We start from the raw sequence: 1,153,433 nt of genomic DNA, 5'->3' as shown, positions 1-1,153,433 counted from the left end.
TTCTCACTAAGGCCTTTAATTCCATAGATGATACCACCCTCCCTTCCAAAGCACTCCTCTCAGCCAATGTCTCCATCTTACCAAAACCCAATAAGGACCCTTCCCAATGCAGCAGTTACCGCCCAATATCGCTTTTAAATATTGACCTTAAGCTCTTTGCCAAAATCCTCGCTAATCGTCTCTCTCCCTCTCTCCCCGGGATCATACATAGAGACCAGGTGGGCTTCGTCCCGGGTAGAGAGGCATGAGACAACACCACCAAAACTATTGACCTCATCGCCTATGCCCAACGCCACCATCAACAGATCTGCCTTCTCTCCTTTGATGCCGAGAAGGCTTTCGATCGGGTTAACTGGCGCTTCCTAAAACTTTCCCTTGAAAAAATTGGGTTGGGATCCTCCTACAATCTCCAAAATTATGTCACTCTACTCCAATCCCTCTGCTTCGGTCCTGGTTAATGGTACTTCTTCAGCTGCATTTGACATCTCCAATGGGACTCGCCATGGATGCCCCCTCTCACGCGAGGTGGTATAGGGACCCCGCCTCTCTACGGAAAATCTTCCCCTCAACTTCAAATTTGTGTTGGCGTTGTTCTCTTACAACAGGGTCGTATCTACATATCTGGTGGGAATGTGATCGGATCCGGCCCTTCTGGAATCAGGTATCCAAGGTTTATGAAAAAATTTACGATGATCCACTGCACTTGACTCCTGAAATAGCCCTCCTATCTATTCTGCCAGGTTCAATAGCCTCTCAAAAGCGCAATCTTTTACGTTTTTTCCTGTCTGCAGCTCGCCAACTCATACCCCTTTTCTGGAAGACAGCGACTATCCCCCCATTGTCTCTCTGGACTTCCACCATGAATGATATCATGCGAATGGAGGAGATGCTAGCGCTTGACAATGACACCTACGAGAAATTCACAATTTTATGGTCGGTCTGGCAGCGCTTCTCCGCCTCAGATATGCTGTCTTCTTTGCTCCCTGCCCCCCAGATTACAGCTTCCCCTATAAATTTAAATATAAGCTGATCCCCTGACCATGTCTAGGGATCTGGAGTCCTTCCTTCTCAACCCCAGCCAGCGGAACCCCCTCTCCCTACTCTTCCCTCCTTTTCCCACTTTTTTCTTTTCTGTTCTTCTTCCCCCTTATTCATTTCCTAATTATTCTTTTTCTCTTTCTCCCTGACCTTCTATCCTGATACTTGACATGATTTATTTATATTAACATTTATTTAATAATTATCAGCTTAGCTGTGGGCGATAGCCATTTTGCTCGCTGATTGATCTCTCAATATGTTTTACTTTATGTCAAATGTATTAATTCTTTTGTTGTTTTATAACAATAAAAATATTTTCAACTCTAAATTCCACTCAGACCAGTTTCTGGTTGCTTCAGCAACACTTGTTCCTAAGCACCCTTCCTGTAACCTGCTTTACCTGACTTCTCGTGAACTGATCTCTTGTGTACCGACTCGGCTAGTTCTCCTGATTATGTTGTCTGCTGCCCGCCCTGATCTCGGCTCGCTATCCGGCTCATCTTTTGCTTCATCCATCCATCCATCCGTGTCTGACTGTGTCTTCTGGTACTCTCCTAACCTGGGATCAGCATGCAGCTAAGCCCAAACCCTCATGAGGGGGTTCCTGGCAGAATGCCAGCTGGCCCTTAGATTCCACGCCCTGGGGGATCCTGTGTCACCTGCTCAGCTGTGGGCTCTCATCAGTAGCATTGTGACACCTTATTGTGTAAGTTCAAACTTGTGTAAGAATGTACAAGAATGCTTGCACAGCATCCCCCCTTCCCTTCTTTGATCACTGTGGTCAAGCCTGTTCCTCGGAATGTATATCCTGTTTAGCCTTAGGTGATCAGCTAAGATATGTGACTAATGACCCGATGTCCTATCTTTTTTTTAAATTCCTTTATTTTGATACACAGAAGGCATAGAAATACAGTCTAGGTTACAGCAGGTGATGTATTCCATACAAAAATACTTTTGAATCATATGAAGTATAACTGTAGCCCAAAATCCAAGTTATTTACCAAACAAATATGGTAGCATAGAAATGTTCTAGCCAAAAGTATATCTGTTTCATACATAATATATTATATCAAGGTTGCCTACCAACGGGCCTCCTTGCATAAAACTTAAATTGTTTATGGACAGTTTTGATATCTATTAAAATATTTAAACCTTTAAAGACAGGTATGTCTTTTGCTATATAGGTGAGTGTTACCTGCTCACTTCAAAAAATGTCGTTCACATTATATTCGTAATCGCCGTCACCACGGCTGCTTAGTGAGCTGATCGGGACATAAGATACTAAAGAGAAGAAAAGAGTAGAAAGTGGAAAGAAAAGCGGGGTATGAAAAGGGAAGGGGATGCATGAGAGGGTGAAAAGAGGGCAAAAAAGAAGGGGTTGTAAAGGGATGGCTGCGACACCGCCCCCAACACGATCCCACCCGCCACACCCCAAAGGGGTGTACACGTATGTCTGTTTCAATGGGGTTTTTGGGGTTGTATCTCAGGTAGGCGGAGATTGTGTCTCTGCCATGTCCTGCAGATATGCGTCTGTACCCACAAAATATCTCCAGGGTCTCCATTTGTCAATAAATTGTTCCTCTTTGTTTTGTAGAGTTGCCGTCAGTTCCTCCATGCGTAAAATACAGTTAACTTTTGAATACCACAGGACCCTGGACGGAGGGAGAGGATTCCGCCAGAGTGCCGGAATGCATGTCCTAGCTGCGTTTAGGAGTTGCATTGTCAATGTTTTCTTGTATTTTTGAATCGGTCTCGTGGTCAGGTGTAGAAGGCATGCGGCCGGGTTGTCTTTGAGATTGACCGAGGTCAGACTTTGAATAGTCGTGGTCACCTCCTCCCAAAAGGGTCTCAGGAGTGGGCACGACCAAAAGACGTGAAGCATACTTCCCACTTCCCTGTCACATCTCCAACACCTATCCGACAGCGACGGGTTCATTTTATGTAACACATATGGGACTCTGTACCACCTGGTCAGGATTTTATATCCCGCTTCTTGATGATGGCTCGCAATCGAGGACTTATGTGCTAAGACCAAGACCTTCTCTCTTTGTTGAGTGGAGAACTGAGTCTCCAGGTCCCTCTCCCATTTCAGGAGGAACTCTGGAGTTGAGTCCCCCCCCTGACTCGTCAGGAGACTGTATAGAAACGACAGAGTGTGTCTGATTGGTTCCCCAGATTTGCAAAGAGATTCCAGGGGAGTGTGGCTCCGAGGGGCATAGTGTAATTTCTGGAGGGTCTTCAGATAATGTCTAAGTTGAAGAGTGCTGAAGCTGTCTAATGGAGGATCTATGAGTCTGGAGAGTGTGGAGGCAGTTGGAAGTTCTCCCCGGGGCCAAATCTCACCTAGGGACTGTTTTTCACCAGTCGTCAACTGTCTCAATCGGCGACTTGTGAGTCCGGGGGTAAAGTCCGGGTTACCTATAATTGGCGTCATGGGTGAGGGTAGCGGTGATATGTCTGTGGTGCGGAATATTTTCCTCGCTACCCGGAGGGTGGCACCTATTAGCGGGTGAGATTTCATGTCCACCGGCGGGGTGGACATGAGCCACGGGGATGGGAGTAAGGGAATAGAGGAATCTTCAATTTCCATTCCCACCCATTGTTTGGAGTCTCTGTTACAGTGCCAATCGGCAATCCTGGCTAAGTGGACCGCTTGGTAATATCGAGAGATATCCGGAAGACCCACTCCCCCCTTATCTTTGGGTTTGGTCAGTGTTTGTATTTTCGCTCTGGGGGATTTATGAGACCAAATAAACTCTCTAATGATAGACTGAATTTGCTTAAAGAAAGTAGTTGGTAACTGGATCGGTAATGTTTGAAGTACATATAAAATCCGGGGTAGGGCTGTCATTTTCAGGGCGGTACAACGCCCAAACCAGGTCAAGGTAAGTCTGTGCCACGTCTGGAGATCTATCTTAAGTCTCTGGAGTAGGGGTACGAAATTGCTGGTGTATAGGTGTGCCAAGTCCGGGGTGATGTCCACCCCCAGGTAGCGGATAGATTTCTCCGCCCACCTAAAGGAGAAGGATTTGCTCATGTTTACAGCTTCCCTAGCTGGTAGTGTGATATTCAACACCGCGGACTTGGCACAATTGACTTTGTAGTTCGATAATTCCCCATATGCCTTAAGAGCTGAAAGGATGTTGGGTAGCGTAATCTGTGGGTTGGAGACGAAAAAAATCAGATCGTCGGCGAAGGCCGCGATTTTGTGGTGTCCGGAGGGTTTAGTAATTCCCGTTATATTAGGATTCCCACGAATGCTACACATGAACGGCTCGAGGGAGAGAATGAAAATCAGTGGGGACAGGGGGCACCCCTGTCTCGTCCCGTTTGAAATGTCAAAGAATTCCGAACGCCACTCGTTAACCCGTACCGCCGCCGAGGGAGCCGAGTACAAAGATGAGATCCAGCCTCTCATGTTTGGGCCTATTCCAATATGCTCCAGAGTGGCCCGCATAAAATGCCAGGCCACCCTATCAAAAGCCTTCTCTGCGTCCGTGGAGAGGAGCAGAAAAGGCTTCTGGATTGATCTCGCTTCATGTATAAGATTGAGAACTCTAATGGTATTGTCTCTCGACTCCCTCAGTGGCACAAACCCCGCCTGGTCCAGGTGGATCAGTTGTGGGATATGCGGTAAGATTCTATTGGCGAGGATTTTGGAAAATAATTTCAGATCTACGTTAAGTAACGCAATCGGGCGGTAGTTACTGCAGTAATTGGGATCCTTCCCTTCCTTTGGGATCAGGGATATAAATGCCCGTAGGGAGTCTACCATGTTAGTACTACCCCCCTTTAATGTGTTGTACGCTTTGAGAAAGTGTGGCGATAGGTTGGGCTCAAAGGTCTGGTAATAGGTCAGGGTGAAGCCATCCGGCCCCGGCGCCTTCCTGGGTTTCGTTTGTGCCAGCGCAAGCACTAGTTCTTCCTGAGTAATGTCCGCTTCGAAAGCGTCACTTATTTCAGTTGGCAAAGTAGGCATACCCGAGGACCTGATGTATTCACCCGCCAACCTCTCCTTTTCCTCTAAAGAACCCACGGGTTCCCCCTTGTGTAGGTTGTATAATTGTTGATAATACTTAACGAATTCGCTGGCTATATCTCTGGAGGTGTGAGCTTTTGCCCCTTGTGAGATCACTATTGATGGAATGTAAGTGCGCTGTCTCGGACCACGTAGAAGTCTGGCCAACATGGTACTTGGTTTATTGGAAAATTCGAACATAGATCTTCTAGCCCAAGCCAGATTCTGTAGCGTTTTGTGGTACAGAAGGTCTTTCAAGTCACCTCTGGCCTTCAATAGAGCCTTGAGGTGTGTTTCGGCCATAGACTTCTTGTGTAGCAGCTCGAGAGACCGCACCTGGGATATCAAGGAGTCAATCTGTTTGGTTCTTTCCCTTTTTTTTGCAGCCCCGATCCTAATTAGTTCACCTCTTATTACACATTTATGGGCCTCCCATATTGTCATTGAAGACATCTGTGGGTCCGTGTTTTCTGAGAAATAGTTGGTTAGTGTCCTATTTATCTCTGTGCGTACTTCCGGGATCTGTAACAGCGATTCGTTTAGTTTCCAAGTTGGGGGGGATCTAAGTTCTGTATCCCAGCACATGGTTACATGTGTGGGAGCATGATCCGATAGGGAAATGTAATCAATTTGGGATGAGGTGACATAAGGGAGATCCTTATGTTGAATCTGGAAAAAGTCTATCCTGGAGTAGGTTCCATGCACCGCAGAGAAGTAGGTGTAATCCCTCTCCTCAGGGTGCATGGCCCTCCAGGGATCGACTAACTGCAGGCCAGCCAACTCCTGTTTAAGTTTTTTCAAGTAAGCGAAGGATAAATGAGACGCTCCTCTCGAAACGTCGAGTAGTGGCTCCGGGGCAAAGTTAAAATCACCGCCCATCAGGAACAAACCCTCCCGGAACTCCAGGATCAAGGGAGTGAGTGAACGCAAGAAGGACAGGTGGTCAGAGTTGGGAAAATAGACATTGACCAGGGTCACTGTGGTATTTCTGATTTTGCCCTTTAAGAGCAGGTACCGCCCATGTGGGTCTGCTCTCTCCTCTAACAGCGTCCACGGTAAAGATCTGGCTATCAATATGCTAACCCCCTTCGATTTCGACAAAGGGGAGGGAGCGTGGTACGCATTGGGAAAGTCCCTGTTACTAAGTCTGGGAACTGCCGACTGTTTGAAATGTGTTTCCTGAATAAACGCCACCTGTGAGCGTGTCCGATGTCCTATCTAACCCCTGATAGATATGTATCAGGTAACAAACCTGTATAACCCTAGACATGTATGCATTAAACTAACCACTCCCCCTCCTTTGTTCTATACTGAATAAAAGCTACTTTTGCTCTCAATAAAGACAGACATCTTATGAATATACAACCTGCCTCTCGTTCATACAGTGTCTCCAGATATGCGAGGGCCCTGTTGGTGTACCTACAAGAAGGGTGGTGGTCCAGAATACCTACCATTTCCTTTCAATGACATTACCCAGAAAGCATTGCTCCTCCCATGCTGCATTGCAGTTTTCAGTGAGTGACTTGTCCTTGCTGTGTCCTTGCTTTGTCCTTGTCCTTGTGTGTGCTATCTGTGTTGTGCGATGGAGTCCAACAATTTTTGAAACAGCATGACATTGTTTGTCATATTTGCCTATATGTGGAGAAAGGAGAGCAAGAAAAAGCAGATTGTGGCTAGGAGACTTTGTCGATTTTGGACCCATCCCATGGTTCTGAAGCGGCCTGAGGTTCACATATAAACAAAAAAAAACTTAATTTATTCCAAAAGGATCTTAACTGATCGGACGTTGATGGACATTATCCGTTAACTTCAGTTAATATCCGTTTTCACGGATCTCGTCCAAAAAATGAATAAGATCGGAAGCGGAGGTGAACAGATGGTAACAGATGGTCATCCGTTTGTCCATAGGAATGCATTGTAGTCCATTGACGGATATATGAAAAACAGACGGTCCGATCGTGTGAAAGGGGCTAAGAGTCCATTCCTGGGCCCCATAGCAGCCACGTGGGCTGCTATGGCTATAGTTACTGGTGGCAGGGGTATGTTCTTTACCTGCGTACTTTGTGCTAAACAGCGTCCTTTTTTTTTGTCTCAGAAGTTTGGAATGCTTTTTCCCTTGTCTTGTTGTTTACCTGCATCCTTTGGGCTTTTAGTCTGACGGTAGAGAGTGTGGCAGTTATGATTAGCCAAGCCAGGGAGAGCAAAATGTTCTTGAGTTTCCTGATTAAGTGGTGTGGAGGAATTTTAACCAAATGTTTGTTGCTCATGCTTAAAAGCTTTTTTGGCCATACCTCTCTTGTGGGTCACAGGACTACACTTACTTTTGCTCTCCTGTGATCCAGAGTCAGCTGAAAGCGGACTGTTGCTGTAGAAGAGCCACTCTGTGCTCTGGAAAGATCCTGACAATATTGTCAGTATCCTATCGGCTGCCTGATTGACAGCTGGCTCCAACTCTCAGAGTGCGACTGAGAATTGAAACCAGCTTCTCGGCGCTTCAGTGAGTGCTGGAGGAGCAGAGCAGGGAATGGGGACTGACAACCACTGCTCTCTGATCTGAGCAGACCGAGAACTGCTCAGATCAGAGATCAGATCAGCGGTCATGTGATTGCTCAGTTCTCAGTCTTAGAGCTCATGTGGGACAAGACATTTTTCACAAAATTTGTCAACTCCCTCCAAAGCGAACCTGTTCTTTGCCCATGAGACAAAGCAACAAGTCTACCCACCCCCCCTTCACCAGTTGCTTTCCTTTGCTCCATATTCCTGTTGGAGTAAAGTAAGGTACTAAGTATTTCTGGGCATGGGGAGCTTGTGACTTATATATCTTACTTCCCTTAATGCAGCGCTGGGTTCCCCTGGTGGCCAATCACCAGTTCCAAGCACTGTTGCATCGGAGCAGAGGGAAGGTCCTTAGCACCATGTAAGCTCTGACCTGACCAACACTAAGGCCGGTCAAACATAGTGCAAATTTCTTTCCTGCAGCCAAAGACCGTCCGGGATTCTCCCTCCTAATTGGCTGAGACACAGCAGCAGCGCCATTGGCTCCCGCTGCTGTCAATCAAACAGTTAGCCAATCAGGAGAGAGAAGGGATGGGGCCAGGCCGCAGCTCTGTGTCTGAATGGATACACTGAGCTGCAGCTCAGCTATGGTGCCCCCATAGCAAGCTGCCTACTGTGGGGGCACTCAACAGGAAGGAGGGACCAGGAACTCCAGCCAGGGACCAGAGAAGAGGAGGATCTGTGCTGCTCTGTGCAAAACCAACTGTACAGAGCAGGTAAGTATAACATGTTCCTTATTTTAATAGAAAAAAAATGACTTTACAATCACTTTAAGCCAGCCATATATGGGTCGAATAACGAATGAATTTTCTTTCGAAAATCATAACTACGGCTTTTAGTTTGAATTTCGCACCATTAGTGTGCTGCAGCAATGGTCCATTTTCAAGCGGCCATGGAATTTGAGTAATTGGGCTTGTTGGAAATTTTTGGAAAGAACAAACTAATTTTTAATCAATGATGGGAGAATGGTGCGGGAAATATAAAATGAAATGCGCATGAGCTGTGACCTGGAAAGAAAAGAAGATTCTCGCCACGAAAATTATTTTCTGTACCAACATGAGAGGAAATTGAAGGCTTGGTTAATTGAATTTCTAAATCAATGGTGGCACCATTGGATCACAAAACGCACAAAATTTTTGATTTTCGAAAGAAAATTTTTCGGAATTAGACCCATGTATGGCTGGCATTAAAGGTAAATGTAATCATTGTATGTGCTCGCTGAAAAGACACTTCAATTTCCCTTGAAGGTAAGCTACATTGCAACACAGATTCACTGGTATTTGTTTAGGGAAGAGCTAGATACCAAAGTAAATATTGCTATATCATTATGCACTCATTGTGTTTTGGTCAGGGAGCCAGTGACCTTTCAATGGCACTCCTAGTCAGGAGCTGACTGTCCATGGTTATATTTACTGGATGACAATTCCAGAATTAGATCCCAGCCAGACAGGGATATGAGGCGGTCATACCAGATCACACTGTGGGTCCTCTGGATCACCATCACCTATTGTCTGACAGTTGAAGCCTGCTCAGGTCAGTAAATCCTATATTTTCAATGCTAAACTGCCACAGATCTTTGTGCTAGTACAGAATTTCATAACAGTTACACATAGTCACATACAGTATATGTTTTTTAAAGCGGAATTTATCCTCTGCAAAAAAAAAAGTAAAAGAAAAAAATTAAACTGTGCCCCAGTAGCAATTAACCATAATATTCTAGTATGTGCAGCATATTGGTACATTATGACAGATTTACCTGGCTAGTGATCTCCTCTAGCACTGCTGTCATGGATGCTGCCACCTTCTCCTAGTTGCTTGGCTGGGCAATGACATCACTCCCACGCATGCGCAGGGAAGTCACATTGTTACAGCATAGAGGCATGCTGTAAATGTACGCTGAGCTGTGCATGCACAGCTCAGTGTACACAAATGCTTACAAACGCTGACAGGCAAAAATCCCACCTGTCAGTGTTTTTTTTTTCCTTTTTTATGTTTAGGCTTCATGTACACGGGACGATTTTACAACCTCTGAACGATTTAACTTGAGCGATAGTAACCAACGTTTAAACTGTCCGTTTTGCCGCGTTTACATGCCACGTTTAGCGACGTTTTGCCGCGTTTCGTTTAGAAGCGTTTTTTTTTTTAAATATGTATTTTTTCCAAATAGCCAAAAATGAAAAATGTAAAAAAATGTAAACGAAACATGGCTAAACGCGAGTTACCGCGTTTGGCGCTTGAAATGCCTGTAAACTCAGCTTCTGAACGCATTTTTTTGCATTCCTAAAAATGCCTCTAAACTCAACTGCCTAGAAACGACTGTAAACGACACTGTGTACTGAAGTAGGAACAGGGGTCAGTTTATATGGCCATAGTTATGTGTGTAGTAAGACTGATTTAGAATTTCAGCTAAGAATCATATTTCTTGTATTTTATGTTGAAGCTACTTGTGACTTCCCCATCAATTTGCTACATTCCTCTTTCTGTGCAAAAAGCTTGCTTGCTGACATCATTTAAGACAGATGAAGGAACCTGCAAGAGCATACTGCAGAGAAACGAAAGTTTAGTAAAAAAAGCTAAAAATATATATTTTTGCAGAACTTGTCTGATTTTAGGATGCATACGTTGATTTTTAAAAGGTTAGAATGTCTGGTATAAAGAAGTGTACCGCCTGTTCGCTTGTGACGTAATGCTAAAAATTATATCTACACTGTATTCACTGTATCTGGGACTCTTGGCATGTAGACGCTAGTCGGGTCAGGAGCTTCCATTCTTTTCTGGCCAGAAAGATGGAATAAAATCTCTCATGCCAGAGTTCATTGTCCAGCAGTCATTACCGATATACTGCTACTTTAATACATGTACTGATAAGATAACATAGAGGAGAGTTCAGGGACAGTTGAAAAACACGTCCAACTGATCCCAAATGTCCGTTTAGCAGCAGCTGTGTACATGAGGCCTTAATTCCTCTTTCTGTAGGAGCAAAACTATAGCAAGTCATTGTTGTTTTCAACAATGACTTGCTATAGTTTTGCTCCTACAGAAAGAGGTTTTCTTATGTAAGGGTGGGGAAAAGGCTACCCACAGACAGCAGCGCGCTTCAGATTTGTAGGCAATTGCTTAGTCATATAGAGATGTCGGAAGATGATAATATACCAAATCAAACGAGAAATGAGCAACCATGATTTATAAGTTAGAAAATGAGGGAAACACTTTTACGAAATTCTTTTAATATCTAATCTATTTTTTAATGAGCAGTTGACTCAAAATTAAACTCAAAAAAGTGTTGCATTGTATCTAGATATAGATACGAGATATTAGATCATGAATCCAAACTAAAAAAAAAAAAAAAGAGTTTAAAAGGTATTTTTAATAATTGCATTGCTGCAACATATGCATAATTTGTTTAATGTGATGTTTCACAACCAAAATGACTAGAAGGGGGTAGATGAGTTTAAATACACTTTAATGTAAAAAGTAACAAAAGTAATTTCTTATATTTTAAAACTTGCAGCTTTTATTAAAGTACTGGTAATACCTAGTGATACTGCTTTGAAGGTCCTTGTTAAGGCACTTCTGTTTATTGGATGACAACTCCTGTCTCCCAACTGTTCTCCTGTGTTGTCACCCTGTCACATACAGTTCTAATGAAGTCTACACATGGAGTACAAACGTTACACAGGCATGGTCTACGTTTGTCACCATCAGAAAACCAACTCTGAGAAGTGACCAGTGCTGGCCCATCCATTAGGGGCGCACGGGCATCGCCCCCCCATCCATGCGTCCGGCCCCCTGATCTACATACAGGGTGCTGGACTCATGGATTCCAATGGTGGAAGTGTGTTTTTTGAAGCACATGATTAGGGTCTCTGATAGGCTTCAAAAAAGGGTGGGCTCGGCGCGCAGAGCACTACCCCCTGATCCCACCCAGTTGTGTGACAATAGCGAATGAATATTTGCTATCACCACACTGATCCTCCTCCTGGCCAATCAGGAAGTGGGTCTTGAGACCCATCACCTGATTGGCTGAAAGGACAGGCGATCCTATTGGACGCCTAGGAGGAGGAGGGGGGAGCCGCACGGCGGAAGCCGCCGTGATGCAGAAGAAGGGAAGATAAGACAGGAGCCTCTGCCTGCTACCCATAGGAGCCTGCAACCCGCCCGCTGCCCGCCTCCCATAGGAGCCCGCAACCCGGCCACTGCCCGCCGCCTACAACCTAGATGGGGTAAGTTCAGGGTGGGGGTGCAAAAAAAAAAAAATACACCAGCCGCCACTGGAAGTGACATGGAGCAGTTGTATGTATGTAAACAGGAAGGGACTGGAGAGAGGCTACTGGAGATCAGCAGTGCTGGTATGCAAGAAAGGATGTTCATTTTTTTTTTATAAAAAGCAATGGCAGTTGTAATTGATACACAGTGTTTTAGCAAACTAAATGTCACCCATTTGCAGTTTACACATACTTGGAAAAAAAATGTTCATATATCACAAAGCTAAAGATCTGATTTGATACATGATTTCTAAGAAAAATGCATGCATCTATTCAGGATATGAGAACTGTAAAATTGTATTTAGATTGACATCTCACATATTTTGTTGCTAATCATTTCTGGCTAGAAACAAACAGTCTGTAATATTTTTGAATAGAATTGATAAGCCGTAAGCCAGATGCACAAATATATAGTCACAATATATTATCGATCTTTTTGTCCCCTGTAGATGTAAATGTAATTACTGAGAGATGGAAAAACAGTTTGGATCTGCTCCGTGGATGTCCTGGGACTGAAGGACTTAAAGGACCTGATGGAAAGACTGGAGATCAAGGAGAAATAGGTTCTGTTTTTTTTACTATAGAGCTAATGGTAACAACTTCTTCAGGGCCTTGGTCCTGCGGTGGGCCTGCTCTGATAATTTAAAGGTTTTTTTAAAGTCTAATTTAAAGTCTACTCACAGCTGATATCTCAGTTTCTTAGTCTTTGGTTAGTGCTGGAGAGCTGTGGATTTCTTATGTGAATGGTACAACAAAGCTGCATCAAAAATACTATGTTTATTGCTTTACCCAAGTTTTATATTGATAAAAGTAGCCTATTCATCTATCCATAGACTTTTAGGCCAAAACAGAAAATATTTCTCTAAAGGTGTTGGTTGTATGCTTGAGCAGAGGGTGTTTCAGGTGTGTCTGGGTACACCCTAACCACTACGTGTGGTGCCAATTCCCCCTATTGCCCAGACGTCCCCCCTGTTTGCCCTCTGCACTTCAGTGCTCCTGGCTTCCCTCCTCTCCTTTCTCCCCAGCTGGTGTGGGGAATGTTTCAGGATAGAAAGTGGGAGAAGGGGCTAGTAAATATGTACCGTAATTTACCAGCACCTTACTTTTCTAACTGAACACAGTGAACACACTCACTGGGGTTGATTTACTAAAGGCAAATCGACTCTGCACTACAAGTGCACTGCAAGTTTTACATTTATGTTTTTGGTTGTAACATGACAAAATGTGGAAAATTTCAAGGGGTGTTAATACCTTTTCAAGGCACTGTAGATGTGACTACTGCTGCAGTCCAGGGAGCTGCATACAATGACAAGAAAGGGGCTGCTGTCCTTTAACTTGTTTTCATGTGCAGCTCACAGGATAGCAGCCTGCAATCATTTGACAGAGTTAAGGCTAATAGTGGGAGCAAGCACGCAGGAGAGCTAGGTGCTAACAGGAATATTTCCAGAAGCATCAGATCCCTGCTATATTTACCTTGCCTAGAGCATCACAAATAAAGCCAAAAATAATGAAACAATGGCAAATCCTGTAAGTATTTATTATCTTCTACAGATGCAATGGGTTCAATTTACAAAATTGAAAGTTGGTGACAGGGTTTCTTAAAAATAACCAAAGCCCTAAAGCAAACAAATGACATACTTTTTCTATTTAAAGGACATCCTGGGTTGACCGAAAGCATAGGCGAAACAGGTGAACAAGGTAAGTGAAAATACATGCTATCCCACAATAATGAAGCCCCTCACTTAAACCAATTGTTTTGCCCCTGAAGGGGCTCCTGACTCTGGTTCTAGTTGCAGGTGAAACTCATTTTCCTTGTGGCATTCTACTTAGTGTATTTATTAAGAAAATCCAACAGGTACATTGACAAGCCTTCATAATGGTGGCAGTGGTTGAAGATTGTTACCCTGCACTGTACTATTACAGTGACCACTACTAAAAGGAAAGCAATAAAAATGTTGTTTGGTCAGTGATGTCTGCTAAATGCAATAGATGTATTCGGTTGTACAAGGAATGTCTCTAAATGCTTTTTATACCTTTAACAATTCTTCTATTTCTGCAGGAGATGTGGGGGAAAAAGGTTTTGCTGGAGAAGTTGGACCTCCTGGGACTATTGGTACGTTGTAGTACCTAAAAATTGCTATCTAAAATAACAAAATTGTCATCCACATACAGTATATGGAAGAAAATAAATTCTAATGGCCTGTACACACGGTCGGACATTGTTCGGACATTCCGACAACAAAATCCATGGATTTTTTCCGAAGGATGTTGGCTCAAACTTGTTTTGCATACACACGGTCGCACAGAGTTGTCAGAAAATCCGATCGTTCTGAACGCAGTGACGTAAAACACGTACGTCGGGACTATAAACGGGGCAGTAGCCAATAGCTTTTGTCTCTTAATTTATTCTGAGCATGCGTGGCACTTTGTGCATTGGAATTGTCCACACACGGTCGGAATTTGCGCAAACGGATTTTGTTGTCGGAAAATTTTATAGCCTGCTCTCAAACTTTGTGTGTCTGAAATTCCGATGGAGCCCACACACGGTCGGAATTTCCGACAACAAGCTCCGATCGCACATATTCCGTCGGAAAGTCCGACCGTGTATACAGGGCATAAGGGTTTACAATACATTCAGCAGCACTTATGGTTAATAATTAAAAAAGCAGCGCTGTGAATTAATAGACATAAATGAAAGTGATTAAATAAACACATTAAGTGAATAATTAGGATGGGTATAATTAATAAAGTCCACGGTCAGATCATGTAAATCAATACAGTTCTAATCCATGATATAACATCCAGGAGGTAAAGTAGGTGAGAACAAAGGCAGGGGTCCCCCTCTAGAACAAAAATTGGAGGTAAGACTGGGTAAATCCTTCACCGCACCACTGTGATATGAAAAAAGGGCGCGCTTACCAACTGGCAAGCTTAAGAAAGCTTGCGACCTTAACCCGGTCGGGGCCTTTCTTGGGATGGAGACACCACTACGCCACTCCTTGGACTGTAGGAAGCCCGCTATCCACCACGCACAGACAAAGCCTGGATGTTGGGATACTATACTCCTAACCAGGAGTTAATTCTGCTCTGCTCCCCGCTCCAGAGCTCCGCTAGGACTCCAAGATGGCCATCTTGGAGTCCTAGCACTTGGAAGTGCAGTCACTTTAAATCTGAGGAGTAGATCTGAAATGAGGGGAAGTTCTGCTGATTTTATCATCCAATCATGTGCAAGCTAAAGTGCTGTTTTTTATTTTCCTTGCATGTCCCCCTCGGATCTACAGCGACTGCACTTCCAAGTGCACTTTCAGTGCACTTTCGAGTGCACTTGTAGTGCAAAGTGGATTTGCCTTTAGTAAATAACCCCCAATGTGTCATGTTTGGCACCAGCTATGTAATAATGTGTTGTGTTTGATACCAGCTATGTAATAATGTGTCGTGTTTGGTACCAGCTATGAAAGAACGCATCACATTTGGCACCAGCTATGAAATAACATGTCATGTTTTGTACCAGCTATGCAATAATGGAAATGATTTATTAAAACTGGAGAGAGCAAAATATGGTGCAGCTCTGAATAGAAACCAATCAGCTTCCAGTTTTTTTTTTGTCAAAGCTTAATTGAACAAGCTGAAGTTAGAAAATGATTGGCTTCCATGCACAGCTGCACCAGATTTTGTATTCTCCAGTTTTAGTAAATCAACCTCAATGTGTCATGCTTAGCATTTCATGGCACCAGATATGGCCCATCTTGCCATGTTTGTTACCAGATTTTTCTTTGCCCTTTGTTGTTTCATGTTACAATGACACCAGATTCTATTGACAAAGAATTTTGTGCAGAAGAAGCAGAGTACCGCAGCAGCACAGAAATGTGATATAAGGCTCCATGTGCTTTCTGGGTATTACAAGTGCACCAATAAGAATCAAGTATGTGAAGTACAACCAATCTCCGATACTACATAGGCCCTCAAGTGAGCGTATTTCCACTTTTGCTGTCAAACTTGAGAAAACCCACTATATATTTGTTATGTGCTCCCATCCATGCAGCATACCAAAAATTAAATAAATATATATTAGCTTTTAGATGTTTCTAAGAAGAAGGCCTCGTGGCTCAATTTTTGAACATTTTTGTCAGAGGGAGTCTGTCCAAGGATAGTCTGAGTCTCCTCTCATTAGCATACAGGATAGACAGGGTTCAAATCTAGTTTACAACTGATCTGCCTGCACAGTACAGACAGGGTTAAATATGGCAAACAGATGTCCAGCCTTCTCAAAAAAAGGAAAACTAGTAGGATTTTACAGAGCTTGAATTTCCAGAACAGATCACCAAAAACTGTAAGCAATTTTGTATTTTTTTTTAAGATATGCTGTGTAAATGAGAGCATGTAACAAATTTTAACCCCAATTTGGCTGCAAAAATACACTTTAAAATACCCGCAATGCAAAGTACAGTGACTGTTAATTTAATGCAATCATTCAAATGTGTTTGTTTTTGTCATTTGACAATGGCCAACTACAACTTGATTGGTTGTAAGAAGTTGTACTTTGTATTCCATTACTAAATATGCCTTGATTCTGAGTTTTGTTGTGACTAAAATAAATATATTTTATACCCTTCATTTTTTGTTTATTTTCCCCTTCCAACAGGAGAAACAGGCTATGACGGACCACAAGGAGAGAAAGGTGATAAGCCATGTATCACATACAATTTGTTTGGGATCAATATAAGTGGACCCCTATTCTGTTCTTGCCCATGCACATGTCTGAATTTTTGTTCATGTCTGTGGTCATGCAGTTTTGAACCTGAAAAATTATGTTTTTTTTTTTGTTTGGATAAAGCAGGGAAAGGCTAGAACCCCTGAACAAGGCTAGGACAGTTTACTGGTTCAGTTTTTGTTGCTGCCTCTGCAGATTCACCCCTCTTGTTTTGATGACTGTTGTCTCCAGTGCAAAAAGTCATGGGAAATCCAAATTTTTTAAGTTGTCAAGGTAACGGTAGGTAAGGGGAAATCTTCCAATTAGAAATATCTGTTCTTATGCTAACTGTCTAAGGCTGGGTTCACACTAGTGTGATTCCTGTGTGGGTTCCCACATCTCATCTGACTCGCAGGCACTTCACACCACTGCGGGTGTCAATATAAAGTTAATGACATCCCCAAAATGGTTCTCAGAACGTAGCGCGAACTGTGAAATCGGATTGAATTGGATCGCATTGGTCTGAGCACCCATGCGATCTGATTCCGGTGCGGACAAAAAAAAAGGGTCCTGCACCATTTTGGTCCAAATGTGATGCGATTTCAGCCCTACAAACTATTTCTAAATTCATACTGCACAGACATTGCATGTGATGTGCACAGGCATGTGATGCGAATCACATGCAATGTCTGAGATTGTGAGAAGCCAGTCTGTGTTGGGATATCTCCCAACTTTAAAGAAATCTCCTATTGCTTCCTGCTGTTTTCTGGGAAATAAAGTGAGGAGAAAGGGGTTGATTTACTAAAGGCAAATAGAATGACTTTTCAAAATTCAGTCAAACTCTACAAGTGCAATTGCTCCAGAGCTTAGTAAATGAGGTAAAGCTTCACTTTGAAAAGAATACCCAATCACATGTAGGGAAAATTAAAAAAAAACAGTATTTTTTGCTTGCAGATGCTTGAATGATGGAAGTCAGCAGAGCTTCTGCTCATTTACTAAGCTCTGAAGCAACTACCCCTGCAGAATACAACTGCACTTTGCAAAGTGCACAGTCTATTTGCCTTTAGTAAATGAACCTCAGAGTACCTATGGGGACAGAAAAAAAATCTAAAACAAACAAAAAAAACAACAATGATTTAGCTTTACATATGCCTCGTACACACGAGCGGACTTTCCAGCAGACTTGGTCCGACAGTCTTTCCGGGGGACTACCTGAACGGACGGACTTGCCTACACACGACCGGACTTTCTGGCAGGCTAGGTCCGCCCGTCTTTCCGACGGACTTTCGCCAGAGTTACGGCGGACTTTCAGAATGAACGGACTTGCCCACACACGGACAAGTCTGTTCATTTTGAACATGACTCGGGTACGACGGGACTAGAAAAGGAAGTGAATCTCGACACTTTTATCAGCGAGATTGACACCTTGCGAGCCCCGTCGCGGGACATACCAGGCCCTTAAGTCTGGTATGGATTTTAAAGGGAACCCCCTACGCCGAAAAAACGGCGTGGGGTCCCCCACTAGAATCCATACCAGACCCCCGATCCGAGCACGCAGCCCGGCCGGTCAGGAAAGGGGGTGGGGACGAGCGAGCACCCCCCCTCCTGAACCATACCAGGCCGCATGCCCTCAACATGGGGGGGTGCTTTGGGGGAGGGGGCGCCCTGCAGGGTCCTGCCACCACAAAGCACCTTGTCCCCATGTTGATGAGGACAAGGGCCTCTTCCCGACAACCCTGGCCATTGGTTGTCGGGGTCTGCGGGCGGGGGGCTTATCGGAATGCGGGAGCCCGCTTTAATAACCCCTTCCCGCCGACCGAACGCACATATGCGTCCTCGGCTTTTCCGGGGTTATACCGGGATGATGCCCGCAGCTGCAGGCATCATCCCGGTACCGTTGTTTTCAGCGGGCGATCGGCTACCCGAATATAACAACCGATGCGGCTAAAAGCCGCTCGGCTGTTATACCGGAGGAGCGGGAGGGGACGTCCCCCCCCTCCCGCCGCCTCCCGCCGCTGTTACCGGGCCTCCCGTGCGATCGGGAGGCCCGGTGTCCATTCGGGAATCTCCGGCGGCTGGGGGCGGGCTGGAACGAAGCTGTGAGCGGCTTCGTTCCAGCCTTCTAATTGTAAACGCGGAAGCGACGTCATGACGTCACTTCCCGTTTACTCGGCTGCCAATGGCGCCGAATTTAAAAAAGTACACAGTATTCAGAATCGCCGTTTTTCTTTTAGACCCCCCATCCCTCCATAAAGAGTACCTGTCACCACATATTACTGTCACAAGGGATGTTTACATTGCTTGTGACAGCAATAAAAGTAAAAAAAAAAAAAAAATTTTTAAACACAATTTATAAAAGTACAAAAATAAATAAAATAAATAAATAAAAAAAAAAAAAAAATTTTTAAAGCGCCCCCGTCCCCGCGAGCTCGCGCAGCGAAGAAAACGCATACGGAAGTCGCGCCCGCATATGTAAACGGTGTTCAAACCACACATGTGAGGTATCGCCGCGATCGTCAGAGCGAGAGCAATAATTCTAGCCCTAGACCTCCTCTGTAGCTCAAACCTGGTAACCGTAAAAATTTTTTAAAGCGTCGCCTATGGAAATTCATAGGTACCGTAGTTCGTCGCCATTCCACGAGTGCGTGCAATTATAAAGGGTGACATGTTTGGTATCTATTTACTCGGCGTAACATCATCTTTCACATTATACAAAAAAATTGGGGTAACTTTACTGTTTGGATTTTTTTAAATTTATGAAAGTGTCACTTTTCCAAAAATTTGCGTTTAAAACACCGCTGCACAAATACCGTGTGATAAAAAATATTGCAACAATCGTCATTTTATTCTTTAGACTCTCTTCTAAAAAAATATATATAATGTTTGGGGGTTCTAAGTAATTTTCTAGCAAAAAATACGGATTTTAACTTGTTAACACCAAATTTCAAAAATAGGCTTAGTCATGAAAGGGATAAGAGGGCCCCCAGATCCCGACCCCCCACCCTATGTGAATGAGTATGGGGTACATGGTACCCCCTACCCATTTACCTAGGGAAAAAGTGTCAATAATAAAACACACTACACAGGTTTTTAAAGTAATTTATTAGACAGCTCTGGGGGGGTGGTTTCTTCCGGCTTCGGGGGTCTTCTTCCGACTTCGGGGGTCCCTCCGGTTCCTCTTCTCCCAGCGTCCGGTTGGTTCTTCTCCGTTCTGTCTGGGCTCTTCTCCCGGTGTTCCAGTTATTCTGCCGGCTCCTCCGCTATCTTCATGACGCTCTTTTGCCAGCGAACTTCTGGCTTCTTGGCTTCTTTTCTTCTTCCGATGTTGACACGGCGGTCTCTCAGGCTGGAATGCTCTCTGAGCGCTCCGATGTGACTTATATAGGCGGAGACCCCGCCCCCTTATGCCGTCACAGTCCCTGGGCATGCTGGGACTGTGACGTTTTAGGGGGGCGTGGTCAACATCACCCGGCCTTTAAAATCCATACCAGACTTAAGGGCCTGGTATGCCCCGCGCTCGCCGCAATAGGAAAATGTGTTTTTCCTATTGCAGCGAGCGCGAGATGCAATACCCTGCCCTTGCGTCGTATCTGGTCCGTCGGACCAGCATACAGACGAACAAGATGAACAGGCTTTCCATCAGGAACTGAGTCCGGCGGACTAAGATTTGAAACATGCTTCAAATCTAGGTACGGCGGACTTTTGGGGAAAAAAAGTCCGCCGGAGCCTACACACGATCGGATTGTGTGGCGGACTCTGGTCCGCCGGACCAAGTATGCCGGAAAGTCCGCTCGTGTGTACACGGCAATACAGTTTGTATTTAGTGATTTGACAGCACTTTGACCCTACAAAAAAGGCTGTACTCCTGACACAGATTCCGATTCACAGAGCATTATGAGTTTTCTAAAGAGAAGTCATAATAGTCGCTGTTTACTTTTGACTTACGCTTGAAACTAAACCTGCAAATGAAACTTTGAAGAGAGGAAGGATATTTAATCACTCCTCTGAGTATATACATTTCAGATGGCGCTACTGAATACAGTAAACAAGTGTTTTTTTATGTAATGCAGATGAAATCTGTAAAACACCTGAAAAGGAGGTTAAAAATAAAAATGCTAAACAAATGTAGCACCCTGATGTTTAGGCAGGGTTGCTCCTAAATTTACCTGCCAGATGTAGTTACCTTGGCTCATTGTTAGGGATCAATTGAGTTCACCCTAAGTCTGGAATTGTTGTACTTCTCTCTTCTGCCACTGGGTGGCTGGGTACCTGGTGAAATTAGATAAGAGAAGGGCAAAGCAAGGACAGATTAGGAGTATCTGGGGTATCTCAGCCAATGGGCAAGGGTTTTCTTAAATCCCTTGGCCTGCTGGGAGAACCTATATATTTGGGTGGAGTCAGGTGCCACCTGGACGCCTGTCTGGGTGGACATGTGTTGTATCGCCCAGGCTTCTAGGCCGGAGTTTGGGCTGTCTGAGGGCCTATCCAGAAGCAAGAGAGCAGCATAGGGTTGGGATTGTGGCTTGCAGTCCAACCAGAAGTGACGGTTCTGCCGGCCAGAGAACCTGTCGCAGTCGGAGGTAGAGGGGAAGCTGTCAACACTAAGGGACCAACCCCATTATTACCAGGGGCCACAGTGAGTAGCTGAAGCAAGTACCGGAGCAGTATTCTCACCAACCGGGGACCGTGAAGAATTGGGAAGCTTCAGCAGGTGTCAAGCCAGGGACCCAGCCAGCGCAGGTAACGCTTGCAGAGCAGCCTTGAGTGTCAAGCCAGGGACCGAGCAGGCCAGTGGGGTGAAGCTTGAGAAGTATCTGGAGTGCCAAGCTAGGGACCCAACAGAGAAGGGGGGGTGACGCTTGAGGAAGATACTTAAGTGAAGATTGGAAGAGCTCAAAGGATTCTCTGGCAGTGAATCAGCAAGTCTAGTGAGAGAGACTGGGAGCTCAGTGGGTTGAGAACCTACAAGAAGTGATTGTAGAGAGAGTGAAGGAGTTCATTACAACTTGTATTAGGCAAAAAAAAAATGTGCTAGTGTACCAGCATAAATAAATAATATAAACAAAGCAACAGCTTGAAGTGAGATACTCTCATTAATAGATAGAAAATGAGAGAAGCTGCGCCAAATAGTCCCAATTATTGCAAGAAAATCTTCATTTAAATGGCATGTTATTGATCAACATATAGGATGGAATAAATCCTCTTCCCAGTGACCCCACAGTGATTCAATCCAAAAACTGCCCCGCCACCTTAACTGGTTCCCGACCGGCTCACGTCTTTTTATGGGGGCAGAATGGCTCCCCTGCACAAAACCCCATACGGGTTTCCTTTAAGAGCCGCCAGAGTGGCACGCGCGCTGCATGGTGGGGGACCCGATCCACGTGGCCGGTGGTGGCGATAGCTGCCGGCCACGTGCATTTGCGTGCACGAGCGGCAGCACTGGGATTTGTGTGTGTAAACACAGAAATCCCTGTGCAGTCAGAGGAGATGAGACATTTCGTTTGTTCCCAGTAAGTAGGAACAGCGAAATGTCTCCTCTCCTACTCAGTCCTATCCCCATACAGTTAGAACACACTGAGGGAACACACATTAAACCCCTTCATCTCCCCCTAGTGATAACCCCTTCCCTACCAGTGCCATTTACACAGTAATCAGTGCATTTATATAGCACTGATCGCTGTATAAATGTCAATGGTCCCAAAAATGTGTCAAAAGTGTCCACCGCAATATCACAATCCCGCTAAAAATTGCAGATCACCGCCATTACTAGTAAATAAAAATAATAAAAATGCCATAAATCTTTCCCATAGTTTGTGGAAGCTATAACTTTTGTGCAAACCAATCAATATATGCTTATTGCGATTTTTTTTTTTTTTTACCAAAAATATGTAGAAGAATATATATTGGCCTAAACTGATGAAAAAAATAGTTTTTTAAAAACATTTTTGGGGATATTTACTATAGCAAAAAGTAAAAACTGTCGCTTTTTGTGTTTAGCGCAAAAAATAAAAACTGCAGAGGTGATCAAATAGCACCAAAAGAAAGTTCTATTTGTGGGAAAAGAGGACGCAAATTTCGTTTGGGTACAGCATTGCATGACTGCGCAATTACCAGTTAAAGCAACGCAGTGCCAAATTGTAAAAAGTGCTGTGGTCGGGAAGGGGTAAAACTTTCCGGGGCTGAAGTGGTTAAGAAAAACAAGCTTACCAGATGGCAAGCAAAAAAGGGCATGTGGCTATAACCCAGCGAAGGCCTTTAATTTGCACAGGCGATCTCTGGCCAAGTATCACAGGATAAATGGCTGTAGGTCTCCCAAGCCCTGGCACGCTTATGGAGTCTGTGGCCGTTACACTCAGCAAATGACCCAGAAAAAAAGACTGACCATAATGTAATACAGTCTATTCAATTTAATTATATAAAAAACAATTTCACTTACATTTAGTATGTTTAAAAGTTGCATATAAAAACAAAGCCGGCCAGCAATCAACAGAAGCTCATCCACCCAGTACACAGCGTGGTGACGTCAGCACGTACCCTCCTCCGTTTCGTCATACGTGACATTGTCAATGGGAAACGGGCAGCGTAATGACTCTCATCTTTTTATGGCCAAGTGGGAGGAGGATGTCATCTATGCCCAGGACAGACCCCAATTAGTCCTGTGGGCAAGGTCCATTGTTGACATCCTCCTTCTATGGGATGCGGACCACCTGAAATTGCAGGAATTCATTTAATCCCTGAATGTCAACCATAGAGGGATACACAGTTATGAGATGAGCCAATCAGAGATTTACTTCCTAGATCTGAAGATCTCGGTTAAGAGGGAGATACTGGCTACGTCGACTTTCTTTAAATCTACCGACAGGAATATATATATATATCTGTCAACAGTTGCCACTATGGCCCCTGGCTCAAGTCGGTTCACAAGATCCAATATATGAGGCTCAAAAGGAACTGTTCGGATCAAGCTGAATTTCTGTCACAGGCAGAGACCCTGACATGTAGATTTCTGGAGGAAGGGTATATTAGAGAGTCAGATCGTAGTAAAAAAAACGCAATGGGCGGGGTCCTGATGACCAGTATCGTTGGTCAATTCAGGTAACAGGTTACCGGCTCACCTAATAGGGTGGTGTTTCTTGTCAGAACAGGAGAAGTAGTCAAGATAAAAGGGGAGTGGGAATAGGGCCCAAGGTGTCCTTACCTTTAGTGAAGGAAAAGGAACAAACTGCGGTTTAACCTGATATAACTTATTTAGAACAATTAGTAGAAAAACATTTTAATCATTGAAAGGAAAGCATAAACAATAGGAGATTGCATGGTAAAAACTGACAACGTTGTCACTTAAAAACGCATGCCCATGAGCTCAGCCATATCCCAGTCATCCACACGTGTCAATCATCTCAAGTCATTAAGTGTGACTTAATATATAATGCTTACATATGTTTAGGCGAGATGAGTTCCGGGAAAAATTGGTAGCACAAGTCGGTACCCATATTGTGCTTTACCATGGACCTCCAGACTCCCTATATGCAGCAGCTCTATAGGCATATAGGGAGTCTGGAGGTCCATGGTTAAGCACAATACGGGTACCGACTTGTGCGACCAAGGTTTCCGGAACTCACCTCGCCTAAACACGTGTGGATGACTGGGATATGGCTGAGCTCATGGGTGTTTTTAAGTGACAACGTTGTCAGTTTTTACCTTATGCAATCTCCTATTGTTTATGCTTTCCTTTCAATGATTAAAATGTTTTTCTACTAATTGTTCTAAATAAGTTATATCAGGTTAAACCGCAGTTTGTTCCTTATATTAGAGAGTCCCTGATCAATAGACTAGAATCTATAAAGGTTATGAATAGTGACCTACTTGCTGATAGGCCACCATGTACAGATGGGCCTTTTTCTTCAGGGGTTCCTTTTGTGACTACTTATTCATTACAACACAAGATTATTAAACAATTAATTTCCAGACACTGGCACATTGTGAATAATGATAGGGTTTTGAAGGCAATAAACAGTTTTCATGTTACATGACTCTTGTAGTTAAGTGTAAAGATACAAGAAATTATCAATATGCACTACGGAGTCACCAGGAGGGTGTGCATGGTTTAGGTGCACTGCATCTTTAGGAACATTATACAGCAGGTTATTTATCTGGTGAAAGGGTTAAAGGGCTGGCCAGCAATCTGCCCGATATTTTATGAAAGGTTTTGGTTCTTTTTCTAACCTCAAATGTGAATTTATATAGAGATATCGAGTCAGCAATCAGTTTTAACTAAAGGGATTTTAGAGATACCTGTGATCCTTTCCAGGACAGTAGTATGGCTTGCTTTCCATAGAAATGGAGGATATGAAGTCTCTGCATGAGTTACATAGTTACATAGTTAGTCAGGTTGAAAAAAGACACAAGTCCATCCAGTCCAGTTCAACCTTAAAAACAATAAATAAAATAAAAAATATCATACAATAAAATATACCCAATTGTATACCCTCAGTTGATCCAGAGGAAGGCAAAAAACCCCAGCAGAGCATGCTCCAATTTGCTACAGCAAGGGAAAAAATTCCTTCCTGATCCCCCAAGAGACAATCAGATTTTCCCTGGATCAACTTTACCTATAAATGTTAGTACCCAGTTATATTATGTACATTTAGGAAAGTATCCAGACCTTTCTTAAAGCAATCTACTGAGCTGGTCAGAACCACCTCTGTCGGGAGTCTATTCCACATTTTCACAGATTTTACTGTGAAGAAACCTTTGCGTATTTGGAGATGAAATCTCTTTTCCTCTAGACGTAAAGAGTGCCCCCGTTCCTCTGGGTTGACCGTAAAGAGAATAACTCAACACCAAGATCACTATATGGACCTCTTATATATTTGAACATGTTGATCATATTCCCCCTTATTCTCCTCTTCTCAAGAGTGAATAAATTCAGTTCCTCTAAACTTTCCTCATAGCTGAGCTCCTCCGTGCCTCTTATCAGTTTGGTTGCCCTTCTCTGCACTTTCTCCAGTTCCCCGATATCCTTTTTGAGAACTGGTGCCCAAAACTGAACTGCATATTTCAGATGAGGTCTTACTAATGATTTGTAGAGGGGCAAAATTATATCTCTCTCTTTAGAGTCCATACCTCTCTTAATACAAGAAAGGACTTTGCTCACTTTGGAAACCGCAGCTTGGCATTGTATGCTATTATTGAGCTTATGATCTACCAAAACCCCCAGATCCTTCTCCACCACAGATTCCCCCAGTTGTACTCCCCCTAGCATGTATGATGCATGCATATTCTTAGCCCCCAAGTGCATAACTTTACATTTATCAACATTAAACCTCATCTGCCACATAGTCGCCCAATCAGACAGTGCATTGAGGTTGGCTTGTAAATTAGAGACATCCTGTAAGGACATTATTCCACTGCATAGCTTGGTGTCATCTGCAAAGACAGAAATGTTACTTTTGATCCCAGTCCCTATATCATTTATAAAGATATTAAAAAGTAAGGGTCCCAGCACTGAACCTTGGGGTACACCACTGATAACCTTAGACCATTCAGAGTAAGAATCATTAACCACTACTCTCTGAATTCTGTCTTTTAGCCAGTTTTCTATCCATTTACAAACTGATATTTCCAAGCCTGTAGACTTTACCTTACACATGAGCCGTGTGTGGGGAACTGTGTCGAACGCTTTTGCAAAATCCAAGTATACCACATCCACAGCCACCCCTCTGTCCAAGGTTTTACTTACCTCTTCATAAAAAGAAATCAGGTTTGTCTGACAACATCTGTCTTTCATGAATCCATGCTGTCTGTTGCTTAATAATGTTTTTTTCCAGTAAGAACTCGTCTATGTGGTCTTTTATTAAACAATCCAGTATCCTCCCGACTATAGAAGTTAAACTAACAGGTCTATAGTTACTTAGTAATGACTTTGATCCCTTTTTAAATATAGGCACCACGTTTGCCCTGCGCCAATCCATTGGCACTGTTCCTGTCATTAAGGAGTCCCTAAAAATTAGATACAATGGCTTTGAAACTACAGAGCTCAATTCTTTTAAGATCCGTGGGTGGATGCCATCAGGTCCAGGTGCTTTATCCACCTTTATTCTGTCTAAATAATTCTGGACCATATCACTTTTGAGCCAATGTGGATCATTCGGGGCTGTGTCACTACCACCCCCATTATGGACATGAGCTCCCCCATGCTCCTTTGTATACACAGAGCTGAAAAAAGTATTTAATAAATTTGCCTTCTCTTTGTCCCCAGTCACCCACTCTAGATTATTTTGTAAAGGGCCTACATGCTCAGACCTGGCCTTTTTACTATTAATATATTTGAAGAATTTTTGGGGGTTTGTCCTATTATCTTTTGCAATCTGTCGTTCGTTTTGAATTTTTGCATCCTTGATTTCCTTTTTACATGTTCTGTTAAATTCTTTGTAACATTTAAACGGCACTAGTGTTCCTTCATTTTTATATTTTTTAAAAGCTCTTTTCTTATTGTTTATAGTTTCTTTAACTTTGGCCGTGAGCCACATTGGTTTTGTTTTTAGCCTTTTAAACTTATTACCCATGGAAATATACTTTGCAGTGAGGTCCCAAACAGTCTTTTTGAAGAATTCCCATTTATGTTGTGTGTTTATCAATGCAAATATTCCCTCCCAGTCTAAATCCTGGAGAGCAGCCCTCATCCTTGGAAAATTTGCTCTCTTGAAGTTAAGTGTTTTTATCTTTCCCGTATGTATTTCTTGTTTACAGCTAACATCAAATGAAATCATGTTATGATCACTGCTACCCAGGTGTTCCTTAATCTGGACATTAGTAATAAGCTCTGCATGGTTTGAGATTACCAGGTCCAACAGAATTTCATTCCTAGTTGGGGCCTCAATAAACTGGACCATAAAATTGTCCTGTAATAGGTTTATAAATTTTTGCCCTTTAACTGTCCCAGTAGTGCCATTACTCCAGTCAATTTCCGGGTAGTTAAAATCCCCCATTATTATCACTGTCCCAGCCCTTGCAGCCCTTTCTATCTGTGCAAAGAGCTGAGTCTCCACCTCCTCGTTAACATTGGGTGGTCTATAACAAACTCCAATGATTAACTTTGAACTACGCACATCTATATGCAGTTCCACCCATAATGCTTTAGACTCATCACACTCTCCTTCAACCAGGTCCTCTTTCACACTTGCTTTGAGATCACTTCTCACATAGAGACATACCCCGCCACCTTTCCTTTTTACCCTGTCTCTCCGAAAGAGTGGATAGCCAGGAATATTAATAGCCCAGTCATGTGAGGATTGAAGCCAAGTTTCAGCAATACCGATTACATCATAGCTCTCCTCATGCACCAGAGCTTCCAACTCGCCTATTTTGCTTATTTTGCTTGGCGGACTTCTGGCATTGGTGTACAAACACTTTAATGCATTATTATATTTTGCTCTGGTGTTTTTCATATCATTTTTAGTAGTACAAATGGCACTATAGTTTGCAATGGCTGTTTGCAACATGGGAAATTTCTTGTCACCTGCTATAACCCTCCCCCCATCTATCCCCATTCCACCCTCCATTAATGTCTGACCCCTAACTGACCTGTCTGCCCGATGTAAATCTAGTTCACCCTCCCCCCTGTGGAGATCCCCAAAAATGCCTAGGAGGCAGTTTTTGGGGCGGAGAATGTTTGGGAGGCATATTACCGATGAAATGAAAGACCCTATCTTTATCCAAATGTTCTGAACTATTGGACAGGTCCACAAACAATGTAGAAAGTCTGCCGCTTGGCCACATCCTCTAAAACAGTCCGTTGTGGGAGCCAAACCCAATTTATGTAACCTAGCAGGGGTTAGGTGGGATAGATTAAAAATGTTAATGTTAATGTTAATGACACACTCTTTGGATGATATTACTGAGGTCTTGTATGTATCACTGAATTCTGACCAGTCATCCTCTGTAAGTGTAGAGTCCATAGAGGCCCATTTTGCCTGGGCCACTCGAAATCTAGGGTTGCAGTCATAGGGGTAGCATAGTATGTGGAGATAATTTTAGTGGGGTCAGGGTATCACAGTATTTTCTCTAACTGAGGTATAACGATGGGATTTTCTAAAGAGCCAAATTTGGTGCGAATGGCATGTCAGAGTTGGTAGTAGAAGAACATATATGAGCGTAGCAGGTCAAAATCTGCCCGCATCTGTTGGAAGGATTTAAATCCCGGTGTGTCATACAGATGGCACAGGTATTTAACTCTCTTGGGGTACCATCGTTGCTGGTCTGGTATAGAGCAGAGTTCTTTAAAGTTGGAATTGAACCACAGAGGGTGATTAGGGAACGTTGACCATGACTCTTTTGAAATTTTGGAAACTATTATTTTAAACAGGGAGAGCGAGGTAGTTAGCATAGATGAGCCTGTGCGGGCCGTAACTCGACTTCTGTATATAATATTATGGAGGGTCTCTAGAGAGGAGACAATGGCTCCTTCAGTGGATGTGCAGGCATTTGCCGCAACTGGTCGGAGCCAGTCACGGATGTGGATCAGTTGGGAACCCAAAAAATATAAATAAAAGTTAAGGAATGCTAAACCCGCCAGATGCACCAGTAACCGTAATGTCTCTAGCGCCACCCTAGGGGATCTACCATTCCATAAGAATGTTGTACATATTGTATCTATCCGCTTAAAGACGGATTTAGGGACCTTACAGGGTGCGTTGGCTAGTACTTATAGCAGCTTAGGTAGATAGATCATTTTAAGGGTGTTAGCCCTTCCTATTAGGTCTAGGGGTAGGTCCATCCACTGCTTCCATTTCCTTATCTTCTGTTTGATGAAAGAAGCTGGGAGAAACAAGAAACAAGAATTTTTGTTACTGGTTTTAGGTGTTACTGTCATTTGCTGGCTTTTACAGCCAGAGAAGCAGGTGATCAAACAAGATCTGTGTTTGACCATCTGCTTTGAAGGCAGGGGGAGACACCAGAGGTTTAACAGACCCCTGATGTCTCCATAAAGATCACCTGTCACCTGGCCAAACCCATCAAAAGGGGGCTTATTTGCCCCCTTGTGATAGCAATAAGGTTAATTTAAAATATTTTTAAAGAGTGAAAAAAACTTAAATAAAAACAAATTAAAAGTATCCCTGTGCACACATGCAAATGTAAACATGGCATGGGTCCATCATGAATATGTAAACGGTGATTACACCACACATGTGAGGTTCCTGCAAATGTCAGAGTGAGAGCAATATTTCACGGGACCTAACTAATAACAAACTCCAAACTGTTAACCTGTATAGGCTTTATAGGCTGTAGTGTGTCGCCATTTCACAGGTGTGTGCAATTTTAAAGTGGATGTAAAGCTTATTTTTTCCCTAAACTAAATATATAAATAAATAAATGTTATACTTACCTGCTCTGTGCAAGGGTGCTGTATAGAGCAGCCCCTTACCTCCTCTTTTGTATCCCCTGCTGTCTTCTGGGGGAGCTGCTGCAGATGGAACAGTGCTGGATTGAGAGAAGACTCAGGTAAGGGAGGGGGCTGGGGGACCTGCTATTGAAAGGTTTTTTTTTACCTTAAAGCAGAGAAAGCATTAAAGGGTAAGTTCACCTTTACAGAAAAAAACTGTAAGCTGAACTTACACAGATTCCCCTCCTCACCCCCCCCCCCCCCCCCCCGGGTCCCGCTGACCTGGACCACGGTAATCTCTAGTTCTAAGGCCCGGTATATCTGTGCCAGGTGTCTGGGGCTTAGAAATACTCTCAGCTGAATGTCCAAAATGTCCCTTGTCAGGGGGACATTTTGGAGTATTCTAATTGGTTCAGCGCTGTCACATGGGCGGTGCCAACCAATCAACAGGCTGTCCTGTCAGCTATGAAGACGCTGCATGGATGAAGATAGGATTTCTAAGCCCCTGACCGGGGCTTAGAACCAGAGATTGCAGTGGTCCAGGTCAGCAGGACCGGGGGTACTAGTACACACACAGATCCACGTCCTGTCAGTTGTGAGGAGACCGATCTGTGTTCCTAGTACAGCGGAACACTGATCGGTCTCCTCCCCTTGTACGTCCCCGCCTCCTACAGTTAGAAACACTCCCTTAGGAAACATATTTAACCCCTAGTGGTTAACCCCTTCACTGCCTGTCACATTTACACAGTAATCAATGCAATTTTATAGCATTGATCGCTGTATAAATGTGAATGGTCCCAAAAATGTGTCAAAAGTGTCCGATGTGTCCACCATAATGTCGCAGTCATGAAAAAAAAAATCGCGATCACCGCTATTACTAGTAAAAAAAATAAATAAATAATTTTTTTTAAAAAATGCCATAAATCTATCCCGTATTTTGTAGACGCTATAACTTTTGCGCAAACCAACCAATATACGCTTATTGCGATATTTTTTTTACCAAAAATATGTAGAAGAATACGTATCGGCCAAAACTGAGGAAAAATTTTTTTTTTTTTTTTTAAATTGGGATATTTATTATAGCAAAAAAGTAAAAAATATTGTGTTTTTTTTCAAAATTGTCGCTCTTCTTTTGTTTATAGCGCAAAAAATAAAAACCGCAGAGGTGATCAAATACCACCAAAAGAAAGCTCTATTTGTGGGGAAAAAAAGACGTCAATTTATTTGGGGTACAACGTCGCACGACTGCACAATTGTCGTTTAAAGTGCGACAGCGCTGAAAACTAAAAATTGGCCTGGGAAGGAAGGGGGTGAAAATGCCCTGTATTGAACCGGTTAAGAGGACAGCAAATGTACACTGCTATACAAGCTGTACACTCACTACTTTACATTGTAGCAAAGTGTAACTTCTTCAGTGTTGTCACATGAAAAGATATAATGAAATATTTACAAAAATGTGAGATACTGTGAATATATATATATATATATATATATATATATATATATATATACTTGTAAAGAAAAGGTTTAATAAATATCCCCCTATGATGCTGATTTTCGCTGTCTTATCCCCCTATGCTGGCTGAAAAATCTTTTATATCCAACAAATATCTGGGTGTGTCCAATGCTCGGTGCCCCTTTCCACACTGTAGTTCCATCTGTCAGCCCCTATGTCAGGGCACAGTAATAATGTAGAGGCTAGTGATGTAGGGGTCAACAGATGGAACCACAGAGTGCAAAGGGGAACAAGGCATCCAACACATCTGGAAGTGTGTTGGATGCAAAGCATTTTTCATTCAATATAGCATTACAACATAAAAACAGCAGCATGAGAGGTAAATATTAACATTTCTTCACAGGGAGCATTTTTTTTATATAAGGACAGAATCACTTTAGGTGCAGGCTTTTATGTATTGCCTTTGTTTTGCAATGTGACAATTTGACTTGGTGAATGACATCTAAAATTAAGCTTTAGCATTATTTGAAGAACTTCTTGCACACATTTGAAAATATTTTTTCTTAACTCTTATAGGTGAAAGAGGAGATCCCGCTGATGGTAAGAAAAAAATAGAAAAAAATTAAATATTTGTATGCTCAGCCTTGGAGAAGGAGATCACACAACTAACACGCCATGTATAGCAGAAATATGTATTGTTGTCCTTTAGTTATAAAATGGCAACATATTAAACAGCACTGTGCAGTGGTGTTCATTTACTAAAGGAGTGGAGACCAAAGTGTTTGTTCACTCAGCCTTATAAATAAAGTAAAGTGGGCTCACTTTATTTATCCAAACACATGCAATCAAACATCCTGTTTTTTTTAAATTTCCCTGGAACATGATTGGGTATTCAAAGTGAACACCGCTTCAACCTATTTGCTAAGTCATATGAACATTCGCTTTCCTAAGTAAACATTCTCCATTCTTTTAGTAAATTAACCCTGTTATGTAGAAAATGGTGAAAATATATGGTAGCATAAGTAAGTACTACAGCACATTTTTCTGGTAACAACTGTAAATTTTGGAATTTCAATCCTTTTCATTCTTGGTGACCATGGGTAAATTCTATGGATGCACCAACACCGATACTGGTATCGATGTCGATAACAAGAATTTTCACGAATACTCGTGAAAATGCTCCCGGTGCCAAAACCGATACTTTGCAGTATGATGTGTCCATACAAAATGAATGGGCGCAAATCGCACTGCAAAGAATCACATGCAATTTGGAGAACAGGAACAGGAATGCAGTGTGATTTCTGTCTGAATCGCATGTGATTTCCCCCACCGCTCCTGTGTGTGTAAAGAAAGTGAAGCGACATGTAGTGTAGCAATAGGCAGTTTATTAAAATGTTCTAACAACTAACAAAGTAAATATCTATTTAAATCTATATCTGCAGTGTCCCTGTCCCGCAGATGATAGCAAACCATGGCTGCTGGAGGTGATCACAGGGCTGGAGGAGATGTCCGGCAGTCTACCCCCTAGCTGACATCACTTCCGCCTTATACCCACATGAGTCCTGGAACTTCTCCTCCAGCCCAGTAAGCACCTCCAGCGGCCATGGTTTGCTATGAATGAATTTGACTAGATATTTACTGTACATGTACCATTCAGAGCGCCACACACAATGCCTGCACAAAAGGGGCACAGAGCTGCTGTGTTAGAGCCATGTTAGGAATATGTTAAGGGGTATATTTCACAGTTAGGTTAAAGGGTAAGTTCACCTTTACAGAAAAATCTGTAAGGTGAACTTACATCGGACCCCCCCCCCCCCGGTCCCGCTGACCTGGCAATCTCCCTTTTTGAATAGGGTAAACAGAGGTGATTGTGCAGACTTTTATTTGCACTTCTTTTTGGGCACCATAGTCACTAAACCAAAAACCCCTAGATCTGAGCTCTGGAAAAATCAAATTAAATAATATAATAATTAAATAATTATGCCAAAAATATCACAAATATTTTTTTCTTTGTATAAAATCTTTTGTATAATGTAAAAATATTGCTTTTAAAAGGGGCAAAAAAAAAGGTATAAAAAATGCCACTATGAGCGAAGGAAAATTTCAGTGATGACAATGGAAAAATGTATTGGAAAGATAAAATTTGTGTAGAAACTATTTATATACTATTGGTAATAGCACATGTTATTTTTCAAATTGGCTGATCACGCTGAAATGAACAAATAAATGACAAATGAGTATTTAAATTTAGTTTTCTCCTTATATATTATAAATGACCCCTGATTAAAAAGCTTACCAATTCTTAGATGTGGTGGTTTTCGTTTTTAGGCTTTCTTTCTTCTATTTTTTATCTAGTCATCTTGCCTGTAAGTCTGTTATTTAAAAAAAAAAAAACAATTTTCCAGAGCAGGGAAGGGAGGGGACAGGGATGGGACAAACCATTTATCACTGGCAGGGGTGCTGGGTGCTTATGATGATCAGCTTTTCTTTATCTATCGATATAAAACCTTTATGCTAAAAGGAAAAAAAATGTTTGCTGTAACTGCTTACAACGTGTGAGCTGGAGTTTGGCCTCAATTTGTTTAGTGTATCTAAATCTGCTAGTACACTTTACACTTTCCTAATCCTAGACTGACAATGCTGCTGTCTAAAGGTGCTTACTGTTATCCTTCATCCAGAGTGGGGGCACTATAATACAGAAGGTGTGTTACCAGCCAGACCACCAGGTAAAAACAGAGGGGAAAAGCCTAAAAAAGAACATGAATGCAGCCACCACATCTAATGATTGATAAACTGCAATTTTTGGTTTTGGGTTTAATACCGCTTTAAGACAGGACTGATAAAATGTAATAATCATAGGATGTACTTGTAAGATATTAATTCTGTCTGCTCTGCAGGTCCAAGGAACTGTAAGGATCTGTTGGACTTAGGACTGACCCTTACGGGGTGGTATTACATATATCCAGACGGAAGTCCTCTGAGAGTTATGTGTGATATGGAGACAGATGGTGGAGGATGGATTGTAAGTTATAGGACATTATTATGTAACCGGAACAAGATGTGTATTTGTGTACTGACACAATGTAGCAGATGAGCAATGCAATTATTTTTTTAGGTATTCCAGAGGCGGTGGGATGGCTCAGTGGACTTTTACCGTGACTTTGAAAGCTATAAGAATGGGTTTGGAAATCAGTGGAGTGAATTCTGGATGGGAAATGAAAATATTCACGCCTTAACTGCTAATGGTAAATTACGGCAAATAGGTAGATAAAAAGAATGATAATGAGTGAGAGAATGAGAGAGAACGAAGATGGAAGAGAACGATAATAAGAGAGAGAGAGAGAATGAGAGGGAACGATCGTGAGTGAGAGAATGAAAGAGAGAACCGCCATAAAGTCCTACTGACCAATAAGGACCTGCCCACACCGTGCGGCCTGCAACAACTCATCAGCGCCTTGTCTATTCCAAACTCCCAACAATTCAGCCTGACAAAATCTCTAATAAAAAACATATTGAATGACTCCAAAGAAAAATATGTTGAAGAATGGAGAAATGAAATAACAAACTCCAAGAAACTGCTTTACCAGTTTACCGCAGAGAGGCTAAAAGCTGGCCCCATACCTGGAGGGGCTACAGAACCCCAAAGACAGACAGACCCTGAATCTGAGCCTGTACAGACTGAGCGCCCACCGACTGAAAATCTATTTAGAACGGCACAGACAGACCTACAAGGCCAGGGAAAGTAGACTGTGCTATCAATGTGACCAGGGGGTCCTGGAGGATGAGGACCACTTCCTGCTACAGCGCCCCAAGTACTCATCAGTGAGGGACACTTGCTTCCAGAGACTCTCCTCTCTCATCACAGACTTCAATTCTATTGAAGAAAGGAGGAAACTTACAATTCTACTGGGAGAAGAGGAGTCAACTGCTTTGGCCATGCTAAAATGTTTTTGGTCCTGCCAACAAAGCTTACCTGAATTGACTTGAGTAAGAGAGAGTGAGAGAGAATGATAATGACAGAAAGAATGAGAGAGAACGATAATGAGAGAGAGAATGATAATGAGAGAAAGAATGAGAGAGAATGATAATGAGAGAGAACGATATTGAGAAAGAGAGAGAATGATAATGAGAGAGGGAGAAAAAGAAAGAAACAAGATCGTTTTAAAGATATTGGTTCTTACAGGTAATTTCCAGCTCCGTATAGATCTTGGAGATTTTGACAACAATCACACATATGCCACCTATGAAGGATTCTCGCTCGGAGAGGAGTCAGAACAGTACCCCCTCTATCTGAACAAGTACACCGGAGGTACTGCAGGTAACTACTTTTTATGAGACAAAAAACATAATTCTATTTTTCATAAAATGCTCACTATGTACAGTATTTCAGAAACACATTACAGTAAGATTGTGGCCATTAGTAAAATCCCTTCTACCGTCTCTTGTATACGTCAATTGGCCAATTATTCAACATTAGGTCACATAATGCATTATTGCAATACCTATTAGTGATAAACCCAACTATTCCCCACTGGCGCTAAACCACCTCTATTTATGTTGAATGGAGCTGCAAGTAAAACATATTCTTGACCACAAATATATTCTTGACCTCGCAGTCCATACATGCCTCAATGCTTTGTTCTCCGGAGAAAACACCCCCCCAGCATTTCTAGCCACAGCCATCTTGAAAAAGGGTAGATGATTCATAAAGCATTTACTTCCTGGAATCCATCTACCCTTAGCGCAGGGATGTGGGTTAGAGGGTGTGCTTAACTGAGACAGCTCCTCCTCCCCTCCTCCAGATGAAAGAAAAAAAAATGCCCATGAAGACTCATAGAATGTATAACATAATTTCGGTCTAGGCCAGAAACCAGAAAGCAGCTGAAAAAAATGTAAAAAAGTTCATTTTAATACAATATTAAACACAAAAGCAAACATTTGTTATATTGCAGCTTACCAATTTGTAGATGTAATGGCTGTATTAGTTTACTTTTAGGCTTATGCTAAAATATAATATGCCTTCCAAAAATTCAGCAAAATTGCTTCTCAGAGCATTCTTTCCATCAATGAATCAACTAATTTAGTTCAAAATCTCTTACAATTGTGTCCAGACCTGCTATAAGATTTTTTCCTGAACAAAAACCCCGTTCCCAGTTAGAATTAAATTTGTTCAAGAAACATTATTCATCCTGCTCCTTCCAATTTTCTCATCATTATAGTTTAAAATGATCGTCAGTTTGACCCTACTAACCATTAGAAAATTGAACAAATGATCTGAAACTTCTACTGATGTATGGTCAGTATTAGAGTGACATCCTATTTAAAGGAAAATAACCCACAAACAAACACTTGGTGGACTGATAAAAATAAAAAAATTCTGCAGTGCACGCTAGTAGCGGGGGGGTTGGGGTTGTCCATAGATATAACATAGATCAATTTAAAGCTTTGCTTCCAAATAAGTCCATAAATGTATGGACTTATTTGGAAGCAAAGCTTTTATTTGATCTTTGTTATATCTATGGACACCCCCTAGTTACTAGTGTGTAACCTACAGGTTTTGTTGATTCTCTTCAAAGGTAATCTATGGTGAGAGAGCTACATAGGTTGCCTTTATTCTGAAAATGCTATTTTTCTGGCTGCCATACTAATTCCTTTGGTTACAGCACAGTCTGATTTATTGAACTGCATTTGGCTTGTGGTTTCACTTGCTGCATGCCAGGTCATTGGCTCATAAGTCAGATACAGGCAAACAACTAGCATTTTCAGAAGAATGTCAGCAATTACAATCTTTATTTTAACGTCAGCACAGGTTTCTTTATAGTGTACAAATGGCCAACATTTCTGTCAGGTTTTTATTGCTGTCTGAGACTAATGCCGCATACACACGGTCGGACTTTTCAGCTACAAAAGTCTGACAGCCCGTCCGACAGACTTTCGACAGACTTTTGGCGGACTTTCAACGGACTTTCTAACGACCGGACTTGCCTACACACGATCACACCAAAGTCCGACGGATTCGTACGTGATGACTTACACCGGACTAAAATAAGGAAGTTGATAGGCAGTAGCCAATAGCTGCCCTAGCGTTGTTTTTTGTCTGTCGGACTAGCATACAGACGAGCGGATTTCTGGGTCCGGCGGAGTTACGACGTAAAGATTTGAAGCATGTTCCAAATCTAAAGTCCGTCAGATTTGCGACTGGAAAAGCCTGCTGAAGGTCCGGTGAAGCCCACACAGGATCGGATTGTTCGCCGGATTTGGTCCATCGGCGTCCGTCAGACAAGTCCGGTCGAAAAGTCCGACCGTGTGTACGTGGCATAAGAGATAATAAATTCAAATACAGTTGTCATTGAAAAAGGAAGTAAAGTAAAATCTTCCAATGGGGCCATCTGTTTTAGTGACTTTAAAACAATAGAAAAGAAAAAAAGGGGACACCCTTGATCTTGCTCAACTAATCACTTTATTGAATTGAAGATAGCCAAATCAGATTGCACTCACATTTGTCAGTAGAAAGGATGCACATTCTACACAGTCTCATAGGGGGGAGGGGATGAACGCTGACAACATGGCCAGCAGTGGTGCAGGGAAAACTTAAGCTTCATTTGGAATCCCCACATGCAGAACAGGCTAAGAAATGAGGAGGTCTACTCCAACACTCAGGGCTGTGTTTCACGCCAGAGCCCACAGCATACAGACTTGTCCAACGTGTTTCGGGGGTGGGTCTCCCTTTCCCAAGATTGCCAGCGCATCCCACAACACTGCCATAAATAGGGAACCCAGACATAAGAAAGGGGGACCCACTCCTGTAACATGTTGCCTGTGTAACTTTTGTCCCCTGTCAGAGGAATTGTTGTTGGACAAGTCTGTATGCTGTGGGCTCAGGTGTGGAGCACAGCCCTAAGTGCAGGAGTGTGTCTCCTCTTTCCTTAACCTGTCAGCATTGCGAGTGAAGTTTCCAACTGAAGCTGTCTTTTTCCCTGCACCACTTGGTGTGGTGTCAGCATTCATCCTCCCATCCTCCCCTGCTTTGAGGCTGTGGTTCGCACTGATGCGACATAGGATCTGACTTGTGGGACCCCAAGTCAGATGACATGTGAAATTCAATGTTTCCCCCATGAGAGCTGTCTTAACTGATACTACACAAGTCTGTCAAACTTTATAAAAGGTTCCTGCACTACTTTGGTCCGACTTTGATACGACTTCAATGACACAAAGTGTAAAAAGTCACATCAAAGTTGTATTCCAAAGTTGCACTGAAAGTCACATGACTTTGGAGGTGGGCTAGTTCGAACCAAGCCTTCTACTGACATATATGAGATTAATTGTGCAAGATCATGAGCTTCCCTGTTTTTTTATTTTTTATTGTTTTCATGTTTAGTGCATTCCCCTGTGCATGGTGAGCCCAGGGATAGCTGCAGAAGATTTCGATGTGGATTACACAGATGGGCTGTTGATTGGTCTCAGATTTAAAGTCACATAGCATGGGAAAAGTGTTAAAGTATGTTTTTTCTGTTACTGGTTTCCTCTTACTAAAAAGATTTCCTCTCATCTTGATCTCTGGGTCTAGAAGTGAGGCAGATTCTCCCCAAATGGACACTAACAGAAAAAAAAAGACATAGGATTTAACCCTTCCCTACTCTTGTCCAAAAAGAAAAAAAAAACGTTGACTGGACGTACACTTTATGAGACAGTTGTAATGTAAACAGATAATACACTGACGACTTATTTGTTACTTCCCTAGGTGACTCGCTCTCTTACCACAAAAACCAAAAGTTTTCTACCAAGGATAGGGACAGTGACGGCAGCCACAAGGTCAACTGTGCTGTTTTTTATACTGCTCCCTGGTGGCACAAAGCCTGTTTTGACTCCTCTCTGAATGGTCTTTATCTTAAAGGGGAGCATACGGAAAAAGGGGGGATTGCCTGGGCCAAGTTCAGAGACATCCAGTACTCGCTCAAGTTCTCGGAGATGAAGTTTCGCCCAGTGGAGGAAGAAGAGTGATAGTTTTTGTTTTTCTGTATAGTAACCTTTCCCCTTCCCATGGTCTGGTGAGCCAATTATATTATAAAGCTGAACAAGCTGACAACTTACAGCTACCCACTAGACAGAAGCCCAAGTATGCTTTGCAAGGCAATCTGTCATGGTTTTTGCAATTTGTTTCATGATTTATTTGTAATAAAATGATTCTCCACCAATTCCTCTTTTTTTAATATTTTTATTTTAGTTTCCAGACCACTTAAATGCTTTCATTTTCTACAAGAGTAAAAAAATTATATTTCATGAATTTACACCAGTCCAACAGATAGTGAAAGTTATAGGTGGAGCTTGGTGCAATGAGTAAACCACTGTGAGATCTCCATGCCATCCTTCACAACTCCTGTCCTCCTGGTAGCTTTGAGAGTTCCGGACAGGGTGGATAAAAATCAATGATTTTTTTTTTTTTTAAATAAAAAAAATCTGATTTTTTTTTATTTAAATCAGATTTTTTATTTAAATCTGATTTGTTGATTTTTTTATCAAATTTATTTTAATAAAATGCTTCTGGAGTAAAAAAATCTAAAGATAGTTTTATATTTAACCACTTACGGACCGCCCACCATCATTATACGGTGGCTCTTTGAAGTGGAATATAGTTTTTATGGCAGCAGCTAGCTGCCATAACCCCGATATCCACTTCTTCAGTGGGAGGTCCTCTTTCAGATAAAAGTGGTCTCAACAGCGGATTCGCCACGAGATCACTTTTTTGTTTACAAACGTTTTTAGGACAGACAGTTACATGAAAAAAATATAAAGTGTACATTAATCAGCATTGAGAGTGTTATATAGAGCTAGAATCAGTGTACATACAATCAATTCTCTGACTAGAGTGCTGAAATCGATATGAAGTGTAGGTATCACTCACAATGCTCACGTTCTTGGAAGTCTATAGATTAACTTATTACAAACTGAAAAATAAAAATACGAACTGCTACTAGTGCAACAGGCTTTATAAGAAACATACTGCATATCTAACTCATCTTAACAATCTATATGAGTTCACATATATTCATGGGACTATCAGTGCTGATCTTTAAAGAAACAAAGCAAATAACAAACCCCTCTGTTAGAGTCATGTGTGCTTTCTGGCACCTAGGAGGCGAAACCTTCCCCTGTGCCAGCTAAGATGCAGGCCAGGGGCCCCATTTACACTCAAAGATTCTCACAGAATCCATGAGGGTGTGGCGGATGCGTTCCATCAATTTAATTGATTCCATGCGGAGAAGCACCTGGGACCATGGAACTGAGGATTTTCACCAGTTCAGGGCTTTTGCCCATTGTATAGCACTAAACAGCGTGTGGACCAATTTTTGCTCAGGGGGTGTGACCTCTGGGAGGTCTGAAAACAAAATACACATTTGGTATGTCAAGGTGATGCTTGATCCTGTTATTTGGAGTACTTTCGTAGCCGTCTGCTGCCAGAGAGAGTCCAAAACCTTACAGCTCCAGAAAGTATGGAGAAGAGTGCCCCTCTCTCCACAGTCTCTGAAACATCTGTCCGGGATGGCAAGGAACAGTCATGAATTCTAACTGGTGTGTAATACCATCTGGTGTGCAGTTTTACCACAGTTTCCTTAATGACTACTGAGCGGGTACATTTGTGCATATTTGTGACCATATCGAGCCAGTCTTCAGCTGAAAACTCCTGGCCCACCTCAGATTCCCATCCTAGCATTGCTTGGGATTTAGCTTCTGTGTGGTGATCATTAAGGTGCATATATAGGATGGAAATCGTTCCTCTATCTCTAGGCCCTTCATGGCACAAATTTTCAAAGGGCGTTCTAGCATCATCCCTTTTCTGGGTGATGACCTTTTGGAAGAAGTGGCGAATCTGAAGGTATTTGTAGAGATCTGAGTTAGGTATGACGTGATTTTGGTGCAAATGTTCAAAAGAACAAAACGTGGTGCCCTGTAGTAATGAATGCAGCGTCACCAGTCCTTGTAAGAACCAGTGTGCAAAGTCCATTTCTTCATGAAAAGCCACAGGGAAGTTAGGTTCACCCAAAAAAAGATGTCAATAGTGAGGGTTTAGAGAGAAGCTTGAACTTTTCCTTATACAGGATCCAGAGGTAAAGGGACTGTCCAACTATTCCATTAAGCTGGGTAATAATTATATTGTTTACCGTATTAGACCACAAAAGACCTGGGGGAAAACATGGTTTAATTGAAGCCCTCTCAAACTGTAGCCATGGTATGTGAGACTGGGATGTATGCCATTGAGCTAGTTGTATTAACCTAGCTCCTAGGTAATACTTCCATAAGTTTGGGCAGCCAAGCCCTCTGTTTTGGGACCTATACATCAGTGACCTGCCCATGCGTGATTGTTTACTCTGCCAGATACATTTTAGCAGATCTACTTGTATAGCTTGTATGGTGGATCTGGACACATACAGTGGTAAGGCTCTAAAGAAGAACTATAATTTTGAGAGGATCGACATTTTGACCGCCTGTATTCGACCGAAAAAGGAGATGTGATATAGGGAGCACTGGGAAAGTAGCCTTTTAATATTGGAGAAGGCCTGAGGGTAATTGTGGGTGTATATTTGTTTAAGAAAAAACAGAGAGAAGGTATCTCTCAAGAGGACGAAAAACCCTCAGGCACTGTCTGAAAAACCAAGCCAATTTTAAATTAAGAAATTTAAATTGAGTCTATATGCAGACGATGTCTTTCTTTTCCTGACTAATCCCTTAATCTCGTTGCCTAATCTATTCACAGCATTAGACACCTTTAGCCACATATCGGGTCTGGGCATGAACCCCTCTAAATGCATAGCTATGCCTATAAACTTACCACACTCCTTGGTGTCATCCCTCAGGGACAGTTTTGAGTTCTCCTGGAACATGAAATCCTTACAATACTTGGGAATACGTCTAGAACCAACTCTTAAACAAATATAAGCAAAAAATGGGTGAGGTTAGCCTGGATCAACCCTTTTACCAATTTTTATTATTTAAAAAGACAGGCTTATGTCAGGCAATCAACCACATAAAGGATGCGGGATACCGGTCAGGGATGTCCTAAAGCATACAAGAAAAAACAGAGAGAAGGTATCTCTCAAGAGGACAAAAAACCCTCAGGCACTGTCTGAAAAACCAAGACAATTTTATTAGTAATTTAGAAAAAACACACCACACAAAAAATGACAATTCAGAACAAATAGGGCTATAGTGAGTGACTATCACTGGCCCTAAACATAAAATTGACAACGTTGTCATTAAAAACAAGGGGAGCCATGGCCAAACATGCCACGAACACACTCCATTCACCACTCAAACTAATTATTATAGCAGAAGGCAGTAGAGCTAAAGTGACATAATAATGAATCACTTTTCAGGGGCATGGTATAACAGGTGTGCGGGTAGAAGTGGATGGAGACCGAATAAAAGTCCAGAGGCCAATACACCTGGTAGGAATAAACCGGAGCTGGCCAAAATGAATTCCAAGGGGACACAGCAAGAGTGACCGGCAGTGACTGACAGTTTATCTGTTTAGACAGGTAAGCATGTTATAATAGCAGCGTCAAGCACAGCAGATGAGCCCGCAGCACCTAGCAGATCATGTATACAGTAATGGATGATTGCAGCAAGCAGAAGAAAGGGGAGGCTGGCTTAAGAAGGAAGCATGTGGTCATACATAGGGGGGTACTTATCTCACCACCCGGACAGCGACCCAGATCCCAGATGTGTTCGCCAATCCACGGGGAGGAAAAGATTTCAAAATTAAACAATTTATTAATTGTTCAACAACTCGGCTGATCTATATGCTGACATGTCCATGTAATAAAAATTACAATGGCAAAAACGAAACGTGCCTTACGCATAAGGATTGGCGAGCACATAGCTGGTATCAATAAGAAGGATGATGAGCGTCCAATTTCTGTGCATTTTGCGAAATTCCACAACCGTGACCCAAAGGGCCTGACCGTTAAAGGGATTTACAGACTTAATCTGCCCATTAGACGTGGTGACTATGATACCATTCTTCTTCAGAAAGAAAAAATGTAGACTTATTATATGGACTCTATGTCCCCAAAAGGGTTAAATACTGAGTGTAGTCTCCAGCCTTTTCTGGAAAAATAACTGTCTGTTATAATAACCTATTTTACAACTTTTATTCCTTTTCATCTGCTTATAGCACCGTGCAATTTGTGTTTTGTATGGTTATTTATTTAATTATACAGCCAAGGCTCTTTTCTACCTTTTCTAACCATTATCAGATGTGACTGACCCTGTATAGCCATTGGGGGGGAGTTTTTTATTTCCAATCTACATGCTGTATGTTCATTTTGTGTGAGGTGATCCTGGACGACATCTAGTGGCAAAGAAGTGTAACTTCACTCTAGATCCCTGCCTATTTATGCCAGATCCACGGACTCCTCCTTGCTCTGAGGAAACCAGCGACAATTGGCTGGTGAAACGCGTCAGCACGTGACGTCAGCACGCTATCCCGGAAGCCATGTGCAACGCTGTGGATGTCTAAACAGCCGAGACCGAACAGCTGTTGACCGGCGTCTTACCTGACCACCTTACTTCATATTGCAAACGCAGCGCTCGGCGGACTTAGCAGCTAAAGCAGCAAACTGGCACTAGACTCAGGACTCACACTCCAAGCCATTTGCTGGGGAGAAGTATGGCAAGACATGGATCTGGGTCGCTGTCCGGGTGGTGAGATAAGTACCCCCCTATGTATGACCACATGCTTCCTCTATTGCTCTTAAGCCAGCCTCCCCTTTCTTCTGCTTGCTGCAATCATCCATTACTGTATACATGATCTGCTAGGTGCTGCGGGCTCATCTGCTGTGCTTGACGCTGCTATTATAACATGCTTACCTGTCTAAACAGATAAACTGTCAGTCACTGCCGGTCACTCTTGCTGTGTCCCCTTGGAATTCATTTTGGCCAGCTCCAGTTTATTCCTACCAGGTGTATTGGCCTCTGGACTTTTATTCGGTCTCCATCCACTTCTACCCGCACACCTGTTATACCATGCCCCTGAAAAGTGATTCACTAATTATGTCACTTTAGCTCTACTGCCTTCTGCTATAATAATTAGTTTATGAGTGGTGAATGGAGTGTGTTCGTGGTATGTTTGGCCATGGCTCCCCTTGTTTTTAATGACAACGTTGTCAATTTTATGTTTAGGGCCAGTGATAGTCACTCACTATAGCCCTATTTGTTCTGAATTGCCATTTTTTGTGTGGTGTGTTTTTTCTAAATTACTAATAAAATTGTCTTAGTTTTTCAGACAGTGCCTGAGGGTTTTTTGTCCTCTTGAGAGATACCTTCTCTCTGTTTTTTCTTGTATGCTTTAGGACATCCCTGACCAGTATCCCGCATCCTTTATGTGGTTGATTGCCTGACATAAGCCTGTCTTTTTAAATAATAAAAATTGGTAAAAGGGTTGATCCAGGCTAACCTCACCCATTTTTTGCTTATATTTGTTTAAGAGTTGGTTCTAGACGTATTCCCAAGTATTGTAAGGATTTCATGTTCCAGGAGAACTCAAAACTGTCCCTGAGGGATGACACCAAGGAGTGTGGTAAGTTTATAGGCATAGCTATGCATTTAGAGGGGTTCATGCCCAGACCCGATATGTGGCTAAAGGTGTCTAATGCTGTGAATAGATTAGGCAACGAGATTAAGGGGTCAGTCAGGAAAAGAAAGACGTCGTCCGCATATAGACTCAATTTAAATTTCTTATTGTTGCTACAATATCCTCTAATGTTGGGGTTGCTGTTTTTTTTTTTTTTTTTTGCCACGTCAGCGAGATTTTTCTCTGGGAGTCATGTTTCATTTTTAAGTTTCAAACATTGTCCCTTCACTTCTTCACATCATAGTGGCAACTTTTATCCATTATTTTACAAAACTTTTACAACACAAAAAGAACCCTAATGCCCTGTACACACGGTCAGACATTGATCGGACATTCCGACAACAAAATCCTAGGATTTTTTACGACGGATGTTGGCTCAAACTTGTTTTGCGTACACACGGTCGCACAAAGTTGTCGGAATTTCCGATCGCCAAGAACGCGGTGACGTAAACCAGGTACGACGAGACTAGAAAAGGCCAGTTCAGAACCAAGCGCGGCACCTTTTGGGCTCCTTTTGCTAATCTCGTGTTAGTAAAAGTTTGGTGAGAGACGATTCGCGCTTTTTCAGACTCGTGGTTTTCAGATCGTTTTCTGCTGTTCAGTTTGTGCTTGTGGGTTTGTATCTGCTCTTTAGTGCGTGCAAGCAAGCTACGCGTGACTTGTCATTGTGTTCTTGTTCGTTCGTTACTGTTTTTCAGGTCGCTCTTCACAGGCCTTGCTGTTCTTCAGTGCATTCTGTTACTTCGTTCTGAGCAGCCGACTGTTTTCTAGCCATGTTGCGTATACGTACTCCTCGTGGAGTTCGTGCTGTGCGGGGGCTTGGTGTTGGGGTCCTGACCTTGACACAAGTCCAGTCCATGAACAGGGTGGGGAGGAGTTCGTGGACCAAGAATTGGTTGCTTCAGCGTGACCAGTTCTGTCATATGCCTTTGCTCCGTGAGATCCGTGAGAATAATCCTGATGATTTCAGGAACTTTCTCCGGATGACGGACCCCGTATTTCACCGTTTGTTGGCTTTGCTGACCCCCTATATCATCAGGCAGGATACCTGCATGAGGCAAGCCATCACTTCGGAGCAGAGGCTCGTCGCCACCCTGCGGTACTTGGCAACGGGGAGAAGCCTGCAGGACCTCAAGTTCTCAACAGGCATCTCCCCCCAGGCTCTGGGGATCATTATGCCAGAGACCTGTTCTGCCATCATCCAGGTCCTGCAGAAGGAGTATATTAAGGTAAGATTTTTATCCTTTTATATCACATTTTATTGTATTTAATGTTTGATAATATATTGTATTTCTTTCCTCGTTCCCTAATTACCATGATTGTAATATACTGTGAATGTCCTCTTTGTCCTCATGCATGCTGGATTTTTATGTAATTATTTTTTTTCTCCTTCATACATATTTGCCTTCACTTTCCTCCCCAGCATGCTCTCCTGGCCCTATATTCACCTCATGTAGTCAGTTAACAATGTATTTTATCAGCTCCATAGTAGTGCTTTACCCCAAACACCCCTAAAATGTTTTTAAATGTGATTTGTGCTTTAAATTCAGGCAGAGTGCAAGAGGCTTTTTTTTTAGGGGTCCCAAATCATTTGGAACCCTCCCTCCCCCCAACTGCTAAGTCAGTTGATATCAATTCTCTATCTATCCTCAATCATCTATCTGCTGACTTTGCCAAACCCATACACACTATACCCACCTCTTTTGTGCTGAGATTTATGGATGAATTCCCCAAAGCATGTAGTGCAAGGGCCTGCCTGTATACTTTAAAATGGGACTGTTTAAAGTTTTTTTATCCTATTATTATCTTGATAGGTAATAGCAGAATGTCCAAATGTGCTCAAATGTGTACAATGTGTATTTATATCTTTGTATTATGACACTTCTTACCTGTCCAGTGGGCTGTCAATAGTGTAACTAAGGAGGGGCTTGTCACGGAACGTCCCACACTCTGCTTAAGTGCTTCCGTCAGTATACCACTTCCTAAGTTCTGGAACACGAGTCCAATGGATCTGGCTATAGGAACCCCAAGAACTAGACAACACCAGTCTTGGAGTACATCAGGACTAACTCCTTATTTGAGATCTCACACACATTCATACACCAGGCTGACTCAAAGCTAACCTAATTAACATGAGCTAATTTACTAAAACATTTACCCAGACCAGATAACAGACTTGTGGGCACCGAGCTTCACACAGTAGTATAAACACAATAGCTGGAGCTAATTACAATTAACAATACAAACAAAACCTAATTAACCTAATTAACATGAGCTCCAATAGGAGTCGTCCCGTCTCCTACATTGTATAGAGGACAATGTGATCAGCTCATTCAATTAACATACATTATCATAAACATCAACACAGGGTTAATTAGAACAAACAACAATGAGTTGAATACCCTTAGAATCTAGACTAAACTTATTTACATTAAACACATTATAGCTGACATCAGACAGGTGAGTGGAGTTGATGACATTAGCATCTCCTCACAGGATGTGTCCCAACAGTATAATTCAGTCTTATCATTCTAATATGGCATATAACGGGTTCCAGAGTCTGTGTGTTTTGGGGGGACATGGAGCTGAATCCAAAGTAACACCAACCCCAGGGTCCCCAGGCATACAGCTCACAGAGAGCACCATTCCCCCAAATGCCAGGGCCCATAATCGGTGGGCAAGAGGCTTGCGTTCAGTCCCCTCCAATAGCCTCTGTCCCGGGTGAGTCTGTCACAGGGCTGTTCAAAGTAATACCCATTATTTATGCATTCATCTCTCAATGAAGTGGAGAGGGTTACCTGTCCAAGAGTTCCCCTCCCCTTATAATGTTAGAAATGGCCCATGAAAGAGGGGGGGGGATATGATAGGTGTACCTTATACTTTGGTGTTTAAAAATTCCCATAAATAAATGTTATCTTGATGTTGGCCAAGAATGTTTGTGTCTAATCTGCTTTCCATGTTTTTATGTGCAAAAAGACTAATTTTTTTGTTTTCCTCAACAGTTTCCTTCCACGCCACAGGAATGGCAGATTGTGGCCTCCCACTTTGCCCAGCGGTGGGACTTTCCTAACTGCGGAGGGGCAATTGATGGGAAACACGTCCACATCATCCCACCACCCAACTCGGGGTCGTACTATTATAATTACAAGGGGTTCAATAGTATTGTGATGTTGGCGGTGGTGTCGGCTACTTATGAGTTCCTATATGTGGACGTGGGGAAGAATGGCCGGATGTCCGATGGTGGAGTCATCGCCCAGATGGAGTTCTACAGGCGTCTCCAGAATGGCAGCTTGGACTTGCCACCTCCAGAAGACAATGTGGAAGGATTCCCATTCGTCTTCATTGCGGATGAAGCTTTTGCGCTGGGGGACCATCTTATGCGGCTCCGCCTATTTCTTACACCCATACATATGGCGGAGTACAAACTGAATCACATTATCCTGGCGTGCTGTGTTCTACACAATTTTTTACGGCAACATTCTGCCAACTATGCTGGCTCAGTTGGGCCTGAAGCCGGAATTCAAAATGAACCAACCCTGACGGGGCTTGAAAGTGGCCGTCCTGACTTGCCCTCCCTGAGTGCCCGTGATGTCCGGCTAAGATACCTTGAATTCTTCGCGGGTAGGGGGGCTATCAATATGCCAGACAATGTGTGAAACCTTTATCAAATAAAAAAAAATTAAGCAAATCTTTGGTGACATTTACTGCTTGTGTTTGTTTTAGCTGACCCTGACAGAAATGTGGTGAGTCCTGAAAATGGCGTGATTGTGTAACCTTACAAAGCACTGTTGGGTGTTATTTACTAAAGGCAAAGACACTTTGCACTACAAGTGCACTTGAAACTGCACTTGTAGTGCAAAGTGGATTTGCCCTTAGGAAATAACACCTATTGTCACAGAAAGCAGCAATTAGAGCACCACAAAAGTGTTGTAACGTTGAGACAATTATCCACACATTCTTGATGAACAATCTTTTTAATACCTGCACAATCACATGTGCATTTTGACAAGGTTTTTAAAACAAACCAACATGTTTGTTGTATAACAATTTTTGAGGTGGCATTAGAAAAAGTAGAAATGTCCATTTAAGATAAAACAGCCATGTTTCAAACCAACAAGAAAGACACAAATCTTGAACTTACAAAGTTCACATTTGGTAGAACTTGAAGGCAATATCAGACATGAGGATTTAGGAACTGTGTTTGATATTGCGTTCAGATGGGGTGAAGTCACCCCAGGAAAAGCCAAATTTTGAAGATGCACACCAATTTACGAATGTCAACATGTGCTAGCTGCCATCACGGGGGATCAAGGGACGTGTTTTGGGGGAGCAACCCCCTCCTCACAGCTACTTTATTATTGAGGAAGGGGTTGCACCCCCAAAACGCGTCCATTGATCTGCCGTGATGGCAGATAGCACATGTTGACACACTGTGTGCCTCTTCAAAATTTGGCTTTTCTACAATTTGACAAAACATTTAAAAATTGTAGCACACCATAAAAGAAAGGGCTTTGGAGGGGTTTTAAACTCTCCCCAAAACATCAATGATGTTATTATTTTTTTGAAGAACATCATTGATGTTTTTCTTGATATTTTCCAATACAACATTACACCCCATGATCTCCCCAATCAGGATCTGTGCACTTTCCGAGGTGAAATGCCCTGGATCCACAACATCACGATCACCTAAAAAGATAGAAACCAAAAAAAACATGTATTATAAATATGCCGGCATCCATCTCTTACCTGAGCTTGTGGTCGCAGACACTCACCTGTTGTGGTGACTAGTTCCACCACGTCTTCTTCCTCCTGCTCTTCTTGTCTTTGGGGTATTTCCCATTCTTCCAGAGGTGGGGGGTCTCTGGTCTCCTCGGATGAGGGGTGTCCTCCGAGTCTTTTCTCCCCTATGTAAAAAAAAAATGGTATACTTAGCGCACAGATGTTTGATGGCAGAACTATAAAATATGAAACAAAGCTTGGAAGTGGGGGACACTTGTCTGTTTTGGGAGAGTTCCAAGATGTAGAATTTTGAGTGTCCTTTGTCAAGCTTTAATACTTGACCTGTTTTGTACAAGCTTCACAGATGGAGACCCCCCTTTTGTATACACTGGAGCACCAGTGTGGGCCCCCTAATAAAAAGGGTGTTCTTGTGTCCCACACTAGTGCTCCACGTCCAGATGTGTAAACAGCTGCTGAGTGTCCTCTCCTTACACAGAATCGAGTTTGCATTTCATTCTAGTAACAAACCCATCTACACAACCAAATTATTTTCAGACAAGTAGGCCCTCAAAAATGTGGGCAAATGCATATGGCCAAAACAATGGTGTTTTATAGGGCGAAAGAAAAATGTTTGATACGAACGAATAATGTGCCAATGAACATGAAAGTTGCCATTTTAAACTGTACAACAGTTAAGAAAAGCACATGGAGCAGCACGAACGTAATAAACACAAAAAGAATAGGAACACAGGACAACTACTTACTTTTTTGCAGCATTCTCCGGATCTTTCTGTACTGCTCGTGTTCTCTTAATTTGAGGTCCGACCACCGTTTCCTGAGCTGATCTTTCGATCGTCGTACCCCGAAATTCTGGTGCAGACTCTTGACCACTTTCGCCATGATCTTTGCCTTTCTGACATTGGGGTTGGGGTAAGGTCCATACTTTCCATCATAGTCGGCCTTCTTCAGGATGTCGACCATCTCCAACATCTCCCCAAAGGGCATATTTGATGCCTTAAATCTTCTCCTTCTGGATCCAGACGTTTCCGGCTTTGGGCTTTCCTCCTCCTCATTGCTATAATTAGCACACACCTGCTGTGCCTCCGCCATGTGCTCTTCCCCCACTGCGCCGAACGAAAAGGGGCAGGGAATAGACTAGAAAGAACGTCAGGGGCGGGCGGAGTTACACGCATGTGCATTGTGTATAAAGCGTAACACGCGTGCGTAGTACGTACGATCTGTGAGCGGAGGAAGGAGTATCGGAGGCGCCGATCGTGATAACGAAGGTAAGATCTAAACTTGGGCCTATGCTGTTTCTAGATTGAGGCCTATATTGTAACAAGATTAGGAGAGTTTTTCCTGACATTAGGGTTTGTCTTGTGTTGTGTCTTGCAGTGAAAATGGATATCTTGAAAGATAACGACTTTATGGCAATCTTCATTGATATGTTCAGGGAGCTGCCTTGTCTATGGCAGATAAACCACCCTGAATATAAGAACCAAACAAAGAGGAAGGCAGCACTGGATCAATTGTTGGAATTTGTGAAGACGGTGATCCCCACGGCAGACATCACCTATTTGAAGATCCTAATTGGTGGCCTGAGGAGCACTTATCTAAGGGAGCACAAGAAGGTCCAGGATTCCCAGAGATCCGGAGCTGCAGATGACATTTATGTCCCCAGGCTGTGGTACTATGACAGGCTGCATTTTCTGGCAGGTCAGACTGAACCCAGGTCATCACTCTCCAGTCTTCCTTCCAGGCTTCCTTCCCCCCCAGCTGAGGCTTCTGACGCTCAACTTGGGCCTTCCAGGCAGCAACATGTGGAGGAGCCCAGATTGAGCCAGGTATAGCATTCCTCTAAACATTTCTGCTTGTCCAATCAATGATGTTAACTAGATGTTAGTTTGGAGTACTAATTTATGATTGTGATTGATGATGCAAAAACTAAAACCATGTCCCTTTTTCATACACAGGGAAGTCTCAGCCAGGAGGTGGCCAAGCAGGCTGTCTGATATCCAGGTCCCTCCCCTACACCTTCAAAGACAAAGTGGCAGGAAGAGGAGTAACCTGGAGGAGGCTGCCATTGGTCTCTTTTGGAAGGCTACAGAGGCCCTGAGAACCCCCCACACTGTGGAGGAGGACTTTGCTTGCATAACTGCCTGCAAAATGCTGCAGATGGAGGAGGGCCAACGACTCCTGTGTGAGTCCTTAATTTTGGAAGCTCTCAATAAGAGGTTGAGGGCCCAAATAACATGTGCTACCCACATTTGTGACCTCACACATAGTCCTCCTCCTCCTCCAGGTCCTACTCCTCCTCCTCCTCCTCCAGGTCCTACTACTCCTCCTCCTCCTCCTCCAGGTCCTACTCCTCCTCCTGCCACATCTCCAACACCAGAGCCACAGCCGGGAAGGAAGCGTGGAAAGAAGACCAGAAAGTGATGACCCTGGGTCCAGTCTGGTCTGGCAAAAGATGCAGCCTCTTGTAGTACCACAGCCTTGGGACACAGATGTCATCTGCTGCTTTACGGATCTCTGGGACTTCTGGACCAGACTGCACTCCCTTAGATATGGACTCCTCAGGCAACCAATTTTGATGTTAAATAATTGATATCTGCCCTGGGGATCCAAGGCTTCGCCAATTTCTGCTGTTTCTCCAGCGTTGCCTCCCTCTTTGTTTGGTTCTGAGCCCTTAATAAAGGATTTTTTGTTTCAATTATACTCACCTATGTGTGTTTTCCTTAAAAAAGGACAGTTTGTTTGTGAGGAGGCAGGTACATTTAAAAAATACTATGTGAAATTAACAAGGGACACCAACACCAAGCAACCTTCTTGAGATTAAATAATATAAGATATCAATGGTGTGACACACAAAACACACACAAAAATATCAGGGAGTAAAACTAACCAAAAAATAAAACAAAGATCAGCCTTGAAAAAAATACAAACCTAAAAAAAAAAAAACAGCCTTTAAAAAAAAAAAAAATAAAAGGGAAAAGAAAACAACCCAAAAATAATTTTGTCAGATGTGACAAATCAAAATATATTAAGGGAATCACGATAAATAATAAAGAAAGAAGTTTGTGAGAAGTCTGTGTGAATATGAGCAGCAAAACTACTTCATTCTTCTCACATTATAAAGAAGAAGAGAGTGCGCTGTATTAAACCATTTTTTACATTGCACCGTGATGAAAGTGCTGTATCCATTGCGAACGCTAATTTTTTCCAGACCGAGCTGTTCCGTCTCGGAATTTCTTCTGAGCATGCATGGCACTTTGTACGTCGGAACTGGCCACACACGGTGAAATTGACGCGATTGGATTTTGTTGTCGGAAAATTATATAGCCTGCTCTCAAACTTTGTGTGTCCGATGGAGCCCACACACGGTCGGAATGTCCGACACCACGCTCCGATCGGACATTTTCCATCGGAAAATCCGACCGTGTGTACGGGGCATTAGTGCGCTGAGATGCGCTCTAGTTTTAACATCCCTACCAAAAACACACCCCCCCTCCCACCCCCACCCAACCCACTCCCCACCCGAATCACCCCTCCTTTCTTCCATCCCCCTCTACCACTCCTTATCTTTACACCTCCTGTCTTCCCGAGTGGTCCCTCGTCTCCCTCTAAACCGTTTACCACAATCTAGCCGATTCCTCCACCCTAAACTAAGAACCCCATATCTCGGCAGCTCACAGAGAGTCTTTGAACTCCACCCATTCCCTCCACTTCGTCTCAAAGGACTCCATTTTCGTCCCTTCACCGAACCTGAGGTATTCTAGGCTGTAGATTTCATTGATTTTATTAAACCAATCTCTCATCGATGGTCCTCCTTTCTTGTGCCAGTACATAGGAATGAGGCTCTTAGCCGCGTCAGTGAGCTGTGGGACTAACGTTGTTAAATACCGTATTTATCGGCGTATAACACGCACTTTTTTCCCCTTAAAATCGCGGGTGCGTGTTATACGCCGATCCCCTGCGATCCCCCGCTGTCAGATCTAAAAAAATCGCCGACCGCGATTTGAAAATGGCACCGCCGGCGCCGAAATACACAGTGCCGGTCCTCGGCTCTTCTCGGCCACTTTCGGCTTCACTCGAGCGCCGCCCGAACCTAGCCGAGTGTACTCGGCTAGGTTCGGATAGCTCCGCTCACCGTCACGCCCATCCCGAGTGGAGCCGAAAGTGAACGAGAGCCGCCGAGAAGAGCCGAGGACTGGCTCTGTGTATTTCGGCGCCGGCGGCGCCATTTTCAAATCGCGGTCGGCGATTTTGAAGCTCAGCGAGCTGCAAGGCTGCACTGGGGCAAGGCTGCACTGGGGCAAGGCTGGACTGGGGCAAGGCTGCACTGGGGCAAGGCTGCACTGGGGCAAGGCTGCAATGGACACTGGGGAAGGCTGCACTGACAAGGCTGCACTGACAAGGCTGCACTGACATGGCTGCACTGGCAAGGCTGCACTGGGGCAAGGCTGCACTGAGAAGGCTGCAATGATGGGCATTTAAATGTAAGTTTTTTTCCCTTCAACTTCCCTCCTAAAAGTTTTTTTTTCCTTAAAATTCCCTCCTAAATTGGGGTGCGTGTTATACGCCAGTGCGTGTTATACGCCGATAAATACGGTATGTCTTTATAGGCAATTCGCTCTTATGGAATAGGCATTCCCAGGGGTCGCCTGGGATATCCGTGTTGGTAATCTCTTTAATTATTTCCCTTACTTCCCCCCAAAATTTTCTAATTTCCGGGCAGTGCCACCAGATGTGCGCCATTGACCCTATTTCTTTGCATCCCCTCCAGCATAGTTGTGAAATTTCCTTCTGGCATTTATGTATGCGATCGGGTGTCATGTACATTCTCGCCAGGCACTTAAAATTCAACTCCAGTATTTTACAGTTGACCGACGTGGCACTCACTCTCCTAAGTATCTGCCACGCTTCTGGGTCTGTGATCTTATGGTCCAACTCCTTCTCCCACTTCCTAATGTATGGTGGGACCACCGTGTTCCCTAGCTCCACTAATACTTTGTAGGTCTTAGAGAACCCCCCCCCCCCCCTTCCTTTTTTTTTCCATACAAATTTTCTCCAATGGGCGTAGTTTGTCAACCGATCTAGTTGGCTGTGGAAGTGAGTCTATGAAGTGGCGCAGTTGGTTGTACCGCCATGGGTCTATAACTAGCTAATTTTCCCTATCTTTAAGTTCCTGGAATGTACATATTTTATCCTGGTTCATCACATCAGACAACACGCTCCGATCGGACATTGTCCATCGGAAAATCCGACCGTGTGAAAAAAAAATTGCACCAAAAATCCTAAAAAAAAATAAAAAAAAAAAACCATTTGAAAAAAATTTTTTTTTTTAAACTTACCTGAACCCTTGTTGCTAGGCAGTCTTCCTAATCTGCCTCTTCCTATTCCGCGGCGTGTCCTGTTCCTCAGTGAGCGGCCCCATTGCCTTCTGGAAACTGTGTGTGTTCCCAGAAAACCACGGGGCCATTCACAGAGCGCTGCGCCGCTCGCACGTGCGCAGTAGGAAACTGGCAGTGAAGCCACAAGGCTCCACTGCCTGTTTCCCTTACTTAGGATGGCGGTGCCGGGACCCCAGAGCCGAGGGACGGGTCGGCCTCGGGCAGCCGACATCGCGGGCACCCAGGACAGGTAAGTCTACTTGTTTAAAGTCAGCAGCTACAGTGTTTGTAGCTGCTGACTTAAAAAAAATGTTAGCTGGCCGGAATTCCGCTTTAAGCAAAATGCCCAATGACTTATTTTAAATCTAAACTTTTACTCTGTTTATCCATAGCCCGCTCTCAAACTTTGTGTGTCCGATGGAAAATGTCCGATGGAGCCCACACACAGTCGGAATGTCCGACACCACGCTCCGATCGGACATTTTCCATTGGAAAATCCGACCGTGTGTACGGGGCATTAGTACGCTGAGATGCACTCTAGTTTTAACATCCCTACCAAAAACATCACGCTTCTGGGTCTGTGATCTTATGGTCCAACTCCTTCTCCCACTTCCTAATGTATGGTGGGACCACCGTGTTCCCTAGCTCCACTAATACTTTGTAGGTCTTAGAGAACCCCCCCCCCCCTCTTTTTTTTTCCATACAAATTTTCTCCAATGGGCGTAGTTTGTCAACCGATCTAGTTGGCTGTGGAAGTGAGTCTATGAAGTGGCGCAGTTGGTTGTACCGCCATGGGTCTATAACTAGCAAATTTTCCCTATCTTTAAGTTCCTGGAATGTACATATTTTATCCTGGTTCATAACATCCTTTAGTTGGACATCTTCCTCCAGTATCCACTTTCCAAACCGCTCCTCCGTCCCTGGTGCAAAATATTATGAGTCTTTGAGGGGAATTAGGGGTGAGTTGTAACCCCATCCCTCCCTTTTATGCAGTGAGTCCCATATTTTAAGTGCGTGTCTGGTTATATGCTGTGTTTCAGTACTAAATTTTCTTAAGTGAGGTTGGATCCATACTATCTTATTTAACTTATTGTCACTAATTATATTTTCCATTTTTACCCAGTGTTTTTCTTTATTGTTGTTCACCCAGTCTATTACACGTGCTAAGGCAATTGCCTCGTAATACTTCCTAATATCTGGTGCTCCCCACCCTCCCTTGCCCTTTTCTTTCGTTAACTGTGCAAAGTTTAAACAAGGTTTTTTTCCTCTGCAAATAAATTTTAAGAACATTGTGTATAAACTCCTGAGGAATGCCTGTGGTAGTGCTACTGGGAGCATCTGCATTTTGTAAGTGATTTTAGGTAGTATTACCATTTTATATATATGAATTCTACCTGCCCAGGATAACTGTCCGTGTGTTATTCTGTTTAGCTCTTCCTTGACTTCATTTAGAAGGGACATAAAATTCGCCTGGAATAAAGCCTCTTTAGTTGTAGTTATTTTGACCCCCAAATATTTGAGTTCTTTTTTCCCCCAAACAAATGGGAAACATTTTTGGTATGCGTTATCAGTGAGTTTACCCCCATTGATATTTAACGCTTCTGATTTATTTGGATTGACCTTGAAGTTAGAGAGCTTCCCATATTCTGTTAATGTTGAAATAATGTTCGGAAAGGAAATCCTCGGACGCGTAACATAAAGCAGGATATTGTCTGCAAAGGCAGCCAGTTTATATTCATCCTTGCCAATCTTTACCCCGCTAATGTTCGGGTTTCGCCTAATCCTGGAGAGTAGGGGTTCAAGAGCCAATATGAAGAGCAGCGGGGAAAGTGGGCACCCCTGTCTCATGCCATTGAACATTTCAAATGGCTCCGAGAGTAAGCGCTTAACCCTGGGTCTGGAGTAAAGCGCCTTAATCCATCTGAGGGTCCTTTCCCTGATTCCTATCTCCTCGAGGGTGCACGTCATGAAGCCCCAGTCTACTCTGTCAAACGCTTTTTCAGCGTCAATAGACAGCAGTAGACCTGGGGCTTCACTCTCTTTGATTTTCTGTGTAACCAAGAGCGTTTTTATACTGTTGTCACGTCCCTCTCTTCCCGGAATAAACCCAACCTGGTCCGGGTGGATGATCTTTTTGATGATATGTTTCAGTCTATCTGCAAGCACCTTGGTGAATAATTTCGTGTCGACGTTTACAAGCAAGATGGGGCTATAGCTGGAACATAGTGAGCTATCTTTGTCCTCTTTGAGGATAATGGCTATATTAGCCTCCAAAGCTTCTCTCCTCATTTCCCCTTTGTCTCCAATTTCGTTCATATATGAACACATATTGGGGATTAGGTAATCCTGATATTTTTTATAGTAGAGAACTGTCAGCCCGTCAGGGCCAGGACTCTTGCCCACTGGCGTTTCCTTAAGGGCTCTTCTCACTTCTTCATCCGTTATGGGGGCCTCCAGCATGTGTTGGTCAGTTTCTGTGATTTTAGTCAGACCACTGTCTTTTAAAGCGGGGGTCCACTTATCTATCGTTTTTTTTTTTTTGAGTTCATTCACAAAATTTTCTTCTCAGCATTACATACTCACATATTGTGTGTAATATGTCCGCCTGTGTCAGATTTCGTCGGAAAGAATAACTTATATTATTCACTGCAGGCGGTTTCCATCTTCATTGTGGGCATTTGAAGCCCACAAGCATTTATTTCCTGGATGTGGTGAATGCTGTGCTCCCAGCATTCACCGCTCGTTCCCGCACATGCTCAGCGGCATCCTGGGAAGCCTAAGACTAGCTCCCAGGAATCTGGGAGAGGCTAGAAACATGCCTACTCCCACGGGAGGAGAACCAGGAAGTGCAAAGAAGAATAGAAAAATAAAAGGTAATTACGGCGATTTAAATTTTTTTAAATGGCATGTCAGCATCTAGGCAAGGAAGAGAATACATACAGATATTATTCAAAATTTGGGTGGAACTCCGCTTTAAGTAACTTTTGATAGTCTCATGTTTTTGTTCCCTCCCTTCCTGAGAGCCCTTTTTATTGATAGTGTACAACTCCCCGTAGTAATCCCAGAAAGTTTCCGCAATCTCTCTATCTTTAAATCTAATATCCCCTGTCTTTGTTTTTATTTTATCAATATAGTTGGAGGTTTTCTTCTTCCTCAGGGCCTTAGCCAGAAATCTTCCAGGTCTATTACCACCTATGTATCTTTCTTTTTTCACGAGGTTAAAAATTTTCGGGTTTCTTGTACTATTAGAGCCCGCATTGCATCTCTCCTCCTAAGTAGACTCCTTAAGACCTCCTTGTCCCCCGTTTTCTTATGTAATTGTTCGAGATCGTGAATTTCTTGTTTAGGAACTACTTTATCTTTCTCCTTCCTTCTCCTAACCTCGGATTCCACCATCAAAAAAATCCCTCTGATATAGGCTTTATGGGCCTCCCAAACTATGGCTTCTGACGTCTCACCCTGTATGTTCATTTTGAAGTAGGATTCCAGCTCCTCTTGGATTCGTTTGTCTATTGTTCTATCGTGGAGGAGATCCTCATCCAGCCTCCAACTTTTTACCCAATTTTTACGCTTGCCTATTTTCAGCTGCAAACTAATAGGCGCGTGATCGGAGAAGGTCATCGTACCAATATCTGTGCCCTCGACCTCATCCAGTAGACAATGCTCCACGAGGAAGAAGTCCAATCTAGAGTACGTCGCATGTACGGGGGAGTAGAAAGTGTAGTCTCTTAGGTCATAGTGGTGCGTCCTCCAAACATCTACTAATTGACATAGGCGCAGTTTCTTTTTTAATTTGTTCAGCCACATCCCACCAGTCCCCCGTGCACGCGACGTACAATCTTTGCCTGGTTCCAAACACAGATTGAAGTCCCCTGCTATTATTGCCCCCTCTTGCCTGAATTCCTCAAACTTAGCCAGGATTCCCAGTAAGTATCTGCATGAGTTTTTATTTGGGCCATATACATTCGCTATTGAGCAAGCAGACCCGTTTAATTTACCCCTTAGAAACAAAAATCGTCCCTCAGGGTCGACCAATCTCTTCTCCAATTTGAACGATACGTGCTTAGCGAAACCAATCGCCACTCCTTTTGCACCCCTGGTCGGAGAGTCACCATAGAACAAGGTCAGATATTCTCGAGAATAAATGCTCCGACTCTTGCCCAGGAAAAGGTGCGTCTCCTGTAGCAGAGCTACATCAGCTTTAAGGAGTCCCAATTCGCCCAAAATGTTCCCACACTTAGTGGGGGAATTAAGACCCCTTACGTTATATGAAATAATATTTAGTCTAGTCATCTTTTTTTCTTTTTCTTTCTTCTTCCCTTTTCATCTGAGACATAAGGAGGTATACCTTTCAATACTGACCAAAGGAGTGGTAGGCAATGGAATTCAGGCTCCCCATATGGTTCATGTTCTCACGTAGGGTTCCTATCTCTCCTTTTATCGATGTTTCCAGCTTCGCGAACATTTCTGCCATTTCTCCCTTTGTAGGGAGCTGTTTTTTTTGTTGGGGTTCCGTTAGTATTTCTTCCATTGTCTCACTACCAGTAGAGCGGGTATCGGTCTCGGCCAGCTGTCTTCTTGTCCCAATTTTAACTGGGCATTCTGGAGTTTTGCTTTTTGCCCCTGCTGTTTTTCCCGAGCTTTCTTTGCTACTGTCATGTACCATGTATTTTATGATGGTTCCCGGGCTTGCGCTTGTTCTAGGCGGGTTGGCGGTTGCTCCTTTTGAGGATTTTCCTCTCATTTTCTTTCCCCTTTTTTTCTTTCCTTCTTCTCCCTTCCTTTTGCTATCTGGTATGAGTAGGACGGTCCGGGCAGGTGCCCCGGCCCTTCCCGCTTGTCTCCCCCCTCCTCTCTCACTGCAAACCACTCTTCCTCAGTGACCGTCACAAAAAGCCCACACTTATGGCCAAGAGCACTCTCTGGTGGTCTTTTGACCAATGAACGGTCCCGAGGGCGATCCTGTGTGCAAAAGATGTATGTATAAAAGGAAAGAAAAAAGAAAAACAAGCAAGTATTCCACCAGGGGGGGCCTGGTCAGCTCATGTGGAAATTCAGGCTGTGCACCCAACCCTGACAGCAAACAAACAGTCCCTGCTATTAAACATTTCACCATTAACCTCCGGCTCCCGTGTCCACTTCCTTTTCTCTTTATTTGTCTCCCCAATTTTTCTAAACTTTGGATTTTTAGTAGGCATGTGCTTGCAGTGGGTTAGTGGGGAGTATGTGGTTTTTGTTTTGTTTTTTTTGTTTCTCCTTCCCTTTGTTGGATTGGGGAGCTGGCAAGTAATTTGATCCTGGCAGGAGTGCTGAGTGATGAATCAATGGCTAACACCACAAACTCTACGGTAATTACAGTTCCCGGGGGGGCTGAATGGTGTGAGATAATGAGCAACTTGCGTTATGCCCTGGCCCTTGTATGATGTAGATCCATTATATTCCAACACCAACACCTTTAGGTGAAGCTACCCCAAACAAAAAAAAAATGTTATGCTTAGCTAAAGGTCCAGTTAGATCTACTAATCCCCACACTTCATGAGTCCTTTAAGCCGGGTAGATGTAGCAGTGGCATGTAGCCTCTCTTGTAGTTCAAATAGTTCAAACAGGTCTATGAATTCACTTACCCCTCAGATGAATTTGTGCAAGTCAATACCTTACCAAACACACTTCCTCTGGAGCTTTCACTGCACCTGAGCTTTTCACTGCACCTTAATACCGTGCACTGGCCCCCGCAGGTACGAGGTCACTTATGGATGCCTTGAGGGTCGGCCCCCCCCAGCTCCGGGCACCGCAAACTCCTTGTACTGCCCCTTGATACGGCGGGGTTACATCAGCCAGCCAGTCCCACAGTGGAGGGTTCCATGCGCTCACTGCTGCGGCGAGGGTCCACACATTGTTACCGATCCTAGCACAGGCGGATGGAGCATGCCGCTCTCACCGCCCGTACCCGCCACAGCGCACACCTGGGACGGAAGTTTCCGATGGGGGGGGGGACTGGCAGCGGACCGAGGGGGACCGACGGGCTAGGGGGTGATCCGCATGCGAGCCAAAGCCTGCATTACGGGAAGGGAGATGCCAGGCATCCTGGGCTCAGCGTCGTCTCCAACACCACGCCCACATCCGGCTCCTAACCTCCATGTTGGGGTTGCTGTTGATATGCCGGGCCAGGGGTTCAATTGCAAGGGCAAATAAAAGAGGGGATAGAGGGCGGCCCTGTCTAGTACCCCTCCCCAGGAAAAAGTATTCGGATAAACAGCCGGGAAGTTTAATTCGGGTTCGAGGTTGGCAATACAGAGCCTGAAAACCACTCACAAATTCTCCCTGGATCCCAAGCTTGGACAAGATAGTGTCCAAATAAGGCCAGAGGACACTATAAGGCCTTGTTAATGTCTAAGCTCAACATCAAAACCCTGCGCGAGTGCAATTCAGCATCTTGTATAATGTTTTAGGCCAGACATATGTTATCTGTTATTTGTCTAGTGGGAATAAAGCCTGTTTTATTGGGGGATATTAATGTTGTGATTATGGATGCTAGGCGATCTGCTAGTAAGCGACTAAATATTTTCAAGTCATTGTTAATGACCGATATAGGCCGATAGTTTTGAGGAAGGGAATGATCTTTTCCTGGCTTTGGGATCAATGACATGTTAGCCATAAGCATATCAGTAGGGAATGAGTCCCCAGCTAAAACCGATTAAAAAGTTTTGTAAATTTTGGGGTTAATAGACCAGAAAACTTTTTATAATAGAGGGCTGTAAAGCTATCTGGGCCTGGGGCCTTGGAGGGGTTCAATGTGGAAATAATTGTGGGTACCTCCTCTTCTGTGCAGGGTGCATTTAGGGATTGCAGTTGGTCTTCGCTAGTCTTAGGTAGGGAAATGGTATCTAACCAGGATTGGGGGAGCGCTGGGGGCTTGAGGTTCAGTCAGTAGGGTTTGATAATATGTGGAGAACAGTTGTAACACCTCCTTTGGGTGAGAAGTGAGGTTCCGTTCGTGTCCCTCAGCTTATATATGTGTGTGAGTTGTAAGGATTGCTTCAACTTCCTCGCGAACATGGTCAAAGCCAAATTGCTATACAGCAGGAAGCGAGTCCTGGACCACCTAAGGGCTTTTTCAGTTTGCTCCGACAGGAGAGTATCCAGAGCACTCCTTTTCTGATTGATCTGGTTGAGCAATTCCTGTGTAGGGGTTCAACCATGTTGGTGATACGGTATGTCTAGGTCTGCCATGAGGGAGGTGATATCCAGGAGCTTCTGGCAGTTACGCACCGAAGCGAGCTGCATAAGCCGCCCCGAAGCACAGCCTTGTGTCCTGCCCACAAGGACGTAGGGGAGAGCTCCCCAACATCATTGTGGGTAAAGTATTCTGTGATGTATTCTGCTATCTGGGATAGTGCTATTGGGTCTGTGAGCATGGAGTCATTGAGCCTCCAGGCTCCCACATCCCTGGAGAGACCAACATGAGAAAAGACACAAGACACCATCTGGTGGTCGGACCACGGGCATGTGTGAATTCTGGCTGAGGTGGAGTTAGCCGCCAATACCACCATGGAAAATATTTAGTCCAGCTTGGAGTAGCTGTTGTGGGGGTGTGAATAAAAAGTATGTTCTTGGGGCCCCACATTGTGAGCTCTCCAGGTGTCCAACAGCTGGTGAGTTTTCAGTTGGTATTGTAGTGATTTTGGGAAGGCATTGGCGGTCTGTCCCTTGCGACTTCTGTCTAGTTCTGAGTGTGCTACTAGATTAAAGTTCCCACCTATTAGCATATGGGGAGAAAGGTATTTATCTAGTATTTGAAATTTTTTTTTAAAAAAGGAAGCCTGAGAGTCATTAGGTACATACACTGAGGCAATGGTGATGCTTTTTCCCTGAATGTTCTCTTTAACTATCACAAAGCGACTATCCGGGTCCCTATAAGTGTGTTGTACGTCAAACATTACTGTATTCCTTATAAAAATAGCAGCTCCTCGCATCCTGGACTCAAATGTAGTATAATATCCTTGTTGAAAGGTCCTATCAAAAAAGTGTGGGTGGTTGTGGGAGGAGAAATGCATCTCTTGGAGAAGGAGGATATCAGCCCCCAATCTCTTGTATGATCGAAAGGCTTTCCGCCTTTTATTTGGGGAATTAAAACCTTTCAGGTTGTGGGAAATTACTTTAAGACCCATAATTTAGGAGAATTGGGAAGCGTGCGGTAAAAGATGAGTCCAAGACACATGGTTGACCAAAGTTTAATTTTATCACCCCGCTCTGCGGTAACCCTATGCCTTAATAGGCTGATGCAATAGACAACACATGGATTATCACATATCAACTTAATCATATAAGAGAAGGCAGATATAATATCAAGTAGCTTGCTTGTAAAAAAACTAAAAGAATAAGAAAAAGAAAACATGCAGCAACGGCTGCAAACTCTTGTAAAGGTCAGTCTTGTCTGCAAGAAGCAGCTTTTCAGCCATGGGAGTCAGGGGAGAAATAATCACCCTGACCAAAAGGAACCTCCTAACACGGACCAAATGGTCCAATACTCCAATCAAGTGGCAAAGACTGTCTTGGCAATCAAATGACTGCAATGGGACCGGTCCTAAAGAAACCGGAGGGAGACAGATCCAAAAATCAAACAGTGTCCTAGTGCTCGAACCGACTTGATTGGAGTGGGGGAACGATCAAACGTGCGCGAGAGAACTTCCGCCTGGGGTGTAGACTGAATTTAGGTTACTGTACATGCAGGCAATATAGTGGCTTTACCAGCCCTTGTGGGCCCCATGGGGCCTAGTGTTGGTTGCGGCGATCCCTCCTGGGGAATGGTGTAGCCCATATGGTAGATGGACGTGGGGTGGATGGCATTCTTGGGTGATCAGCAGCATCCATAAGGCCAAGCTTCACAAGGTATTTCCCTTCCAGGGTCGTGGTGACCCTGTAGGTGGTGCCATTGTGTGAGACTTGTAGCTTGAAGGGGAAACCCCAGCGGTATCGAATTCTGGCCGCCTGAAGCACAGTTGTTATCTCCTTCATCCTCCTGTGCCTGTCAAGGGTGGTGGGTGATATATCCGGGTATATTTGGATCATGATACCCTCAAGTTGGATATGAGGTGTGTTGAGGCTTTGATTAAGAAGTCCTTCAGGCACAGCACAATATCCCTGGGTGGTCTGTCCGGGGGAGGTTTTGGGCGCAGGGCTCTGTGTATTCTATCACTTGTAAAGGACGCTGCAGGGGTTTCAGGGAGAAGTGACTTTAATCATTTCTGTATGGCTGGGAGCAGGTCTGTCACCGTTTCTGGGACCCCCCGCACTCTCAGATTATTCCTCCCATTTTTATTGTCCAGGTCCTCAAGGTGGGCTTGTAGAAGCTGCACCAATTCAGTGAGAGTCTCATGATCCTTTCTGAGGTCTGAGTGAGAGAGGCTAAGCTCATCGTGCTTGGTTTCTAACAGAACTGTTCTAGTTCCCAGGGCAGCTATCTCCAGGGACAGGGTGTTTGTAGACTTAAGCAGTTCGGATTGGAATTTCCTGGCTAGCTTGTCATACATACATGTGAGGCTGTCCTCCAGATCTGCTTTTGGGAGCTGTGCATTATACTCACTGTCCCCTTTGGAGTGCTCTGGAGATGAGGCTATGGTCTGTGTGTGCGCTGGAGCTATGTCCAGCTGGGCGCCATCTTGAGACATCCTGCTATGCTCCCTCACGCGGAGTAAGTAGTTTGTTAGGGATCTTTGGGCTGGTTTGCCATGGCAGTTCTTTGAGCCCAGCATGCGCCGTGTGTTTTGCCAGGGGTGTGGGGTATTTTGAGGCTCGTATAGCTGCTTAGTAGCCCTGTGGAATCAGCTTTTTTCTCCGGTTCTTGCAGAGCTCTTATCCCCTGCTTCCATCCAGCTTCGTGCATGCACCCTCCAGGAGATCACTTTTATCGGAGGCAGGAGAGGGCTCCCCCCCTCCCGCCATGCTCCGGTGCCCTCCGCCGCTTACCGGAGCCGATGGCAGCGGAGGAGGTGATCGGGTCCTTTCCCCTGCTTGCCATGGAGCTGAGTGAGGGGAAGATGGCCCCCACCTGGCTCGATACCATTGCAGGGCGGAAGTGAAGTTTTGACATCATAGCTCTTAAAAGGGACATTTTTTATTTATTTTTTTCCTAACAACATTTTTTAATTTTTTATTGCATTGTAGTGTAAATATGAGATCTGAGGTCTTTTTGACCCCAGATCTCATATTTAAGAGGTCCGGTCATGCTTTTTTTCAATTACAAGGGATGTTTACATTCCTTATAATAGGAATAAAAGTGACACAATTTTTTTTAAAAAGAACAGTGTAAATATAAAAAATAAAAAGCAAAATAAATAAGAAAGAAAATTCCCGCCAAGCTTGCGTGCAGAAGCGAACACATATGTGAGTATCGCCTGCATATGAAAACTGTGTTCAAACCACACATGTGAGGTATCACCACGATTGTTAGAGCGAGAGCAATAATTCTAGCCCTAGACCTCCTCTGTAACTCAAAACATGCAAACCTGTAGAATTTTTTAAACGTCGCCTATGGAGATTTTTAAGGGTAGAAGTTTGTCGCTAATCCAAGTGCAGGCGCAATTTTGAAGCGTGACATGTTGGATATCAATTTACTCAGCGTAACATCATCTTTCACAATATAAAAAAAAATTGGGCTAACTTTACCGTTGTCTTATTTTTTAATTCAAAAAATTAATTTTTTTCAAAAAAATTGAGCTTGTAAGACCGCTGTGCAAATACGGTGTGACAGAAAGTGTTGCAAATTACTGTCTAGGGTGTTAGAAAAAATATATATATAATGCTTGGGGGTTCTAAGTAATTTTCTAGCAAAAAAAAATTATTTTAACTTGTAAACAACAAGTTTGAAAAATAGGCCCGGTCCCTAAGTGGTTAAGATACATTAATAATTTAGTTTATTCAGCATGAAATTCAGCTTAGTTATGTAGCATGAGGCTGCATATTCTGTAATATTTACATTTTTGGTATACTCATTTAATGAATCCAAGCTCTGCAAGTTGAGATAACATGCACTGCATTGATGCATTCACACAATTTCACAGTAACCATGGGATAAAAGTTCAGGAATATTCATTTATCCCATTGTTTTGCAAATCTATGTACAATACAAACTGTATGATTGAATCGGTTCTAATATCACTGTTTTACTACCCTGACAGCTTTTTATTCTAAACAGGAAACCTTCATTTTGCTTGCAAATATTAAAGATTGTAACTACCAGCAAGAATAAGTCCTTACATTTAAAGAGTACCTGTCATTTCAGATCCCTCATGGCAGCACCTGTTAGCGGGCATCCACTCACCTGCTGACGCCACCTCCCTCACCTTGTTGTGTCACTGCTGCATCACCAGCCGTCCCATTAAAGTGAATAGGACTATCGGTGAGTCAACAGCGGGTCAGAGGAGGAGCCGTTGCGGGACAGAGATGACAGTTGCTCTTTAAAAATTAGGATTTAAATCGAGTTGATTTAAATCAAGCCTTTTTATTAGTGATTTAATTCGACTTGATTTAAATCAAATCCACCCTGGTACCAGACCACCTTTGTGCGTCTTATATCCTCCACTGTATTCCCCATAACATAAGATAAATATTAGGAAACTGGCACTCCTAGCTCCATGCAGAGAGTGTCTTTGTTGAAAACTGAACCCAGGAATTCAGCGCTACCAAAAAAGAAATTGTGACGGAACCGCTTGGCACACGACTAGGTGCTTCCTTCCACCAACCAGTGTCTCCTGCCCTCCGAACCATTACGAACAGACTGATAGCTAATACCAACCCTTTTTACCACAAGCATCATACACAGACAAGATGTGAGGTAAAATCCAAAGGAATGACTGTTTATTGAAACTCAGACATATACTTTATACCCTACAGGAGGACATCCCCTCCTGATCACATTAACCTGATCATATTAACTTACAGTGGTGACCCGTCAATAGGGGGCCCCCCAAATCTGGACATTAAAAAAAGAAAATGGGCCCTTTAAGAGAGTCCGGTCACCGGATGCTGAGCTGTCCACTAGAACCTTGACTGCTGCAATCAGCTGAAAAGCTTCATTGGGAGGTGTTTGGAGTGTAAACAGGGCACTGGCCATGCGTCCTATTTACACTCCCAGTCCCACTCTACATCCATTCATTCTGACCCTGTTCCACCTGATTGGCGGGTCCGAAGGATGGTAGGCGGGGATAATTGCGTCACTTCCGGTTTGCCACCACTAGGAGAGCATGGCCTGAAGGAACGGACGGGTAAGCTAAAGTTACTTAGCTTGCAGCACCGATCCTGTCTGCTCAGTGCCGCCTGTGGGCCTCAGCTGGATGATGGATTGATCATGATATTGTTGAACTGAATGTTTACCCAGCACTGACAGCCGCCGCTCCACATAGTCGTACCCCATAGTTGCCAACAGTCCCGATTTTCCCGGGACAATCCTGATTCTGGAACTCTCATCCAGATTTAAGCTTGTCCCGATTAAATCTTGGGAAAATCGGGAATGTTTTTGGCTAAAAACGGCAGCGGCTACACAAAAATGGCCGCCCCTGCCACGAGTGTTGTTTCCCCTTGTGGTCAGTGCAAAGGGGCGGCTTCTCTCTTCAGTGTACAAATAGAAAATTCTATTGTACACTTAAGCCTATTGGCTGCAGGGATTGGCTACCCCTCCCCGCTCTCCACTGAACACAAGGAAGGGATCAGCCTCCACCCGCCGCCGCCAACCCTCCGCCCCTGAGTGTCCGTCAAATGGGGACACTGATGGAGGAACCAGGGCTCCACTGGCTGGGGACACTGATGGTCCTGGCTCCCCCCTTTCACAAGGCTCAGTTTGGAAGACTCCTCAGACCACCAGCTTGGCCTAGGTCGGCCCCACATTCTCACGCACCACAGGTACCATCTTCTGGACACGGCTCTGCTGGGTATTGTAGTGTAGTGTAGTGGGCTGTGTAGTAGATAGTGTAGTGTAGTAATCAGTGTAGTGTAGTGGTAATCAGTGTAGTGTAGTGGTCAATGTAGTGGACAGTGTGTAGTGGACAGGTAGGTCAATGTACTGGTCAGTATTGGAATCAGGTAGGTCAGTGCAGTGGACAGGTAGGTAAGTGTAATGGTCAGTCTAGGAATCATGTAGGTCAGTGTAGTGGATAAGTAGGTCAGTGCAGTGGACAAGTAGGTAAGAGTAATGGTCAGTCTAAGAATCATGTAGGTCAGTGTAGTGGATAGGTAGGTCAGTGGTCAGTGTAGGAATCAGGCTGGTAAATACTATTGTAGGAAGGGAAGGGATACTTGACAAAAATCAGGCATAAGTAAGTTCTGAAAATATCACTCTGCCAACAATGCCTATATGCTGCTCATGTATTTATCATTATGCTGCTTGAAAATCTTCAGTGATTCACATATTTTCCTAGGATCTGTGTTAAAGGGTAAATTTATTTTTATTTATTTTCAGAAACCAGTACTACAGATAGTGATCCTTCCTGTCCTCTAGTCAAACCGCCGGCAAAGCGCAGCTATTGCGGCGCATTGCGGGCAGTTTTAACCCTTTCTTGGCCGCTAGCTGGGGGTAAAAGCGCCCCACTAGCGGCCGAAATGCGCCGCAAATCCACCGGTAAAACGCTGCTATAAATAGCGGCATTTTACTGCCGACGCTATGGGCTGCCCGTGTGAAAGGGCTCTAAGTATCCCCAACAGGCCATGTTTGCAGGTTTTCCTTTATCTTGCACAGGTGCTTTAAATCAGAGTCAATGGCTTGGTATTTTGAACAGCTATTTTATTTAAGAGAAATTCCCAAAACATGGCCTGTTGTGGGTACTTGAGGACAGGGTTGAGAACCACTGAATTAAACAACTAGCCACCTGAGTGACTCAGTACCCAACAAGACTATTCGGCACCAAGCCCCTTCACTCTGGATACAATGTACAATGCACATTATCATAAGCATAAACATCCCCCAAGTTTGCTAGCAGACAGACAAAAACAATAGGTGAATTAATTAGCACAATAAACACATAACAAACAGTGATCTCAACCCACCTCAGACTAGAGGGCAACAGAAGACTCAGGGATGTCCAGATTTCATTAACCAGCTTTCTTTTCACATACATCTATTTACTGAGTTTCACATTGGCAGAGACCATCATGGCTTCCTTAACTGTTATAACAGGACTTCTAAATGCTTGCTCCCTTGAATGCCAGGGCCCATAGTCATGTATAAGGGTCCTCCAGTTCCCAGAGTCTGTGTGTTTTGGGGAGAGATAGAACTGAATCTAAAGTAACATTACTCCAAGGGTCCCCCAGGCACACATCTCCCAAAGAGCAGTGCTCTCTAAAAAGCCAGGGCCCATAGTCCGTGGGTAAGAGGCTTGCTCCTAGTCCTCTCCAAAAGACCCTGACCTGGTTAGGTCTGTCACATTTCTCCCCTATCAAAAGTAAACTAACATGGTCCCAGACCTCCACCTAGTCTGGACCTGCGTTAGTCGGGCAGAGTGAACGCACATAGGTGGTCAACCTGATTTCCATTCTTGGTCGCAGGGAAGGGTTGCCATCAGTAGGTGTGGTACAGAGTTCATGAACCCACAGTGCGGCTGCCAGCGCTTCAGCTGGGTGGTCTTTACTGTTCTGGGGCTTGATTTGCTGCTGGGGAGGGGAGGGCCAACTGCGGAGTTGTCGTCGGTGCTGGGCAGAGGTTGGTAGGTCTCTGCTGGGGACCCCACATTATCCGCTCCAGCTAACTGTTGGGGAGGGAGACCGGCTGCCCCCACTCTCAGACTGTGGATCTGCTGCTGGGGAGATGAGCCAGTTGTTCAATCTCCCAGACTCCCGGACTCCTGCTGTGGAGTGGGAAGCCTTCCTTTGCTCCTTAGTCCTTGCTCTGCTGTTGGGGAGGGCAGACAAACCCCTCCTCTCCCTTCTCCGCCTGGATCCTGATCTGCTGCTGGGGAGTGACTACCATCTTCTCACCCTGGGCCTCCAGAACTGCCACAGGTGTGGGGCAGAGGTCTTGGACCCTCCGTCTGGTTGCCAGTGCTTCAGCAGCCAAGACCCCCCAACCTGGACACAAAAGTACAATACACATTATCATAAGCATAAACATCCGCACAACGATTTTGGCGATCTACAAAATTTTTGGACCCTCCTTCTCCCCCCCCCCGCTGCCTTCTGGGAGACACACAGGTCCCAGAAGACATTCAGAAACCGCAGAGTGATGAATTAAAAATCCTAGTATAACATTAAGAAGTACTGTTACAAATTGTCAGAAACCATGAAATCAGGCCAAGACAGAAGTACAGTTAAATCACACTTGTAATAATAGAATTAAAAAGAACAAACGTAGTCAAAACGTAGCTAAAGTTCAGTAACCGGAACAGATAGTCAGCCAAGCCAGAAGTCAGGGATCAATGTAGTGGAACAGCAAGCAGGATCTGGAGCCAGAAGGGATGTCAGCAAAGCAAGTCTTGAATAGGATCGCAGGAGATAGTTTCTATGATGTTGACCAGGGCGGAGGCAGAGCTCCTCTGGACTGGACGGGTTAAGTAGGCAGGACTGACGAGCAGGATATCATTAACAGCTGAGTAACTGTGGAGAGATAGGTGCTGGCAATTAGCTGACAGAGAAGAAAGGGCTGAGCCCAGCCCTGACACAAATAGATTAATCACATTCTTGATGTATGTCCCTGGAAAAGGTCTATGCGTTTTGTAGAGTTACCACTTCTTTAGGACAAACAAGGATTTTTGCACACAAAAGGAATATATAATCCATCATAAAAACACTTCCTCAGACAGATCTGGGACAAGAACAACAAAATAATTAAGGTAGGTGTTGTCGCTTAGATGCGCCCATGGGAGAAAATCTCAGGGCATCCAGAACCAGAGAAATATGCCTAGATTAACATCCCTACCTGACGTACAGTAATGTTGTCTAATGCATGCAGTCTATAATGGGGGTTTAATTAGGGTTGCCACTTTTTCTTTAAGCCAAACCCGAACACTTTAGCGCCGCACAGTCATTTTTTTTGTTTTAGTATATACTATAGGATTGTAACAGACCTGGGCACACAGTGCCCCTCACCCTCCTGTCAAGCCCTGTTCCGAGCCACATTCCTGTCTGAATAATGTGTCCAGGTTTCAGGTGGACTGGAACACGGACATATAATTCAAAACCCAGACTGTTCCGGTTTGATCCCGGACAGGTGACAACACAAGGTTTAATGTATCCAGTGGCCGAATCTTAAAAAAAAAACAAATGCTCAAACCACTCCCTGGTGGTGTTTAAAGTTCAAAGCATGCTTATAATTATGGCCTGACCTTAGCTTTGTGTCCACAAGATGTCCTCATGTTAGGAACGTGTTTCAGCGGCAGTGCCGTTTAATTTTTGCTGCTGCATTTGTACAGCCATGTGTGCCTGCATGCCCTTGTTAAGGTGGGTGATTGCCTATGTGAATGAGCCTTAATTGACACATATGCTGGACAGCTTTGTCTGATAAAAAATAATTGACTTACTGGCTGGATCACCAAGTAAAAAAAAATGAAAAAAGCCTAAAAAAGGAAACTAATGCAGCATTGATAAGATGCAATATTGAAATATTTAAAAAAATATATATATTTTTGGGGGTTCAATAATGCCTTATAGGGCGTACACACGGTCGGACTTTGTTCGGACATTCCGACAACAAAATCCTAGGATTTTTTCCGACGGATGTTGGCTCAAACTTGTTTTGCCTACACACGGTCGCACAAAGTTGTTGGAATTTCCGATCGACAACCACGCGGTCACGTACACCACGTATGACGAGAGTAGAAAAGGCCGGTTCAGAACCAAGCGCGGCACCCTTTGGGCTCCTTTTGCTAATCTCGTGTTAGTAAAAGTTTGGTGAGAGACGATTCGCGCTTTTTCAGACTCGTGGCTTTCAGATCGTTTTCTGCCGTTCAGTTTGTGCTTGTGGGTTTGTATCTGCTCTTCAGTGCGTGCAAGCAAGTTCCGCGTGACTTTAGGTAGTCATTGTATTCTTGTTCGTTCGTTACTCGTTTTCAGATCGCTCTTCACAGGCCTTGCTGTTCTTCAGTGCGTTCTGTTACTTCGTTCTGAGCAGCCGACCGTTTTCTAGCCATGTTTCGTATGCGTACTCCTCGTAGAGTTCGTGCTGTGCGGGGGCTTGGTGTTGGGGTCCTGACCTTGACACAAGTCCAGTCCATGAACAGGGTGGGGAGGAGTTCATGGACCAAGAATTGGTTGCTTCAGCGTGACCAGTTCTGTCATATGCCTTTACTCCGTGAGATCCGTGAGAAATAATCCTGATGATTTCAGGAACTTTCTCAGGATGACGGACCCCGTATTTCACCGTTTGTTGGCTTCGCTGACCCCCTATATCAGCAGGCAGGATACCTGCATGAGGCAAGCCATCACTCCGGAGCAGAGGCTCGTCGCTACCCTGCGGTATTTGGCCACAGGGAGAAGCCTGCAGGACCTCAAGTTCTCGACAGGCATCTCCCCCCAGGCTCTTCTTTGTGGACATTTACTGCTTGTGTTTGTTTGAGCTGACCCTGACAGAAATGTGTGGAGTCCAGAAAATATCGTGATTGTGTAACCTTATACAAAGCACTGTTGGCTGTTATTTACTAAATGCAAAGACACTTTTCACTACAAGTGCACTTGCAACTGCACTGAAACTGCACTTGTAGTGCAAAGAGGATTTGCCCTTAGGAAATTACCCCCATTTTCTCATAAAACAACAATTACATCACCCCAAAAGTGTTGTAGCGTTGAGACAATAATCCACACATTCTTGATGAGCAATCTTTTTAATACCTGCACAATCACATGTGCATTTACCAAAGGTTTTTCTGACAAACCAACATGTTTTTTGTATAACAATTTTTGTGGTGTCATTATCCAAAATCAAAATGTGCATTTTATAGAAAACAGGCCTGTGTAAAACCCACAAGAAAGACACAAATCTTGATCTTACAAAGTTCACATATGGTAGAACTTGAAGGCAATATCAGACATGAGTATTTAGGAACTGTGTTTGATATTGCGTTCAGATGGGGGGAAATCACCCCAGGAAAAGCCAAATTTGGAAGATGCACACAAATTTCACAATGTCAACTTGTGCGACCTGCCATCACGGGGGATCAAGGGACGTGTTTTGGGGGAGAAAGCCCTTCCTCACCGCTACTTTATTATTGAGGAAGGGGTTGCACCCCCAAAACGCGTCCATTGATCTCCCGTGATGGCAGATAGCACATGTGGACACACTGTGTGCATCCTCCAAATTTGGCTTTGGGAAAAATCACAAAAACATTTCGCACATTGTAGCACACAAAAGAAGAAAGTGATTTGGAGGGGTTTTAAACTCGCCCCAAAACATCAATGATGTTTTTATATTTTGGAATAACATCATTGATGTTTTGCTTGATGTTTTCCAATTGTAAATTACACCCCATGATCTCCCCGATCAGGATCTGGGCACTTTCTGATGTGAAAGGATCTTCATCCACAACCTCACGATCACCTAAAAAGAGAGGAAACCCAAAATAAATTAGGTCTAAAAAAAATGCCGCCATCCATCTCTTATCTGAGCCTGTGGTCGCAGACACTCACCTGTTGTGGTGACTAGTTCCACCACGTCTTCTTCCTCCTGCTCATCTTGTGTTGGGTGGATTTCCCCTTCTTCCAGAGGGGGGGGGGCTCTGGTCTCCTCGGATGAGGGGTGTCCTCCGAGTCTTTTCTCCCCTATGTAAAACAAAAATGGTATAATTAGCACACAGATATTTGATGGCAGAACTATAAAGATGAAACATTGCTTGGAAGTGGGGTACAATTATCTATTTTAGCCGAGTTCCAAGATGTAGCTTTTTTATTGTCCTTTACCTGTTTAGTACAAGCTTCACAGATGTAGCCCCCCCTATAGTATACACTGGAGCACCTGTGTGGCCCCCCTAATAAAAATGGTGTTCTGGGGTCCCACACTAGTGCTTCAGTGTCCAGATGTGAAAACAGCTGCTGAGTGTCCTCTCCTTACACAGAATCTAGTTTGCATTTCATTCTAGTAACAAAGCCATCTACACAACCCAATTCTTTGAAGACAAGTATAGGGCGTCAAAATGGTGGCCAAATGCATATGGCCTAAACAATGGTATTTTATCGTCCGAAATAAAAATGTGTGATCCGAACAAATAATGTGCCCATGAACATGAAAGTTGCCATTTTAAACTGTACAACAGTTCTAAAAAGCACATGGAGCAGCACGAACGTAATAAACACAAAAAAAATAGGAACACAGCACAACTACTTACTTTTTTGCAGCACTCTCCGGATCTTTCTGTACTGCTCATGTTCTCGTAATTTCAGGTCCGACCACCGCTTCCTGAGCTGATCTTTCGATCGTCGTACCCCGAATTTCCGGTGCAGACTCCTGACCACTTTCGCCATGATCTTGGCCTTTCGGACATTGGGGTTGGGGTAAGGCCCATACTTTCCATCATAGTCGGCCTTCTTCAGGATGTCCACCATCTCCAACATCTCCCCAAAGGACATATTTGAGTCCTTTAATCTCCTTCTGGATCGGGACGTTTCAGGCTCCGGCCTTTCCTCCTCCTCCTCCTCCTCGTTGCTGTAATTAGCACGATCCTGCTGTCTATCCGCCATGTCCTCTTCCTCCACTGCGCCGAACGAAAAGGGGCGGGGAATAGAATAGAAAGAACGTCAGGGGCGGGCGGAGTTATACGCATGCGCAGTGTGTATAAATCGTAACACGCGCGTCTTACGTACGATCTGTGAGCGGAGAAAGGAGCATCGGAGACGCCGATCGTGCTAACGAAGGTAGGATCTAAACTTGGGCCTATACTGCTTCGAAATGGAAGCCTATATTGTAACAAGATTAGGGGAGTTTGGCCTGACATTAGGGTTTGTCTTGTGTTGTGTCTTGCAGAGAAAATGGATGGGTTCAACGACCACAATTTCCTGCCCCTGTTCATTGACAAGTACAGGGAGCTGCCCTGTCTGTGGCAAGTGAGACACCCCCACTATAATCACAAACAGAAGAGGCAGGCAGCGCTGGAGAAACTGCTGGAGTTGGTGAAGCCGGTGGTCCCCACGGCAACCATCCCTTATTTAAAAGCCAAAATTGGTGGCCTGAGGAGCACGTATCTTAGGGAGCGCAAGAAGGTCACAGATTCCCAGAGATCCGGAGCTGCAGCAGATGACATTTATGTCCCCAGGCTGTGGTACTATGAGAGACTGCGATTTCTGTCAGACCACACTGAAGTCAGGGAATCCCTCTCCACTCTTCCTTCCACTCTTCCTTCCACCCCAGCTGAGGCTTCCGATGTCCAACCTGGGCCTTCCAGCCAGGAAGAAGTGGAGGAGCCCAGCTGGAGTCAGGTATAGCATTCTTCTACAGATTTCTGGGCAATAAATAAATGATGTTTACTAGATGTTATTATTGATCATTAATTGCTGATTAAAAAAAGTGTTTTACATATCAATAGACAGTAGTGGGCACCCAAAATTGGGACAAGAATGCAAAATGCTGGGCTCAGAAGGATAGTCTGTTATATTTGTTAACATTCAATTTGCAGCAGTCAGGAGGTGAAAATTGTGTGTGATTGATGAAAACAATACTAAAACTATGTCCCTTTTTCATACACAGGAAGACCTCAGCCAGGAGGAGGCTGTGGAATGTGGCAGTCAGGAGGAGGCGGGGATTAGTGGCAGCCAGGAGGAGGCGGGGATTAGTGGCAGCCAGGAGGAGGCGGGGCTAAGTGGCAGCCAAGAGAAGCCTGGGACAAGTCGCAGACTGACTGAGTCTCAGGTTCCTCCCCTCCGCCTGCCACATAAACGAGCCAGGAAGATGACTCCCAGTCCTGTGCAGGATTCAGCGTACAGGCTGATCCAGGAGGCTTCGGCGTCCCTCAGAGCCTTCCCCAGTCCTGAAGAGGCCTTTGCCTGCATGGCTGCCACCAAATTGCAGGGCATGCAGGAGGGCCAACGCAAGATCTCTGAGGACCTGATTTATAAAGTCCTACGTAAGGGGGAGAGTGGGGAACTGACACACAAGATGGATGTCATTGAGATTGACGATCCTCCTCCTCCTCCTCCTCCTCCTGCTGCCACAACTCCACCACCACAGCCAAAGGCTGGAAGGAAGCGTGGAAGGAAGACCAAAGAGTGATTGCCCTGGGTTCAGTCTGGTCTGACAAAAACTGCAGTCTCTCGTATGACCACAGCCGGGGGACACAGATGTCATCTGCTGCTGTTCATGATCTCTGGGACTTCTGGATCAGACTGCCCTCCCTTAGATAAGGACTCCTCAGGCCACCAATTTTGCTTTTAAATAATTGATGTCTGCCCTGGGGGTCCAAGGCTTCGCCCACTTCTGCAGTTTCTCCAGCGTTGCCTCCCTCTTTGTTTATAGTTGTGACCCCTTAATAAATTTTTTTTAGGTAAATTCTACTCTCCTGTGTGTGTTTTCATCCAAAAAGGACAGTTTGTTGGTGACGATTCAGGTACATTTCTAAAGTACAATGTGAAATTAACAAGGGACAACAACACCAAACAATCTCCTACAGATTAAATAGAACAACATATCAATGGTGTTGTGGGAACTTGTCACAAAAAACACACAAACATTTTCGGGAGTACAAATCAAAATCACCAAAAAACAAAATTAAAAAAGAGAAAAACAAAAAAAGAATCTACATTAAAGTCCAAAAAAAATAAAAAAAATATGTTGTCAGATGTGAGAAATCAAAATATATTGAGGGAATCCCGTTAAATAGTAACGAAATAAGTTTATGAGAAGTGTGTGTGAATATGAGCATCAAAACTACTTAATTCTTGTCACATTATAAAGAAGAAGAGAGTGCGCTGTATTAAACCATTTTTAACATTGCAGCGTGACGAAAGTGCTGTATCCATTGCGAACGCTAAGTTTACCAGACCGAGCTGTCCCGTGTCGGAATTTCTTCTAAACATGCGTGGCACTTTGTGCGTCGGAACAGGCCACACACGGTCGGAATTGACGCGATCGGATTTTGTTGTCGGAAAATTTTATCTCCTGCTGTCCAACTTTGTGTGTCGGAAAATCCGATGGAAAATGTCCGATGGAGCCCACACACGGTCGGAATTTCAGACAACACGCTCCGATTGGACATTGTCCATCGGAAAATCCGACCGTGTGTACGGGGCATTAAAGTGGAGGGCCACCCTGAAAAAAAAATTGCACCAAAAATCCTAAAAAAAATTAAAAAAAAACCATTTGAAAAAAAATTTTTTTTTTAAACTTACCTGAACCCTTGTTGCTAGGCAGTCTTCCTAATCTGCCTCTTCCTATTCCGCGGCGTGTCCTGTTCCTCGGTGAGCGGCCCCATTGCCTTCTGGAAACTGTGTGTGTTCCCAGAAAACCACGGGGCCATTCACAGAGCGCTGCGCCGCTCACACGTGCGCAGTAGGAAACTGGCAGTGAAGCCACAAGGCTCCACTGCCTGTTTCCCTTACTTAGGATGGCGGTGCCGGGACCCCAGAGCCGAGGGACGGGTCGGCCTCGGGCAGCCGACATCGCGGGCACCCAGGACAGGTAAGTCTACTTGTTTAAAGTCAGCAGCTACAGTGTTTGTAGCTGCTGACTTAAAAAAAATGTTAGCTGGCCGGAATTCCGCTTTAAGCAAAATGCCCAATGACTTATTTTAAATCTAAACTTTTACTCTGTTTATCCATTCATGTGATACGGGCACCCCTACCAGTCAATTTCTTTTGTTTTGTTTTTTTAATAACAAACATGTTATATTTACCTGCTCTGTGCAGTGGTTTTGCACTGAGTTGAATGGAAAAAAACCTCATAGTGTGTTCTAGGCTTAAAGTACAGGTTTAGGTACACACTACAGTTTTTTTTTTTCGTGCAATCCAGCAGTTTGAACGAAAAAGAAAACTGACAGCTCTGGTCCTAGCTGCTGTACTAACCATGCAAGGTTAGTTCAGCGATCTCCCCCACTGAGCTGTTGTGTTCTGACAGGGGGACGACCCCCACCAGAACACTCAGATCGGCTCTTTCTGCCATTAGTTGAGAGTGCTGATCGGTAGTTGATCGGCTGCTGGTTTTCCAGCATGCACGTCCAACAGAAGCCGGCTGAACAGCCAGCTTCTGTCGGACAGACTGACATGCACAGGGGCAGAATGTCGGCCATTTTTATTAACTGCAAATGTCTCCCGACATTCTGCCCATGTGTACGGGGGCTTTAGGAGTGTGTATCTGGGTCTCTGATCTGCACACTGATGGTCAGGCTGGCAATAAATAAGGCTAAGCTGAAATGCGCAGTGACCATTCATCTTGGTAGTAAATAAGCTGTTTACTTCAACTTAACCCCTTACTTCTGTGCATTTGTTTGCTTGGCTACTCTTAGGCTGGCCATACATTAAAGCTGGCCATAGATGGATCGAATCTCGGCCAGTTCAGCAGGGACCGGGCCAAGATTCCATCTATCTACAGCAGGCTAGTTGTACCCAAGTCGATTGATGGATCCTGTTGGATTTTTTTAAAGGCGATTACTGTTAGAAGCTAACAGTAATCATTGTGTTCTGCAGCCTGGGAAGGCTCCCCGTGCCCCCCACCTCTGGGAGAACACAATAGCTTCATGGGAGTGATTCCGCCATCAACACTGACTGTGTTTATGTTAAAATCAAGTAAGTTTCTTTCAAAAATCGAATCCTCCATAGCTTGCTTAAGTAAATTTCTTTCCTTCAACCGTATGTTCAAGGAAAGAAAAATCGTCCAATTTCCCCATCAACACATTCCATCTAGGTTCACATCTAGGCGTAACCGCCGTGTGACGTTTCTTAAATAGCTATGGGGCAGGGCCAGCTGGCCATGTCACCTGGTGGCAACGCCCCCTGTGACTTTTTGCGGCCCGATGACGTCACAGGGGGCAGTGCCACCAGGTGAGTTCGCCGGCTGGCCCCGCCCCATTGCTATTTAAGAAATCTCACATGGTGGGGCAGGCAGACTGCGGGAGCGTTCGTGGCGAGAGGAGCATTCTTTTTTAAATTTTTTTGGGTCGACATCGGGGGACATTGTTTTTTTATTTTTTAATAAAGCAATTGTCAAAACCTCTTGTACTGTCTTTATTCACTTTTTCAACTTTTTTGTGAATGGGTAGGAGTACTATGTACCCCATGCTCATTCACATGGGGGAGTGGGATCTGGGGGCCCCCTTGTTAAAGGGGGCTTACAGATTCTGATAAGCCCCGCCTGCAGACCCCCACAATCACAGCCCAGAGTGGGGAGGGGGGGGAAGAGCCCTCCCTGCCCCAAAGCATCCTACCCTGTTGGAGGGCATGTGGCCTGGTATGGTTCAGGACGGGCGGGGGCGCTCGCTTGTCCCCTCCCTTTCTTGACCTGTTGGCCTGGATGCTTGGATAAGGTCTGGCATGGATTTTGGGGGGGGGGGGGCGCGCCATTTTTTACAAACATTTTTGCATGGGGTTCCCCTCCAAATCCATACTAGACCCGAAGGGCCAAATTTTTTTGACTGCAATTTTTTTTTTTACATTCCCCGCTGACAGCTGATGACTCATTGGTTGTTAAGGACATGGCGGCCAGCTTCCTGGCCTCTTCCTTAGCAGCCAGCTATATACAGTGTTTTTAAAGGGACAAAACGCATTAAAAAATGCATTAAAGCACAACACTTGCGTTTCTGGTGCAACTCCATTGAAGTCTATTACATGCCAAATGCAATCTGTTGCAGGAAAAAAAAGTCCTGGACCCTTTTCAAAAATGCACCAGCTGAAAAGCGCATAGACGTGAATGTGTACCATAGGAAACCATGTTAAATAGACTGTAGTGCGTTTCTGAAAAACAGAAAACGCGCAAAAAAAGTGCATGGATATGAATGTAGGGTCACTGTGCTATAATACTCTGACAGCGGAAGATTTCCCAGTCGTCGGAATACAATGATTATTGCTGCGGTCTATAGCCGCTAGCAGTAATTGTTTAAAAAAAAAAGCCTAGTTGTACTGAAGTTGATTGATAGATCGATTCCAGTACAACCAGCCTGCCCACAGATGGATCACAATTCACCCAGTTCAGAAGGAACTGGCCAAATTTCCATCCATCTATAGCTGGCTTTAGAAGCGTGAACCCTTCCTTTTGTCTATCATTCTTTTTGCGTATAATTCAAGAGAAGCTCTTGGGACCCTGATGTAAAGAGAACAGGGAGCCCTAATGTAAAGGGGGGACTCTGGGGATCTTATGTAACTAGAGAAACTCTGGGGACCCTCCTTTAAGGGGGTGACTCTAGGGACCCTAACTCAAAGGGGGGGGGGGACTCTGGGCACCCTGATGTAAGAGAGAGTAATTTTGAAGACCCTGACATGGGAGGGGGTGACTCTAGGGACCCCGATGTTTGTGGGTGACTCTGGTGATACTGATGTAAAGAGGGTGGTTTTGGAAACCCTGATGTAAGGGGAGAGGTAAGGTTGATGAACCCGGGGTCCCTGATGTGATGACGTAAGGGGGGAAGCACTCTGGGGACCCTGCCATGAGGGGAGTGACTCTGGGGACCCTGATAGTAGGGGGATGGGACTCTGGGCACTCTGATGTAGAGGGGAGACTCAGATTGTGGGTGATGGGGATTCTTGATGTCGGGGGGATGTGAACAGGTGGACCAATCCTGATGCTGCACCCCCATATGTTGTTTTGTACATTACTTACTCCTGACCCCTGCATTCTATACATTGCATAGTCAGACAGGCAAAGTGATAATTTTCACGGTGCAGAAAAGCATACAGTATGTGATGGGTCATTCTCCTTTAAGCTCCTCCGGTTAGGCAAAATCTGTCCTCTGCGTCACTTACTACTGACCTCTGAACTCAGTGTCACATACTACTGACTTCTGAACTCTGTCTCATCTACTACTAGCCTTTGAACTCTGCATCACTACTGACTCCTGTCCTCCACCCTGTGGATCCCGTTCACTGCCCTGCTGACCCCTGTACACTGCCCTACAGACTGCTAACCTTATCTTCTGCCCTACGGACCCCCTGTACACAGGCAAAAATTCCTGTTGCCCAGCTGGGTGCGTAAGGGAGGACCCAAAAATCCAGCAGCCCTTATGGGGGTAGCACTACACACTAAAGTCTAAAGCTGGCCATAGATGGATTAAAATTCCTTGCTGAACTAAATTAATTTAGATTCATGTATGGCTGTCTCCTTTCAACATAAGTTGATCGTTTTAGCAACTTCTGTCATATGGGAAGGTTTGAAATCTTTTGTCAATCAGCGACTGGAGTCAATTGGCTCTAGCCACTGATCAATGTATTTTGACAGAGGAGAAGTCCTGCTGTCAGAATACAATGTTCCAGCGGGGTGGGTTCCTTTATCTAGCTCCTTTGTGTAAATGGAGGAATCCATTTAGGTTGTTTTTTCAGCTGACCCGTTGGCTATATGAAAAATCAAGTCATCTATGGCCAGCATAGGTCACTAACACATCTACCCCTTCTTATTTTGAGACTTGCTGTTGAGGGTAGAGCTAGTATAAAGGCAGATTCAGGCATTTTACTAGCTGTACATGCAATGTATAAACAGACTGTTTCAATCAATAAAAAAGCAAATCCACGCATCATTTCTCTGAAAAAGCTCTCTGTGTACTTATCCTCTAATAATCTGTGACACATCATTTATCCTTGACAGTGTATGCCAAATGCAACCTGCAGACAATAGTGGGACTATACTCTATTGTGCAAAGGTCCGCAGTGTTTAATCACCTTGGTGCTCTGAAACTAGGTAAACACATCATGAATTGCTCAAACACATGTACTTTGCCCACTACCACTTTCAATTTCTCAGTGTTGACACTGGAGAAAATTGTGAAAGTTTTATGGAATTCCATTTCTCATGCAACTGTTCAAAGAACCCGAAACAAGGGGGAGAGGAAAAAATGTGTCTTCACAGGACCCTCTGGTTGTTTAAAGGGTATCCACTTTTGTGGGGAAAAAAATATAGCAAATAAAGAAAAAAGAATATAGCGTATACAATTGTGATACAAGTCATATTGTATTTGAATGTTATTAAAAATTACCTTTCCTTTTCAATCTGCAGCTGCTGTAATTTTCTATAAATGCAAAGTAATATGGCTACCTGGATTTGTTTTTCTCAACAAAGTGGAGTTCCATTTTAAAGATTAATTTAAGGCAGTTTGAAATTGCTTGAAGTAAAAAGGAAACTCTAGGCAGGGACATAACTTTAGCAATAGTACACCATGAGACTGCTATGGGGCCCTAAACTGGCCACACAGTATACAGTGCCTTGCAAAAGTATTCACCCCCTTGGCATTCTTCATGTTTTGTTACTTCACAACCTGGAATTAACATGGATTGTTTGAGGATTTGCATCATTTCATTTACAGAACGTGTCCACAACTTTGAAGATGTTTTTTTTTATTGTGAAGCAAACAACAAATAGGACAAAATACAGAAAAAGTCAATGTGCATAACTATTCACCCCCTTAAAGTCAATACTTTGTAGAGCCACCTTTTGCGGCTATCACAACTCCAAGTCGCTTTGGATAAGTCTCTATGAGCTTGCCACAGCTTACTACTGGTATTTTTGCCGATTCCTCCTTGCAAAACTGCTCCAGCTCCTTAAAGTTGGATGGCTTGTGCTTGTGAACAGCAATCTTTAAGTCTGACCACAGATTCTCTATTGGATTGAGGTCTGGGCTTTGACTAGGCCATTCCAACACATTTACATGTTTCCACTTAAACCACTCAAGTGTTGCTTTAGCAGTGTGTTTGGGGTCATTGTCCTGCTGCAAGGTGAACCTCCGTCCTAGCCTCAAATCACACAGAGAGTGGTACAGGTTTTTCTCAAGAATATCCCTGTATTTAGCACCATCCATCTTTCCCTCAACTTTGACCAGTTTCCCAGTTCCGACTGCTGAAAAACATCCCCAAAGCATAATGCTGCCACCACCATGTTTCACTGTGGGGATGGTGTTCTTTGGATGATGTGATGTGTTGGGTTTGCGCTAGACATAGCGTTTTCTTTGATGGTCAAAAAGTTAAATTTTAGTCTCATCAGACCAGGGCACCTTCCTCCATATATTTTGGGAGTCTCCCACATGCCTTTTCGCAAACTCAAAACTTGCCATTTTGTTTTTTGCTGAAAGTAAAGTGGCTTTGCTTTGCAGGAACACAGGATCAATACCTTCCCTTCTGACAAAACAGCAATCTGCTTTGTTTACATAGGCAGATTGCTGTTCAGCCTGTGTACTGTCTAATTTGCGGGTGCCAACGAAAAATGAGTCCTCGGTACCCGCCGCTGAGCTCCCACTGTGTGAGTGATCACAGTGTGAGCAGGTCACCATAGGTGCGTGCGCTCGCTCCCCAGACCTGGAAGTGTCAGATCACATACGTGATCTGGCACATAGCGGCTGCTCTGCCGTAGCCATGTACAGTTGTCGGAACGCAACTGGTAGAGTAGACCTTCATTTAAAAGTGGAAGTTCCGCTGAGTGTACCTCTCAGATCAAGGTAGAAGGGGTGCCCATCCTGGGGTTGATAGAAAAGATACAAGTCTTTAACCCATTACTCCAACCAGGCTCTGCTTTTCTCATCAGCCAACTGACCCAGGCTATACTGAATCCACAGTTTATAAATGACCCTGCCAGGAAAGACGTGAACTCACCTCACTTCCTGAAAGGATTTTAAGCATGACTCCACTTTTGTTGAACCCCCCCCCCGGGTGATCTATGTACCGTGCAAGGATTTTAGCAAACTTTGTTGCAGATTCCTACCTTTTGTTATTATGAAGAAATCCTTGTGTGCTTCTCAGTGTCTATGTGTGAAACTGAATCTAATGGGTGTGGTTTCATAATTATCAATCACCTGTGCACCTTTTCTTCAAGTCAAACCCGAACACTTTAGCAGTGCACAGCAATTTTTTTTTTATAGTATAAACTATAGATATACTTTGTGATCAAATAACATTTCTAATCATATGAAGTTAATCACAAGAGTCCCCCTTTACATCAGAGTCCACAGAGTCCCCCTTTACATCTGAATCCACGTATCTGTGGCTGCTGGGCTTCAAATTTACGGCCCTCACTTTCCTTTTCTGAGGCACAGCGCCAGGGATTGGAGTGTGGGCAGACACAGAGGGGTAGGGGTGGAAGAGGTGCAGATCGATCCCTCTCTCCTCTCCCATCTGTATGTGTGGGGGGGGGGTGTTAGTGCTGGGCAGTGTGAGAGAGAGTGTAACAGACACTTCCGGCTTAGACAACTGCAGCCGGAAACCCTGCTGAGTATATCACCAAAAATTACATTTTTGTTCCAGGGTATGCCTGAAATCTGACCTGTATCTTAGTGCAGACTTCTGGGAAAATCGGTGAGCCAATCACACAAGCAGGAATAAAAAAAAAAAAAGATTGGCTGAGTCAGCCAATCAGAGGAAGCTTTAAAAAGTCAAACATTCCAGATGTTAGCGTCATTGGTTCCCTCTAAATATTGTAGTGCGTGCGTATGTGGAAAGGTCATTTGAGATCTACCAACCCTTGTCACCAACAAAAAAGGATTTCTACAAAAGGTATTTCCAAAAGCAGGGGTCTCAGCGCCATGCATTGCCAGCTGAAGGAAGCCTATGCTTCCTCCAGCTTGTCCTCATTTCATTCACTGTCATAGATGTTTTAGTTTGTCTATTCCTATGAACCGTAAATGTATGCAGCTGGGACCTCTGTTTTTATTAAAATGTCAGAAAAAAGGTTTTAGTTAGGTTCCCTTATTAGCTGATGGTATGTGCACAGGGACACTGGGAGAAATATGAATAATTCGGTCTTCTTTAGGAAACTATACAGGATGTCATTATTAATTTACTATAATAAAAATCAGATAAATAATTATATGAACCACTAGCCACTATTTAAAAGGAGACATTCACTGATGTGGCAGAATAATTCACAATTTCTTTTGTATTAACGGAATATGGTGTTAAGAGAAATCTCTCAATTTAAACAAAGCAGCAAAATGTTTTTTTTTTAGCAGAGTGGGGAAGGGTAAGATTCCTTACCAAGTATTTATTAATGGACATGTCTTCCTATGCCGGTGACACCTGATCTCATTACTTGTTTTGGTGTCACAGAGATAGAGGGCCAGTTCACACCATAGAAATGCAGTCCGGATGCGTTCCAGATGCTTTTCTGCATGCGTGCTTTTGACGCATTTTTTATGCGTTCCAGTGCATTTTTGATGCAGTCCAGTGCATTTCTCCCCCCTATTTTTTTCTTAACCTGAAATAAGGACATGTGTGTTCCAGTGCGTTTAGCAGTCCAGTGCATTTTTCATGCGTTTTACAGCGCTCCAGTACAGTAAAAATGCAGCATGCTCTACTTTTTTTCCTGGAACTGGAACTGCAAGCACTGGTGTGAACTATGCCATTGAAAGCCATATAACTTACTTTCCATGCGTTTTTGATGCAGAAAAGGAACGCACTGGACTGCATGTGGTGTGAACTGGCCCGGAAAGTGAGGAGAAATGTACCTGATGATGTCACAGACAGCGGTAGAAACCTAATAGATGTACTAAGTATTTACTGCAGTACCTAATAATGAACAAAGTTTAGGTTTACCCACTTCAGCCCCGGAAGGTTTTACCCCCTTCAAGACCAGGCAATTTTTTGTTACGGCACTGTGTTACTTTAGCTGACAATTACATGGTTGTGTGATGCTGTACCCAAATATAATTGATGTCATTTTTCCCCACAAATAGAGCTTTCTTTTGGTGGTATTTGATCACCTCTGCGGTTTTTATTTTTTGCACTAGAAACAGAAAAAGAGTGACAATTTTGAAAAAAAAACAATATTTTTTACATTCTCCTATAAAACATATCCAATAAAAAAAATGTAAAAAATCGAATTTCTTCATTAATTTAAGCCAATATGCATTCTGCTACATATTTTTGGTAAAAAAAATCCCAATAAGCGTATATTGATTGGTTTGCGCAAAAGTTATCGCTTCTACAAACTATGGGATATTTTTATGGCATTTTTATTTATTTTATTTTTTTTACTAGTAATGGCAGCGATCAGCGATTTTTAGCGGGACTGCGACATTGCGGTGTACAAATTGGACACTTTTGACACTTTTTTGGGAACCAGTGACATTATAACAGTGATCAGTGCTAAACATATGCACTGTTACTCTACTAATGACACTGGCAGGGCAGGAGTTAACACAAGGGGCGATCAAAGGGTTAAGTGCATCCCCAGGGGGTGCTTTCTAACTGTGCGGGGAATGGACTGACTGGGTGAACACAGAGATCCATTTTCCTGCTTAGCAGGAACACAAGATCATTGTGTTCGCCCATGTAAACAAGGCAGATCGCCGTTCTGCCACTCTGGGGAACGATCGGCGGGTCCCTGCTGTCTATTGCATGAAATGGCATACAGGTATATCGTTTCGTGAAATAGAGCCGCCCTGCCGCAGTAGATCTGTGGTAGGCGGTCTTTAAGTAGTTATGTAACTACTTTTGTTGAGAAAAAAAAACATTCCCATCTGGGTGATCTATGTACATTACAAGGATTTTTAACAAACTTTGTTGCAGATTCCTACCTTTTGTTATTATGAAGAAATCCCTGTGTGTTTGTCTTTGTCCACATGCAATGATTGGGCAGCGCTTCAGAAGCGCTGCAACACGGTGCTTTTAAACCCTCGAAAAGCACCACTTAAACAGCGCTAAAGCGCTCGGGCGGGCCCAGGGCGAAAGGGGGAGTGGTTTCTTAATTATCAACCAGCTGCTGCACCTGTTCTAAGTTCTATTGAGGAAAGTAGCAGGGCCTGCATCTCTTTAGCCGTGATTTCCTATTGGGAGTATTTCACCACAAAGGAAATTTTTGTTGCAGGGTATGATATATATCGGACTTGTATCTTAGTGCAGACTTCTGGGAAAATCAGTGAGCCAATCACACAAGCCGGAAATAATGTTTCAGGGGGGGCAGTCTGTGTACAGAACACCTTCAGGTAGCCATATTGCATTGCATTTTCAGAAAATTACAGTGGCTGCAGATTGAAAAGGAAAGGTAATTTTTGATAACATTCAATTACAATATGACTTGTGTTGCAATTGTATACGCTATATTATTATTATTATTTTTTATTTGCTATTTTTCTTCTTCACGAAAGTGGCGTTACTCTTTAAGCTGTGCTTTAATAATTAAGCTGACCAAATAATAGAAACTCTAAAAAAAATTTAAACATGATGCTTTTTCTTAACAAAATGATAGGGAAACATGCCATTAGAAAAAAATGAATGTTTCCACTGCTGAGCTCTTTTTGAAAATGCTAGTTGCCTGGCTGTTAATCCGATGTACTTGCTTCAGTGCTTTGATGTACAGATCCAGAACAACAAATATGGAGATAAGGGGTTTTCACATTTCTCTGACTTCTTAGATTGATGAGCTTGCTTAGTATTTTTATTTAGTATTTAAGTCCTAGGGACAGCTTAAAAGCAAGGCAGGCCCGTCGTGACAGGACAGGCAAAACAAGCAATTGCTTGGGGCCCCAGCTGTGCCGCCGCTTCCTATAAGCTGCAGTTTGTGGCGTGGCCGAGCTCCTCTTCCTTCCTCCTGCAGTCCGCGCGGTACAGGAGATTCAGTTTCCTGTTCCCGGCCGGACTGACAGGAAGTGCACGCACTGAGTGCTCACTTCCTTTCAGTCTGGCCGGCCAGGAACAGAAAACTGAATCTCCTGCCGCGCGGTACGCGGTAGGGAGGGGGGTTAAAAAGAACACGGGGGGGGGGGGGGGGGGGAGTAGTAAGGGGGGGAGGCAGTCATCAAGACCCATTTAGTAATAAAAATATGGTAGCTTGCTGACCATAATAAAAACAATTACCATAGCTTTCTTTCCATTTTCTTCTTTCTTTACCATCCCATTTCCATCCTATTGCTTCTTTTTTGAATCAATGGTACAGTGGTGTTTTTTTTGCAAATGTTCAATTGTTGAAAATGTTCAAATTTTATGCACATTATATGCAACAGCAGTATTTGCACTGTAAACCTTTTTTATTTATATAAAGTGTTGGTGAACTTAAACTGTATCTCTATGCTGTGATTCCTGTAGGCTTTGCGTGCGTGCGGGTGATGGGGGGGGGGGGGGGTGTTTGGGGGGGCCTCCATGTCCATTTTGCTTGGGGCCCCCAAATTCCTTCAAATGGCCCTGCAGCCAGGCACATTGCATTGTAAGTGGAGGTCAACAATGTAGCCACCGTATATCTCTCATGGCAGGTTTACTTAAATAAAACCTATCTACATTTTCCTAAAGCCATCTGTTTTAAATTGTACGCATGGCATAGAAGAATGTACACTAGTCTGTTTAGTTTAGTTTGTATTTATTCATTAAAAACATTGCTCAATTTATGAAAGTGTGTTGTGTGTAATTGCCAGAAATTGTTCTGTAATGGCACTAAATTGTCATCATCACCTTCAAACCAGTTGAAATTTCAGATCTGACTAACAGTGGGAGCGCCTGCAGAGACTGCTGTAATGGACAGGCGGAGATCAGAAGTGATTGTATATACAAATCCATGTTTTTTTCTCTAAGCATTTTATGCATTCATTATCAGCCACTGCAGGAGTTTCCTGCGCAGGCATGCGTCAGGATGTGAGGCACTGAAGACTAGATAATTAGCTGCAGGCTTAGCAAGACAAAAGCAGCTTTCTTCAGTCTTTATTCATTTCCTGCTGGATTACAAATTTGTATGCCAGGATATTTACAGTGACATATTTCAGGCACTGGGGGTGGTTTAGGGAGATGTGTGGTCTGTAAACAGAAGTGGTGAAGTAAAACTGTCTTAAGTGGCACATACAATAGAAATACAGAAAGGAGCGCCACACCAAAACCAGATGAAAGAGTCCAATATATTTTTAATTGTTGGTAAAAGTCATATAAAAAACAGCTCAATTGCTGCTCAGCCACTGCTGTCAAGTAGTCACTCCATGGGGAGAATTCAATATAGATCTGTGAAGTTAGATCTGTGAAGTCATCAGTGTTATCCTGTAATAAAGAGGAAGTAAACTGTCAGGGTTAATTTTTTTTTCTGACCTGCAAAGTAAAGCCATAATGTGCTAGTATGCATTGCATGCTAGCACATTTTGTGAAACTTACCTGCAAACAAAGCCCTCCACCGATGCGTTGTCACCGCTGGAGCCTGCATCCATCTTCACCCGCCTTCCTTCCGGGTCTGAGGACTCCAGCTGCGTGACTGGCCGGAGCCGCATGATGTCGTGAATGCGCGGGGAGCCGCCGTTCACAACACGGGAATCTGAAGGAACAGCACAGGTGGCCGTTCCTTCAGAGCGCATGCGTTGATGATGTCATCGGCTGCATATACAGTAAATTTCTCCTAAACGGTGCATGTTTAGGAGATATTTACAGTACCTACAGGTAAGCCTAATGCCGCGTACACACGAGCGGAATTTGTCAGAAAAGCCTTGGATGGTTTTTCCAACGGAACTCCGCTCAAGCTTGTCTTGCATACACATGGTCACACCAAACCGTCAAGAACGCGGTGAAGTACAACATGTATGACGGCACTATAAAACGGAAGTTCAATACCAAATGCGCCACTCTTTGGGCTCCTTCTGCTAATCTCGTGTTTATCTCGTGTTAGTAGAAGTTTGGTGAGAGACGATTCGCGCTTTTCAGCCTTGTGCTTTTTATTCCGTTACTGCTCTTCAGTTTGTGCTTGTGGGTTTGTATCTGGTTTTCAGTGCGTTCTTGTCCGCTCGTTTCTGATTTTCAGCTCGCTCTTCACAGGCCTTTCTGTTCTTTACTGCGTTCTGTTCGTTCGTTCTGACCAGCCGACCGTTTTGAAGCCATGTTGCGTGTACGTACTCATCGTAGAGTTTGTGCTATGTGGGGGCTTGGTGTTGGGGTTCTTGCTTTGACCCAAGCCCAGTCCATGAACAGGGTGGGGAGGAGTTCATGGACCAAGAATTGGTTACTCCAGCGTGACGAATTCTCTCATATGCCTTTGCTGCGTGAGATCCAGAATAATCCTGATGATTTCAGGAATTTTCTCCGGATGACGAACCCCTTTTTCACCGTCTGTTGGCTTTGCTGTCCCCTTATATTACGAAGCAGGACACCTGCATGCGGCAAGCCATCACTCCGGAGCAGAGGCTAGTCGCCACGTTTCGGTACTTGGCGACGGGGAGAAGTCTCCAGGACCTCAAGTTCTCTACAGTGATCTCCCCCAGGCTCTGGGGATCATTATTCCAGAGACCTGTTCTGCCATCATACAGGTCCTTCAGAAGGATTATATTATGGTAAGTTTTCTCCTTTAACATCACATTCTGTGTATTTAATGTATGCTAATGTTTTGTATTTCTTTCATCATTCCCTAATTACCATGATTGTAATATGCTGTGAATGTCCTCTTTGTCCTCATGCATGCTGTAAGCTTTAAATACTCCTTTTTTGTCCTTCATGCATATTTGCCTTCACTAACCTCCCCAGCATGCTATCCTGGGCCCATACACACCTAGCCTAGTCACTTAATGTATTTTGTCAGGTCCATTGTAGTGCTTTACCCTAAACACCCCCTAAAATGTGTCCAAATGTTATTGTTGTCCTTAAATTCAGGCAGAGTGCCAAAGGCTTTTTTTGGGGTCCAAAACTCATTTATAACCACCCCCCCTAAAATGTTTCCAATGGGCCATCAGAGGGGATGAGGAATCTGATAAGTGGACTTTATATTTTTGTCTTTAAATACTCCTTAAAATAAATGTTATACTGATGTTGGCCAAGAATGTTTGTGTCTAATCTGCTTGCAATGTTATGTGCAAATGTACTAATATTTTTTTTTATTTTTTGACTCCACAGTTCCCTTCAACGCCACAGGAATGTCAGACTGTGGCTTCCCAATTTGCTCTGCGTTGGGACTTTCCTAACTGCGGAGGGGCAATCGATGGGAAACATGTCCACATCGTCCCACCACCCCACTCGGTGTCATACTATTTTAATTATAAGGGTTTCAATAGTATTGTGTTGATGGCGGTGGTGTCGGCGACATACGAGTTTCTCTATGTGCACGTGGGGAATAATGGCCGGATGTCAGATGGTGGAGTCTTTGCCCAGACCGGGTTCTACCAACCTCTCCAGAGTGGTGGCTTGGGATTGCCACTTGCGGAAGAGAACGTGGAAGGACTCCCATTTGTTTTTATTGCTGATGAAGCATTTGGTCTGGGTGATCACCTGATGAGGCCATTCCCCCAGAGGATGTAAGTGGAGAAGTCCGCGCTTAGGACAGTATGAGGGCTGCTGCCTATTCCTAATTGGTACCCCAAAAGGGTCCAATATAAGAGTAAATAAGATAATAAGGGAAAAAAACGGCGCTGCCCTAAGTGTGATTGGGTATAGTATACTACATAATAGGTGAACCCAAACTATGTAACAAAGGTGCAATTACACTGATTGTGCAAAAAGTGACCCAAAAAGGGTCCAAACAGATCAGTAGCAAAGAGCAGATGCCGTAGTCTCAGCGCATACGACACTCCTGCTACAGTGGAAAATAAAGTTTAAATGAAGTGCTCCCAGTGAGTAAATGTAATAATAAAAATAAAGTGAAGGAATATATCAGTGATATAGCAAAACAAAAATAGATATATATTTCCTCAGAACTCAAAAGTTTTGGGACAAAATGGCGCCAGGGGTGTTGATAAAGTGTTAAAAAATAATAATTAATTACAAGTGTATAAAGTATTAATCTCCGTGTAACATTATCATATGTGTATAAAATAATTCCTACAATCTCCAAAAGTATTGGGACACCATACCATATGTGAACCCCAACAGCTTATTGTGAAACATAAATAGCTTTTAGTGACACCCTGTTGACACCCTCCTCGTTAGTTAGCTGCCAATTATATAAAAGAACGTACAGTAGCCATGAAACTACATATACACTAAACATTAGTTTCTAAAAAGTCCATGCAGGGGGTCATCCATTAACGACCATATAGAGAAGACAAAGTTCAACACTATGTATGCTGTTAATTATATTCTTATGGACACACTGCAGTGACTTCAGTGCTTTACACTTCAGGAGTGACTTTAGGTGCTCACCCCCCAATGATACCCCACTCACCAAAGATGAACACCCCTACAGGGGTAACGAGCGACAGAGTGGGCTTCCCGGGGCAGGTGATATTCACTCCAAGTCTCCTTGCGCTCCTCTGCAGCATTCAATCCTCACCGCTACTCCAGGGGATGGGTGTATTCTCATATGATCAGGGTACTGCAACGTATTACCACCTTCAGCACTCCAGTGTACCAGAGGGAAAAAACACAAGGGGGCCTCTTTGGTGAAGTACGTTGTGTCCAATTTATTGCAAAAAATATATTATAAAAAGAGTCCCATTACACATAACCATAAGTGTACAAGCTGAGAAACGAAATCCAAGTTTTAAAACAAGCGCCGCTGTGTGCAGGGTTGTACCAGCAGCGAACTCAGCGCATGCGTTCCACCGTGCGTTCCAGCCAGCACTTCCGGGTATGACGTGTGAGCGTGGCCCCGCCTTACGCGTTTCGTCATAGGACGTTTTCAAAGACGGTGCCGACGCCTACGCTTCACACTCTAATATAGTTCCACAGTGCGCATGGCCACTCCCCTTGTTATGGTAATGTCGCTCGGTGGGAGGATGTAATCCGGCCAATAGACTTCAATTGTGTATACTTGTCAGGGCAGAATGAGGTAGTAACCTATTGTTTGCCTGTCCATTCACCGCTGTTGACAATCCAGACCTGCATTGCTGCATCAGCCCCCACCACATACTAGTACACTTAGACCAGTGGTATGTGGTCTAAAGGGGAATATATCCCTTAGCATATGTGTGTATATTGAGGCCGCTGGCAGTGACTATTTTATATTAAGAGTAAATATTAAAACATACATAGAAGTATAATTTTGGTCCGCCTTTGTGGAACTATATTTATGTTATTAGAATTGAAATTAAAATCCATGTATATATATAAAAATTGCACATAGGACGTAACCTAATAAGGTCCTTAAAATTAAACAGACATAACATGATATAAAACTTCTAATGGCTAAAACGCAGATTATCTTGCGATCCACCAAATTCATTAGGCATCATTGACATAATATAGAGATTTTTATATATGCCTAATGAATTTGGTGGATCGCAAGATAATCTGCGTTTTAGCCATTAGAAGTTTTATATCATGTTATGTCTGTTTAATTTTAAGGACCTTATTAGGTTACGTCCTATGTGCAATTTTTATATATATACATGGATTTTAATTTCAATTCTAATAACATAAATATAGTTCCACAAAGGCGGACCAAAATTATACTTCTATGTATGTTTTAATATTTACTCTTAATATAAAATAGTCACTGCCAGCGGCCTCAATATACACACATATGCTAAGGGATATATTCCCCTTTAGACCACATACCACTGGTCTAAGTGTACTAGTATGTGGTGGGGGCTGATGCAGCAATGCAGGTCTGGATTGTCAACAGCGGTGAATGGACAGGCAAACAATAGGTTACTACCTCATTCTGCCCTGACAAGTATACACAATTGAAGTCTATTGGCCGGATTACATCCTCCCACCGAGCGACATTACCATAACAAGGGGAGTGGCCATGCGCACTGTGGAACTATATTAGAGTGTGAAGCGTAGGCGTCGGCACCGTCTTTGAAAACGTCCTATGACGAAACGCGTAAGGCGGGGCCACGCTCACACGTCATACCCGGAAGTGCTGGCTGGAACGCACGGTGGAACGCATGCGCTGAGTTCGCTGCTGGTACAACCCTGCACACAGCGGCGCTTGTTATAAAACTTGGATTTCGTTTCTCAGCTTGTACACTTATGGTTATGTGTAATGGGACTCTTTTTATAATATATTTTTTGCAATAAATTGGACACAACGTACTTCACCAAAGAGGCCCCCTTGTGTTTTTTCCCTCTGGTACACTGGAGTGCTGAAGGTGGTAATACGTTGCAGTACCCTGATCATATGAGAATACACCCATCCCCTGGAGTAGCGGTGAGGATTGAATGCTGCAGAGGAGCGCAAGGAGACTTGGAGTGAATATCACCTGCCCCGGGAAGCCCACTCTGTCGCTCGTTACCCCTGTAGGGGTGTTCATCTTTGGTGAGTGGGGTATCATTGGGGGGTGAGCACCTAAAGTCACTCCTGAAGTGTAAAGCACTGAAGTCACTGCAGTGTGTCCATAAGAATATAATTAACAGCATACATAGTGTTGAACTTTGTCTTCTCTATATGGTCGTTAATGGATGACCCCCTGCATGGACTTTTTAGAAACTAATGTTTAGTGTATATGTAGTTTCATGGCTACTGTACGTTCTTTTATATAATTGGCAGCTAACTAACGAGGAGGGTGTCAACAGGGTGTCACTAAAAGCTATTTATGTTTCACAATAAGCTGTTGGGGTTCACATATGGTATGGTGTCCCAATACTTTTGGAGATTGTAGGAATTATTTTATACACATATGATAATGTTACACGGAGATTAATACTTTATACACTTGTAATTAATTATTATTTTTTAACACTTTATCAACACCCCTGGCGCCATTTTGTCCCAAAACTTTTGAGTTCTGAGGAAATATATATCTATTTTTGTTTTGCTATATCACTGATATATTCCTTCACTTTATTTTTATTATTACATTTACTCACTGGGAGCACTTCATTTAAACTTTATTTTCCACTGTAGCAGGAGTGTCGTATGCGCTGAGACTACGGCATCTGCTCTTTGCTACTGATCTGTTTGGACCCTTTTTGGGTCACTTTTTGCACAATCAGTGTAATTGCACCTTTGTTACATAGTTTGGGTTCACCTATTATGTAGTATACTATACCCAATCACACTTAGGGCAGCGCCGTTTTTTTCCCTTATTATCTTATTCCCCCAGAGGACCCTCACCCCGGAGAAGAGGGTTTTTAATTACCAGCTGGCCAGAACCAGAAGAGTCATGGAGAATGCCTTTGGGATAATGGCCAGCCGGTTCCGCCTATTTCTTACAGCAATAAATATGGCGGAGTACAAACTGAACCACATAGTTCTAGCATGCTGCATACTTCACAACTTTTTAAAGAGAAATGCTCCAAATTATGTTGCCTCAGTTGGGCCTGAGGCCGGACTTCCAGAAAATACAATGACGGCCCTGGAAGCTGGCCGTCCTGGCTTGCCCCCCCAAAGCGCCCCTGAAGTGCGTCAAAAATATGTAGATTATTTTACGGGTAGGGGGGCCATTGCTATGCCAGCAAATTTGTAAATATTTTCGATATTAAAAAAAAAAAAATTATCTGATAAAATCTTGATTTTGATTTACTGCTTGTGTTTCTTTTAGCTGTCTCCTAGGTTCTCCTAGTGTACTTGTGCCAAGTGTTTTTTTTCCTTATTAAATAACACCCATTGTCACTGTAAACACCAACCTAATACAAAAACTGGTATTGAGCATTGAAAGAAGAAGCCACATATTGTTGAGTATAAAACCTTTTACTCCGTGTACTTTCACATGTGCGTTGTAAAACTTTTTTTTTTTTTTTTTTTTTTAAATCTTGTTTTTCTAAAGTTTTACCTTGAAAATATTTTTTTAGTACATAAACAGGCATGTTTCAAAACATAACATACACAACTCAGGAACTTACAAAGTTCAACATTGAAAAACTGAAGGCAATATCAGACATTATAGTGTCAAAAATGTGTTGATATTGCCTTCATCAGATGGGGTGATGTCACTCCTGTAAAAGCCAAATTTTGAAGATGCACACAAATTGGGAGTCAAACTGGGGATTTCCCCCCTGATCCCATGCCTAATGTCAAAATGTGCTATCTCCCATCATGGGGGATCAATGGATGGTTTTGGGGGTGCAACCCACAAAAGGCGTACATTGATATCCCCTGATGGCAGATAGCACATGTTGACACACTGTGTGCATCTTCGAAATTTGGCTTTTAAAATACGTCAAAAATTTTAAAAAATTGGTCACAAAAAATATAAAATGGTGCCATTTTGTTATTTAGATTCTTCCTAGTACATCAATCAAGTTCTTCAGTTTTTATTCAACCTCATTTGTTTTTTGCTTGATGATGTCTAAATCCCGACTACAAAACATTATGCCCTGGATTAGCCTTTGTGCGCTGTCACTGGTGAAATGAGGAGATTGTTCTTCTACAACATGTACATCATCTAAAAGAAAAAATACACACCATGTATTACAAATATGCAGGCATACTGTACATCTATTACCTGAATCTGTGGTCTCAGACACTCACCTGTTGTGGTGACAATTTCAACCACCTCTCCTTCCTCCACATCCTCTGGTTGTGGTGTCCTCTGTTCCCCTTCTTCAGGAGGTGGGGGGTTCCTGGTATCCTCAGACGTCCGGAGTCTTTTCTCCCCTATGAGAATGAAACAAAAGGTATACTTAGCACACCGATATTTGAGGCCAGAAATAGGAATATGAAACATTGCTTGGAAGTGGGGTACAATTGTCTGTTTTGGCAGAGTTCCAAGCTGACGACATGATTTTTTCCCTTACCAAAGCTGAAACACTTACCTTTTTGGAGTACCTGTGTGGGACCCCCTAAAAAGTTTGTTCTTGTGTCCCACACTAGTGCTCCTGAGTCCAGATGTGTAAACAGCTGCTGATTGTGCTCTCCTTACATTACACTGAATTGCAATTCTTTCTAGTTTCAAACAGATTTAGACAACAATGTTCTCAACTTCTTTTAACACAAATTAGCATGACCAAATGTAGTTAACCCTGTATCTGCCAAAAACATTGTATTTAGTTGGCAAACGAACAATGTTTACTGCGACCGATTACTGTGCCCACGAACATGAAAGTAGCCATTTTAAGCTGTACAACAGTAAAGAAAAGCACATGGAGCAGCATGCAAGTAATAATAGGAACACACGACAACTACTTACTTTTTAGAAGCACTTTCTTGATCCTTCTGTACTGATCCTTCTCCCTCAATTTCAGGTCTGACCAGCATTTCCTCAATTGCTCCTTGGATCGTCGTACCCCAAAATTCCTGTGCAGACTCTTCACAACTTTAGACATGATCTTGGCCTTTCTCACATTTGGGTTTAGGTAAGGTCCATACTTCCATAGTCGGCCCTCTTCAAGATGTCCACCATCTCCACCATCTCTACAAAGGCCATATTTGATGCCTTAACTCTCCTGTGGGATTGTGACAATTCTGGCTCTGGGCTTTCCTCCTTGTTACTGCTATTACGCACCTGCTGTGTCTCCGCCATATTCCTCTCCCACTGCAACAAAAGAGAAGGGGCAGGTGACGCGGGCGGAGTTTCACGCATGCGCAGTGTATATAACGCTAACACGCGTGTGTCGTACGTACGATCTGTGAGTGGAGGAAGTGCCGATCGTGAGAACTAAGGTAACTTTTTGACTTGGGACATCAGTGGCCTATACTGATTCGAGATTGAGGCCTATATTGGGATAAGATTAGGAGCGTTTAGCCTGATATTAGTGTTTTTGTCTTGTGTTTTGTCTTGCAGCAAATATGAAACAATTCAAAGACCCGGAATTCATGGGCCAGTTCATAGACAGATACAGGGATATGAGAAATTTGTGGGAGGTTAAAAACCCCTTATATCGAAATAAACCAGCTATGAAGGCATCACTGGAGAAACTGCTGCAATTTGTGAAGACGCAGGTCCCCGACGCAGACATCGAGTTTGTTAAGAAGAAAATTGGTAGCTTGAGAAGCACGTATAGGAAGGAGTTTAATAAGGTCCAGGCTTCCATGAAATCAGGAGCAGCAGCAAAGGATGTGTATGTACCCAGTCTGTGGTACTACAACAGGATGAGGTTTCTGGAAGACTAGATTGAAGCCAGGGAATCACTTTCTACACTTCCATTCACCCTTCCCTCAACCCCAGCTGAGGCTTCCGAGGACCAACCTGGGCCTTCCATCCTGGAAGAAGTTGAGGAGCCCAGCTGGAGCCAGGTATAGTATTTTTGAACATATTTATTGTCCGAAAATTAGTGTTGTTAACTAGATGTTATTATTGATAACAAATGAATGATTGAACAAAAAGTGTTTGACATATCAATAGACAGTAGGGGCCAAAAATGATTGGAGGCAAGAGTGAAAAATGCTGGGCTCAGAATCAGTGGCGTATCTGGGGTATGGCAGCCATGGCAAGTGCCATGGGCGCCATGGGGGGGGGGCGGCAAAAAGCCACCCCCGCACGAAAAAAACTTCACCCGTCCTCCCACGGCCGCCTCCCGCACCCATGTAGCTCCCGGCGCCGCGGCTGGCCTGCAGGAGCACGGCGCCGGCACAGCAATTGCTTCTTGGCCTGGGGAGGGGACTGACAGGCGCCTCCATTATGGATTACGGCTGATGACTGGCCAGACCGGATCCACGTAGGGTAGGGTAACAGTGTCGGAGGTGGAGCCTAATGCTCCGCCCACCCTCCTCTGCGCGGCATCATCTTCTCCACGGAGGAGCGGGGAATGTGACATGAGGTGAGGAGGAGAAGGAATGGTTGAGGGCCCGACCGGAAACCCCCAGCAGCAGCACCAAGGCTAGCAGCCAGGTACTACTTCTTGATCGTGATCATATTCATGTGTGTGGGCCAACTGCCAACCAGAAGCAAGCAGCAAAATATAGTGCTCAGTGGATTAAATAGATATGCATAGCCATAGATGTCATAAATAAACTGTAATAAAGGGATTTGTGAACAGTTGTTGCACAAATCACTTTATTAATGATATCTATGTATGTTTATAATTTATTTAATCCATATTGAGCACTATATTTGATTGTTTGCTTGGACCTGGCACACACACACAATCGCACGTGATGATGGCTTAAGTCATCATCATGTGCAATTGTGCGTGTGTGTCAGGCATCAAATATAGTGCGCAATATGGATTAAATAAATTATAAATATGCATAGACATAGATATCATTAATAAAGTGTAATAAAGTGATTTGTGCAACAAGCTCATTGAACAGTCCACATTCAGTGAAAGTTCATGCACTGCAAACTTTGCAGTGCATGAACTTTCACTGAATGCGGACTGTTCAATGAGCAGGGGCGGACAGACCCATCGGGCACTCGGGCACTGGCCTGGGGCCATTAGGGGGGGGCCCATAAGAGGCTCTGCAAGACTGCAACACATAGAGTCTAGCACGGGCAGCGGCTGTAATAGGACCTCTCGCGGCACGCTGCTCCTCGCCGGCCCCTTCTTCCCTCCCAGGTGCTTGTACTGTATATTACATCACCTGGGACAGACGAGAAGAGAGGAGGGGCCGGCGGGCAGCAGCGTGCCGCGAGAGGTCCTATTATTACAGGCATTAGGTAAGGCTGTGCACTTTTTATTTTTTACAGGAGTCTAGAGACACCAGTGCCACCACCATCGGCAGCCAGTACAGATCTAGGGGGCCTGGGCTCCAACAGGACCGCAGGAGGCCCCATGATACTCTCCTGGTCCCCCCAACGGTGTCCCCACCCCCACGCAGTGTCCCCACCCACATGCAGTGTCCCCACACTTGCATCCCTCTGTATCCCCTGTTCGCACTGCATCCCTCTCTGTCCTCATAACACTGCATCCCACTGTCTGTGCCCAGCATCCCTCTCTGTCCTTGTCACACTGTATCCCTCCCTATCCCTGGCTTCCATCTCTGTCACCAGTGTCCCTCTCTGTCCTCATCGCACTGCGTCCCTCTCTGTCCCCAGTGTCCCTCCCTCTCCCTGGTTACCTGAAAGATGGGTTTCAAATGTTTTGACAGGGGCGCAGTTTCAGTGCTTGCCATAGCCGCCATTTTCACTAGATACGCCTCTGCTCAGAGTGATAGTCTTTCCTATTTATTAACATTCAATGAGTTGAAAATCGTGTGTGATTGATGAACCAAAAACTAAAACTATGTCCCTTTTTCATACACAGGAAGACCTCAGCCAGGACGAGGCTCTGGAATGTGGCAGACAGGAGGAGGCGGGGGTAAGTGTCAGCCAAGAGGTGGCCAGGCCCAGTAGCCTCACCCAATCAGGCATGTACTGGCCATTGAAACTACCGGGAAACGGGCCGATGGCTCAGTGGGCCTGTTTCAGTGACAGACAGCCTGTCAAAATAATGGATGAGCAGCCCGTGCAGCCATTATTTTGAGCACTGCTGTACTTCTGGCCCTACCATGGGACCGAGGCGGCAATTCAGGGGTGGACTGGCCCAGGATGGTGGGAGCTTGCTGGAGGCTTTAGTGTTTCACTGCCCACCACCTGTAGCACAGAGCACTTCCTTTGCCGCTGCGATAGTTTACGGAAAGGTCACACTGGTGGGCGGGGAAGTTCTCCAACGGCCGCTGCCGCTCCATCCACCGGATCATCCCTGATGTCAGTGCGTGGGCAGCGGGTGACAACCGGCTCGGTGCAGCTGCCCTAGAGGAGGGGATTCACACACTGCTCCTGAGCCAGCTTGTGACACACACTGCTTCTCCCGCCCCTCTCTCCCTGCCCATGCGTTGCATCTATGAAGAGCAAGAGGGATCGGGAAGATTAAACAAGCAGCCGACAGCCACATTCAAGCCCCCCCCCACCATTCAAGTGAGTGAGCTGGGCCCTGACCAGACCCGGACCCCTCTCTCCCTCCTCTCTCTCTACCTCTTTGCCCCCTTCTCTCTCTGCCCCTCCTCTCTCTGCCTCTCTACCCCCTTCTCTCTCTCTGCCTCGTTCCATCTCTCTGCCCCTCTCTCTCTCTCTGCCCCATCTCTGTTTGCCCCTTCTCTCTCTCTGTGTGGCAGGCGCAGCACTATGAAGTGCCTTATGCGCTGTGGCATTAGAAGAATTTTAATCTCTGACCTTTTAGTCCAAACAAGACTATCTGTTACTTTATTATTCCTCTAGCACTGTTCTATGGAAGCAGTAGGTTTAAAGAGCACACCAAACCTCTATGATAATGCATTTGGGTGGCAAAAATTTGAATGCAATCTATACACTGGGGGGAGAACCTCTGGGAGAATCTAGGATGGAAAAGGACCTGGGGGTCCTAGTAGATGATAGGCTCAGCAATGGCATGCAACGCCAAGCTGCTGCTAACAAAGCAAACAGAATATTGGCATGCATTAAAAAGGGGATCAACTCCAGAGATAAGACGATAATTCTCCCGCTCTACAAGACTCTGGTCCAGCCACACCTAGAGTATGCTGTTCAGTTCTGGGCACCAGTCCTCAGGAAGGATGTACTAGAAATGGAGCGAGTACAAAGAAGGGCAACAAAGCTAATAAAGGGCCTGGAAGATCTTAGTTATGAGGAAAGGTTGCGAGCACTGAACTTATTCTCTCTGGAGAAGAGACACTTGAGAGGGGATATGACTTCAATATACAAATACTGTACTGGTGATCCCACAATAGGGATAAAACTTTTTCGCAGAAGAGAGTTTAACAAGACTTGTGGTAACGCATTAAAATTAGAAGAAAAGAGGTTTAACCTTAAAGTGGAGTTCCACCCAAAAGTGGAACTTCCACTCATCGGATTCCTCCCCCCCTCCGGTGTCACAGTTGGCACCTTTCAGGGGGGAGGGGGGTGCAGATACCTGTATATTACAGGTATCTGTACCCACTTCCGGCGTAGATAGCCGCAGAATCTGCGGTTATTTACGCCACATCCTGTTCCCACCCCCCGCTGTCTGCTGGGAAACACACGGGTCCCAGAGACAGCAGGGACCAGCCGTATTGCGCTGCGTGACTCGCGCATGCGCAGTAGGGAACCGGGAAGTGAAGCCGCACGGCTTCACTTCCTGATTCCCTTCCCGAAGATGGAGGCGGCAGCACCCGAGCACCGAGAGACGGTTCGGCCTCGGGTGCCGACATCGCGGGCGCCCTGGACAGGTAAGTGTCCATGTTTTAAAAGTCAGCAGCTGCAGTATTTGTAGCTGCTGACTTTTAAAAAAAAAAAATTTCGGCGGAGCTCCGCTTTAACCACTTCAAGACCGCCGCACGACTATATATGTCCAAACTTTGAACGGGGATATCGTTGTTATGGCAGCAGCTAGCTGCCATAACCCCGGTATCCCCGTTTTCGTGCGGCGGCCGTTTTTCAGATAAAAGTGGTCCCTGCAGCGGATTCTCCGCAAGATCACTTTTATCGGTGGTGGGAGAGGGCCCCCCCCGCCGCGATCCGGTGCCCTCCGCCGCTTACCGGAGCCGTCGGTGGCGGCGGAGGCGATCGCGTCCTGTCCTGTGGTGTGTCTGGAGACAAGTGAGGCCAAGGTGGCGCTCACTCGTCTCCAATACACTGCTGGGCGGAAGCGACGTCAATACGTTACTTCCGTCCACGCCTCTTAAAGGCACATTTTTTCAAATGTAATTTTTCTAAATGACTTTTTTTTTTTTTATTGCATTTTAGTGTAAATATGAGATCTGAGGTCTTTTTGACCCCAGATCTCATATTTAAGAGGTCCTGCCATGCTTTTTTCTATTACAAGGGATGTTTACACCATTTTTTTTTTAAACAGTGTAAAAATAAAATAAAATAAAAAAAAAAAAAAAAAAAAATTTTTAAAACCCCCCTGTCCCGACGAGCTCGCGCGCAGAAGCGAACGCATACGCGAGTAGCGCCCACATATTAAAACGGTGGTCAAACCACACATGTGAGGTATCGCCATGACCGGTAGAGCGAGAGCAATAATTCTAGCCCTAGACCTCCTCTGTACCGCAAAATATGCAACCTGTAGAATTTTTTAAACGTCGCCTATGGAGATTTTTGAGGGTAAAAGTTTGCCGCCATTCCACGAGCGGGCGCAATTTTCAAGCGTGACATGTTGGGTATCAATCAATTTACTCGGCGTAAAATTATCTTTCATAATATAAAAAAAAATTGGGCTAACTTTACTGTTGTCTTTTTTTTTTATTCAAAAACTGAATTTTTTCCAAAAAAAGTGCGCTTTTAAGACCACTGCGCAAATACGGTGCAAAAAAAAGTATTGCAATGACCGCCATTTTATTCTCTAGGGTGTTAGAAGAAAAACCATATATAATGTTTGGGGGTTCTAAGTAATTTTCTAGCAGAAAAACCTGTTTTAAACATGTAAACACCTAAAATCCAAAACGAGGCTGGTCCTTAAGTGGTTAAACTACGTAGAGGGTTCTTTACTGTAAGAGTGGCAAGGATGTGGAATTCCCTTACACAGGCGGTGGTCTCAGCAGGGAGCATCGATAGCTTCAAGAAACTATTAGATAAGCACCTGAATGACCGCAACATACAGGGATATACAATGTAATACTGACACATAATCACACATAGGTTGGACTTGATAGACTTGTGTCTTTTTTCAACCTCACCTACTATGTAACTATATATCTTCTTTATTAACTTCAGCTTTTCTTCATATATAACACTGACAATTTAGCAGCAGGCAGTGCATGTACACACATGTGTTGAATAAAGTATAACAAAAAGGTCGGTTCAACTGTTCGATCTTGTCATTCTACATAAAATGGTAGATGTATTTCTCTCTTCAGTATCTGTACTTTCACTTTAAAATACCTTAAGACACTTTATGCTCTCTCAGAGGTATACCTGAGGCTTAAGAAATAGTTTTACTAGTTTGATATTGCAATTTGCAGTTTGCACGCTTGTTTGAACGTTTGCTATGATGTTTGAAGGTTTGTTTGCTTGTTTGAACGTTTGTTTGCTGGAACTAGAAGTGAACACATAACTAGTTCAGTATACAGTTCTAATCACATTATTTAACAATAGTAACATATATAACTGTATTAAATACCTATTTTGGCCACTTGCTTCCATAAAACTGAACTCCGGCTGGATCTGCAATCTGTTCAGGTCCACTCTCTCTGATGTAGTGAGATCTAGCAATGTGCTGGGTAATTTCCAGACAAAATAATAGGTGTAAGGCTGGCTGTGATTGGCCAAGACTCTTGCTTAGTGTAAGATTGGCTGTGATTGGCCAAAACTCCTGAGAGTCACAAAAGGGTTAACTCTATGCTTTCTGGTTTTCAATTCTACTGTGTCTTTGAGCTTACCTTTACTGTCATATAATGAATCCTAAAAGGGGACGTACTAAACTGCATATTGGGATGATGGGATGATTGGATTATTGGCTGCAATACTGAGAACTCTCACTAGATGTCAGTGTACCATATACACATATATATGGTAATGACTCTGTTGTTTCTCAAAATATGTTATTCTTTACTGCAGTGCTTGATACAATGTTGCAAGAAGCAGTTGCTAATGTTTAACTCTTCACTTGCTGATATATATACAGCTGTACAACAGTTGCTGATATATATGCAGCTGTACAACAGGATACAGAAGTAATATAAAAATTACATTTGACCTGTTTTTAATGGGAATATGGGTAGAATTATTATTGCTCATGGGGATTATTGGAGGAATATCATGTTAACACCCGACAATGAACATATTGAATTAACAATAATAATATGCATATACTTTTTCTACATAGGGATTATGGGTGGAATATTGTAGTTAGACATACATAGGAATATATTAAACCTATTTCTGATATAAATATGTATATAATTATTTTTCTACATGGGGCTTATTGGTGGAATATTGTTTATAAATATACATAGCAACATATTAAACCCATTTCTGATGAGAAAATGCATATAATTATTTTTCTACATGGGGATTATTGGTGGAATATTGTTTAAAAATATACATAGCAACATATTAAACCCATTTCCAATGAGAATATGCATATAATTATATTTCTACACGGTAATTATTGGTGGAATATTGTTTATAAATATACATAGCAACATATTTAACCCATTTATGATATGAAGATGCATGTAATTATTTTTCTACATGGGGATTATTGGTGGAATATTGTTTATAAATATACATAGCAACATATTAAACCAATTTCCAATGAGAATATGCATATAATTATATTTCTACATGTGGATTATTGGTGGAATATTGCTTATAAATATACATAGCAACAAATTAAACCCATTTCTAAAGAGAATATGCATATAATGATTTTTCTACATGGGGATTATTGGTGGAATATTGTTTATAAATATACATAGCAACATATTAAACCCATTTCTGATGAGAATATGCATATAATTATAATTCTACATGGGGATTATTGGTGGAATATTGTTTATAAATATACATAGCAACATATTAAACCCATTTCTGATGAGAATATGCATATAATTATTTTTCTACATGGGGATTATTGGTGGAATATTGTTTAAAAATATACATAGCAACATATTAAACCCATTTCCAATGAGAATATGCATATAATTATATTTCTACATGTGGATTATTGGTGGAATATTGTTTATAAATATACATAGCAACATATTAAACCCATTTCTAAAGAGAATATGCATATAATTATTTTTCTACATGGGGATTATTGGTGAAATATTGTTTAAAAATGTACATAGCAACATAATAAACCCATTTCTAATGAGAATATGCATATAATTATAATTCTACATGGGGATTATTGGTGGAATATTGCTTATAAATATACATAGCAACATATTTAACCCATTTATGATATGAAGATGCATGTAATTATTTTTCTACATGGGGATTATTGGTGGAATATTGTTTATAAATATACATAGCAGCATATTAAACCCATTTCTGATGAGAATATGCATATAATTATAATTCTACATGGGGATTATTGGTGGAATATTGCTTATAAATATACATAGCAACATATTAAACCCATTTCAGATGAGAAAATGCATATAATTATTTTTCTACATGGGGATTATTGGTGGAATATTGTTTAAAAATATACATAGCAACATATTAAACCCATTTCCAATGAGAATATGCATATAATTATATTTCTACATGTGGATTATTGGTGGAATATTGTTTATAAATATACATAGCAACATATTAAACCCATTTCTAAAGAGAATATGCATATAATTATTTTTCTACATGGGGATTATTGGTGGAATATTGTTTAAAAATATACATAGCAACATATTAAACCCATTTCTAATGAGAATATGGATATAATTATATTTCTACATGTGGATTATTGGTGGAATATTGTTTATAAATATACATAGCAACATATTAAACCCCTTTCTGATGAGAATATGCATATAATTATTTTTCTACATGGGGATTATTGGTGGAATATTGTTTAAAAATATACATAGCAACATATTAAACCCATTTCCAATGAGAATATGCATATAATTATATTTCTACACGGTAATTATTGGTGGAATATTGTTTATAAATATACATAGCAACATATTAAACCCATTTCTAAAGAGAATATGCATATAATGATTTATCTACATGGGGATTATTGGTGGAATATTGTTTATAAATATACATAGCAACATATTAAACCCATTTCTGATGAGAATATGCATATAATTATAATTCTACATGGGGATTATTGGTGGAATATTGCTTATAAATATACATAGCAACATATTAAACCCATTTCTGATGAGAAAATGCATATAATTATTTTTCTACATGGAGATTATTGGTGTAATATTGTTTATAAGTATACATAGCAACATATTAAACCCATTTCTGATGAGAATATGCATGTAATTATTTTTCTACATAGGGATTATTGGTGGAATATTGTTTATAAATATACATAGCAACATATTAAACCCATTTCTGATGAGAATATGCATATAATTATTTTTCTACATGGGGATTATTGGTCGAATATTGTTTAGAAATATACATAGCAACATATTAAACCCATTTCTAATGAGAATATGCATATAATTATAATTCTACATGGGGATTATTGGTGGAATATTGCTTATAAATATAGATAGCAACATATTTAACCCATTTATGATATGAAGATGCATGTAATTATTTTTCTACATGGGGATTATTGGTGGAATATTGTTTATAAATATACATAGCAACATATTAAACCCCTTTCTGATGAGAATATGCATATAATTATTTTTCTACATGGGGATTATTGGTGGAATATTGTTTAAAAATATACATAGCAACATATTAAACCCATTTCCAATGAGAATATGCATATAATTATATTTCTACACGGTAATTATTGGTGGAATATTGTTTATAAATATACATAGCAACATATTAAACCCATTTCTAAAGAGAATATGCATATAATGATTTATCTACATGGGGATTATTGGTGGAATATTGTTTATAAATATACATAGCAACATATTAAACCCATTTCTGATGAGAATATGCATATAATTATAATTCTACATGGGGATTATTGGTGGAATATTGCTTATAAATATACATAGCAACATATTAAACCCATTTCTGATGAGAAAATGCATATAATTATTTTTCTACATGGAGATTATTGGTGTAATATTGTTTATAAGTATACATAGCAACATATTAAACCCATTTCTGATGAGAATATGCATGTAATTATTTTTCTACATAGGGATTATTGGTGGAATATTGTTTATAAATATACATAGCAACATATTAAACCCATTTCTGATGAGAATATGCATATAATTATTTTTCTACATGGGGATTATTGGTCGAATATTGTTTAGAAATATACATAGCAACATATTAAACCCATTTCTAATGAGAATATGCATATAATTATAATTCTACATGGGGATTATTGGTGGAATATTGCTTATAAATATAGATAGCAACATATTTAACCCATTTATGATATGAAGATGCATGTAATTATTTTTCTACATGGGGATTATTGGTGGAATATTGTTTATAAATATACATAGCAACATATTAAACCCATTTCCAATGAGAATATGCATATAATTATATTTCTACATGTGGATTATTGGTGGAATATGGTTTATAAATATACATAGCAACATTTTAAACCCATTTCTAAAGAGAATATGCATATAATTATTTTTCTACATGGGGATTATTGGTGGAATATTGTTTAAAAATGTACATAGCAACATAATAAACCCATTTCTAATGAGAATATGCATATAATTATAATTCTACATGGGGATTATTGGTGGAATATTGCTTATAAATATACATAGCAACATATTTAACCCATTTATGATATGAAGATGCATGTAATTATTTTTCTACATGGGGATTATTGGTGGAATATTGTTTATAAATATACATAGCAGCATATTAAACCCATTTCTGATGAGAATATGCATATAATTATAATTCTACATGGGGATTATTGGTGAAATATTGCTTATAAATATACATAGCAACATATTAAACCCATTTCTGTTGAGAAAATGCATATAATTATTTTTCTACATGGGGATTATTGGTGGAATATTGTTTAAAAATATACATAGCAACATATTAAACCCATTTCCAATGAGAATATGCATATAATTATTTTTCTACATGGGGATTATTGGTGGAATATTGTTTAAAAATGTACATAGCAACATAATAAACCCATTTCTAATGAGAATATGCATATAATTATAGTTCTACATGGGGATTATTGGTGGAATATTGCTTATAAATATACATAGCAACATATTTAACCCATTTATGATATTAAGATGCATGTAATTATTTTTCTACATGGGGATTATTGGTGGAATATTGTTTATAAATATACATAGCAGCATATTAAACCCATTTCTGATGAGAATATGCATATAATTATAATTTTACATGGGGATTATTGGTGGAATATTGCTTATAAATATACATAGCAACATATTAAACCCATTTCAGATGAGAAAATGCATATAATTATTTTTCTACATGGGGATTATTGGTGGAATATTGTTTATAAATATACATAGCAACATATTAAACCCATTTATAAAGAGAATATGCATACAATTATAATTCTACATGGGGATTATTGGTGGAATATTGCTTATAAATATACATAGCAACATATTAAACCCATTTATGATATGAAGATGCATGTAATTATTTTTCTACATGGGGATGATTGGTGGAATATTGTTTATAAATATACATAGCAACATATTAAACCCATTTCTGATGAGAATATGCATATAATTATTTTTCTACATGGGGATTATTGGTGGAATATTGTTTATAAATATACATAGCATGTATACTTATAAACAATATTCCGCCAATAATCTCCATGTAGAAAAATAATTATATGCATTTTCTCATCAGAAATGGGTTTAATATGTTGCTATGTATATTTATAAGCAATATTCCACCAATAATCCCCATGTAGAAAAATAATTATATGCATATTCTCTTTAGAAATGGGTTTAATATGTTGCTATGTATATTTATAAACAATATTCCACCAATAATCCACATGTAGAAATATAATTATATGCATATTCTCTTTGGAAATTGGTTTAATATGTTGCTATGTATATTTTTAAACAATATTCCACCAATAATCCCCATGTAGAAAAATAATTATATGCATATTCTCATCAGAAATGGGTTTAATATGTTGCTATGTATATTTATAAGCAATATTCCACCAATAATCCCCATGTAGAATTATATGCATATTCTCATCAGAAATGGGTTTAATATGTTGCTATGTATATTTATAAACAATATTCCACCAATAATCCCCATGTAGAAAAATAATTATATGCATATTCTCTTTAGAAATGGGTTTAATATGTTGCTATGTATATTTATAAACAATATTCCACCAATAATCCACATGTAGAAATATAATTATATGCATATTCTCATTGGAAATGGGTTTAATATGTTGCTATGTATATTTTTAAACAATATTCCATCAATAATCCCCATGTAGAAAAATAATTATATGCATATTCTCTTTAGAAATGGGTTTAATATGTTGCTATTTATATTTATAAACAATATTCCACCAATAATCCCCATGTAGAATTATAATTATATGCATATTCTCATCAGAAATGGGTTTAATATGTTGCTATGTATATTTATAAACAATATTCCACCAATAATCCCCATGTAGAAAAATCATTATATGCATATTCTCTTTAGAAATGGGTTTAATATGTTGCTATGTATATTTATAAACAATATTCCACCAATAATCCCCATGTAGAAAAATAATTACATGCATCTTCATATCATAAATGGGTTAAATATGTTGCTATCTATATTTATAAGCAATATTCCACCAATAATTCCCATGTAGAATTATAATTATATGCATATTCTCATTAGAAATGGGTTTAATATGTTGCTATGTATATTTCTAAACAATATTCCACCAATAATCCCCATGTAGAAAAATAATTATATGCATATTCTCTTTAGAAATGGGTTTAATATGTTGCTATGTATATTTATAAACAATATTCCACCAATAATCCACATGTAGAAATATAATTATATGCATATTCTCTTTGGAAATTGGTTTAATATGTTGCTATGTATATTTTTAAACAATATTCCACCAATAATCCCCATGTAGAAAAATAATTATATGCATATTCTCATCAGAAATGGGTTTAATATGTTGCTATGTATATTTATAAGCAATATTCCACCAATAATCCCCATGTAGAATTATAATTATATGCATATTCTCATCAGAAATGGGTTTAATATGTTGCTATGTATATTTATAAACAATATTCCACCAATAATCCCCATGTAGAAAAATAATTATATGCATATTCTCTTTAGAAATGGGTTTAATATGTTGCTATGTATATTTATAAACAATATTCCACCAATAATCCCCATGTAGAAAAATAATTATATGCATATTCTCTTTAGAAATGGGTTTAATATGTTGCTATGTATATTTATAAACAATATTCCACCAATAATCCCCATGTAGAATTATAATTATATGCATATTCTCATCAGAAATGGGTTTAATATGTTGCTATGTATATTTATAAACAATATTCCACCAATAATCCCCATGTAGAAAAATCATTATATGCATATTCTCTTTAGAAATGGGTTTAATATGTTGCTATGTATATTTATAAGCAATATTCCACCAATAATCCACATGTAGAAATATAATTATATGCATATTCTTATTGGAAATGGGTTTAATATGTTGCTATGTATATTTTTAAACAATATTCCACCAATAATCCCCATGTAGAAAAATAATTATATTCATATTCTCATTAGAAATGGGTTTAATATGTTGCTATGTATATTTATAAACAATATTCCACCAATAATCCCCATGTAGAAAAATAATTACATGCATCTTCATATCATAAATGGGTTAAATATGTTGCTATCTATATTTATAAGCAATATTCCACCAATAATTCCCATGTAGAATTATAATTATATGCATATTCTCATTAGAAATGGGTTTAATATGTTGCTATGTATATTTTTGAACAATATTCCACCAATAATCCCCATGTAGAAAAATAATTATATGCATATTCTCATCAGAAATGGGTTTAATATGTTGCTATGTATATTTATAAGCAATATTCCACCAATAATCCCCATGTAGAATTATAATTATATGCATATTCTCATCAGAAATGGGTTTAATATGTTGCTATGTATATTTATAAACAATATTCCACCAATAATCCCCATGTAGAAAAATAATTATATGCATATTCTCTTTAGAAATGGGTTTAATATGTTGCTATGTATATTTATAAACAATATTCCACCAATAATACCCATGTAGAATTATAATTATATGCATATTCTCATCAGAAATGGGTTTAATATGCTGCTATGTATATTTATAAACAATATTCCACCAATAATCCCAATGTAGAAAAATAATTATATACATATTTATATCAGAAATAGGTTTAATATATTCCTATGTATGTCTAACTACAATATTCCACCCATAATACCTATGTAGAAAAAGTATATGCATATTATTATTGTTAATTAAATATGTTCATTGTCGGGTGTTAACATGATATTCCTCCAATAATCCCCATGAGCAATAATAATTCTACCCATATTCCCATCAAAAACAGGTCAAATGTAATTTTTATATTACTTCTGTATCCTGTTGTACAGCTGCATATATATCAGCAACTGTTGTACAGCTGCATATATATCAGCAAGTGAAGAGTTAAACATTAGCAACTGCTTCTTGCAACATTGTATCAAGCACTGCAGTAAAGAATAACATATTTTGAGAAACAACAGAGTCATTACCATATATATGTGTATATTGTACACTGACATCTAGTGAGAGTTCTCAGTATTGCAGCCAATAATCCAATCATCCCATCATCCCAATATGCAGTTTAGTACGTCCCTCTTAAAAGGCACATTTTTCTCGTTTGCTTCTGTGAACAAAATATACAACTGTTATATGACATCCGTTTATAAAGTCACAGTAAATAACTCTGCTTTTTATCTCTCACATGTGAGCATATAAACTGTATTAAGGTTATTAGCAGGTCTAGCTGTATATGCATGTAAGTCACATTAGCAACCAAGGACAGGTCTTAGCTGGCCAGCTACACTCTGCCCCCTTCTCTCTCTGCCTTTCTCTCTCTCTCTGCCCCCTTCTCTCTCTGCCCCCTTCTCTCTCTGCCCCCTTCTCTCTTTGCCATCTTCTCTCTCTGCCCTCTTCTCTCTCTGCGCCCCCTCTCTCTCTGCGCCCCCTCTCTCTCTGCCCCCCCCTCTCTCTCTCTCTCTCTCCCTGTCCCCCTCCTCTCTCTCTCTCTCTCTCTCTTCCCTCCCTCTCTCCCTGCCCTTTCTCTGGCAGCAGGTGACGGTGACAAGTGGCACACTGCATTTGGTGGCAGGCGGGGGGGCATGTGACATGCTGCATCTGGTGGCAAGCGATGGTGGCAAGTGACACGCTGCATCTGATGGCAGGTGACGGTGGCATGTGACACACTGCATCTGGTGGCAGACGGTGGTGGCAAATGACATTCTGCATCTGGTCGCAGGCAATGGTGACACGCTGCATCTGGTGGCAGGTGACAAGCTCAGGGTTCCCACTGATTCTGCATTCTGGTGAGTTGAACTATTTCATTATTATATATTACAATGTAGTAATAGAAATAATGCGATTTGATTTGATCTTCCTGACACCATATTAAGCATGGTGTCGAGATGTTTTCAGTGCTAGCACCAGCCATTCACCTGACAAATCACCCCCACCGCTGAATTCCCTGTCAACCTTGAGACTACATCCCCCCCGGTCCTTGGCAAAATTGTCCCTGAATGGCAGTCTAGAAATGTGGTCACCCTACCAGGGGGCAAGGTGGCAATTCCCCCCCCCCCCGACTGCTCTGATGCCCCATACAAAGGCCGTACCGCTTCCCTCAGATCCATCCCAAACTCAATAAGTATCCATATTGCGCAATTGCGTATAGTTTTATATACTGTTTTGGTGCATGTTTGCAAAAATAAAGTGGGCCGGTCTGGGTGAAGTCCAGTGCCAAATTTTTGTCCCAGTCCAGCCCTGCACCCAATCCCAGGTGCCTCCCCTTCGCCTTACAACAAAAAGGGCCAGGAAGGGGAGTAATGGGAGGAGGCAGCACTGGGCCTCATTAAGGACGCTAATGCGGCCCTGTAGCTGCAAAATTGGGGCAAATGGAGGAGGGCCAACGCCTCATGTGTGAGAATATTATTTTTCAGGCCTTTCAGAAGGGGTTGAGGGGCCAAATTAGTGATAACATGCGCACGCCCATCCTCCTCCTCCTCTTCCTCCTCCTGCCACAAGTCCACATCCAGAGCCACAGGCTCCAAGGAAGGCTGCAGGGAAGGCTGCAGGGAAGCGTGGAGGGAAGGCTGCAAGGAAGACATGAAAGAGACATGGAGATTTCTTTATATGAAAATACTTGCCTATGTGTTTTTATTCAAAAAGGACAGTTTGTTTGTGAGTAGGCAGGTACATTTCAAAAACACAACGGCAAATTACCAAAGGGACAACAACCAACCTCCTTGAGCTTTAAAAGTACAAGATAATAATGTTGTTGTGGAAATTTGACACACACAAAAAAAATAAATAATGGAGATCACTAGAAAAAAATATAAAAATAATAAAAAAAACAGGAGATCTTGATAAAAAAAATTAAAAAAAAAAAAAGATGACTATAAAAAATAATTCTAAACATTATTATGGAGATCTGGCTTTAAAAACAAAAAAGATTATTCAAGAGATCACAAGAAATAATAAAGAAATAAGTTTGTCAGAACTCTGTGTGAATATCAGCAGCAAAACAAATTCATTCTTCTAGCATTATAAAGAACAAAAGAATGCGCTGCATTAAAAGATCCAAAAATTTACAGCATGACGAATGTGCTATCTCCATTACGAACGCTAGTTTTACCAGACCGAGTGCTTCTGTCTCGTACTTGATTCTGAGAATGCGCGATTTTTTTGTGCATCCGAATTGCATACAGACGAACGCATTTTCGGATAGGAACAATTTCCGACCAAAAATAGAGAAGTCCGATGGAGTATACACACGGTCGCATTTTCCGACCAAAAACCCTCACGGACTTTTGCTGGCAGGAATTTCCGCTCGTGTGTACGCGGCGTTAGAGTGCTTTCACACTGGGGCGTTGGGGGTGCCGGTGGTAAAGCGCCGTTTTTTTTAGCGGCGTTTTAGCGGTGCTATTTGGCCGCTAGCAGGGCATTTTTAACCCCCGCTAAGGACCAAAAAAGGGTTAAAACCGCTCGCAAAGCGCCGCTGCAGCATCGCTTTGCCGGCGCTGCCCATTGATTTCAATGGGCAGGGGCGCTTTAGGAGCGGTGTATGCACCGCTTCTATAGCGCTGCAAAGATGCTGCTTGCAGGGTTTTTTTTACCGTCCTGCAAGCGTGAGAGGAGAGGCTCTTTACAGGCACTATGCAGGCGCTATTTTTAGAGCTATAGAGCCTGTAAAGCGCCACAGTGTGAAAGCAGCCTTATTATAAACTTACCTATAGGTACAAATAATGGATGGGAGTTTACAACCACTTTAAGCCCAGATGAAGAGACAGTGAGGAATGTGCTGAAAATGCACTTTAATACATGCTACAAGGAGTGTTGTATTGCAGTGTGAATTAAGAATAGCCCCCCAATGGGTTTGCGCGATAACACACCACGGTGCACATACCGTACGTTGTGGTGCAGTTTTTATGTGTTAATGTACACTGTCAACCCATTAAAAAAAGGCTGCCTTAACAGAGTTGTAAACCCCACAACTTTTTTCCACTAACTCTCATCATACAGGAGAACCCTGAACTTTTGGTTAGGGGACTGTACGCTTACTGAGGACACAGGAGGAGGATGGAAAGATCTGTGCAGTAATCCAGTGTGAAACCTTGCCTCTGGGCAAGAGTTTACTGTAATAAAGACCGGTTACTGCTGCTCTCTCTCCTTGTGCAGGGTGACAGGTCTTGTTTCCACCCTTCTGTAGTTTTCTGCAGACAGCCTGTAGTGGGTGGAGCCTGCTGAGTCCCTCCCACAGCTCTGCTTTCTGCATAGGCTATGTACAGCACAGTTATAATGTCATTGCTACTTTTACAAAGTAATATCTGGGTTGCAAAGGCCTTTGGTACAAACAACGTGGATTTATATCCTTTGTGGCAATTGAAGAATATATTTAAATGTAGAACTCTCTGTCTACATTATAGGAAAATGTAGTTGGGCTCCTCTGTAAGCAGAGGAGCTGAGTTAATTTGTTTAGAGTTAGTTTGGCAGAGCTCCAAGGGCTAAGTCTCTGTTACCTCCCCCCGGCTTCTGGAACTGTTGGAAGGTTCTGGAACTTAGAGGGTGAAGGAGCAGAGATGAAGCCTAAATATTTATAGAGTCTACTCCCATCCCTGGTTGAGGATGGTCTAGAAGGTGGAGAGACAGGCCATAAATCATCTGGAACTTCCTGTTTATCGCTGCGGTCCATCCTGCACTCCACACGCCCCCCCCCCCGAGCTTCCCGTGTCCATCCACCACACAGAGACTCAGCAGCGGACTTTCCTTTGTCTCCTGGCAGCTGCTGCATGCATTCCCAGTGGACCTTCACAGCACAATGGAGAACCTTTATGTACCCATGCGCCTTCTTATCTCTTGCATCATGTGAGTGGCTGGTGTTTAGCCTTTTTAATATACAATAAATGGCCCTTTGATACTACACGCTTTTCCCTCTTTGCTTTCTACATTTACAGAGTCTGCTTCCACTCTCAGGATCAGCTGCCATTAGTGGACTATATTATCCTGTTACCACTCCCACATTGGATTTTAACCTTGGACCTTTAGTTACCATTTATCCTTAAGTCAGTTACTGTATCTTATTAGCAGGCGCACACTACACACACACACATATATATAGAGAGAGAGGAGAAGCAGCCAGGTGCATCATCTAGCTAGCCTTCTAACAATGGACAGCGCAGAGCTACCCAAAGCCAGTACAGCTACCGTACACCCTTTGATTGGGGAATCTATGGAGCAGCCAGGTGCCTTTGCATTTTCTACAGCGATAGAGCATTTTTATTCAGTGATTGGAAACCTTTCTTTAACCAACTGAGCTGATCCATTTATCCTATGTATGGACAGCCTTTTTTTGGTAGCCAGAGACAGTTTCAAGTCCTCAAGTTGCATTCAAGTTACAGTTCTGGGCATCCCTTATCTTCTGATCCCTCTCCAAGTTCATACCCTAATAAACCAAAAACAAAATAAAACACCCTGGACTGGTTCTTGACTACCAAGTGAATTCCGGAAAATTCCTGTTGCCTAGCTGTGCATGAGACGGGGACCCAAAAATGCAGTTGTTCCTAAGGGGGTGGCGCTACATAAATGAACGTTTTTATGCCTTGGTTTCAGCTTTAACTACTAGAAGCCTCACGAATATTTTTATTCACTAACCAAATAGGTAAGGAAAACACTGACTACTGTCTGCAGGGGCACCAAGAGCTGCACCATCAGTACCGAAGGGCCACATGTTGGTCACCAAGGCCCTGGGTATCAAAGCTAGATCTCAATGACAGCCCTGCACTTTTAAAACCTGAGCAGCAATAGGAGCCTCACATAAGAGAAGTCACTCAGCTTACAGTTTTGCCCAGATTGTGCACACCATCCTTCCTCTGGAATACCTCTGATAAGAATCCCAGGCCAGTGCTCTACCATAGATCCACTCCAGGTTATGCTGGCACCAGGCAGGTAATCAGCTGCACCTGGGGGAGGTCATGTGACCACCTGTCCAGCACCTGAGGGAGCCCTGAGTGCAGACTACTATACACAACAGTGAGTACAGTGCTAGAAGATAAGTCATATTTGTAATCAGCAGTGCCATGGGGAAGTGTCTGTGCTTTTGTTTTCTCTTGCTAGGAAAAGTAACACAAATGCTTGGCTGTTAGTGTGTGCAAACATGAAGTGCCAGTCTGGCCATTTTGTAATGAAGAGGACTACTATCTGAGCAGACAGAATATTTGCCATGTACTATATACCCACTGAGGAAAGACATGACTCTTACCTCTTTCTCTGCAGCCCTTAACACATAAGAAACCTTTTCAGAGTAAAGGCTCAAGCACATTTTTGCAATGTGAAGTATCATGGCAATGTATGTGTTATGCCCTGTACACACGGTCGGATTTTCCGATGGAAAATGTGTGATAGGACCTTGTTATCGGAAATTCTGACCGTGTGTAGGTTCCATCACACATTTTCCATCGGATTTTCCGACACACAAAGTTTGAGAGCAGGATATAAAATTTTCCCACAACAAAATCCGATCGTGTGTACACAAATCCGATGGACAAAGTGCCACGCATGCTCAGAATAATTAAAGAGATGAAAGCTATTGGCCACTGCCCCGTTTATAGTCCCGACGTACGTGTTTTACATCACCGCGTTTAGAACGATCGGATTTTCCAACAACTTTGTGTGATCGTGTGTATGCAAGACAAGTTTGAGCCAACATCCGTCGGAAAAAATCCTAGGATTTTGTTGTCGGAATGTCCGAACAAAGTCCGACCGTGTGTACGGGGCATTAGAGTGCTGTGGTGCCATTTATTGAATGAGCTGCCTTAATGCAAGGCATATTGATGCATGGCAGAGCATGTGTTGTTGCAATGCACACAAGAACGAGCATGTTTGAAGAGGCCCTTCGGGCTCATTCACAGTGCTGAAAACATAGCCACTGGTGTGTGCTGGGAGAACTGTTTATTTTTTAATTTTTTTAGGCTGTCATTAATTACATTTATTGAGGTTTTGTTGGCAGCAGTGTGGTGCATTGCTTTGCACCATACGGCATTTTAAAAAGTACTGCATTTTGGGGGGGTTTCAGCGCAGTGGTGTATTTATTAACCACTTCCCGACCGCCGCACGACTATGTACGTCCTAAGTTTGAAGGGGTATATCGTTGTTATGGCAGCAGCTAGCTGCCATAACCCCGGTATCCCCGTTTTCGTGCGGCGGCCGGCTTTCAGATAAAAGTGGTCCCTGCGGCGGATTCCCAGCGAGATCACTTTTATCGGTGGCGGGAGAGGGCCCCCCCCCTCCCGCCGCGATCCGGTGCCCTCCGCCGCTTACCGGAGCCGTCGGTAGCGGCGGAGGCGATCGCGTCCTGTGCCGTTGTGTGCCTGGAGACGAGTGAGGCCAAGATGGCGCTCACTCGTCTCCATGACACTGCTGGGCGGAAGCGACGTCAAAACGTCACTTCCGTCCACGCCTCTTAAAGGCATATTTTTTCAAATGTCATTTTTCTAAATGACTTTTTTTTTTTTTTTTTTTTTTTTTTTTATTGCATTTTAGTGTAAATATGAGATCTGAGGTCTTTTTGACCCCAGATCTCATATTTGAGGTCCTGCCATGCTTTTTTCTATTACAAGGGATGTTTACATTCCTTGTAATAGAAATAAAAGTGACACAATTTTTTTTTTTTTTTAAACAGTGTAAAAATAAATAAAATATTGTAAAATAAATAATAAAAATAAAAAAAAAAATTCTTAAAACCCCCCTGTCCCGATGAGCTCGCGCGCAGAAGCGAACGCATACGCGAGTAGCGCCCGCATATGAAAACGGTGGTCAAACCACACATGTGAGGTATCGCCGCGACCGGTAGAGCGAGAGCAATAATTCTAGCCCTAGACCTCCTCTGTAGCGCAAAATATGCAACCTGTAGAATTTTTTAAACGTCGCCTATGGAGATTTTTGAGGGTAAAAGTTTGACGCTATTCCACGAGCGGGCGCAATTTTCAAGCATGACATGTTGGGTATCAATTTACTTGGTGTAACATTATATTTCACAATATAAAAAAAATTGGGATAACTTTTGTTTTATTTTTTTATTCAAAAAAGTGAATTTTTTCCAAAAAAAGTGCGCTTATAAGACCGCTGCGCAAATACGGTGCAAAAAAAAGTATTGCAATGACCGCCATTGTATTCTCTAGGGTGTTCGAAGAAAAACCATATATAATGTTTGGGGGTTCTAAGTAATTTTCTAGCAGAAAAACCTGTTTTAAACATGTAAACACCTAAAATCCAAAACGAGGCTGGTCTTAAAGTGGTTAATATCCAGTATTTATTACTGTATGGCACTGTAACAGACAGTGCACACTACCTTAGCGCAGTGCTGTATTTATCAATTTCTGGTATTACTGTATGGCACTCACAGACAGTGCACACTACCTCAGCGCAGTCGTGTCTTTATTAATGTCTGGTATGTATTACTGTATGACACTATCACAGTGCACACGACTTCAGCGCAGTGCCGGGTTGCCAACCGCCAGTAAATTTACTGACAGTTTGTAAAAATCAGTGATTTTTTTTTTTTTTTTTTTACAACTGCCATTAAATATCAGTGGCTGATAATTCCATGCCGTGTTGACTTTTCGTGTAAATTGAGCAAATTACTTTGTTATAGGTATTGTCAGTGTTTCCATATCATGTTTATACTGTTCAAATATTCACTGTTAGTTTTCAATAGGAGTTCTGTCATTTCTCAGGTTGCCAGTAAATTTCCTATGTTTTTGTCTGTCAGTAAAAAATGCTGCGGGATGTTGGCAACCCTGGCGCAGTGGTGTATTTTATTACTGTATGACACGCTCACAGACAGTGCACACCACCTCAGACCAAGGGTGTATTTATTACTATATGGCACTCTCCCAGACAGCGCACACCACCTCAGCGCAGGGGTGTATTTATTACTATATGGCACTCTCCCAGACAGTGCTCACCACCTCAGCGCAGGGGTGTATTTATTATTATATGGCACTCTCCCAGACAGTGCACACCACCTCAGACCAGGGGTGTATTTATTACTATATGGCACTCTCCCAGACAGCGCACACCACCTCAGAGCAGGAGTGTATTTATTACTGTATGGCACTCTCACAGACAGTGCACACCACCTCAGCGCAGGGGTGTATTTATTACTATATGGCACTCTCCCAGACAGCGCACACCACCTCAGCGCAGGGGTGTATTTATTACTGTATGGCACTCTCACAGACAGTGCACACCACCTCAGCGCAGGGATGTATTTATTACTATATGGCACTCTCCCAGACAGCGCACACCACCTCAGCGCAGGGGTGTATTTATTACTGTATGGCACTCTCGCAGACAGTGCACACCACCTCAGCGCAGTGGTGTATTTATTGCTGTCAGGTTACTGTCTGTCACAGACAAAATCGCATTTCTAGTGCAGTGGGGAAAGGTTAAAATGTCACCATTATGGAAGGGAGTGGTAAGAATTCTTTCCAATTGTGACAGAAGAAAAAAAAAAAATTGAGTGAGGAAGGGTTAGACTTTTTCTGGGATAGGTAGTGAGGGAAAATCTCCCTAATGGGGACAAATAAAAGTTTATTTTCTTCATTCTATCACAACCGCTTAAAATTAGTGTACGGTAGACCTGAAGTGTACCAAGTTAGGCCCCTTTCACACTGGGGCGGTAGGGGGCATCGGCGGTAAAACAGCGCTATTTTTAGCGCTGTTTTACCGCGGTATTTGGCCGCTAGCGGTGCGGTTTTAACCCCCCGGCGGCCGAAAAAGGGTTAAAACCCCTCGTATAGCGTGGTTATAGCCGCGGTATTACCGCGGTATAGCCGCGCTGTCCCATTGATTTCAATGGGCAGGAGCGGTTTAGGAGCGGTGAATACACCGCTCCTTCACCGCTCCAAAGATGCGGCTGACAGGAGATTTTTTCTTCTCCTGCCAGCGCACCGCTTCAGTGTGAAAGCCCTCGGGCTTTCACACTGAACAAACAGCGGAGGCTGTTTAGGGGCGGTTTTAACGCCTGCAAACCGCCCCAGTGTGAAAGGGGCCTAAATGTACCACTTAGTGTCTTGGATAATATTTGTGGTCACCCTACACCAGTGATGGCGAACCTGGGCACTCCAGATGTTTTGGAACTACATTTCCCATGATGCTCACACACACTGCAGGGTGCATGAGCATCATGGGAAATGTAGTTCTAAAACATCTGGGGCGCCAAGGTTCGCCATCACTGCCCTACACGGACAACGCATTTTTTACTGTTTTATATACTGTTTGAGTCTTTTTGGAAGAACGCCTTTTCTATGCTCTTTTATTTAACCCCTTCAGATCTGCGCTATAGCCGAATGATGGCTGCAGCGCAGATCTGCTTTGCCGGGAGGCCATCAATAGACGTCCTCCCCTTTTCACGCTCGCCACGCCCCCCTGAAGGGCACGCGCTAGGATCACCTGAGTCAGTGAGACTCTGGTGTCACAGATCGGAGTAAGGGGTCGATCCCGGCAATGACAGCTGATCACGTGATGTAAACAGAAGATCGGTAATCGTCTTTTTTTTTTTTTTTTTCTTCTCACGCTGACAGTGTGAGGAGAAAAAAAAGCCGATCACCAGCTTCTGTTGAAGGGACATCGGTCCCGAAGAGGAAGAGGCGAAGCTGCCTCATATGTGCCTGCCAGTTCCACAAATCAGTGCCCACAGTGCCATAAATCAGTGCCCACCAGTACATAAGTGCCAGCAATCAGTGCCACCTATCAATGCCCACCAGTGGTGCCAATCAGTGCCACTTTATCGGTGCCCATCAGTGTAGCCTCATCAGCGTACATCAATGAAGGAGAAAAATTACCTGTTTGCAAAATTTATTAACAAAATTTAAAACTGTTTTGTATTTTTTATTTTTTTTTTTTATGTCGGTCTTTTTAAATGTTTTTTTTTTTTTTTAACAAAAAATAAAAAACCCAGAGGTGATCAAATACCACCAAAAGAAAGCTCTATTTGTGGGAAAAAAATGATAAAAATGTAATTTGGGTACAGTGTTGTATGACTGCGCAATTGTCATTCAAAGAGTGACAGCGCTAAAAGCTGAAAATTGGTCTGTACAGGAGGGGGGATTAGGTGCCCACTAAGCAAGTGGTTAAAAATTTTTTTGGATTATTACGCATTTTATACTGTGGAGGATCCGCATCCTTTGTGTCATAACTTATATATTCTCTTTTGTGAAAATACTTAAATAAACAAATTGAAACTGAGAACCGCTTTTAACCACTTAAGGACCGAGCCTCTTTCTGAGATTTGGTGTTTACAAGTTAAAAACTGTTTGTTTTTTTGCTAGAAAATGACTTAGAACCACCAAACATTATATATGGTTTTTTTTTTCTAACACCCTAGAGAATAAAATGGCGATCGTTGCAATACTTTCTGTCACACCGTATTTGCGCAGCAGTCTTACAAGTGCACTTTTTTTCGGAAAAAAATATACAATTTTTTTAAATTAAAAAATAAGACAACAGTAAAGTTAGCCCTATTTTTTTTTTTTATATTATGACCAGGTACCTTCGCCTACCTGCCCCACTGGTGTCAAATTAACTCAGCCTCTTCTCAGCATACCTCACGGACTTCTTAAAGGCCACCCAACTTGCCCATCTACTTCCCACCGTCTCATGCTCCCTATTTGGTGGATCTATCTCCCTTTTCTCTAAATTATATGTTTCCTGCACTCTTAGGAACCAATCACTGATCTTTGGGCCTTCTGCCATTTTTTTAGGGATTTCACTTTTTTGCTGCATTCAATAGCACGGGGATAATGGACACGTTATACTCTCGATTTCCTCCCTCCAAGCTGTGAAACAAGCATACCCAAGGGTCGTAAGGAATTGATTTACCCGTAATCTCCTCTATGATTTGGATTACTTCCAGCCAGTACTTTTTAACAACCGGGCAGCTCCACCAAAGATGGGCCATAGTCCCCAACAACTTGCACCCCCTCCAACAGTTCGGGGACCTATCTGGTTGGAATTTGTTAATTTTCTCCGGAGTTGCGTACCATCTGGATAAACACTTATAGTTTGTTTCTGTCATTTTTATATCTATTGCCGAGCTGTGTGTTGCCTTTAAAATGTTTCCACTACCTTTTCCTCTAGAGTTGCCCCCAAATCCCTCTCCCATTTTTTTAATGAATGGCGGCACTTCCATCTCTCCACTGTTTAACAGCATTTTATATATCGCAGAGACATACCTCCTGGACTTGTTACTGCAGAATATTTTCTCTATTGGTCTGAGGTCTTTTTCCTCTCTTACGAACCCAGGGAGACTTTCTACAAAGTGTGAGAGCTGTACGTACCGCCAGCCATTTAATTTCATTAAATCTCTTTGTGTGTCTAGGTGCTGAAAAGTGCAAATTTTCCCTTTCTTCATAATATCTTTTAATTGTATTTCCTTATTTATGATCCAGTTTCCTCCTACTTCCACCATCCCCGGGGGAAACAGCTCGTTATTTTTTAAATAAATCAGTGGTGAATTATATTCCCAACTATTATTTATGTGCATCAGGTCCCAGATTTTAAAGGTGTGTTGTGTGATAATGTGTGTGTCTGGTCCTAACTTTCTAAACAGTGGGGGATTCCATAATAAATATTTCAAACGTGCACTACTTAAACCCATTTCCAGATTAACCCATCTTTTATTATACACCCCCTTAACCCAATCTACCGCCTGTGCAATTACTACTGCGTTATAATATTTTTTAAAGTCTGGCATAGCCAGCCCCCCTTGTGCTTTTTCTCTACATAACTCCTTGTGTGCTACCCTAGGTTTCTTATTGTTCCACACAAAGCCATTTATTATTTGTGTCAATTTTTAAAAATAGATTTGAGGCAACGGGATTGGAAGCATCTGCATCTTATAAAACACTTTTGGAGCCAACACCATTTTAACTGAATTGATTCGCCCAATCCATGAGATCGGGCGACGAACCATCCTTTTTATTTCTGCTCGAATTTCGTCCAATAGAGGGATAAAATTTAATGCGTATATCTTCTTTACGGAGTTAGATAACTTGACCCCAAAGTATTGGATATTTTCTCTCATTGGAAAGTAGAATGTCTCCCTAATCCACGCCTCTTCCTTACTAGTGATGTTGATGTTTAGAGCTTCAGATTTTCCCAAATTAATTTTGTAATTTGAGAGCTCTCCATACCTCTTCACTATAGACAATAAATTGGGAATCGATATCCTAGGGTTCGTAATGTAGAGAAGGACGTCGTCGGCATAAGCAGCCAATTTATGTTCCTCCTTCCCCACTATACAGCCTCTAATGTCCGGGTTTTTTCGTATAGCAGCTAACAGGGGCTGTAGAGTTAAGACAAATAGGAGGGGGGAGAGTGGGCAACCTAGCCTAGTCCCGTTCTTCATTTCGAACTGAGCTGAGGCAACATTGTTGACTTTTACAAAGGCGGAGGGGTGGTTATATAGAATTTTAATCCATTTTATCATTTTTTTCTCCCACACCCAATGCTTCAAGCGTTTTAATCATGAAACCCCAGTCTACTCTGTCAAAGGCCTTCTCGGCATCTATAGACAGAAATAGACCTGGGGTTCCGCTGCTCTTGATGGCTTCTGCAATGAGCAAGAACCGCACCCCATTGTCTCTGCCCTCTCTCCCTGGGACAAAACCCACCTGGTCCGGATGGACCAGGTGCGCCATTTTCTCCTTAAACCGTGTTGCGAGCACCTTCGCATACAATTTAATGTCTGCGTTTATAAGCGCTATAGGCCCATAGCTAGAACTTAGGGTGCGATCCTTGCCCTCCTTGGGAATTAAGGTCACAGCCACCAGCAGAGCTCCATCGCTCAGTGTGCCCTGCATCCTGAGCTCGTTCCAGAGCCGACACAGCCTTGGGACCAGAGAGTCGCCAAATATTTTGAAAAAACAGGACGTGAAACCATCTGGGCCGGGGCTTCTCCCGGTAGGAGAAGATCTTAGAGCCAAACGGATTTCTTCTTCCGTTATGGGGTTATCGAGTTCTTTTATGTCCTTTTTGGCCAGTTTATTAAGCCCCGCCTCCTTTAACCCCTTCCCGCCGACCGTACGCAGATATGCGTACTCGGCTTTCCGGGGTTATACTGGGATGATGCCCGCAGCTGCAGGCATCATCCCGGTACCGTTGTTTACAGCGGGCGATCGGCTACCCGAGTATAACAACCGATGCAGCTAAAAGCCGCTCGGTTGTTATATCGGAGGAGCGGGAGGGGACATCCCCCCCTCCTGCCGCCTCCCGCCGCTGTTACCGGGCCTCCCGTGCGATCGGGAGGCCCAGTGTCTGATCGTGTGCCTTCGGCGGCTGGGGGCGGGCTGGAACAAAGCTGTGGGCGGCTTCGTTCCAGCTTTCTCATTGTAAATGCGGAAGCGACGTCATGACGTCACTTCCCATTTACTCGGCTGCCAATGGCGCCGAATTTAAAATAGTACACAGTATTCAGAATCGCCGTTTTCGGCGATCTGAATAATTTGAAGTGCAGAAGAGGGATCGAGGGTCTTTTAGACCCCCGATCCCTCCATAAAGAGTACCTGTCACCACCTATTACTGTCACAAGGGATGTTTACATCCCTTGTGACAGCAATAAAAATAAAAAATAATTTTTTTTTTTAAAACACAATTTATAAAGTAAAAAAAGAAATAAAATAAATGTAAAAAAAAAAAAATTTTTAAAGTGCCCCTGTCCCCGCGAGCACGCGCAGCGAAGAAAACGCATACGGAATTCGCCCCCGCATATGTAAATGGTGTTCAAATCACACATGTGAGGTATCGGTGCGATCGTCAGAGCGAGAGCAATAATTCTAGCCCTAGACCTCCTCTGTAACTCAAACCTGGTAACCGTAAAAAAATTTTAAAGTGTCGCCTATGGAAATTCATAGGTACCGTAGTTTGTCGCCATTCCACGAGTGCGTGCAATTATAAAGGGTGACATGTTTGGTATCTATTTACTTGGCGTAACATCATCTTTCACATTATACAAAAAAATTGGGGTAACTTTACTGTTTGGATTTTTTAAAATTCATGAAAGTGTCCCTTTTCCAAAAATTTGCGTTTAAAACACCGCTGCACAAATACCGTGTGATAAAAAATATTGCAACAATCGCCATTTTATTTTCTAGATTCTCTGCTAAAAAAATAAATATAATGCTTGGGAACTCTAAGTAATTTTCTAGCAAAAAATACGGATTTTAACTTGTAAACACCAAATTTCAAAAATAGGCTTAGTCATGAAAGGGTTAAAAAGGCCTCCACCCTTTCCTTTTTCCCTCTACTACATCCTTTTGTATCAACAGAGTACAGAGATGTAAAATACTGTCTAAATTCCTCACCAATTTCTCTCGAAGAAAACCTCAGGTCCCCTTTATTATTTTGGATCCTGTCGATAAAATTTGTATCTCGTTTTCTCTGCAGGATTTTTGCCAAATGTTTACCTACTTTATTTCCCCACCTAAATTTATCTCTGAGATGTCTATTCATGATTTGGTTCGTCTCCTCCTCCATTAAATCTCTTAATTCGTCTCTTTTGATGGTCAGCTGTTGCAATGGGGTCCTATCAGGTCCTCTATGGGCTTTATGTATCTGCTCTAACTTAAATATTTCTGCCGTAAGTGTTTCCTTTTTTTTTTTTTTTTTTTTACTCTTTCTTTTTTCAGTCCCGCCCCGGCAGAAATCAAGACCCCTCTTATATATGCTTTAAAGGCTTCCCATATAGTAGCCCCCGAGATCTCACCCGTATCATTTATTAGAAAAAACGAATCTATTTCCTGTTGAATTTTTTCAGCCATCTTAACATCCTTGATTAAATTCTCATTTAGGCGCCATGTAAACGGGGGTTTTTGTACTCCTTTTAATCTCACTTTCATCATGGCAGGGGCATGGTCTGACAATGTTCTGATTTCAATCCTAGTTTCTTCAACTGCATCCAACAGGCTATGATCCACCATCAGATAGTCCAATCTAGAATAAGTCCCATGCACGGGGGAGAAGAAAGTATAGTCTCTGACCGTTGCATGTTGAACCCTCCACACATCAATCAACTGACAGTCATGTAATTTTTTCCCTATTCTTCTCAAGAGACTTTTACTCATCCCCCGTGCATTTGAAGAACTATCCAAGGATGGGTCCAAGCTGAAGCTGAAATCACCTGCCACAATCATCTCCCCCTCTCTGAATTCCAACAGACTGTTGAGTACCTGGGAAAAATATTTGGTCGGATCCCTATTCGGGCAATAAACGTTGGCGAGAGTGAGGGTCCTCTCTCCAATTCTAATCTTTAAAAAGAGAAAGCGCCCTTCTGGATCTGTCTTCCTGTCTATTAGAACATAATTTAATCCTTTTGCGAAACCTATTGCCACCCCTTTTGCCCATTTTCATAGGGGAGTCGCTGTATATCCATTTTGGAAAGTGCCTAGAATAAAGCTTTATACCTGATTCCCACACTAGATGGGTTTCCTGCAGAAAAACCACATCTGCCCCATAATGATGCAGCTCTCTCAGCACCTTGTGCCTCTTATTGGGGGAATTTAACCCTTTAACATTATATGTCAAACAATTGATATTCATTTAACCTGGTCCATGAGCCTTACTTGAGACCTGGTGTTTACCTAAGGCGCTCTGTGTATTACGAATCTGCTCGGGAGAGTTCCTCCCCATCCCCCCCATCCCTCCCTCCCCCTCACATCCCTCCCTCCCCCTCACCCCCCGCCACTACCTGGCCACTGGGTCGCAGTTCCGAGATTACTATACTCATGCCCTGCGCTCCCTTGTGCTATGGAGTGGAACCCTGGTGATGGACAGCGGCGACATCGCCCAGTGGGGGGGGATCCCCAGAGGTCCTCCACATCGCTTACTAGCCCCCCCCTCCCACCGCCCCTACCCCCCGCCCTCCGCCTACCCTCCCCCCGCCAGCCCCCTTCTCTCTGAAAATTGTTACATTCACAGCCCTTTACTACGGAAAAACCCCCTCAGGGATAATAGGGGCAGCAATATCTAAGTTCCTACAAAAGTCCTGAAGATCTTCGGTATGTCTCATTTTAAAAGTCTTGCCCTCTTTCGTCACACTCAAAGACAGAGGGAAACCCCAACTATATTTTAGATTTGCCCCCCTTAGTAAGTCCAGTAACTGTTTCAATTGACGTCTCCTCGCTAATGTTCCAGCAGAAAGATCTGAGAATATTTGAATTTCTTGATTGTTGAATTTCACCGGTTGGGCCCCTCTTAATTTACTCCAGATTTTTGCTTTGTCCTCAAATTGATGGAACTTCACTATGACATCCCTAGGCGCATCATCTCTCGCATTTGGGGGTTTTCTAATCCTGTGGACTCGGTCGATTTTTAACTCGCACTCCGGATTTCTTCCCAAGAGAGGATTGAAAATTTCTTTAATAGCTATAGTCAGATCTCTGCTCTGGTAGGGATCTAATTCTTAGGTTTTGTCGCCTATTTTGATTTTCTTGTTCTTCCAATTTATGCAACAACTCGCGTTGACCCCTCTGTAGTGTTTTTACTTGATTCTCTAGCGTAGAGATTTCTTCGCCCTGCTGTTCCACCACCTTCTCCACTTCCTCCACTCTCTTAAGGAGGTGGCCCATGTCAGTCCTTACATTAAGAATTTCTGCCTTAATAGCTTTTTCAAGCTTCAAAAACATGTCTTGAATCTCCGCTTTAGTGGGGAGAGCTTCACCTACAGGGTCCGTCTCCATACTCAGATCTGGTTCTCCTTCAGAATGAGTCCCTACGTTGGCCGTCCCCCCCTGGGCCCCTTTATTTTTAGTTAAAGCCTTTTTTTTTGTCCTTTGCCTCTTGTTGTTTGTTTTCCATACCTGGGCTTTTTAAATACTTTTGAATTGTACTGGAATTCAAACTGTCTCTGGGTTTGTTAAGATCTGCTGATTTTTGGGAATGTCCTCTCATATTCATCCCTTCCCTGCACACCGCCAGTTCCCTTTTTGTGCTAGCTTTTATCGCACACTACAGTAGCAGTCCTGCTTCAAGCCCGGCTTAATCCAATAGTTTGGCAAATTGATAACATTTATACTCAATTCTCAATGACCGTCGCTTTTGAAGAATTATAACAATTCACTTAGCCGGTGACATGTCAAGATGAAGGAACAAGCATTAGTCACGGCTCCACTCTAAACATTTATTATCCACTCCTGAAACATTAGCAATGTGGAACCAAAAAGTCCCCTTACGTCCTTCAGGCTTATTGATCTATTAAGTTTCCTTCTGAGCTCAGCTATCACAGGCATAAAACACAGTTCATGTGGATAATATTCAGCCAAGCTGATCCTACCTGGATCCAGAGGACCTCATGGGGGGGGGGGAGTCTCGGGTTTCAGTGTGGGCTTCTTAGCCCCTTGTCAGAGCCAGCACTGCTTTGAGAAAAAAGGGGGGGGTCCCCGCGCCTCCTGATCTTCAGATTGTCTGGACCGGATCGTCCCGGTTTAATGGGGCACTGCTCGTCCACTCTCCACGATCGAGCAAAGCGCGGGTGCAAGGCTGGGGAGGACAGGACGGAGCGCCGTCAGAGAGCCAAAGGCGAGGGGGGGGAGCCAGGGGACGCTGCAGCGGCGAACCTCCGCTCCACCTGACCTCCGTAAACTGTGCTGAGACAAGCACCGATCCGCGGCTCCCGTATGGCCGCCTCTTCCACTCTCTGGAGCCAGCCGTCGAGCGGACCTGCCCGCCGCTTCGGAGGAAAGTTGTCTGGCCAGCCACGGGCTCTCACCCCGTGCCTTCTAAGATGCCATCCCGTTCATGCTTCCTTCGTCCACCGCCCCACCACTGGACCCCGCCCCCAATCCTTAGCACGTCACATCCCCCATCACCTCTGTATGCGTTCGCTTCTGCGCGCGAGCTTGGTGGGACGGGGCGCGTTAAATTTATTTCATTATCGTACATCACGGGACACAGAGCCATAGTAATAACTATATGGGTATATAGGCCACTTTTAGGTATGGACACTGGCATCCCCTAAGACAGGAAGTTCGCTCCCTATATAACCCCTCCTACTACGAGGAGTACCTCAGTTTTTTCGCCAGTGTCTTAGGTTTTGGTCACGAGTAAAGTTGTGCTATGCAGAGGCTCCGCTGGAGTATTCCTTGCTGGAGCAAGCCTTTGCAACCGGATCCATCCAAAGTGCCCTTGAGGCCAAGGTGGTTGGTACCTGGGCCTCGTGCCGGAAGAAATGAGGTTTTGCCTGTAACGCTTCATCTTTTGAGAGCTGGACCCTGGGATTCAGTGCTTTGGTCAGATTGAAGTGCCATGAAGCTTACTGACAGGGTGCTATACGGGTCCAGGGCAGTGGAACCCCAATAAAAAGGGACCCCAGTCCTTGAAGGTTTTTTAACGGAGCCCGCCGTGATGGGCAAAGATTGGGTCAGTTTGGTTTTACCACAGAATCCTGCGGTAAATAAGGTAAGGTAAGTGGAGATTTCTAAGGAATTTATTTTTTTTTCAAATGTTTCCTTTGGATTTCTCCTATGCAGTAAATGTTGTCATGCCTAAAGTCTCCACTGGAGGTTGTAAAGAGCACGTACCTGTTTCCATGCTTTCAGATCTCGCTCTGAGTCAGCTGAAGCTGCATGGCTTCCTCCAGCTATCCGTCCTGGCCACCAGTGAGAGGTTGGAGGGGGGGGATTTGACTGAAGTTTCTCTATCCGGGAATGCTTTTTTCTCCAGGAGCAGGCAGGGGAGACACTGCATGGTCTGGTTTGCAGCTCCGCTCCCCCCTCCACCGCACTCAGGCTTGGCGCGGCCGTCACAGCGCAGGGAGGATTAGCTTATAAAAAAGCTCCATTGTCAGTCTCATTTGGACTAACGGAGGGAAACAGAAGCAGTCCAGGGCATGTGAGTGTGGGACACAGGCATTTCCCAAGACACATTTACTCCGAATCAGGCCGAGCACATAATAGCAGTAACAATTACTGAACTATTGCTCAGCAGTGGGTGCATTTTTTCCTTGTAAAGTACCTCTGCAGTACCTTTCTGCTTAGGAATATGCATTCCAGAAGGGGACGTACAAATTCCTAAGAGAGGGGACCAAAGGTATCACCTTCAGGCTCTGAGGACCCTAGTCTCACCCCAGCAATGCCATCCCCCCTGGAGATCCAGAGGTAGCTGATCAGGGTGAGCCATCGGGTTTAAGTGTTGCAACTGTTTCCAACACTTCAGCCCCTGTCTACATTACTGAGGATGTTTTCTCCTCAGCTTTGGTAGGAAAGACTGACTGCTCTAATCGCATCTTCCCAACATGGGAGAAAGCGCGCTAGGTCCTCTGCTACCGCCCAGGACCCTCAAGCAGAGGATCGGTGGGCAGGGGAGGATGAGGCCCCCTCAGGGGACCGCGAGGAGGCTGACTCCCCTTCCGAGGAGTCAATTGTGGAAGAGCCTTTTTCAGCTTCACAATCTGAAAAATTGCTGGTCCAATCGCTGACAGAAATGGTTTGCACCACATTTAAAGCGGAGGTCCACCCTAAAAAAAAAAAAAAAAAAATACATAAAAAGGCTCCTAAAAATGTGGAAAAAAAAATTGAAAAAAAAAATGTTTTTACTTACCAGAAATGGCTGTTGCTAGGCAGATCATCTGCCACTTCCTATTCCGCGGTAGTCTTCATTCTTCTCCTCCTCGCGTTGTCTTCTGGGGAATGGGGTGCGCTGTCTTCTGGGACCTGTGTGTGTCCAGGAACACAGCCGGCCATTCACAAAGCGTCGCGTGACTCGCGCATGTGCAGTAGGAAACAGCCAGTGAAGCCGCAAGGCTCCCTCCCCTCCCTCCCCTCCCTCCCCTCAGATAGCATTGCTCAGGGACATCCCATATAGTTATTACTATGGCTCTGTGTCCCGTGATGTACGATAAAGTAAATAGGACAGCTTACCTGTAAAATCCTTTTCTTGGAGTACATCATGGGACACAGAAGTCCTTCCCCTCTTTGGTTACACGTGTATTCCTTGGCTACAAAACTGAGGTACTCCCAGTAATGGGAGGGGTTATATAGGAAGTGAACTTTCTGTCTTAGGTCGTGCCAGTGTCCATCACCTAAAGATGGCCTATATACCCATATAGTTATTACTATGGCTCTGTGTCCCGTGATGAACTCCAAGAAAAGGATTTTACAGGTAAGCTGAAATCCTATATTTTTTTTTTATTTTTATACTGTTCTTTAAAAAAAAAAAGTGTCACTTTTATTCCTATTACAAGGAATGTAAACATCCTTTGTAATAGAAAAAAAGTATGACAGGACCTCTTAAATATGAGCTCTGGGGTCAAAAAGACCTCATATTTACACTAAAATGCAATAAAAAAATATTGTCCTTTTGAAAAAAAAAAAAAAAGTCCCTTTTTTTAGAGCTATGGGCGGAAACGACGTTTTGACGTCGCTTCCGCACTGCAGTGGTGTGGAGACAGGTGGGGGCCATGTTCCCTCTCGCTCATCTCCATACCTAACAGGGAGAAGAACCCGATCGCCTCCGCTGCTACTGACGGCTCCAGTAAGCGGTGGCTGAGGGCACCGGAGAGAGGCGGGAAGGGGGGCCCTCTCCTGCCGCCGATAAGTGATCCACAGAGACCACCTTTATCTGAAACCAGACCACTCACTGAAGAAGAGGATAATGGGGTTATGGCAGCTAGCCAAGTGCCAATGTGTATTGTCCTGAGCCGGTCCGAAAGTGGTTAAAAAACATTGGCTATCTCCATCTTTTGCACCATGTTACACCTGTGTAGCACCATACTAGAGTAGTTGTAGGTTGTAAATTTAGTCAGCTACTCTGTAATCAGTGGAGCAGGGGTAGATTGTTTTAGGCCTGCTCAGTGTCTCATAGGCTGCTGCTCTGATTACTTTCCCCTGTATTCTAGAAGATTCTGTAATGATAGGGGAGAAAGAACAAAGTGGGCAGCATGAATATTTGTAGACAGCCTATCCCTGAAAAAGAATGCCCAGTAGGTGGAGGGAGAGCCCATAAATAGTCTGAGGCATGAGGCAGGGTCTTAGTGTTGCTGGGTCCCCTGTGCAGGGACTCTGCCCATGGGCAGATGCCTTTGTGAAGACACCGAAGTCCCAGCTAGGCAAAGCTCTGGGGGGAATGGTCTATGAGCAGATGGTTCATGTGCTGGAGAGTCAGTGACTGCAGCTTTTGGTCTCTGGAAGAATTCATTTTTTTAGTTAAAATCGTTAATGCAGTATTTATTTAAAAAGTAGACAATTCGCTAAAAAGCATGCATTATTAACCGAATGCAATAAATATTTGTTTTGCAATATTTATCACTCATGTTTAGTGTTAGTTTTGGAGTTATTTTTGCAAAAAACATGCTAACACTGCACCAGAGGAAGATAGTTCTGTAAATGAAGGCACACAGAAATATTATTGAAACTGTAAAAACATCCAAGTGTGCTTTCCTTCACAAAACCATCTCCCTCTGATGAAATGTTTCAATTCAATTCCTGAGCTCAGGGCAGAACATTTCCACACTGATACATTGTATACTTTTAACTTGTTGGCGAGTGCAGAGTCCACTGCATTGTTATTGGGTGCATTGCTAAAATACAGACTGCCTACTGGCAGGTGATAAATGACCAATACAGTGGGGACGGAAAGTATTCAGACCCCCTTAAATTTTTCACTCTTTGTTATATTGCAGCCATTTGCTAAAATCATTTAAGTTCATTTTTTTCCTCATTAATGTACACACAGCACCCCATATTGACAGAAAAACACAGAATTGTTGACATTTTTGCAGATTTATTAAAAAAGAAAAACTGAAATATCATATGGTCCTAAGTATTCAGACCCTTTGCAGTGACACTCATATATTTAACTCAGGTGCTGTCCATTTCTTCTGATCATCCTTGAGGCTGGGTTCACACTGGTCCGACAAACGCTCCGACATTGGGAGCTCATGTCGCATGACGTGTGAAATTTAATGTTTCCCTATGGGAGCCGTCCTAACTGGTCCGACACAAGTCGTTCCGACTTTAGAAATGCTCCCTGTACTACTTTGGTCCGACTTTGATCCTACTTCAGCCTATTGACTATCATTGAAGTCGGATCAAAGTCGGATTGCCGTCTCGCATGATCCGACTTCGGCACGCGACTTGTGCTCAGATCATCTTGAGGGGGAACTCCGCGCCAAATCTTAGATAAAAAACCGGCATGGGTTCCCCCTCCAGAGGCATACCAGGCCCTTGGGTCTGGTATGGACCTTGAGGGGAACCCCCTACGCCGAAAAAACGGCGTGGGGGGTCGCCCCCAATCCATACCAGACCCTTATCCGAGCACGCAGCCCGGCCGGACAGGAATGGGGGTGGGGACGAGCGAGCGCCCCCCCCCCCTCCTGAACCGTACCAGGCCGCATGCCCTCAACATGGGGGGTGGTGCCTTGGGGGAGGGGGCGCGCTGCGGCCCCCCCACCCCAAAGCACCTTGTCCCCATGTTGATGAGGACAAGGGCCTCTTCCCGACAACCCTGGCCGTTGGTTGTCGGGGTCTGCGGGCGGGGGGCTTATCGGAATCCGGGAGCCCCCTTTAATAAGGGAGCCCCCAGATCCCGGCCCCCCACCCTATGTGAATGAGTATGGGGTACAGCGTACCCCTACCCATTCACCTAGGAAAAAAGTGTCAATTTAAAAAAAAACACTACACAGATTTTTAAAGCATTTTATTAGACAGCTCCACGCTCTCCGGATCTTCTGCCGGGCTCCTCCGCTCTCTTCTGCTCTTTTGCCGCTCTTTTGCTAAAGCGGAGGAGCCTGGTCTTCAATCTTCTGCCTTCTGCCTTCTTCTCCTGATGTTGACACGACGCTCTCTGGGGCTAGAATGCTCTCTGTGCGCTCTGCTCTGACTTATATAGGCGGTGACCCCGCCCCCTTATGCCGTCACAGTCCCTGGGCATGCTGGGACTGTGACGTTTTAGGGGGCGTGGTCATCACCCGATGACCACGCCCCCTTATGTCGTCATAGTCCCAGCATGCCCAGGGACTGTGACGGCATAAGGGGGCGGGGTCACCGCCTATATAAGTCAGAGCAGAGCGCACAGAGAGCATTCTAGCCCCAGAGAGCGTCGTGTCAACATCAGGAGAAGAGGGCAGAAGGCAGAAGGCAGAAGATTGAAGACCAGGCTCCTCCGCTTTAGCAAAAGAGCGGCAAAAGAGCAGAAGAGAGCGGAGGAGCCCGGCAGAAGATCCGGAGAGCGTGGAGAAGAACCGGAGAGACCCCCGAAGTCGGAAGAAGATCCCCGGAGCTGTCTAATAAAATGCTTTAAAAATCTGTGTAGTGTTTTTTTTTAAATTGACACTTTTTTCCTAGGTGAATGGGTAGGGGTACGCTGTACCCCATACTCATTCACATAGGGTGGGGGGCCGGGATCTGGGGGCTCCCTTATTAAAGGGGGCTCCCGGATTCCGATAAGCCCCCCCGCCCGCAGACCCCGACAACCAACGGCCAGGGTTGTCGGGAAGAGGCCCTTGTCCTCATCAACATGGGGACAAGGTGCTTTGGGGTGGGGGGGCCGCAGCGCGCCCCCTCCCCCAAGGCACCACCCCCCATGTTGAGGGCATGCGGCCTGGTACGGTTCAGGAGGGGGGGGGGGCGCTCGCTCGTCCCCACCCCCATTCCTGTCCGGCCGGGCTGCGTGCTCGGATAAGGGTCTGGTATGGATTGGGGGCGACCCCCCACGCCGTTTTTTCGGCGTAGGGGGTTCCCCTCAAGGTCCATACCAGACCCAAGGGCCTGGTATGCCTCTGGAGGGGGAACCCATGCCGGTTTTTTATTTAAAATTTGGCGCGGAGTTCCCCCCTAAAGATTCATACCAAACACAGTGCCGGCATTGGCGGGGATCCAAGTCGGATCCCCGTTCATTGAAAGTCGGACACATGCCGGCTTCATGTCGCAGGGCAAAGTTGGATCCAAAGTAGGACGGCTGTCGTGTCGCACCAGTGTGAACCCAGCCTGAGATGGGTCTACACCTTCATTTGAGTCCAGCTGTGTTTGATTATACTGATTGGACTTGATTAGGAAAGCCACACACCTGTCTATAGAAGACCTTACAGCTCACAGTGCATGTCAGAACAAATGAGAATCATGAGGTCAAAGGAACTGCCTGAAGAGTTCAGAGACAGAATTGTGGCAAGGCACAGATCTGGCCAAGGTGACAAAAAATTTCTGCTGCACTTAAGGTTCCTAAAAGCACAGTGGCCTCCATAATCCTTAAATGGAAGACGTTTGGGACGACCAGAACCCTTCCTAGAGCTGGCCATCTAGCCAAACTTGGCTATCAGGGGAGAAGAGCCTTGGTGAGAGAGGTAAAGAAGAACCCAAAGATCTCTCTGGCCAACTTCCAGAGATGGAGTTGGGAGAAAGTTGTAGAAAGTCAACCATCACTGCAGCCCACCACCAGTCGGGGCTTTATGGCAGAGTGGCCTGACGGAAGCCTCTCCTCAGTACAAGACACATGAAAGCCTGCATGGAGTTTGCTAAAAAACACCTGAAGGACTCCAAGATGGTGAGAAATAAGATTCTCTGGTCTGATGAGACAAAGATAGAACTTTTTGGGCTTAATTCTAAGCGGTATGTGTGGAGAAAACTAGGCACTGCTCATCACCTGTCCAATACAGTCCCAACAATGATGCATGATGGTGGCAGCATCCTGCTCTGGGGGGTTGTTTTTCAGCTGCAGGGACAGAGCGACAATCGAGGGAAAGATAAATGCGGCCAAGTACAAGGATATCCTGGACGAAAACGTTCTCCAGAGTGCTCAGGACCTCAGACTGGGCCGAAGGTTTACCTTCCAACAAGACAATGACCCTAAGCACACAGCTAAAATAATGGAGTGGCTTCACAACAACTCCGTGACTGTTCTTGAATGGCCCGGCCAGAGCCCTGACTTAAACCCAATTGAGCATCTCTGGAGAGACCTTAAAATGGCTGTCCACCAACGTTTACCATCCAACCTGACAGACCTGGAGAGGATCTGCAAGGAGGAATGGCAGAGGATCCCCAAATCCAGGTGTGAAAAACTTGTTGCATCATTCCCAAAAAGAGTCATGGCTGTATTAGATCAAAAGGGTGCTTCTACTAAATACTGAGCAAAGGGTCTGAATGCTTAGGACCATGTGATATTTAAGTTTTTTTTCATTTTTAATAAATCTGCAAAAATGTCAACAATTCTGTGTTTTTCTGTCAATATGGGGTGCTGTGTGTACATTAATGAGGAAAAAAAATGAACTTAAATGATTTTAGCAAATGGCTGCAATATAACAAAGAGTGAAAAATTTAAGGGGGTCTGAATACTTTCTGTCCCCACTGTATGTGTATTTTTTTAGTGAATTGTTTTAAAAGAGGAAGCCCCGCTTGTTTGCCTCCTCCACCCCCCCGGTGTGAAGACACCGCTGGATTCGTGGACAGGTAAGTGACCTAATATTAAATGTCAGCGGCTACATTATTTGTAGCTGCTGACTTGTAATTTTTTTTTCTGAAGGAGCTTAGAGTTGACTGTTATCTTATGCGATATTTCGGAAATATTTGTCACGTGACCTTTATATCACATGCCAAATCTTTTAGAGAATTGACCCCATAGTCCCCATAAGCATTAGAAATTATGTGGAACATTTTTGTACAGTGCAACAAGATAGTTAAAGCAGAGTTCTATCCAAAAGTGGAACTTCCGCTTTAAGGACTCCTAACCCCCTGACATGCCACATTTGGCATGTCGTTTTTTTTTTTTTGGGGGGGGGGGGGGGGGGGTACCTAGTTTTGACAGGTACCCAGCTCCCACTTCCACCCGGGCCGCCTAGGCGATTTGAGTGGAAGTTTCCCCTCCCCCTCCCTCCCTGCAATGTTCTGGGACACGTCACAGGTCTCAGGAGATTGCCCAGCCATTGAAAAGGCGCAGTGTGACTCACACATATGCAGTGTGCAGCTGGCTGTGAAACTGCAAGCTGTCACAGCCAGGTGCCCACACTTGTGATGCCGGCGCTGGAGAGATGCGAGGTCTCGGGCAGCTGCATTGCTGGATCGTGGGACAGGTGAGTGTGTGTTTATTAAAAGTCAGCAGCTATGGGGGGCAGAGTCAATGGCAGACATGTAAGCAGCGGTGTGAAGGAGCTCTGGCCCTGATGATCGTGAGTGTCAGAGACACCGATCTTGCACCATACCGGATACCTAACATTACACAGCGGTGGCAGAGCTAATTATTATGGTAAAATACAGACCAGCGCCCATGGAATCCACCGGGGAGCATCCGGCCCGCTTTGTTTGGGGATCCCAAGGTGGCGGCGACCAAGAGGAGGAGGCCCAGGTACCTAGCAGCACGCAGCGGAATGGAACTGATCTGTCGCCCACTGACCCCAGCACGGTAAGCCCTCTGCCCCGCAGAGCTCGTGGGTTGAGAAGGGACTTTTCACTGGATAGATTATCTCAAAGAGGTCCAGGCGCCATAGCGCTGTTAGAGGGAGACTATGAGCCCTCCCTGAAGCAAATAATGGAGGCCATGCACACCTGTCAATCTACCCTGACTGAGCACATAGATGGCATGAGGGCTGAAATGTCCTTCTTAAAGCAGGAAGTACACATTAATAAGGAGAGGGCCACGGAAGCAGAGCAGAGAATCAGTGATCTGGAAGATGTAGTCCGCCCACTAGAAGGCACGGTGCAAAATATGCAAAAAGAAGTTGCTGCCCATGCTGAGAAACTGGGTGATATGGAGGACCACCAAGGACGGAATAACGTCCTATTTGTGGGATTCCCTGAGGGGGCAGAAGGTAAACAACCTGAAGATTTTTTGGAACTTTGGCTTAAAGACAATATGGCGGATACTACTTTCTCCCGCCTGTTTGCTATTGAAAGAGCTCATAGGATCCCTTCTAATCCTCCACCTCCCGGGTCACATCCACGCCCGATGATTGCACGCATCTTGCATTTTAGAGATCGGGAGAATATGCTCCGTGCAGTGCGGTCCCTGGGGGACTTGCAGTATAATGGCAACCATATGCCCTGGCTTCTGTGCACCAACACAGTAGCAACGTGCCAGTTTCATACATGTGAAAAAAAGGCTCTGGGATTTACAGATGGCTTACAGTATGCGTTATCCTGCAAAATTGAAAGTGGTGGTTAGAGGCAAGGTATATTTCTTCAACACCCATACTGGTGCCTCACCGTGGCTGCATGCTAGAGGGTGCTCTAGCCCTGCCACACATCGTTTATTGTAGAAAGTAAGAGGCACACAATCAATCGATCATTAAAATCTGAAACCCTGCTGAGTTCTACTGTTAGTATATGATCAAACTTCAAAGTGGCTAAAGTTGGTTTTAAGTCTGATAGTTGAGACTTCTATTGGTTCCACTGACCAATTATGGGACATAGTGTCCCATTGATACAGGAATCATGGAGATGTACCCATGAGGCCCCTGTGCCTCCCTTTCCAGGCCTGTCTTTGGGCACGTAAGATCCTTTCTTGACACCACTTTCTCCTGTGCAATGTCCCACGCTGATCTACAAAGTCTCTAAGGCACACCCCCTTTTCTATTTTTTTATTTTCTTTGTTTCCTGTTTGGAAAATATATATATATATATATATATATATATATATATATATATATATATATATATATATAAATTTTTTTTTTTTTACACCACCTTACTTTTTAAGCTGCAAATTTTTTCTCATATCCCTGTGTATGCAGATGAGGAGTGATTACTATATTACACTTAGTTCTTACTGCTGACATGCAGCTTCTATTTTTCTTCTAAAGACCTTTGACCCCCCCCCCCCCCCCCCCCAAGGTCACTTGCACTCTGTTATGAGTTACAGGCACTCAACATGTTGGGGTTGCGTGCAGGGAGGGAAAGGATGGGTTTTAGTTCACTGTTGTTTTGTGATGTGTGCTATTATATTTTTTTATGTTCAGAGCTCCACAGGGCACGCAAACTGCCAAGTGGTTGTTCAGGTAGTATTTACCCTGTGATCCTATACTTATGATTTATCTGTATACATGGCTAACAAAATAAGCTTACTGTCCTGGAATGTGAGAGGTTTAAACTCAAAAGCGAGGAGATCTTTACGTAAGTGGTACAAACCCCATATTATTCTATTGCAGGAAAGCATTTACAGGGTTCCAAGGTCTACTTTAAAGTTCAAAACCGCTATTGCTCATTACTGGAATGAAAATAGTGCAGATACTCCGGTTCATGTCCAATGGGAGGCATTTAAAGCAACCCTAATGCTCCATACACACGGTCGGATTTTCCGATGGAAAATGTCCGATCGGAGCGTGTTGTCGGAAATTCCGACCGTGTGTGGGCTCCATCGGACATTTTCCATCGGATTTTCCGACACACAAAGTTGTAGAGCAGGAGATAAAATTTTCCGACAACAAAATCCGTTGTCGGAATTTCCGATCGTGTGTACACAAATCCGACGGACAAAGTGCCAGGCATGCTCAGAATAAATAAAGAGATGAAAGCTATTGGCCACTGCCCCGTTTATAGTCCCGACGTACTTGTTTTACGTCACCGCGTTCAGAACGATCGGATTTTCCGACAACTTTGTGTGACCGTGTGTATGCAAGACAAGTTTGAGCCAACATCCGTCGGAAAAAATCCTAGGATTTTGTTGTCGGAATGTCCGAACAAAGTCCGACCGTGTGTACGGGGCATTAGGGAAATCTTCAGTAGGGAGGTGAGGGATTTTTCCAGAGCTTTGGGCTCTGATGTAATGCAAGCAGAACATAAAACTACTTTAGCAGAGCAGGTGTACATACAGGACCCGTCCCCTAATACCTACAAGCTGTGTCAAGAACAGATTAGGCGGTACAGGTTACTACTAACTGAACAAAATACTAAAAAACAACTACACCAAACCCGAAACATTTTTGAATTTGGTGATAAAAGTGGGCGACTGCTAGCTTTTCTGGCGAAACCTGCCTATACCCCGGTTTCAGTGATGCAACTTAGAAATTTAGAGGGCAACATAGTTCACGATTCTCAGGGAATTTTGAACACATTCCTGGAGTTTTATGAGAACCTTTTATTAATCCCAGACTCAAAAAACGGATCAGGAAATATCCTCTGACATTGTCTTCATTAAGTTTTAGAGAGTAGTAATAACACACCATAACACAAGAGAAAATATGTGGTGCCAATTCCTCTTTCAAATCCTGTAAATCGCCAGGACTGGATGGGTTTCCAACTGAATGGTATCGGCTACATAGAGGATCTAGTACCACATTTGCAAAGGGTTTTCTTAGCTGCAGAAAAAGAAGGTATACTTCCGGAATCCATGAGAGAAGCCCTGATTATGGTAATACCCAAATCTGGGAAGGATCCACTGGAATGTGAATTTTACAGGCCGATATTCTTGATAAAATCTTGGCTAATAGGTTGCAATCAGTAATTATGAAATTGATAAATTCTGACCAAACAGAATTTATACCTGGAAGAAGCACCCAAATGAACCTTAGAAGATTATACATCAATTTGGAGACCCAACATACTGTTAGCATTAGGGTGATAGCAGCACTAGACACTTAAAAAGCGTTTGATTCGGTTCAGTGGGGGTTAGCCTTTCTCCCTTATGACTAGATTGAGATTTGGGCCAAAATGTATCTCCTGGGTAAAACTACTATATAATGACCCTAAGACTAAATGGGCTTATCTCAAACACTTTCCAGATACATAGGGGAACTAGACAGGGATGCCCCCTGTCTCCTCTTCTCTTCTATTCGCACTGCTCATCGAACCGCTAGCTGCTAAACTTAGAAATAATGACGATAATAGAGGTCTGTTGGTTGGGGAGCTGGAGGAACGTGTATCGTTATACGCAGACGATATGCTGTTATATTTGGGAGACCCGGATAGGTCTCTATCCACTGCTTTTTCAGTAATACAGGATTTTGGGGATTTCTCAGGCTTTCAAATTAATTTAGTCTTTTTTTTAAATCAAAAGAGTTTTTATTGAACACGTCATCATACAACAGCCTCCAATGTACAAGTCTACATATTCCATTTGTTGTTTATCCATTAATTATAAGCATGTTAAACAAATCGTTACTACTCATCCAATTGCTACCTATGTCTGCATTCCCCCACTCCATTCGCCTCCTGACCAACCCCATATTATGCACGTCTTATACATTTGTTTACCTTATCCCCTAGGGACATTGCAAAAGTTTTGACGTCACTAGTTCTCTAGGACTTAAACCAGGTGTACCCAACCAGTGTGACCATATACGTTCAAACCTGCCCGGACAACCTCTATGCTGGTATATATATTTCTCCATAATCAGAGTATTTCCCATATGTGTTACCCATGACGCACTGGTGGGTGGTAATGAAGACTTCCAACCCATTAGAATGAGTTTCCTGGCTTGAAACAGTGCCCTTGAAAAAGCTACCCTAATTCATCAAGGATTACCTCTTGCAGAACACCCAATATACAGCAAATGGGATCCAATGGTACCTTGGTTTGGAACACCCCATTGAGTGTACCGACCACGTCGTTCCAATACCTATGGAGCTTTGGACATCGCCATATTAAGTGAATGAGATCCCCTGTATGCTGCCGACATCTGCAGCACAAAGGGTCTGCCAGTCTGCCCATAATATGAACTATTATCCCATATTGGACTAAAATCTGTGAAACCCTGTACCCCCTGGAGTTGTCTGCCCTTGTTCCATACTTTTTGGACTAACGCAAGTGTTGGAGTCTGTTTATTGGATTTCATAAACATTTGTGCCTCCAGTCCCATCGGGATGGTCTCGGCTCCAGATGCAAACAGCATCAGCTGCGCTGCCGAACCCACCGGATCAGTGGACATAGAGCCAACCAAATGCTGTAGCAATATAGTATAGCCAAGGGTTGGGAACCGCCAACCCTCCGCCATCCGTGGGCTGCTGTAGCTGTTCTAGTCTAATCCTAGGGGGCTTAGTGTTCCACAGCAGCCTACGAAATAGGGTATTTGCCACCCTGAAAATTTTTAAATGTATAACTACTGGTGAGTTGTGTAGAAAGTATAACAATTGGGGCATTAGTATCATTTTTATTAGGTTGGCCTTGCCTGCCAGAGACATGTTAATGTTATTCCAAGTGTTTATCTTATCCCGAAACCGTGATAATAAGTGATTCAAATTTAGGGAGCAATAATCCCCAAGTTTAGGCGATACTATTATGCCCAAGTATTTAAAGCTGGTAACCACGGGGATGGGACAAGAGTCAGGAAGATCTACCTCCTGGTCTTCATCCAGCATCATCAGGGCTGACTTAGACCAGTTTATGGTCGGGCCAGAATAGTAGCCAAACTGCGTTATTATGGACATTACTCCTGGCAATGAGTAGTTGGGATCATTCAGAAATAGCAACATGTCATCTGCGTACAACATAATTTTTTCATGCAAAGTTCCATGTTTAACCACCTGACATCCGGCCATAGCCGAATGACGGCTACAGCACGGATGCCAATTCCCGGGAGGCCGTCATATGACGGCCTCCCCTTTCCTCGCTCGCGAGCGAGCATCGGGGAAATTCTGTGTTGGCCGTGTCCCTTGGACACAGCCAATCACAGATCGCTGTAAGCGGCCATTAACAGCGCGATCGCCATGGCCAATGAGCGATGATCTCAAATGTAAACATTTGAGATCATCGCTCATTGCCGGCTCTCTCTCCTCACATGGAGACAGCGTGTGAGGAGAGAGAGAAACTGTCAGCGATCTGTGAGTTTTCAAAAATGTTTTTACAGTGCCCCATCAGTACAGTGCCCACCTGTGCCAATCGGTGCCAATCGGTGCTCACCTGTCTGCCCAGCGGTGATCAGTGCCCACCTGTGCCACCTCATCAGTGCCCACCTGTGCCACCTCATCAGTGCCCACCTGTGCCACCTCATCAGTGCCCACCTGTGCTGCCTCAGTGCCCACCTGTGCTGCCTCAGTGCCCATCTGTGCCCATCTGTGCCGCCCCATCTGTGCTGCTCCATCTGTGCTGCTCCATCTGTGCCACCTCATCAGTGCCCACCTGTGCCGGCTCATCAGTGCCCACCTGTGCCGCCTCATCAGTGCCCACCTGTGCCGCCTCATCAGTGCCCACCTGTGCCGCCTCATCAGTGCCCACCTGTGCCGCCTCATCAGTGCCCACCTGTGCCGCCTCATCAGTGCACATCTGTTCCACCTCATCAGTGCACATCTGTTCCACCTCAGTGCCCATCTGTGCTCATCAGTGCCGCCTCCTCAGTGCCGGCTTAGCAACCATGTCCAAAAGAAGCTTTTCCGCCGAGGAGGCGTACCAAATACTGTCCCAGGCCCACCAGAGCAACGGGGAGCTCTCTTTTTCGGATTCCCTTTCCGACTCTGATTCTGAGTCGGACATAAATTATGAGCCAGTCCTCAGTAGTGGAACACTGAGTGACTCAGAGGAGGAAGATATTCGGCCCGCCAAACGAAGGCGTTCTGGTGAGGAGGCAGTCCCATCCACCAGCACGGCAGTCCCATCCACCAGCACCGCAGTGCCTCGGCAAGAAAGGCCAAGGCCCCATGACAGCCTTCCCTATGCCCTGCAGAACCCCTTATGGCTTCCTCCTAATTCAGGAGAAGCCAACATTCCCCCTTTCACTGCCCAGCCAGGAGTCCAGGTGGACATTGAGAATTTTTCCCCAATACATTTTTTTAATTTAATTTTTACCGAGGACATGCTGTCAAATATTGTGGCCCAGTGCAACCTTTATGCACAGCAATTTATTTTGAATAATTCAACGTCCTACTATGCCCGTCCCTATGAGTGGAGAGACCTAACGGTGGAGGAGTTGAAGGTTGGAAAAAAAAACACTTTGATGTCCTATTGGTCAACCCACCCCATCCACCACATGCCAGTATTCTCCAAGGTAATGCCCAGAAACAGATACCTCATGATAATGAGGTTTCTTCATTTCAATGACAATACCCAGTACCCTCCCCGAAATGACCCAAACTACGACAGGCTTTTCAAAATTCGGCCACTTTTAAATTATTTTTCTGCAGTATTCCCCCAGCTGTTTACCCCAGGCCAAAACATATGTGTGGATGAGTCCCTTGTTAAGTTTAGTGGCAGGCTTAAAATAAAACAATATATTCCCAGTAAAAGGGCCCGCTATGGGGTGAAGGTATACAAATTATGTGACCGAGTCACAGGTTACATATATGCCTTCAAAGTGTACGAAGGGAAGGACACCAAGCTGCAACCCCCTAATAGCCCAGACTACTTGGGATCAAGCGGGAAAATTGTTTGGGACCTCATATACCCCCTACTGGAGAAAGGCTACCACCTGTATGTAGACAACTTCTACACATCTCTGCCCCTGTTCCACAACCTTCACCGGAAGAAGACGCCTGCATGTGGTACCGTAAAAAAAGAACCGGAAGGGCTTTCCTCAAAGTCTGGTCAATAAGAAATTGAAAAAAGGAGAAACGGCAAGTCTACAAAACAACGAGATTTTGGCAGTGAAGTGGAGGGACAAAAGAGATGTCTACATGTTGTTTTCAATCCACGATGATACCTTCATAGAAATCCCCAGAAGAAATGGCCCCATACAGAAACCTAAATGCATCTATGATTATAATTTGTTTATGGGGGGAGTCGACTTGAATGACCAGATGCTGGAACCGTACCTTGCCACAAGACGGACATACCATTGGTATAAAAAAGACGCAATTTATTTTTTTTAATTGGCCATATACAATTCATATGTAATTTATCGTAACTCCACCCAAAACCCCAAACGCTTCCTTGGCTACCAGGAGGAAGTTTTCACTGCCCTTATATTCCCGAACAGCCCACCAGAAAATATCCAGTCAGATGTTCTAAGTCGACTCTCCGAACGCCACTTTCCCAATAAAATCCCTCCCAAACCAACAGGCCAACGACGGCAAAAAAAATGTAAGGTGTATACCAGAGCAGGATTCAGAAGAGACACATCTTTTTATTGTGCACAATGTCCTTCTGAACCAGGCCTCTGCGTAGGTGAATGTTTTCGCCGTTACCATACTTCACTAAATTATTAGTGAAGTATGGTAAACGTAAGCCTCCGTTCCTGCAATTTACCCTCACACCCCTTATGCCACTGCCTCCTCTGTAACTGACCCTGGCTTGTTATTTGACCACGCTTCTGCCTAACGATTCTGTACATACCTTTGCCTGATCTGGAACTGACCCTGGACTATTTGACCATGATATTTGCCTGCCTATTGGACTGATCTTGTACCCTGATACTGGACTAGTGGGATTCAACACAGGGGTCTCCACATATGTGAGGGGCTCCAGAATTGTTTTTCTGGATGAATAAAACTATTTTTTTTGTTTTCTCAATCCTAGATTAGGGTCTGGAGACTCAGAGGCTTCAAAGAGATTTGGGTGGGAGAAGCCTCTAGCCCTGTCCCCATTCTGTCCTGAACGAGGCCCTACTTCTGCCTGTAGGACTTACTGCCGTCATGCCTCTGCCTGTCGCACTGACAACACCACATGGACCTGCCTACTACCAGGACCAATATTTTTGGCACTGCGGACAATATCTCTGCCTGCACTGACCCTGGACTTTATATTGACAGTAACTCTGCCTGCTGCCTGGACAATTGTTTGTTTGCCACTGCTGACCAAGTCCCTGCCTGCTGCCTGGACCAGTGCTATCCTCCTGTGTACAACTGCGCTACTACAACCACAGGTAATCTTTTGTTTACGCTTTGCTCAGCATAATGTATTTTGGGGTGTAATTCTTGGTATGTGCATGCTATGTGTCCCTGGAACACCTGACGGTGTTCCTTGCATGTTGGATCTCTGTATGTGGCCAGGCTGTGTAGAAGTCTCACACATGTAGTACTGCCATACTCAGGAGGAGTAGTAGAATGTATTCTGGGGTGTCATTTTTGCTATCTAAATGCTGTGTGTTGGAAATATTTTATAAACGGACAACTTTGTAAAAAAAAATGCGTTTTTTTTCCACATTTTTCAAAAACTTCTGGAAAAAAATGAACCGTTCAAAAGACTCATTATGCCTCATAGATTATACTTTGGGGTGTTAGCTTTCCAAAATGGGGTCATTTTGTGGGTGTTTCCATTGGCCCTGGTGCTCCAGGGGCTTCAAAAGTGTAATAGGTGGATGAGAAATGTGATGTGTAATTTATGCTCCTAGAAAACCTGATGGTGCTCCATGCATGTTGGGCCTCTGTATGTGGCCAGGCAGTGGAAAAAGTCCCACACACGTGGTATCGTAATACTCAGGGGGAGTAGCAGAATGTATTTTGGGGTGTCATTTTTGCTATCTAAATGCTATGTGTTGGAAATATCTTATAAACGGACAACTTTGTGTTAAAAAAAAAAAAAATGCATTTTTCATTTTTTTTTCCACATTTTCCAAAAACTTTTGGAAAATTAAATAAACCATTCAAAAGACTAATTATGCCTCATGTATTTTGGGGTGTCATTGGTGGTATACACATGCCATGTGAGAGAAATAAGCTATTACAATGACAATTTTGTGGGGGAAAAAAAAAAAAAAATCTCAATTTTGCAAAGAATTGTGGGAAAAAATACAACTTCAAATAACTCACCATGCCTCTAACTAAATACATTGAAATGTCTACTTTCCAAAAAGGGGTTATTTGGGGGGCATTTTGTACTTTCCTGGCTTGTTGGGGTCTCAGGAAATAGGCCACCAGTACATCAGATGTGATAATTTTTTTTTATGATTTGCACCATAGCTTGTAGACTCTAAAACTTTCACACAAACCAAATAATTTCCACAAATTTTTGGTTGTTTTTACCAAAGATATGTAGCAGTATAAATTGTGGCCAAAATTTATGAAGAAAAATTACTAATTTGCAAAATTTTATCACAGAAATTACGAAAAATTTGTTTCTCTTCAAAATTTTCCGTCTTTTTTCATTTATAGCGCAAAAAATAAAAAACCCAGAGGTGATCAAATACCACCAAAATAAAGCTCTATTTGTATGAAAAAATGACAAAAAAATCATTTGGGTACAGTGTTGCATGACTGAGTAATTGTCATTCAAAGTGTGAGAGCACTGATAGCTGAAAATTGGTCTGGATAGGAGGGGGGTTTAAATGCCCAGTAAGCAAGTGGTTAAACCCGCATATGAGCGCTGGCCCATATCAAGACCGCAAGAGGTTCAATAGCAATTGCAAAGAGCAGGGGAGACAGTGGGCAGCCTTGCCTCGTTCCCCTGCCCAGAGCAAAAGGGTGTGACATCTTGTCGGCCATTCTGATAGTCGCCTGCGGAGAGGTATAAAGTAATTTTACCCAGGTAATAAACCATTCCCCGAATCCAAACTTTTCCAGTACTGCCCATAGGTACCTCCAACTGATACTGTCAAATGCCTTGTTAGCATCTAGGGACAGAAGAGCCCTGCGACCCACGTTATCCGCTTGAAGCTGCATGTTAAGGAGTAACCTTCTTAAGTTTGTGGCTGTGGTCTTTTGTGGCATAAAGCCAGCTTGATCCTGGCGAATAATTGAGGTTACTATCCCATTGACCCGAAGCGCCAGTATTTTTATATCACTCTGGAGTAATGAAATAGGCCTATACGAACCTGGGTCAACTGGATCCTTCCCCGGCTTAAGTAACAGAATTACATTTGCTTTGGTCATAGAATCAGGGAGTTTACCTTCTTCAAAACAAGCTTTAAATGCCTTTAACAATTCAGGCATTATCTGCACCCCAAATTGAGTGTATACCTCCATTGGGAGGCCGTCCTCTCCAGGCGCCTTACAGGTGGGGAAAGAGCCAGCCGCCGCCCGCAGCTCCTCTATTGTAATGGGAGCATCGATTGCTGTTTGGCCTCAGCAGACAGCATGGGTAGATCAACATTAAACCTCTTTCGTTCTGCAGTGGAGGATCTCAGGCGGTTCAACGAGTCTTGAGCCTCCAACCGCCTCACTAAGTCTCCCGCCTGTTCCAGCAGAACAGCGGAGTTCTGTTTATTTGTATTTCCTGTATGAAAACACCCCTAAGATGTGCCTTAAAGGTTTCCCATTTCTGCTGACTGTCAGCATATTGTCTATATGATCTGAAAAAGACCTGGATCTGGGATAATATCCGCTCCTGTGAAGTAAACAACTTAAGCCAAAAGGCGTTCAGCTTCCAAGGAGCCCTGGGTAACAGACTAGGCGGCTGGGTAATCAACCACAGAGCCAGCGGAGAATGGTCGGACACACCCCGTGGGAAATATTCCACCTTGGAGGTGCACCCGACCCTATTTGAGGTACCCACGCACAGATCAATACGTGACAGTGAGCCACGGGTCTTGGAAAAACAAGAGAATTACTTACTATTTGGATTCCGAATATGCCATATATCAGTCCACCCCACCTCCGCCATTAGGCGACTAAGGGCAGTGCCCCGGCCGCCCCTGGGGGGCAGTATAGGGGGATGTCTATCCATTCTGGGATCCAAATAACAATTGAAGTCCCCCATAATCAGAACCAGAATATCAGGCTTTCTAGACAGATAGGACAACAGCAACTGTAACACCTTCAAATGCCAAAATCATAGCGATGGTTTATAGTTTACAATGTAAAAATACAAATCTCCCCGATATATCAATGAGCGAGTCCAGCTCTTGGTAGGCTATAGCTTTATGTATCAGTACACTTACTCTGCGGGAAAAGGCGGAGTAGGTGGAATAATATGCCTTCCCCACCCATGCATACTGTAGGAACCCAGTTGTATCACCCTGTAGATGAGTCTCCTGCAGGCCTATTATGGCTGGATGAAATTTCCGCAGAACTGCAGAGATCATGGTCCTTTTCAGGGGGTCGTTAACCCCCCTGACATTCCATGTTACTATAGGCGTGGCAGTCATGGTAAGCTTGGATATAGCTGATTAAAATAATAGGGTAGTCTCTTAATCAACAAAAGTGATCCCGCAGACCACCGGCCGAAATCCAGTGAGCAGTCTGGAGCAGGCATCTTACAATATTTCGCACGTGAGGTAGCAATGGAGGTACTTGCACATTGGGAGGACATAATAAAATGGAGGTAGAGCGACTGGCGCAACTGCACAACAAAGCAAATGTAGTGGCAGGTAATGGGGTGGCAATCATCCCCTGGCCCACTCCCTGCCAGCAGAGTAGAACAGGTGTTTTTGACATATTGTGAGGCAAGGTCTTTGTTCGCCCTCCTTGTGCCAACAGGGCACAAAAACATGAGCCATGTCAGTCATAGCAACAATAATCGAACATATGATGTGTACGATCGCTGTCCGCCTGTACACATGGAACTTAGTGTGAAAAAGAAGAAAAGAAAAAACATTGAGTGGTAATTCCCTCGCTGATGGTGGATATCAATCATCGGCCCTCTCATAGCCACATGGATATTACATCGATAAATGATTGCCTTCCTGCCTGACATGAATGATCTCAACAACAGCATCAACCTTCTCCATTGTCGTGGCCCCGGCGGCGAAGATCATTCTGATCCAGCCATTCTGCTGCATCCTGTGCATTTTCAAAAAAGTGGTTCTGATCTCTGGCTGTTATTCGCAACTTGGCTGGAAATAGCATGACGTATTGCAGTTGTAGCCTTTGTAGGCGCTTTTTGACGTCTGCAAATTTGAACTTTTTGCGATATGGACATTATTACGTCTCAGGCGGTTCTCGTTTTAATCAGTTTTATCAAAAGCCTAACACGCATGCTGAGCAGCCACCCTCACTTCCCGGTTCATATGTGGCATCTGATCTTCCATGTCGCTCACTTTACCCTTTACCGTGGTCCTCTCTCTAATCTTCTGAATATCTTGACAGAGGAGAGACACGGTCTCCTTCAGCCCCCAAATTTCTCTTTCAAATCATCCACTGAGGCAGTGCATCTGTGTACAGTGTGTAGTATTTCACTAAGTGTGGGTAGGGGGCTGTCCTCCGATTTGCATATCAAACAGGAGAGGCATGGGGTCAAGGACAGACTCCATAAAATCAGTATCATCCGGCCTGTCTGCCTGTGCTGCAGATTCAGCCTGATGCTGGGCATTAGCCTGTGAGGTTTCTGCAGGGCCTGTCAGCTTCTGTGTATAATATAGCATGTCTCTGGGCTGTTTAGTCTTAGGGGGTTTTGTAGACTTATCCCCCTGCTCCGTTTTCTTGTCCGGGCCTCGTGGTGTCCTCCTGAGGCAGAGACTGCCCGGCGCCATCTTGGAATTCCTGAGAGGCCGCGACTTCTCCCCGGTTCCACGGGTCATCATGCCCGTTATTTCAGCCTCCACGGATTGCTGGGGTATCAGTGGATCGGGAGGAACAGGCTCCAGGGTCCTTTGTGCAGCTACAGCGGCGAGGGAAGGACCGTTACTAGGATCGTCAGCGGGAGCTCCGTAGAACACGTCCGTTGACATGCCTCGTTAGGCCACGCCCCCAAAAATCAATTGGACTAAGTCGACACTGTTTCCCCTAGACCCACAACCTAATCTAATAATACCCACTCAATACCCCCTCACTATTTCATCACAGTTTATCTGGGAATAAACATTCAGATGCCTGTGGATTTGTTTATAGATATACATTTGTGGCCCAAATTTAGGACTTTTAGAGACAAACTGCAAAAATGGAAGGATCTACCACTCACACTATTGGGTAGAGTTAACCTTCTTTTAAGATTTTCTTACCAAAGTTTTTGTATGCTCTCTAGAGCCCCAGTTTATATTCCAAAAAAAAAACATTTCAGTACATTAATTCTTTGAACTCCTTTTTTGTGGGGCTCCAAGGTGGCTAGAGTCTCCTTGGAGATCTTACAATTACCGGTTGGAAGGGGAGGACTGGTGTTACCTGACCTTCTTCTCTACTATCTTGCATCACAACTGGTGTATATTCATTGGCAAATGTTCCCACAAATTAAACAACGCGGCAACGGCAGTGGAGGCAGCGGTTGCAACCTCGTATGAAACCCCGCTAAACTTTTTCTTTAGAAGGGAGGTGCCTACAGAGGGGGGCAGGGTAATGCCTAAATCAGCTAAACGTATCTTAGGGATCTGTCTGAAACCATATAGCAGATGGTCCCCTTCACTTATCCCCCAGAGCTCCACTTTGGTTCAACCCATTTCTGAAAGAATTTTTCCATCTGGAAGATGGTTATAAATGGTCTAAATTTTTGGGCTTGCATATCTCCACCAACTATATGATGCGGGTGAATGCAAAACATTAGCACAACTACGGAGGGAACTGGGTATACCTGATTCTTCTTGGGCATTCCAATATGCCAGACTGAAACATGCAGCACAAAGTCAGTTTGGGAATGCACCAATCTCCTTAGAAAATACAAATTTAGAAAAACTCCTTGCAAACCCTGAACACACTAAATTCTAGCTGCTATAACATATTGATAGGTAAGGCAAATCCAAAAGCTAGGAAAATCAGGGAGAGATGGAGCACTATTATACCTGAGCTAACTAATGCCGCGTACACACGAGCGGACTTTCCGGAACACTTGGTCCTCCGCTGGCAAAAGAGCAGTATGAAGATAGCGGAGGAGTCGGCAGAAGAACTGTAACACCGGGAGAAGAGGCCAGAGAGAGCGGAGAAGAACCAACCGGACGCCGGGAGAAGAGGAACCGGAGGGACCCCTGAAGTCGGAAGAAGACCCCCGAAGCCAGAAGACGACCCCCCCCCCCCGGAGCTGTCTAATAAATTACTTCAAAAACTTGTGTAGCGTGTTTTTATTATTTACCCTTTTTCCCTAGGTAAATGGGTAGGGGTACCATGTGCCCCATACTCATTCACATAGGGTGGGGGGCCCTCTTATTAAAGGGGACTCCCTCGTCCCCACCCCCTTTCCTGACCGGCCGGGCTGCGTGTTCGGATCGGGGTCTGGTATGGATTCTAGGGGGGACCCCACGCCGTTTTTTCGGCGTGGGGGTTACCTTTAAAATCCATACCAGACTTAACGGCCTGGTATGCCCCGCGACGGGGCTCGCAAGGTGTCAATCTCGCCAATAAAAGTGGCGAGATTCACTTCCTTTTCTAGTCCCGTCGTACCCGAGTCACGTTCAAAATGAATGGACTTGTCCGTGTGTGGGCAAGTCCGTTCATTCTGAAAGTCCGTCGGAAAGATGGGCGGACCTAGCCTGCCGGAAAGTCCGGTCGTGTGTAGGCAAGTCCATCTGTTCAGGTAGTCCGCCGAAAAGTCCGGCGGAAAGACCGTCGGACCAAGTCTGCTGGAAAGTCTGATCGTGTGTTTGCGGCATAAGGAGCAGTGGGAGGAAGTGTTAGCCTCATATACACCCACAGTTATCTCAGCCAGAGACAAAATGATACAACTCAGGTATTTGCACCTAATGTACTATACACCCCTTAGACTGTATACAATGTGGAGAAGAGAAACTTCCACATGTCATAAAAGTCTAGCGGCAGAAGGATCCTTTATACATACAGTGTGGTATGGGAATGCAATAGAATATGCCCTTTATGGTCCCAGGTGACCCAATTTATTGCCAATACATTTGATCTCCCGAATATCTGTAGCCCATTGCTAGGACTTTTGGCCATATTTGAGGACGAAGTTATGAGTAACAACATGAGAACCTTACTACGATCACTATTCTTTTATGTACGCAAGTTGATTGCCATCAATTGAATTAAGAAAGACCACCTCACGCTAACCTCTTGGAAGGGCCTGATTAATGCTAATGTTACATTATATAAACTGACTTATTAAGCAAGGGGGTGCTGAAAAAAATGTAATAAAGTCTGGGGTAAATGGATTAACTCTGAAGATACAGTGCCAACAGATACTTAAGAAATCTCTTTAGGAATATGTATGAACTGAGATCTGACTGAAACGCATGTCAATATGGTTTATAGACACTGGACAAATAATAGCACACGCCACAAGAGTTGATGGAGGGATTTCACCTTCAGACAGGTTTTATTTCTTCTTTACAAGAATGTTGCACGTTTATACCTTTTCAATGTAACAAATACAAAACGGAAAAGGCACCATTTGTACAATTGGCTATATCGAGTTGAACAATATGGAAACTTAAGATGTAAGAAGAATAATGATATGGTTTTATGTACACCCATGTATGTAACCTGCTTTAATTTTTCCTTCTGTGTATGTAAACTTGGCAAATAAAAATCTTTAAAAAAAATTAAAAAAGTCAGCAGCTACACCTTTTTTGTAGCTGCTGACTTTTAATAAACACAAAACCGAGTGGAACACCGCTTTTTAAGGAGTCCTTCGCGTGTTCAGTTCCGGGGGTATCCCATATTCCCTTACCTCATCCAAGTTCTATGTTCCAATAAAATCCTAAAAAGACACCCTTAGACTGTACCTTTTGAGCCAGCGAAAGAGTGAAGCAAATGCTATGTGCCTGGCTGTGTGTGCTCTATCTGGGGGAATAAGGCTAAGTTCACCAGCAGATCTCTGTGGGGTAGGCTACAACTGTATTTAGGGTATAACTTGGGGCATCTGGGCCCCCTTTCACCCTTACCCTTTCATAGCCAGCCCTGCAATATGTTTCTAGCAAGTTTTTGGTATCAGAGTGATCTTTTCCTTCTGTCTTTTAGTGTCCCCAAACAAAAGTGAAGAGTGTCCAGTATCATCTGCTCAGCATTCGCCATAATGTTGGTATGTACAGTCAAGTTGTAATTAGTAGCCAGTGGCCTGCTTTCACCAGGTAGGTTCCTAAGCCATTACACCTGATTTGCAATGTTTTCTATGCTTCCTTCTTTTTGTATCTGTTACAATGTATGAAATCAGCCATTCTAATACAACACATGATTGTTGAAGTTCATGTGGGCAATCCACATTTACAAGAATGTTTAAATGACAGGAAGTGCTGCAAGTTCTGTTACAATTGTGCGGCAGTATATACATATGAAAAGGTTGTTTATATAATGCAGGGACACAAAAAAAATCCCAGTTCCACCAAATGATTTCTCTGCCAAAAGCTGCCAATTGCAAAAATGATTTTACATTTGTAAAAAGTAAAAATCCGGGCCTTTCAAGCTGAGCATATGATTGAAAAAATTAAAGGCATGCCTTGATTTCACCTCTTGGCTACCTGTAGCTCTGGATCTCTGTATTGTTTTGATCTGTACCTATCAAAGGAGGTGCTCTCAGCTGATGTAATTGCAACCGACCTTCCCTTTTTTGTTTTTTTAATCCAACCGTTGAATTGTGTCTTGAATAGTTTTCCTCAGAGGTGAAATGGGACCGTGTCTCACTCAGCTTTGTGATCCTCTAACTTTAGTCTTCCATGCTGCCTGTGGTGACTGTCTGCATAGGGATGTAGAATCTGTACTCCAGAGCTCTATCCACAGGACAGCCTTCAGCAGGGTCTCCCATATCTACAACTAAACAATAACCACTTAAAAAAACCTCTAATGTATACAAGCATCTATATAGATGTGTAAAAAAAAAAATATTAAAGTACAATACAATAAAAAAAAAAAAAAAATATTTGTATTGCACATTAATGTTTTTAAATCTTATATAGATTCATGTATAACGTAGACTAATTTTAATGAGGCATTTGTTTAGTTTTAGGTGTTTAGGAGTGCTGTATCAGGTCACAGATATATTTGATAGGAATTCATAATTAATTGAAATACATAAACTGGGATGTAGATTAGCTCTTTATTGCGTTATAATTGGTTTAAGGGTTTGAGAAGAATTAAGAGCATAGAATTATCGTGCTATAAATACATAATTCATAGGGGCAGAACTTGTCATCTGCTATGTTAAACGACACTCACTGTTGACATCATAACTGTTCCCTTTTATTTGATATGAATTATTTCTACATATACCAGAGGGTACACAAATGTATGACTCAGAGGGTTGGCTGTGTCATTGCCATCATCCCTTATGACTTTAAAGACCAAATATATACCTCGAATTGGGATTTTTAAGGCAATGTAATGATTGAAAAATGTTAAATTAAAAAGAATTTTATTGGTACAAAAACGAATAGGATATACATAAACGTACACATCAATCTATGTTTTGAAAATATTGAATAATTGTAAAAACATCAGATATATGAAAACATATGATGCATCCTACTGCTAATTACAAGTACCACCCCAGATTGGTGCGATGGCGTCCTGATAGCAGATTTCCAATGCGTTTCAACTTTTATTGTAAAGGTAAAGTCTTCCTCAGGGAGGGACTGCATCACATTCTAAAATTTCAAACAACAACATGGTCACTAATATATATATATATATATATATATATATATATATACTTATATGTCGCCTATATCTAAATCACATTTCAACAAAAGAGTGGTATGTGCGACTTACATTAAGGCATGTAGCTGTGAAAATCGCTTTCCCAGTGCTGGCAGGGGTCCTAACACCCGATTGTCAGTACTGCTCAAATATACTCTACGGGGCGGCCTGGTGTATTTGAAAGAACCAATATTTGGCAGCCATACTGATTGAAAAACTGAAAAACATAAATAATGTTTTGAATCAGAAAAATGTTAAGAAAAAGATAATTCAAAAATAAAAAAAAAAACCCGTCAAAGAGGATGATACAACAAGGATCATCGTAAGATTCTCCAATGAGCATCTCAAAATCAACAAAATTATCTCAAAACATTGGTCCATCCTTACAGATGATCCAACTTTGAAAGGACTAATTGGTCCCAAACCTCAAATTACCTACAGAAAACCTGGCTCAATAGGAAATGCACTTATTCAAAGCGAATACAAGGGCACGGCAAGAAAGGACCCTTGCAAAACCTGGGGCACCTACCCATGTGGTTCCTGTGCCCAATGCGAAGTTATCGGTAGGAGGACCACGCTGGCGCTGCCCAATAGGGAAAGCTTTTCCCTGCGTCACTTTGCCAACTGCAAAACGCAGGGTGTGGTATAACTCATGCAGTGCCAGTGTGGTGCCTCCTACGTAGGTAAAACCAGACAGGAATTCAGAAAACGTGTCGATACGCATACTTTGCATATGCTTATCGGCAACCTATATTTACCCTTAGGAAGGCATGTTGCCAGATACCATGACTATCGACTACCTTCGGTGAACTTCACAGTCCTTGACAGGATTCATTTGCCACTGAGGGGGGGTGACTGGAACAAGGTCCTTCTCCAGCGGGAAATGCGCTGGATAAGGTACCTCAATCTGGGGTGGTACTTGTAATTAGCAGTAGGATGCATCATATGTTTTCATGTATCTGATGTTTTTACAATTATTCAATATTTTCAAAACATAGATTGATGTGTATGTTTATGTATATCCTATTCGTTTTTGTACCAAAATAAAATTATTTTTAATTTAATATAACATTTTTCAATCATTACATTGCCTTAAAAATCCCAATTCGAGGTATATATTTGGTCATATACCAGAGGGTATGGCCATCAATGGTCAAACAAGGTGATGGCTACCATTCCATGATGTATGGAATTGACAATCAAAGGATCCACATGGGCTCCTACTAGTTTCTATACACAAATCAAAATGATCGTACTCTCTGTACCATGTGGATGAGCTTGAATTGCTTAAAATGTTTTGTTCATGGTTTTTGAAATTCTCTGAATAGAAGTGAATTCTCTGAATAGAAAGAGTAATTTTGTTAGAAATTAAAGTGTTAGTCATGTAATGCATATGAGGGATGTACACCAAGGTGGATAAGGGTCGCTCATTGGTTCATAAGCTCTAAGCTTTCTAGCTTAGTAATGACTTAGTGTGTGTGTGTGTGTGTGTCTGTCTGTCTGTCTATCTATCTATCTATCTATCTATCTATCTATCTATCTATCTATCTATCTATCTATCTATCTATCCCGTTTGTGCTCATAAGTTGACATACCCTGACAGAATTTATGATTTCTTGGCCATTTTTCAGAGAATATGAAGGATAACAGAAAAACATTTCTTTCACTCATGGTTAGTAGAGATGGGCCGAGCGAACCCCTGTTCGGTTTGGACCAGAACTTCCAAAACAACAAACCCCATTAAAGTCAATGGGACACGAACGTCAAATATCAAAAGTGCCCATTTTGAATGCCTAAATGCAAGTAATTAGGCATACAATGGCTATAGGGGTCTGGGTCCTCCCCTGGGGGACATGGATCAATAAAAAAAAAAAAGTGTGTGTAAAAACGTCATTTTTAAATGAGCAGTGATATATATATATATATTTTTTTTTTAAAGTGAAAGCCTAAAAATGAAAAATTCCTTCCAATATAGTACTAGGGTGGTCCCCTTAGTCTAACTGTAAAGTGGCAGATCTGTACCATGTCTAGAATCTGCTGCAGCAATAATTGAATTTATAAAGCCAAAAAAAATGACATTTTTCCTGCAAGCTGCCTTTATTTTGCTCAGCAACAGCTGGGGAGCCAGTGTGTATGATGAAGCCACAATGTAGTGCACTGGGAACAAGATTAGAGATTTTTTGGATACATTCTGGTGTCACTTTGACTTTGGATAGAAGTAATGGGTGCAGAAAAATTGGTCTTTGGGTGTCGGTGCCTTCCCACCGTAACCCTATAGAGGTACTCTTGATGAAAGCAAGAATTTGCCTTGCTGTAAAAAAATTGCAATGATATGCACCTGTCAAACAGGTGCAGAAAAATTGGTCTTTGGATGTTAATTGTGAACATCAAATCTATACCAAAAACATTCTTCCAGATGAAATGATTGAACACCCTCAAAGCTAGGCAGCCTCGAAGTCCTGCAGAGATTTCACATCCCAAAAAGACTTAATCAGTGACATCGGCATCAGGGGCTTCATAGCTGGTAATTCAGGACTGATTCATTTTTATAAAAGTCAAACAGTTCACAGAGTCTGTGGACAGACGCGTTCTATGATTAGTAACGAAACCTCCTGCTGCACTGAATGCCCATTCTGAGAGCACACTGGATGCAGGGCAGCCCAACAACTCAATAGCATACTGGGCAAGTTCTGGCCAGTGATCTATTCTCATGACCCAGTAAGCCAGTGGATCGTCAGCTGGAAAGCTCTCCGTCTCTGTTTTGGCCCTGGGGTAATCATCCACCATGTGATGCAGAAGATGCCGATGGGATGTGGAAGCTGACAGCCATGGGCGGCGAGGACTAAAAAAATTCCGAAATGCCTCACTTAGGCAGATGCCTTCTCCAACGCTCCTTTCTTGACCAACGGAAGACTCAAAATTACGTTTTCCACCACACTGTAACCTACTAGAGTCAGGAAAAATGTTCAATAAAATCCTCTTTAATGTGTCCTCAAGAGATTTTATCCTCTGCAAACTCTGTGGGGAAGGGATGGGTTCAGAGACCTTCCCCTTATAACAGTGCTCAAGGAGGGTTGCCAAGCAGTTCAGAGACCTTCCCCTTATAACGGTGGTCAAGGAGGGTTGCCAAGCAGTAATCATCCTACTCCTTTATGCCACATATTCTTGGGTCCTTTCGCAGGCTTTGAAGCATGAGGTTGCCAATGCGCCTCAAATTTGCAGAGGCTTGAGAAGCAGACTCCTCGGGGTCACTCAGGATGACAGCATCTGGAACTAAATCCTCCCAGCCACGTACTACTCCCAAGGATCCTGGGGTTGGAAAGCCATCGCTTACAGATTGACGCATGTCTTCCTCTTCTTCAAAGCCTATGAAAGTGCCAGAATCCACCTCCTCATCCTCCTCCCCTCTCTCCTCCTGTGTGTTCTATGACATAGGAATGATGGTGGTGCTGCATAAAGTGGGCCTTGAGAGGAAAGGAAGTCCTCCTCTTCCTCCTGCTGCTCTGCCTCCAGTGCCCTGTCCATAATGCCACGCAGAGTCTACTCCAGCAGGAACACAACAGGGATTGTGTCACTGATGCATGCACTGTCACTGCTCACCATCCTGTGGCCTCCTCAAATGGTGACAATACAGTGCATGCATCCTTAATGATCAGCCTTTGGCATGGGGAAAAAAAGCCGAGACGGCCTGAGCCTGTCGTTGTGCCATACTGACACAAGTACTTGTTGGCGGCCCTCTGCTGCATGTATAGCCGCTGCAGCATTCCCAAAGTTGAGTTCCACCTGATGGGCATGTCACAAATTAGGCGGTTTACGGGCAGGTGGAATTCCCGCTGAATTTCAGCCAACCGAGCACTGGCTGTGTATGACCGCCTGGTGTGGCTTCAGACTCTTCTGGCCTGCTTTAGTACATCTTGCAACCCTGGGTACATACTTAGGCAACACTGTTCCACCAAATTGAGGATATGTGCCAGGAGGAGGACACCACCAGCTGTATGGAGAAGTGGGGTCACAACAAGGTGCAGCACTGAGCCCTGTCCTGCATCCTTTCGAGTTGCAAGCAGTGTTACCCAGTGTGCTGTGAATGAAATATATCGTCCCTGCCCATGCTTGTTGGACCACGTGTCAGCAGTAAGGTGGATTTTACGGCTGACTGCCTTGCCCAACGATGCCAGAACATTCCCTTCCACGTGATGGTAGAGAGATGGAATGGCCTTAGGTGAAAAGTAGTATCGACTGGGAACCTGCTATGTGCAGAATCCACCAGGCTGAAAGGCAGAAGCTGGAGAGCCAGCAGCTTTGACAAGCTTGCATTCAGTTGTTGGGCATGTGGGTGGCAGGGACTGTATTTTTTTCCCTGCAGAACATGGGGCAGAGAAATTTGCCGGCTACAGTCTACAGCTGGTGGTGTGCTGCTGGTAGATGAGCTGCTAGGACATTGGACACCCTGTGCTATACCATCATCCCTGTCAGTGGAGGCTGCTGAAAATGACTCGGTATCGCAGGGGCAGACTGAAGTGGGTAAGGAGGAGGAGGGACAGATTTGTGCCCCTTTTTGTGTGGCTTTTAGGTGCTCTTGCCAACGGGCTGAGTGGTTGGACGTTAAATGCCTTGTTAGGCATGTGGTACCCAAATGGTTGGTGTTTTTGCCACATTTGATGTGCCTGTGACACAGTTTGCAGATAGCAACAGTGTGATCTGCTGCAGATGTGCTGAAAAAGGCCCAGACAGCTGAGCTGTGGGGAGTGGGCCGGGATATAACAGCTGCAGAATGTGATGGAATAGGGTGGCTGCTCTCTACTCTTTCTTGATGCCGACCTCCTTGGGGTTGTTACACCTCACCTTCAGTTTTCTCCTCTGCTCTATCTGGCACCCAAGTCGCATCAGTGACATCATCATCCATCATCAAAATACGCTGCAGCTTGGGGAACATGAATGCCAATTTGTCTACCAGTGTTCCTCCCTCTCTAGGCTCATGTTCCTGTCATCCTCAGCCTCAGAACCAGCATCTGAATCCAGTAATGGCTTGGCATCCTCAAGGAGCAAGTAGCTGACGCTGTGGTCAAATAACTCAGCTGATTTTTTAATGGCTCATGTTAGGGCTATGGCAGGAATAGATGTGGACAAGGAGGCAGGTTTATCCACTGCACATTTGTCTGTCTGCTTGTGTGACAGAGGATGAGGAAGGTTTAGTAAGCCAGTCCACCACCTCTTCTGCATGCTGTGGCTGGATAGCATGGGCAAACTCGCTAAACAGAGGAAATGATGCCCTGCCAGAGGACTGACCACCATGTCCACCTTTGCCTGTGGACACGTTTGTTGCTGGGCCTCTTACAGTGCCAAGGGAACGTCTGCCTCTCCTTGTTGTTCTCCCAGACATTATTGGGAGGAAGGGGGCGGTGCTTATAAGCAAATGTAAAGGAGAAGTTGAAATCTGTACGTAAATGCACTTGAACCACTTGCTTACAGGGCACTTAAACCCCCCTCCTATCCAGACCAATTTTCAGCTTTCAGCGCTGATGCACTTTGAATGACAATTGCGCGGTCATACAACACTGTACCCAAATGAAATTTTTATCATTTTTTCACCACAAATAGAGCTTTCTTTTGGTGGTATTTGATCACCTCTGCAGTTTTTACTTTTTGTTAAAAAAAATGTAAAAATCTGAATTTTTTTAAAACATTTTTTTTTATTTTTTTATATTTTGTTATAAAAAATTTAAAACGGGTCATTTTTCTCCTTCATTGATGTACGCTGATGAGGCGGCAGTGATGGGCTCTGATGGGTGGCAGTGATGGGCAGCACTGTCAGGTGGCACTGATTGGCACTACAGGTGGGCATTGATAGGTGGCACTTGTTGGCATTGATAGGTGGCACTGTGGGCACTGTTAGGTGGCACTGTGGGCTCTTTTAATTGGCACTAGTAGGTGGCACTGATGAGGCAGATGTGCCTCTTCCATCCCAGCCGGTGATTGGCTTTTTTTTCTACTCGCGCTGTCGGCGTGAGTAAAAAAAAAAACGATTACCGATCTTTTTGTTTCATTGGCTGACAGCTGATCACATGGCAAGGGGCTGGGACCGGCCCCTTACTCGGATCGGTGATCAGCCGAGTCTCAGTGACTCGGTGATCACAGCGTGCCCTGCAGGGCGCGCGCAGGGAGCGTGCACAGGGGAGGCCGTCATATGACGGCCTCCCGGAAATTCAGGTCCGCTCTGTGGCCGTCATTCGGCCATAGCGCGGACGTCAGGTGGTTAATCAATGTAAAGAGGTGTTTGGTGCCCTTTAATTTGAGCACACAGACACACTCCACGGATACAATATAATATACTGCAATATAATGCGCCAAACGTACAGTGATGCACAGAACTATATGGTGTTAAACTGGCAGTAACGCACAAAACTATACAGCGTTAAACTTGTAGTAACACACACAGAACTATATGGCGTTAAACTGGCAGTAACGCACGCAAAATGATATGGCATTAAACTGGCAGTGACACACAAGCAATACGATATGGCGTTAAACTGGCAGTAACGCAATCAAATAGACGGTGTTCAACCGTCGCTACACTGAAGCTATCTGAACTGTCCCTACTCTAGCTATATACTAATGTCAAGATTACTGACACGGTCTCACTACACTACACTGAAACTATCTGAGCTGTCCCTACTCTAGCTGCACACTATGAAAAGCTGAATAATGGTCCTCCTCACTGCACTCACACTATCCCTAGACTGACACTAAACTAATATTCTACACTGACAATTGAAGCAAAATGGCACAGTATAGCACACTAACTAATAGCACTGAACAGAGCCCTGTTCTATCTCTCTCCACACCAAAATCACACTGAAAATGGCTGCCATTGAAAGAATACTTTTATACCGTAGGGCGGGAATGAGGCATGATTAGATACAGTCATGATGACAGTGTCCAATCATGACTCTGACAGTGCTCTGTGCCCTGATTGTCTGAAGCCTTTACTGCTTCAGGCAATCAGGGCTTGCAATGCACTGTTCAACGCCACAATGCATTGTGGTCGGTTTGGGGGGGGCGAACAAACGGTCGAACGACCGGTTTGTTCGGCGAACAGCCGAAAGTCCGAACAACGAAAGTTCGCCCCGAACTTATGCTCAGGCCGAACCGTTCGCCTGTCCCTAATGGTTATTGTTTGACTGAAGCCATTTATTATCAATAAACTGTGTTTACTATTTTTAAATCCTAATGGCAACAGAAACTACACAAATGACCCTGATCAAAAGTTTACATACCCCAGTTCTTAATACCGTGTATTGCAGGGGCGGCCGTGCATTGTGGTTGCACGGGCGCCACCTCCCGATCCATGCGCCCGACCCCTTTCAGGACGCATGGACTCCTATGGCAGTGTGGGCAGGGTTGTTGTGTTTTTTTTGTTTTTTTTAGCATCTGATTAGAGCCTGAGGCTCTAATAGGCTTCAAAAAAGGCTGGGCTTGGGGCGCAGAGAGTGCGCCCTGATCCCACCCTGCTGTGTGATCATAGCGAATTAATTTTCGCTATTTTTACACCACTGTGCCTCCCCGCCAATCAGGAGGCAGGTCAGTGAGACCTGTTTCCCGATTGGCAGAGGAGACACACTCACAGGGGAGGTAGCTGGAGGATCGGACTCCTCCGCCGCTGCCGCTGACACAGGAGGAGAGGACCCAACAGCCCGGAATGGAGGAGGAGACGCATGGGATGCAGGAACCATCACCTGCCCATCCCCCAGCTCGCTGCCGTCACCTGGATGGGGTAAGTGCCAGTCTGAGGGCGAGCAGGGGGGGGGGGGGCAGGGAATTCACAGTGGCTGCATAAGATGGGCACAGGCTGCATAAGATGGGCACAGGCTGCATAAGATGGGCAGAGGCTGCATAAGATGGGCAAAGAAGCTACATAAGATGGGCAGAAGCTGCATAAGATGGGCACGGGCGCTGCATAAGATGGGCACAGAAGCTGCATAGGATGGGCACAGGCTGCATGAGATGGGCACAGAGGCTGCATATGACGGGCACAGAGGCTGCTTCTGATGGCACAGGGCTGCATTTTATGGGGCACAGTGACTGCATATGATGGGCACAGTGAGGCTGCAATTGATGTTTGTTTGTTTTTTTTTTCAGAATTTTTCAGTTTGCTTGTGCCCCCCCAAAAATTTTGAGCACCAGCCGCCACTGGTGTATTGCCCCCTTTAACATCAATGACCGCTTGAAGTCTTTTGAAGTCTTTTGTGGTATTTGTGGATGAGGTTCTTTATCTTCCCAGATGGCAAAGCTCCCATTGCTCTTGGCAAAAAGCCTCCAGTTCCTGTAAATTCTTGGGCTGTCTTGCATGAACTGCACGCTTGAGATCTCCCCAGAGTGGCTCAATGCTATTGAGGTCAGGAGACGGATATGGCCACTCCAGAACCTTCACTTTATTCTGTTGTAGCCAATGACAGGTCGACTTGGCTTTGTGTTTTGGATCATTGTCATGTTGGAATTGTCCATGTACGTCCCATGCACAGCTTCCAGGCTGATGAATGCAAATGTTCCTCCAGTATTTTTTTTTTTATTTATTTTTTTTAGTCAGAAAAAGATTTTTATTTTGTTGTTCATTGTGCTGAATACATGTCATACAGGATAAGATATAAAACAATTGTTATCACAAGTTGCTTTGTCAAACATTGTATTGTGTGCAGTCCATATGTGATTCAAACATCCTAAATAATCTGCAATGATACATGAGAAAGGCATAGTAGATAGAACTAATTAAGAAGGAACCAATTAAAAAAAATGAAAAACATAATAAAGAAAAATAAGACAATTGAATATTCTTAATGGGCTCTACATGCCCCCAGGGCCCCGGGGACATGCCACTCCCAAGCATTCTACATGACCCACCAAAGTAATCAATACTACTTGAATCAAGTGCTATGTATGTTCTCTTTTCGGCTACTTAAGTTAGCGTCTTTTAACTCCTATCCCTGTAAAAGTCTGTCTTTGACCAATTGATATGGTGCCAACCCCGGAACATCCAACCAAGCCTGCCACATTGCATAGAATTTGCGTGGTGCATTTCTGTGCTGATATGTTAGTTTTTCTCTTATTAGCAGTCTATTAACCTGTTCAACCCATTGTTGCCTAGTGGGAACCCTGGGAGTTATCCAAAATTGTGCAATTCATTTACAGGCAACATATAGCAGACGAAGAATCGCCGTGTGAGTTGATGGGGTTAATATCTCCTCATCCAGGGCACCCATTAGGCATACCATAGGGTTTTGTGGTATAGTGATAGTATAAACCTGGGATATTCTGTCAAGGACTTCCTTCCAATAGTGGAAGAGTTTGGGACATTTCCAGAGCATGTGCATGAGGTCACCATTGTCCCTCTCACATTTTGGGCAGAGGGGTGTGTCACGTACTCCCCATTTATGAAGTCGTACCGGAGTCCTATATGCCCGATGTAGCAGATAAAGATAATTTTTGAGAGGAGGATACTGAGACCAGGGGGGGGCGGAGGCGAGGCAAAGGTTCCACCACGTTTCCCCATCCATGGCTCCACATCCTCCTCCCATTTACGCCTCCAAGTTAGGCTGGCGGGATTGCATTGAGAAGCATGTTATAACATCTAGAGATCATACCTTTCTTTTTACCTTCCATTAGGATCTCCTGTATTAATGAGTGGTCTGTCAATCTAATCAATGTTTGCCTTGACAGCGTTTGTAGTGCGTGTCGCAGCTGTAAATACTCTTAGAAGTTAGTACGTGGTATGTCGAATTCTGTTTGTAATTCCATAAATGACTTGAGGTTAGGCCCATTATATATATTTGTGTGATGTATCTTATTCCTGCTCTTTCCCAATTCCCAAACCCTCTGAGTTTGAATAGCTCTAAGTTTCGCCAAAGGGGGGTATGAGTCAGGAAACCTCGTATCCCCAGCAGCCGCTTAATGTAGGACCATAGTGTCTTTAATCCTCCATTATTTTTTGATAACATACTGCATTCATCTTGCCAACAATTTTGATCACATTTCCTGTGCTTTTGTAGCTCACACATCCCCAAAACATCAGCGATCCACCTCTGTATGTTTCATCATAGGCCTTGTTGACTCCTCTCCAAATGTAGCGTTTATGGTTGTGGCCAAAAAGCTCAATTTTGGTCTCCTCACTCCAAATGACTTTGTGCCAGAAGGTTTGAGGCTTGTCTCTGTGCTGTTTGGCGTATTGTAAGCTGGAAACTTTGGCATTTGCGTAGTAATGGCTTTCTTCTTCTTTAATTGTCCATCCTGAAACAGTCACACCACATGTTTTCAGAGAGTCCTGTATTTCACCTGAAGTTATTTGTGGGTTTATCTTTGCACCCCAAACTATTTTCCTGGCAGTTGTGGCTGAAATTTTAGTTGGTCCACCTGACCTTGTTTTGGTTTCAACAGAACCCCTCATTTTTCACTTCTTGATTAGAGTTTGAACACTGCTGATTGTCATTCTCAAATCCTTGGATATCTTTTTATATCCCTTTCCTGTTTTATACAGTTCAACTACCTTTTCCCACAGATCCTTTGACAATTCTTTTGCTTTCCCCATGACTCAAAATCCAGATACGTCAGTGCAGCACTGGATGAAAGCTGCCAGGGTCTGTCAGGAGTCCAAAAACTCATTGACCTTTTATACACAAACACACACACACGCAAACTGATCACAGGTGTGGAAGGTTACATTTTAACCACTTGCCGACCGCCTAACGCAGATGTACTGCGGCAGAATGGCACGGGCAGGCAAAGTCGCATATCTGATACGTGATTTGCCTCCCGCGGGCGAGGGCGCATTGCGCCCCCCCCGGTGCCCGAGGTGGTCAGCATCTTAAGGGGAGCGATATGTGCTGAGGGGGAGGCCACTCATTCGTGGCCACCCCCTCGCGATCGCTCCCAACGAATGAAAATCTTCCTCTGCTGCTGTAATGTAAACAGCGGCAGAAGAAGTGATGTCATCTCTCCTCGTGTCGGTCTTTTCGTTTCGGCGCCGAGGTGAGAAGACATCAAGTAAGTCTGCACAACACCACACGAACAGTAGAACACTCTAGGCACACTTTTCACCCCCCAATCACCCCTTGATCACCCCCCTGTACCCCCTGTCACAGTGACACCACTAGCAGTTTTTTTTTTTTTGTTTTTGTTTTTTACTGATTACTGCATTGGTGTCATTTGTGACCATTATAAGTGGTAGGGCAGTTAGTGGTAGGCCCCTTTTTAGGTCTAGGGTAGCCCCCTAACCCCCCCTAATAAAGGTTTAACCCAGTGATCACCCCCCATGGCCAGTGTCGCTAATCAATCGTTTTTCTGATCGCAGGTGACGCTAGTTAGGGAGGTAAGTATTTAGTTTTGCCGTCAGCGTTTTATAGCGTCAGGGACCCCCATATACTACCTAGTAAAGGTTTTAACCCCCTGATTGCCCCCTAGTTAACCCTTTCACTAGTCACTAACAGTCAGGAGCTTTTTTACCTGTGAGTCTTACTAGTGTACCACTAAATTTAGAGCCCAAAATGGCAAATCGAAGGTACACTAGTGAAGAGGCCTACACATTTCTGAGCATGACCGATAGTGAAGAGGAAGTCACTCATCTGTCAGATTCAGGCTCAGAATACGATCCTGTAGAGGACAGCGGCTCCATGACAGATAGCTCTGACAACGGAGTTGTGGTCCCTGACAAGGTCAGGCGTACCAGACCCCGAACTACTTCTTCTGTCGATGTGCAAGAACCGCAGGTCCCTCGTATGGAGCAGAGCAGTACTAGTGCCCCTATTCCTTCTGGTGAACTGGCAAGCACCAGCGGCCTAGTACACCCTGGTTGTAGTCAATCCAGCAGTATCACGTGGCAAGTCCCATAAGTGCAGTTCAAGCTGGTGAGGTGGCAAGCACAAGTAGTGTCCTGCTGCCACCAAGAAGATGAACACAGGCCCGTCGTGCCCATAGTGCCCTTCCTGCTGCATTTGCCAATCCTAATTGGGAACCCACCACTTCTGCAGCACCCGTACTTCCCCCATTCACTGGCCAACCCGGCATTCAGGTGGAAACAGTTGATTTTACGTCACTTGATTTTTATTCGTTGTTTTTCACCGAAGATCTCTATAGATCCATTGTGGACCAAAGCAATTTGTACGCTGGTCAACACATCGCCACTATTCCCCAGTCCTCCCTTGCCAGAGATTGGAGACCAATTACGGTTTCCAAATTTAAGCTCTTTCTGGGCCTTTCCCTCAACATGGGCATAACTAAAAAGAGTGCGTTGCAGTCATATTGGTCCACTGACACAATTCACCATACGCCCTTGTTCTCTGTCTCCATGACCAGGGCACGATACAAGCAGATCTTGCGGTTCATGCACTTCAATGACAATGAACTCTGTCGTCCTCGTGGAGACCCTGGATACGATCGGCTCTACAAAATTCGTCCCCTCGTAAACCACTTTAACCAATGTTTTGCAGTCCCTGATTAAGTTTCCTGGCCGCTTGTCATTCAAACAGTACCTTCCCAGCAAGCGTGCCAGATACGGGGTCAAGATGTATAAGCTCTGTGACAGGGCCACAGGCTATACATGTAGTTTTATGGTTTACGAGGGAAAAGATAGCCACGTAGAGCCGACAAACTGCCCTGACTACATAGGAAGTGCTGGCAAGATTGTGTAGGACTTGGTGTCACCCTTATTCGGAAAGGGGTACCACTTATATGTGGACAATTATTACACGAGCGTGCCACTTTTTAGTCACTTGTTTGATCAGCAGATTGGAGCATGTGGCACCGTGCGACCTAATCACCGGGGCTTTCCCCAGCGACTTGTAGATTCCCGTCTTAGGCTGGGGTAGAGAGCCTGCTTGCAGTGTAATAATTTGCTCGCTATGAAGTGGAGGGATAAAAAGAATGTTTTCGTTCTCACCTCCCTTCATGCAGACACGACGGTCCAAATTACTACGGCGACTGGTGTTGTGGAGAAACCCCTCTGTGTCCACGAATATAACCAAAATATGGGAGGGCTGGACCTCAATGACCAGTTGTTGGCGCCGTACCTAATTGCCCATAAGGCCAGACGCTGGTACAAGAAAGTATCTGTTTATTTATTTCAATTGGCTTTGCTGAACGCTCATGTGCTATACAGAGCTTCAGGACAGACTGGATCCTTCCTTAAATTCCAGGAAGAGATCGTCAGAGCCCTTCTGTTTCCAGACTGTGCTCCACCTCACCTTCCCCAACCAAATGCAGTAAGCCAGCTGCATGAGAGGCATTTTCTTTATGTCCTCCCGAGTACCCCTACCCAACGAACACCCCAAAAAAGATGTGGTAGTGTCTGCAGCAAGCGCGGATATAGGCGTGACACCCGCTATTATTGTCCCTCCTGTCCTGACAATCCTGGTCTTTGCATTGGTGAATGTTTTGAACGCTACCGTACACTAGTTGAGTATTAGCATAGGGTACAGCACTGCACAGACTAGGCACACTTTCACAGGGTCTCCCAAGATGCCATCGCATTTTGAGAGACCCGAACCTGGAACCGGTTACAGTTACAAAAGTTACAGTTACAAAAAAAGTGTAAAAAAACCCCCAAAAAATATATAAAATAAACCAAAAATAGTTGTCGTTTTATTGTTCTCTCTCTATTCTCTCTATTGTTCTTCCCTGTTTTACTGTATTCTATTCTGCAATGTTTTATTATGTTTTATCATGTTTGCTTATTAGGTACGCAATTTTTTTATACTTTACTGTTTTTACTGTGTTTTATTAACCATTTTTTTGTTTTCAGGTACGCCATTCAGCTGCAGAGCGGATTTATTTATCTTGACAGCAACAGCGTTTGCTCCCACGATACATAAAGCCGTGACTCCAGCATTGTCGGAGGTGTTTTCACCACCACAGTTAAAAAAAAGAGCATATATGCCGAAGCATGGGGGCAGCAGGGGCGGAGGAGCAATTTGCTCCTACCTTTTGCGGGTGGATGCCCCCATGCTTCGGCATACATATATTTTAGGTACAGGTTGCATTAAAAAATGTTTTATTTTTTACTATTTTTTTTTTTTTTGTATTTGCTTTGCAGGTATGGTAAGTCTTACTGTTATACTGTAATGTTACTTTGTTTTATTGTTAACCATCATTTGCATAGCAGGTACGCCATTCAGTTGCAGCGCGGATTTATTTATCTGGACAGCAACAGCGTTTGCTCCCACGATGCATAAAGCCGTGACTCCAGCGCTGTAGGAGGTGATTTCACCACCACAGTTAAAATAAAGAGCATATATGCCGAAGCATGGGGGCAGCAGGGGCGGAGGAGCGATTTGCTCCTACCTTTTGGGGCGGATGCCCCCGTGCTTTGGCATATATAAATGGTGCATGTATGCCCATCATTAGAAGTGGGTGGATGAAGGGAGGTCTTCTAATGGTGGGCATACCCACCGATCAATCTCTTTTTTTCGTTCAGCCCACAGGCTGCATGAAAAAAAATATGCCCAACAAGGACCTGCAACGTACTGGTATGTTGCTGGACTTTGAGTGGTTATACCAGAATGATGCCTGCAGGTTTAGGTATCATCTTGGTATCATTCTTTTTAGCCAGCAGTCAGCTTTCATGTAAAAGCAATCCTAGTGGCTAATTAGCCTCTAGACTGCTTTTACAAGCAGTGGGAGGAAATGCCCCCCCCCCCCCACAGTCTTCCATGTTTTTCTCTGGCTCTCCTGTCCCAACAGGGAACCTGAGAATGCAGCCAGTGATTTGGCCAGCTGACCATAGAGCTGATCAGAGAACAGAATGGCTTCAATCATCTCTATGGCCTAAGAAACCGGAAGCTATGAGCATTTTATGGTGACAAGTGCTATGGTGCGTGATACAATCCTATATAAATAAAAATAATTTATAAATGAAAAAATTAAATAATAATAAAGGAAGTGACCAGAAACTACTATATATTATAAAGTGATAAATACTTATTTAAATGTGGATAATTATATTCCTAATACATTAATATGTATATTGAACAACCTCAATCCTTATTATAAAAACATGTGTTAATGAAACTACAAATTGACAAGTGTAAAAACTCCAAAAATTGGTTGTCAGACCCCAGTGCAACACACACACTACAATTGTGTGAAAAAACGTTAAAAATTAAAAAAATAATTAAAACCAGTCCATAAACCAAGTGTATCGAAAAATGTGTATCAAAGATATATCAAAAATATATATAAAAATTTTTCTCATAAAAAAGGTGTATCAAAAAATATATATGCGTAGTCCCAAATAGTTCATATAGTGGTACCATACATGGTACCACAGCGTGGCGAATGTATTTATGGACATGTGGGAAGCAGAACATATATACAAGAGATTACGCCCAGAGATAAAATTCTACCGTCGCTATATAGATGACGTGATCATCATATGGAAAGGCACGATAGATTCTTTCCAGGGATGATGAATCAGAACAAGTATGGAATTTCCTTCAGCGGGAAAAGCGATCCCCAAGAAATAGAGTACTTGGATGTACAAATTTTCAAAGAGAATAATGAACTACACACTAGAACTTTTTTTAAAACAACAGATCGCAACGGTTACATTCCAATTTCTAGCTGCCACCACCCCAAATGGAAGGAGAAAATCCCGAAGGGCCAATTGATGAGGCTGCGTAGGAATTGCCATAAAATGGAGGATTACTACACACAAGCTGATAATCTGATTGGGAAATTTACTGAGAAAGGGTACCAGAGGGAATCCCTAATGAGACAGAAAAGGGAAATAGGGGATCTAGACCGAGATTCCCTTTTGAAGAAAAAGGAGAAGGAAAGCAGCTCCTCTGGGATGGAAATGGCCTTTATTACGGGATTTAATAATCAATACCGCTCAGTTGAACATATCATTAGAAAATACTGTCCGATTCTAAAATCAGATAGGGTCCTGGCGGCATTACTTACGAAAAAACCAAGATTCATTTACAGAAAGGCTCCCAATTTGAGGAATCAACTGGTACACAATGTGATCGACCCACCAAAGACAATAAAATTGTTCCCTGAAATGAAAGGCTTTTTTAGATGCCAAAAATGTCTCCCCTGCAGGGTGAGCAAAAGACAACCGAGGAAAAAATTATCTTTTAAATCTAGGTCTGGGAAGGAGTACCAGATTAGGGAGCTGATCACTTGTGATAGTACTCACGTAACATATGTGATCGAATGTCCTTGCCGATTACAGTATGTGGGAAGAACCACTAGGCCTCTGTGTGTTAGGGTTAGAGAACATATCAATAATATTAAAAAAGGATTCCCAAAACACAATCTTTCGAGGCATTTTGATGAATTCCACAATAGGGACCCCACGGGACTGATTTTTTACGGTATTGATTTGATTAAGGATTACTGGAGGGGTGGCAATAAAAGAATAAAAGTATCCCAGAACGAAACCAGGTGGATATACCGCCTAGATAGCTTGGTTCCGAAAGGGCTGAATGTGGATATAGATCTCAACTGTTTTCTGTATAATTTCTAAAAAAAAGAAACTTTTTCAAAATGGGTGGCAGGTAGCACCACTAATAAATTAGCTACAGCTCCCAGCCGGTCTTAACCCCATCTAGTTGGTTTACATACCTAAGAATCTCACCATATGTTTTCCAGACATATTGTTATGCTCTTACGCACTAACTCTATCCTATAGAATAAAAAGAATCTGTATGTCCCTCAGTATTGTCCATATATATATATATATATATATATATATATACACCCCCCTTTTTTGCTCATTTCAATTTGAATTTTTAACTTTTATTTCTCATACTGACTTCTATATACAGAATGTCAGCATTCCTCATCTCCTCAACATACCATATAAGATATTTAAAATTATGAGCTTATGGCCTTAAAACAAAAATATATTTTATTACCCCTCGGTAATGTCCTTTACTATGTGGTTTTATTAGTATTGTGTCCCATATAAGAAAGGGCATTTTTATATAATTTATTTTAGTAAGTGGTCAATTTATTCACACATCCCCTTTAATTCAAGGTCACTTTATTCACATCCATTTTTTCTGATTTCAGCTTAATGGCTCACTTATACCCACGTTATTTTATATTTTCATACTTATTTTTATTTTTTATTTTTTTCATTTTTTCTTTCATCTTTTCTTTCATTTTTTCATTTTTTCTTTTTTTCTTTTTTAGCATATGTCTTTAATAAAAAGTATTTTCCTAATTTATTTTATTCCAATTTATTTTATATATTTTTCTTTATTAATTTTCTCTTTCTAATTTTTTATTTAATTCTCAAATTTATTTATTCTATTTCTCTTGGGATTACTAAAGAACACATTGTTTAGATGAAGATTTTTATAGAATTTTTATAATAATTTTTTAGAATTTTTTATAGTTATTTATATTACAAATAAATTGTATGATATTAACTGGTGTCACCAATAAGTTGGAATGTAAGGAGTTGTCATCGCTGCCGCTGTATAATAGGCTGCTCACCACTAGAGGGCCCTTTATGGGGGTTTCTCTATCTGAATTAGATTCAAATCTACCTAGAAACAAATGTGATTATTCCCACCTCCGGATTGTGAATGGAGCATCTGGGAGGTGATTGGCCGCAGCGATGATTACACCTTGAATAAATAGACGTTGGGAGTGCCAAGATTGCAGCGCCTCCGATAACGTCCGCATGACGAAACGCGTAAGGCGGGACTATCTTGGCACGCACAACGTCATTTCCGTGTATCGTGGTTCCGGGAACTAGGCCGGTGGAACGCAAACGGTAGTTTTCCAACAGCGCTGCGTCCCCGGACTGTATGGAGAGGTAGTGAGCCTGCGAGCTCCCCCTCCTCTTTATTAAAACGTTCTCTTGAAAATTTTTATTTGGTTTAAGTGGATCCAGTCGTGTTGTTGGACTGTATTATACAAAATTAAATTTATAGTTACCAACAAAGTTACGCTATGAAGCTATTCTTATTTTTCATTTAATACATGCAAGTGGAAGCCTGGTTGGGATATGTGCTGTAGCAAGGGGCAGTGAATCCCCCTCCCCCTCAACGAGTGGTTCACCTGGATTGAGCTAAGTGGAAGGACATTGGCACCGGTGGGATCGGAGCGATTAGAAGCAGAGGACCAACATCACACGCTCATACCCCTGCAGGGGCAGGGAGCTCCGGTGAGTGCAATCAAATTGAGGGGAATTGCTAAAAGTACTGCACGGATCTCCATTGATTAGAAGATTCCTCTGGGAAAGCACTATACAATCTATTGCACTGTGTATGGTACCACTATATGAACTATTTGGGACTACACATATATATTTTTTGATACACCTTTTTTATGAAAAAAAAATTTATATATATTTTTGATATATCTTTGATACACATTTTTTGATACACTTGGTTTATAGACTGGTTTTAATTAATTTTTTAATTTTTAACGTTTTTTCGCACAATTGTAGTGTGTGTGTTGCACTGGGGTCTGACAACCAATTTTTTGCAGTTTTTACACTTGTCAATTTGTAGTTTCATTAACACATGTTTTTATAATAAGGATTGAAGTTGTTCAATATACATATTAATGTATTAGGAATATAATTATCCACATTTAAATAAGTATTTATCAGTTTATAATATATAGTAGTTTCTGGTCACTTCCTTTATTATTATTTAATTTTTTCATTTATAAATTATTTTTATTTATATAGGATTGTATCACGCACCATAGCACTTGTCACTTTAAAAATACTCACTCTCACATCCTTTGTTCTACACAGCGCCATCCCCTATACCTTGATTTCAACTCCTTTGGGGTAACACTGAGGTGTTCCCTACCTACTTAGGGGGGCAGCAGTGCTTAAAAGTCTGAAGCGCGGACCCATTGATAGATTTATTATGAGCATTTTATGACTTAGATTTCGCCGGATGTAAACAGTGCCATTGGGAAAGCATTTTATCACACCTATCTTGGTGTGGTCAGATGCTTTGAGGGCAGAGGAGAGATCTAGGGTGTAATAGACCCCAATTTTTTCAAAAAAGAGTACCTGTCACTACCTATTGCTATCATAGGGGATATTTACATTCCCTGAGATAACAATAAAAATGGTTTTAAAAAAAAAGGAACAGTTTAAAAATAAGATAAAAAGGCAAAAAAATAATAAAGGGAAAAAAAACAAAAAAACACCCCTGCCCCCCCCTGCTCTCGCGCAAAGGCGAACACAAGCGTCGGTCTGGCGTCAAATGTAAACAGCAATTGCACCATGCATGTTAGGTATCACTGTGAAGGTCAGATCGAGGGCAGTAATTTTAGCAGTAGACCTCCTCTGTAAATCTAAAGTGGTAACCTGTAAAGGCTTTTAAAAATGTATTCAGTTTGTCGCCACTGCACGTTTGTGTGCAGTTTTAAAGCATGTCGTATTTGGTATCCATGTACTCGGCCTAAGATCATCTTTTTATTACATCAAACATTTGGGCAATATAGTGTGTTTTAGTGCATTAAAATTTTAAAAAGTGTGTTTTTTCCCCAAAAAATGCGTTTGAAAAATCGCTGCGCAAATACTGTGTGGAAAAAAAAATGAAACACCCACCATTTTAATCTGTAGGGCCATTGCTTTAAAAAAATATATAATGTTTGGGGGTTTAAAGTAATTTTCTTGCAAAAAAAAATATTTTCTCCAAGTGTCTTCCAGGACAGCCCATGAGACCTTGGGCTCCTCCTACCAGGACAGGAAACACGTTACCCGCACCAGATAAAAGGGCGGTCCTCCAGGCCCATGTCAGTTATTTGTGTTTCCTCCGGACGGGGGGTAACCTGTTCCTGGAACCTGCTCCCATAGGTCTCATGAGCAGGGGCTCTGTATGGCTATTTTTTGGGGCAAATAACTTACCTCTTCCTCTGCCAGAAGCAGCATCACCGCTGGGGAGGTTGGCTGTGCTGCTGTTCCCTGTCCTCCAGTGCCTGGAGAGGGCCAGGACCGGTGTGAGGTCGGGCCCCAGCGCAGTGCATTGCACTAATAGCTCAGCTGAGCATCGGTTGTTCTTCCCTGCCGACAGCGTGGCTGATCTGTGCAGGGAGTGGAGGAAGCCGCGGCGCTCGAGGGGGCGGAGCTATTGTGCTCCAAGCTGGCCCATAGGAAGTGCCTGGAGAGGGTTACTTCCGGGGCATATGACGTCATCATCGGGTGCCGGAGACGCGGTTCCAGTCTCCATAAACGGCGTGAGCAGGGAACGCTGGCTGCTGGTGTTCTCTTGGTGTAAAGCAGCCAGGCTGTGGACGACCAAGAGGGGCAGAATGGATCCTTCAGCAGTACCTGCACAGGCAGCAGATGTGGTTCCCAACACCAGCACCTCACAGGTAAGCCTGGGGTGTTTTGTCACCACCTTGCTATCCCTGTGAGTGTTCCCTCCCCCTCCCCCCTCTGTAGTAGTGAGTGTAAGGGGACACATTTCCTCCCTCCTGCATGTGGTGTTACGGAGTGATTGGGTGGCCTTTAATTACATCGTGGGTCATTTATTTTGTCTTGCAGACCAAGACTCAGGACAAGGCCCAAGCGCAGCCACTAAAAAGGAAATGTGTGGTTTGCGCAAACAAATTGAGCTCCTCATGGAGCAAAGTAGTTTGTCGCACCTGTATAGAAGGCCTAGTAAAAGATGACCCGGTTGCCTCTTGCCAGAAGATGCTTACTTCTGTTAGGGATGAGCTTGCGTCCACCTTCAGTTCTTTTAGAACACTTATTGACAAGCTCCAGACTCCAGCAGAGTCTGTCTTCACAGAAAACGTCTGAGGTCAGATCTACCCGAACTTCTCCGGAAGAATCAGGATCAGATACAGAGCCCAGGGATAGAGAATCCACTCGGGGCTCAAGATTTAAGTTATCTGTTGAGGATGTGGATGACTTATTAAAGGCTATCTATACTACCCTTGAATTGAAAGAGGAAGAGGTTCAGTTATCCAAACATGATCTTATGTATAAAGGATTGAATAAGAAAAAATCGAGAGTTTTTCCAGTTCATAGTTCTTTGGTTGATACTATTAAACTGGAATGGGATAATCCTGAGAGAACCATTCTTCTCTAGTAACCTAAAAAGAAGGTTTCCTTTTGACAAGAACACTGCGCAGCCGTGGAATAAGAATCCCAAGTTGGACGCACCTCTTTCAAAGGTTTCAAAAAACTCGGACCTAGCATTTTGATGATATGGGCACGCTTAACGATCCGATGGACGAGAGGGGATATCCTTCTCCACAGAGCCTGGGACTCAGCGGTTGGGAACCTGAAACCAGCTCTGGCCTCCACTTGTGTGGCCAGAAATCTGGAGGTTTGGTTGACTCAGATTCAGTCACATCTGTCAGCAGGTACCTCCCAGATAGCAAATTTTGAAGTCTTTTCCTCTCTTATTTCAGGCAGTGGGTTTTTTGGCAGGTTCTTCCGCTGAGTTGGTAAGAATGTCGGCCAGGACTTCGGCTCTAGTGAACTCGGCCAGGAGAAGCCTTTGGCTTAAGACCTGGTCAGGGGACTCAGCCTCCAAGTTGCGCCTTCATGGCCTTCCCTTAACAGGCGATTGTTTATTTGGCCCAGGTCTGCAGGAGGCACTGGAATGCACGGCTGATAAGAAAAAGGTGTTTCCAGAGAAAAAGAGAATCACGACAGCCAGAAAATTTTTTCGTGGCCAAGGCAGGCAACAGAGTCCTAGAGAAAAGGACAGCAGGCCAAAAAAAACACTGAACTGGGCACAAAGGCAGAGGCAAGGGGGGAGTGCTGTTTAACCCTCCTCAACAGCCCGCCAAGCCACAGTGACTTGTGTTCCCCAGTGGGAGGAAGATTGAGGGCCTTCATCCCACAGTGGGCAGCAGTCACTTCAAGCCCCTACATCTTGGATCTAGTGACCAACGGGTAGAGGCTGGAGTTTGTTCACCAACCATCAGAATGATTGTTGGTCACCTTTCCTCCACAAGATCGAGAGAAAGTGAGGGCTCTGGGTCTCCAGATCGGAGACTTATTGGATCAAAAAGTCCTGATTCCTGTTCCACAGTCAGAGCAGGGCAAGGGATTCTACTCCCATGTATTTGTGGTCAAAAAGCCATCGGGAAAGTTTCGATTTATCCTGAATCTCCGGACTTTAAAAAAGTCCATCAGATACAAACATTTCCGGATGGAGACGGTTTTTACTATCAAAAACCTACTATACCCAAACTGCTTTATGGCCACGTTGGACTTAAGGGATGCATATCTTCACATCCCTATCCATCCAGCCTTCCAAAAGTCTTTGAGATTGGCAGTGAAGACGAGTATGGGGAACCGACGTTTTCAATTTCAAGCCCTCCCTTTCGGTCTTTCCTCAGCCCCGCGCATCTTTACGAAAGTGTTGGGGGAAGCGATGGCTCCACTGAGGTTAAAGGCAATAACTGTTATCCCTTACTTGGACGACCTCCTGATAGTGGCAAGATCATACCAGAGGCTGTTGGAGGATCTCCAGGCTGTACAGGACTTCTTACAGTCCCTAGGCTGGTTGATAAACAAAGAAAAATCGTCCTTGATCCCGGCCCAGAAAGTAACGTATCTAGGTTACGATTTTTGCTCAGTGAACCAAAGAGTTTTTCTTCCTCAGCAGAAGATTACCAAAGTGTTCCAGACTATGTCAGCATTGCAGACCAACCAGTCGGTCTCTCTGAGACAGGTGTCGAGGGCAGTGGGTCTTATGACCTCATGTTTTCCTGATGTTTTCCAGGTTCCTGGAGTCAAGGATCCGGCTTCCCGCCAGGATAAAAAAAAGCCTGTGGTGGTGGAGAACTGGCCAGCACCTAACAGGAGGTCTCCCATGGTCCCTTCCCATATCCCGAAGAATTACCATGGATGCGAGTTCCTGGGGATGGGGGGCCCACCTCAGCAATGCAGTCGAACAGGGAGAGTGGTCCTCAAAGGAGGCAAGGGCCTCATCCAATCAAAGAGAGCTGCTTGCAGTCCAGGGAGCCCTGCAGTCTTTTCAGATAGAGATCAAGGGTCACAACCTCCAAATTCTGTCAGACAATATCGTGACAGTCGCGTACATCAACAAGCAGGGAGGCACGAGAAGCCGGATGCTTCAGTCCATTGCCCAGGAGATCCTTTCAGGGGCAGAGGGGAATCTAGCTTCAATTTCAGCTGTACACCTGAAGGGAACAAACAATTGCCTGGCAGATTATCTCAGCCGTCACAGGATAGACCGAGACAACTGGTCCCTTCATCCCGAAGTCTTTGCAGACCTCACCAGGGGATGGGGTTATCCTGTAGCGGATTTGTTTGCAAACCGAAACAACCGCAAGACGGAGATATTCTTTTCCATGAACCCGGCAGACCAAGCCTTGGGGATCGATGCTCTGGCAAACCTGTGGCCTCCAGGCCTATGTTATGCCTTCCCGCCAATCGGACTGATCCCAGCAGTCCTCCATAAGTTTCTGCTAGAGGAGATGGATCTCATTCTAATCGCCCCATTTTGGGCCATGGTTTTCCCTGCTACAGTCTCTGGTTTCGGAGCCTCCGCGGAGTCTTCCGAAAAGAGAAGACTTATTATTCAGGGTCCAGTATCACACCCTGAGGTGGTTTCCTTAAACTTGACGGCCTGGTATCTGAAGAAAAGATACTGAGTGCCCAGGGGTTCTCTGACAAGGTAGTCAAGACTCTCGTTAATTGTAGGAAGCCGATTACTAGAGCCATATATTCCAAAGTTTGGAAAAGGTTTAACTCATGGTTATCTGAAAATGAAAGATTAACTCATGATATTCCGTCTATTTTGGAATTTTTCCAAAAGGGCGTCGACAAAGGTCTTTCAGTTAGTACCTTAAAGGTACAGGCGGCAGCTATTGGTGTGTTCCTCCAGTTTTCTCTCCTGGAAAATCCCACTATAGCCAGATTTTTCAAATCTATCTCTAGGGCCAGACCAGTAGTGGTGAGAAGTTGTCCAACTTGGAATCTGTCCCTAGTACTTCAAACTCTGGTAGAATTTCCGTTTGAGCCTCTGGGAAGTATTTCGGTTAAGTTACTGTGTTCCTTATAGCTGTTACCTTAGCTCGTAGGGTAAGTGAGTTGCAGGCCCTATAAGTAAGGGAGCCCTTCCTCACGATTTTTGAGAATCGAGTTGTTTTACGAACCGATCCAGGTTTTTTGCCCAAGAAGGAAGTACATTCCACCGATCTCAGGACATTGTACTGCCAACCTTTTGTAGTTCCCCACAGGGCGACCTTGAAAGAAAATTTAGTTTTTTGGACGCAAGAAGGATTCTCTTAGTCTATCTTAAGGTCACCAAGACCTTTAGGAAAACTGATGCCTTATTTATCCTCTTTTCTGGAGTTCACAAGGGGAATAGTGCATCTAAAGCCACATTGGCTAGATGGATAAAGCAAGCCATCTCTGAAGCTTACAAAATTAGGGAGGCTCCTACACCTTTTGTTACTGCACGCTCAACTAGAGCCTTGTCTACGTCTTGGGCTGAGAGGGCTGGTGCCTCACCGGAACAAATTTGTAGGGCTGCCACATGGTCCAGTTACTCGACCTTCTTTAAACATTATCACCTGGATCTCCTATCCGCTCAGGAACAGGCGTTTGGTCGTAAGGTCCTTCAGGCAGTTGTCCCTCCTTAGACTGGTAAGTTCTGGCCCATCGTCTCATGGGCTGTCCTGGAAGACGCTTGGAGAAAAGCTGAGTTAGACTTACCGGTAACTCCTTTTCTGAGAGTCTTCCAGGACAGCCGGTTTTGTCTGAAGTTATGTGTATTATGCATATGTTTTGCAGGGTCCTACGGTTCTTGAGAAGACTGACATGGGCCTGGTGGACCGCCCTTTTATCTGGTGGGGGTAACGTGTTTCCTGTCCTGGTAGGAGGAGCCCAAGGTCTCATGGGCTGTCCTGGAAGACTCTCAGAAAAGGAGTTACCGGTAAGTCTAACTCAGCTTTTTTTCATGTAAACAAAAAGTGTCAGAAAGGGCTTTGTCTTCAAGTGGTTAGAAGAGTGGGTGATGTGTGACATAAGCTTCTAAATGTTGTGCATAAAATGCCAGGACAATTCCACCCCCCCCCCCAAATTACCCCATTTTGGAAAGTAGACACGCCAACTATTTGCTGAGAGGCGTGTCGAGTCCATGGAATTTTTTATATTGTGACACTTTTTTTTACTTTTTTGCTATAACAAATACCCCCAAAAAATATATATAAAAAAAAAAATTTTTCCTCAGTTTAGGCTGATCAGGGCGGCACAGTGGTGTCGTGGGTAGCACTCTCACCTAGCAGTAAGAAGGGTCACTGGTTCGAATCCCAACCACAAGACTATCTGCCTGGAGTTTGCATGTTCTCCCTGTGCCTGCGTGGGTTTCCTCCGGGTACTCTGGTTTCCTCCCACACTCCAAAGACATGCTGGTAGGTTAATTGGATCCTGTCTAAATTGTCCCTAGTATGTATGAATGTGAGTTAGGGACCTTAGATTGTAAGCTCCCTGAGGGTAGGGCTGATGTGAATGTACAATGTATATGTAAAGTGCTGCGTAAATTGACGGCGCTATATAAGTACTTTAAATAAATAAATAAATAAATATATATATATAAATAAATAGATATGTATTCTACATATTTTTGGTAAAAAAATTGCAATAAGCGTATATTGATTGGTTTGCGCAAAAGTTTCTTTTATTAGTAATAGCGGCGATCTGTTTTTTTTTTCTTTTTTTTTGTTTGTTTTTTTGTTTTTTTTTAATTGGGACTGCGACGTTATGGTGGTCACATCAGACATTTTGTACGCTATTTTGGGACCATTGTCATTTATACAGCGATCAGTGCTATAAAAATGCATTAATTGCTGTGTAAATGACACTGGCAGTGAAGGGGTTAACCACTAGGGGGTGAAGAAGTGTGTCCTAGGGAGTGATTCGAACTGTGGGGGGGGGGGGGGGGGGGACTACAACACATGTGGCAGCGATCACTGCTCTCAAAGACAGAGAGCAGTGATCCCTGTCCTGTCACTAGGCAGAACGGGGAAATGCTTTGTTTACAAAAGCATCTCCCCGTTCTACCTCTTCATGACACAATCGCGGACATCGAGTCTGTGGGACCCGCGGTCACGGAGAACGTGGCGGGCATACCTGTATGCCCTTTTGCTCACCAGCGCCATTCTACCGAAGTAGTATATCGGCGTGCACTGGTCGGGCAGTGGTTAAAATACATTTTCCTAAATAAAATGCTGTTTTGTGACCTTCATTATAGTACTCTGTGATGGAAGAACTGATTAATAGCCACAAACACCAGTACAAGTGTCCTTACGTACACTTGTATTACATTGGCAGGTAGGGGATGAACGGCGTATCTGACCACATCTGTTAGTTTTTAGTTTAGTGGTCAGCTTAGTAACGTTTTGGGCCTACAGAAAACAAAACCATTAAAGGCAGCCTATCTTCTTACTGCATGTTTCCTGAAAAATATAGAACCATAGTCATTTCTTAGGGGGGGGGAAAAAAAAAAGTTCTAAAGCTTGAACATCAAGGGATGAACCACACCACATAGCTCCCCACAAATTTCATGCATCTCTGTAAGTTCACACACTATAGCCCAAGTCTAATATTTACAATTCATATCTTTAAAGTGTATTTTACCCCCAAAGAAAAGAAGTGTGTGTGTTATACATACAGTGAGGGGAAAAAAGTATTTGATCCCTGCTAACTTTGTACATTTGCCCACTGACAAAGAAATGATCAGTCTATAATTTTAATGGTAGGTTTATTTTAACAGTGAAAGACAGAATAACAACAAAAATATCCAGAAAAGCACATTTCAAAAAAGTTATAAATTGTTTTGCATTTTAATGAGTGAAATAAGTATTTGACCCCTTCGCAAAACATGACTTGGTGGAAAAACCTTTGTTGATAACCAGGTTTGCACACATCTCAGGAGGGATTTTGTCTCAGTCCTTTTTGCAGATCTTCTCCAAGACATTAAGCTTTTGAGGCTGACGTTTGGTCTGGAGACTGGTTAGGCCGCTCCAGAACCTTAATGTGCTTCTTCTTGAGCCACTCCTTTGTTCCCTTGGCTGTGTGTTTTGTGTCATTGCCATGCTGGAATACCCATCCGCGACCCATTTTTAATGCCCTGGCTGAGGGAAGGATGTTCTCGCCCAAGATTTGACGGGACATGGCCTCGTTCATTGTCCCTTTTGATACGATGAAGTTATCCTGTCCCCTTGGCAGGAAAAAAACCCAAAAGCATAATGTTTCCACCTCCATGTTTGATGGTGGGGTTGGTGTTCTTGGGGTCATAGGCAGCATTCCTCCTCCTCCTCTAAACACAGCGAGTTAAGTTGATGCCAAAGCGCTCGATTTTGGTCTCATCTGACCATAACACTTTCACCCATTTCTCCTCTGAATCATTCAGCTGTCCATTAGCAAACTTCAGACGGGCCTGTACATGTGCTTTCTTGAGCAGAGGGACCTTGTGGGCACTGCGGGTTTTCAGTCCTTCATGACGTAGTGTGTTACCAATTGTTTTCTTGGTGACTATGGTCCCAGCCAGGGCCGGCCCAAGACATTGTGCTGCCTGGGCCCAAGTATAAAATGCCCGCCAAAAAAAAAATCACGCCCACCAAAAGGCCCCCATGTTTCTTATTTTATAACGTGATAACTAAAATTTAATTTATCAGAAAATCTCATTAAAAATGCCATAAATCTACTCCCTATTTTGTAGACACTATAACTTTTATGCAAACCAATCAGTATACACTTATTGCGATATTTTTGCTTTAAAAAAAAAAAAAAAGTAGAAGAATACATATTGGCCTAAAATTGGCACAGGAAATGCGGTCAAAATTGAAGTTGAATGCAGTATGTTATCAAAAAATACTGGAGGATTAAAGACACTATGATCCTACATTAAGCGGCCACTGGGGATACTGAAGAAGAATTTGTTTTATAGCCAATATCTATAGGAGGGGCTTCCACCATCCCTGCTAATATTAATTTTATACAGTATGTCTTATTTTCAGTCTGATGTGTATTATTATATGTGAAGTTGCGTATCAGAGACCGGTATTGTCGTAATATTGAAGCCTATTGAGATTTCCATACATTAGCGGGTTCCACCATTATTGTTAAGTTATTGATCAGTAAGTTAGCGCTGCACTCCTTCTTCTTTTTTTTTTTTTTCGTGGTGTGGGAACACATAACAGTGCTTGGCAGCAGGCCTTTTACTGACACTTTTTTATTTTACCTCCAGTAGTTTAGGGTAAATAGTAGTGTGTTGATTACCTATTACACTAAAGATCGGCATGTGGATGGCGGGCTCCCAGTTGAGGCGTTTAAGCAGTACGGGGAGGTAATACTACCCCACCTTCTCAAGGTGTTTAATGCAGCCAGGGAGAGCCAGACTCTCCCTGTCTCCATGACTAAAGCTAACATTGTTATACTATTAAAACCCGAGAAGGACCCTCTAGACCCGAGCTTCCAGGTGGATATTAAGATTCTGGCCAAAGTGCTGGCCATGAGACTTAATAAAGCCATATCTTCAATTGTACATCCAGACCAATCGGGATTTATACCTGAGAGGTCCACCTTGATTAATTTACGCAGGCTTTTCCTCAACATACAGTCCCAAGCAGATAATATGGGGAATAGGGCCCTCCTGTCACTGGACGCCCATAAGGCCTTCGATTGCATAGAATGGCAATACTTGTGGGCCACCATGCATAAGTTTGGGTTTGGTCCCACCTTCCTATCATGGGTGAAATTATTATACAGCTCACCACAGGCGACCATTAGAGAGGCAGGAAGTGTATCCATGCCTTCCTTTACATAGACACTCACGACAGGGTTGCCCTTTATCCCCTCTTTTGTTTGCCATTGAGCCACTTGCTGCCATGATCCAATCCAACCCCTTAATCTGTGGCTTCAAATATGGCAAGATGCAGGAAAAACTCATGCTCTATGCTGACGACGCCATGTTACTTTTGGGGGACGCATCGAATTCCCTGAGAGAGGCTATGGCAGTCATTACCAAGTTTGGCATATTTTCGGGCTTGGTGATCAACTGGACCAAATCCTCAATCCTATTGCTAGACTCTTCGACTGGCGGACAGGGTGGCTCACTTCAAAATATTTCTGTGACCTCCTCTTTTTTAAATTTTTGGGGGTGCATGTTACCTCGCAGCCCCGTGATTACGTTACCCCAGAGGCGTATCTAGGGTATGGCAGCCATGGCAAGTGCCATGGGCGCCATACGGGGGGGGCGGCAAAAAAGCCGCCCCCCTGCACAAAAAATAAAGTCCCACCCATCCTCTAGCAGCCGCCTCCCGCTCTAATCTTGTCCCCGGCGGCACGATCTGCCTGCTGGAGCGCGGCGCTGGCACAGCAAATGAGGAAATCAGGACAGTGAAGCCAGTGACAGGTGAGGCGCCCCCCATGACGCAGATGAGTTGGTCTGGCCACAGAGCGAGCGCCCGGGACTCTGCGCTGAGATACAGTAACTGGGGGAGGCGGAGCTTAATGCTCCGCCTACCCTCTTCTGCGCAGCTGCTTCAGCTTCTCTTCTGGTGGATCTCTCGGGCCGGGTCTGTGTGACGTGCTGACACCCGAACATGGAGGCTGGAGACCAGGAGAAGAAAGAGACATCAGAGAGTATAAAAACAATTGGAACCCCCCCCCCCCCCCCCCCCAGGCAGCAGCAGGTACTAGTACTGTACAGCACTTGTCACCACGGTATTGATCATCATGCTGATGTTACTGTATTTTTGGGTGCTGATGTTACTGTATTTTTGGGTGCTGATGTTACTGTATTTATGGGTGCTGATGTTACTGTATTTTTGGGTGCTGGTTAGGCAGCATTTATGGGTGCTGATGTTACTGTATTTTTGGGTGCTGATGTTACTGTATTTTTGGGTGCTGATGTTACTGTATTTATGGGTGCTGATGTTACTGTATTTTTGGGTGCTGGTTATGCCGCATTTATGGGTGCTGATGTTACTGTATTTTTGGGTGCTGATGTTACTGTATTTATGGGTGCTGATGTTACTGTATTTTTGGGTGCTGGTTAGGCCGCATTTATGGGTGCTGATGATACTGTATTTATGGGTGCTGTTGTTACAGCATTTATGGGTGCTGATGTTACGGCATTTATGGGTGCTGGTGAGGCCGCATTTATGGGTGCATTTTTGGTTGCTGGTGAGGCCGCATTTATGGGTGCTGATGTTACTGTATTTTTGGGTGCTGGTTAGGCCGCATTTATGGGTGCTGATGTTACTGTATTTTTGGGTGCTGGTTAGGCTGCATTTATGTGTACTGGTGTTACTGTATTTATGGGTGCTGATGTTACAGCATTTATGGGTGCTGATGTTACTGCATTTATGGGTGCTGGTGAGGCCGCATTTATGGGTGCATTTTTGGGTGCTGGTGAGGCCGCATTTATGGGTGCTGATGTTACTGCATTTATGGGTACTGATGTTACTGTATTTATGGGTGCTAATGTTACTGTATTTATGGGTGCTGATGTTACTGCATTTATGGGTGCTAATGTTACTGTGTTAAGGTTATCTGAAAGATAGGTTTCAAATGTTGTGACGGGGGCGCAGTTTCAGTTCTTGCCATAGGCGCCATTTTCACTAGATACGCCTCTGCGTTACCCTCAATCTATCAACACTACTGGGTCGAATAAGGGATAAAACCAAAATATGGTCCAAGCTTAAAATGTCATTGGTAGGAAGAGTGAACCTCATAAAAATGTTTTTTTATACCACAGCTCCTCTACATCCTGCATAATACTCCCATGGTTATCCCGCTTAAAACTTTTCGCATCATAAACTCGCTGTTCTGCTCCTTTATTTGGCTTAATAAACCTCCGAGGTTCAAGCTCGAGCAACTGCAAAAACCAAAAGAGAATGGGGGTCTGGCTTTACCCAACCCTTCGCTTTATTACCTGGCAGCTCAGCTGTAACACATCGCTCGAGCTTTGCCTGTGGAGCCAGCCAGTGAAGGGGGGACAGGGGACCCAACCACAGCTCTGATGCACCATGTCACAGGGATGTACAGTGTGGCCGCGGGCTTGGAAGCTCTGGCCTATGCTAAATCCAACAAGCTTTTTCCCACCTACATGATGATGCAGAAGGTGTGGAACAAGGCCAGACAGCTACAAGATGTTACGGATTCACGGGTCATAGTCCTATTTGGGATAACGTGCATTATAAGGAGCTGAAATCTTTGCAGTGTGGTAAGAGATGGAAGCGGTATGGGGTCACACGCCTGGTACACATCCTCTCCAGTGGCAAACTGCGCTCCTTCTCATCTTTGCAGACTAAATTTAACCTCCCCCAATCAATGTATTTCCCATATCTACAATTACATCACGCTGTCCAGGCGCAATCAGAGGGATCCCTATGGGTCCTGTTCCCAGTCCCCATCTTTCATTATGACAGAGGTCTCTCACTTTAAGGGATTTATATCCCGGTGTTATATCCACACACTTGAAGGGCTTCCCGACCAAAGTGACACCCCTGTGGAAGAGTGATGTGGGAGCGTTTGAGGACGAACAGTGGGAGGAGGCCCTGCAGGCGGTTTCAGCTGTGTTCTCTCAACGTGGCACTGTGACTGTCCCAGTTATACATGGTGTTGTAGGTACATCTTACCCCCGGAAGACTGTGGAGGATGGGTTTGAGAGAAAACTCGGAGTGTGCTAGATGCTCCAGAGACCATGGTGACCTCATACATCTATTGTGGCGATGGCCCAAGCTCCATCTATACTGGTCAGAGGTGGTAGCTACCATTAATAAGGTGTTTCAGGTCCAGGTCCCGATAGATCCTAAGCCCTGTATATTAGGCATTCTAGACAATCTCTCTATTGAGGAAATCCCTAAACAAGCCATAGCCAGAGCACTCTTTCAGGCATGCAAACTTATCCTTAGACATTGTAAAGGAACGGAGCCTCCCACTCTGGGACAGTGGACGTCTCAAATGGGGGACACTGCGCCTGGAGAAGTACATTTTCCAGTACAGGGGTCGCCCAGAAAAGTTCAACACTCTATGGTCTGCGTGGTTAGATACCCCTGGTCTTTGGCCGGTAGATATGGTCTTGGACAGACTGTTTCTCTAGCACGATCGTTGACTCCTTGTCAATATATGGAGAAGCGGCCCTCTGGGCTAGCGCACTGCAGATAACTATAGTAGGAGACTAGGTAAAGGGGGGGAGGGAGGGGCGGGGTAAACGGCAGAAATGTTTTCCTGCATACTCATTTTTATTCATACTTGTTTCAATGTGATAATATGTCAGATTATGCCTGCCAACACTTTTTATGGAACCTGTACTGTTGTATTGTATACTGATATTTGCTTTAATAAAACTTTTCAGACAAAAAAAACGATCGGCATGTGGAATTAATATACATCAAAAGATTTCAGTTGTGCCCCACCAGGCTGGCCCCCCATGGACAATGTACCTGGCTGCTGAGTTCATCGCCCCATCCCTGCACTCAGTGCACTGACAGGCGGCAATGACAGGCTACACTGATTGGCACTAATAGGCTGCACTGGTTGGCACTGATAGGCGGCACTGGTTGGCACTGATAGGCGGCACTGATTGGCACTGATAGGCGGCACTGATTGTCACTGGTAGGTGGCACTGATTGGAAACACTGATTAGCACTGACTGGCACTGGCAGGTGGCACTGATTGGAAACACTGGCACTGACAGGTTGCACTGATTGGCACTGCTTGACACTGGCAGGTGGCATTGATTGGCACTGACAAGTGACACTGACAGGTGTGACTGATTGGCACTGGCAGGTGGCACAGAGAGGGGAGGGAGTTTCACACTGAGTGGATATTGACGCATAGTAAAACTGTGTGATACTGTCATGTAATGTAACTGCATCCCATTGGCTGGTGTTTGATAGCTGCTGGGTCCCGCCCACCCCGACATCAACGCACTGCTTTACCGTCGTTTTACCGGCGATATTCAGCCGCTATCGGGGGGATTTTGACTCCCGCCAGCGGCCGAGAAAGGGTTAAAACCACCTGCTTTGCCGGCAGTTTGGTGGCGCGCTGTTTTCAATGGGCAGGGGCGCTTTAGGAGCGGTGTATACACCGCTCCTACAGCGCTGCAAAGATGTGGCTTACAGGACTTTTTTGACCGTCCTGCAAGCGCACCGCTCCAGTGTGAAAGCCCTCTGGCTTTCACACTGGAAACACAGGAGAGCCTCTTTACATTCTTTACACGTACACAGTGGGGAAGTTCCCCATCTGTGGATTACATCACATATAGGGGTACCATTATTTCACACAGCCAGCTGGCTGATGCACAGTTTGACATTTAACAGTGAGCAGGCTGGATTATGTGGCACAAACTAAAAAAAGGGAAGAAACCGGTTTAAAAGAGACAAGTCCACAATACTGTTAGTATACACTCATAGATCACTCACCAATTCGGGTGTTGTCACTGTAACCAAAACAAAAAAACCCTGGTAAAGAAACCAGGGAAGCAAAGGGGTTACTATAAGTGACACAGGGATCTTAATAGAGTGTTGTATAAAAAATATTATAATTTTATTGATTTCAAGCAGATCTTAAAAAAGGGTTACAATACTACTAACCGATTGGATAACAGCTTCACTGAAAAACTGGTTTACACAATTTCCCCTCAATGGGGTGCATAGCAATGTGGACATCAGACAGAGACAAACATGAAACAACATAAAACTGGGTGTCCGGACACCATGTGGCAATATGCAGATGTGATGTCATGTGACTAATTCGCTTTAGAAATCACTTCCTATGCAATCTTCCTAGACGGAAGTAATGACATCCAGTCTGCGTATGGCCCCAGGGTGGGGGGCTGGCAAGTAATCCTGTCTATCACAGTTTGGGGTATGGGTAGCTGGTAATCTGACCAATGACAACCAGGGGTCTAAAATTGCATTTAGATGGTCATATGCAGTAATGAATGCAATTCCTCCAGTTCAGATAACCTGTAACTTCAATATTGAAAAAAAAACAGATCTGTATGGAAAACCAAAGATGTTGTTAGATCTGAAAACAGGGGGTCTTACAATAGTAGAACTCCAAGTCCGCTGGAAAGTTACTTCCTATGGGCTAAATAGTTCTGGTGAAGAGTACAATTCCAGGGGCGTTTTAGGAAATCAGTGGGCATGTGTACATGATCATATGTTGGGCCTCATTGTTTCATGAAAAAAAAAAAAAATGTGTTTAGAATGTCGCATTGAAGAGTGGGCATGGTTTTCATTGTGCCAGGGATGTTGCTATGATTGTGAAAGACTTGGTGCACCTCTGGACACACCAAGTAGAAGAATAATGCGGCACAAGTAGTGGGTGTGGCCAAACTGTGCTAATGGTGGGAGGGGCTTAAGGGGTGTGGTTAAATAAAACAATCCCCCCCCCATCACTCTTTCCTTCAGTATAATCCCACCCAGGTCAATCTGTCCTTCAGTATAATCCCACCCAGGTCAATCTGTCCTTCAGTATAATCCCACCCAGGTCAATATGTTCCCCCGGTACAACCTTTGTGAACCGGCCTTACGTTTTCTTCAAAACTGGCTTACTTTTTAATAACCTTGCTAGGTTTGCTCCCTAAAAATAGTGCCCTGTGATCTTTGATTTTCTCCCATGTTGTTCAGGTAGATCTCCACCACTCTGAGGTTGCCTACCCCTGGTATAGGGGCTATTATACATTCGCAAACTGAGCACTGTATACTATGCTTCAGTGATGAATGAACAAAGAAGTTATCGGTAGCTATCTCACTGTGCTCATTCAGGAAGATCCTGGTCAACATATTTACCAGCCTTCCCTGCTCTCCATCCCAACACCGATCTCTGTCCTCAGCAGCAGCTAGTGCCAGCAGGAAGGGATCTGTGCTGCGGTAGGGGGGTGCATGCATACCCCAAGGCTCCCCTGCAGTAGCTAAAGCCAGCGGGAGGGGGGGGAGGGATGCCGGCCAGCAGTGCTGCAGGAAGGAGAGCTTTTTGCTAAGTTAAATACCCTGTGGTTCCCCTGCAGCACTGAAAGTCATTAGGAGGAAAGAGGTGGCGAAGCTGGCAGCTGCTGGGGCCACAGGGGATCTACAGCAGTGATTCAAGAGGTTAAAGTGGATGTAAACCCGTATTTTTTTTTTTTTCTTTTTTTATCATACTGTAGAGTATAAGATTTCCTATCATTTGAGCCCAGTCTTGCCACACAGAGTTAATCCATCTCTGAGCAATCCTCTTTTATTGTTCAGTGAGATAAATCTTGACAAACAGAGAAAAACTTTGTCAAATACTTCCCCTTGCTGTGAGTGACAGGTGATTTACATATCTCGTGCACTAGCCTACGAAACATTCAGTATTTTTTAATTCCCTCCCAGCTCTGCAAGGATTGGCTGTTCCACACCTCAGCATGATTTGGCATGCTGAAGTCATGTGGTTACTTTCCTGTCTTTTCACTGGATGTTAGAGATCATAGCAGAAGTTCAGTGTTAGAAATACACAGGGGAAAATGCATATTGACAAGGAGTGTAGAGGTGGGCGGGGAGTCTACTGACATCACGACTCCACCCACCGAGCTCCAGACATCAGACCCACCCACAGAATCTGCAGTTTTTCGGGTCTAATAACAGACAGAGGGGAGACATTTGACAGGTAAAGATACATGCAGGAGGCATGTATATGCTTATAGATAACCCCTATGGCAGTAGTTTAGAAAGCATGACATTGGGTTTACATCCACTTTAAAGTTTTCTTTAGCAGTTAACAAAACATTTCCTCATACATGAGATCTTAAACTGTAAAGGTAGCTGTGGTTGGAAGACTACCTTTTGCCAAGTTTTGTGACTGAAGGTCTGAAGAATCAGCAGGTTGGTATATAATGATCAGCCAGTGTCACTGACTGCGTGTCCTACTCTAATTTTAGTGCTGAATGGTGAAGTTTCTCCTCTCAAGGTCACCAGCTCAACATATTTGCACTTGCTTGGGGGAGAGTGGCCAAATACCCTTTCCCATAACCCTGTCCTCTCCTGTGCTCGTTAAATAAAGCTACATTTAGATGAGGCAAAGAACTAGCCCCACCTCTGACTGAAGTCATCACAGTGGCATTGCACACCAAACGGCAACAGTTAGAAAAATAATAATAATGCATCTTGGCCTCTCTTTGCCACTGTCAATTTTTTCCCATAAGACATGAAGATTTCATTCCATTCATGGCAGTACCTAGAAATAGGACCTGGGGTTTGCCAACATGGGCTACAAACTACATTTGATATAATTGGTGACTGGTTCACTTTAAAATCAGTCAACAATAGTTTCCTGCCATATCTTAAAGCACAGGTCAGCAACCTTTTTCCACGGGAGAGGTGCAGAAGGCAACGGGACAGGGGGACGCCCCTCCCGCTGCTTGGGATAACACCCGAGCACCTTCTTAGCCACATCGGTTGTTATCCCAAGAAAGCCAACCAGGTTAAAATGTCCATGACCTGGATGCATGTGAATTCAACATGTGCACCAAGGGGCCGACATCTAGCGGGGGGCGGTCCGGGTTCGGCCCACTGGGTGTAGGTTGCCAGCCCCTGTCCTAAAGGATCTCTTTTTAGGATCTTGTTGAAAGAGATGCAGACCTAGTAACTTGTAGCAACCAAACAGCATTTTTGTAGAACCCATGGTGGAACCTAATGGGAAGCCTCAAGCAAACTTGCAATATATGATTTTGCAAAGTGTTCCAAAAGTTGCTACAAGATGCTTGCAAAATGCCAGTATGCAGACTGAGAGAGTTTCCAATGTCTGTTTGGACTAGCTGGTACTGAAATCTGTTAAACCCAGGGCTTTTTTTCAGCAGGAACTAGGGGGAACTCAGTTCCACCACTTCTGGTTCAGGTCTTCTGCTCACCACTATCACTTGGTAACACTGAAGTCCATCTTCTGCGTTTACATGTGATAGCTTATCTCCCAGTAGCTCCCAAAGGTCAGATCTTCTGTGCAGATCCCTCTGAGTGCCGGACAGGCACAAGGGAGATACAGAACAGGTGCCCAGGGTTTAGTGCAGTCATGGGAAGGAGAGGGTGCTTGGTAGGCTGCACCCTCTGTGGTCTCCATTTTTTCCCTGGTGACTGGTTGTTGATGCTCCTACTGCATGATCTCCCTTGCCGGATAGGTGCTTCAGCCTAATATTGCAACAAAGGTAAGAAATATGACAGCTGGTGGAGCTTTTAAGGGAGGGGGGGGAGATGAGGGCAGTGGGGGGAGGGGTTGTATGCACTATTTGATGTCATTTGGCAGGTATGTGTGTGTGGCGGGCATGGATGAGTTCTTGCACCTATTCTCTGAGAAAAAAAGCCCTGGTTAAACCTCTGTTACTTTGCTAACAAACATTTACCGGATGGCTCTTGGTAAACATGCCCCCTCAAGGCAGGGATTTAGGCTGCAAATTGGGAGTTCTCTGCAACTTTTTCTTTTGCATTCCCCTTGGGTTTATCATTTTTGTGCTACTATGTTGACATTGAAAAAAAATCCCTTCCCTCCATCCTATAGCCAGCATAGAAAATCTAACAAAAGGGTCTCAGATGTATACATTTGCAAATATTTGTAAAGCCACAATGACTCACCAAGGTGTCTCTTATACTGGCCATAGATGGTGTGATTTTTTTTTTTATTTTATTTTCATTTTTTTTTTTCCCCCTGCAACCACAGTCAATGTTGATGGGTGAATCCCTCCTGTGGAGCTACTGTGTTCTCCCAGGGGAAATATAATCACTTGAAAAATACGGCATGCTGGTAGTACCCAAGTCTCCCTGCTAAACCGGTCGAGATTTCAACCGTCTATGTCCAGTTTTAGGGTATGTGAACATTTGAGGTATTCTGCTTTCCTTAACCACTTCAGCCCCGGAAAGATTTTACCCCCTTCCTGACCAGAGCACTTTTTACGATTCAGCACTGTGTCGCTTTAACTGACAATTGCGCAGTCGTGCTACGTTGCACCCAAACAAAATTGATGTTCTTTTTTTTCCCCACAAATGGAGCTTTCTTTTGTTGGTACTTGATCACCTCTGCGATTTTTTTTTTTTTTTTTTTTTTTTTTTTTTGCGCTATAAACAAAAAAAGCGACATTTTTGAAAAAAAATTCAATATTTTTTACTTTTTGCTATAATAAATATCCCCCAAAAATATATAAAAAAAACACCTTTTTTTTTTTTTGCTCAGTTTAGGCCGATATGTATTCTTCTACTTTTTTTGGTAAAAAAAATCACAAGCGTATAGTGATCGGTTTGCGCAAAAGTTATAGCGTCTACAAAATAGGGGATAGTTTTATGGCATTTTTATTATTAATTTTTTTTAAATTAATAATGGTGGAGATCTGCGTTTTTTTTCTAAAATTTTTTTTTATCGTGACTGCGACATTATGGCGGACACATCGGACTCTTTTGACACATTTTTGGGACCATTGTCATTTATACAGCGATCAGTGCTATAAAAATGCACTGATTACTGTGTAAAAGACACTAGCAGGGAAGGGGTTAACCACTAGGGGACGATGAAGGGGTTAAGTGTGTCTTAGGGAGTGATTCTAACTGTTGGGGGGATGGGCTACAACTCACACAGTGATCACTGCTCCCAATGACGGGGAGCGGCAATCTCTGTCATGTCACAAGGCAGAACGGGGAAAAGCCTTGTTTACATAGGCACTTCCCCGTTCTGTGGCTCTGTGGCTCCGTGACACGGTCGCTGGGAGACCGCGGTCACGCTGTACGCGGAGCTTGTGCCTGCTAACCCCGCCAATTTAAAGGGGATGTACAGGTACGCCCTTTTGCCCACCGCTGCTATTGTGCCGCCGTATATTGGCGTGCCGAGGTCGGCAAATGGTTAAAGTGACCCTGTTGGAGTGTCAACAAAATGAATCACTTCAGCACCGGAAGATTTTGCCCCATAATGACCTTGCCATTTTTTTGCAATTTGGCACTGCGCTACTGTTAATGGCATGGTCACGCAACGCTGTACCCAAATGAAATTTTATATAATTTTTTTCACACAAATATAGCTTTCTTTTGGTGGTTTTTGATCACCACTAGGTTTTTTTTTTTTTTTTTGTGCTATAAATGAAAAAAGATAAAATTAAAATATTTTTATAAAACCTATCCAATCAAAAAATTTAAGAAATCAAATTTCTTTATAAATTTAGGGTAAAATGTATTCTGCTACATGCCTTTGGTTTAAAAAAACAAACAAAATACCAACAAGTGTATATTAATTGGTTTGTGTGAAAGTTATATTGTGTGTGTATGTATGTATGTATATATGTATATATGTGTGTGTGTGTGTGTATATATATATATATATATATATATATATATATATATATATATATATATATATATATATATATATATATATATATATATATATATATATATATATATATATATATATATATATAATATATATATAATCTCCCCCGGTTCCTAAAATTGGGTCTATAGTGTAAATGTAGTTTTTGGCTGACAGCTCAGATTTGATTGTATAGTTTTAGTTCTGCTCTAAACTTAGCTGAGTTATGCATTTCTCACTATTGTCAGTAGGTGTCACTGGTACCATAGGCCAGTATGAGAATTACTATTCACCCTCTTGGCATTTTTTGTGTTTTGTTGACTTACAACCTGGAATTAAAATAGATTGTTTGAGGATTTGCATAATTTAATTTACAGAACATGACCACAGCTTTAAAGATTTTTTTTTTTTTTTTTTTGTATTGTGACGCAAACAACAAATAGGACAAAATATCAGAAATAGTCAATGTGCATAACTATTCACCCCCCTAAAGTCAATACTTTGTAGAGCCACCTTTTGCGGCTGTCACAGCTCCAAGTCGCTTTGGATAAGTCTCTATGAGCTTGCCACATCTTACTGGGATTTTTGCCCATTCCTCCTTGCAAAACCACTCCAGCTCCTTCAAGTTGGATGGTTTGCGCTTGTGAACAGCAATCTTTAAGTCTGACCACAGATTTTCTATTGGATTGAGGTCTGGGCTTTGACTAGGCCATTCCAACACATTTACATGTTTCCCCTTAAAGCACTCAAGTGTTGCTTTAGCAGTGTGTTTGGGGTTATTGTCCTGCTGGAAGGTGAACCTCCGTCCTAGCCTCAAATCACACACAGAGTAGTACAGGTTTTTCTCAAGAATATCCCTGTATTTAGCACCATCCATCTTTCTCTCAACTCTGACCAGTTTCAGAGTCCCGACTGCTGAAAAACATCCCCACAGCATGATGCTGCCACCACCATGTTTCACTGTGGGGATGTTCTTTGGGTGATGTGATGTGTTAGGTTTGCGCCAGACATAGCGTTTTTCTTTGACGGCCAAAAAGTTCAATTTTAGCCTCATCAGACCAGAGCACCTTCCTCCATACATTTTGGGAGTCTCCCACATGCCTTTTTGCAAAATCAAAACGTGCCATTTTGTTTTTTGCTGAAAGTAATGGCTTTCTTTTGGCCACTCTGCCATAAAGCCCAACTCTATGGAGCGTACGGCTTATTGTCGTCTTATGTATAGATACTCCAGTCTCTGCTGTGGAACTCTGCAGCTCCTCCAGAGTTACCTTAGGTCTCTGTGCTGCCTCTCTGATTAATGTCCTCCTTGCCTGGTCCGTGAGTTTTGGTGTGTGGCCGTCTCTTGGCAGGTTTGCTGTTGTGCCATTTTCTTTCCATTTGGTTATGATAGATTTGATGGTGCTCCTAGGGATCATCAAAGATTTTGATATTTTTTTTTATAACCTAATCCTGACTTGTCAACAACATTGTCCCTTACTTGTTTGGAGAGTTCCTTGGCATTCATGGCAGTGTTTGGTTAGTGGTGCCTCTTGCTTAGGTGTTGCAGCCTCTGGGGCTTTTCAAAAAGGTGTGTATATGTAATGACAGATTATGTGACACTTAGATTGCACATAAGGTGGACATAATTTCACTAATTATGTGATTTCTGAAGGGTTGCACCAGAGCTTTTTATGGGCTTCATAACAAAGTGGGTGAATACATGCGCACATGCCAATTATCAGTTTTTTTATTTCTGAAAAATAGTTTTATGTATATATTTTTCTAATTTTACTTCACCAACTTAGACTATGACTATTGTGTTCTGATCCATCACATATAATTCAGATTAAAAAAACATTGAACTGAAGGCTGTAATGTAACAAATAGGTAAAATGTCAAGGGGGATTAATACTTTTGCAAGGCACTGTATGTAATGACTATTCCACAACAGCCCAGTAGGAGGTTCCTGGCCCCTTTGCATTCTGATAAGGGGGTATTTCATAGTTGCCAACATTGTAAAAAAAAATTTCGGGACACTTTTTTGGCTGTAGGTGGAGTCACACTATAATAAGGGGGCGGGGCATGAGTTTGTAGGCGTGCCATAGGGAAAAGAAAAATGCAGCGCGCGAAGCGCCAAAAATTGGGCGTGGCTTACACAAAATAGTGGGTGTGGCTTAAATGGGTGTGGCTCAAAAAAGGGTGTGGTTAGAGTCTGAGATGAATGAGGGATGGAGAGGGAAAGGGGGGTAGAGGGATGGAGGGACAGCAGACCCATATCCTACACCACAATAGCAATGTGTATTCCAGAGTTTAACAATCAGCAGATAAAGATATTCCAAACACCTGGTGTTAGCGCTTCAATCATCCCGGCACCATGGTTGTTATGGTGTCAGGATGATTGAAGCACATTATTTCTATTATTACATTGTAATATAGAATTAAATCCTTCAACTCACCATAATACAGAATCAGTGGGACCCCTAAGCGTGTCACCTGTCACCAGATGCCATCAGGTGCCCCCCGCAGAGTCCGTCCTTACATCAGGTGCCCCCAGCAGAGTGCCTCCTTCCATCAGGCATTCCCAGCGGAGTGCCTCCTTACATCAGGTGTCCCCAGGACAGTACCTCTTACATCAGGTTTCCCCAGTACAGTACCTCTTACATCAGGTGCCCCCAGCAGAGTGCCTCCTTACATCAGGTGCCCCCAGCACAGTGCCTCTTGCGTCAGGCGTCCCCAGCACAGTGCCTCTTGCGTCAGGCGTCCCCAGCGCAGTGCCTCTTGCGTCAGGCGTCCCCAGCGGAGTGCCTCTTGCGTCAGGCGTCCCCAGCGGAGTGCCTCTTGCGTCAGGCGTCCCCAGCGGAGTGCCTCTTGCGTCAGGCGTCCCCAGCGGAGTGCCTCTTGCGTCAGGCGTCCCCAGCGGAGTGCCTCTTGCGTCAGGCGTCCCCAGCGGAGTGCCTCTTGCGTCAGGCGTCCCCAGCGGAGTGCCTCTTGCGTCAGGCGTCCCCAGCGGAGTGCCTCTTGCGTCAGGCGTCCCCAGCGGAGTGCCTCTTGCGTCAGGCGTCCCCAGCGGAGTGCCTCTTGCGTCAGGCGTCCCCAGCGGAGTGCCTCTTGCGTCAGGCGTCCCCAGCGGAGTGCCTCTTGCGTCAGGCGTCCCCAGCGGAGTGCCTCTTGCGTCAGGCGTCCCCAGCGGAGTGCCTCTTGCCTCAGGCGTCCCCAGCGGAGTGCCTCTTGCCTCAGGCGTCCCCAGCGGAGTGCCTCTTGCCTCAGGCGTCCCCAGGTATGGTGGTGATATGGAGGGAAGGGGTGCAGGTATGGTGGTGCTATGGTAGGAGGGGGCTGCAGGTTATGGTGGTGACACGGGGAGGAGGGGGGAAGCAGGTATGGTGGTGGCACGGGCGGAGGGGGGTGGAGGTATGGTGGTGACATGGGGGGACAGGGTGCAAGGAGGAGCCACGACCATCAGTGCACTGTCCCCAGCCGGCGGAGCCCCGGTCCTTCCATCAGTGTGACTGTGTCCCCCCTGCTCATCGCAAGGGGGGAGCCAGGACCATCAGTGCACTGTCCCCACCAGCGAGCCCCGGTCCTTCCATTAGTGGAGCTCTTCAGACACGCGGAGCGGAGGGTTGGCAGCGGCGTGTGGAGACTGAACATTTCCTTGTGTTCAGTGGAGAGAGGGGAGGGGTTGCCAATCCCTGCAGCCTGTACAATAGCATTTTCTATTTGTATACTGAAGAGAGAAGCCGATTGGTTGCCCCTCTCCTCTGCACTGAACATAAGAGGGAAATACACTCGTGGAGGCGACGGCGGCCATTTTTGTGTAGCCGTTGCCGTTTTTTGCCAAAAACATTCCCGATTTTCTTGGGACAAAACCAAAATCCCGGGAAAACAATCGGGACAAGCTTTAATCGGGACGAGGGTCCCAAAATTGGGACTGTTGGCAACTATGGTATTTATTGGGCAGAGCCACGTGCCCTTGTGTCTTCTATTACCTCGGGGCCCTACTGGCCTGAGGATATGTTGCTGCAAGTAGGCCCAGAAGCCTTTCTGGGGCCTACTAATCCTGCGGTGGTCCTTAGGCTGTCTTGCCTGTGTGGAAGAAGCCGAGCAAAGCTGAGGAGATCCAGGGGAGGATCCTTGCTGGGGAGAGCCAGGAAGAAGGCTGGTCTCTCAGGAGGGAATGGTAACTCATTTGGAGGACGCACCCAGTGCCGATCCTGACCTCCCTGGGGCCCTAAGCAAAATTCTGCTAAGGGGCCCTCTACCTGACCCGTGATGCTGTGAGCTATGTAAACGTGTGTGTGTGTGTGTGTGTGTGTGTGTGTGTATATATATATATATATATATATATATATATATATATATATATATATATATATATATATATATATATATATATATATATATATACACACACACACACACGTTTACATAGCTCACAGCATCACGGGTCAGGTAGAGGGCCCCTTAGCAGAATTTTGCTTGGGGCCCCAGGGAGGTCAGGATCGGCACTGGGTGCGTCCTCCAAATGAGTTACCAGTGTGTGTGTATGTATGTATATATATATATATATATATATATATATATATATATATATATATATATTCTCTATCTCGTTGCATATGAGTGCGGATCCCCCACTTACATCGGGGTCCCCAGAGAGCCTCCCCTTACATCAGGGTCCTGATCATTGCAGCCTTACTGTGCCCCTCATTGCCGCCTTACCGTGCCAATCATTTCTGCTTTACTGTGCCAATCAATGTAGCCTTACAGTGCCCATCATTGCTGTCTTACAGTGCCAATCATTGCTGCCTCACCAGTTAGTGCCAGTGGATTACGTACAGGCACAGCGCGCATCTCACGCTGTGTCACGGAGCTCAGTGTGAAAGGTTCAGTTGCTCTGTGACAAAAGTCCTGCCCTCCTCCTAGACCAGCTTGTGTGATAGACAGAACACTGCACCTACACACGAGCTGGTCTAGGGCCCAAAGTGTCAAAATTTAGTGTGGCCACCATTATTTTCCAGCACTGCCTTAACCCCCTTGGGCATGGAGTTCACCAGAGCTTCACAGGTTGCCACTGGAGTCCTCACTCCTTCATGACGACATCACAGTCTGATTGGGCATCTATGTGGCAGATGAGGTTTAATGTCGAGAAGTGTAAAGTTATGCACTTGGGGGCTAAGAATATGCATGCATCATACATACTAGGGGGAGTACAACTGGGGGAATCCGTAGTGGAGAAGGATCTGGGGGTTTTGGTAGATCATAAGCTCAATAATAGCATGCAATGCTAAGCTGCGGTTTCCAAAGTGAGCAAAGTCCTTTCTTGTATTAAGAGAGGTATGGTCTCTAGAGAGAGAGACATCATTTTGCCCCTGTTCAAATCATTAGTAAGACCTCATCTGGAATATGCAGTTCAGTTTTGGGCACCAGTTTTCAAAAAGGATATCGGGAAACTGGAGAAAGTTGCAGAGAAAGGCAACCAAACTGATAAGAGGCATGGGGGAGCTCAGTTATGAGGAAAGATTAGAGAAACTGAATTTATTCACTCTTGAGAAGAGGAGAATAAGGGGGGATATGATCAACATTTTCAAATATATAAGGGGTCCATATAGTGAACTTGGTGTTGCGTTATTCTCTTTACGGTCAACACAGAGGACAAGGGGGCACTCTTTACGACTGGAGGAAAAGAGATTTCAATTTCAAATATGAAAAGGTTTCTTCACAGTAAGAGCTGTGAAAATGTGGAATAGACTCCCGCCAGAGGTGGTTCTGACCAGCTCAGTAGATTGCTTTAAGAAAGGCCTGGATACTTTCCTAAATGTACATAATATAACTGGGTACTAGCATTTATAGGTAAAGTTGATCCAGGGAAAATCCGATTGCCTCTTGGGGGATCAGGAAGGAATTTTTTCCCCTGCTGTAGCAAATTGGAGCATGCTCTGCCTGGGTTTTTTGCCTTCCTCTGGATCAATTGTGGGTATAGAATTAGGTCTATTGGATTGTACAATATTTTTTATTTTTTTTTTTTTATGGTTGAACTGGATGGACTTGTGTCTTTTTTCAACCTGACTAATTATGTAACTATGTATGTAACAAAGCTGGTAGATATTAGAGACCTTGCGCTCCTCCACCTTCCATTTGAAGATGCCCCACAGATGCTCAATAGGGTTTAGGTTGGGAGACATGCTTGGACAGTCCATCACCTTTACCCTCAGCTTCTTTAGCAAGGCAGTGGTCATCTTGGAGGTGTGTTTGGGGTCGTTATCATGTTGGAATACTGCCCTGCGGCCCAGTCTCTGAAGGGAGGGGATCATGTTCTGCTTCAGTATGTCACAGTACATGTTGGCATTTATGGTTCCTCAATGAACTGTAGCTCCCCAGTCCCAGGAGCACTCATACAGCCCCAGACCATGACACTCTCACCATCATGCTTGACTGTAAATGTGTAAAATTACACATTTTATGCTAGTAATGATGGTGTTAAGCAACTTTTAGTGGGACCATGATAGTGCAGCGAGCAATCTGACACTAACTGAAGTTGGGGAGGGAACTGACTGCCACTGAGATCACCAGCGACAATGATCAGTGTTAAGAAAAACTATACATGGTCACTGTACTAATGACACTGACTGGGAAGGGGTTAACATCTAGGGCGATCAAGGTGTTAAATGTGTGCTTAACAATGTTTAGTGTGTGTGCTGTTTTTACTAAGCAATGTGTTGATTTAATTGGCACATCACTGCTGTCTGTAGAGAGCCCTGTGTTGTTTACCAACACAGGGCTCTCTTCTGTCATTCACTCAGCCGATCAGTGGGTTCTGGCCATAAATCATTGGCCAGGACCTGCTGTTTGACTTGTGCTGAAGCAAATGACAGCACAGCTTGGGCAGGGGGCGCGTGCTGCCTACCCAGAACTACAAAATCATGTTCACGTGCATGTATGTGATCCAATGCTGTAGGGCCGCCCTGCCTCAGTATAAGTGTGGTGGGTGGTCCTGAGGCGGTTATAAAAAGAACTAAACCTGTGAAGAAAATACCTTGCTGTAGTCTTGTTTGCTAAAACTTTACCCTGTAGCAGAGCTCCTGCACCTGACCTGCATCTGATTCCACCTTTCTGGGTGTGCTGGCCACTGTTATTACTTCCACCCACTTCTACATCACTATTGTGTCTTGCAGTGACCAGAAGTGAACAGGAGGAATGTCAGCGATCAATGGGGAATTCGCTATTGGACAAGCCTAGGAGTTAAGACTTGGTGCTGGGACCTCTGCTACTGAGTGACGTTTTGCCAAACAGGCTGACAGGTAATTTATAAATCTGTATCTTAATTTGACAGAGGACTTGTACACATAGACCATGGGTTATATGCTGCAAAAACTGTGCTGGGGCCACCCCTGGGGGCTTGTTCACTCCACAATCGACTGTGTTTTGCTGCTGGCATTAGGTGATTGACCTCTTCTTTTGGAGGTCTTTTCATTATTTATTTATTCATTTTTTTTCTTCAGACACTTCTGTCAATACCTAACTGCTTATTGCCTATAGTACCCAGCAGTTTCCAGATCAGTAACTCTCGGTGTCTACTTTGGGGACTGTACCTGGACTGAATTGTTTGCTTTGGACTTGGATCTGCATTAGGTTCTCACCTTGGCATTTTTTGCAACAAGTGCAGTTATCCACAGGGTGCTATACAGGTCCAGGGCTGTGGACCATCCCTATGGTGCCAAGATTCTGAAGACCCCATCGGGGGTAAGCCCAACTTGACAGGCAAAGCCTGAACTCCTAGCAGGTAAAGCGACATGGATAAGGTAGGACAGGGTTCCCCTGTATTGTATGCAAGTTCTTAACCCTACCCAAACTGCAGTGCTTGTAACAGCACATGCAGCATCATGACATTGTTTCTGGATGGTTACATACAGTAGTTGCAAATGCCTTCTTTTTGATGTACGTGGCTTGCCATACCTTCAGAAAACAAGCGCAACACATTTAATACACTTTCGGCTGCCTTCTACTACAGAGACACAGGAAAGAGCACAGTCATCGCCTGGGTTATAGTGGCTCTTCTATTATTTTGGATACAAAAAAACCCAATTCCTCCTCTTACATTTCGAGAGCACCTCACTGGGGATCCAATCACTTCAGCAATGGTGGAACACAGGCACGAGGGGGTTGGGACTGAATAACATGCACTTTGAAGATTGACCTAAAGGAAACACAACACCACACAGGTTGATTGCTCCAGAACAAGAAGACAGCTATGTCCTAGTTTGACACTTCTCCCTTCCTCTGATTCTAGTTCCCTCTCAGGCTTGCAACATGTGGCCTGTATGATAGAAGCAAATTTCTATGCCACATTGGGGCTTATTTACTAAAGGCAAATCCACTTTGCACTACAAGTGCACTTGAAAGTGCAGTCGCTTTAGATCTGAGGGGTAGCTCTGCTGGTTTTATCTTCCAATCACGCACAAATAAAAATGCTGTTTTTTATTCTCCTTTCATGTCCCCCTCAGATCTACAGTGACTGCACTTCCAAGTGCACTTACAGTGTACTTGTAGTGCAAAGTGGATTTGCCTTTCGTAAATAAACCCCTATGTCTTAACTCTTCTAAAAATTTTCATCCCTCCTAGAACCTTCCAATTTCAGTTTCCAAAAACCCTACATTTCTCCTTTACTTACTGACTTTGTTTCTGAATAAGAGCTGGAGCCTCTAAACCTCTGAGTTTGGGGAAAGCGGTGGGGACATTAACTGTAGCGTATGCTGCAGAGATTTTTGCAATCCCTGTATTCTGCGACTTGTAAGTTATTGCTTCCCACTGTTGACACATTGCACAGCAGCACCTGATTCTTCACAGCCAAAACAAGCCTCTATGAGTGCTAAGTCTAAAAACGTAATGTGCATTATGTGAGGATTGTCCTAAGCCTGAAAAGATATTCACACCTCTTATCCATTTTGCAGAAATCTATCTTATGGAAAAGGAATTCAAGAATAAAATGGACTAGTCGGTAGTAAACCCTGCCATTTCAGTCCTCAACTGAGTTTGTCTGCTCTCTCAAGGATTCTCTTTATAGGTGTTTGGAAACCCTTTTGAAAGCCTGGAACCTGTAATTTCTGCAATATTTACGTTGGAGATTCTGGTTTGTCGGATTAGACAGGACACTAGAGCAGGGTCAGCAACCCTGGGACACGTGCCTGACGTGGCACGTAAAGGCTGGGACACCCAACACATCCAGCCTCCCAAATGCTTGCCGCTGGCTACATAGGAAGGAGTCTCGCTGCCTCTGGTCCCACCCACCTCATTCCGCTTGCCCTCCTTTTTGCCAACATTGATCCTGTGTTTGGACAGATATAGAGCCCAACCTGCTGAACTGCTCCTCCCATCCCTGCATGATATATAGCTGCCCGCTATGTTGCTACTCTAACCTGTAAAAATCTCCAGATCGTAACAGCAGCAGTAGCCAGCTACCTACTGCACAGATGGAGGCTGTGTCTGTAAATTAATCTGATCTCAGCTATGTGCTGTGGGGTGGGTGGGGGGGAGCTCTGTTGTGTGCCCTGCCAGCACTGACCCCTGTTCTCTGCCCTACTGACCCCTGTTCTCTGCCCTACTGACCCCTGTACACTCCTATCCCCCATAGACCTCTGCCTGGCTGATCCCTGTACAGTGACCCCCCCGTCCTCTGCCCGGCTGACCCTTGTACACTGCCCTGCTGATCCCATCCTCTGCCCCGCTGACCTCAGACCTTTACTCAGCTGACGTCTGTACACTGGCCCAGTGACCACGTCCTCTGCCCTGCTCACCCCAGGCCTCTTCTCCACTGACCCCAGTTTTCTGCCTCGCTGACACCTGTACACTACCCCAGTTATCTCAGTTTTCCGCCATGCTGAACAATAGCCTATGCCCTGCTGACCCCTGCACTGCTGAACCAGGTTAGCTGTCGGGAACTACTAATTTACAGGTGCAGGAATTAGTGGGTCAATACGAGTTGTGAAGGTGCAGCAGCTACCAGCCTGGAGTTTGCTAGGTCTCCCTGTGAATGTGTGGGTTTCATCTGGTTTCCTTACACACTCCAGGGAGACATGCTGGTAGGTTAATTGGCTGCTGTCCAAATTGTCCCTAGTATGTATATGTATTAATGTGAGGGACCTTAGACTGGAAGCTTCTTGAGGGCAGGGACTGCTGTGAATTTATAATAAACACGTAAAGTGCTGCACAAATTGACAGCGCTATATATGTACCTGTAATAAAATAATAATTGGGGTGATCTCGAGTCTGAAGGTGCAGGAACTAGAGTTGATCTGTGGTATGAAGGTGCAGGAATTGGGGCTAATTTGAGGTGTGAAAAATGCATCCATTGAGGCTTATTTGATATCTAAAGATACATTCATTGGGGTGCTCCGAGGTGTGCAGGTGCATTTATTGGGGCTTACTTGAGATCTTAAGGTGCAGAAATTGGGGTGATCTGAGGTGCGATGGTAGAGGAATCTTGGTGATCTGAGGTATGAAAGTGCAGGAACTAGGGTGATTTTAGGTGGGAATTTTCAGGAATTGGAGGTGATGTGAAGGTACAGGAATTGGGGGTGATGCTCAGTGTGGTGGTACGGGAATTGGGGGGTGATGTGAGGTGTGGTGGTGCAGGAATTGGGGTGATGTGGTAGTGGCGCAGGAATTGGGGGTGATCATAGTGACAGTTTAGGAACTGTGGCTGATCTGCGTTGTGAAAATGCAGGAACTGGGGTGATCTGAGGTGTGATGGTTAAAGAATTGGGGTTAATTTTAGGTGTGAAAATGAATGCATTGAGGCTTGAGATTTGAAGGTGCAGAAATTGGGGTGATTGAGGTGCGAGGGTAGAGGAATCTTGCTGGTCTAAAGAATGAAGGTTCAGGAATTGGGGGTGATATGAAGTCTGATGGTGCAGGAACTGGGACTCATCTGAGGGGTGAAGGTGCAGGAACTAGTGTGATCTGAGGTATGAATGTGCAAGAATTGGGGTGATCTGAGGTGTGAAGGTACAGAAGCTACCTGCCTGGCGTTTTCATGGTCTCCCTGTGCTTGTGTGGGTTTCCTCCGGGTACTCTGGTTTCTTCACACACTCCAAAGACATGCTGGTAGGTTGATAGGCTCCTGTCCAAATTGGCCCTAGTATGTATATGTATGAATGCAAGTTAGGGACCTTTTAAATTTAAAGCTCCTGGAGGGCAGGGTCTGATGTGAATGTGTAATAAACATATAAAGCACTGTGCAAATTGACGGCACTATATAAGTACCTATAATAAATTAATAATTGGGGTGATCTGGTGTCTGAAGGTGCAGGAACTGGAGCTGACCTGAGGTGTGAAGGTGCAGTAATTGGGGTGATCTGAGGTATGAAGGTGAAAGAATCGGGGCTAATTTGAGGTAAGAAAATGCATCAATTGAGGCTTTTTTGAGATCTGAAGGTGCATTCATTGCTCTGATCTGAGGCGTAAAGTTATAGGAAATGGGGTGCACTGAGGTGTGATTGTGCAGGACTTGGGGCTGATCTGAAGTGTGAAGGTGAAGGAATTTGGGCTAATTTGAAGTGTGAAAATGCATCAGTTGAGGCTTATTTGAGATCTGAAGGTGCATTCATTAGGGCGATTAGAGGTGTGAAGGTGCATTCACTGCGGCTTAATTAGGATCTTAAGGTGCAGTAATTGGGGTGATCTGAGGTGCAAGGATAGAGGAATCTGGGTGATCCAAGGTATGAAGGTGCATGAATTGGGGGTAATCTGAAGTATGAAGGTGCAGGATTTGGAGTGAAGTGAGGTGTTAATGTGCAATAATCAGGGGAAATCTGAAGTGTGGAGGTGCAGGATTTGGAGTGATCTGAGATGTGCAGGTGTGGGAATTGGGGTGGGGTGATGTAAAGGTGCAGGATTTGGGGTGATCAGAGATGTGAAGGTTCAGGAACCATAGCTGATCTAAGGCGCGAAGGTTCAAAAATTGGGCAGATTTGAGATGTGAAGGTGCAGGAATTAGGTTGATTTGTGGGGGTGTAGGTGCAGTCATTGGGGGCTTATTTTAGATCTGAAGATTCAGAAACTGGGTTGATCTGAGTTTTGAAGGTGCAAGAATTGGGGTGGTGTGAAGGTGCAGGAATTGGGGTGGTGTGAAGGTGCAGGAATTGGGGTGGTGTGAAGGTGCAGGAATTGGGATGATGTGAAGGTGCAGGAATTGGGGTGATTTGAGGCATGATGGTGCAGGAATTGGGGCTGATCTGAGGTGTGAAGGTGCAGGATTTGGGGTGATCTGAGATGTGAAGGTACAAGAATTGGGGTGATGTGAGGAGTGAATGTGTAGGAATTTGGATTGATCTGAGGTGTGATGGTTCAGGCATTTAGGGCTGATCTGAGGTGTGAAGATGTAGAAATTGGGGTGTTCTGAGGTGTGATGGTACAGGATCTTGAGCTGATCTGAGTTGTGAAGGTGCAGGAATTGGGGTGATCTGAGGTGTGACTATTCTGGAATTGGGGCTGATCCGATGTGTGAAGGTTGAGGAATTGGGGTATTCTGAGATCTATATAACAGGAGTCAGACTGATTTCAGGTGTGAAGGTTCAGGATTTGGGGTAATCTGTGGTCTTTATCAGAGGAATTAGGGTGATGCGAGGTGTGAAGGTACAATAATTGGGGTGATCTGAAGCGCGAAGGTTCAGAAATTGGGCAGATTAGAGATGTGAAGGTGCAGGAATTAGGTTGATTTGTGGTGTGTAGGTGCAGTCATTGGGGGCTTATTTGAGATCTGAAGATTCAGAAACTGGGTTGATCTGAGGTGGGAAAGTGCAGGAATTGGGGCTGATCTGAGGTGTGAAGGTGCAGGATTTAGGGTGATCTGAGATGTGATGGTACAAGAACTGGGGTGATCTGATATGTGAAGGTACAAGAATTGGGGTGATGTGAGGTGTGAATGTATAGGAATTTGGATTGATCTGAGGTGTGACGGTTCAGGCATTTAGGGCTGATCTGAGGTGTGAAGGTTCAGGATTTGGGGTAATCTGTGGTCTTTATCAGAGGAATTGGGATGATGTGAGGTGTGAAGGTACAATAATTGGGGTGATCTGAAGTGTGAAGGTTCAGAAATTGGGCAGATTTGAGATGTGAAGGTGCAGGAATTAGGGTGATCTGTGGTGTGAAGGTGCAGTCATTGAGGCTTATTTGAGATTCAGAAACTGGGTTCATCTGAGGTTTGAAGGTGGAAGAATTTGGGTTGATCTGAAATCTGATGGTGCAGGAATTGGGGCTTTATTGAAATCTGAAGATTCAGAAACTGGGTTGATCTGCCGTGTGAAGGTATAGGAATTGGGGTGATCTGAGGTGTGAAGGTGCAGGAATTGGGGCTTATTTGAAGTCTGAAGGTTCAGAAACTGGGTTAATATGAGGTTTGAAGGTGGAAGAATGTGGGTTAATCTGAAATCTGATGGTGCAGGAATTGAGGTGATCTGAGGTGTGAAGGTGCAGCAATTGGGGGTGGTCTGAGATGTGAAGGTATAGGAATAGGGGTTGATCTGAGGTGTGAAGGTGCAGCAGTTGGGGTGATCTGAGCATGAGGGTGCAGGAGTTGTGGCTGGTCTGAGATGTGAAGGATCAGGAAGTGGGCAGATTTGAGATGTAAAGGTGCAGGAATTGGGGTGATGTGAGGTGTGAAGGTGCAGGAATTGGTGCTTGTCTGAGGTGTGCAGGAACTGGGCATATTTGAGATGTGAAGGTGCAGGAATTGTGGTGATCTGATGTGTGCAGGAACTGGCCAGATTTGAGATGTGAAGGTGCAGGAATTGTGGTGATCTGATGTGTAAATGTGCAGTCATTGGGGCTTATTTGAAATCTTTATAGATTCAGAAACTGGGGTGATCTGAGGTTTGAAGGTGCAGGAATTGGGGCTGATCTGAGAGGTGAAGGTGTAAAAATTGAGGTGTTCTGAGGTGTGCTGGTTCAGGAACTGGGGCCGATCTGAGTTGTGAAGGTTCAGAAATTGGTGGCTGATCTGAGGTGTGAAGGTTCAGGAATTGGACTGATGGTGGAGGAATTTGGACTGATCTGAGGCATGATGGTGCAGGAATTGGGGTGATCTGAGATGTAAAAGTTCAGAATTTGGGGCTGATCTGAGGTATGAAGGTGCAAGATGTGGGGTTGGCGATTTGAGGTGAGAATGTGCAGGAGTTGGGGCTGATCTGAGTTCTGATGGCGAAGGGATTTGGACTTGTCTGAGGCGGAAAGGTTCAGGATTTGGGCTTATTTGAGATCTAAAGCTGAAGTAATTGAGTTTGATCTGAAGTGTGATGGTGCAGGAATTGGGGTGATCTGAGGTAGGGCTGAAACTAGGAGGGCACATGTGCCTCGGGCGCTAACTTCAGAGGGGGCACCGCCTGCTCTGGGAGCCAAATTGTTGGACTGGATGACCATTTGCAGCTGCCAGCTGACACTAGATGGATAATGGCTATGGGAGGTTGGATTGGGTTGGACTGATTTTGTCACTGTCTGTGTGTCATAGACTCACTGACCTGAGCTGCATGTGCATTCAGAGTGCTGCCAAACTCGCACCATAAGGTGGCTGCTCGATGTGACAGCGAGCCTGCACTGCACTGCCGCTGATCACAGGGGCAGGCAGGGGGAGTCAGGATCTGGACCTCAGGCCGCTGGCCGGGAATTTAGGCTGCTATGCTGTCTTGTTGAAGAGATTTGATTGGGACTCCGGGGGAAGTGAGAATTGGCCATGCTGAAGGGATCCAGGCAGGAGGCAGCAGTACCTTAGGGTTAACACCGTGACAGAGACTGTGTCAAACTTGAAGGGAGTCCAGACCCCAAGGTGGGATTAACTGCCCAGCTGGTGGTTGGCTGACTCGGCTCTGGATTCCATTGAGTTGGGATCTTAGTGTTGTGTGTTCTGGGAGGAAGAGGCGGGTTGTTATGAGAATTTGTAATGGGGGGGGGGGGATTAGGGGTGGTGATTTTATCATAATGGGGGGTTATCGAAATAGGGGAGGTTTAACAGATTGGGGGCTTTGTCAGAATTGGGAATGAGGGGATTAGGAGTGTTGATTTTATCAGAATGGGAAATTGAGGCCTTATCAGAAAGGGGGATAGAGGTTTTATCAAAGTAGGGAATTGGGGGTTTATCAGAATGGGGACTGGAGGCTTTATCAGAATAGGGAATTTCAGGTTATCAGAATTAGAAATGGAGAGGGAGCGCTGAACTGAGTCTTTGCTCCGGGTGAAAGAATGTCTAGCTTCGCCATTGATCTAAGGTATGATGGTGCAGGAATTGAGGTAGTCTGGGGTCCATAGCACAGGTAAGGTGTGAAGGTGCAAGAACTGGTGTTGATCTGAGGTGTGAAGATGCAGGAATTGGGGTGATCTGAGGTCTATAGCACAGGAATTGTGCTGATTTTAGGGGTGAAGGTGCAGGAGTTGGGGCTCAACTGAGGTCTGATGGCGAAGGGATCATCTGAGGTGGGGATGTTCAGGAATAGGGGTTATTTGAGTTTGATCTAAAGTGCAGGAATTGGGGGTGATCTGAGGTCCTGGGGAACCAGACTGCAGCCCCAGGGGGACACACCAGCAAGTGTGGTTGAGGGAGAGCAAAGGCCACCCCATGCTCCCCACAAGACTGGCGGGTTACCCCTGAGACTTCTCTGTCCAAAGTGGCCACATTTAGATGTCTCACCCTGAATTTAGGCTCCCAGACATGGGGGGCATAAAAAGGAGAGTCAATGAGAGATTATGCTTGGAGGATATTCCCTTTACAACCCACAAAACCTGAAAGGAAAAAGGGGAAATATTCTGGACAGAGAAAGAAGAGATCAATGACCCACAAGTAGACTTTTTTTTTTTTTTTTTTTAATGAGGAAATGAGCTAAACTCTTGCTCATTGGTGACCTACTGTAATCAGTGCTAGACACGTGAAGCCTGATCCAGTCAAAGCTTGCAGGTGTGATGCCCTTTAAAATGGTTTGAACTTCAAGCAGTCAGAAGGCTGACCCTCTTCATGGAAGGGTTGTCTGAGTGTTGCAGGGGGGTGGTGCCAGAAGAGGGCAATTTCCTGAAAAGAGTCCATGTGGGGGTATAGTTCCCTGAAGTATATTTACTAGCATAGTAACTGATGTATGCAGTAATTCCAAAAAAAGGTGAGGGGCAGCTAAGAGACGCCATAGCCTGTGAGTTACAGGAGTTAACAAAGACAGAGAAGGCAAAGTACCAAACAACCCATTTTGATATATAGTGGCAGTGGCTATGCTGATTTTGCAGACAGGTTAACAAACCTCTAGCTTTGAGTCCTATGGCCGAAGTGAGAGGCAGGCTCTAAATTTGTACTTTTTCTGTGTCCCTCGCTGTAGGAAAGGGTTACTGGCAGGATAATAAAGTGGAAAGTTAAAGAAGAAATAAAAGCTGGTTAGCAGAATTCACTGGTGTAAAATATTTGCGTTATGAATTGCTCAAACCATGCGCATGTCTTCTCTGTTATAAATTCATAAAGTGGCTGCTAGTTTCTGCTTTGTATTATTAGAAAGGTCAAGACTGACCACATGTGTATTGCTACATGGGTAAGATTGGCACAGTTTGCTTTCCCATCATCGCTGTTCTGTATTACTTGAACGTGTGTAAGCCTGGAACACAACCTAAATTCTGCAGTAGCAGGGTGGAGTAATTATGTTTTTGAGTAGAGTAAACTCTAATGTCCCGTACACACGGTCGGATTTTCTGACGGAAAATGTGCGATCGGAGTGTGTTGTCGGAAATTCCGATCGTGTGTGGGCTCCATCAGACTTTTTCCATCGGATTTTCGGACACACAAAGTTTGATAGCAGGCTATAAAATTTTCCGACAACAAAATCTGTTGTCGGAATTTCCGATCGTGTGTACGCACAAAGTGCCACGCATGCTCAGAATAAATAAAGAGATGAAAGCTATTAGCTACTGCCCCGTTTATAGTCCCGACGTACGTGTTTTACGTCACCGCGTTCAGAATGATCAGATTTTCTGACAACTTTGTGTGACCGTGTGTATGCAAGACAAGTTTGAGCCAACATCCGTCGGAAAAAATCCTAGGATTTTGTTGTCGGAATGTCCGATCAATGTTCGACCATGTGTACTGGGCATAAGTGTTCCAAATCACCAAATAGGTAGTAGATTAGGAGCATACAGTGTATGCATTAGCATATGATATGAATGCTGCATAGAAGAGTATTGGCCTAAAACGGTCAGTAAACAAGGTAGATTGGGATGTTTATCTAATCCACTCAATTTTCTTCAAGACTGGTATGGGGCAGTATATCTTCAGCTTTAGCTCTGAAAGCCAGACAAAACTTTTATCCATCCACTCACAGTCTTCTAAAAAATGAAGGCCTTCTATTACCATCTGCTACTTGTCCTAGTGACCAAACCTAAAGTGAAAGTAACCTGACAGGTCTTCTTACCCTTCCCTTTTCTATCCAAACTGAAAACCAAGAAAACACTTTTACTTCCTGTGCCCAAATAAACTCTTAAAGTATGTCTTTAAAACGTTTTTACAGGCCTCTTTTTTTTTAGCTGTTGCTGCAAGTAGATGCGTAATCCCTCTCAAGAACGATCACCAAGGTGCTTTTTACTGCATGGAGAGCCTATCGCGAAATGGCTACATTGAGTGGGGTGGTTATTACCATGGAACTTGCATTTGCTTTCAGAGAAGACTAGAAGCCAAGTCTGGGTGGACAAAATGTTTAATAACAAGCACAATACACCATTCCTTTCATTGGGCACTTCCTGTCCCTACATGTTATACTAATATAGTAAATAAAAAAGGAAAAACAATGTACATTTTAGGCTACTGGACAATTACTTTAAAAAGAAAATTCCTCATTTCAGACCATAAAATATTAAGATTGTGCCAAAATGCATGTCCACAAACACACAATAATTAACAATTTATACAAAGTCCTTGTTTTATCCCTTTTTTTTTTTTTTTTTTTAAATATAGAAAAGTTGGAGATGGCCACAACGCTAAGTGACTCAGTGCACTTAAGTTACAAAACTGTTGTTTGCCACGTCTTTGTCACGTTATTGTAAGTAACACTGTAAATGTTTGTTTTTTTTTGTCCAATCACAAAAGAGTTTAAACCCAACATGGGTCAATATAGAATTGTCTGGCACTCAAAGCAGCTCAAGTTTAAAAATTCACTGTTTATAAAACCAGTAGGCAAAAAGTAGGAAGTCTTCTGATAACCAGTGTTCATCCCCTACTGGTGTATTCAACACAGCTAGGTGAGACTTGGGTCTTTTGTTCGCATATGTGCAAAGTCTGTTCTAATACACAGAAGTATGACCTTTTCCTTCAAAACTCTGCTCAGAACTCCAGAAACTTTCAGTGGAAAAGTGTCTGTTTTTTTTTTTAAAACGATGTTCTAGTGTTTCTTTTTCTGCTAGTGTCCGATGTCCTCCCTGGTTTTTGGCACTTTAAGCTGTGAAACCGGCTGTCATGGTCACTCAAAAGACATGAGATTAGTGGGTGCCTGGAAAACAGTAAAGGACAAAACTTAATTATTTCTCTTACAGATCAGGTCACAATTAAATAGAATCTTATGCTGGCCATACACTATGCGAAAAATCAGCCGAACCCATTTTTGAAATACGAACATTCGGCCGTGGGTGCAAATGATAGTGCCATCATGTAATGACCGATAAATCGCTCAGTAGAAATTTGTTTTTATACATATACTTAGTGCAGACAGTTCGGACGGGAAGCACATTAACCTTTCAATTTATCGTTCGTTCGGCAGAAAATTTCCAAACTTGTCCTTTTTTTTTTTTTGTCGGCTCAAAAAACGTCTCAACGATTATCAATTTTGTGCCCATTACCTGGCCGAAAAATGATCGAACTGTCTAAATGACCGATTTTTCATATAGTGTATGGCCAGCATTAGTTTTGAAACCAAACTTTAGCCAAAATTTTTTTGAAATTATGGATAGAGCTTTACTGCTATGTTCCTCTTCTGGAGATCCTAAATTCGTTTTTCAGTCTAGCTGCCACAGGAAACAAGGTTAAAAAAAGGCAAATGGAGACATTACCTACAAAAAACTTTAGAGTGAAAACGGGTTAGAACCTCTACCGCATGTGTCATGGAGTCACGAGGATATTAGGGAAGGGACGTTTATTGGTACAAACTTGTAATCCTATATTTCAGGGCAGCAAAGGACCCCTGCAGTGGTAAGAACTAATGATCATTGATTAAAGGGTTCTTCAGGGCCCTGCTTTTGTTAATTTTGGTGCATGCGTTTTATAAAGTTTTTATGTATCCCCTATTAGCTAGCAGTTAAAAGCTCCAGTGTTACAGCGCTGCTAAAGTGCATTGCAGGCGCTTCAGCAGCGCTGCCCATTCATTGCAATGGGCAGGGCGTTTTGGGAGCGGTGCAAACCGCCCCAAAGATGGTGCTTGCAGGACTTTTCTTTCCCGTCCTGCAAGCACACCGCCCCAGTGTGAAAGCACTGCGGCTTTCACACTGGGGAGGCATGAGAGGCGCTTTTCAGGATTAGCGCTAAAATGCCTGAAAAGCGCCTCAGTGTGAAAGGGGTCTAAAGGCAAATAGACTGCGCACTTTGCAAGTACAGTTGCTCCAGAGCTTAGTAAATCAGGTAAAGCCTTGCTTTACATAAAATACCCAATCTCATGCAAGGAAAATTAAAAAAAAAAAAAAAAAAAAAGCATTTTTGCTTGCACATTATTAGATGATGGTAGTCAACAGAGTTTCCCCTCATTTACTAAGCTCTGAAGCAAACTGCATTTGCAAAGTGCACAGCCTATTTGTCTTTAGCAAATCACCCCTCTTGTGACAGAGTAAAGCTGGCCATACACTTCATGGATTTCAGCCAGTATGGCTGACTATCCAAATACAATAGGCACAGCAGAAGATTTGTTGTTTATTCTCTATCATGTATTGGCAGCTTGAATCAGAGTCCCTCTGGGGTCAGAAAACAGACACAGGATCGGTTCTAACCCTTCTTAAAAAAAAAAAATTAATGGCACCTAAAGGTGGGTGGGATTTCCTCTCACTTCCTGTTTTGGCTATGGGACAGCAAGTGATGGAAAATCTTCCTAATAGGGGACCTATGGCAAAAAAAAAAGGAAAAAGCTTAAAGAAAATGAATGCATCCACACCACATCTAATGATTGGTAAGCTGCAACATATTACGTGTGCAAGATAAAGGAAAACCTGCAAAAATGGCCTGTTGGGGGTACTTAAGGACTGAGGTTGAGAACCACTGCTTTAAGCAATACAGATCATGAGTTATATGGCCAATATAACCCTTTCCACTCCCATCATGCTTTAGTTTCTTGCTAGTGTCCTAGGAGAATAGATGCCTTTTCTCATTAAATGAAAGGAACAACATTTTTTCCTTTTTGCAAGCCATTTTTGTTATTAACCACTTCAGCCCCGGAATTTTACCCCATTAATTTTTTGTGATACAGCACTGCGTCACTTTAACCGACTTTTTTCCAGATAAATAGAGCTTTCTTTTGGTGGTATTTGATCACCTCTGAGGTTTTTATTTTTTGTGCTATAAGCAAAAAAGGACAATTTTGGAAAAAAGCAATATTTTTCACTTTTTGCTAAAATAAATATCCCCCAAAAATATATATAAAAACAAATTTCTTCCTCACTCTAGGCCGCTATATATTCTACTACATATTTGTGGTAAAAAAAAACCAAAAAAAACGCAATAAGCGTATATTGATTGGTTTGCGCAAGAGTTAGAGCATCTACAAAATAGATGGATGGATTTATGGTGGTGATCTGTGATTTTTATCAGGACTGTGACGTTGCCGCGGACAGATCGGACACTTTTGACACCATTGACATTTATACAGCGATCAGAGCTAAAAATAGCCACTGATTTATTGTATAAATGTCACTGGCAGGGAAGGGGTTAACTGTAGGGGGGATGGGCTACCTAGGGCATGACAGAGATCACTGCTCCTGATGACAGTGAGCAGTAGAGCCCTGTCATGTCACTAGGCAGAACAGGGAAATGCCTTGTTTCCTGTTCTGCCTCTCCTCGCCACGATCGCGGGCCACCAGCGGACATGCTCCTGTGGCATGCGCGCCCACTATGCGGCAATGACGGAGGGACGTACGGGTACGCCGTTTTGCCTACCCGTGCCATTATGCTGACGTACATCATCGTGCGCTGGGCGGGAAGCGGTTAAATAAAGTTCTTAATTCACTGTAGTGCCAAGAGAGCGCTCTATGCAGTCTTCTGGATCAGGTGAATGATGTTGCTGCAATGGAGGCTGTACCTGGATCCTGTCATGAGCAGTATGTGGGGCTGGCCTGTAATGTGACCCTAAGGCACTCAGTGACCTATTTTAGGTTTTGGAGTGTTTTACAGGTCTGGCGTCTGGCTACACCTGCCAATTTAAGCCTGTCTCTCTGAAGCCTCTTTTGTGGTGTGCCCACTGGAGGGGCAAAGAATGTTTGAAATATGCCATATTGTATGCAAAGAGTACTTCACTTGCTGCATTCTTCAAGTAATGAAGTGTTTGCACTACTACTTGAAGCAGCGCTGAACTGGTGCCAAGACCAGGACAACTGAAACTTTTTTAAAGACATTTTAGCAAAGTTACCAGCCATATTTATATTCCAAGAGCCCCCCCCTTGAAGTTATTTAACCTAAGTAAGGCAGATACAGATAGCAAAGAGGATGGAGATGGTATAAAGTTGTCCCTCTTACCATCTGCTGCGTCTCACTCACCGGCGGCCTTCCACTCTTACACGCGTCATCCAAGTGTTTGTGCCACAAAATCGCATGGAATCGAGAGCTTGTCTGGAACTTGTAAACATTCCCTAAACAACAAAATGAAAGAAAATCCGTTTGATTACACCCAGGAGCGGAGACAGGCAACACTCCATCATAAGAGACAAAAATGTGTCACTCTATCTGCTCGATTTAGTAAATGGTTATGACTCCTGTTAAGTTTTTTTGTTTTTTACTGTGGGTCATGCAGTGGTGTCACTGGGGGGGGCATGGCCCCCCAACATTATACTGTGCCCCCTACTAAAAAAAAAAAAAAATGGACACTGGGAATGCAGGAGACAGGTATGGACTGAGCCGCTGTGTTGCTGGTTCCGGCTCTGCCTCCTGAGTCTACTCTCGGCCACTGGTTGCTAGAACTGCTTTGCAACCAGTGACGTCAGAGCCGGCATTGATGTCTCTCTCTCCCCTCCTTCCTCTCTCGCACTGAATGATACACAGATGGTCTACTCCTTCTCCCTCTCCCGTGTGTATACCGCAGGGAGTGTGAGCTCCTTAGCTTCACACTTGACTTCCCCTGGAGCACACACAGGAGAGGGGAGGGGGAGAAGGAGCAGATCAGCTGTGTATCATTCAGTGCAAGAGAGAAAGGAGGGGAGGAGAAAGAGACATAAATGCCGGCTCTCAGGATCTTAGCTGTTCCATGCAGGGACAAAGCCCCCCCCCCAGAGCATCAGTCAATTTCACAGCAGCCAGGCTAGTGTAGCCTATCAGCTGCAGGAGCGAACTGCAGACGCTGGATACCGGCTGAAAATACATTTGTCACCGATCTGCCTGCATTGTAAAGCAGGTCAGTTCTTGAGAGGTCCCGTATGATGTCAGAAGGAAGGCACTTATCGTGAGCTTCAGCTACTTATTGGCTGGGAAGGCAGCAGGGGGCGGTGCTTCTGCCTCCTCAGCCAATGGGTACACACAGTGCATTGGAAAAATGGGGAATTTATGGATCTCATCACAGGATGGACTGTGGAGACCCCAAATCTAGGGCAGTGCCAACATCCTAAATTATGAAAATTGAAAAGAGGGATCCACCCAAAAGAGAGACATGGACTTTGTAGGCACCAGTCATAAAATTAGATACAAATTTTATTTATACAAAAAAAACAAAGGTAAAAATTTTTTTAAAATCGCAAGATACATTGCACAAAAAGGGAAGTAAACAGTACTACCATAACAGTATATGGAAATAGATCAGGGGGTAACCCCTACACATGGGGAGGGGATCTCACCCCTCTATTCCCATTATAAAAAACCTCAAACATGATCTAGCTCTACATGTTTCGCAAAATTATAATGCTTCTTCAGGAGCTTGTTTGGGTTTCCTGTAATGAGGAGAAAAAGATAGGAAAGAGGACATACACCAAAACAGTAAATAACATGTTAATGTCATTATATTTAACCCACAAACAGAATCAACACAGTAATGCGTCTCAAAAACAGCTCTGAGTGTCGTGAGGAGGCAAGCCCAGGGACCCAAACATCAACATGCATAAGGTGACAATTAAATCACATGCGGGGACGTGTCCGGTAGAGATTTGATAACTCCAGTAAAGTCCTGAAGGGTAATATACAAGGACAATGACACAGTGCATTGTCCTTCCCTGCAAATTCATCCCGCGGGCTTCCAGAAGCTGCATAAGTTTCTGCAATGATCGAGGGGAGAGGAGAAAAGTTACTTTCACTTTCTCCTGATACATCGGCATCTTTCACCCCCAGCTTTACTTTCCTTCCCTCTGTGTACTACATGGCTCCACATTCTCCTGATAAGACTATGCAGTATGCAGCGATCAGACACTCACACACTGATCCTCACCCCGCTCCCCTTTCCAGTTCAGTATCTGCTGTTACTTTCTGCTCTCCACTCCCATAAATCTGCACTGAACACATCCTGCAGTCCACACACTAACTGTGTGCATGATACCCTTTCCATCCCAGCTTACTGCCAACTGTTCTGCAGCCGCATACATTCTTTACAGTCCTTAAATATAGTTTTTTTTCTTTCAGCCAGCAGGCTAGTAAAGTACTAGAGTCAGACTCAGACTGCAGATGTTGCTACAATATACTACCGTTACTACTTTTGACAAGAGTAGTAAAAGTATACAGTGCAAACACTGTCTGCAGCCATGAAAGATACAGCCACAGCACCTGTGATCATCATTATGCTGATGATCACATTATACAGCCTATATACAGTACAGTCACATGAAGTACAGTGTAATCATCAGCATGATAATAATCACAGGTGCTGTGGCTGTATATTTCATGGCTGCAGACAGTGTTTGCACTGTATACTTTTACGCCGGGCTTTTGTTCAGCTGAAATGTGGCACTCCTGAAATCTGGACTCTGTACATAGCACACTCAGGACTCTGTATGCAGCACATCCTGGACCCTGTGCTCTGCACGTAGCACACCCTGGACCCTGTGCTCTGCACGTAGCACACCCTGGACCCTGTGCTCTGCACGTAGCACACCATGGACCCTGTGCTCTGCACGTAGCACACCATGGACCCTGTGCTCTGCACGTAGCACACCATGGACCCTGTGCTCTGCACGTAGCACACCATGGACCCTGTGCTCTGCACGTAGCACACCATGGACCCTGTGCTCTGCACGTAGCACACCATGGACTCTGCACGCTGCACACCCCAAATTCTGCACGCTGCACACCCCAAATTCTGTACTCTGCATGTAGCACACCCCGAATTCTGTACTCTGCATGTAGCACACCCCGAATTCTGTACTCTCAACGTAGCACACCCTGAATTCTGTACTCTCCACGTAGCACACCCTGAATTCTGTACTCTCCACGTAGCACACCCTGAACTCCGTACTCCAGCTTTCATACTAATATGAAAGCTGGAAACGCCACTGGGGTCATCTTGAGAAGATTTACCTTCTCCTGTTTCAGACACAGAGTAGAAAGAAAAAGATCACTCCCGTCTTACATCACCAGAGCTGTTCGCCCAGTGGGAGATTTCTCTTCACCACCCGTTTCTGTGACAATGTAAAAAGCTTGAATTTCCCATCATCTTTTATACCTGAGACCATGGTTAAAAAAACAATGAGAACCTCTCCAACAGGGACACAGACAGCAATAAAACAGAGGGGGTTCTAAAACTTCCACATTCTATCAAACAGTTTTTAAAAAATTGTGGATTTACATATATATTACTGTACTGTAATTTTAGAAATTGCTTTTTTAATCTTTTTAAATCTGCAGACTTTGACTTTCCTGTTATGGCATGACAGCAGTCTGTCAGTAGCTCTCCTGCACATTCACCCTGTCACATGCTCCGCCAGTTACAAATATATAGACTAAGATGGACAAAAAAAAAGACAAAAATAGTATTTTCTGGGTAAAAAAAAGCATGACAACTGTTTGATACAGTGGTTTATGTCTATCTTAATGGTTTTGTAATGTACATTAGAATATGTTGGTGCCATGTGTGTTTTTTAAGTTCCCTGGTGGTTTTAATATAAGTGACCTCAAGTCAGTAAATGAGAATATATACCGGTAATTGTTTTCTTAGTGTCTGTTAGGGGTGCTGTTACTACTGCAGCTCCTTTACTTTTATGCTGAAAGCAGCACTAGGTCTGTGATACAGCACAGTCCTTAAAAACACCACTAAATGCACATCCATGCATGGGTAAAGAAATTTGGGGAATGGTGCCAATTTTTTAAAATTACATTATAACTTTTTCGGCAGTAGACTATGATCTTCATTACAAAAATCAAAATAGCTTGCTACATGTGCATATATTTTACATTTTGGCTTGTCTCGTATTTTTGCTGGACTAATTTAAATTTGGATTATAATTGTCAAAATGTTCTATTTTGATCTTTTGTATTTCTAAGCTGTAAAATTCATTCTTTTCTATTTGACATTAAGAAAACCAACTGAAAGTTTGTCCAACAGAGATACTAGCACTTTACACCATGTACACTTCCATATTCTGTCATTGCATATAATTATTATAGCAATGCAGAACTAATTTTTTAAAGATGTAATTGACTGAACTTCACAAAATGTCACCAATTATAGGGTGGCTTAGTTAGCAACCACCAATAGGGAGGATATCACAGAAGGAATGGCGGGGACACAATGCGGCTGATTAACTAAAGGACTATGCTCTTATCCTTTTAGTAAATCAACACCATTGAGTTTACTTTTGAACTCTACAGAGGGATAACACAACTCAAATTCCAAAAAAGTTGCAGCGTTGTGTAAAATCTTCATAAAAACAGAATGAAATGATTTGAAAATTTCATAAACCCATATTTTATTCACAATAGAAAAAATTTCAAATGTTTAAACTGAAAAAATGCACAATTTTAAGAAAACATTAAGGTAAGTTTTTAAATTGATGGCAGCAACAAGTCTCACAAAGTGTAGCATTCCCCCCCCCCCTCTTCTTTCGCTCTCTAAACGTCTGAGAAACAAGGAGACCAGTTGCTGGAGTTTTTGGAGAGGAAGGCTGTTCAGTTCTTGCCTGAGAATGGCATTCTAACTGCTCAACAGACTTGGGTCATCTTTGTTGTATTTTTCATTTTAAGTTGTGCCAAATATTTTCAATTGGTGAAAGGTATATATCCTTTCAGTATTGATGGTGCCTTTCCAGATGTTTAAGCTACCCATTCCATACACACCAATGCATCCCCACACCATCAGAGATGCAGACTTATGAACTGAGTGCTGATAAGCCGGAAAGGTCCCTTTCCTCTTTAGTCTGGAGGATGTGGCACCCATGGTTGCCAAAAATGTCACATTTCGAATCGCCTGACCACAAAACAATTTTCCACTTTGCAACAGACCATTTTAACCAATTGTGAACCGCCCACCGTTGTTATATATCGGTACTTTGAAGAGGAATATCGTTGTTATGGCAGCAGCTAGCTGCAATAACCCCAGTATCCTCTTCAGCAAACGGCCCGATTCCAGATAAAAGTGGTCTCTGCAGCAGATTCGCCCCTTTTAACAAATTAATACACCAGGTTCCTCATTCACTCCTTCATTATCTCTTGCCTTGACTATTGCAACACCCTTCTCATTGGCCTACCTCTCCATAGGCTATCCCCTCTTCAGTCTATAATAAATGCTGCTGCCAGACTTATCCACCTTACCAACCAGTGACCAGTGTCTGCCAGCCCTCTCCTCCAATCCTTACACTGGCTCCCAATCACCCAGCGAATTAAATTCAAAATACTAACCACAACATACAAAGCCATTCACAACTCTGCCCCAAGCTACATCACCAATCAAGTCTCCAAATCGTCCTCTCCTCTCTTCTCAAGACCTCCTACTCTCAAGCTCTCTTATCTCATCCCATGCTCGTCTCCAGGATTTCTCCAAAGCCTCTTCCATCCTCTGGAACTCGCTACCTCAACCTGTCTGGCTATCCCCTACTCTTGCTACCTTCTGGTGATCCCTAAAAACTCAGGCTTCCCTGAAGAGATATCACATCTCCAACTAATCTTTTACCACTTCCATCAGCTCATTCCCCCCAGTTACATCCTTTTGTACCACCTGCCCCACCCTATTAGATTGTAAGCTCTTCTGAGCAGGGCCCGGTTAATCCTATTGTATTTTTATTGTATTATAACTGTATTGTCTCCCTTTTATATTGTAAAGCGCTGCGTAAACTGTTGGCGCTATATAAATCCTGTATAATAATGGGACAGAGTACACGCAGTACCATCTTCCTAGGTGCCCTGTAACCCTAGCTGATGTTTGGCAGCCATGAGCTATCCTATCAGACATTGCAGCTAGCAAGGAAATGGCTGCTTTGCTAGTGGACACCTGTCTCTAGCTTCCATCACTTGCCCAAGGCAAGCATTGGCAAGAGGAATCCAGATGGAAGAGAGATGTGTTGGCTTGCTTCAAGTAAATGCAGGGAGCCAGAAAGAGGTACTTGCAAACAAAGCAGTTGTCTGCATTACAAGGCACCTTGGAAGATGGGACAAAGTTACAAGTACTTTTCCCCTTTGGGAACTGAATACTGTGTGGCTTTTCAAAGGCCTATCAAGGAGGCAATATTAACATTTTACAAAAGGACAAATAAAAATTGATTGCATTTTCTGACTTTGGTTACAGGATTTATTGGAATTGATAGCTTGCTAAATTTACACTTTTCCACACGCTGTGTAACAGTCTGGCATATACTGTTGTTTTAAGTATCATTTAACATATATACATTTCACATAATCTTCCTGATTGAATCATTGCAATTGCACAATATTCACATTTTGTAAAGTTGTTGAATACATCAGATTCTGGTATGTGGAGATCAGACACAGGAGAAAGCCAGCTTACCTTTATCCGGGTTGTTAAGCTGAAAAATATTTGGATGTTCTGGGTCATCTGGTAATACTACCATCCAGCCCAGGATTGACATCTTCTTATTGGGAGTAGACTTGTACTGAAAATAAGACAGTCATTGTTGAAAAATTTGAGATTTGCAGAGTAAATGTTTCCCTTCAGGTCATTTATAGGTACTTCAAGGATTCTAGCTAAATATACACTGCTCAAAAAAATTAAAGGACCACTTTGAATACACAGTAGATCTCAATGGGGAAAAATATCATGCTGATATGGACTGGGTAATGTGTTGGGGACGAAAGGATGCCACATCTTTTGCTTTTCAGGGTGTCTTTGAATTCAGCCCTCTGTAGTTTGATCATTTTAATTTCAATCAAAGTGAATAATAAATACAGCAGGCTAGTCCATTTTGCTGAAATTTTATTGCAGCAACTCAAAATGGTACTCTATGGCCCCCACATGCTTGTATGCATGCCTGACACCATTGGGCATGCTTCTAATGAGATGACGGATAGTGTCCTGGCGTATTTCCTTCCAGATCTGGACCAGGGCAAAACTGAGCTCCTGAACAGACTGAGGTGCAACCTGGCGGCGTTGGATGGACCGAAACATAATGTCCTAGAGGTGTTCTATTGGATTTAGGTTAGGCAAGCGTGGGGGCCATTCAGTGGTATAAATTCCTTCATCCTCCAGGAACTGGCTGCATACTCTTGCCACATGAGGCCGGGCATTGTCGTGTACCAGGAGGAACCCAGGACCCACTGCACCAGGGTAGGGTCTGACAATGGGTCCAAGGATTTCATCCCAATACCTAATGGCAGTCAGTGTGCTATTGTCTAGCCTGTAGAGGTCTGTGTCCCTCCATGTATATGCCTCCCCAGACCATCACTGACCCACCACCAAACCGGTCATGCAGAACGATGTTACAGGCAGCATAATGTTCTCCACGGCTTCTCCAGACCCTTTCACATCTGTCACATGCTCTCAGGGTGAACCTGCTCTTATTTGTGAAAAGCACAGGGTGCCAGTGGGGAGACCTGCCAATTCTGGTGTTCAATGGCAAATGCCAATTGAGCTTCACGGTGAGCTCAGTGAGCACAGGGCCCACTAGAGGACGTCAGGCTCTAAGGCCACCCTCATGATGTCTGTTTCTGATTGTTTGGTAAGAGACATTCACACCAGTGGCCTGCTGGAGGTCATTTTGTAGTGCTCATCCTGTTCCTCCTTGCACAAAGGAGCAGATACCGGACTTGCTGATGGGTTAAGGACCTTCTACGGCACCGTCCAGCTCTCCTAGTGTAACTGCCTGTCTCCCGGAATCTCCTCCATGTTCTTGAGACTGTGCTGGGAGACAAAGCAAACCTTTTGGCAATAGCACGTATTGATGTGCCATCGTGGAGGAGTTGGACTGCCTGTGCAACCTTTATAGGGTCCAGGTATCGCCTCATACTACCAGTAGTAGCACTGACCCTAACCAAAGGCAAAACTAGTGAAAAACAGTCAGAAAAGAGGAGTAGGGAAAAAAATGTCAGTGGCCTCCACCTGTAAAACCATTCCTGTTTTGGAGATTGTCTCATTGTTGCCCATCTAGTGCACCTGTTGTTAATTTCATTAACACCAAAGCAGCTGAAACTGATTAACAACCTACTCTGCTACTTAACTAACCAGATAAATATCCCAGGAGTTTACGTGACTCGATGCTATACTCTGAAAAGTGTTCCTTTAATTTATTTGAGCAGTGTATTTTGTGCTTATGACTTGACTGTATTACACACATTTGCTGAAATCTTTCAAAATGTGCACTACCTGAGAACATCTGCTCTTACTATAATCACATAACTATCTGCAATAGTGTAGTAAGGAGCACTGCGCCCCAGCTTGCTTTTTAGGCATAGAAAACCTCTAGTAAAAGTTTCAACAGAGAAAACTTCCACTTCAGTAAACACTAGGACAGTGCCAAGGATACTGTATACCATATAACATGCTTCTGTCATTTGATTTCAAGCTCTGTGCAGGTGTCTGGGAAAGGCTGTGAGCCAAGTATAGTGGTAGGTGAGGTGGGAAATGTTTTTAAACTGTTGCTTTGCAAAAAAATAAATAAAATAATGGGCATGGGCAGCCATTTAAAGACAGGATACTGTTAACAACAAATACTCACATTTTTCCTTTCATTCCCCCGTAAAGACTTGGCCCCGAAATACAGAAGTGTAGACCCTGTAAGGGTCACCCAGTAACGTGTCCAGGAGGTTAGCTGAATACAAAGAGGGGCATTATTAGCTGTAGTAATTGCAGATAAGCATTGAGAAACTGTGAGGGCTGTTCACACAAGAAACTGTTTGTTTTTTGTTTTTTTTATGCATTCTCACATGTACACTAACATGTCTTTGCAGTGCATTTTTGACATAGGGAAGGATAGGTCATTAAAGCAGCTAAGCTTGTGTTTTGTTCTTGGTCACATATACATGCGACCAAGAACAATTTACATACTTTGCGGAAATTGCATCAGGCTGTACTTTTTTCACTGCAGTGCAATGGTTTGAACTATGCTCCTTAGCTAACCCGGGTGTTGTACTGTCTATGCGGTGGGAATGTTTTGTATCTGATGTGATTAGGCCCTAATAGAGGAATTACAGACTTCTATTGTGAGAAGGAGCAGTGAAGAACTACTGTATGCTATATTTACACAGGGCTGACCTTTTTGATCCTGTTAACTCACTGCTCATTAAAACGGACCTTCAGTCATTTATTTCAACTTTCCATCGATTAAATCCTCTGCCCTTGTTGTTTTATCTTTGGATAGTAAAACTTTTTTTTTTTCTGCCAGTAAATACCTTATACAGCCCACTGCCTGTTTCTTGCCTGGTCATTAGCCTAGACTTATGATATCATGCACAGCTCTCTTTCTCACTCTTGTGAGAGTTTGCCAGGAAGGGAGGGGGGATGAGTCATAAGAGGGCTAATGAAAGCTGCAGAGCTGGAGGTGTGCCTCTGTAAATCCAGGAAGTGAACAGGCTGCAGCTTCAGCTGCACACAATTAAAATGGCTGCAGGCAGACTCAGTGGAGGGAGATTTCTGCAGCATATTTGGCAAGTGCAGAATCACAGTATATATAAAATAATATATAAAGTGGTTGGAGGGAAGCTTCAGAATGGAAAAGATGAATTTATTACAAATTATGTGAGCAGACTGCAGTTCCTCTTTAAAGAGTCCCGCAAAATTTTTTTTTTTTAAAAGTCAGCAGCTACAAATACTGCAGCTGCTGACTTTTAAAATAAGGACACTCACCTGTCCCCAAATCCAGTGGTGTCAGCACCCGAGGCTGAACCGTCCCTTGGTTCTTGGCAGCTACCGCTGCCATTCTCTGTGAGGGAATCAGGAAGTGAAGCGTTGCGGCTTCACTTCCCGATTCCCTGCTGCGCATGCGCGAGTCGCTGGTCCCTGCTATCTCCTGGGACCCGTGTGTCCCCCAGCAGACAGCAGGGGACAGGAAGAGGCATAGACTCCTGTGGGAGTCTTTGCCGGAAGTGGGTGCAAATACCTGTCTTAGACAGGTATCTGCACCCCCCTCCCCCCTGAAAGGTGCCAAATGTGACACCGGAGGGGGGGAGGGTTCCGAAAAGTGGAGGTTCAATTTTTGTGTGAACCTCCGCTTTAAGAACAACAGACTCTTTGCCCTAATGATTGTTCAGAGATCATGTGATCAAGACTTTTTTTTTGGCAAGCTGTCATTCTCAGAAGATTATAATTTGGTAACATAGGTGAAGTGTGAATTTTAATGGTAATTCTGCTTTGAAGTAAACCATGCCACCCCATCTAAGGGTACCCTATTGCTCTCTAACAGTCCTCAGCAGGCGTGAATCCGCGGTCAACAAATCCACATTACACTTTCTTTCATCTCTCCCATTGGCTGGAAATATTTGATTTTTTATTGGTTGACATCAGCCAATAGAAAACAAGTTCTAGGCAATTAGGAAAGAAGTAATCAAATCTAGAAAGAGTGTGTAAAAAAAAAAAGAAAAAAAGAAAAAAACGAACCTTAAAATTCTGATGATTAGTCTTTTGTTTTCAAAGCTAGTGATTGTTAGAGAGCAGTGTCATGAAAGAAGCTGCTTCAAAGAACTTTATTTATAATTTTTTTTCTATGTTCTGCCCTGGACTTCATAACTAGATTTAGGAAGCACCTAGCTAAATGTAGTGCAGTTTGTCCTCCATTCAGTAGGTTGCGCTGCACCACTGTACAGCTGGAGCTGAGGCTCAGAGGAACATTGTTAGGTGTAGGTGTCTCAGGGGAACCGCGGTGATTGTATGCTGCAACTCCTGCTAACCTACGGCAGTCATCTTAGGTGGGAAAGTCCTAAAAATACAAAATGCACACCAAACCCAGCAGGACATTTCTGAGTTACTAGTTAGGGAGAGCGTGAGCACAGAAAAAGGTTCCTGTTTGAGGAAGCACTGTATTGGGACACCAATGAGAACTCTTCTGTCTGGTCACTGGTGCCGCTATCGCCGTCCTATGTTCAACCTAGAAGAGCCACTAGTGTCCCCCCCCAGTCAGTTACCCCTCTAGCTGAAGCTGTCCTCCGTAAAGTAGGCCTTGCCGGAATTATGCATTACTACTGATTTAGTTCTACATGTACTTTATCCCATGGTGGGCAGAACAATGTAAACAAATTGTAATGATAGCTTTTCTTTAGAGCTTACAACAGCCTCTATGTTTAGGTACTGTTAGAGAGGTAAGCAAGAGGAAAGGAACAGGTCACCTAAATTTGTGGATCACACACGCTCTTGCGTTTTTTTTTTTGTTCAGCATAGGTTTGAAATCAGGCTTCTGTACCATAATCGCAGTCATTTTGTAAGGCTGTTCAAAAATTGCTGGAGTTTCTTATGAAACTTGGGTGCCCTCTTGTGGTAGTTTGCCAGTAATACCACTTATATTGTAAAAGGTTTTAGGCTCTGTCATCTTACTGTTGGCTTCTTCCCTTCTTTGAGTAATGTTTTTCTTCTAAGTGGTCCTTCCATTGCGATAACTCCAGATGAACTTCCCAAAATGCAACTGCATGCGCCTGTAGGGCTAAAAAGCAGAAGAAAAAAAAAAGTTAACCTCTGCAGATGATTTGTTAGCCCTGCCCAGTGTTTAAAATGTTGGGGCTGCAAGCTTTCTAAGGAAGGTAAATGCTATTGTATTCTCTCATCAGATTCTTCAATTGAAGCATCATAAATTCTGCATACCTATGTGCAAACCTGTGAGGCACTGAGGGATTACTTAAATTGACATTTTTTTTTTTTTAAACTTATTTTTTAGGAAACCCACGGTCACCCTGCCCACTGTACAAAATGCATATTCTATAGTTCTACTCACCGACCCCCAGCCACTCCAGTCTGTATCCAAGCACTGGATCGTTCAGAACGCGAGGAGCTGGAAGATAAAAAGAAAAAAAAAAAAATACACAACACAAGTATGTGCTATACAGGCTGCATCTCATCTCCCAGCACAATTCAGACACAACAGCACACTTAATATAATACTAAGGAAATTATTTCTCAGTGTGCTTTAATCACTTCCTAATTTATATGCAGTAATAGGAAATCCCCTCTTACACAGTTGTTACCAGAACAAGTGTCCCCAATAAAGATTTATCTTCAACTATTGTTGACTACTATAAAAGTTTTGATGTCTCATCAATTTCTGTCACCAGGACAAACAGAGAGGGCAAATCTCCATATCAGGGACACAGACAGCAATAAAAACCGGACAGAGGATTCAATATTTTCCCATTCTATCCAAAACTAAAAAAGTATTTGCTTTAAGTGTATTTCCACTGCAGACAAATTTGAATAACACCTACCTTATTTGTTAAATGTTCTCATTCACATACCATAACCTAACCCCTTTCTGCTGCTGCCCCTGGCCCTTTAGGAGGATCTAAATGCCTGGAGGTGGGCTATCACATGATTGGAAGCTCCTAACTGCAATTATGCATTGGGAGCTCCCCATGACCGCTTAATTACTGTGCTGGGAGCGCATGTATGCATACGGCTGCGGAAACAGGCTAAAAAAAGATGATTACTATTTTAAAAAGTCTTTTCTGATAACTTTAGTACTAAAAAACGATACCCAATTCTCTTTATTTATAAAGGGAGCTGGGGAATTATGCAATATTAACCCTAACAGTTTTAAACTACAGTACATATAAAAAGTCTACACACACCTGTTAAAATGTCAGGTTTCTGCAATGTAAAAAAATGAGACAAAGATAAATAAATTCAGAACTTTTTACACCTTTTAACTGTACAACTCAATTTTTAAAAACAAACTGAAATCTTTTAGGGGTGGGGGTTGGGAGTAAAAATAAAAAGCTAAAATAATATGGTTGCATAAGTGTGCACACCCTCTTATGACTGGGGATGTAGCTGTGTTCAGAATTAAGCGATCACATTCAAACTCATGTTAAATGGGAGTCATTACACACCTGCCATCATTTAAAGTGCCTCTGATTAACCCCAAATAAAGTTCAGCTGTTCTAGTAGGTCTTTCCTGACATTTTCTTAGTTGCATCCTACAACAAAAGCCATGGTCCGCAGAGAGCTTCCAAAGCATCAGAGGGATCTCATTGGTAGAAGGTATCAGTCAGGAGAAGGGTATAAAAGAATTTCCAAGGCATTAGATGTGCCATATTTTCTGCACTTGATAATGACTGTCTTCACTGTGTTCCATGGTATAACAGTGACATTAACAAGAACTGGATGTCCCTCCAAAATTGATGAAAAGATCTTCTGAAAACTGGTCAGATTGGCTGCCAAGAGGCCTACAGCAACATTAAGCTGCAGGAATATCTGGCAAGTACTGGCTGTGATATATGTGTCAACAGTCTCCCGTATTCTTCATATGTCTGGGCTATGGGGTAGAGTGCCAAGACAGAAGCCTTTTCTTACAAAGAAAAACATCCAAGCCCGGCTAAATTTTGCAAAAACACATCCGAAATCTCCCAAAAGCATGTGGGAAAATGTGTTATGTTCTGATAAAACCAAGGTTGAACTTTTTTGCCATAATTCCAAAACATATGTTTGGTGCAAAAACAACACTGCACATCACCAAAAGAACACCGTACCCACAGTGAAGCATGGTGGTGGCAGCATAATGCTGTGAGGCTGTTTTTCTTCAGCTGGAACAGGGGCCTTAGTCCAGGTAGAGGGAATTATGAGCAGTTCTAAATACAGTCAATTTTGGCACAAAACCTTCAGGCTTCGGCTAGAAAGCTGAACATAAAGAGGAACATCTTTCAGCATGACAACGAACCAAAGCATACATCCAAACCAACAAAGGAATGGCTTCACCAGAAGAAGATTAAAGTTTTGGAATGGCCCAGCCAGAGCCCAGACCTGAATCCGATTGAAAATCTGTGGGGTGATCTGAGGAGGGCTGTGCACAGGAGATGCCCTTGCAATCTCACAGATTTGGAGTGTTTTTGCAAAGAAGAGTGGGCAAATATTGCCAAGTCAAGATGTGCCATGCTGATAGACCCATACTCAAAAAGACTGAGTGCTGTAATAAAATCAAAAGGTGCTTCAACAAAATATTAGTTTAAGGGTGTGCACACTTATGCAACCATATTATTTTAGCTTTTATTTTTACTTCACTCCACCTAAAAGATTTTAGTTTGTTGTTCAACTGAGCTGTACAGTTTATAGGTCACCATAGAGGTGGAAAACGTTCTGAAATAATTTATCTTTTGTCTAATTCTTTTACATCACAGAAACCTGACATTTTAACAGGGGTGTGTAGAGTCGATCACTGTCTTACCAAAGGGTTAAACAGGAAGTGTTAATGAGGGGAAATTAAGACCGCTATAGATGGATAAAAATTCAGCTGGTGCAGCAGGGCCTGGCTGAATTTAAATCTATCTATCTATGGGTAGGCGGGTTGTACAGAAGTTGATTTCTTGATTAACTTCTGTACAACCAGCCTGTCCAGGTTTGTTTTTTGGCTAGATCAGTGCTGGTGGCTATAGCCGGAAACACTGATCATTGTGTTCTAACAGCAGGAAACTCTCCCCACTATCAGAACAGAATGGCTCCACAGGAGGTATTCCCCAATCAACTCAGAGTGTGTTGATGGGGGGGGGGAATAAAATCCTTTTTTTTTTTTTTTTTGTTCAACTGTCTGGTTTGGAAAAGAAAATGCATGACCTATAGCCTGCCATAGGCAGGGACAGAGTTAGTTTATTTTCTTTTAACCTACTGGTTGAATAAAATTACATATGCTCACATCCACACAAGCAATGTGGATGTGGGGCTCTCCCTGCTTGTGCTATTGCATTCTGGCAGGGGGAGCTCCCCTCCCCCTGCCAGAATACACAGATTGGTGCTGCAGCCGTTGGCTGGTTTTCCAGCAGGCTCATGCAACAGAAGCCAGTCATCAGATCGGCTTCTGTTGAACAAAGATGAGTACACACGTACCAAAAGCAGGAACCAGACGACTTTTGGTATGCGTGTAACACCCGGCTTTAGTCATCCCCCCCCAAGTCCTTGGGGAAAACTTGACTCCAAAAGTGTTCAGAAAAGCTTGCAGTTTGATATGTAGCCTTCAGCTGAGAAACATCTAAAAAGGTAGGAAATATTAACTTTTTTTTGGTATTCTGTGTGAATGAAAACACATAACATAGTGGGGTTTTCTCAAACTTGACTGCAAAAGTGGAAACATACTTTAAGATATACTTTAAAGTGGTTGTTAACCCACAGGGTTAAATTTACATTATCCTCTCGGTTGATTCATATAAATGTCCCCTTGTGACTTAGCTGCATTTTTTATAAAGCAATATACCTATTTACAGAGCGCAGATCGGCGCTCACGTGACCCACAGGCTCTCTCCTCTCTTGGCCTGGCAGCTGCAGTGGGCGGGGCCAAGGATCCCCCGCTGACATCAGTCAAGAGGGACACATGAGCACCGATCTGCGCTCTGTAAACTGGTATATAGCTGCATTTTTGTTTTAAAAGCACAGTCACAGGGTGACATTACATGAATCAACCGAGAGGATAATGTAAATGTAACCCTAATTTGAGCAGCAGGAGGAGAGGCAGCTGACAGGAAGGGAAGCGAGGAGGGAGAAGAGCACAGAGGAGAGATGGGAGACACAGTGGATGACGGAGGCACGTAAACTAACCATGGTGTCTGGGTTCAGCAGCCATGATATACCGTGGTCAGTTTACAGAGGGGAGGGTATAGCCAGGCAGGTTCAGCCAGGTATTTCAGGCGTTACAGGGGGGCAAATGACACAGCACAAGCACTATGCTGTATAACATGCTTTAACCACTTCCGGACCGCCAATATACGTCCTTACTTTGACGGGGGATATCGTTGTTATGGCAGCAGCTAGCTGCCATAACCCCAGTATCCCCTTGTTCGGCCGGCGGTCCGCTTCAAGATAAAAGTGGTCTCTGCAGAGGATTCACCGCAAGATCACTTATCGGCGGCGGGAGAGGGGCACCGCTTTCCGCCGCGCTCCGATGCCCTCCACCGCTTACTGGAGCCGTCGGCAGCGGCAGAGGCGATTGGATGTTCCTCCTTCCTTGGCATGGAGACGAAGATGGGGAAGATGGCCACCCATCTCCATGACAATGCAGGGCGGAAGCAACGTCAAAACGTCACTTTCACCCATAGCTCTTAAAGGGCCAATTTTTTTAAATTATTTTTTTAAATGACAATTTTTTTTTTAATTGCATTTTAGTGTAAATATGAGATCTGAGGTCTTTTTGACCCCAGATCTCATATTTTAAGAGGTCCTGTCATGCTTTTTTTCTATTACAGGGGATGTTTACATTCCTTGTAACAGGAATAAAAGTGACACTTTTTTTTTTTTTTTTAAAACATATAAAAATAAAAGGTATTTTTTTTTTTTTTAAACGTGCCCCATCCCGCCGCATGCAGAAGCGAACGCATACGTGAGTAGCGCCTGCATATGAAAACGGTGTTCAAACCACACATGTGAGGTATTGCCAAGATTGGTAGAGGGAGAGCAATAATTCTAGCCCTAGACCTCCTCTGTAACTCAAAACATGCAGCCTGTAGAATTTTTTAACCACTTCCCACCCAGCCACTGCATATGTACGGCCGAGTGGGCATGCTCTCCTTCTGAGTGGACGTTCAGGAACGTCACTCAGAAGGAGGGTTATCGCGCGTGATCCTGATGCGCTCGTGTCACCCGGACACGGCGCATCCTAGATCGGCAGGAGGGCTCTGTGAATGGCCCTCCTGATCACATGACGGCCGTGTCCAATCACAGCCGTCATGTGATGTAAACAGAGAGCCGGTTGCTAGGCGATCGGCTCCCCTCTCCTCACACGTTAGTTGACAGTTGAGGACAGGAGAGCAGATCGCTGCAGCCGGCTGGTGATCAGTGTGTATGAGCTGTTTTTTACAGCTTTTAACACACTAATCACCAGCATAGTAACACAGTGTAAAACACATGTCCCCAAAAACACCTGTCCCCCACATATGTCCCAGTAAAATCATGTGTCCCGATGATTATATGCAAACATATGACCGTGATCACCTGCACACATCTGTACATGATCATATGCGTACATCTGTCCGTGATCACACGAACCAATTATTATACACTTAACGGAATTTTTTTTACCAAAGACATGTAGCAGAATACATTTTGGCCTCAATTTATGACAAAATTCGATTTTATTGGATTTCCTTTAAAATCGAATAAAGAAAATATTGTTTTTTTTCCAAATTTCCACTCTTTTTTCACTTATATCGCAAAAAGTAAAAAACTGAGTCGTGAAGAAATACCACCAAAAGAAAGCTCTATTTGTGCGAACAAAATGATAAAAAATTTCATTTGGGTACAGCGTAGCATGACCGCGCAATTGTCACTGAAAATGCGAGAGGGCTGAAAGCTGAAAATTGGCCTGGGAAGGAAGGGGGCGAAAGTGCTCAGTATTGATGTGGTTAACCACTTAACCGGTTCAATACAGGGCATTTTCACCCCCTTCCTTCCCTGGCCAATTTTTGGTTTTCAGCGCTGTCGCACTTTAAATGACAATTGCGTGGTCGTGCAACGTTGTACCCAAAAAAAATTGACATCCTTTTTTCCCCACAAATAGAGCTTTCTTTTGGTGGTATTTGATCGCCTCTGCGGTTTTTATTTTTTGCGCTATAAACAAAAGAAGAGCGACAATTTTGAAAAAAAAACACAATATTTTTTACTTTTTGCTATAATAAATATCCCAATTTTTTTTTTTAAAAACAAATTTTTTCCTCAGTTTCGGCTGATACGTATTCTTCTACATATTTTTGGTAAAAAAAACTCGCAATAAGCGTATATTAATTGGTTTGCGCAAAAGTTATAGTGTCTACAAAATACGGGATAGATTTATGGCATTTAAAAAAAAATATATTTATTTTTTTAGCGGCGATCGCGATTTTTTTCGTGACTGCGACATTATGGCGGTCACATCGGACACTTTTGACACATTTTTGGGACCATTCACATTTATACAGCGATCAATGCTATAAAATTGCATTGATTACTGTGTAAATGTGACAGGCAGTGAAGGGGTTAACCACTAGGGGGCGGGGAGGGGTTAATATGTTTCCTAGGGAATGCTTCTAACTGTAGGGGGAGGGGACGTACAAGGGGAGGAGACCGATCAGTGTTCCTCCGTTCTGGGAACACAGATCGGTCTCCTCTCACCTGACAGGCTGTGGATCTGTGTGTTTACACACACAGATCCACGGTCCGGCCCGGTTAACGAGCAATCGCGTGTGCCCGACGGACATCACGGCCGCCGGGCACACGCATCGGGTCCTGAGCAACGCGGCGGGCGCGCGCGCCCCCTAGATGGCCAGGAATCCCAGGACGTCATATGACGTCCACCCAGGATGGGAGATCCCATCCCAGGACGTCATATGACTATAAGTGGGTAGGGAAGTGGTTAAAGGAACAGGATCTTTTTTTTTTTTAGGTTAACAAACACGAAGTATTGCATGTTGGAATGAAGGGATATACAAGATACTGTATGTAATTTTTACTTTACATAATTTTTGATATGGATCAAAATTCAGCCGGTTCAGCAGGGACCTGCCGAACTTCAATCCACATGTGGCCACTGCGGTTAAACAGACGTTGATCTACTGATTGAGCGGCTTTTATCTGACAGGCCGGTTGAACAGAAGTCAATCAGCAGCTGCAGCACTGATCTGTGTATTCTGACGGCGGGGGGAAGCCTCCTCTGTCAGATCACAATAGTTCATGGGAGGATTCCCTCATTCATCTTGATTGTGTGGATGGGGAAATCGGTTCATTTTTTTCATTCAGCCAAATGACTAAACTAAACGAAGCCGTTTATGGCCAGCTTTAGTGGCACATTCTTTTGTTTTGCCCTTGTAAAAGTTTCACACACACCTTCCCTGCACTTGGCTTCTAAGTTTTGCCAAAGGCAGATACCTAAAAAATCCAACTCCCCTGTGATTGGTTGTAGGATGTCTGCTGCCTAGAGAATGATGCCACACAGACTCAACAGAAAATAATTACAACAGATGTTAAACTCTCATAGGTGCTTGACCTGGTGAATGGTTAAAAATACTCTGGAACAATTTTTTTTAGCCTGAGGGAATCAAATTGTTCTCTCCAGATGAATGATCATCACTAATTCATGAACACTATTAATCTGCTTTTGACTTTTTCTAAAAAATTTGATACTGTAAACCAAGATATTGAATTTATCAATCACGCAGACACTATTTGTTACCTATTCGCTTCCATGTTGTTTCTACAGGCTCTTCAACTATTCATTGTGCACTCTAATTCCACCAGCAGCATAGAAACAATCTTAGTCATAAACCCCCAGCCTCTCCGGGTTATATCTTCTAAGTTCTGATTATGACTGCTTGCCATGAAGCAACAGTAGAAGCATGCAGTGCTGTGCCAGGCTCCATTGGCAAAGCTCAACATCTGTGCATTTCTCATTGGCTACAATGGATAGTTAAAAAGCCAGAGAGGGCTACCGAAAAACATAGTTCTGTGGCTGTAAAGCTATCTGCTGAAATCAAAAACTGACGCTATATTTCTAATTGCTCTCAGTGGACACTTCAAAGGCCTATACTAGTATACTGAAAAGGGTACAATCTATTTTTCAATGTTTTTAATTATTTTGATTTGCAGTAACACATTTCTATGACCCGATACAGCTTACACTCTACTGCATATCAAATACTCATTTAAAATTACATTACATTAAAAATGACAAAATACTATTATACTGATGGTTATGCAGTAAAAAAACATTTACTTTCTTTTTTCTCATTACCCAGCACAATTATCTGTACACTAAAAACACTTGTTGGAATTCAGAATTTGATTTTAGGATTTTTAATACGTAGCCTGTGCAGGTTTCTTGACAGTAATCACATACTCAAAAACATACACCGGGAACAAATAGCATACAACATATTTCATTTAGACATGCAAGATAACGGGGAAGGGGTTAGTTGTGAAATAATTATGTATTTTTATATGTATTATACTAGATTTTGCACATTTTTGACAATGCTATGCTTCCTATAATGTTCACTACACCATGGGAATGAGTGAAACATGTTCTATCCATCCATCCCAACATAGAACAGTTTCACGTGGTTGAGGCACACTCTGGCTCCTGATCTCTGACGGTTAATAGGTGTGAAAGATTTCCTGTATGCTGCCGAAATAACAAACCATGTAATGTCTCTCTCCAAATGATTTTATATATTTTTTTATGGCTGCTTTTCTGCCAGCTTGAGAATTGCATTCTACAGTGGTGCTTGATAAAGAGATTTTATCCCTGAAATTGAATGTTTTATCCCACAAAAATAAGTAATTTGTACTTGAACTGGAATGGTTGAGTTTTAATATAACAATTGGGAGCTGTTAAAGCATGACTAAATTCTAACAAACTGCGAGTAGGCAGGCTCTTTATTGCAATATTTCTTCTGCAATAGAATAATATTATCTGCCTGCTCACAGCCTTCTTGAAAATGTACATTGAGCTGTGCATGCGCAGCTCAGTTTACATTCCAGCACAGTGCCTGTGTGCCGGGATGACTGAACTCTTGCGTAGTAGTAAGTCAAGTCAGCCAAAGACTGGCACTCAGAAGAAGCTGGGGAGAAGATGGCAGCCAGGAAGCTCACAGGCGTTAGACAGCTGAAGCAGAGGGGAGTACTGCAAACACAATATTTGGACATATATCATTCAATTCAGCTATAATAATTCCGGGCTGCACCTTCTATCTAAATGAATCATCTCATATAAAGTTCTCACATGTGAAACAATACCATACTACCAAAAAAAAATATATATATATATATATATATATATATATATATATATATATATATATATTATATATTAAGAATTGTGTAACGTGTGCATATAACAAAGATATAACAAATTAGATAAAAATAATAAGATAAAATCCCGCGCATGTGTTCTTTTATAAAATTTTCAAAACTTTTTGACAAAAGTTTCTTCAGTGCTGTGCACCACCACCATTGGCCGCTCACCTTATATCTTGACCTATAAAGAATAGGTCATACATTCTTGTCCCTTTTTAAAGGGAAATTTTTTGCTGGAGTCATCTAATACAAGAACTTTAGATCGGCCAAAGAATGCACATCTCCAGATCTTTCACAGGTAAAGCTCAGAAAACAAAAAAACCCCATCATAGCGCTTTCCATCTGATAAATATTAACCACTTGCTGACCGCCGCACGCCGATGCACGTCCAAACTTTGTTGGCGGATATCGTTGTTATGGCAGCAGCTAGCTGCCATAACCCCGGTATCCCCATTTTCGTGTGGCGGACGGCTTTCTGTTAAAAGTGGTCCCTGCGGCGGATTCGCCGCAAAATCACTTTTATCGGTGGCGGGTGAGGGCCCCCCCGCCGCGCTCCGGGGCCCTCCGCTGCTTACCGTAGCCGGCGGTAGCGATTGCGTCTGTCCTATAGCTATGCCTGGAGATGAGTGAGGATAAGATGGCGCCCACTCGTCTCCATGACACTGCTGGGCGGAAGCGACGTCAAAACGTCACTTCCGCCCACGCCTCTTAAAGGCATATTCTTTTCAATGTCATTTTTTTAAATGACTTTTTTAAATTTTTTTTTTTTTAATTGCATTTTAATGTAAATATGAGATCTGAGGTCTTTTTGACCCCAGATCTCATATTTAAGAGGTCCTGTCATGCTTTTTTCTATTACAAGGGATGTTTACATTTCTTGTAATAGGAATAAAAGTGACACGATTTTTTTTTTTTTTTAAAACAGTGTAAAATAAAGAAAATAATGTAAAATAAATAATAAAAAAACATTTTTTTAAAAACCCCCCGTCCCGATGAGCTTGCGCGCAGAAGCGAACGCATACGCGAGTAGCGCCCGCATATGAAAACGGTGGTCAAACCACACATGTGAGGTATCGCCGCGACCGGTAGAGCGAGAGCAATAATTCTAGCCCTAGATCTCCTCTGTAACCGAAAATACGCAACCTATAGAATTTTTTAAACGTCCCCTATGGAGATTTTTGAGGGTAAAAGTTTGACGCCATTCCACGAGCGGGCGCAATTTTGAAGCGTGACATGTTGGGTATCAATTTACTTGGCGTAACATTATATTTCACAATATAAAAAAAAAAAAATTGGGCTAACTTTATTGTTGTCTTATTTTTTTTTTATTCAAAAAAGTGAATTTTTTCCAAAAAGAGTGCGCTTATAAGACAGCTGCGCAAATACGGTGAAAAAAAAGAATTGCAACGACCGCCATTTTATTCTCTAGGGTGTTAGAAAAAAACCCATATATAATGTTTGGGGGTTCTAAGTAATTTTCTAGCAAAAAAACCTGTTTTAAACATGTAAACACCTAAAATCCAAAACGAGGCTAGTCTTAAAGTGGTTAAATAAAAAAGCCCCAAAAGACATACGCTCACAATGAAGGTGCACCACAGATGTATCACATATAAAATAGACCACCTCAGAGGGCATTCTGTAGGGGCTGCAGCTTGTGGATGGGATCCCTGTATTAGCAACACTATTCTCCTTTAAAGCAGTTCTATATATTAAAATATAGGTTCATGATCTACAGAGTTACAAATGCATCCAAATATCTCACACCCCACGTGAAGCACTGAAGAATCATTTGTCAAGAAGCTTTGGAAATTTTATATAAGGACACACTGCATGGGATTTTATCTTATTTATTTTATTATATCTTTGTGGTATGCACACTTTACACAGTACTTCATATATATATATATTTTTATTTTGGGTATGGTTTTTGTTTCACATGTGAGAACTTTATAATGAGATGATTTATTTAGGTGGAAGGTGCAGCGCAGAATTATTACGGTTATGATGGATGTGTGATACATTTGGCAATTCCAGTAGCACAGGTTTGACAATTAATGGTATATAAGTTTATGTTTAGAATATTTGTGTGGTTTGCGCAGGGTTTTTTTTTTTTTAGATTAATTTTGGACATGCCAAATGCAGCCCATGTATCTCCCTAAAAAATTCTACATTTGTGAAGGTTTGGTAATCACCAATGTCATTCAGGTTCTAGCAGCTATTTTGCATATCTTGATCGTGGCCTTGTGAGGACACCAACCACTGCAGAAGGGCCAGAAGCACAAACTACTGTAAGTAGTGCTGGGACAAAATCATTCACTGCCCAGGGTGAAGATGCCAAACTGATTAGGCAGTGCTTTAAAGGAGGCAAAGGGAACTGGAGGTTGGGGTTCATTTAACTAAGGAGCCCTGTGAGGGCTGCTTTACACCAGTGTTATCCCTTTGAAGAGTGATCCACAAAGGTTCCTTCTTCAGAGGGCATTTGAAAGGCAAATGAGGAGGCATTATGTAGCCTACTCGCTGTTTGTTTTAACCCCTCAAAGTTGCCGCGGTGGCCTCATTCAGTTAGAAGGGTTGAGTTTGGTATTGCCTACCAAATGCGGCAGGGGAGATTAAAGGGGTTATAAAGGCAGAAGTGCTGTGGAGGCACTGAACAGGAGGGAGGGGCCAGGATCACAGAAGAGGGACCTGAGAAGAGGAGGATCTGGGCTGCTCTGTGCAAATCCACTGCAACAGAGCAGGTAAGTGTTTTTGTTATTTTTATAGGGGAAAAAAAAACTAGACTTTACAATCACTTTAAGTCTTTCTGCTGCATATGCAAACCCCTGTCCACTGCCTTTGCAGATTAAGCCTGGTACACATGGGCTGAATATCAGCCGGTTCAACAGAAACTGTCCGTTATTCAGCCCTTGTGTATGGCAGCCTGTCTGGCTTCTGTAGAATGGGCATGCCAAAAAAAATAAAAAAATCTGCCGATCAGCAATCACTGACCGGTGTGTTCTAGTGGGGGGGGGGGGCGCAGTCCCCCCCCCTGTCAGAACATAATAGCTCAGTGGGATTATCGCTGTACTAATATTGCATAGTTAGTACAGGGACTTCCTAGCAGGCCCCTTCGTTTGGGTCCGTTTCACGCGGGGTGGAATTCGTCCATCTCTCCGCTGAGCAGACGAATGACCGGTCAATGTCTACTCCGCTATGCAGAGTGGATAAGGACACAGCCTGCTGTTCTCTATGGGGTGGTTGGATGTAAATGGACTGGCTGTCCGTTTCTATCTAATCTGATGCGTTGGGCGGATGGCGAATGTATTCCTGTCTGTCTGTTTTTAGTGGACCGGATTGGAGGCCGGCGGGTTACAGCGGACACATGTCCATTGACATTCGCTGCCCCATAGAGAACGATGGGTGGTCCAATCAGGTCTGCCTGAAAGATGGACTCAATCGGTCCACCGGTGTAAAAAGGGGGCATATTGTGTACCAGGCTTTAAGGTGGAGCAGTTGGGGGCCGTAACCCCCTCCTCGCTTCCCCAACTGCGAGTTTAAATGAGCCATGCGGGAGGTAGGGTGACTGAGAGGCAGGGGAGATTGCTCTCCCCCACCCTCTGTGTAATTACAGTTCAGTATAGCACCTGCCTAGGAATAAGGGCAGCTGCCTCCTCCCCTGTCATGCCTTACGGAAAAAAGAGCGACCTGGCCACAGTCTCCAAAAAGTGTCTGTTCTCAGCATGGCCACTGCCTTGCCTTCTCTCCTGTAAGGTGTACAGCATATACTGGTCACAGATAAGGATGGTTGATGCAAAGGTGGAACAATCTCCTATAAATTGCTTGAGCAGTCTCAATGGTGGATGTTAACGATCATATGGAGAAACACAGAGAAAAAAGGATATAGCGTGATTCCGTGACAAACACAATGGGACAGGGGCGGATCAAAAAGTGATGCACTCACTTATTTGAAAGGAGCATAGGCGTCAATCCACGAACGCCGAGTTTGTATGCCCTTAATATAAGATCTTCGGTCGGCTCCTGATCCCCAGTGTTTGTCAGATGGACTTAGATGCTATCGGTGTAAACATGAAGACATAATACACATAGCGTAATCCCGTATATAGAAGCCAATTTATTTGATAAAACACTTAAAAAACAAACTCACATGTATGAAGCTGTATAAGATAAACATTCACAAGCGCCGAGCTCGTCTCCTGCCGTCAGGTTGTGTGTGTACCCAGTGCTCCAATCCCGACGCGTATCGTCACATCCCGTAACTTCATCAGGAAATAACAAAGGGTCACGTGATGTGACGATACGAGTCGGGATTGGAGCACTGGGTACACACACAGCCTGACGGCAGGAGACAAGCTTGGCGCTCTTGGATGTTTATCTTATACAGCTTCATACATGTGAGTTTGTTTTTTTAAGTGTTTTATCAAATAAATTGGCTTCTATATACGGGATTACACATAGCAATACTGTGCCTAGGGCAAGTGACACTTCTGCCTTTCCTTCTTGTCCCGGCCCTCACTACTGCAAGGCAATATCCCCACTGTGGGAGGGGCAGAAACACAAACCACTGCAGGGAAATCTTAACAGTTTGGGGCTCTGTGCCACTCCCATAATATTTTGATGAACTCTTACTAGTGTGGGAGGGGGCAGAAGAACAATCTACTGCAGGGAATAATCTACATTATGGAAGAGGCACAGAGCCACAAAAATTTAGTATCTCTGCCCCTCCCCACAATAAGGCGAAGAGGAAATCTCGCCAGCAGAGTCTGAGAGGTATAAAAAGCCAACTATTTATTTAACCCTCTGGTGTTTATCCAAAAATGAAATTCAAATTTTCTGTGAAGTTGCACTTTTGAAGAAGATAAAGCCCATTTTAAACATTTCAGAATGGCGGACCTAGTGCACACTGTTCATTAAACCCACAAACATGAAAAGGTGAATGCACCTCCTTTAAGGGTAATGGCTCTATCAGAATCTTATGCAAGCTGGACTAAATTTGTTCACACACATTTGTGCAGTCAGCTGTAACTAGAGTATTTTGTAATACACAAACAACCCTTGTAAGTAAGACGCCACACATATAGACAGTACACAGACGCTAAACTCCAACAAAGTAAAGTATAGGTTATTGGTAACTGTATCCTATGATTTCCTGGAGGGGGGTGAGCTTGCTGTATTATTGCGATTGATATCTGTGTAGAAAACTACAGCATTTTAGTCTCTGATATCCTGTCATCCTGCAGTTTCCCTAGACTGCAGTGAAGAATTATGCTGGGTACACACATATCGAAGTTCGGCCAGTTTAGCAGGAGCCAGAGGAATTGCCATCTGTGTGTACTCCTTTCAGTTCAACAGAAGCCAATCATTAGACTGGCCTATCTTGAATTATCCTGCTGGAAAAACAGTATTCGATCAGCACTGCGGCCATTGGTTGCACAGCAGGGGAGATTCCTGCATCTACATCACTTGTGTGGATGCAGGAATCAAATTTTTTTTTTTTTTTAAGTTCAGCTCGTTGGTTGAATGGAAAAGAGAAACTCAGCATTTCCCCAACTTTACTCTAGCAGGTGTGGGAAGAAGTAGTAGTCAACTCAGCTAAGTGCCACTGAGTTAATGTCCACTCTTGGCTGTTCTGAAGGACTGTTAGGGCTCATTTACACTTGCTTCGGCTTCAACACACATTAGCAGCTAGTTTACACCTGCTTCAAATAAAGGCTTTGGTAAAGCTCTCTGAACGCCAGTCAAAGCTCCTGTCACTAAATAAAATGGTTAGCTTACAGTCCTGTTTACAGCTTGCTTTTGCTTCAAAAATTATACCCCATGTAGTTTTAGTGGTGCTTCAAAGCCTCATCGAAGCTCCACCAAAGCCCCACCGAAGCCTCATTGAAGCAGCAAGCAAAAGCAAGGTGTAAACAGGACTGTAAGATAACCATTTTATTTACGGACAGGATCTTACTCTGGGATTCTTAGCAAGATATTGACACAGAACCAGAATGAAGGCCATCTTTGAATGCAGGAAATTTTTTCGCATTTGGGTCTAAGGTGCCAGGCACAAATGGACCCACCAGAACAGCATTTCCCAAACCTATCCTTCAGTCCCACTGCAAGACATAATTGATAGGAAAGCTCATACAAGCAGAGCTGTAAAAATGTGTACCTCAGGTGTGCAATTTAGCTGCTCATGTGGATATGAACTACTAGTGGGACTTGAGGACTGGTACATTTGCTTCCAATGGCAAGAACTGAGTGATGGTCATTTTCATTGAAGGGCTTTCATTACCAAAAAAGTTCCCCCTATGCCATGACCAATAACTTTAGCCTAAACTTTAATCTCTCCTCCCACCAAAAGTGATCTAGCCCCACAAATAATTGTTTACGCTTCCCCAAGACTTACAGATATAAGCCCAATCACTAAAATCTCATGTGAGCTTTTAACATGTTAAAGTCATATCAAAATGTTTTCAGGGCCCAGCCCCAGCATTACCATGCATTGGGCTGTTAAAGTGCGGTAAGCAGCTCATTCATTTGAATGTACCATTTTTGACACTGCACTGCAACACACATTGGGGTGCCATTCAGAATAAATAGGACCGCCTCACGCCAATGCATGCAACACCTGTTATTACAACACAATTATGTGAATGGGCTCCTCAGTCAGTTTTTAGTCTGCAGCTTTCAAGTAAAATAATGCCTGGTTAGCCTGCCACAAAACTTCTTCTTCAGAAACTTCCTGTTATGAGGTGCCAACTGTCTCCCAGCTGTGCTCCTCTCGTAACCCTATCGCAGGCTCCCCCAGTGAGGACTACAGGCAGTCATGCTAAAACACATTGCGCATGCATGGCCCCTCTTTGTCAGAATCAGGAAGCCAGTCCCGAGCAATAATTTTCAGCTAATGCTGGAGTGCATGCATGACAGGAAGTGGCTGAAAAAGGTTAGAGGAAATACCAGTACTGAGATGAATAAAATTAACTAAGATGAATTAAATTTAAACACTATTTTATTAAAAATGTCAAATCACTGTATTAAGCAAAATACAGTCATGATTTGTCAAGGATAGGCAAATGCTTGTCATATTCATCCATTGAAGTCTATCAATAGATCCCATAATTTTTAATGTGTAACTAAAGGCAAAACTTTTTTTTTTAGATTTGGCTAGAGTGGAGAGGGATTAGAACACCTGTCAGTTTTTATTGCTATCTGGGTGTCTGTTTGGGAGATTCTATGTGCCCTGTTTACTGTTCTCATTGAAAGTGAAAGTAAAAAAGACAACACAAAATTTTGGGTTGACACCAGATAAGTATTAGAGGGAAAAATCCTGCAATGAGGACACTAGTTCCGGTGACACCCTGGGATTCTCTCACTTTAGAGGGATTTCTGATCATTTCTTGTTTTGGCTATGGGACAGGAATGATGAGAAATTCACCCTATGGGACACATCTGCCAAAAAAATGGACAGGAGTTGTAACCCCCCCCCCCCTCTTTTTTTGCGTCCCTTTCCTGAAAGGAAGTTATGGGAAATCCACCCAACAGGGACTCAGGCTGCAGTCAAAACCAAAACAGTGGCTCTAACCCTTCCCTACTCTATCTGAAATTTTAAGTTTTGGCTGGAGTTGGGCTCCAACTTAACTCTTAAAAAATTTGAGCCACATTATACCATCCACCGGCACAATCCCAATCTGCCCCTCTGTAAGCTGCCTGAAATAGCAAGTCCTGTTGCCTAAATATTGCTGTTTGTGTGTGTGTGTGTATATAATTAATTTTTTTACACAGTTGATATATACCAGGGCTATGTATATATATATATATATATATATATATATATATATATATATATATATATATATATATATTTCCTATTTGTACATTGAGGGACATAGAATTCCATTTTCAGGTTTATTGCTTTATGCGGCTGCCTTCAGGTCCTAGAAGAACGTCTTCCCTCCTCTGTGAAAAACAAACCATTTCTTACCTTTCCCCCTTTTTATCAAGATGCTTTTATTTCTATGAAGAGTCTTCAGTTGTTGCAGATTTTGCAGAAATTGGGCTGTCCTGTAATGTGTCCTCCGACCACTGTACTCTGCTGGATGTGATTTCCTAGACATCCTTGGTGTAACATGTGAGTTAGCCACAGAGTGTTTTACAGGTCCAGGGCCACAGTGCACCCATCTGATAGAAACCTGTCCTTAAAGACTCATAAGGAAGTAGGATCACAGGGAGGGCGAAGACTGTTTGAATGGGGCATGTGCCCTGAATTCTGTCTAATTTCTCCAATCTAATTGGTGTGGATCGCCAGATGTCTCAGGATCACTTCTGCTGTAGATCAGGGCATTGTCTTTATAGAAGTCTGGATGTGCTTAATTTGCTCAGACTGCAACACTTTTGTGCATGCATGTGACATGCTTCTGGATCGTGTACACACGTGCTCAGTCTCTCTTGCTACCACCTCAGCTACACTATGATCTTCCATGGCATTTAGACTCCATACTATCTCCAGTGACAAGTCACAGAAAGCATTAACTCTTCATACTCTCTGTGAGTACCCCTTGTGGAAATTCCTCACTCGCATCAATATTGTGGTTGATCAAAAGCAAAAATGCACTGGTCCTGCCTGCTTATGATCCGCTAACAGTGCAGAGGGGGAGGGGCTTGCAGTGTACCATCTAAGGCAGTGTTTCCCAACTCCAGTCCTCAAGGTGCCCCAACAGGTCATGTTTTCAGGATTTCACCTCAGATGAAATGGCTGTGGTAATTACTAAGACAGTGAAACTGATCAAATCACCAGTGCAAAATAATAGAAAGCCTGAAAAGATGACCTGTTGGGGCGCCTTGAGGACTGGAGTTGAGAAACACTGATCTAAGGGACCTAACCCTGATAGTTTAGGCCACCATCTGTTGCTTAGGATGCAACACTCCTCAGAGTCCCCTTTAACTTCTTCAAGGTTGGCTCCCTCCACTTCCTTATCCGGGAAGGAATTTTCTGCTACTACGTCTGTGGGGACTAATAAGTTTGTGGGGAAAATTTCAGCCATCGTTGCTGACTGAGAATTCAGGGGTTGCAGGCATGCATCCATGCCTTCTGCTCCAGGGTCCACATCTAATTTTCCTCTAGCTGAGGATGAAAAGGATTGTACTTTGTCTGTGTTTGATGACTTGATACACTAGGAGTCTGTCTTGCATAATTCCAAAGCTGAAGGATACCATTTTGGTCTTTACTGACACAGTGCATAAGTGCCTTGACCCTACCTGCGTCGGTCATGTCTGATGTCCCCAGTCTGTTCAATCCTATCTTGTACACTCACTTTTGTAAAGAGATAGGGAGGGCTTTGCGGCTATCTTGTCCCAGGACATTTTAGAAGTTTTGGGTCCAGAAAGTGGTATCCAGAGGCTACAAGCTTGGATTTTGCCCTCTGCCTCCACCCCTGCTTTATGCTGTGAAACATGTCAATGTCCTTGCAAAGGTGGACCTCCATTCTGCTCTGGAACATCTCCTCTGGCAAGGGGTTATAGCCATTGTCCCGGAAAGAGAGGTTTTAGGGTTTCTATTCAAATCTTTTCACTGTCCATTGCCAAAGAGTGCATCCACCACATGCTGGATCCAAATGTTCTCTACACCTTTCTCCAGGTATAAAAATTCAGCTTGGAATCTGCCAGGACAGTCATTGCTTCCCTCCATTCATGGAATATCCTGGCCTCTGTGAACATCAAAGATGCCTACTTGTATGTCTCCATCTTCCCAGAATATCTACGTAACTGGGTTTTGCAGTGGACATGCAAAGGTACCAATTTGTTGCCCGCCCTTTTGATCTGTCTGCTGTACCTCAGGTCTTCACCAAGGTGCTAGCCCCTGTTCTTGCTCTGTTTCACTCTGAGCATTCCCACAGTGAGATATTTGAAAGACTTGAAGACTTTGTTCTATCAGCTAATGTCCAATGTACTGTCCAGAAAATATGGAGGTTTGAGTGGACTCAATCTGTAGAATTCAGCACTGGATCCATCCCATTGCATGGAGTATCTAAGCCTGATCCTGGATGTGGCCCTGTCCAAGGCTTTCTATGCTCAAGATAAAATCCAGACTCTCTGTTCACATATTTGGACTCTACAGTCCAGAAGTCAGCCAACCAATCCTCCACTTTTGAAAGAAGGTTTTGGGTTTAATAGTGGCCTCTTTCAAGGCAGTTCCATCTTCCCAATTTTACTCCAGACCATTTCAGCTCAACATTCTGGCAGTGTGGGACAAGAGGGCTCAGTCTCTGAATCATCAAACATGCCTGCCCTGCAACAACATGCTTGCCCTGACTTGGTGTGTCATGAGCACAGTGCTGGAGTCAGGGAAAATTATTTCTATCATTGGTTTGGAGGGTTCTCATGACTTAAGCCCAGACTGGGAAGAAATCCTGGATACCCTGTCAGTACAGAGTTACTGAAGGAAGCTGGTCTCCTACTCGATATTTTAGAGCTCAGAGTGATTTTGGTTATCCTTTCAATGCTGGATATTTCAACTGCAAGGTCATCCAACTAGGTTATCCAACTAGGTTTTAGTCAGACATTGCTCTGTCAGTGGCTTACATCAACAATTAGGGAGGAACCAAAAGTCTAGTAGTTCAAAATCCAGCTCTGATTCTGGCTTGGGCAGAATTCCATGTTCTGGCCCTGTCTGATGTAAACATGCCAACCATGACAAATTTGAAGGTGACTTTCTCAGAAAACATATAAACTTAGGAGAATGGTCTCTTCACCCCAAGGTTTTTCAAGATAGCTGTAGTAGGTGGGGGGAGGTGGAAATGGACCTTCTGGCTTCCAGGTTCATCCACAAACTGAGGTTTATTTCCAGGTCCGTGTATGCTCTGGTGATTCTGTGGGATCAGTTTAGCCTAATCTATACCTTTCTACCTCTGAAACTCCTATCCAACTTACTCTGTAGGATAGAGATGAAGGGCATTCCCAAATTTCTCATTGTAATAATCATGTTCAGTCAGACATGGTGTTCAGACCTCATGAGACTCTTGCCAGGCTTCCCTAATACCTTAGATCGGGGTAGGCAACCTCGGCCCTCCAGCTGTGGTGAAACTACAAGTCCTATGAAACATTGTAAGACCCAGACAAGCACAGGCATGACTCCTAGAGGCAAAGGCATGATGGGATTTGTAGTTTCACCATGGCTGGAGGGCTGAGGTTGCCTACCCCTGCCTAGATCTTCTAAATCTTCTGTCCAGGGCCGCTGATAAGGGGGGACCTCCGTTCCTCCTGTACAGGGCCCGCGCTCCTTCAGTTCAACAAGGGGCCCGGCAGCTGAGGAGCGTCTCTCTCACCCCCGCTCTGCCTTTCTGCTACATTAGCAGCCGATCCACAGCCTGCTGTCAATCTCTCCCTGCATGGCTCAGTGCTTTGATGTCAGCTCTCCTTCCCTGCATTATCTTCTATTAAGCTCGGTAAGTTTGTTACCCCCCCCCCCTCCCTCCAGATACTTATCCTACTCACATTCTCCCTTCTTAGTCTCAATGATTGTGCCCAGGTTAGTTTCCATGCAGTGACAGTTACTCCTGTACTCCTCCACCCATCCAATCTAATCTGTCTCACAGTGGATCTCGTTCCCCCAACTGCCTGTGTATTCTTTTCTGCTCTCCCCCTCCAGCTCTGCCACCCTGACATAGTTACAGCCGATCACCTACATTCAGGTCTTGTGTCTTCTATCTTTTCTAACACGGCTCACTATGTATGTAGCTGTGCTTCTCACTCCTCTCTTCTAGTCTGGTTCCTCCTCAGTTCTGCTACAAATCTCTCATTTCCCTATCCAATGCAACTTATTCTCCCCCTCTACACTATCTTCAACCTTTACACACTCAGTTCCCTTCTAAAAAATCTATGTATCACACTGCTCAACCACTTCTATTTAACCCTTTACTAACGGACCTGGTTAATATGTCCCATTTTCTATCACCTATAGCTTAGATCTGTCATTATAGGATTCTTAATTGAGTCTGAGCGCTAGTCCAATTGCATCCATAACTCTAGGTCAGTCCCATTCCCTTATCTATAATAACCTTCAGTCTTGGTTCACACTGGTGCGATCACAAACATTGCATGCAATTTGCACCCCATTGCTGTGCAGATCACATGTGATGTCTGTGCGATGCAAATGCAGCCATACAAACTGTATGGCTAAAATCGCTTTCGCACCAAGATGGTGCAGGACCCTTTTTTGGTCCGCACTGGAATCAGATTGCATGGGTGTGAACACCCATGTGATCCGATTCCTGTACCATTTCACAGTTTGCACTTCAATCTGCGAACCGATCTGTTAGGTCTCATTCATTTTCTATTGACACCCGCAGTGGTTTGCAGATGTCAGTGTGAACCATCTGATTTCCGGTAAGGTCTACCATCGCACCTAATCACATCAAAGGTCCAGCCTTGGCCTTAGTGATTTTTCTAGAGGCCACTTGCCTTTTACGCCTCAGTGAAGGCCTTTGTGCAGGATGTCATTCACATCTTTCACTCTGGATATTCCCTAGTGACTCCTAGGGAAATCTTTTTTTTAATTATTGAATCTTGCCAGCCAATCATGTTTTGCAAAGGAAAATAAGACATTTTTCAGAAGCTAAATTTACTACAGTTAATAAACTCCCAAGAAAGTAATGACCTTCTGCTTTTCAATACATCTTTTTGCCAATCATTTTTAGGATAACTGTTAAAACCCAACTCTAGCCATCTGGTAATTTTGCCTCCCCTATATTTTTTTATCCCTTAAAGGGGAAATTAAAATTCATTATAGATCTTGCTCCCTTGGAATACATTAGTCTGGGGAATGTATGTTGTGTGTATTTACTGTGTTCAGGAAAAAGTTTAAAATAATATTTTACATAACAAAAAGTTATAAAAAAGCAGTATAAAATCTTACAAGCTAAAAAAACGAATTTCCCTTTAATTGTATATTATTGTATATTATTTAATTGTATATTAAAAAAAACAAAATGAATAAAAAAAAAAAAAAAAAAAAAACATATTAGGAAGTCGGTGTTACCACAGAAAATTCAAATTTGTGACTTCAGGCATGCAGATGAAAATGATTACATTTCAAGTGTGTCCATCACCTGCACGCAGCTATTTTGTGTATCTGACCAATATCTGGACAAATTTCTCCCTAGGTGGTAGGGGTTGAGGCCCCCTACTACTTTGTATAGCTGATTTTGCCCGGCATTAGCAATAGACACACTTGCCAGAACACCTGTATTTATTTTGAGAAAAGGCTATGTTTTAAAGGAGGAGGATAGGAGACTCATTTTTATTTAGGTTTTACGGTATTTTGGAAAGGGGATATTAATATTAAGTCATCACCAATTCTGCCATGTGTACTCTACCCATTAGGGCAAATCCTCGTTAAAGTGAAGTGTTTCTGAAGCCATAACTTTTTTTGTGTTGGTTTTAGATGGCAATGGTTAGAACAGTGTTTCTCAACTTTTTTCAGTCAACTCTTAAAAATTATGCACAATCCTGGGGCACACCAGTCTGAGTTTTTTTTTTTTGCACACGTTGTGTTTTTAATGGGCTGCTCTATGCATGTGTACTGTAGTACCATGTGTTTCAGCAGGCTCAACATATGTGCATTTGCTAGATGTGAGGGGGTGCCATTAACTAATGGCACCCATGCACATCTGCAAAAGGCAGTCTTGTGGGTTGTAAACCTTTCCCCTCTCATCAGCAGGGAGGTGGTGTGGGCTGTGCTCTCTCTCCCTCCTACCCACCAGCTTCTCTCCCTCCTGTCTATAATAAAGGAGATAACACAGGATCGCTCAAATCAGACTGTACAGGATTTGATTAGCACCCCCACCCACAATTTCTGCTGCCGAGACAGGAGCAGTGTGGGTGGGGGATAAGGGGCGGCAATCAACCCCTGTACATTCTGATATAGAGCATAAGGGGATAAGGGGCGGCAATCAACCCCTGTACATTCTGATATAGAGCAATCCTCTATACAGAGAGGAGGGAGAGAACACAGCCTGCACTGCACCTCCTCCTCACTGCTGCTATCTGTACTACAGTTGGCAACAGAAAGCTGTTTGGGGTGCCCAACATTTCCTTAGCAACCGATTAGGTCATCAGGTGGCCCACCCAGCTTTCTAGGTTGCTGACTTTAGTACAGATAGCAGCAGAGAGGAGGTACAGGCTGTCCTCTCTCTTTCCTCTTTGTATACTGGAGTTAACATAGGATCGCTCTCAGATCCAAATGTACAGAGTTTTTTGTTCTTTTGCTGTGGCAGCCCGGTTGAGAAACACTGGGTTAGAACATTTGTCAGTTTTTTTTGTTTTTTGAGAATCGGTGTTGAGAATTTCCTTTACTTCTCGTCTTGATTACAAGTGGGACCAAATCTCTCTAAAGCCAGTCTCTTACAAAGTTGTCATGGAAATGGTTGTAACCGCTGGAAGAGTTCCCGTCACATCCTATTCCAGTGGTGACTGTATAATATTTATTGCCCAATGCTTTCTGTCTGTTTTACAACAATGAAAACTCAACAGGGGTTCTAATGCTACTCTATACAAATCAAAAAATATTATGAGCTTAGGATACACTTTAATGCAGGGTAAAATAATGGTGTCTTTGTAAAGGAGCCCCTATACTCACTTTACCAATGCCCTCTTGCAGCTTCTACCTCTGCTTCAGCCAACATTAAAATGCCCAGTGCCACTCCCTCTGTCATGCAACAGTGATTTGGCCTAATATTTGCCTGCTTAACCCAAGCATTGTCACATAGGAGGTCACCTGCTATCACAAACCCGGAAGCACTGGGTATTGTTGGTGGCTGCAATGGAGAAAAGAGCAGTGAGGGTCTGCTAGCAGTTGAGTATCAGGAGTTGGGCTGGTGAGCATTTACAAAGACACTGTCCATACCCTGCATGGACAAGCTCATGGTGTCTTGTTAAGCTTGTCCCCTGGCAGCACTTAGGAGGTTAGAATAGGATATACAGTGATAGTCTGGGCCCCGAACTGTGTCTCTGACCCTACTCTCACTCAGTGCTGTATTAATAGCACACGGACCTTGAATATTACCTTTCCAAAATACACTAAAACCTTCATTAAAGGTGGAACAGTGCCTATCTTCAACACATTATGTTTATTACTAGAGTACAGGTGAGCTTTAAGAATTAACTTATTAAAAAGGAGAGAACCCACCACCTCTATGTACCTGTACACACAGCTGCGACTTCTGGGTGAGTTTCGTACTGGGACCCTCCAGTTGGGACCCAGCGTGGCATACATACGACTCCTGTTTGCAAATTTAAATGTAAGTTTGACAAACCGTGCACGATGCATTAAAAGAAAAAACACATGCAAAAAATCCAAACAACTGTTATTAAATGGACCCCCCTCCATTAAAGTTTGAGCACTTCACAGTCTTAAGCAAAACACTGAGTGACTTGCAGGGTTATGCTGTACTGTCAGTGACAGGAGTTGTACCAGATAAGTATTCAAACTCCACACAAACCGCAGAATCTATGAACTAAAAATAAAGTGAGCAGCTCCTTTCTGTATGTGGTATATAGTTACCCATTTCCTTGACAACCTCTCATGCAGCATAATTAATTTATACTGCAGACCACCTATGGCCATGTCACAGTTCTAGCACAAATATTACCAAAATGTAGTTCTCTCTAGCGTCTCTAGAAACTTTAAACCTTGCTTATACTATATCTTGAATTGGAATACTAGAATAATTTTAATATATATTGCTAATACCTGTAATTAGAAAGGAGTTAGATATTCAATTCTGTATAATCAACTATGGCTCCAGCATAAGATTACTTTTTGTTAACTCTTTGTGAAAACCTACATTGAACACTACACCATCACTGGAAATTTGAAGCTACTTTGTAATGGAACACATTTCTATAATAATTAAAGAGTAGAAGCCATATTAATTTTAAGGGAAACTATAGCCTTTTTTGTTTTTTGTTTTTTTCAATATACATGCAAATAAAAAGTTAATATAAACATTGTTATCATTATGTGTTAAAGTATAACTAAAGCAAAACTTTTTTTTTTTAGACTAGGATAGAGTGGTGAGGGGTTAGAACCACTGTTTGGGTTTTTATTGCTTTCTGTGTCCCAGTTGGGAAGATTAAGTCTCTCTAATTATCCTGATCACCAATATCACCAGGAATGAAAATGGGATTAAATCCTAGATTGAGTTGCCACCAAACAGGATTAGAGAAGAAATCCTCTGAATGGGTACATTTGTTCCTGTGCCAACTGTCTAGGAGGGGATTTTCCTGACCGCTTAATCTATGGCACAGGAAGAGAAAGCAAATATCCCTAACGAGGTGCAGATGGCAAAAAAGTGATAGTGGTTTTAACCCTACAAAACCGAAAAAAAAAAGAGTTTTGACTTTAGATATACTTTAATGTATTATTTATTAAAGGCATTCTTTTATATTTTAAGTATACATATGGGTAGGCATTGTTCTTATGTCAATGCTGACTGAAAAACCATAGACACTCATAATGAATGCTACCAGAATAACATGATATGTGAATTCTGATGACCCTTCATTGTTCATTCACTGAACACAGAAACTTAGAGTCTAGTTGCTGTGGCCACTGATCCACTGTTCCTCCTGGATTGCACCACCAACCTTCCACCTAAAATGTGGCTGTGGATTATTTAGCGTGTTTTTACAAAGAACATAAGACGTGCTACAAGATCTACCACATGGAACACCAGGGGGAACACAGTACGAGCTACACTGAGACAAACACAGTAACATGCGAAAACTTGTTCAACCTGCTTCAGTATTAATCCAACCATCTGACAAAAAAGGTTGTTTTCTAGCAAAAGACATCTAATGTTTGTACCTTCCACTAAAACTTTAATTTCGCTTTCATCAACCATTTTTATCCACATCTTTATATTCTCCTCTAGAGGTGTTAATTGTGCAGATGCCAAAATAGTAATTCTTCTGAATATGGAAAACCCCTTAGTTAAAAATTAAAATACATCCATAAGATTGTTGGGTGAAGCACCGCACATTCTTGATAGACAGATTGGGCAATTGGCATAGTTCTATGGCTTTTTTTTTAAAATAATGACATCAAATCCTAAGCTAACCATTCTTTGCCATTTTTATCTTGCATATTTTCTGTATTAACATGCATGTATAATAGTTATTATCTAATATGAATATACATCGGTTACTATCTGGCTTAAAAATCAGCGTAAATGGAACGCTTTTTTTGTTTGTTTATTTTGCTTGAGAACAGAAATTAGTTGACTGGAGCTTACCTGTCAAGAACAGAAGACACATCCTCACTGAATTCTGAACTTTCACTACTGCCTATGATACAAAATACAAGAAATAATCAGATGTAAAATACAGATGCAGTATTAAGCTCTACTTGTGTTTGGTGACCAAAGCCAACCAGAAAGAAAGCCACTAAACAGGCAGGCCCTAAAACAGCCGCTATGGATTGCTCTGTTTGCATTTCAAAACAAAATGAAAAGTGATTAATTATATACAGTATATAATGAGAGAGACTCCCATCCACTACATCCAATGGTCACAGTGTTCCTTCTACTTCACTGACCACAGGGCCCACTCCCCTCTCCTCCTGTTTTAGTGCTCCCTTCTAACCTAAATCCCCCCCCCAACACAGGACATTTTTCCCTGATTGACTCACCCCTAGCCTACAGCTCATTACTTCTTAAGCCTAGTACACACAATAAGATTATCAGACAAATGATCGTCTGTTTTTATTGTTTTTTTTTTGCATGCTAGTCTCCATATTGAATGCGAATAGGTTACTAAAGTACAAAAATTCTTATACTTCAAAAAAATAAGAAATTCAGAAGTGATGTTTTGTATTTTCGGAGGAAAACTGTACAAATTAAAGGTAAACCGTACAATCTTGTATCGTACGAAAAAAATTCTCGTATTTGTCCCTTCAGAAAATTTAAGACGAAAGCTGTGTACTAACAATCAGATTACCGTACAATCGTGTTGAAAGCAGAATTTACGTGTGAGAGAGTGTATGAGGCTTAAGCTACTTCACACCTCCATCATAACAAACCTCACTTCCCTCGCTGGCCACTTCATCAACCTCACTCCTCCCAGCGCAGTCACAGCAAACCTCTCCTCACCCACCTCTGCTCCCCATCCCCACGGATATCGTCCCCCTATGCATTCACCATTTACTGCCTTCTCATACTATGCGCCGCCATTCCACCATCATGACAACCTCATTCACCCCTGTCATCTGCACAGTGCAGTCCACTATATCACTCCGCTCAACCCCACAAAAGTATGCTTCTAGAACAGGCACATGTTTTCTAGTATATATAAATTCTAAGCTCCCTCTCCACTCCAAAATAGCCCAGAATTTTAAAATGCAGCATGTTTTTGTTTTAGAGCAGGGGTCTTCAAACTTCCTAAACAAAGGGCCAATGTATTGTCTCTCAGACTTTAAGGGTGGACAGTGGGCGCAGGTAATGCCTCAGGTTTGGTGGCCAGTGGAGTATAAGAAAATACATGGCACCCCTGTGGTTAGTACGAGGAGGAATAGTGCCCCATCATTTGGTATTAGTGGGAGGCATAAGACCCCCATTGTTGGGAAGAATAGTGCCCCAGTTGATCGCAGCTGAAGGAATAGTTCCCCATCATTGGTGTCAGAGGAAAGAATAGTGCCCCATTGTGGGTGTCAGTGGAATGAACAATCCCCCCATCAGTGGAAGGAATAGTTCCTCATCGTTGCTGTCAGTGGGAGGAATAATACTCCATTGTTGGTGTCAGAGGATGGAATACTGCCTTGAATCAGTGAGAGGAATACTGTTCCAAGGGCTGGATAAAGACAAGCAAATGGCCACAGACAGAGACCACTGGTTTGGAGCAAAGGGTTATATATTGCTCTACAAAATCATCCGGCAAGAGGCTGCAGGGCAATCTCAGAAGCAGTGTGCAAAGGCTTCTGAATTTTCCTTTGTAATCAAACTGAGTACACTTCCTGGATTTGGCACATGTCTGATGTTCCTCAGTATTTCACAGACTAATTCAGCATGCACCTTTGAACAGTTGCAGTAAAGATGTCCTTTACACACTGCTGTTACCTCTGTGGTAATGGCTGTAATTTTTCCTATCGCCACCTGCACCCAAAGCATTAAATCTTGGCAGCGTGAGAGCTTGGGGTACACGTCTGAACATTCATACTCTGCATGTTTGTACAAGCCTCTGTTTAGAGAGGTGGAGATGTTATAAATTTTGCGCTGGCTGCTGGCAGGTGTGAAGGTATCACTAATCCACCACTTATGTTGGCGTGAAAGTGAGAAGTATAACACATGGAGAGATATAACGCACAGGTACAGGGAAGACTGACAGTCAACACTGGCATATAGAATGCCTAAAATGTTTACAGCTTGTTGTTCTAAAGTATTTGCAGGACCCGATTGGCTGTGGCACACATTGCCTATGCTTTACTGTTCTCTCTGTCAGTGGAATTTACTTGTCAGATCACACGGACTTAAAGCATCACAATCTAGCTTATTCTATGAATTCTCAGTAAACAAAAATGTAATTAGTATAGAAAAAAGTAAAAGAAAATATGGAACGGTTAGCTCCTAAAAGTTTCAAGTAGCATTCATATAAACGTTACAATAGTACTGTACAATTAGTGAAAATACACTAGCTATGACATTTTACAGCATGTAACTGGAGAAACACCAATATAAAACTACTTTCCTTTTATATCTTGAGTATTAATCCCACCAGACTATTCATGAATATAAGATTTTTATTTTTTGAGATTTTATGAAATATCGTTGATCTTGCAAACATTTAAGTGGTATCTTATAAGTCCTATAATATATATATATATATATATATATATATATATATATATATATATATATATATATATATATATATATATATATATATATATATATATATATTTATCATAAACGAAGGGACACGTTCTCCAATGCAAATATATTTACTGAATCTTCAAAGTCGTCATGTACATCAATTATAGCTACTGTATACAGTTGCGAGCATCCCTGCTCTTCCTCAGGCTGTATGGCTTTGTGTGGAGGAAGAGCAGGGATGCTCGCAACTGTATACAGTAGCTATAATTGATGTACATGACGACTGTGATTAGATGAAGATTCAGTAAATATATTTGCACTGGAGAACGTGTCCCTTCGTTTATGTTAATGGATGTCGGTGGAGAACAGGGAGTCCACCTTGACACCATTCCAGTCTAACAGCAAGGACAAAGAAAAGGCAGTAACCCACCCAAAGTTTGAAAAAGAAAAAAAAAAAAAAAATATATATATATATATATATAGAAATACAATGATGTTGGAATTAAAATACAAAAGGATTCACAGAGAACAGAGTGATAACAAGGAAAAACTCCCAGTAGGACTTTTTAAAACATTTTTGGATAGAGCGGGGAAGGGTTAGAACTTCTGTCAGGCTCCTATTGCTGTCCAGGTCCCCACTAGGGAGATTTCCTTTAACCTCCTGTCCTAGGGACAGGTCCCATTAGTAGCTAACAGAGGTTTTAGCCCTTCCCCACTCACGGAGGTTAAAAAAAGGACAAAAAAAAAAAAGTTGGAGTTCTGCTTTACAAAAGTTCCTATATATTCACACACTTCCTTCCTTTCACACCCCCCACTATATTAAACTGCTGGAAACTTTTAAAAAATCCCTGTGTAAGCTACTAGCCAACAGAGAACACAGGACTACAAACTTCCCATGTGACGATGTTGAGTGTCCCAGCACAGTCACATGCTTCTCCATACCTGGAGGTACTAGATATTTTTTTTTTTTTGGCTCCTAATGCTGAGTGGAGCAAAGTTAAGTATATACTATGGTAAGAGGTAAATTAAAGCAAACCTGAATAGACAAAGCACAGGTTTGCTTTAAAGAGATACAAAAGTAATCCTGTCTTTGCAAAGAGACTGGCCTTGCCTGCGCTCCCCTCCCTGTGGTTCAGTGCTAGCAATTGGCCGCTAGGCTCGAGCACTACCACAGGGGAGAGGGTCACATGCTCCACCATACCTGGAAGTGCCGAGTAGCGCTGCCAGCTGCAATGAAGGAAGGAGTAGTGAGAGAACCCTGGCAAAGTGGTTTTAAGTAGGTTGGGGGGAGCTGAGCCATGTGCAGATGCACTAGAACTTTGCCCAGCAAGGGTAAGGTGACTGGTTCTTAAGCCTAATCTATTTGTGCCTTTTCCCGTAGGTCACAGGCTACGCAAATTCAGGTGTGACACTAAAGTTCCATGCATACTGTTTCATTGTCAAAATCAAGCTGTACGGGGACTGGAGAGGTGTGGTTTGGACCTACCAATCGATATCCCATTGGTGAACGCTGCCAAAGGTATGCTGTTCCGGACAGGACTCTGGGACTCAAGGACACTGTCGTCCAGAAGGCTGCGTTGTTTCTCAGATGGAAAAGTGGCACTCTTGCTTTCGACAACACTGAACTGACACATGACGCTGGAGACATGGAGAAAAAGCAGTGCGCTTAGTGTGGCGCATATGAAATCCCATTATTTTCTACATTAGGTCCTGTACTCACCCAGTTGCAGGGCCTCTAGTTCCTCTAGTCTTCTCCTTAAATGCCTCCAGTAATACAGAATGTCACATAGCAATCGTACAGAAGTTACCAAACTAATATATATATATATCTATATATATATATATATATATATAGATATATATATATACACACACACATGCCATATGTCAATGTATTTTCCAAATGCTACTACATGTATAAATCACACCGTGCCCATAAAAGGTGTCCTGTCTCATATGCCAGGCTTTGTGGTTGGACTTTAAAAACAGGAAGACAGGCTTGCAGAGGTTGTGGGAAGTCAATGTAACAAAGGTTCAGCATTGCCAGTGGCAGGGTAGTATGATTTTATAGGATTGACTTTGTTTTGAGGCCAGGGGACTAAACATTTATGAGAGGGGGCCCCTTCTTTAAAATGTCCCTTAGCAAAAATAGTTTTTTCATTGTTTTGGATAGTGGGTAACAATTAGAACCTCTGCCAGCTTTTACTGCCAAAAGTCCAAAAAATGTTTATTTCCTATAATGTACAAGCTTTTTTTGTCTATCTTCAAATGCTCTGTACTTCTCTAGCCGTGATAAAGGGGGCATTGGAATATATAGTGGAAATAAACATTTTTGGACTCTTGGCAGAGTGTGGAGCCCCATCCTTCTTTGTGTATCCTGTCTGAGCCACCCTCTTGTGGCAGCTTTGTGTACTTGGAGCTGCCTCGCAAAGTATATTACACAGTACAGCCTGTACAAAATGTGGAAGCTTACAGAGACTCCAATTTACTAAAGGAGGTAGCGTATTATTACATTGTAAAGTTAATTTTCACATATGTTAGTGAATGAGGTATAACAAAGTAAGAAATTCACTTTGCAAAGAATACTCAAATCATCAATAATTGAAGTCCACACAACTTTACGTCATTTGCTAAGCCAAATAAAAAATTCACTTAGCAAAGAAAATGTTCACCTACATAGCTTAGTGAGTGAGGTAAGGTTGTTCTGACTTCAGTTATCTAGTCACAAAAATCCTCCTCTTTTTTTTTTTTTTTAATCCTTGAACATGACAAGTGGTCCTTCTGTATGGGGGCTGGCCCCCATTAGGTCAGTAGGGGGAGCCTGAGCACAGCAGGGGCTGCCTGTGGCTCTCTCTGCTCTCCCTGTGGTGCAGGGTGTCCCTTCAGGCCCCTGTATATATGATTCCAATCTGATGCCTCCCTGCTGGTGGGAGTCAGCAAGTGCTCACCAAGAGCACAGGAGGCCAGGGTGGAACCACCTTCTACCGTCCTCATTGGTGGCTGCTGCACACTGGCTAAAGATAGGGGTAACAATGTGGAGGAGAAAAGATAGAAAATTCATTTGGGTTAAGAGTTTGACAATTACTGTCATGCAACAGTCACAGCACTGAAAATGGGCTGGTAATGAATGGGTATTACAGGTTAGTATGCAAGTAGTTAAAGGGATAAATTCACCTTTAGTAACATCTTACACCCGTATTTAGGGTATACAGTGGATATATGAAGTCTACACACCCCTGTTAAAATGTCAGGTTTCTGTGATGTAAAAATATGAGACAAAGATAAATCATTTCAGAACTTTTTGCACCTTTAATGTGACCCATAAAATGTACAACTCAACTAAAAAACAAACTAAAATCTTTTAGGGGAGGGAAAGTAAAAATACACTAACATAATGTGGTTGCATAAGTGTGCACACGCTCTTATAACTGGGGATGTAGCTGTGTTCAGAATTAACTACTTCAATACTGGGCACTTACACCTCCTTCCTGCCCAAGCCAATTTTCAGCTTTCATCGCTGTTTAAAAGACAATTGCGCAGTCATGCTACACTGTACCCAAACAGAATTTTTATCATTTTGTACACAGAAATAGAGCTTTATTTTGGTGGTATTTGATCACCTCTGCATTTTTTATTTTTTGCTAAACAAATTTTGAAAAAAAAAAGGTTTTTCTTTTGTTTCTGTTATAAAATTTTGTAAATAAGTAAGTGTTCTCCTTCACTGATGAGCACTGATAAGGCGGCACTGATTGAGATTGATAGGCGGCACTGATGGGCACTCATGGGTGGTACTGGTGGGCACTGATAGGCGACACTGATGGGCACTGAAAGGCTGCACTGATGGGTACTTATGGGTGGCACTGATAGGCAGCACTGCTGGGCACTGATATGCGGCACTGATAGATGGCATTGCTAGGCATCACTGATGGCACTGGCAGGCATTGGGCATGAGCACTGATTGGCATTTCCCTGGTGGCCTAGGGTGGCATACCTGGTGGTCCAGTGTGGTGGCAATCCCTGGCGGTCCTGGGTGGGCATCCGAGGGGGGGCTGCGCTGATAAACAATCAGCACAGATCCCCCCTGTCAGGAGAGCAGCCGATCGGCTCTCCTCTACTCGTGTCTGTCAGACGCGAGTGAGGATGAGGAAAAGCCAATCAACGACTCTTCCTGTTTACAGCGTGATCAGCCGTGATTGGACACGGCTGATCACGTGACAAAGAGCCTCCATCAGAGGCTCTTTACTGAGATCGGTGTAGCGGTGTGTCAGACTGACACACCACACCACCTATAGCCGCGATGTCCGCCCCTTCTGGAGGGCCGTCATATGACGTCCACCCAGAATGAGAGCTGCGCCGCCCAGCCGTCATTTGACAGCCAGGAGGCGGGAAGAGGTTAAGCAATCATATTCAAACTCATGTTAAATAGGAGTCAGTACACACCTGCCATCATTTAAAGTGCCTCTGATTAACCCCAAATAAAGTTCAGCTGTTCTAAGTAGGTATTTCCTGACATTTTCTTAGTTGCATCCTACAGCAAAAGCCATGGTCCACAGAGAGTTTCCAAAGCATTAGTGGGATCTGATTGTTAAAAGGTATCAGTCAGGAGAAGGGTACAAAAGAATTTCCAAGGCATTAGATATACCATGGAACACAGTGAAGACAGTCATTATCAAGTGGAGAAAATATGGCACAACAGTGACATTACCAAGAACCGGACGTCCTTCCAAAACTGCTGAAAAGACGAGAAGAAAACTGGCCAGGGAGGCTGCCAAGAGGCCTACAGCAACATTAAAAGAGCTGCAGGAATATCTGGCAAGTACTGGCTGTGTGGTACATGTGACAACAATCTCCCGTATTCTTCATATGTCTGGACTATGGGGTAGAGTGGCAAGACGGAAGCCTTTTCTTACCAAGAAAAACATCTAAGCCTGGATAAATTTTGCAAAAACACATCTGAAGTCTCTGGGAAAATGTGTTATGGTCTGATGAAACCAAGGTTGAACTTTTTGGCCATAATTCCAAAAGATATGTTTGGCGCAAAAACAACACTGCACATCACCAAAAGAACATCATACCCACAGTGAAGCATGGTGGTGGCAGCATCATGCTTTGGGGCTGTTTTTCTTCAGCTGGAACAGGGGCCTTAGTCAAGGTAGAGGGAATAATGAACAGTTCCAAATACCAGTCAATATTGGCACAAAACTTTCAAGCTTCTGCTAGAAAGCTTAATATAAAGAGGAACTTCATCTTTCAGCATGACAACGACCCAAAGCATACATCCAAATCAACAAAGGAATGGCTTCACCAGAAGATTAAAGTTTTGGAATGGCCCAGCCAGAGCCCAGACCTGAATCCGATTGAAAATCTGTGGGGTGATCTAAAGAAGGCTGTGCACAGAAGATGCCCTCGCAATATGACAGATTTGGAGTGTATTTGCAAAGAAAGAGTGGGCAGATATTGCCAAATCAAGATGTACCATGCTGATAGACTCATACCCAAAAAGATTGAGTGCTGTAATAAAATCAAAAGGGGCTTCAACAAAGTATTGATTTATCTTTGTTTCACTTGACATCACAAAAACCTGATAATTAAAGAGGTGTGTAGACTTTTTATATCCACTGTAGCATGTAACAGCGGGCATGGGATTCTCTCCCCATACCAGGTGTCACATTTTAAAATACGCAATCCGTTAATAAATTAACTACTAGTCCTGTCTGCCTTCGCGGCAGACAGCTCATAGTTCTTAACTGCTTCCTGCCTGGCTTATTGTAATATGACAGCCAAGCGGGAGCGCTCTCATTCTGGGTGGACATCATATGACGTTCTCCCCAAAATGGGCCATGCTGCAGTGCGATCATCATGTACTATGTCCACCGGACACAGAGGATGACAGATCAGAGTACCAGGCCGCTGCCAGTATCGTGATCCTGTGACCAATCACAGCAAATCACATGGCAATTGTACATAATGGATGGCTTCCATTCATAGCTTTTCATTGTGTACTATTGTGCTGCTCGCTGTGACTGGTCACAGTGATCACATGGTACAGACTAATACATATATTTTTTATTATTTTTACATACTGTCACCAGCCAGTGAACCTGATCACGCGACAACAGTTATATGATGACACTGTAATGCACTGGTTGTGAAAAAACGCAAAATTTTCTTTATCTTCCAAAAAAGGGTAATTTGGGGGTATTTGTACTGTCCTGGCATTTTGGGGCCTCAAGTAATGAGATAGGCCACCAGTACATCAGGATTGATTTTCAAATATTTATATACCATAGTTTTTGGACTATATAAGTTTCCTATAGACTAAAAAATAAACAACGATTTATTTTTACCAAAGAAATATAGCACAATGCATTTTGGCCTAAATTTATGAAGAAAGATTATTTATTTGAAAAATTTTATAACAGAAACAAAGAAAAATGTGTTTTTTTTTCAAAATGTTCAGTGTTTTTTAATTTATTTAGCAAGGAATAAAAATTCCAGTGGTGATCAAATATCACCAAAAGAAAGCTCTATTTGTGTGAACAAAGTGATACAAATTTTATTTGGGTACAGTGTTGCATGACCAAACAATTGTCATTCAAATCGTGACAGAGCTGAAAGCTGGCCTGGGCAGTAAGGGGGTAAAAGTGTCTGCTATTGAAGAGGTTAAGTTCACTGACACTTCCTGTAGATGAGTAGGTGTCTACCAATATGGAAGTACGGGCAGACAGCTGTCAGTAGTGTGTGCAGGTGTGTGACATTGCACCCGCGGCCCTTGACGTCTCAGCTCCCTCCTCCTTCCCCGGCTGCCGGGCCAACAGAAGACAGAAGCGGAGCCTCGCGCATGCGCAGTAGGGTTCCCGGCGTGAAGCAGTAAGGCTACACCGCAATGGCGGCAGCAGCATCCGACAGCTGATGGAAAGATCAGCTGTGGGTGCCGACATCGCTGGACTCCAGGACAGGTAAGCGTCCTATTATTAAAAGTCAGCAGCTTCAGTATGTATAGCTGCTGGCTTTTAATTTTTGAAGTGGTGGGCAGACCTCCGCTTTAAATACTTAGAGGGGTACAGCGCTGGCTGTATTACTTATCTGTCTCCCTGCTCCAGCCCTCTCCTCCTCTGCTTGAATGCTCTGAGTCATCACATACAATACAGGGACATAAACTCTTTATTGTATGTAGAGGAGATGGAATACCATCTCCCGTTTCGGGCTTACAGAGGCAACTATAGGAAACTGGTTGCAGCGCTGGATGGACCTTACTGGAGTGAGGATGAAGATAAGTATTTCTCCTCTACCACTATTCACAACAAGCATTTAACCCTTATTATGTCTATGGGTAGAAGAGAAATACTGCAAGGGTCATTTTTTTTTTTTTTTACACTCCCGGAGTTGGGCTTTATGGAAAAACTACAGCCAAACAGACATCTGGTATGCATATGGAATGTTTTTATCTGCTAAAATATGTTTCTATTTTTAGTCAGACAATCTTTCAATTGCCAGAATGCCTAACCAGAGGGTGACAACACTATAGTAGTGTCACCTGCTTGCTCACCAAAGTATTACAAAGCATCATCACAATGTGTATGCCTTATCAGTAGAATAAGAGCCTTGCTGTCAATGTGCTACTACCTGCCTGGCTTACACTGAAGATAACTCCCACATTCAGTCTGATTTTTGGTATGCTGGGATAACAAAGATAGAATTCAGGTAGTTATATTAGCAGTATTTTAAAGCCCAAATCAAGCCATGTTTTAGTTTTGGATAATGTATGGAAAAGGTAAACTTTCTGCTAGGTCTTTACTTTGGTCTTAGACCCATTAGAGAGACAATCCCCTCACTTCTGGTTTGTGTGACAACTGTAATTGAAAAGAGCGATGAGGTTGTCACTGAGACAAGAAGACACACAGATGGCAATGAAAACATTGTCAGAAGTTCCAACCTTTCTTCATTCATACAATTATATGAACTCATTCCCACACTAAGCAAATGACCCACTTGTTTCCTAAGCTGCGGCTCTTCCTGTGGCGGGAGACCGGTGGGGTTGGCATGTTGGTGGCCATCGAAGCATCTGGACATGTTGGCCGCCTGTTGTATCTCATTGTCGCTGTCATTTCGGAGGGACCTGATGACAAAGATGAAGAGGTGATGAATGGAATGTAAAATGTTTCCCTTTAATCTAAGATGATCGAATGTGACACTTCAAGCTGATCTTTCACACATATAGTTCTGCGGAAAGGTTTTGGCAAAATCCATTTCACCAAAGCAGGACAGGAATTTTGCAAATTGAGCTGCTTACAGAAGGTAACATTTGCTTTAAAAATATTTTTTTTTTAAACCATAAGAATATGGTAGAGAGAATATGGCAGAGGGGCTGTTTCTTGGCACAAAAACAAGTCCAGGATAGGTGAAAGAATCATCCATAAACTTTCGGGAGCAGTTTAAAGCCCACTGCATCCTCACAACCCAGCAACAGACACCTTAATCTCCCATTCCCTGTTGATTCCAATGCATTTTGGCAATATGGTGAAATTTGGCCAAATTTTCAAGAGAATTCTGGGGAAATAAAAATTCTCAATCTTGCTAATGTCTACTCTTGAGTGAGGAAATGCCACAGTGATGTTAAGCAGACAGAGACTGCAGAGGCCTATTTTGATTTCCTGATAACAAAGGGAGGTGGATAAAAAAATAAAATGTAATTTATAGGTGGAATAGGATGGGCCCAATTTATCCACTTCTTATCTCTTGGTTAATTATACTCCTCCACATGTCTTTCGCTCAACATAAGCACAACCCTTGGATGAGTAGAGACTTCTTATAATAGTTATCTCAGGAAGTCGAAGCTGGGGGCATAAAACTTTGAGAGATTATATGAAGCTGGTGGAAGGGTTCAGCCAAATGGCATCCACCCAAAACCGAAATAAAAGTCCTTATAAAAGGAACGTTCACCAACATAGCAATAAACCAGGGCCAAAGAGGAAGGGATTTCATCCAACAGTTTATATTAAATTATCGTACAGGCCCCGGGGGGGGGCACATACTACGTCACTTTTATCTCACTGATTTCCCTGCTTCTCAAACTTATCTGGATCTGGCTGCTTTTTAATCAATTGTAACTGTATATTGTGCACACATTAAACAGGACAGATGGGTTGTACTGCATTAGCAGGAAAAAGAATAAAACTGTAATAGCAAAAAATATACCAAAAATAACGCAATATACATTTTTTGTTCAATTAACAGAACTTTTTTTTTTTTTTTTTTAGCAAAAACTTAAAAAAAACAAAGCAGAACTCCAGTCACAGTTTGAACAAAGTAGGGAGGGTTAAGAACATCTGCAAAAGTTTTACTGCTGTTTGTGTGCCCATTGGTGTGTTTTCCCTCACCTCCTGTTGTGTCACCAGACAGGAAGTGAGAGGAAATCTCCTCAATTGGGACATAATAAAGAAAAAAGAAACAAAACAGTCAGAGGTTCTGACCTTTCCCCACTCTCTGCAAAACTAAAAGAAAAACTTGGCGTTGAAATTGTAGTTTAGAATTTTAATGGGATCCAAGAAATGAAATCACTTGCTGGATGAGTTGTTATTGCTACAAAATGTTTCCACTTATAAACGTTCAGAAGGCCATTCTCTGACATTTGTTTCAGGCCAGAAGATCTAGCACCCCTTCCGTCCCTCTACAATACACACTATTTTACCACACCCTGTAAAAACAATGGTCAGCCCCACGGTCATCTGGAGCAATGCTGTACAAGTAGTTGCATAACATAGGCAGTGTTTCTGCTACCATAAAGTTTGCAGGCTGGATGTGACTCAGAAAGGTGATGTCACCAATACAGCCTTTCAGGAAACCTGGAAGAACAAATTAATAAAAAAAAAAAAAAAAAGAAAAAAAAAAAAGAAGACAGTGCAACATCTGGCCCCGGCTCCTTTAGCTGGACAACCCTGTGACACCAGGACAGTATGGATTGGGCTTGTGGGTTCTCATACAAGTCACTTTGGCTCTGTGAACAGGAAACTTGATTAAATAATCAAGATGGCATCCAAAAACAATACTTTTTATTTTTCCCTGAAAGAGGTTCATGTCAGCCCCCTGTAGACTCATGCAAGGAACACGTGCTGTACCAGAATAAAACCCATTACAAGTTGTTTGGCTAGTGGTGGAATCCTGGCTATGCAGTGGATTGTAGATAGTAATACTGTATTAAATTTCATATAAAAATACATTTTTAATTACAGAAAAGCTGCCGAACTTTGTCATATCTCCACAATATTTGGCCTGCCTATGACCCAATGGGCTGGCATAACTTTCTGAGAGTTACTCAGCATCTAGGCTTCCCTTTGTCCATACTGCTTTATGATTATAACTGGTCAACAAACATACAATCTAGTTTCTTAAAAAAAAAAAGTTTAAACTAGTTATGACCAGTTTTTTAAGATACAATCAGCCCTAAATTGAACCTATGCTTTGCCTATGCAATGGTGCTACCTTATTCCACCTTCTCCCCCATCCCCTGTAACACATAATCACATTCTCTTTGAGCTCATGCTGCTCCATTAAGCCTCTGGAAACAAAAATTCTAATTTGTGCTTACACATGGCAGTTTTCTATGTCTGCGCTTATACAGGGCTGTCTCCCCGACCACATGTGACAGCAATTAACCACTCACTAAACACCAAAACTATCACATGCTCCTCCATACCAGGATAACTTTCTTCACTTTCAGCAGCTGAATCGAGTGTTGAATAATAAAGGAAAGCTGACTATGTACTGCTGGGGGTCTGAGCTTTAAATCAACCTGCTGCTTTGCTCTACATACACAAAGCATGTACTCATGTTAAATTGTTTTAAGTGTACAGGATTACTTATGAATTACACATCAGCCTGGTTCTTTAGGTAGAGAGTCAGACTGTCTTTCAGCTTCTGGATTCACAACAGCATCAAATAACACAACCCTGTAGATAAGAGGAATTGAAACAGCTACACGCCTCTGTTATTTGATGTTATGTACACTCAGGAGCTAGGAAATCATGAAAGGTCAGACCTACAGCTGGACTGTCAGCGGTCAAAGGTCATGTTGAGAGTCAAGCTCCAAGCAAGTAAAGTACTGACTCTTTTATATGTAGGCCAGCAAAAATATATTAGGACTAAATATTCAGATTTTTGCATAGGCCCAGTAATGACTGATTATGTTTGATAGAAATTTAGGATGAATGTGTTAAAGTTTCAGGACGGTATCAGCACAGTAGATGGTAAAAAGCTGGAACTTATTTTCAAACACACAACTGACTATAGTGTTGTAGGTGTTCTATGGAAAATTGTACTAGTTGACACTTCATTTATAAACATTTTAGGATAGCCATGCATGGATAGAGAAAACAAATATTTAAGTGGCCACAGCACCCACAGCTGCTTGAATACCAAACAGTGATTGCACCTGATTGGACTTTTCAATGGAGTTTTGTTGAGCCAGGTGATGTGAACAGGGCCACCAACACTTTGAGTTTTGGATGATTCGGCAGGATTTGACAGCAAGTTGAGTTATGACTAGCTTTATTGTACAAGGCAGGTGAAAAGGAGAATGTACAGTAAAGTTAAAGAAATATGAAATGCATTATTTTGCGATCAGTTAAGGTATATTTTACATGCATAGCTTTTTTCTAATTTGCTAGTCCTTTAAACAGATTTTTTCACCAGGTCTGGAGTATTATGGAAAATAGGTACTAAGCAAAAAACATCCAGTGTAATAAAGCACTCTGTCGGAACAATAAGAAACTGACGCTTGGGGACCTATGCATGAGGCCCCTTGTTGTGGGCACTGCGGCTTACATATATATTTGCAAATGTGTGCAAAAAACCTTGTGTTTTTAATGTGAACTGTTAGATGGGGGTTAATTTTGGTTATTTTGCAGGCTGGCTGGTAAGCGTGCTGGGAAATCTTTTGTTTGCTTGGGGAACCTATGACAATTGCACAGCAATACTTGTGATCAACACAAACATTTGGGTTTCACAAAGTTGCAGCACATTGTAATCTGGGGGTCCCAAAACACTGGCACTTAGAAATCTCAGAACAATGACTGACATTTGGGGATGCCAGAACAATGACACACTGACATTTGGGGGTCCTAAAAAGGATGACACACTGACACTTAAAGCTGGCTATAAAGTACATTCAACAGCTTTACATACGTTGCTCAAAATTTCATTTTTTGTAAAAGATTAGATTTTGGAATGAGTACTGAACGAAAATCACATTTACTGTTCGTGATTCAATTGTTCAAGAAAAAATTCCATCCTGCTCCATACATTTTCATGTTACTGCAGTCGAAAACAAATGTCAATTTTGACCCCACCCACCAATGATTAAAAGATCGACCCTACCTAAAATGAAAGCTTTTAAAAATACAGTTCTACTAGTGTATAGCAAGCTTAGGGATTCCAGAATATAAACACACAGGCAATTGATCTGGAACAATATCATTCTGATACCTTGGTTCTCCCGAATAATAACGTTCTGACACTTGGGGTTCCAGAAGGATGATGCCCTCATACTTCAGAGAACCATAATAAAGACAAACTGATTCTAGGGGGTCAAGGACAATGACAGACTGACATTTGGAGCCCCAGAACACTGGCACAATGACACCTGGATATTGCAGAACAACGACAAACAATTGGGGATTTCAGTTTAATGATGCAATGACACTTGGGGATCCCAAAACAATGATACACTGACACTTGCAGATCACAGATAAATGACACGCTAACACTTGAGAATTCTGGAATAATGAAATACTGAAACTTAGGGGTCCCAGTATAATGACACTGACATTTGGGGTCCCAGAAGGATGATGCAGTGAAATATTAGAAAAACAGAATAAAGACAAACTGACTCTAGGGGTTCAAGGACAATGAAGGGCTAACACTTGGGAGTCCTTGAACAATAACACCTTGACACTTGGGAGTCCATAAAAATGACATGGTGACACATGGGGATCATAGAACATTTACACACCGGCAATCAGAGGTCTCACAACAATGGCTATAATATTCCATAATACTTTGATTAAAAGGATAAATCATTTGATTTACTTGGTTTTCTACACTTGAAATGCAAGTCATCAATCATTTCCAGACTGTCAGGAAGTCACATGGAGTTCCACGAGCCTGCTGGATGCTGGGATTATTCACCTTCAGGAAATGACTCAGCGGGACTCAAGAATATAGATCATACACTGCACACCGGACTTAATAACAATCAACATTTACAAGACAGCAAGGTAAAAAGATGAAGGAAATGCTTTCCAGCTTGTCCCAGAGGTAGAGGAGATAATATCTAACGTATTAATCTAATATGCCTGTGTGAAGGCCAAAGGCTGCTATAGCATATTCCCAGAATACACACATTTTGATTATTAATTACTATTGTGATAAACTCAGTTAGCCTTCTTAGAGGGAAAGTTGAGTTACACATTCAGTCAGCTTTTTATTTCTGTGACTCTACTAGGACAAATGTTCTCACATCCTCTCTCTCTCTATGACACCTGGACAAAAAAATTTAGCTGGTTTTCACTGGGACACGAAGACTGCTGTAATAAAAAAAATATCAGTTCTTCTGACCATTTCCCACCCTACTAAAACAGTTTCAGATGATCAAGCATCCAAAACACTGTATCTATTTATTGATTCTACCTTGGCAAGAAAACAAAGAACCTGAGCAGGTGTCGCTGATAATGTTGCCCATTACGGCAATGTTCCATCAAAAAACAATATAAAATTGTGAGGGTTTTGTTTACAGACAAGCCACAGTTTTGTAGCTTCCTCATGCTTGCTTTGTTTACAGACAAGCAGCATCATGTTCTGCCATGCAGGCTTTCTGCTGAGGCCAAACAAAGGTAAATGCAGCCCAAGTCTCTCCAGCGGCCAGGGTATACTGGTACTTCTAGTTCCACAGTGGCTGTCAGTAACCAGCATGAGCCTCCTCTGTGGGGTTTTTTTTTGCCTTTACATTGTTTACTGGATAACGACCATCACTGCTGATTCCAAGACTAAAAAGTAGAGAGTTAATTAAATGTACATGCGGTGAGCATCTGCCTCCTTCATCCATCACTGGCAAGCGCAAAGTATTTTAACGACTAAATTGACTGTGAAATGAGAGCGACACGCTGGCTGCCTTGGATAATAGCTGCCTAAACAGAGACACGACCCAAAATGTCAGGCAGAACAATAACTAGCTGGTCCTTTTGTTGCAAAACAGAACCTTTGGCTTAGCCAATAAAGGCTAAATAAATGCATCTTTAAATGGCAACTCCAGCTAAAGAGATACATACACAGAAAACAATTAACTGGCCAATAGATTTGGAAAGTTATATACATATTCTTGTGATTTCCCCCCCACGATACATCCCTAATGTGCCAGATGGCTAAAAAAGCATAATGTGACAAAGCCTTTCACAGTCTGTAATTCTGCAGTCATGCTGTAAGGATTAGGGTGTGGACATGCTGGTGTAGTTCCCCATTCTCACCACAAGATGGTGCTAGAAATAATAAAGAGGGATAGCTCCATGACTACTTGGATTGATAGGCAGTGTAGGTGCCTCAGGAGCCACTGGAGGGCCCCATAGGTAGGACACCTGGTAATGCCAGTTTAGGCCAGGTGTCTCTGAATGGGTGAGCTCACACGAAGGGGCAAACAAGGAACACTGTCATTCTCCCCAGGTACTCCGGGCCCACAGTATCCCAATACAAGAAAACCAGAAATGGAAGGCGTGCACATCTAGTGCATTACCAGAGATAATTTAATAATAGGAAATTTTTGTATAAAAGTGGGTACTTACAAAATGCAACTGACAAAAGGTCATAAACACAGTGCATGAACATGCACAGAACACGGGGTACAGCTAACGCGTTTCAGGGGTGCACCCCCTTTCTAGCGCTGAGGAATTCCTTTCGGATTACCCCATCTGAGGAAGGCAGCATCCACCTAGTTTTGGGATACCATATACACCTTTTACACCACCATTTTATCTGACATCTGTTACTCCTCACCTTGGAAGACCTAATAACGCTGGAAGCGACTGTGTTTTTTGTATCTCCAAAGTATCCCAATGTGCTAAGGGGAACCACTTCCTCTACAGGCATGCATGGGTGAAAAGTAAATGTGCTGATCATGAATCCCAATGTTACACAACAATTCCAACGCTTTGGATTAGTAATGACATCTCTGAGCTCTCCCCTTCCCATAAGTCCAACCATCACCAGCCAAAATGCTTTGTTTAATTTTGGATAGAGTGGATTCTATCTAACTTTAATGTGCAGATTTTCCCTCACTTCCTTTTCTATAAAAACAGGTGGTTGAGCCACCCTGAACGCCCCTTGACCTGCAAAAGCAGTCGCGCGGGTTTTACACATTCTGCAGCAAAAACGGTTCCCCCATGGCCACCAGACATGGTCAATTCATGTGCAATGCACACAGTTGTGGTGTGGTCCAGTGGCATTTACAATGTTAAAACAGGCAGTGAGAAGGTGACATATTTCCTCTTAGATGCCTGTCAAACACCTCTGAAAACTGATCAACAACAGACTGCTTTTCAGAGGAACAGCAAGGGCTTCCACTAGTGTAAACTTAACCTTAGAGAGACTTGCCTCCACTTCCTGTCCTGGCAGGAGATGTGGTAAATGCTCCCCTGTAGGGACACAAGTGACAATAAAAATTAGACAGAGGTGTTAACCCTTCCCTTTTTTTTACAGTATCTATAACTAGGTTAAAGGTTTTGGTTTTGAGCTTTCATTGTGAACCTGATTTAAGTTTCAGCCTCCATCTGGTAGCTTTGTAAGCATAAACCTGTAGTAAAACAAGAAGTGGGTCCATAATGTATGTAATTTACCAAATAGTTTCCCTAGCTTTTGTATATCGGATTGAGTTTACCACTCTGCCCTCTCCTGTCTACACACAACAACTGTTCTCAGTTGGGAATATGTTTTTTGGTTTCCGAAAGCAGACTTAATCTTAAATGGTAGAAGTTATGTTAACATTCTTACTGGGCTGGATAAATGATGAATAATAAAGAGGGCTGAGAGAAGACACTGCCCAAGGCTTCCTCCAATGCTGACTACATCTCAGGTCATGTGGTCTCTGCTGGAGCAGTCTGCGCCTGCGTAAATCCCTGACAAATTCTGTGATGTAACAGACAGACAGGCAGTGGGAACCTGGAAAAGACACCCTCTCAGGTAAGTATTGTACATCTATGGAAAACTTTGTCTAGGGGCACCAATGGGATACCCATTTTACAGCTTATTATTTTTAAATCTGGATCGTAAGTAATTAAATTCAGCCAGAATCTGCAGACTTTTTCATAGTGCTTCTGAGAAGGGTTGCACCGATACTAGTATCGGTGCCGATACCAAGTATTTGCACAAATATCGGTACTCATGCAAATGCACCGACACCTGAAACCGATACTTTCAGGCTCAGTTCTGTGGGTCTATCCTGTTGACAGCTGAAGTGTTAGTCCGGACATGTCACCGCTGACATCCGATGCTCCATAGAGCTGTATGGAGCCACCGTTCAGATCCGCCTGAAAAAACTGACAGGTGGATCTGAACGGTCTGCAGAAGTCCGGTGCTTGGAGCTGTGAAAAAAAAAATGAGCTGGCAATGTATTAACAACATTGCTCAGCCGCTGAAACACTGAAATAAAAAGAAACATTTTCTTTTTGTATCTTTCTGTTTTTTCATCTGCAGATCAAAGGGATGAACAAATGTTCCTCTGTTTAACCCATTAATTTACTCTAATCAGCCTTAATTAACTCCCTACTCTCCTCCATTTAATTATTATTTTCCTGCTTTTTTTTTTGTTCACGTCTATTTTAGAAACGATAAACAATTAAAACGTTTTTTTTTTGTTTGCTTTGTTAGTGAATATTTTTGCACGTATATATTAACATATATTTACACATTTCACATTGAAAAAGCATAACATTAAAAACAAAAATCAATTTATTTCAATTGTATTGGTGCATCCCTAGTTGCATCCTCATTACGACCCAGTGTATGAAACATTTTGTTGTGTGCAGCGCAGGCTGCATTGGGCTCAGACAGGGGACACACTCAGGTGGTTTTCAGCATAATTGTTTACAAGCTCAGCCATACAACCATTGAGGAAATATACACACTGACAGCCCAAGGGTTTCAGTTGCATAGATCAATGCCAACATGAAGTATAGACACTGTGGAGATGCAACCCCATGTCACAGGTGCATATGAGCAGTGTATGCCTGATTTTGGTAGGCTTGCTACCAGGAATAGAGGTCAGTGCTCAGACTTGGAGACAGCGCTGCCCGGCAGACAGGAAGTCTGGCCTGGGAGGTCGGGAGGGTCCCAGTAGGAGACGGCTCCAGAAGAAAGAGACAGGAGGTCTTGGAGTCTAAGGCTGCAGGTGGCAGCCTGTGTGTGCACGTCTGTAGCAGGCAGATGTGGCCCGTGACCAAAACAGCACAAAGCTGACCGTGAGTAAGCCAGGAGGCTATCGTTTGTGTGTTTATACAGTGATGGTGGAACCCTGCGAGCGTAGATTACTGTTTGTTTGAACTTTTTCGTTACCTTTAAATAAAAGTGGGCTGCTATGCCCTAAAAACGAGGCTGGAGTGGCACGTTTCTGGAAAACTGCATGCACCACTTGAACCTAATCACGCCGGATCGTCACAACACATTCAGGCATTTAGTCTGCAGAATTGTACTGCTTGACTGACATGCACCTTTAAAGTGAACCTGTCAGTTACATCTGTGTCACTTCATGAAAAAGGAGAGGAAATTACCCCAAATGAACTGGCACAGTGACACTGTGTTTGAGGTCCTGTTTGGTCAACTAAAACCCACGTCATGATCTCATTGTATTATTGCATGCCAAACAACGGAGCCAGCGACACCTCGTCCAAGCCAGCAAACTTAGAAAACACAATTTTTTCTTTATTTTCGGGAACATTAAAATGGGGCTTCAGGATTGATCTGTAGATCAAAGCCACAGGCTAAAAAGCTGTACAGAGCACTTAGAGAACCAGTCACCATTGGGATTAGAGCACGAGTCTGGAGACCTCCAACTTTTCGCTTAGTATAACTGTGCTGGTCATACCTAAAGTGATGCTAAATGTACAATGTTTAACTCGACGGGCGCTTTACATTTTTTTTTTCTTACACTGACTCTTTAAAAAAAAAAAATTCTGATAATTTTTATTGCTGTCACAAGGAATGTAAACATCCCTTGTGACAGTAATAATCAGTGACAGGTACTCTATATGGGAGGGATCTGGGGTCTATAAGAATACTTGGAATACTAGGGATGTTTTTTAAATCAGCGCCATTGGCAGCCGAGTAAACCGGAAGTGATGTGATGATATTACTTCTGGGTTACTAGATCCAAGACCAGATCGAAGCTGATTCTGGCTTCATTCGGGTCTTCGGCCAGCTGGCAGACCTATTGGCTGGTCCGGTGGGACGGGAGAGCCGCGGGGGGGGGGGGTGGTGGGGAAAACTTAGGATAACAGTCGAGTGGCTTTTAGTCAGCTTTTTAGTTTAGTTGTTATCCCAAGAAAGCCAACAGCTGGCCCCAAAAAAACATTACCAATGGGTGATGCCATCACCCTGGGACAACCACTTCAAGCCAAGAACACATATTTGCGTACAGTCGGCGTGAAGGGGTTAATTTACATTGTACCTTCTATTTCTGTATATGAATGAGTTGGGCACCTGCTGGCATGTGATCTGATCCTGTCAGACAAAAACAGCGGATCGGGCGACAGAAATGGACAGGTGGTCTGCTTCCATCTTATAACCCCATAGAGAACAGCGGGACTGTGTCTGTGTCCGCTCTGCATAGCGGCGCGGACACGGACCTGTCATCCGCCTGCTCAGCGGGGAGATCCCCTTCTGAGCAGGCAGATGCAAACTATGGAAAATGCCCGTGTGAAACCAGCCTTAGAATAAGAGGGAAGTGAAGCATCATGGGGACATAGCCTGAAGGTGGAGATAGAGAACAGCAGGATTAGCCAGATTTTTTGCAGAATACAGAAAACAAATCTCATAGTGAGTGAGTAAATATGAACAACATGTAATACAGCATTTATTGATAGTTTTTTAAGATGTGGGTTTAGTGACTCTTTAAACATGAAATTTAGACAAAAATATGTTTTTGGGCAGACTGCCCCATTGTAATAATGTACCTCTATCCAAAACAGTAAAAGTAAATAATCACTAAACATCCATTTTCCCTCAGCGCTCATGAATCTGTTAACTCCTTCAGATCCGCTCTATAGCCGAATGACAGCTACAACGTGGACCTACTTTGCCGGGAGGCCATCAATAGATGTCCTCCTCTTTGCACGCTTCCCGTGCGCCCGATCACTGAGTCAATGAGACTCGGGTGATCACAGATCGGAGTAAGGGGTCGATCCCGGCCCCTTACCACGTGATCAGCTGTCAGCCAATGACAGCTGATCACGTGATGTAAACAGAAGATCTGTAATTGTAATGGATCACCGGCTTCAGTGCAAGGGACATCGGTCCTGAAGAGGAAGAGGCGAAGACACCTCATCTGTGCCCACCAATACTGCCTTCCAGTGCCCACACAGTGCCACGAATCTGCATAGGTGCCACCTATCAATGCCCACAAGTGCCACCTATCAATGCCCACCAGTGGTGAAAATCAGTGCCTCATCAGTGCTACCTAGCAGTGCTGCCTATCAGCGTCACCTACCACTGCCAATCAGTGCCCATCACTGCCACCCATAAGTGCCCACCAATGCCAGCTATCAGTGCCCACCAGTGCCACCTCATCAGTGCCCACCAGTGCTGCCTATTAGTGGCCATCAGTACCGCCTTATCGGTGCCCATCAGTGCAGCCTTTTAGGGGGGCCATCAGTGCAGCTTCATCAACGTACATCAATAAAGGAGAAAAATTACCTGTTTGCAAAATTTATTAACAAAATATAAAAACCCAGAGGTGATCAAATACCACCAAAAGCAAGCTATATTTGTGGGAAAAAAATTATAAAAATTTCATTTGAGTACAGTGTTGTATGACCGCACAATTGTAGTTCAAAGAGTGACAGCACTAAAAGCTGAAAAATGGTCTGGACAGGAGGGGGTTTAGGTGCCCAGTAAGCAAGCGGTTAAAAAAAACAGGTCACAGACCCTTCAGCTGCTGCTATTAAGCGAATCAGGAAGTAATAAATATGTCTACACCCCCTAAGGAGATACAGTGGGGACGGAAAGTATTCAGACCCCCTTAAATTTTTCACTCTTTGTTATATTGCAGCCATTTGCTAAAATCATTTAAGTTCATTTTTTTCCTCATTAATGTACACACAGCACCCCATATTGACAGAAAAACACAGAATTGTTGACATTTTTGCAGATTTATTAAAAAAGAAAAACTGAAATAGTATTCAGACCCTTTGCTGTGACACTCATATATTTAACTCAGGTGCTGTCCATTTCTTCTGATCATCCTTGAGATGGTTCTACACCTTCATTTGAGTCCAGCTGTGTTTGATTATACTGATTGGACTTGATTAGGAAAGCCACACACCTGTCTATATAAGACCTAACAGCTCACAGTGCATGTCAGAACAAATGAGAATCATGAGGTTAAAGGAACTGCCTGAAGAGCTCAGAGACAGAATTGTGGCAAGGCACAGATCTGGCCAAGGTTACAAAAAAAATTCTGCTGCACTTTAGGGGTCCTAAGAGCACAGTGGCCTCCATAATCCTTAAATGGAAGACGTTTGGGACGACCAGAACCCTTCCTAGAGCTGGCCGTCCGGCCAAACTGAGCTATCGGGGGTGAGAAGAGCCTTGGTGAGAGAGGTAAAGAATAACCCAAAGATCACTGTGGCTGAGCTCCAGAGATGCAGTCAGGAGATGGGAGAAAGTTGTAGAAAGTCAACCATCACTGCAGCCCTCCACCAGTCGGGGCTTTATGGCAGAGTGGCATGATGGAAGCCTCTCCTCAGTGCAAGACACATGAAAGCCTGCGTGGAGTTTGCTAAAAAACACCTGAAGGACTCCAAGATGGTGAGAAATAAGATTCTCTGGTCTGATGAGACCAAGATAGAAGTTTTTGGCCTTAATTCTAAGCGGTATGTGTGGACAAAACCAGGCACTGCTCATCACCTGTCCAATACAGTCCCAACAGTGAAGCATGGTGGTGGCAGCATCATGCTGTGGGGGTGTTTTTCAGCTGCAGGGACAGGACGACTGGTTGCAATCGAGAGAAAGATGAATGTGTCCAAGTACAGGGATATCCTGGACGAAAACCTTCTCCAGAGTGCTCAGGACCTCAGACTGGGCCGAAGGTTTACCTTCCAACAAGACAATGACCCTAAGCACACAGCTAAAATAACGAAGGAGTGGCTTCACAACAACTCCGTGACTGTTCTTAAATGGCCCAGCCACAGCCCTGACTTAAACCCAATTGAGCATCTCTGGAGAGACTTTAAAATGGCTGTCCACCAACGTTTACCATCCAACCTGACAGAACTGGAGAGGATCTGCAAGGAGGAATGGCAGATTATCCCCAAATCCAGGTGTGAAAAACTTGTTGCATCTTTCCTAAAAAGACGCATGGCTGTATTAGATCAAAAGGGTGCTTCTACTAAATACTGAGAAAAGGGTCTGAATACTTAAAGACCATGTGATATTTCAGTTTTTCTTTTTTAATAAATCTGCAAAAATGTCAACAATTCTGTGTTTTTCTGTCAATATTGGGTGCTGTGTGTACATTAATGAGGAAAAAAAATTAACTTAAATGATTTTAGAAAAAGGCTGCAATATAACAAAGAGTGAAAAATGTAAGGGGGTCTGAATACTTTCCATCCCCACTGTATAGGCATTAGCAGCGCTAAACTCTTGTATCAATCACAGAAAGATATTAATTTTAAACACATAATAATATATAAAACCAGCACACGTCCTCATTATAAACAAGAATAGAAAAGTCTCTGTAGAGCAGGCATGTCCAAAGTCCGGACCGCGGGCCAAATGCGGCCCACATTCCGGTTTCAAGCGGCCCCACTGGTAATTTGGATATATAAATATCTTTTGTGGCCCCCAACGAATCCCCGAGCACCGCAGGGCCACAAAAGATATATACCCGTATTTATTGGTGCCTTGGAGGGGACAGGGAGGGGGCGGGACAAGTGCTGACAGATTATATATATATACAGTCAGGTCCATAAATATTGGGACATTGACACAATTCTAACCTTTTTTGCTCTATACACCACCACAATGGATTTGAAATGAAACAAACAAGATGTGCTTTAACTGCAGACTTTCAGCTTTAATTTGAGGGTATTTACATCTAAATCAGGTGAACGGTGTAGGAATTACAACAGTTTGTATATGTGCCTCCCTCTTTTTAAGGGACCAAAAGTAATGGGACAGATTAACAATCATCCATCAAACTTTCACTTTTTAATACTTGGTTGCAAATCCTTTGCAGTCAATTACAGCCTGAAATCTGGAACGCATAGACATCATGAGATGCTGGGTTTCTTCCCTGGTGATGCTCTGCCAGGCCTCTACTGCAACTGTCTTCAGTTCCTGCTTGTTCTTTGTGCATTTTCCCTTCAGTTTTGTCTGCAGCAAGTGAAATGCATGCTCAATTGGATTCAGGTCAGGTGATTGACTTGGCCATTGCATAACATTCCACTTCTTTCCCTTAAAAAACTCTTTGGTTGCTTTCGCAGTATGCTTCGGGTCACTGTCCATCTGCATTGTGAAGCGCCGTCCAATGAGTTCTGAAGCATTTTGCTGAATATGAGCAGATAATTGCCCGAAACACTTCAGAATTCATCCTGCTGCTTTTGTCAGCAGTCACATCATCAATAAATACAAGAGAACCAGTTCCATTGGCAGCCATACATGCCCACGCCATGACACTACCCCCACCATGCTTCACTGATGAGGTGGTATGCTTTGGATTATGAGCAGTTCCTTTCCTTTTCCATACTCTTCTCTTCCCATCACTCTGGTACAAGTTGATCTTGGTCTTATCTGTTCATAGGATGTTGTTCCAGAACTGTGAAGGCTTTTTTAGATGTTTGGCAAACTCTAATCTTGCCTTCCTGTTTTTGAAGCTCACCAATGGTTTACATCTTATGGTGAACCCTCTGTATTCACTCTGGTAAAGTCTTCTCTTGATTGCTGACTTTGACACACATACACCTACCTCCTGGAGAATGTTCTTGATCTGGCCAACTGTTGTGAAGGGTGTTTTCTTCACCAGGGAAAGAATTCTTCGTTCATCCACCACAGTTGTTTTTCGTGGTCTTCCGGGTCTTTTGGTGTTGCCGAGCTCACCGATGCATTCTTTCTTTTTAAGGATGTTCCAAACAGTTGATTTGGCCACAACTAATGTTTTTGCTATCTCTTTGATGGGTTTGTTTTGTTTTTTCAGCCTAATGATGGCTTGCTTCACTGATAGTGACAGCGCTTTGGATCTCATATTGAGAGTTGACAGCAACAGATTTCAAATGCAAATAGCACACTTGAAATGAACTCTGGACCTTTTATCTGCTCCTTGTAAATGGGATAATGAGGGAATAACACACACCTGGCCATGGAACAGCTGAGCAGCCAATTGTCTCATTACTTTTGGTCCCTTAAAAAGTGGGAGGCACATATACAAACTGTTGTAATTCCTACACCGTTCACCTGATTTAGATGTAAATACCCTCAAATAAAGCTGAAAGTCTGCAGTTAAAGCACATCTTGTTTGTTTCATTTCAAATCCATTGTGGTGGTGTATAGAGCCAAAAAGATTAGAATTGTGTTGATGTCCCAATATTTATGGACCTGACTGTACATACAGGAGAATCTCCTGTTTACTCAGGGGCATCTAATAGGAAGTCCCGTCTCCTGGGCTGCCATTGGACGACTGTTCTGTCTATCATAGGAGGCAGGATTTGTATTAAAGAGGCCGCCCAGTAAACAGGAGATTCTCCTGTATGTAATCTGTTGGCGTTAGTCCCATCCACCTCCCTGTCCCCTCCGAGGCTGCAGATGGGCATCGATCAGGCTGCACTGATGGCAACAGTGAGGCTGCATTCATGGCAATGGTGAGGCTACATTCATGGCAATGGTAAGGCTGCATTCATGGCACTGGTGAGGCACCATTCATGGCAATGGTGAGGCTGCAGATAGGCACTGATTAGGCTGCATTGATGGGCATTGACCCTTATTTTGCTTCACAGTTCTTTATTTAAAATTACATTTTTTCCTGAAACTTCCCTCTTAAAGTGAAGGTGCGTGTTATATGCCGATAAATCCAAATACCATGCCTGAGCTCCTCCTTAGTCCTGAGTGGCGCTCTGGGATTCGTGATCTGTTGGGGGCCACAAAAGAGATTTATATATATATATATATATATATATATATATATATATATATATATAAAAATAAATATAACACACCCAAGCTCATCTCTTCACCACACACAGCCACAAAGGCAAGAGAACTCTTGTTGGGCAGTGTATTAGCGCTCGGACGAACATACTTAGATCAAATTTTAATGGTTCAAAGAATGTCAGGCAAAATGGTCGGCCCTCACGCATGTTCACTTCATCAAATCTGGCCCTCTTTGAAAAAAGTTTGCACACTCCTGCTGTAGGGTAATCAGCTGTAAACTTGCCACTCTGCAGTTTCCCAAAGATCATGGTGGACTGGCCGTTCCACATCCACAAATGTACTATTTTGCAGCCCAATTACAACACTTTACAGGCTGGGATCTAACCGCAGCTGTAGACTCTTCCAGGGATTTGCTACTTGGCTCAGACACAAGCTATTCAGCCTTGTCCCATATGGAAATGGACTTCCCTATGCTACCATCTCAGTGCCCCACAGTTCAGTTGCTGATGAAAATCTGGAAAGGTGTCAAACGCCCATATGGCAGAACCGCTTCTATAAAGATCTAGCTAAGGTTGTCAAACACCCAGTGTGGGAAAGGGTGGATATTAGCTACATCACCCAAATACTAAGTAACTCTGTCATGAAACCATATGTCCAGCCAATGCCATCTTTATAACATCATGGGCCCCTGAGCAAAGTCATGCACTAGGGCCCTTACCAGGGAGATGGTGACCTGTGGTGTGCTATGTGCGTGGCGGCAAGGAGAGGGTGTGGCTAAATGATGCTACATATTGGGCGTGGCTTTTGAGTCTAATTAGAAACAAAAAATACACACAACCAGGGAATTATCCCAAATTAAATGGTCAGAAGGGTACCGTATAGGGTGTAGTAATGTATAGTGTCAGGTTTGGGTAGTATAGGGTGGTATAGTGGCAGATTTAGGTAGTATAGGTGGTATAGTTGCAGGTTTGGGTTGTATAGGTGGTATAGTGGAAGGTTTGGGTAGTATAGTGGCAAGTTTGGATAGTATAGGGCGGTATAATGGCAGGTTTGGGTAGTATAGGGCAGTAGAGTGGCAGGTTTGCGTAGTATAGTGGCAGGTTTGGGTAGTATAGGTGGTATAGTGGAAGGTTTGGGTAGTACAAGGCAGTATAGTGGCAGGTTTGGGTAGTATAGTGGCAAGTTTGGTTAGTATAGGTGGTATACCACCAAGCTCCTCATTCACTTCCTTGTTATCTTTTGCCTTGACTATTGCAACTCCTTTTTCATTGTCCTGCCTCTCCATAGGCTATCTCCTCTTCAGTCAATCATGAATGCTGCTGCCAGACTTATCCACCTTACCAACCGCTCAGTGTCTGCCAACCCTCTCCTCTAATCCCTACACTGGCTCCCAATCGCCCAGCGAATTAAATTCAAAATACTAACCACAACATACAAAGCCATTCACAACTCTGCCCCGAGCTACGGGGTTAATATGGCGCACAATGGAGGTAGCCGAGTACATATAACTAAAAAATGGTGGGGGGGAAGGGGGTGGGTTGGGGGTTCCTGAGAGGGGGAACTTGGTGGTGGTAGTTAATGTTTCACAACAAGTTCAGGTATTAGTCCATGTAAGGATAAAATGATGCTGAATAAATGGAAGGCAGCCAGTCTATAAAAGCTAGAAGAAGCTCTGGAACAATAAAAAAGAAAGAAGGATGGCGCCCTCTAAGTGCAGCATGTATGTTAAAAATATTTATTACAATAGATAAAAACACTCACATTTGAGTTGCTAAAAACCAGCATGTAAAGTAGTTTCATCCGCTCCTTGCGTAGCTAGCTATGGATAGCCTGATGGAGGAGCACGCATGCTCCGAACGCGAAGCACCGCCCGCCTCACCCCGCTCCCGGAAGTGAAGACGCAGGTCAGCACGGCGCTCCACGGAGGATCCATGACCGACATCCTGGCCACCCGAAGGCTCTGAGGACCCTCGGCACCACCGGAACAGCTACCAGGACCCAGGTCACAGGACTCACATCCCAGGAACCCCCCCACTGGCCCATGACACCCACATCCCCCGAGAGCACGCGGATGAAACTACTTTACATGCTGGTTTTTAGCAACTCAAATGTGAGTGTTTTTATCTATTGTAATAAATATTTTTAACATACATGCTGCACTTAGAGGGCACCATCCTTCTTTCTTTTTTACCGAGCTACATCACCAATCTTGTCTCCAAATATCACCTAAATCGTCCTCTCCGCTCTTCTCAAGACCTCCTACTCTCAAGCTCTCTCGTCTCCTACTCCCATGCTCGTCTCCAGGATTTCTCCAGAGCCTCTCCCATCCTCTGGAACTCGCTACCTCCACTGGCCCAGCTATCTCCTACTCTTGCTACCTTCAGGCGATCCCTGAAAACTCATCTCTTCAGGAAAGCCTATCACATCTCCAACTAATCTTTTACCACTTCTATCAGCTCATTCCCCACAGTTACAACCTTTTGTAACACCTGCCCCACCCTATTAGATTGTAAGCTCCTCTGAACAGGGCCCTATTAATCCTCTTGTATTTTATTGTATTGTAACTGTATTGTCTCCTTTTTATATTGTAAAGCGCTGGGTAAACTGTTGGCGCTATATACATCCTGTATAATAATAATAATAGTGGAAGGTTTGGGTAGAATAGGGTGGTATAGTTGCAGATTTGGGTAGTATAGGTGGTATTGTGGCAGGTTTGTGTAGTATAGGGCAGTATAGCGGCAGGTTTGGGTAGTATAGTGCAAGATGTGAGTAGTATAGGGTGGTATAGTGGCAGATGTGAGTAGTATAGGGTGGTATAGTGGCAGATGTGAGTAGTATAGGGTGGTATAGTGGCAGATGTGAGTAGAATAGGATGGTATAGTGGCAGATGTGGGTAGTATAGGGCAGTATAGTGGCAGGTTTGGATAGTATAGGGCAGTATAGTGGCAGATTTAGGTAGCATGGGGCGTTATAGTGGCAGGTTTGGGTAGTATAGGGCGGTATAGTGGCAGATTTGGGAAGTATAGTGGCAGGTTTGAGTTGTATAGGTGGTATAGTGGAAGTTTTGGGTAGTATAGGGCGGTATAGTGGCAGGTTTGGATAGTATAGGGCAGTATAGTGGCAGGTTTGGGCAGTATAGTGGAAGGTTTGGGTAGTATGGGGTGGTATAGTGGAAGGTTTGGGTAGTATAGGATGGTATATTGGAAGGTTTGGGTAGTATAGGTGGTATAGTTGCAGTTTTGGGTAGTATAGGGCAGTAGAGTGGCAGGTTCGCGTAGTATAGTGGCAGGTTTGGGGAGTATAGGTGGTATAGTGGGAGGTTTGGGTAGTATAGGGCAGTATAGTGGCAGGTTTGGTTAGTATAGTGGCAGGTTTGGTTAGTATAGGTGGTATAGTATAGTGGGTAGTATATAGTGGCAGATGTGGTTGGTATAGTGGCAGATGTGGGTAGTATAGGGTGGTATAGTGGCAGATGTCGGTAGTATAGGGTGGTATAGTGGCAGATGTGAGTAGTATAGGGTGGTATAGTGGCAGATGTGAGTAGTATAGGGTGGTATAGTGGCAGATGTGAGTAGTATAGGGTGGTATTTGGCAGATGTGAGTAGTATAGGGTGGTAGAGTGGCAGATGTGAGTAGTATAGTGACAGATGTGAGTAGTATAAGGTGGTATAGTGGCAGATGTGGGTAGTATAGTGGCAAATGTGAGTAGTATAGGGTGGTATATAGTGGCAGATGTGGGTAGTATAGGGTGGTATAGTGGCAGATCTGAGTAGTATAGGGTTTTGGAAGAAACAAAGGACAAGGACGAAGAACCACCTTGTCTTTATGAATCACCAGGTAGGGCGTGCGACAGGATAACGTCGCCAATTCTGACACAAAGGAGACCGCACCAGTGGAACCACATGTCGCACCCCCTGAATGAAGGTACGCACCAGGGAATACGAAGCCAGGGGGCAGTGAAAGAAAACCACCAAAGCCGACACCTGGTCCTTGATGGTTCTTTAAAAGGCCAAATTCTTTTCAATGCCCCTTTGAAGAAACGTCAAAATCTGAGCCACCTAAAAGGAACGTGGGTGAAACCCCACTGACTCACACCATGAAATATATACGCTTTCCACGTCCTATAGTATACCTTCCTGGAAGAAGACTTTCTAGCTCTGAGCAGCGTCGGAATCACCGACGCAGATAAGCCCCTATCCTTCAAAACCTGGCTTTCAATAGCCAGGCCGTTAAAGCCAGCGACAGTAAGGCAGGGTGGAAGATCGGCCCTTGGGATAGCAGATCCTCCCTGAGAGGCAGCCGCCAGGGGGCATCTGCGACCAGACGTACCAGGTCGGCGTACCAGGACCAACAAGGCCAGTCCAGAGCCACTAGAATGACTGGAATTCCTTCGGCCTTGATCCTGCGCAACAGCCGTGGCAGAAGCTTGAGAGGAGGAAAGGTGTAGATCAGACGATACTGGCCCCACAGAGCGACCAGAGCGTCTGAGGCATCCGCCAGAGGGTTCCGAGACCTGGCCACAAACCTCTGCACCTTCCTGTTGATTCGGGTTGCCATCAGATCTACCTCTGGAGATCCCCAGCGTAGGCAGATCTGTTGAAATACCTCCTGATGGAGAGACCACTCCCCTTGGTCCAATACTTGACGACTGAGGTAATCCGCCTGCCAGTTTTCCACCCTCGGAATGTGAACGGCGGAGATGGCCGGGACAAAACGTTCTGCCCACCGTGGAATGCCAGCTACTTCCAGGCCGGCTAACACACTCCTTATTCCTCCCTAGTGGTTGACATAGGACATCGCCGTGGCATTGTCTGACTGGATCCATATGGGGAGCCCCTGAAGCTGATCCGTCCAATGATCCAGACAGAGTCTGATCGCCCGGAGTTCCAAGATGTTGATAGGTAGCCTGGATTCCTCCAGCGTCCCTGAGCCGAGCTCAGGCCCAGGACTCCTCCCCAACCGGACAGACTAGCATCGGTGGTGACCACCGTCCAGTACAGCGGGAGAAAAGATTTACCCTGCCAAAGGGAACTAAGCCAGCAGATCAGGGACCCTTTGGCTCCCTGACTGATGCTTTGGCATCTGACTGTCTAGAGACTCGGCACATTTGTCCCATTTTAACAAGATTTCCCTTTGCAGGGGTCTCTTATGAAACTGAGCGAATGGGACCGCCTCGAACGTAGACATCATCAGGCCCAGTACCCGCATGCAAGTCCGCAGGGAGACCCACCTGATGGACAGCAGCGAGTGGGCTGCCGCCTATAATTTCTGGAGTTTGTCCTGCAGAAGGACCACTCTGGCCCGAGCGGAATCCAGAGTCAGACCCAGATAAACCAATTTCCGAACTGGAACGCAGACTTTTGGTAATTTATCAGCCACCCAAAATCTGCCAGAGTCTGAACAGTGATCTCCAAGTCGTCCTTCAGGGCCACTGAGGACTCTGCTCGCAGCAGAAGGTTGTCCAGATAGCCCAGAACAGAAATTCCCCCCTGGCGCAGCAGCGCCAGAACCGGGGCAAACACTTTGGTGAGGACCCAAGGAGCGGAGGCGAGATCAAAGGGTAACGTCACAAACTGATAATGCAGCTTTCCCACAGGAAAGCGGAGGAACCGCTGATGCTGTGCACAAATTGGAATGTGCAGGTAGGCATCCTTGAAGTCGATGGAGGCAAGAAAGTCCCCCTGATGAAGAGATGCCATCACGGAGCGAATGGACTCCATTCTGAACTTCCGCACCCGCACATAGCGGTTCAGGGCCTTGAGGTCCAGAATCGGACGTACCATACCCTTGTTTTTGGGGATCATAAATAGGTTTGAATAAAAGCCCTGGAAACGCTCCGACACTTGAGCCCGGACAATCACCCCCTGAAGCGATAGGCCTTGTACCGCACCCCAGAGGGCTAACAAGCGATCTGGAGACAGATGCAGATTGGACGTCAAAAATCTGCTTGGGGGACAAGTCTGGAACTCGATCTTGTAACCAGACAGAATCACTTCGTGGACCCACTTGTCTTTTATCAGAGAGGTCCATGGGCCCGGAAACCAGTGAAGATGTCCCTCCACCCGGACTGTGGTGGAGTCTGCATGCCGAAGGAGCCTTATCTGGGGGTCTGGAGGAACCCGCTCTCGGTTTGCCCGACCAGGGCTGCTTAGAACTTTCTGAGGGGGGCTTGAAAGACTTTGAGCCTTTGTCAGTGGACCCTGAGGGACGAAAAAACTTTCTGTGTGCCGAGAAGGAAGGGCCACACTTGCGACTTGGCTCCTTCCCTTTCTTTGACTGTGGAAGAAAAGTACTCTTCCCCCCGTGACATTCTTAATATCATCCAGAGTGGCCCGAATAAAAGATCGCCTTGAAAAGGCAGATCAGCTAGGGCCTTCTTTGAGGCCTGGTCCGCAGTCCAACACTTCAGCCACAATACCTGTCGAAGCACTACCGCTGAAAGAGACAGCTTAGAAAGCAAGGGAGCTGCGTCCAAAGAGGCAGCGCCGTCCCTAGACCCGCTGGTCCGCCAATTCAGTGAAGGCAGGAGGAAACTGATCACCCTCCAAGTCACGGCGCAACAGCTTCGCCCACTCTGTCAGCGTTTGAGACACCAGGGCAATGGCCAGGACCGGCCGAAGTGCCGAACCGCTGCAAATGCGAACTGAATCGCCTCAAGGCGCTAGATTCGTTCTGTGTTGTCAGCTTCTTAGAAGAGGTAGGTCTTGAGTTTTTTCCTGAAGGCACGATGTTTTCCTTCCATGCGGATATAAGTCGGAAGAGCGTTCCATAGCCGAGGTCCTTGGACTGCGAATCTTCGTTCTCCCTTTCTCCCGAATGGACTCCATTTGGAACTTCTGCACCCGCACATAGCGGTTCAGGGCCTTGAGGTCCAGAATCGGACCTACCATACCCTCGTTTTTGGGGATCATAAATAGGTTTGAATAAAAGCCCTGGAAACGCACCGACACCTGCGCCGGGACAATCACCCCCTGGAGCGACAGGCCTTGTACCGCACCCCAGAGGGCTAACAAGCGATCTCGAGACAGATGCAGATTGGACGGCGCAACAGCTTCGCCCACTCTGTCAGCGTTTGAGACACCAGGGCAATGGCCAGGACCGGCCGAAGTGCCGAACCCACAATAGTGAACATGAATGAATGAATGATTTGTAAAGCGCTGCAAATGCGAACTGAATCGCCTCAAGGCGCTAGATGCGTTCTGTGTTGTCAGCTTCTTAGAAGAGGTAGGTCTGCAGACTCTGACAGGGGGTCAGGCAGGGAAACATGCTCCTGAGACTCCATAAGAGAGAAAAAGGAGAGCCCCACACCAAGAGTGACCACTACAATGGGACATCCCCCACACCGGTAGTGATACCGGACCACCAAAACACCCCGCAGCCTGCAGCAGAGAGAGGAGGGATCCCCCAGACTCACCACCCCACTAGTGTAGCGCTTGCTGCCTCAGATGTCGACCTGAACACACGTGGCATCCAAGGGAGAAGAAAGCACAGGAGTCAGTGTCGGGTTAAAAAGAGGGGCTTTCGTCTGCAAAAAAAATGGCGTCCTAGGCTACACAGTAATGGCCGCCGTTGCCTGAGCCAAAAATCCACCATATCATGGCCGCCGAGCTACACAAACATGGCCGCTGGCCATAGGAAGTCGTCAGGCACTAGGGAAAAGGACGCCGGCTACAGCAAAAAAATGGCCCACCGCCCATAGGAAGTCCTCAGGCACTAGGGAAGAGGACACCGACTAAGGCAAAATGGCCACCAGCCGTGCTACACGAGTCTACCACAGATGCAGAAGAACCCTGTAGCCTCCTAGGATGAGAATGAGAGAAATTGCCAGGACAAGAGATCCCAACAGGGAACTAGGTCCTTACTCCTGACTAGGCAGAAAAAACTGAAGGCCTGTAGCAGAAAGGGGGGAGTATGTCACCCAGGACTGCCCATGAGCGTAGCCAAGTGTCCTACTCCTGTAGGGGGCGATATAACCCTATGGTTCTGAATAAAGAAGGCTGTGTCTGTCAATGAACGAAAGAGAAATATGCTTCTATAATAATACAATGCTTGTTCCATATTATAATTACTGTATTCTACAATGCTGCCTCTAGTGGTCACTTTTATATCAGGGAATAAAATTAGCATCCTGGCTTAAAGTAAATCTTTCACATATCTGGACAACTCAGCATATGATGAACATATACACAAGGGGAGGTCAACTTCAGTAAAAGTTGTCAAAATGATCAGTAGTTCCAGAGATGTAAGCAACTGATATTATAAGCCAATTTCCACTCTTCCAATAAAACATGATCTTGGCTCCACCTCCTGAGCCTTTTAATTGGCCCTCTAATGGATTGAATGACCTTGCTAACCAAAAAGTGTTTCTCACACACAAGCAATAAATCAATACTGCTGGACCGATTAGAGTATTTTAAGAACAAGACAGGCCATTTGAAATTAAAAGATAACAAAAGCAAACAATTCATATTGTGGATATGTACTATATAACGCTCTGGAGTTGTGCTGACAGGCTTAAAGGTGTGTGATTTGAAGAGTGCATGCGGGGGGAGGGGGGCATGTCACAGTTCTGGATTTTGCCTGTAAATCAGAACTTACATATGGCATGATCTCTTGAACAGGACTTCTATTTTTGCAGTGACAGGTTTACTTTCATTCATACACTCAATGATTTCAATGACTGCCTAAATAGCTCTTTAAAACTTTCCAGTGTCAGCCCCAAAAATGGTCTTCCTGTCTGTGGCATACCCTTCCCAATCAGTCTGCTCCCTCCTGCATTTACAATCTGAGGTCAAGCAGAACGATGGAGACAGACAATTCTGTCATAACGCTGACAGCTAGCCAGCCTAAAGGCCTCAGGCAACTGTGTGCACCTGGAAAAATTTCCAGCTTGGCTAATAGAAAAATAAAAACAATTTCTGGAGAGGCTGTGTTGCCAGGCTGGACCTATAATGGAAACCGTGTGATTTATGATGGGCTCGGAGCACCTATCACCACGTCTTGTACCAAATGAAGTGTCAGTCCTTGTTTTTTCAAAGAGTTTATTGTCTGCCGGGCTTTGTGGGGGTCAGCCGAGATTTGATGTGTGATGAATGGTCTTTTTGTAGGAAAATTACCAAGTCATGTCAAACATTTACATAAAACTTAACCCTCAGAGAGCAGGCCTCCACTCTTATAAGAGTAATCCTATTTGTTGAGTGCCAGGCTTATGTAAGCGTTGGTAGATGTCATAGAAAATCTTGGTCATCATTCAACGGAGGATCCAAACCTTAAAATGCCTGCATGTGCGCCAATTTGATTATATGCAATAAACACTGAATTACATTCTGAACACTGAAAACATTTATTTTAGTAATTAACCAAAATGGGAACAATCGGACAGGTTGACCAATAACTGATCATCTTTAAAGCTGAACTAGCCGATCTACATTGCATATTTTTATTTATCATGCTGCTAGCATTAGTAAATAGATAGGAAGGTACATCATAAAATATTTACTTGTTTTAACCTTTTTTTTTTTAATCAGTTACTTCCTGGTTTCCTGCCTAGGCAAATTATGTCATATATCCCATGAGTCTTTAGGAGGGGAGGAGAGGAGCTAAGGGCAGATGGATTCCAGGAAGTAAATGCTACATGAATCATTTACCCTACTCAAGATGGCCACCGCCAGAAATGCTAGGGGGTTGATTTCAAACTGATTTCTCAACAAAATACAGCATAGAGACACAGATGAATGGGGGAGCTTGCATTAAATATTAGAAATGAGTTAAACAATGTTTTTAGTTTGTGGTACTCAGATGCAGTGAAGATCTGCTTTAATGAGGATGCAACGTGTGTGCTACATTGAACAACTGTTTTGATTCAGAATTCAGAAGACATCCGCCACAAACCATGCAACCCATGCTTTGGCATCTGATAAGTGATCAGCGTTATCAGGGACGTAGGGTGAGGTCAGTGGCTGGTGAGGCACTGGCTAGTATCAGAGCCAGATACAGACAAGTTACATATGCCACAAACAGAGCGAGAGCAATAATTCTAGCACTAGACCTCCTCTGTAACTCTAAACATAACCTGTAAAGAAAATTTAAAGGGTTTCCTATGGAGATTTTTAATTACTGAAGTTTGGCACCATTCCACAAGTCCACAAGCGCAATTTTAAAGCGTGACATGTTAGGTATCTATTTACTCGGTGTAACATCAGCTTTCATATTAAACAAAACAACAAAAAATTGGGCTAACTTTTGTTTTTTTGTTTATTTTTTTAAATTCATGAAACAGTTTCTTTCAAAATAAAACGCGTTTGTAAAATTGCGCAAATACCATGTAACATAAAAAGTTGCAACGACCACCATTTTATTCCCTAGGGTGTCTGCTAAAACAATATATATGTTATAATGTTTGGGGGTTCTGAGTAATTTTCTAGCAAAAAAATGATGATTTTTACATGTAGGAGAGAAGTGTCAGAATTGGCCTGGGTGGCAAGGGGTTAATTACCATAAGTAAGTAATTATTATTATTGTTTTTAAGGTCATTTACCATATTTTCAAAATCCTGTACTCAAGCAGGTGGCTTAATGGAAAATTACTGAAGTTTGAAGTTATAACTTCAAACCAGTAATTTCACAGTAAATAGATAAATAATAAATTATTATGTTATAACATATACGGTAGCAGCAGGGGTAGGCAACGCAAAGAGGCACAAGAAGCCTCTTTTGCCGGCACTCGACTCCCTCCCCATCAGCAGAGCAGCACAGGGAAGTGTCAGTGAGACACTAATGCATTAAATTTCAGAGTTCCCCCCGCCGAACCTGCACTGAGATGAAGGCACTGTGCCCCCACACATTGCTGTGCCCCCATAACTTTGCTGTAGCTATGATCGTCAACTTTTGTGATGTGAAAGAGATTGGGTGCAGTTCTGCTAGGAGGGGGCGGTCCCTGTTTCCAGGAGGAGGACTGTCATTGGCCACTGCTAAAGCCAATCAAAGTCCTACTAGCCCCGCCCACCATCTGGAGGAAGATGACTCACTTGGTTGTCACTACCAATCTCAGAAAGAAGGGATTTCACTGTGATTGAGAAAACCACAATCAGGTGACAGTTTGTGAAATTACTGTTGAACTTCTGGGAACTTTGTTGACATTATTCCCGAACCTTTGCGTCACTTACTACTGAACCCCTGAACTCTGTGTCCCTTTAAGCCACAGACAGTATTCAGCACAATGAAAATCACAATCAACTTTTCCTGTGGCGCAGAGCGCCGCCACACTTTTTCTCAGCTGCGAGGGCCCAACTTATGATCCTGAACACAGGCCCCCTTGATTCAGAAAATGCCCCTGACCTGAGTTCATCATTGCGCATCCATTCCAGATGCTTGTTTTATGTGACGTCACATACAAGCACGAGGGCTGGATGCGAGAGGTGGATCAGCAGGATGAGTGTGTCAGGACAGGTAGATTTGTCTCATCTCTGCTTCCTTTCACCACTCTGCATATCACACATATCATAGATGAGAAGAGGGTACAACGGTGGGGCCGATGTGCAGGGAGATACAGTAGTGGAAGAGATGAGACGGGGGTTCAGCAGTGGGACAGAAGAGCATAGGGGTACAGTGTTGGGTCAGATGAGTAGGGGGGTTCAAGTGTTGGGCCAGATGAGCAGGGGGGTTCAAGTGTTGGGTCAGATGAGCAGGGGGATTCAAGTGTTGGGCCAGATGAGCAGGGGGGTTCAAGTGTTGGGCCAGATGAGCAGGGGGGTTCAAGTGTTGGGCCAGATGAGCATGGGGGTTTAGTGGTGGGACAGAAAAGCAGTGGGGCAGATGTGAAAGGAGGTGTATTGGTGGGACAGATGTGCATGGGGTTACAGTGGTGGGGCAGAAGAGCAGAGGGTACAGAGGTGAGACAGATGTGCAGGAGGTGGTGGGGCAGATGAGAAAGCGGGTTACAGTGGTGAGGTGTTCCGTCAGATTCGGTCAGAATGTGTAACGGAAGTGAGGTTTCGTGGCCGCCATCTTGCTACACCCCACACTCCACCACAGTAAGGATACACTGAGAAGGGGGCAAGCGGACATCTTGTTACACCCGCCGGAGTTTTGCATTTTAGACTTATTTTTAACAGTAAACTGAGTTTATATAGTGAAATACGGTACTTAGAACTCCGCTTGACTGTTTAGATGAATGAATTCTAAGTACTGTATTTCACTATATAAACACAGTTTACTGTTAAAAATAAGTGTAAAATGCAAAACTCCAGTGGGTGTAAGTGCAGGGTGTAGCAAGATGGCGGAGATGAAACATGACTTTCATTACACATTCTGGCGGGTCGCCTAATCTAACGGAACAGGGGCAGATGGGTTCAATGTTAAGACAGATGAGAAGGTGATTCAGTAGTGAGACAAAAGAGCATGGGGATATGGCAGTGGAGCAGATGTGCAGGGAGGTACAGTGGTGGGGCAGATGAGCAAGGGGGGTACAGTGGTGAAACAGATTTGCAGGGGGGACAGTGCTCTAAGAGATACAGATACAAGAGATGGTCAGAGACTGCAGACATGATACAGGAGATGGTCAGAGACTGCAGAGCTGATACAGAAGATGGTCAGAGACTGTGCAGACATGATACAGGAGATGGTCAGAGACTGTGCAGACATGATACAGGAGATGGTCAGAGACTGTGCGGACATGATACAGGAGATGGTCAGAGACTGTGCGGACATGATACAAGAGATCGTCAGAGACTGTGCAGACCTACTACAAGAGATGGGATCAGAGATTGTGGACATGTTAGAGATTATCAGAGACTAAGGACACAGCTGACAGTCAAAGCTTGTTACACAGGCCATGAATGTGTACGATGTTCTGCATATGGGGGAGGGATGTCAGTAAGGCAAGTACACTACACAGGTCAGTGCGGTTTGCCCAATACACACAGAGATGAGGACTTGTGCACAGAAGATAGGTGTAATAATCACCTTCACCTTCAAGTTTTCACTTCATTTATAAAAGGGCAGCACAGTGATGTCATTATGCATGTGCCCCCCCCCAAGCCCGAATGGCCAAGCATGGCTGAGCTTGCCCGAGTTTGAGCAGTGCATGTGCAGTTCCAAAGTTGGCCAGTGGCCATGTTTTTACGGGCAGAAGCTGCAACCTTTTTTTTTACAGAGAATCAGAGCAGCCCAGGGGACTTTCCGGGACAAAGCATATGGGACATGGGTTTGAATTCTGTGAATATCCTGGGCAAATCGGGACTGTTGGCAACTATGTGATATACACTACAGGGCAGACATCCTGTGTTGTGTGAGAGAGAAGGGTTTTACATTGGAATGAGCAGAGTCCTCCAGCAGTGCAAAGTATTGTAGGAGAGGAGAAATTGGTAATGGAGGGAGCTAAACGCAACAGAGCAGTAATTTGATGTCATGCAAAAATAAAGGTGTGGTGACAGACCCTTGTGAAGCAGAGCTCACACCGATACCTTGTTTGTCCTAAAGGAATCTGTAGACCTTTTTTCAATGAAGTCATGTCAGGATATAAGAATCAGCTACAGTATCTCACAAAAGTGAGTACACCCCTCACATTTCTGTAAATATTTTATTATATCCTTTCATGTGACAACACTGAAGAAATGACACTTTGCTACAATGTAAAGTAATGAGTGTACAGCTTGTATAACGGTGTAAATTTGCTGTCCCCTCAAAATAACTGTCTAAACCGCTGGCAACAAAAGTGAGTACGCCCCTAAGTGAAAATGTCCAAATTAGGCCCAAAGTGTCAATATTTTGTGCCCACCATTATTTCCCAGGACTGCCTTAACTCTCTTGGGCATGGAGTTCACCAGAGCTTCACAGGTTGCCACTGGAGTCCTCTTGCTCTCCTCCATGACGAAGTTACAGATCTTGCGCTCCTATACCTTCCGTTTGAGGATGCCCCACAGATGCTCAATAAGGTTTAGGTATGGAGACATGCTTGGCCAGTCCATCACCTTTACCCTCAGCTTCTTTAGCGAGGCAGTGGTCGTCTTGGAGGTGTGTTTGGGGTCGTTATGTTGGAATACTGCCCTGCGGCGCAGTCTCCAAAGGGAGGGGGATCATGCTCTGCTTCAGTATGTCACAGTACATGTTGCCATTCATAATTCCCTCAATGAACTGTAGCTCCCCAGTGCCGGCAGCACTCATGCAGCCCCAGACTAAGACACTCCCACCACCATGCTTGACTGTAGGCAAGACACACTTGTCTTTGTAAATGTAATCAGAATATTCCTGCACTACCCAATTGGAAAAAGAAAAGAAAACAAGAACTCAGAAAAATAGTAAAAACGCACGTATGCGACTGGACAGCTGCATGCACCGAAGCAAGGGTCAGACATAAGCCCAAAATCAAACTGAGGTATAGAGGGGGAGGTGCTGCGCTAACCAGAAGAAAGCTGTAAATCTCTATCTGTGGTCAATAAATGAAATAACATAAAATCGTATAATAAATCGCATAAATAAGTGTTGGCACTAAAGAACATTCAAGTCTTAATAATCAGCATCATGCGTATGTGAAAAAAGTGCAAAAAGAATCTTACTCGATTGGTATATACTAAATGGCAAAAAATCGCATATCAAATCGCATAAATATGTGTTAACACTAAAAACATATAAATCTTAATAATCATGTGTTGGTGCACAAAGGACATAAACACTACTTCATGTGAATAATTCCCAATAAAAATGCATAAAATAAATCAAAAATAACCATCAAAAACATATCCTTATAAGTGGTGCAAAACGTACAAAGTGCCAGTCAACATGATATGGATAATAAATAATATAAATAAATGTCCCAATATAGTGATACAAAATATATTGTGCTGGCCTGCAAATCAGATGACCAATGACATGCCAGTAAGTGCAGCAAACTTAAAGTGCCAGTGTAACAGTCATTGAAGGTGCAAAAACAAGTTCAGGTGTATTCAATAAAACAACAGTGGGGTGTCTGGGATGCAATTCACTCAGTGTCCTCTTCGTGCATAAAACACTACTGTAAGCAGTGGCCCCTTACCTAGCGGTGCTAGGTCAACCGCATGAATTGTAGCTAAAAACGCCAGGTCCTGAGCCTTAATCGCGTCCCTATATCCACGCTTGCCGGTGTTGGATTATCCTAATGGCAGCTGATTACCAGTGGCTATGGTCCTATCAGGGGTCCTGGACCAGCGCGAATCCTAGCTCAGCCTCCACATCTCAGGTGTGTGTGTACAGGAATATGCAGGACAAAGGTACTTGATAGTGAAGTATGTATTAACCAGGTAATGCTTTATTAAAATCTTTAAGTAGATGTGCTCACATAAAAAACAATGCAGAGCAAGCCTCTCTCCTACGAGCAGCGAACTCGTTCTGTGTCTAGCAATGTGAAACAGCCTATTCCGTCCCTACGCGGGACGTCACCGATCACGTGACTTCTTCAGGGGCTGAGCAAAATAGGCTTATTGTGGTCTTAAATAGTCTCTCCCATAGTGATTAATGGGCGGCCATTTTCTCGTAGCCGCGCCGGCCATTACTAGGTCTCACATGGGCGCGGCCATTTTGTAGGTTAGAAACGACTACCAAATCATAGCAAAGCTAATAACTAGGTGTCTGATGGGCGCGGCCATTTTATAGGTTAGAGAAGACTTTTTACTCATACCAAGGCAAATAGATACCGAATTGGCTATATGTTTATGTAACGATATATTGCGTTGCTCATAAATATGGCTTAATGATATACAGAGGGGCTAGTTGGCCAGAGACGAACGCATAGGTGGGCATATATTAAAAAAGAGAGAGATCCCGCTGTATTGGAAGCTACAAGTTGTCAAATAGTCGGAGGCTAACACTAAAAATGCATACATGGAAATTTTAATTGGTGAAATATAATAAAAGAATGTTTTAAAAGGCTAAAATTAAATGATTTAATAAAATATAATTAAAAAATAGATGCGGGGTTAAGGTGCAAATCGCTGGAATATCCAGTAAAATTAAAATTAGAATTAAAATAGCCGCGGAGGGATGATGGAATGGGCTATTTCATAACATGTATACTCGTATAAATATCACATGGAATACCTACAATCACAGTGCAATCATATAAAACGGGAGGGGAGGTGAAATGGGGGGGGGGAGAGGTGATAGGGGGGGGGGGGGGGGGAAAGGGAGAGGGGGGACGGGGAAGGGAAGGGGAAGGGGGGGGGAAGGGGGCGGTGAGAGGTAATGGAAGGAGGGGGAGGGCCGGGGGGGGGATACGAATAAATCTGTATTGATAAATCACAACATGTACTAATAGTAGCAAAATCCAAGGGCATAAGAAGAGAGAGGGGGGGGGGCAAAACATATTCTTAAAATACTGGTGAGAGGAAAAGAGAGCTGGTAATATACACTCCTATTAAAAATCGCTTAAAAAACAGTTTAAGTCGAATTCGATGTTCAAACCTCTGGGTGCAAAAGTATCTAGGGTGAAAATCCACTTAGATTCGAGCTGGCTGAGGGTCCTAACCTTGTGTCCCCCCCGCCAGTGTCTGACATATGGTTCAATTCCCCAAAATTTTAATTGTGTGGGGTCTTTGTTGTGACACAGCAGGAAGTGTTTAGAAACACTATGTTTGTCATACCCATTCAGAATATTCTTCACGTGTTCTTTGATCCTAACTCGAAGGGGTCTTTTTGTGCGGCCTATATACTGTAGGCCGCAACTGCATTCTAGGGCATATACCGCTCCTTCCGTGTTACAACAAATAAATTCTTTTATTTCATATGTCTCCCCTGTACTTGTCGACGTAAAATGGGACTTCTTCTCGCTGGGGCGTCTAGTTCTCAAACATGCAAAACACCTTTTGCAAGGGAAGAAACCATTCCGGGTAAAAAAGGAGATTACTTTCTTTAGTGGATCAATTATGTTTTTCACAATTTTGTCTCTAATGGTGGGTGCTTTCTTGTAAATGAACCTGGGATTGGGGGGTAGCTTATCCTGTAATTCCTAATCTGCCAGAAGTATATGCCAGTGTCTCTTGATGATCTTCTCAATTCTCTTGTGTTGGGCGTTGAAGTCCAAGATTATCGGTGCTACCGTTAATGTCGTTTCATTTCTGGTTTTATCTCTGATTAATTCTTTTCGGTCCATTTCCTTGACTTCCAGTATTTTGTCTCTTGTGAATTGTTGGTCGTAGCCTTTCTTGGCGAATCTCTGCGCAATCAGTTCTGCTTGCTCTAGATAAATATTAAGGTGGGTACAGTTCCGTCTTACCCTCATAAGTTGACCTTTAGGGACATTGAACAGCCAATTCCTGTGGTGGCAGCTTTCAATAGGGAGATAACTGTTCCTATCCACCGTTTTAAAGTGCGTACGTGACCATAATATACCGTTTTCTTGTATGATGTCTAAATCTAAAAATGTCACTTTTTCATCACTGGCCTCCCAAGATAATTTAATATTTCTTTCATTGATGTTAAGGTTTTCCAAAAAACTGGTGAGCTGATCCAGTTCGCCTTTCCAGAGTATAAAGACATCATCAATATATCTCTTGTAAATGGCTAGTTTGGTGGGCCTGTCTCTAAAAACATTCTGTTCCTCCCACTGGGCCATGAAAAGGCCTGCCACGCTTGGGGCAAATTTAGCTCCCATCGCTACTCCTGTTTGTTGATAGTAGTAATTCTTGTCATACCAGAAATAGTTGTTCTTAAGGCAGAAGTCTAAGCATTTCACTATAAATTTCCTTTGGATGCATGGTAGCTTGGTGTATGACCTAAGGCCCCATTTTGCGGCTTCGCATGCTTGATGGTGAGGTATCACTGTATATAAGGATGAAACATCCGCGGTAGCCATAATCCACGGACCTGTTTCTTTTGGGACATCTTCTAGTATTTGCAACATCTGCTTAGTGTCTCTGAGGTATGCCTCTGTGTTCTGGACCGCTGGCTGTAGGAAATAATCTATATATTGCCCGATTCTCGATGTCAGTGAGTCTATCCCATTTACAATCGGTCTTGGTGGTGGGTTAATTTTATCTTTATGAATTTTTGGCAATGAATATATGATCGGGGTCCTACAGGAATCAGGTATCAGATATCTGGCTTCTTTTTTATTCAGTATGTTTCTCTTTACTCCTAAACACACCACCTTTTCTAGTGCTTTTCTGCACTTGAACATCGGGTTACTTAATAATCTGCTGTAAGTCGTCTCATCTCCCAGCATCTTGGTCATACTGCTGTGGTATTGCTCTTTCGATAAAATCACAATTCCCCCTCCTTTATCTGCTGGTCGTATAACCAAGTCTTTCCTTCTTGTTAGTTTCTTAATACCACTCTTTATGTGGCTTGGTTCTTCTCTTTTCTTGATTTTTAAAACTTTAAAGCGGATCTTCACCCGTTTTTGAATCAGCATCTCGGTGGCTTCTAAAAGCAACACCGAGTGCCATATGGAGCTTTTTTTTTTTTTTTTTTTTACTTACCTTACGTTATCTGTGTTTCTTTTCTTCTGTCCCTGCGGCTGTGGGCGTGGACTTTGCGGGTATTGTCGTCATATCCTTCGTTACCCGCAATGTCTCCTGGGATCTCATTGTCTTTCATCCCAGGAGACATTGCGGATAACCTCCGCCAAATCTCGTGAGACTTGCCATCACAACGGGGCGGGACTTCCTACGATGACGCCGGTTGTGATGGCAACCTGAGCTCTTGACGGTGCTATGTTTTGTCTTCACTGCGCATGCGCGAGATCGGGGCTAGAACGGGCGGTGCATGCTGGTCGAGCTGCATCACCGTATCCCGGAAGAGGATGCCTGTGGGATTCACATGCCCACAGGCAAGATGAAAACCAACTACAGGAAGTTTTAAAAGTTATCTTTACTAAAGGAAAATGAGAGCAGAAAGCTGCAGAAACGGAAAAAGTAAGTTAAAGATTTAAATGGATTAAACAGTGTCAGTGGTAGAAAAAAAAAAATTATGTGTAGACAGTGAAACACCGCTTTAATATCATCTAAAACTACTTTTTTAAAAACCTCAGTATACTTGTTGTTCTTTATTGAAGGATTAAAAACAGATTTGTTTCGTAATGTACTATGCACAATCTCCTCATCACAAGACTCTATATGTCTAGGCCTTGGTGGATTTCCTGCAATGTACTTGGCAATATTAAGTTTCCTTACGAATTTCTGGATCCCTAGATAGGTTTGGAATCTATCCAAGTTCTTGGAGGGTGCATATTTTAATCCTTTGTCTAGAACCCCTATTTCCTCATGTGTCAACGTTTGGCCGCTCAGATTAAAGATACCCTCTCCTTTCACTCCCTTTTTCTTTTGCTCTCTCTTTCCAGATCGCTTTCCTCTCTTCTTTCTTGACTTCTTCTGTGGCTTCTGTTTTCGTCTATATGTCTCGGGGGAGGGTTCTCCCGGCCCCTGTCTAAAAAAGACCTAGTGTTGTCAGAGGTTTCGTGCTGTGCAGGATGTTGCCTATATTGGCCATTTCTCTCCTCCCCACGATCGGTCAGTGGAGCATAATAGTTGTATGTAGGTATCGGGCTAAGTTCATGGTGTCGATGATTTCTCTGTTGTGGTCCTCTTCTTTCTTCGTATCCGTAATCTTGACCAGGGCTTCTTCCTCTTGGGCCTTGATAGTCATATGTTGGTCTTCTGTTGTCTCTGTAATCATATGGCCTCCTCTGTTACCTATGGTCTTGTGTGTATCCTCTATAATCCCTCTGGTCATACGGGGGTTTGTACCAATTATTCCCATTATATGGTTTCCTATTGTTTCTCCCGTAGAACGGTCTTCTTCCACCACTCTGCGGGGTTCTATCATTTTGCTGGGGTCTTCTATTCCCTCTTTGGGGGTATATGGATATTCATTCTTGTATCTATCATCTTGGTATAATTGTCTAGGTGTTGTTCCTCCATTTCCTTGATCGTAATAGCCCCTCCTCTATGGGCTTTGTGTGGGTGGTTCATTTGTCTGCTGGGTGTACATCCTCACTATTTTCTCTGGTGTTGAATAGGTGGAACTCACTTCTGTTTTCCCTAATTAACTTTGCCATTTGAAGGCTTGGTCATTCTTAAAATCGTTAATGTCCCTAATATATTTTTTACTTTTCCTTTGCTGTACCTCCTTGTCCTTCTTAGTTAAGTCCCTTTTGAGCTGCGTGGTCAGTGTTTTAAACTCCGTTGTTTCTTTAAAAACTTCCAGTTCTTCCCTAATTTCAGCGATATTCTGATTTATTATTTCGGCCTTCCTCCGTTTTCTATCCAGTAAAAACCTCAATAATTCTAGGCCTTTATCATTAAAAAATTTGAACCATTCATCGTTTGATTCCTGGTCAACTAGGCCATCATTTGGGGGGACGTCCCATCTTAGCCTCCTTGGGACAATACTTTCTTTTAAATAAGTCTCAAAGGTGTTGATGTCCCACCATAGGCTTACTTTTTTCTCCATGTTATGTCCCAGTTTTCTTATAAGGCTTTCCAGATCACCTGTTTTATTCTTACTTACATTAATAGTGCTAAACACTTCTTCCAAATTTATTTTTCTTTTTTACAAAAAGGAAAAAACTTCCATGGTTGCTGCAGGAATGTGTGAATGAATGGAGTGAAAATGTAATCAGAATATTCCTGCGCTACCCAATTGGAAAAAGAAAACAAGAACCCTTCCCTTCCCCGTTCCCCCTCTCCCTTTCCCCCACCCCCCCTATCACCTCTCCCCCCCCCCCTCTATTTCACCTCCCCTCCCGTTTTATATGATTGCACTGTGATTGTAGGTATTCCATGTGATATTTATACGAGTATACATGTTATGAAATAGCCCATTCCATCATCCCTCCGCGGCTATTTTAATTTTAATTCTAATTTTAATTTTACTGGATATTCCAGCGATTTGCACCTTAACCCCGCATCTATTTTTTAATTATATTTTATTAAATCATTTAATTTTAGCCTTTTAAAACATTCTTTTATTATATTTCACCAATTAAAATTTCAATGTATGCATTTTTAGTGTTAGCCTCTGACTATTTGACAATTTGTAGCTTCCAATACAGCGGGATCTCTCTCTTTTTTAATATATGCCCACCTATGTGTTCGTCTCTGGCCAACTAGCCCCTCTGTATATCATTAAGCCATATTTATGAGCAACGCAATATATCGTTACATAAACATATAGCCAATTCGGTATCTATTTGCCTTGGTATGAGTAAAAAGTCTTCTCTAACCTATAAAATGGCCGCGCCCATCAGACACCTAGTTATTAGCTTTGCTATGATTTGGTAGTCGTTTATAACCTACAAAATGGCCGCACCCATGTGAGACCTAGTAATGGCCGGCGCGGCTACGAGAAAATGGCCGCGCAATAATCAATATGGGAGAGACTATTTAAGACCACAATAAGCCTATTTTGCTCATCCCCTGAAGAAGTCACGTGATCGGTGACGTCACGCGTAGGGATGGAATAGGCTGTTTCACATTGCTAGACACAGAACGAGTTCGCTGCTCGTAGGAGAGAGGCTTGCTCTGCATTGTTTTTTATGTGAGTACATCTACTTAAAGATTTTAATAAAGCATTACCTGGTTAATACATACTTCACTATCAATTACCTTTGTCCTGCATATTCCTGTACACACACACCTGAGATGTGGAGGCTGAGCTAGGATTCGCGCTGGTCCAGACCCCTGATAGGACCATAGCCACTGGTAATCAGCTGCCATTAGGATAATCCAACACCGGCAAGCGTGGATATAGGGACGCGATTAAGGCTCAGGACCTGGCGTTTTTAGCTACAATTCATGCGGTTGACCTAGCACCGCTAGGTAAGGGGCCACTGCTTACAGTAGTGTTTTATGCACGAAGAGGACACTGAGTGAATTGCATCCCAGACACCCCACTGTTGTTTTATTGAATACACCTGAACTTGTTTTTGCACCTTCAATGACTGTTACACTGGCACTTTAAGTTTGCTGCACTTACTGGCATGTCATTGGTCATCTGATTTGCAGGCCAGCACAATATATTTTGTATCACTATATTGGGACATTTATTTATATTATTTATTATCCATATCATGTTGGATTGATGTGTTTTATTTGCGATATCTAGATCACCTTCAAGCACTGGCACTTTGTACGTTTTGCACCATTTATAAGGATATGTTTTTGATGGTTATTTTTGATTTATTTTATGCATTTTTATTGGGAATTATTCACATGAAGTAGTGTTTATGTCCTTTGTGCACCAACACATGATTATTAAGATTTATATGTTTTTAGTGTTAACACATATTTATGCGATTTGATATGCGATTTTTTCCCATTTAGTATATACCAATCGAGTAAGATTCTTTATGCACTTTTTTCACATACACATGATGCTGATTATTAAGACTTGAATGTTCTTTAGTGCCAACACTTATTTATGCAATTTATTATACGATTTTATGTTATTTCATTTATTGACCACAGATAGAGATTTACAGCTTTCTTCTGGTTAGCGCAGCACCTCCCCCTCTATACCACACTTGTCTTTGTACTCCTCACCTGTTTGCCGCCAAACACGCTTGACACCATCTGAACCAAATAAGTTTATCTTGGTCTCATCAGACCCCAGAACATGGTTGCAGTAATCTATGTCCTTAGTCTGCTTGTCTTCAGCAAACTGTTTGCAGGCTTTCTTGTGCATCATCTTTAGAAGAAGCTTCCTTCTGGGATGACAGCCATGCAGACCAATTTGATTCAGTGTATGGTCTGAGCACTGACAGGCTGACCCCCCACCCCTTCAACCTCTGCAACAATGCTCGCAAGAACTCACGTCTATTTCCCAAAGACAACCTCTGGATATGACGCTGAGCACATGCACTCAACTTTTTGGTCGACCATGGCAAGGCCTGTTCTGAGTGGAACCTGTCCTGTTAAACCGCTGTATGGTCTTGGCCACCATGCTGCAGCTCAGTTTATGGGTCTTGGCAATCTTCTTATAGCCTAGGCCATCTTTATGTAGGGCAGCAATTCTTTTTTTCAGATCTTCGGAGAGTTCTTTGCCATGAGGTGGCATGTTAAACTTCCAGTGATCAGTATGAGAGAGTAAGAGCGATAGCACCAAATTTAACACACCTGCGACCTTGTAACACTAACGAGTCACATGACACCGGGGAGGGAAAATGGCTAATTGGCCCCAATTTGGACATTTTCACTTAGACGTGTACTCACGCTTGTTGCCAGTGGTTTAGACATTAATGGCTGTGTGTTGAGTTATTTTCAGAGGACAGCAAATTTATGCTCTATGCACACTGAAGCTCATAAACGGCCGTTTTTGGGAGTTTGGGCATTTTTTTTAACAGCCCATAAACTCCCCTCTATGTTATCCTATGTATCCACACACACATGGACGTTTTTGGATGTTTATCAGCAGTGGAGTTTATGGGCTGTTTTCTAAACGCCATAAAATCGCTTTCAGGAGTTGTTTTTCTGACCACAAAAACCGGCAAATGCTCATAAACACTGATAAACGCTCAAAAACGTGGCTCACCAGCGTTAAAGTTTTTGATCCATTGAAAAAAATAAATAAAAAACCACTAACACGTAAAAACGCTAATAAACGCTATAGAAAAAAACGTTGAAAGACTCACTGCAAAGCTACTGGCGTTTTTATAACCTTATTTTAACGTCCAGTGTGCAAGGAGCCACTGTTATACAAGCTGTACACTCACTACTTTTTACATTGTTGCAAAGTGTCATTTCTTCAGTGTAGTCACATGAAAAAATATAATATATTTTATAATAAAATAAAATATTTACAAAAATGTGAAGGGTGTATTCACTTTTGTGAAATACTGTATAATTGACCTTTACCAATGTTGAGATACAGAGATTCTTGCTCTGAATTGGAGCCAGCCCTGAGTGTTCTCTGACACACAGCCGCTGCTCTGATGGCTGGAAGTTTTTCATTTAAAAGACTGCTTACAAACCTACGGGATGTGCTGCTGTTTTAGATGTTAACTTGTTCAATAAAAGCGCCATCTGTCATGACATCATTAGGAAATTCATCCCTTTCTCAAGGGTCAACAATCTGTTATGGAAACTGGACTGAGCACAGTTTATAAAACATTTATCTCGCCTTTTAATGTGAGCCAAAATGCAGAAAATATGTTCAAACTGCAACAGTTGTACAACGCCACTGGGCACATTTGAGTATTTGACTTTTCTTTTAACTGCCCTTTAAAATCAACATTTAAACCCCCAAGCTCTAAAGCTGAACTTCAGCCCTAGTAAAAACTCACTTGCAAGGGCTATATGCTTGTTTAGTCTAGGGGTGATGAAATAGCTGAAATATTTAACTTATTTTATGCTCCTACAGGCTCCTCCCTGCTGTAAGACCCATCCCATGAAGCTGCTCTCCTTCACTGTTCGACCAATCACAGATCCCTGATGTCATCACACACAACCCTTCTATCCTGAAATACTCTGCACTGCTGGATGAGTCTGCTCCTCCCACTATGTAATTCTCCTCTTCTAAAATACTCAGCACTACTGGATGACTCTGCTCCTCCTACTATCTAAAGCCTAGTACACTAGTACTGATGGAAAAGGTGTGATAGGACCTTGTTGTCGGAAATTCCGACCGTGTGTAGGCTCCATCACACATTTTCCATAGGAATTTCCGACACACAAAGTTTGAGAGCAGGATATAAAATTTTCTGACAACAAAATCCGTTGTCGGAAATTCCGATCGTGTGTAAACAAATCCGACACACAAAGTGCCACGCATGCTCAGAATAAATTAAGAAACGAAAGCTATTGGCTACTGCCCCGTTTATAGTCCCGATGTACGTGTTTTACGTCACCACGTTCAGAACGATCGGATTTTCCGACAACTTTGTGTGACCGTGTGTATGCAAGACAAGTTCGAGCCAACATCCGTCGGAAAAAATCCATGGATTTTCTTGTCGTAATGTCCGATCAATGTCCGACCGTGTGTACAGGGCATAACTCTCCTCTCCTAAAATACTCTGCCCTGCTGGAGGACTCTGCTCCCCCACTAACTCTCCTCTCCTAAAATACTCTGCCCCGCTGGAGGACTCTGCTCCCCCCACTATATAACTCTCTTCTACTAACATACTCCGCGCTGCTGGAGGACTCTGCTCTCCTAATATTTAACTCTTTTCTCCTAAAATACTCTGCCCTGCTGGAGGACTCTGCTCCCCCCACTATCTAACTCTCTTCTACTAACATACTCCGCGCTGCTGGAGGACTCTGCTCTCCTAATATTTAACTCTTTTCTCCTAAAATACTCTGCCCTGCTGGAGGACTCTGCTCCCCCCCATCAAACTCTCTTCTAAAATACTCTGCACTGGTGGAGGACTCTGCTCCCCTAATATCTAATGCCGCGTACACACGAGCGGACTTTCTATCCTACTTGGTCCGGCACACTTTCCGACGGACTTTGTCCGCCAGGTGCGCCAGACTTTAAAACGGACGGACTTGCCCACACACGCCGGGACTTTCCGGCGGGCTAAGTCCGCCCGTCTTTCCGACGGACTTTCACCGGAGTTCCGGCGGACTTTCAGAATGAACGGACTTGCCCACACACGGACAAGTCCGTTCATTTTGAACGTGACTCAGGTGCGACGGGACTAGAAAAGGATGTCAATCTTGCCGCTTTTATCGGCGAGATTGACACCTTACTAGCCCCGTCGCGGGGCATACCAGGCCCTTAGGTCTGGTATGGATTATAAAGGGGAACCCCGCTACGCCGAAAAAACGGCGTGGGGTCCCCCCTAAAATCCATACCAGACCCCGATCCGAGCACGCAGCCTGGCCGGTCAGGAAAGGGGGTGGGGACGAGCGAGCGCCCCCCCCCCCTCCTGAACCGTACCAGGCCGCATGCCCTCAACATGGGGGTGGGTGCTTTGGGGGAGGGGGGCGCCCTGCGCCCCCCCCCCCAAAGCACCTTGTCCCCATGTTGATGAGGACAAGGGCCTCTTCCCGACAACCCTGGCCGTTGGTTGTCGGGGTCTGCGGGCGGGGGCTTATCGGAATCTGGGAGCCCCCTTTAATAAGGGGGCCCCCAGATCCCGGCCCCCCACCCTATGTAAATGAGTATGGGGTACATGGTACCCCTACCCATTTACCTAGGAAAAAAGTGTAAGTAATAAAACACACTACACAGGTTTTTAAAATATTTTATTAAACAGCTCCGGGGGGGGGGATCTTCCTCCGGCTTCGGGGGTCTTCTTCCGGCTTCGGGGGTCCCTCCGCTTCATCTTCTCCCGGCGTCCGGTTGGTTCTTCTCCGCTCTCTTCTCCCGGTGTTCCTGTTCTTCGGCCGGCTCCTCTGCTGTCTTCAAGTAGCTCTCTTGCCAGCAGAGGTCCGGACTTCTGGGCTTCTGGGCTTCTGGGCTTCTGGGCTTCTCTTCCCCAGATGTTGACACGACGCTCTCTCCTGCTGGACTGCTCTCCGAGGGCTGCGTTGTGACTTATATAGGTGGAGACCCCGCCCCCTTTTGATGTCACAGTCCCTGGGCATGCTGGGACTGTGACGTTTTAGGGGGCGTGGTCAACATCACCCAGTGACCACGCCCCCTAAAACGTCACAGTCCCAGCATGCCCAGGGACTGTGACATCAAAAGGGGGCGGGGTCTCCACCTATATAAGTCACAACGCAGCCCTCGGAGAGCAGTCCAGCAGGAGAGAGCGTCGTGTCAACATCTGGGGAAGAGAAGCCCAGAAGCCCAGAAGCCCAGAAGTCCGGACCTCTGCTGGCAAGAGAGCTACTTGAAGACAGCAGAGGAGCCGGCCGAAGAACAGGAACACCGGGAGAAGAGAGCGGAGAAGAACCAACCGGACGCCGGGAGAAGATGAAGCGGAGGGACCCCCGAAGCCGGAAGAAGACCCCCGAAGCCGGAGGAAGATCCCCCCCCCCCGGAGCTGTTTAATAAAATATTTTAAAAACCTGTGTAGTGTGTTTTATTACTTACACTTTTTTCCTAGGTAAATGGGTAGGGGTACCATGTACCCCATACTCATTTACATAGGGTGGGGGGCCGGGATCTGGGGGCCCCCTTATTAAAGGGGGCTCCCAGATTCCGATAAGCCCCCGCCCGCAGACCCCGACAACCAACGGCCAGGGTTGTCGGGAAGAGGCCCTTGTCCTCATCAACATGGGGACAAGGTGCTTTGGGGGGGGGGGCGCAGGGCGCCCCCCTCCCCCAAAGCACCCACCCCCATGTTGAGGGCATGCGGCCTGGTACGGTTCAGGAGGGGGGGGGGGCGCTCGCTCGTCCCCACCCCCTTTCCTGACCGGCCAGGCTGCGTGCTCGGATCGGGGTCTGGTATGGATTTTAGGGGGGACCCCACGCCGTTTTTTCGGCGTAGCGGGGTTCCCCTTTATAATCCATACCAGACCTAAGGGCCTGGTATGCCCCGCGCTCGCCGCAATAGGAAAATGTGTTTTTCCTATTGCAGCGAGCGTGAGATGCAATACCCTGCCCTCGTGTTGTATCTGGTCCGTCGGACCAGCCTACACACGAGCGGGCTTTCCGTCGGACCAGCACACACACGAGCGGACTTTCCGCCCGAAACTGAGTCCGGCGGAAAGATTTAGAACTTTCTTCAAATCTAGGTCCGGCGGGCTTTTGGGAAAAAGTCCGCCGGAAAAGTCCGCCGGTGCCTACACACGGGCGGATTGTCCGGCACACTCTGGTCCGCCGGACCAAGTATGCCGGAAAGTCCGACCGTGTGTACGCGGCATAACTCTCCTCTCCTGAAACACTTTGTGCTGCTGGAGGACTCTGCTCCTTCCAATATCCATTGCTCTTGAACGGTTTCATGTAGATGTTGATAAACTTGCTCAGAACTATTTTTACATCATGACCACATCAACCTGCAATCCCACATTTAGAAAACATAAATAAATCGAGATTATGCAATATGTTTCCAATCAGACAATCGCAGCCTGGTAATAACATGTCTGTTCACAGATCCTTACAGAACACAGACTATAAAATTAATAAAGAGGAATGTACTTTTAAGATCTACAAGCGACACTACACTCCAGTGTGAACAGGCACAACTGAAAACCATGGGATTTTGGCTGTTGAATGTTTTGGAGCATTGAACTACAAAACATTCAGGTGTGAACGGGGTACAAGTCATAGTGAGCTGTAAAAAAATATTCCTGTAGTTGCAAGCTTTGTAAAAATCATTGACTGGATTAAAAGGGAACAAAGCTTTCATAATAAAGGATTGTTTATACTTGTGGCAAGGACTGCTAGTCCTCTGAAAGCGATCCTCATTCAGGGGTTTTGCAGGAAGTGAGAAGGAAATATGTCACCACTTCACCGCCTAAAAGCCGCATTACTACGCTGTAACCATGGCCCATGAATTGGTCATGTTTAGCGGGCAGTAGTGCCCACCAAATGCGACATAGGGTATAGTTCCTGCTGCAGCCACAACGAGATACATTACAGCCACGGATGTGTACACCCCTGTCCACTGCATTAGTAGCTTAAGGGGGAGTGTTTGGTTAGTGGTAAAAATGCAGTTCAGCCACAAGTTTTCACTACCCCCCCCCAACCGCGATTAAACTTTTCGCAAGATAAAAGTGGACACTGCTACTGTCAACTTTTATTTAAAAAATGCTCTTTGCCTTTAAATTACAGCCGTTACCTGACCAAATAATAGAAGGTTATTTTTTTGTTATTTGCCGACACTTATCTGCAACCATTATTATATGTCATGATTGACCAAGAGATGGATGTTGTACTTTATTATACCTTTTTATTATTTCTGATAATACTAATAAAAATTATTGGAAAATAAAATGCTCTTTGCCTGGCTGCTATGATGACACTCTGGCTTCAAGATATACCATGCATTGTAATCCTCAACATCTGCAACAAAAATGTACAATTGATTGCTAGTTTGAGAAAGGCTCGGTTCACACTGGGGCGACTTGTCAGGCGACCTAGTCGCCTGACAAGTCGCCTCCCGTTCTGTGCTATGGAACCGTTCTAATCGGAGCGACGCAAGTCGCTCCGACTTAGAAAAAGGTTCCTGTATTACTTTGGGGGCGACTTGGGGCGACTTGCATAGACTTCTATGTAGAAGTCGTCTCGCAAGTCGCCCCGGCAGTCGTTTGCAGGTCGCCTCGCTGAGGCGACCTGCAAGTCGTGCCGCCCATGTGTGAACCGAGCCAAAGGCATTAGTTTTTTTCTTGCAAAAAAAAAAAAAAAAACAACAAATTTCCGTACTGCAAACTTCACCATCTGCAGCAGAAAGGAGAAACTGCCTTGCAAACAGGTAAAAAGGAAGACACCAGCAGATGACATGGCTCCCCAAATCATCACGGACTGTGGAAAATTTTTAATTTCATTTGGAATTCAAGGTCCCAGCGTCTGAAGAGGCACAGAATCCAAGTTGGGACCGCATTAACCAACTATTCTCTTTGGCTCCCTCTGTATCCCCCGTTGGCACCTATAGGATGTTACTTATGGTTAACCTCTGGGGAATGCATGGCCTTTTTTGGGCCATGGGCTGCTGATGGCAACCCCAGCTGTGGGAAAAATTTTAGAGGATGATCAGCTGATCCCCCTGGAAACCCTTAGATAGAGATTTGGAGGTTTCCCCATGGATAGGTGGAGCCATAAGCAATTGCACAGTTTTTTTGCTGCCCATGGCCGTTCTATCAGGGCACTGTCTACCCTTACCCCGTTCGAGCGGCTGTTCATAGCAAAGGGCCCTTTACCCCATCTGGTTTTGGAACCGTATAAACTTCTTTGTTCCGTCCTCACTTTATGGAGATATTGATTTCATTTTCTAGCAGGACTTGGCACCTGCCTACACTGCCAAAAGTACCTGGTTTAATGATCATGGTATCACTCTGCTTGATTGGCCAGCAATTTCCCTTGACCTAAACCCCATAGAGAATCAGTGGGGTATTGTCAAGAGGAAGATGAGACACCAGACCCAACAATGCAGACGAGCTGAAGGCCGCTATCAAAGCAACCTGGGCTTCCATACCACCTCAGTAGTGCCACAGGCTGATCTCCTTCATGCCACGACGCATTGATGCAGTAGTTTATGCAAAAGGAGCCCATCAGTGCCAAGTATTGTGTGCATACTATACTGTACATGGACATACTTTTCAATAAGCCAGCATTTCTATATTAAAAATCTTTTTTTTATTGGTCTTATGTAATATTCTAATTTTCTGAGCTACTGAATTTGGGGTTTTCACTAGCTGTAAGCCATAATCATCAAAATTAAAAGAAAAAAAATGCTTGAAATATATAACTATGTGTGTAACGCATCTATATAAAATATAGTTTCACTTTTTAAATTGAACTACTGAAATAAAATTAACATTTTGTGTATAGTATTTATTTATTTTTTGACCAAGGGAAAAAAAGGAACACAGAGCATCACATCAATTTCACCTAAGACTGTGGAGCAACAGTTGAAAATATAAATACTGAGTAAAAGTAGAACTAAAAGCGTTACCTTTCTCAGAGTAGATGCTCTTCCTGGATCCCTCTAGAGCTGGTTACATCTGAAGGTCTATGCATTTAGTCATATGTGTACTGCTGAAGGGGAACATCAGCTAAAGTAAGATCTGATCCTTCTTTTTAGCAGAGATCACGAGTGATCTCTGCTAAAAAGAAGGATCAGATTTATCTATCAGACATGTGAGCAGAACTGAAGGGAGACACATTTTCCCAAAAAGAGGTAAGTATACAGTTTTATGGTACAGTGTAACATTTGAGCACAGGTCCACTTCAATGCAAAACCTCGCCAAACGACTTCATTACACTACAGCTGGGCACCAAGAGATGCAGCCGTAGCTCACACTCCCCTGGAATTCCAAGATCTGCCAGCTACATCTAACATCAATGGCATCCAATTGCCTCCCACATGTGTTACACATTTGCATTTGGTGATCTTCATCCACTTACACTGTTTATAAATTTTCAAGTGAGTAATGAATTTGTAAATATGCATAATGTCAGTCATTTAAATCTACTTAGCATCAGCTGTGCCGATACAACATGAATGGGATGTTTTATAGGATCCAGACAGAAAATGAGAAAACCCAAAGTGATCCCGCGTTGTCTACCGGGCAGAGAAACCCTATGTTACATACTCAAAAACTGAGTGTTAAACAGCAATTTGACTGTTTATCGGTAACCATGGCAACTAGCTCAACAGATTGTGCAATTTCATAGCCAGATAAGTGTTTACGTGGAAAAATGGTTTTGTTTTAAATAGTGAACGTGTTATGAGGGTGACATCATGCAATCTCTCACCCTCTATTTGTAACTGCCAAACAGTTCAATGTTTCATGGAAAAGTCACCAAAAACCCTTTTACAACTTAAAACATTTCCATGAAGTTAAAGGGAAATTTCACCTTTAATCTCAATAACTCTCAGGTTTGCACAGGCTCAGTGACAGTTAACAGCCAGTTAGCATATCTGCCTCTTAAAGGGAACCTTTCACTTTAACCACTTGCTTACTGGGCATGTAAACCCCCTTCCTGCCCAGACCAATTTTCAGCTTTCAGTGCTCTCATATTTTGAATGACAGATGGGCGGTCATGCAACACTGTACCCAAATGACATTTTTATCATTTTTTTCACACAAATAGAGCTTTCTTTTGGTGGTATTAAAACACTGTTGGGTTTTTTATTTTTTTGCTAAAAAAAACGAAAAAAAGACTGAAAACTTTGAAAAAAAAAACATTCATATTTGTTATAAAATTTTTAATTTATGTGCGCTGGTGAGGTTGCACTGATGGTTGGCACTAATGGTGAGGCACTGATGGGTGGCACTGATGATCACTGATGGGTGGGACTGATGGGCACTGGTAGGTGACACTGATAGGCAGCATTGATCATGAGGCACTGATGGGTAGCACTGGTGTTCATTGATAGATAGCACTGATGGGCAAAGGTAGGTGGCACTGTGGGCACTGGTAGGTGGCACTTGTGAGCACAGATGAGGCAGCCATGGCTCTCTGTGTGAGGGACCGATATCCCTCTGACAGAAGCCGGTGATCGTTTTTTTTTTTTCCCCCTCACGCTGGTAGTGTGAGGGAAAAAATAAAACAATTACAGATCTTCTGTTTACATCACATGATTAGCTGTCATTGGCTGACAGCTGATTACGTGGTAAGGGGCCGGGATTGGCCCCTTACTCCGATCTGTGATCACCTGAGTCTCATAGACTCGGTGATCACAGAGCGGAGCGCAGAGGCAGCTCATGCATAGGAGGACGCCATATGACAGCCTCCTGGCAATTAAGGCCTGCGCTGTAGCCATCATTTGGGTTTCCTTACCATTTTGCCACTATCCCCTATCTAAGTGGGTCTACTCCACACCAATCACTATACTCACCAAGATCTCGCTCCAAGGCTGCCAATATTGTTTACATCCCTCCATTAGCTTCTTGATCCAACATCTGGGCATGCGCAGCTCTTCCTCATAGGCATCTATGGGGCTGGGAGACGTATCGGCTCCCATCTATTTAGTTCCACAGCAGCCTATGTGGCTGAACTGCACAGGTGCACATAACGAAATAGGAAGCTGGCAGAGAGATGGGTCTTGGGCCATGGGCCTTGGAGTGAAATCTAGGGAATTTTAGTGATCTGAGGAGGGAGGAGGAGGGATGGTATCGGAGGTTGGTTAAACCTACTTAGATTGGTGGGGGCAAAATGGTACGGAAACCTTGTGGCAATGCTTCCATATCCCTTGTGCCAAACATATTTGGGTATACCTCTTTCTGGAACTTTTACACGGCAACCAATATAATCAAAAAACATATTTGTATAAAAATATAAACTTTTTTTCCAAATGGTTCAATAACAGTTTAAAGGGAAATCTAACACCGTTTTGAATATCTGTAAGCTATCTTCATCAGGGATATCTATCACCACCATACATTCTCAGCTCTACATGGAGACTGGCAGATGTTTAATGTATGGTGGTGATAGATATCCCTGATAAAGATAACTTACAGATATTTGAAACGGCATTGGATTTACCTTTAAATATAAAACGTATATTCCAAACCATTTGGAATATACAGTTATTTATGGTATTGGGTACCACCACCGAGTATATTTATACAAAATCTGTCCTTGATGTTTTTTTATGGAATGATATAAGCCTCATGGAGGTTTATTTAACATTTTAAACAATCAAATTTATATTTTTATATAAATATGTTTTCTGAATATATTGGTTGCTGTGTAAAAGTTCCACAAAGAGTTATACCGAAATAGGTTTGTACTAATTAACCGCTTGCCGACCAGCCGCTATAATTTTACTGCAGCAGGTTGGCACGATCCCGCGAACCGTCGTAGCTATACGTCGGCCCGCAGGATCGGGGTTATTCCTTTATATTGCATGCCCCCACCTTACCTGCCAATCCTGAAGCCAGAGACCCGCCAGTACTGTGACAATCGGAGGAGATCGGTCGATTGTTGGATCACATCTGCTTCCAGACTGCAGGCTTGTCTTGACCCGTAGGGGTCTTTAATAGAGGTGAGAGGCTGGGAGAAACATGTGGTGCACCGGCGCACCACGGATTGTCGATGTTTGGAGCAATTTGAAACTGATTTTCTGCACATGCACTTTTGTTTTTCTTGCAAGAACTGTTATATGAAGATTTGTTTTTTTCCCCGACTACGTTGGAACTCTATTGCACTTGTTGGATTATGCACTTTAATTTATTTATTTAAATAGTTTTTTTTCACTTTTTTGCACTTTATGCGATTTTTTAATTTATGTGACTTTTCACCTTATGCGATTTTTTTCATTTTATGTGATTTTCTTCACTTTTATGTACTTTATGAGTTTTATTGGATCCACTGACTGTATATTTACACTTTTGGATTTATTCGTGCAATTTTTTTCATCTTATGCGACTTTTTTCTACTTATGCGATTTTTTTCTATTTATGTGATTTTTTTCACTTTTATGTACTTTATGAGTTTTATTGGATCTACTGACTGTAATGTTACATTATTTGGTTTACCTATTATCCTGGTAGCCTTTTTGTTGTTACACTGAAGAATTGTCATTAGTTACATGTTCCAGTCACATTTTTTTGTGATATTTAGTTTATTATTTATACACTTTATTAGCGCCACATATTTCTTTTAATATACTGTCTTTTTTGTGTGGGAACATTTTTATATGTTTAGCGGCTTCTCTCATCCTTAAATCTTATTATTTTTTTCACTTTACTTTTGCGCACTTGTTTCCCCCCTCCTTTTCAGTATATTTTTATACAAATATGTTTTTTGAGGATATTGGTTGCTGTGTAAAAGTTCCACAAAGAGTTTTACCAAAATAGGTTTGTACTAATTAACCGCTTGCTGACCAGCCGCCATAATTTTACTGCGGCAGGTCAGCACGATCCCACGGACCGTCGTAGCTATATGTCGACCCGTGGGATCGGGATAGGAGGCGCGCGCACAGCGGGAGTGCCGATGCTTGTGGCCGACAGTCGCGATGACTGCCGGCCACGAGCGACCATGAGCAGGAGGGACAGAACAGGGAAGAGTGTGTGTAAACACACACTCTTCCCTGTTCTGTTCTGAGAGGAGTGACAGATCGTGTGTTCCTATTAGCTAAGAACCACGATCCGTCATGTCCTCTAGTCAATCCCCTCCCCCTTCAGTTAGAATCACCTCCCAAGGGAACACAGTTAACCCCTTGATTGCCCCCTAGTGTTAACCCCTTCACTGCCAGTGACATTTTTACAGTAATCAATGCATTTTTATAGCACTGATCACTGTATAAATGCCAATGGTCCCAAAAATGTGTCCGCCATAATGTCGCAGTCACGACAAAAATCACAGATCGCTGCCATTACTAGTAAAAAAAAAAATAAATAAATAAATAATAAAAATGCTATAAATATATCGGCCTAAACTGAGAAAAAATTACGGTAGCTTTTTTAAAAAAAAAAAATGGGGATATTTATTATAGCAAAAAGTACAAAATATTGTGTTTTTTTCAAAATTGTCGCTCTTTTTTTGTTTATAGGGCAAAAAATAAAAACCGGAGAGGTGAACAAATACCACCAAAAGAAAGCTCTATTTGTGGGAAAAAAGGATGTCAATTTTGTCTGGGTGCAGCGTCACACAACCACGAAATTGTCAGGTAAAGCGACGTAGTGCCGAATCGCAAAAAATGTCCCGGTCATTTAGCATCAGGGCGACCGACGGAGAGCCAGAGACATCCATCACCTGCTGAGACAGCAAAGTGTCAGCTCTTTGGAAAAAAAGTGCCCTCATCATAAATGTTTCTTGATTGCTGGATAACCAATCAATGTCAGTTCATCCTCAAACTAACTTACAGCCAGGAAAGCCCTCAGATATGTTGATTTTCATAGCCAAGTCCAGGATTTACATAGATGTTTATCTGAATACTTTGACCAGTGAGCTCAATCAAATCATTAGGATCTGTCTTCCTCAATTTATGATTTCACGGACATCGATGTCACCGCACTCCTCCCCCCTTCCCTTCGTTAGCAGACGGAGGCACTTGGGGAAGGGGGGAGGAGTCCAGTGACGTTGATGTCCGTGACGTCACCGGATCTCCGACGGAACTCCCTGAAGACCCGGAAGCCGGCGGAGAGGTGAGTACCAATCAAAAGAATTTTGATCGATCAAAAAAATTTACAATTAATTAAGGAATTAATCTTTAATTTTCCCAGCCCTAATTTTATTTATACACAGTACAATAATGCAGAAAAACCATAACACAATAAGAATTAAAATCGTGCACAGTGAGTTCAAATTGAAATCTACACGATGCAAAATAAAGGAATGCACCATGTAATTTTGTAAAGAAAGGGTAATGGGACTTTAAAGGTGCCAAGAACAAATCAAAAAACAATATATACAAATATATCAAATTTATTTATGCAAAAAATAAATAATAAAAAGTAATCTAAAAATAATATATATATATATATAATTTTTTTTTTTTTAATTTGTTCTTGGCACCTTTAAAGACTTTCCAGCATCCAGCAATCTTTAAATCCTGAATGCACCATGTAGCCGTAGTGAGCACACTACTCACTACAGCTACATGGTGCATTTCTTTATTTTGCATCATGTAGATTTCAATTTGAACTCACTGTGCACAATTTTAATTCTTATTGTGTTATGGTTTTTCTGCATTATTGTATTGTGTATAAATAAAATATGTCCTTTAATTGCACTATCGTCCAGTGTTGCCTTTAAAGTCCGACCTAGGGCCTTTGTGCCCATTTTTTCTTCTTTATATTCATTATTTACGGATGTGGCCATAGCAGTGTTTTTGCTCTAATTAATAACTATGGATGACTATGTAATATCAGTGGGGATAGTAAACCATAAGCTCCAAGGGACAGGGACGGTTGTGAATGGATCAACAATTGTCATAAATTGCTGCAGTAGGCACTACATAAAATAAATGAATAAATATGGACAAGACTGATACTGTATTGATGCCGCCTTTATTACTAAAGACCAACTTAAAGGGGAACTAAAGTCCTCATCATCATGGGTGGGCTTTTACTTTTATCTGAGGGATTTACATGTACTTGTTGGTGACAACATTTTTCTATACAGGAAGTGAGGACAAAAAACAACAACAGTGACACAGACCGCAATAAATACTGACAAAAGTGATTGGCTCCCCTACGCAATAAAAATTTTCTGTGTTGCAGTTGGGAGATTTTCCCTCACTTTCTGTCTGCAGAAACTGTTGTCTTGGTGACAGCAAGTGATAGGAAATCTCTCTAACAGATCCCCAGATAGCAGTAAAAATCATACCCATGTTCTTTTTTTTTTTTTCAATAATCTGTTTATTAATATCTTTTTCTTCATCACAGACTCATCAGAAAACATACATGGAAAAAATAATCCAAAAAGAAAAAAAAAATAGGGGGGAGGGGGGCCCAAAGCAACCTCTCCCTAAAAACACAAAAAATCCACTCCGTCCCGCCAAAAGCCCCCTACACCATTCCTTCCTTCTTGAGTCTTCATGCCTTAATTATTCTACAACTGGTAAATAATCTGTTAACCCTTATGCTTCCATCCGGTCCCAAGATGAATGGTGTCAACCCTGGTAACATCAACCATGGTTTCCACATTTAACTAAATTTATTTGCTAAACCCCTATTCTTATATACCTGCCATTCCTTTAGTAGTGCGTCATTCACCTGTATCCGCCATTCTTCATATGTTGGGCTACTAGAGGATATCCATTTCATTGCTATAAATTTTCTTGCTATAAATAATATTCTAATAATGGGAAGTCTAATTGCCGGAGTATACATTTCTTTTTCAAATTGTCCTGACATATTTTTTGGTCTGTCTGTATCTGGGTTGGATACACCCGATTAATGGTTTCTACCACATTCTACCAATTTCTAAACAGGACAATTCCAAAGCATTATGTCAGCAGATACTCTTGGGCAGTCTGATGTATTCCCTTCCCCACTGATATAATTTAACTGGTGTCCTATAGGCTCTGTATATTATATATAATTGCGTTAGGTATTGCTGTGGAGATACCGATACAGACTGTACAGATTCCAATATGCCCTGCCAAGTTTCATCTGTCATTTTTCCAAGATCTTTTTCCCCATCCTTTCTAGCTAAACAACTATTTGTTTCTCGTGGTTGCTTAGTCAGGCGACCATATAGAGTAGAGATCAGACCCCTTTTAGGCTGTAACTTTGCTACAACATGCATAAGTGGCACATTTTGTATCTTAACTTTTTTGTCTTTAAACTGACTCTGTAGCGCATGGAGTAGTTGTAAATATTGATAGAATGTGTAAGGTGGCAATACATATGTTTTCTGTAAATCTTTTTAATATATTATCTGTATAAAGCTGTGCAATATATTTTATCCCTTTTTCTCTCCATACTCCAAACCCTTTTAATTGATCTAGTTCCTCATAATTTTTATTTCCCCATAAAGGGGAGTATACTGAAATATGATTATACGCCTCATTTCCTGTCAAACCTTATGTATGAGCCCAAGAGTTAAACCTTGTGCCATATCAGCAAAGTTACCTGATTCTGTTTGCGCTATCAAATGGTATTGTGAAGACCTACTCAAAATTATCGATTGGATAGGATCTGTCCAGTCTATCTCTCCCCATCCTGCAACCTCTGTTGGAGTTGTGCTGCTAAGAAATACATTTTAGCATTTGGAACAGCAAGAACCCTCTTATCTTTGGGGAGTTGTAATGTGTTAAGTTTTATTCTAGCATTTTGCCCTTTCCATAACAGTGTTAGAAATAGGGAATCTATTTTTTTAAACCATTTAAATGGTATCCAAATCGGTGAATTATGTAAAACATAAAGCAGCTGTGGGGCCCAGACCATTTGTATTAGGTTTGCACGCCCTACCATGATAAAGTTAATTTGGACCATACTTTACTTTTTATCTTAAAATAATCCAATATGGGGACTAAATTATAATTAATATATTCCTTTAAATTAGGAGAAACCTGTATACATAGACATTTGAAGGTTGTAGCAACCTGTATTTTGTGATCTGTTTCTGCTAAAGCCACTGTTAAATCATCAACCGGGAGTAGTACTGATTTTTCCCAATTTATAACGAACCCAAAGAATCTACCAAAGGTCTCAATCAGATTTATCGCAGATGTTAAGGATGGATCTGTATCTCCCAAGAATAATAAAGCATCGTTTGCGTATAGTGATATTTTATCCTCTTTTCCTCCTCTCTCAAAACCCCTAATAATAGTTGTCTGATTGCTATTGCCAGTGGTTCTATAGCCAATGCAAATAATAACGGTGACAGCAGGCACCCCTGCCTATCTAATCAGGGAAAAATACTCTGATATTGCTCCATTTATCTGTATACATGCTCGTGGGGTTGTGTATAATAATTGAATCCACTTTACAAATCCTCTACCCAACCCAAATTTCTCCAGAACCTTCCAGAAATATATCCACTCGACGCAGTCAAATGCTTTGGCTGCGTCTAGCGATAGTATAGCTCTCTTCCCTACATTATCTGAGGGCATCTGTAAGTTTAGAAATAATCTTCTCAAATTCGTTGCTGGGGACCTTCCAGGTATGAAACCTGATTGGTCCACATGCACCAACTTATGTATAACCTTATTCAGTCTACATGCCAAGACTCTTGCCAGAATCTTAGCGTCAGAATTTAACAATCAAATCGGATGATAAGACTCTGGCAATAGATGATCCTTATCTGATTAATACTATTATACAAGCATCATTCATAGTTTCCAGTAGCCTAAATGATGCATGTGCATGATTCAGTACTTTCAACAGTTCTGGCAACAAAATATCTCCATAGCTTTTATACACTTCCAATGGTAACCCATCTAGACCAGGAGCTTTCCCATTGGGGGAGTCTGAAGCTGCCCTAATTAGTTCATCTGATGTTAGTGGTGCATCCAGATATTTTGCTTTCCTCTCTGGAAATAGATGGTATTGTAAAAGAGTACAAAAAGTCTCCGAGTTCATTCAGTTGGTAAGCAGCCTTACTCCGATATAGATCCTTGTAAAAGGTAGTAAATGAGGATAATATATCCTCTTGACTATGGGAAAAATTCCCATTTGGTATACGTATACGGGAGATAAAATTAGACTTAACCTGGGATTTTACAATAACTGCTAACATTTTCCTCTCCTTCCTCAAAATACTTACTCCTTACTAAAGATTGTTCCCTTTAAGCTTTTTCCATAACTGTTCTTTTAAATAAAAGTTGTACATCCTTCCATAATAGCCTGGTTCACAGATGTGGGGTTCTGAACATATTGAAATTCTTTTTGTAATACTTCTGCTGCCAATAAAGTTTCCCATTCCTTACTTGTCTTTTTTAAATCTACTTATAGCTTGTATCATTAACCCTCTTAGAAAGGCCTTTATAGTGTCCCACACCAATTGTGGAGTCGTTGAATTTGCATTATCCAAAAAGAAATCAGTTAGTGAATGTCGCATGGACCCCCTGTAGCCATGAGGCATCAATACGCCAATAGCTTTTATTATATGGTTTAACATTCCCTATGGTCATCAGAACTGGAGAATGGTCCAAGATTCCCCTCGCAAGACACCGTATGTCTGAAAACATTGGAAGAGCCAGTTCCATGCCCAGAGCCAAGTCAATCCTGGATAAGGTACCATAAGTAGAGGAACAGCAACTATATAAGCATATACTCCAGGATTGAGAAGGCTCCACATGTCGCACAGACCTGCAAGTGTCTAGCAAAGGGGGTCTCTGACTCTGACCGGTCAGATAACGATCCATACTCGCATCACAAACATTATTAAAGTCCCCTATTATCATTACTGGGATGCCAGGATGTTCAGCCAGAAATATACTAATCCTCCGCAATATCTCTGAATTATAAGGTGGTGGTACATACACTGATCCTATTATACATTTAGTGGAAAATAATGAGCAGACCAGTAGGACATATCTACCCTGGGGGTCTATCAATGTCTGTCTGCAGGAAAATTGTATCTTTGTTGATATTAACACACTAACTCCCCTTAAAAAAGGCAGAGAACACCGAGTGATAGAGTAGAGAACGTTGCGTTTGTAATAGAGAGACAGTATCCTTTGTAAGATGGGTTTCCTGCAGACAGACTATTGATGAATTATATTGTTCCATAATGGAGAAAATAGCCCTTTTTTTAACCGGATCCTTCAATCCTCTCACATTCCAGGATATTAATACTATCTCATTAGCCATTATCCCAATCTGTTATACCTAAAGTCATCAGAAAAAGGGTATATAATATTTTCTATTTTACTTTCTCTAAATAAATAGGAAAGATATAACCAGGATCTTTAAATATAAGTAAGAGCACATTTTGACTGCATAGTTAACCCATATTGCGTTGGTATATGAGAGCACCACGACGGAGGGCAGAAAGAGAGAGAAGAAAAAAAACAAAAAAAACACACACAACAACCCAACCCCTGCAACAACCAACACCTCCCCAAAACGCACCCACCCTCATCCAAAAACATTTTCCCCCAAAGGAAAAAAACAGGAGTTAGAAAAAAAAAAAATAGTTATCCCAGGCCTCAATGTGAACATCCATCCAGCTACATCACACTCCCCCTGCCTTTTAAGCTTTTAGTATTTTGAACAGAAAATATAAAATAAATAGCTGCTTATCAGCTGGATATGTCTCTGCGATTGGAGGACAGATGTTGCTCATTTTTATCCAGCCATATTGTGGCGTTTTTAGAATTATCAAAAAAAAATAGTCTCATCCTTGACCATAATCCTCAGTTTAGCCGGGTATAGCATTCCATAGGTTATTTGAAGCTTACAAAGACGCTTTTTAACTTCTGTATATTCTGCCCTCAATTTTTGTATTTCAATAGAGTAATCTGGGTAAAAGGAGATTTTTGACCCTTTAACCTCTACATTACCCTTTATTCGTTATATTCGTTTATACCCATGTTCTAATGCTTTCCCACTCTATCCAAATAAAAAAAAAAGTTTTAGCTGGACATACCTATTATAGTTAGAATTTAATGCTCCAGCACATTCATGCTGCTTCTTTTTAAAACTGAAGACAGAATCCCAACTGACAATTGACCTACAAATGGAAGAAGGCAGCTATCTAGAACAGTACAGCTTAGGAAAATAGCACTAGGGAAAGCAATAATTTCAAAAAAGGCATTTATTCTTTTAATAAATAGAGATCCAAGACTCGGCAGCAAATAGGCTAGCCTCAAGGTCACTACTGGAAAATACTGGCCGGCATGTATTACCAACAATTGCACTACTTGCTAAGTAGGTGATATGAATGTCCTGAACAAAACATACTGCAAACACATAACAGGCTGGTCCCATAGGAAGACACCTTTAGGATAAAAGGCCATCAGGCTGACCTTGATGGGTGTAAAAATTACAAAGCTCTCACAAACCCAGAAGACCTGAGAAGAACTTGACAGGCTAGGAGTGGGGTGGATAACAGATTGCCGATCGTAAGATTTTTCGCAGATATGTGAATTCTCACACAAAATAGGTTACTATGGCACTCAGCAACATATACATTCAGGTCTGTTACATACAAACGGCATTTTACAGAATGAGAACAAAGCAAAAATTATGTGTAAAAGCACACTCTAGAGGACTACCGACGTTTAATTTGGAGATACATTGCCCTTTTCCTTATATTAAATGTCTGATTTTTTCTGTTTGTATGTTTTCTGCTTGAATTCTGTTTTTAGATTATAAACTATAAATATGTTTTTCTACTATTTATTTTTTATATCTTGTCCCTGGTGGTCTGTAAAAACTTGGACTGCTTTTCTCCAATTCCTATTCTTCTAGTGTTGTATGTTTCTCTTTGTGTCGCTGAGTGTGCACACATCTGAAAGTTTACTGAAGCAACGTAATATGGGCAAATGTCAGGTTTGAATGTCGCAAAATTGCAGTGCTCTTCTATTCAAATGGTCAATAAGTTCAGTCATTCACAGTCTGACTGTCGATATACGCAGGCATTCCATAGTCAATTTTTGTTTTACAATTTAAAATCAATTAGATCAATTTTGTAAACAATAGCCTCGCATCTGTTGAAATAATGTAATCAAGTGGTTTAGTATTAGGCAGGCCATAGACCATGTGAATTTCTTTCCTGCAACAGTGCGAATTTCTTTCTGTCCCCGCTGGGAGAAGACAGTGATTATTGCTAACGATAATCGCAAGTAAATCCAGCAGGCTGGTTGTACCCAAGTTGATCGTTCTGACAACTTGATACATTTAGCTTGCCCACACATGGTTCAGCAGGAATCGGTCGAGATTCAAACCATTGGTGACCAGCCTTACTTTCTGGTCATTAAGACAAATCAAGACCAAACTTACATGTCAATCTAATGCCTACACGATCAGAAAATTGGACAAAAAATACCGCTTTCCAAGTGATCATACGATAATCTGATCTTACACATCTTTTGACAGCAGATTACGACAGTTCATGCAAAATTATCCGAAGGCACAAACACGAACATTTTTCGCATATGATACCAGAATGAACAATTTTCGTTTAACCAGTACAGTATTCATCCGAAAAAAATTAGAAGAGCAAGACTACGCATACTTGGAAATAAAAGAATACACTACAATGCAACACATTACATCACTTCTGAAATTGTAGTCTGTCGTATGAGAATTTTCATAACTTTAGCAACCTCTTTAGTTTTTATATGAGATTAGCATGCAAAAAACTAAGACGATCATTCGTTCGATATTCTCATCATGTGTACGAGGCTTAAAGTTTGATTGATAATTGATTGAGCATGATCAGGTGCTGTCTTCAGCCCAGACCTTTTTTCTCCGATTTGGTAATTTACTGAATGATCAGATCCAAACATGTATGGGACACCATAATGATACCAAGATTACCAGAACACGTTAAAAAAGTCTGTGTTGCTCACAGCTAAAGTGTTACTAAACCCAGGACCTTGCGTTCACTATATCAGCTCTCCCACAGTACACAGACCATGAAAATGCAATTATTTTAGTAAATATAAACTAAATACCTTTTCTTATTAGCAGTATATAGCAGTCTTGTGACTTCTATAAGTGTCAAGTTAAAGCTTGTAGAAGGCGTTTTCATTCTACCCTGACTGTCCTATGAGGCTGCAGGACCCCTGACCCCCTGTCTGGACAGTGCTGATTGGCCTTGTGCTGATCACATGCACTCTCCCAAGAAAGAAAAAAACCCTCTAGCAATATACACCAAACTGAGCATGGGCAGCTTGTCCCATAGCCTCTGTCTTATCAGCAGATAGAGTGGGGACTGTGGAAAAAGGGGAGGATCAGAAAAGACAGGATCAAACAGCCTTTTTACACAATGTGCAATATTAACCCTTAGGTTCCACATTTAGTATAACAAGCATGCTTTATTGCTTATACAAACTGATTTTACAGTTGTGGGTTTAGTAACACTTTAAATAGATTTATTTAAACAAATGTATACATTAGACTATGCAGGAAAGAGAGACAGAGGGATTTGGGTACTAAAGAGGAACAGCTGGTCAGCTGCCTTCTTCCCCCAGTATAATTACAGCATACAAAGAAAAGCCGGTCTCTCCAGGGTCTTGGCCATGTCTCCTGCAGGATATTAAACAATTACATCAAGAATTTAGAAGGGATCAAATCACGGCAGGTGACACCCCAATTCCTGCCTTGTACTTGGGTAACAGAAAACCTCTGTTAATAATTCTGTGGCTAATCATAATCTTGTTTTTAATGGATTTAGTACATGTGTTTAAGGTTTTTAATAACTCATGGATTAGCACTCTTTTTTTTACATCACTGGGGTGTGGGGTTGTCTTTAAAAAGTAAAGAAGAAAAACCAAATAAACAAATCATTTCAGAAACTTTGTTCTGATCACTATGCAGGACTTCTCTTATCCCGATACCTTTCTCTAAACTCCATTCTAAACGCTCCCAGGAGCTCAACAACCCTCTAAGGTTTTTAACACGCTCTCCAAACCTATCATCTCAGAGAATATAGCCTTAATTCACACGTTTCACACCGTTGTCTATAAGGCTACTTTTACACTGAGGCGTTTTTCAGGCGCTAAAAATAGCGTCTGTAACGCGCCTGAAAAACACCTCTACTTACCACCCCAGTGTGAAAGTCCGAGTGCTTTCACACTGGAGTGGTGCGCTTGCAGGATGGGGAAAAAAGTGCTGCAAGCAGCATGTTTGGGGCATGCCACTGAAATCAATCCTTTTTTGGCCGCTAGCGGGGGTTAAAAGCTCCCCGCTAGCGGGCAAAAAGCGCTGCTAAAAATAGTGGCGTTTTACCGCCGACGCCCCCCCGCCCCAGTGCGAAAGTGCCCTAACACAATGTCAGCTGCCAAATCTTTCTGTATATGCATGTGCTGCAGAGGCTTCCATCTGCACTCAGTATTCCTTCCAGGCTCGCAGGCCTCTTGAATGGCCGAGCCACGATGACGTCACTCCTGCGCATGCGCTCGGGGGTCTCGGCCACGACACACAGCTCTGAAGGAATGGCACGGGTATGCCGTTCCTTCAGAGGGAATGCGCCAGTGACATCACTGGCTGCTGCTCGATAGAATATCTCCTAAACGGTGCACGATATTCATTTTGCTTATAATAAAGCTTACCTGTAGGTAAAAATCAAAATGTGGGGTTTGATACTGCTTTAAGTTATTTTTTTAGGCTTTCTTTCTTTCTTTTACTTTGACCAGGTGATCTGGCCAGTAAGTCTGTTCTTCCACAGAACAAACTGTCATGTAAATGTAGAAGTAAGAAGGTTGAGACGAACTATTTACCACAAAGAAAAAAACTGTTACTGTAACTGCTTGTGTAATTGCAGCGTGAGCTGGAGTTTGGCTTCAGTTTGTTAGTGTATCTAAATCTGCTAGTACATCTAACACTCTGCTACCCCCTGATTAACAAAATTGCTGTCCAAAGGTGCCCCCGTGTTCCTTCATCCAGAATGAAGGCACTCTAATACAGGAAGTGTGTTACTGGCCAAATCACCAGCTGAAAACAGGAAAAAAAAAGCCTAAGAAAAAACAAAACGAATGCAGCCACCACATCTAAGGCGGGCGGGGTTCAGCTCCCAGTGGCTCAGACAGGGGAGTTGGTATGTTCCCCCCTGGGTTTTCTGAGGGTGATCCTATTTACTTGTGTGCAATATATAAATACAACACATAAACATGTTGAATGACATCAGTAGATTTTTTTAATAAAGCACACAGTATGGATTTTGTATGTTCTGTGAGATGCGGTTAGCCTATCATGGCAGCTAATGTAGAAAGAACTTATGCAGCAAAAATTACAGAAGACTTTTACACATACCGCTGTAAACACTAACGGTAACCCATTCTCCAAAAGAAAGTCTTTCATTGGGTTCTTTTTACCGCAACTTTGTCTGCATGGGAATCATACGACTTTTTCATGTGTCCAGTTTGGCACCAAGTTTGCTGGCATGTAGCCCCCAAGAATAACAAGAGTTTTATAATCCATGCAATGGAATCCACAACCGCAATATAAATGAACAAGTCAGCCTAGGGCATTTAGACCATCCTGTGCTGTACTATGTTTTTCAATGACCGCTAAATTACAGCTTCAGAGCCAAACAACCACTTGTTCACAGGATGGGCCAAACCACTGATGTCGCTGGGTGGGTCCCCCCACCAATTTTGCTGGCAGAAAGTCGAGGTCTAGAAACAGCATGACTTAAGCAATGTTTTATCCATTAGGCAATAATACTGTAAAATAATACTTATTCAATGGTACTGGAGTGTACTTACTTTGAGAAAACTTCCTCAGTCATTGAAATAGTCATGTGACCAAATGTAGGCATTTGGTGAGCTGATCTCAATTGAAAGGTTTCAGGTTAGCAATCAGTGTAGAGCTAGCCATTAGTACTCCCTAAGCCTCATTGTCTAAGTACACATATTTATACACACACACTATTATGCAAAAGACTTAGGCAGGTGTGGGAAAATGCTGTTAATTAGGAATGCTTTCAGAATCAGAAGTGTTAAGTCTTTTTTTTTTTTCAATTAACAAAATGGAAAGTAAATGAACAGAAGAGAAATCCAAATAAAATCAGTATTTGTTGTGACCCCCCTTTTGCCTTCAAAACTGCATCAATTCTTCTAGGTACACTTGCACAAAGTTTTTGAAGGAACTCGGCAGGTAGGTTGTTCCAACCATCTTGGAGAACGAACCTTGGATCCTCTGTGAATGTGGACTGCATCAAATCCTCCTGTTTCTTCATTTAATCCCTGTTGTGATCAGGGCTCTGTGGGGGCCAAACCATCACTTCCAGGATTCCTTGTTCTTCTTTACACTGAAGATAGTTTTAAATGACATTGGCTGCATGTTTGGGGTTGTCCTGCTGCAGAATAAATTTTGAGCCAATCACGTGCCTCCCTGATGGTATGGCATGATGGATAAGTATCTGTCTGTATTTCTCAGCATTGAGGATACCACTGATCCTGACTAAATCTCCAACTCCATTTGCTGAAATGCAGCCTCAAACTTGCAAGGAACTTCCACCATGCTTCACTGCCTGTAGACACTCATTATTGTACCAATCTCCAGCCCTTTGGTGAACACACTGTCTCCTGCTACAGCCAAATATTTCAAATTTTGACTCATTTGTCCAGAGCACCAGCTGCCATTTCTGCACCCCAGTTCTTATGTTTGCGTGCATAGTTCAGTCGCTTTGCCTTGTTTCCACATCAGAGGTACGGCTTTTTGGCTGCATTTCTTCCATGGAAACCACTTGTGGCCAGACTTCTCCGAACAGTAGATGGGTGTACCTGGGTCCCACTGGATTCTACCAGTTCTGTGCTGATGGCATTGCTGGACATCTTCCAGTGTTAAAGAGATGTAAACATGATCTGTTTTTCATCTGCTGCATTATGTTTCCTTGGCCGACCACTGCGTCTATGTTTCTCAACATTGCCATTTTCTTTGTGCTTCTTCAAAGGAGCTTGAACAGCACATTTTGAAACCCCAGTCTGCTTTGAAATCTTTGCTTGGGAAAGACCTTGCTGTTGCAGTATAACTACCTTGTATCTTGTTTCTGAGTGCTTAGTCTTGCAATGGTGTATGACCGGTGACTAAACGGTCTTCTACAACCTGTCTTTTGTAGATGAGTCGAATGTGATTTAATTAACTTCACAGAGCTAAAATAAAGATACTTAACCTTGTGTAAAAACTGCGTGCTTCCATTTAACCTATGCTTGTAACCCTTTCCATATAGCCAGGCAGCTCCACAAAGACATGGGTTGATGAGTTTGGTTAGGAGAAACTCAAGTGGCCTGCATAGAGCTTTAGCCTTTAGCTATTCTGAGTGTCTTCCTGTGGTGGGATATGCGCAGTGTACAAGGTCATGTAGGACACCGTAGATACTGATGAGCTTGAGATTGTATGCTTTTTGTGAGTATACATCTATTTTAATATTTCAGTAAAAGGATCAATAAAAATAATGCACAAGTCTGGTGCGCCCTCTGTCTTTGTTTTTTCCAGTGTTAATCTTGGGCTTATTAATGGGCTTGTTAATCTTGGGCTTGGGCATACTTCTACTCTTGAGCAAGCCCAGAAAAATGTGAAGGCTGCACTCTGGGATATGTGATCACCCGTGTGGAGAGGACATTTCCATGAAACCTTTTGGGACCCCTATATCTCCAGGTTGCCAAGATCCCCCTTATTGCCGGTGGGCAATACAAGCTGGTTTGACCCTTACAGTATACGCTGTTTTGGGTTCAAACCCTCCGGTAAGCCTCCAACTATACTGGTTGTGGGTATTTCACATGCTTTCATATAGGACACTGTGGTGGATTGTGTTCAGCTTTTCCGGATATCTGAAAATCTTTGTCTGCATTTGACTGATGAACGACTAGCAATCAGCACTATATAATTTAGTTTATGTTAGTTTGGGCGTAGGATAGCCCAAATTGCTTTTGTTTTATTCTGGTGACGGTATTTTTACCATTCTAATGCCCCGTACACACGGTCGGACTTTGTTCGGACATTCCGACAACAAAATCCTAGGATTTTTTCCGACGGATGTTGGTTCAAACTTGTCTTGCATACACACGGTCACACAAAGTTGTCGGAAAATCCGATCGTTTTAAACGCGGTGACGTAAAACACGTACGTCGGGACTATAAACGGGGCAGTGGCCAATAGCTTTCATCTCTTTATTTATTCTGAGCATGCGTGGCACTTTGTCCGTCAGATTTGTGTACACACAATCGGAATTTCCGACAACGGATTTTGTTGTCGGAAAATTTTATCTCCTGCTCTCCAACTTTGTGTGTCGGAAAATCCGATGGAAAATGTCTGATGAAGCCCACACACGGTCGGAATTTCCGACAACACGCTCCGATCGGACATTTTCCATCGGAAAATCCGACCGTGTGTACGGGGCATTACAGTTAATGACCACAATGGTCCCACTCACATATGGACTATAATGATGGACGTTTCATGTTAATATAAGACACGTTAAATTTGTGTGTTCATTTCACTTATGTAAATTTATTGTATATTTACTATTTTTTCACTTTTTAGCGCTACACTTTGTTTCACTGGTTAATCTTGGGCTTCCCTGGTCCTCAGGGGGCTGCAAAGTCTTGTCAAAACATGAGTGATCCAAGGTCCTGCATTGCAGGAACATTTACCTTGAGTACAAGAGGTTGTTCTTTGGTTTTCAACTCAACCTAATCTGACAAATGGCCAAAAATTTCCAGACACGCTAAAATCTTGTGGAAAGGCTTCCTGGAAAAATGGAGGCTATCATAATGCCCGTGGTTATGGCATAAGATGCCCATTCAATTTTTAAAGGTGTGATGGTCAGGTGTCCACAAACTAATGTTGTGGTAGTTTAGAGAGGTTAACTAGCAAAAAAATATTTTCAACATAGAAAAAGAAGCCATTTTGTAGCCACGCCAACTATTTTAAAGAATGTACCTTATCAATGTTCCTTTCAAATGGTGGGCAAAGAAGTTTAACCCTAAAAGTTGGTCACTTTTCCTGGAAATGCTTGAATCGAGCAGTAAGCAGGTATCTTTGTGTGACAGCTCAGAAGGTGTCAGGGGTAAACTATGATTTGTGCCACCAGTGTGTAGGCTAGCCACTCCTCCACCTGTCATAGTATAGTTGATGATAAAGAATGACAGAATTCTATTATACTCCAGGAGACGGGGTGTGATGGACAGCTGAAAACCTCTGTCATTCTTTTTGTCTGTATGCTACAAGATTAGCGATCTCCTATCCTTAAACACTCTGTGCTGCTGAAGGTCTCTGTTCTTCCACTAACTCTCCTCTCCTGAAATACTTTGCACTGCTGCAGGACTCTGCTCCTTCCACTAGCTACCTTTCTTCTCCTGAAATATTCTCCTTCCTTCCACTGCCTAAGTCTTCTCTTGAATGCTGTATAAAATCTTGTTCAATATCCATTGGTGGACTGCAGTAGGAGTTTCCTTTTTGGAGAATTCCTTTCTTTTCTGGTAGGATTATGGGAAATGTAATTCCTTTTTTGCTAGGTAAACATGTGATTACAGTAAGATAGAACAGCCCATTTAGCACTTATCTTGAAAGATTTCAGCTAGTGCACTGGAGTGGCCTGACTCAAGGTCTATATTTTAATTAGGGCATTTTTCAAGTCACATGTCCATATCTCCAGCAATAACAGACACAACCTAATATATGAAGTTGGAAAAAATAAAATAGAAAAGGAAGAACACATGTCCAAGGGTGCACAAAATGCATGTAAAACACATAACACAATGTAACACAATGCATTTAAAAAAATCCTCCAAAAAAACATTATGCCATTGAGGAAAACACATATGCTTTTGCTAATTCAATAGTGTGAACTGGCTGTAAGACAAGAATTTTTTTATAGCAGAAAACAAATACTCTTAAGCACAAGTGAGTTAACCAGGTGGAACAAAGTTCGTAGTGGACAATGCCTCGGGCCTTGCTACCCTAGGGGTATCCTAGCAGTCAAAAAAGAAAAGGAAAAAAGAGGGCGCACCAATCCTGTGCATTATCCTTAGATATATTTTATTAAAGGAGTAAATTAAAAACTACTCACAATATAAATAGCCTTCAGATGGTGGAAATCGTTCTGATGACAGTAGTCTCCAGATGGTAATAGAGAAGATTTTGAGGGCCACTTCTGGCTGACACGTTTCGAAAGGATACGTTTTTCCTCAAAGCCCAGCAGTGTTTTGAAGGCCACTGTTGGGCTCTGAGGAAGAAGCTATCCCTTTGAAGCGCATCAGCCGGCAGTGGCCCTCAAAATCTTCTCTATTACCATCTGGAGCCTGTTGTCGTCAGACCGATTGCCATCATCTGAAGGCTATTTATATTGCGGTTTTCTTTCACATGTTTGTGAGCAGTTTTTAATTTACTCCTTTAATAAAATATATCTAAGTGTAAGACAAGAATGAATGTGAAAAGGGAGGCCAAGTTGTCCGACTTCCCAGAGGTGCCATTTATAAATGATCTGGGAGGTAAAAGCAGCTTCTCACACCCCATTAACTGGCTTGTGGTGGGCCAACAGTTTGTCGTCTAGGCTGTGGTCAGTTGCGTCCTGGCTGTGATGGATTAATGATAGGTTTCCAGCTGTCTCGGTGAATCACATGTATCAAAGCGGTACCATCCACACATCGTTATTTTAAATAAAGACCGGTTACTGTGCACACAACCAATTCTAAGATGTCAGATGGCTCTTAAACGGGCACTAGGATTGAAAAATGTATTTGCTTAGTTACCTTATATATATGAATTAAATATATATTCTTCATTCAGTTTGATATTATTGTTCCTGCCTTTTTTGCTCCTTGATCTCTTCCATAATGACTACCTGTTTTCAACATATCCAAAACCAAAACGTCACTGGGCCCATCTCTAATGATGTCACAGAAAATCACAAGATACTATACCATACTCCCAACCTCAATGTATCAACAGATAATTATCACAACTCCAATCCAATTACACGAGGCAAATAAGGAGGTAAAAAACATTTCCTAAAGCTGAACTCCAGGAAGACTAAAAGCCCTTCCTTGCAGTGGATCTGTGTTTGCACTGTGAGGGTGAACTGCTCATTTATGTCTAGGGGGGCTGGGAACAACAGTTTTACTTACTTGATCCCCCACTCCAATAGGCTCTTCCAAGCTGCTAGACCGTCTGTGCGGCCTCTCTTTTACTGTGCTCTAGCAGGCTAAGGTACTCTAACATGATTAAGACCAAGGGTCTCCAAACTTTCAAAACAAAGGCCCAGTTTACTGCCTTCCAAACTTTAGGAGGGCCGAGCTGTGGCCAGTGGGAGTCAACAATGCCATATGCTTGGTGGTCAGTGGGGGGTAAAGAAATGACATCATTGGTGTCAGTGTGAGGAATAGCGCCCCCTCACTCGTGTCGGTGGAAAAACTAGTTCCCCATTTCTGGTGTCAGTGGGAGGAATAGTACCCTATTGATGGTGTCAGTTGGAGTAATAGTGCCCTGAGGGCCAAAAAAAAGGCAAGCAAAGGGCCACATTTGGCCCACAGGCTGCAGTTTAGAGGCCTCTGATCAAGACAAATGCAAGGCCCATAGACCTGTACTGGACGTGACAATATCAAGGAACAGTCCACTGCTGAAGGGCCATCTGTTGGGAAAGCGGAGGATCGGGTAAGTAAAAGTGCTTTCCTGTGCCCTAGACAGAAACTAGCAGTTAGGTCTTGCAGTGTGGGAGCAGCGCCACTGCAAGGGAGGGCATTTAGCTGTCCTGAAGTTAGGTTATAAACAACAAAGAGCTACCTTACCTATTAACATTTCACAGGAATTAAATATAACAAGAATATGTTCAAACAGTCAACCCCCCAATTTAAAACAAAATATGATGTATGAGAATGATGGGGCATTGTGAAGGAGTATTATGGAAAAAAAAACTCCCACTGAAAATGGCGGCGATTTAATTGTTTTCATAGTTTTGGATAGAGTGAGAAGGGTTAAAACCGGTGCTCTGTTAGAGAGATTTATGTTCTGCTGACAATATTTTGCCAGGCAGTAAGTGAGGGGAACAGTAACATGGACAAATGCCAGGAGAAGACAGTGATTATTGAGCTATGAGCTACCATTATAGAGCTATATTGAGTTATACAATGAGCTATACCAGCCACTAGCGATGATCACGTGTTAGATCCAGCAGACTGATTGTACCCAAATTGATCGATCAACTTGGTACATTCAGCCTGCCCATACATGGTTTGAATCTCGGCCGTTTCAGCAGGAATTCAAACAGTCTATGGCCGGCCTTAGTTTAAATAGTTTTCTGTTAACTTTAGGAAAATGCATTCAAATAATGTTCTGTCCTTTATATGATCTGGATTGGCTCTTTGCAATATACTGTCACCTATACGCTCCCTATTTACACCAAACAGTACAGGAACACCTATTATAAAGATAAAATCACAAGATAGCATTCCTCATTATTAACTTTATCACTTTAACACAATCTAAAGATTTTAGTGCCATTTGATTTGGTTAAAGGATCAATACAATGTCAGAATGTCAGTGTTAGGATATGGATCCTGAATTAATAATACACTACTGGGTGTTAAAGTAGAACTGCACTTTAGAAAGTTTTCCCAGAAGAAGACAGGTTGAAGGCAAAGGGCTAGCCATCAATATTGCCCGTGGTCTCCCTTCAGCTGATCTTTTCTCCATTACTAATTTGCCATGCCTCTGTGTAAGCATTGTCATCTTGGCAGAGGTAGGGCTTTACTTTCCCACATTCAAGACTCTAGCAAGGAGAACAGGGAGCAACACAGTAGTAACCTCATCAATTCTCGCATTGAATCTCTGTAGACTAGCTGTCCGAGGCAGCAGTGGCAAAATGCCTAGGTACGCTCACATACCAGAAAGTGCACTGCTAATTTTCAAAATGAATTCCCCCTCCAAATTCAATACACACAACTGAATTATCTATGATTCTGCTGAAAAAACTTCAAGGGCAGTCATGTGAGTTGCTGTGATATTACCTACACCTCCACAATGTTTGAAACCTGCAGTACAAACATCTGTGGGTGAGCCCACACTTTCCATACACAGCACCTTTTGGGGTAAAGATATGAAAATTCTATAAAATCTGAGTCACCCTTTAAGGCCTGTATTGTAAGTTTCTGCAGTTTTGTACTTTTGACCCACCAAGAAAATCCTGAACTTGAGGACAGAAAGTGTTGATTTAGTGGAAATAAATCTTAGAAAAAATCTAAGCTGATACAGAAATGTGAGCATTGCTCAACTCGCCAGTGACAAAAACATTTTAAATACTTTGCTAGTCGGACAACAGCCCCCAGTGACCAAGATTTAGGAATGTGGCTTTGCTACAAGTATCTGCCCTCTGGAATGAAAATACGTGAAAACAGCTATGTATTCCTTATCCAAGGACACGCTCTTAAAGGCCAGGGTTATAAAATAATCGCTTCATTCAGATTCATTTCAATAATATGCATTATTTAACTCTCTCTCAAATACATATTTTCAAACAATTTTGCAAGGGCTATATGAAGAGGATACTCCACACAATTATATTTCAGCTACAGACAGATTGAATCATCTACTGGCTTTATTTTTTACTGCTGTAGCCATCTCACCTGAATTTTACCTACCAACTGTGCATGACAGCAACCTCAAGAGAGATACAGTGCACACAGGGGAGTCTGAAGATAGCATGTGGTATGATAGAATGGAATTCCAACCAACATAGCAGAATTTTCCCTTTTATACGGGTCCTTAGCAGGAAGTTGAGGGAAATGTCCCCAAATGGCATTATAGACTGCAATAAAAGCCTGACAGGGGTTTTAAGCATTTTGCTGGATTTCCACTTTAACCCATGCTCACTTAACAATACACATAATTCAGGATGTAGGAATGTAAGCAATTAAAATGAGCCTTTAAAGATTTGACATTTAACAGCTCCAATATTCTATGTCAGCCACAAGAAAAAAAAAAAAACATTAAAATCAGAGAGCTGGCACCACTAACATCATTACAGAGGATATAAAGTTGGCCGTGTAAGCAGCTTTACATCATGTTATAGAAAGCTTCCAACCAAAGTGAGAGGAAAACATTTTTGCACATATACGGTGTCTATTGAGAAAGAGAAGCAAAGCCTTGATCAGCGTTGGGACTCCCGAGTCTATGACCACATTATGGTCTTTATGGGTTTCTTAATTCTCTATAATCTTACAATTTCTACTAAAAAGAGAATCAGCAAGGGGAAAGAATAATAGGCAAGGAACAGCATAGATGCAAAGTAAGAAGAAAAGAACAAAGTACTGGATAATTCCCCGTGTAACATATCTGTGTCACCCTTTAAACAAATTGATGCCATTTGTTCTGTATAGCTTTGGCAATGGTGGACTCCTAGAATTGCCATGGATGTCATGAAATAGCCCACTTGCCTAACAGGTTTAGCCTTTCCCAACTTTTATATCTATTATTTAGCATCTCAGCTTGTTCATATTCATGACTGGCTTCATCCATCCCCAGCTAATGCATGTGCTCCTAACTGAAGCTGCTATAGTATCTTCTTTTGACTCCTTGCATACTATTCTCTACAGACATCAGGTACCCCCCTTTCAAAGACACTATTGTACTAAAAACCTCCCTTTCCACATTGCTTAGAATACTAGCACATATCTCCACAGCTCCACGGTCAACCAAATACCCCACGAGGTCTAACACTTCCCTTCCTGAATTGCTTTCTATTCCTGATCCACAGAGATGGTCATCCAAGGTGGTTAAGTTCCTAGGTCATCTCTATACATCACAGGAATGTCCTTTCCACAACCAATAGAAAAAACCAATAGAAAAAATGGGGGGAAAGGGGGGGAAAGGGCAACAAAGTAATTTAGAGAAGTAGTGGAATAGAAAATAAAAACCAATAAAAAGCAAAATACAATACTAAGTTACAAAGATGAAAAAAAAGGGGGGGGGAGAAAGGTAAAGCAAAAATGATGGAAAGTAAGGTAATAAAAGAGGAAAAGAAAGAAAGATATAGTAGTTAGAAAGTGGAGGAAAGAAAATAAACGGAAAAAGACAGAAGTGAAGGAATTAAAAAACTGGTCAGAGAAGAAATTAATTGAGGGCAGTAGTAGGGAAAGGGAAGAGAGAAAAAGATATGGTGGAAAAGAAAAAAGATAGAAAAAAAAGTAGTAAATGAAAAAGGAAATGAAAAGGTAAAATAAGCAAATGAAAAGGATATAAGATGTAAGAAAAAGAAAGGGAAAGCATAGAGTACAATGGTTAATAAAAGAAATGAAATGAACATAAGGAAAAAAAAAAGAAAATGGAGAAAAGGAAGAAACAGAAAAATGTATAAAGAAAAATGAAACATTAAACAATTGTAATGTTTACCGTCAATTAGTTAATTCTGAGCATTGCTATAACTTAAAGTGATAGTTCACCTTTTTAAAAAAAATTATAAGGTGAACGAATACTGTACTGTACACCCTTCCCCACCCCCCTGTCTTCGCTGTACTTACACGTTGTACCTCTGGGGATGCTGAGCTGTCAGTGCCCATGAAGCCGGTCCATCAACCTGGGGATTTGAAATCCCGCTCTTCTCCCTTTTTTCTGTGTCACGCTGCCGGGATGGATCAGAGCAATAGATCTGTGGCGGTGCTGACCTGTCAGAATTGCTCTGATTAATCCTGGAAGAGCTGCACAGATAAGAGGGAGAAGAGTGTGGATTTTCAAGTCCCTAGACCACTGAACAGGCTGCTGACAGCTCAACACCCCCGTAGGTGTGTACAGCAAGGACCAGGGGGTAGGGAGAATGTATAGTGTTAGTTCTCCTTATAATTTTTTCTGAAAAGGTGAATTAACACTTTAAATATTATTTTTTTTTTCTCATAAAACAAAACAAAAAAATGCCAGTGTGACACACATACTTGTATTTCCACCAATGTCACATTCACAGTAAACAAGCTCCTCACACCCCCACTCCCACTCCGGGAAGGCTTTATTTGGGATACACACAGCACACAAAGTTTCCACCAAACACCAACTCTATTTTCCAAAACCATCTAAAGCTCCTTTGTTTTGCCGAAAAAAAAGTGACTACACATGTGCAGTAAATCTGTTAAAAAGATCGGCTTCTCTTTGCCCGTACCATAAAAATGCTTTTATTTGGTTTCAAAGGCTGGAACACAAAAAACAACCCGTACATATGGAAAGTTTAATATTTGTGAACAAAGTCTGCATTCTTCTGTTGTGTCATTCATGTCAAACCAGCAGAATACGTACATATGTCGGATTCTATAACATGAAGGCCCCAGGCTGTTAATTCATTTAGAATGTTTTTGTTTCAGAACTATACATTGCCTTTGTTGTCAGAGCTGTTGATTTCTTGTTTCAAACACAATTTTTTCCCAATCCAGATGGTTATCTGGTCACAAACCCTCCAAGGGGTTGGATTTTATATTTTGTTCACATAACATTCACACAACTTTCACTCAAGATTCATATATTTTTCTAACTGGATTTAACTGGAAATCTGTGTGAATCCTCAGTCACAGTTGTTTGAACCTTGCCGGAACATTTATAAATAGACCCCAAAATGTTGTATATGCTAAAATTTACCAGTTACTTAAAAAAGAGATTGTCAATTCACTGCATACCTGCAATATCTTCCTTTGAGGAGACTAAACGAGGTGAGCTGTTTCCTGGCTCAATTCTTAAAGATAATCTGAAAGAAAAAGAAAAGATTTGAAATGCAGTGAATAATTACTGTGTCAATAAACAAGTCATTGAATATTTCAGTGAGTATTGAAATGCAATTCAAACCAAAGAGTGAAAACTAATCTGTGAGATACTATTGCTATCCAGTGCTTAAACAAAAAAAGAAAAAACACTCAAGCCACCTTGATCGGAGTTCTCTGTAGTCCACTCTAATTTATATACACCCTTTAAGTTTGGAAAGTAATAAATAATATAGTTTGGAAAATAATAATGTAAAATAATGTAATATAATAATAATGTAATAATGTAAAATAATAATGAAAATAATAATAATGTTTGGAAAATGTTAAAATAGGTTCTTTGTTGTTTTATATATGCAATGGTAATAGCAAGAACATTAATTCTTTAGAATCCTCCAACTTACTTAACTCCTTAAAAAGTATTTAGGAACAGGGGAGAGGATTGGATTATAGCATCATAAACTGCTTGTAACCCATGAACATCGCTTGGAATTTGTGCCATTCTCAGCTGTGCCCGGAGAGATTGCAGTACATTATACAGAGTAGAAGAAGACAAAGATACACCCTAAGTATGACTATTTCTAGAGAAGAAAATTCCAAAAAGTTCAGGAGGATAGAAGACAAAATCTACAACACAGGCAAGTTATCAGTTCTCTTGCACAGAAAGGAGTAATCAAATTGTACTTGACAGATTTTCTATAGGTTCTTGAAAAAGGATTTGGGGTTGGGACTTTATATGAGGCAATAACTGCGATTTACCTCCATCCCTAGTAATTTGGAAAAAGCAAAAAGAGGTTGGGACTTTGTGTGAGGCACTCTGCTACATAACATAATATGAACCAATGAGTGTAAATATTATTTATGAAATACAAAAAGGCATACATGACATAGTAACATAGTAAAATTAATAAAATTGCATAATAAATAGTGGGTAACATATAAATCGTATATTGCAATCAATATATAGTACATATTAAGCATACAATAAAAACTTAATAGACCTAGAAATGTAAGCCTGATTGTAATGGTAACATATAACTCAATAATATTAGATTGGTGCATAATAATAATTTGATGGTAGTCAGGTAAGATGGTAGAACATGGGGGAATGTGACGTCGCATCATAGGAAAGCGATACGCGTTTTGTGGTTAGTATACCACTCGTCAGGAGCAGATGCAGGGTTTGGGATATATCTAGGATAAATTGCCAAAATTAGTAGAGTAAAAAATAATATATAAAAAATATGAAATTAAAAGGAAAGAGGGGGACCAGACAAGGATCCCAACCACTCTTACCTAGTCGTATAGAAAGATAAATTTGTATATGGTAACCATAGTGGAATAATGCTAGATATAGCGTTACCCCCAGAAACTGAGGCAGTGTAACCCTGAGGCAAGGCATTGGCACCAGCAGCCAGAGAAAAGACATGTAGATAGGGATCTCCAGTGCTTAAGCTGTAATGTGTGGTAGAATATAGTAGTATACTGTAGTTGATTCCAAAAAATTCCTGTACAGATAAACATTGGAACAGTGGGCTAATGGTAGCCACTAAGTGCTGGAGAAAGAAGACACACCCAAGTGGGTAGAATACTCGGTGAGATGAAAAGAAAAAAGGAGGAAAAATAGGGACCGTAAGTGAACCAAAAAGGGTGAAAAATCAATTGCCAAAGAGCTAGTGATAGCTGAGCATAGTAGCCCATAGAGTAAAAAATGAATGTGAGGAAAAGGTAAAGAGGTATAATATGACCAATTAAGGTTGGTATATAAAGGTGACGGAGTGAGACAGGGATGGTGAGGTAAGTAGTAGAGTGACAAACAACCAGGTGAAGTGAAGGGGAGAGGAATGACTGGAACAGTGATAGAAAGGTAGACATGAGAAACCAATAGTAAGGAAGGGTGCACATACCAAGAATAGAGGCGCGGTACATAGGATGGAAATAATGGCCAATGGGCTAAGGGCAACCACCAACGACACGCTGCGTGAGGAGGGAGGGTGGCACCATCGCCTGAGCTCAACCCAACGCTCGGCATTATGGCGCCAAAACCTCCCTCATATACACGCAGAATGGACAAACACGCCGGCGTCATGACATCGTGATTGGCGTCATGACGCAAGGCGTGTAGGCGTGGCGTTGACCCACAGCGGGATACCTCCCCTGCTCCTCGGGCAGGAGAGAGGAAGGGAAGCACCCGGTGCGGGTCGCAGTTCCCGGGGAAAACGGAAGTGGCCAAACCCTGACCACAGTGTGTAGCACTGTGTAAATAAGAATGGCTACGCTAGGTCACAAATCATAAAGAGGGTAAAATGGTGTAGCAGTGTGCTTCCATCCCTAGTAACTTATATTATGTTATGTAGCAGAGTGCCTCACACAAAGTCCCAACCTCTTTTTGCTTTTTCCAGATTTTCTATAGGATTTTCTCCACTGCTCTAGCGTCCTGGCAGTATAAAACTTCACTGCAACGCATGACTTGTAACAGGTGCTTCTGTTTTACACAAAATAACTGTTGCATAAATGTCAAACTATTGCAAATCTTTTAACCAACAAGAGACAACAAAAATTGGGCTAGATATGTTAGATTCTGTTGGGGCCTTGCTTGATAAATTCCCCCATAATGTCTTCTGCAACTGGCCTAACATTTCAATAACGTTTTTAAAAATCTGGATGGTAATAAAACAGTAGCTGATGCAATTGTATCCCGTGGGGCCGGGAACTTTAGCTCAACGAAATTTATTCTCAGCAATGTGGCCTTGTAACAGGGATTAACTACATAACGCTGGGTTGACAAAGGATAACTAATAAATTCCTATTATTTTATAGAGTATGAGTTTCTCTACAATCAGTAAAATGGCCATCATTTGCTGGATCCAATGATCTCCACACATTCATGAAGTCCAAGAACAGAAGAAACAACATAGTATAGAAGCAAAGGATTTTTGTCTACACAGGCAAAGGTGCATTTTGTTACAACCCCCACCCTCATGCCGCCTGCCTGTGATGTGATGCGGTGTAGCGTGAAGAATGTCACACAGCACTGAAATTTTAGGTTGTGCTGAACTGCCACTAAACGCCAGTGTGCAATGAGGGGGCATGGTTATACATTCACCAGAGAACCCAGGTAAACAATCTCATCTCTTAATTTTAATTTATTTTTTACGAGGTTTAATGTTTTTTTTTTTTTTCAGGGAATTAGGACAGGTTCCTCCATCCCTTTCTTTGCAGCCACAGCTGCACTGGACAGTGAATAAACAGAAAGCTCTGTATAGAAGATCCTGTTTATTCACAAATGGAAGCATAGCAAACACAATTTACTACGCTTTAGTTATTAATGAATACAGTGATTGGTACTGATTACTCACTCTGTTCAGAAAAGGAAGGGGCTGGTAAATGACATATTTACTGGCCCCTTCAATGTTTTCCATCCTGAAAGCTCCAGCAGCTGTCGGAAGAGGAGACGAGGGAAGCTGACAGCACTGTGGGGCAGGGGGCATACAGGGAGGCCTGGGCAGCTGGGGTTTAGAGGATGGTGCACAGAGAGGGTGATCGGTGTGGCGGAGGGGAATTACAGGAACTGATCCTTTGTGTGTCTCTCCATGCAGCAGCTGAAAGCCGGGAGGAAGAGGAGGAGAAACCAGTTTTTAGCTGTTGCAGAGAGAGAGAGAGAGACACACACACATTGGATCGGTTCCTGTATTTGCCCTTCCACTGCACAGATCACTCTGTGCACCATCCTCTAACCCCCAGTAAATCTTGTACCTAGATGTTATTCAAAACCTTCCAATTCCAAGTAATACGGCTCTCATTGATGAATTTAATGGTGCTTTTAGTTCTTTGCAAACAGTTTAGCTTTAAAACAATCCACGTACATAGTTTAGCAGAGGTGTCCAAGCTGTTGAACCATGAATTAAACATTCCCAAGCATCTGTTTAATGCTTTTGCCAACGCAAATTCAATCAGGAGGCATAAAGTGCAATTTGTCCTTTCTGCCGTTTTCCCCACATCCTTCCTAAATTGCAGACCAATCTTGCTCAATGACGAAATTGGATTTTCCATTGATGTCAAATGAAATATAGGTTGCCAGTTTTTAATTTTCCAGGGGCATGGAACAAGAGCAAGCGATGCTGCTGCACAAGACATCTCGTAATTTGCAGGGGATTAAGTACCTTTAGACATAACATACATAGCTTACATTCGAGAAGGAATACCCATCTGAAGCATGGCCTTTTGGCTGCACTGTTTAAGACCGTTTAACCCAAAACACATGTGTGTCTGATACTGTCAACAACATGCTAGCTGTATTACGCGGAGCATATGCAAAGTCAGTTGGAATTAGAATTGTGGGAGATATAGACAGACTTGTAATTACATGAACAGGTCTTGCTTAATACTCCGTCAAACAAAACCAGTAATTAATCGGTTACTAGGAGTACAGTATACAAACAGAGAGCCTGTTTTTACGGCAGATATTTTAGAAAGCTTGTTTGGAGGACTTAATAAGTTAATAAAGGAATAATGTCTCCAAGGAGAAACTGGAGCACTGGCATGATGACCTTTCCTGAAAAAAACATGAAGGCTGCCACTTTATAATGAATATACTATTAGATTAGTTGCTATGCTGAACCTGAATCAATCAATGAACTATATAGTGGTTGCATTTGTTTTTGTTTTTAGTGTTATTTCCTTTATTTTCACCTGCCAGTAAGTTTGTTATTCTCCAACTTATTTTAACAGACCAAGCTGTCAAGCAAAAGTGGTAGTTAGATGGTTGAGACAAACCATTAACAGGGTTGCTTTCTGTTTCAGTGTGTTTTCTTGATTTAAGAATACAGAAATTCATACAGGCTTACCAGCTTATAAAACTTCTGTACAAAGAACAAAACATAAAATGCATCGAGAAAACATAGTAGTAAGATGACACAGCCTTAGTACATCAAACCCAAAAGGAGACCCACTATTAATAGTCCTGGGGGAGTTAGAATAGATCTCATGCACCCAAACTCACGTCCCTCTTCGCTGGGCTGGTTGGTGGGGGTGCTCTGCCGGAGTCTATGGAGGAGGCGGTCATTGTGTTGATCCATAAACAGGATAAGGATCCTCAAGAATGCGCGTCATACAGGCCTATTTTAACTACTTAATGTGGATACGAAAGTCCTGGCCAAGATCCTTGCCACTCGCCTGTCATCAGTTATATCGACACTAGTCTATGCTGATCAGACCGGCTTTATGCCGGGTAAAGGGACAGATATTAATATTAGACGCCTTTTCCTAAACCTGTCCATTGCCCATAAAAACTGTGGGGATAGAGTGATCGCCTCCTTGGATGCTGAAAAGGCGTTTGACTCTGTGGAGTGGGAATATCTTTGGGAAGTGCTAGGGCGTTTTGGTTTTGGCCCTGGCTTTCTCCGATGGATCCAGTTGCTATACCGAGCGCCGAGAGCTAGGGTACGTACTAATAATAGGGTCTCTGATCCCTTCCCACTCCACAGAGGCACTCGCCAGGGGTGCCCGTTGTCACCTAGTTTATTCGCTCTCGCCTTGGAGCCATTAGCGATCTTAGTTAGAGAATCTTCGGAGGTCAGAGGGTTGCAGATTGGTAGACTTGAAGAGAAAATATCCCTATATGCGGACGACGCATTACTCTATTTGAATGATGCGGGACCATCTCTGTTGGCTGCCCTGGCCATTTTTGACAGATTTGGTGCTGCATCAGGGATTCGAATAAACTGGTCTAAATCAGTCCTGTTCCCTTTGGATAGCGGGATCCCTGGTGCGGCGGGCGGTACGCCTCTACAGTGGGTCTCAGAGTTTAAGTACCTTGGGGTTCGGGTATCCAGGGATGCTGCCCAATACTATAACTTAAAGTGGGGTTCCACCCAAAAAACAAAAATACCTGTAAAAATTCTAAAAAAAAAAAAAAACAAAAAAACATTTGGATATTTTTTTTTTTTTTTCACTTACCTCTAAATGCCTGTTGCTAGGTGGTCCCTCGTAGTCTGCCTGTTCCTTTGCCTGGGCTGGTGACATCACTTCCCCCCAGGCACAGGAAGGGCTCCGCTCTGCTCCCTCCCTCCTGTCAATCATCTGGGACCCATTACAGGTCCCAGGTGATTGAGCGGCCAATCACAGCGCGTGGCGCTGCTCGCGCATGCACAGTGGGTGCCAGGCTGTGAAGCCACAGCCCGGCGCCCACAGTTGAAATGCCGGCGCCGACGAGCGGAGGGGGGGGGGAGGGGGGCTTCGATCCCCCGCATCGCTGGACCCTGGGACAGGTGAGTGTCCAATTAAAAGTCAGCAGCTGCAGTATTTGTAGCTGCTGACTTTTAATTTTTTTTTTTTTTTGACGGCCCCCCTGGGTGGAACTCCTCTTTAAATATGCTTCCTCTGCTCCGTCTCCTTAAAGAAAGGTGTCACGCATGGGCTGAGCTGCCACTTAATTTGCTAGGACGTATAAACATCCTAAAAATGATGCTTCTACCCAAGTTCACCTATCTTTTTAGAAATTGCCCGATTTGGCCTCCAGCGTCCTTTTTTCGGGAAATAGACAAACAAATTATCTCCTTTATATGGAATGGAGCCACTCCACGATTGGCCAAATCTACCTTACAACTACGGAATCAGCTGGGGGGGGCTTGCCCTCCCTAATTTCAAACTGTATTATTGGGCGGCGATGCTAGTGACGGTGTACTGGTGGTTTGAGGGGAAACGTTCTAACGCTGCAGTCTGTGTGGAGGCGGCACAGTTAGGGTCTATACAGGATCTGCAAAATCTGGTTTACAGGGGGGTAAAGGCATACGCGGGGCTTCCTGCTCCATCCAGGGCAACACTTCAAGTGTGGAGGATGGCTAGAAGAAGGTTTTCCCTTGTGGGGCGTTGGGCGCCTGTCCAGCCTCTCTGGGGAAATCCTCAGTTGCCCCATTTCCGAACAATTCCTGATCCTCAGCTCTGGGCGGAATTTGGAATCAAAACCCTAAGAGACATTATGCCCAATGGGGAATTGATGTCCTTTGCGCTTATGTCAAGAACGTATAGATTCCCGGGATGGATGTTCTTCCGATACGCACAATTGCGCCACGCGACTAGGGCACAATTTCCTGTCCCTCCTCTCCTACAATTAGACCCGTTGGAAGACCTGCTTTCTAGTAGCGACTTAACAAAGCCCCTGTCGACCATATATACCACGCTGCTGCCTAGGGAGGTACCCAAGATGGACAGGCTGTGGAATACCTGGAAATCTGATATCCCCTCTCTAGAAAGGGAGGACTGGGAAGCCTGCCTGGAGCAAGGTCCCAAACTGGTAATATCAGCCGGAGACAAATTGACGCAAACAAAATTTCTACATAGGGTCTACTTCACGCCGGCGAGACTATCTAAAATATACCCTGATAGGGATCCACATTGCCCTAGATGCCAAACTCAGATAGGCACGTATATACACACGTTTTGGGACTGTCCTGCATTGTCAAAGTTTTGGCTAGGAGTGTATGATCATTTAAATGTTAGAATGGATTTGTCTGTTCCAAAAACACCTGAGATAGCCCTATTGGGAATACACGAGGATGAACACAGGTCACATCATAGTAAAATTCTAATTTCACTCCTCTTCTATTATGCTAAAAAGGAGATCCTTGCTGGATGGACCTCGGCCAACCCTCCGACCCTTTCCTCCTGGGAGAAGAGAGTAAACACTGCTTTGCCCCTCTATAGGCTGACGTATATTAGTCGGGGGTGCCCCTGGAAGTTCGACAAGGTCTGGCTACCATGGATTGGTGGATAGTGGTGTCCTTGGTCTCCTCAGCTGGGTGTTGGGTCACTGGGTTGTGGGCGGGAGGGGATGGATTACTCCGTGGTTATGTTGCTATAAGGGTGTAACTGAAATTGTTACGTGCTTCCCCCTCTGGTGTAGTGGACGCCTCTCCTGACTCCTTATCTCTCGATGTATTGACAAGCCTGATAGGAATACCGAGCATGATTAATATTCCAATAATAAAGCGAGTTTATTTAGCTGCATTAGATACAGCAGGATAAATCTTATGTGAGTAAGAGTTTACCTCTAGTCAAATGTATGATCCGTTTTTCTATGTACTTACCTACACATGTCTGGTTTTATTTCCTTTTTTTGTACTGCATTTTATACTTTTCAATAAAGCACTCCTGATTGTTAAAAAAAAAAAAGAATAGATCTCAACTTACATAGGCCTAAATTCTCCTTCTATGTGATATACTGACGGTAAGGCCCCCAAAAAACAAACAAATTCACCCTAAATAGGTGCAAGGGTCTAGCTGTGCTAATCTCCTTCACTTGTTCAGGAGGGATTTTGTGCAACTCCTCTTTGCAGATCCTCTCCAAGTCATTAAAGCGGAGTTCCACCCAATTTTGAGAGGTGGTCTTAAATGAAAGACCACCTCTCGTTTTTGGCTAGTTAAAAAATGTTTTTTTCTTCTAATTTAGGTTTTTATGAAGTACAGCCTATACTTCCAATCCATCCGGTCCGCGGCGCAGGATGTCATATCCTCTTCTCTGGCGAGTCCCCCCCATGGCTTCTGGGATATGTGTGTCCCCCAGAAGACAGCCGGCCATTCACAAAGCATTGCGCAACTCACGCATGCGCAGTAGTAAACGGGTAGTGAAGCCGCAAGGCTCCACTGCCGGTTTCCCTTAATTAGAATGATGGCGCCTGCACCCGATCCAATGGATGGATGGGCCTCAGGGGGCTTACATCGCGGGCTCCCTGGACAGGTAAGTGTCCTTATTAAAAGTCAGCAGCTACAGTGTTTGTAGCTGCTGACTTTTAAAAAAAAAAATTTGCGGGTGAAGCACTGCTTTAAGCTTTCGAGGCTGACGTTTGTTAACTCGAACCTTCAGCTCCCTCCACATATTTTCTAGGGGATTAAGGTCTGGCTAGGCCACTCCAGGACCTTCATGTGCTTCTTCTTGAGCTCTCCTTTGTTCCCTTGGCCATGGGTTTTGGGTCACTGTCATGCCGGAATACCCATCCACAACCCATTTTCCATGCCCTGGCTGAGGGAAGGAGGTTCTAACCCAAGATTTGACGGTACATGGTCCCGTCCATTATCCCTTTGATGCAGTGAAGTTGTCCTGTCTTCTTAGCAGAAAACCCCCCCAAAGCATAATGTTTCCACCTCCATGTTTGACAGTGGGGATGGTGTTCTTGGGGTCATAGGCAGCATTCGTCCTCCAAACACAGCGAATTGAGTTGATGCCAAACAGCTTGATTATCTGACCACAACACTTTTACCCAGTTCTCCTCTGAATCATTCAGATGTTCATTAGCAAACTTCAGACAGGCCTGTACATTTACTTTCTTGAGAAGGGGAACCTTGCCCTTGCGGGCGCTGCAGCATTTCAGTCCTTCACGGCGTAGTGTGTTACCAAATGTTTTCTTGGTGACTATGGTCCCAGCTGCCTTGAGATCATTGACAAGATTCTCCTGTGTAGTTCTGGGCTGATTCCTCACTGTTCTCATGATCAAAGAAACTCCACGAGGTGAGATCATACATGGAGCCCCAGACCGAGGGAGATTGACAGTTTTATGTTTCTTCCATTTGCAAATAATCACACAAGTTGTTGTCACCCTCTCACCAAGCTGCTTTGCGATGGTCTTGTAGCCCATTCCAGCCTCGTGTAGGTCTACAATCTTGTTCCTGACATGCTTGGACAGCTCTTTGGTCTTGGCCATGGTCGAGAGAATGGAATCTGATTGATTGTTCCTGTGGAGAGGTGTCTTTTATACAGGTAATGAGGTGAGATTAGGAGCACTCTCTTTAAGAAAGTGCTCCTAATCTCACCTCATTACCTGTATAGAAGACATCTGGGAGCAAGAAATCTTGCAGATTGATAGGGGATCGAATACTTATTTCACTCATTAAAATGCAAATCCATTCATAACTTTTTTCAATGCGTTTTTCTGGATATTTTTGTTGTTATTCTGTCTCTCACTGTTAAAATAAACCTACTATTAAAATTATAGACTGATCATGTCTTTGTCAGTGGGCAAGTGTACAAAATCAGCAGGGGATCAAATACTTTTTTCCCTCACTGTACCTGTAGGTACAAGTTCAAAAGCGGAGATTAATTCCACTTTAAAACGTGTCTCACCAGCGTTTTGTAACGTTTTTGATCAATTGAAAAAATAAATAAGTAAAATTTTAAAAAACATTAATGCGGAAAAGCACTAAAAAATTCTATTGCAAAAAAACATTGAAAGACTCACTGCAAAGCTTTAGGAGTAACGGGTGCTGCAGCAACAACCAGCTGGGACTGTAAACCTCGCTGATCAAATATTCGCCAGCACACCATGGATTGTCAAACATGTCCGAATCTTTATTGAACAATGATCACATCACAGAAGTCCGTGCAATGTTTTGGAGCTGCGCAGAACCCCTTCGTCAGGCAAATGATGATCAGTGGAAGACATGTCACGTCTATTGTTGGCACGATCGGTTGATAAGACCCTCTCTGTCTGGGTAGCCGTCAGGGGTGCTGAGTGGGGAAGCCAGACACAAGGTAGTATCGATATTCCTATAGCACACTTTCCTGGATAAGGCTTTAGGAGTAACGGGTGCTGCAGCAACAACCAGCTGGGACTGGAAACTTCACAAATCAAATATACATATTCGCCAGCACACCATAGATCGTCAAATACGTCCAAATCTTTGTGTCTAGTGATTGTCACATCACAGAAGACATAGTGCAACTTTTCGGAGCCATGTAGGACCCCTTCGTTGCTCTCCAAAACGTTGCATTATTTCTTCTGTGATGTGATAATTCTTCAATAAAGATTCAGAAGTATTTGATGATATAAGGTGTGCTGGCGAATATGTACATTTGATGCGTGTGCTTGGGGGCGCCCTTAAAAAGGCTCATTCAAAAGTGCGGTTTTAGCAGTTTTGGGGACCATCACATTCATAATTGTATGAAGTAAAGTGAAGACCCTGATCCAAAACCTTCAAACTTCGGGGGAAGTCCACCACACATAGTCAGCATTTGGACATCTATAAATCCGACCTATGTGCCAAAGGCAAAAACAGGACCATTTTTTAACAACTTTCATTAGCAGCCCTGATGAAGGGGGAGTCCTTAGTCCCCCGAAACCCGTTGGCCTTATTTTATTGCTGAAACTTCAAATAAAACATCTTTAATACTTGCATTCACTGGATACCGGGTGCTCCTTTACTTTCACTTCTCTCCAAGCAAGGGGTGAACCCCATGGTAGCAGCCCAGGCCCTAACAGGGCTCACCATCACCTTTTCCTCCGACTGGGCACGAACCTCTGGAAACCAACTATTCCCATCTGCCCACACCCTATATACCTTACAGCAGTGACTGATCGAGTCAGTCCAGCGTGATCTACACCTCCTCTCCAAAGACATATAGAACATGGTACTATCCTCCCTGCAGCCCAAGAAGCATACAGAAGATGCATCCAGGTAAATCTTGGCTATCCTGGTGGGGAACCATGTACTAGCGGGATATCACCCTTTTATTTGCCTCAACCAAAGTCGTGTTCAGTATACCAGAGTGTATTCCAGCCACCCAGGTGGACCAATTCTCAGGTGAAATCAACTCCCCTAGATCCATCTCTGGCACCCGTTGGTAGGATAATTTGTCTGGAGAAGTAGAGAAAAACAAATATAACACAGAGATGTCTGCACACGTGTCAGAGTCCCAGATACATCTGGTTTCGTATGTCGTCCTAGTTGTAATGTCATTCATAAACTAATTGAGAGAATTTAAAAATGCATGATCTGGTTTAAGAAGAAAGATTCTGAGGGGGCATCCTAAGTGTCTGGCTAAAATACTCTGGGGAATGGATTCCTTTGTGATCTAAAAATTGGCCTATGCAGGAGAGATCCCTATTCATCCACCAGGAAAAGTGGTTAGGGTCCAAGCCACAAAGGGATGCTTTCAATGATCAGGTTTTATTCATTTATGTAAAACTTTTATCCAAAAATGGGAAAAAAAACTGTTGATGTAACTGCTTAAAAGGAGTTAGCTTGAGTTTGGCTTATATTTGGTATTCAATGGTGGTTCCATTGCTCCTCTACTCAGAGTGGAGCCACCCTAAGACTGGAAGCATGTTACTGGTCACTGGGTGAAAATAAAGGAAAAAAGGCCTGGGAAAAAAGAAAACAAATGCAGCCACCACATTTAAAGTGGCTGTAGAGGTTTAAGATTTTTTTTACCTTAAAGTGGTTGAAAAGACACTTTGTTTATTCCTAGAATACCCTGTGTTTAATTAAGTTATTTCCTCCACTGTATGTGTTTTATAAAAAATATGCAACTCTATATCTTATTTCAGAGCGCCACTTGGCACTCACGTGACCCCCCGCTGCTCTCCTCCCCTGATCTGAAAACTACAGCGGAAGGGGCTGAGAATCCCCCGCTGACGTCAGCCAGGGGGAGAGGAGGAGGGGAGCGGCGGGCGGTCATGTAAGCTCCAAGCGGTGCTCTCAAAAAAGGTAGGAAGCTGCATATTTTTTATAAAGAACATACACTGGGCCACATAAATTAATCTAACACAGAGGATTCTAGGAATAAAACAAATGTATTTTAGCAGTATTTAGTATTATAGCAGCAGGAGGGGAGGAGAGGGACGGGGTGCAGACCAGCACTGAGACTAGCTGACAGGGAGGGGGAGAGAGAAATTACACAGCATAAGCACTGGACTGTTATTCATGCTTTAAAAGGAACAGGATAAAATATATACAGTGGGGACGGAAAGTATTCAGACCCCCTTAAATTTTTCACTCTTTGTTATATTGCAGCCATTTGCTAAAATCATTTAATTTCATTTTTTTCCTCATTAATGTACACACAGCACCCCATATTGACAGAAAAACACAGAATTGTTGACATTTTTGCAGATTTAAAAAAAAAGAAAAACTGAAATATCACATGGTCCTAAGTATTCAGACCCTTTGCTGTGACGCTCATATATTTAAATCAGGTGCTGTCCATTTCTTCTGATCATCCTTGAGATGGTTCTACACCTTCATTTGAGTACAGCTGTGTTTGATTATACTGATTGGACTTGATTAGGAAAGCCACACACCTGTCTATATAAGACCTTACAGCTCACAGTGCATGTCAGAGCAAATGAGAATCATGAGGTCAAAGGAACTGCCTGAAGAACTCAGAGACAGAATTGTGGCAAGGCACAGATTTGGCCAAGGTTACAAAAAAATTTCTGCTGCACTTAAGGTTCCTAAGAGCCCTTGCACACTGGGGCGGGGGGCGGCGTTGGCGGTAAAACGCCGCTATTATTAGCGGCGTTTTACCGTCGGTATGCGGCCGCTAGCGGGGCGGTTTTACCCCCCACTAGCGGCCGAGAAAGGGTTAAATACCACCGCAAAGCGCCTCTGCAGAGGCGCTTTGCCGGCGGTATAGCCACACCGTCCCACTGATTTCAATGGGCAGAAACGGTGAAGGAGCGGTATACACACCGCTCCTTCACCGCTCCGAAGATGCTGCTAGCAGGACTTTTTTTACCGTCCTGCCAGCGCATCGCTCCAGTGTGCAAGCCCTTGGGGCTTGCACACTGGAATGAAAGTAGCGGCACTTTCGGGGCGGTTTGCAGGCGCTAATATTAGCGCAATAGGGCCTGCAAACCGCCCCAGTGTGCAAGGGCTCTAAGAGCACAGTGGCCTTCATAATCCTTAAATGGAAGACGTTTGGGACAACCAGAACCCTTCCTAGAGCTGGCCGTCTGGCCAAACTGAGCTATCGGGGGGAGAAGAGCCTTGGTGAGAGAAGTAAAGAAGAACCCAAAGATCACTGCAGAGATGCAGTCGGGAGATGGGAAAAAGTTGTAGAAAGTCAACCATCACTGCAGCCCTGTACCAGTCCTGGCTTTATGGCAGAGTGGCCCGACGGAAGCCTCTCCTCAGTGCAAGACACATGAAAGCCCACATAGAGTTTGCTAAAAAACACCTGAAGGACTCCAAGATGGTGAAAAAAAAGATTCTCTGGTCTGATGAGACCAAGATAGAACTTTTTGGCCTTAATTCTAAGCGGTATGTGTGGAGAAAATCAGGCACTGCTCATCACCTGTCCAATACAGTCCCAACAGTGATGCATGGTGGTGGCAGCATCATGCTGTGGGGGAGTTTTTCAGCTGCAGGGACAGGACGACTGGTTGCAATCGAGGGAAAGATGAATGCGGCCAAGTACAGGGATATCCTGGATGAAAACCTTCTCCAGAGTGCTCAGGACCCCAGCCTGGGCCAAACGTTTTCCTTCCAACAAGACAATGACCCTAAGCACACAGCTTAAATAACGAAGGAGTGGCTTCACAACAACTCCGTGACTGTTCTTGAATGGCCCAGCCAGAGCCCTGACTTAAACCCAATTGAGCATCTCTGGGGAGACCTAAAAATGGCTGTTCCCCAACGTTTAACATCCAACCTGACAGAACTGGAGAGGATCTGCAAGGAGGAATGGCAGAGGATCCCCAAATCCAGGTGTGAAAAACTTGTTGCATCTTTCCCAAAAAGACTCATGGCTGTATTAGATCAAAAGGGTGCTTATATTAAATACTGAGCAAAGGGTCTGAATACTTTGGACCATGTGATATTTCAGTTTTTCTTTTTTAATAAATCTGCAAAAATGTCAACAATTCTGTGTTTTTCTGTCAATATGGGGTGCTGTGTGTACATTAATGAGGAAAAAAAATGAACTTAAATGATTTTAGCAAATGGCTGCAATATAACAAAGAGTGAAAAATTTAAGGGGGTCTGAATACTTTCCGTCCCCACTGTATATATATATATATATATATATATATATATATATATATATATATATATTTTTTTTTTTTTTTTTTTTTGGGTTACAACTGCTTTATTGCATAATTTAAAAAAAATCTTTTTAACCACTTGCTTACCATTTGTCTTCATTATACTGCAGCAGGTCGGCACATTCCCGTGAGCCATCGTAGCTGTACGTCAGCTCCTTTTAGCAGGATAGCAGGCGCGGGCACACGCCTGCTGCATTGCGGAGGTGCCGATGCTCGTGGCTGGCGATTGCGAGAAGCAGAACAGGGGCGTGTGTGTGTGTGTATACACACACGTCCCTGTTCTGTTCTGTGAGGAGAGACATATCGTGAGTTCCTAATAGCTAGGAACCACGATCTGTCATCCCCTCTCTCTACAGTTAGAACACACAGTCATGGAACACAGTTAACGCCTTGATCACCCCCTAGTGTTAAACCCTTCCCTGACAGTGACATTTATACAGTAATCGGTGCATTTTCTTTATCGTACATCAGGAGACACAGAGCCATAGTAATTACTATGTGGGTTATAGGCCACCTTTAGGTGATGGACACTGGCACACCTTAAGACAGGAAGTCCACTCCCTATATAACCCCTCCCACCACTGGAAGTACTTCAGTTTTTTCGCCAGTGTCTTTAGCGTTGATCACAAGTAAAGATGTGCTGTGCTGAGCTCTGCTGGAATATTCCTTGCTGGGGCAGGCTATTCAACCAGATCCATTCAAAGTGTCTTTTTAGGCCGAATTGAATGGTACCCGGGCCTCGTGGCGGAAGAAACAAGGTTTAGCCCGTAATGCTTCTCTTTTTAGAGAGCTGGACCCCAGGATCCAGTGCTTTGTTTTTTTCAACCATAAAGTTTTCCTGGCAGGGTGCTTTACAGGTCCAGGGGTGTGGATCCCCCGATAAAAAGGGGCCCCGGTCCCTGAAGGTTTTTTTAACGGAGCCCACTGTGAGGGGTGAAGATTGGGTCTGTCAGTTTTACTTCAGAATCCCTGCAGTGGGATAAGGAAAGTGGAGATTCCTAAGGAATTTTTAATTTTCTTATGCATTGTCTCCTTTAAAAAGTAAATGTTGTCATGCCTAAAGTCACCACTGGGGGCTGTATAGAGCACGTACCTTGTCATGCTTTCCTTAGATCGCTCTGTGTCAGCTGAAGCTGCAGACTTTCCTCCGGCTAGCAGTTCTACGCCTCCGGTAAGATGTTGTGGGGGGATTTCTTTCAAAAAAACACAGCCCACCTGGGCAGAAGGGCTCCCTCTCTCCCTGGATAGGTAGGGGGAAATCAGAACGATTGGCAGATGCCGTTCCATTCTCCACCACCCCTGCATGGCGGTTTGTCACAGCCCTCCTCGCCGCCCCCTCCCCCAAACACACGCCGTTCCCGTCGGATCGGAAGCCCGCGTTCGCGTGGGAAGACGCTCTTTTTGAAAAGAGGAAGGGGGCGTGGTGGGAGGATGAAGGGGGCGTGGCTTGGTGTGGCGTTAGCGTGCGGCAATGCCCAGCGCAGGAGTACATTTAAAAAGCTCCATTTTGCTGACAGCAGCTGACGGAGGGACACAAGAGCAGAAGGGGGCATGTAAGTGGTGGCACAGCCATTCCCTTGGCACATTTACTGAAGCATGAGGCTGAGCACTGATAGCAGCGGCAGTTGCTGGACTATTTGCTCAAGCAGTGGGTGCAATTTCTTCTGGTAGTACTTCTGCATTTGTGCATCGGGCTATGGTCAGAAGGGGAGGTAGAAACACCCCAAAAATAGGCTCAAAAGTGTCTCCCTCAAGCTCTAAGAAGCTTAGTCTCATCTCTACAATGGCATCCTCCCCTGAGAGATCTGAGGTGGGTGGTCAGAGTGAGCCATCGGGGCCGTCAAATGTCAAATGTTTCCAACACTGCAGCCACTGTCTAAATTACTGAAGAGGTTTTTTCCTCAGCTGTGATAGGATTGGAGGAAAGGTTAGCAGCTTTAATCGCATCTTCCCAGAGTGGGACAAACGCGACAGGTCCCCTTCCACTACCCAGGACTCTCAAACAGAGGAACTGGGGGCGGGAGAAGACGAATTTCCCACGGGGACCATGAAGAGGCTAATGACTCCACTTCTGAGGGGTCAAATGCGGAAGGACCTCCGTTAGCTTCACAATCTGACAGATTGATGGTGCAATCTCTTACTGAGTTGGTCCAATCCACTTTTATGCTACCCTTAACTGAGTCGGTTGATAAGCCCACTTCTTGTTTGGGTTTGCTAAAGCCTCCACAAGCTGTGCATGCCTTTCCTGTTCATTCAGTGCTGGAACAGCTTATGTATTCTGATTAGGATCACCCAGATAAGCATTTTTTTCCTCCTAAAAAGTTTTCAACACTTTATCTCATGGAGGAAAAATTCACTAAAAAATACCAGCAAATGACGCTGCTATATCCTCTGTGAATAAAAGTTTGACTTGTCCGGTAGACAATGCTCAAATGCTTAGGGATCCAACTGATAAGAAATTGGAATTCCTATTAAAAATGCATTTTCTCTGGCAGGTTCAGTGACTCAACCTGAGGTGGCAGCGATTGGTGTATGTCAATCCTTGAAAGACCAGTTGAAACAGGTGCTCAAGGTTATCCCTGATTAGCAGACCCAGGATTTAGCCGAGCTACCAGGTGCCTTATTTTTTTCAATAGACCCTATGAGAGATTCTATCCTTCAGGCCTCGCGCCTTACGCTTGGGCTGGTACATATGCGTAGAATACTATGGTTGAAAAATTGGTCAGCCGAAGCACCTTGCAAAAAGCTACTGGCTAGTTTCCCTTTCCGCGGTGAACGGGTGTTTGGGGATGATTTGGATAAATACATCCAAAAAATTTCTAGTGGGAAAAAGTACCCTTTTGCCAGTTAGGAAAAGGAGTAAATGTATTTCATTTAAACAAGCTACTTCTCCAGTGCCAGGGGCATCAGCCTCCAGGCAGTCAAGACGGCCTCCGCCATCAGGTTCAAGTGTTAAACCTCATTGTCAATCCCAGGGACAAAAGAAGTCCTGGGGGAGGAAACCTACAAAACACTAACAAATACTAAATCCTCCTCATGAAGGGGCGCCCCCGCTCGCTCGAGTGGGGGCGAAGACTTCTGCAGTTCAAGGGTTTGGCAAAGGAGTGTTAGGACCAATGGGTGACTTCCTCAATAGCTCTAGGGTACAAGCTAGAGTTTCGAGAGGCTTCGTCTCCTCGTTTTCTCAGATCAAACATTCCCAAGGATCCAGAGAAAAAGAAGTCTCTCTTTCAAGCATTGGACTGTCTCTTGTCTCAAAAAGTGATCTCGGTAGTCCCCATGCAAGAGCAGGCATTGGGGTTTTATTCAAACCTTTTCACGGTGCCAAAACCAAATGGAGATGTCAGACCCATTCTAGATCTCAAAGATCTAAATTGGTTCCTGAATATCCGCTCTTTTCGCATGGAGTCAATCCGATCAGTAGTCTCCATCCTACAAGGAGAACTTCTAGCATCAGTCGACATCAAGGATGCATACCTCCATGTGCTGATTTTCCCCGCTCACCAGAAATATCTACGTTTCGCGGTAGAAAATCTTCATTTCCAGTTTGTAGCTCTGCCTTTCAGTCTAGCTACTGCACCTTTTACAACGGTCCTGGCCCCTCCTCTAGCCAGATTAAGAGCCCAAGGTATAACGTTTATAGCTTATCTAGATGATCTGCTCTTGATAGACCAGTCGGTAGCCCGCTTAGACCAAAGTATGGTCACCACAGTCGACTACCTGGAATACATAGGCTGGATTCTCAACCTAGAGAAATCCTCCTTAAAACCATCAAGGAGATTAGAATACTTGGGTCTGATCATAGATAAAGCCCAGAAAAAGGTATTCTTGCCCCAGGCAAAGATCAGCGCCATAAAGGAACGGATTCAGGTGGTCAAAGCAAAAAAGAATCCTTCTATTTGGCTTTGCATGAGGTTGTTAGGAAAGATGGTGGCTTCATTCGAGGCCGTTCCTTATGCTCAGTTTCATTCTAGGCTGCTGCAAAACAGTATCCTATTAGCTTGGAATAAGAAAGTCCAAGCTCTAGATTTCCCAATGTATCTGTCTCCAAAAGGTGCGCCAGAGTCTCAGTTGGTGGTTGATAACCAAGAATCTGCAAAAGGGAAAGTCCTTCCTTCCAGTTACCTGGAAGGTGGTAACAACAGATGCCAGCCTTTCAGGTTGGGGAGCAGTCCTGGAGGAGACAACCGTCCAAGGGAAATGGTCCACATGAGAAATGGCCTTGCCATCAACATTCCAGAGATTCGGGCAGCTTGCTTGGCCCTAAGGGCCTGGATGATCAGGTTACGGAATTGTCCTGTCAGGATCCAATCTGACAATGCCACAGCCGTGGCTTATATTAATCACCAAGGGGGCACAAGAAGTCGAGCAGCCCAGAGAGAGGTGAATCGTATCCTAACTTGGGCAGAAAACAATGCACTTTGTCTATCGGCAGTCTTCATTCAAGGGATAGAAAATGTATGTCATCGGTAGAATCCTTGACTTTCTGCAAATGGGGTTAGAGATGAAACTGGCCTTGAGTACTATCAAAGGCCAGGTCTCGACCTTATTGGTATTATTTCAACGGCCACTTGCTTCACATTCTTTGGTCTGTAACTTTATACAGCGGGTAACGCTGCTTAATCCACCGGTTAGGTCCCCCCTGAACCCTTGGGAACTGAATTTAGTTCTGTTGGCATTACAGAAACAACATTTTGAACCAATATGACATATTCCTTTGGTCATTTTGACAAGGAAACTAATTTTTCTGGTAGCCATATCTTCTGCAAGAAGGGTAGCAGAGTTGGCTGCTCTTTCTTGTAAAGAGCCATATTTAATTATTCACAAGGATAGGGTAGTATTGCGCCCTCATCCTAACTTTCTACCGAAGGTAGTGTCAGGTTTTCATCTAAACCAGGATATTGTTCTACCTTCATTTTTTCCAGAACCCTGTTCTACGGAAGAAAAGTCACTACATTCTCTTGATGTAGTGAGAGCAGTCAACGTCTACTTGAAGGCGACTGCCAAGATTCGAAAAATGGATGTTTTGTTTGTGTTGTCGGAAGGTCCTAAAAAAGGACAGGCAGCATCAAAATCTACTATTTCTAAATGGATTTGGCAAGTAATTGTTCAAACTTATGTAGCGGTACCCCCATAGGGGCTGCTGATTGACTCTATACCCCACTGGCCATCCCGACTCTGCAGACCATCTCTTACCTCTGACACCTCGGGTTCCATATTGCAAGGTGATGTTATCAATGAGAACCACACACACACGCAGTTACTGAATCACTTAATTTACTGTAATAAATGTGGAACATGAAAAACATTACGATTAAGCGTAAACAATAGGTGACAATTTATAACACTCAATTTAAACTTAAAACTTGTAGATCCAATAGTTACCGCAAGGGATGTATGCAGACAGGTACACAGTGGGATAAGCTTTCAATATTACCAAAAACTTATATTAAACACCTTCCCCCTGAAACCTCAATGCACACACCAAACCGCAGTACATTATATTACCATAACACAGAACAATGCAATGTATGTCTATATCCTTATGCTCAAGAGCTCCCCCTAGGCTGCAATTTAAAGTCCAGAATGTAAAGTGAAATCCTGATGCTTTGCGAAGGGTGACAAACGTACCTTATCTTCAGTTCTTTTCTTCAGCTAGCCTGTTAATTTGAACTGAAGTTATTTGTAATCCAAGTGGGGAACATAAAGGAAACAAACTGTAGAATGATGGTTATGCTGATGACTATTTCTTTAGTTGTAATGAGGAAACAGCCCTTCTGTAACTCTTCCTTCTTAACTATAAGGGTAATGCAATAATAACTCCGTGGAACTACAAGCCCCACCAGCAATCTGCAACCAGCTCGCTCAGCAAACAGTACACTATTGATCTGGGCAAGTGCCCGCTCATCACCATAGATCCAAGTATTGTAGATCTCTCTCTAAGCTCCTTTCCTGATATCTCAGTCTGATCCAAAGCTGGCGCCGTCACACCACACCGCTCCTTCGGATGGCTGATGGCTGAAATGCAGGAAACCTCAAGGAATCTTGGGTCCTCCGGTCCATCTGAATGCTGACCCAGCTGGCTGTGCTCTGGAACACCTCAGAGGCCGATCGGTTCCGCTCAGCGCCTGGCAGGCCGCAGTCTCCCGGTCACACACACAGACCTCACTGCAGGCTGGTATTGAATGGCGTCCCAAGAGGCCGGAAAAATGGCCGCTCTGTTCCTTTTATTTCTGCTCCCAGCATGCAGCGCAGTAACTTGGCCTTGTGGGTCTGTGACTCGTCATTGTGGGTTTAGTAGTTCCCAAAACAAAGTTAACACATGAGTAATTTCCTCATTAAATTACATCTCCCACAATGCTTTGTAACTCTGCTTCACAGAAACCAAACAAAAGTCTTAATAGCATAGGAGGACACTAGAGGGAGCCAAACTCATTTGTAATCATCGCAACTGTCATGCTTATATTAGCAAAGTATGGCTACACTTATGGTTTGAAGAGGAAGATTCCACCCTCTCAAATCAAAGCGCACTCCACCAGGGCTGTTAGTGCTTCGTGGGCAGTGCATCACCAAGCCTCCATGGCTCAAATCTGGAAGGCCGCAACTTGGTCTTCAGTACATACATTTACCAGATTCTATCAGGTTGATGTAAAAAGGCATGAGGATATCGCCTTTGTGCGCAGTGTGCTGCATGCAGCAGTATTGCCCTGTACACACGATCGAACATTGATCGGACATTCCGACAACAAAATCCATCGGATTTTTTCCAACGGATTTTGGGCCAAACTTGTCTTGTATACACAAGGCCGTACAAAGTTGTCGGAAAATCCGATCGTTCTGAACGCAGTGACGTAACACACGTACGTCGGGACTATAAACGGGGCTGTAGCCAATAGCTTTCATCTCTTAATTTATTCTGAGCATGCGTGGCACTTTGTGCATCAGATTTGTGTACACACGATCGGAATTTAACCGATCGGATTTTGTTGTCGGAAAATTTTATATCCTGCTCTCAAACTTTGTGTCTCGGAAATTCCGACGGAAAAAGTCCGATGGAGCCCACACGCAATCGGAATTTCCAACAACACAATCCGATCGCACTTTTTCAGTCGGAAAATCCGACCATGTGTACTGGTCTCATGGTGCCCTACTTTTGTTGTGTCTCCCTCCCCTCAGTTGGCATTGCTCTGGGACATCCCACATAGTAATTACTATGGCTCTGTGTCCCGTGATGTACGATAAAGAAAATAGGATTTTTATAACAGCTTACCTGTAAAATCCATTCTTGGAGTACATCACGGGACACAGAGGTCCCTCCCCTCTTTTAATACACGTATATTGCTTTGCTACAAAAACTGAGGTACTCCCAGTAGTGGGAGGGGTTATATAGGGAGTGGACTTCCTGTCTTAGGGTGTGCCAGTGTCCATCACCTGAAGGTGGGCTATAACCCACATAGTAATTACTAGGACCCTGGTCTGTGAAGTACTCCAAGAAAAGAATTTTACAAGTAAGCTGTTATAAAAATCCTATTTTTATAGCACTGATCGCTGTATAAAAGTGTCAGTCGTCCCAAAAAATGTGTCAAAACTGTCCGATGTGTCTGCCATAATGTCGCAGTCACGATAAAAATCGCAGATCGCCTAGTAAAAAAAAAAATCTATCCCCTATTTTGTAGATGCTATAACTTTTGCGCAAACCAATCAATATACGCTTATTGCGATTTTTATTACCAAAAATATGTAGAAGAATACATATCGGCCTTTTTTTTTTAAAAAAAAATATTGTTTTTTTTCAAAATTGTTGCTTTTTTTTTTGTTTAAAGCTCTATTTTTGGGGAAAAAAGGACGTTAATTTTGTTTGGGTACAGCATTGCACGACCGCGCAATTGTCAGTTAAAGCGACGCAGTGCCGTATTGAAAAAAATGCCCTGGTCATTGAGCAGCCAAATCTTCCGTGGCTGAAGTGGTTTTAAGACCATATTTTATTTACTATAGAGTTTTAATAAATACCCTGCTCATATTATTTTTATAAGCTGACAAATGGACAAAAAATGTGAACAAATGCTTTTTGTTTTGTTTATTTAATGATGGTTTTTAAACAAAGTTTTGAACTTTTTTAAAATATTTTTTTAACCTGTGATTATCTTTATTGTTGTACTCCATTCTCTGTGTAAATGCACAGTGCCTTCTGTAGGCTGGAGAGGTTAGTTTGTAAACAAAGCCCCAGCCTACTTGCGGCCACCATGGTTGGATGTCACAGTTATCACATGATTGGGAACCACACTGGTTGGTTGTTAGATCTGCTGCTGTGAATTATGCAGTGTACATAGAAAATAATCGTACACTTGTAGACTTTACAGTAACATCGGGAACTATGCCTGGGAACATTTAACAGACGGCAGTCATCAAGTGGTTATAAATGAATATACTTATTACATCCTATTTAGATACAACTCCAATTCCAAAAAAGTTGGGATGCTGTGTAAAATCTACATTCAAACAGAATGCAATGATTTGCAAATCTCATAAACCCATATTTTATTCACAATAGACTGAGAAAATGTACAATTTTAAGGAAAAAATAGGGTAGCTTTGAAATTGCACCCCCATACCATCAGAGATGGAGACTTTTGAGCTGAGCACTGATAACAAGCCAAAAAGGTCCCTCTCCTCTGGAGGACACGGTTGTAAAAAAAGAAAGTCAAATCTAAATTAGTTTGATCACAGTACAGTTTTCAACTTTGCAACAAACCAATTTTAATGAGCTTTGGCTCAGAGAAGATGGCGACATTTCTAAATCATGGGCAGAACAGTGGTGTAGTGGTTAGCACTTCCGCCTAGCAGAAAAAGCGTTGCTGGTTTGAATCCCAACCACGACACTACCTGCCTGGAGTTTGCATGTTCTCCCTGTGCCTGTGTGGGTTTCCTTCGGGAACTTGGGTTTCCTCCCACACTCCAAAGACATGCTGGTAGGTTAATTGATTCCTGTCTACATTGGCCCTAGTATGTTTGAATGTGAGTTAGGGACCTTAGATTGTAAGCTCCTTGAGGGCAGGGACTGATGTGCATGTACAATGTATATGTAAAGCGCTGTGTAAATTGACGGCGCTATATAAGTACCTGAAATAAATAAAATGTTCAGACATGGATTCTTCTTTGCACGATAGTGCTTTACCTTGAATTTTTGAATGGCAGTGCGAACTGTGTTCACAAACAGTGATTTTGAAAGTTTTTCTGAGCCCATGCAGTGATGTCCATCACAGAATCATGCCCGTTTTTAATGGAGTCGTCTAAAGGCCAGAGAATCATGGGCATCCACTACTGCATTTTGGCCATGTCCCTTACGCATAGAGATTCCTCCAGATTCTCTGATTCTTTTGATATTATGTACTGTAGATGATGATATATTTAAACTCTTTGCAACTTTACATTGAGAAATATATTTTGAAATTATTCAAAAAGAAATCCTAAGCACCACTCCTATTACATGATAATGGGAAGCCTAAAAAGCTGCTGACACTAATCACTTTCCTATATGTGCATCAATACATTTAAAGAGGAAGTAAACCCTGATGGGTTTTACTTCCTCTTTGTTCCCCTGCAAAGTAAATACTAGCCCATTATGTGGCACTTCACCTGCAAACAAAGCCCGCAATGTCCCCGCTGGTGGCCGCATCCATCTTCACCCCTCTTCCTACCGGGGCCACGGACTCCGGCTCTGTGACTGGCCAGAGCCGCGTGATGTCACTCCCGTGCATGTGCGCACTTGCGAGTGATGAAGCGGCACGGAGGGCGCAGTGTACAGCAAATATCTCCTAAATGGTGCATGTTTAGGAGATATTTCCACTTCCTATAGGTAAGCCTTATTTTAGGCTTACCTATAGGTAAAAGTCACAATCAGAGGTTTACAACCACTTTAACCACTTGCTACCCAGGCCAATTCTGACATTTCTCTCCTACATGTAAAAATCATAATTTTTTTGCTAGAAAATTACACAGAACCCCCAAACATTATATATATATATTTTTTTTAGCAGAGCCCTAGAGAATAAGATAGCGGTTGTTTTTATGTCACACGATATTTGCGCAATTTTTCAAACGCTTTTTTTTGGGGAAAAAAAGTTTCATGCATGAAAATAAAAAAAAACAGTAAAGTTAGCCCAGTTTTTTTCTATAATGTGAAAGAGGATGTTACACCAAGTAAATAGATACCCAACATGTCACATTTCAAAATTGCACACGCTTGTGGAATGGCGCCAAACTTCGGTACTTAAAAATCCCCATAGGCAACGCTTTAAAAATGTTTACAGGTTATATGTTTTGGGTTAAAGAGGAGGTCTAATGTTTGCGGCGATACCTCACGTGTGGTTTGAACGCCGTTAAAATATATGGGTGCGACTTACGTATGCGTTCGCTTCTGCAAGCGAGCACGCGGGGACAGGGGCGCTTTAAAAAATATTTTTATGGTTAATTTTACTTTTATTTTTCTATTTTGACACTTTGTTTTTGATCACTTTTATTCCTATTACAAGGAATGTAAACATCCCTTGTAATAGGAATAGTGCTTGACAGGTCCTCTTTACAGTGAGATCTGGGGTCAAAAAGTCCAACAAAACAAAACAACCCCCCCCCCCCCCCGAAAAAAAAAAAGATCCTGGCTTCCCAGCCGAGGCGGTGGCATTTTTTCAAATGAAGAGGCCGGGCGTAACGTCATAACATCATGTCCGGCCTCCGAACGATCATAGACACTTCGGGATCCATCTGGCCCACCAGAAATCTCTATGGTCAGCATCCGGGGCCGGTCAGTTCATTCTCTGGTTCGCTGATGGCAGGGGTGAGCCGGGAGAAGTGGGAGGGTGGGAAGGTCAACTCCCGCTGCTTGTAAGAACGATCAAGTGGCTGAACAGCCACTATGATCATTCTTATGGTGAAGGGAATCGCCGGCTCTAAAAGACGATATCAGAATTCTAAAAGAGGATATCAGAATGATGCCTGTAGCTGCAGGCATCATTCAGATATCACCGTTCAAAGTCCGCGACGTCATATGATGTTCTTTCTCTACTATTTGTAGCAGCTGCTATGCATCAGCACTACGTTATCAAGCTGGCCGGGACTCTCACTGAACAGAGACACAGCTGGTCAGTTCAGCAGGAGTGGATTTCCCCCCTCTTTTATTTTCTTCTCACAGGTATGTTCACAGGCAAGACAGCCCACTCTGCCCTTTCCCCTAATTCTTCATTGGCAGAGTGAAGTCAGCCAATTAAAGGAGGACTGGAGGAGTGGCAAGGAACTCTGGAGTTCCAAGCTCAGGCTGTTTGACTGAAGTCAACACACAGAACTATATATCCCAAGAAGCACTGCTGCACAGGGAGAGATCTAACCAGAGGCTTTCTGGGAGAGGGGAGAGCTACCACGAGGCAGAGAAGAATCTGGACATGGGGACAGAGTGCTGCGGCCTTAGATCTGGGGAATCGCGCCTGCTACAGCCAGAAAGTCAGGCATTCGGAGCTAAAGGAGGACCCCGATCAGCGTGCGATGTTCCCATGAGGAGGTGTCAATCGGGCACTCGTAAGGACCGGTACTAAAGCATCTTCCCCTGTGGCCTTTGGACACAGGAGTTGGTAAAAGGGCTTTAGCCCAATACTCCCTAAGCCAGAACTCTGTATCATCTTGCTGTCTTTCTTAGTTACACGGGACTGTGATGCTGTTGCACTCTGCCTGGCAGTGAAGATCCTTTTTTACTATAGGATTACAATACTGGTTGTATGCCAAGCCTTTTGGATGTACCGTGTTCACCTCATTACAGGAAATCAACAAGTGCACCACCCTAAAGTCACCCAAAGTCTTAAGGGCCCCATGTGTGTTCAGGACACTAGTCACTTACAAGTGGATCCACACTGGGGGTTGATTCAGGGCACAGGTATTGTAGTTAAGCAGGCCTGCTGGGACTGTGATGCTGGGGTGAAGAAGGGAGAGGACTGACAGACAAAAACAAGGTCATTCCTCTACCCTCCTCCTGCCTGGACTCATATAACCCAATTTAATTGAGGTTGTCAGATGCTCTCTTAAAATTAACATAGCTTTTTTTTATACTTGTTTATTCTCATATGTTTACCTCTGCTCTTGGGGCCATTTCACCCAAAGGAGTCACCTGAAAGCAGACAGATCGATCTTGTTGACTTCTCCTGTGACTTTTGTCCTTTATCATATTTCACCATGCTTGTTCACTGCATTATATTAATTACTGTGACTGTTTGTTCTATTCTCTTTTAAGCAATCTCACAGAAAAAGTTGCTTTCTGAGTTCACCATAACCTGTGTCTTTCACTGTGGTATTTACACTACACTACTGCTGGGTGTGCCAGTGGGGTTGAGTCTGTCTTTGTTGAAGAAGCAGAGTAGGGAATCAACAATATTCAAGTGGTTCCTGCGGGGGTAGCGCTACATATTTATCATTGGTAATCACTGGCCACCTGGGAGCAAGGAGTGAAGAGGAGCTCTGGAGTTGTCTTGTTATAGCCCATGGTGAGGCTAGAAAGCTGTTTTTGACCCTACTTAGCTGTAGTGGTCACACTGATCCAGAGGTGTGGATTAATTTTGAGCACTTTTTAAAGGAGGCTGCTTGGACCTTGAAGAAGGGGACATACCCCGAAAGCTTATCCTGAAAAATTGTATGTTAGTGCAAATAAAAAAAAGTATCACAGACAGTACTCAATTTTCTCTGTCACAATTGCACTAACATGGCTACAATCACATTGAGCACTTTTTATGAAGCAATTACATTGTGGGGACTTTATGGACTAATTTCTACTATTTTTTTTATTCAATTTTTTATTATATGTTTATATTAATCCTGTTTTTTATTGTTTTACAAACTGTAAGTGTTTATGCACTGCATGATTAGTATTGGTTTCACAAATGAAGTGATATTTGTGGTATCATCAGAATACTTATATATTTTCACTATATATGCACTTTAGTGTGTTTAGTTTTACGCTACACAGTTGATTGTTTAATTATTTTGAAATTGTTTGACAATTTTTAAACCCAGCTTTTCACAGAATGATGAAACTTTTCCTATTTTTACTTCTGAGACACACTGACTCTATAAGATGCTCTTTTTATACCCAATTATGTTACGGACCTATTGCCAATTAACCTAATTACTTGCAAAATGTTCCACCATGTTAGTATCACTTTTACCAGCTTTTTGTTGCCCTGTCCCAACTCTTGAGAATTTTTGCTGCCAATTTCAAAATTACCCTTTTTTTCTTAAAATTATACATTTTCTTATTTTAAAAATTTGATGTGTTTTCTATTGTGAATAAAATATGGGTTTATGAAATTTGCAAATCATTGCATTCTGTTTTTATGTAGATTTTACACAGCGTCCCAACTTTTTTGAAATTGGGGTTTTATATTTCTGGTTAAATATATTTAAATCCAACTATCACGTTTACCAGACTATGACCTTATATTAAATTTCTGCCCTTGACCATTCAAATAGAAGGGTCAGCACCAGTCAAGCCAATTTGAACATGCTTGCCGGAAGGGAGAGCAAAAGAATGACTTCCACAGTGTGCTGCTACTCTTTCATTATCCAATCAGTCGCAAGCAGGGGATGATCCAGAATAAGGCTTCTTTGCATAGCTAAGTTGTCAAAGCGCTGGTTACATAAAATAGCAAACATTTTTGGCATGAAAATTTATTTTAACTGCGTATTTAGTGGTTTTCCTGGAGTTTAGCTTTAAATGTTTTCTGCATATTGGCAAGAGGGTAACCCATTTAGTATCCGTTCCGTCTTCACTAATTACTGTGGTTTTAGCAGAAGTAGCAAACACTGATCATATTACCTGTCACATACAAACACAAAATTAGAACGGTAGTCGAATGACTTAACTTTATAACACCAAATGCTGCAGGGGAGGGTGGATTTAAAGCTACAGTTAACAATACAAATATTTGACTGGAATGTAATTCATATTCTATCACCTTAGAAATGTATTGTATTTGCTTAATTTGTTTAATTTTGACAACTCCTTAAAAAATGGCCCTACCTACAGTAATTGTTTGACACCGACATGATATGAGCTGGATTCTATATATAATATAATAAAAAGCACAAACTAACTTTGAATGTCCAAGAATGAAAGATTTTGCAGGAAAAAAATATATTTGGTACAGACCATGTTGATCAGGGTAACAAAACCAGACTTGTTTTATTTTCTCTCACTGAAGAGAAAACCAACATCTCTCATGCGGCTCCAGGGTATTTAGATAGCAGACAGATCCCAGCAAAGTAAGAAGAATCATTTACACCATCCTCCAGACAGAAAATGTGTGCTACAGAAGCACAAAAATACTTGTGGAAGGGTAAACATGTAAATATGGTAAATATGGTTATTTACTTGTTGCATGTTTTAGCCCAAGAGGTGGAGTTAATTCTAATGAGTTCAGCAGCCCTGCTTGTTGGTAAGTTTTAGACTGTACAGTGTGTAAAATGGGATCATCTGGTAAATACATATTACACCTTGTCTTTTTTTTCTCTGCCAACTGTATTTGCAGATACACACACAGTTCTTGTGCGTGGGATTCAGTGCAAAATCATGAAAATACATTGTTTTTATCTTTCAGCAACTCTAGCACAAAACATCACATGTTAAAGGTAAAAACAATGTATTTTCTGAAAGTCATCACCTTACAGTTGTACCTGTGACATTCTAATGTGACTATAACTTGTTTACATATTTGCTGTGCCATATTTCCATGATTATATATATATATATAATGTAATATCCAGTAAAGGGGCGAGGTCAGCAACCCTTCGATTGCGATCTACCAGACGACCATGGATAGGTACAGTGCCTTGAAAAAGTATTCATACCCCTTGAAATTTTCCACATTTTGTCATGTTACAAGAAAAAAATGTAAATGTATTTTATATGCTAGACCAACACAAAGTGGTACATAATTGTAAAGTGGAAAGAAAATGATAAATGATTTTCAACATTTTTTTTTACAAATAAATATGTGAAAAGTGTGGCATGCATTTGTCTTCAGCCCCCCCTGAGACTTTGTAGAACCACCTTTCGCTGCAATTACAGCTGCAAGTCCTTTTGGGGATGTCTCTACCAGCTTTGCACATCTAGGGAGTGAAATGTTTGCCCATTCTTCTTTGCAAAATAGCTGAAGCTCGGTCAGATTGAATGGAGAGCATCTGTGAACAGCAGTTTTCATGTCTTGTCACAGATTCTCAATTGGATTTAGGTCTAGGCTTTGACTGGGCCATTCAAACACATAAATATGCTTTGATCTAAACTATTCCATTGAAGTTCTGGCTATGTGTTTAGGGTTATTCTGCTGGAAGGTGAACCTCGCCCCAGTCTATTGCAGACTCTAAGGCCCCTTTCACACTTGTGCAACTTCAAAGCTGCGATTTTGACAAAACAGTCGTACGACTGTGGATCCAGCTTTGCCCTGCGACTTGAAGTCCGACTTCAATGAACAGGGATCCGACTTTGATCCCTGACAATACCAAGCACTGTCTGGTATGAATCTTTAGGGGGAACTCCACGCACAATGTAAAAAAAAAAAAAAGGCATAGGTTCCCCCTCCAAGAGCATACCAGGCCTTTCGGTCTGGCATGGATTTTAGGGGACCCTTATCCGAGCACACAGCCCAGCAGGTCAGGAAAGGTGGTGGGGACGAGCGAGCGCCCCCCCTCCTGAACCGTACCAGACCGCATGCCCTCAACATGAAGGGATGGGTGCTTTGCTTTGACTCCCCACCCCCAAAGCACCTTGTCCCCATGTTGATGAGGATAAGTGCCTCTTCCCGACAACCCTAGCCGTTGGTTGTCGGCGTCTGTGGGTGGGGGGCTTATCAGAATCTGGAAGCCCCCTTTAACAAGGGGGCCCCCAGATCCCGGCCCCTCATCCTATGTGAATGAGTATCGAGTACATTGTACCCCTACCCATTCACCTAAAAAAAAAAAAAAAAGTGTCAAAAATAAAACACAGAACATGTTTTTTAAATAATTTATTAGGCAGCTCCGGGGTCTCTTCCGACTTCTTCTCCTGCTCCTCTGGCGACGTCTTTTGCCTCCTCCACTGATGTCTTCTGCCTTTGCTGGTTCTTCTCCCCTGTCCAGGTCTTCTCCGCTCTCCACTGATATCTTCTAGCCCTCTCTGGTTCTTCTCCCTCTGTCTTCTGCCTCTGCTGGGTCTTCTCGCTCTTTTGCTGGGTCTTCTCCACTGTCTGCTCCCTTTGTTCTTCCCATGTTGACTCGATGCTCTCTCCCGCTCTAATGCCGAGTGCCACTACTTATATTGGCATAGGGTGGGGTCACCGGAGGCCCGCCCCTTATGACGTCACCGCCCATCATGCCCAGGCGGTGATGTTATGATGGAGCGGGGCCTCCAGATGAAGTCACACGGTGACCCCACCCCATGCCAATATAAGAAGTGGTACACCACACACCCGGCATTAGAGCGGGAGAGAGTGTCACGTCAACATCGGAAGAAGGACAGAGGGAGAAGACAGCGGAGAAGACCCAGCAAAAGAGCGAGAAGATAGCGGAGAAGACCCAGCAGAGGCAAAAGACAGCAGACAGAGGGAGAAGAACCGGAGAGGGCTAGAAGACATCAGCGGAGAAGACCCGGAGAAGGGGGAAGAACCGGCAGAGGCAGAAGACATCAGCGGAGGAGGCAGAAGAGCTGGAGGGGGGAGAAGAAGTCGGAAGAGACTCCGGAGCTGCCTAATAAATTACTTTAAAAACATGTGTACTGTGTTTTATTTTTGACACTTTCTTTTAGGTGAATGGATAGGGGTACAATGTACCCGATACTCATTCACATAGGGTAGGGGGCCGGGATCTAGGAGCCCCCTTGTTAAAGGGGGCTTCCGGATTTCTATAAGCTCTCCGCCAGCAGGCCTCATCAACATGGGGACAAGCTGCTTTGGGGTGGGGGGACACCCACACTCAAAGCACCCGCCACCCCCCATGTTGAGGGCATGCGGCCTGGTACGGTTCAGGAAGGGGGCGCTCGCTCCTCCCTACCCCCTTTCCTGACCTAAAATAGTGCTAAAATCTTGTGAGCCACAAATGGGTTAATGCCTTTAGTGTGAATAAATGAACCTAATTCAGCTGCACACACTAACCACGTTCCATACCGTGTATATGCCAAAAATAAATAAATATATGTGTATGCGCTAAAGGCTATAAATACGTGAACAAAGAATATAATAAATCTATACAATATTAAAAATTATTATAAATTATAAACAGTGTCACACACCTGTGAAGAAAGTGACTATAATCCACAATTGAATCTATGAAAAATGGTAACATGCACCATGCAAAAAAATGTGAGAAAAAAAAAAAAAAAAAAAATCCTTTAACCTCCCTGGCGGTATGATTATTTCGGATTTTAGGTGCTGAAAGCGGTACAATTATTTTGCATGGAAATTTGGCGTTTTATATTGTAGGTCTGTAAATCTTAACAATAACACACTTAAATCTGTCCAAACCAGAGTCTAGTAGATATCCCGGGTATGATAAAGTTTGAAACACAAAAACATAAATTATAATATAATAAATAAAAATAAATAATTAAAAAAAATTAAAAAAAATAGTAATAAAATAAATTTCCCCACAATTCACTATCGCTCAATTCTGCAAGTGTTCTAATTTACTATCGCTGTTTTCTAGCTGGTCTAAAGCCACTTTTGACGTAAAGGGACACTTTTTGGTTGCTATGGACAATCTCCAGTTTCCAGGCAGAAAGAACAGTGTATATCATGTAAAACTGCATGCAGGGCATGGGCCAGAGCACTGGGGACAAAAGGGATGTGAAATCATTTCATACAGTACTGTAATCTGTAAGATTACAGTACTGTATGTGTTATGATTTTGACATTTTTTTGAATTTGCCGCCAGGCTCCGCCCCCGTGCGTCGCGCCGCTCGCAGGGAACGGAGCCTGGCACGGAGAGGCTTCGGAGGAGGACGGAGCCCTCGGACACTGCGGGGGACATCGCAGGATCCCGGGGACACGGTAAGTAACGCCGCCCCAGGATCCTGCAATGCGATCCCGAGTGTGGCTCGGGGTTACCGCTAATGGTACTGAATTTTAACCCCGAGCCACATTCGGGAAAACCGCCAGGGAGGCTACATGATTAAAAAAATATATAAGTGCTACTTGATAAATAAAGTGTCCGAAACCAATTCATACAAATGAATATATCTCAGTCCAAGCCATTCATAAGAGTATATAAATCAAAGAGCACAATAGTGTCCAAACAAATAACAGGCAATCCTCATGCTGTTTTTTTTGAAAAAGTGCTAAATATTCCTCATGCTCTTCTTATGAGATGTGCACATTAAGGCATGCTGCAGTGCTCTCCAGTGACCCCCAATGGATAATGCGCTCACCTTAGAGCGTGTGACACAGTAGCTAAACAGTGTCAAAACACGTATTAGAGCCACTCCAGGGCTCACACAGGGTATGCTGGTGATGATCTGTATCTCGCTCAAATGGTGACATATATGAAAGAAAGGAGACTCATAGCATAATACCGCCAGGAATTTATTTGAAAAGCCCTAAAAACAATCCCTCCAGGAGGGTACTCACAATGCTTGGGTGCGTTAGTGCACCATCCTATCCAAAACATGCAATACAGATGAATCCTGTGGCGTGCGGTGCGGTGTTCAATCCTCTGCCTGTCTGTGTGTAGAAAGCTCCGTCCTGCCCCTCCCCTACGCGTCTTCGGCACAGGGTATACGTGCCTTCATCTGGGGGATCTCCCAGATGAAGGCACGTATACCCTGTGCCGAAGACGCGTAGGGGAGGGGCAGGACGGAGCTTTCTACACACAGACAGGCAGAGGATGAACACCGCACCGCACGCCACAGGATTCATCTGTATTGCATGTTTTGGATAGGATGGTGCACTGACGCACCCAAGCATTGTGAGTACCCTCCTGGAGAGATTGTTTTTAGGGCTTTTCAAATAAATTCCTGGCGGTATTATGCTATGAGTCTCCTTTCTTTCATATATGTCACTATTTGAGCGAGATACAGATCATCACCAGCATACCCTGTGTGAGCCCTGGAGTGGCTCTAATGCGTGTTTTGACACTGTTTAGCTACTGTGTCACACGCTCTAAGGTGAGCGCATTATCCATTGGGGGTCACTGGAGAGCACTGCAGCATGCCTTAATGTGCACATCTCATAAGAAGAGCATGAGGAATATTTAGCACTTTTTCAAAAAAAAACAGCATGAGGATTGCCTGCTATTTGTTTGGACACGATTGTGCACTTTGATTTATATACTCTTATGAATGGCTTGGACTGAGATATATTCATTTGTATGAATTGGTTTCGGACACTTTATTTATCAAGTAGCACTTATATATTTTTTTAATCATTTAAAGGATTTTTTTTTTTTTTTTTCTCTCACATTTTTTTGCATGGTGCATGTTACCATTTTTCATATATTCAATTGTGGATTATACCCTTTCCTGACCTGCCAGGCTTTGTGCTCAGATAAGGGTCTGGGATGGATTTTGGGGGGACCCCCATGACGTTTTTTCGGCGTGGGGGTTCCTATTAAATCCATACCAGACTGAGGGGCCTGGTATGCTCTTGGAGGGGGAACTCATATCTTTTTTTACAATTTGGCGTGGAGTCGCATGCCAAAGTCGGATCAGTTAAGACTGCGATCCGACTTCAGTGATATTCAATGGGGATGAAGTAGGATCAAAGTCGTAGTGCAGGGACTATTTTGAAGTGGTCATGACTTGAAGTCATACTTATATGAATGGTAGTCATTCGAAATCATGGGGAACAACTTGTCATACAACTTTACAGTCCCAAATCGTAGGACAAGTGTGAAAGGGGCCTAACAGGTTTTCTTCTAAGATTGCCCTGTATTTTGCTCCATCCATCTTTCCATCAACTCTGACCAGCTTTCCTGTCCCTGCTGAAGAAAAGCATCCCCACAACATGATGCTGCCACCACCATGTTTCACCACTACCACCATGGGGATGGTGTGTTCAGGGTGATATGCAGTGTTCGTTTTCTGCCACACAAGTTTTGCTTTTAGGCCAAAAAGTTCAATTTTGGTCTCATCTGACCAGAGCACCTTCTTCCACATGTTTGCTGTGTCCCCCACATGGCTTCTCTTAAACTGCAAATGGGATCTCTTATGACTTTCCTTCAACAAAGGCTTTCTTCTTGCCACTCTTCAATAAATGCCAGATTTGTGGAGTGCACGATTAATAGTTGTCCTGTGGACAGATTCTCCCACCTAAGCTGTGGATCTTTGCAGCTTCTCCAGAGTTACCATGGACCTTTTGGCTGCTTCTCTGATTAATGCGCTTCTTGCCCAGCCTGTCAGTTTAGGTGGGCAGCCATGTTTTAGTAGGTTTGGAGTTGTGCCATACTTTTTCCATTTTCAGATGATGGACTGAACAGTGCTCCGTGAGATGTTCAAAGCTTGGAATATTTTTTTTATAACCTAACCCTGCTTTAAACTTTTCCACAACCTTATCCCTGACCTGCCTGGTGTGTTTCTTGGCCTTCGTGATGCTGTTTGTTCACTAAGGTTCTCTAACAAACCTCTGAGGAGTTCACAGAACAGCTGTATTTATACTGAAATTAAATTACACACAGGTGGACTCTATTTACTAATTAGGTCTTCTGAAGGCAATTGGTTCCACTAGATTTTAATCAGGGGTACCAGAGTAAAGGGGGATGAATACAAATGCACGCCACACTTTTCAGATACTTGAGAAAATTTTTGAAAACCACTTATTTTCCTTGCATCACATAAAATCCCAATAAAATACATTTAACTTTTTGGTTGTAACATGCCAAAATGTGGAATATTTCAAAGGGTATGAATACTTTTTCAAGGCACTGTAACCGGTAGATTGTGCTTGTGTCCCTGCCTTGCCAACCTGCAAGTGCTGAAAGTGGCAGAGTGGTGCGGGGAAGCGATGAGTTCAAGCATGTTAGTCACCTGACCTCTCAGGCCAGGGAGCTATCAAATCCAATCTTAGGTAGCAGAGGCACTCCCTGTCCTGCAGAACGCCCCTTGCTTACGGGTGCATGCAGGACGTGGAATGTCTCCGCCGCCTATGACTTTTATTTGTTGGCTTTGACAGCTTTCAGGTGGGATAGTGCAGGCGACTTCAAGCGCCTGTCTGAATGTGCCTGAGCTCATCCCTTGAGTGTAATGCGCTGATCCCCACTGACCTTCCACTCCAGTTCAACCAAGGTGCTTGTGAGTGACATCATGTGGAATGGACAATAGAGGAGGGCTGGCAGGGATCAGCCCACCAGAACAAGTAGATCTGTCACAGCAGCAGCTGCTCTGCACCAAGAAACCACATCTGTGCCCTCCTCTCCCCCCCATGGTGTGCCTACCCGAGCCCCCAGTGGTGTGTACTCCTGATCCCCCTAGTACCATGCTCTCCTAGCTCCCCAAAAACAAGGCCCTCCTGACCCCCCCCCGTATTGTGCTCTCCTGACCCCCTTGTACACTGCCATGCTGACCCCCCGTCCTCTGCCCTGCTTTTCCCTGTACACTGCCCTACCTACTATTCACCCTTGGACACTGCCCTGCCTACATACTATTGACCTCTGTACTCTGCCCCAGGGCCGGTGCCAGTATTTTAGTGTACATGAAGGTGCATTTTGGTGACATTAGTTTTTTTAGATGTTTCCAAGCTTTCTTCATGCTGCCCTGACTTTTTATTGAGGGCTTGCTGGTTAACGTCTTAAAAAAAAAAAAAAGAAAAAAAAAAGCTGCACACCTGTGATCTTTGATCTCTTCCATGTTGTCCAGGTAGATTTCCACCTCTCAAAGGTTACCTACCCTGTACCAAGGGGTACACTTATCGTCATTTTGAACAATAATGCAAGAATTCATTATAGTTAGTGCTGGAAACATACACAGAAAGAGCTGTCTCAACGAATCCGATTCACCTTTGCAATGGAAAAAGTTGCAAAGTGAAATTTTCGATGTGACTGACCGCTGTCAGAGACAGCTATTAATATCAGTCCCACAAGTATCATTGGTGTATATTCACTAAGCTGCATCACTTAATGTTAAACTCCAGCCAAACTTTTTTTTTTTTTTTAGCTTTGGATAGACAGAGGAAATAATAAATCCTTCTTTTATTTGCCGTCTGTGTCTCTGCTGGAGACTTATGAATACTTCTTGTCCCAGTGACAACACTGCCATTGGAACAAGACCTTAGAAGAAATCTACATTAGACCGGCCACATTCATATGTATATCTTAAAAAATAAGTCCCTATCAATAAACTTACAGTTCTCTTCTGCTAATAAATGAATACAAGACTACCTTCACTGACATACTCAGGCTTACTAGGATCAAGAATCATCTATACCCATAGACACCGACAGTGGTTAAAATATATTACTGCCACATGACTGTCCTGTAGAGCGATTGTGGCTATATAACCCCTATGCCACCAGTAAAGTGGGGCATTTTGATGGCCTATGCAGTTGTGTCCCGTGCTGACCTTATCCCTGAAGGACAATAATAACTGGCTGGACTAATTAATCAATTCTTCCCCAAGACTGATTGTATGTCTGTAGGTTGACGCTTCTGAGCCAATCATTTTCTGAATAAATCATTGACTACATCTGTAGGTAATTTTTTCTCCTGCATATGAATATAATTTGAGTTCTTTAAGTAAAACTTTTTCGACACAGATGTCAAAGGGAAGGGGTTTGGGTTGGAATGTCAATGTTAATACAAACCAGGTTTGTCTATTTTCAGAACTCATTGAAAAACCCAAATCTCATCTAAAAATTATGTAGCCATGTGTGTCCTACCAAGCTCACTGGTCCCCAGTGTAATCAGAGAACGCCCTCAATCTCCACTCCATCTGTCCCTGGCATTGTCTTGTGTAATTGTATGGTAACACGGTATCCGTCATATTTGCATACCTCGTGTTCACCAAAACACAACATACTTCCTCCTCTGAAGCTGGCCAGATGTCTGAAAGAGACACAGCGGCAGGAAAAAACCTCAAGACACAACATGGCCCTGAGCTGGAGACTGAACATTTTGAGGGCAATTCTTAAAATGCAGAGGTTCACCTGTTAAAAGTGGGGGGCTTTCAGATTTTTAGTGGGATGAAAGAATACCTACAATAGTCTGTCACTGAGAACAACAATGAGGCTCACTGTAACTGTAGGCACCTTTAGGTAAATATGAATAGGTGTTTGGCATACTTGCTAGCAGTATTTAAATTAATTCTGTACTCCATTCCAAGCTTTTAAAAATAAAATTTCTTCCTAAGAGCAGACAAAACAAGATGCATGTATTTATTTATAATAGCCAGGAAAACCTCTGTGTCCCTCTGTGATGTAGTTTCACTTTGTTTTTGGGCCTGAATTTCGCTGACTTGATGGCTAAAAATGAAATACTCACTTTAGAATTTCATTTTTGAACACATGCATATTGAAAATAATCGGGTAGTTTTTCATACCTGTCCAGAGTTCAGTTTGAAGTTGGTGAACCTGAAAGATCCAGTGCCAACTAAAAAAATGAACGCAGCCAATGTAAGTCTGGACTCCTGGCTTGCATGTTTGTTCCAAGAATGCAATGCAGTCCTGGACCTCGCACCTTTAAAAGCAAGTTGGCAATCATAAATCCCATAGTCTGATCCTTTACAAAGCAACTGCTAACTATTGTCATCGTTTTCAATATTATGACTTAGCTTTGCACTCTGTGGTGTTCGGTCAAACTTCATGTTTCATCCTCCACAACTTTGACTAAACTCATATTTCACACAAATAAACCACACTCACAAGATCCTCAAGGATTATGTTCTGGCAGCTGGCCAATCATAAATAAATATTTGACAAGAACAAGATGCAATGTTACGGTATGACCAAGACTATCTGAGGACATGGAGACCAAAGCAAGCAATGTAGTTGTTGATAACTTTCTTGGCCTGCTATAGATAGCACATTCTATAGAGAAGCTGGGATAAGTATGTTTAATATGAAAGAAATACCTCTTTTCAATCAAGCATGTATGAAATACTGTATTTAAATTTAACCACTTCCGGACTGCTCACCGTCGTTATACGTCGGTACTTTGAAGAGGAATATTGTTGTTATGGCAGCATAACAACAACCATAACCCCAGTATCCTCTTCTTCAGCGGGCAGTCCGCTTCAAGATAAAAGTGGTCTCTGCGGCGGATTCCGCGCAAGATCACTTTTATCGGCGGCGCGAGAGGGCCGCTGCCGACGGCTCCGGTAAATGGCGGAGGGCATCAGAGCACGGCGGGAGAGGGCCCCCCTTCCCGCCATGCTCTGATGCCCTCCGCCATTTACTGGAGCCGTCAGCAGCGGCGGAGGTGATTGGATGTTTCACCTTGTGTGAAATGGAGACAAGTAAGGGGAAGATGGCCCCCACCCGTCTCCATATCATTGCAGGGCAGAAGTGACGTCAAAACGTCACTTACGCCCATAGCTCTTAAAGGGTCATTTTTTTTTTTTTTTAATGCATTTTAGTATAAATATGAGATCTGAGGTCTTTTTGACCCCAGATTTCATATTTAAGAGGTCCTGTCATGCTTTTTTTCTATTACAAGGGATGTTTACATTCCTTGTAATAGGAATAAAACTGACACATTTTTTTTTTAAAGAACAGTGTAAAAATAAAAAATAAAAGGTAAAATAAATAAGAAAAAAAAAGTATTTTTTAAACGCGCCCCATCCCAATGAGCTTGCGTGCAGAAGCGAACGCATACGTGAGTAGCGCCCGCATATGAAAATGGTGTTCAAACCACACATGTGAGGTATCGCTGCGATTGGTAGAGTGAGAGTGATAATTCTAGCCCTAGAACTCATCTGTAACTCAAAACATGCAACCTGTAGAATTTTTTAAACGTCGCCTATGGAGATTTTTAAGGGTAAAAGTTTGTCGCCATTCCACAAGCAGGCGCAATTTTGAAGCATGACATGTTGGGTATCAATTTACTTGGCGTAACATTATCTTTCACAATATAAAAAAAATTGGGCTAACTTTACTGTTGTCTTATTTTTAAATTCTAAAAAGCGTATTTTTTCAAAAAAAAAAGTGTGTTTGTAAGACCGCTGCGCAAATACGGTGTGACAGAAAGTATTGCAACGACCGCCATTTTATTCTCTAGGTTGTTACAAAAAAATGCATAATGTTTGGGGGTTCTAAGTAATTTTCTAGCAAAAAAATAAACTGTTTTTAACTTGTAAACAACAAATCTCAGAAAGAGACTTGGTCCTTAAGTGGTTAAAGGAAATCCATGGTCACAGCATATACTTTCATTTTAGAACATGAGCATTGTAATAACAATACAAAACAATAGTTATACCTGACAATCCAATATAGGCTTACTTGAAAAATCTCCTTTCATGTGAGTGCTGCCTGTCTGCTGGCCATCTCTTTCTACAGCTTTCTGAATTCCCTGCATGCTTTGGAGCTTCTCCTCTGCTATTTACTTTCAATTTCTAAGGACTACATATCCCATGGTACCTTGCTGCCTGGAAACAGCGATTCCTTTACTGACTCTGCCCCCTCCTCTCAGCATCTCTGTAGCTCAGAAGGCAGGCTCTGTGAAATGTGTGACACAGCAGGGCCTAATCACAGGACATAGTGACTATGTGTCACAGAATTCACAGAAGTAAATGTGTGCAGATCTTCACAAAGTAAGTTTACAAACTTCAAGATCGTTCAGAGTAATAGGAATAAGCTAGAAATAATTTAAATACAATGTAGAAATCATATGATTTTACAATTTTACCAGAGACACACTTTAATATTCACTACTTAATGTCAGCAGAGGTCAAGTTCTTTGTGAAGCTGCTGTTATAAAACAGCTCTATACGTCATTAAAAGGACACACACATTTACCAGGGATGGGACGGTTTAAAAGTGGGCATAAACTTTGTGACAGACTCACCCGGGGCAGAGGCTTTTGGAGGGGACTGAATGCTGGCCTCTTGTCTACCGATTATGGGCCCTGGCATTTGAGGGAACTGTGCTCTTTGTTAACCGTATGCTTGGGGACCCTTGAGGTGGTGTTACTTGTATATACCATATTAGAAATAGTGACTGAGAAAATATATCTTGGATTACTTAAAATGCGACAGTAATATTTATCCACAATATCTCCCAGGATATATGTAAAGACTATTCTTGGTTTGTTTGATTCTGAACTCAACATGTTAGTTGAGAGAGCTGATCACATTGGCCTCTAGAACTGGGTAGGAGCCGGACAGTCCACTCCTACTAGGCTGAGGGGGGGGGGGTCACTGTTTGTAATTAGCTCCTGCTATTGTGAGAAGGTGTCCTGTGTTTATACTAATGTGTGAAGCTTGGTGACAACAAGTCGGACTTGTAGTGAAATCCTGATTAATCATAACAATGCTCAGGAGGGACACGGAGTCACATTGGCTGCTTTAAGGGATTAGTTAATTAGCTCATGTTAATTAGGTTTCTGGTTACAGTTCTTATTGTAAGCCTGCTGATTAAATTTGTGTGTCATCTCAAATACATCAGTCCATGTTCAGCAATCAAACAAGTATCATCTTGTTTTGCGCTTGTGAGTGTTTGAAATATCTGATATCTATATTCAGACTGGGAGGAAGCGGTATACAACAAAAGCACGCAAGTGGAGTGTGGGGACGTTCCGTCACAAACTTAAAACAACATTTGCCTTTATAAAATTAGGGCACATATAGAAAAGTTAATTGTGCCTAAGCAGTACCCTGAAAAATACAAATGTTGTCTTAAATTGCTCCTGAAAAACAGCAATGTGGTTTCTGTGCCTTGAGCCTCAGAGCTCTAAATTTGTAGTGTGAGACAGAGACGTAACTTCAGGGACCCAGTGCAAGACACCATGAAGGGCCCCCACCAGGGGCGTTTCTAGGTCTACAAAAGATCTCAGGTCAATAGCAGCGAAGTAAAGAAAGCCATACGCTTGGGCGGGCATACACATGTATATATAATATATATGTATATATATAAATAACTATATATAAAATATCGTTGTATATCTGAGTGCGGATCCCCCCTTACATCAGGGTCCCCAGAGAGCATCCCCTTATATCAGGGTCACCAGAGAGCCCCTTCCTTACATCAGGGTCCCCAGAGAGCCCCCCCTTACATCAGGGTCCCCAGAGAGCCCCCCATTTACATGGGGGTCCCCAAAGAGCCCCCCTTACATCAAGGTCCCCAGAAAGCCCCTCCTTACATCAGGGTCCCCAGAGAGCCCCTTCCTTACATTAGGGTCCCCAGAGAGCCCCTTCCTTACATCAGGGTCCCCAGAGAGCCCCTTCCTTACATCAGGGTCCCCAGAGAGCCCCTTCCTTACATCAGGGTCCCCAGAGAGCCCCTTCCTTACATCAGGGTCCCCAGAGAGCCCCTTCCTTACAGCAGGGTCCCCAGAGAGCCCCTTCCTTACAGCAGGGTCCCCAGAGAGCCCCTCCTTACATCAGGGTCCCCAGAGAGCTTCCCTACATACATCAGGGTCCCCAAAGAGCCTGCCCCTTACATCAGGGTCCCCAGAGCCCCCTCATCAAGGTCACCAGAGAGCCCCTTCCTTACATCGGGGGGCCCAGAGAGCCCCCCATTTACATTGGGGTCCCCAAAGAGCCCCCTTACATCAAGGTCCCTAGATAGCCCCTCCTTACATCAGGGTCCCCAGAGAGCCCCTCCTTACACCAGGGTCCCCAAAGAGCCTCCTCCTTACATCAGGGTCCCCAGAGCCCCCTTATCACATCAAGGTCACCAGAGAGCCCCTTCCTTACATCAGGGTCCCCAGAGAGCCCCCCATTTACATAGGGGTCCCCAAAGAGCCCCCTTACATCAAGGTCCCCAGATAGCCCCTCCTTACATCAGGGTCCCCAGAGAGCCCCTCCTTACATCAGGGTCCCCAGAGAACCTCCCTACATACATCAGGGTCCCCAGAGAGCCTCCCTACATACATCAGGGTCCCCAAAGAGCCTCCCTACATACATCAGGGTCCCCAGAGCCCCCTTATAACATCAAGGTCACCAGAGAGCCCCTTCCTTACATCAGGGTCCCCAGAGAGCCCCTTCTGTACATCAGGGTCCCCAGAGAGCCTCCCCTTTACATTGGGGTCCCCAGAGAGCCCCTCTTACAATAGGGTCCCCAGAGAGCCCCTCCTTACATCAGGGTCCCCAGAGAGCCCCTTACATCAGGGTCCCCAGAGAGCCCCTCCTTACATCAGGGTCCCCAGAGAGCCCCTCCTTACATCAGGGTCCCCAGAGAGCCCCTCCTTACATCAGGGTCCCCAGAGAGCCCCTCCTTACACCCTGTACCTGGTTGGTCTCCGCTCTGCACCTCCAGCCCCTAGCACATCTCTGGACCCCCCACCTGGGGGGTGGGGGGTGGGAGGCGGTTATCGGCAGCTCTATGGTTAGTAAATAAATAAATGTAGCGCTATGTGTAAAATTATAAATCTAAAGTGCAAATCTCTAAAATAAATAACTCCTACATATAAATAAATAGTCCATAAAATGAAAAAATGAAGAAATAAAACATGAAAAACTCTTTTTGTGATCAGTGTATCCCCACAATTCCAACACAGTGATTGTTCGTCCTCAAATTAGTGCACACCACCACCAGTAAAAATGCGCGATCACCTCCCAGATGAGTCAAAACTCATATGCAGATCTCCCCACGAGCTCTTTGCTCTCACTTCCTCTTCCCCATCAATGGTGGGTAATCCAGGTGGCTCTTTTCTTAATGGTAACTCAGCTCATTAATATCCAGAGAAGCGGATCATCTCCCAGCTTGGCTCAAGATTCCATGAGTTCAGGACATGTAAATAATAAGTATAGAGACCATAGTGTTCTCCGTATACAAATTTATTCAAAGTCCCCAAACTATTACAAGATAAAAACTTTTAAAATCACATAAAAACCTCCAGAGTAGCACCACCGTGTCCACATACACAGTGCCTGGCTGGACGTGACTATCAGCTCCTCCCTTCTAGAAGCGTATTGGCCAATCACAGGACTATTCATTTATATGTAGGATTTATTTATTTTAGAGATTTGCACTTTATATTTATAATTTTACACATAGCGCTACATTTATTTACTATCCATTTTGAAATTAGTGTGGTGTACCACTTGGAATGTTTAGCAGCTGTGCACGTTTATTATTAGGTTATCTTATTTAAACATCACAATGTTTTTTACTTGTGGCACTGATTGTTTCATCTTATAATTGGCAGCTCTATGGTGCCCGCAAACCGCGGGTTCTCCCTGGGGCTAGTAGTTCTCTTCCCGACTGTATATAGTGGAGAGAGGAGGGGCCCTGAAGGTCCCAGAAGACTGCAAGACCATTCACAAAGCGCAGCACGGCTCGCGCATGCGCAGTAGGAAACCAGCTGTGAAGTTGGAAGGCTTCACTGCCAGTTTCTCTTACAAAGATGCCAGCGCCTGCACCTGAAGTTGACTGAAGAATCGGCTCGGGTGAGGACATCGATGGATCCCTGGACAGGTAAGTATCCATATATTAAAAGTCAGCTGGTACAGTATTTGTACCTGCTGACTTTTGATTTGTTTGGAGGGAGACTGGAGCTCCTCTTTAAGCTGGTCACACAGGGTTCAGTTTTTTTTCAGTCAGTCAGTGGGCTGAATAAAAAAAAAAAATGATTCCCCAGATCCACACATTCAAGGTGGATGGGAGAATCCTCCCTTCTGCGCTATTGTATTCTGACAGCAGGCAGACTCCCCACACTATCAGAGTACACAGATCAGCACTGCAGCCACTGATCGAGCGCTTTTTATCTGACAGGCAGGTTGAACAGAAGTCAATTGGTATATCAACTTCTGTACAACTGCAGTGGCCACACGTGGATCAAAATTCAGCTAAACCATTTGAATTTTGATCCACCTTGACTGAACATACGCTATACTAGACTTTTAATTAGTTTACACAGACTTCCAACATTTAGACAGCTAGTGCTGGGCCTTCTTATTAGAGGGTTAAAACATGCTTTGCAAAATGAGTATCTTTCACCCATAATAAATATTTATTTGTAAAATAAAGCTGTGATGCAAATTAAAAAATTATATAAAGTTTATAAAAAGGTAAAATAAAATTGCCCCAGAACCACTAGAGCTTCTCTGCCAATAAAGCCCATGGGTATTGTAGCTTTAGAAACTGTAAAAAGCACTGCTCTGCAGAGATCATCATATCTCATAGGCAGTAAGTAACAAACCAGACAGCAGGATCTGTCTAGGAAAAAAGTCAATCTATATAAATATATACTTCTGTAGCTTGCCACGTATAAACATCATGAATCCCCTCTACTGTGAAACACATATTTCTTCCACAAGACATTATTCAGCCATTATTTATTTGAAAGATTCAGAAGGTTCAATATTTAAATGTTTGTGTTGATCCTCTGATGTACAATAAATAGACAGCTAATGTATGGAATCATTTTTGTTTTAGTAAAGACTGTGTTTCTATTTCTCTACAGAAAACTTTGTGGCTGCATTGGGTATCCAAAAATCGTAAAAGTGTCAGACATACCGATTACAGGTGAATTATGGGAAGATTACTGAAGTTTCAGGGGCCAACCGCAAGTTGGATCACAGAGCAGTTAGGAAAAAGAGAAAAGTTTTACTAACTATAGGAACCCAAATCCTTTAACCCTTTCACTACAAGGTCCGTACGCCGTACGGACCTACAGAAGTGCCTGCAGGTGGCCAGGTCCGTACACCGTACATTCCTGCTCTGTTAAAAGCTCATGGTCACTTCAGTGGCCATAAGTTTATATCAGAAATGTTCAATAGACTCTGCTGAACAAAACAATAGCTTTTGTTAACGGCTAAAAGCCGCTAATCAGAGTTATACAGCTAAAATGACCCCCCCACATTGTCCTCTGCCCACTGCATCTGTCCCCCCAGCACTAATTTCTACCCCCCAGCACGGATCTCCGTGGATCTGTTGCAATTGCTGGCTCCCTCCGCTGCCACTCAATTGCAGAGTTAAACCTTTTTATTTATGTAGCACTGGTAGATTTGCAATCTACCGCATGTTAGGTAAATTTAGTAAATTGTGCATTAGGAAGGTTAAAGTTTGCCTCTGTTCCAGCTTGGCTGACGTTGTGTGTGTTTCCGTGCTGACCGGTGGGTGTCGCTGTTGCCACTGGTCAGGGTTGGAAAGGCAACGTGTTGAAGCGAATGGATGCTCCTCTGTCCCGGAGGCACGCTCGGTGGAGGTGGTCCTCCGAGTTGCATTCTGGGCGAGGGTATTTATGGGACAGACGCAATATTTTGGGGTTCGTTTTTACAGCCACCTGCTGGCCCTCCTGGCCGACAGGTATGCGTTAAGGAGCTACCTCGTGGTCCTCCGTTCGGGAGGCCCACAATACAGCGGCGCAGGGGTGGTTCCAGAGGCTTGTCTGGAGCCTACCACCGCGGCCGAGGACAGCAGAGGAGATCCCAGGGGAGGACCCGTCTTGGAGAGATCACGCGGTGTGCTGGTCTATAGAGGGGCCTGGTGACTCGGTTGGAGGACGTATCCAAAAGTAACTATACAGCATAGTGTTGCCGGCTCGGCTTAAAGGTTCAAGCACTGTGACTGACATTCACTATAGAAAAACCTATACATCCTGTGGCAGAGGATTGTACGGATTTTGTTCCCAAACAAGTCTGTGGCAGAGACTTTGATTCGTGCTACGTGCTGGCTGCTGGACCGGTGAGAGAGGCCTATCCAGATGAGCAAGGAGTGTGTCCCACGAGGGGAGCGCATTTCAAATAGTATTTGAATTCTACCAGGACATTTTGTCAAGAGAACCCTACCAGAGAATATTTGAGTTTCTTCTGCAAGTTTCCTTTCTACCTCTTTCCTGCTACTTTCTACGGCGTTTGTTTAATAAAACATTGAAAACGTACTCCAGTGTTGGTGCGTGTGTTGTCCAGGAGTAAACTCAACGGAACCCTAGACCCGGTGCCGGTGAAACAGAGGGAAGCAGAGTGAAGGTAACAGACCCGCTTAAACCAGCAGCTCCACCGTGAGTTAGTGCTACATTTATTTTTTTCTAAATGATGCCCCCCCCCCCCCGCTGGCATCCCCTTCAGTTTCCCCCGCTCACCGATCCCCGGCAGCCCCTCCATGCAGCTCTGCATGCCGACATTCTCGCAGCTGCTGCCCTCAGTGCAGTGTGTCAGGATGGAGAGTGGTGGGGCTGGTAAACATTCCTTTCCTAGCTGAACACAGTGAGCACTCGGTACCGATCGCTCATATGTTCAGCTGTCACTGTGGCATAGTAAACAATGTTTACTATGCCACCATTTATGAATGAATGAGAGTCGCTATTCAGAGGCTTCCATCCATAAGTATTGCAGCTGAGCCTGCAGAGAAAGGGAGTGAACTCTTCAGTCCCTTTCTCTGTCTAAAAAAAAAAGGGACATTAGAGGTTTGTTTGGACCCCTGATGTCGCTCCAAAGACCCCTGATAAAATAAAAAATGTAAAAAAAAAAATAATCATAGCAAGGCCCCTTTCACACAGGCACCTCCATGGGACGGAATCCGCTTGTTCAGCGGGGTTCGGTCTGCTAATCCCCCATGGATGACAGGTCTGTCTCTGCTCTGCTGTGCAAAGTGGAGACACGGTCCCACCACCCTCTATGGGAGATCGGGTGAAAATGGACCATCTGTCATTTTCATCCGATCATATCCGATCCGTCAGATGGAAAAATAGGACCTTCATTAATCCGTTTTTTCAAATCAAGATCGGATAGTGGCAGATGTCAACACTGACATCCGCCGCTCCAAAGAGGAGACAGGAGAGTCTGATCAAGTCCGCCTGAAAAACTGACAGGTGGACCCGATTGGACAGCCGGTTTGAAAGGGCCTTAAGGGTAAATTTACAAGGCTACCCTCCAGAGGCTATTGACAGGCGATGTCTCATCACCACCTGTTTTAATCCGATTTTTGCCAACAAATGCGCTGCAACTGCATGCTGCCCCCCTGCCCAACCGTAAGTCTCAACAAAGCCTAAGGCCTTGTTCACGCAGGGCATACCACTACAGGGCCGTGTTTAGCTGAAGAGGGATGCACAGGTATTCCGTGCATCCCAATGCAGGCAGTCCCATTGATGTCAATGTCACAGATGTTCCGTGCATTCCTGTGCAGGCCGTCCCATTCATGTTAATTGGGATGCAGCAGCTGCAAGGATACAGCCACTGCTCCCAACTTGACATCCCAGTGGGTGCATGTCCCTGAACTCACCCTGTCCGCATTTGGGTCCATGCACCTACACCCACATGGATGTCAGATCTGTCCTTGCAGCTGCTGTGTCCCATTTGACATGAAGAGGACTACCTGCACAGGGATGCACAGAATACCTGTGTATCCCCATGCAGGTAAACATGGCCCTCCATGGGCGTACACTTTAGTACACCCCACTGAACGAGGCCTTAGTAGGGATTTAGCAGGAATTACGCAAGTTATATTATGTTTATGTGTACAAATAAGGATTTTTGTGTTTTTTTTTAGTGGAAATAGTGATTTGATACACATTTGCGCAAAAATTGCGGGGCCTTAAAAATCAGTAGCACCTTTTTTTATTTTACTGGTCCTATGCTTTCAAAAAATATATGGTTTGGGGGTGTTTCACAAATTCTGAATGCTGTAAGGGAAAAATGAAAACCTTCCGAATTTTTGAAAAATTTGGATATTTACATTTTTGTGTACGTTTAATTTAAACCATTTTGCAAAAAGGTGCAATGTAACAATTACAAATATGTGTTATTTATTAACTCCATACAGGTTAAGCTTTTATGTTTAGTTGGAATTTAGCAGGAATTTTGTAAAATTAGCTGTATTTTTATCCACTAATAATGGTTTTAGTGTATTTTTAGCGAAAATCTTGTTTTGATTTTTAGAAAAATTTTGCGGTAAGTTCGAGTTTCACCATTTTGCAAAAAGGCGCAATTTAAAATTTACAAATATTTGTTATTTGTTAACTCAACACAGGATAAGCTTTTATATTTAGCATGAATTTTGTTAAATTGTGTGTTTTTAGCTGCTAATAATGGTTTTAGTGTATTTTTAGCGACAATATTGTTTTGATAAACATTTGCGCAAATACCGCTGGGCCTTAAAAATCAGTAACTCCTTCTTGTTATTCTAGAGGTCATATGCTTTCAGAAAATATATTGTTTTGGGGGTCTTTCACAAATTCTGAAAGCTGTAATGGAAAAATGAAAACCTTTAGATTTTGAGAGAAATGTGGCTATTTAAATTTTTGTATACGTTCGATTTTCACCATTTTGCAAAAAGGCGCAATGTAAAAATTAAATTTTTTTGTTATTTATTAGCTCCATACAGGTTAAGCTTTTAGATTTAGTAGGTATTTAGCAGGAATTCTGTCAAATTAGCTGTTTTTATCTGCTAATAATGGTTTTAGTGTATTTTTTGCAAATATATTGTTTTGATAAACATTTGTGCAAATACCGCGGGGTCTAAAAAATTAATAGCACCTTCTTTTTATTCTAATAATCATATGCTTTCAGAAAATATATGGTTTTGGGGGTCTTTCACAAATTCTGAAAGCTGTAATGGAAAAATGAAAACCTTTAGATTTTGAGAGAAATGTGGCTATTTAAATTTTTGTATACGTTCGATTTTCACCATTTTGCAAAAAGGCGCAATGTAAAAATTAAATTTTTTTGTTATTTATTAGCTCCATACAGGTTAAGCTTTTAGATTTAGTAGGTATTTAGCAGGAATTCTGTCAAATTAGCTGTTTTTATCTGCTAATAATGGTTTTAGTGTATTTTTTGCAAATATATTGTTTTGATAAACATTTGTGCAAATACTGCGGGGTCTAAAAAATTAATAGCACCTTCTTTTTATTCTAGAAATCATATGCTTTCAGAAAATATATGGTTTTGGGGGTCTTTCACAAATTCTGAAAGCTGTAAGGGAAAAATTAAAACGTTCAGATTTTTCGAGAAATTTGGATATTTACATTTTTGCGTATGTTCGATTTCCACCATTTTGCAAAAAGGCGCAATGTAAACATTTTATTTTGTTGTTTATTATTAACTTCATTCAAGTAAGCATATATTTAGTAGGGATTTAGCAGGATTTTTTAAAACTTGCTGTGTTTTTATCTACTGATAATGGTTTTAATGTATTTTTTGCAAATATATGGTTTGATAAACATTTGCGCAAATGCCGCGGGGTCTAAAAAAAATCAGTAGCATTTTCTTTTTATCCTACAGGTCATGTGCTTTCAGAAAATATATGGCTTTGGGAGTCTTTTACAAATTCTTATAGCTGTAAGGGAAAAATTAAAACCTTCAGATTTTTAAAGAAATTTGGATATTCACACTTTTGCGTCTGTTCGATTTTCACCATTTCGCAAAAAGGCGCAATTTAAAAGTTACAAATATTTGTTATTTATTTACTCAATACAGGTTAAGCTTTTATATTTAGTAGGAATTTTGTAAAAATCTGCTGCGTTTTTATCTGCAAATAGTGATTTTATTGGATTTTTACCCAAAAAATTATTTTGATAAACATTTGCGCAAATATCGTGGGACCCTAAAAATCGGTAGCACCTTCTTTTTATTCTACTGATCATGTGCTTTCAGAAAATATATGGTTTGGGGGGGGGGGGGTCTTTTATAAAATTCTGAAAGCTATAAGTGAAAAATAAAAAAGCAAAGGAAAAATTGCAAAAATGGTCTGGCCACCAGTATACAAAATGGAGCACAGGCCTGGCAGCAAAAGGGTTAATGTTAAAAATATTTAAATGTGAATTCAACCAGCTTTCCTCTCCTGCAAATTATGGCTCCACATAAGAAAGCAGGATGTTAAAACTAAACTTTGGGCAAAAAATTAAATGTACAGTTGAAATACATTTTAGAACGCTATTTTATCTACCAGAGCATTGGCATTTCATCCATCCAGTCCTGTGATTTATGCAGCCCAGTCAGACACCACAGCTAAATTGGCAACCTTACTTTTCTCTTCTGCAGTCAACCAATGCATCTAGGTCACCTCCCCACCCCCTGGTTTGATTGGACAGTGTAGAAGGAGCAGCACACTGATGCGTCATCCCTCTGCTCAATCTGCTTCAACTTCAAATTAGCATGTTTCCTGTAAGTGGTTTTATTTAACCACTTGCCGCCCGCCACATAGCAAAATGACGGCAGCAAAGTGGCTTCGATACCCTGACCCGATGTCATATGACGTTGCCAGGATATCAAACCGCTGCATGCCCCCGGGGGCGCGCATCGCGGCGATCGTTGTTGCAATGTGTCAGTCTGTCAGACACAAGTAGAGGAGAGCTGCTGTCCTGACAGGGGGGTCTGTGCTGATTGATTATCAGCGCAGCCCCCCCGAGGATGTCCACACTGGACCACCAGGGACACCACCAGGACCACCAGGGATGTCACCACCAGGTATGCCACCCTAGACCACCAGGGATGCAAATCATTGCCCACAATGGGCATCACTGATTGGCAGGCATTGTTTAGCACTGATTGGCATCCATCAGTACCATCAATTAGTGTACATCAGTGCCACCTATCAGTGCCCACCCATGCCACCTATCAGTGCCCATCTGTGCCGCCTTTCAGTGCCCAGTGCCACCTATGTGTACACATCAGTGCTGCATATCAGTGCCACCTATCAGTGCCCATCAGTGCTGCCTATCAGTGCCGCATATTAGTGCCCATCAGTGCCACCTCATCGGTGCCCATCAGTGCCGCCTTATCAGTGCCCGTCAGTGCAGCCCCATCAGTGCCCATCAGTGGAGGAGAAAACTTATTTACAAAGTTTTGTAAAAGAAACAAAAAAAACTATTTTTTTTCAAAATTTTCGGTCTTTTTTTTATTTGTTTAGCAGAAGATAAAAATCCCCGAGGTGATCAAATACCACCAAAATAAAGCCCTATTTGTGGGAACAAAATGATAAAATTTTAGTTTGGGTACAGTGTTGTATGACCGCGCAATTGTCATTTAAAGTGCGACAGCGCTGAAGTGGTTAAAGTGACTTGATAAAGGAGGCCACACTTCCGAAAACGTGTAGTTTTGGAAAGAGATCAGAAAACTCTACAGATATATGTTCCCAGCTCAAATTTCATGAATTGGGTTTACATCCACTTTAAGGCCAAGCCTATGAGGGTAGGGACTAATGTGAATGTACAATGTATATGTAAAGAGCTGCGTAAATTGACGGCGCTATTTAAGTACCTGAAATAAATAAAATAAAACTTTTTTTGTTACACTTGGTGTTTACAAGTTAAAATCATTTTTGTTTGCTAGAAAAGTACTTAGAACCCCGAAACATTATATATATATTATTTTTTCAGACACCCTAGAGAATAAAATAGCAGTCGTTGTAATACTTTGTCACACCGCATTTGCGCAGCTGTCTTACAAGCGCATTTTTGGGGGAAAAAATACACTTTTTTGAATTAAAAAATAAGAAAACAAAACGAAGTTAGTAAAATTCATGTACTTACATGGTGCATTTTGGGCTGTGCACCACACGGTTGTCATATTGGGGTAGATTTACCAAAGCTGGTAAACGCAGAATCTGATTTAGCTGTGCATGGTAGCCAATCAGCTTCTAACCTCAGCGTGTTCAACTGGGTTTTGGCAATAAGGCTGGGTTCACGCTGGTACGACAAATGGTCCGACATTGGGAGCACAAGTCACATGACGTGTATAAATGAATGGTTCCCTATGAGAGCCATCTTAACTGGTCGACACAAGTCGGTCCGACTTTGAAAAGGGTTTCTGCACTACTTTGATCCTACTTCAGCCCATTGAATCTCACTGAAGTCGGATCAAAGTTGGATCACCGTCTTAAATGATCCGACTTTGGCATGCGACTAGTGCTCTGATGATCTCGAAGGGGAACCCCCACAAAAATAAAAAAATGAAACGGCATAGACTGCCCCTCCAAGACCAAACCAGACCCTTTGGTCTGGTACGGTTTTAAGGGGAACCCCCACGCCAAAAAAAAAAAAAAACGACGTGGGATCCCCCCCAAAATCCATACCAGACCCTTATCCGAGCATGCAGCCTGTCAGGTCAGGAAAGCGGGTGGGGATGAGAAAGCGCCCCCCCCCCTGAACCATACCAGGCCACATGCCCTCAACATGGGGGGTGGGTGCTTTGGGGCTGGTAGTTGTCGGGGTCTGCGGGGGGGGCTTATCAGAAAATCCCGGCCCCCACCCTATGTGAATGAGGTACATTGTACCCCTACCCATTTACCTAAAAAAAAAAGTGTCAAAAATAAAAACAAATTAATTTATTAAAGCAGATCTGGTGTCTCTTCTTCCGATTTATTCTCCCTCCGGCGATGTCTTCATCCTCCGGTTCTTCTCCCTCCGCTGATGACATCTTCCTCTGGTTTGGTTCTTCTCCCTCCGCTGATGTCTTCTTCCGCTGCTGGTTCTCCTCTCAGCTGTCTTCTCCCTCTGCCGGTTCTCCTCTCCCAGCTGTCTTCTCCCTCTGCCGGTTCTCCTCTCTCCGCTGTCTTCTCCTGACGCTTGCTCCCGCTGTAATGCTGGGGCCGCCGTGTGCCATTATTTATATAGCCATAGGGGCGTGGCCACGCAGTGATGTCATCCTGAGGCCCTGCCCCTGCTGATGTAACCACCCCATCATGCCACAGGCGGTGACCTCACAAGAGGGCTGTGAACTGTGCTGCCTCTGTAGCTGCCTGTGCCGATCCTGCAGTGTCACTCAATATCTCACTCCTGCAAGTCAGATTTTGGATACAGCAGGATTTAGAGTTAACAGCACAGGCCCCCAGGATGCTGAAGACCCCTTGTATAGTGACCAATCCCTGTCGTGCCCACGCTAGCAGCCCCACCCCCTGATGTGCACACACACAGCATGGTGCTATATAGGTGTGTGTGAAGCTGCAGCAAGCGAAAACTTCAATTGGAGGACACTAGAGACTGCAAAATTGGTGAATCCACTGTCCAAACCCCCCCCCCAAAACTTGACAAATGCATATGTCCCTCTCTACTGCTCTGAGTCTCTTATTACTCTTACTATAAAAGACTGCCACTCGCACATGGATTGCTTTTCAGAGGTATTTGACAGGAGGTGAAGAGGCTATATCTCGCCTCTACACCACCAGAGTTTTAACCCCCTAAATGCTGCATTACCTCCACCACTACCACGTGCATTTCCCATGGTTGTGGGAAAGTTGCAGCACAACCTTTTTATTTGAATGGGTTGCGTTTGGCGGCCAGTAGTGCCCGCGAAATGCAACTGGTGATAATTCTTGCCACAGTCACGAAGCAAAGCATTTGGGGTTCCAGCATGTGTACACCCTGAGATGCTGCCTTTTCAGCAAAGCCCTGGTTCACACTGGTATGTTTTTTAAATCGTGCTTGTAACGAAACGCCCCACACGCTGCTTGAGTGCTTTCGTCATATACCACTTCCTCCCAGTCTGAATATAGATATCAGATATTCCAACTGCTGACAACTACAAACAAGGCAACACTCGTTTGGTTGCTCAACATGAACTGTTTATTTAAAACACAAGTAATACTTGGGACAATCCCCACCACTTTGCATTCCGGGCGGGGTAGACTGTCCAATCAGCAGGGAGAGCTGTTGGAGGAATCCCTCTCCCTCCTCACAGCAAACACACTTAGACATCCCATAATATCCAAGGCAGATAAACACAATAGAACAGTGGAATACAGCCACACCCCAAATGACCCAGCAAAGAGTACACAACAAAATTAGACAATATTATATATATATATATATATATATATATATATATATATATATATACATACATACATATACACATACATATATACACACACACACACACACACACACACACACACACACACCATTCCACTGTGGTTGTACAGCGAGTCCGATTAGTACAGATCAAACTGGGGTTCTCGGTCACCCTGTGCCCCTATTACAGACACAGGGTGACTTAGACATAGGAGGTGCATGGGGAGCTGAAACAATGGTTTCCCAACCTCCCCAAGGGATTTTGCGTTCCACTGGCCCTCCCATCACAGTGCTACTTCAGCGTGATTTCAATGTCGCAGGTCAGTTGCACCACCGATTTCAACTTGCAACTTAATTTAACAGAATTCTATGCAAGTTGCAATGAAATCTGGAAAATAGTAGGGCAGGGACCTTTTTCATAATCGCTGTGATATCGTCATCGAGTCGTGGTGATATGAATAGTTCCAGTGCCAGCAATGGGGTGCGACTTGCCATGTGATCGGGACCTGTCAAATCGCACCCATGTGAACAAGGACTAAGGGTTTATTGACCCCAGCTGCTGTATTACAACATGCTTTTTTCTTTTTAAACAAACTTTACTGCAATGTCAAACTGACATTTCATAAAGTTCTATTGGCCGCAGTGTCATGAATGCAGTGGTGTAAACTGGAGACGGGGCATTTTGCCTTGTCATGTGGTGGGACTGTGCTGGAATAACCACCCACCACAGTCCCACTGTATCTGACATAAATATACCTTAACCACTTGCCACCCACCCTGCATAGTTTTATTGAGGGTAGGCGGCATAGTAATTCTTTTGTGCCATCTTTATTTGTATAGTATAGCACAGAGGTGTAAATAGAACCTTCAGGGCCCCAGTTCAAGAAACCATGAAGGGCCCCCCTGACCCCCAGGCTTCCAGTTCTGGGAGGGCATCCTTGGACATCCTCCCAGAACCCGCTTTCCCGCATGCCCCCTGGGGCGCACATCTAGCACTCTCTGTGACTGCTGTGTCCTTTGGACACAGCTGATCACAGTAAAGGACCAATCATAATGGCCCTTTTCCATGCGATCAGCTGATTCAGATGTAAATAGAATTGATGGTTATATCAGCAGTCCTTTCTTCACACGCTTTGTCTGTGTGAGGAAAGGAGAGCCATTAACATGAAAGACTGTCTGTGCATTGTTTACACTGCCCTGATTATGAGTGCAGCCCCATCAGTGCCACCTGTCAGTGCAGCCTATCAGTGTTTATCAATGCCGCCTATCAGTGCTTATCAATGCCCATCAGTGCTCATCAATGCAGCATAATAGTGCCCATCAATGCCTCCTATCAGTGCCGCCAATCAGTGACTCCTCAGCAGGATCCTGAGCTAAGGGCATCGCTCTCATACAGTGCAGAGCCTGCACTGCGGGAAGTGTGAAGCTAAGCAGCTGAATTTAATCATTCACACTCACGTTGGTGCACACAGGAGGAGAGGGGCGGGAGGAGAAGGAGCAGATCGGCTTTCTCCTTTTCCATCTATGCAAGGGTAGAGGGGGAACTGTCAGTGCAGGCTCTGGGCTGTATGACAGAGAAACCCGACAGACAAGTGAGACCTTTGAGACCCTGGTATTCTGCCACTGGTATAACGACATTGTGTATAGGGTGAAATTTTTGTTCTTCAAAACTTTTTAGATCGTTTGGATAGTTGTATTGATCAGTGTTTGATTTATGGCACGTTTTCTTATTGTTTTAAAATCAATTTATTGAAAGTACTAGGAAATATAAGCTCAAATCTATCAACTATTTATACTGTCATTCTTGAAAGTAGGTACGTAAATTGATGAAGGCTTGTAGGGGCCCCAGTGCATTACTTTGCCCAGGGGCCCATGATGCTATTAAGTTGGCTCTGCATAGAGGAGTGTTGCCTTTCCCCCATTTATATAATTAAACAGGTGTTCTATGGACTCTATGAAGTAAATATAAATGATTTTATATGGTATAGTTTTTGAGAGGCTGACACTGAAACTAATAGGGCAGATGATAAACATAATTCCCATGTCTCCCCATCTATGGCGCCTATATCTGTGTCCCAGCACCGCCTGCAGGGTAATTTAGAAGAATCCTGTAAGGCATTAAGAATTAAGAAGAATGGCATAACTTCTGGATATCATACCCTTCTTGTCTCTTTCCAAAATAACCTCCTGAATCAAAGGATGGTCGGTTGGACCGAGCCGAGTGTGTTGCGATTGTGCCTGAAGGGCATGCCTCAATTGCAGATACCTAAAGAATTGGTTATGGGGAAGGGCAAACTTGTAAATCCATAAAGGATTTAAGGGTCGAGCCCTGGTATAACTGAAACATATAACATAGTCCCGCCCTCTCCCAGACGTCATACATTGGGCTAAAACTGATTACAATAAAATTCAGATTAAAGGAAAGTTTTCACAAAAGAAACAAAGGCTGGCATTGCAGATTTCTTATAAATCAATTGCCATGGTGATCCTCTGACCTCACTATTTTGAATCACTGACCCAGAATAAATATGCAGCATATTGAAGCCAGAGGATTAAAATGGCAGTCAGGAAACTAACATTTTCAGAGTGAAGTTAGCAATGGCAGTCTTCATATTTCCATTATTGAAGGTTTACTCGAAGGCAGGTTGAGCAGAATCCCTTTGGGCTCAAGCAGCTGCCATGAATCATGAAATAGACTGGCAGTTCATGGGTTGGTATTACTGGCTGGCTGCATTTGCTTTGTAATAAGCCTGTAAACAGAGGAGGGGACCTTGGAGAGTTAGCAGTCTGGGAGCCTTTCCATGAGAAACAGATGTCAATGTCAGGGGCTTTGCTTGCATCGGAAATGTAACAAAAATATCAATTTCTACAAAGAACCATAAATAAAATGTCTCAGGAAAGCAATCTGTAAATATTTAAAAGTGCCGTATCTGAGTCACCAAGAAAACACCAAAAAAACTGTAAACAGACTTTGAACCAATATACTGAATATTACAAACATACACAATATATATAGATATATATATCTATATATATATATAGATATATATAGATATATATATCTATATATATATAGATATATATATATAGATATATTTATCTATATATATATTTTATGCACTGAATACATGTTAAACCTTTATGGGGTCAGTCGATCCAAAACTAATATATAATTGTGGTGAACGCTGAAGACTTAAACCTCCTGCAAGTTTTTTCTGTCTCTTGGGGACTCAACTGGTGAGATCTCCGAGCTGCATTCCCCGGTCTGCACACCTGCTGTTGCCATTATTAGGGGCTCCCACCAACCCTGTAATTTGAATTCATTCTATATTTTGGATTATGTAACAGGAGGAGCTGGAACATATGAAGGTCGACGGGAGCACCCAAATCTCCCAGGGGGACAGGAATAAAGCTGGAAATTATGGCAGGGAGATCTCTTTGTTGGGGTATCTAGGACAAGTAGGAGGCCACCGGCTAACTTATTACTCTGGGCTCTACCTATATTTAAACTATTGCTTTTAGGTGGAGTTCAATATTCCTGTGCACCTCCCCAGCACCAGGGCCTGAAATTCAAGACTGCAAATGCAGCATTTAAAAGAGACTTGCTAAAGGGACATGTTGGCTGCCATGGCTGGAATTGCTAGCCATTTGGTAATCATATTGATCCTCTGGCTAAGCATCAAACTATTAAACAACTTCACAAAAGCCAGCTTTCCTTCACAGCTTCACTGAGTTGCTCTCAGCCAATCTGGCACATGGACGGGGAGGCATAGGCACTAAATCTGTCGGTGCGTCAGGAATCGCAGAGTTGATAAATGATGTATCTCAGCTCTCCTAGAGCCAGAAAACAATTATTTACAGACTAACAGTTTCTAGCAAATATTTTTTCTAAAGAAAATGTATCCTAGTTTCTAGTAGATTTTGTCCTTATAGTTTCTAAATTAGATTTGAGTTTGTATTTAAGAGATTATTATCCACATAAGTGGTGCCCTTAAAGGCTCTCATCCTGTCTATCACGGCATTGTAGTAAAATAGCAGTGCGGCTCTACTAATTAAAGGGAGAGGTAAGCTTGGCAGGATATATAGAAGGATTAACGTAAGGGGCTCTGCTGAATAGGAAACACAAGTCAAATCTCAATTTGAAACTTTTTTTTTTTTAAGTTTAGAAAGTTTTCAGTTTCAAGTGTACTTAAATGGGGGTCGCATGAGGTTCTCCAAATAACTCTTGGTAATGAATAGGAGGGAGGCAGGGGGTCTGCCGCCATAAAAGCCTCTTGTTTTTTTAGGGGACATGCAGAGGCTGATAGCTTTTTAAAGATTAATACTAGAAGGTTTGATGTTCTCAAGGGTTCCTTTGTGGTGTTTTCTCAGTTTACCACAACATATAATTGCCATAAAAGCCACAACACTCCTTTTAATTGCAGCCCGGTATGGCTTTTTATATTTGTCTAATAAAATTCAACAGTCTAAATTTCCCAGAACCCAACTCTCCCTACTCCTGTAGTTGGCTTTCTTTGTTTTAACATAAAAGTGATTACATTTGTTTTTTAAAAAATAGTTCCTTTTTAGTCTGCTATGACATTTTTAGCTGCTCCAGCACTAGAATAGTTCATCCATACTCCACATTTGACAGCGTACTGAGGTGCTTGTACCTGCAATCTTGTATATATGAGGGTTGTTCCAAGTCAAACCGGGATTTTTAATTTTACAGGTATAAAAAGGGATGCTAGGGTGGCGGTACTTTTTGCAGTAGTAAGTTGCAAGTGTGTCCTATTACTGATAGGTGAGGCACATGTCGCGGGCCAATCCAGGGACCATTAATCAAGATGACAGACAACAGTGTTAGGCTCGATTCACATCTATGCATGTTGCTTTTGAGTGTTTCTGCAGTGTTTTTTGCGGTGCTTGCCGCGTTTTTGAACAGCGGTTTTACAGCGCTTTTTTACTGTATACAGTGTAAAAAAAAAAAAAACGCAAAATCGCCGCAAAAACGCTGTACTTGCGTTTTTGATGCTGGACCATTGAATTCTATTACATGCAAAACGCTGCATTTTGCATGAAAAAAAGTCCCTGACCCTTTCCAAAAACGCAGAGGCACAAAATGCATTGATGTGAACATGTTCCATAGGAACCCATGTTAAAAAATTCCCATGCATTTCTGCAAAATGCATCAAAAAACGCATTAGTGTGAATGGAGCCTCAGTGTGTGCATGGAACAGCTCCACCACAGACTTACCATCACCAACATTTTTTCGAACGATTGCATCTGCAGGTAAAGTGATGGTAAGTGTGCATTATTCATGTTGATTTTCTACCCTGCGGTGCCACTATCAACGGTGAAAACTTACTGTAGGAGGAATTTTGACTCAAACTACTGGGGAAACATTTCACCATTGTGGGAAGGTCAACGACACAAACTACTGCGGTGTAATCAGTGTGGGAGTAGAAACACAAACTACAGCCAGGATATCTCATTATTAAAGGAAGTGCACAGACTAAAAACTACTGCTGGAAATCTCACCATTGTGGGAGAATTAAAAAAAAAAAAAAGGCATATGAATCAACTCACCCACACACAAACAAAAATAAATTATTCGGTTTGGCCAGATATGACTTAAAAAAAACTGTCTGGATTAAAAAAAAAAAAAAAAAAAAAAAAAAAAAGGACACTGCCTTTACAATCCAATTTTCCTGGTCTGTCATCCTCATCCTTGTTCAGCCCATCAATTCAGTCCTGAATGCATATATTTCTTTTGAGTGATGGACTTTAAGGTCACCTTCAGACCTTAAGTACTGTACAAAAATTTTAGGCAGGTGTGAAAAAATGCTTTAACCACCTTACTACAGGGCACTTATACCCCCTTCCTGCCCAGGCCATTTTTCAGCTTTCAGCGCTCTCACACTTTGAATGACAATTGCGCGGTCATGCTTCCTTGTAACCATGTGGAATTTTTATAATTTTCCTCACACAAATAGAGCTTTCTTTTGGGGGTATTTAATCACTTCTGGGTTTATTATTTTTCTCCTTCACTGATGGGCGCTGATGAGGCGGCACTGATGAGGTGGCACTTATGGGCACTGATGAGGCACTAATATGCTGCACTTATGGGCACTGATATGTGGCACTGATGGGTGGCACTAGTGGGCACTTATAGGTGGCACTGGTGGGAACAGATAAGCAGCACTGGTGGCCACTGATGGGCATTGATGGGTGGCATTGATGGGCAGCAGTGATGGGCATTGATGGGCAGCACTGATAGCCAGCACTGACTGGCATCACTAATGGCCACTGATTGCTGGCACTTGTGGGCACTGATTTCTGGCAATTGTGGGCAAAGGTGGGCACTGATTGCTGGCAGTGGTGGGCACACATTGCTGGCACTGGTGGGCACTTAATTGTAATAAGGGCACTTAATTGTAATCAGGGCACTGATTATCAGTGCCCTGATTACATCCCTATATTTCCTCTATGAGGAGATGCCACTGATCAGCTCTCCTCTCCTCACACTCTGTCAGTGTGAGGCGCGGAGCGCCGATTACCAGGATCTCTGTGTTTACATGTGACCGGCTGTGATTGGACACAGCCGATCACATCGTTAAAGATCCACGGCTCTTTACAGAGATCGGGGTCTCGCTGTGTCCTAGCAACACGGCGCAGCCACGATCGCCGCACTGCATGCCCCCACGGGCGCGCGAGAACGGTTGTTCCGGAAAGCCGTCATATGACCTCTACCCAGAACGAGAGCCGCACCGCCCAGCCATCATTTGACGGTGGGCAGGCGGCAAGTGGTTAAATTAGAGGAAAGTAAATGAACAGAAGAGGAATCCAAATCAAATCAATATTTGGTGTGACCACACTTTGCCTTCAAAACAGCATCAATTCTTCTAGGTACACTTGCACACAGTTTTTGAAGGAACTCGGCAGGTAGGTTGTTTCTAACATCTTGGAGAACTAACCACGGATCTTCTGTGGCTGTAGGCTGCCTCAGATCCTTCTGTCTCTTCAAGTAAACCCAGAAAGACTTAAGGATGTTGCGATTAGGGCTCTGTGGGGGCCAAACCATCATTTCCAGGATTCCTTGTTCTTTACACTGAAGATAGTTCTTAATGACATTGGCTGTATGTTTGGAGTTGTTGTCCTGCTGCATAATAACTTCACACGCCTCCCTGATAGAATGACATGATGAATGCATTGTTGAGTTATTTAGCCTTGTTTCCACGTCCTATGCATGAAAACAGGATTTGGGGGGCAGAAAAATTGCAGCAGCTGCTCTGGACTGATGAGTCAAAATTTAAAATATTTGGCTGTAGAAAGAGGCAGTTTGCCAAAGGCCTGGACAGAGGTACAACAATGAGTGTCTGCAGGCAACAGTGAAGGATGGTAGAGGTTCCTCGCAAGTTTGGGGCAGCATTTCTGCAAATGGAGTTGGAGATTTGGTCAGGATCAATGGTGTCCTCAATGCTGAGAAAATCAGACAGATACTTATCCATCATGGGAGACCATCAGGAAGGCCCCAAACTTATTCTGCAACAGGACAACGACCCCAAACATGCAGCCAATGTCATTGGGAACTATCTTCAGAACAGTCCTGGAAGTGATGGTTTGGCTCCCACAGAGCCCTGACGCCAACATCATTAAGTCTGTCTGGGATTAAATGAAGAAATAAAGAATACGAGGCAGCCTACATCCACAGAAGATCTGTGGTTAGTTCTCCAAGATGTTTGGAACAACCTACCTGCCGAGTTCTTTCAAAAACTGTGTGCAAGTCAGGGGCGGATCCAGGGGGGGGGGGCAACGGGGCAATTGCCCCCTCCGAGAATGTGGGTCAGTAAATGTGCTGGCAGGCGTCGCTGTGGGTGGGAGAGCCGGCGGGCGGCTCCGCTGCTGAAGGACAGTGGTGGGGAGAGACAGCGGGTCTCGGGCGGCTCCGGTGGGGACTGGGGAGAGACAACAGGCGGCTCTAGTGGGGACTGGGGAGAGACAGCGGGCAGCTCCGGTGGGGAGAGACAATGGGTGCTTCCGGTGGGGACTGGAGAGAGACAGCGGGCTGCACTGTTGGTGAGCAGCTGTGCGGTTCGGTGACAGCGTGAGCGGCTGCTGGCCAATCAGGGAGCCGGCAGGCGAAGGAGCAGAGAGATAACACCATCTCTCCAGCACCCGCCCTGCATCCCTGCAGTTCCGCCCTCACTGTGTGTGCAGTGTGCAGGCAGCCGCGGCAGCAGAGAGATTACATCATCTCTCTGCTGCTTGACTGGGACACAGCAAGCGATGATTATAGCAGGCAAGTAACAATCCACAACGTGTGGCATGGGACGTGGCAAGTAACAATCCGTAATGTGTGGCATGGGACGTGGCAAGTAATCTGCAACGTGTGGCAAGTGACAATCTGCAACGTGTGGCATGGGACGTGGCAAGTAACAATCCGCAACGTGTGGCATGGGACGTGGCAAGTAACAATCCGCAACGTGTGGCATGGGACGTGGCTAATGACAATCCGCAACGTGTGGCATGAGACGTGGCAAGTGACAATCCGCAACGTGTGGCATGGGACGTGGCAAGTAACAATCTGCAACGTGTGGCATGGGACGTGGCAAGTGACAATCCGCAACGTGTGGCATGGGACGTGGCAAGTAACAATCCGCAACGTGTGGCATGGGACGTGGCAAGTAATCTGCAACGTGTGGCAAGTAACAATCCGCAACGTGTGGCATGGGACGTGGCAAGTAACAATCCGCAATGTGTGGCATGGGACGTGGCTAATGACAATCCGCAACGTGTGGCATGAGACGTGGCAAGTGACAATCCGCAACGTGTGGCATGGGACGTGGCAAGTAACAATCTGCAACGTGTGGCATGGGACGTGGCAAGTGACAATCTGCAATGTGTGGCATTGGACGTGGCAAGTGAAAATCCACCACGTGTGGCATGGGACGTGGCAAGTGACAATCCGCAACGTGTGGCATGGGACGTGGCAAGTGACAATCTGCAACGTGTGGCATGGGACGTGGCAAGTGACAATCCGCAACGTGTGGCATGGGACGTGGCAAGTGACAATCCGCAATGTGTGGCATGGGACGTGGCAAGTGACAATCCGCAACGTGTGGCATGGGACGTGGCAAGTGGCAATCCGCAACGTGTGGCATGGGACGTGGCAAGTGACAATCTGCAACGTGTGGCATGGGACGTGGCAAGTGACAATCTGCAACGCGTGGCATGGGACGTGGCAAGTGACAATCTGCAACGTGTGGTATGGGACGTGGCAAGTGACAATCTGCAACATGTGGCATGGGACGTGGCAAGTGACAATCTGCAACGTGTGGCATGGGACGTGGCAAGTGACAATCTGCATCTAGTGACAGGCGACATGGCAAGTGGCAATCTGCAACGTGTGGCAGGTGACAGTGGCAAATGACAAGTTCAGGGCTCCCACTGATTCTGCATTATGGTGAATTGAACTATTTCTTTTTTTATAACAATGTAATAATAGTAATAATGCGCTTCAATCATCCTGACACAACCATGGTGCCGTGATGATTAAAGCGCTAACACCAACTATTTCCCCATTAAATTTACCCCCAAAAAAGTATTTTCTGGCAGTGCCCCTCCCGAGACTAGGCTCTGGATCCGCCCCTGGTGCAAGTGTACCTTGAAGAATTAAAGAACTGATTGATTCGATTTGGATTTATCTGTTTATTTACTTTCCATTTTGTTAATTGCTAAAAATTAATTATTAACACTTTCTATTTCTATTTCTGAAAGCATTCTTAACCACGTGTGGCATGAGACGTGGCAAGTGACAATCCGCAACGTGTGGCATGGGACGTGGCAAGTAACAATCTGCAACGTGTGGCATGGGACGTGGCAAGTGACAATCCGCAACGTGTGGCATGGGACGTGGCAAGTAACAATCCGCAACGTGTGGCATGGGACGTGGCAAGTAATCTGCAACGTGTGGCAAGTAACAATCCGCAACGTGTGGCATGGGACGTGGCAAGTAACAATCCGCAATGTGTGGCATGGGACGTGGCTAATGACAATCCGCAACGTGTGGCATGAGACGTGGCAAGTGACAATCCGCAACGTGTGGCATGGGACGTGGCAAGTAACAATCTGCAACGTGTGGCATGGGACGTGGCAAGTGACAATCTGCAATGTGTGGCATTGGACGTGGCAAGTGAAAATCCACCACGTGTGGCATGGGACGTGGCAAGTGACAATCCGCAACGTGTGGCATGGGACGTGGCAAGTGACAATCTGCAACGTGTGGCATGGGACGTGGCAAGTGACAATCTGCAACGTGTGGCATGGGACGTGGCAAGTGACAATCCGCAATGTGTGGCATGGGATGTGGCAAGTGACAATCCGCAACGTGTGGCATGGGACGTGGCAAGTGGCAATCCGCAACGTGTGGCATGGGACGTGGCAAGTGACAATCTGCAACGTGTGGCATGGGACGTGGCAAGTGACAATCTGCAACACGTGGCATGGGACGTGGCAAGTGACAATCTGCAACGTTTGGTATGGGACGTGGCAAGTGACAATCTGCAACATGTGGCATGGGACGTGGCAAGTGACAATCTGCAACATGTGGCATGGGACGTGGCAAGTGACAATCTGCATCTAGTGACAGGCGACATGGCAAGTGGCAATCTGCAACGTGTGGCAGGTGACAGTGGCAAATGACAAGTTCAGGGCTCCCACTGATTCTGCATTATGGTGAATTGAACTATTTCTTTTTTTATAACAATGTAATAATAGTAATAATGCGCTTCAATCATCCTGACACAACCATGGTGCCGTGATGATTAAAGCGCTAACACCAACTATTTCCCCATTAAATTTACCCCCAAAAAAGTATTTTCTGGCAGTGCCCCTCCCGAGACTAGGCTCTGGATCCGCCCCTGGTGCAAGTGTACCTTGAAGAATTAAAGAACTGATTGATTCGATTTGGATTTATCTGTTTATTTACTTTCCATTTTGTTAATTGCTAAAAATTAATTATTAACACTTTCTATTTCTATTTCTGAAAGCATTCTTAACCACTTCACCTCCGGAAGGTTTACCCCCATCCTGACCAGGCCATTTTTTGCAATAAGGCGCTTTAACTCACAATTGCGTGGTCGTGCGACACTGTACCCAAATAAAATTTATGTCCATTTTTTCTCACAAATAGAGCTTTCTTTTGGTGGTATTTTGTATTTTTTGTGCTATAAACAAAGAACGACCGACAATTTTGAGAAAACACTTTTTTTTTTTACTTCCTGCTCTAATAAAACTACATCCAATAAAAAAATGTAAAAAATCTAATTTCTTCATCAATTTAGGCCAATATGTATTCTGCTACATATTTTTGGTAAAAAAAAAAAATCCCAATATGGGTATATTGATTAATCTGCGCAAAAGTTATAGCATCTACAAAGTATGGAATTATTTTATTTTTTTACTAGTAATGGCAGCGATCAGCAATTTATTGCAGCGGACAAATCAGACACCTAACTGACAAGTTTTTGGAGACCAGTGACATTTTTACAATGCTAAAAATATGCACTGTACTAATGACACTGGTAGGGAGGGGTTAACATCAGGGGCAATCAAAGGGTTAACTGTGTGCCTAGCTAATGTTTCAGTGTAGTGGGGGAGGTGCTTTTACTAGTGGAAGACATGGATCAGTGTTTCCGCTTTACAGAAACACAGGATCCATGCCTTCTGTACTGACAGAACGGCAATCTGCCTTGTTTACATTGGTACTCTGACAGAATGGCATTCTGCCTAAGGATCAGCGGGCCGTCGGCAGCATGTACTCAGGCCCAAAACCCAAAAGTGCAGAATTACGTGTATATACGTGATTCTGCACAGCGCGGCCACCTTGTAGCAGTAAATGTGCTATGGGGTGAGCGGCAGCTGGTTAATTTACAGCATTTGTTCATACCTGCCTAAAACTTTTGCACAGTACTGTATGTTTTACAGTGGTATTGATTTAGCATGGCACCCCAACAATAAATACAGTAGGTGCCAACATACCAATGTTGCAATACATCACTATCCACATGTCATGCACTGTGGTACACTGCATTACACAACACACTACAATGGACTGCAAAGGCACTTGCTCTCCCTGTCAGCAAATCAGTAGCAGGTCCGTGGAGGAGAGATTGTGCCTCCCTTTTTCACCACCCCTCCTGGATCAAGCAACCGCTGTCAGTAGCGGAAAGAGCGGCTCTCTGTGTTCCTGCCCCCCCCCTTTCCTATCAGCAGCGGGGAACCGAACACTGGGAGAGAGGCAGCAGCTGCGGCGGGCTCTTCTTCTCCCCTTTTTCTCCTCAACAAGACGCTATACTGGGGAGCGGAGCTTGTTAGGAGCACCATTCTGTTCCTTGTTCCTTCCCCTGCTTCCTCATTGGCTGGGGGGGAGACCAATCAGCAGCCAAGAGGGGAGGATCATGGGACATGTAGCCCTGAGGACTAGCATCGAAAGGAGCAAACTGCAGCCCCCAGGATGTTCTGCTGAAAGACAGGGGAGGAGAGCTGAGGAGCGCACGAATAGTAGATGGAGGAGAGAGAGTGTGTATTTGAGAGGGGGAGGAGGCTGAAGTCTGGAGAGGGAGAACCATGCTGCAGTGTGTGACCTGGGCACTACAAGGAGATAGGGAGCTACGTTGCCCTGAGGCACCAGAGGGAGTAGAGGGCTAGGAGAGAGAGAGGAGGCTGAAGTATGGCTGAGGAAAAGCCATCAGGGAGAGGGACCAAGCCACTAAAGCCCCTTTGCTGTGCCAGAGTTTGCACCTGAACGTGGAAAGACAGACCCACTGCTGAGACACCATCTTTGCCGTGCTGTCCGCCAGAGTCGCCTTAGGTAACCCAAGTGAGTGGATGCCGACCGGAGGGATAACTACTGCTGTGTCTGGTGAAAGAGCCTTATGCTCATTATTTGTTATCACTGCTATAAACTGAGCCATTAGGAACTGCCTATCCTATAGCCTTAATCCTATATCCTATAGCCTTAATACTGCCTGCAGGCTTTACTGATAGCCGCAACACGCTTCAATGGTTTAGCTGGCGAAGATTCAGGACTAACGACTGCCTCTGACCTTAGCTATCCTGAAACCTTGGCCGTTTGCTAGTTAAAGTGGTACCATACCTCTGCCCATTCATTTTGAGTGCACTCAAAATCCAGTGTAGGATTATAAGTACCTTTGTTGCATTCACAGTTCCTATACATTGTTTATTGCTGTTACTTATGCTAATCCACATCATTAGATTGAGCATATTTACTACTAAACAGGCGTTTATTGGCGATACCCCACAGCCAGGCGAAAGGTATTTCTCACTTGTGTTAGTTGTGCTTGCAGTGCTTTTACTCAACCAGGTGTACCAGAGGGGCTGAGGTTATTCTTAGAGTCGAGGAGCAGAACAGAGAACCCTTCAGGGGTGGAGCTACATAAGGTTTGGTAAAAGTATCTTTATCAGAGCAGCTCATGAAAAGAAATGACTAGCAAAACCAGAGAGAGTACAGTATATTAGTTCTCTGCAGCCACTCTCTTCAAACTTGAAATGGAGCAAATCCTTGAGATAAAAGCGTCAATCCACGATCCACATTCTCCACTTTTCACTAGCTTATTTAGGAGTGAAAACGATAGGACTCTTTACCTAGAATACAGCACGGCCTTTCCCGTGCACATAAAGGAGACATTATTCGTCAGAGCTTATGCTGGGGGCTTACTGCAGATAAATATAGTATCTGGTCTATACATCTGGGATGAGCGCGGCAGGGGCATTTCCTGTTTAATACCTCATGAATTAAAACCTCGGATAATATAAATTATGGCTGCAGTTGAGGCAATGAATCGGCAGTAGCTACAACAAAATACACTTTGTCTCTGCTGAGAGGCTGACAGCTGACCGGAGGCCTGTGATAAAAGGGACACAATGCCTTCCTTTTAGTGCCAAGATATTTGAAAGGTTTTTTTTTTTTAAACTTTGTCGGCAGGACTGTATCGTACCATGAGACATACCTTGGACTGGTAAAGGAGAACTATCTGTATCAAAACTTTTTAAAGAAAAATAACAGCCCATTCTATAAAGCAGAAAAACACTCAAACCATTTATAGAGTTTCTGTACATGTAAAAGTAAAAACTCAGGACCTGTATGGCTGAACAGCCCAGTTCTAGAGCATGTCAATGCTTCTCAGGTCAGAACCAGGAAAAAAAAAACACTCCCATGATGGAGTAAGAGCACGGACTGCTCTGCTTACAGCTGCTTTAAGGCATAAAGGGGTGAAAGCAGAGGGGAAAAAAACCCATACTTTTTGTATGTTTTGGGTACAGGGGATCTGCCCCATAGCACGATACCTGCTCTGTCCCTCCAAGTAGTGGAAGTGAAAGAAGGCACATTTAGAGATCAGCTCCTTGTTTTGAAACAGTATCCGGCCTTGTCATTAGATCACTTTTCTAGGCTGGCTTCACACACCCTCGTTGTGATTATGCATGTTTATTTAAAATGGCAACCCAACGCACATGTACAGCAGCTGGCAGCCCATCTGTTGTACAGCACACCACAACACACATAGTGTGAATTGTGGTGCGATGCATTTCTGAATTTGGTGCAGGTCTGGTTTTGTTTGCATTGAGGTGTGCTACCATAATAATTGGGCTGCATTAAAATGCGTTCCATACAGCATTAGAGAATGCACTTGTGCTAAAGGACCCAAACGCTGGACCTGAAGCTACAGTCATAGTTGGAGTTTTGTTAGGCAACCCCCCCAGCATCCCCTTTACATGTAGCATTCATCAATTATATGACCAATATTGTATCGCTTTGCTAATGTTTCCTGTGATTTGACCTTAAAGTGGTATTAATCGCAAAAGCAAACATACATTTGTTTCTTAGATGTGATGGCTGCACTAATTTTTTTTAGGCTTTCTTTCTTCTATTATCATTTGGTAATCCAGTCAGTAAATCTGTTGATTTTCAAAAGTACAAGCTCTCCAGGAAAATTTATCAGTTAAACGGATGTGGACAAAACACTTAAAGGAGAAGTACAGCCAAAGCTCGACAGCAGGCGAGAGTCACTGAGCCGGTCCAGGCTGGGGAAAGTTTGCAACCATATGGTGGTGATCAACCTAGATTCCTGGACTGACACCTGGCTCAGCCTCTCTGTGATCCGCTGAGAACACAAGCCAGCTGCTTCCGCCCCCTCCACAGCTCAGCCCTCAAGTGAGCGCTAGAGGGACAGATCAGAGATTGGGAGATTGACCGTGATCAGCGGTGTTTGATTTCTCACTGCAGAGCCAGCAGGGGAAAGATGCTGCATCCACCTAGGTAAGCATGATACAAGGAAAAAAAAAACCTCAGCTTCTCTTAACACTAGCAGGGTGCTTACAATAATCAACATTTATTTATGCAAAACCTTTATCCCAAAAGGAAAAAAACTGTTCGCTGTAACTGCTTATAACAGCGTGAGCTGGAGTTTGGCTTCAATTTGTTAGTGTATTTAAATCAGACAGTACATCTAACACACCCCTTTGACCAGACTGCTGTCCAAAGGTGCTCCTGTGCTCATTCATTCAGAGTGGGGACACGCTAATACAGGAAGTGTGTACTGGCCAGATTACCCGGTGAAAACAGAGGGAAAAACGCCTAAGAAAAGAAAATGAATGCAGCCACCACATCGAATGATTGGTAAACTGAAATATATTCAATTTTTGGTTCTGGGATTAATATCACTTTAAAGGAAATCTATGGTCACAGCATACACTTTAATTTCATAACAGCAGCATTGTAATGGCAAATAATATGTAATTTTTGACAATCCAGTATAAAAGTACCTAAAAAAAATCTCCGTTTATGTTGTGAGTTCTGCCTGTCTGCTAGCCCTCTCTCTTTTTACAACTTCCTGGATTCCCTGCATTCTTTGCAGCTTCTCCTGTTTACTTTCAATTCCTAAGGACTACATATCCCATGGATACAGTGATTACTGTACTGACTCCACCTTCTAAAACTCCTCCTCCCAACACCCCTGTTGTCAGAAAGCAGGCTCTGAATTAGGTGAGTAGTGCCTATTAGCAAGGTATAGTGAATACATGTAACAGAATTCAAGGAAGTAAATTTGTGGGGATCTTCACGAACTACATTTGCAAACTCCCTCCTAATAAGAATATTCAATATAAGAATATTCAATGGTAAAATAAATATAGGATTTTAAACTTTGACCATAGATATGCTTTTAGCTCTGTGCAGCCTTCTGACAAAATCCACCAAAATATTACAGGAGCAGAGGAAAAAAAAAAATCGGGGAAATCCCCCAAACTTTGCTAAAAAACATCATAACAAAGCGGGAACCGTCATGATGTTGTTGAAAAAAATATAATAGCACAGAATTTTATCAAGCTGATTTTGCAATTTAAAATGTTTTGAATGCTAGAAAGCTTTTGTATATAAAATGGGCTGTGTGTTTATATAAGTTCTGCAATACCTCTACAACAAATTCTCTCCCCTGTATTGGCCAATTCAGTCTACTAAAGCTCACCTTATTCTCACTGAACACACTTGCTCCCCTCACGATGCATATAATTAGGCCCGACAACCCTGACAGATGATACCAGAAGTCTCAAACTATTCATGAGAGAGTGGAGCATAAAACTAAGTCACTGCAAGGCTTCACCCTGTATATAAATCTGCTGAAATATAATTACTTCCTCCATGCTAATAATCAGACCTATTTCATCACTCCCATTAACACACTTTAATCCTTTTAAAAGTCATTTTAGGCCTGACGATTTGTTAAACAGATAATTAAGCACAAATTTACAAATGAACAATAAATTAAAGTTAATTTTAGGGCACACAAATGCAATGTATTACCCAATTTTTTTTGGATAAAATATAAAAGTTAAGATTGCGCCGAGTAAATAGATACCCAAAATGGTAAGCCCTAAAACTGCACGCAAACTGACGATGAACATGTGTACCCTATATTTTCCATGGACAATGCTTTAAAAGCTTCCACAGGTCATCATTTAGAGTTAACTACGAAAAGCCTAATGCCCCGTACACACGGTCGGACTTTGTTCGGACATTCTGACAACAAAATCCTAGGATTTTTTCCGACGGATGTTGGCTCAAACTTGTCTTGCATACACACGGTCACACAAAGTTGTCGGAAAATCCGATCGTTCTAAACGCGGTGACGTAAAACACGTACGTCGGGACTATAAACGGGGCAGTGGCCAATAGCTTTCATCTCTTTATTTATTCTGAGCATGCGTGGCACTTTGTCCGTCGGATTTGTGTACACACGATCGGAATTTCCGACAACGGATTTTGTTGTCGGAAAATTTTATCTCCTGCTCTCCAACTTTGTGTGTCGGAAAATCCGATGGAAAATGTCCGATGGAGCCCACACACGGTCGGAATTTCCGACAACACGCTCCGATCTGACATTTTCCACCGGAAAATCCGACCGTGTGTACGGGGCATTAGAATTATTGCTCTAACTCCCACATGCGCAACGATATGTAACATGTAGCAAAAGCAGCTTTTTTTAAGTAGGCACCCCCATCACATTTGTGTGTGCACATAAATAGGGGCAAGACAGGCTCAACATTTTTTTTGGTGGGGGGGTGGGTTCTTAGTTCTTGGGAGCACATTTATTTTTTGGCACTTTACTTGACACTTACATAGTTCCATAGTAGGTGAGGTTGAAAAAAGACACAAGTCCATCAAGTCCAACCTGTGTGTAATTATATGTCAGTATTACATTGTATATCCCTGTATGTTGCAGTCGTTCAGGTGCCTATCTAATAGTTTCTTCAAACTATCGATGCGCCCCGCTGAGACCACCGCCTGTGGAAGGGAATTCAACATCCTTGACGCTCTTACAGTAAAGAACCCTCTACGTGGTTTAAGGTTAAACCTCTTTTCTTCTAACTTTAATGAATGGCCACGAGTATTGTTAAAATACCTTCTACAAAAAAGTTTTATCCCTATTGTGGGGTCACCAGTATGGTATTTGTATATTGAAATCATATCCCCTCTGAAGCGTCTCTTCTCCAGAGAGAATAAGTTCAGTGCTCGCAACCTTTCCTTATAACTAAGATCCTCCAGACCCTTTATTAGCTTTGCTGCCCTTCTTTGTACTCGCTCCATTTCCAGTACATCCTTCCTGAGGACTGGTGCCCAGAACTGGACAGCATACTCTAGGTGCGGCTGGACCAGGGTCTTGTAGAGCGGGAGAATTAACATTTTATCTCTGGAATTAATCCCCTTTTTAATGCATGCCAATATTCTGTTTGCTTTGTTAGCAGCAGCTTGGCATTGCATGCCATTGCTGAGCCTATCATCTACTAGGACCCCCAGGTCCTTTTCCATCCTAGATTCCCCCAGAGGTTCTACCCCCCAGTGTATAGATTGCATTCATATTCTTGCCACCCAAATGCATTATTTTACATTTTTCTACATTGAACCTCATTTGCCATGTAGTTGCCCACCCCATTAATTTGTTCAGATCTTTTTGCAAAGTTTCCACATCCTGCAGAGAAGTTATTGCCCTGCTTAGCTTAGTATCGTCCGCACAGAGATTGACTGTTTACCCCATCCTCCAGGTCGTTTATGAACAAATTAAACAGAATTGATCCCAGCACAGAACCCTGGGGGACCCCACTACTCACTCCTGACCATTCCGAGTACTCCTTATTTATCACCACCCTCTGAACTCGCCCTTGTAGCCAGTTTTCAATCCATGTACTCACCCTTTGGTCCACGCCAACAGATCTTATTTTGTACAGTAAACGTTTATGGGGAACTGTGTCAAATACTTCCAGATACATCATGTCTATGGGCCTTCCTTTATCTGGATGGCAACTCCCCTCCTCATAGAAGGTTAAGAGATTGGCTTGGCAAGAACGATTCTTCATGAATCCATGCGGATTACTGCTAATGATACTGTTCCCATTACTAAAATCTTGTATATAGTCCCTTATCATCCCCTCCAAGAATTTACATACTATTGATGTTAGGCTAACTGGTCTGTAATTCCCAGGGATGTATTTTGGGCCCTTTTTAAATATTGGTGCTACATTGGCTTTTCTCCATTCCAGTGAGTAGACTGTCAGTAAAAATTAGGAACAATGGTCTGGCAATTACCTGACCGAGTTCCCTAAGTACCCTCGAGTGCAAGCCATCTGGTCCTGGTGATTTATTAATGTTAAGTTTCCCTATGTGATAAAAACTCTTTGTGGCAAGTCTTCTTTAATGAAACAGCAGGGATTTTTTAGAACCCTGATGACTCACCTTCTGTCCATTGAAGCTATTAGAGCGTAGACTGCTTCATTCTTGGCCATAGCAGCCAGGGAAACAGGGAAAGTGACACCAGAAACTGGAAGTGATATTATACGCTTCCAGGTTCTTCACAACTAGGGAAGATCAGCAAACTGATCTTTGCTGGTCCCTCTCCCCTCCACCCAATGACACCAACCAAGCGAGTCTTGGGCCCACAGACCGGGGAAGCAAAGCCCACGCAGCATTGTTAGAGGAGGGAAAAAAAAAATCACAATTCCAGGGGTCACAGAAAGCCAACAGTCAGCATTTGAAGTGTACACACACTCCCGAATGCTGATGCAGCCGAGAGTGTGCGTAAAAAACTCCCAATGCCATCAACGTATGGCATATGTTAGTGGCAGTAAAACGGTGAACCGTATACCACTTCCACAACCACCTCCACAAACTAATTGTCATGGTTATGCAATAAGGTTTTCTCTGTCAACTTACCTGTCTCCATGTGTTCATCTCTAAAGACCAGCTGCCTCTCACCTGACTGGTTTTATAACCTCTCCTCTAAGCATGGCCCCACCCCAGGTCCTATCAGGGAACCCTATATTAACCTGTGCACTGCAAGCCAGTAGTACTGATCAACCATTGTGTGTTAGCCTCCGTGTGTACTTGCTGTGTTTCCTACATCTGATTCCTGTTACCGACTTTGGCCTGTTTTTGGCTCTCCCTGTCTGCTTGTTACCCTGACCTTTGGCGTGTTATGTTTATCCTTGTCTGATAGTCGCCCTGACCTTTGGCTTACCCCTTACTTCCCTGTCGTTCCAGCCTGCTGCCTCCTTCCTCTTCTCCTGTAGTCTACGGTGAGCGTGAGCTGTGAGACCCTGGGGGCCGCGACCTGGAGCCAGACTGCAGCGCAGTCCATCCTAACCACTAGAGGCTCTGGTGAACACCCGCTGGCTCTTAGACTCCATGCCCTGGGGAATCTATGCTCTAGCTCCCACTGGGATACATGTTAGTTATCCTGTAGACCTGCTTCCTGAACCTTCCAGGGTTCAATCCGCAGCAGTCAGTCCTAGGGTCCACTACCTTAGCGGTACACTTCTGACTCCTACAGAGTGCATCTGTCACCTGGTCCCAGGTGACCTGACAGTTTGATCAGCCATGGACACGGCTGATGTGCCGCTACCCGCAGATGATCCGTTGCAGGGCTTAGTTCGCAGACTTGAGACCCAGGAATCGCATCAGACCCAAGTGATGTGATTCCTTCAGGATTTGGCATCCCGTTTTGAACAGGTTCAGGCCTCATTAGGACCCCCGGTTCAACAACCTCAACCGCTATCTGCTGCTGCACCTATCGCACCAGTCGCAGCCACACATTCATTACAACTGCCAGCTCTGGCCCGTTTCTCTGGGGACTCCAAGGCTTGCAGGGGGTTCCTTAGCCAGTGCACGATTCATTTTGAACTTCAGCCCCAAAACTTCCTGTCTGATGGGGCGAAAGTAGCCTATATTATATCCCTCCTGTCCGGCGAGGCGCTAGCTTGGGCTGCCCCTCTGTGGGAACTGAATGATCCAGTGGTTTCTAGCCTGTCTGATTTCTTGAAACTTTTTTGGAATATCTTTGAGGAACCGGGTCGTGTCTCCTCAGCGGCTAGCGCTCTTTTACGTCTCCGTCAAGAGTCCGCTTCTGTGGGACAGTATGCTCTTCAGTTCCGTATCCTCACAGCTGAATTGAGCTGGAATAATGAAGCCCTAGTTGCAACCTTTTTACATGGCCTCTCTGATAGAGTGAAGGATGAATTAGCAGGAAGATCCCTTCCTGCTGATCTGGACGGTGTCATCACCTTGTGTAACCAGATCGATATTCGCTTTTAGGAGAGGGCCCTGGAAAAAAAGACGCCAGCACTCCCCATTCCTTAGGCAGCTTGAGCTCCCAGTCCCACCTCTTTGATCCGAGGAGAACCCCCTGCCCGCTGAGGAACCTATGCAACTGGGCTGGACCAAGTTGTCTTCTGAAGAACGCGCTAGGCGCAGAACTCTGAGCCTGTGCCTCTATTGTGGGGCCAAAGGTCATTTTCGTGACACTTGTTCTCTTCATCCGCAAAAACGATCAGGGCTAAAACATCTAGAAGGTGGAGTATTAGACCCTGGAGTATCACCTTCACCTTCTCATCTTCTTCTTTCTGTGTTCCTTTATGTCGGCGCTTCCTCTCATTCGGTCTCGGCACATCTGGATTCCGGAGCCGCTGGCAATTTCATGGATTGGGAAACTGCATCTTCCATGAGACTTACCCTTTTGCCGCTTTCAACGCCATTGGTGGTCTTGGCGATTGATGGCACTGTTCTCCCAGGGGGTCCTATCTGCTTCCAGACCCTTCCTGTTAAGATGTCGGTAGGGACACTCCACCAGGAGTGGATATCCTTCCTTGTCTTGCCTAAAGCTTCATCTCCTATCATATTAGGTCTTCCTTGGTTATGGTTCAATTCTCCACACATTGACTGGACTGCTGGGCAGATCCTGGCTTGGGGTTCCTTCTGTTCCTCTTCCTGCCTACTCAAGGTTACCCCAAAAGAGAAACTTCCTGTTGCCACCATCCCAGTATCTTCTGCTCTTCCCGCTGCATATAGCGATTTCTGGAATGTCTCCTGCAATAGTCGTGCTGAGGCACTCTCTGGGTCATGTGGCACTCTGGATGAGGAGCCCACCTGTGAACTTGAGCCGATCATTCACTCCAGTTTGCATGGTCATTTACCTTTGCCTGTTCCTGGACCCCCTTGGACGCACACCCAGGCTGACTCGTCTACCAGTTCCACAGTCGCTACGCCCTGTGATGCGATTCTGGTGGTTGCTGCACCTGGCAATGCTGTTCAGTCGGCCTCTGCACCAGTTCAGCCTATGCCCAGTGAAGCTATCCAGCTTGACTTCTGTGACACATCACTTTCTAACCAACGTGGTCTCAGGGATCCACTGACTTCTGCCCAGTCTGATGATCCTGTGTTGGATGTCCAGCTCATCTTTAAGGGTCTGGGGGACCCTGATCAGACTCCTGATGGTCTTCTTATGCCTTTACCCATTTCTAAGAAGCCTTTAGCCCTCTATAAGTACTCTCGTCCTCTCCCTACCTCGGTTTCGGTCTCGGAGGATAATCTTAAGTACGAGGTTAGTCAAGTTCTCGATTCCCGGCACCGTAGAGGCATTCTTCAGTACCTGGTACATTGGGAAGGGTTTGGTGCTGAGGAGAGGTCTTGGATCACTGCATCTGAGATCTTTGCGCCTCGTCTGTTGAGGAGGTTTCATCTGGAGTTTCCCTTTAACCCAGGGCCCAGGCGGGGGAGGGGGAGGCCTCATAAGAGGGGTGGTACTGTCATGGTTATGCAATACAGTTTTCTCTGTCAGCTTACCTGTTTCCGTGTGTTCATCTCTAAAGACCAGCTGCCTCTCACCTGACTGGTTTTATAACCTCTCCTCTAAGCATGGCCCCACCCCAGGCCCTATCAGGGAACCCTATATATTAACCTGTGCACTGCAAACCAGCAGTGCTGATCAACCATTGTGTGTTAGCCTCCGCGTGTACTTGCTGTGTTTCCTATGTCTGATTTCTGTTACCGACTTTGGCCTGTTCTCGACTCTCCCTGTCTGCTTGTTACCCTGACCTTTGGCGTGTTATGTTTATCCTTGTCTGCTAGTCGCCCTGACCTTTGGCTTACCTCTTACTTCCCTGTCGTTCTAGCCTGCTGCCTCCTTCCTCTTCTCCTGTAGTCTACAGTGAGCGTGAGCTGTGAGACCCTGGTGGCCGCGACCTGGAGCCAGACTGCAGCGCAGTCCATCCTCACCACTAGAGGCTCTGGTGAACACCCGCTGGCTCTTAGACTCCGCACCCTGGGGAATTCTATGCTCTAGCTCCCACTGGGATCCATGTTAGTTATCCTGTAGACCTGCTTCCTGAACCTTCCAGGGTCCAATCCGCAGCAGTCAGTCCTAGGGTCCACTACCTTAACGGTGCACTTCTGACTCCAACAGAGTGCATCTGTCACCTGGTCCCAGGTGACCTGACACTAATTCATTTACTGCCCAGAACATTACCAATCATTTTAAAAACAAGATAAATGCAATTCACGTTGAGATCTCCAATGTGCAGTAATTTCTCCCACTTTACATATCATGTCTACCACCACATTCAAAACTTTCCTTTTTTTGACCATCTTACTACAGAGGAGGTTGCTAAACTTTATTCTGATGCCAACCTAACTACCTGTCCCCTGGACACCATCCCCCTCAGAACTACTCTCGTCACCCTCTTGCTCTGTTCTATGCTCTGTATCTTCAATCTCTCGCTCTCTACTGGCATGTCCCCTTCCCTTCTAAAATGTCAATACTGTAAAAGCCCTCAATGTACACCAACAGTATTAACAACTTAAACCCATCTTCTGGTTCCTATTAATCTAAACACGTTTAGAACAGGTAGTCTACAACAGTCTAAACTGCTAACTCAGTAATACCAGCCTTCTTCACCCCTTATGCCCTGTACACACGATAGGATTTTCCGATGGAAAATGTGTGATAGGACCTTGTTGTCGGCAATTCCGACCGTGTGTAGGCTCCATCACACATTTTCCATAGGAATTTCCGACACACAAGGTTTGAGAGCTTGCTCTAAAATTTTCCGACAACAAAATCCGTTGTCGGAAATTCCGATCGTGTGTACACAAATCCGACACACAAAGTGCCATGCATGCTCAGAATAAATTAAGAGACGAAAGCTATTGGCTACTGCCCCGTTTATAGTCCCGATGTACGTATTTTACATCACCACGTTCAGGACGATCGGATTTTCTGACAACTTTGTGTGACCGTGTGTATGTAAGATAAGTTGAGCCAACATCCGTCGGAAAAAATCCATGGATTTTGTTGTCGGACTGTCCGATCAATGTCCGACCGTGTGTACGGGGCATTACAGTCTGGCTTTGCCCACAACACTTCACAGGAACTGCCCTTCTAAAACTCACTAACTTTGTGTAATCAATGACCACTACTCCATTCTCATACCATTAGACTTTTCTGCTGCCCTTGATACACCACCTGTTCCTTCTAAAAAAAACTTTACTCCCTTGGCCTCAAAGACTTTGTTGTTTCCTGATAATCCAAATGGTCTTTCAGCATCATCCATCCTTCCATCTCCTCCTCTCCATTTTTTGTAGTGGTTCCCCAGGGCTCTGTCCTCAGACACTTTCTATTATTTATCTACACCTTTATCTTTGGTCAGTTGATTTCCTTAATGGCTTCCAAAAGCACATTTCTATTCAGCACACCCTTTCAGTCTCCTCACACGTTCCTTATTAACTGACATGTCAGTATGGATGTCACACCACTCTCTAAAATTCACTGTTTCCAAAACTAAGCGCATATTATTAACCCCTCCCATTCCTGACTTTTCCCTATGAAGAACAATAGCACAGTTATCAATCCCTCTCCCTTATGTCAGGGTGCTAGGTGTAATCCTGAACTGACCTCTCTTTTCAGTCCCACATCCAATCACTGTCCAAATTGTGTCACCTTTACCTCCGTAACATGTTCATATTACTCCCCTTGTTAACCAATGACGCCACCAATATCATGAATGCTGCTGACAGAGTCATCCACCTTATTAACTATTCAGTATTTACTGCCTCTATCTGGCAATCCCTCAACTGGCTTCCGTTCACCAAACATCACCAACCTCATCTCAAAATATTTACCTAAACTGTCCTCTCCGCTCTCCAAAGACTTTGTAGCTCCTTATCGCCTCCTCTGATTCTCGTCTCCAGAACTTCTCCAAAACCTCCTCCATCCTCTAGAATTCCCTACCCGAAGATCTCTAGCTATCTCCTACTTGGCCCACCTTTAGGCGATGCCCAAAAGCTTATCTCCTTCACCCAGTTATTACCGTTTGTATCACTTGCCCCTTCCTTTTCGATTTTTTGTAAGCCCTCATGAGCAGGGCCCTCCTAACCCTCTTGTCTAGCATAGTATTTTAACTGTGTGGTCTACCTTTATATTGAAAAACAATGCGCAAACTGTTAATAGTGTATAAATTATGTATTATAACAATAAAAATAATTATAATACTTCAGTATTTGTAAAGGAAACCAGGGTTTTTCCAGTAAGCAATTGTTAAACAAAGATGCAACATCCAAGCACAAAAGAATCACATTCTGCTGTGTCCATGTTCAAAAGTTTACTTTTCTGTACTGGTCCAGACATTACCCTTGCAAATCCTCAGAAGAGAGTTAAACATCAGGATAGTGTACATCTCCCCCTGTATAAGGACGAAAAATGAATCATTCGCTGGCCTTTAGTTAAAAGCAAGCAGCTGTGATCTGCTTCAGTCTGGGATGAGTCATGTAGGTTTTTAGCCACCTATAGCTTCATAGATTGAGCACATTTTACAGTAGCTCCTGGGCCTACCAACGATGTGGGAGGCTGCTTCATAAATGGAGTCTATATAAGCATATAGTTTACTTAAGACATTCCAGACAAATGGCTATATACACAGGTGACACTCATACGTTGGTGCCATTTTAAGGGTCCATGCACACTGGGTTTAAAAAACACTGCTTCTACAGGAGTTTTGCGTTTTGCCTGTAGAAGCAGATCAAGGTTATCCATTGTGTCCATGCACATTAGGATGTTTAGAGGCATATTTTAAGCTCAGAGCTCCTAAACGCCCGTACAAAAACACTCTATATAAGCATTTTTTCTGCTAAAAGAATTGGTGTTTTTTTTAAGCCTAGTGTGCCCCTAAAAGATAAATACGCTTACTATTCATATCACTTGGTGCGCTATATACAATGCTGTGAAAAAGTATTTGCCCCTTTCTGATTTTTTTTTTTTTACTTATTTGTCACACTTAAATGACTCAGATCATCAAACAAATTTGATTATTACACAAAGATAACCTGAGTAAATACAAAATGCAGTTTTTAAATGATGGTTTAATTTATTAAGGCAAAAAAGCTGAACAAACCTGCCTGGCTTTAATGGAAAAAGTAATTGCCCCCTAAACCTAATAACCCTTAGCGGCAAAAACTGCAATCAAGCAACTGCGATAACTGGCAATGAGTCTTTCACATTGCTGTGGAGCAATTTTGGCCCACTCTTCCTTACAGAATTGTTTTAATTCAGCCACATTGGAGGGTTTTCCAGCATGAACGGCCTGTGAAAGGTCATGATACAGCATCTCAATTGGATTTACGTCCGGGCTTTGATTAGGCTACTCGAAAACCTACATTTTTGCTTTGTTTGAACCATTTGGAGGTGGACTTGCTGTTGTGTTTCGGATCATTGCCCTGCTGCATAACCCAAGTGCACTTGAGCTTGAGGTCACGAACTGATGGCCGGACATTCTCCTTTAGAATTTTCTGGTAGAGCTCAGAATTCATGGTTCCATCAATTATGGTAAATCCTCCAGGTTCTGATGCTGCAAAGCAGCCCCAGACCATCACGCTACCACCACCATGTCTGACTGTTGGCATGATGTTCTTGTTTTGAAATGTTGTATTTGTTTTATGCCAGATGTAACGGGACGCACACCTTCCAAAAAGTAACATTTTTGTCTCATCAGTCCACAGAATATTTGCCTAAGAGCCCATTCACACAGGGGCAACACGACTTCCAGCACGACTTTGGTAGGCAACTTGGACACAACTTGAGTATGAATCACAGCACGACTTGGGGCAACTTACAACACAACTTGAAGTCGCCTCCAGGACAGGGAACTTTACAAGTGGCCAATCAGAGCTTATCAGCTGTGTGTGAGAAGGAGGAGGCTGGCTGTTTAGTGGAGGAAATTACTTTCTGTTTCTTTTCTGCTTCCTGTAAAGTTGCCTTAGTATGAACAGTGATCAGACTTGGAGGCAACTTCCATTGAAATCAATGGGTACAAGTTGCCTTCAAGTCGGATTGAAGTAGTACAGGAACCTTTTCTGAAGTCGGAGCGACTGCAGTAGTGTGCATTAAGACAGATCCATTCACTTACATTGATTTTTTCGTGTAGCGCGACTTGAGGCGACTAGGGGCGACTTGAAGTCGGATCCAAAGTTGCCCCTGTGTGAATGGGCTCTAAAACTCTTGGGGATAATCAAGATGTTTTTTGGTAAATGTGAGATGAGCCTTTGTGTTCTTTTTGGTCAGCAGTGGCTTTGGCCTTGGAACTCTCCCATGGATGCCATTTTTGCCCAGTCTCTTTCTTATTGTTGAATCATGAACACTGATCTTACCTGAGGCAAGTGAGGCCTGCAGCTCTTTAGATGTTGCTCTGGGTTCTTTTATGACCTCCTGGATGAGTCATTGTCATGCTCTTGGAGTCATTTTTGTAGGCTGGCCACTCCTGGGAAGGTACACCACTGTTCCAAGTTATCTCTATTTGTGGATAATGGCTTTGAAACCCTTCCTAGACCGATACATGTACATTACTTTGTTTCTAAACTGTTCTTCTTGTGATCTGTTAACGTGCTTCACTTTGTCAGACAGCTTCTATTTATGTCATTTCTTGATTCAACCGGTCTGGCAGTATTCAGGTCTGGGTGTGGCAAGTGAAATTAACCACAAATTTTTGGAAAGCTGAGTTAAATCACAGTTCATTCATGATTCAGCATGGGAGGGGGCAATTACTTTTTCACATAGGGCCACGCAGGTTTGAACAGCTTTTTCCCTTAATAAATGAAATAATAATTAAAAACTGCATCTTAAATTTCCCACGGGTTATCACTTTTTTTTATACTGTATACACACTTTACATGCATTCTGTATACGCTGCAAAGTACTTATAATTAGTTTTAATGCAAATTATGTTTGTAATTTTCTGCCACTTTTACACTGTTCTTTATTCATTTCAACGTAACAAGTGTTATAGTGCACACTACAAACACTGTTGACACCAAACAGCACCACACTAAACCATGAAGATGAGAATGATACGTAATTCATTGTGCATTCTATATTTAACTTGTGCATTAAAAGATGCATAGGTGTGAATGTACCCTTAAAATATCAGAAAGAGACAGGTATAAAAAATGAAAGTAAGAAGATAATAATGACCAACAAACTTACTTGTAATTGTCATCTTCCACAAATTTTTGCAGCTCGTCTATGTACCGGACGGACTTCAGATACTTCTGCACATGGGGTAATGTCACAAGATGGTCTGTCAAGATAAAAGAACCAATAGATAGAATTATAATAATTGTATTACATGGTAGTTTGTATACAGCACAGCATATATGGATACACAGGCTGCATCCATATGCATATACACAAACACATATACAGTACATGCCACATAAAACCTTACAAAATGTAAAAAGTGGGAAAAAAAGTGCACCCCAGTATGCAGCTGTGTATGCTGCTATTACCCATTTATTAGTACAGAGCGTGGGATCAAGGAACACAGATTTATAGGCATATTATAAGCATATATTTCACTGTCTAACCAGGTCTACACGACATACTCCACTTATTCTGACTGTTCTTCATTGACAGGAATTGGAAGGGGAAAATCATCAATTTTATGGTTGCTTTGGATAGCCTCCCTATTATTCTTGGACAGCATTATGCCTACTAGGAATTGGCACCCTTTCCAGTCTTCGTTTCCAAATGTAACATTTAACTAAGAGGCAGGGGACCGCTTGATACAAGAAAAAGAGTTTTTTAGCCAGCTAGAGTGACAAAATTTAGCTTCCATTCATAAGACGTGATACTTAAATTTAAAAAAAAATGTGTTAATTGGAAAAAACAAAGCTTAAAAACTGGATCAGGCTAAAAAGTGAAAACATAATACCATGAAGTAAAGTAGAATTTTCTCTTGTGGAAAATGTTTCTGCTTGTTGGAAAGAAACCTTGAATGCAATGTTGGACAAGCATCTAGGCAACCTGGGGCCAGATGGGTATGTGGGGGTCATTTCATGGACATTTTTTTCTGATATGCTTAACCACTTAAGCCCCGGACCATTTGGCTGGCCAAAGACCAGAGCACTTTTTGTGATTTGGCACTGCGTCGCTTTAACTGACAATTGCGCTTCTGTGCGACGTGGCTCCCAAACAAAATTGACGTCCTTTTTTCCCCACAAATAGAGCTTTCTTTTGGTGGTATTTGATCACCTCTGCGTTTTTTATTTTTTGCGCTATAAACAAAAAAAGAAAAACCATTTTGAAAAAAACGCATTATTTTTTACTCTTTGCTATAATAAATATCCCCAAAAAATATATAAAAAACATTTTTTTTCTTCAGTTTAGGCCGATTCGTATTCTACATATTTTTGGTAGAAAAAAAAACGCAATAAGCCTTTATTAATTGGTTTGCGAAAAGTTATAGCGTTTACAAAATAGGGGATAGTTTTATGGCACTTTTAATAATAATTTGTTTTTTATTAGTAATGGCGGCGATCAGCGATTTTTATTGTGACTGCGACATTATGGTGGACAGATCGAACACTTTTGGCGCTATTTTGGGACCATTCACATTTATGCAGCAATCAGTGCTATTAAAAATGCATTGATTACTGTATAACTGTGACTCAGTGGATATAAAAAGGCTACACACCCCTGTTAAAATGTCAGGTTTCTGTGATGTAAAAACATGAGACCACCTTTAATGTGACCTATAAACTGTACAACTCAGTTAAACAACAAACCAAAATCTTTTAGGTGGAGGAAAGTCAAAATTAAAAACTAAAAAAATATGGTTGCATAAGTGTGCACACCCTTAAACTAATGCCTTGTTGGTTTTATTACAGCGCTCAGTCTTTTTGGGTATGAGTCTATCAGCATGGCACATCTTGACTTGGCAATATTTGCCCACTCTTCTTTGCAAAAACATTCCGAATCTGTCAGATTGCAAGGGCAGCTCCTGTGCACAGCCCTCTCCAGATCACCCCACAGATTTTCAATGAAATTCAGGTCTGGGCTCTGACTGGGCTATTTCAAAAATGTAATCTTCTTCTGGTGAAGCCATTCCTTTGTTGGTTTGGATGTATGCTTTGGGTCGTTGTCATGCTGAAAGATGAAGTTCCTCTTCATGTTCAGCTTTCTTGCAGAAGCCTGAAGGTTTTGTGCCAATATTGACTGGTTTTTGGAACTGTTCATAGTGCCCTCTACCTTGACTAAGGCCCCTGTTCCAGTTGAAGATTAAGGGGGGATATGATCACCATGTATAAATATATAAGGGGTCCATATAGTGAACTTGGTGTTGAGTTATTCACTTTAAGGTCAACACTGAGGACAAGGGGGCACTCTTTACGTCTAGAGGAAAAGAGATTTAATCTCCAAATACGGAAAGATTTCTTCACAGTAAGAGGTGTGAAAATGTGGAATAGACTCTCTCCAGATGTGGTTCTGGCCAGCTCAGTAGATTGCTTTAAGAAAGGCCTGGATTCTTTCCTAAATGTACATAATATAACTGGGTACAAACATTTATAGGTAAAGTTGATCCAGGGATAATCTGATTGCCTCTCTGGGATCAGGAAGGAATTTTTTCCCCTGCTGTAGCAAATTGGATCCTGCTTTTCTGGGGTTATTTTTCGCCTTCATCTGGATCAAATGTGGGTATAGGATTGGGTATATGGGATTGTATGATATTTTTTGTTTTATTTATTTTAATTTTTTTATGGTTGAACTAGATGGACTTGTGTCTTTTTTCAACCTAACTATGTAACTATATACCAAGTGCAAACGTAATTTAAAATGTATTGTTTGTTTGGCAGAAAATTTCCAAACTTGCCCTTCCTTTTTTCGACTCAAAAACATCCCAACGATTGTGCCCATTAACTGGCTAAAAAACGAGCGAACTGTCTAAATGACCAAATTTTTGTATAGTGTATGGCCAGCATTAGACTCTATAGTGTGTGCAAAAGCTGAGAATTTGTTCTTGAGAGATATTGGCAAATGATGTGCGATTCAGTCCACCTCTACCAGGGATGTGCAGTCAGGGTAGGCAGGTGAGCATTGGACCAATGGTAAAGCACGATTGGCCCAAGCTGTCCGATAAAAATGCTGCAGTGGAAGCTGGCCTCTCACTGCAGTGTCATAGAAGGGGGCATGTATCTAAAAGACAAATGCTCCCTTCCAGCCCAGTCCTCTTAAGTACAAGGAAAAACATGGGTTTATGTGTATAAGGTTTACCCACAATCCCATGTTTTTATCACACAGTTAAGAGGGAGAATGAAAATCTGCTGCTACTGAAAAGGTACAAGCTATATCATATATTATTATGCTATATGTTATAAGATATTGATGTATTTTCTATTTACTGTGAAATTACTGGTTTGAAGTTATAACTTCAAACCAATTTGTCCGTTAAGCCACTTGTTTGAGTACAGATTTTGAAAATATAGTAAATTACCTTAAAAATAATTATTTGTATATTACTTATGGTAATTAACCCCTTGCCACCCAGGCCAATTCTGACACTTCTCCTACATGTAAAAATCATATTTTTTTTGCTAGAAAATTACTCAGAACCCCCAAACCTTATATATATTGTTTTAGCAGACACCCTAGGGAATAAAATGGCGGTCGTTGCAACTTTTATGTTCCACAGAATTTGCGCAGCAATTTTTCAAACGCGTTTTTCTTGGAAAGAAACTGTCTCATGAATAAAAAACAAAACAAAAAAACCCCACTAAAGTTAGCGCAATTTTTTTGTATGATGTGAAGGATGTTACACCGAGTAAATAGATACCCAACATGTCTTTCTTTAAAATTGCACACACTTGTGAAATGGCGCTAAACTTCAGTACTTAAGAATCTCCATAGACAACGCTTAAAATTTTTTTAGAAGTTACCTGTTTAGAGTTAAAGAGGAGGTCTAGTGCTAGAATTATTGCTCTCGCTCTAACATTCGTGGCGTATGTAACCTGTGTTTACTGGCTCTGATACTAGCCGGTGCCTCACCAGCCACAGACCTCGCCGCACGTCCCTGACCTCTACCCAAATGTAAAGGAAATATCTGCATTAGCAAACAAATTGTTAATTGAAAGTGGACAGACAATGCCTTTAATGAGCACAGTAAACGTCCATTAATACACAAAATGTAAGCAATGAGGAGAACATACAGTTTAGCGCATTTCTGCCACAGGAATTTGAATAATGTTTTAACCCAATCGCCTGACACCAGTATGCATGCAGGACAGGTCAGAACTCAAACACACCACCCTCTGTCATTCCATCTCTGCTAAGCTAATGTTCATTTGTCAAACCTCCTTCCCTACTATTCCACCTGACCAAACAGCACAACATGGCGGAAGCGACAGGAAGAATTCTGTCTCCTGAGTTTACAACTCAGGCTTGCCAGACGAATATGTAAACACAGGCTGTGACCCCATCTTCGCACATTCCGGATCATTCATTTTTCTTTAAGGCCGTGCCTTTTACACCTGTGTTCCGCACTTTCTATTTACATTAGCGGATGATAAATAAGGGTGAGATATTTCAGCTGCGGTCTGCCTTCTTTTCTACACAGAAGAGAAAAAAGCAAACCCTCTCCACACAATACATAGCTGCATCAAAAAGAACACTGTAAAATAATTTGCTATTAAAAAATTATGGAATTAAATCTCCTTTACATAAGATGGCAATCAGAAAATATTTTTCTTCTTTTTAGGCTGATCATGCATGTTACACTCTGGTTGCGCAATCACTGTACAATCTCCTTTAGATTTACAAGAATATGGAAGGGCCAACAGTCCTTTCTGTTTCCAAACAGTAAGACATGGCCATATATAAGGCAGGCCATACAGTATACTTTTTTTGTTCGTTCAACCAGTGGGTTGACAGAATAAAAAAAGTACCAATTCCCCCATCTACACATTTGAAGTGGATGAGGAAATCACTACCCCTGTGCTATTGTGAGCTCATGGCAGGGAGACTTCCCCACTGTAAGAACACTATGATCAGCATTGTCGGCGGCATTGATCATTTGGGGAAAACCCAACATGGTGGTTGCACAGAAGTTGATCGATAGATTTACTTCTGTACAATAAGAGTGCCCATATATGGATTAAAATTCAGGCAGTCCCTGCTGAACCCGCCAAATTTCTATCCATGTATAGCTGCCTAAATAACATTGTTGTTGGCAAAGCTGAAGGTGATTCGAATATGATTGTACAATCAGATTTGTAACGTGCATCGTCATCTTCAGCCAGAACACTGGAAAGTGGCTGGCAATTAGTTTTACTTTGCACATTGCCATTGCACTAAACAAATTAATAAGCAATACAAAGAAATGAGCAGTACCAACCATAACCACAGGAGACCTGCAAGTCAGCGATTATTCTAAGTATATTGTTCATCTGATTGGAACGCTGCTCATTCTCCATGATGCTTCCAGATGCCGGGTATGCAGAGTCGATGTAGATGAGATCCAACAGGTAGATTCCTGTGAGCAAACACAAAACAGCAATGAATGTTAGTAGCATGTAATATGCTATCAAATAATTATAATCCACAAGGTAAAACATTCCAGCAAAAAACAAAATACAAAGTATAGTGATTTCATACAAATGATGTATTACAGTTATAATGGCCACGACAAACCTATTAAATCCTAAAGATAAAACTCAGCCAGTACGTATCTCTGGTTACATTAGCTTCCTGTATTTTCTTTCTCTGTGCTCCACTGCTCATGGATCTCAGAGCAGAGAGCAAAATTAAAATTATAACAAAGGATCAATGCAAAAAAAGTTACAGTATCAACCATATAATGTAATCGTATACAGACAATTGAATTATCCAAAAAATACTTTGTTACACAGTTACAATTTTTTGATTAAATTAGATCCTCAAGTTCATCAATGGTAAAGTGGAAGTTTTCTTTAAAAATACCTTGGCACTCATGGTTTTAATGACATTACTTACCAGTAAAAAGTATGCCCCACATCGTGCAGGCAGCTGGATCCTGTAGAAATCTTTATTGCAGAGATGTCAGTTTTCTTCCTGTGGCTGAACTTTCGGCACACAGGGGGTTAATAGATCTGGGATGAGCTGCTGTGAAAAAAGTTTCTGATGAGGACCCACCCTTTCTTGCTTCTCCTCCACTGAGTAAAGTTCTTTCATTGCTTTCAGTGTATGTAACTGGATCTGTCAATGATGAGTCACATGTTTTTCTCCCCCATTCATAGATCGTGTTACATGCAATAAAAACATGAAACAACTTTACTCAATGGAGGAAAGCTGGGGGGGGGGATAGCTGGACTTTGTCAGGAGCTTTTTCTTTGAAATTTAGCCTGAAGCCATTAACCCCCTGCATGCCAAAATTTCAGAGACAGAAAGAGGATGCCCTGCAGTAAAGATTTCTCCAGGATCCAGCTGACTGCACAGTGGTGAACATATTTCATTATTCGTAACTAATCTATCAAAAGCTGTAGGGCTTAAAGTACCATTCTGAAATACCAGCAAACGGGGACGGACCTTTATTGCCATCACAGACTGGATAAGAGGCAATCTATACACCAGTGTTCAGTTTGTATTCTGTTGCTCTTTACCAGGACATTAGGATTTTGAAGTGCAACCATGATATTTCTTAGGACCAGTTCACGCTACACGCAGTGCGTTTTTTTTTTTTTCAGCATCAAAAACACATGATAGTAGGTTATATGGTTTCCAATGGCATAGTTCCCACCAGTGCAGTGAGTTCCAGAGAAAAAAGTAGAACATGCTGCATTTTTTCTGCACTGAACTGTCTTGGAACAGGGTAAAACACATCATAAAACGCACCAGAATGCACATGTCCTTATGTAAGGTGAAGAAGAGGAGAAAATCAAAAATGCATAAAAAACCTGTATACAGAAACGCATCCGGTCTGCACTTTTATGGTGTGAACTGGCCGGTAAGGTTGGTCATTTTATGTAAAATCATTTTTAATATGAGAATCAGAGCAGTTTCTGTTGGAGAATGTATTTATTGATTTTAAAGGGATTGTAAAGTCAGGTGTTTTTTTTTTTATCTTAATGCATTAAATGGGTTGTAAACCCTCATGTTTTTTCACCTTAATGCATCCTATGCATTAAGGTGAAAAAACTTCTGACACTGACCGGCCCCCCAGCCCCCCGTTTTACTCACCTGAGCCCGTTCATTCTCTCGGCGGAGATGCGTACACCCTCTCTGTCTGGGGTTCTCGGCTCTTGATTGGATAGATTGATAGCAGCGCAGCCATTGGCTCCCACTGCTGTCAATCAAATCCAATGACGCGGGTGCTGGAGCCGAATCCGGTATTCTGTGTCTATGCACTCCCAGGGGGTTTACCGATGTGAGGAGGAGCCGCAAGTGCTGCTGGGGGACCCCCGAAGATGATGATCAGGACCACACTGTACAAAACAAACTGCACAGTGGAGGTAAGTGTGATATGTTTGTTATTTAACCGCTTGCCGCCCGCCAGCTGTCATATGATGGCGAGGCGGCGTGGCTCTCATTCTGGGAGGGCGTTATATGACGCCCTCGCCTTCCCTACCCACCTGGGGGCGCACACGCGCTGCCAACGGCAATCGCGCGCCCCCGCCGTGTCACTGGGCACCCGATGCGCATGCCCGGCGGCCGCGATGTCCGCCAGGCACACGCGATTGCCTGGTAACACGGCAGGACGTGGATCTGTGTGTGTAAACACACAGATCCACGTCCTGTCAGAGAGGAGAGGAGACCGATCTGTGTTCTCAGTACAGAGCAACACAGATCGGTCTCCTCCCCTTGTGAGTCCCCTCCCCCTTCAGTTAGAAACACTCCCTAGGAACACAGTTAGCCCCTCGATCACCCCCTAGTGTTAACCCCTTCCCTGCCAGTCACATTTATACAGTAATCAATGCATTTTTTAGCACTGATTGCTGTATAAATATGAATGGTCACAAAAATGTGTCAAAAGTGTCCGATGTGTCTGCCACAATATCGCAGTCACAATAAAAATCTCAGATCGCCGCCATGACTAGTAAAAAAAAAATAATAAAAATGCTATAAATCTATCCCCTATTTTGTAGACGCTATAACTTTTGCGCAAACCAATCAATATACGCTTATTGCGATTTTTTTTTACTATAAATATGTAGAAGAATAAGTATCGGCCTAAACTGAGGAAAAAATTTGTTTAAAAAAAAAAAAAATATGGATATTTATTATAACAAAAAGTAAAAAATATTGTTTTTTTCAAACTTGTCCCTCTTCTTTTGTTTATAGCGCAAAAAATAAAAACCGCATGTGATCAAATACCACCAAAATAATGCTCTATTTGTGGGGAAAAAATAATAAAAATTTCATTTGGGTACAGTGTTGTATGGCCGCGCAATTGTCATTCAAAGTGTGACAGTGCTGAAAACTGAAAAATGGCTTGGGCAGGAAGGGGGTTAAAATGCACTGTATTGAGATGGTTAAGAAAAAAAAAAGGTTTACAATCACTTTAAGATAAAAAGCCTTCTGTGTGCAGCAGCCCCCCTAATACCTACCTGAGCCCCATCTCTATCCAGCAATGTCCACGAGTGAATCGGCCATCCAGGACTCTCCTTCCTGATTGGCTGAGACACAGCAACGGCGCCACTGGCTCCCACTGCTGTCACACTCAGCCAATCAGGAGAGAGAGGGGGCAGGGCCGAATCGCAGCTTTGTGTCTGAAAGTATACATGGAACTGCAGCTCGGCTCGGGTGCCCCCACAGCAAGCTGCTTGCTGTGGGGGAACTGGACAGGAGGGAGCGGCCAGGAGCTCCAGCCAGGGATCCGAGAAGAAGAGGATCTGTGCTGCTCTGTGCAAAACCACTATACAGAGTGGCTAAGTATATGATGTTTGTTATTTTACTAGAAAAAAAAAACAAGACTTTACAATCACTTTAAATGCATTTAGGCATTGATGCACTTGAGAACCCAAAAAAAAATAACTGTGTAATAAAACAACAGCGCATAGGAAGGAGATGAGAATCCGTGTACATGAGGCCTTCTAAAGATTCTGAGGTCAGATTTTGGTGGGATTCTTAAAGGTGGGTACACACTATAAAGAAAATTTGGTGAACGATCAACCAATTTTCCTTGATGTTTCACAGCAAGTCTAAACCGGAGGATGAAAATAATGTACGAAAATTCTCATACTCCATAGGGTTTTTTTAGTTGTTTATTGTTTCTGATTATGTGCAGTCTTTCATAGTAACATAGTTAGGTTGAAAAAAGACACAAGTCTATTTAGTTCAACCATAAAAATAATTAAATAAAAAATAATATCATACAATCCCATATACCCAATCCTTAACCCACAGTTGATCCAGAGGAAGGCGAAAAACCCCAGCAAAGCAGGATCCAATTTGCTACAGCAGGGGAAAAAATTCCTTCCTGACCCCTGAGAGGCAATCAGATTTTCTCTGGATCAACTTTACCTATCAATATCAGTACCCAGTTAAATTATGTACATTTAGGTAAGAATCCAGGCCTCTCTTAAAGCAATTTACTGAGCTGGCCAGAACCACCTCTGAAGGGAGTCTATTCCACATTTTCACAGCTCTTACTGTGAAGAAACCTTTCCGTATTTGGAGATGAAATCTCTTTTCCTCTAGGCATAGAGAGTGCCCCCTTGTCCTCTGTGTTGACCGTAAAGTGAATAACTCAACACATAGTTCACTATATGGACCTCTTATATATTTGTACATGTTGTTCATATCCTCCCTTAATCTCCTCTTCTCAAGAGAGAATAAATTCAGTTCCTCTAATCTTTCCTCATAGCGGAGTTCCTCCATGCCTCTTATCAGTTTGGTTGCCCTTCTCTGCACTTTCTCCAGTTCCCCGATATCCTTTTTTGAGAACTGGTGCCCAAAACTGAACTGCATATTCCAGATGAGGTCTTACTAATGATTTCTACAGGGGTAAAAAGATATCTCTCTCTCTGGAGTCCATACCCCTCAATACAAGAAAGGACTTTGCTTGCTTTGGAAACTGCAGCTTGGCATTGCATGTTATTATTGAGCTTATGATCTACCAAAACCCCCAGATCCTTCTCCACTATGGATCCCCCCAGTTGTACTCCCCCTAGTATGTATAATGCATTCATATTCTTAGCCCCTAAGTGCATAACTTTACATTTATTAACATTAAACCTCATCTGCCACTAATTCGCTATTTCTACACAGTAAAACACATTAAAGGAAAATTGTTAGTTCTGTTCATGTACGAGAAAAATTTTGGAGTTTGTCCCTTTTGAAATTTTCATTTGGAAAGTCTGAACTAGATGTCAAAAGTTTTGTACACACTATACAAAGGATCGTGTCTCGTAAGGAATTTTTCTTCCAATTTTCTCATAGTGTGTATCCTACTTTACAGAATAGAATCACCTGCTGTTTGTTTAAATTAGAGGGCTGGCAGGCTGCCAAAATTCAGGTGTAATAGAAAGTAATAGGAAAAGAGCTAGACTTCATTCAGTCCGGATTTTGCCCTCAACACTACATGGAAACTGCTCTCTTTAAACTCAAAATTACCTACTAAAGGCTAAAACCAACGGACACTATTCTGTACTGCTTCTCCTGGACCTCTCTGCTGCCTTTGACACAGTGGACCACCCCCTCCTTCTCAAAAAACTCCATGGTCTCTGTGACCATACTCTTCGCTAGTTCCCAACCTATCCCAGCGCTCCTTCAGTGTCACAACTCTACTTCCTCCTCTCCTCTCCCTTTCACTGTCGGGGTCCCCCAAGGTTCTGTTCTTGGACCTCTCCTCTTCTCAAATCTACACCACCTCCCTGGGTCAGTTGATTGCCTCCCATGGCTTTCAATATCATCTCTACGCTGATGATACCCAAATCTATCTCTCCACCCCCCAGCTCTCTACATCTGTCTCCTCACGCATCACCAACTTACTAGCAGACATATCAGCCTGGATGTCACATCACTTCCTCAAACTCAACCTATCCAAAACTGAGCTCATGATATTTCCTCCCCCAGGTGCCACTTTCCCCGATTTCTCTGTCAATATCAACAGTTCAACTATAAACTTGTCCCCCCACGCCAATGTCCTAGGTGTAATCCTGGACTCCGAACTAACCTTTCAGCCCCACATTCTATCGCTATGCAAAATTTGCCGCCTCAACCTCCGCAACATCTCCAAGATACGCACCTTCCTAACCAATGTCACCACAAAGCTTCTAATCCACTCCCTGATCATCTCTCGCCTCGACTACTGCAACTCTCTCCTCATTGGCTTACCTCTAAATAGGCTATCCCCACTTCAGTCCATCATGAACGCTGCTGCCAGACTCATTCACCCCACAAACCGCTCAGCATCTGCTATACCGCTCTGCCAATCCCTGCATTGGCTGCCACTCAATCAACAAATTAAATTCAAGATACCAACAATAACTTACAAAGCCATACTGGTCCCCAGCTACATCACTAACCTAGTCTCAAAATACCAACCTAATCATTCTCTTCGCTCCTCTTAAGGCCTTCTGCTCTCTAACTCCCTTGTCACCTCATCCCATGCTTGCTTTCAGGAATTCTCCAGAGCCTCTCTCATCCTCTGGAATGCTCTACCCCAATCTGTCCAACTTTCTCCTACTCTGTCCACAGACGATCCCTGAAAACTCTTTTTTCAGAGAAGCCTATCTGGCCCCCACCTAACAACTGTCCATTCTCTCAATCAGCACATCCCCCACAGTTATTACCTCTTGACCTTTCCTCTTATATTGTAAGCTCTAAGGAGCAGGGCCCTCTGATTCCTACTGTATTAAAGTGTATTGTATTTGTACTGTCTACCCTCAAGTTGTGAAATGCTGCGTAAACTGTTGGCGCTATATAAAGCCTGTATAATAATAATAATAATAATTCACATGCGTGGAAAAGGGGCAGTAAAAACAGGCACTTGATCAGTTTACTTGCTTGCACTTAGCATTCTGGGGAAGGATAGTACTATGCTATAAAGTTCTATGAGTAGAAGAAGTTGTTAAATGTGTCAACTCTTTGACACTTGCAGGGGCTGATGTTAATTCCTGCAAGGTACATCAACCTGAGCCAATCTTTAGTCAACACTGCAAACATGCTTGTAGGAAATGAAGAACACAAGAACTACGTCATCACTGCATTTTTATTACCTTAATTGTCAAGTCAACATGCTGGGGAAAGGGAGGTGACATGGCTGTATACCCTAATTTAATAAGAAAGGTGGGCTCACAATTACCCTACAACAGAATCACAATTACTTTGGCTTATAATACATTCAACATACATGTAATTAGCCTTTAAGTTGAAGCTTTGCATCAATGCGTAAGCAATGAACTGCCCTAAAGGCATCATATCCATAATCCATGGTGATCATATTAATTACGGAGCTGGAAATATATGCCCATCTGGATTCGAATGACCTCAACCACTACTGACAACTGTCTACAGTGTATTAATATTCCTGACCTTTTAGAAAGCTAAACTGGTTATACCTACAAGACAGTTAAGAATTTTTATACTGAAGTTCATAAAAATTTAATGTGTGTGCTAGGAAAGTATAATTAAGTTGTTATATCCAATTGGAGAGGAGATGTATTTTGCTCATCCCAAACACTTTATATGTCAATGTTAGGCTTCGTGCACACTAGCATTTTTATAAGCTCAAAAAAACACCACAAAAAAAATGCTGGATGAAAAACGATGATAATAGCTTTTTTTGGTGCTGGCTTGTATAGCGTTTTAGTAGCTTTTAGGAGCGTTAGCATTTTATTAGCATTTTACGGTACATGAAGAAAAAAAAAGCAAGTTCAAAAAACGCGGTTAGGAGCGTTGAATTTTTTCCTGATGGAAAAAAACTCCACAAAAAGCCAATTTATCTTTTTGCTCCTAGACACTGAAACTCAAAAACACTAATAGCCTAAAGTATTGTGCATGGACACATAGGATAACACAAGTTAGCTTCTAGGAACAGAAAAAATGCTAATAACAGCTTCTAGGTGTTTAAAAAAACGCTAGTGTGCTTGAAGCCTTAATGAGAGGTTTTGAGGATCTGCTTGTTTTTAAGCAAACAAGATACACATGACCTGACTTAAAGAGGTTGTAAACCTCTCTGTGGAAGTTGTACCTATAGGTAAGCCTAGAATAAGACTTACCTATAGGTACTGTAAATATTTCCTAAACGCGCCCACAGATTTTTCCTGTGGTTTGTCATCGGCGCATGCGCTGTGAAGAGACAGCCCCTGTGTCATTTCTTCATGAGCGAATGCCCTGACTGGCGGCTCCCGCGTGCATGCACGGGAGTGATGTCACGTGGTTCTGGACAGTCAGAGAGCCGGAGTCCACGGCCCCGGAAGGAAGATGGGCGAACATGGATGCGGTCTGCATACAAGCAAAAGTTCTGGTCATGGGACTTTAAATCATATCACAAACCATATCACAAAGCAAAGCATAAGCATATCACAAAATAAAATTACAAAAATAAAAAATGTATTATAAAGTTTATTAAAAAATTCATTGTAGAAGCACATTTCATGTTTAGAGAAATGCATGGTACAGAATAAAAATTGATTGATGAACATAATTAGAAGCTGACATATGGCAGATGATTATTGTAATAAATTCATAAAAAAATACATGGTATAAATAGACAAATGCATGATGGATATAAAATGTAAGGATCAGACTTGTCTTGAAGTATAGTAACTCTACACGTTTCGTGGCTCATGTCCACTCATCAGGAGTATGCTCCCAAAATTCTCTGTGAATATAAGTAATAAATAAAAGATGTATAGGGGTAAAAAACCCTATATGGGTAAAAAAAATAATATAACAGAGGCCAGAAGTCTGATACTCTCATGTCAGCTCCGAGTGAAAATCCAGCCTACAAGATGGATGTGAGGGTTGCCAATGACAAAGTCTGACCCAGGGCTGAGGCAGGGACATCCCACCGGGACCAGGTGAACAGCACAGGAACCGGCCAGGGGGAAGGAGTGATCCATGTATGGAAAGAAGAAAAGCACATCTGACCAACACTGGTCTGAAAAAACATGGCAAAAAATATGTGAATGAGTATAGGTAGGTATAACGAACGATGTATAAATGTCTGACAAATGTGCTACAACTGACCAAGGACAGTCGCGAAGGTGTAAATAGGGGTGAAAAAGAAAAAATGTGAAAAAAAAAGAAAAAAGAAATGGATGAAGAGTGCCATAACATGGATGTGGCCTGCAGCGGGGACGGCGCGGGCTTCGTTTGCAGGTAAGTGTTACATAATACACGATAGTGTATAGTGTACATAATAGTACACGATGCATACTAGCACATTATGCTTTTACTTTGCTTATTTTGCTTTTACTTTGCAGGGGCAAAGGAAGGAATTAAAACCCATCAGTGTTTACTTCCTCTTTAAGGATCAGATCTTTTAAACACATTTGGTTAGGCTTGTTGCACCTATGCAGGATTCTGACAGTCTGGATTGGGTGTAATGCAATTTGCAATGTATGTAATCAGCCAAAACTGGATATTTTTAGAGAATCTACTTTCCATAAAACCAAATATCCTGACTCTGCGCTACATCATACTCTATTATTAAAGAATATAACAATGGTCAAAATTATCCAAAATGTAAAAAAAAAAAAAAAAATAAGTTTGGTCTTGGGACACATTTCAAAGCAGCCAGCTACCAGACAACTCGGTTCTTATGGTAAAAACCATGAAGGCCAAGCCAGGTCCAATAGTAGACAAAACAGCATAATACGGACAGGTGTTCATGAACTAAACTATATCAAAACTTGATCTCCTTGCAGACTTAGAATTGTACATAAAAATAAACATACATTATTTCTTTCACCAACCCTTTCATCAATCACATCTTTCATTCTGTCCCCACTTCACATCCATGATGGACTCAGACTTTCCACACAGGAACCTCAAGGTGAACTTTGTGGTCAAGGTATGTTAGCTCAGAGACTTTTAGGAGCTGCTAGGGAATATTTTTGTTAAAATCCAGACAAATTTGTCCTTCTGGGCTAAAACACAAGATTTTTGTGGTTACCTATGTAGGCACAAGGAGCGATTACCATCTCCCAAGGAAACTGTCAGCCTTCATCTTATGTTAGTTGGTTCAAAATAGCCTTGAGGATTTGTAATGCCCCCTTGTAGATACATCTAACTGGAAGTCTATTTATAGATGGAAAAAAAAGGGCTTCTAAAATGGGCAGCAAATTCCTGATTCCAAAGCAAACTAAATTACTTCAGTACATTTATATATTGGAAACATATTATGCAGCAATGTACAGAGGACAGAGAGCGGTTCATATCAATCCCTGCCACAGAAGAGTTTACATTTGTAATGTCCTTTCGGCGTTATCCAAGTACGCATACACATAATGGCCAATTTAGAAACACATTTTTGGATAAGAACAATGGGAGAAAAAACGTTTTTCAAGTAAATTTTGAAAGGAATAGGCATTAAACTTCTGGGCAGTGGCAGCCCGTCCATTAGGGGCGCATGGCCCCACACACCCCTCCCCAAAAAAAATGGAGCACCAGCTGCCACTGCTTCTGGGTTTTAAGCAACTGAATTTGAGAAACTCTGAAATCCAAAACATCATGGCAAGGATTTGAAACCTGTTATCGGACGGTGTCTTGTACAACCAATCACAATATATTTTAGTGTACTCATAACAGAAAATAACCATGTTGGCAAATACTGCTGTTAGTGCACTGCTTAAAGTACACCTGTTAGGACAAAAATATGTGAGCTGTCATTGCAGACCATCTTCTGAAAATGTTAGTTGCCTGGCTGTGTCTCTCTTTAATACTTCTGTGTCAGAAATTTAGAACAAGCATGACGATAAAAGGTCAGCAATATATCTATACTCATTCCAAATCAGTGACTTACAAAGCATTGAAGCCATCTCATTAGAATGACAGCCCAGCACATGTTTTTTTTCAGAAAGAGAGGCAATTCACGTCAGCTTACATATTTCTCACATAAGCAACTTTCAGTTGAATGTAACACCCCCATGCACCTCAATGCCAGTGACAACAGCTGCCATTTTGTTGGTTGGAAATCAATCCAACAGAGTATGCACATGTGTAGTCCTGATCTGGCTCAGTAATGTCAGGGAAAGGGCAGACCATGTTGCAACTACTCATAGACAGAAAATGAAGATTGAAAAAAAAGCGTAGCTCTGCAACTTATACGTCTGCAATTTTCTCCTGATACGAGTACTCTACAAATCTATGAAATTTGAAGAAGCATTTCAGTTGCAACATTTTTTTGGGAGCTTGCTCTGCATGTAACAGACAACAGTGATCCTATCTCTACTAGGTGTCAGAAGGAAAACACAAGGCTGCATGTAAAAAAAGCACGATTCAAAAATTTTGTAGGTTCCATATATAACCATCACTAGGTAAATACAGAACAAAGAGCTGAAAATAAGCAGCCAAGGGCAGCAGGTCTGGCCAGACAAAGAACTGCAAATTTCTGTTTTCAATTTGTCTAGATGGTGAACATCTGTGGTGCATTTACCCTGATGGCAAGAGGTGATGTATGGAATCAGACAGGAAGCGCGCTCCCCTTTCCTCAGGTGACCTGTATATACACTGATATTTATAGCAGAATATACAGTATTAGATGTGATATGCTGTCAGCTTTATGTTTGTTAAGACTGCATATAGTTCTTTGTCTGACGTGAAGAGAAATTGGTCTATAACTAAATTAATGAAAGGAAATTGCCTTATTTCCATAGAAGACACACAAAAAACACATATATTTTTCCCTCTAAGGACAGAGTAGGTCACAAATGAGGCTTATCCTGAGATTACGATATAAGATTTTCACAAGCGATGCAAGAGATTTGGGCTTCATATGCCTAGCAAATGTTCCTTACAAGGACAGTCCAAGGTTTTGAAGATGTTCCAGGATATTTTAGCTTCTGGGTTTCCATTTCAGCAATAGGAATTGCAATAAATCTTTGTGATAGATTTGTTCCTTATAGTAAACTTTTCTGTTCATTTTGGCTTAGAATAGCCCACAGTTCACAGGATTCAATTTACAAAACTGAATAAATCATTAGAGGAGTACCCTGTTCTTGCTGTGATTTAAAAAAAAAAAAAACAGTGCTTGAACTTCCCCAGTTGAGCTAAAGACTAGACAAAGTCACATGGTTTCTGGCAGCCAGTAGCATTGTGCATGTTCACATCATTAGAACCTGCAAGGGGTCTGTTGCTTTCAGACATGAACGGACCCTACCTGGAAGACTTGCAGAGTGTCAACAAGGCACAATCGCTCCGCAGCATTGCTAGGCAGGAAGCACACCCAGCAATAACTGCTGGTTAACTGACCCCATACCAAAAATATTTTTTTTAGGTTTTACTAACAAACTCTGGCGCTAAAGGTCAGTCATGAAACCTCCTAAAGTTTTACAATTGCTGCCTGCCTGCCTTATCTCATGCTGATAACAGACTCCAAGCTTCGGAGTGTACATAACAGTGACAAATAACAGGTTATCACCATGAGGACAGGCAGATAATGGGCAGCGACTGTTTGGGTCCATTCATACTTGTGGGCATGCATTATACTCTCTTTAATGTGAGCCCGCTGGTGCGCTCTGTGTATGGGCGGTGTGATGTATTGTTGCATGGTTTACTTCTTTTTAACTTGAAATGGCATAAGATAACATTTCATTCAACTCTATGCACAGCAGCGTGCTGCGATGTAGTGTGTAAACAAAAAAACCCTGACAACTGAAACAATAGGGAATACGGAAAAATGCATTGTCTATGAATTTACCCAACTTATTGTGTTTGATTTACTAGGGCAGGCCATAGACAATGCAAATTTCTTTCCTACAACCACCTCAACACACAGAGTGCTGACAGAGGAATCCCTCCTGCCGAGACATTGTCTGCTCCTGGTGGTGGTGGTGGGGGGGGGAGCCTTCCCCACCGTGAGAAGACAGTGATTATTGCCAGCAGCTATAACAGCTGGTAGAGATAATCGCAAGCGAATCTGGCAGGCTGGCTGACCCAAGTTGATTGATTGAACTTTGAAAAGCTGAAGAAATCAACTAAATTAATGACAACAAATAGCAATACAGAAGGCAGGACACACATAAGATGGGCATAGCAATAAGCAAAGGAAATAAAAAAAAAAATCCTGCTGAACCGGCTGAGATTTGAACCGTCTATGGCCGGCCTAAAGCTGGTGAGTGCCAAATCTGGTGCAGCTGTGCATGGTAGCCAATCAGCTTCTAATTTCATCTTGTTCAATTAAGCGCTGACAACAAAAAACTGGAAGCTGATTGGTTTCTCTGCAGAGCTGCATCAGATTTTGCACTCTCTATTTTTAGTGTGAAGAAATGTAATGTTAATAATAATAATAATCAGAAAATGCCTATTTTCTCATTTGTATACATGTTTCTATGCAACGTCTTACTTATTATATAAGTATACAGATTGGCTCTGTTTGGAACTGAAGATGGCGTCTAACTCCCACTCCCCCTCATTGGAAGAACGGGGAAGGGAAAACAGAGCCAGCAACAACCAAGCCTCAACATCAAGTCTCTCTATTTCTCTTGTATTTCAACCAATGAGATGTACCTATTAGACTGACATAGCAATGATGTATAATTCATTATTCTCTCTGTATAAAACATTAGCACCGCCCTGCATATAAACAGTGATAAGGAAGTGACCGTACTGAACACATGTGTCAGTGTTTGCTTCTAGAGTGCATGCACATTCACAATTCTAATTAGAAACAGCAGCAGATAACCTTGAGCTCGATTGAAGTTCTTAACCTTATCATTAGTAAATAACCCCATTGTGTGGATGGAGCCTAAACCTACAGGAGACAATATATTTTTGACTCTCAGCTCCAGAGTTGCCCTCATAATAAGAAAAATTAAAGAAAGGGGGGTATTATTATAAATAAATTGCAAGTAATAATACTAATATTGTATATCCAAAGCACAAACTTTGCTTTTAGTTGTGGATAGGATATTAAAGGCTTAAAACCCTTTTTTTTTTTACAGTGTGTCCCATTGAGGAGATTTTTCCTTGTTTCGTGTCCAAAAGTCACATAAGGAGTTAAGAGAAAACGTTCCTAAAGTGAAGGGAAATTACCCCTTTAAACAGTTGTCACCAGAACAGGTGTTCCCATTAGTAGATTTCCCTCACCTCCAGTTCAAGTGACAACTGAAAAACTTTGCATTTCTCCTTACTTTCTGTGCCAGTGACAATGGTGACTAGGTCAAACAGGCATTGTGATCCTCTACAGCTGAGATATCCAAAATAAAAAGTTTTATCTTTGTCTCTAAGACCCCAGCTCTGATGGAACTACAAGTCTCAGGACAGTGTGTTATGCTGAAGTCTTATGTTTCACAACAGTGAGCAGACATTGGAATCTCTGTAGATCATCACATCATTCTGCTATTACATTCATAGACAGCTGACAGGTTGAGTTTCCCAGGATCCTGAAAGATGAAATCCTCTTTGAAGATAATCAATGCCATTCGATCCATACATTAATGGTTTCCAGAAACAGTGCTCCGCTAAAGCTTTCCTGCTCATGTTGGAAAGGCTTTCCTGCTGTTTAATTTTCTTCTCTTTGGTTAATAAAAGCAACTGCGTTATGTGATATTTCCATGAAAATAAACATTTAGCTTTTTTTTGCCGTTGTGGAAGGAATGATTTCATGACATTTACATTTCTGAAGAGACAGATATTTTAAACTTTGGTAAAGTTTTCTAAGAAGCGGTCTAAAAGGTTTTCTACTTCTGTTGTAAGAATTTATGCTTTCCGTTTCAAGGATTCATGAAAAAAAAAACAAAAAGCAGTGTTCTTCCTTTTGTGTCAGAACCATTACAGCCTTTGCTTAAAGAAAAGCTAAATAAATTAATAAAAATTAAAAAAAGAAAGTGCTGGGCAAAAAATCCACTTTGTTGGTAAACTGCAGAAAATAAGTAAGTTGCACACAGTGCTATTTTGGAGGATACAGTAAATGGAGTTGTAGATGTTGTTAATGAAAGTGGTATATAAAGCCTAAACATTTTTACCTTAATGCATTCCTTGCATTAAGGTAAAAAAATATTATGCATCAATATTCCCCCCCCCCCCCTTTTACTTACCTGAGCCCTTCATTCAATCCAGCGCTGTGCACGTTTGAAGCTTTTCTCTTCCCTCACTTCCAGGTCTCACTAGCTTTGCTGGGGCACCAGGAGCCATTGACTCCCACTGCTGTCAATCAAAACAAGTGACGAGGGATTGGGAGGCTGGGCAGATCTGTGTTAATGGACACAGCAATGGGGCTTGGAAGTGAGCATGCACAAGTGCCCCCATGGAAGCGGCTTCTTATTGGGGTACTGGAGACTGGCGGGGGACCCGAGAAGAGGAGGTTTGGGGCCGCTCTGTGCAATTCCATTGCACAGAGCAGGTAAATATGACATGTTTGTTTGTTTTTTTTTTAATTACCTTTACAACCACTTTAATATCAGAACTCTGCACAGCTTACATCTAACTTGGGCCCATATTCTAAATACATCTTGGATTCACAGACCAAACTCCTACAAATATGTGGTTCTAATATCCCCAACAGTCATATACAAGTGGGGTGGGAGAATAAAACATAAGCACAAAGGATTTAAAGTGGAACATTACCCCTAGCCAAGGAAGCTGCCATCTTAGCCTCTGTTTGATCTGAAGTTGCCATGGTGCTGTACATGTGATTAGCTATGACACCAGCCATTTGAAAGCTTGACAGTTCAGTTGAGAGCTAATATAAGTTAGTAGTTGAAACAGTTATCATTAAAAGGCATGCATTGAATGCAAATGATGGTAAGTGAAAACAGTAAGTGCAAACTTTGGCATCTTTAGTATCTCTGTTACAAACTACTGCTGAATACATATACTTACTGGCATTTTTTGTAAAAATACGGGCAGGCACCTTAGCATCCCTCTCAGGCTATGTACATATACAATCACAAAACTATAGTTACAATCAAACGTTCAAAATCCATAACAAGCCACAAAAAACAAAAAAACAAAAAACAGTTCACTATACGCAAATCGCATTATGCTATATCTTAACCGGTTCAATACAGGGCAATTTCACCCCATTCCTTCCCAGGCCAATTTTTAGTTTTCAGCGCTGTCGCACTTTGAACGTCAATTGCGCGGTCGTGCGACGTTGTACCCAAAAAAAATTGACGTCCTTTTTTCCCCACAAATAGAGCTTTCTTTTGGTGGTATTTGATCACCTCTGCAGTTTTTGTTTTTTGCGCTATAAACAAAAGAAGAGCGACAATTTTGAAAAAAACACAATATTTTTTACTTTTTGCTATAATAAATATCCCAATTTTTTTTTTAAAAAACAAATTTTTTCCTCAGTTTCGGCCGATACGTTTTCTTCTACATATTTTTGTTAAAAAAAAAAAAAAAAAATCGCAATAAGCTTATATTGATTGGTTTGCGCAAAAGTTATAGTGTCTACAAAATACGGGATAGATTTAGGGCATTTAAAAAAAAAAATATTTATTTATTTTTTTAGCGGCGATCGCGATTTTTTTTCATGACTGCGACATTATGGTGGACACATCGGACACTTTTGACACATTTTTGGGACCATTCACATTTATACAGCGATCAATGCTATAAAATTGCATTGATTACTGTGTAAATGTGACAGGCAGTGAAGGGGTTAAACACTAGGGGGCGGGGAGGGGTTAATATGTTTCCTAGGGAATGATTCTAACTGAAGGGGGAGGGGACGCTCAAGGGGAGGAGACCGATCAGTGTTCCTCCGTTCTGGGAACACATATCGCTCTCCTCAGAGCTGACAGGCTGTGGATCTGTGTGTTTACACACACAGATCCACGGTCCAGCCCGGTTAACGGGCAATTGCGGGTGCCCGGCGGACATCGCGCGCGCGCCCCCTAGACGGCCGGGAATCCCAGGACGTCATATGACGTCCACCCAGGATGGGAGATCCCATCTGTGGACGTCATATGACTATGGCTGGGTAGGGAAGTGGTTAAAAAGGACACCACACCTTTAAAGCAATACTATACCCACACTGTTTATATTTCATTACCCCTTCTCTTTCTGTATGTGGATGATGGCACTGTAATTATTTTAATAATAAAAAAAATCTAACTACATTATTTTCTAAAGCAACATACATCTGTCAAATGACCCAGCTCTTTCCCAGCCTGTCTGTAAGAAAACAGTGAAGGAGAAGCTTCCACTGTTCCACAGCCTTTAGAATATAGCTGAAAAATAATTAATATCAATAAACGGTTTTAAATAGTCATACAAATATACACTGCATATTTGCAATCAAATCTTTATGAATTTTTTGGCAACATGGTGTGGGCAAATTTTTACCTTCACAGGTTGTTTCACGCCCCTCCAGCCTGTGTCTTAGAATAACAGGGAGGTGAAGCCTCCATCATTTAAAATGTAATATCCCATCTCCATTGTGTTTAGCTTTTTTTAGTGGGCAGGGAGGAAGAGGGAGGGAGTGGGCTGTCATATACCACTGTGTATACGCCCACATGTGTGCCTCTATAGTCACATGAACTGCTCTGATGTGATAAGGAGGAAATGCTCAGCAAAGAAAATACACTGAAAACTGAGCACGTGCACTAGCTGGCAACAATGCTCTGCAAAATCCCTAGCTGAAATGGGGACATGGACAGAAGGTGAAGATAGAGAACAGCAGAGCAGGATCAACCAGTTTTTTGCAGAATACAGAAAATGAATCCCATAGTGACAGAGTATGAACAGCATGTAATACAGCATTTACTGTTAGTTTGTAATGATGTGGGTTTAAAGAGGTGTTCCAGCCACCTGTGCAAAAAATAAAAGTCAGCAGCTACAAAAACTGTAGCTGCTGACAAAACAGCCACTCACCTGTCCCACAATCCAGCGGTGTGCTCACCCCAGTTCAATATGGGCACCCGGCTGTGATAGCTTGCGGCTTTACACTCGAGTGCTCACTGCGCATGTGCGAGTCGAGCTGTGCATCATGATTGGTGGATGCAGTCTTCTGGGACCTGGCAGTGTCCCAGAAGACTGCAGGGGGGAGAACTTCCGTTCCGAGTGCCGCGGTGATCGAAACAGAAGTGGGAAGCGGGTACCTGTCAAGTACCTGACCCCCGCTCCTCAAAAGTGCCAATTGTGCAAGAGGAGTCCTTAAAGCAGAACTTCCCCTTATGGGTGGAGCTCTGCTTTAATGACACTTTAACCACTTGCCGCCCGCGCACCATCAAATGAGGAATGGTGCGGTTCTCGTTCCGGGTGGACATCACATGATGGCGCACCCGAACGGCCACACTGTGGCTGACGTGGCTCTTTAACCATGTGATCGGCTGTGTCCAATCAATGTAAACACGGAAGTGTTGGTGATCGGCTTTCATCGCCTCACACTGACAGTGTGTGTGTGGCGAGGAGAGCCGATCAACGGCATCGCCTCGCAGGGGACAGCAAGACAGGTAATTATGGCACTGATCATCAGTGCCCTGATTACAATAAACAGTGCCCACCAGTGCCAGCAATCAGTGCCCATTTGTGATACCAGTCAGTGCTGGCTTTCAATGCCCATCAGTGCCACCCATCAATGCCCATCAGTGCCGCCTATCAGTGCTCAGTGCCACCTATCAGTGCCCATAAGTGCGGCATATTAGTGCCTCCTCAGTGCAGCCTCATTAGTGCACATCAGTGAAGGAGAAAAATTACTTATTTACAAAATTTACTAAGAGAAACTAAGAAAAACTTATTCTTTTCAAAATGTTCTGTCTTTTTTTTTTTGTAAAAAATAAAAAACCCAGCAGTGATAAAATATCACCAAAAGAAAGCTCTATTGGTATGTAGAGAAATGAAAAGAATTTCACATGGGTACAGTGTAGCATGACCGCGCAATTGTCTTTCAAGGTGTGACAGTGATGAAAGCTGCAAAATGGCCTGGGCAGGAGGGGGATGAAAGTGCACTGTATTGAGGTGGTAAAGAGAGTAGGTTGCCTTTAAAGTTCTGCCTTAATAAACACCCAAATTACATAGTGCCTGATGCCTGACGAGGGGGTCTATAATCTATTTGTGCTTATCGAATGAAGATGTGGGAGTGTTTACTAGATCAGCACACACTATATTTAAACAAAGCGTTCTGACCTGCCACATTTTCCTGCCGATAAAAGCTGGAATATCACGTCCATGTCAGGCACACCCTGGTTGTGTTCCATTTATGTATATTCCCCCCATACACTTGAAAAAGAAGTATAAAACAGTGATAGAAATGCTGATACTGTATAAAACGGGCAATGTGAAACAGCTGGAGGGTCTAGCCCCACCAAGTCAAAATCTATCTGGACACCCCAATCCATTTAAAAACAGCCAAGGTTTTCCAATATCATTTATTCCATGTACACAAATTATCTCCCAAGCCTGTTTAGTCCCATCATTTATTCTTTGCTGCAAACCCAGCAGCTGCCAACCTCCTGGCTTCCTATATGACTTGAACCTATAAACCTGCCAAAATTCAAACCAGGTGTTCTGTGGTTCCAGCACCGACTGCATAGCTCCAAGAGAGGGAAGCTACATGGTATAGATTTATGTGACAGTTGGCTAAAGAGGCCTTGTGAAAAGCCTGCTGAATATGGCTGAAAGGGATTATATAAATTACATACAAGTCTTCTCAGTTTACAGAGTTGCAGACCTGGAACAAGTAGGCAGACAGTTAAGTGGGATGCCTGACCTGTGATTTATAACAGCAGCATGCAGTGAAAATTTGAGTTTAGCAGAGATCTCTTATTTTCACCCTATGCCATTTTCTCCTGCTGCAGTTTTACAAGTTATATGAATTCAGGGGAGCATATGCCGGCAAATATCCAGAGCGTGTTCCGGCAAACAGCACATGGATTAAGCTACTGCACTTTAGTTACACCTTTGAGATAGAGTTGATAATTAAACTCTTTTGAAAAGAATTAGGCAGATGCCATTGCTAACCTCCTGAAAATGCTAACTGCCTGACCATTTTGCTCACTCTCTGCATTCAATAACTTCATTGGTCACAGTTTATGGCTTGTGCATTGCCAGCATGAGCAACTGGGAGTAGTACATATTTTGTACAATGTGTTGGCAATGAGTATAATGTAACGGGGAGAGGGTGCAAAAACTCAGCATTTTGGGGGATTCCAGGCCCTAAACTGCATATTAGTTACTCCCCTACTGCAAAGAATCAGATGAAGTTTTCAAATCAGTTCCAACAATCCAACAATATTATCTACTGCACTTACAACACAAATATGTAAGGAGTTTGCAGGGTGTGGAGTTCAGTTTGTAGATACGGAGTGGTCAAATTATCAGTAATTGTGGAAGATCTGTCCGATCCTGGCATTATCCCTAGTAAGATGTCAGCTGCCAGTGGACATTGATAAATTGCTGCATGCTGACTTCCTGCCTTTGTGTCATTTCATCAATTACACAGAATTTGTTCCAGTGATAGGAACAAGACGTCTCTTAAACCCACACGATCTCCCTTGAGCGTAGGGTATAATGCACGCAAGCCGTTGGGACCTCACAGGCCTCCGCCAGCTCTGAAAATTTTGACGTTATTTCAACAACGCCAAACTCACACCAGACATACGTGGCTTTTGTGTTGAAAAGAGAAGTCACTGGGAATTAGATGTCAATCGGATCACTGACACCGTCAAACAAAAAAAGACGTGGAAATGCGGTCAGGGCCCGGCCACTGGGATTGCTGTGCAATTTGTAAAAATGACAACATGTTAAGCATTGTGTTGAAAATCCATCATGGAAAGAACTGCCAATGAAGAACTTGAACCTGTTACCAGAGATAACCTGGAACTAAAATCTATTTTTTAGGCAAAAAAAAAAAAAGACGTGGAAATGCGGTCAGGGCCCGGCCACTGGGATCGCTGTGCAATTTGTAAAAATTACAACATGTTAAGCATTGTGTTGAAAATCCATCATGGAAAGAACTGTCAATTCAGAACTTGAACCTGTTTCCAGAGATAACCTGGAAGTAAAATCTATTTTTTAGGCAGTTGAAGAAAACTTTAAGGGAAGTAAAGATCGTAAACATTGGAATAGTTCAGTGTTCTCTGTACAGCATTGCACAATATGTCAGAGCTATATAAATGCATAATTAAAACAGTCAGTGTATGACTGTGGAAAGGACAGTAGAGTGTACATTTTTATTAAAAAAATCGTACAAACATACAGCTTATTAATAAAAACATATTTAAATAAAAAACAAACAACAACTAAAAAAAAACAAGTGTGCTTACATCAGCAAGTAAAGAAAACCATTTCCTGACAACATAGAAAGAAACATTTTTTAATGACAACAAAAAAGAGACTACAATCCCCGAACCTCAACTTAAACACAATCCAGGCTAAGAAACATTTTGAGATTTAATCGCCATCAGGATGCGATTCCAAAACCCCCCATTAACCCATCCCCCCACATCATTCACCCCGACTTCCACATCATTCACCTTGCATTCTGCACCAGCCACTCTCATTCCCTTTTCTTTCCTGCCTCTCCCTCCAGCATCATCCAAGCCATCCCTCACTCCACCCCTCTGTGTCTGCTGACCTCCAGCCGCACTTCTGCCACGCCAAGGAGGAGGGGTTGGCACCACCATACATGCTGGTCCAGCACCCTCCACTGCCTTCACTACACTAGGAGAAACAATAGGTGCAGACACAGACTTGACAACAACACTTTCTGACACTGACTGGGGAACCACAGACTGGGGGGACACTGACACCACAGCCGGCCTCACAGACACAGATTCTGACGGGACAGAAACACTAAGATTCTCTGGTACAACCTCTGCCAACCCAGACTCTTCTCTATCCAGTCAGAAAAATTCCTCCACCAACTCTGGCTTATTGTGCAAAGCCTCAGGGCACCGGCTATAAGGGTGACCAACCTTATCACATAGGTTAAATCCCATGGCTAGGATCTTATCCACAACCACCCTCCTGATAGGTGGAATACCTCCTACCTCCTCCTTCCCACCTGAGCTGTACCACATTCCTGCGTTTAATGGAAGAAGGTGCGTTAGGTGAAAGTCGCACAACTGACTCCCTTCCACCACCACGACACAGCCTTAGCATAATTCCTAACTGGGACAGATGACACATTAACTGGTTGCATAGGAATATTAACTGGCTGCATAGGAACCTCTGAAATCTGATTTGGTAAATTACCCACCACTTGATCCTCCCTCCTCCCCTCTAGCACAACAGTCCCGCCCACCATAGTCCCAGAAGTACCACAGATAGCAGCAGTCCCGTCATCTTCTGTTTAGAAAAAACACCAGCTGTTTCAGCGTTCATACGGCCCTCCTGCTCTGCAGTTTCAATGTTCATGCGACATTCCTGCTCTGCACTGTTAGTGTTCATGTGGGACTCCTCGCAGCCAGCTAATCCTGCATTCCCTGCTGATTGCAAGTATCTGTTGGCAGGTGCAATCTCAGGAAAGTCCTACACACACAGAGAGATTTTCCGCAAACACGCCTTTACCAAGATCCTCATCTGATGAGTCGTGCCGCTCAAGGGAGATTCAATTTCTGAAATGACCCAGGCTGCTGGGGAGGGAAGGGGGCAGATACTGACTCAGACATGACAGATCCTGAGACAGGGGTAGTACTGGGACCACCATGTGAAGCCACTTCCTTACCCCATCCTTACTGTTGCCGTTGCTCTGGCATCCACCCTCTGGCTGGTACTGGCACAGGCACTTTCCTTCATCTCTTGGAATCTCTCCTCATTCTCACACTTTTCTCTGAACACACCACTGCTCTCCTTCAGAGAGGCAACCAACTTCTCCTGCTTTTTCAATGCCTCTTCCAGAGGCTTCAGCTTGAAGACTTCCCTCTTACTGTTTCCAGACTTACTGTGCAGGGATTTTTTTCCTGAGATCTTCTTTCAGGACAGCAAGTTTCTGTTCCTCCTTATCAATGGGGCAAAGTCTGTTCACCACTTTATCCTGGAAGACTGGTAAGGACTCCTCTTGCATAGGAACAGGCCCAGGATCCATTGCAGCTTGAGCACATGGAGTAGGCCTTAGTGCCTCTGGTGAGCCTCCACCTTCGTCTCCCCCCACCCACTTGATGGTGGTTGGGGAAGAAGCCTGCAGGACAGGTCCAGGCTTGATGTTTCCTCCAACTGAGAGCAAAGCAGAGCACCGTGCAAAACAGCACCACCTGGTGGAGAAGCTGCTCTGGTGCAGAAACTGATGTGAATGGTTCAGTGTTCTCTGAATAACACTGTGGAATATGTAAGAGCTATATAAATGTATGATAATAATAGTGTGGGACTGTGAAGGTAACAAAGTGTAAGCTCATGTGATACAGAGACTGAAGTAAATTTTTCAGTGTGAACATGGAATATAACAGAGATATACTGTATACAGCAAATGCTTGATAATAATACTACGTGTGACCGAGTTGGGGACATTAGAGTGTAAGTTCTTCTGATGCAGACTGATGTGAATGGTTTAGTGTCCTCTAAAAAGAGTTGTGCAATATGTCAGAGCTACATAAGTGCATCATAATACTAGTGTATGACTTTAGAGGGGACATTGGAGTGTAAACATCTCTGATACAAACACTCCTGTAAAGAAGTCAGCGTTCTCTATTGCAGAACTGTGGAATGTGTCAGCAGCTAAATGTTATACATAATAATAGTGTGTGACAGTGCTGGGGACATTGGAGTGTAAGCTTGTCGGGGCACAAAGTGATCAGTGTTTTCTGTGCAGTGTTACAGTAATAAGTTTAAGTTTTAGTTTCATAAATTCTAAATAAACTTTGATAACTGAGGCCCAGTTCATCTCCCTGGTGGCTGTAGAAACCCTTGAACAGAAGGTTGGTGATTCATGTTTGTGGCATTAGCTAGGGTCACGTGAACTACGTTCAGAGCTGAGAAACACTCTCAGACGATGTCGGACCCCTGAGCATTCCGTGTGGGTACATGTCAGCAACATCTGCTTCACTACACACAACTATAGAACAGCTGCAGCCCATTGGAGCTTTATTGGCTAATCATGACTCATTTTGGTTTTATCATCAGACACAACTGGAGGGATCGCTGTCTAATGGAGGCCAATGTGGAAAAAAGTTTCCATCACTTCCCTGGCATGACACACAATGCAAAAATTCTGCAAACATTTTCGTTTTTTAACACTATAATGAAACATTACCTTTTTATGCCACAAAAATAACAATTGTTAGAGCCCTTTCACACTGGGGCGGTTTGCAGGCGCTATTGCGCTAATAATAGCGCCTGCAAACCGACCCAAAAGTGCCGCTACTTTCATTCCAGTGTGAAAGCCCCGAGGGCTTTCACACTGGAGCGATGCGCTGGCAGGACGGTAAAAAAAGTCCTGCCAGCAGCATCTTCGGAGCGGTGAAGGAGCGGTGTGTATACCTCTCCTTTACCACTCCTGCCCATTGAAATCGATGGGACAGCGCGGCTATACCGCCGGCAAAGCGCCTCTGCAGAAGCGCTTTGCGGTGGTATTTAACCCTTTCTCGGCCGCTAGCGGGAGGTAAAACCGCCCCGCTAGCGGCCGCATACCGACGGTAAAACGCAGCTAATAATAGCGGCGTTTTACCGCCGACGCTGCCCCGCCCCAGTGTGAAAGGGCTCTTACAGTAGCAAATACTTGTTTAAAAAATGATGGTTTCCCAGCATGCATTGCCACTCTACCAGAGCTGCTGTAAACTACAGGGTGCATGACTTTGTTACAAATGGTTAGAATGATTACAGAGACTAATGCCGCGTACACACGGTCGGACTTTTCATCTACAAAAGTCCAACGGACGCCGACGGACTAAAGCTGGCTGGTAATCCGATCGTGTGTGGGCTTCTCCGGACTTTCAGCAGACTTTTTCAGCCTCAAATCCGACGGACTTTAGATTTGAAACATGCTTCAAATCTTTACGTCGTAACTACGACGGACCCCGAAATCCGCTCGTCTGTGTGCTAGTCCGACGGACAAAAACCCATGCTAGGGCAGCTATTGGCTACTGGCTATGAACTTCCTTATTTTAGTCCGGTGTACGTCATCACGTACGAATCCGTCGGACTTTTGTGTGGTCGTGTGTAGGCAAGTCCGTTCGTTAGAAAGTCTGCTGCAAGTCCACCGAAAGTCCGCCGGAAGTCCGCCGGAAGTCTGTCGGACAGGCTGTCGGACTTTTGTAGACGAAAAGTCCGACCGTGTGTACGCGGCATTATTGTTCTGCAAGCATAGGGGAAATTTTCTTTCATGTTACTATAGGCAATCAGAAGTATTTTAAAGGTTAAGTGCACCTTTTTTTCTAAATTCCAGCTCCCCTATATACCAATACACCATTAACATATCTCTGTTGCAGAAAAATAAAAGTTTCTTTGATTTTTAGAACAAGTCCTTACCTTAGCCCTGGTGTGTTCCATAGAAAAGTTCATGACTTCCTGGTATGTAGATTTAGGACATAAAAACCAGTAAGACACTGGAAGCAGATCACCAGCGGACTTCATCAGCACACACACTCTGCACCCATCAACTATGTTTGTTCGACATGCCTCCAGGTGTGCGTTTGCCTGGCTTGTCAATGTAAGCTGCAACAGCTGCTATAATTGCACGGCTTCTCTAGTGTCCTCCAGATGGGCTCGGACACAACTGATGTAGTGCAAGAGCCCGCCTGATTGGATACAGAGTGAATAGATAGGTAGGTCCTCCTAATCCATAGTTTTTGGTAAATATAAAAGGAAATTGTACAGATTGTACAGTGTATGGCCACCTTTATACATTATTATTATTATACATGATTTCTATATCAGACAGTTTGCGCAGCGCTTTTACAACAACATGAGGGCAGACAGTACAGTTACAATACAATTCAATACAGGAGGAGCTTACAATCTATGTACATAGGAGGGAGTGGACAAAGACACTTAGCTGTCAGGCCCCATTCACATCTCTGTACATTTTTTTCACATCTCTGTACATTTTTTTTGGTTGCATTTTTGGAGCTTTTCTACTCATCAGACATAGGGCAGCCAACTGGCATGAACTGCCTTACGCATGGCAAACACCTCAAAGAAGCTCCAGAACTAATTTTGAGTGGCGTGTTTCTTTATCTCACTTTTTGGTGCCTTTGCACCACGTCTTGTTGTTCATGCACCTGAAACCCATGCTTGGGGTTCCATTAACATTTAATGGTAACGCAAGCGCCACATGCTTTTGTAACACATGGCAAAGGGCACTTTTTTATTCAGAAACACATAGATGTGAATGGAGCCTCCTTGTTCTTGTGTAAAAACTCCATATTCCACTTTCAGGCCCCATTCACACCCAACGTAGTGGGATCGTTTGTTTTTTCCTGAGACATGCACAGCAAAGCGCAGCCCATTGATTTTAATGGGCTACCCTATATGCAGCAAAGTAGCTCATGGGACATTTTGGCGTGGTTTTTAGGTTTGTGTGTTGTGCTGCGTTTAACGTTCATTTTTTTACATGGCAAAATGTGCGTTTGCTTCTGCATTTGAGATGCCATTAACAATTATTGGCACTGAAAGTGCAATTAGTTAATTTAAGGTGTATTAAAGGTGGCCATACACTATACAATCTGATTGCACAATCTCTGTTCAATTTCCTCCTTTAGATTTACTAAAACTATGGAATAGGATGATCCACCTATCTAACCATTCACTCTGTATCCAATCAGGCAGGCCCTTGCACTACATCAGGGGTGTCCAACTCGCAGCCCCAGAGAGGACACTGGGGATGCCGAGCAAACATAGGTCAGATGGTAAACTGTGTATGACTGATTTTTATGTCCTAAATCTACATACCAGGAAGTCATGAACTTTTCTATGGAACACACCAGGGGCTAAGGTAAAAGGAAAAAAAAGTGCAAGTAAGAATATATTTTAGGAGTTGCTGACCTGCAAAAAGTATGTAATTGCTTTAATAGCTGTATGACAGGTAGCCATTGTGACCAATACTTCAAAGCACTCCAGCTCCCGGTGAACTGGCAGGCAGAATATTGGCTCAGATGAAAAATGAAATTATGTTCCTACCGTTTCATGGCTGCATCAGGAGTTCCGGGGGAAGGGCGATAGGACTATTGTCTTTAAACAAAAAATCGACTTGGTGGAGGGAGACTCATCAGTGCAGAATAAGTGGATGAGGTCACAACAGGATGTAAAATCAGAATGGTGCCTGGGATGTGGAACCTGATCTTTCCAGAGATAAGCTGATTGCAATTATAGCCTCAGCTGGTGCCTTAACTGAAACTGTTATGTCAGAAAAGGAGCAGCCATTGACAGTCATTCATGAGCTCTTTTAAAAAAAATATCAGTGGCCCTGGGATTTTTTATGCTATGTACTGAAGCCGTAAAAAGAAGAAGCTGCGCTAAATGTTGAATTAAAGCAAATAACCTGTGGAAAAACACATTATATGCATGTATAGCAAACACAGTGGCAAAAAAATTTTTGTTTTTCCTCCTATGTTCAGACGTTGGAAAAAGTGATACCAAAATATATATAAATTAATTAATTGAGACAAAAATTGGACGGATGAATATGGAAGCAGCTTGTCACCCAACCTGGTTATTATTCTGATCTCCCACGGTCCACATGTGTCGGTGTTACCACTTACGGGACTTGCTGATAGACCCGGGGTAAGAACACGGCTTCAATGAAGGTATGCGGCCCAGAAAGTAAAAACAAAAAAAACTCGCCATCGGTAAAACCAGATGATTTCAATAAAAAGATTGGTCAGCACATAAGACTCAATCTCATAGCAAAGAAAGCCGGCCAGCAATTAAAACCAGAATAAAAAGCACACACGCCCGTGCAAAAGTGGGACATGACAGCGGGAGATCGGAATACCCAGGTTGGGTGACAAGCTAATCTAGCTTGTATAGCTGGTAAGCCTTTACTCTGTGTGGTGGTGGATTCACAGTCTGTGTCCTTTGAAGACTCATCACTGGGTGTTGCCATGTTCCATCGTTTTTCAAGATGCATGATATAGACGGCTTCCATATTCATCCGTTCAATTTTTGTCTCAATCACAATCACTTATCATATGGTTCATTTTCATAATTTATATATATTTTGGTATCACTTTTTCCAACGTCTGATCATAGGCGAAAAAAAAAAAATTTTGCACTTGCCACTGTGTTTGCTATACATGCATATAATGTGCTTTTTTAACAGGTTATGTGCATTAATTCAACATTTAGTGCAGCTTCTTCTTTTTACATGTTCTGTTGTATATCACTTTAAGTTGCAGATTGGTATTTAGTTAATTTTTAATAGCGCAGTTTTTTCTTTTTCCATTCTATGTACTGAAGCGCTGGGGTTTTCGTGATGGAATCCTCTGCTGGATTGTGGCTCTTTACTCCTCCCCTTCTGCTACCGTTAGATACGCTGGTCACCTCTCCACATCCTTCCCTATTCCTTGTGGAACCAGGCAGGGGTGCCCTCTCTCCCCAATACTATTTATACTAGCGCTGGAACCCTTGGAGATAAACCTTAGGTGCGACTAATATCTCAGCCATTGAGTACGTGGGCCTACACTACAAGGGAAGCTTGCAGATGACATTCTCTTGACATTGACAAACCACCTGACCACACTGCCCAATCTCCATAGTCTCTTTTCTCGCTTCTCAAGTATCTCAGGCCTCTGAATTAACCCCCAGAAAACCACCATCCTTAACATCATTCTGCCATCCCTGATGGTGACTCATCTCCAGGCAAACTTCCTTCACCGCTGGAGCACCTCTTCTTTGGACTACTTAGGCATTAAACTGACCCCTTCTTGTTCAACCCTTTTTGTGACTAATTATTATCCCCTGCTGAGACCTATTACTGCCCTCATGCAATCTTGGCAGTTTCCTTCCTTATCGTGGATCTGCCGTATGCATGCTATAAAAGATGGCAGTCCTCCCAAAAATGTTATATTATTTCAGGACCCTACCAGTCCCTCCATACTTCCTGCGCTTGTTCCAGCGAAGGATTCTTTCTTTTATCTTGGCCTTTAAATGTCCCAGGGTCCCTCGTTCCACCCTCATCGGTCATAGACGGTGGGGAGGGGTCTTGGGGTCCCCAATATAATAAGTTATTATCAGGCGGCCCAGATCTCTCAACTGACCCTGCTCCATGCCACCACGGATGTGCCTCTGTGGCTTCTCCTTGAATTCCCCAATTCCCCTGTCAGCCCTTCTTGGGCTCCCACATATGCTCCGCCCGTCTACTCTGAGCTCTCTTATGCTCCACAGCCTAGAACTCTGGGACTAAGCCAGTTATTCTGGCAATCTTATGTTTCCCTTCCCTCCCGTTCCTCCCTCCCTGTTCAACAACCCTCTTTTCCCTCCGGGTCTTTAATTCTCCAGGTGGGCGTCCCATGTATTCACAGAGGTCCGTCATTTCCTCTCTGCACCCTCCTTTACCTTGTGGCCTTCACTCCAGGAAACCTGCAAAGCTTCAACCTCTGAATTTTTTCAATATGCTCAATTTCGACACTGGGTGTCCTCTCTGTGACGTAATTCTGATTACACCTTTCAAAAAACAGCATTCAAACTTGCTCTTCAGGCACCATCTTACAGGTCTATTCCTCCCTCAACACACTTGATTGCTCTGCTGCCGTCTCCTATAAGTCTCTGTCAGGAAACATGATTTGGCAGCATCCATTGACCCTGAGAAGTGGAATAAGGCCTGGTCTCATGTCGCAAAGTGCTCCTTTAACATTACTACATTGGAGGCTGCCTACAAGGTTTTCTTGAGATGGTATTGGGTTCCGGCCCGTATAGCCAGTGCAAACCCATATAGCGACAGATGCTTCAGGGGCTGTGGACATCGGGAAGACTTTATCCATACCTGATGGTCCTGTTATCGGTTGACGGGGTTCTGGTGCAGGGTCTTCTGACGCCTTCAAACCTTATTCCATATATCCATGTATAAAGACGCCAAGTTGGCTTTGCTGCATTGTCCGATTCAGGGTCTAGTCTCTTACCAACAAAAACTGGCGACCTGCCTGTTTATCGCTGCAAAGAGAGCCATTGCCAGAGCCTGGAAGAAACCCTCTGTTTCGATCGCTGTGGTGAGGAGTATAATGAGCAACCTTATGATTAATGAGAAAATGTTGAGTATTCTCCATGACTCCCACACCATATTTTTGAAAATTTGGTCCCCTTGGTGGTCTTATGCCCTCCCCACAATACCCCTGATCAGTCTGGACGCTTCCTAACTAATGGTGGGGCCTAGATCTAGCCTGTGGGTATTTTATACTCCCACTCCCCTTCCCTCCCCTTTGTGCCCTTCTTCCCCCTTTGTGCCTTTTCCCTTTTCTTTCCCCCCTTCCCTTTGGGGCTTCTGCCCATTCTTTCACCCTTTTCTAATATGTGCCAGTGCCTTTAGACCTCAGTCATTGTCGCAGATCTACGGCCTGTGCCATGGGGTCGTACCTTGAGCTCTTGCTCTATATACTGGACCTGTTTTGGGTTCATTTATTGATGTTCTATGTAATTTTATGTCTCTCACTTGATCCCCCTGCGTGGATAAACTGTTGATATGCACCTGTGCATTTAAAAAAAAAAAAAAAAAAAGATTGCACCAGAAAATATTAGTGGCCTGGCTGTCATGCTGATCTTAATACGTGAGACAAGAGCACATAGTGTATGGACTTTGCCATTCATTTTCAATGGTACCTCGCACACATATAATACAGTACATATGTGTGTACAATACAGTATGTGCTGCACTAGAAAAAAATTAAGGTAGGTACCTTTTTGGCCTCACTAATCACAACATAAAAATGCAAGCTCATGTGCGAATAGGCCCTTCTCTGACCAAGAACAAATAAGGTCTGTGGCACATCTGGCCTGAACGAAGGACCAATAAGCAAGAAATGTACACTGTATAGCACTCACAAGTGTAAACTATGGGAAAGCACAAGCGTGACTGTGGACCATTTCACTCTCATCTTTCTGATGGAAATAAAATGTAATTCTACATAACAGCTACAAGAAGGTAATCCATAATATTCAGGGTAATAAGCAGAAAGAATTTCAGCTTCAAAAAAAAAAAATCCTCCCACTCTCACTACCAAAGTAATTCACAGCTCCATCTGCAAACAATTGCCCGACGACACGACAAGGCAATTCCCCAGCACATGTGTGGCAGAAAATTATAGCTGGAGAACGGCCATCACGCTAATGGAACACATCTTGATGCACGCAGGCTGGGTGAAATATACCTGTCACATGAAAGGACAAGGATGTATTTAACTAGGGTGTGCGGTTTTCTGGCACACTGGAGTTATTAGCACGATACATGCGAAGACAAAGCTTCGCTTGCTGGGAAGCGGAAAGATGGAAACCAAAATTCGCCAACGGTTAAGCACGATTTGTTTATGGTAAAAGTAGATTTAGACGTGCATCTTAATCTCCCTTGACCTGAAGCCCTATGCACTTCCGGATTGCGCTCCAGAGACTACTGACAGGCGGGAAGGAAGCGCGCGACATCTCTTCACTATCTGTTTTGGCCTCAATTTTGCTGACAATTGCACCTCAACCAAGTGTACTGCATGCGGTTGCGGGGCGTTTGGAGCGCCTCCCCATTGATTTGAATGTGTAGCATTCAGTGGGCTTGCTGTCCGCTACATGTTGGGTCAACTTAGCTTTGCTTCATTGTAAACATCTTCCTTCCTTGCCTATTGCAGTTTAAGGGGGGCAGTTGGCGGCAAGAACATTGCTCAACTGCACTTTTTGCTGCCCCTCCCAACTGCAAGTCTAAACTAGGCCAAATAGTAACACTTTTACAATGATTCATTTTAGGCTTAGGGCTGCCATAAATGGTAGAATCTGACACAAGTCTAACAATTGGAATTTAAGGCTATCTTAGGCGTTAATCGCACACCAATATTTCTGCAGGTCACTAGTGCCACAGATTACAGGTAGATGTCTCCCCAACCATCATTCTTGAGGAAACATCTGTCTGCCTATTGGAAGCCTTGTATAATCTCCTTAGATTTTACCAAGTACTTAAAGTGGTGTTCCGGCCAAAATTATACTTTTTAAATAAAAGTACCCCTATAATACACAAGCTTAATGTATTCTAATAAAGTTAGTCTGTAAACTAAGGTCTGTTTTGTTTTTTTATAGCAGTAGTTTGTTATTTTATAAACTTACAGCAGGCCGTGGCCATCTTAAGTGTGGGCATCTGAAGCCAGACTGTATTTCTTTCTGGATCTCATCCTTGCAGATCTCGCACATGCTCAGTGCAGCACAATCAGTGTAATAGGTTTCAGGTCAGGTTTGCATAGCAACGAGTGTGTCAGAGGAAGTTGCCACCCCCTTCCCAGAAGGCATTGCAAACAGGAAATGATGTGATGGGCCATGGCCAGAGAGGAGGAAGTGAAAAGTGAATACAGCAGATGCTGAGAAAAAAAAAAAAAAATATCCAATTCGTTTACAGTGCACAGTTTAGTGAGGGATGCTGAAGAGTTGTAAAAGTGGGTGGAACTCCACTTTAATGTGAGGGTCTAACCAAACAATTCATTTTTTTTTAATACTCCATTAGGCAGACCTTTGCACTAAAAAGATACAGCTGTCCAAAGTATATGAGGACCAGAAAGTCAGGAAGAAAATTAAATGATCTGTTGTTTAGTTCAACAGACAACTATATTTACTTGTGTGTGACCAGGTTCAAACATATACAGCTGTGAGAATAAATATGTGCAGAAATGGGGGGCCCACACAGCCAAGCTCTTCGGTAAGCAAAACAGCAAGAAATAAATCAGAACATGACCAATATATGAAATCAATAAAAGAAAACCAGTCTGTGGGCAGCTGCTGAAGGAATCCTCAAGATAAGATCCAAACAAAGATAAATGTAACAAAGAAGCAAGCAGCGCTCTTAAATCAACCACTTGTTGATATAAACTGTAACCAAATACAGTGCTGGTTATAAAGAACCCCCTATATGCAGTGGATAGGATTAGGGAACTACATTAAGTTTATGCAAAGAGTCAATATTTGCAGTGTTGTCCCTTCTTTTTCAAGACCTCTGCAATTCGCCCTGGGATGCTATCAACTTCTGGGCCACATCCTGACTGTTGGTAGCCCATTCTTGCATAATCAATGGTTGGAGTTTGTAGGGGTTTTTTTGTTGACCCACCTCTTGAGGATTGAGCAAAAATTCTTAATGGGATTAAGGTCCGGGGCGATTTCCTGACCATGGACCCAAATTTGTGATGTTTTGTTCCACAAGCCACTTAGTTATCACTTTTGCCTTATGGCAAAGTGCTCCATCATGCTGGAAAAGGCATTGTTAGTCACCAAACTGTTCTTCGATGGTTAGGAGAAGTTTCTCTTGAAGGATGTTTTTGTACAATTATTTATTCATGGCTGTGTTCTTACGCAACATTGTGAGTGAGCCCACTTTCTTGGCTGAGAAGCAACCCCACACATGAATGGTCTCAAGATGCTTTACTATTGGCATGACACAGGACTGGTGGTAGTGCTAACCTTTTCTTCTCCGGATAAGGTTTTTTCAGGATTCCTCAATTAACCGGAAATGGAATTCATCAGATAAATTACTTTACCCCAGTCCTCAGCAGTCCAATCCCTGTACCTTTTGCAGAATATCAGTCTGTCCCTGATGTTTTTCCTGGAGAGAAGTGGCTTCTTTGCTGCCCTTCTTGACACTGGGCCATCCTCCAAAAGTCTTAGCATTACTGTGTGTGCAGATGCACTCACATCTGCCTGCTGCCATTCCTGAGCAAGCTCTGCACTGGTGGTGCCCCAATCCCGCAGCTGAATCAACTGTAGGAGATGGTCCTGACATTTCCTGGACTTTCTTGGGTGCCCTGAAGCCTTCTTCACAACAACTGAACCTCTTTCCTTGAAGTTCTTGATGATCCGATAAATGGTTGTCAGGGCTGGGCCCAGCCCTTCCTTCTCTGAGCTGGCCGCTCAGCTGTCGGCTAATTGCCAGCTCCTATCGCTCCACAGAGTTTTATAGAATTTTTAAAAGAATGGACTTTAAGGGCACATATATAAATTGTTTTACAAAAACAAATTTATTAATATACACATATATAGCGATAAAAATGGTACATGTATAGCGTCAACAAAAGTTAGACTACTAGTGGTTCCCCTAGTATACAAACTGGAATCATTTGCTATGTGACAATACCGTGAGTACATACACACAAAGGTATCCGCTTGGTTGGGGTTCCACTTCTCTGTTTAAAAACAATTCTGCTCTACATGTTTCGTGACTAATTCCGTCGCTTCTTCAGGAGCTTGAATATTTCTATATGTAGAAAGGTATTTTTAGTCATAATGTTGTACAAAACATGCATAAAACCACAGATAAAAACGAATTGCTATAATTGGCTGGATTGAGGAATGCTGTCCCTAAAGGGAAGCCCTGACTGGTCATATATGTATCCAGGGTTGTTTGCCTATTGATTTCAGAGGTACTTGGGGGGTTAACTAGTCTAGTATCATTCCCTCCAGTGGCTTGACTAGGAATAACATTGAAGTACTTGTGACAAATTTTGGGTGTGCATTAATTGTAGTGCTTGAGCTGCTATAGGGCCCATATAAGTGTGTTGTGAGAGGTCTGTGCTCTGTGCCCGTCCATCACCTTGTCGATATACACCTTGTAAGTGTCCATGCATGGGTGAAAATTGTGTTGCAGTATCTGGTTTCTTTTTTGCTCCTATCTCTCCACAGTGACTCACTGTTTGATGATCCTGCTCGTCGGTCCTGCCTACTTAAGTCGTCCAGTCCAGATGATCTCTGCCTTCGTCTTGATCATATCTATAGAAACGCTCTCCTGTGTTCCTGTCAAAGACTTGTTAAAGACTTACTTGGCTGACATTTCTTCTGGCTCCCTGACGTTTTGGCTTGTCTGACTATCCGTTCCGGTTTCTGAACTCTGGCTATTTTTTGACTACGCTTAGTCTGTGTAATTTAACTGTACTTCTGTCTCAGTCTGATTCATGGTTTCTGACAATGGTTGATTTAGGTGCAACCTTATTAGCAGCAATATCCTTGCCTGTGAATGCCTTTTTGTGCAAAGCAATGATGACTGCATGTACTTCCTTGCAGGTAACCATGGTTAACAGAGGAAGAACAATGATTTCAAGCACCACCCGCCTTTTAAAGCTTCCAGTCTGTTATTCTAACTCAATCAGCATTACAGAGTAATTTCCAGTCTTGTCCTCTTCAACACTGAAACCTGTGTTAATGAGAGAATCACTGATGTCGGCTGGTCTTTTTGTGGCAGCGCTGAAACATGCAAACTCCAGTCAGGTAGTGTCGTGGTTGGGATTCGAACCAGCGACCCTTCTTACTGCTAGGCGAGAGTGCTACCCACTACACCACTGATCACTCTTCATAACATTCTGGAGTATATGCAAATTGCCATCATAAAAACTAAGGCAGCAAACTTTGTGAAAATTAAAATGTGTCATTCTCAAAACTTTTGGCCAGGGCTGTAGAGAGGATAGCACTTCTGAGGGTCGCTTTTAGCAATCTGGTATTGTAAACAATAGCTATTGAGGACCTCCTCACCTTATCGGGTGGCTGTTAAAACACTTACGTGTTAAACAACAGACAGGTTTGTTACAAATCAGGAACAGAGTTAGCTCCATGCTGTTGACTGCTAGTCCAAATCCAGGTAGGGCGTTTTAAACATGGCACTTAAATTTAATTAAATAACTGAGTTTAGTATCACCTATCCCCTCTTCCTGTCCCTGGGTGACAACAGGCCAGCGTAATCCAGGGGGGAATTGATGTTGCAGATTTCTACAATGCCTCATGTTAATGCCAGCAGGCACATGCGGCATTAATGTGCACAGTGAGACATGGTAAAACACAGTCTCACAGTCTACACCCACCTACTAAAGAATTTGATTGACAGCCCTCCTGTCTGTGTTGCTTCTTCCCGAGATGGGCACAAGCCATTGTAAGGACTCGTGGCACTATGCATGCAGGGAAATGTGGTTCTATTACCACTGTCACATGATGATAATACGTAATCAAAGACCTGTGTCTGGAATGCAGGTGCGCATAAACAGAAGTTTCAGGAGCAGCTTGCACGTTTTCAATAAAACTTTTTTTAGAAAATATATATTTTTTTAAAATATACCAGTGATGAGGGCATGGGATGCAAAAATAGTCATTTTAATTTGAAAGTTTAGTTCTAATTTAATCTTCACACTCTTTTCTTCTTAAATATTTTTTAAAGGAAAGCTTGCAGAAAAAAAGGTGTCAGCTCATTACAACCACTCCAGCCTTGTAAACTGCTCTCATTTTCACGCGAGTGCTTGAGCTCAGAGGGCCTCTGTCAGTGCTACACAATGATTACCAACATTACTGTTGGTACCAACCCAAGTCTACCATTCAGAATCTAATTGAAAACAACAAACTCTGCAGTTTCTACTGAATAGTTCCCTAAAATGCCAGTCTATTTTTGATACTTTAGTAATTTTAAAACCTTATTTTGTCTGTTTGCAGTAGACGCATGCCAAAGAAAAAGTTTGGGTCTTGGAATGCCGTGGTGTAAATAAGGCGTATCATTCAATCTATTCTGCATATTCTAGAGGTGTATCTAATCTGGTATACGGTGTTGGCGGCTTCTCCTGTGAACGGGTAGAGATAAATATGGAAAATACGTATGCTTGCTCTGTAGACTGATAGGTGTTTAGTAATCATCCTACTTTAACAAAAACCTGGGAGACAGTGTTGCTGTGCCTCTCAGCTTGCCCGCTGACAAAAACATCCATATTGTGTGCCAAACACAAAATCTATTTAGTGGTATTCTCAGGAATACATGATAGTTGTTTCAATAATCTATAAAAAAAGCAAAGTTTTCACTTGGCATGGCTCCCTAAATAACATAGCAAGGCATTTTCACCACCAAAAACCTGTAGTCCTCCTCACTCTTTGTTTTACTGTAACAAATTGAAAACACGTTTACATTTCTGCTGAGGAGGAGTCTTTTTTTCAGTGTTCCAAGGTGTTTTGTTTACTCTCCCCAAACTGCCTCACCCATTCCAATCTCTTCCCATGAAAATATTGGAGAATATTCAGTTTCCCACCAATAACTCTACCTTGCCCCCTCTTTACGTGATTGCTTTTGTCTGTAAAGTAGATTAATGAGGAAGGGGGAGGCTTAAACATTGCCAGAACAATGCCTAATTTTCCCTTCCTTTGACCTCTCCAAAGCCAAAAACACACTCTACTGTTTTTTTTTTAGATTTTGGCAGATCAGAGAACTTAGGTGTTAGGTCAGCATAAAGAACAACACTGCTAAGCATCGTTTGCATTTAAACCCTCCCGCAAGGTGCAGCCGCAATACAATTTTCGAAGATCACACACCCAAACTCCATCTTTTTATCAAAGAAATCCCTTTAGAACTAAAGTGGCCCAACATTTTCATATAGTGTTAATGCCATTTCTAATGTCTCTTCTTTTAAACCTAGTTTTTCTCTGCATAAATTAAATGCCAAGCTTTCCTTTGCTCTTTGATTTCTCTTGGGATCCAACGAAAATGGAAAGGTGTGTTTTCCTTCTTGGTGCTAGACTCCAGCTCCACTCAATCGCTCTTGTTTATGAAGGAAGCACATGTCATACTAGGTATATCTGGGCATTTAAAAAGTGAGCTTGGGCATTCCCCAAACTCATCTCTGATCCAAACTCCTACTTTTTTGTACTTCGATGAGCTGTGGGCTTGGTCATTCCTGAGAGTACTCATTGGAGTACAACAATGTAGAGTTTGGGTTAGAGATGAGTTTGGGGAATGCCCAAGCTCACCTTTAATGCCCAGATATACCCAGTATGACATGCTTCCTTCATAAAGAGGATGCCTGAACTCATCTCTACTGGGCATCTTAAGTGGAAATCAGTCATGAGAGAATTATGTAACCTGTAATTGCTTATCCTCTTCTGTCTACCTGTCTTGCTAATTTTCTGGCTTCAATATTGTTATTATTATTATACAGGATTTATATAGTGCCAATAGTTTACGCAGCGCTTTACAATATAAAAGGGAGACAATACAGTTACAATACAATACAATACAAGAGGATTAAGAGGGCCCTGCTCAGAAGAGCTTACAATCTAATAGAGTGGGGCAGGTGGTACAAAAGGTTGTAACTATGGGTAATGAGCTGGTGGAAGTGGTAAAAGATTAGTTGGAGGCGTGATAGGCTTCCCTGAAGAGATGCATTTTCAGGGATTAATCTCAGGGATTCATTTACTAAAACTGGTAAGTGCAAAATCTGGCGCAGCTTTGCATAGAAACCAATCAGCTTCCAGGTTTTATTGTCAAGGCTTAATTGAAGAAGCTGAAGTTAGAAGCTGATTGGCTACTATGCACGGCCGCACCAGATTTTGCACCTTACAGTTATAGTAAATCAACCCCTCAGTGTCTCAAAGGCCTAATTGCACCACTCAGCACTCAGGAAAAATGAAGTTCCCAAAAAAAAATATATATATATAACACACACACATTTATATTTATATATATATTTATATATATATATATATATATATATATATATATATACACACATACATACACACACACGGTTTTGTGAAAAAATATTTTCTCCCTTCCTAATTTTATTTTTTTGCATATTTTGTCACACTTAAATGGTTCAGATCGTCTAACAAATTTTAATATTACACATAGCTAACCCAAGTAAATACAAAATACAGTTTTTAAATGATAATTTCATTTATTGAGGGAAAGAAGCTGTCCAAACCTGCCTGGCCCTATGTGAAAAGAAAAAGTAATTAACCCCCCCCCCCCCCCCCCCTTGCTAAATCATGAATGAACTGTAATCACATTTTTTGGAAAGCTGAGTTAAATTTAACTTGCAACACCCAGGCCTGATTACTGCCAGACCTTTAGAATCAATAAATCACTTATAGAAGCTGTCTGACAAAGTGAGGCATGCTAACAGATCTAAAAAAAAGCAACACATCATGGCGCAATCTAAAGAAATTCAATAACAGATGAGAAACAAAGTAGTTGACATGTATCAGTCTGGAAAGGGTTACAAAGCCATTTCTAAGGCTTTGGGACTCCAGCCAACCACGGTGAGAGCCATTATCCACAAATGGAGAAAACTTGGAACAGTGGTGAACCTTCCCAGGAGTGGTTGGCCAACCAAAATGACTCCAAGAGCATAACAATGACTCATCCAGGAGGTCATAAAAAGAACCCAGAACAACATCTAAAGAACTGCAGGTCCCACTTCCCTCAGCTAAGGTCAGTGTTCATAATTTAACAATAAGAAAGAGACTGGGCAAAAATGACGTCCATGGGAGAGTTCTACTGCTGACCAAAAAGAACACGCAGGCTCCTCTCACATTTGCCAAAAAAAAAATCTTGATTATCCCCAAGACTTTTGGGCAAATATTCTGTGGACTGATGAGACAAAAGTTTTTTGGAAGGTGTGCATCCCATTACATCTGGCATAAAACTAATACAAAATAAACAAGAAAAAATCACGCTGAATAAAGTCCACAGTGAAATAAATGAATTAATTATATGAAAATAGTCCCAATATTGCATGGACAACGCACATATTAATTCACTGATCGTTTGAATCAGCATACATTGAACACCATGTGAAATGAAGGCTTACCGGATAGCAAGCCAAAAACGTGCAGATGGCCGTAACCCTAGCCTGGGTTGTAGATCTTGGAGATTGAACCCGGAAATATGAATTCCTCTCACAGCAAATAATAAAGAATCTGTGGATAGCGGTATAGATCAAAAAATAAAATAACATAGCGTGATACTGTAAAACTATATGTGATGTACAATAGGTACAGATGCTCTAGATCCTTGAGCAAGAAAAGACAAACTGTCACCAATGTGAAAAGACCAAACTTGAGTGTCCCATCACCACATAGAGGGCCTCCATACCAAACACTAGAGAAACCAATCAGATATCTTTTCCAGGAAGGCAAGAAGTCATCTGTGCTCAAACAAACACTTGGATGTCAGACGCTGGTAACGCTCACAGCATGGACCAAGGGAACCGTCCGAGCATGGATGCCAGTAGTATGTAACCCAAGGGAAGATATAGCACACTATAGTGTAATACCATCAATACTGTTTTATTAAAAAAGGAAATGCACTTACAAAAACGATAAACATCAGGCATAAAAACGTAAGCCTGCCGGCCAGATTCAATAGCTCCCGTCCACCTCGACGAGACAAGCGTGGTGACGTCAGCACGTACCTCCTCAGACGCGTTTTGTCATAACTAACCTTCTCAATGGGGAACGATTCCCCATTGAGAATGTTAGTTATGATCTACAACCCAGGCTAGGGTTACGGCCATCTACACGTTTTTGGCTTGCTATCCGGTAAGCCTTCATTTTACATGGTGTTCAATGTATGCTGATTCAAACGATCAGCGAATTAATATGTGCGTTGTCCATGCAATATTGGGACTATTTTCATATAATTAATTAATTTATTTCACTGTGGACTTTATTCAGCGCGATTTTTACTTGTTTATTTTGTTTGTGTTTTTTCACATTAATTGCAGCTTTTTTTTGGGCTTTGTCCACCCCTGTTGTTCACTGGACTAGCGCAGTCTTTTTTCCCTCCATAAAACTAATACAGCATTTTATAAACAGAACATCATAACAACAGTCACATATGATGGTGGTAGTGCGATGGCCTGGGGCTGCTTTTGCAGCTTCAGGACCTGGACGACTTGCCATAATTGATGGAACCATAAATTCTGCACTCTACCAAAAATCCTGAAGGAGAATGTCCGACCGTCAGTTCCAGACCTCAAGCTCAAGCACACTTGGGTTATGAAGCAGGACAGTGATCCGAAAACACACCAGCAAGTCCACCTCTGAATCGCTAAAAAAAAACAAAATGAAGGTTTTGGAGTGGCTTAGTCAAAGTCTGTACTTAAATCCGATTGAGATGCTGTGGCTTGACCTTAATCACTTACCGACCGGCCACTGTATATATACGTCATTACTTTGAAGATGGTATTCTCGGTAACGGCAGCAGCTGCTGCCACAACCAAGGTATCCATCTTTAGGGCCGGCGGTTCTGTACACGATAATGGTAGTCTCTGTGGCGGATTCGCCGCGAGATCACCGTTATCAGCGGTGGGAGAGGTGCCCACCCCCCTCCCGCCGATCTCCCGCGCCCTCCGCCGCTTACCGGAGCCGTCGGTAGCGGCGGAGGCGATTGGGTCCTCTCACTTCCTAGGTATGGAGACGAGTAAGGCTAAGATGGCCCCCACCCGTCTCCATACCATAGGAGGGCGGAAGCAACGTCATGACGTCAGCTCCGCCCATTTGTCTTAAAGGCACATTTTTTTTTGTCATTTTTTTAAATGACTTTTTTTTTTTTAGCGTCCAAATATGAGATCTGAGGACTTTTTGACCCCAGATCTCATATTTAAGAGGACCTGTCATGCTTTTTTCTATTACAAGGGATGTTTACATTCCTTGTAATAGGAATAAAAGTGATCCAATTTTTTTTTAAAAACAGTGAAAAAAGAAATAAAATAAAGTAAAATAAATAAATAAATTAAAACATTTTTTAAAGCGCCCTGTCCCGACGAGCTTGCGCGCAGAAGCGAACGCAATACGTGAGTAGCGCCCGCATATGAAAACGGTGGTCAAACCACACATGTGAGGTGTCGCTGCGATCGGTAGAGCGAGAGCAATAATTCTAGCCCTAGACTTCCTCTGTAACGCAAAACATGCAACCTGAAATTGTTGCCGCCAAGGGTGGCACAACCAGTTGTTAGGTTTAGGGGGGCAATTATTTTTTCACATAGGGCCAGGCAGGTTTGGACAGCCTTTTTCCCTTCGTCATTTAAAAACTGCATTTTGTATTTACTCGGATTATCTTTGTCTAATATTAACATTTGTTTGATGATCTGAATCATGTGTAACACATATGCAAAAAAATAAAAAATGAAGAAGGGGGCAAATACTTTTTTGCAGCACTATTATATATAATGTAGAGGACAGAGGTCTATGTACATAAAAGCAGCAACTAAATAAAACAGAAAAACACTTAGTCCATATAGACAAAGTTCCAATACTCAAAGGAGCGCTCCAATCAAATAAACAAAGTATGACCAGCATTCACATGTAAAAACATATGAGAAATCGGTTGTATGTTGATAGGTGATGAGACAGTTCAATTGATTGGTGGATGGTATATGCCTATCAATCATTAAGTAGAATCCTTCACCTGAGTCCACACCATGTGAAACGCACTCCCCTATGGGTTTACACTCACCGAAGGGATGTAATTGAAAGCCACTGAACATACCAGGTGTCTCACGTTTGGTCTGGTTATCTCAAAGCTCATTGCCCAGGATGGTTTAGTCATGTAAAAAAAGGCTCCCCATAGCGTGATACCATTTAAAAAAGTTTATTCAAGACGACCACCCCCTTAAAACCACACTTATACAACATAAAATGTAACAGGCATTTGGTTCAATAATCAAACTGTGTGTTATCACCAATCAGTATGGAATGCCGCTTGCCATCCACTGCGTTGCAAGTATCTGGCTGTTCCTTCCTAGTAGTGACACGCACATGTCATGTTCGGTCGCGGTAAGGTCATGCTCTAACCTTACGACGTCCAGAAGTGGATGAATTTTCAGGGATTGCCTGAAGGCAGCTAGAGTAGGAGATAGCCGGACAGGTTGAGGTAGAGAGTTCCAGAGAATGGGAGAGGCTATGGAATAATCCTGCAGAGGAGCATGGGAGGAGACGAGGGAGCTTGAGAGTAGGTCTTGAGAGGAGCGGAGAGGATGGTTTGGGTGATATTTGGAGACAAGATTGGAGATGTAGCTCAGGGCAGAGGTGTGATTGGCTTTGTATGTTGTGGTTAGTATCTTGATTTTTTAATTCGCTAGGTGATCGGGAGCCAGTGTAAGGATTGGCGGAGAGAAGTGGCAAACACTGAGTGGTTGGTAAGGTTGATAAGTCTGGCAGCAGCATTCATGATAGACTGAAAAGGGGATAGCCTATGGAGAGGTAGGCCAATGAGAAGGGAGTTGCAATAGTCAAGGCGAGAGATAACAAGGAAGTGAATGAGTATTTTGGTGGTTTCAATTGTTAAAAATACTTTGTGATTCACTGACAAATACGGTCTTCATTGGCTCTATGCTTGTACCAGGCATAGGATCTTAGTAAACCACCATGATATAGCAGGCGACTATATTCCAGGTCAGTTATATTCTTGAGAACCTCGGGAGCCCTAAAACTCAAGGAACACTGTTTAGAAAACTAACATTCTAGCAAATCTTGAGCCCTGCATAGTCAAGTTCCAGATCCTTTCACTCCAAAGGATAATATTGGTACCTCAGTGTGATGGGCAGCCTTACTGACCCAACAGGGTGTGGTAGACTGGAACGCGACTTCCTCATCTGAATGCATGGGCAGTGGCCTGTAGGTGCCTGTGATAAGCTTATGTAAGTACTTCCAAAACATTTTTTCTTTTAACAGATTGGGTTAAAGAAGATCTCCATTAAAAATTATTTGCATCTGAATGTACCCTTTACCCCAAATTTACACCACAACATACACTTAATGGAATTTCTCAATCAACGCAAGACTTTTTACAGTATATAGAACACAAAGCAGTATTAAACTCAAAAGCAAACTATTATATTGCATCTTACCAATTCTTACATGTGATGGCTGCATTAATTTTCTTTTTTAGGCTTTACTTCCTTTTTTTTCACCTGATGATCCAGCCAATAAGTTTGTTGTCTTTCAAAAGAAAGGCAATAATGGGTGTTGGTTTATAGTTCATTAATACGGTATGTATATACTGGCACTATTCACACATATTGGTCCAATATCATTTACTCTACAGACATATCTAAATTTTTTCACCTTTGCCTATTACATTTGGAGGGTGCTCCTAGGGTGTATTGGTGTGCTCGCTTCCTCCCTGGGTTCATTCCCTCAGTTCCCGGGATAGACTTGCCTCGCAGATCCTGACGTGCAACACTGCTTACTTTGAACTATTTATACGTAAGTATTCCAGGGAGATACACATCTTGTTTCCCCTTGCCCCTACCTTCTTACTCACTATCTGGGCAAAACATTAGATCCTATTTGGTATACCTTTTTTCAGATACGCTATGCGTTTGCTCCTGATGAGTGGCAACTGGCCACGAAACGCGTCGAGTCTATCAATGTGATCATGTTCCCAAAACATAGCTTGACCTCAACTGTGATTTATTTGCATCCTATAACCCATTTGTATCCATTACTCAATATGCATTAGCTTTTTATACTAGTTACTTCCATGGGATACTATGCGATTTCAGATGTGTGCATTTACATACATGAATTCTTCTTTTCTGTATGCCATTGCCTTGTGTACATAGATACAAATACTGTTCAATGCTTTGTTTATATGCCAATTAAACGATTTTACAATTTCTCCTACCATGTGTATTGTGCCTCACTCAAAGTCCAAAAAAAAACCCCTCTTATTTCTGATTTAGGGATGGAGGGGCATGTTATCATGCACCTCATTTAAAGTCCCACAACCCTCTTGATTTCTTGAAAAGAATAAGCTGTCCTGCAGATGTAGCAATTACAGGGTTGAGACAACACATTTACCACTGACAGGGGTGCATACAACGACCAGCCTTTATTTAAAACCTTTATCCTAAAAGGGACAAAACTGTTGCTGTAACTGCTTTTAAAGGTTAGGTGGAGTTTGGCTTCAATTTGTTTAGTGTATCTAAATCTGCTAGTACTCCTAATGCACTTCTTCCCCAAATGGACAATGTGCTCTTTCATCCAGAGTGGGGGCACTGTAATACAGGAAGCGTATTACCAGCCAGATCACCTGGTGAAAACAGAGAGAAAATGCATAAAAAAAAAGAAAACCAATGCAAACACCACATCTAAGGATTGGTAATCTGCAATGTGGGTTTAATACCACTGATTTTATGGTGTCCTTGGACTCTCCTAGTAAAAAAGTTAGCTAGAATAAGACCAGAACATGGTACTACTACTTGTGTGAAAGCTGAACAGGCCTGAATCAGAAACAATGAAAATGGTTCTACTCCCATTAACCAATGGGTGATTTTTCACTCTGTTCCTCCAGAGTCATTCACAATAATACAAATGCAGGTGCTGGCACAAACACAGCACCCATCCCTGCAACTGATACTCTTAAAGCAGAACTATAGTCCCTCAACAAAAAATCTCTAGAAGTTTGTTGGTGGTTGGATTTTCACCTCTATTAGTAAATAAGGTGAACCAAAGTGAACATTCCCTTTGCAAATAATAGCCAATCATATGCAAAGAAAATGTAAAAACATATATATTTTTGCTTGCACACGACTGGATGATTGAAGTCACCAACACTTTACCGCATTCACTACGCTAAATTAATTTTCTCTTTTCAAAGTCAATTTTCTCCAAGCAAAATACTTTTTCACTTAGCTTAGGGAATGAGAGAAGCTGCTGACTTCAATCATCCAATCATGTGAGAGTAAACTGCTATTATATAAATTTTCCTTGCACGTAATTTGACGTATTCTTTGCAAAGTGAATTTTTACCCCATTCACTAAGCAAAGTTAAAATTCCCTAGCAAAAATAAACATTAACTTTGAAAATGAACATGCTCTACTTCTTTGGTAATTAAGCCACAAAGTATATCTTTTGTTACAAAAGTCTTCCCTGGCTCTGAGTCATTTTTTTCTCTTTTGTACACACTGCATAAGGAATGTACCATGCAGCGTACCTCTCAGCTCTATTCTTGGCATGCCAAGAATAGGGCCAGGTGCCAAAGGCAAAGTGTCATTTTCCTATTATATTTTAAAGTCAGTTCACCCAAATGTAATGCTTTTGTTTTAGGTGGAGCCTGGTAGACATCCCCAAGCTTCTTAAATGTCTTTAATATTCCATCAGCAGGATCTCACTGCCATTATTTCTCCATTCAAGAGTTAATAGGCCTATACTTGTGTGGCCACCATGGCCTTTCTTTATGTGTCACTCTTTCCAGAATTGTAAGTATTCTCTGCTGCCACCAAAGGAGGTTTTTGTTGCTAGTGTAGATGAATATTCATGAGAGAACTGAGGAAGATTCAGGACACAACGAACCCACTTGATGAGCACAAATAGATATGTGAAGCAGTGACGGGGTGAGAAAAAGAAACATGCTGCTGGTCCGCCCAGCCTCCCCTAATAAATGTATGCAGACCCGTTCTGTTGAATCCTCAATGATGTCATGGAAGAAGGGAGACGGGAACTGACTTGTGTAAATGCCATTTAGAGTGAAACTCTTTAAAGTTTGTAACTTTTCAAGAATTAAATTATGCATCATACAGATGTTTTTAAAAAAATGAATTTAATCCCCTTACATCAGGGAAAGGGAGGTTACTCTTCTATGCCAAGCTTAAAATGGAACTCCACCCAAAACCTTATTTTTCTTTGTGGATAAAGTAGGGAATGGTTAAAACACTGTCACATTTCAACTCCTATAAGGGAAATTACCCCACTTACATTGTAGCTACCAGGCCAGGAAGGGTGAAATCCCACCAACAGCACCATTTTACCCCGAAAATAAGATCTATTGTGATTTTCTAGGATGGCTGCAAAATAAGCCCTACCCCGAAAATAAGTCCTTGAAAAAACATGTAATCCACGCTGTAAAAGGTTAATAAAATGTCCAGTGTGTGTCTTTATGTAACATTATTGTGGAAAATACCTTATTTACAGCGCCCCACATGTGACCCTTCGGAGCTCTATCCTTCTCCTCACGGGTGACGTCAGCAGCCCCTCCCTCTGCAGTGTTAGGGGCAGGTCTGATGTCAGCGATGATCCCGGCCCCTCCCTCTGCAATTCCTGGAGCGGGGAAGGAGACCCCGGCGGGTCACGTGAGCGCCCTGCGGGGCAGTAAATGAGGAATTTTCCACAATAAGACAGACACTGGACATTATATAATCCTTTTACAGCGCGGATTACATGATTTTACAAGGACTTTAACTAGGGTTTATTTTTGAGATTACAGGATTTTTATAATGATGACTCCTGAGCTGACAGGGAGGGAGGGGGAGATGGGAAAGAAGAAAGGGGACACAGGAACTTTTTTACATACCGAAAAAAATAAGACATCCCCTGAAAATAAGCCCTAATGTGTTTTTTGTAGCCAAAATTAATATAAGACCTGGTCTTATTTTCAGGGAAACACGGTAATAAATACCCGACAGGTTTCTAATTCTTCAACAATATATCCAAAACTAAAAACAAAATAGGATTTTCCATGTTAAAATTGCCAGTGTAATTTAGCCATTGTCCTTTGGCAGGATACTTATGTGACTACATAGCAAAAGACATTATGGGAAAAAGTGCAAAGGTTGCAGCAATACATCCTCCTGCAGAATAGCATTAGCCATGACTGTTTCTCTCCTGGAAAACTGGGGAAAAAAATATTTGAGACAATGACATCTACGAAAACAGCTCTATGATCACCCTACACCACTAAGATGATCATGTGCAGAATTAAAGGGGGCCAACTCAAGTACTGTCAAATGTTCTCTTTCTTGTTTTCTACCAGTTTAACTGCTTGCTGACCAGCCACCGCAGTTATACTGCGGCAGAATGGCACGCGCAGGCAAATCGCCGTCATGTTACATCACTCCTTAAGGCGGCAACTAGGGCGCGCGTGCCCGCAGCTCGCCCCTGGGGCCGCTGCGAGTGCCCAGAGGTCTCGATGACCACCGGGCTCCCGTGACCGCTCGTAACACGGCGAGAACCGAGATCTCTGTGTGTAAACACAGAGATTCAGGTTCTCTGAGGGGAGAAGTGACAGATTGTCTGTTCATGCAAAGTATGAACAGCGATCTGTCATCTCCCCTTGTCAGTCCCCTCCCCCCTTCAGTTAGAACACACACCAGGGAACACAATTAACTCCTTGATCGCCCCCTAGGGTTAACCCCTTCACTGCCAGTGACATTTTTACAGTAATCAATGCATTTTTATAGCATTGATTGCTGTATTAATGCCAAAGGTCCCAAAAACGTGTCAAAATTGTCCGATGTGTCCACCATAATATCGCAGTCCTGATAAAAATCGCAGATTGCCACCATTAGTAGTTAAAAAAATAATAATAATAAAAATGCCATAAATCTATCTCCTATTTTGTAGACGCTATAACTTTTGCGCAAACCACTCAATATACGCTTATTGCAATTTTTATTACCAAAAATATGTAGAAGAATACATATTGGCCTAAACTGAGAAAAAATTTGCTTTTAAAAAAAAAAAAAAAAGGGGATATTTATTATAGAAAAAAGTACAAAATATTGTGTTTTTTTCAAATTTGTCGCTCTTTTTTTGTTTATAGCGCAAAAAATAAAAACCACAGAGATGATCAAATACCACCAAAAGAAAACTCTATTTGTAGGAAATAAAGGATGTCAGTTTTGTTTGGGTACAATGTCGCACGACCGTGCAATTGTCAGTTAAAGCGACGCAGTGCCGAATCGCAAAAAGTGCTCTGGTCAGGAAGGGGGTAGAATCTTCCGGGGCTGAATCGGTTAAAGGTGCCTTTCGTTTCCTCCCCCGTCTTGCAACCTTCAGCCTCTGAAAAGTCAGCTAGCTGTAACAGTATGAGCGCAGTGAGCGGACATGGGCAGGCCAGGACCTGCACAGCTAAAATGCGGGCACGGCACACACTCTGTTTAGAATGTTGTCCTGGGCACAACGGCTGAATTTTCCATGTGTCTTCCCACCCTGCATTGGAAACTACACAGTAACAGCCTTTAAAGCGGAGCGGCACCGAAAAAAAAAATTTTTAAAAGTCAGCAGCTACAAATACTGCAGCTGCTGACTTTTAAAACATGGACACTTACCTGTCCAGGGTGCCCGCGATGTCGGCACCCGAGGCCGAAGCGTCTCTCCGTCCTCGGGTGCTGCTGCCTCCATCTTCGGTAAGGGAATCAGGAAGTGAAGCCGTGCGGCTTCACTTCCCGGTTCCCTACTGCGCATGCGCGAGTCGCGCAGCGCAATACGAATGGTCCCTGCTGCCTCTGGGACCCGTGTGTTTCCCAGCAGGCAGCGGGGGGGGGAACAGGATGTGGCATAAATACCCGCAGATTCTGCGGCTATCTACGCCGGAAGTGGGTACAGATACCTGTAATATACAGGTATCTGTACCCCCCTCCCCCCTGAAAGGTGCCAACTGTGTCACCGGAGGGGGGGAGGAATCTAATGAGTGGAAGTTCCACTTTTGGGTGGAACTCCACTTTAAATTTGGTTGCTTTCATTCTCTTGCCGATGAACTCACATCCCAGCAATATATCCTGATCACTTCTTATTCCCAAAATAAAAGAAACACGTTGTTTTTTTGGCAGAGTAATATAGATGTATTACAGTATTTATAGGAGGGTAAAATTGTATTGTGGCTCTTTCCTTTGCATATACAGCAGTTACACTGTATGAGTATGTATCTCTTAAAATCGAGAGCAGAAAGCAAGATTTCCTTTCAGTCCCCACTCCGGGAGAAAAAAAAAAACCTTTGCAGTGTCGCCCAGCACTGCAAGGTTAACTTCTTGTTAGAAAAGGCTTTTTAAATGTATGCTCTCTGTTTCAAATGCCTCTTTAAGCATTGACATACCTTCTTAAAACCCGTCTGTCCGTACAGCATGGTCACCTGCTGACTTGGCACCATCCACAGGAAGCTTAACTCCAATGCTTTTTGCAGTCCTTTGAAGTATAAGAAGACTCTGGAGTTGATTTCCTAAAACTGGGGAGTGCAAAATCTGGTGCAACTCTGCAAGAAACCAATCAGCTTGCAGGTTTTTTTTTTTTTTTGGTCAAAGCTTATTTGAACAAGCTGAAGTAAGAAGCTCATTGGCTACCATGCACAGCTGCACCAGATTTTGCACTCTCCAGTTTTAGTAAATCAACCTCAATGATCGCACAGGAGCGCTGTGCGTCCCTGTTCCCCGTTTCAGGGAGGAATCAGGGCCGATTCTATGCCTGAATTTGGCCCTAAAAACCGAGCCAAAGACGCACAGCGCTTTTGTGCAGTGCACTCCGCAGCTGCCCCGGAGATATGTGAACCGGCTCCATAGGGAGCCAGTCACATTCTCCTACTATGCAAATTAGATGTGGGGAAACGCACATCTAATTCGCATAGGTGTGAACCCAGGCTAAACCTTAACAGGAGGTGAGGGAAAATATTACAATGGGGACATCTGTTCCAGTGACAGCTAAGAGGAAATTTCCTGTCATTTAGAAGAGAATTCCATGTACATCTTGTTCTGAGACAGGAAGTGAAAAAAAGCAGTAAACACCTGACAGAGGTTCTAACCTTTCCCTACACTATGCAAAACTGGAAAAAAAAAAAGTTTGGGCTTTTGATTTACTTCAAATGAATACTCTGCTTTTGTTAAAAACAAACATTTGTGTGATATGTAATTGCTACATACTGCAGTCAATGCGACCCGTAAAAGCTTATGGTGCTATTTCAAGCTGCTGAACTTGAAGTTCCCACTGAAACTCAGAAGTAGGGGAGCTGGCGTTGAGTTTCACTCATCCAGAGGTGCCAATAATAGAAGTTTGAGGCACTTCTCACCCAGCCCGATCAATGTAAGTATATGTGACGGCCTCAGCTAACACTGCTTTGCTGATTACGCTTCTTGACGTGTTTTGCCCCACCAACTGGGGCTTAGTCATAGAGGTCTGCTACATAATGAATTTTGTAATTTAATGTTAATAAAAATAAAGAAATTTTAGCACAGATACATAATTCAATAAGAACAAATAAAGGAAACATTGTGAAGAGGTCAAAGTTGAAGAGATCAAAGCCCCTGCCTCTGACAGCGGGCCACAGAACCAGTGTCTCTGCATTGGTTATGTAGCCTCTTCTGATGGGGAAAATCACTGTTCAGGGAGACATGCTGATTGAGCGACTTTGCCTAATGGCCTGCTACAGCAAAGGACATAAAAGCCACCTCCGTGTACTGAAAGGTGTAACAACTTGTTCAGGATAGGTACATTCCTAACACCCCTCCTATCTTGTTGGAGTAACCGTCTTGATTATAATGTGGCCAAGTCAGATTTTAAAGCCAAACTACACGATCTGAGCACTGCAAACCAAAAACACTTTTTAAATCATTTTTAATATTCAAAGCAAACTCCCCCATCCATCCATGTCTCCAAGCTTTTTTTTTTGCTGAGAAATCACTTTGGAAAACACCCCCAAGCATTTCTGGCAGTGGCCAATTTGAGTAAGGGCAGATAGTTCATGTAGCTATCTGCCCTTAGCTCAGGCATGCAGACAGGAGGGTGTGCTTAGCTAAAAAACCCTCCCCTCCTGAAGACTGCTGGCATGTATGACATTTTCCTAGGCATGGAAACCAGGAAGTAACTGAAGAAATTAAAAAAAAAGTTTAAAACAAGTAAGCATGATCTACTTTCTTATCTATTTACTAATTATAGCAGCATAAGGATTAAAAATAGTCAGTGTTGATTGGGAGAATGAAGTTCCACTTTAAATGTAGGTGGTGTTACCACATTTATTTTAACTGTCACTATCATTCAGATCCCAGTGACAGTGGAAGTGTGTCTGTTAGGACTTGCAGACCCTATGGCTTCTCGTTGGGCAGTCAGAACCCTTTTGTTGTTATTACTCTATTATGCACACAAGGTTCTCTGCTGGAAATCCTCTTCTGCACCACCAATTAACTTTTGACTGGAAACTGTCAATTTAGCCCTGCCATTATACAAGGCGTCACTTACCTGTCTCGCGGCTGTGCCAAGAAATTTCACAAAGTGTGGAACATATGGGTAGAATCCCCATCTACAAATGCAGATTCTCTGGATGACTAGTTAGTAAGCTGATACGTAATAAACCACACCTAATGTAGTAGAATTTTACATTTATGCTCCACTAGGTGGATATTTCATTGGGTGCCTGAGATTTGGGAGAGTGAGTATCTCATCATTCAATTAATTAAGCTCTGAAGGTTGTTTTAAAAAAAAAAATCAACCTACTTAGGTGGTCTGAGCATTCTAACTTTTGGTTGTTTTTTGTGTTCTAGTCACAGTGTTTTTGCTTTTCTCTTAGTTTTGTTTCTTATTGTGTGTGTGTGAGGTATGTCCGATGGGCTCTGTTATGTACTATACTTTAAAAAACTGCAATAAAATAAAAAAAAAATTAGGTGGTGTGGACTGCAGAGAACACCTTCACAGATTAAAGCAGAACTCAATATTTATTTTCTCAAACATGTATTGCCCAGCAATGGGTAAAGTAAAAAAAGGCTTTCACTACAATCCCCACCTCCTCTCTTCTGCCTCCTGAATACTCACAGCTCCCAAATATTACTCCTCCTCCAGGTTGGGAACTTCACTGCTTTAATTTTTCAGTGGCAATGGTTTAGTTATTAGGAGATGACAGAATCACATTATTGACCTTCCAGCAGGAGGACCAACCCACTGAGCTCCCCTGGTGGCCCATTCTCCTTCCCATGGTTTCTTTTTATTGGAAATATAGCTCTGGTGATGTGTGTACACAAGACTATCCTATATAGGAGATAGTCTGCAAACTTTGCCAAAAACACGTGTTGCTTTCTGGAGGTGGTACTGCACATATTTATGCTGGACAACCAGAGAGAAAACAATTATTATTCCCAAAAGGAGGATAAACACCACTACTTTCCTTCAAATCCACACAGAAGGGTGCAAACACCTTGTGCATTACCATAGACAACTTCATTACATCCACAAAGGCAAATGGATACTCACAACCGGATAAAAAACAGTAAGCATATAATTGATGTGCTTCAGCCCAACGTGATGTAACCCATCCCAGGACCAAATGTATTTCAGGGGACAAACCCCCTTTCTCAGAGCTCTGAGTGTTTGTCCCCCTCCCGTGTGTTTTTGCAGTTTATTGAAGATGGGCTGCACCCCAAAGAGACATTGAAGCATTGTGAAAGAAAAAATCCCTGGATCTAGCACTGGAGTATTTTTGGAGATTACAGTCCACCACCTTCCCTATGAAAAAATCAGGTGCTAAAAATACAGAGCAAACGCTCCTTCTTCCACGATCTTGTCCCTAGGTTAATATTGCTGGCCATGCATGTGGCAGTTTTTAGTCAATTTCAACCAAATACAATCAAAATTACCCGAAACTAAGCAATATACCATCTACAAGTTTGATCAACCATCAGAATTTGTGCTTTGTGAAGTCGAAACTGGACTTGTATCACAAAATTTTAACTCAATCAGTTTTTATTTAGATCGAAAGTGGGTAAGTGAATTTTTCATGCTTTGCTATTTCCTGCAGTTGCAACTGACTTAAAGTGGTATTGAAACAGGAGAAACCTATGGCAACCTCAAATAACGAAATCACATTTTTAAATGACATTTTTATTCTATTTTTTTGCAAGCAAAGTCACTATTTTATAGCTTTAATAGCTTTGCGATTTCAACAAAAAATACAGTAGAATGAAAATTCTGACTTGGAAAAATTTTGCTCATATAAAATGATTTGCCTGCAGAGCCAGCCTCTCAGGACCCAGAACAAGTCTCGTATTGCCAAGGTCCAAAAGGCATCAAATAAGAGAAGGCAGCGGTAGGAACAAAACAATAAAGGCTTTGCAGATGCTATTTGCAATCTGGGTTTCAAGTGAATGCCAATCCCAGATGGATCAGAAAGTCACATATACCTTTCCAGGTTTTGGCATAAAACAATCAAAGCACTAACCAAGAAAAAAGGGCAAAGTGCTAAAGTACTGCATATTTGGCTTGTGTGTTGTTTCGAGTCTTGCCTTAAAGTTCACTTTTTCCAAAGGCTCAACATCAATTAAAAAAAAGAAAAAAATATATAAAAAGCAACACTCAGATCACACAAATACAAGACAGTTATACCTTTTACTGCCTTTCCTGTAGAGGAAAAACTAGTACGTAACACTGTAACAGACTGTGTGCTTGCTCTCTCAGCGAGCAAAGCTGGGAAAGTCCCTACTCCAACATGGCATCATACTTCTATTTGGTGGTTTCTCTGACTTTGGGCCTCACTCACAAGGATGTACTACAGTGTGCACCAATGCAAGTACCATGCATGCCCATATGTGGATGCGCAGGTGTTCTGTGTAGGAAGTCCCATTCCTGTCAATTGGGACACAGCAGCTGCCAAGACACAGCCAATGCTTCCAATTTGACAGTCATGTGGGTGCACAGCCCTAGACACACAACGTCTGCTCCCGCACTCATGGGCAAACAGGACCTTCGCACGGGTGTACACTGTAGCAAGCCTATGTGAACAAGACCTAAAAGCGAAGATCTGCTATGTTATAGGGAACATTTAGAAATAACTGTTACTTGTACCCAAGCAGTACTCTAAAAATAACTTTTGATTTGAATTCCTCCTAAATAATAGCAGTGCACTTCCTGGTATGTGAGAGTGCATATAGAGCCTGTCCACATTACAGCACTGCAATACTGTACAATTCAAAGAATGTTTTGCATGTCAGGCAGATCAGTTGAAACACAAGCATATTTATGCGTTTTTTGGCATAACTGCATGAATAACTAAAAAAAGTGTATATATTGAAAGCATGCATAAATGCACTTTATAAACATGCGTAACTCTATGAATGCTGGTGTAAAGGGTTCCTATATATGCTCCCGAATGCGTGGCATACGTCCATGCACACATATGACTGTATGCGAGTGCTGTTCATATGTGCATGCAGCTGTGTGCAGTTGAAGTGTATTTCAGCCTGTCATTAAGTTTGACAGGCTGCTGTGCCTCCCCAGCACTGAAATATGCCAGACGTTTACACTGTATGGGTAAATACACCTGTGTGCATGAAGCTTACCGCTCAGAAGTGACCACAGCTCTGTTTGAACGGTTGGTCCACTCAAATGCAGCAGAAACACTGGAGCGGGTTCAGTTACAGCTGACTTACTTCACGATAACCCAAATCCTGTAAAGTTTGACACCTTTGCCTCACAGATATCAAGTGGTTCATTCAGGCCCATATCGACAGCTGCAGTGCGTGTTTTTCTTCTGTCAACAAATGAGCAGTGAGTAATGTAACCAACCATGTGAACCAAGGGTTGAATTGTGCCTTGGCAAGAGAACAGGTGCAGAAGCCCAAAGTGGTTTCATAACTTGCTGAACTTCCTAAATACATCTATATTTTCCCAATGACCTAAAATATTACTCATTGCCTGTTTTACAAACTGTCTGAATAACTTTAACTTATGAACATTCTATGGTTAATTTAGCGCCTCTGGATTGGAGGCAACATTAATGTTTTCTTTTGGTTCTGGAGCCGTTTAGCAACCGTTCTGGTTGTGTTCTGCACAAACTCAGGGACTGCGTGTCTTGTTTGAATAAATGTTGGGCTTCCTACGTCGATGGCTGCAGTTGTGATTGAGTCATACTGAGACATTTGCCTTACAGCCAAGGGAACTCTCAGAAACTGGTCAAGGGAATAAATTACGTGCTGTTTTTATTTCTGTATCTCAAGGAAAATAAAAGACATTTCCTTTTGGTCTAAACACAAGGCAGTATTATAAGCCTGGTGCAAGCACTTCGGGATTTTAAAGAATACCTGTCGTTCTAAATTGGGAAACAAAAAGAATATTACCTGCCTTTAAATTCTGTGCAAAGTACCTTTTGAGTTTTGAAGAGTATAAACTAAAACGGTACCCATCCGGTGTCCACCTGGCTATGTCTGTGAACTAAGGTGGAGTGAGAGAGGGTCAGGAAGGAGCACAACAGGTCAACTGCAATCTGCAAGACCTGTGAGCACACAGCCTCTTCAGTTCTCAGTAGCTGGAGCTTTGGGTGCCAGGGTACACAAATGTGGAGCAGGGTGATTAGTCCCTGCCCACTTTTGAAACTTAGAATCATTTCACCATTTAAAAGAAGGCTGCCATGGTTGAAGGGCTTTTTTTTTTTTTTTTTTTTTTTTTTTGCTGAATGACTGCAATTTGGCATGGAGACCTGGATGCATGAATTTTGCTAAAGAGGGAACTTTTAAAATCAAGAATTTTGCACCTAATATGCCGTTTTTACTAGGCTAGGGTTAGTGTTAGATTAAAAAGGAACTTCACGCTATCCCACAAAAAATAAAGTTAATGTGCCATTTACCTCTTGTCTTCTTTCTATGTTGCATAAATATACCTACAAGCCCAGCAGATCTAGTATGGCCCTCTTCTCCAGCACCATTCTCTTCCTACAGGTCCTGTCCCTTGCCACCAACCTCTTGTATGTCATCAGCAGACTGGCTGTCTCCCCTGGGTTATTGCACCCTGCCCCCAGATGATGCACCCCGTGTATACTCATCTGTCCTAAACTGGCCCAAAGCCTCCTTGGATGTGTGATGTTGGCATCCCAAGAGGCTCCGAGCAGCTTGAACTACATAATTCTCACCTTGGTGAGAAGGCAGAAATGCTGATTTCTTCATTAACTACTTGACCTCCGGAAGATTTTAACTCCTTCATAACCGGGGCATTTTTTGCTATTCAGCACTGTGCTACTTTAACTGGCAATTGCAGTTATATAGCACTGTATGCAAATTAAATTTATTTTTTTTTCACAAAAATAAAGCTTTCTTTTAGTGGTATTTGATCATTGCTAGGTTTTTTATTTTTTATATAAACAAAAAAAGTGAACATTTTGGAAAAAAAACAACATTTTCTACTTTGTTATAAAACATATCCAATTAAAAAAAAAAAAAAAAAATAGAATTTCTTCATAAACTTAGGCCAAAATGTATTCTGCTACATGTCTGATGAAAAAATAAATAAATAAATAAAAAAAGGAAAAAATCCCAATAAGTGTATATTACCTGGTTTGTGCAAAAGTTTTAGCGTCTACAAACTATGGTATATATACTTGAACTTACGCAGCTATGACACTATACTATAATGGCGGTTATCAGCGACTTATAGTGGGACTGTGATAGGATGACAAGCAATCTGAAGCAGACACTGTCTGGGAGGGTCACTAACGTACACTGTTGTCACTAGTGACACTAATACAGTGATCAATGATAATACTGTTCACTGACACTGTACTAATAACACTGGCTGGGAAGGGGTTAACATCTAAGGGTAATGAAGGGGTTAACTGTGTGCTGATTTTACTTTCTTACTTGGCTGTTTTTTCTCCCTGCTTTTACGGGAGACAGAACATCCAGATCACTGTTCCTATGTATCTGTTTGTAAATACAGAATTCTGTGTGTGATTGGACTAGCCAATCAGCAGGCTTCAGCCAAAACCATTGGCTGAAATCATGTGTGCCCCATACCCAGAAGGTGGCAGGTACAAGCCGGCCATGGGGCGTAATCATGGAGGTATGTATATTTCTTGCTATTACCAAAACAACCAAAATCAAATCCCCTGCTCCTAACAATTGCAGCAATACCTCATATGTGTATATTATTTGTTGTTTGTACCTGTAGTAGGGCTACAAACAACGGTGTGCATTTTGCATTTTATTATCCTCCATACAACACAATGACACTAATTGCTTTGTAAAATGCTTTTTTTCTTTTTTTTTTTTAAATCTTACCTAAAATATACTGACCCTGACCTTGACCCCAACTCTAACCCTGACACTGACTCAAATAAATCCTGATCTTGCTATTTTATATTTATTGTAAATATTTTTAGGCCTCATGCACACTAAACACTTTGGCCGTCTCTCCTAGATGCCTTTCCTCCTGGCAGTGGTGTTTTGGCAGAAAAAACGCTTGACGCTTGTAAACTTGTAATGCTTTAGGCCTTCAAGTGCTTAGGTATAAATTAATTTCATTGGACAGAATAATAATTTATTCTGGCCATTGAAATTAATTAAGGATTTAGAGCTAAATGCGGCTAGTGTTAATGCATGTTGAGCCCTGGTTCACATTGATGCGGGATTGAAATAGTGTGAGTTCAGCTGAACTCACATGATTTCATTCCCGCATGTCAGTCTGACGATTTCAGAGACATCTGTGTGGTTTCCTGCACAGATTTTTATTGAAATCGCACCTGAAATCGGCAATAGTAGTACAGAAACTACCTTTGGGAATCGGTGCGGTGCCGCAAAGTCGGTGTCGCACCGATTCGGACGGTTCAATTGCGGGCAATAGCCACCGATTTATCATGCAATTTGACATGTCAAATCACATGCCAAATCGCATCAATGTGAACCAGGGCTTAGACATGTTTACACTAGGCCATAAGGTGAACTAGGAAATAATGAATGTTCATTCCCACACTTGGGCACTACTTTTTAAGTGCATTTTTGCATAGACAACACCCCTATGGACTTAATGTTAAAAGTTCTCCACAAAAAATCCATAAATGTAATTGTGAACCAAAAAATAAAACAAAAATCTTATGGTGCTGGTTTTGCTTGTAACTTTATTTCTATACATTTTAGCAACAAAAAATATCTCTCAAACTGACAATTTTGAAAAAAAAAAAAAAAACACAATATTTTTTACTTTTTGCTATAATAAATATCCCAAAATTGAAAAAAAAAATTCTTCCTCAGTTTAGGTAAATATGTATTCTTCTAAATATTTTTGGTAAAAAAAATTTGCAATAAGTGTATATTGATTGGCCTGCGCAAAAATTATCACGTCTACAAAATAGGGGATAGATTTATGGCATTTTTATTATTATTTTTTTTACTAGTAATGGTGATGATCAGCTATTTTTATTGGGACTGCGACATTGCGGCGGACAGATTGGACACTTTTGATACTTTTTTGGGACCAGTGACATTTATACAGCGATCAGAGCTAAAAATAGCCTCTAATTACTGTATAAATGTCACTGGCAGGGAAGGGGTTAACACTAGGGGGCCATCAAGGGGTTAAATGTATTTCCTCAGTGTGTGTTCTAACTGTGGGGGATGGGACTGCCTGGGGGAGGAGACCGATCATTGTTCCTAAGCATCAGGAACAACAGATGTCTCCTCAGCCCTGACAGAACGGTGATTTGTGTGTTTACACACACAAATCCCCATTCTGGCTCTGCCAGGAGCGATCACGGGTGCCCGGTGGACATATCGGCCGCCGGCACGTGCATCGGCTGCTAAGTGACGTGGCCCCTATACCCCTTAAAGTGCCCGCAGTACAGCTACTGCGATTTGCGCAGGGGAGACACACTGCCGCCGTCAAACGGCGGGTGGTCGGGGAAGCGTTTAAACAAACATACACATTTTAATTCTATCAAAACTGAGATGTTGCATTCATCAAAAATTTCAGTAGGCATTGTGTAATCAAAGACAGTTAAAGAAAACAGCACACTTTGCCACAAGTTGGCTAAAATGACTCTAAATGCAACCCCACCCTCTGTTAATAATGCCAGAAATTGACAATTCTACAATAGATTCATTACAGCTCAAAAATCACCCTAAAATATAAAACAGTGTCTTCACTCATCAGTCTCATTCCTATCACTGTCAGAGTTATCGTCCAATGTAGCCCTTCCCTCTTTTTCTTGGGAAACATTTGCACAATTTTTGCACCAACATAAATTGGTACAAGACAGTCTTGCAGACATACAGAAACATCTGCAGTGAACTACCTGCAACACACTTTCAGGGGCAGGATTTCTAGTCATCACTGTTAACTTCCCATCCTTAAGGTGCCATCCATTGCCAATGGGTGATGGGGCACACATTATACCTTTCATAGAATGTCTCATTATAGCTGCTTGGTAGTTTGGTCTTTTACAGTGTTGGTAAAGTGTGTCACTTGTCAGAGGCATGGATAGTTCTGGCAAAGCTGACGATGCGATGCAGAATGCTTTGTATCTTGCATCGTTCACATTTTTTGCAGATGACTGGCCATACAGGTGGCAAACATATTTGCAAAGTAGTTCAAAGGTAGACTAGCCCAGGTTAAAACTGCTACCCAGATTTGTAAATGCAGTCAGGTATTCCTCTTTCTCGCAAGCAACAGAAAATGTCTTTTTTTTGCCTTTGCCATAAAAGGCATTAGTAGAGTCACAACCTGAGAAGGTATGGATCCCAATAAGTGCCAAACACACACTGGTGCAAAGAGCTGATGACACATTAGCTAAGTCAATGATCCTTGTTTTGTTGCCAACCCCTATAAAAAAAACACAACCTACATGGCTGAAGATTTAAAGCAGTCACTGCCACATCAGTATCAGGGCTCTGGATGACTACAGATTGATGCTTCTGTGCAGCATGTTTTGCATGAAAAAAACACCCCAGTGTCACATTCCTCATGATCACATGTCAGATCTTCAACTTCACTAAGAGTTTGTAAACCTTCCATTACAGTCATACAGTGACACAGATCTCCGTGTGCTATGTACAGGCAGTCCCCGAGTTACGAACACCCGAGTTACGAACGACTCCTACTTACGAACAGCCTCAAATGCTGGCCACTTGTGCTCCACGAGGGTCCTGGATAACTTTCAAGCACTTCCAAACACATCCCACACTGCCATACTATGCCCCAGATAACATAACAAATCTCTCAAGGTTTCTTCAATTGCGACTGTCCCAGAGCTAATACACACAATCCCATCTTGAATTGTGTCAAAAGGATTCAGCATGGAATCTAGGGTTGAAAATATTCTGGTCACAGCCTTTTCATCAGCATGAATTTGTGCGCTGTCAAGGTCTTTTTGCTTCCTTGTATGAGGACATTTACCTGCCATTGCCTCACATTGTCTTGCTATGGCAGCTCTTTCATGTTGCGACAATATCCAGCGATATACTGCAACTTGATTCTGTGTGAACCGTGTCCAAACACCCTTTGTCTTGGAATCTCTGTTGCATGTTTGCTCAATGGCCTGGTCATAAGCAATCAAGGCAAATCCATGGACAGAGTCTAAGAAGGTGAGAAGTCTGATGCGTTGCAGAAGTTTGTGTGCCCTCATGGTGCGGTTGTAGTGATGACCATTGATCACTCTACTGATGGATCCTGGGGCAACAACTTCAAACTCAATGAGTATGTCTTTCAGTCCTGCATCTCCAAACCTTTTTCCTAGAATGCCCAGATAGGACATGCATGTGTGAAATCCACCTAGTCTAATTACTACACGCTGAGTAAGGTCATTGTCTTTCCAGAGGATTCGCTGAGCCTTGGCATATATAGCTTGGTCAAAAACTAACACTATATGGCCCAGTTCTAGCTGATCAGCAATTGCAAACTTTGCTTCAGGATTGCGTTTACTGTTGACATCTCTGTCGGTGAAGCCTCAATGACTGGGAGATAATACAGCAATGACTTTTGCAGAATGCCATCACCTTGAAGCAATGTATGGAAACCTGTCCCGCTTGGGATTATACAGCATCAATGGCCTTTACAAAGTTCAGTTTGTATACAGATATGCAGCGCTAGAAATACAAGCATGAACTATGTAAATAAAAGTCCACTGTCATTGAGCGTAAAGTGTCCATTATCCAAGAAATGGCATCACCCACAGTGTAAATATTACAAGCTGAGGTGAACTATGAAATCCTCCAACGCACACCAACAAATCAGGCCACTTACCGCAGAAAGTTGACCATTAGGTCATAGGTGGTCAGATAAGCATGACATGACTCCACTCTGGTACCAGACAGCTGAATCTCATAGGGTCATAACATGGAGTGAATCCACAGGTTCATATGTAGGATAAAAGAGAAGCAGCTCCTCATAGTGTAGTATGTTAAATCAAAATGATTTTATTACATAAAAAGCGTACAGGGTACTCGCATTTAGAGAATTAAAACGAGCATGTCCGGAACACAAAAAGTCCTTGGTTAACATTTGTTTCCAATCAGCAAGATGGTCACGGTCAGCACATATAGCGTTGTGACGTCAGATCTCTGGGCTCCACCCTATGTGGCGTTTCGTCCAATGAGGAACGTTGTCCTCATTGCAGCACACAAGTACTGTAGTAACCTTCTTTGAGAATCCATTTGGTATTTTGTCTCGGCCCTCTATTAGTTGAAGTTGGGGAAGGCTAATGTCTAGACTGACAACCATGTCCCACGATACACAATGTCCTTATCTATTTAGAAGTGACACAATTTGCGATGAACCTGCTAAATGGCGAACAGTTAGGCCAAGACACAATGATTTAGGTGTCTGCCTTCAGGCCTTGGATGCAAGATACATAATGTCTTGACAAATAGATAGAACCTTTAGGTTCAATTCATCAGGCAGGAATATCAAAATAATGGGCCAGTGTTGCTTTCTCAGTCGCACCAGTGATCCAGCAAATCAGATTATACAGTTGAAGTAGCCCAACAGATTTTGCATCACTCACATTTAAATCATCTGACGTAGGTGTCATGAGACATTCTCTGAAAGGGTATAATGTGTGCCCTGTCACCCATTGGCAATGGATGGCACCTCGAGGATGGGAAGTTAACAGTGACCTGGATGACTAGAAATCCTGCCCCTGAAAGTGTGTTGTAGGTAGGCCACTGCAGTTGCAAGTAAGGCAAATGTGAGACTGGAAGATGTTCCTGTATGTCTTCAAGACTGTGTTGTACTGATTTATGTTGGTGCAAAAATTGTGCAAATGTTTCCCAATAAAAATTGGACAATAGCTCTGATGACAGTAATAGGAATGAGACTGATGAGTGAATACACTATTTCATATTATATGGTGATTTTTGAGCTGAAATGAATCTATTGTATAAATGTCATTTTTGGACATTATTTAGCTTGGGGTGTGTGTGTGTGTGGGGGGGGGGGTTGCATTTTGAGTCATTTCAGCCAACTTGTGACAAAGAGTGCTGCTTTTTTAACTTTCTTTGATTACACAGTGCCTACTGAAAATGTTGATGAATACAACATCTCAGTTTTGATACATTTATAATGTGTATGTTTAATTTTGCTTGGTGACAATCTGTGAAGTTGAAGCGTATTTGAAGTTGAACTTAATACACCAATATCTGTCTCAAATGTTACGCACATGTGTAAATATCAGCTTGAGAGATATTTTGTGTTGTTATAATGAACAGAAATAAAGTTACAAGCAAAACCAGCACCATAAGATTTCCGTTTTTTTTGGTTTACAATTACATACATTTATGGATCGTGACAAAAAAAACTGCAGGATATTTTGTGGAGAATTTTTAACATTAAGTCCATAAGGGTGTTGACTATGCAAAAATGCATTTAAAAAATAGTGCCCAAGTTTGGGAACGAAAATCATTTTCTAGCCACTAGCCACCCTAGTTCACCTTATAGCCTATATGCGTCAAGCATTTTTTCTGCCCAAAGCCCCGCTGCTCCTGGATGCGTGGGTTACAGTTCAGCTTCTAAACGCCTATGTATGCATGGACACATAGGCTAACATGCAGGGGTGTTTAGATGTAGGAAAAAAACATCAGACGTACCTACGAACAGCGCTAAAAACATCTAGTGTGCATTAAGCCTTACACACATTTGTTTTTGTTTACATTTCTCTCCTCTAACAACGAGAGAAAGATACAGATACAATGTATCTTTCTCTACATTCAGAGGAGAAAACACACATGGGGTGGGCTGTACAGTGACTGATCACTGTGATAGCCAATCAGAGGATCGTTAGTACAAGACCCAGGGCTCTTGGGAGAGCTTGGTCTTTGTGCTTACCCTGTGCAGCACACTCCCAGCACAAACACACGTAAGCATATATGCGGTCTCACGTCAGTGAAGCTGCATATTTGTGTACAAGCGTCAGCAAGGTGTGTCAAGTGTCAAAAACTGTAATAAATCATGTATTTTTAAAAATCATTGTTGGCCATTTGTCAACTTATAATAGAAACATCAAATAAAATCCTTTTTATCCTTAAAAACAATGTAAAAAACATTTTGGCAGGCAAATCTTTGTAGAGCCATTGTAAAAATAATGGACAATGCTAAAGTTGGTCTGGGCATCCAAACTTCAATCCCTCTGCTCATGAGTGGGTTAATATTCAAGTTCACAAAGGAAAGAAAACCCAGTGCCTCCAAGTGCGGTATTAGGGACTCTTTAATGATGGTAAGGATAAAAATGGGCTACTCACAAAAGGAGTACGGGTAAGTGCATTGTGATCAAGGTAATCCTGCAATGTCACCCGGGGGAAGTCTCTCTGTGTCCGTGTCCCTGGGGTCCAGCTGGCGGCTTGCATAGGTGGTTTCCGGCACTCACAGCCTGATCTGGGCGACGGAGAACGCTGAAGGCTCAGGAGCGACGTCACTTCCGGATACCAAGCAAGGGAGGTGGCTTCATGTTTGGAGCATGCGTGCTCCTTCCTCAGGGCACCTCCCTTGTTTGGTATCCGGAAGTGACGTCACTCCGGAGTCTTCAGCATCCTCCATTGCCCAGATCAGGCTGTGAGTGCCAGAAACCACCTGTGCAAGCGGCCATCTAGATCCCAGGGACACAGACACAGAGAGACTCCTCCCCGTGACATTGCGGGATTACCTTGGTCACAATGTGCTTTACCCTTACTCCTTTTGTGAGTAGCCCATTTTTATTCTTACCATCATTAAATAGTACTTAATACTGCACTTAGAGGCTCTGTGTTTTCTTTCCTTTGTGTGCATCACAGAGACTGCTTCTAGCTTCTATACACTGGCTGCCTATAGTGCTGGGTCATGGACCTCTCAGCCTTTTAAGACTTTCAGGACTGTCATATCCATGAACACTGTCCCCTCCACTTTGAAACACTATCGGTTTTACCTCATATTGGAGACAGCAGTTCTCCTTGTTTTGATTTTAACTTTTTTAAAACCACAGTGCCTTTTATATTCAGTTGGGTCTAGTACACTATACACCTCCAGGCTTTCTTCCGCAATACGAACGCTGAGTCTTTTTCCCTGTTTTAATGTTTAAGTTAAAGCAGAGCTTTACTCAAAAGGAAAAGTTCCCCTTTTGGGACTAATCTCCCACTCCTCTAGAAGATTAGCACTTTTGAGGAGCCAGTACCCGATTTTGACAGGTACCCACTTCCGCTCCGACCACCTAGGCCAGGGATCTTCAAACTGCGGCCCTCCAGCTGTTGCAGAACTACACATCCCATGAGGCATTGTAAAACTCTGACATTCACAGACATGACTAGGCATGATGGGAATTGTAGTTCCTGAACAACTGGAGGGCCGTAGTTTGAAGACCCCTGACCTAGGCGATCAGAAGTGAAAGTCCCCCCCGCCGCAGTCTTTGCGCATGCACAGTGGGCACGGGCTGTGAAGCGCAAACTGTCACAGCTGGGTGCCCACAGTTAAGATCCCGGCGCTGAGAAAAGAAAATAGCAAGAAAAAACGGCTGGGGCGAGCACACATTTAATAATGGGACAGGTGAGTGGCTATTTTCAAAAAGTCAGCAGCTACAGTTTTTGTAGCTGATGACTTTTAATTTGTTTACAGGAGACTGGGCAACCACTTTAAAATGTTGTCTTCAGTTCCTTCCAAAAAAACAGTATAGTTTTAAGCACCTACCGCCTCATGGTTGTATATCTACAGTGTAAAATTATCTAAGGTGCTGTTGCTTCTGACTGCTGATTGTTCAAAAGATTTGGAGTGAGATTTAGTGATGTCACCACTGTGCTGCTCTCTGCTCTGCTTGCTAGAAAGAAAGCTGCAGAGTGGAGCTTTCCCTGCTTCTACATTATAATGCACACGCTGGTTTTAAAAAGCACCATAGGGCTTGCCTTTTTCCTTTCTCTAACTTTATACTCTATCCAACTCTATGTGCAGTAGCACTTTGCAATACATTATTGCATGTTGGAATGCGCTGCACAAAAATGCAACATGTCTTATTTTCTTTTCAGTGCTGCGTTGCCGTGAACTAAAGCAATAGGACATAAGGCAATCTGCCATGTCTTTGCATTGTCACCAAAATGGTCACCATTTCCAGTGAGGCTGGTGTGGTTTGCGTTTTTATGGGCATTTTGGAATACACAAAAATGCATTTGTCAAAAAATACATTGAATCCAATGATGTTGCACTGCGGTGGTAAAAAGGAGGCATGTCCAATTTTCTGTGCATTTTTAAGCATTGTTATTTCCAATAATACAATAAAAATGCACTACAATGCATGTTAGAAAACAAATGAAAAAACAGACAACAGCAGACACAGATAGATGTGAACCTAGCCCAATGTGTGTTTGTGACGTCTGATTGTGTACCTTTAGGCTGTTCTCATTTACCTATATTTTCCCTTTAAAGCACTATGGAGGCACAGTAAGCCAGGAAAATGCTTGCAGGCCGCTGCTGCCTCTTCTCAGAGGTGCTCTCTGCGTGGGACTGGCTGGAATGTGCTTCAAAACAAGACCTCAGCAAATTAACACAAAGGAGCTCATTTTCGGCATTCCCTTTTGCTAACAGTTTGAGTGCATTTTCAGAGTACATGACAGGAAACTGCTGACAGGCCTCGAAAGGAGACCCCAAGTGCTCCGAGATTTACAGCCAGGATCCGCAGTAAGCGACTTTACACAAGACGGCAGACAGATTATGAGAAGGATTCACTTAAGACTTTGCTTTTACAGTCATTTAAAAAAAAAGGGAAAACCCAGATTGATGTGCTGCTGCAAGGCCATCCCCTGCCAAGGTAACCAAGTTCTACTTTTTCCAGTAGGAAGCCGTGGCGATTTCTGGGGGGGTACCAACTGTCAGATGCACCATCACAAGCAAAGGATGATGGGCTCTAAGGAGCCAAAGAAAACACGGCAAGGGTTTGACTTTCCTTATTTGCCCAGTAAAATGTGCTACTGTGCACAAAACCTTCTCCCAAGATTTGAAGCCATCAGGACGTCGTCCAAGTGATGATCTCATGGACAGCTGTTTTTACATTCAAATCATTTTCCATCTGTCCATTCGCTTCAAGCCGCCGACTTTCACCATCCCTACTAAGGCTGTATACAAATCACTTGCAAAAATGTTTATTTCATAAAACATCCATGTTAATTGTTTACAGAGAAACCATTAAGTTAAAGAAAATCTGTCCTAAGAGAAATATGGTGGTTGCCACTGCTTACTCCTAATTGTGCTAATGCTTGATGCCTGGCAGTCATGCTAACCCTCTGTAATATTTTGATTTGCTGTCCAAGAACAAGTTTGCAAATTAGAAGTTCTGACTTTTCTGTGATTTTCCTGATCTGCATACTCAAAGTGCTGTAACCAATGAATAAGCAGAGTAGCTATGTAACTAGCATATTCAGAAGCAATGGCAATCTCCATTTTTCAGCCAGAATGGTTTATTTTAAACTGTCTCAGATATAAAATTAAATGTGTTTTGTTATATCTCTTTGATAAATGCAAAACATACCTGCTAATTTTGCCAGAAATCTCATGAGGTAATAACTCCCTGTGCTCTCTGCCTAAGCACCATAAGGAGTTATGGAGATCAGGAATAGGGGGAGAGGAGAAGAGGTCTGTGGTCTTTGTAATCCATCAGCATTAAACATACATATAGGTGAGAACTGTGCTGGGGTTCACTGTATTCAAAAAATCACGTGACGAAGATATATAGGATAAATACAAATTACGTGGTTCAATAAAACAATGTGTGAGAAAAAGAATAATCAATAAAGAACTTAGGATCCTGCAGATGACATGGGTCAATATATGCTTATATGGAAAATTCCACTCCACCTGGCTCCACACTGGGCTCCTGAATCACCACCACATTTAGCTCCTTATTCTGTGCATGCTCAAGATCATAAAGCAATGGGAGAAACTTTCATCGCACACTACATTCAAATTTTATCAACCACATAAATAAAGGTAACGCACTCACATTCACTTGTGCCAGATTCAGCACCTCTACATATAGGGTGTAATTGCAGACCCTGCTTGGCTGACCCGCATTCCTAGGAGCAAGCTAACACAGACGGGGAATAAAATGGAAACTGGAAGTGACGATTTACCTGGCCCAGAAGTGACGTATGCCCAAACTCCATCCCAACGCGTTTCACCCAATCAGCAGTCGTCCTCAGGAAGTGCTGGTGTTTATATATATTTTCTCACTTAGTAATACTTTAGAATTGAAGTGGGCAGGGCTGACAACCCTGATTAGGAATTCAAAGCTAAGTTGTCATGTCAAAAATGAACGTAGGCACATTATTTACATCTGACACATCAACAATTGTTTCTATGTTTTCACAGTGTGCTTAAATAGATAAAACATAGGGCAAGGTGCATGAATTGCAGAAATGTAGTAAATATAATTTTTTAAGTTTAATTTTGGCTTGACATACGATTTATTCTGACAAAAGAAGACTGATAGACAGGGAAGCGCTGACTCACAGCTCTGATTGTGGTTAATGTCTACTCATATTTGCAAATCTGTCCAACTGAGACTTATTACCATCATTTGTCCCACAGCAACTCCCTTGAGAGTTACAAACTAATAAGCTAAAGGTTCCCCTATGTAGCTGTAAAAACTGCTTAAAGGGGTTGCAAACTCAGAAGGCTTCTGTGTGCAGCAGCCCCCCCAATACTTACCTGAGCCCCATCTCTATCCAGCGATGTCCACAAGTCCCTCGGCCGTCTGGGACTCTCCCTCCTGATTGGCTGAGACACAACAGCAGCACCATTGTCTCCCGCTGCTGTCAGTTAGCCAAGCAGGAGAGAGAGGGGGCGGGGCTGAACCGCAGTTCTGTGTGAATGGACTGGCTGGAATGTGCTTCAAAACAAGATCTCAGCAAATTAAAACAAAGGAGCTCATTTTCGGCATTCCCTTTTGCTAACAGTTTGAGTGCATTTTCAGAGTACATGACAGGAAACTGCTGACAGTTTTTTAAATTTTTTTTTATTGGAAATGTTTTATAGCAGAAAGTAAAAAATATTGTTTTTTTTTTTTTTTCAAAATTGTCGGTCTTTTCTTGTTTATAGCGCAAAATAATTTTTTTTTTTTTAAAACGTAGAACTGATTAAACACCACCAAAAGAAAGCTCTATATGTGGGGAAAAAAAGGACATCAATTTTATTTGGGTACAGTGTTGCACGACCGCGCAATTGTCAGTTAAAACAATGCAGTGCCGTATCGCAAAAAATAGGGTAAAACTTTCCCAGGGGCTGAAGTGGCTAGAAAAAACTTTTGGCATAAGATATTCTTTAATGCTGAAGTGTGGACGAGTGGCAAATGAAAGTCCAATCACAGAACATCTTTTGTATTCTTCGAAAAGCATACATTTGCTGTATGGAAGAGCTGCAAGGTTAGTGACCTGCTCTGATTGATATTGATTGATATTGATATTTAGCTCAGCCTGGTAGTTTCACAGGGGAAAACTCAGCAAATATATCACTATCAGAAGCTGCATATACAGTATGTACCAAGCTTCAAAAAGAAACAGCAGCAATCAGTGAGGCATACATCATTAGTACTACCTTAGTGGTACCTAGCTAATGCCCCAGTACAATATTTGCTCACACTTCAGGTTTAAGTTTGCACCTTGTTACTCCTCTGGGGAAGGGGGTTTCATTATTAAAATGTATGAAATAAGCTCCTTCACTTAGGCTTCATGTACACGGGATGTTTCTCAACCTCTCCTGAATGCTGGAACATCACAGCTAATAATCCATGCTTAAAAACGTTTGTTTAGCAGCGTTTACAAGCCTCAGGAGACCCTCCCAAATTATTAGAAAGCACTAAAAACAAGTATTAATTAACTATTTCAGCCATTCTATGATAGAACAGTGTGAGTAGCAGCTGAGAAAGTAGTGTGCTTGTAGCTAGCTCTTATTTTTTGGCTGGTTTGTTAATATGGATCATGTGTGAGGAAATGCTCCTGATGTTGCTTTTGCTGAGGCTCCAAAGATGTAGAAAATTGCGTGAGAGGACCAGTGTTTGTCGCTACTGGACACATCCATTGATGGCTCAACGTTTGTCCACAGGATACTTTCTAAAATGTATGTTCAGCTGCGTAATTACCCAGAGAATTTTTTTAATTTTACACGCATGTCAATTGCCACCTTTGACGTTCCCTTGGAAAAAGTTAGGCCCCGTCTAATTCGCATGGACACCAACATGATGAAAAGTGCGCCACCAGAGGAACGTCTGTTGGTGACTCTCGGGTATGTATATATTTATCAATCTCTGTACATCTCTCTCCATATATTTCGCTCCTTCTCTCTCTATAATCCTTTTTCCCTCTCTCTCTCTTATATATATATCCATCTCTCTATACATCCATCTCTCTCTCTCATATATACATATATGGCCATCAAGTGATGCAAGTCGTGTATTGTACAGCATAATTGGCTGATGAGGGGGTGTCACATGGTATATCAAGCTTGTATACAGTGATAATTGAATTTTGTTGTGTTTTTTAGCATCTTTCAGGCTCAAAAGTAATAAGTAAAATGTTTCCCTTTAAAAACGTTACTAGATGAAAACGTGCCTAGACATGGGTAGCCGCGTTTGAAATGCCTCTAAATGCATTTTTTTGGGTTCCAAAAAAAGCCTCTAAATGCAACTGCCTAGAACCGACTAGAAATGAACTTGTGTACATGTACTGATAAGATAACATAGAGGAGCGTTCAGGAGCAGTTGAAAAAAATGCCCAACTGCTCCTAAACGTCCGTTTACCAGTAGCAGTGTACATGAGGCCTAAGGCTTCATGCACACGAGACGCCGGTGCAAACTCTGCTGAACACATGTTTTTAAAAGCTGAAACCAGTGTTTATAAACGCCCGTTTTGCCGCGTTTGCATGCCACGTTTAGCGGCGTTTTACCAGATTTGCGTCTAGAAGTGTTTAGTTAACCACTTTAGCCCCAGACCATTATGCTGCCTAAGGACCAGAGGACTTTTTCCAATTTGGCACTGCGTCCCTTTAACTGCTAATTGCGCGGTCATGCAATGCTGTACCCAAACGAAATTTGCGTCCTTTTCTTCCCACAAATAGAGCTTTCTTTTGATGGTATTTGATCACCTCTGCGGTTTTTATTTTTTGCGCTATAAACGGAAAAAGACCGAAAATTTTGAAAAAAAATGATATTTTCTACTTTTTGTTATAAAAAAATCCAATAAACTCAATTTTAGTCATACATTTAGGCCAAAATGTATTCGGCCACATGTCTTTGGTAAAAAAAATGTCAATAAGCGTATATTTATTGGTTTGCGCAAAAGTTATAGCGTCTACAAACTAGGGTACATTTTCTGGAATTTACACAGCTTTTAGTTTATGACTGCCTATGTCATTTCTTGAGGTGCTAAAATGGCAGGGCAGTACAAAACCCCCCCAAATTACCCCATTTTGGAAAGTAGACACCCCAAGGAAATAGCTGAGAGGCATGTTGAACCCATTGAATATTTTTTTTTTTTTTGTCCCAAGTGATTGAATAATGACAAAAAAAAATAAAAAATTACAAAAAGTTGTCACTAAATGATATATTGCTCACACAGGCCATGGGCCTATGTGGAATTGCACCCCAAAATACATTCAGCTGCTTCTCCTGAGTACGGGGATACCACATGTGTGGGACTTTTTGGGAGCCTAGCCGTGTACGGGGCCCCGAAAACCAATACCGCCTTCAGGATTTCTAAGGGCGTAAATTTTTTATTTCACTCATCACTACCTATCACAGTTTTGAAGGCCATAAAATGCCCAGATGGCACAAACCCCCCCCCCAAATGACCCCATTTTGGAAAGTAGACACCCCAAGCTATTTGCTGAGAGGCAGGTTGAGTCCATGGAATATTTTATATTTTGACACAAGTTGCGGGAAAGTGACACTTTTTTTTTTTTTTTTTGCACAAAGTTGTCACTAAATGATATATTGCTCACACAGGCCATGGGCATATGTGGAATTGCACCCCAAAATACATTTAGCTGCTTCTCCTGAGTATGGGGATACCACATGTGTGGGACTTTTTGGGAGCCTAGCCGCGTACGGGGCCCCGAAAACCAATCACCGCCTTCAGGATTTCTAAGGGTGTAAATTTTTGATTTCACTCTTCACTGCCTATCATAGTTTCGGAGGCCATGGAATGCCCAGGTGGCACAAAACCCCCCAAATGACCCCATTTTGGAAAGTAGACACCCCAAGCTATTTGCTGAGAGGCATGGTGAGTATTTTGCAGCTCTCATTTGTTTTTGAAAATGAAAAAAGACAAGAAAAAACATTTTTTTTTTCTTTTTTCAATTTTCAAAACTTTGTGACAAAAAGTGAGGTCTGCAAAATACTCACTATACCTCTCAGCAAATAGCTTGGGGTGTCTACTTTCCAAAATGGGGTCATTTGGGGGGAGTTTTGTGCCACCTGGGCATTCCATGTCCTCCGAAACTGTGATAGGCAGTGAAGAGTGAAATCAAAAATTTACGCCCTTAGAAAGCCTGAAGGCAGTGCTTGGTTTTCGGGGTCCCGTACGCGGCTAGGCTCCCAAAAAGTCTCACACATGTGGTATCCCCGTACTCAGGAGAAGCAGCAGAATGTATTTTGGGGTGTAATTTCACATATTCCCATGGCATGTTTGAGCAATATATCATTTAGTGACAACTTTGTGCAAAAAAAAAAAAAATTTGTCTCTTTCCCGCAACTTGTGTCACAATATAAAATATTCCATGGACTCGACATGACTCTCAGCAAATAGCTTGGGGTGTCTACTTTCCAAAATGGCATCATTTGGGGGGGTTTTGAACTGTCCTGGCATTTTATGCACAACATTTAGAAGCTTATGTCACACATCACCCACTCTTCTAACCACTTGAAAACAAAGCCCTTTCTGATACTTTTTGTTTACATGAAAAAATTATTTTTTTTGCAAGAAAATTACTTTGAACCCCCAAACATTATATATTTTTTAAAGCAAATGCCCTACAGATTAAAGTGGTTGGTGTTTCATTTTTTTTTTCACACAGTATTTGCGCAGCGATTTTTCAAACGCATTTTTTGGGGAAAAAACACACTTTAAAATTTTAATGCACTAAAATACACTATATTGCCCAAATGTTTAATGAAATAAAAAAGATGATCTTAGGTCGAGTACACGGATACCAAACATGACATGCTTTACAATTGCGCACAAACGTGCAGTGGCAACAAAATAAATACATTTTTAAAAGCCTTTACAGTTTACCACTTTAGATTTACAGAGGAGGTCTACTGCTAAAATTACTGCCCTCGATCTGACCTTCGCAGTGATACCTCACATGCATGGTGCAATTGCTGTTTACGTTTGACGACAGACTGCCGCTTGTGTTCGCCTTAGCGCAAGAGCAGGGGGCGACAGGGGTGCTTTTTTATTTTTTCATTATTATTTTTTTGCTTTTTTATCTTATTTTTAAACTGTTCCTTTCATTTTTTTTTTTTTTAATCATTTTTATTGTTATCTCAGGAAATGTAAATATCCCCTGTAATAGCAATAGGTAGTGACAGGTACTCTTTTTTGAAAAAATTGGGGTCTATTAGACCCTACATCTCTCCTCTGCCTTCAAAGCATCTGACCACACCAAGATCGGTGTGATAAAATGCTTTCCCAATTTCCCAATGGCGCTGTTTACATCCGGCGAAATCTAAGTCATGAAATGCTCGTAGCTTCCGGTTTCTTAGGCCATAGAGATGTTTGGAGCCACTCTGGTCTCTGATCAGCTCTATGGTCAGCTGGCTGAATCACCGGCTGCATTCTCAGGTTCCCTGTTGAGACAGGAGAGCCAGAGAAAAACACGGAAGACCGTGGGGGGGGGCATTCCCTCCCACGGCTTGTAAAAGCAGTCTAGAGGCTAATTAGTCGATAGGATTGCTTTTACATGAAAGCCGACCGCTGGCTGAAAAGAATGATACCAAGATGATACCTAAACCTGCAGGCATCATTCTGGAATAATCACTCAAAGTCGTGAATGGCGTACCTGAAGACAAAAAAATGGTTAACAATAAAACACAGTAAACGGTAAAGTATAAAAAATTGCATACCTGAAAAGCAAACATGATAAAACATAATAACAATAAAATATTGCAGAATAGAATACAGTAAAAAAGAGCAGAACAATAGAGAGAGAGAATAGAGAGAGAGAGAACAATAAAACGACAACTATTTTTTTTTTATTTTATATATTTTTTTTTTTTTACACTTTTTTTGTAACTAACTTTTATAACTGTAACCGGTTCCAGGTTGGGGTCTCTCAAAATGCGATGGCATCTTGGGAGACCCTGTGAAAGTGTGCCTAGTCTGTGCAATCCTGTACCCTACGCTAATACTCAACTAGTGAATGGTAGCGTTCAAAACATTCACCAATGCAAAAACCAGGATTGTCAGGACAGAAGGGACAATAATAGCGGGTGTCACGCCTATATCCGCGCTTGCTGCAGACACAACATTTTTTTTGGGGGGGTTCGTTGGGTAGGGGTACTCGGGAGGACATAAAGAAAATGCCTCTCATGCAGCCGACTGCATTTGGTTGGGGATGTGAATGGGGGGAAGTACGGGCGCTGCAGAAGTGGTGGGTTCCCAATTAGGATTGGCGAATGCAGCAGGAAGGGCATTATGGGCACGACGGGCCTGTTTGTCTTCTTCTTGGTGGCAGCGGGACACTACTTGTGCTTGCCACCTCACCAGCTTGAACTGCACTTATGGGACTCGCCACGTCACCAAGTGTTACTGCAGTGCTGGTTTGACTACGACCGGAGTGTACTAGGCCGCTGGCGCTTGCCAGTTCACCAAAACGCTACCAAAAAAAAAATTGTTAGCGATCGCGGGGATCAGGCCTGACTCTGTGAATGCTGCAGTTATGCGTTTAGTGTTTTGTAAGTGACAGTGATCGATCGATACTGCACTTGGGTGGGCTGGGCTGGGCCGGGCGGAGGGGCAAAACGTAGGTGCTAGCAGGTATCTGGGCTGATCCCGCTAACACTGCGTTTTTGGGAACCCTAAACTGCTGGGGACGCTAGTATAGATCTGATCGGATCAGATATTGATCTGTTCAGATACTATACCACTAAGGGAGGTGTACGGTGCGTGCGTGGGTGTTAGCAGTACTGGCGCTAACCTGACGCTGCCTGGGGCTGGTGCTTGCCAGTTCACCAAAACGCTACCAAAAAAACTGTTAGCGATCGCAGGGATCAGACCTGACTCTGCGAACGCTGCAGTTATGTGTTTAGTGTTTTGTAAGTGACAGTGATCGATCGATACTGCACTTGGGTGGGCTGGGCCGGGCGGAGGGGCAAAACGCAGGTGCTAGCAGGTATCTGGGCTGATCCCACTAACACTGCATTTTTGGGAACCCTAAACTGCTGGGGACGCTAGTATAGATCTGATCGGATCAGATATTGAGATACTATACCACTAAGGGAGGCATATGCTGCGTGCGTGGGTGTTAGCGGTACTGGCGCTAATCTGATGCTGCCTGGGGCGATGCATATCACCGCCGGGCGATCGGGGGGTTAAACCTTTATTCGGTAATAAACGGCGGGTGCCCTGACACTATAAAAAATAAACGAACTAACCAGCGTCACCCGTAACGGTTATACGGTGATCAGTGGTGAAAGGGTTGACTAGGGGGCAATCAAGGGGTTAAAACATTTATTAGATAGTATATGGGGGTCCCTGTCGCTATAAAACGCTGACGGCGAACCTAAATATTTACGTCCCTAACTAGCGTCACCAGCGACACTAATACAGCGATCAGAAAAATGATCGCTTAGTGACACTGGCGACAGGGGGTGATCAAGGGGTTAAAACTTTAATAGGGGGGGTTAGGGGGGTACCCTAGACCTAAAGGGGGCTAACAGTAACTGTCCCAACACACTAACTGTCACAAACTGACACCATGCAGTAATCAGGAAAAAAAAAAAAAACTGCTTGGTGTCAGTGTGACGGGGGGGGGGGGGTCGGGGTGATCGGGGGGGGGGGTCGGGGGGTGAAGGGGGGTGTAATGTGTGCCTGGCATGTTCTACTGTGTGTGTGTGTTTGGTGAACTCACAGTACAGTCTTCTCTCCTCGGCGCCAGAAAGGAAACTGCCGAGCCGAGGAGAGATGACATCACATCCTCCGCTTCTGTTTACATTACAGAAGCCGAGGATGTCTGTCATTGGCCAGGAGCGATCGCGAGGGGGGAGCCACGAATGAGTGGCCTCCCCCTCACCTTTGATCGCCCCTGACCTGAATACGACTGCCGCTGGCACCCGGGGGGGGGGGGCTCCGATCGGACCCCCCACCCACGGGCAGGCAAGGACGTACATGTAAGCCCTTTTGCCTGCCCGTGCCGCTCTGCCGACGTACATCGTCGTGCGGCGGTTGTCAAGTGGTTAAGATAACAAAGACCCTCCCCAAGCTCATAAATTTTAACTGCTGCAGAGCAGAGAATGACATTTTGCAACCCGATTTTGGAGCCCCGTATCTCGGGGCCACTTGGTGCTAGGAACCCCAACTTTGGAAATGTTGTAGTGCTAGTTCCACTGTGTTTGCATACCATATTTAGGGTTCCTTGGACCAAGTGGCCCCGAGATATGGGGCCCCAAATCGGGTCATAAAATGTTCCTTTAAAAACACTTATAAACGCAAACGCGGCTAAACGCAGTACCGGCGTTTGGCGTCTGAAAAGTGGAAAACTTTTGTGTCTGAACCCATTTTTTTGCTTCTGGAAAAACGAGGTTAAACGCAACTACCTAAAAACACCAAAAAACGAGACTGTGTACATGGACACATAGGATAACTTTGAATGGGTTCAGGGGCAGTTGAAAAAAGTGTCCAACTGCCTCTGAACGCGCGTTTACCAGCGTCTCGTGTGCATGAGGCCTAAGATGTTAGCTGAACTTCCCATTCCTTGACACTCTTGCAACTATCTTTCATCCAAACTCTTTAGAATGCAGTCTTAAGGCTCCCAAGCACCAACCATTCCTTATGGGTGATTAACTTCACTTTCATGACAGCCAAACTCTTGTCAAAACAGGTTCAGCGGCTTGTGAGTCAACAGTAATGTCTCTATTTCTGACATTTATGAGGCTCTGCACAAAGAGTGGAACCTAATTAATGTGATTATGTTAAGTGCAGCTCTGGTAAAACTTATACGACTCGTCTTCCTTAAGGTAACAAATTCATTTATGGGGTGTACCATGTCAACCCTATTCAAAATTAAAGCGTATTTTCCCTTTTTGCAGCCAAATTTGGATGATACCTACTTTTTATTTGTTACATGTTTCCATCACCATAACATAACTTAAAAAAAAATACAAAATTTTCTAGTTAACTTTTTAAGTGCTTTTTACTTGCATGTTCTTCTCTCTCTGCTTTATGCGGTTTAAGAGGGGGATATTTAACATAATTAACCCTGTATGTACTGTGTTTGCAGTCCTTCATTATGAGCTGTAAACTAGAACTGAACATGGTCTGTTCTAACAAAGACTTAAAACTTTAGAAACCACCTCCCACATTGTATGCGATTACAGTCTGTGTGGGAACAAAGCTACTGTGAGACTCTCCAGAAATTTTTCGAATCAGCTATGATACCTTCTCTCTCTCTCTCTCTCTCTCTCTCTCTCTCTCTCTCTATATATATATATATATATATATATATATATATACTGTATATTTTTTTAAGGCATGCTGTGTGAATAGGAAAACAAACATACAGCGGGGTTTTCTCAAATTTTACTGCAAAAGTTGAAATACACTTTAGGATTACCACACAAAAATACTGGAATTGTCATAGTCACCAGTTACTAGAAGAGCATCAAGCTAATGAATGCTGATGGCTTTTTCTCTGTATTTTTCCCTTTAATCTTCTGTTATTCTACACATAGAGCTGGTGCTATATAGACGGATACAGTGGTGCTTTACATTTTGTGAAACTTTTTGAATTATCAATCTTTTTGCATAATTATGACCGTAAATGTGATCTGTTTATATGAACCTTTAGGTTTCTCAGTTCACTGAAAGAAGAAATTAAAGCTAGGAATTTTTATCCATTTGGTAACTGGGTGTGATTTTGAGAGACCCTAATTTATTACCGGTAAATTATTATTAAAAGTAAATTCACTTCTGTTGAAAAAAAAAGAGTGATCAATGTACATTGCATGCATATGAACAAACTTTATTGCATGGTCCTACCTGTTTCTGCTCTGAAGAAATAGCGCTTTGTTGTGTGGAGAGTGAATCTGAATGGGAATTACTTTTTCATTATTATTCAGCTGAGGCATTTACAGTGTTCTAATGAGGAAAGTTACACAGTATGCATCCCTGTGGAGGATATAAACCTTTTGGGAGTATCTCACAAAAAAATTTTGTTGCAGAGGATGCCTAAATTCCAAAATTAGTGAGCCAATCATGCAAGCAGAAAATAACATTTTTGGTGAAGTTATGTACAGCAACTGTGTACAGAAGTTCCCCAGGTTTCCATATTGCATAAATATTAAAGAAAATTACAAGGCAACAGACTGAAAAGGAAAGATACTTTATAATAACATTAAATTACAATAAGACTTGGGTAGCAATTGTATATGATATATTATTTTTTCTATTTACTAATTTTATGTCTGTGAAAGTGGAGTTACCCTTTATGTACTAGAAATCTGGGTCTTCACAATACAAATCTGATCTTAATACAGGTTTGTGGATGTGTGACATGGCTTGAATAATGTAAATTTCTGAGGTCCTTCAAAAAAAAAATTGACGCTTATTAGGCTGGAAAAGATTACAAAACCATCCCTAAAAATGGATGCAATTCAACTCCATAGTTATTCTCCCTGGGGGGGGGGGGGGGTGGGGGGTTGTCAATAAAACAATGATCACACCAAGAGCAAGGTATGCAATACTCTAGGGGACCAAAAAAAGACCCAAACTAACGCCTAAGGAACTATGGGCCTCTCTTGCATTGGCAAATGTCAGAGTTCATCACCAGGAGAACAGTAAACAACAATGGTGTTCATGGCTGGGCTGCAAAAGAAAGCCACTACTATCCAAAAAATAATATTGCTGTCCATTTAGTTACCCAAAGATAGAAAGTCAGAAGGCCACTGTGCTGTGAATAGATGAGATCAAAACAGAACTTTCTGGCTTAATTGAAAAGTGTTAACGTTTGATAAAAGGCAAAACGGCATTCTAGCATATGAACCTTATCCTAGCCGTGTAGAATGGTGGTAGTAGTATCATGGTTTGAGTTTTCTTTGCTGCTTCTAGACCAGGGCAGCATGCTAACATTGACTTAAAGAGGAACTGCAGTCTGCTCACATAATTTGTAATAAAAACATCTTTGCCATTCTGAAGCTTCCCTTCAACCACTTTGTAAATTCTTTTATATACAGTGGGGATGGAAAGTATTCAGACCCCCTTAAATTTTTCACTCTTTGTTATTTTGCAGCCATTTGCTAAAATCATTTAAGTTCATTTTTTTTCCTCATTAATGTACACACAGCACCCCATATTGACAGAAAAACACAGAATTGTTGACTTTTTTGCAGATTAAAAAAGAAAAACTGAAATATCACATGGTACTAAGTGTTCAGACCCTTTGCTGTGACACTCATATATTTAACTCAGGTGCTGTCCATTTCTTCTGATCATCCTTGAGATGGTTCTACACCTTCATTTGAGTCCAGCTGTGTTTGATTATACTGACTGGACTTGATTAGGAAAGCCACACACCTGTCTTTATAAGACCTTACAGCTCACAGTGCATGTCAGAGCAAATGAGAATCATGAGGTCAATGGAACTGCCTAAAGAGCTCAGAGACAGAATTGTGGCAAGGCACAGATCTGGCCAAGGTTACAAAAAAATTTCTGCTCCACTTAAGGTTCTTATGAGCACAGTGGCCTCCACAATCCTTAAATGGAAGACGTTTGGGACGACCAGAACCCTTCCTAGAGCTGGCCGTCCGGCCAAACTGAGCTATCGGGGGGAGAAGAGCCTTGATGAGAGAGGTAAAGAAGAACCCAAAGATCACTGTGGCTGAGCTCCAGAGATGCAGTCGGGAGATGGGAGAAAGTTGTAGAAAGTCAACCATCACTGCAACCCTCCACCAGTCGGGGCTTTATGGCAGAGTTGCCCGACGGAAGCCTCTCCTCAGTGCAAGACACATGAAAGCCTGCATGGAGTTTGCTAAAAAACACCTGAAGGACTCCAAGATGGTGAGAAATAAGATTCTCTGGTCTGATGGGACCAATATAGAACTTTTTGGCCTTAAATCTAAGCGTTCTGTGTGGAAAAAAACAGGCACTGCTCATCACCTGTCCAATACAGTCCCAACAGTGAAGCATGGTGGTGGCAGCATCATGCTGTGGGGGTGTTTTTCAGCTGCAGGGACAGGACGACTGGTTCCAATCGAGGGAAAAATGAATGCGGTCAAGTACAGGGATATCCTGGACGAAAACCTTTTCCAGAGTGCTCAGGACCTCAGACTGGGCCGAAGGTTTACCTTCCAACAAGACAATGACCCTAAGCACACAGCTAAAATAACGAAGTAGTGGCTTCACAACAACTCCGTGACTGTTCTTGAATGGCCCAGCCAGAGCCCTGACTTAAACAATTGAGTATTTCTGGAGAGACCTAAAAATGGCTGTCCACCAACATTTACCATCCAACCTGACAGAACTAGAGAGGATCTGCAAGGAAGAATGGCAGAGGATCCCCAAATCCAGGTGTGAAAAACTTGTTGCATCTTTCCCAAAAAGACTCATGGCTCTATTAGATCAAAAGGGTGCTTCTACTAAATACTGAGCAAAGGGTCTGAATACTTAGGACCATGTGATATTTCAGTTTTTTTTTAAATAAATCTGCAAAAATGTCAACAATTCTGTGTTTTTCTGTCAATATGGGGTGCTGTGTGTACATTAATGAGGAAAAAAAATGAATTTAAATGATTTTAGCAAATGGCTGCAAAATAACAAAGAGTGAAAAATTTAAGGGGGTCTGAATACTTTCCGTCCCCACTGTATACTGTGATTCTTGCCAAATACGCTGCAGAAATTTCCCTCCACTGAGTCTGGCTGCATCCATTTTAACTGTGGGATAATGAAGCTGCTGCCTGTTCACTTCCTGGATTTACACAGAGGCACACCTCCAGCTTTGCAGCTATCATTGGCCACCCTATGACTCATCCCCCCTCCCTTCCTGGCAAACTCTCACGAGAGTGAGAGAGAGAGAGCTGTGCATGATGTCATAAGCCTAGGCTTTTTACCAGACAAGAAACAGGAAGTGGGCTGTAAAAGGTATTTACTGTCAGAAAAAAAGATGTTTTACTATCCAAAGTTAAAACAAGAAGGGCAGAAGATTTAATAGATGGAAAGATGGAAAAATGACTGAAGTTCCGCTTTAACTGTAAATTCTGCAGTAGAATGTTAGGGTATCCAACTGTTGAATGAATGGTAAGTGGATCATGTGGCAGGACAAAAACCCTAAACACACAAGTAAATCTATTAAAAAATGGTTAAAGCACAAGAAAGTTAAACGCAAAAATAGAAAAAATATTTAGCAGCTTACCAATTCTTAGATGTAGTAGCTGCATTCGTTTTTTGTCTTTTGGCTTTTATTTTTACCTGGTGAAATGGCCAGTAGGTTTGTTATCTTTCAACTTATTTTAATAGACAAAGCTATCAATCAAAATTTAGCAGTTAGAGTGTTGAGACAAACCATTTAACACTGACAGGGGTGCTTACAATAGTCGTCTTTTATTCATTTATGTAGAACCTTTATCCCTAAAGGAAAGAAACTGTTGCTGTAAATGCTTAAAATGTAATAGCTGGAGTTGGACAACAATGCAGCTGCCTGTTGATCCTCCAAAGAGTAGAGACAAAACCATAATTTACCTGCGCTATATTAAAAAAAATGTGTAAATATAAACCACAGTAAATTTGTGCTAACCAACTACCATGAATAATTCCTTAGACAGCTACTGTTCACAAGTTGCTATAGCTACTTGGGCAATCATACCGACAATCACAACGCTATCTGTTGTGTGCAAAAATTTAAATTCAAAAGATAAAAGACACATTTATGACATTCAACAATAAACTGCGATCATTTACTATAATGTCTCTATTTCTCTTAAAGTGGATGTAAACCCACTCTCACCCTTTCTAAACTACTGCCATAGTGGTTATCTATAAGGATATGAATGCCACCTGCATGTATCTTACCTGTCAAATGTCTCCCCTCTGTCTGTTATGAGACCCAAAAAACTGCAGATTCTGTGGGTGGGTCTGTTGTCCTGAGCTCGGTGGGTGGAGTCGTGATGTCAATAGACTCCCCACCCATCTGTACACTCCCCTTGTCAACATGCATTTTCTCCTGTGTATTTCTTACACTGAACTTCTGCTATGATCACTAACATCCAGTCAAAACCCAGAAAAGTCACCACATGACTTCAGCATGCCCAATCATGCTGAGGTTTGGAGCAGCCAATCCTGGGAGAGCTGGAGAAGAAAGGAGGAGGGGATCTAAAGTACACAGAATGTCTCTCTCAGGCTCTGCATGAGATATGTAAATCACCTGTCACGCACAGCAAGGGGGAAGAACTGACTCCTATTTCTCTGTGTGTCTTTTCTATGAGTGTTTTTATCTCACTGAAAGAAAGAGGACTGCTCAGAGCTGGATTAACTCTTCGTGGCAAGACTGGGCACAGACGACATGATATTCCTATACTGTACAAGGTGCAAGCCTTAATAAAAAAATTTTTTTCCGGGTTTACATCCACTTTAAGTCCCTGCTTTAAGGTGTTCAGTGCTTTAAAAAAAGTCCATTAAATAAGGTGCAAAAATCAATATATCCGTGCTTGCATGGGTGAACACTCCGTGCACCCCTCTCAGTACTCCCACACTAACTTGAGATATATGATTTTCTGAGCTAGTAAAAGAGTCAAATATGCATTTTTTTGTCTCCACTCATGGATCTTGCCCAAAAATCTGCAGTTCCTCTATTGGTACAACATGGATTTACTTCAAATCCAAGATAACCCTCATCTGGTACAAATAAAATTTATGAATTTAAAATGCTTTAAAATCTATGCACTTACATATACAAGTAAGGGAATACCATAAAAAAGCCAGAAGCGCCAAATTGGTGTGCGCTCCATGGGCCTGAAGTCACGTCTCCGGAAGCCCCGTCCAAAGTATTTTGCCATAACCAATGGACGTCTTCCCATTCCTGAATTTTTTATCTTAATCTGATAGAAATGTTGTGGATGGACCCGAAGCAAACAGTTTATGCAAAGAAGGCTGCCAACATGCATGCCTGAGTTGTGGAGAAAAACGTGTTTATGGACTGCGCCAACTAGTTAAATAAATTTTATGTACCACCACTATTTATTTATTACCATAGACCTTAACAGTGTATATATGAAATTGTCCTAACTGTGCGCTATGTGAGTAACTATTTATTCAGTGTCAAACACTATGAATTGTACCCTTAAAAAGATAAATTATAAGTGCTCATGTGTCCAAATGAAAAAACATATAAAAGAACGTGTCCTAAACCATAGGGTTCAAACCCATACATACAATAACAACATGAACATGTGTAGAAAACACAAAAATATATATATAAATTAGGAAACTGCTGTTGTAACATAAATAACCATTCAATATAAATTTTTAATAAAAAGTTTAATGCACTCAGTGTAGTGAGTGATTCCAGGTAGCTGATAAGTCCCAGATAAGTCGCCTCAGTGAGTGATTAGCCAGTTCCTATGGGTTCATCTCTTAATTGTGCAACTAAGTATCACCCTTTTGTGATGCCGCCACCACCACTTATAGATAGGCCACTGACCAGAAATAGGTGAATGTGCACCTTTGGTTCATTAGTTGGATAACCACTCCACACAATGGATCAATCTTCACCCTCTTCAAACTACCAGTTCTCGTGGAAAATATTTTTACACTATAGTATATTGGTTATACAGTCAGTGTTGTGCAAAAATACAAAACTATCAGATAATTTACAGCATTGATGTTTTTTCTGTAGATGGATATAAATAGATTAGTGGATCAGAATAACAGCCTAGAATCAAGGAACTTACAATATAATGTCACCACACACATTAGAGCCAGTTTGGATGGAGACCGACTAATCTTTTGGATGATGTGAAGAAACTCACACAAACATAGGCAGAACATAAAAACTATGAAGCCAGTGCACTTGCTGGCAACTGAACCCAGAAATGCAGTGCTGCAAAGGGAAAATTATTGCCATGCATTACTGAGCCGGAACACAGTAATCTTACATATAAAAAACATATGCTGTGCCCACTCATATGGCTGAAATTCAAAACACCAATTCAGCCAACTGATTTTCTGTACCAACTTTTTGTGTTACCAGTGAATCCATTTAAATAACAATCAGAAAAAAAAAGTTTTGTACTAGGTGAAAACCGCACAAACGCACATGGATGCACAAAGTATGGCGTTCTAAAAACAGACACGTGGCATGAGCCTCACCTCTTCAAACACTGGCAATTTCACCAAATGCATTTGACAGAGGGCAGTCCATTTTCAATCATAAACTGGGTTTAAAAGTTCACTTTCCAGAGCTGTAGGAACAATTCCGCTGATCTGTTTAAAATGCAGATTTTCCTATAATTTTGGCGAAAAGGTTCTTAAAAAAAGAAGGGAACAAAAGTTACAAGCAAAGCAAGCAAGTTCTCAATTAGTCGTTACGCTGTGGAAAGACAAGCGCCTGAAAGCAGACAAGGCCATTCTTTGGAGGTTAGCTAAGAGTCAGAATATACCCCAACAGCCTTGTGGTTTGGCCACGACTGTGAGATGTTGGACTAGATCCTTCAACAAGCAAAAGACTGAAAAGCTCTCACCGCCCCCCCCCCCCTTCGGGGGAAACACAACCTTAAAACAATGGCTGATCTCACCCGTCAAAGGTTAAGTTTTTCCAAACACGAAAACCCACAAACATGATTCATGAAAGAGATATGCCTTAAAGGAGACAGCAGGAATGAATGATAATATAAACACATGGCTTCCAGTAAATCTTTTGGATATAAATAAAGAGCTGTTGTTGAACTACAAGACCCCCAAAGCATTACAAATTTGTGAACTTGATCGCTATCAAGAAACACCAAAGGCTGGGCAGATTCAAAGTCCTGGTAAATTTACAAGAACCAGCTTCTTTCTGATACCAGGACATGGCAAAGAACCTGTTTCGATGTGTCAGATGGAGGACACTTTTATTTTTGTTGCCCATTTTCTGCTGGCAATTCAAAAAAGGTATTCGTATTTTTATTTTAGACCACTCATTTTTTTTTTTTTTGGATACCAAGCTGCCATATATTGTGCTGCACACAGGGTTGCACTTTAGCTTAGGTTTTTCCAGTGCCACATTTTTTCTGATTTATGTAGCGCTTTGTCATTAATGTGCTCATGAGGTAAACAGCATTAATCTACCTACACATTATTTTTTGCATTTGATTGAAATTTTATTTCATAATTGCAAATATTTTCTTGCAATGGGGTCAAAACTGTGTTGCTATTTTGTTAAAATTTCTCCACATTCTGACCAGAATTGGCTTAATTTTTATTATTTGTATGCAAGTACGTTTTTCTCCTGGTACCTGCCTCTGCTCACCTTTGGCCCACAAAAATCCGATCAGAGAATAATTACCCAATGCACATTGATTTAACTAGTTAGAAACTAAAAAAGGAATGAAGTAGTAAACAGATAACAGTAATCAAACAATAAAATGTACAAAGGACTGAGGGAAGACATTCTAAATTAAAGGGGGGCTCCAGCTATGACTTTGTTTTGTATAAAATTGGGAAGAGTCAGAAGGATGTTCCCATTGGGGAGATATCTCCTTAAGTCCTGTGTGGTCCCCAGGCAGGAATCAAGCAAAATTAAGGTCACGGACAGCAGTTGAGTGGGGAGGGGTAAGATCTTCTGACAGGTTTTATTGTGCCCTTGGTTGGGATACAGAGAGAGGTTGCAAACTATCTCCAATGTATCTAAAACTAAAGATAAAAGTTTGGCTGGAGTTCTACTTTCACCTCCAGATGTTTACATATGTGGTTGATAATAATACCATCCGATCAGCCCAAATTCCCCCTAGGCAAGGGTACAAATCTTTATGTGCATTTTAAATCCCATTCTATGATCAGCTGACATTTTGTCAAGCCTCATCTGTCACTGACCGGACGCTATTTACAAGTCAGCCTCAACCAAACAACAAACATGATGTTTCACTAAAGCAGCCCCATATGTTGCATTTCCATCTCTTAATCCCTCTGAGTCTACCAGAGTCCAAACTAATGAAGCCGTTTCATGGACATGTTAGAGGGAGTGGTTTTCCTTTTAACTAAACAGTTTAAGGAATAATTATGTTTGTTTATTTTTCTTGCCCGATCCAGACCAGCTGTTTTTGTCTAAAGAAAACTGTAATGTGATTTAAGGAAAAAAAAAAGTGTTTCCATCAGTGCGGGGAGAAAAAAAAATCATGCGGTTTGCCAAAAGGACAAATATCGCCATCTAATCTCAGAAGACAACCAGTAAATAGGAGCGGAGCCCAGAAAGACATAACATAAGTGTCACATCACTTGTAAAACAAGGATTGGAAACATTTGGAGCTTAAAAGGGGAGCTCCAGCCTAATTTTTAAATATTAAAAGTCAGCAGCTACAGTTTTTGTGTTTTAAATAAACATATACTCACCTGTCCCAGGATCCAGCGATGTGAGCACCCAAGCCCTTTGTTCTACCAGTCTTCAATCCCCAGTAGCAGTATCTTAACTGTGGGCACCTGATTGTGCCAGTTTATGGCTTCACAGCCGAGAGCCTACTGCGAATGCGTGAGCTGAGCTGCGCTGCGCATTGTGAATGGTCCTGTAGTCTTCTGGGACCTCCGATGTGTCCCGGAAAACTGCAGGAAGGGAGGAGAACTTCCTCTTGGATTGCCTAGGCGATTCTAGTCAAACTAGGTACCCCCCCTCAAAAAAAAGTGCCATAAGTGAAATAAGAGCAGGGGAGGAGGACTTACAGCGAAACTTCCCCTTTTGGGTGAAGCTCCGGTTTAATCATATATAGGATACCGCTTCGCCCTTTCTGTTGGTACCTCATTGATCCTTAGATGCTTTTGGCTAGAAGACATAAGGTGTCAGAGAGCTCACCTTGCTGGTCATGGTATTGGCCGCCTTGTGAGCGTCGGCGTGCACGTGGGCGCCGTTTATTTAGGTTTGTCAGGCACTCTGTTCAGTGCTGCCTGATCATCATCTTCCTGTTTACCTGATCTCCTGACGACCCGGATTGCCCTTGGATTCTCCTGTTTGCTGCCTGTACCTGACCTTGGCCTGTTTGACTCCGCTTCTGCCTACTCCTATTGTACCTTGCTGCCAGTCTGTTGCCGAACCCTGCTTGTGTCCCGATCTGCCTGTCTTGCTCCTGCTCAGCACCTGTTACCAGTGTTACGGACTACTGACCTGTTGTCTGAAGATCATCATCTCATCCTGTACCTGGATCTCTTCAGCAGGCTCTCATACCATTCTGCACTCTCGTGCCTCCTGTCTGCTCTACCAGGGGCCGTGAGTCGGATAAGTAAAGGAGTCTACCCTCTGCCCAAGCGGACTCATCAGTCTGGTAAGTGAAAGTCTGACATAAGGTTCAATACACTAAGCCAGGACATGTGCCAATTGTTATAAGGACTGTTATTTCAGCTATAGAACAGTTTTTTTTTAGTTTTCATTTGCCCCAATTGCAGAAAAATATAATTTTTACCTTACTATAAAATTATTTTCTTGGAACACATTGAAGTGGTTCTAAAGCTAAATTTTTTTTTTACCTTAATGCATTCCCTGCATTAGGATACAAAAAACATTTTGCCACTTTCCATAAATCAAATAAATGTAAAAAGGCCCTTTGGGTTTATTATTGATTTTAAAGTGGAATCCCATGCAAAAAACATCCATGCATCCCCTCACTCCTGAACATGCCACATGCCCTTAACATGGGGAGGATTCACCCTGATGAAGCACTTTATTCCTATGTTGATGAGGATAAGGGCCTTTACCCCACAACCTTGGCCCAGGGGTTGTGGCAGTCTGCAAGTGGGGAGTTTACTGAACTCTAGAAGCCCCATTTGAAAATATGGGAGCACCCAGATATTAGCGTATTATATCTATTAGCCTAGCAATGCAGGCTTGATAAAAGACATGTCCTGGGACTAGCAGCTGAGACTGGCAGTCATGACAGGCTGCAGGGCTCACTGGGGAGAAGTAATCTATAACACTGGGATGTCCTACACAGGAATAGCCATATAAATGTCCGAAACCACTACGGGAGAGGCCCCTTTGTAAAGCGTATCTAAACTACCCTTAAAAAAATGCAGCTTACTAATCCTTAAATGTGGCGGTCGCATTCATTTTCTTTTGTTTTCCTTTTTTTCACCAGGTGATCCAGTTAGTAATGCACTTCCTGTCTTAAGGAGGCTCCACTTTTTGGAGGAGCAATGAAACCACCAAAGGGAGAGCAACATTGTCAGCCTATGGAGAGGGTAGTGTTAGATGCACTAGCAAATTTAGATGGACTTGACTAACAAGCTGAACTCCAGCTAACACTTTTTAACCACTTCCTGCAAATTGATGTACCCATACGTCCTAAGGTTTCAGTGGTTTTACCAGGATCACATGGGCAGTAAACACTGCACATTGGTGTAAATGGACCCCTGTTCTATTTTGTTTATCTGTAGCAGTGTCGTGTTGCAGGGGTGTGTGGATCAGAAGACTGGCTGAGTATTTAGCAGTACGGGTAGAGTTCTCCTTTAAAAAAGCCTTATAATATACAATGTGCTGTAGATTTAATGATCATTTAAAGCGGAACTTCGGTCATTTTTTCATCTTTCCATCTATTAACCACTTCAGCCCCGGAAGGATTTACCCCCTTCCTGACCAGAGCACTTTTTGCGATTCGGCACTGCGTCGCTTTAACTGACAATTGCGCGGTCGTGCGACGTGGCTCCAAAACAAAATTGACGTCCTTTTTTTCCCACAAATAGATATAAATAGCTTTCTTTTGGTGGTATTTGATCATCTCTGCGATTTTTATTTCTTGCGCCATAAACAAAATAAGAGCGACAATTTTGAAAAAAATGCATTATTTTTTACATTTTGCTATACTAATTATCCCCAAAAAATATATAAAAAGATTTTTTTTCCCTCAGTTTAGCCCGATACATATTCTTCTACATATTTTTGGTATAAAAAAATCGCAATAAGCGTTTATTGATTTGTTTGCGCAAAAGTTACAGTGTTTACAAAATAGGGGATAGTTTTATGGCATTTTTATTAATAATTTTTATTTTTACTGGTAATGGCGGCAATCAGCAATTTTTATTGTGACTGCGACGTTATGGCGGACATTTTTGACACATTTTTGGGACCATTGTCATTTATACAGCAATCAGTGCTATAAAAATGAATTGATTCCTGTATAAATGACACTGGCAGTGAAGGGGTTAACCACTAGGGGGCGGGGAGGGGTTAAGTGTGTCCTAGGGGAGTAAATTTCTAACTGTCAGGGGGATGGGCTGGTGTGTGACGTCACTGATCTCTGCTCCAATGACAGGGAGCAGAGATCGAGTGACACTTGTCACTAGGCCGTTCGTCCTCTCCATGAGGCGATCGTGGGTATGCCCGTGGCAATCAAGTCCGCGGGACCCGCGACCCGACTCACGGAGATCGCGGCAGGCGTGCGCGCACAAGGCGGCAAATTCAAAGTAACGTACGGGTATGTTACTTTGCGCAGCCGTGCCATTCTGCCGACGTAAATGTACAGGAGCAGGTCGGGAACCGGTTAAATCTTCTGCCCTTGTGATTTTAACTTTGGATAGTAAAACATTTTTTTTCTGCCAGTAAATACCTTATACAGCCCACTTCCTGGTTCTTGTCTGGTAAAAAGCCTAGGCTTATGACATCATGCACAAATCCCTCCCCCACTTTCGTGAACGTTTGCTAGGAAGGGAGGGAAGGTGTGCCTCTGTGTCTGTGTAAATCCAGGAAGTGAACAGGCAGCAGCTTCAGCTGCCCACAGTTAAAATGGTTGCAGCCAGACTTAGTGGAGGGAGATTTCTGCAGCATATTTGGCAAGTACATAGTCACAGTATATATGAAATAATATGCAAAGTGGTTGGAGGGAAGCTTCAGAATGGCAAAGATGTTTTTATTACAAATTATGTGAGCAGACTGCAGTTCCTCTTTAAGATTTAATTTAGATTTTGCGGTTTTTAAAACTTATGTAGACAAGGCAAACTTTAGACACACCATCCAGTCACAAATATATTTATGGAATTACTGCCCTGAAACTCTATCTTACCCTGTATGCTTCCCAGAAAAATAATATATAGTATATATAATCTTTTACTTCTATATTAGCAGACACAATCCACAGGCGAAAAGAAAACAGAAATCGATAATGCATTTTGGGAGTTCCAGGTTACGCCAACATACGCGGCGCCCTCATGAACCCTGCGCAAAGACAGATTGTCTCAGCGAAAGATGGCAATGAAGCAAAGCTGCTGGCTGAAGTGATCCTGACACTACATGCCTCATTCTCTGCTCTTTGATTTGTTTTTTTCAAGCAGCATGTAGGAAATTTTAATTTTAGTTCAGAAAGAAAATAAAGGGGAAGGATTGAGAAGGGGAGGGTGGATGATGGCTAAAACATTCAGGTTTTCTGAGAAAGTGTCAGGGACAGCAGTAAGCTCCATTACGCCAGTAAAAGTATAAAAAACAAAAGGCACAATTGATTTGCCATTGTCAGCAATTTTGTTGGCAGATGCAGCAGCAGACTGTGGTATCAACTGAACCGCATGTAGACAACACAGAAAAGTTATCATTTTTTTATGATTGTAATAATAGATTACAGAAAACATGTTAAACCATTTACCGCTTGGGAAAATGGAGGGGGGGGGGGCGACAACTGTCCTGCACTGAACCGTAATCTGGAGACTCACTCCTAATATATAAACCCTATTAGTTCAGGTAAGCCTTCAAGAGGATACTTTTAACTTTATGATTTTCTGAAATCTCAATTACAGTGCCTTGAAGAAGTTTTCATACCCTTTGAAATTTCCCACATTTTGTCATGTTACAACCAAAAAATAAATGTATTTTTTAAGGATTTTATGTGATAGACCAACAAAGTGGCACATAATTGTAAAGTGCAAGGAAAATGATAAATGCTTTTCAAATTAGTTTTGCAAATAAATATCTGAAAAATGCGGTGTGCATTTGAATTCAGCCCCCTGAGTCAATACTTTGTAGAACCACCTTTCGCTGCAATTATAGCTGCAAGTCTTTTTGGGGATGTCTCTACCAGCTTTGCACATCTAGTAGAGAGCGACATTTTTGCCCATTCTTCTTTGCAAAATAGCTCAAGCTCTGTCAGATTGGATGGAGAGCGTCTGTGAACAGCAATTTTCAAGTCTTGCCACAGATTCTCAGTTGGATATAGGTCTGGACTTTGACTGGGCTATTCTAAAAGATGAATATGCTTTGATCTAAACCAGCGGTTCTCAACCTGGGGGTCGCGACCCCCTGGGGGGTCGATTGCCCATTCTCCAGGGGGTCGCGAATGCTGGCCGAGACAGACCCGAAGTTACTGCCTGAGTCCGTCCGTCTCGGCCAGCGAGATGTCACTTCCTGGAGAGGAGGGACTACACGGAAGTGACGTTCCGTCGCCGCCATCTTGGTACTCTCGTCCGCAGTAAGGCTTAGACTTAGAAGTCGGCAAGCGGACATCTTTGTACACCCACCGAAATCCGCTTGCTGCGGACGAGTGTACCAAGAGGGAGGCAACGAAACTTGCTGAAGAAGAAGAACACCTGTGACTTCTGGTAAGTCAGACACACAGGAAAAGCTGACAAGACAACATTTTTTTTATTATGGAGATATATATATATATATATATATATTGATGGGCACAGTGGCTGCATTTGATGGCACAGTTGCAGCGTTTTAATGGGGGTTTTTTTCTGATTGTTTCAGTTTGTTTGCGCCCCCACCACTGATTTATATATAAACGTTGCGGTTGATTCCTCAAAAGTGGTTATTCCGTGCCAGTGCTAGATACACAAAGTGTATAGCTTCCAAACATTTATCTAGCACTGGCACGGAATAACTACTTTTGAGGAACCAACTGGGACGTATATATATATATATACGACGTATATATATAAGAACACCTGTGACTTCTGGTAAGTCAGACACACAGGAAAAGCTGACAAGACAACATTTTTTTTATTATGGAGATATATATATATATATATATATATATATATATCTCCATAATAAAAAAAATGTTGTCTTGTCAGCTTTTCCTGTGTGTCTGACTTACCAGAAGTCACAGGTGTTCTTATATATATACGTCGTATATATATATATACGTCCCAGTTGGTTCCTCAAAAGTAGTTATTCCGTGCCAGTGCTAGATACATGTTTGGAAGCTATACACTTTGTGTATCTAGCACTGGCACGGAATAACCACTTTTGAGGAATCAACCGCAACGTTTATATATAAATCAGTGGTGGGGGCGCAAACAAACTGAAACAATCAGAAAAAAACCCCCATTAAAACGCTGCAACTGTGCCATCAAATGCAGCCACTGTGCCCATCAATTGTCGCCACTGTGCCAGCAAACGCCGCCACTGTGCCATCAAATGCAGCCATTGTGCCCATCAATTGTCGCCACTGTGCCAGCAAACGCCGCCACTGTGCCATCAAATGCAGCCACTGTGCCCATCAATTGTCGCCACTGTGCCAGCAAACGCTTCCACTGTGCCATCAAACGCAGGAACTGTGCCCTTTAATTGTTGCCACTGTGCCAAACGCAGCCACTGTGCCCATTAATTGTCGCCACTGTGCCAGCAAACGTCGCCACTGTGCCCATCAATTGTCGCCACTGTGCCATCAAACACAGCCACTGTGCCCAACAATTGTCGCCACTGTGCCAGCAAATGCCGCCACTGTGCCATCAAACGCAGCCACTGTGCCCTTTAATTGTTGCCACTGTGCCAAGGGCAGCCACTGTGCCCATCAATTGTGGCCACTGTGCCAGCAAACGTTGCCACTGTGCCAGCAAACGTTGCCACTGTGCCATCAAACGCAGCTACTGTGCCATCAAATGCAGCCACTGACCCCTTTAATTGTTGCCACTGTGCCAAACGCAGCCACTGTGCCCATAAATTGTCGCCATGGTGCCAGCAAACGTTGCCACCTGTGCCATCAAACGCAGCCACTGTGCCCTTTAATTGTTACCACTGTGCCAAACGCAGCCACTGTGCCAGCAAACGTCCCACTGTGCAGCCACTGTGCCCATCAATTGTTGCCACTGTGCCAGCAAACGCCGCCACTGTGCCAGCAAACGCGACCAGCAAAAATAATTTTACTGTTAGGGGTCCCCACAACTTGGGAAATTTTATCAAGGGGTCACGGCACTAGGAAGGTTGAGAACCACTGATCTAAACTATTCTATTTTAGCTCTGGCTGTATGTTTGGGATCATTTTGCTGCTGGAAGGTGAACCTCTGCTTTAGGCTTAAGTCTTTAACTGAATTTCTTCTAAGATTGCTCTGTATTTGGCTCCATCCACCTTCCCATCAACTCTGACCAGCTTACCTGTCCCTGCTGAAGAAAAGTATCCCCACAACATGATGCTGCCACCACCATGTTTCACGGTGGGGATGGTGTGCTCAGGGTGATGTGCAGTGTTAGTTTTCCACCACACAAAGCATTTTGCTTTTAGGCCAAAAAGTTCAATTTCGGTCTCATCTGACCAGAGCACCTTCTTCCACATATTTGCTGTGTCCCCCACATGGCTTCTCGCAAAGTGTAAATAGGACTTCTTATGGCTTTCTTTCAACAATGGCTTACTTCTTGCCACTCTATCATAAAGGCCAGATTTGTGGAGTGCATGACTAATAGTTGTCCTGTGGACAGATTCTCCCATCTGAGCTGTGGATCTCTGCAGTGCCTCCAGAGTTACCATGGGCCTCTTGGCTGCTGATTAATGCGCTCCTTGTCTGGCCTGTCAGTTTAGGTGGATGGCCATGTCTTGGTAGGTTTGCAGTTGTGCCATACTCTTTCCAATTTCAGATGATAGATTGAACAGTGCGTCGTGAGATGTTCAAAGCTTGGGATATTTTTTTTATAACTTTACCCTGCTTTTAATTTCTCCACAACTTTATCCCTGACCTATCTGGTGTGTTCCTTGGCCTTCCTGATTCTGTTTGTTCACTAAGGTTCTCTAACAAACCTCTGAGGGCTTCACAGAACAGCTGCATTTATAATGAGAAAATTAAATTAAATTACACACAGGTGGACTCAATTTACTAATTGACTTCTGAAGGCAATTGGTTCCACTAGATTTTAGTTAGGGGTATCAGAGTAAAGGGGGCTGAATACAAATGCATGCCACACTTTTCAGATACTTATTTGTAACGTTTAAAAAAAAATGACTTATCATTTTCCTTCCACTTCACAATTATGTGCCACTTTGTGTTGGTCTATCACATAAATTCACAATAAAATACATTTATGTTTTTGGATGTAACAAAATGCCAAAATGTGGAAAATTTCAAGGGGTATGAAATACTTTTTCAAGGCACTGTATTTATATTGAGTTGCCACAACAGTTGAACGTCAATATCAGGCTTGCTGTTTGAGATGCTCTGACGGAAAGGCAGGAAGAGGTACTCAGGGTAGGTGTTACAAATTTGGTAACATTTACTAGCAGTGCAAAAAACAGGCAGGAGGACTGACAGTGTTGCAGAGGTTGAAGAACAGAAGGGTCTTGTCACCCTACACTATGTAGCCATAAGGCACCAGGGTGAGGAATCACAAGAATATGAAAGGTTCTTGTATATAGTATAGTATATTTTGATAACAGAGAACCTCACTGTGCATAATTCAATTGTTGATAATCTTGAGTTCTAGAAACACACCAACATTGGAGCTGTGATACCAGAATATTTCTGTAATTTTACAACATACACTAATAATTCAGTCTAATTAGGTACATACACCTTTGTAAATAAATATTTGCTTCCTGCACAATCCACAGCAATCCAGAGAAAATCACATGTGGAGAGGGATGTCAACCTTGCTATGGGAGGTTCCAGGGCAACAATGACTGACAAGAGTCTGTAGTCCTGCACAAAGGCAATCTGAATTTTCTGCCAAAACACATGATTTCAAAAACATCCAGTTTTAGCCCAGGGGTAGCATTTTCCTGAATTGTATCAGGCGTTCACTGAATAATTTCACAGGTTGCATGAAGCTGCTCTATAATGAAGGTCACCAGACCTGAACAGTGACAAGGGAAACAACCAAAGCTTGTGATCTTAGCTACTGCGCATAAAGCACGCACGTTGAAAAGGAACTGATGGGGCATGAAAGAAAGAGCCTTCCCCACTACAATACACACAACAGCAACAAAACCCCTTCACAATGCCAGCTGCACTTGGTTAGGCTTAATCCTGATCGAAGAACAGGCCTCATTATCGTTACATAGCCTGACAAGCAAGTTGCAATACCCCCAAAACTGCAAGGGCTCCACATGAATGGCTGCACGTGGTGGTGCCTTTCAGTGGATGCTAATGCTTAAAAGATAGCTACAGGTTAATGTGTATCCAAACCCAAAAGCACAGATGTAATACATTACAGCTTACCAATCCTTAAAGTGATACTAAACACACACTGTTGAATTTACATGGTTCCTTCTATTTCTGTACATGGATGATGGCACTGTAATTATCTTAATTAAAAAACACATCAAAGTACCTTTTCCTAATCGATATACAGCTGTCACATGACCCAGATATTTCCCAGCCTGTCTGCCTGGAAACATAAGCAGAAGGAGCTTCTAGTCCTCTGCTGCTGGTCAAATGTTCAAAATTTAAAAAAAAAAAAAAAAAAAAAAAACAGCTTTTGGGATACAGAGTAAAAATAAATAAAATCAATAAATGGTTTTAAATCATCATACAAATATATATTTGGAATCAAATATTTATTCTTTTTGGTAATAAAATGATGTGGGCACATTTCTGCCAGTCACAGGCTGTGTCTTAGAATAACAGGAAGGCAAAGCCTCCATCAATCTACATGTGATATCCTACCCCTATTGTGTTTAGCTGGTTAGTGGGGATGGAGGAGGAGGAATGAGTGGGCTGACATTCATCACTGTGTATACGACCTCACCTGTGATTCTATAGTCACATGGGCTGCTTAGATGTGATAGGGAGGAAATGCTGAGCATAGAAACTCACTGAAAACTGAGCATGTGCAGAGCTGCCAACACTGCTGTGCAAAATCCCTAGCTGCATTGGGGACTTGGACAGAAGGTGGAGATGGAGCACAGCAGGATCATCTAGTTTTTTTGCAGATGAAAAATCGTATAGTGTCTGAGTGAGTATGAACTGCATGTAATGTATCATGTATTGATAGTTTTTCCATTTTGTGGGTTTAGTGACAATTTAAATGTTGTAGCTGCATTTGTTTTCTTTTTTAGGCTTCTTTCCTTTATTTTCACTTGGTGATCTAGTCAGTTAGTCTGTTATTTTCTACTTCTTTTAACTGATCAAGCTGTTCAACAAAAAATAGCAATTAGAGGGTTGAGACAAATTGTGTAAATCTGACAGGTGCTTACAATGGTCAGCTTTTATTCATTCATTTAAAACCTTCCAAAAATTAAAAGAAAATGTTTCTGTAAGTGTTTAAAAAGTGTCAGCTAGATGTAGGCTTCAATTTGTTAGTTACTTAAGTAAAGTCAATCTAAATCCACCATTTCATCTAACATTGCCCTCTCCCCACAATGCTGACACCCTAAACCTGGTCATACATTGACTGGATGCAGTCGATTTTTGTCCGAAAATCTTTCAGCAGGATTCTAAGCAGAACTGACAGGGCCACCCAATGAGTTTATTTTGTCTGGTTCCTTAGGAATGGGGGAAACTTGATGAAAATTTGAACAGTATATGGTCAGCTTATGGATTGTGCGTTACTGGTCAGGTCATCTTTTGAAAATAAAGAAAAAACAAATGGAAAAATGCATGCAGATATGTAACATGCAATATGATGCATCCAGTTTTGGGGTATAGGTACGTTTAGAAAAAACACAACAAAGACACATTTATATGTTTATGGGATATAAGGTGCATCTATAGCCAAAACCTTTTGTATAGAATGTGCAATGGAATTTTCTTTCACTTCTTCTGCCAGAGAAACAACAAGAAGTGAGAGCAAATCTCTCCAAACTGAGGGGAAATCCTTAAGCTTAGGTCCACACTGTTGCGGGTTCGGGAATAGCACCTGTTCCCGCACCCACAGCCAAAACACGCTGCTCTTTAAAAACAGGCAGGGCTGCCATTCATTCTTAATTTGCAGGTGCAAAAGCACCATGTGATTTCCCTGCCGCTGCATTTTAAAAATGGCAAAGGAACCTTTTTCCTACATGAAATCAAGGCACAGCAGCCCTTTCAAATGAATGGGCTGCCATGTCTGTGCAAACGCAGCTTGCAGAGCAGCAACAGTGTGAACCAGGCCTAAAATTTCCCCTCACCTCCCGTTCTGGTTACATGTGGTGCAAGTTTAGATATCATATAATTTTATGTTCAAGTGACAAAGGTGACCAGGACAAAGAAGAGTTAAGCACCCCAGCACTAATGGGTCTAAACTGTAACACCTTCTTAGCCCTTGTGGAATAACATGCAAACTAGAATACACACATATATGGAAGTTATAAATACTAGTAAACTCCTGTTTATACTGCAAACCCTAATTCACCATGCACTTAGTTTCAGGCATCAAAGCCCTGTACCAAAAATATAAGGAGCTGTAGATTGACAGAAGCATTCAGTTCAGTTAGTGCTGTACTGTGTCTAAATAAACATGTTGTCCAATGTCCATTGGCATTATAACACCAGTTCTTTTCTACGCCTGTGCCAATTGGACCATCAAACTTGAAACGCGCATTGTGATATTTTCTAATATAAGCCCTAAAATGCTCAACAATCAAAATAAAGATCTGCCATTATCCAAGCTTTAAGAGACTAGTCCACTCAAAGTGATATTTCAGTTTTAGGTGAAGTCTTTTCAGATGAGTTGCATTCTGGTTGATCTCTTCTGGGAACTCCAGTTGTGAAATCTCTCTCCCATAGTTCATGCTTCATTAGTAGAATTTTAGTAGTTGCTGCTAATCGTAGGTAGTTCAGTTCCTACTGGTATACTCTTAAATAAATTAGGAACAGGTAGAGCAGGAACCCCTTATAAAAGGCCAAGATGGCAATTAGATTTTTCTATCCAGCAACTTTTCTATCCAGCATCTACCAAACATTGAAATAAGAGTAAAGGAGGGACTGACCATTTAAAGTGCATCTGCAACTCTTAAAGCTCAACGCTGACAAAAAAGTCCTTGCTTGCCATAGGGTTGTATTCACATTGCAAGGGTTAATTGTTAATTAATTTTTAGGGGCAGGAAAAGCACTTTTACTTACCTGTTCCTCCACTCGTCTGGGAGACGGTGCTCCCCTACACTCCGGAATAAGGGGAACACTGAAAAAACACAGTTCTGTTTTACTTACAGTGTCCTACAAAACTAAGCATTTTTGTGAGTGTTTAGTTCTACTTTAAGTTTGACAGACTAGTTCCTGGAATATTTTATGGTAAACTGTAGTAAAGTTTTGCAAATACTTTTATCTCCACTGACAGACCCCTTCAGGGGGTTTCTGTGTCCCAGTTGGTCCTTAACGGTCCAGGTTTCCTTTGTATCTCCTCACAAATTGTCTATCCTTCAGGAGAACTTGTCTGACAGCCTTGGCATTTACCAACATGTGAGAAAAGGATTTGTACAGCAGGTGAGGGCTTTAGGAAGAAAGTGTTTTACCAGAGAACAGCTATTCATAAAGTGATTGGTCTCACTGAAAACATGGCTTAGCGGAATGTGAGTAGGTTTAATAAGTTAAAGATCTGTCAACCCCACGTAAGGTTTATTAGATACATAATGCAAAACTGACAAGAGCGGACACAGCTGGACAAGCTACAGACAGCACAGGGTAGAAGAATATTATCCCAGGTGCAGACCTGGAATAATAGGAAGAAGGAAAGGCCACAGAAGATCAAGATATTACAAATTGGGGAGTGTGCTCAATACAGACAGAGCAGACTATGTCATTTCTGCCAAGCCAATTGGTCCCACACGTGGCAAAGCACTCTGCCAGCTGCCATTCCTGATGGTATTCTAATGGTCAAATGCTAACTGCCTGGCTTGTCTATGGCTTTGTTCCTTTCACTCCTTAACCCCTAACTATTGGCATCAAGGGGTAGTGAAGACTTTCTTCTGACAATGCTAGTTGCTTGGTTGGCAAGCCTTTATCTGCATATTGATTTACAGAATGGAAACCAGAGGCAAACTGATAATTAGTATTTTGAGAAGCACTAAAAAAACAACAGAGAGGGATTCTTACACCATTTATGGTTCATAAAAGCACAAACAAATTTAATATACAAGCTTTTCAGTAAAATGTACTAAATCTAAATCTATTAAATTCATAAAATCAGCAGCACTGGACCAACTTAATGGAAAGTAGTCATCCAGGTCCAATATGGCTAATGCGTTTCAAGGGGTATCGCCTCTTCATCAGAGCCAAAGGCCATGATACCTTAAGCTTGACTTATACAGCATACTATCACACCAAGTACAATTAGTAGGCTCCTCCCACTTACTGTGTGAGTCGGGTTACAGCGCACTTGATCTCTTTATTTTATAACAATCAATGTATGCACATATCACATAGCCGATACCACCATCCAGATAGAAAAGGCCAACCATATGATGCATTCATAAATGTGCACTCTATTGCATACCAAGTCAATATACAGTGGAATCTTGGTTATGACAATGTTATCTATATTCTAACTTTTTTTTTTACAGATCATTAAACTCAATTCATCATCCCGACTATGGTTTCCCAGAGTCTTGGCTTAGAGAAGCTAGGGAAAATGACGCATGATGCATTAGATAGACCAGAAGTGACGGCTGGAATGCAGAGAGGAGATGCACTTCCAGTTTTGAGATGTGGCCTGCGTTCCACGGCTTGTTGCTGTGCCATCTTGGACACCAATGTGTCCAAAAGCTAACCAAAACTTTGGTATACATGAACGCCCATGGAAGTGAGGGTATGGGCATGCACAAGCAGACGTTCTACATGGATATAACCAATATTCCACTGTATATTGACTTGGTATGTAGTAGAGTGCACATTTGTGAATGTACAGTGGGGACGGAAAGTATTCAGACCCCCTTACATTTTTCACTCCGTTATATTGCAGCAATTTGCTAAAATCATTTAAGTTCATTTTTTTTCCTCATTAATGTACACACAGCACCCCATATTGACAGAAAAACACAGAATTGTTGACATTTTTGCAGATTTGTTAAAAAAGAAAAACTGAAATATCACATAGTCCTAAGTATTCAGACCCTTTGCTCAGTATTTAGTAGAAGCACCCTTTTGATCTAATACAGCCATGAGTCTTTTTGGGAAAGATGCAACAAGTTTTTCACACCTGAGATTTGGTGATCCTCTGCCATTCCTCCTTGCAGATCCTCTCCAGTTCTGTCAGGTTGGATGGTAAACGTTGATGGACAGCCATTTTAGGTCTCTCCAGAGATCCTCAATTGGGTTTAAGTCAGGGCTCTGGTTGGGCCATTTAAGAACAGTCACGGAGTTGTTGTGAAGCCACTCCTTCGTTATTTTAGCTGTGTGCTTAGAGTCATTGTCTTGTTGGAAGGTAAACCTTCGGCCCAGTCTGAGGTCCTGAGCACTGTGGAGGTTTTCATCCAGGATATCTCTGTACTTGGCCGCATTCATCTTTCCCTCGATTGCAACCAGTCGTCCTGTCCCTGCAGCTGAAAAACACCCCCACAGCATGATGCTGCCACCACCATGCTTCACTGTTGGAACTATAATGGACAGGTGATGAGCAGTGCCTGGTTTTCTACACACATACCGCTTAGAATTAAGGCCAAAAAAGTTCTATCTTGGTCTCATCAGACCAGAGAATCTTATTTCTCACCATCTTGGAGTCCTTCAGGTTATTTTTTAGCAAACTCCATGCGGGCTTTCATGTGTCTTGCACTGAGGAGAGGCTTCCGTCGGGCCACTGCCATAAAGCCCTGACTGGTGGAGGGCTGCAGTGATGGTTGACTTTCTACAACTTTCTCCCATCTCCCGACTGCACCTCTGGAGCTCAGCCACAGTGATCTTTGGGTTCTTCTTTACCTCTCTCACCAAGGCTCTTCTCCCCTGATAGCTCAGTTTGGCCAGACGGCCAGCTCTAGGAAGGGTTCTGGTAGTCCCAAACTTTTTCCATTTAAGGATTATGGAGGCCACTGTGCTCTTAGGAACCTTAAGTGCAGCAGAATTTTTTGTAACCTTGGCCAGATCTGTGCCTTGCCACTATTCTGTCTCTGAGCTCTTCAGGCAGTTCCTCTGACCTCATGATTCTCATTTGCTCTGACATGCACTGTGAGCTGTAAGGTCATATATAGACAGGTGTGTGGCTTTCCTAATCAAGTCCAATCAGTATAATCAAACACAGCTGGACTCAAATGGAGGTGTAGAACCATCTCAAGGATGATCAGAAGAAATGGACAGCACCTGAGTTAAATATATGAGTGTCACAGCAAAGGGTCTGAATACTTAGGACCATGCGATATTTCAGTTTTTCTTTTTTAAATAGATCTGCAAAAATGTCAACAATTCTGTGTTTTTCTGTCAATATGGGGTGCTGTGTGTACATTAATGAGGACAAAAAATGAACTTAAATGATTTTAGCAAATGGCTGCAATATAACAAAGAGTGAAAGATTTAAGGGGGTCTGTGTGTGTGTGTGTGTGTGTGTGTGTGTGTGTGTGTGTATATATATATATATATATATATATATATATATATATATATATATATATATATATGGCCTTTTCTATGTGGATAATGGGATCAGCTGATATGTGATATGTGCGTAAATTGATTGTTGTTATAAAATGATGAGATCAAGCGCTATGTATCCCGGCCCACATAGTAAGCGGGAGGAGCCTACCAAATTGTACATGGTGTGATAGTTTGCTATATAAGTCCAGCTTCAGTTACATGGCCTTTGGCTCTGATGAAGAGGGGATGCCCCTCAAAACTCGTTACCCATATTGGAGCTAGATGGCGCCAAGTTGGTCAAGTGCTGCAGATTTGGCGATCATGGATTTTGATTCTACTGAAAAGCTTGTATATCTAATTTGTTTGTGAGTATACAATTTGCTTTTCTAAACAATAAATGGTAAGAAGCCCCCTCTTTACTGTTTTTTAGTGCTGTGCATGATGGGATACCCCAAGTGCTAATAAGGCAGCAGAGCGTGGTGGTGCCATTCCGTCACGAATGGAAGAGTGGAGACCTATTAATCTTTTAACACCTCATTTAAGCGCAAGAGGTTGTTTATATTTTTGACTTGTTACATAGACAGCTTGTGGGTAATCCCACTAGCTGAAATTAAACGTTGACGACATACAGTATAGGTGAGGTAAAGGGTGTTTTGTACATTTGCTGGAACTTGTCCTTTAAGTGTAAAGTATGAGGGGAAAAAAATGGATAACAGGAAGTTTCAGGTCAAGTGATAATGACCATCATCTAGAACACTCATTGATGTTATGCTCATCTGTCACATTTTCTGCCTCATCTGTTAAAATGTTCTACAAAATCAAACAAAGCCAGATGAAGATTTTAAAATCATCCATCAGTTTGCTGCCTCCTCTAAAAGTTCACATATATCCGTCTTTTTCTTGTAACAGTGGTTGAAGTTATGCCGCGTACACACGACCGGACTTTACGGCATACTTTGCCCGGAAGACTTTGAAGGACTTTACGATGGACTTTCCGAATGAACGGACTTGCCTACACACGATCAAGCAAAGTCCGACGGATTCGTACGTGATGACGTACGACCGGACTAAAACAAGGAAGTTCATAGCCAGTAGCCAATAGCTGCCCTAGCGTTGGTTTTTGTCCTTTGGACTAGCATACAGACGAGCAGACTTTTCGACTGGACTCGAGTCCGTCGGATAGATTTGAAACATGTTTCAAATCTAAGTCCGTCAAACTTTTGATAAAAAAAAGTCAGCTGGAGCCCACACACGATCGAATTGTCCGCTGGACTCAGGTTCGCCGGACCATGTATGCCGTAAAGCCCTGTCGTGTGTACGCGACATTAGAGGAAGAGACACTAACCTCTACCAGGATAACAAGCCAGAATCTTCACCAACAAACAAAAGGGAGTCCACATAGTTCCACTTTAACAGTTTGTTACTTTAACACCGCTAAGCACTGGAGCAAGTCAGTGCTAATTAGATATGTACGTAAGATATGTAAGGTCATAATGAACTCCATTTAGTTCATAGTGTCCTATTATGGAAAATATTAACCTGTAACCAATTATATGTTGATAGGAAAGAAAACTGTACATTTAAAGTCTTTTTTTGTTTTTATATACAGTTTGTCAGGTATTTACTTCTGTTTCTGACCCCACTGGAGAGATCCCTGTCTCTGTGACACGTGTACAAGAAATTGGGGAGCTGCTGTTACTGGGAGAGGTCAGGAAAGCACGGACAGCAAAAAAAAAGTTCTAACTCACTACTCATGTAACTCTACTTACTGTATGTCCACGTGTTTCCCCACTGAAAAAATGTGCATGGTTTTTGTTCTTGCCTGTGGCCATGCTGGAAAGATGTTTTATCACTTTCCTGTACTAATAGAAAGGAGAGGGGAAATACACCTGTAGCGAGATCCCAGGGCCCCTGGGGCCTAATGGTGACCTCCAGAGTTAGGGACAGATGACATCCTTCTATGTAGAGTGGGTTATGAGGCATGGTGGGTGTAATGCAAGGTAGATTCATGGGCGCCAGTCACTTCTTGAATGCAAAGAGATTTATTTTCACTTGAACAGAACAGGGGGAGAAAGGGTTAAGGCATGGACACCCTTTAGTAGTTCATTGTTAATTTGGCAGACTCTGAGACTTCAATAGGCAGACAGCCATGCAGGGAAAGGCATCCAGCAAGACACCACATCTGCAGGATCGCTGTCTCCTATGGCAACGGTCTTATAACAGTTTCTAACACAAGTTGTAACAAACTCCTTTACTTCTTCTACAATCTCCTCTTGTAAACCTTCACTCCACTGAGCTCCCAGTCTCTCTATCACTAGACTTGCTGATCTACTGCCACTGGATCCCCTGAGCTCTTCCGACCTTTGCATATAGTATCTTCCCTGCTGGGTCCCTAGCTTGGCACTCACAGATACTTCTCAAGCGTCACCCCACTGGCCTGCTCAGTCCCTGGCTTGGCACACAAGACTGCTCTGGAAGCATCACCTCCGCTGGCTGGTTCCCTGGCTTGACACCTGCTGAAGTTTTGCAATTCTTCACCATCCCCGGTTGGTGAGAATACTGCTCTGGTACTTGTTTCAGCTTCTCACGGTGGTCCCTGGTAACAAGGTGGATGGTCCCTTAGTGGTGACAGCTTCCCCTCTACCTCCGACCACATCAGGTTCTCCGGCCGACAGATCCGCCACTTTTGGTTGTACTGCAAGCCGCAGTCCTAACGCTGTGCTGCTCTCTTGCTTCTGGATAGGCCCTCAAACAGCCTAGCAGCCAGATGTCCCCAGGATAGGCCTCAGGCTCTGGCCTAGCAGCCCCGGGCAATACAATACTTGTCTTATCTAATGTCACCAGATACCTGGCCATCTAGTGACAGAAGAGAGAAGTGCAGCAATTCCAGAATTAGGGTGAAGTCATTGACCTCTTATCAATTAGCCAAGGCACCTATAACTTGGCAAATACATTTACTAGCAACCCTGCCTAAACATCAGGCTTCTACACACCCAATAGGGGTACAGGAGGCAATAAAATGGAATAGAAGCACTAATCCAACTTGTTTTATTCAATACAAAATAAACATTTTTGGTTGGAGTTGAAATGTAAACAGTCTAATAATGTTTTTGAAGCCTGCAGTTCCTCATAACCAGTGAGGGCACCAATGAGAAGCAGGTTGCCTACAGCAACTTTCAAGGACACCATGGAGCAATAATTTGACTCGGAAGGTTCACTTGTGACAAACTCCTAACAAATTTCACTGCATTTGTAAAAAATTGTTAACTGCTCTTTTACATAAATAACTGTCACATCTGAAGATGGGTTTCCAGTGACAGCAATGAATGGAGTATCTCCTTTGCAAATCCTCAGCTGGTGCATTCTTCTTTAGAACTAGTCATAGCACCCCCCTGGCTCTGTGCCAGGTTTATCGCAGTGTGATCTTGCTCCTAGCATGAGCTACCAGTAGCCTGATAATGGAAAGCACATTGTTATGACCTGATGCAAATCAAAAAACAAAAACAAGGACAATCAATGAACTTGGAAGTTGATTAGCTGATGTGCAAAAAAACAAAAGCAAAAAAAAAAACACTTATCAATAAACCATGGCAATTCTTGTTGAAACCTGTTTTTTTTTTAATCAAAGGGTTTTTATTGCTCAAAAAACAAACAATATATTCAAACATGAATCACAGTACACTTTGTTCAGTCACTGGATTGTCCAACATACAATCCTTGGTTACAGCTTTCAGTATATAAATTTAGCTTCTACTCAGAGTATCCTTGTGTATATTCCTGGTGTATCAAGCCATGCGTCCCACAGTCTATCAAATTTCCCAGGGTTTCCCTTATGCTGGTATATGTACTTTTCCATTATGAGTGTGTTTCCCATATGTTGAATCCATGTTGTAACCTTTGGTGGTACAGCCCATTTCCAGCTCATAAGAATTGTTTTCCTGGCCTGGAAAAGTGCTCTGGCAAAAGCTGTTCTTGTCACCTCCTCTGTGATTGTCCCCTCCAGAACCCCCAATAGGCAGCTTAGTGGGTCAAGAGGGACGTTGGTCTGGAACACCTGATTAAGTGTAGCCAGGACCTCTGTCCAATATCTATGGAGTTTGGGGCATCACCAGAGGAGGTGAATCAGTTCCCCAGGCACTGTTCTGCACTTGCCACACAGCGGGTCGGGTGCTTTGGCCATTTTGTAAAGCTTTACAGGGGTATAGTGCACTCTTAGTAGTATTTATGGTTGGGATACCTTTTGCGATACATTTAATGAACATGTATTAACTGCCTGTAGGGCCTCCTACCATTGTTCCCCTGCAATGGGACCCAAATCTGCTTCCCATTGTGTCACTGCTTTCATGGGGTTCCCCTCTAGGAACGATGGCAACAGCATATTGTAACATTGCGAAATTATACTTTTTGTGTCTGATGCATCCTGCAGTATATGAAAGACAGGAGTAGGGGACTGTACCCATTCCATTGTGTTACCCTGTGCTCTAACAGCATGTTTTAGTTGTAAGTAGTAAAATAACATGTTGGGTGGTAGTGTGTATTTGGACTGTAGGTCATTGAAAGAAAGCAGGGTCCCACTGTGAAAAACATGTTTCAAATGGGTTAATCCCATGGGGTGCCACCTGGGTCTCTGTTGGATCGTGGCCAATTCTGTATACGGTTTGTATCCCCAGAGTGGGCTGTAAGCTGTGTACCCCGTTTCGTTTTGTAGCTGTTTAGTCGTGTTCCACACCTTCTGAAGGTGTGTGTACGTGGGCATTTGTCTGTTAGGCCATTGAAATTGCTGAGCCCCTAGTCGCTCGAGTATTGAATCCGCCCCCGAGCCAATCAGCATGAGTTTAGCTGAGGAACCCACAGGGGCGGGGGCCATAGCACCTATCAAGTGCTGTAGCTGTGCAGCTAAGTAGTATATCCAAGGGTTAGGGAGAGCAAGCCCCCCCCCCCTCCTTTGGGTATTGCAACTGCTCTAATTTAATCCTGGGGAGTTTGTGGTGTGCCATAGTAATAGCCTGGTTGCAACCTGGTTAGTTGCTGTACTTTTGCTCCGGTCTTCTTAATCCATTTATTTATTCAATTTACTGGCTTTCCAATGTGTTGTCCATTTCAGTTTGTGTTTCCTATGAATCTAACATCTTCCTGAACTCTGCTAGTATGAGCATCTAACTACTGAACGATAAAATTAGTCCAGATAGCACTAAGTGACAATTAATTTGAGATTGAATTTGAACATTTGGCAGCAAATCAGATTTTAAATGACACTTGCCATGTATTCCAGATATAAGAGATTGTAGGTTGTCTTCCAAGGGACAATAGGGAGATAACTATGTCTCAGGAAGTCTATAGTTAACACCATCCTTTCCAAGTGACAGCTGATGATTTATCACAAAATCTGTTGCAAAGGGTAATTGATGAAAAAGCTGCTCCCAGGGTGGTTGAAAGATCATATAACAAAAAGCAAGTGTTAGACTGTAGTGAGGGCAATGCAAATAAACTGCAGCAATTTTGCCACTTCTAGCACCTTCACAGCTCATAGTGAGAGCCCACCAGTGACATCAGCAACACTCCGCTTCTTCCTACACCCACAAAAGACTGATTGACTGCACAGTTCCTCCTTGTGTCATGTCTTTTAAAGGGTTTTGCAAAACAAATCTTCAGAGCAAAATCTGTCATGTGACATCACGTTACTAACTTGAGTGATCCTTCCGCCCAAGCTGCATCTTTTAAAATAAAAAGCAGATCAGTAAGGCCAAGTGACCTCAAGCACATCCCTCTAGTAAATTCTGTTTTTGATTTGGTGCCTTCACAGAGACTGACCAGTGTGTTTAACATGGAATTCTAGGCTTAATGATATTAGTACCCTTTTGTCAAGGACATGCACCATGTTATAATCTAACACTTGATGTTCTTGAGGCTAGACGATGGTAGGAAATGTTAAAGCCCTGACTTTTCAGTGAGGCAGTCGGCAATGCAATTATGTTGCTCCAAGATGTGCAGCAGAACAACATTCAAAACGTTTTATTTCAAGAATCACGACAAGGTGACAAGTCATCACAGACACAACCCACTCATTTTTATTTTCTTTTGCTTCTCCACATCATCCTATTACTAAAGATTGCAAGTTGACAATGAGAGCACAGATAAACTGACATTAATTGAGTAAGATGGCGGCTTAATGCTAGCTACTGGGGCGAGGCCATGGGTTAATTTCACCCAGGTTTCTCACAAGTGGGTTGCCTATGTTCCCCCCCAATGTTTGTCTGGGGATTTATTCAAGTGCTCTGCTTTCAAATCATGTGATGTTCCACCCAGACACTAAATGAGGAAAAGTCTCCAAGGAGGAACACAGATTGAAATAATAATAATAAAAAAAAACAATTTAGGAGAGGACATTGCTGTCTTTGTACCTGTTGATAACTTTCCCTAATTTCCCAACAGGCTGACAATGCGGTAACCTGGACAGGAAGTGAGGGTAAATCTTGTCATCAAGACAGCAATAAAAACCTGAGACCTTGTAACATGTTTTCACTCTATCCAGAGAAAAAGGAAAAAGGTTTAGGCTGGAATTACAAATTAGGTAACGTAGCATCTGTAATGCCCCGTACACACGGTCGGACATTCCGACAACAAAATCCTAGGATTTTTTCCGACGGATGTTGGCTCAAACTTGTCTTGCATACACACGGTCACACAAAGTTGTCGGAAAATCCGATCGTTCTAAATGCGGTGACGTAAAACACGTACGTCGGGACTATAAACGGGGCAGTGGCCAATAGCTTTCATCTCTTTATTTATTCTGAGCATGCGTGGCACTTTGTCCGTCGGATTTGTGTACACACGATCGGAATTTCCGACAACGGATTTTGTTGTTGGAAAATTTTATATCCTGGTCTCAAACTTTGTGTGTCGGAAAATCCGATGGAAAATGTCCGATGGAGCCCACACACGGTCGGAATTTCCGACAACAAGGTCCTATCACACATTTTCCGTCGGAAAATCCGACCGTGTGTACGGGGCATTAGAGTTATAGAAATGTATAAAATAAATCAGTAATACTGTGTGTTAAATTTCATTCAATAAAACACAGGCTAAAAATAATAATGTAGACTGAAGGTTTTTAAAAACTGAAACCACTCTCAATGAGAAAAATAATAGTAGTGAGGAGGCGTGGGGGGTCCTTATATTAAGGTGTGTGCACAAGCTCAGCCTCAAGACTCTCAGCAGAAATATTTGGCAAGGGTCAAATTATTGGGCAAGTATTTATATATGTAAAGTGAGAAGAGGAATGTGTTTTAAAACACCGGCTTATATGTGATGAAATATTGTTTGAAAGAATATGTCCTTGCCCTAAGATAGTTAGCGGTTTGGAGAGGGATGCAATGAAGAAATAGATCCAACCTCTAGAAGCTGTGTGTATGTCAAGGAGCTCTGATAGAATGTTAGGAGGCCAGAGCTGGCATTAACATGTTCTTTTAAGCTCCTCCAGGAAGTTTATGGTTTTCTTTTGTGCGGGTTCAACTCCATTCAAGTAAAAGTAATCAGAGAAGTGATAATCTTAGCCAGGAAACTGCAGTTGCTGTAAAAAAAATTCCAACCTCTAACTTGAATTTCCTATGAACTATTGCAGGCTTCAGCAGGCTTTTCACAGTTCTTATGATGGGACTGAATTCTAATCGTGACCGTATGCACTGCATTTTTCTTCCCATGCTTTGAACTGGAGAACACCCAGCCTGCATTTCTACATTCGGATAACAGCTTTTTGAGGAAAAAGGAGTCCAAAAACTATTGGCAGAATCAGGAGCATAAGTTGAATGCAATGGTAAAAATTAGATTGCACGCAGGTGTAAACGGTGTAGGAGGTCAATAATGATTTGTTTAGCTATCAATATTTTACCAAGAGCTCATATGGTGCCCATACACTTGGTGAAAAATCGTTAGAAAAGCTGTCACTTTGACCGTTCGTTTGTTTTTCATCCAGTTAATGCGCACAAATAGAAAATAGTTTTTGACTTTTCACTGCCAAAAAAATCAAAGAACAGGTTGGAAAAGTTTTGCCGAACGAATGCTAAATTGAAAGGTAATGTGTTTCTTGGCCGTTAAAAACAGAACTGTTCGCACTGCTCATATGTGATAAAACAGACCAAAAACTGAATTTATGTCCATTGAACAATTTATCAATCCTTCATTACATGACATTATCGTCTGCTCTCACAACCAAGTGTTCATTATTCGAAAACGTTTGAATAATTTTTTGTATAGTGTATGGCTAGCATTAACCCGTGGTATTGGCTTGCCATCATAGACATGACAGTGCCACCAAGGTCTAACCCCCAAGCAGATATGCCATGTCCCCCAAATTAGTGCTACATTTATATTTTGCTTGGGTGGAATATGGTTTCAAAATGTTATATTATTAAATTAGATTAAGACAATGACTTAATAGGGTATGAGGAACGCATGGCAATAAGTGAAGAAATAAGACGTGCTAATCAACAATAGATAAGATAAATAGAAAAATTGTTACAAGGTGACTCAGAGCAACCCTGTAACCACACATTTTGGGGTACACATAGTCACAAAAGCACTAAGCCTAGGCTCACACCTTAGCTGGTTTGGGGCCCGCTTTTGCATGCGCAAAGCAGCCCATTCATTTGCGTGAGCTGCTGTGCCTGCGTTTCCTGCAGAAAAAAGGTGCATGCGCCTTTCTCAAAATATGGCTGCAGGAAAAATGCATGGGGCATTTTCACCATGCGATTTCCCTCCAGTTCCCGTACCCGCAAGCCTGCTGCAGGTTGAGATGCATGGGGGTGCCATTTAGAATGAATGGAAGTCATGCGCATCTCTACAGAGAAGCACGATTCGGTTGCGTGTGTGGGAACAGCTCTGATGTACCGCACCCACAACCACCGCTCAACTGTGGTCAGGTGTGAACCTAGCCTAATTGTTAAACTGACCAAACAGTGAAATAGAGGACTGTCCTCTTACTACTACAAGAGCATTCCTCCTTTGTCTGGAATCCATACCCTTGAAAGGCTGCATTGCTTTTCTGAATGAATAAACCGCTTTTTCCTCTCAGTTAGGCCCCTCTGCTCTATTTTTCCATTAATTCTTTTTTTTTCAATTTTCTTCTTTATTTTGGAAGAAAGCAAGGTTTCCATTTTTACAAAAATCATTCTTAACAGGGTATTAGTATCTATCTACTAGGTCATTATACATTAGGTTCGGTTTTCCCCAAAGCATAGAGACCCATCATCCCAGTGCATCAAACACAACTATCTCCCCTTAGTCATACAGTCAGAAACTCAACCCCATGTCCGGGGCCTTTAAAGTGTCCCGGGCTCTGGGGGGGGGGGTGTCTCTTTATAATGTCTAACCATCTTTTCCCTCTCATTTTACTTAAAAAAAAACAAACAGAAGAAAAACAAACAAACATAACCACCACAAAATCCAAAAAAAATAAAAAATTATATTTCTACCTATAAAAAACTCAACTTGTCTCCCTGCCCTCCTCCCTCATGTGCCTTTCTCTCAAATATCTTGACCCGTTCAAGAAACCTGAAAACAGCTTCTCTATTTTTCAAGTATTAGGATTCACATCTATAAGGGTTCTTCCATCCTCTGTGTTAATAAAAAGGTTCCATAAGGACCATGTTTTCAGATATATTCCCCCGTTTCTGCAGGGATGTCCAGACAAGGTCTTCCATATGGTTCACTTCCTCTACCCTTTTAAGCCACATTCCTACCATCGGAGGTTGTGTCTGCTTCCAGGTAAGTGGAATACATGATTTAGCTGCATTCAAAAGATGACATAAAATGGATTTCTTATATGATTTGACCAGGATTTTGGAATCATGTAACAAAAAGAAAGTTGGATCTTTAGGGATCTCTTGGTCACTAAGTTTTTGAACAAGTTTCCGAAACTCTCTTCAGAAGCCCCCCAATCTGGGACAAGACCAAAAGATATGCAATAACGTCCCACCCTCCTCCCCACAACACCAACATCTGAGTAACATCTATGTAGGAAAGCCGGGGTGTGGTACCACTGAGACAATCTTAAAATTAGTTTCCTGCATTTTTGTACAGATTGAGGATTAAAATATATTACATACTATATTAGCACGCTGCTCCTCCGAGAAAACTCGGTCTAAATCTGTCTCCCACTTCCTAAAAAAATGGCAGTTGAAAGTCCAGGGAGTAGGCTATTTCCGTTACAATATTCCTCGAACAGTGTTAGATTACATTCATAACTACTTAAGGGAGTTAGAGTATTAAGAAAATGTCTTAGCTGCACCGCTCGCCAGAAATCTAATTGATATGGTGTTGTTCCTGATATCATCGTCTGCATCGTCGGCCATCATCTCAATGTCACAAAATGAGATGCCTGGAAGAACCCCTGATCTATCAATACGCCAAAAGTTCCCTTCCTCAGACCAGGTTCAAACTGTGGGTTCCCCAAAATGGGGAACAACGGGGAGTCTATTGATGATAATTTGCCTTTAGCAATAAGCCCAGAGCAAACCCGTAAGGTAGGTCCTATCAGTGGGTGTATCTTAATGATAGACGGGAGATCATTGAAGCACCAAGGGGCTCATTGTAGTAGGGCACTACTCTGCGCCTTCTCTAGACCTGGCTATAATTTTCAAGTCCCCATGTCGGCTTCAGTCAATCAGGTGGCTCAAAAGAGCAGCCTGACAGTATTTGTACAGGTCGGGTACCGCCAATCCACCATGTTGTTTAGGTAGGGACAACAAAGATCTTCTGATCCTTGGATGTTTGTGTGTCCATATAAATCAGGTATGGAGAGAGTGTATCTGTTTAAAAAAATATTTGGGTATAGCTATAGGTAAGAATGAAACCCTCTCTGCCATCTCTCCAAAAAAATCCATACTTTATTTAGTAATGATGTGAAATTAAGCTTATATGTGTGTGAGAAATCTGCCCAAATAAGAGTTCCCAAATACTTCAGAGCTTGGTCTGACCATTTAAATTTATAGCTAGACTTCAGTGATCTCAATATGTCACTAGAAATCGAAACTCCCAAAGCTTCTGATTTTGATAAATTAATCTTGAAATAAGATAGAGAGCCTTGTGTCTCTATTTCTTGGAACAGATTAGGAAGAGATATTATCGGGTTAGTTAGTGAGAAAAGCATATCATCGGCATAAGCCGAGATCTTATACTGCATTCCTCCAACTGACAATCCCGCAACATCTTGGTTTGATCAAATTCTACAGAGTAAAGGTACCAGAGACAAGGCAAATAGAATTGGCGACAATGGGCAGCCCTGACTAGACCCATTAGTAATCTTAACCACTTGACAACTGGGCACTTAAACCCCCCTTGTGACCAGACCAATTTTCAGCTTTCAGTGCTCTCACACGCTGAATGACTATTACTCAGTCATGTTATACTGTACCCAAATGAATTTTTTGTCCTTTTTTCATACAAATAGAGCTTTCTTTTGGTGGTACTTGATCACCTCTGGGTTTTTTATTTTTCGCGCTATAAATGAAAAAAGACCGAAAATTTGGAAAAAACGCATTTTTCTTAGTTTCTGCAATAAAATTTTGCAAATTATTAATTTTTCTTCATAAATTTTGGCCGCAATTTATACTGCTACATATCTTTGGTAAAAATAACCCAAATTAGTGGATATTATTTGGTCTTTGTGAAAGTTAGAGTCTAGCATCTGTGATGCAAATCATAAAAAATTGATCACACCTGATGTACTGGTGGCCTATCTCATTTCTTGCGACCTGAACAAGCCAGGAAAGTACAAATATCCCGCAAATGACCCCTTTTTTTGAAAGTAGACATTCCAAGGTATTTAGTAAGATGCATGGTGAGGTTTTTGATGTTGTCATTTTTTTTCCACAATTCTTTGCAAATGAAGATTTTTTTTCCCCCCACAAAATTGTCATTGTAATAGGTTATTTCTCATACATGGTATGTGTATACCACAAATGACACCCCAAAATACATTCTGCTATTCCTCCTGAGTATTACGATACCATGTGTGGGACTTTTTCACAGCCTGGCCACACAGAGAGGTCAAACATGCAGGGTGCACCATCAAGTGTTCTAGGAGCATAAATTACACATCTAACTTGTTGACTACCTATTACACTTTTGAAGGCCCTGGAGCAATGACACGTGGCACTGACATGGCACTGATGACAGATGGCACTGATACGTGGCACTGATGACAGGTGACACTGATGTGGCACTGATGACAGATGGCACTAATATGTGGCACTGACACATGACACTGATAACAGATGGCACGTGACACTAACAGGTGGCACTGATACATGGCACTGATGACACATGACACTGATGACAGTTGGCACTAATATGTGGCACTGATGACACGTGACACTGATGTGGCACTGATGACAGGTGGCACTAATATGTGGCACTGATGACAGATGGCACTAATGACAGGTGGCACTGACAGGTATTTGTGGGCACTTTATTTCCCCTTTTTTTTTCTTACACTGACGCTGCAGCCGTTTGCTCTCCCTCCTCACACGATGTCTCTGTGTGAGGAGGGAGAGCCAGCAATGAGAGATGGTCTCATATGTTTACATATGAGACCATCTCTCATTGGACACTCAGATCAAGTGCTAAATGGCCGCTGTGATTGGCCATTTAGCACGATCTGTGATTGGCTGTGTCCAAGGGACACGGGCAACACAGAATTTCCCCGATGCGCTCCCGCGGGTGCGCGCATCGCAGAAGTAAACAGGACGTCCAGGGACGCCCTCCCGGGCAATTGGAGTCCGCACTGTAGCCGTCTTTCGGCTATAGCGCGGACACCTAGTGGTTAAAAAGAGGGGACAAAACTCCATTCACCTTAACCTGAGCGTTTAGTTGTGTATAAATACTTGAGATCCATCGAAGCATGTTATTTCCCACCCCCACATGTAGTAAAACTGAAAACATAAATTGCCAATTAACCTGGTCGAAAGCTTTCTCTGCATCTGTCCCCAAGATTACACATGGGGTTTTAGATTAACTAGCAACATAAATTAGGTTCAAGGTCTTTATCATATTATCCTGTGCTTCCCGCATCTGAACAAACCCCACCTGATCCCGATGGATAGTAGTTGTTGGAGGCGCGTCGCAAGGATCCTAGAAAAAAAAGTTTCAGGTCTGTATTTAAAAGAGATATTGGTCTAGAACTGCCACATTGTGATGGGTCTTTACCATCCTTAAGTAATACCGTAATCTCGGCTTCAATGATTCTGTGTGAAAAGAGCTTGAGTCCCCGAGTCCATTATACATCTGTACAAAATAAGGTCCCAGAATAGAGAAAAGGAGTTTATAATATTGAGTGGTAAGGCCGTCTGGGCCAGGTGCCTTACCCATTTTTGCCAAATTTACTGCTTCCTGAACTTCATCTAGTGTAATCGGTATTTCCAATTCTTGCAGTGCAGTAAGGGAAAGGCCAGGCATTCCAGAGGATGCCAAATAATCATCCACCGCAGTCTGGGGATTTAAATGTAAATTATACAGAGATGAGTAAAAGACACCAAATCTCTGGGCTATTTCTCTAGGTAACATAAATTGTTCGCCTTCGGTTCCCATAATCATTGGGACATATGTCGCTAGTTGCTGTTCCCTCAGAGAGCTACCTAGTTGTTTGCCACATTTATTTCCATATTCAGAGCCGTTTTCTTCCTACCTGTATTGTCCTTTTAGCTTTATACAAAAGTAAGTCTGTGACCTGTCTAAGGGCAGTCAAAAGATCCCATTTCATATCTGGGGTGGAAGCCTGTTTATGCAAGGTCTCTAATCTCTGAATGTCTGTTAATAAAGATATTAACTTTGCTTCTCTCTCTCCTTTAATCCTAGCCATTCTTTAACTTAAGATGAACCTGGGCAAAGTACACTTAGCATATGATGAAATATACATAGACAGAGGTTACCTTCAGGGAAAACCATGTCAAAATAAACAGAAGATTCAGAGTTAAAGCCAGTAGAAGTTACATGTGAATCTCTTGTGCCTTAAAGAATAGTTTGACCCCACCTCTTCCACCTATTGTCCGTCCCTCCAGGTACATGAGTCCACTTATCCCATTAAATGACCAATAGGAGGTTAAGACCAAGCTTAGTTTTCACAAGAACAGTCAAAATGTGTGTATAAGTTCAACTCTCTGTATTTCTGGATCTACTGATTGTTTTGACACGTTTTTTTAAGGAAGGTAAACTACTCATATGCAAGTTGACTTGTGGCAAAAACATTTAAAGTCTGTGCTAACCCGACTTTTTGTCTTTACATCTGAAAAGACAAAAAACTGAATTCCAGACAAGGAACTAAATATACAGTTGAACTACATACATGCCATTATAGAATTTGTATTTATTTGCAGACAATTTTATGATTCAGGCAATACTGGCAAACAAAACAGGCAGGTCGACGACCTGCACTGAGACAGCAGCACACCTTGGTTAACACACACCTCCAGCTTGCTAACTGGATAATAAGGGTGAGGTTCAGATTTGCTGCAGGATGGGTTTGTGGGTCTGATAATTGTATTGCAAAATTAGTAGGACTGAATTTTAAAGGACCTATAATACCATGCTTGACCTTTCAACTATGGTCAGCAGGGTTGGAATGACCGAAAAATAGGATTTTTCCTACAGCTTACCTGTAAAATCCTTTTCTTGGAGTACATCATGAGACACAGAGCAGCTATAGTAATTACTATCTGGTTATACGCCAACTATAGCTGAATGGACACTGGCACACCCAAAAGACAGGAAGTCCCCCCTCTATATAACCCCTCCTATACAGGAAGTACCTCAGTTTTGTAGCAAGCAATTCCCAAAAGAGGGGAGGGGCATCTGTGTCTCGTGATGTACTCCAAGAAAAGGATTTTACAGGTAAGCTGTAGGAAAAATCCTATTTTCTTTATCATACATCACGGGACACAGAGCAGCTATAGTAATTACTATCTGAGATGTCCCAAAGCAATGCCCCTGAGGGGAGGGAGACACCATCATAGAAACTGCCACTAAAGAAGAACCTGCTCTGCTATTTGTAATACGCTGAGGCCAAAGGCAGTATCTTCTATGTGATTGACATCGACCTGGTAAAAACCCTGTAGATGTATAAACAAATGACCCAATAGTGGTCTTGTACACCTGGGCCACTGACATCCCATGATGGATGGCCCAAGATACTCCCACACCTGGTAGAGAATCTCTCCCCAGAAAAAAATGAGTTTTTTGCCATTTAAACCATAGGCACCATTGATAAACTGGCAGATCCACTGCTAAATATTCAACCTAGATGCCGCCTGCCCTTCCTGGGCTCTTCTGGCAGAACAAACCAGGATTCATGACTTGCCGACAACTTGCCGACAACTCAAGTAGACCCTGAGCGTCTGAACTACCTCTAGAGTAGGTAACGATCTTTGTCCTGCCGACTGTGGATTAGGAGACAAGACACTGTCCTGATTCAAGTGAAAACTAGAAACCACTTTAGGCAATAAAAATGGATGAGGAAGCAACATCACCTTATGATGCGAGACCAAGAATGGCTCCTTGCATGAAAGAGTCGCCAACTCTTACACTCCACTTCGTGACGTGATAGCAACCAAAGAAGCCACCTTTTGAGATAAAAGGACCAACAGAATCCCCTGACTGGTTCAAAAGGTGGCCTCTGCAAGGACAGTCAAGATCAATTCAAGTTCCAAGGACACAAGAATGACCTGACAGGCAGGACCATCCAAGTTGCATGCTGTATGAGGTATGAAACAGGGAGTGAGAAACAACAGCCCTTTGAAAAAAATAGATAGGGATGAACTCTGCCCCTTAACGGTACTTAAGGCCAAACTCCTTTCCTCTACCGACTGGAGAAAGAAAAAGATAAATCTCCCACCCACATATTTCTGCGGGTGCCACTTCCTGGCTTCACCCCAGGCAAAAAAATATTTTCAAGTCCTGTAATTGAAGTTTCCCGAAGCTGGTTTCCAGGGGCTCAACAGTGCTGAGATACAGTACTCAAGACCATCAGGTCCCGCTGGACTGGGAGTGTCCAAAGGAGCAACCCCCACAAGACTTGCTATGCCTGTGTACAAACTACCTCAGAGACTGACCTAAGATTTTCTGGCCTGAAATACTCTCAAAACCCAGCAGCCTCAGATGTCTCCCTCACCCAGGTGGGGAAAGTCTACAGCATCTGGTATCCCCGGGCAGTCTCCCATCTATATACTAACCAGGCTTGGTCCTGCTTAGGCTTTAATCAACCGAGGTCAGGCATGATCAAGGTAATGCGGCCACAGTCTGACAAAAAATGAATGCGCCAGGAAACACTGCAATGCCAAACACCACAGATGCACCCAAAACCACTGTCTATTGGGAGATGTGGACACCGCTAGATCCCTGAACCTGAGAGCGCTGCCCCTGCTTCCTACGACTGCCTATTTTCTGGAACCATTTAACTGGTATAACAGGTAAATAACTATATTATCCAACCTAATATACAGTCATCCAAGGATGAAGGCCTAAAACAATGATGGTTTACCTCTATACAACCCCTTAGGTATGCATGTACCTAGGTATGCAAACATGCAGGTATACAAGTATTCTTGCCATTCATGCATTTATGTATGCAGTACAAGGTCAATAAGCACACACGCATGTACCCCCAGGCAAACACGCACCCAGACAAATAAGCTCTTATGCATGTAGTCCTATGCAAATAAGCACATATGTATGTATGTGTTTAAACAATATGCATCTATGGAAGCATGCATTTATAGAAGCATGTGCTAATGCAACTATGCATTTATCCCAAATATGAAAGCGTGCGCTTCATGCAACATGTGCCCATGGAAACAAGCATTTTCACGATAAGAATGCGTTTATGAAGCATGTGTATGCAACATTACGCAACACGTATCTATGCAGACATGTATAAACATGCATCTTTATGCAACCATGTATCTTTATGCGACCATGTATAACCATGTATATCCAAGCAAACATTTATAAACGTGCATCTTTATGCCATCATGTATCTTTATGCGATCACGAATAACCATGTCTATTTATACAAACATGTCCAAACATGCATCTTTATGCAACCAAGAATATTTATGCAACCATAAATAACCATGCATCTTTGTGCAAACCATGCATCCTTGTGCAACCATGATCATGTATCTTTATGCAAACATTTATAATCATGTGCATTTATGCGAATATGTAAAAACATACATCTTCAGCAGCCGTGCGTTCTAGCTAGTTTGCAAGCAAGCATCTGCTTAACTGCAGTTGGCCCCATACTAGACCTGCAGGATTTAGCCAAGCACATTTGCACTATACGGGAGATTCAACTCCTTAAAATGCACCTATGCTCCTGTTTTTCCAAACGTGTATATTTAAACATGCATTTACGCAACAAGTTTGCAAGCATGTATACTACACTGCACCTGCCTACAAAGCAGTCAACAACACTTTAAAGTGAACTACTAACCATCCAGAGGTGTATCAACTTACAGTTGTAAAGTCCCCCTGGGTAAGCAGTAAATATGCAGCATATAATCATGACTTGTCTGTCACACAGTTCTCCCATCGTAAGTACTCACACTTTGTTAGTATCCTTAGGCTGTTGCTATGTTTCCAGAAGCCTACTGAACCGTTGCCATATGGCATGGCCGCCCTTCCTGCCTTTATAAAAATAGGCCATACTGAGCCAGCCTGCACCCTCTAGTGGCTGCAGGAGAAACAGCAGCCCACATGAGTAAGAGTACATAGAAACTGCAAACAAATGCAGACTTACCATACCTGCTGCAGGACTCTGAACATAACAGGAGTCTAATCTTCACCCATCACGGCGAGCTTTGTCATAAAAGACCTTCAGAGACTGGGTCCCCCCTTAATCTGGGGTCCACTCCCCTGGACCTGTATAGCACCCTGCAGGAAAGCACCTTGGTAAGAACAAACACTGCACAGGGTTCCATTATGCAGGGTCCAGCACCGTAAAGCTGCATTACAGGCAAACCTCTCCTTCCAATGAGAATCAGGTACCATCCTTTTTGGCTGACAGCTTTTTCGAATGGATCCGATGAAGTCCATGATTCTTAATAGAATCGTCCAGACCTCCAAGTATGCTCCAAGAGCACATGTATTACATCAGTGACCACCACCTTACAGACACTGGCGAAAAAACGGAGGCACTTCCTGTATAGGAGGGGTTATATAGAGGGGGGACTTCCTGTCTTTTGGGTGTGCCAGTGTCCATTCACCTATAAGTGGCATATAACCAGATAGTAATTACTATAGCTGCTCTGTGTTCCGTACGTTTCTGTGTTGATGTACAAAAAAGAAATTGGGGCTTTGTTATGTGCCAGCACTCTCACTATAAAAGAGTGGGTCATTTGCCAGTGTGTGTTGAAACAGTTTAGGGACAGCTGACAGTCTGTGTAGGGAAAGCTACTACCGTATTCTATATTGCACTAAATAACTGTGGATTGCAGTGTGATGGGATACATATTTTTGTGTTCACAGTTCAGAGATCCAACAGTCCTTTTCAGGACTACCAGTTTGTGTGTGTCAGCTGTAGTTGCTGCGGCACTACCCCCCCCCCCCTCCCATTAGCTGCCTGCCAACCACCTCGTCTGTGACAGCCACATGAGGTGGAACTTAACATTAGCCAAGCTTCAGCAGCATGCCATCAAATAATACCAGTGCGATTATAGTAGGAGAAGCTCTGGGGAGCTGAGGTTCTTTTTACAGTGTCAATCGCTCATGATTCAGAATTTGTGCATAATTTCGGTAACTTTTGAAGAGGTTTCCGAAATAGAGAACTGTAACAAGGCAGGAAATAGTGACACAATCCCTCTCCTGCTCCTTCTGGAGCACACAATGTATGGCCTGATTTATGAGGCACAGTAGTAGGAGGCAGATAAGGACTTGCTGCTGGAGGAGAAGGAAATGTTGCAAGCTTCAAGAGAGATGTTTCAAACTCCCAAATCATGGTGTTCTACTTGAGGACAGGGTTGTCCTCAGCTAAACTGAGGCCTCTGCTGCAAGCAGCTTATGATGAATGGGGTCTATTATGCTCAAACTTCTGTGCAAGGACCCCAGGTCATCAAAGTGGGAGATTGCTATTGGGCAGCGACTCTTTTAGGCGCTCAATAAAGGGGTGAATTGAACAATCTCCTGCCACAATCCTAGAGGGAATCCAAAATGAGGAACCTTTAGGAGAACCTGCGTTAGACTTCTTTGCTGCATTTTTTGATGGGGCAGGATCTCCTTTGATGATCAACATGCCTCCTGTCCCCTGATCTCCAAAAGGAGAAGCAACAAGTTTTTCAAACCACAATGGCCTTTCTCAGTTGTGCAAAGCACTCACAGGCAACACCTGAACCACATTATTGCTAACTACATCGGGTCCAGGGCTAAAAAGGACATTCTTAGAAGTTGGGATCCCCAAGACTATTGGGTACCTGGACTGGACCTAAATTGTACCGGATGCACGCTGTCTGTGTTCGGGCCATACACCTGTCCCCACACCTCTGTAAAATTAGGACTTGCAGGTGTGTTCGTACAGCTTCTGTGTCTCCATAGCAATAACATAAGCTGCCTGCACACAGCTCCAGGCACATAAACAAACTGCTGATTCAGACTGTGTGGGCCACAGTGCCAATGTGAATGAGCCTCATTCACACACAGAGCTTTATTTATTAACTCAGTTTTAGCTTTTAGATTTAACAGGAATTGCGTTAGTTATACTGTGTTTGTGTCCATTAATTATGATTTTACTGTTTTTGTAGTGAAAATGTTCTGACATTTTCTGGAGTTAGGTGGGGGCCTTGTCAAGTAGGCTGTACAGGGGCCCCTTGTGATTTCTAACAGCAGCCCTGCTCGCTCCTTTAGTAGACTTGTCCACTGTCAATACATGCAGCAGAATCTGATTGCTCTATCAGTATCAGAATGTGATGCTGTGCAGAGGAATACAGAAGGCTGATATTGAATGAAATTGAGGTACAAACATAATTTGCTTTTTAAATTCATCTGCTTACAGTTCAGCTTTAATAACATGAAAATTTAAAATCTTGAGATTTCACAGTAGGTAGCCAATACAAGCCTGGCAGAGATGGGTCAAAATCAAGTACAGATATCATATTGGCTCCAGTTAAACGGCCGCAGGTCCTCAGAGCAGCAGATGATAAAGTAGGTGATCGCTTACATGAACAAAAATAGCAAAAAAGCAACAACCACCTTTACAAAAAAGAATCTATGTAATGTTTTATAGAACTGTACCATGAACTTCATATTTGAATGTGAAAACACTGAAACTAAACCAGACTATAAAAGCCAATGAATCACTTACAGATCTTAATAAAATTGGACCTTCAGCCCTCCATACCCTCTGAACTTGGTGTAACCTTCAGAATTTCTCAGTATGGAATCTCAGGGGCACACTATGCAGTTAAGAAATAGTCAAGTGGTCTCAAGACCAGTTATATTGTACATGGTTTGCTAAAGAGAAATCTTTGTCATTTCTGTCTACTTACTGATAACACCAGAAAAAAACCTCAAATGTCATAGTAAGTCTGGTTTAACTGCTCCAAATACCAGAGAAGGAAATTTGTATTCTAACAACCTATAGACATAAATCAAAAAATTACCGCCGGCATTGATCAGTGAATTCTGATGGTGGGGAAGTCTCCACGCTGTCAGAACACAATAGCTCAACAGTAGCGATTCCCCCCATCTAACTCGAGTGGGGGAAATGGGTCCGTTTTAAAAATGGAATCATCTTTAGGCTGCTTTAGGCAACTATCTTCAGAACAGGTGTCCCTTTTAGACAATTTCCCCTCACCTCCTGTTTGAGTGACAACTGTAAAATTTAGTAACCAGAACAAAAAATTGGATTTTTAAATACAGCTTACCTGTAAAATCCTTTTCTTGAGAGTACATCGCGGGACACAGAGTATTCATTACATAGTGGGTTAGATAGGCACCATCGGTGATTGGACACTGGTTAACCCCAATTAAGGAGAATTCCTCCCCTATATAACTCCTCCCATACGGGAGGACCTCAGTTTTGTATCAAAGCAATAGGTAACCACGTAAAACCCATAGAAGGGCGGGAGCTCTGTATTCCGTGATGTACTCTCAAGAAAAGGATTTTACAGGTAAGCTGTATTTAAAAATCCTATTTTCTTGATCATACATCACGGACCAGAGGAACTAAACTGCAGCCTGCAGTACACTGCGCCCGAAGGCGGTATCCTCTTGCCCACTTACATCCACCTGATAAAATCTGGTGAATGTATGGACTGAAGACCAAGTCGCAGCCTTACAGATCTGAGCCATGGAGGCCTGGTGATGCACTGCCCAAGAAGCACTAACAGCCTTAGTTGAGTGCGCTTTCACATGAAGAGGAGGAGTCTTCCTCTTTATATCATAAGCCTCAAAAATAACCTGTCTAATCCATCTAGAAAGAGTGGATTACCGCTTGGCCTTTCTTATGGCCATCTGGCAGAATAAACAAACAATCAGTTTTCCGTATCTGAGCGGTTGCCTGCAGATAGACACTGACTGCTCTAACCACATCAAGAGTGTGCAAAGATTCTTCCTCCGCGGATTGCGGATCTGGAAAAAAGGATGGTAGGATTACATCTTTTTTAAATGGAATCCTGAAACCACCTTAGGTAAGAAGGAACGATTAGGACGCATAACAATCCTGTCCTTGTAAATAATTAAATATGGCTCTTTACAAAAAAAAGCTGCCAATTCTGATACTCTCCTAGCAGAGGATATGGCTATCAAGAAGACTAATTTTTTAGTCAAAAGCGCTAAAGGAGCCAGGTGCAGTGGCTCAAAGGATTGTCCCTGTAAAGCCGACAACACCAAATTCAAATCCCATGGGCATACTGGAGGTTTGACTGGCGGATTCAACCGCAGTGCCCCCCTAAAGGCCCGGACCAGGGAATGTGAAGCAATTGGCTTCTGAAAAAATACAGACAAAGCCGAAATTTGGACTTTGATAGTGCTCAAAGCCAATCTCATGTCTAGGCCTGACGGAAGAAAGGTCAAGATTCTGCTAATCATATAACTTCTAGGATGCCATCCCCTGGGTTCACACCAGGAAACATATGCCTTCCAGATTTTGTAGTAAATAAGCCTGGAGGCCGGCTTTCTGGCATTGACCAGAGTGGAAAGGACTGACTCCGAGAGCCCACAGTCTTTTAAAATGTGGGTTTCAGCAGCCAAGCCGTCAAATTTAGACTTCGTAAAGCAGGGTGGCAAATCGGACCCTGTGTGAGCAGATCTGGCCGGAATGGGAGGACCCAAGGCCTGCCCACTGCCATCTTTACGATCTCTGCATACCAAGGTCATCTGGGCCAAGCCGGGGCTACTAAAAGGACCGACTTTGTTTCCCTTTTGACCCTTCCCAGGAACCGCGGAAGAAGTGGGTTCGGAGGGAAGGCATACATTAGACTGTACTGATCCCATGGGATTGTCAGAGCATCTGACCCCTGAGCAAGTACATTGTTCTGGACACAAATTTGTCCAGCTTCCTGTTGAATCTGGACGCGAATAGATCCACATCTGGTGTTCCCCACCTTTGACATATGGTTTGGAATATGTCGGGGTGTAGGGACCATTCTCCTGGGCATAATTGCCGGCGGCTTAAGAAATACGCTTGCCACTTTCCCACTCCTGGGATGAATACCGCAGACAGGCAGGGAACATGGCTTTCTGCCCATGCAAGAATGCGATTCACCTCCCTTTGGGCATCCAGACTTCTGGTGCCTCCTTGGTGATTGATGTAAGCCACAGCCGTGGCATTGTTGGATTGTATCCGAATAGGATGACCCTGTAGCCTGTAAGACCAGTCCATGAGGGCCAAGTAAATTGCCCGAAATTCTAGAATATTGATGGGCAAGCGTCTCTCGGTTGCAGACCATCTTCCCTGCATGCATGTTTCTTCCAGAACTGCTCCCCCACCTGTCAGACTGGCATCTGTGGTTATGATCTTCCATTGTAGTGGAAGAAAGGCTTTGCCTTTCAAAAGATTTTTGTTTCGTAACCACCAATTGAGGCTTTTGCGTATCCTTGGGATAGGCACATCGGAAGATCCAAGGCATGAGTCTTTTTGTTCCAAGCTGCGAGAATGCTTCTCTGCTGGGACCTTGAGTGAAACTGGGTAAATGGAACAGCCTCGAAAGTGGCAACCATCTTTCCTAACAGTCTCATACATAGCCGAATGGATGGACTCTTTTTGCTTAATACTAAGCGGACTAGCGCTCTTACGGCCTTGACCTTTGGCTCTGGTAGAAACACCCTGCCTTGAGCGGTGTCTATGATCATGCCTAGATATTCCATCCTTGTTGAAGGTTGCAAAGAAAACTTTTCTAGGTTGATTATCCAGCCTAGTCTTTCCAAATGTCTTACCGTCTTGAAGATAGTGCGGTTCAGGTGTGCCACTGATTGCTCTATGAGTAGCAAATCATCTAGATAAGCTACCACAGTTATGCCCTGTGCTCTTAGATTTGCTAAGAGAGGGTCTAGAATTTTTGTAAAAATTCGAGGAGCTGTAGCGAGACCGAAAGGAAGGGCCACAAACTGGAAATGGCGCTGGTCTACCGTGAACCTTAGATATCTTTGGTGAGCGGGAAAAATCAGCACAATCGGATATGCATCCTTGATATCTATTGATGCCATAAATTCTCCCCCCTGCAGGGTGGAGACCACCGAACTAATTGACTGCATTCGGAAGGATCGAATGTGTAGAAACTGATTCAGATCCTTTAGATCTAGGAATGGTCTGACATCTCCATTTGGCTTTGGAACGGTGAAGAGATTTGAGTAGAACCCTGAACCCTGATCTTTTGGGTTCATTTCTACTATCACTCCCTGGGATAGTAAGCGATCTAAGGCCAGTAGTAGCGGCTCTTGCTTTACTGGATCTTTGGGAACTCTTGACCTTAGGAAACGAGCTGGTGGAAGCTCTGGGAACTCTATTTTGTAACCTAGAGATACTGAAGAGACCACCCACTTGTCTTGAACCTCTTCCCGCCAGGCTCCTGAAAACTGTAGGAGCCTTCCCCCCATTCGGCCGAGTGGGGGCGCCCCTTCACAGGGATGTTTTGGGGCTCTGCTTGGCAGGCTTTCGTCCCCAAGCCTTTTTCTGCCCTTGGGTGTGACCTAGAGCTCTGAACGCTCTAGGCTTTTAAATTAGCCACCTGGTGTCTGCACCCCTGCAGTGGAGGAAGTGAGCGGATTGGACACCAGCTTCACTGAGTGTGTATCTCAGGGATATGCAATTAGCAGACCTCCAGCTGTTGCAAACCTACAAGTCACATCATGCCTCTGCCTCTGGGTGTCATGCTTGTGGCTGTCAGAGTCTTGCTATGCCTCATGGGATATGTAGTTCTGCAACAGCTGGAGGTCCACTAATTGCATATCCCTGGTGTATCTGAAAGGCATGTAAGTTTGCTCCTTACTCCCTCTAGTGGTGGAAATCAGGTGAGACATGCAACTACTCATTGAAGATAATCCATTTGTAATATAAATATATATATAGGATTAACTTCTCTTACCTGTCCCCACCGCAGGAACTGCTGAGAACAGACAGTTTCCAGCCTTCACCCATCACAGTGGGTAGCGTTGTGCATACCTTCAGGGTTTTATATGTTCCTACTCAGAGAAACCTCTTACCTGGACCTGTAAAAGACTCTGCCAGAAACTTTTGTGCCACTGTTTTAATAGTACACCAAGCCTGGTTTTCTCAGAGCCCAGTTCTCCAAAAGAGAGACTTACAGGCAAAACCTCGCTTTTTCGGATGACGAGCCCTGGGTACCATACCATCTTGGGAGTCAAAATATCGGCCCGAGATATGGATCCAGTCAGCATAGCCCTTTAAGCCCCCGCAGGGACCAAACTGGAGCTTTCTTTACAGCACATGTTTTACGTGACCAACCACCTTAGACACTGGTGAAAAAACTGAGGTCCTCCCGTATGGGAGGGATTATATAGGGGAGGAATTCTCCTTAATTGGGGTTAACCAGTGTCCAATCACCGATGGTGCCTATCTAACCCATTATGTAATGAATACTCTGTGTCCCGTGATGTATGATCAAGAAAGAAAGTTAATTTCTGCAGCGGAGTCATAGGCATCAATAGAAGCTTGACAGAGGTTCTGAGCTAGTAACATTCTATCCAAAATTAAACTAAAGTTTTCAATAGAGATACAATGTTTTAAACAACAAGATATTTCACATCTCTGCAACTTTGTTGCTTTGCAGCTGTTTTAGCCTAAAAGGCTTAGAATATAATATCTCCGGCCTAGTTAAAAAGTGTGTCAATGTTCTAAGAGAGCTCTTGAGCACCCAGAACATCAGTAGGTGCAAAGGTGGCCTGATATTTGGAGCCCCATTTGATAACCATGTGTGGCCATCGTAAGCCCCAGAGTCTGCAAACCGTAATGTTATATGCGCTCCCTTCTATCTATCAGAAAACACATTCGATCATAAGAACTGCCCCCAGTCCTGGACTAATGACTACTAAATCTGAAACTAAAGCTGCTTGAACCCAGACTGACCTTCAGATGCACATTATACCAGACATAGATTCATATATAATCTAGAAAGAACAGGAAACTATTACTGAGAGATACAGGGTGCCTACAGTGCTCATGCCCGGGATATCTCCATTTTATGGAAGTCACTAAGCCAAACAAAATGTAAGTGTGCCATTGAAATGTATTTCTTTAAGGATACCCAATGCAAACTTCAGTACAGCAATTGGGTGCAAAAGCAAATCACATTATAGTATTTTTTTATGCTCTGACTAGAATCGCTGCTCCTGAGCTCCCTCCTGTGACCTAAGCCTAGGAAAGATCAGTTGTTCTGTGGCTTTAGTGAGACACACTCCGGTACATCCACAGTAAATTGTTCTTCATACAGTACTGCAGAATACGGCAAAGCCATATAAATAGTATGCTGGAAATAGAGTGTAAGCTCTGCTGAGACAAGGACTGATGAGAATGCTTCAGTATTCTCAGTACAACAGTGCGGAATATGATAGTGCTATATAAATGCATAATAATAGTGTGTGACTGCGGTGGGGCCAGTGGTTGCAGACTGTAAGCCCCTCTGGTGCACATGCTGATGTGAACTGCTCTCTGTAAAGCACTGATGAATTTGTCATTATTAGTATAGCCTATATAAACATAGGAAATACTAATAAGTGCTCCTAAATGTTTAGAAAAACAGCAAGAGTGGTTAATTTTTTTTTTTCATAATTTTTGGGTTTTTTCAAGACTTTCCACTGTGTACTTCGAAGAAAGATGAATACACATCCCCAGAGGACATAGCTGGGATGTGAGATCATTTGGATACAATGTTTCCATGACTTCTAACCAGGTTGGCAAAAAACTACAGTTCAAGAAAAGGTTTGTTTCTTCTTGTTTTTAAATCATCCCTAGAATACATAAAGCGACAAAAAGACTACTCTTTGCGGTGTGTTTGTTTACAAACAAAAAAGTAAATGCGTTTGTAAAACATTAACACACCTTTAGGTTCTGTTCACACCTGAGTGATTTGCAGCACTTTTCTAGAAGTGCCTCAATGCTCGATATGAGGATCCCTACTATGTTCTATGGAGCCTGCTCACACTTGTGCATTGTGTTGCTTGATGCTTGAAAAAGTACACAAGCTTCTTTTGGGGCAGAGCCATGCTCTTTTGGTCCCTATAGACTTCAATAGGAGCGCCTGAAGAATGCGCACAATGTCCCTTTTTGCACAATTTGTCTCTTTCCTTCCTAGTAATTAACGTGCCACTGAATAAAGCACAAACAATAAAACATGAAAAATGCAAAAAAGTGTGAAGATTATAAAGATGGTCCCTGGGCAGAAGTACTGTTGGGGGTTTGTTTTTATCCATGTTTGTGCCCTCTCTCCAAAGTGCTACCCACGCAGAGTCTTCCTTCATTAAAGGAGAAGTCCAGCCTGAGCTCGTTTGGCTGGGCTTCTCCTAAGGGTCACAGGAGTGCAATTTGTTTTGCACTCCTGTGACCCGTTTTCAGCAGAGAGCGGGCTGAAGTCCACTCTCTGCCGACTTCACAGAAATCAGTCCAGGCACCGCATCATCCTGACAATGAAGTCTGGATCCACCAGGTGCCTGGACTGACACCCAGCAGTGAGCTGCTGAGAGACTGAGGCAGCCGCTCAGCGCTCCAGTGAGTGTGGAGGAGCAGAGAGGAGAGATGCTGATGGACAGTCAGCAGCTCTTCTTTCGGGGATCTGAGAGAACCGAGCCATTGGCAATGTTTGATTGCTCGGTTCTCAGTGTAGAGACGCTGGGGGACAGATGCCGCATCGGTCCTATGCTGCATCCACCTAGGTAAGTATAAAAGGGGGGGGGACTTGTACTTCTCTTTTAAAGTGGTTATAAAGGTAAAAGGGTTCTTACCTTAATGCATTCTCCGCAATAAGGTAAAAAACCTTTTAATAGTAGCACACCCCCAGCCCTGCTAAATACTTATGTGAGCCTGATCTCTATCCAGCGCTGTGCTCATCTGCAGAAGCTCTTCTCCTCTCTCCCCACTCTCAGAGGCTTGGCTGAGAGCAGTGGGAACCATTGGCATCTGCTGCTGTCAGTAAAATTTGGGGGCATAGATCGGGCGGCAAGGCCGAGCTGGCTGTGTGTATCTGAATAGATGCAAACTGCCCGGCTCAGGATCGAGCATGCACAAGTGCCCCATAGGAAGCAAATTCCTTTGGGGGCACACAAAAGGGGCGAGGGGCCAGAAGTGCCAGCAGGGGATCTCAGTAGAGGAGAATTGGGGCTGCTCTGTGTAAAACCTTTGCACAGAGCAGGTAAGTAAAATAGGCTTTTTTTTTTTTTTTTTTTTTAGAAAGCTTTACAATCACTTTAGGCAGGTCATCTAAACAATATATTTCCTGTAGGCACTTCCATTATAATCACAGTGATTTCTCAGTGTTGGTGGAGATCTACTTCCTCCAATTGTCATTTACTGGCATATGTAGGTGCATTCACCTTGGTCTCACTTCCCACACAACACCTCCACAGCATAGCAAAACATCAACAGGCCCATTAAGCAAACAAGTCAGATTCACTACACACAATGTTGGTGATAATAGCTGAAGTGGGAATAATTGTCCTATGTTAAGATTTGATGATCGAGGTAATATTTGCTCACTGCATTGTTGCTTTTATATCAGGAAGGCAAAGGATGTCTGGAGGAATTGAATAGCTGCAGAATAGTGTTTAATGTTAAAGCATAACTGTAGACAAGTACAGTGAAACCTTGGTTTACAAGCATAATTTGTTCCAGACGCATGCTTGTAATCCAAAGCACTCTTATATCCCCATAGGAAATAATGGAAACTCCGATGATTCGTTCCACAAATATTTATTCATATAAAAATGATTACGGCAAAAAAAAATACAGTATAAAGTGTACTGTAAACATAAAAAAAATAAAACTGCACTTCAAAATACAGTACTGTACAGTAGTAGGAATACTGTACCTCTGTGTTGCAAAAAGTTTAAGGTAAAAAAAAAGAATGTGCACAGTGACAATGTTAAGGAGTCTGGTGCTCACCTATTTAAAGTTGCTGTGTATACTGGATATAGAGTAAAGCCGCTGGTGTACACAGCTCTGTATGTGGCCAAAGGTTGGTGCTCATCTATTTAAAGCCGCTCTTTATACAGTACTGTATGTTCAGTAAAGCTGCTGGTTTACAGTACAACTCTGTATGTGGCCACAGGTTCAACTCTCAGCGTTTCCTAGAGAATTCGGGAACTGTTGACATCACTTCCAGGTATGCCCGATCCTGCTGGGAGTGTCTGAGTGTCACCAGGAAGCGCTGGGAGCCACCATCGCCCGCAAATCTCTGGCCACATACAAAGCTGTACTGTATGCTGTACACCAGCAGCTTCACTGTACATATACACAGCGGCTTTACATGGATGAGCAGCAGACTCCTCTTTCCGAGATGGAAGAGGCATTTAGCACCAAGATTTTAGGCAAAAGACACACCTTTACCACATATGTTAGCTGTCAGCACTGGCAGATTGGCACGGTTAGTTTTTGGTGGTCACCTTCACGCCAACCCACCTTCTAACCATTACGTGTTAACCCTTGCAGTAACCCTCTCTGTAAAATTAACACGAATATTCCCTGCAACCCTCACAACTAACCCTTCCTGAAAGTCCTAAACAGCCCATAGATGACTCAATTATATAGATCACTCGATTCCCCATCAACACAGTCATACTCCTCCTGCATTGGTATTGTGTTTGGCACTTTTTGCAGTGTCCCTGTAACACTAAACCTCCTTATAACCCTAACTTTAAGGACCCTTTCAGACAGGCGTTACGATCAGGTCTGCCCGTTGGTTCTTCGGGCGGACCCAATTGGAAGGTACATTGATTCCTATAGACAGGCGGGTATAAACAGAATTGTGTCTGTTTACACCCGCCTACCATCAGGTCCAATCAGACCCTCTAAAAGAAACAGGAGAGGACTCTGTCCTTATCTGTTTAAGTGGAGTGGATTGGAGGTAGCAGAGTGTTACTGGACAACATAGTCTGTTTACTTCTGGACGTCTATGTTTCAGAGTGGGCTCTACCCAGATCACCAGGGGATCAGCTCACAGATCACAACGGAATCTGCCCCATGTGAAAGGGGCCTAATAGTTACCTTAACACAAACCCTCTGTGAAACCGAACACTATCCCTACCTTAACAATACTCCCTCTCTGTAATCCCAAAACGAAAACATAGCCTTTCTTTGTCACCCTCACACAAACTCTCCCTGAAACCTTACCAATAACGATCCCTTTAGCCCTAACATGAACTCTCTGTAACCCAAACTCTTTCTGTAAGCAATAATCCTCTTTGCAACCCTCACACTAACCATCCCTGTAACCCTACCACCAAAACCACTTAAAGTAGAACTATAAATGAAAATATGTGCGGTAACACTTAATTGTAACTATCTGAATTTACCATTTTCCTTTAGTCCTCCTGCAAAGTCTCTATCTCATGCAGCTTTCCATGATGGGGGGTCCACACTGCTGCTCTGCTATAATATTCAAAGCAGCATTTACAATAATAGCAACCTGAATGTACTTTCAAATTGTTCCAAAGACTATGTGTGTGTGCAGGGTGCACCATAAACCTGAATTCACCCTTCTTTAACCACTTGACCTCAATTGTTTTCACATAAATAGAGCTTTCTTTTAGTGGTATTTGGTCACCACTGGGTTTTTTAAGTTATTATATAAATACAAAAATAAATAAAAAAAGAGAGAAAAAAACAACATTTTGTACTTTCTTTTATATTGAAAGATAAATTTAGGCCAAATTGCAATCTGCTACATGTCTTTGGTAAAAACCAATTTGCATTTATGGGGACACTAGTATAGTTCTGAGCGAACTTCAAGTTCAAGATACTGATCTGTACAGACACTATACTAATAATGGTGGTGATCAGTGACTTATAGTGTGGCGGCCAATCTGGTGCTAACTGACATCACTAGTGATACTAATACAGTGTGCAGTGATAATACTGTACTAATAACACTGGCTGGGTGACCAGAGAGATCAGGATGGCAATCAAGGGGTTACCGGTGAGCATACAAGTGTATGCAAGTGTGTGTGTGCTGCTTTCACTTACAGATTTGGCTGGAGTCTCTCCTTGCGTTCAGTTCTGAACAGTAACTGAAAGCAGGGAGAAATCCAGGCAGTATCTGTGTGCTGTGACTAGCCAGATGATCAGCAGGTATACAGCCAAAATTATTGGCTGTAACCTGCTGACAAACTTGTGCTCAGATCTCAGATCAGCAGGGGATGCACGTGCATGCGCATCTCCAAACCAGGGAGCTCTCTGCGATGTACGGGTAAGTTGCAGTGCCTGGGAGAGCTGCCCACAAGCAATAAATGTACTGCTGGCGGTCTGCAAGCGGTTAAAGTGGTTCTAATGGGAAAACATTTTATACCTTAATGCAGGAAAAACTGTTCCAGTATTTGTATCGCCCCCCTCACCCCCTAAATATTTACCCAAGTCTTCACTTGATCTTTTGCTGTGCCCATCTGCAGCAGCTGTCTATTCTCTCCCCTCTCTCACAAGACAGGAAGCAACGGGAGCCATTGGCTCCTGCATCTGTCAATGAAATCCTGTGAGCAGAGAGCGGGGGGCAGGGTCAAGCTGTGCTGTGTGTGTCTATTGACGCACACAGTAGGGCTCAAGTGCATGCCTACACGTGTGCCACCATAGGAAGCAGATTGCTATGGTGGCACAGAGATCAGAGGAGGTTTGTATAAACCTATTTAAAACAAAAAACAACCTTTAAAACTCCTTTGAGCTGAACTCTAGCCATACCTTCCGTCTTGCACAACTGTATAAGAACCTCTCCTTTACTGAAAATACTCTGATTTCACTGCACACCTTATTTCACATCCAGGATCATCTAGCTCTTTCCTCCCAAATCTAACTGTTTTGGGCATGCACCTTTTATTTACTGAATTTAAAGTGATATTAAAAGGAAGTTTTTTGTTTTTTTAAATAACAAACATGTCATACTTACCTGCTCTGTGCATTGGTTTTGCACAGAGCAGCCCTGGTTCCCCATCAGCGCTCCTGGCCCATCCCTTCTGCCGAGTGCCCCCATAGCAAGTAGCTTGCTATGGGGGCACCCGAGCAGGCTCACTCCCGAACCACTGCCTGTGATTGCTATTGGCTCCCGCTGCTGTCTCAGTCAATGAGGAAAGAGACCCAGGAAAGCCGCTGCTCTCGTGCATATTGCTAGATCGAGATGGTGCTCAGGGAAGAATTAGGGGGGCTTCTGTACACAGATTGTTGTTTACCTTCAGGCATAGAATTCATTAAGGTAAAAAAAACCTTCAAGCCTTTACAACCACTTTAAAGCGGAGTTCCCACTAAAAAAATATATTAAAGGTTAGCAGCTACAAATACTGCAGCTGCTGACTTTTAATAATTGGACAATTACCTGTCCCAGGGTCCAGCGATGTGGGGGAGCGAAGCCCCACTCGTCTCCCCCTCTGCTCGGCGGCGCCGGCATTTTAACTGTGAGCACCCGGTTGTGGCTTCACAGCCGGGCACCCACTGCGCATGTCAGGAGCCCAGGCGCCGAAGGAGGCAGATTACGAGGGACCCCCTAGCAACAGGCATTAAAGAGGTGAGTAAAAAAAAAAGTCTCCAAATTTTTTTTTTTTCATGCACATTAATGATTTTTTTTTTTTTGGGGTGGAACCTCACTTTAAGTTCTCTCAGTAATGTAGGATCAGCATCACATGTGGGCATCACCTAGGTAATGCTGTTTTTAGTTTGCTACATAGGACCCCTGCCACCAGCCATGATCTGCCTGAATTGTGTAGAGAAGCACAGGGACTTCATAATGACATCACTGGGACTAAAATAAGGTATGTAATAAAAACTGAAAGGTTTTACATAAATTTCATTAACATGTTGATGACGGGGGGAGGGTTGAACCAGGGAAGGCAAAATATAGACAGATTAAACTTTAGCTTTAAATGCTCAACATTACTAGCACATCAGTCTCTGTTTAACAAAGAAACCTCTCTGTATTAAACCCACATTTAAGCTGAAATTATTTACTTTGGAACATGACGGAGACATTCCCAAATTGCTAATTTCTAACTTTTTATTCTCTCTGATTTATCTGCTTTTGAACAAGCCCTGACAAAATAAGCAGAGTGATCAAACAGAGAGGACCCTTGATGGAACATATGCAAGCTACGGTGAGCCAGGTTATGGATGTGAGTCACAAAGGGACTACTGACAGCAAGACAGCAGAGCCTGGCCTCTAATTCGTCACATTGTACACAATTCTAGGCTAATGCCAGATGCTGAACATGACTAATCGGTGTTCATTTTCATAGATTTAGTTTATGTAGGGGTCTAAAATGTTACATGTCATCGGATTTTATACAAGCCATCCTGGCCAGAATCATCAAACTTTACAGAATAAATACAACTTAAGCTGTCCAAAGTCATTACATTCTGACAGTATAATCTCCTTTAGATCTACTAACAGATCTGTAAATTGAGGGCATGTCTGATTGGATAAAACTTTAATGGATGGTGTAGGCAAGCCCTTGCCCTCTAAAGCCAATAGTACAGAGAAGGTACTTTCAGACTGTAACAATATATGGCCAGCTTCAGAGAAAAAACAACACCATGTTACAGTTTACAGTGGTAAAAACTTGTATTTAGTAATTTCTCTTTAGCAGGTCTCAGTGGGTCATCTGTGCTTGGTAAAGTGATGTTCAGAGGAGAGAAGAAAATTTACAGTGTGTCAGCAGTATTGTGTACCTGAATACTGAATAAATGGCTGGTTACATAGTAGGCGAGGTTGAAAAAAGACACAAGTCCATCCTATGTGTGTGATTATATGTCTGTATTACATTGTATATCCCTGTATGTTGCGGTCGTTCAGGTGCTTATCTAATAGTTTTTTAAACTATCAATGCTCTCCACTGAGCGCACCGCCTGTGGAAGGGAATTCCACATCCTTGCCGCTCCCTCAGTAAAGAACCTTCTACGTAGTTTAAGGTTAAACTTCTTTTCTTCTAATTTTAATGAGTGGCCACGTGTCTTGCTAAACTCCCTTCCACAAAAAGTTTCATCCCTATTGTGGGGTCACCAGTATGGTACTTATAAATTGAAATCATATCCCCTCTCAAGTGTCTCTTCTCCAGAGAGAATAAGTTCAGTGCTCACAACCTTTCCTCATAACTAAGATCTTCCAGACCCTTTATTAGCTTTGTTGCCCTTCTTTGTACTCGCTCCATTTCCAGTACATCCTTCCTGAGGACTGGTGCCCAGAACTGAACAGCATACTCTAGGTGCGGTCGGACCAGAGTCTTGTAGAGCGGGAGAATTATCGTTTTATCTCTGGAGTTGATCCCCTTTTTAATGCATGCCAATATTCTGTTTGCTTTGTTAGCAGCAGCTTGGCATCGCATGCCATTGCTGAGCCTATCTACTAGAACCCCCAGGTCCTTTTCCATCCTAGATTCCCCCAGAGGTTCTACAGCCCAGTGTATAGATTGCATTCATATTCTTTCCACCCAAATGCATTATTTTACATTTTTCTACATTAAACCTTATTTACCATGTAGCTGCCCACCCCATTAATTTGTTAGATCTTTTTGCAAGGTTTCCACATCCTGCGGAGAAGTTATTGCCCTGCTTAGCTTAGTATTATCCGCAAATACAGAGATTGAACTGTTTACCCCATCCTCCAGGTCGTTTATATACAAAATAAATAGGATTGGTCCCAACACAGAACCCCCCGGGGGACCCACTACCCACCCCTGACCATTCGAGTACTCCCCATTTATCACCAGCCTCTGAACTCGCCCTTGTAGCCAGTTTTCAATCCATGTACTCACCCTATGATCCATGCCAACGGACCTTATTTTGTACCGTAAAGGTTTATGGAGAACTGTGTCATCAAATGCTTTTGCAAAATCCAGATATACCACGTCTACGGGCCTTCCTTTATCTAGATGGCAACTCACCTCCTCATAGAAGGTTAATAGATTGGTTTGGCAAGAATGTTTTTTCATGACTCCATGCTGATTACTGCTAATGATGCTGTTCTCATTACTAAAATCTTGTATATACTCCCTTATCATCCCCTCCAAGAGCATGCATACTATTGATGTTAGGCTAACTGGTCTGTAATTCCCAGGGATGTATTTTGGGCCCTTTTTAAATATTGGTGCTACATTGGCTTTTCTTCAATCAGCTGGTGCCATTCCAGTCAGTAGACTGTCGGTAAAAATTAGGAACAATGGTCTGGCAATTACTTGACTGAGTTCCCTGGTTGAGTAGGCACTGTAGAAGGAAAGGGGAGAAGGACAGAGGCACTATATGTATTCCCAGATTTTTTTTCCCTGCAATTGCTTTTCATCCAAACCTGTTTACAGACACAAGATCCATCACTTGATCCAGCCAGAACTGGCTATATAGGCTTGTGTCTATGGCTATTTACAAAAAAAAATCATAGTGCATTGCAGCAAGTGAAGAATATGCTCTGAGAGAAAAGGACTTGAAACCACTTTCTCTGTTAAGGTTTTTTCAAATCTATGCGCAGCCCCCTGGAATTTGCGTTTACATTAGTGGGATGCAGTGCCATTCATTTTGAGTGGCACCCCAATGCACTAATACAGTAGTGAGCAATGCGCACACCCTTCATTGGGAAAAATAGTGCATGTCCGTTTTTACTACCCTGGGGTGCACAGGATGCCCATTCAAAATGAATGTGGTACATTAAAGCAACGGCTATTCACAAACCACAACACAATGCTGTAGAATGAGCCCCTTAAAGCTAAGGAACAGAGCAGTGTCATGGTCTCTGGCCGTAACCTGCAAACTGTAGACGAAAGAAACAGAAAACCCATTGACAAGCCATCAGCTCTGCTTAACTCTGCTCTCTCCTCCTGTCAGATGATGTGTATGCATAAGAGAATGACTGGCTCTTGGTGTTAGCTTAGGAAAGAATCTCAGTCAAGACAAATATTTAAAGTACATTTATACAAAAAATCACTACACATTTTAAATACTGGATTTACAATTTATTTTTCATTGAATTTTATATACAGCACAAATAATGCCAACTCATACAGCTACTGGTCTTCCACATCCCCAAAATAAACCATCTATTTAAGAATGAAAGAAAAAAAAAGTTGGCTCTTTATCCGAGTTTCCTTCAGGCTGAAATTTTCACACCAATTTGCTGTTGAAGTTAAAATAACTCTGCTGAATTGACAGCTCCTCCATCTCCATGTTTGCTCAGTAATCTATCAGCGTACCCATGCTACTAGTTTTGGCAGTGGCTGAAAGCTAAAATCACAGTGAATATAATCCCCTTTTAGATAGATGATGGTGGTCGAAGTAGTGGAGGCGTTGAATCCGCTGAGCTGAGTTAGTGGTGGGATAGATGTAATATTTTATGTATATTTTCACTGAAGCTTCACAACCTTTGCTTTTTGTTTTCTGAAGACACGAATAAGCCATATGGCTTCCTATGGTTGACATTTTTTTTTCTTTAAAGCTGAACTCCAGGCAGATAAAGACACAAACTAATACGGCTATGTAGTCATTAAATTGCCTCATTCACACCGGAGCAATTTGTAGCTCGAAGCTCCAACGTGCTCAATGAAAAAAAACATTAATTTCAATGGCCCCTGTTCACATTTGAGTGTTTTGTTGCCTGTAGCATACCGCCTCAAAAAAGTGCATGAGCTTCTTTTAGGCAGGTTGGAGGCTGACTTGGGGGCGAGTTTAAGACTAAAATAATAAATGCGCATATTTAGCATCTATTGTTTTTTCTTTTGCTTTTCTTTTAGAAAGCAGAAGGATGAGTGAATGGACTACAAAGGTGCTGCACAGTGCCCTCCTAGTCCACTGAGAACTGCAAGCCGTCTACCACAGTGGATGATGGGACTTGTAGTTTCTTTCACAGAACTTTGTGAATGAATGACGTGGTTGTGCAGGCAGAGCCCCACACCGCTGCTCCAATTTTAACAGTGACAGTGGCTGTGGGGTTGAGGAACCCCTGCCCACTATCACAGAAGGAGGGGTTCAGGTGCTGAGGGGGATTGGTGCTGGAACATATTACACCCTAAATATGTGTGTAACATGCAGGGCAGCCGTGAGAAATTTTTGGGCCCCCATACACAGCTTTAGGCTTAGGCCCAGGCCCCCCGCCCCCCTGAGCCTGACCACCAACATTCCCCAGGGTTTGCCTATGGGCCATCCTACCGAATCCACACACCTGCATATATGTCAGCCCCCCCACACACACACCTGTATATATGTCAGCCCCCCCACACACACACCTGTATATATGTCAGCCCCCCCACACACACACCTGTATATATGTCAGCGCCCCCCCACCTGTATATATGTCAGCCCCCTCACACCTGTATATTTACCAGCCCCCCTCACACCTGTATATATGTCAACCCCCCCTTTATCCTGTATATATGTCAGCCCCCCATACACCTGTATATTTGTCAGTCCCCCTTACACCTGTATATATGTCAGCCCTCCACACACACCTGAATATATGTCAGCCCCCCTCACACCTGAATATATGTCAGCCCCCCTCACACCTGTATATATGTCAGCTCCCCCCCACACCTGAATATATGTCAGCCCCCCCACACACCTGTATATATGGCAGCCCCCCTCACACACACACACCTGTATTTATGTCAGCCCCCCCCCCACACACCTGTATATATGTCAGCCCCCCCACACACACCTGTATATATGTCAGCACCTCCCCCCCCACATACACCTATATATATGTCAGCATCCAGCACACCTGTATATATGTCAGCCCCCCCCACACACCTCAATATATGTCAGCCTCCCCTCACACACACCTGTATATATGGAAGCCCCCCCCCCCCCACACAAACGTATATATGGCAGCCCCCCTCACACACACACACCTGTATATATGTCAGCCTCCCCCACACACACCTGTATTTATGTCAGCCTCCCCCCCCACACACACACCTGTATACATGTCAGCACCTCCCCTCCCACACAACTCTATATATGTCAGCATCCCCCACACCTGTATATATGTCAGTGCCCCCCACCTGTATATATGTCAGAGCCCCCCACACACACACCTGTATATATGTAACCCCCCCACATCTGTATATATGTCAACCCCCCCTTTATCCTGTATATATGTCAGCCCCCCCACACACCTGTATATTTGTCAGCCCTCCACCCCCAAGCCTGTATATTTGTCAGCCCCCCCCCACACACACACCTGTATATATGTCAGCCACCCTCACACACACCTGTATATATGGCAGCCCCCTCACACACACCTGTATATATGTCAGTGTCCCCCACACCTATATATATATATATATATGTCAGTGCCCCCCCCACACACACACCTGTATATATGTGAGCGCCCCCCACACCTGTATATATGTCAGCCCCCCACACACCTGTATATATGGCAGCCCCACATACACAAATTTGTACACACACAAGCCTCTGGCCCCTCCCTGTACACAAGCAGCCCCCCCTTACCTTCACAGCCCCTACTTGTAGCTTCCTACCTGGTCCCAGCTCGTTTTCACAAAGCTGGCATGTTGCTGAGAAGCATAGTACAGGCAGATCACTGTCATACGAGGGGTGCACATGCACATAGTAGCCAGAGGTGGCAGTAAAAAGCTCAATGCCTGAGTCAATGACACAAGAACAGCAGAAACTGTGAGATCGTTTCTGTACTGCACAGTAGGGCTGAAACGACTAATCGATTAATCGACAACTAATCGATTATGAAATTAATCGATTACTATTTTCATAATCGATTAATCGGCCAGTAACATAATGGGGTTAAGAAAAACTAAAATGAGCCCTTTATAGTACAAAAAGATCAAATAATCACTACTGTAAATATTACATTCACAGTTCTACAGTAAAAAAATGAACCCCTTACAGTAGTGATTATTTGCTTTTTTTTGCACTATAAAGGGCTAATTTTTGTTTTTTTGTTTTTTAACCCCATTATATTACTAAACGTCTTAGACCTGGTTGCACTACAGTTCATTTACATGGTTTCCTATGGGACACGTTCACATCTATGCTTGTTTTTAGCCGCTGCGTGTTTGGAAAGGGTCAGGGACTTTTTTTAGCGCAAAACGGTGCTTTTTTGGTTCAATATACTTCAATGGAGAAGCTGCAGAAAAGCATGTAAAGCGTTTTTGCAGAAATTTGTGTTTTTTTAATCTGCCCAACAACAAGTTGGCCCAAAAAAATACAAAGAACGCAAATCGCAGCAAAATCACGTGCGCAAAAATCAAAATGCACAGCAAAAAGCACTGCAGAAATAGATCAAAAGCAAACTGCATAGGTGTGTACCGAGCCTTATGCTGGCCACACGGATCAATTTTCAGACAAGAATATTCAGACGGAAAATCTTTGTTCATTCTTTGAATGAAAGAATGTTGTTTGAAATTTTCACTTGTTTTTAACATTCTGTTTTTAAAATGAAGGAAAACTACATACACGGTCTGAAAATTCCTTTGACCAAGAAGTTTTCTGTTATTTCCAAATTGTCACCATGGTTGAAAATGAACGTCGATTTGACCCCACTAACGATTAGAAAATCGAACTAACGTTCTTAAAATGCCATTTTTTTTTTTTGAAGGAAGACATTGTTTTTTAAATAAAAAAAATTTGATCTCTGAGTCTGATGATATTTACAAGATTCACCCTTTAATAGTATATATCCTCCAATAGCATATACAGTATATCTCTCCTCTAATAGTATATACAGTACATCTCCTCTAATAGTATATACAGTATATTTCCTCTAATAGTATATCTTTTCTGTTTGTTATTCTCAGAGTGGATTAGATATTTTGCTCCCTAACCATATAGTTATTTATATTTACCGCAGCATAGGGATATTTAAGAATAAATTGCCTTTTTTTTAAAACTTTACATATTAACTAAATTATACACCACACTTTTTTTTTTTTAAGCTTATTAACCGATTAATCGATTAATCGAAACAATAATCGGGCAACTAATCGATTATGAAAATAATCGTTAGTTGCAGCCCTACTGCACAGCACGGATCCCCTTCACCGGTCCTGCCATCTTCTGGCCCGGGCTAGCCCCTCGGTCCCCTTACAGTTGTAAAGATTAAAAAAACATGTAAACCCTGGTTCTTGTGCAGTTTTTGGCCATATTTACACATGTCTGTCACAAAGCAGCACCTACTGCAAGCTCTCACCTTGTCACTTGCTACACAGTTACAGTGTACAGTCTCGGTGATCATTGTAGAAGGGGAGACTCATGACTGTAGCAGACTAATGACATCTCAGCCCAAGCAAAGTCACTTGACCAGGGCTTGTGGACTTGACAGTTGTCTTCGACTTTGGTTATAATGCAGGCAGTGCTTGAAAAAATCTCTCAGTGCACTGGTTCCCTCCTGAGACTGCTGTAAGCTGCAGTATGTGACTGCAATCAGGCTAAGGTGATTAGTGCATTCAGTTTTTTTCTGAGCTCACAGGGATTTCACAAATGTAGAGGACACCAATCACAAACGTAGAGGGCACTTGTGACAATCGGAAATATTAGGCAACATGGGTGAGGTGAGAAGGCCACAGAGATGTAGAGGACACCAATCACAAACGTAGAGGGCACTTGTGACAATCGGGAAATATTAGGCAACATGGGTGAGGTGAGAAGGCCACAGAGATGTGAAACGTCATGAAAAAGAAGAACAAAAAGGAACAACAAAATTTAATTAAGAAAATGATGATGCCTCAGCAAGTAGGTTACAAAGAAAAGGGGGCTTTAAACAGTTTCTTTCCTTCAATATTCAGGCCCTCTCTGATCCATTGAACTCTGATTAATTGCTGTAGGACCTGCTGGTTCTTTTCTACTCCTCACTTTACAATGCAGAAACATGGTCATCCAGTTTCTATTGCTCTTTTCCTCCATCTCTTTCACATGTCATACAAGGGAATGAAAAGCTCTCGCTCACCGAAAGGGTTCGCAACATAATTAGCATCGCTGGGGGGCATTTTTAACCGATCCCTTTGATCTATTCAAAGCTGTGAGCCCAAAATGGAGATATAATTTATTGAATGACAATCTGTGAGGGCATTAGAATTATTCAAAAGAGAGAAAAATAAAATGCTGTGTATGTAACAAAACACAAGGGACACAAACAGTACCCTTGTCTACTTTTACTGAACATACTGGGAATGGGCGAGGCTCCAATGAACGTGAGATTTTTCAGATTTCTAATGAAGTCCCCTCGCACTGCTTTAGGGAAAGGGAGCCTTGACTGATGAAAGCATTGCATTATAGTGGGAGTTAATCTAAATCAAGGAGGCTCCGTGGCTCCGTTAGGATTGGCTACCAGGACACAAGGGTATGGGACGGAGCGTGAACTCTAGAAAATGTACAATGAGGCACATCCCTCTGACATGAGGAGATTCAGTTGACAGAAGAATTGGCCGTCCACCCACACACTCTGATGTTTTGTAAAAGCTTGGCTATGGGCTATTGGCTGTTTTGACCTTGCCAGCAATTGACGTGGTTGTAATGGGCTACGCCCTCAAGTTAAATCCTAGGGTAAGTCTAATGCCTATCTGGCACTAATGGCAAAGACAGGCCTCTTAGACTATGTGAGTTGTTATTATTATACAGGATTTATTTAGCGCCAACAGTTTGCGCAGCACTTTAAAATATAAAGTGTGACAATACACCAACAGTACAGTTCAGAAAAAGAGGGTTAGAAGGGCCCTGCTCCTGCAAGCTTTATGTTTTATGGGTGCTCACAGTATAACTGTGACTGACATTGTTGTTTGGTAAATTCTGGGGCCAGTCTAAACACCACAGCGATACTCATCAGTTTTTACACTATATCTATTAATGAATGAATTTATTTATCAATTTATTCATCAATTAATTAATCAATTATGGTCTATCCACTTGTACAGGTGAGGAGTGTAGGAGGGAGGATTTCCCAGGGAGGGAGGAGCCCTATGTGCCCTTCCCTATCCATTGATTGTGCCTTTTTGGCATTCACTATATATACAGGGCCTACTGAAGGAGGGTTCACTGCTGAGCTCTGATGAAGAAGGGACGAGCCCTTCGAAACGCGTTAGCGAGCAGTGCTATATATTCCTCTAAAGACCTTTGGAAGGCTTCGTTCATCATTTTAACCACTTGCTGTTAGTTGATGTCCAAGGTTTACGGCACATGATTTACTACTGCTTGTGAGTAATTTCCTTTATCATTTTACTCAATAAATGTTTTACAAAAGATAATGCACATGGCTGGTGTGCCCTTTTCTCTTTTTATTTCTTTGTTTGCTAGGATTCCCCATCCTTGAGGGCAGCAAGGCTTGTGTCTCCCTTTCATCTATTTGGTCGACCACTTGTGCGCAGGAGCCATTTTCTGTTTTTGTACCAGTCTAATGCCTGTCTGGCACTGATGGTAAGGACAGGCCTCTTAGACTATGTCAGTTTAACATCAGTAATTTGTTACGTTTGGAAAAGTTCAATAAAGCTTTGGCCTTGCCCTTTCCATCTTAATCAGTCTCCGTGTCATTTAAGGGCAAGGTTTTGGTCTGTTAATTGGTTGTATGGGCATATGCTTCTCAGCAGTCATGGTAGAGGGGATTCTTTTTTTTTTTTGTTTTTTTTTTTTTATACATAAGGAGCCGCTGAAAAAATGAAAGCAAATAATGCTTTAATTGAATTATTCAGTCAAAATAATTACATTTCTTTTTTAATTGCAGCTAGTATAAATATACCTGTGGTGACAGAAGGAAATAGCAGAGCAGTGACATCATCTGCTGCTCTTTGATGGTCTAATCAGCAGGCCGGGGGGGGGGGTTCTTGATCAAGTCATGTTGCAGTGGTCAGATTTGGCATGGATGCATAGATATGTGTTTAGATGATGGCCCAGAGAAGAGCTGTAAATGGTGATGATCTGGAGGGTATAATTGTGCAGTTATTTTGTTTTCATGTTAAAGGGTTAGTTCCCCTTTACAAAAAACAACAAAAAAAAAAATCGTTCAGCAGCAGATAAGGGATATCTGTAGATGAAAACAAGCTGTGCAGCTTTGACCAAAATTGTATAATGCCCTTGCTATAGGCCATTTATGCACCTCATTAAGCCTGACTTGAACCTCCAGGACATTTCTACAATTTTGCTAAGCGAGGCCCAGCTATTACTGTTCACCTTTACCATCGGGGGATTGACCCCTTCGCTGATTCAAACCCCACATACATGCCTTTTCTCTCCCCTGATGCAGTAGCTCTGATCTTGAGAGCTCACTCCTGTGATGATGAAGGTAAACTGTAATATCTGGGCCTCCCTTAGCAACATCCTAGCAACTTTCTGGAAGTTTTCAGGTAAGGCTTCATGCGCATGAAGTACATAAATGACCTATACCTATAGCAAGAGCATTATTCAACTTCAATCAAAGTTGCACAGTTTGTTTTTACCTACAGATGCCCCTGATCTGCATAGGCAGTTTTTCTTTATAAAGATTAACTAATCCTTTAATTAATTTAAATGACTTTGAATAGTTTGGCTTTCACTTTTATATAAAAGAGTTCTGTTTGGTTTTAAAATAAGCAGAATTAAAGCCACTGTAATTCAATGTTCTCTAACATGAAAAACCTTTAAGGGATGAAAGCTTTTTAGACTCAGTATTGCTGAATAAAATAAATGTATATATATATATTTACACGCGCACACACACACATATACACTGTATATCCAGTATAAGTAAGCAAAATTGTAGGTGATTCCTTTGTGGGATTTGCATTTGCCTTGCGGGAGATGGCAGTTCACTTACTGCATTGAATGGGAATTTGCCGCTCCCCTCCGCTAAAAGCTGCCATATTACACAGCTGTATAGATGAAATAATCACATCCTTGCTTCACCAAAGCGTCTTCCCCACGGTAACCTCTCCCCTCATGTTTAAAATATTAGTATTGCTTTCACATAGACTGAACTGTTTTGCTGTTAGTAAATCTCTGTTTAACGGGGATGTATTTTTCCATGTCTTTCAGAGCCTGCGTAAGCTCGATGAAGACATAATTACCTCAGATAATCGCTAAACAAACTCGGCAATTAACTGTCAGGAACGGCCTGATTCCTCAGCTCATGAATTGCTCCTGTGTAGCCTCACTGTGAATAATGGTTGCTTATAATCCGTGAGCTTGTAAAGTAGCTGGGGTAAGGGATTCGTTACTACTGTGGGCCTCGGCTTACTGACATCAGATGTTTGGCTTCCATTAACACCTGTCTTATAGTTTTTTTTTTTAATGACATGTGTGGCTTTATTTGCTGTTAAATTTAGCAGAAAAAAACCTTAACTCGGTGGAGCCGACATAATGGCTTCAGTGGCACGTGCAGAAAATTTGGCGTGGGACAGCCATGTTTAAAATTAATCTGTACAGGCTATCAGGTAACAGTAGTTCATGCCAAAACTAACATATTGATTTGGCTTTGATGGGGAGTTGCCTTGTAGGCCTGATAAACTGAGTTCTCTTTTAAGGGCTGTAGGATGAGATTTTTTAGAAGAGTGCACTCATCGGAAGATCAGCCATTTAAGTGTAACTCCTTTTTAAATATGTGTAAAAAGGATATCAATGTCAGAAGAGGGTCTGGTGACACATCCATACATCTAGATTTACTATAAATCTGCCATTTCTAGTATGGGTGTTACAAAAATGAGGAACCAGGGAAAATCTCCCAAATTAAATCACTGACAGAAATAACAACCTGATAAGAATTTTGAAGCGGAAATTAACTAAAAAAAAAATAAAGATTTTACTGTTACAGAGAACATTTAAAAAGTATGCCTAAGCCGTGCCCAAAACTATGTAAATTTTTGTCTTTAAAGCGGAAATTTGTTCCTTAGCAAGGATCATACATTCCACATTAATAATTATGCTACAAAAAATAGTGTGTGCTGTAAATTGCCCGTAGCATTGTTCCTGTTTCTTCTTGCTGGTGGCCTCCATTTTGCTGAAGCCCAGAGCCCCTGAACAGCAGTAAATTGTAAGCGGAATTAAACCCATCGATTTAACGTTTTTAAAAAACAGTGTCTTCGACCAAACTGTCACACTATCAAATGACTGGTGCATGTGCAGCACCATAGCAGTTGCAGATCAAACAGAAGCAGCTTCCTTAGCTGTAAAAGGATAGGAGGCTTTAATTCTGCTGTAAAGGAGAAGTTCAGCCTGAGCTTTTTAGGCTGGGCTTCTCCTATGGGTCACAGGAGTGCAATTCGTTTTGCACTCCTGTGACCCATTTTCAGTGGAGGTCGGTCTGAAGTCCGCTCTCCCCTGATGTCACTGCAATCAGTCAAGGCAGCGCGTCATCGCGACTTAGGAAGTCTGGATCTGCCAGCTGCCTGGACTGATGGCAGTCTCAGCCTCTCCCGCTGAGACAACCGCTCCCCGCCCCTCCACAGCTCAGCGCTCCAATGAGCGTGGAGGAGCAGAGCAGTAGAGATGCTGACTGACTGACAGTCAGCAGCTCTCCGCTCGGGAAGGCGAGAGAACCGAGCCATCGGCAGTGTTCGGTGGCTCGGTTCTCAGTGCAGAGGCAGTAGGGGACAGATGCAGCATCGGTGCATGCAACAAACAAACATACTTCAAATAAGGCTGTCAGCAAATTGGCCTCTACAAACTCGCCAGTACCTAAAAACGCCTAAAAATGGAGACTAACTGAGCATGTACAGAGCAGGGTGAGACGGTGTATTACTGCATTTTAAACAGTATAGACTCTTATTTATAACCTTTTACATAGCTATACCTGCAAAAGAGGCCAACCTGAAGTGATCTAGCAGAACATCATTTTCTGACTAAAGTTCCATTTAATTCTTCCTGAAAAATAGCAGTGTACAGGGATTTGAAAAAGTATTCATACTCCTTGAAGTTTTCCACATTTTGTCAAGTTACAACCAAAGAGGTAAATGTATTTTATTGGGATTTAATGTGATAGACCAACACAAAGTGGCACATAAAAGTGGAAGGAAAATTATAAATGGGTAACAAATTTTTTTTACATATAAACGTGAAAAGTGTGGCATGCATTTGTATTCCGCCCCCCCTGAATTGCAAAACTTTGTAGAACCACCTTTTACTGCAATTATAGCTGCAAGTCTTTTTGGGGCTTTCTCTACCAGCTTTGCACATCTAGAGAGTGAATTTTTTGCCTATTCTTCTTTGCAAAATAGCTCAAGCTCTGTTAGATTGGATGGGGAGTATATGTAAACAGCAATTTTCAAGTATTGCCACATATTTGCAAATGGATTTAGGTCTGCAGTTTGACTGGACCATTCTAACACATGAATATGCTTTGATCTAAACCATTCCATTGTAGCTCTGGCTGTATGTTTAGGGTCGTTGTCCTGCTGGAAGGTGAACCTCCGCCCCAGTCTCAAGTCTTTTGCAGACTCTAACAGGTTTTTTTCTAAGATTGCCCTGTATTTGGCTCCATCCATCTTCCTATCAACTCTGACCAGCTTCCCTGTCCCTGCTAAAGAAAAGCATCCCCACAGCATTTTGCTGCCACCACCATGTTTCACGGTGGGGATGGCGTGTTCAGGGTAAAGTGTTAGTTATCCGCCACACATAGCGTTTTGCTTTTAGGACAAAAAGTTAAATTTTGGTGTCATCTGACCAGAGCACCCTTTTCCACGTGTTTACTGTGTCCCCCACATGGCTTCTCGCAAACTGCAAACAGGACTTCTTATGGCTTTCTTTCAACAATGGATTTCTTCTTGCCTCTTTTCCATAAAGGCCAGATTTGTGGAGTGCAAGAAGAGGCAGAACGGGGAGCTGCCAAACGAGTCATTTCCCTGTTCTGCCTAGTGACATGACAGATCTACTGTTCCCGGTGATCGGGAACAGTTATCTCTGTCATGTTTCAGTAAGCCCATCCCCCCTACAGTTAGAACACGCTGAGGGAACACACTTAACCCCTTCCCTGCCAGCAGAGGCGTAACTAGAACCTTCAGGGCCCCGATGCAAGAAACCATGATGGGCCCCCCTTCCATCCGAGCCCCGGGCTTCCAATTTTGGGAGGGTGTCCATGGACATCCTCCCAAAACCGTGCTTCCTGCATGACCCCTGAGACATGCACCCAGCGCAATCACATCGGCCCTTTATCATGTGATCAGCTGATCACATGTAAACAGACTTACTGGTTATCCACAGCCCTTTCCTCCACACGCTGTGTCTGTGTTAGGAAAGGACTCCCGTTAACTGTCAAGAATGTCAGTAAATTGTTTACACTGATAATCAGTGCCCCAATCATCAGTGCCATCTATCAGTGCCCATCAGTGCTGCCTATCAGTGCTCATTAATGCCGCCTATCAGTGCCCATCACTTCCACCTACAAGTGTTACCTATCAGTGCTCATTAATGCTGCCTAACAGCGTCCATCGGTGCCACCTATCAGTACTCTTCAATTCTGCCCATCAATACTGCCTGAGTTCGGCCTATCAGTGTTCCTCATTGCCCATCAGTACCACCTATCAGTGCCCATCAATGCCACCTATCAGTGCAGCCTATCAGTGCACATTAGTGCCTCCTATCAGTGCTGCCTATCAGTGCTCATCAATGTGGCCTATCAGTGCTCATCAGTGCTGCCTATCAGTGCTCATCAATGTGGCCTATCAGTGCTCATCAGTGCCTCCTATCAGTGCCCATCAGTGCCTATCAGTGCCCATAAATGCCTCCTATCAGTGTCCATCAGTGCCTTTTATCAGTGCCGTCTATCAGTGCCCATCAGTGCCGTCTATCACTGCTCATCAGTGCCGTCTATCAGTGCTCATCAGTGCCGTCTATCAGTGCTCATCAGTGCCGCCTATCAGTGCTCATCAGTGCCGCCTATCAGTGCTCATCAGTGCCGTCTATCAGTGCTCATCAGTGCCGTCTATCAGTGCTCATCAGTGCCTTCTATCACTGCTCACCAGTGCCTTCTATCAGTGCACATCAGTGCCTTCTATCAGTGCCTTCTATCAGTGCTCATCAGTGCCGTCTATCAGTGCTCATCAGTGCCTTCTATCACTGCTCACCAGTGCCTTCTATCAGTGCACATCAGTGCCTTCTATCAGTGCTCAGTGCCGTCTATCAGTGCTCATCAGTGCCTTCTATCACTGCTCACCAGTGCCTTCTATCAGTGCACATCAGTGCCTTCTATCAGTGCACATCAGTGCCTTCTATCAGTGCTCATCAGTGCCTTCTATCAGTGATCATCAGTGCCTTCTATTAGTGCTCATCAGTGCCTTCTATCAGTGCTCATCAGTGCCTTCTATCAGTGCTCATCAGTGCCTTCTATTAGTGCTCATCAGTGCCTTCTATTAGTGCTCATCAGTGCCTTCTATCAGTACTCATCAGTGCCTTCTATTAGTGCTCATCAGTGCCTTCTATTAGTGCTCATCAGTGCCTTCTATTAGTGCTCATCAGTGCCTGCTATTAATTTCCATCAATGCCGTCTGCCTTCTCAGGACATCACGGCTCTGAGCAGAGAGGGGAGGGGGAGAAGGGGGAGCCGTGAGATCAGCTGTGTGTCCTCTCTCATCCCCTGCCAGAGAGGACGGATGGGCAAATAGAACGTTAATGCCGCCGGTGTCTCTGTGCTACTGTTCTATGACACACGATCTCCGCTCAGAGCCGGGTGTGAAGAGCAACCCCGATGCCCCCCCCCCCCACACTGGCGGAATGCCGGGCCCCGGACTGTTGCGACCCTGGTAATTCCGCCACTGCCTGCCAGTGTCATTTTTACATTGATCAATGCGTTTTTTTTAACACTGATCAATGTAAAAATGTCACTGGTCCCCAAAAAGTGTAATTCGGGGTCAGATTTGTACACCGCAATGTCGCAGTCCCACTAAAAACCGCAGATCGCCGCCATTACCAGTAAAAAAAATAAAAGTTCCTAAATCTATTCTGTAGTTTGTAGACGCAATAACTTTTGCGCAAACCAATCGATATACGCCTATTGCGATTTTTTTTACCAAAAATATGTTGAAGAAATTAGATCGGCCTAAACTAATGAATACATTTTTTTTTATATATATATATTTTTTTTATATGCATTATAGCAGAAAGTAAAAAAAATTGTTTCTGTACTACTTCTGACGATTTTGTGTGCGATTTCAATAGACATCTGTGCATGAAATCGCCCCCGAAGTGTGAACCTAGGCTTAATCAAAGTTGTTTGGACCTCTCCAGGCAATATAACATAAATGGAAAACATGGCAACAATACCAACATGTCCAAAAACAAAGGGAATCCGTTCACAAACTCAAAAAGCAGCTTGAAACACCTAACAAAAACTGAGGATTGGGGAGAGTGGTTGACCAGCTGCTGACAAAGCCTAGGTTTGCAATTACACTGAAAAAAATAACATTAAAAAGGTCCAGTTCACTTTCAGTCTATTCACATTGCTGTCAATCAAGCCCTGATGAAGGTGGCGCTCTTGAAACACCAAAGCGCGTTTGTTACTTTTTTGGTTGTCCTCCTGACTTTTATTGGAACAAACAGCATTGTCATCCTGTGACAATGTGAACGAGGAAAAAAAATAATGTCTACTGGTAGCTAACAATACTATGTTATGGGGAAAAACAATAACTACTGTGTTACTGCTAGCGAAGCATACAGTATCTCACATTTTTGTAATTATTTTATTATAGCTTTTCATGTGACAACACTGAAGAAATGACACTTTGCTACAATGTAAAGTAGTGAGTGTAATGCTCAAAATAACTCAATACACAGCCATTAATGTCTAAACCACTGGCAACAAAGGTGAGTACACCAAACTGGGCCCAATAAGCCATTTTACCTCCCCAGTGTCACGTGACTCGTTAGTGTTACAAGGTCTCAGGTGTGAATGGGGAGCAGGTGTGTTAAATTTGGTGTTATCGCTCTCACTCTCTCATACTGGTCACTGGAAGTTCAACATGGCACCTCATGGCAAAGAACTCTCTGAGGATCTAAAAGAAATAAATGTTGCTCTACATAAAGATGGCCTAGGCTATAAGACGATTGCCAAGACCCTGAAACTGAGCTGCAGCACGGTGGCCAAGACCATACAGTGGTTTAACAGGACAGGTTCCAATCAGAACAGGCCCCGCCGTGGTCGACCAAAGAAGTTGAGTGCGCGTGCTCAGCATCATATCCAGAGGTTGTGTTTGGGAAATAGACGTATGAGTGCCAGCATTGCTGCAGAGGTTGAAGGGGTGGGGGGTCAGCTTGTCAGTGCTCAGACCAAATGTCGCATACTGCATCAAATTGGTCTGCATGGCTGTCGTTCCAGAAGGAAGCCTCTTCTTAAAATGATGCAAAAGAAAGCCTGCAAACAGTTTGGTGAGGACAAGCAGACTAAGGACATGGATTACTGGAACCATGTCCCGTGGTCTGATGAAACCAAGATAAACTTATTTGGTTCACATAGTGTCAAGCGTGTGTGGCGGCAACCAGGTGAGTACAAAGACAAGTGTGTCTTGCTTACAGTCAAGCATGGTGGTGGGAGTGTCATAGTCTGGGGCTGCATGAGTGTTGCTGGCACTGGGGAGATACAATTCATTGAGAGAACCATGAATGGCAACATGTACTGTGACATACTGAAGCAGAGCATGATCCCCTCCCTTCAGAGACTGGGCAGTATTCCAACATGATAATGACCCCAAACACACCTCCAAGAAGACCACTGCCTTGCTAAAGAAGCTGAGGGTAAAGGTGATGGACTGGCTAAGCATGTCTCCAGACCTAAACCCTATTGAGCATCTGTGGGGCGTCCTCAAATGGAAGGTGGAGGAGCGTAAGGTCTCTAACATCCACCAGCTCCTTGATGTCATGGAGGGGTGGAAGAGGACTCCAGTGGCAACCTGTGAAGCTCTGGTGAACTCCATGCCCAAGAGGGTTAAGGCAGTGCTGGAAAATAATGGTGGCCACACAAAATATTGACACTTTGAGCTCAATTTGGACATTTTCACTTAGGCGTGTACTCACTTTTGTTGCCAGCAGTTTAGACATTAATGGCTGTGTGTTGAGTTATTTTGAGGGGACAGCAAATTTACAATGTTATACAAGCTGTACACTTTACTTTGTAGCAAAGTGTCATTTCTTCAGTGTTGTCACATGAAAAGATATAATAAAATGTTTACAAAAATGTGAGGGGTGTACTCACTTCTCACTTTTGTGAGATACTGTATGCATATATAATATATGCTATTATTATAATATTATGCAGCATATGTAATTATATTACATTTTATACCATATGCTATTATTTTTTTCACTTTAAATTCCACTGTAACTGCTTGTGGACTGTTAGGTCCTTAACATGACATCTAGAGTATTTCAGTTTGCTATAAAGGAGAGGACTGCTAAGTACTGGTTACATTGCTCAATAGCATTGCGATTTATTGGCCCTAGGCCTAGCCTTAAAAGTTCATTACACTGATGTTTTAGTTATATGTTTGGAGAATTGTGGACTGAATTAAACCCTGTTTACATCTCTGGGATAGAGGTTTTCTTGCCTTCATTCCTATATTGGACCCTACCCCCATGGGAGATTTGGGTGTCCCCATTCACCCAACTGGCAATTATCTATTAAGAAAAAAGTTCCTAATTTTCATAAAAATCAGTTACTTCCATTTCCCTAAGTGTGCAGCTTCTAATGGCAGACATCAGCAGAATGCTACAGAAGCCATCTGATATTTTATATTATTATTATTCAGGATTTATATAGCGCCGACAGGTTATGCAGCGCTTTACAATATAAAAGGGAGACAATACAGTTATAATACAATAAAATACAAGAGGATTAGGAGGGCCCTGCTCAGAAGAGCTTACAATCTAATCCAATTAAATTGGCTCTTTACCACGTGACCGGCTGTGCACAATCACAGGCGGTCACAACAGTCAACAAAACCGCAGAGAAACGGCTGTTGCTGGGTTCTCCTCCTCACACACTGATCCAGTGTGAGGAGGAGATCAGCTAACAGTGAGTTACACATTAGTTTATACTACAGTGTCCAGATTGCCCCCCCCTGAATAAAGAGTACCTGTCACCACAGTACCTGTCACCAGGAGTACCTGTCACAAAATTACCGCCATCAGAATATCTGTCACCAGATTACCCACCACCAGAGTACCTGTCATCCATCCAACCTGTCTGAGTACCTGTCCCGTGATCCCATCAGGAGTACCTGTCTGCAGCCAATTACTACCAAGGTGTAGTCCATTAGTCCCTGATGTTCAGCACATCAGTGTCACCCGTCATACAACCACTATGTCCAGAAAGGTACACTCCAGAAGAGGCATATCAAATTCTGAGCCTGACCGATGAGAGCAATGGGGAGCTCTCACCGTCCAGTTCTGATTCCGATTCTGGTTCGGAATATGAGCCCGTCGAAGCCAGCACATCAGGATCCGAATCAGAGGAGGAAGTAGTCTGTTCAAATAGAAGATGGTCTGAACACCAGGCAGCTACCAGCAGTGCCAATGGTGCTAGACCCCAGGAGGAGAGACCCAGTAAAAGCGCTGCTAGACCCCAGGAGGAAAGGCCCAGTACAAGTGCGGGGGTTGCACACCAAAAAATTAGGGCCCAAACCCAGCTTCCAGATGCCTTGGCAAACCCATTGTGGCTGCCTTCTAGCACAGGGTCAGCCACGATTCCCCTTTCACAGCACAGCCAGGTGTGCAAGTCAACACAGAAGGTTTTTCTGAAATTGATTTTTTAAATGTATTTTTCCCTGACAAATTAGTTCAAGGCATCGTGTATTGGTTTATTTAAATGATCAAATGTTGCAGCCCTATTTATCAACGCAGTTTACTTTTTTCATTTGGCCATGTATAATTCTTTCATCATCTATCAAAAATCGACGGAAACACCCAACACCTTCCTAAAGTTTATTGAAGACATTGTCACTGCCCTGATATATCAACAAGTATCCACCCCAGAAAGCATTCGCTCCGATTGTGTCAGCAGACTATATGAGCGCCATTTTTCTGACCATATTTCACCATCAGGATCCGGAAGACGACGCCAAAAAAATGCACCAAAAGAGGAGTTAGGAAAGACACCAGTTTCCATTGTCCCAATGTCCCTCCCAACCTGGCCTTTGCATCGGAGAATGATTCAGACACTATCACACACTTGTAAACTATTAGTCCATATTTTCCCATTTTCAATTTCTGTCCTGAATATTTCCCTGATGCCTCAACCGACCTATCATTGCCTTCCATGTGAACCGACCCTGGCCTGTTTATCGACTACGCCTCTGCCTGTCTGGAGGCTTCAAATAGATTTGGGTGGGAGAACCCTCACCCCTGTCCCCATTCTTTCCTGACCGATGCCCTAAGCTTGATGGTCCTGCCTGCTCCCTGGACAAATACTTTGGCTGTGCTGACCATACCTCTGCCTGTACTAACTATGAATAGTATTCCTGCCTGCTGCATGGACAATCCTTTTTTCTGCTGCGGACCACATCCCTGCCTGCTAGATGGACCAATTCTTTGGCTGTGCTGACAACATCTCTACCTGTACTGATTATGGACAGTATTCCTGACTGCTGCCTGTTTTGCTGTCGCTGTCCACGTTCCTGCCTGCTGCCTGGACTGATGCTTTCCTCTGTAGACCACTGCACTACTAAAACTGCAGGTAATCTTTTCTTTACCCTTTGGTCAGCAGAATGTATTTTGGTTTGTAATTGGTATGTGCAGTACATGCTATGTGTTAGAAATATGAATGGCCTTCAACAATGTGATAGGTTGTCAGGAATTTATGTGTGTAATTTATGCTCCTAGAACGCCTGACGGTAATACTTGGATGTTGGGCCTCATGTGTTATCGCCATACTCAGGAGGAGCAGCAGAATGTATTTTGGGGTGTCATTTTTGCTATGTACATGCTGTGTGTTGGAAATATCTTATAAATGGACAACTTTGTGTAAAAAAAAATGCATTTTCATTTTTTTCCCCCACATTTCCAAAAACTTCTGGAAAAAAATGAACCATTCAAAAGACTCATTATGCCTCATAGATTATACATTGGGGTGTTAGCTTTCCAAAATGGGGTCAATTGTGGGCATTTCCATTGTCCTGGTGCTCCAGGGCCTTCAAAAGTGTGATAGGTTGTCAGGAAATTATATGTGTAATTTATGCTCCTAGAACGCCTGATGGTGCTACTTGGATGTTGGGCCTCTGCATGTGGCCAGGCTATGTAGAAATCTCATACATGTGGTATTGCTATACTCAGGAGGAGTAGCAGAATGTATTTTGGGGTGTCATTGCAAGTATGCATGTGCTGTGTGAGAGAAATAACTTATGACAATTTTGTGCAAAAAAATAAAAATTTCTTCATTTTCCCAAGAATTGTGGGTAAAAATTACAACTTCAAAAAACTCACCATGCCTCTTACTAAATACATTGGAATGTCTGCTTTCCAAAAAGGGGTAATTTGGGGGGTATTTGTACTTTTCTCGCTTGTTAGGGTCTCAAGAAATGAGACAGGCCTTCAATACATCAGATGTGATCAATTTTCAATGATTTGCACCATAGCTTGTAGACTCTAACTTTCACAGAGACCAAATAATATACACTAATTTGGGCTATTTTTACTAAAGATATGTAGCAGTATACATTTTAGCCCAAATTTCTGAAGAAAAATTACTTATTTGCAAAATTTTACAGTAGAAACTAAAAAAAAAGTGTTTTATTTTTCAAAATTTTCTCTTTTTTCGCTTATATTGCAAAAAATAAAAAACCCATTGGTGATTATTTGGTGAATACCACCAAAAGAAAGCTCTGTTTGTAAGAAAAAAATATATAAAAATTTTGTTTGGGTAAAGTGTAGCATGACTGAGTAATTGTCATTCAAAGTGTGAGAGCGCTGAAAGCTAAAAATTGGTCTGGGCAGGAAGGGTGTATAAATGTCTTGTATTGAAGTGGTTAAAGGTTGAGAAGAGCCGATGGGGACTGGATGACAAGGTATTAATAAGAGAGACAAAGTAGACTTGTTTGGCAACATGGAGGCAGGAATTGTATTTTAGAAGGGCAGATTAATATAGGGTGAAGTCTTGCAGCCATTTGGTTTTACGCCACAGTCGTTCAAGAGCACAGCGATGTCTCTTGAGATTTCTAGTGTTGTCAGTTTGCCAGGGTTGTAGCGGTCGGGGCCTGAGTCTGTGTGTGGTTAGAGGAGCAAGTGCATCCAGTGATGATGAGAGTGAACTATTGTAGACAGAGGTGGTCAGGTCAGGACAGGACAGGGGAGAGAGGTCATATAGGTGGTCAGTAGCAGAATAGAGAAGAGAAGGGTTAAAGTGGCAAAGGTTCCTACAAGTAATCGTTCGCTGCTTGGAGGGATGAGTAGTTGGAGGAAAGGATACAGTGAAACTGATGAGGTTGTGATCAGAGAGAGGAAAGGGGGTGTTGGTGAGGTTGCCAGGATTGAAGAGATGGGAGAATACAAGGTTGAGGGTATTACCATTGGAGTGAGTGGAAGTATGTGTTCATTGGGTTAGGTCAAAAGATGAGGTGAAGTTGAGAAGTTAAGCTGTAGCTGGGTTGTTAACATTGATAAGAATGTTGAAGTCACCAAGAATGATAGTGGGTATTTCAGAGGAGAGAAAGTAGGGTATCCAGGCAGCGAAGTCATCAAAAAAGCACAATACTGGTCCAGGAGGCCGATAAATTGCTCCAATCCTCAGAGAAATGGGAGAAAACAGACGAACGCAGTGCATCTCGAAAGAAGAGAGCGATAGAGAGGGAGGGATAGGAAGGACTTTGAAGGTGCTTTGTAGGGATAGAAGGAATCTAACTCCACCTCCTTACTGTCCATTGGGTCTGGGGGAGTGAATCCAATGGAGGCCACCATGGGAGAGGGCAGCAGGAGAAGCGGAGTCAACATTTTTAAGCCAGGTTTCAGTTATGGCGAGTATGTTAAAGCCATGAGAGATGAAAAGGTCATGCACAGATGTTAGCTTGTTACAGATGGAGTGGGCATTCCAAAGGGCGCATGAGATTGGGGGGCTGGTTTGAGGAAGCAGGGGGACAGAAGTTATAAGCTGTGGCCAAGAAGACAAGAAGTGGAGGGCAATTTCCCCAACAGGGGAAAAATGTTGCAACTAACAAAAATATTCTGACTGCAATTCCACTTTTACATAAACTATAATAATAATTATTATTATTATTATTCCTTGGGGTTACAGTCTGTAAACTTATGTTATGGACGTCATGCTGATACAACCCTGTACATAATTATAATCCATTTACTGAGTTTCCACAGAAATTAGAATTTTGGCAATTGCCTGCTGGAGGAAGTTCTACTTTCCAAGCAAACAGTTTTAGGTGAAGACAAACAAACCCCTTCTCGCTTAGTGTCTAATTTGGTTTTTCAATCCCCGGTGGGCAATTACAATTTTCCTTGTGTATTGTTTACAAGTGTTGTGGAGAGAGGGCAGTCATATGTTTTAAAAATGGGTCCACAAGCGGACTTCAAAAACAGATTACAAGCAAGCATTACTGGAAGATTAAATGTACATAATGGCTTCTATCTCACTGTGGTTTTACAAGGGAAGCTGAAAATGAGATCCTGAAAGGCCTAAAGTGGACTACTTAAAACTTTTGGAAAATATTTTTAAAGTATAAGTGCAGACTCAGGAATGCAAAAGACAAAAGACAGCTGATCAATGTTTAAAAAATAAAAAATACAGTATAGCTATAGTTACTCTGAGCATCTCTCATACTAGGCGGTCACCTACAGCTCCGCCATCTGGACAGGCACAAGTGGAGAGAGATAGCAATCGAGTGATATTGTGCTAACTCAACATACACACTGCGTATTAATGTGGATCTTCAAGTTAATTCTTCCTCTCTAAAACTCAGATGGGGAGGGGATGCAGATAGAAAGCATTAGAAGAGAGATAACTTAATTTAACTGCTGCACCTCCACTGTTCAATTCTCAGCTGGGGACTGGGGGATGGCCTAGTGAGGGATATGGCCATTTTCATCTTCAGGTGTCAGATTTTCGGCCTCCTGATTGCCCTGCAGAGGTCACGTCATCTCAAGCATGCACATAGGAGTCAGTCAATCTGGCACAGCTGGAGTGTGCTTGGAATGTACATTGAGCTGCGCATGCGCAGCTCAGTTTGCATTCAATAGAAAACTGCAAGCAGACAGGAAAGTGTGTGTTACCTGTCCTACGGTCCAGCGATGCAGCCGTACGAAGCCCTGCTCCTCTCCACGGCACCGGCATTCTTACTGTGGGCGCCCGGCTGTGGCTGTGCATGCGCGAGCCATGCTGCGAATGTCCGGGCAATCTTCTGGGACCTGTAACGTGTCCCAGAAGATTGCAGGGAGGGAGGGGGGGAGAGGTGATCTTCCTTCCAGTGCCACGGAGCCACGGGAGGAAGAGGGAGCTGGTTACCTCTAAAAAGAGGGTATCCACTCCCCCCCCAAAAAAATGACATGCCAAATGTGGCATGTCAGGGGATCACCTGCACTTAAAGCGGAAGTTCAAATTTGGATGGAACTTCACTTTAAGCATTAGGTTTAGTTCCACTTTAAGAAATCAAATGGCTGGTATCATAACTGATCATACGTGCAGCGCCACAGCAACTGCCAATCAAACAGAGGCTAAGATGGAAGCGTCCTTGGCTGTAAAGTGCTTGATCCTATGATAAAGTCACATGTGCGGTGACGAAACACGCCAGTGCGGGGCTTGTGACATCATTGTGTTGTCCTAGAAAGCATACGATCACCCAGGAGGGCAGCAGGGCCGAGGACTTGCGCATGATTCTGTGTCTCTAGGGACTGATCTGTATATGCCTAAGTTCATCACCTGTATGCACCAGGGCTAGTGCATTCTTAAATGCAAGTGGAACAGTTGTATGTTTTTTTAATAAATTACATTTACAGTACTACACTAGGTTAGTTCCTTCTTTACCCTTATGTTGCCATCACCTATGGGAGACCACGCTTGCAGGAGCCCATGGATGGGAGTTTAAGAAATCATCTCGGATTGTGACCCCAAGAGAGGAAGGTGCTACTAGGCCTAATTGGGGGCCATTCTGGGAGGTGAGCGCATAGTGTAACTGGTGGAGGGTCCACCTGGTGTTTGTCGGTTACTTGCCACCTATTCACTTAAGATTGCACTTATCATATGGACTTTGTTTTGTTTATTTAAAGTTATGTGTCATATTTAGTACTTCCACTAGGGGCCACTGTTGTGCACTTTGTTTTGTTTATTTAAAAGGGGCCACTGTTGTGCACTTATTGTTTATATTGCTAGGTAAACATTATATGTGTGGTATGAGAGCCCATTCACACAGGGGCAACACGACTTCGGGAGGCAACTTGGACACAACTTGAGTATGAATCACAGCGCAACTTGGGGCAACTTACAACACAACTTGAAGTCGCCTCCAGGACAGGGAACTTTACAAGTGGCCAATCAGAGCTTATCAGCAGTGTGTGAGAAGGAGGGGGCTGGCTGTTTAGTGGAGTAGCAGCCGCTGCCACCCCCTATCCAGGCGTCCGACCCCTTTTTAGACGCCGGGAGCCTGAATTACAGCGGTGGGGGTGTTTTTTTTAAGCACCTGATTAGAGCCATAGGCTCCAATAGGCTTCAAAAAGGGTGGACTCGGAGCGCAGAGCTTCGCACTCGGAGCCCACCCAGCTGTGTTAGAAAAGCAAATGAATATTTGCTTTTCTAACACGGAACCACCATCTCTCCGCCAATCAGGAAGCGCGGGTCTAATACCATTCACCTGATTGGCAGAATGCAGAGGCGATCCTATTGGATGCCTAGCGGAACGGAAAAAAAGACACAGGAAAGCATGGAGGACAGCATGGAGAACCCACACAGCTCGCTACCTGACCCGCCACCAAGATGGGGTAAGTGCCGGTCAGACGGCGGTCATGTCACTGTGGCTGTATATGATGGGGCACAGTGGCTGCATATCATGGGTCACAGTTGCTAAATATCATGGGGCACAGTGGATGCATATCATGGGGCACAGTGGCTGCATATCAAGGGCACTGCACAGTGAGGCTGCAATTGATGGGCACAGTGGTTGCAATTGAAGGGCACAGTGGCTGCAATTGAAGGGCATAGTGGCGCTGCATTTGATCGGCACAGTGGCTGCATATGATGGGCACAGTGAGGCTGCATTTGATAGGCACAATGTCTGCATATGATGGGCACAGTGAGGCTGCATTTGATGGGCACAGTGAGGCTGCATTTGATGGGCACAGTGAGGCTACATTTGATGGGGCACAGTGGCTGCAATTGATGTTTTTTTTTCAGAATTTTTCACTTTGTGTGTCCCCCCCCAAAACAAATCTAAATTTCATGAACTTATTTTTTACTGTATTGTTCTGCTTCCTTGTAAAATCCTCTATAAGCTCTTGAATCTCGTTTTCTTCTTCACTTCCATTTGTTTGGAATGAGTAGTGCACATTAGTTGTGGTCGTGTGCACAGCTCTATGCGTACTACAAATCCTATAGCCCATCTTGGGAGCGAGCAAGAGAGGGTGGCTATGTTCCTACATACAGCAGGACCATGGAAAATGTTAATAGCCACCGTCTAACAGGATGTCAAATCAGAGCAGGAATCTGGAGATCTATGGGAGCCTAATGCCCCGTACACACGATCGGACATTGATCGGACATTCCAACAACAAAATCCAAGGATTTTTTCAGACGGATGTTGGCTCAAACTTGTTTTGCATACACACGGTCACACAAAGTTGTCGGAAAATCCAATCGTTCTGAACGTGGTGACGTAAAACACGTACGTCGGGACTATAAACAGGGCACTAGCCAATAGCTTTCGTCTCTTACTTTATTCTGAGCATGCGTGGCACTTTGTGCGTCGGATTTGTGTACACACGATCGGAATTTCCGACAACGGATTTTGTTGTCGGAAAATTTTATAGCCTGCTCTCAAACTTTGTGTGTCGGAAATTTCGATGGAAAATGTGTGATGGAGCCCACACACGGTCGGATTTTCCGACAACACGCTCCGATCGCACATTTTCCGTCGAAAAATCCGACCGTGTGTACGGGGCATAAGAGTAACAGAAGGTACCATACTTTTTTTTATCTTAACCAGAGTTTAGAGTCACTTTAAAGAGATTGTAAAGTCTCGTTTTTTTTTTTCTATTAAAGTAACAAACATGTTACACCTAACTGCCCTGGGTAGTGGCTTTGCACAGAGCAGCCCAGGTCCTCCTCTTGTCGGGTCCCTGGCTAGAGTTCCTGGCCCCTCCCTCCTGTTGAGTGCCCCCACAGCAAGCAGCTTGCTATGGGGGCACCTGAGCCGAGCTGCAGCTCTGTCTATCCATTCAGACACAGAGCTGCAATTTGGCCCTGCCCACTTTCTTTTCTGATTGGCTGAGTTTGATTGACAGCAGCGGGAGCCAATGGCGCTGCTGCTGTGTCTTAGCCAATCAGGAGGGAGTCCTGGATGGCCGATTCACTTGTAGAAATCGCTGGGTAGAGATGGGGCTCAGATAAGTATTGGGGGGGGGGGGGGGCTGCTGCACACAGAAGGCTTTTTATCTTAATGCATTAAGATAAAAAAAACCTTCTGATTTTACAATCACTTTAACTTACAGATAAAAATCAGGTCACCATGCTGGCTGTACTGTTAGGCAGGGCTATGTATTTCTCAGAATTAGGTGGAGAGAAATACAAATCCTTTAACAGGAAAAAGCCACAAATATATTTCAATAGTGTATCTGGTTGCCAGGAGTTCAAATAAGACCTTTCCTTTACCATGTGCATTGCTGTTTTGCTCTGTCCATACATAAAATGAAATGCATGCGTCCACACATACTGATTAACTCTCTGGACAGATGTTTACAGTACAAAGCAGCACTATATAGACACATATAGGAACAGTGAGCTTATGCGTGGAGAATGAAAGGCGCACATTTTTAATTTGGCTAAATTCTTACGGACGTGTTGCATTTAGTACACAAGGAATATGGTGCAAAACTGGCTTTCAGCGAAATATAAGCATTGCTGTTTCTCCCATGTAAAATGATTCTATGCAGTTCATTGTTGGTGAACACAAGTAGCATGGTTTTGACATGTGATGCTTGCATGTGTTAGGGATGTAAAAAAGGACAGACAATTTATGGGAAGGTACAGGTGGACACATGATCTAGATCAGTGTTTCTCAACCTTTTTTCAGTTGTGACACCCTTTAATTCTGCACAATGTCAAGGCAACCCATTCTAAAATGTAAAAATCTAAATTTATAGTTTCCATATCACAGCAGCATCCACACATGTAAGACACCCAACATTAGAGGTAATTTATTCTTACAAAGCAAATACACCTTTGCACACTGGTACTGACTAGTATTCCAGCGTATCTCTTCTCCCTCAGTTTCTACCCCTCGTTCAGTTAATCTGAACCCATTGCTGATGGAGAAGGGCGGGGGAGGGCTGAATAAGGACATTTTTAGGGGCCCAATGTCCTCCTTATCAACCTAGTATGTCATTGGTGATTAGGAAGCTGGCAGATGGCCCCCACAGTGCCCAAGGTTGTAATGGTGCACAATAAAAACCTGTAGCTTTGTGGAACAAAAAAGATAGGCTTGTTGACAATTTTTGGCCAGTTTAGAGCAATTTTTAGGCATTTTGTCAAAGCACCCCGAAGAACCCAGAAGGCACCCCTAAACTAGATGACATGAGGTTTGGACGCTCTGTGAGTGCTACTGCACTAAAAGGTATTAATAGAAAATATGGTGTGATTAGGTTTGGTAGTAACATTGGGAAAGGAGAGGACACTAGGTGTCTAAATAAAGGCACTCCTAAATGGATAATTCTTCTTTCTTTCTTTTGTTTGTACTTGATCAAGCTGCATCTCTGTGCACTGCCCTGTTTGGCAAGCTTTGTTTTACCACTACTAAGCTTTAGTTGTTGCTGTGATGTTTACTTAAGTATAATAAACATACCCTTTAAAAGAAAAAAACAAAAGGCACGCCATATAGGTGTGTACTCTGAGAATAAAGCCAAACTCTAAGCAGGTATAAAAGACACAAATTAATGCGGTTCTGTATATATTTAATCCTTATATTTATTTTAAATGCAAGCAGTCTAAGCACCTACATTTGACCTGACGTCAGCTTCTTGCAGTCCCTATAAAGCAGAGCTCAGACTGGAGGAGAAGCAGCACAAGGAGCCAATCAGTTGTGCTGCAGTGCAAGCAGCAATGCTGATAGGTATGGAGATCAGAGTGACCCCGAGATGGGCTCATGAATCCACTCTTTCACCTTTCACTGTCCAGTTATATACAGTAGTAGGGAAGGGGATGAGACCTGTTAGTGTTGCTGAACTGCAGCAGAGAAAACTCAGTTCTCCTCCACTGCCACAAAGGCTGTGTAGGTTGGCAGAGCTATTAAAATCTCAGAAATAGATGGGCAGAAATACAAATCCTTGGCAGGTAAAAGGGAACAAATATGCTGCAATAAAGCTTCACATTGGAAATGGGGGACCCTCTGCATGCTTGAAATAACAATGGGGTTGTGCTACATGGCCACAGACACATAAACATTGCTATAGAGAGTTCTTCAGAAAGGTGGCCAGTCTACTTAAAAATGCCATTCAGTTATAAACAGAGTCCATTGGGCTGAGTCACCCTGTTGCTCTTATGTGCAACCATAACAGTATAATATATAATAATAATAATAATCCTGTATAATAATAATATTAATAATAATAATAACAGTTTCCTGCCATAATTCCTGACTTTGCTCCCATCTACCTTGGGGTGTTCTCACCCCTCTACTCCATCCACTATCATATAAAATAAATACAACATCCAGCATCATCCAGGTGGGAATCCCTCATAATGGTCACAGCAAGTGTGAAGATCTGAGAACACTGCAGAAAGGTCTCACCAGAAACTCAGAGTAATTTTACATTTTGGGAGTTTAACCCTTCAGACATAAGTAGCACATTGGGCTTTGATACATTAGGTGTCTTGCAGGTTCTTTTGCTACTCCTGTACACTTTTCAACCTCACAGATCTACAGATAAGTGCCTAGAAGGAGCTGCCAGGGAAGAGGAGGAGAGGTGGAGTTTGGGCATGCCAAATTAGTTTTCACTGAGAGGCATGACATCACCGCTTTCAGGACTCTCCAATGTTTGTGGTCAGGAGGGAAGAGAAGGGGGGGTCCGAGGGCTCGTGTGTCCTGTCCTCCTGGCTGCTCTCTCACATGTGTGGGAGTGGAAGTAAACTACTGTCCAACCAGAAACTCTGTAGCTCTTTACATGCTGGGTACAACTACTTTTTTTTTGTCTTAGTCTTTCCAGCATGTCATTCCACCACAAAAGAACTGGAGGAGCTGAAGTTCAAATAAGGCTGTAGACAGTGATGGGCTCAGGGCTTGGAGCTGGGATGGGACAAAGCTCTCCTCTAGGCAGCAGGTAACCTCCTGCTATCAGCCACAGGGAGGTACAATCAGCAGACAATTAAATAGACGATCTCAGCAAGGCGCTGCTACAAAGTAACTCCTAAGACGTCAAAGAAGCTGCGCCTGTTCCATTTAACTTTTAACGGAGGAAAGCTGGCAAGAAAAGTTTACGGGAAGTGTTCTGAAGATTTTTAGCTAGGCAGCTCCGAGGAGGGAATGCCAGCTTTGGAGAATAGCTGATCAAACAGGACCTGTGCTTCAGAAACAAGATAGGAAAGGGTAAGCCTGACCCTACATACCCTACTGCTATTATTAGTATTATTAGAAACTTATTTATATAGTGCCATCATCTGCTGTGCTACTGTGCAAAGTTACTATTATTATCAGTGGTATTTATATAGCCTTATCTCCTGAATGCTGTACAAAGTTACTATTATTATCAGTAGTGCTTATATAGCATCTTCTGAATGTTTGGCAAAGTTACTATAAAATAACATAATAATTATAATACATTAATAATAGTAATTTGATATTTTTTCATGAAAAAGTTTGGCATTCCGGAAAATTCTGAAAAAACAATAAAAATTAATAATTGCTGGTAGAAAATGGAACATGCAGTGGCAGACCACAGACACTGTGAGGAGCATTGCTGGAGTTAGAAGAAACACTGGAGTAATCAAACACATTTTGGGCACAAAACACAAAGAACATGGGAAAAAAACATATCTATTAATTACAGGAAGCCCCCTTTTATCAGATAAAACTCTGAGAACATTAGTTACCAACTGTTTTAAATTTGCTGACATCATCTGTATTTCTTTCATTGTGGACGTTATCATATTAGAACTATTCAGACATTTTTATTACGAATTAAAAGAGAGATAGTGGTTGGTATGTCCTTAATAGATAAGGCACCTCATCCCAATAATTGCATACAATAGGGAGCAGAGAAGAGGGGATTATTACGGTGCCAGAAACAAATCAATGCAATATGATCAGAATAAAAAGTAGTACATTTTATTTAATTATTATTACGAATTACAAAAAATCAAATTTGAAAATTATTTCCCAATCTAAGGCACATCATAATAGGGCATACAGGTAGATAAATAGGCAAACATCCTTGCAAATTGTTTTAAAATGTTAGTGCCTACCCAAAAACTAAGACTTGAGAACAGGTCGCTGCTTTAGAATGTGGAGAATCAGATTTACGACTAGTGAGGACAGCTTTCACAATGATCCAGCATCCAGACCCTTAATGGTACATGGCTATCCATACTATACTCTGTAGGATGCCAGTGTTGTCATGGGAACCAGGAACAACTGTCAACTTTCTCTGTGACCATACACTTGTTGCACACTTCAGTCTCTGCATTTTACAATGCACAACATACAGGAAAAGGAGGTATACATGCTACAACATTTTAACCAATACAATATTCTTATTTTTATTTTATTTCTATGGAACACCTGCACACGCTGGAATAGTACAATGTTATAGTGACTGTAGGAAAGAGACTTCAAGCTCTGCACCATTTCACACACATACAAACATTCTCACTAAAGCATGTGTGTCTGGCATATTGAAACAATTATCCAACTTATTTAATCCCCGTTTCATACAATTTTATCCAATTTGTACTGGTGAAATGGATGTTATATGACCTCCCCAGCACACTGGAATGTCTACACAATTCAACCCACATCAGATAAACTAAATTTAACCGGGTCATGTGGCCAGACTAAAGCTGGCCATACATGTTAAGATTTAGCCTCAGGGCTAATTGAGAGCAATTAGCATGGATGGATGAATCTGCATTCTGACAGCCTGCACCCACGGCTGTCAGAATATCAGAACAGTGCCTGCATCTGATTGGATGCAGGCGCTGTTCAGGCTAAGAACTTTTTGTCTGGCAGATCCATCAAAAGGACAGAGCCACCCACGTAACAAATTTTGACCAGTTCAGCAGAAATTGGATGAAGTTCATTTCATGTATGGTAAACTTAACTCTTAACTAATCAAAAACGATCTGTCTTTCACCCATCTGATAATAGTGATAAAAAAACAAGTTGCTAAGGCTTAATGCAGAAAATAGCACTCGAGTGGCAGCATTTTGTATTGCCATGCCTATCTTGCACTAATGAGAGCTAGCAAGCCTGAAACAGCTGGCAGATGAGTTTATGCTGCAATCTAATGGTTCTGGATGCACAGTTTTACATGGGGGGGTGTGCCAAAAAAATTATTAGCATGGCTCTACCCACGATCCGATGATTTTTGGGTTTGCTGTGACAGTTGATAACAGGTAAATAAACATTCTTCTGCTTTAAGAAGTCCTTGCCAACCTTTACAATCTCCTAGTAAGGGCTTTATATTTTGGTCCACTCGCCATCACCTGATTCATCATGAAACATCACATATTGATTCAATTCAACAACCCCATAAAAAAAAGGGTGCATGGCTGGGTCTGCATGTAAAGTAGGAGCAGGTGAAAGATCCTGATGTTATACCACTCCTGGGTGATTTGTAATAAACAAAAGATAGAACTGTGTTCTACAATTAAAGTTTCAATGTTAATTTGGGTGTGCTTACTGTGAAACCTGTTAGTAAACTGAGATTACTAAACTAGAAACCTAACCTAGCTAACGGATTCCACCAATTCCAGATTCATTTGATACAATTGGGTCATTTAGTTCCAAATTACAGAGAGGGCTAAACAGCATCACTAACACTCATTTTACCAAGAAATGTACCAACTTGTAGAAGAATCTATACAGCCATTTGGCATTTGTTCTTCCTCCACAGACAAAGGGAAATGCCTCTGTACTATGCACTGAATGTCTTCGAAGAGAAGGGCCTATGTGTCTTGGTATGACCTTCCCAAGAATAATGTAAAAGAGGATTGGTAGGTATTTAGCTAAAATAACTAAAAGTCCTCAGAGCACTGGCTGACAGGGAGGCAGGGCATGCTGGTACTTTTAGTTCCTCAGCAACTTGCACGCTAGGTTTGTTTTTAAGGAAATAGGTGTGTGTGGGGGGGGGGGTCGGGGGGGGAGGGGGTTAGTAATACTTCTGTTCTGGCATTTAACATCTGATAGATAATTGCTGGTCTGAAAGAGCGGAACATAAGTACTTAGCTATGTACTATACACACAGTCACATCTTGCTGCCCTGAGCAAATGAATGCTGCAGATTCGGACCAATTTTTTCACTAATAATGTGTTAATTTGTATAGTACAGGATTACTCACATTAGTCCCTGCCCCCAAGGAGCATATGATCTAATATACGCACATCCCAGTCAGTTCATCTACCAATGTGATTTTATATTGGTGGGGAACCTACAAATGCCATGCTGATAGCTTTATAAGAACTAAGCCTAGGACCCATCTGTCACAAAGCTGCTGTCCACTGAGCTGCCATGTTGCCAATCAATCTGGCCTTATTTCTCACCGGTTGGGACACTAAAAACTTGATGGCTGTTTGGTTTCTAGAGTTAACATTCACTTGAACACAGAGGTTTAATATAGAACTCTTTCCACTTCCCAATATCACATACATTCACATTTTTTTTTGAGTATTACTCATTTGGAACTAAAATGTTGTAAGATAAAATAGGTAATAAGTCATTAAGTCAACACCCCAATAATAACATAAGTCAACCCCACTGTGCGCAGAGGTTTCTGTGAAAAAGTATTTGGGTCTTCCAACAGTGCAGCACATGTGGAAGAATACAAAAAACTAGGACCTGTGCTCACAACTGAATAAAAATATGGGGAAAAAAATCATCTCACACAATGCATCAGGAGCTTCTCTTACTCTGCTACATCTTAACTGAGCTGCATGTCGCCTGATATAGAGGGACAGACAAAGACACAAAATCTTTTGGGTTGTAAGATACTAAGGTGCATTTTAACTGTAATTCTAATGCAAACAAAGGAGGTAGAGGTTTCAAAGGAAACATGTTCTAAGTAAAATATGCAGACTGCCACTGCTGAAGTCTTCTTTTGAAAATCTCACTTGTGATCAACTTACACTTTTTTTCACATCAAGAATAAAAAGAACAAGATACATCTAGGACTTTTTTGGGACATGCACTTTAATGGATAAATTAGATTGACATTTTTTTTTTCGAGAGAAAGTTGTTTATGAAGAGCGCTGGTTCTACATTTTATTGTTTTTCTGTGGGGGGTGGCAGATTATATCCAGCAGCTGGAGAGTTCATGAGCTATATTGGGTATTACTAGTGCACTGATTCTTTGAACTATAACTACTTTTTTTAAAAATGCAATTTACCTGGCTGTCGTGCTGATCTGAGAGCTTGAATCATTTCTGAATTACTGGCTTACAACAGGGTCACAGACTGGGAACTCCAACCTTCCTGAAGTGTTCAGTTGCAAAATTATGTAAGAAAATGTAATTTGTATTCCCAGGAAAACAGCTGGTGCCTTGTTAAAACTCAATTAAAAAAAAAACACTGAGTGTTGCAAAGAAGCAGTGAGAAGGATGCATGTGGCCTGCAAAAACATCACTCCAAAGTTCTTTGTTAAGCATCCCTTTAATGCACTAAATATGTAGGATGCTAAAATGGAAAAAGTACATTGTCTAGTTACACATTTATAAAATCAGGGCTGACAGAGAACACTGGTATGCACAGGGCTGGGGTAATCCTCGATAATATGAGGTTTATACTAGGTATATTCTCTATGACTTATGAGCTTCAAGGGCATTCATGCTTTCACTACACACAAAAATATAACATGGTGTACAATTCTCTCAGTATCCTGGGCCTCTCTTATCTAGACCTGACCTCTGCTAGCCAGCTCTGCAGGGGTCCCGGAAGAGGGATTTAAAGCATGGCTCGGGTTTCCAGGCATCAGTCACCAGTCTGGCACTCAGTCCCACTTTCTCCCATCCTGGGGATGAGTGAATGAGCAGGAAAAAGTTTGACTTTGTTGAGATAAAGGATTAAGCAGTGTTCACTGAGGCTCATTGAGATGGGGGCAGATAAGAGCTAGCAGGGCTGCATTCAGGACATCTGATCCTGTGTGTATTGTGCTAAGTGCGCCTGTTGCATAGGGGCATGGCTCAGCACACAGCACTCACCCATATGACAACTTCTACTTTGCTAGATAACAAAAGTTGCTCCACCAAAAATGTTCATGTCTCCATTTTCCTGGAATGCATCACGTTTCTATCTGCAATAAAACTTGGTTGTTTTACAGCCAATAGGCAAGGTATTTTGCGCGTGGGTTGTTTTTATTAGCAAGAGTGTAGCTGACATCATCTGCTGGGACTTTGCCACTTGTACAACAGCCATTGTTCTTTGTTCAGCACTAAAGCAAATGCCACACTGCAAGCTGGCATCACTGGCATTCAAATGTGTGTTCATTAAAGGGGGCTTCTACTTCCAGATAGACTGTTAAGCAAATAGCAGTCCATCCAAAGATGGCATTGCTGTTATCACTATCACTTGTGTTGGGTCACCTGATGGCTTCATATATCTCTTAATGACTTCACCATTGAGATTTCCCTTACAGCTCTCTTTACAACAAGCTTGGACAGTTAGGGGTGTACACCCACTTTGGGGTGATTACATTATTCCTGCTGCATTCTCCATAATGAACCAAGATTTAAATGTCTAGCAGGTAGAGTGGGACTCCTTTATGATGACCACACCATGCATGAAAATCCAGCAACTCAAATGCAAACGGCTCATCACTTTAAATAGCCAACTGGTTGCTCCTGTTTAGACAGGCAGCTGAACTAACCAAAAAAAGAGCCCAGCTGCTTAGGGAGACTCTATTAGAACGTTCAAAAGAGCAATTCAAGGAGACGACAATGAATAGAGTGATGTGTGATACACTGACTGTACAGAATGAAGATCCAACATTATTCTATGCACAGTATATTCCTTACAGAGAAACATTTTCACTTTATTTTACTGTAAATGACTATAAATACACAGTCAGACGTCTACCGCTGTGCCTTACAGGAGACCTTTATGCCTATGCTTATTTGCACTGGTTACATGAACTACTGACCTGCCGCACCAATAAAGCAAATATCTAAATTGAATTAACTTAAAGTTAAACTCCAGGCAAACAGCTAAATGCACAGATTAAATACATATAAGGCAGCAGTTTTACTTGTCAAAGGATTTGTAGTTTGTCTATCCAGCCTTGCAATTTACACAGCCTTGCCCCACAGCACAGCTCTGTCTAGCAGGTTAGGGGGGCATGATTTCCCTCTTCAGCAATTTACCTTTTTACTTACAGGTACGCTTCCCACCCTTCACCCTGTGACAGGACAGGGAAAGAAGAAGCAGCACACTGATGAGCTCATCTCTCGGTTCACGCTTTTCTCTCAACCTATCAGCATACTTCTTGCATTGCAAAACACCTGATTTGCTCTTTGTGCTAATTCTTCCTACCCTTCTCTAAGCTAGGCTCTACAGTAAGTGCAAGGGGCTGATACAAATTCAAAGTCAGGTACTTATCTTGCTTACATTTAAAAATATCTATTTGATGATGTATTAAAGTAGAACTATGGCCTCCCATTAGAAATATGCACCGCAGCACCTAATTACAAGTATATTTACGCTTGCAGTTTTTTGGTATTCCTCCTGTAAAGTACCACAAATACCTGTGGATCCTCCCAGAGAAGTACACTTAAAGCAGAGTTCCACCCAAAAGTGGAACTTCCACTCATTTGTCTCCTCTCCCCCTCCGGTGCCACAATTGGAACCTTTCGGGGGGGAGGGGGGACAGGATGCCTGTCTTTGACAGGTATCCTGTTCCCACTTCCGGGAGTCCGGGCCGCGGGGCTCCCTCCTCCTCTCCCTGTCGCCGGCCACTAGGAGAGAGGAGCGGGGCCTCGCGCATGCGCAGTAGGGTTCCCAGCGTGAAGCCATAAGGCTACACTGCCGGGTACCCTTACCCGCAATGGCAGCGGCAGCACTCGACAGCCGATGAAAACATCAGCTGCGGTGCTGACATTACTGGACTCCAGGACAGGTAAGTGTCCTTTTGTTAAAAGCCAGCAGCTGCAGTATGTGTAGCTGCTGGCTTTTAATTTTTTGGGGGGCGGAACAGTGCTTTAAAGTGGATGTAAACCCTATTCATGAAATCTGGCCTGGGCACATATATCTGTAGTGTTTACTTATCTCTCTGCAAAGCCCTAAGTCCCGTGTCTTTCTGCTACTCCGTTCTTCTGATATCAGCATGATAACTTATGACAAGCTCTGACACACAAGATAAAAGCAGCTGGAAATTTATGTCAGGGAGGGAACTTGGGGAACTTAGAGACAGATAAGCAGAGAGCTAGTCTTTCACAGCACAGCTCTGCAAGTTTCTTCTTTCCTCTGCCTATAAGGGGGGGGTGCTTTTTCTCCAATCAGCTCACACACAGTGTATGCCCACACTCCACTCCCACTGCTGGAACAGTAAGAAAAATTCCTAACACTATGTGCACTTTCTAAAGAGTCTAGAAAGCTGGAGACAGCAGATGTACATGTAAAACCTATGTAGGGAGATTTGTTTCATCCCTGTGTATTGAGGTTGTTCATTTCACTGGGTATAGGAGAGGGTTTACATCCACTTTAATGCAGCTTTCTGTGATGATGTGGCAATGATGTTTTGCTGCTCCTGCATTCAAGGCAGATTTGGCACTCTCATGTAGGCTGTGCCTGCTTTCACTACAACAGGTTGAGGGGTGTGGCCATCAGCATTGTCACTGCTAGTTTACAAGCCTGTAGCTGGTTAAAGTGGAACTAAACCCTCTTATTGGTTTAAGCCAAGGAAGCTGCCATCTTTGCCTCTGTTTAATCTTCAACTGCCATGATGCTACACATGTGATCAGTTATGACACCAGCCATTCGGTGGTTTGACAGTTTGGTTGACAGCACAAGCAAATGTGACTGTTAGCAATCCCGGCATGCCAGGAATTTAACTGTTTTCTGAAACCGTTAAATCAATGTGTTTACTTCCACTTTAATCAGCACCTGGCTGCACTTTGTCCTGCCCACTTTCTGGATTAACAGCAGTGTCTTAACTGAAACCCTCCCATGGTGAGCTGCAGTGTCTGGGTATAGGAACGAGACAGACACAAATGAAGGAATTGGCTCAGTCAGGTTTGATAACTTTATGAGGCTTGTGCATCAATAGTAACTGGATTTAGTACTTATTTAAACTGTCATGAAGAAGCCTTTCATTGTACATTAATAAAAACCTACCCCTGAAATGCATACAGGGTATGTCAAGACCCACCCAAGGTTTCTGCTGGAGCATAACAGCATCTTTAGACAAGCTCAGAGTATGAACCTGTGTAATCACAGGCTAGTGTGTTCCATTGTTTTAGAACCCCAACGTCTCTGAGCCTACTGCAGCCTCACTAAACCTACTGGAACAAACAAGGGATGCTGCAACAATGATCTTACACTGGAACAGTTTGTGACTCCACAAGTTTGGACTTGCCTCAGTTCTACCCTGTTAGACTACAGAACACCTCTCCTTTTTGGTGTGACGTAAAAAGATATGAGGGAGATGTGAGGAAGAGGTGGTCTGCAGTCCAACTTAGGAAAACTGACTGCTTGAGCTTTCAGTGTCGCAAAGGCTATGTGCTATCAGCTCAACATGAAATTAGGATAAAAACTAGATCTTTGGCAGATAAATAGGCATTTATCCATACTCGGTTTAATGTAAGGGTGCTCTTATGAGGACCATGGGTCCAATAATATGTGCAAGTTGTTTAGGTGAATGTTGAATGAATGAGTATAATAATGAAAATAATCTCTGCCAATAATAAAGTTCAATGTGCCATAACGAAAAAAGATATCTTCAATAATTGTTAGACATCTTATAAAAGCCTCAAAGGAAGTATAAACAAGTGGATCAAATAAAGTCTTTATGTATAAATTTCTTCAGTGCTGATTATCTTTAACATAACATCAATAGTGGGTAATCCGTGACCAACTGTGAATAATACACCCAAGTGCTCCATCAGTTGATTCCGCTTACCAGATGGATGTGACCTTTTTACTTAAAAAGGTTAAACAGCGCTTTTAACAAGGTAAAAACTTGCTTAATACTGGAGACTGCTCTTGATATGAATCGCTCCTCCGCAAGACCATGAGTAAGGTATATAAAAGATGAAAAAGGAAACCAATAGTGTTGATGGCATAGCAATACGAAACATACATCAAGGCGCTTCTTGGTCACGTGACATCTGGGTCCTTGGTTGATCGTGCTGGATGGTGGAATGCACGCCGAACAGTCAGCGTGAGCCGGGAGGCAATATTGAGCCAGACACACGTGAGTAGCCTCAGTGTCGGGCTAAGGCACCTGTTCATGTAAGCAGGCAATTTGCTTTGTTTTTACTTATGTTTTAAATAAAACGGGATTACACTATTGGTTTCCTTTTTCATCTTTTATATACCTTACTCATGGTCTTGCGGAGGAGGGATTCATATCAAGAGCAGTCTCCAGTATCAAGCAAGTTTTCACCTTGCTAAAAACGCTGTTTGACCTTCTTTTTAAGTAAAGAGGTCACATCCATCTAGTAAACGGAATCACCTTTTGGAGCACTTGGGGTGTATTATTCACAGTTGGTGACGGATTACCCACTATCAATGTTATATTGAAGATAATCAGCACTGAAGAAATTTATACAATTGATCCACTATTGTTTATACTTCCTTTGTGGCTTTTAGAAGGTGTCTAACAATTATTGAAGATATCTTTTTTTATTGTGGCACATTAAACTTTATTATTGGTATAGAGATTATTTTCATTATTATACTCATTCATTCAACGTTCACATAAACAACTTGCACATATTATTGGACCCACGGTCCTCATAAGAGCGCCCCCTTACATTAAACCTATTATCACTAAAAGTAGATACACCTATCTTAGTTAGGGGAGTAGCAGTTAATTTATTTCACTTATTGGCACGAGGTATTATTTTTAATTTATCCATACTTGTAGCATTTTTAAAGAAATAAAAAAAAGAAACTGTGACCTGACATAGAAAACATTAGAATGTTAAAATGTAAGAACTATTTTCTGTAACATACAAGGACTTTCATAGTTTTCCCAAGCTTATGTGCCCTTTTCACTATATCACAACCCATAAGTGTATCTTATGCATATTGTATAATATAAAACAAAGCAAAAAAAAAAAAAAAGAAGAGACAAAATGTGTTTATGTCACTCATGTACTGCCTACATTGGTTTTGATTTTGCACAGACTTGCACTTTAACAAAACTACACAGATAAATTACACTGGTGTAACTGCTACTACTGGTGTATAATGATCTGTAACTACTGGTGTATAATTATCTGGTGCAACTGCTACCTCCAAACTGATGTAAAAGTGACTGGGAGTTCCCCTTTAATAACTTCATCATCTCATCCACCTTGAAGGTTGCCAGCCTGTAATCCCAAAACCCAGCATAAACACCACATTACTGATAGAGTGGCTGGTGTATGGCTATCCAAATAGTTCTTTATTATTGAATGTAATATCAAAAGTAAAAAATGGCATAACACATTTATCCCTTCACCAATAAAATGACAATATTACCACCAACAACCTCCTCTGTCTGAACCACAATACTTCACATCTCACTAGCTAAAACAGAATATATGCTGCTATTCCCTAAATAATGCAAGGTGTCTGTTGCTAATGCTGCTTGTAAAACTATATTTGTGGTAGAAATAAAGAACATCACAACAGGCTGGAAAACCTGAGAGTCCAACAATATTGATAGTGAGAATATTATTTCCTCTTTTACTTATAGGGAGTGCATTTCATTAGAAACTTCTGCTGTACATTCATCATCAGATATAGAAGTGACAATACAAGTGTTCCATATGGCTTCATTCACAAAAACACTCCCACGTTAACTTCTCTTAACACAGAAGTAAATTAGGAAGTATAAACATTTTTGCTTCCCAGGTCACTCTAAAGCAGATTTAGCCATGCTTAGGGGCGTTTAGATGCATTTGCGGACATTTAGATGCATTTAGAGTGTCTAATTGGATTCTGAGTGCACATAATCACATTTTCTCTAACCACAGCTTAAATGACCGCACCCAAAACACAGGTAAACACACAGTGTGAATGGCTCCATTGAAAAAACATTGCATGCATTCATAAATGCCCTCTACATGCATAAATGCTGGTATGACCCTGTCAGTGTTAATGAGGCCTAATAGTGTCTATCTAATCAATAACTGCTAGCAGCCATTAATAGTATCAAGCCTTCTATTTATGCATCCCCAACATGGGTATAGTGCAGCACCACACATTAACTGTGTGGTGCCACACAGGGTACATATATTTAATTCTCATTAGCTTCTTTTTACAACTCCTTGCAGTTTCTGCTTAGCACATTATCAGTCAGGTCCCTTGTGAGTCAGGTGACTAAAGAATCCAATAAGCTCCTTAAAGTGGTTTTCCATGGTGTACATATGTGGTGGCTACTTGCGATGAGGTTTCACGTGTCTGGCGCCTAGTGGAAGGATAAGTGGACCAAAGTTCTGCCACAAGCAGCCTCTGCTGATGTATACTGCAAACAGCATACAATGGCCATGTTTTTATTTAATAAAATATGGTTATCCCCTTTTTTAAAATCTTTTTTTGGTATCTCTGTGCTGCTAATCTCGATCAGCCTCCTTCAGCACTTCCTCTACAAACATTTGCTCCAAAGTCAGCCACAGAGCAGCTTCCTCATAGTCACAATAGTGGACCATACCTGTACAGTGTGTGTTGGCACAGCTTCCTGTACTGTCTACTAAGGGTACATGTGACAGAATGACAATGCATGAGCATTGGATTCTAAAAAGATGAAAACCACTTAAATAAATTATATGTTAAAACATATAGAACATTTTACAGGTTGATTAGATTTTAATGATAAAAAATGAAGTTTTATGTTGCAGTATATTGTGAAATTTCACACTATAATGACGTGCACCGTGGAAACACATGATGCTATGCAACGCCATTAAATAGGGGACCCCATGAAATCTGGGATTTCACAATAAGGGTGCTCTTATCTGCTAATTTGTTGGGGGTGCTTTAGGGATGTTAGAATTTTTAGGGTGCTATAGCACCCCCATATGCCCCACCCCTTCAAGCGGCGATCAAGATGTTCTGTACCCTGGATATGCCACTGAACCAAGTGAATATTTCACTTTAGAACACCAAAATGTTACAAAATTCCTGTCACAATTTATAAAAACCCAAGTATGAAAACGTTGGCTTAAAAACTGAGAAAGAATGGAAAGCACGAGGTCTGTTTTACATCACATCACAGAACAAAAGAATATTAAATTGCTAAAGTCAATAATATCATAGGTCATGTGCGCCTGAGAATCTGCCAAAGAAGATTTTTTTTTTTTTTTTTTTTTTTTTAGGAATTATATGAAAATTGATATAGAAAATTGAGTACTGTCCATGATACTTTTTTTATTTGCACTAACATAAAATTTTTCAGGACAAGCTTTCGGGGTATGTCCCCTTCTTCAAGGTCCGAGCAGTACTGATTCACAAATTTTTAAGCAGAATGTTAAAGAAAAAAAAAGAGAAAAACAAACACATACAAATCAATGGAAAGACAGCAGCAGAGTTATAGGGCGTACACACGGTCGGACTTTGTTCGGACATTCCGACAACAAAATCCATGGATTTTTTCCGACGGATGTTGGCTCAAACTTGTCTTGCATACACACGGTCACACAAAGTTGTCGGAAAATCCGATCGTTCTGAACGCGGTGACGTAAAACACGTACGTCGGGACTATAAACGGGGCAGTGGCCAATAGCTTTCATCTCTTTATTTATTCTGAGCATGCGTGGCACTTTGTCCGTCGGATTTGTGTACACACGATCGGAATTTCCGACAACGGATTTTGTTGTCGGAAAATGTTATCTCCTGCTCTCCAACTTTGTGTGTCGGAAAATCCGATGGAAAATGTCCGATGGAGCCCACACACGGTCGGAATTTCCGACAACACGCTCCGATCGGACATTTTCCATCAGAAAATCCGACCGTGTGTACGGGGCATAAGTGAGATAAGACAGAGGGAGAGCTATAGACTGGAGGAGGGGGGGATACTGGTCACAGAGGGGGTCGTAAAACTTTAGCATAGTGTGTAAGGAAACCAATATCTAAATTCAGGCCATTATTTTTCGTGTCAAAAAGAAGTACCATTCTTAGTTCAAACGTTTTCCTTTCCTGGATAGTTCTGAAATTCCCTTTAACCACTTGCCGACCGCCTCACGGCGATATACGTCGGCAGAATGGCACGGGCAGGCAGAATCACATACCTGTACGTGATCTGCCTTCCACGGGCGGGGGGTCCGATCGGACACCCCCCCCCCCCCCGTGCCCGCGGTGGTCTGGGATCGATAAGAGGTGAGGGGGAGACCATCCGTTCATGGCCCCCCCTCGCGATCGCTCCCAGCCAATGAGAATCTTCCTTTGCTGCTGTATGCTAAACAGCAGCAAAGGAAATTGTGTCATCTCTCTTCGGCTCGGAATTTTCCGTTCCGGCGCCGAGGATAGAAGACATCACTGTGAGTGTAAAACACACACACTCAGTAGAACGTGCCAGGCACACATTACACCCCCGATCACCCCCCCGTCACACTGACACCAAGCAGTTACTTGATTACTGCATGGTGTCAGTTTGTGACAGTTAGTGTGGTAGGGCAGTTAGTATTAGCCCCCTTTAGGTCTAGGATACCCCCCTAACCCCCCTAATAAAGGTTTTAACCCCTTAGTTGCCCCCTAGTTAACCCTTTCACCACTGATCACCGTATAACTGTTACGGGTGACGCTGGTTAATTCGTTTATTTTTTATAGTGTCAGGGCACCCGCTGTTTATTACCGAATAAAGGTTTAGCCCCCTGATCGCCCGGCGGTGATATGCGTCGCCCCAGGCAGCGTAAGATTAGCGCCAGTACCGCTAACATCCACGCACGCAGCATAGTGGTATAGTATCTGAACGGATCAATATCTGATCCGATCAGATCTATACTAGCGTCCCCAGCAGTTTAGGGTTCCCAAAAACGCAGTGTTAGCGGGATCAGCCCAGATACCTGCTAGCACCTGCGTTTTGCTCCTCCGCCCGGCCCAGCCCAGCCCACTCAAGTGCAGTATCGATCGATCACTGTCACTTACAAAACACTAAACTCATAACTGCAGCGTTCGCAGAGTCAGGCCTGATCCCTGCGATCGCTAACAGTTTTTTTGGTAGCATTTTGGTGAACTGCCAAGCACCAGTGGCCTAGTACACCCCGGTCGTAGTCAAACCAGCACTGCAGTAACACTTGGTGACGTGGCAAGTCCCATAAGTGCAGTTCAAGCTGGTGAGGTGGCAAGCACAAGTAGTGTCCCGCTGCCACCAAGAAGACAAGCACAGGCCCGTCGTGCCCATAATGCCCTTCCTGCTGCATTCGCCAATCCTAATTGGGAACCCACCGCTTCTGCAGCACCCATACTTCTCCCATTCACATCCCCAACCAAATGCAGTCGGCTGCATGAGAGGCATTTTCTTTATGTCCTCCCGAGTACCCCTACACAACGAACCCCCCCAAAAAAGATGTCGTGTCTGCAGCAAGCACAGATATAGGCGTGACACCCGCTATTATTGTCCCTCCTGTCCTGACAATCCTGGTCTTTGCATTGGTGAATGTTTTGAAAGCTACCATACACTAGTTGAGTATTAGCGCAGGGTACAGCATTGCACAGACTAGGCACACTTTCACAGGGTCTCCCAAGATGCCATCGCATTTTGAGAGACCCGAACCTGGAACCGGTTACAGTTATAAAAGTTAGTTACAAAAAAAAGTGTAAAAAAAAAAAATATATATATATATAAAATAAAAAATAATAGTTGTCGTTTCATTGTTCTCTCTCTCTCTCTCTATTCTCTCTCTATTGTTCTGCTCTTTTTTACTGTATTCTATTCTGCAATGTTTTATTGTTATTAGGTTTTATCACGTTTGCTTTTCAGGTATGCAATTTTTTATACTTTACCGTTTACTGTGTTTTATTGCTAACCATTTTTTTGTCTTCAGGTACGCCATTCACGACTTTGAGTGGTTATACCAGCCTGCAGGTTTAGGTATCATCTTGGTATCATTCTTTTCAGCCAGCGGTCGGCTTTCATGTAAAAGCAATCCTAGCAGCTAATTAGCCTCTAGACTGCTTTTACAAGTAGTGGGAGGGAATGCCCCCCCCCCCCCCACCGTCTTCCGTGTTTTTCTCTGGCTCTCCTGTCTCAACAGGGAACCTGAGAATGCAGCCGGTGATTCAGCCAGCTGACCATAGAGCTGATCAGAGACCAGAGTGGCTCCAAACATCTCTATGGCCTAAGAAACCGGAAGCTACGAGCATTTCATGACTTAGATTTCGCCGGATGTAAACAGCGCCATTGGGAAATTGGGAGAGCATTTTATCACACCGATCTTGGTGTGGTCAGATGCTTTGAGGGCAGAGGAGAGATCTAGGGTCTAACAGACCCCAATTTTTTCAAAAAAGAGTACCTGTCACTACCTATTGCGATCATAGGGGATATTTACATTCCCTGAGATAACAATAAAAATGATTTAAAAAAAAAAAAAAAAAAAAATGAAAGGAACAGTTTAAAAATAAGATAAAAAAGCAAAAAAATAATAAAGAAAAAAAAAGCACCCCTGTCCCCCCCTGCTCTCACGCTAAGGCGAACGCAAGCGTCGGTCTGGCGTCAAATGTAAACAGCAATTGCACCATGCATGTGAGGTATCACCGCAAAGGTCAGATCGAGGGCAGTAATTTTAGCAGTAGACCTCCTCTGTAAATCTAAAGTGGTAACCTGTAAAGCCTTTTAAAAATGTATTTATTTTGTTGCCACTGCAGGTTTGTGCGCAATTTTAAAGCAAGTTATGTTTGGTATCCATGTACTCGGCCTAAGATCATCTTTTTTATTTCATCAAACATTTGGGCAATATAGTGTGTGTTTATTGCATTAAAATTTTAAAAAGTGTGTTTTTTCCACAAAAAATGCGTTTGAAAAATCGCTGCGCAAATACTGTGTGAAAAAAAAAAATGAAACACTCAACATTTTAATCTGTAGGGCATTTGCTTTTAAAAAATATATAATGTTTGGGGGTTCAAAGTAATTTTCTTGCAAAAAAAAAAATTTTTTTTCATGTAAACAAAAAGTGTCAGAAAGGGCTTTGTCTTCAAGTGGTTAGAAGAGTGGGTGATGTGTGACATAAGCTTCTAAATGTTGTGCATAAAATGCCAGGACAGTTCAAAACCCCCCAAAATTACCCAATTTTGGAAAGTAGACACCCCAAGCTATTTGCTGAGAGGCATGTCGAGTCCATGGAATATTTTATATTGTGACACAAGTTGCGGGAAAAAGACAAATTTTTTTTTTTTTTTGCACAAAGTTGTCACTAAATGATATATTGCTCAAACATGCCATGGGAATATGTGAAATTACACCCCAAAATAAATTCTGTTGCTTCTCCTGAGTATGAGGATACCACATGTGTGAGACTATTTGGGAGCCTAGCCGCGTACGGGACCCCGAAAACCAAGCACCGCCTTCAGGCTTTCTAAGGGCGTAAATTTTTGATTTCACTTTTCACTGCCTATCACAGTTTCAGAGGCCATGGAATGCCCAGGTGGCACAAAATCCCCCAAAATGACCCAATTTTGGAAAGTAGACACCCCAAGCTATTTGCTGAGAGGTATAGTGAGTATTTTGCAGACCTCACTTTTTGTCACAAAGTTTTGAAAATTGAAAAAAGAAAAAAAAAATCTTTTTTCTTGTCTTTCTTCATTTTCAAAAACAAATGAGAGCTGCAAATAGGCAGTGAAGAGTGAAATCAAAAATTTACACCCTTTAGAAATCCTGAAGGCGGTGATTGGTTTTCGGGGTCCCGTACGCGGCTAGGCTCCCAAAAAGTCCCACACATGTGGTATCCCCATACTCAGGAGAAGCAGCTAAATGTATTTTGGGGTGCAATTCCACATATGCCCATGGCCTGTGTGAGCAATATATCATTTAGTGACAACTTTGTGCAAAAGAAAAAAAAAATAAATTGTCACTTTCCCGCAACTTGTGTCAAAATATAAAATATTCCATGGACTCAACATGCCTCTCAGCAAATAGCTTGGGGTGTCTACTTTCCAAAATGGGGTCATTTGGGGGGGGGGGGGTTGTGCCATCTGGGCATTTTATGGCCTTCAAAACTGTGATAGGTAGTGAGGAGTGAAATCAAAAATTTACACCCTTAGAAATCCTGAAGGCGGTGATTGGTTTTCGGGGCCCCGTACGCGGCTAGGCTCCCAAAAAGTCCCACACATGTGGTATCCCCGTAGTCAGGAGAAGCAGCTGAATGTATTTTGGGATGCAATTCCACATATGCCCATGGCCTGTGTGAGCAATATATCATTTAGTGACCACTTTTTGTAATTTTTCTTTTTTTTTGTCATTCAATCACTTGGGACAAAAAAAAATTAATATTCAATGGGCTCAACATGCCTCTCAGCAATTTCCTTGGGGTGTCTACTTTCCAAAATGGGGTCATTTGGGGGGGGGGGTTTGTACTGCCCTGCCATTTTAGCACCTGAAGAAATGACATAGGCAGTCATAAACTAAAAGCTGTGTAAATTCCAGAAAATGTACCCTAGCTTGTAGACGCTATAACTTTTGCACAAACCAATAAATATACGCTTATTGACATTTTTTTTTACCAAAGACATGTGGCCGAATACATTTTGGCCTAAATGTATGACTAAAATTGAGTTTATTGGATTTTTTTTATAACAAAAAGTAGAAAATATCATTTTTTTCAAAATTTTCCGTCTTTTTCCGTTTATAGCGCAAAAAATAAAAACGACAGAAGTGATCAAATACCATCAAAAGAAAGCTCTATTTGTGGGAATTAAAGGATGCAAATTTCGTTTGGGTATAGCATTGCATGACCGCGCAATTAGCAGTTAAAGCGACGCAGTGCCAAATTGTAAAAAGTGCTCTGGTCAGGAAGGGGGTAAATCCTTCCGGGGCTGAAGTGGTTAAGAACTAAAACATTGAGGTCTTCTATAATGTGGTCACTATAGCCACATAGGAAAATTGATAGTAGCAGAACCCCAATAAGCATTTCATATTTGGCCACCATTCTATGTGGGGTTATGCAGGAACATGACGAAGGATGTTACACAGCTGAACATATATGAGATTTCCATTAAGCCACCATTGGCATGCATGACATTTAATTGGTGAAAATCTCACTTCAAAAATTTGTAAGTGTTGGCCGCCTGGGTGCGCTAATCTATGCGTGACAACATCACTGGGCAGTTGCTGTTTCTTCTTCCAAACGTTCACAGCTACATGAAGAAGGATCTATGTCACCTCATTAATGTGGACTTGGCACCGTCCTGCCTTTGCATTAATAATCCCTTACGTACGTGTGATTTCACTTTCACAGTTCCCACTCAGCACACTGCACTTTACTAGGTTTCAGGGGGGATAAACTATCAGAAGACAAAAAAAAAAGTCAGCTGATTAAATGAACAAAAAAAGAAGAGGTTTACAGGAAATGTGAAGTCTTCTAAGTTCTTCAAGAACCTTAAAATTCTTTCCATATGTCTATTTACTGATTTCATGTTGCTTGTTAACATTGAATTTTTCCAAACCCACAAAATATAACAAATCTGAAATAGTACAAACTGTGACTTGCTTTCTTTACCCCGGGCAGGGATATAACTTTCCTTTTTGTTTTGTTTTTTCTTGCTACTTTAATGTAGGGAAGGGAGTCTGCAAAAATTTCCAACACCCTCCAAACTGTTATTTTATTAGTGAGCTACAAATTTGCAAATAAGAACTCCACACCTTTACAGAAGCGAAGATATCTGAGTTCAATAACTTTGCCTTCTGTAAACTATTCTGTTCTGTGGCAGCAGCCATTTTAGGCTAAAAGAGGCTCATCAGATGCCTGTGACATGGGATAACTCATGAGGTGCATTGAAGCAGCCTAGTTATTTTGAATGGTCTGCAAAAGGAAAATTTCAAAACAAGTACCATTTTTTTTAATACACTGTGCAGATGGCTCCAACTGTGCTTTATGTGCTGCAATGGGAAAAAGAAGAAAAATAATTGCGCTACAAAAAATCTAAATGTGGTGAAAAAGCAGCGATATCTAAATTGTGACACAAACACAAAACATAAGCAAGAGAAAAAATGGAATGATTCGCGCTATGTGAAAGAGTGAATGTGTGGCTAAATAGTCACATCAAAGCCACTAAATGCAACCTGTGTAAGAAAATGTATAAACCATATGTGCAATGATAATCGACAATCAGTGCAAAATATAAATAAATAAATAAAAATGAAGTCCAAACAGAATAAATCTGTTAGAAAATCGTTTTCACATAAAATCTCTTGTGAATGATTAAAAGTAATCCATAAAAAGAACCCAAAGAATGGTGAAATGGCAATCACAGGTTTTTCAACTGCATGGAGCCTCAAATGTATGGAACCAATCAGTGCAAACAAATCACAATCAATGCAAACAAATGTAAAAATAAAGTCCAAACAAAATGAATCTATTAGAAAATCATTGTGAATAATTAAAAATAGTCCATAAAAAGAACCCGAAAATAGTGAGATAGCAATCGCGGGTTTTTCAACCGCATGTGGCCTCAGTTGTATAGAACCATCACCGACAGTAAGAGCCTGGCCGCTTACCAGAACTCCATGACCCCCCGTTACAGAGGGTCTAGGAGGGCTTTTATGATCCTAGTGGTCCAAACTTTCCAGGAGCGAAGATGGAAATGGGAACTGGACGGGGCATCAGGTGTTGGAATGGAGATGGATGGGTCCACAAGAAGGGGGCTCAACCCTCAGCAAAGCAATGTCATCATAGAAGAATAGAAGAGGAGGGCTCCCATAGTGTAAAATCTGATAGCAATTTATTTTAAAAATATAAACACTTACATGTAAAATAGGACAATCAGCATCTTCAGATGAAAGAACAAACTGTGGCACCGGCCGGATGACCACAGATAGCTCGTCCTGTTAGATGTACAGCGACAGTGGGAGGTGGCGCGATAATACCGCTCAGCCCTACGCTGCGTTTCGCAAAAAAATGCGTCTTCCAGGGCTCCTCGTGCCCCTGGAAGACGCATTTTTTTGCGAAACGCAGCGTAGGGCTGAGCGGTATTATCGCGCCACCTCCCACTGTCGCTGTACATCTAACAGGACGAGCTATCTGTGGTCATCCGGCCGGTGCCACAGTTTGTTCTTTCATCTGAAGATGCTGATTGTCCTATTTTACATGTAAGTGTTTATATTTTTAAAATAAATTGCTATCAGATTTTACACTATGGGAGCCCTCCTCTTCTTTTCTTCTATGATGACATTGCTTTGCTGAGGGTTGAGCCCCCTTCTTGTGGACCCATCCATCTCCATTCCAACACCTGATGCCCCGTCCAGTTTCCATTTCCATCTTCGCTCCTGGAAAGTTTGGACCACTAGGATCATAAAAGCCCTCCTAGACCCTCTGTAACGGGGGGTCATGGAGTTCTGGTAAGCGGCCAGGCTCTTACTGTCGGTGATGGTTCTATACAACTGAGGCCACATGCGGTTGAAAAACCCGCGATTGCTATCTCACTATTTTCGGGTTCTTTTTATGGACTATTTTTAATTATTCACAATGATTTTCTAATAGATTCATTTTGTTTGGACTTTATTTTTACATTTGTTTGCATTGATTGTGATTTGTTTGCACTGATTGGTTCCATACATTTGAGGCTCCATGCAGTTGAAAAACCTGTGATTGCCATTTCACCATTCTTTGGGTTCTTTTTATGGATTACTTTTAATCATTCACAAGAGATTTTATGTGAAAACGATTTTCTAACAGATTTATTCTGTTTGGACTTCATTTTTATTAATTTATTTATATTTTGCACTGATTGTCGATTATCATTGCACATATGGTTTATACATTTTCTTACACAGGTTGCATTTAGTGGCTTTTATGTGCTGCAATGCATGTTAGGGTGCTATTAAAAATGACACTGCAACATACCACAAATCATGCATTATGGCATGAGTTATTTTCTTTAAAGGGTTAAAAAATCCCCTCTGGGTAATTAATGCACATTGCAGGGATTTTCACAAACTGCTTTTTTGCTGTTCTGAAAAAAAAAGCGGTTTGTTTTACCAGACTAATTTTGAATGAGCGGTTCTGGTTCATTACAATCAACTGGTGCACGCTGTGTTCCAAGGAGAAAAGCTGCAGTGTCTGAATCCCTTTAGATGTATTTAAAGCTGAAATAAAAAAAAATACAAGCTTTATTAGTCTTATTACTTACCTGCAATTAAATATTTCCCACGTTGTGCAGGGGGGGCAGGATCCTGGCGAAATATTCGCTGCAGGGATACTTGTCCTTTTCCTGGCTCTGAACTTCCACAGCTGTAATGGCAAAACAGCAGAACAGATGGTCTAATGTGGACCCACCAGTGCCGGACGCCCCCTCATCCACGCATCCGGCCCCCTAATCTACATACGGGGCGCCAGGCGCATGGATTTCAATAGGGATTTTTTTTAAGCACGTGATTAGATTCTCCTCCCGGCCAATCAAATTTTTTTTGGGAGGGGGGATTGTATGATCGCCGCCATCCGTCTGCTGCGCGAAGGGGTGGGTAGTGTTGGTATTCCCCCCCAAAAAATTTAGAGCACCAGCTGCCCTGGGACCCACCCTCTCCTTGTTCCTCCTCCATTGAGAAAAGTCTTTCAATGATTACACTGCTTGCAACATAATCGGTGAATAGGGGAGAGTCTCATCAGTCAGGGCATTCCCTTCCCTATTCATAGATCCTGTTACAAGCAGTGTAATCAATGAAAGACTTTTCTCAGTGGAGGAAGAGCAAGGAGGGGGCGTAAGTTCAGAGCCAGGAAGAGGACAAGCAACCATGCAGGGAAGATTTCTCTAGGTTCTAGCTGCCTGAACAGCTTGGACATCCTTCATCACAGGTAAGTGATGTGACTAAAGCTGTAGGGATTTTATTTTATTTTTTTACTAAACTTTAGCTTTAAACTTTTGAGACTCACCAAAAATGAAATTCTTATGTCAGGGGGTGCCTAAAAATTTGAATTAGTGCAGACTTCTGGAAAAATAAGTGAGCCAATCACACAAGCAGGAAATTACATTGGTGTACAGAAGGCCTCCAGGTTGCCATATTGTATTAAGTTTTTCAGAAAATTACAGCGCTGCAGATTGTAAAGGAAGGGTAATTTTAGTAACAATCATTTACAACATGGCTAGTGTGGCAATTGTATATGCTATATTTTGGAATTAGCTTTCAAGTAGACATTTTGAAAGTCAGGTTTGATGTGACTTTTGGGTTTTATATGTTTTACCATAATGTTATAGCTGCACTTCATACAGAGATTAGTACCTGTGACCTCTAGTGTTTATCTCTATGTCTTACAGCACAGACTGTAAGAGTGCTGAGATATAATCAACTAAAGGACAAGACCATCTTGAATTATGTTCTGTGAATCAATATGATATTTGGATAAGGGAAACTGTATACAGCAGAAGGCATGTAAACCAAAAACAGAAACATATTTTAAAACAATAACTCATTACCTTAGAGCAAGTTTAATGCCAATATATTCAATTCCTGTTAATTTTATTTTTTCTAACAACAGTTATTCATAGTTTTGAATAGGGTGAGCAAAGTATAGATACTCTGCCATGTTTTTATTGTTTTCTAGGTCATCATTAGGACGTTCTATCATTTTCTGTCCCAGTGGCACCCTTTCACGCCCTGACAAACAGGGTGTTACAGGTTGTTAAAGGATGTCAGGAAGACACAGAGACAGGAAAGTAAGGAAAAGTCTCCTTAATCCTCCCCTGCTCATTTCCAAACTTAAACAACAATTGTAATTGGTGTTCTATTCCATGTCTTCAATAGATTTCCTCTAAATTCGATATTCTAAAGCTTGAGGATTGTAGTAAACAAAATAAAAAACTCTTCAGCTGTTGTGGATCTACAATGTGAACATGCTTAGTTCCTTCATTTGAATAGAAAATAAAAAAACTACACAGCATGAATTTGGCTGGGTAATTCCTGACACCGATCAATTGTTACAGGAGTACAACTTGGGTTTTATGACACCCCCTCTGCAATTCCCATCAACATAACTAAGAATCTTTAACACGCACTTTTACTGACTCTCTTGCTCAGACATTATCTGTGGTGTTTTGGGACAAGGGCGCTTCTTATGAGTCAACAACACTTAGTCATCTTGGTTGGCATAAAATGCTCATAAAAAGCAGCAAAGGATTCTGGGAGCTTCCAAATAAAAGCAGCTACAGTTTGTGGTGTCTTGGCTGTTCCCTTAATTTTAACCACACGGGGAAAGTACACACTTCACCTTAACTAGCTGTTTAACAAAACCGATGAAAAAAATTAAAGCACAAAAGCCTTTTTTATATGCAATGGCATTACCTCTCTTTTCGACCATTACACCGTAGCTTGGTGAATCTGAAATAACTTTTCATAATTAAATTACAAAAGGGACTGTAGTACAAAGATACATTTGTCTTTACCACAAACCACAATCTACCTAAAAACGTATGTTTCTTAGATTTTGTTTTCCTTTGCGAGATGTTTGCTCAATTTACCGTAAGTGGCGGCTGTGGATGGTGGAGTCCAGTATTTTTACTGCCAATTGTAACCCAAAGACAACCGTGGCTCCGCCAGGGCGTACAAAAGCATATACATCACACAGGTCTTCAAATTTGTTCAGTGTTTCTGCCTGTGGCTAGGTCTGTCACTTGCGTCTGCTGGGTTATCGCGTTTAACCACTTAAGGACCACCCATTGCATATATACTGCCCTACTGCACGAAACAATGTACCTGTATGTCGTTTCGTGCACGAGACACTCTGGGCATTGGGGAGCCAATGCGCGGGTCCGGCAGCCGTGATGTCAGTCAGGCACAGGGTTGCCAACCTCCCGCAACATTTTTTACTGACAAAACATGGAAAATTTACTGGCGGAGCACATTTTTTTTTTAATGGCAACCTGAGAAATTACGGAACTCCTATTGAAAACTAACACAGTGAATATTTGTACAGTATAAACATGATATGGAAACACGGACAATACCTATAACAAATTCATTTGCTTAATTTACACTTAAAAAATCAACACAGCATGAAATTATCAGCCCCTGATATTTACTGGCAGTTGTTAAAAAATCAGATTTTTACAAACTGTCATTAAATTTACTGGCAGTTGGTAACCCTGGTCAGCCACCTGCGATCGCTCCTCAGAGGTAGAACGGGGATCTGTGAATGTAAACAAAGCAGATCCCCGTTCTGACAGAAGAATAGAGTGAGATTGTCTGTTCCTAGTGATCAGGAACAGCGATCTCTCTGTACTCCCAGTCAGTCCACTCCGCCCACAGTTAGAAACACCTCCCTAGGACACACTTAACCCCTTGATCGCCCCCTAGTGTTAACCCCTTCCCTGCCAGTGTCATTTATACAGTGATCAGTGGATATTTTTAGCTCTAATCACTGTAATAATGTCACTGGACCCAAAAAAAACTGTCCGATCTGTCCGCTGCAATGTTGCAGTCCCACTAAAAATCGCTGATCACCGCAATTACTTTTAAAATAAATAAATAAATACACACATATATATATATATATATATATATATATATATATATATATATATATATATATATATACACATACACACAGTGGGGCAAAAAAGTATTTAGTCAGCCACCAATTGTGCAAGTTCTCCCACTTAAAAAGATGAGAGAGGCCTGTAATTGTCATCATAGATATACCTCAACTATGAGAGACAAAATGTGGAAACAAATCCAGCCAATCACATTGTCTGATTTTTTAAAGAATTTATTTGCAAATTATGGTGGAATATAAGTATTTGGTCACCTACAAACAAGCAAGATTTCTGGCTCTCACAGACCCGTATCTTCTTTAAGAGACTCCTCTGTCCTCCACTCATTACCTGTATTAATGGCACCTGTTTGAACTTGTTATCAGTATAAAAGACATCTGTCCACAACCTCAAACAGTCACACTCCAAACTCCACTATGGTGAAGACCATAGAGCTGTCGAAGGACACCAGAAACAAAATTGTAGACCTGCACCAGGCTGGCAGCTTGGTGTGAAGAAATCAACTGTGGGAGCAATAATTAGAAAATGGAAGAGATACAAAACCACTGATAATCTTCCTCGATCTGGGGCTCCACACTAGATCTCACCCCGTGGGGTCAAAATGATCACAAGAACAGTGAGCAAAAATCCCAGAACCACACGGGGGGACCTAGTGAATGACCTGCAGAGAGCTTGGACCAACGTAACAAAGGCTACCATCAGTAACACACTACGCCGCCAGGGACTCAGATCCTGCAGTGCCAAACGTGTCCCCCTGCTTAAGCCAGTACATGTCTGGGCCTGTCTGAGGTTTGCTAGAGAGCATTTGGATGATCCAGAAGAGGATTGGGAGAATGTCATATGGTCAGATGAAACCAAAGTATAACTGGTAGAAACACAACTCGTCGTGTTTGGAGGAGAGAGATTGCTGAGTTGCAACCAAAGAACACCATACCTACTGTGAAGCATGGGGGTGGCAACATCATGATTTGGGGCTGTTTCTCTGCAAAGGGAACAGGACGACTGATCCGTGTACATGAAATAATGAATGAGGCCATGTATCGTGAGATTTTGAGTGCAAACCTCCTCCCATCAGCAAGGGCATTGAAGATGAAACGTGGCTGGGTCTTTCAGCATGACAATGATCCCAAACACACCGCCCGGGCAACGAAGGAGTGGCTTCGTAAGAAGCATTTCAAGGTCCTGGAGTGGCCTAGCCAGTCTACAGATCTCAACCCTGTAGAAAACCTTTGGAGGGAGTTGAAAGTCCGTGTTGCTCAGCAACAGCCCCAAAACATCACTGCTCTAGAGGAGATCTGCATGGAGGAATGGGCCAACATACCAGCAATAGTGTGTGACAATCTTGTGAAGAATTACAGAAAACATTTGACCTCTGTCATTGCCAACAAAGGATATATAACAAAGTATATATATATATATGCCATAAATCTATCCCCTATTTTGTAGATGCTATAGCTTTTGCGCAAACCAATTAATATACGCTTATTGCCGTTTTACCAAAAATTTGTAGCAGAATACATATTGCCCTAAACTGATGAATAAATTTGTTTTTTTAAATTTTTTTGGATATGTATTATAGCAGAAAGTAAAAAATATAGTTTTTTTCAAAATGGTCAGTCTTTTTTTGTTTATAGCGCAAAAAATAAAATGCGCAGAGGAGATCAAATACCACCAAAAGATAGCTCTATTTGTAGGAAAAAAAGGACATTCTTTTTATTTGGGTACAGCGTAGCACGCCCACGCAATTGACGTTTAAAATAACGCAGTGCCGTACCGCAAAAAAATGGCCTGATCATTAAGTGGGTAAAACCTACGGTCCTTTAAAAGGCTCGTAGGTTTAAACTGCAAATCTCCCTATGATGTAGTCAAAAAGCCTTGAGATTTTATTTTTTAGTCTAAGCTCCAAGTAAATTGCTTAATGATCAGAGAAAATGCCTTTATTTGGATAGTATTATGTACCAAAAGATTTCCAATTCTGTTCAGCCAGTCTTGTGATTCGAGTGGCTCTGCCAGATAGTATAGCCTCTATAACCTCACTTTTCTCTATTGCAGTTAAGCAATACAGCTTGGTCACCAACCCACTCCCAATGTGCTGATAGGACAAGAAAGAACACTGGAATCCTCACTCTGCTCCATAAGCTACCAATGTTAGCCTGGCAGCCGTCTGTAATATTGAGGAGCCTAGCTATTACTGCCAGCCCTCCCTCCTTTAGTCTAAGGTTGACCACAGACAGATCAAAATTTGGCTGGTTCAGCAGGGACTGCATAGGCATTACTGTTTGATAGAAGTTGATTGGTTGGATTGATCTGTATTTGGAACAAGTTGTAAAACTTTTGTTGATCAGCAGCTGCTAAACAGTGTATTCTGACAGCGAAGCTCATCAGAATGCATCAAAAATACAATATCCTGGCGGGGGCGGGGATTCCTCTATCCACCTCGTTTGTGTGGATGGAGGAATCTGTTGGTTTATGGCTATGGCCAGCTTAAGTCATGCTGTTAAGATCGTTACCAGAAGCTAAGAAATATTGATTAAGGTACTTTTGCTAACTATATTTAAAACCACATTTATTTCTTTATAGAACACCAAGCTGGATCACACGGTGCAGTTTAGCTTTAAGCTTTTTCAAAATACACCAAGTTACCTTTGAATACTTACTAGAATAAGGACATTTTGCATTCTTTTTCCATCATCCGACAATTCCTTCACAGATTTTTATATGTGGAATCCAGACGCACAGCATTAAAGAAGAGACTTTTACTGTTTACTTTACCGACATGTTCAAAGTGTGGGAAATTTCCAGCCAATACCCCAATAAAGCACCCTGGCGAGTTTATTTAATGGTGTCAGTGTGGTGCTGCTTTACTGAGCTCTGTGTCAAATAACTCACGTACAAAGAGTCCATTCATCCCAAGACTGAAAAATGTCCTCCAATTCATTTTGGGATCTATTTGGTACTATAAAATCTTTACAACAGAGCCTACTGAGTGAAAAATTGCTGTTCTCATCATATTAAAGTGATCTGCTGATGATAAAAAATTCCGGTCATCTAAACAGTGGGAAGCAGAGGCATTGAAAGCACTCTACATATACCATTAACACACTTCCTTTTCTTGCACTAGCAGACTAAATAATAGGGGAACTCAATACCTGACACCTTCATAAACTAAGAGGTCTGTTTATAAGGGGTCAAATGTTAGATTCACCAACAAATCCTTTCCCTGATTTAAAAAGCATGTGCACACTAGATTCACCGTTTTAAAGTAGTTCCGTGGGTGTTTTATTGTGGTCAACATCAGGATTGAAAACTAAAACTGCTACAAATTTTAATTATTTTGTCTTGCCCAATGAACAAGTGGATTTTTAGGCTCAAAACCACAAGTTTTCAGAATTTCATGAGCTCATTTGTTGTAAAACATTTACAGGGTTTATAGAGCTCAATACCCGAAGCTGAAGTTTATAAACACATCTGAATGAGTTGAAGGGCTGACTCCTCCCCCTCTCTTTACACGGCTCTGTCTGAGGTTATATTGAGATAACCCACTTGAAAAGAGAAAACTACAGCTATGGTCTTTCTTTAGAAATTCCATTGTGCTTCATGAATCCTGTTATGAATTAAAGCAGAACTCCAGCAAAAAATAAGAAAAATGTATATCCTGTTAAAAGATAAAATATAAAATGCTGCTATGTTTAGTCCAGAGATTTCCCCGATAGTAATTTTTTCTGCCACTAAATGTCCTCAGTGTTATGGCCAGTATTAAAACCACCAAGCCCAGGTTGTCCTGGACCCACCCCAGCCTGTAACTGGATAATGAAAGGATAAGCAATACAATGATAAGCTCATGTCATGCTCCTTTCTCTTCCTATCACCATGCTTCTTGTCAGCACATTAACTGGCTGGCTCCTTGTATTGCTTCTTCCACTCACACTCCAGCTCTGCTGTACAAGGCACTGCAAAAGGATGATGCCAGGTAAATTCAGGTACTTACACTGCTTGCACTTAAAAAATATGAATTTTGACTTCCTTGTAAATCCAATATCTTGAAGTAGAGTACAGGACACAGAAACTTTATTATTAGACAATGGGTTATATACTGCTACCTTCAGGTGATTGGACATTTGCAAAGCTTTGGGAACACACTAGAGCAGGGGTGTCAAACTCAAATTCTAATTCATCAGGGGCCGCATCAGCAGTATGGTTGCCCTCAAAAGGGCCGGTTGTATCTGTAGGACTATGTATCTACTCTAGGGGCACGCTGCGTACAGAATGCCGGGTTCAGGAGTGCGCTGTGTAGAGTGCAGGGTTCAGGAGAGCCCTATGCACAGTGTGCAATATCTCATTTCCACCCCTCCTCCTGGGTTCTGACCTCTGCAAACATCACATTCCTCCCATCCCACCACCTCTACACACATCTTCCTCCACAGCCCTCAAAAAACAAGCCCTCAGGATTCAGCCCGCTGAATGAAAAAAAAAAAAAAAACATAGCCAGCCAGCCCGGCATAGCTGTCAGTGGTGGAGTTTCCTGACAGCTATGCCAGTCTCAGCTCACATAAAGCCGACGGGCCATGTATGCGCTCAACTCACAAAAAGCCTGCGCCGCTAAAGGCACTGAGGAGGAGTGCGAGCGGGAGAGGTTTATTCTTGTCTCCTTGGACCGACGGGCCGTGCATGTGCTGACACAAGCCGGCGCTGCTCGCGGGACTGAGGGGGAGGATGTTTACTCTTGGGACACTTAGCAGTGGGAAAAACTAACAGGTGTCAGCTGGAGACCACTGTGCAGGCCACTTAGCAAGGCCTGGTGAGCTTGATGCGGCCCACAGGCCTTGTGTTTGACACTTGTGCACTAGAGCATTCATATAACCCTGTCTACTCTGAGGCTCCAGTTTTGTCAGCAAGCAGTAAGGAGATGAAAGAGGGTAGAGACCTGTATTCTATACTCTACTCCAAGATATGGTATTTACAGGTAAGTAAGAATTCCTATTTTTTTTAATCTTAATCGTACAGTACAGGACACAAAAGCTTTATTTTTAGACCATGGGGTGCCCCCACGTAATAAAAATCAAAATGGCCGCAACAAGCCCACAGGAAACAAGACGAGTAAAAGATCCCAAACAATAGTTGACAGTAGAAGTAACAGTAGAAGCACCTTGCGGCAGTCAGGCATTAACAGGTTCAAAGAATTCACTAGCATAGTCTGGGAGAATTTCTTAGATAAAGACAACCAGGGGGTGCCAACAAGAGCATGTTGAACATGAACTTGAACATTCATAGAATAAAATATTGCAAAAAGAAACCTGAATAAGAATGATGTCTAGATTAGATCTAGACACCTTTGGCAGTACACAGACTTGTGCAGGAATCTAGGAAGGATACTTTTACTTGGTTCTTTTCAGGGCTCCAAAAAGGAGTAGTTGAAACTTACTGACTTACTGTTGTAGCTCTAACTAAAAGATTTATTCAGTCTGGAGGGAACTAGAGAATATGGGGCAAAGCAATAAAGCTAGGTACACACACGCCAAAAATCATCAGTAAACTGTCAATTCAACAGAAGCCAGTCTCACAAGCATGCTGGAAAACCAGCAGCTAATCGGCTTCCGATCAGCACTTGCAGCAAATGGTTGCGAGCACTGACCGTTGTGTTGGCTCCCTGCCAAAACACAATAGCGCAGTGGGGGAGATCGCTGTACTACATTGTTAGTTGGTACAGAGACGTCCGTTTTTTTTTTTTTTTTTTTATTCATCTCAAGACTTTAGAATGTCCAGGTTATGAACAACTATATAACATTATAACACCATGTGTGGTGATACATTGATGTGTAAGAGATTGTGGTATAACCCATCAAGTTGGATCTGCTATAAAGTTTAAAAATTTCTCATATGAGAGATATATTGGCAGGCCTGCAGGAGACCAGACAGTGGGCTAGCTACTGTGGTAAACATAGTGGCAAGTCAATAGGCAATAAATAATGTGAATTTATTGCAGTAATAGCTTTTGGGACATGATGAGACATGCATCCCTAGATTGGACAAGTCATGGTCAGGAAAAATGGTTGTAGAAAACAGGACAGCAATGGAGGCTCTTTTGTACCTCTTTGAAATGAAAAAAACTTTGAAGTTAGTGTACTAAGCCAATGCCATTTCATGTCAATAGCATCTTTAGAAATATATTTACCTAGAAAACTGGTGACATATTCAACACTTATTTTACTCGCTGTGTGTGTGTAATATATGTGCATTTTTTAGATTTTTATACATTTTTTGATGTATATATTATTATTATTATTATACAGGATTTATATAGCGCAGACAGTTTACACAGCGCTTTACAACATTAGGGCAGACAGTACAAGTACAATACAATTCAATACAGGAGGAATCAGAGGGCCCTGCTCGTTAGAGCTTACAATCTAGGAGGGAGGGTCAAGTTATACAAAAGGGTAATAGCTGTGGGGGATGAGCTAATGGAGAAAATAGTGCAGTTGTTAGATGGAGGCAGGATAAGCTTCTCTGAAGAGGAAAGTTTTCAGGGATCGCCTAAAAGTGGATACATTTGGAGACAGTCTTACAGATTGGGGTAGGGAGTTCCAGAGGATAGGCGAGGCTTGGGAGAAGTCCTGGAGGCGGATATGGGAAGAGGTGATGAGGGAGCTAGAGAGCAGGAGGTCTTGGGAGGAACGGAGATGGCGATTAGGTTGGTATTTTGAGACTAGGTTAGTGATGTAGCTGGGGGCACAGTTGTGGATGGCTTTGTAACTTATTGTTAGTATTTTGAATTTAATTCGTTGGGTGAGTGGTAGCCAATGGAGGGATTGGCAGAGAGGGGTAGCAGACACTGAGCGGTTTGTAAGGTGGATGAGTCTGGCAGCAGCATTCATGATGGACTGAAGGGGGGATAGTCTATTTAAAGGTAAGCCAATGAGGAGTGAGTTGCAGTAGTCAAGGCGAGAGATAACCAGGGAGTGAATCAGGAGCTTTGTGGTTTCACTGGTTAGAAAGGGACGTAGTTTAGAGATGTTGCGGAGGTTGAAGCGGCCCTTTAACTGCCACCACCCCCGTTTAAATATACATTTATGATTGACAAGGGTGATTCCTATATAAGTTTTCCACACGATTAAGGTTGATATCTATTTTTATACATGAAATTTGTTTTGCACTTAGTAAAGTTCAACTTAATATTTTGTTTTGACATCACATCTTTTAGCACCACCAATAATGCAGGGAATGGTGGCTTTCTTTTACAGCTGTTTTACCATTTCATTCCTTTCAATCTCAACTTATTTACGTCAGAACAGGAATGGGAAAATGTGTTTGGAGAAGGGTGTAATGACCTGCCAACATCCTAATTTACATAGAGAAATATGCATGAAATGCACTGGATTAACCCCCTTGGACTTTAAAGGCAGAAAAACGTAATTAGAGGTAAGCTTAGTTTAAAAGGCAGTGACGCCACTTTTATTGGTACAAAACATGGTCAAATGGGCAAACAGCCCTACAGATATTAAAACAATTTATACAAAATAATTGGAGAGTAAATGTATACAGTTTGATATTACCTAGTATAATTAAACACAATGGTATCAAGTATATCCATATACTGCCAGAGTCATACTGTGATCAGTCCATATAGGTTTCTTGTATATCTCAACATGTTTCGGAATTACTAATATATATTCCTTCTTCAGGGGAGTTTATATTCTGGGCGATTGTTTATATAAACTCCCCTGAAGAAGAAATTCCTATTAGTAATTCCGAAACATGTTGGGATATTCAAGAAACCTATATGGACTGACCACAGTATGACTCTGGCAGTATATGGATATACTTGATACCATTGGGTTTAATTATACTATGTAATTTCAAACTGTGTACATTTACTCTCCAATTATTTTGTATACATTGTTTTAATATTTGTAGAGCTATGTTTGCCCATTTGACCATGTTTTGTATCAATAAAAGATGCGTCACTGCCTTTTAAACTAAGCTTACCTCTAATTACACTTTTCTGCCTTTAAAGTCCAAGGGGGTTATCCAGTGTATTTCATGCACATTTCTCTAAGAACAGGAATTAAGGTGACAAATTTGTTTCACAAGCTGCAAATAAAGATGATTAATCAATTAGATTTTATTGATGGATATTATTAAACAGGAGGAATGAGAAACATCTGCTTTTGAAAGTGCTTGTACACCAAAGATATTTTTACTGAAGTGGAAAGTGACCTAGGCCTGCACTTTAACCTTGCAGATATAGTGTTCATCTTCGCTAACCAGCAGTTGGTAAATATGAGAAGGGTGGAGGCACGTGGTCAACAACTTTACAGAAAGTCAAAAAAGACCTAAAACTAACTATTGTGGATTTTGAATATCACAAATTTCTTTGATTTATATAAATATTAAAAAAGGGACTGCTTAGTTTCACAAAAAGGGAACCAAAGAGCCAGTGCAATAGTGCAGAAGACGGTGATGTGCACGAAACTAGCTAAAGGTTTGGTGGAGTGGAGCTGTGATAGTTAAAGCCTGAATCCAGATCGTTAGAAAAGTTAGAACTTGTTAGAAGAAATACCTCTAATTTTCCTGTTTATTTGTCAGGTGTTACACCCCTTATTTGTCAGTAAGGGGTGTATTAAAAAAATAAATTGCAGTGCTATTAATCCTGTAAAACTACATGTACATTCGTCCTGTGCAAATGAAAGTAAAATAAAATCTAATTAGGTTATTTTTCTCCAGGTCAAATGTCATTCATTTATACAAAATATATCTAAATATATAACTCTCGCTAGAAGTACATATAAAATGTAATAAAAAAGAATTTAATGTGTGACATGTGAAGTTGCAGCTGCTGTACACAAAATGCTAATAGTTGACAAATGGATAACTAAAAAGAATTACAGCGCTCGCAAATAAGTAATTAAAATGAAAACGATTCATAGACAATTAGTGAAAGTCCAAATAAATAGTGAATGATGTGCTCCAATATTAAAGTGCAGTTGTGCTCCAAATCTCAAGGTGCGGCCACAATCCCTCCTGTGTCACCACTCACCAGATGGAATGGACCCCTAGCTTTTCAGTCTGGGGGTCGTTCAGGCTTTGAGATGTTGGCCAGGGATGGCTGAGTCACATCAATGTTCCAAGAAGATCTCCAGTATTTATAACCATCACATGTGGATCATGATGCCCAAAATAATGAAAAGAAAAGGGACCATACTGAAGTACTGTTTACCAAAGAATTTATTGCACAAGTGGGCAGGTACTTACAAACTGAATGTTAAAAATAGGCATGGATCAATGCTCAAATATCTGCCATTTTGCTACAAATAATTGTCATTGTGATGGGGTCCACACACCTCAATTTTTGGTGCTGCAGCTGGCAAATTGTTTTTATGGCTTATGTCTAATAAGAGGTTGATTAGCCTAGCCATCCCAATTGTGTGTCCACTTCGTTACCTGTGTAGTAAGGAATGATGGCTGACCTGAGTATTTACAATGCCACTTTTTTATTCCAGGTTAGTTCCAAGAATTTTGAAGTTTGTGTTGGCAGCACCACTCTGCTGGTATCCAGTATTCTGTTGCTGCTGTTTAAATAACGTTTTTGAATTGATAGGTTTGTTAATTGATAAAGAAAACTAAGGCCTCATGCAAACAGAGCGTTTTTCCTGCTGCTTTTAGGAGCATCAAGCATTTTTTTTTTCTTTACAGCTTAAAAAACGCCTCTCAGTGTTATTCTATGTGTCCATGCACACACAAGCTTTTAGAAGTTGCATATAGGCGTTTTCAAGCTGGCAAAAAAAAAAAAAACAGGGTCAGCACGTTTTAGAGCAGCAGCGTTACAGCTGTAAAAATGCCTGACACGGCTAAACGTGCATCAACGCTGTATACAGCGTTAAGCTGCGTCAAACGCTTATAAGCTGTAGTAATTGGATTTGGGAGTGGAAAACAGAAGAGGGCAGAGAACCGCAGCTTAACGCTAATGCAGCTAAACGCGCATTAACACTGATGCAAAATCACTTTTAAAAACATGTTTTAACAGCTGATTTTTCCTGGCATCAGTATTGGCAGATTTTTTTTTTTTTTTTAACGCCCTGTGTGCATGAAGCCTAAAAGGACTACAGGACCATAACAGACCAAATGCATCCTCTAGATAGAGCTACATTCAAAGGTTGAAGTTTCTAAGATGTTATGGTGTTAAGTATCTTGCTCACTTCTTGCCATAATAGTGTAGTACTATACTATCTAATTGAATTATTTATTTATTTATTTATTCTAGACGTCCAAAGAAGAGGGCAAAAAGTCATTTATAAGTCCTGTCTATACGTATTACGTGGACCATGCAACTCCTGGGTGGTATCATTTTGTTAATAATTGTGCTCACAGAAAGTACATATGGCGGCAGTGCACAAGAGTTTCAGAACAGTGATGGGACAGAACAAGAATTTATTTATGCCAACAGGGAGCGGCGAGCGGCAGAATCATCTGACAAATGCAGCTACACGTTTATTGTGCCGCAACAGAAAGTCACAGGGGCCATTTGTGTGAATTCCAAAGAGCAAGAGAGTGTGTACGAAAGTCGGATCCACAAGCAGGAGATCGAACTCCTCAATACAGAACTTTTGAAACAAAAAAGGCAAATTGAAACGTTGCAGCAGCTTGTGGAGGTAGACGGTGGTATTGTTAATGAGGTCAAGCTCTTGCGTAAAGAGAGCCGGAACATGAACTCCAGGGTCACCCAGCTGTACATGCAACTACTGCATGAAATTATCAGGAAACGGGACAATGCGCTGGAGCTCTCACAGCTAGAGAACAAAGTTCTAAACCAAACGACAGAGATGTTACAGTTGACAAACAAGTACAAAGATTTAGAACACAAATATCAACACTTGGCCTCACTGGCAAGCAACCAGTCTATTGTGATCGCACAGCTGGAAGAACAGTGCCAGAAGGTACCTCAGTCAAAGCCGATACCACAACCTCCACAACAGCCCAACCGGGTGTATCAAACACCCAATTACAACCGCATCAATCAAATTTCCACTAATGAGATTCAAGGAGACCAAAACTTGAAGGTCCTCCCACCTCCTCTGCCAACTATGCCCTCTGTCACCAGCATCCCAACATCTACAGACAAGCCATCCGGTAAGTAAACCATATTGGAATTATGACAAAAGCAGCCTATTACAAATCAACTTTGCATTTGCAATTTAAAATATTAACAATTCTTTAAAATAAAAGCTTACCAATCTTCTTTACAAATTGTCAAATATTCTAGTTGTACCACATAGTATGTAATTCTTATATAGCTAAAGCCCAATTGAACCCATCTTTTTTTATTACTGTAATGCAGCCAGTATGGCCAGGACATATTTGCTGCAGCAAGGGTTAAAATATACCCTGTGCTGCTAGCACATGTCAAAGTCCCTCTCACACAAAGCAGTAGCCATCGATATGGCATCCCCTGCAGATGGTTCCATGATGACCTAATTTAGACAGGTATGCAAGTTACAAAATCTGCAATACCAAATCCAGAACCTTCAAAATGGTTAAGCATTTGTAACATTGTCTGGCAGAATTAAATTCTACTAACAAGTTTATGTAAAGGGTTATTCAAGCAGGACTCCTCTGCATATTTATAATTTTCCATTATCACTGCAAGAAAGGCAGGGGCATGGCGCATGTCTGAGGTTACCGACAAGACAGACGTGGCTTGCAAAGAGCTGGATGGAAATTGCAATTAATTGGGACACATAATTAATGTCTGAGGGAGCTGCCAGCTTCTGAACACCATCCAAATGTGTTGGCAGAAATATTCACTCTTGGACAGGGGATTAAAGGAGAACTGCAGTTAGTATGGAATATTACAGACAGTAGGAAGTTGACCACTGCATGGAAAGTAAAGCTTCCCGAAGTCTTTTATTTTTACAATGCTTTCCAATAAACACTCAACATAACTGGCACAGGATGTGAACATCTATCAGGGAAAAATGAAAATTGCCTTTCTTTCTCCATAATGGAAGCAGCAGAATCCTTTAGTAGCACAAAGTATTCCGGAGAGAAGAGTTCGAAAGCAGAAGGAAAATAGTTCTCCAAAATAAGAGGCAAAATACGAATATTTCAGCACAGGAGATTCAAATGGCAGAACAAGCAGAGTCCTCCAGCAACAAAGTATTTTAGGACAAAACCAGTAGATAGCAGAAAGGAAAAGAGTACTCCAGAAATGCAGAGAATCTTCCATAAAAGATCAACTTTTGTTGAGCCAAGTAGATAGACAGAGCCACCCTGAAATTTTGACCAACTCAGCAGCTAGTGGGTAGAAATATGTTCCGCTGTAGATAAAGGAACAAGTCCTTGAGCAACACCGAGTATTTTAAGAGGAGATTTGGATAGTGGAAAGAATAAAATGTTTGAGCAGTACAGAGTATTTCAGGAGATGGGAGTTAGATAAAGTTAGAGAAGAGCCCCCCTAACAGTGTAGAGTATTGTAGGGGAGGAATGGTAGCAGAAGGTGCATAATCCTCCAGCAGCACTGAGTATTTCAAGGGAGGCAAGTTTATAAGCAGATGCCTCTGGTAGTACAGAGTATTTTGGGCAAAGATAATTAGATAGCGGCCGTAATGCCCTGAGAGAAGAGCAGAGCAGGGCAGCGTACGATGGAGGAACGCACTTTGACCACAGTGATCAGGGTGGAGCAGCCCTGGTTATTGTGGTCTGTTTAGAGAGGGCATACAGGAAGTGGCAGATTCAGGTTACAGGAAAAAAAATTGCATGATCCCCCCAATCAACACAGACAGGGGAATCTTGATAGACTGCTGACAGGGGAATCCCTTCTGATGAGACATTGTCTTCTCCTGGTGGGGGAAGCCGTTTCTGCCGGGTGAAGACAGTGATTATTGCTAGTGGCTATAGCAGCCGCTAGAGATAATCGCAAGTAAAACCCGCAGCCTGGTTGTACCCAAGTTGATCGACCGATCAACTTGGTACATTCAGCCTGCTCATTCACAGTTTGAATCGCGGCCAGTTCCTGCTGAACCAGCTGAAATTCAAACTGTCTATGGCAGGCCTTAGTGCATGGAGAAGAGTCCTCCGTTAGCACAACGTATTTTTAAAATTTTTTTTATTACTTGTATTTATATAGCGTCGACTGTTTACACAGAGCTTTGCACACTCTGTACATTCACAACAGTCTCTGCCTTCAAGGAGCTTATAATCTAAGGTCCCTATCTCCAATGCATAAATACAAATATTAGGGCCAATTTACACCAGAGCCTTTGAGCCTACCAGTATGGCTTTTGAATGTGGGAGGTAACTAAAGTACCTGAAGGAAATTCAAGCAAGCACAGGGAGAACATACAAACTCCATGCAGTTATTTTCATGGTTTGGATTCAAACCAGTGACCTTAGTACAGCATGGCAGAAATGCTAACCACTAAGTTTTGGTACTATAAATATTAAGTTAGTTTCCCAGCATTTCCAGCTAAACCATAAACCATTTTTTTTATAATCTCAGGGTAAGGCAACTGGTGTATGGCCTCAAATTGAAAACTAGTACACATCAAGTACCATCATCCAAATTGAAATTGAAAGATTGGGGGAGTGGAGGTGCGAGGGCAGTTGCTGACGCTGACCCGAGCACGTCCACGCCTAGAGAGTTTAATTATGGACTGTCTCGGCACTTGATAATGGATAACAATCGATTGATCATAAAAATAAAGTTTAATGCATACAATACATATATATATATATATATATATATATATATATATATATATACATACACATATATATACACACACAGTGTATTTTGTTAAAAAGCAAGTTGTATACACCACAGTTAACAAGCTACTGACGGGGGGGAATTGTTTGGGTCCGGTTTGCTGGTCCCGTTCGAGTGGTAAGCTGGTCTTGTTTAGTAAATTTATGTACAATGTATGTATGTAAAATTTAGTCAATGTATGTACTGACGACCACGTCGCGGCCTTGCAAATCTGAGCCATAGAGGCCACCACTTTGTCTTTATGAATAATTAAGTATGGCTCTTTCCAGGAAAAAGCTGCCGATTCTGACACTCTCCTTGCCGAGGATACTGCAACCAAACTAGATTCAAATCCCATGGGCACAATCCCTGACTGGCCGCCATTAAACGAGTTGTATAAGGCCTGGATCAAAGAATGCGAACCAAGCGGTCTTTGAAAAAATATTGACAAGGCCGAGATCTGACCCTTGATGGTACTCAAGGCTAGCTTAATTTATACCCCCAATTGTAGGAAGGCAAGAATTCTTCCTATGACATACTTCCGAGGATGCCATCTTTTGGCTTTACACCAGGAAATATAGGACCTCCAGATCCTATAATAAATGGCCCTAGAAGCTGGCTTCCTTGCATTAATCAGGGTAGTCACCACTGAGCCCAAAAGCCCCCGATCCTTTAAAATTTGGGCTTCAATAGCTAAAATGGTAAATGGAAGAGTCCACGGTTTCCCTACTGCCAAACTTATGATCTCTGCATACCAGGATCTTCTGGGCCAAGCTGGGGCTACCAGTATCACCGGCTTCCCTTCCTCCTTGATCCTGCATAGAAGCCGTGGTAGCAGCTGAACTGGGGGGAACGCATAAATTAGTGAAAACTGATCCCAAGGGGTCACTAGCACATCTGGCCCGAATGCGAGTGGATTTCTTGTCTTTGACACAAAGTTGTCCAACTTCTTGTTGAACCTGGACGCCAACAGAGCTATGTCTGGTGTACCCCACTTTTGGCATATGGCTGAAAAAACCTTGGGATGCAGGGACCATTCCCCTGGGGACAATTGTTGGCAGCTCAAGAAGTCCGCCTTCCAATTCTCCACTCCCAGAAAGAAGACTGCTGACAGAAAAGGCACATGCTTCTCTGCCCATGTCAGAATATGGTCCACCTCCCTCTGGGCCGAGTGACTCCTGGTACCCCCTTGGTGATTGATGTAAGCCACAGCTGTGGCATTATCAGATTGCATCCTGACAGAACAACCCTGCAACCTGCAATTCCAGGATATTAGAGCCAGACACACTGCCCGGATCTCTAGAATGTTGATGGGCAAGGCTTTTTCGGTCTCTACCCACTTCCCTTGGAAAATGGCCTCCTCCAGAACCGCTCCCCAGCCCAAGAGGCTGGCATCCGTCTTTACTACCTTCCAGGATACCAGCATGGAGGATTTGCCCTTCTGCAAATTTGTGGCTATCAACCACCAATTGAGACTCTGGCGCACCTTTGGGGACAGTTACATTAGGTAGTCCAAGGCTTGGATCCTCTTGTTCCAAACAGACAGTATACTGTTTTGCAACAGTCTCAAATGAAATTGGGCATAGGGAACAGCTTCGAACAAAGCCATCATTTTCCATAGCAACCTCATGCAAAGGCGAATGGAGGGATCCTTCTTTCCCTTGACCACACAGATCAGATCTCTTATAGCCCTGACCTTCGCCTGAGGCAAAAAAAACTTTTCTTGGACTGTGTCTATGACCAGACCCAAGTATTCTAGCCTTCTTACTGGCCGTAAGGCTGACTTCTCTAGGTTGAGAATCCAACCCAGGTGTTTAAAATACTAGGTATGATCTTGCTGGACACACTCCGGTCTAGCAGTGCAACCGACTGATCTACAAGCAGCAGGTCTTCTAGGTATGCCATTACTGATATAACCTGGACCCTTAATATTGCTAATACCGGGGCCAATATTTTTGTGAACACCCGGGGGGCTGTGGCTAACCCGAAGGGCAAGGCCACAAACTGAAAATGGCACTGTTCCACCTCGAATTGCAGAAATTTCTGGTGAGCGGGGCAAATTGGCACATGCAGATATGCATCTTTGATGTCTTGATGCTAGAAATTCTCCTCCCCTATACTTATCCAAGTCGTCTCCGAACAACCGTTCAATGAAAAGGAAAACTTGCCAATAGTTTTTTGCACAGCAATTCAGCTGCCCAGTGCTTCAACCAGAGAATTCTGCGCATATGCACAGATAATAGGGCAAAGCGTCACACCTGTTGAATAGAATCTTTAGGGCATCTACCGCAAAACATAAGGCCCTTGACAGCTCTGCTAACTCGCAGGCCGCTTCCCCTTGAGCAGGGACACCTTTAGGCCCCTTTCACACGGACGGATAGAATTGTGCTTTTAGCTGCGGACAGATGAAGTTATCTTTCGCAGCTAAACGCACACAATGCCTTCCTATGGCCACATTCACACACTGCATTTAGCAACAGTTTTGTTACATGTGGTTTTGTGCACATAGAAAAAATAAATTTGACTGCGTCCAGGAACGATTTAGCGCAGCTATCTGCACATAAGTGCAGGTAATCGCAGTGTACTATTTCTCCTGCTGATAGCAGCGGCAACATGGAAAGAAAAACAAACAGGAAGCACATCAGAAATTGCAAGAACGTTCCTATGCAGCTAAACGCAGCTGCATGTAAACGTAGGTAAACGCAGCTAATCGCAATGTACAACTGCAAGTGAAAGCTGTACCAGGATTCTCTGAATTTCAAAATAACAAAACATGCTTTTAACAGCGGCAGAACAGCCGCCCGTGTGAAAGGGGCCTTGATGACTTGTTTGAGCTGGTCTTTTAAGGATTGATAAACCCCTATCGCTGCTACTGCAGGCTGTGCTGCTGAACCAGCTATAGAAAAGGAGGCTTTAAGTAAAGATTCCAGCTTCTTGTTGGCTGGATCTTTGAAAACCTGGACATTGTCTACTGGACAAGTTAGACTCCTATTCACAGAAGAAATAGCAGCATCCACTGCTGGCAAACTCCACTTCTTGGTGAACATTTCCTCCATGGGATAAATAAGAGAAAATCTCCCAGGAGGAACAAAATACCTATCCGGCTGATCCCAGTCTGCATATATTAGTTGCTCCAGCAGTGGGTGTAAAGGGAAAGCATGTGGGCCCTGTGAAGGCCTCAAAGAACCCAAAGAAGAAAAGGGGGCCTCAGCCACCTCCGCTGGGGGCAACTTGTATACAGAACGGACCAATTAAGTAAAGGATTGGACTAGCAGTTTTTGGGATTGCGAGGCTAAGAAGGGCTCCTCTGAGATTGAGTCCTCAGAAGAGGAGTAATCTGCCTGCCCTTCTTCCCGGTCACCCAATGGCACCTCAATATCATCTGCCCATTCCTGTTCCAATACTGGAAAATTAGGAGGGGGAGAAGGGGACCTTTCGCGTATTTCCCGGACTGGGAGACAGACGCGATCATGTTGGCTATTTTTTCCTCCAAACCAGCTAATGCTGAAGCCAAATCGTCCTTGTTGATGTATGCAGAGGCTGAAATGTTGGATGTAGCCACTATGCCTGACAGCCTCAATGGCTCAGACTGGCCAGTTGCCTCTGGCCTTTCAGGGGAGAAAAGTACTGTGAAAGCGTGACTAGGATCCTCAGAACACGACAGAGGCGTCCTTGCCCTCCGCCCTGCTGTATTCCCCCCACCTTTCCTTCGGGAAGACATAGTCCTAAGCACAAAATGCAGAGGTACTCACAATATACATCCACTGCTGAGCTGTAGTCCAGCAAAAAAATGCCGCTATCACTGCTCAGCCTAATGCCCAGTAGGCATGCCTTTAAATGCCTGTATCCACACCTATACAATGCTTACATGCCCCAGTATGCTCTGTGTCCTTCCATCAGCCAGAGCCACAAACTTCATAGCCACTGAGCCTGTGCCTGCGCCGTATGCTACGTGCACGTTTGCCCTCCACGTGCACGCCGGCCGTGCATAGGCCACGGCCCCTGCATCCTATGGTGGCCTTTTAACCAGAGCTGACTCCCGCACGCATGTGGATGAGGCGGTCCCATTATTGGGAAAGCTGGGGGGGGGGCTGCGTTATCGTGGGGGGATGCGGGCGGGCGGTCCCTGGGCCTTTTGGCAGACAATTGGCAGACCAGGATGAAGGGCAATACCAGACACAGAAAAAGAAGGGGAACAGGAAAGCATGACAAGTAAACACCAGGTATGTTACAATACACCCACTAGTGGTGTAAAAAAAGGCAAGGCATTCGCTACTCAGAAGAAATCCCTTAAAGTGAACCATATGCGTTCCTTTCCCAGGTTCTTTCTTCTTTTTTTTTTAAAACTTATCATTCTCGCCGCAGGATACTGCTGGAATACACAGCCAGACCCAATCTTCACCCATCACGGTGGGCCAGGTCTCAAACAGACCTTCAAGGACCGGGTCCCCCTTGCATACTGGGGTCCACACCCTTGGACCTGTACAGCAACCTGCCAGGACAACGTTTGGTTTAGTCATGTATCCAAGGTCCAGCCCTCCAAAGAGGAGCATTACAGGCAAAAACCTCACTTCTTCTGCCTCAAGGCTCGGGTACCATCCATCTTAACCTTTCTTTTGCCACCTTGAATGGATCCGACTGCATAGCCCCTTGATCCTGCCAAGGATTTCTCCAAGGGGGCTATCCTTATTATAGTACTTCAATCCACCGTGACCATCACCTTGAGACACTGGCGAAAAACTGAGCTATTTCCTGTATGGGAGGGGTTATATAGAGAGGGACTTCCTGTCTTTTGGGTGTGCTAGTGTCCATTCACATACCGGTGGCGTATAACCCACATAGTAATTACTATGGCTGCTCTGTGTCCCGTGATGTACGATAAAGAAATAAATATTAACAACTTTAACAATATTAACATAAGACATATCAGTACCCATCAGTGCGGCCTCATCAGTGAGGCCTCATCAATGCTGCCTCATCAATGCTGCTTCATCAGTGCCCATTAGTGCAGCTCATCGGTGCCACCTCATTAGTGGCCATCAGTACCCATCAGTGCAGGCTATCAGTGGCCATCAGTGCAGCCTTCTCAGTGGCCATCAGTGCAGCCTCATCAGTGCCCATAAATGCAGCCTCCTCAGTGCCCATAAATGCAGCCTCATCGGTGCAGCCTATCATTGCCCATCAGTGCAGCCTATCATTGCCCATCAGTGCAACCTATCACTGCAGCATATAATTACGCATCAGTGCAGCCTATCATTGCCCATCAGTGCAGCCTACCATTGCCCATCAGTGCAGCCTACCATTGCCCATCAGTGCAGCCTACCATTGCCCATCAGTGCAGCGTATCATTGCCCATCTGTGCAGCATATTATTGCCCATCCGTGCAGCGTATCATTGCCCATCCGTGCAGCATATCATTGCCCAACAGTGCAGCCTATCATTACCCATAATTGCAGCATATCATTTCTCATCAATGCAGTATATTATTGCCCATCAATGTAGCCTACCATTGCCCATCAGTGCAGCCTATTATTGCCCATCAGTGCAGCCTATTATTGCCCATCAGTGCAGCCTACATTTGCCCATCAGTACAGCAAATCATTGCCCAAAAGTGCAGCAGGGAGGAATCTGGCTGCAGGATAGCGCAGAGTGGGGATCTCCCAACGAGACATATCTTGTATATGAATAGCCACGCTGTCAAATGAAGTCCCACCCCCTAGACCAGCCACTCGAATGGACAGCACACTGGTCCAATGCCGGTCCAGAAGGCGGGACTTTGTTTGACAGCAAGGCTATTCATATACAAGATGTGTCTCAGCGAGAGATTCCCACTCTGTGCAATCCAGCCGCCAGATCCTCCTGACATCCTGGCTGATCGCCCTTTTTTACAGGACATCATAGCGGTCTGGGGGGCAGGGAGTCCCCCCTCCGGGCCGCTCTGATGGCCGCACTGCTTCTGCTAGAAGCGATCAGCCTGGAAACTGTCAGCCCAGTCTGCCCCTACTCCTCACTTGCCCTGCACTAAATTGCACTCGCCAAATGTGAGCAGGCGAGTGGAAATTTTAAGGGATGCTCTACACATTGAATGCCATTTTACGTTTGCCTGTGGTTTCTAAACCAATGGATTTTAAAACAGTCACTTTGCCCTGAATAATAAAGGAATTTTGCAAAGACAACCTGCAAAAAAACAAAAGTATGAAGCTAATCGTGGTCAGAACTAATCTATTACTTATAATAATCAGCTAGCACGGAATATTTTAATACCATGTAAGCTGAGCATTTCATATGGCCAAACCTCAAACATTTGTATCTTCTAAACTCTAAGACAGCCAGAAGCCCCTTGATGTTACCCTCTACAGCCCACTGTGCTTCCGAGACTCAGATCGCCATTACACTGCCTTGTTTTCTTGATCTGTTGCAACAGGCATTATCATAATCAATGCGGACTGTGCAAAACCCTAGGGAGGAAACAGGGAATCGACCCTGCAGGGTTTCAGTGTTTTAGCGCACTGCAGGGGACATAGTGTTTGTTGCGGGGGTCAGTGAAGAAACTTCCTGCCATCAATGAAATCCTCAAGGCAAAACATGGTTGTCAGTCAACGTTCTGCCCATTCAGCAAACTGTACAGGAACTGACCCCCAGGTATTAATGGGCTAAGCATCAGCCAGGTTACAAAATGAACTCCACTGTTGTTTCTAACAAGGTCAGATCACATAAAAGTGTTATCAACTCAAACTACTTCAACCATTACTGTGAAGGAACTTTACTGTATTGGGTTTCCGTGCCTCCAACATCTAAGTACATGTGCACAGATGTTGTTTGAGTGTAGTCACTCTTCCAAATATCCTCAGCATGTTCAGCATATCTCTTAAAATCTCTGAAACTTTTCTATAAATATTGGTGAAACTAAAGCTAGTTATACAAGTAAACATTTCCCTTGCTCAGCACAGTGGATGGAATGCGTGAAATCCAAAGAATTTACCCCATCTAAACTTAACAGCAAGGATGGACAAATCTCCCATTGCCAGCTATTGTATTCTCATACATTCAATCCAAAGAGCACCAAACAAACATCCAACAGTTTCAGGAGGGCAGGTTGAGCCAGTGTTAATGAATGGAGCAAACGCTAACACTGGCTTAACCTGCCTTCCTGAAGCTGTTCTAAGCAGTAAATTACAGTGCAGATCCATTTGCGAATATAGCACAGTCAAAAATGCATAAGCCCTGATAAAGGGGAAACATCTTTGGCCCCCAAAATGAGCTGGATTTTATGGCTTCATTTTTTCATTGAAGACCTTGGATTTTTGGACATTTGTTTGGCATTCCCTTTGGAGTATATGTATATGGATTCTCAGCTCTGGGTCCTTTCTCTATTCCCGAGTGGAGTCCCGCCGAACTGGAGCCACTGTGCCCAGTGACAATTTCAGTGACCCTTAGAAAAACTGAATCCAGCACCCTCTGTTTGTTCTTGGGTTTGAGCTATTGCATTCTGACAGCCACCACCCACGGTTGTCAGAATACCTGAACAATCAGCTGCAGTTACTGTTTAGCCACCTTTTTTTCCCAACTAGTTCCTTCGACTTCCAGAGTAGTGGCAGGGCCAGTCACAGCTCAACTTTCAAATGATTCACAGGAATCAGCTGAAATTCAAGTCATGCATGGCCAGCTTGAAAGTAGCATATTGTCGGATATCAGAACAGCTGTAATGAAAAAATGTTGTATCCACCACCCTCCTTTTCCAATGCACTAGGATGACTGGCAAAATAAAGTTGAGCAGGGAAAGCCCCCACCGCTACATGAAATGTATTGCTGGTTCAGACCTACTGGCATGCCAAGTAGGAGGAATGGCCGCATACAGCTGCAAACACTCACATTTCTGCTTCAGTACCTGTCAGCGCACAGGGGCACTAATGTTTTTTTCACAAAATGGGTTTTTCTTCTAAGCAAAGTTATTAAAGTTCTTATATATTCATTTTAGAATGAAACAGTGACCAAAGAGCAGTCTCTGGACACATGAACAGTCAGTCAGTGAGCTGCTAAAACAATCCAGAAAACAGAACACGACCCGAACAGTTTAACTTTATGCTTAAAAACAAAACAAAAAAAATGAATACATTTAGATGTTTATACTGATTAAGGAGTATGTCTTCATTGTCGTGTCATAGGATTGTATACTGTACAACCTTTATGCAAATTAAAGAGGGAGATGCTTAAAACCAGGGAACTCACCAGTGCCCACTATGCTTGCTTGGGCAAAAAGAAAAAGACATAACAATAAATTTTGAAACTTGTAGATATATATAGGGATGTGCCCTGGAAATAAGCTTATATACATAATGTTGATGTCTGAGTAGACTCTTCCTTTAAAGTCAGACAGATGGAAAGCTTGGTGAAGTATTTTCAGCTAAGATGAGGAATGGAACCATTTGCGTAACCTCCTGGGAACCTCTGTGTTATTATACTGACCTGGCTGTACAATGTTCTGTCTTTGCTTCATTGTTTTTCTGCCCTGGTAGCGCTATTTATTTGTTGTCCTATGTCTATAGAAACACAACTCCGGTCGCTGGCACACCCGGCTCTCTGACCTCTTGCCGGGGACCACACGCAAACATGTGTTTTCACAAACCTGACAGCCAAAACATATATAAGGTCGCAGCCAGTAGTGAATAAAAACCCAGTTAATAGATGAAATAGAAATCAGAATAAAGACTTTGCTGCATGTTGTAACTGCAGGAGAAGCCAAAGCTTTACTCAACACCTACCAAAAAAGCTGCGTGATGTCGAACGGAACAGCCACCTCTAGGCTAAACAGCAGTGTTTAAAATTTTGTGTCTAAAAAAGGGCTTGTCTACTTTGTCCAATTACTAGCATCCATTAAAACGTCCTTGATAAACCAAGATGCCACGTTCTCTAGGTTTAAAGCCAAATTCCAGGTAAACAGATAAATACATGAATGAATTACATATAGAGCCGATTTTAACTGCAAAAGTATTTTTATATCTGTCCATTCGTTTATGCGATTTACACATCCAACCTGGAGACCTGACTTTTCTGTACTTTAATAAGGCAACACAAATAGGTCTTGTCACTGCCACAGCCTGTGACTGAACAGTGTAGGAGATGCAGCCAACTGATAAACACATCTCTCTGTCACTCTGCCCTTTCCTCATATCAGCATGTCTCTAGTTAGCAATTCAACAAAATCGAATTGTTCTTTATGTAGATTTACACTCTTTCAGTCTAAGCTCTTCTATACACTGAATTTCAAGAGGCTGATACCAATGCAAATGCAGGTACTCAAGAAAGGTATACATGGTTCGAAATGTATCCGGTTCAGCAGGAATTGGACAAATTGGCTGTATGTGTGCCACTGTCGGTTCAACATAAGCTGGTCTAACGTCTGGCCTTAGTCGAATGGTCCTGCCAGAAAACCAGCATTCAACCAGCGCTTGCAGCCGATAGCTGCAGCGCTAATCTACATATTCTGGCGGGGAAGGCGTCCCCTTTGTAAGAATACAATAGTGCTGCAGGTGAGATTCCTGCATAATGCAAAACAGAAAAGGGTAGCCTGACTGTCGCACACCTCACCCAGCCCGAGTGGTAAGTAAAACCAGCCTCAGCTCTGTCTTTCTTTTGTTATGGACATTTGAACAGATTCTTATCTAAATGAAGCAATGGTAATTTAAGTATAGATGCCTCTTATGAATGGGTGGTAAGATTTCAAAACATTGGAAAGAATAGTCTTTTTTAAGCTTTAGTATTGTTTTGATATATGCGATTTTAATGTCCCAGATTATGTATTTTTGTATGTAATTCTGCAAACTACTAATAAAAATATTAACATAAAAAAAAAAAAAAACAGCCTCAGCTCTATTCATGCAGAGCACAATTCCAATATGTTTTACCCCCGCCCCTGGGGCTTAATCAGGGAGAGATCCCTGCATCCACATCACTTGTGTGGTTGTGGGGATCTGAGCTCAACAACTGGTTGAATTAAAAAAAACTCAAGGTGAATACCCAGCTTTACACTAGATGCTTGAAAAAATACATTTAACAGTCTTCAATGAATGATTGTATTTGTTAAAGTTTTTTTTCTGCCAAGATTTTAGCTTTAAAGTTTTAAAGCAATCTGTCACTGTAGTGGGGACTTCTTTTCAGCATTAACATTTTTTCTGTCATGTCTAAAGTGGATGTAAACCCTCACATATACCCAGTGAAGTGAACAGCCTCAGATAATGATCTGCCTACATAAGTTTTATTTGTATATCTGCAGTCTTCAGCTTTCTACACTGTACACTAGAAAGTGAACATCATGTTCGAGATTATTCTTCCTTTTCCACCACTGGGTGTGGAGTCTTGGCATACACTGTGTGACAGCTGATTGGAGGAAAGGTACACCCCTTCCACAGAGGAATGAAGCAACATGCAGAGCAGTGCTGTGAATAGACCAGCTCTATAATCTATCTTTAGGCACCCACCCTGACACAAATTTCCAGCTGCTTTTATCTGCTGTGTAGGAGAACTTGTCAGAAGTTATCATGCTGATACTAGAGGAACGGAGCAGCAAAAAGACATGGGACTTAGTGCTTTAGAGAGAGATAAGTAAACACTACAGATATATGTGCCTAGGTCAGATTTCATGAATGGGGTTCACATCCACTTTAATGCCCTGTACACACGGTCGGATTTTCCGATGGAAAATGTGTGATAGGACCTTGTTGTCGGAAATTCCGACCGTGTGTAGGCTCCATCACACATTTTCCATCGGATTTTCCGACACACAAAGTTTGAGAGCAGGCTATAAAATTTTCCGACAACAAAATTCGTTGTCGGAATTTCCGATCGTGTGTACACAAATCCGACACACAAAGTTCCATGCATGCTCAGAATAAAAAAAAGAGATGAAAGCTATTGGCTACTGCCCCGTTTATAGTCCCGATGTACGTGTTTTACGTCACCGCCTTTAGAACGATCGGATTTTCCGACAACTTTGTGTGACCATGTGTATGCAAGACAAGTTTGAGCCAACATCCATCGGAAAAAATCCTAGGATATTGTTGTCGGAATGTCCGATCGATGTCCGACCGTGTGTACAGGGCATTAGAGTGGGCTGCTCAATCAGAACTTTGGGTTTTCTTTTCCACCCTAGATTTTCTGCAGCAAAAAGCAATCATGTTGTCTCTAACACCCTAGAATTAGTTGTATAGCTTATTCCTAAGAGACTTTTCTACTAAGGAATGAAGATCAATGTGTTTAGGGCTATAATTTTAAAACCCTGGTCCCTGGTGTGTAATTCATTTTAAATCTCCATAAAGATTTGACTGCTTCACAACATATGCTTTTCCAAGCCATGTAGTTTTGGTACTTTTGAAAGCTTTGTGCTGCTTTCCATCACATGGCTTATTTGGTAAGTGTTCTGAGTCAAGCATTGGCGGTTTTTCCTGCAGTTACAACATGGCATTAGCATGAATTCCTCTTTAAAACCAAACTCTGTCTATTCATCTGAGCAAAAAAAAAAAAAAAAAATCACACACATATATATATATATATATATATATATATATATATATATATACACACAAAAAAAATGCCTATCTCTTAAGTAAAAATGAAGGAAAAGCCACACTCCCATGAAGTTCAACCAAATCAAAGTGGAATTCCATCAAAGGGGTTGATTTACTAAATCTGGAGAGCCAAACCTGGTGCAGCTCTACATAGAAACCAATCAGCTTCCAGAATTTGTGTCAAAGCTTATCTGAACAAGCTGAAGTTAGAAGCTGATTGGCTACCATGCACAACTACACCAGATTTTGCACTCTCCAGTTTTAGTAAATCAGCCTCAACCTATGCTCTGTGCCCCTCTGACAAGTGGCTTAGGTTGGGGAATATGTTAAAAGCCAACTGCTTTAAACATCATGAGACTTCATGGAAGTGTGGCTTTGTCCGCCTAATTTTTAACTATTTGTGCTGAGCTGGATGTGCTCTTAATGCCAGCACCAATGTGGAGGGGGATCGAAGGAATATGTTTAGGACTTGGAGCAGTTGCAGTCTTTTTCTTATGCCTTTAATTTGATTCTAGATTTATGATTTTCTTTCTTTTGGGCTATGTGGTTCAGACCTAAAAGGGAACTTGTCAAGAAAGCAATTGCTTAATAAAAGCTAATGCTATATGGTTGGTAGCTGTATGCTGGCATTGTGACCTAGAGTGCCACTGACACAAATTAAGTCAGGTGACAAATCAATCCCTTGGCTAAATGAGTGTTGGAGTTTGTGACTCACTAAGGTTGACAAAGACCCCACTGACCCCAGTGTGTTGCAATAATATGTAGCTTACAGTAATGCACATTACAGTCAGTGTGCTCCATTCTGAAAGGGACCCCAGTGCACTTTCCCAGCACACTTGTACTGCAGCACAGTGAGTCACTACTGTACTGCACTACACTGCGGAAAAAGGTTGTACACAGTCTTTGGGCTGCCCTAAAGGAAAGCACACTTACGTGCAATGCCTCAAGCATGAGTTTTGTGCATCACAGCGGATGGTGCTGGTGTGAATGGGCCCTTAAAGCGGGGGTCCACCTATGTTTTTTTTTTTTTGAGTTCATTCACAAACTTTTCTTCTCATTCTTCTCAGCATTACATACTCACATATTGTGTGTAATATGTCCCGCCTGTGTCAGATTTCGTCGGAAAGAATAACTTATATTATTCACTGCAGGCGGTTTCCATCTTCATTGTGGGCATTTGAAGCCCACAAGCATTTATTTCCTGGATGTGGTGAATGCTGTGCTCCCAGCATTCACCGCTCGTTCCCGCACATGCTCAGTGGCATCCTGGGAAGCCTGAGACTAGCTCCCAGGAGTCTGGGAGAGGCTAGAAACACGCCTACTCCCATGGGAGGAGAACCAGTGCAAAGAAGAATAGAAAAATAAAAGGTAATTACGGCGATTTAAATTTTTTTTAAACGGCATGTCAGCATCTAGGCAAGGAAGAGAATACATACAGATATTGTTCAAAATTTGGGTGGAACTCCGCTTTAAGGGAGTCATTGGCCATTATCTGGCCATGGCTTCCATCCTGGACAAAAGGCCTCAACTGCCTATCTTGCAGAAGTGATGCTAGTGTCAGGGAAAATTACCCCTCTGCCCCTTCACACATTTATGGCCTTTCTAGTAACTTGAACTATCACTGAAATTAAGCAGTGGAAGTTTACACTACTGGACAGGAGCTGCAAGCTGTTTCAAGCATCCGCCCACCCGAGAAAGATAAACTATATGACTGGAACTAACTCCATCAGTGATCCACCTAATTCATCCTTGCGATCCATTTTGCAGGATCAAATATTTGCTGTCCTCTGGCCAGTGTAAGGAACCTGATGTGGCTTCCTGATTTATTTGACAGGTGTTGAACACATTTTAAGCAGAAATGGGGATATTTGTGAACCTACCCAATTTGCATCAATATATTGAATTCCAATGGACCAATTTACTTATCTGTACTGACAAGTTTAGTTTAACAGGGCATGACTGTGAATACTTTCCTTGGTACAAATCTACTAGTCGAGTATAAATCTCTGGAAAACTCACTCCAGATAGAAGCATTATGTCATCATTTTGGACTCCGTCTGCAACATCAGCCATGGTGGAGTGAGCAAAACGAGGCAGATTATATAACTGAATCTGCCAAAGCAGCAGCTACAGGGCTGGAGGCCAAGATTGTACAAATAGATTTCCTGCACTAATTATTGAACAGATGGGTTGACCGGTGAGAACAGGACAGAGGAGCCAAATTTCAATTAAGCAGACAACGCACAACACTGATCCGCTATATTAAACCTTTAAAAGCTGGACCGAAACCAGTGAAGACAACTGAAAATATCCCACCACTTGAATGCAAAGAGCAAGAGTATTTTACAGCAACAGCCCAAGAATCAAATAAAGGTTGACAAGAAGAAACAAAACACACATTTTATGGCAAATAAAACTACATAATAAAGATAAACATCCCCAGCTCTTTAGTACATCACAATAACAGCACGGCTTACAAAATAACAAGAGTAGTTCCACTGAGTCATGGTAGTTTTTATTTTTTTTTCCTTTGACGGATTCAGTAAGTTGGCATAAACAGGTCTTACACTTGTAATTCTTCTTGATTCTTAGCAGCCAGGGGGCATCATAAATAATATGTTTCTTATTCACATTGCAGTTTTTCTGAATTAGCACTGGTGTTAAGTTTTGTGGCAAACAAACAAAAACAGTACTTGGCAGCATTCTTTATTTAAAGCAGCACTCCAGGTTTGTAAACAAAACAGATTATTTTCAAAGCAATGAGGACGGCACATGTTCTGGTCTGTGCATTTTAAAAGTTCTTATGGTTGCTTCATCAGATGGAACTGAGTTTTTTGAATATACACTATATCACTCTTTGTGATCTTGGCATAGGCCCCAGTGTTTCTGGGGAGGTGAGATGCAACTGGTGTACTATGAAAAATGTGGTAAAGATTTATTCTTGTGGTTTGCCAACATTGATCAGCAGGGTAAGCATATGTTTTGACAAGTAAGTTTGCAGTAGAAATTGGAACATAACTAGTAAAAAAAACTGTTAGAAACAGGTGAATCTTGTAGGGTAAGTGTTCTGTGGGTAATGCAAAAGCCACCATGAATTGGCATGGATGGTTCCATCTCTAGATAGAAGTAGTTTTGAATAGATATCCCCAACTAGAGGAACTATTGCACAGAATTTTGGTAATCCATAGCAGACTTTTTCATGCTATAATGGTAACTTAACAGAGATCAGCGAATAAACAAATTCCCAACTGGGGGTCCAGTAGTGGGGTAACAGATTGAGCAGTTTTCATGAGCTGCTTCTTTACGTGGTAAATACAAGTTATAACATTCCCGGGAAGTCATTCAGGAAGGTGCAAGGGTTTGGGCAAATTAATAAAAAATAAATACCAGGAAAAAAATCATTAGGTATTCTCAAACAACCATATTTTTTTCACTCTTTAACAACTTAGAATTGGACCTGAATGATAGATGTATGGTCTTGACTTGTGATATTAATAATGCCACTTATACAATTGTGAACATACAGTATATGCTGTGAATGTAAAACAAAATTCCTCCCTTAGCAAAATGTTGAAGCATGTTAGAAGGTTTCATTAATGTTGTTCCTGACTCACCCAAAGATTTATCTACCCCATGCCTTACAGAGAGGAAAACACTCAAAGATTTTCTTCACAGGGATGTTTACATCTCAAGGAAAAAGGTTTTTCTAATCAGAAAAAATGTTTATTGTGCCAAAAAACCAACAGACATACAGACACTGCAGAAGATATGATATGAGTAAGGTACAAAAGAAACATTGCATAAGAGTCAGTAGGCTCAGTTCAAGAATATCAGGCAGTTTAACCTGGTTACAATAATTTATGCAAAGGGACCCAAGGAGATTGTGCTGAGCAAGCATGCAAAATGGCATAGTGGCACATTAATACAATAAAAAGAAAAACCATCAACAAAACACACAGGAAAAACAAATGAAAAAGCTAAGCCCAAAAGGCCGTATTCAGTATAGGGGTTTGCTATCCAACGAAGGGATACACAAACAACCTCTATATGAAATAATATAGAGTACTAGTCTGAATCATCTATTCTCATCTTTGCCTATTAATGTGGGAACCCCAAAGTGTAGGTAATGACCATTCAAATACAGTATGCCTAGGGTCACGGGAGTCCCACACCTGTAGCAGCCTATGTATGACCAGTTGAGGGGGGAGCGGGTCAAGTCCCGGGGTGTCTTACCATGCCTGCCAAATAAAAGCGGTAAAAGAGAATTTACGAGTGGCATTTCTGTGCGCCTATGTCAATTTTTCCCTCAATAAAATTACCTGTAGGGGAAGTATGTTTAAATCCTGGTATTGAGCAGGATCAGGGGTGATCTGAACTCCCAAATATTTAAATTAAGTAACTGTAAGGAGAACCAACTTGCTCTAATTTATAGAGAAACCTGAGAAGGAACCAAAATGTTCTATAAGAGACATTGCATTTTGGAGAGGGACAGTAGTGTCCCCCAGATAAAGAAGTGTGTCGTCTGCGTATGATACTTTATCCTCTCCGAATCCTCTAGGTGAGTGGTTTTCAACTCCTTTCCTCAGGACCCACAAACAGGCCAGGTTTATAAGATAACTGAAATACATCACAGCTGTAATCATTTGCTTCTCAGTGATTGCAGTATTCTAGTCTGCATCTCCCCAAGGTAATACTTGATATCTAGCCTGTTTATGGATCCTGAGGTCAGTAGTTGAGAATCACTGCTCTAGGTAATCCTGCGATATGTGGAGAAGCTCTAATTAGCCTCCAAAAGTCTCCAGAGCCAACGTAAACAACAGGGGTGACAATGGGCACCCCTGTCACGTACCCCTGTAGAATGAAAAAGATTTTACTTTTTATCACTTGCTGACCAGGCCTTTTCTGGGACTTTTTTTTTACAAGTTTAAATAAATATTTTTTTCTAGAAAATCACTTAGAACCCCCCAAACATTATATATATATATATATATATATATATATATATATATATATATATATATATATATATATATATATATATATATATATATATATATATATATTTTTAGCAGAGACCCTAGAGAATAAAATGGCAATTTTTGCAATATTTTATGTCACACAGTATTTGCACAGCGGTCTTTCAAAAAAAAAAAAAAACAACCACCACACAAGTTATCCCAATTTTTTTGTATAATGTGAAAGATGATGTTACGCCAAATAAATAGATACCTAACATGTCATGTTTTAAAATTGAGCATGCTCATGGAATGGCGACAAACTAGGGTACTTAAAACCTCTATAGGCGGTGTTTAGGAGGTTACCTATTTAGAGTTACAGAGGAGGACTTGAGCTACAATGATTGCTCTCGCTCGAACGATCACGGCGATACCTTACATGTGTGGTTGAAACACAGTTTACATATGTGTGAGCGACTCACGTATGCGTTCACTTCTGCACGTAAGCACGGAGGGATCGGGCGCTCAAAAAAAAAAAAAAATGTTCTTATTTATTTTACTTTTTATTTTTACACTGTCCCTTTATTTATTTGTTTGATTTCTTGATCTTTAAAAGCAAAAGAAAACACTTTTTTTTTGCATTTTGACTTGAACCGGAAGTGACGTCAGAGGTCGCTCCAGTCCTCCGCGGGTATAGATTACAGTGGTGGCCATCTTGCCCTCACTCGACTTCCTGTCCAGCAAACGGCCACATGGTGCAACAACACTTTTTATTAGCTAATCATGCCTACCAGAAAGTGATTGCTAATCACCGCTGAATATGTTTAGCTTAAGCTCCTCCCTGACATGAGAGCCTCAGATATGGTGTACATTTAATGCATTGAGTAGGATTACCACTCTGTCATCTTCCTTTTCGTGTTCTTAAGAAATGGATGTTGGAATACGCCGAAGTGTCTTCCACTCTCCTTTTTCTATTTCTACAATAGCGTTTGGAGCTCACAAAGTTGATGTATATCCTTTGTGGCTATTGAGGAATATATTTTAAAGTACATTTTGTGCCCAAAGTTCAGCTTTAACATGTTATCCTTCAACCCCTCAACCCGCTATTCCCTTTATTGCAAAGTTTCTCAAATCCATCTGGTTATTTAAAGAGAAACTTCTCACTGGTCTGAAAAAAAATACAAGTACTGCAGCTGATGATATTTACAGAACATGCACTTATCAGTCCAAGAAGTACAATGCTGTCTTCCTACAGTCTTCAGCGATATCTTTGGTTCCACACCATCTTAGATTCGGGGCCAGCTGTGCCTTCCTGATCAATCACAGCCAACCCCCACTACGCGTGAACGGAATGCGCTGACTAGAGGAGAATGTCCTGAAGCCACCTGGTATTTGGGAAGTGATGCAGAGGTTGCAGGCGATGAAGATGGAGGAGTGGAAGCAAGTACTAAAGAAAAAAGGTACTTGCTACCCAAAAAAACCTTATCAAATATAATCTTTATCTTTACAGAATCCTCTCCTCAACTAGCACTTCTGAGTGTAGGTATAGACTTGCTCCCACATAACTGTAGAACCACGGTAGGTCATTTTCTTTTCACTGATGTATGTACGACTAGTCTTTGGAGGAGTACTACCTCCCCATACATCTCTGAGGTGTTTCAAAGAGTCACTATGCAATGACAGTATTAGAAACTGCTGGTTTATTTCTTTTGCTACAATTGTAAAACTTATTTCCTTTTTAATTTCATAAAAATATTGAAAAATATTTCCCTCAGTGTATTATTAAAAATGAACTTTTTTTGATCTAAAATTGTTAATAGAAAAACTTTACACAAACCAATTTACAGTTGTTTAAAGTCCTTAAATATCTATGCTCAGCTGTCATGCCGCAAAATATACCAAGGGCTGGTTCGTATACTTCTGATACAGCCAAACATCTTGAATATATTATTTTGTTTAAAAATGCATAACATTAAAGAAGAAGGGAGCTTTGTGTACTAGATGTCCCCTAAGACTAGGAAGGGGGGGTCAAAAGAAAATATATAGGCTTTGCCAGATGACCTCTAACCTCTGATAGGCCCTTCCTGAAGTCTAACTGGAAAAGTGCCTAGCATGATGTGACACCATATATCTATTATTGTATTATAATCACTCAGCCTCCCTGATCAATGACTACAAATATCCCAATGCAACACACCCCAAAACCATAATTTATAACAGTGTTGAAATATTTTTTTTTAGTTTGTTCCATAAAAGTTTCATTAAAGAAGCTTAAACAATGTATACAAGACAGGTGTAACAGCCACAAAATGGAGCAGGGTTACATGCAAAGTCTCAAGAAAAATTGCAACGGAAGTACAGCTTACAATTAATTACATGGTCATTGAAAAGGTAAACACCAGCATAGTTGTTTTTGACCACAGTATGTCCCAATAATGTGTTGGAGATCAAGCAAAGAACAAGAAAAAACAAAGGCTTCTTGGCCATTTAGGGGCATTCTAGACCCTATAAATACGTGTTCAGGTGTATACCTTGCAAAGAAAAAAAAGAATGAGACAAGCAAGGTGAAGAATAGCAAGTAATAAAAAAAGGAAGAGAGTGGAAGAGAGAGAGGGAAAAGGAAAGGTAAGAAAGAGAAGGGAGGAAGAAAAAAAAAAGGGGGGTGTAAGGCAGGAGAGACAGTCTCCCAGAGACCTAAAAGAACCAAGCGCCATTGTTCACATGGACTCCCTAGCCACTGCCCTGAAGTACAGCGATATATTCAGCCATAGTTGTGAAATTGACCAGAAGGTTCAGATTTTGTGATATTGTGAAAGTCTTTCCTGCTAAATGTCAATCAGTTAAATTTCTGGTAACGGGTTATCGGATATCGGAAATCCATTCTGCCAGTGTGGGCAGTTATACCGTTCTCCAGTGGACAGGGGCACATAGTCTGGCTGCGTTTATCATATGCATAGCCAGGGGTAAAATTTAAGGGAAAGGTTGATACTGACAAAGTAATATGGTGAATTTTACTCCAGTAGGTTTTAAAGATAAAACATTGTCACCAGACATGAAGCAAGGTACCAACTGCCCTGCTGCAAAAAAATATTTAAGTATCACTGATGGTACTGATGTACGATGCCAATGAGCTTGCAGTTTAAAACCATTTTCCTGCTTATTCACATTCAGGGAAACTTTTTGAGTCATTGTGCAGATTGCCTCCCAATCATCCTCAGATAATGGGTCACCCAAGTCTCATACTCATTTTTGTAAGGCAACAGAGCCATAGGATGACAGATTAAGAAATTAGTTTAGGTAGTTGAAGGAGATCATATGCATTTGAGGGGAATCTGACATGCAGGTGGATTCAAAGGTGGTGCAAGTCCTAGAAAAGGAGAATCTTGCTGGAAGGAGCATTCAAAAAAATGTCTAGTTTGTAAATAGACCCACAGCAGAACCGGAGTTGTGGGGAATGGAGAAGGCAATGCCATATGATCTAGGAAACATTGGAAGTTTTACCTGTCTGTGTTGCCTCTCGGCATGCAACTACTAAGTCTTATCAGCATCAGAAACTCTGGTCAGAATGTGAATCTCCAAAAGTGGCTTCAGTGGAATAAGCATAGCCTGAGGTTCCTGTACTTGTGCTTCCTACTTGTCAACAGCAGAAAAGAACATGTCATCAAGGGCTGGGTGATTGGTGGTTTCTAGGGCCTTATCTCCATCAAGGTATAAAGACTAAGGTGTGCTTAGTCAATCACTGCTAGGAAGTTGGGTTTCATGCTACAAGGTTTTGCTTTACTGATAGTCGCCAGCAAAATAAAGTAATGAATCAATAACAAGAAAGGGCTATGGTAGGAGGTCTTCAGACAGTAATAGTAAGACAGCCAAAAAGTTTAGGCATTCAGGCATAATGTTAATGCAAACATCAGACAAGCAACAAGATTATGAAACTGGCTGGGGAGGTAACCAAAGTCTCAATCTTCACTAAAGGACATATAATGCAATTCGCACATACACCAGCATTCCCTAATAAGCATGCCCTAATAAGAAGTGGAAGTCTCCTTATATACCCTCAGGGACTAATCAAATCAGATATGGGTGGAGAGAAGATGGGGAGACCAAGTCAGTGGCAGACACATGCAAATAGGTCATAAGAAAAAGACAAGGGGAGCCATAGAATGAAGCCAAGTCACAAGACTGGAAGGAGTCATATTCCTAGCAGAACTTCAGCAAGTTCCTCAGAAAGATGAAGTTATCCAGAAACCATCCAAATAGGTCAATTCAATTACTTGTTCATGAAAATCTTTAGAGTACAGGTGCACTATAGAAGCAATTGTACACAGAGAGAAATAGAAACCACTATGCGTAATTCTTTTGCATTAAAAAAGGGGTAAGTAATCACTAAAAGCAGCACGCTTTAGCATTCCGGGTCTGCCCATCCTGTCATTGAGTTTTGTGGTTTGTAATTAAATTTGGTTGTTTAGGACAAGGATTTTATTGAAAGGCCATAACAGCATATTCTTAATGTTGACATTTATGTTTTTTGACGAGCTTAGTAATGTGGTTTTACTTATATGCATTCATTTAATTTGGGCGTAGAGCTGTACGGATCATATGGAAAAAATATTTCCAGTTAACCATGAATGGGGTATAAGGGGACATTGCCTAAAGGTCTTCAGACAAAAGGTTAAAGTTGAAAGAGTTCTGTCCTGACAAACCAACAGGATTGTTAATTCAGTGGCTACAGTGCTCCTTTTCAATATTTGGAAGCAGTCCAGAAGGTTACAACACAAGATTTCAAACAACGACGTTACTTTGGAAACTGCAAATCCTGGTCAAAGAGCAATGAAGCTTCCACTTTCTGCTATGTCTTCTATGTCTTCTGCTACTTCTTCTGTATGTACTTAAGGCAGCTGAAGAATAACCATGGTCTGCATTACAGAGTATTGGGAAGAGATGTTCACAGACTTCCTAAACTCTCGAAATACTATATCACGGCACAGATAGCACCCTTATGCCTCGTACACACGATCGCACATTCCGACAACAAAATCCATGGATTTTTTCCGACAGATGTTGGCTCAAACTTGTCATGCATACACACGGTCACACAAAGTTGGACGGAAATTGCGAACGTCAAGAACGCGGTGACGTACAACACGTACGACGAGCCAAGAAAAATGAAGTTCAATAGCCAGTGCGGCTCTTCTGCTTGATTCCGAGCATGCGTGGAACTTTGTGCTTCGGAATTGTGTACACATGTTCGGAATTTCCGATAATGGACTTTGTTGTTGGAAAATTTGAGATCCAGATGGAAAATGTACGATGGAGTCTACACATGGTCGGAATTTCCGACAAAAGGCTCCCATCGAACATTTTCCGTCGGAAAATCCGACCGTGTGTACGAGGCATTAGTGTCTCTTCACGCTTTGCTTAAACTGCCCATTTGGTCTTATTTAAAGTAGTTGTAAAGGCAAAAGGATCTTTTTCCCAATGTATTCTATGCATTAAGCTTAACCACTTCAGCCCGGAAGGATTTACCCCCCTTCCTGACCAGAGTATTTTTTGCGATTGGGCACTGCATTGCTTTAGCTGACAATTGCACGGTCGTGCGACGTTGTACCCAAACAAAACTGATGTCCTTTTTTTCCACAAATAGAGCTTTCTTTTGGTGGTATTTGATCACCTCTTCGGTTTTTATTTTTTGCGCTATAAACAAAAAAAAAGAGTGACAATTTTGAAAAAAAAAGCAAAATTTTTAACTTTTTGCTATAATAAATATCCCCAAAAAATATATAAAAAAAAATTTTTTTCCTCAGTTTAGGACGATATGTATTCTACATATTTTTGGTAAAAAAAAAAAAAAATCACAATAAGCGTATATTGATTAGTCTGCGCAAAAGTTATAGTGTCTACAAAATAGGGGATAGATTTACTGCATTTTTATTATTCATTTATTTTTTACTAGTAATGGCGGCGATCTGCGATTTTTATCGGGACTGCGACATTGTGGCGGACACATCGGACAATTTGACACCATCTTGGAACCATTGTCATTTATACAGCGATCAGTGCTATAAATAGCCACTGATTACTGTATAAATGACACTGGCAAGGAAGGGGTTAAACACTAGGAGGCGATCAAGGGGTTAAGTGTGTCCTAGGGAGTGATTCTAACTGTGGGGGGATGGGCTACCACTGACATGACAGCGATCACAGGGAGCAGTAGATCCCTGTCATGTCACTAGCCAAAACAGGGAAATGCCTTGTTTACATAGGCATCTCCCCGTTCTGCCTTTCTGTCTCACGATCACGAACATCGAGTTCACGGGGCACGCTCCCACACTGTGTGGCAGCGTGCGCGCGTCCACAAGGCAGAAAATTCAAAGGGAAGTACAGGTACGCCCATTTGCCTGTACGAGCCATTCTGCCGACGTATATGTGTGTGCGGCGGTCGGCAAGTGGATAAAAACCTTCTGTGTGCAGCAGCCCTCCTAATACTTACCTGAGCACCAAATCTATCCAACGATGTTGCACGAGCGCCTCGGCCATCCGGGAATCTCCCTCCTGATTGGCTGAGACACAGCAGCAGCACCATTGGCTCCCGGTGCTATCAAAGTCAGTTAACTAATCAGGAGAGAGAGGGGGTGGGGCTGAGCGAACACACACAGCTGCGGCTCGGGTGCCCCCATAACAAGCTGCTTGCTGTGGGGGCACTAAACAGGACGGAGGGGCCAGGAGCACCAGCAAGGGACCCAAGAAGAGGAGGATCTGGGCTGCTCTGTGCAAAACCACTGCACTGAGCATGTAAGTATAACATGTTTGTTATTTTTAAAGAATAAAAATGAGACTTTAGTTCATTTTAAAGTGGATCTTCGGAAAAAAAATATTTGGCAAATAGACAGGATTTTACCTGCCTGTCTGTCCAGTATACTGAACTGTGTAGCTCAGTGTACATTTCTGGCAATGCTCAGATGAAAGAACTCCCGTCCATGTGCGGGACTGATATTATCTCAGCATGACCAATGAAAACGATTGAAGATCAATACCTAGCTGAAGACGTAAGTGGCCAGTAGGCAGCTCCAGGACATCGCAATGTTGGAGTGAAGGAGAGTTTAGTTCTGTTTTAAATATTGTCCCCAGCTTCCCTTTTCCGATTTGCAATCTGATTTGGGCCCCAAAATCTCAGACTGCCCGTAATAGATCCTACCTAGAACAATCATACCCTTCTGTTATTTAGAAACAAGAGAGAAAGGAAACAGAGGCGCCACTCTAAATGCAATAATTGGTAAAAGGTTTAATAAAATTTTTAAAATTAGTACTCACAAAAGTACAGTGTAAACAGGCATGTAGGCAAGACTGTGACTCTGCCGGATATCCCGGGAGATGTATGCGATCCGGGAGCTGGATGGTGGTGGTCTCCGTAGGACAAGCTGCGCCGATGAATGCCGACAATTCCTGCTGTTGGAGCGCACAGTGTAAACCAGGGGGATGAGATCACTTCCGGAGCTGGGAACGAATAAGTAATTTCTTGCATGTATCTGCATGAGTCTACATGTTGGTGGTCCAAAAAGGGCATCAAATACACCGAGGATCTTCTGTCGTTGGATGGCATCAACTTGTGAAATGTGATTTATAAATGGAGGACAAGCAGATGATTCTACTTGCATTATTACATTCTACTGACTGTAAGTTATTTCCCTTGTGCTGATTTTTGTGTTTATTTTGGCTGCACTTAAGGTTTAAACACCACTGCTCTCCATAAACATTGTGGGTGCAAATTATCAATAGTAAAGTAGCTTTTATAGAGTACTTTTACAGCATGCATCTCTAATTTGATTAAATCTGCAAAACGTCCACATCACAAGAAACATTTTTTTTATCGATTACCATGTCCATATTTATCCTTCCATCTTTCTGGAGGGTCTGTACTGCAGTAAATCCTTCTCCTGACTACATCAATTTTCCTTGCTCTTTGTAAAATACATTATTTGCGGCTAGAAGCATCCACACCTTTGTTGATTCTGTCTCGTTTCTCCTGGCACGGTATTTCCACGAGACTGCCGCATCAGACCTAACAAGTCTCATTCCGCATTTTAACATGAATCGCACAGTGATCTTGCTTTTAATAGCTTTTCTAGTCAAATTTACTAGATAAATACTGTATTTGAGGCAGGGCAAGCTTCTACATAAATTTTACAAAGAAACCAGTCAGGATCTATGCAAAATTAGGAAAATGTATGCTTAAACTCTTATAATTGTGCAAGCCTGTAATGAAAGATTACATTTCGCAAATTTTTACACAAGGATAAAAAAACTTTGTTTTTGGCTGTAAACTATCATTTTAAATTGCGTTGAAAATAACTGTTACTTTATTGAAGAAAAGGTGATCCCAATTCTGGTGTTTGATTTGTGAATTGAAACTATTGTCTGAAGACATATCTGTAGGTGAGAGTTCCCCCTGAGGTCAGACACTTGCAGGCCTGTCAACTGCCTGACTTTATGACGACAGCTGTCTGCCACCTTCTGAGTGTGCATCAAGGTGCCAAATAACAGAGCTCTGTAGTTTTTAAAGAATTGTATTTTTTTAATTATTTTTTTAAATACTGCTTGCATCTGTAAAAAAAACAAAAAAAAAAACACACACTTCTGATGAGCCAAGGCTGTCATGTAGCCTTCTCCCACACTATTCCTGGACTGAGTAGCACTTACTGGCTATTACATGAGCACTGCTCAGTCCAGAAAGAAGACTCGCCCACTGCTGCCACCAAGGAAAAACCCATAATTTCACCAGACTTCTCTAAAGACTGCAGAATAGAAGGTATGTGTAGGGTATTTTACAAAAAAATTTAACATGAGGTCCCATCTAACTCTAAATATATTTTAATATGGCTTTCCACAATCACCAACAATTTAATGGTAGGAAACATATGCAACAAAACCACTGCAATCTGGGAACTGACACCATCTTGTCCTTGTGACAGGTCCATGGAAAGATTGTCTACAGGCACTGGAGGATGGGCATGACACAAGCGGCATATACCTGGTAAAGCCAGAGAACACCAACAGACTGATGCAAGTGTGGTGCGATCAGCGTCATGATCCTGGTGGCTGGACAGTGATCCAAAGAAGAAACGATGGCTCTGTCAACTTTTTCCGGAACTGGGAAACATACAAAGTGAGTAAAACTGGGGCAAAGCAAGAAAATTTAATTTATAGGTTCAGTTTCCGCCACCAGAGTATCTGGCTTTGTTTCTGTCTACCTTGGAGCTTTGGATGTTTCTGCTCAGGTAGCGAGTGGGCACTTTTTTGGGGGGAGATTATCCACATTCCTCCTCTCATACTTTCCAAAGTTGTGCTACTATAATATTAGAGGTATTTATAAAAGTATGCAAACTTTCTCATCTACTGTGCTGAATATTATCTTTCTGCAATTTTCCAAGTCTGACAAGTCAATTTGCATAATTTACCAGTGTGCAAATGGTCAGTGACAAAAAAAAGATGGGGGAGCCAAGTAATCCAAAAAAAATAATTTTGGATTCCTTTTTTAAGTTATTAACCGCTTGCCAACTGCCCGCCATCGTTTGACGGCTGTAGAATGGCTCCCCTGTGTGAATCCCCATAGCTGTACGGCGGCCACGCTGTCCGCCGGGCACCCGCGATCGCTCCTGACAGATCCAGAACGAGGATCTGTGTGTGTAAACACACAAATCCACGTTCTGGCAGGAGACAGGTCGTGTGTTCCTAGTATAAAGGAACACCGATCGATCTCCTCCCCTGGGCAGTCCCATCCCCCTACAGTTAAAACACACCCAGGGAACACATTTAACCCTTTGATTGCCCCTTAGTGTTAACTCCTTCCCTGCCAGTAACATTTATACAGTAAACAGTGGCTATTTTTAGCTTTGATTGCTGTATAAATGTCAGTGGTCCCAAAAAAGTGTCAAAAGTGTCCGATCTGTCCGCCGCAATGTTGCAGTCCCGATAAAAATCACAGATCGCCGCTATTACTAGATAAAAAAACAAAAAATGATCAAAATGCCATAAATCTATCCGTTATTTTGTAGACGCTATAACTTTTTTTTGCGCAAACCAATCAATATACGCTTGTTTTGATTTTTTTTATACCAAAAGTACGTAGAAGAATATATACCAGCCTAAACTAAGGAAATAAATTTGTTTCTGCTTGTTTAATTTGGGGATATTATAGCAAAAAGTAAAAAAAATTGTGTTTTTTTCAAAATTGTCGCTCTTTTTTGTTTAGAGAGCAAAAAATAAAAACCGCAGAGGTGATCAAATACCACCAAAAGAAAGCTCTATTTGTGGGGAAAAAAATTTTTTGTTTGAGTACAGCTCTGTGATTGGCCAGAGTCATGGGAACCAGCAGTCACAGCACTTGCTAGTGAAAAAACAGCATGGAGGGTCGATTCTTAACAGTGCATGCGCTGATTACATAATCGGCGCAGTACAGAGTAAATATCTCCTTTAGGAGATATTTACTATACCTATAGGCTTACCTATAGGTACAAATTGAAAATGTAGGTTTACAACCTCTAAGTTGAAACAGCTATTGTAAATAGGCAGGATAGACATTGAAAGTAATCAGATATTTGCAGTGTCATTGGGGTAATTTACCTGAAAATAAAAAATCCAGACAAACATTCATCTCAGTGTAAATTGTTTTATAAAACTGAAAATGCAATAGGTGGAAAAGTTATCAGCAGAGAAAAAGAGCAAAAATAAAAAAATATATATATATTTGATGCATGACGTGTACTTATTGTGCCCATCCTACATAAAGTAATAAAACGCAGAGTATTAACACCATCTTTGTTTTTTCCTCCAAACAGCAAGGATTTGGTAACATTGATGGAGAGTATTGGCTTGGACTAGAAAACATCTACTGGCTAACTAATCAAGGCAACTACAAATTACTAGTTACAATGGAAGACTGGCAGGGACGCAAGGTGTTTGCTGAATATGCAAGTTTTCGCCTGGAACCTGAAAGCGAATTTTACAAATTGAGACTTGGCCGTTATAACGGCAATGCTGGGGATTCGTTCACCTGGCATAATGGCAAGCAGTTCACCACTCTGGATAGGGATCATGATGTGTACACAGGTAACCTTTCTATAACATGCTGCTTATATGCATTCTACATGATGATATATAATATCAAGAGCAGTGGAAATAATAAATAACCAATTAACCTTCTATTACATTGTGACAACAGCTAAGATACAACCCAATAACCGAACAAAAGAATCTTGTTAATTTGGTATGTACATGCATATCATTAGGGGATGTTGTGTTATTCAGGGCTGGTTCAGCAGCTCTGGTTCAGTATCTGGCTGAGATCAGCACAGTGATGAAGAGCTAAACTTGGTGGATCCCACTGTTTACTTTTTTTTAACAAACTATATTGAGATGGCACAAAGACATCTCATTAAGTTCAATTGCTGGCCACAGTGTGCGAAGCAGTGGATTTTGTTCAGTACATCATGCCCACACACCACTGTAATGCAGTGGTGTGAACTGGGCACATAGTAGAGAAGACATTTTGCCTTGTCCATGCGGTGAGACTGCTGGAATAGTCGCCCAACACATCTGGTGTGAATATACCATACGGTTTGACCCCAAAGCTGCTTTACTTGACAGCATTTTTGCAATAATCACCTGCAAAATATAAAATAGCTTAGCTCAGTCAGTAACCTTAATCATTTTCCTAGGCAGTTAAACACTATAGCTTGGTCCATGAAAAGCCTCCTGTCTACTAATGTGACAGAAAAAGCATCACCAACCTCATTAAGGACTTTGTCAAGTTTTACCTTAGTGTGTGTCCATTGGGTAAGATTTCCAACATTTGTGCGTGTTCATTGGAATGGGAAAAAACAGGAAATCTCTCCATGGTGGGCAAAGACAGCAACAAAACCTCATGATGTTCAACCTTTCTAACATAGTTACATAGTAGGTGAGGTTGAAAAAAGACACAAGTCCATCAAGTCCAACCTATGTGTGTGATTATATGTTAGTATTACATTGTATATCCCTGTATGTTGCGGTCGTTCAGGTGCTTATAGTTACACAGTAGGTGAGGTTGAAAAAAGACACAAGTCCATCAAGAAATTGATTTAAAATTAAATTTAAAAAAGTTTTAGTTAGGTTATTTCCAAACAATATAATTAAATGTTTCTTTCCAGTAGTTAAGTGGTGCTACATACAATGAAATAATGTACCAATTCAAATGTGAAAGTCACAGCTCAAATATACAAGAATTAAAAAAAAAACACTTAAAAGTAGAGTAGTGCACATTTTGTTTCAATAAACAAATTTTCACTAAGAAACAAAACACAAAAGCAAATAAACCCAAGAAAACTATTATAATATAGCACAGCAACAGGGTGTATATTAAAAGTCCCAAATAAATGTATACTTATTTCTAGAAATCCTTTATTCAATAAAATTTTACTAAAAAACACGCCAACCTTGGAGCTCAGAATGGTACCAATAAACTGATGGTCCACAAGTAGTTTGTATGTAGGTGGTGGTGGTAGTGGTGGTGGTGGGGGGGTGATTTCATCACTTGCAAACAATTTGTGTTCTATTTTAGGCAATTGTGCCCACTACCAGAAAGGAGGATGGTGGTACAACGCCTGCGCTCACTCCAACCTCAATGGTGTATGGTACAGAGGAGGGCACTATCGCAGCCGCTACCAAGATGGTGTTTACTGGGCTGAGTTCCGAGGTGGATCCTACTCGCTGAAGAAAGTTGTTATGATGATCAGACCTAATCCCAACACGTTCCACTGAATTCAGGACCAATTAACATGAAAAGCAAAAAAGACTCTCCTACTTTGGTAGCACTCCTATTCAGCAGTTTTTGGTTCAGGATGTGCTAGAGAATCTCATGACATGCATAGACTGAAACTGTCCCCACCAGTACTGTAAGATGTTGAATGTTTACTTCACCAAGTCCTTTGACATCTCTCAACAAAACAACCATTTCCTTAACCTCTGTATTCATAAGTCAAAACTATCTCAGAATACAAAAAGAAGCCAAGAAATCTCAATTTCCATTGAGTTTACATTAATATCGCCCCTTCTAAATCAAGATCACTCTATAGAAAACGAAAACAGGAAAAACACATCTATATATGTCACATATGTAGGCCATAGTGTAGAAAATGTTAAAGTACTATGTACTGCGAAAACCTTTGTATTATCACTTTGTTTTGTTGTTGTTTTGACACAGGACATGACCTCCAATGAATTGATGTAGAACAAAACTAGGATGCTATAGAAAGTTACTTTCAATACTTTGTTTTATATTCATTTACTGACAATAGCAAAGATGTACAGTTACAAAAAAAGAAAAAAAAAAAAAAACATAAGCATGCAAGGCTACCCAAAACCAAAGGGAGCCATTTTTTACTCTTCGGGGACTATTTTGAGGATTCACTTTACTATGGACTCTCAATAATGTACTGTAAATGTACTGTATCCATCTCCTCACTCCCATTCTGTAATGTCCTACACAAAAGTGCACAATCAGGGAACTATGGGCTGGTTTATAAAAGAAAAAATGTAGAAGGGAAAAATGTTGTTTCCTGGAACAACCAATTAGTTACTTTTGTTTTCTATCCTCTGCTGCAAACCAGCACCTGGAATCTGATTGGTAGCTACAGGTACCACGTATGTTTTCTTTTCCCTCTTTCTTTATAAAACCTCTCTTGTGTTTTGCTATAACCAAAAACTTTACCTGTACAGTATTTAGATGAATATGTAAATATATATTTTTTACAAATACATGACATATGCTACATTCGACGTCATCTGCATAAAAAGAAAAACATGTAAATTGTGTTCTTAACTTTTTTACTTGTCTGTCATTCTCCCAACACTCTCTTTTCGGATGACTGTTAGAACCAAATAAAAAAAGAAAGGTATCCACCTTTGCAGGCAAACGTTGGGTGCCAAGCAGTAAAAATATTTAATATTTCAGTAGTATCTGAAAAGGAAAGTGCAACAACTTCCAAGCAGCAAGCCTTTGACAAAAAAAACTGCAACTAAAAAACATTGTATGGAAAAAAAAAAAAAAAAAAATCAGATTCCTCTATTCACCTCGTTTGTGTGTAAGAAGGATTCTGTTAGTTTTTTGGGGGTTTTTTTTATGTTCAGCTAGCTGGCTGAATGAAAAAACAGTGTGTGACCTTTAGGCTGGATTCACACCTCTGCAGTTTTAGTGCTTTTTGCAGATTTGCATTAGAGTCCATTTAACATTGTTTCCTATGGAACACGATCTGTAGTGCAAATCTGCAAAATGCACAAAAAATGCATAGGTGTGAATCCAGCCTTAGGCTATAATTAGGTTTTACCTCCTGATTTATGAATCTAAACAGCTCTACTAAAAAGCCAGCAGCAATCAAACTAAAAATTACCTTAGTAGCTGCATCCCCTACAGCTCTGATTTTTGCAGGCACTTTCTGGAAACAGCATAGAAATAGCTTTTATTAAAAAATATTTTGTAATTGATAGCATTTTGGCCATTAGTATTAACCATGAAAACAGAATGCCTATTGCCATAGAGGTACTATTGGATTAGGGGTTGAGGCAAAGAATCACTAAATGACCGTTTCCAGGGAGTTAAATACATTTTTCAGATATGATAAGCATATAGGACATGCAATGGAAGTTATTTTATTTCCCAGAGATTAAATTAAAACAGCTGGGATGCAAGGCTGCAGAAAATGAACAGATTTCCCCAGAGAGAAATAGTTGTAGGATACCCACTAGTGATGCGGAGAAGTAGGATGATAGCTAGGGAAGCTGATCACTGTGTGGACAAGGCGGGAAGCTGATCACTGTGTGTATAAGTGCTTATTGTTGCTATAGTGCAATAACTTATTTAAAACTTTTTTTTAAATGGGGATTGTATGTAGTCTTTTATGACATAATAGGTGCACTTTAAGTTGTTAAATTCTAGAAATAGTGGATTAACATATATTGTGATAGAAAGACAGGTTTCATTTCACATGCCCACTCTCCAGAGATCCATATTAGGCAATGTGGATCTGCCATACATCGCTACGGTTCACATTTTGCCACACGGCACTTTTAGACTTTGTCACAAACTGGCACTTCATTATGAATCCAAGTTTGTCATCCCATATTGTTTCATATGACAGTTTTTTTTAATTTTTTTTGTGTACTACCAACTGCTTGTTGTAAAGGGTTGTCAATAAAAATGGAAAAGAAAATCCTATTTTTACCGGGCTGTGTTATTTGTTCTATATGATCGATACAGTCATCAGGTAAATGAGGGGGGTATATGAAGAACCTTATAAATTAATTGCACTGAAACGTCACCCCAAATGTATTAGTCCTAATTGTACTCCAGCAAGGTCTTACCTCTTCAGTATCTAAACCATTGCCCCTGAATTCAGGCAGGGAAATCTCACTCATTCCCATTTTATAATATTCAGAGCTTGGCTTTGATGTGAAACTTTGGTATTATGGGAGCACTGGTCCCAGTAGAGATGCTTTAGAGAAATATATGGAGAATGTGCTCCAGAGATGGAAATTGGGAAATTCATCATGGAATATTGGGGGAGCAGTAAAAACCTGATAGAGGGCCCTCTTCTCTCTAAAATGTAAAAAAAAAGAAAAAAATAGTAAACTTATACTTTTTTAGACCTTGAATGTGGGGCCACTGTAGATTTTTTATGGCATCTAAAATTTAAATCAGGTCAGCAGTAGTGCTTATTGCCACTAGTATGTACAGCTGTACCTCCCCTTACACCTCTGGATCTGGTGTAGGAGAACAAAGTGGATATGCACTTACAGGAACAGCTATGTCTTTACTGGGCCAGCCCATGAATCTACCAGTCCACATTTCTTCAGGGCAGGTCTGCAGTCCTGATATTCACTTGCTGCTGGAAAAGATCCTACCTCCAAAACAGCTGAGCGATACAGAAGGGAAGTAGAGAATGGTGGTGAATTTTTTTTAGCTCTACATGCCTTGGTTATTTTAAGCACAAAGACATGGATTTGGAAAAAAAATAAAATGCAAAATAACTGGATTTCTTCAAGACACCTATGAGCAAAATGTGCTTTTTAATTTAAAGTGTTTTTCAGCGCTAGAAAACGTTACTGCTTTTTCATTAAAAGGATGATAAACCGCATTTAAAGAGGCAGTCCACTCAAAAATGGTAATGTAAGCTCAGTCAGCAGCTTTATTTTAAAAGGTGGGGTCTACCTACTAAACTTCCAGCAAAATACTGCAATGGTGGACATTGTAACTGGAAGGTAAAGATCTTCAGTATTTTATGGCCATCGTTTCCTTGTCTTCTGTTGACTTTGTCTATTGACCACTAATGAAAATTTAACAATAAAGTTAAACTAGGCTGCTTTCACACTGTGGAGCTTTACAGGCGATATAGCGCTAAAAACAGCACCTGCAAAGCGCCTCTCCTCTCACTCCAGTGTGAAAGCCCGAGTGCTTTCACACTGGAGAGGTGCGCTAGCAGGATGCTAAAAAAAAGTCCTGCAAGCAGCATCTTAGAGGTGCTTTAGGAGCAGTGTATACACCGCTCCTAAAGCATCCCTGCTCATTGAAATCAACAGAAGTAATTGGTATCCCTCATTATTTGTTCCATATTTAATAAGGATCAAACCTTACTTTTGATTTTTAATTCAGCAGAATATCCTAAACAGTAAAACAATTGAAAATGTCATGGCCAAAAATGATGGGACCCTAAGTCTCAGTTTTTTTCTTTAAAAATAACAATTGTGTTATACCTGCTTGCTCTGTGCAGTGGTTTTGCACAGAGCAGCCCTGATCCCCCTATTCTCAGATACCTCCCTGGCGCTTCTGGCCCCTCCCTCAAGCAAGCAGCTTGCTATAGGGCAACCGAGCCGCTGCTCTGTGTCCTGTGTGTCCATTCACACACGGAGTCCCAGTTCAGCCCCGTCCCCTCTCTCTCCCCATTGGCTCACTGACTTTGATAGCAGCAGGAGCCAATGGCGCCTACTACCGTCTAAGCCAATGAGAAGGGAGAGTGCTGGGCAGCCCGAGGCACACTCCTGCAACATCGCTGGATTGAGATGGGCTCTGGTAAGTATTAGGGGGGTTGCTGCACAGGTTTTTTATCCTAATGCATAGCATGCAATAAGATAAAAAAACTTCTGACTAATGTGGTTCTAAAAAGTGGTGTTAAACACAAAACTTTCATATAGTGCAGCTTACCAAGCTGTGGTGACTGCATTATTAGGAGGGGGGGGGGGCACTTCTCCCTCTGTTTTCACCTGGTGATCTAGCCAGTAATACATCTCCTGTATTACAGTGGCCCACTCTGGATGAAGGCGCACAGGAGCACCTTGGGACAAGAGCATGATCAGTCTGGAGGGAGCAGTGTGTTAGATGTACTAGAATATTTAGATACACTAACAAATTGAAGACAAACGCCAGCTCACACTGCAGTTACGTAATGTTAAAGCAACAGTTTTTATTCTTTTGAGATTTTGTCTCAACACTCTAACTGCTAAATTTGCAGGAGAGCTTATTCTGCTCACAAACAGAATTACTGGCTGGGTCACCAGGTTAAAATAAAAGGAAAAAAATGAAAATAGAAAACTAATGCAACTATTACATCTAACAATTTTAAGCTGCAATATAATAAATGTTTGCTTTTGCGTTTAGTATCACTTTAACCTTATATTAAATCTTTAGAGGCAATTACTGCAAACAAGAAATTTGTGTAGCTGTCAGAGACTGCACCCGCCAACAGGTAGGTCGACCCACTTTTAACTGCTTTAGCTGTCTCAGGTGTGAAGGGTGCATTCTCCAAATTGCATGTCTCACCTCTCTCCATAGATGTTCATTAGGATTCAGATCAGAGATCATAAAAGGCCACTTCAGAATAGTTCAATGTTTTGTTCCTAGCCATTTTTTGGGTGCTTGTAGCTGTGTGTTTTGGGTCATTATCCTGTTTGAGGACTCATTACCTGCAAATGAGCCTTCTGACACTAGGCAATATGAATTGTTCCCTGGCACAAAGTATCCCTAAAATATAAAACCCAGCAGCCTCAACATTTCACAATAGTTACAGCGATATTTTCTTTCAAAGATTCATGTTTTTTCCTTGGTGAACATAAAGCTGATGTGGCTTGCCAAAAGCTCAAGTTTTGTCTCATCTGCACAAAGGACATTCTTCCAGTAGCACTGTGGCTTGTCAATATGCATTTTAGAAAATTCCAGTCTGGCATTTTGTGTTTTTCTTTCAGCAGTGGAGTCCTCCTTGTCCTTATTCCTTTGAGCCCATTGCTACTTAAAAAAGCGACTGATGGTGCAATCAGACACTTATGTACCTTTACTCAGCTTGTATGGCTTTGGAAGTTTATATTTGTTCTAGGTTTACCAATCACCATATCCTTCTGTTCAAACTGGAGTCATTTTCCTCTTCAAGCCACATACAGGGAGGTTGGCTACACCCCCATGGACCTTAAAGTATAATTCCAGGCATAGATAGTTACAATAGTCATGCTTGGTCCAACGTACTTCTGTATATGACATACCAGGCCGATGCTGCAGGAAGCTGTAAATCACTGAAGCAGAAACCGCTACTTCAGTGATCTCCATTTGCTTCCTGGTACCGCGCCAAGCAGCTGCTCTCCTGTATTGTGAATACAGGAGGTTGGCTACTCAACACTGTTTTTTTTTTTTTTTTCAGAGAATGCTTTGCGTTCTCTGATTGGATAAGGTGGAATACGAGGTGGACTAATGGTGTTGTGCTTTCCACCTCGTCAAATCAGAGAACACCTTGCATTCATTCAGAAAAAGCAAAGCAATCTCTATGTGGCGCCCATGCTGAGCGGCCAACCTCCTGTATTTACAATGAATCAGGCCTGACGCTCAGCACGGGACCCAGAAGCAAGTGGAGATCACTGAAATAGAGAAATATCTTCTTTGGTGATTTCCAGCTTCCAGGGGCATTGGCCAGTTTATGGTATATACAGTATCTCATAAAAGTGAGTACAACTCTCACATTTTTGTAAATATTTTATTATAGCTTTTCATGTGACAACATATAGCAGTCTTGTGAGCTCTATCAGTGTCCAACCGAGCACTGGTTAAAACTTATAGGAAGAGTTTTCATTCTCCTCTGACTGTCCTATGAAGCTGCATGAGACCTGGCCTCTGTCTGGACAGTGCTGATTGGCCCTGTGCTGATCACATGCACCCTCTCCAAAAAAAAAAAAAAAAAAAAAAAACTCTCTAGCACACCAAATTGAGCATGTGCAGAGTGCCTCCTAGGGCTTTGTGCTATTAGCAGATAGATTTGGGACAGCAAAAAAAGGGGAGGATCAGAGAAGACAGGATCAATCAGGCTTTTTCACACAATGCCCCTTAGGTTTTACAGCTAGTATAAAAAGCATGCTTTACTGCATATACAGACTTATTTTACTATTGTGGGTTTAGTAACACTTTAAGCATCTTGTCGCCTCTAGAGATTCAAGAAAGGGCATCTACAAAGACTCAAATATTACATTTTCAAGAAAGATTCAGTTTAACAGCAAATTCACACACCCAAGAAAATCCAGTCAGTGTTGCAACTGCAGACTAAATGATCCAACTTCCCAGACAAAACATAGAAAACCTCCTTTTTGTCGTATAAGTGTAAATTTGCACGTCTTTAGAGGGCTAACTCTTGTGGAAAATTTCTTAATTTACTGGCAAACTGTCTATATTTTTTTTCAGGAAACACGGGGCTTGTAGGTTTGAGTTTGGCAGGTCAGCTAGGGATAAAATATCAACATTGAAGGATTCTTAACAGAAGTCTTAAGCTAAACAGTGTATCAAAAACTGCAGCACGCAGATAATGTTTCTCTGGAGAACGCAGTACAGGTCTCTGGACAATCTCAGTCCACGGAGTTGAAACGGGGTAAAAAAAAAAGTAAAGAGCAATTCAAGAGGACAAGTATAATTAACCAATGATCCACCCAGGGCAAAACATTTTACCTGAATGTACCTGAACTAAAGCTAAAATACGCAACTTGACAGCAGTCAAAATTGAAGCATCTAGAGTTGGTTTCTTCTAGAACACCTTAAAACCCCAAGGTTGGAAGGTTAAAACTTTGGTTTGCCCCCTTTGCAACACGCTTCTCAATATAAGCCATTCTGGATTGCCCTTCTGCATACAATGAAGAAAACAGAGGTCCTAAATGAGTGTTGAACTCATCAGGAAGCTCATACTAAGCCATAAATATTCAAAAAGAATAATTTAACAAGACAATTTAGCCCATTAAAAAAAATAAAAACTGTTGTTGTTCATCATACTGTATATATTAGACATTATAGCATAGACAAGTCTACCAAAATTCCAAAACTGCAGCAAAAACAATATGAATGTATATGCACCCCTAAAAAGTGTCATAATAAGGAAATTCAAAATCATACAATACTATACACTTGACAAGTCTTTAAAAGGGGCAAAAACGTTCACATACCATGCTTTTGTGTAATAAATCTCATCTCCGCATGCCCCTTTCCCTTCACTTCCTGTCTGTGGGTGTGAGCAGTGCACACATACTGCAGTTATGGCACCACTCAGCTGAAAGTGGAAATCACAGATGTCTTTGCAAATGCTGAAATCAAATGCGCATGCTTCCCTTTTTTACTTCAGGGTGGTTCATGGGTGTTTTCTCTCTGCTTTTACACACCAGCCTGGGTGCATCAGAACCTACTGCTTTAGTCTATCTCAGCAGCTACGTTCTAACATACAGTCGGGTTATGTAGAATGAATGTAGCCACACTCATTAAAGTGCATGTAAACCCTCACATATACCCAGTGAAGTGAATAGCCTCAGATGTTATATGTGTATATCTGCTGTCTTCAGCTTTATATACTGTTTAAATAGTGAACATCGTGTACGTTTTTTTACTTCCTCTTTCAGCTGTGGGAGTGGAGTCTTGGCATACACTGTGTGACAGCTGATTAGAGGAAAGGCACACCCCCCTCCCCTCCACAAAGGCAGAGGAACCAAGATACTTGCAGAGCTGTGCTGTGAATAGACCCGTTCTCTGCTAATCTATTTATAGCACCCACCCATACACAAATTTCCAGCTGCTTTTATCTCCCGTCTTGGAGAAGAAAGACACAGGGACTAAGAGCTTTGGAGAGAGATACATAAACACTACAGATATATGTGCCCAGGTCAAATTTTATGAATCAGGTTTACATCCACTTTAGGGAGATGTAGCTGTGGAGATTTTAATTTTATTTTTATGAATGTCTTTGTGATGCTGCAATTAGAAGGGATTTCCAATAAATGTATTGTAATGTAAATGTATTGAATAGAATTTACTTTTTTTTTTACTTGACTTTAGTGTCAACCTAAACACTTACACTCGAACTTAAAGTGCAATAAACTGGGCTCATGGCTAAAAGCAGATACTATGTGGACATACATTTGCACAGCATCCCAAGTTAAAAACAGATACTATGTGGACATACATTTGCACAGCATCCCAAGTGGCCTGGGACTCCGAAATAGAAAGTCTAATCTTTAGTGGGTCCACCTCTTACAACAACCTCAAAACTATCCTGTAATGTGTAGGGAGGCCTTGAGGACCTATGGAGAATTGTCACAAGCAGAAGGGGTAAGTCAGCTTTCATGGCATAAGCTCAGATCTACATATTACAGCATCCCAGGGTTCGTAGTTACCAGGGTCCTAGAGACACCGCGGTTGACTTACTAAAGGCAAATAGGCCACTCACTTTGAAAGGGAATTTTCCTTTACATAAGTGAATGAGATAAAACTCTGCAGACTTCTAATGTCCAATCATGTGCAACCCTAATTCCTAGCCCCATTTTTTTTCTTCCTTAATTGTGATTGGGTATTCTTTGCAAAGTGAATTTCCACCACATTCACCAAGCTGAGGGAATGTGAACAACCTATTTGCCTTTAGTCAATCAACCTATGTGTGCTTTTTAGTCATTTTGGCACACTTGCAACACTAGCCATTGGGGGGATTTCCCCTTACTTTGTGCCCTGAATAAAAGGAGCAAGAAGTGATGTAAAATATCTCCAAAGGGGACAGAGACAGCAACCAAAACCTTTGTTTTTGGTGAGGAAGAGATTTAGTCTATATGGCTTTTATTGGCATATGTGCTTCCTGAACCAGTAACCCCCACTCTCTTAACTCTATTTCCTGGTGTCACCGATCTTCAAAGGGCAGGGATTTCTTTCCAGCAGACAGCAAAAAAAAAAAAACAAAAACAAAAAAAAAGAACCAGAAGTTGTAACCCTATTCTATTCTATTGAAAATGAAAATACATTTTGGCAGGAGTTGTCTTTAACCAGAAGACTCATCCTCACACTAAATCTTAATCCCAAAACACAACCTTACAACAGCCATAATCCTAATACCAATATTACTTTAGAACCAACACTTGTCTGGTGGCAAAAGAAATCTGTCCCATAACATATTCATAACAAAGAATAGGCACCACCTAAAATTATGTTCCAAGAAGCTGGCACAAAATGTCAAAATAACAAATGTGCTGAATACAATATATCCGACTACTGAGATGCTCAGGAATTAAGAATATTGCCAACCAGGTTTATTTATGAAGAGGGACACACAAGAGGAATGGTAATATAAAATTATTCAGCCAATCGAGTTTAAATGGAAACGTTACATATTTGACAGGAGTTCTCTGACTAGAAAGGGTCTAAAATAAGACACCCATAAAACAGGGGTTTTGGCTCCCTGCCCAGAAGTCCTGGACTTATTTTTTCACATGAAATAGATTCCCATTTAAAAGCTTGTATATACGAACAGAAAATGCAGACAGGCCCAAGCTTTAAAGTCAAATAATTTCCTGCAACCCAGCCAAAAGGTCGGAATCATTCCTCTGCTGAGCACACACCAAACTGTGAACGTGTCTTTAGTAATAAGTGTTTTTCAAGTCACTGCAACCAAGAAATAAGGTCAGGTGGTGACATCTTGGCAGTTCTACGGTGCCCATCATTTCTGGCATAAGAACTAGGGGTGCAACAGATCAAAAAACGCACGGTTCGGATTGTTCCTCGGATCAGGAGTCACGGTTCGGATCATTTTCGGATCAACAAAAAAAAAATCTCCCCCACTGTAATATCCACAATCTCCCTATTGGCAGGGCATTGCAGAGTATTGGCAGGGCATTGCAGAGTATTGGCACTGCTGCCATCCGATCTCTCCCCTCCACTGTACAGATCAGTACACAGAGGGGAGAGAGGAACCGGCGTCATGACATGACGCCGGTTTGTTACAAGTGATCGCTCCGTCATTTGACTGAGCGATCACATGCTAAACGGCCGCCGGGTGTACCAAGATGGCCGCCGCTCCGGAGCTAGGCCGAAGCCATGGCCTTTCCTATGGCCGAGGCCACAGAGCGCTCCGCGGATCGCGGGTGTCCCATACGGATCAACCTCCACGGATCGGATCACGGATCGATGGCGATCCATTGCACCCCTAATAAGAACCATCTACATTTATCAACACCATAAATAAAAGATTGTATGATGTAATATGGAGAGGGTAAAATAAGAACATAAAAAAGGTAAGGCATACAAAGTGTAAATTTTTATATTAAATTATGCCAATGGTATGTTAAAAACAGGAAACACTTGCAAGCAAATTCAATCTTACAGGATAAATAAATTGTATTTTTAGAGAGTACTCTACTGAGTCATTATTGTCCAGTTTATCAGGAAGACATTTTCAATCTTCACTTGCTTATTGTGCTATATTTTTATGTATGTATCTCCGAAAGTCTCTTTAGTGGCTATATGTCAGACAGAGCAGTTCACAGAGATGTTAAACAGCCGCTGAAATTAAAGCACAAACAGGCTCAGAGGAGGATATTTTAGTCAGAGTTCTATTGAAAAGAAGCAACAAAGCACAATTTGGACTACTACCCTGAATACATATATAATTACACAATATATACAGAAAAGTGTTTTTTTCTAAGCCACAAGCACATACGAGTATTCTGTTTCATGAGCAGGATATGGCCACTGATAAGGCAGTACAGCTGGCCCTTCTGAGGGCACCTGTACTGCCTTATCACTAAAATCGATCCCCCCGTGGTTCCCTTTGCAGCACAGCCGGCTTCTCCTCCTTTTCTTCCTGCAGGCTTTCAGCTGCTGCAGAAGGAGCCAAAACCTGTCCCCCCCCCACCACTGTAGCTCTGATGACACTGTGTTCCCTGTGCCCCACCCCAGCACTGTCAGCTTCTCCTCCACTACCTCCCGCCAACTGTAGCTGCTACGGGGCACAGGAGGATTAAGTCCTCCTGTGTGAGCAGGGGAGGGCCGCTATATAAAAATACACCAACAGACAGCGCTCAATGGGGCCAGAAGGATGAGAGAACTAGAGATATCCAAGTCCAAATTCATTTAATAAAAAAATGCACGCCAAAAATGAATTAAAAATCACAACAGTCAAATGAAAAAGATCAAATAGTAGAAAAAACTTGAATGAGAAAACATCAATTTCATTGTTGAAATATACTGAAAATCAACTCAATTCAACAATGAAATTGATGTTTTCTCATTCAAGTTTTTTCTTATATTTGATCTTTTTCATTTGACTGTTGTGATTTTAATAAATTTTTGGTGTGCATTTTTTTATTAAATTAACTTGGATAGCTCTAGTTCTCTCATCCTTCTGGCCCCATTGAACGCTGTCTGTTGGTGTATTTTTGATGTTCACTTTTCCTAGAAGTTGACAGCTGCACTGGATTCCAGACAATTTTTACATATCAGATATGACACAATGATGATTTTTTAATGACTGCAAATTTTAGCACTTAAGGACTGTTTTGTTATCTGAGGGCCGATATATGTCATATTTACCAGCTCTTTCCTTTCCTAAAAGAACACAGTGAGCGGTACCTATCGCTTCTGTGTTCATTCATAACTGAAGTATAGTAGGCATTGTTTGCTATGCTTCAGTTTGTGCATGAACAGAAAGCCTCTGTACAGAGTGCTTCCTGTTCATTTTCCCTGCAGTGCAAAGAAAAGGATTGGAGATCTGTGTCCTCAGTTGTTTCCTCTTTCTTGGAAGTGAGACATAAGGGGTCTATAATAAAGGGCTTGTTTACACGTGCTTTGCTCTATTAGGAGTAATTCACATTTGGATCGCTATTCAGAGAGCATTTAATAGGAAGCGTTGTATCGCCTCATCGCTGTCTACTTTAAGACCTTCAACCCCACACTACTGCACCACAACTGCATGTATTGCAGTGACATTCACTAGAATGGATCACGTTCGTCAGGGGGTAGGATTCCTTCCGCAGCCCTGAAGTAAAGCATCGTAGCATGTGTACACCCCCAGCCACTGCCTCTGCAGCTAAAAGGGGTAGCAGCCCCGGCGAGCTAAACTCGGGGGGGGGGCGTACGCTGGCTGTATGAATGAGTGGTTTGTTCATACGGCTGGAGCCACCTGTTACATTATGGGGATGCAGCAGCTGTAGGAACACAGCTTTGACAGGTGTGCAGGTGTGGGTGTCACCGAATGCGCACTGGGTGTTCAGGGCTGTATACCTTCATCCACATACCAGGCTTTCTGCACACAGCTCCAGCCACATAAATCACTGATTCACACCGTACAGGCCACGGTGCCGTGTGAATCAACCCCAGACACACAGAGCTTTATTACCTCAATACAGTTTTATCTTTCAGATTTAGCAGGAATCTCATTAATTACGGTATCCATTTCAAGTTATGCTGTGTTTGTGGTCCACGAATGATTTTGTGTACATAGAAAGCAAACCTCGCTAAGGACCTATTAAACTACATGTAAGAACAGCAGCGGCTCAACTGTAAGATACATACAGAAAGGCGTTAAAAGGGTTGAAAGAGCTGTGCTAATAATCACATGAGAGATTCCAAATGAAAAGAAACAGTCAAAATACAAAAGTAAATGAATAGTAGAACTGTGAATCGCTCTTCCAAGTGTGTGAATCGCTTTTCAGAGTCCTCAAAAATCACCAAAAACCTTTAAATTGTATTGCAAAAAGCAAAGAAAATGAAGCATGTAAATGAACCACTTAATCAAAAAGATAAAATAAAAATGAAAATAAAAGTAAAGGATGAAAAAGAAAAATATAGAAATAGAAAAAATTATTGAATAAATCGCTCTTAAAAATGTGTAGATAACCTTTCAGGGTCCTCCCAAAATTCAAAACCACAATAAATTATATTGAAAATAAATTTTTTGTAAGTGAGTGAATCACTTTTATGAGTCTTAACAAATGTCAACACACATTTGAAGGTGCAAAGTAAAGTTGTGTGAATCGCTCTTTACAGTAAATAAAATCGCTTTTCAGGATCTTCTCCGTGTGACAGTGACTCACAGACACGACAATCCCTCCACCACAAAGATTTTAGGCTTACCAGAAACTAAGCTGGATAGCGCGTGCGGCTAATAATGAAGCCCGGGCCTTTAATCACCGGTTGAATTCAGACAGCAACTCTTATCCAGAGATCACCTGCGATAGAGCCGGACAGATGATGTTGAGCTTGAAGGCGGATCCCAGGGAAATCAATCTCAGTTAGAGATGGAACTCGAAACGAACCAAGGAGAAAACAGACTCGCCATAGCATAAAACCAAAAGGACCAATTTATTAAATAAAAGTAATGCACCTATATTTAAGGAGCTTAATAAAATATAAAAGCCAGCCGGCTATAGCAAAACGCCCATCCCTGCGTTCACACACTTACAAAAAAAAAATATTTTCAATATAATTTATTGTAGTATTGAATTTTGAAAGGACTCTGGTTCATTTACATGCTTATTTTTCTTCGCTTTTTGCAATACAATTTAAATGTTTTTGTTGATTTTTGAGGACTCTAAAAAATGATTCACACACTTGGAAGACTGATTCATAGTTCTAGTATTTATCTACTTTTGTATTTTGGCTGTTTCTTTTCATTTGGAATGATTTTAGTGTAGTTGTAGGAAAGTTATGCTTTTGACATTTTCAGGGGAGGGTGAGAGACCCATGATTTCTAACAGCAGCCCTGGAGCAATACATAACACTTTGGATTCCCTGCATGCACAGATCCTCTCCTACAGATGCTGCGAGAGGCACTGCAATGTCACAGGGCAATTCTAGAAGCCATTTCAGTCTGACCACTGACTGGTCATTTAAAGAAACCAGTAAATATTAAGGTAAAGTTGGATGGTCACCAATCAGTTTTACTTTTTTCCCAAACAGTTAAACAAATCATCTGTTACGAAAAAAAACCCCACAAAAAGCAGAGCCAAAATTGCATTCTGTCCTCTTGTAAAAACACTCCCAGGCAGCAATCCTTGGAAAACTTGAGTAAGAAATACAAATGATTACAAATAATAAAAAAAAAAAAAAAAAGGATAATGAAAGCAGCCCTGGAGCTTACTCCTACAGAAAAATGTCGGCAAATGCAGCTCTATGCCCTGAACATTTTTTTTTTTAAGAAATGCCGTGCTAATGAAATCCGATTCTTCTTCTAACAAAGAACAAAAAAATGAAATGCATGGCACAATTTATCAGTTACAGTTCAGAAACAACTGATACATTCTCAAACAGAATTCATCACTGGCTGCGCACTGCTGAAAAGTAAAGAAGCACTGGTCTCATAGGCAAGGATTATTCTTTGTATAACTAGCATAGCAGTAAAAGCCAATATGGAAGAATACAATAACAACCCCTATTTAATGTGTTGCCGAGCTGTGTAGTAGGTGTATGTTGAAAATTACCACAATCAAGGAAGCAAATGAAGAAAACTGCCCTGATGACCTGAAAAGAAAAAAAAAATTGCTGGAATTTAAAATCTGACTACAGAGCATAGAGAAACTATGGTACTCTTGCTGTCAAATTTACTAAGTTCACAGAAGACCGATACCATTTGCGATTTAGTCTGTAATTAGGTAGGACAAAAGAATGTAATGGAGAAAAGCTATGCAGAATTTCTAAGCTAATAAAAAAGACCTTTCATTAAAATATCAAAAGTATTCATGAGGCTAAAACACGCGACGCTAATGCACATTAGAATGACAGAGTCCAGTCTTTCAGAAGACTGCATATAACTGATTTATAAAAAAAAGGTCAGATGTGTAAACCAAACCTCTGCTGTCTTCTTTCACTTCTATGCTAAAGCATGATTTGACAACTTTACAAGTCTTTGGGAGGAAAATATGAAAGGCAGATGGCACAAAGCAGAAGACGTGAAATTAATTTGCCCGCAAAATGTAACATGCAATGCACTACTTCAGGGGAGGGCATAAACAAAACACAAAGAAATGACACTCAATAAATACAAATCTGCCTTAAAGCCAGATGCCAAACTTAATGATTCACGTTCATTTTTTTTTTGTTTTTTAGATCTGGAAATGTTTGAGGAACATACTTTTATCAGTACATCACCCTTCAAAACCGCAAAGCTTGGTTATCATTTAAGTAAGACTGGATGTAAATTAATTAGTACAAACAATAGAACGCTGGACAGCTAGAGGGCTGGAGGAGATTCTGCAAACTGAAAGTTTTCACCTTTTCTAAAGTAGTGTCAAAAAGTGAACTGCCAATACTTTTTGGCCACTTTTACATCGATGCTCTGGCCGCGTTGTCGGTAAAGCGGTGCTTGTTTTAGCGGCGCTTTACCGTCGTTTTAGCTGCGCTTTTAACACCCCCCCCTCCCTGCTAGCAGCAGAAAGATGGTTAAAAGCGCCCGCAAAGCGCCGCTGCCAAAGCACTTTGCAGGCACTTTGGCAGCACTGGACATTGATTTCAATGGCAGGGGCAGTGCAGGAGCGGTGTTGTACACCACTCCTGCACCGCCCCAAAGGTGCTGCTTGCAGGACTTTTTTTCCCATCCTGCAACCGAACCGCTCCAGTGTGAAAGCACTCCGCCTTTCACACTGGGGCTGCAGAAGAGATAGTTTACAGGCGCTTCTCAAGTGCTATTTTTAGTGCTAAAACGCCCGTAAAACGCCTCAGTGTGAAAATGGCCTTATTCTAATATTCTTCCCTCTCCTTCTTCCCCTTCTAGGCTATTTACGTACCAGCTGAAGCCTGACCTTAAGGGCACTTTTAAATGGAGGCGCTAGGGGCATCGGCGGTAAAGCGCAGCTATTTTTAGCGGCACTTTATCGTCGTCTTAGCGGTGCTTTTTGGCTGCTAGCGGGGCGCTTTTAACCCCTGCTAGCGGCCGATGAGGGGGTTAATAGCGCCCATGTAGCGCCGCTGCCGAAGTGCTTTGCAGGCGCTTCGGTGGCGTTGCCCATTGATTTCAATAGGCAGGGGTGCTATAGGAGCTGCGCTCCTAAAGCGCCCCAAAGATGCTGCTTGCAGGACTTTTTTTAACGTCCTGCAAGCGCACCGCCCCAGTGTGAAAGCACTCGGGCCTTCACACTACACTGACAGGAGAGACACTTTACAGGCGCTATTTTTAGCGCTAAAATGCCTGTAAAGCGCCTCAGTGTGAAAGTAGCCTTAAACTCCCAGGACACTGCTAAGCGGGGCCCAGCTTTTACTTTCCACCTTCACCATGCCAGGAGTGAACTCTCAAGATTTAAGGCCACATAAAATATAAACTATATACTGTACCACTAGGCATCTGCACTGCCTGCCACTGGGAGAGTTGGACAAGGGTAGGACAGATCCATTAATGCATCTGTAACAACTGTGGTTAATATAAAAAAAAAAAGATTTTGGGAACAGTGAGTTGGTGGACCTTAATAAGGTAGGATATGTCTGAAAAATCAGAGAATTTTGGTGGACAATCCATAGGAGGATACTGGGAGGTATGGAAACATAAATGTTTATTTAAAATTCCAGCAAGATTACAACTCCACTTTGCTGTTCTCAAGCATTCAGCAGAATACAGCAACCGCCAATTCTGAAATATAAAAACCTCGAAAGTGGAAGCTAAGAAAGAGAAGTTATAATTATTACATGAATTGTGAGGTCCTAAAACCAGCAGACATTCCAAAGCTGTATAATTTACAGCTCCAGATCATGTTAGGGAAAACACCACAGTCTTGCTGACATTGCACTTTTCCAATCAGTTGTGGAAACCCTCAAAAACAATTCCAAAATTTAACCATTTAGAATTTTTAGATCCTTAGCATAAACCCTTAAAATTAAAAAAAATAAATAAAAGATGGCCAGGTGATACAAAAAAAAAATCAGTTTGGATATATATTTTTATTTATAAATAAATAAATAAATAAATAAATAAATAATAAAATAATAATATAAATAAAATGTATTTTATTTATTAATAAAATCCATAACATCTTTGTAAAAATGTCACAATTTATTTTACAATGTTAACTGAATTTTCTGAATTCAGATCAAACACTTACATGTATAGTAAAAATGGATGCATTGGAACTCTTAACAGTCAAGATGCTTTCCGTCCTCTTCAGCTAGTTGGTGGTTTTCACTCCCCTTCCAAACAGCACAGCCAGGTTGGCTACTTCATATTATTACAGATTAGCAATACAGCCGTTTCACCTACTGCCTACTAATTTGACATCAAAGGATTTTTATTAAATTGATTTGGTCACCTCTTCCAGTCTTAAGCTGCCCCTATAGCTGTAATGTTTAGGTAGAAAACTGTTTTTAGCATGATCCTTCAATTATCTAAGAGCTATAGGAGATGATTCAACAATCGGTTTCAACCAGAGCGAGCACACTAAAAAATCAAAGGACAAGGAGGTTGATAAATTTTGTTGAATCTAGTGAAACAAATTTCTAATTGCTGAAGAAAAAATCATAACTTGTCTTGTGTGCGGGCACTTGTCAAAATTGATCTAGAAGTAGAACTGGTGAAGTAGAAATGGTGGAACAAGAGATTTTTATACTTTCTCATCTGAACGTATTTCTACGCTTGTAAGGCCAGCATTACAGTTACAAGAAACAAAGAAGCAATAATAAGTCAGTAAGGTCATCTCTTCCAGTCTTAGGCAGGCCATAGACCAAGCAAATTGCTTTCCTAAAGAAATCAACACAGACAGTGCTGACAGGTGAATCCCTCTTGCCGAGACAATGTCTTCTCCCCTATGGGGCGCCCTCCCCAGGAGAAGACAATGATTATTGCTAGCGGCTATAGCACCCGCTAGCGATAATCACAAGTGAATCCGGCAGGCTGGTTGTATCCAAGTTGATCAATCAACTGGGTACATTCTGCCTGCCCGGTACATGGTTCGAATCTCAGCTGGACGAGATTCGAATTGTCTATGGCTGGCCACACATTGTTGCTTATGTTTAACCAGCGGGCTGAATGAAAAAAGAAAACTAGAGGATTCCTCCAACCGCACTGTTCGCTCTCAGAGTAACCTGATCAGTGGCGGCAGCTGCTGACCGACAGAAGATTTTACAACATAGAACAACAAATAATTGTCTTCTGCAGAGTGGGGAAACCCATACACTGATCAAAATTAAGCTGGTCCAGCAGGGAATTTTGATCAGTGTATGGCCAGCTTAAGCCCTGCAGGGAACCACATCGAAAGGCCATCAAAATCTTTTAACTAGAAAATTTTGACATCTGTTTTATAAGGCCTCATGTACATGGGCTTATGGAAATAAACAGCACTTTTTCTGCCAGAATTTGGCAGAAAAACTGCCTCCAAGGTTTACAATATGTATGCGCGTATAGCAGTGGTTCTCAACCTTCTAGTGCCGTGGCCTCTTGATAAAATTTCCCAAGTTGTGGGGACCCCTAACAGTAAAATTATTTTCGTAGCGTGGGTTGTCACGCACTCAAGGCCAGACAAGTAATTTGCGCCCCTAACCCACGGACATTTAGCGCTCCCCGAGTCCCTTCCACTCGTACAGTATTAAAACCCCTTCTGGTACATTTGGGATGTACCACTCTCTTTGTTCTCCTTTCTTTCCCTTTTACCTCTCTCTTTCCTAATTTCTTGTTTTTTTTCCCCATCCCTCTCTCTAGCCGTCTTTCTTGTTCTTTCTCTTATTCTCTCTCCCCCTTTTTCTTTGTTCGTCCCCCTCTTTTCCTCTCCCTTCCATGTATTCTCTATTTTTATTCCTTCTCTTACTCCTTGGTGGTGGTGGTGGTGGTGGGGGGGGGTTGATTGATGGGCCCAGTGGCAGTGCTGGGGGGAGTTCTGATCAGCCAAATTAGGTGCGCTTTATCAAGGTCATCTGCTGATCTGAGAACTGTAGCGGGGATTTTTAATGGCAACTATAATCACAGGCAGTGTTACTCACTGGGTCTTCGACTTTGTGGTGTCTCGTAGCAGTGACACCTATTGCAAAATCAGGAGATAGGGTCTCCTCCAGCCCCTCCCACTTCACATTCCTCATCAGTCAGCTGACCTCTAGTCTCTGCCCCCCACCCATGACGTTAAATGAATGGGTGGCTGCGAGCTCCAGGAACAGCCCTGCTGGGTGGCCGCAAAAAAGCTGGAAGAGAGGTGCGGGCTTCAGGAACAGCCCAGGATTCAGTGACCCCTGGCAAATAGTCATTCGACCCCCAGGTTGAGAGCCACTGGCGTATGGTTTGAGTATAAATGCATTCTACTGGCCAGAATATAAATTTTTTATGACCACTGGAATACATTCACGCTTTTACGGGTTGAAAAAAAGAAACTTTGAATGCCTGTATAAGCGGCAATTTTTAAGCTCTGTGTCCATGAGGCCTTAATAGCCCTCATAATCTGACAAACATCCAGTTCCAATTAACTCATCCACATCTGTTTGTGAACTTCACAAAAATCTGTTTTGTAAACGAAGTTGAGATTTATGCTTATTAGCATGCTAACATTGCTTCTGTGCACATAAAGATAGCCAGTACATCAAATTCGCCAGCAAAGAATGCTTACACATATGGCAGAGTTTGCATTGGAAAATCAGGGACACAAAACTGCACTCTTAAAAGCCCAACTGTGAAACACAGGCATTCATTCCAGACCGGAAGAACACCAAGTACTAAAATACCATGTCATGAAACCACATTCACTTTAAAGCTGGGAAATTCCACGATATTGACCTGCACTATGTTTTAGTAATGTATAACCAGATCAGTTACTGGAAGGAAGGATGCAGGAAGCGGTAATATTGCCACACATGCACAGGACAAGCTAATTTTATTACTATAAAATGTAACCACTTTTCAATTTTTATTGGCTGATCCATATGTCCTTACAAGTGGTACTCAATGTTTGTATTGTTGCAGTAAGCATTCATTCTGAACTGTTATGACTCTTTTACAACTAAGTGGTAAAGAGCCACTTGTGGCCTAGCAATATGTACAATATAGCCGCGTAAACCATTTTGTTCAATGGTTCTCTATGGCTGCAGGCAGTACGGTGTAAGTATGCTCTACCAAGCAACTGCATGCAGCACAACAAGGGTCTATTAACACCAGTGCACCTAAAACCATGCAATTTGCAATTTTAGGTGCATTTTTCATGTGTTGTGGTGAATTTTTAAATGTTTTAGATGTGTTTTTTTTCCGTATGTGGCTTCATGCATTTTGCATGGAAAAAGTGTTTGCTGGAAACCAAAACTGCAGCTAGTGCAGTACATTTTCAAATGTAAAATTCAGAGTTGGAAAGCACATCTCTTCATGCATTTGAAGATTTTTGGATAAAGTGAAGAAAAGTTTCCCTTTCATGTTTTTTTTTCTTTCTGTGTCCTATTAAGAAGGTTTCACCTAATTCTCTCAAGGAATTCCACAACAGAAAGTGAGGGGAAATTTCCAAATCCCTTATGCAGGCCATACATGGGTCGAATTCCAAACAAACTTTCTTTCCCAAATCAATAATTTTGTGCATTTTGTGATCCAATAGTGCCACCATTGATTTCGAAACTCGACCAACCAAGCCTTCAATTTCATCTCATGTTGCTGCAGAAAAGAATTTTCGTAACCGGGAATCTTCTTTTCTTTCTGGGAATTTTCTTTTCTTGTGCTAATGCACATTTCTTTTTCAATTATATTTCTCACACGATTCTCCCATCATTGGTTTGTTTTTCAAAAAATTTCCAACATGCCTGATCACTCAAATTCGATGGCCGCACAGGTGGAAGGAAAATTACTCGATTCTCCCATCAACGCAATCAGTGTTGATGGGGGAATCCTTTCTGCAGGGCCTTCCCTGCAAGCAGAGCATAATGTTCACTGCTGGCGACTAGAGGCAGCAAAGGAGGGACCCGAGAAGAGGAGGATCCGGGCTGCTCTGTGCAAACCCACTACACAGAGGAGGTAAGTATAACATGTTTGTTATTTTTAAAGAAAACAAAATTAGATTTTACAATCACTTTAAGTCAATCAATACTACAATCAGCCTGTTTAACAGGGACCGGCTGAGATTTGATCCATCTATGGCCAGCTTTAGTCCTTGCTCCCCAAGCTCCGCTGTCTGACATACTGGGCTGTGGGAAGGCCCTTGGCATTCACTGTTACAACTGTAAGACTGCTGGTCCTGCATTGCAACAAATTAAATAAGGTCTATCAGGCAGGTGAGTGAGCATTCTTATTGGTGGTGGAGCACTATGTTAATAGTGGAGCACTGACACACTTTTTGAAACTAATTTTGATTAGGACTCTTATTACGGTATATATATTTATTTTTGTGTATGGTACAGTAATTCTTTGATTTGCACAATATATGTACCACTGTTGAGGTTAATTTTAATATTGATGTTTATATACTGTTTATTGTATGTTCCTGCACATTTGAAGTAGCCCAACTCTGTTTATAGTTTATAATTTTGGTTGATGTGGGAACATATTGTTAGTGTGTACAGCAACTCTATTTTTTGTTTTAATTTTATTATTTGAAGTTAGTTGTTGGTGGGTGGTAGTGCACACAGTTACTTATCAAAATTAAAAAGGACAGCTGTGAATAGTTGGGCAGCGAATGGAAGAAGTTTTTTGGGGAAGTAATCACACAATGAAGAGGAAGCCTGCAGGAACAAAGAATAAGGTAAGTATATCACCTTATTCATCATCTTCTAGGCAAAATGAATAATTAACCCTTGCAGCGGGGAGTAGGACCCACTGCATGGGTAAAAATGTTTTTCTCCCACAGTTCAGTTTTCAGTTTTCCAACGCAGGAAGAAGGAAGGAAGTAACATATTTCATTTTCTATAGAATAAGTTTGAAAAGTAAGCTTTAGGTGCAGCACTGAGCATGAGTCAGCACACACAGACACTTACCCAAATATGGAATCATTGGAACCATCTTTAAATTTCGGATGTACTCTCGTGTGCGCTTGTAATTGTCCTCTTTAGAAAGAAGGTAGTCCAGCTTCTCAAAAGTGGTTTTGTCCTTTCGATTTAAAAGCTGTATAAAAAGACATTGTATTGTGAAAATAAAGTCTTAAAGTATAAACTTTTAAACTTGTGAGGGTTTTTTATTTTTTGGCTGTCCCACTCAGTGACTTCCCCTTACTTCCTGCCCCAGAGTCACAAGTAGTAAAATTAATTATCTCCAATATGAGGAAAAACTTTTTAGAAGCCCCCATTGGAAGATTTCCCATGTATTTACTGTTCGGGTACAACAAAGTCTCATTAAACCCAGACTATGAAAAACTCCCATTACATATTATATAACAGAGTGTACATACTCTCAAAGCCACTAAAGCATTTGTTTTGTGTAAATAGATATATACCTGGTTGATCCTGCCTTTGGGTGTCCCTCATATCTTTTGTGTGTTTTCACTTCAGCTTGAGATTGTGTTGACCAGCTTGTGTCCTCTATAAATCATGCTCAATTTCAGTTCCCTTCTAAGCTCTTCATTTCTTCCTTTTTCTTATCTGTGCAGTCCACATGATTATAGAGTCACACATGTGGGTGTAAACACAGTGGTAAACTATTGCTAAACACTATTAGACCCCTTTCACACGGAGGTGCTTTAGCGCTAAATATAGCACCTGCAAAGCACCTGAAAAACGCCTCCCATGCCACCCCAGTGTGAAAGCCTGAGAGCTTTCACACTGGGGCGATGTGCTTGCGAGACGTTCTGAACAGTCCTGCAAGCAGCATCTTTGGGGCGGTTTGGGAACGCCGCAGCAGAGGCACTTTTAACCCTTTCTTCGGCCACTAGAGGGGGGGGTTAAAAGCGCCCCGCTAGCGGGCAAAAACGCAGCTAAAATGACGGTAAAGTGACGCTAAAACTAGCGGCACTTTACCACTAACGCTGGGAGCTTTCGGTGTGAAAGTAGCCTTAGGGCAGGATATAGTATGTTGATTAATTATATTCACTTCAAAACTAACAGCTTAGTTTTAATATATTGTGGGGCCTCTTGGCTGCTTCTCTGATGAATGCTCTCCTTGCCCAGCCTGTCAGTTTAAGTGGACAGCCATGTCTTGGTAGGTTTGCTGTCCTTCTTGCCATTTTGATGGATTGAACAGTGCTTCGTGAGATGTTCAAAGCTTGGGATATTTTTTAATAACCTAACCCTGCTTTAAACTTATCCACAACTTTATTCTTGACCTGTCTGGTGTGTTCCTTGGCCTTCATGATGCTGTTTGTTCACTAAGTTTCTCTAAAAAACCTCTGAAGGTTAAATTACACACAGGGGGACTCAATTTACAAATTAGGCGACTTCTGAAGGCAATTGGTTCTACTAGTTTTTAGTTAGGGGTACCAGGGTAAAGGGGGCTGACTACTAATGCACGCCACATTTTTCACATATTTGTAAAAAAGTTTGAAAACTATTTAGCATTTTTGTTCAACTTCACAATTATGTGCCACTTTGTGTTGGTCTACATCTACGTTTTTGGTTGTAACATAGCAAAAAGTGGAAAATTTCAACATTTCAAGGGGTATGAATACTTTTTCAAGGCACTGTAAAGCTGAGCAGCAATCATTTGATAAAGACAAGAAATTATCACAATAAAAGGGTCAGGGAAGACAGTGGCATGCAGAAGGGAATTCCAGAAAAAGGGGAGTAGCATAACAGAAGCCCAGGTGACATGGCATTTTACATGCCCTTGTAACCTGGATAATAGCTGACTGCTGCTGAACTTTTTCCTTTGTTGCTGCTATATTATCCTCCTGCAGTGGAACTTCTCCCTCTATTGCGGCTGTATTATTTTCCTGCAATGTGGACAGGGTTAAACTGAATATTCATTAATGCAGAAGTGCAGCAGGAACCTTTAGGGAGACCACTTTGCAAGCTCGTCTATGGAGTGTCTCCCGTGCAGGGGGAACGTCAACTTGGCTAGTTCTGGATAGATCCTGGAGGACTGTGACTAGCTGAGGCAGGAGAGGAAGTGGGGGGGGGGGGCTAGGAAAGTGATGCAAGCAGAGGTGTGCGATGGGCTACTGAGAGCAAAAGAGGGGACAGTCACAAAGTTAGCAATTGTGTCGTAGAACACAATTGGGTGAGAGCGGTGGTCAGTGCCTGAATCTGTGTGGGCGCTGCGACGAGCTGCTTACCAAACTGACGCCGAGCGAGTAGGAGCAACTCATCTACAGCATAGATCTGTGGTCAGGTCTCTGAATGGAACAGCCGAGGAGGTGCCAGAAGGCCAGAGCAGGCCTAGAAGTTACTACTAAAGGCAGGGTTGAGTTTGGGGATGGTGACTCCCCTGCGAAGAAAAGACATCAGGGAAGAAAGCTGGAAATCTGCCTTGTCCTGCAGCCCGGTCAGGGAACTGGTACCTGTGACTGCTGCCCAGCAGGAACTAGAAGCTGTGCCCAGAAGGCCGGCCACACCGTCCACCCTGTCAGCCCCACCAGGAAGGAGACAGTGCAGGATGACAGCTCGTCTTCAGGTGAGCCAGAGGGGAGCGGTAGTGGTAGGGCAATAGATTGGGGGTCACCCAGACTGCAAGCAGAATTTGAGCCCATAGATGATGACTGGGAAGAGTGGACATCTCACAGCAGTTCTGAGGAGGAATGGGAGTGGGGGAACTCCCAGGAAGAGGTGGAAGTACTGCCAGAAATGCTAGAGGTGCCAGAGTCAGCTGAGAGGGCCGAAGGATCCCTGCACACGACCCCTATCTGTGTCAGTTGGCGGTTTCAGAATCAACCCTCCACGACCCAGATCAGACGTGCTGAGTACAGTCAGTGGGTTGTGAGGTCACCCAAGTCCTGTGTCCTCTCTGGGAAAGGCAAGACAAGGGAACTGCCAAGAATCTCCAGGTTCCAGCAAGAGGTGCAGCAGAGGACAGCACTCGAGTGGGGGTTGGATTACCCATATGTCCCCCAAGAAATCACAGACATAACAGAGGATTCTTGTGTTCAGTGGGAGGATGACATGGTGTGGGACTTTATACACATCCCCAAGCCATTGCGGGAACTCATAATGAGGAGGCTTGGACCCAGTTTCAGGACATTCGGCAAGAATGGTGGCTGGGAAGAGTCATCTACAAGAACAGGGTGGTGGTTGTCAAGGCTGGACAGCCAACCAGGAGCCACTCTGCCACTGTTAAAAGAGCTGATGGCAGTGTCATAAGACTGCCAAAACCTCAGTTTTATTTGTGAAGGGACTGAAGTGAGTTGTTCAGCCCAAAGGTTACAGAAATTGACAGCAAGGAGAGGACTGCTGCCTCTGTTTGTTCCTTTCTTCACTTACTAGGCCAGCCTAACACCCTGATCCAATTCCATGTAGGATATCCTGTTCCAGATGAAGAACTTTGGGTGATGCCTAGTATCCCCTACTGCTTTGCTAAATATGGGGGGGGCTCCTCCTACCAGAGACTCTTTGAAAAAAAAAAAAAGAAAAAAAGTTTGTTGCGTTTTGTTTGTTTCTGTTAGCAGGCCCACAACCCCCTGCTGACAGAATGTATAGATTGATAGCAAGGGCCCATTAACATGGGCTTGTCCGTGTACGCACTCTGCTTTGCTCAGCAGGGATCGATCCACTGATCCCCGCTGAGCAGGCGGATGACAGGTCCGTCTCCGCTCACTGTGCGGAAATGGACCTGTCAAAGCCCCGCTGTCCTCTATGGAGATCGGATGAAAACGGACCGCCTGTCCGTTTTCATCCGATCCAATTCTCCAGATGGATAGAAAATAGGGTTTCACAGAGAGGATCAGATCGGATATCGGTGGAGGTCAGCGGACATATCACCGCTGACATCCGCCGCTCCATAAGGCTGAATGGAGCATCCGATCAGGTCCACCTGACCTGATCGGACAGCCCGTGTGAAAGGGCCCTAAGTTAGTGGTAGGATTGTATCTCTTTGTTCTGTTTCCGCAGGTATCTTTATGGACATCTGTCCTCCTTCCTAGGAGATGGAATCTGAATTTTCTACAGTTTGCTGGGAGGGCTTCCCTCTAGGGGGAGGTGCTCCAGCTAAATTATATGCCTTATTATGTGCTTATATGCTCATGCTGTTAGCTACAGGGACCTGTAGTCAGGATGTACATATGTGATGTATATGGTTCTTTGAAGATTGTGTATATTTTTGATACCACTAATTTGTTTGTACAAAGCCCCTTCCAAGTTGTTTCCCTTTTCCCCTTCCTCTTTTTCTTTATGGGATACCCTGTTTTTCTCCTGTTTTTTCTCCCAGACAATGGGGACACGGCTGCTGTTTAAGGTGGTGGGGGGTGTGAGTGTAGCACCCTCAAGTGTGTGCTAGACGTTAGTGCAGGTTGGGTTATAGTTTAGAGTAGGTAAATGCTAGTTTGACTCAGAGCGAAGTGTAAGCCATGGAATCTGGGTCAGGGTTTAGTGAAATTCAGGGTTAGGTGACTCATCCTGACAGCTCTCTGGTGCCTCCCCACGGTCAAGAAGGTTGGAGAAACTTCTAGAATTAGTGGGTGGAAGCTAGCCTTGAAAATGTATGAGGCCTCGGCCAGTGGGCTGGCAGGGGGCAGAGCTTACCTCATAAAAAGACATGGGCCATGGCAGCAAAGGCAGTTGGGTGGAAGATGGAGATAGTGCTAAAAAGGCTGTCAGTGGCCCTCAGGGGTGCCCCCTAGTCTGTGGAAGTCCTGCCTTGGGCTAGATCCTGCCATAACACACGGAAAGGAAGGCCTTCCTGGATGTATGGGAGCAAGAGATGAAAGAGTGAGCAGATCAGCACTGTTGGAGATTAACAAGGGGAGACTGCCAAATGTAGCCCATCTCCCTGAAGACAGCGGTGTACTTAAGTCTTCACACTTTCCTGAGAAATCTCCTGAGAGTCAGCCAAGTGGGCTGGTGAAGAGTCAGTAGGTAGTACTGGTGTGAGAGAGTTAGCATGGAGGGCTAGTGAAAGAGGCAGCTGCAGCTAGGTGGGTTGGCAGTGCCTGAAGAGGTGGTGCTGGTATCAGTGGCCACAGAAGAGGATGTAACAAGGTGTTTCACTATATTTTTGCTACACAAGGGGGTACAAATTTCCTACCTGTAAAGGGCTATTGCTAAAATCTGACTGGGAGCCTGTCAGATTACTCTACAGCAGGCATCAGTAAATGACGGACCATAATACCCGGACTGCAGCCTCACCAAATAGTTACCCGTGTCCTCTCCCCACTGCTGGCTCGCCTGCCTGCCGCTGCTATGTTCACAGCACGGCAGGCGAGCCGCGCATGGCTCTGTCCCTTTGGTAATATCGCTGCACTGACCCGCCCCCTGCCTGTATAAAATTCACACAAGATGAGAAGCGCGACTGCTTTGGACAAAGGGCGGGACTTTTTAAGTTAAGAAGCAAGTGATTGGTTGCTACACAGCGGGGCGGTGCCAGCAATCAATCACTCACCTTTAACGTGAAAAGTCCCGCTCGTTGTCCAGGGCTGCCGTGCTTTACGTCTTGTGTGATTAAGGTAGGGCTTAGTGGGGAGAGGGGAGTGCTGTGATGTTATGAGGACAGAAGTCAACTATCGAGGGGGGGGGGTCAGTCTGATGGCAGGGGGGTCAGTCTGTGATGGGGGGTCAGTCTGTGATGGGGGGCCAGTCTGTGATGGGGAGCAGGGGCCAGTCTGGGATGGGAGGTCAGTCTGTGATGGCGGGGGGGTTAGTCTGTGATGGGGGGCAGGGGCCAGTCTGTGATTGGGGGCAGGGCCAGTCTGTGATGGGGGGGCAGGGGCCAGTCTGTGATGGGGGGCAGGGGCCAGTCTGTGATGGGGGGCAGGGGCCAGTCTGTGATGGGGGCATTATCTGATGGCAGGGGGGCAGTCTGTGATGGGGGCCAGTCTGTGATGGGGGGCAGGGGCCAGTCTGTGATGGGGGCAGGGGCCAGACTGATGGGGGGCAGGGGCCAGTCTGTGATGGGGGGCCAGTCTGTGATGGGGGGCAGGAGCCAGTCTGTGATGGGGGGCAGGGGCCAGTCTGTGATGGGGGCAGTATGTGATGGCAAGGGGGCAGTTTGTGAAGGGGGGCAGTCTGAAGGGGGGGGCAGTCTGTGAAGGGGGGCAGTCTATGGTGGCGGGGCAGTCTGTGATGGCGGGGGGTCAGTCTGTGATTGCGCGGGGGTCAGTCTGTGATGGGAGACCTGTAATGAGGAGCCTATGACGTGCACAGGAGGTTTGCGATGTGGAGGATATCATGTGGAGTCATAGCACCAATATGACAATCGGACCTCCGCTAGAAGAAATTTTTTCTGACCGGACCCCCATGAATTTTAGTTCACTACCCATGCTCTACACAAAATCAGATGGAGCAAGGAAGTGTGTGCAGGAGACAATTTTTTTTTTCCCCCCATGAATTACTGGCTAATGGGATAAAACGGGGGATGTTATAGCAAGTTAAGACTGTCTATATATACTGCTGCAAAGTAAATGCAATTCAGTTATTTTATTTTATTTATTTCAGTTACTTATATAGCGCCGTCAATTTACGCAGAGATTTACATATACATTGTACATTCACATCAGTCCCTACCCTCAAGGAGCTTACAATCTAAGGTCCCTAACTCATATTCATACATACTAGGGACAATTTAGACAGGATCCAATTCACCTACCAGCATGTCTTTTGGAGTGTGGGAGGAAACCGGAGTACCCGGAGGAAACCCACGCAGGCACAGGGAGAACATGCAAACTCCAGGCAGGTAGTGTCGTGGCTGGGATTCGAACCAGTGACCCTTCTTACTGCTATTTTCATAATCGATCAGTTGGCCGATGGTTGTTTCAATCAGATAATTAACCTTAACCACTTCCCGCCCATCATATGACGTCATCGACTTTGAGCGGTGATATCTGAATGATGCCTGCAGTTGATATCTTCTTTTTTCAGCCGGCGATTCCCTTCACCATAAGAATGATCATAGCGGCTGTTCCCAACTGGGAAATGCCTTGTAAACAAGGCATTTCCCCGTTCTGCCTAGTGACATGACAGGGATTTACTGTTCCCAGTGATTGGAAGCAGTGATCTCTGTCATGTTTCAGTAAGCCCACCCCCCCTACAGTTAGAACACACCTAGGGAACACACTTAACCCTGTAGTGTTAACCCCTTCCCTGCGAGTGTCATTTTTACATTGATCAATGCATTTTATAGCACTGATCAATGTAACAATGTCACTGGTCCCCAAAAAGAGTAATTTGGGGTCAGATTTGTCTGCTAAAAATCGCAGATCGCTGTCATTACCAGTAAAACAATAAAGGAAAAACAAAAGCCCCTAAATCTGTCCCATAGTTTGTAGATGCGATAACTTTAGCGCAAACCAATCAATATAAGCCTATTGCATTTTTTTTTTTTTTTTACCAAAAATATGTAGAAGAATATACTGTATATCGGCCTAAACTGATGAATAAATTTGTTTTTGTATATTTTTTTTTGGATATGTATTATAGCAGAAAGTAAAAAAAATGTTTTGTTTTTTTAAATTGTCTGTCTTTTTTTGTTTATAGATCAAAAAATAAAAAACGTAGAGGTGATCAAATACCACCAAAAGAAAGCTCTATTTGTGGGGAAAAAAGGACATCAATTTTGTTTGAGTACAACGTCGTAGGACCACGAAATTGTCAGTTAAAACGACGCAATACCGTATCGCAAATCCAGGGCTGAAGTGGTTGAATGTAATTGTAATGCGTTCTATTACCTCCAGTCTATCAGCCTCCACCTTCTCTGAGTTCAGATGCTGAACTTCCCTGCATTTTCCCTTAGTCTTTAAAGTGTTTTTTTTTTTTAAACAAACATGTCATACTTACCTGCGCTCTGTAATGGTTTTGCACAGAGCAGCCCAGATCCTCCTCTTCTCGGGTCCCTCACTGGTGCTTCTTGCTCCTCCTGCCTTCAGAATGCCCCAATAGTAAGCTGCAAAGTATAGTATAGTTTGCCCCTATAGTGGGCTGCAAAGTATAGTACTGAGTGCCCCTATAGCAGGGTAAAAAAACTTCTGCCTTTAGAACCACTCACTTCCTGCCCAGGATTACATGTCCCATTAGGCATTGCTCCTCATGCATTCACAAGTTCTCAGGCACTTACTGACATGTATGGATGATGTACTGAGCTGTATGTGTGCTGCACTGTCTCTTCTGACATATATGGATGGTGTACTGAGCTGTAAGTGTGCTTCACTGTATTTCCGGATATGTAAATAAATAATTCTGTATGCAGTCCAACTAATCTACTAATTGATTATGAAAATAGTTGACAACTATTTTCATAATCGATTAGTTGTTTCAGCCCTAGTTATGTTAATTACCGGTACTCTGAATACTGCTGGTGTTTAACCATTTCAGCTCCGCACCAGGTCTTTTTATTGCAATACGGCACTGCATTACTTTAACTGACAATTGCGCAGTGGTGCGACGCTGTACCCAAATACATTTTTGTCCTTTTTTTCCCACAAATAGGGCTTTCTATTGGTGGTATTTGATCACCTCTGTGGTTTTTATTTTTAGAGCTAGAAACAAAAAAAGACTGACAATTTTAAAGAAAAAAAAAACAAAACAATATTTTTTACTTTCTGCTATAAAACATACCCAATAATGTAATGTAAAAAAAAAAAATCGAATTTCTTCATCGATTCAGACCAAAATGTATTCTACATGTTTTTTGGTAAAAAAATCCCAATAAACGTATATTGATTGTAGACGCTATAACTTTTGCGCAAACCAAACTATGGGATTTTTTTTTTACTAGTAATGGTGGCGATCAGCGACTTATAGCGGGACTGCGATATAGCGGTGGACAAATCGGACACCTGACACTTTTTTGGGACCAATAACACTAATACAGTGATCAGTGCTAAAAAAAAATATGCACCATCACTGTACTATAGACACTGGCAGGGAAGGGGTTAACATCAGGGGCGATTAAAAGGTTAAATGTATGCTTAAACTGTGCTTATTAACTGTGGGGAAGGTGCTTTGACTAGGGGAAAGGCAGAGAACCCAGTTCCTGCTTAGCAGAAATACAAGATCAGTACCTTCCCCTCTGAACGAAGGACAATCGGCCTTCTTTACACAGGCAGACTGCCGTCCTGCTTGTGTTCTGTATGATCGGGGAGTCCCAACGGACATAGAGTCCGCCGGATCCACCGATTAGCTCCCGGTGTGTCCAATCACAGCAGTAGTGGGTCACCGCCAGCGCACGCATGCCCCAGACCCGGAAGTGCAGGATCACGTACCAGTACGCAATTCTGCGCAAAGCGGCCACCCCACCACAGTAAATGTACGTGGGACGGTCGGAAACCAGTTCGCCATATTTTCATTCTTGTTTTATTGATTGTTTGCATAAGTACATGTAGCAAACTCCCGGGAGTCCCTGAGGCCCAATGGTAACCTCCAGAGTTAGGAACGGCTGACATCCTGTGTAGTGGGTTACAAGGCATGGTGGGTGTACTGCAAGATGAAATGGTGGGTGCCAGACACTTTTAGAATGAAGAGATTTTCTCTTGAACAGAACTGGGGGAGAGAGGGTTAGGGCCAGGACACCCTTAAAGTGGAGTTCCATCCACTTTTACAACTCTTCAGCATCCCTCACTAAACTGTGCACTGTAAACAAATTGGATATTTAAAAAAAAAATTTCTCAGCACCTACTGTATATCTGCTGTATTCATTTTTCACTTCCTCCTCCCTGGCCGTGGCCCATCGCATCATTTCCTGTTTGCAATGCCTGCTGGGAAGGGGCGGCAACTTCCTCTGACACTGCCGTTGCTATGGAAACCTGACCTGAAACCTATTACACTGCTTGTGCTGCACTGAGCATGTGCGAGATCTGCAAGGATGAGATCCAGGAAGAAATACAGTCTGGCTTCAGATGCCCACACTTAAGATGGCCACGGCCTGCTGTAAGTTTATAAAATAACAAACTACTGCTATAAACTAACAAAACAGACCTTAGTTTACAGACTAACTTTACTAGAATACATTAAGCTTGTGTATTATAGGGGTATTTTTATTTAAAAAGTATAATTTCGCCCGGAACACCACTTTAAGCAGAAGCAATAATAATTAGCAGATTCCGAGACGTCTATAGAAAGACAGATATACAGGTGAAGACCTCCAGCCGGACACCACTTCTGTATAGGTAGGACCCCTGTCTCCTATGGCAACAATCTTGCAGTAGTTACTGACGGCAATTGTATTCAACTATTTGCAACACGCACAGTTCTCAGCTTACTCCACAATCACTCACTGTGGGTCTTCACTCAATGAACTCCCAGTCTTTCACTAGACTTCGGGTCCAATAGCCACTGGATCCCCTGAGCTCTTTCACTGTTAGCACTCAGTATCTTCCTCAAGCGTCACCCCCACTTCCCTGCTGGGTCCCTGACTTGGCACTCACTGATGCTCCACAAGCGTCACCTCTACTGTCCCACTGGGTTCCTGACTTGGCACTTGCTGAGGTTTTCCCACTTCTTCACCGTCCCCGGCTGATGAGAAGTCTGCTCTGGTGCTGTCCTCAGCTTATTCACAGTGGTCTCCGTTAACAAGGTGGATGGTCCCTTAGTGGCGACAGCTTCCCTTTCTACTTCCAACCACAACTGGTACCCCGTCCGGCTGAACCGCTACTTCTGGTTGGACTACAAGCCCCCGGTACCAACCCTGCTCTACTCTCCTGCTCCTGGATAGGCCTCAGACAGCCTAGCAGCCAGATGCCCCTGGGAGAGGCCTTAGGCTTCCGGCCTAGCAGCCCGGGGCAGCATAACACATGTCCACCCAGACAGCCGTCCAGGTGGCACAGAATCCTGATCACCTGACTCCACCCAAATGAATAGGCTCTCCAAGCAGGCCAAGGGACTGAAAGAAACCCCTGCCAATTGGCCGAGACACCCCATTCATTCATAATCTGTCCTTGCTATGCCCTTGTCTTATCCAATGTAACCAGCTACCATGCCACCTAGTGACAGAAGAGAGAAGTGCAGCAATTCCAGAATTAGGGGAAATCAATTGATCTCCTAACAATTGGCCAAGGCAACTATCGCCTGGCAACTAAATTTGATAGTAACCCTGCCTAAACTTCAAGGTGCTACATACACTTTCTAATTCTCTGTTCTTGTAGGCTATGCTTGGCATTATAAATTCTTTGAAATACCTAAAGACGTGTCAGTAAGTGCTGCATCAGTGAGGTACAGTATGTCATCTTCAGGTGTGCAGAGAATTTACAAAACAATTCAGCGACTTACCCCGGGGGTAACGTTACACCCTTATTTAGGCTATAGTACCCTTATTGGAGGCAATTCCAGACAAATAACATCAGATGGTCAACTGAGTATACCACCCAGAAACCAATGCAGCTGGTATATGTGTTCAGTTAACAGAACACATATACCTATAACAACAACTGTTACCTGCCAAAATATATGTAACTGTGTTCATTTACTTCTGCACACTATACAGCCAGTGGGTAACACTACTATTCAGAGCTTGCAGCTCTGTATCCTCTAGCATTAATTCCCATCATAAAGCCTGGTGTCTGGATCATAGAAACGATAGTCAACACTCCACTAAGCTCCTCCAGTTGCTTCCCTCTTTCCTAATGGCTTGTTTACGCTTGTGGTTGGGGGTAGAAAAATAGGTGGCTGAGAGGCGTTTTTAAAGCCACCTGACAGCCCCCGTTAAGTTCCAAAGGCAGCTAGAAGGGATTAACACACACGCTGCAGCAAAAATTTTCCATCTCCTCCAACCCCCCGTCATGTGCCTGTGAAAAGGGAACCACCACAGATCACTTTTTAAAGGTGCAGCAAGGGCTTCCGAATGTGTAAACTCAGCCTCAAACTGTTTACTTTTTCTCCAGCCCCCAGAACCTGAAACATTATAAAAGCACTACATATTGCAGTAACACATTAATGGCACGCTGACTCAAATTTTTCATTAAGAGAATTTAAAAGAGTTCTATGGTCACAGCATACACTTTCAAATTACAGCATCAGCATTCTAATAACAATACCAACAATAGTCATAATTGACACTCCAATGCAAGCTTACACGAACATTCTTTGGTGTGAGTACTTCCTATCTGCTGGCCATCTCTTTCCAGAACTTCCTGGATTCCTTGCATGCTTTGCAGCTTCTCCACTATTTACTTTCAATTCCTAAGAACTACATATCCCATGTTACCTTGCTGCCTGCAAGCAGTGCTTCCTGTACTGATTTCACCTCCTAAAAATTCTCCTCTCAGCACCTCTGTAGTTCAGGTGGGTTCTGTGAAATGTGTGACACAGCAGTGCCTAATCACAGAGCATAGTGAATATGTGTTACAGAATTCAAAGAAATAAATGTGATGGACTTGTTGGAAGGCAACATGGTTTTTGTGTTATAATATCAGATGTTTCTGGACAGGTTGAAACCTGATTACACCTGGCCTGGAAGGCCAGCAGAGCAAGTTCACCCAGCAGGGTGTTGATAACGAAGAGTCATGACTCCTGGCAGGGGAATATGGGAGTAGAGCCTGGCTCCAAATCACCTGGTGTAATAAAGATTCAAGTGCTTGATCATCATGTCTGCAAACAAAAGCTTCAAAAGCCACTGCTGCCAAGATGACTGATGGACTGAGTTACAGGAGATCAAAGACCAGCTGTCACTGAAGATTTGACCTGGGTCAAATAGCAGCGATTCATGGACAAATGCTGCCCCTAGTGCACACTACAGCAGGCTTCCTGGAGGATGGACATATATTCAGAAGGACTGTCTCTTATCAATTTTTGATTTGTCAGAATGCTGAAATAGGCTGGCAATGTGGTGGTGTGGGTGGTGTCTGAATGCAGTTTAACCACTTCAGCCCCGGAAGATTTGGCTGCTCAATGACCAGGCCATTTTTTGCGATACGGCACTGCGTCGTTTTAACTCACAATTGTGCGGTCGTTCGACGCTGTACCCAAACAAAATTGATGTCCTTTTTTTCCCCACAAATAGAGCTTTCTTTTGGTGGTATTTGATCATCTCTGCGTTTTTTTTTTTTTTTTTTTTTGCACTATAAACAAAAAAAAGCGACAGTTTTGAAAAAAAAAAACAATATTTTGTACTTTTTGCTATAATAAATATCCCCAATTTTTTTTTTTTTTAAAATAGCTAATTTTTTCCTCAGTTTAGGCTGATACGTATTCTACATATTTTTGGTAATAAAAAATCACAATAAGCATATATTGATTGGCTTGTGCAAAAGTTATAGCGTCTACAAAATAGGGGAAAGATTTATGGCATTTTTATTATTATTATTTTTTTTACTAGTAATGGCGGTGATCAGCAATTTTTATCGAGTCTGCGACATTATGCAGACAGATCAGTCACCTTTAACACATTTTTGGGACCATTGACAATTATACAGCGAACAATGCTATAAAAGTGCACTGATTACTGTGTAAATGTCACTGGCAGGGAAGGGGTTCCCTAGGGGTTCCCTAGTGTGTGTTCTAACTGTTGAGGGATGGGAGTGACTGGAGGAAATGACAGATCGTTGTTCCTAGCTAGTAGGAACTCAAAATCTGTCTCTCCTCACAGAACAGGGATTTGTGTGTTTACACACACACGTCCCTGTTTTGGCTTTCGTGCGCCTGCTATCCCACTTAAAGGGACCGACGTAAAGCTACCACAGTGCGCGGGATCGTGCCGACCTGCCGCTGTATGACGGCTGGACGGCAATCGGTAAAAAGTGCTCACTGGCTGGAGGAGCACGCTCTTTTTGCCTCATGGCTCTTATGCCATTGAGTCCAGCTGAAGATACTGACCAAAGAGGACGACCTTACGTAACATATCATTGATGTTCTTTTGCTTCATATGCTCTGCAATATTTTTCTTTTAGTGTTTCATAATAGCATTCCTATTTTCTTGGGAAATAAAGAAGACCCTTGTTTATTTAAGCAGTGTGTATATTTTTAATAGCTAATCTTATTATTGTACCATGACCATTAACAATATCAGAGCTGTGCTAGATTAGCGAATTCTAATTGACAAGTTAATACATATTTACAAATATAGGGGGGAAATCCTTAACCACCTAATATTTATTTCAGGACTCTTCACAAAAAGTTTACAAACTTTAAGATCATTCAGATTAATAGGAGTAGACTAGAAATAATTAAAATACAATGTGAAAATGAATATATGATTTTTTACTTTTTGAACATAGACACACTAACATTTATCCATATTTTCCAGATCTTCCTGCAAGTACTTAACGTCATACTAAGGGCAGTTCTTTTTTTAAATAGAAAAGATGTTATACTTGCCTGCTCTGTGCAACGATATTGTACAGAGCGGTTACTTTCCTCCTTTTCTGGCAGTCCCCCGCTGGCGTGGTCTCCTTTTCCCTCCTGAATCAGGCTGTGGGTGTCCTTTCTATGCAAAGCCATCAGTTTAGCACTGGAAGATTGTTGACCACAGTAAAGACCAGGGTGGTGATGCTCCTTAGCTGACTAATTATCAGGCTGGTGGTGGGTTAGTAACCAAGTTGTATTGGCTAACTCCAGTGAAGAAAAGCAAGAATACCAATCTGGCTGTGCTGTCCGGCAGAAGTGTGTGAATCACAAGACTGAACGAATGGGCAATTACAAATCTTTTGGCCCATAAGATATAGTTCACAGGTTGCCCTTTAGGCCAGAGGAACAGCTACAGGCATAAAACAACAACTAGATTTAAAATTAGACTAAAGCTAGCCATACAGTGTGGTCCAGTCCCTAGGGAACCAGCTCAGCGGATGGACCTGCTGGCACCACTTTTATTCATTAAAATGCGAACATTCAATCAACTTTTGTCAAAGCAACATGCTAGAAAATTTTCATTTGAACAGCAGCTTTCCTTCAATCAGATACAGCTGCTGATTGTTTGGCTGGCCATCAAAATACATACAATAACTGCAGCAGGATATTCATTCATCTGCACTGTAGAGCATGGATAGAGGAATCTGTTTTTTTTTTTTTGGCCTGTGGGCTGAATGAAAAAAATAAACACAGTGTATGTATGGCTTGGTTTATTCAGCAGGTTGCTTGAGTTTAAAGTTAAAATGTTCATGTCTGTATTTTTAACTAATTTACAGCTAAAATTTTACCTTTTTTTTCTAAGTCATTTTTACACAACACTTTTGGGAAACATGAAAAGTTAAATATTCAGTCTCAAAGCTATTTTTTTTTTGAATTCTCTTCTACACCCATATAATGATAATTCCAAAGAACACTCAAAGATATGCTGTCATTACTGTCAGGATTAGATTTTCCTTATTGTACAGCTGTCATAAGCTTTGAAAGATGGCTCAGTTAGGTTTAACGAGACCCATCACGCAGCTAAAATCTATGGAAGCCTCTCTGGATGATGCATATTTGCCATGTTCTCCAATTCTCCCTTTTAGTCAACAATATTTGTCCAAACAAGTCAAAGACTTATGTACATGGAATGCAGATCTGACAAATTTAAACTACTTATGAGTCAGACACATTTGTCTATGAAAGTTTAGTAGCGACATGAGACTCTTAGGAGCTCTATTCAGAAGCTGGCTAACGGATTTTCAACTGAGCATTTCACTGCAGTATTTAATGCTGGCCTCGTTTTGCCCTCCTTACCTGTGAAACAAAGGGATTTATCTGTTTAGTGAATCGGTGCAATAAATGAGAAGGGTGGGCAACAACTAGGCAAATAGAACTGTGCCAAAAGGTCCAACAGCAAGGGTCAACAGACCCAACTTTAGAGTACCACTGCAAGAACCTTGCGGCCAAACCCTGCAGCAGCAGAAGATCGGACGTCTACCTGGTAAAAAAACTTACAAAAGGTATTAACAGAGAACCAGGTGACAGCCATAAAAAGCTGGGCTACATTGACCAGGAAACTCCCACCAACCTGGCAAAGTTGGTGCATTAAAGCGCAGGAGGAGCTTTGCCCTTCAGAGTGTAGGTTATAGCAAACCACTGAGCAAAGGTAGACTTGGAAGCAGGATGTCCCCTTTGTGGTCCTGAAGATAGGACAAACAGGGAATATATCCTTCTGATCGAAGTTGTTTTGAGGTAGACGCTCTTGGTTCTGACTACGTCCAGGCAATGAAGAGCAATTTAGTTTAGGTGCTTTGGAGCAGGGCATATGGATGGCAGGACTAGGTCTTCATTGAAGTGAAAGACTGATGGTCTTGGGCGTAGGACTACTTTGACATTGTGAAGAATGAGAAACAGCTCCTTACAAGAGAGAGACGTCAACACAGAGACGTGTCTGACAGATGTGACAACAGCCAAAAAGGCCACAGAAGAGGTTTTCAAGGGAATATCTCTGGTGTGTTCACAGGGTGGTTTCTGTCCCATAGTCAGACCAGGAAGTGAGAAGAAATCCCTCCAATGTGAGGGAATCCTGGCATGTCACTGGTACTAGTGTCCCCATTGGAAGATTTTCCCCTCTATTACTGTTCTGATGTCAAGCCAAAAATTGCATGGGGGGGTATAGATTAGTCTGAACAGAGACCACGGGATGATCAAGGCATCTGATGTCAGTTCTAGAGGGTCCTTGGTTCTACCCACAGAGGTAGTCCATTGTTGAATATGGAGGCCAAGATATTCACATCCAGGTGCCCCAATCTCACGCTTTAGGCTGAAAATGTCTGTGTAAAGGGCCCACTGTTGATCCAGACGATAGCAGCTGAGGTAATCTGCTTTTTAGTTGACCACTCCTGGGATGTGGACCACAGAGGTTGATGAAAGGGGAGTTTTCGCCCATGAGATAATCTGGCTTGGATCCTTCATGGCTGCATGACTCCTGGTGCCCCCTTAGTGGCTGATACAGGCCACAGCCATGGATTGTCTGACTGCACCCTGATTGGGTGTCCTTGCAGAAGGGGGGGGGGCTAGTGTTGTAGAGCCATCCTTATTGCTCTGAGCTCCAGGATGTTGATAGAGACTTAGCTTCCACCAGTGATCATGTTCCCTGGACTTTTAGCGACGGGAGCATTCCTACCCAGCTTAAGAATGGCATCTGTTATCACTTTCCATAAGTGATAAGGAAGGGAAGACACCTACGTTTTGTTAATGCTGGGCTGGTGATCCATCAAGTTAGGTAATTTCTTGCTTGGCTGAACAGGAGCAGGGGTGGATTAAGAGGCATTCTTGTTCCAGGGCAACAAGATGTTGAGTTAGAGAGATGTTGAATGAAATTGGGTGAACAACACAGCCTCAAAGGAGGATATTATGAGGCCTAGAACGCTCATAGAGAATCTCACTGTATGATGTTTCTTTGACCTCAGTTCTTGAGTATGAAGTTCTGGGAGAGAGATTTTTCTTCTCTGAAAGGAAAATATTTGCTTTGGATGCGTCCGGGACCACACCCTAGCATTCCAGACAAAGAGATGGCTGGAGAGCAGATTTTTGTAAATTGAAAAGCTAAATGGCAGCCCGGAACATCTGTATTATCATGTGGCTTTTACTTTTCCATTCCTCCTGGTGAGAAACCTTCTAGAAATGGTTTGATGTAAATTGCATCGTTTAGACCTGGTGGTTGTGTAGCTTTTAAATTGTATATCCAACACAGCTCCATCTGGAGGAGGACTTTGTTCTAGTCCCCTCCCCTGGAGCTGGGATGCATACGATCCAATATCAAAAATTTGATGTTAGGGAATTTTCTGCCATGTACTGCCCTTACATGTCGACCTAGTGGCAAGTCTGGGTTGCATACTTTTGATATGCCTGTATGCTCTCCTCCAAAATTCAAGCTTAGTATTTCCAATGTAGAAGCAACCACAATCACATCGTAGCATATAAATGACTCCGATGATCTTGCCGTTTGCAAAGTGTCTTGGATGGAAAATTTGCCGTTGGGAAGAACAGGATTTTTTTTGGGTATACATATATATTTTTTTTAATTGGAAAAAAACAACTTTATTGAGATGCAAACATATTAAACATAGGTACAATCAACATACTTTACTATATAATATAATACTTGCAATAGATAAGACAATATTCCAATATCTATATTCTTAGATTTCTCTCACACATAAGTGTGGGTTGATTAGGTACATGTTTCGCCGTCCTCCAGCCATCTATCCCATACTCTGGAAACTTTTTGTGTACATCCTCTGTGAGTATATATCATTTTTCTATATAGAAGGGTGTCATTTATGTCTTTCTTCCATTTTTGGACAGTAGGGGGTAATACCTGCATCCATATCTTGGCAACAACTTTACGTGCAATGAATAAAGTCTCATATATAAATATAGCTTGGTATTTGTCTATTTCTGTGTCAGGCAGTAGGCCCAATATGCATAGCTTTGGGTCAAGTACCACAGGGGAGCCCATATTATCATGGAGAAAACGGACAACCTGCATCCAGTAGGCCTGTATGTTCGGGCAACTCCACAGCAAATGGTAAAATGAACCGGGGGTCGTTATGCATAAGGGGCACAGTGAGCTTCTCTTGGGCTGGAATTTGACTAACCTTAATGGTTTTAAATATGCACAATGTATAATATACAGTTGTGTCAATCTGTCGGAAATTTTTGGGGATGCTGTTTTGACTCCTTCTAATATTTCCTCCCAGTCCGAGTCACCCATTGGTCCCACATCCTGCTCCCATGCAATCTTAGCTGTTTGGATAACTGCGTTTGCCCTTTGAAGTCTAAGTAAGTAATATAGATTGGATATGAGCTTAGTTGGGTCCGACCCAAAAATGATATTAAGGACTGGGGGGGGGGTATCAAGTGTGATGGCAACACTAAGAAACTGCGTTCGGATTGCGTGTCTGAGTTGCAGGTATCTGAACAATAAGTGATTCGGAAGTGAGAATTCCTCTTTCAGTGTTTGGAAGTTTTTTGGCCCGGTCTCTGTCAGAACTTGGGATAAGTATAGTATACTATATGATGCCCATAACGTCGGATCCGGAACAGTATTCATCTCAGGTAAGTGGCTGTTAAACCATAGCGGGGTGTGGGAGTGGATCTGGGGTATACATATATTTGCAAGAATTACATGCCCCACATATGTAATTTCCTTTGTATTTGCAGTGATTATTATGAGCATCTCCTTTAAATTCACTGTTAATGAGTCTGTCCTTGACAGAGGTGGCCCTTTTAAAGGTAAAGAGTGGTGTCTCTGGGACAAACTGTCGCAGTGAAGGATCAAGTAGTAGCATATGCCAATACTTCCCTACGATTGTTTTAATTTTTTCTTGTTGCTTAGTATATTTCATAATGATTCGTTAAGGGTTAGCATCGTTTTTGTTTTTTTTTAATAAAGTAATTTTTGTCTAGATTGTGAGAGTGCTCGTTCGTTGATACGATCTTTTTTAGAGAAGCATTGGACTAGCCTCTCTCTACATCCTGTTCCAAATTATTATGCCAGTGATATTTTTCTCATTTACCTAAATAATTGATGTAAACAACAGTCAGCATAATTCTCATGTGATCAACTATTAAGTGTACAATTCAAATTTTATTGAACAAACCTCCTAATAACACTTTTTTTTTCAAAATAAAAAACTTACAATGCACTGTTCAAAATTATTACGCACAGTAAGTTTCAAAACACTTTATAGGTTGTAAAGAACTGAAAATTGTCATTTGTTGTGTTTGCAGCATATTTACTGAAATCAAAAGCTATTTCAATCAAACTTTGAACAACATTTTAACTTTTTAAAAATGTTAACAGGTCACGTTACATTTTAACCTCGGACCCCTTATTTGATAGCAGCTTCACAAGTCTTGCATCCATTGAACTTGTAAGTTTTTGGACAGTTTCTGCTTGAATTTGTTTGCAAGATGTCAGAATAGCCTCCCAGAGCTGCTGTTTGGATGTAAACTGCCTCCCACCCTCATAGATCTTTTGCTTGAGGATGCTCCAAAGGTTTTCAATAGGATTGAGGTCAGGGGAGGATGGAGGCCACACCATGACTTTCTCTCCTTTTATCCCCATAGCAGGCATTGATGCAGAGGTATTCTTTGCGGCATGAGATGGTGCATTGTCATGCATGAAGATGATTTTTTTACGGAAAGCAAAGTTCTTCCTTCTGTACCAGGGAAGGAAGTGGTCAGTCAGGAACTCCACATACTTTGCAGAGGTCATCTTTACACCGTCTGGGACCCTAAAGGGGCTGACCAGCTCTGTTCCCACGATTCCAGCCCAAAACATGACTCCATCACTGCCTTGCTGAAGCCTTGTTGGAACAGGGTGGGCGTCCACCAACCATCCACTACTCCATCCATCTGGACCATCCAGGGTTGCACGGCACTCATCAGTGATCAGGACTGTTTGAAAATGAGTCTTCATGTATTTTTCTGCCAAATGCAGCCGTTTCTGCTTGTGAGCATTGGTTAGTGGTAACCGAATGGACGGTTTATGCACAGTTGCAAGATTCTGGAGGACTCTACACCTTGATGTCTGTGGGACTCCAGAGGCACCAGCAGCTTCAAATATCTGTTTGCTGCTATGTAATGGTGTTTTAGCAGCTGCTCTCTTGATCTGATGCATGGATCTGGCAGAAATCTTCCTCAATGTGCCTTTATCTGCACGAAACCCGTCTGTGCTCTGAATGAGCCACAAACATTTTAATAGTGTGATGATCACGCTTAAGTTTTCATGAAATATCTAATGTTTTCATACCTCGTCCAAGATGTTGAACTATTTCACTCTTTTCGGCAGCATAGAGATCCTTTTTCTTCCTCATATTGCTTGAAAATGGTGCTCTGCTTAATAATGTGGAACACCCTCCTTTAGTAGTTTTTCCTTTAATTGGGCTCACCTGGTGATCTAATTATCACAGGTGTCCAAGATTGTTTTCAGTGATCAAAAGAGCCCTGAGACACAATGATTATTTTCAGAAAGTTTTTTAAAAGCCTGTGCCTCTTTATTATTTAGATTTGTGGGTGTTTTTATACGTATGTTTAGTTTCTCTAAATCTTTATTTACCAAATTGAGAAAGGCGGCTGTGTTCGGGTTAGTGCTAGGAGCTGGACATATTTTTTCTTTAATGTTGATTTTTTTGGATTGTTTGTGGTGGATCGCGATTGTTCCTCCACTAGTTCCAGTATGAAAGGTCAGTACGATCAATAAGGTCCGCAGGATCATTTTCCTCTAAGAGAGAAATGAGCTGATCCAACGATTGACTTTCTTGTGGGGTATGATTACTGCTTGCATCTTGCTTTTTTTGTGGGGCCCCTGTATGCCTCGATAGGAGGAGTGGCAAGGGTGGCTGAGACCAAGCTTCCAGATCCTCAGCCGTACTGTAAATCAGCACTGTGGGGAGCTCATCACACTGATTACACCTAAAGTGAATGCAGTGTGTGCTGTGCTCTTTGTCTCCCCCTACAGTGCAGTATCCGGCAGGATGAGCTAAGGTAAAGGACTGCCAATTTTTAAAAGGCTGTATGTATGTGTGTTTTTATGTGTGTGCATAAATGTGTGTGCGCGCATGTGCATGTATGCTTATGTTTATAGGTGTGTGCATATTTGTGCATTTATATATGTGTGTGTTTATATATTTGTGTGTGTATATATACAGTATATGTGTGTGTTATATATGTGTATGTATGTGTGTGTGTGTGTGCGTTTACATGTATGTATGCACATTTTATGTATGTGCTTTTAATCCTAACCACCTATATGTGTACAATCAGAACTGATTTTTTTTTTTTCCCCACTTGTTCATAGTACCAGCAGAAAAATGCTGTTCCTCATGATAAGCGATCCATATTCAAATAGAATCAGATGCAGAGACCAGTGTTAAAATAGGGGTCATGCTCCCATGTAAGAGTTTTAGCCACCAGTCCCTTTTGCCTGGTCTGCGCATTAGCTACAGGTGAGGATATTCCCGTGTCGGGTACTTCCAAAATAGGGTGCAAAATTATAATTGTGTCCAGATAGAGTACACAGCAACCTAGGTATAGAACGCTATGTAGCAAAATCTTTGTGGCAAAAGTGAGGGAGGAATCACCTTAGTACCTTATAAGAACTCTGAGCGGAAGTGGCATTAAAGTGTGCCCTGTGGTGTGTTGTAACACCTTGTCAACCACCTGATACGAAGCACTGATTAGTTTGCACCGTAAAGTGAATACATTGCAAACATGGCTCCATTTTTTACGATTACATTCAGATATACAGGGTGACCCTGTTTTACCTGTCCAGGAAACTGGGCCCTATATAGGGTACAGGCTTAGTCCTTCATGGTAGGCATACCTCTGAAAGGGGTATTCAGGGTCTAAATTCCATAGGGATGGACCACAGTCCTGGATCTGTATAGCACCTCGCAGCTGACTACACACATAGCACAAAGTGCAGAGGTTAATGCCTGTGCAGTATCCACTGCCCCAAGCAAAATTACAGACTATCTGCATGGCGTGGAGTCCGGGTATGGCTCCCACGGGTTTACCGAGGTAGTGAAGGAGTTGATTGAAGAATTAGAAGAATCAGATGATAAATTAATAAACTAGTTAAGCTAAGAGTGGTTCCTCGGTAGGGGAGAAGATGTCCATTACATTAGGACACTAGCAAAAAACTGCAAACTCACAGAGTGGGTTAGGGTTATAGTGGAGGCACCCATGGTGGTTGTCCTCAAAAGCTTTGCCAGTTTCCAATCACTTCAAGGTACAAGCCTATAACCCATGGTCTGTATATACTCAGTCTATGTCCTGTGCTGTATGATTAAGACTGATGTTGTATGCCCACCTGGAAATTAATGTGTCCGGCCTACATTAAATGCAAACAAGCTCAGATACTTGGCCCCCTACCCCCCCCCCCCCCTATTCACACAGCCACCCACAGCTCAAATGTTGTCACTTTTAGCAGGAATCAGCTGAAATTTAACCAGTTTAACTAAGCACTATGAGATTTACTGTCAGATCCTTTTTAATAACTTACTTACCCACTTTTAAAGCGCTCCAAAACTCCACAATGTCATCCCATGGTTGAGATGTGGCCTTAAAGTGGGTGTAAACCCACTTTAAAAAAAAAACTAACACCTGCAAGACAAAGGCATAATGAGCTAGTATGCATAGTATACTAGCTTAATATGCAATACTCACCTGAGATCGAAGCCCTCGCTGCGGTGCCCATACACAGCAACGGCTGGCGACATCACTCCCGGGGGTTACTTCCAGGTATCGCAGCTCCGGCACTCTGATTGGCCGGACACACAATCATGTCAGGAGCCGCAGGTAACAGTACACTTACTGAAGCAACGGCACATACGTGCCATTGCTTAAGTGCCAATGACATCGGCACATGCAGGGGACAGGGGATATCTCCTAAACCGTGCAGGTTTAGGAGATATCCTGGGTAGCTACAGGTAAGCCTTATTATAGGCTTACCTGTAGCAAAAAGTGGTCTGTAAGGGTTTAGAACCCCTTTAAGGGCCCTTTCACTTGGGCAGACTGAGCAGGTCTGTCTGGTGGATTGGATTTGATAGCAGTCTGGTATAAATGGACAGGCAGTCCATTTACATCCGACCACCCATAGAAGAGAGCGGGCTGTGTCTGTGTACACTCTGCATAAGCAGAGCAGACATAGACCAGCCACCTTCCTGCTCACTGGGGATCAGAGCACAGATTCCACGGTGAGCAGGTGGATGCCGAGTGTAAGGGAAAATTAAAGTGCAACATCTTTCTATACATCCCTATATTTAGCTTTTTCAGCTGTCTCTTAGCATTGAGTGGTGCTGCTAAGCATACTGTTAACATGTTATTCTTCTTCAGCTCTGCTTTGCTCAACTCTACTCCATGTAATGTATAGACGGCAATGCAATTCCTCCAGCCATAACATTTTTCAAATCAAGATTACAGAATCAATGTAACTGCTCAGGAAGTGAAAATGTTTTGTAGAATTTTTACACACACACAAAAAGGTACCAAATCTAAAAAGGCTATTAGATGATGCAAAAAATATTTCTAAAATATTTCTTGCTGTCTTCACAAGTCACCCCCCCCCTAAGTTTCCCTTTCTTACAGTGCACACTGAAAGAGAACTGGTTGTACCGTCTGAGCCTTTATTACACGTTAAAATACACGTGCCTTCACAAAAACAAAGCCTTCAGTGGAAAATATCCTGCTGAAGTTTTTATCACTCTATAATAGTTTGGCTGAGCCACACAGTCAGAGCTTTAAGATGTGTCCATATGCCTAGAGGAGTTTGCACATGCATTTAGCACTGGAAAAAATTAATAAACCAGATATATCAACCACTCTGTAGTGGAATTCAGAAAATCTGATGGTTGCATTGATTACATGACCAATGAGAGAATTTGAGGTGAAGAATGAGGAGTAGTTTTAGCAAACAGACAGTTTGGCTACAAGACTAGAGAAAGCTCCCAGCCTAGGAAAGACATGGCTATCATTAGGAGCAGATGACCAATGACACTATGCCAAGCTGGTGTTAGTTTAAAATGACAATTATTATAATAAAAATAATAGCACAATACAAAAATGCATTAAAAGCACACAACTGCAAAGTTTCACAAAAGCAAATACACTTTGTTCCCCAAAGTGCTTTAGAAATACAACCAGACACGTTGATGGCATTGATGAGGTGGTCTGTGACATTTTACAAGGCAGAGCCAGAGGCAGACCGTGAGCACATGCACACAGGACAGCAACACAACCATTCCCACAGCTCAGCGGTCAACGCACCCATCCGCATAGCTCAGACAAAGACCTGAAAGTGTGTTACTAACCCTTTGAAACCACAAGAGCTAGAATGCTATGCAAATGAAAATATTTTTCTGAGTGAGCAATAAACTGGAGAATTTATGTCACCAATAAAACCTTCTGGATCAGCATTGTCGGAAAACATTGTTTATTTTATTGGGCTTCAGAATTCCCAGTGTTTATAATCTGTTCATAAAGAATACAGCATGGCAATAAAACTGTGTGACATCAAGTCACAAGCAGGAAGGAATCGCTCAGAAAGAACCAAAGTTAGTTAATTCACTCTATGTTGTGCCAATTGGTTGCCTGTATCCCCTGCATAGGAGGATCATATCAGCCAGTTGGTCAACAGAGGCCATGACCAATCAGCAACTTAATTTTCCTAAAGAGTTACACTGACTTTACAAGAACAGTGGATTGTAGGAAAGTCATGTTTTTCTGGCATTCGAAAACCCCAACAACCCTGCTAAAAATGAGACTGTTAGAAGCTTTGCTGAGTATTTGACAATCTTTATTGGAACTTTTTTAAAGGTTCGATTTAATTAGCTCAAATGGGTATTTAAAATCAGAAACAGAAGACCTTAAGTATATTTAAAAAATGATTTAAAAAAGACTGCTCAGATTTAATGCCCCTAAAATGTCTGTGTCAGGTCACCTTGAGGCGAGGTGACAGATGCACACCGTTGGAATCAGGAGTGCACCGCAAGGTAGTGGACCCTACGGCTGACTGCTGCGGATGGGAATCAGGGTGGTAAGGAAGGCAGGGCCGCTGGAACACCAACACGGATCCCACCGGGGTTAGAGCGTAGGACTCCCTAGGGCACAGAGTCTAAGAGCCAGCAGGTGTTCACCAGAGCCTCTAGTGGTGAGGATGGACTGGGTTGCAACTGGCTCCAGGTCGCGACCCCCAGGGTCCCCAGCTCACGCCCACAGTAGGCAACAGATAGGGATAGTAAGGGACAAGCCAAGGTCGGGGCCACAAGCAGACAAGGACAACAGAGTTCACACCAAAGTTCAGGGTCACAGGCAAACAGGGATAGTCAGGGACACGCCAAAAGGTCAGGGTCACGAGCAGACAGGAATAGTCGTGAACACGCCAAGGTCGGTAACAAAGACAAACGAAGAGCACATGGCAAACAGGATTTAGGAAGCCAAACACACAATGGTTGATCAGCACCGCTGGCTTGCAGTGCACAGGTTAATATAGGGTTCCCTGATAGGGCCTGGGGTGGGGCCATGCTTAGAGGAGAGGTTATAAAACCAGCCAGGTGTGAGTGGCTAGCCTCTCCACATGAGGAGAAGGTAAGCTGACAGAGAAGATTACTGCATAACCATGACTGTCTGCTTTGTGGTGAAAGATGAAAACATTGACATGTAACGAGCTGTACTTATAATTGCTCCAATATTTGATACTTTGTTAATCCTGTCATTGCTGAGCCAGTTAATCCAGTTCTTCCTTACAGAGCCAGTCTTGGCCAGCCCTAATAAAACCCTTTACATTACTACTAGTGAGTTGATGACTGTTGGGTCCAGTCATAGGGTAGGCCACCACTGAGATGGGCAGACCATTCCAACAGCTCATTACATAGAACATCCTTACCTTTGGAGAAAATGAGAAGTTGAAAAAAAAGGGCACTGAATAAGGTTTTAGTGTATTTCTGAAAAGGGATGGTAATCCTGCTTCTTGTCCCAATTCCTGCCCCAACACAATTACGCCTTTGTCAGTTGTTTATATGGCAACTCTAAGGAGATAAGTGCATGGAAGAATTTGATATCATAAATAAGTTCTGAGGTGCTTGAATGACACAACTCCCCTACCACCCCAAATCTTAGCATTGCCATGACAATGGAGAAACAGCATGCAAGCACAAAGGACTTAAGCAGGCCTTAACTGCTTCAGCCCCGGAAGCATTTGCCCCCTTCCTGACAGGCCATTTTTTTCGATACGGCACTGCGTCGCTTTACTTGACAAGTGCGCATTTGTGCAACGCTGTACCCAAACAAAATGTATGTCCTTTTTTCCCCACAAATAGAGCTTTCTTTTGGTGGTATTTGATCACCTCTGTGGTTTTTATTTTTTGCGCTATAAACAAAAAAAAAGAGCAACAATTTTGAAAAAAAAAAAAAAACAAACAATATTTTGTACTTTTTGCTATAATAAATATCCCAAAAAAAATAAAAAAAACTAATTTCTTCATCAGTTTAGGCCAATATGTATTATTCTACATATTTTTGGTATTAAAAAAAAAAAAAATCACAATAACCTTATATTGACTGGTTTGCACAAAAGTTATAGCGTCTACAAAATAGGGGATAGATTTATGTCATTTTTATTATTATTTTATTTTTTTACTAGTAATGGCAGTGATCTGCAATTTTTATCGGGACTGCAACATTGCGATGGACACATCGGACACTTTTTTGGGACCAGTGACATTTATACAGCGATCAGAGCTAAAGCTAATCAGAGCTAATCATAGCCACTGATTACTGTATAAATTTCAATGGCAGGGAAGGGGTTAACACTAGGGGGCACTCAAGGGCAAGGGGTTAACTGTGTTCCCTATGTGTGTTTCTAACAGTAGGGGATATGTGGCTGACTAGAGGAGGAGACAGATCATTGTTCCTACTTAGTAGGAACACAAGATTTGTCTTTTCTCCCCTGACAAAACCAGGATTTGTGTGTTTACACAGACAGATCCTGGTTCTTGCTCTGTCATGAGCGATCGGGTGCCTGGCGGTCATCGCGCCCACCGGACACGCGCATCGGCTCCAGGGACACGCTGTGTGTGCGCGCCTGCCTGCTACAGTGTCTTAAAGAGCCAACGTACAGCTACAACGGCTCGCGCAGCTGTGCCAACCTCGCGCAGTATAACTGTGGCGGCTGGTCAGGAAGTGGTTAAACACCTTAAAGCTGGATACACACTATACAACTTTTGCTGTTAGATTTCCTTTAGATTTACATTCAACTATGTAGTGCAAGGGCCTGACTGATTGCATACAAATTGAAAGTGTTTAGGTTTGACCTCATATTATATGGTCTTGGTAAATCTAAAGGAAAAAATCTAAATAAGGTTGTATAGTGTGTGTCCAGCTTTAGTATACTAAAACATTCCTCGTGGTAAGAATGAAGTACAAATTCTAACTCCCTTCTGCTCCTTCTCAACATATAACTAGAGTGCTGTGCTTGAAAGACAATCTTCCACATCTGAAGCAGTTGATTGACCCATTCAAGATAAATATAAGTTAAGGAATACTAACAACTAGAAATAGCTTATGCAGCTACATGCTTATTATGCAATTGACCTCCCTTTAGTGTGTTAATTTTGTGTTTGTTCTTATGAATGGGCAGGCAGCTAAACCAGTTCTGCATCTTCTCTATCTTCATCCCATGGGCCTTATACCTCTCCATACTTCAATGACAGGTAGGGTATACCTCACACAACATCAGCAAATTTTGACTGTTCTGTTGAATGGTTGTAATTAATTTCTAAGGTGGGTTATTCCAATTGATGGAGTTGGACAGATCAGATAATACATTTAAAGAAGGTTATTTCTCTTGAGGGAGCAGGACAGATCAGATAATAAATACCAGAGCCTAACATTGAAGCTGGGTTCACATATGTGAGAAATGGATGTGGTTTTCACCACATCCAATTTGCATGACTTGTAAGTGTGACCAGCTCTTAATGGAGCCGGTTCACACATGTCTGGGGTGGCTGTGGTGCAAATTCCAAAAGGGTGCTGTGCGTATATGGGCCTGATTCAGGTGCAAATTCAGGCAAAAAGTCAGACCTGAATCGTACCCGAACCAGTGAACAGGAACACACTGGACCCCAGGCTAGAAACAGCGGCCACACATATGTGAACCTGGCCTTAGTGTTGTAAAAAGGGTATGGAAACATGCCAAGTATTCTAATCTCAACTACCATCTATTTTAATAAAGGATATATATTACTGTACAAATGAATATGTTTGGCAGTTCTGCATGTCTCCATTCTTTAGTTTGCTGAGAAATCACTTTGAAAAAAACCTCCCTAGCATGTCTGCCGGTGGCCATCTTAAATAAGGCAGATGATTCAATTAATATTTACTTCCTGAAATCCATCTGCCCTTGCAGGAATGCACGCAGGAGGCGTGCTTAGCTGAGAAACTCCCTCCTCCCTTCCTGAAGACTCCTGGGATGTATAACATAATTTGCCTAGACCTAGAAACCAGAAAGCAACTGAAGAAAAAAAAGTTTATATAAGGAAATATGATATATAAGAGATTAAAAGAAAAAGTTAATGTTGATTGAGAGAGTGAAGTTTTGCTTTAAGCTGGTTATAAAGAAAAACACTTTAAAATACAGTAATTTCCCTAATTTACAAATGCTGTAAGTACAAAACAACAACACTTCAACTGGATTAAGAAACATACATGGCACTAGTTCAGTTCCACAGTGAATATGCAGCTCCAGGTACTTTGTAAAAACTAGCCAATATATTTTATGCTAAAGTTTTTTTTTTCTTTGACAGATTCTTCAATACATACATATGTACCCCCCAAACTCCACTCTCTGCATTTAAATAATTAGACCACTTTGCCTACTAACCATTTCCAAATCAGGGCAGACATGCAATGTAATAATGTTGCAAATGTCAAAAGGAACAATACCCCTGGCTCCACAAAGGAACATGTAATGTGAGATGGGTGACCAGTATGCCAATGACTGTCATCTTTCAACGCTATCAAGCCTGATATATTTCCGTGTGGGTCCATCAGAAACAGCTTGAGTTTGAGCAATGTATTTAAAAATAAATAAATAAAATAAAATATATATTTTATATATATATATATATAATAAGAAGTTTAAGAGCACGTGGACAGTGATTCCTTAACTAAAACCATTCCAAACAGGGGTGTGGGTTTGCCAGTACCATGCATAGCAAAGCCTTCTTTCAACAGGATGGGGTTGATTTATTAAACTGGAGAGTGGAAAATCTGTGCAGCTGTACATAGTAGCCAATCGGCTTCTAATTTCAGCTTGTTCAATTAACCACTTCAGCCCTGGAAGGATTTACTCCCTTAATGACCAGGCCATTTTTTGCTATACGGCACTGCGTTACTTTGACAATTGCGCGGTCGTGCGACGTTGTACCCAAACAAAATTGATGTCCTTTTTTTCCCACAAATAGAGCTTTCTTTTGGTGGTATTTGATCACCTCTGCTGTTTTTATTTTTTGCGCTATAAACAAAAAAATTCTTTTAAAAAAAAAAACCCAATATTTTTTACTTTCTGCTATAAAACATATCCAATAAAAATATGTATAAAAGCTAATTTCTTCATCAGTTTAGGCCAATTTATATTCTGCTACATATTTTTGGTAAAATAAAATACCAATTAGTGTATATTAATTGGTTTGCGAAAAAGTTATTGCTACAAACTATGGGATAGATTTAGTGTCTTTTAATTTTTTTACTAGTAATGGCAGCGATCAGCGTTTATTAGCGGGACTGCGACACTGCGGCGGAGAAACTGGACACAACGTGACTGACACCAATACAGTGATCAGTGCTTAAAAAAAAATGCACTGACACTGTATAATTGACACTAGCAGGGAAGGGGTTAACATCAGGGGCAATCAAAGGGTTAAATGTGTTCCCTGGGACTGCTTTCTAACTGTGTGGGGGATGGATGCACTAGACAAATAAAGAGATCTGTGTTCCTGATTAGTAGGAACACAAAATCTCTCTCTTTGTCTGTGACAGGACCATGGTCTGCCTTGTTTACATAGGCAGACCACCATTCTGTCATTTCCCTGACCGATCGCAGGTGGCGGGCAGCCATCACGGCCGTTGGACCCACTGACTGGCTCCCGCTGTGTCCAATTACAGGGGGAGCGGGTCGTCGGCGGTGCGCTCGTGCCGCAGACCAGGGAGCGCAGCCAACGTACAGGTACATTGTACATGGTACATACGCGCAGCCGGGCCGCCCTGATGCAGTGTGTCTCTGGTGAGCAGTCCGGAACTGGCTTTGGCAATAAAACCTGGAAGAGCAGAGCTGCACCAGATTTTGCACTCTCCTGTTTTAATAAATCAACCCCAATATGTCTGCATGTCTCACTTCCTTCGCAAATTAAAAAGGGGTTTATTCCTCAATTAAAGATATTGGGTGGGGCCATGCAAATCATCACCTTGTTGGTGTGAAGGAATGTGATGTAGATAATAATAATAAACTGAAAATGTCTATTTTCTTATGTGTATACATATTTTTCTCCTTACTCATTATATAAGTATACAGGTTTGCTCTGTTCCTATATTTTCTCAAAATGGCGGGTACCCCCTACATCCCACACATCAGAAGAACGCGGAACTGAAGATAAAACCAAGGACAGCCAAACCTCGTTATGAAGATTCTCCATCTTCTTTTCTATCTTAACCAATTTAGATGTACCTATTAGACTAACATAGCAATGACGTATTTTTGTGTATAAAACATTAGCACCGCCTTGAATAAATTAGAAGTGTAAAAAGTAACGGTGCTGAGCGTGTCTCAGAGTGTTTACTTTTATATGCATGCATAGCCACACTTTCCAATTAGAGACAGCAGCAGATAACCTTGGGCTCGATTGGAGCTCTTAATCATTTCCTTAACAGCTGGTGAAACCCGGGAGCTTCAGGCTACAGTCGAAGGCATACCGCGATAAGGATTCGAGCGTTAATTGAAAGATAAGAGGGGGGTTTGCGCAGCCCTAACAGTACGGTAAGTTGATTTATATTCTTACCACTGTACGACTTTCTTATCTTTTGGTTAACGGCTGGATTCTGTCGGTATGCTGAGACTGTCTTAGAGGCAGGTATTTCCTCGTCTGAGGCTGTTTTAACAAACCTGCCAATGGGTTTCTGCTGTCTGTATTTGTTCACTGTCTGCCATTCTTTGGGCTACGAAACTCAGCAGTCTAAAAGTGCTACATGAGTGTATGTGTGTTCTCATCCCCAGATGAGCTGTCGGCCTCTGGGATGAGGTTTTTCCTTGTAGCAGACGGTTATAGGACGGGTTACTCAAGGTTTGTCGGACCTTTGAGGGTTATCTCAGCTGCTGGAGCCCCCCGCAGTCTGAAAGTGTTACAGATGTCTCACCCCCAGACGAGCTGTCAGCCTCTGGGAGTAACTGTAATGACGACTATAAACTGGGTTTAAGGGGAGTTGTCTGCCCCTGAGGTTATCTTAGCCTGCTGAAATTTTGCAGTTCGAAGAGTGGCAGGTGTGATGTCCTGTCGTGAGTGTATTTGTGGTTTACTGTTTGCTATACACGAGAGGGGTTGGGGTGGGGACTGGTTAAGGTCGGAGGGGGGGCTGCCCGGGGGATCTGTTGGGTCGCGGGCCATTGCTCCCCACTACCCCTATCGTGTTTGTTCTTGTTCTGAGATTAACCGTACATTACAGGGTTATAGCAGACAGTAGCAGCTAGGAGCGCAGCCTTATGTGCCCCCACCCAAGGAATTTGTTGATAAGGAGCAGTGAGAAGAATATTAACCTCTTAGTTGTACGTATTCTCCACTCAAGCCGTTAGCGGAGAAACAGAGAGAGAAAAGAATGTGATATTGTGAAGAATGTGATATTGTGAAGAATGTGATATTGTGAAGAGGAGAGAAGAAGATGTTGAAATAGTTAACAAAGTTGAACGAAGTGGCGTAAGTTATGTTGCTAAAGAAACAGGGAGAAAAATCCTGTGTGATAAAGAAAATTGGATAAAGGAAGTTAAGAAAGCTGCCAACTGTATTCTGTATGTGTATAACAGAGCTGATGATATGTTGGAACTTGAAACAAAAGGAGGGGAGGGACAGCACTGCCCTCCGTCTAACAACCACTCCTTCCTCACCACCCAAGCACAACCCACTGTGACAACTCAGCCCGGTGGCCATCTTAGTGTACCCATGCCTTCACTTTCTACCCAGCCCAGTGCACTTCCTGCCGGCGGCCATCTTGGTACACCCAGTAAGCTTAAACACAGCCTGTACCCAGCCCTCCCTGTTTTAAACCAGGATGGTTCATACCACACATCTGTCTTCCCCAATACGGAAGCATCACATTCCCAGGCCGGATATGTTAATGATGAAGAAGCATCTGAGTGGGAAGCCCAACAGCAGGCAGCAAGGCCACCTGCTGATTTAACCACCAATCCGGCTCCGGACTCACAGTTCCGAGAGGATCTCAAACACATGCTGGCAACCTTAAGGAACAGTGCCTCTTGCCAGCCCCCGCCCCAACAACAGTCTCGGTTACCAAAAGGGGCACCAGTGATGTATGTCGCTTTTACTCCATCACAAGCAGCGGCCTTAGTGACAAGTCTGCCTGACTCAGAGAAGCAGCCAATTCCCTTCTACCACAGGATAGTGCAGATACAAGAAACTTACTCAGCTGCCTGGAGAGACTTGATCAGCCTATGCCAAATCAAAGCAGGACATGTCTTTTGGCTGGTCATGCAGACAGCCTTCAATGATGCCAGCCTGACAAGTGCCACTTCCTACATCTCAGGCGTGGAGTTCTGTGCACAACTCCACAACTGGGCAAAGGAGAAGTTGACGGATCAGACCACCACAAGCCAAGATATTACTCAAGATAAAGGGGAGTCTGTGAAGAAGTATCATGCTAGACTCATAAAGGCATACACACACATGTTATCAACTGCTTTTGTTTCAGGGCTCAGAGAGGATATCAGAAAAGGCCTGATGGTGGCCCGCCCTGAATACCATTCAATGAAAATGTCTGATTTATTGTTGGTGACCAGAGGTATAGAAAATCAAAAAGGTAAAAACCAACGCCTCTCATGGTAACCCATGACGAAGATCCCGCCTACACTAGTCCACCACTGCCCAATACCAGGGAAAGGATCACCTGTTACAACTGTGGGAAACGGGGTCACTTTAGAAAAGAATGCAGAGCCCCAAGATGTCCCAGACGAAAAACCTACCACTTTCCTCATTGACAGGGGTGGAGCCAAAAGTGTGTTGAGGGCGGTGAACCTGCCTGATAATTCTTTCCTTTCCACTATTGATGTTTCCTGCGTGGGAATGGATGGGGTGCCCCGTTCCAGTCCACTTCCTGATTTGCTTGCCAGATTTGTGGTGTCCCCTACATGTCCCTTGAATCTACTAGGAGCTGATGTGTTGTCCAGACTACAGGCCTCAATCAGGACACGCCTGAAGGGGGGATGAAGTTACATACTCCTCTATCTTTAGAAGACTCATCTGCTTTGTGTTTTTTGCCTCTCCTGATGACACTTCATGAAGCAAAAACTTCAAGTTCAATACTGCAGGAAGTACTTGACAGAATCCCTGCGTGCCTATGGTCCACAGGACCGGAAGACAACGGTCACTTAAAGGTGCCACCAGTTTCAGTCAAGCTAAAAGAGGGCGCATCATTGCCCCGGAAACCACAATAACCCCAAGAAGAGAACCCCTAAAGGAGAACCTAAAGGAGAACCAGGTACCTGCGGTGGATGCCTTTGACTGCAAAGTACCTCACAAAGGTGGACCTTACAAACGCTTTCTTCATTATCCACCCTCACCCCTCCTGCTGGTACCTTTTTTTGCATTCATCCAGGGAAAGAAACGGCAACATACCTAAACAGTTGTGCCGCAAGAGGCACAGAACTTTCCAAGACAGTTTGCAAAAGCTATGGCTATCATCCTTGACACATGACAAGAGGAACACCCGGAAGTGATTCTCTTCCAACATGTTGATGACCTTCTCCTTTGTGCAGCTGACTTACCCCCTGTTGAAGTCACCTCAGAAAGCCTGTTGTGCTATCTTGCCAACCAGGGGTGCAAAGCCTCAAAGCCCAAATATGCAGTGGTGCTCAACACCTGTCATTTTCCTTGGACACGGTTTGTCCCATGGGACAAGACACTCCACTGAAGACAGGGTGCAAGTAATCTCTGACATCCCACTGCCACAAGGCCAGAAATCCCTTCATGCCTTCCTTGTACTAATTTCCTAGTGTGGAGCATGGATTCCAGAAGCCTTCATACTGATGCTCTGCAATCAGACCCTTCCAGATGTCTCCTGAAGAAATATCTAAGTTTGAGGCCCTGAAGTGTGCCATCTTGGGCGCTAGGGCTCCCAGACTACAACAAAACGCTCAAGCTCTTTGTATCCGAACGTCTGGGACATGCTGCAGGTGTACTCACCCAATCACACGGCATCAGCCTACGCCCCGAAGGATATTATTCCTGTTGGCTGGATGTGGTAGCAAGAGGAGGCCTATTGTGTCTGCGAGCTGGCTTTGCTACACAAGCCTTGCTTGACAAAAATTTGAACTTGGTCCTCGGACACTGCCTCGTTCTGCTTGCTCCCCATGACGTTGTTGCCATATTCAACCAAGATCCAGCCGAAACATTTGTCCACTACCAGACACTTGAGACTCCTGTGTTCCCTCCTACTGGACAGCATTACTCTATTAAGTTGTCAAACACTGAACCCTACCACCCTTCTTCCACTTCTCGAGGGGGGAAAGGAGGAGGAGGAGTAGAGTCTTCACTTGTCACCCCATGACCACACAGGACACGCGGTCACCACTGAAAACACTGTTCTACAAGCTGAAGCCTTACCACCGGTGATGTCTGCACAGGAGGCAGAGCTGTAAGCACTTACTACAGCATGTAAATGGGCAGAGGGAAAAAGAGCCAACATTCATATGGACTCAAGATATGCTTTCAGCATTGCCCATCATTATGGTGTTCTCTAGGACAGAGGATTCCTGACGGCTGCAGGAACACCTGTGAAAACTTGATTGATGCCTTGCTTCTCACAACCCAAGTGACTATTATGAGTAAAAGCACACGACAAAGTGAACTCAAAGGAAGCTCGAGGCAATCATCTAGCCAATTCAGCTGCCAAACAGACAGCTGGTGGTCCACGGGAAGTGGACAGCAGGGTGGTAGAAGAAGACCACCCTGTGCTTACCTTACAGACTCTCCCAGTGGACAGAGTTTATCTAAAAGAACTACAGGAAACAGCAAGTCCGGATAAGAAGGAAAGCTGGAAACAGAGAGGAGCAACTCTCAGAAATGGACTATTCGAGTGCAACAAGAAGCCTTGTCTACCCAGGAGTATGTACCCAGCCGTGGTGCAATGGGCACATGGAGCTGCCCACTTGACAAAGACTTTTATGAACTCTCTTATCAACAAGTGTTGCACCAAGAGTTACTCCACTGACGGATAACTTCTGCAGATAATGCATTATCTGCACCAAATGTAACCCAGGACGCACAGAAAAAACACAGAAGCAGCACCTGGCAAAAGCCCTAGAGGATGCAAATTGATCATTCTCAAGTGCCAAGAAGTGGCAGATTCGAAAACGCCCTAGTGGAAGTGGTCACGACTGCCAGGACCACAGCTAAGAAACTACTAAGTGAGATAGTATGTAGATTTGGGGTCCCAGAGGTGATATTGAGAGATCAGGGCCCAGCCTTAAAACAGGATGTTAAAGATGGCCCAAGAGACTAACATGAGTTGGCCAGACAGTTAGCCCATTGCCCTGTTCAGTGTCAGACACACCCCCGGGGGAAACATGCCCTATCCCCTAATGAAATTTTGTTTGGTTCAGCTCCCAGACTTGGTTGTTACTTTCCACAACAGTTACAGTTGCAGTCTCATGTGTTGACTAATTATGTAACCACTTTATCACGAGAATTAACCTGAATGCATGTCCAGATGTTTTCTTCCATTCCAGATCCTGAATTAGATACAGGAACACACCAACTACTGTCTGGAGATCCTTGAGCCAAGTTATGATGGTCCATTCCAAGTTTTGCTGACCACAGCCACCTCAGTCAAGTTGGCCAGGAAGAACACCTGAATGCACGCTTATCACTGCAGGAGAGCGTGTTTTCGGGTGCTGCATATCCTTTTTCTGTTTGATCTAGGGGAGAGTGGCCCAGGAGGTGGCCATCACAAAAATGATAACATAATTACGTTTTGGTATAACTCTTCAGGTACACATGTGACCACCTTTACTTTAGATTACTGTGACATAGTACCTTGTCTGTTTGACCCTTCATGGTGATGCTATTGGTACAGTGATATCCCTGACGGTAAGGATATATATGTATGCCACACAGACAGTTACTGGGGACAGAGTTGTGGTTCCTGTGGGGGCCAGTGGGTTGGAACACAGGGCCAGACTGGGCGACCACAGAGTGTATTAGACAAGAAAGATGAAAATAGAAAGCCCCATATCCTAACCGAAGATACCCCTGATACATACACTGACCCAGCACACAGTCAGAGTAGGAAGCGAGCAGTTCTCTCCGGAAGCTTTGACCCTCATGTATACATAGATGACATAGGGGTTACAAGGGGGGTCCCTGATGAATTTAAAGCCAGGGACCAGGTAAAAGCTGGTTTTGAGTCTTTGATCCCCATAACAACTGTCAACAAGAATGTAGATTGGATTAACTACATGTCATGGTTATGCAGTATAGTTTGTCGATCAGCATACCTGTCTCCATGTGTTCATCTCTAGAGTCCAGCTGACCCTCACCTGACTGCTTTTGTAACCTCTCCTCTAAGCATGGCCCCACCCCAGGCCCTATCAGGGAACCCTATATTAACCTGTGCACTGCAAGCCAGCAGTGCTGATCAACCATTGTGTGTTAGCCTCTATGTGTACTTGCTGTGTTTCCTACATCTGATTCCTGTTACCAACTTTGGCGTGTTCCCGACCATCCTTGTTTGCCTGTGACCCTGAACCTTGGCGTGTACTCTGTTGTCCTTGTCTGCTTGTGGCCGCGACCTTGGCTTGTCCCTTACTTTCCTTGTTGTTCCAGCCTGCTGCCTCCTTCCTCTTCTCCTGTAGTCTACCGAGAGCGTGAGCTGTGAGACCCTGGGGGCCGCGACCTGGAGCCAGACTGCAGCGCAGTCCATCCTTACCATTAAAGGCTCTGGGGAACACCCGCTGGCTCTTAGACTCCGCGCCCTGGGGAATCTATGCTCTAGCTCCCAGTGGGATCTGTGTCAGTGATTCAGTAGACCTGCTTCCTGTACCTCCCAGGGTTCAATCCACAGCAGTCAGCCGTAGGGTCCACTACCTTGCGGTGCACTCCTGATCCCAACGGTGTGCATCTGTCACCCAGCCTCTAGGTGACCTGACACTACACATATTATAACCAACAGAGATTTGTAAATTACACTAAAGATGCCCTCCAGGGAATTGCTGACCAGTTATCCCCCACTTCCTACATGACATTCCAGCACTGGATGGCCTTAAACATGGTGCTAGCTGGGAAAGGAGGTGTTTTGTAAAATCATAGGAAAAAACGGGAACCTGTTGCACATACATTCCTGATAATACTGGCCCAAATGGTAAGGTTACTCTAGCTATAAAGAAATTAGAAGATCTGTCATTGGAGTTGAAGAACTCAGGTATCACAGACCTATGGGATCAATACTTTAGCTGGATGAGTGGGTGGCAGAAGGTGCTCGCCCAGATACGGGTAACAGTATTAATAATCCTGGTTCTTTTAGCCCTGATTGTATGCTGTATTCTACCTTTCGTAAAAAGTTAATGAGCAAGGCTGTAGACAATAGCACACCTACATTTCTCCACCAAGAAGAAGAGGACTCCCTTATGATGGAAGATGACAAACCCTTCACTCCTCTACAGTCACTCCCTGTCCATAATCTCACAATACTTTAGGGTTATAGGGATAGATAGCACCTGACTGCACCTCTCCAGCTGTATCGAGGAGAGAAGTGAACAGTTGCTGCCCAATTCTATATACAGCCTAAAAGAGTTGCTGAGGAGAAGGGCCAGGCCAAAGTAGGACCTTTAGTATTAGGGACAGAAAAGAGAAAATAGTCATTTTAGGGGGGACTGTGAAGGAATGTGATGTAGATAATAATAATAATCTGAAAATGTCTATTTTCTTATGTGTATACATATTTTTCTCCTTACTCATTATATAAGTATACAGGTTTGCTCTGTTCCTATATTTTCTCAAAATGGCGGGTACCCCCTACATCCCACACATCAAAAGAACGCGGAACTGAAGATAAAACCAAGGACAGCCAAACCTCGTTATGAAGATTCTCCATCTTCTTTTCTATCTTAAAGTGGAGTTCCACCCACTTGTACAACTCTTCAGCATCCCTCACTAAACTGTGCACTGTAAACAAATTGGATATTTTTAAATTTTTTTTCTCAGCACCTACTGTATATCTGCTGTATTCATTTTTCACTTCCTCCTCCCTGGCCGCGGCCCATCGCATCATTTCCTGTTTGCAATGCCTTCTGGGAAGGGGCGGCAACTGCCTCTGAAACTGCCGTTGCTATGGAAACCTGACCTGAAACCTATTACACTGCTTGTGCTGCACTGAGCATGTGCGAGATCTGCAAGGATGAGATCCAGGAAGAAATACAGTCTGGCTTCAGATGCCCACACTTAAGATGGCCACGGCCTGCTATAAGTTTATAAAATAACAAACTACTGCTATAAACTAACAAAACAGACCTTAGTTTACAGACTAACTTTACTAGAATACATTAAGCTTGTGTATTATAGGGGTATTTTTATTTGAAAAGTATAATTTCGGCCGGAACACCACTTTAACCAATGAGATGTACCTATTAGACTAACATAGCAATGACGTATTTTTGTGTATAAAACATTAGCACCGCCTTGAATAAATTAGAAGTGTAAAAAGTAACGGTGCTGAGCGTGTCTCAGAGTGTTTACTTTTATATGCATGCATAGCCACACTTTCCAATTAGAGACAGCAGCAGATAACCTTGGGCTCGATTGGAGCTCTTAATCATTTCCTTAACATTGGTCCTAAAGCCCTTTTGCAAAAAAGCCATGTTTTTCATACACTGCACTAATGAGTGAGGAAGCACAGTGGAGGCTGCCCTGCTCTCTGGGAATAGGAAATGCTAATGCAGTCTGAGTGCTTTGGTAACCATCCACAGCAAACTTTACAAATGGATTTTATCTTCAAAGCCTTAGACAGAGTTCAAAGTAAGACTCAACAGCCTCTCGGTCAGCCCACATGCATTCTGAGGAGCAGCATAGTTGGGATGGTTGAGACTTGAAAAATTATTCATAGTGCTCAACAAGCTAACATTTGCGGCTGCAGTTTACTAGCCACTTAGCAACAAACATGGTATATTTCCTGAAGTCATTTAAAACACGAAATTTACTAAAATGATGGGTTCTAGAGATTGGCAGAAAATAATGCACCTAGGAGTCAGTGTTCAAGCCTTTAGCCACATGTGAAAAGAGGATTATGGGAAAGGATGCAAAGAAAAGGGCTGTTCTGTGAAATGGACTTACAGTGAAGGAGATATTAGATTACACAGACAGCTGAATGCGGATCGACGCCCCCTACCTCTCTTCAGGACTGTTTCGTTTTATCAGTTATACACAATCAAGCATGTAGGAAATGCTAGCACATGCTGAAAGTACCCTGCATTAAATACTGGTGAAATACAGACTAAAGCCAGCCATACATGGATCGAAATTCAGCCGGTTCAGCAGGGACCATTTCAAACCATGTATGGATAGGCCGGTTGCACAAAAGTCAATCAACTTCTTTACAACCAGCCTGTCTGGATTTTCCAAATCGATCAGTGGCACCAGCTCCTACAAAAAATCCCCAGTTGAATCAGACTTTACTGGTACCAGAGAGGAATGACCAAAAAGATAATAATAAAATATGTTTATTACAAATTGTTAAAATGGTACATAAAAACATAGAACAGTCTATTGTGCGGTTATCCATCATATTACTGTAACCAATAAACTTTGCTGTATGGTGGCAGAGGCCGACACGTTTTGCATATACCAGCTTCCTCAGGGCCTCATTCTCTTGACAGCAAAGCGTTGGCACATTGTTTAAAAAGTGTGGCTTAGATATGGTGGTGGGATGCATGTTGTGGGCACAACACTTGTGTAGCATAGCAGATTAAACCATTGGTATGAGGAAGATCACATCACCACTCAAGTGCAAGTGCAAAGCTCTATCCAATATGGGGGTGTAATATACCAGTAATGTTCCTCTAGCCATAGCCCAAATTAGCCATATACAGCTAAAAACCACGTTAGAAGACAACCTGCACGTTTGGCATATATCCAGTGTTTTCTACAGCGAGTAAAACTTTTCTCCAGGGTGGTTCTGCACTTACGGCTTTCTCCTAGGCCCCTACAGATTTCTACAAAGACCTGTTGATTCTGCCAGTGAAGTCGACCTAATGCAGTTTCCTGTGATGCTCCTGAATTCAGAGCAGAGTAACAACTAAATAAAATAAGGCCCCTTTCACACGAGTGGACCGATCTGGTCCGCCTTTCAATTTTTAAGGCGGATCTGATCAGACCCACCATTCTCCCTATGGAGCTGCGGGTGTACGTGGACATGTGTCTGTTGACACCTGCCTACATCCAATTCAATCTGATCCGCTGAAAACAAACGGATTGTCTAGTGGATCGAATGGCAGTCTGGTGTAAACAAGCAGGAGATCAGTTTACATTCGACATCCCATAGAGGAGAGTGGGCTGAGTCTGTGTCCGCTCTGCATAAGCGGAGGGGACACGGACCAGCCATCCGCCTGCTCAGCGGAGATCAGCGGCCAGATACCCTGCTAAGCTGGCAGAGTCTGCCCCATGTGAAAGGGCCTAAAGGTAGATTTGATTGGAAGGGTAAAGAAAGTTTTTGTTTACTTTATGAGACTTGTACATCACACACAGTAACTGTATGTGATGCTTGTTTAGATGGAAATAAAGAAGTCTTTAGTTCAGGGGTCTCAAACTCAAATTACCTGAGGGCCACAGGACAAGTTTTCACATCCAATGGGGGACGCATGCAAACTTTCCTTTCCCTCAGCATTGGAGTCAGCAGACGCACTATTAACCCCCAGCATTGGTGTCAGCGGACGCACTATTAACCCCCAGCATTGGTGTCCGCGGACGCACTATTAACCCCCAGCATTGGTGTCCGCGGACGCACTATCAACCCCCAGCACTGGTGTCAGTGGATGCACTATTAACCCCCAGCATTGGTGTCAACTGATGCACTACTAACACCCAGCATTACCCCCTACACTCCACAAATACCCCCCCCCGCCACTTCACAAATATCCTCCCTTACACTCCACAAATACCACCCCCCCACCCCACACACACACTCCAAAAATACCCCCTCTTCCCAAATTTCAACCCCAGTCACGCAACTAAGGACTTTGCTCAGCCTCTGTGTGATGGCTCACTTACCTCTCCTCCTGGCAGTCAGCTGGTGGCCTGATCTTCTGCCTTCTGAGTCCTCTCCTCCTGTCAGGTCCTGGCTTCATCACAGGCCTAGTGGCAGGGCACCCTGATAACGGCACAATCTTCCGCCCTGAGGTGCAGCAGGACCCTGGATCCGGGGCCTGTATTCTGTCGAGAAGTGCCCGCTATCAAATAGTGCCAGGAATGAACTGCGCATGCGCCATGCGTAATAGCACAACAGCTGATTTTACGATCAGCTGTTGTGTCGGCGAGACAGCGCCTGCGCACAATAGCCGACTGAAGACATTTCAGTCAGATTGTGCCTCATGCTGCCAAGAAGTGTTCATATAGGTGAGAGGCGGAATTTAACACGAAGGGAGAGGATGTTTTCAATGATGGGCAGTGGGGGCGGAATTTTTAATGATGCCCAAAAAAAATCTGTTAAACAAATCTTTATCTGCTATTCTTCCTGGAGGGCCTATTTAGCTAGCTAAATGTTTAAAATTCTGCCCCCATCTTTGCAGCTGTGGCCATCAATGAAAACATCCACCCCTTCATGTTAAATTCCGCCCCTCACCTACATGAACGAGCCTCAACACAATCTGACTGAAAAATGTCTTCAGTCGGCTATTGTGCGCAGGCACCATCTCGCCGACACAACAGCTGATCGTAAAATCAGCTGTTGTAGTATTACGTATGGTGCATGTGCAGTTCGTCCCAGGCATTATTCGATAGCGGGCTAACTAGGTGGGCGGGACGATGGGCGGATCCTCCCTCTGCTCTGCTCTCCTGTATTGTGCATGCTGGGCTGCAGCAGCATGCGGGGGAGAGGAGACGGAGAGAAAAAGCTCCCAGCCGCTGCCACCCACCTAGGATCGGCCCTGCCTGCGGGGCATTTGTAACTCGGTCCGTGGGCCGTAATTGGCCTGCGGGCCGGTACTTTGAGACCCCTGCTTTAGTTGTACTCTAAAGAAATGCACTTTTCCTTTTTTGTACCTTTACCCAGACCTGAACTAACCCACTCCCTCCACAGATGCATATATACCTTGATCTGCCAGATGAGGACTCCAGAGATTGTTTACAACCAGTGCCGCAAGTCTTATTCTCCTCGCTGCACCTACGCATTACAGCCCCATTGACTTCTATAGAGCTGTGTCCCAGAGTCGGAGGCGAACAGAGGAAGCAGAAGACAGCCTCAAAGAAGTCTATAGGGCCATAATGTGCAGAAACAGCCAATATGTAAACAATCACAAGAGGCCACCACCGCCGGATTAGAAGTTAAAGCGGAGTTCCACCAATTTAAAAGTCAGCAGCTACAAAAAGTGTAGCTGCTGACTTTTAATAATCAGACACTCACCTGTCCCACGGTTCAGTGTTGCGGGCGGCCGAAGCCTTGCTCCTCTCCTCCTCTCCACGGCACCGGCATTCTAACTGTGGGCGCCGGGCAAGCCGCGCTGCGCTCGTAACAACTCGGTACCCCCCCCCCCCCCCAAAAAAAAAACATGCCAAATGTGGCTCGTCAGGGGGTCACCATCACTTAAAGTGGAAAGTTCCATTTTTGGGTGGAACTGAACTTTAAGAACGCCTTTAGGCGCCTGAGGAGTAAAGCACAGAGAAATGGAAGAATGAAAAGAAAAGGTGGAAGGGGAGGGGGGATAGGATTGGAAGGGGCCAGGGGGACGGTGTGTATCTATACAAGAGGGGCAGACGGACCTCAGTCTCCAACAGAGGTAGCAAAAAGTGCCTTGCTCTCATCTGAGTATACAAACATGTTCCAATACGCCCATGTTTTGGTATATTGCTCTCTTTTGTTTTGGGCTGTGAGAACCAGATCCTCTAGGGCACTGATGTCTCTGACTCTATGAAGCCACAAATTAGGATTAGGGAGGACTAGGTTCTCTCCAGCACAGGGTGACACAGGCCTTGGCGGCATTAATCATGTGGCAAAGAACAGATTTCTTGTAGGTTCTGAGAGGGATCTGTGAGCAGTGGAGAAAGAAGAAGCCAGGATCCTCTGGGATCTGGAAGTCGGTAAGCTGTTGAGTAATCTTGTGTACCTCTAGCCAATATGGCCTAATTGTTGGGCCATTCCAAAAAACACGGAGCAAGGGCCCTCACTCCCCCTGACATCTCCAGCAATGGTCAGAGATTTCCAGAGGATATTTACTAAGAACTGATTGAGTACAGTACCAGCACAATAAAAGCTTATAATTATTTTCTTGAACACAGGTGCAAATGAAAGATTTCAAAGCCAGGTATATAATGGCCTGGCGTTGAGCAGAAGTAAAGGTTCTATCTAGATCTCTTTCCCAGGTGATAAGGGTAGGCATAACAAAATCTTCAGGGGGGAGATCAATAGTGCATACATACAGAGGGATCACGGGAAAGGATCACTATCCTCACAATACGATTCAAATGCTGTCAGACTACGTCAGAGATTTGCTGGGGACCCAAGGTTTAAAGATATTGTAGCAACTTTAGTGCTTACCCAGATGTTTAACCCAAATCGTCCGTCCGACTGCATTAGCGTGGAAACCGAGGGCCAACCATCGGAGCCCAAAAAATGAGAGGCTTGAAAACAGCCTCTCTCGATAAGTCCTCTGAACAGACCCTGTTCTGTTCCCGGGAGGAGGCCAGGATTCCCCAGTATGGGGTACAGCTGGGAGTGGCTGGAGGAAAGCTCCAGGTTCCGACAGGCCAAAGAGAAGATGCGGAGTGTGGGGCCAATACTAGGGTGAGATTTAAGAAATGTCGGTAGAGCAGCATAACACCACTGTGCTCTACGTAGGGGGGACAGGATTGTACAGCTGTTCAATGTTCACCCATAGCTTAAGTTTTTCGTGTCTACACCAATCAATCACCCTTCCAAGGTGGGCGGCATCCGGCACCGCTACGCCACCGTAGCATTTGGGTAATGTCATAAGATGTCTACTTAGCCTGGGTCCCAAATAAACTTGGTGAAAAGAGCATGAATTTGACTGAAGAAGGCTAAGGGAATATAGATGGGTAAAGTCTGAAAGAGGTACAGAAAATTAGGTAAGATACACATCTTGATGAAATTGTAGCAAACGAACCATCAGTGGAGTCCTTGGTGCCACTTCTCTAGAAGGATATGGACTTTGCTGAATAAAGTTGGGAAATTCAGGGTGAAGACATCCTCTAATTTTGGGGGAATATAGGTGCCTAAATACTTTAGTGCAGTGGATGCCCATTTAAAATGAAAGTTATGTTGTAGAGTCCGGAGCAAAGGGGAGGGTATAGCAACCTCCATGGCTTCAGATTTGGTAAAGTTTATCTGTAAGTTTGATAAGGCGCTATAAATCAAATTCCGCCATAAGATTAGGTAAAGAGATATGTGGATTGGACAAGGAGAAGAGCAAGTCATCTGCGTAAGCAGAAACCTTAAAGTTATGATTTCCTCATCTGAAGTCTGGAGATGTCATCATTTATCCTAACTTTATTCAGAAAGAGTCCCAGTGATAGGGCAAATAAAAGGGGACATCCCTGCTGGGTGCCGTTTGATATGGTGAATGGGGCTGAAAACACCCCATTTGCCTTGAGGCTTGTGGGCTGGAGTACACACTGGAGATCCACTAAAGTAGCCGATCTCCAAACCCCATATGTCGCAAAGTTGCAAACATAAAGGACAAATTCACCCTATCAAAGGCCTTTTTGGTGTCAGTACTTAGGAAGATACAGGGGGAATTATTGTGGTTAGCTAAGTGGACCAAGTTGAGTACCCTAATAGTATTATCTTGTGCCTCCCTAGACGGTATAAAGCCTACCTGGTCTAGATGGACCAACTGGGGCAACTGGGATTGCAGATGGGAGGCCAAAAGTTTGGTGAATAATTTCAAGTCTACGTTGAGCAGTGAAATCAGTCGGTAACTGCCACAAACCTAAGGGTCCTTTCCCTCTTTCGGAATGACTGAAATATGTGCCAAGAGGGTGGCTGGAGGAAAAAGAGGTGGACTGGCCCAGAGCATTGAATATCTTGAGCATGTGTGAGCCTAATAAAGGCAGAAGTGTCATATACCAGATAAGACCAGAACTGTGTGGACTGCAATAGAGGAAACCTAGACGTGTATAAGTGAAAAGATAAATGATTTATTAAGGATAAGTGAATAAATATAACACAACTACCTCCAATATCACTCAGTGCACAACAACCAACACCAAACAGAACCCCACAAATAATAATAGAACAAATATATACAAGTAAGGGAAATACCAAGATCATAAACAGAGCCAGGCCAGGGTCGTCAACGGGAGGTCAGCAGCTGGGGAAGGGAAACAAACAGGACAATGAGAGGATGGATGGATCACAGGAGGGATGGGTCAGATACAAGGCTCAGGGTCCAGGGTTCAGGAAACAGACAGGGAACAGGATAAACAGGTTCCGGGAATCAGGTTTCAGGTACAGGAATCAGGTTTTCAGGATCAGGGTAACAGGATCAGGGTAACAGGATGCAGGCTGCAGGTCAGGGCTCAAGGACAATACCAAGACAAGATGTGTGTGCACTTGCCAGGTATTTATACTACAGCTGCTAATTAAAGTCAGGTGACACCTGTCTGCAGAGGGTAACACCTGCTCCATACTGCCAGGATCCCTCTGCTGGTGAACGCCAGTACTGCGGCCCAAGGATGACAAAATACCAGCAGGAAAAAGCTTTCCTGACAGCTCCAAACTGCCAGGAGACACCTGCTGATGGACCTCAGTACTGCATTCCAAATGATCGATATTACCAGCGGAGGGGACCTTTCCTGACAAGAAGAGTCTTGTAATACTGTATTGTGAAACCATCTGGGCCAAATGCTTTCCCAGGTTTCGCAGCACCCATCGCCGCCTGAAGCTCACCGATAATGATAGGAGCTTCCAAGTCTTGATGAACCAGGGAGGGAAGCCGAGAAAGATGCGAGATATTAGAGATAATAAGAGGAGAGATATTCCTCAATAGCAGTTGGGGGCAAGGAAGAGGAGGAGAGGTTATACAGAGAGGAGTAAAAGTTCCCAAACTCATGTACAATTTCCTTAGACAGAAGATTTTTGCCCATCAGTTTTCCGTATATGGGGTTTGTAAGAAGCTGCACGCTGGTCTCTAAGGGCCCTGGCGAGCAACTTACCACATTTATCCCCCGCTTCGTATGACAGTTTCCTGCTGGATTACAAAGCCGCTTTGGCTTTATAAGGCGGTCCAAAACCTGTCTACGAAGATGCGCAAGGTCATCCCCTAATGAGGGAGTGGGCGTTCTCTTATGTTGCAGTTCGAGGGTTTGAATTTCTGAAAGCAAACTTCATCATTTGCTTTTCCCATGCTTTTTTAATACGAGAGCTATGCTTCATCAAGATTCCCCTGATGACAGCCTCGTGGTCTTCCCATACTATACCTGATCACTCTAATCACTCTCTGGGGTGTCATTTGTCAGAAAGTACGTTACGAGTTCTTTGGATACATCGGAGAGGACCTCTGGAGTCTGCAGAAGGCTTTTGTTTAGGCACCAGCACCATTATGGTGAGGAGACCAAGTTGTTTAAGGCAAGACGCAACATGATCGGGGCATGGTCTGACCAAGTTATATGACCTATGGAAATGTCCAGGACAGAAGAGAGGAGTTGATGTGGTACGAAGAAGAGGTCTACATGGGAATAAAGTTGGTGAGGAGTAGAAAAGAAGGTGTAGTCCCGCTCCCCAGGGTTTAGAGTATGCCACGCATCCACCAACTGCAATTTATACAGAATACGCCTCCGGGAGCCAGGAGAGACAGAAGAAGTGCCAGAGGAAGTGTCCACATAGGGCTCAAGGGGTACATTAAAATCCCCACCGAGGACCAGTATACTTTCCGCAAACTCCACTAGCTTTGAGAGGACACTACAGAGAAAAGAGTCTTGGTGAAGATTTGGGGCGTATATAGTAGTTAGCGTCACCTTAATGCCGCCAATGTGTCCTTTGAGAAAGAGATAGCGACCACCTGTGTCAGAACGCCTATCCGAATGAGACCATCGAATTCGACTGGATATCAGAATGGAAACGTCTTTCAAATTTTTCGCCTGGTTGGAGGCATGGTAGGCACAAGGAAAGAACCAATTCTGAAGGAAGGGAAACTCCGCCCACCTGAAAATGAGTCTCTTGCACAAACACCACGTCAGTGCGAGAGCGTTTCAGATCATTAAGAAGCATTCTCCGCTTCTCAGGGATATTGAGCCCCTTGGCATTTAGTGAGGTGATACACACTGCATCCATCACACATGGGGAAGAGAGAAACAACAACAAAAAAAGGGGGGGTGGAGAAGAGGAAAAAGGAAGAAAGAGAGCCTGGGAGATAATAGTTAAGAAACTAAAAGGACAGGGAAACAAGTAAAGGCACTCACTTCAGAACACAATGGTTCACATGAGTGCAGGCCTAAGTGGGGAGGTGGTTAGAACCTGTGCCAGAGCTCTTCAGCTACAATAAATTCAATAGAATGTAGAGCAGTAACAGGAAATGCTGTTCAGAAGGTAAACAAGGAAAGGACATCAATATGCTGTCAACACAAGGAGTGGTATTACCTTAAACAATGCAGCAAGAGGAGATAACTTCACAGAGATCTACATCAGACCCTTCAGGGCTGAAGTGGGCGGACCAGGGTGTCCATGTGTACGGGACAGCCCCCATGATATCCCTCTTACCTGGGGTGGGAGAGAGAAATCAACCAATTACTTTCAGATGATTAAAGTACTCCATGCCACTGCCATCTGGGACCCAGCAGCCAGAGACTGTATGGGTGGACAGCTAGAGGCTCAGGCAGATATCATGCCCCAGGACCCGCAGCAAGCCCCATACTGTGCCCTTCGGGCGGCGCCACCCCCCGGAGCCCCACCACCGCCACCATCCCCCCCACCGGCCACCGCCACACAGAAAAGCTCATGGAGTGCACAAATGCAGTGGGGGGAGGGGGTTGGGAGCGCAATGCACAGGAGGTCCCCGGAAGGAGGCCCACCTCCAAGACCACCAAGGCACGCCATCCAGGATCCACTCCTGCCGTCAGAATTAAAATTACATACATGCTACCTAACAGTGGTATACAGCAGAAGGCTAGATAATGGGCAGAACGTAAGCAACATAAAAATAAGTGGGAAAACAGACAACGTAAACCAGGAACATAAAACATAACAGGTAATCAGACATGTAGTAGATCAGGTCCTGAAAACACTAGATATAACCCAAATGTAAGGAGGTGAAAGAAAAAGACATTAGTATTGCCAGAGCAATAAACATTGAGGAGCAAAGCCCTCCTATACGTGGTTGTGAGCCAGTAGTGTGTTCTTCGTGAGTCCACAGGACAGTGGGAATAGGACCAGTCAAACAGGTAGAACTGTGAAACCATAAAAAAAAATTAAGGAGCAAAGCCCTTCATAAGGTCAAGCAAAGGAGCGTAAAATACACGTGGCCTAGTTATAACTGTCAGATGTGTTATAAATCCGCGATATCAGCCATGGATGTTCAGCAGAGCAGGTTAAGATCTCACAGTCACCAGGTTGAGAAGAGTAGCAGGGGCCACGAGGACTGTGACTTTCCCTTGTAGTTCGAGGATGGATTCCAGAAGCAGCAGCCAAAGGAGTGGATTGTCTGGTAGGGCGCAGCAGGGGCTGGAGCCAGTTAGGGACCGGGAACGCTTCGATGCCAAGGAAGGCAAACAGGTCCGGCAGGCCATCTGGGTGATGGAGTGTAAAAGACCCGGAGTCTCTCCGCACAGATGAGATGGGAAAGCCCCATCTATACGTGCATTCCAGCTGTCTGATCTTATCTAGCAGAGGACAGAGAAGTGCTCAGCGCTGCAGGGTAGCTCTAGACAGGTCCGGGAGTATTTTCACAGATGTGCTGTCAAAGTCCACCTCGCCCACCTCCCAGGCTTTACAGAGAAAGAGGTCCTTATGGGTGTAGCGGTGCAGGTGGCAGACAACATCCCTCGGCCTGTTGGGATTCAGTGAGCGGAGGACCAGGGCCCTATGGACTTGATCAAATTCTAATCCTTGGGGAGGTATCAAGGTGGCCAGTTGCTGGCAAACAAAACAAAACCGTAGGCTGCAACGACTCCTGACCCAAGGCCTCCAGGAGAAATTATTATGTCGGCTTCTGGCCTCAAGCTCCTCCAGATTCAGTTGTAGGGAAGTAACATGGAAAGATTGAGAGGATTGGGCCTGCTCCAGCTGCAGGACGCGGCTTTCCGGGGTGGCAACTGTAGATTCCCCTGCTGAGACTCTGTACGATAATTGTTGGACGTCATTTCAGACTAGCTGCATGTCCCGCTGGAGTGTCTCCTCTAAGCTGAGGACCAATGTCTCCATATCCGACTTCATGGTTAGCGCCTGAATTAGGGCTCTGTGGTCGGGATCTCCCATTACCAAGGACGTAGATGGTCCAGGGTATTCCGCGAGTGTGAGGACAAGGCGTCCGGGAAGCTAGAAAGCGACTCTGAGGTAGAGGATGAAGCTAGGGAAGCAGGAGGTGCCACCATCGGCGATGTCCCACGTGGCTCTCCTGCTGTGCGGGCCCAGGACGTTGAGGATCGTGTACCGTGGAAGAAGCGCTGGATCTCTGCCGAGGGGACACTTTAAGGTAATTCCTCGCTCTTCTCCTTTTGGCTGAGCTCATACCAGGGCACAAAACTGCATACGAACGCTAAAAAGCTGAAGAGATGGCCGGAGCGCAGGCAGCACACGTCTCTACTCCGCCATGTCCAGATCACGCCCCCCCACTACCGTAGTTCTTAACATTTAAATATCAAGTAATGCAATGTGCATACTGTTGTTTCTGACAAGGCATGAGTTCTTAAAGTGGACCTTCACTTGTTGGATGCACTGGGCATCACTGCTCTTTTACCCACCTGTTGCAATGTAAAACAACAATTGTTATTCTTTATTTGTTAATTTTTTACATTATTTTGGTCCACTCCACCCCTCAACCACCTAATTGAGAATGACATTTCCTCTGCTTTAAAGCCTCCTGGTACATGCACATCAAAAATCCCAGGATGCTTCACATTTCATGCACTGCAGCTGGAGGAGGACAGATCCAGCAGCACATCATAACCCTGAACCAGGAAAAGGCAGCCAGTTCCCACATGACATTAGGAATGAAAATGATGGTGTGGGACAAGGCAGCTGTATGGCAAATCACAAGACAGCGCTGGATTCACTGGCCAGGTAAGTATGTCAATTATGCATAACCGTAATAAAAAAAAAAAAGGATGAAGATAAAACATGGGTGAGGGTAGGGTTCCTCTAAGTTCCTAGGCTTACAATAGGCTAGATTGTCATATTTTATGCCAAAGACTGCATATGAAAAAAGTAAAATGCAGACATAGCTATCAATTGGGTTTTCTTGTGGCTGAACTGCATGTCTTGCCTGGAATGTCTTAAAAAACTTAAAATGAAGTCACATGTATGCTTTTCTCCAAATGGAACCAATCGACACCAAGCACAGCTGAGCATTATCAGCTTATTATGAGAAATTACAATTCAGGCAGCAGGAAGTGTAGAATCAGCACATTCCCTATCCATCAGGAGGCATTTCCCCAACCCCGTGTGTGTTATCTCAAAAACATCCTAGCTAAAAAAGCTTTGCGAGACAGATTTACATTACCCGGGACTAGGGTGTAGCTTGAAATATTTCTATTTATAGACCAGCAGAATATTGTCCTTAACTATCCGCTGAATGCTCATGAAGGAAGAGACACTTCCACAGTGAATAAGAGCTGGTTTTACCAAACAATACAATAATGAGAAGCTAGTAAAATCACTTCAAATTAAAATGCAATTCCAAGCCCCACAGGTTAAGCCAATCACAGAATAGATCATTTTAAACCATATTCAATTCTGAAATGGAGTTAAAACCAGAACGTTTGTTCAAATTACTTTGTTCTAAGTTTTGGATAAACCATAGCTTCCAGATTAAGCAGGGTTTTAACAGTGCCTCTGAATGATGGTTCCTGCAACACTAGAGTACCTGGCTTTTTCAAGTATAGATTTGTGCCATTCTGAATAAGAGGCAGCCAACAGGCAGGGTGCCTGCTTGATGTCCATTAAAACCTAGTTAACTTGAGCATACTTATAACACTATTACTCAGTTCTACCTTTTTTTCTTGTTTTACAAAAGACCAGCTAATAAATCATCCCTGTATCCAGATTCTTTAAAAACTGTCTCTGTGCCAGTACTCTACATTGTACTGAATGAGAGTACAAAGGTAGAGTAACGGAGAACTTTTTTACAACTAAAAATGTACATTTCTGTACATGTACCCAGCATGGTACACGCACTCAGAAATGTTTTATTTGTGTAATGGGTTTGCATGGAAAGAAGTTCAAAGTTTGTCAAATTATTTTTTACATACAAGCAAGCTAGCAGAGTTCTTTAGATTTATATGGCCATACCAGAGCTTACAGAGCGAAGTAATGATTCAAGAAATTTTACTTCACAGAAATACATGTATCCCAGACACAAATTAAAATGGTCATAAACAGGAGAAGATGTTCAGAGTCCGCTACATTTCGTCAAAGCAAGTCTGCCATTATAAGCTTTATGTAACTGCCAGCATGGAGAGGAGCAAGCCCAAATCTTATGTTGGGTCCTATTCTAACTTTGCTTCTCATACGTAGCCATAGAAATATTCAAGATTCTCAGAAATCGCTTAACAAGCCCAGTTTCCGCACATATGTTTTTGGTATATCTTTCCATAGAAAGCTAATCAAATTTTCAGACTAAACAAATTGAATTTAAAGTTTTTTTTTTGCAAACGTCTTAAGCTTTCTGTTTTAAATATGACTTGCTATGGCATAAATGGCCAATGTATAACAGGGATACATTGGGATATTTGCAAACATAGTGAGATCAGAGCACTGCTTGAAATAAGTACGGTATTTGACAAGGAAAAATAGAAGCAAGAAGGCTGAAGAACTATTGCTTAGGTAGCCAAAAATGTACCATCATTGTGGTATACTTTGGCTCGCATTGTGCAGAATATGTAAAGGGAAAGAGCTGGTGGCATCAAAAAAACGTCAATGGTAGCTCTTGAATCATTTTGTTTTGCCAAAGATCTGTATACACATGGCCAGCCTGACACTCCTTTCAATGTGTACAGTAAATAATTTAGGCTTTTCAATCTATTTCATACAAAAAAACCTATTGAGATGTTTACCTTACTTAAGGCTAATAGCATAAAATAACAATGTTAGAAATTTTAGGGTCTGTGTATTAAAAAAAAAGATGCTATGCTTTGCTCGAGACATCCTAAACTGTCTGCATTTTTAGGTTCACCTTGTCTTCAGAACCCTGCAGAATTTTTCAGAGGTTTTGATTGGTTGTACCGAACACCACACAAACGTCAGAAAATGCATTGGTGACTTGACAGAAGAAGAGGCTAAGATCTGCAGAACCTATTGGAAATGTGCTATCTGCCCAGTATAAAATGAATTAAGGGTTATTCTACAAACAATACCCCATAATGACAACATGAAAGAAGTTTGTTTGAAATCTTTGCGAATTTATTAAAAATAAAAAACGAAAAAAATCACATGTACATAAGTATTAACAGCCTTTGCTCAATACTTTGTTGAAGCACCTTTGGTACCAATTACAGCCTCAAGTCTTTTTGAGTATGATGCTGCAAGCTTGGCACACTTTTTTTGGGGCAGTTTCTCCCATTCTTCTTTGCAGGACCTCTCAAGCTCCATCAGGTTGGATGGGGAGCGTCGGTGCACAGATATTTTCAGATCTCTCCACAGATGTTCAATTGGGTTCAAGTCAGGGCTCTGGCTGGGCCACTCAGACATTCACAGGGTTGTCCCGTAGCCACTCTTTTGTTATCTTGGCTGTGTGCTTGGGTCCTTGTCCTGTTGAAAAATGAACCTTCGCTCCAGTCTGAGGTCCAGAGCACTCTGGAGCAGGTTTTCATCAAGGATGTCTCTGTACAATGCTGCATTCATCTTTCCCTCGATCCTGACTAGTCTCCCAGTTCCTGCCACTGGAAAACATCCCCACAGCATGATGCTGCCATCACCATGCTTCACTGTAGGGATGGTATTGGCCAGGTGATGAGCGGTGCCTAGTTTCCCCCAGACATGTTGCTTGCCATTCAGGTCAAAGAGTTCAATCTTTGTTTCATCAAACCAGAGAATTTTGTTTCTCATGGTTTGAGAGCCCTTCAGGCGCCTTTTGCCAAACTCCAGGTGGGCTGTCATGTTCCTTTTATTGACAAGTGGCTTCTGTCTGGCCACTCTACTATACAGGCCTGATCGGTGGAGTGCTGTAGATATGGTTTTTCTTCTGGAAGGTTCTCCTCTCTCCACAGAGAAACTCTAGGGCTCTGTCAGAGTGACCATCGGGTTCTTGATCACCTCCATGACTAAGGCCCTTCTCCCCCAATTGCTCAGTTTGGCCGAGAAAGGAGCACGCATTCCCCCTGTTCTACTTAATGTGCATGCTGCTAAACATGTTGCAGCTTAATGACCTCATCTGGGTAGATGCTGCGTTCCAGCATGAGTTCCAGCCCTCCCTTTGAGCTCTTCCTCCTAACCATCATCCAGAGGGCCAGAAGAGCCTCTGCAAGTGGGGGATTACTACAGCGCGGGCTTGTGAAGCCCCTACACCCGCTGACATCCCTTGGATTCCCCTTTTCCTGTGACATGCCTGTTTTTACTTACCTCATGTTAGTTTTATATTTTAAGTATTATTAAATCATCATACATTTTACACTCAGAGGCGCCTGTGTTTCTCTTTTCTCTTTGCATGTATTGGAGGCAGCTTCCACTCCCCCCCTTCAAGGCTAGCCCTGAATTTGTGAGGAGGTATGGTATGCTGGTAGAAAAAGTTGATAGTGATAGTAGTGTAGTGGGTAGCACTCTTGCCTAACAGCAAAAAGTGTCGCTGGTTCAAATCCCAACCATGACACTACCTGCCTGGAGTTTGCATGTTCTCCCTGTGCCTGGGTGGGTTTCCTTTGAGTACTCCGGTTTACTCCCACACTCCAAAGACATGCTGGTAGGTTAATTGGCTTCTGTCCAAAAATTGGCCCTAGTATATGAATGTGAGTTGGGGACCTTGGATTGTGGGCTACTTGAGGGTAGGGACCGATGTGAGTGTGCGATGTATGTGTGGAGCGCTGCATAAATTGACAGCGCTATATGGGTACCTTAAATAAATAATAATATAATAGATGACCATCTTAATGTGACACAATGTACAGGGATAGGGACAATTTTAGACATGCACCCACACTCACTCAGGTTGAACTGGATGGACTGGTGTCTTTTTTCAACCTTACTAACTATGTAACTATGTTTCTAGGAAGATGGGGCTGTACAGTTGTAAAAAAGAGTGTGAGATGTGACAGAACATTACAGCTAATGTAAGTGAGCACTGTAGGAAACTGAGCAACTAACTGAATTATTATTAACAGGTCTAGCCAGTCACCTTCCTACCTACCCCACTCACACCTCCACCCGGCAATATCATCTTTTTATCCCTCAACGGCCAACTTACCTCCCAGTCACATTACCTTCCTCCCACCCTCCTCCACCTCCTGGTTGCTGTGCATTGGTAACATGTAACTTAACCACCTCAAAGCGGATCTCTTACCCCCTGCTCACAGTACATCCTTCTCAGGCCACAACATCTCTACCCACAGACCATCCCTCCCCATTAGAGATGGGCTCGGCATGTTCAGGATTCTAGTGCCAACTCACCTGCTCGATCCCACCAGGAAGCCGACAATGCACACCGTTAATAACAGGCAGTGAGACATTTCCCGGTCCACAGCTGCACAGACTGGGAAATGTCTCACTGCCTGTGATTAGCGGTGTTCAGTATCGGCTTCCTGGCAGCATCGGGTAGGTCAGTTGGGACTAGGATCCTGAACACGCACAAGCCCATCTCTACTCCCTATTAATGTAATGCTGCCTCTATTTTATTCCACCTGCACAATGCATTCCGCTCTGACAATTTGGAATGGCCACATATCTGCTATTAGAATTATTATTAGAAGTTTAATGTTAAAGTGCGTTCAAAGCCAAAATAATTTTTTCTTTAGATTTGAATAGAGGGGGGAAATGTTAGCACTAAAACCTGACAGAGGGTCTGTCTTTTCCTACTAGAGAAATTTAACCATTGTCACTGGCACAGAAAGTGAGGGGAAATCCAAAATTCTACATTTGACACAGGAACAGGAGGTGTCTCTGGGTCAGAAAATGACCCCAAAATACTGACAGGGGTTTTAACTCTTCCCTACTTTGTCTAAAAACCCTGAAAAATTTTATTGCTAGGGATACACAGTTTGTTTCCTGAGTTGTGCAACTTCTAGAAAAATCAAATCTTACTATGCTGTGCCCAATCTTTTGCATAAAACCAAAATCTAGCTTTGAGAGAAAAGCAACATAACACTCACGGCCCAGGTTTTGGACAGCCGGAAGATGGGAGCACTCTGCAATGCGGACACCACCGCCATCAAAGAATGGAGGTTGTTTAGGTCTAGAAGTTTCTGTAAAGAGAGAAAATATACTAGAAGTTTCCCATTATCATTAGAAACACTGCCTTCTCTGTTTACCTTATCAACATTGTCACAAAATTGAGGATCAATATAACAAGAAAATCTTCTATGTAAAAAAGGTGAACTGAGCAGAGATATTTTTCCTTGGGCATCAAAGGCTGTAGGTCTACAGCCTCTAGTGGTAGAAATGCACCACTGTTTATATTACCATGCATAAAGGCACTTACAGTGGGGACGGAAAGTATTCAGACCCCCTTCAATTTTTCACTCTGTTATATTGTAGTCATTTGCTAAAATCATTTAAGTTCATTTTTTCCTCATTAATGTACATACAGCACCCCATATTGACAGAAAAACACAGAATTGTTGACATTTTTGCAGATTTATTTAAAAAGAAAAACTGAAATATCACATGGTCCTAAGTATTCAGACCCTTTGCTGTGACACTCATATATTTAACTCAGGTGCTGTCCATTTCTTCTGATCATCCTTGAGATGGGTCTACACCTTCATTTGAGTCCAGCTGTGTTTGATTATACTGATTGGACTTGATTAGGAAAGCCACACACCTGTCTATAGAAGACCTTACAGCTCACAGTGCATGTCAAAGCAAATGAGAATCATGAGGTCAAAGGAACTTCCTGAAGAGCTCAGAGACAGAATTGTGGCAAGGTACAGATTGGGCCACGGTTACTAAAAAAAATTCTGCTGCAATTAAGGTTCCTAAGAGCACAGTGGCCTCCATAATACTTAAATGGAAGACGTTTTAGACGACCAGAACCCTTCCTAGAGCTGGCTGTCCGGCCAAACTCAGCTATCGGGGGAGAAGAGCCTTGGTGAGAGAGGTAAAGAAGAACCCAAAGATCACTGTGGTTGAGCTCCAGAGATGCAGTCGGGAGATGGGAGAAAGTTGTAGAAAGTCAACCATCACTGCAGCCCTCCACCAGTCGGGGCTTTATGGCAGAGTGGCACATGAAAGCCCGCATGGAGTTTGCTAAAAAAACACCTGAAGGACTCCAAGATGGTGAGAAATAAGATTCTCTGGTCTGATGAGACCAAGATAGAACTTTTTGGCCTTAATTCTAAGCGGTATGTGTGGAGAAAACCAGGCACTGCTCATCACCTGTCCAATACAGTCCCAACAGTGAAGCATGGTGGTGGCAACATCATGCTGTGGGGGTGTTTTTCAGCTGCAGGGACAGGACGACTCGTTGCAATTGAGGGAAAGATGACTGCGGCCAAGTACTGGAATATCCTGGACGAAAACCTTCTCCAGAGTGCTCAGGACCTCAGACTGGGCCGAAGGTTTACCTTCCAACAAGACAATGACCCTAAGCACACAGCTAAAATAAAGAAGGAGTGGCTTCACAACAACTCCGTGACTGTTCTTGAATGGCCCAGCCAGAGTCCTGACTTAAACCCAATTGAGCATCTCTGGAGAGACCTAAAAATGGCTGTCCACCAACGTTTACCACCCAACCTGGCAGAACTGGAGAGGATCTGCAAGGAGGAATGGCAGAGGATCCCCAAATCCAGGTGTGAAAAACTTGTTGCATCTTTCCCAAAAAGACTCATGGCTGTATTAGATCAAAAGGGTGCTTCTACTAAATACTGAGCAAAGGGTCTGAATACTTACGACCATGAGATATTTCAGTTTTTTTTAATAAATCTGCAAAAATGTCAATTCTGTGTTTTTCTGTCAATATGGGGTGCTGTGTGTACATTAATGAGGAAAAAAATTAACTTAAATGATTTTATCAAATGGCTGCAATATAATAAAGAGTGAAAAATTTAAGGGGGTCTGAATACTTTCCATCCCCACTGTAAGTATAAATAAGAGGTGAAATTGTTTTGTGTCATTAGAAAGTAGATGATGTGTGACCTAAGCAAATTTTGACTCAAACCATTCTTCGTGGCTGAAGTGGTAGTTGCATCATTAATTTAGTAACTCCATGTCTTCCTCTCCCTTTCTTAGTTCTGTAGGGGACCCCTTAGGGTTTTGTTCACTGTCCCCTTCTATTCTCCATCTACACCTTCGCCCTTGGTCAATTGATAGCCTCCAATCCCATCTTCATGCTGACAACATCAAAATCTCTCTACTCCTCTAGTTTCCTTGCACAACACTAGTTTACTAACTGAAATATCAGTATGGAGGTTACACAATTTTTTCAAACTCAATCCTTCCAAAATGGAGCTCATAATTGTTCCTTAAGCCTATTGTCCCTTTACTTTTTCATCAATATCAACAGCCCAACTATCAGTGCCACCCCCCACAATCCTGGTTTCTGACCTCTCATTTTAGCCCCACATAAAATCACTGTACAAATCTTGCAGCCTTCACCTCTGAATCATTTCCAAAATACACCAATACAACCAATGACACCACAAGATACCAATTCTCCACCTTGTTTTCTCTCCCCTTGACTACTGCAACTACCTTCTTATTGGCCTATCCAGGGCACACAGGCTATACCCCTTCACTCTATCATGAATGCTACTGCCAGACTCATTCACTTTACCAAACAGCCAGTGTCCACTGACCCTCTCTTCCAATCCCTCTACTGGCTTTTGCTTGTCCAACGAATAAAAATCAGAATACCATCATAAAAAGCCATCCAAAACTGTATCCCAAGCTGCATCACCAACCTTGTGTGAAAAGAGCACCCAAACAATCCTCTACATTCCTCTCAAGACTTCTAGAAGCTCTCTAGATTCCTCATCACTTCCACCCATACTCGCCTCTAGGACATCTCCAGAGCCTCTCCTATCCTCTGGAATTTCCAACCCCAATCTCTCTGGCCATTTCCTATTCTGTCTGCTTTCGGGCAATCCCTAAAAACGTATCTTCAGGGAAGCCTATCCTGCCTCTTCCTGAAATCTAAACATTTTACTTTATCCACCAACTCATTCTCTCACAACCTTTTGTAATGCTTGCCCCTCTCTTTTAGATGTAATTAACAGGACACTCCTTACCTTCTTGAACTTGATTGTAACTGTACTGTCTCTCTATTTGGTGAAGTGCTGCATAAGCTCAATATAAAAACTGAATAATAATAATAATAATAATATTCGGCCATTTCCACAGTCTTCTTTCTCACTGACTGGATGAATAAGGTGTTGCTATCATACCTGCAAGTGACATTCTGCAGCAACCCTGTGTGTTATACGGACCTTGGAGAAAGAGCAGACCAGAAGTCCACAGCTGCCCCAAAAAATGGCTTTTTGTAGAATTGCTGGGCAAAGGGTCATCTCTGAAAGCTCATATAGGGAGCTCTGAATGGGTCAGATGAAAGCAGCAGAATGCCATTGCAGGCTTCTCTCCTGTCTATAAGGAATATGATGCTATAGTAGGCACCAGTCAGTAAAACTGGACTCCTGAAGATTGTAAAAAGGATGTCTGGTCTGACAAATCTCAGTTTCAGCTGTGACATGTCAATGTGGGGTCAGAAGCTGGTGTAAGAAGTATGGTTATACCTGAGTTGTATCAATGATTCAAATTGGTGCTGATGTAATGATAAATAGAAGGTTTAAGTTAAGTTTGCTTCTAAACCTCTAAGCCTCTGAAAAGCGATCATATTGCTTTTCAGAAGCGTTTGACAGGTAGTGCGGAGGCATTGACACACCTCCTCACTACCCGTTTTACCCCATAATTGCCGCATTTGCATTGCACGTGGTTGCAGCACATCCCAATTCACTAAAATGAGTCAAGAACAATAATTTGCACTGCAGGCCTAAAGCAAGGCATCAGCACTTTGCAGCTTAAGGAGGGGGGGGGACGTTTGGGTGGGGGGTGTTAAAAAAGTTGCAAAATCACGCAGTTTTAACTACCCCAAACCACAAGTTTAAATGAGCCCTTAATTGCTGCACATTTGAAATTTTAAAGCCTAACTCCAGGCAATTTATTGTTTTTTAGTTTTGGATAGAGCTGGGAAGAAGTGTTACAAACTCTGCTTTTATTTTCTATGTCTGACTCTCTTACTTCCTGTCCCTGTGACTCCAGTGTAAGAAATAGAGGGAAAGGATGTCACAGAACAGGAGGCACTGACACAAACTTTGTTATGACATCCCTTCTGGCTCCTTATCCTGCTTGCTGTTCCTCTACTTTGATCCCTGATTTCTGGCCTGGCTGATTACCCGATCTGGTTACTGAACTCTGGCTTGGCTGACTACCCGATCCGGTTACTGGACTCTGGCTATGCTTTGACTACGCTTACTCTATTTACCTTTTTATTAATAAACAAATGTGATTTTACTGTACTTCTGTCGCGGTCTAGTTCATGGTTTCTGACACCAATAAACATATTTGTTTAAAAGTATCTATTTAATTTTCCAAAGAGTACCGTATATACTTGAGTATAAGCTGACCTGAATATAAGCCGAGGCACCTAATTTTACCACGAAAAACTGGGAAAACTTATTGACTCGAGTATAAGCCTAGGGTGAGAAATGCGCAGCTACTGTAAGTGGAAAAGAGGGTCAACAATGCCCATTTGCAGCCTCACTGTGCCTATTTGCATGCCTCACTGTGCCCATTTGCAGCCATAGGCCCCCCGAAATTCAAACTCGGTAGTTAAGGGTTCCTAGATGCCCCCTAGCTGCAGCCAAAATTTGGGGTCTTTGGACCCAGAGGATCCCGAAATGACATTGCTGCAGATGGACACAGTTGACCGACTTTGGGGCCTCGTATCTCGGGGCCACTAGGTGCTAGGAACCCCAAATTTGGTGTGCAAACTCAGTGGAACCAGCACTACAACATATCCAGAGCTTGATTCCTAGCACCAAGTAGCCCCGAGATACGGGACCCCAAAGTCGGTTCAGAAAATGTCAAGCACTTTTCTGCAGCAGAGAATGACATTTTCAGAACCGAGATACGGGGCTCCAAATTCGGTTCGGAAAATGTCATTCTCTGCTGCAGAAAAGTGTTCAACTCTATTATAAGCCGAGGGGGGGCATTTTAAGCACAGAAAACGTGCTGAAAAACTCAGCTTATACTCGAGTATATACGGTAATATAAAACTGCTAGCGCAGGACAGAAACGCCTAGATGCTTATACTTTCTGCTTCCATTTGTAAACAGTTTTAGCTTTTGCAAAAAAGTAAATGAAAAATGGAAAATAAAACAGCATTTTCTTCATGTTTATCTTCTCACAAGCCAAACTTATAACATCGAACTCTGAGTTACAGCAGCCAGTAATTCCACGTTGGAACAATCGACTCCTTATGGCTTCCGTGTATTAATCTGTGTCAGTGGTCTTGTGAAACAGTTAGCGATCAGGGTAAAATTCTATAATCAGCGTTGGCTCTTCATGTAAAATAGAAGCACAGGATTAACGAGTACTCTGATTAAACTGTACAAGATTATTTATGAGCAGCCATGTTTATTTTTGGCAAGTATCCACTGTGGAGTAACTCCAACATTATGTTTCCAGTAACAGAGGATTATGAGAAGGAAGGCAAAGGAAGTAGCCATCTTGATTCAGCAAGTTTGTTACCGCAGGGCAGTCCGGATTGCAACTATCTGCTCTTCTGAAAGTCAGATTTTTTTCTGACTCTGTGCTGGCCCTAGTTTGGAAAACAACTTGAAAGAACTATATAATGTAAGCCTGACTGCAAAATATACATCTATTTGGAAAAATGTGCAATAGTCAGAAAAAGTAACTTACAAACAGAGAAGCTTACAGCTTCTCACCTGAAAGTACTGGTGCACACTGCTCGCAATCTCACCTTGGCTATCTTGATGAAATGGCTCAGTATCTCGGCTCTTATCTTCAGAGTCTGTGTTGTTAGTATTTCCCGCACAACCCAAAAACTGACCTGAAAGGAAGGACATAAAGACATGGAAAGTCTTTTTTTTGCAATAATTTTTATTAGTTCAAAGATCAACACAAGGGATACAAAAAAAACTGCTACAGAAATGTTGATACAAAGCATGTCCCATACAAAAGAATAATAGCAAAAAGAAAGAAATATATGTAAATAACTTCTCCAAAGTTCAATAAAGAAATCTATCCGACCAAGGATTCCAGGTGAGCTGTATGTTGGCCTTGACGCGGTATTCCTACCAAATTCGAGAATTGAAATCTCTGTAAGAGTCACATACAGTGGGGCATGTACTTCCCACAATCTCAGGCCATCGTCTCGCGTGTGCTCATTTGCGCATTGTACTAACGTAGTGTGGAGTTAAGCAAGTTCTTTTCATTAATCCCTTCTTCACAAACGTTTCAACTTGTATAAAAGCAGTTGTAACAGCAAGCTTTTCCAAAGAATTTGAAAAGCTTTCAGCAGGTTTATTGAATTCTTTACAGGATAAACTCACCTTTTGTAACATGTAACTTACTTTGGAGAAGGTGCTCGGCCCACACAGTCACGTCATTAATTTACAGTGTTCTTAGAAAAAATTAATTACTAGTCCCATCTGCCACCACAGCAGACAGTTTGTAGTTCTCAATAAACTGCAAGGCTGCTGGAGAGTTTCCTCGTAGCTCATTGATTCCTCCTGCTCTTTAATAATTGTCTAGCCATATAGAGGTACTAAGTGTTTGCAGGAGCCTGGCATTGCACCAGCGATCCACTGATCATGGCTGCAATGCAAAAAATTAACAAATGCACGTTTTTTTTTAACCTGCAAAACCATGTGCATTATCTTATATTACCATTATTTGTATTTTTTTTTTACAAAAAATGAGCTTAGCCTTTAAACAAAATTTCAATTCTAGTGTGGAGATGTTTATCATAGATCTTAAAGGGTGTGCTGACTGTCACTTTACAGCTAGCAGGTTTCCAATAACCTTAAAGTGGACTTACACCTAAAAAGTGAACATATAGAAATGTAAACCATGCTTAACTGCACCTTGAAAAAATGACCTTTTACATGCAATTCCTCCTGAAAAATAGCAGCGGGGGGGGGGGGGGGGGGTCCAGAATTCATGGTACCTGTCCCCTTTAAAGTAGTGTGGGAGCCTGCTATCAGCTCATTTAGACTAATAGTCAGAACTCCCATGAAAATCTGTATTTGCTTGCACTAAAGAGCTTTAAAGTGGTTCTAAAGCCTCAAGGTTTTTACCTTAATGCGTACTATGCATTAAGGTAAAAAAACCTTCTGTGCTGCAGGATGCCCCCAGCCCTCCATTATGCCGACCCGATCCAGCGATGGACATGAGAGCAGCGGCTTACGCCGCTGTCTCCCTCGTCGCTGGGCAGACTGATAGCAGCCAGAGTCATTGGCTCCCGCTGCGGTCAATTAAATGTTGTGACAAGGGGAGCAGGTCGGAAGCCAGCCGGTCTGCATTAATAGATGCAAACAGGGCGGCTTGCGAGCAAGCCGGCACAGGTGCACCTATGGAAAGCAGCTTTTTGTGGCTTTCTGTGGGGGCACTCATCAAAGAGGAGGAGCTTGGAGTGCCGGTGGGGGACCCCCGAAAGAGGAGGATTGTGGTTGCCCTGTGCAAAACCATTAAAAAGAGCAGGGAAGTATGCCATGTTTGTTAAAAAAAAACAAAAACAAAAAAAAAACAACAAAACAAACACAAAAACAAAACAAAAAAAAACAAAACAAAGCTTTAATGTCACTTTAATCAAGCTTGCCATAAGCTTTGCAAAAGCATGCTGTACACACTTATGACACCAACTCTTCTGTGCTATGATGATACAAAAGAAAAAACGTATCCAAATTATAAAAATGTGCAAAACATACGTTTCCAACAGTGAAACCAAAAGCCAAAAATGCAAAATGATGTAAAGATCCTCAATATAGTCGGGAAGATACTGGAGCGTTTAATAAAAGACCACATAGACGAGTTCTTGCTGGAAAAAAACATTTTAAGCAACAGACAGCATGGGTTCATGAAAGACAGAAGTTGTCAGACAAACCTGATTTCTTTTTATGAAGAGGTAAGTAAAACCTTGGACAGAGGGGTGGCTGTGGACGTGGTTTATTTGGATTTTGCAAAAGCGTTTGATACAGTTCCGCACACACGGCTCATGTGTAAGTTAAAGTCTACAGGCTTGGAAATATCAGTTTGTAAATGGATAGAAAACTGGCTAAAAGACAGAATTCAGAGAGTAGTGGTTAATGATTCTTACTCTGAATGGTCTAAGGTTATCAGTGGTGTACCCCAAGGTTCAGTGCTGGGACCCTTACTCTTTAATATCTTTATAAATGATATTGGGTCTGGGATCAAAAGTAACATTTCTGTCTTTGCAGATGACACCAAGCTATGCAGTGGAATAACGTCCTTACAGGATGTCTCCAATTTACAAGCCGACCTCAATGCACTGTCTAATTGGGCGACTATGTGGCAGATGAGGTTTAATGTTGAGAAATGTAAAGTTATGCACTTGGGGGCTAAGAATATGCATGCATCATACATGCTAGGGGGAGTACAACTGGGGGAATCTGTAGTGGAGAAGGATCTGGGGGTTTTGGTAGATCATAAGCTCAATAATAGCATGCAATGCCAAGCTGCGGTTTCCAAACCGAGCAAAGTTCTTTCTTGTATTAAGAGAGGTATGGACTCCAGAGAGAGAGATATCATTTTGCCCCTGTTCAAATCATTAGTAAGACCTCATCTGGAATATGCAGTTCAGTTTTGGACACCAGTTCTCAAAAAGGATATCGTGGAACTGGAGAAAGTGCAGAGAAGGGCAACCAAACTGATAAGAGGCATGGGGGAGCTCAGCTATGAGGAAAGATTAGAGGAACTGAATTTGTTCACTCTTGAGAAGAGGAGAATAAGGGGGGATATGATCAACATGTTTAAATATATAAGGGGTCCATATAGTGAACTTGGTGTTGAGTTATTCACTTTACGGTCAACACAGAGGACAAGGGGGCACTCTTTACGACTGGAGGAAAAGAGATTTCATCTCCAAATACGGAAAGGTTTCTTCACAGTAAGAGCTGTGAAAATGTGGAATAGACTCCCTCCAGAGGTGGTTCTGGCCAGCTCAGTAGATTGCTTTAAGAAAGGCCTGGATACTTTCCTAAATGTACATAATATAACTGGGTACTGACATTTATAGGTAAAGTTGATCCAGGGAAAATCCGATTGCCTCTCTGGGATCAGGAAGGAATTTTTTCCCCTGCTGTAGCAAATTGGAGCATGCTCTGCTGGGGTTTTTTGCCTTCCTCTGGATCAACTGTGGGTATAGTATTGGGTATATTGGATTGTACGTTTTTTTTTTTTTTTTTTTTGTGGTTGGACTGGATGGACTTGTGTCTTTTTTCAACCTGACTAACTATGTAACTATGTAATAGGAGACTATATATTGAGGATCTTCACATCATTTTGCATGCTGTACACACTACTCATATACAAGCTGAAACCCACTTGAACAAAGCCCCTAACAAAGTGTAGGACCTGTTCTCACAAATATGGAGAGGCAACATTGAAACACTAGACAAGCAACATTGACTTCATGGGTCTCTAGTGATTGAATGACTTATGAATATGAAGTATTTCAGGCATATCACCAGTTGCTAGTGTATGTATAGGCTGCATTCTCACAAAAATTTGGTTTCAGTGATGTCACTGGTTTTAGCAAATGCATACACCAAGTCGAAAACATAAATCCCGCTCAGTAAGTAAAATATGTTTATAAAATGAAAAAAAAATGTATCTGCTTAGGAACAGAATATAACAAAACTAATAGCTTTGATTAGCACAGAAAACAAAATATTGCAATTACTGGTAAATGGGACATGCGGTCTACTTAATCCTCTTAACCCTGGAAAAGGAATTAACTACCAAACCAAACACTCATCTTTCAACACGGCTTCGAGTTTAGGATAATTAATGAAAAACAAGACGAAGTGTAACCAAGGCAATCTGGCATATTGTGGGAAAGAAAAGTAGTATTTTTGGGTACAAAACAAAATACAGTAAAATTTATTAATATTTGCCTTGTTTTTTCTGTCTGTGCTTTACAAACACCAGCCGCCTTGTTTCCCATTAACATCGAAGTTCATTTTTTCCAGACTGTGAAAAAATGAGCTCAGATAGGCGATAGTCAGCCAAGCATGGACTGAAGTGTACAGTCTCTGCTGCTTACGCAGATCTCTGTGGCTGGAGGGGCCTACTCTGGGGCTCTGTTATATTATATAATCGTGATCTTTTTATGACCCTTGTAACAAACAGGCAGACACTTTCCATGTTGTCATTTCCAGGATTTCTTTGGCACCATGGTGAAATATTTTAATTTGCCCAAAGGAGAGGGAAGAAAACGTGCAGTCCCCCAACCCCCCAAAATGCTGGACCTGAGGGAAAACAATAGCAACTGCCTGAGAACGTCCAACCCAACCAATTGGCTCTTCTTCATAAAATATGTTGGAGATCTCTGCTGCCACAGACACAACAAAATTGGAGGTCTTTGATGCCACAGACGTAACAAAATATCAGACACAACACTTAAAAGTTTACCTCCAGCGAAAGTTTTTTCTACTTCTGGATCGAGTGAAGAAGGGTTAGAACCTCTGCTGGGTTTTTAATTTCTGTCTGTGAACAGGAAGTGAGGGAAAATCTCTGTACTTGCTATTTTTTTTATAATTGGCAGACAGAAAATAAAGTGGCAACGGGTTAAACCTGCTAAGTGTAATTTTGTTTGGTACAGAAAATTGGGTCTTTTTTGGTATTTTATTAAAGTGGTTGTAAACCTTAGAAAGAAAATATGAACAAAGCTTATCTCTCTATAGTGTGTATATGTCCTTTGTCCTAAAGGAGGACAAAGCAGCAGTAGCTGGAACCATCATTAACTCCCGACTCGACTACGCAAACTCCCTCTACGCCGCACTACCTAAATACCAGATTGCACGCCTACAACTCATCCAAAACACCGCAGCAAGACTGATAACAGCAAAAAAACCTTGGGAACCCATTTCCCCATCCCTGAGGAGCCTAACCATAAAGGATCGGATCACATTCAAGACCCTCTGCCTCACCCACAAATGCCTACATGGAAACGCGCCTCAATACCTACGCGAGAAAATAAAATGCTACGTACCTAATCGCAGTCTTCGATCAACCCACCAAAACCTACTCCACGTTCCCAAATCCCGCTACAAATCAAAGGGAGAACGAAGATTCGCAGTCCAAGGACCACGGCTATGGAACACTCTACCGATCAACATCCATATGGAAGAAAACCATCAGGCCTTCAGGAAGAAACTTACCTCTTCTAGCAAGCTGGACCCACAGGATGGACCAAGCGCCTTGAGGCGATTCAGTTCGCATTGGCAGCACTATACAAGTCATACATTCATGTCTCAATTTAAAGGACTAAGGGGTTAATTTACTAAAGGCAAATAGACAGTGCAGTTGCTCTAGAGTCTAGAGCGTATTAAATGAGGTAAAGCTTCAATTTGCAAACACCACCCAATCATGTGCAAAAAGGGGAAGAAAAAAACATTTTTGCTTACACATGATTGGATGATGGAATTCAGCAGAGCTTCTCCGTTCTCCGTTTCAGGGGCAAATCAAGGCCGAATCTTTGTCTGAATTTGGCCCTGAAAACAGAGCCAAAGACGCACAGCACTCCTGTGCAAGCCTCTCCGCAGCCGCCCCGGAGATATGTGAACCGGCTCCATAGAAAGCCGAAAATACTGAAATTAGGAATAATGGATTTTATAGGCACGTATAAAAAAATAACAAATTTTAATAGTTCACATAAAATTCATACATATACAGGACAGTAATTTATGAAAGAATATAGGACACAGTGTTTTTTTCCTGGAGGATATACTAAATCATATACTTCCTGTGGGGCAATGCTAAGAATATCAAGAAAATGTCGGCACTGAGATGTATGTATTCCTCTTGGTTGTTCCCACAATCCTCATAGATTTAAAAAATTGCTCGCTCTACATGTTTCGTGACCTGAACTGTCACTTCTTCAGGAGATTCAATGTTTCTAGTCAGAAGAACATACCGTATTTATCAGCGTATAACACGCACATTCATTTTAAGAGGGAAGTTTCAGGAAAAAAACTTAAATTTTAAATAAGGCACTTTGAAGCAAAATAAGGGTCAGTGCAAGTCTGCAGCCTCAACCATTGCCCTCAGTGCAGCCTGATCAATGCCCATCTGCAGCCTCAAAAGTGCCATCAATGCAGCCTCATCAGTCCACATCAATGCAGCAGCCTCACCATTGCCATCAATGCAGCAGCCTCACCATTGCCATCAATGCAGCAGCCATCAATGCAGCAGCCTCACCATTGCCATCAATGCAGCAGCCTCACCATTGCCATCAATGCCCATCTGCAGCCTCACAAGTGCCATCAATGCAGCCTCATCAGTTCACATCAATGCAGCAGCCTCACCATTGCCATCAATGCAGCAGCCTCACCATTGCCATCAATGCAGCAGCCTCACCATTGCCATCAATGCAGCAGCCTCACCACTGCCATCAATGCAGCAGCCTCACCATTGCCATCAATGCCCATCTGCAGCCTCACAAGTGTCATCAATGTAGCCTCATCAGTCCACATCAATGCAGCAGCCTCACCATTGCCATCAATGCAGCAGCCTCACCAATGCCATCAATGCAGCAGCCTCACCAATGCCATCAATGCAGCAGCCATCAATGCAGCAGCCTCGCCATTGCCATCAATGCAGCAGCCTCACCACTGCCATCAATGCCCATCTGCAGCCTCACAAGTGCCATCAGTGCAGCCTCATCAGTCCACATCAATGCAGCAGCCTCACCATTGCCATCAATGCAGCAGCCTCACCATTGCCATCAATGCAGCAGCCTCACCATTGCCATCAATGCACTAGCCTCACCACTGCCTTTAATGCAGCAGCCTGATCGAAGCCCATCTGCAGCCTAAAAGGGACAGGGAGGGGGGCAGGACGAACGCCGACAGATTACATACAGTGGGAATCTCCTATGATAGACAGAACAGTGGTCTGGGGGCCCATGAGATGGGACTTCCTCTTACAGAGGCCGCCAAGTAAACAGGAGATTCTCACTGTATGTAATCTGACGACCGCCCCCCTCCCTCTCCCCTCTGAGGTAGCTAAAATTGAAGTATTGGTGTATAACACACACACGCTATTTGCAATCGATTTTCAGGGTGAAAAAGTGTGTGTTATACTCCAATAAATACAGTACTTTAATTAGAATGCAAGTTATAAATATTAAGGTACAGATGTGCATATGTATACACATTATACATGAACTCACCAATAATACAGTGCTTTGACAAAAAGTTTCAAACGTTCACCCACGCCAGGGAAATCGTGACCGCAAAGAGGCCTCCTCCGAAAGGAGGTAATGATCAAGGACCCTAATGCTGAACGGTAGCCAAGAATCAGCACATATGTCGGGATGCACAGAGTAGCTATGGATGTAAAACATACATAAATAAGTACTAGTAACTACCTTAGTTGGTGTTTGGGTAAACTACAATACTGGGTCCCATACTCACATATCAGTTGATATGTAGCCACTACTGCCAACGCCACCTTAAGCCAGGTTCTTGCCTGTCTATAGAAAAAACCATAGAGTTTGTCCTCCCAGTGTCTTTAACCGTTTAATGATTGACACTAAATCATAACTTTAAAAAAAAAAAACAAAAGTACCTTGGTTATTCACTGGTCCGGGATTGAAGCATTCAGTCACAGTGGTGTGTGCACACTCAACTGAAGTGTGCATACAGAGCTCTTAAATCCACTTTCCTAAAACATGGAGGAAAAAAGGACAAAAAGAAAGCACTGCGCATGCGCATTAGAATACCGAACACGGGGCGTGGCCTGGACGGGACCCGAGATGGCTGCTTGAAAAGACAGCTCCCGCACAGTGAGGACGAAAGAAACTGAATCGGGGGTATCTACGACTTGTCCCACGATGGGAAAGTCAAACAGGAGCACCTCCACACCCCGCACACAGAAAGAGCCCACACCGCAACTCAGCGGCAGTATCCCAGACATCTTCCGGACCCGCCAGTCCGCACTGCTAGAGGCGTCACAGGCCTCATCGCAGGCCGCGCACGCCGTACAGGCCGCATCCCCGGAATCGATTAGGAGCGCCACAGACCCGCTGATGGACAGCGGCGACCACACCGATCCGCACCCAAGCCTGCTGGACCTCCAAAGAGACCTCCAGAAGGTCGCTCTGGACATCAAACACACCATGATGTCCGCAATCTCTGATCTCAAAGAAGATATTCATGCTATAACCCACCGGATCAATGATGTGGAGGAAAACGCTAGATTGCAAGCCTCAGCTATCAGGCAAGTACAAAAAACGTACGATCTCCACCTGCCCCACATGTTTGAGCTACACAGACAGGTGGAAGATTTAGACAACAGGGGACGCAGGCATAACATTCGGGTGAGGGGGGTCCCGGAGGGAATTGACCAGGCCGCACTTCCCCACACAGTCAGTACCATCTTTAATGACTTACTTGAACGCCCGGCAGACTCCCCCATAGAAATGGAGCGTCTACACCGAGCCCTGCGTCCTCCCCCCCGGGACAACGAACCACCCAGAGACATTATCTGCTGTATTGTCAATTTCCCCCTCAAAGAGGAAATTCTTAGGAAGGCGAGAGAAAAGGGACGTATAACCTTTAATGGAACTGAGGTGAAACTATTTCAGGACTTATCACAAATCACACTGCAGAATAGACGCACCTTACGCCCCCTACTGGATGTGCTTCGCTCCCGCAACATCCAATATAGATGGAAATTCCCTTTCTGTCTCTCTGCATCAACCAGAGGCCGCACAGCTTTATTAAGAACCCCGGAAGACCTTCCCAATTTCTGCGAGCAGCTGGACATTCCACTGGTGGATATCCCTGATTGGCACTCATTCTATTTCCCCACGGAACCGTGGAAGCCAGTATCTACCAATTCCTCCCCCAAAGCCCAAAGGCACCACTCGAGACGCCGCAGGCTGGATCCTACCTCTCCTGGAGACCGCCTATCACGCCGAGACATGCCTGTACCCAGCCCCGGGCGACATGACACCCCGCGACGAAACCTCCCGCTGGCATGATAGCCGCCTGAACTTTCTATCCACGCTTGCACGGGCAACACTAACTTTTTCCTTTTTTTCCAGCACCAACCTAGCCCTACTCTATGGAAGTTGTCTTTCAGATACCGTACCCCACAAGCTCCAATGAAGAACGTCGGAGATCAATGGGACTTTACACCTCTTACCTTCTACAGGAAGAAGAAGAAACTCTTCACGGACTTCTGTTTATATAACCTACTTTCCCTATTCCCAGGTATTGTTTACCAGCAAACACACACATGCTGACAGAGATAACCTCTCTACCTCACTTTGGTCACCCTCTTGGAACGTGGGTATCCACTCCCGTGGGGGGCCCACAGGGTCCTGGAGGGTCACCAAATCAGTCCCATCCACCTTATATTTTACCAAACCAGACTAGGTGCATTCTAAGACACTTGTTCACAGATAACCTTAGCCTACTGGGACACTGTACTTACGAGCCCGAAAGGCCTGCTTCCACAACACATTGTCTATTACTCTAGGATTCAATTAATACCCTGTTGCGACAACATAACCTATAACGTGATGTTGTAAAGCTAATGCCCTAGCCAAACCGGAATGCTCTCCTTCACTAAAAATAACAATGATTGATTCCTGGGTTACACTTACAAAATGTCTCATAGAATGTTTCAGTGCGGTATCGACATACGCGATCCCCACTTACACAAAGTAATTTAGCCTTGCTGGAGAAAGAGTCTACACCAGGCTGTCCGGAATGTTACTGTTACTGTTACAACTGCTGTTACTAATAGGCTAAAGTCTATGTTTTTGTCTATGTTTATGTTTTCCGAACCAATGCCATACCTAAACTGACGAACCATGTATACAAACAGGCCTTACACTCCTCAAATCCATCTTCTAAGACAAAAGGAGTTTCTATACTTATCTCTAAACATGCAGACTTTCACTTATCAGACACATTGATCGACCAGGAAGGCAGATACATTTTCGTCAAAGGCACGTATGCGTCCAAACCCATCACTATAGCGAATATATACTGCCCAAACGACCATCAAGTCCCTTTCCTCCGGAAAATCTGTGACTTACTCTCATCCTTCCAAACAGGCATTTTGATACTGGGAGGAGACTTTAATGTTCCACTGAACCCTTGCCTAGATTCCTCTACTGGCACTTCCACACTCCCATTCCGGGCCTTAAAACAAATCAAACTCCAACTACAAAACCTCACCCTACACGACGCATGGCGCACTTTATATCCAACAGACAGAGATTACACGTACTTCTCTCCCCCACACCAGAAATATTCTAGAATTGATTATCTATTTTTATCCCAACCAGACCTCTCATACCTCACGCAAGCCACAATAGAAAACATGTTTTTATCCGACCACCACCCCATTACGATTACCCTCTCATTCCCGGAATCGCGTAAGACTACCAAAACTTGGAGATTGAACCCATCTCTCCTAAAAGATCCTGAAACAATCCGGCAACTGAACACCCAAATCCAACTGTACTTCCAGGAAAATTCAACCCCTGATATCACTCCGGTGACGCTGTGGGAAGCACATAAGTGCGTTTTAAGAGGTAAACTCATAGCCTTAGCCACGGCGGAAAAAAAGAGACACCAAGAGCAGATCAAAGCCCTTACCGAAACGATCCACAGACTTGAAACATCTCACAAAAAGTCCATCTCCCAATCCACACTACAAGCTCTCTCACAAGCAAGAGCATCTCTGTTGGACGAACTAGGGAAACGCACTAGGCGAAGATATATCCTAGGCCAAAAAGTGTTTTATGAACATGGCAACAAGAGCGGGAGACTTCTCGCTCGCACAATCCAGGCAGCTAAAACATCTACCACTACACACCACCTCCGCACTGCAAAAGGCAAACTTCTCTCCAAAAATGAGGAAATAGCCAAACACTTTGAGGAGTTTTATTCCAAGCTGTACAACCTACCTCAAAACCCACCAGACTCCTCTTCCGCACATGACAGGTCTTTACAAATTCAGGAGTTTCTGTCCCAATATTGCCCCAAGCCAATACCAACACAAAAAGCTAAGGAATTAGAACTCCCCATGAGCATAGAAGAACTCAATCTTGCCATTAAACAAACGAAGGCGGGTAAAAGCCCAGGCCCTGATGGCCTACCTCTCATATACTACAAAACTTTCCTAGAAGCACTAACACCCAAAATGTTGTCGGCCTTTAACTTCCTTTCAAATCCACTCGCCACATCTGGACACATGTTAGAAGCCCAGATAGCAGTGATCCCCAAAACAGACAAAGACCCAATGATAGTTTCTAATTACAGACCCATATCGCTGCTCAATGTAGACATTAAATTGTATGCCAAAATTATAGCAAATAGGTTACTACCCCTGATTTCAGACCTAGTTTTGCCCGATCAAGTAGGGTTTATCCCAGGCAGAGAGGCAAAAGACAATACCATCCGCACCCTGAACCTACACCACTGGCTTAACACATCCAACACCAAGGGATTTCTCTTATCCCTGGATGCTGAGAAGGCGTTCGACAGGGTGGCCTGGGATTACATGCAGGAAGTACTCAAAGGAATTAGCCTTCTTCCACGCATGTTTGCTCACATCTGTGCCCTATATACTACTCCAACAGCAAGAGTTAAAGCAAATGGCCTCCTGTCGAACGCCTTCCACATCAGCAATGGTACCCGTCAAGGATGCCCTCTGTCCCCCCTAATTTTCGTCCTGTCTCTTGAACCCCTTCTTAACAGAATAAGAGCCAACCCAGATATCCAGGGTATACCCATGAACCGCAGGGAATTTAAGGTTGCCGCCTTTGCAGACGACATCCTATTATCATTGCAAACACCGCACACATCTCTCCCTAACCTACTGAAAGATATTACCCACTTTGGAATATTGTCCAACTTTAAAATTAACTATTCTAAATCCCAGGCCCTCAATGTCTCTCTACCACCATTAGAAGTTACTCGCTGCCAAGCTTCGTTCCCTTTTCAGTGGAAAAATGACTATATCACCTACCTAGGCATTAGAATCCCCCGGCATCTATCAGAGCTTTATGATCGCAACTTTCTCAATGCCTTGACGAAGATCCAAACAGACCTTCAAAGCTGGAATACCCTGAATGTCTCCTGGTTTGGTCGCTCGGCATTGATAAAGATGATAATCCTTCCCCGTCTTTTATATTTTATGCAAACAATCCCAATCCACTTACCCCCATCTTTCTTCTTGGCCTATAAAAAAGCCTGCTCAAAATTTATCTGGAAAGGCGGTCCCCCCCGCATCAAATATACGAAACTGACATGCTCCAAAACGAAAGGGGGGATTGCCTTGCCAGATCTACATAAATACTACCTGGCTTGCCACCTCACTAGAGTGGTAAACTGGAAAACTCATAAACTAAGCAAACTTTGGACCATTTTGGAAAATGCCTTTAGTACTATACCCTTGCACACCTTAACATGGGTCCCAACGAAACACTACCCTCAGGCTGTAAAATCACATCCGTTTATATACCCGTCACTGCGAGCTTTCTCTACAGCAAAGAACTTATACCACATAGCCTCAACGCCAGGACCGTTGACCCCTCTTCGGGCCAACCCTGAGTTTACTCCTGGAGAATCAAACTCTTTCCTAACACAAGAGTGGCCACATGACGATATCTATGCTCGTCATTTTTTTGTTGACGGGAGGATACGCACATATAACGAATTAAAATCCGTCTCACGCACAAAAGAGTTCCCCTTTTGGTCATACAGACAGCTAAGACACTTCCTTGCATCGACCAACACAAACGACATTTGGACAAGACCACTTACTCCATTCGAAACAATGTATTCTCAGTCCACCCCACAAAGTCACCTAATATCCATGATTTATTCCTTCCTCCAAGATGACACGCTTCGCCCACAGACGGAAACCTCAAGATTATCTTGGGGGAAAGACCTACAAATCAATTTTTCAGACGATGACTGGGAATCTATCCTTACATACGCTCACAAGGGGTCTATGAATGTTGCAATCCAAGAAAATGGGTACAAAATTGCCACGAAATGGTATAGAACTCCCGCTCGATTACACCAATTCTCGCCCTCTATACCCAATATTTGCTGGAGATGCAATAAGGCAATAGGCAACATGCTACATATCTGGTGGGAATGCCCACTACTTCAGCCATTCTGGAAAGAGGTACACTCCATTATTACACATGTAACAACTTATTCCTTAAATTTTAATCCGGCCCAATATCTCCTCCATCATTCGACCCTGCCCAAAAAAGTTTACCATAAATCACTTGCAATGCACATGGTAAATGCCGCCAGAGTGTGCATCCCCGCACACTGGCGCTCAATTACTCCCCCGACCATTACAGAATGGTTAATCAGGGTTGCAAAGTTCGAGGAGATGGAAGAACTGATTCATATTTCCCAAGACCGTATCCAAAAATTTACTGCCATATGGGCCTGCTGGTCCCATTTTAAAACCACTGATTACTATAAATCCTTTTTCCCGTCCTAAACACACTCCCTTCTAAAGTTTCACATTGTATGTCTTGTAACAAGTGATGGAACATGTGGTTCTATTATGTTTCCAGACAGAGAAACTGGCAAATAAACCTAACTTTATACTGTATGTTACAATTCAGGACTCGCGGGGGCGCTCGGGGGGCTTGGGTCGAGGGGCGGTCCCTCCCTCTCTTTCTCTTTTTCTGCTTTTTTCTTCCTCTCTGCCATCTCTTTCTTCCCCCCTCCTTCCCCTATATCTTCCCCCTAACCCCTATCCCTTTGTTTTAACAATCCCTCCCCACCTATCCCCCTATTCTTATTTATTTTGTTTTCTAATATTTGGGGTTATGCTCTACGTAAGACCGTCATAATGTGTCTAATCCCCCACTAACAGACACTCGAACCTATCTCCTTATATGTAATTTACTCAAGGGACAGGACGGGCATTGGACCTCCCTGTACCAGTGACACTGGAATACCTTCACTACTGTATTAATATCACTGATGCATTTCTTGCTATCAAAATTGCCCCCTTTTGGGTGTATATTTTAAATGTTACATATACATTCTGTAAATACAAACGTGTCACAACAATAATCTTTATGACGTACCATTGTCATATGAGTGTACTGTATGATTCTTTTTGATACTCTTTCGATGTATTGTACTTGCTATCTTGTTATTTTTTCAATAAAATCTTTTCTTGTGGAAAAAAAAAAAAAAAGAATACCGAACACGCCGGTCCTAGTGCTCGCAGTCTGCGGCGGACCTAGGAGACAGGAGTTGAGGAGTGTCTCCATGGTTGTCGCGCGTGGATGCATGCCCTCATTGTCGCTGGTCCATAGGACTGAGGAGAGTAGGCCGCAACCCCAACAGCTTGGGCGGCCACACATCCCGGCTATGCTAAACATGGCATGGCACAGCACGTGCCCCCGGTGGCTAAGGGAAGAACTGTGGTCAAAACCCTGGTCATAGGTGAGAGGAAACAAAAAGATTATAAATATACCACATAATGTAGTGTAACGTTGCCAGAAACCGAAGTTCTTGGCAAAAAAATGTGTTAAATTGTAGCAGTCCAATACAAATTGGATCAATGCCGTACTGATACATACTTTATATTAAACATAGACTGAAATGCATTTCTTGTTTGGGTCTGTTTGGCAATTAACAGACAGGAGAAACCCCACGTGCACTTGAGCACTATCAAAACAGCGGTATATACACACATCTATGGTCTCCGTTGCTTAGTGCAGTGCCCAGTCAAACAGCATACATAGTGTTATTGCCTAACCGAGGATCAATGCAGCCATCACACAGGTCCCTCAAAGGAAGGGCCAGTATGATACCACCTCATTGATACCTGGTGCCTTGGATGCTTCAAGACGCTCAATCCAGAATGTCTCCTTCTGGAGAATGCCTTTATCCCAGTTGCCGCCACGTGGGTCTTGAGGTATCACTTCCAAAACAATAGAATGGACAAAGGTGGCATCAAATTTGTTGTACAAGCCCAAGTGGCGGCTAACCGGGGTAAGCATTTTGGCATATTAGGAATAATGGATATGATCATATATGCATTGTTTAAGCTGGCAAATCGTCTTGCCTACATAGAATGCTCCACATTTACAAACCATCAGATAGATCACTCCCTGCGTATTGCAAGTTGCATGGAAATGTGGGTAAAATGTTTCCCCATTGGACAGACGAAATCGTGTACCCGTTTGTACCCATGGGCAATAAGTACGCTGTCCACAAGTGGAGATTCCTCGATTTGTCAGTGTGGTGTTATTATTTGGTATGTGTTGGACTTTTGCTTGACTATTCCTGGGGTGTCTCTAACGTATTTATGCAGAATGGCGTATTTACTTAGGAGATGCCAATGTTTTTGCATACATGTTCGAAGTTGTTGGTGCTGGGCAGAATATGTGGTGATGAACTTAATAGTCTGGTGTTTTGAATTGGGCTTCACATTGGAATACAGCAGTGAGTTCCTATCTCTATTTAACCACTTCAGCCACGGAAGATTTGGCTGCTGAATGACAGGGCCGTTTTTTGCAATTCGGCACTGCGTCACTTTAACTGACAATCGCACGGTCGTGCGACACTGTTCCCAAAGACAATTGATGTCCTTTTTTCCCACAAATAGAGCTTTCTTTTGGTGGTATTTGATCGCCTCTGCGTTTTTAATTTTTTGCGCTACAAACAAAAAAAGAGCAACAATTTTGAAAAAAAAAAAGCAATATTTTTTACTTTTTGCTATAATAAATATCCCCCAAAAATATATAAAAAAAACATTTTTTTTCCTCAGTTTAGGCCGATATATATTCTTCTACATATTTTTGGTAAAAAAAAAAAAAAAAAAAACACAATATGCGTATATTGATTGGTTTGTGCAAAAGTTATAGGGTCTACAAAATAGGGGATAGTTTTATGGCATTTTTATTATTAATTTTTTTTTTTTACTAGTAATGGCGGTGATCAGCGATTTTTATCGGGACTGAGACATTATCGCAGACACATCGGACAATTTTGACACATTTTTGGGACCACTGGCATTTATAAAGCGATCACTGCTATAAAAATGCATTGATTACTGTTAAAACACTAGGGGGGTGATCACCTGGGAGGTGATTCTAACTGAAGGGGGAGGGGACTGACTAGAGGAAGTGATGAATCATGGTTCCTAGCTAGGAACACACAATCTGTCACTGCTCTCTGAACATAACACGGATTTGTGTGTTTACACACACACTTCCGTGTTCTGTCCCTCGTGCTTGCAATTGCTCGTGGCCGGCGGTCATTGCGACCGTCGGCCACGAGCATTGACACCCCCGATGTGCAGCGAGTGCGTGCGCGCGCCTGCTATCCCGATCTCGCGGGCCGACGTATAGCTACAACGGTTCGCAGGATCGCGCCGACCTGCCGCAGTATAATGACGGAGGCTGGTTGCCAAGTGGTTAAAGCTTTGTTGTAAGCTTTCCTAAGCAGGCTTTTACCGTATCCCCGCTGCCGCAGGCGTGAACGAAGCTCTGCTGCTTGAGTCCTAAAATCTAATACATGTGTACAATTCCGCCGAAGGCAGATGTACTGAGCATATGGTGTGCTGTGAACGAGAGAGATAGGGTGCCCGCTCTGTGCATGCAGCAGCGTAATCCCCATGGTGCTTTTCCGATACAGTTTTGTGGCTAGATTGTTGGATACATCTTTGTTTATAAATAAATCCAAAAAAGATATAGTCTCCCTATGCCAATTCACCGTGAATTTCAGATTAAACTGATCAGTGTTAAGTTGATGCATAAATTCCTGTAGTGATTCGACAGTACCTGTCCAAATCAAGAGGATATCATCGATATACCTGAACCAGCATAATGCTTGGTCCAGGTATCGACTAAATGCATAATTTTATAAGAGCTCACGTTCCCACCCCCCCCAGTACAGGTTGGCGTATGCCGGGGCAGAACAAGTAGCCATGGTAACGTCCTGTACCTGGAGGTAGTGGGAATCAAGGAATGAGAACCAGTTGTGTTTAAGGATGTAGGATAACAGCCTTGGCACAAATGAGTAGAACTCACACTGCCGATGATCCTGTTCTATTAGGAACGTTTTGATGGTTTGTAGGCCTAAATCGTGGGGAATACTGGAATATAATGCCTCTACGTCGATTGTAACCAGTAATGCATCCGGAGGGATTATTAATCCATCCTATCATTTAAGGAGGTCTGACATATATCTAACATAAGAGGGGAGTCCAGTGACATGAGGCATGAGAAAGAAATCCACAAATCTGCTCGACCCAGACAAAAAGCGGATAAGGGAAGAAAAAATAGGACATCATACTTACCTGTAAAATCCTTTTCTTTGAGTACATCATGGGACACAGAGTGAGGCTAATATTCATTACCTGCTGGGTTATACTCCATCATTAGGTGAATGGACACTGGTAGACCAAAGGTCTTTAGACAGGAAGTGATCCCCTATATAACCCCTCCCATAGAGGAAGTACTTTAGTTTTGTAGCAAGCACTAAATCCTCAAAAAAAGGGGAGGGATCTCTGTGTCCCATGATGTACTCAAAGAAAAGGATTTTACAGCCAAGTATGACGTAAAAATCATATTTTCTTTTTCATACATCATGGAACACAGAGTCTGGCTAATATACATTACCTGCTGGGATGTTCCAGAGCAATAGCCTTGAGGGGAGGGAGACACCCTGCCAAACAATAGCCATCAGAACTTATATGGCACCCTGCAGTACACTGCGGCCGAAAGTCGAATCCTCGGCTGCTCGAACACCCACTTGATAAAATTTTGTGAACATATGCACTGAAGACCAGGTAGCAGCCTAACAAATCTGAGCCACAGATACCTGATGGCGAAAAGCCCAGGAGGTTCCTACACCCCTGGTAGAATGAGCTCTCACCCTAAAGGGAGGAGCTTTATGTTTCAGACCGTAGGCCTGAATGACCAATTGACAGACCCAATTGGCAATGGAAGCTTTGGAAGTTGCCTGCCTCTTCTTGGGTCCTTTTGGTAAAACAAAAAAGAGTCTGATCCTTGGATCTCCGCAGATCTAGACAAATAAACTTTGACTGCCCAGACAATGTCCAAAGAATGCAGTAGTCTCTCTTCTGCCAAATGAGGCTGAGAGAAAAAAGAAGGCAAAATAATGTCCTGATTTAAATGAAAGGCCGACACCACTTTTGGCAAAAAGGATGGAACAGGTTGTAACACGACTATGTCATGGTGAAGGATCAAGTATGGTTCCCTGCATGAAAGGGCCACCAACTCTGACACCCTTCTAGCCGAGGTAATAGCCATCAGGAAGGCTAGCTTGCGTGACAGCAAGTCTAATGGAATTTCCTTAATAGGTTCAAATGGTTGTTTCTGTAACACAGACAGCACCGAGTTCAAGTCCCAAGGACACAAAGGTGATCTAATGGGGGGAAGAAAGCGAGTTACCCCCTGCATAACCGTTTGGGTCAGTGAATGGGAGGCTAAAGGCCTTTGGAAGAATACTGATAGGGCCGAAACTTGACCTCTGATTGTACTAAAAGCCAATTTGATTTCCACAGCTGAGTGTAGAAAAGAGAGAATTCTCCCAATCACATATTTCCTAGGAAGCCATTTTCTGGCTTCACACCAAGCAATATAAGTCTTCCAGACCTTATGATAAATCTTCCTAGTGACAGCTTTTCTAGCATTCAATAGAGTAGACACCACTGGTCCAGAGATGCCACGGTCCTTTAACACCCTGGCTTCAATAGCCATGCCGTCAAATTTAGAGACTGTAAATTGGTGTGGAATATAGGACCTTGAGACAGTAGATCGGGGCGACGTGGAAGCGTCCATGGCCCGTCTATTGTCAGTCTCACAATCTCCGGGAACCAGGACCGTAGGGACAGACGTACTGCCCGTAATTCTAGGACGTTGATGGACAGGGTCTGCTCTGTCCCTGACCATTTCCCCTGAGCTGTGAGCCTAGGGGGAGTACAACTGGGGGAATCAATGGTGGAGAAGGATCTGGGGGTTTTGGTAGATCATAAGCTCAATAATAGCATGCAATGCCAAGTGGCGGTTTCCAAAGCGAGCAAAGTCTTTCTTGTATTAAGAGAGGTATGGACTCCAGAGAGAGAGATATCATTTTGCCCCTGTACAAATCATTAGTAAGACCTCATCTGGAATATGCAGTTGTTTTGGGCACCAGTTCTCAAAAAAGGATATCGGGGAACTGGAGAAAGTGCAGAGAAGGCCAACCAAACTGATAAGAGGCATGGAGGAGCTCAGCTATGAGGAAAGATTACAGGAACTGAATTTATTCACTCTTGAGAAGAGGAGATTAAGGGGGGATATGATCACCAGGTATAAATATATAAGGGGTCCATATAGTGAACTTGGTGTTGAGTTATTCACTTTACGGTCAACACCGAGGACAAGGGGGCACGCTTTACGTCTAGAAGAAGAGAGATTTCATCTCCAAATACAGAAAGGTTTCTTCAAAGAGCTGTGAAAATGTGGAATAGACTCCCTCCAGAGGTGGTTCTGGCCAGCTCAGTAGATTGCTTTAAGAAAGGCCTGGATTCTTTCCTAAATGTACATAATATAACTAGGTACTAACATTTATAGGTAAAGATGACCCAGGGAAAATCCGATTGCCTCTCTGGGATCAGGAAGGAATTTTTTTCCCCTGCTGTAGCAAATTGGATCCTGATTTTCTGGGGGGCCTTCCTCTGGATCAACTGTGGGTATAGGATTGGGTATATGGGATTGTATTATTTTTTATTTTTTTTATGGTTGAACTAGATAGACTTGTGTCTTTTTTCAACCTAACTATGTACAGTAACTATGTCTAGGGTCGCTCCCCAGCCTGAGAGACTGGCATCTATAGTCAGTACTCTCCAAGTTACCGAGAGAAAGGAGTTTCCCTTTCGCAGATTCTGATCCTGCAACCACCAGTTTAGGCTTAAGCATGCCTGAGGAGATAAGCACATTGGATAATCCAGGGCTTTTCTTATTCTGTTCCAAGCCAACAAGATGTCTTGTTGTAAAGGCCCGGAATGGAACTGGGCATAGGGCACTGTCTCGAAGGAGGATACCATCCTCCCTAGAAGACTCATACAGAGCCGAAAGGAGGGTTGTCTGGTGCCCCTTATCTGACACACCTGATCCTTCACGGCACAGATCCTTACGGGTGGCAAGAATAATCTTGCTTAAACCGTGTTCATAATCAGACCTAAATATCTTATATTTTGAGCTGGTCTCAAGGCTGACTTTTCTGTATTTAAGATCCAGCCTAAGCTTTTCAAATACCTCACTGTTTATTATGCTCTGTTCTAGAGCCTGTACTGAGTGATCTCTGAGCAGGAGGTCATCCAGATACGCAAGCACCAGGATCCCTCGGGCTCTTAAAAGACCCAGTACTGGTGCTAGGACCCTTGTGAACACCCGGGGAGCTGTAGCAAGCCTGAAGGGTAGAGCCACAAACTGAAAATTACGTTCCTCTATTGCAAAACGTAGCAAACTCTGAGGAGGCTGAAAGATAGGTACGTGTAATAACGCATCCTTTATATCGATGGAGGGTAAAAAGTCTCCTCTGGAGTGAGGTTACTACTGAGCGGACAGACTCCATCCGAAAGGACTGTATCAATAGATACTTGTCCAGGGATCTTAAATCCAAAATGGGCCTTGTGCCCCCGTTTGGTTTCTGAACCGTAAACAGGTTTGAGTAAAACCCTGTGCCCCTTTCGGACACTGGAACCTCTACAATCACTCCTTGATGCACTAGATCAGGGGTCCTCAAACTTTTTAGACAGGGGGCCAGTTCACGGTCCCTCAGACTGTTGGGGGGCCGCACTATAGTTTAAAAAAATATGAACTAATTCCTATGCACACATCTTATTTGTAGTGCAAAAAAAAAAAAAAACAGGAAAAAAACAGTACAATATTTAAAATAAAGAACAATTGTAATCAATATGAACATATCAGTATTTCACAGACTCCCCTCATTACAGAACCACTCCCAATCACAGACCCCCCCTCCCCATCACAGACTCACCCCATAACAGAGCCCCCCCATGACAGATCCCCCCCATCACAAAGCCCCCCAACACAAACTCCTCTCCATCACAAAGCCCCACATAACAGATTCCCCCCATAACAGACTCCCCCATCACAGATCCCCCCATAACAGACTCCCCCATCACAGATCCCCCCCATATCAGTCCCCCCCCCCATAGCACAGACTCCCCCATCACAGATCCCCACCCCATATCACAGATCCCCCATAACAGACTCCGCCATCACAGATCCCCCCATAACAGACTCCCCATCACAGATCCCCCCATATCACAGATCTCCCCATCACAGACTCCCCCTATCACAGATCCCCCATATCACAGATCCCCCATATCACAGATCTCCCCATCACAGATCCCCCCTATCACAGACTCCCCCTATCACAGACTCCCCCTATCACAGACTCCCCATATCACAGACTCCCCCATCACAGATCACCCCATAACAGACTCCGCCATCACAGATCACCCCATAACAGACTCCCCATCACACATCCCCCGATATCACAGATCCCCCATAACAGACTCCCCATATCACAGATCTCCCCATCACAGACTCCCCCTATCACAGACTCCCCCTATCACAGACTCCCCCTATCACAGACTCCCCCTATCACAGACTCCCCCTATCACAGATTTCCCAATAACAGACTCCCCAATAATAGACTCCCCCATAACAGACTCCCCATATCACAGACTCCCCATATCACAGACTCCCCATATCACAGACTCCCCATATCACAGACTCCCCATATCACAGATCCCCCATAACAGACTCCGCCATCACAGATCACCCCATCACAGATCTCCCCATAACAGACTCCCCCTATCACAGACTCCCCCATAACAGACACCCCATATCACAGATCCCCCCATATCACGGATCTCCCCATATCACAGATCCCCCCATAACAGACTCCCCATCACAGATCCCCCCCATATCACAGATCCCCCCATATCACAGATCCCCCCATATCACAGATCCCCCCATATCACATACTCCCCATATCACAGATCCCCCCATATCACAGATCCCCCCATATCACAGATCCTCCCTATATCACAGATCCCCCCTATATCACAGATCCCCCCCATATCACAGATCCCCCATCACAGATCCCCCCATCACAGACTCCCCCATATCACAGATCCCCATATCACAGATCCCCCCCATATCACAGATCCCCCATCACATATCCCCCCCATATCACAGATCCCCCATCACAGATCCCCCATATCACAGATCCCCCATATCACAGATCTCCCCATCACAGATCCCCCCTATCACAGACTCCCCCTATCACAGACTCCCCCATCACAGACTCCCCATATCACAGACTCCCCATATCACAGACTCCCCCATCACAGATCACCCCATAACAGACTCCGCCATCACAGATCACCCCATAACAGACCCGCCATCACAGATCACCCCATAACAGACTCCCCATCACACATCCCCCGATATCACAGATCTCCCCATCACAGATCCCCCATAACAGACTCCCCCTATCACAGACTCCCCCATAACAGACTCCCCATATCACAGATCTCCCCATCACAGATCCCCCATATCACAGACTCCCCCTATCACAGATTCCCCAATAACAGACTCCCCAATAACAGACTCCCCCATAACAGACTCCCCCATAACAGACTCCCCATATCACAGACTCCCCATATCACAGATCCCCCATAACAGACTCCGCCATCACAGATCACCCCATCACAGATCTCCCCATAACAGACTCCCCCTATCACAGACTCCCCCATAACAGACACCCCATATCACAGATCCCCCCATATCACGGATCTCCCCATATCACAGATCCCCCCATAACAGACTCCCCATCACAGATCCCCCCCCTATCACAGATCCCCCCCATATCACAGACTCCCCCATATCACAGACTCCCCCATATCACAGATCCCCCATCACATATCCCCCCATATCACAGATCCCCCCATATCACAGATCCCCCCATATCACAGATCCCCCCATATCACAGACTCCCCATATCACAGATCCCCCCATATCACAGATCCCCCCATATCACAGATCCTCCCTATATCACAGATCCCCCCTATATCACAGATCCCCCCATATCACAGATCCCCCATCACAGATCCCCCCATCACAGATCCCCCCATCACAGACTCCCCCATATCACAGATCCCCATATCACAGATCCCCCCCATATCACAGATCCCCCATCACATATCCCCCCATATCACAGATCCCCCATCACAGATCCCCCCATATCACAGATCCCCCCTATATCACAGATCCCCCCCATATCACAGATCCCCCCATATCACAGATCCCCCCATATCACAGACTCCCCTCATCAATATTACACTGCCGCCCCTTGTATAATGTCACAGCACTCCCACTCAGCACTTACCTGTATCACGCAGGACGCAAGGCATGGTAGGTCCGGACGGAGGGCGGGACTTTGGAAGTGAGGGGCAGGTGATTGGTTCCTGGGACCGCCCCGATGCCTAGTAACCAATCACCTGCTTCTTAGCACAGAAAGTCCTTTGTCCGGGCCTGTCATGTGATGGAGGTAGCAGAGGGCAGGGGGAGTGCTGCAATGTTAAAGGGGCAGTCCGCGGGCCGGATAAAAAATGCTGGAGGGCCGGATTCGGCCCGCGGGCCGTAGTTTGAGGACCCCTGCACTAGATGATGTAGTGCCTGAAGCAATAAGTTTCTTTTTGGAGGATCTGAGGGAATGCTGGATCTTATAAACCTCTGAGGGGGAACCCCCCGTAACTCCAGCTTGTAACCGCGGGATATAATTGAGGTGACCCACTCGTTCTGAATTGTTGTTTTCCAAATGTCCGCAAAGTGCAGCAGCCTTCCCCCCACCTGATGGAGTGGGGGTGTCCCCTCAAAAGGAGGGCTTGGTGCTGGGTTTAGAAGAATTTTGGACCCAGGGCCTTTTCTGGTCCTGGCCTTGCGGCTTGCCCCTGGCCCTAGCGCCCTGTTGGCGGCAGAATCGCCCTGCCACTGAGACATTCGAGGAAGCAGTCCCTGGGTTTTTAAATGAGGGACATTTGGTGCTTTTCTTCACAGGAAGTAGAAAACTCTTCCCTCCAGAAAACTTTTGGATATATTTGTCCAAGTGATCACCAAACTTTTTACAAGGACGCTTGGCTGACCAGTTCTTAAGCCATAAAAGCATGCGCATATGTACAGACAAGAAATCCAGGCGAGAAACCTGCTTTACTGAATCCTTTAAAGCATCAACAGCAAAACACAGCGCTCGAGAAATATCGGTCTTACTTTCAGACAGATCATCCTACTGGTTAGGCCTATCCAGCCATTTGACCTGACCCTTTTATGGACTGGCAAATAACAACTGCTGCAACAGCTGGCTGAATAGCTGAACTGGCCAAAGAAAAGGAAGCCTTTAATAATAACGCCAATTTCTTGTCAGCAGGGTCTTTCAAGCCCTGTACGTTATCTACCGGACAAGTTAAGTTCTTGTTTAAGGAAGAGACTACTGCATCTACGGCTGGCATGCTCCATTTTTTAACAAACTTTTCATCCATGGGTTATAAAAGGGAAAACCTTTTATGAGGCAAAAAAGTCCTGTCAGCGTGTTCCCAATCAGCATACACCGCCTGTTCCAACAGGGGGTGTAGCGGGAAAGTCTGTGCGATCCGAAAAGGTCTCAGAGATCCCAAAGAGGACCGGGGGGGCTCAGTCACCTCTGCAAGAGGCAAACTTCGATCCCTCTGTGGCTGTCCTGCAGCTGTCAGATTTGTTCCTCTGCCCTCCCGCCCCTGTCTGTGTTGCAGGGCAGCCACAGAGGGATCGAACTGCAAAACAAATACCTCCCAGTGCTACTCTGACCCCCCCTCCTACTTGTCTAATGCACAGGTGCCGCCTGCTGGCTCTCCCACCTCCCCCTCCTGCCGGCTTTCCATGCTGCAGGACAGGCACAGAGAGATAGCTTTTTTTTTTAACCCCCCCTGTTTTTTGTGGTTTTTCTTATTAAATCTCACACCTTGATAGAAGTGTCAGTTGAGGGAGGTAAAATAACCCATGTTCTATAAATCAGTTCCGGTGTCCTGTACGATCGGTGCCCCCTGCACCTTGCAATGCATTTTACAATGTGTATGCAGATTTTATTTTCTGTCAGCCATGCACTTTCCCCACTTTAGCTGTCAGGACATGCACGGTATGCCAAAATGCTGTGCCACAATCAGATTTTAGTCTTTTGCATTCAGATCAATTATAATTTCCCATTGGTTGCTTTGAGTTACTTTAACTTGAAAATTCCTTTTCTACTTATAAAATAAAGGGAAAATTGTCTGTGTATTAATATGGACCCTGATGCCTGACACACAATTTCCAGTAATTCCTCATAGCGTGTCTGTCTTAAAAAGGCCTTCTCATAGCGACATGAAATACAACGGCAGCTACTTAAGTAATATGGAAAGAAGTGACCTCAGCTTTCACTCTATATGAACAGAGATGAAAGATTATACAAACATATATCATCAGTAATTGAGTTCCATCTGTATATTAGGGGATGATGATTTCATAGATGATAAACAGATGCCTATCTGTGACATGTTGCAAACACAGCATTAAGCTTAAGGTATATTCATCATTCTAATCAAGGGTTTGCGAATCCCATAGTAGAAAAGCTCTAAATAGCTCTGTTACAATGTTGCAAGTATTTGTAGAAGGTCCCCTGCTAAGTTTCTGGACAATTCTAACCAAATTCTAATGACCAAAACACATACAATAAAAATAGGATTTTTCCTACAGCTTATCTGTAAAATCCTTTTCTTGGAGTACATCACAGGACACAGAGCAGCCATAATAACTAACTGGGTTTACGCCACCTATAGGTGAATGGACACTGGCACAGGTACCTCAGTTTTGTAGCAAGCAATAATCTCCCCAGGCAAGAAGGGAGGGACCTCTGTATCCTGTGATGTTTTTTTTTTCTCACAAAATTTTTTATTGGTTGAACATAGAAACATAATACAACATAATATTGGTATAATCACATAGTGATCTTAGTTACATTCGGGTTGTAGTGAAGTTTACATTAGATATTGATGTCAAAAAAATTTTGGACATTACTAATAGCTAGATTTTAAGCATAAACATATCGTACATCTAAACATTCTTACGTAATGAATATTGAGGTGGAATAAATCCCTATAGGAATGGGGTGGGATGGGGGGGGGAAAAAAAAAAAATTATATGTATAAATTGAAATAAGAAGGGGGGAGGGTGGAATGGTGTGCATAGACGATTCAATTATTGCAGTAATCTAGTAGTCTCTTTGGCATTTCTGTATGATTTATTTTCATGGAAGGGTTCTATTATTAATTGATAATTGCTTTGTAAGCCTATGTGTTTTTGAATTCAATCCAATTGTACCACGTTGATGCAAATTTAGATATCTTCTCCTGTGATGTACTTATAAGTTCTTCTATCTTTTCTATGTTGTTTATTCTCCGGAACCATTCTTTTTTTGATGGAATGATGTTTGAGCGCCAGTGACAAGGGATACAGTGTCTTGCTGCATTTACCATGAACATGGATAAAGATTTTAAATATTGTTTTTTGGGGATTGAATTGTAGTGTAGGAGGTATTGTGCTGGGTTGAAGCTTAAGTTCTCTGAAGTGAGCGAAGTAATGGTTTTGTGAACCATTTTCCAGAATTCCTGACCACCAAATATAAAGCATCGAGCCCTCCTCCTGTTTACATCTCCAACATCTATCAGAGATGCAAGGGGAGAATTTGTGCAATAGGGTGGGTGTTCTATACCACCTGGTAACGAGTTTGAAGCCACACTCCTGGGTGGCTACATTAAGAGAACCTTTATGTGCGTACATGTAAATTGTTTCCCAGTCTGCTTCTGTAAGAGATATATCGAGGTCTTGTTCCCAAGCTTGGCAAGACGCACTGGAAAACTCTGTTTTGTCCCCGAAAAGCGAATTGTAAAGGGTAGATATAATGTGTCTTTGTGGAGTTTTTTTGTACATAGTTCCTCTAACGTCGTGAGGTGTCTTGTCCATAGTCGGGCTCTGTGATGTACTCCAAGAAAAGGATTTTTACAGGTAAGCTGTAGGAAAAATCCTATTTTCTTTATTGTACATCACAGGTCACAGAGCAGCCATAATAACTAATTGGGACATCCCAAAGCAATACTTCTGAGGGGAGGGAGACACCATCAGAGAAACTGCCACCCGAGAAGGACCTACTCTGCTATTTGTAATACGCTGAGGCCAAAGGCAGTACCTGGTAAAAATCCTGTAGATATATAAATCAAAGACCAAATAGTGGTCTAGCACACCTGGGCCACTGACACCTGATGACAGATGGCCCAATATGCTCCCACACACCTGGTAGAGAATCTCTTCCCAAAAAAAAAAAAAAAAAAAAAAATCGGATTTTGCCAATTAAACCATAGGCATCAATGATAGACTGGCAGAACCACTGCTAAACATATGACCTGGAAGCCACCTGCCCTTCCTGGGCTCTTCTGGCAGCACAAACCAGGATTCCTGACCTGTGCCAACAACTCAAGTACATCCTGAGCACCTGAACTACCCCTAGAGTATGTAGCGTTCTCTCCTGCAACTGTGGATTAGGAGAAAAATATAAGGCAAAACACTGTCCTGATTCAAGTGAAAACTAGAAACCACTTTACGCAATAAAAATGGATGAGGATGCAACATCACCTTATGATGCAAGACCAAGAACGGCTCCTTGCATGAAAGAGCTGCCAACTCTGACAATCCACTTAGTGAAGTGATAGCAACCAAAGAATCCACCTTCCAAGATAAAAGGACTAACAGAATCTCCCAACTGGTTAAAAAAATGGCCTCTGCAAGGACAGTCCAGAGAAAATTCAAGTCCCAAGGACACAAGAGTGGCCTGACAGGCGGAACTGTCCAATTTACACGCTGTATGAATCAAGGAGTGAGAAACAATGGCCTCTGGAAAAAAATGGATAGGGACGAACTATGACCCTTAACGGTAATTAAGGTCAATCTCCTTTCCCTTATCAATTGAAGAAAGAAAAAGAAAATCTCCCACTCACATATTTCTGTGGGTGCCACTTCCTGGCTTCACCCCAGGAAAAAAAATATTTTCAAATCCTGTAATTGAAGTTGCCCGAAGCTGGCTTACAGGATTCAAGACCATTAGGTCCCACTGGACTGGGAGTGTCCAAAGCCCCCTCCTGGGCTAATTCGGCCAACACTAATATCAGTGTTACCACCTCTGGGATTCTTCGCAAACAATGTGGCAGAAGCCGAAACAGAGGAAAATTGTCAAATAAGGGAGAACCGTTCCCTAAGGTGTTACCAGTACAACTACCCCTATTGGCAGTGGGACTCTCGTCCCGCACACACCTGTCCCAACTTATTGTAGAACTTGGAATCTAGTAGATTCACCTGCAGAGTTCCCCCTGCTACTATTCTATACCTGGAATATGAATTGGCGATAGAGACAGCACTTTACTGTCCCAGACAGAATGTGGTTCAACTCCCTGAGTCGCATGACCCCTGGTGCCGCCCTGGTGGTGGATATATATGCCTGCAGAGGCATTTCGAGATTGAACCTACAATCGGTTTGTCCCATAACCCAGAGCAAGGCGTACTGGCCAAAAGTTCCAATATATTGATGGACAGTATTCTCTCCTGTTGAAACCAAGCCCACTGAACTGTAGCCACCCTCAAATCAACTGGCATCAGTGGTTATCTTCCAAATTCCTGAAAAGGAAGAATATCAATCACCAATTTTTGCTGTGCAAAACCCCGGGAACAGAGCCCTCCGGCAATCCAATGCCTGGATCTTCAATTTCCAGACAGAGAGAATGATCCTCTACCAAGACCTGGAGTAGGACTGTGCTTAGGGAATGTGCTTCGACCTAAACACAGCTTCCTCCTGCAGAAATATATCGAAGGAACCCCTGGAATTGACTGCTTCCTGAGCAAAGATTATTGAGGTAATGAGTATTGAGGTGTCTTCAGTAAGCCCAGCACTGGGGCTAGACGCTTTGTGAACCCTTCGGAGCTGTGGTCACCCCAAAGGGAAGATTCACATAAAAAATTGACCTTCCACTGCAATTACAGAAATCTTTGATGAGCCTGGAAACAAACCGGCACATGAAGACGTGCATTTACAAATGATTATGGACCCCGAAATTTACCTTATGCAGAGAGGTCATCACTGAACATATCTAGTCTATCTGAAAGAGCTGAATGCTTAGCGGCTTGAGATCTTAAGATAGACCTCATGTCCCCATTTGGTTTTGGAACTGCTACCGCTTAATTGTCTCACAATAAAGAGCCCATAAGTTCTGCTCCAAGAGCCAATGCAAGGCAAATGACTGATGCCTCTGTGGCAAAAACAGACAGTCCCAAGAGGTGCACTTACCCTACCAGGTTTCTGCTGGCTAAAGAAGGAGCAAACTACCTCAGAGACCCTGAGTTTTAGAAAACATAAGCTTTTAGGAAGCATGAGTTTTAGCAAACCTAGGCTTTTAGTAAACATAAGCTTTTAGCAACATAACCCTTTAGCAACATAAGCTTTTTAGTAGAGGTGAACCGAAATTTCAGCCGCCGAAAACAACTGATTGCAATTTCCTCCACTTGTTTCCAAACCTCCAAATAATATGTCAGCCCACTCACCAATAGCTTTGAAGCAAAGAAAAGCAGTGGTAGTAGTAAAAGGAGGACAGCCACAGAACTTTGTAGGTTATGTATAAAATGCCTTTCCTCTAGGGATTACAGTCTATTTACTTTTACAAGTCCATACAAAATATAATTATTCTTCCTAAGGAGTTCCCTGCATGGCCTGCTTTTTGTATAATTGGTAGATTTCCTGAGTAAGAGAGAATATGTCAGGATGCATGGAGGTGGTGTAGCGCAATTCAGTGGAGACCCAAATGTGGGGGCGGTTTCAATTTTTTGGAGGGGTTTCATTCTGCTTTAAGAGACCAAGCTGTCCAGTGAAAGTGGCAGTTAAGAGGGTTGAAACTATTTAACACTGGCAAACTTGAAAATTATCAGCTTTTAATGATTAAAAACCTTTATACAGAAAGGGAAAAAAACCTTTTGCTGTGTAGATTGAAGCTTGTGGGCCCCTATGCAAAAGCTGACCTGGGGACCCCCACTACCACCCGTTGCTTTCACCACATGCCAAGATACTGTGGCTAAAGAGTTATTTCAGATCTTTATTTACATATTGAGAGGGTAATTCAAAAGATTTTGAAGAAACTATCCACATTTTGACATAAAATTCTTTTGATTATCCTGAAACAGGGGTAGGCAATATTTGAGATGTGCAGATCTACCTGAACAACATTAAAGAGATCAAAGATCACCAGGGTTCAGTGACCCATTTAAAAAAAAAGAAATTAACTAGCAAGATCTAAATAAATAATAAGGAAAATGTAGAAAAATATAACAAAACAAATGTCACTGTAAAAATATAAACTTAGCAATGGACAGTGTCAGTAGGGCAGTGGATGTTGCCAGTAGGGCAGGGGGCAGAGTCAGTAGGGCAGGGGACAGAGTCAGTACGTTTTTATTTATTTTATTTATTGTAATTTTATCTTTTTATTATTTTTACAATTTCTTTTTAGTTTACTATGCTTCAATTATGAATGAACACAGTGAGTGATTGGTACCGATCACTCACTGTATTTATTAAGAAAACTAAGGGACCAGTAAATTACATATTTACAGGTCACTTCCCCACTTTCGATCCTGAAACATCCCCCAGAGCAGGCAAGAGAGGAGAGGGAAGAAGTCGGAAGCACTGCGGAGGAGGGGAGAGGAGCACACAGGGAGCCCGAGCAGCATTAATAAGAGTAACCTGGACAGGAGGGGCACAGAAGCAACATTAACAGAAACCGATCCCCTCCATTTTGGAGGGGATCATTTCCTGTATATGCTTCCCCCACTGCCCCTCCTGTCCAGGTGTAAAATCATGTGACAGGGATGCTGCACATGCACTGGGTAGCCACTGTGACCCCTGTGACTCCTAATGCTACGCCAGTGCTGTAACTACTTAACCACTTGACCACTGGGCACTTAAACCCCCCTTAATAACCAGACCAATTTTCAGCTTTCGGTGCTCTCACACTTTGAATGACAATTAGTCATGCAACACTGTACCCAAATGACATTTTTGTCCTTTTTTTCATACAAATAGAGCTTTCTTTTGGTGGTATTTAATCACCGCTGGGTTCTTTATTTTTTGCGCTATAAAAGAAAAAAGGCCGAAAATTCTGTAAAAAAATGCATTTTTCTTTGTTTCTGTTATAAAATTTTGCAAATTAGTAATTTTTTCTTCATATGTTTTGGCCAAAATTTATACCGCTACATATCTTTGGTAAAAATAACCCAAATTGGTGTATATTATTTGGTCTTTGTGAAAGTTAAAGAGTCCACAAGCTATGGTGCCAATCTCAGAAAATTGATCATACCTGAAGTACTGACGGCCTATCTAATTTCTTGAGACCCTAACATGCCAGAAAAGTACAAATACCCACAAAATGACCCCCTTTTGAAAAGAAGACATTCCAAGGTATTTAGAAAGATGCATGATGAGTTTTTTGAAGTTGTCATTTTTTCCCACAATTCTTTGCAAAATCAAGATTTTTTTTTCTTTTTTTTTTTTTCACAAAATTGTCATATTAGCAGGTTATTTCTTACACACAGCATATGAATACCACAAATTACACCGCAAAACACATTCTGCTATTACTCCCGAGTACGGTGATACCACATGTGTGAGACTTTTACACAGCGTGGCCACATACAGAGGCCCAACATGCACGGAGCACCTTCAGGCGTTCTGGGGCACCCAGGCCAATTCTGACATTTCTCTCCTACATGTAAAAATCATAATTTATTTGCTAGAAAATGACATAGAACCCCAAAACATTATATATTTTTTTTTAGCAAAGACCCTAGAGAATACAATGGCGGTCGTTGCAACTTTTTATCTCGCACGGTATTTGCGCAGCAATTTTTCAAATGCGCTTTTTTTAAAAAAAAAAAGTTTTGTGCTTTTAAAAAAAGACAAAACAGTAAAGTTAGCCCAATGTTTTTGCATAATGTGAAAGATGAAGTTATGCCGAGTAAATAAATACCTAACATGTCACCCTTCAAAATTGCACACGCTCGTGGAATGGCGCCAAACTTCGCTACTTAAAAATCCCTCTAGGAAACGCTTTAAAATTTTTTACTGGTTACATGTTGTGAGTTACAGAGGAGGTCTAGGGCCAAAATTATTGCTCTTGCTCTACCGATCGCAGCGATACCTCACATGTGTGGTTTGAACAACATTTTCATATGTGGGCGGGACTTACGTATGCGTTCGCTTCTGCATGCGAGCACACGGGGAAATTTTTTTTCTTTTATTGTTCATTTTACTTTATTTATTTTAGTTTGACGCTTTTTTCCAAAAAATAAATTTTTTGATCACTTTGATTCCTATTACAAGGAATGTAAACATCCCTTGTAATAGGAATATGGCATGACAGGTCCTCTTTACAGTGAGATATGGGGTCAATAAGACCCCACATCTCACCTCTAGGCTGGGAAGCCTGAAATAAAAAAAACGATCCTGGCTTCGATCGTAGTGGTGAGTAAGTAGAAGCACCTGAGGGTGGCGGGAGGGGTGGGACGTCCCATCTCGCCTCCTGTAAGAATGATCAAGCAGTGGAACAGCTGCTATGATCATTCTCATAGTGTAGGGAATCGCCGGCTGAAAAAGTTGATATCTGAATGATGCCTGTAGCTGCACCCATCATTCAGATATCCCCGCACAAAGTCAAGGACGTCGTAAGACGGCCGGCGGGCGGGAAGTGGTTAAAACACTTTTTTTTTTAACACAAAGTTGTCCATTTATACAATATTTCTAACACATAGCATGTACACACCAAAAATGACACCCCAAAATAGATTCTCCTACTCCTCCTGAGTGGCAATACCACGTGTGAGACTTCCACAGCCTGGCCACATACAGAGGCCGAGTACAGCCGAGTATGGCTGAGCATGGCAGAGCATGGCTGAGTATAGCCGAGCATGGCTGAGTATAGCCGAGCATGGCTGAGTATAGCCGAGCATGGCTGAGTATAGCCGAGCACGGCTGGGTATGGCTGAGCACGGCTGGGTATGGCTGAGCATGGCAAAGTATGGCTGGGTATCACCGAGTATTGCAGAGTATGGCTGAGTATGGCTGGGTATGGCAGAGTATGGCAGAGTATGGCTGGGTATGGCAGAGTATGGCTGGGTATGGCAGAGTATGGCTGGGTATGGCAGAGTATGGCTGGGTATGGCAGAGTATGGCTGGGTATGGCAGAGTATGGCTGGGTATGGCAGAGTATGGCAGAGTATGGCTGGGTATGGCAGAGTATGGCTGGGTATGGCAGAGTATGGCTGGGTATGGCAGAGTATGGCTGGGTATGGCAGAGTATGGCTGGGTATGGCAGAGTATGGCTGGGTATGGCAGAGTATGGCTGGGTATGGCAGAGTATGGCTGGGTATGGCAGGGTATTGCAGGGTATTGCGGGGCATTGCAGAGTATTGCAGGGCATTGCAGAGTATTGCAGGGCATTGCGGGGCATTGCAGAGTATTGCGAGGCATTGCAGAGTATTGCGGGGCATTGCAGAGTATTGCGGGGCATTGCAGAGTATTGCGGGGCATTGCAGAGTATTGCGGGGCATTGCAGAGTATTGCGGGGCATTGCAGAGCATTGCAGGGTATTGCAGGGTATTGCGGGGCATTGCAGAGTATTGCACAGGGAATTGCAGAGTATTGCACAGGGAATTGCAGAGTATTGCCCAGGGTATTGCTGAGTACTGCACAGAGAATTGCAGAGTATTGCAGAGTAGTGCTGGGTATTGCTGAGCATGGGGGGGATGGCTGAGCATGGAGGGATGGATGGATGGACGTGACTGCACATGTCACTGAGCAGCGCTGTGGGCACTACACATCCAGCCCACAGCGCTGCTCCCATCCGATCCCTCCCCCTCTGTACCGATCGATACAGAGAGGGGAGAGAGGAACCGGCGTCATGTCATGTTTGTTTACATGCGATCGCTCCGTCATTTGACGGAGCGATCACATGGTAAATGGCCACAATCAGTGGCCGTTTACCGTGATCCGTGATGCGCCGGGATGCTCCCGTGTGCGCGCCCCAGGGTGGCGCGGGAGCGGTTTTCTGGGATCACGTCATATGACGTGCTCCCAGAGTTATCCAACCGCCCTGCAGCCGTCATTTGGCTATGGGCCGGTTGGCAACTGGTTAAAAACTGGTAGCTGGAGTTTGGCATTAGTCAAGTCTAAAATCTAAATCTAAATTTGCTGTTGCATCTAATACTACACTTTCCCCAGACTGATAATGCTGCTGTCAAAAGGCGTTTCCCCATTGGTCCCCCAGTGGTATGGAGACACCCTAAGGCAGGAAGTGTGTAACTGGACAGATCATCAGGTTAAAATAAAGGTAAAAATACCTAAAAAGAGAAAACTAATGCAGCCACCACATCTAAGCACTATTAATCTGCAATATATAAAAATAGGATTTTTTCGTCACACTTATCTGTAAAATCCCTTTCTTTGAATACATCACGGGACACAGAGTGAGGCTATTATTCCTTACTTACTGGGTTATACTTCATCTCCAGGTTAATGGACAGTGGTAGATCAAAGGTCTGTAGGTCTGGAGAACTGGTTCCATGGAACTACTAGAGCCTCTGCTCAGATTGCCAGGGGGTTCCTTGTTCGGGACACAAACTGCTGTAGCTTGTTGTTGAACCCGGATGCCAATAGATCAACCTCTGGCCATCACAAATGCTGGCATATTTCCCAAAACACATCTGCCCGGGGACCATATTCCCCCCGGGCAGATCTGCTGGCGGCTGAGATAATCTGCCTTACAGTTCTTTACTCCTGGGATATGGACCGCCAATAGAACCGGCACATGTCCCTCTGCCCAGGTCAATATGTGGTTCACCTGCTCCTGAGTTGAATGTTTCCTGGTACCACCCTGGTGGCTGATATAGGCCACTGAAGTGGCATCTTTGGCCCTGATGGGGCAGTCCTGAAGCTCCACCGTCTAGGACCAGACGTACCGCCCATAACTCCAGGATGTTGATGGGCTGGCTCTGCTCTTGACCATGTTCCCTGAGCTGTGAGCCCCTCTAGGGTCGCTCCCCAGCCCAAAAGACTGGCGTCTATGGTCAGTACTCTCCAAGACATCGGGAGGAAGGATCTTCCCTTTTGCAGGTTCCGATCCTGCAACCACCAGTTTAGGCTTAAGCGTGCCCGGGAAGATAAGGACATGGGGTAATCCAGGGTTAGTGCTCTCCTGTTCCAAGCCGACAAGAGGTCTTGTCGTATAGGCCTAGAATTGAATTGAGCTTAGGGAACTGCCTCAAAGGAGGACACCATCCTTCCCAGAAGACTCATACAGAGCCAAATAGAGGGTTGCCTCGTGCCCCTTACCTGATGCACCTGATCCTTCAGGGCACAGATCTTTACGGGTGGCAGAAATACCTTTAACTGGACTGTATCCAGGATCAGACCTAGATACTTGAGACTCTGAGCTGGTCTCAAGGCTGACTTTTCGGTCTTTATGTCCCAGCCCAGGTTTTCTAAATATCGCACTGTGCAGGCTACACTGTGTTCCAGGGCCTGTAGTGAGTGATCTCTAAGGAGGTCGTCCAAGTATCCAAGCACCAAGATCCCCTGGGCCCTTAAAAAACCCAGTACAGGTGCTAGGATCTTTGGAAACACCCCAGGTACTATGGTAAACCTGGAGGGCAGTGTCACAAACTGGAAATGACGTTCCTCTACTGCAAATCGCAGGAACCTCTGATGAGGCTGAAAGATAGGTATGTGTAATTACGTGTCCTTGATATCGATGGAGGCTAAGAAGTCTCCCATCTGGAGCGAGGCTACTACCAAGCAGACTGACTTCATCCTGAAAGATTGGTTTAACAGATGTTGGTTCAGGGATCTTGGGTCCACCTGTCCACTAGATAAGTTAAGTTCTTGTTTAAGGAAAAGACTGCCGCATCAATGGCTGGCATGCTCCATTTCTTAACAAACTTTTCCTCCATGGGATATAAAAGGGAAAACCTCTTAGGGGGAACTAAAATCCTGTCAGGATGTTTCCAATCAGCATACACCGCCTGTTCCAACAGCAGGTGCAAGGGGAAAGCCTGTGCAGCCTGAGGAGGCTTCAGGGACCCCAAAGGAGGACAAGGGAGGCTTATAAACCTCTGCAGGAGGTAACTTAAAGGCAAACGAACCATCTCGGTAAGAGTCTGGATCAAAAGCCTCTGTGACTGAGAGGCTGATACCAACTGGACATCTTCTGGCCCAGATTCCTCAGAAGCAGACTCATCTGCCAGGCCCTCCACAGAATCTTTGGCATTTAGCTCTTCCCCATCCTCAACCTATTCCTGCTCCAAAATTAGGAGGCTCAGGGGAGGGTGATCTGCCAAGCTTTGCCACCCTGCGGGATGGAGGCAATCATGCCAGCAATTCTGTGCTCTAACCCGGCTAGGGCTGAGGACAGTTCATCCTTGGTGATAAAGGCTGAAGCAGCAGCGTTGACTGTAGACTCAATACCAGACAGGCCCAGCGGCTCAGATTGCCCGGAAGCCTCTGGTTTCTAAGGGGATACAATACTAGGGTTTCAACTAGGCTCCTCAGGAGCTACTGACGATATAGGTGTGCCCTTTCCTGTAGTGTTAGACCTGCTCCTCTTTTTTGAAGACATTGCAAGCAACAAAAGGTAGTACCTGGGTTTAGTATTTTAGCCCAGAAGGGAGACCCTTTAATAGGAATCACCAAGCCCCTATGCAACAATCCTGCTATGCTCTTTGGCTTGCCAACCAAAACCTGGTGACTCACGTGACCCGGGTAAGGAGGAATGAACTCCTGAAAGCAAAAGGTTTTCAGGGCTGTGTCCCGGGACACTCTGCACCTGCACGCGTGCACTCCCGTGTGCGCTAATAAATTTTAGTGCGCCAAAGAATATTCGTGCGCGGATCATGCAAAAAAGACAACAAAACAGCAAAAGACAACAAGAAAGCTACTCTTTCCAACAGTCAGCCCAAAACTTGCCCCTGCAGTCAGTGCTACACAGGTGTCCAGCTTTAGCTAGATTAACAGATTGTTACACACATGGGGCACCCCACAATAAGTAAATAGGAGGGGATTTCACTTACCCCTCCAGGGAACCTCAAACTAAGAGCCCAATATTCACCCATCACAGCGGGTTCCTGTCACTTGAGTACCTTCAAGGACTGGGCACCCTTTTCATATTTTAGGGTCCACTCCCTTGGACCTGTGCAGCACCCTGCAGGAATGCCTTAGCTCTGTGGTGTCCAGGATTCCACTACGCAGGGTCCAGGTCACATTACAGGCAAAACCTCGCAGGATCCTTGCGTCTTCTTTGCGAGGCTTGGGTACCATTTATCTTAGCATATAAGCTTGTTTCAAATGGATTTGATCGGTCAATCCCTTGATTCATTTTAGAAAAATGCTCAGACTTCAAGACCTGGAGCAAGCTTAAACAAACGTGCCCACCCACCTTGCAGACACTGGTAAAAAAAAACTGAAGCACTTCCTGTATGGGAGGGGTTATATAGGGTATCACTTCCTGTCTAAAGACCTTTGGTCTACCAGTGTACATTCACCTGGAGATGAAGTATAACCCAGTAAGGAATAATAGCCTCACTCTGTGTCCTGTGATGTATGATAAAGAAATTGTTGTTTTTGGATTTAATACGATTTTAATTTCAGTGAGCCTACTGGTACTCAGATGCCTCCAAGACTTAAATATTATACTTTGGCTTTAAGTGCTGCTAAAAGGCCTGCAGGAAAACATATCATAGGCAGAATTTAGTAGAGATGAATGTAGCAGAGGAAGCAGACAAGACAGTAATCAGTAAACTTAGCCAAGGGTCAGGATGGGCAGCAGATGGGAGAGTAGTCCAGTAAACACAGTCAAGGGTCATGATGGGCAGAGGAAAGCGAGATAATGTAAAACGTAGCCAAAGGTCATTATAGAGTCAGATCCTACTGGAGCTCTCTTGATCAACCAGTCAACTATCACAAGCACAGATTGATGATGCTAAATAGGTTGCCTATTGGTCTACAGACAAATCCCAGTTGGAGGTCAGATTCATTATCGCACATTTGAAAAAGACAGAGCAGTCAAAGTCAGCAGTTCAGGCTACTAAACAGTGTGGCCAGATTCCTTACCCCACAGATGATTAGGGCAGGGCTGCAGACAGCAGCACAGTCTTATACCATTTACACAGGCTGCCTAACAGTGGGCAATTATAAATGGAAGAAGTTAACAATGGCTAAACAGAGACTGTGGGTACAGAGCTGATCAAGGTCTGGGAACCAGGCGAGGAGAATTTAGGTAATAAGCCGACCAGATCGAGAGTTGTTGGTTTCTATTAGGCCCAGAAAGAGATGTGCAATTGTTTTTTTTTGTTTTTTTTTTTAAGAAAACAAATTTATTTGTAAGCAATTAAAACATGTCGGCACGGTACAAGTTATACAATACAGTGTACGAATACAAAAGAAACACAAACAGGTACATTATCCTAAATATCCAGATTACTATATAGATTGACTTTGTATATAGTGTCCAACTATATTTTCCAGATTGTATTCCAACCCCCCAGACCATTGACTCTTTTAAGTAACTGAGATTTTACAGTTTGTTACGATTCCTGTATACGACTTGAGGAGATGCATGATTCCCGGAGTTCGTACAGGTGTAATTACCTATTCAGAGCAGGTATCTGGGACGTCTAACCACCTGTCCCAGACCTTGTTATATTTGGCAGGACAGCCCCTGTGTCGGTATATAATTTTCTTATACGGTAAATTTATATTTATTTCCCCAATCCAAGCCTGGATAGTGGGGGGGGGGCATTACGCATCCAGTGTTTGGCTATTAGCTTCCTTGCGCTGAAAAGGGTTTCATACAGGAAGGTGGCTAAGAATTTATCAATTGTAACGTCTGGGAGCAGGCCCAATAAACATGGTTTGGGGTCTAGATGTAGGGGCGAACCCATGTGGTCGTGCAGGAATTGTATAATTTGAGTCCAATACTGCTGGATAGCTGGGCATGTCCATATTAGATGGTAAAATGTGCATGGGAGGCCCCCACACCTTGGACATTGTGGGTTCGGATTGGAGTGGTATTTGGCAAGTCTTACCGGTGTAAGGTATGAGTTATGTATAACATATAATTGCGTCAAACGCTTAGAGAGTCTAGGAGAGGCCTTTTTAGTATTTTCTAGAATCTCGTCCCAGTCTGATTCTTCTATTTGGCCTACGTCCTCCTCCCATCTAGTTCTGGCCACGTCTGTGATCCTTGATACTGAGCGAATTCTCAAAATATTATATAGAGTGGATATCAGTTTGGAGGGGTCCTCGCCAATGATTACATCCACCATAGATAGAGTTAGCGGATTTGGGAAACCATCTGCGAATTGGGTCTGAAGGGCGTGTTTCATTTGCATATATCGGAATAACATATGTGGGGGTAGTTCAAACTCATCCCTTAGTGATCGAAAGCTTCTTACTCCAAGTGGGGTAATCACCTGATGCAGATATATTATACCCTTAGAAGCCCAGACTCCAATGCCTGGGATTAGTGACAGCTCCCTTAATTGAGGATTGTGCCACAGAGGTGTGTGTGCATGAAATAAATCAACGCCAATCATTTTGAGAGCAATCTCCCAGATACATTTGTGGTGGGACAGTAGCAGATTTTGACTGTCTGTCCATCCCCTGCTTTCCTTGTCTCTAAAAAGCACTTGTAAGGGAGAGTGTGTGCTGCTATTAGGTTTCTTACATGTTAGGGTTTGATATCTGGGTCCGTCTACTTTGTGTAGATGATAAAAGTAGGATAGCTGGGCGGCTATGTAGTATGAGTGAAGATCTGGAAGAGCTGCTCCTCCTGAAGAGGTTGGGTTTTTAAGTGTGTTCCATGCTGCCAACTTATGTCTACTGGATCCCCAGACAAAAGTATTGAGACTACTGTCAAGCATCCTAAAGGTTTTTAAGGGGATTAGCACCGGAGATAGCTAATAGTGCTAACAGTCTCCAGAGGACAAAGGGAAGGACATCAGGAACACTACAGGCTGACCGTTTTGAAGGAGTACCTCAAGGCTCTGAGGAAGAAGGTTTCAGGACTGACTGCCACAAATAGGTGGCTTTTACAAGCAATATTTCTCGATATATTTGCGAGTAGTTTTTACCTTGTTTTTATCAATAAATATATGTAATTGGGATAACGCACTAGGCTGGTGCACCCTCTCTTTTTTCTATATTTTTTTTCTATATCTTTTTTATGACTATTAGGATATCCCCTATCATGGAGGACAGCAAGGCCAGAGAAATGATCCCTTGAGTAGTAGACCACCCAGACATCACACTAATGCGCAAGAGTGTTTGTTTGCTGTTACGTACTCACCCTGCATGACTAAAGTAGCAATGCAGCTGCACCAACTACAACATACATGGCTTATTTTGAAGTGGTTGGCTTTTCCATGATAAAGGACTATGATACATTTGTATCTGGGATTCTGGCATCGTCACTACAGGAATGACACAAACATAAACCCGGTGACAGCCTAGAAAGCAGCTTGAAATAGAGAAATTCTGGGTTGGAAGACCTATCACTTTCATACATGTGGCTGTTCATCTTAGTTAAATGGAAAAGTTGGTATGAATTTATATTTATGATTGACTGGGATTAACCTATATACACATTCGTAGCCAGCTGCCAGCAAAACTATTCGTAGTTTGAAAAAGCAGAAGGCTGTAAAATATTAACACTAATATTAGGGCTACATTAGGGCTACACTGCTGTAAAAATCTTGAATGAAGCTCTGAAATGAACAATGGGAGCAGAGCTTACCTTCTCAGGGTTTCAAGTTTTTCATCCAGGTAATGATACTGTGTTCCAGCTCACCCTACTCTATCTTACCAGTAATTAAGAGACCTGAGAAGCCTTTCTGCTGACTTGCAATGCAGTAAAGGGATTCCCAAACATGTCCATTGCAGGATCCTTGCTGTTTCTCACATACAAAAAGACTGAAGTAAAATAATGCCAATACTATTAATTTGTTTACAGCCACCAGATTCAAACCTGCCTTTGAATTTTGAATCCAATTGTTTTTATTTTAAGCAAAAAAAGGAATTCTGCCAGATGTTGCTGAGCCTCAAAATAAAAAGAAGCCTTAAGACAACTACTTAGCTTCTCTTTATTATTTTCACAGCTTTTCAACACTCAAGCTGCCAGAAAACGATCTGAACTGGGTCAGTTTGTGGCAGCCACCAAATGCTTCATACCTGGTTGAATCGTCTTGTGAAGGCCACGACGTTTGGGGCAAGGCTGTGTTTCTCCTTTTTGTTCCATCCGCAGCTGCCAAGCTCCTAGAAACAGAACACAAGTGATGTCAGTTTACCTGTCCTGGGTTTTGTGAGAAAAAAAACCTCCTTAACACAGAGTTTAATTCTACCATTAAAGATTCATTTCAGGAGTCAGCATAGCTTGAACAACTCAAAAAAGCAAAACTAGACCACTAAAAGGCAAACAATGTTTGTCTGTTTTTTCAAATAATGTGAGATCACTATCGTTTTACCGAAGAAAAAACTGGACTACAATTTGTCCACATATTCTTGTGTTCAGGGCTGCTCAGAGCTTGGCTTCCATATACATTTGTGGTGATCCTGGCTAGTAGCTAAGGCCTTTTGATGGCTGTAGATGTGCAGGGGTGCTATTAAGAATTAATGGCACCCCTGCGCATCTGCTAAAGTGCAGCGCGTTTCTCTGCGGATCGGGAACACATGCAATTTTGCACATTACCCAGCCACGCATATGTGAACCTAGCCTAAGAAGAGAGGGGGGCGGTGATGTGAAGGATTTGAGTCATTGCACAAGCATACGATTCAGACCTCTGCTTGAATATTTTACTGACTGAACCTCTGAAATTTAATTCAATACCCTTGCAGTATTCTATACTGAAAATCTCATGATCATGCTGTTTATTCAGACTTGATGTTTTGATCTGCTTATTGTTTCATGACCTGCAACTAATTTACCTGGCTCATTGATACCTACTCTACCTTGCAGGCTACAAGTTTTGTTTATTAACCAGTTCAATACAGGGCACTTTCCTCCCTTCCTGCCCAGGACAATTTTAAGCTTTCAGCGCCGTCACTTTGAATGAAAATTGCGATGCCATGCAACATGGTACCCAAACTAAACAGTTTTATTATTTTCTTCCCACAAATAGAGCTTTCTTTTGGTGGTATTCGATCATCACTGGGTTTTTTGTGTTTTTTATTTTTAAACAAACAAAAAAAATAAATTTTTGAAAAAAAAAAAAAGTTTTTTTTTGTTCCTGTTATAAAATGTTGTTTTCTCCTTCGCTGACAGGCACTGATGAGGCTGCACTAACGAACACTGATGAGGCAGCACCGATAAGGTGGCACTGATGAGGAGGCACTAGTATGTAGAATTGATGGGCACTTATAAGTGGCACTGATAGTCACCGACAGGCGGCACTGATAGGTGGAACTGATGTGCACTAATAGGCGGCACTGATGGGTGGCACTGATGGGCACTAATAGATGGCACTAATAGGCAGCACTGATGAGGAGGTACCGACAGTCATTACTGATGGACACTGATTGGCATCTGTGAAGGGCACTGACAGGCATTATGGATGGGTACTGATTGTCATTTTTGTAGGCAATGATTGGGATTTTGGTGGGCACTGATTGGCATTGTGGCGGGCACTTCTGATGGGGGCTGCGCTCATAATCAATGCGCTGATTATCAGTGCACACCCCCCCAACAGGAGAGCTGCCAAACGGCTCTCCCTGTCAGCGTGAATTGACGAAAGCTGATTACCGGCACTTCCTGCTTAGCGCTATGATCAGCTGTGATTGGTCACAGCTGATCACATGGTAAAGAGCCTATGTCATAGGCTCTTTACCACGATCAGAGATGCGATGTGTCAGAGTGACATAACGCACCACCGATTGCCGCAGCTTATCCTGCTAGACGTCATATGATAATTAGTTACCAGGACATACAAAGGGGGTAAATCTCCACAGGATGAACACAAAAAGCATTCAAAACAAGAGGGGGGGGGGTGAAACCCTTCCAAATTCTATTCAAAACTAAAAGAAAGGCTTTAATAAAGCTAAGGTAGACAAGACCTTCCCATCATCTATGCAACATCTGCAAATTTCCTTACTGGTCTTCTTTCAGATTTGGTAATCAGCCATCTTGATTGGCCAGACTGGGATGAAGTAACTCCCGCATGGGCACAGGAGTCAATTTAACCTGGCACCAAGGCATGCCGAGATAGTATACGCATGCACAGCTCACATTACATTCTACAGTTTGTAAGCAGGCAGGTAGGAAGGCTTTACTACCTGCAAGTTTTTGTTTGTTTTTTGTTTTTTTTTCATTAAGTTAGGTTTCCACTTTAAGAACCTATTAGGGCTCATTTAAAACTTTGCACTACATGTGTTGCTGCATTAAAGTGCCCTTAATTTTCAATGGCACCCCCAACACACTGATGTTTTTAAGTGTTTACAATTGGTCTGCCTTAATGCAACACATTAATGTGGATTAATGCACTGCAAAATCTAAATGGGCCCTCAGTCTTGCATCATGTGTTAGTGATGCTTCAAGGCTATTGAGCATTGCTGGCCTTTGTATAATCATGCAACAATTAAATATACATCACAGGAAATTTTGGAAGACTCGCAAAACTGACCTTTTTTTTTTTACTAAGAAGATTTAGTGAGTTAAAACTAGTTACTTCATTCTTTTTGTGAATATTGTTGATTTGGCTTTTTGTCAGGAATGGACCAATGGTACGCAACTATAACTCAAAAACTTGTCATGTTTTAATTTGATATTTTTAAGCTTTAGGGGTTGAAGGATCTGTAAACATCTCTTATGTCCCCTAGCAAGGCTTTAGCAAACACAGAATGAACTATTAGGAAAGTAAATGATCCTGGTCCTTTATTATGGATTATTGCCAGAAGAAGCATTATGAATTCACAGTGCGGTTTTTCAAGTTACTACCCCCAATCCACCCTGTTATAAAAATAAGCCATTCAACTCAATAGGTTTTCTTTTTAATGGAGTGTGGAAGACTCAATGCCAACTAAGCATTGAAACAAACAGGCAACCCCCAAAGGGCTGCAGTAAAAATATTTTAGCAATTTAAAAACACAAGCTAAAGAAAAAAAAAAGAAAAGTGTAAATGCTATGTGAGATTTTTCTGTTTCATGGGATTTTAACTTTTCAAGTGGAGCTAAACCACAACAGTAGTTGACATGGAACAGTACAGGAAACATCTACTGGGAGCACTATGATGCCATGGATTTAATTGTTCTTTTGTTAGAACTTTCAGGAATTCAGGTAGCAAGATCTTCCTGCCACAGGCCCCAGCTCTATACAGCTGCAATCACAATGATATAATAAATAAAAATGCAAAAGTATTAGGTCCAATAAATGTAAGGTAACTTTTACTGCCAATCATCATCAATCACCAATGGAGGGGGGGTGGAGATGTGGGGAGGGTAACTTAATGCACGGTCCACAAATGCTGGCAACGGGGTGGCAGTTGAATTTCCTTGCCAGCAATCACAAATGTGGGGGAGGGGAATATTACGGACACCAGTGCTGGGAGCTAATATTGCGTTAACCAACACCAATGTTTGGAGTTATTTCTGCGTCCCCTGACACCAATGTTTGGGGTTATTACTGCATCCATGGACACCAAGGCTGGGGGGTTATTATTGCAGCCACTGACACGAACGCAGCCCATATATAACTCTATTTAGATAACTCTATTTTCTTGCATTCCACTATGAAAGGGGGGGGGCATGGGGAGCCTTTCCAGCTGGCAAAATACAGTGGATTATTGCTAGCAGTTATAGCTGTCGGCAGTAATCGAATGTAAAAACTCAGACAGACTGGTTGTACCCAAGTCAATTGATAGATCGAGCTGGGTACAATCAGCATGCCCATACATGGCTCGAACCTTGTCCCTGTCGAATTTTGATCCCTGTATGGCCGACTTAATGCTGGGGGTTAATATTAAGTCCACTGATACCAATGCTGTGGGTCATTATTGCACCACTGACTCCAATGCAAGGGGTTATTAATGCAGTCACTGACACCAATACTGGGGGGGTTATTGCACTCCAACTTTTTCAGTGTGCATTGAGCTACACTAAAAGAAATGCAGCAAAACAAAAATGTTTGCAGACAAAAATTGACAAGGTGTGGCAAGCTTGGTTAGCCTCATCTTCCACCACAGGGTGAGACTGTCAGGAAGGCTCCATGGTAGCACCTACTTGGTAGTCCTACTCATTTAACTAATACTCGATCATGGGCTTTTTGGATGGGATAGTTCAAAACTTGAAGGGCCCTTCCCTGGGTGGGACCATACCAGGTTAGTTTCCTGAGACCTGGTAGCCCTAATTTGGGTGCAGGTTGGCACTCTGTTATAGGTGCAAGTAATCCTTCTGATCTTAGGTGATTTCAGGTGTGAAGGGAGACGAGTTGGGGGAGGGGGGTAGACAATGGGCTTGTTTTGCTTTTAGGTAGAGTCAGTAGATCTCTGCTATTCTTAAGCTGGATACACACTATACAACTTTTGTTGTTTGATTTCCTTTAGAATTACCTTCTACTATGTAGTGCAAGTGCCTGACCGATTGCTTTCAGGAACCATGAACCAGACAGACAGAAGTGCAGTAAAAAAAATCACACTGTTTAATAATAATAATGATAAAAGGTAAACAGAGCAAACAAAGTCAAAACATAGCCACAGTTTGGTAACCGGAACAGATAGACAAGCCAGGGAGCCAGGGATCAGCGTACTTCAGAACAGGCCAGGAAATCAGGAAACCAGAGAATCAGCGTAGTGGAACAGCAAGCAGGATCAGGAACCAGAAGGGACGTCAGCCAAGCAAGTCTTAAAAGGAACACAGGAGAGAGTCTCTTGATATGTAGACCAAGGCGAAGGCAGAGAGGATCTGGACTAAACAGCTTAAGTAACAAGCCGGACTGAGGAGCAGTATATCATCACCAGGGGAGTCACTGTGGAAGGTTTAGAGCTAGCAATTAACCGACAGCTGAGTGGCCTGCTCTGAGAAGGAAGGGCTGAGCACAGGGGAAAATGTCTATGGAAAGCACGGAGGAGGACAGGGGCATGTACGCCCGAGGAGGAGACAAAAGAGCATTCCTCCGGACCGTACACTTTCCAATGAACCAGGTACTGCATGCACCCATGAAACCTACGAGAGTCAACAATGGACTGTACCTCATACTCCTCATAGTTCTAAACCTGTACTGGGTGAGGACATGGCACAGAGGTGGAGCTTTTAATAAGGAGGTATGAAATACATTTAAGATATGCATATTCGAAGGAAGGTCTAAAGCGTAAGCCATTGGGTTAATTCTGTGGGGAATACGAAAAGACACAATAAACTGAGGTGCCAACTTCAGAAAGGGGACACGGAGTTGGAGGTTGTGAGATCACAGCCAGACCCTGTCCCCAACCTGTAAGGAAGGCACAGGCAGGTGTCTGCGGTCAGCATGGAGTCTGTACCTATCATTGGAATGTTGCAAGGACTCCTGGACTTGTACCCAAGTGGAACGAAGACCACTGAGATGCTAACGCAGGAATGCTCTGAGGAGCAAATGAGTCAGGCAACATGGATGGTTGGAAACCATAGTTCACCATAAACAGGGACAATCGGGAAACTGAATTTATGGCGCTATTGTGAGCAGACTCCACCCAAGGTAAGAGGTCTGACCAGTTGTGATGTTTAGAAATATGGCAACATAGAAACTGCTCCAAGGACTGGTTGGCTCATTCTGTGGCCCCATTAGACTGCGGGTGATGCGCAGCGGTGAAAGAAAGCTGAATTCCCAACTGTGCACAAAAGGCTCACCAGAACCAGGACACAAACTGACTACCCCTGTCTGAGACGATCACCTTGGGTAGCCCATGTAAGCGAAAGATCTCCTGAGCAAAAATGGAAGCCAGTTCCTTAGATGTGGGCAACTTCTTAAGTGGAATACAATGAGACATTTTCCAGAACCGGTCAACCACCATAAGGATAACTGTTGCCCTGAGAGTTCCAGAGAACCTGGCTGAGAGCCTGAGAACTCCACAATGAAATCCATAGACAGGTGGGTCCAAAGCCTCTCTCCATTGGGTATGGGTTGTAGGAGGCCCACTGAAAGGTGTCGTGGTGTCTTACTCTGAGCACACACTGAACAAGCAGCTACAAAGGCGGCTACATCAGCACGTAGACTAGGCCACCAGAATTGTTGGGAAATGGCCCAAAAGAGTTGATTCTTCCCTGGGTGTCCAGCAGCCTTGGGAGAATGGCAAGTCTGGAGCACGGCAGTATGGATACTCTCAGGGACAAAGCAGCGATCACAAGGTTTCTCAGGAGGAGCGTGGATCTGAGCGGCAAAAATTTTGTCACTCAAAGGAGAAGTAGGACCGGTGTGAACCGTAGCCAGAATACGAGCAGAAGGAATCACAGGAACCGATTCCATCTTGGAAGTGGAGGAAAACTGTCGTGACAAAGCATCAGCTCTTACATTCTTATTACCGGGTAAGAATGAGACTACTTAATTGAAACTTGACAAGAAAAGAGCCCATAGCGCCCTTCTGGGATAGAGGCATTTAGCCTCAGACAAGAATGTGAGATTCTTATGGTCAGTCAGAATGAGATCCGGCACAGTGGTACCTTCGAGGAGATGCCTCCATTCTTTAAGGGCTAAAATGATTGCTAACAACTCTCTGTCCCCAATCTCCTAATTGCATTCCACAGGTGACAATTACTTGGAAAAGTAGCCACAAGGATGCATAGCGCTCTCAGAGGTAGGACATTGAGACAGAAGGGCGCCAACTCCAGTCTCAGAAGCATCTGAGGACACCGCACCAACCAACTGGAACAACGTATGGACTTAGCAACAACAATATTGGAGGGACATGAGGATGAGATTGACAAATTAGGTGCTGAACTTGAAAGTTTGCAGAATAAGCTAGAGGATGCAGAGAACAGGGCCCGCAGAGAGAACCTCCACATCCACGGACTCCCTGAAGCCATTACTGATTTGCAAGGGACTGGTACTGCCTTTTTTCAGGAATTAGCACCTGAAATCCCCCCAGAGTGTCTGGAATTCGACCGCATACACAGGTCCCTGGCCCCTAAACCAACTGAGGCCCCCCCAGAGATGTCATTATTATCGTACCAAGTAGAGACTCCTACAAGTACAAACTACAAGGGACCTCCAAGGCCTTTCCTTCCAGGGTAACCCTCTCCAACTATTTGCAGACCTCTTACCAGTCACAATAGCCAAAAGGAGGAATCTGAAGCCTTATCTGCAAATTCTGCAAACCCAGAGTATCTGGTACAGGTGGCAGTTTCCCTTTAAGCTCTCTTTCTCCCATCTAGGCCGCCAGTTTCATGCTTCTTCTCTGCCTGACCTCTGGCGACAATTCCAAGAACTGCAGCTTGACCTCCCCCCTCCCAAAAACAGTCTTCATCTGCTCACTCAAGATCTTCTTAGCTACCCCGCAGGCCTTCCCAGATGTCTCAACAAGGCTCTCAAGCTCTTTGATCTCTGCAAGCACAGCGCTTCCAGGATGTCCCCAAGGGATAACAGCATTGATATGTCCTGCCTGGGATAATTTGGATGCCCTAGAAGACCCTCGAGCTAGTTACTCTAACCAGACCGTTGGCTCTCACCATTCACTGTGGACTTGGCCCCACATTGCACCTTTGACCTCATTATGCTGGGGTCCAGCCGGATCACATAGGCACTTGTTTTGTGCCTTTTAACTAACTGTCACTACTTAGATCTGGCTGCCCCCTATCCCTCTCTCCCCATTTTTTGATACTTTACCCCTCGACGGATCCTTTACCCTGGGCTGCCCCAATTGTGAGATGGCAGCAATAGGTCATGCAGAACTGATACTCCACTGCAAATATTTGGTCTCCTAGGGATTATACCCTATGCCCCCCACTTTTTATTTTTTTCTGCCTGTTATTCTTGGTGAGAGTACCCGCTCTGTAGCTCGAGAGGGTCCTTTACATAATGTGCTGGATGTCCCCACTCGAGTTATGGGGACATCTTGCCCATTGCGGGCTGCAGGCTGTGACCTCCATGTTTCCAGTTGAGGTCCGGCAGCCATGGGCCTCACGGTCCGGGGCTACTATTGATTCATGGCGTTCTCTTTTGTATCACGATTGCTTTTATATGATTAGGTTGCCAATGAGGTTTATCTGCCGTAGGTCGCTTTTTCGCCCTGGACCCACCCGTATGTATGCGGGTGCTCCTGGGTGTAACGCCGACTTTGGTTAAAAGTTACATTACTATGGTTAAGAGGTTGTTCCATTCCTTTTTTCGGTTGTGCCAGTCAATGTTTCCTTAATATGCTTTGTGCCTACATTTTTATTTCTTAATGACAAGTTTACTTTAGAAATATGCAGAGTGATTCCAGATGGGCCACTGCTCCCCCCTACATGTGCCTGAACTTGGCCCCGGTGACAGTCCTGGCAAATCTCCGACCCCTTAGTGTGCCTTTTGCCCCACTACCAATCACAGCTTTGTTGTTTGGATTATTTTTGCTCCGAGTAACATTCGGCCTCTTCATACCTTTAAACATGATCTTTTCCTCTTGCTTTGCTTCATACTTGACTCACTTTTCCTTTCATTCTTTCTCCCCCGAGTCCGCGGGGTTTGTGCTCGGAGGAGCTGATTCTAGACGTTTCTCATATTCACTATGATGCTAAACTGGTTGTCCCTGAACGTTCAGGGCATGAACTCTCCTCACAAAAGGGTGAAAGTTTTTAAGTATCTCAAGAAGCAGCAGATAGATATAGCCTGTTTAAAGGAAACCCATTTTTCAACTTCCTCTTGCCCTAAATATTTGGATGCCCAGTATTCCCAGGTTTTTTTGACCAATGCTCCGCCCAAAAAAAAAAATCGGTACATCTAGCCTTCCGCAAATCGGTTCCTTTTAGTTGCACTAAACAGATAGCGGATCCCGATGGTAGGTACCTATTGTTACAAGGTACTATCCAAGAATCGGAGAGTACCAAAATGACCTATTATGCTCCTAACTTTAACCTGGGCCCCTTTTTGACCCACGTCTGTAGCTTGTTGACATCTCACGCAAATGGTACTCTCCTCCTTGCAGGATTCGAACCTGGCCCTGAACCCCTCTTTGGATAAATATCCTTCGGAGTGAACTGCTCCCTCCCCCGACTCTAAAAAATTTGCTCATACTCTACAATTTTATGATCTGGTCGATCTCTGGAGGGAGTTTCACCCCCAGGGTAAAGATTACACGTATTTTTCCCACCCTCATCATTCTCACTCCAGAATAGATCACGTTTATGTTGAGGAGGAATCTTCCCTTAGTGGTATCGGCCTCTATCCTAGCTGCCCCATGGTACGATCATGATCCCATTCTGGTAGTCTGCCACTCTATTCCGGATAAACCTCAGCACTCTTCCAGGGTGATGAACGATTCACTATTATCTTTTAAGGAGGTCCAGGATGATATTTTGAAAGTCTCTGAGGACGATTTCCGCAATAATGTAGGATCGGTTACGTCACCTGTTACACTTTGGGAATCATATAAGGCAGTACTCAGAGGCCATATCATGCGGCTATCATCAAAATGTAAACGGGAGCGGGGTCTGAAACAGCCGGCCCTAGAGGCTCGTCTGGAGGTACTCTTGGATCAGGCACGCTAAGAGTTGGATCTTTGTCTCACTGAGGGGGCTGAAGGCATCTTGCGCCGGTCCCGCCAGAAGTGGTATGCTAAAGCGAACAAACCAAAATCGGATGTTAGCCAACAGGCTTCGTACTTCTACTCCTAAATTTACTCCCCTCACCTTGCTCAATCGACATAACGTACTCACGGTAACCCGATGCATGTATTGGAGGAGTTCCGTTACCACCGTACTAAGCTGTACACGGCCCCGGATCAGTTGGACGGCCAGGACACTGATAGTTTTCTTGGTCGTCTCTCACTCCCTGTACGGACTGAGGCTCACATGAGCCTTATGGACCGGGACATTCAAGTTTCGGAAGTCCTCCAAGGTATTAAAGACCTAAAAGTGGGCAAACGACCAGGGCCGGATGGCTATACGGCACTTTATTACAGAAAACTGGCCGATGTGGCAGCTCAACACCTGACAGCCATGTACAACTCTATTAACCACTTATGGATCGCCGCGCGCCGATATACGTCCTAACTTTGAAGAGGAATATCGTTGTTATGGCAGCAGCTAGCTGCCATAACCCCGGTAATCCTCTTCTTCGGCCAGTGGTCCACTTTCCGAAAAGAGTGGTCTCTGCGGTGGACTCGCTGCAAGATCATTTTTATCGGCAGCAGGAAAGGGCCACACCCCCTCCCGCAGTGCTCCGCTCCCCAGCCGCTTACCAGAGCAGTCGGCAGCGGCGGAGCAGCTCGGATGTTGCACCTTGCTGGGTATGGAGACGAGTGAGGGGAAGATGGCCCCCACCCGTTTCCATAACATTGCAGGGCAGAAGCGACGTTAAAACGTCACATCCGCCCATAGCTCTTAAGGACATTTTTTTTTTAATGACAAAATGTATTTTTTATTTTTTTTAAATTGCATTTTAGTGTAAATATGAGATCTGAGGTATTTTTGACCGCAGATCTCATATTTAAGAGGTCCTGTCATATTTTTTTTCTATTACAAGGGATGTTTACATCCCTTGTAATAGGAATAAAAGTGACACAATTTTTTTTGTAAAAGAAAGTGTAAAAGTAAAAAATAAAAGGTAAAATAAATAATAATTTTAAAAAAATGTTTAAACGTGCCGCATCCCGCCGAGCTTGCGTGCATAAGCGAAAGCATGAGTAGCGCCCGCATATGAAAACGGCGTGCAAACCACACATGTGATCGGTAGAGCGAGAGCAATAATTCTAGCCCTAGACCTCCTCTGTAACTCAAAACATTCAACCTGTAGAATTATTTTTTAAACGTCGCCTATGGAGATTTTTAAGGGTAAAAGTTTGTTGCCATTCCACGAGCAAGTGCAATTTTGAAGCGCGACATGTTGGGTATCAATTTACTCGGCGTAACATTATCTTTCACAATATAAAAAAAAATTGGGCTAACTTTACTGTTGTCTTATGTTTTTAATTAAAAAAAAAAAAGTGAATTTTTTCCAAAAAAAAAAAAGTGCGCTTGTAAGACCTCTGCACAAATACGTTGTGACAGAAAGTATTGCAACGACCGTCATTTTATTCTCTAGGGTGTTAGAAAAAAAAATGTATAATGTTTGGGGGTTCTAAGTCATTTTCTAGCAAAAAAAACTGTTTTTAACTTGTAAACAACAAATCTCAAAAGAGGCTCGGTCCTTAAGTGGTTAAAGATGGCCAGACCTTTACTTCTGACCTGCTAATATTGTGATGCTCCCGAAACCGGACCGCGACCCTCCTGGGCTAATTTTAGACCCATCTCCCTAAATGAAGGGAGATATAAAAATCCTGACCAAAATCCTGGCTAACCTGTTAAAATTATTTTCTCCCCCATTTAATTAAAAACGATCAAGTAGGCTTTGTACCACAGAGACAGGCAGGGGACGCTACTATGCCCCGTACACACGAGTGGAATTTCCGTCGGAAAAACCATCCAAGAATTCCGCTCAAGCTTAGCTTGCATACACATTCGACCGTCAAGAACGTGGTGACGTACAACTCTACGACGAGCCAAGAAAATGAAGTTCAATGCTTCCGAGCAGGCGTCGAATTGTTTCCGAGCATGCGCGTTTTTTTGCATGTCGGAACTGCACACAGACGAACGGAATTTCCGATAGGAACTTTTTCCAACGGAAAAATAGAGAACCTGCTCTCAATCTCTTGCTTGCGGAAATTCCGCCAGCAAAAGTGCGATAGAGCACACACACGGTTGGAATTTCCGACCAAAAACTCACATCGGACTTTTGCTGACGGAATTTCTGCTCGTGTGTACGGGGCATAAGGCGAATATTACAACTACAACATATAACCCACAACTGCTCACTAGAATCTATGCTTTTGTCCCTTGATGTGAACAAGGCCTTTGACACTTTGTCGTGGCCTTATCTTATGTCAGTACTTCGCCATTATGGATTTGGGGCCTCATTTATGCAATGGATGACAGCCCTATACGACTTCCCTCGGGCTGTAATGAAATTTTATGGATTTGAATCACCTCTCTTCAACGTTAAGAGGGGTACCCACCAGGGATGTCCACTCTCGCCACTTTTTTGTTCTGGCTCTGGAGCCATTGGCTGAGGCGGTTTGCTACCATCAGGATATAAGGGGTATTGAAGTTGCATGCTCAGCCCGTAAAATATCTTTATTCATGACGATAGCTTATTAACTCTAACCTCCCCCAGGATTTCTTTAACAATAAGCCTTCCCCTGTCAGTGGTACTCCTCTCTGCCCTATCTAGGAATTCACTTTACCTTGACTTATACTGGATTGTACCAGGCCAATTATCCACCTTTACTCAAGAGACTGTCTGACATGTTGTCATCCTGGTCCCACTTACCGTTATCCTGGTTCGGCAGAATAACTACAATTCGTATATCTCCCAAAACTACTATTTCTTTCGGATCTTGCCCGTTTCAGTTCCTTCTCATATTCTATGCATACATCAACGTAAGCTTTTGTAGTTTATCTGGGGACCAACAGGTCCTTGGATCAACAAGCAGATTTTGTATGCCAAACAAATAAATGGTAGCCTTAAGGTCTGTAACTTGCAGGCTTATTACATAGCAGCAAATATAGCTCCACTTTCACATCTCCATGAAACAAATCAGCTCCTGCTGTGGGTCACAATTGATTTAGTTGATTCCGATTCTATTCCTGTTTCTATTTCTGTTCCATGGCACATATTTGGTGGTCGTGCCCGCGTGCGTGCAGGCTGTGGTTCAGGGTATATACCCTTCTTCGCAACCTGTTCTATATTAATCTCAAAAGGGACCACTATGAAGCCCTTCTAGGCAAACCAATTGAAACATCTCTTTACTGTAACTAAATTGACTATTGCGAGGGCATGGAAAACTCCCGCGCTCAGCTTTGAGGCGGTCAAAAACTATCTGAATGATGTCATGGTTAATGAGAAGTTGATGCCTGTCCTCTCAGACACACATGACAAATTTCTCAGAGTTTGGCAACCATGGATTACATACTCTCAGCTTTCCCGGTTTGACAGTGCACTACTCTCAATGTAAAGCTCCCCTGGCGCACACCCCATGGACACTTTTCCTCTTCTCAGCTTTTTCCACCTTTTCTCTCTAGGTTGCTTATTTTCTTTTGGTTTATCAGGACACCAGGCATTACCCTGGTTGGAATGGTTATACTTATACTTAAAAGATTATGCTTTCTATATTGTCTTATTTAGTTCAACTTTATATATATCACCCCAATAAGGAGATTTTTGATCAGAAAATTTCATTAGGAAATGTTAGGTGTGTTATGAAGACATTGAAGACACCCTATGACCTCTAGAACACCTCTTTCATTTAGCTACCTGGTTCAATGGATCATCGCGTTCAAACTCTGCACAATTTTACTGCTCATGTCTCTTTTACATTGTTATAGGTTTTTGATTTTGCTTTGGTATGTCTACCATATACTATAACCATCTAAATGTTAACCTGAAATCTTGGATTGCATGCTAATAAACGTTTGTAAAAGAAAAAATTGCCCTTCTATTTCAATCTGCAGCTAACTGTAATATTCTAAAACTGGTAAAAAATACTTTTCTTTCTTGCAACCATGGCAATTTGCCTTAATTTTGTTTCCCCTGTGTTAATGTGACCAATTCTTCTCCCAGTAGTCCACACAGGACTTCAATCTCTTTCCCTAATGGGGAGATATTCCACCACTTCCTGTCAGGACAGGGAGGAAAGGGCATAGTTCTTCAATGAAGACAGATAAAAACACATTTTTAGTAGCATGGGGAAGCGACAGCCTTCCTGTCCAAGTGAGGACCACATGCCTAATGTCTTTGAGTTAGACTTTAAAATAAAAATATAGAAATTAATTTTATTAAGCTTTTTATTTTATGTAAGGATAAATAAAAGGATGCCATGGTTGCAGATTTAGCCTAGGTTCAGACTACTGCGATCTCAGACATTGCATGCGATTTGCACCCGCACCACAGGTGCCGATCACATGCGATGTCTGAGCAATGCGAGTTCAGCCATAAAGTTGGCTGAACTTACATTGGATTCACACAGAAAAAGGTGCAGGGACTTATTTTTCCCCGCACTGGAATCTGATCGCATGGGTGTTCTCATTCCTGTACGAATCCACAGTTCGCACTGCGATCTGTGAACCATTCTGGGGGGTGTCATTAACAATGCAATGACACCTGAAGCGGTTCGAAGTGGGCAGTGTGAACTGCCTGCGTGAGAGAAGCGATGCATGAAACGGCACTGTAATCGCACTGGTTCCCGCATCGCACTACTCTGAACCTAGACTAAAAACAAAGATCTCTCATACATTAACAGCTTGCCAACCCCGTTATAGCTGAATGACGGTTACAGCGTGGCTTGATAACTCTGGGAGGGCGTACATTGCGTCCTCCCAGAATCGCGCTCCCGCGCGCCCCCTGGGGTGCGCACCCGGGAATATCCGTGACCCACATCACAGATCACGGTAAATGGCCACTGATCGCAGCCATTTACCATGTGATCGCGCCATCAAATGACGGACCAATCACTTATAAACAAACCAGCCTCACGTCCGGTTCCTCTCCCCTCTCTGTACCGATCGGTACAGAGAGGGGAGAGATTAGATGCAGCAACGCTGTGGGCTGGCTGTGTAGTGCCCACAGCGCTGATATGTGACAACTCCAGCACTCATCCATCCATGCTCAGCCATCCATCCTCATCAATACTCAGCCATCCATCCTCATCAATATTCAGCCATCCATCCTCATCAATACACAGCCATCCATCCTCATCAATACACAGCCATCCATCCTCATCAATACACAGCCATCCATCCTCATCAATACACAGCCATCCATCCTCATCAATACACAGCCATCCATCCTCATCAATACACAGCCATCCATCCTCATCAATACGCAGCCATCCATCCTCATCAATACTCAGCCATCCATCCTCATCAATACTCAGCCACCCATGCTCAGCCATCCATCCTCAGCAACACTCATCCATCCATCCATCCATAGCAATACTCATCCATCCATCCACACTCAGTGATACTCATCCATCCATGCTCAGCCATCCCAGCCCTACCCATCCATACCCAGGCATATCCGGCCGTACTCAGGCATACTCATTCATGCTCAGCCATCCCCATCCATGACTCATCCATCCCCATTCATGCTCATCCATGCCACTACAGTGCCTCACAAAAGTGTAATAGGTAGTCAAATTAGATTTGACATTTATGACCTTAGAACACCTGATGGTGCTCCCTGCATGTTGGGCCTCTGTATGTGGCCATGCTGTGTAAAAGTCTCCCACATGTGGTATCGCCGTACTCAGGAGTAGGAGAATCTATTTTGGGGTGTAATTTAATTTTTGCCATGTACGTGCTATGTGTTATGTGTTATAAATATTGTATAAATGGACAACTCCGTGTAAAAAAAATGCGTTTTCATTTTCTTTACACATTTTCCAAAAACTTGTAGAAAAAAATGACATGTTCAAAAGACTCATTATGCCTCATAGATTATACATTGGGTTGTTTTCTTTCCAAAACGGGGTCATTTTTGGGGCATTTCCATTGTTCTGGGGCTCCAGGGTCTTCAAAAGTGTAAGAGGTAGTCAAGAAATTATATGTGCGATTTATGCTCCAAGAATGCCTGACGGTGCTCCCTGCATGTTGGGCCTCTGTATGTGGCCATGCTGTGTAAAAGTCTCACACATGTGGTGTTGCCGTACTCAGGAGTAGCAGCAGAATGTGTTTTGGGGTGTAATTTGTGCTATGCATATGCTGTGTGTGAGAAATAACCTGCTAATATAACAATTTTGTGAAAAAAAAAAAAAGAAAAAAAAATCTTGATTTTGCAAAGAATTGTGGGAAAAAATTACAACTTCAAAAAACTCACCATGCCTCTTACTAAATACCTTGGAATGTCTACTTTCCAAAAAGGGGTTATTTGGTGGGTAATTGTACTTCCCTGGCTTGTTAGGGTCTCAAGAAATGAGGCTGTCAGTAGATCAGGTGTGATCAATTTTCAGAGATTGGCACCATAGCTTGTGGACTCTTTCACAAAGACCAAATAATATACACTGATTTGGGTTATTGTTACCAAAGATATGTAGCAGTAAAAATTTTGGACAAAATTTCTGAAGAAAAATTACTAATTTGCAAAATTTTATAACAGAAACAGAAAAATTATTTTATTTTTTTCACAGAATTTTCAGTCTTTTTTCTTTTATAGTGCAAAAAATTAAAAACCCAGTAGTGATCAAATACCACCAAAAGAAAGCTCTATTTGTGTGAAAAAAATGACAAAAATTTCATATAGGTACAGTGTTGCATGACTGAGTAATTGTCATTCAAAGTATGAGAGCACCGAAAACTGAAAATTGGTCTGGTTAGGAAGAGGGTTTAAAGGGGTTGTAAAGGTAAAAATTTTTTCACCTTAATGCATTCTATGCATTAAGGTGAAAAAACTTCTGACAGAACCGCCGCCCCCAGGCCCCCCGTTTTACTTACCTGACGCCTCGAAAGTCAGCTTCGCGTTCCCGACATCTGTTCCTCCGCTCACCCTGGCCGCTGATTGGCTGCAGTGGATGGATTGAAAGCAGCGCAGCCATTGGCTCGCGCTGCTGTCAATCACATCCGATGACGCGACGCGCCGGGGGGCGGGGCCGAGTGATACAGCGAGCGGCTATAGCCGCCGGCTGTATCACGGGAGCGCGCCCGCAAGCACTCACCACCGTGCGAGGGAGCTCGCATGAAGGTGGTGAATGCTTGCGGGGAGGAGCTGAAACAGCCGCCGAGGGACCCCAGAAGACCAGGTTCGGGGCCACTCTGTGCAGAACGAGCTGCACAGTGAAGGTAAGTATAACATGTTTGTTATTTTAAAAAAAAAAAAAAAACACCTTTACAACCGCTTTAAGTGCCCAGTGGGCAAAAGGTTAATATGTGAAGGAAAATCTTTCCACTTGGCCATCAGATCCTGAAGGTGCTAGCTAGGTGTGCATCGATATTTGCAGAACAGAAGAAGATATGCAATGAAGCCTTGCAGCTTATCATATTATGTGAAAGGTATTTCATTTACATCACTAAGATCGTATTACCATGAAGGTTATAGTGAGAAAGCACTAAAGCAATCAAAAATCCCTCACTCTAATCAATGTGCAGCACAGTAAAGCCTTCTAGTCCGTTCTCACCATATACTATATTGTTACAGTGTCTCATTGGTTTCCAAGTCCTACTCCATAAAAGCCATAGTTTCCATTAACTGCACCGATGATGGCCAAAGTGCCTGAAAAAGTTTTGAGAAGTATGAAAAAATTGGCCCAATAATATTAGGCTTTATTTGCACTATACACTGGAGGTTCTGGGTGTGCATCTGGGCAATGGAGTAAAGCAATGACATACTGTCCTAAAATGAGGAATAATCCACTTATTTTTGGGATATGTAATGGAATGAGATATGAATACCTTCTGGTGTAAGAAGACTTTACTGTTTTTTACATCACTAGAGTATCACTTTTACTTTCCTCTGGAGAACAAGGAGCGATTCTATCACTGCAGAGCAAATATAGACTGATTACATTTGGTGTGTAACCAGTTCCTAATAAAGCTGATGACTTAAACCTTTTCATTGCTTATTTTTAGGAGGAAATTCAATTGGAATTCTCAGTCGGTAAACACTAGAGAAGATTCCTCATAGCTTTACACAGAGATGCTACAGAAAATCTTGTGTTTGTCTGTCAGTCTCCTACTTATTGAACTTACCGTCTGGAAGGAAAGCAACGAAGACCATGACAAATATCCAATCTCCTGTCAACTGTGAAAAACACTCAGAGAGGGCTTGTCATCAGCACATTAACAATTACCCGACAAAACTGTATCTTAGATGAGAATGGGGGTCAAATAAAGGCTTGGTATCAGCTTTTGAACACTATCTTTAACCCCTTATTGGCCTCCAGCACAGATACATGTGCTAATCTGGTGTAGGTTTCTGCTAAATCTACGCCTGCATATGTTTGCTAGCATGCATACGCAGGTACATATTACTTAAACCTCTGCAGAAATGGTAACAAGTACATGCCCATCTGCCTACCAATGGGAGTAATCATGTACCCTGAACAATTACTGAGACCGCCCTGTTTATTTTCAAAGCCATAAAATGCTTATGTTGTAGCTTTAATGGGCTACTGCAATGCACTTCGCCACCCTAAGAACAACTGGGAATAAAATATAAAAACTTCTAGCACTGGCCTTCACTGTAACAATGCTTTCATCATAATTATTGGCTGTTCATACTTACTATGAAATTTGTTTTTTGTATTATGAAAAAGACCTGGTTGACCCTGCTGTTCTCTGTCTCCCCCTTCTGTTCATGTCCCCTCTGCAGTTGTTGATTTTACACAGCAGTGTTGGTAACTAGTACACATGCTTAGTTTTCAGTGTATTTTCTACCCTAAGCATTTCCTCCCCATCACATCTGAGCAGCCCATGTGACTATACAGTCACACATGTAGGCGAATACACAGTGGTAAATGAGAGCCCACTCCCTCCTCCTCCATGCGCACTAACCAGCTAAACACAATCCAGGTGGGATATTACGTCTTGACTGATGGAGGTTTCACCTCTACCTCCCTGTTATTCTAAGACACAGGCTGGAGGGGTGCAACACAACCCGTGACTGCTAGAAATCCGCCCACGCTTTATTGCCAAAAATAAATTCTAAAGATTTAATTTCAAATAATATACTGTATAGTTATAGAATTTTTTAACACCATTCATTGATATTTTTACTCTGTATTCCAAAGGCTTGTTTTTCCCATTTTGAACATGTGACCAGAAGCAGAGGTCTAGAAGCTCCTCCTGCCACTGTTTCCCCACAGACTGGGAAAGACCTGGGTCATGTGACAGCTGTACATTTTTATAAGAAAAAAAAGGTACATAGGTTTTTTTATTAAAACAATTACAGTACCATCATCCATATATAGAGAAGGGATAATGTAAATAAACAGTGTGTGTTTAGTATCACTTTAAATGTTAGAGCTGCATGTAGGTTTAAGTTAAGAAGAAAAGGTTAAATTCTGGAGTGTGTTCAAGCCATGGGATAGACATAGTACCTTTTTTCCTAATTAATATACAGCTGTCACATGACTCAGGTTTTTCCCAGACTGTCTGCAGGAAAACATAAGCATCAGGAGCTTCTAGTCCCATGTTCAAAAAGAAAAAAAAAAAAAAAAAAAAAAAAAAAAAAACCTTTGGAATACAGAATAAAAATAAATAATATCAATAAACTGTTTTAAATTGTCATACAAATATATATTTGAAATCAAATCTTTATTATATTTTTGCAATAACATGGTGGGGTGGATTTCTGCCAGTCACAGGCTGTGTAACGCCTTTCCAGCCTGTGTTTTAGAATAAGAGGAATGTGAAGCCTCCATCCATTTACATGTAATATCCCGCCCCCACGGTGTTTAGCTGGTTAGTGAGCGTGGAGGAGGTATAAGGGAGTGGGCTGTCATTTACTACTGTGTATACGCCCACATGTGTGACTCTATAGTCACATGGGCTGCTCAGATGTGACAGGGAGGAAATGCTCAGCTAAGAAACTCACTGAACACTGAGCATGTGCAGAGCTGCCAACAATGCTCTGCAAAATCCCTAGCTAAATTGGGGACATGAACAGAAGATGGAGAAAGAACAGCAGGATCAACCAGGTTTTTTGCAGAATACAGAAAATTAATCTTATAGTGACTGATAGTGTTTTATGACGTGGGTTTAGTGACACTTTAAATGAATTTTAGTGCACACAAACACAACAGAATATCCAATTCATTGGTAAAGGATAAAACATGATGTTGCGCTGAGTAAATAGATGCTAAACATGTCATCTAAAATTGCACACGCCTGGAAAATGGCACCAAACTGCAGTACCTAAAATTATCCATAGGCAATGCTTTAAAAGACTTTGCAAGTTACCAGTTTACAGTGAGCTCTGGCACCAGAATTGTTGCTCTCACGCGGATGTTCTCAGCAATACCTCACTTGTGTAGAGCAACAACTATTTACATATGCTTGCAGGACCTATTTGCACGTTAGCATTTGGGGGAACAGGAGAGCCCGCAAATGGCAGTGGTGGGGGGGAGGGGCTCATACCAAGAGCTGTAAAATTGATTAAAAGACTCATGTTACTCCCAGATAGCAAGCAATTGAGCTGCAAGTTTGAAAATGACTTGTTAAGCTATTGCTAGACTTGCCAGGCTTCGCAAGTTTGTTGCACAATTGCAGCAAGTCAGCACTGCATGACTCCAGATTAACTTTCTTTGCAAACATTCTGCAACTCTGCGGCAAGTTCCGGGTCAGCTATATTGTGCAATAGTCATCCCACCACAAGGGTTACGGTGGCTGAATTTTCATGCTGTAGACTCACCACTGCAACTTTGCTCTTGCTAGAGACCTGCCATGCAAATTTGCTACAAATTGGGAAAAGTGTCAACTAGAACTTCTGCTTCAAGTGCTCTGCAAGTGTACAACATGTCAGTGAAAATGTGCAGCAAGTTAACAGACTTAAGGCTCTTTCACACGGGGAGTCCGTATGTTCGTTTTTCATCCTTCCGTTTTCGGATGAAAAACGGACATACATGTATCCCTATGGAGCGTCGGATGTCAGCGGTGACATGTCCGCTGACATCCGACCCGCTCCGATCCGAAAAGTGTAACGGAGGAAAACCCTACTTTTCCATCCGTTTTCGGATCGGATCGGGTGACCACGGACACTACGGTCCGTCATCATCCGATCCCTTATAGGGGAGAGCGGCGCTCTGACAGGTCCCTTGCTGCACAGTGTGCAGCGATGGACCTGTCATCTTCCTGCTCAGCGGGGATCGGCGGAGCGATCCCCGCTGATCCGCCCCGTGTGGAAGAGCCCTTACAATTCAACCCTACCACAAATTTGTGGCAAGTTATTGTGGGCTTTTACTGGAAAGCCGGTCGCGAATAAAGAGGATACCAGGATCATGGCTGCAGCCATAACCCTGGTATAACCACTTCCTCCCAAAATGATTAATCAGAAATGATACAGTCATGTTACTCCTGGTGTCTGTGCAGTTTTAGACTGTGTTCATAAATGTCTGACACAGATCAGCCACCCCTACTGCAGCTTCTCACCTAGTGACCTGCTACAAAGTTACAATGTACAGCCTGAATGATAACAGAGAAGAGTAGACTGAAGAAACGCTTCATTCTGCCAACAACAGACATCTTCTCAGTCAAAGTAAAGCCACTGGAATAGAGCTCAGGGACTGTTTTTAAAGTGTTAAAAAGGAACTTTCTGAAAAATTATGCTTTTGCTGTATATCATGACATGTCAGTTATATAGACAGACTAAAATTCACTGATGGGGGCCACTTTAAGGGTAATATGTTTGATTAGTATTAGACTTTCAGGGTTGAAATTTTGTCTCCAAAACTCTCTGCATCCAAAAGTAACCATTGATGAAAAGATTTGTGCCACAATTAATATTATTCATCTATTCAAAATGAAACTAAAAAAAAAAAAACAGCATCGGTCAGCTTACAGTAATGTTCCTCGCAATGATGTCATGGCGCATCAGTAGACTGTATGGAGAAAAGAACCAGGAATTTAGGCCACAGTAAGGCCCTGTTGGTGGGGGATCTTCCAGTCATTGTCTCAGGTCCTGGCAAAGGCCCAAACCCAAGCAAAAACCAGAGATGGATCTCCACTTTAAAACCAGAAATGACAAACAGATTCCACCAAAAGCTGCAAAAAGAGGGGAGGTTGTGAATATCTATTAAAAATACTCAGCTGGGTTGAACATAACGCTGTCTTATTCAACCACATTGGTGACTGCTTGAATGAACTGTGATTTGAAGGAGTTAAATCATATTTATCACAAGAAGCGAATGACACACCACACTATCCACGTGCTCTGTTTATCGTCACAGAGCAGTCAGTGGAAAATAGATCACATATTTCCACCAAATAAATAACACGTCGTCTGCTGCCATTCTGGATCCACAAAAAGGACCGTTTCTTTCCCAGAATGTCCTGTAATCTACACAGAGCTGGATCTCACAGTCTCTTAAAAATGTAGATGTGAATTAAGGGGACCAGTCATCTACAGAGCATCCGGAAAGTATTCACAGCACTTAAATTTTTCCACATTTTGTTATGTTACAGCTTTATTCCAAAATGGATTAAATTCATTATTATTTTCTTCAAAATTCTACAAACAATACCCCATAATGACACTGTGAAAGAAGTCTGTTTGAATGTATTAAAAATAAAAAACAAAAAAAATCAAATATACATAAGTATTCACAGCCTTTGCCATGACACTCAAAACTGAGCTCAGGTGCATCCTGTTTCCACTATTCATCCTTGAGATGTTTCTACACCTTGATTGGAGTCCACCTGTGGTAAATTCAGTTGATTGGACATGACTTGGAAGGGCACACACTTGTCTATATAAGGTCCCACAGTTAACAGTGCATGTCAGAGCACAAACCAAAGCATGAAGTCCAAGGAATTGTCTGTAGACCTCCGAGACAGGACTGTATCGAGGCACAGATCTGGGGAAGGGTACAGAAAAATGTCTGTGGCATCGAAAGTCCCAATGAGTACAGTGGCTTCCATCATCCGTAAATGGAAGAAGTTTGGAATCATCAGGACTCTTCCTAGAGTGGGCCGTCCAGCCAAACTGAGCGATCAGGGGAGAAGGGCCTTAGGGAGGTGACCAAAAACCCCATGGTCACGCTGACCTAGTGTTTTTCTGTGGAGAGAAGAACCTTCCAGAAGAACAACCGTCTCTGTAGCACTCCACCAATCAGGCCTGTATAGTAGAGTGGCCAGACGGAAGCCACTCCTCAGTAAAAGGCACAAGACAGTCTGCCTGGATTTTGTCAAAAGGCACCTGAAGTACTCTCAGACCATGAGAAACAAAATTTTCTGGTCTGATGAAACAAGATTGAACTCTTTGGCCTGAATGGCAAGCGTCATGTCTGGGGGAAACCAGACACCGCTCATCACCTGGCCAATACTATCCCCTAGAGTGAAGCATGGTGGTGGCATCATGCTGTGGGAATGTTTTTCAGCGGCAGGAACTGGGAAACTAGTCGGAATTGAGGGAAAGTTGACTGCAGCAAAGTACAGAAACATCCTCAATGAAAACCTGCTCCTGAGCGCTCTGGACCTCAGACTGGGGTGAAGGTTCATCTACCAACAGGAGAACAACCCTAAGCACACAGCCAAGATAACAAGGGGGTGGCTATGGGACAACTCTGTGAATGTCCTTGAGTGGCCCAGCAAAGCCCAGACTTGAACTCGATTGAACATCTCTGGAGAGATCTGAAAACGGCTGTGCACTGATGCTCCCCATCCAACCTGATGGAGCTTGAGAGGTCCTGCAAAGAAGAATGGGAGAAACTGCTCAAAAATAGGTGCCAAGCTTGGAGCACCATACTCCAAAAGACTTGAGGCTGCAATAGGTGGCAAAGGTGCTTCAACAAAGTATTAAGCAAAGGCTCTGAATACTTATGTACATGTGATTTTTTACTTTTAATACATTTGCAAAGCTTTTTAAAGCTTTTTCAAAGCTCTATTGCTTGTAGAATTTTGAGGAAAACAGTGAATTTAATCAATTTTGGAAAAAGGCTGTAACATAACAAAATGTGGAAATAGTGAAGCGCTGTGAATACTTTCCGGATACACTGTAGATCTTATGTTTATGTATCTACATGTTTAGAGAAAGAATTCCAGGCTTTCATTGACTTTAATAAGCTTGTTTGTGGGGCGTGTCCAAGATGGCGCTGGGAGCGGACGTCTAGTACCAGAGCTCCCGCTCCGGATTATCATCCTACTACTATCCTGGTGTGGAATTTGTAAGTTAGTTCCAGCTGTACCCGCCGACTATCTCCCTGAGACTCAGGGAATGCGCAGAAATAAAAAAGGGACACAAAAGACCCGGAACTCAGCGCCTGTCCCCACGCCGCCAAAGCCCGGGCCTTCTGCTCCTAAGCCCTGCCACATGGAGACGCAGACTCCTGCCCCGCCGGATGGCGTAATTCAGGCCGGCTCGCCGGCGTTCGATGCCCTGATGCAGGCGATTTCTACCTGCCAGTCTACCCTGACCATGAAGATTGATCATGTCCAGGAGGAGACTGCCCTCATTCGCCGTGACATGGACAGCTTCAGAGAGCGGGTGAGTGACGCGGAGCGGCGGATCTCCAGCACTGAAGACACACAGAGGGAACAGCATGAGGACATACAGATCCTCAAATCTAAGGTGAAGGCTCTGGAATTTAGGGCTGAGGACACCGAGAACAGGAATAGACGGAACAACCTCCGTGTTCTCGGCTTCCCAGAAGGTGCGGAAGGCACTGATCCGGTATCTTTCATGGAACAGTTGCTGCCAACTCTCCTACCGAGAGCGCGGTTCTCCCCCCATTTCTCCATTGAGCGCGCCCACCGTATGCCTGCTAATAGAGACCCGCAGGGAGCTCCGCCGCGCACTTTTATTTTTAAGCTCCTTCATTACCGGGATAGAGACACAGTCCTCCGTTCCGCCCGACTGCAAGGGGAACTAAAATATGATAATGCAAAGCTGCTCATCTTCCCGGACTACTCTGTGGAGACACAGAGACAACGCAAGTCCTTCGATCATGTCCGTGCCATGCTGAGAGAAAAAGGAGTTAAATATAGCATGCTGTTCCCTGCTCGGCTGCGGGTGCAGGACGGAGAGAAAGTACACTTCTTCATGTCTCCCAAAGATGCAGCTGCATGGGCTGACACAATCCGCAAGTAATTATCGCCTGAGACTCTGTGAGTATGCCTATGGAAGCTATGTGAGGGATTTAAGTGCGGAGGGGAAGTTTGGCCCCAGGACTAATTTGATGCCCCTCTCTTGTATTAACGCTAAGTGGAACTGCTTTACCAACCCACTATTTTCATTTTTATTTTATAGCCAGTGTCAATCCCACCAACCCCACTATCTACACTTGCAATCCTAACGCTTCTACAATGCTCAGAGAGCCTAGGGGTCTTAATTGGTTCAGCTCCCTGCCACACATTGCTACTAAAACTCCCTATCCAATAAAGTTTACTACTGAGGATGAGATGCTGACTGTTGCAGAGGCCTTTATACTGTGGAATTTGGGACTTGCACTAACTGTTACCTGATGGGGATCAACTTGGCTTCCATTTGCCCCCCCCCTTCTCATTCCCCCCCCCTCCTCCCACGTCCCTTCCCCGCCCTCCCCCCCCCCCTCCTGTCCTCTTCCCTCCTGCCCCCCCCCCTCCATTTTGTGCCTTTTATGCCTCATTTTTTTACTTTTTAGATTTTTTCTCCATCAGCTAGCATTCCCTCCGTTTTGTAGACTGCACCTGGTTAAGGGATTCGCTGTACAGCAACTCCAAGTATTGCGCCCCCGGGACTCCGGGAGATCCACACCTTTAATTCTGTACCGGAACTTACAGATACTTTTTGCTTATCTGCTCTGTTGAGGTTGGTTGCCTCTTGTTCATCGCCCTCATGATCAGTCTCAGGGCTGACGGAAGTTTTGGGAGACAAGCCTGCCCTCGCGTTGGGGGGTCGGGTGGGGTGGGGGGGGTTTGGGGGTTGTGAGCCGTGTTTTTGGCTCCCGGGTTTATTTTGATATATGTTTTCTGACAGTACTCTCTTTGTTACATGTATTTGCACTGAAGTCAGACTCTGGTTCACTCCTGACATATCGGCTGACTGTCTCTAGTGAAACAAGATTCTCATATAAAGTTTATCCTAATTTGATATCACTAAGCTGTGTATATGGCTAGCCTTAAAATCCTCTCCTGGAATACACGAGGTTTGAACTCACCACTTAAACGTTCTCTAGTTTTTCAATTTATAAAACGGCACAACCCGCAGGTTTGTGTGTTACAGGAGACGCATTTGATTGGTAGTAAAACCCTTAGTCTTAAGAAACCATGGGTGGGGCACCACTACCACTCTACCTACTCTAACTTTGCCAGAGGGGTCAGTATTTTAGTCCTGAAGACCCTCCCCTTTAAACTCCTTAACCTGATATCGAGTAAACTGGCTCAGTTTCCCCCAGAGAATGTTATACTGATGGGAGATTTCAACCTAGTCCCGGACTCTGACCTGGACAGGAGTACGGTGGGAGGCACTACTCGTCAAGGACTGGCGGGATGGGCAGACACATACGGCCTGGTGGATGTGTGGAGATGGAGGAATCCCCAAGCCAAAGCTTTCACTTGTCACTCGGCCACATATAAAACCTTTTCGCGTATAGATTTGGCCTATGTGGTGGCCCCTGTCCTCCCCAGAGTCCGGGACATTAATATTCTATCTAGGGGGATATCAGACCACGCCCCACTGCTGTTGTCCCTGGAGCTGACGACACTTCCATCAGATAAGCTCTGGAGGTTATCCAGATTTTGGATATCTGACGTGGATGTTGAATCGCAGTTCCACGAGACTCTGCAACAATTTTGGAAGGTTAACCCGGGAACTGCCACTGATAATAACGTGTGGGAAGCTTTTAAAGCATCGTCAAGGGGTCAGCACCAAGCAATTATTGCTAGAGTGAGGAAGCAACGTAGAGCAGAACTTACTGGGTTGGAGGCTGAGGCGGTTAGGCAGGAGGCCTTATATGTTAGAACCCGTGATCCACAAGATTACATGGCTCTCCAGGCCCTTACCCGACAAGTTCTTTTACTGCGCACAACCCTGACACAAAAGAAACTGTTACACCAATCCCAACGCATATTCGAGCAGGGGGAGAGGACAGGTCGTCTTCTGGCCTGGCTCTCTAGGGAGCAATCGGGAGTAACGTCAATAGCACAGATTCGAGACCAAGACGGTACCCTCCACTCTTCCCCTCAGGATATCAATCGGTGTTTTGCCACCTACTACCAACACCTTTACAGTACTCGAGTCACATACGACCAACAAGACCTTACTGAATATCTTGATGAGATTGACATCCCTGTCCTCACGTCAACCTCCGCCAATCAGTTAGATGCCCCAATTCAGCTAGAAGAGATACAAAAGGCCCTTAAGATGATGCAGACAGGTAAAACTCCGGGACCGGACGGATTCCCAGTTGAGTTCTACAAAGCCTATGTTGATGAGCTTGCTCCTAGACTCCTGACGGTATTGAGTTCAGCTTCAAAGGCTGGGGTCCTTCCGGCCTCGATGAGCGAGGCGGTTATAGTACTTGTTCCTAAGCCGGGGAAGGACCAGACCTTATGCTCGTCCTACCGCCCCATTTCCCTCCTCAATGTAGACGCCAAAGTCCTTGCAAAAATCCTCGCCAACCGCCTTAATAAAGTCATTACCGCCCTGGTCCACCCGGACCAAACGGGATTTATGCCTGGACGCGGTACAGACATCAATATCCGCAGGCTGCACACACACATAGCGCTGGCTGCTTCCGGGGGCCCGGGAGTGGTGGCCTCACTCGACACAGAGAAGGCTTTCGACTCGGTCGAGTGGGGCTACCTGTGGAGGGTCCTCTCCAGATTTGGGTTTGGCCCTATCTTCCTTTCATGGTTACAGATGTTGTACGCGCACCCTAGAGCCCGTATACGTGTATACGTACTGGGGGGTCTTTGTCGGAACCCTTCTCCCTGGAGAGGGGGACCCGACAGGGTTGTCCTCTCTCCCCAGCACTGTTTGCGCTGGCCCTAGAACCCCTGGCTGCTCACATCAGGAAAGACAACACCATTAAGGGTATAAAATTAGGCCCCCTGGAAGAGAAATTGTCCCTTTACGCCGATGACTCCCTGCTTTATTTGGGGGATGCCTCCGGCTCCCTTAAGGCTGCCTTGACCCAGTTTGACGCGTTCAGCCGTTATTCAAGGGTTCGTATCAACTGGGACAAATCGGTTTTGTTCACACTTCATCCCTCGTCACCTCGCATCGATACCTCTACTCCTCTCCGTTGGGTTGAAGGGTTCACATATTTGGGTATAAAAGTGGGCCCCACTATAGCTGCATACCTAGACCGGAACGTCCTTCCGGTGTTGGATAAACTGACGAAGCAGTGTACCACCTGGCGCAGGCTCCCCCTTACGCCAGTGGGCAGAGGCAACTTGATAAAAATGGTGTACCTGCCTAAGCTGTTATACTTTTTTCGTCATACTTCCACTCATATTCCTCGAGCCTTCTTCCAGAAACTGGATAGTATTGTGACAGCGTTCGTTTGGGCGGGTCGACCCCCTCGGGTGGCTAGACGTATCCTTTATCTCCCCCTTTCCGGGGGTGGTCTGGCCCTACCAAATTTTCTTATATATTACTGGGCGGCGGTTTTGGTCACCGTGCGCTGGTGGTTTTCCCAGCCCAGGCAGAACCCCGCGGTCACCCTTGAGGCAGCAATCCTCGGTTCATACGCGGCCCTGTCTAATTTAGTTTTCAGGGGGGCCAGAGCACATCCGCATGTCACAGGTCCCATGAAAACTACTATAAGAGTGTGGCAGAATGCTCGGGCAGTGTATAATGTCCCCTCAGAGGTATCCCCTCAAACGCCCCTTTGGGGTAATCCTCTTCTCCCCCACTTGAACACTGTTCCTGACCCTGCGGTATGGGCAAAAAAGGGAATTATTACCCTCAGACATGTAATGCCAAAAGGTAAAATCCTGACGTTTTCAGAAATGAGACAGACATATAACCTCCCCAACTCCTTTCACTTCCGCTATTGGCAGCTCCGACATGCCCTTATCTCTCAATTTCCTAGCCCAATGACCCTAAACTCAGACTCCATCGAGAGACTTCTCATGTCAGAGATACTGATAAAACCGCTCTCTACTCTCTATATGTACCTCACAGTGGCTCATGACACAAAGACCGCACACACGATGACCAGGTGGAGGGAAGACATCCCCACCCTAGACGAAGAAACATGGGAAGAATGTGTTACTACATTTATCCCTTCTATGATAGCCTCTAGAGACCGCTTTATACAATTAAAATTTTTACATAGAGCATACTACACCCCGCAGAGGTTGGCCAATATATACCCCTCTTCTAGCCCATCATGCACAAGATGTGCTACTGAACGGGGCTCTTTCCTCCACATGGTTTGGTCCTGTGACAAAATCAAGACATACTGGCGAGGGGTGGCGGAAGTATTATCCAAAGTGTGCGGGACCACACTGACACTAGACCCCCTTATCTTTTTGCTTAGTCATCTTGGTGAGGTGGAGGGTGACAGATACACTAAAGCATGCCTCACCTTTGCCCTCTTCTATGCCAGGAGAGAAATCCTTCTGAGGTGGAGGAGTACGGAACTCCCCACGGTGGCCTCATGGCAAAGTACAGTTAATAGAGTCCTGCCATTGTATAAGATGACATATGAAAGTAGAAACTGCCCGGCAAAATATGGGAAAATATGGTCACAGTGGTCTGACGTTTGAAATGAGATGTTTTATGCTATGCAACAGTAAATACAATATGTGTGGTGCTCGCTGGAGACCCGGGGGTATGGGACAGGCATCTCCCTGGCTTCCCTCCTTTCTCCCCCCCCCCTCCTTCCCTCCCTTCCCCCCCTTGACCTCCCCCTTCTCCCGTTTTCCTCCCCCCCCCTCCCCTTGGGGTTTCTCTTTCTTCCATAAGCCAGGATTCAAAGAGAGAGATGAGAGATAGAGTTAGGTTAAACTCTTGGCGGTGATGCCTGCACCCCCCCCCCGTCTCCTTCCACCTTTAATACCTAATTCTAAATTCACAAAAAGTGATGGGTTCAATACAGTAGCTTTATCGGTATAAACCTTATTCCATTTGATTCATGATGTTAGTCTTATAAACTTGTCATACCCTCTAATGTGCAAGTAATGTACTGATTGTTCTGTCATTGATATATTGTATATCCGAATTTTCTAAATAAATAAAACTTCTACTGTAATAAGCTTGTTTGGGCCAAGCTGGCATAAACAAACTATTCCCATTGCTAACAATTGCAGCTGCTGTGTGCACTGTACTATACTGTAGTAGCATCAACTATATATAGTACATTATGGCCTGCTGCCAGAACTAAATTGAATCACCTGAAAAAAATTTCCGCTATTCAGGAGAATCAATGAATACAAGGCTTCCTCTGATTGCTCGGGGTGGAGAAGCAGGTGGATGACATGAAGATTTCCTTCTTGGCCAATCAGAGGAAGACTTGTAATTACAGTACTGGTAAAAATACAAGGCTTCTCCTAAATGGCAGAGGAGTATTTAGGCCGACTCAATTTAGTTCCGGCAGACAGACAAGAAAGTCGCCCCTACACCTGGGGAACACAGAGCCACTTACTATATTCTAGCTGATGCTACCACAATATAGTATAGAGCACATAATGGCCCCAACAGTTAGTACTGAAAATTAGGAAAATATTAACCGTAAATACATAATCAAGGATAGGAGGCTACACCCTGGTCTATGGCCTTATGTACTGTACATATATGGTCACTACAGTCAGTAAGGTTGATTTAAAAAAGGTAGTAGCACATGTTCACTTTGTATAGTGAATGAGGGAAATACTATGCTGACTTCAACAGTCCAGTCATGGACTATTCATTAGCACAAATCATATTTTTTTAAATCTTCTTGCACATGATTGGGTGATCTTTGCAAAATTTAATTTCATCAGTTGACTTCACCCTTTTCATTTAGCTACGTGATAATATACTTTGAGAAGTGAACATGCTCTACTACTTTAGTAACTCACCCCCCAGCGAGTGGGGTCACAGAAGTGCAGAACGAACTGCACTCCTGTGATCCACAGGAGAAGTACAGCAAAAAGAGCTTAGGCTGTACTTCTCTTTTAAATAATATGTCCAGAGGATGCCCTTAGCTAGCCTGTGAAGAAACACAATGAATTTAAGCTAACCCTTTTTTTTAGGCTTATTTCACCTTTGTGACCATGTTTCATGTTAGACTCTTTATATTTACCAACAATCAACCCCCAAACTCAAATTGCCCCCCACCCCACCCCCTTATCTAAATCAGTCTCTCTTTCACCGGGCTGATGGAAGGAGCCACACCACTCCACCATCTCTGCAAGGCCACATGAGGATCTGAGTCATAAAATAGACCCTTATGCACCTGATCATTGGTCTGTGGACACGCATCTGTAAATACTAAGACTGTCTCTATTTTTGACATAATACGCTCTTGGATGATGAACACTTTCTTTTCTGAAGTGCCTACAAACTGGAGTGAGATTTTTTGGCCCAACACACTCTCTAAGTATCTACTGGGCCCTTTGTGTACCATTCTGGCCCATAACATGGTGCCAATATCCGTGCGTGGCTTTGGCGGACCACTTATTCTTCACCTTTTGAGTCATTTCTGCTGTTCGGTGCAATGCTTACATTTGGTATTTAAACCACAGCTTTGGAAGTTTCAAGCCCTTTTTAGTCCCTGAAGATCTACACTGTGTTTTTGAAACGCGTTGGTTACTGTCGGTTGATAGCTTTTGGGTTGCACTTTCAGCTGGCTGTATACTTACCACCAACTTTATGTGTTTGTTTTTATTGCCTTGAAATTGTGTTATTTACATACCAATAAATTTGTAATTTTTCATGATTACTGTTTGTGGTCTGTTTAAAGTCCCAATTTGAGGAAATCAATTTTTTACTTATCTAAATCACAGGGTGCGTCTCCTGTAATGTCCTGTTTTTCTAAGTGAAAGGTTTTATTCCCACATTTAGCCCTGCCCACTTTCAAACCAGTGACAGGCCCGCCCACATTTCTCAATAGTGACAGGCCCCACCTACATTTCCAATAATAACTTGTCAAGCACACATTTCCAATAGTGACAGTTCCCACCCACATTTCCAAAAGTGACAGGTCCCGCACCCACATTTCCAAAAGTGACAGGTCCCGCACCCACATTTCCAAAAGTGACAGGCCCCACACCCACGTTTCCAAAAGTGACAGGTCCGGCACCCACATTTCCAAAAGTGACAGGTCCCTCACCCGCATTTCCAATAGTGACAAGCCCCGTCCGCATTAACCCCTTTTTCATGTTCCTTGTGTGTAGAGTAAGCAATCAACCCTATAAAATATGTCATGCATGGAAAAAAAAGAAAAAAAAAATCAACCTCCTCTCACTTTCTGAAAGCGAAGGGAAAACTTCCGATTGGGACACTGGCAGCAATACAAAAACTGACAGAAGTTTAAACCTTTCCCGCTGTAACCAAAAAAGTTTTGATTTTAGATATACTTTAAAAGTCACAGTTTTGGGCACCGCTGTAGAAAAGGCCGTGCATAGGACAATGTACCAATCAAAATATAATAAAATAATGAGTTTCAGAGCTTTTTCGCTGGGCTCCTGGGGAATTCTGGAAGAGACTGGGGGTGCCTGTTATTTAAGGTATGACTTTAAGGGTACAAGGCCCCTGCTCACAAGAGTCTGAAAAGAAAAACTGGAGAGAGAGAGAGACTGGAACGGTGTTACAAGAAGGCCTCTAGCAGTCCCTGCAGTCATCACTCTCCTCTGAGTTTGAGCATACGCTATTAAGCCGCAAGCCATCAAAGGAAAAATGATTTCCACTCTGTCCCAAAATACCTCGGAACTGGCAACAAAAGTTTATGACTTTTCCATTCTACAGAAAAGTAGCGGCTCCTCTCGGCCGGGAATTATGGAAGCGTTAACGCCAGAAGGCATTATCGGAATGACCTGTCGATTAGAAGTTGGACAGAAGGTGGTTTGGAGGCTGCAGTAAACTGCCGGAGATACGCGAGACGTGAGGCATTTAAGGACACAGTGTGGAGAAAACTGCACTGAAGGTACAGGATGCGTATAATTCAGCAAAGTGTCCAATCAATTTTCCAACACCTAATTTCTCAGCTCTGAATGTATCCTTTCTTTGGCAGATAAAGATATAGGGGGAAAAAAAAAAAAAAAAACTTCTCCACATAAAAAAGGGGGAAAAATAAGTACTCCGGTCCAGCGCATATTCAGGAGATAATTACATTTTATATTTAGGTATTCTGTATCACTGCTGAAGTTTTCTCCATTCTGTATGTAAACGCAGTACCAAACATACTATGCAGTAACAAGATCAGAAGCTATGTGTGAAATGACAATGATAAAGCTTGTAATAATGAAGATTATGATGATAAAGTAGGACTCAAGCCAAAACGCTTTTCCTCAGTCTTGTATTTCAAGTGAGGAAAGGTTAGATGAGTGTGTCCCCATGGGAGAGAATTTTTCTCTCTTCCTCTGTAGTCCTGGGGACAGGAAGGAACCCATAAGCTCTGCAACTGGGAAACGACAGAAATAACTCCCGGCAGAGAACGTAACATACACATGAAGTAAACTAACCTGCACAAGGAATTACCTTAAAGTAGTTTTAAAGGCTGAAGGTTTTTTACCCTCATACATTCTATGCATCAAGGCAAATATCCTTCTGTGCGCAGCAGCCTCTCCATCCCGCCTAATACTTACCTGAGCCCCATCTCGATCCAGCTATGTGCAGGAGAGCTCCAGGTGGCTCCCTCTTCATTGGTTGACACAGCAGCGGTAGCCGCTGCTGCCAATCACAGCCAGTGAGCCAATGAGGAGAGGGGGCGGGGCCGAGCCACGGCTCCATGTCTGAATGGACACAGAGCAGTGGCTCAGGAGCGCTCCTGCTTGGGTGCCCCCATTGTAAGCTGCTTGCTCTGAGGGCACTGGACAGGAGGGAGGGCCCAGGAGCACCGGCGGAGGACCCAAAAAGAGGAGGATTGGGGCCGCTCTGTGCAAAACCACTGCAGAGAGCAAGTAAGTATGACATGTTTGTTTTTTTAATTTTTGCCTTTAACCACTTCAGCCCCGGACCATTATGCTGCCTAAGGACCAGAGGACTTTTTCCAATTTGGCACTGCGTCGCTTTAACTGCTAATTGCGCGGTTATGCAATGCTGTACCCAAACGAAATTTGCGTCCTTTTCTTCCCACAAATAGAGCTTTCTTTTGATGGTATTTGATCACCTCTGCCGTTTTTATTTTTTGCGCTATAAACGGAAAAAGACCAAAAATTTTGAAAAAAAATGATATTTTCTACTGTTTGTGTTATAAAAAAAATCCAATAAACTCAATTTTAGTCATACATTTAGGCCAAATTGTATTCGGCCACATGTCTTTGGTAAAAAAAAAGTCAATAAGTGTATATTTATTGGTTTGCGCAAGAGTTATAGCGTCTACAAACTAGGGTACATTTTCTGGAATTTACACAGCTTTTAGTTTATGACTGCCTATGTCATTTCTTGAGGTGCTAAAATGGCAGGGCAGTACAACCCCCCCCCCCAAATGACCCCATTTTGGAAAGTAGACACCCCAAGGAAATTGCTGAGAGGCATGTTGAACCCATTGAATATTTATTTTTTTTGTCCTAAGTGATTGAATGATGACAAAAAAAAAAAAAAAATTTACAAAAAGTTGTCACTAAATGATATATTGCTCACACAGGCCATGGGCATATGTGGAATTGCACCCCAAAATACATTCAGCTGCGTCTCCTGAGTACGGGGATACCACATGTGTGGGACTTTTTGGGAGCCTAGCCGCGTACGGGGCCCCCAAAACCGTCTTCAGGATTTCTAAGTGCGTAAATTTTTGATTTCACTCCTCACTACCTATCACAGTTTTGAAGGCCATCAAATGCCCAGATGGCACAAAACCCCCCCAAATGACCCCATTTTGGAAAGTAGACACCCCAAGCTATTTGCTGAGAGGCACGGTGAGTATTTTGCAGCTCTCATTTGTTTTTGAAAATGAAGAAAGACAAGAAAAAACATTTTTTTTTTCTTACAAAAAAGGATAAATGGCGCTAGAACATACAAACATGCATATCAAGAGTCCAAAGTAAATGTGAAAAAACATCCAGGGTGTGATAGTCAATAAAATTATATATATAGAAAAATTGTATGTATATATATATATATATATATATATATATATATATATATATATATATATATATAAGACCCACTAGCCAAATTCATTGAGGAATCTAAGACTCTAGTCACACTAGCACTTGGACAGGGAATCTTGACCAAACTAGAAGCATCATTTTTTCTTAAACCATTCTTCCAGGTCCCCTACCTGTATCATCTACCGAAGATACACAAAGATCCTAATAAGCCACCAGGTCGTCCCATAGTAGCATCCATGAACAGCATTACCACCAGCTACTCACTTTATATTGACCAGTTTTTACAGCCATTGGCCCAGTCCCTTCCTTCTTACATTAAAGATGGTACCCATCTGATCGATCTTTTACATCCTTACAGATGGGAGTCTTCGTACCTTTGGGTTTCTTTGGACGTTTGTTCATTATACACCTCTATACCTCACGAAATAGGCCTTCAAGCCATTTCTTACTACCTTCACTCCAACCCCCTGCTTAATCCATCCCAGATTGAGTTTATTATTTCTGCCACCAAGTTCTGTTTAGAACATAATTATTTTACTTTCGATGGTCAATTTTATCTACAAAAACAGGGGACACCTATGGGCGCAAATTTTGCGTCCAGCTATGCTAACCTGACCATGGGACTGTGGGAGACCAGGTGTGTTTGGGAAAATAATCCCTTCTCTGCACACCTGGTCTTCTACGGTCGTTACATAGATGACATTATTATCATCTGGGACGGCCCCCCTAGTTCTGTGCAAGAATTCATTGCCCATTGCAACAATAACTCTTTTGGCTTATCATTTACATCGACCATGGATCCCGAATCAATATGCTTTCTAGATTTGGAACTGTTCCACATAAATGACCAGATTGTAACAAAAAATTTTACCAAACCCACTGCTGGAAATTCTTTTTTACATTTTTCCAGTTGCCATCACCCCAGGTGGGTCAATAACATACCCAAGAGCCAGTTCCATCGGCTCAGGAGAAATTGTACCAGACTAGAAGATTACAGTTCTCAATGTACCATTCTTTCTAAAAAGTTCACAGATAAGGGTTATCCCCTTAGTACCATCAACTAAGCAGCCTCCTTCTATCTGACTGACACTTTACCCAACCCCAAGGCCCAGAAAACAGAACCTACCACTAGATTTATCACCCAGTTCCATTCTAGTCATAAAAGAATGGAACGGATCATTAAAAAACATTGGTCGATTCTAGCTCAAGATCCTCACCTAGCACCTTCCTTACCCGCTGTTCCTCAGTTTGCTTATCGGAGGGCCCCCAATGTCAAGACTAAGATTGCTCCCAGCAAAATCCCAGTTCAGAAAATATCATCTACATCTAAACAACTTACTCTTATTCCATTGTTAGGCATGTACCGATGCAAGAAAGCATTATGTCTTACTTGCCCCCATGTCACACATGGTCAGAAATCTTTCTACACCAATGGGAACCAATATATCCTAAAATCATTTTTCAATTGTTCCACCACCTATGTCATATATTGCATTTCCTGTCCCTGCGGGCTGTTGTATGTAGGCAGAACCATCAGGACCCTACGGGCCAGGTTTGGGGAACACAGAAGAGCAGTACAGGCCAATAATCCCCTATATAGTACCGCTCGTCATTTTACCACCCATCATCAACAAAATATTGCAGACCTAAATGTGTGGGTTATCAAATCTATACCAGATCAATTCACTCCTGCAGAAAGATTCCAGCGCCTCTGCAGGCAAGAAACTTTCTGGATCTTTACTTTAAACAGTTTGGCACCTAATGGTCTCAACGAAGATATAGAGATCAATACAGTCATTTAGTTCAGTATGACCTAGTTTTAGGACTTATGCAAGTTCCTATTTCCCCTCTTATCATCATTTTCTCATTTATCATTACTTCATTTCATGTCATTCCCTTCCTTACTGCTACCTACTATTATTACTTTCCTCTCACTTTGGCCATACCCTTCCAGTCTATAGCCATATTCAGTTTCTGCTACCTTTGGGTATTTTTCTCCTACTCTGTTCTGAATTCATTAGCAATAATATTTCCATCATGTGTGTTGTGTGTGTACATGGGGGTGTATACATACAAACACACAAGTTCATCGACAGGTTTTTAGGTTTTCATAATTTCTTATTTTTTAAGGTTACTATATTCCTCCATTTGTATGTAGATGTCCCCTTTTTTTAGGTGTAGTCAATATGTATGTTTCCTACATTTACACATGTGTGACTATTATAGCCCATATACAGTTTTTAATCAACTGCTCCCCTTTTAGGTTTTACTTTTTTTATATATATATTTTTATATATATATTTTTTTATATATATTTCTCGCTCAGATCTTATCATATCACCGCCGGGCGATCAGGGGGCTAAACCTTTATTCGGTAATAAATGGCGGGTGCCCTGACACTATAAAAAATAAACGAACTAACCAGCGTCACCCGTAACAGTTATACGGTGATCAGTGGTGAAAGGGTTAACTAGGGGGCAATCAAGGGGTTAAAACATTTATTAGTATATGGGGGTCCCTGTCGCTATAAAACGCTGACGGCGAACCTAGATATTTACGTCCTTAACTAGCGTCACCAGCGACACTAATACAGCCATCAGAAAAATGATCGCTTAATGACACTGGTGACGGGGGGTGATCAAGGCGTTAAGACTTTATTAGGGGGGGTTAGGGGGGTATCCTAGACCTAAAGGGGGCTAACAGTAACTGCCCCAACACAGTAACTGTCACAAACTGACACCATGCAGTAATCAGAAAAAAATAAAAATAAAATAAAAAAACTGCTTGGTGTCAGTGTGACGGGGGGGGGAGGGGTAATTGGGGGGTGATCGGGGGGTGTTTTGTATGCCTGGCATGTTCTACTGAGTGTGTAGTGTGTTTTCACTCACTCGGATGTCTTCTCTCCTCGGCGCCGGAACGGAAAATACCGAGCCGAGATGACATCATTTCCTTTGCTGCTGTTTAGCATACATGTCAGGAGCCAGGGAGCGTCTCCGCTCGCCGGGCTCCGGTGCGCATGCGCACGGGACGAGCACTTCGCCGCACACCCGTCCGCGGCCTGATGGTGCGGCGCGCGCGGGTGCACGGCGGTCCCCGTGTGCGCGCCGTAGCCCGTGCGGGTGCCCGGTAGCGCGTCACACTGACGCGCTCGCCGGGCAGGGGGACTATATCTGACGGCTCCAGCGCCCAGTCGGGTTGCTGGTTTGTTGTCAGCTCTCCCTGTTCCCTGAGCCTGTGTTTACCCTGTACTTGCCTGATCTGTGTACCGAACCTCTGCTGCTTGTTTAAACTACCACTCTCCCGGATTAACCCTTTGTGCTGCTGCCTGATCTGTGTACCGAACCCCAGCTGCTTGTTTAACTACTACTCTCTCGGATTAACCCTTTGTGCTACTTGCCTGATCTGTGTACCAAACCTCTGCTGCTTGTTTAACTACTACTCTCCCGGATTAACCCTTTGTGCCGCTGCCTGACCTGTGTACCAAACCCCTGGCCTGTTTAACCATTACTCCGCTGGACAATCCTACCTATAACCTGCTTGACCTGTGTACCAAACCCCTGGCCTGTTTAATTACTACTCTGCTGGACTATACTGATTCTAGTTGCCTGATCTGTGCACCAAACCCTGGCCAACTTAACCACGGCACTGCTGGACCTTGTGATACCCTGATTATCACCTGCTTGTACCCTAACCTCTGCTTGTACTTTCAGCCCTGCTCCCTACGGATCCCAAGACACCCGCTTCCCGCTCCGGAGCCTATTATCCTCCCGGAAGCCCGTGCCTCCACGTGCCCTCAGCCTCCTGTACCCATCTCGGGGGTCTGGGTGCGCGTGGTCGTAAGGGCGAGCCGCTCTCGGCATCTCGGCCTCGGTGAGTATTTGTCCGTGACAGTACAAACCAGCCAGATGTCTGAGGCCGACAGAGCGCGCTCTCCTCTGGAGATCCTGTGTCAACAAGTATCTACCCTTGCGGACTCCGTACAGAAGTTACAAGAAGGTTATACACAAATTGATAACCGTCTGCAGCAGATCACCGGGTTACTACCTTCCGCAGCCGCAGCTCCTGCACCCAGCGGTGGGGGTCCACTTCCCCAAGCTCCGGCCAACCCCACTGTGGTCATGGCTCTTCCTGAGCCCAGGGTCCCTATACCTGAACGGTTCTCGGGGGACCGTAAGAAGTTTAGGGCTTTCAAAAACGCATGTTCCCTCTACTTCGCTCTACAGCCGAGAACCTTCTCCTCAGAAATCGTCAAAGTGGGGTTTGTGATTTCCCTGCTATCCGAAGAACCCCAGGCGTGGGCCCACAGCCTGATGGAACAAAGCAATCCTGCCCTGAACACCATCGAGGCCTTCTTTGAGAGCATGACCCAGCTCTACGATGATCCGCAACGCATGGCCACAGCCGAAGCTATCCTGCACCACCTGTCCCAAGGGAGAAGACCTGTTGAGGACTATACAGTGGAGTTCCGTAAGTGGGCGGCTGACACAAACTGGAATGAGCCGGCCTTACGTTATCAATACCGTCAAGGCTTATCTGAATTACTCAAAGACGAGTTAGCCAGGATGGAGACCCCTGCTTCCCTAGAGGAACTCATTCAAGCAGCTACCAAGCTCGACCGGCGTCTTCGGGAGCGGCGCTCAGAACGGTTTCAGCTGCCTCGCCCTGTCTGGGCGTCACCTAGACCTCACTCCACAGTACCTCCAAATGCATCTTCAGTTTCCTCTGCATCGGTCCCTGAGGCCGAACCAATGCAGCTCGGTCTGGTCCGAGGTCCGTTAACCTCCGAAGAGAAGCAACGTAGACGGCAGTCTAACCTTTGCCTCTATTGTGGAGGAACTGGACACTTCCTACGCAGCTGCCCGATCAGGCCCAGTAAGTTCCCTCAATCAAACGTATTGAACTTTCCAAACAATAACATTCCCAAGGCTTATGTGATGTTGTTTATTTCTCTACAGCTTCCGGAAAGGGAGATTCGCCTGCAGGCCATCGTTGATTCCGGGGCCTGCAGCTGTTTCATAGATTCCACCTTGGCACACAGATTGAAGATTCCTCTACAAACCAAAGAGCAGAATTTACAAATCCATTTGGCCGACGGATCCCTTCCGTGCTCTGGTCCCATCACCCAGGAGACCCAACCTATTCCAGTAGTCACAGACTCCGGCCACCGGGAGTTCTTACGGCTTGACCTAATCCGTTCACCCATCTTCCCCATCATACTTGGCCTACCATGGCTACAAGCTCACGATCCACTAATCAAATGGAGCACCAAGTCGGTATCCTTCTCTTCGCAGTATTGCTCTCAGCACTGCCTGCTCCCGGATTCCAAGGTCTGTGCCACAATGGCGGTACCACCAGGCAATCTGCAACACGTCCCCTCCGAGTATCTCGAGTTTCAAGAAGTTTTTAGCAAACAAATGGCTGACCGCCTACCACCTCATAGGGCCTACGACTGTCCAATTGACCTTCTTCCTGGATCTGAGATTCCGTTTGGCCGGATATTTCCCCTGTCTGAAACCGAGTTGGAGGTCCTGAAGCAGTACATAGACGAAAATCTTGAGAAGGGGTTCATCCGCCCTTCATCCTCACCCGCCGGAGCGGGTATCTTTTTCGTAGGGAAAAAAAGATGGTACCCTGAGACCCTGCGTAGACTACCGACAACTAAACAACATTACAATTAAGAACCGGTACCCGTTACCGCTCATCCCTGAATTGTTCCAGAGGTTCCGATCAGCCAAGGTGTTCTCTAAACTCGACCTCCGAGGGGCTTACAATCTCGTCAGGATCAGGGCGGGAGACGAATGGAAGACGGCCTTCAGATCTAGATTCGGTCACTTCGAGTATTTAGTGATGCCTTTCGGTCTTTGCAACGCCCCAGCCACCTTCCAACATCTAGTGAACGATATATTTCGACAATATCTAGATGACTTTCTCGTGGTATATCTGGACGATATCCTTATTTTCTCTCCTACGCTAGAGATGCACAGAAGGCACGTTAAAACGGTTCTTGCTATCCTGCTACAACACAAGCTATACCTGAAAGCCGAAAAATGTGAATTTGAGAGATCCACCATACAATTCTTGGGGTTCATACTCTCTACCAATGGGGTTGCCATGGACCCTCAGAAGATTCAGGCAATTCAGGAATGGCCGGCTCCATCTAATAAAAAAGGAGTACAGAGATTCATAGGATTTGCCAATTTCTATCGAAAATTTATCGTAGGATTCTCGGCCATTGTGGCACCTATTACCCAACTAACTCGGCAGCATCAATCTTTCCAGTGGTCCACAGCGGCTCAAGAGGCTTTCCTTAAGTTAAAAGAACTATTCAGTTCCGCTCCAATCCTCTGCCATCCTGACCCGACTCAGCCCTTCATACTGGAGGTAGACGCATCGGAAATCGCAACCGGAGCAATTCTTTCCCAGAGACAGGGACCAAAGGCCATTCTACACCCAGTAGCTTTCGCTTCTCGGAAACTCAGCCCACCAGAACTCAATTACGACGTGGGTGACAGAGAGCTGCTGGCTATAAAGTTTGCTTTGGAGGAATGGAGGTACCTGCTGGAGGGGGCAGTTCATCCGGTGATGATCTTTACGGATCACAAGAATCTCGAGTACCTCAGAACAGCAAGACGCTTAAAACCCCGCCAAGCCCGTTGGGCACTTTTCTTCTCACGCTTTAATTTCCATATAGCGTACAGACCGGGGGCGAAGAACGGGAAGGCTGATGCCCTCTCACGGATGTTTTCCGCAGACTCCCAAATACCAACACCCAGCACGATCCTCTCTCCTCAAAATTTTCTCGGACTAACTCAAGCAGACTTGATATCCTCCATCAAATCTTCATCAGGCACTTGTACAGAACCAACTGTGCATTCCCTGAGAAGATACGAAGATCTTTTCTGGATTAAGGGAAAAATATTCGTACCACAAGTGACTCGGCCCTTAACCCTTCAGATGTGTCATGATCATAAGTTGGCAGGACATTTTGGGAACAAGAAGACGGCTGAACTCCTTTCTCGTTCTTTTTGGTGGCCGGGATGGAGAAGGGATTGTAAAGAATATGTGGCTTCCTGTTCCCTGTGTCAGAGAAACAAGGGCCAAAACACCAAATCCTGGGGCCTGCTCAGACCTTTGCCCATTCCGGAACGACCATGGGCTGATGTCTCCATGGACTTCATCGTAGATCTACCCAGCTCAGAGAGTTTCTCCACCATCCTCGTTGTTGTCGACCGCCTTTCCAAAATGGCTCACTTTCTGCCCATGAGGGGTACTCCCTCTGCCGTAGACACGGCCAACATCTTTCTTAAGGAGGTTGTTAGGCTCCATGGGATACCAAGGAGCATCGTGTCGGACAGAGGCGTCCAGTTCACGTCCAAATTCTGGAGGGAACTATGCAAGGCCTTGGGTATCAACATTTGTCTTTCGTCGGCTTATCATCCCCAGAGCAATGGCCAGACAGAGAGAACCAATCAGACGCTAGAGCAATACCTCCGCTGCTTCTGCTCGGGATCCCAGGATGATTGGGCAAGCCTCCTCTCCTACGCTGAATTTGCGTACAATAATTCTATCCATGCCTCCACCAACCAGACCCCTTTCTGGATCAATTGTGGGTTCCATCCCACATCCTTCGCTAACATCCCCGAAACGGCAGTTCCTGCAGTCCAGGATAGGATAAATTCACTACAAGCTAACGTTCAAAAAATACAAGACACACTACGCAAAACCCAAGAGGACTACAAGAGACAGTACGACCGGGGCAGAAAGGCAAACCCAAAATTCGATGTAGGAGACGAGGTCTGGCTGTCCACCGTTAACCTGAGATTACCGCTGCCTTCTCGAAAGCTCGGGCCTAAATTCATAGGGCCTTTTCAAGTCAGGAGGATTATCAACCCTGTGGCCGTGGAATTGACACTTCCCAAGACATACCGGATTCACCCCGTTTTTCATGTGTCACTATTGAAGCCTGTGGTGCCCAGTCCTTTCCCGGGAAGAGGAGAACCCCCTCCTCCGCCAGTCAGAATCGATGGCGAGACTGAATTCGAAGTGGAATCCATTCTTGGTTGCAGAAAGAGGGGCAGACAGCTACAGTACCTGATTCAATGGAAGGGGTACCCTCCCGAAGATAATTCCTGGGAGCCCGCCAGGAATCTGCATGCTCCACAGTTAATTCGAAAGTTTCATCAAGATCATCCGGAACTGATGACCAGCCTTGGCGTCCAGTGTCCGCCCTTAGGAGGGGGGCACTGTCAGGAGCCAGGGAGCGTCTCCGCTCGCCGGGCTCCGGTGCGCATGCGCACGGGACGAGCACTTCGCTGCACACCCGTCCGCGGCCTGATGGTGCGGCGCGCGCGGGTGCACGGCGGTCCCCGTGTGCGCGCCGTAGCCCGTGCGGGTGCCCGGTAGCGCGTCACACTGACGCGCTCGCCGGGCAGGGGGACTATATCTGACGGCTCCAGCGCCCAGTCGGGTTGCTGGTTTGTCGTCAGCTCTCCCTGTTCCCTGAGCCTGTGTTTACCCTGTACTTGCCTGATCTGTGTACCGAACCTCTGCTGCTTGTTTAAACTACCACTCTCCCGGATTAACCCTTTGTGCTGCTGCCTGATCTGTGTACCGAACCCCAGCTGCTTGTTTAACTACTACTCTCTCGGATTAACCCTTTGTGCTACTTGCCTGATCTGTGTACCAAACCTCTGCTGCTTGTTTAACTACTACTCTCCCGGATTAACCCTTTGTGCCGCTGCCTGACCTGTGTACCAAACCCCTGGCCTGTTTAACCATTACTCCGCTGGACAATCCTACCTATAACCTGCTTGACCTGTGTACCAAACCCCTGGCCTGTTTAATTACTACTCTGCTGGACTATACTGATTCTAGTTGCCTGATCTGTGCACCAAACCCTGGCCAACTTAACCACGGCACTGCTGGACCTTGTGATACCCTGATTATCACCTGCTTGTACCCTAACCTCTGCTTGTACTTTCAGCCCTGCTCCCTACGGATCCCAAGACACCCGCTTCCCGCTCCGGAGCCTATTATCCTCCCGGAAGCCCGTGCCTCCACGTGCCCTCAGCCTCCTGTACCCATCTCGGGGGTCTGGGTGCGCGTGGTCGTAAGGGCGAGCCGCTCTCGGCATCTCGGCCTCGGTGAGTATTTGTCCGTGACAATACAGCAGCAAAGGAATGATTTGATTGGCCGGCGGCGATCGCGAGGGGGGGGCCACGAACGGATGATCTCCCCCTCATCTCTGAACGCCGCTGGTCAGAAGCGGACCGCCTCAGGCACCGGGGGGGGTCCAATCATACATATACGTGATTCTGCCTGCCCGTGCCACCTTGCCGACGTAAATCGGCGTGAGGCGGTCCTTAAGTGGTTAATATCACTTTAAAGTAGTTCTAAAGGCTTAAGGTTTTTTACCTTCATGCATTCTATGCATGGAGGTAAAAAACCTTCAATGTGCAGCAGCCCACCCAATACTTATCTGAGCCCCATCTCCATCCAGCCTGTGTGCACAAGAGCCTCGGCTCTCCAGGGACTCTAACTCCTCATTGGCTAAGGCAGCAGCAGAACCCACTGGCTCTCGCTGCTGTCAATCACAGCCAGCGAGCCAATGAGGAGAGGAAGGGGACGGGGCCAAGCCACCACTCCCAGTGTGAATGGACACAGAGAGCTGTGGCTTAGCAGCGAGCCTGCTTGGGTGCCCCTAGAGCAAGCTGCTTGCCAGCTGGGGACCTGAGAAGAGGAGGATTGGGGCTGCTCTGTGCAAAACCATTACACAGAGCAGGTAAGTATATAAAAAACAAAACAAAAAACGACAACTCTTTAATACCACTTTAAGAGAACCTGTGGTACTGTGTTCTATATTTGTATCTAGCGAGAAACGTTCAGGTTTTTCCTGTTGCCCCAGAAGGCTTTTGGAAGGCATGTACTTGTTAAATTTCATGAAGTCACATTTATGAAAAACCATAGAGAATGATATGTTGAGAAAAAAATAGCCATAGCCTTAAAACAGAACTAAAGTCTAATATAAAAAAAAAATTACATACAATGTCTCTTTTTACATTAAAAATCCACCTGTTTGCTGCAGTTTTCTGTACAATTTACACTAAGCTGGACATGCACAGTGCCTGTTGGCCAGGATGACTGCACTCCTGCACATGCACATGCACAGATCTGTTAACATTCCATCACAATGCCTGTTGGCAGGGATGACCGCACTCCTACGCATGCACAGGAGTGTCTTCACCCTTCACTGGCCAGTCAAGATGGCCAAAGGCCATCACCCATAAGAAGCCCAGGAAAAGATGCTGGCACTAGCAAGGGAGCTCATGGGTGTCAAAACGTATTACAGAGTAAAGTTCTGCTTTAATTCACCAATCATGTTGCATATTTCAAGTAAGAAAGTGAAAATGGGAAGCTGCTGTGGCAAAACTAAGTTCAACAAATTTCAATAAATCAACTACTCTGTGTGCAACCATAGCAGGCAGCCAAAAAGATTTGAACATTCTCCACTGAGAATAGACACTGTATGACACTATCCATTTCTCCAGACAGTAAGAGGTGCTCTTTAATATCTGTGAGATGGCTCAGACATATTGGTGAAGGATGAAACCATTAACACGCTTTGTGTACGTACAAGCTATTATTCATTCCCTCTAATGACCTCCTGCACAGCTGGTGACCATACAGCTCAAAGATTGCCAGGTTATTCTGGCAGTGTGAAGGTCCTGACACCATTACGCACCTTCTAAGATTTCTGCAAAAGTAACCTCGAAAAGAGCAAAATTGTTAGCAGATGAACAAGGGGCCCGCAGAGCAAACCCTCCGGGAGTTCAAGCGGCTCATCATCTCAATCAAAGCAGACATACTCACGCTGTTTCTATTAAAGGGGCCTTCTGCTTCAACTACAAATTTATCCAGCCTCCTCAAAAAAAAATACCTCTAGTTGCATGGATGCACTTTTGTAAAGGACACTAGGTTGCCCGCTATAGCTTGCCCTGAAAGAGACCCCCACCTTTGCTTATCTGAAGTAGACAAGTAACTTGAGCCATTGACAGCATAAACAGCAAGCTATTAGTTGTTTTTGCAAGTTACAGGTCTGTGATCTATTGCAGATCTGTAATAAATCACTGGAGAGTAGGTTAACAGCTAAGGAGAATCTATTAAAACAAAATATATTTGCATGTCTTACTTTCATCTCAAATACCAAATATAAGGAAAGGATTTTATTAGGGGGAGGAGATATGTGACTATTGCTCTTTTCCCCAGACCAACTGCAGATCCAGAAAAACATATTTACAGCACAGATATTGCTTATAATTAGAGCATATACTACATATACTGAAGCTGCAATTCTGGGTGAATAAGTTAGGTGAAGCACAGTCGGCTGGTGCAGGACATTTAATGCATCTTCTTCTAATTATAGAGTGTAATTTGGGTGATATCTGATCCCTTATTGGAAATCGGCTGTGCTGTAAAGTACTAGTTGTCAAGAAAGGTGTTGATCCCACATCTCTACCCAACACAATCTATATGAGCACAGCTTATCCCAGACAACAGCTCAGAAACTATATACAGTAGAACCTTGAATTATGAGCACAATCCACCCCAGGAGAATGCTTGTAATCCAAAGCACTCACATATCAAAGCGAGCTTCCCCCATAGAAGTCAATGGAAACGAAGATAATTCCTTCGGCATTGACTTCTATTGCATGCAATACCGCATGTGGCTAGAGGTGGGGGGGCACTGGAGAGACTCGGAAATACTCGGAGATCGCCCGGCTGCACTCAGAAAGGTTTAGAAACACTTGGGAATGGAGTATTTCCGAGTATTTCCAAATGGCAACAAACCTTTCCGAGTATCACTGGCGCCCCCGCACCTCTGGCCAAATGCGGTAATGCACACAGCAGAGGCTTGAATCCTGCTTGTTTTTCGAGACAACACTTGCAAACCGAGTCAGGATTTAAAAAATATAATTGCTTGTATTGCGAAATGCTCATTACTGCGTTACTCACAATCCCAGGATCCGCTGTAGTCCTTTGCTCCCCAGGACTAGTTAATGAGCTGATGACTGTTAACTAAAGCCAGCCATAGACAGTTTGAATCTCAGCTGCTTCAGCAGGGACCAGCCGAGATTCGAACCATGTATGAGCAGATTGAATGTACCCAAGTTGATCGATCAACTTGGGTACAAGTTTGTCAGATTTTACATGCAATTATTGCCAATGGCTGTTATAGCCACTAGCAGTAATCACTGTGTTCTCCCGGCGAGGACAGCTTCCCTTGCCCCCCCCCCCCCCCCCACCAGGAGAACACAATGGAGGAATTCAGTCAGTGTTGATGTGGAATCAAGCAATTTTCTTTCTTTCAACCCATGGTTGCACAAAAGAAAATTGCCCTGTCTATGGCTGGTTTAAAGTGATAAAGCTTTTTTTTTTTTTTAAATAAACATGTCATACTTACCTGCTCTGTGCAGTGGTTTTGCACGGAGCAGCTCCTACCTTCTTCTTTTCGGGTCCCCCGCCGGCACCCCTGCCTCTCCCCCTCGAGCAATGCCCCCAGAGAATGCCGCTTGCCCTGGGGGCACCACTGCGTGCTCACTCCCGAGTCGCTGCTCTATGTGTCCATAAGACACAGACCCGTGGCTTGGCTCCGCCCCTGCTCTCTCCTCATTGGCTTCATGGCTGTGATTGACAGCAGTGGGAGCCAATGGGCTTCTTCTGCTGTCTCAGCCAATGAGGAGGGAGAGTCCCCATACAGCCGAGGTTATCGTGAACACTGCTGCACACACAGAAGGTTTTTTACCTTCATGCATAAAATGCATGAAGGTAAAAAACCTTAAGTCTTTAAAACCACTATAATTACAACTAAAGGCCAACTTTTTTAAGTTTTGTATAAAGTGTAGAGAGTTAGTAACAACTGTCAGGTTTTCATTGCTCTCTGTGTCCCGTTTTTAGGCTTAATGTACATTGGATGTTTTTACAACCTCTCCTGAATGATTTAACTTGACAGATAGTAACCCACGTTTAAAACGTCCATTTTGCCACGTTTGCGTTTAGAAGCATTTGGAAAAAAAAAACCTTTTTTTTTTCCTAAATACCCAAAAATTAAAAACGCCTGTAATCGAAACGCGGCTAAACACGAGTTACTGCCTTTTGCGCTTGAAATGCCTCTAAACTCCGCGTCTGAACTCATTTTTTTTGCTTTCCAAAAAAGGCCTCTAAACTCAACTGCCTAGAAACGACTGTAAATTAACCTGTGTACATGTACTGATAAGATAACACTATGGGCGGCACAGTGGTGTAGTGGGTAGCACTCTCGCCTAGCAGTAAGAAGGGTCACTGGTTCGAATCCCAACCACGACACTACCTGCTTGGAGTTTGCATGTTCTCCCTGTGCCTGCGTGGGTTTCCTCCGGGTACTCCGGTTTCCTCCCACACTCCAAAGACATGCTGGTAGGTTAATTAGATCCTGTCTAAATTGTCCCTAGTATGTATGAATGTGAGTTAGGGACCTTAGATTGTAAGCTCCTTGAGGGTAGGGACTGATGTGAATGTACAATGTATATGTAAAGCGCTGCGTAAATTGACGGCGCTATATAAGTACCTGAAATAAATAAATAAATAATAAATAACACAGAGGAGAGTTCAGGAGCAGTTGAAAAAAATGCCCAACTGCTCCGAAATGTCCATTTAGCAGCAGCAATGTACATGAGGCCTTAGGGAGATTCATCCTCTCTCTCCTATTTACCATTATTCACTGAGAGTAAAACTGAAAGAAACAAACTTTGGGTTGCTGCCAGAAAACAAATAGAATGGAAATCTTCCAATGGAGACACTAGTTGTAGATTCCCTCACTTTGAAGGGATTTTCTCTCACTTCCTGATTTGGATATGGAACAAGTAGTGAAGGGAAATCTCCCTCATGGGACACAGATTACACAACCAAAACTGACAGGGGTTATAATCCTCACTTACCCTATCCAAAAGGAAAATAAAAGTTAAGTTCTACTTTAATGTGCAGTCCCTCTTCAAGTCAAAAGAGTTCAAAATTGGCTCAGCCTAACAAAGATTTGACAAACTCCTAAATGATATTCCAAGGCGACAAGTAATCATGCTGGGCAGACTGTTGATCACAAGAGGAGTTATCAATTTGAACAATTCCAGCAATGCTATAATTCGTACAGCCACAGGTGTACAGTTGAACCACACCAAAAGTTATCCAGTGGATTGCCAGCCTAATACTTTAACGCAGAATAAAAACATTGTTGTTTCAGATTTGCATATATGCTGGCAGATTGAAACGCGATAGTTATAACTCTTAGGAATTTCGATGCTAAAAAATCTCCACCGGAATTCTTTGGTTGGTGCAACCATTAGAGAGCCAAATGACAGTGTCATACCTCTGAATTGATTCCCTATAAGAAGATACACAAATAACTAGTTCACCCCAGCTCTGAAACGGTAACACGCTTAGAGGCAAATATGTGTTTATTCATTTTGAAATTAAAAAAAGAATAATATAAACGTTCAGTACTTGGGTACCACAGGTAGTAGAAGGATAGGTTCAAAGTATATGAGACATTTCATGACATGTCAAGGTAGCAGTACTACAAATAGAAGAAAAATACAACATAAAAACAATACACCATAACAGGTACTCAGTAAGCAAATTGGGTGCGCAATGAGCCAAAAGAAACAAAGGAAGAAATACGTTGCCATATCTAAAAGGATGCTTGCATGACACCATATCCAACTGAAGCGATCACATTCTATGAATGTAAAGAAACAAGAAATTCTAAAAAAAAAAAAAAATAGATAAAAAAAAATAATAATAATATACCAGGCCCTGAGTCCTAGATGGACCAGAAAAGAAAGATAAGAAGATAAGCAGCAGGGTATGAGAGGGAAGAAGGCTTAGAAAGAATGAAAAAGAGTAGTAAGAATGAGCGTAGTAACCACCAGACCTGTGTATATTTGCTTGTTGACACTTCACAGGAGCATATGGTAAGTATGAGGTGAAACGAAAAAACAAACAAAAGAGAGTTGCAGGCTGCCAAAGCCAGTGTAAAAATAAAATCTAGGACCTCCACATGTCAGGGTAACGCATTTCTTAGGGTCTACTGGGGGAAGTCAGAGACTACTAGAGATAAATCCCACTACTGGAGCCTGTAAAAAAAGACACAAAAAACAGTGTGCAACTGGACCCATCAATGCTGCTCTTTGCAGTAGGTCACTTCTGTCTGTTCAGCAAATAAGCTGTTTGAAATGAACAGAAAACTGATTTTAAGGCAGACCTCGTGTGATGACCCAGTCACTTTGCTCAGTTTATATAAACTTTTCCCTAGAGTATCTCAACATACCAGCGATGCCAATATACTTGCACAATATTTTACAGTCTAGAACAAAATTAAAAGCTAATGACTTCTCAATAGAACACCCATTTGCGTGGATTATAATTGATTCAATTGCAAAATGATGTCATTGTGGTTTTGCGGTTGACGCTACTACATAATTCTGTAAATGTCTGACTATGCGCAGGAATTCACGGTTGAGACAGGTCACGCACAGAAACGCAGAAACTGGCATAGATCATATTAAGTTACTTCAGTTCAGTGAACTTTTGACTTTGACCAGCCCACTGGGTTTTCACAAAAAAAAAAAAATAATAAAAAAAAAAAAAAAACACAATACTGTGTACCAGGCTTTACTCTCCTTTTGAAATACTCTGTGCTGATGGAGGACTCCACTCCTTCCTCAATCTAACTTTTCGCTCCTGAAATACTCCATGCCGCTAGAGAAAACTGCTCCTTCCAATATCTCTTCGTCTGTATTTTCTTAGTTTTCTATTGGTGATCTCTCAGTCTCCTCTTCCTAAAAAGTATATATTCTGATTTGGGCTGAGAAATAAATATGGCAAAAACTGCATATTTTCTTATGTGAGATATTTGGAGGTAAAAAAAAAAAGAAAACAGATTTATCTTTAATCATGAAAATGTCCTTTTAAGTTCTCTCACGTGTCTGTAACAGATTGTAATAGGTCAGTAGGGTAAAACAAGAGCTTACATGGCACTTTGACAAAACAGGCGTTCATGAAAAGGCATCCAGCTCTTATCTCTGCTGTAAGGAACGCTGGTTTATGTCTCCCAAAATTTGTGCAACTCAAGTTCAAAAATGAGATAATCTCATTACACGTTGCTGTTTGAAATTTGCTTTTGGGACAGAGAGTCATGGAAATGTTTTCTCCTTCAACTCCTTCCAAAAAAGAAACAAAAAACATTTCTCTTCTTGATACTTCGCAATCACAAAATTGTTGGAGATGGACATTTTTTCATAAATTGTTAAGATATATGGGCCTCACGAGCTTATGATTTCATAGGGGCTGGAGGAGTTTCAGCATCCACCTCATGGAAGAGATTTGAAAAAATGTCAGAAAGGTAGTAAATTTCAAAATCGTCTTTCCAATAAATTTCATGCTGATGCTCAACTAAAGAATTTTTGCTACTATTGGCTGGAAAAAGGCATATGATAAATGTATATTTCTACTAAACTGTCCCCTTTTCCGTACCTCTTAGATCCCCCAATCACTGTACAGGAAAACTCCACTAAACTGATATAATGTGTACAAATACTACACAAGCCATTTAAATATAGATAATGGCTTTAATGTTTTAATATGAAGCTAGTTACAATTTTCTACAACTGCCAAACTAAAAACAAAATTGGCTTCCTTGCATTCATGTCAGCGGTATTTTATGGTTTCAGAAATTGTTTTCTAATCATACGACTGGTTCACTGCTTTGCCTAATGCCACGTACACGCGGGCGGACTTTTCGACCGAACTGATCAGACAAACTTTCCAGCGGACTTTCAACGGACTTTCTAACGAACCGACTTGCCTACACACGATCACACCAAAGTCCGACGAATTCGTACGGGATGACGTACACCGGACTAAAATAAGGAAGTTGATAGCCAGTAGCCAATAGCTGCCCTAGCGTGGGTTTTTGTCCATCGGACTAGCATACAAACGAGTGGATTTCTGGGTCCGGTGGAGTTACGACGTAAAGATTTGAAGCATGTTCCAAATCTAAAGTCCATCAGATTTGCGACTGGAAAAGCCCGCTGAAGGTCGGTGAAGCCCACACACGATCGGATTGTCCGCCGGATTTGGTCCGTCGGACCAGTCTGGTCGAAAAGTCTGATCGTGTGTACGCGGCATAAAAATCTGCACAGAGTTTTGAGGTCAAATTTCAGGCATCTTAACCCTGGCCTAATATTTACTGCAATCAACCTTTACTGGATACATTGTGAGGGTGTATAGCATGCAATCTCTCTTATAATGCTGGGACTGGTCATGTGTGTGTGTATAGAAAACATACACTCCCACTTTACACAGTTGTGTAATGCAGCGTACACACACGGTCTGAATTTTCGACCGGACTTGTCCGACGGACGCCGACGGACCAAATCCGGCAGACAATCCGCACATCTGACGGACTTTAGACTTGGAACATGCTTCAAATCTTTACGTCGTAACTCCGCCGGACCCAGAAATCCGCTCGTCTGTATGATAGTCCGACGGACAAAAACCCACGCTAGGGCAGCTATTGGCTACTGGCTATCAACTTCCTTATTTTAGTCCGGTGTACGTCATCACGTACGAATCCGTCGGACTTTGGTGTGATCGTGTGTAGGCAAGTCCGTTCGTTAAAAAGTCCGTCAGAAGTCAGTCAAATGTCCGTCGAGAGTCCGCTAGAAAGTACGTCAGACCAGTCCGGTCGAAAAGTCCTCCCGTGTGTACGCGGCATTAGCCTGTTATCAGTGTCTACAAAAACAGGGAACATCTGCAATGAGGTTTACATGGTTACATGTTTCTAGAGGGGCATTTTCTATTAATTTGCTTTTCATTGGCTTTATTTCTGTATTGCTATCAGGGGTGCATAAACAGAACTTCATAAGGATTGCTAAAATTTCCAGCTGTATGAATCAATTATTCTGGTTATTTTGAAAGATCACAAATCTACGATCTTTCTTCAGTAGGTATTCATAATCGACTCGATCTTCCAAAGAATTGATTATTTTGTTTACATCTGTCATATGCGCATATTTTTTTACTCCTCATCAGCCTCGAGAAACAATTGGATGTTGGAAATTTCTTATAAATTATTTGATCGATCAAAAGATCGTCTGCTTTTACAGTATTTTGTTTTAATCAAATCTGACTCAAGTGAAGCTGAACTCATGTTTTCCTGTTTTAACAAACTAATAGATCAAAACACTTACCGTAAAATCCATTTCTATGAGTTCATTGGCAGACACAGCGTTTCCCTATTCCATAGAGATTATAGGGCTATAACCATAGGGTTATACTGCCCCCTACAGGAGTAGGTCACTAGGCAGGAAAAAAAACTTGGCTACGCCTATGGGCAGTCCTAGGTGGTATACATCCCCCTCCCTGCTATAGGCCTTCAGTTTAGTAACAAGCAGTGTCAGAAGTATCAAAATTCCATAGAGGGGTAGGTCCTGTGTCTGTTAATGAACTCAGAGAAATGGATTTTACGGTAAGTCAAAAATCCCATTTTCTCTTTCGTTCATTGACAGACACAACACTTCCTTATTCAGAACTATAGGGACGTCCCAAAGCAGTGCCATAACATGAGGGGTGGGACAACCAAAGAAAAATCCCAAGGCTAACACTAGAGCCAACCAGGTAACAGGAGCTCAGCAAGAACAACAGGAACCCAAACCGAACAAAACACCCTCAAGAGGATTAGACCCACTAAAAAGCAGCCTGCAAAACCTTGCGGCCAAAAGAAGCATCAGTAGATGCCAGCACATCCACTTTGTATAACCTAGTGAAAGTGTGCACCGACGACCAGTTGGCTACCTTGCAAACTTGCGCCACTGACACCTGATGACGGAAGACCCAAGAAGCACTAAGCGCCCTGAGTAGAGTGCGCTGTAACATGGAAAGGAGGAACCTGACCCCTGACAGAACAGGCCTGAGTCACCGTCTGTCTGATCCATCTAGAAATGGTCACAGAAGAAGCGGACAGCCCCTTTCTTGGCCCGTCCTTGATCACAAACAGTAATGCCGCGTACACACGAGCGGACTTTCTATCCTACTTGGTCCGGCACACTTTCCGACGGACTTTGTCCGCCAGGTGCGCCGGACTTTAAAACGAACGGACTTGCCCACACACGCCGGGATTTTCCGGCGGGCTAAGTCCGCCCGTCTTTCCGACGGACTTTCGCCGGAGTTCCGGCGGACTTTCAGAATGAACGGACTTGCCCACACACGGACAAGTCCGTTCATTTTGAACGTGACTCAGGTGCGACGGGACTAGAGAAGGATGTCAATCTTGCCGCTTTTATCGGCGAGATTGACACCTTGCTAGCCCCGTCGCGGGGCATACCAGGCCCTTAGGTCTGGTATGGATTATAAAGGGGAATCCCGCTACGCCGAAAAAACGGCGTGGGGTCCCCCTAAAATCCATACCAGACCCCGATCCGAGCACGCAGCCTGGCCGGTCAGGAAAGGGGGTGGGGACGAGCGAGCGCCCCCCCCCCTCCTGAACCGTACCAGGCCGCATGCCCTCAACATGGGGGGTGGGTGCTTTGGGGGAGGGGGGCGCCCTGCGCCCCCCCCCCCCAAAGCACCTTGTCCCCATGTTGATGAGGACAAGGGCCTCTTCCCGACAACCCTGGCCGTTGGTTGTCGGGGTCTGCGGGCGGGGGCTTATCGGAATCTGGGAGCCCCCTTTAATAAGGGGGCCCCCAGATCCCGGCCCCCCACCCTATGTAAATGAGTATGGGGTACATGGTACCCCTACCCATTTACCTAGGAAAAAAGTGTAAGTAATAAAACACACTACACAGGTTTTTAAAATATTTTATTAAACAGCTCCGGGGGGGGATCTTCCTCCGGCTTCGGGGGTCTTCTTCCGGCTTCGGGGGTCCCTCCGCTTCATCTTCTCCCGGCGTCCGGTTGGTTCTTCTCCGCTCTCCGGCCTCTTCTCCCGGTGTCGCAGGTCTTCGGCCGGCCCCTCCGCTCTCTTCATGTAGCTCTATTGCGAGCGGAGGTCCGGACTTCTGGGCTTCTTGGCTTCTTGGCTTCTTGGCTTCTCTTCTCTTCTCTTCCCCCAGATGTTGACACGACGCTCTCTCCGGCTGGACTGGTCTCTGAGGGCTGCGTTGTGACTTATATAGGCGGAGACCCCGCCCCCATATGATGTCACAGTCCCTGGGCATGCTGGGACTGTGACGTTTTAGGGGGCGTGGTCGACCACGCCCCCTAAAACGTCACAGTCCCAGCATGCCCAAGGACTGTGACATCATATGGGGGCGGGGTCTCCGCCTATATAAGTCACAACGCAGCCCTCAGAGACCAGTCCAGCCGGAGAGAGCGTCGTGTCAACATCTGGGGGAAGAGAAGAGAAGAGAAGCCAAGAAGCCAAGAAGCCAAGAAGCCCAGAAGTCCGGACCTCCGCTCGCAATAGAGCTACATGAAGAGAGCGGAGGGGCCGGCCGAAGACCTGCGACACCGGGAGAAGAGGCCGGAGAGCGGAGAAGAACCAACCGGACGCCGGGAGAAGATGAAGCGGAGGGACCCCCGAAGCCGGAAGAAGACCCCCGAAGCCGGAGGAAGATCCCCCCCCGGAGCTGTTTAATAAAATATTTTAAAAACCTGTGTAGTGTGTTTTATTACTTACACTTTTTTCCTAGGTAAATGGGTAGGGGTACCATGTACCCCATACTCATTTACATAGGGTGGGGGGCCGGGATCTGGGGGCCCCCTTATTAAAGGGGGCTCCCAGATTCCGATAAGCCCCCGCCCGCAGACCCCGACAACCAACGGCCAGGGTTGTCGGGAAGAGGCCCTTGTCCTCATCAACATGGGGACAAGGTGCTTTGGGGGGGGGGGGCGCAGGGCGCCCCCCTCCCCCAAAGCACCCACCCCCCATGTTGAGGGCATGCGGCCTGGTACGGTTCAGGAGGGGGGGGGCGCTCGCTCGTCCCCACCCCCTTTCCTGACCGGCCAGGCTGCGTGCTCGGATCGGGGTCTGGTATGGATTTTAGGGGGACCCCACGCCGTTTTTTCGGCGTAGCGGGGTTCCCCTTTATAATCCATACCAGACCTAAGGGCCTGGTATGCCCCGCGCTCGCCGCAATAGGAAGATTTGTTTTTCCTATTGCAGCGAGCGCGAGATGCAATACCATCCCCTCGTGTCGTATTTGGTCCGTCGGACCAGCCTACACACGAGCGGGCTTTCCGTCGGACCAGCACACACACGAGCGGACTTTCCGCCCGAAACTGAGTCCGACGGAAAGATTTCAAACATGTTTAAAATCTAGGTCCGGCGGGCTTTTGGGAAGAAGTCCGCCGGAAAAGTCCGCCGCCGCCCACACACGGGCGGATTGTCCGGCACACTCTGGTCCGCCGGACCAAGTATGCCGGAAAGTCCGACCGTGTGTACGCGGCATTAGTCTGACCTTGGAAAAGACTCAGTGGCTGCCAAATACACCCGAATCACCTGAACCACATCCAGGGCATGCAAGGCAAATTCCCTAGGATGTTTTGGCCTGGGGCACAGGGAAGGCAAGACAAAGTCTTCATTCAAATGGAAATCAGAGACTACCTTATGAAGGAACGAAGGACAAGGGCGAAGAACCACCCTATCAAAGTGGACCACCAGGTAAGGCGTACGTCAAGATAACGCCGCCAGTTCCGACACCCTGCGAGCAGTGGTGATAGCCACCAAAAAGTCCACCTTCTGAGACAGAGTAAGCAGGGGAATCTCCCGAATATTTTTTAAAGGAAGGCTTTTGGAGAACTGAAAGCACCAAGTTCAAATCCCACGGTGGTAGAGAACGCACTGGTGGAGCCAGATGTTGAACCCCTTGAACAAAAGCACCAGGGAGTGTGAAGCCAGGGGACGTTGAAAGAAGACTACCAAAGCCAACACCTGGCCCTTGATGGTACTCAAAGCCAATTTCTGCTCGACACCTCGTTGAAGAAAGTTCAAAACCTGAGTCACCGAAAAGGAACGAGGGTGAACTCCAATCGACTCACACCATGAAATGTACACTTTCCACATCCGGTGGTAGATCTTCCTAGAGGTAGACTCCCTAGCTTTTAGCATTGTCGGGACCACTGACGCAGGCAAACGTCTAGCCTTCAGCTTTCAACAGCCAGACTGTCAAAGCCAGTGACTGTAAAGCAGGATGGAATATCAGCCCTTGGGACAGTAGATCATCTCTGAGAGACAGCCGCCAAGGGGCGTTGGCGACCAGGCGCACCAGGTCGGCGTACCAAGACCAACAAGGCCAGTTCTGGGCCACTAGGATGACCGGAACTTCTTCAGCCTCGATCCTGCGCAAAAAGCCGCGGCAGAAGCTTGAGAGGAGGAAAGGCGTAGATCAGATGATACTGGCCCCACGGGGCTACCAGAGCGTCTGTGGCATCCGCCAGAGGATCCTGTGACCTGGCCACAAACCTGGGTACCTTCTTGTTAAGCCGGGACGCCTACAGATCTACCTTGGGAGTGCTCCATGGGAGACATATCTGATGAAACACGTCCTGGTGAAGGGACCATTTGTTGTGGTTCAACACCTGCCGACTGAGGTAATCCGCCTGCCAGTTTTCCACTCCTGGAATGTGGACGGCGGAGATGGCCACAATGGAGCGTTCTGCCCATCAGAGGATGCCAGGTACTTCTAGGGCCGCCAACACATGCTTTGTTCCTCCCTGGTGATTGACATTCAGTCCGACTGAATCCGTACTGGGAGCCCCTGAAGTCAATCTGTCCAATGATCCAAACATAGTTCGAAATTCCAAGATGTTGATTGGTAGTCTGGATTCTTCCAGCGTCCCTTAGCGGAGCTCAGGCCCAGGACACCTCCCCACCCGGACAGGCTGGCATCGGTGGTGACAACTGTCCAATACAAGAGGAGAAAGGATTTGCCCTGCTGAAGAGCCAGAGAGCGAAGTCACCAGACCAAGAACTCCCTGGTGTCCTGGCTCAGCCGAATCGGATTGTCCAGAGACCCTAGACATTTGTCCCATTTCACCAGGTTCTCCTTTTGCAGGGGTCTCGTATGGAACTGTGCAAACTGAACTGCCTCGAAGGTAGAGACCATCTGGCCCAGTACCAGCATGCAAGTCTGCAGGGAGGCCCACCTGCTGGACAGCAGTAGATGAATCGCAGTGTGCAACTTCTGGAGTTTGTCCAGGGGAAGGAACACTCTGGCCAAAGCGGAATCCAGAGTCAGGCCCACATAATCCAATTTTCTGGCTGAAATTGGAGCAGATTTCTGGTATTTTAGAAGCCAACTGAACTCTGTCAGAGTCCGAACAGCGATCTCCACGTCGCCCATTAGGGTAGCAGAGGACTCCGCTCACAGAAGGAGGTCGTCCAGGTAGCCCAGAACCACAAATCCCCTGCTTTTTTTTTCCACTTTTGTCCCCTCTCTTAGCTAGTTTCCTGCGTCTATCAGCACCTATTTCTCTCCTATATATTTTTTTTCTTTTCTCTTAGCTAGTTTCCTGCAGTCTATTAGCACCTATTTCTCTCCTATTTTTTTTGCACATACTCTGGGAATATGCCAGAATCATTCCTCGTGATGTTCTAACACTTTGCTTTTAAAATCATTTGTTCTTAACATCAATTTCATTGTGTGTATACATATATACATGTTTTCTATTATTTTGTGTATGTTGGTGTACAACTATACACTATACAATGATTTTGACTGATGTTTCGAGTTTGCTCAAAGTTCAATTGGTGCATCAGATTTTCTCTGGCAGTGGATTTGGACCCAACTCTTTACATCAGATTTGAGTGCAAGCATCGTGTATTCTAGCCGGGTTTTCTTTGTAACACCAGCTAAGTACTAATTTTAATTGGTTAGTGTTGTAATATGTTCACCGATTTATGTGGGACATTATATTATTATATGTATGTACACATACAGTCAATATTAACCAGGCCAGAATTCAGTTGACAATGGTCGATTTGTCCAAGCCAACTCAATTTTAATATAACAGCTGAAGACCCTTTGATGTGTTAATCTTATGAAAGTCTACCTAGGGGTGTGAGGTATGGGCTGTTAACCTAATTGAACATTTCAAAGGGTACATTGTTTAAAGGACCATAGAAGAAGTATTTATTCATGGTAATTAGACTTGAGGGGGTAATCAAGGAGTGTTTTGGGTTGGCCTAGCGGAGGCTCCCTCCTGGGGGGCTAATATATCAGGGGGACTTGTTGATATTAATATGCAAGAATACAGATAAGGAATGTAGGTATTCCAAGGGCTCAAAAGGGTGTTCAGGTGGCATCTGTTAATCTAATTTAATTACACATATCTAAGGGGACATGTTGATGTTGATATGCGGGAGTGCAAATTGGGGCGGTTTATGACTGCAGCTGTTCATGGCTGGGGGTTGTTGTCTGTCTGAAAGACTAAAGTATATCAAAGGCCTGAATGGAGACGGCCAATCAAATTGCTCAGCCATTCAATGTCTAGTGACTATAACATGGTGTTCAGTCTATAGTCAGTATCGTCTGTCTGTGTATGACTAAGAAGGCGCAAATCTAGGAACATGGGACTCTGAATTATGTACTCTGTCGGATTTTTTTGTCATCTGTGGACTTTGTTCTGTGTTGGAAGTCAATAAAGTGCATCTCTCTGGAAGAATTGGGTTGCTGCGGAAGAGTGCTTACTAATTAATTATCATACCCACGATACTACTATACTACTATATCATATCACTACAGTTAGTTCACCTGTAACCTAATGATGACACATTATAGTAGTATATAGGTGATTGTGGTAACTAGTTCCAATAAGTAATGACTAAGCGCTAACATTTGCGCGAAACGCATCTACCTTTTTGTCCCTTGCTCCATCTGTCAACCACTTGTCATATGAAGCTTCTGGAACCATTTTCTTACGCAATCCCCCGCTGACGTAGAAACGCCAGAACCGGGGCCAACACTTTTGTGAAGACCTGAGGAGCGGAGGCAAAGCCAAAGGGTAACACCACAAACTGAAAGTGCTCCTCTCCCACAGCAAAACTGAGGAATTGCTGATGTTGGGCACATATTGGAATGTGCAGGTAAGCAAGAAAGTCCCCCTGATAAAGGGATGCCACCACAGTGCGAATGGACTAAATTTTGAACTTCCGAACCCGCACAAAGCGGTTCAGGGCCTTCTTTCCTTGGAACCGTGAACAGATTTGAATAAAACCCCTCAAAACTTTCCGATACTGGAACTGGGACTATCACCCCCTGAAGCAACAGGTCTTGCACAGCGCCACGGAGGGCTTGCAAGCAGTCCAGGAAGGGATGCACATTGGAAGGTAAAAATCTTTGCGGGGGACAAGACCGAAACTCTATGTTGTTACTGGACAGAATCACTTTGTGGACCCACTTGTCGTTTATCAAAGAGGTCCACAGGCCCGGAAACCAGCAAAGATGTCCCCCCACCCCAGACACGGGTGAGAGCGCACCTTCATACCGAAGGGGCCTTGTCAGCGGGTCTAGAGAAACCTGCTCTCGGCTTGCAAGACCAGGGTCACTTGAGCTTGAAGAACTTTGAACCCTTGTCATTGGACCCCGAGGGACAAAAAAACTGTGTGTGCCGAGAAGGAAGGGCCACGTCTGCGACGAGGCTCCTTCCCCTTTTAGACTGGGGAAGAAAGGTACTCTTCCCACCTTTGACACTCTTAATGATGTCATCCAGGGTAGCCCCAAATAGACAATCGCCTTGAAAGGGTAAATCAGCAAGAGTTTGCTTAGAAGTCTGGTCCGCAGACCAACACTTAAGCCACAATACACGCATAAGCACCACTGTTGAAACAGACAGCTTAGAAATCAAGAGAGCTGTGTCCAAGGAGGCATCGCAGACAAACTGTAGCCCCTGAACCAACTGATCCGCCAATTCAGCAAAGGCAGGAGGAATCTGTTCACCCTCCAGATCACGGCCCAACAGCTTTGCCCACTCCGTTAGCGTTTGCGACAGCAGGGCAATGGCTAAGACTAACCCAAGCACCGAACCTGCAATAGTGAACATGTGGGCCAGAGACTCTGCTTTCCTGTCAGCCGGATTTTTAAAAGCTGGAGATTCCTCTACCGGAATCATGGTTGCTTTGTTCAACCTAGAGACAGGGGGATCCACCACTGGTGGAGTCGTCCACTTCTTAAGGGGGCCTCAAAGGGGTACCTCACAGCAAAGTGTTTTGGGACCACAAAGGGATGTTTTGGACGTTCACAATCTTTATAGACAAATTTGTCAAAATAGGAGGGACAAGGAAACAATTTCACCGTGCGAGGCAGCTTGTGCCAAAGGGGACCGACACCTCTGCCATAGCTCCATCCTCCATTTTTAATCACTTAAGGACTGTACCTATTTTCCAGAGTTGGTGTTTAAGTTAAAATTATTTTTTTTTGCTAGAAAATTACTTAGAACACCCAAACATTATATATATATATATTGTTAGACACCCTATAAAATAAAATGTCCGTCGTTGCAATACTTTATGTCACACCGTATTTGTGCAGCGGTCTTAAAAGCGCAATTTTTTTGGAAAAAGTACACTTTTTTAAATCTAAAAATAAGACAGTAAAGCTAGCTCAACATGTCACACTTCAAAATTGCTCCCGCTTGTGGAATGGCGACAAACTTTGACCCTTAAAAATCTCCATAGGCGACGTTTAAAAATGTATACAGGTTACCAGTTTTGAGTTATAGAGGAGGTCTAGTGCTAGAATTATTGCCCTCGATCACAGCGATACCTCAACGTGTGGTTTGAACACTGTTTTCACATGCAGGCACGACTTGCTTATGCATTCGCTTCTGCACGTGAGCTTGGCGGGACGGGCCGCTTTACAGTTTTTAGTATTTTTTTCTCGTTTATTTTACTTTTTATTTTGACACTGTCCTTTTTAAAAAAAAAAAATAGGCCACTTTCATTCTTATTACAAGGAATGTAAACATCCCTTGTAATAGAAAAAAAGCATGACAGGACCTCTTAAATCTGATATATGGGGTTAAAAAGACCTCCGATCCAATATTTACACTAAAATGCATTAAAAATAAATAAAAAAAGCTTACATGCCATTTTTTCTTGCAAAAAAAAAAAAAAAAAAAAAAAAGCTCCCCTTTACGACTACTGGGTGGAAGTTTGACGTCGCCTCCACCATACAATGGTGTGGAGCCGAGCAGGGGCCATCTTTCCCTCACTCAGCATCCAGCCTGTGAGGGGAGAGGATCCGATCCTCTCCACCGATACCGACGACTCCAGTAAGCGGCGGAGACCACCGGAGCGCGGCGAGAGGGGGGCCCTCTCTGGCCCCCGATAAAAGTGATCCCACAGCGAATCCGCTGCTGAGACCACTTTTATCTAAAAGAGGACCATTGGAGAGGATACCGGGGTTATGGCAGCTAGCTGCTGCCATAACAACGATATTCCACTTCAAACAGCCGACGTACAACTATGGCGGGCGGTCCTTAAGCAGTTAAAGTTTCCCACACAGATGCAATTAATGCGTCTACCAGCGCATTCTCATGCGCAGCCACAGGTGTGGAGTAATCATCCTCACTATCTGAGAAGTCAGGGAGCGTTGCTGCAAACCCCGCAGGGTGGGCAACGTCAGCGGCAGCCGAGTCAAGTCAGTATCTGACAAGATAGGTAAAACAGGGGCGCTTTTTGCTAGTCCGCCTCCCAAAAGCCACTTCCACCCGGGAAACAAAGGACACAAGGACCGCCGTCAGTGCGTCAAAGGATGGCTGGCACCCCGAGGAACCTGCAGCCTTTGAGAGGGGGTCAGGCGGGGAAACCTGCTCCTGAGACTCCATAGGGGATGAAGGGGGACCCACCATACCAAGTGCGATCACTGCTATCGGACACCCCCCGTGCCGGTAGCACCACCGGAACACCCCACAGCAGAGAGAGGAAGGGACCCCACCGGAGTAGCACCTGCTGCCTCAGGTACAGCATTGCTCACATGTGACGTGCGAGGAAGAACAACAACCCAGGAGTCAGCAGTGGGGTAAAAGGAGGAGCTCTCACAGCTAAAACTCTGTCCAGGGCTTCACAGTAATGGCCGCCGCTCCATAAACACACCAGACCACCATATCATGGCTGCTGGCTATAGGAGAGCATGCAGAAACCAAGAAAATGTTGCCAGCTATGGCAAAATGGCCCCCGGTCACGCTCACGAGGCTCCCAAGGACCCAGAAGAGATCCCTGGAGCCCAACCAAAGGCTACATGGGGAGAGTGGATCCGGGCAACCGACCCAATGAGGCATCCAACGCCCCCGCCATCCGGTAAGCATAGCCTTCGGCTGTACGCCTGCCCCCCACACCAGTACCATGCATGACACCAGCCCCTAACACCAACCACCGCACTGCACTCCCAGACATGGAGGGGGGGGGGGACAGAGGGGGCCGCAGGGTGGGAGGGAAGGTCACCCAGGGGACCACCAAACTCAGGGAGAGGGGGTCTGAGGGAAAGAGGGGAAATGAAATTGAAGAGTGGGAGGAATCCAATCACCAAATATATTGTGCAGATGTAGAAAGAGTCACTCGTCACCACGTGGTAATGTAGTCTGCTTACCAGTAGGTGTTAAGGATTAGGCATAGATGATAAAATAGCATCCAGCAGATCAAACCACAACATCCATGGAATTTCATTCACATATAAACATCTCCCAATGGTCACTTGAGAATTAGGCATTCAGGCATGTAGTCATCATATATCCGAGAAAAGAAGATGAAGGACCCATAGTGAAGCCCGTAATGATAGATAAAAAACTTTTATTGTAGTAACTTACAGTTGAAGTTTAAAACAGCATGCATCAAGGATAAGAACAAACAGCTACAGCAATCAGCGTATGGATGTCAGCCTGCCTGACATGTTTCATCATAACAGATGTCTTCAGAGGCAGATGCATATTTTTATGCATGTGACTTTTTGTTTGTTAACTACGAACTTTGCTGGCCGCTTGCTTTTTTCAGTTCAGCGCAAATTTTTACTTGTTTTTTGCCATTATTGAGGGAAAGAGGGGAACCCGCAGATCCGACTGACCCAGGGATGGCCCTGCGTCCACCCCAAACTCATCCAAGGGGAGAGGGGGAACATGTACTCACCATACCAGGAACGGGCAGGCGCCGCTCCAGACAGAACCTGCTCACCATCGAAATGGGGGCTGTCAGCCAGGAGGAACGCTGTGACTCAGGCCGCGACCTTGTAAGGTGTTTAATTCACCGGCCAGCCCCCGTCCAGTGGGGCTATTTTGCGGCCAACCTAGTGTGGAGCTGTGGTCTGGCCGAAACCTGGGGGACCACTGGATCTAGAAATCCAGCCCGTCGCCCAGTCCAGCAGTTGATTGTAGACCTCCCCCCAGGAAAAAAGATTTGTTTGAAAAGAAAAAATTGCCAGGACCAGAGATCTCAGCAGGGAACTAGGTCCTTACTCCTGACTAGGCAGAAAAAAAACTGAAGGCCTATAGCATAGAAGGGGTGTATACCACACCTAGGACTGCCCATAGGCATATCCAAGTCTTTTTTCTGCCTAGTGTCCATTTACTGTAGGGGGCAGTATAACCCTATGGTTCTAAATAAGGAAGCACTGTGTCTGTCAGTGAACGAAAGAGAAAGATAACTTTTGTGTTTACAGAAAACACTTCTGGTCAATGTAGTATGTCATTAAAAGAGATCCAAATGACACAGAAAAAAACGTTGGCATTACAGCACATAATGTTATTCATATTATAATAAATAATCACATTGAATGGAAAATCAACTTAAAATAGCATGACTCTTCATTTTCAATATATATTTTTTTTAAGATAAAGTTTATTTATTAAAAAAAAAAAAAAAAGGAAAAATAGTAGGCAGTGGTTACAGTCACAACATCCATAGAGATTGATGTAGCTGGTACGTAAATAAACAGTAATCCATTTTTTTTTAAATAAAGGAGTTAAGACAATGGTACATATTCAGTGTTGCATTTTCTTATTAAAACTGAGAATGTCATTTACTCTATTCAAGGAAGGATACAGATATTTAAATCACCATGTGCAGCGACTGGTAAATGAGGAGAGTGTAAAGATTCCCATCTCAGGGGTCATCCTTTACCTAGAATTATCCCTATCTGCCTATCAAGCAAGAGGGCTGGGGGGAGGTCACTACCAGGGAACAAGGAGAGATTCAGCAAGAGCTTCGATTGTAGGTGGCCTATGGTGTACAATCATGTAAGTGATTAGTACTCAACATAGTGTATGTGTGGTGGTCCTTTGGTTCCAATCCCTACTCCAGGGGCAGCTGCTCCTCTCGAAGCCAGGTCGCCCAGACCTTATCAAATTTTGGGGGGCAATTGCGTCCCAGATAGGTCAGCTTGTACAATGGAAAGGCCGCATTTGTTTTCTCCTCACTTCTGGCACTGACCATGTCCTTTGGCCCTCAGATTCACCGTGTATCATCTACAGTGCTGTACAGGAAGCCAGGTCTCAGCTCGCCTGATCAGCCAGCCTGACTGTGGAAATTCCCTGACGTGATTTACAAGACAACCCTTGGTCACAGTGACGGTATTCCACGTCTAGCCATCTGTTGCACTTTAGAGAGCGGTGTCTCTCCCATTCCATTTTGTGCACACTGCATTTACAGAGCCCGCTTTTGAGGACTGACACAAAAAGCACACTTGCTGACATTAACCCTTTATAATCTGGAGTTACGGCGGTATCGTTTACACTACCATTCGGAGTACTTCAATTCTGACAATGATCTGTTTTCAATCAGATTGATTTTATCTTTTTATTGCCAGCTGTTGTTTTTTAATTTTATATGTGCATCCAATAAATGATCCTGACTGTTCACTCTACTTATAACAAACCCTTTATTGCTGGTCCCATCGAGCGCTGCATTTTTGTCCATTTTTTTGCCTACTTCCCTCCAGGAGCTAGCAGTTGCACTGGGTTCTAGCTGTTTTCTGATATATCATCATCACATGACAATGGCTTTTAATGTGTCTCAGTTTTAGCACTTAAGGACCTACTGTGTTTTTTTTTTTTGGCTCCCAATGTATCGACTATGCCAAGTAATAATGGTATTGGGTCACAGGGCACTTTTAGTTTACTTACAGAATTAATGACATTGACAACTCCCTTCCAGAAAGTTTGTATATGCTGACAGGACAAAACCTCCTCCGAAGTGCATTTATAACAGAGCAAGCTTCTATTGGGATATATTGTAGCTAGTCGCTGTGGAGAAAAAATATGCCCTATGCAAAAACTTAATTTGAGTGAATCTGTCTCTGGCGGAGATCACCAGAGAGAGGTATTGCTGAAAGCCCTCTTCCCAGTTATCATCAGCCAGTGTGGGCACATCTGCCTGCCACACTGAGAACAGCTGCGAAACTGTAGAGGTGTCCAGTTCCGCCAGGACAGAGTATAGTGGACAGGGGTTTAGCTTCATCCATCGCTCTCAGTAACCGTTCGACACCAGTGATCTCCAGCACAAGGGTTAGAGGGAACTGTGACCGAAAAGCATAGTGGAGCTGCAAATATCTAAAGAACATGTGGTTAGGTAGCCATCGTTGCTGTTTTAAGTCAAATGTGAGTAAGCCATCGGGGACACTATGTCCTCCAGTGTCTTCATTTCAAAGAGGGCCCACAGCGCAGGATCCGGAATAGACTGGAAATGCAGCAACCATGGATTCCCCCACAGCGGAGTGTGGGGGGACCAGCCACTGGGCTTCTGGACCTTGACCTGAACAATTTTGCAAATCATTAGGGTGGTCTGCATCGAGGGAGTGATATTTGGGTTGGACCTAGGCCCACGGTGTATTCGATTTCGCAATTCAGAGTAGGACCTACGCAACGCCACCTCCAATGTGGATGCGGGGTTGGCCGGCTCCTTCGACAACCAACATCTGGACAGCAGCCCAATAGTATTTGAGAAAGCAGGATAGGGTAGGGGTAGGGCAAGGCCTCCCAAGGTGATAGGCAGTTGCAGAGTGGACTTGGCTATTTTAGGGATGCTACGATTCCAAATAAATGAAGTAATCAAGCTGTCAAGTTTTTTAAAGAACGCGTTCAGAATATGTACTGTATATATGGTATATACAGTGGGGACTGAAAGTATTCAGAACCCCTTAAATTTTTCACTCTTTGTTATATTGCAGCCATTTGCTAAAATCATTTAAAGCGGAGTTCCACACAAAAATGGAACTTCCGCTTTTCGGAACCCTCCCCCCCTCCGGTGTCACATTTGGCACCTTTCAGGGGGGAGGGGGGTGCAGATACCTGTCTAAGACAGGTATTTGCACCCACTTCCGGCATAGACTCCCATGGGAGTCTATGCCTCTTCCTGTCCCTTCGCGCTGTCTCCTGGGAAACACACAGCTCCCAGGAGAGAGCGGGGACCACTTACGATGCACAGCGCGACTCGCGCATGCGCAGTAGGGAACCGGGAAGTGAAGCCGCAACGCTTCACTTCCTGATTCCCTCACCTAGGATGGCGGCGGCAGCTGCCGAGAACCGAGCGGGTTCTCGGCATCGCCTGCCGACATTGCTGGACCCTGGGACAGGTAAGTGGCCATGTATTAAAAGTCAGCAGCTGCAGTATTTGTAGCTGCTGGCTTTTAATATTTTTTTTTTGGCGGTGTGGGTGGACCACTGCTTTAAGTTCATTTTTTTTCCTCATTAATGTACACACAGCACCCCATATTGACAGAAAAACACAGAATTGTTGGCATTTTTGCAGATTTATTAAAAAAGAAAAACTGAAATATCACATGGTCCAAAGTATTCAGACCCTTTTCTGTGACACTCATATATTTAACTCAGGTGCTGTCCATTTCTACTGATCATCCTTGAGATGGTTCTACACCTTCATTTGAGTCCAGCTGTGTTTGATTATACTGATTGGACTTGATTAGGAAAGCCACACACCTGTCTATATAAGACCTTACAGCTCACAGTGCATGTCAGAGCAAATGAGAATCATGAGGTCAAAGGAACTGCCTGAAGAGCTCAAAGACAGAATTGTGGCAGGGCACAGATCTGGCCAAGGTTACAAAAAAATTTCTGCTGCACGTAAGGGTCCTAAGAGCACAGTGGCCTCCATAATCCTTAAATGGAAGACGTTTGGGACGACCAGAACCCTTCCTAGAGCTGGCCGTCCGGCCAAACTGAGCTATCGGGGGAGAAGAGCCTTGGTGAGAGAGGTAAAGAACAACCTAAAGATCACTGTGGCTGAGCTCCAGAGATGCAGTCGGGAGATGGGAGAAAGTTGTAGAAAGTCAACCATCACTGCAGCCCTCCACCAGTTGGGGCTTTATGGCAGAGTGGCCCAACGGAAGCCTCTCCTCAGTGCAAGACACATGAAAGCCGGCATGGAGTTTGCTAAAAACACCTGAAGGACTCCAAGATGGTGAGAAATAAGATTCTCTGGTCTGATGAGACCAAGATAGAACTTTCTGGCCTTAATTCTAAGCGGTATGTGTTGAGAAAACCAGGCACTGCTCATCACCTGTCCAATACAGTCCCAAGAGTGAAGCATGGTGGTGGCAGCATCATGCTGTGGGGGTGTTTTTGAGCTGCAGGGATAGGACGACTGGTTGCAATCGAGGGAAAGATGAATGTGGCCAAGTACAGGGATATCCTGGATGAAAACCTTCTCCAGAGTGCTCAGGACCTCAGACGGGGCCGAAAGTTTACCTTTCAACAAGACAATGACCCTAAGCACACAGGTAAAATAACGAAGGAGTGGCTTCACAACAACTCCGTGACTGTTCTTGAATGGCCCAGCCAGAGCCCTGACTTAAACTCAATTGAGCATCTCTGGAGAGACCTAAAAATGGCTGTCCACCAATGTTTACCATCCAACCTGACAGAACTGGAGAGGATCTGCAAGGAGGAATGGCAGAGGATCCCCAAATCCAGGTGTGAAAAACTTGTTGCATCTTTCCGATAAAGACTCATGGCTGTATTAGATCAAAAGGGTGCTTCTACTAAATACTGAGCAAGGGGTCTGAATACTTAGGACCATGTAATATTTCAGTTTTTCTTTTTTAATAAATCTGCAAAAATGTCAACAATTCTTTGTTTTTCTGTCAATATGGGGTGCTGTGTGTACATTAATGAGGAAAAAAAATGAACTTGAATGATTTTAGCAATTGGCTGCAATATAACAAAGAGTGAAAAATTTAAGGGGGTCTGAATACTTTCCGTCCCCACTGTATAATATTGTCTGTCTAAAGATATACAAAAATGTAGGCAGCATAGACATTTTAACGAGGTTGACCCGTCCGACTGGGGTAAGGGGCGGTGTTTTCCAAGCAGCGCATCTCTGAGTTAGGAGGGACATCACCGGGGTCAGGTTGAGAGGGATGAACTGTGCTAGGTCCCTATGAATCACTACTCCTAAATACCTAAATTGTGAAACCTGTTATAGAGGGGTATCAGCTGGCATTGAAGCCTCAGAGGAGTGCAACGCGAAGATAACAGATTTTCCCCAGTTAATGCATATGCCGGAGTATCTACCAAAGGTGTTGATAAGTGATAGGGCAGCCCCTAGTGAATTTCAGGTCATCCTAAGGTACAGCAGGGTATCATCCGTGTAGAGGGTTATTTTCTCTTGGACAGAACCGGTATACCACTGACTAAGGGGGAGGAGCGTATGAGAATCGCCGTCGGCTCTATGGCCAACGCGAAGCGTGCAGGGGACAGCGGGAAGCCCTGTCTGGTACCTCCGTGTAGGCGGAAGGGTAGGGATAGAATCGACCCAGTGCGAACCCTAGCCTTGGGGGACTTGTAGAGAGCCTGCACCCAGGATAAAAAATTAGGGCCAAAGCCAAAACGATGCAGGACCTCCCATAGGTAATTTCATTCCACCGAATCTCGAATGTTTTCTCCACGTCCAGGGAGGCAACTGCATCGAATTGGGTGAGGGACTCCTTGAATGCAGTCTGCGGAGGTTTATATCTGTCCCCCTACTGGGCATGAATCCGGTTTGGTCTTCATGTATCAGGGTAAGAATAACCTCATTAAGTCTTCTAGCTAGAACTTTAGTAAGAATCTTAGCATCTGCATTAAGCAGAGAGATGGGGCTATAGGAGGTGCAGAGTTCAGGGTCTTTACCCAGTTTGGGGATGACGACAACAATTGCTTCCCCCATAGATGCTGGGAGAGTGTCTTTCAGAGTTTTGACTATCATCTCGTGCAGTCTGGGTGACAACTGTTCGCCCCCCTCCTGTCATATTTCCCCCCCACCCCCTCCAGTCGCATTGCCCCCTGTCATGCTGTCCCCCTCCTCATCACACTGCCCCCCCCCCCCCCCCGGTCACACTACCCAGGTACCCTTCTTAGAAGAAGTGATGGCTTAATTCATTTTCTTTTTAAGACTGACTTTCTTTTATTTTCATCTGGTGATCTGGCCAGTAAGTCTGTTATTTTTCAACAGAACAAGCTCACCTGCAGATGTAGGCATATGACATACCATCTCCCACTGACAGGGGTGCTTACAATGATCAGCTTTTATTTAAGTAAAACCTTTATCTCAAAAGGAACAAAACTGTTTGCTGTAACTGCCTATAAAGCGTGAGCTGGAGTTTGGCTTCAGTTTGTTAGTGTATTTAAATCTGCTAGCCCATCTAACACTGCCCCCCCCCCCCCCCGACTGAAGATACCCCCTGCGTGCCTTCGCCCAGAGCGGTGGCACAATACAGGAGGTGTGTTACTGTGTGTGGCGGGTGGATACTACTGGTGGGGGGGGGGCAGCAAAATGCACCTTCGCCTGTGTAGACAAAAATCCTTTCACTGGCCCTGTATCCAGGTTACTAATTTCCTGCTGCCCCTCCCCTGGCGCTGCCAGCTTCCCCCGTCCTCTTCCCCTCCTGGCGCTGCTGGCTTCCCCCGTCCTCTCTTCCTCCAGCTGCTGCGGGCAATGCTTTCAGGGTGGAGAGCGGGGGAAGGTGCTGGTAAATAGGTAATTTACCGGCCTCTTCCTTTTCTGAATGGACACAGTGAGTGATTGTTACCATGAATGATTGGGAAGCTCTGTACAGAGCTATTTCTGTCCATCCATTCTGTGCAGCTGAGGCTGCAAAGATAGAGATTAAGGGCTGTGTCCTCAATCTCTATTTCTCTGTCTCAAAGGTAAGCATCAGAGGTCTATGTAGACCCCTGATATTTCACCAAAGTCCCCAAACGGAGATCCTGAAAAACTGTAAAAAAATAGAATATAAAACTTTACAAAGATAAATATAATAACAAAAAATTAAAAACTACTTACATCGTCCGTGGCTCTACTGACCCCCTCTACTGCATTACTGACAAAGTCCACTGCTATATTGACAGTGCACTGCTCTACTGACTGACACTATTCACAGTCCTACTGACACCACTGGCAGAACTACCAGGGTTGCAAAGGTCGCACTTGTGACTGGCCCTGGCATTCTGCCACTGTGGGAGGGCGCCACGACAGCAGGAAAGGGGTCCGCTGCAGAACATGTGAAAGGGGTTCGCTGCGGGACCATAATAAAGGGCCCCATGACGGGAGTAAGGGGTCCTGAGATCAGTGGGAAGTGCTCCAGGCTCATGGGGAAAGGCTCAGGCTGGGGGGCCCTTCATGATTTCTTGCACCAGGGCCCTGAAGGTTCTAGTTATGCTTCTCGCCATTAATAAAAATAATCGTAACAAAAGCTGATTAAAGGAAATGTGCCCCGTCAAAGACACCTGGAAGGCGTCACTGCTCATTCTGCAAATGCTAGATGACTGGCTGTCATGCTTTGCCTTTAATACTTGAATTACTGATCCAGAACAAGTATAAAACTCCTGACTATATTCAGACTTTCCTGATTTGCTTACTTATTCCATGTCAATAACTCAAAAAACACTGAAGCCAGGTGGTCAGCATGTTAGCTGGGCAACTAGCATGTGCAGAAAAGGCCACCATGTTAAAAATGAAACTGTATCTGTAAAAATGCCAGAACTGGAAAAAGTAAAAAAAAAAAAAATTACATTGCAATAACATTAATATAACATTAATATTTTCATGTAACAAGGTGATAATATTCAGGAAGGAAATGTCCTATATCAGTTTTTTTTTATAAAGGAACAATTTATAATATGTGGCAGTTCCATATTACTGTTAATAAGAGCTACAGCTCACCAAAGAAGATTTTCAATAAGTCTCACTAAGTCACAGTAATAATGTCATCTTTGTGCCCTGCTTCAGACAGGGAAAGGAGACAGGGTCCTGTCTGCCTGTATACCGGCACTAACATACGCTCCAGCAAGCTCTTATTAAAACCATTTGGCAACAAGATTTAATAAAGTGATCCTCATAAAGCTGTCAGGAGGAGAGGGATCACATATACCTACAAATCCTCCACTGGGCCAATTGTGCACTGCTTGTCTGCTAGCATCTGTTCTGCTCCTGCAGGGGCGAACAGTTTCAGTTGAAGTGTAGCTGTTGCCCAAACTGAGGACATTCAAATAGTTACACACATTCTTAACAAGCAGTAAATGAGCTTTAAAAACAAGCAAACACTGACCTCAGTAGCTAAAAGCAATGTGAAACTATTGATTCTCAAATTCACAATAGAAGAACTAAAGCCTTGTATAAGCAGCACCAACTTGGCAGCCTTCTAATTTCTAATGTAAACAAAGAGCAGGTCCTCATGGAGCGAGGAGCAGGGTTAGCTGAGCTGATGAGTGCTTCTGCTGTGTATTTTGAGTATTGCCCTACAGCACCTGCAGCTACAGAGGTCAGTAAAGGCTTGTTTTAAAGATCATTTATAGCTTGTTAAAGCAGAGCTCCACCCATTAAAACTCATTTCCACCCTCTCACACCATTTCATTTTTTTTTTAAGGGCTTTTGACCTTTTTGTGTCTATAAAAAATATAAAATGCAGCGCTTAGAGAACACAAGCCCACCAGGATAAATCTTAGGAGTAAGTATTCAACTGGTGAATCATAAATGGTGAAAGGAGTAGTATGCAAATAAACTCTGAAAGTGGTGAGTGCATAAATGATGCCAAAAGGACTCACATATATATATATATATATATATATATATATATATATATATATATAAAAAACATAAACAAGTATTGAAAATACATGTGAAAATAAAATACAGGCTGAAAATAATGATGAGTCTGTGATGAGCAAGGAGCACATCTATCAGCTCCTCTATATGGTGCTGTATAGTCTATTAAAGAAAATATTGAAAGATATTTCTTCTGATGATGGTGAATGTGAGAAAGCAGACTTCTCCATGCAGCAATCAAAAGGTCTGCATATAGGACAACAGAGGGAATGGATACTCTTACCCCTACGGCGGTGGGTCAAACAAGCATCAGACAGTCCTTCGATTGATGCTCTGTATGTTTTTTACCTCTGATTTTTTTATCGAATAAATATTTTTTTTTTATCTTGGATTCACCTGCACTTTTTTTTCCTCAGGATTTGTGCTGCCGATTGGATGTCGGTTTGAGGGCTACAGACGCTTATCAGCTGGATGTCGGTTTGGAGATTAGGTACACCTGCCAGCTGGAGTCCCTGGAGTGAAACATCCACCATCCATCCTTTTTTGATGCGGGTACATACCATCGTACCACAAAGGTCCCGGTTAGAGAGCCTGTTGGGAACGACTCTCTGATGCTTGTTTGACCCACCGCCGTACGGCGCGTGTGTCCACGTTTTGGGGTAAGAGTATCCATTCCCTCTATTGTTCTATATGCACACCTTTTGATTGCTGCATGGAGAAGTCCTTTTGGCATCATTTATGCACTCACCACTTTCAGTGTTTATTTGCATACTACTCCTTTCACCATTTATGATTCACCAGTTGAATACTTACTCCTGAGATTTATCCTGGTGGGTTTGTGTTCACTAACTGCTGCATTTTATATTTTTTATGTTCATACACAATTTATCACGTTGTTGATGCTAGCTGCTGATTTGTATGTTTTTTCTTTTTTTGTGATTCACTAGTAGCACAACTTTCTTCTATATTTTTTGTGTCTAGGCTAGAATGATGATGCTCCCTCTGCTGCCTCCTGTATATATCTACGGCACGCCCCCAAGAGGAAGCTGCATGATTAATCGTTAAAAAAATCACGATCTCGATTCAATCCCCCCTCGCGATCCTAATCAGCCATTTCCGCAGTTCTATGTAAACAGTGCAGAGCCGAGCTGTCAAAAAAAAAAAAAAAAAAGCAGGCAAGTGTTTATCAACATTCCTCAGTGCTGAGAGATTGAGAAGGGATACAAAGTAACATTTAGTTCTTTTAGATCAAAGGGATGAACTTTGGTCCATAAATGAAATCAGTTTAACCACTTAAAGACTAAACCTTTTTCTGACACTTGTTGCTTACAAGGTAAAATCAGTATTTTTTGCTAGAAAATTACTTAGAACCCCCAAACATTATATATATATATATATATATATATATATATATATATATATATATATATATATATATATTTATTTTATTTTTTTAGCAGAGACCATAGAGAATAAAATGACAGTCGTTGCAATATTTTATGTCACACTATTTGCGCAGCGGTCTTTCAAATGCAATTTTTCGGGAAAAAATACACTTCAGTGAATTATAAAAAAAACCGAAATAGTAAAGTTAGCCCGATTTTTTTTTTATAATGTGAAAGATGATCTTTATCCTAAGCAAAAAAAAAATTGTGATTCTCATTTTATCCAGAATCGTGCAGCTCTAGTACACATGCACACTGCGTGAAACCAGGCATGCTCACATATGCCACAGGTATCAAGGTCCCAGATGTCAGCTTGCACATGCATGGGAAACCCCCACACATGCATAAATGTGTCACAGGTATCTGTCTGAGCCTGGCAGAGGCCTGCAGCACATTTGCACACAAGCGAGACAATCATAGATGGCCATGTGTGCGGGCAGAGATAGCAAAGGCTTTCATTCTATTTTCTTCTTTTTGAGTATTTTGACAATATTAGCAGAGAAATGCCAAATTTGGCATCACTAATTTTTAAGGGGGAGATGTAGGGCGTGAAAATGCAGGAGAAGAGATTTGTAAAGGGGCTGTAATGGCAGTGATCTCTAACAGTCTACTGTAACATTTCTTCAGTCCTTGACTGTCTCCTGTAACATGTATGCAATTTCCAACAACACATTCAGCATGTCTCCAGTCACCTATAGCATCTCTGTAGTTCCTGACCATTTTCTGTAGAATGACTGCAGTCTTTGACCATCTCCCATAACATGTTTGCAGTCTCTTTCAATCTCTTGTAGCGAGTCCCAAATATCTGTTTCAGTTTTCTGTAGCATTATATAGACTGTAGTGTATATTATGTGCAGCCCTTTGGCAAGGTCAGGGACCTTACTTGAGACCCCTTATATCAAATAATTTGACCACCATTGGTCTAGAGTGGAAGAGGTTCAGAGAGAAACAGAACAAACACCCTTACTTCCACACCATTACTGAATAGTAGGGGATTTATCAACATGAGGTCAGGAAGCTTACAGGATGGCGTCATACTTTTGGGGTCCTCCTGGCTCCAGAGATGCCCCAAACCTAACAATGAAAGGTCAAATTCCTACCCAATTGTCACCAGTTATCTTTACAGTTCAGCATCCCCTTGTACAAAGATGAGCTGACAAAGCACATAACCGAGTGCTCCAATATCCCTCTGTACCCCACAGAGTCCTCATTATAGCATTAAGATAATTTCAGAGGAGAGATACATTACAGAGATTAATCTTTGCCGTTAAAGAAAAACACTGACCGCTAATCCTGGATTCATCTTACATCTCATGTAATGCCTAATACGTTTTTCATCAGCGTTGGGTTTGTTGCGGTCAATTTCACTGTCAATGATGCAGCATTAATGGGGTGTTTAAATGCTGCTCTTAAGTTGCATGTTTAATGAAATTCAGGAAAACAGATACGCAGCAGTCATCTGTGTAATCCCAGATTCTGATGTAACAAAGGTTTGGCACGGTTTAAGACGTTGGGGTAATTTTCTGTGAATTTATAGCTAACTCGCATAATAACAGAAACAGTGCAGCAGTAAGATGGCTGACACCAGTAAAATGTGATTACACAAAAGAATAAATTTAAAAAATCATAAAAAGGGAGTAAAGAAAACACAATGTACGGTCTTTAAAGGGTTGCGTTATTCAGCAATGGTATTCAGTGTTTGGTAGATGTTAGAAAGTTAAATCAAATACCCTTCTAAAATTGGCCCATAGACGGTTCGAATCTCAGCCGGTTCAGCAGGACCCAGCCGAGATTTAAAACACGTATGGGCAGGCTGAGTTGATCGATCACCTTGGGTACAACCAGCCTGTCGAATTTTACATGTGATTATTGCCAGTGGCTGTTATAGCCGCCAGCACTAATTATGGTGTTCTCCCGGCGGGGTAAGTTGTCCTCACCGGGAGAAAACAATGGCACCATGGTTGCAGGAAAGAAAATCACTCTGTCTATGGCCGGCTTTAGGCAGCTGAACACAGTCAGGAACAATGGTGGGGAAATATTGTTGGGAGAGCACAGTCAATAAAATGTCAAGTTACCCTCTAGTGAAAAATACTAAACTAGAGAAAAGGTTTGTGGTCACACATCTATATGACTGTGGTGGAGATGTGTGGTGGAGAGTGTAAATTTTTGTTTATTAAAAATCTTACAAACATACAACACAATAAAAACATATTTACATATATACAAAAAAAATGAATATATATCTAAATAAAAACAACCAAGCTTACATCAGCAAAAAACAGAAAAGAAAATGCATTTTTTCCAAAAATAATAAATAGAACTATATACAAAAGAAACATAGTTTTATTATCCGTAAACTACTAAATTATGCAAAACACAACCCTACTTTAACCTACACACACCCTCGGACTAAGAAACGATTAAACATTTATCCCATGCATGCAGTCTTTTTTCAAAAACCTGATCTTATAAACATCTAGGGGACGTGAAAGGACAGAAAGAAAAGTCGCACACCCAGAGACTGACAGACAGCAGCTATGGGCACCTGACATTCCTCCACACCTTTGTTCAGACCCTCAGCCACCACATGTCCTTCTCAAGACCCTGAATCTTCCCAACCTCACCCAGAATGCTGTGAAACCTGACACCATGCATTCCATGTGAAGTAACGGACAACTAAGCTAACTAGAAAAAGGTTTCTCAAAATCAAAATTCCAGTGAGTTTGAAAGGCTCCGTATGACCACTCCGCATAACTCAAGCGGGAAAGGAATGGGATCACTGTGTTTTCCCAGCAGGAGAACACAATGGTTCCGTGGTTGCAGGAAAGAAAATCGCTCCTTCTATGGCCGGCTTTAGGCAGCTGAACACAGTCAGGAACAATGACGAGGAAATATCGTTGCGAGAGCACATTCATTCATAGTTATATGTCAAGTAACCCTCTAGTGAAAAATACAGAACCAGAGAAAAGGTTTGTGGTCAAGATGTGTGGTGGAGAGAGTAAGCTCCTGTGGTGCAAAGACTGATGTGAATGCTGTACAGCACTGCAGAATATGTAAGAGCTACCGTGCCTTGCAAAAGTATTCATCCCATTAGCTTTTTACCTAATTTGTTACATTAAGCCTTTAGTTTAATGTTTCTTTAATCTGAATTATATGTGATAGATCAGAACACGATAGTCTAAGTTGGTGAAGTAAAATTAGAAAAATATATACATGAAACTTTTGCAGAAATAAAAAAAAGATAATTGGCATGTTTGTATGTATCCCCCCCCCCCCCTTTGTTATGAAGCCCATAAAAAGCTTTGGTGCAACCAATTACCTTCAGAAGTCACATAATTAGTGAAATGATGTCCACCTGTGTGCAATCTAAGTGTCACATGATCTGTCATTACATATACACGCCTTTTTGAAAGGCCCCAGAGGCCACAACACCTAAGCAAGAGGCACCACTAACCAAACACTGCCATGAAGACCAAGGAACTCTCCAAACAAGGGACAATGTTGTTGAGAGGTCAGGGTTAGGTTATAAAAAAAAATCCAAATCTTTGATGATCCCCAGGAGCACCATCAAATCTATCATAACCAAATGGAAAGAACATGGCACAACAGCAAACCTGCCAAGAGACGGCCACACACCAAAACCGGGACCAGGCAAGGAGGGCATCAGAGAGGCAGCACAGAGACCTAAAGTAACACTGGAGGAGCTGCAGAGTTCCACAGCAGAGACTGAAGTATCTGCACATAGGACAACAATAAGCCGTACGCTCCATAGAGTTGGGCTTTATGGCAGAGTATAAGAAAATATTAACTTGCAATAAGACTAAAGAAAATTAATATAAGCGGCGCTACAGTGACACTTAGATTGTGATAAAGTGAATGTCCGTTTGCACAGCCCTATAACATAAATACTTTTAATAGTATCACAAAGATCACTCTGTGCCAATGGTGAAAGTGCTAAATGTATGCATAAAGTCCATAAACTGATGAGCAACGTAGATGATGTGCAGAATTCTTTAAATTATCCAACAAACCACACGTGCCAGTGATTCCTCTCCCATCAGATTCAAAACTCATCAGACAAATATGTCTCACACTCTCGTGTTTTGGCAAATAGGCATGATGAACCTTACAGGTAGGTTTAAACGAGTAATCCAAAATCCATACGTGTATATACAGGTTCAATCCACATGTAAGTAAAACTGCACTGATAGTGTAGTAACGTAAAAACAAATTTAATAACCACTGTGTACACTTCAATCATTACACTCACATAAATCTCTTTAAAACGGGCAATAGATCACAGCATCGTCACATCAAACTCTCCAGTGTGAATGCCCAATACCAATGCATTAAGGTCACGGCAGACCCGAGGTGTGCGGATGAACTCTCACCACCACTCGCTACACTTCGCTCCTCGGGTTTGGATCTCCGCTTCCTGCCTCGGCTCAGCACGTCCTACGTCACACGCTGACTCAGATGGTTGCCATACAGCCACGCCCCGACATGTTTCGTCACATCGACTTAATCATGGCAGAGTAGCCAGAAGAAAGCCATTACTTTCAGCAAAAAACAAAATGGCACATTTTGAGTTTGCGAAAAGGCATGTGGGAGGCTCCCAAAATGTATGGAGGAAGGTTCTCTGGTCTGATGAGACTAAAATTGAACTTTTTGGCCAAAGAAAACACTATGTCTGGCGCAAATCCAACACATCACATCACCCAAAGAACACCATCCCCACAGTGAAACATGGTGGTAGCAGCATCATGTTGTGGGGATGTTTTTCAGCAGTCAGGACTGGGAAACTGGTCAGAGTTGAAGGAAAGATGGATGGTGCTAAATAAAGGGATATTCTTGAGCAAAACCTGTACCATGATTGGAGGCTAGGACAGGACAATGACCCCAAACACACTGCTAAAACACCACTTCAGTGGTTTAAGGGGAAACATATAAACGTGTTGGAATGGCCTAGTCAAAGCCCAGACCTCAATCCAATAGAAAATCTGTGGTCAGACTTAAAAATTGCTGTTCAAGTTGGATGATTTGCGCTTGTGAAGGAGCGGGAGCAGTTTTGCAAGGAGGAATGGGCAAAAATCCCAGTGGTAAGATGTGGCAAGCTCATAGAGACTTATCCAAAGCGACTTGGAGCTGTGATAGCCGCAAAAGGTGGCTCTACAAAGTATTGACTTTAGGGGGGTGAATAGTTATGCACATTGGACGTTTTCTGTTATTTTGTCCTATTTGTTGTTTGCTTCACAATAAAAGAAAAAAAAAAAAAAAACATCTTCAAAGTTGTGGTCATGTTCTGGTAATTAAATTATGCAAATCCTCAAACAATTCATGTTAATTCCAGGTTGTGAGGCAACAAAACACGAAAAATGCAAAGGGGGTGAATACTTTTGCAAGGCACTGTATATAAATGTATAACAATGGTGTGTGACAGTGCTGGGGACATTAGTGTGGAAGCTCCTTTGTGGGTAGGGAATAACTGTAATGGTCTACAGTATGTATACGATAAAATGCTGTTGCATTTGTGTGTGATACCTACATTTATTAAATAAGTAGGCAGATTTTCTTCTTAAAGCTGATGTCCATGTTGCATGTCACTTTAAATAGTTCATTTGGACCAATCTGGTCAAAACAAACTATTTGCTTCACTAAGTGCTGCATTGTCTCTAAGCGCTGTATGTACTGCATGTAGCTTCAACTACACACAGTACACAGTGCTGGGTTCCGGCTGTGAAACAGAGACTTCCCGTCTCACACCCAGAAGACAACAGAGTCTGGCTGAGCGCTGCTCAGCCAGACACTGTTTTGTTCCGGGTGTGAGACAGGAAGTCTCCATCTCAAAGCCGGCACCCAGCACTGTGTACTGTATGTAGCTGAAGTTAGAGCACTATGTGAAGCAAATGCAGTAGTTTGTTTAGACCAGCTTGGTCCAAACAAACTATTTAAAATGACATGGAACATGGACATCAGCTTTAAGTAGCCCATACAGCTATTAAAGTGTATGTATCTCTATGTAAAACCCTTTTTTGTTTGTTTTGGATAGAGCGGGGAAGGGTTAGACACTGTGTCAAAAATGTTAACGCTGCCCGTGTCCTCACTGGGGAGAGCCACACGTCTATTTGTACTGGTTTAACAGTGTCTCCAAGAAAGAAAATGTAGGAAAATCCAAAACTAGTTCCTAGAACAAAAGGTAAGAAGAAATCATCCAATGGGGACACCTGTTCTGAGACTCCCTGTCTAAGTTTTCCCTATAGCTTCACTAAGTTTTGTCTAGCCTAGTGCTCAGTTTTTTTTGGGGGGGGTGGGTTTAGTTTCTCAAGCCTGTTCCTTCCTGTTTTTTTGAGAGGTATGCTAGCTATGCCTGAACAGCTCCTGAATGCCACAGAGCAACTAACAGGTACAGAGTAGCTGTAACAAAGATGCTGGAAAGCAATCAATCACTTTACAGCAGCAGTAGCAACCTACCTCGGGCAGAATAGCTTTAAATACTGGTGCGTCCATCAGGGTGATCTGGCTCTGGAACAAAAACACAAGGGATAGAAGAACAGTTTTAAAATCAGAATTATCAGCTGACAGTGAAGGCAGAGAAACAAAAAGAAAAAAAGCCAGCCATTTATATATCAGATTTTCACGAGAAACAGGACAGCTAAAATCTAATAGGCATCTTTTCTGTCTTCTTTTTATTTTCATTTATTTTTCAATCATTATATATAGTTGTTCTTTGTGAAGTATCATCAAGGAACTTGTCAGTTAAAATCTCCTTCAGATTATTTTGCTTTAGTTTTTCCCAGTCATGCGGGATGCAAAGGCATCTCCTGATTCATAACATCAACCCTCTAGCTCATGGGGTAAGGTCTTATGTTCATGCAGGGAATGCCTTCTTTCTACAAATTCTATAAATCGTTTGCACATGCTCAATATCAGTTTGCACTGCACCATAAATGCCATATGGTATGTAAAAAGCAAAGCTTTATGGCTACTGCCTACTGATAGACATTTTTGTACCATATACATAGAGTAGCAAACAAAATCACAGAGATACAGTTATCCTTTAAAAAACAAAATGAACATTTGGGAATTATATCTTGAAATGGTAAGTTACTTACAGCAAACTCCTCAGGAGTCACTTTTAAAACATCAAACACCACGGCGTCATAGCTTTTGTTGGCGTAGTCCGAGCTGTGCCCGTCTAGAGAATCTGAACTGCTACTCCCCTGGCAAACAGAAAAGGTTTACAATAAGCAGGTGCAAAATGCCATGCTTTCTGTTGCAGTAGATACATCTTCCTTATGCTCATGCTTTGCACCTTAAAGTGGATATTTCAATAACACTATAAATCTTCATAAATAAGTTCCTGACATGTCACCTATACATACTATATACAGTGGATATAGAAAAGAATCTGCCTCTTGAAAATTATTACATTTTGTTGCTTTACAGCCTGAAATGAAGACAGACACCGTTTTTGTTTTATCCAGCCGTATTTACTTAATGCAACTTATAATATCCAAGTAATATCAGAGGAAAAAAAACAGAATTACTGAGTTGAAAAAAGAATCACTGAGTTGGAAAAAGGATCACCTCCCCCCTTTCTAAAAATGACTTGCAACCTCAATCAGGTGTAGCTAAATGGCACACAAAGCTATTTGACTTTCAACTGTGATCAGCTGCGGTCATTTTGATGAGTTCAGCATAAAACAAGCTTTCCTGGAGCATTTCAGTCCCTGGCAGTGCAACTGAAGCAAAACAATCAACCATGGGTGGCAAGGCCCTGTCAAAATATCCCCAGTGGTGGACAAGCACAAATCAGGAGATTGGATACAAAAAATTTCAAAGGCTTTACCAATGCCACAGTGGAGTCTATTATTAAGACGTGGAAGGTATTTGGTACAACACAGACCCACCCTGGATCAGGACGTCACTTCAATCTGGATGAAAGAGCCAGGAGGCTATTTTCCAAAAAATAGCAGTGTCTGCATTTTCTTTACAAACTCAAATATTTACTGTATAGACTGAAAAATGCTTGAAGATTTAGCTTTCCTAAGAATCACCTAACTAATATTTAGTTGTATAACCACAATTTCTGAGAACTTATTCACATCTAGGTTGTATGGACTCGACCAACTTCTGGCACTTGTGAAGAGGTATTCTCCAGCCCAGGATGATTGTATTACATTCCACAATTCTTATGCATTTCTTGGTTTTACCTCAGAAACAGCATTTTTGATGTCACCCAACAGGTTTTCTATTGGACTAAGGTCCAGGGATTGGGCTGGCCATTCCATAACGTTAATCTTGTTGGTCTGAAACCAAGATGCTGCTTGCTTACTGGTGTATTTGGGGTCCTTGCCTTGTTGAAACACCTATTTCAAGGGTATTTCCTCTTCAGCATAAGGCAACATGACCTTTTCAAGTATTTTGATGTATTCAAATTGGCCCATGATCCCTGGTATGCGATAAATAGGCCCAACACCATAGTAATAGAAGCATTCCCATATCATGATGTTTGCACCACCATGCTTCAGTGTCTTCACAGTGTACTGTGGCTTGAATTCAGTGTTTTGGGGTCATCTAACAAACTGTCCTTCCCCAGTGATCACTTATGCCGCGTACACACGACCGGACTTTTCGGCATCAAAGGTCCGACGGAACGAATCCGTCAGGCAATTCGATCGTGTGTGGGCTTTATCGGACCTTTTCTGTCTAAAAATCTGACGGACCTTAAAACTAGAACAAGTTTCAAATCTTTCCAACTGACTATCGAAAAAATCCGATCGTCTGTATGCTAGTCTGACGGACCAAAAACGACGCAAGGGCAGCTATTGGCTACTGGCTATGAACTTCCTTATTCTAGTCTGGTCGTACGTCATCACGTGCGAAAGATCGGACTTTGGCGTGATCGTGTGTAGGCAAGTCCATTTCGTTGGAACTCCGTCGGAACTCCATCGAAAAGTCCATCGGAGTTCAGTCCAATGAGAAATCTGCTCGTGTGTACGTGGCATTAGCCTTTGCATGATAACTTTGTACCTAGTGTAATATGTGTAAGCCTGGGATCACCTGTCAGCTGTAATAGTAAAAGCAAACTTAAGTTTTATTTTCAAGGGCAGGCAAATAGAAAAACAGCTTTGCCCTCAACAAGGAAAAAAGAACTAAAATAGACCATCAATTTTTGGTACAAAAATAAAGGTCCGGCTCACTGCCAGTTGTTACTAGCCCTTAACAGGGTTTTTTGAAAGTTCCGACATGCATCAGGGGACCCAAAGAGAAGGGGTCTCCACAATTTAGCAACCTTGTCTCAGTCACAAGCCAGCCCCCATTGATCATTCATCTGTGTTCTGCTCTTCTCCACTTCACAGACAAGTGCTGGCTGTTTCCTGTTCCTCTTCTGGACTCCCATGCAGACAGGTTTACCCTTTCAGGACCACAGTACCTATAATCAGGGTTTGGGTTTTTTTTTTCCCACCCAAAGACTCTCTGAACCTCCAAATTCCCGGTCCCAAATGAGGACTTGCCAATGATGAGAGAACTGCAAATCAGTTCTCTTGCCTCCAACTGGATTACCCCTGAACCCTGCATGGATGAGAAACCCTGATTTATCAAAATGCATAAAAGTTGTTAATGGGAAAACATATCTCCTATTCAGGACCCATTCCTACCATCATGTACACTAGCCACAAGGTTGGAGACTACAAAGGCTTACCTGTGTCAAAAATGTGTTTACAGAGCCAAGAACTGCTCACACAGTAGGATTTACATATGTCTATAGATAAATAGATGGATAACAGAGAAACTTTTTTTACACAGATAAGCTTTCATAAGCTGTCAGCAGGAAGCATCATGCTGCTAAAATTAAATAAATAAATAACCTGCCCAAGATAAACTTTCATGAGCTGTGATCAGGAAGCATCATGCTGCTAAACCAAGGGTCCTGTGCCGTGTTTCATAAGCGTCACCTAATCATGGTGCCTAGGACCCCAGCGATGTAAAATGCACCTTTACTGCTATTAATTAAAATTTTAGAAACCATCCAATTTACTGGAATTTAGACCAAGTAGCTCAGTAAACCTCACTGGTCGAAAAAAAAAAAAAAAAAAAAGTTTCAGGTTGAATGTGGCTGGGAATGTGTAAACCCAAACCTTTCTACTGTCATGCTACATTAATCTGTAGACAGGCAGCATGAAAAGTGAAGGCTCTGTACACAAAACCCAAAGACACCGAGGGTATTAAATCCTTGCTTTACAAGAAATGACCTCAGTGATACAGACATAGGAGGGATCACTGACACACCATAATGGATACATATATTTATCTGTTCTATATATACAATTGCTTTATACACGCTGATGGATATATCAGTGACTGTTAAACCGTATACAATATAAAACTATCGCTCTTGTGGCTGCTGTCAAATGACAGAACTGTGCGGAGTCATATAAATGTAAATGTGTCAGCAGTACATATTTCACCAACACGATTCACCTGGAAAAAGGAAAAAAGCCTTTCCAAAGCAATCCAAGTATTGTATACAGCACACAAGTGTTTTTTGATCAGTAAAACCTCTGAAAACGAGACCATACTCATCTCAAAGACCAATGTTTATCCAGTACATTTTTTCACATTTTGATATAGGTTACCTTTTCACATTTTAAACCTGTTAGGCTAGGTTCACAATTGTCAAAAAATGTTTTCTATGTGCCCTAGAAGGGACATATGTTTTTCCAGTGTGTAAAAAAAACATGTCACCACACATGGCCTTACTCATTTAGCTGTGCGTTTTTAATTTCATGCCTTTTTTATCATACATTCTGTCCTTTTTGTACATACTCTACTGACTGCCATTGGCAATCTGTACACACACTGAACCAGTTGAACAGAAAAAAATAACCACTAAAATCAATCGGTGGTAGTTACCAGTCATGAACAGAGTGGAGCATATCAAAGTAGTCTCAGACGAGAAGTTTGGCTTGCGGAAAACATCTGAATATTTTTATGTTAAAACTAAACATATGTATGCAATCTTTATTTAATATAAATGAGATACAGTATATGAGAAAGGATACCCAGAGCACTGTGGGATTTCTAAAGATATAGCATATCATTTTTTTTCCTTTCAGATCCTCTGGGATTGATAAACCAAAGGATAAATTGTGAATTATCTAATCATCTGCAGATGAAATGAGTAAACAGGAATTTTCTTTTACATGATTGGGTGATTGTCATAATGTAGAGTATAAGATTTCCTATCATTTGAGCCCAGTATTGCCACAAAGAGTTAATCCAGCTCTTAGCAATCCTCTTATTGTTCAGTGAGATAAATCTTGACAAACAGAGAAAACTTTGTCAAATCCTCCCCCTTGCTGTGAGTGACAGGTGATTTACATATCTCGTGCACTAGCCTAAGACACAGACATTATTTTTTAATTCCCACCACCACTCCTTTCTTCAGCAGCTCTGCAAGGATTGGCTGTTCCACACCTCAGCATGATTTGGCATGCTGAAGTCATGTGGTTACTTTCCTGCCTTTTCACTGGATGTTAGAGATCATAGCAGAAATTCAGTTTAAGAAATACACAGGAGAAAATGCATATTGACAAGGGGAGTGTAGAGGTGGCCGGGGAGTCTACTGAGATCACGACTCCACCCACCGAGCTCCAGACAACAGACCCACCCACAGAATCTGCAGTTTTTCAGCTCTCATAACAGACAGAGGGGAGACATTTGACAGGTAAAGATACATGCAGGAGGCATGTATATCCTTATAGATAACCCCTATGGCAGTAGTTTAGAAAGGATGACATTGGGTTTACATGCAATTTAAGTAATTTAGCCTCACCATCCCTGATTGAAAGCTTGAATCATGGAGCTTTAAAGATGGAGGGTGTGAAGTTAATGAAGAGCACCATAGTAATGACTATCTGGGATGTCCTAAAGCAATTCGCCTGAGGGGAGGGAACACAGTATTTCTAAGCCCATATCTGGACAAAGGACTTATAATACTGCTTGCAGCACGCTGTGGCCAAATACAGCCTCCCTTCGAGATCTAACATCCACCTGGTAGAACCTAGTGAATGTATGAACTGAAGACCAAGAGGCCTCTTTGCAAACTTGAGCTAGAGACACCTGATGGCGTGCTGCCTAAGACGCACTAACCCCTCTGGTGGAATGTCCCTTTAGATCACAAGGCAGAACCTTGCGTTTTAACTCATAAGCCTGGATAATAACCTGGCGAATCCATTTAGAATTTACTTGTTGCTGCCTGTCCTTTCTTAGGACAATCTGACAGGACAAAAAAGAAGTCAGTTATCCGGAACGGGCTGACATCCTTAAATGGATTTTGATTGCTCGCACAACGTCAAGTGAGTGCAGAGACTTTTCCTCTGCAGACCTAGGATTTGGAAAAAAGGAGTGCAAAACGATATCCTGATTCAAATGAAAATTGGAGACCACTTTAGGCAAAAAATCTGGACGGGGGCGCATGACCACCCTGTCCTGATGTAAAACAAAAAATGGTTCTTTGCAAGAAAGGGCGGCCAACTCTGACACCCTTCTTGCTGAAGTCATAGCAATCAGAAAAAAACAATTTCCTTGTCAACAGGATAAAAGGAATATGCCTAATAGGTTCAAAAGGCTGCTTCTTCAGAACTGATAGAACCAGATTCAGGTCCCAGGGACATAAGGGCGGCTTAACCGGCGGCCTCAAGTGCGTCATCCCTTTAACAAAGGTTTGCACTAAAGAATGAGATGCAATCGGTCTCTGGAGAAAAACGATAAGGCCAAGATCTGCCCTTTAATTGCTCCTAAGGCTAACTTCAGATCCACCCCAGCATGTAGAAAGGCAAGAACGCTCCCAATCATATATTTGCGAGGGTGACATTTTCTGTCTTCGCACCAGGAAATGTATGACCTCCAGACTCTATAGTAAATACCTCTAGAGACTGGTTTTCTAGCATTTATCAGGGTAGACAAGACTGAACCTAAAATACCATGGTCTTTCATGATTCTGGTTTCAATAGCCAAGCCGTCATATTTAGCGATCGTAAAGTAGGATGGAATATGGGCCCTTAAGACAGCAGGTCCGGACGGCATGGAAGGAACCATGGGTCTTCCACTGCCAATTTCAGAATCTCTGTGTATTAAGGCTTCCTGGGCCAAGCCAGGGCCACTAATGCCTTGTTTTCACTGAGCGGATCGGTTTGGTTCGGTACGGTACGCTATTTTGAGTGTTTCCATTGTGAAAGCAGCCCATACAACTGAACCGAACCATTCTGGGTTCTGCTTCAGATGTGGGGCCATAGAAAATGGTACGGTTCGGTTAGGGCAGAGCTACGATACATTCCACTGATTGGTGGACGTGTGACGCCATGCTAGGCATTTTTTCTAAACCCACATATGTCCCCTGGCGGTCCGACTTGCAGTGGAAACGCTCACCAGAATAGGCCTTCCAAACTGTACCGACCCGAACCGATCCGCTCAGTGGAAAGGAGGCACAAGATTACCGGCTTTTGCTCCTCCTGTATTCTGCGCAGCAGTATTTGAACTGGAGGAAGGGCATACATCAGAGAATACTGATTCCAAGGAACTACTAATGCGTCAGTTCCGACAGCGGATGGATCCTTGGTCCTGGATACAAACTTATCCAGCTTGGCATTGAACCTGGACGGCAATAGATCTGGGGTACCCCAACGTTGGCAGATCTGAACAAACACTTTGGGATGAAGGGACCACTCCCCCTGCCAACAATTGTTGGCGACGCAGAAAGTCTGCCTACCAATTGTCCACACCCAGAATAAACACTGCCGAAAAGAAGGGAACATGTTTCTCTGCCCAAGCTAAAATATGGTTTACCTCCCTTTGGGCCGCCTGGCTCCTGGTGCCTACTTGGTGGTTGATATATGCCACCACCGTTAAGTTGTCGGACTGGACCCAGACAGGAAAACCCTGTAACCTGGTTGTCCAGAAAAGCAGAGCTAAACGGGCTGCCTGAATCTCCAAGAGATTGATGGGCAAGGTTTCTGCTCAGGACCATGTTATCTCCCCTGGACTGATGCTTCCTCCAGGACTGCTCCCCAGCCAAGAAGACTAGCGTTCGTGGTCACCACCTTCCAGGTTATAGGCGGAAAGGATTTTCCCTTTGTCAAGGTACTGGTTCTCAACCACCAAAAGAGATCCTGTCTCACTCGTGGGGACAGGGACATAGGACAATCCAAGACCCGAGCGGCTTTGTTCCAGGCCTCCAGAATGTTGTTCTGGAACAACTTTGAATGCGTAAATGACTGCATCGAAAGATGACACCATCTTGCCCAGTAACCTCATGCATAGCCGAATAGAAGGCTTCCTCTTTTGTCCTATAATCCAGACAATCTCCACTATGGAGCTGGCCTTTAAGGGAGGCAAAAACACTTTTGCGTGAATCGTGTCCAAGATCAAGCCCAGGTATACCAGAACCTGAGCTGGGCGAAGGGCTGATTTGTCCACATTTAGGACCCAGCTTAGGAGTTACAAAAACTGAACCGTACTGGTTACGTTTTGTACTAGGACAAGGTGAGATTGATCCTTTAGCAGAAGATCGTCCAAACAACCCTATCACAGAGATTCCCTGAGACCTTAGGGATGCCAACACAGGGGCCAGAATCTTTGTGAACACCCGGGGGGCCGTGGCTAGACCAAATGGCAAAGCCACGAATTGGAAGTGACGCCCTTCCACTGTGAAGCGCAGAAACATTTGATGTAGACCGAAGATTGGTACATGCAGGTACACGTCCTTGATATTTATGGATGCCAAATATTCCTCTTTCCTCAGGGATGCTATCACAGAACGAACAGACTCCATATGGAAGGATCGAACATTTCGAAACTGATTGAGAGCCTTGAGGTCCAGAATGGGCCTTACCTCTCCATTTGGTTTTGGCACTGTGAAAAGATTTGAGTAAAACAGCCTGAATCTTTCATCGTGCGGAACCTTGACAATTACTTCCTGCTTCTCCAGACGCTCCAAGGCCTGGAACAGACATTTTCTCTCTTGTCTGGATAAGTAGAAACCCTGGACCTCAGAAAAGGAGACGGAGGGAATTCCCGAAACCCTATTCTGTAACCTTGCGTTACCGTGGAAATGACCCACCTGTCCTACACGAGTCTTTCCCAAGCTTCTGAAAATAGGCGTAGCCTCCCCCCCACCCGTAAGAGTGGGGGCGCCCCTTCACAAGGTAGTCTTGGAGTTAGGTTTGGCTGATTTTTAGGTCTAGGGTTTTCTCTGACCTTGAAGCCTTTTAATCCCAGACGGCTGTAGCTGTAGAAACCGCTTGGGAGATGAAGCACTCGGCCCTGGGGTGTTGGGAATCTTAAAGGTAGGCTGCATACTTTTCTTTTCAACAGGTAGCAAGGCACTTTTACCCCACCCCCCAAGATCTTTTGGATATATTAGGCGTTGTCCATGAAAGGGAAAAGCCGAGAGCAAACTTTTGCACGGAAATTCGGCTGACCGGTTCTTTAACCATAAGACCCTGCGCATATGTATTGACAGTAGCGCGAAATGAGACATCCGCTGCATCGAGTCCTTCAGTGCGTCTACTGCAAAGCACAAAGCACGAGGAAGCTCCGACAACTCTTCGGTAGACTCCTCCTGAGAAGGTAGGTTCCTAACCAACCTCTTAAAACGGTCCTTCAAGGACTAGCAAATACCGACAGTCGCGATTGCTAGCTGCACTGCTAAACCAGCCACTGCAAAAGAAGCCTTCAGCAAGGATTCTAGCTTTTTATCAGCCGGAACCTTAAATACCTGGGTATTATCAACTGGACAGGTTAGACTTTTATTCACTGAAGAAATGGCAGCATCAACCAAGGGCGTGTCCTACTTCTTCCTGAATTTTTCCTCCATAGGATACAATAAAGAGAACCTTTTTGGAGGCAGAAATATCCTGTCAGGGTGATCCCAGTCAGCGTAAATCACCTGCTCCAATAATGGATGTAAAGGGAATGCCTGGGAACCTTGCTGGGGTCGCAAGAATCCTAAAGGGGAACAGGAGAGCTCAGGCTCCTGAATCGGGGGGTAACTTAAATCCAGCTCTCACCATCTCAGCAAGAGACTGGATAAACAGCCTTTGGGAATGGGAGGCTGAAAAACGTTCCTCCGAACTAGATTCCTCAGCCTCTCCTTCCTCTCAGTCCTTCACGGCCACTTCCTCCACATCCTTTGCCCAATCTGGTCCCAAATCAGATGGACCTATCTGGCTATGAGAGTCCTGGCACTCTAGAGGGTCCCCACTGGGGCCAGACTCAGTTGAGGGAGGTCTATTACGCTTTTTCCCTCCCTGCGCTACTTTGGCAATCATACCTGCTATTTTGCCCTCAAGGCTAGCTAAGGCTGATGTCAAGTCATCTTTAGTAACGTAAGCCGAGGCAGGGACATTGATAGTGGCCACAATGCCTGACAAGCGTAATGGCTCAAACAGGCCAGATGCAGGTCTTTCAGGGGAGTCTAAGGCAGCAGCAACATGAGGTTGGTCCCCTGATTTCAAAGGTGGAACACTACCCCCCTTACCTGCTGTGCTTCCTGCGCCTCGTTTTCTGGAAGACATTGCTTACAAGTGACGAGGAAAAAAGTACTCACTCCGAGTACAAGCTGTAATCCAGCAAAAGGCAGCTATCACAGATTTTTTCTAAACCCCCCGCCAAACTTGCTGCAGCTGTGTCCAAAAACCTCCAGACTCACATGCCCAGTACCTCTCTGTCTCTCCTCAGTGCTCTGTCAGAAGCCCAGGCTTCTTACATGCTGTACCGGCGTCCTGAACTGCCACTGACGTCCCGCGCCGAATACGCATGCGCGCCCACAGCCCCGTGTGCGCCCGAATCACACGTGACTTGCGGCACACTGCACGTCGCACATGCGCATACACGCGGCATATGAGCACGCCCGCGGCTGTCTCGCTATTCCGGCGGGCAAACACCAAGACACAGAGAGCACCTGACCCTAGAGGCCCCACACAGTACCGCAATTCAAAGGAGGAAGACAGGGAGTACTCACCAATCCACGTTGCAGGACCTGTTTTCAACAGGTCCAATCTTCCCCCATCACGGCGGGTTGTGTCTCTGCTGGACCTTCAAGGACCAGGTCCCCCATTCATTTGGGGTGCATACCCTTGGACCTGTAAAGCACCCTTTTGGTTACCTTGGGCAAATAATAGACCAGAAATACCACTACAAGGGTCCAGCGCCATATAGGACACATTGCAGGCAAAACCTCGCTCTTGCACAAAGGCTCAGGTACCATCCATTCTAACCTTTATGCCATCCAAATGCATTAGATTATAACACCCTCACTGGGACATCATTGAAGTATTGAAGAGCTTTTACAGGCATGATCATCACCTTCAAGACACTGGCGAAAAAACAGAGGTACTTCCCGTATGGGAGGGGTTATATGGGAGGAACTTTCTTACTATTGGTTGCCAGTGTCCAATCACCTAAAGGTAGATTATAACCCAGATAATCATTACTATGGTGCTCTGTGTCCCGTGATGTACGATAAAGAAAAGAAAGCTAATGCATCACATCTAAGGACTGGTATATATCACATTACGTCTTGGGTTCACATATCTTTTATGTCTGTGTAATCTGCCTTGATTGTAAACCAAGTCACTAATACATTTTTTTTCATGTAGAGCCACATGTAGAGCCAACTCACTTTTGAGCCTGTTTATACTTACAGTCAGCCTAACCTGTAGATTACATCTGCCATATTAAGAGAACTGCCACATTCCATGGAGAAGCAGCCATATTTCAACAGATTGCCGATTGGCACAAGGTAGTTGTCATGTTAGAAAAGCATGTAACAAGATACCGGCTTCTTAACCACTTGTCTACTGGGGCAATTTTTTGGTATTTCACACATGTTAAATCCTGCATTTTTTCTAGAAATTACTTTAAATCCCCCCTCCCAGAAACTCTATAGGGACCCTGGAGAATAAAAAAATGGTAGTAGCAATTTTTTATGGTGCGCGGCTATTTATCAAATACATACTTTGAGATTGGTGAAGGGCTTTACACCTTTAGAGCCCCATAAAAGGGACTGGGCAGTTTTTACGAGAAATCCCTTTGCTGGCTAAAAAGTTGATACCAACCTCACAGCTGCTACGTACTTTAACCTTTTGTATGCTGCGCCTCTGATAAACATACCTTTGTAGACAAGGAGTTAGGCTGGCCATACACTTAAAATTTCAGCTGATATCTGTGAATCAACTACATTTCCAAGGGTGAGTGGCACTGTCAGCACTGCCCAGCAATCACTGTTTGGGTATTCTGACAGTGGTGGGTGCCAGCTATCAGAATACAATAGCCAGCAAAAGAGATTCTTCCATCCATGTTGTTTAGCTGCATGGGGAACTAATCAATTTCTCTCATTTAGTATGCTGGGCTAAACTAAGCGTGTATGGCCAGCTTTAGAAACTGTTTTAAAGTTACCAGCTACAGTTTGATTCAAACTAAGTACGAGCCAAGTTTTAGAGCACTCTGCATGTTAAAAGAAACTTGAAAAAATGTTTAGGCTGCAATTGCTCGCCTTCTGAAATTATGAACATCCTGGCTGTTTTGTTTAAAGTAGTGGTTTCAAAATATCAAACCAATCAGCAGAAACAAACATGCAGCTAGTTCACTTGCTGGAACTGAAGACCGATTCCACCTACTGATGTAGAAATCTCAACAGGATCCTTGTGTATGTGTCCCTCCAGGGTAACTCAGCTAGTTATTATCAGTCGCTGGGATTCACATTGGACACCGGCCTCCATGATTGTGTAACGACTGAGCTTAACTAGCTGAATTACCCTGGTGGGCACAAACACACAAGGATCCTGTTGGGATTTCTACATCAGCAGGTGGAGTCGGTCTTCAGCCTGAGTTCCAGCGAGTGATCATTCCAGCTGATTTCCCATTGTGGAGACACGCGCATATAGATCTTTTTAAGATCTTTGAATCTGGTAAGCAGCCATCTATTTATTCCTTAGCATGGTGGTGAAGCATCTTTGGGTATGTTTGCACTGAATCTTTACCCGTGTATTGTTTTGGGTGGACACTGTCAGATACATAGTTGGTGAAGCTGAAAAAAGACACAAGTCCAACCTGTTTGTGTGCGCTTTTATAATAATATGACATTGTATACCCCTGCATGTTACGGTCATTTATGTGCCCATCTAATGTTTTTTTTAAATTATCAATGCTCCCCACTGAAACCACTGCTTGTGGAAGAGAATTCCACATCCTTACTGCTCTTACAGTAAAGAACCCTCTACGCAGTTTAAAGGTTAAACCGCTTCTCTTCTAATTTTAGTGAATGGTCACGTGTATTTTTAAATTCCCTTGCACAGAAAAGTTTTATCCCTATTGTGGGGTCACCAGTATGGTATTCGTACATTAAAATCATATCCCCTCTCAAGCGTCTCTTCTCCAGAGAGAATAAGTTCAATGCTTGCAGGATTTCCCCATAGCGGAGATGCTCCAGTCCCTTTATTAGCTTTGTTACCCTTCTCTGGATCCTCTCCAGTTCCAGCACATCCCTCCTGAGGACTGGTGCCCAGAACTGGACGGCATAGTCCAGGTGCGGCCGGACCAGAGTCTTGTAGAGTGGGAGAATTATTGTTTTGTTTCTGGAGTTAATCCCCTTTTTAATGCATGCCAATATTCTGTTGGGTTTGATTGCATGCCATTGCTGAGCCTATCATCTACTAGGACTCCCAGGTCCTTTTCCATTCTAGATCCCCCCAGAGGTTTTCCCCCTAGCGAGTAGCTTGCATTCATATTTTTGGCACCCAAATGCATTATATTAAATTTGGAGCGGTTTATTCCATCTTCCAGATCGTTAATGAAAAAATAAAATAGGATTGATGCCAGGACAGAACCCTGGGGGACCCCACTATCCACACCAGACCATTCAGAGTGCTCCCCATTTATTACCACCCTCTGGACTCGCCCCCGTAGCCAGTTTTCAATGCAAGTACTCACCCTTTGGTCCATGCTGACAGACCTTTGTTTGTACAGTAAACGTTTATGAGGAACTGTATCAAATGCCTTTGCAAAATCCAGATACACCACATCTACAGGCCTTCCTTTATCTAGATGGCAGCTCACCTCCTCATAGAAGGTTAACAGATTGGTCTGGCAAGAATGATTCTTCGTGAATCCATGCCGATTACTGCTAATAATTCAATTTGTATTACTAAAATCTTGTATATAGTCCCTTATCATCCCTGCCAAGAGCTTGCAAATTATTGATGTTAGGCTAACTGGCCTGTAGTTCCCAGGGATATATTTTGGTCCTTTTTTAAATATTGGCGCTACATCGGCTTTTCTCCAATCAGCTGGTACCATTCCAGTCAGTAGACTGTCCATAAAAATTAGGAACAATGGTCTGGCAATCACTTGACCGAGTTCCACCTTAAGGACCCTCGGGTGCAAGCCATCCGGTCCCGGTGACTTATTAATATTACATTTTTCAAGTCTATTTCTAAATTCTATCCTGCTAGCCATGAGGGTGCTTCCTGTGACGTGTTATGAGGATAAACTTTGCAGTCTTGGTTACTGAATCCCCCCGTTTCCCTCGTGAAGTCTGAGGAGAAGAATAAATTCAAAACCTTCGTCATCTCTCCATATTTTGTAACCAGATTCCCTTCATCATCCTTTATGGGGCCAATATGTTCTGACCTCCCTTTCTAACTATTTATATACTTAAAGAATTTCTTTTTTTTTTTTACTCTCCTCCGCCATGTGCCTTTCGTGTTCCATCTTAGCTGCCCTGATTGCACCCTTACATTTCTTATTGCATTTTTTGTACAGTTGGAATGCTGACGATGACCACTCAGCCTAGTATTTTCTTGAAGGCCTTCTCCTTTGCTTTTATATGCATTTTTACGTTGAGGTTAGTGGATGTAAACCCACTCTCATCCTTTCTAAATTACTGCCCTAGTGGTTATCTATAAGGATATACATGCCTCCTGCATGTATCCTTATCATTCAAATGTCTCCCCTCTGTCCGTTATGAGACCCGAAAAACTGCATATGCTGTGGGTGGGTCTGTTGTCCAGAGCTCGGAGGGTGGAGTCGTGATGTCAGTTGACTCCCAGCCCACCTCTACACTCCTCTTGTCAACATGCATTTTCGCCTGTGTATTTCTTACACTGAACTTTTGCCATGATCACTAACATCCAGTCAAAACCCAGAAAAGTCACCACATGACTTCAGCATGCCCAATCATGCTGAGGTGTGGAGCAGCCAATCCTGGGAGATCTGGAGAAGAAAGGAGGAGGGGAACTGAAGTACACAGAATGTCTCTCTCAGGCTCCTGTATGAGATATGTAAATCGCCTATCACTCACAGCAAGGGGTAAGAACTGACTCCCATTTCTCTGTGTTTCAGTTTTTATCTCACTGAAAAAAGATAAGAGGACTGCTCAGAGCTGGATTAACTCTTCGTGGCAAGACTGAGCACAGATGACATGAAATCCTATACTGCACAAGGTGCAAGCCTTAATCAAAATTTGGGTTTACATCCACTTTAAGCCACCCAGGACTTGTGTTAGCTCTTTTAAATTTGAACTAAATGAACTAATAGAGGATTTACAGATGGACTAATTATTTTTACACATGTGTTTTTGGTATTAGGCCCCTTTCACATGGCAAGCCCGCTCGGATCCACCTGTCCGTTTTTTAGGCGGATCCAAGCGGGCCATTCATTGACTCCTAAGGGGAGATGGATGTCAGGGGAGATGTGTCCACTGACACCTGTCTGCCATACGATCCGCTAAAATCAGACGTATGGCGTTACGTTCGCCATCTGTCTGGGCGGATCGGATGAAATCTGATGAAAACGGACATGCTGTCCGTTTTCGTCTGATCCCTCCATAGGAATCAGCAGCGTTCTGACAGGTCCCTCCCCTGCTCAGTGAGCAGAGATGGACCTGTCATCCGCCAGCTCAGTGGAGATCAACGGAGAGATCTCCTGCTGAGCTGGTGGACTCCGCTGAGTGGATCCACTTCGCGCACATGAGGCCTGAAGGTTGTTTTTAATATAACCACAATTTTGAACCCTCCAATTAGAGGTTCTTTGCACTAGTGCATATTTTTTATTTATTCCAGGACTCTTGTTTTTCAGATTTTGTTTCACTAGTTTGTTTACATTTTTGGTCATTTTGTATTAATTGTTTATACACACCTGGAACTTGTATATAAGTTTATGCACTTATTTTTGACAGAGCACTATACATTCATTCCCACATTAATTGCATCCCACCAATCCAGGGATTTTTCAGTGCAGCAGTCTTTCACTATCCTGGCCAAGTGCACCCTTTTTTAATTTTACAAATTTTCATTTTCTAAGCTGTGTGGAAAAAGTTAAATATAGAAACCAATTTGTTGCTATGGGCTAAGGCATAGTAACCAGATAGCACCTGTGTCAGGACCTTCCCTTCTTTACTTTCCCCAATGTGGGCATGTTGTCTCACACAGATAGCTTCCCATTACTGCTTTTTAATTGGTGACTTGTTACAAAGTTATAATGTAAAGCCTGAGTGATCACTGGGCAAAAGGATAGTGAGGAAAGCAGACCAAATGAATTCTCCCAGACTCTCATAGGCCTAGGCACAATCATTTGATTAGACCCCTTAAAGGAGAAGTACAGCCAAAGCTTGTTTGCCTGTATTTCTGTGGATTACAGGAGTGCAGTTCGTTCAGCATTCCTGTGACCTGTTTTCAGCAGCGAGTGGGCTAAAGCCCGATGTCAGCTAATGTCACAGAGACAATGCGGGCTGGAGCAAGATCGTGACAATAGGGTCGGGATACACCCACAACCCTGGACCAGCACACCTAGCTCAGCCTCTCAGCAAGCTGCTGAGAGCCTGAGCCAGCTTCTCCTGCCCTCTCCACAGCCCAGCAACCCAGAGAGCACGGGGGGGCAGAGCAAAGAGCCGGTGATTGACCATCACCAGCTTACTGCCTATGAAGCTCTGAGAACTGAGCGATCAGCGGTCTCCGATAGCTCGGTTCTCAGTCTTAGAGCCGGCGGGGGACCGAAGCTGCATCCACCTAGGTAGATATAATTCTTGGGCCAGCCAGTCCTGGACAATTTAGCAGTCACTTGAAATCTATGTCATGTGTATATTATTTTCCAAACAGTGGAATGATTGATTTAAAATCATTTGACACTATTTTTAAAATCCCTTGCCAGAATCATAGGCACCGCCAGCCTTCTTTCTGAGGGCTCTTATGATCTTGGCATGATAGCTAGGGATGACCTCAGGTGGGTGCCATCCGAATCATAGGTGGCAGACACAAACTGCATGCATGGAAGGACGTGTATATGTGCAGCTACAGAGCCGGGAATGCCTCTATGATTGGTGGCACATGTACTTTTTCAGGCTACAAATCTGAATTTTTGTTAACTTAGATTAGGAGAACAAATACACCATGCCAATGTTTTCTGTCATTTGTTTAAAGGATAAGTTCACGTTTATAAAAATAAATGCCCATTTTATTGCAGGTTTTTGCGGTCATGCCATTCAGGACTCCAGCAGACTGCGAGTGTAAGCTGTCTGCCCATACATCGTACAGGAAGGCAGTTTTACACTGACAGGGAGACTCAATGAACTACCATAGAACTCAACAGCGCCATGGTAGTTCATTGAGAACTACAAGCCGACATTTGCAAAGGATGTCGATATTTGTAGTTCATTCATTCATAGAACTCTGTGAATGAATGATGCAGCTGTGTGGGTGGAGCCCTGTGCGGCCGCACTCTTTTCAAAGTGACAGCTAGTACAGGGAACTTCTTCCCATACTGCTGTCACAGTGAGAGAGGGCAGTGGGGAGCGGCTGCAGCAAAGGGAACATGTTACACATTACTACCCTAAAAACAGGTGGAACATGTAACATGTTCCCAAAGGTGAACTTATCCTTTAAAGTGGTTGTAAAGGCAAAAGGTTTTTATCTTAATGCCTGAGCCCCATCTCGATCCAGCGATGTTGCACAAGAGACTCGGCTGTCCGAGACAATCCGATCTCATTGGCAATCAAAGTCAGTGAGCCAATGAGGGGGTGGACTGGGCTGCGGCTCCATGTCTGAATGGATACAGGGAGCTGGGGCTCGGCTCGGGTGCCCCCATAGCAAGCTGATTGCGGTGGTGGGGGGGACTCAACAGGAGGGAGGGGACAAAAGTGCCAAAGAGGGACCCGAGAAGAAGAGGATCTGGGCTGTTCTGTGCAAAACCACTACACAGGCAAGTTATTTATTTTTTGTTAAAAATAACAAACAAGACTTTATTATGACTTAAAGTATGTCACCCTTATCTGTAGGTACAGTTTGAATAAAGATCTACTTTTGTCTGTTCAATTATGCTGAAAAAGTTGAACAATTTCCATGGGGTGTACTTATTCGTCCATATGAATGTGGATAAAACACACATTATTTTAAAAACGTATATACTTAAAAAATGTATTTGGCACCTAATCCTTTTAGTTTCCCTTTAACCACTTAGCGCAAATCGCCATCATTGTTCGTCAGTAATTTGATGCTAAATACCATTGTTATGGCAACAGATAGCTGCCATAACCTAAGTATTTTCAAAAATGGCGAACAGCTGGCTTTCAGATAAAAGTGGTCTCCACGGCGGATTCGGGGGCTGCGAGAGGGCCCCCCGCCACGTTGCGGTTTACTGGAGACGTCGCTAGCAGCGGAGACGATCACTTCCTTCCCCCTGACAGGCATGGAGCCGATTGAGGGAAAGATGGCCACCACTTGGCTCCATAACATTGAATGGTGGAAGTGACGTCAAACGTCACTTCCGCTCACTGGTCTTAAAGGGGAAATTTTATTTATTTTTTTATTGCATTTTATTGTAAATGTTAGATCTGAGGTCATCCCTTGTAATAGGAATAAAAGTGACCCAACTTTTTTTTTTTTTTAAAAAGACAGCGTAAAAATAAAAAGTAAAATAAATAAGAAAAAAAATAACAAATGTAAAGCACCCCGTCCAAACAAGCTCACGTGCAAACCACACGTGAGGTATCGCAGCGATCGTTAGAGCAAGAGCAATAATTCTAGCACTAGAACTCCTCTGAAACTCTATACATGTAACCTGTAGACATTTTTAAACATTGCCTATGGAGATTTTTAAGAGTAAACGTTTGTTGCCATTCTATGAGCGGGCGCAATTTTGAAGCGTGACATGTTGGGTATCAATTTACTCAGCGTAACATTATCTTTCACAATATAAAAAAACTTTAACTTTAAAAAACTTTACTGTTGTCTTATTTTTTAAGTCACAAAAGTGTATTTTTTTCTTAAAAAATTGCGCTTGTAAGACCGCTGCGCAAATACGGTGTGACGAAGTATTGCAACGACCGCCATTTTATTCACTAGGGTGTCTGAAAAATATATATAATATTTGGGGGTTCTAAGTAATTTTCTAGCAAAAAAAAATGATTTTAACTTGTAAATAACAAGTGTCAAAAAGAGGCTCGGTCCTTAAGTGGTTAATGAAGGTCCTATGAGAAAGGAACCCAAAATCTCTAGCTGGCTACTAGACCTCTGACATGCAGAAGAGCTTCCAACAAAGAAAAAAAAAAAGAAAAGAAAAACTGGCCTACTTTCTGACAAATGACACAATAATTGTTTTTTCTCACTGTGTTCACATGTCGGGTTCATAGGGCCCCTCTCCATCTTGGAAGGAATAAAAAGGCATTTTCTGTCCGCACACACACAGGAGGACGCAGCTTTTAATAAAATACCCCTACTCTAACTATAATTAATGTTCGGTGGAAACAATTACAGATGAGGTCTGTTGTGCTTGGCTCAGTCAAGTCATCAGTTTCGTTGCTCCAGTCTTTAATAAGCCTTGGGTTTTGGGAAAGCTAACCATCGCGCCTAAAAGGCTAGGAGACCGAGGTCTCTGCGGAATGGACAATCAGCTGCAGAATCCATTGCAGTCAGTTTAGTGGGATTTTCTGGTTTTGGAGAGGGTTTAAAGCAGTCACGTAATCCTTACAATAAACACAAAATAGAAGATAAATACTTTACAAAAGGACTCTATCCTGCCAAATGATGCTAAAGGGAAACAAAAAATTTGAAGTCAGTTTTGATGTTTTGTTTTAAAGTTTTTATCTTTTTTAAAACAAATATTTTACTAGTTTCAGAACATTTGTATGCAATCATTGTATTACAAATATAAATTTGACATAAAACAATGATTCCCTCAACACTATGGATTATCAAAAGAAATATCACAGCAGTAGAGATCTCCTTTCATAAACTGTCTCTGATTGAAAGCTTGGAGGGAGCTATTAAAATCATATTTTTTAATTACGGTCATAATAAAAAGAAAATATGCACAAAACCACTATGAATTTTGTTTAACCACGTACACACCGCCAGCTGTCATATGACGTTCTTGACTTGGTGGGGGTATGCCTGCAGCTACAGACATCATTCAGATATTGTCTTTTTCAGCCGGCGATTCCCTACACCATAAGAACGATCATAGCAGCTGGTCAGCCGCTTGATCATTCTTACAGGAGGCCACCCTCCGGTGCTTCTGCCAACTCACCAATGCGATCGTTGTGTCGGAGAAAGGATCCGCCGACCCCAGATGTTTACCATAGACATTTCTGGTGGACCAGATGGTCGCCGGAGTCTCTATGATCGTTCGGAGGCCGGGTGCGATGTTATGACGTCACGCCTGGCCTCTGCATTCAAACAAATGGCGCCGCCTCGACTGGAAAGCTGAGATTTCAGTTGACCCAGCCTAGAGGTGAGATGTGGGGTCTTATTGACCATATATCTCACTGTAAAGAGGACCGATCATGCCATATTTCTATTACAAGGGATGGTTACATTTCTTGTAACAGGAATAAAAGCGATCAAAAATTTTTTTATTTTTTTTTTAAAGTTTCAAACTAAAGATTTTTACGTAAAATTAACAATAAAAATAAAAAAATTAAAAATTTTAAAGTGCCCCTGTTCCCGTGTGCTCGCACGCAGAAGCGAACGCATATGTAAGTCCCGCCCACATATGAAAACGGTGTTCAAACCACACATGTGAGGTGTTGCCGCGAATGTTAGAGCGAGAGCAACAATTCTAGCCCTAGACCTGCTCTGTAACTCAAAACATGTAACCAGAAAAAAAATTTAAAAAGTCGCCTATGGGGATTTTTAAGTACTGAAGTTTCCTTCCACGAGAGTGTGCAATTTTGAAGCGTGACATATTAGGTATCTATTTACTCAGCGTAAATAAAAAATTGGGCTAACTTTACTGTTTTTTTTTTTTTTTTAAAGCATGATACTGTGAGAGATAAAAAGTTGCAATGACCGCCATTGTATTCTCTAGGGTATCTGCTAAAAAAACATATATAATGTTTGGGGGTTCTATGTAATTTTCTAGAAAAAAAATGATAATTTTTACATGTAGGAGAGAAATGTCAGAATTGGCCTGGTTGGCAACTGGTTTAAGAGTAACAGACAAGCCAGAGTTTATGTCTCCTCAAAAATAAAGGCCTGTTGCCTGTCACAATTGTCTTCTCAGCTCACCAAAGTGAGGGTTCAAGAAGGAACAATCACTTGGTATAATAAAGAGACAATCATTATAGCCATCCAGTCAACCTCAACATGATCTGGCAGTTTCTGCATTATGAACAGTAAACCTGATCACTTTCAACTATAAAAAAAGAATTTCAGGTATGTCAAAAAGAAAAAGAAGATATCCCCCGTGGGGTTTTAAAGCAGCAAAAAATTATGAAAATAATAGGTTGTTACTTGAAAGAGTTTTTTTATTAATGGAACTTAACCATAATGGTTAAAATAGGAGCTGTGCTACAGGAGATAACACAAATGAAGCTGGCACAAGTATTATACAATGATCAAGCGCTAAAATAGGGTGATAATCCTGACGCGTTTCGACCCCGTTGGGTCATCTTCAGAGGATTGAGGCGCTGTGACAAAATTTGCGTATTAGAGTTCATGGATGTGACCATAAAAATACAATATAATATATATATGTTTAACAGTATAATTACCAATCACATTGTGTTTGAGCAGTTTCTCCTGAGCTTATAGTTCTCCGACGTCTCCCCCACCGGGTCCCGACAAGAGTCCCCGGCCGTCCACCACGTCAACAGGGGAAAAGGGGGGGTTAATCGTCCATGCGTGTCTTACAAGGAGTCACACCAAGTGGATATTTCCCAAAACTGGGGAGGAGCGTGGGGGCAAGCGAGCGAGACCTGCAGCCAAAGCATCAAATAACAGACAACTGTACCATCAGTGCGTTCGGTTTAGCACGGATAGAGATATATGTATCATGTGTCATTTTTTGAAAAAAAGAGATAACTCTGTAATTTATTTAATTAAATATTTGTTGGATGTTGTCTGTGCTTGGGGTCAGCAATGTATGAATATTCCTATAGTGATGATGGTAACAAAAGGGGGGGAGGGGAAGGGGTTAACAAGGGTAAGTAGGACTGCATATAGATATCAGTATATCAGAGTATGTAATGTAATAGGTAAATAGTGGTATCTATGTGTTGGCCGTGAAACAAGTGACGAAGTAGGGTGAAAATATAGGAATGTAAAGAAAAAGGCGAGTGTGGGGAGAACATGTGAGGAAAGAGGGGGACGGGCAGACTAGTAGGGAAAAAAAAAAAAAAAAACCAGGGGAAAGGAAGGGGATGGGAAAGAAAGAACGGGAAGGAGGGGGGGATGGTTAAGGGGAGAATGGGGAAAAAAAAAAAGATCAGGGAGTGAAGGAAAAAAGGCTTAAGAGGAAAAGATCCAGGGGAAAAAGGGAACAGATAGGTGAAGTGTGAGGATAGTGCAGGTGGGGTGATGCATGTGAGTGGAAGGGAAGCATGGGGGTGGGGAAATGGGAAGGTGCAGTGCAAGGGGCCAAATAAAACAATCAAAAAGCAGTGAAAGCAAAAACATAGGCAAAAAACATAATCCAACCGTGTATAGGTGAGAGATGGGTGTGTGTGATAGTGTACTGAAAAATGCATGGGTGCTGGAAAAGGGGTCATGAGGTGTCAAGATGGGAAGAAAATGGGACAGAGGTGAGACAAAGAAACACACAAGGTGAAGTGCCATAAAGGTGGACATGTATTAAGGGTGGGTAGAATCGGATGTAAATTGTACAAGATAGTATAACTAATCACAGTGGGAAGGAATGACGTGACAGAGACCCACAATACAGGGTATGTCAGGTCCAACTCATCAATGTGTTCAGATACTGGTGATTACCTGTCTCCAGAGTATAAGTCAGTTAATCAATCTGATGAAACAGTAGGAACTAAAAGCAGATCCCCCAATCTGCTTGGTCATTATAAATAAAGTGCTGGCCGCTGATTGGATGCCTAATTAGGCTGCAGGTGCATGCAGGCTGTCCCCACCCCTCCTCCTCCAGCAGGGATTAACCCTCCACATGTGGCTCCCCCGGCGTTCAGGAAGATAAATATCCCGGCACAGCCGTCACATCCGCCGTAATAGCGCGATGTCGCGACGTCGCACGCACGCAGCATCGCGTGCCCACAACGCCACGGCATCCGGATGTGATCCGGAACGCCGCTGGCAGGAAGTGATACACCCGAGGGTGCAGAAAGGAGGCACGGACCCTTTAATTGTGCCCCCCCCTCTTTTCCTGCCAGGAAGAGACGCAACGACGAAGCCCCCATCCCCAGGACGGGTCCACGGCCCATGGGACCCACATCGGGCTCCGGAAGGGAGAGAAGCAGGGGAACAACACAATGCAGACAATATGTAACAGGATTATAGAAACCTATAGATTGCATTCTAGTGTACAAAGATCTAGAAAGCTGTGGGTGGTTGGAATGCATTCGAGGCAGCCATAGGCTACCTCCATTGGATTTGACAAAAAAACGTACATGTGATGCTCCAGATGGTAGGGGTTGTCATTACAGCAGAATGAAAATACTAGCCAATGTATTGTAAACATATTGAGTGCGCCTGAGGGGGCACACTAAAGTGTCCAGTATTATGATAGATTAGTGAAAACAGGGGAGAATAACAGATAATTTTATCCGATCTCACCTGTTATAAAATATTAACGTGTAATTACATGGGGATAGTCCAATCATCACCTATACATATACATTGGCTCATCCTGTAAACAATGTAACACAATACTTATTCAGTAGAAACAGTCACAATAAAAGTATTACAAGAATGCACAATTCAACCAGAATCATCCCACAGCTCATATCTTAACTCGAGTGTCAAAAAGTAGGGGGAGGGGTGTTTAACCACCCAATATTCGAGAAAAGGGGAGAGACACATACTGAGAAGATATAAAGTGCTGCACACCCCGATTAATGTCAAAAAGAAAAAGAAGATATCCCCCGTGGGGTTTTAAAGCAGCAAAAAATTATGAAAATAATCGGTTGTTACTTGAAAGAGTTTTTTATTAATGGAACTTAACCATAATGGTTAAAATAGGAGCTGTGCTACAGGAGATAACACAAATGAAGCTGGCACAAGTATTATACAATGATCAAGCGCTAAAATAGGGTGATAATCATGACGCGTTTCGACCTTCCCGTTCTTTCTTTCCCATCCCCTTCCTTTCCCCTGGTTTTTTTTTTTTTCCCTACTAGTCTGCCCGTCCCCCTCTTTCCTCACATGTTCTCCCCACACTCGCCTTTTTCTTTACATTCCTATATTTTCACCCTACTTCGTCACTTGTTTCACGGCCAACACATAGATACCACTATTTACCTATTACATTACATACTCTGATATACTGATATCTATATGCAGTCCTACTTACCCTTGTTAACCCCTTCCCCTCCCCCCCTTTTGTTACCATCATCACTATAGGAATATTCATACATTGCTGACCCCAAGCACAGACAACATCCAACAAATATTTAATTAAATAAATTACAGAGTTATCTCTTTTTTTCAAAAAATGACACATGATACATATATCTCTATCCGTGCTAAACCGAACGCACTGATGGTACAGTTGTCTGTTATTTGATGCTTTGGCTGCAGGTCTTGCTCGCTTGCCCCCACGCTCCTCCCCAGTTTTGGGAAATATCCACTTGGTGTGACTCCTTGTAAGACACGCATGGACGATTAACCCCCCCTTTTCCCCTGTTGACGTGGTGGACGGCCGGGGACTCTTGTCGGGACCCGGTGGGGGAGACGTCGGAGAACTATAAGCTCAGGAGAAACTGCTCAAACACAATGTGATTGGTAATTATACTGTTAAACACATATATATTATATTGTATTTTTATGGTCACATCCATGAACTCTAATACGCAAATTTTGTCACAGCGCCTCAATCCTCTGAAGATGACCCAACGGGGTCGAAACGCGTCAGGATTATCACCCTATTTTAGCGCTTGATCACTGTATAATACTTGTGCCAGCTTCATTTGTGTTATCTCCTGTAGCACAGCTCCTATTTTAACCATTATGGTTAAGTTCCATTAATAAAAAAACTCTTTCAAGTAACAACCTATTATTTTCATAATTTTTTGCTGCTTTAAAACCCCACGGGGGATATCTTCTTTTTCTTTTTGACATTAATCGGGGTGTGCAGCACTTTATATCTTCTCAGTATGTGTCTCTCCCCTTTTCTCGAATATTGGGTGGTTAAACACCCCTCCCCCTACTTTTTGACACTCGAGTTAAGATATGAGCTGTGGGATGATTCTGGTTGAATTGTGCATTCTTGTAATACTTTTATTGTGACTGTTTCTACTGAATAAGTATTGTGTTACATTGTTTACAGGATGAGCCAATGTATATGTATAGGTGATGATTGGACTATCCCCATGTAATTACACGTTAATATTTTATAACAGGTGAGATCGGATAAAATTATCTGTTATTCTCCCCTGTTTTCACTAATCTATCATAATACTGGACACTTTAGTGTGCCCCCTCAGGCGCACTCAATATGTTTACAATACATTGGCTAGTATTTTCATTCTGCTGTAATGACAACCCCTACCATCTGGAGCATCACATGTACGTTTTTTTGTCAAATCCAATGGAGGTAGCCTATGGCTGCCTCGAATGCATTCCAACCACCCACAGCTTTCTAGATCTTTGTACACTAGAATGCAATCTATAGGTTTCTATAATCCTGTTACATATTGTCTGCATTGTGTTGTTCCCCTGCTTCTCTCCCTTCCGGAGCCCGATGTGGGTCCCATGGGCCGTGGACCCGTCCTGGGGATGGGGGCTTCGTCGTTGCGTCTCTTCCTGGCAGGAAAAGAGGGGGGGCACAATTAAAGGGTCCGTGCCTCCTTTCTGCACCCTCGGGTGTATCACTTCCTGCCAGCGGCGTCCCGGATCACATCCGGATGCCGTGGCGTTGTGGGCACGCGATGCTGCGTGCGTGCGACGTCGCGACATCGCGCTATTACGGCGGATGTGACGGCTGTGCCGGGATATTTATCTTCCTGAACGCCGGGGGAGCCACATGTGGAGGGTTAATCCCTGCTGGAGGAGGAGGGGTGGGGACAGCCTGCATGCACCTGCAGCCTAATTAGGCATCCAATCAGCGGCCAGCACTTTATTTATAATGACCAAGCAGATTGGGGGATCTGCTTTTAGTTCCTACTGTTTCATCAGATTGATTAACTGACTTATACTCTGGAGACAGGTAATCACCAGTATCTGAACACATTGATGAGTTGGACCTGACATACCCTGTATTGTGGGTCTCTGTCACGTCATTCCTTCCCACTGTGATTAGTTATACTATCTTGTACAATTTACATCCGATTCTACCCACCCTTAATACATGTCCACCTTTATGGCACTTCACCTTGTGTGTTTCTTTGTCTCACCTCTGTCCCATTTTCTTCCCATCTTGACACCTCATGACCCCTTTTCCAGCACCCATGCATTTTTCAGTACACTATCACACACACCCATCTCTCACCTATACACGGTTGGATTATGTTTTTTGCCTATGTTTTTGCTTTCACTGCTTTTTGATTGTTTTATTTGGCCCCTTGCACTGCACCTTCCCATTTCCCCACCCCCATGCTTCCCTTCCACTCACATGCATCACCCCACCTGCACTATCCTCACACTTCACCTATCTGTTCCCTTTTTTCCCCTGGATCTTTTCCTCTTAAGCCTTTTTTCCTTCACTCCCTGATCTTTTTTTTTTTCCCATTCTCCCCTTAACCATCCCCCCCTCCTTCCCGTTCTTTCTTTCCCATCCCCTTCCTTTCCCCTGGTTTTTTTTTTTTTTTTTTTTTCCCTACTAGTCTGCCCGTCCCCCTCTTTCCTCACATGTTCTCCCCACACTCGCCTTTTTCTTTACATTCCTATATTTTCACCCTACTTCGTCACTTGTTTCACGGCCAACACATAGATACCACTATTTACCTATTATATTACATACTCTGATATACTGATATCTATATGCAGTCCTACTTACCCTTGTTAACCCCTTCCCCTCCCCCCCTTTTGTTACCATCATCACTATAGGAATATTCATACATTGCTGACCCCAAGCACAGACAACATCCAACAAATATTTAATTAAATAAATTACAGAGTTATCTCTTTTTTTCAAAAAATGACACATGATACATATATCTCTATCCGTGCTAAACCGAACGCACTGATGGTACAGTTGTCTGTTATTTGATGCTTTGGCTGCAGGTCTCGCTCGCTTGCCCCCACGCTCCTCCCCAGTTTTGGGAAATATCCACTTGGTGTGACTCCTTGTAAGACACGCATGGACGATTAACCCCCCCTTTTCCCCTGTTGACGTGGTGGACGGCCGGGGACTCTTGTCGGGACCCGGTGGGGGAGACGTCGGAGAACTATAAGCTCAGGAGAAACTGCTCAAACACAATGTGATTGGTAATTATACTGTTAAACATATATATATTATATTGTATTTTTATGGTCACATCCATGAACTCTAATACGCAAATTTTGTCACAGCGCCTCAATCCTCTGAAGATGACCCAACGGGGTCGAAACGCGTCAGGATTATCACCCTATTTTAGCGCTTGATCATTGTATAATACTTGTGCCAGCTTCATTTGTGTTATCTCCTGTAGCACAGCTCCTATTTTAACCATTATGGTTAAGTTCCATTAATAAAAAAACTCTTTCAAGTAACAACCTATTATTTTCATAATTTTTTGCTGCTTTAAAACCCCACGGGGGATATCTTCTTTTTCTTTTTGACATTAATCGGGGTGTGCAGCACTTTATATCTTCTCAGTATGTGTCTCTCCCCTTTTCAAGAATTTCAGGTATGGATCCAGCTTGGGCCAATATAACTATCTATATACCATACCTGCAAAGCATTCTCTCATTGGAGGAGGAGGTAGAGGAGGAGAGTGTTGACATCGTGTTCTCTTGAACAATCAGAGGGATCCCACAGATGTGGTATTTGCATAGTTACAGTTGTGCTCATAAGTTTACATACCCTGGCAGAATCTGTGTTTTTTTTTGGCCATTTATCAGAGAATATGAATGATGACACAAAAACAATTTCTTTCACTCATGGTTAGTGTTTGGCTGAAGCCATTTATTATCAATCAACTGTGTTTACTATTTTTAAATCATAATGACAACAGAAACTACCCAAATGACCCTGATCAAAAGTTTACATACCCTGGTGATTTTGGCCTGATAACTTGCACACAAGTTGACACAAAGGGGTTTGAATGGCTATTAGAGGTAACCATCCTCACCTGTGATCTGTTTGCTAGTAATGTGTGTATGTCTGTGTATAAAAGGTCAGTGAGTTTCTGGACTCCTGACAGATCCCTGCACCTTTCAACCAGTGCTGCACTGATATTTCTGGATTACGAGTCATGGAGAAAACAAAAAGAATTGTCAAAGCATCTGCAGGAAAAGGTATAAAACAGGAAAGGGATATCAAAAGATATCCAAGGAATTAAGAATGCCAATCAGCAGTGTTCAAACTCCAATCAAGAAGTGAAAGAAGAGGGGTTCTGCTGAAACGAAACCACGGTCAGGTAGACCAACTAAAATTTCAGCCACAACTACCAGGAAAATTGTTTGGGATGCAAAGAAAAACCCACAAATAACTTCAGATGAAATACAGGACTCTCTGAAAACGTGGTGTGGCTGTTTCAAGATGCACAATAAGGAGGCACTTAAAGAAAGATGGGCTGCATGGCGGAGTCGCCAGAAGAAAAACCATTACTATGCCTCAAAGTATCCCGCTTACAATACGCCAAACAGCACAGAGACAAGCCTCAAACCTTCTGGCACAAAGTCATTTGGAGTGATGAGACCAAAATTGAGCTTTTTGGCCACAACCATAAACACTACTCTACTCTATTTGGAGAGGAGTCAACAAGACCTATGATGAAAGGTACACCATTCCTACTGTGAAACACAGAGGTGGCTAGCTGATGTTTTGGGGATGTGTGAGCTACAAAAGGCACAGGGAAATTTGGTCAAAATCGATGGCAAATTGAATGCAGTATGTTATCAAAAAATACTGGAGGAACATTTGCATTCATCAGCCAGGAAGCTGCGCATGGGACGTACTTGGACATTCCAAAATGACAATTATTTAAAACACAAGGCCAAGTCGACCTGTCATTGGCTACAGCAGAAGAAAGTGAAGGTTCTGGAGTGGCCATCTCAGTCTCCTGACCTCAATATCATTGAGCCACTCTGGGGAGATCTCAAACGTGCAGTTCATGCAAGACAGCCCAAGAATTTACAGAAACTAGAGGCTTTTTGCCAAGAGGAATGGGCAGCTTTACCATCTGAGAAGATAAAGAGCCTCATCCACAAATACCACAAAAGACTTCAAGCTGTCATTGATGTTAAAGGGGGCAATACACGGTATTAAGAACTGGGGTATATAAACTTTTGATCAGGGTCATTTGGGTAGTTTCTTTTGTCATTGTGATTTAAAAAGAGTAAACACAGTTGATTGATAATTAATGGCTTCAGCCAAACACGAACCATGAGTGAAAGAAAAGCTTTTGTGTTATTCATTTTCTCGGAAAAATGGCCAAGAAATCATAAATTCTGCCAGGGTATGTAAACTAATGAGCACAACTCTATATTGGTCCAAGCTGGGCCAATGTAACTGCTGCATCAGCAGATAACTGGACATGCACCTGGAAAAACTTTGAAAAAGAATGAACAGAAAACCAGGTGGCGGACTTAAACAGTTGGGCAACAAAGGCTTGGTGACTATAGGTCCAAAATGCTCCAACATACAGGGGGGACGGAAAGTATTCAGAACCCCTTAAATTTTTCACTCTTTGTTATATTGCAGCCATTTGCTAAAATCATTTAAGTTCATTTTTTGCTCATTAATGTACACACAGCACCCCATATTGACAGAAAAACACAGAATTGTTGAAATTTTTGCAGATTTATTAAAAAAGGAAAACTGAAATATGACATGGTCCTAAGTATTCAGACCCTTTGCTGTGACACTCATATATTTAACTCAGGTGTTGTCCATTTCTTCTGATCATCATTGAGATAGTTCTACACCTTCATTTGAGTCCAGCTGTGTTTGATTAAACTGATTGGACTTGATTAGGAAAGCCACACACCTGTCTATATAAGACCTTACAGCTCACAGTGTATGTCAGAGCAAATGAGAATCATGAGGTCAAAGGAACTGCCTGAAGAGATCAGAGACAGAGTTATGGCAAGGCACAGATCTGGCCAAGGTTACAAAAAATTTCTGCTGCACTTAAGTTTCCTAAGAGCACATAGGCCTCCATAATCCTTAAATGGAAGACGTTTGGGACGACCAGAACCCTTCCTAGAGCTGGCCGCCCGGCCAAACTGAGCTATCGGGGGAGAAGAGCCTTGGTGAGAGAGGTAAAGGAGAACCCAAAGATCACTGTGGTTGAGCTCCAGAGATGCAGTCGGGAGATGGGAGAAAGTTGTAGAAAGTCAACCATCACTGCAGCCCTCCACCAGTCGGGGCTGGATGGCAGAGTGGCCCGACGGAAGCCTCTCCTCAGTGCAAGACACATGAAAGCTCGCATGGAGTTTGCTAAAAAACACCTGAAGAACTCCAAGATGGTGAAAAATAAGATTCTTGGATCTGATGAGACCAAGATAGAACTTTTTGGCCTTAATTCTTAGCGTTATGTGTGGAGAGAACCAGGCACTGCTCATCACCTGTCCAATACAGTCCCAACAGTGAAGCATGGTGGTGGCAGCATTATGCTGTGGGGGTGTTTTCCAGCTGCAGGGACAGGACGACTTGTTGCAATCGAGGGAAAGATGAATGCGGCCAAGTACAGGGATATCCTGGACGAAAACCTTCTCCAGAGTGCTCAGGACCTCAGACTGGTTTACCTTCCAACAAGACAATGACCCTACGCACACAGCTAAAATAACGAAGGAGTAGCTTCACAACAGCTCCGTGACTGTTCTTGAATGGCTCAGACAGAGCCCTTACTTAAACCCAATTGAGTATCTCTGGAGCTGGATAGACATAAAAATGGCTGTTCACCAACGTTTACCATCCAACCTGACAGAACTGCGGGGATCTGCAAGGAGGAATGGCAGAGGATCCCCAAATCCGGGTGTGAAAAACTTGTTGCATCTTTCCCAAAAGGACTCATGGCTGTATTAGATCACTGAGCAAAGGGTCTGAATACTTAGGACCATGTGATATTTCAGTTTTTCTTTTTTAATAAATTTGCAAAAATGTCAACAATTCTGTGTTTTTCTGTCAATATGGGGTGCTGTGTGTACATTAATGAGGAAAAAATGAACTTAAATGATTTTAGCAAATGGCTGCAATATAACAAAGAGTGAAAAATTTAACGGGGCCTGAATACTTTCTGTCCCCACTGTATAAAATATGGCAAGAGGTGTCTTTGCAGGCAGGTTCAGCTGTCCAAGCATTTAGTCGAAGAATCTTTTGCATATGAAACCAAGATAAGAGCCATTCTGGATATTTGCCAGGGCATCTACACAAAAAGAGAAGAGCAGTTTGAAGATGTTGTAATTGTTCTACAACTGCAGGATCCTGAAAAACAGGGTCACGGTTGTTTGTAGTGCAGGTCCATTTAGTTGTAGTTTGCAAGGCTATGCCTCCCAGGGTGAAGAGAGCTTTTAAGAGCATCTCCAATTTTCCATTCACAGAATCTTTAACCACTTAATGACCAGCTGCCACAGTTATACTGCAGTAGGTTGGCTCCCCTGGGCGAATCGATGTAACTGTACATCGGCTGCTTAAAGAGCTGTAGGGGGTGACGCCAGAGCCAATGCATGTGGCCGGCGGGCACGATGCCCGCTTGCCACCTGCGATCGCTCCTGACAGAGACAGAACGAAGGTCTGTCACTGTAAATAAACAGATATCCGTTCTGTCAGGGGAGGAAAGACATGGACGTGGATGAGGCTCTTTAGACGTCAATGCCTTTATCGATATGGCTTGATGCTCATCTCCATTATTATTTTTCCTCATTCCACTTCGTTTATATGCTCTCACTTATCTTTATTTAGCAATTTCATGGGAATTTAACCACAACTTCCTATTTTATATTTCCACCATTTTTGGCCTATATACATTAAAAGTTTTCAATTTATGTTCATTTGTATGATATGCTTTCTTACATGCTTTTAATTTATTTCCATGTTTGTTTATACAAACATGTATTTTCACATTGTGAGGGGAGTTCAATGCACATTTGTACACTCATTGCTCCAATTCATGGCCTTTCCCTTACTGGCATTTGTTTGCACATCCATTGGATACCTGTATATAGTGATTATATTTACACACATCCAATATTTACGTTGTCCTCCTACTGGTTGAGACAATATTAACATTTCTCCATGCAACATACCTATACTCTTTTAATGCAGGTGTATATATATTAATACTCTTTATTCTCTTTTGTTTTCACTTTTAGCACAAAGTGTCCACGCTGACCCCATTATCTTTGTAGGTTTGGGGCCACCGCACCAATATATGGGATTATGCCTTGTACGGCGATAGGTCGGTCCCCGTTTGTGGAGTGCGCTCTCCAAGGCGGAGTCTCCACTAGGCGGAGGGCGGACCGCTGTCTGCAAGGCATGTCATTCCTGTCACGTCCCTTCAACTGGTGCGCATGGTGCGCGCGCACATCGGTGTTTACTTCACGTTCTATACAGGCCAGGATGTATTATGGTGCGCGCGTGCACCTCTGACGGCCAACACACAGTTCCCTTCTCCCCATGGCTAACATTCGTATAGCCACACACTTAATACCTACATATGATGTCAATCAGTTGTAGTTTTTAATGTAATATACATTTTTTGATTGTTTCATTGAGGTACCATTAACCCCATTGGTTTTACTTCCGGGATCGGCTCTTGGCCTCACAGAGAGGCGTGGAACGCACGCCGAGCGGCCATTTTGCCGCAAAACCGGAAGTGGCAATCAAGTACAGTTTGGAGTGGCCTCCCCTCTTTAGAATCACACTACCTATATATATCTTGCTGGCTGCAGTGGGGGGACCCCCCAGACGATGTCTAAGAGGACGAAACGCGTCGGTAGGATCCCACTGCCGCCATACTTTCTACAGCGCTGATTTTATGAACTTCATGTGAGTGTATCTCTTTTTAATAAATTTGGTACTTGTTTTACGGAATCACACTATGTGGCTTTTCTCCTTATCATACCATACGGCCATTTGCTTTCCAACATTATCCTGAGGTACCCACCAGCATCCGGTTTGCTTTCGGACTTCCACGTTCATCGGTTCCCTGGAACATCCATCATTACCCACCACCCAAGCCTGATTTGACCCAGTCGGGCGTATGCCCTCTTGGGTCCACGTTATCTGGTAAGCCTCCTTACAGTTGGTGGTGGTGCGTTTCCTCCTTGTTCACCCCAGATGTCACACATTTGATATAATCCCCACACGAAGTCACTGATATTACATCAAATATTTTTTGAGTCTTATATATATGGAGGACTTTTTTTATATGTTTTTCCCTTGACACCTTTGTCAGTTGTTGGACATTATGTTGAATTTTTAGCGCTACACAGAATTTTTGTTTTATTGTTATATGCCTATATTCTATTGGTTGTGTTAGCTGCTTATTTTTACCCTTCTTTTGGCCGCGCAGAATTTCTTGTTACCCCATTCTTCGAGGAAAGACAGATCTCCTGTTCTTATTGTTTAGGAACAGCGATCAGTCTCCTCCCCCAGGCAGTCCCATCCCCCACAGTTATAAACACTCCCTAGGTAACACAGTTAACCCCTTGATGGCCCCCCTAGTGCTAACCCCTTCTCTGCCAGTGACATTTATACAGTAATCAGTGGCTATTTTTACCTCTGATCACTGTATAAATGTCAATGGTCCCAAAAAAACTGTCAAAAGTGTCTGATCTGTCTGCCGCAATGTCGCAGTACCACTAAAAATTGCCACCATTACTAGTAAAAAATAATAATAATAATAACAAAAATGCCATAAATATATCCCCCCCATTTTATAGAAGCGATAACTTTTGTGCAAACCAATCAATATAAGCTTATTGCGATTTTTTTTTTTTACCAAAAATATGTAGAAGAATAAACCGGCCTAAACCGAGAAAGAAATTATTTTTTTTTATTTTTTGGGAGGGATGTTTATTATAGCAAAATGTAAAAAATATTGCTTTTTTTTTCAAAACAGTCGCTTTTTTTTGTTTATAGAGCAAAAAATAAAAACCGCAGAGGTGATCAAATACCACCAAAAGAAAGCACCATTTGTGGGGAAAAAAGGACATAATGTTTGTTTGGGTACAGCATCGCACGACCGAGCAATTGTCATGCAATTGTGATGCAGTGCCGTATCACAAAAAAATGGCCTGGTCATTAAGGAGGCAAATCCTTCCGGTACTTCAGTGGTTAAAGGACAAAACATCTCCACAGGTACAGTGTACAGTGACATGTTTGTTTAGGACAGAGACTGCAAGGTCAACTTTAGAACTGCCCCACAGGGAAATATTTTGAAAGGCTTACAGTATCTCACAAAAGTGAGTACACCCCTCACATTTTTGTAAATATATTATATCTTTCATGTGACAACACTGAAGAAATGACACTTTGCTGCAATGTAAAGTATTTAGTGTACAGCTTGTATAACAGTGTAAATTTGCTGTCCCTTCAAAATAACTCAACACACAGCCATTAACGTCTAAAGTGCTGGCAACAAAAGTGAGTACACCCCTAAATGAAAATGTCCAAATTGGGCCCAAAGTGTCAATATTTTGTGTGGCCACCATTATTTTCTATCACTGCCTCAATCCTCTTGGGCATGGAGTTCACCAGAGCTTCACAGGTTGCCACTGGAGTCCTCTTCCACTCCTCCATGATGACATCACGGAGCTGGTGGATGTTAGAGACCTTGCGCTCCTCAGTGTGAAAGTGCCCTTAGGATCAGCCAATCAGTGTCCAACTGAGAAACAAGAGTAGGAAAAGAGGAGGGATATTTTTGGGTTCTGGACATTGATGGCTGAATTTAGACTGTACTCCAAGACATTGTGACACAGATGCAGAAAGTTCCAAATAGGCCACTTGCTGTGTGTCTGAAATAGAGCTAGGCTATGTGTTGGGCCAGCCTTCGGCAGAGCAATTGTTTGTTTGCCGTTTAGAGTTGGCTCCCTTTCGCCTGGTCTCCGGAATGGCTACAAATGAAGGTATTCCTCTGTGGGGCACTCACAGTAGAGAGTGGAAGAAAGGATAAGCATATCTGGTATGAGTGCGTAGTAACCCAAGTGTAGACCATCCTGAAATTAATACTTTTGGCAAATGGGCACAGGGAAGCACCCGAGTACCTTACATGGGCTCTAGGCAGAAGTGCCGTTAAAATGTACGACTTAAATAGGTTAAGTTATCCCTATATCAAGTGAACACTATTGGCATCAAGGCTGCTCTGCTTTCGAACATTTTTTATTATATACAATGAATTGGTTACAGCACATTTCAGTCATAAGCAGCAAGAAGTTGTGAGCTCCCAGAGTGCACTAGGACTTTAGCAACCTTTGACATTGCACTGTACTGTTCTGTGTCTTCATACAAATACACTTATTCATTAAGAACCGGACGCCGCTTGCAACGCAGACAGAAGGTTGCAGTGGCGCCAAAGCTGTCAGGACAATCTACTTTTACCAGACAGGTTTATATGATTACAAATGACAAACTAATGTTCATCAACAGATCTTTAGTCATTAATAAGAATGTGCTCTATTTAAAGGAGCTTTCTGTTTCACCTTTAGGGTCCATGCACAATGGCTTAAAAAAAAAAAATCACTGCTTCCCTACAGGAGTTTTGTGTTTAGCCTGTGAAAGCAGCTAAATATTATCTTATATGTCCATGTACATTAGGACATATAGAGGTATATTTTAAGCTCAGCGTTTAGAGGCAGGAAAAAATGTGAAACACTCCTAACCGTGCCTAAACGTGTACAAAAACACACTTTTTTTCTGCCAAGGGAACTGGCATTTTTTTAAGCCCGGTGTGCATGGAGCCTTACAGATTTGGCAAAGTACTAATGCGCTACCAACAGTGTATCAATACAAATAAGGTGCTAATTAATAAAGTGCATACATATAAAGTGCTAAATGAAAAAAGCAGCTAAACTTCTATAGTGTAACCAACTCCTCTAAAAATGTATATCGTGTAGTGAAGTAGCGCTAATATAGCACGTCAACCAAAAAAAAAAAAAAAAAAAGGGAATTTCTCAGATGCTCATGGCAAATATAAACTCATATAAAACTGTTCAAAGTCCTAAAAGGTGCATCCCATAATATATATCTGAGCAATAATGCAATGAAATCCAGTAAAGTGCATCACATAAAACTAAACTAAAAGTAAATTGTTTCCCAGGAGTAATCAGCATCCAAAAAAATCAGGTGACTCAGAGAGAGAGATGAGGGGGATAAGGACAGGTGAAAGAGTCCAAATTAAAGATGTAAGATGATAAACATGTCTTTCTGCAATCCTCCCCCAGTAGTGCTAGCCTCTCACCTTATAGATAGACCCCAACGGGTCTAATGGGGCAACAGTGAACGACCAGCCTGTTGTTGAAGCTTTCCTCACAAGGTCCAAGGGATTGCTGTAACTTTTTTTTACAGCGATCCCTTGGACCTTGTGAGAGAAAAGCTTCAACAACAGGCTGGTCGTTTACTTTTGCCCCACCTATAGGATTGGAAGAAAACTTCCTTCTAGGAAAAGACCGTGGAGACCGGACAAAAGCTGCAGTGATCCCTTGAAAGCTGTGAGGAAAGCTTCAACAACAGACTGGTCGTTCACTGTTGCCCCATTAGACCCGTTGGGGTCTATCTATAAGGTGAAAGGCTAGCACTACTGGGGGAGGATTGCAGAAAGACATGTTTACCATCTTACATCTTTAATTTGGATTTTTCACCTGTCCTTATCCCCCTTATCTACTCTCATTTATATTTTTTAACTTTGGAACTGATCATCTCTCTGAGTCACCTGATTTTTTTGGATGCTGATTACTCCTGGGCAACAATTTACTTTTAGTTTATTTTTATGTGATACACTTTACTGGATTTCACTGCATTATTGCTCAGATATATATTATGGGATGCACCTTTTAGGACTTTGAACACTTTTATATGAGTTTATATTTGCCATGAGCATCTGAGAAATTCCGGTTTTGTTTTTTGTTTTTTTTGACGTGCTATATTAGCGCTACTTCACTACAAGATATACATGGAGCCTTACAGCTATCCAATCTCAACAATAAAAATGTAAGCACATCTCTAGCCAAATTTTGATTTTATTTTTTGGATAAAGTGCTGTGTGTGTCACTGCTGGTAAGGTTCAGAAGTAAAAAATGTTGCAGTAGGGTCGTCGGTTCGAATCCCAACCATGGCACCACCTGCATACTTTGCATGTTCTTCCTGTGCTTGCGCCAGTTTCCTCCAGGTACTCTGGTTTCTTCCCACACTCCAAAGACATACTGGTAGGTTAATTGCCACCTGTCTAAATTGGCCCTGATGTGAATATATTTTATATATATATATATATATATATATATACATATATACACACACACACACACACACGTAAAGCTCTGTGTAAAATGATGGCATTATAAGTACCTATAATAAAGAAAAAAATGAATACATTTCTCTTCACTTCTTGTTCTATGGACACAAAAGAAATTGACAACAGATCTCTGCAAAAGAGAAAGGAAATCCTCTCTTAAGACATTTGCCATCAGAAAAGGTGTCCTACTGAAAGATTTTTCCTGACCACCTGTTCTGGTGACAACTGTAAAGCTATGTACACACAATAGGATTTTCCGACAACAAAACCGTGGATTTTTTTCCGAAGGATGTTGGCTCAAACTTGTATTGCATACACACGGTCACACAAATGTTGTCGTAAATTCCGAACGTCAAGAAGGCGGTGACGTACAACATGTACGACGAGCCGAGAAAAAAGAAGTTCAATAGCCAGTGCGGCTTTTCTGTTTGATTCCGAGCATGCGTGGACTTTTGTGCATCGGAATTGTGTACACACACTCGGAATTTCCGACAACGAGTCTTGTGGTCGGAAAACTTGAAAACCTGCTCTCAAACATTTGTTTTGAGAAATTCTGACAATAAATGGTTTTATGGAGCATACACACAGTCGGACTTTCCGACAGCAAGCTCACATCCAACATTTGTTGTCGGAAAATCCTATCGTGTGTACGGCCCATAACTCTTTGGATTTCCCATCAATATCAGTCCCAGTGGCAGTTGTCATCTTTTGTTCAGTTTAGTCCATACACCTGGGTTGGTCTGGGTGCAAATTCTTAGGATGCCAAAGCACAAAAACATTGTGTCTGTCTGAGTAAAATGGGGGTAAATAGCCCCTGTCTAAGAGGGAGCTTGTTTTTAGGAGCGCCAAGAGATTATTGTCATTTCTGTCTAGAAGACTGGTGGGAAGATCTACTACCCATACCTATGAAAATGCAAAATGCTTGGCAATGCCATTGAAAAGGAAGTCAACATTTTTTTCTACAAGGACAGACTGTAATATTGAAAAAACTGGTTAAGCTCCTCTTGATGCAGAAATAAATACACAGGGCTGTAACAGGAAAAATAAATATAAGCTGAAATTTCATGTATGTAAACATCTATAAATCTTATAGCACATATTAAAAGGAAACCAGAAAAAAATGTTATGTGCTATACTCAAAAAAGAAAACACAGCTCATAAATCTTTGGCAGGGTGGTGGAGGCTGCCAGATTGGACGCCAAAGTAAGCTTGTACGGATATTTTCATACAGCAGAGCTGCCTATCCAAATCAACAAGAACCCATACCTCAGGAGTGGCCGAGGTGACCGTCACATTGGCCATGAGGCCATTTCGCTTATACATACTCCTCCACGGGATGCTGCAAGGTGAGGTCAGCCTCAGCTGGTGACAGGCTGCGACAATCCCAGGTGACCTGAGAAGACAAACAAACGTCAGCCATAATATCAGAGGTAATCCAATATGTATAAATATAGCAAACGCCAATATAAGATTTGCCAGATCAATTTCAGCTGCATATGAAGGAAAGACAATTCTACATCACTAATGGAAGCTGACCATGTGAGATGATTAACCCTCCAATACAGTCAGCTTGGCCGAAAATCTCATTTGCAATTGCAGCAGTGACACCTCTGGATAATTTTGCTGAGAAGCAGTGAAGACAGGTTTATAAACATTTTCCACTTACTATTTCTTCCCCCAGGATAAGCAAATATTGGAGGTGTCTGGCTGTGCTCTTATCAACCTATCCATTGCTCATGTACATTTGGGTGTCCTCAGCAGTCCTAAGTTTACACTGTCATATAAAATTTTGGAAAGAAATATCATAGGATGGTCTATTATTTGTTCTATAATGTCTACGGCCATCTTAACAACAATTGCATAGTTTTTTGTCTATGGTCACAATGGATCCATCTTAATGCACAGATGTCTTTGCAAGTCACACCTGAAATCTCAAAAAGTAGTGCAGGAACTACTTTCAAAATCGGTCGAAGTCACACCGATTTGAACGGTTCCATTGCGGACACAAACTGTCAAATCTCATGACAAGTCATACCGTTGTGACCAGGGGCTTAGTTTTGAATGGGAGGTAGACCATTTGTCAGGTTCTTATTGCTGTCTGATAACCCCTCACATACTGTCCCAGTGAGACCAAAGGAATTGTGAGTGGAATGTCATGTTCCCTTTGCTGAATGCCTTTCTGCAAGCCTATGGAGCATCAGAAAACCTAGAGACCTGTTATTTGCATTTATTTGCATACATGGCCAACTCTTTTTTGGAGAAGGTTCAATGGCAGGTCTTACTTAGGCTTGTTTAGTTTTTATAAAAAATAAAAGCTGTAACTATATTCAAAGTCAACAAAGATCTAGCACATTTATCTAAAGTCTACTTCTGTTTTAGATTGTTGAATGTTCAGTAGACGTGCACTGACAAAAAAATGAGTTTGTTTTTGTTTCATTAGTTTTTTGTTTTGTTTTTCGTTTTTTGGGTCATTCGTTATGAACGAAATTCGTTATTTCGAAAAAATCCGTAGATTCGAAAATCCATAAATTTGGAAATTCCAAAATCACGAAAATGAGAGAATAATTTGAAAGAACGAAAATTTGAAAATAACAAAAATCCGACAATTCGAAAATCCAAACTAACTAAGTAAACAATAACTATTAAATTACAGGTACTGAAATTTCCTTTCAAATTGGGCTGTTAGTTAACGTAACGAATACGAATTTATCCGACGTTGCAAATTTTCCAAAATAACGAATGACGCATCTAAACTAATGGAACGTAACAAATAATAATAAAACTTTTTTATTATTATTTATTATTATTATTAATTTGTTACGTTCTTTTAGTTTTTTATGCGACATTCGTTATTTCAGATAATTCGTAACTTCGGATAAATTCATCTTCGTTACGTTCACTAACAGCCAAATTTGAAAGGAAATTCCAGTACCTATAATTTAATAGTTAGTAATAATTATTTTTAGGGGTGTGGAAATTAACGATTAATTCCTCGATCAATCGTTAAATTTTTTGATCGGTAGGCTGCCTACTCTGGGGCCGCTTTGGGCCAAGCTGTGGCTGCAGCGCTCCGCTCCCTCCTCCTCCTCCACTATATGTCATACACAGTCTGCGGGCATCTCCCGCTGTGTGTCTCCGAACTGAGTGTGAAAACTTTGGCCGCCCTCCTCCTAGATCAGCTCGTGTGATAGACGCAGTGTTCTGTCTATCACACGAGCTGATCTAGAAGGAGAGCAGGACTTTTCTCACAGCGCGGCCAAAGTTGTCACACTCAGCTCCGAGACACACAGCGGGAGATGCCCGCACACTGTGTAATCCAGGCACAGGCACTGACTACATTGAGGCTGCGATTATGGGCATGGTGAGACTGCATTATGGGCATGGTGAGGCTGCATTATGGGCACAGTGAGGCTGCATTATGGGCACAGTGAGGCTGCATTATGGGCACAGTGAGGCTGCCGTTATAGGCATGGCGAGGCTGCGATTATGGGCACGGTGAGACAGCATTATGGGCACGGTGAGACAGCATTATGGGCACGGTGAGGCTGCGATTATGGGCACGGTGAGGCTGCGATTATGGGCACGGTGAGGCTGCGATTATGGGCACGGTGAGGCTGCGATTATGGGCACGGTGAGGCTGCGATTATGGGCACGGTGAGGCTGCGATTATGGGAACGGTGAGGCTGAGATTATGGGCACGGTAAGTCTGAGATTGTGGGCATGGTGAGACTGCATTATGGGCACAGTGAGGCTGCGATTATAGGCACGGTAAGGCTGAGGTTATGAGCACGGGGAGGCTGAGTTTATGACGTGTGATCTAGCCATGCACCGCTATGTCCGGCTTCGGCCGTTGCCATAACAACGGTGTTAAATCAGCTAAAAGTAGTTGGATCTGTATGTGCGTTATAATTAATCGAAATTAGTCGATTAATCGATTAAAAAAAAAAACGATTAATCGAACACGAAAATTTTAATCAGTAACAGCCCTAATTATTTTTAGTTCGTTATTTCAGATTTTCGAATGTTCGGGTTTTCTAATTTTCGGATTTTCATTCTTATTTTCGGTCTTTTGAATTTTCAGATCTTCGTTCTTATTGTCCGATTTTTGAAGTTTCGAAATTTCCAAATCTTTAAATTTCCGATTTTCGGATTTCCGAATCATCGAATTTCCAAATTTTTGAATTTCGGAAATATTCGTTGAACAGGTTTTCGTTAATTCTAATATTTCCAAATTAATGTATTTTGTCGAAAGACAAATTCGGAACAAAACTATTTGCACATGTATAATGGTCAGAACCTTGTTGGGTATTTTTTTTTCTGCCTGTGATTCACAGGAAATGTCCCTTCCCAGGAACATGGCAGGAAAACTCCCCAATAGTAATAGGAAATTTTCTCTTAGAGAACGTCAGCAGAACAGGCATCCGATTTGAAGAACTTCCCTTGAACCCACAACAAATGTAAAATTTGGAAATTCCCATGACTTTCTGACCTGGTGACAATGGTCACGAAGACAAATAGAGAGGGAGAACCACCCTGACGGGGAAGCAAAAAAGCAATAGAAACATGTACAATGGGGGTCCCCCAGCACACTTTCAAGCTAGCCAGCAAAAAAAAAAAAACAAAAAAACTAATTTGTTTAAAATACTCAGGCCAAGAACAACAGTTTTATTCACATACAGATGCAAACACATCTGGAGGACACACACACACACGTCAAGGCACCTCTAATACATGAAGGCAGCCTTTTCCACCTTAAAGGGGTTGTAAAGGTTTGTGTTTTTTCACCTTAATGCATCCTATGCATTAAGGTGTAAAAACACCTGGCAGTGACCGACCCCACTGCCCCCCCATTTTACTTACCTGAGCCCTAGAACTTGACCCATGGGGATGCGCTGTCTCTCTAGCCGGGGTTCTCGGCTCTTGATTGGATAGATTGATAGCAGCGCAGCTATTGGCTCCCGCTGCTGTAGATCAAATCCAATGATGCGGGCACCAGGGGGCGGGGCCGAGTCCTGCATTCGGCCTCTATAGACGTCGAATGCTGAACTCGGGAGCGCGCCTGCAAGGTAACCCCCCCCGTTAGAGCACTTCTCCCAGGGGGTTATCTGATGTGGGGAGGAGCAGTGGGAGCAGCAGAGGGAACCCAGAAGAACAGGTTGGGGGCCACTGTGCAAAACGAGCTGCACAGTGGAGGTAAGTATGATATGTTTGTTACTTTTTTTTTTTTTAAATGAACCCTTACAATCACTTTAGGGCTCTGTTCACACCTAGGCATTTTTGGGTGTTTTTCTACTGTTAGCCTCAGCTCTAAAAATGCCCAACAAGACAAATCCCATTCATTTCAATGGCCCCTGTTCACATCTGAAGCAAAATGCCTGAAGCTCAAAAAAGTACAGGAGCTTCTTTTTTTGGCAAAATACAGGCGCTTTCTGCTTTTTACATGGGTGGCGTTTTGACCTTTACAAAAACGCAGCAAAAAACGTGCAAAAACGAAATGCTTAGGTGTGAACAGAGCCGAAGGCTGCATTCACACCTGAGGGTTTTCAGCTCATAAGACGCTTGTAAAACGCCTGAAAATGCCCAACAAGCAAAATCCCATTCATTTCAATGGCACCTGTTCACATCTGAGCGTTTTGCCACTTAAAGCAAAAACACCTTAAGCTCAAAAAACAACATGAGCTTCTCTGGGGCAGATTACAGGCGTTTTTCTGCTTTCTACATTGGTGACCTGTACAAAATCACGGTAAAAACGCGCTTTGAAACGCTCAGGTGTAAATGCAGCCTAAAGGTACAGCAACACACCAAGCCCAGATATCACCATTACAAGCCATCTGAACACATCCTGTGTGTCTGCACCAAATTCAAAAAGAAACAATGGCAGCCATTTGCATCAGCTTGAAACTAACAAAAGGTGGAAGGTGCACATGGCACATAGCAATACAAATTGACATTGGTTCTTCCTTCTGCACTCTATCCAAAAAAGAAAAAAAAAAAAAGAAGTTTTTGCTTTCAACCTAGTTTAACTTTTTTATTCCAAGTGTAGTGATACCCCCGAAGAGGCTACTTAAGTTTGTTCAGTCCTTTACGCTGCCTCTCAACCCCAGGAATGGCCTCAGCCCCCTCTGGCACACCTGCCAATGTGATTAATAGAATACCACAGTAATGACACACTGACACAGTTCAAGTATTAATGTTTTCTTAAATTTACTTAGCAAGAAACTCAAAAATTATATTGGTCAGACAGATCCTGGACACACAGCCAGGATTTGGTTCAAGTGATATTTATAGTGCTCAAACTAATTTATAGGATATACAAATAGACAGCATTGATGCAGTCAGTGACAGATGACCAGTAAATATCTTCTTCAAAACTATTGAGTACTTGTAGATATTACCAATACTAAAGGGGAGCCCCAGCCCAAACTATATACCATTAACTCTAACGAGAGGTCTGACTTAAAAGGTAATGGTATAAGGGCCAATAGCAGCACTGACAGTAATGTTCCCATTGCGGATCTGATGGTCTTCACCGGCATGTAGGAGCTCATTAACTTTTATCCAATAAGGTGTAGTAGCAAGCAATAGGTTTCTTGAAATTAGGAAAGCTATTGTGTCTATGCACAGTGTTCAAAGTAGGTTCAGTAAAGTATTCCTAAGGTAGAGATATATGTGCAAAGCGTCCCAATGAAACCCTGAGAAAGGATTTGTAAAGGTGGGCAACTGCCCTCTTACCAATGACCAGGCCGATTCGATGCCCCCTGGACAGTAGCTCATGTAGCAACACTCATGCAGCGGATCTGCCGTATCGATCTCCCGATGTGAAGCTCAATACACAGGTTGGCAGGCGACCGGAGTGGTGCTGGATAGATGTCAGATGAACAGCAAGCAGAGCTAGTCCCCTCTCATCCGGGTTGGAATGTGGCATACTGCGTGGTAGGCCACAATCCCCCTCTCACAGCGACGAGATGACATCCACATGAGGGGATCCAGGATGCAAAGAGGCTTGGGCCTAGTCCACCCTGTACTTTTATAGTCTCTACCACAATTCTCTTTTTGTCTATGGCGTGCAGCCTGGGATTTGCAGTCCTGCCACCTTAAAAGTCAGTCAGGCTGCTTTGTGCTGGGACTTCATACCCCACAATTCTCTGCTACTGCTCCTTGGTGATTGACTCTCAGTCTCTGCCAATAGGTTGGCAGGGGAAAGAGAAGAGTGAGCGGATACCTGTGTGTGAGCGCCACTCTGCACATAGAGGAAACAAAGGGGAGAAGGGAGAAAGCCCGGCCAGGGGGTGACAGGCGCATCAATGCCTGTGTCAGTCTCTGCCCGCCAGCCACCAGCAGGGATAACAGGAGGTGCGGGAACCGCAGGTAGCAGAGCAGACCCCCCCCCCCACTACACAAGGATTATACAATGTAAAACAGGGGTGTCAAACTGGAGTGGAACTACAAGTTCCATAATGCCTCTGCCTGAGGGAGTCAAGTTTGTAAATGTCAGCCTTGCAATGCCTCGTGGGACTTGTAGTTTCGCAAACAGCTGGAGGGCTGCCAGTTTGACACCTGTGATGTAAAAGGAGACATTAGCTTCATATTAGGAAAGTGAAATTCACCATCCGTTTGGTACAGGGTTCTTCACAGTATGAGTTCAAACACAAAGAACTGATGAACTCTTTACACTATGACAACTGATGAAATGCAATAAGATGCTTGAGTACACATACCCCAAACAAAAGAAAAAAAGGACAAGAAACAGAATCAAAACATTCAATATTTGTGAGCAACCTCACATGGTGTTGAGAAATCCCCCTTCGAACAATGAATCACAACCTGATGAGTTAACAGCGAGATTAGCGAGCCAAGATGTCTGTCTTGTATCAAAATAGCTTAATTGAAACAAACAAATCACGTGCAACAGATTACTCAATTCTGCAATACAGACTAACAACATGTTATGTTGTGCTCCAGACTACTCAAAAGGGAAAACATAAACATTCCAGCATCTTTCCAAAGCCAAGGAAAGGATCAGAAAAACAGTCTGTGTCCCAATATCCATTGCAACACCAGCCTCTGACAACTATTAGGGCTTGTATCTTGGAGTAAGGTGTCGGTAACACACACAGACAACAACTTCATAGTTTGGGTTTAGAGTCATTATTGCGCCATGGAGATGCACGGGAATTAAATTGGGAAAAGGCAAATAATTTCCACCTCAAGCTAGAAATGTATTAAATATAACCGATCCAAAAATTCAAGCTACGGTTTCCTTTTACAATGTCCGCGTTAATAATTTGTGGCATGCCACAATATACAGCAATAGTATACTTGAACAAACTTGCATAAAGAAAGACAAGCCATGAGTTCCAGGCAGGTGAAATTGTCTAAGTTGAGATGAAGTCAGATGAAGTCATCGGTCTGCTGTAGGCAGGAGGAAGAATTTCTTCAGTCTCCTTCACCCCGTCCCATTTTCACTCAGACTGTACACTATAATTTCAAGTAACACAAGAGGAAAGGCAGAAACACTGGCTGATCTGTGTCAGGCTTTTGTGAACAAAAACCGCAGAGACACCAGGATTTACAGGGTTGTATAATCTCTGAGAAATTCTCTCAGTGCAGGAAGTAGGTGTGGAACAAAGATGGCTTCGTTCTGCAGAGATGAAGGCATTGTTAGGGGGGAGTATTGTGCTCTCTGTCAGAGATAGCAAATAATATTCTCTCCTCTTATAAACACTTGTAGCTTCATATATATATATTTTTTTTAACAGAGGTGCTTTATTGAAGGAACACAGCTTACAGTATATATGAAAAAAAAAAGTATTTTGTTGAACATGGCAACGAAGCTAATACATCTAGAACAAAGACATATAGAACTAAACAAGATCCATCATAAGAACCTCGCACAATAGAGTCGGTGCAGGTCTGAATTAAAAAAACATTGCATAGTACATTATCTCAAAGAAACACCTGCAGTAATAAAGACAAAATGACTCCCAGCGTCCAGATACAACACACTACTGTGTAGGAGCTCAAGTCAAAGTCCAAGGAGACCATACCTTCTCAAATTTCCGATGACAACCCCTATTCGAATAGGTCATTTTATATAAGGGGAGAGCTGCATTTACCATCGCCTCCCAGGTGGACACATCAGGTTGGTTCGGGGACAACCATTTCATTAGAATTTCCGTTTAGAGTGGTGGGAACGCTGCTCATCATCAGGGATTCCCAGTAGGGCTAGGGAAGGAGTAGGTGTTAAGGTGAGTTGTAGCCTGAGGTTAATTTAAGCAAACACATTTTCCCAGTATGACATAATTGAGGGGCATTCCCAGAACATATTTATATAGGAACCCTGATGTAGTCTACAGTGGGGACAGATGGGATCACACTCAGGAAAAAGTGCAGCCTCTCAGGAGTATAATATAACCGGTGAAGAAATTTAACCTGAATTTGTTTATCCCGCAAGGAAATTACAAGCTTTGGGCCTTGTTCTAAGCAATCCTCCCAATCTTCTCTATCTAGAGAGGGAATATCCCCCTTCCAGTACTCCCACAGGTTTCCTATCCTAGGTATATCAGTACAGAGGAGAGCACCATAGAGGGTTGATAATGGCTTGTCTAGGTCCCCAGGGGTCAAAAGTTCCTCTATGGGGCTAGCTTTAAAAGTGGGAGAGGAAACTGGGCCCCAACAGCACCAAACAAACTGAAATATAGAAAAAAAAAACAAAACCAAACATAACAATTTTCTCAAACCCCCACAATCCCAAAGGAGCAAACAAACCCATCCCCCTCCCCGCAACCCCATCCCAAACATGGAGAGCATGAAACCCTGAACAACCAGTCAGTTAGGACAAACCTAGAGGGCCGTGAGCCAGGTGGATCGGCTCACTGAAAGAAGCACCTTCAGTACAATAGAGATGCTGGCAAACAATCAGCACAAGATTATGCTTGCAAAAGTAGTAGTATTTCTCCTGGGCAGGACCATGTGTAAGTCTGAGCCAGGTAGTAGGTTCAATGCTGGATCATAGGGCCATTCTAAACCGAGAAGTCCTCCCAAGGGGGGATAATGTACATCTTCATGCATAAACAAACACCTGCAAGCAGGGGCACAAACCTTAAACAGTTGGAAACCAAGTATTTTACTAGCACAACGGCGCTGAGCAATGTGGGATACCCCCAACAGACGGTAATCAACCGCAAAGAAGAGAGGGAGGAGCCCCGCCATGCAAGGTGATCATAGAGCCAGAAAAATAAAGTAGGAGGCATGGCACCTCTCCTCTTTGCCGATCAGCGATGAGATGGCAGGGTGTCAATCCAGGCCAAGGCATCGCGTGGAGAAATGAAGAAGCGAACCGATTCTCCATCTTGGACCCGTAGGCAAGCGGAAAACAGGACACTGTAACTAATGTTGCGGGCTTGCAACGCAGCTTTCACCCGATCAAAGGATTTGAGGAGTAGTCAGGAAATATGAGCAGCTTGCCATTTTGCTAACAGACTTCTCCCTGAACTCGAACGTCACAAAGCACCTCATCTCTGTCCCGAAAGTTTAGAAGCCACAGGATAAGGGTTCACAGGGGGGCCCGGGCGGAACACGATGTGCTCTCTCTACGGTAAAATAGGGATACAATTAAGCATTTGGCAGTAGATCTTCCACAAACACCGTGGGATTATTGCCCTCCACTCCCCCAGCCAACCCCACAATACTGAGATCATTTCTCCTATTTCGGTTTTCTACATTGTCCGCTTTGTATTCCAGGGCTTTAATTTTGGTCTGCAGGCTGCTGAGGGCAGAAGAGTGCTCAGTGACAGTGTCCTCCGTGAGTCTTACCTGCTGCTCCGTCTCTGTCACACAGGACCGGAGTTTGTCCACATCCTGCCTCATTATGTCCATATCAAGCTGCACTGCCACTATCTTTGCAGTGAGTGTGGCTCGACACAGGGCACTTGCCGACATTATGTCGGCAACAAAACTTGGATGGGGAAAAGCATCCGGATAAAAGTAAGTTTTGCCAACAGAGCTCTGGGATATGTAGCCGCCCAGGTAGCCATCTTGGACACGCCCCCCCAGCTTCATATATATTTACCTTAGCATGCATTTAACATCAAATATTATTTATATTTATATATATATATATATATATATATATATATATATATATATATATATATATGATAGACCAACTTTAAGTTTTAAAGGATAATTTCACCTTTACAAAAAAAAATTATAATAAATGCACATTTTTTTGCATGTATTGTTTTTTTTGTAATGGATCTGTAAAACATTGCACTGTGATCAGCAGATTGTGGGTATAATGCCACGGTCCTGCATATTGTCGGTGTATCAGTCTGCCCAAACCTCCTATACCAGGAAGTTACACTGTGACAGCAAGCATGAATGAACTACCACAGGGCTCAACAGCGCTGTGGTAGTCCATTTAGAACTACAAGCTGACAGCCACAAAGGATATTGGAGCTTGGAAATTTGTGTGCTCCTGTGAAATGGCGATAAACTTCAGTACCCTATATTTTCTAGAGGGGATGCTTCAAAGTACCCTATAGGTCAGCAGTTTAGTGTTATGAAGGAGGTCTTGTGCTAGAATTATTGCTCTCATTCCGGTGTGCACGGCGATGTGTATTGCAATTAACATTTTGAAGCCTAGGTGCCCCCGGTGTGTGCCTTTTACGTTCCTAAATGCGTATATGTTGGGGTAGGGGGGCTCAACTTTTTTTTGGGTGTACCTTCATTTTTTTTCCAAAAAAAAAAAAAGTTTTTGATTTTTTGCTCAACCCCTAGGAGCCAACGACATGAAAATATGAGGCCCCTATGTGGGTGGGCCTTGGCACAGAGATGCCACATATTTGCGTACCAACAGACACAGTTATGTCAAGACTGTACACCCCTAACACAGCTACTGGTGGCTAAAGGTAAGCTAACTTTGCTTTCCAGCCCACAGCAAGAAGGGGAGGAGAGCAGACATGTCCCCACTCTTCTCCCTGCCCACCACCTGTCGGCACCTGCCATGTCGGTCCTGGTCCCGCAGATGGGCAAGCGAGGCCTGGAATAATGGCGGGGGGCACCTGTACCTGTACCGAGGGTGTGTGGAAGAAATCGGGCACCAGCGCAGCCACCCAAATGCTTCCACATGACAATCAGGAGTCTGCCTGTCAGTTTTACCCACAATCCTGGTGGCTTCAGCCTTGCGACGTATGGACCTGGCAGCAAAAGGGTTAAGGGAGCACCCCAGCAGGCATCTTACTGCAGCATTTGGAGAGAAAAGCGTAATTTTTAATTAGCATAGGATGCCCCAATGACAAGTGCAAGATACACTGCAGCATTTTTCTCCACTTTCCAGTCATGTGACACTGGTTGAACAGCAGGTAAAGCAACTCTGTTGCCTTGGCTGTGTACCTAAGATTGTTGTCATGTTGGAAGGTGAATATTTGGCACAGTCCGAAGTCCAGGTTTTCATTGGGGATAGCTCTGTACTTTGCTCCATTCAGCAATGGGATGGTATTGGGCAGATAAGCGGTGTGTGGTTTCCTCCAGACATGACATTTAGAATTAAGGCCAAACAGTTCAATCTTGGTTTCATCAGAACAGAGAATCTTGTTCCTTACAGTCTGAGGGCCCTTCAGGTGCTTTTTTTTGCAAAGGACATGGGAGCTTTCAGTAGAGGAGGGATGCTTCCGTCTAGCCACTCTGCATAAGGCCCAGATCAGTGGAGGGCTGCAGTGATGGCTGTCCTGGAACTTTGTCCCATCTCCACACAGGATCTCTTGAGCTCAGTCAGAGTGACCATCGGGTGCTTGGTCACCTCTCTTACTAAGGCCCTTCTCTCCAAATTGCTCAGTTGGCCGGGTGACCAGCTCTTGGAGGAGTCCAAGTTGTACCACACTCCTTCCATTTGAGAATTATGAAGGCCACTGTGAACCTTCAGTGCAGCAGAATTTCTTGGTAGCTCTCCCCAGATTTGTGCCTTGCAATAATCATGTCTCTGAACTCTGCAGGCTGTTCATTTGACCTCATGGTTTTTGCTCTGATACAGTATGCCTTGTCAGCTGTGAGGTCCTTTATAGAGATGTGTGTGCCTTTCTAAATCATGTCCAATCAATTTAATTTACAGGTGGACGCCAATCAAGGTGTAGAAACATCTCAGCAACTATCAAGAGAAATGGGAGGCACCTGAGTTAAATTTCAAGTGTTCTTGCAATGCTTATGCTAATGTGATATTTCAGTTTTTCCTTTTTCTTACATTTGCAAACATTTCTCAAATTGTGTTTTCACTTTGTCAATATGGGGTACTGAGTGTAGATTAATGAGGGGAAAAAAAAGGAATTTAAACAATTGTATCAGGCTGCAACATAACAAAATTGAAAAAAGTGAAGGGGGTCCGAATACTTTATGAATGCACTGCATTCATAGAAGGATGAGGGAAGTATAATTTGCAGAATACATTTACCTCCCCAAATGCTACAATAAGACACTTCCTGAAAGTCTCCTCTAAATATGATGCTAATGTGGCAAAAATCAGGTATTAAAAGGCAAACTCCAGGCTAATATTAAAGTGATTCTAAAGGTTTACATTTTAAAAAAAAAATCTGATCCTCTTATTTTTGGTTCCCCTCCCGGCGGTCCTGGCTTCTCCCCCCTGCCAAATGCCCACATGCTGTGGGGGCACTCAAGCAGGCTCAATTCCAAACTGCGCTCCCGTAAATGGACATTGTTCATTCACACAAGGATCTTAGCCATGCCTCCCACTCTCTCTTCATTGGCTCACTGGCCGTGATTAGCAGCAGCAAGATTCAATGGCAAAGAGGAGACAGAGACCTGGGAGAGTTGCTGCTCTAATGCACAACACAGGATCGAGATGGGGCTCAGGTAGGTATTAGGGGGGAGGCTGGGGAGGGGGAGCTGCACACAGAAGGTTTTTTACCTTAATGCATTAAGATAGAAAGCCTTCTGTGTGCAGCAGCCCCCCTAATACTTACCTGAGCCCTCTCTCTATCCAGCAATGTCCACGAGTCCCTGGGCCGTCAGGGACTCTCCCTCTTGATTGGCTGAGACACAGCAGTGGCATCATTGGCTCCTGCTGCTGTCAAAGTCCCTTAGCCAATCAGGAGAGAGAGGGGCGGGGGCCGAACCACAGCTCCATGTCGGAATGGCTGCCCCCATAGCAAGCAGCTTGACAGTAGGGAGGGGCCAGGAGCAGCAAAGAGGGACACGAGAAGAGGAGGATCCAGGCTGCACTGTGCAAAACCATTACACAGAGCTGGTAAGTATAATATGTTTGTTATTATTTTTATTTATTTTTTTAAATCGAGACTTTACAATCACTTTAAGGTAAAAAACCTTCTGCCTTTAAAACCACTTAAAAAACAAAATGTATTTAACCATTTGCCGACCGCCGCATGACGATATACGTCGACAGAATGGCATGGGCAGGCATATGGGCGTACCTGTACGTCCCTGCCTCCCAGTGGGCGGGGGGCCGGATCGGGCCCCCTCCCGATGCCTGCGGCAGTCGGCTTCGTTCCAGGAGTGATCTCTGCTGAGGGGGAGGCCACCGATTCATGGCCACCCCCTCGCGATCGCTCCTGATGAATGAGAAGCTTCCTCTGCTTCTGAAACTGTAAACAGAAAAAGAGCAAGTGATGTCATCTCTCCTTGTGCAGCCTTTTCATTCCAGAGCCCGAGGAGAGAAGACATCAGAGTTAGTTGCACCAACAGCACATTAACACCAGTACACATAGGAACATAAATAATCCCCCAATCACCCCCCCTGCACCCCCTATCACAGTGACACCAATAGCATTTTTTTACTGATCACTGCATTGGTGTCATTTTGTGACTGTTGTAAGTGTTAGGGCAATTAGTGGTAGGTCCCTTTAGGTATAGGGTACCCCCTAACCTCCCCCAATAAAGGTTTAACCCCTTAATCGCCCCCCATTAACCCTTTCACCCCCTGTCGCCAGGGTCATTAATCGATCATTTTTCTGATCGCCGTATAAGTGTCACGGGTGACGCTAGTTAGCCTGTTAGTTATTTAGGTTCACCGTCAGCTTTTTATAGCATCAGGTACCCCCATATTTTACCTAATAGAGGTTTTAACCGCCTGATTGCCCCCTAGTTAACCCTTTCACCAGTGATCACTGTATAAGCGTTACGGGTGACGCTGGTTAGTTTGTTTTTTATACCCGCTGTTTATTACCCAATAAAGGTTTAACCCCCTGATCGCCCGGCAGGTGATATCAGTTAAGTTTTAGGGTCAGTTAGGCCGCCCCAGGCAGCGTCAGATTAGTGCCAGTAGAGCTAACACCTTCGCACGCAGCATACACCTCCCTTAGTAGTATAGTGTCTGAACGGATCAATATCTGATCAGAACTATATTAGTGTCCCCAGCAGTTTAGGGTTTCCGAAAAACGCAGTGTTAATGGGATGAGCCCAGATACCTGCTAGCACCTGCATTTTGCCCCTCCGCCCAGCCCACCCAAGTGCAGTATCGATCGATCACTGTCACTTACAAAACAACACACACATAACTGCAGCGTTTGCAGAGTCAGGCCTGATCCCTGCGATTGCTAACTGTTTTTTTGGTAGCATTTGATACAGTTGCTGACAGCCTAGGAGCTTTTTTACCTGTGAGTCTCACTACTGTACCAGTAAATTTAGAGCCCAAAATGGCTGTATCAAAGGTACACTGGTGAAGAGGCCTACACATTTCTGAGCATGACAGTTAGTGAAGAGGAAGTTACTCATCTGTCAAATTCAGGCTCAGAATACGATCCTGTAAATGACAGCGGCTCCATGATAGCCCTGACGACAGAGTTGTGGTCTCTGCCAAGGTCAGGCGTACCAGACCCCGATCTTCTTCTGCGGTCGTTGAGGTGAAAGAACCGCAGGGCTCTTGTATGGAGCAGAGAAGTACTAGTGCCACTCATCCTTCTGGTGAACTGGCAAGCACCAGCGGCCTAGTACACCCTGGTCGTACATCCAGCACTGCAGTATCACGTGGTGACGTGGAGAGTCCCATAAGTGCAGTTCAAGCTGGCGAGGTGGTAAGCACAAGTAGTGTCCCGCTGCCACCAAGAAGACAAAGACAGGCCCGTCGTGCCCACAGTGTCTTTCCTGCAGAATTCGCCAATCCTGATTGGGAGCCCACCACTTCTGCAGCACCCGTACTTCCCCTATTCACTGGCCAACCCGGCATTCAGGTGGAAACAGTTGATTTTACGTCACTTCACCGAAGATCTCTATAGATCAATTGTGGGCCAAAGTAATTTGTATGCTGGTCAATTCATCGCCGCTAATCCCTAGTCCTCCCTTGCCAGAGATTGGAAACCAATTATTCTTTCTGAATTTAAGACATTTCTGGGCCTATCTGTAATGTCCTTATCCCTCCACTGGAGGCTCTGACATCTCTCCTGTAATGTCTTTATCCCTCCACTGGAGGCTCCGACATTTCTCCTGCAATATTCTTATCCTTCCACTGGGAGCTCTGATATCTCCACAAACTCCGTTGCAGATTGATGATGTCACAACGACATCACCCGGCTCCTCCTCTTGTCCCTACTTAAACAGCCAACGCCATTTGCTTGACGTTCGTGCCAAGAACCTGATGCCAGGTAAAGATCTCCAACAGAAGACTGCCGTCATCTCTCTCTATTGGGCCGGTCAGAGCCCCGACTATCATCTCTCTTTTGGACCAGACAGAGCCCCGACTACCATCTCTCTTTTGGGCTGGTCAGAGCCCCGGCTATCATCTCACTTTTGGGCCGGATAGAGCCCCTTCTCCCACCTCACTTTTGGGCCAGACAGAGCCCCTCCAACTTTCACTTGTTGGGCCGGACAGAGCCCCTTCCTCTCTAGTAGTCAGAGACTCTCATCTGCCCTACCCACAGTCTACTTACTTTGCCCAAAGAAAACCTTACCTGTTCCTTTCCACACAGGAGACCAGTACATCTCCCAAGAAGCCACTGGGTGACCCCATCTCCAGGAATCCACTCACTGCAAGTATCTTAACGTTTCCTATAAACTTTATTCCTGTATAGTGCTACTAAGCTTGAGTTGCCTCTGAAGCTCCCCGTCGTGCCTGTGTATTACCACTCTAAATAAAACCAATAGTATTTCCAAACTTATCTGAGTCTTCCTACCTGACAGCTGTTAAGGTTAAAGTTAACTGTTAAGAATATAGTATTTATTGACTTCCGAAGCTGTGATCCACACAATCCAACCTAGTTCACTGCCTGAAGCATTACACTATCCCTCGACATGGGCATAGTTAAAATTAGTATGTTGTGGTCATATTGGTCCACTGACCCAATTTACCATATGCCCCTGTTCTCTGCCTCCATGGCCAGGGCACGATACAAGCAGATCTTGCGGTTCATGCACTTCAACAACAATGAACTCTGTTGTCCTCATGGAGACCCTGGATATGATCAGCTCTACAAAATTCGGCTCCTCGTAAACCACTTCAACGAACGTTTTGCAGCCTTGTTTACTCCCCATCAAGTTGTCTGCGTTGATGAGTCCCTGATTAAATTTTCTGGCTGCTTGTCTTTCAAACAGTATCTTCCCAGCAAGCGTGCCAGATACGGGGTCAAGATGTATAAACTCTCTGACAGGGCCACAAGCTATACATATAGTTTTATGGTTTACGAGGGAAGAGATAGTCACGTAGAGCCGGGGAACTGCCCAGATTACATAGGGAGCATTGGCAAAATTGTGTGGGACTTGGTGTCACCCTTATTCGGAAAGGGGTACCACTTGTAAGTGGACAATTATTACAAGAGCATGCCACTTTTTAGTCACTTGTTTGATCAGATTGGAGCATGTGGCACCGTGCGACCTAATCGCCGGGGCTTACCCCAGCGGGTTGTAGATTCCCATGTTAGGCTAGGGGTGAGAGCCTGCTTCAAGTGTAATAATTTGCTCGCTGTGAAGTGGAGGAATAAAAAGAATGTTTTCGTTCTGTCCTCCATTCACGCAGACACGACGGTCCAAATTCCAACGGTGACTGGTGTTGTGGAGAAACCCCTCTGTGTCCATGAATATAACCTTAATATGGACCTCAACGACCAGTTGTTGGCGCCATACCTAGTTGCCCATAAGGCCAGACGCTGGTACAAAAAAGTGTCTGTATACTTATTTTAATTGGCTTTGCTGAACGCTCATGTGCTATACAGAGCTTCAGGACGGACTGGATCCTTCCTTAAATTCCAGGAAGAGCCCTTCTGTTTCCAGACGTTGCTCCACTTCACCTTCACCTTCCCAATCCAAATGCAGTAAGCTGGCTGCATGAGAGGCATTTTCTGTATGTCTTCCCTAGTACCACTACCCAACGAGCCCCCCAAAGAAAATGTCGTGTCTGTAGAAAGTGCGGATATAGGCTTGACACCCGCTATTTTTGTCCCTCCTGTCCTGACAATCCTGGTCTTTGCATTGGTGAATGTTTTGAACGCTACCATACACTAGTGGAGTTTTAGCGTAGGGTACAGCACTACACAGACTAGGACACACTTTCACAGGGTCTCCCAAGATGCCATTGCATTTTGAGAGACCCGAACCTGGAACCGAACCGTTACAGTTACAAATAAAAAAGTGTAAAAAAAAAAAAAAAAAAGTAAAAAATAAAAAAACCACAAAAATATATAAAATAAAAAAATAAAAAAATTAGTTGTTGTTTTATTGTTCTCTCTCTCTATATTGTTCTGCAAGTTTTATTGTGTTTTATTGTTAACCATTTTTTTGTTTTCAGGTACGCCATCCAGCTGCAGCACAGATTTATTTATCTTGACAGCAACAGCATTTGCTCCCACAATACATAAAGCCGTGACTTCAGTGCTGTAGGAGGTGAATTCTCCACCACAGTTAAAATATATGCCGAAGCATGGGGGAAGAAGGGGTGGAGGAGCAATTTGGTCCTAACTTTTGGGGCGGATGCCCCCATGCTTCGGCATATATATATATATATATATATATATTTTAGGCACAGGTTGCGTTAAAAATGTTTTATTTTTTACTATATTTTTTTTTGTATTTGCTTTGCAGGTATGGTATGTCTTACTGTTATACTGTAATGTTACTTTGTTTTAATGTTAACCATTATTTGCTTAGCAGGTACGCCATTCAGCTGCAGCGCTGATTTATTTATCTTGACAGCAACAGCGTTTGCTCCCACGATACATAAAGCTGTTACTCCAGAGCTGAAGGAGGTGATTTCACCACCACAGTTAAAAACAAAATGGTGCATGTATGCCCATCATTAAAAGTGGGTGGATGAAGGGAGGTTATTCTAATGGTGGGCATACCCACGATCAATCTCTTTTTTTCATGCAGCCCACAGGCTGCATGAAAAAAAATAAAAAGATTACAATATATGCCCAACAAGGACCAGCAACGTACTGGTATGTTGCTGGACTTAGAGTGGTTATACCAGAATGATGCCTGCGGGTTTAGGTATCGTCTTGGTATAATTCTTTTCCACCAGCGGTCGGCTTTCATGTAAAAGCAATCCTAGCAGCTAATTAGCCTTTAGACTGCTTTTACAAGCAGTGAGAAGGAATGTCCCCTCCCTCCCACCGTCTTCCATCGTTTTCTCTGGCTCTCCTGTCCCAACAGGGAACCTGAGAATGCAGCCAGTGGTTCCGTCAGCTGACCATAGAGCTGAACATAGACCAGAACAGCTCCAATCATCTCTATGGCCTAAGAAACCGGAAGCTACGAGCATTTCATGACTTTCAAGATTCAAGATTTCGCTGGATATAAACAGCGCCATTGGGAAATTGGGAAAGTATTTTATCACACCGATCTTGGTGTGGTCAGATGCTTTGAGGACAGAGGAGAAATCTAGGGTCTAATAGACCCCAATTTTTTCAAAAAAAAAAAAAGAGTACCTGTCACTACCTACTGCTATCATAGGGGATATTTACATTCCCTGAGATAACAATTAAAAAAAAAAAATGAAAGGAACAATTTAAAAATAAAATAAAAAAAGCAAAGTAAATAATTAAAAAAAAAAAAGCACCCTTGTCTCCCCCTGCTCTTGCGCAAAGGCGAACGCAAGTGTCGGTCTGGTGTCATATGTAAACAGCAATTGCATCATGCATGTGAGGTATCACCCTGAAGGTCAGATCGAGGGCAGTAATTTTAGCAGTAGACCTCCTCTGTAAATCTAAAGTGGTAACCTGTAAAGGCTTTTAACCACTAAGCCACCGCCCACCGTCATATGACGGCGGGACGAGGCTTCTGTTGTTCTGGGAGGACGTCATATGACGTCCTCGCCCTCCCGAGCCACTAGGGGGCGCGCGCGCGCCCACTGCGTCGCTCGGGACCCGGTGCGCGTGCCCGGCGGCCGCGATGTCCGCCGGGCACCTGCGATTGCCGGGTAACAGAGCAGGAGCGTGGATCTGTGCATGTAAACAGATCCACGTCCTGTCAGAGAGGAGAGGAGACCGATGGCGTGTCCCTTGTACATAGGGACACCGATCGGTCACCTCCCCCAGTCAGTCCCCTCCCCCCACAGTTAGAATCACCTCCTTAGGTCATACATTAACCCCTCGAGCGCCCCCTAGTGTTAACCCCTTCCCTGCCAGTCACATTTACACAGTAATCAATGCAATTTTATAGCATTGATCGCTGTATAAATGTGAATGGTCCCAAAAATGTGTCAAAAGTGTCCGATGTGTCCGCCGCAATATCGCAGTCACAATAAAAATCGCAGATCGCTGCCATTACTAGTAAAAAATAAATAAATAATAAAAATGCTATAAATCTATCCCCTATTTTGTAGACGCTATAACTTTTGCGCAAACCAATCAATATACGCTTATCGCAATTTTTTTTTACCAAAAATATGTAGAAGAATACATAATGGCCTAAACTGAGGAAAAAATGTGTTAAAAAAAAAAAAAAAAATTGGATATTTATTATAGCAAAAAGTAAAAAATATTGTGTTTTTTCAAAATTGTCCCTCTTCTTTTGTTTATAGCGCAAAAAGTAAAAAACGCAGAGGTGATCAAATACCACCAAAAGAAAGCTCTATTTGTGGGAAAAAATGATAAAAATTTCATTAGAGTGCAGTGTAACATGACCGCGCAATTGTCATTCAAAATGCGACAGCGCTGAAAACTGAAAAATGGCTTGGGCAGGAAGGGGGTGAAAGTGCCCTGTATTGAGGTGGTTAAAGGCTTTTAAAAATGTATGTAGTTTGTCGCCGCTGCACATTTGTACGCAATTTTAAAGCATGTCGTGTTTGGTATCCATGTACTCGGCCTAAGATCATCTTTTTATTACATCAAACATTTGGGCAATATAGTGTGTTTTAGTGCATTAAAATTAAAAAAAGTGTGTTTTTTCAAAAAAAAATGCGTTTAAAAAATTGCTGCGCAAAAACTGTGTTAAAAAAAATATATGAAACACTCACAATTTTAATCTGTAGGGCCTTTGCTTTAAAAAAATATATAATGTTTGGGGGTTCAAAGTAATTTTCTTGCAAAAAAAAAATATTTTTCCATGTAAACAAAAAGTGTCAGAAAGAGCTTTGTCTTCAAGTGGTTAGAAGAGCTTCTAAATGTTGTGCATAAAATGCCAGGACAGTTCAACCACCCCCCCCCCCCCCAATGACCCCATTTTGGAAAGTAGACACCCCAAGCTATTTGCTGAGAGGCATGTTGAGTCCATGGGATATTATATATTTTGACACAAGTTGCGGGAAAAAGACACATTTTTTTTTTTTTGCACAAAGTTGTCACTAAATGATATATTGCTCAAACATGTTGTGGGCATATGTGAAATTACACCCCGAATTACATTCTGTTGCTTCTCCTAAGTATGGGGATATCACACGTGTGAGACTTTTTGGGAGCCTAGCCGCGTATGGGACCCCGAAAACCAAGCACCGCCTTCAGGCTTTCTAAGGGTGTAAATTTTTTATTTTACTCCTCACTGCCTATCAGATTCCGAAGGCCATGGAATGCCCAAATGGCACAAACCCCCCCCAAATGACCCCATTTTGGAAAGTAGACACCCCAAGCTATTTGCTGAGAGGTATAGTGAGTATTTTACAGAACTCGCTTTTTGTCACAAAGTTTTGAAATTTGAAAAAAGAAAAACAAATACATTTTTTCTTTTCTTTCTTCATTTTCAAAAACAAATGAGAGCTGCAAAATACTCACCATGCCTCTCAGAAAATAGCTTGGGGTGTCTACTTTCCAAAATGGGGTCATTTGAGGGGGGGGGGTTGTGCCATCTTGGCATTTTATAGCCTTCGAAACTGTGATAGGTAGTGAGGAGTGAAATAAAAAATTTACGCCCTTAGAAATCCTGAAGGCGGTGATTGGTTTTCGGGGCCCCGTACGCGGCTAGTTTTCCAAAAAGTCTCACAGATGTGGTATCCCCGTACTCAGGAAAAGCAGCAGAATGTATTTTGGGGTGTAATTCCACATATGCCCATGGCATGTGTGAGCAATATATCATTTAGTAACAACTTTGTGGGGAAAAAAAAAAGTTTGTTATATTCCCGCAATTTGTGGCAAAATATAAAATATTCCATGGACTCAACATGCCTCTCAGAAAATAGCTTGGGGTGTCTACTTTCCAAAATGGGGTCATTTGGGGGGGTTTGTGCCATCTTGGCATTTTATGGCCTTCAAAACTGTGATAGGTAGTGAGGAGTGAAAACAAAAATTTACACCCTTAGAAATCTTGAAGGCGGTGCTTGGTTTTCGGGGCCTATTTCCATCCAGACTGCAGAGATTGTTTGTGATTACACTGGCCCCCTCTGCACTTGACAATAGTTTTTTTACATGTGAGTGTTTTAATGCAATTTGACATTTTAGGACTGTGCAGGATCCCTTTCTGATGCTCAAGTCATCACTTTGAAATTCTGTGCAGTCCTGAGATGTTGGCCTGTGATACCTTTCTTCCAATGAAAAGAAAGGAATTTATTCTAGCATGATAAATATATGCTGGCGAAGATTTCTGCTTTCAGTTATTGATTAGTGACACCTTCCACTAAATCAATACAGCATACAACATAAGTGATGTGGACAGGCATGTATGTGACAAAAGAACTTCCTAACCTGTAGATTATATTTACAGACTGCACTGAAAAGTCAGACAATGTTCAGAAATGTCATGAAGCAAAGCAAAGTTTGCATAAAAAATACAGCCTTAGAGAACAGGAGTCTCAGTAGCATGGTCATATGGCATGAGAGACATGTCTGGGATAACCAGCCCAATGTGGCCAATCAACCTGCTGAACTGATTTAGTTATTTTTTCCGACTTCAGTGCATTATGTGAATATTGGTACCTTTCGCGTCATCAGTGATAAGTGGTATTTCTTGATAAAATGACATAATTTTCACACACAGAGTCTTCCAGCTAAGCAAATCATCACAGGCTGCATGTTCAGAAATGAGAAGTGTACCTAAATGTTAAATGGTGAACACTGCCACCCCTGGACACAAACAGAAATGCAGCTTCCAAATAAAATGTTCCTTCACCAGAAAACGTAAAAAGATCTCCATCTAGTGGTGAAACTTGATTACACAATTATGTAAACTTATGCATGTAAGCAATTTCAGAGCCCCTGTCACACCAGAATCTAACATTTGACATGCATATGCATGCATTTGCAGTGCATTTTTCATGAAAACTTTTTTGGCACTGGAAACAGGTGATCAAAGGAGGTATTTTTTGTTCACAGTTGCAATAATGTAGATTGTGTTGTCTTGTATTTACTTTCGTCTATGTGTTTACATTGCAAAAAAATGCAGCATGCTGTACTTTATTCACTTCAGTGCAATCCAATGCAATAGTGTGAATTATGATCATTAGCAAACATTGATTCTGGACTGTCTATGCAGTAAGAATGCATTCAAAAACGCATCACAGTGCATCTGGCTCTAAGGAAACCTGGCAACACTTCACCTTCATACTTAAAACAAACCTATGAAGAGAATATGGAGGCTGCCATTGCTTAAAGCTGAAGTTTTGTATATATTTTTGGGGGGATACAGCACTAAACAGATTCGTTTTGTGAAATGGGATACGTTCTCTCCTTCGGGAGACTGCTTCTACTAAAAATCAGCCGTGCAGTATCTCCTGCACAGCCCCCGGATACTTTCCTGACTGGCTATCTTCCAGCGCAGTAAAGGTTAACAGCAGCCACTGCTACACAGAAAAGTCACACTGCTCACCCTTTTCTGCCCTCTCTGTCATTCACAGAACTGGTATTCCTATACTCCCACAATGCATCACGTTCTATAAATGGAGACGCAGCATTGGAATGATAGGATTTACCCTGCCCTCTCACAGAATTTGATGGGCTCAAAAAGGGCACAGAATATGACTAGTGGGGAGGGCAGAAGGGGTGGGTGAGTGGTGCAACTTCTCTCTTTAGCAGCGGCTGCTGCATTTACAGAACTAGAAGACAATCAGGACAGTATCTGGCGGCTGTGAAGTGAACACTGCAGGGATGATTTTTAGCAGAAGCAGCTGACAGCAGGTAATGGGATACACACCTTTAGACATAACTATTGATCCCCCCCCCCCAAAAAAAAAAAAAAAAACAATATAATAAACTTCAGCTTCAGCTTTAATTTTTAAAATGTTAGTTGCCTGGCTGTCATGTTGATCCAATGGCTTCAATGCTTTCTGAGTCTCTGACTATGGAACATATACACACATATAAGGTGCTCTGTTCTAATAAAGCTCTACAGTACATTTTGCATCATCATATGAACCAAAGGCTGAATCTTTCTGATCTGGCTAACATGACCTACAAACCTTTAGCAGCAGATCCATGAGGCTGGTGCAGAAAGAAAACCAAAGAAGGAAAATCAGATCCGAAAGGAAAAGCTTTCCAGCAGTAATAGTGCCAGCCAGCCCTACTCACTTCTCTCATTGTTCCACATGATAGAAAATGCTGCTTTACCCTGAAGAGAGAGAGACTGCATTTTCCAAGCCTTTAGTTATTTATGGTGGTAAAAAGTACACAAGCTGACATGCCTGAACTCTGAGCAGTGGCCAAAGCAACTCCTACAAATGCTTGAAACAGAAGACTGTTAGAACCTGTACTACTGAAATAAATTAACATTTGTGTCACTCATTTGTGCTTTATAAATCCAAACAGAGTGAGGGGGGAAAGTAAAAGTGGGGAAAGGTGTAAAGGGTAAAGGGACATGGACCAGACCGAGACAGAGGAGAGAAAGAGATGATGGGGGGAATGGACCAGGGACAGTGGAGAGCTACATAGAAGTAAAAACAGGGGCGGGGATGGGGGTAAAGACTTATGCAGACATATTTTCACACAAAGAAGCGTTGCCTCTTACTACAATCACAGCACTATGTTTCTGGTACAACATGAAAATGGAGGATATTTCAGATTGATTTCCTGCTCACCATATACAACCCGCTGACAGGACAAGGGAGCAGACCCAGACTTACCCATGTTGATGTTGTATTTAATTCAAGAACAGATTGCTCACACACTGTGGGACATTTAAAGTCTGATGTCAATAAAGGCAAAGCAGTTTCTGCAGGAAAAAAAATAGACATTCATGATTTACTTTAGGGGTAAAATCCTTTATAAGAAAGATAAATACTTCATAGCAATATAAACAAGAAAACTAATTTAACAAATGGCTGTGAATTTTCTTTTTTTATCTCCATATATTTTCCAGTCTGCATTTCAATGGGTCTTAAGGGGGAACTCTGAGAAATCACTGTAGGAGCACATGCACTGAAAGTCATAGTTTAGTTCCTCAAAAATGAGAGCAAACAAGGGATATTGCGCATAGTAAAAGCAGTCACTGCTGGAAGAAGCTGAATTGTTTATATTACGTGGGGGACATGACTTTTCCTATAAAACAGAATAAGTAAATCACTTTTCATTTCAAAAGTTTCTTACAGAAATGTGAATTGCAACGCAGTGTAGATGTGCATTTGGGTGCAAATAACTGAATATTATGCTAAAATGCATCACGGTACCATGCGCTCTAACATGTCATGATGTGCATTATGGTGTGAATTAGCCCTTATACCTAGACTGTGAACATGTGAACAGGAGCCTAGGGCTCAAACTGCAGCCTAAAGATATGTAAACTAAAATATTCAAATTTACAAAATATATTAGAAAAATAAGGACTTTAAAGCCCGCCCTGACCCAATCAAACTCACCTTCACCGTGCTACCCCACACTTCCCACCACTGGTAGACGGTGTTGGAGCTTACACAGGGTTGATGAAATCATCTTCCTCCACAAAAGACAGTGTTCAGTCTTGGCCATTGGCTGCAAGGTCTGAGCACTGCATCAAGGGAAGAGCGCAGAGTATTTTGCGGCGCTTCACAGGTGGGCATTGTGCTCTTTGACTGTACAGCATAAGGAGGGTCGAAAAACCATACCTCAACTTTAAAACATGCGAAAAAGGGACACATCAGAGAGATGAGGACCAACAAAAAGTGGGCATGGTTAAACTACGCTGGAATATTGGGCATTGCCTAGTCAAGTCTGAGCCTACTCACAGTATACACCATACATGAATGCCACAATTCTCCTACTCACAAAACTCTGCTCAATTACAGCGATACAAATGAGAGCCTTAGGCTAGAATCACAGAATGGCAGCTTCTGAAAAGTGATCTGCAATAGATCTTGAGAAGAGATATCTCCATGATTGGGTGAAACGCCTTAGAGGAGCGGTCCTAGGGCAGGGATTGTCATTGCCACGTTTGTGGATGTTTCACAGTAAACATGGACATCAATGATTTATCTAGTGTGTGGTGGCTCTTCATTTTGCTTTTAGCAAGATACAGAGTGCATAGGTCAGGAGTATGTAACACGGGCCATGCCCTCTGGTCAGCAAAAAATATCTTGTTAGTCAGTGTAAGGTAAAAGTGACAGTGGTCATTGAGTAAAAGAATTCCTCATTGCCAACATCAATGAGAAGAAGCCCTTCCTACAGCATCTGCATTGTTGAAAGGAAAAATCCCCCCTCCCAGGGGACTGGTAGGTTGGAGCAAAAACATGTGCGATAATTCATGAGAATTGACTTTTATATTCTGCAAAAGATGATAATATAACAATATAAAAATTGCTTGTGTTCAGTAAACTCTTTTGCGTATGATCAACAAACTTCCTTGTGCAACATGATGGAAGACAGACATATCAGGGATTCCTATGAAATAATTTCTTTGGCATACACATACAATTATCAGGGTGAGCTAGAGATGGGAAGGCCTGTAAAAAAAAAAACAGAAAATTGAGAAAAAAAAACACTTTTTTTTTCAAAGCGTTTTTTTTTCTATAAGAATTGGAAAAAAAGTGTGGAACATGTTCTTTTACAATAAGTTAAATATCTATGACATGGTATTCAAACTATATAACATGAAAACCTTAACTAAATATTTCTGAAACGTTATGTAGTCTTACATTATTGTAAGTTCGCTCAACTGAAGACAAGCAAATCTTGGAATACAATCCAAGTAGCACTTTACTTCTCAATGCAGTTCGAAAAAAAAGAGAAATATGCATTTCTGCCACTAGGGGGCACTGCAGGGGAAAACCTCCAGTTTAGTCTTTGTGGCCACAAAGTGTTAAATTTCCTTTTTAACCCAATCAACCTCTTTTACACATCCTCTGTGATTACCAACAAGTTTTTTTTTTTTTTTTTTCTTTTTTGACATATGGTATTTATAATTTACACACAGCTCCATCCTTCTGTTCCCTGTGGTTGCAAATTCTGGCCTCATTGCTGCCCCGGTTTGGGTCTGTACGCGCTGGGTTTGACGAGGTTTTGTTGGGTCAATCTAGGGGTAAGCACTACAACTAATGCTGTTTCAGAGCGACAATGCGCAGTTTCTTTGTTATTCATATTTTTTGTTTTATGTTATTTTTTGCTACAATATAAATTCAATGTCATTCATGTAATTTTTTATTTTTTAGAATCATTAAGAGTGTCGGATGATATCACCACCAGTTTGCATATCCCTTGAAAAAGCGACAATGCGAAACATGTCGGGCTAGTATGCAATAAATATCATCTGTTAAACCATAATACACACTCCAATTCCATCTGACCACCATGTTTTTAGAATTGTAAAAAAAAAAAAAAAATTTTCTGATACTATGTACAATTTATATGTTCTTTTTTAATGGCTGAAATAATAAATTGTCTTTTTTAGAAAAAAAATTTCTTTCTCTATGTATAGTTTGCTTGCACCGTCAAAATCCCTTTAGTCTTCTTCGTATTTATATATATACCTACTTTATGTCCTCATTTTCGGCCATGTTTATGAAGCCCATTAAATCTATTAAGCCCTTGACCGGAAGTGGTCACAAAGCGGGGACTGCCATTTTATTAAACCGGAAGCGCGTCCATAAATGGCGCGCTGTGTTTACATTGTGTCCTACTGACACAAGGAAGCGCTATTGCGCATGTGCGGGCGTCTTTGAACACCCAAAGCTGGCCATGTGTTTGAAGCCCATTACATTGTTTTTAACGGGGCATCATGTTTATTTTTTGTCCCACCGACACAAGGAAGCGCTATTGCGCATGCGCATGCGTCTTTGAACACCCAAGTTGGCCATGTTTTTGCAGCCCATTATTTTTATGGAATCCGTGACCGGAAGTGGTCAAAAAGCGGCGCCCTCTGTCCTTTGAACAGGAAGTGCATCATAAACGCTGCACCGTATGTTTTTGCGCATGTGTGGGTGTCTATGAATGCCACAGCTGTATCCAACCTAGGTAATTACTTCCCATTCATACTGTACACTATAAAATGGTCCTGCCACAGCCGCCTGGCATCTCCTCCAGAGGAAGCCACGTGAGCGTGGCGAAACTAGTAGAGGTGGAGCCTGGAGGTGGACTGATCGACTCAGAGTGAGATTGTTCTCAATTGTATATTCCATGCTTTTTATCGTTTTAATAAATGTGAGTTTATTGCTAGCTGGGATGGAGGCTATATTATTTAACCCCTCGGATACTGCACTATAGGAGGCACTTTTTCTTGTTGTTTTTTCATATGCAATGCTGGTCTTAAAAACGTGAAAGGAGTACAGTGGATGAGACCTATGTCAGCCATTGACGGCGTTGTTTGACTAAAGACCTGTCATGGTTATGCAATAAAATTTTCTCTGTCAGCTTACCGGTCTCCATGTGTTCATCTCTAAAGACCAGCTGCCTCTCACCTGACTGGTTTTATAACCTCCCCTCTAAGCATGGCCCCACCCCAGGCCCTATCAGGGAACCCTATATTAACCTGTGCACTGCAAGCCAGCAGTGCTGATCAACCATTGTGTGTTAGCCTCTGTGTGTACTTGCTGTGTTTCCTACGTCTGATTCCTGTTACCGACTTTGGCCTGTTCTCGACTCTCCCTGTCTGCTTGTTACCGTGACCTTTGGCGTGTTATGTTTATCCTTGTCTGCTAGTCGCCCTGACCTTTGGCTTACCCCTTACTTCCCTCTCGTTCTAGCCTGCTGCCTCCTTCCTCTTCTCCTGTAGTCTACGGTGATCGTGAGCTGTAAGACCCTGGGGGCCGCGACCTGGAGCCAGACTGCAGCGCAGTCCATCCTCACCACTAGAGGCTCTGGTGAACACCCGCTGGCTCTTAGACTCCGCGCCCTGGGGAATCTATGCTCTAGCTCCCTCTGGGATCCATGTTAGTTATCCTGTAGACCTGCTTCCTGAACCTTCCAGGGTTCAATCCGCAGCAGTCAGTCCTAGGGTCCACTACCTTAGCGGTGCACTTCCGACTCCTACAGAGTGCATTTGTCACCTGGTCCCAGGTGACCTGACAAGACCATAGAAGATTCCTTTAAAGGCATATTGGCACTAAGTGCAAAGGCGTGTTTGACCCCTAGGGGTCGCATATAGGAGGTGAGCGGCCATTGCATGTGGTGGTGGGAGCACTCAGGATAAAGTTTTTGTTAGAAGAACCATCACTGTGGAGGATTTCTCAATATTCGTTATTGGAATTTTTTTGCATTCATTTATTTTTATATTTTTTCACATATTGCATGATCACTGGAAAGTTTGTATTTTGGTATAATATTTAGTCCTCATGCACACGGACGTTTTTACAGCTGCTTTTTTGAGCTTTTTTTGCAGCTTAAAAAGGCCTGTCTATGTTAGTCTATGGCTTCATGCCCACCTAGGCATTTTTGAGCTGCAAGTGGCATAGGCGTTTTTAAGCTGTAAAAAAAACCCAGGACCAGTGGGTTCTGAGAGACGTTTTTCAGCTGTAAAAACGCTCTAACGCTGAAAAACGCTCAAAAACGCTCAAAAACATCATTCACCAACGTTTTTTTAGCGTTTTTGATCCATTGAAAAAAAAAAAAAAACGCTCAAAAACGCTAACGCGGAAAAACGCTCAAAAACGCTAAAAACCGCTATTACAAAAACGCTGAAAAAAGCTGAAAAAAGCTGAAAAAAGTCACTGCTAAAATACTGGCGTTTTCATAACATTTTTTTTAACAGCCTGTGTGCATGAGGGCTTATTATTGCAGTATCAATCTTTTTAGCGCTATCCCACTTTTAGTTTCCATACTGTTTTTTTGGGGACTTTTTTGCATTATTATTTTTTCATATTCTTTATTGGTATGCTCACTGGAAGGTTGTATCCTGTTATATTAGTATTGCAGCGCTGTCACACACACATTTTTATATGTTTATTGTTTCTTCACCAGCAACATCTTCAAGTAAGGAAGTGTTACAAACCACGACTTCCCAAAAATACACAATCCCTTAATTATATATAAAATGACACCTTAAAAATAGGAACATCATTGATCACGCTTTTGTAAGAGAAATATATGCTTCTGGATCAGCATGGTCTATAACTGAAAAAGCTATTGGCAGGAAGCTCTTACATTATTATGAGAGAAAGGGGGGTGATGACCTGTTCTTATGTATGGCTGAAATTAGAGGTCAACCAATATATAGGCCGAATTTGGCGTTTTTTAATTAATCGGCATTGGCCGATTGTGCTGATAAAAAAGGCCGATTATAACTTCAGCACGACTTGCAAATGACTTCTGTAATAGAAGTCAATGCAAGTTGCCTGAAGTCTTCTGTGGAGTGACTTCTCTGGGCAGCCTGCCAAGTCTGATAAAGAAACTAAAAAGATACAATGTTTCCACTTGTCAATGAACTGAACTCTGTGTGGAGGGAGTTCTCAGTTTAACCATTTAAAGGACTAAATCTTTTCTGACATTTGTTGCTTACAAGTAAAAATCCTGTATTTTCTGCTAGAAAATCACTTAGAACCCCCAAAAATTATATATATTTTTTTTAGCAGAGACCCTAGGGAATAAAATAGCGGTTGCTGCAATATTTTATGTCACACGGTATTGTGCAGTGGTATTTGCGCAGGTTTTTTGGGAAAAAATACAATAATGAATTTTTAAAAAAAACTAAGCAGTAAAGTTAGCCCATTTTTTTTTTCGTAAAAGTTTTGATTACCTGTTTTAAATGTAAGAATTTCTCTGTATCACTTAATACTTAAGGCTGCTTCCACACTGGAGCGGGCAGGCGTTGACGGTAAATGCTAGTTTTAGCGTCGATTTACCCGTCATGTTAGCGGTGCTATTCGGCTGCTAGCGGGGCGCTTATAACCCAACTAGCGCCCGAGGAAGGGGTTGAATGCGCCTGTGAAGCGCCGCTGCCGAATCGCTTTGCAGGCGCTTTGGCAGCGGTGCGCATTCATTTCAATGGGCAGAATGGTGGAGGAGCGGTATACACTGCTCCAAAGATGTTGCTTGCAGGACTTTAACATCCTGCCAGCGCATCGCCTCAGTGTTAAAGCACTCAGGCTTTCACACCGAGACTGGAGGGGACCCCGTTTTGCAGGCACTTTACAGGCACTATTTTTAGCCCAAAAGCACCTGAAAAACACCCCCTTGTGAAAGCGGTCTAACTGTTAGATTTTATGAGATGAAAGGGAAAAAAAAAAAAAAAAAAAAAAATCGGCTTAACATATCGGCCCAAAAAAAAAATCGGCATCATATATCGGCCATCGGCTGCCGTGATTTCTAAATGTCGCATCGGCCAGAGAAAAACCCATATCGGTCGACCTCTAGTTGAAATGATGTGCACATAAGTTGACATACTCTGGCAGAATTTATGATTTCTTGGTCATTTTTCAGAGAATATGAATGATAACACAAAAACTTTTCTTTCACTCATGGTTAGTATTTGGCAGAAGCCATTTATTACCAATCAACTGTGTTTACTCTTTTTAAAATCATAATTGCAACAGAAACTACCCAAATGACCCTGATCAAAAGTTTACATACCCTGGTGATTTTGGCCTGAGAACATGCGCACAAGTCGACACAAAGGGGTTTGAATGGCTATTAAAAGGTAACCATCCTCACCTGTGATTTGTGTTCGTAAACAGTGCTGTGTGTATAAAAGGTCAATGAGTTTATGGACTCCTCACAGACTCTTGCATCTATCTTACATCCAGTGCTGCACTGATGTTTCAGGATAAAAACAGGAAAGGGATATAAAAAGATATCCAAGGAATTGAGAATGCCAATCAACAGTGTTCAAACTCTAATCAAGAAGATGAAAAATTAGGGCTTCTGTGAAAACTTGAAACCAAACCACGGTCAGGTAGACCAACTAAAATTTCTGCCACAATTGCCAGGAAAATTGTTTGGGATGCAAAGAAAAAATCAAATAACTTCAGGTGAAATACAGGACTCTCTGAAAACATGTGGTGTGGCTGTTTCAAGATGCTCAATAAGGAGGCACTTGAAAAAAAGATGGGCTGCATGGGGAAAGCCATTACTATGCAAATGCCACAAAGTATCCCACTTACAACACACCAAACAGCACAGAGACAAGCCTCAATCCTTCTGGCACAAAGTCATTTGGAGTGACGAGACCAAAACTGAACTTTTTGGCCACAACCATAAACGCTACATTTGGAGCGGAGTCAACAAGGCCTATGATGAAAGGTACAACATTGCTACTGTGAAACACACAGGTGGATCGCTGATGTTTTGGGGATGTGTGAACTACAAAGGCACAGGGAAATTTGGTCAAAATTGATGGCAAGATGAATGCAGTATGTTATCAAAAAATACTGGAGGAACAATTGCATTCAACCAGGAAGCTGCGCATGGACGTACTTGGACATTCCAACATGACAATGATCCAAAACACAAGGCCAAGTTGACCTGTCATTGGCTACAGCAGAAGAAAGTGAAGGTTTTGGAGTGGCCATCTCAGTCTCCTGACCTCAATATCATTGAGCCACTCTGGGGAGATCTCAAACGTGCAGTCCATGCAAGACAGCCCAAGAATTTACAGGAACTGGAGGCTTTTTGCCAAGACGAATTGGCAGCTTTACCATCTGAGAAGATAAAGAGCCTCATCCATAAATGCTACAAAAGACTGTCATTGATGTTAAAGGGGGCAATACACGGTATTAAGAACTGGGGTATGTAAACTTTTGATCAGGGTCATTTGGGTAGTTTCTGTTGACATTATCAACACAGCTGATTGATAATAAAATGGCTTCAGCCAAACACTAACCATGAGTGAAAGAAGAAGTCTTGTGTTAGCATTCATATTCTCTGAAAAATGGCCAAGGAATATTGCCGCATTTATCGGTGTATAACACGCTCAGGCGTATAGCATGCATCCCAATTTTAGGAGGGAAGTTAAAGAAAAAAAACGTACATTTTAAATAAAGAACTCTGACGCAAAATTAAGGTCACAGCTCATCAATGCACCCTGCTCAGTGCCCATCTGCAGCCATTAATAAATTGACCAACAATGCAGCCTGTTTAGTGCCCATCTGCAGCCTGTAAATTGACCAACAATGCAGCTTGTTTAGTGCCCATCTGCAGCCTCACCTTTCCCATCATTGCAGCCTCGCCAGTGTTGGATTATCTCTGATAATTCCAATTATCTATTCTCCAAAGACCTTGGACCCGTGGGGGCCTAGCCTGCTCTGATTTCTTCCTATATTGTATTGCAGCGATGCTTACCCATGCCCACAATTGGCTCATATTGGATGCCTCCAACGCAGCAGTCGCCTTGGAGGCTGCTATTGGATCATTCGAAGCACTGCGGAATACTTTATTTCGGAGTACCAAGGCTCTGCATCCCCTCACTACCTCGATGAAAATGGTGCTTAGGCCATGATCTGGGGTGGCCGGTTCCCGGGTGGCCAACTTCCAGGTGCGTTCCCTAAATACTCCACTATGGATCAATCCTTCTCTACCTGAATTTTACTCAATCCCAGATCCGGTCATATGGGCGTCACAGGGTATCCAATATTTACATCACATTTGTGAGATTGGTGCACTACTGACATTTGACCAACTAAAATCCAGATTTAACTTACCCAATGTTTATTTCTTCCAGTTCCTGCAGCTCCGTCATGCCTACAGAGCACAGGGGGCTCTCTCCCCTGACCCTCTGCCAATCGAATATGGAATCGCTTCTCCGTCAGGAGACATTGACTAAACCATTATCCACAATTTACAGGGCTCTGCAACCTACTTTGCATCATGGCTTGGAGAGGCTCCATGACTTCTGGGCGTTGGAGCTGCCGGAATTGGATGGGGAAGACTGGGAGGATATCTGGGACTCTCCCTTTGAACACCTGGTCTCTTCCAGAGACTGGTTGATCCAGTTCAAAATACTACAGAAGTATTACTATACTCCTTACAGGCTACACAAAATATACCCAGACTGACGTCGCAGTGTTGGCGCTGTCGGGCTGACTCTGCGGGTTTCCTCGACACATGATCTGGTCTTGCCCTAGTATACAAAATTTCTGGTCACTAATCACAACATTCATCACTAAACTGACCACAATTCCTATACCCCAAAAGCTGGAGATCTGCCTGCTTGGTTCAGTGGATGCTCTGGCCCCTTCCTGGGCAGTTTGTACACTACTAGGATTGCTTCTCTTCTATGCCAGGTACTTGTCATACTTAAGTGGAGAGCTCCCACATCTGCCCTTACCCTGAATGCATGAAAATCATTAGTCAACCTTGCAGTGCCCTTATATAAAGAAACATACTCTAGTAGAGGATGCCCCCTAAAGTTTCAAAAGGTCTGGAACATATGGCTAGAGTCTGAAACAACCAACGTGGAACAAGAGGACCCTGTAGGATTAACAGTCTGATTTAAATGAATAATGATGGTTCCTCCGACTGCCCCCCTGGGTGCAGTCTGACTGACCACGTCTATGACTGTCCACTCCCTATAGGCACTTTCCTGGGTGGTGCCTGTTGTGGATCACATACTGTCGTGAATTGCTGATCATTACACTCATCCTGACACACATTAGCAGCAAGCTACGGGGGGGGGGGGGGGGGGGGGGGGTGTTTTGTTTATTGTTTAGTTAATTTAGGCCAGTAGTTAAGGTGTTGTATGCCTTGCCTTATGTTTGGTACTCTTCGAGCCGGGGAATGCCCAGAGGCTCTGTTATGTAACATTTATTCTTTTCTGAAATAAATAAAAAGAATTTTAAAAAAATAAATAAAAAATAAAATAGAGGCAATGCAAGTGATTTATACATTTTACTTTACAACCACTTTAAGTTTAGTTTATCTACTGAGTAAGCTGTACTTTTATTTGAAGCATAGTACTTTTGTATACACTGCATTTAATGTTCTCAGTGTAACAAAATGACTTTCAATTTGTAAAAAACTACTCCACACTGAATTTTTAAAAATTTTTCCAAACATTTCCATTTTTCCCCAAATAAAAAAAAAACAGGTAAAATTATTTTTTTTCCCATGGCTACATTTTTGGGGCAAGCCCTCCCTGCTCACACCATGCCCCCCTTGTACAATCTTTAAATTTTCCTCCTGTAGGTAGTGTTAGCTGCAAATGTGCCAAGAGACAAGAGGGAAATTCCCCCGCAGCTTGGGGAAGGTAGCATTTTGGAGCATTGCCAGTGGCACACTGGGTCATAGATAATTGACTGTTAGCTGACTCATCTAAGCTGCAACACCTCCATTCAGGTGCTGACTACAAGTCCCAGCAAGTCCTCCAACAGAGTGACTCAGTCACCGTTCACAGCTACAAGCCACCTGTATCAAATGATCAGAAAAAATAAGTTGGCATAGGTTTTCTCCACTCTCCTGTACTTGTGCCAGTCAGACACTGGCATCGGGTGCTGGTATAAGCATTTCATAACCCAGCGCCACAATTTAGTTCTCTTTACCGTTATCACTGAAAGCGTAAAAAAAAATCCCAAATTTTGAGTGGTCACTAGAACAGCCATAAAGGGGGAAATTCCTCCAGTGGGGACACTAGTTCTGGTTTCAACCAGGAATTCTCACTTTGGAGTTATTTCCTCTCACTTCCTATTTTGGCTATGGGACAGAAAGCGAGGAGAAATTTCCTCAATGGGCCACAGATGGCAAACAGATAAACCTGATCAAGATTATAACCCTCCCTTGCTCTATCCAAAATAAAAATAAATGCCTTTAGTTTTACTTTAACCACTTGCTTACTGGGCACATGGTCATTCGGCCATAGCGCGGATGGCAAGTGGTTAAACATGTCAACTGAAAACAAATAATTTTATAAATATAATATAAATATGCAATTTGCCTTTTGCCTTTTTCTTTTGGTGAACAATCAACTGACACTGATATTTTTAAAACTGACCAGATGTGATATAGCTTTATCAGTAACGGGTTTAACCATCAATGAATTGATTTTTTCAGTTCAGCCTAACTTATTTTGATGCACTACTGCAAGCGGCAAGTTTATTGATTAGCTATTGATGAGCTGTGTACAACTGATCAATACTAACAAGACCTTGCTTGGTGAACACGTCATAAATTTAGTCTCAGCAGAGTCTGGGCGCCAGCGGCAGCTCGCCAATTATCACGTCACTGTGGCTATTACATTACTACAATCAGATGCTTAGCACTCTGTGCTGGAGACTGCTTCTCTCAGACTTGATTAGATCTTACACTGAGAGATTGCTGACATTTTCAGATTAAAAAAGCATATAAAAAAAAAAAAAAGCTGCTGCTAACATTCATAACTACTGTAAGCATGTAAAGTCCCAGTGTTAGGGTTTTTCCTTGTATATAAATTCTTTATTTTTTACTTTATAACAAAAATAATAATGATACATACAGTATCTCATAAAAGTGAGTACACCCCTCACATTTTTGTAAATATTTTATTCTATCTTTTCATGTGACAACACTGAAGAAATGACACTTTGCTACAATGTAAAGTAGTGAGTGTACAGCTTGTACAATGGTGTAAATTTGCTGTCCCCTCAAAATAACTCAACAGACATCCAGTAATGTGTAAACCGCTGGCAACAAAAGTGAGTACACCCAAAAGTGAAAACATCCAAATTGGGCCCAATTAGCCATTATCCCTCCAATGTGTCATGTTACAAGGTCTCAGGTGTGTTAAATTTGGTGTCATCGTTAAGTCCAACATGGCACCTCATGGCAAAGAACAATAAAGATCAATTTTAATATATATATATTTTTTTTCTTCATATACTATATAGTATAGTTTTTTTATCTTCAAGTTTGTGTGTGTTTTTTGGACAGATTTACATTTTAGCTTTTTATCACGCACTAGCAGGTATATTACTGTATATATTAGGATTAGTATTATTGCACTTTAAAGTTTATTTGAGTTCATATAAGTTTGGTATTACAAAATGCATTGCAATGCATTTGTAATTACAAATGCAGAGTTTTAATACTTTGACCACTACAGCACTTGCACTTATTGCTGTGAAGTGTGATTCACTCCTGTGGGTTCACTCTTCAGTTGATTGGCAGCACCACTTATTTCTTTTCCACATATTTACAAGCAGACAAAGAACATGGATTACTGGAACCATGCCCTGTGGTCTGATGAGACAAAGATAAACTTATTTGGTTCAGATGGTGTCAAGCGTGTGTGGTGGCAACCAGGTGAGGAGTACAAAGACAAGTGTGTCCTGCCTACAGTCAAGCATGGTGGTTGGAGTGTCATGGTCTGGGACTGCATGAGTGCTGTCAGCACTGGGGAGCTACAGTTCATTGTAGCTGCTACATGCTAACAAGTACTGTGACATACTGAAGCAGAGCATGATCCCCTCCCTTCAGATAGTGGGCTGCAGGGCAGTATTCCAACATGATAACGACCCCAAACACACCTCCAAGACAACCACTGCCTCGCTAAAGAAGCCGAGGGTAAAGGCGATGGACTGGCCAAGCATGTCTCCAGACCTAAACCCTATTGAGCATCTGTAGGGCATCCTCAAACGGAAGGTGGAGGGGCACAAGTTCTCTAACATCCACCAGCTCTGTGATGTCATCATGGAGGAATGGAAGAGGAATCCAGTGGCAATCTGTGAAGCTCTGGTGAACTCCATGCCCAAGAGGTTTAAAAGGCAGTGCTGAAAGATAATGGTGGCCACACAAAATATTGACACTTTGGGCCCAATTTGGACATTTTCACTTAGGGGTGTACTCACTTTTGTTGCCAGCGGTTTAGACATTAATGGCTGTATGTTGAGATATTTTGAGGGGACAGCAAATTTACACTGTTATACAAGCTGTACACTCACTACTTTACATTGTAGCAAAGTGTCATTTCTTCAGTGTTGTCACATGAAAACATATAACAACATTTTTACAAAAATGTGAGGGGTGTACTCCCTTTTGTGAGATACTAATATATATAATCGCTACTGTAAATATTACTTTCACTGTTGCACAGTAAATAAATGAACCCCTTACAGTAGCGATTTGCTCTTTTTGTACTATAAAGGGCTATTTTTTTTTTATTAACCCCATTATGTTACTAAATGTCTTAGGCCTCGTTCACACGTATGAGTTTTTTGGTGCTTTTTGCAGAAACGCACTACAGTTCATTTACCGTTCACATCTATGCTTTTTTCAGCTGCTGCATATTTGGAAAGGGCTTCATTTTTTCAAACGCAAAAACTGTGCTCTTTTGGTTCAATATACTTCAATGGAGAAGCTGCAGAAAAGTGTGTAATGCGTTTTTGCAGCAATTTTTTTTTTTTTTAATCTGTCCAACAACAAATTGGCCAAAAAAAAAAAAAAAAAAGGCATAAAAAAAAAAAGGCAAAACCGTAAATCACAGCAAAATCTCGTGTGCAAAAAAATCAAAACGCACAGCAAAAAGTACTGCAGAAACAGATCAAAAGCAAACAGCATAGGTGTGTACCAAGCCTTATGCTGGCCACATGGATCAATTTTCAGATGAGAATATTCATATGAAAAATCTTTGTACATTCGCTGAATGAAAGAACGTTGTTTGAAATTTTCACTTGCTTTTAACATTTTGTTTTAAAACAAATGTAATTTCTGAACGAAAACCACATACACTGTCTGAAAGTTCCTTTGACCAAGAAGTTTTCTATTATTTCTAAATTTTCCCGTCACTGTGGTTGAAAACAAACGTCGATTTGACCCAACTAACGATTAGAAAATCGAACGAACGTTCTTAAAATGAAAATTTTTTTTTGAAGGAAGACATTGTTTTTCTATGGCCAGCATATAATATATTACAGTTCTGTTTAAAAATCTGCAAAACAGTCGAACTTTTTTTTCTGTTAAATAAAAAAATTTGATCTCTGAGTCTGATGACATTTACTAGATTCAATCTCTAATAGTATATCTCCTCTAATAGTATATACAGTATATCTCTTCTGTCCATTATTCTCAGAATGGATTAAAGATTTTACTCCCTAACCATACAGTTGGTTATTTATATTTACCACTGCATATAGAAGATATATTTAAAAATAAATTGCCTTTTTTTAAAACTTTACATAACCAAATTATACACCAAAAAATATCAAAAAGGTGTATTTTGCGCTAACCATATATGTAAAAGGAAACACAGTGCAGCTGCTTGTGTAAGCCCAAAATACAAAAAGACCCAAAACTATCATAAAATATTACAAGTGTGCATCCGCAAGTGATAATTTGATACAAAAAAAAAATGTATGTTACATAGTAAATGTGCAACTAAGTTGCTAAATTAGATAAAATATGCCAACATAAATCTGGCGTGATGAGTGGAAAGTGAAAATAAATAAATATTTACCAAATAAATGTAACCACTTGTGATATAAAAATAAATTGATACAAATCACAGAATCAACATTCTTATAAATTCAAAAAACTGTGAACAAACAGATAAACAATAGTCCCAGTGTGTAGTGAAAAAATATGTCAGCCACAATTCTTCCGTACTTGAGAAAATATCAGTGTTCTTACAGCCCGAAATATATTTAAATTAGCCGCTTACCAGATATGTTGGACCTCAGATTATAGAGATCATATAGGTCAGGTGCATTAGCCTGCCGGCAACGATGGTCTCCACCTCTACTTCAATCGAGGAAGAAGGAGATCCTTATCTGATTTCAACGACCAGAGGGCAGGTATTCCACGGCTCAAATCCACAGGTGAGGAAAAAAGGTAGTACCCTCAATAGGGTTTTCTTTCCAGAGACCGATCTGAAGTTTAACTCCTCAGTAGAGATAAACAGGGGGAGACTTCATAGTGTAGATATACTCAAAAAGTTTTTATTTAAAAAGTCACTAATATTCGTAGCAATTTGTCACGGCAGACATTCACAGCAAACTGGAAACTTTAAACTGTAAACTCCAAATCACACGGCAATCAGCAGGAACAAAAAAGCGGATAAAAAACTAGCTGGTTTTTAACACATAGGATTTATTAATGTTTTTATTAATACTCAATTTGTATCATTTTTATATAGAATTTTTCATTTTTATTTTTTTCAATTTGAATATACATTTTCTTAATATACATTTTTATTCTTTTTCTCCTACTCCAATTTAGTTTGGAGATAGAAGATATTTTTTTGGCGTATTTTAGCCAACAAAATGAACTACTCTATTGGACGACAACGGGAGGAAGATACCGATATGTTACTTCCGTTGTCTGTATATAAACGTGGTGTGCTGGCGTCTGGTTATGTCTCCGTTCCCAGTGGAAGCCTGTTGAGGGGAAATGCGTCGGGTGGAGCAAGTGGCTGTGACGCCATCACATTCTTTTCCTATGCAGTTAGCTGGTTTGATCCTCTGCTGCTTTCATGCTGGTTGAAGCTAGTTTTTTATCCGCTTTTTTGTTCCTGCTGATTGCCGTGTGATTTGGAGTTTACAGTTTAAAGTTTCCAGTTTGCTGTGAATGTCTGCCGTGACAAATTGCTGTGAATATTAGTGACTTTTTAAATAAAAACTTTGAGTATATCTACACTATGAAGTCTCCCCCTGTTTTATCTCTACTGAGGGGTTAAACTTCAGATCGGTCTCTGGAAAGAAAACCCTATTGAGGGTACTACCTTTTTTCCTCACCTGTGGATTTGAGCCGTGGAATACCTGTCCTCTGGTCATTGAAGTCAGATAAGGATCTTCTTATTCCTCGATTGAAGTGGAGGTGGAGACCATCGTTGCCTGCAGGCTAATGCACCTGACCTATATGATCTCTATAATCTGAGGTCCAACATATCTGGTAAGCGGCTAATTTAAATATATTTCGGGCTGGAAGAACACTGATATTTTCTCAAGTACAGAAGAATTGTGCCTGACATATTTTTTCACTACACACTGGGACTATTGTTTATCTGTTTGTTCACAGTTTTTTGAATTTATAAGAATGTTGATTCTGTGATTTGTATCAATTTATTTTTATATCACAATTGATTACATTTATTTGGTAAATATTTATTTATTTTCACTTTCCACTCATCACGCCAGATTTGTGTTGGTATATTTTATCTAATTTAGCAACTTAGTTGCACATTTACTATGTTACATATATTTTCTTTGTATCAAATTATACACCACACTTTTTTTAAGGTTATTACCGATTAATCAAAATAATCGTTAGTTGCAGCCCTAATATATATATATATATATATATATATATATATATATATATATATATATATATATACACACACACACACACACACACATACATATATATATATATATATACACACACACATATACAGTGGCTTGCGAAAGTATTCGGCCCCCTTGAACTTTTCAACCTTTTGCCACATTTCAGGCTTCAAACATAAAGATATAAAATTTTTATTTTTTGTGAAGAATCACCAACAAGTGGGACACAATTGTGAAGTGGAACGAAATCTTTTGGATTTTTGAAACTTTTTTAACTAATAAAAAAATGAAAAGTGGGGCGTGGAAAATTATTCGGCCCCCTTGTGTTAATACTTTGTAGAACTTTATAAAGAATTTTATATCTTTATGTTTGAAGCCTGAAATGTGGCAAAAGGTTGAAAAGTTCAAGGGGGCCGAATACTTTCGCAACCCACTATATATAAAATGTCTTTATTTCCATTTATTAAAACGCATCTGACAATATATAACCAGACATGTAAGGCCTTGTTGACACTTGCTCAAAATACTGACGCTGTGTGTACGCTAGTGCTAGTGTTCATGAGTGTTGTTCGGTATGTTTGAAATACACCCTAGACGCCTATTTTTTTGGTTGTTCTGAACCAGGCCTAATATTCCACAATCACATTCTGGCGTGTTACCATAGGCCCCTTTTACACGAGGCGGATCCATTTGATGGACTCCGCTTGCTCAGCGGGGATTGCTCTGCTGATCCCCGCTGAGCTGGCGGAGGACAGGTCCATCTCCGCTCACTGTGCAGAGACAGGCCTGTCAGAGTCCTGCTCTCCTCTATGGGGAGATCGGATGAAAATGCACCGCCTGTCTGTTTTTATCCGATCCGCCAGACGATTGGAAAATAGGACCACCATCCGTCTGGGTTTGGTGGACAGGATCAGATAGGATAGTAGCGGGTGTCAGGGGACATGTCACCGCTGACATCCGCCGATCCAATGGAGGGTCCAATCAGGTCCACCTGAAAAAACTGATTGTCGGACCTGATCAGATGGCCCGTGTGAAAGGGGCCATAGACTTGAAAGGAAGGAGTTGAGTTGCTTTAACTCCTTCCAAACTCGACATTTTAGCTTAATTTTTGAAGCGCAGTGATGCTACGCAAATTTCTCATGTTTTGGTAATGTGAACAGTTCTGTGCGCTGTCCATACGATCAATTTGAGACTGCTTTACAAGGCATTAGAGGAGTGCTAAAAATGCTCCTCAAACGTCTGCTTTTAATGCCAATGTGAACAGGGTCTTGAGATTTCCATGCACTGCAATGATGATGGCTGACAAGCCTGAAACAAGAGCACAAGAGGCTGGTGTTATCTTACTTGCATCTTGGTGTGCTTTGTGTATTTCTTGCAGATCTGTGCAGTGATCCAGTGTAAAAACGTTCCTCTGTGCATGGACTTCCTGTAATAAAGAGCAGTCACTGCTGCTCTACATGTGCAGAATGACTGGTCTTGTCTCCACCCCCTCCTGTAGTTTTCTGCAGGCAGCCTATATCAGGTGGAACCTGCTGAGTCCCCCCCCCACAGTGCTGCTCTCTGCACAGGCTATGTACGGCACAGTGATGTCACTGCTCTTTTTACAAGGTAATATCTGGGATTCCAAAGTGATTTGGTGCACACAAAGTGGATTTATATCATGTGTGTCTACTGAGGAATATAGTATAAGACCCCTTTCATACCGGGGCGGTGCACTTGCAGGACAGGAAAAAAGTCCTGCAAGCAGCATCTTTGGGGCGGTGCGGGGGCGGTGTATACATTGCTCCCAAAATGCCCTGCCCATTAAAATGAATAGGTAGCGCTGCCGAAGCGCTTTAGCCTGGCCTGCAACATGGGCGCTTTTAACCCTTTCTTTGACCACTAGCGAGGGTTAAAATCTAGCGGCGCTTTACCGCTAACGCACACCCGCCCCAGTGTAAAAGTAGCCCAACTAAAAGTTTTGGATACAGTGGAGAGGAATTAGAGCCCCTGTCAGGTTTTTTATCCCCATTATGGAGATTCACCTTCTCTCATTGTGCTGTTTACTATTATCACTAAAAGTGAAAGTAAAAGAAAATGCCAACTTTTGGACTCTCACCAAAACAGTAATAGAGGGGAAACCTTCCTATGGGGACACTAGTTCCAGTGACAACCAGTGATTTCTGTCACTTTGGAGAGATTTCCTGTTTTGGCTATCTCCACAAATCGGACACAGATGACAATATAAAAAATGACAGCAATCCCTGCATTCAGCGGTCTGTATGCCTGATGTTTGTAATGTGTTTTCAGTGCATTTGTGGCATAATTTTATTAAATTTTTTTACAGAGTGGCGTTTACATGCATTTGTGGTGTGTGCACGTGCATTCTAATGCAAGGAAAAAAATACAGCTATACCTTACCCAGACACTGTCTGTCTTACCCTGTGAACAACCTTACGGGAGGAAAGAGCAGACTGACATCAGTATGCTGCTTTTCCCTCAATGTCCAATTACAGGCTGAGGCAGGTTGGTGACCAAGCAGTAGAGAAACATGCCTGGCTTTGCTATCTAGCAAGGCCCACTGGATCACAAGACTGGCTGAACACCATTTTAAATGCCACATAAAACACAGCATGTACATGTATGTCAACTATGTATTTAAAATTCACATGTTCTTGCTAAAGCGTCCATTGATTGCTGATAAAATTCCAGCCCAGATTTGCCAGCTCACATACAGTTCAATGAACTCGGCAACGACAAAGTAATGTGTCAACAGGCCAAACCTGAACAGACTGTTGTAGGGACGTTGTCTCGGCAACACAAAATGCTGTGTTCACCGCAGAGTCTGATACAAACCTGTCCAACTTTTGCTGATCCTCTGTGTCATGTCAGTACCGACTGACACCCCAAACTGACAGGACCCCAAGCTGGAACCAGGTCCCCCACTGTGAAAAAGGGTATTGCAGAGAGTTTCCTCAAAAAAGGTAAGTGCACAAAATAATCTACACTGAGAAATCTCCCAGAAAGTCCTACAAACTGACATTACATGGCAGACGCACATCATGATCCATCCCCCATCTAGGCAAAGAACTGGGACTTATTTCCATCACAATGATGGGTGGGGTGGTAGAGCAGGGATGGGGAGACAACACTGTTTATCCCAAAGATGATCAAAACTGAAAACATTTTGTCACTAGCTATACTGATTGTTCCCCCTGACAAGTCCAAGAACCCCCATAGGCATTATACAGTCTCCTGATCCAGCCAAGGATTGCTGGTCATCTTTGGTCTTCAGGTTCCCATACCATCATTCAAATCCAGCGCTCATCTACGGTCTTCTCTGACACTATAACCATGAACAAAATCCATTCTGGTGCCAACAATATTTGCACAAAGCTACAGAAGGACAATCCATTTGTAAAACACAACAGAAAAGCATTTTACAAATCTAATGGGACATTTTACAAAAATATATTTAAGAAATCACACATTTTATAATTTCACACACAAACTAAATCAGCCCTTTTGCTGAAGAACAGAAAACTTAAAATTAATGTAAAAATTCAGGAGGAAAATAAACACTGTAAACAGTCATCAACGGGATTAGACAACGGTCACAAGAAATGGAATCGATTAAAAGGACACTAAACAATGCCCTAATTCTCTAAAAAGAATCCATACACATTCACTACTTAATAGCCCTGTAATCTATTTTTCATGAAATTATTTCTTATTGTATATTTCTGCCACCTTGTAATGTCCTCAGTGAGCTCCTGAACCATTCCCTCTCCCCCTAACTTCTGTTTGAAACATTGCTCTTTATCTACTACAAATCTCACAGCCCATAATTCATCTTAATCCCTAGTCCATCTCAGGAGCAAGCAAGAGAGGGTGGCTACATCCCTATATACAGTAAGACCATGAAAAACAAATGGAAGTTCAATCTTGGCAGGAAAAAAAAAAAGAGAGATTTAGAGGAGACAGAGAGCGATAGAAGGTACTGAGTTAGGAATACATACATGAATATATTTTTTTTTTATACCGGACTTTAGTGCCACTTTTGTTATTATTTACATTATTTTTTATTGAAGTAGCAGGAAAGAATGAAAGAAAACGTTCCAACAAATGAGCAATAGTCTAGAATAGAATAAAGTAAACAATGTTTATATTTATGGTAAAAGACAGAGACAAAAAGACTAATTTTCTACAGCTTCCTAGTGTTTTTTTTGGTTTTTACTGTTTCTGAACAGCAGAGGGCGGTCACACACAAACAGAAACCTCAAAAAGGAAGCCTATACTAATGTAGCGCTTTTGTTAAGCAAAATAGCATGATTGGAAGAAATAATGACCCTCAGCTCACTAGGGACCACATTGTTAATGCCCCAGGCCCACTTACTTGGCAAATAAAGTCACAGGTTCATTCTTCTCACAGGGTCATTTTTTTTCTCTGGATGTTCAGGATGTTAGGTGCCAGTCACTTTAGTTAAATTGGAATTCCAGACAAAAATGATAATTCCCCAATGATTTCCCTGATTAGAAACATCAACTTCAAAAAACAAGTAATTTGTACTTTTTAGTTTTGTAAATGGCCGATTAGAAACAACCGTCTAATCAAGCCATTCAGCAACCCTCCTCTCTCAGACCGACAATGTTTGATTTGTACAGCTGAATGTGGCGGCTCAAGGACACTTCTGTGTGGAGTTGTCATTCTCCATTCTCCCCCACCGGCCAGTCCCACCCTGCCTCTCATTTCCCCTTCTTATGACATATGTGATGTGAATGTGATGAGGAGAGTGACATCTTATTTACACTTCCACCTGGTGTTCTGTTTCCATAGAAACAGCACAAAGCAGCAGACACGCGTCACGTTCGGAAGTGACAGCATAGCAAGACTTAAATTTTCTGACTAAAGTTCCACTTAAAGGGTTTTCAACCACTTTAAGGTTTTTGTAGATTTTATTGCACATGTGCACACTAGAGATGGGCTCAGGCGTGTTCAAAATCCCATCATGCCCGATCACGCTAGATATTTTTATTAAGCTTTATAAACCAGCATACAAAAGAAAAAACTTTGGTCATTCACAGTAGTGCTTCTGCAGTAATACATTTAAACATTCAATAAACAGATTTCAATTTACATGTCTCTTGTGATTGTTAACAGCACGGTTATGGGAAATGTGACCAACATGCAATTCTCCATTCATGAAGCAGCCAGGGGGTTAACATGGTGAGGTGCACTGCACGATCAGGAACAGGATACAGCAGTGTATCTATCCTGGAATAAGGGTTAGAGGGCTAGCCAGCCATCTGCCCCATATTTTGTGAAAGGTTTTGGTTCTTTTCCGAACCTCAAACATGAGTTTGTATAGAGGTGAAGAGTCATTAATCAATTTTAACCAGAGGGATTTTAGAGGTATCTGTGATCCTTTCCAGGACAATAAATATTTAATACATTTTGACTTGATATACAAGCGATGTTTGATATACAAGTAGCGTCACGTCACAACGAGTATACAGTGGGGACAGAAAGTATTCAGACCCCCTTAAATTTTTCACTCTTTGTTATATTGCAGCCATTTGCTAAAATCATTTAAGTTCATTTTTGTCCTCATTAATGTACACACAGCACTGTTGACATTTTTGCAGATTTATTAAAAAAGAAAAACTGAAATATCACATGGTCCTAAGTATTCAGACCCTTTGCTGTGACACTCATATATTTAACTCAGGTGCTGTCCATTTCTTCTGATCATTCTTGAGATGGTTCTACACCTTCATTTGAGTCCAGCTGTGTTTGATTATACTGATTGGATTTGATTAGGAAAGCCACACACCTGTCTATATAAGACCTTACAGCTCACAGTGCATGTCAGAGCAAATGAGAATCATGAGGTCAAAGGAACTGCCTGAAGAGCTCAGAGACAAAATTGTGGCAAGGCACAGATGTGTCCAAGGTTACAAAAAAATTTCTGCTGCACCTAAGGTTCCTAAGAGCACAGTGGCCTCCATAATCCTTAAATGGAAAGACATTTGGGACAACCAGAACCCTTCCTAGAGCTGGCCGTCCGGCCAAACTGAGCTATTCGGGGAGAAGAGCCTTGGTGGGAGAGGTCAAGAAGAACCCAAAGATCACTGTGGCTGAACTCTAGAGATGCAGTCGGGAGATGGGAGAAAGTTGTAGAAAGTCAACCATCACTGCAGCCCTCCACCAGCCGGGGCTGGATGGCAGAGTGGCCCGACGGAAGCCTCTCCTCAGTGCAAGACACATGAAAGCCCGCATGGAGTTTGCAAAAAAAAAACACCTAAAGGACTCCAAGATGGTGAGAAATAAGATTCTCTGGTCTGATGAGACCAAGATAGAACTTTTTCACCTTAATTCTAAGCAGTATGTGTGGAGAAAACAGGCACTGCTCATCACCTGTCCGATACAGTCCCAACAGTGAAGCATGGTGGTGGCAGCATCATGCTGTGGGGGTGTTTTTCAGCTGCAGGGACAGGAAGACTGGTTGCAATCGAGGGAAAGATTAATGCGGCCAAGTACAGGGATATTCTGGACGAAAACCTTCTCCAGAGTGCTCAGGACCTCAGACTGGGCTGAAGGTTTACCTTCCAACAAGACAATGACCCTAAGCACACAGCTAAAATAACAAAGGAGTAGCTTCACAACAACTCCCTAACTGTTCTTGAATGGCCCAGCCAGAGCCCTGACTTAAACCCAATTGAGCATCTCTGGAGAGACCTAAAAATGGCTGTCCACCAACGTTTACCATCCATTCTGACAGAACTGGAGAGGATCTGCAAGGAAGAATGGCAGAGGATCCCCAAATCCAGGTGTGAAAAACTTGTTGCATCTTTCCCAAAAATACTCATGGCTGTATTAGATCAAAAGGGTGCTTCTACTAAATACTGAGCAAAGGGTCTGAATACTTAGGACCATGTGATATTTCAGTTTTTCTTTTTTAATAAATCTGCAAAAATGTCAACAATTCTGTGTTTTTTTTTTGTCAATATGGGGTGCTGTGTGTACATTAATGAGGAAAAAAATGAACTTAAATGATTTTAGCAAATGGCTGCAATATAACAAAGAGTGAAAAATTTAAAAGGGATCTGAATACTTTCCATCCCCACTGTAAATGAGAAGAGAGGTGCCTCTAAGTGTAGCAATATGTTTACATTTAATCAAGGTACAACATTTAGCAACTCACATGGTTGATGATTAAACCAGGCACATCCAAATATGCAGGCATCCGGGGTAAGGCTGTCCAGAGATCATCCTCCGCACCACCGGTTCTCACCACTGTCAGTCTGCAATCATGACCGGGAAGACTACCCTGCAAGAGCGATCCAAAAGCGAGGCTTGAAGCACTCGTGGAGTGCAGCGTGGAAGGGATGATGCTGATGGCGGTGCAGAGGATGGTCTATGTGGACAGCTTTACCCTGGACGCCCACATACTTAGGTGTGCAGGTTTTAAAATCAACCATGTGAGTTGCTAAATGTTGTACCATCATTAAGGCTGCTTTCACACTGAGGCGCTTTACAGGCGCTATATCGCTAAAAATAGCGCCTGCAAAGCACCTGTAAAGAGGCTCTCCTCCAGTGTGAAAGACCAAGTGCTTTCACACTGGAGTGGTGCGCTGGCAGGACACCAAAAAAAATCCTGCAAGCAGCATCTTTGAGGTCCTGTAGGAGCGGGGTATACCCCCCTTCTAAAGTGCCCCTGCCAACTGCAATCGATGGGCAGTGCCGCTGAAGTGCTGGTAAAGCACCGCTGCAGCTGCACTTTGAACCCTTTTTCGTCCGTTAGCGGGGGTTAAAAGTGCCCTGCTAGCAGCCGAAAAGCGCTGTAAAAAGGACGGTAAAGTGGCGCTAAAAATCCGCCCCCAACGCCCAAGTGTGAAAGTAGCCCAAATGTAACCATATTGCTACACTTAGAGGCGCCTCTCTTCTCTTTTATACTCTAGCTCTTGTTAGATTTTGATTCTAATTCCCTTGTCAGTTGTGGCTGGACATTGCTATAATCTTTTTACATGGACTATAAACTGAAGGACTTATGAATAAATGGTTGTGGAACGAATCATCCGAGTTTCCATTGTTTCTTATGGGGAAATTCGCTTTGATATACAGTACAAGTGCTTTGGATTACAAGTACGTTTCCGGAACTAATTATGCTCGCAATCCAAAGTTTTACTGTTTTGGAAAAATACTACACCTCTGCTGAAACATCCTTTTAAAAATGCTAGTTTCCCAACTGTTTTTCTGATCTTAAGGTTCAGATACTTTCTGGGTTCACAGAACGAGAGCTCTGATTTTTGTAGATCAGTGACTCAAAAAGCTTTAAAGCTCCAGGCAGCTAATATTCTCAGAAGGAGGCGACATTAGGGTAAAAAAGTGTATCTAGAACGTAGCTGGTAACATTCCACCTATGCATTATGTACACTATCACTGGTAGGTTTGCGACCACATTAGGAGTACAGTATCAATGTTTATCTATATATTCCAGGTAAAAATGTATATTTACAAAAGGGTTACATTTCAAGCAGACATGGAAGAGATTCCAAAATTGAACTATGAGGTTGTATTATAAGAAATAGATCAAGTCATTAATAATGATGACAGTATCCTCACCGCATTCGGAGGCGGCTTTACACACCACAGGGAACAGAGACAATTTAAGTAAAAGTGATTAATGTCCCTTGCATTGGGGATGAATTCTATTACTTGAATAAGAAATGAATGAATTTAAATCCACTTTGAGAGAAGGAAGATGACAATACATACAGCCCTTCCACTGCTGAGTTTGAGGAACCCATTAAACACTAAGGCAAGTCAAGTGACATTTAGTAGACTGTTTTGAGGAGACAGTATGGTGCTTTTTGTTTTAGGAGTGGAAAATGTTAAAAATATTTTTTCTAGCACTTTTGCAGATTTGCAATAAAAAGCATGTAGTGGTGACTATAGCTGGACCAAACTGAATTGTCCACATTGTCAAGTTATTCTTTCTAGTCCTTCAGTTGGCTTAATTTATTAACCACAATCGGCAAGGGATAAATTAATACAGTTCAAATTTTTACACAGAATCTATTTTACTCCTGCCAGACTTGCTACCATATACCCTGCAATCTCCTCAGAATGGTGGAGATGTGGTTTTTCACCGGCTGGTGCGGAACACATCTTCTGGGAATACTCCCACATTAAACCGTTCTGGGAAGGGATAGTCTCGTGTATTTCAGATCTCCTAAAGATTCCTATCCCTAACTCTATCAAAGTTTGTCTATTAGGACTAGTTGAGGAGGTGGTTCCCTCAATGGCTCTTAGAACGTTATTAAATATACTTTTTTTCTATGGGAGGAAAGCTATTCTATTGAAATGGAGGTCCTCTACGCCTCCAGGTATTCCCTCCTGGAAGGGATTAGTCAATTCCATGTTACCCTGCTATAAAGCAACGTATATTTCCAGAGGGTGTGAAAAAAAATGTAATAAAGTGTGGCAAGCGTGGTTTAGTTCAGATACTACTGCCGGATAAATTTTGGTTAACGTATTGTTCTATGCAATCCAACGCTAAAATAACTATTGTTATTTGATAAACATATATAATCTTCCATTTCTGTCCCAGGGGGTGTCAATGACTTGGTAATTATGTTCTTTAGGATTACTAATATTTGAGGGTCATATAGCTATGCAATACCTGTGAAATAGTTTGAAACATTTGGATGTAACCATTGGGTGTATCAGGAGATGTACCTTAGAGAAATGTCCTGTCCAAAGCGGGGGTGAACCGAGTTATGGGTTGTTGGGGGGAGGGAGGGGGAGGTATGGGGGCTGGGACTAGTTAAGTACCTATGTTAGTCAGGTATATAGTATAGCCGGCTGGTCTGTGTGTGACCTGGCATTGTGCTAGGGTCATTTTTTTTTTGTTTGTTTATTGTATGTTTGTTGTCTACTAAAAGAAAACATTTTCAATAAAAAGAAATTTTTTAAAAAATTTATTAACCACAAAATAATTACTAAGTTAGTGGTCTAGGCTACGGGAACAGAAATTGCTTTTAGGAAAGTATAGAAAAAAGCTCTTACTTTATGAGCAACCAATAAATGGGAAGTCCATTAAATCGAAAGTTGACTCTCTCAAACAAACATTAAAGTGCATGTTAGCCCACGTTCAAATCGGCGGCCACTGCTGGCCATGGCACCATCTGAATAGGTGCGACGCCGACTTTGCAATAGCGTACCGATTCCCAAAAGTAGTTCCTGTACTACTTTTGGCAACTTTGGGGGCGATTTGAATAGACATCGGTGCATGAACCCGCACAGATGTCTGTCAAATCGCCCCCGAAGTCAAACTGCATTTCCGGTTAGAAATCGTAAGAGTTCAGCTGAACTAACCCGCATCAGTGTGAACCTGAGCTAAACCTGAAATTATGAAATTTGACCTAAGCACATATATCCATAGCGCTTTCTTATCTCTCTCCAAAGTCCCGTGTCTTTCTGCAGTTTCTTTCTGCTGTTTCATTGCTCAGTTATGAACATGATAACTTCTGACAAGTTTTTTGTCAACCAAGATAAAAACCAGCCTGAATTTGTGTGGAGGGAGGTTTCTATAAATGGATTAGCAGAGAGCTTACCTTGTCACAGCACAGCTCTGCAAGTCTCTGCCTATGTGGAGGGGGGCCTTTCCTGCAATCAGCTGTCTTGGCTGTATGCCAAGAATCCACTCACAGTGCTGAACAGGAAGAGAAAATCTCTAACAAGATGTGCACTTTTTAAAGAATATATAAAGCTGAAGACAGATATGCATGTAAAACTTATGAAGGGAGATTTGTTTCATCCTTGTGTATCATCTGAGGCTGTTCACTTCATTGGGTATATGTGAGGGTTTACATCTGCTTTAAAGCAGTTGTATTGCCCACTTGGTGATTTTTACCTACAGATAAGCCTATAATAAGACTTACCTGTAGGTAAAATGAATATCTCCTAAACCTGCATGGTTTAGGAGATATTCACCCTGCATACAGCCGCTGATGTCATAGTATGCAATGCATAATAGCACATTATGCCATTGTCTTGCAGGTTTTTGTTTTGTTTTTCAGCAGTTTACTACTGCTTTAACTATTTCCAATCCATATGCTGCTAGCCTTAGTAAACAAGATCCTGTTTAAAAAATGGGGTTTTTTTGCATTTCTTTAACCACTTGCCAACCGCTGCACGCTGATATACGTCGGGACAATGGCAGCGGTGGGCAAATGGGCGTACCTGTACGTCCCCTTTAATTTGTGGGGCTAGAGTGAGTGACCGTGCCCGCCGGACCCAATGTCCGCCGGTCTCCCGGCGATCGTGTCACGGAGCCGCAGAATGGGGAGATGCAAACAAGTCCTGTCATCGGGAGCAGGGATCGCTGTCATGTGAGTGGAGGCCCATCGTCCCCACAGTTAGAATCACTCCCTAGGACACACTTAACCCCTTGATCACCCCCTAGTGTTTAACCCTTTTCCTGCCAGTGTCATTTACACAGTAATCAGTGCATTTTTATAGCACTGATCGCTGTATAAATGACAATGGTCCCAAAATATAGTGTCAAAAGTGTCTGATGTGTCCGCCATTTTGGGGGGGTATTTATTATAACAAAAAGTAAAAAATATTGCTTTTTTTTTTTCAAAATTGTCCCTCTTTTTTGTTTATAGCGCAAAAAAGAAAAACCACAGAGGTGATCAAATACCACCAAAAGAAAGCTCTATTTGTGGGGGAAAAAATGACATCAATTTTGTTTGGGTGCAATGTTGCACGGCTGCGCAACTGTCAGTTAAACCGACGCAGTGCTGAATCTCAAAAAGTTCTCTGGTCGGTAAGGGAGTAAAATCTTCCGGGTCGGTTAATTGCTTCCTGGGCCCTAGGTCAAAATTAGGTCAAAATTATGTACATCCAAAGAGTCTTCATGGGAATGTCTTTTTCCTTTCATCTGTAGGAGGGGCCTTCTCAGCTAAACACACCCTCCTGTCCGCATGCCTGAGATAGGAGCAGATGGATTCCAGGAAGTAAATGCTACATGAGTCCTCTGTTCTTACTCAAGATGACCACACCTAGAAATGCAGGGGGGGGCTTAGAAATGTAATTTCTCAGAAAAATAAAGCATGGAGATGTTGGTCGATGGATGAGCGCGTTTGCCTTGAATATTAAAAATGCATTAAATAGCATTTTCAGTCTATAGTGTTTAGATAAGGTTACGTTTGAAATGGTCATACAAAATACTGTTCCTATAATGGATGAAAACATTTTCAGTAAGCTATGGTGTCAATCAGCATGTCATAGTGGAGGAGCCTAGTGCATGGCTGCAAATTCACTGTGTTGGAGGCACTTAGTGATCTCACCAGCTTCTTCTTATTAAAATAAAATCTTTTGAAAGTATATCCAGCATAAACCTTTTTTTAAAGAGTTGTAAAGGTTTTGATCCTTTGTCAGGTTTATACTGCTGTCTGTGCCCCCATTACTGAGCTTTTTCTGCTCTCAGAGGCAAAACAAGAAGTAAATAGACATTTGTCATCACAGCAGGTAACCCCACTGGTAGACTCCCCCTCCAGTCCTATTTCAGGTGACAGCTGCTTAGATTCTCCCATCACTTTCAGTATTTAAGGTTCCCAGGCCAGAGAGCAATAAAAACTTGACAAGGTTTCTATTCTAAACCTTCCCTACTTTAATAGTAGTTAAATCGTTTTAGCTTAAATGAAAGGTTATCTAGTATGGATTTCCAAGCTCGAGGTAGCTTGGAATGTCTGTGCTTTAACATTTTAATTCTGCAACAAGTAAATTAGGGATTGGGCTAATTCAATGCTATTAAGGTGTGGGGGGGTGTATGTAAATCCCAGAGGCCAGGTTCCCAATGGACCAAAAACACACTCAAGAGAAAGCCATTCTAGCCACTATGTAGTTTTTTTGTCTAAATTCACTAAAGTAACTTGTCCATCTCTTCATTCTTCTCATATCATCTTTTTACAATATAGAACAAGCATGTCCAACAAGCAGAAAAACGACAACATCCACACTGTGAAGATCCAGCAGACATACTGGGTGAAGGACACCAGTGAGGAGAAGATGCTAGCACTGGGTGCGGTCCAGTTAGGGAAAGTGGTAGAACAAGTGGACTATTATGACACAGACCTGTATGATCTGGCGGTCACTGAAATGTGGCTCAGTAAGATGGGGCGAGAATGGAAACTGATAGTGGGTAAGGGTACTCAGAACAACAGCCAAGACCCCCCAAAAGGAAAAGTGCAGACAAGTCATCTGAGGACCCAAAAATTTAACTCAGTCGGAGGCAAAAACCAGACTTCAAAAACATCAAACTCAAAGACCTTGGAGAGCCAGAAAAAAGTTTCAATAAACGATCAAAACGAAAATGAAGAAACTGTAGATAATGAGAGAAACGGGATAAAGGCACTAACCTGTTATGCCCTAGAACAAGAAAAAGAAATTATAGCCTTCCTCTCCCAGGTTTTACATGTCCAAGGAGAAACAAACAATATGACGATGGAGGTCTTTCTACAAGTGGCTGGGATTCAGAGATATGCCACCATCAGCAATGTCACCCAAGAGACTTTCCGACTGACAAATGACTACACCATTCAGTTAAAGACAGAGGGGACCACTACTAAAAAGACAGCAGTTGTCTTACTCGATGTGGATATCGAGAATGTGGCTCAAGGATTTCAAAGGTTGGAACAGTTGGCCAAAGAGCTGGACCTTCAACTTCAAAGTGTTTAGTGAGAAGCTGACCTTAAAAATTTTCTCTGGTCAATTGTATAAAGCAGTGGTCTCCAAACTGCTGCCTGAGGGCCGGATGAAGCCCTTTGCTAGCCTTTAATCAGACCCTTGGGGCACTATTCCTTCCAATGATATGAGGCACCATTCCTCCCACCGACACCTAAAGTGGTGCATAATTCCTGCCACTGATACCAATGATGAGGCACTATTCTTCCCACTGAAACCAACAATGGGGCATAGTTTCCTCCAGGGATACCAATGATGGGGTACTATTCCTCCCACTAATACCAATGATAGGGCACTACTCCTCCTCCTGCTGACCATCAAGGCTGAGACCATGTTTATTATCACTGATGCTGGGATCGGGACAATTTCTACCCCCACCAGCCACAATCCTGCCCCCCCAAAGTCTGAAGGACAGAAGACTGGCCCTTCGTTTGAAAAGTTTGGAGACACCTGGTATAAAGCATTGAGCAACTCAGAGGCCATATTGAACTACAGATGATCACTCTGTGCAGTTTCTTAGTAAAAGATGTTGGCCATGCATTTACTGTGTTCTGCCAAAATGGATGTACTTTATAAACTATCAAACACCTCTAATGGATTTGTACAACACTACCCCAGCTTCTAGCGCAACACACCCAATTCACTCTAAGAACAAGAAACAGAGATCTTAAAGTGATCCCGTCACCACAAGGTCACAAAAAAAAAAAATATATATATATATATATATATATATATATATATATATATATATATATATATATATATATACACTTTTACAGGGCTGGGATTTATCTGGTATGTGGTGACAGGGTCACTTTAAACAATAAAGGCATACAAGAGACATTTTACAGAACCACAGCTTTTTTTCAGTTTTGGATTAGTGGAGAGGAGTTAGAACCCTTGGTTGAGGTTTCATTTTTAATTGATGTCTCAGACCCTGCTGGGGATTTTCATTCTCTCTAAAGGGGTCCATTAATAAAACCTTTGTTGGACAAATGTGATAAGCAATTGTCCTGCCCTGATGAATTCTGACTGTACTTTTCTTAAGACCTCATTCATGGACATGGACATCGACACACAGGCTTTTATTGAGGTGCGTTCAGGGGCTTAGGCAAAAAAAACACAAAAAAGCCCCAAGAAAATCAGTTTAGGAGCAGCGGTGTGCACGATGCCTAACACAGTGATTTTCTAGGATGATCAGCTCCAACTAGTGGACATAATGCAGGCTTCTTCTAATTGAGTTACGTCAGAAAAAATACTGCATTATGACCACTAGATTGAGCAAACGATCATAGGAAATCACTGTATTAGTCAAAACATGATAATAATTTCTCAGGGCTGAGCAAATGCTTGTCAAATTTGTCCAACATTTTTTTTTTAAAGACTCCTGTGTTTCCTGGCTAACACTGGGAGAGAAAAAAAAATGGGAAATGCAAAACTATATGTATGTCACCAGAAGAGAAGGTGAGAAAAAAACCTTCCAAAGGGAACAAAAGTTCAGGTGACAACTGTCCAAGGCTTCATTCACACGATCACTGAGGTTTGTATACCATAAACTATAATTTTTTTCAGTGTCTCTAGTTTCCCGGTGCAGCATGCAGGCAGCCCATTGACGTCTATTAGGACACAGCGGCCCGGAACACACTGTCTGAGTTCAGAGCTGCTCATCCACCCGCCAGTCAGTAGAAAGAGCAGCAGTGTATGTACAGCAATTGCATCCTAATAGACTTCAATAGGATGCACAAACAAAGCTCCTGGATGCTAGAAATGCTGGAAAAAATGACCCATTCATAGTATTTGGGCCTCAGGACCCATGTGAAATATGTCTGGGAGATTTCCCTCACTTTGAGAGATTTCCTTTTATTTTCAGTGGGTCTCCAGGTCAGGAAATGAAGAAAAATATCCCCAATGGAAGGCAAAAAAAAAGAACTAGAAGTTTTACTAGTCCCAATTTTATCTGACTTAAATAAAAGTAAAACCTGTAGGTACATGCTAGAAGAGAATTATTAACTGTATGGACTCACCACTGGGCTTCACAGCAGGACAAAATAAAGGGAAAGACATCCCCAGTTTTAAATAAGCAGCATAAACTCTGTCCATAATAAAATATTTCATCAAAATAATAAATCTCAATGCGATTTATTTATAGCGTTGCACTTTCCTGCAAGTTTGTGATAAAAGGCATAATGGGAAATAAAACTATGAGTCACCCGCTGCCAATCAGCTCCTGGCTATTACCAATTTATACTTTCCACTAACTTACTACAGGCTCACCTCTGCATGACCGCGCTTCTCATAGGCTTCGGTGGCTTCGGTGGAAGGAAATATGCATATTTAATATAATAACAACAGTTGCCCTTTGTACGCTCAATATTAATATTTTATCATTCACAGCTGGGAAGTCGGAGCCAGGGCACTATTCCACTGTTACACAAACAGATCTTTTCAAACAAACATAAATAGAAAGTGTAAAACGATGTGACAATCAAATTAATTTGTATCCATTTTACGCCTTTTTAATGTCGTCTTCTTTTTACAACAAAAGAAAAGGCAAACTAAGGAGGAGCTGTCAACGACATTTAAAGCCCATCTTCAGTCCCATTTCCAGGTTTAGATAGAACAGAGAAGGGTTAGAACCTTTGTCAGGCTTTTATTGTTGTCTCCCCCCACCACACACTTCAATGGGTGTCAGATTATAGGAAGTCGGGACAATTGTTCTAGCAAAGACACTGATAAAATCATTATAATTATTTTAACAGAGTAGGGAATCCTAGAACCTCTGGTATCTCAGCTGAAAGCTCAATGTTACAAATTACACATTCCAATTCATTTCCAGGCCCCCAATCGGTTACTTACTGACAGCTCCATCGCCTCCTGCCGCTAAATGAACTAAGAGGCAGGGCCTCTAAAAAAAAAAAAAAAAAAAAGCATGTGTTCAAATCCGCATCAACCACATAGATGTGAACCTAGTCCAGGGATATGCAATTAGTGGACCTCCAGCTGTTGTGAAACTACAAGTCCCATGAGGCATAGCGAGAATCTGACAGCCACAAGCATGACACCCAGAGGCCTGTAGCCTCCCTGGCGGTTTTCCCGAGTGTGGCTCGGGGTTAAAATTCAGTACCATTAGCGGTAACCCCGAGCCACACTCGGGATCGCATTGCAGGATCCTGGGGCGGCGTTACTTACCTTGTCCCCGGGATCCTGCGATGTCCCCCGCAGTGTCCGAGGGCTCCGTCCTCCTCCGAAGCCTCTCCGTGCCAGGCTCCGTTCCCTGCGAGCGGCGCGACGCACGGGGGCGGAGCCTGGCGGCAAATTCAAAAAACTGTCAAAATCATAACACATACAGTACTGTAATCTTACAGATTACAGTACTGTATGAAATGATTTCACATCCCTTTTGTCCCCAGTGCTCTGGCCCATGCCCTGCATGCAGTTTTACATGATATACACTGTTCTTTCTGCCTGGAAACTGGAGATTGTCCATAGCAACCAAAAAGTGTCCCTTTACGTCAAAAGTGGCTTTAGACCAGCTAGAAAACAGCGATAGTAAATTAGAACACTTGCAGAATTGAGCGATAGTGAATTGTGGGGAAATTTATTTTATTACTATTTTTTTTAATTTATTTTAATTATTTATTTTTATTTATTATATTATAATTTATGTTTTTGTGTTTCAAACTTTATCATACCCGGGATATCTACTAGACTCTGGTTTGGACAGATTTAAGTGTGTTATTGTTAAGATTTACAGACCTACAATATAAAACGCCAAATTTCCATGAAAAATAATTGTACCGCTTTCAGCACCTAAAATCCGAAATAATCATACCGCCAGGGAGGCTAGAGGCATGATGGGACTTGTAGTTTTGCAATAGCTGGAGGTCCGCTAATTGCATATCCCTGGTCTAGCCTAACACTTATGGGGCGTACACACGGTCGGACTTTTCGGCTACAAAAGTCCGACAGCCCGTCCAACAAACTTTCGACGGACTTTTGGCGGACTTGCGGTGGACTTTCTAACGAACGGACTTGCCTACATACGATCACACAAAAGTCCGACAGATTCGTACGTGATGACGTACACCGGACTAAAATAAGGAAGTTGATAGCCAGTAGCCAATAGCTGCCCTAGCTTGGGTTTTTGTCCAACGGACTAGCATACAGACGAGCGGATTTCTGGGTCCGGCAGAGTTACGACGTAAAGATTTGAAGCATGTTCCAAATCTAAAGTCCGTCAGATTTGCGACTGGAAAAGTCCGCTGAAGGTCCAGTGAAGCCCACACACGATCGGATTTGGTCCGTCAGCGTCCGTCGGACTTTTGTAGCCGAAAAGTCCGACCGTGTGTACGCCCCATTACTAAGCTGTTATAGGAACAGTTTTGTTTCTTTTGGGATAAAGGTTTTACATAAATAAAAAAAGCTAATCATTGTAAGCACGCCTATCAGTTTTCAATGGTTTGTTTCAACTGCTCTTCTCATCTGCAGAACAGCTTAAAAAAACAACAGACTTAGGTTTAGCTCTCTAATATGATGTCTAACTTGTGTATATGGTCTGGCATGTTAAATCTCATAGGTGTGGAATGGGCCCTTCAATAATCACTTTGTCTCTGCACTTGACAAGCAAGCCACAGTTAACAGCTCATATAATAAAACAGACTGAACCATTCAACAAATGATAGTATTTTATGCAAGAATAAATTGTGGCCTATAAACCCTGGGCTGCGTTCTTACAAATGGCTCTACTGCATCCCTTTGATGTTACATTGTATAGGGCGGTTACAACCCTTCTATATTGGCTTGTGCACCAGCATATAAAGTGCTTATAACACACACACCGCCTCACCTCTCTGCCCAGAATAGCTGCTGGCAGGCTCAGGGAAACTGGATCCACCAACAGGAGACAGACGCAGACAGGACCATCTGCTAACTGTACCAGCAGGACTATTAGCTCTACAGGTTATCGCTGATAATTGTGCAAGAATAAGTCATGCTAAGAGTGATAAACACGAAATCATTAATCAAGTATAGGCGTTAAAATATATAATTGTTTTACACCAAGCACTACAAAAAAAAAAAAAAAAGTACTGTTTTAATGTTATTTTTTCACAGATGACTAAGAAATATTTTACATTTCCAACACTCCAAGCTGAGCAAGCAAGTTCAGTAGCATGCAGATGCCTTGACAGCTAAATGACTTTAGCTGTGACTGAGCTGGGTACATTCAAATTAGTCAGTTACACACAGACTGCCAAAAAGCAGGATGATCTTGATGACAGGAGGTGAACACACACTTTACCAATGTCCAAAGGACAGGGGTGGGTCCTGAAACAAGAGGTGCTGTTTAACTACTTCAACCCCAGAAGCCATTTTTTTGCGATACAGCACTGCAAAATTTTAAGTGACGGTCGTGCAACGCTGTACCCAACCACAATTGACATCCTTGTTTTTTCCCACAAATAGAGCTTTCTTTTGATGGGATTTGATCACCTCTGCGGTTTTTGTTTTTTGCGCTATAAACAAAAAAACTGTGACAATTTTGAAAAACAAATTTTTACTTTTTTCTATAATAAATATCCAAAAAATAAATTAAAAAAAAACAAAATTTCTTTATTAGTTTAGGCCAATATGTATTCTTGTACATATTTTTTCTAAAAAAAAAAAAAAAATTGCAATAAGCGTATATTGATTGGTTATAGCGTCTAAAAATTAGGGGATATATTCATGGCATTTTTATTATAAATTTTTTTTTTTTTTACTAGTAATTGCGGTGATCAGCGATTTTTAGCGGGACTGCGACATTGCAGTGGACAGATCGGACACTTTTGTGGGACCAATGACATTTATACAGAGATCAGAGCTAAAAATAGCCACTGACTACTGTATAAATGTCACTGGCAGGGAAGGGGTTAACACCAGGGGGCGATCAAGTAGTTAACTGTGTCCTAGGGAGGTGCTTCTAATGGTGGGGACAGTGTACTGACGGGGATTAGAGAGAGATTGCTGTTCCTGATTACTAGGAACAGCAGATCTCTCTCTCAACTTCCCTGACAGAACGGGGATCTGTATGTTTACATTGACAGATCCCCGTTCTGTCTCTCTCTGGAGCGATCGCGGGTCTAGTGGCCGGCCACATGCATCACCACTGGCAGCACACATGCGCCTCCTATAGGTCTGAAAGCGGCCGCCGTACAGCTACGGCGATTCGCGCAGGGGAGCCAACCTGCCGCCATATAATGACGGTGGCTGGTCGGCAAGGTGTTAAAGGATAAGCTCACCTGTATCGAAAAAAAATAATAAATGCATATTTTTTGCAGAAATCAGATGTGCATTTATTTTTTTCCTGCAGGAGGCTGGAAAGCATTGCACCCTCGATCAGTAGATCATGAGTGCAATGTGGGCCCCTGCAGACACGTCCTCTGGTTTTCTGTTATAAAGCTGGAGGACATGTCAGTAGACTACAAGAGCTTTCATCAGCGCCCCCACGGCCCACTGAAACTAGCAGACAGGACTTGTAGTTTATTCACAAAAATCGGTGAATGACGCAGCTGTGTGGGTGGAGCACTTTTAAAAAGGGGAGGAGAGGAGGCAGGAGTTTGATCATGGTACATGTTGCACCCTAAATATGGGTGGAACATTAACATGTTCCAAAGGTGAACTTATCCTGTAACTGTAGTGCAAGTTCAGAACTTGCCTATGCTTTTGTCAGGCATGGGTACCTGGATTACATGACTAGCTTTACCTAACTATAATGCCACACTATATAATGTACACACTTTTCGGACCTTTCGCATTCTTGGTCCGGTGGACTCTGCAATCAGACCGTGTGTAGGCTCTGGCGGACTTTTTCCCAAAAGTCCGCCGGACCTAGATTTGAAACATGTTTTAAATCTTTCCATCGGACTCGGTTTCTGACGGAAAGTCCGCTCGTCTGTGTGCTGGTCCAACGGACCAGATACGACGCAAGGGTAGGGTATTGCATTTTGCGCTCGCTGCAATAGGAAAAACAAATTTTCCTATTGCGGCGAGTGCGGGTCATACCAGGCCCTTAGGTCTGGTATGGATTTTAAAGGGAACCCTCTACGGCGAAAAAACGGCGTGGGGTCCCCCCTAGAATCCATACCAGACCCCGATTCGAGCATGCAGCCCGGCCGGTCAGGAAAGGGGGTGGGGACGAGCGAGCGCCGCCCCCCCTCCTGAACCGTACCAGGCCGCATGCCCTCAACATGGGGGGTTGGTGCTTTGGGGAGGGGGCGCCCTGCGGGGCCCCCCCACCCCAAAGCACCTTGTCCCCATGTTGATGAGGACAAGGGCCTCTTCCCGACAACCCTGGCCGTTTGGTTGTCAGGGTCTGCGGGCGGGGGGCTTATCGGAAGAAGAGGGAAGAAGACAAGAAGCCCAGAAGTCCGGACCTCCGCTGGCAAAAGAGCGGCATGAAGACAGCGGAGGAGGCAGCAGAAGAACTGGAACACCGGGAGAAGAGGCCAGAGAGAGCGGAGAAGAACCAACCGGACGCCGGGAGAAGAGGAACCGGAGGGACCCCCGAAGCCAGAAGAAGACCCCCGAAGCCGGAGCTCTTTAATAAATTATTTTAAAAACCTGTGTAGTGTGTTTTATTATTGACACTTATTCCCTAGGTGAATGGGTAGGGGTACCATGTACCCCATACTCATTCACATAGGGTGGGGGGCCGGGATCTGGAGGCCCTCTTATTATAGGGGCTCCCAGATTCCGATAAGCCCCCCGCCCGCAGACCCCGACAACCAACGGCCAGGGTTGTCGGGAAGAGGCCCTTGTCCTCATCAATATGGGGACAAGGTGCTTTGGGGTGGGGGGGCCCTTCAGGGTGCCCCCCCACGGACTTAGGCCGCCGGAAAGTCCGGTCGTGTGTGGGCAAGTCCGTCTGTTTTTAAGTCCGGCGCATCTGGCGGACAAAGTCCGTCGGAAAGTCTGCCGGACCAAGTATGCCAGAAAGTCCGATCGTGTGTACGCGGCATTACTCATGAGGTTTGGATGTTGCAAATAATGTTTGCCTACACCCATAGAGAACCTAGAGGAACTGTAGTCTACTCACATAATTTGTATTACAAACATCTTTGCCATTCTGAAGCTTCCCTCCAACCACTTTGCATAATATAAATATATATATTATATATCCCCTGCTCCTCCCAGGACCTCCTGCTCTCTAGCTCCCTTGTTACCTCCTCTCATGCTCGTCTTCAGGACTTCTCCAGAGCCTCTCCCATCCTCTGGAATTCCCTGCCCCGGTATATCCGATCAGCCCCTAACCTGGCCACCTTTAGGAGATCCCTTAAAACTCACTTATTCAGGGAAGCCTATCCCACACCCACCTAACAACCCCATCAAATCATTCCCCGCATCTATTACCTTTTGTACCACCACCTCCTCCCTTTAGAATGTAAACTCTACGAGCAAGGCCCTCCTGTCCCTTCTGTATTGTACTGTAATTGTGCTGTTCCCCCCTCTACATTGTAAAGCGCTGCGTAAACTGTTGGTACTATATAAATCGTGAATAATAATAATACTGTGAGTCTGTACTTGCCAAATATGCTGCAGAAATCTCCCTTCACTGAGTCTGGCTGCAACCATTTTAAGCTGAAGCTGCTGCCTGTTCACTGTTTGTTTTTACCTTGCAAGAAAAATGTATCCCTTTAAATCCTATGGGTGCAGTGCATTTTGAAGTCATTCATGCTGCATCTTTGGTGCGGTTTTAAAAATCACACCAAAAACACAGCTTCATATTGAAATTAATGGATATCACAGTAAAACGCACCCGCAATTTGCGTTATTGGTGCATTTTTGAGTCACATGTCCATTTGGTGCAGGTGGCCCAAAAATGCATCTGAAACACAGTAAGGTTTTGCTGCAGAGCGAATATAGCACTGCAAAATTTTCAAAAGGGGCCTCATGTGCAGTTTCTGGTGTGAACGGGCCCTAAAAGGTACATGTTTAAAAAAAAAATTTTATTTGGTCACTTTTTTGGGTAACTACACTTTTGTGGGAAAAAAAAAAAAAAATAGCAAAGAAAAAATAATATTGCGTATACAATTGTGACACAAGTCATATTGTAATTGAATGTTATTAAAAATTACCTTTCCTTTTCAATCTGCAGCCACTGTAATTTTCTGAGAATGCATGGCAATATGGCTATCTGAAGTTGTTCTGTACACAGAGTGTGTACTGACTACCCCCAGAAACATAATTTCCTGCTTTTGTGATTGGCTCACCAATTTACCCAGAAGTCTGCCTAAGACACAAGTCAGATTTCAGGCATCCCCTGCAACAAAAATGTCATTTTTGGTGAGACAGTTCCTGTAGGAACAAGTCTAAAGGGATGCAGGCCCAGCAGATTTCCTCAGAGCCCTGCAGGTGCACACCTGATAATTATGAAACCACTCCCATTAGACCCACTCATCACTGAGGCTCAGGGGAACATACAGGGATTACTTCAGAATAACAAAAAGGAATCTGCAACAAAGGTTGTTCCAGTTTCAAAAGTCTGCTATCATAGAGATCAGGAAGGCGGCAAACATGTTTTTCCCAGTATGGCCTAGAAGAAACAGAAAATTATTTTTTCCCTGCACACATGCAAGATGAGTGGAAATGATCTGTGCTCAGCGAGAGCAGAGACAGTGGGCAGCGTAGAGATAATCCTCCATGATTGTCTTAGGTGGGATAAAGGGAAAACACAACTAAACCCAGCTGAACACAGGAGGTTCACTGTAGAGGAGGTCATACAGCTTGCAGATTATCACCGATTAGGCTGAATAAAGAGATAATTCCCACTTCCAATCCCGATCAGCGCAGCTTATGATGGGCAGAGGTAACAGTGGGCTAGGTGAGAACTGGTGATGAGTTTGGCCAGGTTTGTGCAATGGTGCCAGCTGTTGTAGCCTGCCCATACACAAGCAGTTAAGCAGCTGAAATGTCTCCTTGGCGATGAGCTTCCACTCTGCCAGAGTGGACAAAATTGAACATACAGTATAACTGCAGTCCAGGTGATTCCCAGTCACCAATCATGACAGCAGCAAATATATATGGCCATTAATTGGTTGCATTTTTAATTCTTGGCCAGATGTTTCACATACATACAGTATGAGAATGATCGGTACAGGAATTTGTTTACCTGGAGAACTCCAGGAAACAAAGTACAGTTAAATGCACAGATGAAATGCATATTCAACAGCTGTTTTACTTGCCAAAGATATTCTTTTATCTGTTCCTGAGATTTACACAGCCTTGCCAAACAGCGCAGTCCTACCTGACGGGGCAGGGGACCTGAACTTTCTCTGCTGCAGTTCCACTTTCACATACAGGTATCCTCCACACCCCAACTCTGTGACTGGACAGTGAAAGGAAAAGCAGCATACTAATGAGCTCTTCCCACTGCCTCCTATCAGCACTGCAACACACCTGACTAACTTATTATGCTGTTTCTTCCTCCCAACCCCTAAGCTCTGCTGTTTAGTCGGCAGCAAAGGTCCCATACAAAGTTGAATTCAGATGTGTACACTGCATGCATTTAAAAAAATACATTTAATGATGTATTAAAGAGGAACTGCAGTCTGCTCACATAATTTATAATAAAAATATCTTTGCCATTCTGAAGCTTCCCTCCAACCACTTTGCATATTATTACTTCCCATGCCAGTTCTAAGTTGATCACATGACCGTGGACAGTTCTAAGTCCCTGCTTCCAGCTGGGATCACCCCTTCCTCTCTCTACTGCTCCAGTGCTGACAGGAGTGACAGACAGGAGAGGGGGTGGGCATTTCTGGCTCTGCCTCTCAGCTAAACGCTGAAAGGCAGAGCGAGCTGTCAGTCAGACAGCCGGGGGGATCCTGAAAATATTGTCGGGATCCTTCTTGATCGTGGCTTGACTCTGCCCCATCAGCCACTAACAGGTCATAGCCTGCTATCAACTAATTGTAGGTCAGGAGTATGTCTTTAAGTATGTAAACAGTAAAAAAGGGAGGACAGACCATATTGGCCCCATAAAGAATGAGGAAGGACTTCTGGTTACAAAGGATGGGGAGATCGCAAAGGTATTGAATTTATTCTTCTCCTCAGTCTTCACGAGTGAATCGGGGGGCTTCAGTAACCAAAACTGCAGTGTTTATCCTTATGACACATCACAGGAAGCACCTCCATGGTTAACAGAGGACAGAATTAAAATTAGACTTGGGAAACTTAACATTAATAAATCACCGGGACCAGATGGCTTGCACCCAAGAGTGCTCAGTCAAGTAATTGCCAGACCATTGTTCCTAATTTTTACTGACAGTCTACTGACTGGAATGGTACCAGCTGACTGGAGAAAAGCCAATGTAGCACCAATATTTAACCACTTGCCGTGTCAGTCTGACACCCCGCAACACCAATCTAGGTAAAGAGTCTCTGACGGAGGCTCTTTACCACGTGATCAGCCGTGTCCGTGGAGGGGATGATAAGGGATTATATACAAGATTTTAGTAATGAGAACGGTATCATTAGCAGTAATCAGCATGGATTCATGAAGAATCGTTCTTGCCAAACCAAGAACTTCTATGAGGAGGTGAGTTGCCATCCAGATAAAGGAAGGCCCGTAGACTTGGTGTATCTGGATTTTGCAAAAGCATTTGACGCAGTTCCCCATAAACGTTTACTGTACAAAATAAGGTCCGTTGGCATGGACCATAGGGTAAGTACATGGATTGAATGCTGGCTACAAGGGTGAGTTCAGAGGGTGGTAATAAATTGGGAGTACTCAGAATGGTCAGGGGTGGGTAGTGGGGTCACCCAGGGTTCTGTGCTGTGACCAATCCTGTGTAATTTGTTCATAAAAGACCTGGAGGATGGGGTAAACATCTTCAATCCCTGAATTTGTGGACGATACTAAGCTAAGCAGGGCAATAACTTCTCCACAGGATGTGGAAACCTTGCAAAAAGATCTGAACAAATTAATGGGGTGGGCAACTACATGGCAAATGAGGTTCAATGTAGAAAAGTGTAAAATAATGCATTTGGGTGGCAAAAATATGAATGCAATCTATACACTGGGGGGAGAACCTCTGGGGGAATCTAGGATGGAAAAGGACCTGGGGGGTCCTAGTAGATGATAGGCTCAGCAATGGCATGCAATGCCAAGCTGCTGCTAATAAAGCAAACAGAATATTGGCATGCACTAAAAAGGGGATCAACTCCAGAGATAAAACGATAATTCTCCCGCTCTACAAAACTCTGGTCCGGCCGCACCTATGCTGTCCAGTTCTGGGCACCTGTCCTCAGGAAGGATGTACTGGAAATGGAGCGAGTACAAAGAAGGGCAACAAAGCTAATAAAGGGTCTGGAGGATATAAGTTATGAGGAAAGGTTGCGAGCATTGAACTTATTCTCTCTGGAGAAGAGAAGCTTGAGAGGGAATATGATTTCAATTTACAAATGGTGACCCCACAATACAGATAAAACTTTTTTGCGGAAGGGAGTTTAACAAGACTCATGGCCACTCATTAAAATTAGAAGAAAAGAGGTTTAACCTTAAACTGCGTAGAGGTTTCTTTACTGTAATGCCCCAATGGAAAATGTCCGATCGGAGCGTGTTGTCGGAAATTCCGACCGTGTGTGGGCTCCATCGGACATTTTCCATCGGATTTTCCAACACACAAAGTTGGAGAGCAGGAGATAAAATTTTCCGACAACAAAATCCGTTGTCGGAAATTCCGATCGTGTGTACACAGATCCGACGGACAAAGTGCCACGCATGCTCAGAATAAATAAAGAGATGAAAGCTATTGACCACTGCCCCGTTTATAGTCCCGACGTACGTGTTTTACGTCACCGCGTTCAGAACGATCGGATTTTCCGACAACTTTATGTGACCGTGTGTATGCAAGACAAGTTTGAGCCAACATCCGTCGGAAAAAATCCTAGGATTTTGTTGTCGGAATGTCCGAACAAAGTCCGACCGTGTGTACGCCCTGTAAGAGCGGCAAGGATGTGGAATTCCCTTCCACAGGCGGTGGTCTCAGCCGGGAGCATTGATAGTTTCAAGAAACTATTAGAAAAGCACCTGAACGACCACAACATACAGGGATATACAAGGTAATACTGACACATAATCACACACACAGGTTGGACTTGATGGACTTGTGTCTTTTTTCGACCTCACCTACTATGTAACTATGTAGGAGCAATAGTCAAAAAAAAGGTGGGGGGGGAGAAAAAGGGGGGTAGTTCAGAGAGCCCCTGATCGGACTTTGAAGGCACAGCAAATCAAGAAAATCATATACGAAATAACAATACAGTAAATTTTATTAGATACAAAAGTATAAATGACAAAGACATTGACAAACAATCTAAAAAGCATCTATGTGAAAGATATACGTAATGTAAGCCCCGATGCGTCAACACGTTTCGTTTTAAAGACTTCCTCAGGACACATCCAGGTTTCAAATAATACAGAAAAAAGGTCTTACTATCTAAAATGAAAAACAAAAAACACATGAGCATATAATACCATATAGAACCAGATGAGGCGCACTGACCATTATACACAGGGCAAATACTGTTTAAGTTTGAAGTTACTTTGAAGGAGGCTTTCATAGACTTAAATAATTAGAAAAAATTCTGTAGTTCATGTTTCCGCTGCAAAGTGCAGATTATTATATCATTTCAAGGTAGAAATGAGCATATTTTTTTTACAAAGCACAGACGCTGCAGCATAGGACGCTTTCTAACAGAGGGGATTGCATGTAATTTACTAAGTGGCATAACAACCACTTTAAGTGCAGCCAATTTCACAAACAAAATAAATCAGCACAAGGCACAAAACTTACAGTCAGTAGGATGTGTCCTTTGTGCCGATTCCTCTGCTAGTTAAAAGCTACTAGTAATCTTCCTCCATCCTACCGTCCTCCCAACTCAACCCCTCCCCCCCACCCACCACTATAATAATCTGGTGCGGTGGGGGATAATACAACTGAAGGGCTTTCACAAGCTCTCATCAAGAGAACCTAACTTTGCCCACCCAGCTCCATCAGTCATGGGAGCCAGACTAGAGTCTCGAATAATGGAAGACAATCTATGAATAGAGGGGACAGAGCTATCAATTGTCAGATCTTCCTTCATTCACAGATCCTGTTGCATTCATAGATGCTGTAGTACTGACTTCTATGAATGGTGGAGCTGGACAGTAACAACGGGCATTGTCGGGTTCTCTTGATGACAGCCTGCGGCAGGCCATTATTTGTTAGGTATACAAATAGCTGCTCCGGAAGATTACGGCAGCTGGGGCAAGCACGGCAGAGGAGAATTATTACTAACTGCAAAGAAATAAGCACAAGGTGCACATCCCACTCACTGTAAGTTATGTTCCTTGTGCTGATTTTTCTGTCTTTAATTTTGGCTGCGCTTAGGTTTTAAAACACATAACCTGATAGATTCACCTGCAGATAATGTTTGGGAGTATCAGATTCACTGCTTAATAAATATATGCCTCAGTGTGGATCGGTGTATGACTAAATGCTACTGCAAGCTCTGAGTAGCTACTCCAGACTCTCTGCAGTACTGGTCACATGATCAAGGCCCAAATATGTTCATTTGATCTGTTAGAGCAGGGGTCTCCAAACTTTTCACTCTGAGGGCCACATCGCAAATTTTACACTAATTTGCAGGCCAACAAAAAAAATCAGTTATTTATAAATGATCTGCAGCAGCAGCAGAATACAATAGACAGGCAGCTGGCAGTGGTGCTGGATGGTGCTCCTTTATCCCCTGCCCGCACCTAAATGCCATAGCCTCATGCACTGGGACTAAACTTCCAGTGTGCATGGGGCATTACATCTTTGTTCCCGTCGGAGTCTCCTCATACATCTGTGTCCACATCAGAGCCCCCACACATTTGTGTTCTTACAGAGCCCCCCCCCCCCCCCACACACACACACACACACACACACACACACACACACACTTGTGTCCTCCTTAGAATCAACTATGCACATTTGTGTCCCCCTCAAAGCCCCCTGTTGCCCCCCTCAAAGCCTCCTGATGCACATTTGTCTACCCCACAGGTTACGCCACGCATATTTATGTACCCCACAGAGCCCTGATGCACATTTGTGCTCCCTCATGGCCCTGTGATGCACATTTGTGTACCCTTAGAGCCCTGACATCCACATCTGTGTACCCCTCAGAGCACTGCATGCACATTTGTGTACCCCTCAGAGCCCCCCTCTGCACATGTGTACCCCTAAGAGCCCCCCTCTGCACATGTGTACCCCTAAGAGCCCCCCTCTGCACATTTGTGTACCCCCTAGAGTCCCCTATGCACATGTGTGTACTCCTCAGAGCCCCCCACACACACACACACACTTACAGTTGTGCTTATAAGTTTACATACCCTGGCAGAATTTATGATTTCATGGCCATTTTCAGAGAATATGAATGATAACACAAAAACATTTCTTTCACTCATGGTTAGTGTTTGGCTGAAACCATTTACTATCAAATCAACTGTGTTTACTCTTTTTAAAACATAATCACAAGAGAAACTACCCAAGTGACCCTGATCAAAAGTTTACATACCCTGGTGATTTTGGCCTAACAAAACACAAGTTGAGACAAAGGGGTTTGAATGGCTATTAAAAGGTAACCATCCTCACCTGTGATCTATTTGCTTGTAATTAGTGCTGTGTGTATAAAAAAGGTCAGTGAGTTTCTGGACTCCTGACAGACCCTTGCATCTTTCCATCCAGTGCTGCACTGAGGTTTCTGGATTCTGACTCATGGGGAAAGCAAAGGAATTGTCAAAGGATCTGCGGGAAAAGGTAGTTGAACTTTATAAAACAGGAAAGGGATATAAAAAGATATCCAAGGAATTGAGAATGCCAATCAGCAGTGTTCAAACTCTCATGAAGAAGTGAAAAATGAGGGGTTCTGTTGAAACCAAACCACGGTCAGGTAGACCAAGGTTTCGGCTACAACGGCCAGGAAAATTGTTTGGGATGCAAAGAAAACCCCACAAATAACTTCAGGTGAAATGCAGGACTCTCTGAAATCATGTGGTGTGGCTGTTTCAAGATGCACAATAAGGAGGCACTTGAAGAAAGATGGGCTGCATGGTCATGTCCTCATAAGAAAGCCATTACTACGCAAATGCCACAAAGTATCCCGCTTAAACAGCACAGCCTCAAACCTTCTGGCACAAAGCCATTTGGAATGGAGTGATGAGACCAAAATTGAGCTTTTTGGCCACAACTGTAAACACTACATTTGGAGAGGAATCAACAAGGCCTATGATGAAAGGTACACCATTCCTACTGTGAAACACGGAGGTGGATCGCTGAGGTTTTGGGGATGTGTGAGCTACAAAGGCACAGGAAATTTGGTCAAAATTGATGGCAAGATGAATGCAATATGTTATCAAAAAATACTGAAGGAACATTTGCATTAATCAGCCAGGAAGCTGCGCATGGGACATACTTGGACATTCCAACATGACAATGATCCAAAACACAAGGCCAAGTCGACCTGTCATTGGCTACAGCAGAATAAAGTGAAGGTTCTGGAGTGGCCATCTCAGTCTCCTGACCTCAATATCATTGAGCCACTCTGGGGAGATCTCAAATGTGCAGTTCATGCAAGACAGCCCAAGAATTTACAGGAACTGGAGGCTTTTTGCCAAGAGGAATGGGCAGCTTTACCATCTGAGAAGATAAAGAGCCTCAGCCACAAATGCCACAAATACCACAAAAGACTTCAAGCTGTCATTGATGTTAAAGGGGGAAATACACGGTATTAAGAACTGGGGTATGTAAACTTTTGATCAGGGTCATTTGGGTAGTTTCTGTTGTGATTATGATTTAAAAAGAGTAAACACACTTGATTGATAATAAATGGCTTCAGAAAAACACTAACCTTGAGTGAAAGAAAAGTTTTTGTTTTATCATTCATAGTCTCTGAAAAATGGCCAAGAAATCAAATTCTGCCAGGGTATGTAAACTAATGAGCACAACTCTATATTGGTCCAAGCTGGGCCAATGTAACTAACTAAAAAAAATAGCGTGGTAAAAGACACTTATGTTAACAGCGGGCAGGAATCAGAAGGTGCAGCGGGTCTCCACTGAATTATTTTACTGCCGGTCATAGTAACCAATGGTGGGTCCGGGAGAGGCGGGCTTTGTCGGGTAGCAGGACCTGCTCTGCAAACTGTGGGAGGAGGAGGAGGAGTATGCAGCGGAAGACCTGCAACTCCAAAAAGCCCGAGCAGAGACCGGTCACTGCAGTGAGCCTGAAGACTCAAGCTGCAGGCCAGAAATAACGTCCTAGCGGGCCAGATGTGGCTGTACTTTGGAGACCCCTTAGAGGAAGGTGTTCCGCTTGCTTCATCTTCACCACAGATCACAATCAAATGCCTGAGATTATCATTATATGACTTGCACTACAGGGAGCATGGGGCATCCTATTCCCCAGGGAAGGTATTTTAGCCTATCACCCTTTATTTCACTTATTTACAAACTATATTTAAAGAGCAACATCTATAATGCTTTTAGTGAACATATAGTCTTTTTTATTTACCAACGGTAGACTTGCCATAGAAATATCATTATTCTCTTGTCTGTATGTACATTGTAAACAATTACCGTGACTGTTGATCAAACAGCCGAGGAGGGAAAAAAAAAAAATTGTAAAAATCTGCAATCATTTTTAAAAAACTTGCCGATCAAGTCCCCATACCTCTCATTCCATATGCAGAGTATGCAGACCACAAAAAGTGACAGCATTCTTTACATACTCTGTATATATTGTATACCCGACAGCCGAACACACTAGCCACATAGACTTACATGTTGGAATGTGACCTAACAGCGTGACAAAGCTGAAATGTAAAAAAAAAAAAGAGAGAAATTTTACAGCTTGAGTATTCGCCACACTGCAAGCATTGCTGCACAACTCCAGCCAACGCTTTTATCATTTTAGTTTTGAACAAAATGCAAAAGGATAGAGACGCTGTCAGGCTTTTCTTTAGGGTCCGTGTCCCCATTGGGTAATCTCGAGGGGGACATACTTCAGCTAAACACTTTTTAAAAATTGAAAGGTTAGAACATCTGTCAGGTTATTAGTACCTACCTTCCTGCCCTGACAACCCCTCGCCACCTACAGTAAAACCAGCTTTACAGTGGTTGTAAATCGTCCTCTACTATTTCAATCTATATAGCACAGGCAGCTGGTCGCTGCCTGTGAAAGTGCACTCACAGTTTTGGTTTCAATATAAATCGTCCTTCTATGTGCTGTGACATGTCCCGCTGTGTATATCCTTTAACGGCACACAATGTGTGCCGTTTCTGTCTCCTCTACTTGCTGGGTCATTAGCTTACAATGAGCCTCGCCATGCTGCAGTATGATCCTCTCCGCCTTGCTAGTGATTTGCTGTCCTCATTGTGTTTGCTCTATTGCCGTAGTGACAGCAATCGAGATAGAGGCTTGGTTACGGCGCATGCGCAAGATTTCCACAGGGAAACGAACTAAGGGCGGAAATGAAGTCCACAAAAGCTTCAGCATACAGGAGGATGAATGGCGCGGGCGATAATAAAACTGATGTATGGCTTAGTAATGTTTAACACCATTTATATATTTAAAAAAAAAACTAGATAAGTTACGGGGTTTACTTCCTCTTTAAAGTGTTTAATGACTTTTACCAAAAAAATTTAAAAATGAACATTTTTACAAAGTTGCTTTTAGACGATCCCTAAAAACCCATCTCCTCAGAAAAGCCTATCCTGCCTTCACTTAACAACTGTACTTTAATTTCTTCATCAGCTCCTCCCCCACAGCTATTACCCTTTGTATCACTTGACTCTCCCTCTTAAATTGTAAGCTCTAAGGCCCCTTTCACACTGGGGCGGTGGGGGCGTCGGCGGTACAACAGCGCTATTTTTAGCGCTGCTATACCGTCATTCTTGCAGCGGTATTCGGCCGCTAGCGGTTCGGTTTTAACCCCCGCTGGCGGCCGAAAAAGGGTTCAATCCGCTCGTACAGCGCGACTATAGCCGCGGTATTAACGCGGTATAGCCGCGCTGTCCCATTGATTTCAATGGGCAGGAGCGGTTTAGGAGCGGTGAATACACCGCTCCTTCCCCGCTCCAAAGAAGCAGCTTGCAGGACTTTTTTTACCGTCCTGCGAGCGCACCGCTTCAGTGTGAAAGCCCTCAGGCTTTTACACTGAACAAACAGCGGAGGCTGTTTAGGGGCGGTTTTCAGGCGGTATTTTTAGCGCAATACCGCCTGAAAACCGCTCCAGTGTGAAAGGGGCCTAAGGCGCAGGGCTCTCTGATTTCTTTTGTATTGAATTGTATTGTAACTGTACTGTAATTGTACTGTCTGCCCTCATGTTGTAAAGCTCTGCACAAACTGTATACAGTGTATACAGTGCATCCGGAAAGTATTCACAGTGCTTCACTTTATTCACATTTTGTTACAGCCCTATTCAAAAATAGATTAATTATTTTCTTTAAAATTTTACAAACAATACCCCATAATGACAACATGAAAAGTTTGTTTGAAATCTTTGTAAATTTATTAAAAATACAAAACCACATGTACATGAATATTCACAGCCTTTGCCATGACACTCAAACGTAAGCTCAGGTGCATCCTGTTTCCACTGATCATACTTGAGATGTTTCTACAACTTGATTGGAGTCCACCTGTGGTAAATTCAGTTGATTGAACATAATTTGGAAAGGTGCACACACTTGTCTTTATAAAGGTCCCACAGTTAACAGTGCATGTCAGAGCACAAATCAAGGCATGAAGTTCAAGGAATTGTCTGTAGACCTCAGATTGTATCGAGGCACAGATCTGGGGAAGGGTATAGAAAAATGTTTGCAGCATTGAAAGTCCCAATGAGCATAGTGGCCTCCATCATCCGTAAATGGAAGAAGTTTGGAACCACCAGGATGCTTCTTAGAGCGGGCCGCCCGGCCAAACTGAGCGATCAGGGGAGAAGGGCCTTAGTCAGCGAGGTGACCAAGAACCCTGATGAACACTCTGGACAGAGCTCCAGCATTTCTCTGTGGAGAGAAGAAAACCTTCCAGAAGAACAACCATCTCTGAAGCGCTCCACCAATAAGGCTTGTATGCGAGTGGCCAGACGGAAGCCACTCCTCAGTAAAAGGAACATGACAGCCCACCTGGAGTTTGCCAAAAGGCACCTGAAGGATTCTCAGACCATGAGAAACAAAATTCTCTGGTCTGATGAAACAAAGATTGAACTCTTTGGCTTGAATGGCAAGCATCATGTCTGGAGGAAACCAGGCACCGCTCATCATCTGGTCAATACCAACCCTACAGTGAAGCATGGTGGTGGCAGCATAATGTTGTGAGGATGTTTTTCAGCCAGCGGCAGGAACTGGGGGACTAGTCATGATCAAGGGAAAGATGAATGCAGCATTGTACAGAGACATCCTTGATGAAAACCTGCTCCAGAGCGCTCTGGACCTCAGACTGGGGCAAAGGTTCATCTTCTAACAGGACAACGACCCTAAGCACACAGTCAAGATAAGAAAGGAGTGGCTATGGGACAACTCTGTGAATGTCCTTGAGTAGCCCAGCCAGAGCCCAGACTTGAACTCGATTGAACATCTCTGGAGAGATCTGAAAATGGCTGTGCACCGACGCTCACCATACAACCTGATGGAGCTTGAGAGGTCCTACAAAGAAGAATGGGAGAAACTGCCCAAAAAATAAGTGTGCCAAGCTTGTAGCATCATACTCAAAAAGACGTGAGGCTGTAATTGCTGCCAAAGGTGCTTCAACAAAGTATTGCATAAAAGCTGTGGAAACTTATGATGATTTATGTGATTTTTTTTTTTTAAATTATTTTTAATAAATTTGCAAATATTAAAAACAAACTTCTTTCACGTTGTCATTATGGGGTATTGTTTGTAGAATTTTGAGGAAAATAATGAATTTAATGATTTTTGGAATAAGGCTGTAACATAAAATGTGGAAAAATTGAAGCGCTGTGAATATTTTCCAGATGCGCTGTAATAATAATACCATCATACACCCTCCCCCACCCCCAGTCCCCATTGTATTTGCCTTAGGAGAAGCTGGGCTGTCAATGTCCACGCACCTGGTTCCAGGATAGACCAGAGCAATGCTCTGTGAGGCCACTGACCAATCAAAATAGCTGTGGTCTATTGCACAAAGAAGAAGGAGAAGAGCAGAGATTTCAAATGCCTGGATAGATGGACCAGCTGTGGGGGCACATGCAAAGTACACAGTCTATTTGCCTTTAGCAAATCAACCCCACTGATTTAAAGTGGAAGCCCAGCTCTCAGAATCTTCCTTTCACAGTATAGATAGAATAGGGTTTAGAAGGATGGTTGGAGCAGATTTAAGCTTAGTTAGGAAAAGGCTGAACTTCCACCAAAAGTGTAATGGGGTGTACCCCATTACCTGCACGTAGCTGCCTCTGGTAAAATCATTCCTGCAGTGTGTCTTTTGGAGCCTCTAGATACGTTTCTGACAAGCTGTGTTTTGTCATTATGAAGGTTAACAGCAGCTGCTTCTACAGAGAAAAGTTGCACCGTTCGCCCACCCCCTTTTGCCCTCTCCACCATTCACACTGCTTGTATTACTATTCCCAAGCAATGCAGTGTGTTCTGTGAATGGAGGAGCAGTTAAGTGACAGGATCTCCACCCATTCACAGAATTCAATGCATTGTGGGAATGTAGGATTTTGAGTGCAATGTTTCTCAGTAGCAGAGGCTGCTGTTAAAGAGATATTAAAAGGCAGATTTAACCGCTTCCGGACCAGCCGCCGCAGATTTTTCACTGCAGCAGGTTGGCTCCCCTGCATGAAACCACGTAACTGTACGTGGGCTTGCGGGGTCCAGATAGCAGGCGCATGCGCCCACTGCACAGCAGGGGTGCCGATGCTCGCTTTCGACGGTCGCGATGATCACCGGCCACGAGCGATCGTGAGCTGGAGACACAGAACAGGAATGAGCGTATGTAAACACACACTTCCCTGTTCTATTCTGACAGGAGTGACAGATCGTGTGTTCCTATTAGCTAGGAACCACGATCTGTCACTTCCTGTAGTTAGCTCCTCCCCTTCAGTTAGAATCACCTCCCAGGGAACACAGTTTACCCCTTCACCGCCCCCTAGTGTTAACCCCTTCACTGCTAGTGACATTTTTACAGTAATCAATGCATTTTTAATCGCACTGATTGCTGTATTAATGCCAATGGTTCCAAAAATGTGTCAAAATTGTCCGATGTGTCCGCCATAATGTCGCAGTTATGATAAAATATCGCCGCCATTACTAGTAAAAAAATAAATAAATAATAAAAATGCTATAAATCTATCCTCTATTTTGTAGACGCTATAACTTTTGCACAAACCAATCAATATACGCTTATTGCGATTTTTTTTTTTACCAAAAATATGTAGACTACATATAGGCCTAAACTGAGGAAAAAAATTTTTTTTTTATATATTTTTGGGGGATATTTATTATAGCAAAAAGTAAAAAATAATGCATTTTTTTTTCAAAATTGTCACTCTTTTTTTGTTTATAGCGCAAAAAATAAAAAACACAGAGGCGATCAAATACCACCAAAAGAAAGCTCTATTTGTAGGAAAAAAAGGGCGTCAATTTTGTTTGGGTACAACATTGCGCGACCGCGCAATTGTCAGTTAAAGCGATGCAGTGCCGAATCGAAAAAAGTGCTCTAGTCAGGAAGGGGGTAAATTCTTCTGGGGCTGAAGTGGTTAAAAAAAAAAAAAAAAAAACAAACATGTTATACTTGCCTGCTCTGTACAATGGTTTTGCACAGAGCAGCCGGATTCTCCTCTTGTCGGGTCTCCTGCCGCCGGAGCTCCTGGCCCTGCCCTCCTGCCGCGTGCCCCTACAGCAAGTGGCTTGCTATGGGGGCACCTGAGCAGGCTCACTCCAGAGCCGCTGCTGTGTGTGTCCATTCAGACATGGAGCTCAGCTCGGCCCCGCCCCCACTCTCTCTTTATTGGCTCACTGACTGATTGACAGTAGTGAAAGTCAATGGCTCCTGCTGCTATCTCAGCCAATGTGCTCTTGTGCACATCGCTGGATCGAGATGGGGCTCAGATAAGAATAAGGGGGGGCATGTATGACGATAAAAAAAACCTTCAGTCTTTACAACCACTTTAACCTTCACAGCACGGAAACAGAGCTACTTAGAGGGCAGTATCATATGGCTATGAAGGAGACACTGCAGGTAATGAATACACACCATTATACATAACTAAAGTGTTTGGTGCTGTATCCTGAAAAGATTAAAAAAAAAAAAAAAAAGATATATATATATATTAGTCACACTAAACAGCATTGATGGAAGAATCTCCCCTGCCTGGTATTGTATTCTGACAAAGGCACCGGAAGCTAAATAGACAATCAGTGACTACATCTATTTGACAGCACTCACTGTTGAGCCAATCAATTTCCCTCTGGCCTCACTGACAAAAGTTAATTGAAAAATTGTCTAGTCGAGCCAGATGGTGCCAACAGGGCCCCCCCACAGCTCGAATTTGATTCAGCAGTAATCAGCCGAAACTTGGGCAGTCATTGGGCTGATAATCATAATGATCATAGCACCTGAACTCTAAGGCTACTTTCACAATGGGGCGTTGGGGGCGACGGCGGTAAAGTGCAATTTTTAGCACGATTTACTGACGTTTTTACGGCACTTTTCGCTGCTAGCAGGGCACTTTTAACCCCCTGGTAATGCCGGAAAAAGGTTTAAATGCCCCCACAAAGCGGCACTTTGCCAGCTCTTCCCATTGATTTCAATGGGCAGGGGCTCTGTAGGAGCGGTGTATACACCGCTCTTACAGCGCCTCAAAGATGCAGCTAGCAGGACTTTTTTTGGCGTCCTGCCAGCGCACCGCTCCAGTATGAAAGCCCTCAGGCTTTCACACTGGAGTGACAGGAGAGGCACGTTACAGGCGCCATTTTTAGCGATATAGTGCCTGTAAAGCGACTCAGTGTGAAAGCAGCCTAAAACATCACCTAACCTAGACCTATGTTTCACAGGCACACATGGTCCAAATTAGCACAAAGGAAGTCAAAACCTATAATTCCGCAAAGGCTGGATTTTTGCATTTTTGTTTTACCATTTATTTTTCAAGGCAAACACACGACTCAAAGTAAATACAGAGAAGTGCACAACACTCAACTCAAAAACAACAGAAACCTTTCTTATTTTTGTTTCTCTGTCACTAGGACAATTATCTCCATGATCAGAAGGTGAAAGTGCCAGGAAAACATTTTATTTCCCCGCAGCTGATCTACTAGGCGAGCAAAACTTTATGTTGCAACATTGGAGTCAGAACAAGAAAGTGTGGTTCATGACCCTGAGGTCTCAGCCCAGAATGTGCGATGTCACCGCTGTACATCTACAATACACACTACTAACCTCATATGACAATTATTAACCGCGTAGCCATATTGTTTATACTTCAAGTCTCCAGTTTCTATTTACCAAGTATAAAAACAAAAATTAGAGAAATGAAAAATGGTGCCCTATTATTCCTTGTTTGCAGCATCTCAATCTCTCCCTCTGTCTTATCTCACTAATTTTGCTGCTATCTTTATTACCGTTGATTTGTATGTGTTTGTTTTTCTCTTTTTTTTCTCTCTCCTTTCCCTCAGAGATGTATTTTTTTTAGTTTTTTGTTTTTTAACATTCTGCTTAAAAATTTGTGAATCAGTACTGCTTGGACCTTGAAGAAGGGGACATACCCCAAAAGCTTGTCCTGAAAAATTGTATGTTAGTGCAAATAAAAAAAGTATCACGGACAGTACTCAATTTTCAGTATCTCAATGAAAGACTCGGCTGTTTAACCCCCCCCCCAATATATTACTCTAAATGAAAACCGACATATCCTCTGCTGCACCTTTGAGGATCAAGAATTGTTGGGGGGGGGGGGGGCTGAATACAAATGCATGCCACACTTTTCTGATAATCATTTGTAAATAATTTGGAAAACCATTTATCATTTTCCTTCCACTTCACAATTATGTGTTGGTCTATCACATAAAAATCGAATAAAATACATTTACGTTTTTGGTTGCAACATGACAAAATGTGGAAAATTTTAAGGGGTATGAATACTTTTTCAAGGCACTGTACTGTTCCTCCTCCCAGGGTTAGTGGTTTTAATTTGGCCACTCACACACCCAGCACTGTTACACGGGAGTAGGAAGAGAGACCTCAGCCCTGAAAAAGCTCCAAGTCATGACTTACACAAGGCTTTGCCTCTTCACTTTGATGGCCAAATAGAGCAGCGGAAGAGCGAAGGGAAGGTGAGTATGTGTTGCTGCATGGCAGTTACCGTAAGTGAACCTGTTTTGCCTGAAATTAGAGTCACCACAGAAAATCATTCTAAATTTAAAAAAAAAAAAAAAAAAAAAAATCTGGTGACTTGAGACTTTAACTGCCAGGAACACACTCACATTTAAACATTTGAAAGTTCTATTATTTGGTCGTTCCTCCTTAGCAAGTGACACAAGGCAGGTTCCACCTGACAAACCTCTGTTCTCTAAATGCAGCACCTGTATGAGAAGTCTGGTATGGAAGTCTTTCCCTGGCTCCTTGAGCTATGTATGTGCCAGCTATGTGAGCAGTGAAGCTGAACCTATTCAGCTTCAATGAGCATGACAACACCGTCTGAAACTAGCCTGTGGCCCAAGGGCTACAGGAACTATGTCCATCTCAAAGCCTTAAAAATGTCCTGATTATACATTTTCTCTTTTTAGTAAGTACTAGCTCATTATAAAATACTTACTTTAGAACGAGATCCCCGTATCGTAGGCCGGTCCACGTCGAGGGAGCTGACATTTTGCACTCGGCGTGTCTTCCGGGTTCGTGGCTTCGGCGCTTTGAGTGGTCGGAGCCACGAAGACGTCTTCTTCCTGGCCAGGTCCGGAAGCGTCCGCCGGACCTTCAGCCGGGCATTCACAGCGTATGCGCCGCTGACGTCAGCAGCTGCATGCAAAGTGAATATCTCCTAAACCGTACAGATTTAGGAGATATTCATGTTACTTACAGGTAAGCCTTATTATAGGCTTACCTGTAGGTAAAAAAATAAAAAATGGGTGTACAACCACTTTAAGACTAAAGTTTATATGACTAGCCCTAGTCTAAAGTAAGATTATATTGTTGCAGAGCAGGGGGTGTAGAAAGTGGTCCAAAATCTCCGGGCCCAGTGTCACTGCAATAGCAACAGGGACACCAAGTAGGCGCATAGCAGCTGAAGCAATACATTTTCTGTTACACAGATAGAGTGATCAGTGGCTCTACCCTGTGATGGCACTCGCCTCCCACTTAAAGTAGAAGTGAACCCTTACCTTGTAAAACCACCCTTTCAGTTTAACTACCCAGGCCAATTCTGAAATTTCTCTCAAACATGTAAAATCTGCAGTTATTTGCTTGAAAAATGACTTACAACCCATAAACATTATATATGTTTTAAGCAGAGGCCCTAGAAAATAAAATAGTGGGTGTTGCATTTTTCTATGTCAGTTAATATTTGCTTGGCGGTTTTTCAAACGCAAATTTTTTGTAAAAAAAAAAAAATACACTTTATAGTGAATTTTAGTGCACACAAAACACAATATAATACCCCATTTTTTGATAAAAATATAATGCTCCACACTGAAAAACTCTGGTTACCAAGTGCAGTTTCACTCCACTCACACCGCATATTCCAGAGGGGTTAGTATTTTAATTTTTAATGATGTCTCTTTTGAATACATTTTCGGGTGGACAACCAAGGCCGATATATTTTCCTACTGTGCAAGTTGGCTGGCATGTTGTGTTATTATAGCCAATCTTTATGTCCCTCCACCCTTCTCCGTAGACGGTTTAAATGCAATTTATGGCTTCATACCCCGATATACCCATATGGGTTTTGGGGGATTTTATTAATCTTCTAGGTAAAAAGTTAGACAAGTTTTTGCCTCCTGGTGGGCGCCCCGGAGGCCCGGGGGTGCTACTTCACTCACAAGACTGATCTGTGAACTTGGCTTGGGGGATGTGTGGAGGGATAGATATCCAGACATTAGATGTTATTCATGCTACTCTGCCACACATAGAGCATTATCCTGCATTGACTTTTGTTTGTGCAACTCTTTGGCTATGCCCAAAGTTACCCTGATTGAATATGTCCCTCAAAGTATTTCTGACCATTCTCTCCTACGGACGCCGATTTCTGTTTCGGGTGTTTCTGGGGAGAGACTATGGGAAGTAAATCTCTTCTCGCTCCAATTGTTCCCTGCTGATAATCCCCTGCCTAGTTAAATTACTACTTTTATCTGCTGCAAGGGTACAAAGGCTCCAGGCATTGTCTGGGATGCCCTGAAGGCACACCTCGGGGGGCCTAATCATAAAAAAAAATTATCTATTAAATCTAATACTAGGGAATGGGAGACTCTGGTGTCTGCTGAGGCTAGGAGGGTCGAGGAACACTACATTGCTCAGCCTTCCCCAGAATCTGAATGAAATTGGTTGGCTGTCCAGACCCTGTATCAACAAGTTGTTTCCACGGTTGCAGAAAAGAAACAATTTTTTATGCAACAGCCTTATTTCGAAGAGGGGGAAAATACTGGGCACCTGTTGACGATAATATCTCGGGCACAACTGGCAAAGTAGCAGGTTGATGCCATTCAGACCCCTGCCGAGGCAATTGTTCATGGCACGGATCGGGTGGCATCAGTGTTTGGGGACTATTTTGAGGCTGTATATACCTTGAAGGTCTCTTCCACGGAGATGGGATTAGAGAACTTCCTAATCAGTGCCCTCTACCAGCCCTGTCTACTTGTGGCCGCAAGATATTAGACGCTCCCATTACACTTAAAGAACTCACTGAGGCAGTAGCCTCTATGGCTAACAGTAAATCCCTGGGTACGGATGGTCTCCCAGCTGAGATTTATAAACGGTATAGTGAACCACTCCTCCCTCGCCTATTAGATACCCTAAATGCCGCTGTGCGCTCCACAATCTATGAATGAGGCAGTCATAGTGGTCATACCCAAGCAAGGCAAGAATCCATTGCTACCCGACTCATTAAGGCCCATTTCACCTATAAACTTAGACAGTAAACTACTAGCTAGGATTCTAGCCACGAGATTGGCGGGAGTTGTCTCATGTTTGGTGCATTTGGATCAGTCTGGTTTTATACCAGCTAGGTCTATTGCGCTTAACAAACGTCATTTATTCCTGAATATCCAGTTACTGGTGGATAATCCTGGAAATAGGGCGGTGTTCTCCCTCAACATTGCCAAAGCTTTTAACAGCATCAAGTGGAAGTACCTCTGGGCAGTTTTGAGAAAATTCAGAGTGTGAAAGTCCTTTCTTTCCCGGGGTTAGCTACTATATGCGGCTCCTCAAGCCGGAATACGAAATAATGGGATCTTGTCGGTGGCGTTTCCTTTGCACAGGGGTACTAGGCAGGGGTGTTCACTTTTGCCCCTGCTTTTTGCCTTAGCGTTGGAACCACCGACAGCTATGGTTAGGCTCTCTCCGGACATTGTGGGGTTTCATCGGAGGGAGAGAGAGAACAAAATCTCCCACTACGCTGACGACACTTTGATATACCTGGGGGAGATATGAACGGTTCATGCGACCCATAGAAAGGTTTGGGCGGTACTCTGAATTTTCCTTCAACTGGCATAAATCTTCTCACCTATTACTAGACCCCCTAGAATCTGCCATACCCGGCTCAGCGGCTCAGGTGGAAGTAGTTCACTCATTTAGATATCTGGGAATTGAGGTGACTGGGGACCCTAGAGACTATATCCCTTTAAATCTGAAAACTATTCTATGAATATTTAAGCTTAAATGCGCCAGCTGGTGCAAACTCCCACTGTCTGGTACAAGGCAGGGCCTATCTCATTAAAATGGTGCAGGAACTGCAACTGCTGTATGTTCTTCACAACACACCCATTTGGATACCTGTCTATTGGTTTGCTTGTATAAGGTCCCAGTATAGAGCATTAATATGGAAGAATGGAGTGGCCCAAAATAAATTGGCTACATTGCAGATCAGGGGGAATGGCTGTTCCACATTCTTTCACTTATTTTTTGGCTGCAAAGCTGCAACATCTTACAGGGTGGGATCTATCAGTGGTAGCAGACCCTTCCAGGACCCTGTTGATTCACTCCCTTGTGGAGTATCCTGCCATGTCCCAGCTGGAAATGGGCCTTCCCAGGGCTCCACCGGGGTACCCGACTGTCCATTTGCTTTGGAGACTCTGGAAAGAGTTGCATTGAGGGCTTCCTGGACTGCACACCAAATTGATGTAATAGATCCTATCCTGAATTAGAGAAATTGTTGAAACATTCTATCTGAAAAGCAGCAGGGATTAAGTACATGTCCCAGCTTTTTGATGGTACGGTGGCGAAGCCCTTTCCTCAATTGAGAGCAGAATTCACCTTGCTACCAAATCGCTAGTTTATGTACCTGTAACTGCAGAACACCCTGAGAATTCAGAGTAGATGCTCTGTCATGCGCCTTGAGAATTTTGATTTCTTCCCCTCTACATTTAATACTGTAGCTAAGAAGGGAATTATATCTCGTATATTTACACCTGCCTGCTAGCCCATATCGAAGCTCCAGATCTGCTACCCTATAGGGAGAAGTGGGAAATGGATGTTGGCCCTATAGATCGGGATAGCTGGGAACAGATTTTGGCGACTGGCCCCCTAGTTTCTGTCTCTGCGGCTCAAAAGTTGTCACACTTATTTAATCTCCACAAGGACCCCAATGCAACTATATAAATGGGGAAGGAGACTCCCCCTTGTGCCCGAAGTATCAGTTACATCAGGGTACTCCGATTCATCTACTCTGGAAATGCCCTAAATTGGTACGTTACTGGAACGAGGTTGTTGAGATCATTAATAAAGTTTATCATTTACAGTTGCCGGTGGATCTGACTGTCTATTGGGTGGTCTTGTGGAGGGGATATACCCTCCTTCTACTTATGTCGCTTTAACTAGATAACTTTACCTTGCTAGAAAATTGATTGCAAGGTTTAGGCTCCCCCCGAGCCCCCACATCTACTCAATGGATACAGCAAGTGAATACAATACTCGTTAGGGAAAAGATTGCATATCAGCACAGAAATGTGTTGGGTAAATTTACCAAAATCTGTCAGGAATGGCTTGAGAACCCTGAGGTAGCCCCTCAACTTGTTCTTACTAGACTGCTCCAGGTCTAGGTGAGAAGATGGGAGTGCACTGGCCTAGGCTTTCCAGACAGGCATGGGAATGGGGATTCTTGATTGGATTACCTTGGATGCTGTTTTGGGATTTATTTTAATTGTTCAAGATGCTTTTTTCTTCTTTTATGTTAATGGATGGTACACACTTCAGGGGATGTATGCTTTTAGTTCTCTGTGTTATCATTTTTATATCTTTTGCGCTATAAACAAAAAATAATGACAATTTTGAAAAAAAAAAGCAATATTGCTTTACTTTTCGCTATAATAAATATCCCCCAAAAATATATAAAAAACCAATTTTTTTCCTCAGTTTAGGCCGTTATGTATTCTTCCTCATATTTTTGGTAAAAAAAAAAAAAAAAAAAAAAAAAAATCGCAATAAGCCTATATTGATTGGTTTGCGCTAAAAGTTATAGCACCTACAAAATAGGGGATAGTTTTATGGCATTTTTATTATTATTTATTTTTTTTTTTTATTAGTAATGACGGCGATCTGTGATTTTTATCGTGACTGCGACATTATGGCGGACACTTCACACTATTTTGGGACCACTGTCATTTATACAGCGATCAGTGCTATAAAAATGCACTGATTACTGTGTAAATGACACTGGCAGGGAAGGGGTTAACCACTAGGGGGCGATGAAGGGGGTAAGTGTGTCCTAGGGAGTGATTCTAAAGCCTCATACACACAATAGGACTTTGTACAAACTTTCCAATGGATTTTTGTACAAAGGGCCTTGGCCATAAATTGTATTGCATACACACGGCAGAACTTTTTCAGCCAACTTTCACCAAATCATGTGGTTTTTCAGCTCTTTACCACCACCCTTTGGTCAACTTCTGTATTGTCTGATATTGTGTTAATCTCGCCGTTTTTATCGGCGAGATTGACACCTTGCAAGCCGGGTTCACACTGGTGCGGGGATCCAACTTGGATCCAACTTGGATCCCCGCCAATGCCAGGCACTGTGTTTGGTGTGAATCATGAGGGGGAACTCCACACCAAATTTTAAATAAAAAAACGGAATGGGTTCCCCTCCAGGGGCATACCAGGCCCTTAGGTCTGGTATGGATTTTAAGGAGAACCCCCTACGCCAAAAAAACAGCATGGGGGTCCCCCCAAAATCCATACCAGACCCTTATCCGAGCATGCAGCCCGGTCGATCAGGAAAGGGGGTGGGGACGAGCGAGCGCCCCCCCCCCTCCTGAACTGTACCAGGCCGCATGCCCTCAACATGGTGGGTGGGTGCTTTGGGAGAGGGGGTGCCCTGCGGCCCCCCCAAAGCACCTTGTCCCCCTATGTAGATGAGGACAAGGGCCTCTTCCCGACAACCCTAGCCGTTGGTTGTCGGGATCTGCGGGGGGCTTATCGGAATCCGGGAGCCCCCTTTAATAAGGAGGCCCCCAGATCCTGACCCCCCACCCTATGTGAATGAGTATGGGGTACACCATACCCCTACCCATTCACCTAGGGAAAGAGTGTCAATAAAAAAAACACATTACACAGGTTTTTAAAGTAATTTATTAGGCAGCTCCGGGGGTCTTCTTCCGACTTCGGGGGGGTCTCTCCGGCCTCTTCTCCTGATGTCCAGTTCTTCTCCGCTCTCTCTGGCCTCTTCTCCCGGTGTCCGTTTCTTCTCCCGCTGTCCGGTTCTTCTGCCGGGCTCCTCCGCTATCTTCTGCTCTTTTGCCGCTCTCTTGCTAATGGTGGCCCGGTCTTCTTCGTCGTCTTCTTCCCTCTTCTCTTCTTCCGATGTTGACACGACGCTCTCTCCCGCTGTAATGCTGTGTGAGCGGTGCGCGATGACTTATATAGGCATGGGGCGTGGTCACTGGGTGATGTCACCCGGTGACCCCACCCCCTTATGACGTCACACCCCCGGGGCCTGCGGAAGATCAAGACCAAGCATGCATGGAAACAAAAGAATACATTGAAATGCAACACATTACATCACTTCCAAAGTTGCATTCTGTTGTATGATAATTTTTGTAATCAAATAAAGAGGACGATCATTCGTCCCATATTCTCATCGTGTGTACAAGGCTTTAGTCTTTGACTGAACCCTTAGATGGAACCATATGGAGAGGGGAGTTGTTGTTCTGGATCATTCACTTGCATGTATAAGTTTCAGCTTTGGCATTTTTACAACACAGCAGCAAACAGGGAAATATGTGGACAGGAACCCAAGGCTCTACCTGTTGGCTGGATATAAGAATACAAAAATGTTCACATGCATTATTTTATATTTACTTGGTTTAAGAAAAAAAAAAAAAAATATATATATATATATATATATATATATATATATATATATATATATATATATATATATATATATATATATATATATATATATACACACACATATATATATATATATATATATATATATATATATATATATATATATATACATATACACACACACACACACATATATATATATATATATATATATACACACACACACACACAAAACCACTATATAGTCCCTTTAGGTTTTTGTGCAATAGTATCAAAATGATGTAAATTTCCTCAGTTAATATTACTGGCACTAGGACCAGAGTTAAATTGTCACTAAACCCACATCATAAAAAAAAAAAACTATCAATAAATGGTGTATTACTTGCTGTTCATACTCACTCACTATAAGATTTGTTTTCTGTATTCTGCAAAATCTCCACCTTCTGTTGTCCCCAATTCAGCTAGGGATTCTGCAGCTGTGGTGGCAACTCTGCACATGTTCAGTTTTCAGCGAGTTTCTTTGCTGAGCATTTCCTCCCCATAACATCTGAGCAGCCCGTGTGACTTGGCTGGGCGTATACACAGTGGTAAATGACAGCCCACTTCCTCCCTCCCTCCTCCATGCCCACTAACCAGCTAAACATGGTGGGGGCGGGATATTACATGTAGTTAAATGGAGGCTTAAAGTGGCAGAAATCTGCCCACACCATGTTATTGCCAAAAAATATTAAAGATTTGCTATCAAATATATGAAATTGTACGATCATTTAAAACTGTTAATTGATATTACCGTATTTTATTTTTTTCTCTGTATTCCAAAGGCTGTTTTTTTTTTGTTTTTTTAGGATTAGAAGCTCCTCCTGCTTATGTTTCCCTGCAGATAGGCTGGGAAAGAGCTGAGTCATGTAACATCTGTATATATCGATTAGGAAAAAAGGTACTTAGAGGTTTTTTTTATTAAAATAATTACAGTGCCATCATCCACACACACAAAAAGATAGGACAATGTAAACCAAACAGTGTGTTTAGTATAACCAAATACAGTTAAAATTTAGGAGTTAAAAAGAAGTAATGGCCGTTTTTTTTTTTTATGGATTACTTGTGATATTTGCCTGTGATAAATGTGTACATAAATATCCCATGTGCTGTAACCCACAGCTGACTGTGTAACCCTTTTTATTGTTAAAAAGCAGATTTTGTTTTATGAGACATTTAAAAATGTAAAGTCCACCCTTACTCCCAAAAAACAATGCATTTCTTTCCTATTGTTTTTTTTTTTTTTTTTGCAGCCATAAGCTCGACGGCAAAGATAGCGATTTTCCCAAATACACCCACTTGTTTCTATCTTAGCCATGAGCGGATTCCCCGTTGCCAAGGAGACAGTAACTATATCTTTCTAGGATGCTGACAATCTGAACCTCTTATTCTCTCTCTCTGCCCGTTAGGGGCTGTAAACACAACTCAGCCAAGCAGGATAATACTGACATTTATCAGTGATAATTTGCAGACGCTCTGGCAGCTTTTTTCTCATGTAAATGATATATCTGTAGAATGATCCAGGTAGGATATTACCAGGTACCTCCTTTTCAGACACAGGATGGAGACTGCACACAATGCGGTATTTTTTGATATAGGAAAACACTGCCCAATATCAAAGAATAGCCCCCAACTGAAATCTGGGGAACCCTCTGGCAACCAAGCTGATGGCCAATTTGTGTTGCCACCCATCCCCTCCCTTACACACTCAGCCCGGTGAAGTTGTAGGGCTCTACTGTTAGTTGACTTTTGTGTTTCAGGTGAGTGGACAGTGGCTACTGTGTAAGTAAAGCCTGCAATTACTGTTTTCAGGCTTTATTCATAAATATATTGGAACAGTATTCCTAAATATATCAAATGTATTTTGCTTACTACTTATGTGTACAGAAGATGTCAGTTCCAGCAAATCTGAGCTAAGAGCAGATGAATTCCAGGAAGTAAATGCTACATGAATCATCTACCACTATTCAACATGGTCGTGGCAAGAAATTCTACTGGGGCATTTTTCATCTCTCAGCAAATTAAAGCATGGAGACAGGGATAGATGGGCAAGTTTACTTTAAATAATAAAATAAAATTATAAAAAATGTTCGGTTTGTGGTGCTCAGATGCAGTGTAGTTCCACTTTAAATCTAGTTCTTAAAGTGATTGTAAACTTTAACTTTTTAAACAATAAAAAAAGAAATTACCTTTTTCTGGGGAACCCCACTGGCACTCTTTGCTCTTCCTGTTATGCATGTGCCCCCATAGCAAGCAGCTTGCCATGCAGGCACACGATCCTGTGTCGGGCTGTGTGCATCCATAGACACACACAACGTGGACTCAGCCCAACCTCCAGCTTCCTCCTCACAGGAGTGAGTGACAGCTGCAGCAGTTAATGGCCCTCAGTGCTCTCAGCAGATCCCGTAAGAGGCGAAAGAGAGGAGACAAGAGCTGCAGCTGTGCTGGATCAATAGAGGACTCAGGCGAGTGTTAGGGAGGGGAGGGAACAAGTAGTGGAAGGTTTTTTACCTTATTACAGAGAATGCATTAGGGCCCTTTCACACTGGGGCGGTTTGCAGGCGCTATTGCGCTAATAATAGCACCTGCAAACCAACCCGAAAGTGTCGCTGCTTTGTCTCCAGTGTGAAAGCCCCGAGGGCTCTCACACTGGAGCGGTGCGCTAGCAGGACGGGAAAAAAAAAAGTCCTGCTAGCAGCATCTTCGGAGCAGTGAAGGAGCAGTGTATATACCGCTTCTTCACCGCTCCTGCCCATTGAAATCAATGGGACAGCGCGGCTTTAACGCCAGCAAAGCGCCTCTGCAGAGGCGCTTGGCGGTGGTTTTTAACCATTTCTCGGCCGCTAGCGGGGGGTAAAACCTCCCCGCTAGCGGCCGAATACCGAAGGTAAAGCGCCGCTTACAGTAGCGGCGCTTTACCGCCAACGCCGCCCCAGTGTGAAAGGGCCCTTAAGGTAAAAAAAAAAAAAAACCTTTAGGAGTTTAGAACCACTTTTAACTCCTTTCTTTCATTAGCTTTCTTATGCCAACTTGTTAGTTTCTTTTCTTAACCATTCACATGCAACTTATTTTTGCACATTTTATTCATTTATTTCTGTAGAGTTGCATGAAGAATACTCAAAAGAAAACCTTCATTTAACTTGTAACTAGCAGTGTAAAGCTTTGTACCATAAACATTACTTTAGTGTTGGTATAAAAGTGACAAATTACAGAACATTTGATTTGTTTCAAAGAAATCGTTTTTATCATACCGTTAATAAAACCTGTCCTTGTTTAACAATTTGCTTATTATAACTAAACCACACTGGTTCACTTATTCATATTAAACCATGACAACTTTAAACAGACCACACCCACTTTTCATTTCATGGCACAACACCTCCCTTTTGGTTTTCCATGGACCAAAATGTGGCAGCCTTTAAAAAAAAAAAAAATACCTACAAAAAATAAATGATACACACACACACACACACACACACTTACAAAGCAATGTTATTAGGTACACCTTGCTAGTGCTGGGTTGGACCCCCTTTTGCCTTCATAACTGCCTTAATTCTCTGTGGCATTGATTCCAAAAGGTGTTGGAAACATTCCTCAGAGATTTTTGTCCACATTGACATGATAGCATTATTACAGTTGCTGCAGATTTGTTGGCTGCACATCCATGATGTGAATCTCCCGTTCCACCACATCCCAAAGGTGCTCTATTGGATTGATAAAAAAGAAAGAAGGACGGCACCCTCTAAGTGCAGCATGTATGTTAAAAATATTTCTTACAATAGATAAAAACACTCACATTTGAGTTGCTAAAAACCAGCATGTAAAGTAGTTTCATCCGCGTGCTCTCGGGGGATGTGGGTGCCACAGGCCAGTGAGGGGATTCCTGGGATGTGAGTCCTGTGACCTGGGTCCTGGTAGCTGTTCTGGTGGTGCCGAGGGTCCTCAGAGCCTCCGGACGGCCAGGATGTCGGTCATGGATCCTCCGTGGAGCGCCATTCTGACCTGCGTCTTCACTTCGGCGGGCGGTGCTTCGCGTTCGGAGGCTATGCTGATGAAGAAGCTATGCTGGTCAGCGCCGTGCTGACCAGCATAGCCTGATGAAGGAGCACGCATGCTCCGAACGCGAAGCACCGCCTGCCTCACCCCGCTCCCGGAAGTGAAGACGCAGGTCAGAATGGCGCTCCACGGAGGATTCATGACCGACATCCTGGCTGCCCGGAGGCTCTGAGGACCCTCTGCACCACCAGAACAGCTACCAGGACCCAGGTCACAGGACTCACATCCCAGGAACCTCCCCACCGGCCCATGACACCCACATCCCCCGAGAGCACGCGGATGAAACTACTTTACATGCTGGTTTTTAGCAACTCAAATGTGAGTGTTTTTATCTATTGTAATAAATATTTTTAACATACATGCTGCACTTAGAGGGCGCCGTCCTTCTTTCTTTTTTATTGTTCCAGAGCTTCTTCTAGCTTTTATAGGCTGGCTGCCTTCTATTTATTCAGCATCATTTTATCCTTACATGGACTAATACCTGAACTTGTTGTGAAACATTAACTACCACCACCAAGTTCCCCCTCTCAGGAACCCCCAACACACCCCCTTCCCCCCACCATTTTTAGTTATATGTACTCGGCTACCTCCATTGTGCACCATATTAACCCCTTGATCGTTTATTTATTTGCTCTATTGGATTGAGATCTGGTCACTGTGGAGGCCATTGGAGTACAGTGATCTCATTGTCATTTTCAAGAAACCAGTGGTGAGATGATTTGGAGCTTTGTGACATGGTGCATTATCCTGCTGGAAGTAGTCATCAGAAGATGGGTACACTGTAGTCATAAAGGTATGGACATGGTCAGCAACAATACTCGGGTAGGCCGTGGCGTTTAAAGAGTAACTCCAGTTTTGTTAAGAAAAAAAAAAAACACTCCTCTTTGGATGACCTATGTACATTACATATTAATTATGGGGAGCCTGTGCGAATTGTAGACTAATTTTCCTGTTCTTAGGTGACAAGAGTGGCACCCAGTGTGGTCTTTTGTTGCTGTAGCCCATCTGCTTCAAGGTTCGATGTGTTGTGCATTCAGAGATGGTATTCTGCATACCTTGGTTGTAATGAGTGGTTATTTGAGTTACTGTTTGCCTTTCTAGCATCTCAACCCAGTCTGCCCATTCTCCTCTGAAATCAACTAGGCATTTTCCTCCACACAACCCTCCGCTCACTGGATATTTTTTCTTTTTCGGACCATTCTCTGTAAACCCCAGAGATGGTGGTGTGTGAAAATCCCAGCAGATCAGCAGTTATTGAAATACTCAGACCAGCCCCGTCTGGCACCAACAACCATGCCACGTTCAAAGTCACTTAAATCCCCTTTCTTCATCATTCTGATGCTCAGTTTGAACTTCAGCAAGTCAACTTTGTCGTGTCTAGATGCCTAAATGCATTGAGTTGCTGCCATGTGATTGACTGATTGGCAATTTGTGTCACCAAGCAATTGAACAGGTGTACCTAATAAAGTGGCCTGTTAGTGTATAGAGCTATATATATATATATATATATATATATATATATATATATATATATATATATATATATATACACACACACACACACACACACACATCCATGTGCATATACATTATTTATATGCACACACAGTTTTGGCATCTTGGACTTAATCTCATTGTAATGTCATCAAAGATGACTGGTAAAAAGATGTTCCAGAACAATGTCGCCCTGTCCTCGAAGGAAAATGCTGGGGGGGCTGTGCAGCTTTGATTAAAAAACACATTTGCATCTAAACAAATACTGAAAGCCCTTGTAGAAAACACTGGGGCCTGTGGTACTTCAGCTTAGGGTGGTTATTGTATGGTCATGCATTCAGATTTATATTTTCTATATAAAACCCGGTTTAAAAGACCCATCAGAAGGTTTATGCATTGAGGAGGCAATTTGTATTCCTGCCAGTGAATCAGCAACTTATAAAATCCCTGTTGAACACTACTGGCACAGATCCTGCTGGAGGAATGGTGACGCCCCAGTGAACAATTCACCGTTTTCTTAACGGTTTGGCCAATCCAATATACACAGTATGTCATAATTCAGAACATCAGAGGCATGCTAACAGCTTGTCCTATGTAGCCCATTGTCTTTACCACACCAGCAGCGTCTATACATTCACTCTTCAACAGCAGTCTACAGAACTCCCTGTAAGTTATATTTGCATAAACAGCACATAAAGAGTCTGAACGTGTACACATAAAATACAGCCAAGCAGACACATACGGCTAAAATACGTACATGTGAATGAATTTACAGGACACAATAATGATCTTTTTGATCAGCCACTTGCATGATTTGCACATCCCTGTCACAGTGTGGATGGGGGGGATTTGACACCATTATACAAAGCCTGCAGCTATGAACCTTCCTAGGTCACCTTTCGGTGTGCTAACCGAACTATCACAGAGCATCTCCATCACTGTGAGCCTCAGCACCTAAAACATATTGGGGCCCTTTCACGCGGGTGATATATGACTATCACTATATCACTATATGCTTTTGTCTGGCGTTAAGCCCACGGATCTTTTGAACTGTTTTTGAACTGTTTGCAGCTTAAGGCCTTTGAATAGCCTAACTTAAGCGTACTACTTATTTTACTATTTATGTGGATTGTAATTTTTGAGGTTTAGGTATATCACTAGCATATTTATAGGGTACTATTATAGCCATTTAGTCCTATATTTACCCAACATTTTGGTAGGAACCATATGGCATTTTTTATGGTATCCATTAGGGTACATTCCAAACACACAGAGAAATCTGAATACTAAATTTATTGATGGCATTTATAATTTTATTATTTTTTGTCTATTATTCTTTTGTAATCACCACATAATTGGGTTTAGGTGGGTCACGCTCACTAGTGGGGTAGTAAGCTAGCCCTCCACCATATTACAGTTGTCCACCCCATTACTAACCTATATAGGGAGCGCCACACCCCATCATTGATTTATATTTGTAACTATTTGGAGAATCTCTAGGGAAGCTCCTTTCAGGGGGGCGGCATACCTAAATATTGCCCTAAGCGCAGCCATTATATAAATTTACTCCTTTCACGTGGGTGATGTCTGTCCTGGTCATGAGATATGTGAATAGGTCAGCTGCCAAATCAAATTTCACTTTTGATGACATTGGTGTCCATTCAGGTTTTTTCTTCAATGTGAAACTGGAGCTTAAAAAGGCAGAAAGTTTTTTCTATCTTAATGCATTCAAAAATCTTCTGTGTGCAGCAGACCCTAATACTTACCTGAGCCCCATCTCTCTCCAGGGATGTCCACGAGTGTCTTAGCCTTCCAGGACTCTCTCCTCCTGATTGGCTGAGACACAGCAGCAGTGCCATTTGCTCCCGCAGCTGTCAAAGTCAGTTAGCCAATCAGAAGAGAGAGAGAGAGAGAGGGCGGGGTGGGGGCTCCGTGTCTGCATGAACACAGGGAGCTGTGACTCGGCTCAGGTGCCCCCATAGCAAGCTGCTTGCTGAGAAGAGGAGGATACATGCAAAACCACTGCAACAGAGCAGGTAAGTATAACATGTTTGTTATTTTTAAACAAGACTTTACAATCACTTTAACAGACCCATGATGGGTCTATGGGCAGGCAGATATAAAACAAACAGTCATGCGCTCATTAACATTATTTTTACCTCCAAACCATCTTGTTCAAGGCCAAAGGCCTCTTTCACACGAGGCAGACTCCGCTTCCACGGAGTCCGTCTCAGTCTGCCGGCTCCGTGGGAGATCTCTCCGTTGAGCTCCGCGGAGCCGGCGGATGACAGGTCCCTCTCTGCTCACTGAGCGGGGAGGGGCTTGTCGAGCGCCATTGCTGGGTATGGAGAGATCGGAGGAAAACGGACACCATGTCCGTTTTCCTCAGATCTCACCCGATCCGATAGCGACAGATCTGAACGTAGGGCCATCCATCTGCTTTTAGCAGATCGGACCGAGTCGGATGTCAGCAGACATGTCTCCGCTGACATCTGTCGCTTCATAGGCTAACACAGAGCGCCCGTTCAAGTCCGCCGTCAAAACTGACAGGCAGACCTGAACGGTCCGACCATGTGAAAGGGGCCAAAAGGATGCAAAAAATGTATTTATTTTTTTAAACTTTGACGGACTCAGAAGAGATTCACCTGTCACAGACTGACACTGAGCATCCATTCAAAACCATGGGAAGGGGCTGGCCTAGGTCAATGCAATAGGGGCTTACTTACAGTGCAAAATCTAATAGTCTCAGCCTAGGTTCACACTGAAATGCGGGTTTGAAGTCATGCGAGTTCAGCTGAACTCGCACGACTTCAAACCCGCATTTCAGTCCGACTTCAGGGGCTATTTCAGAGACGAATCTGTGCGGGTTCCTGCACAGATGTCTATTGAAATCGCCCCGAAGTCGCCAAAAGTATTGCAGGAGCTACTTTTGGGAATCAGTGCGGTGCAGCAAAGTTTGCAGCGCTCCGATTTAGACAGTGCCGTTGCCAGCAATAGGTGCCGATTTGGCATGTGATTTGACATGTCTAATCGCATGTCAAATCGGGCCGATGTGAACGGGGACTTAGGAAGATTTCTGTCTGCTGTGCAGGGGATCACTGAAAACAAATAAAGGGTTTGAATCATTTTAATATTTACAGTTAGGACATATCCAGAGCCACTGCTTTTTAAAATAGTTTTGAAAAGTGTAGGGAAGTGTTAGAACTTCTGTTGGTTTTTTTGTTGTCTTTGGATGTCTCCCTTCACTTCCTGTGTTGGGGACACAACAAGCATAGAGTGGAAATCTCTTCAAAGTGAGCAAAATATCCACTTAGACCATTATTAGAACAGGTGTACCTACTGGAAGATTTCCCCTCACCTCCTGTCCTAAAGACAATTATAATATTTTGGATTTTCAAATATTTCAATTTTTTTGTCAGGAACAAAAAAAGAGCTACTGTCCTCTTTTGGCTTATTCCCTGGCTGAATACAAACACAAAGTGTGAGGACAGGTGACGTCATCACGCCTGCGCTGCAGTCCACGGTGCATTCCAGCCCTCCTTCCAGATGGTGGATGATCTCGGCTGGCTTCCTCATCCCTGACAGCTGCATACACCCAGACCCTACAGTGCTTCTCTGCTGAGAGTTTGGCAATCTTGCCTGGAGTCTTTAATTGATGAGCCTTCCTGTATTTTCAACAATGTGAGTGGCCTATTTTGCAATGTAACGATCCGGGGTGATTATGCTCTAGTTGTGCATGCAAGTTAAAGAAATTGTCAGTCCTGACTGCATTTTAAAGGGCATGGCAGCCCATTTTTATTCCAAAAGAAACAGAAAGTTCAAAAATAAACATCAGATTCCCTCTCAGGAGTATTCAGCATTACAGTCCTGCTTCAGAACAACCAGCATTCAGCCTTCCTTGCTAAAAATGCAGCACTCCTGCCCAGGCCTTACACCTTAGGTCTTGGTCTGTCTTCCCCAGACGTGACGCTCAGCACCTCACTGCACTGGCTCCCTCCTCACTCCTAGGTCAGAACTCCTGTCTGCCGGGCGGAGCTGTCGCTAAGGATGAGCACTGACCTCTATTCCTGGGACATTTATGAATCCAGCCCACAGGTGTGCAATTAGTATTCCTGCCAAAATCAGGCAAACATTGCTCATATTCACCTGTGACACGGGGTTGCATCTCCACAGCGAGTTAACGCTAGAAGCACCGGAGGGCGGCGTGAGGGGGGGGGGGCACATCCCCTCCCGCCGCCTGTAAGAATGATCAAGTGGCTGAACAGCTGCTATGATTTTTCTTACGGTACAGGGAATCGCCAGCTGAAAAAAAATGATGATATCTGAATGATGCCTGTAACTGCAGGCATCATTTAGATATCCCCACTGAGAGCCCAGGACATTATATGACGGCCTGCAGTATGGAAGTGGTTAAAATAGAAATAAAAGGCAACACATTTTTGTATAGGATATAAAAAAAAAGAAAACACATTATAAATATAATCCTTTTACCTCTTTTTTAAGTGATCACATTGCCTCTGTTCTTAGCTGCATAACAGCTGGGGGGGGGGGGGGGGGAAGCAACAGCACACTGAGCTTCCCAGTGAATGGCTGTGCAGCAGGGATGTGTCAGAACTAGTCAGATCATTGGAGGAGAGCACACTGAGTTCCCAGTAAAGCTAGAGAACTGACCACACTGTGCTATCCTGCTTACTGTGGTCAGTTTTAATAGGAAAGCAGAGGGACTGCCAGGGACTTCACATAAAAGAAGCAATACAAAGAGAACAGGATACTTTCACATAGAAGTACATGGTACAACAGGCACATATGAGGAATATGGAGTGTTGGGGTAACACTTTAAATCCGGTGGCTGCGAGGTATTTCTGAATGCAAACATTTTTTTAAAATAGTCTGGCTTTTTGTATATGAAAGATGGCAAGGAGCATGCAGTGGATGTGTTTTGTAATTCCTGTCTTGTATCCCCAAGAAGGGGTTTCCAAGTTACAGATAAAAGAAAGTGTGTTGAACTTGTGCACTAAACCAAGGCCTGAATAAAATAGTGGAGCCCTAAGCTTTATCTTTTTTCTTCATACACTGTATGCATCCCAATCTTTCAACTCAAAGTTCTGACCAGAATGAAAAAACTATTACATACAATGACCAAATCTGAAACAATGGATTGCATCACATCCTTGGACATTTGGTGCTACCAAAAGGTGTTTGAGATGATCGAAATAAAAACAGCACAGCAACGTTGAGAAAAGTGAAGACTGGTCCAACCACAGTACGTTTAAGACGCAGTAGCAAAAAAGCTTCTGGCATTTGCACGCAGACATTAACAATACATAGTTGTATAAAACTAGGAAACCACGTGCCACTAGTGAAGCCTCTGGCACTGCCAGTGGCAGCAGATATCCAGGTCGGGGGTGGTCCAAGGCAAAGTCCAAAAAGTATTACTAATTCTCTGGTCACCAACAGCATAAATAAAGTCTGCCGAAAGTAATTATACCTTATTAAATAAACCATCGCTGCCCTAAAAATAAAAAGAGAGGGCTTTTCTAGGAATCAAGCAGGTTTCTTGCCAAGTAAGGCAAAAGGGATTTCTGCAGCTTAATTAAGAGCTTTGCTTATTATCCCAAGTGGATTTGACACAGAGAACTGTCCCATCATACACTTCCACACTACCTCCGCTGCATCCCATTAGGAAGGATAGTGCTGCAGTAATACAAATATATTATACAGACTTCTAAAAATCTTGAAAGGGTTCAGCATATATAGCTATAATATAGGTACAGACTGTGTGACAGATGCATACCTCCCACCCTAATTATTACATCCTGTGTCAACAGGCTTTGACCTTGTGCTGATCACATCAGTTTGAGGGCCTTCTGAGATAATTCAGATTTCATTGACCGCTGCATTTGATCTGACCTCCTTCTGACTTGCATTTGACCTGCTTTAAGTGGGTTTTTGCATCCCACAGACTTGTATTGGAAACCATAATACTTCATGCACACTTCAGCTCCAAGAATCCTGCTTTTACAGGTATTTGAGCTTTTTTTTTCTCTACCTCTAAACTCCCTTCTATGTTAACCTACAGTATGTGTCAATGCATACTATAGACGTTTATAGGAGTTTAGAGGCATAAAAGAAATCACTTGAGCGTTCAGGAGAGGAAATTTTGACCATAAAAATGCCTGATGCTCGTAAACGCATCTAAATGCGTGTTAACACAAAGGCACTTTTAGCGCTTAGTCATTTGAATGATTAGAATAAAGTAATACTCTGGCCAATTAAATGCATAAAAGTGCCTGACGCACCCAAATGCACTTGAAAAAAAAACGGATTTGGAGTGTTTTTGCAGCTTTTTTTTTTTTTTTTTTACTCTCCATGAGAAAAGCATTTAGAAGAGCGTCAGTGTGCATGAAGCCTTAATGTAATAGCCCCTGGAATGGCATGCAACAAGAGAAGTATTCAACAAGTCACACTTTTAATGCAGTAGGTAGAGCCTTGCACACTGGGGCGGTTTGCAGGCGCTATTGCGCTAATAATAGCGCCTGCAAACCGCCCCGAAAGTGCCGCTGCTTTCATTCCAGTGTGCAAGCCCTCGGAGCAATGCGCTGGCAGGACGGTAAAAAAAGTCCTGCCAGCAGCATCTTCGGAGCGGTGAAGGAGCGGTGTGTATACCGCTCCCTTACCGCTCCTGCCCATTGAAATCAATGGGACGGCGCAGCTATACCGCCAGCAAAGCGCCTCTGCAGAGGCGCTTTGCGGTGGTATTTAACCCTTTCTCGGCCGCTAGCGGGGGGTAAAACCGCCCCGCTAGCGGGCGTTTTACCGCCCCGCTAGCGGGCGTTTTACCGCCGCCGCCGCCCCCCGCCCCAGTGTGCAAGGGCTCTTAGGCTAGCTGAAGAGACACTGGGAGTTTTTACATATGCAACCCAATTTAAATTCAAACAAAACTATTTAACTTGTTCTGGAAAAAAACACAAGGGTAGGTTATGGGAAAGTCAATTGTCACATAATATTAATAATATTTTTCCAGTGTTATCTATACTCAGGAGACCATCATTAGGCCAATTATTACTACTGCAGAAAATTTGTTGCGTTCAGATCCATAATTTATCTGAAAGTAGCTGTATTGTAAACCTATGGGTCCATGCACTGGTCTATTTTGGTCATTAGCATTTAGCTGTATAAACCCAAACAAAGAAAATCTGTGTCCATTGTGTGTATGTGCCCTTATGTTACAATGAATGCATGTTATCGTTAGGAAGTTTCTTATGTTCAAACCTGCCTTGTGATTCTGAATGTGATTGGCAATACAGAAGCAGACCCGTGTCAAGGCTTGACAGGGTGGATATAAATCAATCATTTAACAAAAAAAAAAAGTTTTTTTTTTTTATTTAAAGCAGAGGTCAGCTGGCAAACACTGCAGCTGTTGACTTTTAAAATATGGACACTTACCTGTCCAGGGCGCCCATGATGTCTGCACCTGAAGTCATTCTGTTGCTTGGCTCTCGGGTGCTGCCGCCGCCATCTTCAGGAAGTGAATCAGGAAGTGAAGCCTTGCGGCTTCACTGCCCGGTTCCCTACTGCGCATGCGCGAGTCGCGCTGCGCAATCCGGATGGTCCCTGCAGTCTCTGGGATCCGTGTGTTTCCCAGCAGACAGCGGGGGGGGGGGGTTTGACTGGGCCGTAGAGTCTATGCCCGGGAGTGGGTGCAAATACCTGTATTATACAGGTATCTGCACCCCCCTCCCCCCCTGAAAGGTGCCAAATGTGACATCGGGGGGGGTTCCAAAAAGCGGAGGTTCAATTTTTGTGTGAGCCTCCACTTTAAAATCTATAAGATTGTTATTGTATCTTAAATAGAAAACTATTTTGTTTATTCAGCATGAAATGGGTTATGTAGTATGAGGCTGCATATTCTGCAATATTTACATTTTTGGTAAACTCATTCAATGAGTCCAAGCTCTCCAAGCTGAGATAATGCAAGCTGCATTGATGCATTCACACAATTTCACAGTAGCCATGAGCTAAAACAAGGTTCAGGAATATTCCTTTATCTCATTGTTTTGCAAATCTATGTACACTACAAACTGTATGATTGAATCAGTTCTGATATTGTGTTTTACTAACCTGACAACTTATTATTCAAATCAGGAAACCTTCACTTTGTTTGCAAGCATTAAAGATTCTAAATATCGGCAAGAATAAGCCCTTACATTTAAAGAGCACCTTTCATTTCAGATCCATCATGGCAGCGCCGGTTAGTGGGCATCCACTCACCTACTGCCGCCACATCCCTCACCTTGTGTCACTGCCACAAGTCCGGGCGGGACTTATCCACGTCTTGCATCACCTCCAGAGAGACTAGCATTGACTACCGCGGACTGTGTTCTACTATACGCTTACCAATATCGTTTAAAAAGTGAGTAATAGATTTTTAATATATGGCACAATAAAAGCTTTTTTTAAACGGGTTCACGCTATGGACATTCCCTCTTTTCCATGGTGAACACATCTTAAGCCGGCATTGCATCACTCATAATACGGACCTGAGACATCCAGAGCAGCTACACAGGTGCTAACACCATGACCGCTCCTACCCCTGCAGGGGTGTCCCTATTTGGTGAGTGCAAGCACAATAAGACCTGGGCTAAGGAGCACTATCACAAGACCAGCACTTGAATTAGGAGGGGGTTTCCACAAACGTCATCTTTCAATAAGAATTAACCCTCTCCAAACCACAACTTAAACAAAAACGTTTTGAATTATTGAACCAGTTAAAAGACTTTTCTTCACCATAACATCAATTCATTATAGCAAGTACTGGACTTATGAAGCACCAATCACTTGTTTATAGTATAAGCACCAGTCACTTTATGATCCAATAGAAACAGCACGTTTTTTGCACGTATTTTTGAACTTTAGTTGAATGATAAGTAATACAAGTATTCACGTATGTATAATCACTAAGTCGTTTTTATTCAATTGTATGATATTTATTTACAGTTTTTATTGCGTTTTTATTTATCTATTCTTTGCACAACCCTGCATATTTTTGAATTTTGCACATTTAATTAATTATTTCCACTCACATAAGATTTAAAAGCATTATTCACGGGAAAAAAAAATGTTTAAAACCATAATATTCACACATGCACAAAGTGGAACTTAAGTATCCATAGGGCTCTTTGGTCACTTCAATTTAAAGACCTTTTTAATGTTTCAATAACGTAATTGGGTTTAAGGTATGCCTCCTGTTAGCAAGTTATTCTACTTATGACTAACTGTAAACAAGCTATCCCACCTATGAATTTTCTCACTGCGATTTGTATAGCTAAGAATTTTCATTAATGGTATCATAACCACAAAAAATCGCATAACAGCAGAGCAGCGCCACACCTACATCCTCATTTTCTACATGATTTAAAATCGAGTTAATTTAAATCAAGCCTTTTTACTAGCGATTTAAATTGCGATTTAAATCGACTTGATTTAAATCAAATTCACCCTGAGGCTTGATCAAGACTAGTGCCAACTGACAGCACTGTAGGCAGCCAGCTGAGTCTACAGTGTCGCCAGGAGACCCTAGTCTTCATCATGCCTTAACACAGGTTTTTTTTTTTTTGCATTCCGTTGTGATTAGTCGTGCACCGAAATTTCAGCTGCCGAAAATTATCCGGATGAAAACTGTTTTTGTCATTTGGCCGAATGACAAAAACAGCCGATACCGAAAAGGGGGTGTGGTCCGCCCCGGGTGCCACCGATTGTGGGAGTGTCCCTCTGGAGCGCCCAGTCCTCCACTCCCTCCTCCTCCTGACAGGGTCGGCACTCTATTCCTCCCTGCGGCAGAAGTCGGGGCTGTCCGCGGTGAGAATCGGGCGGGAGGAGGCCGCAGTGCATTGTGGGTAGTATAGTCCGGAGGTGAGAAATGTTTGCCTGAATCCCACACCTCCGAGGCCACGAGAAGGATGAATAACATTCTTAAACCACAAGGTGAGGGTGGTATATAGTATGAAAAGAGCAAGCTTTAGACAAGGATCAATGATATACATACCTGTCTGTACAGTAAGCCAAAGAGCTATGTGCAAAGTGTAGTAATCCATAGCAAATAAGCATAATTAAGTTTTCACTGATCTGACTTCAGTAAGTTGAAATATAATCTTGCTGCTCTTTGCATTTTCCAATTGTCCTTTGTGTTATCTTACTGAAAAGGTCATTTTGTTCCATTTTGCAACTTACAGCAGAAGAATTACACCTGGAATCTAGTAGGTTAGTGAAAGCATCTTCACTTTCCTGTGAAGTTATACTGTATACTGCTGATTACCTGGCACTTTCACACACACAGCCATATATGTATGAGTGTCCAATGGATAGTCTCTGACCATTTCCTGTACCACGTCTGCAGTCTCTGACCATCTCCTGTACCACGTCTGCAGTCTCTCACCATCTCCTGTACCACGTCTGCAGTCTCTCACCATCTCCTGTACCACGTCTGCAATCTCTGACCAACTCCTGTACCACGTCTGCAGTCTCTGACCATCTCCTGTACCACGTCTAAAGTCTCTCACCATCTACTGTACCACGTCTGCAGTCTCTCACCATCTCCTGTACCACGTCTGCAGTCTCTCACCATCTCCTGTACCACGTCTGCAGTCTCTCACCATCTCCTATACCACGTCTGCAGTCTCTCACTATCTCCTGTACCATGTCTGCAGTCTCTCACCATCTCCTGTACCACATCTGCAGTCTCTGACCGTCTCCTGTACCACGTCTGCAATCTCTGACCATCTCCTGTACCACGCCTGCAATCTCTGACCAACTCCTGTACCACGTCTAAAGTCTCTGACCATCTCCTGTACCACGTCTAAAGTCTCTGACCATCTACTGTACCACGTCTAAAGTCTCTCATCATCTCCTGTACCAGGTCTGCAGTCTCTCACCATCTCCTGTACCACGTCTGCAGTCTCTCACCATCTCCTGTACCACGTCTGCAGTCTCTCACCATCTCCTGTACTATGTCTGCAGTCTCTCACCATCTCCTCCATCATATCTGCTAGAAGTGCACCGCATGGAAATTTTGCTAATACTATTAGCAATGTGTTATCTAAAAATGTATACGTTTTAGTTAGAATATAAAAATAACATAATTTTTTAAAAACAGTCATTTTCGGTATCGGTTTTCAGGCCTAGTGTATTTTTCATTTTCGGCATCGGCACCAAAAAACCCATTCGGTGCACCCCTAGTTGTGATTATATTAATACCAACTTCTCAAGCCCTGAAAAAGGGAGAAGCTTTTATTCCCAAAACATGTAGGCTGTAAGTGATGCTCTTAACCAGTAAATGTTTAACCACTTCAATACAGGGCACTTAGACACCTTCCTGCCCAGACCAATTTTCAGCTTTCAGTGCTGTCGCAGTTTGAATGACAATTGCGCGGTCATCCAACACTGTACCCAAACTAAATTTTTATAATTTTGTTCCCAGAAATAGAGCTTTCTTTTGGTGGTATTTGATCACCTCTGCGTTTTTTATTTTTTGCGAAACAGATAAAAAAAGACCGAAAATTCTGAAAAAAATAAAAGTTTTGCTTTTGTTTTTGTTTAAAAATGTTGTAAAATAAGTAAGTTTTCTCCTTCACTGATGGGCACTGATAAGGCGGCACTGATAAGGCGGCAGCGATGAGGTGGCACCAATGAGCGGGCACTGGTAGGCGGCACTGATGGGTGGCACTGATATGCAGCACTGATGGGCATTGATAGGCGGCACTGATGGGCACTTATGGGTGGCACTGGGTGGCACTGGTGGGCACTGTTAGGCAACACCTATGGGCACTGAAAGGCTGCACAGATGGGTTCTTATGGGTGGCACTGCTGGGCACTGATAGGCGGCACTGCAGGGCACTGATAGGCGGCACTGATGGGCACTGATACGCGGCACTGATGGGCATCCCTGGTGGCACTGGCAGTGGTAGGCATGGGAGTGGGCACTGATTGGCAGCTGCCTGGGCATTGATTGGCAGCTGCCTTTGCACAGATCAGTATTTCCCTGGGGGTCTAGGGGGCATACCTGGTGGTCCAGTGTGGCTGGTTTCCCTGGTGGTCCTGGGCGGCTTCCCTGGTGGTCCTGGGTAGGATCCGAGGGGGGGCTGTGCTGATAAACAATCAGCACAGACCCCCCCTGTCAGGAGAGCAGCCGATCGGCTCTCCTCTACTCGCGTCTGTCAGACGCGAGTGAGGAAAAGCTGATCACCGGCTCTTCCTATTTACATCGTGATCAGCCGTGATTGGACACGGCTGATCACATGGTAAAGAGTCTCCGTCAGAGACTCTTTACCTAGATCGGTGTTGCGGGGTGTCAGACTGACACCCCGCAACAACGATCGCCGCGATGCGCGCCCCCGGGGGCGCGCAGCGGCTCAATATCCTGAGGACCTCATACGACGTCCAGTCAGGATATTGAAACCACTTTGCCGACGTCATTCTGCTATATGGCGGGCAGCAAGTGGTACTTTGCCGACGTCATTCTGCTATATGGCGGGTGGCAAGAAGTACTTTTAAAAAAAAAAGAAGACTAAAACCAGGACCCTGCATTCACATTATCTGATCTCCCACAGTACACAGATCATGTAAATGCAAATATTTTAGTAAATATGAACGGCTAAATAGCTTTTTTCTATCAACAGTATATAGCAGTCTTGTGAATTCTATCAGTGTCCGGCCGAGCACTGGTTAAAGCTTGTAGGAGAGTTTTCATTCTCTTCTGACTGTCCTATGAGGCTGCATTAACCCCTGACTCTCTGCCTGTACATTGCTGTTTGGCCCTGTGCTGATCACATGCACCCTCCCAGTAAAAAAAAAAAAACTCTATAGCAATGCACACCAAACTGAGCATGTACAGAGTGCCCCAAGGCTCTGTACTATCAGCAGATGGAGGATCAGAATAGAAGGGATCACACAGTATTTTTACACAATGCAGAGTATTAACCCCTTAGGTTCCACAGTGAATATAACAAGCATACTTTACTGCATTTGAAGACTAATTTTACTGTTGTGGGTTTAGCAACAGTTTAAGTGAGATGAACGTGTACAGGCGCTCCTCCTTACACATTCAAGCTGCATTCACACCTGAGCGTTTTAAAGTCGCGTGATTTTACATCGATTTTGCCACGATTTTTACTGCAATTATGTTCAGGTCACCAATGTAAAAAGCAAAAAAAACGCCTGTAATCTGCCCCAAAAAGCTCATGTTCTATTTTGAGCTTAAGGTGTTTTTCGGGCATTTTGCTTCAGGTAACAAAATGCTCAGATGTGAACATGTACCATTGAAATGAATGGGATTTTGCTTGTTGGGCGTTTTTTCAGGCGTTTTTCGAGTTAGTTGAAAACGCTCAGGTGTGAATCCAGCCTCAAGAATCTACTATCTGGCGAGCAGTTCCTGGTGTTGCTCTCAGAGAGGTAGCAGCCCAGGGCCAGAATAGGGTACACCCATACTATACTTTAATCACAGATTTTCTTTACTACACCAATATAATGTCACTTCTGGACCAATCGTGTCCTGAATGTGTTACGGTGGGTTGACACCTAAATATCGCCATAGGTTTCTGAAATAGTGAAATATAAAGGGCAGCCACGGAGATCTCCAAAAGCACTCTGAAGCCTGGCCACAATATGGCTGCTTCCAGTGCCGAAGACAATCATGCTTTAATTAATCTTTTCCCCAAGGATTGTGGCTGTTCTCCTGTAGCTACCATTGTGTTACAGTCAAGAGTAGGCCTCAGAGACTCGTTGTTCTTGTGGATTGTGAATTATTGATGCACAATCTTACACGCTCAGAAGTTATTGTTAAACAGATGCACAGATTCCCCGAGTCAGCTCATAATCAAAGACACATCTCTGAGGCTGTTACTGTGCATGAGAGAAGCATCTGAAATATTTAGTTTCGAGACATCCTGCAATGCATCAACTCAAAAGGTACACTCCAATTAAAGTGAAACTTCAGTTCCGCCTTTCACCAGAAAAATAAAACTCTCTAGGACAAATTTAAATTGCATGAATTAGGCAAACCGAATTGTGCATTCTTACCTGCTTTTTCCTACAGACACTGGGACACACCAGTTAGATGCAGTTGCTCAAAGAATGAAGCACAGAAGGGTCTGCTGACTATAGTCACACAATCAGTCCTAGTGTTTTAATCACAATCAAACCTGCTTGACATTTGTGCTGCAGCAGAAATTAAATTACTTACTGGGGATGGCAACAATCTGACTTCAAGCTCTGTGCTGGCTCCTGTAAAGTGAGCCCTTTACAAAAGAAGTAGCTTAAAATGTTATCAATCGACCCCACTGTTTGAAAATTCTCTGATTCCAGTAACCGGATGTAGTAGAATGCTTTTCTTGTAACTGTTAGGCTCCATTCACATTAGCATAGCTCCAAAGTCATATGATCTCCAGTGCGACTTTGGAGCTTGAATTTGATGCGACTTTTGGTGTGACTTTGAGCTGACTTTACATTCTCTAGACCCAAGTCGCATCAAAAGTCACACCAAAAGTAGTGCAGGCACCCTTTCAAAGTCGAAATAAAAGAATTTTTTAGGGCGCACAGGACTAACGTAGTCCAGATAATGTCTCTATTAGAGGTAGGCAGTCCAAAATACAAGGAGAAAGTGTTGGTAAGGATGATGGGAATGGTGGGATGATCTTCAGCAAAAAGGGCTGCAACTTTAAAAGACTGAAGCAGAGTCTACAATGACACAAAAAAAACAAACAAAGGCCCTCTAAGTGCAGAAGATAAACAGTTTTAATGCCCCAACTGGGTTAAAAACACTTACAAAATAGGAGTAATAATCAGGCACATCGTGGGTAAAGCTGCATTAAAAGAGGTCACGGTCAGAGGAAGCCTGCAGAGAGGATGGATGTAGTCACTGACAGCAGCGGTGTGTAACAGGAAGCCGCTGCGAAGCCGGCGTCGTCAGCGTGGAGAGGCGGCGAACCCGGAAGTGATGTCATCCGCTGAGCGGCTCTGTAACCAGCCTGAACCGCAAGCAGACAGCCAGAGAGGGGATGTGATGTCATCAGTAAGGGACGCGTTTCGGAACCGTCAATCGTTCCTTTTTCAACCTATGGCTATACTGATGACTGGGGAAGATATATATACACACACACTCACAGTAGATTGGCTAAGGGGCGGGAGCAACAGAATTTAATAACAATGAGACCATTAAATGCATATAAACAAACACCTACAACAGCATTCTTAAGAACGGGGCAGTAAGAAAAAAAAAAAAAAAAAGAAAAGAAAAAAGAGAAATAAGATAAAATAAAGGATTTGGAACGATAGGAGTTTAAAAAGCAGATCTGTAAAATGTCTAATAATGGCAGGTCCTAGAACTTGCAATGCACCTAACAAAATATGATATATAAAAACAATTGGAGCAGGCAGAATAATATCAGTATAAAGATATAAACCAAAGAGGGACATACATGACATTAATAATATCAGAGTATCATCATTTAAAATTGTGTGAATATGGCGTCAAAAACACCCATGAATTAAAAAATTAAAAAATAGAAAGGGGGGTATTTAGAGGGGAGGGGGGTTAAAATTAGTAATAATGAGGGATCTTTAAAAGAAGGGGCCTAAATTAATATCTATAAAAAAAGGGATTATCATGTCAAAGTATGGCACTAACTTCGAAATCCTCATTTAACCCTCCAGGCGCTAAAACATTCAATAAAAATATCCAATACATTTCTCTGTGGCATAGTCGTCGGTAGCGTTCAGCAGGGGGAAGATCTTTTGGCATTGCCTCAATAACCCATACTTTGAGGCCACTGGTAGACTTATCATGGACATGAAGGTAATGTCTAGGGACACTATGGTTATCTAGTCCACCTTCGATTAACCGGCGATGTTCGCCAAACCGTTTACGTAGTGGCCGGATAGTGCGCCCTACATAAAATAGACCACAGGGACATGTGAGGCAATATATAACATGGTCAGATGAACATGTGTGAAAGCCCTTAATTGGGTATGTTTTGCCTTTGACGTGAAAGTCTTTCTGGTCATGTGTCACAAAACTACAGGTCTTGCAGAGGGGCTTGCGGCACTGATACATCCCAGAAATTGCTAAGAATGTGGGCATGTGGTGGCCCAAAGGCAGAGGTTTAGCCCTAAGTTTACTGGTCGCTACTTTACTTTTAATGTTGGGTGCCTTTCTATAGGCAAATTGAGGTCTATTAGGCAGGGTGGAAAGTAGATGTTCGTCTTGTAGTAGTAAAGGCCAATGTTTTTTGATGATATTTTCCATTTGTTTATGTTGGGTATGGAATTGAGTAATGAATCGTAGATTACTTTTCTGGGTATTGGAACGTGGGTGAGGTTTCTCAATGGGCGATGTGCTCTTGTATTGTTGGTAGGCTGTATCTACAAGATCAGCAGGGAAACCCTTTTGGAGAAATTTTTCTTTCAAAATTATACCTTCTGATTTCGTGACATATTGTAATACTAATAACATGGGCCTCACTTTTACCTCTGTCATTGATCAAAATAAGTTAGCCTTCCTGGACCTCGAACTTTTTTGGATTGGTAAGGAGATACATGCCAAAAATTTCACCAAGCCTACAGCTGGGAATTCATTCCTCCACTATAAAAGCTGTCATCACCCCCTATGGCTAAACAATGTACCTAAGAGTCAGTTCTGTAGGTTAAAAAAGAACTGTACTCTGAAGACCGATTATGATACTGAAGGTATAATTTTGAAAGAAAAATTTCTCGAAAAGGGTTTCTTTTGTTTTTATATATCATATTTTGTTAGGTGCATTGCAAGTTCTAGGACCTGCCATTATTAGACATTTTACAGATCTGCTTTTTAAACTCCTATCGTTCCAAATCCTTTATTTTATCTTATTTCTCTTTTTTCTTTTCTTTTTTTTTTTTTTTTTTTTTTTTTCTTACTGCCCCGTTCTTAAGAATGCTGTTGCAGGTGTTTGTTTATATGCATTTAATGGTCTCATTGTTATTAAATTCTGTTGCCCCCGCCCCTTGGCCAATCTACTGTGAGTGTGTGTGTATATATATCTTCCCCAGTCATCAGTATAGCCATAGGTTGAAAAAGGAACGATTGACGGTTCCGAAACGCGTCCCTTACTGATGACATCACATCCCCTCTCTGGCTGTCTGCTTGCGGTTCAGGCTGGTTACAGAGCCGCTCAGCGGATGACATCACTTCCGGGTTCGCCGTCTCTCCACGCTGACGACGCCAGCTTCACAGCGGCTTCCTGTTACACACCGCTGCTGTCAGTGACTACATCCATCCTCTCTGCAGGCTTCCTCTGACCGTGACCTCTTCCAATGCAGCTTTACCCACGATGTGCCTGATTATTACTCCTATTTTGTAAGTGTTTTTAACCCAGTTGGGGCATTAAAACTGTTTATCTTCTGCACTTAGAGGCGCCTTTGTTTGTTTTTTTTGGACCCTTTCAAAGTCACTGAGACTTATGCCCCGTACACACGGTCGGACATTGATCGGACATTCCGACATCAAAATCCTAGGATTTTTTCCGACGGATGTTGGCTCAAACTTGTCTTGCATACACACGGTCACACAAAGTTGTCGGAAAATCCGATCGTTCTGAACGCGGTGACATAAAACGTGTATGTCAGGACTCTAAACGGGGCAGTAGCCAATAGCTTTCATCTCTTTATTTATTCTGAGCATGCGTGGCACTTTGTCCGTCGGATTTGTGTACACACGATCGGAAATTCCGACAACGGATTTTGTTGTCGGAAAATTTTATAGCCTGCTCTCAAACTTTGTGTGTCGGAAAATCCGATGGAAAATGTATGATGGAGCCTACACACAGGCGAAATTTCCGACAACAAGGTCCTATCACACATTTTCCGTCGGAAAATCCGACCGTGTGTACGGGGCATAAGTCACACTGATTTGAACAGGTGCCAAATATAATAATGTAATGTGACTTATCATGCAACTTTGTCCAAAGTCGTATGACAAGTCGAACAAGTGTGAATGAAGCCTTAAAGTGTTACTAAAGTCAAATTTGTTTTATAAATTAAAAAAACAAACATAATACTAACCTGCTCTGTGCTATGGTATGGCATCGAGTGGCTCCGGCCCCCGATATTCCTCTTCTCGGGTCCCCGCCGGCAATCTTGGCTCCTCCTCTGCTTTGTGTGTCCCTACAGCAAGCCGTTTGCTATGGAGGTACACAGTGACTGCTCCTCCAGAGTTCTGGGTCTATGGAGGTACACTCCATAGACACACACAGCAGGGCTTAGCCCGCCCCCACTTCCTCCTCACTGCATTTGATTGAAGGCAGCAGGAGCCAATGGCTCCTGTTGCAGTTCCAGTCCCTGTGTGAAGAGGAAGATAGGGGAGAAGAGATGCAGCCGTGCACAGCGCTGGATCTCTTCTCCACTCCCTTCCCTTCACACAGGGAAGGGGAAGGACAGAGAAATAGAAAACTTTTCTACCTTAATGCAAGGAATGCATTGGGGTAAAAAATGTTTTTTAGCTTTTTTCAAATAACAGTTTTATTAGTTATATTGGCAGGTAAAAGAGCATAGAACACAGTATGTTCCAGGCAGTACTAGAACAGGAATATAGCCAGTACAGACATTGTAGCAGTAATTGGTGCAGGATCATTGCTAAATCATACTGGGACAAAGCCCACCTGATCTTGATGTATTAAAGAGGGTAATATCGCGTTCAGGCGTATTGAGAGGAGTTTGGTAAAAAATTTCAGGTCAGAGTTTAACAGTGCTATAGGCCTATAGCTGGCACATAAAGAGGGGTCCTTGTCAGGTTTCGTTATCAAAGTGAGGAATGATCTTTGCTGAAGGAAGGCGTTAAAGAGTTTACACATATGTGGCACGGGTAGGAGAAGAAAGGATTTATAATACTCATAGGGGAGACCGTCTGGACCAGGGGATTTACGCATAGGTAGAGTTTTGATGGTTGACATGAGTTCCTGCACCCATCACGGAAGATTCCACTATGTTCTAGATAGTGGTTCATGAAGTCAGTTAGATCGGGGGGAGGGGAGTCATGAGGGATCTCAGGGTTGTTGTATAGAGCGGTGTAGAACTCCTCAAAGGAGTTTTTAGCTTTAGCATCACTTTAAGGCCTGTAATAGCCAAATCTAATCACCCAGAGTCTCAATGAGGTCCAGCAAGTCAAAATTGCTATAGCAGATAAATTATAAACGTCCCTGATCTTTTAAAAAGAATGTAATTATGATCCTGATATCCAAAATGTTTACAGAAAACATCATATGTAGAGATGTGTATATTTTAGAGAGGAAAGGTAAGCTAAATGAGTGAAAAGAGGTGGCAGTCCTGCCCAGAAGCACTCAGAAAGACCTACTCTGTCAAACTTTAAGAGATCACTAAATATTTGACTCCTGGGTGGAATTTCGGGATTTATCAGGACTATTTCTTCTTTAACCACTTCAATACAGGGCACTTATACACCTTCCTGCCCAGACCAATTTTCAGCTTTCCGCGCTGTCGCACTTTAAATGACAATTGCGCTGTCATACAACACTGTACCCAAACTAAATTTTTATCATTTTGTTCCCACAAATAGAACTTCCTTTTGGTGGTATTTGATCACCTCTGGGATTTTTATTTTCTCCTAAACAAATTTTTTAAAAAAAGACTGAAAATTTTGAAATAAATGTTTTTTTGTGTTTCTGTTACAAAACTTTCTAAATAAGTATGTTTTCTCCTTCAATGATGGGCACTGATGGGACTGCACTGATGAGGTTTGCACTGATGGGCACTAATATGCTGCACTGGTGGGGCACTGATATGCAGCACTGATGGGTACACATAGGTGGCACTGATGGCCACTGAAAGGTGGCACGGATGTACACTAATAGATGGTACTGATGGATGCCAATCAGTACCAAACAATAATGCCTGCCAATCAGTGATGCCCATTGTGGGCACTGATTGGCATCCATTGTGGTCTAGGGTGGCAGACCTGGTGGTCCTGGTGGCATCCCTGGTGGTCCAGCGTGGGCATCCTCAGGGGGGCTGCGCTGATAATCAATCAGCACAGACCCCCCCCCCCCGTCAGAGGAGCAACTGATCTGCTCTCCTCTACTCGCGTCTGACAGGCGCGAGTGAGGAAAAGTCGATCAACGGCTCTTCCTGTTTACATCGTGATCAGCCGTGATTGGACACAGCTGATCACGTGGTAAAGAGTCTCTGTCAGAGCCTCTTTACTTAGATCAGAGTTGTGGTGTGTCAGACTAACCCCAGAAAAGGAGGATCGGGGCCACTCTGTGCAAAACCCTTGCACAGAGCAGGTAACTAGGACATTTTTTTATTTTTATTTTTTTTTTTTAGCAAACGAACGTTTACAATCACTTTAACTATAAAATCTTTGGTTGTGCCATTTGCTTTTGAAAGATAAAAGATGCGCACAAATAATATTACATATATACATATACATATATAACAGAAGTCATAAACTGGACAGCTAGCCTGCTGCTTTTTTTATTCCCCTGGATTTGCGCAGTAACAGATTAAACCGACAGATGCAACCTTTTTTTCACATAAAGGCAGGGCAATAATAGGCCAGAATAATTAGCACATTTACAACTAAAACAGCCAAGAGAGAAACTGAAAATGTTTCTATTTAGAGCAAACCCATCACAGGGAAAGTGATCTGCTACTGCCAACCACCTCCTGAAAATGTTAGCCATCTGGCTGTCAAGCTAATCTTCTAACTTCAATAATTCCTAATTCACTAACCCAGAACAAGTATTCAGATCAGGAGTTCCAATCTCATTTGCTCCATGCTTGTCCCAGATTGATACTAATCCACAGAATGACACATTTTTTAAATGATGGATTTTTCAACTGCTGTGATTTTTCAGCCTATACTGGCAGTTAGCATAGAACATCAGGGCAGGTAAAACCTAATAACTCTGTATAATTACATAATCACTCTCTTTTTTTATATACCGTTACAGATTGCTGTCATCATTAATAGCAGATATTTAAACCGGAACTAAATCCTTCTATCCTTTACAGCCAAGGAAGCTGCCATCTTACCCTAAGTTTGATCTGCAGTTGCAATGGTGTTGCTCACATGATTGGTTACGACAACTAGCTAGTTGATGACTTGGTAGTTTGGATGACAATACAAGCAACCGTGACAGTTTTCTGTAATGGCATGCCTTGATTATAACTGTTTTGGAAAACCATTCAATTGTTGGCCCCCTGTATACCCTAAAAAACCTGGCTGATCCTGCCTGGCCATACCCTCCCCTCTGCAAACAGACCACGATAATCAGGGCTGCTGAGCCCTGACATTGTGGTCCATTTGCATGATTCCGTCAGCCGCAGCCCTGCTCTCTGCAGCTCTCTCGTGTCCTTCTCCCCCTCCCCTCCCTGCCTGTACCAGCTTGCCATCCTCTCTGTACCATTATAATAAGTTTCCCTGTGCCTGTGTTCTGTAAAAAATCTGCCCGATTGTATCTGTATGAGCGTGGCTCCCGACGCTCAGCTGACATGCAGCTCTCTCTTAACAACCACTTTAACCACTTGCCACCCAGGCCAATTCTGACATTTCTCTCCTACATGTAAAATTCATAATATTTTTGCTAGAAAATTACACAGAACCCCCAAACATTATATATTTTTTTTAGCAGAGACTAGATAAGATGGTGGTTGTTGCAACTTTTTAGCTTACACAGTATTTGCACAGCAATTTTTCAAACATGTTTTTTTGGGGAAAAAACAGTTTCATGCATTAAAAAAACAAAACAAAAAAAACAGTAAAGTTAGCCTAATTTTTTTATAAAAATGTGAAAGGTGATGTTACGCCGAGTAAACAGATACCTAACATGTCACGCTTCCAAATTGCACACACTCGTGGAATGGCGCCAAACTTCGGTACTTAAAAATCTCCATAGGCGACGTTTTAAAAAATTTTACAGATTGTATGTTTTGAGTTACAGAGGAGGACTAGTGCTAGAACTATTGCTCTCGCATTGATGTTCGCGTCGATACCTCACGTGTGGTTTGAACGCTGTTTACATATGTGGGCGCGACTTACGTATGCGTTCGCTTCTGCGAGCGAGCACGCGGGGACAGGGGCGCTTTCAATTTTTATTTTACTTTTATTTTTTCTATTTTGACATTTTCTTTTTACATTTTTTTTAATACTTTTATCACTTTTATTCCTATTACAAGGAATGTAAACATACCTTGTAAAATAAATAGTGCTTGACAGGTCCTCTTTACAGGCCCGCCAGAAATCTCTATGGTCAGCATCCGGGGTCGGTTGGTTCCTTCTCCGGTTCGCCGATGGCAGGGGCGAGCCACAAGAAACACCCGAGGGCGGTGGGGGGTGGGGAGACGTCCCCTCTCGCCGCCTATAAGAACAAAAGCCGCTATGATCGTTCTTATGGTGAAGGAAATCACTGGCTCTAAAAGGCGATGTCTGAATGATGCCTGTAGCAGCAGGCATCATTCAGATATCACTGCTCAAAGTCCGCAACGTCGTATAATGTTATGCAGGCAGCAAGCGGTTAAAGAAAACTGGTCCTGAAATACAAGGTCTGCCATTGATGTACACAGTATGAACATGCCGATTGGCTGGCTGTAATACTTCCATTGCCACTAACCCTCAAAGAGCATGCAGCAAATTAAAGCCGGTACACATGGGCCGAATGTTGGCCAGCATCGGCCATTCAATAAAAAAAAAAGTCTGACGTCCCCCTGTCAGATGGCCAATGGCTGAAAGCACTGACCGGAGTATTCTGGCTGGGGGGGGGGGTCTGGGCGGCGTCCCAGTCAGAACACAATAGCACAACAGGGGAGATTGCTGTACTAACATCGCATGGTTGTCAGTTTTTTCTTTCCATTCAGCCCTGCTGGGTGGAACGAAAAGAAACCACTAGTGTGTACTAGGCTTAAAGCGGAACTTCAGACATTTTTTTCAACTTTCCATCTATTAAATTTTCTGCCCTTGTTGTTTTAACTTTGGAGATAAAACTTTTTTTTTCAGTAAATACCTTATACAGCCTACTTCCTCTTTCCTGTCTGGTAAAAAGCCTAGGCTTCTGACCTCATGCACAGTGCTCTCTCTCACTCACGTGAGAGAGTTTGCCAGGAAGGGAGGGGGGATGAGTCATAAGAGGGCCAACAAGAGCTACAGAGCTGGAGGTGTGACTCTCTCAATCCAGGAAGTGAACAGGCAACAGCTTCAGCTGCCCACAGTTAAAATGATTGAAGCCACACTTAGTGGAGGGAGATTTCTGCAGCATATTTGGCAAGTACAGAATCACAGTATGTATAAAATAATATGCAAAGTGGTTGGAGGGAAGCTTCAGAATGGCAAATATGTTTTTATTACAAATGATGTAAGCAGACTGCAGTTCTTCTTTAAGTAATTTCTCCTGATTTACATTTTGGTCAATGACTCAAAGTACTTGAAAAGTGGTGTCACCACGACAGCCAGGAAACTAGCTTTTTCAGAAGAAGAGGTCTGCAATGGCTGCCTCCATATTCTGTCAAAACAGGCTTCCTTTAGGGAAAAGAATGAGCTTTATTGCTGTTTGTGTTGTATAACACCATGGAGCAAAAACAAGAATAGCTAAATATACATTGCTAGTTAAACAGTAAACACATCTCTAACACTAAAAAGCCTCAGGATCCTCATAAAATGTAAAGAATTCAAAATCACCTGCTTTCATGTTCAGGAAGCAATTTTTTCCCTGTAATCTCCTTTTGTTACTCATCAACCTAAAAAGGGGCATTGCAGAAACCACTCCCAGCTACAGTTTGTGTGTGTCTGTGTGTGCCCAATTACATTGTGTGTGCTGGCCACTCTCGCCCAATCCCCAGCAAAGGTAACCTGCCTTGAGCCCTATGAGTTCCGTTCACAGCACCATGCTGCAGTGATGTGCTGAAAAATGTTGGGCTGAATCCACCCTAACTTGTGATAAAATGCAGGAAAATGGATGTACATTTCTATACATTTTATGCCAGTTTTAACGTGTGGTGACTTGCACTAATGCGCATTTTGATGTGCATTGATGCCCAGGTTAATATGCACTGCATTTTCTAGGATTTCCTGTGATATCACATCCTGTATGTCAAAAAACAAATCGCAAAGCAAACTTTTTTTTTTCTTTACTTGTGCTGAATAGCATTGACCTGCTTTGTAGTGTGAACAGGACACATTAAAAACAATTATTTATTAGATGTCCTTGCGTTGACCTGCATTTTACAGCTGTGCTAAAACGCAGATCAATGCACTAGTGTGAATTAACTAGGGGTCGACCAATTATCGGCGGCCAATATTCACTTTTTTTGAAGCATCGGTCACAAACTTACCAATATTGTTCAAATGGTTGTACCGATGTGATGCGTGCAGCTGCAGTTCTTTAGATTGGACGGTCGGCTTTCTTGTAATAATAACCGATGCAGCTCAGCAGCCACTCGGCTGTTAATACAAGGAGCGGGAGGGGACATCCCCCTCTCTCCGCCCGGGTCTGTCATCCCACCAGGAGGCCCGTGTGACCAGCAGGCATGTCCACTTGCTGGCCGAAGACCTGAACATAAGTCAGATCTAGTAACCCGGAAGTGATGTCATGATATCACTTTTGAATAACTGGCATTCTAAAAAGGAGCCAGTTTTAAAAAATGGAAAGTATTCAAAAACGCTGATCTTGACGTTTTGAATACTTTCAAGTGCAGAGGAGGGGTTTGGTGTCTTATAGACCCCAGATCCCTCCATAAAGAGTACCTGTCACTGCCTATTACTGTCACAAGGGATGTTTACTTGATAAAAAAAAAAAAAAGAGAATGTAAAAGGATATTGTAGAAATAAAAAGTTTAAATCTACAGACTATCGACACCTGATATCGGCTATCGGCCTGAAAGGCAGCCGATAAAACAATATCGGTCGACCCCTAGAATTAATCCTTAGACATGCCCTACTTTTTTTAGCACAGCATCACACGCAGCAGGCAGTGCATAAATAGGAATAAGATCTCATTTCAATAAAGTTGAAAAAAAAAAAAAAAGTTTACAGTGTGCTGCATCATTACAAAGCACCAGTACCACTTCCTTCACGAGGAAGTAAACCCTGGTGGGTTTTACTTCCTCTTTATTTTCCTGCAATGGTAAAGCATAATGGGCTACTATGCATCACATAGTAGCCCATTATGTGTTTCTTACCTGACACCGAAGCCCTCGCTGTCGCCGTTGTCCCCACGAGCAGGGAGCTTCCACCTTCGCCCCTCTTCCTTTCGGGGCCACGGACTCCGGTCATGCCAGTCAGGGCATGACCCCTATTAGAAACGGCACGCTGTGCCCTTTCTAAATGGCGCATGCACCGTAATCATCGCCGCTCGTCATTTTAGTAAATATGTCCTAAACCGTGGAGGTTTAGGAGATATTTCCAGCACCTACAGGTAAGCCTTAATATAGGCTTACCTGTAGGTAAAAGTGGTTGTACAGGGTGTAAAACCACATTCACAGCACACACCGGGGCCACTGTTGCTGGTGTGAACGAGCCTTCATACAAACAGTATATATCTCTTTAGGGTCTACATTTGCTTGCCAGTTTTATACATTCCTCACTTCATACCAACGACACAACCTTCTATTTGCTTAAAATTCATATAAAAAAAAAAAAAAAAAACAGCTGATTGATTGCTACACGGTACAAAGATATGATGAAATGCTATTGGACCTGCAGGTGAGGCAGCCACGTAAAGTGAATACTGAGACAATTTTTTTTCCTTCTAATTCTGGATAAAGTATGGAATGTCTAAAGCAGAAATTCGGACATTTAACTCCTAACCAGACCCCCCCCCCCCCCCCCCCAGGTATTTTAAAAAAAAATTCCCTATACAGACCATTTCCCTACAGTCTTCTACCTGGCCCAGTGACGTGTCCAGTGACATCACTGTAGCCTCTTTTTACTCCACCAGTGGCAGCCATTCTTCATGGACTGAGGGGGGGTCATGTAATGTGGTTTGAGCACCACTCAATCTTGGGAGTACTGTGAGAACAGCCTGATTAAGTTATCCCTATGGGGTGTGTAAACACACTGGGCTCACAGGAAATGGGAAGAATGATATGACATTCTGTCCGAAGAATACTGCCAGAGCCCCTTGACCCCCCCCTCCCTCCTAGGATCAGGTTAATGCCTGTCTCACACTGATGGTGGAAATAGACCTCTTAGGCCCCTTTCACATGATCGGTCCACTCGGATCCGCCTGTCCATTTTTCAGGTGGATCCAAGCGCGCCACCCATTGACTTCTATGGGCAGGCGAATATCAGCGAAGATGTGTCCGCTGACACTCGCCTGCCATCCGATCAGATCCGCTCAAAACAGACGGATGGCGATACCTTTGCCATCTGTCTGGCAGATCGGATGAAAACGAAGTATCGGATCTCCCCCCTCCCCCATAAAGGGAGCGGGACTCTGACAGGTCCGTCCCTGCACAGTGAGCAGCGATGGACCTGTCATCCACCTGCTCAGCGGGGAACAACAGAGAAATCCCCAGCTGAGTTAGAGGATCCACCCCGTGTGAAAGGGGCGTTAGACTATCTGTGTTTTGGTATGGATGCTCATGGCATAACTGTGACTGGCATTACGTGGTATTTTGCAGATTGTTACAGTTGGCAAGTTCAATAAAGCTGTGGCCTTGCCCTAATTCCAACTTAAATCAGCCTGGTGTCTTTTTGGGGGGCAAGGTATTGGTTTGTAATAGCTGGTTAAAACGCACCTATGCTTCTCAGCAGTCAAGACCATCTACCAATTCACTAGATTGGCTCATAACCAATGACTCCACTCTGGGCTAAACCAAAATTCGTCATTCCTCAGTAGTACTCTCAATATTCCTAAGGCACATAATGAAGGAAGCAGTTCTGAATGGTGAAGGAAACTCAGTTTGTCAATTGACTTCAAGCTAGGGACATGTGGGAGCAATATTATCTGCAGTCATGACACATCTTCATACAGAACAGATAGGCTGAACTGAAAATTCTTTCTGGTCTTTCATTATGGCAGGTGAAGGCTCAGCTTTCAACAAGTCTGTCGATTTTGTGTAAATACATAAAAACTTTAAAATAAACAATTCCTAGCCTTCGTCCACGCTACCCACCTGTATGCATGGCTGCGGAGAGCCTTCTCCCTCATAATCCTTCTCCTAAAAGGTGTTCATTGTCTGCCTGAAGCAGCCTTCTTCTTCAAGGCACTCAAGCTTCTCCACAGAAAGTAAAATATTATGGTTGAAGGGCAGGTAAGAGAAGGGCTTTTTGGCACTGGTCAATGACTTATTGTTCGCCCCTTTCAACACACAGATGAAGTTCAGCAAGTGAAAAACCGAGCCAGGAAAATGTTCTTAAGCAGAAGACAATGAAACGGTCAGACTAAGCTGCAGGTGTCCACAAGGGTCTCACTGGGGCCAACAATGAGTTTCAAGCCATCCTATGAAAAATAGCCTAAATTTCCGAAGCAAAACTTCACTTTCTCGTCGATTAAAATCTTACACAATGACATACAAATTACAAGCTACGAAAAACAAGATGTAAAGTTAGTTTTGTGTACTAAAAACATCTGTAGTTAAATTAGCTCTTTGGGTACAGACTAGAAATAAGTGTGTTTCCAACAAGAAAAAGTAAACACCTTAGCTTGTAAGCTCCATGAGGGCAGGGACTGATGTGAATGTATAATAAATATGTAAAGCACTGCGTAAATTGATAGCGCTATGTAAGTACCTGAAATAAATAAATATTCCTTTGCTTGTACAGGTATATGAAATTAGACTGAGATCAATTATTTGGAATCCTGTGACATCACTGAGAAATGCCATGTTCATGAGAATGCGGCCTATCCAATCACTAGATAACTGTGACATCACTGAGAAATGCCATGTTCATGAGAATGCGGCCTATCCAATCACTAGATAACTGTGACATCACTGACACTTGTTACTAAACTCAGGACCCTGCATTCACTATATCTGGTCTCCCACAGTACACGGAAATGCAATTATTTTAGTAAATATAAATTGCTAAATACCTTTTTCTCACCAGCAGTATATAACAGGCTTATGACTTCTATCATTGTCTTCTTAAAGCTTGTAGGAGTAGTTTTCATTCTCCTCTGACTGTCCTATGAGGCTGCATAAACCCTGACCTTCTGTCTGGACAGTGATGATTGGCCCCGCGCTGATCACATGCACTCCCCCCCCCAAAAAAAAAAAAAAAAAAGCCTCTCTAGCAATAATCACCAAACTGAAAAGTGTGAGGTTTTCTTATACTTTCACTTTTGATGATAATGGTAAACAAGACAAATAGGGTGAATCTCCCTAAAACTGGCCATACATTAGACAAATTTTCCTTTAGATTTACCAAAACCATATAATATGAGGTCAAGCCTAAACACTTTCAATTTGTTTGCAATCAGGCAGGCCCTTGCATAACATAGTTGAAGGTAAATATAAATTAAATAGAACAAGAACATGACAGACAGCAATAAAAAACTGACAAGTGTTCTAACCCCTCTCTACCCCATTCAAACCTAAAAACAAAAATGCCTTTAGTTGCAATTGCAAAAAATCTCTTCAAATATGTGTTCTTAACTCACAAAAGTACCTTCCACTCCTCTCACCCTCCTCCAAAATTCTGAATTCCTTTAATCTTTTTGCTGCTGTGTTCTGCCTTCATGTTAGGGTGGCTACACTAGTTCTCCATGACCCCAATGCATTTAGGAATGTAACCACCCTACACAACTGACTCCAGAGATGGAATATGCAATTTGTAGTGTGCATAGAGCAGTACACATGATCACAACTAATGTGCACTGCTCGTTCCAAACAAACAGACGTGAGAGGGAAAGAGAGGAGGTTCAGGAGCTCATGTAGGATGTTACAAGGTGTGTGTGATGGTGGAGGGGTCAGTGATCAGACTGGTGGTATCTGGGGGGGGTAATCAGGGTGGGGGACACAGACGTGGGGGAGACCCTAATGGGGGACACAGACGTGGGGAAAGTCTCAGACGGGGACATAGACGTGCGGAAAGGCTATGATGCGATTATTTAAATTTTCATTTATTTATAACTAAATTATTTTTTCAGCCCGCATATATATTTGTAAAATTTACAATGTGGCCCTACGGCTAAAAAGTTTGGAGACCACTGCACTAGAGACCAGTGACATCACTGATGTTTCATATTAATGAGGACACAGCCTTCCCATTCACTAGAGACCAGTGGCATCATGGACGACTAAGGCCCCATACACACTATTATATTTTCTGCAGATTTTTGTCTTCAGATTTACCAAAACCATGTAGTACAAGGGCCTGCCTGATTGCATAAAAATTGAAACTCTTAAGGTTTGACCTCATATTATATGGTTTTGGTAAATCTAAAGACAAAAATCTGCAGAAAATCTAATAGTGTGTATGAGGCCTTAACCTTCAATAATTTATTCCTGGAAAAACATGTTACACAGTCCTCAGAATGCAACTGTAATGTGACAAGATCATAGCCGTACAACTGATGAGAACAGGTTACACAAGTGACATTCGCCATAATCTGTTTTTGTACCTTGGGCGAAAAATCTAATGCCTTTGCATATTTTGGTTTTGTTGTTAAAAAGGAATTTGATTTCAGACAAAGCGAACAGAAACTGTAGATGACAAACAAAAAAACGTAAGGTGGAGATTCACCCTCCTCTATAACTTGCTGGAAATTTGAGCGCTTTAGTAGGTAGGAACGCCTCCTGTGTTTACGTTTCACTGTAGTCAGTTCTAACCACTACGCGCCTGTACTATAGCCAAGAGACAGCTACAGCGTGGTGCTGAATTGCCAGGAGGGCGTCCCTGGACGTCTTCCTGTTTACTAGTTCCCCGCGGGCGCACATCGGGGAAAATCTGCGTTGGCCGTGTCCCGTGGATTACTCGATCAGAGTGTCCAATGAGAGCTGATCTCATATGTAAACATATGAGATCAGCTCTCATTCCTGGCTCTCCCTCCTCACACAGAGACCGCGTGTAAGGAGGGAGAGCGACCTGCGGCTGCAGCGTGAGTGTCTGAACATTAACACAGTGCCACACACACAAAAAACACACATGCCCACAGTACCTATCAGTGCCACCTGTCAGTGCCACCTGTCCCCAGTGCCACCTGTCCCCAGTGTCACGTGTCATCTGTCAACAATGTCATGTGTCATCAGTGTCATCATTATCCCATTTACAAATAATATCCACGAATTTGGGTTATTTTTACCAAAGATATGTAGCAGTATAAATTGTGGCCAAAATTTATGAAGAAAAATTAATAGTTTGCAAAATTGTATCACAGAAACTAAGAAAAATGCGTTTTTCTTTCAAAATTTTCGGTATTTTTTCATATATAGCGCAAAAAATAAAAAATCCAGAGGTGATCAAATATCACCAAAAGAAAGCCCTATTTGTATGAAAAAAAGGACAAAAAATTCATTTGGGTACAGTAAGTATTACATAACTAATTGTCATTCTAAGTGTGAGAGCACTGAAAGCTGAAAATTGGTCTGGGCAGGAGGGGGGTTTAAGTGCCCAGTAGGCAAGTGGTTAAAGAATGAAAGCAAAACTCTGAAATAGGTGAAAATAGAATGCTGTTTATAAAAGGTGAAAAAAAAAATCAGGTAATGCAAACTGATCATATAATCAAATAGGCACTAGTATAGATTATGAAAATAATCGTTAGTTGCAGCCCTAATCGATTAGTTGGCCGATTATTGTTTTGATTAATCGATTGATCGGATAATAATCTTAAAAAAAGTGTGGTGTATAATTTAGTTAATATGTAAAGTAAAAAACAAAAAAACATAAATAACCAACTATATATGGTTAGGGAGCAAAATCTCTAATCCACTGTGAGAAGAAAAGACAGTAGAGAAGAAAAGACAGAGGTGAATATGGTAAATATCATCAGACTTAGAGATCAAATTTTTTATTCAAAGAAAAAAAAAAAAAAAAAATGAAAGACTGTTTTGCCGATTTTCAGACAGAACTGTAACATATTATGACAGACTCCCATGTCATAGGTAGGTGGCTTGATAAAAGCTCCCTCCGCCTGCTGTCACTTATGCTGGCCATACGAAAACAATGTCTTCCTTCAAAAAAAAATTCATAAGAAAGTTTGTTCCATTTTCTAATCGTTAGTGGGGTCAAATTGACGTTCGTTTTCGACCACAGCGACAGGAAAAGTGAGCAGAATGGAAAACTTTTTGGTCAAAAGGAATTTTCAGAGTATGTGGTTTTCATTCGGAAATTACATTTGCTGCTACTAAACGTCTTAGGCCTGGTTCACATCTACAGTCAGGTCCATAAATATTGTGACATCGACACAATTCTAATCTTTTTGGCTCTATACACCACTACAATGGATTTGAAATGAAACAAACAAGATGTGCTTTAACTGCAGACTTTTAGCTTTAATTTGAGGGTATTTACATCCAAATCAGGTGAACGGTGTAGGAATTACAACAGTTTGTATATGTGCCTCACACTTTTTAAGGGACCAAAAGCAATGGGACAATTGGCTGCTCAGCTGTTCCATGGCCAGGTGTGTGTTATTCCCTCATTATCCCATTTACAAGGAGCAGATAAAAGGTTCAGAGTTCATTTCAAGTGTGCTATTTGCATTTGGAATCTGTTGCTGTCAAATCTCAATATGAGATCCAAAGAACTGTCACTATCAGTGAAGCAAGCCATCATTAGGCTAAAAAACAAAACAAACCCATCAGAGAAATAGCAAATAGCCAAATCAACTGTTTGGAACATCCTTAAAAAGAAAGAACACACCGGTGAGCTCAGCAACACCAAAAGACCCGGAAGACCACGGAAAACAACTGTGGTGGATGACCAAAGAATTCTTTCCCTAGTGAAAAAAACACCCTTCACAACAGTTGGCCAGATCAAGAACACTCTCCGGGAGGTAGGTGTATGTGTGTCAAAGTCAACAATCAAGAGAAGACTTCACCAGAGTGAATACAGAGGGTTCACCACAAGATGTAAACCATTGGTGAGCCTCAAAAACAGGAAGGCCAGATTAGAGTTTGCCAAACAACATCTAAAAAAGCCTTCACAGTTCTGGAACAACATCCTATGGACAGATGAGACCAAGATCAACTTGTACCAGAGTGATGGGAAGAGAAGAGTATGGAGAAGAAAAGGAACTGCTCATGATCCAAAGCATACCACCTCATCAGTGAAGCATGGTGGTGGTAGTGTCATGGCGTGGGCATGTATGGCTGCCAATGGAACTGGTTCTTTTGTATTTATTGGTGATGTGACTGCTGACAAAAGCAGCAGGATGAATTCTGAAGTGTTTCGGGCAATATTATCTGCTCATATTCAGCAAAATGCTTCAGAACTCATTGGACAGCGTTTCACAGTGCAGATGGCCAATGACCCGAAGCACGCTGCGAAAGAAACCAAAGAGTTAAAGGACAAGAAGTGGAATGTTATGCAATGGCCAAGTCAATCATCTGACCTGAATCCGATTGATCATGCATTTCACTTGCTGAAGACAAAACTGAGGCCTGGCAGAGCATCACCAGGGATGGTGATGTCTATGCGTTCCAGACTTCAGGCTGTAATTGACTGCAAAGTATTTGCAACCAAGTATTAAAAAGTGAAAGTTTGATGGATGATTGTTAATCTGTCCCATTACTTTTGGTCCCTTAAAAAGTGGGAGGCACATATACAAACTGTTGTAATTCCTACACCGTTCACCTGATTTGGATGTAAATACCCTCAAATTAAAGCTGAAAGTCTACAGTTAAAGCTCATCTTGTTAGTTTCATTTCAAATCTATTGTGGTGGTGTAGAGAGCCAAAAAGATTAGAAATGTGACAATGTCCCAATATTTATGGACCTGACTGTACGTGTTTTTTGGTGCTTTTTGCAATAACGCATAGTTCATTTAACATGGTTTCCTATGAGACACGTTCACATCTATGCTTTTTTTCAGCCTCTGCGTAATTGGTAAGGGTCAAGGACTTTTTTCAACACAAAACTGTGCTTTTTTTGGTTCAATATACTTCAATGGAGAAGCTGCAGAAAAACATGTAGTGCGTTTTTGCAGCAATTTGCGTTTTTTAATCTGCCCCACAACAAACTGGCCAAAAAAAGCATTAAAAAAATTACAAATCGCAGCTAAATCGTGTGTGCAAAACGCACAGCAAAAAGCATTGCGGAAACGGATCAAAAGCAAACTGCATAGATGTAAACCGAGCCTTATGCTATCCATACATCGGACAGTAATATTCATATGAAAAAATCTTTGTACATTCACTGAATGAAAGAATGTCGTTTGAAAATTTCACTCGCTTTTAACATTCAGTTTTATAATAAATGTAATTTCTGAACAAAAAGAACACATACACTGTCTGAAAATTCATTTCACCAAGAAGCTTTCTATTCTGCTCCTTTGAATTTTCCCGTCATTATGGTCGAAAACGAACGTCGAGTTGACCCCACTAACGATTAGAAAATGTTATTAAAATGACTTTTACTCTCTGAGTCTGATGATATTTACCAGATTCAACCTCTTATGCCCCGTACACCCGGTCAGATTTTCCAATGGAAAATGTCCGATCGGAGCGTGTTGTCGGAAATTCCGACCGTGTGTGGGCTCCATCGGACATTTTCCATCAGATTTTCCGACACACAAAGTTTGAGAGCAGGATATAAAATTTTCCGACAACAAAATCCGTTGTCGGAAATTCCGATCGTGTGTACACAAATCCGACGGACCAAGTGCCACGCATGCTCAGAATAAATAAAGAGATGAAAGCTATTGGCCACTGCCCCGTTTATAGTCCCGACGTACGTGTTTTACGTCACCGCGTTCAGAATGATCGGATTTTCCGACAACTTTGTGTGACCGTGTGTATGCAAGACAAGTTTGAGCCAACATCCGTCGGAAAAAATCCTAGGATTTTGTTGTCGGAATGTCCGAACAAAGTCCGACCGTGTGTACGGGGCATAATAGTATATACAGTACATCTCCTCATAGTATATACAGTATATACATTATATCTCTTCGGTCTGTTATTCTCAGAGTGGATTAGAGATTTTGCTCTCTAAACATATAGTTGGTTATTTATATTTACCACTGCATAGAGATATTAAGGGTCGGTTCACACATGGGCAACACGACTTTAGCGCGACTTTGTACCGCGACTTCAACGCGGCTTCAGCGCGACTTTAGCGCGACTTCGGCAAATTACGAGGCGACTTGAAGTCGCCTCCATGACAGGCGACTTTGCCTGTGGCCAATCACCTCTCTGGGAGGGAGGGGGGGAGGGAGGGGTTTTCTCTGCAAAGTCGCTTGACTTTACAGAGAGATCCGACTTGCAGGCGACTTACATTGAGTTGAATGGGTACAAGTCGCCTACAAGTCGGATAGAAGTAGTACAGGAACCTTTTCTGAAGTCGGAGCGACTTCAGTAGTGTCAATTAAGACGCTCCCATTGCCTACCATGTTAATCTAAATACAAAGCGACTTGGGGCGACTTGGGGCGACTTGAGGGCGTACAAGTCGGATCCCAAGTCGCCCCAGTGTGAACCGACCCTTAGGAATAAACTGTCTTTTTTAAAAAAAAAAAAACTTTACATATTAACTAAATAATACACCACACTTTTTTTAAAGTTATTATTATCCAATTAACTACTTGCTGCCCGCCCACTGTCAAATGGCGGCTGGGCGGTGCAGCTCTCGTTCTGGGTGGATGTCATATGACAGCCTCCCAGAACGACCGCTCGGGCTTGCAGCAATGGTGGCCGCGCCATGTCCTAGCAACACGGCACGCCCACGATCACTGCACGTCTGATCTGTGTAAAGAGCCGCGGCTCTTTAACTATGTGATTGGCTGTGTCCAATCACAGCCGGTCACATGTAAACACGGAGATGCCGGTAATCGGCGCTCCTCACCTCACACTGACAGAGTGTGAGGAGAGCCGATCAGCGGCAGCTCCTCACAGGGGACAGCTAGGTATGTAATCAGGGCACTGATCATCAGTCCCCTGATTGCAATTCAGTGCCCACCAGTGCCAGCAATGATTGCCCACCACTGCCAGCAATTAGTCCCAACCAGTGCCCACAACTGCCAATCTGTGCCCACAAGTGCCAGCTATCAGTGGCCATTAGTGACGCCAGTCAGTACAGGCTATCAGTGCTGCCCATCTGCGTCGCCTATCCGTGCCCACCAGTGCCGCCTATCGGTGCTCATCAGTGCCACCTATCAGTGTGGCATATTCATGCCTCCTCATCAGTGCCACCTAATGAGTGCCCATAAGTGCCACCTCATCAGAGCCCATCAGTGCTGCCTCATCAGCGCCCATCAGTGAAGGAGAAAAAATTACTTATTTGCAAATTTATTGACAAACTAAGAAAAACAGTTTTTGTTTTTTTTCAAAATTTTTGGTCTTTTATTTTTTCCAAAAAAAAAAAAAACAGGAGTGATTAAATACCACCAAAAAAAAGCTCTATATGTGTGAAGAAAATGATAACAATTTCACATGGTTACAGTGTAGCATGACCACACAATTGTCATTCAAAGTGTGACAGCGCTGAAAGCTGAAAAATGGCCTGGGCAGGAGGGAGGTGTAAGTGCCCTGTATTGAGGTGGTTAATCGAAACAATAAATCGGCCAACTAATCGATTATGAAAATGATCGTTAGTTGAAGCCCTATACATAATAGTGAATTTCTGCTCCTCCTGACAACTGCATATACTCAGAGCCTAGAAGGGACACTCTAACATACACCTAGTGGCTGGAGGTTGTAGAACTTATGTGTATTTTCCCCATTTTTTGTACCACCAATTGATTCTTTCCCTTTCAAGGGAAGGAGCAAACTAACACATCTTATGGTAGAGATATCTGATCCACCGTGCCATATCTCTTCACTGGACCAGTGTCCACAGTGGCTGGACAATCAGTGATTGCCCATAATGATCTCCATAGCAGACAGTGGAATTGTACAATAAGAATAAATCTTTCCCTTACACGATTACATTATACTTTTTATGGTGTGTTTGGTGACATGGCAAGAAAATATCTTACAAGAAAATACTCTACATGCGAAGAGCTAGACAGAACCGCCATTTCAGCACTTTTTGTGAGTGAGTAGCACCCCACCCTCATGCAGTCCAGGAGTCAAAAGACAAATCTAATTTATAAATCATTTTAGAAAATCTATTTAGTCTGCACACAGTCTAGTACAGTCTTCATCCATGCATATTTCATGACAAAATTGAAGAGTCTGCAGGTATCACTAACATTTGCCCTACTGACGAGACCATACGACGGTACAAATGTCCTTGGCGGAAGGACGCGGGCTGTCTGAGCTTGCAGCTTCCATAATCTACCTTCCAATGAACCGTTATCTGTATAATTCAATTGCTCGTCAATCATTTGGTAGAAAAACTGCTTAAGACCAAGAGGAGACTTTCCAATGCAGAAGCACGGATTTAAATTAAAGAGTTCCTCTAGCAGAGTTTATGCAGATGTTCAGCTGAATCTGCATTTAAATACATATTTACAGTGCCTTGAAAAAGTATTCATACCCTTTGAAATGTTCCTCATTTTGTCATGTTACAATCAAAAACAAATTTTTTAATTGGAATTTTATGTGATAGACCAACACAAAGTGGCACATAATTGGGAAGTGGAAGGAAAATGATAAATTTCAAATTTTTTTCAAATAAATACAGTTAAACCTTGGATTGCGAGCATAATTAGTTCCAGAAACATGCTTGTGATCCAAAGCACTTGTATATCAAAGCAAATTTCTCCATAAGAAATAATGGAAACGTATGATTCGTTCTACAACCATTTATTCATAGGTCCTTTAGTTTATAGTGCATATAAAAAGATTATAGCAATGTGACCAGGTTGTGCAACCATGAAATGTCCATCCACAAATGGAAGCCTCCACAAGGGGATTAGAAGTAAAATCCACCAGCAGCTACAGAGTATAAAAGAGAAGAGAGTAAGTGTAGCAATATGTTGCTAAATGTTGTACCTTCCTTAAATGTAACTCTTTTATACTCAGTTGTGACATGAAGCTACTTGTATATCAAGACATCGCTTGAATATCAAGTCAAAATTTATTAAAAAAAAATGTTGCTTGTCTTGCAAAATGCTCTCAATCCAAGGTTTTATTGTATGTGAAAAGTGTGGCGTGCATTTGTATTCAGCCCCCCTGAGTCAATACTTTGTAGAACCACCTTTCGCTGCAATTACAGCTGCAAGTCTTTTTGGGGATGTCTCTACCAGCTTTGCACATCTAGAGAGGGACATTTTTGCCCATTTTTCTTTACAAAATAGCTCAAGCTCTGTCAGATTGGATGGAGAGTGTCTGTGAACAGCAATTTTCAAGTCTTGCCACAGATTCCCAAATGGATTTAGGTCTGCACTTTGACTGGGCCATTCTAACACATGAATATGCTTTGATCTAAACCATTCCATTGTAGCTCTGGCTCTATATTTAGGGCCATTGTCCTGCTGGAAGGTGCCCCAGGTTCAGGCCTTTTTGTAGACGCTAACAGGTTTTCTTGTAAGATTGCCCTGTATTTGGCTCCATCCATCTTCCCAATAACTCTGACCAGCTTCCCTATCCCTTCTGAAGAAAAGTATCCCCACAACATGATGCCTCCACCACCATGTTTCACGGTGGGGATGGTGTGTTCAGGGTAATGTGCAGTGTTCGTTTTTCACCAGTGTTTTGTTTTTAGGCCAAAAAGTTCAAATTTGGTCTTATCTGACCAGAGCACCTTCTTACACGTTTGCTGTGTCCCCCACATGGCTTCTCACAAACTGCAAGCAGGACTTCTTATGGCTTTCTTTCAACAATGGCTTTCTTCTTGCCACTCTTCCTTAAAGGCCAGATTTGTGGAGTGCATGACTAATAGTTGTCCTGTGGACAGATTATCCCACCTGAGCTGTGGCTCTCTGCAGCACCTCCAGAGTTACCATGGACCTCCTGGCTGCGTCTCTGATTAATGCTCTCCTTGCCCAGCCTGTCAGTTTGGGTGGACAGCCATGTCTTGGTAGGTTTGCAGTTGTGCCATACTCTTTCCATTTTCTGATAATGGATTGAACAGTACTCCGTGAGATGTTCAAAGCTTGCAATTTTTTTATAACATAACCCTGCTTTAAACTTCTCCACAACTTTATCCCTGACCTGTCTGGTGTGTTCCTTCATGATGCTGTTTTTTCAATAAGGTTCTCTAACAAACCTTTGAGGGCTTCACAGAAAGGCTGTATTTATACTGAGAGATTAAATGACACACAGGTGGACTCGATTTACTAATTAGGTGACTTCTGAAGGTAGTTGGTTTCACTAGATTTTATTTAGGGGTATCAGAGTAAAGGGGGCTGAATACAAATGCACGCCACATTTTTCACATATTTATTTGTAAAAAATGTTGAAAACCATTTATCATTTTCCTTCCACTTTATAATTATGTGCCACTTTGTGTTGGTCTATTACATAAAAACCTATTAAAATACATTTACCATTTTGGTTCCAACATGACACAATGTGGAAAATTTCAAGGCACTGTAAGTTCTGGCTGCCCATGCTGTCACGGTGCTTCAGCGGATCTTATACATCTGCTCTGGCATTGCCCCAAGCTGGTTCGTTACTGGCAACTAATTATTGATACTATTAACAGGGCATTTCAAGATAATTTGATATATGATCCTTTGACGTGTATATTGGGGTTCTCAGACAAGGAAGTCTTTGCACCTACTGTTAGAGTCCCTCTTACAAAACTGCTTTTCTTGGCATGTAAATGCATTGCATCTAAATGGCTGTCCCCTCTTCCTTGTACATTGAAGTGACATTCGCAAGTCAATTCTACACTCCTAAAAGAATGTTATCTCTATCAACAAAGAGGTACTCCTCGGAGGTTTGAGAAGTTGTGGGACCCATGGTTGCAAACCCCTGGCTTAGCTTCCTTGACTTTGGTATCTCTACGGATTTTCCAATGTAGGAAGATATCTCAATGTGGCTGACTTTTGATTTGTACTTGCATCCCGAAATAAGTGTGGCCATTTGACACATCCCAGATAGTATACAGGACACTAGGAACGGATATACTTGTTGGCGTGCACAATGGCATTATTTTTCGATATTAAACATGTCATTTAAATTTTTACTATGATGCTTTCTGCTGTATTTTATGTACATTTTCGCATGACACAGCACACTGCATAGTACAGGGATAACCAGCGTGGTGCAATCGACATGTTTTGTTTAGGCAGACTGCTTTTTGACTTCTTCACAATATGCTTTAAAGCAGTGGTTCTCAACTCCTGTCCTCAGGACCCCTTAGCAGGTCACATTTTAAGTATTACCTTAGGGAGATGCAGACTAGAATACTGCAATCACTGAGCAGCAAATAATATCACCTGTGATGTATTTCAGTTATCTTGCAAACCTGGCCTGTTAGTGGGTCCTGGGGACGGGAGCTGAGAACCACTGCTCAAAGCTCGTTTCACACTGGAACTGTCTGTGGATCGCACAGGAACGCTGTGCCTCCCTGTTCTGTTTCAGGGACGAATCTATGCCCAAATTCGGCCCTGAAACAGAGACAAAGATGCACAGCGTTTCTTTGCAGTGCGCTCCACAGCCGCCCTAGAGATATGTAAACCGGCTCCATAGAGAGCGGGTCACATTCTTCTGCTATGCGAATTGGATGTGGGGGGGAAACCCACATCCAATTCGCATAGGTGTGAACCCGGCCTTAAAGTAGAAGTTCACCTTTGGGAACAAGTTCCACCCATTTTTAGGGTGGAGCGTGTAGCATGTTCCCAATGCTGCAGGCGCTACCCGCTACCCTCTCTCCCAGTGGCAGCAGTACGGGAAGAAGTTTCCCATACTAGCTGTCACTTTAAAAAATCACCGTAGCCCTGCAGGGCTCCGCCCACAGGGCCGTGTCATTTATTCACACAGCTCTGTGTGTGAATGAACTACAAGCCCTTTGCAGTTGTCGGCTTTCAGTACTCAGTGAACTACCACTGTGTTCCTGTCAGTGTATCTGCTTGCTCATATGGAATGTACGGGCACACACATATACTGACAGAGCTGAAGGAGACCTGCATGGTCCTGTAATGTTTTACAGGCTCCAAAAGAAAAAAAAATATTAAATGCATATTTTTTTACCAACAAAAAAATGTGCATTTATTATTTTTTCTAAAAGGTGAACTTATCCTTTAAAGAGACTTGTATGTCAGAATTGTTCAGGATCGTGATGCAGCTGTCCATTGAACTGTACTTTCTTTTTCCAACAAAAAGGAAAAATAACATGCATGAAAACTGAGTGACCCATCAAAACATTTGCAATTCTGGTAATTCTGTTCAGTCGCACATCTACCACACTGCAGAGCCGGAAGGTGATACCACTATTTAGGACATGCACCAATGTCAGCAATCAGAGATAATATATAAAAACAAGGAGAAAAAAAAAAAAAAGGGAATTTCTTTTAAATTTTATATCTGTTTTTTTTTTAGGCCTAATGACTGCCTACTAGGTCATCCAAAATAACCCCTAAAGCAGCAATACAGAATGCAGGGAACACATAGACTGTTTACAGCGGCTGTGTGGACCCAGGAATGAGTGCAGAGATCTTACCACCAGTGATGAAAAAAAGATCTAATTAACTGATAGCTGGTTTTACTCATAAATTCACCAAACACTGAAAAGTTTCTCTTTTGGGTGGCTTACACTTCTAAAGCCCAACTCCAACAAAAATAATTGATTTCACTTTGGATAAAAAAAGAAAGTATAAAAGCCTCTGCAAGTTTTTACTGCAATCAGTCTCTAATGGGGGTATTTATTTCTAATAATACTATTATTATAATTACTATTATTAAAATTAACTATTTAAAAAAAATGTACAAAATAGTACATATGTTATTTTATATAACAACAGTTCACATTTATGCCATACAAAAGAGTAAAGTCTCTTGAAAATTAGGGATGGTTGTATCATTCCCGTAATGTTATACAGAAAGCGCAAGAACAAGACATCTTATGGAATAAAGGCAGAGAACACTTTAACGTGGGGGCTCAAGTCCCTCGGAGGACCCATTTAGCTAGAATCTGAGCCCTGGGGCCTCAATCTCACATCCGCTGAGTGTACATCAAAACAATGTCACCAGCAGTCGCGGGAATGACTTAAGGCAAGTACAAGGTAGGAGAGGATAGGTAATAGAGTTACCCATCGGATCCAGGTAGGTGCCCTCACAGGTGATTCAAGTGGAACTAGATTTAAATTTAATCTAGGGATCCCATGTTTTTCTCGAAAAAGTCAATTTTATCATGCAAAATAGCCAAAAGATGTTCATCGATCCTGATCCACAACAGTTTGGCCTTTAGCAACTCAAACGGAATGGTGGGGGACTTCCAAGGTCTAACGGGGATATTTCAACATGTTTTGTGTCAGAACAGGTAATGAAAGGAAATCTGTGCAATGGGACCAGACCAAAAAACAAAAAACATTTTAGCAGAATGGGGAAGAGAAAATGAGAATAAGTCACCCTAGAAAGGTCACAAGAAGAAATAAAAAAAAACTCAGACAGGAATTTTAACTCTTTCCCTCTCTAGCTAAAACAAAAAAAATAACTGTAGCACTAAAGTTAAAAGGCAAAAATGTTTTCCCCATCTCGATGAGGTGGGTTTAATCCCATCTAGGGAAGCCCACGATAATACACTTAGGCTGGGTTCACACATGTGCTGTGCAAATTAAAGCTCAGTTTTCACAGCTAATTGACAAAGTAGTTGTTCAGCGTTTCACGTCAGTTTTTGATCAGGATCAGGTCAGGTTTACATCAAGATTTTACCCTGCGATTCAGATGCATTCCCATAGAAGATAATGTTCTTGCAATTCGCTCCGCACTGCCCAGAAAACGCACACGTTTTTTGGGCAATGCGGAGTGCGAATGCAACACACATATGTGAACCAGCCTCATTTAAATGAACGTATTTTAAAATGTCATGCGAATTGGATGCGAATGTAAGCTGCATCCAATTCGCGTAGGTGTGAACTGGGCCTTAAAGTGTTAAACCTTAAACATACAGCACAAGCGACACAAACACCACGTGTTATAATAGGTATGGACACCGAGAAAGCGTTTGATCGTGTGAACTGGCGATTCATGTTTACAGTCTTACGTCATATAGAATTGGGGGACCATATGCTCAATTGGATCACCAAGATATACTGGTACCCGACAGCCCAAGTTAAAGCCAACGGGATCCTATCTGACCCCTTTCCCATCACGAATGGAACATGACAGGGGTGCCCTATATCCCCGCTGCTTTTCGCTCTTTCCCTGGAACCCTTTCTCTGTACAGTCCGCCGGAATTTGGACATTACTGGAGTTACAGTCGGGGACGCACAACATAAAATGTCAGCATACGCTGATGACCTGCTCTTTTCCCTAACAAATCCGTCGGTGTCCCTCAGGGTGGATTTGATTTAAATCATAATTTTTTAAAGAGCAACTGTCATCTCTGTCCTGCAGGGGCTCCTTCTCTGACCCGCTACTGATTCACCGACAGTCTCATTCACTTTAAAAAGATGGCTGGTGATGTGGCAGTGACACAACAAGATGAGGGACGTGGCGGCAGCAGGTGAGTGGATACCCGCTAACAGGCGTTGCCATGATGCATCTGAAATGACAGGTGCTCTTTAAATGTAAGGGCTTATTCTTGCTGGTAGTTAGAATCTTTAATATTTGCAAACAAAATTAAGGTTTCCCATTTAGAATAATAAGCTGTCAGGTTAGCAAAACAGCGATATAAGAAACGATTCAATCATACAATGTGCAGTGTACACAGATTTGCAAAACAATGGGATAAAGGAATATTCCTGAGCTTTGGTTTATCTCATGGTTACTGTAAAATTGTGTGAATGCATCAATGCAGTGCATGTTATCTCAGCTTGCAGAGCTTGGATTAATTGAATGAGTTTACCAAAAAAGTAAATATTGCAGAATATACAGCCTCATGCTACATAACCAAGCCCCATTTCATGCTGAATAAACTAAATTATTAATGTATCTTAAATAGAAAACTATCTTTAGATTTTTACTCCAAAACCATTTTATTAAAATAAATTTGATAAAAATCAAAAAAAAAAAAAAATCGATTTAAATAAATCAGATTTAAATTTAAACAAAAAAAATCAGATTTTTTTGACGTTTTTAAAAAAATAATTGATTTATATCCACCCTGGTGTCCCTTCCAAACTTTCCCCCGAGAATTCGACACTTATGGCCTGCTTTCAGGAGAGGGGGTCTCTTCTTTTTTTTTTGGTCAACTTTTCTTCCTTCACCTCTCTTGAAATTATGTACATGGAAAATGGTATAGGCAGTTCCAGGACCTACTGCAAGCGGTTTGTTCCTTTGGATGGTACATAGATAATCTCCAAATCAACCGCAATATGAGACTGATACGTGTACCCCGATTTGAGCTTCTGATTTGTTATTGTTCCATTCAAAATGTATTAGATGTGTTATTGGTTACACATTGTGGATGTAATAACCTGGATATGCCTTTTGTAAAAAAAATTACGTTTTTTTCCCAATTTTTGAATAGATTAAGGGAGGGTTAAAACCCCTGTTAGGTTTTGTTACCATGTATGTCCCACTGGGGAGATTTCCCCTTCACTTCCTGTCCCATAGCCAGAACAGGAAGTGAGGAGCAATCCCTCCAAAGTGAGGGAATCCTGGGGTGTCACCAGAACTAGTGTCCCCATTGGAAGATATCCCCTCTATGAGACAACCCACAATTTTAGATTTTCTTTTACTTTCTATGATAACAAGACAATAGAGAAGATGAATCTATCTAATGGGGACAAAGACAGTAATAAAACTTGACAAGTATTCTAATGCTTCTCCCCTCTTTTTAAAACAAAAACAAAAAAAGTTTTGCCTTTGCTTCTACTTTAAAATGCCATATTGGCAGAATAAAGTGCAGTAAATATAGATGGTACAGAAAGCAAAAAGCGACTCACAAATTTATCATCTTATCTGTGTGAAGTAAAACACCTGCAACCCGAAGATTTAGATACGTCTGCAGACTGCCGAAATCATGGAGGTTTATTTCGCAGCAATAAATATTTAAACAAGCTCTATTTTTATCTACCACATAACAAACCTATTTTGGAAACTTCTTTTGTCCCCTCTAAACAAAACTGGAGTTTAGTGTCAACATGTTTACATTTCTACGCACACATTTTCCAGTCTCCCTTCAATTTGCCATCTCCAACAGGTGAAAGGAATTCTGGGTACTTCCATGTTTTGTTTTATTTTAAAAACTGACATTTTTAGTCCTGAACATAACATAAGTATTACCCAGAATTAATCTATTCCTTTGTAAATAAGCCCCAATCTGACACAAACAATGATATTCCGAGCTCATCAGATTATGTCCAAGCCACTTCAGACAACAAAACTTAAGAAGCAGTGATAAAATAAACACAATGAAATCATTAGGCTTCATAATAATTACAAGAATTGTTCTTATTGACAGAATCCATTACCATGAGCATCAGATACTGTGACAGAGAAAACCTCAAAGACAACAAGGGGGACGAATCAGAACAGTTCATTCCATCCAAAAGTATTATCTCAGTTATAGGCAACATATGATGGGCCAAGTCATTCACTGGCTAAATTATATCTCCATTTTCAGGATCTTCCCATCCTAGTTGTCACTTCAGTAATGTGAAATGTGCCTTCTTTTTCTGTCTCCCTTTGGATAGTTCAAATCCTCCCACTGTATTCATTGAAATAGTACATTTGGGCATGGAACCCAATAGTGGCAACAGCAGGAGTGCCGACCCAGGGACTAAAGCCAGCCATAGTCACTTCGAATCTTGGCTGCTTCAGCAGGGACTGGCCGAGATTCAAAGCACGTATGGGCAGGCTGATTGTACCCAAGTTGATCGATCAACTTGGCTACAACCAGCCTGCTGGATTTTTCATGCGATTATCGCCAGTGGCTATAGACGCTAGCAAAATCCACTGTGTGCTCTTCCAGCAGGGACGGCTTCCCCATGCCGGGAGAACATAATAGCTCAGAGGGAGGGATTCTCCCATCAACAGTGATTGTGTTGATGGGGAAATCAAGCAATTTTCTTTCCTGCAACCCATGGTTGCAGGAAAGAAAACTGCTCCATCTATGGCCAGCTTATGGCTACATTTACACCTTGGTGTCGTGTTATCCAGCGATTTGAGCGTTTTTTGCAGCAAAATTGCAAGTTTTTGCAGCTTTAGCCTTTAACTAAAAGGTGTGACATGCTGCTGAAAAAGGGGTAGAAAGGGGCTTTTTGAGCAGAAAACATGCAACAAAATGCTTAAAAAAAAAAAACACTCAAAAAAAGCTCATGTCACATTTTTCAGGCATTTCCTTTGGAGTCTATGGGGACAAAAATGCTCAATTCTGCCTGAAAAGTAGCTCAGGCGTTTTGCTATAAGTGACAGGACACTCAGATGTGAACAAGGGCTATTGAAAGCAATAGGATTTTGCTTGTTGAGCATTTTTGACCTTTGAGCTACAAGCTACAAAACGCAAGTGAAAGACCTCACCAGTAAATTAACAGATAATACACAAGATAAAAAAGTATCAAGGACAGTACTCAACTGCATTAAACAGTGTCAAGTAATATGTCGCCACTCTCTGTCTCTGGTCCAACCACTCTTGTGATCATTTATTAACAGTCATTGATCATCTCCTGAAGGATGTCCATAGTCCCAGAAAATCTTATGCAATGCTTTACACACTTAAGCCCCGTACACACGATACGAAAATCGGAAGTAAAATTTTGTACGCCAATTTTCGGATCGTTAGTATGGTGCTTTCGACAGCCAATTCCAATTTTTTGCACGACAAAAGCTGGATGTGCAGACTATAACATTTTTGTCGGATGTGAACACAATGTTTAATCAATACGGTTTTCGTCTGAAAAAAAATCGTAAGAGCAAGACTACGCATGCTCGGAAACAAAAGAATACATACAAAACTATTCAACACATTACATCACTTCTGAAGTAGAATTCTATCTTACGAGAATATTTGTATGGTGAGTAACCTCTTCACTTTCGACATGATGCAGAATGGACAAAAAAAATGGACGAACAGTCGTCCAAAAATCTGATCGTGTGTATGAGGCTTTAGGCTGGGTTCACACTACTGCGAATTGGATGCGGATTTCTCTGCATCCAATTCGCACAGGAGATTGTGACTGGCTCTCTATGGAGCTGGTTTACACATCACCGCTGCGGCTCTGGTGCGAACTGCACAGGAGCCCTGTGCGTCTTTTGGTCCATTTGAGGTCCGAATTCAGCCCAAAACTCGGGTTGAAATCAGACGTGGAACGGTGAATGGATACACGCCGGACTCCTGCTGTGAGCCGCTGTGATCTCTAGTGTGAACCCAGCCTGAATCGGGGATGAGCTCAAGTGTGTTCTAACTCCCATCTGAGCTATCCTGCCAGGAAGCTGTCAAAGCAGACAGCCAATCACAGGTGGCTCCCTTTTGCAGCTGTGGAGTAGGGCATGCATCCAATGCTTATGATTGGCTGTCCACTTTGACAACTTCCCAATAGCACAGGAGGTCTCAGGTTTGTGTCTGGACCCTGGGCTCATCCCTACACTAAATATTATGTGCAGCCCCTTGGAGGCTCAAAGCTGAGGCCCCCTATTTCTACTATTTGGCCCCCATTGCCCTGGAGAAAAACTGTCAGTGCATTCACCCTGCAGTGGGCAAAAGCCTCAGCAGTACAACGAAAGTCAACACAACCGAGGCAGGTTCACACGCAGCATTATACCGCGTAGGCTAGTGTCAGTGTCGGCCGCAATGGGGAGTAATGTGATGTGCATTTTAGTGTACCACACCGCTTATTTTTATTTTACATGTCACAAAATGACTTTACATTCATGTCACTGCTCAGCAATGTGATGGGTTGCACTGCAGCACAGTGACAGGTGGTGCTGTCTGGTTTGTTCACATTCATGCATGCGGTTTTTCCAAACTGCACAGATCACATCAGACCAGCATTGCAGTGTGAATGAGGCACATAGAAAACATTCATTTTTATTTTTTTATACACCCTGGAGATGACCTGCATTTGTTCAGTTAAACGCAGGTCACCGCAGATAGCGTTAATGAGCCCTAAAGCAGAAAAGATTCAGACGTCACCATGTGTACAAGTAGTGTGGGTAACTTTCTAACTTGCAAACCCAAAAAAATAGACAACTGCATGTAATCAGCTGCTAAATATAAAACAGAAAGGATCATATACTAAACTATAAATCGAAGACATGTGTAGGATTTTCACCTCCAGATATTTAGAACATTAAGTGAAGGACCGCAGAACTATCTCCACCCAAAACTGCACTCCAAAGAGAGAATCACCTGCCATCGTTCTGCATCCCCTGGATGGAGAGATTTCTTTGGCAGCTGTTTGTGTCACTTTCTTCCTCCCACAAAAGATACAAGGTAAGTCTCATCCTCTTACAGATGGACCACCAATTATTTATTCTGCATTAGGGTAATCCACTGGGGAAATCAGATCCCACCACCTGGCTCTAGAAGAACTAAGCTACATGAGTGATTTTAATCTCTTGCTGCTGAGATGTTTAACTACTAGCTGGCAGTCACCTTATTAGGCTGACACTACACAGGACAGTTTTAGCAGCTCATTTGCACTACTTAAAACACTACTGATTAATCTTTAAAGGCACAGTCACACCTATGCATTGTGTCAATGCAGAGCTCTATATGCAGTTGTATTCACTGTGCATGGCACCACAATGTGTTGTACACTAGCTGTCAACACACACCGCAATGCACGTACCATGTATTGTGCGTGTCTATTCATTTGTCCGTTGAAGCTCGTTGGCAATTTATTCATACTAAATGGAATGCCTTAATACACCCCAATGGACCATAAATGTATGAGTGAGTCTGAGGCCTTATGCACATTGGGCATTTTGCCCTGGTGTATGAAGATCCTGCATTTATTTGCAGCTGGAGGACACAGGCACCCCATCCAGCCCCACTACCACCAGGTGCCTGTCAAACTCTTTGAGAATCTGACAGCCATTGCAGCTGGGTAATGCACTTAGTGGTATGTACATTTAGGGCAGTATGTGCCCCAGAACAAATGCCCAGAATACAAGCAGTCTTCATTCTGGGCATTTATCCCTGGGTGCATACTGTCCTAAATAGAAGTAGCACTGAGTGCACCACCCAGCTGCTCTCAGAGTTTAATAGGCTGCCGGCAGCGGAGCTGGATGGTGCGTATGTGCCCTACAGGTGCGGCTAAATGCCAGAGCCTCATGCATTGGGGCTAAACACCCAGTGTGCATAAAGCTTTAAGCCTCGTACACACGGTCTGATTGGACAACCGAGCGTCTAATTTTTGTCAAAAGGGCGTGTGCAGGATTTTGTCTAGCATACTAACTATCCGCAAATTGTCGTTTGACAAACACGAACGCAGTGACGTACTATGTGAGTATAAAGAAGAAGTTAATTTCTCAAGCACCCAAAAGGTAGAGAAGTTTGGTGAGCGTTGATTCGCGATTTTCAGATCGTACAAAACAAATGCCTTTTAAAATACGTTTGGCATAACTACATGCAAAGCAGCTTCATTATTATCCCATTAAAGAAGATGAGAATTTTGACATTTCACCAATTGCCTCGTCAGGAATGTTCATTCTAGATTACGAACAGTAGTTTACAAGACTGGACTCTTCCCAGTCATTCCTTGATTCCGAGCATGTGTGTTTGTACTTTCAAAATTTGTGTGACGGATTTCTGTACTGACCATCCGAAAATCGGACGTTGAGTTCACATTAGACAAAAATTTTATAGCCTGCACATCCAGCTTTTGATGTAAAAGTCAAATCATCTGTCGAATGCACCGTACTAACGATCCGAAAATCCGCAGACAGCTCGTCTTCAGGCTTTCTGATTTTCGTACCATGTGTGCAAGGTCTTAAAATAGTGATTAATTCAACAAATGTACTCTGTGGTGTAAACTACACAAGCAGCACATAGTAGCATTTAGTAACGATCAGTCGCACACAGTTTGAGCATTGTACTATCATGAGAGAAGAATTTGGCCTAAAATCCCTTAATAAAACAAAAAAAATGTAGTTACCATTGTTACCCTAGCCTTCATCTTTGTGGTGGGAATAAGTTAAAATTGCCCAGGTCTTTGGCCTCGAGGTGACAGCATGTGAGGAGAAATGGAAATTTTGTGTGTGTGTGCCAGCAACCAAAAAAACAAACTCTTATTTTTACAGAGAGTTCCCCTTTAAGTAGCAGAAGTAGTGGATGAAAACACAGGTATTTTCTCAATGTACTGTAGAATTTTTTTCAGCACTTTGCTTTTATCATGTAAACAATTAGGCCTTGTTCAGATAGGCAATAAAAACGTCCGAAATGCAGCCGAAACCACCCACCGGGAGCCTAAAAAGGCATCTGGAGGGACTCGTTCACATGTCTTGGTTGCGAAAAATTTAACTCATTGTGTTGAGTTGATAGGTAGCAGCAGATGGTGGTGGAGCATTAATTAAATTCCAAATTGCCATTAGGCCAACTTGGTTTAAAAAAAATCCCCAACCTTGACCACTGTCGTCAGACAGTCAAGGAACTCAACCAGGACTTGTTTTCCAGACTTCCGGGCACCAGCACAGCTGCACTCATTAGTCCAGTGTTTCTCAACTCCAGTCCTCAAGGCACCCCAACAGGTCATGTTTTCAGTCTCTCCATTATTTTGCACAGGTGATTTGATCAGTTTCCCTGCCTTAGTAATTTCATCTGAGGGAAATCCTGAAAACATGACCTGATGGGGCGCCTTGAGGACTGGAGTTGAGAAACACTGCATTATGGCCCGTACACACGATCCGAATATTGTACGACAGATCGTATGACCCTTCTCGCTTAATAGTCACAAGTAGAAAATGAATAGCTAAATAAAGTCTCGAAAATTCTCGTAAGACAGACAAAAAAAAAAAAAAAAAAATCGGAAGTAATGTCATGTGTTGTAATGTATTTGTATTGTATTTTCAGACAACAACTATACTGACTAAACGAAAATCGTACGATCTGGAATCGTACGAGGAAATTTTTCGGGTATGTCCGATCGAATAATATTGGATGATCTGCTGTCAAAAGCAGTGTACACACGATCCGAATATCGCACGATCTTTCCTTGGACGACCATTTTCGTACGATATTCGGATCGTGTGTACGGGCCATAAGTCACAGTTAAGTCAGCAAGCAAATCATTTCACCTGGGACTATATGATGAGCTCTGGAAAACAAGACTCCTTTAAGTGCCCACACACAGTTCAATGCCGCCTCCTAATTTTACTAAAGAGCAAGTTTGGCCTTTTCTTTTATTACCATCACAAATATAAGATCTAACTTTCCCAGCAAATTTAAGGATACTTTCACACTGAGTCGGTTTTCAGGCACTTTAGCTCTAGAAATAGCCTCTGAAAAGCATCTCCCATTCATTGCAGTGTGTCTTTTCACACTGGGGCGGTGAAAAGTCCTGCAAGCAGCATCTTTGGGGCGGTTTGGGAGCGCTGTAAATAATGCTCCCAAAACACCCCACAATTGCAATGAATGGGCAGTGCTTTCAAAGTGCATGAAAAGCGATTTGAAAGCGCCGCAAAATAGGACTTTTAAGAAAAAATTTGGGTAAAAAGTGCATGGAACACTTGTGCACCCCCATGCATATAAACATCGCCCTCACATGGGGCACGCATTGATACGCTCTTTGTGATGTGAAGGAAGCCTTAAAGTATGCGTCAAGCCGAAAATATTTTTCTAGTTTTGGACAGTTAGGAAGGGTGAGAACGCCGGTCAGGTTTTTATTGCCATCTTGCGTTCCATTAATATAATATCCAATCCTGTCTTGCTGACAGCAGTTTCATCTGAGAGGGAGTTAGGCCTCCTGTACACGATACTCCATTTCATGCAAATTCGCATGCGAGAGAAAACATATTCTCACGTTTTTGTCCTGCCCAATATTTAAATGGGCATTTGCACACATTTTGCGTGCATGAGGCGTAAATTACTGACCAAAAATGCAGATTTTTCTATTTTTTTGGACTGGTTGAATGAGCCAATGTAGTTTCTTGTAATGTCTGCTGTGGCTATGCATGAGCCCATTTAATAAGGTAGTAGAACGTTCTGTCCTCTAGTTAATCAGATTTCAGTTTGTGGTGTCAGAATCAGTGATTTGTGGCTGGTTGCTATGGGATACTGAGCTGCCATCAACAATGCACTTTGATGAACATGAACTAAATATTCTCAGAAAACTATTTTTTTTTAAATCATAAAAGTCCTGACATATCCACTGACACACACACAGCTACTCCAACTATTGGCTCCCTGTGGAGACTGACTTTTCAGGATCAATATAGCAATAAAAACGCTTAGAGACATATCAGAATAAGGCAACAAAATCTAGGACTGTATGGAAAAGAGAAGGCAGATTCATCCAGCCCATCACGGGCTGCAGGTAGAATATATATATATATATATATATATATGTATGAAGAAATGTTTATAGCATACAAGGATATACAGGGAGAACACTGGGTATGGATCATAGAGGGAATTATGGAATATATAAAGGGTGCAGCTGGAATGTGGGGAATAGATACAGGGCCAGCTATGGTCATGAGGGATATAGGATTTTGCATGAAGCCAGGATACAATTTGTACTTTTTGATATGTATGATGTCAGTACTGTATGCAAGAGACTCAGCGCTAGTTATATATGACTTATGAGGATCATATAAAATACATGTAGTGTCAGATGTGTACGATATCAAAATATATAAAATATATGCAGTATTAGCCATATCAGGGTATACAGAATATTGGAATTATTTTGTATGATACCAGGATGGAAAGAATATTGGCAGTAATGGATATGTATGATAACAGAATGTATAGCATATTGGCATTATTGGGTATGTATGTAATCAAGATGTATAGAATATTGGCAGTATTGGGTATGTATGATACCAAGATGTATAGAATATTGACCTTGTTGGGTATGTAGGATACCAGGATGTATAGAATATTGGCATTATTGGGTATGTGTGATACCAGGATGTATAGAATATTGGCATTATTGGGTATGCATGATATCAGGATGTATAGAATATTGGCATTATTGGGCATGTATGATACAAGAATGTATAGAATATTGGCAGTAATGGGTATGTATAATACCAATATGTATTGAATATTTGAAGTATTGGATTTGCATGATACCAGTATGTATAGTATGCTGTCATTATTGGGTATATATAATACCAGGATGTATAGAATTCTGGAATTATGGGGCATGTATGATACCAGGCTGTATAGAATATTGGCATTATTGGGTATGTATGATGCCAGGGTGTATAGAATATTGGCATTATTGGGTATGTATGATGCCAGGATGTATAGAATATTGGCATTACTGGGTATGTATAATGCCAGGATGTATAGAATGTTGGCATTATTGGGTATGTATAATGCCAGGATGTATAGAATATTGGCATTATTGGGTATAATACCAGGATGTATAGAATATTGGCATTATTGGGTATGTATAATATCAAGATGTACAGAATACTTGCATTATTGAGTATGTATAATACCAATATGTATAGAATATTGGCAGTATTGGATATGCATAATACCAGCATGTATAGAATATTGTCATTATTGGGTATATATATAATACCAGGATGTATAGAATTCTGGCATTATTGGGTATGTATGATACCAGGATGTATAGAATATTGCCTGTATTGGATATGTATGATACCAGGATGTATACAATATTGGAATTATTGGGTATGTATGATACAAGGATGTACAGAATATTGTCACGTGCCCATTGTGTATTTCCAGACGTGGATGATTGGCCCAGCACAGGTGACAGCTTCCTGGTGGGACCAACTCAAATTTGAACTTGCCCAAGCTCCTTGCTATTCAGAATGTATATAAAACAGGCAGTATTGGGTATGTATGATAACAGGATGTATAAAAGATGCAGGGATATTAAAAATATTGGTAGTTTTGGGGTGTATAGTACAGGATGTGTGGGACACTGACAGTATTGGGCATGTGTGATAACAGGACATATAGAATATTTGCAGGATTTGGTAAGAATTATAATGGGATATATATATGATATAAGCAATATTGGGGAATGTGGGATACTAGGAGATACATACATACATACATACATACATATATGACATGACAGCAGGGTGTTTGGAATCTTGGCAGGGTTGGATACTATACTAAGTTATAAAGAAGATTTTCAGAATTGGATATGAGAGGTTGGACATATAGAATGATGTATGAAATATTTGCAGGGCTGGATGAAATGTCAGGATATATAGAATATGTACAGGGTTGGGCATGCATGATATCAATGTACAGATTTTGATATAGATGATAATTATGTACAGATTGCAGTATGTATGCCATCAGGATTTATGGTTCCATTGGCAGCGTTGGCCATGATATGACACATTTGCAGTACACATTTGTATACACAGTGCTCAGTATTAGGGCACATGGTGTGTGTGTGTATATATATATATATATTGGGTCAGTATAGATGTATACAGAGTGCAGTGCTGTGTATGGAGATGGAGGCTGGGCTCAGGGACACGGAGAGCCCTCAGCAGGTCTGTGGAGAAGCAGGCACAGTGGTGCAGTGTTGGGCATACACAGGGAGAAGGCAGTGTCAGCGCTGGATATAGATACAGTGATGGCAGACAGGCAGGGTTGGGTACAGCTACAACAAAGGGGCCCCTGGCACTCACCTCCCCGGGGCCCCGGCTCCTGGCTCCAGCAGACATTTATTTCTCCAGGCTGAACATGGCACTTCCCACACATTACACAGCCCGGACTTCAGGAAGCGTCAGGTGCAGCGCAGAGCGATAGGGGGGTAGACCAATCGGCTTCCAGCTACATTCGGGCGCGGCAAATCATCAACCAGACACCCAGCCGGGAGGCGGGACTATGCAGATAGCAGTGTCTGGAGCAGTGCGCAGGTGCTCGCTCCCGCTCAGTGCGGGGGTAGGAGGGGCTGCTGTGCCACACAGACAATGACAGGGATAGTGGGACCAGAACACGGAGGGAGGAGGCGGGTACAATGTGACCAGACTATGGGGGGGTGGGCTGTGCCCCTGACCATGACATGAGGGAATTCAATGTGAACAGAAGAAGAGGAAGATACAATGTCACTAGAACATGGAAGGGGATGCTATGTGACCAGAACATGAGGGGGAGGGGTGTGCTCCTCCTGACCAGAACATGGACAGTGATATGTCACTAGGGCACAGAGGGGTACATAATGTGAGCAGACCATGAGGGAGGATATAGTGTGACCAGAAAATAAGGGGGGTATAATGTGAACAATATACAGAGCGGGTTACATTGTCACTAGAACATGGACATTGATAAAGTGTGAACAGAACATGGACAAGGACACAAAGGGGTTGACTTACTAAAGCCTGAGTGACAATGCAAAATCTGATGCAGCTGTGTATAGAAACCAATCAGCTTCCAGGTTTTATTGCCAACGCTTAATTGAACAAGCTGAAAGGGGTTGTAAAAACCCTTGTTTTTTTTGTTTTTTTTTTTGTTTGTTTATTTAAATAACAAATATCTCATACTTACCTCCACTGTGCAGTTCGTTTTGCACAGAGTGGCCCAAATCCACCTATTCTGGGGTCACCTGGCGGTGCTGGTAACTCCTCCCCGCAACGCGTTTCCACGTCGGAGGAGCGCTCTCCTTGGTGGACACCCGTGCGGGCGCACTCCTGAGTGCTGCTTCTGCGTCTATTCACACAGAAAGCGGCACTCGGCCCCGCCCCCCAGCGCCCGCGTCATTGGATTTGATTGACAGCAGCAGGAGCCAATGGCTGCGCTGCTATAAATCTTCCAATCAAGAGCCGAGACAACAGGCAGAGAGGTAGAGCGCGTCTCCACTGTGGGAACAAAAGGCTCAGGTGAGTAAAACTGGGGGGCTGATCAGTGAGTGCATTAAGGTGAAAAAACACGAGGGTTTACAACCCCTTGAAGTTAGAAGCTAATTGACTACCATGCACAGCTGCAACAGATTCTGTGTGCACCAGTTTTAGTAAATCCCCACCAATGTGACCAAAACATAAGAGGAATACAATGTCAACATAACATGATGGGGATTAGAGTTGGGTGAACAGTTCGGGCCAAGCAAACATTCAGCCCCAACAAGGCCTGTTCGACCGTTCGGTCATCCGAATTTCAACATCTGAATTTGCACGCTGCACGGTGCATTTTAAGCCCTGATTGGGCAAAGCTTTGCCTAATCAGGGCACAGTGAAAGCTGGTTGTTAAGGAGCAGGGCCAGGGGGCCAGCCGCCATGCCCTAACAACCAATGAGTCATTGGGCTTCCCCGCTGATAGCTGAATAAAAAAAAAGTGAGAAAAAATGACATGGGGGTTCCCCCTAAATCCATACCAGGCCCCCAGGTCTGGTATGGATTTTAAGGGGAACCCTATGCCAAAATATTAAGAAAACTGTGTGGGGTCCCCCCAAAATCCATACCAGACCCTTATCCAAGCATGCAGCCTGGCAGGCCAGGAAAGGGGGGGATGAGTGAGGGCCCCCCTCCAGAACCATTCCAGGTCACATGCCCTCAACATGTTGATGGGGACAAGGGCCTCTTCGTTTTGGGGGTCTGCGGGCAGGGGGTTTATCAGTATACGGAAGCCCCTCCAACAAGGGTGCCCCTATTTCCCACCCTCCCCCATGTGAATGAGTAGGTGTACATCCCCGGTGTAGATCCAATGCCTGCCGCCACCGCCAGACTCAAAAAAAGCTCCACCGTCAACCGCCGTTTGACAGTTTTTATATAGGTATAGGTAATTCTTTTCATTCTTCTTTCAGAAATCTTGCGGGGAGCACCTGGTCGTGGCCAGTTTATGGTAAAATGATGTTCTTTCCCTTTCAAATTATGGTCCCAACAGTGCTCATTAGAATATTCAAAAGTTTACAAATCCTTCTATAACCAATGCCAGCAATATGTTTTGCAAATAAGGTTGCAAAGGTCTTGAGAGAGCTCTTTGCTTTTACCCATTATGAGATGTTCTTTGTGTGACACCTTGGTAATGAGACACCTTTCTATAGGCCATCAGTTGAAACTGAACCAGCTGATATTAATTTGCACTGACAAGGTGCAGGATTGCTTTCTAATTGCTGAAAGATTTGAGCCAGTGTCTTGGCTTTCCATGCCTTTTTGCGACTCCCTTTCTTCATGTGTTCAATACTTTTTCCCTGTGTCATTACATTTTATTACACATTACATAATTTCTGAACTTATTTGTTTTGGTTTCTTTGTATGTATGGATTGCATGGGTTGTTACCAACATGTGGTGAAAATGCCATGTCAATAGCACCTTTAGAAATATATTTACCTAGAATAAGGGTGACGTGTTCAATTATTTTACCTGCTTTTTTTTTTCCACCAGCGGTGGTGGCAGGTGGTGGATCTACATCGGGGGACATTGTTTTTTTATTTTTTTTAAATAAAGAACTTGTTAAAAAATGTGTATTTTTTTCTTATTGACACTTTTGTTGGTGAATGGGTAAGGGTAGAATGTACCCCAAACTCATTCACTAGGTAGGGCCAGGATCTGGGGGCCCCTTGTTAAAGGGGGCTTCCAGATTTCGATAAGCCCCCTGCCGCAGACCTCCACAACCACCGCTCAGGGTTGTCGGGAAGAGGCCCTTGTCCCCATCAACATAGGGACAAGGTGCTTTGGGGTGGGAGGGGCGTAGCCCTCTCTGCCCCAAAGCACCCCCCCCATGCTGAGGGCATGTGGCCTGGTATGGTTCAGGAGGGGCACTCACTCACCCCCCCCTTCCTGGCCTGCCAGTCTGCATGCTCAGATAAGGGCATGATATGGATTTTGGGGGGACCCCGCTCCGTCATTTTATTTTGGCGTGGGGTTCCCCTTAAAATCCATACCAAACCTAAGGGTCTGCAATGGATTTGGGGGGGCACGTTGTTTTTTAAAATTTTGGTGTGGGCCCAAAGGGCCTGGTATGGACTGGGGGGGGGGGCACCCCACGCCATTTTTTTTCTTTCTTTTTTATGAGATAGCGGGGCCAGCAATTGCAACCGCAAGTCAATTTAAATGTGATTTGACTATTTTTTTTTTCTTTAGAAATGTCATTTTTGCTGCAGCATGTTTTATACATGGAATAGATGCGCCACTTTACAGGCAGACTAAGGGGACCCCCAGGCACTATATTTAAAGGAATTTTTTATTTATATTGTTTCAATTTAAGCATCATTAAAATCACTGCTCCTGTAAAAAGGTTTTCTGTTCGAAAGTTCGGTCCATCTCTACTCACCAACCCACCTGGCTGACTCTGGAAGAGATATCCCAGGGAAGGGATGAAGACTGTCCTCTCACTTGCTCCTGTTCATCCAGAAAGGGCTTCCTCCATTTGTTGTGGCAGGATCCTTCTAGCACCTGAGCCCCGGCCCAAAGTCACCCTTGACCCCTGCCAGTCCTTGCTGGGGGGTACCCCAAAAACATGGAAAATTAGGTTTAATGTAGGAAAATGAAAAGTAAAGGATTTGGGAGCTAAAAATATGAATGCATACTACACACTAGGGGGAGAACCTCTGGGTGAATCAAGGATGGAAAAAGATCTGGGGGTCCTAGTTGATGAAAGTCTCAGCAATGGCATGCAATGCCAAGCTGCAGAAAGCAAGGCCAGTAGAATATTAGCATGTATTAAAAAGGGTATTCGCTTAAGAGATAAAACCATAATTCTACCACTTTACAAAACTCTGGCTCGGCCGCATCTTGCGTGTGCCATCCAGTTCTGGTCACCACTCCTCAGGAGGGATGTGCTGGATTTGGAGAGAGTCCAGAGAAGGGCAACAAAACTAATGAGGACCTCAGTTATGAAGAACGATTACAAACATACTCCTTGGAGAAGACACTTAAAGCGGAGTTCTGCTTAAAAAAAAATAAAAGTCAGCAGCTACAAATACTGCAGCTGCTGACTTTTAATAATCGGACACTTACTTGTCCAGGGATCCAGCAATGCGGGGGAACGAAGCCGCATTCATCTCCGCCTCCTCTCTGCGGCACCGGCATTGTAACTGTGGGTGCCCGGGTGTGGCTTCATAGCCGGGCACCCACTGCACATGCGCGAGCCGTGCCGCACGCTGTGACTGGCCAGGCAATCATCTGGGACCTGTGATGTGTCCCAGATGATTGCCGAGAGGGAGGGGGGAGAGGTGATCTCCCTTCCGGTGCCGCGGTGCACTGGGAGGAAGTGGGAGCTGGGACCCTCTAAAAAGAGAGTACTGGCTCCCCCCCAAAAAAAATGACATGCCAAATGTGGCATGTCAGGGGGTCACCTCCCTTAAAGCGGAAGTTCCATTCTTGGGTGGAACTCCGCTTTAAAAGGGGATAAAATAGAAATATACAATTATTTTATTGGTGAATCCAACATTGGGAGGAAACTATTCAGCCTTAGGACACTCAAGAAGACAAGTGGCCATTCAATGAGGTTGGATGAGGAGAGGTTTAACCTTAAATGGCGTAGGTTTTGGTGAGGCAAATTCGAGCAAACGTGGAACGCCCCCATAATGCACTGCGAGTCTGCAGTGCCTTGATGTCTGATGATTGGCCAAAGCATGCACCTGACCTGCATGCTTTGGCCAATCACAGCATACTCTGCTGCAAGAGCCATAATTGGCCAAAGGCAGGGTGCACGTTAGTTAGTTAGTTAGTGGCAGTGTATTTAAATATATATATATATATATATATATATATATATATATATATATATATATATATATATATATATATATATATATATATATACTCTGCATTCTGAAGTCAGAGGGTGGCTGGGGTCACCTGTTTATGTCACCGGGTGGCCCCGCTCTTGCCAATATAACAGCTGTCACAGCCAAGAGACAGCAGTCGGCGGGACGCCTCCCATCGAGGCAGAGCTTTTTTTTTTATATTTTTCGGGTCTGTCGGGCGCCGTGATTGAAGATGGATGGACATCGCCGGACACAACTAACCTCCACCAAGAGGGAGGCGCCCCACGGGCATCCCGTTGGGCCAATGCAGTCACAAAGGTACCTATGCCTCCAGGCGGAGCCCCTATCCAATACATCTAAACAAGTAACGACTTAGTAACATTCAAAGAGGGAGACACAAAAACATGTCTTTAATCACTAGTGGCCTTGTGAACCGTGCATAAGGAAATAAAAGAGCTTACTCATTGTGCTACCAATAGGGCAGTGAGACATGCCATTCAGGCATGCACGTCACCAGACACAGGCCTCCTCAGCTTCAGGGAGGGCTCCGCTAGCTCCAACAGCACGACGTCCAGGCTAGAGGACACAGGATTGGTGTCAACGGTGAATCTCCGCCACTGGGCCCAAATACTATTAAAACGCTCACTCCTATCTTTGCACCTCGCCACCCACTCCTCCGCCTCTCTGATATCATCCACCTTCTGTAACCATTCTTTTAAGGTAGGGATCTGCGGACGCTTCCAATAGGGACCGTGTAGTGACATTACACAGTCCCTGCAGAGGGCAAAAATCTGCATGCCTGATAGACCCTGCCAAGGAGGGGGTCCAACACGGAGGGTAAGAGTCCACCTTTATCACTTATTGGAGTCACCGTCAGTGGATTTGCACCATCCTGCACATCTCTCTCCTTTGTCAATCCACTCATAGGGGGATTAGTTGCTGCTGAGCTGTATAGTGGATGAAAGCTTTTTTTTCACTGATGAACTTTTTATGTTTGAACCCATGGACTGAGTTTGTTTGATTTTCAGATTTTCACGTTATTAATATCATTGTACTTCACATGTACACATTTTTTGTTTCTTCTTTTTATTTGAGTTTTTATGTTTTGCGCTTATATATTTCTACCACTCATGGAGTCATTTACTTGCTCTCAGTAGATTGTGGTTTTTACTACCACCCACATGTATTCACATCTATGTGTGTATTTTCATATAATTAGCGCACTTTATTTATTTTTTATTTTTCATGGTATACACAGATATTGATGTATTTTGTGTGCAGCTTTTACCTTTGACCTTTTTTGCTCTGCAGCGCAGTTTTTCTTTTTATTTTTGAAATGGTGATATTGCCTATTTCAGCTGACTGCAACAGGGCTCACGTTAAAGTCCCCTCCAAGGATCAAGTGACCTTCCCTAAATTCGTTCAACTTATCTAGCACAGAATCAATAAAGGAGAGTTGTTGGGCATTAGGTGCGTAGATAGTCGCAAATGTAAATTTTGTGTTGGCCAAGACCCCCTTCACAAAGACGTATCTACCCTGCGAGTCAACCTGGCTCTCCGAGAGTTGGAATGGGCATGACTTATGAAATGCAATGGCGGTACCTCGTGATTTGGCCACCGGGGAATTGCTAAAGAACCATTGGGTGTATAGGTGTGTGGGTATCTTTGGGAGGGACTGTTGCCTGAAGTGAGTCTCCTGCAGGAAAACCACCTGGGCCCCCAGCCTCTTTAGCTCCAGCCATAGCCTGTTGCGCTTGTGTGGAGAGCAGAGCCCCCTGACATTGTAAGATAGTACCTTTAGTGACGGCATACCTGAAATGGATGATAGCTGATTGGTCTCACCCCCTCTGGGTCCTCTGCGCATGGTTCAGTCAGTCAAGAGGCAACCTGAAGGTCAAAGCAATAAACGTTTAGCTTTAAAAAGCAATATAAGGCACAAAATAATATAAGGGGGGAAATGTGGGGGCGGAGAGAGAGGGGGAGGTTAGAGAGGAGTAGGGAGGGAAAGGGGGGATTTAGAGAGGGGTAGGGGGAAAAGTAGGAAGAGTAGGGAGGGAAGAGGCAGGAAAGAGATAAGGATGAGGAAAAGAAAACAACAATACCACAGGGCTGGGACCATATCCAATAGATCCGGTGTATTGCACCGTGGTAAACTACAGAGCTCACCCGGGAGGGGGGTATCTACCCAAAAAAACACCCGGGTGAGAACTCGGAGTCCCTCAAGGGACTGTCACCTAGTAAGGTGAGGCCTAAGTGGTGTACGTGGGCAACCACCAAGGGGACGATTAGCCCATCCTTCCGTCCAGTCCATTACAACACATAAACAGGGTGGGAAAAAGATGTGCAAAAAAGGGAAAAACAAAACACAGCAACAAAAGGAAAAAGGAGATTATGTAACTCGAACTCCCAAAAAGTGCAAAAAGAAAAGGGCAAAACGAGACAGCCAGGCGAGGAGCTGAAACGCAGACCCCCAGGCCATCATGGTGCATAATGGTTCTCAGTGTTGAGTAGTAGTGCAAAGAGCCCAGTGTGCAGCGCCTTGCAGGAGAAGGTAGAATGTGACAGCAATGCGTCCATTGGGCCCAGTGTCCCGGTTGAAATATCAATGATGGGAGGTGCAGGAGGCGGAGCCTAGCGGAGCAGACATGCATTGTTAGAGCTCCACACCGCTGAGGAGAGAAGAGAAGGACAAAGCGGAGCCTGCAGGCTCAAAAGGTATCCATTTGAACCTTTTTGCCCCAGGGAACAAACTGTGAAAGTTTGGGCAGGAAATATGGTACTGGGAGGAAACCGTGGCAGAAATAAAAATCACCTCACAAAGAGCTCACAGGCACTCACTGCAGCTGAAGCAGCTCCAGTCACCTCACAAGATACACAGCATCAGGGCGCTCTCACAGACAGAAAATGTCACAGCAAGACTCTCCATTTGAGTCAGATACAGAACAAATCCTCTCACAAACTTCTCCACAAGCCTCCTCAGTATCCCCAGTGAAATTATTACAATTTGAAAAGATGCTTCATAAGGCTTTAAAACAAACCTCAGACCAAATAACAAAAAGCCTAACCAAAGAAATAAGAGAGCTGGGAAACCGCACCGCAGCCTTAGAAATAAAAATGGATGAAATTGAAATTACAACCCAAGAAAATATAACAGAATTGGAACAACTAAGAAAAGAGAATTTAATACTTCAAACTAAGCTCGAAGATTACGAAAATAGAGCCAGACGTTCAAACTTGCGCATAAGGGGAATACCTGAAACTGTGACAGACCTGCAATCTACTATTACTGCTCTATTACAAGAACTAAAGCCAGATATCCCTATTGAACGTTTAGAACTGGACAGAGTACACAGAGCCCTCACAGCCAAAAAGAAAGATGGACCCCCACGTGATATAATCACAAAATTTCATTATTACAGAACGAAAGAACAAATACTAATTGCTGCAAGAGAAAAAAAGGAACTTAATTTTCAAGGACACAATTATCAAATTTTTGCTGACCTATCCCAACTTACTATTACTAAAAGACGATCCATGAAACCCCAACTAATGGAACTGCAACGCCACAACATTATGTATCAATGGGGCTTCCCCTTTTCAGTCAGATTTAACTACCAAGGTACAATTTACAGAAGCAGATCAGCAGATGAACTACAACAAACCCTTTTAAAATTAAATCTGACAGAACCCACAAGCAGCAACTCTTCCACACGCAGAAGAATGGCATCATCTTCACCTTCAGGCAGCACCCAGAAAATTTCAGAACAAAATGGGAATCATCATTCTCACAAAAGAGGCCGTTATGCCACATCATCCATGGACCAAGAAGATTCAATGGACTGACATCCTAATTCCTGATATCTCTTCATTTATTATACTAAGAGATGGTTCTCTATAAAAAACCTATATTTATAACTGAATGTAACTGCATTCTGATAGTCACACACTGTGTGGGATCATGTTACATTCCAGTTATATTTCTTATTACTTCTGATTCATATAGCCTTAGAATATATAAGTGAAATAAGGAAATTCTTGTTCAGTTATATATTATCAGGTAATAACAATAGATTTATTACTTTTTAGGACAAATATGTTCAATAATCCAGAAGTAATGGAAGCTTTTTCTTTCTTTTCTTAAAACAAATATATTATTACCTAACTAGTTCCTAGAATTATGTTTTTGTTTATTCTAATCTGAAGCAATACAACCTCAATTTTATGAGTTAACATATCTAAGCAGTTACATATGAATAAAATATGTAATTGTTTACTCTAAAAGGGTTAAAATCCCAAAATAATTCAAACTATCTTCATCAATACCAAAGTTATTAACAGTACCTTTCTAACTGAATATTTTAGCCTAGGGCAAGACTAACCATATACAACCACCCTGGAATAAATAATTTCAACAAAAACCATATTCTGCACTCCAATTAATGAAACATCATTTTGATGTCTTTTGACATAGCACTTCTCTCCTGTAAGCGGAAGATCCGTGTACCCCCATTAGCCCTCCTCATTCTCCCAACCATATTATGTGGGAGTGTGACGAAGGCACTTATTCCCCTGAGAGAGATATTTATTCTCTATCACGGGTAAATTGTGATTACTTGCAAAAAATAATTTATACAATGTATCATCTAATCTCATATGTTTTTTGTTTACTCTTTACTCCAGAATTCACTGGTTTCTTTTCTATCTATTCATCTCTTCAGTCCACACAGGTTGATCTGCGCAGTCAGCTCTGCATAACAAAAAGTAAGTCAAAACTATTTGATCTATTGCCATGGCACCACTGAATATACTTTCCCTGAATGTTCAGGGAATAAATGTCCCTCAAAAAAGGACCAAAGCCTTCCGTACTTTCCATAACAAGAAGGCTCACATAGTATGCCTCCAAGAAACACACTTCACCAAAGATTCTACTCCAAAATATATTTCTCCTTTTTATCAACAAATTTACACGGCTTCTGCCTGTACCAAGCAAAGGGGAACTCTAATTGCATTTCACCGATCCACACCATTCACCTTATCATCAGAAATTAAAGACCCAGAAGGTAGATACCTGATACTCATGGGTTATATAATGGATACAGCAATCACGGTGATTTCCTACTACGCTCCTAACAAACAACCTACACCATTCCTTTCACATATATTACAAGTGATTAATACACACAAAATAGGAACAGTGATAATGTGTGGGGATTCGAACCAGGTCCTCCTCCCATTTCTAGATAAATCACCTTTTACACCATCCAAAATAACCTCTAGATTACCTTTTTCTCAACTTCTTTCCAAATACAATCTGGTAGATTCATGGAGAGAAAGTAACCCAATGAAAAAGAAATTCACTTATTTCTCGCACCCTCATCAAACCTTCACCAGAATAGATCATATTTTTCTAACAATAGGAATGATACCAGAAATTATTGCATCAGATATAATTCCGATTCCGTGGTCTGACCATAATGCAGTATACACTACTATAGCCTCAGCCATACCAAAAGCGCATGACCCAACGTGGTACTTACCGGACATAATGCTCAAACACCCACTACATCAGATGGCTATTGAACAAGCTTTAAAGGAATACATATCAATTAATAATACAACAGATATCTCCCCAATAACACTGTGGGAAGCTCATAAGCCTGTCTTGCGTGGTACAATACAAAGACAAATGGCACTATTTAAACGGGAACGCAAAAATCTAGCAAAAAAACTAGAACTCAATTTTAATGCAGCCTACATATCATTTCAAGATAATCCATCTCAGAGTACAAAATCTCATCTGGAAAAATCTAGATTGGAATACGATCTATTTCTCACTGAGTCAGTTGATAAATCCCTCAAACGTTCCAAACACAATTTCTACATGAATACAAACAAACCAGGTACATATTTGGCTCGGGCATTAAATTCAACTAACAAATCTTTCAAACCAATACGTTTGAAATTATCAAAAAATGTTTACACTTGTAATCCAGTTAAAATAGTCCATAAATTTCACTCACATCTCGCAACTTTATACAAGACAAACAATGAATTTAATCCTACAGAAGCTGAATCCTTCTTCTCAAAAATAACCTTACCTGAGTTATCTCAGAATCAAAAAAGCAGTTTGGATGAGCCTATAACTATAGATGAAGTTGCTAACGCCATAAAAGACCTAAAACTTAACAAAAGACCAGGCCCAGACGGCTACTCGGCTTTATACTATAAAACGTTCTCAGAAATACTCTCTCCCATTCTCACTGAAACTTTTAACAAACTTCTAGATGGACATTCTTTTCGGCAAGAAACACTAATGGCAATTGTTTGTATGATCCCAAAACCCCTTTCTGATGATACTTCCTGTGTGAATTATCGGCCTATCTCTCTGTTAAACCTCGATATTAAATTATTAGCAAAAATAATAGCAAAACGCCTCAATAGCATTATAGGAAAATTAATACATAGAGATCAAGTAGGCTTCATGCCAAATAGACAGGCAGGCAATAATATACGCAGGGCAGTGTTATTGGCACATATTGCTAAAAAACGGAAAATCCCTTTATGTTTTCTATCTCTCGATATTAAGAGGGCATTTGACACAGTATCCTGGCAATATATGCAATATTCATTACAAAAATGGGGTTTTGGACCCCACTTTTTAACATGGATCAAAGCATTATATAATAAACCCAAAGCCTATATAAAATATGCTGGATACAAATCTGAAGCCTTTAATATCGAAAGAGGTACCCGACAGGGTTGCCCATTATCTCCCTTATTATTTGCCCTTATACTCGAACCCATGGCCCAATACATCAGAACAAACCAAACTATAACTGGCATTGAAGTAGGAGGTATTACACACAAATTATGTATATTTGCAGACGATATATTACTTTTTCTATCATCACCACAGGTCCCTGGTCCTAACTTAATACCAGCTCTTGATGGATTTGCAGCCCTATCCGGCCTTATGATTAATCCTAAGAAATGCCTAGTGCTTAATATTTCGCTCACAAACATGGAATTGATCCCGGCTAGGGCTGCACTCCCATTCACATGGGCAGAAAAATCAATCCCATATCTTGGAATTCATTTAACAGCATCTCATTCTGACTTATTCTCAACCAATTATCCTCCTGTATTAAGACAGATCACAAATCTAATAAAACAATGGTCTCAACTTCCTTTATCCTGGATAGGGAAGATTAATGCAATCAAAATGACTATTCTACCCAAATTGCTTTATCTATTCAGAGTCCTCCCTATTCCAATTCCTTTCTATTTTTTGAGAATAGTACAAAAAAGAGCAACTTCATTTATATGGGGCTCTTCTAAACCACGTATACCTATACACACACTACATCTTCCCAAAAATAAAGGAGGCCTGGGATACCCTAATTTTACTAACTACTACAGAGCAGCACATTTGGCCAGTCTGTCCAAATACCATGCAAAACAGGAAATCCCATTATGGGTATTTATAGAGGCTTCAGAAAATGACCCTCTATTAATATCAAATTTATTATGGCTTGATCCTAAAGACCGCTTTAAAATTCATAATCCCATAACTAAACACTTCTTATCTCTCTGGGATAAACTAAAAACCAAATATCAGTTACAATCTCCACACAATCCTCTCCTTTCTTTTATCAGAAATCCGGCCTTTTATCCGGCATGGATCTACCCAAATTCTTTTAAAGCTTGGACAACATCAGGCATTCAGACACTAAATGACTTCATAGCATCTAAATCATTCCTTTCATTCCCATCGCTTAGAGAAAAATATGATCTACCAAACTCTGAGATATTTAGATATCTCCAAATCAAAAATTTCTATACACCATTTCTAAAGGGGGATACACCATTATCCCAATTATCCATTTTTGAATCAATCTGTACAAAAGATCCATTTGCTAAAGGTACAATTTCATCACTTTATAATCAATTATATGGAGTAGCAAATCTTAATAGACCCTCTTACGTTCAGAGGTGGGAGGAGGACCTGGGACGAACTTTAGAAGACACGGACTGGTCTAACATATGGCTCACATCTTATTTATCTTCACCCAACATCTTAGCACTGGAGACAAATTATAAAGTCCTAACTCGCTGGTACCTTGTACCCGCTAGAGTGTCAAAATATTCACCTAATACCTCAACTCTTTGTTTTCGAGGATGCCCAGAAATAGGCACATATTTACACTTATATTTACACTTCTGGAAGGAAGTCTTCGTGATTGCATCTAAAATATTTAAAAAAATAATACAACCAGATCCATATTTAACTTTACTTAATCTAAAACCGGAATGGTTAACACTCTCTCAATTCAAACTTATGATCCAACTAATAACGGCTGCAAAACAAACAGTGGCCAAGGCATGGAAATCTCCTACATTGGTACTAGCAGAAACAATTCACAGAATGAATAATACAATGTCCCATGCTAAGATGGTAGCCATCGATCAAAATCAAATTCCAAAATTTGAAAAACTTTGGCATCCTTGGATAAAACAACAGTTCCTTTCAAACTTCAATGACTCTGTCCTGTTGCCATGGTAACAGATTAAATGACTTACAGAAACACCCATTCTAAGGCTTCAAAGAGAACTAAAAAGAATAATAAACTGACGAGCGGGACAACCTTGTGGACCATACCTCTACCTTTCAACCCTTTTTCTTCTTTCTCTTTCCTTTTCTCCACCTTACAATTAAAGCTCATTATCAGAATTTATTTGACCTATATACACTCTACTTGTAAACAATATGTATAGTAGGTATAAATCATTTAAATACCTACAAAAGTAACTAAGGAAATGATATATATCTTTAATTTAGGTTTACGTGAACCCAATGTTTAATATTTGAAATTTCATGATATTTACCTATATAAACCCTACTGTAAAACAATGAGCTTACTTTATAGATCCTTGTAAACTTACTTTATGTATCTTTATAACATTGTATACTCAATAAACTTCTTTTGACAAGGAAATATCAATGATGAAGAGGGGATTATGTCCAAAGATTAGAAAAAGCAATAAGGGTGACAGTAGCTTGTTCAGTCGCTGGTTGTGGAAGTGCCCGTACGTGGGCCCTCTGTCTGCCTGTTGCGACCACGGGAACGCCTGTTTCCGGCTGCCTGGATCCATGGCTGAGGTAGCTGGGGTATCGGGATGTCCGGAGTGGTGCGCCAGTCCAGAAAGTCCACAGGGTTAAGCTCCAAGGTGTGTAAGAAGCGGGGGAGGTCATCCTTCGTGCGTAATATAGCCCAACAGCCATTTTTGGACGCCTGGAGGCTGAATGGGAAGCCCCAGCGGTATGTGAGGCCTGCCGCTTGAATTTCCATTAGGAGTGGGCGTAGGGCCCGTCGCTGCATTAGGGTGCGCCGTGAGAGGTCCTGGTAAAAGGACAGCTGAGCTCCATCAAAGTCAAAGACTGGTCTGTTACGCATCTTTTGCATTATGCGATCCTTTAGTGTAAATTTGTGCAGCTTGCAGATCACATCTCTGGGGTTGTTGGGGTCCTCTGATGGGGGCCTAAGTGCCCTGTGAGCTCTGTCTATCTCAATCGGCACCGACGGAGGCAAATTCAGGATTTCACGGAACACTCCCTGCAGGGTGGGAATAATGTCCTTAGGTGCGGTAGCTTCTGGAAGGCCTCGTATGCGAATATTCGCTCGCCTGCTGCGGTTCTCCATGTCATCTAATTGGCACAAAAGGGCCTCAATTTGGTGACTATGGGTGATGGTCTGTTCTCTGAGCAAGGAAATGGCGGTTATAGTATCATCAAATTTCTGCTCCAAAGTCTCTACCCAGTGACCCAGCTCAGTGGTATCTGTTTGCAATTGTTCAATATCTTGCCTGAAGGCCCTCTCAATCCTGCTGGTAAAGCGCTCTAGGTCCTCTTTAGTGGGGAGAGACCATAAGTGCTGTCTGATGTCTCTGTCCTCTGTCAAATCTGCCAAGTTTGTGCCCCTGTCTTGTGGTGATATGGAGCGGGGGGATGGAGTCGCTTACCAGCCTGGGAGAAGAGATGGGAGACAGTGATGGAGGTGCAGGCTGAATCTCCTGTTGCTGCAGCGTGGCCGTTCATTCCGGCGCCATCTTGAATTTCCCCCTCTGCTGACAGGGGGTGTCTGAAAGGAAGGAATCCAGCGATCCTTGACCGTGGGGGTGAGCTTTTTTGGCTGGGATGAAGCCCGCCGCCGCTGTGACATGCCCTGTGCGGAAATTGGGGGTAATCACCCCTGTAGCTGCTGATTTAGCTGCGGACTGGACGGAGCTCGGGCTCAGCACGTCCTCACTCCTCCATAGCCAGGCCACGCCCCCTGACACTTTTTTTTAACAAAGGAATTGTCAAGAACTGTCTCCTGTCGTTTTTACTTTTTTGACACTTTTTTTTGGTGAATGGGTAGGGGTACAATGTACCCCTACCCATTCACATAGGGGGGGCCAGGATCTAGGGGGCCCCCTTGTTAAAGGGGGCTTCCAGATTCCGGTAAGCCCCCCGCCCACAGACCCCCACAACCACCGGGCAAGAGCACCCTCCCCATGTTAAGGGCAAGCGGCCTGGTATGGTTCAGGAGGGGGGGGGGGCACTCGCTCGTCCCTCTCTTTCCTGATCTGCCATGGCTGCTTGCTTGGAAAAGGGTCTGGTATGTATTTTGGGGGGGACCCCACACCATTTTTTTTTTTATTTTGGCACGGGATTCCCCTTAAAATCCATACCAGACCTGGAGGGCCTTGTATGGACTCAGGAGGGGGGCGCACACCGTTTTTTTCCATTTTTTTTTTATCTATATTGCCATACTTTACAGCCGCAAGCAATTTTAGATGAAATTTTTTCCTTTAGAAATGTCATTTTGCTGAGGTACTGTAATAAATATTGGAAAGATATGCTACTTTACAGGCAGACTAAGGGGACCCCCCAGGCACGATATTTGAAGGAATAGCTAATTCTTATTGTTTCACTTTAAGCATTTTTAAAATCACTGCTCCTGAAAAAACTGTCATTTTTAAAACTTCCTTTTGCATTGATACATATCCCCTGGAGCAGTACCCGGGTCCCCATACACTTTTTATGGCAATAACATGCATATAAGCCTTTAAAATTAGCACTTTTGATTTTTCATGTTCGTGTCCCATAGACTTTTTTTTTTAAAGGTGTTTATTTTAGTTTTCACAGCAGAAGATACAAAGAAAACAGAATCACATTACAGGCACGTAAGGTACTTACAGTATGAGCATACCAAGTCAGGTATCCACTGATGGTCGACAAACAGACAGTCCGTGCCAAAAACAAAGAAAACCCCAACCAACATACGCATTCATACCAGCACCACATATGACCCCCTATCAACGTCACATTTTCAAAGTCCCCTTATGTAGCGGAGAGTTCTGTGCAAAACAATACCTGGCCAATGTGTTGCTGTCCATCAGATCATTGTGCCTAAGCTACATTAGTGGAAAGAAACAAATTGAATAAGCTGCGATGACATGACATCCAGATCCTCAGAGACATCCAACCATCGTTGCTATATTTTGGTGAATTTCTTAGGGCATGCCCTACTTTTATATATCACTTTAAATTTGTGTAGAACCCCATGAACAATACGAAAGAAGGCATGGGCTGAAAGGGAGCCTACATCCTTCCAAAGCAATAAGATGGTTTTACTTGCATAAAATAACAGCATACGTAACAAAGTCCTAGCATGTGTACGAGGAACCTAATCATTGAGAACCCCTAAAAGTCCAACCTCTGGTGGTGTGCGGTATTGGCAGATGAAGCTTGTGTTCAAAAAAGGCAAACAGATCATTCCAGTAAGTTGAAAGTCCAGGACAGCTCCAAAACATATGAAAAAATTTGCAACAATCAAATCACATCTAGAACAAGCAATATCCTGACCCAGTACCATCAGAACCAGCCTGGCTGGTGTGTAGTGTAAATGATGTATAAACCAAAATTGAATCAATTGGTCAGCAGTGCTGATTATATCCTGAAAGCAGATCTCTGTAGCCTCTTCCCAGTCCTCCTCAGAAAGCTTAGGCATTAGCAAACGCCATTTGCAATGAGAGTTCTGGAAAGGATCAGCCCCCATCAACTGGAGGCAACCATAAAGGTAGTCACCAACTTGGAGATTTCTGGAAACGACAAGAGGCCTTCTATAGAAGACTCCATGAGCTCAATGGTCAATGACCCAAACTGCGCCCGAATGGCATGTCACAGTAACAAATATTTAAATAAGAAGTTATTTTCAAGGCCATATTTATGTCTAAGTGTGTCAAAGGGTAATAAAGTATTGTCCTCAACGATATGAGAGAGGTGAGCAACTCCAAATCGACCCCACCAGGGCAAATCCGGGTGACCAAAGAGCTCAGGGAGATTAGAGGTTCTTCACAAGGGGGTCTGTGGCAACATACCCAGAGAGGCCTGTGTCAGAATCCCCCCCCTCCCTCCAAGCCACAAAACTAACATCAACAGGAGAAAATATAGAGCCACCAGATCTCCTTGATCTATGTAGCTTGTCCCTGTGAGAGTTTGAGGGTCCTAAGAAGGCAGACAAAAGCACTGTGGAGGGAGTCTGAGGCACATAGTGTAACCAAGCATGGACGTAGGTGAGCTGAGAAGCAATAAAGTAATACCTTAGGTGTGGACATGCCAGACCTCCCACAGCCTTAGCCGCCTGCAATGAGGACTTGGCTATACGAGGCTGGCAACAATTTCAGAAAAAGGAAGGGAGGATGGAGTCCACTTGTACAAAAAATTTCTTTGGGAAAAAACTGGGGCAGCTCGAAAGCAATATAAAAATGTTGGTAGGATAATAATTTTGAAGATATTTATGCGGCCAATTAAATTAAGGGGCAGTGATGTCCAGGTATGAAGCCTGTCCATCTTCTGTTTGACTATAGGAGTAATATTGAGTTCTTCATATTAAGAGAAATCACCATGTATTTGAACCTAGGTATTTAAAGGATGACGTTAATTAGAGACCTGACCTCTGTAGATATTCAGTGGAAATAGAAGGGCCTGTGGGAAAAGCCAGAGTATTTTCCCAATCCACCTGAGGACCTGAAACCGCTCCAAACTCCTCCACCATGTGCAATGTCCCATAGACTTTAACGTTGTTCGCACTCATTTTTTGGCTGTTCACATGTTCTGGTGCGAACTGAACCGGGGGGTGTTCGGCTCATCCCTATTAGCCACGTTTGCACACGTTTATAGTATTTAATCAAATCCTTGATGCACATAATTCTATGTTAGCTAAGTGTAGCTAAACTGGCCACCCCTAAACGCAGGAAAACATTCATTGTGTTTGGCACCTTTGAAAAATCATTACATGCATTTATACGCGCTTTAGAAATGTCCTCTAGATGCATATAAATACAGGTTTGACAGTGCCAGTGTGAATGAGATCTAAGGGAATGTGGAGAGTGAAAAATGTAAAGCTATTTCACACAAAGATGACATTATGTTCTGAAGACAGAAAAGATTGTCTAATTACTGCACATGAATGTTTACCATTTACAAAAAAAATCATGCTGTGGTTGTTTATACACAACAGAGGTTTTCTTCCTGTAAGTTAGGGCTGGGCTTTCTCTACATGCAGCCAGCACTACTCATGACCTTGCAGTGATTGCGCAAGTGGTCATCTTAACCACTTCAATACCGGGCACTTATACACCTTCCTGCCCAGACCAATTTTCAGCTTTCAGTGCTGTCGTAGTTTGAATGACAATTGCGCGGTCATACAACACTGTACCAAAACTAAATTTTTATCATTTTGTTCCCACAAATAGAGCTTTATTTTGGTGGTATTTGATCACCTCTGCGCTTTTTTTTTTGCTAAACAAATTAAAAAAAGACCGAAAATTTTGAAAAAAATAAAAGTTTTGCTTTTTTTTTCTGTTAAAAAATTTTGTAAATTAGTAAGTTTTCTCTTTCACTGATGGGCACTGACAAGGCGGCACTAACAGGCACTGATAAGGCGGCGCCGATGAGGTGGCACCAATGAGCGGCACTGACAATGGGCACTGATATGCAGCACTTATGGGCACTGGTAGGCGGCACTGATATGCAGCACTGATGGGCACTGATAGGCGGCACTGATGTGCACTCATGGGTGGCACTGGGTGGCACTGATAGGCGACACTGATGGGCACTGAAAGGCTGCAAAGATGGGTTCTTATGGGTGGCACTGATAGGCGGCACTGCTGGGCACTGATAGGCGCCACTGCTGGGAACTGATAGGCAGCACTGCTGGGCACTGATACGTGGCACTGATGGGCACTGATACGCGGCACTGATATGAGGCACTGATAGGCATTCCTGGTGGCACTGGCAGTGGTAGGCATTGTGAGTGAGCACTGATTGGCAGCTGCCTGGGCATTGATTGGCAGCTGCCTGGGCACAGATTAGTATTTCCCTGGGGGTCTAGGGGGCATACCTGGTGTTACGGTGTGGATGGCCATCCTGGTGGTCCTGGGCGGCTTCCCTGGTGTTCCTGGGTGGGATCCGAGGGGGGGCTGTGCTGATAAACAATCAGCAAAGACCCCCCCTGTCAGGAGAGCAGCCGACTGGCTCTCCTCTACTTGCGTCTGTCAGACGCGAGTGAGGAAAAGACGATCACCGGCTCTTCCTATTTACATCGTGATCAGCCGTGATTGGACACGGCTGATCACCTGGTAAAGAGTCTCCGTCAGAGACTCTTTACCTAGATCGGAGTTGCGGTGTGTCAGAATGACACACCGCAACAACGATCGCCACGATGCGCGCCCCCCCGGGGGCATCCAGCGGCGTAATATCCTGAGGACATCATATGACGCCCAGTCAGGATATTGAAACCACTTTGCAGCCGTCATTTTGCTATATGGCGGGCGGCAAGTGGTTAAATGTGTGGAGGGCACGTACATTCTCACAGATTAAAGGTATGTGAAGTGAAGATTTGATATTTGATTTATTATCTATTGCCAGCCGCGGCTGGTCCATGAGGGGCGCAGGGGCGCTGCCCCCTAATCTCCATGCGCCGACTTCTAATCTCCATGCGGGGCGCCGGACGCATAGATTTCTATGGCCTTTTTTTTTTTTTTTTTTGAAGTACATAATTAGAGCCCGAGGCTCTAATTGGCTTCAAAAAGGTTAGGCTCGGGTCACAGATCAACATTCGCTATTGTCTTCCAGCTTCTCCTCCCGACCAATCAGGACAGGAACCAGGCCTTAAGACCGGATTGGCTGGGAGGAGAAGCCGGGGAATCCGCCCGTGACCTAGATGAGGTAAGTGCGGACCTGGCGGGGGGGGTGTTTGCCGCCCCCCCCCCCCCAAAAAAAAAATGAAGCACCAGCCACCACTGTTTATTACAGGCATTTGCATTTATAAAGTGCTGTCAATTTATATAGCACTTTACAAACTGTTCATCCACATCTGTCCCCACCCTCGAGGAACTTACAATCAAAAGTCCCTTTTTCCCATGCATGCCCTAAAGACAGTTTAGTATGCCGATGCAGACTAGCACATTATGTCATTGTCTTGCAGGGTTTTTTTTTTTTTTTTTTTTTTTTTAAAGTCTGCGATTTACTACCACTTTAAACTGAAACACAGGGAAGGGTAAAAGATAAAGAAGCTGCATACTCAGTAAGTCTGTTGCTGGAAGTGTTTAAAAAATGAAAGGTTTAATATCACTTTAACCTATTGCCATATCATCCATGTGTGCAATGTGTGTGGTGCCCTGCAGAATATGGGGCCCACTGTGCCCTCACACATTGCACAACAAATGTGGTGACGAAACATCTCCACTGAAGCTGTGCTTGTCATAGGCAGCTGCAGGAGAAACACTGTTTGTTGTGTTCTCCTTCTCCCTGGACTCTTCACAGTACTCCGGGTACTGCAGCTCCAGCTCTTCTTCTCCTTCTTCTATTCCCTAGTCCAGTAGGCAGGGCTATGATTAGCTGTAATTTAGCCATGCCTACTGGACCAGGAAATAGGAGAAGGAGAAATCGAAGCGGAGCTGCAGTATTCAGAGTACTGTGCAGAAGCCAGGGAGAAGGAGAGCAAAGGTGAGCAGTGCAGAAGAGGGCTGTTTGTACTCAGAGACAGAGGGTCACTTACTACTGCATTCTGTTTAAACTACTGACCTTTGAATTCTGCAGTGCTTACTTTGAACTCTGTAGTAAGTGATGCAGAGGTCAGTAGTGAAGCAGAGTTCAGTAGTAAGTGACGCAAAGTTTAGAGGTCAGTATAAGAAAGGGGTCAGTAGTAAGTGACGCAGAGTTCAGAGGTCAGCAGTAAGTAACACAGTATTCATAGGTCAGTAGTAAGTGACGCATAGTTCAGAGGTCAGTAATAAAAAGGGGTCAGTAGTAAGTGATGCAGAGTTCAGAGGTCAGCAGTAAGTAACACAGTGTTCATAGGTCAGTAGTAAGTGATACAGAGTTCAGAGGTCAGTAATAGAAAGGGGTCAGTAGTAAGCGATGCAGATTTCAGAGGTCAGCAGTAAGTAACACAGTGTTCAGAGGTCAGTAGTAAGTGACACAGAGTTAAGAGGTAAGCAATAGATCAGGGTTAGTAGTGAGTGATGTATAGTTCAGAGGTCAGTAATAGATTGGTGAGTGATGTATAGTTCGGAGGTCAGTGATAGATGGGGGTCAGCAGTGAGTGATGTATAGTTCAGAGGTCAGTAATAGATGGGGGTCAGTAGTGAGTGATGTATAGTTCAGAGGTCAGTAATAGATGGGGGTCAGTAGTGAGTGAAGTATAGTTCAGAGGTCAGTGATAGATGGGGGTCAGTAGTGAGTGATGTATACTTCAGAGGTCAGTAATAGATCGGGTTCAGTAGTGAGTGATGTATAGTTCAGAGGTCAGTAATAGATCGGGTTCAGTAGTGAGAGATGTATAGTTCAGAGGTCAGTAATAGATCGGGTTCAGTAGTGAGTGATGTATAGTTCAGAGGTCAGTAATAGATCGGGGTCAGTAGTGAGTGATGTATAGTTCAGAGGTCATTAATAGATCGGGTTCAGTAGTGGGTGATGTATAGTTCAGAGGTCAGTAATAGATCGGTGAGTGATGTATAGTTCAGAGGTCAGTGATAGATGGGGGTCAGTAGTGAGTGATGTATAGGTCAGAGGTCAGTAATAGATCGGGTTCAGTAGTGAGTGATGTATAGTTCAGAGGTCAGTAATAGATGGGGGTTAGTAGTGAGTGATGTATAGGTCAGAGGTCAGTAATAGATGGGGGTCAGTAATGAGTGATGTATAGTTCAGAGGTCAGTAATAGATGGGGGTCAGTAGTGAGTGATGTATAGTTCAGAGGTCAGTAATAGATGGGGGTTAGTAGTGAGTGATGTATAGGTCAGAGGTCAGTAATAGATGGGGGTCAGTAGTGAGTGATGTATAGTTCAGAGGTCAGTAATAGATGGGGGTCAGTAGTGAGTGATGTATAGTTCAGAGGTCAGTAATAGATCGGGTTCAGTAGTGAGTGATGTATAGTTCAGAGGTCAGTAATAGATGGGGGTCAGTAGTGAGTGATGTATAGTTCAGAGGTCAGTAATAGATGGGGGTCAGTAGTGAGTGATGTATAGTTCAGAGGTCAGTGATAGATGGGGGTCAGTAGTGAGTGATGTATACTTCAGAGGTCAGTAATAGATCGGGTTCAGTAGTGAATGATGTATTGTTCAGAGGTCAGTAATAGATCGGGGTCAGTAGTGAGTGATGTATAGTTCAGAGGTCAGTAATAGATCGGTGAGTGATGTATAGTTCAGAGGTCAGTGATAGATGGGGGTCAGTAGTGAGTGATGTATAGTTCAGAGGTCAGTAATAGATTGGTGAGTGATGTATAGTTCGGAGGTCAGTGATAGATGGGGGTCAGTAGTGAGTGATGTATAGTTCAGAGGTCAGTGATAGATGGGGGTCAGTAGTGAGTGATGTATAGTTCAGAGGTCAGTAATAGATCGGGGTCAGTAGTGAGTGATGTATAATTCAGAGGTCAGTAATAGATTGGTGAGTGATGTATAGTTCGGAGGTCAGTGATAGATGGGGGTCAGCAGTGAGTGATGTATAGTTCAGAGGTCAGTAATAGATCGGGGTCAGTAGTGAGTGATGTATAGTTCAGAGGTCAGTAATAAATCGGTGAGTGATGTATAGTTCAGAGGTCGGTGATAGATGGGGGTCAGTAGTGAGTGATGTATAGTTCAGAGGTCAGTGATAGATGGGGGTCAGTAGTGAGTGATGTATAGTTCAGAGGTCAGTAATAGATCGGGGTCAGTAGTGAGTGATGTATAATGCAGAGGTCAGTAATAGATTGGTGAGTGATGTATAGTTCGGAGGTCAGTGATAGATGGGGGTCAGCAGTGAGTGATGTATAGTTCAGAGGTCAGTAATAGATGGGGGTCAGTAGTGAGTGATGTATAGGTCAGAGGTCAGTAATAGATGGGGGTCAGCAGTGAGTGATGTATAGTTCAGAGGTCAGTAATAGATGGGGGTTAGTAGTGAGTGATGTATAGGTCAGAGGTCAGTAATAGATGGGGGTCAGTAGTGAGTGATGTATAGTTCAGAGGTCAGTAATAGATGGGGGTCAGTAGTGAGTGATGTATAGTTCAGAGGTCAGTAATAGATCGGGTTCAGTAGTGAGTGATGTATAGTTCAGAGGTCAGTAAAAGATCGGGGTCAGTAGTGAGTGATGTATAGTTCAGAGGTCAGTAATAGATCGGGTTCAGTAGTGGGTGATGTATAGTTCAGAGGTCAGTAATAGATCGGTGAGTGATGTATAGTTCAGAGGTCAGTGATAGATGGGGGTTAGTAGTGAGTGATGTATAATTCAGAGGTCAGTAATAGATGGGGGTTAGTAGTGAGTGATGTATAATTCAGAGGTCAGTAATAGATTGGTGAGTGATGTATAGTTCGGAGGTCAGTGATAGATGGGGGTCAGCAGTGAGTGATGTATAGTTCAGAGGTCAGTAATAGATCGGGTTCAGTAGTGAGTGATGTATAGTTCAGAGGTCAGTAATAGATGGGGGTCAGTAGTGAGTGATGTATAGTTCAGAGGTCAGTGATAGATGGGGGTCAGTAGTGAGTGATGTATACTTCAGAGGTCAGTAATAGATCGGGTTCAGTAGTGAGTGATGTATAGTTCAGAGGTCAGTAATAGATCGGGTTCAGTAGTGAGAGATGTATAGTTCAGAGGTCAGTAATAGATCGGGTTCAGTAGTGAGTGATGTATAGTTCAGAGGTCAGTAATAGATCGGGGTCAGTAGTGAGTGATGTATAGTTCAGAGGTCAGTAATAGATCGGGTTCAGTAGTGGGTGATGTATAGTTCAGAGGTCAGTGATAGATCGGTGAGTGATGTATAGTTCAGAGGTCAGTAATAGATCGGGTTCAGTAGTGAGTGATGTATAGTTCAGAGGTCAGTAATAGATGGGGGTTAGTAGTGAGTGATGTATAGGTCAGAGGTCAGTAATTGATGGGGGTCAGTAGTGAGTGATGTATAGTTCAGAGGTCAGTAATAGATGGGGGGTAGTAGTGAGTGATGTATAGGTCAGAGGTCAGTAATAGATGGGGGTCAGTAGTGAGAGATGTATAGTTCAGAGGTCAGTAATAGATCGGGGTCAGTAGTGGGTGATGTATAGTTCAGAGGTCAGTAATAGATCGGTGAGTGATGTATAGTTCAGAGGTCAGTGATAGATGGGGGTCAGTAGTGAGTGATGTATAGTTCAGAGGTCAGTAATAGATGGGGGTTAGTAGTGAGTGATGTATAGTTCAGAGGTCAGTAATAGATGGGGGTCAGTAGTGAGTGATGTATAGTTCAGAGGTCAGTGATAGATGGGGGTCAGTAGTGAGAGATGTATAGTTCAGAGGTCAGTAATAGATCGGGTTCAGTAGTGAGTGATGTATAGTTCAGAGGTCAGTAATAGATCGGGGTCAGTAGTGAGTGATGTATAGTTCAGAGGTCAGTAATAGATCGGGTTCAGTAGTGAGTGATGTATAGTTCAGAGGTCAGTAATAGATCGGGTTCAGTAGTGAGAGATGTATAGTTCAGAGGTCAGTAATAGATCGGGTTCAGTAGTGAGTGATGTATAGTTCAGAGGTCAGTAATAGATCGGGGTCAGTAGTGAGTGATGTATAGTTCAGAGGTCAGTAATAGATCGGGTTCAGTAGTGGGTGATGTATAGTTCAGAGATCAGTAATAGATCGGTGAGTGATGTATAGTTCAGAGGTCAGTGATAGATCGGTGAGTGATTTATAGTTCAGAGGTCAGTAATAGATCGGGTTCAGTAGTGAGTGATCTATAGTTCAGAGGTCAGTAATAGATGGGGGTTAGTAGTGAGTGATGTATAGGTCAGAGGTCAGTAATAGATGGGGGTCAGTAGTGAGTGATGTATAGTTCAGAGGTCAGTAATAGATGGGGGGTAGTAGTGAGTGATGTATAGGTCAGAGGTCAGTAATAGATGGGGGTCAGTAGTGAGAGATGTATAGTTCAGAGGTCAGTAATAGATCGGGGTCAGTAGTGAGTGATGTATAGTTCAGAGGTCAGTAATAGATCGGGTTCAGTAGTGGGTGATGTATAGTTCAGAGGTCAGTAATAGATCGGTGAGTGATGTATAGTTCAGAGGTCAGTGATAGATGGGGGTCAGTAGTGAGTGATGTATAGTTCAGAGGTCAGTAATAGATGGGGGTTAGTAGTGAGTGATGTATAGGTCAGAGGTCAGTAATAGATGGGGGTCACTAGTGAGTGATGTATAGTTCAGAGGTCAGTAATAGATCGGGGTCAGTAGTGAGTGATGTATAGTTCAGAGGTCAGTAATAGATCGGGTTCAGTAGTGGGTGATGTATAGTTCAGAGATCAGTAATAGATCGGTGAGTGATGTATAGTTCAGAGGTCAGTGATAGATCGGTGAGTGATTTATAGTTCAGAGGTCAGTAATAGATCGGGTTCAGTAGTGAGTGATCTATAGTTCAGAGGTCAGTAATAGATGGGGGTTAGTAGTGAGTGATGTATAGGTCAGAGGTCAGTAATAGATGGGGGTCAGTAGTGAGTGATGTATAGTTCAGAGGTCAGTAATAGATGGGGGGTAGTAGTGAGTGATGTATAGGTCAGAGGTCAGTAATAGATGGGGGTCAGTAGTGAGAGATGTATAGTTCAGAGGTCAGTAATAGATCGGGGTCAGTAGTGAGTGATGTATAGTTCAGAGGTCAGTAATAGATCGGGTTCAGTAGTGGGTGATGTATAGTTCAGAGGTCAGTAATAGATCGGTGAGTGATGTATAGTTCAGAGGTCAGTGATAGATGGGGGTCAGTAGTGAGTGATGTATAGTTCAGAGGTCAGTAATAGATGGGGGTTAGTAGTGAGTGATGTATAGTTCAGAGGTCAGTAATAGATGGGGGTCAGTAGTGAGTGATGTATAGTTCAGAGGTCAGTAATAGATCGGGTTCAGTAGTGAGTGATGTATAGTTCAGAGGTCAGTAATAGATGGGGGTCAGTAGTGAGTGATGTATAGTTCAGAGGTCAGTAATAGATCGGGTTCAGTAGTGAGTGATGTATAGTTCAGAGGTCAGTAATAGATGGGGGTCAGTAGTGAGTGATGTATAGTTCAGAGGTCAGTAATAGATCGGGTTCAGTAGTGAGTGATGTATAGTTCAGAGGTCAGTAATAGATCGGGTTCAGTAGTAAGTGAAACAGTGTTCAGAGGTCAGTTAATATAATGAATATGGCACCAACAGTATAATGTGGTAAAACAAAAATGAGTGTATGTGTAGATAAATCTCCATGAAAATAACTTCTTTGAAAGAATATATCAATCTCCACAGTGTATAGATGCAAAAATAAGAACAAGTTAGAAAAAATATATAAAAAAATCATTAAATATTTCCAAAAGAATACACAATCTTCTTATCAAAGTCCTCCAAACACTGTGCTCCTTACTTTTAAAAATGTTTTGCACAATGTTCAGAGGTCAGTTATAAGTGACACAGAGTTCACAGGTCAGTAATAGATCGGGGTCAGTAGTAAGTGATGTAAGGTTCAGAAGTAAGTGAAATGGTGTTCAGAGGACATTAATAGTTTGGGGTCAGTAGTAAGTGATGCAGAGTTCAAAGGTCAGCAGTAAGTGAAACAGTGTTCAGAGGTCAGTTGTAAGTGATGCAGAGTTCAGAGGTTAGTAGTAAGTGACACAGAGATCAAGGGTCAGTAGTAAGTCACCTATTACTAACATCTGAACAAGTGCCCCAATGTCTAATTTTGAGCCCTGGCTTCTCCACAAATATTGTGCTGTACATTCCCTATTCGAAACTGTCTCATTATATGCTATATAAATCAACTCCAACTCTGTTTGGCCACATCTCTATAAGCCTGTATGCAGCTCAATCAGAGACAAACCATCTTTGCGGTGGGGTGCTGCCTGTTCCACAGTTTATCGTTAACCTCCCAGGGGGCCTAATTATTAGTCTTGCACTCAGACCCACTGATTTCATAAAAAATCTCTTATTTAATCTACCAGAATGTCTTTGAAGTGTGGCAGGAAACCCACTCAAGCACAAACAGAACATATAAACAAGTTAGTGTCCTGGTCAGAATCTGAACCAAGGGCCCCAGTGCTACAAGACACAGGTATAAACCCCTTTTAATATAATATCCAGATCCTGTGATGGAATTTAGGTTGCTCTATTGTATATTATTGATTTTACATTGCTTTCTAGAATCTTTTCATGGAAAATTATTGGTGATCATAATTATTTTTATGGGCTAGGGATTGCATATTCCTAATATACATATACAGCGTGTACCCCTATAGATTATGTGATGCAATTGTATTCTAGTTCTGCCAGTTGTCTGCATATTTACTATAGTAACAATGATGACATCTGCTGGCCACAGTTGGGTACTACAGAAACCTGTGATTTGTGTTTTAGGGGCTACTTTAATTAACTACTTACAGACCAGAAGATTTTCCCCTTTAATAACCAAGCCATTTTTTGCGATACAGCACTGTGTCGCTTTAACTGACAATTGGGCGGTCATGCGTTGTTGTTTTTCCCCCACAAATAGAGCTTTCTTTTGGTGGTATTTGATCACCTCTTTTTTTTGTGTGTATTATAAACAAAAAAAGAGCGAGAATTTAAAAAAAAAAAAAAAAAAAACATTTTTAACTTTTTGCTATAATAAATATCCCAAAAAAATGTAAAAAAAAGAAATGTTTTCATCAGTTTAGGCCAATATATATACTTCTACATATTTTTGGTAAAAAAAAAAAAAAAAAAACGCAATAAGCGTATATTGATTAGTTTGCACAAAAGTTATAGCGTCTATAAAATAGGGGATAGATTTATGGCATTTTTATTATTTTTTATTTTTTTTACTAGTAAAGGCGGCGATCTGCGATTTTTAGCGGGACTGCGACATTGCGGCAGACAGATCGGATACTTTTGACACTTGTTTGGGACCATTGACATTTATACAGCGATTAGTGCTATAAAATTGTAAATGTCACTGGCAGGGAAGGAGTTAACATTAGGGGCGGTCAAGGGGTTAAATGTGTTCCCTTATGTGTGTTTCTAACTGTGGGGGGAAGGGACTGACTGGAGTAGGAGACATATCGCTGTTCCTAATCACTATGAACAGCAGATCTGTCTCTCCTCCCCTGTCAGAATGGAGATCTGTCTGTTTACATTGACAGATCCCCGTTCTGGCTCCCATGCCCTCAATCATGGGTGGCTGGCGGACATCGCGGCCACATGCATCTGGACCCCCCGTCGTACAGCGGCCTGCCTGCTATCGCCCTTAAAGGTGCCAACGTACACCTACTGCGATTTGCAGGAACGAGCCAACATGCCGCAATATCATGACGGCGGCTGGTCGGCAAGTGGTTAAAGCAGTACAGTCGACCCCTGTGAAATTCACGGGGGTTACGTTCATAGAGCACCCGCAAATTGTGAAAAACCTCAAATTTTTGATGTGGTCAAAAAAAGCCTATAAATGCCTATTTTTAGGCTACATACTGCACAGTAATTTAATTTAAATTTTTTGTTTTTAAGGGCCCTAGGGTTTGCTGCTTTGTAGATGAGGCCTGGTTTCATCATGTAACCTGTAGCATTGCCACACATAATTAGTGTCACTCTGTGCCTTAAGCCCTGGAACTTTGGCTTCGTCCTCCATTATGTAAGTTCTGGACAGCAACTTCCTCCAGAACAAGCCAGTCTCATCCATGTTGAAAACTTGTTTGTGCTTATTATATCCCTTCTCCTCTATGATATGCCTGAAGGTCTCGGGATACTTCTCTGCGGCTTCTTTGTCGGCAGATTCTACCTCTTCATGTAGTGAAACACTTTTCATATTGAATCGTTTCTGAAAATGATCAAACCATCCTTTACTGGCTTGAAAATCTTCAGGCTCCAGGGCTGTTGATGGTCCTGCTTGCGGTTCTTTGGTACTTCCTGCATTGTCTCCTGTAGCGAACTGCTAGTACAATTTCTGTGCTTTCTCACGGATAATGTTACCGTCCAAGGGGATGTTTTTCTTCCTGCAGTGATCCACAATGCCAAGACAGATTTCATCCTGACTATATTTTTATTTGTTACGGTCGTCACCTTTTTGGCACTATCACAGAAACTTACTGATACGGTAATCCCAATTTCTTCCTCATTCTTCTTTATGTAGCGTACGGTACTTTCGTTGATGCCATAATGGCGTGCTACTGCTGCATAACTTGTTAGTTCCCGGAGTAAATTCAGTAGTTCAATCTTTTCCTGTGTCTTAAACTTCTTTTGGTGCTTAGGTTCATTGCCAGAAGCCTTAGAAGGTGCAGGGCGTTTGGGCAGCATCTTAGTGCTGTAAGAAGAACGGAAAACACAGGGGCGCGGTAAACTGTTATGATGCTGGGCTGCGTATCTGCCGGAGAGGAAAAATATGCGAACGGCTGAGGCTGCGAAATCTGAACCGCGACTTTGCGGGGGTCGACTGTATTAAGCCTCATGCACACACAGCCTACTTTGACCGCCAGAAAACGCAATGGTTTTGCCATGGTTTGCGTTTTCCGGCGGTTGGAAAACATTCCTATCCTGAACGCGACTCTTCAGCATTCAGGACAGGGAGGTTGAAGCTCCTCTAACTGCAGCAGCTCCTAAACTCTGGTAAAAGTGTACATGGACACATAGGCTTTTATGGAGTTGAGTTTAGGAGCTTTGACCAAAAAAAGCTAAAAAAAACCCCTCAAGTTTAGGATCTGTAGTGTACATGAAGCCTAAAACCAAAAGCAAACATTTATTATATTGAAGCCTACCAATTCTTAGATGTGATGGCTGCATTAGTTTTATTTTTTTACACTTTCTTTCTTTTATTTTCATCTGGTAATCTGGCCAGTAAGTCTGTTGTTTTTTAGAAGCTCAAGCTCTCCAGTAGAATGGAGAATACCAGCTTACATGGGTGAGACAAATGACGTAACACTAGCAAGGGTGATTAATATGATCAGTTTTTATTTATTCATGCAAAACCTTTATCCCTGATCATCAGATGAAATCAGAGGGGAAAAAGCCAAAGAAAAGAAAACTGATGTAGCCACCGCATCTAGTGATTGGTAAGCTGCAATATATTACATTTTTGTTTTTGTTTTTTTTACTGCTTTCAAAAGGTACTGAGAGAAATACAGTGGCTTCCGTTACTGACCTTCTTCAAGGAAAACTAGTTGTCTGGCTTTCTCCGGTTTTCAAATCTTTGAGTAGCTGACATGGTACAAAGCATACAGATCGAAAAACAAAAGATTATCTTCAGATACTTATGTTGCCTCACCATGTCAGAAAGATTGGATTGTTTTACCTCTGAGATACCTAGGACAGCCTATTGTGTAAGGTCACATCTTAAGGGGAACAAAGCAGCTGCATTCCCCTGAAGACAAGTCCTTGTGTGAAACGTATCAGAGGAGCCTACTGCACACTGCGGGCCGGGCGGCGGTGAAAGTGTCTTTGTAGTTGTCAGATATTATATGCTCAATCTGATTTACCATTATGAGTAATATTGTTTTAATAAATGCAAGATTTTATGTGATACTTGGCTGTGAAGTTTTAATTTGTTTTTTCTGAGTGACTCCCATGGGATTGAGGCGGTGAGTTGCTGGAGTCCTTGGTGGAGTGCTGGAGACGTTACAGGCTGTTGTTGTCACATCCCAGGCTGTAATTCCTTGGGTCCATCGCATTTATGCCAGATCGACCTACTATAATTTAGAGGTCTGATATTTCCGGTCAGGAGCATGCACACGTAAAGGTGGTGGTGCGCTCTGAGGGATTTCAGTTTTGGGTGGATTCCTCACAGCACCAGTTTGGAATTTTTCATGAACTGTTGAACTTTTCATTATTTATTTATTCATTTATTTTGGTTTCTGCATGTTTGCACTTTATTTACTCATACAAGATGTTTGATTTTTACTGCAGATTTTTTTCTGATGCACCTGCCATAATCACTCTCTGGTGTTGATCCTTCTGGGTAAGCAATGACCATTCCCCCATTTTTACCTTGTCATTATATGCATCACTACTTGTACATTTTCAATCTACTGTTATCTTGTACTATGTTTTTGTTATAGATTTTATCAAATATTATTCCTCCTGAAGAAGCGGAGTTGTCCAGGAAACATGAAGAGGGGCCTTCTATACACTGAGGATTCTTTATACTATCTACGCCCAGTACACCTCTGAAAGTATTATTCCATTAGTGTAATCTACTTTTACTTGATCCACAATATATGCTTTGCATTAGAGATTGAAGTTTTTATCTATGTATCCGGATACGTAAAATCCTTTTATTTTGTGTACTAATACAATTTTATCATTTTATACTATGATTTTGTAAATGTTTGGGTACTGAGACATGTAGCACTTACAGTTCAGTAAACTTAGATCAGCCCATAAAAACAAGCAGGCACGCCGATTGCGTTCCACCTGCACTCCAGATAGATGGCGGAAGTGACGTGTCACGCACTAACCGATCCAACGCGTTTCATCAGTAACGTCTGACGTCCTCAGGGGTCATTTTTTTTCCTTATCTGGAGACTGAGTGGGGGCGGTCTCTAGTCTGTTTCTCTTGCACTTGACATAGGTTTATGAATTCAAATACCAGTTTTGTCCATTTAATTAAAGCATAAGTCCAGCCTAACACTAAAATCCCTGCATCTACAGACATCCACAATCTAACACTAGCCAATCTAGCCCTGTAAAGTATAAATCAGTATACATACATTTTTTGAAGCCTCTCAGAACCAGTCTCCAGCGGCGGAAGCTCTGCAGAGGACACAGCCGACAACGGCTGTGAAATGAATGGGGAGTGACTTCACCCATAGACTTACTATGGGGCTTTCATTGTTGGCTGCCTCCTCTGCACCCGCCTCCAAATCGAAGCTGCAGCTGACAGCTCAGCGTGGGATCGGGTTGGATTGGCTTCAGAAAAGGTATGTATACTGATTTCTTCTGTACAGGGTTAGATAGGTTAGTGTTAGACCATGGATGTTTGTAGATGCAGGGATTTTAGTGTTTGGGTGGACTACTTTAAGTTTGAGCGTAAGGTTTTTTATATCAATATTATATTATTACATACATTTGATGAGGATAATTTGGGATTGTTATCACTTAACACTGAGTTTTTACTTATTTGTATTCTTATTTAATCTATAGTTTTTATAGCAGCAAATCCATTTTTTTTTTACTATTAGGCCTCTTTCACACAAGGTGGCCTGCGGCTGCGATTGCTTGCTCAGCAGGGTGATCCCCACCGAGCAGGCGGATGACTGGTCCGTGCCTGTCCCACTTATGCAGAGTGGACACTGGCACAGACCGCTCTCCTCTATGAATGTCTGGATGTAAACAGACTGCTGTCCATTTACACCCGACTGACAACCAATCCAATCTGGGAATGGGTCCCCATCCATCTCTTTTTGGCGGATTGAACTGTCCATTTACACCCACTGCTCCATAGAGGAGAATGGAGGTTCCGATCGAATCCGCCTGAAAAAAAGACAGGCAGACCCGATCAGAACGTCTGTGTGAAAGGGGTCTTACTATATAGTGTGTATTCCAATATTGGGTTGCTGCAGTCTTTAATTTTTTATTTGACACTAAGCACAGGTGGACAGTTTATAGTATGTAATGATTGATGAATGCATTCGGGAGGAGCAACTTGCCACTCTACAGGTGATGACTGCTGGAAGTCTTTGCCAAGGATTTCCATGATGCATCCATGTCTTTATTGAAATGTGGCGTAACATGAAAAGGGGGAGGAATTCTTTTTACCATGTAGCAGATTTGAATTGCCCAGACTATAGTTCTTGCCAATACTGATTAACCTTTCTTAGGTTCCATTCAAAGCACTAAAGAATCTGCCTGTTGTCCTGAATGAGGGTGTTAAATAAGTATGCGGTTGTAAGTAGGTAGAACTCAGCTGAACCATGGCAAGAGAATGTCACTGTTCTTCCTCTTCAGAAATCAGAATTGGGTAGAACACTGGAAATGTCATTTCCTGTTCAAGTGGAACTTTAAAACAGAAAAATGTTTCATACTTACTGTAATTTTCTTTTCCTGTCCATGGCAGCATACCTGTGACAAGCTCCACATTGGCTCCTCCTTTAGGACCAGTGAATATTATAAAAGAAAATGATTAGTGCACTCCCAGCATTCTACGTAATATAGCATACCGAGGGTGGGATTGTATGCTGTCATGAACAGACACCAGGAAAAGAAGATTACGGTAAGTATGAACAATTTTCTGTTTTCCTGGTGCCTCCATGGCAGCATACCTGTGACAAATAACTAGCTGAAATGGGTGGGATGATGCATAGTAAAAAATGTATTTGAAAAACAATTTAAAATAGGCAAATGCCGGCCTGATAGCCTGTCTGCCAGTTTCTACACATAAATGCATGTTGGGATGACCACGATGCTACCCTTCAGATCATTTTGATGGATACATCTGCTCTGGCTGTCCAAGAAGCAGAAAACAACCGGGTGGCCTACAGCCCAACTGAAGAGGGGGTTCCAGTCCCCTATCTCTGTACACCTTCTTAACCAACTTGATTATCCATGAAACTATTGTACTAGAGCAGGGATCTGCAAACTATGGCTCCCCAGCATCCGCAGAACCACATGTCCCATGGGGTATTGTAAAAGCTCTGATATTCACAGACGTGACTAGGCATGATGGATACTACAGTTCCAGAATGGCCGGAGGGCCCCAGATGATGCTTCTTTTTTTCTTTTACTCACCTGGAGGTCGGTTCCTACCTTACATGTTGGAGGGGGTCTTGTTTGAGTGGCATATAGCTTATTTTAGGCAACAGACAGAAAAAGCAGCTAGAGAAAAATAAAGGAGTTAGCGACTGGTATTTCAGCTGGAGCAAGGTAACGGTATTCCTAGTAAGTAAAGAGTAAAGAAAAAGAAAGAAATTACATTTACTGTTGGCAAAAAAACAGGGTTCCCTCCAGGAGCTCCCCGCATAGGCAACCTCCTCAGATGACAACAGGCTGCCATGCTGAAAACCCCCAGTAATAAAAAATAGAGAGGGGAGGGACATCTGTGGAAGATACAACCCTTTAAAAAATTATTTTACAAACAAAGGCAAAAAATGTAAAATTTGTCCCTATTCAAGATGGCCACCACAACCTCCGGCAGCACTAGGACCTATGCGGCCCGCCTGACTCAGCCCAGCCCACGAGCCGGCTCCTGATGTCTGCACATGCGCAGAACAGGCAGGAAGACGCTGAGGGACTCAGAAAAGCCGTCGCAAGGTGCCGCCCACTATAGTAACAGGAATGAAGGTACAATATCACAAGGAGGGGAAGGTGGTGGGGGAGGAAGAAAGCGAAAAAGAGAGAGAGAGGAAGGCAAAGAGAGGAAAGCGAGAGAGAATGGATGACAGGAGGGAAAAATGGAAAGCTAAGGGCTCCTTCACATGGACGTGTCCGTGTACGGAGCCCGCTCTGCTCAGCGGGGATCGCTCCGTTGATCCCCGCTGAGCAGGAAGATGACAGGTCCGTCGCTGCACAGTGTGCAGCGACGGACCTGTCAGAGTGCCGCTCTCCCCTATGGGGGATCGGATGACGACGGACCGTAGAGTCCGTCGTCACTCGATCCGATCCACAGACGGATGGAAAAGTAGGTTTTCCTCCGTCACACTTTTTTGGATCAGAGCGGGTCGGATGTCAGCGGACATGTCACCGCTGACATCTGACACTCCATAGAGGTCTATGGAGCGTCCGTTCAGGTCCGCCTAAAAAACTGACAGGCGGACCTGAACGGACAGTCCGTGTGAAAGAGGCCTAAGGCTAAGTGAAAAATAGATATAGCTGCTTTCTCTGCTGCAGGCTTGAGCAAATGCCAGTCTATAAATGCAGATAGGAGCTCTTAGGTAAGAGACAACCCACAGAAGAGACCCCCTACCTTATCAGTGCATTTAACTGCCCAAGAATAGGGACTTCACCTGGGAGAGGCTTGAACCCAGCTGGAAGTTGCCGACTGCAGAGGTAAGGGACGTTTGACCACCATTCACTGACCATGAGGTATGAGGAAAAAAAGGAGAATGCTGTCAGTGCACTAATTCTTTTCTTTTATAATATTCACTGGTCCTGAGGGAGGAGCCAATGCGGAGCTTGTCACAGGTATGCTGCCATGGAGGCATCAGGAAAACCACTTTCAAAAGGAAGTCCAAGGAAAATCTGAGTACCAACCTGTCCTGAAATAGAACACAAAATGTCATTTTGAACCAAAGGCTCATTTGAAACAGAGCACAGGTAACTGGTTCTGAGAGTTCTAATTTGTCAGTTTTTGGCTCTCATTCTCTCTAACTAATTTCTATCTCTCTGGGTATGAATGATGAAAAGGTCCCTGCTGGAAAAGGTCTTTCTATGGTGGGAGGACCCATGGTTCTCCACAGTAAGACTCCAAAGAAGGGGGACCACAGCTATTGGCAACAAAAGGAGTTGAAGTCTATCACCTCTACTTCTGGGGAAATTTATGCCAAGGAAAACTTGAAAGATAATCTAAGGTCACCTCCAATCAGGGCCCCTGAGCCCTAAATATATTTAAAAAAAAAGTCCTGACTGATTGAGTCCCCAGGACATTCTGGAGATCTCAGAGAACCCTGCATCCTGGCTCTGCCCCATCTCTGAAATGTACTAAAACAGTAAATCAATTCCCTTCTTAGGAATGGTGAGATTTTAATTACAAATAAAAATTTTAATATTTTATATTTGTGTGCTGCTAAGCACACATTTCTATATATGTTTACAGCTCTTTATTGGCTGATGCTTCAGTTTTGCAGGAAAGGCCCTCTTGTCTCATTTACTGTTTAAGAGATATGCATGAACAGTGGTTACCGGGAAGCGAGGGCAGTGGCCAATTTCTCAAACTCAAAATATTATTGACTTTCTCTGGCTCTGTTATTGATTCCTTGCATTCTTGTAAAATATTCTTCACTGTGGCCTTTCATGAATTTAACAATGACCTCACTGCAGTAGCTGCCAATTAAGAATCAGCATTTAGATAATCTGAACAGTTTGTCATAAAATGCATATAACCAAAAATGAATATAATCCATACTAAAGGCCCATTCCCACTAATGTGTTGTGGTAACATGGAGTTAAATGTAATTCAGTGTCCATTACCACTTTATGGGATCAGTGGTATGTTGCTTTGCCAATTCATTATGAATGGCACCAAATGCACCTTGCCAGCATATCTAGACATACATACATTTCAGCATTCCACAACGCACAGATGTGAACCATCTGTGACTTGTGACGTGGTGCATGGGACAGAAAGTCAGTCAGCCAGTCTGTCGGTTGGCAGCAACCCCTCCTAACAGAGGACGGCCGGGACATCAATGCCCCGCACCTATCCCATCAAGGAAGCAGGCAGGCGCGTAGCATGTCTGGCGAGCAGCAGCTTTCTTTCTTTCTCCTCCTGTGCATTACAGTAGCTTCCACCACGCATCTCCCTCCGCGCATCTCCCTCCTCCTCCTAGGCGTCCAATAGGATCGCCTGTCCTTTCAGCCAATCAGGAAACAGGTATCAGACCCGCGCTTCCTGATCGGCGGAGAGGCTATTCAGTGTTAGAATAGAGAACGAATATTCACTATTCTAACACACCTGGGTGGGCTCCGAGCGCAATGCTGTGCGACCGGAGCCCACCCTATTTTGAAGCCTATTAGAGCCTCTGGCTCTAATCAGGTGCTTAAAAAAAACCCCGCCGCTGTAATTCATGCGCCCAGCATCCTGAAAGGGGCCAGACGCATGATTAGGACATGGCAGCAGGGATGGACAGGGGACGCAGCGTCCGTGTGCCCTTAATGGACAGGCCTCCCCTGTTGTGCATTAATGAAATTAAAATAAGCCATGCCATATTCACAGTTTATGTATGCATTAGTCGTGATATTATTTATATGAGCACTGATTGATTACCCAATTGTATATTATGCATGATTTTTTTTGCTATGGAAGATCATCTTCCACACATCATTGTGGGGAGTTTACATACTTGTATAATTTGAGTTACTTATCTGCATTTTATTGCTGTCACCGGATTTATTCTCCTATTTCATTATTTGTGATTGGAACCCACCCTTGATTAGTCACCCCTTCCAGTTTACAATAGCACAGCACCATTTATTACTTATAATTCTAGATGTTCCCTATAGCTTTTAAAAAATGTTATGCCGCGTACACACGGTCGGACTTTTCATCTACAAAAGTCCAACGGACGCCGACGGACTAAAGCTGGCTGGTAATCCGATCGTGTGTGGGCTTCTCCGGACTTTCAGCAGACTTTTTCAGCCTCAAATCCGACGGACTTTAGATTTGAAACATGCTTCAAATCTTTACGTCGTAACTACGACGGACCCCGAAATCCACTCGTCTGTGTGCTAGTCCGACGGACAAAAACCCATGCTAGGGCAGCTATTGGCTACTGGCTATGAACTTCCTTATTTTAGTCCGGTGTACGTCATCACGTACGAATCCGTCGGACTTTTGTGTGGTCGTGTGTAGGCAAGTCCGTTCGTTAGAAAGTCTGCTGCAAGTCCGCCGAAAGTCCGCCGGAAGTCCGCCGGAAGTCTGTCGGACAGGCTGTCGGACTTTTGTAGACGAAAAGTCCAACCGTGTGTACGCGGCATTAGTGTATTTCTTCATGCATTGTTAATTTGCTGTTTAAGCTGCATACAAAATTAGGAATTTTGATGTACCAGTATTTAGCACTGCATCTTCAGGATCTTTAGTTTTTAGCCATGGGTTATATACAGCTACTTTCAGGTGACTGGACACTGGCAAAAAAAAAAAAAAAAGAAAGATGCAGGTACTTCTTTTATATATTCAATTAAAGTGATTGTACAGTCTTGTTTTATTTTTTTTATAAAAATAACAAACATGTTATACGTACCTGCCCTATGTGGGGATTTTACACAGAGTAGTCCGGATCCTCCTCTTCTCGGGTCCCTCTTTTGTGCTCCTGACCCCTCCCTCCTGTCGAGTGCCCCCACAGCAAGTAGCTTGCTATGGGGCACCCAAGCCGAGTCATAGTTCACTCAGACACAGAGCTGCGACCCGCCCTCTCTCTCTCCTGATTGGCTGACTGCCTTAAATTGACAGCAGCGGGAGCCAATGGCGCCGCTGCTGTGTCTCAGCCAATAGGGAGGTAGAGTCTCAGACGGCCGAGACACTGGTGGACATCGCTGGATAGAAATGGGGCTCAGGTAAGTATTAGGGGGGCTGAGGGGGCTGCTGCACAGATAAGGCTTTTTATCTTAATGCACAGAATGCATTAAGATTAAAAAAAATTCTGACTTTACAACCACTTTAAACTTCTCACTAACTTCGGTTCTGTAGCAAGTAATAGGGTTTCTTAAAAAAAAAAAGCTCAACACTTTTCAGTCTATACGGTTAATATGTATAAGTTGGCCTCAGCCTTGCACTAATCCACATGCCATGTCTAGGACAGCACATGTCGTAGTGCTGCTCTAAGCAAAAAAGGGAATATATATAGATCCGCTGGTACTCAGGAATGGGGTGCTGGTGAAAAGTATCACCATCCAATAGTGTATAGCATACTTAAAAAAAAAAAAAACACACCGCTCAACCCTATCCAGTCCATGTGGTTAACATGTATAAGTTGGCCTCAGCACTACAAGCATTTGCACGCCATTGTAAGTAATAGGGATTTCATAAAAACATAGGGGAGGAACATGTGTCCTGTTCTGTACTCCAAGAAATGGATTTTAATGGAAAGTTAATAATCCTATTTCCTTAGTTGTACAGTAGAGGGCACAGGATCTTTCATCTTTAACCATAGGACACCCAACCTAGATGTGGGTAATATAGCAAACCAATGGAAACCGACCACATAACAAACGGATCAAGAAGGGCTCAAAAGAATTCAGAGAGCAGCTTATAGCACCTTACACCTGAAACTAGCATCAGAGGTGCTCTGAACATCCACCTGGTAACATTTAACAAACATGCGAACAGAAGACCATATGGCAGCCTTGCAAATCTTAGACACAGTTGACTGATGCTGAAAACCCCACAAAGTACTAACAGATCTGGTAAAGTGTGCCTTAAAAAGGAAGGGTACAGGAACCATTTCCTTTTGACCATAGGCTTGAATGATGACTTGTCTAATTTACCTAGCAATGGTGGAGCAAAAAGCAAGATGCCTCCTGAGGGAGGCCTCTGCAAATACAAGGAAGGATTCAATTACTTAAAAAAGGCTGTAACCAAGAGGAAGACACTCACAGCATGCACAGTACCTTAGAGAAAAAAGATGCTTGTGACCTCTGGACAACTTTGTCCTTGTGTAACATTAGGAAAGACTCTTTACAGGATAGGACCACTACCTCGGAGACACTTTGCGCTAAGGCGATAGCAGTAAGAATGGCCACCTTGCAAGAAAGGTCAGATAAGGGAAAATCCCCAGTAAGTTCGGACAGCTTCTGAAGGAATGAAAGGACCAGGTTAAAGTCCTACAGAAAACACAGGTGTACATACAAGGGGAAAAATGTGAGTGACACCATGTACCAGTAGTGTATTTAGGTTTTGTGCTGCCCTAGGCCTGACTAAATTGCACCCCCTAATTTAAATATGACCCACCCCTTCCTGTCAAGGCCACACCCCTTGCTGTTTAAGACCCGCCCTGAAATTTTCGAGTGGAGACACTAGTTTTGGGGGCCGGGGGGGGGGCGTCGAATGGATTCCTTTAATTTTCATAGATTTCCCCAAGGGAAATCAAGGGAAATCTCTGCAATGGGACAGGGATGGTAAAAAATAAACTTACTCTTTCCAAAAAGAAAAAAAAAAAGTGTTGCCTATAGTTCTACAATAAGCACAAATTTCTGATAATTTTATGGAGAGGACTAAGAAGATATAACCATGCCAATGGTGCAGCAGAAAACATAGCACAGTGAGGAAGGTTTGTGGTACAGGATGAGAGGACAGTCAAAATTAGAAGCGGCGCCCCCCCCCACAGTTGCGGAATGCCAGCCGTCCTCATACCGGAAGCAATGCGGCTGCTTTATGGGGGCGCTAGACTAATTTGCCTGTCAGCCCAGTCCGCTCCATGAAATTGGTGCTACACTAACAGTGTAGTGCAAGCTGGTGGGGACTCTTTCCATGCTGCCCCCCTGCAAAGTGCTGCTCTAGGCCTGGGCCTTGTTGGCCTAGGCCAGGATACAGTGTTGCCATATACACAGACTTTAACTAAGGAATGAGAGGCCAAATGGTCTCTGAAACAGGAAGACCAAGGCCAAGATTTGCCCTTTGGTGGTACTCATGACTGTATGCTGATTTAGACCAGACTAGAGGAACAGGCCTTCCAGGTTCACTGATAGATTTTGCGGGAAGTCAAATTCCTAGCTTTGGACCTGGGCTTCAACAGCCAAGCCATTAAAGCCAGCAACTAAGATGCAGGATGGAGGACCAACTCTTGGGACAAAAGGTCTGAACAACCTGTGAGGGCCCACAGAGTCCACCAGAAGTATAGGTAGGTCCCAGAACAATGTCCTTCTGGGCCAGTTTGATGCAATGACAATCACATGAATGCCCTCCATCACAAACCTTTGGAGCAGATGAAGGAGAAGCTGAAGTGGCGGAAAGGAACAGATCAGGTAGAACTGATCCCACCTGCTGATCCAGACACTAAAAACTGAAAATGTCTTCCTGCTAACTTTCAACCCCTAGGATGTGGACAGCAGACAGGGAAATGTACAGTACTCCCCAAGAGAGGATTTGATTTTCTTCCCTTTGAGCAGGGTTACCTCTGGTGCCTCCTTAAAATGGAAGATAACGCTAGCTATATCTATTCTTAAAATTGTTCTTTCTCCCCTCCTTCTAACTATCCTGCATTGCCTGTATAAAAAAGATCTGTGTACTTATCTTTTTTTAATCCTGTTCTGTCACATTATCCAGCAGCTTAGGCTCCCCTGTATCAGAGAGTGACTGCTTCAGGGGAGAGAAGGGAATTCTGATCACAGATGGGCCGTGGTAGTCTATTGGTGACATCACAGCTCCAGGAATTCACAGCTGTCGAGTGCTCTCGTACACAGGGGAGAGAACTTTTTTAAGACTAGGCATAGTTAACCTTTACTATCACTTCGATGGTTGATGTAAGCCACAGGCATGGCATTTTCTGATTGGTTTATGGTTGGGTGACCTCGTAGGTGAGAGCGTTGAAGGGACAATCATATCACCTTGAGTTCTAGGATGTTGATGGGAAGACAGGATAATCCCCAATGAGTCCCCTGCACCAAGAAGGCATTCAGGACTCCTCCCCGGGCTGAGGCACTTGGGGTGAAAAGGTTTCCCTGACTCCAGTGCTGGGTTGGGAAAACCACCACACGAGAGAGATTTGGTCTTGTAGGTCAAACACATTAGGGACCCCAATAACCGAGTTTGTTTGTCCATCGCTGTCAGAATGTTGTGTTGCAAGTGTCTGAAGTGAAACTGGGTATATGGAACTACCTCGAAGGAGGCTTCCTTCAGGCATAAGACCCTCATATAGGCATACATTGAGGGCTGACCCCGGGTCTGAAGGGGTAGGAAGATCCTTGGCAGTTCTGTATCTAATGTTGGGTCCAGGTATTCAAGTCAGTAAGGTATGACATCTGAAGGTTGAGGGTCCAAATTAATTAATAGAATCTACATACCACTGACTGACAGGAATAGAGATAACTGGTCCTCCTTTGGCAGGAAATCATCCAGGTAACCCACAACATGAATCCCCTGAGAATGGAGCAGGGAAAGCACCTTGGTGAAAACCTAGGGCATGGAGAGACCAAAGGGAAGGGCAACAAATAAGTCATGCTCACAACGAAACACAGCTAACATCAGAGTGCAGGAAAATGTCCAAGAAAGCATCCCAGGTGTCCACTGAAGCTATAAAATATAATTCCATACAGAATTTTTGAACCGGCATGAGAAAGTTGAGAATTTTCCTGTCCAGAGTGTGCTGAACTTCTCAATTTGGCTTGAGAACTTTGAACAGGTTAGAGTAGAAACCCTGAAAGGTTTTCTCAATTGTGAATGGGGCAGTGACCTCCAGCGAAAGGAACTGACCTGAACAGAAGCAAAAAGATCCACCTATCACTGTGGGCAAAAATTGCAAATTTGTGCAGATAAAGCAGGGAGAAGGCAGAGTCCAAAACTCCCGTTTTTAGCACATGAAAATGGCACTGTAAACTCAAACATCTGAAATTTCTCGGACTGACAAGGCCCAAAAAGGCTGCCAGACATCCCTCCATCTGACAAATGGGAGAGTCCTATGACTGAGAAGAGGGCTTATGCCGCGTACACATGATCGGACTTTACGGCATACTTGGTTTGGCGATCTTTTCGACGGACTTTGTAGCGTAGGTGCGCCGGACTTAAAAACGGACGGACTTGGACACACGATAACTCCAAAAGTCCGATGGTTTTGAACGCGGTGACCTACAGCACGTACGACGGGACTAGAAAAAGGAAGTTCAAGCCCCACTACGCCACCCTTTGGGCTCCTTCTGCTAATCTCGTGTTTATCTCGTGTTAGTAGAAGTTTGGTTAGAGACGATTCACGCTTTTCACACTTCAGCTTATTTCGATCGTTTTCTGAGGTTCAGTTTGTGCTTGTGAGGTTTGTATCTGCTTTTCAGTGCGTGTTGGTCAGTTTGTAACCTGCCTAGCAGGCCCTTCTGGTCCGCTCGTTCCTGATTTTCAGGTCACTCTTCATAGGCCTTGCTGTTCTTCAGTGCGTTTGTTCTAAGTTTGTTTGTTCGACCAGCCGACCGTTTTGAAGCCATGTTGCGTGGACGTACTTGTTCTCGAGTTCATGCTGCGTGGGGACTTGGTGTTGGGGTTAATACTTTGACCCGAGTCCAGTCCATGAACAGGGCAAGGAGGAGTTCATGGATGAAGAATTGGTTGCGCCAGCGTGACCAATTCTCGCACATGCCTTTACTCCATGAGATCCGTGAGAATAATCCTGAGGATTTCAGGAATTATCTCAGGATGACGGACCCCGTTTTTGAATGTCTGCTGGCTATGCTGACCCCCTATATCAGCAGGCAGGATACCTGCATGAGGCAAGCCATCACTGCGGAGCAGAGGCTAGTTTCCACTTTACGTTACTTGGCGACTGGGAGAAGTCTTAAGGACCTGAAGTTCTCGACAGGCATCTCCCCCCAGGCTCTGGGGATAATAATCCCAGAGACCTGTTCTGCTATTATTCAGGTCCTGTAGGACTATATGAAGGTAAGTTTTCTCCTTTAACATTACATGATATGTATTTAATGTTTGCTAAGGTATTGTCTAAATGTCCTCGTTACCTAATTACCATGTTTGGAATATGCTGTGAATGTCCCCTTTATCTTCATGCATGCCTGTTTTTTTACATTAATAATTTTTTGCACTACATGCATATTTACCTTAAATAACCTCCCCACCATGCAATCCTGGGTCCATTTATACCTCTAGCCTATAGTCCCTTGAACAATGTATATTGTCAGCTCCATTGTACCTTTTTACCCTCCCCCACCCCCTCAAATGTTAGTAACTGTCAGGTGTGTTCTTGGCTCCAATTAGAACCCCTCCCCCACCCCCTCAAATGTTAGCAACTGTCAGGTGTGAGACTCCACATGTTACTTGCAATTTAATCTAGTGAAGATTTTGTCTCATTCTGCAGCATGTTGAGTGAGACTCCACATCTTGCTTGTAGCTAAATTAGTAAGGCTACTGCCTTGCATCTTCAATTGGTTATTGCTCTGCGCTTTGCCTACTATAAACCTAGTGCAGTTTTTGTCCTGTATTCCAGCATGTGGAGGGAGTGTTTAACTTCACTCCACATTTGGTCTGCAGTTATTTTATTGGAGACTTTGTTTTATTTTGCAGCATGAGGAGTGAGACTCCATACTTTTGTTTCTTCTTTTTTATTTTTCGGCTATCGTTTAGATAACATTACTGCCTTTGTGCAGTGTGTTAAGTGATAATTTTGTCCTACTCCAAGCTTTATCCACCTTTAATCTAGCGTAGCTATTGTCCTGCATTGTAATATATAGAATTAAACTTTTACTTCACTCCGAGCTGTTTGCGGTAATTTAGTGAAGATTTTATCTTATTTTGCAGCATGTGAAGTGAGACTCCACATGTTGCCTGCACTTTAACTTAGTGAAGATTTGTCTCATTCTGCAGCATGTGGAGTGAGACTCCACATATTGCTTGTAGCTAAATTAGTAAGGCTACTGCCTCGCTTCTTCAACTGGCTATGGCTTCTGTGCAGCGTGTGGAGTCACACTTTTGTTTTGCTCCGCATTTTGCCTACTATAAGCCTAGTGCAGTTTTTGTTCTGTATTGCAGCATGTGAAGGGAGTGTTCAACTTCACTCCATGTTCTGTGTGCAGTTGTTTCATTAGAGACTCAATTTCATTTTGCAGCATGAGTGAGACTCCACATGTTGCTTACAGTCCATTTAGTAAGGCTATTGCTTTGTATTTCCAAGTTTTGTAGCCGCATCCTGCTTTTACATTGTTAGTTAGCACTTTGGTTTGCTTTAAATTTAAAATTCAAAATTATATTTATATTGCTACGTTTCTCCTTGCTAATGCAGTTTGGGTCCTTCTTATTGTTTTTTGCCTTCACGTCTCTGTATGTTTTTTTACGTACATGTGCGTGCGGGCAAAATTGGAATAATAATCATGTTCCAATAGTCAATTTTAATTTTATAAATGGAAAAGTTTTATATCAGCGATGGTATTTAGTATATATCCTTTTTTGACTTGTATGATGATTAATATCAAATCTTTTGCAGGTCTTCATGATGATTAATGTGAACTTGTTTATAGTTGTTCTATGACTTTTTATATCTGCATTTGTATCATTATTTATTATACTTTTTTCTTTATTATTTCCAATTTTTTTAGCCTTTGATTGTACTATGTGGGGTAGCTGCATTAAGCTTATAACTACATATACATATATATCTTTCTATTTTTTTTTTCATTCATTTGAATTGATTGTAGTCGCTAGCTCTTTGCTTCTCCCCTCCAGGTGCAATTTATTTTGGCATTAACAAGGTCTGATTCTATGGGGAGGTTTTTTCCAACATTACTTCACATTTGATTGGCTGTCTATTTTTTCATCAGCTCCATATATACATATGATCAGACCTTGCTTATTCAGCTATGACTAAACATCTGTTGTGATGTGAAACGCGTTAACTGTTCTCCCCTGTTTTCTATGCATAAGATATGACTGTTTTTGGATTTTAATCTTTCAATAAAGATGCCTTCAGCGATGTGTGGCCGTCCAGGATTTTTCTTTCCTTCCTAATTTGAGCAGAGCCAGCACCTGCAAGATCGTATAGGGCGGGTGTCTTCAACACGTCTGGAGCTTTTGAGCTGCAATTTTTCTTCTTTCATTACTGGATTCAGATGTTGATTCTGAGGTTGAGGATGACAGGAACATGAGCCTAGAGAGAGGGAGGAACACTGGTATTGCCAAGTTGTGTCCAGTGGTAATGATGGAGATGATGATGATGATGAGGTCACTGATGCGACATGGGTACCAGATAGAGCAGAGGAAGAAACTGAAGGTGAGGCGGCACAACCCCAAGGAGGCCGACATCAAGAAAGAGTAGAGAGCAGCCACCCTATTCCATCACATTCTGCAGCTGTTATCTTCCGGCCCACTCCCCAAAGCTCAGCTGTCTGAGTCTTTTTCAGCACATCTGAAGCAGATCGCACTGTTGCTATCTGCAAACTGTCTCAGGCACATCAAATATGGCAAAAACACCAACCATTTGGGTACCACCTGCTTAACAAGGCATTTAACGTCCAACCACTCAGCCCGTTGGCAAGAGCACCTAAAACCCACACAAAGGGGGCACAAATCTGTCCCTCCTCCTCCTCCTCCATACCCACTTCAGCCTGCCCTTGCTATACCGAGTCATTACCTTTCAGCATCCTCCACTGACAGGGATGATGGTATAGCACAGGGTGTCTCAGGTCCTAGCAGCACATCTGCCAGCAGCACACCACCAGCTGTAGACCGTAGCTGGTAAATTTCTCTGCCCCATCTGCTGCAGCGGAAAAAAAAAAATACAGTTCCTGCCACCCACATGCCCAGTGTCTAAATGCAAGCATGTCAAAGCTATTGGCTCTCCAACATCTGCCTTTCAACCTGCCCCCTTCCGTGAATTCACACAATGTGCTGTACCACAATGGCAGGTTCCCAGTCGCTACTACTTTTCACGTAAGGCCGTTCCATCTCTCTACCATCACGTGAAAGGGAATGTTCTGGCATCGTTGGGCAAGGCAGTCATCCGTAAAATCCACCTTACTGCTGACACGTGGTCCTTGCTATTTGCCAGCAAGCATGGACAGGGACAATATATTTCCTTCACAGCACACTGGGTAACGCTGCTTGCAACTCGAAAGGATGCAGAACAGGGCTCGGTGCTGCAGCTTGTTGTGCCCCCACATCTCCATACAGCTGGCGGTGATGATGCCAGATCTGTGAGCTCTACCCCCTTCTCCTCCTGCTCTGTCACCTCCATGCCCTCCTCTGCAGAACTGTCCTATGAACATCAGGTAACCCCTAAGAGTTTAAAGAACTATTCCCAGAGTCAGGCTAAAAGGTGCCATGCAGTGCTTCAGCTGGTGTGTTTAGGGGACAGGAACCACACCGGAGCAGAGATTCTTGCAGCTCTTCAGGGACAGGCCCAGAGGTGGTTCACACCACACCAGCTGGAGCCAGGAATGGCGGTGTGCGATAATGGCTCAAACCTCCTGTCTGCCCTTAGACAGGGAAAGTTGACACATGTGCCATGCCTGGCATATGTCCTCAATTTGGTGGTGCAACGTTTCCTAAATACGTACCCAGGGGTGCTAAAGCTGGCCAGAAAAGTCTGTAGCCATTTCAGGCGTCATACACAGCCAGTGCTCGGTTGGCTGAAATTCAGCGGGAAATCCACCTGCCCGTAAACCGCCTGATTTGTGCCAATGCCTGATCATTAACCACTTGCTTACTGGGCACTTAAACCCCCCTCCTGCCCAGACCAATTTTCAGCTTTCGGTGCTCTCACACTTTGAATGACAATTATTCAGTCATGCAACACTGTTCCCAAATGATTTTTTCGTCCTTTTTTTCATACAAATAGAGCTTTCATTTTGTGGTATTTGATCACCTCTGGGTTTTTTAATTTTTGCGCTATAAATGTAAAAAGACCGAAAATTTTGAAAAAAAAAGCTTTTTTCTTCGTTTCTGTGATACAATTTTGCAAATTAGCAATTTTTATTCATAAATGTTGGCTACAATTTATACTGCTACATATCTTTGGTAAAAATAACCCAAATTAGTGGATATTATGTGGTCTGTGTGAAATTTATAGAGTCTACAAGCTATGGTGCAAATCATAAAAAAATGATCACATCTGATCACACCTGATGTACTGAGGCCCATCTCATTTCTTGAGACCCTAACAAGCCAGGAAAGTACAAATGCCCCCAAAATGACCCCTTTTTGGAAAGTAGACATTCCAGGGTATTTAGTAAGAGGCATGGTGAGTTATTTGAAGTTGTCATTTTTTCCCACAATTCTTTGCAAATTAAGGTTTTTTTTTATTTTTTATATTTTTTTCAGAAAATTGTCATTGTAATAGCTTATTTCTCTCACATGGAATGTGCATACCACAAATGACAACCCAAAATACATTCGGCTACTCCTCCTGAGTATTACAATACCACATGTGTGGGACTTTTTCACTAACTGGCCACATACAGAGGCCCAACATGCAGGGAGCATCATCAGGTGTTCAAGGAGCATAAATTACCCATCTAACTTGTTGACTACCTATTACACTTTTGAAGGCCCTAGAGCACCAGGACATTGGAAACTCCCACAAAATGACCCCATTTTGGAAAGCTAACACCCCAACGTATAATCTATGAGGCATAATGAGTCTTTTGAATGGTTCATTTTTTTCCAGAAGTTTTTGGAATATGTGGAAAAAAAATGAAAACGCATTTTTTTTACACAAAGTTGTCCGTTTATAGGATATTTCAAACACATAGCATTTACATAGCAAAAATAACACCCCAAAATACATTCTACTATTCCTCCTGAGTATACCGATACCACATGTGTGAGACTTTTACACAGCCTGACCACATACAGAGGCCTAACATTGAAGTAGCACCTTCAGGCCTTCTACGAGCATAAATTACACATCTCATTTCTCACCCACCTATTACACTTTTGAAGGCCCTGGAGCACCAGGACAATGGAAACGCCCACAAAATGACCCCATTTTGGAAAGCTAACACCCCAACGTATAATCTATGAGGCATAATGAGTCTTTTGAATGGTTCATTTTTTTCCAGAAGTTTTTGGAATATGTGGAAAAAAAATGAAAACGCATTTTTTTTACACAAAGTTGTCCGTTTATAGGATATTTCAAACACATAGCATTTACATAGCAAAAATAACACCCCAAAATACATTCTGCTACTCCTCCTGAGTATAACGATACCACATGTGTGAGTCTTTTACACAGCCTGACCACATACAGAGGCCTAACATTGAAGTAGCACCTTCAGGCCTTCTACGAGCATAAATTACACATCTCATTTCTCACCCACCTATTACACTTTTGAAGGCCCTGGAGCACCAGGACAATGGAAACGCCCACAAAATGACCCCATTTTGGAAAGCTAACACCCCAATGTATAATCTATGAGGCATAATGAGTCTTTTGAATGGTTCATTTTTTTCCAGAAGTTTTTGGAATATGTGGAAAAAAAATGAAAACGCATTTTTTTTACACAAAGTTGTTCGTTTATAGGATATTTCAAACACATAGCATTTACATAGCAAAAATAACACCCCAAAATACATTCTACTATTCCTCCTGAGTATACCAATACCACATGTGTGAGACTTTTACACAGCCTGACCACATACAGAGGCCTAACATTGAAGTAGCACCTTCAGGCCTTCTACGAGCATAAATTACACATCTCATTTCTCACCCACCTATTACACTTTTGAAGGCCCTGGAGCACCAGGACAATGGAAACGCCCACAAAATGACCCCATTTTGGAAAGCTAACACCCCAACGTATAATCTATGAGGCATAATGAGTCTTTTGAATGGTTCATTTTTTTCCAGAAGTTTTTGGAATATGTGGAAAAAAAATGAAAACGCATTTTTTTTACACAAAGTTGTCCGTTTATAGGATATTTCAAACACATAGCATTTACATAGCAAAAATAACACCCCAAAATACATTCTGCTACTCCTCCTGAGTATAACAATACCACATGTGTGAGTCTTTTACACAGCCTGACCACATACAGAGGCCTAATATTGAAGTAGCACTTTCAGGCGTTCTACGAGCATAAATTACACATCTCATTTCTCACCCACCTATTACACTTTTGAAGGCCCTGGAGCACCAGGACAATGAGTCTTTTGCATAATGAGTCTTTTGAACGGTTCATTTTTTTCCAGAAGTTTTTGGAAAATGTGGAAAAAAATTAAAACGCATTTTTTTTTACACAAAGTTGTCCGTTTATAAGATATTTCCAACACATGGCATTTACATTGCAAAAATTACACCCCAAAATACATTCTGCCACTCCTTCTGAGTATGGCAATACCACATGTGTGATACCTTTACACAGCCTGGCCACATACAGAGATCCAACATGCAAGGAACACCATCAGGTGTTCCAGGGACACATAGCATGCACATACCAAGAATTACACCCCAAAATACATTATGCTGAGCAAAGAGAAACAAAAGATTACCTGTGGTTTTAGTAGTACAGTTGTCCACAGGAGGATAGCACTGGTCCAGGCAGCAGGCATGGACTTGGTCAGCAACAGCGAACACAATTTTTCAGGCAGCAGGCAGGGATACTGTCCATAGGTCAGTGCAGTGCAGGGTCAGTGCAGGCAGAGATTGTCAGCAGTGCCAAAATATTGGTCTTGGTAGTAGGCAGGAACAAGGTCCATGTGCTTTGGTCAGTGCGACAAACAGAGGCATGATGGTAGTAAGTCCTATAGGCAGCAGGCAGAAGTAGGGCCTCGTTCAGGACAGAATGAGGACAGGGGTAGAGGCTTCTCCCACCCAAATCTCTTCGAAGCCTCCGAGTCTCCAGACCCTAATCTAGGAATGAGAAAACAAAGAAAATTGTTTTCTTCATCCAGAAAAACTATTCTGGAGCCCCTCACATATGTGAGACCCCTGTGTTGAATCCCACTAGTCCAGTTGCAGGGTACAAGATCAGTCCAAGAGGCAGGCAAGAGGCATGGTCAAACAGTCCAAGGTCAGTTCCAGATCAGGCAAAGGTATGTACAGAATCGTTAGGCAGAAGCATGGTCGAATAACAGTCCAGGGTCAGTTCCATATAAGGCAGAGGTATGTACAGAATCGTCAGGCAGAAGCATGGTCGAATAACAGTCCAGGGTCAGTTCCAGATCAGGCAGCGGTATGTACAAAATCGGCAGGCAGAAGCATGGTCAAATAACAAGCCAGGGTCAGTTACTGAGCAGGCAGTGGCATAAGGGGTGTGAAGGCAGGAACTGAGGATTACGTTTACCATACTTCATGGTAACGGCGGAAGCATTCACCTATACAGAGGCCTGGTTCGGAAGGACATTGTGCACAATAATAAGATGTGTCTCTTCTGACTCCTGCTCTGGTACACACCTTACATCTTTTTTTACGTCTTTGGCCTGTTGGTTTGGGAGGGAGTTTATCTGGAAAGTGGCGTTCGGAGAGTCGACTAACAACATCTGATTGGATGTTTACTGGTGGGCCATTCGGGAATATAAGGGCAGTGTAAATTTCCTCCTGGTAGCCAAGGAAGGGTTGGGGGTTTTGGGTGGAGTTGCGGTAAATGATATAGGAGTTGTATATGGCCAATTGAAAAAAATAAATCGCTACTTTTTTGTGCCAATGGTATGTCCTTCTTGTGGCAAGGTATGGTTCCAACATTTGATCGTTGAAGTCGACTCCCCCCATAAACAAATTGTATTGATGGATGCATGTGGGTTTCTGGATGGGGCCATTCCTTCTGGGAATTTCCACATAGGTGTTATTGTGGATGGAAGACAACATGTACACATCCCTTCTGTCCCTCCACTTCACTGCCAGAATCTCTTTGTTACGCAGACTTGCCGTTTCTCCTTTTCTCAACTTCTTATTAACAAGACTTTGAGGAAAGCCCTTCCGATTTTTTTTTACGGTGCCACATGCTGGCGTCTTCTTCCGATGAAGGTTGTGGAACAGGGGCAGAGAAGTGTAGAAGTTGTCTACATACAGGTGGTATCCTTTGTCAAGTAGGGGGTATATGAGGTCCCAAACAACTTTCCCGCTGGTTCCCAAGTAGTCCGGGCAATTAGGGGGCTGCAGCTGGGTGTCCTTCCCTTCGTACACTATGAAGGAATATGTGTACCCTGTGGCTCGGTCACATAGTTTGTACACCTTCACCCCATAGCGGGCCCTTTTGCTGGGGATAAATTGCTTAATTTTAAGCCTGCCGCTAAATTTAACAAGGGACTCATCCACACATATGTTTTGGTCCGGGGTGAACAGCTGGGGGAATACTTCAGAAAAATAATTTAATATTGGCCGAATTTTGTAAAGCCTGTCATAATTTGGATCAGTTCGGGGAGGGCACTGGGTATTGTCGCTGAAATGTAGGAACCTCATTATCATCAGATACCTGGTTCTGGGCATTACCGCAGGGAAGACCGGCATGTGGCGGAGAGGGTGGGTTGACCAATAGGAACGGAATTCGTTTATTTTGGTGAGCCCCATATTAAATGTAAGGCCCAAAAAAACCTTGGACTCCTCCACTGTCAGGTCTCTCCACTTATAGGGACGGGCATAATATGATGTGGGATTTTGCAAAATAAATTGCTGTGCATACAGGTTGCACTGGGCCACAATTGACGCCAACATGTCCTCCGTAAAAATTAAATTAAAAAAATTAATTGGGGTGAAATTCTCTGTATCCACCTGGACTCCTGGCTGGGCAGTGAAAGGGGGAACGCTAGCTTCTCCTGAATTAGGGGGAAGCCACAAGGGTAAGGCAGCACAGATGGGCACTGATAAGACGGCACAGATGTGCAATGAAGCGACACAGATGGGCACTGATTGGTACAGATGGGCACTGATGAGGCGGCACAGATGGGCACTGATGAGATGACACAGATGGGCACTGATGAGTTGGCACAGATGCGCACTGATTGCACAGATGTGCACTGATGGGCACTGATGATGCACTGATGGCACAAGTGGGCACTGATGTGCACAAGTGGGCACAGATGGCACTATATTGATGTCACTGTTGGGCACTTTTTGGGCACACTTCGCTATTAGACTGTATAAAACTACTCACAGAAGCTCTCTCTCCTCACACGCTGTCTCTGTGTGAGGAGAGAGAGCCGGCAATGAGAGATGATCTCAATTGTTTAGATTTCAGATCATCTCTCACTGGAGGCGGCGATCGCGCTGTAAACGGCCGCTGTGATTGGCCGTTTACAGCAATCTGTGATTGGCCGTGTCCAAGGGACACGGCCAACACAGATTTTCCCCGAGGTGTGCTCATGAGAGCGCGCTGGGAACGAGGAAAGGAGACGACGTCAATAGACGTCGTCCCAGTATTTCAGATCCGCGCTGTTGCCGTCATTTGGCAATGGCCCGGATCTGAAGCGGTTAAGCATGCATGCACTGTATTGTCACCATTTGAGGAGGCCACAATGATGGTGAGCTGTGACAGTGCATGCATCAGTGACACAATCCCTGTTGTGTTCCTGCTGGAGCAGACTCTGCATGGCATTATGGACAGGGCACTGGAGGCAGAGCAGCAGGAGGAAGAGGAGGACTTCCTTTTCTCTCAAGGCCCACTTTATCCAGACACCATCATTCCTATGTCACAGAACACACAGGAGGGGAGGAGGAGGATTCTGCCACTTTCATAGGCTTCGAAGAAGAAGAAGCCATGTGTCAATCTGTAAGCAATGGCTTTCCAACCCCAGGACCCTAGTACGTGGCTGGGAGGAGGAAGTTCCAGGTGCTGTCATCCTGAGTGACCCAGAGGAGTCTGCTTCTCAAGCCTTGGCAAATTTGAGGCGCATGGGCAACCTCATGCTTCGAAGCCTGCGAAAGGACCCAAGAATACGTGGCATAAAGGAGAAGGATTGATCACTGGTTGGCAACCCTCCTTGACCACCGTTATAAGGGGAAGGTCTCAGAACTCATCCCATCCCCACAGAGAGTGTAGAAGATAAAATCTCTTGAGGCCACGTTAAAGACGATTTTATTGAACGTTTTTCCTGACTCCAGTAGGTTACAGTGTCGTGGAAAACATTGTTTTGAGTCTTCTGTTGGTCAAGAGAGGAGCGTTGGAGAAGGCATCCACCTAAGTGAGGCATTTTGGAATTTTTTTAGTCCTCGCCACCCAGGGCTGTCAGCTTCCACATCCCATCGACAGCATCTGCATCACATGGTGGATGATTACCTCGGGGCTAAAACAGAGATGGAGAGCTTTCCAGCTGACGATCCACTGACTTACTGGGACATAAGTATAGACCACTGGCCAGAACTTGCCCAGTATGCTATTAAGTTGTTGGGCTGCCCTGCATCCAGCATGCTTTCAGAACGGGCATTCAGTGCTGCTGGAGGTTTTGTTTCTGATCACAGAACGCGTCTGTCCACAGACTCCGTGGACCGCTTGACTTGTATAAAAAATGAATCAGTCCTGGATTACCAGCTATGAAGCCCCTGATGCCGATGTCACTGATTAAGTCTTTTTGGGATGTGGAATCTCTGCAGGACTTTGAGGCTGCCTAGCCTTGAGGGTGTTCAATCATTTAATCTGGAAGAATGTTTTTGGTATAGGTTTCATGGGCACAATTAACACCCAAAGACCAATTTTTCAGTACCTGTTTGACAGTTGCATATCATTGCAGTTCTTTTTGCCTTCATCAAGAGCACCTTTATAGGGTTACGGTGGGAGGCGCCACCGACACCCAAAGACCAATTTTTTTGTTTGACAGGTGCATATCATTGCAATTTTTTACAACAAGGCCAATTCTTGCTTTCATCAAGATTACCTCTATAGGGTTACGGTTACACGTGCAACGGATCGTCACCGATCCGTGATCCAAACGGTTCAACCTGTTCGGATCGGCATACACGCGCTCCGCGGAGCGCTCCGCGGAGCGCTCCGCTGCCTCGGCCTTAGGAAAGGCCGCGGCTTCGGGCCTAGCTCCGAATCGGCGTCCATCTTGGTACACTCAGCGGCAGCCTGCAAGCAAGCAGACAATCGAAGGGGAGATGTGGATATTACAGTGGGGGGGGAGATGTGGATATTAGTGGGGGAGATGTGGGGGGATGTGGATATTAGTGGGGGAGATGTGGATATTAGTGGGGGAGATGTGGATATTACAGTGGGGGAGATGTGGGGAGATGTAGATATTACAGTGGAGAAGATGTGGATATTACAGTGGGGTAGATGTGGATATTACAGTGGGAGAGATGTGGATATTACAGTGGGGGAGATGTGGCTATTACAGTGGGGGAGATGTGGATATTACAGTGGGGACGGAGATTGTGGATATTACAGTGGGGAGATGACGTGGATATTACAGTGGGGACGGAGATTGTGGATATTACAGTGGGGAGATTGTGGATATTACAGTGGGGACGAAGATTGTGGATATTACAGTGGGGAGATTGTGGATATTACAGCGGGAACTATATGGTGGTGGAATTTTCACAGGTCTATGTAAATTCAATTATTTTATTTTTTTTTGTTGATCCGAAAATGATCCAATCCGTGACTCCTGATCCGAGGAACGATCCAAACCGTGAGTTTTTGGATCCATTGCACCACTAGTTATGATGGAAAGGCGACACCGACACCCAAAGACTAATTTTTACGCACCCAATACTTCTATACAAAGTCAAAGTGACACCAGAATGTATCCAAAATATCTTTAATCTTGTTCCCAGTGCACTACATTGTGGCCTCATCATACACACTGGCTCCCCAGCTGTTGCTGAGCAAAATAAAGGCAGCTTGCAGGGAAAATGTAATTTTTTTTCACTTTATAAATGAAATTATTGCTGCAGCAGATTCTAGACATGGTACCGATCTGCCACATTACAGGTAGACTAAGGGGACCCCCCAGACACTATATTGGAAGGAATTTTTAATCTTTAGGCTCTCACTTTAAAAATTAAAACATCACTGCTCATTTAAAAATGAAGTTTTTCACAAACTTTTTTTTTTTATTGATGCATGGCCCCCAGGGCAGGTCCCAGACCCCTATAACCATTGTATGCCCAATTACTTGCATATAAGCCTTCAAAATGGGCACTTTTGATTTTTGACATTCGGGTCCCATTGACTTTAATGGGGTTCGTTATTCGGGTCCGAACTTTCACGCTGTTTGGCCCATCCCTATTTGTCACACTTAAGTTACTCAGATCATCAAACAATTTTTATATTTACACAAAGATAACCCGAGTAAATACACAATGCAGTTTTTAAATGATGGTTTAATTTATTAAGGCAAAAAAAAGCTGTCCAAACCTGCCTGCTTTATGTGAAAAAGTAATTGCCCCTAAACCTAATAACTGGTTGTGCCACTCTTTGCGGCAACAACTGCAATCAAACTTTTGCGATATCATGGCAATGAGTCTTTCATATTGCTGTGGAGCCATGGAATTTTGTCCCACTCTTCTTTGCAGAATTGTTTTAATTCAACTACATTGGAGGGTTTTCCAGCATGCACAGCCCGTGTAAGGTCATGATACAGCATCCCAATTGGATTTAAGTCCGGGCTTTGACTAGGCCACTCCAAAACCTAAACTTTGCTTTTTTGAACCATTTGGAGGTTGACTTGCTGTTGTGTTTCAGATCATTGTCCTGCTGCATAACCCAAGTGCACTTGAGCTTGAGGTCACGAACTGATGGCCGGACATTCTCCTTTAGGATTTTCTGGTAGAGCTAAGAGCTAAGAATTCATGGCTCCATCAATTATGGTAAGTCGTCCAGGTCCTGAAGCTGCAAAGCAGCCCCAGACCATCAAGCTACCACCACAACGTCTGACTGTTGGTGTGATGTTCTTGTTATGAAATGCTGTATTAGTTTTATGCCAGATGTAATGGCACACACACCTTCCAAAAAGTTTAATTTTTGTCTCGACAGTCCACAGAATATTTGTCTAAAAGTCTTGGGGATAATCAAGATGTTTTTTTGGTAAATGTGAGATGAGCCTTTGTGTTCTTTTTGGTCAGCAGTGGCCTTGGAACTCTCCCATGAATGCCATTTTTGCCCAGTCTCTTTCTTATTGTTGAATCATGAACACTGATCTTACCTGAGGCACGTGAGTCCTGCAGTTCTTTAGATGATGTTCTGGGTTCTTTTATGACCTCCTGGATGAGTCATCATCATGCTCTTGGAGTAATTTTTGTAGGCCGGCCACTGCTGGGAAGGTTCACCACTGTTCCAAGTTATCTCTATTTGTGGATAATGGCTCTCCCCGTGGTTCACTGGAGTTCCAAAGCCTTAGAAATGCCTTTGAAACCCTTCCTAGACCGATACTTGTACATTACTTTGTTTCTAATCTGTTCTTGAATTTTTTTAGATTGTGGAATGATGTGTGGCTTTTTGTGATCTGTTAGCATGCTTCACTTTGTCAGACAGCTTCTATTTATGTGATTTCTTGATTCAAGGTCTGGCAGTAATCAGGCCTGGGTGTGGTAAGTGAAATTTAACTCAGCTTTCCAAAAAATTGTGGTTAATCACAGTTCATTCATGATTCAGCATGGGAGGGGGCAAGTCCTTTTTCACATAGGGCCAAGCAGGTTTGAACAGCTTTTTTCCCTTAATACATGAAATAATTTAAAAACTGCGTCTTGGATTTACTTGGGTTATCTTTGTGTAGTATTAAAATTTGTTTGATTTCTTCACATTTTTTTTTCACTTTTTGATATATTTTAGTTTTTTTCTAACCCTTGCATGTTGCAGAGGGCGAACTGTTATGCCCTATATTTGTTTGCCTGACATGTACCTTTTTTGGAGATACCTATATGCTAGATGTACATTTATGATGCGGAGACTGCTGTTGTCTACTACAAAAGCTCTTAACGATTGGGGTCTTAGGAGAATCTTTCTGCCTCTCAGGTAGGTCTTTACTGATTGAAGCAATGTCGTCATGGCTATGCCGCAAATAATATACCATATTGTGTCTATTGAATTTATTAATATGACTTATGGCTACTGCACTTAATTTTCTCTCATGGAATGTACGAGGGCTGGGGGATAGAGTGAAGCGAGTCTCCTTATTCTCTACTTTAAAAAAGTATACCTCAGCAGTGGTATGTTTGCAAGAAACTCACTTGCAGCCTAGCACTCTGTCCACCCTTAAACATGGCCGCTATCATACTCAGTTTCACTCTACTCACACTGCCTATTCCAGGGGAGTTAGCATCTTGATAGTTAATGCAACACCTTTTACATTATTGCACTCCCTAATTGATGACCAAGGGAGATATATTTTTTTACTTTGGAAAGGGGCGGTTGTTTCCTGCATCATTGCAAATATGTATATCCCTCCACCATTCCCCCCTGATAGCTTAAACAAATTGCCCCAATTTATGGCCCAGCATTTGAATATTCCTCTCTGGGTACTGGGAGACTTTAACACAGTGCTGGATAGAAGGTTGGATAGATTCTCGTCACACTCCAGAGGTGGCATGGTCTTGGGTGGCCCAACCCCCTTTGCCGAAATGAGCTGTGAACTGGGTTTGAGAGATGTATGGAGGGAAAGAAATCCCATGGTACAGAGCTTCTCATGCTATTCCGCTTCATACCAATGTTTGTCACGCATAGGTATGTGCCTGGGAAATGCCGAGGCACAGGGCAGGATTGACACAGCAGAATATGCACCTAGGAATATATCTGACCACTCTCCCCTCATTCTTCGAGTTAATTTTTCTCAACAGAAACAGAATAGACTTTGGAAAGCCAATCCTTTTTGGTTTGCATTGTTCTCATCAATGGACCCCATCCCTAAATCGATTATGGAGTTCCTTCATTTTAAATCGACTTATCATTAGGCAGATCTCGGGCAACAAAACTAACACCAAGGAACGGGAAAACATTGTATTGCATAAAGCTAGCGAGGCTGAAGCCCAATATGTACAGGCCCCCACAGTAGACACAGAGTGCAGATGGCTAGAGGCCCAAGCCCTATATCCACAGGTCTCCCTCAATGCGGCAGAAAATAAGAGATTCTTTAATAAGCAAAACTACTTTAATGAAGGGGAAATCACAGGCCACCTCCTAGCAGTGATAGCAAGAGTACAGCAAGGCAATACGCATATAGACGCTATACAAACTCCACTTGGGGACACAGTCAGTGAACAGGTACACATTGCCTCGGTGTTCACGGATTTCTTTAAAGATGTATACACATCTAAAGCGATTTCAACAGAGGCACTTTCCCAATTCCTGGACCACTGCCTTCTACCAAGGGCTATGGAACAGAAAATTGAAATGTTGAATGCTCCACTTAAAATGGAAGAACTTTTACTGGCCGTGTCACAAATGGTGAACAGTAAGGCCCCTGGTACTGATGGGCTACCGATAGAAACCTATAAACAGTACAGTGAAACTCTTATACCAGCCCTGCTAGAAACACTTAATTAGGCATTCAGAACTGGTCGTCTACCAGAGTCAATGGGGAAGGCTGTCATGGTGGTGCTTCCTAAACCAGGCAAGGACCCTCTACAGCCTGACTCATACAGACCCATTTCGCTACTCAACTCGGACGTCAAGCTATTGGCCCGAGTGCTGGCAACTAAACTGGGAATGGTTATTTCCAGATTGGTCCACACTGACCAGTCTGGCTTTATCCCACCATGATCTACAGCGCTGAATATCAGGAGGCTTTTCCTGAATATTCAACTCCCAATAGAGAATCTAGGAAATAGAGCAGTCCTCTCCCTAGACGCTGCCAAGGCTTTTGACAGCGTGAAGTGGAAGTATCTGTGGGCAGTACTGACTAGATTCGGACTGGGGGATGGCTTTATATCCTGGATCAAACTTCTATACGCAGCACCGACAGCAAGAATCAGAATAAATAACTCCCTATCGGAGGCCTTTCCCACTATTTCGAGGCACTAGATAGGGGTGTCCATGGTCACCCCTGCTCTTTGCCCTTGCACTGGAGCCCTTAGTGGCTATGATTATAGCATCACCTGATATCGTGGGTTTTAGACAGGGACACAGGGAAGATAAAATATCACTATACTCCAACTACGCCCTTTTATATTTAGGGGATACAGCTGGTTCTTTAACCGCTGCCATGTGGCTAATCAAGTTGTTTGGTGAGTTCTCTGGTTTCGCCATTAATTGGCACAAACTGGTGCTCCTCCCACTGGACGAGCTGCCTGCGGCGCTACCTGATAGTGTGTCCTGGATACAGGTGGTCACGTCCTTTAAGTATTTAGAAATAATAGTGACAAAAGACCCAAAGGACTATATAACCCTTAATCTGAAACCACTATTACAGAAATTTAAAAATACGTGTATTACCTGGTGTAAATTACCATTGTCAGTCACAGGGAGAGCTAACTTAACTAAGATGGTCTGGACCCCACAATTGTTGTATATACTTCACAATGCCCCTGTTTGGATACCAAAGTACTGGTTCGTACGTATAGACTCCCAGTTTAGATCTTTAATCTGGAAAAATAAGGTGGCCCGAATAAAACATACTACTCTACAGTACCCTAAGGATGAAGGAGGGATGGCTGTCCCTCATGCCCAGACCTATTTTTTCGCTGCACAAATACAACATTTCACAGGATGGAATCTGCTTACTGCACAGGACCCCTCTACACATTTACTTATTAATCCTAATATGACGTACTATCCCATATGGAGATGGGCTTCCCCACAGCCCCTTCTCAATGCCCTACAATTTGCCTCTTTAAAAAAACTATGGGAGGGGGCGTGGCTTAGCAATGGCCGAGTAGGACGTGTATTGCTGGAGCTCCCTGCCCGAACCTGCCTACACGGCCCAAACAACACCTTTAAACACATGTGAACAAGGCATGTACAGCGCCAAACGATACAGGACGAGATCAGCTACCCGTGGAACTAACCACCGGACTACACAACCAGGGATACCGCACTTTTTCAACGGCAAAACGGTCTCATCCCCGGGCGCCATTGTAGCCGCACCTCGTGGAACTTCCATGGCTACCACATCTGTCGGATCGCAGAGACTCCCTCTAGCAACCACACAGACATCTATCTCCCTCACGGGGACGCCGGCGATATTCGGCTCAGACATGGAGGTCTCACAACCGTCCCAGATCCCCGTGGAGGAAGACCTCCGCAGCATGCTCAGAGCACTCCCTACAAGAGCAGACATAGAGGCCTTAATCCTGAGGATAGAGGAGGCACACAGTAAGGACATTCAGGAGGTAAAGGCGGATTTACACAATGTGGAGAATCGAGTCTCCGCCGGCGAAAACAAACTTTCTGCTCTGGAAGACAAAGTGCAAGCTCTTGAACAACTGCAGCAGGTCCATACACACGAGGCACAGGAGATGCGGCTTCACCTCGAGGAAATGGAGGACCGTAGCCGCCGAAATAACTTACGGCTACGTGGGATCCCGGAGGCCACCGGTCCTGAAGACTTAGCCGCAACAGCAACGGCAATCTTCCACAGACTCATGGAAGACCCACCTCCCAACCTGGAGATTGATTGGATTCACCGCACCCTAGGACCCAAATCTACTGATCCGGCCAGACCCCGTGATGTGCTATGCAGGCTTCACCGATACACGCAAAAAGAGACTCTCCTACGGAAAGCCTGGGACCGGGGAGACATTGAATTTGACGGCGCACACATCCAAATCCTCCCAGACCTCTCCAGAGCCACGCTACAACGCCGCGCCATGCTGAAGCCTGTGCTGGAGGTGGCAAGAAGACAAGGCTATACATACAGGTGGGGATACCCGCTAGCTGTCTCCTTTCGATCGGATCGGGCATCCTTTACGCTGCGCACTCCAGCAGTTCTCCCAGCACTCTTTGCCTTCATGGAGGCAGAACCGATCCCGGTACCGGACTGGCTGCAAAAAATCCCTCGACCTGCCGGTCGACCTGGCCTGGCGATGGGAAGATCCAACCCACCTGCACGCACCCAACGTTCCAGAGGCCGTTCTCGCATTAGGCCTGGAAACAACAACCGTGAGTCTTAACAGTAAAGAGGGAGAACAGAATGTTGCATTTTTAGTTCTTTTTATTACTCAGTTTTAAGTTTCGTTTTCTTTCCTTGCTCTGCCCCAAAGTCAGCCCTAAAATGAGTGAACTTGCACCACCCGACCCTGTCGATCTATATGGGATGTAACCCCGCCCCCTTCGTCCTTCAACAGACGTCGGCTCGGGCCCCCATCTGGCCAACAATTCACAGTGATCCACCACTCTCCACTCTGTCCAGACCTGACGAGACTAACATGCCGTGGAGAACATGCAGAGCGGTAAGGATGGGAAGTGGTATTGTGACTGTCTCTCCCCCTGGGAACCCACCCCCTCCCCCCGTCCGAAGGAGAATGCATCTGTCCGAGAGGAGAGAGAGGCGCTCCAGAGCTCCAAGCCACGAACAAACCCAGGAGACTCTCAGAATAGATGCATGGCGCACGGTTGAAGAGACAAAGGACGACACAATTAACAACACTACTAGCTAAGCTACAGAACTTGGAAAAAGACCACAAACAGACACCGACCAGAATGCGGGGAAGTGAACTAGACACGATACGCGCACAGATAACAGACCTCTTACACTATAAAGCAAAGGCGGCACTCCAAATTTCCCGAAGGAGGATATACGAGTCGGGCAATAAGTGCGGTAGATTACTTGCACAATCGCTAAAAGCGCAAAAAACGGCGTCATATATACCACACGTCTATAATCCTACGGGACAGAAGAAGACTTTACCCCAGCAGATTACACATGAATTCATGTCTTACTACAAGACATTATACAACCTACAAACGACTACACCTCCCACCGAGCACATAATAGACTATATAACAAACTCCCAAATGCCAACACTACCGACCACGATGAGAGAACTTCTTGATGAATCTATAACGCTATCAGAAATACAATTGGCGATAAAAAACATGAAAAAAGGCAAATCTCCAGGTCCGGACGGATTGACCATTCAATATTATAAAACCCTACTCCCGTCACTAGGACAGCACTTACTTAAACTTTTCAATGACTTAGGTAAAGGCAGGAAGCTACACCACGATACACTACAAGCCCAAATAGCAGTGATACCTAAAGAAGACAAAGACCCGACGCAATGCGGGAGTTACCGTCCAATATCCCTCTTGAACACAGACCTAAAACTATTTACTAAAATACTAGCCACTAGAATACAACAACAGGTACCTAGTCTGATACACCTTGACCAAGTGGGTTTTGTCCCATCTAGGGAAGTGAGGGACAATACTACCAAAGTCCTGAATTTACTCTATAAAGCCACCACAACCAACACACCGACGGTCTTCCTGAGCACAGATGCCGAGAAGGCATTTGACCGGGTTAACTGGTCGTTCATGTTTGCCACACTTAGACATATAGGCCTAGGAAGCAATATGCTAAACTGGATCTCAGCGATTTATACTGAACCGTCAGCAAGAGTCAGGGTTAATGGGGTAACATCAAATGCCTTCACAATAACGAACGGTACGCGCCAGGGTTGTCCACTCTCACCCCTACTCTTTGCGCTCTCATTAGAACCCTTCCTGTGTCACGTCAGACTGAACCCGGACATAACCGGAGTGTATATTAATCAAGCTCAACATAGAGTCTCCGCTTACACGGACGACTTGATGTTTTCACTATCAAATCCGGTAATCTCACTCCTGAACCTATTGAAAGAATTTACTATTTACGGCACCCTCTCCAATCTGAAAATCAACCTAGCGAAATCGGAAGCGATGGGGATAGGGATTCCACCTGCACAACTTGCAAATCTCCAGTCTAGTTTCAAGCTAAAATGGACGAATAAAGCCCTAAAATATTTAGGTACATATATCCCTGCAACATTTTCCAAATTATATGAACTTAACTTCCCCCCATTGCTAGCAAAAATCAAAACATTACTGTCCAATTGGCAAAATGGTCTACATTCTTGGCTAGGCCGATGCAATATTTTGAAAATGTCCATATTGCCAAAAATTTTATATCTTATGCAGGCACTTCCCATACATATCCCCTCCATCTTTTTTAAACAGGTACAATCAGCCTTTACAGATTTTGTATGGGCAAAGAAGAGACCCAGGCTCTCTAACAAATTACTTGTACTCCCCAAAAAATCAGGAGGTCTTGCACTACCGAACATCTGTGCATATTATCATGCGGTACACTTGGGAAGGCTCATAGACTGGTGCCGTCACCAAGAGACCAAGATATGGATCCATATAGAACAATCCCACGCCAGTATTCCACTGGGGGGCACTCCATGGTGCTATCAGGGCATACCAGTAGACCTTAAACGACACCCGCTAATCGGCAATACGGCACGAATATGCTCACAACTAATTCCCCAGAAGACCCTCACATCCCAAAATTCACCTCTATACCCTATAATAGGTAACCCTTTATTCAAACCGGGATTGGAAGACGGAATCTTCCGGAAACTAGGAGAGGCAGGGCTACATTTAGCATCCCACTATAGCATTGGAGGACGCTGGAGAACACTTAGAGAACTCTCTGACCCTAATGGCCTATTCCGATTAGACTTTATGCGAACACTCCAACTGCGGCATTTCCTCAACACTATCCCACCCCCACCCGAGGAGAACAATCGAATCCCCACAACTCTGGAGTCTCTCCTCACTGAGGAGGGCGCTCTACCACACACGTTATCAGTGGCCTATAATCTCATAAATACCCCTCCCACAGACTTTATACCCCCGGGACTGTTGAAATGGGAAATAGAACTAGACTGCAGGTTTGACACCACAAAGAGGCAACGTATTCTTGGATTCACGCACAAGTCTTCGATTTGTGCCAAGATCCAAGAAACAAACTACAAAATACTTTCCCAGTGGTACAGAACCCCAGCAATATTACATACATTTTTTCCTGCAACATCGGATAACTGCTGGAGATGTCGGAGGGAAAAAGGAACTCTCTTGCACATCTTTTGGACTTGCTCCAAATTAGCACACTTTTGGAAAGTGGTACGAGAAACAGTTCAACTTTTTACTGACAGGACAATAACCGATGACCCTGCATTCTTTTTATTGCACGCCACAGACACTCCCGATAAAATTTATAAGAAATCGGTGATACGACACCTATTGGACGCAGCTAAAGCCTGCATCCCGCTCTGTTGGAAATCTCCCACCCCGCCGACTATTGACATGTGGTTAGGGAAAGTGGAGGAAATAAGAAAAATGGAAGACCTTATTCTGACGACACAAAATAGAGAAGAAACGTTCTCTAAAACTTGGCAATTGTGGACCATGTTTATTTACTCGTCTGAGGGCCAAGCACTGAGAAGGACTGATGAGGCCCCATGACCGCAAAACTCACAACACAATACTGATACTCCCCAGCTGAAATGTCAACCCCAGAAAACTTAGAACGCGAGAGACTCCGTGCCCGCGGGGGGGGTTCAACCCCCCTTTTAACCCCTTCTACCTCCAACCTGTATATCTCTACCCCACCTCTCTCCCCCTTCCTCCCCTCTTACTCTTTCTTCTTCTTGCTATTTTCTTATTCTTTCCTATATATTTTCTCTTAGTTTCTATATTAAAGAAAAGAGAGCCGAACCAATGGACAGTAATACTCTATACAACCAACTGAGTAACACAGAGTGCATATTCTTAATAGCAGCGGTCTCTAACTTGTAATATAAAGTATTGGTGGAAAGATTAATGGAGCTGTGAAACCGCAATGCGCAATGTATGTTTGTTTTTTTTGTTTTTTTATATCACTCTGTATCGATTTGGTGATAAATGTGGTTTTGTGTAACTTGTTGGTCCATTGGGACCGGGTTCTGAATATAAATAAACAATTAAAAAAAAACAAAAAAAAAACTATGGGAAAGTATCAAGAGAAGACTAGGAATAAATGGCTTCCTCCCCAGCACACCAATTTGGCAGAATAGATTTTACACAGAGAAACTTACTGGTCATGCACGATGGGAGACAGCAGGGTTAAATATCTGTACCAAATTTTTGACAAGACAGGCCTGAAATCTTATGTTAAACTGAGATAAGAGTTTCCATTATTAGGACATTTCCACTACCAGTATATTCAGTTCAGCCACGCAGTTAGATGTCAGAGCAATTGTTCGCCCCTACGTCTGGTGGAATCGGCCTTTTTGGAATCAGTATATGAGGAAACAGGAAAAAAGGGTATTATCTCTAGGACCTATACACAACTGTTGACTCGTATACAGGCACCTGATCTTCTGCCCTGCAGGGAGAAATGGGAAAGAGACATTGGTCCTATTGATGAAGTACTATGGGAGCAAATGCTAAAAGCTGAACCCCTAGTGTCGGTGTCTGCGGCACAGAAGCTATCGCACCTGTTTATTTTACAGAGTGTATAGGACCCCAGTACAATTACATTAATGGGGGAGATGAGACTCACCCATATGCCCTAAGTGTCAGGCTCACCTGGGAGACAAAGTCAAAATGAATATTCCCTGTATATGCAAAGTTGTTTCTGTTACTTGTATGGACTGTATATATGCATATCTGTATTGGAAGTGCCTTTTGCTTTTGTCACAATAAAAGCCTTTTGATTAAAAAAAAAAAATTCAAAATCCAACAAAAAACTCAGCGCTTAGGACAAAAAGAAGATGTGCAGCCTCCCCTGATAGACCCTCTAGGGGGCTAATAGATAAATGTAGTAAATAATTTGGGGTAAATGGCGCTCCCTATGCTTGGGGAAATAATTCTCCCTATTTATACAAAAAGGTGTACACTCCACACATTACAATGCTTACATAAGCAAAAAGTGATGATCCACTAGTGATAGCCACCTATAATATATAACTGCATTCAATCAAATCAGTTGTGATATATAAATAGGTACCAAGAAAACATATATATATCTAAGTACCACATTTCTGACAAGTCAAAACAATTAATAAAAAAAAGTGGCCACGAAAAAGCTAAAGATACACACTATACAGTCTACTCGCCTTCTCCACAGCAACCATCACACTATGCAGTACACTGTATAGTGTGTACAGAACACGTGTATCCCTCCGGTCTGCTCCTTATTTCTATAGACAGTGTGAGGAGGAACAGTCCAGTCCATGGAGGAGAGCCCTGAGGAGCTGCTGGATTATTTCTTGGATATGGTGGCGGAGCATGTGCTGAGCGGATGACCGGTCGGGACGCCTTGATTTGGTGTAATGGGTGCAAGTATGTGCCAACAGTAGAACTACCAAAGGAGACCATCCATGATCAGCCATACATGCCTACCACCCCTGTAGGGGTATGATGAGCTGGTGAGTGGGGGCCCACAAGGGGGAGCACAAGAGTCACCTGATTTGATCGAGCACAAGAGTCACTAGATTGTCTGAACACCTTTGCCTTTTTGGAGCTTCACCATTTTCCTTTTGCTATTTTGGAGCTTCACCATTTTTTCTTTTTTGACACCGTTTTTTTTTGGGATGCTTTATCATTTGGACTTGTTTGTGATGCACATATTTTGATTATGTTTAGTGTATTTTTTTCAATGTAACACTGAGAATTATTTATGATTTGATACATCACTGATTTTTATTATTTTTCACATATTTAAATTCATCTTTAGCTTTTTCGTGGCCACTTTTTTATTAATTGTTTTGACTGGTCAGAATTTTGGTATTTAGATATATATTTTTTTTCTTGGTACCTATTTATATATCACAACTGATTTGATTGAATGCAGTTATATATTATAGGTGGCTATCACTAGTGGATCATCACTTTTTGCTTATGTAAGCATTGTAATGTGTGGAGTGTACACCTTTTTTGTATAAATAGGGAGAATTATTTCCCCAAGCAATAGGGAGCGCCTTTGACCCCAAACTATTTACTACAAAAAAAAAAACATTTGTTTGATGTTCTGAATCATTTAAGTGTGAGAAATATGCAATAACAAATCAGGAAGGGGGCAAAGGGCAAATACTTTTTCACACAACTATATATACACATTTTTTCATAATTTTTATTTCACATTTTATATATATATATATATATATATATACATTATATATATATATACACATACACAGTCAGGTCCATAAATATTGGGACATCGACACAATTCTAATCTTTTTGGCTCTATACACCACCACAATAGATTTGAAATGAAATAAACAAGATGTGCTTTAACTGCAGACTTTCAGCTTTAATTTGAGGGTATTTACATCCAAATCAGGTGAACGGTGTAGGAATTACAACAGTTTGTATATGTGCCTCCCACTTTTTAAGGGACCAAAAGTAATGGGACAGATTAACAATCATCCATCAAACTTTCACTTTTTAATTATTGGTTGCAAATCCTTTGCAGTCAATTACAGCCTGAAGTCTGGAACGCATAGACATCACCAGATGCTGGGTTTCATCCCTGGTGATGCTCTGCCAGGCCTCTACTGCAACTGTCTTCAGTTCCTGCTTGTTCTTGGGGCATTTTCCTTTCAGTTTTGTCTTCAGCAAGTGAAATGCATGCTCAATCGGATTCAGGTCAGGTGATTGACTTGGCCATTGCATAACATTCAACTTCTTTCCCTTAAAAAACTCTTTGGTTGCTTTCGCAGTATGCTTCGGGTCATTGTCCATCTGCACTGTGAAGCGTCCAATGAGTTCTGAAGCATTTTGCTGAATACGAGCAGATAATATTGCCCGAAACACTTCAGAATTCATCCTGCTGCTTTTGTCAGCAGTCACATCATCAATAAATACAAGAGAACCAGTTCCATTGGCAACCATACATGCCCACGCCATGACACTACCACCACCATGCTTCACTTATGAGGTGGTATGCTTTGGATCATGGGCAGTTCCTTTCCTTCTCCATACTCTTCTCTTCCCATCACTCTGGAACAAGTTGATCTTGGTCTCATCTGTCCATAGGATGTTGTTCCAGAACTGTGAAGGCTTTTTTAGATGTTGTTTGGGAAACTCTAATCTGGCCTTCCTGTTTTTGAGGCTCACCAATGGTTTACATCTTGTGGTGAACCCTCTGTATTCACTCTGGTGAAGTATTCTCTTGATTGTTTACTTTGACACACATACACCTACCTCCTGGAGAGTGTTCTTGATCTGGCCAACTGTTGTGAAGGGTGTTTTCTTCACCAGGGAAAGAATTCTTCGGTCATCCACCACAGTTGTTTTCCATGGTCTTCCGGGTCGTTAGGTGTTGCTGAGCTCACCGGTGCGTTCTTTCTTTTTAAGGATGTTCCAAACAGTTGATTTGGCCACACCTAATATTTTTGCTATCTCTCTGATGGGTTTGTTTTGTTTTTTCAGCCTCACTGCTAGTGACACCTCTTTGGATCTCATATTGAGAGGTGACAGCAACAGATTCCAAATGCAAATAGCACACTTGAAATGAACTCTGGACCTTTTATCTGCTCCTTGTAAATGGGATAATGAGGGAATAACACACACCTGGCCATGGAACAGCTGAGCAGCCAATTGTCCCATTACTTTTGGCCCCTTAAAAAGTGGGAGGCACATATACAAACGGTTGTAATTCCTACACCGTTCACCTGATTTGGATGTAAATACCCTCAAATTAAAGCTGAAAGTCTGCAGTTAAAGCACATCTTGTTTGTTTCATTTCAAATCCATTGTGATGGTGCATAGAGCCAAAAAGATTAGAATTGTGTCAATGTCCCAATATTTATGGACCTGACTGTATATGGCTGTGTTGTATACATGTTGTAAACTGTGTCATGCGTTTCCTAGACCACGGAAAATTGCATTTGAAGAATAAAAGTTTTATTATATGTATACATACGCCATATTATTTTTTACTTTTATACATATTGACAGGGATGGAGATTTTATTGCTGCGGTTATGCCAGGTCATACCTTTCATATTGTGCTACTAGCAGACCATGACCCTGGGCCTATAAAACAGTCTGTGGCTAACTTAACATGATGAACCACATGCCAAGGTGAGCATCCATGCAGGATTCAGTGCCCACAATGACATTACAGGCTGACCCCACAAACCTTTCCAGTCCGGGTCTGTCCTCCAAGGCTAAGCTCAGGAGTCAGTTGATCCTGAAGCTGCAAAAAAAGGTGCTGCAGTGGCTATGGTGCAGCCATAAATTTGGATAGAATAATCTTTTAGAGAGGAACCTCCACATAAAAGAGGTAATCTTCTCTCAATGGAGAGAAGACGTACAACCACTATGAAATAACAATATCATTCATCTAAAGGTACTAACAACTATGTAGTGCAAGGGCCTTCCTGAGAGGATAAAATAAAATTGATTGTTTAAGTAAACCCTCGCACTACACAGTTGTTGAAAAATGTAATGCTAGTTATACGCACACCCATTCCATTGTTTGAAACAACGTTGTTACCATGATAGTGGTGAAAAATCTCTCCAACCAGTTTTATGCATCAATAAAAGCCTGGCAATCGCGTTCTAATCCTTCCCCACTTCACCCAAAACAAAAGAGTTTTGACCGGAACAAAGCTTTGCAACATTGTAGCACATTTTCTCCATCTGCTTGTGTCAAAGAATTTGCAGAAATGAGGCAGACACATGAAGACTACACAATGTTTTAATTGCGCTGCTTTGTTGCGTGATCATCAGCAATTCAAAGAGCTCTATTATTGGAAGCAAACCTGATCAGGTCCACGCATAGTCTCTGAGTCTCTGGGACTCTGACTGTCATGCCGCGTACACACGAGCGGTTTTGCCGCTGGAATAAACGCTGAAGGTTTCTTTGACGGAATTGCCTACACACGGTCAAGAACGCGGTGACGTACAACACATACAACGGCACTAGAGAAAGGAAGTGCAATAACCAGAGCGCCACCCTTTGAGCTCCTTCTGCTAATCTCGTGTTTATCTGGTGTTAGTAGAAGTTTGGTGTGAGAGACGATTCGCGCTTTTCAGCTTTCATGCTTTTCAGTCCATTACTGCTCTTCAGTTTGTGTTTGTGGGTTTGTATTTGCTTTTCAGAGTGTGTAGACAGTTCGCATCTGTTTTTTCAGTGTGTTCTTGTCCGCTCGTTTCTGCTTTTAAGCTCGCTCTTCAGAGGTTTGCTGTTCTTCAGTGCGTTCTGTTAGTCCAGCCCAGTCCATGAACAGGGTGGGGAGGAGTTCATGGACCAAGAATTGGTTACTCCAGCGTGACCAATTCTCTCATATGCCTTTGCTTCGTGAGATCCAGGAGAATAACCCTGATGATTTCAGGAACTTTCTCAGGATGACGGACCCCGTTTTTCACCATCTGTTGGCTTTGCTGACCCCTTATATTAGCAGGCAGGATACCTGCATGAGGCAAGCCATCACTCCGGAGCAGAGGCTAGTCGCCACGTTGCGGTACTTGGCGACTGGGAGAAGTCTACAGGACCTCAAGTTCTCGACGGGCATCTCCCCCCAGGCTCTGGGGATCATTATCCCAGAGACCTATTCTGCTATTGTTCAGTTTCTGCAGAAGGACTGTATTAAGGTAAGTTTTCTCCTTTAACATCACATTCAAGTATTTAATGTTTGCTAATGTATTGTATTTCTTTCATCATTCCCTAATTACCATGATTGTAATATGCTGTGAATGTCCCCTTTGTCCTCATGCATGCTGTAATCTTTTATAATGCTCCTTTTTTGTTCTTCATGCATATTTGCCTTCACTAACCTCCCCAGCATGCTATCCTGGGCCCATATACACCTAGCCTAGTTACTTAATGTATTTTGGCAGCTCCATTGTAGTGCTTTACCCCAAACACCCCCTAAAATGTGTACAAATGTTACTGTTGTCCTTAAATTCAGGCAGAGTGCCATAGGCTTTTTTGGGGGGGACCAAACTCATCTCCAACCTCCCACACTAAAATTTTTACAATGGGCCATCTGAGGGGGGGGGGGGGGGGGATCTGATAAGTGGGCCTTATATTTTTGTCTTTAAATACTCCTTAAAATAAATGTTATACTGATGTTGGGCAAGAATGTTTGCGTCTAATCTGCTTGCAATGTTATGTTCAAAAGTACTATTTTTTTTTTCTGTTTTGACTCCACAGTTTCCTTCAATGCCACAGGAATGGCAGACTGTGGCATCCCTTTTTGCCAATCGTTGGGACTTTCCCAACTGTGGAGGGGCTATAGATGGGAAGCACGTCCATATCGTGCCACCACCCAATTTGGGGTCTTACTATTATAACTATAAGGGGTTTAATAGTATAGTGTTGATGGCGGTGGTGTCAGCACAATATGAGTTCCTCTATGTGGACATGTGGAAGAATGTCGGATGGAGGACTCTTCGCCCAGACCGAGTTCTACCAACTTCTCCAGACTGGTGGCCTGGCATTGCCACCTGCTGCGGACAATGTTGAAGGACTCCCATTCATCTTTATTGCTGATGAGGCATTCAGTCTGGGCGAGCACCTGATGAGGCCATTCCCCCAGAGGACCCTCACCCCTGAGAGGAGGGTTTTTAACTACCGGCTGGCCAGAGCCAGAAGAGTCGTTGAGAATGCCTTCGGGATAATGGCCAGCCGGTTCCGCCTGTTTCTGACAGCAATACACATGGCGGACTACAAAATCAACCATCATCTTCTCCTGCTGCATATTGCACAATTTTTAAAGGAAAAATGCCCACAATTATTTCGCCGCAGTTGGGCCTGAGGCTGGACTTCCTGCAAATCCCCTGATGGGCCTGGATACTGGCCGTCCTGGCTTGGCACCCCAAAGCGCCCGTGAAGTTCGGCAGAAATATGTAAATTATGTTACGGGTAGGGGGTAATTACTATGCCAAACAATGTTTAAATATTTTTTTATTAAAAAAAAATATCTGATAAAATCTTGAATTTTCTTTATTGCTTGTGTTTCTTTTTGGCTGTCTCCTAGGTTCTCCTAGTGTACTTGTAGTGCCAAGTGGATTTTCCTTTAGTAAATAATGGCATTGAGCATTGAAAGAAGAAGCCACACATTGTTGATTATCAAACTTTTTGCACATTCACATGAGCGTTATAAAATTTTGCTGTAAAATTTTATTTTTTTCTCAAGTTTTTGACAATTTTTTTTTTTTGTTATAAACGCGCATGTTTCTAAACATAACATACCCAACTCTGGAACTTACAAAGTTCAACATAGAAAAACTGAAGGCAATATCAGACATTATAGTGTCGAAAATGTCTTGATATTGCCTTCATCAGATGGGGTGATGTCACCCCTGTAAAATGCAAATTTTGAAGATGCACACAATTTGGGAGTCAAAATGGGTATTGCCCTCCTGATCCCATGCCTAATGTCAACATGTGCTAGCTCCCATCATGGGGGATCAATGGATGTGTTTTGGGGGTGCAACCCCTTCCTCTCACCTACTAGAGTTACGAGGAAGGGGTTGCACCCACAAAACGCGTACATTGATATCCCCTGATGGCAGATAGCACATGTTGACACACCATGTACATCTTGAAAATTTGGCTTTTAAAATGCCAAAAAAAGTTTTTGTTTAGTACCCAAAATGGTAAAATGGTGGCATTTTGAAGAAATTCAGATTCTCCCCAACACATCAGTCATGTTCTTCATTTGTTGTTCCATAACACTGAGTTTCTTCCTTATGATGTCAAGTTCACCATTCCACATCATGATGTCTTGTATTAGCCTTTGTGCACTGTCACTTGTGAAATGTTCAGCTTGCTCTTCAACAACCAGCATATCACCTAAAAATTAGAGTAAAAGCATGTATTATAAATATGCAAGCATACATATATTACCTGAAGCTGGGGTGTCAGACACTCACCTGTTGTGGTGACAATCTCACTGACTTTCTCCACCTCTCCTTCCTCCAGATCCTCGGGGTGTGTTCTTGTTCTGAGTTCCCCTTGTTTCTGAGGTGGGGGGTTCCTGGTGTCCTCTGAGTGTTGTCCTCCGAGTCTTTTCTCCTCTATGAGAATGAAACAAAAGGTATACTTAGCACACAGATATTTGAGTCCAGAAATAGGAATATGAAACATTGCTGGGAAGTGGGGTACAATTGTCTGTTTTGGGCACAGTTCCAAGCTGAAGACATGATTTTTTACCTTACCAAAGCTGGAAAACTTACCTTTTTTGTGACAATTTTCACACATGGAGACACCCCAAGTATCCACTGGAGGAGCACCTGTGTGGGACACCTTAAAAAAAGTTTGTTCTTGTGTCCCACACTAGTGCTCCTGAGTCCAGATGTGTAAACAGCTGCTGAGTGTCCTCTCTTTACATTACACTGAATCAAGCTTGCATTTCATTCTAGTTACAAACACATCTAGACATCAATGTACAAAACTTACCAAATGTATTTAACCTGTAACTGCCCAAAACATCGTATTTAATGAGTGAACGATATTTCTGACGACCGATTACTGTGCCCACGAACATGAAAGTCACCATTTTAAACTGTACAACAGCTAAGAAAATCTCATGGCGCAGCATGCAAGTAATAATAATAATAGGAACACAGGACAAGTACAAACTTTTTAGAAGCACTCTCTTGATTCTTCTATACTGATCCTGCTCCCTCAGTTTCAGATCTGACCAGCGTTTCCTCAGTTGCTCCTTGGATCGTCGTACCCCAAAATTCCTGTGCAGACTCTTCACAACTTTAGTCATGATCTTGGCCTTTCTCACATTTGAGTTTAGGTACGGTCCATGCTTCCCATCATAGTCGTTCCTCCTCAAGATGTCCACCATCTCTACAAAGGCCATATTTGAGGCCTTAAATCTTCCCCTCCAGGATAGGGTTGTTTCGGGCTCCGGGCTTTCCTCCTCCTCATTACTATAATTACCGCACACCTGCTCTTTCTCTGCCATGTCGCTCCTACTGCGCGCCAGAAGAGAAGGGGCAGGGAATAGACTAGAAAGAACGTCAGGGGCGGGCGACGCGGGCGGTGTTTCACGCATGCGCACTGTATGTCAAGCTAACACGCATGTGTCGTACGTACGTTCTGTGTGCGGAGGAAGGAGGAACATAAGTTGCGAGCGTCCTAAACGAAGGTAAAATTTGAACTTGGCCCATCAGTGGCCTATACTGCTTCAAGATTGAGGCCTATATTGGGATAAGATTATGAGAGTTTTAGGCTGACATTAGTGTTTTTGTCTTGTGTATTGTCTTACAGCAAATACGAATCACTTTAAGGACCCAGAATTTATGGCCAGTTTCATAGACAGGTACAGGGAGATGAGGAATTTGTGGGAGGTGAAACACAGCTTACATTATAATAAACAAGCTAGGAGGTCAACGCTGGGGAAACTTCTGGAATTTGTGAAGACTCGGTTCCCCGATGCAACTATCCAGTTCTTGGAAAAGAAAATTGGGATCTTGAGGAACATGTATAAGAAGGAGCATAATAAGATCCAGAAATCACTCAGATCCGGAGCAGCAGCAGCGCAAGTGTATGTACCCAGGCTGTGGTACTTCAACAAACTGCGGTTTCTGGATGACCAGACTGAAGCCAGGGAATCACTTTCTACCCTTCCCTGCAGCCTTCCCTCCACCCTTCCCTCAATCCCAGCAGAGGCTGACGAGGAACAACCTGGGCCTTCCATCCTGGAAGAAGTGGATGCGCCCAGCTGGAGTCGGGTATATTATTTTTATACATATTTATTGTCCTAATATTAGTGATGTTAACTAGATGTTATAATTGATAACAAATTAATGATTTAAAACAAAGAGATTTACATATCAATAGACAGTAGTGGCCAAAAATGTTTGTGACAAGAATGAAAAATGCTGGGGTCAGAATGATAGTCTTTTCTATTTATTAACATTCAATTTGCCAGTCATGAGCTAAAAATTGTGTGTGATTGATGAACCAAAAACCCAAAAACTAAACATATGTCCCTTTTTTATACACAGGATGACCTCAGCCAGGAGGAGGGTCTGGAAAGTGTCAGCCAGGAAGAGGCCGTGCCCAGTGTCAGCCAGGGGGTGGGCGGGTCCAGTGTCAGCCAGGGGGTGGGCGGTCCCAGTGTCAGCCAGGGGGTGGGCGGACACAGTAGGAGCCTCACCCAATCTCAGGTGCCTCCCCTCTGCCTTACAACAAAAAGGCCCAGACTGGGCTTCAAATTATATGGACTCCTCAAGATAACAATTTTTCCCCCACAGACTTGATGTGTGCCCTGGGGACCAAAAGGCTTCACAAATTCCAAAAGTTTCTCCAGCATTGCCTTCCTTTTTATTTTGTTACCCAGAATAAATGGATATTTTATTTTCTGAAAATACTTGCCTATGTATTTTTCTTAAAATAGGACAGTTTGTGAGTAGGCAGGTACATTTCAAAAAGACAATGTCAAAGTAACAAGGGACACCAACCAGCCTCCTTGAAGTTAAAAAATACAAGATAATAATGTTATTGTGGTAACTTGCCACACACACAAAAAAAAAAAAATTATGGAGATCACTAGAAAATAATTTTGCAATAATACAAAATAAGGAGATCTTGAAATAAAAAATAATAAAAAAGATGACTATAAAAAATAATTCTAAACATTATTATGGAGATCTGGCTTTAAAAAAAATAAAAGATTATTCATGAGATCACAAGAAATAATAAAGAAATGGGTTTGTGAGAACTCTGTGTGAATATCAGCAGCAAAAAAAATTCATTATTCTAGCATTATAAAGCACAAAAGAATGCGCTGCATTAAAAGATCACAGAATTTGCAGCGTGAGGAATGTGCTAGCTCCATTACGAATGCTAGTTTTACCAAACCAAGCACTTCCGTCTCGTACTTGCTTCAGAGCATGCGTTGTTTTTGGTATGTCGGAACAGCATACAGACGAGCGGGTTTCCCGATAGCAATTAGTTCCGTTGGAAAAATTTAGAACATTTTCTCTATCTAAGTCCGTATAATTTTTGACAGAAAAAGTCCAATGGGGCATACACACGGTTGGAATATACAATGAAAAGCTCCCATCGGACTCTGACGGACATTCCGCTCGTGTGTACGCAGCATAAGTATCAGCCCTATCCTGGAGCTGGAGGGTTCATCAGGGGGAAAGTTAGGAGGCAGATCTATGGCCATTTGCAGGAACAGCCTACAGCTTAGGCTACAAATCTAATGCCTGCAGTCATAAGGCGTTAAAAAAAAAAAAAAAAACAGCTCACGTTTATTTAGACAACCCAAGCATTTACTATAATGCCCTGTACACACGATTACACATTCCGACAACAAAGTCCATGTTTTTTTTCCGATGGATGTTGGCTCAAACTTGTCTTGCATATACACGGTCACATAAAAGTTTGTTGGAAATTCCGAATGTCAACAACGCGGTGATGTACGCGGTGATGTACGCGGTGAGCCAGTGCGGCTCTTCTGCTTGATTCCGCTTGCGTGGAACTTTGTGCATCGGAATTGTGTACACACGATCGGAATTTCCGACAACGGATTTTGTTGTCAGGAAATTTGAGATCCAGATGTCAAATTTTGTGTGACGGAAATTCCTATGGAAAATGTGTGATGGAGCCTACACACGGTCGGAATTTCCGACAAGGTCCCATCAAAGATTTTCCGTAGGAAAATCTGACCGTGTTTACGGGGCATAACATGATACAGCAATAAACACTCTACTCGATCTATGAAGTCACTAATATAGAAGCCAATAAAATGTGAGTCGTTCCTGCAAGCCAGTCAAATAGTTAAAGTGGGGTTCCACCCAAAAAAAAAAACTACATGAAAAATCCTAAAAAAAAAAATACAAAAAAACATTTGGATATTTTTTTTTTTTTTACTCACCTCTAAATGCCTGTTGCTAGGGGGTCCCTCGTAGTCTGCCTCTTTCAGTGCCTGGGCTGGTGACATCACTTCTGTCTCGGCACAGGAAGGGCTCAGCTCTGCTCCCTCCCTCCTGTCAATCATCTGGGACCCATTACAGGTCCCAGGTGACTGAGCGGCCAATCACGGCGTGTGGTGCCGCTCGCGCATGCGCAGTGGGTGCCAGGCTGTGAAGCCACAGCCCGGCGCCCATAGTTGCAGTGCCGGCGCCGCTGAACGGAGGGGGAGATGAGCGGGACCGCGGGGATTCCCCGCATCGCTGGACCCTGGGACAGGTAAGTGTCCAATTAAAAGTCAGCAGCTGCAGTATTTGTAGCTGCTGACTTTTAATTTTTTTTTTTTTTGACTGGCCCTCCTCTTTAAGTGCAGTAGGTCATTAGAACAAGATTCAATTGAATCATGAATATGTACATACTGAATTATAATGCAGCTGCACAGTGGAAATCTTTTTGGGAAAGGGCCAGATCCCCACCAGATTATAAAGCCCAATTTTTTCTCTATCTTTCACATAAACAATATCAATTTGTTAGTACTTCAGGAGCTTTCTAAGCTTCACTGAGAGCTCCTGCTATGTACAGTGGGAAGCCTAACTTCTCGCTCCCCAGTCCACTGTGTATGACCGACACCATTTCCGGTGTTGTGCCTCAGCTTCCTCACATAGCACAGCACAGTTGTCATTGTTCTGCTGTGCTATGTGAATGGCACAACAGGGTGAAGGGGCAGAGGCACAGCACTGGAACCAGTGTCGGTCTGACAGTGATACTAAAGTCTCATTTCTTTTTCTTTAAAAATAACAAACATGTTATACTTGTGTCCTCTGTGCAGTTGGTTTTGCACAGAGCAGCCCTGATCCTCCTCTTCTCGGGTCCCTCGCTGGCGCTCCTGGCCCCTCCCTCCTGTTGAGTGCCCCCACAGCAAACAGCTTGCTAGGGGCCTCCCGAGCCAAGCCGCTGCTTTGTGGTCCATTCAGACACAGAGCCGCAGTTCGGCCCTGCCCCCTATCTGTCCTGATTGGCTAACTGACTTTGATGGACAGAAGTGGAAGCCAATGGCATTGCTGCTGTGTCTCAGCCAATCAGGAGGGAGAGTCAAGGACAGCTAAGGCACTCGTGCACATCGCTGGAGGAAGATGGAGCTGAGGTAAGTATTAAGGGGGCTGAGGGGGGCTGCTGCAGACAGAAGGTTTTTTATCTATAAAAAACCTTCTGACTTTACAACCACTTTAGGTGTAATGTAAACTGTAAATGAGGGACCCGGAAATATTGCTTTTATGCCAAGTGTATATATATAACGTGTGGTGTAATTGCTGCTTACATACACATGTGCCCTATGCAATTGTTTGCATCTGTGGGTATGCGAAGGGTGACAGGGTTGCTTTTAAATTGTATTTATTCATTTTTACTAAAATGTGATTTTCTTTTAGCAATTACATTTTTTTTTTACGTTTAACTTTATTAGAGCAGCACAGTGGCTAAGTGGTTAGCAGTGCCGCCTGGCAGCACTAGGGTCGGTTTGAATCGCAACCACAACACCACCTGCACAGAGTTTGTATGTTCTCCCTGTGCTTGTGTGGGTTTCCTCTGGGGAATCCAGTTTCTTCTCACACTCCACAGACATGCTGGTAGGTAAATTGGCTCCAGTAAGTGTATGTGAGTTAAGGACCTTAGATTGTATGAAACCAGAAATGCTCGGTTCTGTAACTTACGTAGTTTGGGGAATGGATGTTCCCCAATCTCTTCTGCTGGCCATGCTGAAAACATTTGTTGTGGCCCCATGCTTGAGAGCTCAGGAACCACAGAGGGAAGAGAACGGCTGGGGGTTGAGTGGGAAGCGGCCCACTGCAAGTACCATAAAAACTGCTTGGATCACTTTTATATTAAATCTGGGAGCCAGCTGAAGAAAACAGAAAACCTCAAGCCTGCTAGTGTTGCTATGAGCGGATTTTAAACTCTCCAGACTCTTAACAAGCTACATGTGTCCAGAGAGCTAAATAAATGTCATATTTGTAGACTATGAAGTGTCACCCTCAAAGCCTGGCCAAAAAATTCCCATTCTAAGTAATTAGCCTGGTCCTTCCTAGAAAACACACCATATATTGAGTGCTTGCCCTCAGCATTACAGGAGCAAACACGCTCCCTTGTTCAAAACCTATGCATGCACAGTGTGCTCACCTTTGCCCCTGTAGTAGCAGCACTGAGAACAATACCATCTCTCTTTTTCTGTATGTCAGGTGTGATCCTCACTGTCTGTTCATATTTAATATGTATGTATGCAGCACAGTAGTACTTCTCTTGTTCTGTATACTAGGTGTAATTCCTAGTACTCATTCATATTCTCTTTGTATGTATGCTGGGTGTAATTTTTAGTGTATTATTCTATATGTATGAATGCTATACACAGTATTTTTTCTCTTATTCTGTATGCTAGTTGTATTTCTCAGTATCTGTTCTTTTAGGTTTGTATGGATGCTCCACTATGGTGTCTGTTCATCAAGCAGCAGAAAATAACCGCTGCTGAATTCTCTGGCATTCTCAGAGGAGATCATTCTCCTCTAAGTGCCTGTTTATGAAGCGGTGTCCATCGCTTCTCCTTTTGTGGAGTGAAGTGATCTACAAACGCTTCAATAAGTGGAGAACGCCCGTTACTGTAATATTGTGAGACTTCGCAAGATTACAGTAACAGAAAATCATTTAATAAACAGTGGGGAATTACCGCTGCTGAGTACACTGCCATTCTCAGAGGAGACCACTCTCCCCAGTAACTCACAGTACACCTCATATCTCATATTAATATAACAATAAAGTTAAAGTCCCCCTAGACACACATTATATATATATATATATATATATATATATATATATATATATATATATATATATATATATATATAATCGGCTTATAACACGCACCTTAATTTTAAGAGGGAAGTTTCAGGGAAAAAAACGTACATTTTAAATAAAGAATTTTCAAGTAAAATAAGGGTCAGTGCCCACCTGCAGCCCTGCCATTGCCCATCATTACAGCCTTGCCCATTATTTTAAGCTTGCCCATCATTGCAACCTGATCAGTGCCCATCTGCAGCCTTGCCCATCATTGCAGCATGATCAGTGCCCATCATTGCAGCATTATCAGTGCTCATTTGCAGCCTTTCCCATCATTGCATCCTCATCAGTGCCCATCTGCAGCCTTGCCCATCATTGCAGCCTGATCAGTGCCCATCTGCAGCCTTGCCCATCATTGCAGCATGATCACTGCCCATCTGCAGCATTGCCCATAATTGCAGCATTATCAGTGCTCATTCGCAGCCTTACCCATCATTGCAGCCTGATCAGTGCCCATCTTCAGTCTTGCCCCTCTTTGAAGCCTGATCAGTGCCCATCTGCAGTCTTGCCCCTCTTTGCAGCATGATCAGTGCGCATCTGCAGCCTTGTTATTGCCGAAATAGACAGAGCCCGATCTCGGCTCGCAGTCCCACCCCTTGGCCCATCTCCTATGATGGACATAACACCGGTCCATTGGCGGGACGTCAATGCTAGGAAGTGGGACTGGGCAAGACTGCGAGCGGAGTTGAGTACACAGGAGATTCGGCTCTGTCTATTTCGGCAGCGCTCGTTCCCTCCTTTACCTTCCGAGGCAGCTGTTCAGCACATAACACGCACACCCGAGTTTACCCTGATTTTAAGGGGGAAAAAGTGCGTGTTATACACAGATAAATACGGTATATATATATATATATATATACACACACATACAGTGGGGACGGAAAGTATTCAGACCTCCTTACATTTTTCACTCTTTGTTATATTGCAGCCATTTGTTAAAATCATTTAAATTCATTTTTTTCCTCATTAATGTACACACAACACCCCATATTGACAGAAAAACACAGAATTGATGACATTTTTGCAGATTTAATAAAAAAGAAAAACTGAAATATCACATGGTCCAAAGTATTCAGACCCTTTGCTGTGACACTCATATATTTAACTTAGGTTCTGTCCATTTCTTCTGATCATCCTTGAGATGGTTCTATACCTTCATTTGAGTCCAGCAGCTGTGTTTGATTTTACTGATTGGACTTGATTAGGAAAGCCACACACCTGTCTATATAAGACCTTACAGCTCACAGTGCATGTCAGAACAAATGAGAATCATGAGGTCAAAGGAACTGCCTGAAGAGCTCAGAGACAGAATTGTGGCAAGGCACAGATCTGGCCAAGGTTACAAAAAATTTCTGCTGCACTTAAGGTTCCTAAGAGCACAGTGGCCTCCATAATCATTAAATGGAAGATGTTTGGGACGATCAGAACCCTTCCTAGAGCTGGCCATCCGGCCAAACTGAGCTATCGGGGGAGAAGAGCCTTGGTGAGAGAGGTAAAGAAGAACCCAAAGATCACTGTGGCTGAGCTCCAGAGATGCAGTCGGGAGATGGGAGAAAGTTGTAGAAAGTCAACCATTACTGCAGCCCTCCACCAGTCGGGGCTTTATGGCAGAGTGGCCCGACGGAAGCCTCTCCTCAGTGCAAGACACATGAAAGCCCGCATGGAGTTTGCTAAAAAAAAAAAACACCTGAAGGACTCCAAGACAATGGCGTCCCTGGGGGGGGGGGCAGAGGGGGCCCTGACCCCCACAACATTATGCTGTGACCCACCATGTGCCCCCCCCCCCCAATAAAAAAAAAATTATTTATTTATTTATTTATTTTTTTACAAAAAGAGGGAGAGAGTCCCCAGTCAGCTCCTGCGGGTGATTCCTCCTCCCTCCCTCTGCTTGCTGACACTGCATAATGCGAGTGCTCACACAACTACGGCCGCCCGATCTGCTCCTTCCCCTGCATCCTCATTGGCAGGGAGAAGAGCGAGTTGCAGGAAGGACTCCACCAGGACTCTCAGTTACTGAAAAAACAGACTGATTTCTCCCATCCTTAGGACAGGAGAACCAGCCTGTAAATTCCAAGAGATGCCAGACCAGAGCAGTCAATAGCAGGGGCAGGACAGCAAGAGGAGGCTGGGAAACCCCACAGTGGCAGAACACCAGGGCCCGGAGGCAAGACAACCTTTGCAACCCTGATAGTTCTCCCACTGCTTTGGATCCTTATATTTTCTTGGTATGCTGGTGACATATATATCTTGTTTTCTGCCACCCTGGGGGACCCCAATACAGTAGGAAGGGAGCTCACTGCAGAACATGTGAAAGGGCTGTTGTGGGGTCGTAGTAAAGGGCCCCAGTATATATTTAAATATCTATATATCTAGATAGATAGATAGATAGATAGATAGATAGATAGATAGATAGATAGATAGATAGATAGATAGATAGATAGATAGATAGATAGATAGATAGATATAGCTATATATCTATATACATTTTATAGCTGCCCCCCTACTTTTGTCCCTGTCCCCCCATGTGCCCCCCCCTAAAATGAAAGCTGGAGACGCCACTGCCCCAAGATGGTGAGAAATAAGATTCTCTGGTCTGATGAGACCAAGATAGAACTTTTTGGCCTTAATTCTAAGCGGTATGTGTGGAGAAAATCAGACACTGCTCACCTCTCCAATACAGTCCCAACAGTGAAGCATGGTGGTGGCAGCATCATGCTGTGGGGGTGTTTTTCAGCTGCAGGGACAGGACGACTGGTTGCAATCGAAGGAAAGATGAATGCGGCCAAGTACAGGGATATCCTGGACGAAAACCTTCTCCAGAGTGCTCAGGACCTCAGACTGGGCCAAAGGTTTACCCTCCAACAAGACAATTACCCTAAGCACACAGCTAAAATAACGAAGAAGTGGCTTCACAACAACTCAATGACTGTTCTTGAATGGCCCAGCCAGAGCCCTGACTTTAACCCAATTGAGCATCTCTGGAGAGACCTAAAAATGGCTGTCCACCAACGTTTACCATCCAACCTGACAGAACTGGAGAGGATCTGCAAGGAGGAATGGCAGATGATCCCCAAATCCAGGTGTGAAAAACTTGTTGCATCTTTCACAGAAAGGCTCATGGCTGTATTAGATCAAAAGGGTGCTTCTACTAAATACTGAGCAAAGGGTCTGAATACTTAGGACCATGTGATATTTAAATTTTTCTTTTTTAATAAATCTGCAAAAATGTCAACAATTCTGTGTTTTTCTGTCAATATGGGGTGCTGTGTGTACATTAATGAGGAAAAAAATGAACTTAAATGATTTTAGCAAATGGCTGCAATATAATAAAGAGTGAAAAATGTAAGGGGGTTTGAATACTTTTCGTCCTCACTGTATATATTTGTCAAAGCGAATTATGAAGTGCTTCTGAGATGGTACATGGTACCAGCTAGTCTGGCAAATTATATAACGGGTGCATTTCCCCTGTGTTTCCGCGGATTCGGGCATGAAGGGACGATGTACCACATTTGGTGGCAGTGCCCTAAGGTAAAGCGTTAATGGATTAGGGTGTACAACTTTATCTACACTCTCCCCCAAGTAAACCTTGTCAAATCCCCAAGACATGCTTTGTTGGGCTGCAAGGTGGAGACAGCCTCAAGACCCTAGAGACGTCTCATAGCCTTTATATTTATATCAGCAAAATCACTATTACAAAATCTTCCATCTTGCCCTTTGAACAGCTCAACCACAAACTTTCCTGGATATGGTTATGATCAATGAGCGCATGTCAGCGATCTTGAATGACAAAACGTGAAAGTTTGGGATCCATGGGTAAAATACCTTTTACCCATTCAGTGCCTATTTTATATTGCAAAAGAAACACATTCTTTGTCGTAATTTTTGCATTTTTTCTTGTGAAATACTTCAATAAAAAAAAATCAAATGCCTTTTCCCAGTATCAGTGTGGGAACTTTTTGCATATACAGTTTTGAACATTGCATACTTTACACAAAGAAACTATTGTCTTCTTTGTTTAAATATTTAAATAATAATACAAAAATAGCAAACAAAAGTAATTGCTTTTTCTTCTTTTTTTTTGTCTAATGAAATAAAGCAGGGATATGCAATTAGAGGACCTCCTCCAGCTGTTGCAGAACTACAAGTCCCATGAGGCATAGCAAGACTCTAACAGCCACAAGCATGACACCTAGAGGCAGAAGCATGATGGGACTTTTTTTTTGCAACAGCTGGAGGCAGTGCCGATCCTGACCTCCCTGGGGCCCTAAGCAAAATTCTGCTAAGGGGCCCTCTAACTGACCCATGATGCCGTGAGCTACGTAAACCATTTGCCTTTGCCACACAGTCACACCTGACACTTCAGTGCTCCCAATACAATCCTCCCTCCTTCAGGGTCCTCAGAGAGCCCCCCCCTTACACCAAGGTTGCATCCTTACACCAGGGTCCCCAGAGAGCCCCCCCCCTTACACCAGGGTCCCCAGAGAGCCCCCCCTACACCAGGGTCCCAAGAGAGCCTTCCCTCTTACATTAGTGTCCCCAGAGAGCCCCTCCCTACACAGGGTCCCCAGAGAGCCCCCCCTCTTACATTAGTGTCTGAGGGCCCCCTCTTACATCAGTGTCCCCCGAGGGCCCCGTCCTTACATTAGTGTCCCCAGAGAGCCCCCCTCTTAAATCAGTGTCCCCAGAGGGCCCCTTCCTTACATTAATGTCCCCAGAAACCCCCCCCCCCACATCAGGGTCCCCAAACAGCTGACTCCCCCCTTGCAGAGGTTCCCCTGTACCTGGCTGGTGGAGGTGGGAGGCGGTGATCGGCAGCTCTATGGTGTCCACAGGCAGGGGGATCTCCCTGGGGCTAGTAGTTCTATCTCCAAATGTATACAGCGGAGAGGGGAGGGGCCTCTGACCCGGGCATCAGCAACAGTGTTCAAACAGAGTGAAAGTGAAACTGATACCTGCCTGGGTCAGAGGATCCTCCCTTCTCCTCTTCACTGTATACACTGACACTCGAGAGAGTACTACAAGCCCCAGGGAGATCTCGCCGCCCACACAGGCACCATAGAGCTGCCGATTGCCACCTTCCACCTCCTCCCACCACCTCTCCCCACTGCACTCTAAACAGCCAGCCAGAGGTGCAGGGGGATGTTGTAAACATTATTTGACGCACTATGACACGAGGGGGAGGCGGGGCCTTGAGTAATTTGCTGGGCCCTACACAGCTTGCGTAGTGAGCGTATAGGGCGGATCGGCTCTGGCTGGAGGTCCACTAATTGCATATCCCTGAAATAAAGGGTACAAGTTGGGAATGCTTTGCTTGTGGAGGTGATACTGTAGTGCCTCTGTAGGTGGTGCTGTGTTCCCAAGGCAGAAAGATAATTTGCTGGAAAGGCAAAACAGAGCCGAGTTTTTCTCTAAATTAAAAGTTGATAGAGAAGTGTACTTCTTGAACAAAAATAAAACCTCTGTCATTATGTACTAAAAACTATTTATGATTTGCTATCATTGGTCAAGGCATGAGTCTGTATGTAAAAGCTGTACTTAAAGACATAGTTCACGTTTACTAAGAACCTGCCTATGCAGATAAGGGGTGTCTGTAGATAAAAAAACAAACTGTGCAGCTTTGACCAAAGTTGAATAATGCCCTTGCCATAGGTGTAGGCCATTTACATACTTCATGAAGCCTGACTGTAAAACTTCTAGGATATTGCTAAGAGAAGCATAGTGTTACTGCTCACCCTAATCGTCACAGAAGTGAGCTCTTTGATTCAAACTGTCTCACATCCACTGATGCAGTAGCCCTGTACTCAGCATTTGAGAGCGTGCTCCTGTGATGGCGAAGGTGAGCAGTAACAATGGGTTTCTCTTAGTAACATCCTACAAGTATTCCAAGTATTAAATGGCCTACACCTATAGCAAAGGCATCATTCAAAGTCCCCAAACCTCTTCCATTTAGGCATTATTCAACTTTGGTCAAAGCTGTAGAGTTTGTTTTCATCTACAGCCACACGTCATCTGCATAGCCAGTATTTGGTAAAGGTGAACTAACCTATTAAAGGATATCTATCATATTTCAACCTCATGTAACTACCCAGTTTGAATTTCTCTTGAAGATGAACTCATATATGAAAAGACACACATTAATACAGCTATGTAATCATTAATTCATAATTAAATGTATTTCCTACAGCTGAATTCTAGGTATGGATATTTTCACTTAGTCCAGCTTGTAAGTATGCATATGCCATAACTGGCCCATCCCCCATGGAAGCCAGAAATAATTTTAACAGGTTCCCCTACTACAGTGATTAGTGCTACCTTCTGGATCTTGTGGCAAGTGGTTGCCCTTCTGCTTTGTGAACCCCTGGAAGCTACCAGCGATCACTGTAGTAGCAGTACCTGCTACGGTTATTTCCACAGGGATTGGCCAGGTATAGAACACAGGGCAAATGTAGCTTTTCAAGCAGTTTAATTACCTGAATTTCGAATGTCATTTGTGCAATTATTGTACAGCAAGGCTGGAGTGTGAGAAGAAGCAGCACAATATGCTTACAAGGAGTATAAGAACAGAGCTGATAGGAAGAGAAAGCAGAGTGACAGAAACGTAAGCTCATTGCTGGGCTGCTTCTCCCTTCCCTCTAGTCACAGGCTGGGGTGAGTCAAGAATGATCTGGGCTCAGAGGGAGTAGGTTGAATGATTCTGGCCCTTAGACTTAGGACATCTAGTGGCAGAAAAATACTGTGGAGGAAATCTCGGTACAGAGTTACTGCAGCAAAAGCTGGCTTTGTTATTTTATCTTTTAACAGCTATTAATTTTCATATATTTTTATATGCTGGAGCTTTACCCCCTACTGCCCTTTAAAGGGTTCTTAATGCCAGAGGAATTTCCTGATGATGTGATAACTGTGATTGGCTGTAACAGTGTCCCCATGATTGTGAGCCCATCCCAACAATTACCAACTGTAAACAGGGACCAAGTGCTGTCGGTGACTTTCGTTTTAGACTGACCAGTCCTTTAAAATATATAAGCAATAGGCAAGCCACTTGTCCACAAAGTGTGCCAATACTGCTTGCAAAAGTGTAAATCTGGCAGGTAATTGTTATTAACATTCGGTTAGAAACACATCAGGGGCATGCCGTGCCCATGACATTTCTGACAAAACGTGTTGGGCGGAGCCAGAAGCCATGATGTCAAAGCACATCGCTAAGGATTCTGGATATTGTAACTTCATGTGGCTTTTACACGAGTGCTGATGTAAGTGTTTCTAAACTCATTTTAATAAAAATTACGTGCCGGATTTACATTATTGCAAGCGCTTTTGGTTCTCTTTCATGTCACATGTCCATTGATGTCTGGGATGGAGGAAGGAATTACCATGTGATATATCGAGCTGTATGGGGATTGAATGCTATGATGACAACAAGCGTTGTTTGACTTCTCAACTGAGAGTCACACAATCTCTAGTAAGCCTCAGAGTATTTGGTGAAGGACACGCAGTGTTTTTGGATTCAAAGTGGAAATTACGCTACAACTTTATCCATTGGGTTTGCTCAAGCATTCACAGTGGTGGATTTATTATGGACACTTGGGACTTTTAGATATGAATTTGATTTTTTTTTATGAATATTTATTTTCATGTATATGTAATTTGTAGCACTGCACTTATATATCACGGTTTGGTTTGTATAGCATATCCTATACTGTGTGCTAGCAGTTTTTTTTTAACTTATAATATTCCTTGCAGTGCATCTTTTTTTTTTTTTTTTAGTTTACTTGTCTACAAAGCCTTTTTGACAGATTATCTCTGGTTTTCTGTAATATAGGTCATGTACATTCCAGCTGCCTAATAGGTTGGAACTTGTATGGGGGTAAACTACAGTGTATACAATAGTCACATTACTTGTAGTTTTTGGTCTAAAGTTTTCTGTAAAAAGTAAACTTCAAAAGCATGGTGGCAATTTCATTAGACTCACAAAAGACAGCCCTTGTGGCGGTTTTAAGACCTGGCAGGATGGTGTTTATTTACATGGCATCCAGTCATCTCTGGAATAATATTTGCCCTGAAGCCTCGAAGTGGCACAAATGGAGCCAAGAATGGTATTCCGCTACATAAGCAGATATAAGACAATTTAAACAAACACGTGACTACTGCAAGCACTGAACTATGATACAACTCAAGGTTCTTATGAAACTTTGTCCTCTGTGTTGCTATTTCTGTAACAATTTGCACAGCTGTATTCCAATAAGAAAGTGTATTTGTGTGTGTAATATTTTTGGTTCTTAAAGCGGTATTAAACCCAAAAGCAAACATTTATTAAACTGCAGCTTACCAATTCTTAGATGTTATGGCTGCATTTGTTTTCTTTTTTAGGCTCTCTTTCCTTCCAGTTGGTGATCTAGCCAGTAAGTCTGCTGTTTTTCAACAGAACATACGGTCATGCAGTTGTAGCAGTAACAGGGATGAGACAAACCATTTAACATTGACGGGGTATTTAAAATGCTCAGCTTTTATTTATGTAAAACCTTTACCCCAAAAGGAAAAAAACTGCTGCTGTATCTGCTTAAAATGTAGCTGGGGTTTGGCCTCAGTTTATTAGTGTACTTAAATCTGCTAGTGCATCTAACATGACTTCCCCTCAGACTGGCAATGCTGCCATCCAAAGATTTCTCTGCTGCTCCTTCATCCAGAGTTTAGGCACCCTAAGACAAGAAGTGTGTTACTGGCCAAATCACCTGGAAAAAACTGAGGGAAGGAAGCCTAGGACTGGAAAATGAATACAGCCACTGCAGCTAATGATTCGTAAACTGCAATACATTACATGTTTTGTTTTGGGTTTAATACCGCTTGAGGCTGGGTTCACACCTAATACTGATGCGGCTGCCAGCAGGGGTCCTGTGCGCCCCCGTTCACCGTTTCAGGCCCGATTTCAAACCGACTTTTTGGCTGAATTCTGACCTGAAATGGACCAAAAGTTGCACGTAGCTCCTGTGCAAATTCGCAGTGGAGCCGCAGTAGAGATATGTGAGCCAGCTCCATAGAAAGCTGGTCAAAATCTCCTGCTATTGCGAATAGGGAACCCGCATCCAATTCGCAATGGTGTGAATCCAGCCTTAAGGTGTATGTAAAAATTAACTTCTCTTATTTGATCCTTCTCAGTCTGTTAACTATACCATTGAAAGTGTTTTGTTATACCTGTTTAAGGGAAACAAAAAAAAACAAATCTGTTTGCCTCCTTTGGTTATTCTACCTCTGGATTTCAACAAATAAAGTCTCAGTTCTCCACACCCAATAGGTGAACTACATTTGAGGGACAAATCCTCAGCCCCTAGTTAGGAGCCCCCTATTTTGGATAGTGTGTGTGAACCCACAGTTCAGCTTTCTCACGGGCATTTCATTTTATGTGGCATTTTCTTTCTCTAGCGCATGGGTGCATTGTAAATTAAAGCCATTGGATTACAACAGTGTTTTTCAATCTTCTTTCAGCCAAGGCACCCTTTAAAGTTTGGCAAAATCTCAGGGCACACCAGTCAAAAATGTAAAAAGTTTGTAACACGGCGTTCAGTAATTTGCAACGCAGTGTTTAGAAATCAATAGTTTGTATCGCAGAGAACTGTTGCATTACACACTACTGAAAGCATTTGCAAAGGAAAAGAAAAATTAAAAAAACAACAAACATGTCATACTTACCTGCTCTGTGCAATGGTTTTGCACAGATCAGCCAAGATCCTGCCCTTCGCTTGCTGAGTGCCCCCATGGCAAGCCGCTTACTATGGGGGCACTCTGACAACTGAAATCTACATACATAGTTCAGTGGTTTGTAATGCAGAGAACTCTCTCTTACAAACTACTGAAATCTGCCTGACAAGCTACTGAATATTTACGCAGAATTCAGTCGTTTGCAAGGCAGAGAAGTCTTCCTTACAAATTACTGAACTCTGCTTTACAAAGTACTATACTCTGGTGCGTTCGGAGTTCAGTGGTTATAAAACACAGAGTTCACAGATTAGTAGCAACCACTACATAAATACAGTTATATATTTATGAAAAAAAAAAATTGTTTTGTGTGGAATGTGTCAGATTTGGCTTTTTGCTTCTCCACTTTTTTGTGTCATACCAATACAGAGAAAATAAATAAACATGAGAATGCCTAAACATGCAGGGGTGCCAATATGTTTGGCCTTGACTGTACTGTACCTCCAGGACATGGTCAAAAAAAGAAAAAAAAGCTGTGGGGAAGTCCACTATATAACCCCCTCTCAGACCCAGCTAGCATTCATTTCATAGTAAGTAATAGGGTGATTATAAAGAACAGAGGGGAAAGACCTGTACCCTGTACTGTACTCCAGTAAATGGTGTTAACTGGTATATCAAAAATCCTATTCTCTTAGTTGTACAGAACAGGAGACATGATCTTTAGTCTCTAACCATGGGACAGCCAAAAGAAGTCAGACTGAGAATTGGGCAACACAGCATACAAACCCCAACAGGCCCACATAACCAATGAGTCAAGAAAGATTTACCAGATTCAAAGAGCAGTTTGTAGAACCTTAAAGTCGAGTAAGGCTGAATATCCATTTGCTAAAACAAAGACCAGGTGGCAGCCTTGCAAATCCTGGAAATAGATGACTGATGCTGAAAAGCCCATGAGGCACTATCAGATCTGGTAGAGTGTGCCCTAAGGCCCCTTTCACAGTTGTGCAACTTTTTCTGTGACTTTGGACATCAGAGTCGCATGACAAGTCGTACCCCATGATTTCAATGATAACTATACATATCTGTGTGACTTCAAGTCACACCGACTTCAAACTAGTCCATGTACTACTTTGGCTTGACTTTGATGCGAGTTGAGGACCTCAAGTTTACACAGGCATTCCCTGAAATTGCGGCAAAAACACAGCGAAATCACGCCAAAATTGTGGCCGCGAAATTGTGCGACTTTGAAGACGCGGCAGTGTGAAAGGGGCCTTACAGGGAAGGGTTCAGGAACACTTTCCATTTTGGAAACAAAGGCTCACATGATGACTTGTCTACTCCAACTAGCAATGGTGGAATGTGAAGCGGGAATCTTTGGGAAGCACAAAGAGGTAATCTGGTTGCCTAAAAGAAGCTGTATCCAAAAGGTAACTCTCACATTGTGTACCACATCAAGACTAGGGCTGAAACAACTAATCAACATAATTATGAAAATAGTTGTCAACTATTTTCGTAATCGATTAGTTGGTTAGCCAATTAGTTGGCCTGCATAAAGAAGACATTATTTGTTTACATATCAGAAAATAGTGTGTCACACACATACAGCTCAGTACACAGTTCATACATGTCTGTAAATGGTTGATTTACTAAAACTGAAGTGAGTGCAAAATCTGGTGCAGCTGTGCATGGTAGCCAATCAGCTTCTAACTTCAGGTTGTTTAGTTAAGCTTTGACAATAAAACCTGGAAACTGGTTGGTTTCTATGCAGACTTGCATCAGATTTTGCACTCTCCAGTTTTAGTAAATCAACCCCTAAGTGCCTGAGAACTTGTGATTTGAATGTGTGAGGAGCAATGCCTCATAGGACAGTTAGACTCCTTTCACACTGAAAACCACCCTGCGCTAGCAGTAAAGCGACGCTCGTTTTAGCGGCGCTTTGCGGGGGCAGGAGCGGGGCGCTTTTAACCCCAAAGAAGAGGTTAACAAGGGGTTAAAAGCGCCCGAAAAGCACCCCTGCCCAATGATTTCAATGGTGGGGTGGTTTAGGAACAGTGTATACACCACTCCTGCACCGCGCCAAAGACGCTGCTTGCAGGACTTTTTTTTCTGTCCCACAAGCGCAACCACCACAGTGTGAAAGCACTCAGGCTTTCACACTGGGGAAGAATGGGGGGCAGTTTACAGGTGTTATTTTTAGCGCTAAAACGCCTGTAAAGCGCCTTCAGTGTGAAAGGGGTCTTAGTATTGGGCAGGAGAAGGAAGTGAGTGATTCTAAAGGCAGAAGTTATTTTTACCTTGCTATAGGGGCACTCTATATACTATACTTTGCAGCTTGCTATTGGGGCACTCTGAAGGCAGGAGGAGCCAGAAGCACCGGTGGGGGAACCCATAAGAGGAGACTCAGGGCTGCTGTGTGCAAAACCATTGCACAGAGCAGGTAAGTATGACAAGTTTGTTTAAAAAAAAAAAAAAAATCCAACAATTACAATCTCTCAAGAGCTGCCTACTTATGGGTTTAGGGTGCACAACAGGAGCCCGTCAGCAAGTCCCAGCCAATGATTCACGGCCGGGACATGCTGATCGCCTGGGTACATTCCCACCCGAGAGCTCTGTGTTGACATTCAACATATAACTGTACAGAGGGAACAATTTCTGTGTTTCTTATCCCTGCAAAGCAGGGATGAGAAACGTAGAGATCAGTTAGTAAAAGCAGCACACTGTATACATTACACATTGTTAGGCACACTTTTAACCCCTTGATCGCCTTAGATGTTAACAGCCAGTGTCATTAGGACAGTGTATAGTATTATCACTGTATTGGCGTCACTGGTGAGGTCAATGGCAGTTAGTCAGTTCTCCCCCAGCATCAGTGTCAGACTGACCGCGACAGTCCTGTTATATGTTGATTGTTGCCATTAGTATAAAAAAAAAAAAAAAAAAAAGAATAAAAATTCCAGTATATATACATACACACACACCACGTAATAACTTTTACACGAACGAATAAACACTTATTATTTTTTTATCAAAAACATGTAGCAGAATACATTTTGGCCAAAACTTATGAAGATTTTTTTTTTAATATATATATATATATATATTTCAAAATGTTCCACCTTTTTAGTTTATATTGGAAAAAATAAAAAACCCAGTGGTGATCAAATACCACCAAAAGAAAGCTCTATTTGTGTGAAAAAAATATATGAATTTAGTTTGGGTACATTGTTGCATTTAGTGCAGTGCCAAATAGCAAAAAATGGGCTGGCCATGAAGGGGGTAAAATCTTCCGGAGCTAAAGTGGGTAATATAAGGCATTGCAATTGAATTTAAAATAAAAGCTTACTACTATTGTGCACTATATTTAAAATGATTATTGCCATGAAAAAAGTCTCAGCCTTTAGTACTATATTAATAAAAAATATGAAAGAAAATTCTTTGTCCATTCGATGAATGAACGAATGATATTCGAAAATAACAATCTGAAAATCTGCAAAACAGTGTTTTAGGTCCTTATTTTTTTTTCATAAAAAAATTTGATCTCTGAGCCTGGTGATATGTACCAGATTTAACCTCTATTATTATATCTATCCATCTCTCTCTAATATATATATATATATATATATATATATATATATATATATATATATATATTTCTTCTGAGTGGATTAGAAATTTTGTTTCCCAACCATTATAGCTGGTTACTTACAGTATATTTCCCACAGCATATACATATATATATATACATATATATTTTTTTAAACTTTACATACATATAAACTAAATTATACAAACTTTTTTTGAGGTTTGTATCCAACTAATTGTTTAAGTGAAGCAATAGTGAATCAGCCATCTAATCGATTATGAAAATAATCGTTAGTTGCAGACCTAATCAAGACAATGGAAAGAAATTTCCTTATGCTGCGTACACACGATTGGACTTCTCGTCGGAAAAAGATATGGCAGCTTTTCCGACGGGATTCCGCTCAAGTTTGCCTTGCATACACACGGTCACGCAAAAGTTCACTGAACTTACAACCGTCAAGAACGCGGTGACGTACAACACTACGACGAGCCAAGAAAATGAAGTTCAATGCTTCGGAGCATGCGTCGAATTGTTTCCGAGCATGTGTAGGAATTTTGCGCGTCGGAATTGCCACAGACGATCGCATTTTCGGATAGGAACTTTTCCTGACTGAAAAATTCAGAACATGCTCACAATCTTTTGCTGGCTGGAATTCGGCCAGCAAGAGTTCGATGGAGCATACACACAGTCGCATTTTCAGACGAAAAACTTTCATCGGTCTTTTGCGGGCTGAAATTCCGATTGTGTGTATGCGGCATTGTTAATGCGGGAATCCCTCCTGCCGGGACATTGTCTTCTCCTGGCAGGGGGGGGGGGTCGGTGCGGAGGAAGCTGTCCCCGTCGGGAGAAGACCGTGATTATTGCTAGTGGCTATAGCAATAATCATAGGTAAAACCCGGCATGCTGGTTGTACCCAAGTTGATCGATCAACTTGGTACATTCAGCCTGCCCATACACGGTTCGAATCTTGGCCGGTTCCTGCTGAACTGGCCGAGATTTGTACCGTCTAGGGCTTGAAGTTGGGAGAAAAGAGACTTACTGCCTTAAAACAACCTTGTCCTTGTGTAACACTAGGAAAGGGTCTTTACAAGATATGGCTGCTATCTCAGAGACTCTCAACGTAGAGGTGATGGCAAGGAGGACTCTGAAGGGTTGTAACCACCAGGTTCAGGTCCCATGGAATCACAGGGAAACATATAAGGGAAGAGATATGTGCCTCATCCTGCAGAAAGGCCTTAAAGTGTACTTCCGTTTTTGCAATCAAGTGGGGATAACACCTACTTTATCTTTGTTACATGTCCCCATTCACATAGCATAGCATAGCATAACATAACATAACATAAATAGAACATCTTTTTTTAGAAGCTCTACTCTGGACCCTCCAGCAAGGAAAAATTAGGTAGCTCTTTGTTTCCGAGGGTCTGAGCAGCTGTGCTTGCCATAATTTACCTGCCTGTACTGTGCAAAAAGATCTTCATTAACAATTGTAACTAGATTTGCACACTGTCTTTTCTAACAAAGGGTTAAAGGTATAGAGGCTGGGATTCCTGCACTGTATGCTAATTGTTCAAAAAAAACTTTGCAGTCAGCCATTAAACTTTCTCCTGAGAAACATCTAAAAGTAACAAATATTTAAAAAAAAATGTCTAGGCATGTTATATGAATGGGAACACATAAATATATAGTTAGATTTTCTCAAATTCGACTGCAAAAGTGGAAATACTATTTAACTGAGGAATGAAAGGCCAACAGTCTCTGAAACAGAACAGTAGAAGAGAAATGTCTTTTGATAGTACTCATGGTCAGATGCTGATCTAGACCTGAGGCATGCATCTCACAGAATTCATCTCACAGAATTCTTGCCAGGATGGTATTTCCTAGTACCCAACCACGTAAAATGCAGAAGTCAAATTCCTAGCCTTCAAGAGGGCAGAGATGACCAAATCCCTGTCTGACTGGATTCTTGTCTGGCGACTCTGCAACTGAGGGTTTCAGCGATGAACAGCCAACCAAATTTCCCTGTGTTCCGGGATGTTAAGGGGAAGCCAAGCTTCCTCCATCAAGTCCCCTGCTTCCAGTGGGCACCTAGGACTCCTCCTCAACCCTATATCCTGGCATCCGCCATTACAACTTTCCAGATCTTTAGGAGAAAAAGGTTTCCCTGACTCCAACTCCAGGTTGGAAATCCACCATGCCAGGGATAATCTGGCCTTGCAGGTCAGACACACTGGGCGGTTTGAAGTGCAACTGGGCATATGACACCGCTTTGAAGGTGGCTACCATCAGGCTAAGGCCCTCATGGGGGCACGACTCTAAGATCAACCCTGGGATAGCAGGTCCTAAAAGCAGGACAGAAGTTTGACCCTGGGAAGGTAGATACTGGACAGGGCCATCTCCAATATCAGGCAAAGGGACTCTAATGGGTAGGTGAAATCCAGAAATGACTTTCAAAAGGTTGAGGATCCAACTGAAGCTCTGCAGAATTTGCACTGTCTGCTGGACAAGCCAATGAGCAGGGCGACAGAATGGTAATACTGATCATCCACCACAAATCACAGATCGTAATGATGTGGAGAACAATTTTTAATGTGCAAATAACCATCCGGATGTTTACTGAAGCCAAAAAATCCCAAGGAAAGAAGGAGCGCAATGATCAACCCAGATGATTACATGCAAACCTTTTAAACTTGCAGGATCAAAGTTGAGTGTTTTTATATCTACAATGGGCCAAACTCATTTGACATAGGAAATGTGAACAGGTTCATGCAGAGTTCCTTAAAGCTTTTTTTGCTTAGGACTGGGGTTAATGACCCTTTTGAGAGGAGTTTCTTAACAGCAGCAAGAAGATCTCAGCATCTTTGTATTGAGTGTCAAATTTGAGTGCATGAAGTTGGGAGGAGAAAGTTTTAAGTTCCAGTTTGTAGCCCTGGCAAATGGCGCTGATCCCAGAATCATGGGGGTGCCTCCCCATTGTTAAAGCGGGGTTCCACTCAAATTTTTAACTTAATCTTACCCACTTCAGTTAATTGCATAGATGTTCAAATGCCGCACAAAAAAAATTTTTAATCGCTGTAATTACCTTTATATTGTACTTTATTGTGGCACTTCCTGTCTCTCCTCCCATGGGAGTAGGCGTGTTTATTGCCTTTCCCTGGCGCCGCACTCTCTCCTGGGAGCTTAGTGTCAGGCTTCCCAAGATTCAGTGCGGAAACAATGATCATACTTGTGAACAAGCTGTGAATGCACAGCATTCACCGCATCCAGGAAATCAATGCTTGTGGGCTTCACATGCCCACACGCAAGATGGAAACAGCCAGCATCACATTTTTTAAGTTATTCTTCAGTACGAAAACAGAGGCGGAAATATTACACCCAAACTGTGAGTATTATTTTGGGGTTAGCAAAGTGTCTCAATGACCAAAAAAAAAAAAAAAAAGGATTGGTTGCCGGACTGGAGCCAGGCTTGGCTGGCTTAGAAGACCCCATCAGACAAACGCTCAAAAAGGAATATTTCCTTACCTCAAGAGTAGGTCTATTCATGGAAGCATGGGCTTCATATTCTGAGGAGGAAAGTACACCCTGTGATTTCCTTGATGTCCTTGTCCAAAGAGGGTCCAGCAAGATGTTCTCCTTCAAAGGGCACATGCTCTATGCATTTCTTACACAGGAGTTTTGTTGACCAGCATTTCAGCAAATAATCCACTGCATACAGATAATGAGAAGGCTCATTCTGGAGACCTGATGGAGCATATTCACTAAGTCGTGCACAAAATAATGTAAGGCCACAGATATAAAAATTCTAAAATCTAGTTGGCGTACAGAAGAATCTGTTAGGATGGAGCTAGGGTATTGGTGCATAGCCCAGAAAGCTTGGGTATGGCAAAGCAAAAAAACAAGCCTTAAAAAGAGGTCCTCTGGCTTTTTATCAACTGGGTCCTTTTTTTTTAATCAAAAAGGTGTTTATTAAACAAGTTCACACAGTTTCCAATGCACAAGCAGCACTTAATAATACAGTTTTTATGCAAAAAGTACAGTCCTCCCAGCGTCCATCAGATTTATCTCGTCTTATAAACTTAAGATGTTAACAACGTACTAATACATATCAAACATCCGACTATTGTCTAGCAATAAAACTTTTATGTTCCTCCCGCAGGGCACTGCAACAATCTAGACATTACCAATTCCCTGGGACTTAGTCCAGGGGTGTCCAACCATGGTGCCCAAATTTTTTCAAATCTGCCAGGGCTACCTCTATGTTGATAAATGTATTTCCTGTCGCATCATGGCAGCATACACGTTGGGTTGTGACTCCGCCTCCACAACCTGATAGGACCACATAGCTATAAATTAATGAGTAGGCACCCGCCCCAGTATTCTCTTATTTTTCCTCACCTGTCAGGACCGCACGGATCAGCACCCCTTTACCGCTTCGCCCCAGCCAGGTTCTAGCCTCTCCTGGGTGGAAGTCCTTCCTGTACAGCCTCTAAACGAGCTAAATGGAAGGAGCCCCACTCTGGTGATCTCAGGGGCACCCTCTTTCTCATATGTCTGCCTGACCATGATATAAGCCTTAAACAGGCTTGTAGTGTAGCAGCCCATATAAAGCCTTAAATAGGCTTGCTGGAGGAATGGCCTCAGAAATCTCAGTTTGGCCTCAGGAAATAAGCCTTAAACAGGCTTAGTTGTGTGCAGCGGTCTCCCCCCTTCCCCCTCCTCCACTCTCTCCTACCTGCTGGGCTCTGTTGTCCTCCAAACCATCCTCTGTGGTCGTCGAGCGTCCTCGGCATTCTCGCGCATGCGCAGTGCGTCGTCTCAGGGCGCTTCTCTGCCTTTGCCAGGTTCTAAGATGGCGCCGGGTGTCTCGCGGCACTACTGCGCATGCGCGAGCGCTCGGCGGAGACCATAAAGGATACCTGGACTCTGGCCACCATCAGTTTCGGCCACAGGTGGTCCTTCAAAAATCGACCCCCAAGGGATCAATTCTGTCCAACCCGCATTTCTCCATCTCGGGAAAGAAGGTTGTCACTACTGAACTATGTTCAGGATCTTCTCCAAAAGCGGGCAATAGTAAAGGTTCCGCCAGCACAAAGAGGCAGGGGATTCTATTCTCCACTATTCCTCGTCAAGAAGAAATCGGGGGATCTACGTCCAGTTCTAGATCTAAAGAACCTCAACAGATCCATCCGGGTGGAGTCATTCAGGATGGAAAGCTTGCAGTCTATCCTCCAGGCCATAAATCTGGGAGACTGGATGCTTTCCATAGATCTCCAGGACGCCTACCTGCATATTCCAATCCATGCGGCATTCCAGAGATTCCTGCGATTCTCGGTGGGTCATGGGCACTTTTTAGTTTCAAAGTCTTCCCTTCGGGATCTCGACAGCTCCCAGAACATTCACAAAGGTCCTATTACCAGCAATAGCCTCCTTAAGAGAGAAAGGTCTAAGGGTTCACCACTACCTGGACGACATCCTCCTCCTCTCAAACAGCCGGGAATCACTCGTGCAACATCGCGAGATCCTAGTCTCCACTCTAAAAAGTTTGGGATGGATAATAAATTGGGGAAAAAGCAACACCCAGCCTACCCAAAGGATGGTCTTCCTAGGGGCCGAACTGGACACCCGAGCAAATACAGTAGAGCTGCCACAGGAAAAAATATCTCTACTAATTCAGAAAGTAAAGAAATCAATCCCGGCTCCGTTCTTACCAGCCAGAGCATGCCTCAGCCTTCTGGGTTCTCTATCAGCAACCATTCCAATGGTCCAGTGGGCGCAATAGAATACCAGACTCCTTCAAGCCTCCTTCTTGCGCCAGTGGGACGGTTTGTCCATGTCCCAACTGATTTACATTTCGGAGGAAGCCAGTCTATCTCTGCAGTGGTGGACACGCCCCTACAATCTCAGGAGATGCAAACAGATAGTCATCCCCCATCAGGAAGTAGTGACTTCGGATGCCAGCCTGGAGGGATGGGGGGCACACTACCTACATTTTGCGGCTCAGGGCCGTTGGCATTTCAAAACCAAGGACTTGGTCTCGAATGTTCTAGAGATGAAGGCAGCCTTCCAGGCCCTTTTGGCATTCAGCACCTTTCTGAGAGGGAAACAAGTTCTCATAAAGATGGACAACCGAGTGGCAGTAGCCTACATCAACAGGCAGGGGGGTACCAGGAGCGTCTCTATGATGCAGGAGGTCGGCCCAGTGATGCGGTGGGCCCAACTGAACCTTCTGGATCTGAGGGCGGCTTATATTCCAGGCGTCCAGAATCTCCTAGCGGATTCACTCAGCAGAACATTAATTTCCAATAACGAGTGGTCTCTGAGCTCCCAAGCATTTGCCCTTATATCCCAGACATGGGGTCGTCCGGACAGACCTCGCAGCAACGCCAGCGAACACGAAGTGTCAGAGATTTTTGTCGAGGATTCCCTTTCCCTCAGCGGAGGGAACGGACTGTCTCCTACACCCCTGGAACTTCCGCCTAGGCTACATTTTTCCACCAGCTCCTCTCATAGCCAAGTTTCTTTTGAGGCTTAAGCATTCAGCAGCTCTAGTGCTGGCTGTGATTTCCTTCTGGCCACGGAGGCCTTGGTTCACTACCCTCCTACAGCTGAACACAGCGGATCCACTTCCACTCCCCGTGTCGGCTGATTTACTGACCCAGGGTCAGCTACTCCACCCGAGCCCGGAGAGGTTACACCTAACGGCCTGGAGGCTGAAAGGTCTAGATTTCTAGGCCAAGGCTGCTCTCAGAAGGTAGTCGGTACCCTGCTCCAGGCTAGGAAGTCTACCACGAATAGTACCTACGGAAGGATTTGGGAAAAGTTTATTTCCTTTGCTCAGGAACAAGGTTGGGACTCTTCTTCCCCATCAGTAGCGCAAGTGCTCGAGTTCCTCCAGTCAGGCCTGGACAAAGGTCTTGGGTCCAGCACCCTAAAAGTTCAAGTATCTGCCATCTCTGCCTTGACGGGAGTTAAGTGGGCCATCAATCCACTGGTGGTTCAATTCCAAAGGGCCTGTCTAAAACTAAGGCCCCCTAGAAAGCCTTAATTTCCGACATGGGATCTCTCAACCGTCTTGGAAGTCTTATCCAGAGAACCATTCTTTCCACTTGAAGACTTCTCCCT

At 43.0% G+C, this 1,153,433-nt stretch overlaps 5 protein-coding genes and 1 long non-coding RNA gene across 16 annotated transcripts in view; 4 read left to right on the top strand and 2 right to left on the bottom strand.

Annotated features, from left to right (window-relative positions):
• Positions 1–104,091, bottom strand: part of LOC141108280 (ficolin-2-like) — a 173,002-nt gene extending 68,911 nt beyond the window's left edge. The window contains exon 1 of one of the 5 annotated variants that reach the window (XM_073599746.1): positions 103,957–104,091. The gene's annotated coding sequence lies outside the window, so the exon portion shown is untranslated. Of the gene's footprint in view, positions 1–9,368; positions 9,484–103,956 lie in introns of those variants that run through there. The other 4 variants (XM_073599748.1, XM_073599750.1, XM_073599745.1 and 1 more) reach the window with 4 other exon arrangements.
• LOC141108279 (ficolin-1-A-like) lies at positions 8,947–39,599 on the top strand. The gene is made up of 10 exons (XM_073599744.1): positions 8,947–9,145; positions 12,327–12,440; positions 13,531–13,575; positions 13,937–13,990; positions 16,520–16,555; positions 31,981–32,004; positions 34,302–34,426; positions 34,520–34,649; positions 35,588–35,722; positions 39,146–39,599. The coding sequence occupies exons 1-10, from the start codon at positions 9,067–9,069 to the stop codon at positions 39,403–39,405; spliced, it is 1,002 nt and encodes a 333-aa protein (XP_073455845.1). The 5' UTR covers positions 8,947–9,066; the 3' UTR covers positions 39,406–39,599.
• Positions 104,092–193,478: 89,387 nt separating the features above from the next.
• LOC141108276 (uncharacterized) lies at positions 193,479–260,051 on the top strand. Its single transcript, XR_012236048.1, has 3 exons — positions 193,479–193,654; positions 202,950–203,075; positions 259,494–260,051. It is a non-coding gene; the product is annotated as an uncharacterized lncRNA (long non-coding RNA).
• On the bottom strand, positions 213,467–1,052,762 carry RALGPS1 (Ral GEF with PH domain and SH3 binding motif 1). Of its 5 annotated transcripts, none has more exons than XM_073599738.1 (22): positions 1,052,612–1,052,762; positions 930,393–930,481; positions 906,221–906,347; positions 868,017–868,124; positions 867,376–867,426; positions 786,556–786,639; positions 744,840–744,929; positions 739,015–739,107; positions 682,646–682,772; positions 427,943–428,080; positions 422,761–422,854; positions 339,692–339,759; positions 266,105–266,231; positions 259,599–259,750; positions 255,542–255,593; positions 253,448–253,528; positions 229,246–229,302; positions 228,852–228,957; positions 226,045–226,137; positions 223,881–223,986; positions 217,490–217,602; positions 213,467–214,271 (listed from the first exon to the last, which is right to left on the bottom strand). In XM_073599738.1, exons 3-22 carry the CDS (start codon positions 906,275–906,277, stop codon positions 214,242–214,244), a joined length of 1,827 nt encoding a protein of 608 aa, XP_073455839.1. In that variant the 5' UTR covers positions 906,278–906,347; positions 930,393–930,481; positions 1,052,612–1,052,762; the 3' UTR covers positions 213,467–214,241. The 5 variants fall into 5 exon arrangements, with proteins under 5 accessions (XP_073455839.1, XP_073455840.1, XP_073455841.1 ...); XM_073599739.1 differs by having other exon boundaries at positions 217,511–217,602; XM_073599740.1 differs by lacking the exon at positions 253,448–253,528.
• On the top strand, positions 592,187–662,692 carry ANGPTL2 (angiopoietin like 2). 3 transcript variants are annotated; one of them, XM_073599737.1, is made up of 6 exons: positions 592,187–592,731; positions 595,256–595,355; positions 627,450–628,315; positions 656,415–656,608; positions 658,281–658,551; positions 660,041–662,692. In XM_073599737.1, the coding sequence occupies exons 3-6, from the start codon at positions 627,511–627,513 to the stop codon at positions 660,238–660,240; spliced, it is 1,470 nt and encodes a 489-aa protein (XP_073455838.1). In that variant the 5' UTR covers positions 592,187–592,731; positions 595,256–595,355; positions 627,450–627,510; the 3' UTR covers positions 660,241–662,692. The 3 variants fall into 3 exon arrangements, 2 of the variants coding, with proteins under 2 accessions (XP_073455838.1, XP_073455837.1); XR_012236047.1 differs by lacking the exon at positions 595,256–595,355 and having other exon boundaries at positions 592,191–592,731; positions 660,041–661,633; positions 661,770–662,692; XM_073599736.1 differs by lacking the exon at positions 595,256–595,355 and having other exon boundaries at positions 592,191–592,731.
• On the top strand, positions 949,624–963,678 carry LOC141108273 (uncharacterized). Its single transcript, XM_073599734.1, has 2 exons — positions 949,624–949,816; positions 959,823–963,678. The coding sequence occupies exon 2, from the start codon at positions 959,830–959,832 to the stop codon at positions 960,580–960,582; it is 753 nt and encodes a 250-aa protein (XP_073455835.1). The 5' UTR covers positions 949,624–949,816; positions 959,823–959,829; the 3' UTR covers positions 960,583–963,678.
• Positions 1,052,763–1,153,433: the final 100,671 nt, after the last annotated feature.

Source organism: Aquarana catesbeiana, linkage group LG09, assembly GCF_042186555.1.
Source record: "Aquarana catesbeiana isolate 2022-GZ linkage group LG09, ASM4218655v1, whole genome shotgun sequence".
In the NCBI taxonomy this organism is placed as follows: Eukaryota; Metazoa; Chordata; class Amphibia; order Anura; family Ranidae; genus Aquarana; species Aquarana catesbeiana.
The sequence above is the reverse complement of the archived record's forward strand: the minus strand, read 5'-3'. Positions and strand labels throughout refer to the sequence as shown.

Bases quoted from the DNA above. Each gene is read 5' to 3' on its own strand.
- LOC141108273 (XM_073599734.1), top strand. From the start codon at position 959,830: ATGTCCAACAAGCAGAAAAACGACAACATCCACACTGTGAAGATCCAG.
- ANGPTL2 (XM_073599737.1), top strand. From the start codon at position 627,511: ATGCAACTCCTGGGTGGTATCATTTTGTTAATAATTGTGCTCACAGAA. The intron at 628,316-656,414 runs GTAAGTAAACCA...TCCTTGTGACAG, and splicing joins ATCTACAGACAAGCCATCCG to GTCCATGGAAAGATTGTCTA. The intron at 658,552-660,040 runs GTAACCTTTCTA...GTTCTATTTTAG, and splicing joins GGATCATGATGTGTACACAG to GCAATTGTGCCCACTACCAG.
- LOC141108279 (XM_073599744.1), top strand. From the start codon at position 9,067: ATGAGGCGGTCATACCAGATCACACTGTGGGTCCTCTGGATCACCATC. The intron at 16,556-31,980 runs GTGATAAGCCAT...TAACTCTTATAG, and splicing joins CGGACCACAAGGAGAGAAAG to GTGAAAGAGGAGATCCCGCT. The intron at 32,005-34,301 runs GTAAGAAAAAAA...TCTGCTCTGCAG, and splicing joins AAGAGGAGATCCCGCTGATG to GTCCAAGGAACTGTAAGGAT.
- RALGPS1 (XM_073599738.1), bottom strand. From the start codon at position 906,277: ATGTATAAGCGAAATGGCCTCATGGCCAATGTGACGGTCACCTCGGCC. The intron at 868,125-906,220 runs GTATGGGTTCTT...TCTGTTTGCCAG, and splicing joins TCACCTCGGCCACTCCTGAG to GGGAGTAGCAGTTCAGATTC. The intron at 217,603-223,880 runs GTAAGCTGGCTT...TTTGTTGTTTAG, and splicing joins GCTTAACAACCCGGATAAAG to GGAATGTTTACAAGTTCCAG.